This window comes from Schistocerca gregaria, chromosome 2, assembly GCF_023897955.1.
Source record: "Schistocerca gregaria isolate iqSchGreg1 chromosome 2, iqSchGreg1.2, whole genome shotgun sequence".
NCBI lineage: Eukaryota > Metazoa > Arthropoda > Insecta > Orthoptera > Acrididae > Schistocerca > Schistocerca gregaria.
The window spans coordinates 438,423,057-439,472,032 of NC_064921.1; the positions used below are offsets into that span (position 1 = coordinate 438,423,057).

The window sequence follows — 1,048,976 nt, forward strand, 5'->3', positions numbered from 1 at the left end:
ACAACAAGTACCTTTCAGCTGCTTCCATTGTATTTAATACCACACATGTTCGCAGATATGCTTGTGGTGCAACACGTTTTTGAGCAGTATTGATGACAGCTTGCGTCTTGAGACCGACACAGTTCTTTGAGAATTTGTTGTCTAGACTAGTGGCAGTGGCAGCTGATAATGTTAACAAAACGAAACGTTTTGTGACGCAATAAGTGTACCTTAATACAGCTGTGGTGATTTTTATTAACATTAACGGTAGTTGGCAGTTTATGTTCATGAAACAATAACTGGTGAGCGGACACAGCTGCTCGACTGCGTGAAAACTAGGATGAACAATGTATAAGATATACGTTAGCGATTGTCCCCGTTAAATGTTCAACTTATTTAAGGGCTGGTACTGCTGCAATTGCGCTGCTAGAATACTTCTATGCGCGAACGAGCTTTACACAGTCCATTCTGTAAGTTCAGAACACCGTTTTCAAATGTTTGTCTCAGAATGAATATTCAGAATTAAATGAAAGTCCATACACGGTAGCCCATGCTGCTGCAAAGGCTAATATTTAACTGTATATCGTAACCAATTCCATACTAGAAACGGCGCCAAACAAAGAGTTGTGTACAGTGACTGTCCATAGTGGGCAATATACGGACGACCGTAATTTTGACGTGTGTTAGCACACTCACAGCCAACGACTGTTGTGCTTTTTGTAGATTTGATCAAATGGCACATCACCATTTTGACATTCGACCCAGTGAGTATATCGTGGCCCGTCCGACCTTACGCCCAAAATGTCAATTTTCTTTTTGTTTATATAATGTATGCTCAGACTGCCTATTGAAAGAGATACACCCTGTTTCAATATTCTTTTAACATATTATTTCTTTTGTATTGTGTTAGTGGCTTATTTATTTGCTTATGTACATCTTAATGTTGATTAATGTGTGAAAGGCAAACCTATGCTCGTAAATTTTTCACTGAGAGGTGACTGAGCTGTTGATGTTTTCCCGCATCGATCGACACATGCGCTTAATTAAGATAGTTGCCTGATTAGTTTGTAACCGTGAATACTACCTGGAAATACACCTGTTATAGAAATAATACAGTTTGAATTTTGTTTTAAAATATTGAAATACATAACAAGATTACGCAATGTGAAACTAATTGGGGGAGGGGCTTTTATCTGCACTCAGACTCCCAAAAGTTCCTGTAACAAACACTAGTTACACTGCTCTGTCCTATCTGCTTCGTAGAAACTTTTATGAAGGGCCTCTGTTCTTTTAATTGCACCAGTGAGCAATTTCTTTTACATAACTTAAACTATAGAAGTAATAGAATATAAAAATACACGAAAATTAGCACCCCGATGTGTTAATAAGCCAACGACCTTCCACCAATGGTAACACCGGTTTCCATTGATCACCGAAGTTAAGCGCTGTCGGATCTGACCAGCACCAGGATGGGTGACCGTTCGGTCTGCCGAGCGCTGTTGGCGAGCAGGGTGCACTCAGCCTTTGTGAGGCAAATTGAGGAGCTACTTGAATGAGAAGTAGCTCCTCCGGTCTCGTAAACTGACAAAACGGCCGGGAGAGCTGTGTGATGATCACATGCCCCTCCGTGACCGCATCCAGTGACGCCTGTAAGCTGAGGATGACATGGCGGTCGTACGCCAGTACCGTTGGCACTTCCGTGACCTGTCCGGACGCCGTTTAGTTTAGTCTACGTGTGCTTCTAAAAACGGTGCCAACAACATAATTTTTAGCACATCGAGTGATGTAAATTCATAGCTACGTGTTCTCATTTAACGTATTTTTTTTTTTTGTACTGTAAAAGAATCTTGTGTAAAACTAATAGCAGATATTCTGAAAAGTTTCTTCGTTACCTTTCCTGTGGTGCCTGTAAGTAAATATTCGTCATTACGTCTCATAAATGACTAATTATCTCAGAGGAAGGTGAATCGTTAAGTATAAAGCTGTATTCTTACTAGTATGTGCTAATCCTATCAATTGCTGTTGCGTGTATTTGTGTCTTAATTGGTTGTAAATTAACTACTCAATCTCATTACCCTTGTGCCACTTCCGACGGCTAATTTAGTTGCTGTATCGTAGACATTTCAAGATGATTCGATAGCGCTCAAAAAGTGTCACTTATTGTCACAGCGGTGATCGCTGTAATTTTTGTTCGACAGCAATTAATTTTGTAGTAAATTCCATATATCAGCAAAATTCTGGTAGGATCAATTAGCGCTATTCACAAGAAATTCCTGCTTGAAATTTTATTTTCAAGTGTATACTTCGTTTTATTGTAGCTCAACTCAACTAGTACGGTAGTGATTGCTGTTATTCTTCAGTCCAAAGACTGTCTTAATGCAGATTGGCGTGTGTTCACCCCAGCTAATTGACTAACAGATCAACAGAGAGTGCAAAACTGCCGCAATATCGGATAACGCAAAGGAAGTAAAAAGGCCCTGTGACTCCTGATTGAACTGCAGTGGCAGTGTTGACAATAACTGATTCAGAATTGATCACTTTTAATTAAAATGGGTGCACATTGATGTTATATTCAGCTATTGAACACCAGATGCAAATGTTGAACATAAAATTAATTAAGAAAATTAATTGGGGTTTCAACTACTTGATTGAAAAGAGATTCAGTCAATTAGCACAAATTTATTTTAACTTACGACCTTCAATCATCACATTACATGACTCTCCTACGAGGCAGTGGTAATAAATTGCGTTTGCGTGGAGTAAAGCGCGATAACTCAAAAGTGATTCCTATCGACTGATCCAGGCGTAATGCAAAGTACGAGAAGAAATCTACAATACACTGCCCATGAATCCCTCGTGGAAACTTTGCCGACGTGATCCAACAAATTAATCAGTGGCCGTATTGGGCACAATATCACAGAATACAGCGTGGTGGAGCGGCGTCATTGTGCAGACGCCGGCCGATCTCGTGGTGCTGCAAGGCTGCGCTCGTCTAATCACTCCTAGCTATCTTGCTCAGTACATAGCTGAACCAAAACTTCCTATCTCCAAGCTCAATCGTTCCATTTGCTAAATCCTAAACTGCAGAGATGCTCACTCTTTCTCAGGCAAGCTGAGTAAAGAACGCGACGTCCACACTCTAGGCAAGCTGGGAATGGAAGACCTCTATGGGTACTTCTCCCAGTCTGCTCTTCACCTCGGTTTCCCCTCCAGCAAAATCACTTACGCCAATTGCAGCACAAGTCGCGTTAATTGTGTGTCGCTTCCCAGTGCCGACCAATGCCTGCTCTGGGAAGTGAACAAATTCCCACAAAATTTCCCTTCCTCTCAACTTCTGCTATTTAGCTCCTGCCAGGCCACCCATCAAGGTTAGCGCCTGCACAAAATACCAATTTTTCCGGAATGCTGACTCCCAGGAGAGTACTTCAAATTCCTTCATCCTATGTTCGCATCGGAGGCTGGTGTATTCCATTCTGTCGCTCTTCACCTGATTTACTTCAGACTCTGCGGACCGTGAATTCAGCATGAAGTTGCTATAGTCATGAACACACATATTTTTGCCTCTGTTGACCACTCCACCGTAGCTTTGCACGGCTTACTCGCATGTTTCACTGAAAACTGGACGACAGACTTTTATCAACAGGCGTACAAGTTCTCCGTCTGCTTCCCGGTACACCAGCATGGGGTCAACCACCCTCTCGCTGTTACTCATCTTAAGGCAGCTGGAGGCCGCACCCCGTTACCACTTTCTCAGAGCTTAAGCCGCACTAAGCTGCCTATTGTCGCTTCCCTTTGCTGCTCTCCCGCCGGCTATGGTCAGTTCTGAATACTTCCCTAGGATAACCTGCCTCCAGTAAATCGACGTGTTTCCACAAAGTTTTCATGTCGTGTGAATTACTTTAAAACCATCACCCAACATTAATTATTCCAATACGTCCATACTATACCCTCTACAAGATGTATTGTGCCGTGTCAGTCATTTTTGTTCAGCCCTAGTATTTGCTCAATGTGAGTTAGGTGATCTTTAATGACTTCATGTAAAGGGCATAGGTCTTGCCATCTTATAGTCTATCCTATGCAATGTCTTCGTTTTTGCCTAACTACTGCAACCTATCTAATCTCACCTGACCTTCCTACTGTATTCGTGCCTTGGCCTCGCTCTACAATTCCCACCTATCTACCCTACTCCAACCCCCCCCCCCCCAATCCTCCAAAATACTCCCGTAACAAGCGCACACCCTTACTCACTCACTCTTCCCTCCAATACCAAATTAACAGTTCCTTGATGCCACTGGATATATCTTGACACATTGTACCTAACTTTAGTCAAGTGCCACCATAAACCTCTTTAACTCTGTGCATCACATATCTGTTCTACCAATTTTCCGTAAGTGCATGTTCCCAGAAGTAACATTATGTACGTGTATTTTAGAAAATCCAACAACATGGGTGATCATTCTGACACTGTAGCTTCGATCTGATGCCTTATAATACTAAGTAAATAACTTTATGGAAATTAAAAAAAAAACAAGAAGCACACTAAAACCATCACAGAAGTGTTGTCTGTAGCGGTGGACAATGCTCTGGATTGGAGGATTGTATCCCGATACAGCACTGTCCTCGAGAGTGATGACAGGCGTCCGAAAGTTGGTACACGATGGCGGACCAAAATATATAACAATTCCCAACCCTACTAAAATCGTGGGACTGCTTGCCTGAGGTGTGACTATGCACCTGGCCATCTCTACACTTTTTTTACAACGATCGTCAGGGGTCTGACAAATCATGCTCTTGTCACTGAAGCGAAGCTGGCACCACTGATTCGGTTTTCATTACAGTTATTCTGTTACGCATGTTCTTCGTGCAAGGTAGTAGGGCTTTTGGGTTGTTCTATGTTACGGGTGCCTGGAGTACAAAGAATCGTGTGGAGACGTCAAAACAATCCCCACAGTTGACAGCAGAAAGAAAGTGCGCGCTACCGTCGCAATTTCGTCAGAGTGCATATGAACCGTAATTTGTAACTAACACTCATGAACTTGTGTTGTGGAGTGTCGACGATTACTACGAGGCAGAATTTCGAACTTTCGCAGCTGAAGATGGCAAATAAATGTTCGAATGTCGTCATTATGGCGTCTGCCAATTCGGTGACCGAATTTTCTTACTTCGAAAACAAAGCGCTGAGGATCTCAGACTGAAATGAGCATCAGAGGAGTGTCGACAGACAGCATGGTGTAACAAGTCACATCGTCCCGTTCACGGCTGGAGACGCAGCTCGTTCCACCGAACCACACGGTAAATTCAGGTTTACTTTTATCTCCGTGACAAAGCTGACTGAACTTAGTGGTCTCCAATGGTCAAAAGTGCAACAAGAAAGAGGGTTTCGATAAGAAGAAGAAGTATACAGACATGAGGATACTCCAAAACGTTTCGAGCATTTTTCCAGATTAATTTGTGGTATACTGGATAAAGTCAGTTTAGTCGAGAGCCTAGATTTCTATGATTTAATTTGAACTTAAGTAACTTCAGATAACAAATTTCAGGAACATGTTGTGGTGGTACATGGTCACCTATAGAGAATCAGAGAGGCATAGCTAACCACAGTGATCGTAGCTTATTCCACATACCTCTTGAGCAGTTGTCACACAGTCGTTTCAGGACATGGGTTGAAATATTTGCACCACAGGATGACAGTCGCAAAAGCACTTTCAGTGGATTGGGCAAACAGTAGACATAAATAGTAGACATTGTTCTGAAAAAGTCTCCATTGAAGATTTTCAGCGCTGTTGTGGATGGTGAGAGTAAGTTGAATGCAGTATATGTACTCAGAACTCTTGTATTTTTTAAACTGATAGCTGTATTTGACAGTAATTTGTTTTGGTCGATCATGGAAGAGTAAACAGTGTGCATAATGACACGATTACCTCCAGACGAATGCAGAAGCTGGTTGCCTAGAGGCACATCTGCAGTAAACATAGCGCATGTGCAGTACCTGAACTGGCCGTTTTTCATCTGCAAACGTACAAGGCTATGAAAATAAAGAAACTGCAGTCCTTTCGTCTGAATTACATGCCTGGAACCGAGCCACCAGGCGCAGTGGTTAAAACCTACGAGTCGCATCTGGAGTTTCATTACTCTTCCAGCGTATTCCACGATTGCCTTAAAAAACTTAAGGCACAATCTGGCATATTTCCTTTAAAAATAGCACGGCCGATTTCCGTACCCAGTCCAAGCCTGTGCAACATCTGTAATGACTCTTCGGTGACGGACAGTTAAACTCTTAAATTCTAAGCGTGAGATCATGCCAGAAATAAGTGTACAGATAAAACAGGATGAGAGGGGAGAAAATGCGTGAACTGGGGTTCAGAGGCGCGAGCGCTAAAAGCGACACGAATGTAAAAGAATAAATAAGGGTTCCCATTTTTTTTCCTCTGTTGTTCTCCCGTCCTCGTCACGCTACACAGGCTGAGTTGGCTGGTAGAGGTACAAAATACATGTAATTCTCCCATGATATTTTATGCATAAGAACCCAATAATAGTATATAATACACATATTTTGAAAACGGTAAATACAAATGCGATTGCAAGTTTTATGATTTAATTTTAATGTCATGATTCATGGTGGTTTACAATAAAGTTTGACATACTTTTGTCGGTTACGGAAGATGAAGACAATAGCGATTAGTGGCATCAAAAGGAATATTTCGAGTATGTCTCAGCAGCCAGGTTGGGAGATTTACGTGTGGATCTTAGGTGGAAGGTTTTGAAGTCAGACGGAAAACAGGTCACAGAAGTCATTATGTGGAAGAGGAGAAACAGTCAAGAGTTGGTAGGATGGACGGACAAAGGTATGCATTTCGTGAGCTGCGAGGAGAAGGTGCTTGACACATTACAAAGAGAGGATGGCTGGTTTGTGTTGGTGAAAGGTTGCAAAGTTGAGTTGGGGAAGATGAGGGAATTGTACATTTATTAAGTTTATCGGAGGTGTGGAGTATTCAGAAGTGTTCAATGTGGGGAAAAAGTAAATTTGATAAGATGGTTAAGGACAGATGTTGGAGGAGGTAAAATAATCTGGAAGGGAAGGTGGAGCACTTGGTGGTCAGTGATATGACGGTATATGTAGAATTTCGAATCTGCAGAAAATTATGCTACACTGGCAAAAGAAATGATGGGATGGATTAGAGTTGTATGCGTGTAAAGTATAGTGGAAGAGTTCAATTCCAATGTTCATCCAGTAACTGGTTTTAATATTTTGTGGGTCTTCCTTACGAGATCAGTGGTTGGTTGTTCAGGCCACTTTACAGTTAACGGCTACTCTGAGGAGATTTAATATGTTACTGAGAGGGAAATTATGGTAATAGGCGATCGGTAGAGTGAATATCACTCTTTACAATGTAATAGTGTAATAGTGTGCGCACACTCCGCTGCAGAGTGAAAATCTCATTCTGGAAACATCCCCCAGGCTGTGGCTAAGCCATGTCTCCGCAATATCCTTTCTTTCAGGAGTGCTAGTTCTGCAAGGTTCGCAGGAGAGCTTCTGTAAAGTTTGGAAGGTAGGAGACGAGGTACTGGCAGAAGTAAAGCTGTGAGTACCGGGCGTGAGTCGTGCTTCGGTAGCTCAGATGGTAGAGCACTTGCCCGCGAAAGGCAAAGGTCCCGAGTTCGAGTCTCGGTCGGGCACACAGTTTTAATCTGCCAGGAAGTTTCAGTGTAATAGTGATTTATTCTGCTTGTTACTGCAGTGATCCCTGTTTCCGTGAAAATACCTTCACAGCGAAGCTTGTAATATGCTATAAACAGAACTACAATACACAACACAGAGTTATTCATCATTCCTCAGAGAGATGAAAAAGTACTGTGATGTCGTTTGAAGTCACTGCGGGAACAGTCCACCACTGCGTCGTTGTGTAGCTCTTCCATTCCATTCAGTGATCCTATACAAGAGGTGCACTTCGGCCAATGCTCCATCAGCAGACTTATCCACAGTACTGCTATTTATCACTGTTAACGCTGCTTGAAAACAAAACGTAAGACGGAACCGAGCAGTACTGAATGCAAGCTCGAGGACAACGAGTTAAAAAAGGCATCACGGTTGTCAGAATCAGGTACTGTGAACGAATACAAATAAGATACACACCGTATATCTTCGACATTGCACTGTTGTGCACTATTTGAGATACAAAGTTATTTTGGCAAGAAACTGAACGAAATGCAATAACTTTAACGAGCCGTCAGAGACCTTGGGTTCCTTCTACCAAAATACTCATAAGGTATCCACGAACAGTAACGGTGAAGTTCTGGTTCACCCTGTATATGCTTAGTGTACACGAGTTGTAGGAGTAGGAAGAGGATGGAGCCCATAGGCATGAAGTGAAGGGATAGAAGGAAGAATAGTTGTTGGTCATAACAGATGTAATGCAATAAGGCAAATATAGGAAACTGGAAGTGGAAAATATTTGGAGCTTGGTGAGACCAGAATACTATAAAAGGTCGTTGGCTTTCTTGACCTCATAGAATACAGAGGTAATGCATTTTCAGTAGTTACGTTGATGGGAGAGGAGGTGCGTGGAGCAACGGCTTTGTTCATCGGCAGATAAATTAAGTGGAAGGGATAGGTTCTGGCTGGAATGTGCTTGTGGAAATATCATTTGTTTTTTGACTTTCGTGCTGAATACTGTCTGTCTGCGGCTGTGATGTGACTGCAAGGTTGTGACCACAACCGCTGCAGTCCAGATGGCTCTGGCAGTGAGGTGCTGTCAGCAGCGGCTGACGTCAGAGCAGGTGAAGCAGCTGGCCCCCAGCGCCCTCTTGAGTCGGCGGAACGCCTGCTCCTCGTACTGAACGTCGCCCGTTTGGTGCCACTCCACGTAAGTGCGGGTATCCATGAGGAAGCGCAGGTGCCGCGGCAGCGCCGAACGTTCCAGCGGTTCCAGCTCCAGCAGGATGATGAACTCGCGCTGCGACGGGTCCAGCGTACGGTGGTTCGCCAAGTCCATCTCCCACAGGCACCACTGCAACAGCCGGCGTGCGCCTGGCTCACGTTGTTCAGATCACTCTCCTCGGGTCAGTAAGTCACAAAATCAGTCACGGCATCGGGAAACGTGCTGGCGACAGCTTCGAGCGACCTGCTGAGGTGGAAGATATGCTTTGGATAGTTTCCTGATTAGCTCCTTAGCATCACTGAACAGTGTGGCGATTTGTCTGGAAAACCAGGAAATTCTGGAAGTCTAAAGGGAACTTAACCAACTGGAAAATTTTGAGGAATTTTAGATAACTCTGAACGGCTCAGGAAATTCTAAGAGACCTAAGGTAAGTTAAGTTGTCATTTTGTTACAATTTACTCTTAGATTCTGCTTCCAAAACTATCGACTGTAGACTTGTATAATAAAAGATGAAAGAGAGCAATGAACTTATGTAACGTTGGTTAGCGATCGTGGCTACCTCCGGCATCTTCTTCGACATGAAGGATCTTCGTTATCATGTTCGCTCACCATTTCATGATTATGAATGCGAGTAAGAATTTCTGATGTAGCTGTAAATTTGTCCTTCACACAAAAACAAATGTAAATTTCTTGTTTGCACTAGACTGTTTTATAGATCAGTATTCAATATACATGCTTCAGTTCTTTTTTGCTAGTTTCCGTTGACAGTAGTACTTTCCGCGCTTTCTCACTTTTTCATGTTTCAAGTCAACAGTCAACGTAGTGAGAAGAGCGTTGCGTCCTTGCAATCAAAATCTATTGACAATTAATTTCAATGAGAACAGTTAGAATTGTGTTCCTGAGGAGATTTCTCGTATATTTGAAGTTATCGCAGGACGGCATGGCACGCCAAGGAACGGTGACAGACGACGCAACGAAAGAGTTTGCAGCGGCAGCAGTGCCTCGCAACTTACGAAAGTTCTGCTAAAACGGTAAATCCTAACTGAACTAGGAATGATCCGTAATAAATAACGTGTCTACTAGAAAAATTTCATTTGCGCCAATAAAATGTAGTAAAGTAGAACCTGCTCTTCCATAGAACGAAAACTGGTTCAGGTAAATTTGAAATTTCAAGCAGAAAAACCTGAAAATCACAGGGAAATCTTTTGATGAGACAAAATCACGAATTGGTACGAGGAAATGAAAAAAATGCTGTTATTACACTGATACGTTGGCTACACACATTAACTAGTCACATTACTAATATGTACGGCTTTGCTGACACAAGGAGACAAAAGCGTCTGGTACTAGTATTCATACGGATACGAGTAACTGTGGTTCAGTGTTCCATAAACGTAATGTAACGAATCTATGGAACGGCAACTCGTTCTAGTTTCGAAGCTGGACAGTAAACTGCTTTAGGTATCGTGGCTCGTTGGAAAACAGGAAACTCTAATTTATTATCTGCTGACTTGCAGACAGCTCGTGACGTTCTAGGAATATGGGGACAGTGTTGTTGACAAATAACCACCCTCCGTTCGTATTGGGGGCCAAATACAACTCACCTAGTCAGATGTGTAAATAGCAACTGGGTCTGCAGATTGCTTAATCGTCCCTCTGTAGGTGGCATTTATGGATAAAGGGGCACGAGAACACGTCTAAAAGCAGAAGCAACTCCGTTTGAACTACATCCTCCATACTCTTCATTTTTTTTTACTTTTTTATTTTTGCTTTGGACAGCAATTACCCTAGAACCAGCAGTAGTTACAACGGAGCCATGTTAACGTAACTAAAAATTTCGCCGCAGAACAATAATGAGACTCTGACGTACTGACATAAGTTCGTAAAGTTCGTAAAATCAAATAAAACCCACAGGGACGAACATCATACAGGCAGCAGTAGTTACTTTAGTGCGAAGTTAACGGAATTGTAAAATTCACAACAGAACAATGACGAAAGCTTGACGAGCAAAGGTAAGTTCTGTTCGTAAAATGAAAACACAAAGTTACGACCCAAGTTTCCGGACCGTCCTGGTTTCATGTGAGGATGAAATCTACTGCAACGTATAGTCTGAAACTGGACACCGGCATCTTTTAAACAGTCCGCGAGCAAAGTCTATTAAATATATGGCCGCGAGGTGACCGGCGTTATAGTACTGGGATATGTGCCACTCACAGTTCCATAAGCAGCTTTCTGAATCGTAGATTTGAGATCCATACAAGGGATGGGTGTTGGGCCTAATTGTCCTTCCGTAATGCTCCTCTTGATTAGACAGTCAACAATTTCATCATGGCGAATACCGTGGTGCACTTTTATCCAGCGGAAACGAACGTCTGTGCTCAATGTCCGCGCGTCTGTTATGGACGCCAAGATATCCGAAGTATATTCGTTAGTCTTTTATGAAATACTGATTACTACAGTTTCCGCAACGCGCTTTGGGAAGCCCGTGAGGAGCAAAATGGTTCAAATGGCTCTGAGCATTATGGGACTTAACATGGGTGGTCATCAGTCCCCTAGAACTTAGAAATACTTAAACCTAACTAACCTAAGGACATCACACACATCTATGCTTGAGGCAGGATTCGAACCTGCGACCGGAGCAGTCGCGCGGTTCCGGACTGAGCGCCTAGAACCGCTAGACCACCGCGGCCGGCCGTGAGGAGCAGTACGTGCCCGAACGTCTGTTGTGTACTGTGACAAATGGCTTCCCTGATGACCAGTGACGCCGCCGTGAAGACAAACGATTCAGAGAAAAGTGCAGACAATTGGCAGAAGCCGCTAGAGGGTCTGAAGAACGCATATGCCACAACCGCCTCAGTTCTAGAGCCACCCATGTGGATGCAAGCGTAATATAGCCAATGTGGGATAAGGAAATGCTCTAGGTCGAGGCTGACGTTCGTCTCCGTTCTGAAATCCGACGGCAAGTACGACGCGAGGGCTGGATTGAAGGAAATACCGAACGAAGAGGGAAAGGAAAGGACTTTTGTGCTTTGTAGAATTAGTGGTAAGAGATGTCGCCATTTCTTATAGCTGCGGACTAGTAAGAGAGTTCGGTTCGTTTTTCTTCTGTTAGGTTCCTTTGTGAGTCCACAGAATTGAACCACCGCCTTGAGGGTGGCACAACCAGACATCGAAGACCGACTAAAGAGAAAAGTCACTCTGCTGTTTAAACGCCTCTTTGGAGTTTCGGTGCTCGCGAAGCCTCGCATCACTTGAAAAGAAACAAAATCTCGACCCATCCAACCTCACTATATGCCTCCATTGGGATACTGTCCGGTTTCTGTGCTGTTTGTCCAACTACAGAGGTGTAACTTAATGTGAACTGTGAGAACACTTTGAGAGGTACCTGTTTCTAAATGTCCGTTACATGCAGTTCACTTCGCAATATTCGTCCGGAAAGCGGCTGAGATGGAACTGCTTTCTCCAACAGCAACGATCTCTGTCGGATTTGAAACTACTGTCGTTGGCAAGACGTTCACTCTTTTCTGGTTCCTCTGGTTGTGACCTTTTTGCGGCTACTGTTCAAATGCCGTGTTAGATGACTGCGAGTGGTACATCATTCTTTGTATACATGTTGTGCTCGCGACTGTGAGAAATAAAGAGTTCTGGCAACTTCATTCACGGTTTCGTCATGGGCACGTCAAAATATGATAACACATTTCTGCCATTCTGTCACGTCCCCGAGAAACAAATTAATGCGCTGATTCCTTACAGCCAATTGGCGTCTAACACCACTCCACTCACACGATTTACGCCAGCGGTGGGCCGTCATATAACATTCTGTGCCAGTTTTACGCCACCAACAGCCTTAGACAGAGACCAGTGTTCCCTACTGAGGGGTGACTGTTTCACCACTGGATGGGTTCCAGGCAAGAAATCCTTCCTGCTAACACCCATATTTCTAGCGACTAATACTCATAGCATTAGGTTGGTGCGTAAGTTCGTAGCGTTTTCTTTTGCATGTTGGTATCCTGGTTGCTGTGAGGCTATTTATCGAATGCCATCTTTTATTTGTAATCCACTGTCATTAGTTGAATTTACATTTGTCGTCTGGAGATAGTAAGTGAAGTCATGGACACTAGAAAATGGAGCGCATCGGAACATTTCCGACCCATTCGTCTGTTTGAGTTCAGTTGAGGGGTGACAGCAGCGGAGGCAGCCACAAACATTTGGGCCGTGTAAGGGGATAGTGCCATTGGAAACAGCACGGCAAGAAAATGGTTTCCTTGTTTTAAGAAGTATTGTTTTGACATTGGTGATTCTCCACGTTCAGAAAGACCTTCGAGGTTTGATGAAGATTGCTTAAACGCTTTAATCCACAATGATACATGTCAGTGTACTCGATAAATGGTAAATGTGATGAACTGCGATCATTTCACCATATTGCGACTTTTCATTCAATGAGAAAGGTTCAAAAATTGGGTATATGGGTACTGCATGCTCTAAGCCAAAAGTCAGCAGGTGGTCAGGTCTGCATCTTTGCTTTCTCATCATCAATTGGCTCGTGAACACCAACCATTCTTATCCTGTATCGTTACTGTTGACGAGAAATTGTGTCTTTATGCTAACATAATGAGAAGAAAGGAACGGTTGAGTCTAATGAAAGCAGCAATTCCCCGTACAAAGACCTGCGTGCATCCGTGAATGACAGTGTTATGGTTCTGGTGGAAAAGCGACGGTGTGGTGTACTACGAATTGCTTCCCCGCGGTGTAACCATCACTGCTGACATTTATTGTTTTATTGTCAAGAACTGAGACGTCTTGGAGACAAAATCCGAGAACAACGACAAGGAAGACTGTGTGAAGTGAAGCTACGCCACGATAGTACCTACATTCTACTGAACTGACAAAAACCACTACAGAGGAGTTGGGTTTGGAAGTCTCTGCGCTCACTTTATTCACCTGATCTTGGACCCTCAGATTTTCACCTTGTCTGCTCTTTATCGAACAGACTTCAAGGAACTCCCTTTCCGGATGAGAATGGGCTCCGAACACAGTTCGACGAGTGCTTCGCCTCGTGATTTCTACAGTTGTGAAATCGGAAAGTTACCCCAGCGTTGCCAGACCGTCATGTGATCTGTTGTGTTTATTAAACTTATGGTAAAACGCTACGAACCTGTCCAGTAAAACCAAAGAAGAACGTGGAGGTGACCAGATACCAATACACTCCTCCCACGGGTTCAGCAGGGATCTGGTCCATCCATGTTTGGGGCTGGCATTGCGTACAAATGTCGCTAGACTCCCATCACTCTCGAGGGCGATTTGAGGGCTGCACAGTACTGGAACAGAATGAACCATTCCTGTAGACAACATCTCGGCGATGAGATCGCACATCCAGCAGGCAGGAAGCATCCGAATGCTATGGCCAACGGCATCTGCTGACATGAACCCGACTGAGCACGTTTAGGGCCAGTTGACATTGGCGTGCTTCGTCGCAGGATCCCTCGTCGTACGATACGCCTTAGGAGAATCACCGCCGTCGTCTGGTACGGCTTGAGCAGCAACGTTCGACCACGTTGAGCACAGCATTCCCATGAGGACTCAAGCTTGTTGCAATGCACAGGGTGGAGGAATGCGGTGTTGAACTTAGCTACCCATAGAACATGATTTCGCAGATGTGTATTAAGATGGGCTTTCTGACCAGAGTGTCTTTAATCTGGTTACCGTTTTTGTTTTTACACTTCTGCCTATTAACACTGCAACATTAGGAAGGATAGTAAAGAATGAAGTTTTACTGGTTAGTACACAGTATAGTAGGAAGAACACACGATTTAATTTGTACGTGGTTTGGCGTACACAGGTCGTGAAATTTACTATACAGAGCAACAGAGGTTCTCAGCTGCATGGGCATGGGTTCGAACTGAGCTTAGATGACAGACACGTTATGTCATTCCACGCTGCTTCAGCTCTATGCCAGAAGGTTATTTGCTGTAGTGGCTAGCAAATGGTGTCGGTCTAGTCTCTCGGCAAACCGTGAACAGATATTTTAGTGGGTAAGGCGTCTGCAGAACATACGAGCCAATTCAGTATCAGAACACCTTCTCTTTCAACGTAGATCAGAAAACCGTAAACTAAATGCGGTCTTGTGTTACCACGTTGAATGACAACGTGATGGTGGCCTCGAAGATGGAGAAAGCCACTGGTCTTAACACTGAAGAAATATAAAGGCTGCTGCCCAAATAACCGTAACGTGAACCACAGGTGATCATGTTGTGTACTCAGTGACATCCTATGCCATAACTTCAGCTACTGAGCCCATACAATGATAACGAGTATATCTGGCAACGTTCGTTCTTCTCAGAGCTTCCATACACGGATGCGTCCATTGTGATGCCGTACATAGCAGTGCGATTCGTCTGAAAAGATGATGTGTTGCCACCCATGCATCCAGTATTGCCGTTGGCCGCACCACACACTGCTGTCATGTCAAGCGTACCGCAACAGCGGTCGCTGGGCTGAGAATCCATGTTTCCCCGAACACAGCCGCCCTGACCGTGTGGGAGTTGTCTTGCTGCGGGCAAGTTCATTTCCTGACTCAGTATACGTGGCGTTGCTCTACATTGTCCGAGTTAACAGTATGTCTGTCCTCTCGGGCGATAGCTGTGTCGGCCCCTTAGATTCTGCATCCTATTGAGTATCGCCTTCGCAGACTCATCCATTACAGTCGTGGAATCCCAGACCATCGTGATAACTGACAGCATGGAACGAGAAACTGCTCTCTCTATAGGTCACAATCCTGCTACTGCTGAGTATCAACGCACACTGGTGAGTGTTTCTGCTTATTACACGACGCATAACATAATCTTTCCATATTCTAATGTGTTTTCTGAATGAGAAGCACACTATTTTATTTCTTCCTTGGTGTACTACTTTTTTTGTAGACCTGTCACCTGGTCTATTCTCTTTTTCTGCTAGAAATTCTTCAAAATGCTTTCTCCTCTGTCCAATAAATATAGATTGTATTGTGTGTGTGGGACTGATAGTCGTTTTATTCTTGTTTTCATCTTCCGTGCCTCCATCAGTCTCCTATATCCGTTTCCTCACATACTTTTTCCCATGCCTCTTCCTTACACTTTCTTGTTAATTCGATAGCTCTCTTCTGATATATATGTATCTCTTTCAACCCTCTTCAATCCCATAGCTTAACCATATGTGATGTAGCTTCTTTTCTTCAGCCATCTTCAACAAAACCATGGTCATCCATTTAGTTCTACTTATCTATCCCTTTTCCTTCCCAATGTCTCCTCCGCCGCTTCCTTAATCGACTGTTTCAGAAAACCATATAGCTCATTGGCACTTCAGTTCTCCTCCACTGCTTCCAGGCATATATTTAATATTTACTGAGACTAAATTTTCATACTTCCTTCTTGTAAGAGAAGTATCTTATATTTTGGCTCCTCTATAATTGTACTTCCAGCATCCTCCTCCTTCTCCTCCTCCTCTGCTATCTTTGTCTTAATCGGAAAAGCAGTTTTTGAAGTAACTACGTAATGATCGGAGCCACACTGTATTCCCGTTGTATTGTACCTAAACATCCGCTGTCTTCGCACTTTTACATAGTCTATGATTGAGATTAGATCCCTTGACGGATTAGCCCACGTTTAATTACGAAGTTCTTTACGCTGGAATTCAGCATTCATAACAGTACACTCCTGACCATTACAGAAGTCAACCAAACCTTTACCATTCGCATCGTCGTCTCCTCAGGGTCTGGCAACGACACCGACACCATTTAATCTTTTTCCAGTTCGACCATTTAAACCCCAATTATTAACAACTCACGCCCACCTAGACATTCGTCAGACATTTCTTGTAGGTCATCGAAACATTCCCCTTGTCCTCCTCAGGGGCATCTCTGCTATGGCCATATACATCAATGAATTTCAGTTTTATTCCAAGAATTTTTATTGTTACACCGATTATTCTTTCATCCACTTCTTTCCAATTATTTATTCCCTGTTTCCGTTTCCTTCTTATAAGAACTTTTAACCCAGAATCTTCTCAAATCTTTTTTCCACTCCACTCCAAAACAGGACATAAGCTCCAATCACTTCTTATCCAGTAAAAGAGATCAGGAAAAGTGCAAGAAATGGGAAGGCAAGGTTGCCAGAAGCCAGGTGTTCCTTGAACACAAGAACTTGCTCATCAGGTGCTCCGTGGGTATGCATGGTAGACTGAAGCTAATTTTATCACCCCATACCAAGTAAAACGATAGATTAATCCCGGAAGTTAATAGGTTACCTGAAAAATCTAACTGCTGAACACACTGGGAACGTTATTTGATAATATCCTGAACTTGTCAGGGGCTACGTCTGCTGCTTATGGTTGGAGGACCTGGGCATTTGAATAGAATTATTTATCTTAGTGTTTGCTGAATGGTAGAATTTGATCTGCTAAACGTAAGCTCTATCGAAACAATATGAAATTTACTCAGAATACATTAACATTATGATTACAAACAACTTGAGAATGAATTTTACTTAAATAAAATAAACAGTGATCAGAAAAAGGAGTGCTTATTAGGGTTTCCGCCAGCATGATGCTGAACAGCCACGGATGACATGGTGCCCAGACACAGAAAGTACACGAAAAACTTTTTGAACCGTGATTTTCAAACTTTATAATTCTATAAAAAACAGACCTTGAATCCGACAGAGTGCACAAGCCGGCCGCTGTGGTCGAGTGGTTCTAGGCGCTTCAGTCTAGAACTGCGCGAGCACTACGGTCGCAGGTTCGAATCCTGCCTCGGGCATGGATGTGTGTGATGTCCTTAGGTTAGTTAGATTTAAGTAGTTCTAAGTTATAGGGGACTTATGACCTCAGATGCAAGTCCCATAGTGCTCAGGGCCATTTGAACCAATTTTTTTTGTGTATCTCATCATCTTCCTGTAAATCCAAAGTAGAACTTCGAAAACTTGATAGAGGGCCGTAGTCGAGGAAAATGCGTGCAAGTGCGGAGTCCGAAACAGAATGAGCATCCGAATGAGAATCGCAAAAAAGTATCACGCCTCTAAATTTTGATTGCTTCCTTTCATACCTCAGGAAGCACCCGTTCCACTGCCCATTGTTCGAAGTAATTCCAGAAAGGGGCTAAGAGCTCCTCCAATGAGACGTCTGGAACTCCGTTCACGATCTTCCAGCATCACGTAATAGATGGAGCCATCACTGAGGTTCGTGTTTATGGAAACGAGAACAAAATTTCGCCACGTTCATACGGGCAGCCAGGTTTGTCGGAAATTGTGGAAATTTTGTAGAGCTTCGCAAAGAGCTCCCACGGGAACGGCACAGTTTGGAAATTTCGTAGACCCATAGGCGAGCATACAAATAGCTTGTGTTTGGAGACCAACGCACAGGACGATAACGGCAAGTGGACAACTGAGGACACCGCCGAAAGTTTGCCGACAAGAAGAGTTCTCCCCCTCTCCACCTTTGGTTTCCGATCTGTTATAGAGGACGCCAGTCAACCGCTTCACCGTTCATTCTTAGAGATACCTCCAGGATAACTCCTGAAAGGCTTGCTTGGCTGTCCGTCTCCCGCTAACGTGAAACCTACACCTTGAATGACAGGCAGCTCCTCAAGAGCGTGCGAAACATTCCACCTGTTTCTGACTCCAAACGAAAGGAATTCCGTTGACCAAGTCCAGATACATTAGAGAGGGAAACTACTACAAGAATGAAATGTTAGCCGGCCGCGGTGGTCTCGCGGTTCTAGGCACGCAGTCCGGAACCGTGCGACTGCTACGGTCGCAGGTTCGAATCCTGCCTCGGGTATGGATGTGTGTGATGTCCTTAGGTTAGTTAGGTTTAAGTAGTTCTAAGTTTTAGAGGACTAATGACCACAGCAGTTGAGTCCCATAGTGCTCAGAGCCATTTTTGAATGAAATGATAGATTAGATAAAATGAGATGAGTTATGTACAATTGTACAACCTATGGCCTAAGCACTCTTGTGGTCAGCACACAATACAAGTGAGAAGTCGACAAACTGCAGCCTCACAACTGGACCGTGTGGAGTTGTGACAGAATTGTGCAATTATGGGCCCCTTCAGATGGTGAGACTTAAATTTGAATTTTCCAGCTAGATTGTGGGGTGAGAGGAAATACAAGGAGAATGGGGTCATACATATCTAATATGTATAAAAGCAAGGAAACAAGAAACACCCGAGCAATTATAGGGTGATTAATGTTATGGCATCTGTCAGCAGACTTTTTAGCACTATACTGAAAAATAGCCGCACGTCTCACATTGATTCCTGCAGCTGTTTCCGCTGTGTTGCTTGTCTCTTCGCACTGATAACTCTAAGCAAACTGCGCTGCTCTCGGTCGTTAATTGAAGACCATAGGCCACTGCGGAAAATGTCCGGAATTTTGGTATTCTTGGCACACTCTTGACGCTGTGGATCTCGAAATATTGAATTTCCTAGCGCATTCCGAAATGGAATGTCCTAGGCGTCTAGCTCCAACTGTAGTTTCTCGTTCAAAGTTTTGTTAATCCCGGTCGTACGTCCATGATGACATCGGAAACTTTTTCACATGAATAACCTGTGGACAAGTGATAAGTCCGCGAATGCACTGCCAAATTTAAACGGACGCAAAATCTCAAAGATTGGCGATCTTTTACAGAAGCTCAAAACTTAGCGCGGGCTTCAATGAGAGATGCTTACAATAGGTTCAGACCTTGCACCGAAAGATATAGGTGTTCGTTTTTTTCCGCTCGCTGTACAAGATTGGAACACCAGATAATTATTCTGAAGGTGGTTCGATTAACCCTCTGCCAGGCACTTAAATGTGATTTGCAGAGTACCCACGTAGAAGCAGTTGTAGATATACCTGACGTGCGCGATACTACCTCCATCTGAATATGTGCATGTCGCTTTCCCATGACTTTTCTCACCCAGTGTTCCCTCCACCGCTAACGCTGCTACTTGTGGGTGGTTACTGCATGTTGACGTCGAACACAGATGGTCGTCACATTAATTTCGCTGGACTGTGTAACATAGTTCATGACAGTTTAACGTTCCCTGCATGCCTTCTACGTCGTGTTGTAATTTTAATGTCAAGCAGCGTATTTTACAATCAACCTCCAGCGATGACATTAGCATGGGTATCCTGTGACGCGGTGGTGTGACTCAGAGCTTTCGCTTATGTAAGCTTAGCGGTGGTCGTTCTTTGCAGTATTTTTGTAGTTTTTTAATTATAAGTTGCTGGAACATCTTACTCATCTAACCCAGTGAGGAAGGACAGAAAATTTTAATTTTTGATTGGGACAGTGGTCAACACTGATAGAAAAATAATTTAGAATACTACCAATCCCCCGATTCCAGCCAAAGTTCCCGGGAGGTTTTTCTGGGTTATCAGGCGAATGCCGCAACTGCAAATCCCCCCTTTCTCATATATTCTCAACTCCTCCCTACCCCCAACCTACCGTGATGTGTGATTCAGAAGAACAACTTTCGGGAGTAGGGGAAGAAAGATGTTCAAAAAAAGAACATTATTGTTGGTGCAGATAACTTACTCTGCTGGAGAGGAAGCTCTTTGAGAGGACAACGATGGTGTGCCGGCTGTGATCCATGGACCTGGAGATATTCTGCACGATGACGGTGCCCAGCTGGAAGTCCCGCTCGTGAAGGCAGACGCGGTAGCGCTGCGGTCCGTTCTCCAGCAGTGGAACCAGTGTGCCCACCACCCAGGGGCGGTCGTTGCTGCTGTAACCAATCAGACAGAATGTGGGTGAAGAACACCATCTAAACTTGCCTATAACCGTTCATACAGGTCGTAGCATCTACGGGTGGAGAACGGCGTTACCTAAAGGATTCCAAGCCGAAAGGTATTGTTAAGCGCTTGATTTTTTTTTTTTAGAAAACTAAAGGAACTGGACGCAGAAATAGATCAAGTAAAGCTTTATTTAAACAATTTGTAATTGTACTGGTCTGGGAGCGAAGCTGCGACTTTCAGGAGCTTAGAATGGAGGGCTAGCGGCAAGAGGCAGGCAGTGTGGAAGGCGCAAATTTCCGCCTTCCACCCTTGGGAAAATATACACTGATGAGACGAGCGCTACGATCACTGCCCACCTCGAGGTTTTATGCTGCCTGGTGGTGCTGAGGGCACGTGGCACGGTAAGAGAATTATTTGAATGGAGCAGCGACGGATGGGGAATCATTCTTGCGGCGACAAATGGCGCAAATGCGTAAATCCACCGACTTCAGCGACTTTGACAAAAGCCAGATTGTTGTGGCTCAGTGCCTGGAAGCGAGAATCCCGTAAACGGTGGAGCTGTTCGGCTTTTCGCCTTCACTTTCGTGGGCATCTGCTGGAAGTGGTTGATAAATGCTGAAACCACGAGTAGGCAAGACGTTGGACGTCCATACCTCATCATAGAACACAGGGATTGAAGGCTTGCTCCCTCCCTAAAGTAGTATAGGCTCCCATCTGTGGCAGATATGACGACAGAATGCAGTAGTTACGCATGCACAAGTGTTTTAGAAAATACCGTTCAACGCACAGTGTTGAGCATGGAGTTCCACAGCAGAGGACCCCTACGTGTTCCCATGTTTACCCAACAGCGTTGTCAGTTGTGAAACTTCCTGGCAAATTAAAACTGTGTGCCGGACCGAGACTCGAAATCGGGACCTTTGCGTTTCGCCGACAAGTGCTCTACCAACTGAGCTACCCAAGCACGACTCACGATCCGTTCTCACAGCTTTGCTTCCGCCAGTATCTCGTCCCTTACGTTCCAAACTTAACAGAAGCTCTCCTGCGAACCTTGCAGATCTAACACTCTTGGAAGAAAGGACTGTCACTTATGATTACAGTGGGCATGAGATCTTAGTGATTGGACCGCGGATCAGTAGAATCGTGTCACCTGGTAGGATGAATCCCTTTTGTTGTTAAACCAGATCGATGGTCATGTCCAGATATGCCGTTACCCAGGCGAACGGCTTGTTCTAAACATGCAGCGTGCCATGGACGCAGGCCGGTGGGAGGAATATTATGTTCCGGAGCATTCACCTGGGCTTGCATGGGACCTGCGGTAGTAATCCGAGGCACCATGCCAGCTATGAACTACTGACCACCCGTAATCCCTTGTGCTTGATGTCTTCCTCAACCGTATCTTCCAGCAGCAATTGTCCGTGTCACAAGGGCAGAATTGTGTTGCAATGGTTTGAGGAGCATGATAGTGAACTCACGTTGATGTCCTGACCATCAAGTTCGGCTTGTCTTAACTGGATGAAACGCAACTGGGTCGCTGCCACGCGCCAGCTATGCGCGCACAAACCAACCGCTCGTAAATTACGGGAGGTGTGTGAACTATGCCACAAACCTCTGGATACCTATCACGTACTTGTAGAATCCTTGGCAAGCGGAGTGACTGTTGAACTGGGCTCCAGAAGTGGGCCAACACGATTTTAAGTAGGTGGTCATAATGTTTTGGCTCACCAATGTATAGAACGTTGAACTGTGAATTGTGAATTATGGAGACAACAAACGGCAAGATCTGAGTTCTGAGGTAGAGTGGACCTTTGAAGGGACTACTAGGCAAGCAACAATCCAGTGTTCAGTCCTGGAGGGGGTCACAGCTCGTTACTGCCTTCTCCTCTCCCCTTCACGAATAGAACTTGTAATCACTTCCACTTTTAATATGCCACAGGTACCTAGGATTTGCATAATAATAGCAATAAATAAATAAATAAATAGAAATTTTCTGACGTCAACGCTTAGTACATTGCTTGAGCATAAGTTTCAAAAAATTTGAATTCAGAGGAACTCATCATTTAAGAAATACTTGTCCGAAAATTACAAGTAGAGAAGTATTTTTTAAATACAGCTGGTTTAAGAACAATAATAGCGACGAACTCTCATTACCTTGACGTCATGATTTACCTGACGTACACTGATAATTCAGAACATTATGAACTCCTGACTATTAGCCGGTATGTCCACCTTTGGCACTGATAACAGCGGCGACGCATTATGGTATGGAAGTAGTGAGACCTTGGTAGATCGCTCGAGGGAGTTGGCACCACATCGGCAAGCACAGGTCACCTAATTCCCGGAGACGGGAGATGTTCAGTCACATCCCAGATGTGTTCCACTGGGCTCAGATCTGGCACGATGGGGGAGCCATCACGTGAACTGGAACTCGCCACTGTGTTCCTCGAACCATTCCATCACACTCCTGGACTTGTGAGGAGCCGTATTACCTTGTTGAAAAATCCCACTGCCGTAGGGCAAATTGATCGTCAGAAAGGGGTACCCGTGGTCTTCAACCAATATACAATACTCTTTGGCCGTTATGTTGCCTTGCACGAGCTCCCCTGGACCCATGGACGCCCATGTAAATGTTCCCCAGAGCATAATGGAGCAGCCGCCAGCTTTCTCCGTCCCGGAGTACAGGTGCCAAGGAGTTGTTCCCCTTTAAACTACGGATTCGCTCCCTCCCATCGGCATGATGAAGAAGGTATCGAAATTCATCAGATCATGCAACACTTCGCCACTGCGCCAATGTCCAGTGTCGATGGTCACGTGCCCATTTCAGTCGTAGTGCTGATGCAGTGGTATTAATATTGTCACATGCAAAGGTCATCGGCTGCGGAGGCGCATCGTCAGGAGTTTTCGGTATACCGTATGTTCACACACACTTTTACTCTGTCCAGCTTAAAAGTCTGATGTTAGTTCCGCCACAATTCGCCCCCTATCCTGTTTTACCAGTCTGCCCAGCCTACGACGTCCGACATGTGTAATGAGGGGTGGTCGCCCAAACCCAGGAAGTCTGGACGTGGTTTTACCTTGCCTTCACCACGCGTTGAAGGCACACACCACAGAATTTCTCGAACACCCGACAAATCAGGCTTTTCCGAAATGCTCGTGCCATCACAATCGGTCCTCGATCAAATTCAGATAGATCCCGCGCTTTCCCCATTCTACACACGGACAGCACGCTTACTGATTCTACATGCACCGCGCTTGTGTCTGAGTAGCAGTCATTCCTCGCCAGCTGACGCTGCTGTCGCCTGGACGGGTTTACATCGATAGTAGGTCAGTGGTCATAATATTCTGGATGATCAGCATAAAATCGACGTGTGTACTCACCAATGTGAATAGTTCAATTAGCACCGCTATTATAAACAGAGGCCTGTACATTATGTATATACGAGTTTGTATCTGGATGTGGAGAGGATGTTGCTTTGCGATTTTTTTTCAGTTTTTGCAGCACGGCCTCATTGCTTGGTGGCCATGTTATCAGAACATGTCACCACGGCTGATACAAGAAGCCTTAGAGATGTCGTGTAGACGGCAGTCAGTAAGAAATACTTTTGAAAGAAGCTACAAGCGAACTTTGCTGACAGAACGAGAATCGCTGCTGGGGCCTCACAGCGGGACAAGTTATCACGTATCTTCGACGAGCGCCGCCAGAGCTGTAGCAATGCTGCCACAGCAGATTTAAGTAAGGAGACTGTAGTCTCGGCGTCCTGGATTACCTTACATCCAGGTCAGATGGGCTCTAAAATACATACATAGAGAGTCGTGTTTAATAGAAAACATGTGTTTCAGAGTAGCAAAGATGATCAGGTAAGCACTTTAGAGCACATCTTTACTGGGCATTTTTTTCTCGTTTTGGCCTATACTACTGCCTCCCAAAATATGGACAGCAAAGAGATTTCAGTAAAAGACATATCGGACAATCGCTACAGCTTTGGACCCAGTCGTATCTGGAGCAGTGTGTCATACCTCACATTGATACTTTTGCTCTTCTCCATTATCCCCGACAGTTTGTAACATCATCACGGAATTGCCCAGTATTTCCGTCAGCACTACGAAAAGGAAAAATATATATATAAAACATAGTAATATACCCGATATATTGATGGAACTATCAGGATCGTTTTACTGGGATTTATTTATTGTTCTGAGACACTGAGGACATTGTCAGACAAACTGTGATGAGATTGCATAAGCCGATTTCGATGAGTGATTTACATGCGACATTTCGATGGCTCTCAGTGCCAAAACAGACGAATCGTATCGATAGATTCATTTATCCTTTACAAAATACGATTATGAAACCGGCTGGCTGTTTTCATCGGTAAGATGTAAACAAAAATCAATGACATGCCTGTTATACTGATAGAAATATCAGGGACGTTTTCCGGGCTTTTATTTATTGCTCTGAAACAGTCAGATTATAACTACATGGGCTTCCGCGACCGGTATCATGATGTTTAACGTTTTTCTAGGTTTTGTATTAAATATTTTAATTATAAACTGTAAAACCAACATCTCTATCGTATTAAAACAGCCTTCCTTAGTGGGTTTCGTGAGAAAAGGTGCCTCTATTTGTTGCAGACGATCGTCATCAATACGTCATATTTGTGAAACTTTATTGACCCTGCGAACGGCCTTGTCGCAGTGGTAACACCGGTTCCCGTCAGATCATCGAAGTTAAACGCTGTCGGGCTGAGCTAGCACTCGGATGGGCGACCATCTGGTCTGCCGAGAGCTGTTGGCAAGCGCAAGCCCTTGTGAAGCAAATTGAGGAGCTACTTGATTGAAAAGTAGCGGCTCCGGTCTCAGAAACTGACGTACGGCCGGGAGAGCGGTGTGCTGACCACATGCCCCTCCACATCCGCATCCAGTGACGCCTACGAGTTGCGGATGACACGGCGGCCGGTCAGTACCGTTGGGCCTTCATGGCCTATTTGGGAGGAGGAGTTATTGACCGGAATATATAAATGGCTACTAATGAAGAAAGGGAGAGAGTAGGAAACTAGCTATTCGTGGTGTAGCCGGCTTTCCAGTGATTGGAGCCGGTCTTCATATCAGCGCTTGGTTTCTGGAGGACACGTTTCCTTTCTGGTGTGCGCGGAAATGCACTGGCAGACCCTCTAAAGATGTTTGTCTAGGCTGTCGTATCCGTGCACAATGTGGCTTTTGTTCCGAGACCGCTCGCGGCTCGCTGGACAGGGATAGCTGGCAATCAAGAAGCCGGAAGTTTGTAGCCGTCCTCTCAGACTGCTTCATAATTTCTATCCCCTCTCGAATTTTGCGTCGGTGCATGCACAAGTCTTTCACCAGCACACGTGCTTCCTGGAACACGATAGGCTGTCCACAGTCAAGGCGGTGTTCCTCTATCGCCGATTGATTATGCTGTGCTAATCGCACATATCATTCATGTTCTGCTTCTAGTGTGCTATGATCTCCCTGTCGCCATTGTGTAGGCAGCTCCGCACTCATAACGTAGTTCACATAGCCCTGCAGTATTTACTTTCCTTTCGCATCCTTGGTTGAACTTTTCATGTTGTAGCTGCTGCGGAAAATTGGTTTGAAACCCCGTCGGTGAAGGATATTGCCTAGCCGTTCATGGACGCATTTAGTAAGTGCACTAGCGGAAACTTCTCTTCCTTGCCTTGTTCTCTTGTTTTATTTCGGTTGTCCCCGGTCGCGTTACTTGTAATACTGTTGTCATAAGCGTTGGCGCGAAATGTGTGGTGTAGCACCCTCAGTTCTTCTTTGATGTTGGTGGTATCACTCACACACTATGCACGGACAGTCAGAGAGTGCAGAATTGAATTCTTCTGAGCTGGGTCATGGTGGCTGTCCGAGTTTACGTACCGATTTGTGCGGGTTGGCTTCGGGTGCATTGTGTGTCCCAGTGTGCAGTCCGCAGTTCTATACAACTCCACGTCCAAAAATGGTAACACACCTTTGTTTTCTGGCAACGGAAATTCGAGAGGTGATAGAAATTATAAAGCAGCCTGATAGTATCAGTAGAGAGGATGACTACAAACTTCCGGCTCTCCCTGTCCAACAGGCTGCGAGCAGTCTCGGGGCAGAAGCCACACCAGACACGGGCGCGACAGCCTAAACAAACAGCTTTAAGGTGAGACCGTACTGAGCAGAACACCGCCGTCCTGTTTAGTATACAGCATCTGAAATACAACGGGCGTCACAATAAATTGCGAATTTCGTATGTGAATCGTTCGAAAAGTGACATGGATGTAATAAATAATTTCTTTTTTATGTGAGGCAGAAGGATATAATTTATATACGCGAACACTGGTGGTGTCCTCTGAAATAATAGTGATGCGTGGATCTTTTCACGGTGAGATTTAGCCAAAGAACTACAAGGCCCAAAAGAATTGCCAGGTACGAAACTTCGACTGCCTCACGTGTTTGTCGGAGAGGCTTTTCTATTAAAAATTTGTCTGATGAGACCTTATCTTGCTACACATTATATAATCCCCCAGACGTAGCAGAGCCCGAAGAGAATCAGAAAACGCTTTTGGAGTAGTATATCATAAAATTAATGATTTACTAACGCAAAATCTGTCTCAGTCCGGAACTACAGATAATATTATCCAGATGTGGGATGATTCACAGATTATTTCAGTTCCACGCAAGATGGTTTGGTCTGGCAAAACGACCTGATAAAGAAGGGATATCGTCGAAGACAATAAGCAGTAAAAAAAAATCGTAGTACTAGGTACGTGAGCGTAAATAATAGAGTACTAATCGTTCCTTTCACAAAATAAAATAAAATTCAATTTTCAGGTATTCGTATGTTATGTTTACTCCCATTTCCTTGGCAATGATTTACCAAATGTTGCTTTTTCTGGTACAATTCGTATAGTGCTCGTTTTGATGGCCATATGACTCTGGATATTCGCTTATACATACAATTAACTTTTCCTTGCCTAAAGCCATTTTTGTAAACAGACTTTCATTTGGCAAGCCAAAAGAGTTTCGATCTGAGTGACGGGCAGTGTCGCGACACTTGCTACTCCGCACTAGCAACAACGGAAGCACGCGACGCCACACAGCGTGTCGCAGTTGCCCAGTTGGTCAACTTTGCTTCCCAGTGTTGCGCGGGGCAGTTCCGCTTCTGCGTAGTGCATTCTGTCTCATACTATCGCTTAGAAACAATATCTGATGGCGCTGTGCCGCGCCACTCTGCTGAAGTGTAGTTCCGCTCAGTGCTGTCTCACCTTTAGAGGGACTGTCAAGTGTATTTCAGCGCACACCAGGGAGACATGCCAACCAGAAACCAAGCGCTGGTTTGCAGACTGTCGCGAATCACTGCAAAGCCGGCTGCCCCACTAATAGCTACTTTCCTGTCCCCTCCCTTTCGTCGTGTTTAGCTTATTATATTCTAGGGTCAGTTAAGTTTCACAAATATGACGTAATGACGCCGATCGTCTGCAATAAATAGAGGCACCTTTCCTCCACGAAAACCAGTCTTGCCCTAAGGAAGGCCGCTGTAATACGGTCGGAATGCTGGTTTTACAGTTGATAATTAAAGAATTTTACCACTGACGGAAAAAATCGCAACACCAAGGAGCTGCGTGACGTTAACGAAATGTGCATCTGAAAGATGCTGTCTATTCAAATTTCGCACGAGTCGCATAAGAGTGCCGCTAGTGGCGCCACCATGAGGTTCCGAATCAGTTTTGCTTTAAATATACGCTATAACGTTAGTTATCCTGCACCTGCACCAGCAATTTGAGCTGTCGTCAGCACCACGGTCAGACAATGCACTGTTACAAATCGGAGACTTCAGAGACAGCTCCGAATAACACGGCCTGTAACGTGCATTTCACTTACCCCAAACCACAACCATTTGCGACTTCAGTGGGGTCAAGCGATAGATCACTGGGGGGCAGGATGGACGTCTGTTGTGTTTTCTCATGAAAGCTGATTGTGCCTCGGTGGCAGTGATGGCCGTGTTTTGATTGGAAGGAGGCCAGTTGAGGGTCTGCAGCAACCTGTCTGCGTGCTAGACGCACCGAACCTACATCTGGAGTTATGGTCTGGGGTGCGATTTCGTATTACAGCAGGAGCACTCACGTGGTTATCCCACGCAACCTGATTCGACCTGTTGTGGCACCGTTCATGAACAGCATTGCGGGGGGTGTATTCCAACAGCATAACGCTCGGCCACATAATGCTGTTGTAACCAAACATGCTCTACAGCAGGGGTTCCCAACCTGGGGGTAATTACCCCCTAAGGGGTAAAATTACATATTTGAACGTGCAAAAATTATAACGGTACAACTGCGTTTTGATCGCGAAGCTAAATAATGTTTAAAGATCATTACTATTTTCACTATTTCGTAAGGCTGTAATTCTAATTAGATAAGTTACCAATAATTACAATTTATTTTAAAATACTAGCATTAACAAAGGACATAGTGTGCTAGAGGTTATACCTTGTCAAACGAATTTATGAACAACATTTTCCTCATGTAGTCCACCCACTAACCACATACTTTAGTCTTTGTACTTTGCATCACATATACAGAAGTTGTTGTTGTTCTGATCTTCAGTCCTGAGACTGGTTTGATGCAGCTCTCCATGCTACTCTATCCTGTGCAAGCTTCTTCATCTCCCAGTACCTACTGCAACCTACATCCTTCTGAATCTGCTTAGTGTATTCATCTCTTGATCTCCCTCTACGATTTTTACCCTCCACGCTGCCCTCCAATACTAAATTGGTGATCCCTTGATAACATGTTCTACCAACCGATCCCTTCTTCTGGTCAAATTGTGCCACAAATTTCTCTTATACAGAAGTACATTATTGAAATGTGTTTTCAGAGCTGTTGGTAGTTCCCAGAACAGACCAGAAATTGCCTTATTATGCACTTCGCAACAATAAAAGAACTAATTCAGAGCACAAGAGTAACTGTGTTGAGGTGTCAAAGTCAGGGGATGGCGATATTCTCATATACTGATGGCGGAAGTATCGCGTACACAAGGTATAGAATGGCAATGCATTGGCAGAGCTATCATTTGCACTCAGGTAATTCAAGTGAAAAGATGTCCGACGTGATTATGGCCGCACGACGGGAATTAATAGACTTTGAATGTGGAGTGGTAGTTAGTGCTAACTCATGGGTCATCCCATTTCGGAAATCATTAGGGAATTCAATCTTTCGAGATCTACAGTGTCAAGAGTGTGCCGAGAACCAAATTTCCGGCATTACCTCGCACCACGGACAACGCAGTGGGTGAGGGCTTTCACTTGACGATCGAGAGTAGACGCGTTAACGTAGTCACGGTTGACAGAAAAGCAATACTACGTCGTGGTCGTGCGGTAGCGTTTTCGCTTCCCACGCCCGGGTTCCCGGGTTCGATTCCCGGCGGGGTCAGGGATTTTTTCTGCCTCGTGATGGCTGGGTGTTGGGTGCTGTCCTTAGGTTAGTTCTAGGGGACTGATGACCATAGATGTTAAGTCCCATAGTGCTCTGAGCCTGTTTGAACCATGGACCCAAGTTGTCAACAAGTCATTGTGGAAGCTGGTGCTGACTCTGTAATCGTGTGGCCAGTGTTTACATGGAATGTGCTGGTTCCTCTGGTCCAACTGAACCGACCATTGACTGGAAATGGTTATGGCTGCTTAGAGACTGCAGCCATTCATGGACTTCATGTTCCCGACCAATGATGAAATATTTTTTGATGAAAATGCGCCATGTCATTGCGCCACAAATGTTCTCGACTGTTTTGAAGAACTCTCTGGATAATTCGAATGAATGGTTTGGCCACTCAGATCGCCCAACATGCATCCCGTCTAACATTTTATGGAAATTTGTGTTAAGGTCTTATGGGACCAAACTGCTGAGGCTATCGGTCCCTAAGCTTACGTACTACTTAATCTAACTTAAACTAACTTAAGCTAAGGACAACACAGACACCCACGCCCGAGGAAGGACTTGAACCTCCGACGGAGGGAGCCGCACGGAGCGAACATATATAAGACGTAGTCGAGAGGTCAGTTCGTGCACAAAATCCTGCAACGCAATTCTTTAGCAATTGGGGACGGCTATGTAAGTAGCATGCCTCAGTATTTCTGAAGCGGACTTCCAACAACTTGTTGAGTCCATAATACGTCGAGTTGCTGCACTGAGGCAAAAGAAGGACCGATATGATGTTAGGAAGTGTCCCATGACTTTGCCAACTCAGTGTATGTAAGAGTACTACACTGCAGTAGCACCTACACGTTGTTATTATTATTGGCGGCAGTGATGGTATTCGCAGCTTGAAGACTTCTAATTTCTGTCAGTCCAGAAGTAAGGAGTCCAGCAATCAAGGGATTTACAAATTACAAATCAAGTGCATAAATTGTAATTTGGTTGATTTTAAATGGGTATGTGGAGTGTGGGTGAAGCAAGAGTCTGTAAAGAGAGGAATGGTGGAGAGGAATCACGTTTTGTAACGAGTGTCTACCCTCAATGTGGATAGTTAGCTTCCTTTTACGAAAAGGAGTTGTTGGTAGCACTCACTATGCTCTGAGAATTGCTTCACTGTAGTGTAAAAAAGAGTTATTAGGAATAAGCGGTTCCAATTGTTTTATTGATCAATAGTTCATGGTTAAAATAAACAGCTACAAAATGAGAATATAATTTATATTTCACGTTTTAAAAACGGAAGTCTACTAGTTTATATCTGACTGAACTCAGGATAACGGTCTCGGAAAGGTTGGAGACTACTGATACGCAGAGGGACGACATGTTGCTTTGGCCTGCTCGATGACCAGATCTATCTCCAATCGAGAACATGTGGGACATCATCGGACGACAACTCCAGCATTAACCGTCCCCGTATTGACTGACCAAGTGCAACAGCCATAGAACTTCATCCCACAAACCGCACAACACAATGTATACACGTCTGCATGCTTTCATTCAACATTCTGGCGGTTACGTTGGTTATTCATGTACGAGCATTTCATATTTGCCTTGGCTTACCTCGCTCTTACATTATCCTACGTATGATGTCAAAATGTCAGTCGCCTAGACAAATTTATTCCCGAAATTTCGTTACTCTCCATTAACTATTTTTGTTGTTGCGATATTTTTCCCGTCAATGTATAATAAGGCGGTAGAACACCCAGAAGAATTTTAATCATCAAAGTGGCGACATTGTCACCAGACTGCGATGGGAGCGCTTAACTCTTGGAAGGGCGGGCATCATCGTAACCACCCACGTAGGTACACACTTTGAAAGGGCGGAGGTCACTGCTGCTAAGCACATATTTTTCTCAGTCTACCGCTCAAGGGCGGTAATTCTGTCAACTAACCAGCTAATTGTTGACTAAAGTTTCAATAGATGGCACGAGAATCACAGTGCAGTAGTTACGCCGCGTATTCACGACACGAGCTGATATTCAAGTATTGTTGGTGTTGTTAGTGGTAGTGTCCTGCATTTCTCTAGCTCTTCTTTATACGTCTATTTTTTGTAGTAACTGAACTTCTATAAATCTACATGTAATATTACTTTTTATTCGAACAGAATTTTCTGTACTTCACAGACGGGTTTCCGTGTGGTTAGTGGCGCGAACCACCGCCATTCTTCTTCGTCTCGTATGTCTCGCTGAAAAAAAAAAAAGGAACAAAGTAAGTAACGCAACTGAATATTACTTCATGAAGTTCGTTCTAGTGACAGCAGTGTTGATAGTGATGAAAACGAAGACAATGACTCGATATTCAGTTTCGTCGATAAGTGTAAAAAATTTTTTTGGCTCCAAAAATAGTTTCAGTGGCTGCTGCTTCATCCTCTCTATACCAAAATAATTTATCATCTCAAATCAGGGGACACAAGCCACACGTAGACGAACGTATTTGGCACAAAAGTAGTGAACAAAAGCTTGTTTACTCATTATCTATAAGATGTGCAGTTTGCATTTCAGGGAAAAACCCTGGTCCGAACTGTGTGGATACGTTGGGTGTGCAAATAACTTTTTTTGCCTCAGAGCAGGCAAGAAAGGTTTCAAGAGACATCACTAAAATTCAAAGGAAGTTATACCAATGTTGGACCACCGGCTATCTAACTTGTAGACTGATAAGGTGAAACGTAATGACCACTGCCCAGCGCGAAGTTGGATGCCACCTGCTAGAGTTGTAGGAACGTGACGCGGTAGGGAATGAATGTTAGCCAAGCACAGGGGGCTGGAGTACCATGCTAACGATGAAACGGAACACAAATGTGAAAATCCACAGATATCACTGATTTGGACATAGGACAGATTATTGTTACCCGGAGCCTGTGAACGAATATGTGGAAAATGGCGAAGCTGGTCAAATGTTCACGAGCTACAGTCGTGATGATGTACAGAAAGTGACAGGACAGTAAAACTGCCACTAGAAGCTAAATGATTGAATGTCGACGACTCTTCACAGAATGTGGGGCTCCGATGCTTGCCTACTCTGTAAAGTAGGACAGGTGGCTATGTGTGGCATCTGTGTCGAAAGAGCACAATATTGGTGCACGCACAAGAGTTGTGGTGTCCGCGGTACAGAGCACAATGTTGAACATTGAGCTCTGCGTGTTCACATGCTGACCCAACGACATCGCCAGTTACCGTTTCAGTGGGTACGGGATCATTGAGATTACACCGTGTATGAATGGAAACGTGTCGGCTCATCGGATAAATCACGTTTCTACACCAAGTCGAAGGACGTCTCCACAAACGTTTCATCCAGGCGAACAGTGGCTCCAAACGTGTATCGGGCCATGGCCGCAGGCCATTGGGAATAGTGTTAGGCTATGAGAGACATTCTCTTGCTCCGTGGTAGCCAGCGAAGAGAAGCTGACAGCTGCTGACCGCCTACATCGCTTCATGCCTGATGTCTTCCCGGACGGCTATATCATCTTTCAGCAGCATAACTGTCTACGTCTCTGAGTTAGAACCGTGCTGCTGGAGCCAGAACCGTGCTGCTGTGGTTTGAGGTGCACGATTATGAACTCACGTTGATGTCTCGGTGACCAAATTCGCTTGATGTGAACCCATTGGAAGCCATATGGACCATTATCGGGCGTCATAACCGCGTACAAAATCAGCGGCCATTTATTTACGGGAATTACATGACTGATGCTAATCACGTTCACAAATCTACCAACGACCTGTAGAATGGCTGATACGCAGAAACGGCGCTCTATTCTGTTACAAAGGTGGCACAACAAGCTATTAAGCAGGTGGTCGTAATGTTTTGGCTCGTCAGTGTATACTGTAAAAGGATGATGGTTAGCTGCGGTGACCACTTTTAATACTAACATTTTGTTATTGTTAAGGTGAAATTTTACAAATTGCTATAGAAAACATATCGCAATAGTAAAAGTAAACGGTTACAGTTGTTGTTGATGTGCTCCTCAGTCCAGAGACTGGTTTGATGCTAAACTTGTACTACTGTAGTAGGCGTGGGCTCCGTGTCTATCTTGGCCACAATAATGCGTTCACTATGCTGTTTGTAGTAGTTTATCCGCACTCCTATTCTTTTATTCATTATTAAACCTACTCCTGCATTACCCCTATTTGATTTTGTATTTATAACCCTGTATTCACCTGACCAAAAGTCTTGTTATAATTCACATATTTGAAATTTGATCCACTTGTAACAGTTTAAGGGAAGCAGTAGGTGGGAAGAGGTGAGACAGGGTTGTAGCCTGTCCCAAATCTTATTCAATTTGTATATTGGCCAAACAGTAAAGGAAACAAAAGAAAAATTCGGAGAAAGTCCATGGAGAAGAAATAAAAACTTTGAGGTTCGCCGATGGCATCGTAATTCTGTGAGAGACAGCAAAGGACTTGGAAGAGCAGTTGAACGGAATGCACAGTGTATTCAAAGGATGGTATAAGATGAACATCAACAAAAGCAAAACGAAGATAATTGAATGTAGTCGAATCAAATCGGGCGTTGCTGCGGGAATTAGATCAGGAAATGAGACACTTAAAGTAGTAAAGGAGTTTTGCTATTTAGGGAGCAAAATAACGGATGATGGTCGAAGTAAAGAGGATATAAAATGTAGACTGGCAATGGGAAAGAAAGCATTTCTGAAGAAGAGAAATTTGTTAACATCGAGTATAGATTTAAGTGTCAGGAAGTCGTTTCTGAAGGTATTTGTGTGGAGTGTAGCCATGTATGGAAGTGAAACGTAGACGATAAATAGTTTAGACAAGAATAGAATAGAAGCTTTCGAAATGTGGTGCTACAGAAGAATGCTGAAGATTAGATGGGTAGATCACGTAGCTAATGAGGAGGTATTGAATAGAATTGGGGAGAAGAGGAGTTTGTGGCTCAACTTGACTAGAAGAAGGGATCGGTTGGTAGGGATCACCAATTTAGTATTGGAGGGTAGCGTGGAGGGTAAAAATCGTAGAGGGAGACCAAGAAATGAATACACTAAGCAGATTTAGAAGGATGTAGGTTGCAGTAAGTACTGAGAGATGAAGAAACTTGCACAGGATAGAGTAGCATGGAGAGCTGCATCAAACCAGTCTTAGGACTGAAGACCACAACAGCAACAACAACAACAACAACAACAACAACATTCATGATTGTCTAGGGCAGACTTTTTTGGCGTTTACCTGCCCCTCAGAGGGTCCGCCACATTGGTAAAGCCTGTTGTCAAATCACAGGAATGATATCGCCCGGTTGATTGTGTTGTTAATTTGTTATCGACAAGCGACGGGATCTCGTACCTGTACAAGATAAAAGCGTCGAACACGAAGGGGGTGCCGGAGACGTCCTTGCCGGGGCGCCGACTACGGCTAGCGCGCATGCGCATCCTGAGCAGGTGGGCTCCGTAGGCGACCTCGAAGCGGTAGCGGTAGCAGGCGGCGGCGAGCAGGGCCGTGCTGAGCGCGGCGGCGCCGGCCAGGGAGAGGCCGAGCGCGAGCCCCGCGGCCGCGGCCGGGGGCGGCGGCCGGCACGCGCCGGCGTCCGCGGGCACCGCCGCCACCGACATGCCGGCCACGTTGCGCGGCGCGGCGCAGCGCAGCGCCTGGCCCGCCGACCCGCCGCCGGGGGCGCCGAGCACGCGCACCGCCGTGCCCACCAGCCACTGCTGCAGCCGCACCAGCGGGCAGCCCGCGCACCGCAGCGGGTTCTGCGCCAGCTCCACCTCGCTCACCGCGTCCAGACTGCGCAGCATGGCCGCGCTCAGCTCCGACACCGTGTTGTTCGACAAGTGCAGCCCCGAGACGCACCTGAAAATCGTACCGAGACTACTACTTTCTAGCCGAACCTTAGAATAGGGCCGTGCACACGTTGCATCTTTTCGCATTAAGGAGGGTGAACATTAATAAAACCGACGATCTGCAGTGACGAATTCCTGGCTGGAAATGGAACGAAAAGGGTCCTATGAACATATGTCCGGAAACGTATCGCTCTACATCTACATCTACATTTATACTCCGCAAGCCACCCAACGGTGTGTGGCGGAGGGCACTTTACGTGCCACTGTCGTTACCTCCATTTCCTGTTCCAGTCACGTATCGCTCGCGGGAAGAACGACTGCCGGAAAGCATCCGTGTGCGCTCGAATCTCTCTAATTTTACATTCGTGATCTCCTCGGGACGTAAAAGTAGGGGGAAGCAATATACACTCCTGGAAATTGAAATAAGAACACCGTGAATTCATTGTCGCAGGCAGGGGAAACTTTATTGACACATTCCTGGGGTCAGATACATCACATGATCACACTGACAGAACCACAGGCACATAGACACAGGCAACACAGCATGCACAATGTCGGCACTAGGACAGTGTATATCCACCTTTCGCAGCAATGCAGGCTGCTATTCTCCCATGGAGACGATCGTAGAGATGCTGGATGTAGTCCTGTGGAACGGCTTGCCATGCCATTTCCACCTGGCGCCTCAGTTGGACCAGCGTTCGTGCTGGACGTGCAGACCGCGTGAGACGACGCTTCATCCAGTCCCAAACATGCTCAATGGGGGACAGATCCGGAGATCTTGCTGGCCAGGGTAGTTGACTTACACCTTCTAGAGCACGTTGGGTGGCACGGGATACATGCGGAAATGCATTGTCCTGTTGGAACAGCAAGTTTCCTTGCCGGTCTAGGAATGGTAGAACGATGGGTTCGATGAAGGTTTGGATGTACCGTGCACTATTCAGTGTCCCCTCGACGATCACCAGAGGTGTACGGCCAGTGTAGGAGATCGCTCCCCACACCATGATGCCGGATGTTGGCCCTGTGTGCCTCGGTCGTATGCAGTCCTGATTGTGGCGCTCACCTGCACGGCGCCAAACACGCATACGACCATCATTGGCACCAAGGCAGAAGCGACTCTCATCGCTGAAGACAACACGTCTCCATTCGTCCCTCTATTCACGCCTGTCTCGACACCACTGGAGGCGGGCTGCACGATGTTGGGGCGTGAGCGGAAGACGGCCTAACGGTGTGCGGGACCGTAGCCCAGCTTAATGGAGAAGGTTGCGAATGGTCCTCGCCGATACCCCAGGAGCAACAGTGTCCCTAATTTGCTGGGAAGTTGCGGTGCGGTCCCCTACGGCACTGCGTAGGATCCTACGGTCTTGGCGTGCATCCGTGCGTCGCTGCGGTCCGGTCCCAGGTCGACGGGGACGTGCACCTTCCGCCGACCACTGGCGACAACATCGATGTACTGTGGAGACCTCACGCCCCACGTGTTGAGCAATTCGGCGGTACGTCCACCCGGCCTCCCGCATGCCCACTATACGCCCTCGCTCAAAGTCCGTCAACTGCACATACGGTTCACGTCCACGCTGTCGCGGCATGCTACCAGTGTTAAAGACTGCGATGGAGCTCCGTATGCCACGGCAAACTGGCTGACACTGACTGCGGCGGTGCACAAATGCTGCGCAGCTAGCGCCATTCGACGGCCAACACCGCGGTTCCTGGTGTGTCCGCTGTGCCGTGCGTGTGATCATTGCTTGTACAGCCCTCTCGCAGTGTCCGGAGCAAGTATGGTGCGTCTGACACACCGGTGTCAATGTGTTCTTTTTTCCATTTCCAGGAGTGTATTCGACACCTCATCCAGAAACGCACCCTCTCAAAACCTGGACAGCAAGCTACACCGCCATGTAGAGCGCCTCTCTTGCAGAGTCTGCCACTTGAGTTTGCTAAACATCTCCGTAACGCTATCACGCGTACTAAATAACCCTGTGACGAAAGGCGCCGCACTTCTTTGGATCTTCTCTATCTCCTTTGTCAACCCGACCTGGTACGGATCCCACACTGGTGAGCAATACTCAAGTATACGTCGAACGAGTGTTTTGTAAGCCACCTCCTTTGTTAATGGACTACATTTTCTAAGGACTCTCCCAATGAATCTCAACCTCGTACCCGCCTTACCAACAATTAATTGTATACGATCATTCCACTTCAAATCGTTCCGCACGCATACTCCCAGATATTTTACAGAAGTAACTGCTACCAGTGTTTGTTCCGCTATCACATAATCATACAATAAAGGATCCTTCTTTCTATGTATTCGCAATACATTACATTTGTCTATGTTAAGGGTAAGTTGCCACTCCCTGCACCAAGTGCCTATCCGCTGCAGATCTTCCTGCATTTCCCTGCAATTGTCTAATACTGCAACTTCTCTGTCTACTACAGCATCATCCGCGAAAAGCCGCATGCAACTTCCGACACTACCTACTACGTCATTTATATATATTGTGAAAAACAATGGTTCCGTAACACTCCCTTGTGGCACACCAGATCTTACTTTAACGTCTGTAGACGTCCCTACATTGAGAACAACATGCTGTGTTCTGTTTGCTAAAAACTCTTCAATCCAGCCACACAGCTGGTCTGATATTCCGTAGGCTCTTACTTTATTTATCAGGCGACAGTGCGGAACTGTATCTAACGCCTTCCGGAAGTCAAGGAAATGGCATCTACCTGGCAGCCTGTATCTAATATTTTCTGGGTCTCATGAACAAATAAAGTGAGTTGGGTCTCACACGACGCTGTCTCCGGAATCAGTGTTGATTCCTACAGAGTAGATTCTGGGTTTCCAGAAACGACATTAACAGATCGACGTCAGAGATATAGGCCTATAGTTTTGCGCGAATCTGCTCGACGACCCTTCTTGAAGACTGGGACTACCTGTGCTCTTTTCCAATCATTTGGAACCTTCCGTTTCTCTAGAGAATTGCGGTACAGGGCTGTTAGAAGGGGGCAAGTTCTTTCGCGTACTCTGTGTAGAATCGAATTCGAATACCGTCAGGTCCGGTGGACTTTCCTGTGTTGACTGATTTCATTTGCTTTTCTGTTCCTTGGACACTTATTTCAATGTCAGCCATTTTTTCGTTTGTCCAAAGATTTAGAGAAGGAACTGCAGTGCGGTCTTCCTCTGTGAAACAGCTTTGGCAAAAGGTATTTAGTATTTCAGCTTTACGCGTGTCATCCTCTGTTTCAATACCATCATCATCCCAGAGTGTGTGCATATGCTGTTTCGATCCACTTACTGATTTAACGTAAAACCAGAACTTCCTAGGATTTTCTGTCAAGTCGGTACATAGAATTTTACTTTCGAATTGGCTCAAATGGTTGAAATGGCTCTGAGCACTATGGGACTTAACTTCTATCGTCATCAGTCCCTTAGAACCTAGAACTACTTAAACCTAACTAACCTAAGGACAACACACAATACCCAACCATCACGAGGCAGAGAAAATCCCTGACCCCGCCAGGAATCGAACCCGGGAACCCGGGCATGGGAAGCGAGAACGCTACCGCACGACCACGAGAAGCCGGCACTTTCGAATTCACTAAACGCTTCACACATAGCCCTCCTTACGCTAACTTTGCTTGTCTGAGAGATTTTGGCTGCGTTCAAACTGCAGTGAAGCTCTATTTGCTTTCGCAGTAGTTTCCTAACTTAGTTGTTGAACCACGGTGGGTTTTTCCCGTCCCTCACAGTTTTACTCGGCACGTACGTGTCTAAAACGCATTTTACAATTGCCTTCAACTTTTTCCATAAAGACTCAACATTGTCAGTGTCGGAACAGAAATTTTCGTTTTGATCTGTTAGGTAGTCTGACATCTGACTCCTATTACTCTTGCTAAAGAGATAAACTTTCCTCCCTTTTTTTATATTCCTATTTACTTCCATAATCAGGGATGCTGCAACGGCCTTGTGATCACTGATTCCCTGTTCTGCGCTTACAGAGTCGAAAAGTTCGTGTCTTTTTGTTATTAGTAGGGCCAAGATGTTATCTCCACGAATCGGTTCTCAGTTTAATTGCTCGAAGTAATTTTCGGATAGTGCACTCAGTATAATGTCACTCGATACTCTGTCCCTACCACCCGTCCTAAACATCTGAGTGTCCCAGTCTATATCTAGTACATTGAAATCTCCACCTAAGACTATAACATCCTGAGAAAATTTATGTGAAATGTATTCCAGATTTTCTCTCAGTTGTTCTGCCACTAATGCTGCTGATTCGTGAAGTCGGTAAAAGGAGCCAATTATTAACCTAGCTCGGATGTTGAGTATAACCTCCACACATAATAATTCACAGGAACTATCCACTTCTACTTCACTACAGAATAAACTACTACTAACAGCGACAAACGCGCCACCACCGGTTGCATGCAATCTATCCTTTCTAAACACCGTCTGTGCCTTTGTAAAAATTTCGGCAGAATTTATCTCTGGCTTCAGCCAGGTTTCCGTACCTATAACGATTTCAGCTTCAGTGCTTTCTATTAGCGCTTGAAGTTCCGGTACTTTACCAACGCAGCTTCGACAGTTTACAATTACAATACCGATTGCCGCTTGGTCCCCGCACGTTCTGACTTTGCCCCGCACCCTTTGAGGCTGTTGCTGACGAATGGTAGGTCCTGTGACAACATTTCGTGGATTCCTCAAGTGTTGCGGGCCGTGCCGTGTTACTGACATAGTGTACTGTAAGCAACAGAATGGTCCGGTATTCGTGTCGGGAGCAAGACGAGATGCTCTCTGTGTACAGCCCAGCAGGTGGAAACGGACGAGAGGCAGCACGGCTATACCAAAACAAGTCCCTTCACAGGCACCAACTAACCATATCACGCAACATTTCAAGCGCTGTTTGGACGTTTGTGTGATCATGGGTCCTCTCAGACAGACGAACAGACAGGGATGTGGCAGACTGTGCGTACACCGTATTTGCAGGACTGGATTCTCCACGTTATTGACATTAACCCTAGTACAATTTCCATGGAAGTTACCCACCAACATGGTGTAAGCCAAAGTACGCTTATGTGTATCCTTCATGACAACTGCTTCTATCCCTATCACATACAGTGAGTGCATGGATTATCAGCAACAGATTTCCCTCTACAGGAAACATTTTCTCGATGGTTTTTAGCCGGCCGCGGTGGTCTCGCGGTTCTAGGCGCGCAGTCCGGAACCGTGCGACTGCTACGGTCGCAGGTTCGAATCCTGCCTCGGGCATGGATGTGTGTGATGTCCTTGGGTTAGGTAGGTTTAAGTAGTTCTAAGTTCTAAGGGACTGATGACCACAGCAGTTGAGTCCCATAGTGCTCAGAGCCATTTGAACCATTTTTGATGGTTTTTACACCAGACCATCACAATTATGGGACTTGTGTCATCAGTCTTCTTTATCGACAAAGCAAGCTTTACCAGAAGCGACATCATCAACTGCATAATCGTCATCTATGGGCTGCAGAATAACTTCAGGAACTGTTTGACACATCTCATCAGCATCAGTTCAGCATCAGTGTGTTTACAGAGATTTTTGGTGATCACACAACTGGACCATGGACCATTTACGATTCCACAGCACCATGATGGAGGAACTTATCTGAACTTTCTGGAGAGTACTCTGCCAGGACTGCTTCGGAATGTGCCTTTGGCAATATGAAAAGTTATTTGGTTTCTGCATGATGGGCCAGGACCCTACTTCCACATTACAGTTCACTAACACCTCAACAGCATCTTACCCAGCCAGATTAGATGTGAATGCCCTGTAGTATGGCCTGCTAGATCCACAGACTTAAATCCCCAGGATTTGTACCTCGGAGGCATCTAAAAAGCGTTGCGTATGCTGAACCAGTTCCTGATGTTCAGACCCTTCAACAGCGTGTTCACAACGCCTCTGACATTATTCAGAGAGAGGCCAGAATGTGCGAAATAGTGCGGAAATCCATGATGCGAAGTCTGAATGAGAGCAGTGAATCCCATGAGGGCCACTATGAAGATCTGTTTTGACATGGACGCGATGTAACTCTGTATTGTGTTCTGGGACGATCTGCTGTCATTGCATACACACCGTCTATTTCCGGATACTTGTTCAAAGACCTTTTTTCGTCCATTTTCAGACGTGAATCCCACCCTGCATTTTGTCGATTTTATTAATGTTCGCCCTGCTGAGCAGGTGTTCGCAATACGTCTACGTGTCAAGTTCTAAGCAGCCATTAAGCTTGAAACGAGTCTGCTTTTTGCCTTGTTTCATTAACACACTAAGGTGACGCTAATCTGTCAACTCCCAAGAAGCAAGCATCTTTTTGTGAACATGATCTGGGGTGACAAGAATACTTCACTTATCTTGTTGGACTAGCCAGGTATCCAGACGACTGACATGCCTTACGTGACACTCTTTGGATACATTAGGCCGATCAGACACTTTGCTGTAAGAATAGGATTTACAACAGTCAAAATTCAGCATGTTTACACTCGTACTTCTGTCTGGTTAGTCGCACTGTCATCATCTGCCTGTCGCTGTGCTGCCTAAACCCATGTTGCTGTCACTGCCAGTCAGATCTCTACATACTTCTGGGTTTAGGGAATGCAGTGCAATTTCAATCTGTTGCACTAAGCTGAGATGAGCTCAGTTACGTGCGAAAAATCATTTCAATAATTGCCCTCACCCAAGTGGCAGCAATTCAGTTCGACTCTTATAAAGTAGTATTTTGAATAATTTCTGTTAGTTAGCTACTTTTGTTCTTGTTTGAATATCGGTTTTGATTAACAACCCTCTCTGTACACCTGTTTGTCTTGCAGAAAACATACTTTTTCTAACAGAACACATTTATAACAATTGCTTTTTCAAGGCGTCCTTTGTTTTCCCTCCACCGTATGTTTAAATAATGTCATGTACTGTAGGTGGCGATGATATACTCCATATTCTCTGTTTAATCATACCAGTCTCTGCAAATATTTTGTGCATTCAGCAACATTGCTGGCATTGTCTTTATATTATGTGATTTTCAGCAGTGACAAGTAAGGCAAGTAGTGTCCAGTAGGCATTTCATATGATTCTGCATTGCTGCCACATTTCCTCCTCTCCCGTTCCTCCATTCTTCCTTCCCCCTCACTCCTTCCCCCCTCTAAGCCACCTACTTCTCTAGGCGAACTGGGTGGCTTAAAGATGGCAGGAAGATCAGAGTGCTATTGTCCTCTTGGATGGAGAAACGAGCTCAGCCGAAATGGTTCCCACTTCTCTTGAGGCCTCCTTTCGGTTCACTCTCTGCTTCCCCCTTCTTTAGGCCAATTAGGTGGGCCTCGTCACTGGTCGTCTGTATACCACTGTGAAAGGATCAAGCGCCAGCAGTATCAGAAAGCAGGCAGGGGAGGAAAACTAACATGGAAGTTAGTTAGCTACTTTCACGGCCATTTGTTGACTAACTGCCTGTTAGCTTCTCACTTGGGTTCTTCAGCCAATATTTGTCTGAGGATTTTTTTGACGTTTCGTCAGCACTAGTGGCTGGCGTTGTCGAAGCTGCAGGTGGGCTGTAGCCAAGCTCTTGGCCACTGATTATATGTATATTCCGCGCCAACTTCCAGGAACTTTTCCATGCTCATTACCTCTGTTGTTCTCCCCTTCTTACCTGCAAAGATCGGTCACTGCAGCACTGGAATCGAGGATCCATTCACCTTGAGGCTTTCTTCTTTCTTGTGGAAGCTATTATCATGTTTCTGTATTTGTATAGCTTCCCTGAACAAGTATGTGACAGATCTTGTCTACAGCAAGAACTTCGATACCGGCAAATTTTATTATGCCAGGTGCAGACTTTCTGTCATACATTCCAAGAGTGACAGACTGAATTGGCCGTATATTTTGCAGACATGGTGTAAAGACCAAGAAGATCAAATAGTATCTCAGATCGGCAAAGTGCCAAGGGGACCAACTTGGAATATCTGGAATATGCTGCATATCATGTACATTTGGATAAGTCTATGTTGGAATTACTGGACAGTCAGTCAACACCAGGATCATCGAACATAAATGGCACTGAAGGTTTAGGCAGGTGAAACAGTCAGCCATGGCAAACATGTATTGTGTGAGACTGACCACATAGTACTTGTAAAATTTGCCAACATGGAAGTTCTTGCTGTAGAGAAGGACTGTCACACTCACTTGTTCAGGGGAACTATGGAAATACAAAAACTTGTCAAGAGCTTCAACAGGAGGGAAGGAAGCCTCAAGTTGAATGTATCTTGGATTCCCGTGGTGCAGCAAATCACTGTTGTTTGTAGCAACGCGAGATCCATGGCAAAGCCCTTCAACACTGGTGCGCCAGGAACTTATAATCTTTGCTGTGAGCTCAAATCCACCACCAGCAATAGAGGGTGAAGCTTTGACAATGCCAGACTCACTCTGGCAAAACGCCCGAAAAATCATTAGAAGAACTTCAGCCGAAGAGCTGAGACAGAAGCCATTAGGCCATTTGTCATGTAAATACTAACCACTCCTCTCATTATTCATTGGTCATTGTGTATATGTAATTTCACAAATACTTGTGGTTTTCTTCCTTTCCACAGTGTAACAGCCCCCTGACGCAGCAGTAGCTGATTTGTTAGAGGAGGAACAAAACTTCTCAAGGTCTATTGTGTACACTGCCATCATTCATCAGTCCGAAACACACTATAGTGGCTGCACATCTTTTTTAAGAGAAACATTTGTAAAATTTATCCTGTTTTCAACCCTCACTATAGGAGGAGGTCCATCAATTTCACAGCCCACATTCAAATCATAAGGTTTATAATAAGATTCATATTTACAAATAAGTACATCATTCTGAAACACTTGAAGTAGCCAGTGTATTTTAAAAAATATATTATTTTAGCCCTGATACCAGCTACTGCAGGAGATATAGAATGGCATCAACAGTGTAACATACATCACATTCAGTGAAAGCAGGAATATCTAACCACCTGAGTAAAGCTTTATACTGTGTTTATATCTGATGATGTTTCTGTGGAAAACCAGGATCAAATATGGAAATATTTCTATTTTGGTATCATGTGAGGGTTGATGTCAGATATATTGTAGGACTCTGAAACGATTGGTACGGGATAATTCCAATCTTATTATAGCTTTCACACTGGCAATATGAATTTGAAATACTTTTATCAAGCGCATACAGAAACTGACATTATATTTACAACTCTGTGAAGAGATTCTTGGAATTGCAAGAAACAGGTTTCTGATAAAACAAGAGAATTAAATGACAGAGTGTATAGAAGAAACTTCCATGATTTTATTTTAAACTACTATATACACTAAACAATGAAGTAAGCACATCAGTGACCATTACACCACAAACAGATCATATCCATGTCAGGCATTCAGTCTGAGAGGTGAGGGATACATAGATAGAATATTGATACAAATGTGGATGCAAAAGTTGAAACAGTATGCGTAGTATTAACTATCATGATTGTAAAATTGGAAAAGGTATTTAAAATATCAAGGCAAACTTGACTAGACTGGTTGACATGGTGTTTGTGATAACTAATCAGCAAATTGATACACAGAAGACTGGGCAGCAACTTATCTCAAAATTCATGGACATGGGGAAGACAGTCAGTATGTTAGCTGCAAGGACTGTGTTAACTGGAAAACCGTTAGCAGATACAGAAAAACATATTAATGCTATTAGACCCATTTTGAAGTTAATCGAAATTGAAAAACTTCTGAATGTTAAGAATTAAAAAAGACTGAATGAAAGAATAAATTGACAGGAACATCAGTAGTTAAAATAATTTTAAATTACGATTGCTAAAGTTAGGGTATTTGGAATGTGATCAATCTCTCAGAGAAATGTTTAAACCAGCTGCTAAATCTCTTGATCCACTCTCGAAATGAAAGAAGAAGAAGAAGAAGAAGAAAATGCCATTGCCGAAATCATTAATCGTCACAGCAATGCTAAGACAGATCAAATACATAGAGTCAGCAGTCTGGTAACACAAACAATAAATTTAACTGAGCACATAAGGCAGGTTGTTGGTAGACAATTTGGAAGAACACCTGGCTTACTGAATCTAATATTCCTAAGAGCTTGAAGACTTGAGAATTATTTACTGAAATAGCTACAAATGTATGGTAAAATATTACTGTTGACATCTGTGCATAAGAACACCAGTAGAGGGCCAAAATGTCCAATAGTGTGAAATACAAAACCATTGCTAATCCGATACCAGATAATACACGTAACAGCACCGAAGGTATATACTTTAAACATAAAAAGATTATCAATCGATCCCTACGGTATATATACTATGAAAACCCCAGCGAAAAAACAGAACAGGTACGACTGCTCACAACATCAGCTGGGAATACAGTACACATGAATGAAATCAAATCAACCATTTCTGAGTTAAGAGAATGACACATCATTGAATAATTACAGAAATAGTAGTATGAGAACTCCAAAACCTGGCATGCAAAACATTCCCACAAACACATGTTACAATATTAGGATTGCACATCTTCTGGCAAGCACATATTGTAGATATGAAGCAATATTCAAACAGAAATAAAAGTTTCAAATATATATTAACAGTTATTGATACATATTCGGAATTTGCCTGGGTGTTACTGATAAACAAAGTGGGGAAGCAACTTGCACATATGTTCGAACAGTTGCTGCAAACGGGAACATATTGTTGCCCAGACAACCTTCATCCCAATCATGGAGGTGAGTTCTGTAATAGGTACTTGAAGACGGTAATGGAATGGAATGGATTACACAATTACTTGACATTCTCGCGCATGAAAGCGATATCGTGGAATGTTTAAACAGAATGATAAAACACCAAGTGTGGACGCATTGTACACTTTGAGGATCATACACGTGGCTAGATATTCTCCCACATATAATTTGACTGTATAAATGAAGTACACGCCATGCAATAAAAATGAACCAATTCAGTCATTATTATGAGCTTCTAAATACGCTATAAAATCGATAAAAATACTGGATACACATAAGCAGAAATTTAGTATAGATGATATAACATGTATTCCAAAGTAAAAGATAGAATTCTAGGAATCGTACCTACCGAACTAGTTGCTGATGTATTTACAGTGCAGCAAAAAACTCCTAGAACTTAAATCTTAAAGGACATTGAAGGTGAAGAAGTTGCTGGGAGCTATCACACAGAAGAAATTCAGAGAAGCTCTGAACCCGATGTGTCTCTCATAGATAATGTCATAAAACGTCGAGGGAACAAGACATTAATTAAAGTCCGTGGCTTCCTTGCTTTGAACAACAGTTGGGTGGATGCAAGTGATGTGACGTACAACACTGTGCACAAACTTCGTACCTTGCTGTAGCTCAGCATGAGTGGCAGGAGTCGCATCAGCAGAGGCAGTGGCAGTATTCTCAATAAGCTACCAGTGGAACTGCACATTCCTACATATAACTATTGTGGGTAGAGCAAGGCTTCAAAAACATCTGACACATCTTCATTTCTTTTCTTGTCAACAGTCTTCTCACGCGTTAGATGCACCCCACAACGAATTCTTCTTCTGTGTCAACCTCTTCATTTGAGAGCAGCACTTGCACCCTACGACCTCAATTATTTGCTGGATGTATTCCAATCTCTATCTTTCTCTACAGTTTGTACCCTCTACAGCTCCCTCTAGTACTGTCAGTATCAGGAATCCGGTAAAATCTCAAATCTTCGACATCGCTGGGGACGCAAGAAGATCCTGCAAGAACGGGACCAACGACGACTGAAGCGAATCGTTCAACGTGACAGAAGTGAAACCCTTCCGCAAATTGCTGCAGATTTTTATGCTGGACCAGTAAAAAGTGTCAGCATTCAACGAAACACCATCGACATGTGCTTTCGGAGCCGAAGGCCCACTCGTGTAACTTTGAGACTGCACAACCCAAAGCTTTACGCCTCGCCTGGGCCGATCAACACTGACACTGGAGTGTTGATGGCTGGAAATATGTTGCCTGGTCTGACGAGTCTCGTTTCAAATTGTACCGAGCAAATGGACGTTTACGGTTATGGAGACAACCTCAGGAATCCAAGGACCCGCATGTCAGCAGGGGACTGATCAAGTTCGTGGAGGCTCTGTAATGGTGTGGAGTGTGTGTTGGTGGAGTGGCATGGGACCTCTGATACGTCTAGATACGATTCTGACAGGTGACATGTACGTAAGCATTCTGTCTGATTACCTGCATACATTCGTGCCCATTGTGCATTCCGACGGACTTTGGCAATTCCACCAGGACAATGCGACATCCCACGTGTCCAGACTTGCTACAGAGGGGCTCCAGCAACGCTCTTTGAGTTTAAACGCTTCCGCTGGCCACCAAACTGCCCCGAAATGAACACTATTGAGCACATCTGGGAAGCCTTGGAAACGCGCTCGTACTCTTACGGATTTGTGGACAGCCCTGCAGGATTCATGGTGTCAGTTCCCTCCAGCACTACTTCAGACATTAGTCGAGACCATGTCACGTCGTGTTGTGGCACTTCTGGGTGCTCGCGGGAGCACTACACGGTATTAGGCAGGTGAACCAGTTTCTTTGGCTCTTCAGTTTATATGTGTGTCTGGTGGTTGCTCTGTCGGGTATGTTCAACACAACAGACACTGCACTGTCGTTTAATACAGCGGCCATAAATATAAAATTCTAAAGGAGAGATCAGCCCCAGATAAAATTGGGCATCAACGGACTAGGACTCGTACCCGGACCTACCGCTTAACGCGAACAATTGCTTTAACCGCCTCTGACATCCGCACATGTTTTCGGTCCGACACAAATGGTCATCTCGGCATATGGTAGTAGCATCCATCGTCCATTCACCTACTTGCTCGCACCGAGTCCTGTGTTCCCGCAAGAGGATAACTTCAGTGCGGATCACAACTGGGTTCGTGCCACTTGCGAGAATATAGGACATGTTGCTAGCAAGTAGGTAAACGGATTGTGGACAGTACTAGCGTATCGCAAATCGAGAACTGGCGTCAGACGGGAAGCGTGCCCAGATGGTTGACGCGGTATAGGCCTGATCACGGCTGGAGTCGGTCTCTTCTTCTAAATGTGATATCCAAGGCCACTGTATAAAACAATGTGGTGTCTGTTATCTCGGACACTTCTAACAGGATACCACAGAAATTATATATATGTATATATGATGTGCGTGAAATGAATTTTGAAAATGATAGAGCCGGTAGAGTGGGTCATCAGCATATTTCATATAGAGCAACCCATGTTCACATGTTGTCCGAGCTGCCATGGTAGCAGGTCTGCAAGGCAATGTTTTCGATGTATTTGTGGCATCAAGGTAAATGAGAAATCAGGGTGAAGTTTTATAATCTTTATTTGGAAATATTACGGAAGTGCTCAAAATTACGTCCTCCTGCTTGAATGCACGCCGTGCAACGCCGCTGGGGTGACTGTTGCACTCTTTCAAACACTTCTGGCAAAGTGGAATTTGAATCTTAAGCCGCCATAACGCGCGTTATCGGCTTTTCATCATCCTCAGTGGGTGTTCCATTGACAACAGATTTCAGAACAAAAAATCAATGGGCGTCAAGTCGGGAGAATGTACAGGCCATGCCACCGCGCCCTATGCAGTTCTCAACAAAATTGTCACACAAACGCATTTGCACTGCATGCGCGAAGTGCGCAGGTGCACATTCGCTGTCGCATGTTGAGAAGAACATGTTCCAACAACTCTGGCAGAGTTTCTCGTAAAAAGATAATTAGTTTGCGTTCAGTCGCCAAGGGAACACGTATGGACCGACCAGACTATCGCTTACCCAGCCGGCAGAAATGTTGACAGCAAGGCGATCTTGGTGCGGATTTTCCCGTGCCCACATGTGTTGATTGCGGCTGTTAAACAAACCCTCTCGTGTAAAGGATGTCTCATCCGTAAAAGTACACGGTTCGTGAAGTCCGGCTGAATCGCACTCCTTTGCAAAACCCACTGGCAGAATTCAGTTCGACGTGGAAAAACGTCTGGGTTAAGATCGTGAACCTTCTGAAGACTCCTCCTCTTGAAGTCCTGATGTACGCACTGTGCATTGACGAGCTCGTTCGTCGGACCTTCACGCCTGTAACGCCAAAAGAATACACCCGTTCCGAAGTACGCCTTAAAAGCTCATGCGCCATTACGAGAGTATGACAGTGAAGAAAATGTACCTCAAGTGAATCTGTCTGTCGTAGGGACCTGAGAAGGACAGTACATGTGCGTGGATCTGGCACTCGATGATTCGGTAACCTCCGAAAGTACAAACGTCGCTCAGCGTGAGCATTTCCATCCGCCGCCCCGTAAGCACAGGTCTGTCCTCTCACGACTCCTTCGTTTCCTGGCCGTTCACCACAGTAACGAACGAAAGACTGACCTCATTTGATAGCAAACTGATGCAGGGCGAACCAGACCCCGCAGAGTGCACAGGTACTACCCTCAGTGCAACAACTAGAAAACAGGCATTTGTACAGCCAAAAGCAACACGATCACGTTGCAGTAAGAAAACCTGTAGTGTTGTCCCGCCTGGGATACCCACAGCTATGTCGACTTCAGCGCTTGCAAATAAAGATCATAAACCTTGAACCCAACCTCTCTATTACCTTGATGTCACAAACGCGTTGGCCTGCAGACCTGCTACTATGACGGATCGGATGGATGTGGTGCGTGTCCTCTTGATGGCGCTCGACGATGGTCAACGACGCCTAGCGCCGTACGTAAAGGGATACGGACATGCTTTGTGAAATGTGCTTATTATGACCCACTATACCAGCCCTCTCATTTTCTAGAGAGAGAAAGAGAGAGATACAGAGAGAGAGAGGGGGGGAGGGTCCAAAAAAATGTATCCACTGAGTCCATAACTTGCAAACTAACTGACGGAGTTGTCTCATTTTTGGCGAACGTGGAGCTTAAAGTCCAACTTAAAGATATCACTGTAGGTGTTCGAAATGGTCACCATTAACATCCACACACAAACGATACCGCCGAATTGCAGCACGAACTACTGACTGCAACGTGTTCAGTTCGATATTTGCACACGAATGTACGATGGATTCTCGAAGTTCATCGAATGTGCGTGGCTTTTGTCGATAAACGAAGTCCTTTAGTGTTCCCCACAGGCAAAAATCCAGAGGAGTTAGGTCTGGGGAACGTGGTGGATACTCCACAGCACCTCTACGGCCTATCCATCTTCCTGGTAGATTTTCGTCGAGATACGCCCTAACGCGATTCTGGTAGTGGGCTGGGGCACCATCTTGTTGAAAGTAAACTCTTCCGTCTCCATACAAGTCTCGGATGGCAGGTAAAATGGATGTCTAAAGCTTCTGAAGGTACACCTCACCGGGAACTGTGCCGTCAAAGAAGAATGGCCCAATCAAGCCCCGGTGAGACAACCCACACCACACATTTACTCCTGGCAAATTCACGACTTTGTCTACATGGACGTTCGGATTTTCGGCGGCCCAGTGGATGCAATTGTGGCGATTTACAGTACCATTGCTTTTGAACTGTGCCTCATCAGACTTCACAATCATCTCTGCAAACTCTTCATCGTTGCGCACCGTGTTAGTAAATTACTCGCAGTACTCCATTCTACGATCTGGGTCGTCCTCGTTAATTGCGTGTAGCAGTCGTGGGATGCAGCACTTCCACTTTGCTGTCTTCAAAATTCGCCGAACAATTGAGCGACTCACTCCAGTTTCACGGGCACACTGTCTCACAGACTTCTGTGGTGAGCGAGTGAATTGTTGTAATACACGACTTGTTACTGTTACAAGTTGTCTAGATCGTTGTTTGTGTGCATCTTTAACACAGTCTTCGGCTTCAAATTTGTATCGAATGCGACGAATCGTTAAACGTGTCCGTGGCTCTGTTTGATACTCATTTCACCGTTGCCGTTGAACCTCATAAATGTTTTCGTACTTAAAATACCACTTCAAAACTGACTTCCTTAAGCCTTTCACCAGCCATGTTTACTCGAGTAACTAGGTACAACGAAGAACAAAACACTGACTACCTGGCGACTGTCGTGTGACAAAACAAAACAACGCAATACAACGCTTGTGTGGCGATTGTCGGAACTACAAACTATTGCACTACAAAAGATGAGACAACTCCGTCAATTTGTTTGCCATTTATGGGCAGTGGATACATTATTTGTACCCCTCTTATCAGAAATAAATGTAGAAAAAAAGAGAGGGCTGGTATAGTGGGTCATAATACGCATGTTTCACATTATATATATGAAGACTGGCTGCGAGCGAGTAGGTGAGTGGTCAGTGGGTCAGTGGAAGCTACTAGTGCATGAAACGTTAAGAAGTGAGGTCAGGTGAGAAGAGTGTCCAGATGGCTAAGGCGGTTAAGGCAACCGCTCACCTTAAGTGGAAGACCTAGATTGGAGTCCCGGTCCATCACAAATTTTGAGCTTTCGCCATCGATTATATCGATGCCCGACTGCGGCTGAAGTACTTCAATCCTTCCAAATTTGGTATTTAGGCTGCTGTGTCAAACACCTCTGTGGTGTCCGTTCTGTCAGACGGGACATTTCCAACAGAAGAGATACCCTTCGTCAAGGTCACTTCTGTCAGTGGATTTCCCTATTTGTGATCCGTATCGTCGCTGAAAGGACTCCCCATTCATTTCTGCTTCACTTATTTACCTTACCGCATCATCTACCCGCAACGACATAGGGCGGCACTCTGTCCCGTGGTGGGCAGTGGTCATAATGTTTTGGCTCATCTGCATACGTACACTCCTGGAAATTGAAATAAGAACACCGTGAATTCATTGTCCCAGGAAGGGGAAACTTTATTGATACATTCCTGGGGTCAGATACATCACATGATCACACTGACAGAACCACAGGCACATAGACACAGGCAACAGAGCATGCACAATGTCGGCACTAGTACAGTGTATATCCACCTTTCGCAGCAATGCAGGCTGCTATTCTCCCATGGAGACGATCGTAGAGATGCTGGATGTAGTCCTGTGGAACGGCTTGCCATGCCATTTCCACCTGGCGCTTCAGTTGGACCAGCGTTCGTGCTGGACGTGCAGACCGAGTGAGTCGACGCTTCATCCAGTCCCAAACATGCTCAATGGGGGACAGATCCGGAGATCTTGCTGGCCAGGGTAGTTGACTTACACCTTCTAGAGCACGTTGGGTGGCACGGGATACATGCGGACGTGCATTGTCCTGTTGGAACAGCAAGTTCCCTTGCCGGTCTAGGAATGGTAGAACGATGGGTTCGATGACGGTTTGGATGTACCGTGCACTATTCAGTGTCCCATCGACGATCACCAGAGGTGTACGGCCAGTGTAGGAGATCGCTCCCCACACCATGATGCCGGGTGTTGGCCCTGTGTGCCTCGGTCCTATGCAGTCCTGATTGTGGCGCTCACCTGCACGGCGCCAATCACGCATACGACCATCATTGGCACCAAGGCAGAAGCGACTCTCATCGCTGAAGACGACACGTCTCCATTCTCCCTCCATTCACGCCTGTCGCCACACAACTGGAGGCGGGCTGCACGATGTTGGGGCGTGAGCGAAAGACGCCGATACCCCAGAGGCAACAGTGTCCCTAATTTGCTGGGAAGTGGCGGTGCAGTCCCCTACGGCAGTGCGTAGGATCCTACGGTCTTGGCGTGCATCCGTGCGTCGCTGCGGTCCGGTCCCAGGTCGACGGGCACGTGCACCTTCCGCCGACCACTGGCGACAACATCGATGTACTGTGGAGACCTCACGCCCCACGTGTTGAGCAATTCGGCGGTACGTTCACCCGGCCTCCCGCATGCCCACTATACGCCCTCGCTCAAAGTCCGTCAACAGCACATACGGTTCACGTCCACGCTGTCGCGGCATGCTACCAGTGTTAAAGACTGCGATGGAGCTCCGTATGCCACGGCAAACTGGCTGACACTGGCGGCGGCGGTGCACAAATGCTGCGCAGCTAGCGCCATTCGACGGCCAACACTGCGGTTCCTGGTGTGTCCGCTGTGCCGTGCGTGTGATCATTGCTTGTACAGCCCTCTCGCAGTGTCCGGAGCAAGTATGGTGGGTCTGACACACCGGTGTCAATGTGTTCTTTTTTCCATTTCCAGGAGTGTACATAGTTACGAATAGATATATTCAAAAAATTAATTTGAATGTTGGTGTCTAAGACTTAGGCAATTTTTATGATCTGACATAGTCCTACATAGGGGAGACAAAATAACACTGGCCAGAAAGGCAGTATTGACCCTCGTTGATGATCATCACAGCAGATGCCAGAAGTGGCAACCATTGACGTCGATGCGGTGCTGTGTTGGATTCATCACTCTTATAGCGGCAACGGCGTTTGCAGTGTTTTGCTACGCCTCTGCCAGTGGATATTTGAGTGCACCTGACCATTCTATTTGTCCCATCGGTAAAAATCACAGAGAGAGGTTTCAGGCGAACGATATGGGCAGGAAACTTAATTGCACCTGTTGATTGTGCTCTCCTCACCAAATACCCCATATATTCATGACAAGGTTGTGAAGTCGGTGTTTGCTGTAGCTCTGTCTCGACGAAAATGTCGATACCGTCGTTCATCTTGATCCGCGAATGGATTAAATACTTTCTTGGGGATACTGGTTATCCCGTTAATAGTTTGATGAAAGAATTTTGTTGTGATGCTGACAGGAGACATTGCTCAGCAATCACTAATCTTGAGATTATGCAGTGGCTCTTGAAATTACTGATAGGGGTTTTCTGATTGCTACTTTCAGGGTTCCGTGACTAAATCTGAAAAAAACTCATAGGATCGCTTGTTGTCTGTCTCTGTCCTATTGTTAAGAACCCTTTTTCTCAGAAACGATAAGTTGTATCAGTTGAAATTCATGTCACATATTAAGGTCTATTTTCGCTTTCTGGTGAAAAAATCTTAAATTTCTGTCAATTCCGTCAAAACATAAGGCGATTCATGTCAGATATTTTGATACTTCAAAATTCTCTCTTAAACACCTATAGGGTACTCCCCCTTGACATCTAATCATGTAATTTCGCAAAAAGCAAGGATTAACAAAAGAATTTCACAGTAAGAGTTAAGGAGAAAAAATCCGAAAATTCTGAATTTCTAATTATATAACACGAATCTTTTTTTTTTTTTAATCCGTCTGTTTGTCTGTCTCTCCGTCTGATAGTTTAGCGTATCAGGCTCACAATTATTTCGCATACTAAGGTCTACGATCCCTTGGCGGTGCAAAAATGTTAATCTTGTTAGTAAGTTCACTCAAAAGATATAACCTTTTATGTCACAATTTGATACTCGAAAGCTTAAACTGACATAAACTCATGAGGTTGGCAAGGTGTTTTCACAGCATAAGTAAATGTGAAAATCCGAAATTGTTAATTTATAATTATATCATGAGAAGAATTTTTCCTTTGTCACTTTTTAGCGGTCTTCAAACTTCATATTAAAACATTCCCGAAAGTCTTGGAACCCCTGGGACCAGTACCTTGCCAGTATTACGGTCAACAAAGGGCAAAAAACGTCAATATGCTCGATTCCGCGAATAAACAAACTTTCTGTATACATACATGGAATCATCAGTGCGCGAGTATTAATGACACCTGACCAATTTTTTAATAACTATTAAAAATTTTAATAGCATGAGTTGCTGATGTTGTTTACCTTCATCTGTGTGCAGTTGTGTGAGTGAATAGGAATTCCTTTCACTTTAAATCCTGATATTTTTTCTTAAAAGATCCTTATAGCCCTTTTTATAGAGATGTTAAACAAGTAAAAAGATAATGAGTATCCTTGTCTTATCCTTTTTCTGATTTTGGCTTTGAAATGTTCTCGCCATGGCTGTTTGTTTTTTATATGTTTGGTATTGTTCATCTACCGTATGTTTCCAGTGTGAATGTATATCTTCCAAGATCTTTAAGAGTTTTTACAGGGAAATTATCAGGTGATCTAGATGGGCAGGGAAATTAACAGTATCTGTTCTCTCTTCACCAAATACCCCATGCATTCCTGAAGAGGCTATCAAGTCAGTGTGTGCTGTTGCTCTGTCTTGGTGAAAATGTCGATACAGTCGTTCATCTTATGTGAGTTGATCCATGTTGTTGTTGTGGTCTTGAGTCCTGAGACTACTTTGATGCAGCTCTCCATGCTACTCTATCATGTGCAAGCTTCTTCATCTCCCAGTACCTACTGCAGCCTACAACCTTCTGAATCTGCTTAGTGTATTCATCTCTTGGTCTTCCTCTACGATTTTTACCCTCCACGCTGCCCTCCAGTACTAAATTGGTGATCCCTCGATGCCTCAGAACATGTCCTACTAACCGATCCCTTCTTCTAGTCAAGTTGTGCCACAAACTTCTCTTCTCTCCAATTCTATTCAATACCTCCTCATTAGTTATGTGATCTACCCATCTAATCTTCAGCATTCTTCTGTAGCACCACATTTCAAGAGCTTCTATTCTCTTCTTGTCCAAACTATTTATCGGCCACGTTTCACTTCCATACATGGCTACACTCCACACAAATACTTTCAGAAACGACTTCCTGACACTTAAATCAATACACGATGTTAACAAATTTATCTTCTTCAGAAACGCTTCCCTTGCCATTGCCAGTCTACATTTTATATCCTCTCTACTTCGACAATCATCAGTTATTTTGCTCCCCAAATAGCAAAACTCCTTTACTACTTTAAGTGTCTCATTTCCTAATCTAATTCCCTCAGCATCACCCGACTTAATTCGACTACGTTCCATTATCCTCGTTTTGCTTTTGTCGATGTTCATCCTATACCCTCCTTTCAAGACACTGTCCATTCCGTTCAACTGCGCTTTCAAGTCGTTTGCTGTCTCTGGCAGAATTACAATGTCATCGGCGAACCTCAAAGTTTTTGTTTCTTCTCCCTGGATTTTAATACCTACTCCAAACTTTTCTTTCGTTTCCTTTACTGCTTGTTCAATATACAGATTGAATAGCATCGGGGAGAGGCTGCAACCCTGTCTCACTCCCTTCCCAACCACTGCTTCCCTTTCATGCCCCTCGACTCTTATAACTGCCATCTGTTTTCTGTACAAATTGTAAGTAGCCTTTCCCTCGCTGTAGTTTACCCCTCCCACCGAATTGACCCATATATGGATTAAATAGTTTCCAGATAATACTGTCAAATACCTTTTCTATAGCAATAAAAGTTGTTTAAGTATCCCTATTTGATTCCAACCTTATCTCTAGTAAGCTTCTGGGCAGTAGATCCAGAAGTGTTTTAATGAAGTCCTTGGGTACGCAAGAGCTTCCTATGCGTAAATGACAGTAACATTATCATGTGTTTGGGTTAATACATTAGACATAAATGTCGTTACCTCAGCATGTCAGGACTGCCATCCCAGGAAGAAATTTGATTGTGTTCGACGTCGAGGAGCAGCACGTTACTGCTCTGGCAGAAGCTGTTGCAATCTGGTAGCGTTCGCAGGCGATTGAACGCAAAGCTGAGAAGTCCCTCCCTGCAGTCCTGTATCCACAGCTGCGGATATTCGGTCAGCTGGTTTCTAGAGACATCGAGGTACTGCAGCTGGTTGAGTCCACGCAGTGCCTGTCCCAGTGAGGTGAGCTGGTTCTGCGAGATGTCGAGCAGCACGAGGTTGGGGACCCCCCGGAAGGCGTCCTGCTCCTGGTGCAGGCAGCACAGGCCAGTGTTGCAGAGGCTCAGCTCCCTCAAGCGCGGCAGCGGCGGCAGCTGCCCCGTCAGTCGGCGCAGCCTCGCTCCGCACATGTTCAACTCCTGCAGCTTCAGCATGCTCGCAATGGCCGACGGTATCGACGTCAGACGGTTGTCTCTCAGGTCCAGTTTTTCCAGGGCCGGCATCAGGACGTGCGCATCTATCACAAACAATAATCAGAGACTGAAACGAGACTGACTTTTTTGTTTTCCTCAACCTAATTCAAGCTCCTTAATTTATAATTTTTAGGTCAGTAATATTGAAATACACTGCTGTTTGAAGAGAGAGAAACATCAAGTAGTAGTATGGAATAGCCCCACCACGTGCTACAGAGAGCCGCTACACGTCGTAGCATGGAATCTAGGAGCGCTTGAATATGCTGCTGGGGAATATTCTGCCATGCGGTTTGAATTTTGTTGTTGTGGTCTTCAGTCCTGAGACTAAACATGCACCTCTCCATGCTACTCTATCCGGTGGAAGTTTATTCATCTCCCAGTACCTACTGCAACCTACAACCTTCTGAATCTGCTTCGTGTATTCATCTCTCGAACTTCCTCTACGATTTTTACCCTCCACGCTGCCCTCCAGTACTAAATTGGTGATGCCTCAGAACATGTCCTACTAACCGATCCCTTCTTCTAGTCAAGTTGTACCACAAACTCCTCTTCTCCCCAATTCTATTCAATAACTCCTCATTAGTTATGTGATCTACCCATCTAATCTTCAGCATTCTTGTGTAGCACCATATTTCAAGAGCTTCTATTCTCTTCTTGTCCAAACTATTTATCGTCTACGTTTCACTTCCATACATGGCTACACTCCATACAAATACTTTCAGAAACGACTTCCTGAGACTTAAATCTATACTCGATGTTAACAAATTTCTCTTCTTCAGAAACGCTTTCCTTGCCATTGCCAGTCTACATTTTATATCCTCTCTATTTCTACCATCATCAGTTATTTTGCTCCCCAAATAGCAAAACTCCTTTACTACTTTGAGTGTCTCATTTCCTAATCTAATTCACTCAGCATGACCCGACTTAATTCAACTACATTCCATTATCCTCGTTTAGGCTTTTGTTGATGTTCATCTTATATCTCCTTTCAAGACACTGGCCATTCCGTTGAACTGCTCTTCTAAGTCCTTTGCTCTCTCTGACAAAATTACATCATCGGCGAACCTCAAAGTTTTTATTTCTTCTCCATGGATTTTAATACCTACTCCGAACTTTTCTTTTGTTTCCTTTACTGCTTGCTCAATATACAGATTGAATAGCATCGGGGAGAGGCTACAACCCTGTCTCATTCCCTTCTCAACCACTGCTTCCCTTTCATGTCCCTCGTCTCTTATAACTGCCATCTGGCCTCTGTACAAACTATAAATAGCCTTTCGCTCCCTGTATTTTACCCCTGCCACCTTTAGAATTTTGAAAGAGAGTATTCCAGTCAACATTGTCAAAAGCTTTTTCTAAGTCTACAAATGCTAGAAACGTAGGTTTCCCTTCCCTTAATCTATTTTCTAAGATAAGTCGTAGGGTCAGTATTGCCTCATGTGTTTCAACATTTCTACGGAATCCGAAGTGTTCTTCCACGAGGTCAGCTTCTACCAGTTTTTCCATTCGTCTGTAAAGAATCCGTTTTAGTATTTTGCAGCTGTGACTTATTAAATTGATAGTTCGGTAATTTTCACATCTGTCAACACCTACTTTCTTTGGGATTGGAATTATTATATATACATCTTGCTCACCAGATGGTGGCTCTCCCACGGCTGTCAGTAGTTCCAGTGGAATGTTGTCTACTCCCGGGGCCTTGTTTCGACTCAGGTCTTTCAGTGCTCTATCGAACTCTTCACGCAGTATCGTATCTCCCATTTCATCTTCATCGACATCCTCTTCCATTTCCATAATATTGTCCTGAAGAACATCACCCCTGTATAGACCCTCTATATACTCCTTCCACCTTTCTGCTTTCCCTTCTTTGCTTAGAACTGGGTTTCTATCTGAGCTCTTGGTATTCATGCAAGTGGTTTTCTTTTCTCCCAAGGTCTTTTTAATTTTCCTGTAGGCAGTGTCTATCTTCAAATAACAGTTGTTCATAAATAAGAAAAGTGAACTAAAAATAAAAAGGGATAATCGATAGATGAAGCTATAGGGAATAATCAACACGCAAAGCAACAATACTACGAACTTATACACCAACATAACACATAATGGAGGTCTTAAATATGGATGAGTACTTTCGTCTGTAGCGGCGGCTAATGGAGCGTCCATCGCTGCGAATTCTTTGGAACGTTTCAGATGTTTGAACTACTAAGTACAAACGGTTTAGACATTTGAAGAAAGTGTGCTGGAATGACTGATTTATTAACGAAACTACTACAGCTGAAATGACTATTTTTTGAATACTTTTGCGTGATATACACTATTCAGTGATATTCTGAGCGATGAGATTGAAAGAAAAGAAGTACGTGGGCAGTATTTCAACACGTACTTGCAGCGCGGTAGCCATGAACTGCATTGCGCTCGCTTCGTCAAAACTTAGCTATTGTTATGATTATAGAAGTTACGCAAAACTCTTCAGCAGCGAAGACATTACATTAAAATCCGCTAGCCAGGTACTCAAGACAGGAGTCTCTACAATATACCGAGGATTTATCGAAATCCGTGATTAACATGTCTGATAGTCCCCTTTCAAGTGTCAGAGCTAAAGATGTGATTTCTGGCGTTCCCGAAGGTAGTGTTATAGGCCCTTTGCTGTTCCTTATCTATATAAACGATTTGGGAGACTATCTGAGCAGCCGTCTTAGGTTGTTTGCAGATGACGCTGTCGTTTGTCGACTAATAAAGTCATCAGAAGATCAAAACAAACTCCAAAACCATTTAGAAGAAATATCGGAATGGTGCGAAAAGTGGCAGTTGAACCTAAATAACGAAAAGTGTGAATTCATCCACATGACTGCTAAAAGGAACTCGTTAAACTTCGGTTACACGATAAATCAGTCTAATCTAAAAGCTGTAAATTCAACTAAATACCTGGGTATTAAAATTACGAACAACTTAAATTGGAAAGAACACACAGAAAATGTTGTGGGGAAGGCTAACCAAAGACTGCGTTTTATTGGCAGGACACTTAGAAAATGTAACAGACCTACTAAGGAGACTGCCTAGACTAAGCTTGTCCGTCCTCTTTTAGAATACTGCTGATAGGACTGACGGAGTATATCGAACAAGTTCAAAGAAAGGCAGCACGTTTTGTATTATTGCGAAATATGGGAGAGAGTGTCACAGAAATGATACAGGATTTGGGCTGGAAATCATTAAAAGAAAGACGTTTTTCGTTGCGACGGAATCTGTTCACGAAATTCCAATCACCGACTTTCTCCTCCACCGGCCGCGGTGGTCTAGCGGTTCTAGGCGCTCAGTCTGGAACCGCGCGACCGCTACGGTCGTAGGTTCGAATCCTGCCTCGGACGTGGATGTGTGTGATGTCCTTATGTTAGTTACGTTTAAGTAGTTCTAAGTTCTAGGGGACTGATGACCACAAACGTTAAGTCCCATAGTGCTCAGAACCATTTGAACCATCTTTCTCCTCCGAATGCGAAAATATTTTGTTGACACCGACCTACATAGGGAGAAACGACCGCAAAGATAAAATAAGGGAAATGAGAGCTCGTACGGAAACATAGAGGTGTTCATTCTTTCCGTGCGCTATACGAGATTGGAATAATAGAGAATTGTGAAGGTGGTTCGATGAACCCTCTGCCAGGCACTTAAATGTGTTTTGCAGAGTATCCATGTAGATGTAGATGTCAGTACTGCGATTGGCCAGATGGATGCTGATCTGTCTTGCAGTGGTACGATGGGCGCAAAACCGAGGGCTTAACCTAAATATGAAAATGTCTCTAGCAATTGTAGCATCCCATTACAAATTAAGTGTTTTGAACAATTCGCTCCTTTCTTGTCGACCGTATTCCTATACCCATCACCAAACAGGGAAGAACTTAGATGTAACTTCAAATGAGCATCTCAGCATGTATCGAACGACAAATCTGTCGCAACATGGGATCGTTACTATCACTGCCCAAAACAACCATAAATTTCTGCATGTTTATGTCATCGGAATTTGAGAAATTGGTCGCCGGCCGAAGTGGCCGAGCGGTTCTAGGCGCATCAGTCTGGAACCGCTACGGTCGCAGGTTCGAATCCTGCCTCGAGCATGGATGTGTGTGATGTCCTTAGATTAGTAATTTTTAAGTAGTTTTAAGTTCTAAGGGATTGATGACCTAAGATGTTAAGTCCCGTAGTGCTTAGAGCCATTTTTTTTTAGAAATTGATCAACCATGCACAAATATCAGTGGACTGAAACGAGAAGTAGTCCGAGATGTACAGAGGATATTACACGAATACAATCAACTGGTTAACGTCTTCAAATCAGCTCTAGGCCGAATGATATCTGGTGACTATAAAGTTATGATTCGAGCTGACAAAAAACCACTCGAGAACACGAAGTCGGTTTAATGCACCTCAGACGAAGTCGCCATCTTAATTGTGGACAATGAAAACACAAGCTGTGACAATTGTACAACGAAGAAGAGAAGGACTACAATGCATTGTAGAGACACACCGTTCATATGATGCTCCGCTGTATATATCAATATTTCTGGACGGAGAGGACGGATAACATTTTAATGTAAAACAAATTTAACCTGAAACAGGCGTAGAAACAAATGAAGAAGTCACTTCCAAGGAGTTCTATGCTTACCGCTTATTGATAAGAGACAATGAAATACACAACCACTGGTGGGTATGTAGGCAAAAATAGAAGCGGAACGGATGTTTTACATAAGACAGAATCAGAAGAAACTATGCACGGAGTAATACATCCACCTTCGAGCCGCAATCGTAAATCACGGAAACATTGACGACATTGGAACAATAGTAATCTCACCCTCATCATACAAACGCACTGAAGATACCATGACTTACATAAGAAATTATGGATGACCTGACCTTTTCATAACATGCACATGCAACTCGTCGTGGCTAGAATCAAAGAACAACAAAGATACAGACAATCCCTCATGGATCAACACGACATAATAGCCGAGTTTTCCGACAGAAATAAACGAGATTTATTGAAGTCATCACAAAAAAACCCGCGTTTGGAACCGTTAGAAGCTGGATATAGACAATCGAATGGCAATAACAAGGACTGCCTCTCACACACAGTCTCATATGGCTACACAACAAAAAATGTGTGTGAATTCCTAAGGGACCAAACTGCTGAGGTCATCTGTCTCTAGACTTACACACTACTTGAACTACGTTATGCTAAGAACAACACACACACTAACCGTGCGGCCGCTCCGCGCGGCGGCTACACAACAGAATTCATCCAACAGATATGGACAAAATCATCCAAGCTGAATTTCCCATTCCGCAAGAACATCTGGAATGGTACGACATACTAGTGAAAAACATGATTCACCGACCATGAGGGCCACTAAACCCCAATTCGCCATGTATCAGTGACGAAAAATGTACAAAAAAAAACCAAAACCATTATTGGACGATACACAAACCGGAGTTGGCTATCCTAAATACAGAAGACGATCACCAACAAACGGAGGGTTAACAGCAAAAATACGAAAATGAAGCAGCAACGAACTGGAAACAGATAATCAATAGGTAGCACCATAAACACACTACTTTTAAAATTGTTCCAAGCACACATTAACGTAGAATACTGCAATTACCGAGCGAGGTAGTGCAGTGTTTAACACACTGGAGTAGCATTGGGGGGGAACGACGGACCATCCCCGCGTCCGGCCATCCCGATTTACGTTTTCCGTGATCTCCCTACTTCGCTTCAGGCAAATGCCGGGATGGTTCCTTTGAAAGGGCACGGCCGCCTTACTTCCCCATCCTTCCCAATCCGATGGGCCGATGACCTCGCTGTTTGGTCGCCTCCCGCAAATTAACCAACCAACCAATGCTGCAATTCAGTGAAATCCATTAAATATGTCTGCAAGCGTGTGAACAAAAGCAGTGACAACGCAGTATTTCAAAGAGCCAAAACAGAAACGACGAGGTCCTCATGTACCAAACTGGAAAATATATCAACAGTATCGTCACGGATTTTCGGTTTTCCCCTACACGAGCGCGAACCAACTGTGCAACATCCAGCAGTACATTTGGGGAATGGACAGGAAGTTTAATTCACAGAAGACACCGCCACAAAAACTGCAAGCGAATCACCTCAGAACACAACATTAACAGCTTTTAGAAACTGTTCCAAACGTATCCATGCGTGAAAACAGTATTATATGTCGACGTTAGCTACTTGGAACACAACAAGAAAAAGCTTTCGACGACGAAAACAAGGAATTCCAGTAGGATATCATTCAGGTATCATGAAAACTGGCGCAATAGGCCGAGTATACACATCCAAAGCTTCGGTTGTTGCTACACGAAAGACGGGGATCAACAAGTTCCACGGTCTCAGCGCTGTTGACGGTTACCTACGGCAGACGTACAGAGAAGCATGCCAACGCTGAGGACTACTGGAAAACGGCAACCACTGGGGATTTACACTACAACAAGTCTCACTCACAGCCTCAGCTGCACAAATGAGAGACCTATTCGCCATAATTCTAACAACATGTAACCCATCGGATTCAAAAACGGCGATGGGACTCCTTCAAAGAGAGAATGAGTGATGACACCGACCAAATCAGACAAGCTGAACTGACCATCGAAGTAAACGACAACATCTTCAATGCAACACTCACTAACCTAGAAGATAAATACTTAGCAATAAACAACAAGAGCTTAGTACAACATGGACTGCAAGCACCACGAAAAGATGCTACCGGTGTGCTAAACTTCGAAATTATAAAAAAAGCCACAACGTCAACGAATTTCTTCAATATATTGCTCACAACACACCGCTCCTCGATGACAAAACGAAATTGACAGCGTTATCATGGACCGGATCGACATCAACACTGGCGGCATCGGGAAAACATTTCTAATAAATCTACTGTTGGGGGAAATAGATGCTAAACAACAAATCACATTTGCACTAGCATCATCCGGCATTGCAGCCACACTTATGGAAGTAGGATAAACTCCCCATTCGACCCCATAACTATCACTAAATATAGCAGAAGAATAATTCCCGGTATGTAAAATCTCGAGAGCACCTGGACTAGGTGAACTTCAGAAGCAATTTATATTATCTTCTGGGACGAATGCGCAATGGCACATAAAAATTCACATGAAGCAGTGGACAGTACATTACGAGACTTGCGTGGGAACTCTGAAGTGATAGGAGGAGCTCTACTGATATTATCAGGAGATTTTTTACAAACACCTGCAGTTATGCCCAAGTCAACACTAGCAGACCAGCTAAAAAATATCTCATCTTTGGCAACACATATAAATACTACGACTAGCCAAAAATACAAGAGGTGAAGTATCGAAAGATGAAACAGCAGCACATTTTCCTCAGCAGCTTTACAAATAGGTGAGGGCACATGTCCTACTGGCCACACGACCGGCCTCATTAAACTCAATAGTGATTTCTGGAACATAGCCACTGCCGAAAATGAACTCGTCCACCAATTTTATCCAAACATTGTTCACGACTATTCCAATCCGGTCTGGCTATTTGAAAGGGCAATTTTGGCAACTGAAAATAATATTGGTGACGATGTCAACTTTAATATTTTAAAGAAGATTCTCGGTGAAGACACAATATACAAATCGATCGTCACGATGGTAACCCTCGAAGGAAGTGTGAAGTTCCCTACAAAATTTCAAATTCTTTGCAAGTACCAGGAACGCCATTACACTGCCTTCGACTTAAAATTGCATCTCCGATCACAGTACTAAGTAATCTCAACTCACCAAAACTATGTAACGGAACAAGGATGATAGTCAAACAGCCATCGAATAGCATAATCGAAGTCGAACTTATGACTCGGAAGTGCAAAGGACACACATCATTTATCCCCGGAATACGAGTGATCTCTGCCATTCCAATATAAAAGAGTGCAATTTCCAATCAAATTAGCCTACAGGTTTCTAATTAACAAAGTGCAAGTACAAACTTTAAAATATTGCTTCAGCAACCGCAAAGACTCCTGCTTTACTCACTGTCAACTATAGGTAGCTTGCTCGCGAGTAGGAAATTCGAATAGTATTGAAAATAGAATATGTTTTCAACAAAAAATTTCTCTTATACTTTGACAAGTATTGTAAATAGTTAGTATATGTTTTCAATAAAATTCTTTTACCTCTTATACTTTACAGTTTATCCCTTATTCCAACTACCACACAATCTCATATCAACTCCCCGAGAGAAGCCGGATACGCCAGCTAGTATTTTCATAAAAGGCATGAAAAGAAAAGACAAAGGAAAATTTGGGATTGGAAACAGATTTCCAGCAAGGGATTATAAGGGGTACATTTGAACTTCGTATACAAAGTAAGATACTTGTATTATTTCATAGTTTATGATTTACACAGCTGGCCGGAGTGGCCGAGCGGTTCTAGGCGCTGCAGTCCGGAACCGCGCGACCGCTACGGTCGCAGGTTCGAATCCTGCCTCGGGCAAGGATGTGTGTTATGTCTTTGTGTTAGTTAAGTTTAACTAGTTCTAAGTTCCAGGGGACTATTGACCTCAGAAGTTAAGTCCCATAGTCCTCAGAGCCATTTGAACCATGATTTCCACATGCTGGGGTGATGTTCATAGTAAAGGGAACAGTAACTTTTTCGACGTCTTGCACAGGTTACAAACGATGCATTTTCACTATTACAAAGTTCTTTTAAAGTTTATATGGAGAAACAAACTTGGTTTACGCTCATGAATGGCTACCGTTTTTCGCACGAATTGGCAGCAAGCCACGCGTAACGCATCATTTCGGCAAATATTGGCGACGATAGCTGGTGATATACAACTGAATGCATTCTGATTCAGCCTTCTCTGGATCCGATTTCTTTTTCTCTCTCTAGATGACATGAGAGCACTTTTGCAGCTCTTTGATTAAATTCTTTTCCTGACAATAAAAATGGACATCGCAGTGTTGCACTAGCAGAGTGTATTTGGGGAGAATCAGTGTAGTACTGCACGATAACAGTTCGCCCACATCTCGAAAGACCACGACGTATAATTGTCTTCCCACCGGATGAATTAAGAGAAGTAGTCTGTTTTCTTTCACATAGGGCTTCATCGCACCAGCCAAAAAAGTTCTGTATAGTGCACAAAGTCGGGGCCCATCACGACATTATGTAGGTGTATAACTTTATTTGGCTCTTCAGTGTTTATGAGGACGCAGGATGTCCGTGGCGTATCACTTTGCCGAGTTTCGTCAGTCACTACAGTCGTGAGCCGAAGTTACACCCGATGGCTCCCCATGTCAAAATTAACAACGCTGCGCCTCTACAAAATACCCCATTAGAATATTTGGCTCTCTCAAGGCCACCGTCTTACTCGCCGCGTATGGTAATCCGGTTTAGTGCAGAACCGCGATTTATCGCTTAGCGCGACGCCATTCATTTTCCCCGGTGACGGCAACACTTCAAAGGCAGTCGTTTGTGTTGTGGTATTAACGGCAACCTACGCATGGGTGTTTAGTCCCCCTTAAACATCCCCCCCCCCCCTTACGCATGGGCTGACAATTCCCTAGTCCGACAGCAGCTAGTCTCTGAACAAAGACTCAGAATACTTCAGGGTGTCCATTACTTCTTCTTGGGTGGCAGGTGCAGATGAGAAGGGGTTACAATGTGCTTGGTTGTTTCATGTGACAGAATGAGACCTTGATGACGAGTATACCTGCTGTCACGTCACATTCAGTCGAACTCCAGGACTCTGTCGTATCCCAGCGGCCCACAAATCTGGATATTGGACGTTTAAACCAGTTGGCGAAATGGAAACATGCAATGAGGTCCTTTTCAAACTCTGGCAAGTGCTGATAACGACGTGTCACATAGTACGCGGCGTCTCTATGTCCTTCACAGGAATGACTCAACATCTGACGCTGTTCGAGCCGCTTGTATACATTACGAGTCCAGGTACTAAAACCAAAAGCGAGCAACACTAACTCCGCTGGCCATCCTACCGGTCATAGAGAATTTCCACTCTAAACATTTACATACCCGCCGGTAGTGTGTACGTGTACGAAGTTACATTGGCATCCAACCATGTCTTCTGGGTACTTCGCTTTTTTAATTAGACAATGTAAATATTGTGGAATGCGAAGTTTTAGAACATGCGGTCTATTTATAATATTTCGGGTTTCCGGCGTGACATTTTTCCTCAAAACCCCTCCTCAGAACCCCTCCACTGTGTCCTTAGCATTATTTCCCTGCTCACTACACAGTGACTCTCCGCTCCTCGTTCATCTTGGCAAATTACTGTAAATGTGACAGTTCCCCATACGGCCTGATTTGCTCATTGGGCGTTATTGGGTTACTGGACGGCCACTAACCTGATCCCTCATCTCCATCACTGAGACAGTCTGAAGACTTTTAAAGCACCCTTGAGCGGCTGCCTTCGACTGGAGGCAGTCGACAGTGGTCCTGCTGGGGAAAGTAATTGTCGTCACCAGTGTTGATTTACAGTGTGCAGTTCATTAACCCCAGACTGTGCGCTGTGTTAAATCCCAAACTTCTCTGCACTGTCGCCTTTATTGCGGCCTTATCATGTTAATAATAACGAACCGTCCGTCAGAGGAGGACGTTAAGCTGGACGTTCCTTTTTTTCAAGAGAGGTTGCCTACTTGCCGGCAGCTGGTTTAACTGTCTTTGTGTTTCATTCCAACATCACTCATATTGTCAGAAACATGGTATTACGAGGGGCGTTCGATAAGTAATGCATCACATTTTTTTCCCGGCCAGTTACGGTCGGAAAGACGCGGAATTTGATGGGGGACATCGGGGAATATTCTCGCTTCATCTCCTATAGTTTCATGAAGCTCCAATCGGTGCCGGCCTATATATAGTCTTCAAAATGGCATCTTTGCCGGAGATGCGTTCCAAGCAGAAAGCTGTGATTGAGTTTCTTTTGATGGAAAGCCAGAGCATCGCAGGTATTCGTAGGCGCTTGTGGAATGTGTACATTGATCTGACACTGAATAAAAGCAAGGTGAGTCGTCGTCTGTCATCGCAACGAGGTTGCGCAAACTTGTCCGATGTCCCGCGTGACGGCCGGCTGCACACAGCTGTGACTCCTGCATTACTGAAACTGGCGAACACTAATTTGAGGAGATCGACGTATCTCAGACATGTCGGCAGTGCTGTCTACCAGTTGGGGTACTCAAATGTGTGTTCCTCACCGCGTAAAAGCAGATATGAACAGCAACGAAGGACCATCTGTGCGGAATAGCTTGCTCGTTGTGAGGCTGATCGTGACAATTTTTAGCCGAACATCGTCACAGACGATGAGACATGGGTTCATCACTTCAAACCGAAAACAAAACAGCAATCCATGGAGTGGCGCCACATCACCTCTCCTCCGAAGAAAAAGTTCAAAGCTCCACCCTCAGCTGGTAAAAACTCGTGGCGACGATCTTCTGAGCCTCTGAAGTGAGTAATTTGTTCTAGGTCCTACTTTCTGGTGCAACAATCAACTCTGGTGTGCATTGTACCACCCTCATAAAACTGAAGTAGCAGCATGTTCGTCGCCACTAAAATGGTAACGAACTGCTCCTTCCCCATGACAACCCAAGGCCTCACCCAAGTATGCGCACCCGACAGGAGCCCACAAAACTTCGTTGCACTGTTTCTCCCGCATCTTCCGACTTCCATCTTTTTGGCTCAATGAAGGATGCATTGCGCCGGCTGCGGTGGCCGAGCGGTTCTAGTCGTTTCAGTCCGGAACCACGCGACTGCTACGGTTGCAGGTTGGAATCGTGCCTTGGGCCTGTATGTGTGTGATGTCCTTAGGTAAGTTAGGTTCAAGTAGTTCTAAGTTCTAGGGGACTGATGACCTCAGATTTTAACTCTCATAGTGCTCAGAGCCATTTGAATCATTTGAATTTTGAAGGATGCATTTCGCGGGTAGTAGTACGTGGATGATGGGGAGGTTATTTATGCTGCGAGACGTTGGCTCCGTGTCGAGCAGTAGAGTTGGCGTAAGGCCGTCCCATTGAAGGGAGATCATGTTGAAAAACAGAGTTTTATATCCAAAAGAATGGAGAATGATATGATGTGATGGAATCCTGAAATACATCAATGGGTTTTCGGAAAAAAATGTGTTGCATTAATTATTTAACTCACCTCGTATAAACCCATTCATCATAGGTCCTCCGCAAAACGGTGGTCCTAAAAGACATTTGAACTGTAATCCGCGGAAGTGGCTTCAACTGTACAGGGATAACCAGGCAGAGGGCCACATGATGTAATGACACTGCTGATTTACAGTAATGTCCTGTAGACTCTACACTCATACAGATTTTTTCCTTTCCCCTTTCTTTTTTCATGTGTCACGTGATGCAGCAGCTAATCTTCCATACAGGAAAATACAAGCACTAAAATACTCTGCACCACTGTAGACTACAGAGGGACTGCTAAGTTTCAAGAGCTTTTAGTTGAGTGTAGGTATTTTGATGGATGCGTATGAGAGATTGATACTGCGTGTCAACACACAGGCTACCCATCTCGAATAGCACCAAGGGGGCCACAGAACTCGCCGTGCCAATCTGACCATCGGGATCACCCATCAATAACATGTGCCTTCGCTCCATCAGACGGTGAGAAGACGATTTGAATTTAATCCAGAACATTGGCACTAAGTCTAATGTTCAGGAATTTTAATCTATTATTTCTCCTTACCTTGCTGGTCAAATAATGAGCGTGAAATTTTTTTCCAGCACCAGCATTTGAACTATCGACCTGAGAGTTGAGCATCACCACTCCGGTGTACGTTGGTGACCATGGCTACGGAGGCAGTTGTCGACTGGAATAGTTTTGTCTGTTGTTTGGAACCCGTAACGTATCATAATGGCTGACTGTTTGGAAAATGCTAAACACTGATGGACTACCAACTTTCGAGTTTACTTTGCGAAGAAAGTTGCTTGATATTCCTTGTGACTGATCTATTGAAATATTGAGATTTGTTCCTTCCATTGAGAGTAATATCGCCACCTTCCTGTGACCTGGATGTACGCAGGACAGGAGCAAGGCAGGGAAGTGCGTAAATATTAGTTATGAAAGTGTGCATGCATGTATTAGTGTTTCTCAGCGCAAAGCAGAACTGCTCTGAGAAGAAGGTAATACGTACCCTCTGGGAAGTCTAGAATGGAGCTATTTGCGATTGTGAGCTCCTTCAACTTTGGCATCATTCCCAGTTTCAGATCTGTGCTGATATTGTCATTGTTGTAGAGCACCAATTTTTCGATGCTCGCCTTTCCCAAATTGTAGATGTTCGTTAAAGATATGGAACAGCGTGAATACCACATGGTAATGCCATTGAAAGCAACAGTGATAAAAAAATCTTCATCTTCTCTGAACACTGGGCTTGTGAAATTCCAAAACTCCGTCGAAGTACTGTTGTACTTTAGAGGACTCAGGGCTGCAACACTCTCCAGGATGTACACTTCAATCAGGCAGTCCCTGCAAATGATGTGGTAATACGTAAACATTGTCATAATCCTACCGGAACAAGCATGAGCTAATAAATGTAATAACTATGAACTAACGAATCTCATATCTCACGTTTGTAAATTGCTAAGTAAAAATATACAGGGTGGTCCATTGATCGTGACCGGGCCAAATATCTCACGAAATAAGCGACAAACGAAAAAATTACAAAGAACGAAACTTGTCTAGCTCGAAGGGGAAAACCAGATGGCACTATGGTTGGCCCGCTAAATGGCGCTGCCATAGGTCAAACGGATATCGCTGTGTTTTTTTTTAAAATAGGAACCCCTATTTTTATTACATATTCGTGTAGTACATAAAGAAATATGAATGTTTTAGTTGGACCACTTTTTTCGCTTTGTAATGGATGGAGATATAATAGTCACAAACATATGGCTCACAATTTTAGACAAACAGTTGGTAACAGGTGGTGTTTTTTAATTAAAATACAGAACGTAAGTACGTTTGAACATTTTATTTCGGTTGTTCCAATGTGACACATGTACCTTTGTGAACTTATCATTTCTGAGAATGCATGCTGTTACAGCGTTAGTACCTGTAAATACCACATTAATGCAATACATGCTCAAAATGACATCCGTCAACCTCAATGCATTTGGCAATACGTGTAACGACATTCCTCTCAACAGCGAGTAGTTCACCTTCCATAATGTCCGCACATGCATTGACAATGCGCTGACGCATGATGTCAGGCGTTGTCGGTGGATCACGATAGCAAATATCCTTCAACTACACCCACAGAAAGAAACCCGGGGACGTCAGATCCGGTGAACGTGCGGGCCATGGTATGGTGCTTCGACGACCAATCCACCTCTCATGAAATATGCTATTCAATACCGCTTCAACCGCACGCGAGCCATGTGCCGGACATCCATCAAATTGGAAGTACATCGCCATTCTGTCATGCAGTTAAACATCTTGTAGTAATATCGGTAGAATATTACGTAGGAAATCAGCATACATTGCACCATTTAGATTGCCATCGATAAAATAGGGGTCAATTATCCTTCCTCCCATAATGCCGCACCATACATTAACCCGCCAAAGTCGCTGATATTCCACTTGTCGCAGCCATCGTGGATTTTCCGTTGCCCAATAGTGCATATTATGCCGGTTTACGTTACCACTGTGGGTGAATGACGCTTCGTCGCTAAATACAACGCGTGCAAGAAATCTTTCATCGTGCCGTAATTTCTCTTATGCCCAGTGGCAGAACTGTACACGATGTTCAAAGTCGTCGCCATGCAATTCCTGGTGCATACAAATATGGTACGGGTGCAATCGATGTTGATGTAGCATCCTCAACACCGACGTTTTTGAGATTCCCGATTCTCGCGCAATTTGTCAGCTACTGATGCGCGGGTTAGCCGCGACAGCAGCTAAAACACCTACTTGGGCATGATCATTTGTTGTAGGTCGTGGTTGACGTTTCACATGTGGCTAACACTTCCTGTTTTCTTAAATATCGTAATTATCCGGCGAACGGTCCGGACACTTGGATGATGTCGTCCAGGATACCGAGCAGCATACATAGCACACGCCCGTTGGGCATTTTGATCACAACAGCCATACATCAACACGATATCGAGCTTTCCCGCAATTGGTAAACGGTCCATTGTATTAATGTATCACGAAGCAAATACCGTCCGCGCAGGGGGAATGTTACGTGATACCACGTACTTATACGTTTGTGATTATTACAGCGCCATCCATCAAAAAACGAAAAAAGTGGTCCAATTTAAACATTCATGGCCCGGGCACTATCAATGGACCACCCTGTATATACGAGGTTGGTCTGATAATTCTGGTAAAAGATTCGATAAAGAACGCTCACTTTGCAAAAACGGTTTTTTCTCTCTCCACATAATCCCCCCAAGCTAAATATTTTGGCCAAGAGAGATTTCAAAATTTTCGTGTAGTACTTTCTTTCCAGCTCGACCAGCTAATTTATTACAAGTCACATAATTTCTTCATTTGATGAAAACCTCCAAACAGTTGGAACCTATAAGATCCAAAATGGAGTTACCTTCCTTCCCCCCCAAACAAACCGTTTTACGTTCTCTACGGTGCAACTTCACCCACTATTTTAGCTGCAACGTAATAGCATATGAAAAATTTCATATACTTTTAAGTAACAATAGCAAAAAAATTTCTAACTACGTTACAAATAGCCGATTTCCGTTGAAACCCTTATCCATTTTTCGTTTTTGCTCCGTCTCTAATGGCCCCGTCGTCAACAGCACGTTAATTATTAGTTATCCTTTGCTTCTGTCAGTTTTTCTCTGGACTGCTTTGAATAATAACGTATTATCACTGTAAGATACTATAACTGTCTTCTACCAAATGTTTGGTGCCTGTAAGACTTGGGACTGCTGTTCAGTAACTAGAACGTCGTGTTTCTTAGTGTATACGAGTAGAAAGCATTTCGTTAGCTCAGCGATGCTACGTTAGTACCACTAAGGCAAGAAGAAAGATCGGGGTTTAACTTCCCGTCCACGTCATTAGAGAAGGAGACAAGCGCGGACTTTTTCAGAGATGAGGAAGGAGAATTGTGGGTGCACTTTCAAAGCCGAATACGATTCCAGTGCGTTATCCACTGCATTGCGCCGCTTGGTCTGTTAAGTTAGGAAGTGCTGCAGCTATTCCATTGTTGCATACCATATGAGTAACTAACAATTCGTCTGGACGTTGTTTTAGTTCCGTATTTATTTACTTTTTATGTATAGATTTATTTAACCTGGCAACATTATGGTTCTCAGAACCTCTCTTACATCAAACCAGGCATTCTACATACAAAGTCTATCCAGAAGGCAGATTATGTTTTCGTATTGAAAAACAACATAATGCTGGGAAAAGTGCTGTTGTATTCATTTGAAGTACTACTTTTCAAGAGACTCTGCACAAATTTAGGCGCTTATCATGGCGGCGAATAAGTTTTAAAATACCACTGTCCTGTTTTTCTGCCGTCTGAGACTTCAGCCAATTAGTCCCAGATCGTCTTCAAAGCGCTGCGTTGCGAGCCGTGTCTTCATCGTTGGAAACAGATCGTAGTTACTGGCTGCAAGATCCTAAGTGTACGGCGGATGACGCAACTCCTCCCACATTAAACCATTGAGTACTTCTTAAATCCTTTTTGCCGTCGTTGGTAGAGCGTTGTCGTGCAAGAACAAAATTTTTGAGCACGACTTTCCTCTGCGCTTATTCTGAACTGCTATTTTAAGTAATCCAGAGTCTGCGAATACTTCGCAGAGTTTATTGTTATGGCACGCTCAAGAAAATCGACAAGGAGCACAACTTTCCTGGCTCAAACAACAGTCGCCGTGAGCATTCTTGCAAACAACGTTTGCGAGCACTATCTTCTTCTTTTTGGGAGGGGGGGGGGGATGAACTGCATAGCCCCACTCCATAGACTGCAATTTAGTCTCGCAGTTCACATGGTTCACACAGGTCTCGTCTCCAGTTACGATTCGATCAAATAATTATTGACGACCTTTTTCGTAACAGTCCAGAAATACTAAAGACCAATCATTCGCTGGTTCTTGTGGTTTTCTGTTAAGATTTTTGGTACCCATGTTACACAAAATTTGTGGTAGCCTCGCCTCTGAGCAACGACGTGTTCCTACAAATTCTGTGAAATTTGTAGAAGACTAGGCGAGAGCTCTGGGGTTGTGAACAGGCTAATTTCTTGACTTTCGCGACCAGTTCATCAACCACAATGCTTAGCCGCTCACCCCAGTCTACATTGTGAACCTACGTTCGTCCACTTTTAAACCTAATGCACCACTGGCGCACTACACCTTCAGTGAGTACGTCGTTTCCGTTCACTTCACACAGTCGCCGATAAATTTCAATCGCTTTGTGGTTTCTTGCCAACAGAAACTTGATTACTGACATCGATTTAGAACTCCCGGGATTTTCAATTGCGGCATTTAAAACTTTTATTGTGAATTAACGTGAAACGATACGAGCCTCACACTCGCGCGGCTTGATACCGACTGAACGGACAAGCACTCACTCAACAATGTGGCCACGCTAGCTCCGCCCATTCTTTTTGCAGCGGGTGAAAACCTTATCTACTTTGTGGATAGCCCTCGCATTTTATTTGGCATATGTTACGTTAAACATGTTATGTTATATTTACAAATTAATATTACGATAGTACATATAAAATACACACACACACACACACACAGTTTATATTGGTACATAATAGGTACGACAAAAATTTGAAATTACTGTAAGATATGTTTCTAGTTACGAGTGCTAGCAGCAATCAGCTTTAGAGAAAGAGATGAGGGAGGGAGGGAAAGATGAAAGTGGTTATACCCAGTTCAAGAACATAAGGGGGAAGAAAGTGGCGTGATTCACAGAGAAAGGAAAAGAGAAAGAAGTCTAACTGAGAGAAGATAAGAGCACTGCTTTTACTACATTACACTTTTACCTTACTCAAAAGAGGTTTACTGTTCGACAGAGGGCTTACTCAAACACGTATTTGCACATCTATTATTGTCTGCCCAAGTTTTAAAGTATCGTGAATAATACATCTATCTGCTATAAACTGTATTAATGTAAAAGCCTTTCGATTTGGGTACACTGATTTACAACAAAAATGAATATCTCGCTTTAGGAAAGCTCTTATTTTGATTTGTTTTAGGTCAATTGTATATGAACTCCAGAACTTAGAGAAATCTGTGATATGAACAGTGGAAATTAAAAGGGGAAAACATTGACAATCAATCTCGAAAACAACCTGTATCAGGAGCAAAAGCATGAGAATCGTTGTAAGAAATTGTAAGGGAAGGTGGAGTAGCTGATGGAAAACCATCTCTAAAAACCAATGATTTGAAAGAAATGGTAAGGCTCCATCAAGGCCCTCTGATCTGTAACACGGCAGCAACGAAACGAAGAGATGTTCACAAAACAGGTGCGTCCACGTTGAGCTCCGCATAACAAAAGAAAGAAGTGGGCGGTGAACTCTAATTTGATAAAAGCGCCTTAGTCTCTTGAGAATCTTACTTTTTCCTTGATTAAGACTACCCACCCCAGTTGCACCGTGGTTCAGAGGCCACGTGAAGTTTTTGGTCGCTCTATAGCTACCTCGGCAACTCAATCCAGAGGCGGTAGGTAAGCTAGGTCATAACTCCAATGCGAGCCAAGTACAGCACTGTGACGTTCAAACCACCTTCGGCTTTTACTTATCAATGATTATCATCTCTATCTGCTAATATACTTCAAAAATTACAAGCAGACGTGCACGTTGATGAAAGTTTTTTCCACATTATTATTAAGCACACTGGACTCGGATTTGGGAGGACGGCGGTTCAATCCCGTCTCCGGCCATCCTGATTTAGGTTTTCCGTGATTTCCCTAAATCGCTTCAGGCAAATGCCGGGATGGTTCCTTTGAAAGGGCACGGCCGATTTCCTTCCCCATCCTTCCCTCACCCGAGCTTGCGCTCCGTCTCTAATGACCTCGTTGTCGACGGGACGTTAAACACTAATCTCCTCCTCCAGCATTATTGAAGATGCAGTGGAAAAGTAGAGACGACTCTCTGAGCAAAACCTGTTTCTAATACTTTGGCCGAAAAGAGGTTTACTCAAATTTACGACAAACATTGGTGTTTCAGATAATGATAACATGAATTCAAATAACGCACAAAACATGTGTGGTCTTTGGGGCAATCAGAAAATTATAAGTGAAGGAACTTTTAGTACAGGAATGTAAAATTTTCGGTGCTTGATACTATATAATGGAAGGCATGGAGCAATAGACGTGTGAATAATAAACTAGTTGATTTGCTGTAAGGCTGGAGGTATTTGTTGGCACCTTAGCTGTTTAGTGCAGCCTGCTCCATATCTAGTGTCGTAAGACTTGATGTTTTCATACATCGAATCAGCTCTGAAGCGCCAAAAGAAACTGGTATAGGCATGCGCATTCAAATACAGAGATATATAAACAGGCAGAAACGGCGCAGCGGTCGGCAATGTCTGTATAAGACAGGTGTCTAGCGCAGTTGTTAGATCGGCTATTGCTGCTAAAATGGTGGGTTATCAAGATTTAAGTTAGTTCAAGATTTAAGTTAGTTTGAACGTGATGTAGTCGGCGCACGAGCGATGGAACACTGCATCTCCAGGAAGGTAGCGATGAAGTGGGGATTTTCCCGTAAGACTATATCACGAGCGTGAATATCGGGAATCCAGTAAAACATCAAATCTCCGACATCCCTGCGGCCGGAAAAAGGCCCTGCAAGGGCGGGACCAACGACGACTGAAGAGAATCGTTCCGCGTGGCAGAAGTGCAGCCCTTTCGCGAACTGCTGCAGATCATTTACTAATTGCGAAAGCGTTACGGAGATGATAGATAAACTCCAGGGGAAGACTCTGCAGGAGAGACGCTCAGTAGCTCGGTACGGGCTTTTGTTAAAGTTTCGAGAACATACCTTCAACGAGGAGTCAAGCAGTATATTGCTCCCTCCTACGTATATCTCGCGAAGAGACCATGAGGATAAAATCAGAGAGATTAGAGCCCACACAGAAGCATACCGACAATCCTTCTTTCCACGTACAATACGAGACTGGAATAGAAGGGAGAACCGATAGAGGTACTCAGGGTACCCTCCGCCACACACCGTCAGGTGGCTTGCGGAGTATGGATGTAGATGTAGATGTAGATGTAGATTTCAATTCTGGGCCATCGCCAAGTGTCAGCGTGTGAACCATTCAACGAAGCATCATCGATACTGGCTTACGGAGCCGAAGGCCCACTCGTGTATCCTTGATGACCTCGTTTGGGTCCGTCGACACCGACATCGGACTGTTGATGTCTGGTCACATGTTGCCTGGTCGGACGATTCTCGTTTCAAATAGTATCGAGCGGATGGACGTGTACGGGTATGGAGACAATCTCATGAATCCGTGGACTCTGTGTTGTGGTAGGCAGGAGAGCCAACACTGTGTTACTAGAGGAGGCCGAAAGGCACGCGATTTAGCTCACGCAGGCTGGCGTGAGCTCTGGAACAGGACAAGGAAATTAGAATGTGGAAAAACTGACGTAGCTGGTGGAATACTTAACTTTAATCCATTAAATGATGAACGTCGCTCTTGATAGTACATGATTCATAATATCAATAGTAACTGAATATGGCGCCTTACTAGGTCTTAGCAAATGACGTAGCTGAAGGCTCTTCTAACTATCGTCTCGGCAAATGAGAGCGTACTTTGTCAGTGAACCATCGCTAGCAAAGTCGGCTGTACAACTGGGGCGAGTGCTAGGAAGTCTCTCTAGACCTGCCGTGTGGCGGCGCTCGGTCTGCAATCACTGATAGTGGCTACACGCGGATCCGACGTATACTACCGAACCGCGGCAGATTTAAAGGCTGGCGGTGACACCACACTCTGCATGTCAGTAGGGGAGTGTTCAAACTGCCGGAGTCTCTGTAATGGTGTGCGGTGTGTGCAGTTGGAGTGATAAGGGACCCCTCATACTTCTAGATACGACTCTGACAGGTGACACGTACATAAGCATCCTGTCTGATCACTTGCATCCATTCGCGTCCATCGTGCATTCTGACGAACTTGGGCAATTGCAGCACGGCAATGTGACACCCCACACGTCCAGGATTGGTACATAATTGCTCCATCAACACTCTTCTGAGTTTAAACACTTCCGATGGCCACCAAACTCCCCAGACATAAACATTATAGAGCACGTCTGGGACGCCTTGTAACGTACTGTTCTGAACAGTGCTCTTAGGTTTCATGGACATCCGTGGAGGATTCATGGTGTCACTTCCCTCCAGCACTACTTCAGACATTAGTCGAGTCCATACCACGTCGTGTTGCGGCGCTTCTGCGTGCTTGCGGGGTGTGCCAGTTTTTTTGGCTTTTATAGTGCAAATGCGTTGGTACTGAATGCCTGACAACCGTTGAGATGGGATATAAAGAGCAAGGAAGAAACTTTAGGTGATCTTGCATTCACCCTGCGGATAAGTATGACACAGTTATCCCCAAAGTGATGCAAGGGTTGTTTTCCCAAATGGAGCCAACTCTAGGCGGCCTGCTGTGACCGGGCGGTTGTAGGCACTTCTCTCCGGAACCGCGCAGCTGCTACGGTCGCAGGTTGCATCTTGCCTCGGGCATGGATGTGTGTGATGTCCTTAGATTAGTTAGGTTTAATTAGTTCTAAGTTAAGGGGACTAATGACCTCAGATGTTAAGTCCCATAGTGCTTAGAGCCATTTAAACCATTTTTTGGGGCCAACTGCAGGAAATGCTATCCGAAAAAATAAGGAGGAAAAGCGCTTATACGGCCGGAAATCCGTTCAAAAGCAGGTGCAACAACTTGCAGGTGGAGATAAACAATCTTGGACAGTGTAGGTTTGAAAGCACACCTGTGAAGACACCATGCAGGTGGGAGTGATCTGCCCGTACCAGTGTAAAAATCTCCACATTTAAGAAGGCAATGAGCGCTGGAGCAGGATCATGTTGTAGCCACGCAACTCTCCGTACAACCAAAGGTACGGCTTCCAGCAGGAGAGCAGGGTCACTGACAGGGTGTGCGTATATGCTTTGCGTGTGAGTTACTGCGGCGATAATGACTTGTCTCCTGAGGCAGTCGCCAAAACTCGCCGCTCAAACATTGCAGCTGAACAGGTGCTGATGGTCCGCTGTTGCCATATCGTGAGTTTCTCCGTAGTCCCCAGGCGGATAGTGTGAAGGATTTTTTTTAAATACATTTATTATAACAGCTTCAGCTGCAATTCAAAAATGGTTCAAATGGGTCTGAGCACTATGGGACTTAATATCTGAGGTCATCAGTCCCCTAGAACGTAGAACTACTTACCGCGGTTGCGCGGTTCGAGACTGTAGCGCCTAGAACCGCTCGGCCACTCCGACCGGCAGCTGCAATTAGCCTCACATTGTAAGAAGTTTCGATCGCTTAATAATCAACTCCAGATCTAAATATAAAATAAAAAGACACTGAAAATTAACTATTTAAGAAGATAAAGCAGATTTAAAATATTTTGAATTTTAAATTCTTAAAACTGTAACTAAATAAGTAGACTGCGTAGAGTGGTAGTATTTATCTTTTTTAAAGTTTCCTCCAGTTAATCAGAGCTATGAAAAGCCACATTTCTTTGAAAAGAACACAGCCATCAGCTATAAAATAAAAGGAAAGTCACTATAGTACACTTGTGACAACATTCAATAGTATCCCGCATTTTATTAATCTCACTCTGCGTCATATAGATAATGTTAAACGTGCAACATCTAGTGCAAAAATCTATATGTCTACAGAATAGAGAGTGAGGGTATCAGATAAAATAGCTCAAGAGTTTTGAACAGTCGGGTTAAGAATAGGCTTTTCCTCAAGTGAAATATTTATTTTAAGTTAAGTTCTCAATTTAGTGCATCAGATGTGTATAATATTAAATGCAACAACTCTCACAAGCAGCTACAGGGTGATTCAGCTGTCCCTACCGATGCTGTTTTATGCTACCTGCAATACTAAACTGGTTTTCAAATTTAAAGAACACACGGAAATTCTGCTAGGTAGCATTTATTTTGTCACAAAACAGTGTAAACGTGTACTAGTAAAGTAGAAACAATGTAAAGAATGCAGAACGTAAACAACTGTAACATGCATAACGGAAGACAAAAACGTTCTTCGTTTTTTTTTTCTCAACTTAATGGATTTTCACACATTCCGACAGTTGGTTAATGTGCTCAGTGTGGGCTTTGACAATCTCTGGCAGCAATAGAGGCCTGACAATCGTAGGCCACGCTGTGAGTGATGTCACCAATCTCATGTTCAGGCAATAACGCTCATTCTTCCCGCACAGCTGCTCGCAACTCTTGGAGAGTAGTTGATGGGCAGTGACGTAGTGCAACCCCTCTCGCAAGTGCACCTCAGCTGTCCTCTATGGGATTCAAATGTGGAGAGCGAGAAGGTCACATCATGCGAGCAATATCTTCCATATCCAAGAAACCGTCAACCACCCGTACTCTATTACGTCGAATATTTTCGTCCAGTAATACCAAGTCTGGGCCGTAACCGCACATGAGGTCCCAAGTTCTCGTCACGATACTTGACAGCAACTAAACCTTGCCGATTCGCCAGTACAGTTTCATGTCGACTTGCTAGAGTCACCAACATAATCTCTACCCACACCATTAGCGATCTTCCTGGACGTCGGTCTCTTTACATAATGTTTGGGTTCCGAAATCATGTTCTACGTTCCCTCCAGATGCGAATCCGTAGAGAACCACTCCCCAGACCGAGTCGGGACTCATCTGTAAGGAGAACATTGGCCGATTGTTCGACCGTCCAGGTGGAATGTGAACGACTCAACTGCAGACGATCCCTCCTGTGAAGACCCCTCAGAGATACACATACAGAAGGTTACCGACAACAAAGGCCACTCTGCCGAAGCCTTCTCTACACCCTTTACCTCAATACAATACATGTAGTGGATGGTGTGAGCAAAGAGGCCAGTAGCCGTGCAGTGCTAAGAGAGTACTGCCCTGCCTTTACAGCCTCTTTTTCTGTGTAACTCGTGGTCGGCTCTGCCCAGGTCTTCGGAATACAGTTTCGGTCTCTATAAACTGTCACCGCATCTGCGAAACAACAGAACGATTCACATTAAGCCATCGGGCCACATCAATTTGCGACTGTCGTGCTTCCATTCTTCCTGTGGCCATTCATCGCAGAGAGTCTGGTAGGCGTCTTCTCTGTGCCGTACTGCATCGTCTGTGACTGACTAGCCGGCCGCGGTGGTCTAGCGGTTCTAGGCGCGCAGTCCGGAACCGCGCGACTGCTAGGTCGCAGGTTCGAATCCTGCCTCGGGCATGGATGTGTGTGATGTCCTTAGGATAGTTAGGTTTAAGTAGTTCTGAGTTCTAGGGGACTGATGACCACAGTAGTTAAGTCCCATAGTGCTCAGAGCCATTTGAACCATTTTTTTGTGACTGGGTACACAGGCAACTGTGGATGTGGGACTACATGGCAAACACCACCCTGTTTGACAGGTTCCCTGAAGTCATCGTTGGTGCAGTTATCCCATGACCGGAATGCCCTCTTCCGTGCAGAACGCGATCGTATGGACATCTATTGACAGTTGCATGATTATATCGTGAATTAGACACAGGAAGGGGAAATAGTTGTTTGTTGCCTTAATTTTGGACACCAATGTGTACCTGGCGACGCCTGAAAATTCATATTCTCTCACTCGCTATGTGCTACTATTAGCCCTACAGAAAAGAAAATCAATAGCACCTTTTTGTAGGAAATTTAATGTAGTTAAATTTTGTACTTGGATACTTTTTCGACGGAGGCCACGTTTTTCCAGTACAAAACTGACCTGCAAACGCACCTCGACCACCAAACTCGTCCATCAGCAGTCACGATTTCTAGTATGTTCTTCGTGGCACTCCCTCCTACCACTGTTCAAGGATTTCCGGCTACACGAACTATTTAAGTTATTCGACTATTTCGATCTCCGTCGATGGGGCTCTTGCGCCATCAGCATAATCGGCTATTTCGTTAAACATTATTAATTTGAATGTGGCCGTCAGGGTAATGAAAGGCAGATGACTTTTGTAAACGTCACAGTAAAACTAATCACGTTTATTAATCGATTCAAACAATCAGAAGGCTTGACGAACAGAATTATGTAACTGTTTATTTTATGCTGTTAAAATTCACAAAATTGTTAGGTCAAATTTACGCAAACGTCAGGTTTACAATTCTTAAGTGCTCGACTAAGCAGGTGGCGCAATAATGGCAGTCAGTGAAGATCAAAACAGGTCGAATATGAGAAATAATTCGTACAGTCGAAAATTTTTGTTCAATGGTAGGAGGATGTGCCACGAACAGCATATTAGAAATCCTGAGCGGTGGGGGATCAGCGTGTGAGTAGGGGTGCGTCTGAACGTCAATTTTGTACGTTTTTCTAGAATAACTCGAAGACTACGGCCTCTAGCGGAAACGTATCTCAATACAGAATTCAACTACATTACATTTCCTACAATAAGTTCCTGTTCCTTTTTTTTTCTCTGGGACTAACAGTGTGACCGCAGCGAGCGAGAACGTACGTGGGTTTTAAAGAAAAGATACTGAATTGCGGTTTGCATAAAACGATATCGGGAGGAGCAACTGAAATACCCTGTTCAGGTCGGACTGTCAGAACATTTCAGATTCGATTTAAAGTACACGCTTCTCTTCGGGGACAGCATTTGGAGATCATGTAAATGATACTAAACAGTCGGCAGGACCATCAGAGACATATCTTGAAATTTTAAGTATGGCGCCTAAAGGACATTTTTTTGAACATTCGGAAAAACTTGAGGTCCATGGACATTATCACCTGAAAGGACTTGAAGATCTTTGACGACGTACTCTGGCGGCCTGCACACCTGCTGCCTCCTCTCTCGACGGAAAACAGCCTTATCAGCCCCCAGCACCAGCAGGCAGCGAGGTTGACAGCGCGACCGGGGGAGACTGATCCCAATGTAAACATGCAGCAAACGCACACCTCAGACACTCTCTGGTGAGAACAGAGCGCACTCAACGTTTCTGATCGTTATTTGAATTTCACCGTGAATTTTTAAAAAGTCTCATTTATGAATATTAAGTGAGTTATCTAAATAGCGTCTTAGTTTAAAATTAATTGCTTTACATCTTTTATTTGTAATATTTCACTACCGCACAGCATTAGTTGCCTATCCTCGCTCCGCCCCCTGCCAGACGCCTAGCTTTCGCCTATTACGCAGGCATCTGTATGACACAGAGTAAGATTAATAAAACGCTAGATTCCCCTAGGTGTTGTCGCAAGTCTACTACCTATAGTCCTGTTTTTATTTTGTAGCGTACAACTGTGTTCTTTTTAAAGAAATTTAACTTTTACAACTCGAACATATATTACAATTTTAAGAATTTGAAATTTCAAATGTTTTTAATCTTCGTTATCTAAGTAGATAAGGACGGATGGTATAAGGACGGATGCTATACATTTAGATTCGGAAAATCAATTTTTCGGAAATATTTTTTCTTGATCTACGGAGTTTAATATACATTGGGTACAAATTTTATCAAGGTGCCGGCCGCGGTGGTCTCGCGGTTCTAGGCGCTCAGTCCGGAACCCCGCGACTGCTACAGTCGCAGGTTCGAATCCTGCCTCGGGCATGGATGTGTGTGATGTCCTTAGGTTAGTTAGGTTTAAGTAGTTCTAAGTTCTAGGGGACTAATGACCACAGCAGTTGAGTCCCATAGTGCTCAGAGCCATTTCAACCATTTTTTCATCAAGATAACAGTATTAGCAACACATTTAGAAAATTACATTGTTTAACCCTGCATTCCCAGCCACGCTCTCCTTTTCAGACATTTGTGAAATGGTGATAGTGGTGGGGATTCTTCGTCTTTCAAAGCTGTAAAAGATAAACCCTATAATACTGCAATAGGAAATTTAGAATGAGTTTTGCATTTCCAAAAAGGAGTTGGTAGTAGGTTTCGTCGGTTGTTAAAGGAGAAGGAAGGTGAATCGCTTGAGGATGGAGAAACCCCCAGGAGGGAAAGATAGGATTACTCTGAAAAAAAAAATGGATATCCTTGGTGTATTTTGTGGGAGAACTATTACGAAAAATTCAAACGATTTAAAGGCAGTTAAGCGTATTGAGTGGGCTATTTATTTTCATAAACTATCCATCGACCAAACAACACATAATCTGTTCCCGAATGACGATTAATGTAAATATAACATAATAAAGAAAACATAAGCACTCACTACGAGAAACTCTTGTTGTTGTTGTGGTCTTCAGTCCTAAGACTGGTTTGATGCAGCTCTCCATGCTACTCTATCCTGTGCAAGCTTCTTCATCTCCCAGTACCTACTGCAACCTACATCCTTCTGAATCTGCTTAGCGTATTCATCTCTTGGTCTCCCTCTACGATTTTTACCCTCCACGCTGCCCTCCAATACTAAATTCGTGATTCCTTGATGCCTCAGAACATGTCCTACCAACCGATCCCTTCTTCTGGTCAAGTTGTGCCACAAACTTCTCTTCTCCCCAATCCGATTCAATACTTCCTCATTAGTTATGTGATCTACCCATCTAATCTTCAGCATTCTTCTGTAGCACCACATTTCGGAAGCTTCTATTCTCTTCTTGTCCAAACTATTTATCGTCCACGTTTCACTTCCATACATGGCTACACTCCATACAAATACTTTCAGAAACGACTTCCTGACACTTAAATCAATACACGATGTTAACAAATTTTTCTTCTTCAGAAACGCTTCCCTTGCCATTGCCAGTCTACATTTTATCTCCTCTCTACTTCGACCATCATCAGTTATTTTGCTCCCCAAATAGCAAAACTCCTTTACTACTTTGAGTGTCTCATTTCCTAATCTACTTCCCTCAGCATCACCCGTCTTAATTCGACTACGTTCCATTATCCTCGTTTTGCTTTTGTTGATGTTCATTTTATATCCTCCTTTCAAGACACTATCCATTCCGGTCAACTGACTTCCAAGTCCTTTGCTGTCTCTGACAGAATTACTACGTCATCGGCGAACCTCAAAGTTTTTATTTCTTCTCCATAGATTTTAATACCCACTCAGAATTTTTCTTTCGTTTCCTTCATTGCTTGCTCAATATACAGATTGAATAACATCGGGGAGAGACTACAACCCTGTCTCACTCCCTTCCCAACCACTGCCTCCCTTTCATACTCCTCGAGTCTTACAACTGCCATCTGCTTTCTGTACAAATTGTAAATGGCCTTTCGCTCACTGTATTTTACCCCTGCCACCTTCAGAATTTGAAAAAGAGTATTCCAGTCAACATTGTCAAAAGCTTTCTCTAAGTCTACAAATGCTAGAAACGTATGTTTGCCTTTTCTTAATCTTTCTTCTAAGATAAGCCGTAAGGTCAATATTGCCTCACGTGTTCCAACATTTCTACGGTATCCAAACTGATCTTCCCCTCGGTCGGCTTCTACCAGTTTTTCCATTCGTCTGTAAAGAATTCGCGTTAGTATTTTGCAGCTGTGAATTAATAAACTGATAGTTCGGTAATTTTCACACCTGTCAACACCTGCTTTCTTTGGGATTGGAATTATTATATTCTTCTTGAAGTCTGAGGGTATTTCGCCTGTCTCATACATCTTGCTCACCAGATGGTAGAGTTTCGTCAGGACTGGCTCTCCCAAGGCCGTCAGTAGTTCCAACGGAATGTTGTCTACGCCGGGGGCCTTGTTTCGGCTCAGGTCTTTCAGTGCTCTGTCAAACTCTTCACGCAGTATCGTATCTCTCATTTCATTTTCATCAATGTCCTCTTCCATTTCCATAATATTATCCTCAAGTACATCGCCCTTGTATAGACCCTCTATATACTCCTTCCACCTTTCTGCCTTCCCTTCTTTGCTTAGTACTGGGTTTCCACCTGAGCTCTTGATGTTCATAGAAGTGGTTCTCTTTTCTCCAAAGGTCTCTTTAATTTTCGTGTAGGCAGTATCTATATTACCCATAGTGAGATAAGCCTCTACATCCTTACATTTGTCCTCTAGCCAGCCCTGCTTAGCCATTTTACACTTCCTGTCGATCTCATTTTTGAGACGTCTGTATTCCTTTCTGACTGCTTCATTTATTGCATTTTTATATTTTTTCCTCTCATCAATTAAATTCAATATTTCTTCTGTTACCCAAGGATTTCTACTAGCCATCGTCTTTTTATCTACTTTATCCTCTGCTGCCTTCACTATTTCATCGCTCAAAGCTACCCATTCTTCTCCTACTGAATTTCTTTCCCCCATTCCTGACAATTGCTCCCTTATGCTCTCCCTGAAACTCTGTACAACCTTTGGTTCTTTTAGTTTATCCAGATCCCATCTCCTTAAATTCCCACCTTTTTGCAGTTACTTCAGTTTTAATGTGCAGGTCATAACCAATAGCTTGCGGTCAGAATCCACATCTGCACCTGGAAATGTCTTACAATTTAAAACCTGGTTCCTAAATCTCTGTCTTACTATTATATAATCTATCTGAAACCTGTCAGTATCTCCAGGCTTCTTCCATGTATACAGCCTTCTTTTATGATTCTTGAACCAAGTGTTAGCTATAATTAAGTTGTGCTCTGTGCAAAATTCTACCAGGCGGCTTCCTCTTTCATTTCTTAGCCCCAATCCATATTCACCTACTACGTTTCCTTCTCTCCCTTTTCCTACTACCGAATTCCAGTCACCCATGACTATTAAATTTTCGTCACCCTTCACTATCTGAATAATTTCTTTTATTTGATCATACATTTCTTCAATTTCTTCGTCATATGCAGAGCTAGTTGGCATATAAACTTGTACTACTGTAGTAGGTGTGGGCTTCGTGTCTATCTTGACCACAATAATGAGTTCACTATGCTGTTTGTAGTAGCTTACCCGCATTCCTATTTTCCTATTCATTATTAAACCTACTCCTGCATTACCTCTATTTGATTTTGTGTTTTTAACCCTGTAGTCATCTGACCAGAAGTCTTGTTCCTCCTGCCACCGAACTTCACAAACACGCATACGACCATCATTGGCACCAAGGCAGAAGCGACTCTCATCGCTGAAGACGACACGTCTCCGTTCGTCCCTCCATTCACGCCTGTCGCGACACCACTGGAGGCGAGCTGTACGATATTGGGGCGTGAGCGGAAGACGGCCTAACGGTGTGCGGGACCTTAGCCCAGCTTCATGGAGACGGTTGCGAATGGTCCTCGCCGATACCTCAGGAGCAACAGTGTCCCTAATTTGCTGGGAAGTGGCGGTGCGGTCCCCTACGGCACTGCGTAGGATCCTACGGTCTTGGCGTGCATCCGTGCGTCGCTGCGGTCCGGTCCCAGGTCGACGGGCACGTGCACCTTCCGCCGACCACTGGCGACAACATCGATTTACTGTGGAGACCTCACGCCCCGCGTGTTGAGCAATTCTGCGGTACGTCCACCCGGCCTCCCACATGCCCACTATACGCCCTCGCTCAAAGTCCGTCAACTGCACATACGGTTCACGTCCACGCTGTCGCGGCATGCTACCAGTGTTAAAGACTGCGATGGAGCTCCGTATGCCACGGCAAACTGGCTGACACTGACGGCGGCGGTGCACAAATGCTGCGCAGCTAGCGCCATTCGACGGCCAACACCGCGGTTCCTGGTGTGTCCGCTGTGCCGTGCGTGTGATCATTGCTTGTACAGCCCTCTCGCAGTGTCCGGAGCAAGTATGGTGGGTCTGACACACCGGTGTCAATGTGTTTTTTTTTTTTCCATTTCCAGGAGTGTATGACAATTTCAACCACAGTACGGTGCTCACGTTAAACTTGAAGTCCCTCTCCAACGGACTGGGTAACTCAATTAGAAGGTCGGATAAGGTAACGGCCTACCAAATTGAGTAGTGCTATGCCCAGTAAAGCATTAAGGTGGCAGAAGACGTGCGCAGAATGGACGATAGGTGCAAGAACTGGCAGTTGACCTTCAACGTAAGTCTCGTATTGCACATTAACAGGCGTAGAGATACACTACTGTTAGATTTTACTAAGGACGACAAAGGACTGCAAAATACCCACTAGTAACCATCTGGAGCGACGTAAAATAAAATGCCTACATAAAATAAATAGTAGCAAAATCAGGTGCCGGACTGAGATTCATTGGGATAAACATAAGGAAATGTAGTTCGTGCATGAAAGAAATGCTTAAAAAACACTCACTCGACCGATTCGTGAGTACTTTCACCAGTCTGGTGCCTTTACCAGGTAGGATTAGCAGAAGAGAGAAGATCCAATGAAGAGCGGAGCGTTTCGGCAGTGGATTGTTTACTCATCGTGAGAGCGTTACATATATTCCCAAAAAAACTGAAGTGACGGAAGTCACAAGGCATCACAATGAATCACGGAGACCTTTGCTACTGAAATTATGAGAAAATACATTCCAGAAAGCGTCGGACAACATACATTATATGATCAAAAGTATCCGGACACCCCCAAAAACATATGTTTTTCATATTAGGTGCATTGTGCTGCCACCTACTGCCAGGTACTCCATATCAGTGACCTTAGTAGTCATTAGACATCGTAAAAAAGCGGAATGGACTTGAAACGTGGTCAGATGATTGGGTCTCACTTGTGTCATACGTCTGTACGCGAATTTTCACACTCCTAAGCATCCCTAGATCCACTGTTTCCGATGCGATAGTAAAGTGGAAACGTGAAAGGACAAGAACTGCACAAAAGCGTACAGGCCGACCTCGTCTGTTGGCTGACAGAGGCCGCTGGCAGTTGAAGAGGGTCGTAATGTGCAACAAGCAGACATCCATTGAGACCATCACGCAGAAATTCCAAACTGCATCAGGACCCACAGCAAGTACTACGACCGTGAGGGGGAGGTGAGAAAACTTGGCTTTCATGGTCGAGCGGCTGCTCATAAGCTACACATCACGCCGGTAAATGCCATACGACGCCTCGATTGGGAGCGTAAACATTGCACTATTGAACAGTGGAAAAACGTTGTGTGAAGTGACGAATCACGATACATAATGTGGGGATCCGATGGCAGGATGTGGATATGGCGAATTCCCGGTGAATGTCATCTGCCAGCGTGTGTAGCGCCGACAGTAAACTTCGGAGGCGGTGGTGTTATAGTGTGGTCGTGTTGCACCCCTTGTTGTTTTGCGTGGCACTATCGCAGCACAGGCCTACATTGATGTTTTAAGCACCTTCTTGCATCCCACTCTGAAAAGCAATTCGGGGATGGCGACTGCATCTTGCAGCACGATCGAGCACCTGTTCATAATGCACGGCCTGTGGCGGTGTTGTTACATGACAATAACATCCCTGAAATGGACTCGCTTGCACAGAGTCCTGAAGTAAATCCTATAGAACACCTTTGGAATGTTTTGGAAAGTCGACTTCGTACCAGGCCTCATCTACCGACACCGATACCTCTCCTCAGTGCAGCACTCCGTGAAGAATGGGCTGCGATTCCCCAAGAAACCTTCCAGCACCTGACTGAACATATTCCTGCGAGAGTGGAAGCTGTCATCAAGGGTAAGGGTGGGCCAACACCATACTGAATTCCAGCATTACCGATGGAGGGCGCCACGAATTTTTAAGTCATTTTCAGCCAGGTGTTCGGATACTTTTGATCACACAGTGTATTAGTTCCTCCCACATACGTCTCACGAAATGACCATCACGAAAAAATGAAAGAAATAAGACATCATACAGAGATTTGCCGACAATCATCCCACGTGCCATTCGTGAATGGAATTTGGAACGGTGAAAAGAGAATGGTAGCAGAAATGTCCTGGGTCACACACCGTAAGGCTTACGGATTATACACAGTGTGTCATTATTAATGGCGTAAATGCATACCGTTGAAAGTACATGTAAAAGAAGCAAAAAAGGGCCGGTAATGATACATCTGAAAACGACCCGTTTGCGTGATAACTGCAAGTTTTGAGGTTACCACACACTACTGACATGATTCTGTGCAAACTCTACATGCCTGTCCGTGGTGTGCATTCGTTTATATTTTAGAGACGTGGAGTTGTAAACAGAATGGATACGACAGTATTATCCCACCAGGATGTTACTGCACTTGGCCTCCCGTGGCCATGATTGCAATCACGTGGTGGCGTTTACAGTAAACAATTACAGTGGTGACTAACGAAAACGCATGTGAATGATTTCGAGGCACTTGTGCACATGTTACTCTAAAAGTAAGGTAATTGCTAAATTCTAGAATTAACCGGTGAAATCTAAGATTTACCATCGCGGTGTGGTAAAAGTGAGAAATTTCTCGTTATATGCATAGATTTCGAACTTTTACCGAGATCGTAGGATTTACCAATGCAAACTGGTAAAAGCTGGATCGAAGACTTCCACCTCCATCGTGCAGGTTCAGACAGGTTTTATTGTTGCCAATTTTGGGTTCAGATAAGTTTCTTTGTTGGCACTTGTGAGTTCTCAGTCCGCTCACCCCTGCGTAGTTTCAGTCAATGTCTTACCGCCATCTTTGCGACTCGTTTTAGTGGTGTTTCTTCTACAGCTTTGCATCACAATGAGTTATGTTATGAGTAACAGATTCTACTAACTTTTAAGTGGATCAGTCAGTAAGAAAGTCAACAGTTTTTATGTAACTACTGAGCGATATAATATTCTGTTAAGTAAAATAAAATAGTAAACATCGTTTCCAATCAAAAATCTGTTCACCCAAGAAGCTGCCAAAGAAGGTTTTCAATTGCAAGTAAAGAAAATGAAAGCAGCCTCATGTAACAAAATTCCGAAACCTTCATTTGGACAGAATGTGAGAATTCAAGTACCACGGCAAAAATTGATGCAAAATCTATACTAGCAGTAGTGATAAACAGCCAGGATGACGAATTTTATCAACTTGGTACCAAAGCTGGAAAACGGAAGTCATGGTACACTAGGAACCAATTTACATTGTGCAAGGAAAATTTTGTCAACATCGAAGAAGTAGCAAGAGAAGAAATTAGTCTATGGGACGTGGTTGACAAACAATCTTCTGTTGGAGGACAGTGGTTCAAAAAATGCAATTGCTTAAAAAAGTTTTCAGTTAAAAATGCTTGTGTAAATCATCTTCCATACTATATAATTCGAAATGCCATAATAGTCAGCCTTGTTGCAGCAAAAATTAACGGTCACAAGGTAACATTTTTTACAGCATTTTTCACTAATATGGACTATTGCTCATTATAACCACATTAGAATGCAAGAATGTTTAGAATACATAAATGTATAATAAATACAAACTATTTCAATAAATTGCTAAAAAAAATGGTTCAAATGGCTCTGAGCACTATGGGGCTCAACATCGGAGGTTGGTTGGTTTGTGGAAGGAGACCAGACAGCGAGGTCATCGGTCTCATCGGATTAGGGAAGGAAGGGGAAGGAAGACGGCCGTGCCCTTTGAAAGGAACCATCCCGGCATTTGCCTGGAGCGATTTAGGGAAATCACTGAAAGCCTAAATCAGGATGGCCGGACGCGGGATTAAACCGTCGTCCTCCGGAATGCGAGTCCAGTGTCTAACCACTGCGCCACCTCGCTCGGTTAACATCGGAGGTCATCAGTCCCCTAGAAATTAGAACTACTTAAACCTAACTAAACTAAGCACATCACACACATCCATGCCCGAGGAAGGATTCGAACCTGCGACCGTAGCAGTCGCGCGGTTCCGGACTGCAGCGCCTAGAATCGCGTGGCCACCGCGTTCGGCAATAAATTGCTAAGCTGATTTTTTTTTAATGAATACGGTTTTACCAGTTTACAGCGTAAGATTTACCAACGTCTTTTGGTAAAAGTTCTAAATCTTTGCATATAACAAGAAATTTTTTGCTTTTAGCACACAGTTAGAGTAAGTCCCTGATTTCACCAGTTAATTAAAGGATTTACCAATCATCTTCCTTCTACAGTAACACATATACCATCAAGTATTTCAACGAGTCTTGCGAAGCACAATGCGAAGCCACCTCACTTCCCAGGTGCAATAATACAGTAGTCGACTAACACAGCACACCGTCGGTGCGCGCCACTCATGTCAACTGTTTGCGTAGCGTCACTTGTGTTGTATGAGCGTTGCTGGTAACGTGGAACATTACATTATCGAGGAGTATGCGAAAAATGATGTCAAGTACGATAGGGTTAACGGCAATGCAAGGGTGACTACGCGCTTATACCAAGAAACATACTGTGCCCGAAGGCACCCTCAGAGTTCGAGAGTTGAACGTTTACACTGGTGCATCAAAGCTTCCGGGAAACTGGGAGATTTGCACAAGCTGCGAGAGCGGGTCGGCTTACGGGAATTACACCTGTGCTTGAAGATAATGTGCTGAAAACAGTCGAATGCTCCCCAGGAATTTCGGCAAGAAGACTTCACACACAAATTCCTGGAAGGAACCACAGTAGTGTTTGGAGAATAACGCATCACAGTGCAATGTACCCGTACCACGCCCAAAGAGCTCAATGTCTTAGTGAGGTGGACTTGTGTCTTAGACTAGTGTTTTGTCAGCGGATAAAAAAGCAAGCTGCAGACAAACCGACGCTTGGCTGTAACAGATGATCGCCTTATTGGGCTGTACATGCTAGCAAACTCAATGGACGTAATTACCTGCGGTTTCTGCGGCGTCAACTTGCAGGATTGCTTGAGGATGTTCCCTTAGAATGGCGGTAGTCACAACCTGGTCCTTACCGCCCACTAGTGGGAGTTCCAGCTCTCTTGGAGGGAGGCAGGCGGTAGGAGCTTTAGAAACATTTTCGTTAGGCTTTCATAAATATTTGTATAAAATGTTTGGTAAGTAATTATTATGATATGCTTTAACTTGCTATAATTCTGGTTTATAATTTTTATAAGGTAAGGTTACTTCTATACTTTATGAATCACCGTTATTGTGGAGCCGTTACTAACAGATACGTGGTACATACATGATGGAGCACCGATATCTGTTGCTGCTTGTGAGACGACATATAATGCGCCGATATGGTCTAAGATGGACTGTGCGAGCAGGTCCTGTACCATGGCGTCTGAACCCCATGGATTTCTAGGACTAAGTGTAGTGTGCGTCACTCCAGGAAGCACGGTAGCAGAACTGGAGCAAATTTCCAAATCATCCATGTAAGATTGAGAGGATTCGAAATTCATTGCTGTGTCATAGTAGAAGAACACTTTCAACACTTCCTTTAACTGCAAGTATAGTCATGTAACTGTTGTGTTCATTCAAAACACGGGCATTTCTACCAAAGAATCTCCAATGACTTTTCTTAATGTTTTACAGCTAAAAATTTCGTGTAAGGAGAAACCCACCTACAAAGTACTTTGCACCACAGGGAAAATTTTATAGCTCAATTTGACTCGTATTATAGAAGAATCTTAGAGAAACACATTGCCTGCCACTTACACCATAAAGAAACTTTATTTACAAAAAAATTTGTCGACTACATTTGTAATATATCGATTTACTGTAATCTATCGATTTACTGACACACCATTTTCCATAGCATGGGTTTATCGGTCATTTGTGTAGCAGATCGATTGCAAAGACTGTAACTTCATTAGATATATTTGTAAAGCTACGACACATGGAAGTGTACATTGTCTTTGAGTATAAAGAAAAGCATTGCTGAGTAAAATAGCGCGGTAGGAGCAGCAGGGAGACCGAGTTGTAATAGAGTCAAGGCGAGATGAGACGGTGATTGGCCGGCTTAGCTGAGGAACCCTGGGTCATAGCAAGTGGTTCCGTGTTAAAGATGAGAAATTTTGAGAAGTGGAGAAGATTGCTAGAATCTTATTTTCACACAGGAACGACTTGGCATCCGAAAGGTATTTGACGCATTGCTTTGCGTGCATTTAGCTATTATTGTAGTTTGTTAATTGACATTCCTCAGTGGTTTCGAGTGTTAGGTAAAGGAGACAATTTATCAGTCATACGTCCAAGGTATTAGCAAGTTCCATCCACTTTTGTTAGTTAAAGGGAGACTTTTATTGAACAATTTAAAAGTAAAACTGATTGTAGTTTTACACTTCAATAATGCTTGATGTCTCTGATAGGGTTAAAAAGAATAAAGAATTTTATTAAAAGGAGTTAAAATATTAAACCTGTAGTTTTGAGAAAGTTATTAAGTATTTATTTTTAATTTATAATAATCTTCTCCCTTTTCTTAAATGACGTTCATTTTGAATACAGCGAGCACTAAGAGCATTCCAGAATGAGATTTTCACTCTGCAGCGGAGTGTGCGCTGATATGAAACTTCCTGGCAGATTAAAACTGTGTGCCCGACCGAGACTCGAACTCGGGACCTTTGCCTTTCGCGGGCAAGTGCTCTACCAACTGAGCTACCGAAGCACGACTCACGTCCGGTACTCACAGCTTTACTTCGTAGGAGACGGATACTGGCAGAAGTAAAGCTGTGAGTACCGGCCGTGAGTCGTGCTTCGGTAGCTCAGTTGGTAGAGCACTTGCCCGCGAAAGACAAAGGTCCCGAGTTCGAGTCTCGGTCGGGCACACAGTTTTAATCTGCCAGGAAGTTTCATATCAGCGCACACTCCGCTGCAGAGTGAAAATCTCATTCTGGAAACATCCCCCAGGCTGTGGCTAAGCCATGTCTCCGCAGTATCCTTTCTTTCAGGAGTGCTAGTTCTGCAAGGTTCGCAGAAGAGCTTCTGTAAAGTTTGGAAGGTAGGAGACGGATACTGGCAGAAGTAAAGCTGTGAGTACCGGACGTGAATCGTGCTTCGGTAGCTCAGTTGGTAGAGCACTTGTCCGCGAAAAGCAAAGGTCCCGAGTTCGAGTCTCGGTCGGGCACACAGTTTTAATCTGCGAGGAAGTTTCACTAAGAGCATTGTTAGCAAATGAACAGAACGACGAGTGGACGGTGTGTTGTCTTACCTGAGATGAGCGAAATTTTAGCTCGCAGCACAGCACTTTTCTCTTTCAGCACATTATGTCGCAACATCGTTGTCATTGGCAGATAAGCCGATACAGAACAGAACCGAGCGTCTGTTGCAGGTAAGACATTATCAGGACCCAATTACATATCTCATTTGGAAAGTTCCTTGTTGTGTACAGTGAAATAAATTAGACGTGAAACATTCTCGACACGGGACATATAGCCACTGTGAGCGAGCATTTCCGCGACAAGCTTAGCGTCATTTAATACTGTCAATGTTCGAAGATCCCTTCGTTAGAAATTTCCAAATTAAGTAATTTTCATTCTATTATATACTTTCTGCAGTTTCCCATCATTAAATATTTTTCATTAGATACCTTTACAGTATTGTTATCTCTTCCTAACAGGGTTGACGGTAACACAGAATGAAGTCTGTGGACCTATGTTTACTGATACTTTTTTCCTTCCAGTTTCGTGTACTTTCTACTGCATGCGTAAACGCCGTTAGTTATGATACACCCTGCAGATGTAAATGCACGCCATCCGGTTGATAACGGTTTTATTTTGCTTTTTAGCAGCCAAAAAATTTGTTTAAATCTGTTTAAAAGTTAGAATAAATGGACAAACTGCCTATTGGCTTCTGTCTCGGGTTCTTCGGCGGACGTTCGTCCCATGATTTTACTGACGTCTCGCCAGCACGAGAGGCTGGCATTGTCAAAGCTTCACCCTCCATTGCTGGAGGTGAACTGCAGCCGAACACGCAGACGCAGACTATATGTACCTGGCGCGCCAATGTCCGAAGGACCTCGGGCGTTGACGCGCAATCCGATCTGCTACGGATCCCACACTGATGAGCAATACTCAAGTATAGGTCGATAGACTACATTGTCTAAGGACTCTCCCAATGAATCTCAACCTGGCACCAGCCTTACCAACAATTAATTGTATATGATCATTCCACTTCAAATCGTTCCGCACGCATACTCCCAGATATTTTACAGAAGTAACTGCGACCAGTGTTTCTTCTGTTATCATATAATCATACAATATAGGATCCTTCTTTCTATGTATCCGCAAATACATTATACTTGTATATGTTAAGAGTCAGTTGCCACTCCCTGCACCAAGTGCCTATCCGCTGCAGATCTTCCTGCATTTCGCTGCAATTTTCTAATGCTGCAACTTCTCTGTATGCTACAGCATCATCTGCGAAAAGCCGCATGGAACTTCCGACACTATCTACTAGGTCATTTATATATATTGTGAAAGGCAACGGTCCCATAACACTCCGCTGTGGTACGCCAGAGGGTAATTTAACGTCTGTAGACGTCTCTTCATCGAGAACAACATGCTGTGTTCTGTTAGCTAAAAACTCTTCAATCTAGCCACACAGCTGGTCTGATATTCCGTAGGTTCTTACTTTATTTATCAGGCGACAGTGTGGAACTGTATCTAACGCCTTCCGGAAGTCAAGGAAATGGCACCTACCTGGCAGCCTGTATGTAATATTTTCTGGGTCTCATGAACAAATAAAGCGAGTTGGGTCTCACGTGATCGTTGTTTCCGGAATCCATGTTGATTCCTACAGAGTAGATTCTGTGCTTCCAGAAATGACATGATACGCGAGCAAAAAACATGTCCTAAAATTCTACAACAGATCGATGTCAGAGATATAGGCCTATAACTTTGCGCATCTTATCGACGACCTTTCTTGAAAACTGGAACTACCTGTGCTCTTTTCCAATCATTTGGAACCTTCCGTTTCGCTAGAGACTTGCGGTACACGGCTGTTAGAAGGGGGGCAAGTTCTTTCGCGTACTCTGTGTAGAATCGAATTGGTATCCCGTCAGGTACAGTGGACTTTCGTCTGTTGAGTGATTTCGGTTGCTTTTCTATTCCTTGGACTCTTTTCTCCATCTCAGCCATTTTTCATTCGTGCGAGGGTTTAGAGAAGGAACTGCAGTGCGGTCTTCCTCTGTGAAACAGCTTTGGAAAAAGGTGTTTAGTATTTCAGCTTTACTCGTGTCACCCTCTGTTTCAATGCCATTATCATCCCGGAGTGTCTGGACATGCGGTTTGGATCCACTTACTGATTTAACGTTAGACCATAACTTCCTAGGATTTTCTGTCAAGTCGGTACATAGAACTTTAATTTCGAATTTACTGAACGCTTCACGCATAGCCCTCCTTACGCTAACTTTGACATCGTTTAGCTTCTGTTTGTCTGAGAGGTTTAAATTTGCAGTGATGCGCTCTTTGCTTTCGCAGTAGTTTCCTAACTTTATTGTTGAACCACGGTGGGTTTTTCCCGTCCCTCACAGTTTTACTTGGAATGTACCTGTCTAAAACGCATTTTACGATTGCCTTGAACTTTTTCCATAAACACTCAACATTGCCATTATCGGAACAGAAATTTTTGTTTTGATCTGTTAGGTAGCCTGAAATCTGACTCCTATTACTCTTCTTAAACAGATAAACTTCATCCCTTTTTTTATATTCCTATTTACTTCCATGTTCAGGGATGCTGCAACGGCCTTATGATCACTGATTCCCTGTTCTGCGCTTACATAGTCGAAAAATTCGTGTCTGTTTGTCATCAGCAGGTCCAAGGTGTTTTCTCCACGAGTCGGTTCTCTGTTTAACTGCTCTAGGTAATTTTCGGATAGTGCACTCAGTATAATATCACTCGATGCTCTGTCCCTACCACCCGTCCTAAACATCTGAGTGTCCCCGTCTATATCTGGTAAATTGAAATCTCCACCTAAGACTATAACATGCTGAGGAAATTTATGTGAACTGTGTACCAGATTTTCTATCAGTTATTCTGCCACTAATGCTGCTGAGTCGGGAGGTCGGTAAAAGGGGCCAATTACTAACCTAGCTCGGTTGTTGAGTATAAACTCCACCCATAATAATTCACAGGAACTATCCACTTCTATTTTACTACAGGATAAACTACTACTAACAGCGACAAACAGGCCACGAACGATTGCATGCAATCTATCCTTTCTAAACACCGTCTGTGCCTCTAAAAATTTCGGCAGATTTTATCTCTGGCTTCAGCATGTTTTCCGTACCTATAACGATTTCAGCTTCGGTGCTTTCCATCAGTGCCTGAAGTTCCGATACTTTACCAATGCAGCTTCGACAGTTTACAATTACAATACCAATTGCTGCTTGGTCCCCGTATGTCCTGACTTTGCTTCGCACCCTTTGAGGCTGTTGCCCCTTTCTGTACTTGCCCGAGGCCATGTAACCTAAAAAAACCGACCACTCCACGCCACACAACCCCTGGTACACGTGTAGCCGCCTGCTGCGTGTAGTGGACTCCTGACCTATCCAGCAGAAACCGAAACCCCACCACTCTATGGCGCAAGTCGAGGAATCTGCAGCCCACACGGTCGCAGAACCGTCTCAGCCTCTGATTCAGACCCTCCACTTGGCTCTGTATCAAAAGTCCGCAGTCAGTCCTGTCAACGATGCTGCAGATGGTGAGCTCTGCTTTCATTCCACTAGCGAGACTGGCAGTCTTCACCAAATCAGATAGCCGTCGGAAGCCAGAGAGGATTCCTCCGATCCACAGCGACATGAGCGACCACCTGCAGATGGGTGCACCTTGTATCCTTCTTGGCATCCGGAAGGAGCCTTTCCACATCTGGAATTACTCCCCCCGGTATGCACATGGAGTGCACATTGGTTTTCTTCCCGTCCCTTGCAGCCATATCCCTAAGGAGCCCCATTATGCGCCTGACGTTGGAGCTCCCAACTAACAGTAAGCCCACCCTCTGCGACCGCCCAGATCTTGCAGACTGAGGGGCAACCTCTGGAACAGGACAAGCAGCCATGTCCGGCCGAAGATCAGTATCAGCCGGAGACAGAGCCTGAAACCGGTTCGTCAGACAAACTGGAGAAGACTTCCGTTCAGCCCTCCGGAATGTCTTTCGTCCCTGCCACACCAACAAGTGGCGACGAAAGCCTTAACAATTTTGGAACAAATCCTTACAAGATACACACTTACCAACACACGCACACATCGCTTTAAAAAATCTGCCACATTTTCATAGAAATTTACTTGCAGAAGGCCGAGCCGCCACACTCACCTTTCCTTGCACCGGGGGCCAATTACAGCCCAGCCCACGGTGAAGTTCCGGAATTCCAGGCTCTCGAAGCAGGTGTCGCAGCTGTTTCTCTGGAAGCGTGTCAGTGTGACGCAGAAGGCTGACCTCGAGTCGATAGAGTTGCCGCCTCCAACATCCAGGCTCAGTTTGGCGCGACCGGGAGCGGGCGAGTCAGGCGGGAACTTCGAGCACTCCACGTGGGGCATGTGTTGTCGCCAGGAGCATTCGGGGACGGTCACCGTTGCTGCCCCTGGAGGGACGCACCGGAGTTCGTCAGGCTGAGCAGCAGGTGCTTTTGCTGTTGTGGTCAGCGGTGGCAGCAGTAGTATGATCGCCATCAACAACGCCACAAGCTGGTGCAGCGTCGGCGGCCGAGCTGCCATGGCCGCCGCGACTGGAGCACTGTGCGCGGACGGCCGCAGGAAGCGCTCGTTATCGCCTGGCGGCGGTTTGCGTCGCCATTCGCCCCGACGCCGCTTCTTATCGCCACAGAAGCGCTGACTGTTAGCTCTGCGTTATCATCTGTAAAATTTGTCTGCGTGACTCTTAGAAAGCACACTTAAAATTCGATACAGGGTGGTCTGGTAGTCTGGGAAGCTTGAAAGGATGTTTCAGGGTAGGTTTTGCTGAGAAATAATTTTTAAGGAAAAATCGATACTTTGCACCGTTTCCGAGTTAGTTAGAATTGAACATAGTCAGTGAGGCAGTTGCGTGCGCAAATTCAAGCGACCCGCCAGAGACGGCGTCACCAAACGCGTTCTTCGTTTTGCTTCCTAAAACCGAACAAAAAAGCGACAAAAAGAGGGAGATGGGACGGTAATAAGGATCGAAGCCGAACCAAATGCTGGATAATCTCTCATTTCTGCTATGAGAACAACTGACATTAATTGTATTTGGCGCGCCACTCGGATTTGCACGCCCACCGACCTAATTGGCTAACTCTCTAAACCACCACTCTAATGAAAATAATTCGCAGCAAATAGTGTATCATACTATTTTTCTCTGAAGTGATGAACTTCTTCACCATACATAATTATGTTATAGTGTGTTACAGATATATTACATATATCCACAATCTATTTTAACCTTAGTGAGTAGTCTCAAGCGGTTCATAAAGTAATGACTATTCCATTTACTTAACTTTTTTATCCACAGATAAGCAGGAAACAAATTTGTTTTTTCTAATATAACAATGCTACATTTTTTCTGCAGGGTAGAACTGACCCAATAAAACTCTTTGGTAAATCTGAAGCAGTGAACACATTGACCACTTGCAGAACCTTGCCAACTATTCGTCTACGTCAGTATCACTGATGGATTAAAAGATATTTCTAGTACGAATCACTCAGTCACTCTTTAAAGAGATAGGGAGATAGGAATAGAAAGAAGGTAAACTGTCTGCTGTACTTTGTCACATGTCAAAGATAATTGAAATTTGTAAATAAAATACATCGGTAAGCATCAGTCACAGCTATTCATTCTTAATGATACACTGGTTTACAGGATTCCCCTGGAATTATAATACAACTGGTGACTTATTTTCATCTGACTTATCAAATGTTTCTTCTTCAAAAGTCTCATCACTAACGAGTTGAGTAACAGATACAGTATATTCATGTAGATGCCATGTTAAATTTTGCTTCTTTTGCTAAACAAAAACAGAAATTGAAGAAACTTGAAGATTAATGGTGTAAACGGAACGATTGTGTATTATCAAGCGACACAGTGAGGGCACACATATTTTTCCCATATTGTGTCTTTAAAATTTCAAGAACATGGTTGCGCTTTGTTGTTCTTCTACATGCAGACGAACAATACTGTCAGATGCACTGCTATCCGATTTGATTCTAGGAGGGCATACATTTCCGAAAGTCTATTTATTCATTGTAAGGAAAGGTCCAAGTATTCTATTGAAACAGAATTGTTTGGAGAGTTTAATACAATGTGTGAGAGTTTACGATTACATTCTGATAAATTCCATGAATGCACGGAAATGTCTGTGTCTACATTTGATTACGTTTTGAAAAAGATCGATTCACTGTTGAGAGTACCCGGCACCAATTTCCATTCAACTATATCACCAGAGGAAAAACTGTATATTTACTTTGATGTAAGTAAAAGTCAATGCAACAACTTTTTGCTTGTTAAAATGTTATGTTAAACAAAAACAGCATTATATAATTTGAGCAATTGCATCTGCCGTCACTGGTAACAAGAAACTTGCGAGAAATGTTTTCGAATTAATTTTGTCAGAACAGAATGACACAATAATAATATTTTATTTGTCATCAACGTTAAGCTTCATTGCTATTTCGGTCCATATCCTTCTACCAAACTGCCTATGCTTATACTGAGAATGACTACTCTGCTAAATTTCTGGTGTCTCTGGTACCCCTGTGATAAGTTCTTCGACACACATGTCTGGCTGCTCGCTGAACGCTCGAGAAACACAAACTGGTTTTCGTTGCACGTGTATGCCCCGCTGCACGCTGTTACTGCCAATAGCACGCCCATCGGATACGACAGGACACTTCTGTATCGTCAAATAGATTTGCGTTGCACACTGGGGGCGACAGTTTTCAAAGCTGCCCGGCTCGCTCACTCAGGCCACGCCATTCATTCTGTTTCGAGACGCATTGGCTTTGCCACGTTTGGATTACCATCAGTAGAGGAGAAGAACGATGACTCAGGTGCATGTATTCGCAAGCAGTAAGTGAAAGAACATTCAGTTAGGATTTGGGATGAACACGGTTGTTCGCTTGTATCGTACAGGTTTGTTAAGGATAGCTAAAGGGGAATCCGTAGAACCTCAAGAGGGTTTTGGTAGCAGCCACAAACGTTCAATACTTTATTTATTCTTATATTACGCACGAACTTCCCATAGTAATTTGCAATTGTCGTCCCTCGTTAAGTGTTTTGCACAACAAGAGTGGTGCACTGCCAGACGAGAGTACATTTTCTGGATTTTCTGCACAGACAGTTCTGTTGCCACATGGATAACGGGTGCACCACAGTTTGGGACTGAAATGTCATGGCAGATTAAGTTTTTATGGAATATAAAGTGCAGCAAATGCCTGATTTAGTTCTCAATTACGAAACAGAATGCAGAAGGTGAATTTAGGATGTTCTAGTAATACAAAAAGGGACGCCACACCATCTGCAAGGCAAGAAATTACAATTGGAGTCCCACAGGGTTCGATCATTGACCCACTATTGTTCTTGGTTTCTGCCCCAAAACTGAAGTACGTGGGACAACACGATTCTTGTTGACATTACGTCTGTATTGCACTATCATTAACCATGAAGTTCTGGCGGTGTATGGAGCAAATGCAATGTCGCATCCAGCAGCAGGTAAAAGGTGGAGTCAATTTAACCAAAGCCACACAGATGCGGGTGATACGACTGCTGGGAAGGAAGGCTATCGACACCGACAACAGGTAACGATCTGCAGTCAGTTGACAAACCAAATTCGCAGCTGTAATAGAGTGATAAGGACGTTCACAGCACTTCTCGAATGAATCCGTGACCGAGTGCGTTTCTGTGAACCTCTACCCAATACACAGCACAGACCCACCATGTGCCAAATTGTATCAGCAGTACGCCTACAGTCTGTCCCATTTACGAAAAGATATAAATTCAAAATATAGGACTGGATTAAATTCACAAAATGCTTAGATGAAATGATAGCAGACATCCAACCAGGCCGAGAGAAATATGATGTTTTTACTACTGCTGTGCAAGCATGCTCTCGTAAGTCAATTCCAAGAGGCTGTAGGTCTCAGTATATACAGGGAACAGACCAGAGCACAGCAGATAAGTTAAAAGAATATATCTCCCTCTCTGAAGACAACCCATTTAGCTAGGACATTATTAAAACTGGCTGACAATTAATTCAATATATGGGCGAAATAAAGAGAGAACGCTGGGTTAAGCTGATGGAAGAACTGGACTTGGAAAAAAACAGCAGAGAGGCCTGGAAGTTAATAAGATCTCTGAACAATGACCCCACAAAGGCCCCTTGCACTCCAACATTACACTTAACCAGATTGCTCATCAACTCTTGATAAATGGCAAAACAAATAAAACAAGACTATCTAAGTTTCATAGAAATGTCGAACGAGAACCATCTAACTTGCCCAACCCATTCACTATCAGAGACAGCAGAACTAGATGATATGCGTATGAAGCAGATTCATCACTTTGGAAACCTCACCAAGCAATGGAGTCTACAGCTTTTCAATAACTGCCTGGAACGATGCCGAAACCCTAAAATCTAGAGGAAGACTAAAGTTGTTGCTCTTCTGAAACCTGGAAAGCAGGCAACAGACCCAAAGAACTTCAGGCCACTATCACTTCTGTGCCATCTTTGCAAGGTTTTCGAAAGACAGTTGTCGAACCACATGACACTATTGGTTGAACCTTTTCCCATCCCAGAGCAAGCTGGATTCAGGCCAGGAAAGAACTGCTGTACACAGACCCTTAAACTGACACAGCACATAGAAGATGGTTTTCAGCTCTGAAATATCACTGGAGTTGCTTTTTTCGATCTCTCTTCAGTCTATGACACTGTACAACATCAAATCATCCTAAGGGAGATTTACAACCTTACTATGGACTTCAGGCTTACACAAATCGTTGCCCCCCTGTTGCAGAACCGATGTTTCTTTGAAGAATTTCAAGGCAGGCGGAGCAGATGGTGAATACAAAAGAATGAGCTTCCGCAAGGCAGTGTCCTAGCACCAATGTTGTTTAATATCTACATCAATGACCAACCACTTTCTCTCCACACAAGAAGTTTTCTGTATGCAGACGACCTGGCATTGGCAACTCAGGGTAAGAATTTTGAGACAGTAGATGAAAAACTCACTGGTGTTCTGAAGACTCTCTCAGAATCTTATGAGGAAAATCATCTCAAGCCAAATCCATCAAAAACTAAAATATGTGCTTTTCATCTGAAGAACAGAGAAGCTTCTCGACAGCTGCATGCGAACTGGAATGGAAAGAAGTTGGAACACTGCAATGCTCCAGTTTACCTCGGTGTTACCCTCGACCGCTCCCTCACCTTCAAGGCATACTGCATCAACCTTAAAGGAAAGGTTTCACCGCGAAATTGCCTACTGCGCAAAGTGACTGGTTCTGGATGGGGCGCCCACCCCCAGACAGTAATAACAACTCTTCTGTCACTCTGCTACTCCACTGTCGAATACGCCGCTCCAGCGTGGTACAATTCTGCACATGCAAAAAAAGTGGACACTACCCTGAACTAAACCTGCAGGCTGATCACAGGCTGTCTGAAGCCAACGCCAATACAGAAGCCGTATACACTTGCAGGTATAGGCCCACCCGATATTAGACGCGAGATGGCTGCTAGCAAAGAGAGGCTAAAGGTCTGCAATAACCCGGTCCTCCCCGTGCACGAACATCAGTCACCAAGACCTCGACTGAAGTGCAGGAAGAACTTTCTACAGTCTTCTGTTCCAATTGACAGAGGTCAAAGTATAGCCAGTGTTGAACTGTGTAAAAAAAACACACCCTGTCCACCCAGAGCGAGGCGTAATTGAAGAAACTGTGCCACCTGGTCACCAGGAAGGATAGTGCACATGGAAGTCCTTGAACAGACTGTGCTCCGGCGTTGCAAGAACGAAGGACAGCTTGATGAAATGGGGCATCACACAAGCGGAAGACACATTGTGTGAGTGTGGAGATGAACAAACTACAAGCCATATCCTGAAGTGTCGTCTCTGCCCATACTCTTGTACAGGACTGGAACTGCCCTTGGCTTGTAGCAACGCACTCAACGTTGCCAAATACTGGACACAACTAGTGTAAAGGTGTTTATTATGTAAAATTTATTTCTGACTCCTATCGTAAATATTGATTTTTACTATTGTGTGTATTATGTAAATATTGATTTCTTACTATTTTCCCTATGTGTTCATTTTATTACGTTTATATGTCTTTGAATAACTCATGTATACAAATATGTAAATTGTTAAATCAGCATAGTCTGTGTCCTGGTACTTCTGACACGAATAAATAATAATCCAAAAATTGAACGATTGGTAGAACGTTCCGATCGTTGTTTACAGAGACTTGGTTGACTATGTTGCAAGATAGCATCAGCGTCATGTAACCGTGTCACTTCGAAGTATAATGCAACAATTAATGAAAGCTACTTAGGCTGCAATTATAATGTGTAATTTACTTTTTCAAGTCCACTCGTATACTGTACCTAACAGAATACAATTATGAGCCCACCTCTTTGTGAAGCAAATGGATCACGTGAATCGCACAACAATATAAATGATTTTTCACAAAAATACAATAATGACATTTTACGGTTCGAAAGACAAAACTGAGCTCCAGAAAGAGCTAGTTTGGAACGCATCATTCAAGTTTTGAGCTCTGTAGAGACTGTCAAGTTGACAGTCCACTCACAGATATTCACTGTATGCAGATAAGAACACTGGCCCAGAAAGTAAATTACTGAATGGTTTTACACAACATACTTTCACAAAAATATCATTGTTGATGGTGTTGAGACAGCAACCAGCCACAAGTTTATTTTAAGTTCTTTTATTCAAAAGCTACAATTACCGGTTTCGAATCATTACAATTCAACGTCAGACGGCTTTCATGCTTTCATTGGCAAACTAAAACTATGAAAAAAAATACTCTAGACTGACATTTCACGACAACTAATCAATAAAAAACGCACCGCATGTTCTAATGAAACCATGAAAGCTGTCTGACGATGAATTGTAATGACTGGGAACAGGTAGTGGTACCTTTTGAATAAAGGAACTAAAATAAATTTGTGGCTTGTTTCTGTCTCAACACCATCAAAATTTGTTTTCAGATAACAGCGACGGCCTCCAACCGTGTTATCATATGACAAAATTGCATAACACGTCATTTATTACTTGCTCTCTTGATGCTTCTTTGCTCGGCTTCACAATAACGCTCGTCAAATCTGCAGGAAGGATTCCTGATTCAAACAAAACGGCAATTCCTTAACATAAAGCAAGAACAGTAGAAGGCCAATGATACAACCCTATGGGACTTCCATTATAATTTCTCGCCATGCAGATGATGTGGCGTCCCTCACTGTATTACTGAAACAGCCTAAGTCAATTTGCTGCATTCCGTAATGAGAACTATGTAAGGCACATTCCATAAAAACTTAATTGCTCTAATAGACTGTTATGACTCACACAATCAAATACCTTCGATATCCCAGTTGGTGATTTATCATTCAAAGATCTTATTATGTATTCAATAAATGTAAATAGACCTCTTGAAATCCAAACTGATTGACTAAGTATCCTATTACTACACAGACAGGTGGCAACCCTGGAGTACATCACCTGCTCAAAAAGTTACAAAATTATGTAGTAGTGTTGACTTGACATCTGTGGAGTCACCCTTTCTATAGAGATGCCTAACGATGGCAAATTTCAATATTTCAGGGAAAGCACCCTGAGTTAATGATAAGTAACTAAGAACATTAAATAATATGGGGCCACAACTTTTTAGTGTGTTGTCGGAGATATTATATACTGCATCGGTCTTCCTACCACTTTGCCGCAACATACTATTCTAAAAGCATGTTATGGAGAGATCTTTAATGCAACGTTTCATTGAAACTGCATATTTTCGTAATACGCAAGTACAAATACCAAATCAACCAAATACGGCACCTTAACTACGAAACTCTGAAATCGAGATCCGATGCACGATATGCTTTTGTCAGATCTTTCAGAACAGGACATGTGATCTCGCCAGCCAATCGCAGCACAGAGTCTAATCAGCCAACTGCAACATTACTTTTTGTCACACGAACACACAGATAGGGATGGTTAATGTTTTAAATTACTATGCATACTTTATAGTAACTGACAAAATGACACCAACACTTATAATCTATAATGAAGCCCCAAAGAAACTGTTACAGGCATCCGTATTCAAATACAGAGCTATGTAAACAGGCAAAATACTGCGCTGCGGTCGGCAACGCCTATATAAAACAACAAGTGTCTGGCGCAGTTGTTAGATTGGTTACTCTTGCTACAATGGCAGGTTATCAAAAATTAAGTGATTCTGAACGTGGTGTTATAGTCGGCGCACGAGCGATAGGATACATCTCTGAGGCAGCGAAGAAGTGGGGATTTTCCCCTACGATCATTTCACGAGTGTACCGGAGTAGACAACATTCCATTGGAACTACTGACGGCCTTGGGAGAGCCAGTCCTGACAAAACTCTACCATCTGGTGAGCAAGATGTATGAGACAGGCGAAATACCCTCAGACTTCAAGAAGAATATAATAATTCCAATCCCAAAGAAAGCAGGTGCTGACAGATGTGAAAATTACCGAACTATCAGTTTAATAAGTCACAGCTGCAAAATACTAACGCACATTCTATACAGACGAATGGAAAAACTAGTAGAAGCCGACCTCGGGGAAGATCAGTTTGGATTTCGTAGAAATGTTGGAACACGTGCGGCAATACTGACCCTACGACTTATCTTAGAAGCTAGATTAAGGAAGGACAAACCTACGTTTCTAGCATTTGTAGACTTAGAGAAAGCTTTTGACAATGTTGACTGGAATACTCTCTTTCAAATTCTGATGGTGGCAGGGGTAAAATATAGGGAGCGACAGGCTATTTGCAATTTGTACAAAAACTAGATGGCAGTTATAAGAGTCGAGGGACATGAGAGGGAAGCAGTGGTTGGGAAGGGAGTGAGACAGTGTTGTAGTCTCTCCCCGATGTTATTCAATCTGTATATTGAGCAAGCAGTAAAGGAAACAAAAGAAAAATTTGGAGTAGGTATTAAAATCCATGGAGAAGAAATAAAAACTTTGAGGTTCGCCGATGACATTGTAATTCTGTCAGAGACAGCAAAGGACGTGGAAGAGCAGTTGAATGGAATGGACAGTGTCTTGAAAGGAGGATGTAAGATGAACATCAACAAAAGCAAAACGAGATAATGGAATGTAGTCAAATTAAATCGGGTGATGCTGAGGGAATTAGATTAGGAAATGAGACACTTAAAGTAGTAAAGGAGTTTTGTTATTTAGGGAGTAAAATAACGGATGATATTCGAAGTAGAGAGGATATAAAATGTAGACTGGCAATGGCAAGGAAAGCGTTTCTGAAGAAGAGAAATTTGTTAACATCGAGTATAGATTTAAATGTCAGGAAGTCGTTTCTGAAAGTATTTGTGTGGAGTGTAGCCATGTATGGAAGTGAAACATGGACGATAAATAGTTTGGACAAGAAGAGAATAGAAGCTTTCGAAATGTGGTGCTACAGAAGAATGCTGGAGATTAGATGGGTAGATCATATAACTAATGAGGAGGTACTGAATAGGATTGGGGAGAAGAGGAGTTTGTGGCGCAACTTGACTAGAAGAAGGGATCGGTTGGTAGGACATGTTCTAAGGCATCAAGGGATCACCAATTTAGTATTGGAGGGCAGCGTAGAGGGTAAAAATCGTAGAGGGAGACCAAGAGATGAGTACACTAAGCAGATTCAGAAGGATGTAGGTTGCAGTGGGTTCTGGGAGATGAAGAAGCTTGCACAGGATAGAGTAGCATGGAGAGCTGCATCAAACCAGTCTCAGGACTGAAGACCACAACAACAACAACCGTGAAAGTCAGGAATCCGGTAAAACATAAAATCTTCGACATCGCTGCGGCCGAAGAAGATCCCTCAAGAACGGATCAACGACAGCTGAAGAGAATCGATCAATATGACAGAAGTGCAACCCTCAAATTGCTGCAGATTTTAATGTTGGGCCATCAACAAGTGTCAGTGTGGAAACATAATCGATATGAGCTTTCGGAATCGAAGGCACACTCGTGTACCCTTGATGACTGCACGACACAAAGCTTTACGCCTCACCTGGGTCCGTCAGTACCGACATTGGACTGTTGATGATTGGAAACATGTTGCCCGGTCTGACGAGCCTCGGTTGAAATTTTATCGAGTGGATGGACGTGTTCGGGTATGGAGACAACCTCGTGAATCCATGGATCCAGCATAGGGAACTGTTCAAGCTGGTGGAGGCTCCGTAATTGTGTGGGTCGTGTGCAGTTGGAGTGATATGGGACCCCTGATACGTGTAGATACGACACCTGCATCCATTCATGTCCATTGTGCATTCGGACAGAGTTGGGCAATTCCAACAGGACAATGCGACACCTCACACGTCCAGAGCACTCTTAGGAGATTAATAACTTCCTCTGGCCACCAAAGTCTCCAGACATGAACATTATTGAGCATATACGGGATACCTTGCAAAGTGCTGTTCAGAAAAGATCCCCACCTCCTCGCACTCATACGGATTTACGGACAGTCCTGCAGGATGCATGGTGTCAGTTCCCTCTACTACTGTTTCAGACATTAGTCGAGTCCATGTCACGTCATGTTGCGGCACTTCTACGTGCTCGCGGGGGTCTTACACGATATTTGGCATGTGTACCACTTTCTTTGGCTCTTTAGTATAGGCTCATTTTCTTCCGAGGGGTGTGGCCAGGTAGGGACCAAAGAGCACAGCCAAAATTGGTGCGATTGGAACGAGAGCAGTGACATCCATTTTCTGCCTTGAAAAGTATTTACTCTTATTTCCGAATATGTCGTGATTTCCATGGGGATGGTTAGGCAGGCCCCAGCAGCATAGGTTAAATTTTCGGAACATGTCATTGTTTCGGTGCGTTCTTTTTCTCAGCCGACTCATCTGTAAGTTTGTTAGCACTGTTCGGCTCTACCATATTTTTCTCTTCATCTATATGTGGCTCTTCCTACTCTAATTCTGATATCAAGCGAAATATATTGCCAAACAGAATTTCGAATTTGCTAACTTGCTACCTCTTCGCAATACCCCTTTTCTTTTTCCTCCTTTAGCTGTTGTAATTCAAATGTCGTGTTTTCTAACTCGCCCTGAAGGGCACATATCTTTGCCTCCTGTTCCTACAATTATTCCATGGAAGAGCCCCACTGGTCACCCCATTCTCTTTTTCTTGCATCCGTCCCATTGAATCCATAACCTGCAATTTTCGCAAATCATTCCTTCTTTAAGTAATCTTCGACAACATCCACACATATCACACAAGGCTGGTTGGTTTTAACGCTATATACAATGAAAGAAATGAAAAAAAAAATTGTGTTACTCTTTTCGTACGATTCTCGCGTATAAACGTTAGGCCTGAAAATACAATTATAAGCGCAATAGGAAAATACACTTTTTATACCATTTTACCTTATTTCAGATAACACTGATACACTTGTAACCCGATACAGATCGGAATATACATTGAATCTCAGTCTTATTGTGGATGACGCAGGATTTGAGGTAATCCGTCTTAGGTACGTGAGAAGCTAAGTACAAGAAGAGAGACAAACGTGGATCAAGCTGAGATTTTCCAAGTTCTATGGAATAGAACAGAATAACTCTGATATCAGATTAATAAGGAAATGAGACTGGGTTGGCGTTTTGGTTTGCTTTTAATGCTTCTTCACATGTTTACATGAACGTGTTGAAGAGCATAGACACTTGAGTCCTAGGACCCACTTAATGTACTTGTGAAACAGAGGACGCCTGTATCCTCCAGTTACGCTTCAACCTATTACGAAAAAAAATGGTATTCCAGGGCACGAATCATGGAAGCAGCCAGTTACTCTGCTGTAAGTGAACCCTTATATTCAGTTACACATCACAAATGGAAGAACAAGAATTCAGCTACATGTAGACAAATGTACAAAAGGAAACCAATAACATGCAGAAAAGTTGTTAAAAGACCTTTTTTAGTATACAAGGTTAATCTGAGTATAGCTCTCGATCACATGATTCCTGCTGTCGGCTGGTGATAATTCGAGGCGGTAGTTTCGAGGAACGTAGCGGTTGAACTTTCCTTCTGGCTGGAACTTTGCTCTGGTTGTTATTTGGTGGCGGCTGTTATACGGCATCATTACGACACTGTTCGCTTACAGATAGTGTGTGACCGCGTCGCCTTTTCCGTCGAATTCGTAATCAGTGACAGCGAAATCAGCGGTTTCTTAATGTGTATGGCCTCATACTGAACTGGTGACAGCGATTGGTACTGTATGTCTCCATCTAAATTACCAAGCACTATAGTTAATATTCATACAGTGAAGTACTTCTATTGGTGACTGAGGACAGTGTACTGAACAACATTACTTCAGTATTTATTTCATTTACAGACTAATAACTATAGTTGGTTAGTACCTCCAAGTAAATGTGCCAAGAGCAAGACATTAATGCTTATTTTCCCTGGGTAGCAGGTCAGGTATTGAAGTGTGGATGCGTAGAGGAAAAACAAATAGTCTACATTGACTGGTAATGCCCATTGAGTGGTACAGTTACGATCGTACAGAAAACATATGGTAGTCAATTATGTGACATGTTTGGGGGAGGACTTTGAGAGGCACAGAAGAAACAACACACTTAAGTGGGAACATATTAAAGTACCAATTATCACAATATCTGCACTTATACTCCGAAGACTCTGCATATAAATTTCAATATTTCTCAGTTAACTTTCATAGAATAAATTAACATGGAAACTAAAGAACTGTATGGCAAGCTCTGTTTAGCTGATTGCTCGAGGACCAGCCCACATGGATGAGCTGGTGGGCTGACTGTCCAAACATTCCAGCAAGGAAAATGTGCCCTTTCATAACCTGTCAACAACATAGTCGACACTGCCGCTGAGCCCACAAGTAGTGAGTAAGACGAAGCAGAAAGGTAAATGCCTTCAACTGAGAAGGAAAATTACAGGAGGACTGACTCTTCTGAAATTAGGGGAAAATGAACTTAAAGAAACAGCAATACTCACATTTATACGCAAGCATAACGACAGTGAAATGGCGCAGCAAGCGAAAATCTGGAAGTGGATAGTTGCTAGAAGATAACGTTAATGTTTGTACCAAAAAATACAATTTTTAATGCCGAAATACCTAATTTTATTATTAGCGTTGGCTTAAACAATTCTGAGAATGTCAGCGATACTAATTTGAAGCAAACTCAAAAGACCTTACACTCTGAACTGTCTGAATTATAAAACCACCTGAAAACTATAAAAGAATATGTAAACCTGAAAGGTATTTTTGACTCGGAGCCCTTTGAATTATACGGACACTGTGAACTAAAACAGAAGAGAAAGGGTCATTAACAAGTTGCCAAGAACCCAACTAATGTAAATGGAACCCTAATAATTTTTCAGGTCAGGTAATTATAGGTCATGAGAACAATGGGCAAACACCAAGCCACATAAATTACAATCAAGCAATGACGCCTTGTTAATTGTACAATACATATACCGGGCAGTAATGATTGAACACCAAATAATCTGCTACTAGTAATTAATACGCTCAAAATTTTACATGTGCACGCTTCAACAATCAGTCCGGTGTCGTTTCTTAAGAGTCCATAAACTCTGCGTACATGATTCGAACTAAACAAAACGCCCCAGTGGGCTCACTTAAGAGGAATCAGTTCTCGCCCCGAGAAGACGTCACACTCACTGATTTTTAATCCTGATTTGTCAGATATGATACTGCGTGAAGAGTTTGACAGAGCACTGAAAGACCTAAGTCGAAACAAGGCCCCCGGAGTAGCCAACATTCCATTAGAACTACTGACAGCCTTGGGATAGCCAGCCCTGACAAAACTGTACCATCTGGTGAGCAAGACGTATGAGACAGGCGAAATACTGTCAGACTTCAAGAAGAATATAATAATTCCAATCCCAAAGAAAGCAGGTGTTGACAGATGTGAAAATTACCGAACTATCAGTTTAATAAGCCACAGCTGCAAAATACTAACGCGAATTCTTTACAGACGAATGAAAAAACTGGTAGAAGCCGACCTCGGGGAAGATCAGTTTGGATCCCGTAGAAGTGGTGGAACACGTGAGGCAATACTGACCCTACGACTTATCCTAGAAAATAGATTAAGGAAAGGTAAACCTACGTTTCCAGCATTTGTAGACTTAGAGAAAGCTTTTGACAGTGTTGACTGGAATACTCTCTTTAAAATTCTGAAGGTGGCAGGGGTAAAATACAGGGAGCGAAAGGTTATTTACAACTTGTAAAGAAAAAAATGGCTCTGAACACTATGGGACTTAACATCTGAGGTCATCAGTCCCCTAGAAATTAGAACTATTTAAACCTAACTAACCTAGGGACATCACACACATCCATGCCGGAGGCAGGATTCGAACCTGCGACCGTAGCAGTCGCGCGGTTCCGGACTGAATCGCCTAGAACCGCTTGGCCACCGCGGCCGGCACTTGTACAGAAACCAGAAGGCAGTTATAAGAGTCGAGGGGCATGAAAGGGAAGCAGAGGTTGGGAAAGGAGTGAGAGACGGTTGTAGCCTATCCCCGAAGTTATTCAGTCTGTATACTGAGCAAGCTGTAAAGGAAACAGAAATAAAAATTCGGAGTAGGTATTAAAATCCACGGTGAAGGAATAAAAACTTTGAGGTTCGCCGATGACATTGTAATTCTGTCAGAGACAGCAAAGGACCTGGAAGAGCAGCTGAATAGATTTAAGTGTCAGGAAGTCGTTTCTGAAAGTATTTGTATGAAGTGTAGCCATGTATGGAAGTGAAACATGGACGATAAATAGTTTAGACAAGAAGAGAATAGAAGCGTTCGATATGTGGTGCTACAGAAGAATGCTGATGATTAGATGGGTAGATAACATAACTAATGAGGAGGTATGGAATAGAATTGGGGGGAAGAGGAATTTGTGGCACAACTTGATAAGAAGAAGGGATCGCTTGGTAGGAGATATTCTGAGGCATCAAGGGATCACCAATTTAATGTTGGAGGGCAGCGTGGAGGGTAAAAATCGTAGAGGGAGACCAAGAGATGAATGCACTAAACAGATTCAGAAGGGTATGGGTTGCACTAGGTACTGGGAGATGAAGAACCTTGCACAGGATAGAGTAGCATTGAGAGCTGCATCACACCATTCTCTGGACTGAAGACACAACAACAACAACATGCATAACTCACGGAGGTCACATCCACCGTCGCCCTATAACCACTGGCTGAATTCAGATTCACGAATGTATCCACGGGCAAAGTGTCTCTTATTCTAGGGGATTTGCACCACGGGTTAAAATTAGTTCCGCAGCACTGAATGCGATGCTCACCGGATTCGTCCTCATGTTTGTACCGCTCTGCCGTGCTGGCGCTGCTGCAGGCAACCAATCCCTCGGGCTACTGCCGACGACTACATAGGCCGAGCTCCGCGACCCGACTTGCATAATGGACGCGGTCCCGTCGCGGAAGGGCGCTGCTCCTCCCCACCCAGCCGCTGCTCTTCGAGGAACTGCCTCCTCCGACGTAAGCGCGGACTCCCCCTCAGCCAACGTAGAGAGACCCAGGCCAGCGCGGCAGGCACGCCCGCGCCATCTTGCGCCGTATGTCGCGAGGCCGGCGCCAAATAAGTTACTTAGTACTTTTGACTTCGCGAAGGTGCGTACGGTTCATATAGCCTGCAGATCTGTGTTCACAATCACACATCTGAGTGAAATACAGGTTGCAGTCGGTGCACACTTCGGTGTTGCATCACGTATATGAAGACGCCGTTTAAATTTTGAAAGTCTGATGCTACTGTAAATCTCAAATCAACTGCGTAACGTATACTCTTCTCAAATTACCGGATGAAATTATATATGAAGATGGTATCTGTTCTTTCGGACATGCCCGAAAGAACAGATGCCATCTTCATATACACTCCTGGACATGGAAAAAAGAACACATTGACTCCGGTGTGTCAGACCCACCATACTTGCTCCGGACACTGCGAGAGGGCTGTACAAGCAATGATCACACGCACGGCACAGCGGACACACCAGGAACCGCGGTGTTGCCCGTCGAATGGCGCTAACTGCGCAGCATTTGTGCACCGCCGCCGTCAGTGTCAGCCAGTTTGCCGTGGCATACGGAGCTCCATCGCAGTCTTTAACACTGGTAGCATGCCGCGACAGCGTGGACGTGAACCGTATGTGCTATTGACGGACTTTGAGCGAGGGCGTATAGTGGGCATGCGGGAGGCCGGGTGGACGTATCGCCGAATTGCTCAACACGTGGGGCGTGAGGTCTCAACAGTACATCGATGTTGTCGCCAGTGGTCGGCGGAAGGTGCACGTGCCCGTCGACCTGGGACCGGACCGCAGCGACGCACGTATGCACGCCAAGACCGTAGGATCCTACGCAATGCTGTAGGGGACCGCACCGGCACTTCCCAGCAAATTAGGGACACTGTTGCTCCTGGGGTATCGGCGAGGACCATTCGCAACCGTCCCCATGAAGCTGGGCTACAGTCCCGCACACCGTTAGGCCGTCTTCCGCTCACGCCCCAACATCGTGCAGCCCGCCTCCAGTGGTGTCGCGACAGGCGTGAATGGAGGGACGAATGGAGACGTGTCGTCTTCAGCGATGAGAGTCGCTTCTGCCTTGGTGCCAATGATGGTCGTATGCGTGTTTGGCGCCGTGCAGGTGAGCGCCACAATCAGGACTGCATACGACCGAGGCACACAGGGCCAACACCCGGCATCATGGTGTGGGGAGCGATCTCCTACACTGGCCGTACACCTCTGGTGATCGTCGAGGGGACACTGAATAGTGCACGGTACATCCAAACCGTCATCGAACACATCGTTCTACCATTCCTAGACCGGCAAGGAAACTTGCTGTTCCAACAGGACAATGCACGTCCGCATGTATCCAGTGCCACCCAACGTGCTCTAGAAGGTGTAAGTCAACTACCCTGGCCAGCAAGATCTCCGGATCTGTCCCCCATTGAGCATGTTTGGGACTGGATGAAGCGTCGTCTGAGGCGGTCTGCACGTCCAGCACGAACGCTGGTCCAACTGAGGCGCCAGGTGGAAATGGCATGGCAAGCCGTTCCACAGGACTACATCCAGCATCTCTACGATCGTCTCCATGGGAGAATAGTAGCCTGCATTGCTGCGAAAGGTGGATATACACTGTACTAGTGCCGACATTGTGCATGCTCTGTTGCCTGTGTCTATGTGCCTGTGGTTCTGTCAGTGTGATCATGTGATGTATCTGACCCCAGGAATGTGTCAATAAAGTTTCCCCTTCCTGGGACAATGAATTCACGGTGTTCTTATTTCAATGTCCAGGAGTGTAGTTAAGGCTCATCAGCCATTTGATCATCTTTTTCTGTGCGGATGCACAACAGTGCTCAGACGCTTACGGAAAGTGACAAAAAGCCGCGATTAATGAGTATAATGGGCAGGGGCACTATGAATATAGTGCGGGACAATAAGTTGGGAATGTGGGTCTCACGGGAGCTTGCCAGAGATAACTCCCTGCAGTCGCACTATCGTCTGTGTCCTCGGCGGCTTATATGGATGGAGCGTCTGCCATATAAGCAGGAGATCCTGGGTTCGAGTGACGATCGGGGCGCATATTTTCAACTGTCCCCGTTGACTTATATCAACGCCTGTATGCAGCTAGGGGTATTCATTTCATTGTAATACCGGATGAAAGCTTTGCAAGAGACGTATTTCAGTGAACTGCAATTATTGGAAGTTAAGCTTAATGAATGTAGTATCTGTTCCCGATAGAACAGATACCATTGATGACCGTCCAGCTTCTCTAGAATGAAATGATAATTAAATCGACACCGTAGCTGCAAACAGGCGTTGGTTACATCATTGGGGGCATTTTGAAAATGTGTGCCCCGACCGGGACTCGAACCCAGGATCTCTTACTTACTATCCTCTGTGCCCTCGGTGGCTTAGGTGTATAGAGCGTCTGCCATGTAAGCAGGATATCTCGGGTTCGAGTCCCGGTCAGTGCACACATTTTCAACATGTCCTCAAGGATGTATATCAACGCCTGTTTGCAGCTAGGGTGTCTATTTAACTATAATTATGCTTAAGGGGCGTACCATGCAGCGATGTAAACAAATTAATATTCTTATTATATTAACACAGTTTATATTGTTATTATTATTAATATTCTAAGCAAGTTGTGTTGCGAAAGGGGAAGGAAACAGCACCGGATATCTCCCCTCCCCGTTCTCCCCCACTCTCCGGAATCGCACCCCGGATCCACGTCTGCAATCTGGTTCATTGAAGTAGGTAATTCCACGAATGCCAGAACTCCGGAACTGGAGTTTTTGCTGAGATCAAGCCACAGGGGAGGAAGTTCCGTAATATTCTTGAGAAAGTAGGAAGGGAAAGCGCAACTGCCTTTTGGAATCGACAACAGCCTCGATATCACACGTCTTTCCAGGCCTCAATGTCTACATGTATGTTTTCGAGGAGTTCTTGTGGTCAAGTAAACATAACACTTAGGCAGGTCTAAGGCGCTGCAGTCATGTACTGTGCGGCTTGTCCCGGCGAAGGTTCGAGTCCTCCCTCGGGCATGGGTGTGTGTGTTTGTCCTTAGGATAATTTAGGTTAAGTAGTAGGGACTGATGACCTTAGCATTTAAGTCCCATAAGATTTCACACACATTTGAACATTTTTGAACTTAGGCAGGTGCTTCAGAGGAGTTAATGCACTGCGTAAACAAGACGTCGACCACACGAGTCGAAGAGTGCGGCTGAGCGTTTATAGTCACCCACAGCACCGAGTGATATAGCGCAATGGTTAACACACTGGAATGGCGTTCAGGAGGACGACGGTTCTAACCCTTCGTCCGGCCGTCCTGATTTAGGTTTCCCGTGATTATCCTAGATTGGTTGGTTGGTGTGTGGGATTGAAGGGACCAGACTGCTATCATCATCGGTCCCTTATCCTAGATTGCTTCAAGGAAATACAGGGATGGTAAACGGCACGGCCGACTTCCTTCCCCACCCTTCCCTAATCCGAACTTGTGCTCCGTCTCTAATGATCTCGTTGTCGGCGGGACGTTACACACTAATCTCCTCCTCCTCCTCCACCCAATGTACTTCCGGCTGCTTAGTAGTTAAATGGACCGTGTACCTAAAGTTCCCTGTTGCGTGGGAGAGGTATGTACTCTGAAGAATAAATGAAATACGCGGAATGTAGGAGCAGTTATAACCGAATTACCAGCGCTCTGTACTTACAACAATGACGACAAGAAGTAAAAACTCGGTTAAGGTTAAATGAATATAAAATTTGGCTGGATGGGAGTACAGTAGTTGGTTAAATTTGGAAAATGTTACAAGTGTAGTTAATGAATTAAAGGAAATCAACGGTCGCCAGCTCACTACGTTAGCAAAATTTCTGTCATTATAATCACTGTCTGGTAATGGTGAGAAACTTGCGACAGGATGCTTGGTTTTGTTCCAAGGCGAAACGGCAGAAAATAACTTGAACGTTTATTATTATTCCTTATCGATTACTGCCAATCACTTTGTGCAATTACTACTATTATTAGGCAAAGACGTGAGCAAAATTTCTGTCATTATAATCGCTGCCTGATAATGGTGAGAAACTTGCGTCAGGATGCTTGGTTTTGTTGCAAGGCGAAAACGGCAGAAAATAACTTGAACGTTTATTATTATTCCTTAACAATTACTGCCAATCACTTTGCGCAATTACTACTATTATTAGGCAAAGAGGTTAACACATCTTCTAATAATTTCCGGGTATGCAGCCGGATCCCGTCGACATTCTGCCACGATATTTCGGCCCAGAGACGTCCGGCCATCATCAGGTGAGTACCCAACTACTGAAGAGCCCAGGTGCAGTCGCGACTGCACCTGGGCTCTTCAGTAGTTGTGTACTCACCTGATGATGGCCGGACGTCTCTGGGCCGAAATATCGTGGCAGAATGTCGACGGGATCCGGCTGCATACCCGGAAATTATTAGAAGAACAAATACGCCGGGAAAATTTCAGAAGTTACACGTTAACACATATTTCTGACTGATTGCGGCTGCGTTAAATTGAAAACTTATTTGTCTATGAAAAAGTACAACAAAAAATCTATTACTGAATTTTACATTGTTAAGCACTGTCTTTCAGTTTGCTGTTTACTATGCAGAAGCACCTGCGTTTATTATTGTTTCGCAAATTATTGGAATTTCACTATTGTTTCTTTAATAAAAACACCATAATAGTTTCTCAATCATTACAACTCTCGCAGATCATCAGTAATGGATAGGATGGGTACTACTTAGGTATTTTGTCTTTGGTAAAAGTGTAGGTCAACACCTTGGTATAAGTCGCTATTATTCCAACACAAAATGAACTACGACGCTTGCTAACCGTATACAAGTTTGACCATCAGTAGGATCTTACTTCAGACTGAGATGTTGTCGGTGCAATGTAAGGCATTGTTCGTTGACAAGATGTGGCACAGGCTTTCCTTCTTGCTGCTCCGTAACAAATGAACTTGGTCCGACAGTACTCTTCATGTTTATTCTCATCCTCTTGCGGTGATCATACTGTGCCCATTTAATGCCACATACTCCGCCCGTCCCCCAAATGGACTCCGAAGCATTACATACTTCAGCACCACTGCTTTGCGACCATTTCTAAACAAAAAAATGTTTCATCATGCAAATGTTAGTACACATATTCACAAACTCTGAACCACAGAAAAAAACATCAAAAAGTATGACTGCAAGGAAAAAATTTGGTAGCCCACAGTGTTGTTGTGTTACTCGTTGTCGTGCAGCTGCCTCAAGTTCTGCACAAAACTACCGAAACACTCCAAATGAAACGGTGCAGTTATGTATTCCACACAGGTACAGGATGTAGGGTGATTTTTTTCCCACCGTGTACAAACTCTAGGGATTGGTCGATGAGAGGATACGGAACAAAAAAGGTATAATGAACGTATGTTCTGAAATGTATGATTTCCATGCTAGAGACCATATATTCAATCATACATAGTTAGAGGCACTGCGGCCTTATACGCGCTGTACCATGCAGTCACAGTTACAGAATGCGTTGAACACGGTTTCCATGTGCCTCAGAATATGCGTCTACACGCCGTAGCATGTACTGCCTCACACGTTCAAATCTTGCTGGTTGCATTCGAACAGTGTCAAAGGCAGCACGAATATGCTGCTTCAGTGTCTTCACATCTGCAAGGGCTCTGCATAGACGACACTTCTGAGATGGCCGCATAACAAGAGATCCGGTGAATGAGCAGGTCATGCAACTGGACCCCCTCGTCCGATCCGTCGACCAGGAAGGCATGATTGAGATGCGTTAGCGGCTAAGTGGGCTGGAAGAAGTGTAGCAGCCATAGAACCCTTCGAATCATCAATGTTCCTGCCTGTTAGGCGACGTGGAAAGAAGACTGGTCCCAAAATACGGTAGCCAATTGTTCCGGCCCACAAATTCCAGATGCACCGACGCTGAGGATTCGCTGCCACCATACCATGGGGGTTCTGCATATTGTCCCACAGATGATTGTTATGATACTTAAAGACATCACTCCACGTCAAGGTGACCTCATCTGTGATTAGGATGGATGGCACAAATTCCGGAATCGCGGTTGCCTGGTTAAGAAACCAAAGACAAAACTGCTCCCGATGTGGAAAGTCTGTCGTTAGTAAGCCCAGCACAGGCTGTAAGTTATAAGGATAGTAACTATTCTCACGGAGAAAGTTCCATACGATCGTCTGGCTTATCCTGTACTGGCGGGCCAAGTTTTTGGTACTGACACAGCGGTCGCCCTCAACAGTGTTGATCACATTTTCCTCGCAAGTCTGGTGACCGAACGTTTCGGGTACATCCTTCATCATTTCCTGCTTCCTCAAACGACCCTGTCTCAGACAAACGACGAAGGACTGTTGCAAATATTGACCGTTGTGGTTGTCGGCGAGGATAGGTCTCCTGATACAACCTTGCTGCCCGCCGCACGTTGCCATTTGCCTTTCCGTAAGTAAACACCATGTCTGCAAGCTGTCGATTCGAATACGGAACCATTGTGTACAACGCTGTATCACATCCACAACAAATGTGAGTCAGAGAAGTGAACTGGGCACAACATTACCAATTTATATAGCAGGATAGGGCGCTAGGGCATGACATATGAGGAATAGTACCACACTTTAGAAAGAAACCATGCATACTGTAACTGTAGCTGCATGGTACAGTGCGTGTTAGACCGCAGTCTCTGTAATAAAGTGTGACTGAATAAAAGGTTTCTAGCATGAAAACCATGCATACTAGACATATGTTCATTAGACCTTTTTTGTTCTGCATCATCTCATCGAATAATCTGTAGAGTTTGTACACAGACGAAAAAAAATCATCTGTATATGAAAAGTAATGAAAGCAAGACAACAGACAGAAAGTCGAAAAACTGAATTCCATGTTCGAAATTAGACTCACGTCAAAGGATATTTCTACCATACCACCATTTCATCGTAGCTCTAAGCGAATGGTATTGAAACGGGGCCTCCATGTATCGAACACTTATTATATAAGGTTGAGGAGAACAAGGCACCTATGCTTGTGGCATTGCTTGTGGATATTATAAGTACGGTACATTGAATACGACGTGAAATCAACCTCTTTCAACTCACAGATATCGAGGATCACTTGATCAACGAATGATCCCACGTGATTTGAAGGGAGGCTGGTTCATTACAGTTTGTAACAAGCATACAAGACCATATTCACAATCTGTGGAGCAATATTTCTGTCATCCTTATTGTGCAGAACATCCCAGGTTCGAATGTATCTAAAGTTTCAAGAAACACCGTCAGTTTAAGAAAAATCTTTTTTTTGTTTTCACGCGATGTCTTTCTAATAGCTGACACAGGTCAACAGATGCTTCCGTCTTCCAACAGTACTGAAAAGCATTCAGCCGTGTGCTGTACTATCGATAGAAAACGAAGATGCGAGCATATGGAGTACTTTCCCAGATATGATATAGAATCAAAGACATTTTGAATTTCAGAAACCCGTACATTACACTGGACTTCCAATGCTCATCAGACACGAGAGTCATGATAGGTGAATCCCAAGAAAGTCTAACGCCAGCGTTATGATATGAAGATCCATAAACGATTTATCACATAAGACCAACAGCGCCAGAAGATTTTTCGATGGCGACGGCGCTGTCGGCAGGGAAGTATGGCCATTGGATGGCTGTATGGAAATGTAGAACACTTTAGACACAACTTTGACTTATAACCGGACAACATGGTCTGCCAATGAAAATCGATTTAATTTCAGAACACAAATTTATTAAGACATATGTCTAGTTTGTTGACCAGAAGAAGGGATCGGTTGGTAGGACATGTTCTGAGGCATCAAGGGATCACCAATTTAGTATTGAAGGGCAGCGTGGAGGGTAAAAATCGTAGAGGGAGACCAAGAGATGACTACACTAAGCAGATTCAGAAGGATGTAGGTTGTAGTAGGTACTGGGAGATGAAGAAGCTTGCACAAGATAGAGTAGCATGGAGAGCTGCATCAAACCAGTCTCAGGACTGAAGACCACAACAACAATATGTCTAGTTTAACTAAATAATAAACCTTGAGCCGGCAGCTGTGGCCGAGCGGTTCTAGGCGCTTCCGTCCGGAACCGCGCTGCTGCTACGGTCGCAGGTTCGAATCCTGTCTCGGGCATGGATGTGTGTGATATCCTTAGGTTTGTTAGGTTTAAGTAGTTCTAAGTGTAGGGGACTGATGACCTGAGATGTTAAGTCCCGTAATGTTTCGAGCCATTTGAACCATAAAACTTGTATTAAATTGCATAGTATTAGCCTTGCATCATCTTATTAAAATTAGCCTGAGTACGTTTTGTAACAAAATGGTCTGTGAATTACGCTGATAATAAGCCAGTACATTGTGACCACTGCCCACCGCCTTCTGTCGTTGCGGGCACGTGACAAAGTAAGGAAAGTCTGTAAGCGGAGAAGAGACGGATGGGGAGCAATTCCAGCGCCGGTATGGACTACAAATAGGGAAATACACTGATTCAAGCGACTGTGACAAAGGGCAGATTGTTACGGCCCGGGGCTGGAAACGAGCGATATTCGCGAGCTGCAGTCGTGAGCAGCTATGGTAAGTGTTTGAAGGATGGTGTTGGGCGTCCACGCCTCATCACAAACCACGATGGTCGGAGACTTGCCCGCTCTATAAAAGCAGGATCGGTGGCGATTTGTGGCAGACCTCACGGCACAGTACAATGCTGGTGATGGAAAAGTGTTTCGGAGCACATTGTTCAGCGGACATTATTGAAGGAGGCGCTTCACACCTGACGATCAACAACCATTGCGTTACCATATTGACTCAACTATATCGTCATTGCAAAGGGCTCTGAATCATGGAGACTGGGTCGTGTATCAATGGAAATATATCGCCGGATCGGGTGAATCATGTTTCTCGCTACACGTGCTACACCATGTTGATGGTTGTGTCCGTGTATGCCCTCATCCAGGCGAAGGGCTGCCAAAACATGCAACACACGATGGGCACACGCCGGTTGGTGGCAGTGTTAAGCTGCACGAAACATTCACCTAGACATCCACAGGACCTGTAGTAGTAATACAAGGCGCTATAGCTGTGGAATGCGTGAATATTAAGATGGACTACATCTGCCCTTTCGTGCTTGATGTCATCCTCGACAGCAATGGCATCTTCTTTCAGGACAACTGACAATGTCGCTTGACAAGAATCGTGCTACATTGCTTTGAGGTGTACGATAGTGAACTCACGTTGATTTCTCGACCACCAAATTCAGCTAATCTGAAACCGACGGAATGTATCTAGAACGCTATCGGACGGCAGCTCTCAGCCCGTAATTTACAGTTGTGTTATCGCGTGGTTATCTGATGCCACATACCTCCGACAACCAATGTAGGACTTGCCGAATCATTGTTGTGCTGCGATCCAAACGTTGACCAACAAGCAATCAGTCATGTGGCCATAACTTTTTGCCTCATCAATGTATTTGGTTGTATTTTGTAAGGTAAAGAGGTATAAATATGATTTGAATACGCGTGCCAGGATTATTACCATCAAAGGCGCTTAGTATGGTAGAGCACTAGGCTGCTACTCAACAGGACCGCCGTGGATGTTGCCGAAGTGAGTGGCCTAACTATTTGGCTGTCTACCGATTCAACGCAACGAGGATGCACTAATTAAATTCGAGACAGGGACCGAGTGTGAGCGTAATTCGACTCCCTTTAGATTTGTAATATTCTGTGCGTACTCACATAGAAATATCTATTCAAGAAAATAAATCTTGCTAAATTTTGCTTTCGATGGTTTCCTCTTTTCATTCTAACTTCATGATGAATAGTTGTTCGTTATAAAAATTACGTAACTAGTAATAGTCTGTAATTTTCAATGTTTTGATGACAGATCTACAGCATTGCAATAATAATAACAGCGTAATAATCTCCCTAATTGAGGTAGTCAGTTATGTGTTGCAGGACGGTTGTAAATGATGAAGTAGAAGTGATGGAGGCTGAAGGAGTCGAAAGGCACTGGTCGTCTGCTCGGCGGCCATATTTATAAATCGGCAGCGAGGAACACTAATGGCCGACGTGTTCACCAGGCGAGACGCGTGGGGGGGGCTCACGCAGCGAGTGCAGTACTGCGACGAGACAGCCTTAAAACGCCTACGTAGGTCCATTTCATACAGCGGGCGTACAACTTTCGCGGGGCTGCATACCAGATATATAGATTACGTCAGTCTGTTGTAGACTTATCGTGTTCTAGGAGAACTAAAATATCTTCTATAAAAATCTACATGTATTTCGCAAACAGAGATCTTGCGTAACTCAGATCACTTTGTTTCTCCACGAGATCCATAGCAGCGCAGACACTAGCGCCCAAGTGGGCGCCGTGTCCTTTGACTTCCTGAAGGCATTCGACACAGAATACGAGCTTACCTAGTATCGGCCCAGACTTACGACTGTATGCAGGATTTCCGCGTAGACACAACACGCTGTACTTAACAGAACAGAATCGACAAACGTGCAGGTAATTTCGGCAGTACTCCAAGGGAATGTTGTAGAGTTGTTGCTAATCATAATTTATATTAATGATCTGGTGGAGATTGCTGGATGGCCCGTGGGGCTATTCGCGGACGATGCTGTTGTCTATAGCAGCGGTTTCCAGCTGTACGCAGTGACTCCCAGGGGCATTAATAACTTTTGTGTTATTTAAAAAGCTCTACGAGTTCTCACATGAAAAACGGACGTATTACTTTTCAGTACACTCTTGTATGATGTCCTAAACACATTGCTAGACGAAGATGCAGGGGCTATGACGATAGTTACCTCTACTTTGGTTTTACGTGTACTGCTGTTGGGAATGGATTCTTTCCAGTTGTTCGCAGATTATTTAAATGAACTCAGTGATTGCTTTTTGAGGTGTTATCAAGAAGACGCTTATCAACACGACAATATCAAAGATCCTTGCACCAAAACTCACCACTGAAGACAAAAGCAGTTTATTGGTATTTCTTCAGGCAATGAAGTGAAACTGAAGTTCGTTTCTCGACGACTGCTTGCGTTTTGGAACGAGGCGACATAGGAGTATCCGCAAGCTGGTAATTCTGCAACATCCTATTTATGTGAGGAAGGTTTTCCAGCATCGGCAGTCATCGACACGAAAAATGCATCCTAATGAATACTGAGAAAAAAATGTGAGTCGCAGTTTTCAAACCTGTACCAAGATTTGAATAACTGATGATGAAGAAGGAAGTTGTGCACGCTTCCCATAGATTCTGAGAGAGAACTGTCAAATTCCTCTCACATCCTTTAGCCTTTCTAAACTGATCATTGGCTTTCGCCACTTCTTTTTGAATATAACTAACTAATGGTAAGGAAGTGTGCCATTCTTTTCTTTAGGTTTGCATGTATGATAAACGATAACACTCCTTCCTAATCCAGCTAAGTGGAAGATTCAGTCTGTTAACAATGCAGCAACTATAGCAGTCACCCTCCTAATTAACTCTTTTTAACAACATCGAAACAAACAATTTGGTACTTCTTTTAATACACTCCTGGAAATTGAAATAAGAACACCGTGAATTCATTGTCCCAGGAAGGGGAAACTTTATTGACACATTCCTGGGGTCAGATACATCACATGATCACACTGACAGAACCACAGGCACATAGACACAGGCAACAGAGCATGCACAATGTCGGCACTAGTACAGTGTATATCCACCTTTCGCAGCAATGCAGGCTGCTATTGTCCCACGGAGACGATCGTAGAGATGCTGGATGTAGTCCTGTGGAACGGCTTGCCATGCCATTTCCACCTGGCGCCTCAGTTGGACCAGCGTTCGTGCTGGACGTGCAGACCGCCTCAGACGACGCTTCATCCAGTCCCAAACATGCTCAATGGGGGACAGATCCGGAGATCTTGCTGGCCAGGGTAGTTTACTTACAGCTTCTAGAGCACGTTGGGTGGCACGGGATACATGCGGACGTGCATTGTCCTGTTGGAACAGCAAGTTCCCTTGCCGGTCTAGGAATGGTAGAACGATGTGTTCGATGACGGTTTGGATGTACCGTGCACTATTCAGTGTCCCCTCGACGATCACCAGAGGTGTACGGCCAGTGTAGGAGATCGCTCCCCACACCATGATGCCGGGTGTTGGCCCTGTGTGCCTCGGTCGTATGCAGTCCCGATTGTGGCGCTCACCTGCACGGCGCCAATCACGCATACGACCATCATTGGCACCAAGTCCGACAGCTGCACATACGGTTCACGTCCACGCTGTCGCGGCGTGCTACCAGTGTTAAAGACTGCTATGGAGCTCCGTATGCCACGGCAAACTGGCTGACACTGACGGCGGCGGTGCACAAATGCTGCGCAGCTAGCGCCATTCGACGGCCAACACCGCGGCTCCTGGTGTGTCCGCTGTGCCGTGCGTGTGATCATTGCTTGTACAGCCCTCTCGCAGTGTCCGGAGCAAGTATGGTGGGTCTGACACACCGGTGTCAATGTGTTCTTTTTTCCATTTCCAGGAGTGTAGTTCAAGGAGCAAGCAAGTCAGATAGTATTGAAATAATAGTTTTCATTTGCATGGCTGAATACCACATGGGATTCGTGCACCTTTTCCCGGAAAGGCGGGCTGTTATGCCTTGTGGACAATAGAGGGCTCAATTAAAGGTTACAGCAGAGCTGGTTCCCAGCACAGTGATGATTATTAACGCCTCCAAGCGACATGCTGACGCCAGTCGAAATTTGACAGCCATCTGATTAAGAGGAAAGTTACGCCCCTGGCAGAAGTACAAACACAAAACGTGTTTCCCAAATCCTTCTGAAGAGTCAAGACGTTTTCGAATAATATCCAGAAACGAGCATTTGCCCATGTTTCATCGGCTAATTACTAGACTAGTGTTCTCTTTGGCTGCAAATATCTTCTTTTTTTTCTCCTACACCTCTCTCTAGTACCGTGGAAGCCATTCCCTGATGTCTTATCAGCTGTCCTTTGATCCTGTCCCTTCTCCTTGTCGGTATTTTCCACATATTCCTTTCCTCTACGATTCTGCAGAGAACCTTCGCTTTCCTCATCTTATTAGTCCACCCAATTTTCAACATTCTTCTGTAGCACCATAGCTCAAATGCTTCGGTTCTCTTCTGCTCCCGTTTTCCACAGTCCATGTTTCTCTAACATACAATGCTGTGCACCAAACGTACGTTTCCAGAAGTTTCTCCCTCAAAATAAGGCCAATGTTTAATATTAGTAGACTGGCCAGGTATGCCCTTTTTTCTAGTGCTAGTCTGCTTTTGATGTCCTTCTTGCTCGATCTATCATGGGTTACTTTGCTGCCTAGGTAGCAGAATTCCTTAACTTAATCTACTTCGTGACCACCAGTCCTGATGTTAAGTTTCTCGCTGTTCTCATTTTTGCTTTTTCTCATTACTTTCTTCGATTTACTCTCAATCAATATTCTGTACTCATTAGACTGTTCATTCCATTCAGCACATAATGTAATTCTTCTTCGCTTTCGCTCGGGATACTAAAGTCATGAACGAATCGTATCGTTGATGTCCTTCCACCTTGAATTTTAATTCCACTCCTGAACCTTTCTTTTATTTCCATCATTACTTCTTCGATGTACTGATTGATCAGTCGGAGTGAAAAATTACATCCCTCTCATACACTCATTTTAATCCGAACCCTTCGTTCTTGGTCGTCCACTCTTATTATTGTATATTACAAGTCTCTCCCTAGAGCTTACCCCTATTTTTCTCAAAATTTCGAACATCTTGCACCATTTTACATTGCAGAACATTTTTTCCAGGTCGACAGATACTATGAACATGTCTTGGTTTTTCTTTAGTCTTGCTTCCATTGTCAACAGCAATGTCAGAATTGCCTCTCTGGTGCCTTTACCTTTCCTAAAAGCCAAACTGATCGCCATCTAACACATCCTCAATTTTCTCTCTATTCTTCTGTATATTATTCTCATCAGCAACTTGACTGCATGAGCTGTGCAGCTAATTGTGTAATAATTCTCGCACTTATCAGCTGTTGCAGTCTTCGGAATTGTGTGAATGTTGTTTTTCCGGACTCATGCATTCTACACACCAACGTGAATAGTCGTTTTGTTGCTATTTACCCCATTGATTTTAGAAATTCTGATGGGATGTCATCTATCCCTTCTGCCTTATTTGATCTTAAGTCCTCCAAAACTCTCTTAAATTCTGATTCTAGTACTGGATCCTCTACTCCTCTATATCGACTCCTGTTTCTTCTTCTACCACATCAGACAAATCTGCTCCCTCATAGAGGCCTTCGAAGTACCCTTTCCACCTGTCCGCTCTCTCCACTGCATTTAACACTGAAATTCCCATGACACTCTTAATGCTACCACCCTTGCTTTTAACTTCACCGAAGGTCATGTTATGTTAACCGGGGACCTAGAAACTATTGAGAGGCTCCGTCCCCGCCGCAGCCGCAGTGGTCCACAACCTAACGACGACTATAGCAGTCCACCCCACCGCCACCCCACACCGAACCCAGGGTTATTGTGCGGTTCGGCTCTCGTGGACACACCTCCCCCCCCCCCCCCCCCCCCTCCCCAGGGAACGTCTCACACCAGACGAGTGTAACCCCTATGTTTGCGTGGTAGAGTAACGGTGGTTTACTCGTACGTGGAGAACTTTTTGCTCAGCAATCGCCGACAGAGTGTAGCTGAGGCGGAATAAGAGGAACCAGCCCGCATTCGCCGAGGCAGATGGAAAACCGCCTAAAAACCATCCACAGACGGGCCAGTTCACCGGACCTCGACAAATCCGCTGGGTGGATTCGTGCCGGGGACCGGCGCTCCTTCCCGCCATGAAAACCGTGCGTTAGACCGCAGGCCAACCGGGCGGGCTGCACCGAAGGTTACTTCGACTTTCCTATCTGCTGAGTCAGTTCTTGCGACAATCATTTCTTTTTCGATTTTTTTCACATTTTCATGCATCCATTTCGTCTTAGCTTACCTGCACTTTTTATTTATTTCATTTTTCAGTGACTTGTATTTTTCAGATCCGGAATTCCCCTCAACATTTTTGTACTTTCTTCTTTCATCGATCAACTGAGTATTTCTTCTGTTAACCATAGTTTCCTCGCAGTTACATGCTTAGTATCTACTTTTTCTTTCCCACTGCTGTGATTGCCCTTTTTGGAGATGTCCATTCCTCTTCAACTATGCTGACTACTGAGCTATTCCTTACTGCTGCTGTGTCTACAACCTTAGAGAAGTCCAATCGTATCTCGTCATTCCTTAGTACTTGCGTATCCCTCTTCTTTGCATGTTGATTCTCTGACCAATCTCTTAAACTTCAGCCTAATCTTCATCACTACTACATTGTTATCTGAGTCTATATCTGCTCCCGGGCACACCTTAGAATCCAGTACCTGATTTCAGAATCTCTCGTCTTTTGCAAGTGTACCTCCTTTTCTTGTTATTCTTGAACAGAGTATTCGCTGTTGCTAGCTGAAATTTATTACAGAACTCAATTAATCTTTCTTCCCTCTCATTTATTGTCCCAAGTCCATACTTTTCTGTAACCTTTTCTTCTATTCCTTCCCCTACTACCACATTCAAGTCCCCTGTGACTATTAGATTTTCCTGTCCATTTACGTACTGTATTTGGAACATTCGCATACAGCGTCCCTAGCTCCTCATCTTCAGCTTGCGACGTCGGCATGTATACCGCAACTATCGTTGTCAGTGTTGGTTTGGTGTCTATTCTGATAATAACAACCCTATCAATGAACTGTTCACAGTAACACACTCTCTATACTACATTCCTATTCATAACGAATCCTGCTCCCGTTACTCCGTTTTCTGCTGCTGCTGATATTACCCTATACACATCTGACCAAAAATTCTCGTCTTCTTTCCATTTCAATCACTGATCCCTACTATATCTAGGTTGAGTCTTTGCATTTCCCTTTTCAGATTTTCTAGCTTCCCTACGATGACAAAATTAGAGGAATTATATTGCACAGAGCTTTACCGGTAATCGCTTTTCTCATAAGCCATTTGTGAACAAAGTAGGAAAGGAGGGGGAAAGATGATGGTATTAAAAGTACCCTGTGCCACACTTTGTAAGGTGGCTTGTGAAGTACAGATGTACATTTAGATATAGTTGATGAATGTTTCAGTCTTGGACGACATCCCTTACTTATGGATTCAATTCAATAATTTTGCGGCAAGTGACTATAAAATTCAGTACAACACTTGGCTACCATTCGACAACACCCTTCGGTTGAGTGTCACCGATCGACCTCACTGTAGACTCCACTTTGAGTGCTGACTTATTTTGATCCCAGAGACGCTTAACAGCCCCCTTGTAACAATCTAACAGATTGCATTTGTTCTAGTATCGATCAAGATGCAGCAACGATGACTTCACAATTGTAAGACAAAGTAAGTGACGTAAGATGCACACAATCATTTAATATCGACCACTTCCATGTAGTACATCCTGCAAATTCAATGTAACATTGGGAATAGTAGTGAACTGTCAATTAAAAGAGTATTTGACTTGGGAGATCCAAAGTACACTGCACACAGCACAAAAATACAGGCACTGCCCAAGCATTCCACCCTTAAAATTCTGCAGGTACCAGAAAACAAAACCACCCAGAAGACTCCAGTCGATACTCTTCTGTCCAGCTGACGCCACTTCCTCTGGGTTGGCCTTCCAGCTCGGCTTCAATGGATCTACCCCTTTATTCGCCCACCCACACAAGATGTCACCAACTGTGAGGTGTGTACCTTGTGCTATTGCCCAGGTGTCCAGCTTGTGCAGCTGACCCAGCTCGTTCCACTGTCCGGTTGTTCAAATCATTTCACTGCTCAGGTATCAAAATGGTTCCACAGCCCAGTCGTCCAATTCATTCCACTAACCACGCATCCATTCCATCCACTGCTAAAGCATAAAAATCGTACTGCTGAACTAGTGTAAAGATCATTCCACTATCCATGTGTCCATTTCGTTCCACTGCCGATGCATCCAGCCCATACCACTGCCCAAGCATCCAACTGGTTTCACTGACCAGGTGCCCAGTTTGTTCCACTGCACAGATGTTCAGCTTGTGCCACTGCTCAGGTGTTTAGCTTGTTCCACTGCTCAGGTGTCCAGATTACTCCACTACCCACACATCCTGCTCATTTCGTTGCCCAGGTGTCTGGTTAGTTCCACTGCCCACTTTTCAAACCAGTTCCACTGCCCAGGCATCTGGCTTGTTCCATCATTAAGGTCTCCAGCTCATTCCACTGGCCAGACATCCAGCTTGTTCCACGGTACAGACATCCAGCTAATCCCACTGCCTAGGCATCCAGCCCTTGCCACTGTACAAATGTGTATTTTGTTGCACTAACTGGTATGCAGTTTGTTCCACTGCCTAGGCGTCAAGTTCATTCCATTGCTTGGATGTCCAGTTTGTTCCACTGCCTAGGTTTCCAATATCTTCCACTGCTGAGGCATCAAACTCATTCCACAGCCCACGTGTCCAACTTCCAGCTCGTTCCATTTCCCAGATGTCCTGCTCGTTCCACTTCTCAGGTGTCCAACTCATTCCACTGCCCAGCCATCAAACACATTCCTCTGCACAGTTGTCGGTCTCATTCAGACACTCATCCTGCTTGTTCCTACTCCAGCTCGTACCACTTTCTAGGTGTCCAACGTGTGTCACTGTCCAGGTGTTTCATTCATACCACTGCCCTCGAATCCAGCTCGTTACAGATAATTAGATCGCGTATTGCCCACACCGGCAGTGGCAGATAAAACCAGCCAATCCAGACGGCCAGCAGTGGCAGATAAAACCAGCCAATCCAGACGGATAAAGAAGTCATTTGAATCGGCCTGACTGAGCTGCAACATTTCCACAGAAGCTGAAAATGGAGCGCCAGTTTAGTTGGCTTCTTTAGCAGCGTGCTAAGTTATAATGGTGCAACGATTTTCAGTGTGCAGCGTAACTGTAGCCTTATATTCGTAAACAACCAAACAGTTGATTATGTTTCCTCGAGGTGATAACAAAAACTTTATTACTACACCTGGTATAGACATAGAGAAAAATCAGTGCTAACCAACTATTTGTACGTGATGAGTGTATCCAGAAGTGAATAAAGCTCAGTGCAGATACGAATGATATGAATGCTTTAATAGTCACGGTAGCCTAACATTTATTCAAAAAGAAATTTTTCTGGTGGACATTTGTACTGTCCAGTAATAATTTCGTGCAAAATAAGTTTGTATGTACAAATGAGCTATAAGACACAACGCCCTTTCTACGACACCTGAAGTGATCTGAAACAATTATTTTATCTGCCTTTCAAGACCTACAGGGAGATTTTTAATGTCAAAACCACTGTATGCTTATATTTTACTTCAACCATATATTGAAGATTTTCATGCGTAAACAACTTTAATCGTGTACTAAATAATGCTAGGTGTAACTTATTTTTGCTTTAAGAACACTGAAAATACTCTATAGAAATGATCCTGTCGCTAGCACTCTTTTCTGCCCCAGTAGGTAAACCAAGGCCTGGACGATCTGTCTGATACACATTTATTATAATTAGTAATAATAATAATAATAATAATAATAATAATAATAATAATAATATTTATTCAGCATCGAATAATCAAATACAATCCATAGAAATAATACAGTTTCAGGACGCCATACAGATTATTCTTCTGAATATGTCAGTTTGTAAATTACAAACTAAAGATTTGTTTGTATTAATAAATTTTGCGTTTTGAATCATTTTACATTTGGTAGTATACAATCACAATATTACAAATATTGTTGTTATCAACGTTATATTAGTTGTAGGTTACTTAAAACTATGAACTTGACATACTTATGAAGCACTTTTCATACAGATATAATACTCGTCTAGGGAATAAAAAGGGTTTTCAATTAGAATTTTTATAGGTGAGCTTTTAATTTGTTAGTAGGAAGGGTTGTGAGACTTTTTGGTAGGGCATTGGCTAGCTTCAGCCCAGCATGAAGTGCATTTTTATCATATAAAGCTGTTCTGTGGCTATTTACATGGTATCTGAACTTTTGCCTTGTATCATACTGGCGCAGGTCACAGTAGAAATTTGGATTTACTATTTTCATAAGCGATATAACTTTCAATATGTGTACATCTATAATGGTAAGCACACCTAATTTTAGGAACAGATTCTGACATGATTCTCAAGGTTTAGCACCACAAATAATTCTGATAACTTTTTCGGTACTATTAATAATATGCTTACGTTGGCTTGAGTTGTTGCACCCCATGTTTCTACAGCATAGTTTAAATTTGATGAGAATAGGGCATGATAAGCAGTTTTTAGTACACACATGTCCTTACAATATTTGCTAATCATATTTATAGCAAACACATTCTTCGACAGCTTACATGCTAAGGAATCGATGTGCATGTCCCATTTGAGGCTGTCCCGAATTGTAATTCCCAAGAACTTTGTCCATTTTTCCTTTTTTACAATGTCATTTCCTATTGATAATTTCATGTCAAATTCTATTTGTTTCCTTGTGTTAAATTCCATCATTGCAGTCTTTGAAGCACTTATATTTAGATGGCTTTCATTAAAATACTTGACTATTTCATTAGTTACACTGTTGCACAGCACCTCCAGAGTCTCATAGTCTTTGTGTTTACACACTCTTGATGAGTCATCTGCATACAATATTTTTGTACAGTAAGGAGAACAATACTGTATATCATTAACATAAATCAAGAAAAGAAGGGGTCCCAAGACAGAACCTTGACGCACTCCATATTTGATATCAGTAAATTTAGATTCGTAAGACCCACTGTTTGTTTTAAGCAAGACAAATTGTTTCCTATTGCTCACATACGATTTTATTAGCTCATAGCCAGTTCCTCTGATACCCAGGTTCCACAGACTGTCAAGTAATATGGTGATGTTGACACAATCAAAAGCTTTTTCTAGATCAAGGAACACTCCAGTTACATACTCCTTGTTCTCTATGGCCGTTATTATTTTGTCTATTAATTGTGCTGCTGCTACTGAAATTGACTTGTTTTTTGTAAAGTCATTCTGATTTTCAAATATTAAATTATGTTGACTCAGGAATGTCATTAGTCTAGTATAAATAACTTTCTCAACTACCTTAGAAAATGCAGGTAAGATTGAGATGGGGCGGTAGTTTTCAATTTTAGGTTTATCACCTTTCTTGTAAATCAGGGTTACTTGTGCTGTCTTTAGACTATCAGGGAAACAACCTGATGCAATTACATCATTTACTGCTGTGGCCATGGCATCAGATATGTTGTCTATGAATCTTTTCAGTGTATTGATAGACAAACCATCATAGCTTGCTGATTTTGTTTTTTTTTTAATGACATTACTATGTTTTTGACTTCCTTGCTGTTGGTTTGGGTTAATTATATTTTTTTTTGGGGATTGGAATGCCCTTATGTCTATGCTGAAGATTCTTAAAATGGCCATTGACAGATTTTCCAACAGAAGAAAAGTACTCATTAAAAACATTTGTAATCTGACATTAACATTTCATGATATGCCCTTTATGGTTTATAGTAAAATCACTTGTTGATCTGTCCTTACAATCCCTAAAGCTATTTATTACTTTCCAAGTAGCTAAAACAGTTTTAGTAGAGTTTCTTAACATTGTGGCTACATATTTACTTTTAGCTTCTAGCAGTTACAGTAATGCTGATAGTTCTTAAATTCTACCTTTAGTCTATTATTATTGTTATTATTTATCATAGCATGCTGTTTTTACTTCATGATTTATCCAGTTATTTTTTGTATCTTTTTGCAGTCATGTACTGTAAAGGTCATTTAGGGGCATGAGACATTGAAGCAATAATAAAAATCTGATGAAAACTCACTGAAAGTAATGCTGTTTTTTTCACCCCATTGTAAGGTTTTCAGCAAACTGTTGAAATCTGTAACATTGTCGTCATTGATGATTCTTTTTGTCACATATTGTTTCTCTTTTCTATTGTCATGAAGATTTTCAGCTTCCATCAATACCTGTATTGCATGGTGGTAGGAATGACAAGCTTCAGAACTGATGCACTGCATGTAAAGTGGGACATGTTAGTTATAATGTTGTCAGTGCATGATTTTACACTATTGACCTCTCTAGTGGGCATGTTTATCAGAAACGTTAAGTTAAATTGAGCTAGTATTAGCATTAGTTTTTTAGATACAGAGTCATCAGACAGCAAGTCAGTGTTTATATCTACAGTTAGTATTATGTTAACCCAGCCATTTTTATTGCAGTGTTTACTGTCAATGTCAACAAGCAGGTCATTAAGAACATCAAAGAAACTATCTAGGCTACCAGATGGAGGTCTGTTTAAGCCTATAATAATTAAGTTCTCTTTCCCCCACTTATAATTAATTGCTGCTAGTTCTATTACACCCTAAATGCTGAAAGCACTTACATCTATTACACTGTAATTACTGCACTGTCTGCAAAGATACCCACCACCACGTTTCTCTTTTCTACTGAAGGCAGAGCAAAGGATCATGGAGAGTGGCTTACATACACTAATTAACTCATCTGTGTACCAGTGTTCACTTATAACTATAACATCGGGGTTATCAATTGCTGCAATGGTATCCAACTCTTTGTGCTTATTGCCAAGACTTTGAAAGTTCTGAATTAATTTGAAAGTGAGTTTGGATTGTTGAACACTTAATGGACGTGTCACCCTACCAGTCTGGTTGTTTTTAAGAGTACAAGGGTTCCGCTGTATGATATTAGGGCTAAGTTTCTCCTGCTGGACCATACAGGGAGATTTAGAGCTACCAGGCTGTCCAGCAGGGTTTACAAGTTTCCCTGGCTTGTCAGATGTAGCTCTTTGTGTGGCAAGTCCTGTTTGGGTGGGTTGTTCCATTCCATAGTAATGCACTTATTTACACTGCTTTGTGTGATGTTTCGTCTGATTTCATCTATAATTAACTTACTCACAATCTTTTTACCTCTCTTGTTCACGTGCATACCATGAGTTGTGTGCAGGTTTCTATCTAGGTTACTGACGTTTACCAAAGGCACATTGCGAAATTTGTTACTTATTGTTTTAATCCTAACATTTGTTTTATGCACTTCCAAGTCCACAATAGATTGATCCATTAGATCATGTCTCTGTGGAAAGTTAACGACAATTACTTTAGTGCTAGTCAACTTACCGAGTGTTGCTTTCTTTTGGCTGATAGCGTCATTTGCTTCATTTTTGCCACATCGTTTGTACCACCAATGATAACGACATAATCATTTACTGAGAACGATTCACTATATTGTACACACGGCTTCACTATAGCAGAAAGAGGTGCACGAGGCTGAATGTGAGCCACAGTTGTGAAGTCGTCTCGGATATTCGCGATGTTTTGAGCCATTTCGGACCATGACTGTCTCCATATATAAGAATACGGCCCTTCTTGTACTCCTCGCTTCTTCTACTGCCGGTCTGGAACAGTTTCTTGCATACACTTTCGTGGATTACACTGTCATTTTTTTCACGGGTTTCACTGTCGTTACATTGAACATTTTGTTTGTGTTGACTCACCAGGTTAGCATTAATACATGCGTTTGGGACTTGGCGTTTTTTGACACTGGCAATTTTTTACGGTTTTTTATTGTTTTTCTGGGACAATCTAAGACCACGTTAAGTATTGTTACATTTGCCAGTGAACATGTCTTTCTTTGGACCCCATATGTCCTTTATGGGACAGACTGCTTACGCTCCTCGGTCCAAGGGGCCCCGCATGTTCTTATTGGTTGTTCGTCTCAGACTAACCCGTTCGTCACCATCTTCTTACGGAAGAGATCACGGTCACAGAGAACTTCGGGTTTTATTTGTAGGAATGGGAGGTGTTCTTTGATATTTATAAACCAGGGAATTGTGTTTTGGGATTTGAATAAAAAAGTGGAAGATATATTTGGTCAGGCCGCTCCCGCCCATTCGGCTGAGGTGACATTAAAATTGTACGCATTTTCCCGGATTGAATCTGTAATTTCTTCCTTGTTGGATCTTTTTTAGTGGATGCCATTCTTTTAACTGGATACCATGGTTGCCCTAATGATTTGGCGCCTTTTTCTCCAGTTCTTCGAGAGGCCTTTATTTGCATTTATCGATAGGGTTTCGGCTCTGTACATATCCACTGGTACTTCTTGTTGTAGAACATGCGCAACATTTGGCAGCCTATTTCAAGTTCACGTAATCGTTCATTAAGTGTTTCCTTGTCCAGTCCGTTTTTCATAATGAACTCACCAAAGTCTTAAATTTTTCTATGCTGTTAAAGTCCCCTTGGAACTGAGCGTACGTCATTGTGGGCCGCGAGTCCCCCATTCGGTGAAGTTCGGACGCCGAAGGCATGTAGTTACTGCATTCGACGCTACAGTGGGCGACTTGCACGTCGGAGATTGGGATGAAATGATGATAAGGACAGCACAGCACTCAGTCCCAGAGCGGAGAAAATCTCCTGCCCCAGCCGGGAACCGAACCTGCCCCCCTTGGCGTGGCATTCCGCCGTGCTGACCACTCAGCTAACGGGGGCGGACTCAAGTCCCCGTATTTAGTCTGGACTATTGCGAGGACATCTTTGACGTTACTCTTTACTTCTGTTCTTTCAAATGATATCTGCGGGTCAACTCAAGAATCATACACGTTAATTGTTATTATTGCTATTATTATTCTCATGAACAGCTACTATCCAAAACATTCATACGGCGTCCACATCACATGGGATCATCCAGAATTACTACATGTACCACTTTACGGACTATAAAGCCACAACACTGAGAGTTAAGAATTTCCATTTCGCAGTAGCAAGTACACTTGACGGCAAAACCGCGGTGGCTGAAGCTTCAATTGCGTGTCACGTTATACAGGAGTCAGTCACGTAACAGAGTGTATATTACCGCTCACCTGAATTATGGGTGTAATTGAGGTACTTACGCCTTATTAACTGTCAGCACGAAGCAAACATCTAAGATCACAGAAGAAAATCTGCTATGTGTCACTCCCAGGATTTCAAATGTGGAAAAGGCACTTGAAGCCGTCGCGTGGAGTCAAGGGCGGATCAACATTAACGTATATCTGAGTAACACTATAGTTAGCAAAGTGCCTTTACAGTTTGATGGCTTAGTCGTCAGACTGATAAGGAATTCCACAATGGCACGATTGGCGTCGAATTTTACTATCCACAATTATTTTTGTTTATGTTCTACTGGATTCATTTATTTAAGCTATAGAAAACATTAACAGCACGTACAGCTCTCGGTTATTAATAAGATTATTTCAGCATTCAAAATGTAGTTTCCTTAGCATTTAATACCCCTTCAGAGGCCTTCCACTTCTGTGGTCTTCTACCACTGAAGTTTGTGAAGTGACTAACAAATCATTCACTTTCTCCATTTCATCCTAGGCAGCTAGAGCGACGTTCCAAAGGACACAGCTGGTTCTTTGAATGGGAACACCACATCAGTTTCCTCACACAGTCCGTTTTGTCTCCGGCCATACGCTTGCAGTGGGCGGGAAGTCTTGAGCAGGAGGAGGTCAGTCGAGAAGAGAAATCACAGTCTGTTCTCCAAACACTTCCTGCGCCAAAACGGATTTTCGTATTATATCCCCCGCTGGAAACAGGTTTATCCGCCAGGATGTAGTTGACGCACTGATGAGATCATAACATTAGCCATAACATGAGCGTACTGTGCATCATGAAGTCGGCCGTATACCCTGTGAAGCATCTCAAGTCCACGGTAACACAAATCAGCCCCGAGCTCCTACAGATAAACGGCCACTGCGATGCGATTCACGGCTAAAGTTTGGGCTGAACAAGAATCTGGACTATACACTCGTGCTGGACCACCATTCGCAGTGGAAATTACTGATTCCTCAGAAAATGTTACAGTCCGTCATTTACGATGGATACTTTGCTCAGAGGCGGTGATAACGACGGAGCTTCCCCCTCAAGGCCGCAATTCGGCTTGTAGCCCAGTCTACCGAAGCCAGTGGCGAACCATGTCAACCGACCCGTGAAACGGAATAGGATATTTCAAATGCATCACCTTTAAAGGGATACACCAGAGTAGAAATCTTTTTGTAGCCCAATTTTTATTAGCTTATAATATTTCTTTATAGATGCTTTTTTTAAGATTCTTTCATCTAAGTGTGCCATAAGTGTTAAAATATGTTCGATTTACTGCGTGGGCGTCTGCACATGCGAGCCATCAAAGACAACCGATTTAATGAATACTATAGTAGTTACCGAAGGAATGTGGATCCTGTCAGTTTCTTATAGAATCACAGACGGCTTCAGTACGGACTAAAAGACTATTATCAACAAGATTTCGCTTCTTAACATGATACATTTACCGTAAACAGTCTGAAAGCACGTGCCTGTTTCGCGTGTGCTTATCTTGCCACTATGCTTGTTATTTATACAAAGTAAAAGGCGAGCGCTTGAAATTGACAAACAAAGGTATTTATACGGATTTAAAATATTCGGAAAGTAGTCCCAGTCATGCAAAAGACGCTTCCTTTGGTAAGCGGCAGCCAGTTAATTGATATAATTTAGTCAAAATGAGAGTGATTCGACATTGACGAAAACAAGGCCACCTGTACGATGGTGCCTAATAAAGCTTTTTTCAGTTTCGAAATTAAAAAACAAAAGTTGGAACTTTAAAAGCTTTCAAAATAATAGTTTGAGAAATAGAAGGTGCAATAAATCATGAAATATACATAAAGATACATTATACCTCTTTGCGAGTCGGCGATTTTTTACTGTAGTACCTAGGATTTTTGCGATACATTTTAATTTCTCTTTTTGGTGCACGCTTTTATAACGACGATTTTGTCGAAAAAATCGACTTTATTTCAGAGAAACACCATTTTGTTAAAAACCATTTTTTAATGTTCCTACGTACTATTTATTTATTTATTTACATTTTATGGCCTTCATTGGACCACTCTAGCCAACTTTGTACAAAGAATTTTTCAGTTTCCTGTCAGCCCAGTACTTCTTCATTCTCTTGGATCTCATCCTTCTTTCTTCATCGGAAATCACCCTTCCTATTGTTTGTTTGTTGATTCTCGTTTGCAGTCTGGTTTGTTTGTCTGTGAGTTTCTTGATTTTGTCACTTTTGTTTCTTAGGTCTTCCAATGTAATGTGTAGCTCATCCATATCGTCCTTGATTTCTGTAATCCACTTAATGTTGCACTTACTATTCCACAATTTTTCTGTTATTCTCCTGATGATCCTGTTGTCTGGTGTTCTGATTAGATGTCCGAAAAATGAAATGCCTTTCTCCCTAATTGTTTTCATCACCGGTTCTATTTCCTTGTAGACTTTCATTTGTAGCTGCTCTCCAGTGTCCAGTGTACTATATTAAACAAATCATTTTTCGAACTTTTGTTCTAGGTTGGAAATTGTGGCTTTCAGAGCTCCCACCAACCGCCCTCGCACTCAGCGAAGGCCTTTCGTCATGTCGTGTAGTGTCCACATCGTGCAAGTTTTTTAATTAAAAAATACATAATACAATCTTAGTGGTGCAGAATAGAGATCTGAGGTCGGGTTTGTAATTTTCATGAAAAAATCACGAATACCGCTTAAAAAATCGAGCGTCACCCTGGTCTTGTCCCTTAAGAAAGGGTTTGCAGTGCTGTGTTAAGAAGTTCATTATTCTGGACTGGTGGGACATGCCATCGTCCAATTCCCACTCACCAGTTGGATTCTCCACTATCACGATTTTGTTTCCTCGATTTTTGTGCATTGAGGAACACTATGCCTTACCCCAGTCTGCGACGTTGTTAAATTCCCTTTCTCCGTAAGAGCTATGACGCGGTCACGAGCAGCCTATTGACGATTAGGCACGCCTGATGAATGAAACAGCCGGACTCACAGCGAGGTAGTTCAAGTATCGGACCTCGAATCGTCACTGTCACTGCCACAGCCACTGCCACTGGCTATTACAGAACGAACGGAGCGACGACAGACATATCACGCAACGTGGGACTGTCAGTCAACCCAACAGAATAGTGCCAGGAAGTTAGCGTGTAGAGCCTGTACATTTGCTGTAAATGCTTGATTTGTTCCAGGCTTGTGATGCCTTGGGGGCAATTACATCGTAAAGGCTCCACTCTTCGTGTCCAGTTTATTTAAGAGAATAGATGGGATACAGTTGATCAAAATGTACTTTTAACTCGGATACTGCTTCCTATGATTTCACAGATAACTGTAAAACTGCACGTCACCATGATCGGTAGCGTCAAATCTTGCAAACGAAACCAGGCGTTTCATGCACATCGTGATTAAGATTATTTAGCGACAGATGAAGGGCCAGAAAAGTACCTGAGATGCTGCAAATTGAATTAAAATCGGTGTATTGCCCCAAGGCAAGACAAGAAAAATGAAATGACGTTCACTGTACAGGAATATTCGATTATCCAGAACTTCGGACTACAGATGGCTCCAGCACGGTAACCATGGGGAAATAAGTGCAGGAATTAGGGAAGTAATTGACAGGGTCATTTCGTCCAGCCTTTCGAGAAAAAACGTACGTAGTATTTAGAAGGAACCAATCTAGAAAAGATACACACAGTCAGTGAGCCACGAGCTTTAAAAGACAAAGTGAGAACATGAGCACGTCAGCGCTTTACTTACCACCAGTGCAGTGTAGTACTTATTGTGTTATCGTACAATGCCGGTGCTGAAAATTCAATTTTACGCCTTCGGCTGTCAGGACACGCCTCCAGTACCAACCCAAACTTGTCCACATCTTCTAATGCTCACACACACATTACGCGATTCCCGCAAGAGAGAACGTTTGATGTGATCGTCGTGTTAACCCGTCGAGGAATATAATACTTGTTATGTAAATGTACAGTGTTGTATGTTGAGAATTCACGCTACATGATGCTCCTTCAGACATGCAAAACAGACACTGCTTGACGATTCACAGCTGCTCGTCAAATACGTGTGGTTAAGGCGACTGTTCATGTTAAGTGGGATATCCGGGGTCGAGTTCCGGTCCGGTACAAATTCTCATGTGTTACCGATAAATAGTTAAGCTCAAGTCGATTTAGTTTCGCAATTTGCGAATCACATTTCGTAATTATCAGTGCACCGTAGTGTCGCCGACAGACCGCCCACAGGCCCAGAAATGAACTCATGTTTCCGCCGCGACCGCCTCCCTAGTACGTATTATGGAGAAATGTAATCGGATTTTACTCGCATCTCTACCGAGCACGTCTGGGTCAGTGTAATGATAACCAGAAAATGTTTTGACTTAGATGGCTGCTGACTTGGATGCCAGTATTTCGATAAACTGTAACCAATCGATAGCGACCGGAAACTGCCTTAGAGTGGGGCACCGGAGCGTGCGTCCCCCGGTTTTATCACCTCTGGTACGACGCGCTAGTGTTGCTACACTCGTAAAAAATAGTCCTGTACTGCCAACCTCACTTGGGACATAGCGCTTCCGTCCTGTGGTGCGTCAGACGAATAGCGTGGGCAACCCCTGAAGCTTTCACGTTGTACATTCTGAAAAGGCTCCAGACGGGGCCCACGCCAAAAACAGTGTCACTATCCGCCGAATCATTACTGAGAATCGAGTTTGAATGCAACAGCTAAATTCTGTCTTTTCAACACACCCGCCATCTTGGGACTATATTACTAATTTGGCATCCAGAAAGCTGAAAAGTAAGCGGACCTTCTGCTCCCGTAGTTCGCTGTCTTCGTCGCTACGGAATTGCAGAAAAAATCATTTATCAGGGTCAAAATTATCACTCGAACTTATTAGCTCATTAATTATGCATTCTACCCCGCGTAATTAACGGCATTTGATTCCTGCTCTCTCTCTCTCTCTCTCTCTCTCTCTCTTATATCCAGAATATACATTTCTTTGTCACTATGGATAAATGGTCCTTGGGCCTCCCACAAGAGCGCTTGTGTGTGCTAGGGAAGAAAATACGGAAATCGCATGGGGAGGGATCGGAACTGATGGAGGACGTGTAAGGGCTTCCCAGACAAACTTCTGCATCGTACTCGAAACAACCTCAGCAACATGAGGACTTCTAAGTCCCGATCTCTTCCGATGCGATTTCTATATTTTTGGATCCATGGAGAAAGACAGTCGCGGCCGTCAATGTGCTTCGAACGAAGACGCTCGCTCTGCGTACAATCATGCTTCCGTATGCAACCGCCAATTTTTTTCCATGAAGGTATTGACGTCTTGTCTCACAGTGGGGTAAATGTGTTAATGGTTATTGCGATTACTTTTGACGTAATAGACAGTTCACCTACTTTTCTCCATGTCTCGTTTTCACTTGATTGACGCTTATACTGTACTTTCAACTGGATAACTGGTGCAGCGACTAGATCCACTGCTGGCCGAGCAGGACGTCTTGGGTTCAGATGCTCGCCTGAAACTTTTTAATTTGTTATGTGGCCAGTTTATAACATTTAAAACTTAAGAGTAAGTTTACGTTGTGCAGTAATTACAAAATAATATAACATACGTAATAACAGTACAGCTCACGGCTGTAGTTAACATAATACTGCCTGAACGATAATACGATATTATAAGCGTTAAGATTCTCTACTCTTTTCGAAAACTGGGGTTTGCTAACCTGTAGCTGTTTCGAGGAATTACTTTTGAATCGCTCCCAATCCGAGTATTACAGCGCAGACATTGATGAGTCATACAGTGTGGCATCCTATTACTGGAATCGTTAAGACAATCATCAGAAAAACCTCAATGTACGCTTCTTCTGTAGCATAGACTGAATAACCAGCAGTCAGAATAATCCAATATGGGTGGACTTGCAACATACGGGATATAATATACATTAAACATCCTTAATTATTTGGTGCTATCTGACTTTGGCTCTGTTTAACTGCGCGAATACCCCAATTCCATCAATTTTGAATGATAATTTCTGTTAAAAAAATGTTATTCTCGGTAAGTGGTTTACAACCTACGGAAACGATAATAAATTATGGTATGGAATCAAATAACAAATTTAGTAACTAAACACAGGATAAGCAATGTTACTAATTTAAGACATTACAACACCAATCAAATTCACTGCCTAAACTATGTACCCTACCATTGGCACAATGGAAACTCTATTCCTCATCGCGCCCCTTTCCCTAACTTATGTAGGTTCATACTGCTCACGCAAGTCGCTGTTCTACTGAAGCTCCACCTAGACGGACACAGAATAAGCGAGCTCAAGCAAAGAGCTAGTGGAACACATACTCATTTACAATTACAGTGCCTTACTTTGCCAGCTGTTTGCGCTAATATCACCATAATTCAGTGCGAATATTACGACGATCGTCCTAGGAACCGGCGTGATGTCGTCTTTCCCCTGTGAAAGTTCGACTTTATCTGAAAACATGGACGTTTTTTCCGTCCGAAAACTCCTGGCCGTAAGTTGGTCAGTGGCGGAGTCCGTCACGAGTCGATAGACAATCTACTTGCACAAATGCCAGGAGTAGTTAGTAGATTCAAGTGCGCGGTAGCAAAGGAACACTTAATGTTGGCCGGCCAGGGTGGCCGAGCGGTTCTAGGCGCTACGGTCTGGAGCCGCGCGACCGTTACAGCCGCGGGTTCGAATCTTGCCTCGGGCATGGATGTGTGTGATGTCCTTATGTTAGTTAGGTTTAAGTAGTTCTAAGTTCTAGGGGACTGGTGACCTCAGAAGTTAAGTCCCATAGTGCTCAGAGCCATTTGAACACTTAATGTTGCATTCGAATGCCACAAGTGAGCATAAATCTGTTTTCTCTTCTCGGAGCTTTTGTGGAGGCGTATGCACCAACTCTGAACAACTGGAGACGAATCACTGGTCGCAGTGCCAGCAATATCTCCAAACCTATGTCTAGGCCTCCACTCGCTGACCAGACTTCCAGCTCCTCTCACTTGTGTTCTTACGCGTTTTCGGTCAATGAGGACTCTGAAATTTCGCGCGGTTCTCCCACCATTCATGGGCACGCCGTATTTGTTTCCCGTTGCAACCGTTGTGTAGCCGCAGCGGCGAGAAACAGTGACCCTCTGTCTCGCATGCACGCTCTCTCTCTTCCTCCACCTGTGTGGTCTCAGGCTCGCTAGATGTCCCCTGCGGCCACTGATGCCACTATGCCGCCAAAGCAGCCGCCGTGTGAAGCTCCGGCCAGCCACCGGCCACCTCGCTGGTTCTGCAGCTCAAAACAGCTCTTTCCTTAGTCCGTTCAAGCCACCTTCCCAATGATAGTATGCACAGTTCTCAAAATCTTACGTACCAGTATGAACGCTCGTTTGTTGGTATTAGTATTGTTCTGTTTAACGGCTATACCTGTCCGCATAGCCGTCATTTATTTTCTGAATAAATCTCATGTAAGGTGCTACAATCTGCCACTTTACAGGCTAACAGCAGATTTTGCGCCGAGCTTGGTCACATTTGCCACCTCAAATGATCCTCGTGGACTTGTCACATCTGCTGTGGAAAATTAACTGTACATCATAGGAAGAGAACGCAATTTTTAGGATTCCGTACCTAATTAGGTACAGACGAAACCCCTATAGGATCAGTTTATTGTCTGTCTGTATTTTCAATGCTCTTTTTCTGCGGAACGCGGAAGACATATCAAGTTGCAATTTGTGTGGGATATTAAACTCTTCGTTGCCTTGGCGGTGTAAAAAAGTGAAGCTTCTAAGTCAACGCAAAGTTACAGCCATTCATGTCATATACTTTTATAGTGGCAAACTCACTCATCTTAATCTATGGGGTACTTCCCGTCGACCTACAGTCATGAAATGTGCCAAGAAACGAAGTTCCACACTGACACCAAAGGAAAAAGTCCGAAAACTGCTAATTTGTATTTATATAACACGAAAAAAAAACATTTTTTTCGCATTTATTAGAAAACTTTGTCTGTCCGTCGGTCTCTTAAGACCGTTTTCCCTCAGGAATGCGTAGACGTATCAAGTTTTAAATTTTAGTCGCATTCTGAGGTCTGTGATGGCTTGGCTGTATAATAAGCGTAAGCTTCGAAATCATCGCAGTCAAAAGATATGGCCATTTATGTCACATGTTTTCATACTCGCAAACTCAATCATGAAAACTTATAGGATACTTACACTTAGTCTAGAAGCATGAAATTTGGAAAGAAGCAACGTTTTAGTGTACAAGTAAAGAAAAAACCTGAAGTTGAGAATTTGTAATTATTTCACAAGAAAAAAAAGTCTGCCCGTCCGTCTGTTGAGCCCTCTTTTTTCTCAGCACAGGAATGACGCATCAAGTTGGAATTAAAGTCAAATGCTGAGGTACATAGGCACTCGGCGGTGTAATAAAAGCAAGCTTCGAAGTCAATGCATCCAAAAGATACGGCCGTTAGCACATATTTTGACACTCGCAACCTTCGTCATCAAAACCTACTGGGTAGTTCTTGTTGACGTAGAATCACGAAATTTTCGAAGGAGCGAGGTTTCACAATAGGACCAAAGGAAAAAAAAATCAGAAAATTGTTAATTTGTAATATTATCAGACGAAAAAAAATTGTAATTTGATGAGACTGGGCAGACATATCGAGTTAAAATTTATGTCCCGTACTGAAGTCTATAGTCCTATCGTGGTTTAACAAGTCATTACAACTAAAAGATACGGCCATTTATCTCACACACTTTGGTAGTTGCAAAGTCACTCTTAAAACCTACAGCGTTCTTCCCCTAACGTACAATCATGAAATTTGACAAGAAGAAAGATTTCACAGTACAAGTAAAGGAAAAAAGTAATTTGTAATTGTATAGTACGAAAAAATGTATCTTTTGTCATTTGTTATCGAAACATTCTCGAAAGTCTTAGAATCCCTGGGATCGATCTTTTTCCGGTATCAGCGTCGATAACAGGCGAAAATCGTCGAAGCTCTCGATTGCCAGTGTGGATGAACTGTGTTTACACATAAACTTGTTTGTACAGAACCCTCAGTTCGCGAGTCCTAACCGCAACTGGTCCTTTATATATATATATATATATATATATATATATATATATATATATATATATATATATATATCACGTGTCTGTTACTGAGGGAGATAAAAGAAAAAGAACTGGCGAAACTTAACATGGAATCGAATCTCTGCTCCTTTTCATGGAAAGCATGCAGGTTGACCTTTCAGTTACAGTGACGTCTTGCAAAAATAACCCTGTTTAGGATCCAAGGCTGACAACAGCGTATTTTATTTTCAGAAAAGCTTGTGTGTCTTCTTGAGATGGGTCTAGCAAACAAAGTGGGCAATTTTTAAGTAAAGTTTCGAATAATAATTGCTCTTCGGCGTGTGCTCAGCTCCATGCAAAGAAACAGCATGTTGCATTTCATTAGCGTCAGTGCTGTGCCGGAAAATTCCTCTGGAAAGATTTTTCGCAGCCACTTTCTGTTCTCTCAAGGATACAAGAGCAGCTCACAGCTGTATGCCATGCCGTCACTCCGCTGAGAACGTTGCGTCAAAACAGGCTACGTCAGACTGTGCGCCCAGGCGTGTGAAAGGAAAGGCGTGAGGTGTTAACGGCATGCGTGCGTCTTCTGTTGTCAGGATGAGTCAGCGAAGAGGACTGAGTGAATCTGAATGCAGAACAAGTGTAGAGAACACCACGAAGGGAAATTACGTCTGACAAAGAGAGATTTCACAAATTATGAATTGCACAGGATAGCTGCGTTAGTCTTCTCCTTTTCCTTCAGTGTCTTTTTCCGATCTGTGGCACGGTATCGTAGTAACGGGAACAGGCGATGTGTGTGTGTGTGTGTGTGTGTGTGCGCTCCATGGATTCCCTCGTTAGAGGTACAAAGCGTCACGTATCCCAAGAGAGGAATGTTGTGAGTACCGTCTCCCAACGACGCGTGCTAAGTTTCGTTGCATACCTATCTGTATTCCATTTCAACAGATACAGAAGAGAGAATGGAGAATCATCTGAACATTTGTCTAGAGCCTAATCGAAAACACTTAAAAACCATATAAAGGCTTATGGGCCAACGACAGTGTAACCACAAAGCTGATTTGAGTCACAGTGGTCTGCACGGAAGGTGAACTTCCCGGATGGCTAAACGTTAAACTTGGCCGAGACACAGTAGGGAGAAAATCCAGACGAGAGCGAGTAGGACTCGCGTACTAACTTAGTTGTGTAGACTGATGATAATAATACCACTAATAATAATTTTTGTTATTTCGTCTGGCTCAGTGGCCTGGTGCAAGTCTGGAATTATTTTGTATCGTGGAATCCGAACCAAGTTTTGTTTCTGGCGACACCTCACATCGTTAAGATGTGAAGGTTAGGTTGAAAAAGCCATGCTCCTACCGGGACCTCAGTTTCCACGCTCACTGTTTACTGCTGGACCACCAGGACCGAGACGTACAAGTATGTAGACAGTTCATCTACAGATCTGGATGAATGCGTTTGCGAGTATAAAATTGGATGTCACATTGGCCGTATCTTTTGATTGCTTTGACTTAGAACTTTCAATTATTTACAGCGCCACGGGACTGTCGACATTAGTATTTAACATAAATTTCAACTTCGTACCTCTACCCGTTCCTGAGAAGAAGCGGTCTTAACATACGGACAGATGTATAGACAACGAAGTGGTCTTACAGGGGTTCCTTTTTTACCGAATGAGCTACGGAATCCCAAAAAGGATGGGTTTTTCTGACACATAGAATAGGTAAAGTAGGAAGAATCAAGAAAGACATAGTAGCAATGATTACACAAGGTGTCAGGATTTTCATATAAAGAAACAGCACTAATATCCAAAAATTGTCTTTGAGAAAACAATGCCTCATAATTGACTGTCCCAATTTTCTGCATTTAGATCATATGGCAACCGATGAAATGATGAATTTTCACCTTTTGCAATGAAAACGTGGCTGAAAGAATATCATGTAAGCCAAACACAGTACAAAAAGATGTAAATTCCGTTTAATTGTTAACATGCAGAACCGCCTAAGTGGAATTTCCGAAGCTCCGCAAGGCTGTTCGCGGAGGATGTTGTTGCCTTCAGTGACCCTGCCATGCCAGAAGGCCGTAGGGCGATGAAGGTAGGCCTTCAGAGGATCATCAACTTTCATGCGCCTTTTTCAACGACTTAGTTCTCGGTTAAAAAAATCGTTTTCTGATAAGCCTTTCATTTTCATCAATTGAAGTGTTGACTCGAGAACTGCTTTCCAACACGAAGAGATACCTAAGAAACAACAACAACGTGCTGTTGCTGCGCATTCTTCTGCTTTTAAGCGACAAATCGATATAGAATCAGTTACGTGGTGTTGTCTCTTAGTCTATTAGTACCATGCGCTGAAGTAACATCTGATGTGCCGATAGGTAATACAAGAGAGCCGTAGTCATCCGAATTGTAAAATGATGACTCAGCGAATAGTAACAGCTGCAATCACCAACTTTTCGCAGACAGTATTGTTATCAAGGACCAAATTCTGTCCCATAATAATTACGGTAATATCGTGTAAAAAATCGACAAAAAATCAGGTTAGTGCAAACACTGATAAACAGCTCTTAATGGAGAGAAATACAAAGTAGTAAACTTCGTGGAACGTAGAAACGCGATGTCCTCTGACTATTGTTTTTATGTGTCGCAACCGGAGTCCGTCTTCAGGATAAACCGTCCGATTGTCCCATTTTCTTCGCCAGTCAGTTTTCCAATGGCACTTTACAAGAAACAGTTACTTGTATCAGCGAGAGGGCTCTGATGACGATGCAGTACTAGTACTCTGACTGCGGAAGAATCTGTACTGTATAAAACGATCCTCAAAATACAGGTATGAATGACTTGTTAAATTTCTCAGTAAATGTAATCTACGGGAGAGTTGTTCAGATCCATGTATATTTAAAACCTCATACTGTTTTTTGTGTTGATGACTACTTGACTATGGTTTCCATTGATGCAACAACTAAATTTATTGAACAGTTGGGTAAATGTTTTCAGATAACTGTAGAAAATGTTGATTACTTACTGAGTTTACAAATCAAGAAACACGACGACGGTGTCACAATAAAATCAGTTTATTTTAGAGAAATAAAATGAGCCACGATGGATACCGGGCGAGTCACCTCCTTTTAATGCCACTCAGCCCTATGGAGAAATTTTGGTGTATTTAACGAAGGGTACAAGAGCAGATATCATACGCTATTTACGTTGCATCGGAAATTCAAGACTCACCAGCACAGACACATTCTGCATTATATGAATACGTGGTGTCTCTTCTTTCGGACATTCTGCATTGCTCATACGAATAGTCAGAGATCTTCAATCAACTATTTGAGAGGGCATTAAAATTGAGAAGAATGGAGAGTGTAGCATGGAAACTTACAGTGGTGCTGATTGTGGTGGGGGCAAATGCGCAAGACGATCAACTAGTGTTGCATGGTGGTCAAGTTACATGGGAAAGTAAATTACAGCATTGTGTCGCTTTTTCAATGGAGGCAGAATATGTGGCTGTGGGTGAAGCTTCCAAATCACTGACCAGATAAACTTCTGAAAGAAACTGCAACTGTGGTCCTCAGCCCCTGTTTTACAAATACAGGGTGTCCTATAAAGAGGTTTACACTGTTTGCACTGTAATATCTGAGGAGCTTCTAATGCTAACCTGATCCAGTTGTCAAGACTTAAGGTAAATGCACATCACAGCGGCATTTGGTAACTGAATTAAATCCAACGGCGTCAAGTTAAAATTTGTGCCGGACCGTGCGAAGAAAATGACTCGTAGAGTAACGAAATTAAGTCATAACATGATGTGTTATCTAGTCGTTTCATGAACTGAGCCATATATGAACAAAATTATTTTTATAGATCTACTGTGTAATTTTCAGCGTGAATTTCGCTTACTTAAAACTAAAAAAAAATAAAAAATAAAACAGTTTCACTTTAAAGCTTAACGAAAATAACCATGTCAGAGTTTGGAAGCAAACACCAAAAGAACATTACACACCAAAGCTCTGTAGATTAATTCATAAATAATTAAGAAAATGGCTATAATTTTGTTCAGTTATAACTGTAACAGCCAAATGAACTCGTATTTTGTTATGAGTATGTTGTAATATGACGTTTTATCGATTGTAAGCCCAGTTTATATAGTTGACAGCTGTCCGATTCAAAATTCCCATCTATAGCGTGCCTTACACCAGTAGCCGCCCAAGTGTGATTGGTCAGCGCTCAGAATTAAATGGCAGACTCCGCAACTTGCGGGTAAAGAAGAAAAAAAAGGGTAACACTTGTTTCACAACACTTCCCGCATGCGTGCCGTCATTTTGACGTCACACGTAATATCAACGATAGTTCGACTGTTTAACGACTTTGTGATAAGGAAGAATATGAATGTCATTTCTCTTCGATTCACTCGCAGCCATTTAAGCTGCTCTCTTAGGTTCTTGCCTAACAATACAATCTGAAATCGCTACGTAATGTGAAATAAATTGCGAAATATTTGTGACGAGGAGAAATGTTATTGTTCCTCGTTTCACTCACGGCAGTTAACGTTGTCCTGTTCGGTTCGTGCCTACCCATATATTTGGAAAGCCCTAAATATTTATTTCATCCTTTCTTCTCCAAACCGTCAAAAATGCAAATAACACAAAATATTGCAGAACATATTTTTATTACATTCATAAGAAAGTCCCGGATGTGTCAACAACGCTGACATGAGATAAAAATGATTCCAGAAACCGCGACGTTGTCCATTACGCTAGCACTCACTCATTCGGTGCATGTTTCATGTCTTGATTATCATGGTATCTCTTGAAGGCTTGTATAATTAATGCATTTTTAACTGAAATTTAATGGTTATGATAACGCGTCTGTCATAAACTTTCAGTGCTCCATTACCTTGAGACGATATACTGCAGATTAAAATACAAGCGTGTTTCGTGCTTAATTTGTAAAATATTGACGATAACAATTCACTCCTGAGACAGCACTGTTATATGGACACATTAACCGTTGACAAATCATGTTACGCTTAATTATAGCAATAATTATAATGAATCATACCAAGAAAGACGTGTTTTTATAAAATCGATAAGCGTGCATTTAATGTTGTTATCGGTCTGTATCGAACGCTAACAAAAGTCGATAGTAGGTCCTGCGATCGTCGATATTAGGCATGACGTCAACATGACGTCACATATGCGGATAGTCTTGTCCCATGTGTTACCCCAACAAAAACAAGTAAATGTGCTGGATAAAATAACCACACACATTAATAAAAACACATCCCTCCAAAAGAACACGTAATCACATGCAATAATAACTACAATAAAATAAATAAATAAGACAGAGAAAGCAAATTGCAATAACAACCAATAAGAGTGGACTTAACAATGTCAACGCTGGTAGTAAACACGCTTTACAGAAATTCCATTTATTTCTCGGGAAAACATATGTTTAGAAAACTCTGTCGTAAAATAGAAAGAAATCACATCTGATACTACACGAAACTCCTCGAGTCTTCACGGTGAGAGGACGCTTAGCGTTGCAGCTTATCGGTTTGTCGAGATGCATTGCGACGTCAGCAGCGACTTGGTGATGCTGGCAGCGTAATTATTGTGACTCAATCAGCCATGAAATTACAACTGATGCTTCCTCTTCCTCAATGCATTATTTTCCAGACGATAATATTATCTACCGTTGCATTCTTTTAATCACAAGCTGGTCGAACGTAATCGTTGTTGTGTAGATCCAGATTACAATGTTCCATACACATGCGTTTCGTTCCTAACGACCTGTACACAGTTTTAAAACAGTGTACAGTACACTTTTACTCGTGGATCGCGAAGTTACAGTCGGTCTGTTTTAAGCAATGAAGATCGCGAATTCACAGTTCTGGCGAAAATGGTATCACACGTCATAAACATTTCAAACGTCTTGTTGGCAACTGTCATGTTCTAACGTGCGCGGCGGTTCATTAATTTACACACAAGAAGTTCAAAGGAGTATAGTTCGTGCAACTCAGTTACGTGCAAACAAATTCGGCTCTAACCTCGATAATCATAGTCAACTCGGGTAAACATTGTCACTGTTTCTTATAGTACTCAATGAAGCTCACAGTATTCACATTCTTCCATTCAGTATCACGACGTGCAAGTCGAAATTTAGTTTATACGGTGAACAAAAAATAAGAACGCAATCACTAAATTTTTTATGTTTCTGTCTAGCATGGTTACACAACACAACGGCGCACGTCACGAAGCTGCACACCCGCTGACCCGCCAAATCTTTCTGTTCGACTGCTGATATCGATATCGCTCTGGCGTCACAGTTCATACAGTAGTGTTGAATATTACAATTTATTTCACAAAAGAATTACAAAGAAGATCATACGTACACTGGCACTTCCGCATACTCAATTAAAACAATCCATGTATTAATATTAATACAGCTAAAAAAGTTGAATTCCACAGCACAGAACAAAACAACCAATATTCTAAACCATCAAAGACATGTGTGCAGAGTAAATGAAGCAGAAGAAACAAAGAAGAAGAAAAATTATCTTTCATAATTATCTACATCTTCACAAACTGAACTAGCAACCGGATTTCTCGCTTTACGCGAGTAGCCGCTTTAACAGCTTCGGCTATCCTGACACGCTTTCGTTCTAACGCAAATTCTAAACTAGTCGCACACTACAGCCGTAGCGTCCACCGTCCATTATCCTCACTGCTCGTAGTTTTACCTGATTTCTGCGAGAATTTGGGCAGAATGTGCATTCGCACTGAAATTACCATACCGCTATTGCACATATATATTATTATATGTGTTGTGTCTATTCTGAGGAACAAGGTCGACAGAACAGACGTCACATATATCACAATGTGATCCAACTTCGCCTATGCAGAATGGTAGTCTGATCACTAGCGTGGGTAGCCGTTCATATGTTGCTCTTTTGTTAATTTTCTGGTTCCACTAACTACACGTAAATAACAAGAGGGCTAGAAACTAGTTATTGGAGCAAAGAAATTGCTTTTTTAAGTGTTGTTGGAAATGTAAAAACATTAAGGAAGAAGAGACGACAGCAGGCAGAGTTCGACACTGCGTCGCCGTTACGTGTAACAATAAAGATATTACGCAACAGCTCTGAGAGGGTAGCAGGGTTGCCAAACGTACGAGTTTCCTCGTACAAATACCAGATTTGTGGCCTGCTTACGAGGTATGAGGGCACGGTCAGGCTCGTACGGTTATGTGCGAGATTACGATTTAGGAAATTTTATAACATGATCTTTTATAGTGGGTAACAATTTATAGCGTATATGGGTCTTTACACTTTGCTATATTGGCTGTAGACGCATTGGGTTTGTTCGCGGATTTTTTTTCATTTTAATGTACGTTTTAAAGTTTTACTAAGTTCCCTTAGCTCCCTCAGATTTCCTCGGAGCTCGTGGTTTTACGCATTGATGCCAACGAATGCGATTTGCAACGTGTGGCGCTACAATGAACAGAAGTTCAGTGTCCAGTGGACACGATAGTGTTAATGATTATGATAATGATGATGACGATGACACTGAAATATAGAGTCCAGATGAATGGAACGCCCGCGACTAACTTATTAATGATTATATCCGTTCTGGGTACTAAAGTAAGTTTTCACATCGCTTTCAATGTAATTCATGTCTCACTCATTGAATAACTATGACTTATCATAATCAAAATATCCACGCGTGTACTGCCGGTCTATACAACATTTAATAAATGTTGTAAAAATTTCTAAACAGTTGCTGCCACAGAAATAAAAAAAACGATGCTACATGCAGGACCCTGTCTTGTCAAAGTTACAAGTTTTCAAACCAGAATCAGCGCTCTCTCACAATTTCAGGAGCCGTTTTCCAACAACACTGCCTCTTATTGAAGTGGTTCCGCTTATAATTGCACCAGATGATCACGCGAAAAAAAAGTAATAGACGATCAGTGGAGACGGCTGCCAAACTCACTAGCTCGGTATCCTGTAGGATTGAATGAAATTAGTGTGCCAGATAAGTTTTGGGATCTTTTACTGAAAACTGAAGATTTTTCTGAGCTGGCTCTTTTTGCTCTAACTGCACTGTCCCTACCTCATACAAATGCTGACAGCGAGCGAGTTTTCAGTAAGGCTAACTCGATAAAAACAGACATAAGAAACCAGATAATTGTGGAAACGGTGAACGGTACACTTCTTGCTGCAGAGAGCGTAAAAGGACCAACACGTACTGGGAATAGCGTCAGTTTTGAACCGACAAAAGACGTATACAGCCGTATGACTATGGAAAAATTATACGGCAACATAAATAAGAACGGTGTCAGCGAGACTGAGGATGTACCTGATATTATATTTGGAGACAAACTAAGACTAGAAAATACTACCAAAAATTTCATAGTTGTATGCAAATGTTAAGTTAGATGGAGCCGCAGCTGAGTAATGTGTGGTGGTCTCGTGGCCTAAGTCGCACCTCTAATGGCAGACTAGGAACGAAAAACGCTTCAACGTCACCCAATATTTGCTAAAACAACAACAGATTTTTCCCGCCAACGAGAGGAGAAAAGATTCCAGTCAGCTAACAAAATATGTAACTAAAATGCATTAAAAATCGTCTAAATAATAATATCATGTACCTGTGTAATTTCATAAACTAATAAATTATCATCTAATTGATATATCCCATGGTGAAATTATTAATCATTTAACCTCAAGGTATAATGCGCTCTTGCGAATCCTTGTTACTTCCTAGAGTGAAATAAAATTATATCATAGTTGTTAATCAGTATTAAGCATTTAAGCATTCCAGTACGTCTCATCTCACCGCCTCAACTCTCCCCCCCCCCCCCCCTCCGCCACCACCCCTGGCGCAAACAGCCGAGACGAGTAATATGTCCAGATATTGGTCTACAAAATATGGCCACCGTAACATTTTATTTGTTTAATTCAAAATTTGTAAATTAACAAATTCCTGCTAAATTCACACGCATTTAATGTGTCTTATTTTTGTTTTTATAACATTTTAAATGCTTGATAAATGTACGAGGTTTGAAAGCGAAAGTACGAGATTTTTAGTTGTTTATGTACGAGAAAAAATTTGTATGGTTGGCAACCCTGGAAGGAAGCAAGTATGCGTGATTTGAAGAAGAAACCGTGTGTCAGGAAGAATGAGTAGCGGACGAAACAATGGTGGACGCAGTGGTAAAAGTTTTCACAAGATCCCCAAAGATGCCCATTCGGCAAGCTGCGCGTGAATGAGTTATAAGCAAATAAAATGTTCACTGCATTTTAAACAAGCGAAGTGGAAACACTGCATTCTCAGGTTGCTTCACCCATTGAATATGGACTATCTGTGTAGGAGCCTCAAATTTTATGAGTGGATTTGCAACAATGAACGACTGATTGTTGTCATTGTTTGGTCTGGTGAGGCGACGTTTAAATGAAATGGAACCATCTATCGCCATAACTGTGTATAATGGACAAGATGTAATTCCTATGCTACAGAAGGCTGAACATTTAACCTTCCCGTGTTATCAGAATGATATGGTATGACTGTAAGAGAAATTGTAGGGCCATTATTTTTTCTAGGGACAAAGACGGGTTTAAACTACCTTCACTTGTTGCAGAAATGAATTGTACCTTGATGAAGTTTTTTATTATTATTTTTTTCAAGAAGATGGTGCACAGTCACATTACCATCGTAACGTGCGAAAATTGCTGTATGAAACCTTTGTTGAGAGGTGGACAGGCCGACGGAAAGTGTTGAATTTCCAGGTAGGCGTCCCGTTCTAACGCCGTTAGACTTCTTTCTGTGGGAAACGCCACAAAGCTGCATACGCAGGATGGTATTAGAGAGGCGACTGTGACTGCCTGTGATTATCCATTCCAAAGGCAGGAAGTGGCACATGTGTGTCGATCTGTGCCCCCCTTTGCAGACACTGTATTCCTGACGACTGAGGACGTTTTGAACATCTTCAACAGTAAAACACTATCAATAATGTCGTGACCACCTATGTGACTTAAAAATTCATAGTTTTTGTTATTTTTGTTTGGGTTTTTTAAGTTAAAACAGTGTAAACCCCTTTGTAGGACAACCTGCAGGTAACCAAAGCGCTATCAAATTTATTAATGGATCAGGTTATTATTAACGAACAAAACACAATGAGACAACATATCATTACATTCGACAACTAGTTAATGATAAGAAGATTGGAGTGAATTACATACCAACCAGCAGACATTCTGATCACAGGGTTTCCATCTGCAAAATTCCATATGATGAAGAAAGTTGTTGGTATTTTGTCTTGCTGGAGTGTGTGAAAGTATTTGTGTTTTCAATGTCGTTATATATAACAACACTCTTCCACGATTGCGACTTAACGTTATAATTCCTTTTTTGTTGTTGTTCTTGACGTATAATGATGTCAGATATGCTTTTACTTATTGTCGTAGTTTTTATGCTTAAAACAAATATTTTTAACAGCCTGTGACATTGCAAAAGCAACGTGTGTAGAGGCATGATGTGGAATAACCCTAAAGACATAGTTACACGTAAGGATAATTTCAGTCTGTGATTCATTTGTACTATGCTAAAAATCTACAATTTTGCCTACAAAGAAGATTTTATACAAAACATTTGTACACTCGTTACATAAACACTGCGAAGTGTATGGAAACCATTTCAGATCGAACTAACTGGGGACTTTGAGCGTACTCAAAGAAGGTTGGAGCGAATGGTCACGGGCTTGTTTGAGTAGTGGAAGTGTGTAACAGGAACACCGAAACAACTTAACTGGTAGACATTCGAAGAAAGACGTCGTACATCTCGTGAGAAGCTGGTCCTGGACCATCTTTCAGGGTAGAAATTAAGAATGTTATTGTAGAAAATATGTATCGATCCAGCAGAAATCGTGCATGTAAAACCAGATAAATAACCGCTTGCATAGAGCCATCAAAGCACTCCTTCTTCCCACACAACATTTATGAATGGAGCAGGAAATAGCGTAATATATTCTAAAACGTCAAGTACTCTTTGCCACGCATTTCACAATGATTGACAGAGTATAGGTGTTGAAAAATGTTCATCGTTAGTTTGTTGAGCTGTGGAAGTATGTTTACTAGAGTGATGAAGTCATGTAGGCAGTTTGGCACGTATATGAACATGTTTGTACTCAGACACTCCCAAAGAGCATAGAAGTAATTACAGCGGCCTTTACCGTGACGAAGGACCGGAGGCTGTGTGCGCTTGGGTAGCGCAGCAGTGCTATTTTCCCTGTGTCTGCTTGTTTATTCATTGCTTTCTCTCGCTTTTCTATCCAGTTTGCTTTAGATTTGTTAGTTTTCAACTTATTGCAAACGGCAGAACGCGAAACTAAACTTTTTTTTACGTACAGGCAGGACCAAAAGCGTCCGACCGTATTCGACAGTACACGATTGAAACAAGTGCCTCGGCATTGTACAGTCACAGTCCGTTACTACTTCTGCGTATTATTAGCGTCAGCTGAAATGGACAGTCCTCATGAAAATTTACATTATCGTAGAGTATGCTCAAATGGAAAAGTGTTGATAAGCCATGTAGTTCATTCCTGTCCAGAAGGGAGAAAAATGTTTGCTTCGTTTTTAAAAAAATGTAAAAACAGGAAATTTGTGGTTGAGAGAGAGGACATTGTAGCACGTTGCGCATACTTTTTTTTAGAACGAGAGAAAACGAGAAAAATAGGAAGAAGCCTACAGCTTTTATATGAACTCCAACTCTAGTTATTAGATCGTAAAACAACAATTTCATCTTAATGTCATACATTTCTCTCTAGAATAATGCATTAATACACTATACGTTCACTTCAGTTATTAGACAGTAACACATATTTCATCTTTTTTTTCCCTATGCTTTCTTCTAGAATATTTTAAAACTGAAAGTACCCTTGTCTCCTACATACACAGCTGCATTTTGCGACAGTAAAATAAGTTTTATTTTCCAGTTGTTCATTTCGTCTGTTTTTCTCTAGACGTGAGTTAATATAACGTATGTTTGTTGCATTTTCTGTACTTATACGAAGTACAGTTCAGGAACCGCTACAACATTTTGACTGAGCACAGTTATATCGCTCGTTGTCAATCGAAACAACCAGTAACAGAATATGTCAACAGTCCTCAGCGCACTCAGCTACAACGGCAATTGTAAAATGAATAGGTTATAATAAAAGCGAATAAATTCAATAATACAGGTAACATTGTTTCCTGAAACCAGGTAGCATATATTTAAAAAATAAAATACAGTCAGATTCATGAACTAATGACTTCCGGTGTCGTTTCATGTCATTAAACTTTTTTTTTATTTCCCTTCCAGCTGCGTTCTATATCGGCGGCATACGAAGAAGAGAAACGCGAGGCAGCTTCGCATAGCAGGTGGCAATAGCCGCGCATGTAGAGTCTAACTGCCAACCTCTTCGCGAGGTATCTCCAATACGTCTCACGTATTTTCTTGAGAATGGAAAGAGAGATGGCCCTCCTTCCACCGTTAAAAGCAATTCCCGTATGTTAGGTACATTTCGTATGCGGCAACCATGTCCGAAAACCCACCAAACCTAAACTGGCCGGCGACTACATTTTTCACTACAAACTTTTCAAAATATGCGTGGTGTTGTACTTTACTTGCAAGTATCACAATAGCTATATGCCGTAACTAAAAGAAAACAAGTTTATTATCAAGTTGGAATGTGTGGTTATAAGCTGCGGAAAAATAATATTTTTTTACCGCCCAGTTTCCTCAAAATCGAATGAGAAAGAGTGCACAGCGGAGAACACGCAATTCCAAAACAATGGTTTTTATTTTGTTACGAGAAAACTAAAAGTTTTACTGAGAAACTAACTACAGAAATGGACGTAGGGGCAGATGTGGACTCTGACCACAATCTATTGGTTATGACCTGTAGATTAAAACTGAAAAAACTGCAAAAAGGTGGGAATTTAAGGAGATGGGACCTGGACAAACTGAAAGACCCAGTGGTTGTACAGAGTTTCAGGGAGAGCATAAGGGAACAATTGACAGGAATGGGGGAAAGAAATACAGTAGAAGAAGAATGGGTAGCTCTGAGGGACGAAGTAGTGAAGGCAGCAGATGATCAAGTAGGTAAAATGACGAGAGCTAGTAGAAATCCATGGGTAACAGAAGAAATATTGAATATAATTGATGAAAGGAGAAAATATAAAAATGCAGTAAATGAAGCAGGCAAAAAGGAATACAAACGTCTCAAAAATGAGATCGACAGGTAATACGAAATGGCTAAGCAGGGATGGCTAGAGGGCAAATGTAAGGATGTAGACGCTTATCTCACTAGGGGTAAGATAGATACTGCCACAGGAAAATTAAAGAGACCTTTGGAGATAAGAGAACCACTTGTATGAACATCAAGAGCTCAGATGGAAACCCAGTTCTAAGCAAAGAAGGGGAAGCAGAAAGGTGGAAGGAGTATATAGAGGGTCTATACAAGGGTAATGTACTTGAGGACAATATTATGGAAATGGAAGAGGATGTAGATGAAGATGAAATGGGAGATACGATATTGCGTGAAGAGTTTGACAGAGCACTGAAAGACCTAAGTCGAAACAAGGCGCCAGGAGTAGACAACATTCCATTAGAACTACTGACAGCCTTGGGAGAGCCAGTCCTGACAAAACTCTACCATCTGGTGAGCAAGATGTATGAGACAGGCGAAATACCCTCAGACTTCAAGAAGAATATAATAATTCCAATCACAAAGAAAGCAGGTGTTGACAGATGTGAAAATTACCGAAATATCAGTTTAATAAGTCACAGCTGCAAAATACTAACACGAATTCTTTACAGACGAATGGAAAAACTAGTAGAAGCCGACCTCGGGGAAGATCAGTTTGGATTCCGCAGAAATGTTGGAACACGTGAGGCAATACTGACCTTACGACTTATATTAGAGGAAAGATTAAGGAAAGGCAAACCTACGTTCCTAGCATTTGTAGACTTAGAGAAAGCTTTGGACAATGTTGACTGGAATACTCTCTTTCAAATTCTAAAGGTGGCAGGGGTAAAATACAGGGAGCGAAAGGCTATTTACAACTTGTACAGAAACCAGATGGCAGTTATAAGAGTCGAGGGGCATGAAAGGGAAGCAGTGGTTGGGAAGGGAGTCAGACAAGGTTGTAGCCTCTCCCCGATGTTATTCAATCTGTATATTGAGCAAGCAGTAAAGGAAACAAAAGAAACATTCGGAGTAGGTATTAAAATCCATGGAGAAGAAATAAAAACTTTGAGGTTCGCCGATGACATTGTAATTCTGTCAGAGACAGCAAAGGACTTGGAAGAACAGTTGAATGGAATGGACAGTGTCTTGAAAGGAGGATATAACATGAACATCAACAAAAGCAAAACGAGGATAATGGAATGTAGTCGAATTAAGTCGGGTGATGCTGAGGGAATTAGATTAGGAAATGAGACACTTAAAGTAATAAAGGAGTTTTGCTATTTTGGGGAGCAAAATAACTGATGATGGTCGAAGTAGAGAGGATATAAAATGTAGACTGGCAATGGCAAGGAAAGCGTTTCTGAAGAAGAGAAATTTGTTAACATCGAGTATAGATTTAAGTGTCAGGAAGTCATTTCTGAAAGTATTTGTATGGAGTGTAGCCATGTCTGGAAGTGAAACGTGGACGATAAATAGTTTGGACAAGAAGAGAATAGAAGCTTTCGAAATGTGGTGCTACAGAAGAATGCTGAAGATTAGATGGGTAGATCACATAACTAATGAGGAAGTGTTGAACAGGGTTGGGGAGAAGAGAAGTTTGTGGCACAACTTGACCAGAAGAAGGGAACGGTTGGTAGGACATGTTCTGAGGCATCAAGGGATAACCAGTTTAGTACTGGAGGGCAAAAATCGTAGAGGGAGACCAAGAGATGAATACACTAAGCAGATTCAGAAGGATGTAGGTTGCAGTAGGTACTGGGAGATGAAGAAGCTTGCACAGGATAGAGTAGAATGGAGAGCTGCATCAAACCAGTCTCAGGACTGAAGACCACAACAACAACAACAACAACGACGTGAAAATCGATTGACCACCTTTAAGACGATATAACGCTGCCACTGAACTAGGACCAACTGTTCGCCATACTGAACGATGAATAGAAACAAATACTCCTTTGAGTGCATCAAAACAAAGTTGAAAGCCTTCTCCAATATCGAACATTCCAGTAATAGCAACAGGAAGTGGTACACGGGAATAATTATGTTAATTACGTGGTCGATGCCTAAGGGACAAAAAGCAAGTGGGGACCTGTGGACATATACTGAAAATAAGGGTCTTGACGAGATGCAAATTCACCATCTAAGAGGATACGATAATATTTTCTGTAAGAAACTCACGTTTCTTTTCTGTGACTACCAGAGGGCTGCATAAAAATCTTGCACCAGGTCGCCTCTGGCGCCGCTTCCAACTTTCCGTTCCATGCGGAGACTTTTGTCTTTCGGGCTTTGAGACGGCCGTGGTGACTGCTGTGGTACGACAGTTACTGGTGCGGCCAATAGGTACATGTTGCGTTCTGGAAATGTGTACTTTGAATGAAAGAATGTTGAGCGAACCTGCGATTATATTAATAGAGGTTCAATAAAATTATTGTACTATTTTTAAAGGCTGAGTTACATAATTTATTTCGTTAACACTATGAGAAAGCTTTTTATTATGTGTATTCAGTCTACGATATATTTCTACATTTTTTATTACTATCAGTGATTTGCGTAATATATTAATAGCTCATTTCTCTTCTTTTCTAGGTAAGTCATGTTGACATCAATCATACAAAGCTGGGAAGCAGTTTGCGTCATGCGCTAAAATAAAGAACTTAAAAGGTAAGATTGGTGCTTGCATATTGCAACGTATATGGTACTGGACTGCGAAGGGTCAGCACAAAATGTTTGTGATCAAGTAGCGGTTCTCCGCAACCCTAGAATCGACTTCTTTCCCAATGCTGACAAGACCTCTCAAAATATTGTAGAAAATTATTCTCTTAATTTGCATCACGAACAGGTTTACTGTGTTGCTCGAAGCATGAAGTCTTAAGGCTGACACACTGATTGATACAGGAAATCCGCCTGCGTCACCATTGTCCCTTAGCAAGTGGAAGATGATAGGATCTTGACAGGTAATATCATTGTGTGCCAGCCTATAGCTACATAATCAACCAGGCAATCATCTCTCCGCAGTCTTCCATTCATTGTCACTCTTTCATAATATTAGAGTTCTGTACGTTAATATGAATGGCATTGTTCCTACCATCTTTGTGGATGATGTGCACGTATTGGGAAAACGTTGAAACTTCATAAACAAAGAAAGCGCAACTGGTCGATGAGTTCTCTCGGAAGCCTATAAGTCAGTAAACAAAGTGATGGATAGGCAAAAATTTATTCATAAGTACCTAGTCTGCCAGTGTAGCATTTCCAAAATCATCAATTACACGTACAGCTAATGTAGGTGGATACAAGCGCTGCAGAAGCTCCTTGATACGTAATTTCAAATTCAAGTTCTGAGCAATAAGCACATCCAGGATATTTGAACAATGAGTGTTAGATATAATTTTTCTCAAGTATTGCGTTCTTATTGGTGCTCATATATCTTGGCTTGTACAGAACCTAATGAATGGAGATTTTTTTTCTAATTTAAATAATAGACAATCTACCGAGAACCAACCAATAATACTTTGCAATAATTCGTTTATCGCTCTTTGTCTTGTACTGCTCTATTGGAATTAATTATGATACTTGCATTATCAAGAAACTGCTTTATCAATGTAAGATGAAATAATCATTTATATACACTGAGGTGATGAATGTCATGGGATAGCGATATGGACGAATACATATGGCGATAGGTCTCGTACACAACGTGTAAATGGGCAGTATATTGGCGGAGCTCTCATTTGTACTCAGCTGATTCCTGCGAAAAGGTTTCCGATGTGGTTGTGGCCACACGACGCGAATTAACAGACTGAACGCGAAAGGTAGTTGGAGCTAGACGCAAGGGACATTCCATTTCGGAAATCGTTAGGGAATTCACTATTCCTAGATCTACAGAGTCAAGTGCGTGCTGAGAATATCAAATTTTAGGCATTACATTTCATTACTGACGGCGCAGTGGCCGACGGCTTTCACCTAACGACCGAGAGCAGAGGCGTTTGCGTAGAAGGTAGAAGGTAGTTGGAGCTAGACGCAAGGGACATTCCATTTCGGAAATGGTTAGGGAATTCACTATTCCGAGATCTACAGAGTCAAGTGCGTGCTGAGAATATCAAATTTTAGGCATTACATTTCATTACTGACGGCGCAGTGGCCGACGGCTTTCACCTAACGACCGAGAGCAGAGGCGTTTGCGTAGAATTTTCATTGCTAACAGACAAGCAACACAGCGTGAAATAACCGTAGAAATCAATATGGGACATACGACGAACGTATTCGTTAAATCTGTGCGGCGAAATTTGGCGTTCATAGGTTGTGGCATCAGACGACTGACGCGGGTGTCTTTGCTAACAGCACGACATCGCCTGCAGCGCCTCTCCTGGGCTCGTGACCATATGGTTGGACCCTAGACGACTGGAAAACCGTAGCCTGGCCAGATGACGATTTCAGTAGGGATCGAGTGCGACGCAGACCCCAACAAGCCATGGACCCAAGTCGTCAACAAGGTATTGTGCAAGCTGATGGTGTCTCCATAACGGTGTTCAAATGTGTGTGAATTTCTAAGGGACCCTACTGATGCGGACTTCGGTCCCTAGACTTACACGCTACTTAAACTAATTTACGCTAAGAACAACACACACACCCATGCCCGAGGGAGGACTCGAACTTCCGGCAGGAGGCGCTGCGCAATCCGTGACATGGCGCCTCTAACGGTGTGTGGGCTGTATTTACATGGAATGGACTTAGCTCTCTGGTCCAGCTGAACCGATCACTAACTGAAAATTGTCATATTCACCTACCTGGAGACCATTTGCAGCCATTCATGGACGTCATGATTCCAGTCACCGATCTTACGTCACTGCAGCGCAGCTGTTCACGATTGGTATGAAGAACATTCTGGACTGTTCGTGCGAATGATTTGGTCACCCAGAGCGCCCAACATGAATCCCACCGGACATTAATGGGACATAATCTAGACATCAGTTCGCGCAGGAAGTCCAGTTTCGCAATAACTGACGGCTATGGAGACAACATAGTTCATTATTTCTGTAGGGGAATTCCAACGACTTGTTGAGTTCATGCTCCGTCTAGTTGCTGTACTACGCCGGGCAAAAGGAGATCCGGAACGATATAAGGTGGTATCCCACAACTTTTGTCATCTCAGTGAATATGAATAACAAGGGTGGTTCCAGAAGTGAATCTATGTACTGCCGGTAACTATTTGTCCCCACTCAGAAGGAGATTCATCATGAAAGTTGCATCAGTTATCTAAGATGAATCTTTGGTTCCTATCAGTTAAATATGAAGTTAATCGTCTTCTCATTATACATCGAAAGTCAGCCACTTTAAACTTCTTCAAAAGAATGTATCAAATAAATTTTCTGGTTCTTAAATATCTCATCAAATCCAGAGAAGTGACAGAATGAGCATTTTCATGCCGAACAAAATAGTATCTTGAACTTTGTTGGATCTTTTTACAGTTATGTGGCTTTCCCCGATTAGTAACTCAAAATAAACCTGTTAAACCTGTACATCTTGGCCTTGTGCGACTACTTCACCAGATGTGGTTACATAGTGATAATCTGCCACCTGAAGGTTGAGCTTTCGATCTTTAATGCGTACAAGGTAATAAAAATTCTCAAATACCGATAGTTGACAGACTTTCTGCTTCTCTAAGGTTAACAGACTAGTACTTCAGAGAGAATTGTGGTGGCGAGCGGAATCAAGCCAGCCAGAGGAGCAATTCATTCATTTTTGCGCTACTTATAGCTTTTTATGTCAGGTTCATAATGATGTGACCGTCATTTCGGTAATTGTCGTAGTTATTGTGATATTTAAATGGAAGAAAGACACTACGAGGAATTCGAAAAAGTTGCAATGAAAAATAGGGGTCGCTTTGATTTTGCGTTTGGTGCATATTACATGATATCTTGCTGCCTATGACATTTAGCAAACATATCGAATTTTTCTTTAGACTTTGTGTGGAAGACCCAATCTGTCACCAGCCTCATAAAATTGATCTGATGTAGCAAACTAATTTGCGATTCACCGCACCAGCGATTACACCAGAGTGAAACATCTACTACGTTCCTCGTGTTTCAAAAACGATTTGAGATATTGAAAAGAAATTTTGGCAAAGTAAAGAACGCAAAGAGGAGAATATTTTGCCATATGTTTATTATGCGAAACTTCATTATCTACCGTCTTATTCCACTAACTACAGACTTTTTTAATGAGAGAATTAAATTTTTAAGGGCCATCAATACCTGATGAAATGGTAAATACTATGGGTGTGGGAACAACGTAACTGAAGACGTTACATGTTTATTTTGTAGCGAGGATACCTTACTATTCCTCAGTTCCTCACTTAATAAACTTCTGTTTCAGAATTCTCTCGCAATTATGTCTGCACAACATTTTAGTAAGGTGATATTTTGTAAACTCCGCTGTGTTTTCGCAAAAAGAAGTAAATTTTAACATGACGACAAGCGAAATGTGTAGGTTTTACTCAAAATTCGCCACTCATGACGCTTCTCTGAAAGTTACAATGGTTAACAAGGCAAACGAAAATAAATCGCTGCATTTGCAGAGGAATTATTTTTAGACACTAGCCAAAGCAGAGATGACAGATCTTTTTGAATGGTAACCACGCAAGTGTGGGTCTGGAGGAGCTCCACGTAATATTTACAAAAAAGTGTGATTTAGTTTAGAACGGCACTTCCCCTCCAACGCCCGCCATTTCCCCTACAGCCACGGCCGCCTGCGTATCTGTCGACCACAATATTTTGCGTGAACAAAATTTGCGCGCTGCCCGCTAAACAGTCGATTATCTTCTAAAAACAGAATGAATAACGCAATAAAATATTACGACGCGCTTGCTTTAACGTTGTTGTTGTTGTGGTCTTCAGTCTTGAGACTGGTTTGATGCAGCTCTCCATGCTACTCTATCCTGTGCAAGCTTCTTCATCTCCCAGTACCTACTTGCAACCTACATCCTTCTGAATCTGCTTAGTGTATTCATCTCTTGGTCTCCCTCTACGATTTTTACCGTCCATGCTGCCCTTCAATGCTAAATTTGTGATCCCTTGATGCCTCAAAACATGTCCTACCAACCGGTCCCTTCTTTTTGTCAAGTTGTGCCACAAACTCCTCTTCTCCCCAATTCTATTCAATACCTCCTCATTAGTTTGTGATCTACCCATCTAATCTTCAGCATTCTTCTGTAGCACCACATTTCGAAAGCTTCTATTCTCTTCTTGTCCAAACTATTTATCATCCATGTTTCACTTCCATACATGGCTACACTCCATACAAATACCTTCAGAAACGACTTCCTGACATTTAAATCTATACTCGATGTTAACAAATTTCTCTTCTTCAGAAACGCTTTCCTTACCATTGCCAGTCTACATTTTATATCCTCTCTACTTCGAATATCATCAGTTATTTTACTCCCTAAATAACAAAACTCCTTTACTACTTTAAGTGTCTCATTTCCTAATCTAATTCCCTCAGCATCACCCGATTTAATTTGACTACATTCCATTATCTCGTTTTGCTTTTGTTGATGTTCATCTTACATCCTCCTTTCAAGACACTGTCCATTCCATTCAACTGCTCTTCCAAGTCCTTTGCTGTCTCTGACAGAATTACAATGTCATCGGCGAACCTCAAAGTTTTTATTTCTTCTCCATGAATTTTAATACCTACTCCAAATTTTTCTTTTGTTTCCTTTACTGCTTGCTCAATATACAGATTGAATAACATCGGGGAGAGGCTACAACCCTGTCTCACTCCCTTCCCAACCACTGCTTCCCTTTCATGTCCCTCGACTCTTGTAACTGCCATCTGGTTTCTGTACAAATTGTAAATAGGCTTTCGCTCCCTGTATTTTACCCCTGCCACCTTCAGAATTTGAAGGAGAGTATTCCAGTCAACATTGTCAAAAGCATTCTCTAAGTCTACAAATGCTAGAAACATAGGTTTGCCTTTTCTTAATCTTTCTTCTAAGATAAGTCGTAAGGTTAGTATTGCCTCACGTGTTCCAACATTTCTGCGGAATCCAAACTGATCTCCCCCAAGGTCCGCTTCTACCAGTTTTTCCATTCGTCTGTAAAGAATTCGCGTTAGTATTTTGCAGCTGTGACTTATTAAACTGATAGTTCGGTAATTTTCACATCTGTCAACACCTGCTTTCTTTGGGATTGGAATTATTATATTCTTCTTGAAGTCTGAGGGTATTTCGCCACCAGATGGTAGAGTTTTGTCAGGACTGGCTCTCCCAAGGCCGTCAGTAGTTCTAATGGAATGTTGTCTACTCCCGGGGCCTTTTTCCGACTCAGGTCTTTCAGTGCTCTGTCAAACTCTTCCCGCAGTATCGTATCTCCCATTTCATCTTCATTTGCATCCTCTTCCATTTCCAGAACATTGTCCTCAAGTACATCACCATTGTATAAACCCTCTATATACTCCATCCACCTTTCCGCCTTCCCCTTCTTTGCTTAGAACTGGGTTTCCATCTGAGCTCTTGATATTCATACAAGTGGCTCTCTTTTCTCCAAAGGTCTCTTTAATTTTCCTGTAGGCAGTATCTATCTTACCCCTAGTGAGATAAACCTCTACATCCTTACATTTGTCCTCTAGCCATACCTGCTTAGCCTTTTTCACTTCCTGTCGATCTCATTTTTTAGACGTTTGTATTCCTTTTCACCTGCTTCATTTACTGCATTTTCATATTTTCTCCTTTCATCAATTAAATTCAATATTTCTTCTGTTACCCACGGATTTCTATTAGCCCTCGTCTTTTTACCTACTTGATCCTCTGCTGCCTTCACTACTTCATCCCTCAGAGCTACCCATTCTTCTTCTACTGTACTTCTTTCCTCCATTCCTGTCAATTGTTCCCTTATGCTCTCCCTGAAACTCTCTACAACCTCTCGTTCTTTCAGTTTATCCAATCCCATCTCCTTAATTTCACACCTTTTGTAGTTTCTTCAGTTTTAATCTACAGTTCATAACCAATAGATTGTGGTCAGAGTCCACATCTTCCCCTGGAAATGTCTTACAATTTAAAACCTGATTCCTAAATCTCTGTCTTACCATTATATAATCTGTCTGATACCTTTTAGCATCTCCAGGATTCTTCCATGTATACAACCTTCTTTTATGATTCTTGAACCAAGTATTAGCTATGATTAAGTTACGCTCTGTGTAAAATTCTACCAGACGGCTTCCTCTTTCATTTCTTCCCCCCAATCCATATTCACCTACTATGTTTCCTTCTCTCCCTTTTCCTACTGACGAATTCCAGTCACCCATGACTATTAAATTTTCGTCGCCCTTCACTACCTGAATAATTTCTTTTATCTCATCATACATTTCTTCAATTTCTTCATCATCTGCAGAGCTAGTTGGCATATAAACTTGTACTACTGTAGTAGGCGTGGGCTTTGTGTCTATCTTGGCCACAATAATGCGTTTACTATGCTGTTTGTTGTAGCTTACCTGCACTCCTATTTTTTTTATTTACTATTAAACCTACTCCTGCATTACCCCTATTTGATTTTGTATTTATAACCCTGTATTCACCTGACCAAAAGTCTTGTTCAAACTGCCACCGAACTTCACTAATTCTCACTATATCTAACATTAACCTATCCTTTCCCTTTTTAAATTTTCTAACCTACCTGCCCGATTAAGGGATCTGACATTCCACGCTCCGATCCGTAGAACGCCAGTTTTCTTTCTCCTGATAACGACGTCCTCTTGAGTAGTCCTCGCCCGGAGATCCGAATGGGGGACTATTTTACCTCCGGAATATTTTACCCAAGAGGACGACATCATCTTTTAATCATACAGTAAAGCTGCATGCCCTCGGGAAAAATTACGGCTGTAGTTTCCCCTTGCTTTCAGCCGTTCGCGGTAGCAGCACAGCAAGGCCGTTTTGGTTAATGTTACACGAGGTTGCTATTGTTGTTATTCGACTAGAGAGTTCCATAAAAACAATAATAGTACGATTTGTGTTCTAGGAATTTTCATAGGACTTATCAGTTCAATTCTATTAAAGCGTTCTCCAGTAGTAGCTCGGTGGGAAAAATGAAACTGGTTGGTAAATGTTTATGAGACTGACTGGGGCTTGACCCTTGTTAAAGAACAGGTAAAATACCCACTGAAGAAAATGCTGCGAACCGTAACTTCGATGGGTGAATCACTTGCTATCGTATTTTTGCCCTTGTGCATCTCCCGCATGCTGCGTGTCGAATACATTACTGTGTCATTACGTCTGTGGAGTGAGAGGAGCTAAGTGACCAGTTGAACGCAACATAAAATGGTGTTCACAGTAAGAAAAACTGCGTATTCACTGTCATGTGTTGTGTGGAGCACAATTCGAGAAAGATATGTGCAGACCTTTTTGCACAAAAGCTTAAGACTGGAGGTGTTTTGGCAAATCCTCTAGCAAAGACTGTAACGCACAACTTAGTCTCAAAATGGCGCGAAACGGGATCTGTAGCGAATAAAAACCGTAACTATCCAGAACGGATTCTGAAACAGAAAACATTGCTCGAGTAAAGAGAAGTGTACAGAAATCTCAACGCCGTTGATGTGATCAAGAGGCAATCTTACAAATGTACTGTTGTGCATGAGTTAAAGCGTTCAGAGGGACTTTCATACTTCATGCTATATAGATGTGACGTTAGTGCAACCTATTGTAATATCCTGAATCCCAAACAATATTTTTTTTGTGCATTGCCGCCTCTGTGATTAGTTGCATTTGTCTACGTCGTTGCAGTTCTTGACGACATGATCTTATCCTAGATAGCACGCTGGACATTTTACTCAGAAGTGAGGCTTTTCCTCAAAAAAGGAACAAGTAGTCAGAGGATTACTCAATAAATTACCGACTTCTCTACCAGTTCTGCTTTTTGACGAATATGTGATGCTTAATCTTCTGCGAGCTCTTGCAGACTCTCTTGACGGTTGGGTTTAGCAAGCAGGACACAATTACACTGGAAAAACATTGCTTATTTGCTTTCTGTGATGATAGGAAAGACACAGTTCGTTTATTTTCGTTTTTGTTTTTGTCTTTTCTCCGGTGTATTCAGTTAGTTTTTTTTATAATTCTGTCCCTCAGAACTAACTAACACCGCCCACAAGCTCTGGCGAGCCCATCGGTACCGACTGACCGCCATGTCATACTCCGCCACCGGAGTTATCGGATGTGGCGCAGAGTGAACACACAGCTGTCCCAGCCGTTGTCAGTTTCTGTGACCTGAAGCCACTACTGGTCGGGCACGTAGCTGCTCAGCTGGCCTCCCGTGCCTAAGTGCATCCCGTTCTAGTCCTCTGACCAAGGAAAAACAAAATATCCCTGGCAGTACCAGAAATCGGACTGGGGCCATCAACCGCTCCGATCACTCAGCTCCGGAGGACGACAGTCTCCCGTGACGCTATCAGTTATTTTGTACCGGTAGTTTTACATACGAGGGGTGCCTGTATAATAACTCTACTCATGCTGTCACAGAATATGTACGAAAGTGTCAAAGATGAAGGACCAGTTGTTGTGAAGTGTGAAGCCTTCTCAGTGGAATGCGGCATCTCTGCTCTCTGTAGACAAATCAGTGTGGCCCTGACCTTCGTTTGGTAACAGCTATTATTGCTAAGAGCTGTTGTTATGCCACAAAAATGATAAGCGTATTTAGGAAATTTGGAAATGGGACCAAACTGCTGAGGTCAGCAGTCCCTAGCCTTAAGCACTACTTAATCTAACTTAAACTAACACGTTTGTTGTGTGGCCATCCTCCGCAGCAAGCATATAAATACTTGTTTTGAAAATCAAACTGCCTTTTGCTGCTGCTATTTATTTTATTTAAACCATACGCATTTCGCCTTCTTCTGTTTTAAGACATCATCAGTGGGACCTATAATGATACAGTTTTATTAGTTATAGATTATCAAACAGTTCACTACGCGATTTTCTGTAAAAAATGAAATTACTTACGATTTGCTGATTTGCGTTTCCTCACATCTGGTCTGGAGGTCGCACTACCACTTTTATCACTGTTCTATATTCACCTCTTCGTGTTTTCGCCATCTACACACTGTTCAGCATGTTTGTTACTCTTTTTTGTGGTGGACTATCGTTCTTCTGTCACTCGATATAACTATTTCGTCGTAAACTTCTTTTTACAGCGTAAATATTGCGACTCCATTACGTGTTTCATCGTCTTTGGTATGTTTACCTGTGTGTCGCCAACCTAACGAAGTGTATGTTCGTTACTAACTTCTGTTTATGCTGTTTATACCGTCTGTATGCGTATGAGTGGGAGAGAAATTATTGCTTCTCTAGTGGTTGGTTTGTGGTCATTTTCTCTCAGGTGTTCTGCAAATGTGGAGTGGTTTGACCCATATTTCCATGCCCTCATGTGTTCCTTGTATCTGATATCAAATGTTCTCCCTGTTTGCCCTATCTATGTGCCTTCATAAGTGTTACATTGTAACTGGTATATACCTGCTTTCTGGTATATGTCTCTGTTTTTGTCAATTTTGGGGTGTATTTTTGTATAGAATTGTCTGTTGTGTATGCTATGTTTATTCCCTGTCTTTTGAAAATGTTGGTGATTTTATGGGTGAGTTTGTGTTTGTATGTCATTGTGTACCATCTTGTGTTTTCTTTCATTTTTTCTGGTTATCCTGTGTAATTGTTGTGGGACTGCGTGTTTCTGTTTGGTTCTGTTGTGTTGTTATCTGTCGTTTGGAGCTTTCTGCTTTTACTTTACTTTTAATTTTGTTGTTTAGCTTTGTGACTGTATTATTATTGTAACCATTATTTTGCGCTATCTGCATTATTATGTCCAGTTCTTTTTGGTAGCTTTCTTTTGTGAGTGGTACTGTGTTGAGTCTATGGAGGATGTGCCGAAGTGCTGCTTGCCTTTGTGCGTGTGGGTGGTTCGACGATTCGGGAATATTACTATCCGTTACTATGGGTTTACGATAAATTTCAAACATATGCTTATTGTTTTCTTTTTTGATGGTTATATCCAGAAAGTTAGTTTGGTTGTTCTGTTCTCTTGCGATTGTGAATTTTATATTTTTGTGTATCATGTTGATGTCAGTATGTAGTTTTTCAATTTTTGTTTATGGTTCATCTATTAAGCAAAGGATGTCATCCATATACCTGAACTAATACAATATATTGTATTCTTTTGCTACTATTTTTGTGAAAATTATCTCTTCAATATGGTTTACAAAAATATTTGCTAAGGCTCCTGAAACTGGGGACCCCATTGGCAGTCCATCTTCTCGTAAATAAAATTCATTATTGAGCTGGAAGTAATTTTGTTCTGTTATGAGCTTTATTAGTGTGCATATTTCTTTAATCTGTTCATCAGGGAGTCGACTATAGGTTTCCAGGTTCTTATATATAATTTCTATTGTTTCTGATAGTGGTATGTTGGAATACATTTTTTCTACACTCCTGGAAATTGAAATAAGAACACCGTGAATTCATTGTCCCAGGAAGGGGAAACTTTATTGACACATTCCTGGGATCAGATACATCACATGATCACACTGACAGAACCACAGGCACATAGACACAGGCAACACAGCATGCACAATGTCGGCACTAGTACAGTGTATATCCACCTTTCGCAGCAATGCAGGCTGCAATTCTCCCATGGAGACGATCGTAGAGATGCTGGATGTAGTCCTGTGGAACGGCTTGCCATGCCATTTCCACCTGGCGCCTCAGTTGGACCAGCGTTCGTGCTGGACGTGCAGACCGCGTGAGACGACGCTTCATCCAGTCCCAAACATGCTCAATGGGGGACAGATCCGGAGAGCTTGCTGGCCAGGGTAGTTGACTTACACCTTCTAGAGCACGTTGGGTGGCACGGGATACATGCGGACGTGCATTGTCGTGTTGGAACAGCAAGTTCCCTTGCCGGTCTAGGAATGGTAGAACGATGGGTTCGATGACGGTTTGGATGTACCGTGCACTATTCAGTGTCCCCTCGACGATCACCAGAGGTGTACGGCCAGTGTAGGAGATCGCTCCCAACACCATGATGCCGGGTGTTGGCCCTGTGTGCCTCGGTCGTATGCAGTCCTGATTGTGGCGCTCACCTGCACGGCGCCAAACACGCATACGACCATCATTGGCACCAAGGCAGAAGCGACTCTCATCGCTGAAGACGACACGTCTCCATTCGTCCCTCCATTCATGCCTGTCGCGACACCACTGGAGGCGGGCTGCACGATGTTGGGGCGTGAGCGGAAGACGGCCTAGCGGTGTGCGGGACCGTAGCCCAGCTTCATGGAGACGGTTGCGAATGGTCCTCGCCGATACCCCAGGAGCAACAGTGTCCCTAATTTGCTGGGAAGTGGCGGTGCGGTCCCCTACGGCACTGCGTAGGATCCTACGGTCTTGGCGTGCATCCGTGCGTCGCTGCGGTCCGGTCCCAGGTCGACGGGCACGTGAACCTTCCGCCGACCACTGGCGACAACATCGATGTACTGTGGAGACCTCACGCCCCACGTGTTGAGCAATTCGGCGGTACGTCCACCCGGACTCCCGCATGCCCACTATACGCCCTCGCTCAAAGTCTGTCAACTGCACATACGGTTCACGTCCACGCTGTCGTGGCATGCTACTAGTGTTAAAGACTGCGATGGAGCTCCGTATGCCACGGCAAACTGGCTGACACTGACGGCGGCGGTGCACAAATGCTGCGCAGCTAGCGCCATTCGACGGCCAACACCGCGGTTCCTGGTGTGTCCGCTGTGCCGTGCGTGTGATCATTGCTTGTACAGCCCTCTCGCAGTGTCCGGAGCAAGTATGGTGGGTCTGACACACCGGTGTCAATGTGTTCTTTTTTCCATTTCCAGGAGTGTATATCAAATGAGAGGAGTGTTGCTGTGTCTGGGATTTTTATGTCCTTTATTTGTTGTATTAGCTGTGTAGTGTTTTTAATGGTTCTGTCTTCTTGTACTTTGAAACTTTCAGACAGTGCTTTTAACATGTATCCTGCCAGCTTGTAAGTGGGGGATTTTCTGAAATCCAGTATCGGCCTTACAGGAAGGTTCGGTTTGTGAATTTTTGGTTGGCTTCGGAGGGCTGGTGCAGTGGGACTGATCTGTGCCAGTTTCTTTTTCTCTGTGTTATCCAGTATGATGTCAATATTTTTCAGAGTGTTTTTTTTTTTTACTTTTGTCTGGAATCTGTTTGTTGGGTCTGATTTTAATTTTGTAATGTTATTCTGTGAGATGAATTCTTGTGTTTTTTTCAATGTATTGTTACTTGTCTATCAGTACTATTGTGTTCACCTTGTCTGCTTTTGAAATCATAACATTTTCCTTTTTAAGTTTTCTTCTAAGTTTTCTGAGTGTTGCACCTTCTGTCTTTTTGTTGTTGTTGTGTTGTTTTGTTTTCATACTGGTTATTATATTCTGGATTTCTTTTTTTTTACTAGTTCTCTAGCGTAGTTAATCCAATGTTGACACTGCTATTTTCATTCCTATCTTCCCTTGTCAAAACACTTTCTGCTTCTATAATTAGATTTTCTAAGTAATCTTCATCTATTTTTGAATTTACGTTGTATTTTAATCCTTTCTCCAACAACTGTCTTTCTTTATTGCTTAACTGTGTGTATGTAAGGTTCACTAATCTTGGATAGAATTTGTGTGTTTTTTTCATGGCTGTGTGCAAAGGTATTATGTTGTGACCGGAGTTTTTTGAGTTGGTTGATTTTTCTTCTATGAACTGTTTCCATTCTTTGTACAGCACCTCTTCCTGTTTTCGCCATCCACACACTGTTCAGCATGTTTGTCGGCTACCCCGCGCGGCCGATAAGCGTAATAACAGAGCAACAAGTTGTCGTGAAGTTTGGGGTCATGTGCATGATTTCTCTGTTTTGGGGTTACTTTGACCACTGGTCATTGTTATCTCAGGATTACAGCTACATAATTTGTTAAACGGTGTTCATGCCAATGACAGTGTGGAACTAAGGAATACGTGCATTAATCATCAGTATAGAGACGAAGACACACTAGTAATTGTTAGTGTGCCTACAACACTAATCTTGGATAGAATTTGTGTGTTTTTTTCATGGCTGTGTGCAAAGGTATTATGTTGTGACCGGAGTTTTTTGAGTTGGTTGATTTTTCTTCTATGAACTGTTTCCATTCTTTGTACAGCACCTCTTCCTGTTTTCGCCATCCACACACTGTTCAGCATGTTTGTCGGCTACCCCGCGCGGCCGATAAGCGTAATAACAGAGCAACAAGTTGTCGTGAAGTTTGGGGTCATGTGCATGATTTCTCTGTTTTGGGGTTACTTTGACCACTGGTCATTGTTATCTCAGGATTACAGCTGCATAATTTGTTAAACGGTGTTCATGCCAATGACAGTGTGGAACTAAGGAATACGTGCATTAATCATCAGTATAGAGACGAAGACACACTAGTAATTGTTAGTGTGCCTACAACGAAGAAAAACAAATGTTAATCATACACTGCTCGAACTGCAAGCAGTGATTCAGGTTCAACAGAGTGTGTCAAATATCTTAGGAGACAAGTAATGAAATTTGTTTGGCCACAAACGCCAGATATTATTTATATAAATGAAGAACCGATAATCTTAGTTCTAACTGCAATGAATGTTTTGAAACGACGATTCAAGTCTAAAATGGAGGAATTATACTCAGTTAAATTTGGAGCTATGCATGTGATGCTCCAGTTTAATACCTTTCGTTATACTCGTATTTATATTTTTAATGATGGATCACATCCATTTATGTACCGTTTAGGTTTTTTTCTTTTATGAGCCTTAATATATCACTTAAGGAAACTTTAGATCAACGTTTTTATTTATGGGTGGTCAAAGTTTCGTGGTGTTTTTGAAATATTGACCACAAATGGAATGGTAGCTGACGATTGTGGTGCAAGTATAGACCGGTCAGTATATCCCCAAATCCGTGATAACTTTGACCATCTACATTTTTTCCATTATTTCCTCTGCATTTTAGAAAATGCATTATACTGCCTTTCATACTAGCTCCTACGGTCACTGACATAAACATCGCATAAGTTAAAAAACAGTCATGATAATCACATTTGAATCCGAAAATCAATCAAAGTACACCCACTTTGCGGTACTTGAGTTTTCGATGGAAGAGAAGACGTTCAAAATTATTCACGCGCGCGATGCCCTTCAACATTAAAACCAAATAAAAATATCAAAAAAGCAGGCAATATTGTTCGATATGAGCGTCGGTTTGAGCATTCGATCGATTGCTGAAATAGTGGAAATTGACAAAAATGCGTAAGGCAAATTAGATAACCAATTTAACACGAGAAAAGTGTGCGCAAAGCGGTGTCAAAAATTCTCACGATCGAACAAAAAGAAGTTTATGAATATGTTTGTACAGACACTTTGAATATCACTGACAATGATCCTAATTTCTTGGAAAGATTGATACCATGTGACGAATTTTTTTCCGCTTGTGATTAGTAAACTAAGTGCCAGTTCACTTATTAGAAGGGCCCAACTTCACCGAAAGCCAGAAAAGCTCAAATGAGCCAATAAAGATTCAAAGTGATGATGATTTTTTTCGATATTAGTGGAATTCTGTATCTTCCCTGGGATCCTGAAGGTCGAATTGTTAATCAACATTACTACCTTAAGAGTCCTTCTGAACTCCGCAAGAAAATAAGAAAAAAACTACCTGAATTGTGGAAGAACAAATCAAGGGTTCTGCTTCAAGACAATGCACCGCCTCATACCGCATTGTCTGTTAATTCTAACGAAGTACAGCATCCCAGTATTAGATCACCCAACTTATTCGCCTGACATAGCTCATGGGACTTTTATCTGTTAATCGAGGTCTAACCTGTATTAAAAATAGTAAGATTTAAATCCGTTGAAGCTGTGAAAGAAAAACCGGCATACGTCATCAAGGAGCTCATACAGGACGACTTCCAGCACTGTTTCAATCAATGGAAAATTCGCATGGAGCGTAGTAGGGATAGAGGAGGGGAGTATATCAAGGATGAGAATAACTAAATATGTATGTTAAGAAGTAAAATGTTTTAGAGCAATTTTTCCGTTATTATATAGCCACACCTCTTACGTGGAGAGGTGTGGCTTACGGTAGATTAAAACTGAAGAAACTGCAAAAATGTGGGAAATTAAGGAGATGGGACCTGGATAAACTGAAAGAACCAGAGATTGTACAGAGTTTCAGGGAGAGCATAAGGGAACAATTGACAGGAATAGGGGAAAGAAATACAGTAGAAGAAGAATGGGTAGCTCTGAGGGATGTAGTAGTGAAGGCAGCAGAGGATATAGTAGGTACAAAGGCGAGGCATGCTAGAAATCCTTGGGTAACAGAAGAAATATTGAATTTAATTGATGAAAGGAGAAAATATAAAAATGCAGTAAATGAAGCAGGCAAAAAGGAATACAAACGTCTCAAAAATGAGATCGACAGGAAGTGCAAAATGGCTAAACAGGGATGGCTAGAGGACAAATGTAAGGATGTAGAAGCTTATCTCACTAGGGGTAAGATAGATACTGCCTACAGGAAAATTAAAGAGACCTTTGGAGAGAAGAGAACCAAGTGTATGAATATCAAGAGCTCAGATGGCAGCCCAGTTCTAAGCAAAGAAGGGAAGGCAGAAAGGTGGAAGGAGTATATAGAAGGTTTATACAAGGGCGATGTACTTGAGGACAATATTATGGAAATGGAAGAGGATGTAGATGAAGACGAAATGGGAGATACGATACTGCGTGAAGAGTTTGACAGAGCACTGAAAGACCTAAGTCGAAACAAGGCCCCCGGAGTAGACAACATTCCATTAGAACTACTGACGGCCTTGGGACAACCAGTCCTGAGAAAACTCTACCAGCTGGTGAGCAAGATGTATGAGACAGGCGAAATACCCTCAGACTTCAAGAAGAATATAATAATTCCAATCCCAAAGAAAGCAGGTGCTGACAGATGTGAAAATTACCGAACTATCAGTTTAATAAGCCACGGCTGCAAAATACTAACGCGAATTCTTTACAGACGAATGGAAAAACTGGTAGATGCAGACCTCGGGGAGGATCAGTTTGGATTCCGTCGAAATGTTGGAACACGTGAGGCAATACTAACCTTACGACTTATCTTAGAAGAAAGATTAAGAAAAGGCAAACCTACGTTTCTAGCATTTGTAGACTTAGAGAAAGCTTTTGACAATGTTGACTGGAATACTCTTTTTCAAATTCTAAAGGTGGCAGGGGTAAAATACAGGGAGCGAAAGGCTATTTATAATTTGTACAGAAACCAGATGGCAGTCATAAGAGTCGAGGGGCATGAAAGGGAAGCAGCGGTTGGGAAAGGAGTGAGACAGGGTTGTAGCCTCTCCCCGATGTTATTCAATCTGTATATTGAGCAAGCAGTAAAGGAAACAAAAGAAAAATTTGGTGTAGGTATTAAAATTCATGGAGACGAAGTAAAAACTTTGAGGATCGCCGATGACATTGTAATTCTGTCAGAGACGGCAAAGGACTTGGAAGAGCAGTTGAACGGAATGGACAGTGTCTTGAAAGGAGGATATAAGATGAACATTAACAAAAGCAAAACGAGGATAATGGAGTGTAGTCAAATTAAATCGGTTGATGCTGAGGGAATTAGATTAGGAAATGAGACACTTAAAGTAGTAAAGGAGTTTTGCTATTTAGGAAGTAAAATAACTGATGATGGTCGAAGTAGAGAGGATATAAAATGTAGACTGGCAATGACAAGGAAAGCGTTTCTGAAGAAGAGAAATTTGTTAACATCGAATATAGATTTATGTATCAGGAAGTCGTTTCTGTCCTTAGGTTAGTTAGGTTTAAGTAGTTCTACTTTCTAGGGGACTGATGACCTCAGCAGTTAAATCCCATAAGGCTCTGAGCCATTTAAACCATTTGAAGAAGTTTGGGGCACAACTTGACTAGAAGAAGGGATCGGTTGGTAGGACATGTTTTGAGGCATCAAGGGATCACAAATTTAGCATTGGAGGGCAGCGTGGAGGGTAAAAATCGTAGAGGTAGACCGAGAGATGAGTCCACTAAGCAGATTCAGAAGGATGTAGGTTGCAGTAAGTACTGGGAGATGAAGCAGCTTGCACAGGATAGAGTAGCATGGAGAGCTGCATCAAACCAGTCTCAGGACTGAAGACAACAACAACAACAACCTCTTACGTACGATACCTAAAGGTGATTATGTCTGTCCTGATAGTGATAACCTACACTCTGACTCTAAACTCGAAAAGCACTTTACAGCATGCATAAGAAGATCTAAAAGCAGGTCTGGTCATCTTGTGGCGCCTTGTCTACGTCTACACGTACGCGGTCGCAAACCTGTAAAACTAAACGACTAAGCCAGTGCGCGGTCACCTTATACCAGCTGCAGGTTGCCATCTAATGCCTTCCAAGGGCAACAATATTTTATATAAATATTCAACGAATTCAATTTTAAAAGGCTCTGTTCTTTAAGAGGCATAACACACTGACGGAAAAAAGCGCACCACAACGAAGGAGTTGTGCGACATAAAAGAAAGTTATTAGGTGGATTTCTATATCTGAAAGATCATGTCTGTTCAGATTTAGCACCGGTGACATAAGAATGGCACTAGGAACGTCAGTATGAGGATGTAAATCAGGTTTGCTTTAAATACACGGTGTATGATCGTGAACGTTAGTTACTTTAGAGAATGTAAGTGGTAAGTTGATGTTATTCAAGAATATCTTTGAGGCAATGAGACATCATTATCAACACCTCACTGAGTTTGAACGAGGTCGTGTAATACGGCTAGGGAAGCTGGGTGATCCCTCTGCAGTATTGATGAAAGACTTAGCACGAACGTGGCCACTGTCAATGATTGGTGGCAGTTGTGATCAAGAGACTGTACGGTCGCAAGAAGACAGAGCTCTGGACGGCCAGGTGGTATTGTGAAGTATGTATGTAGAACTGAAAATGGATCCTAGCCAAGGCTCGACATACGTTATGCACCAAGAATAATGGAGATGTAACCCTTTTGCGCAATTTCTCGTTAAGCCACCTCACAAAGACAATTATAAATTTAAAAATTACAGGGTCGCCACCAGCCTAAGCTCATCCTAACAGTTAAGAAAAGACCGAACTGGAAATTACCAGTTCAATTAAATTAAGAATTTAATTATAAGAATTCATTTTTAAAGACACTAACAAGATGAACAGTATTGTATGTGGTACATCAATGGGCTTGTTTAATTAAATTGATTTTTCCTCCCATTTTTGTTCATCACAAGCAAGCAGATTAACTTAAAAAATTCAGGGAATAGAAAATTAAATTGAGAACTGGCATCAATGAAAAAAATAAAGGAGGCAGAGTTTATGTTGTACGTTGCATATTTATTTCATTACTGAATTTGATGCACATACTATGATACACATGCTGCCTGAATGAAAAATTTAACTAAATAATTCGCCAAAAATGGTAGAATAGCGCAATTAAAAAAGGAAAAACACACAAAAGGGAATTGGAACATAATAATTCAATCATTCCATCTACATACCCACGACAGAAATAGTTCAGAGAGATACCTATCACCATTATGCTCATCACTAGCTTGGAAAGAGATTCATCCGATTTGCAAGGTTTGTCTAGTAGATATACGACATGAAATCCGCCCCTGCCGCTTACGAACGGCCGAACTTCAGCACGAGGTAAACTTGATTGCGAGTTAACTATTCAGAAATTAGACATTAAACCAGGCACAAATGTAAGAAATTTTAATGGTGCAATAGCAGGGTGATTTTGCCGTCACGAAATAAAATTAACTCTGCAAGGCAGAAACCCTCTCTAAGAGCCGCTAGCTGCAGAGTGTCCTTTCCCCACCGAGCTTCGCCTAACTACCGGTGCAACGGTAGCTACCAGAGGGGTAGGCTTCCGCCACGAACCTGACAGACAAACCAACCTCAGACTAAAAGGGGTAAACCCCTGTGTCCAGGTACTGGGATCCTAAGTTGGTCGTCCTGTGCTACCCTCCAAACGAGAAGCTAGCATCACCTTTTCCCAGCATACGACAGCAACCTCAGCGTCCTCCACAAAAGAAACTCGAAACCACACGTAAAAACACTCATTCAGTCATGTTCACGCACGCATAGCGTTGGGTGAAGGTTAAAACGTAATAAATACAGGTCATGATTTCCTATGGAACGCAAAAAATCAAACATAATAAATTTAATAAGCCTTAAAAAATGGTTCAAATGGGTCTCAGCAGTATGGGACTTAACTTCTGCGGTCATCAGTCCCCTACAACTTAGAACTACTTAAACCTAACTAAGCTAAGGATATCACGCACATCCATGCCCGAGGAAGGATTCGAACCTGCGACCGTAGCGGTCGCGCCGCTCCCAACCGTAGCCCCTAGAACCGCTCGGCCACTCAGGGCGGCAATAAGCCTTAGTTTGACTGCTCAGTCTTTATGGGAGCGTTAATAAATTGAACCGCAATCAGGCGATGGACAGAATAGGATACACAGAATCCTGTGAGACAAGCGTCTATGAAACGACTCCTCAGAGACGATTTAGTATTACCGAGAGTGAAGACCAATGTGTGCAGCGTATCGCTCTGGCGCATAGAGTGCACCTTCAGCAGCAATTTGAGCAGCAATTGGCACAACGAATTATTACAAATCTCTCACTTCAAGGACAGCTCAGCGCCAGACGCACTGTAGCGTGCGTTCCATTGGCCCAAACCCACCCGTCATTTGCGACGTCGAGCGAGAGTTCATTGGAGGACAGAACGGAGGTCTGTTATGTTTTCTGATGAGCGCTGGTTCTGCATCGGCGCCAGTGACGGGCGCGTGTTGGTTAGAAGGAGGGCAGTTGACGGCCAGCAACCGACCTGTCTGCGTGCTAGACACACTGGACGCACATTTGGAGTTTCGGTTCTCAGGTGCAATTTCATATCACTGCAGAAGTGCTCTCGTGGTTATCTCACGCACCCTGACTGTAAATTTGTTCGTCAGTCTGGTGATTCGACTTATTACGCTGCCATTCGTTAACCGCATTCCAGGGGATGTTTTCCAACAGAATAACGTTCGCCGACATACCGCAGTTGTAACCCAGTATGCCTTTTTTTTTGTCGTCAGTCTACTCACTGGTTTGATGCTGCCCGCCACGAATTCCCTTCCTGTGCTAACTTCTTGATCTCAGAGTAGCACTTGCAACCTACGTCCTCAATTATTTGCTTGACGTATTCCAATCTCTGTCTTCCTCTACAGTTTTTGCCCTCTACAGCTCCCTCTAGTACCATGGAAGTCATTCCCTCATGTCTTAGCAGATGTCCTATCATCCTGTCCCTTCTCCTTATCAGGGTTTTCCACATATTCCTTTCCTCTCCGATTCTGCGCAGAACCTCCTCATTCCTTGCCTTATCAGTCCATCTAATTTTCAACATTCGTCTATAGCAACACATCTCAAATGCTTCGATTCTCTTCTGTTCCGGTATTCCCACAGTCCATGTTTCACCACCATACAATGCTGTACTCCAGACGTACATCCTCAGAAATTTCTTCCTCAAATCAAGGCCGGTATTTGATATTAGTAGACTTCTCTTGGCCAGAAATGCCTTTTTTGCCATAGCGAGTCTGCTTTTGATGTCCTCCTTGCTCCGTCCGTCATTGGTTATTTCACTGCCTAGGTAGCAGAATTCCTTAACTTCATTGACTTCGTGACCATCAATCCTGATGTTAAGTTTCTCGCTGTTCTCATTTCTACTACTTCTCATTACCTTCGTCTTTCTCCGATTTACTCTCAAACCATACTGTGTACTCATTAGACTGTTCATTCCGATCAGCAGATCATTTAATTCTTCTTCACTTTCACTCAGGATAGCAATGTCATCAGCGAATCGTATCATTGATATCCTTTCACCTTGTATTTTAATTCCACTCCTGAACCTTTCTCTTATTTCCATCATTGCTTCCTCGATGTACAGATTGAAGAGTGGGGGCGAAAGGCTACAGCTTTGTCTTACTCCCTTCTTAATACGAGCACTTCGTTCTTGATCGTCCACTCTTATTATTCCGACTTGGTTGTTGTACATATTGTATATGACCCGTCTCTCCCTATAGCTTACTCCTACTTTTTTCAGAATCTTGAACAGCTTGCACCATTCTACACTCCTGGGAATGGAAAAAAGAACACATTGACACCGGTGTGTAAGACCCACCATACTTGCTCCGGACACTGCGAGAGGGCTGTACAAGCAATGATCACACGCACGGCACAGCGGACACACCAGGAACCGCGGTGTTGGCCGTCGAATGGCGCTAGCTGTGCAGCATTTGTGCACCGCCGCTGTCAGTGTCAGCCAGTTTGCCGTGGCATACGACCGAGGCACACAGGGCCAACACCCGGCATCATGGTGTGGGGAGCGATCTCCTACACTGGCCGTACACCTCTGGTGATCGTCGAGGGGACACTGAATAGTGCACGGTACATCCAAACCGTCATCGAACCCATCGTTCTACCATTCCTAGACCGGCAAGGGAACTTGCTGTTCCAACACGACAATGCACGTCCGCATGTATCCCGTGCCACCCAACGTGCTCTAGAAGGTGTAAGTCAACTACCCTGGCCAGCAAGCTCTCCGGATCTGTCCCCCATTGAGCATGTTTGGGACTGGATGAAGCGTCGTCTCACGCGGTCTGCACGTCCAGCACGAACGCTTGTCCAACTGAGGCGCCAGTTGGAAATGGCATGGCAAGCCGTTCCACAGGACTACATCCAGCATCTCTACGATCGTCTCCATGGGAGAATAGCAGCCTGCATTGCTGCGAAAGGTGGATATACACTGTACTAGTGCCGACATTGTGCATGCTGTGTTGCCTGTGTCTATGTGCCTGTGGTTCTGTCAGTGTGATCATGTGATGTATCTGACCCCAGGAATGTGTCAATAAAGTTTCCCCTTCCTGGGACAATGAATTCACGGTGTTCTTATTTCAATTTCCAGGAGTGTATATTGTCGAACGCTTTTTCCAGGTCGACAAAGCCTATGAACCTGTCTTGATTTTTCTTTAGCCTTGCTTCCATTATTAGCCGTAACGTCAGAATTGCCTCTATCGTGCCTTTACTTTTCCTAAAGCCAAACTGATCGTCACCTAGCGCATTCTCAATTTTCTTTTCCATTCTTCTGTATATTATTCTTGTAAGCAGCTTCGATGCATGAGCTGTTAAACTGATTGTGCGATAATTCTCGCACTTGTCAGCTCTTGCCGTCTTCGGAATTGTGTGGATGATGCTTTTCCGAAAGTCAGATGGTATGTCGCCAGACTCATATATTCTACACACCAGAGTGAATAGTCGTTTTGTTGCCACTTCCCCTAATGATTTTAGAAATTCTGATGGAATGTTATCTATCCCTTCTGCCTTATTTGACCGTAAGTCCTACAAAGCTCTTTTAAATTCCGATTCTAATACTGGATCCCGAATCTCTTCTAAATCGACTCCTGTTTCATCTTCTATCACATCAGACAAATCTTCTCCATCATAGAGGCTATCAATGTATTCTTTCCACCTATCTGCTCCCTCCTCTGCATTTAACAGTGGAATTCCCGTTGCACTCTTAATGTTACCACCATTGCTTTTAATGTCACCAAAGGTTGTTTTGACTTTCCTGTATGCTGAGTCTGTCCTTCCGACAATCATATCTTTTTCGATGTCTTCACATTTTTCCTGCAGCCATTTCGTCTTAGCTTCCCTGCACTTCCTATTTATTTCATTCCTCAGCGACTGTATTTCTGTATTCCTGATTGTCCCGGAACATGTTTGTACTTCCTCCTTTCATCAATCAACTGAAGTATTTCTTCTGTTACCTATGGTTTCTACGCAGCTACCTTCTTTGTGCCTATGTTTTCCTTCCCAGCTTCTGTGATGGCCCTTTTTAGAGACGTCCATTCCTCTTCAACTGTGTTGCCTACAGCGCTATTCCTTATTGCTGTATCTATAGCGTTAGAGAACTTCAAACGTATCTCGTCATTCCTTAGAACTTCCGTATCCCACTTCTTAGCGTATTGATTCTTCCTGACTAATGTCTTAAACTTCAGCCTACTCTTCATCACTACTATATTGTGATCTGAGTCTATATCTGCTCCTGGGTACGCCTTACAATCCAGTATATGATTTCGGAATCTCTGTCTGACCATGATGTAATCTAATTGAAATCTTCCCGTATCTCCCGGCCTTTTCCAAGTATACCTCCTCCTCTTGTGATTCGTGAACAGGGTATTCGCTATTACTAGCTGAAACTTGTTACAGAACTCAATTAGTCTTTCTCCTCTTTCATTCCTTGTCCCAAGCCCATATTCTCCTGTAACCCTTTCTTCTACTCCTTCCCTTACAACTGCATTCCAGTCGCCCATGACAATTAGATTTTCGTCCCCCTTTACATACTGCATTACCCTTTCAATATCCTCATACACTTTCTCCATCTGTTCATCTTCAGCTTGCGACGTCGGCATGTATACCTGAACCATCGTTGTCGGTGTTGGTCTGCTGTCGATTCTGATTAGAACAACCCGGTCACTGAACTGTTCACAGTAACACACCCTCTGCCCTACCTTCCTATTCATAACGAATCCTACACCTGTTATACCATTTTCTGCTGCTGTTGATATTACCCTCTGCCAAGCACTTAAATGTGAATTGCAGAGTAGTCATGTAGATGTAGATCTGACCAGAAATCCTTATCTTCCTTCCACTTCACTTCACTGACCCCTACTATATCTAGATCGAGCCTTTGCATTTCCCTTTTCAGATTTTCTAGTTTCCCTACCACGTTGAAGCTTCTGACATTCCACGTCCCGACTCGTAGAACATTATCCTTTCGTAGATTATTCAATCTTTTTTCAGGGTAACTTCCCCCTTGGCAGTCCCCTCTCGGAAATCCGAATGGGGGACTATTCCGGAATCTTTTGCCAATGGAGAGATCATCATGACACTTCTTCAACTACAGGCCACATGTCCTGTGGATACATCTTTAATGCAGTGGTTTCCATTGCCTTCTGCATCCTCATGTCGTTGATCATTGCTGATTCTTCCGCCTTTAGGGGCAATTTCCCACCCGTAGGACAAGAGAGTGCCCTCTTTGACAAGGCCGTTGGCAGAATGAGACTGACTTCTTATGCCGGAAGTCTTCGGCCGCCAATGCTGATTATTTATCAAAATTTAGGTAGTGGCGGGGATCGAACGCGGGACCGAAGACGTTTTTTGATTGTGAATCAAAGACGCTACCCCTAGACCACGACTCTACAGAGTGTCAAAATGCTTCCTTGGGCTGCTCGATCACCAGTTCTGTCTCCAGTCGAGAACACATGGGACATCATCGGACCACAAGTCCAGCGCCATCCACAAACCTTGTATAGACCGACCAAGTACAAAAGGCATGGAATTTCATCCCACAAACTGATATACGGCTTCTGTACAACACAATGCACGCACGCTTGCATGCTTGCATTCAGAATTCTGGCGTACACGTTTCACATTTGCAACGGCTTATCTCTTGCTTACATTAACCTGTGATCTTGCAATGTTAATCACTTAAATACTTTACCTAGACAAATGTATTCCCGAAAATTCATTCTCTCCATTAATTATTTTTTATGTCGCTATTTTTCCGTCAGTATACAATGTTAGGGAATTAACACAGTAAGAAAAGTATTACTGTCAGAAACTCTGTATACGTCTTGAGGCATTGTAACTAAAGTCGCGTAAATCACTCAGACTATATTTATCCAGTATTTGAGAATGAGAGTGCTCAATGACGTGCAACAAATTTTAGACATAATCTCACACCTTTTAGAAAGTTTTTTACACTGACACCACCCACAAAATAATAAAAAGGGAAAAGTTTATCGTTTACCACATTCCCGCTGTTCATGGACTATAACTTCAGCATCAGGTTCGGCGTTTTAATTTATTACTTCAATGCTAGTAACTCCTTCCGCAATAATTTTACAGGCAGTATCAACATGTATCATTGAATATATCTGCAAAATTATATGACTGCACGACTTTTGCTTAAAATTGGGCGTAAATTACCCAGACTATACTCATCCAGTATTTGATAATAATAGCACTTAGGGACTACCAACAAAGTTTAAACATAATTTCGAACTTTTTATAAACTTTTTTTTCACTTACATGCTTATCTTCAAATATTGAAGACATTAATTCATTTATAATGTAACCAGAAGCTAGAAGCTGTTTAATACAGGAGAGTTCGATTCTTTATAGAATCGGCGGTTTTCTGGTGTAAGCTAAACAGCCAGTATGAGAGAACTGATAAATTGTGCTACTATAAGAGGACATAGGTAAGAAATGATAAATTTTGCGTATCATGTGTGAAGGGGGGCGTCGGCGGTCCAGCTTACAGTGTGCGCCCGTGGTCTAGGGGTAGCGTCTTCGGTCCCGGGTTCGAATCCCGGCGCTGCTTAATTTTTGATTAATAATCAACGTTGGAGGCCGAAGACTTCCGGCATAAGGATGCAGAAGGCAATGGAAACCACTGCATTATAGACACGTAACGTGTATCCACAGGACACGTGGCCTGTAACTGAAGAAGTGTCATGATGATCTTTCCATTGGCAAAAGATTCCGGAATAGTCCCCATTCGGATCTCCGGGAGGGGACTGCCAAGGGGAAGGTTACATGAGAGAAGGGTTGAATAATCAATGGAAGGATAACGTTCTACGAGTCGGGGCGTGGAATGTCAGAAGCTTCAACGTGGTAGGGAAACTAGAAAATCTGAAAAGGGAAATGCAAAGGCTCAATCTAGATGTAGTAGTGATCAGTGAAGTGAAGTGGAAGGAAGACAAGATTTCTTGTTAGATGAGTATAGGGTAATATCAACAGCAGCAGAAAATGGTATAACGGGAGTAGGAATCGTTAGGAGTAGGAAGGTAGGGCAGGGAGAGTGTTACTGTGAACAGTTCAGTGACCGGGTTGTTCTTATTAGAATCGACAGCAAACGAACACCGACATCGATAGTTTAGGTAAACATGCCGGCGTCGCAAGCTGAAGATGAACAGGTAGAGAAAGTGTATGAGGACATGGAAAGGGTAATACAGTATGTAAAGGGATATGAAAATCTAGCAGTCATGGGAGACAGGAATGCAGTTGTAGGGGAAGGAGTAGAAGAAAAGGTTACAGGAGAATATGGGCTTGGGAAAAGGAATGAGAGAGAAGAAAGACTAACTGAGTTCTGTAATAAGTTTTAGCTAGTAATAGCGAATACTCTGTTCACGAATCACAAGAGGAGAAGTTATACTCGGAAAAGGCCGGGCGATACGTGAAGATGTCAGATTACAACAAGGTCAGACATAGATTCCGAAATCAGATACTGGATTGTAAGGCGTGCTCAGGAGGACACATAAACTCAGATCACAACATAGTAGTGATGAAGAGTAGGCTGAAGCTTAAGACATTATTCAGAATGAATCAATATGCAAAGAAGTGAGATACGGAATTACTAAGGTGACGAGATACTGCTGAAGCTCTCTAAGGTTATAAATACAGCAATAAGGAATAGCTCAATAGGCTGTACAGTTGGAGAGGAATGGACATCTCTAAAAAAGGTCATCACAGAAGTTGGGAAGGATAACATAGGTACAAAGAAGGAAACTGCGAAGAAACCATGGGCAACAGAAGAAATACTTCAATTGATCGACGAAAGGGGGAAGTACAAAAATATTCCGGGAAACTCAGGAATGGAGAAATACAAGTCGCTGAAGAATGATATAAATAGGAAGTGCAGGGAAGCTAAGACGAAATGGTTGCAGGAAAAATGTGTAGACATCGAAAAAGAAATAATTGTCGGAAGGAGAGACTCAGCATACAGGAATGTCAAAACAACGTTCGGTGACATTAAAAGCAAGGGCGCGATAACTTTAAGAGTGCAAATGGAATTCCACTGTTAAATGCAAAGGAGAGAGCGGATAGATGGAAACAATACATTGAAAGCCTGTATGAGCGGGAAGATTTGTCTGATGTTATATAAGAAGAAACAGGAGTCGATTTAGAAGAGATTCGGGATCCAGTACTAGAATCAGAATTTAACAGAGTTTTGGAGGACCAAATAAAGCAGTAGGGATAGATAACATTCCATCAGAATTTCTAAAATCGTTGGGGGGAAGCAGCAACAAAACGACTATTCACGTTGGTGTCTAGACTGTATGACTCTAGCGACATACCATCTGACTTTCGGAAAAGCATCATCCACACAATTCCGAAGATGGCAAGAGCTGACAAGTGCGATAATTACCGCACAATCAGCTTAACAGCTCATGCATCCAAGTTGCTGACAAGAATTATATACAGAAGAATGGAAAAGAAAACAGGATGCGCTAGTTGACGATCAGTTTTGCATTAGGAAGGGTAAAGGCACAAGAGAGGCAATTCTGTCGTTGTGGTTAATGATGGAAGCAAGACTAATGAAAAATCAAGACACGTTCATAGGATTTGTCGACCTGGGAAAAGCGTTCGACAATGTAAAATGGTGCAAGATGTTCGAAATTCTGAGAAAAGTAGGAGTAAGCTTTAGGGAGAGACGGGTCTTATATAATATGTACAAAAGCCAAGAGGGAATAATAAGAGTGGACGACCAAGAACGAAGGGCTCGTATTAAAAAGGGTATAAAACAAGGATGTAGCCTTTCGCCCCTACTGTTCAGTCTGTACATCGAGGAAGCAATGACTGAAATAAAAGAGAGGTTCAGGAGTGGAATTAAAATTCAAGGTGAAAGGATATCAATGACACGATTCGCTAATGACATTGCTATCCGGAGTGTAAGTGAAGAAGAATTACATGATCTGCTGAACGGGATGAACAGTCTAATGAGTCCAGTGTATGGGTTGAGAGTAAATCGGAGAAAAACGAAGGTAATGAGAAGTAGTAGAAATGAGAACAGCGAGAAACTTAACATCAGGGTTGATTGTCACGAAGAAGATGAAGTTAAGGAATTCTGCTACCTAGGCAGTAAAATAACCAATGACGGACAGAGCAAGGAGGAGATCAAAAGCAGACTAGCAATGGCAAAAAGAGCATTCCTGGCCAAGAGAAGTCTACTAATATCAAACATAGTCCTTAATTTGAGAAAGAAACTTCTGAGAATGTACGTTTGGAGTACAGCATTGTATGGTATTGAAACATGGACTGTGGGAAAATCGGAACAGAAGAGAATCGAAGAATTTGAGATGTGGTTCGACAGACTAATGTTGAAAATTAGGTGGAATGAGGAGGTTCTGCGCAGAATCGGAGAGAAAGGAATATGTGGAAAACACTGACAAGGAGAAGGGACAGGATGACAGGACATCTGTTAAGACATGACTTCCATGGTACTACAGGGAGCTGTAGAAGGCAAAAACTGTAGAGGAAGACACAGGTTGGAAGACATCCAGCAAATAATTGAGGTCGTAGGATGCAAGTGCTACTCTGAGATGAAGAGGTTAGCACAGGAAAGGAATTCGTCTCGGGCCGCATCAAACCAGTCAGAAGACTGATGACAAAAAAAGTGTGCGTCTAGCTTATCAGCACCAGTGATTAGGTAACGTTGTTACTAGTTATTACTTTGAGAAGGCTTTCCCTCCCAGTCAGCTATACAAAGTGTGAATATTCTTACTCTTACATTAGCTGTTTAAGAGTTACCAAATTTATATTAGTATGTAGACAACTACAGCTGTCAGTACCAATAACCAGAGAGCAGATGTTTTTATCTTCCGGGGACATCTGACGGATTCTGTAGTTAATTGGTAACTACGTTACGTATTGAAGTGCGTATGGTGCTAAAAAAAAAGCTAATTTGATTTGGAATTTTTGTTTCTTAGTAATTTAGTATTTGCCGTTGTTTATGTGTGAACAGATCATCTCATGATGACATGGTAATGCACCGAAACCTGTAATGATGCCATACTAACAGACTGTATGCCCGTAATGTGTTTAAATTCACTTTATTTGTCACATTCAGAATACGTGACGTTCAGACGAGCCTAAACTGCGGATGGTTGCACATCTGTATTGTAATTTATTTGGTTCTATAAAGTACACAGGTTAAGGACCAGATCCTCTCATAAAATGCATCACCCCTTCTGAAGTACAAGCATACGAGGGCTGTTCGGAAAGTAAGCTCCGATCGGTCGTGAAATGGAAACCACAGTGAAAGTAAAAAATGTTTTTATTTCCAAAAGTTTGCTACATCGTCTAGCTACTTCTCTACATAATTTCCGCTCAGATTTAAGACATTTGTCATAGCGTTGTACCAACCTTCAGGTACCTCTGTCTTATAAGGCAAACGGCTGTGCGTTCCGCCATTACTTTACTCTGGTCTGCAGTTCGTTGTCTGTGCCAAACTGTTGTCTTCATATCCAGCGATTCATGTGAGCAGACATGAACATCAGAGGGAGCCAAGGCCAGGCTGTAAGGCGGGTGATCAAATACTTCCCATCGAAACCGCTGCAGGGCGTCTTCACTGGCCCTGCAGTGTGCGGCCATGAATTGCCATGAAGAGGGAAACACATGGCAGGCACGTTATTAGGGGTCGCACGAAATCAAGCGAAATCTCACAGTGGGCACCCATAGTTGGCGGGAGTCGTTATTGGTCTAGGCATATCTACGGTTCACTGTGTGCTCAGGACTGAAAAGAGCAACATGACGCAATAGGATCGACAGGTGTACTAGACACACTGCCCAACATATCTGTGCAAAGCTTCATCGGATTTTCACCGTCATTTCCATTTCGTGACCTATGGGACCTTACTTTCCGAACAGCCTTCGTAATTTAGTTGCAGTCTTTCAGTGAATCACGCAGGTCTTGAAGCGCCATACAGCTGTAACATGCGGAACCTTTGCCTGTCAGCTCAGACGCAGCGGATTCAGTGACCTTCGCTGACGCCCGCTGTTAGCATTGTGCGTCATCCGAATAAATGCCGCGCTGGTGACCGTACGAAACGCTTCGGCACTCTCCGTGCTGCCAGGAAGATATATGCCGCGATGTCTGTGCCCTTATCTTGTTGTTGCGTCTGTAATATTTGGTAATTATTGTTATCTTCATTTGCACGAATAACTAGAGGACGCCACTTGTTGTCTTGCGGGCAAGAGGCAACACCGTCGTATTCAGGTTCAAAAATGGTTCAAATGGCTCTGAGCACTATGGGACTTAACATCTATGGTCATCAGTCCCCTAGAACTTAGAATTACTTAAACCTAACTAACGTAAGGACATCACACAACACCCAGCCATCACGAGGCAGAGAAAATCCCTGACCCCGCCGGGAATCGAACCCGGGAACCCGGGCGTGGGAAGCGAGAACGCTACCGCACGACCACGAGATGCGGGCTCGTATTCAGGTTTATGACACACTCTTTCCCTATTCTCGGTGCTGCTCACGCTATTACATTGACAGTATTTCTGTGTCTGATAAAAACGTCCGCATAGTACTACAGACGTAAAAATGTCTGAAACCAGAAGTCTTGAAATTTTAAATTCGGATTTTGATGTATATCGCAAAGATGTGTAGGACGCCGATTAGAAGAATGTTAATACAGCAATAAATATGTACAAAAACAGTTTTGGGAAAGTAATCCACTCTCTTCCAAGGTTGGATACTGGTTTAGGTATGTTAATGATCTGTTGTGCATATGGACAGGCCCTGCCCAGGCAACCTGCCACAGGCAACTAAATTTTAAACACAACAATATAAAATTCACAATGGAGTTTGGAGGTAATTGCATAAATTATTTAGATCTAACCGTAGACACCAGTGACTATATCCCTAATTTCAAAATTTATAGGAAACCTACCATCACAGATATCGTAATAACTGCCAATCCTCAACATGCAGTCACCATTAAACATACTGCCTTTCATTCAATGAGACATCGTCTAATACCCATCCCCTTGAGTGAACACAAATTCCAAGTAGAATTAAACACAATGAAACAAATAGCTGAAAACAACGGATACCCTCCTACCTTGGTAGACGCCATAATACACAAAAAGCAGAAACAACATGTGTACTGTTTTATTTGGCCTGTTCTCGATCCACCACCAATAAATCACCCAAGTCCTATAGTTGGATAAGTCTCACTGGGTGTAGCCGAAAAGCTTAATCCCAGCTTAAACCCAGACAGTTGTACACTTTTTGCTCGTTGGTAATGACAGAACTCGAGCTTTGGAAAAGAATGAAATGAATAAAATCATTTGTAATTGTGGCAAATTCTATATTGGCCAGCCGCAGCCATGTACGGCAATGTATATCCGCTTGATGGAGTACCATAGAAGCTGGAAACTTAGAATAGGAAGTTCTACTTTTGTAGTCAGCGTGCTTAAAGAAGGCCATAGTTACAAGGTGAAACATCTACATCTACATCCATATTCCGCAAGTCACCTGACGGTGTGTGGCGGAGGGTACCTTGAGTACCTCTATCGGTCACCCTTCTATTCCAGTCTCGTATTGTTCGTGGAAAGAAAGATTGTCGGTATGCATCTGTGTGGGCTCTAATCTATCTGATTTTATCCTCACGGTCTCTTCGCGAGATATACGTAGGAGGGAGCAATATACTGCTTGTCTCCTCGGTGAAGGTATGTTCTCGAAACTTCAACAAAAGCCCGTACCGAGCTACTGAGCGTCTCTCCTGCAGAGTCTTCCACTGGAGTTTATCATCTCCATAACGCTTTCGCGATTACTAAATGATCCTGTAAAGAAGCGCGCTGCTCTCCGTTGGATCTTTTCTAACCTATCTGGTACGGATCCCACGCTGGTGAGCAGTATTCAAGCAGTGGGCGAACAAGCGTACTGTAACCTACTTCCTTTGTTTTCGGATTGCACTTCCTTAGGATTCTTCCAATGAATCTCAGTCTGGCATCTGCTTTACCGACGATTAACTTTATATGATCATTCCATTTTAAATCACTCCTAATGCCTACTCCCAGATAATTTATGGAATTAACTGCTTCCAGTTGCTGACCTGCTATATTGTAGCTAAATGATATGGGATCTTTCTTTCTATGTATTCGAAGCACATTGCACTTGTCTACATTTAGATTCAATTGCCATTCCCTGCACCATGCGTCAATTCATTGCAGATCCTGCTGCATTTCAGTGCAATTTTCCATTGTTACAACCTCTCGATTTACCACAGCATCATCTGCAAAAAGCCTCAGTGAACTTCCGATGCTATCCACAAGGTCATTTATGATGTTGTGAATAGCAACGGTCCTACGACACCCCCTCTGCGGCACGCCTGAAATCACTTTTACTTCGGAAGACTTCTCTCCATTGAGAATGACATGCTGCGTTTTGTTATCTAGGAACTCTTCAACCAATCACACAATTGGTCTGATAGCCCATATGCTCTTACTTTGTTCATAAACCACTGTGGGGAACTGTATCGAACGCATTGCGGAAGTAAAAAAACACGGCATGTACCAGGGACCCCGTGTCTATGGCCCTCTGAGTCTCGTGGACGAATAGCGCGAGCTGGATATCACACGATCGTCTTTTTCGAAATCCATGCTGATTCTTACAGAGTAGATTTCTAGTCTCCAGAAAAGTCATTATACTCGAACAAAATACGTGTTCCAAAATTCTACAACTGTTCGACGTTAGAGATATAGGTCTATAGTTCTGCACATATGTTCGACGTCCATTCTTGAAAACGGGGAACATGAAGGGAAAATGAAGTATTACACCACATCTATAAAGGAAGGAAGATGAACTATCTTGAAATAATGGAAATTAATGAACATATATTCATCAGCCCAACCTTAGGACTGAATGATTAGAACAAGGTTATCTTACTCCCCACTTCCAGCTGCAGACACTGCTCATAATCACGTCCAGGATACGTTGTACATTACCCTTCATAATCACATTTTCCATTTTCCTTTGTTTCAGATAATTAATTTCTGTTTCTATGTTAAAAAGCCTTGCTTTGAACAAACACAGCTGCTTCACTTACATGCTTAATCTCACTAGTATATCTTACCTGTTTGTAATTTGCATTGTTTTATTCAGCAGTATCTTTTATACATGTCACCAAAGTTTACTGTTCAGTTTATTTTCTTCTATGAACAAGTACTGGAATTTGCATATAGTCCATTAGCTTAATGTGTCACATTTTTTATCGTTGTAAAATAATATTACATCGCTCTTACAATGAATAATGACTTTTATTTATCTCCTTAATCTAATGTTAACATTATCCATACCTGGAAATGAAGATACGTTGTAGATGCACTAGTTTAAAGTCATGATCCAACAACATTTCACTGCACTGACGATGTCGTAACAGTCGAAAACCAGTTTGTAAAATAATAAATGTTATACGTTATTATACCTCTGTTGTGCGTGTTGTCATTCATAGTAAATCATACGACAATGTACTGAAGCGCCAAAGACACTAGTATAGGCATGCGTATTCAAATATACAGATATCTAAACAGGCACAAGACGGCACTGTGGACGGCAACGCCTGTGTAACACAAGTGTCTGGCGCAGTTGTTAGATCGGTTACTGCTGCTACAATGGCAGGTTATAGAGACTTAAGTAAGTTTGAACGTGATGTAGTAATCGGCGCACGAGCAGTGGGACACAGCATCTGTGAGGTAGCGTTGAAGTGGGAATTTTTCAGTACGACCATTTCACGAGTGTACCGTGAGTATCAGGAATCCGGTAAAACATTAGATATCCGACAACGCTGCGGCTGGAAAAAGATCCTGCAAGAACGGGACCAACGATGACTGAGGAGAATCGTTCAGCGTGACAGAAGTGCAAACCTTCCGCAAATTGTTCCAGATTTCAGTGCTGGGCCATCAGCAAGTGCCAACGCGCGAACCATTCAAAGACACATAATCGATATGGGCTTTCGGAGTCGAATGCCCAATTATGTACCCTTGATGACTGCACGAAAGGTGCTTTACGCCTTGCCTGGCGCCTCAGCAACGACGTTGCACTGTTGATGGCTGGAAACATGTTGCCTGATCGGACCAGTCTCGTTTCAAATTGTATGGACAACAACCTCATGAATCCATGGACTCCGCATGTCAGCAGAGGGCTGTTCAAGCTGGTGGAGGCTCTGTAATGGTGTGAGGCGTGTGCAGTTGGAGCGATATGGGATTCGTGTCCATTGTGCATTCCGACGGACTTGGGTAATTCCAGCAGGGCTATGCGACATATACACGTCCAGAATTACTACAGAGTGGCTCCAGGAACACTCTTCCGAGTTTAAACCCTTACGCTGGCTACCAAACTCCTCAGACATGAACATTTTTGAGCATATCTGGGATGACTTGCAACGTGCTGCTCAGAAGAGATTCCCAACCCCCCGTATTCTGACGGATTTGTGGACAGCCCTGCAGGATTCATGGTGTCACTTCCATCCAGCGCTATTTAGACATTAGTCGAGTCCATGCCACGTCGTGTTGCAGTGCTTCTGCGTGCTCGCGGGGGACCTTACACGATAGTAAGTAGGTGTACCAGTGTTTTTGGCTCTTCAGTGTATGATGGTTCAAAGTCTGTAATTTTTCAATGTTGTCTAACATCACGATGTCAACCAACACAAATTTGTTAAATTTATGTGCTGCGCCAAACTAATTACCTTCTGTTCATACTTTCATCTTCCTTTTAACTATTTAGTTGCTTCACAAATATTCAAGTACAGGCAGAGGTGGAACTGTTAAACTAGGTTTCGTATTTGATTTGCAACGGGGTCTCTGTCTTACACGATGAAAGCTGTTTATAGAGAGCCGACAAATTTACTTCATATCTTAATCATTACTATATGACTGGTTGGCAGCAGTACCTTTGGCAGCAGCATCTACAGCAGGTCTCCAGTCTTCACGTCTACCTCACTTCTTTATTTCTGCATAGGAGTCGTTGCGGCGACTCTGCGTGCTCGCGGGGGCCTACACGATGCTGGGCGGGTGTATCTGTTTCTTTGGCTCTTCATTGTATACGGAGAGATACTTATATATTCCATATGCGGAATCATATGGGTGAAGATAAATGTCAAAGGTCGACCGGATACAGTAATTGGGAATATTAGTGGTGTAACATTTAGGGAAAAGCACGGGGTTGTGGCGCGGTCTTGGGGCGCCTTGTCACGGTCCGCGCGGCCCCCCGTCGGAGGTTCGAGTCCTCCCTCGGGCCCGGGTGGGTGTGTTGTCCTTAGCGTAAGTTAGTTTAAGTTAGATTAAGTAGTGCGTAAGCTTGGGGACCGATGACCTCAGCAGTTTGGTCCAATAACGCCTTGCCACAAATTACCAGTTATAGACTGAGACTCTCATGGAGTTAGGGTGGCTATTAGTGACAGGGAATCGCGCGAAATTATCCGGAAATTACGTTAAGCAATTAACCAGAGAATCGACACGTAAGGGTTACATCTTATATCTCTTGGATACAAAGAGTTACAAACTTCTTGACTCATTTAACGTAGGACTGGGAATCAGCCACAATAACACCATTATAACATCAAGAACTAGTGATATTATCAAGAATGTAAGGAAAGGCAGTAATATGTTGCTGCTTAGTAAGTCCTACAAGAAACAGAACTCAGATTACCTGAGCACACAACGTCAGACACGTATTTCTGCGGCTACAGATGTTCAATGTAAATGGACGAAGTTCAAGAGTATTGTACAATACGCCTTAGACAGATACGTGCAGAGCAAAATGTGGTTCAATAGACATGTTAGAAAGCTGGTCCTAGAACAGAGTTTTAATCAGAGTTAGACGTAGCTAAAATCCCCTTAGGCGTCTGGTTGTTAAACAAAAACCAAACGCCTACCAGGATTTTGGCTACATCTATCTCTGCTTTAAAACTCTGTTCTGTGCTGTTGGTGTTTGTTTAAAAACCACACCAAGTCAAACGTACGGCAAACTTAGAGCGTTCAACGAATTCGAAATAAATTCTGCCTGTCCACTTGACTGGAAATTCGAAGTAGTTTTGAGCTTACTTTAAGCCTGTTAACGTGTCAAAGCCATCTCTCCACACACTCAGTGACTGTACTCGCACCGAAACGGACGGTGACAGAAACAGGACCGTAATAATAAATTCCATTTTCCGGAATTATCTTAAGTATTGAATATCATACCACTGTTCATCCATTCAATCGTGGCAAGAATTCCAAGATGACACACACCAGTGACCGCGCGGGATAGCAAATAAAAGCCGCTCAATAGAATAGGGGCGACTGGCCCTGGCGGGATAGCTCTACAGTTCTGCATAATGCATCTTCTTCTGCTGGCAGAGTATCGTGCGTCGCAGGAGGAACGAAGCGATCCGAAAATATCCGCAGTTCCGATTTTCAAGAAGGGTCGTCGAGCTGATGTGCGCAATAGACCTACGGGTGTTTATATAAAGACAACGCGTCGTACGAAAAAATGTCGTTGATGAAAAGTTAGTATTAGTACACTGGACATCTGTCTGTGCTACAACTGTCCACCTCCTAACCACTCCTGTTGGATGGGCGGGATGAACTTCGTATTTTCAACTGGAAAACCTCTCCCCTATTTTATTAACATATTCGGATTCTACGCCAAAAAATATGTACGGTGTACTCAAGCAGTTGTTCTCATTCATGGTAGATGAAGATGTAATTGACAAATATCAGGAGTATATGCGACTGGAGCACCTCAACAGAATTCATCCGAATATCAAATTTACGATGCTAATTAAGAAGGGAGGCAGACCGTTCACTAGGCCATACAGTGCATAGGAAGAAGACACACACGGACCTATACCTTCGTGCAACAAGCTGCCACCATCCAGCACAAAGACAGACAGTTCTCATCACCATGGTACATAGGGCGTGCGCCGTCTGCGACAAAGGCGGTCTACCCACCCGAGCTGCAACACCTGAGGGAACTCTTCCACCAAAATGGCTACAGTGAAACACAGATCAACAGGGCGCTTAAAAGGAAGATAGAAGTAGTGACAACCCCAGAAGAAGAAGAAGACAAACGGCTCGCGTGCCTTCCGTACGTAGGTCCGCTCTCGGTCAAAATTGCACTACTTCTGGGCAAACACAATATCAAAACTGTTTTTCTCCCACCACCGAAGACGAGGGAGTTCCTAGGTTCTGCCAAAGACCCGCTGAAGCTTAACACTCCAGGAATATACAGCATCCCATGTGAATGCGGAAAACAGTACATTGAACAAACACAGCGCTGTATGTCTAAAAGCTGTGAACAACGTATCTGATATGTGCGATTAGGACACACAGAAAAATCAGCCATAGAAGAACACAGCATAAAGGAAGAACACACCTTCAACTTCGAAAACACGAAGGTGCTGTGCCGAGCATCTGGCTTCTGGGAAAGTATTACCAAAGCGTCCCTTGAAATAAGGATTCACAACAACCTTGTCAACAGGGATGAAGGATACCAACTAAGCGCAGCGGGAACCCTGCGATAGCGGCAATCCGTCGGGAGCGCACCCGCCAGCATCCTCCGCTGCAGACGCAGGGGACGGGGCCGGCCGCTACCCCCACCACCGCGCTCCCGCGGCCGGGCCACTTCAGCCTCCCGAGGACTAGTGGAGGGGGCATGGTTCAAATGGCTCTGAGCACTATGGGACTTAAAATCTTAGGTCATAAGTCCCCTAGAACTTAGAACTAACCTAAGGACATCACACACATCCATGCCCGAGGCAGGATTCGAACCTGCGACCGCAGCTGTCCCGCGGTTCCGGACTGCAGCACCTAGAACCGCTCGACCACCACGGCCTGCGTGGAGGGGGGAGACCGCGCGTATAAATACCCCGCACTCCGCGAATCTCAAGGCTTCGCCAGAAGATGGGTAGTATGACACTTCCCGAAACATGGAGGGATATCAACGCTAACACCGCTGGAGACCCGAGAAACCTTCATCAAACATCAGGAGTGTTTGCGTTTGCAATTAAGAACCGACGCATTCGATTCTACATTTCATTTACGATGTAAATGTAATGCTTTGTATTCTAATAGTTGATACTGATGTTCAAATGTTCCATGAGTGTTGCAAATGTGATTATACGCTACGTATAATATAGCTAGATATTGAAATTTCTGGTAAATAAGCTACTTGTATGGTGACGTAGTTTTCTGTTGCCTACGCGATTGATTGTGGTGAGTCCCCAAACCATCGGAATGCTTGATTTCGCTGTGTTTCCATCCAACTGCCGTAATTCTCGTGCTGGCCGCTGCGTCGCTACCAGCGGAATACGAACCACAACCGTTGTACTAAGGTCAAATGTCCATGAAGTGATAGTGACAAGCGCACCTGCAAAGGGTACTCACCCAGTAGCGAGAGGCATGGGAATCGCCGAAAGTAGGCGCCCCAATGGTGAGAGGCAAGGTGACACCATATCAAACATCCCGATAGCAACAGAAAACTATTACATTTACGCCGTTGTTCCTGGATCACGGTGAACGTATTTCCTAGGCAGACAATGAAACGTCTAACAATATTGCAGTGTGCAGTCAATTTTTCAACACTAATGAAAATTTCGAATATAAATAGCAATAGTTTTAACATAAAGGTTGACACCTATGTCGTAAATGAAATGTAGAGTCAAATGCATCGGTTGTTCGCTGAAAAAAACAGCCACTCTTGTTTTTGTCGATTACAGCACCTCTGTCACGAATGGAAAACAATGATCTTAGTAAACCATAGACCTTTTTTTGCCTAGAATCCGAATACACAATAGAAATTCGTGGTTCCCATTTGAAAATAGAAAGCTGACCCTGCCCACTCAGGAGGGATGGTTGTGAGTTGCACAGTTGTAGCACAGACAGATGTGCACTTTACTAATATTAACTTTCCACTTAGAACATTTTTTTTCGTACGATGCTTTGTTTTCGAGATATTTAGTTGTCTCAGCTTGAAACAAACACCCCGAATATTGCCAATGTCAATCTTTCATCTAATTTTGGAACACGTTTTGCTCTTATGCTCGCGTGTTATGACCCTTAAAACTAAACTCCGGCCGAACAGGCCTTGCAAGGCCCAACTGTACGTACAGGCCGCCGTGTCATCCTCAGCCCACAGGCGTCACTGGATGCGGATATGGAGGGGCATGTGGTCAGCACACCGCTCTCCCGGCCTTGTGTCAGTTTACGAGACCGGAGCCGCTGCTTCTCAATCAAGTAGCTCCTCAGTTAGCCTCACTAGGGCTGAGAGCACCCCGCTTGCCAACAGCGCTCGGCAGGCTGTATGGTCACGCATCCAAGTGCTCCCCTGCCCGACAGCGGATAACTTCGGTGATCTGACGAGAACCGCTGTTACCACTTCGGCAAGGCCGTGGCATTATGACCCTTAAGAATACCGAAAAACTTCTCTGTAACTGTCAACATGGATTCCGAAAAAAGCGCTTGTGTGCAACCTTGCTCTCCTGTTCGCCCCAGAGGTTCAGAGGGCAGGAGATTCACTCTGATTGCTGTTGTGTTCTTTGACTTCCGGAAGATGTTTGGCGCAGTCCTGCACTGTCACGTAATGAACAAAAAACGAGCATACGCAATATCGGTTGAAGAGAACCTAGCAAACAGAAAACGGCATGTCATTCTCAGACGAGACAAATCTACAGACTTAAAAGCACGTTCGGACTTACCCCAAAGAAGTGTCAAGGGATCATGGGTACTTAAAAACAATTTGGAAATTTGTGGTAAGCTCTTATCAGACCATACTGCTTTGGTCATCGATTCCTAAGGCTACACCCTACTTAATCTAACTTAAACTATCTTACACTATGGACAACACACACGCCCATGCCCGAGGTAGGACTCGAACCTCCGACGGGGGGAGCCGCGCGGATCGTGACAAGGCGCCCTAGACCTCGCGGCTACCCCGTGCGACATCGGAGTTTCAAAGAGTCTTTTGGCGGATACTGCTGTCACATATAAAGTTTTAACTTCAGAAAATTGTACCGAACTTCAAGAAGATTTGCGGAGAATGACACATCTTACATGTGCTGGCATTTTATCCTCCACATACGTAACGTATTACGCATATACACACTGACAAAAAATATTGAAGAACCCAGAAGATATTTTCCGAAATCAGTGTAACTTAGTACACGCGCGAGAGGCGTTCAATAATTAAGTAATGCGACTTTTTTTTCTGAAAGCAGTTTGCTTTTATTCAGGATTCCAATACACCATATTAGTCTTCATTCTGTTGGCTATATAATCATATTTTTCACCATGGTCTCCGTTTACTGCGACGGACTTACGCCACCAAATTGGGAGGGCCTGTATGCCTTCGTTGTGCCACTCTACTGGTCGACGTCGGAGCCAACGTCTTCCGGCATCAAAGACCTCTTCATGATCCACGTGCTGCTCCCGCGGAGGGCAGCCTTCATGGGGCCAAACAAGCGGATGTCGGAAGGTGTGAAATCTACACTGTAGGGTGGATGAGGAAGAGCAGACCAATGAAGGTTTGTGAGCTCCTCTCGAGTGGGTAGATTTGTGCGAGGCCTTGTCACGGAGTAGGAAAAGCTAGTTTCTATTTTTGTGGGGACGAAAGCGCTGAAGTAGTTCCTTCTATCTTGTGAGGGCGGCGAAATATACTTCAATGTTGATCGTTGCACTATGAGGAAGGACATCAAACAGAATAACCCCTTCAGACTCCAGAGCGTCGCCATGACTTTACCGGCCGAGAGTGTGTCTTTGAACTTTATTTTTTCTGGGGAGAGATTGTATGGCGCCACTCCATGGATTGCCTATTTGTTTCCGGTTCGAAGTGATGAAACAATGTCTCATCGCTTGCGACAGCGTTCGACAAACCATTGTCACGATTAGCCTTGTAACGCTCAAGCAACTCCTCCACAGTCCGCGGCCTGTGGTCTTGCGGTAGCGTTCTCGCTTCCCGCGCACGGGGTCCCCGGTTCGATTCCCGCCGGGGTCAGGGATTTTCTCTGCCTCGAAATGACTGGGTGTTGTGTGTCTTTCTTCATCATTTCATTCACTCGCAAAGGATCTCCTGGCTACCAATGCCATACGCTCGTTATTATTATTAACTCCTCCACAGATGGTCCTTCGTTGATCTTTATGGTTTTCTGTTAGGCGGCGATGAACCCAGCGAGCACACACCTTTGAGTACTCAAATTGATGTCGCCACTACCAACAGAAACGTCCAGTTGAGCAGCGAGGTGTCTGACTGTCATCTGACTATCACTTCGAATGACAGAGTACGCACGTTCCAACATTGTAGGAATCAAGGATGTGTACGGCCGGCCGGCAGGCAGGAGATCGGACAGGTTTGCGCGACCTTGTTACGATGACGACTCAACGTGATTTTGTTCACTGCCAGGTCTCCGTGGACATTCTTCAAGCGCCTATGAATACCTGCGATGCTCTGGTTTTCCACCAAAAGAAACTCAATGGCAGCTCTCTGCTTGGAACGCACATCCGTTGCAGATGCCATTTTGAAAACTACGTATAGCGACGCCACCTATCAGAACCTCTTGATACTATAGGGGCTGAAGCAGGAATATTCTGCGATGTCCCACAGTAAATTCCACATTTTTTCAGCCGAAATTGGCCGAGGAAAAAAAGTGTTGCATTAGTTATTGATCGCCCTTCGTACATCCCATCGACAGTTATGATTAGAGATGCAAGTATATGTGACAAGTAGAACAGCCATCAGAGTACGTTAGTATTGTTCGTGCTCAGTGTTGTTACGAAACGTGGTAGTCCACATACGGGTGGTGAACAGCGTCAGATGTTGATTGATCATTGTGGAGAGACAGCGTTATCGGCGGTGTCCAGACATTTCCCACGCCGGACATTTGCCACGGTTTTACCTGCTCCGAAGGGTTGGGTCCCTTGTCTCCCCTCCCCCTCCTCCTCCTCCTGCTCACCCGCCCGCCCAGTTTGCTTTCGAAGTTCCTAACGTGACCATCAGTACGGAAGTTATTACAACGAACAAGGGCAGGCCTCCTGCTCATTAGAAAGGTTACAGAGGGAATCTAAAGAAGGTGTTGTTACATGGATGTGCTTACGCCGAAAAGCGGATCATTGCAAGGGAAAGCTGCTTTCGAGGAACGGAGAAGTGTTGAGCGTATTAGAACATCTATGTGGACCACCTGACGATGCAGCTCTGAAAGTGAGAAAGCAAGTGGAAAGAGCGAAGAGAAGGTCTCGAGAAGAAATTACACAGTTATCGGAGATATACGCGGATGAAGTGGGAAATCTACATAATAAAGTTTATGACTTTGTTACAGTGATGCCTAATTCAGAATCTATGAAGAGAACCATGCGTCGTCGATGGAGTCAAGAGTGGGGGAACCAACAAGAGCCTAAAAATTCTTATGAAATTTATCTTCATGAAGATCTATTAAAAATGGGAGATGGCAGTAGTTTTCTTCTGGAAGACGATAGATTAGAGATGAGAATAACGATTTTTAGTGGAAGCAAAGGAAAAGAAAGTTTAAAAACATGTTCCCATTTTTTTATGGTTGGAACATTTAAGAGATGCAGCAAGCAGTTTGCACACATCTACACCATACACATAGACTTAGGAAGCCCGATTAAAGAAACGAACATTCTTCCTACTGTATTTGCACTGCTCCCTAATAAGAAGAAAGACACGTATGTACGTCCGTTTCGTCTGATAAAACAGGTAGTCTCTGAGTGGTGTCCTAAACAAGTAAAGATGGACTTTGAGGCAGCTGCGATATCGGCCATTCGTCAAGTTTTTCCCGCAACTGAAATAAACGGATTCTATTTCCATATGAATAAGAGTTTATGGAGAAGAACTCGAGTTCTCGGTCTAACTGAGGAGTACCGCTAGAACGAGGATTTAAGACTTCACGTCAGCATGTGTGCAGTGCAGGCATTTGTAAAACCGGACGACGTAAGCAATGGATGGATTGAGATTCATGCAGAAGCTCCTGATAACGGAAGGTTCTCTCAATTTTTAGACTACTTTGTGGATAACTGGCTAGAGAATGAGGATATCGCAATAGAAATGTGGGACTGTTACGGAGAAAGGCACCGAACGACGAATGCTGTTGAAGGGTGGCACAACAAAATAAATAGCATTATTGGAAACCCTCACCCTAAAATCAACTATTTGGTGGAGTGCTTGAAAAAGAAAGCAGAGCTCACAAACTGCATGTACATGAAATTGGAAATGAATCTTGAAGGTAAGAAGACGAAGAAGAAGTACTTGAAGCTGGACGACAGGATAGAGAGAATCGTAAAGAATTATGAAGAGACTGGCAACATTAGGCCTTGCTTGAAAGCCATTGCCCATATTCAGAAACTGAACTAAAATACGTTAAAAATAATGTATTAAAGACTATGAAGACCACCGAGTCCTCTCAGGTTACTGACATAAAATTATTAAAACATTGAAGCAGCATTATCGGAGCTAATATTAAGTTTTAATTGTAAATAGAGTGTAGTTCAGCGTGTTTTGGCTGATTTTCCACACGCCAGAATGGTAGATGGTCATTTATCATTTTCACGGTGTGATGCGAATCAGCCTTTAATGTAAAAATTAAAAAGTGTTTCAAACCTCACAAAAGTATCCCTATTGTTGTCACGTTAAGAGAAATTTTACTGTCTTCCAATATTATGGCCATACTATTAAATAATTGTAAGTTCTAAAATAATTTTCTGAAGTTTCAGAATCGCAACTATCACCTAAAATATCATGGTTTGTTAAACTGATAGTATACGCTTTCGTAAAAGAAAATGGGAACTGAACTTTTGAATTGCACCTCAAATTGACATCCTAAAACTGATCTGATGCTAAGGTAGGCAATTTTGGCACCTCAGATATTTTTTATTTAATCTTAGCAGCAAACGTTTATAGTAGATGTAAATCTACTTAAGTACATTTAGATATAGTCTTTTAAAAATTAAAATTTCTTACTAAATTGTTGATTATCTTTAAACAGGTCAGTAAAAGCAAGGAGCTTACTATTGAAAATTAATTGTTACCAAATAACATAAGAAGCAAATGTATTAGACCTACTTTTCTTATACATTAGAAACTTTCGAAAAGATATTTGATCATTTCCTCTGTCACTGACAGTGTAATTTCAGTTGCTTTGCAACACCAGGAATTTTTGGTGAATTTCTTTGTTACGGAAGTGAGCTTCTCTACGACTGCGTGATCACTAATCCCTGTATCCGTCGTGATGCTCAGGATTATTTGTGGCTAAGAGGTCAAGTGTGTTTTCGTAACCATTTACAATTTGAATGGCCTCGTCAACTAAATGTTTAAAAATAATTTTTAAAAAAGCATTTAGAACAATTACGGAAGTTGTTTTCTATTTACAATAGGGTATGAAAATGTATTTTTGTCAACATGCGGAAGGTAGATTGAAGTAACTGCCAACTATAATTGTATGAATAGGTTACCTATTTGTGATAAGATTTAAGTTTTCTTTTCTTTGAACTGTTCAGCAACTGTTTCATCTGAGACAGGGGGTCGGTAAAAAGAGCCAGTTATTAATTTATTCCGGTTGTCGAGTGTAACCTCTGTCCATACTAAGTCACAGGAACTATCTGCTTCAAAGTCGATTGTGAGCTTACATTATTTTTCCTTAAGTTGTCCTTCTTGTTTCTGTTGTAGCGCAGATAATTACAATTACGGCTTTTCCCTACAGAACCTAAGATGCCTTCTCTGTGACATACCAGAGCTAAACAATGTAGAACAACAACGTACGTTACAAGCGTAGCATTCTGTATTACTTCATTTCCTTATTTCTAACATTTTAAAACTGTAAGTCGACTTCAGATGACTTGTCAATCATAGATGTTCTTATCTCTATTTAGTGAACGTGTTTTCAGTTGTTTTGAACATTGTCCCGCTACATTTTATTAACTAATGTTTTTAGAGAGTAAATTAATATGGAGTATGTCGTTCTTCTTTTCAAACATTCACAAACCCATTTATTCTTTCCCTATTGTATTTTGGGTATGCAGTTGTAGTAATTAAAGTAGGCATAAATGCAGTGATAAAAAAGAAATGATTAGCGTACATTTACATTCTCGTTTCATCGTTCCATTCTTGTTTCTATCGCAATCAGTAAGCGTGAAAGGAGGCTACTGCACAGAAGAGGAATCTATATTTATGCTTGGCAGAACTAATTACATACTGGCATAATCGTCGGTATTGCTTTCGTTTCCCAAAAGTTATAAATATTTCGATTTTGGAAAAGAAGCTCTGTATTTGTCCAAGATGTTGAAGAAGAAGGTCCCTTACGTACTGGTTATATCGAGTAAGATGTGGAGACGGCGGTTTGAAAGCGGACAGAGGTAGTGCGGGGAAGGGCGTCCCTTACCTGAGGGATCGCTACTCAAGCTACCTGGCGAAGGGGCAAGTGTGGCATATGTCCGGCGTGGCAAATGTCCGGTGTGGCAAATGTCCGGCATTCGTTATCGGCACCTGACAAAGTTTGAAACAGGCTTCATTGTGGGTCACCATTTGGCCGGCTGGTCGAATCTTTTGTGGGGTATTCGGATTTGATGGTAGCCTAATGGTAGACGGTATCAGAAAATGAGGGCAGGAATACTCGTTGAGAAGGTTGCGGTCGACCATGTCTGACCATCACAAGGTATGATCGCCGCATTGCGCACCAGGTATGTTGTAGTCACTTCACATGATCGGCTGCCAGCTGGGAATTGCTAGTGGATCCTTGCAACATTCTGTGTTGTCCTACACCATTAGCCGGGGACTGGCAACGCCCGGACCAGGGAAATATCGTCCCATGCGTACGCTGCCGTTAACTGGGAAGCACGGACTGCTGATAAATGTCGTCGTGTTGCGCTCAGTTATGAATCGCGGCTCTACCCTATCCCAGAAGACCATCGTTGGCGAGTATGGCGGCGACGTGAGGATAGCTCTCAATCTGGAATTTGTTCGGGAGAGGCACAGCAGTGTTACTCCTGGACTGATGGTGTGAGATGTTACAGAGTATGACTTCAGGTCTTCGTTGGTAGTGTTTGAGAGAACTCAAACGGCACAGCGGTACGACGCAGACACCCTGAGACCACGTGTGTTAACTCTCAGGGGACGGTACCGTGCCACCATTTTTCAACAAGACTGTTCTCGTCCACACATGGCACGTATATCTATGAACTGTCAATGTGAAGTTGAGGTACTCCTATGGCCAGAAGATCCCCAGACCCGGTCCTGATGGAACATGTTTGGGGCCAGCCGGACATCTATTCTGTCCCAGTGGCAATATCCAGGATATCAACGACCAGTTACAATAGTCGTGGGCCAGCTTGCCTCAGAAGATATTCTGGTTTTCTAGCACCCTTTTGAAGCGAATCAGTGTATGCATCCAGGCTAGAGGGGACGCTACGTCATACTGATAAAAGACCTGATACTGACAAGTTGATTGTAAATTTGGCTCGTTTTTCTTGTCATTGAATTAACACATTTTACCCCCTCAACCTGTGAAGTTTCTTTTCATCTCCCCCTCCCTTTCTGGTGCTTCACTTTTTTTGTCGGTGAGTGCAGGCAAAAAGACCCGGTATTGTTTGATTATTCTACTGCCAATCAACCACGAAAACCGAGGGAGATGGACTCGCATTCGGGAGGACGGGCATCCTGATTTGGGTTTTGCGTGATTTCCCTAAATCGTTTGAGGCAAATGGTTCCTTTGAAAGGGTATGACCGACTTCTTCCCCATCCTTCCCCAATCCGATGGGACCGATGACCTCGCTGTTTGGTTCCCTCAAACAACCAACCACAAAATAGTTACATCCATTAAATATGGGGGAGTATGCACGCAGGGCGAATTAAAGAGGATAACAGTCTAACTAGTAGTAGGAAAGGTAGATGTCAGATTAATATTCATTGGAACAAGCTTCAGGAAGTATATTCCACTCATAAAGAATGTAGATTACGAAACGCTCGTTCGACCGATAAGGATTGCTCCTCATTGTGGAAGCGTTCCCATGGAGGCTTGAAAGAAGACAGAGAGAATACAGGCTACAAAGAAAAGCATTATGTTTCGTCGCGGATTTGTTGAGTTAGCGCGTAAATGTCACAAAGATGCTCAACCAACTCCAGCGGCAGACGCTTCAAGAGAGCATTTGGACACCAGGATATGGTTTACTGTTAAGGTTTCTAGAAGAGTCAACCAATATATTGATTCCATCTACCATATAAATCACGAAAAGAACATAGAGGTAAAATTGAGAGATTCAAGCTCACAGGTAGTTTTACCTGTCGATTCTTGCCGCGCAAAATTAGCGAAGTAACTGGAAAAGTGGGGAAGTGAGAGAGGTACAAGAAGAACATTCTGCCTCACAAAAGTAAATTGCCCTACGGAGTATAGATGTACGCGTAAGTTGATGTAGATGCGTGACGGTGTCGCGATTTTCACCAGCCATAACAGAGGAGTTGTTTTTTGCCGATTCAGTCATGAATGAAGATGAGGAACCTCCTCTTGTGCGTGCGGAGCTTGATATTACTGTTGTCAGCATTATCGTCCATAAAAAAACATGTCACCCAGTTTTGTGTTGTGATATATCGCATTTCTGCATCCCTCTAAACCCACTGCAGCTAAAGTTTAAGTCGATGCAAAAAAATCACAAGTATTACGATCACGAATTTAATTGTTTGCAAAAATAAAGCGGCAATTTATAAGAGTCTAAACATTTTCCCTATACAGTGTTTTGTAGCGAATACGGATCAGTGGACACAACAATTAAACAGTGAGTATCGCCGGGTACGACAAAATCATCCAACATTAACAATAACGGCTGCAATATGTGACTCCTGCTCTCCTCTAAACAAACTTCAGTTTCCACTGCGATGCATGATTTTTTCTCAAATATTTGGTTTTGCAAATACGTGCCACCATTCGCACTTCAATATTAGCCTGATAAGGCACCTTTTAAATGCTATATCTGATATAGAAAGTAATATTTTGGGTTGCTTCTTTGTTACAAAAATCGAACACTGTGCTAGGACTTCTTTTTTCTACTTCTACTGTTACTCCTCTGTCAGAGATACTGAAACTCACCACCTCGAGATGTCGCGTCCTCCCTTCAATAATTTATACGCGCTCACTCTTAGTCACTTAAATTCTTGGTAGTATGTTGACTCAGTGGTTGACAGTTTTGATCGCCGGTAAACACAATTATGTCAACAGCAAGGAATCGCATATGACTACGAAGACGTTTCTTGGGGTTGTCTTCCATGATTGTACTGCCAAATCCTGTGGTCTAATGACGCAATAGGATTTTTGTGAACATAATAGCTGTAGAACCACAAGTGTATAGAAGTTATGCCCTGTACCGATTTGATAAGAAGTTTATTGCTTACGTATATTCCCCTAAAGAAATGTTGTTTCCTAATACCAACTGACCTCAGCTGTACGATAAGGATTGTAATTAGCACTTTAACTTTCCCCCATAACCTCATGACAGTTCTCTGTATCCTTGCAGGTTAGACTTTTCCTGTTCCAGAGAAGTTTTATTTCGGCCGCCGTAGTTCTCAGCAACGATATGTTAAAAACGACAATCTCACAAAGCTTCAAAAGTTTGCAAAAACTTTATTCCCCATAATACTAGACCACCAACGATGTAATGCTGATAGTATCCGGATTTTCGAACGAAACCGTAAGTATGAGACAATGTTCGTAACAAGGAGAGAGAACGCGACAGGGTCCAATTACAGTATGAGTAGCGAACATACGCAGCAGGTTACACGGGTTTTAATAAGCCATACGTAATGAGACGGACATATAAAAGCATATTAGGGAAGGCGAACAGAAGAATTAGATTTGTTTGAAGGGTCCTGGGAAAGTGTAATGATCTGTAAAAGAAATCCTGTTCAAAAAGCTAGTACGAAATCGAACTTTTTTGCGGCGGCTTCATTGTACAAAATATCTGGGTTAATAGCACCTCGAATCGGAGTTAAAACTCGAGCTTCCTAAGGTTTTCACCATCTCTTTCGGCAGTCGTCTCCTGGCGAAGAAGATGGTCATAGTCATCGAAAGTTCGAGTTTTAACTCCGATTTGACGCGATCTGAACACCGAAACATTTTATACAAACGAGTAGTGCGACCAATTATAAAAGTGTTGCTCCATCTTTTCGGATCCTGGTGTAGCAGGAGACATCGACCGCGCTGCTAGGATCATGATAGTTTAGTAAAAGCTGTTCGATAGTGTACTAATGATGCTCGGAGAACGTGGATGTGTTCTTTTGCAGAAAGGCGACGTTGTTGCCGCTGAAACCTCTAGGGTAAATTCAGAGAACCAGTATTGTTGGAAGGTTGCACGAAAGTTTCGCATTCACCATCGTGTATCTCGCACAGGGATCCTGTGAGCGCGCACAGAGAGATACAGTCAATCATTTTTCCCTTGGTCACTGTAAGAAGACAGAAAGTCGCTAATATCGGTACCGTACATAAACCGTACAGTCCCCTGCGGAATCTAGATAAAAAGCCATTTAACTTGTTCATTATCAGAGGACTGAGGCAGTAATTTTTTTGCGTACTGGGTAACTATCGAAAATTTGAAAACCTAAATCAGTGCACGTAACATGCTGCATTGTTCAAGTGCTCATCGCAGATTTATGGATCGTTAAGGCAATGCTTTCTTCCAGTGCAAACAGCGGCATGGCCCCCCCACTGCAGCGAATTCAAGTGGCAGCTGAGTAAACAGGACCGCGCAAACAGATCGAAGAGCACTCCCAGGTCGCTGCTTCTTAGTCGCAGAAGGAAGTTGTTAATTTAACCTCGCCGACTCTAGCTGTAGATATCATATGTCGGACTGAAAAATGGAATTACAGTCACTTTTTTTACAGTACTGAGAATAGATCACTTCCTTGTTAAATAACAGACGAGCCGTGTCGTGTTTCTTCTTTTCATTTTTTCACTCCATGGAGTAGTGACGGTTGTTTCAGATCCGGCCAGTTACATGGGCCTTGGATCATTTCAGTCAACTGCCACTCGATCTGGTAGCAGGACAAAGCGATTCCCAGTTGGAAATAAGTGGAGGGCCTTAACTAGTTTCGGTATTTATTAAATTACAATGAAATCCAGACCATTAGCTGCTTACAGGAGTTGATAAAATGTGTGCTCCGACCGGAACTCGAACCCAGGATTTCCTGCTTACATGGCAGACGCTCTATCTGACTTTTTTTAAATCTCATTTTGTTCGATATTGGTCGTTGCGTTTGTTCGGGTCGGACGTCCCATGACACTCGTTCAAGTTCAGTGTTAAGCCGTTAACTCAGTTTTTTATTACAGAGGGCAGCTAACCCTCTGGCCGAACACGCTGAGTTACCGTACCGGCATCCGACTGAGACATCGAGGACACAGAGGATTGTGCGACTGCAGGGACTTATCTTTGGCACGCTCCCCGTGAGACCCACATTTCCAGCTTACTGTCCACACACTACATTTGTAGTGCCCCTGCCCAGTATACTCATTGCTCGCGGCAGTCAATCTACCGATTCCCGTAACAGTTTGAGCAATATGAGTGAATCCACACTGAAGAAGATTCAAAATAGTTCAAATGGCTCTGAACACCATGGGACTTAACATCTGAGGTCATCAGTCCCCTAGAACTTATAACTACTTAAACCTAACTAACCTAAGGACATCACACACATCCATCCTCGAGGTAGGATTCGAACCTGCGACCGTAGCGCTCGCGCGGTTCCAGACTGAAGCGCCTAGAACCGCTTGGCCACCCCTGCCGGCCACTGAAGAAGATCATTGGCCGGTAAGCCTTATCTATATGAAGATGGTATCGGTTCTTTCGTACATGTTCCAGGTCAAACAGTTGCAAAAAACACCCGAAGAAAAATTAAACCTTAATTTTTGACAAACACTCCAATAAAGGAAGCAGAAGCAGAACAACAGACTAAAGGAAAAAGCATCTAAACATGGTACGCAAAAGCACTTTGGCTGAAGAAGCATGCATCTTAGCTTTCTTGTCACAAACAACTTGCACATCGATATCCTTTACCTTCCATTGTTAGTATGGAAGATAAGAACTCTGTGTGCTTCTACTGTTTCAAATTTTGGTTGCAGTTAACAATGAGGGCAGCGGACGCCTTACAATAGATGAAGAGGTGGGTTCACTCTAAATGTGCCAAGAAGGACTCTCTTGTATTTGTCATGGCTTGAACTCAAGACTACGAAATTTAAGAATTCAGTGGTTGAGATATTTCAAATGGCTCTGAGCACTATGGGACTTAACATCTGAGGTCATTAGTCGCCTAGAACTTAGAACTAATTAAACCTAACTAACCTAAGGACATCACAAACATCCATGCCCGAGACAGGATTCGAACCTGCGACCGTAGCAGCAGAACGGCTCCCGACTGAAGCGCCTAAAACCGCTCGGTCACAGAGGCCGGTTGTTGAGATATTTCATTTGTTGTTGTTACGATTATTCCTGCCAGAGAATAGCTTCAAACTACTGTGTATATCATCATTTGTATTAATGATCCTCAAAATTAAATACAATGTCAAGGAAACAGTTGTCATATTATGTGATTATTCCATGTTTTATAACAGCTTACCCAACCATAGGGGTGCCTTTAATGCTGTTAATTCACAGAAACGCTTGGTCTTTCGAACAACCGTACTACAAGGGCGAGCTTAAAAGTAATGCCTCCGAATTTTTTGTGTGAAAACTTTTAAACCTCGGATGTCTTTATTTTTCATATCTATATTTTATTTCTCATCGTAGTCACCCTGACGACGAACACATTTCTTCCAACGAGAGACCAGTTTTTTGATACCGTCATTGTCGAATGTTCGACTTTATTGACGGAACCACAACCTCTCCTCTGCTTGCACCGCTTCATCAATATGAGAGTTAAATTCCCGTAGGTTTTCTTTATGTCCCAGAAATGGATGAAAATCGGCTGGGCCAAATCGCGGCTGTGTGGCGGATGATCGATGACAATCGAACCCAAGGCGTCGAGTTGCTGCAGATGTTGCAGCGCTCGTGTGTGGTCTGCCATTGTCATGCTAAAGCAGAGGGTGCTGCATGTGTGGACAAACTCTTCGAATTTGTGCGTTCAGGTTTTTAACGGACAGACATAGTTACGTTATGCACCGCCATGTTACACGCTAGAATTCGGAGCCCTCTAGCGACAAAGGGTTGCAACTTGCGTCGTACGAAGCGGGAAATTCGACCGAGTAATATGCGTGATGTGTAATACATGAACCGATATTGAGGCATTTCTTTTCAGCACGCCCTGGTATATGCATTCCCAGCTATTGCGATACTTGTAAAACGAATGTGCTCTCAAAAATGTGTACCAACTACCCCCACTCTTACGTACTTGGCGATAAAAGCAGCTCTGTGTCACGACGTGATTTGGAGGGGACATACGCAGCTGTTACTGTACTCAGGCTAAATAAAAATATATATGTAACTGTTTACAGCCTGTGTTACTCCATACACAAGACAAGGACTGCACCATATCGAGTATCTGCAAAAGGTAAGGTTGCCCTCGCAGACTCATAAGTCGCTTGAGAGCTTATGGTGGCTGCTCTTCGGCTATTAGGCAATTGAAGCTGTTGGACTGTGGAGCCTCGTCTGCTCTTCAGCAGCTGTGACTTCGGGCGAACTTCCTGTTTGCCTGTATCTGTGACCTCTGCCGCCCCATCGCTTCTTTCGAGGAAAACGGCGAAGTGGTTTTCTATCTCCGCGGCGTGCTCGTCGTCGATTTGGCAGTCTTTCGGAGGAAATCTCCCCTCAAACACTACAGTCGAGGCGTATTCTTTACCGTATCTGCTGTAGCGGAAATGACGCCAGTTTGTAGGTACGCCAGTAAAACCAGCTTGCAGTAACGGGAGACTCCACACCAAGGACTTCTGAGGCTTTCCAGAACTGCTCATCATTATGGCTGAGGAAATGCTTATAATAACGAGATCTGCTCACAGCTGATAGTAATTACTGCGTGATGAGTGGGTCTATCTAAAGAATTGGCGCCAGCTTTCGGTGCTGATACATATTTGCTCAGCTACATCCAAAGGAGAACTTTGTTACTAAATAAGTGGGAAAAAATTGGGAAAATTAAACATATTCAGATGAAACGGTCATTTATACCTTTGGAGTAGATCGGCATCATTGATATCTAAATGAACTGAGGAACTAAAAGTCTTGGTCACATTTTGCTTCATTGAAACGTATTATTAGTTCCGGCTTTATGTCCATCATTTGAAACTTCGAGAGCGGCACATGACGAAGCTGCACAATTACCATAAGGTGGGCTCAAGCTACGGAGCGAGCGCGGCACGAGCAAAGTCTTGTAGTCACCGCCGTGTACGCTGTTTTGTATCCCGCCTGGAAGGCGGCACGTCAGTTGGATCAGGAAAAGGTAAAACACGTCGGTACTGCTGTATGAATTTAAGTCCCCTTTAATCAAGCAATAAGAATACATAACTTGCAAGGTGGTGCGAAGTTTCCTAGCTGGCTGAACCTGATGAAATGGGATGACTCTGGACCGCTGCTCGTAGAGCTCTACAGCGCCGGCTAGATGGCGCTGTCGTCGGTGTCGTAGTGCCAACTTATCTGGCACCTAAGGCGTGGGTGGCATCGTTGCTATCGATACCACACGCTGTTCACAGTGAAAAGGAAACCGTAAGTCCCGTCAACCTGGTCCACCCTTGACGGGGAAAGTGCGGCAGCAGCTAGCATAAACAGGGTCATGAAGACAACGACCTACGTCGCTGCGGGCCTGTGCTAGTCACTGACCAGTATGAAGCACTTCGCCGAAGGACGACTGCTGATGGGCTTTCAAGCACTCCACACACCTGCTTTACCTGTCATTTCACCGGATCAAGCTCTGACAACAACGAATGCTGATTATTGTGGGTAAAAGTTTGTGGACCTTCCCGGATAATAACACGCCGCTACGGACACTCGGGGAAGCACGTCGGCTTCGGATCTAATCCTCCCAGCGAATTAACGACAAGGGCGGGTGTGACGGCCAGCACGGATATGGTTTTTAGGTGGCTTCCCACATCCAAATAAGTGAATACTGTCCTGATACTCAAGCCCTGCCTCTGTTACACGATTCGCAAACGTTTCTAAACCGTTCTCGCACATTAACAAGGGATAGCAGTGGACGCAAGCAGATGTGGAACACAATTCCCGTCCCGCGGGAAGAGGGAGAGGGAAGTCGGGAGGCGGGGCGGGAGGAATGGCGACAGAGTATCCGTCCAGCCTGTGCCACTAATAGTGCTAAATCCAGATTAAAATGTTGACCCCGTTCAAAAAAAAAAAAAAAAATGGTTCAAATGGACCTGAGCACTATGGGACTTAACTTCTGAGGCCATCAGTCTCCTAGAACGTAGAACTACTTAAACCTAACTAACCTAAGGACATCAGACACATCCATTCCCAAGGCAGGATTCAACCTGCGACCGTAGCGGTCGCGCGGTTCCAGACTGAAGCGCCTAGAACCGCTCGGCCGGCGACCCCGCGCAGATAGGGGATAAAAGCCACTACGTTATTTCGTAGTTCGATAGCATTTGTACTGGCGCTGCTTACGATAACGATAACAGATTCATTCACGACAAACTGGAGAAATAATAGGCAAATGTCGACGTCTTGACCCCTGTTCTTCTCTTCAACAGTTGCTGCGTATCAGGAGGCTAGCTGTGCCGTGCTCGTGACCTGCTGCTGTGGCGGCGGCTGGTCCGTAGTACTTGTTGCAGGGCATCGCTCTGCAGGATGAAAAGTACTCGCTGCTACTACGTTGCTCGGCCTCTTGTTTTGCCATACTGAGCTGTATGTCTGCACGGTGGGCAGCGCGACCTTTGCTGCCAGACCGGGGGAACCATTGATCTCTAAAGGAATATCAGTTTCCCGCCCAGAAACGTATTTCCTCCGAAGCTTCGTTGTGGAGTCAAGTATTTCTGATTTAAACTTACCGAGAAGGACTGGTTGTTATCGTTGACGCAGTCTTCAGTCCGAAGATGGACTGATGCAACTGTTCACTCCAGCCTATACTATGCAAGCCTCTTCGTCTCTGTATAACTACCGCAACCCACGTCCATTTGAATTTATTCAGTGTTGTCAATCCTTGGGCTCCCTCTACAATTTTTAACGCCCCATCCTCTTCCCTCATTTCCCTTATAATCATACTACAGGGTGACAATTATTGAACTATATGAAAAAAGCGTGACTTATTTACAAACTACGGCGTGCAGACACTTTATTCAACTTACATATTCGTCACTACAGATATTCGGATTTAGGTAATGACATGTTAGCTACGTCTGCCATCAGTGGTGATGATATGGCTGAGACGAATAGCGAAGTTCTGCATGACCCGCTGAGGTGTCGCAACATCAGTCTGTCGATGACCACCTAAATACCCATGCCAGTGGCCCCTGGGTACCCCAGAGCTAGAATGCGGTCCCCGAAGTGCTCCTCCAGGACATCAAACACTCTCCTCCTTCGATGAGGTCGAGCTCCGTCCTGCATGGCTCACATCTTCTCGAAATCAGGGCCACTTTGGATAGAGGGGATGAAATCATCTACCAGAACCTTCATCCACTGTTCGGTAGTAACCGTGTCATCAAGGAATATCACACTGATCATTCCGTGATTGGACATTGCACACCACACAGTCACCTGTTGAGGGCGAGGAGACTTCTCGATCGCGAAATGCAGCTTCTCTGTCCCCCAAATGCGCTAAATTTTCTTATTGTGGACCCCATCCAAATGAAAGTCGGCTTCGGGGCTAAACCAAACCATACTAATTCCTTCATGCCCCGCGGCCAATCGTGCAGTATGGAGGTCCTAACCCAAATCGTTCAGAAGTTATGACGATTTTATTTTGTATGGTTCAATAATTGTCACCCTGTACGATCCCTTGCAATCTCAGAATGCATCCCAGAAACTGCCTCCTTCCTTTAGAAAAGTCGTAGCATAACATATTTTCTCCCCATTTCCATTCAGCACTACCTCATTATTCAAATAACTTACGAGAAAGAAGCGGGGGAACCGTATTCGGATTCCAGAACTGGCCCTTATCTGACATTCTATCCAATGGACATGTCTGTGCTTAGCAATCATCTGAAGCCTCACAGCCCGTAACTGTGTCAGTATCAATTGCAGTTCTCGAATACACTGATATTTTCGTCTGGCACATACTCTCCCAGAAAAAAATTTAAAATACTTCCACTCACTCTATTCCAACAAACGTTTCCGAGATGATTTTCCTTGATTCTAAGGCAAATGCTAGAACTTGAAATCCTCTCCAGTGCTCCACTACCAGTTGCTAGGATTTAGCTGAAAGGACCTTAAACAACTCTCCCTGACTACACGGTTAGAAGAAAAGGTTTAGGTGTGTTGTTGTGACATATCTACATCTGCATACATACTCCGCAAGCCACCGTATGGTGCATGGTGGAGGGTACTCTGTACCACTAATAGTCATTTCCTTTTCTGTTCCACTCGTAAACTGAGTTATAGAAAAACGACTGAATGCATGCCTCCGTATGAGCCATTATCACTTTATTTTCATCATGGCAGCAACAACAGCAACAGTTACGCAATTGTCTCAAATGAAAAACAGCCCACAGTTGCACTAAATTGTTTCTTTAAATCTTGACCATGGTTTCTGCCTTCTTCATAAGTCATAGAAAATAAAATATGAAAAATGTCTTAGCCCAGCGGCTGCGTCAAGACCAATAAAATAATTTCAATAGACATTAGCCTGTTTCGAACATAAGTAAAATTACATATGGCCATATGCCGCCCAGCATGAGGTAGATCGGGGACGTGTTTGCACCACTGTCTCCGTCCACATTCTGCAAGGGCCTATGAATATCTGCAACGCTCTGGTTTTCCTACAACATAAACTCAACGAAAGTTTTCTGCTTGTAACGCACCTCCGTCACGGGCGCAATTTAGAAGAATACGCATGGCACCGCCACGTATTGGAACTTCAGGAAGCTGTAGGGGCTGAAGCGTAAATATTTCACGATGTCTCACAACAAATTACACGCATTTGCAACCGTAATTGACCGAAAAAATGTATTTCATTACGTATTGAACGCCACTCGTACTGTTGCACTCAAAAGTATTCTAACGACTTGATTTTTATGCATCCCAGAAACTCTGCTCTCTCTTCGGTACAGTAGCTTGACTAGGCGAAATGATTGCAAGAGAGGGTAGAGAAAACCGTTTTAATGGTTATTAGTCCAAATGTAAATTAATACCACACAAATGCAAATATAAGAAAAAATGTTATTAGGGATGGTACAGCCTTTAACGCTGATAAAATCAAATTTATTACAATAAATGTCATTATTCAAAAATCAAATTTCAACTTGAAATTTTATGCCGAATGACCTGGGACTCCAATCCAATAGCTATTGTTTCCGTTAGCTAACCACGAGAGTTTTAAACATGGTTTCAAACACAAATAACAAAGTATGAGCATGTAACTTGAAATGAAGTGGCATAAAGTTTTGTGTTGGACAGAGATTCGAGCCTATCATCGAAACGGATTCTTAACTAAGCACAGTTACGTGTTACATATATAATTTTTCACCGCTAGCGAAATGATTGAAAGTGAAATGACGAGGTGAATAGCCTTGCACATATCGTCGTTATTGGTTACACATGATGATCATAAAATTATTTTCCACCGGTAACTGGCAGTGATGTCTTTGAACCTGAAATGATATGATGAAAAATTCTGTGTCTGACTGGGTGTAGGAACCGACACCAATCGTTATTGTTGACAATGCACTGAAAGGCGTTAAAAATCATAAATACTTTTCATCTCTAATTTGGTATGCGCATGCTACAATTTCGAATGACAGGATGAGAATTTTTGTGCCTGGCCAGTATTTGAACAGACACGTGCGCCTTTCGTGGAGACCATGAAGAGTTTGGAATCTTGGGATAGCAACGAAACGATGGAATTGTATCGTCTCAAAGGGGTGAAACCTGACGAAAGCCGCTACGGTCGCAGGTTCAAATCCTGCCTCGGGCATTGATGTGTGTGATGTCCTTAGGTTAGTTAGGTTTAAGTAGTTCTAAGTTCTAGGCACCTGATGACCTCAGAAGTTAAGTCCCTTAGTGCTCAGAACCATTTATTCCGACGAAAGGGGACATCAGAGTTCGAATTCCAGTCCAGCACCAGTATTTTTAACATGTCGTTTTTAAATGCATTAACAAATAAGTCCCCTTTGACCTTACGTGCCGCTTACTGGTGAGTGAGCTTCATCTTGTTGCTACTTCTGTCATTTTCATGGCCCAGCGTCACCCAATCTCCTTCAGTAGGTAGCGAAGGGGAGCCGTGTTTAATATGGATTTGGAACCACTGGCTTTACCAGAGGAGAAGAGGGCTGTCGTTTTTGTTAAGAATGCCCGCCTCATGAGTCGATCGAACCAAGACGTTAAACATACAAAGCTAGAAACATTTCATTAGATCACCGAACTGCAAAGAGTATTGCGTCATGATTTTCCTGGATGAAAATTCTGATTCCCTAGAGACACTACAGCCTTTTCAAAACATTCATGTCCTATTTTGTCCAAATCGATATTCATTAGCTGCTTTGCGTACCCAAGATATACATTTCACCTGATTTTACAATCACTGAAATAAAACCACGTAACAGTCAGCTGCATGAACTGGCAAGATGATAGGATCCGGAAATTTCTGGTGCTGCTGTATGTACTTGCGATCCAGTGATAAATCTATCACAGTGTAAACGCAAAGGCCAGATATCAAGCACACTCTCGTCTTTATCTTTTTCAATTGCACTTAGTCTAATATAATTGCGCAGACAAGGGTCTAATGACCTTTCCTCATGCGATATATTATGTGAAGAGTTCGCCTCCGTAGCTAAATGCTCAGCGCGTTTGAGTGCCATGCAGCGGACCTGGATTCCATTCATGGTGCCGCCAAGGATTTTCCTTGTCTGGAGGACTGAATCGGGATGAACTAAGCGTGGTGTGGCCAACTGAGGAGATACTCGATCAATTAGTAGCGTATCCAAGGTCAAGAAAACCTACAACGACCGGGAGAGCACTGTGCTGACCACATCTCCCTCCGCACCGCATCCAGTGGGACGATTGGCTGAGGAATACACGGCGATTGGTTGGGCTTGAGTAGCCCGTATCGGGCTAGAACACGAAACGTCAATTTATATTATATGACGAATACTTACGCATTTAATTCAACTAGTTGGAGTTCGCCTGAAAAAAAAAGTTTGTGGAGAGGAGATTTAGTCTGGCATGTAGTCATCGATGTTGCTGTAAGTATATTTATCAATCGTAATTTTTTTGAGGTTCTAAATTGTTCTTGTGACGACTTACCGAATGCTGTACATTTGAGCGTTACCGGGAATATTGTTTAAACGTTAAAAACGAAGCATGAAACAGCAAAAATTGTATCATTTGTGACATTTTGTTCTGTTAGGGTTCAACATAAGATCGCAGGCAGCGAGGGCAGCTCCAAACTTTTGGGCCGTTTACCGGGTGAGTGCATAGCAGAAATCACTTCAGAAAATAGTTTTCTCATTTCAAGCAGAATTCTTTAGACACGAATTACTCGCCATGTTCGAGAAAACCAATGGGCTTTGATGAATGACCTTTGTATGGTTTACCAATCTGGTCCACTGTGTTACCGGCAAATGTGATGAACTGTGACTATTTCACCTACGTGAGACACTTGCAAACAGTGGGCAATGTTGGGGAGAATTAAAGAAAGGAAGCTTAAGGTTAAACATTCTGTCGACTATAAGATCTTTAGAGACGAAGCAGAAGCTACGAGAGAGAAGGATGGGGAAGGAAATCCAACGCGCCCTTTCGAAGGAAAGATCTCAGAATTTGCCTTAATCTGTTAAGGCAAAAAATCGGAAAACCTATATCAGGACGGTCAGATACAGATACGAATCATTATCTTCATAAAACGAAAATACCTGAAGCAAATACCAGTGTGGGTTTCCAAAATTTAACGGTAAGCGTCTGGTGCCACAAGGAAGATGTGTTAAGAACTGAATTCCAGGAATGTGTCCATCGCAATGGCTATTTGTTTCCAACAACTAAGATGTCTTGTGGTCGCAACAAACGAAAAGTGACCAAAGAAACTGCAGCAAGTGTTGCTGCTGTACGAGGACGCCCGTCTACATTCTGGTTATTGCGTCAAAACTGGTTCAATTGGCTCTAAGCACTATGGGACTTAACATCTGAGGTCATCAGTCGCTTAGACTTAGAATTACTTAAACCTAACTAACCGAAGGACAGCACACACATCCATACCCGAGGCAGGATTCGAACCTGCGACCGTAGCAGCAGGGCGATTCCGGACTTAAGCGCCTAGAACCGCTCGGCCACATCGACTGCCTATTGTGTCAATGAACCTCTCCAGGAGCTTGGCGGAAAGCAGTCCCTACCCCACGTGTTTTTCTGATCTAGGGTCCTCAAACGTTTATCTTTCTCGCTCATTGTCGAAAAGCCATCAAGTAAATTTATTTATGGACAAAAAAGCGCTGTGGACGTGGACATTTTTGTCTCCAAACCAGTAGCTTTCTACAGGCATGGACTACAGAACCTGCCTGAGCATCATCAGACTTTTTTAGTTAATATGAGGGTTAATTTCTCTCTTATGTTACGTTCAATAAACCAAAGAGAAACGCTAAAAAAATGTGCACTGTTCCAATACAAATGAATTATGAATTACCAGGATACCTTTACAACAAAAGTCTCATTTAATAAAGCAAAAAAGTATTTGTAATATAAGCCTGTCGAAAACGCCACACATTAGCAATAAATCAGCTTCTTTGACCTCAATGTGGTCTGTGGCTATGTGAAGTGCAGTGTCCTACCCAAGAAGCATTTCGAGAGTACCTTGAAAATATGTAAACTTGACAGTGGGAGTAGACGCATAAAAAAATCTAGTTAACATGTTATGCAACGCCACACATAATTAGTTGAATTGCGTTTTCAGAAGAAATTAAAATGAATGTCGGAATAAGCATAAAAATATAAGTTTCAGCGAGGTTGCAATGTCATTTCTTAAATATTTCAGCTTAGGATAGGGGGGAGGGGGTGTGATAAGTCGAGCTTGCGATAAGACGTAAGATGGTAAAGTTACAATTTCCTTAATGGTCTTCGTTCTGGAAACTTATAGCTCAGTAAGAGCGGAAGTACAAAGCAGGCGATATGTTTAAGTCTCTAGCGAGATTAGAAACTACAGCTAACACTTCTTCATCTTTGCAAAGCAGCCACCTTAGCTAGCGGGCCAGTACTGCCAGCAGTTTCCTAGTGGTTGTTCTTGTTGTTGTTATTGTTGTGGTCTTCAGTCCTGGGACTGGTTTGATGTAGCTCTACATGGTACTCTATCCTGTGCAAGCTCCTTCATCTCCCAGTACCTACTGCAACCTACTTTGAATCTGCTTAGTGTATTCATCTCTTGGTCTCCCTCTACTATTTTTACCCTCCACGCTGCCCTCCAATGCTAAATTTGTAATCCCTCGATGCCTCAGAACATGTCCTACCAACCGATCCCTTCTTCTAGTCACGTTGTGCCCCAAACTTCTTCAAATGGTTTAAATGGCTCAGAGCCTTATGGGATTTAACTGCTGAGGTCATCAGTCCCCTAGAAAGTAGAACTACTTAAACCTAACTAACCTAAGGACATCGCACACATCCATGCCCGAGGCAGCATTTGAACCCGCGACCGTAGCGATCGCGCAGTTCCAGATCGTAACGCCTAGAACCGCTCGGCCACTCCGGGCGGCTGCCCCAAACTTCTCTTCTCCCCAATAATATTCAATACCTCCTCATTAGTTACGTGATTTACCCACCCAATCGTCAACATTATTTTGTAGCACCACATTTCGAAAGCTTCTATTCTCTTCTTGTCCAAACTATTTATTGTCCATGTTTCACTTCCATACATGGCTTCACTCCATACTAATACTTTCAGAAACGACTTCCTGACACTTAAATCTATACTCGATGTTAACAAATTTCTCTTCTTCAGAAACGCTTTCCTTCCCATTGCTAGTCTACATTTTATATCCTCTCTACTTCGACCGTCATCAGTTATTTTGCTGCCCAAATAGCAAAACTCCTTTACTACTTTAAGTGTCTCATTTCCTAATCTACTTCCCTCAGCATCACCCGACTTAATTCGACTAAATTCCATTATTCTCGTTTTGCTTTTGTTTATGTTCATCTTATATCCTCCTTTCAAGACACTGTCTATTCCGTTCAACTGCTCTTCCAAGTCCTTTGCTGTCTCTGACAGAATTACAATGTCATCAGCGAACCTCAAAGTTTTTATTTATTCTCCATGGATTTTAATACCTACTCCAAATTTTTCTTTTGTTTCTCCTACTGCTTGCTCAATATACAGATTGAATAACATCGGGGAGAGGCTGCAACCCTGTCTTACTCCCTTCCCAACCACTGCTTCCCTTTCATGTCCCTCGACTCTTATAACTGCCATCTGGTTTCTATACAAATTGTAAATAGCCTTTCCCTCCCTGTATTTTATCCCTGCCATCTTTAGATTTTGAAAGAGAGTATTCCAGTCAACATTGTCAAAACCTTTCTCTAAGTCTACAAATGCTAGAAACGTAGGTTTGCCTTTCCTCAATCTCTCTTCTAAGATGAGAAGTAAGGTCAGCAGTGCCTCACGTGTTCCACATTTCTACGGAATCCTAACTTATCTTCCCCTCGGTCGGCTTCTACCAGTTTTTTCATTCGTCTGTAAGTAATTCGCGTTAGTATTTTGCAGCTGTGAATTATTAAACTGATAGTTCGGTAATTTTCACATCTGTCAACACCTGCTTTCTTTGGGGTTGGAATTATTATATTCTTCTTGAAATCTGAGGGTATTTCGTCTGTCTCATACATCTTGCTCACCAGATGGTAGAGTTTTGTCAGGACTGGCTCGCCCAAGGCCGTCAGTAGTTCTAATGGAATGTTGTCTACTCCCAGGGCCTTGTTTCGACTTAGGTCATCAGTGCTGTCGAACTCCTCACGTAGTATCGTATCTCCCATTTCATCTTCATCTACCTCCTCTTCCATTTCCATAATATTGTCCTCGAGAACATCGCCCTTGTATAGACCCTCTATATACTCCTTTCACCTTTCTGCTTTCCCTTCTTTGTTTAGAACTGGGTTTCCATCTGAGGTCTTGATATTCATGCAAGTGGTTCTCTTTTCTCCAAAGGTCTCTTTAATTTTCCTGTAGGTAGTATCTATCTTACCCCAAGTGAGATAAGCCTCTACATCCTTACATTTGCCCTCTAGCCATCCCTGCTTAGCCATTTTGTATTTCCTGTCGATCTCATTTTTGAGACGTTTGTGTTCCTTTTTGCCTGCTTCATTTACTGCATTTTTATATTTTCTCCTTTCATCAATTAAATTCAATATTTCTTCTGTTACCCAAGGATTTCTACTAGCCCTCGTCTTTTTACCTACTTGATCCTCTGCTGCCTTCACTACTTCATTCCTCAGAGCTACCCATTCTTCTTCTACTGTATTTCTTTCCCTCATTTCTGTCAATTGTTCCCTTATGCTCTCCCTGAAACTCTGTACAACCTCTGGTTTAGTCAGTTTATCCAGGTCCCATCTCCTTAAATTCCCACCTTTTTGCAATTTCTTCAGTTTTAATCTACAGTTCATAACCAATAGATTGTGGTCAGAGTCCACATCTGCCCCTGGAAATGTCTTACAATTTAAATCCTGGTTCCTAAATCTCTGTCTTACCATTATATAATCTATCTGATACCTCCTAGAATCTCCAGGATTCTTCCATGTCGCCAACCCGTACCCCCCCCCCCCCCCCCCTCGGGGAGGAGTTAGTGTACCCCAACTGTCTACGACGAGTGTAATCTGTGGAATAGTGTGAATGTGTTCAGAGGTCTGCGAGCCGTGTAACTGAGGCGGAACATGGGGACCAGCCCGGTATTCACCTATCTGGATGTGGAAAACTGCCTAAAAACCACATCCAGGCTGGATGACACACCGGCCCTCGTCGTTAATACGCTGGGCGGATTTTATCTTGGGCCGGCGCGCCTACCAGAGTCCAGGAAGCAGCGTTTTAGCACTCTCGGCTACCCTGGCGGGTTAAACTAGTAGCAACCACTCCAGTAAATCGACGGTCACATAGTGGCCAACCGTTTTCCACAGTGTCACCAGTTACCCAGTAGACGAGCGACAGGATGAATACCTTCGCTCAGCGGATGTGACGGAACTGGCTACCACTTGGGAGCCTCACGCTTCGAAGACGCAGTGACACCGGCTGTTAATTGCGTTGAATGGTAGTTAAATCCGTATAAATACAGCCCAATAATTTTTACTCACATTTCTGTAACTATGATTTGGGCTTATGGCGTAGTTACGAATAATATCCTGCTGCAACGATTGCAACTCGTACATCACAAATAAAGAGCAGGGGAAATTAACCGGATCGCTCTACTCTGCAGTAGTTTTCCCGTCAAACTGAGAAACTCATTCGCCAGAAGCGATTCAGTTATTATTTTCAAGCGTCACCCTTGGTTATAGAGCAAACGTTATGAGAACATTACTTTTCCTATGTTGTGTGTAGGGAAACAATTGCAGAATGTTAATTTTTTGTTTTTTTTTGGGGGGGGGGGGGGGGCTGTGCACAGGTTTGGCAGTTCTGCTAAAGGCGCAGGATCACCTCTCGCTGTAGCACGCGCGCACCAAACTGCAGGTGAAAAATATTTACGATTTTTAACGCTTCTCCTAGCGCCGCCGGATTTGACTCGCAGCCAGATACAGAATTTTTCGTCATATCATTTGGGGTTCTAAGTGTCAATCCTGGTTACCGGTGAAAACGAATTAAATAGTTGTCTCTTAGTGTGCAGCGAACAACAATGACATGTGCATGGTTCGTATTCCAGTCCGTTACGTTATTTCTACTAGTTTATTTATGTGCGCGTCTCGCCAGAGCTGAAGGAAACATGTATAATGTCTAATCGTGGCTAGAACACAACAGTAAGTGACACGTTCGAACTGTGGTAAGGCTTAACTTTTTCATCTTACCATTTCAGCTGCAATCATCTAGCTACTGGTGCAAAATTTCGATGTCTAACATCTGACTGTGCTTAGTTATCGATACGATTAGGTGTTGAGTTCAGCTCACCACCGAACACAAAAGTTTATGCCACTTCATTTCAAGTTTAAACATGCACATACTTCGTTACTTGTGATGGAAACCATATTTAAGATTTTTCATCGTTAGTTAACAGGAACGGTAGTTACTAGATTGGAGTCTCAGGTCCCAGTCAAGTACATAAATTTTGGTATTGCAGTTTCAGTCTGAACTTGCTTTTGAAATGTAATTCATTGTAATAAATTGTAGTTTGCTAACGTTAAATCGTGTGTCATCTCTAACAACGTGGTTCCAGGTATTTTCTTTATCGTAGTATTAATTTGCATCTGGATTGATAACTATACAGAACAGTTATCTGTAATGCATCTTGTAGTAACCATTTTGTTTAGTCAAACGACTGTACTGAAAAGAGAGCAGCGGGCCTGCAAAACAGCTATGTTCTTGTCGGTTGCATAGAAATGAGGCGGGATGCGATTCAGGTCGTTTGGATACTTTTGAGCGCTATTGGACAATCATACATAATGTGAGCTATCGATAATGAATGGAGAATTAATTTTACGTTTTTAAAGACTATAACTCAGTTCACAGCATGCACGGCTGCTTTGCGGAGAACTCAGATGCTATTCCTCATACTGCCAGAGACATTTTTGGTGCGACGATTGGAAGAGGGTGGACTAGGCCTTGTGATGCCAATTGACAAGCAACTCGAATGAGAATTAACCATTTCAAGAACTAGAAAGTTGTCAACTGCCGAGAGAGCAGTGTGCTGACCTCATGCCCCTCCATAGCGTATCCAAATAACGTCATCGGCAGAGCATGACACGGTGGTTGGTCGGTACCGATTGCCCATCTGGACCAGAGCGTGGAGCTTTGCTTACTGATTTGTGGGAGACACATGATCAAAAGACAAAAATCAAGCCAAGCGAAAGTTTATTTTGAACACTAAAGAGCACCCACAAATGAAAGACCATTTCAATGTCATCCCATTTTACTGACCTGGTCTGGCAAGAAGCCTAAAGAGTTACATTCGGTCCCAAAGACATTCTTCCTCTCTATTACTCAACGTCCGTTGACATTTGGGGTCAGACGCGGGAATCCACCATTGCCGTCCTGAGCAGTGCCTTCTTCGACCTGTTGTAAAGTACCAAGTCTGTATCTGTGTCATGTGGATGACGGCCTGTAAGATGTAGTGTCGTGTTTGTGTTATTATGGACGATGGAAAGGGAAAGCCTACTCCACTGGAAAAACACCAATGGGGCCATTGAGTATAACATCCTCTTCCAATGGGCGAATCAGTATCCAGAGGGCCATATGCCATTACTTCATGAGGCATTGTGGTGAAGTTTGGAACAATCCAGGATATTTGTGGAAGTTTCATTATGTGGAATTTCATTCTGTCAACTCTCATATAGTTGCCAAACGATATTAAGGTGACAATATCTTTCAGAACCAGGATTCGATCCAGTTATCTCCAAGAACAGCACCACTGTATAACTGTGCACTTACTGAACTCAGCTGCACAATGACTGTTATAGTGTACTCAACATGGAACTGATGCAGTCTATTTCCCATAATATTATTACTTTTTTGTGGATATTATGGTTCACACAACTAAAGCCCATTCAAGCACAAAACATTTCCAGTGGTAATATTCCTAGTTTACTACTCGTAATTCTGTTTACCTTCTAAGATAAATATAGGTTATTCAGTTGAAAGTGATTTTGGAAATAAACGTTTATAAATTAACTGTCTACCTCCGTAGCCGAGTGGATGTCTGACAAATCCTCATGCAGGATACACGGTTTGATTCCTGGTACGGCTAGGCATTCTTCATTACGGAGAGAACTGCACCAGAGTCAGTCTGATGATGCCAGTTGCGGATCTAGGTCAACTGTCACGGGGTCTTCTTGGTGTGGTAGTAGGTTTTCTTTTATTTTTTTAAGATAACCATCGGCTCGCCGTTGCTTCATATGAGTTGCACTTACGAGGAGAACACTGAAAATGCCGGCACGAATGACGCCTGCCTCTTGGATTCTGAGACCATCCTCGGTTCCTGTCGGCGGCTGGCTAATTTGGTGAAGGCAACTAGCAACGCACGCGGGGTGCAGGCTAAGCTGTATATTTGTAGCATCGTACCCAGGATTGATCGCGGTCCTCTGGTTTGGAGCAGAGTGGAAGATCTAAACCAAAGGCTCAGATGACTCTGCGACGGTATCGGATGAGAATTTCTCGATCTCCACTATCGTGTGCAGAATTATAGGGTTCCCCTTGATAGGTCAGGCGTGCACTACACGCAGGAAGCGGCTAATAGGGTAGCGGAGTACGTGTGACGTGCACATGGGGCTTTTTTAGGTTAGAGAATCCCTCCCTTGGGATCAAAGACGATTTTCCTGTTAAATCAGCCACAGCGACTTTAGAAAATCTTGGTCCTCGCAGATCAGAGAAAGAAAAAAAAATTAATACGATTTTGCCGGCCGCGGTGGTCTCGCGGTTCTAGGCGCGCAGTCCGGAACCGTGCGACTGCTACGGTCGCAGGTTCGAATCCTGCCTCGGGCATGGACGTGTGTGATGTCCTTAGGTTAGTTAGGTTTAAGTAGTGCTAAGTTCTAGGGGACTGATGACCACAGCAGTTGAGTCCCATAGAGCTCAGAGCCATTTGAACCATTTTTAATACGATTTTAGTAAACTACAGGAGCTTCCATGGACAGGTCTCAGATTTAGTATCGCTTACTGAAGATTATAATGCACAGCTAGTATTGGGAACAGAAAGATGGTTGAAACCAGACGTCAGTGCCAACGAAATCTTAAGTTCAGATTGGAATGTTTATCGTAAGGATAGGTTAGTCGCCAATGTTGGCGGTGTGTTTATTGCATTAAAAAATTCGATAAAATCTAGCGAGGATTCCGAATGTGTATAAATGTGGGTGAAATTAAATATCAAAGAACGGTCAGAAATGGTGATCGGATGCTTTTATAGACCACCTGGGTCAGGATCTGCAATTGTAGAGCGCTTCAGACAGAGCTCGCAGAATATCATTAGTAATTTTCCTGGTCATACCGTTGTAATAGTGGGTGACTTCAACATGCCAGGTATACATTGGGAGTGTTACGCCATCAAAACTGGTGCCAGAGAGAGGGAATCATGTGGCATTGTTCTGGATGTCTTGTCGGAAAATTACCTCGAGGAGATAGTTCGAGAACCAACACTTGAGGGTAACGTCTTAGACCTCCTGGCAACAAACAGACCTGAACTTACCGAATCAGCTAACGTAGGCGAAGGTATCAGTGATCATAAGGCTGTGACAGCATCTATGACGATGGGGCCTACAAGGAATGTTAAGAAAGTAGGAAGATATATGTGTTATGAAGGGTGCAGGATACAAATTTCAGAATATCTCAGCAGTCAGCATCAAATAATTGGTGATGAGGACGAAGATGTGGAGAACAAATGGAAAAAATTCAAAGGCATCGTTCGATATGCCCTAGACAAGTATGTTCCGAGTAGGGTTTTAAAGGATGGGGAAGATTCACCATAGTTTAATATCCGTGTTAGAAAAGCGCTACGTAAACAAAGAGGACTTCATCTCATATTTAAGAGAAGTAAAGACCCAGCTGACAAACAAAAGCTGAACGAAGCGAAAATGAGAAATGAGCGTAAGGAGATCAATAAGAGAGGCTTTCAATGATTTTGAAAGTAAGACGTTGTCAACCGATCTGAGTAAAAATCCTAAGAGATTTTGGTCGTATGTAAAATTAGTAAATGGGTCAAAACTATCTATTCATTCTCTCAGCGACCACACCGAAACGGAAGGTAACAAAGGGAAAGCCGAAATACTGAATTTGGTCTTCCGAAGTGGTTTCACCGCGGAAAATCGTAACACTGTCCCTCCTTACAATCGTCGTACGAACATCGAAATGGGAGATATTGAGATAATCTATCGCTGAATTGAAAAGCAGCTACAACCGCTTAGTAGCGAAAAGGCTTCAGGACCAGATGAGATACCTGTAAGATTCTATAAAGATTATGCGAAAAAACTTGCTCCCTTTCTGGCAGTAATTTATCGTGAACCGCTTGAGCAACGAAAGGTACCTAACGACTGGAAAAAAGCGCAGGTCATTCCCGTCGTTAAGAAAGACCGTTAGACAGATCCACCTATATCGTTGACGTCAATCTGTTGTAGAATTATGGAACATGTTTTATGCTCAAGAATTATGAGTTTTTGGTAAATGAACATCTGCTCTATAAAAATCAACATGGATTCCGCAAACAGATATCCTGCGAAACTCAGCTCGCTCTGTTCCTCCATGAGATCCACAGCGCATTGGACAACGGCGCTAAGGGTTGATGCCGTATTCTTTGATTTCAGTAAGGCATTTGACACCGTCCCGCATTGTCGTTTAATGAAAAAAATACGAGCTTACGTAGTATCGGAGCAGACCTGCGATTGGACTCAAGTACCACTGGGAAGTGTGATAGGACCGTTGCTATTTACAATACATATAAATGATCTAGTAGAAAGCGCCGGGTGCTCTTTAAGGCTATTCGCAGATGATACAGTTGTGTATACCAAAGTAGCATCGCCAGAAGATAGTAATAATTTGCAAGACGACCTGCACAGAATTGATGAATGGTGCAGACTCTGGCAGTTGACCCTGAACGTAAATAAATGTAACATATTGCGCATACATAGGAAAAGAAATACACTATTGATGACAAACAACTGGACACAGCGTCTGCCGTAAAATATCCAGGCGTAACTATCCAGAGCGACCTTAAGTTGAATGACTATATAAAACAGATTCATCGAAGAATCTTAAGGAAATGTGACTCATCCACGAAAGAAGTGGCTTATAAGGCGCTTGTTCGCCCGATTCGGGAGTATTGTTCATCATCTGGGATCCCTAGCAGATAGGACATATAGAGAAGATAGAGAAGATCCAATGAAGAGCGGAGCGTTTCGTCTCGGGATTTTTAACTGGCGAGAGAGCGTTATGGAGATGCTTAACGAATTCCTCTGGCAGCCGTTAGAAGGGAGGCGTTGTGCATCACAGAGAGATTTACTATTGAAAGTCGGGACAGCATTTTTCGGGAGGAGTCGGACAACATATTAATTTCCCCACATACGTCTCGCGTATTGACCACGAGCAGAAAATTCGAGAAATTAGAGCCAATACAGAGGCTTACCGACAATCATTCTTCCCACGCACTATTCGTGAACCGAACAAGGTAGGAGATGTCAGGTAGTGGCACCGAAAGTACCCTCCGCCACACACCATTAGGTGGCTTGCGGAGTGTGATGTAGATGTAGAAATGCCATAACCCTATTTCCCAGAAACTTCACTCAATGGAAGAGGGGTAAAATAAGCGTATACGTGTGTCGACTTGCCCGTAGATACTCGACCATTTCTACGAAAACGACGGTCAAAGTTTTCGAGGTGCTCTATATGCCTCTTGAGCGAGCAGATACACTGAAACGCAAAATAAACTGATATAGGCATGCGTATTCAAATACAAAGATGTGTAAACAGGCATAATATGGCGCTGCCGTCGGCAACGTCTACATAATAAAACAAGTGTATGGAGCAGTTGTTAGATCGGTTACCGCTGCTACAATGGCAGGTTATCAAGGTTTAAGTGAGGTTGAACTTGGTGTTATAGTCGGCGCATGAGCGATGGGACACAGCATCTCCGTGGTAGCGATGAAGTGGGGATTTTCTCGCACGACAATTTCACGAGCGTACGGTGAATATCAGAAATTCGGTAAAAAAAATCAAATCTCCGACATCGCAGCGGCCGGAAAAAGATCGTGCAAGAACGGGACCAACGACGACTGAAGAGAATCGCTCAACGTGACAGGTGAGCAACCCTTCCGCAAATAGCAGCAGATTTCAATGCTGGGCGTAAACAAGTGTCAGCGTGCGAACCATTCAACGAAACACCATCGATATGGGCTTTCCGAACCGAAGGTCCACTCGTATATCCTTCATGACTGCACTGCACAAAGCTTTACCCTTCGCCTGGCCCCGTCAATACCGACATTGGACTGTTGATGGCTGCAAAGATGTTGCCTAGTCGGACGAGTCTAGTTTCAAATTCTATCGATCGGATCGATATGTACGGATATAGAGACAAGCTCATGAATCCATGTACTGTGCATGTCGCTAGGGGACTGTTCAAGCTGGCGGATGCTTTGTAATGGAGTGGGGCGCGTGCATTTGGAGTGATATGGGACCACTGATACATCTAGATACGACTCTGACAGGAGACACATACGTAAGCATTCTGTCTGACCACCAGCATCCGTTCATGTCCATTGTGCATTCCGTCGGACTTTGGAAATTCCAGCAGGAAAATGTGACATCCCATACGTCCAGAATTGCTACAGAGAGGCTCCAGGAACACTCTTCTGAGTTTAAATACCTCCGCTGGGCACCAAACACCGCAGACATGAACATTATTGAGGATGTTTGGGATGCCTTGCAACGTGCTGTTCTGAAGAGATCTCCACTCCCTCATACTCTTACGGATTTATGGACAGCCCTGCAGGATTAATGGTTTCACTTCCCTCCAGCGCTATTTCATACATTAATCGAGTCCGTGCACGTCGTGTTGCGGTGATTCTGCGTGCTCGCGGGGGACCTTACACGATATTAGGTAGGTGTACCAGTGTTTTTGGCTCTTCAGTGTATGTTGGTTCAAAGTCTGTAATTTTTCAATGTTGTCTAACATCACGATGTCAACCAACACATATTTGTTAAATTTATGTGCTGCTCCAAACTGATTACCTTCTGTTCATACTTTCATCTGACTTTTAACTCTTTAGTTGCTTCACAAATATTCAAGTACAGGCTGAGGTGGAACTGTTAAGCTAGGTTTCGTATTTGCAACGGCGTCTCTGTCTTACACGATGAAAGCTGTTTATAGAGAGCCGACAAATTTACTTCATATCTTAATTATTACTATAGGACTGGTTGGCAGCAGTACCTTTGGCAGCAGCATCTACAGCAGGTCTCCAGTCTTCATGTCTACCTCACTTCTTTATTTCTGCATAGGAGTTGCAACCGACATTTCTTACTAATTTAAAACGAGCTTTTGCCGTTCCACTTCGAGGAGGCAACACTGGTTGGGTAGTCACTTGCTCTCCGTGTTCTCTTCAGATTTACTCTCCTTAATTTTGCGCTCTCTACCAGGTTGTCATTTTGGTTACTGCTGTGGCTATTAATCTCGTTTTGATTCTGGTTATAGCGGGCGCGCGGGCGCTGGTGTGTGTGTGTGAATTCCTAATGTACCAAACTGTTGAGCCCATCGGTCCCTAGTCTTACACACAACTTAAACTAACTTATGCTAAGAACAACACACACACCGGTGCCCAAGGGAGGACTCAAACCTGCGGCGGGAGGGGCCGCGCAGACTGTGACATGGCGCCTCAAACCGCGCTACTCCGCGCGGCGATTCTGGTTATTACTGTGGCTGTTATTCGATTGCGAAAGTATGCTGAAAATTGCTTTTTCAGTGGGGAAAAGAGATTAAGTTTTTTTCCACAGTTCTGATGAAAAATCTTTTTTCCGGCAGCAGCGATGTCGGAGGTTTGATCTGTTACCGGATTACCGATAATCACGATACACTCGTGAAATGGTCGTACGGGAAAATCCCCACTTCATCGCTACCTCGGAGATGCTGTGTCCCGTCACTTATGCGCCGACTATAACACCACGTCCAAACTCACTTAAATCTTGGTAACCTGCCATTGTAGCAGCAGTAACCGACCTAACAACTGCGCCAGACACTTGTCCGACATAGGCGTTGCAGACCGCAGCGCCATATTACGCCTGTTTACATATCTCTGTAACTCAATATGCATGCCTATACCAGTTTCTTTGGCTCTTCAGTGTATTTATGACTGTGGACTTCTTCGCAGTAATTCTCTACAGTCTGAAGTCAGGAGCACCTACTGCTTGATTACTGTCATCCAATGGCTGAGTAGAATTGTACTACAAAACACTACGAAGGTGCACCATTCAGTTCACCAGCTAGTTCTTGAGTGATTCCTGAGGGAACCCGAAAAAAGTGTTTTTCACCACTTTTTCTCCGTGAGCAACGGATATCTAAATTACTAACCATAGAAAATTTCTCGGATTTTAACAGAAGTGCCATCTTACCGTTTTCAAAATTCCTTATCCATTATCGAGAAACGTCCCAAAAGCAAGGTTTCTTAGTACGAAACAGAGCCACAATTTCCAGCACCGCTATGCTCTGCAGATGGCTTTAGTTTGTACGATATATTCCGAAGACCTCGACTTCGAACAATCTTGAAAATTTTCGTGCCATTTTTTATCCTTTTCCGAGATACAGAGACTCACGTACACGTAATATCCGGTTTGAGGCGTAAACGTAGTTTATAATGTCCGGAGCACGAATAAATGTGCTGTAGAGTGGCTCCGTTATCATCAGAAGGCTTCTAGAAACCCCATGTTGTAGTACTGTGGTACTTGCAGACTTTCTGTGCACGTAAAATCCTATGGTACTTGCAGACTTTCTGTGCACGTAAAATCCAGTCTAAGGTATAAAATTAGTTTTGCGTTATTTCCGTTTCACCTAATTAAACTATAAAAATTTTGTTGAGTCATAAACATCTTTTCATATAAGTGACACGCTCTGCTGTTGCACAGGAAATAAGGGAACCAGCGGAAAAATGCTCCTAACGAAGCACAAAAAAGGCAAACATGCCCCTGTTTAAAAGACTCTGGCTGAAAAGTGTGGTACCAGCTGCCTCATTGTATCTTCCTCAGTACCTTTAAAAATTTTCCCAAAATTGTAGCATGCGAACATATTCGCTTTTCTTTATGCTGAGGTAGAAGGAGACAGTGGTAGCGGGAAAGAGACGAAGAGGTATAAATACTGGAAGACAGCAGAGAGTGGTTATGGTATAGAAAGAGCGAAGGAGGCAATTGCAGTGGAGGGAAAGAGAGGGACACAGTGGCAGTGGAACATATTAGCGGTGATAGAACGGTGCTAGGAAAAGAGTGAAGGAGACTGTGCCAGTGGGAGAGAAATAAAGAGAAGAAGGAAGTGAAGGTGGTTGAGAGCTATTTGCAACGAGGAAGAGAAATACTGTGACAGTGACGTGAGAGAGCAACAGAGGGAAGGAGTGGATGAAGTAGTAGCAATAAGAGAGAGCAAGAGGGAGGCAGTGACACTGAGAGGAGACAGTAGAAGTAGGACAGAACGAAGGAGACTGTGGCTATGAGACAGTAAGAGTTAGACAAAAAGAGACAGTGGTAATGTGTTGGGCTAAATTGAGTGGGTGAGAATGAGAGAATGGGAGTGGATTAGTATGAGCGGCTTACAGTGATGGACGAATGGATGTGAACGAGTTACAGTTAGGGACCTTATGGGAGTGAGAGGTGAACTGCATGCTAAAAAGAGCGCTATTTGTTCGCATGCCAAAATTTTTGGCAAAATTTTTAAAGGCGATGAGGAAAGTAGAATAAGGCAGCTGGTACCGTACTTTCCAGGCAGAGTCTAAACAGGAGCATATTTGCCTTTTTTGTGCTCAGATAGGAGCATTTTTCCGGTGGTTGTAATAAAACTATTTCATACTTTGGTTGCTTATGTAGGCAGTCTTTAGTCACCCTGATGAACGCCGGCTGCTATTGGTAGTTTAGACGTGATTACACACTCAGAAGGATTTTAGTGAAACACATATTGGATGGAACATTTACAAAACTTGTTTTATTGTTATAGGCAGCGCTTGCAGGCCCCAACACTTGTACAGTTGCACCATGCACGCATTAGTGCAATGATCTCATCCTTCCCAACAAGTGTTCAGAACTGTGTATGGAAAGAAAGTTTATTGTCTCTTCATATGTGCAATGTAAATTTAATGTGTCTCAATTAAACTAGCGTAGTAACAGGTACTTATGTAATGCACAGCGAAAAATTATGTAGTCAGAGTATTTTTAATCGTTATTGTTATTACAGCACTACTGCACAAACAGTTTTGTTAGACATACCCAAACACATTCGTTTACCGGACAAACTTCCGCACACTCGGTGCAAATTGGCTGTCGTTTTATGGATGAAGCTCCACAACAGTGCATTTCACACCTACGGTTATCCATAAAATTCGGGTCGGTTCGACGGCCTACCCTAGTCTGGCCTTCTCATTTCTTTTTTTTGGCTTGTCCTGTACACAAACTAAACATTAATAAAACCGATGAACTGCACGAACGGATTCCTGACTGGAAATGAAGGAAAAAAGGTCCTATGAACATGTTGCATGTGCGTTGCGGGCTGTGGTGGACGCAGCGTACTGTAAGCAGCAAAATAGTCCGGCATTCATGTCGAGAATAAGCTGGGATGGTGTTCCTGTATAGCCAAGCAGATGGAAACGGTCGAGAGGCAGCACGGCTGTACCACATCATACAACATTTCAGGCCCTGTTAGGTGTTTGTGTGATCATAGATCCTTTCAGAAAGACGAACGTGCAGGAGGGTGGGAGAATGTGGTTACACCAGATCTGGAGGACCAGCTTCTACAGGACATTGGGACGAACCCTGGTATAAACTCCAGGCAAGTGGCCCGCCAACGTGGTGTACGCCAAAGTACAATTATGTGTATCCTGCATTACGACCGTTAGTATACCTATCACCTGCAATGAGTGCAAAGAATATTAGCAGCGGATTTCCCTCTACGGGAAGGATTTTGCTGGTGGTTTTTGCCACAGACTGTCATAATTATAGGATTATTGTCATCAGTCCTCTTTACCGATGGATCAACCTTTACCAGAACTTGCATCATCAGTTGGCAACAGACAATCCTCAGGCAATAGTTGAGGCGTCTCATCAGAATCAGTTCATCATCAGTGTGTGGGCAGGGATTCTTGATTACCACATACATGGACCAGTTATTATTTCTCAACGCCTTGACGGAGGAACGTACCTGGACTTTCTATGGAATACTCTGTCTGGGCTGCTTGAAAATGTGCCTGACAGTTATGTGGTTTCTGCATGACGAACCAACTCTCAGCTTCCGCGTTACTGTTCGCCGACACCTCAACAACATCATTCCCACACGCTGGATAGGATGCGTAGGCCCTATAGCGTGGGATGCTAGATCAACGGATTTAAACCCTTTGGATTTTAACCTCTGGGGGCATCTGAAAAGCGTTATGTATGCTGAACCAGTTCCTGATGTGCAGACCTTCCGTGTTCATGATATCTGAAACAGTATTCAATGAGAGGCCGCAACGTGCAAGAGAGTGTGGCAGTCTATGACGTCACGTGTGAATGCATGCATTGCATCCCTTGGAGGCCACTGTCGACATCTGTGACATAGACGCAGTGCAGCACTGCAGTATGTTCCGGGACGATTTGTTGTTGTTGCGCACATACGGTCCATTTCTGGACATATGTTCGTAGGACCTCCTCTCGTCCATTTCCAGTCAGGAATCCGCCTCTGCTGTTTGCCGGTTTTATCAATGCTCACCCCGTATAAGGACAATTTGGTGAAGCGCAGTAAGACGGTTGGGATTCGTTGGAGGTGGAGGCCCCTCGTGGTCAGCAGCCAGTGGTCTCAGTACGGGGGAAGAGGCCTGGCCCCAGGGCCCGCTTCAGAGAGCGCAGTGCCTGCTGGTGGTGGTCGCTGTCGGCTGCCTGGTGCCAGTGTACGCACGAGCGGGTGTCCATCAAGAAGCGTAGGTGCCGCGGCAGCGCGGACCGTTCCAGCGGCTCCAGTTCCAGCAGGATGATGAACTCGCGCTGCGACGGGTCCAGCGTGCGGTGGTGCGCCACGTCCATCTCCCACATGCACCACTGAAACATCCAGCGTACACTCATAGCTCATCCATTAACCTGCTAGTAAAAAGAAGCATTTCATACCAAGTTCTTAACAATACACTCCGTCAATCGCATCGCCTGCGATCATTAGTGCTTAACGTATACTGCACATGTCGAGTAAGTCATCGACTTTACTCTGTATACGCCTATGGAGGCTGCCATCAACATAAGGGTTGCTCCGAACATTACAGTACTTTACTAACGTGGTACCATTGGAGGTGGTATGCCATTGGCGCCGTGGCAGCCGCATTTATGAGACAAAACATAACTTCCACTTATCACCGCGAGACTAAATGCTGCCTGGTGGCATTGTAGGCATATGGAGCAATAAGGAAATTATATTATTGGAGCACAGACGAATAGGGCATCATTCTACACTCCTGGAAATTGAAATAAGAACACCGTGAATTCATTGTCCCAGGAAGGGGAAACTTTATTGACACATTCCTGGGGTCAGATACATCACATGATCTCACTGACAGAATCACAGGCACATAGACACAGGGAACAGAGCATGCACAATGTCGGCACTAGTACAGTGTATATCTACCTTTCGCAGAAATGCAGGCTGCTATTCTCCCATGGAGACGATCGTAGAGATGCTGCATGTAGTCCTGTGGAATGGCTTGCCATGCCATTTCCGCCTGGCGCCTCAGTTGGACCAGCGTTCGTGCTGGACGTGCAGACTGCGTGAGACGACGCTTCATCCAGTCCCAAACATGCTCAATGGGGGACAGATCCGGAGATCTTGCTGGCCAGGGTAGTTGACTTACACCCTCTAGAGCACGTTGGGTGGCACGGGATACATGCGGACGTGCATTGTCCTGTTGGAACAGCAAGTTCCCTTGCCGGTCTAGGAATGGTAGAACGATGGGTTCGATGACGGTTTGGATGTATCGTGCACTATTCAGTGTCCCCTCGACGATCACCAGAGGTGTACGGCCAGTGTAGGAGATCGCTCCCCACACCATGATGCCGGGTGTTGGCCCTGTGTGCCTCGGTCGTATGCAGTCCTTGTTGTGGCGCTCACCTGCACGGCGCCAAACACGCATACGACCATCATTGGCACCAAGGCAGAAGCGACTCTCATCGCTGAAGACGACACGTCTCCATTCGTCCCTCCATTCACGCCTGTCGCGACACCACTGGAGGCGGGCTGCACGATGTTGGGGCGTGAGCGGAAGACGGCCTAACGGCGTGCGGGACCGTAGCCCAGCTTCATGGAGACGGTTGCGAATGGTCCTCGCCGATACCCCAGGAGCAACAGTGTCCCTAATTTGCTGGGAAGTGGCGGTGTGGTCCCCTACGGCACTGCGTAGGATCCTACGGTCTTGGCGTGCATCCGTGAGTCGCTGCGGTCCGGTCCCAGGTCGACGAGCACGTGCACCTTCCGCCGACCACTGGCGACAACATCGATGTACTATGGAGACCTCACGCCCCACGTGTTGAGCAATTCGGCGGTACGTCCACCCGGCCTCCCGCATGCCCACTATACACCCTCGCTCAACGTCCGTCAACTGCACATACGGTTCACGTCCACGCTGTCGCGGCATGCTACCAGTGTTAAAGACTGCGATGGAGCTCCGTATGCCACGGCAAACTGGTTGACACTGACGGCGGCGGTGCACAAATGCTGCGCAGCTAGCGCCATTCGACGGCCAACACCGCGGTTCCTGGTGTGTCCGCTATGCCGTGCGTGTGATCATTGCTTGTACAGCCCTCTCGCAGTGTCCGGAGCAAGTATGGTGGGTGTGACACACCGGTGTCAATGTGTTCTTTTTTCCATTTCCAGGAGTGTACATACACATCTACACGACTACTCTCCAAATCACACTTAAGTGCCTGGGAGAGCTTCTTCGAACGACTTTCGCACTATTCCTGTACCATTGTGATCAATTATAACCTTTCAATAATTGACTGTGAATTTAAAGTGGTAAATTTTGGACGTCAGCAGTGCTAAGTCATGGCCCTGAAAGATTATACTGAATAAATTGAAAATTCTTACCTCAATGAAGTCGCCGGAGAACGCGTATATATCTGCTCCTATAAGAAATTTTTCTAGCACAGCCGAGTGAAATGCTGGCCACTAGATTTGTCGTGTACAGAAAGAAACAACTGATTTTTCTTTACGGTAATCGGGATGACAATGGATTGGAGAAATTAGTAGATGCTTTGAATTCAGATGATTGATTGTCAAAAAGGTAATTATATAAAAAGGATTACTATTAAAAGATTTTTTGAAACATTTACTTGGACTTGATATAACAATAGTACAAATTTAGTTTAACAAACTACATATGCGCGCGGCTTTTTTTACCTTATACTACATCGCTCAGACACCGCCATCGCTCCCCACGACCGGCCCAGCAACTCCATACACACGAAAACTAGCTACTAATTACTCGTACTGACACTGCTCTTACTGCAGCCAACACTGCTCTCTGGTCTGAGATTCTCTTATAGCTTACATATCGCAGGCAGCGCGTAAGCAGTTCATCTAAATTACATCTGCTCGAGTGCGCTAGCACGGACCTCTTACACTCTGTATACCTCTAGTGGTGACTAATAGCGCCCTTAACGTACTTGCACTATTGACCCACCTTGCTGCTGACGAAGTTGTCTGAGAGAACGACGATGGTGTGCCGGCTGCGGTCCATGGAGCTGGAGATGTTCTGCACGATGACGGTGCCCAGCTGGAAGTCTCGCTCGTGCAGGCAGAGGCGGTAGCGCTGCGGTCCTTTCTCCAACAGCGGCACCAGCGTCTCAACCACCCACTGCCGGTCACCTCCACTGTAATCGACATCAGCTCTTCAGCAGGCATCATAACAATCAGACTGTATCGACTCTTCGAGTTAGATAGTTTTGTTATTGCGATGTGGCTTGCACTTGTCTTTGAGCACATTATCCAAAGAAAATCTGGTCATATTCAATATTCTGTCTAAATAATTTGACTTACAACCCATCTGAGTAGAGGTAGTCGGTAATGGACATTACTACAGTGTTAGCGTTCTTAAATATGGCGGTTCAAATCCTATTGTCAGAAGAAATTTCGTCGCCAACACTTACCAGGAGGAATAAAAGAAATGGTGGCATTTGTTATTTGTTAACCAGCAATTGTGCCAATGTTCTTGATTAAATTTCAAAACCCAGTATTCCACGAAGGGAGAAAATATGGCACTTCTAATGATGATCTCGTCGTGAGATGAAATTTCTGGCGAGATCAAAACTGTACGCCGCACCGAGACTCAAAAGTCGGGACCTCTGCCTTTCGCAGGTAAGTACCCAAGCTTATAAAATGATATAAATATAGATCGAAAGACAACAACAGAGAACCGCCGATATAAATCATCTGTACAAATAAATGATTTTAGTGACCTTAGCATCTGAAAATTTATTCTTTGTCCATACTTGTTCTACATTTGGTTACTCTATTTGTTACATAAAAGTACGCGATTTCAGAATACACGGTACCGTTAATGAATCACGGGACATAATACATCCAGTATGTATTTTGTCAGGAGGATGGGACACTTGAGCTAAATAAGGGACAACTCCAAAAGATATGAGACGTCTGGTGTTTAAGGTAGTTGTGTACCTGTACAAGACGAAAGCATCGTAGAGGAAGGCGGCGCCAGCACTGCGTCCACCAGTTCTGGCTGTGGCCCGAGCGCGCAGGCGCAGCCGGAGCAGGTGCGCGCTGTAGGCCAGCTCGAAGCGGTAGCGGTGGCAGAGCGCCGCGGCGGCCAGCGCCAGCGCGGCCAAGGCCGCCAGACCCAGAGCCAGGGCGAGCACCGGCCGCGCCTCGTCTACTGGGGCCCGGCAGTCCTCCGGGCTGGAGGGCGCCGCGCCCACCGACAAGCCGGCGACGACGGCTGGCGCGGCGCAGCGCAGCTCCGTGGCGGCCGCCGACAGCCCGCCGGCGCGCACCTGCACCGCCGTGCCCAGCAGCCACTGCTGCAGCTCCACCAGCGGGCAGCCCCTGCAGTGCACCGGGTTGCCGCCCAGGTCCGCCAACTGCACGCGGTCCAGCACGCGCAGCATGCTCGAGCTCAACACGCTCACCTTGTTGTACGACACGTTCAGCTTCTCCACGCACCTGCACGTCGAACAGCTGCTCATTCCTCCTCCCCAAAATCTACTTCTGCTGGACTAGTCTGTGGGGGAGGGGCGAAGATTCTCCTCCTAGCCCAAAGTTGAAATTGATACAACGAGAATTGTTTTAGCTCCAGAGGACTGAGAATAACAGCCAACCGGCTGCTAAAAACAGTTTTATTAACCCTACCCCATGCCTTTCACAGCTTTTAAACTCTATTCTTCAGGAGATATTGTATGTAGAATAATATTAAGTATGTTGCGGTGTGCGTACTGTAAGGCCTTCGGTACACACACCATCAGATTATTTGACTTGTCGCTCTAACGAATGAGGCGACTGTCAGCAATATGTCTCGTGGTCTTATCGTGGCGTGTTTATCTTCTGCCGTTGGGTCAGACGATATAAATGGCACTTTCACGCTTAGAGTAGCAGATTGACGGTGACCAACTTCAAACAGAACTTGATTAATTTTCACACACATTTATCAAAATAATAAAAAGCGTAGACATTCCATAACTTGATTCTGGACGGTATTTACAATTGACAATCTGAAGTTCCTTTGGTCTTGGTACGTTAATCTTATTCCCACATATCTCTGATACTTGACAAACTGTCTATACATTTATCTTCATGGCTATGTACAGTAATATGATAATCTTATTAGGCGCAGACTGCAACTTGACTACAGACTAATGCATACAGGTACAGACTAATGCAAACTGACTAATCGGAGGTCTGTACACTCGTTATAATACCTCGCACGTTCAGGTATCACTGCGCGAGTGTGATCCGTAAGGAGAAAGGGTTCTACGTTAGCAGCAATCTCATTGGTGACGTTACATATTAATACGCGGATCGGCGGAAGCAGAATTTGGTCCGTCTCTATGCAAGCAACATCTCGTAGTGCGCAGACGGACGAGCGCTGCGCCTGCGCTGTTGTGCTTAGCGGGGAGCGCTCTATTGGAAAGTTGTGTACGCGCTGACTACGTGGAACTACACTCCTGGAAATTGAAATAAGAACACCGTGAATTCATTGTCCCAGGAAGGGGAAACTTTATTGACACATTCCTGGGGTCAGGAACATCACATGATCACACTGACAGAACCACAGGCACATAGACACAGGCAACAGAGCATGCACAATGTCGGCACTAGTACAGTGTATATCCACCTTTCGCAGCAATGCAGGCTGCTATTCTCCCATGGAGACGATCGTAGAGATGCTGCATGTAGTCCTGTGGAACGGCTTGCCATGCCATTTCCACCTGGCGCCTCAGTTGGACCAGCGTTCGTGCTGGACGTGCAGACTGCGTGAGACGACGCTTCATCCAGTCCCAAACATGCTCAATGGGGGACAGATCCGGAGAGCTTGCTGGCCAGGGTAGTTGACTTAGACCTTCTAGAGCACGTTGGGTGGCACGGGATACATGCGGACGTGCATTGTCCTGTTGGAACAGCAAGTTCCGTTGTCGGACTAGGAATGGTAGAACGATGGGTTCGATGACGGTTTGGATGTACCGTCCACTATTCAGTGTCCCCTCGACGATCACCAGAGGTGTACGGCCAGTGTAGGAGATCGCTCCCCACACCATGATGCCGGGTGTTGGCCCTGTGTGCCTCGGTCGTATGCAGTCCTGATTGTGGCGCTCACCTGCACGGCGCCAAACACGCATACGACCATCATTGGCACCAAGGCAGAAGCGACTCTCATCGCTGAAGACGACACGTCTCCATTCGTCCCTCCATTCACGCCTGTCGCGACACCACTGGAGGCGGGCTGCACGATGTTGGGGCGTGAGCGGAAGACGGCCTAACGGTGTGCGGGACCGTAACCCAGCTTCATGGAGACGGTTGCGAATGGTCCTCGCCGATACCCCAGGAGCAACAGTGTCCCTAATTTGCTGGGAAGTGGCGGTGCGTAGGATCCTACGGTCTTGGCGTGCATCCGTGCGTCGCTGCGGTCCGGTCCCAGGTCGACGGGCACGTGCACCTTCCGCCGACCACTGGCGACAACATCGATGTACTGTGGAGACCTCACGCCCCACGTGTTGAGCAATTCGGCGGTACGTCCACCCGGCCTCCCGCATGCCCACTATACGCCCTCGCTCAAAGTCCGTCAACTGCACATACGGTTCACGTCCACGCTGTCGCGGCATGCTACCAGTGTTAAAGACTGCGATGGAGCTCCGTATGCCACGGCAAACTGGCTGACACTGACGGCGGCGGTGCACAAATGCTGCGCAGCTATCGCCATTCGACGGGCAACACCGCGGTTCCTGGTGTGTCCGCTGTGCCGTGCGTGTGATCATTGCTTGTACAGCCCTCTCGCAGTGTCCGGAGCAAGTATGGTGAGTCTGACACACCGGTGTCAATGTGTTCTTTTTTCCATTTCCAGGAGTGTATGTACACAACATACGTCCAGTGTGGGAGTCGCTGACTCTGATAGTACATGCAGATTTCATTCACTTAATCACTACTTTTAAACCATATATGGTTTAAAAGTAGTACCTCTGTACTGTAGAGATTTGCATTAAAATTTACAAAATACACTACTGGCCATTAAAATTGCTACACCACGAAGATGACGTGCTACAGACGCCAAATTTAACCGACAGGAAGAAGATGCTGTGATATGCAGATGAGTAGCTTTGCACAGCATTCACACAAGGTTGGCGCCGATGACGACACCTACAGCGTGCTTACACGAGGAAAGTTTCCAACCGATTTCTCATACAAAAACAGCAGTTGACGGGCGTTGCCTGGTGCAACGTTGTTGTGAGGCCTCGTGTAAGGAGGAGAAATGCGTACCATCACGTTTCCGACTTTGATAAAAGTCGGATTGTACCCTATCGCGATTGCGGTTTATCGTTTCGCGACATTGATGCTCGCGTTGGTCGAGATCCAATGACTGTTAGCAGAATATGGAATCGGTGGGTTCAGGAGCGGAATACGGAACGCCGTGCTGGATCCCAACGACCTCGTATCACTAGCAGTCGAGATGACAGGCATCTTATCCGCATGGCTGTAATGGATCATGCAGCCACGTCTCGATCCCTGAATCAACAGATGGGGACGTTTGCAAGGCAACAACCATATGCACGAACAGTTGGACGACGTTTGGAGCAGCATGAACTATCAGCTCGGAGACCATGGCTGCGGTTACCCTTGACGCTGCATCACAGACAGGAGCGCCTGCGATGGTGTACTCAACGACGAACATGGGTGCACGGATGGCAAAACGTCTTTTTTTTTTCGGATGAATCCAGGTTCTGTTTACAGCATCATGATGGTTGCATCCGTGTTTGGCGACATCGCGGTGAACGCACATTGGAAGGGTGTATTCGTCATCGCCATACTGCCGTATCACCCGGTGTGATGGTATGGCGTGTCATTGGTTCTCGTCTCGGTCACCTCTTGTTCGCATTGACGGCACTTTGAACAGTGGACGTAACATTTCAGATGTGTTACGACCCGTGGCTCTACCCTTCATTCGATCCCTGCGAAACCCTACATTTCAGCAGGATAATGCACGACCGCATGTTGCAGGTCCTGCACGGGCCTTTTTGGGTACTGAAAATGTTCGACTGCTGCCCTGGCGAGCACATTCTCCAGATCTCTCACCAACTGAAAACGTCGGGTCAATGGTGGCCGAGCAACTGGCTCGTCACAATACGCCAGTCACTACTCTTGATGAACAGTGTTATCGTATTGAAGCTGCATGGGCAGCTGTACCTGTACACGCCATCCAAGCTCTGTTTGACTCAATGCCCAGGCGAATCAAGGCCGTTATTACGGCCAGAGGTCGTTGTTCTGGGTACTGATTTCTCAGGATCTACACACGCATTTCTCCTCCTTACACGAGGCATCACAATAACGTTTCATCAGGCAACGCCGGTCAACTGCTGTTTGCGTATGAAAAATCGGTTGGAAACTATCCTCATATCAGCACGCTGTGGGTGTCGCCACCGGCGCCAACCTTGTGTGAATGCTCTGAAAATCTAACCATTGGCATATCGCAGCATCTTCTTCCTGTCGGTTAAATTTCGCGTCTGTAGCACGTCTTCTTCGTGGTGCAGCAATTTTAATGACCAGTATTGTACATCGGTTGCCAAGCTATGGCTGTCTAATGTCAAAATTGGGGTAGGGTAAAAGTTGGGAACCAGACTCAAAACTGCTTCTACCGTAGCACAAAGAAAGCGAATTTGATATGGGCAGAGTTAGAGATTTAGAAGAACGGAACTAGCTTTTAAACTAATCTGATAGTTTCAAATACACTCCTGGAAATTGAAATAAGAACACCGTGAATTCATTGTCCCAGGAAGGGGAAACTTTATTGACTCATTCCTGGGGTCAGATACATCACATGATCACACTGACAGACCCACAGGCACATAGACACAGGCAACAGAGCATGCACAATGTCGGCACTAGTACAGTGTATATCCACCTTTCGCAGCAATGCAGGCTGCTATTCTCCCATGGAGACGATCGTAGAGATGCTGGATGTAGTCCTGTGGAACGGCTTGCCATGCCATTTCCACCTGGCGCCTCACTTGGACCAGCGTTCGTGCTGGACGTGCAGACCGCGTGAGACGACGCTTCATCCAGTCCCAAACATGCTCAATGGGGGACAGATCCGGAGATCTTGCTGGCCAGGGTAGTTGACTTACACCTTCTGGAGCACGTTGGGTGGCACGGGATACATGCGGACGTGTATTGTCCTCTTGGAACAGCAAGTTCCCTTGCCGGTCTAGGAATGGTAGAACGATGGGTTCGATGACGATTTGGATGTACCATGCACTATTCAGTGTCCCGTCGACGATCACCAGAGGTGTACGGCCAGTGTAGAAGATCGCTCCCCACACCATGATGCCGGGTGTTGGCCCTGTGTGCCTCGGTCGTATGCAGTCCTGATTGTGGCGCTCACCTGCACGGCGCCAAACACGCATACGACCATCATTGGCACCAAGGCAGAAGCGACTCTCATCGCTGAAGACGACACGTCTCCATTCGTCCCTTCATTCACGCCTGTCGCGACACCACTGGAGGCGGGCTGCACGATGTTGGGGCGTGAGCGGAAGACGGCCTAACGGTGTGGGGGACCGTAGCCCAGCTTCATGGAGACGGTTGCGAATGGTCCTCGCCGATACCCCAGGAGCAACAGTGTCCCTAATTTGCTGGGAAGTGGCGGTGCGGTCCCCTACGGCACTGCGTAGGATCCTACGGTCTTGGCGTTCATCCGTGCGTCGCTGCTGTCCGCTCCCAGGTCGACGGGCACGTGCACCTTCCGCCGACCACTGGCGACAACATCGATGTACTGTGGAGACCTCACGCCCCACGTGTTGAGCAATTCGGCGATACGTCCACCCGGCCTCCCGCATGCCCACTACATGCCCTCGCTCAAAGTCCGTCAACTGCACATACGGTTCACGTCCACGCTGTCGCGGCATGCTACCAGTGTTAAAGACTGCGATGGAGCTCCGTATGCCACGGCAAACTGGCTGACACTGACGGTGGCGGTGCACAAATGCTGCGCAGCTAGCGCCATTCGACGGCCAACACCGCGGTTCCTGGTGTGTCCGCTGTGCCGTGCGTGTGGTCATTGCTTGTACAGCCCTCTCGCAGTGTCCGGAGCAAGTATGGTGGGTGTGACACACCGGTGTCAATGTGTTCTTTTTCCCTTTTCCAGGAGTGTACATTTAAATGAAAACATCTTGACACATTCGCGTTTTTTTACGACTTAACCCTACTTTCCCAGCGCAGTGAGCGCTCCTAGACCCACCCGCCATTACATGTGTGGTAAGGGGTGTAAGAAAAAATAGACTCAGATTTATGTGCTTCTGGAGAGCGGGATTGCATCTACAATAGGAAGTAACCGAGAGTGGGGATACATGCAGCCCATACTTTAATAACTGTTTCATCCACATGAATGGTTGTTCTGATTATTTGTGGGATGGGGAAGATATTTTTGTTTTTCATGATAGGCTAAAACAACAGTTAGTAAATATAACATAATATCACAGTTTTCCCAATGCTTAAACACATTTGACTGGAAACGCAATGCTATAATCAAAAACGATTTATTTTTCTTTTGCATTCCTGGACTCTTCTCGTAGTTCTTTCATCCAAATGTTCAATCAGACGTGTGCAATATTCGACAGATATTTTTTTTTTCATCCAGTGTAGAATTACCAGTAAGGAGAACACATTTTTCATTTCAGAACACACCTTTCCATCAAAGACACTGGCTTCACCATTTTCTTTCTGTAGCGAAAATGGCTTCCACCCAGTGCCTTGCTAGCTGCTTATTTTGTAGCACGCGGATGTAGAGTATATTCAATGACAAGCGGCGCGATCCGCCTCGGGATCGTGTACTCGGCGCGAAAGCGTTACGGGGATGCACATCATACTACAGTGGCAGGCGCTACAAGAGAGTCGTTATGCATCACGAAGAGGCTTACTGTTGAAATTCCGAAAAAGAACTTTCCCGGAAAAATCGGGTAATACGAGGGAAGGTCTCCTATTTTTTTTATACGTACATAGACCTGTTTATTTCTACAATGGTTTACATCAGTTTACAGCTTGAACATTTAGCTATTTTTCGACATAACTACCTTTTCTGTCGATGTATTTTTGTAGACGCTGTGGCAGTATTTATACGCCCATAACATATCAGCTCGCCGGCCGCGGTGGTCTAGCGGTTCTAGACGCTCAGTCAGGAGCCGCGGGACTGCTGCGGCCGCAGGTTCGAATCCTGCCTCGGGTATGGATGTGTGTGATGTCCTTAGGTTAGTTAGGTTTAAGTAGTTTTAAGTTGTAGGGGACTTATGACCACAGATGTTGAGTCCCATAGTGCTCAGAGTCATTTGAGCCATACCAGCTCGCCGCCATGCCCTTCAGAAAGTTATGTACCTCTTCTTTCACCTCGTCGTTGGAGCTGAATCGCTGGGACCACTATTAACGCTGACAGTTACTGTGAGACTCTAAAAAAAACTCAAACGGGCAATTCAGAACCGGAGAGGAGGCATGTTGAGCAGGGACGTACACATTCCCCATGACAACTCTCGCCCACACATCGCTCGGCAAACCGTTGCTCTCCTGCAACAGTTTCAGTGGAACATAATCACCCACCCACCCTATAGTCCTGACTTGGAGCCCAGTGACTATCAGCTGGTCCCTAGGTTAAAAGAACATTTGGCCGGAAAGCGATTCAGCTCCGACGACGAGGTGAAAGAAGAGATTCATAACTTTCTGAACAGCATGGCGGAGAGCTGGTATGTTATGGGGATACAAAAACTGCAACTGCGTCTACAAAAATTCATCGACAGAAATGGTGGCTCAAATGGCTCAGAGCACCATGGAACTTAACTTCTGAGGTCATCAGTCCCCTAGAACTTAGAATTACTAAACCTAACCAACCTAAGGACATCACACACATCCATGCCCGAGGCAGGATTCGAACCTGCGACGTAGCGGATGCGCGGTTCTAGACTGTAGCGCCTAGAACAACTCTGCCACTCCGGCCGGCCAGAAATGGTGATTATGTCGAAAAATAGTTAAATCTTCAAACTGTAAACTGATGTAAACCATTGCAGAAATAAACAGGTCTATGTACTTATAAAAATACGAGATCTCACTTTTGGGATTACCCTCGTATATTACTTTCTCCCACATACGTCTCGTGAAATGGCCAGAACGAGAAAATAAAGAGAAACTAAACTTCATGCGGAGATTTACCGTCAGTCATTCTCCCCAAGCGCCGTCGTCCATGGGAAAGCCAAGGGGGAAAAAGTGGTACCAGAAGTACTCTCCGTAATACAACGTAAATCTTGGTAAGTGTAGATGCAAATGTAGGTGTAGTAGCTACGGTAATAAATCAGCACACAAATTTGGTCCGATTCTATTTAAACGTACAACGTAGGCTTTCACGCTCAGTACTGACTTCATATGAAACTTCCCGGCTGATAGGCCGTGGTCGATGTCAAAAACTTTCTCCTAACGTTTCATCTCCAACTGTGGGAGAAATCACCAGGGGAGCGGTGAACTGCAACCTGAACTCAAGGGAGGGCCGAATATGTTTTACGAAGTCTCAGATGGTGTTCAGGAAAGATAGATTAGGCAGAATTGGTGGTGGAGTGTTTGTGTCTGTCAGTAGTGGTTTATCTTGTAGTGAAGTCGAAGTAGATACTCCGTGCGAATTGGTATGGGTGGAGGTTATACTTAACAGCCGAATTAAGTTAATAATTGGCTCCTTCTACCGACCCCCAGACTCCGATGATACAGTTGCGGAACAGTTCAGAGAAAGTTTGAGTCTCGTAACAAATAAATACCCCACTCATACGGTTATAGTTGGTGGGGACTTCAACCTACCCTCGGTATGTTGGCAAAAATACTTGTTCAAAACCGGTGGTAGGCAGAAAACGTCTTCCGAGATTGTCCTAAATGCTTTCTCCAAAAATTATTTCGAGCAGTTAGTCCACGAACCCACGCGAATTGTAAATGGTTGCGAAAACACACTTGACCTCTTAGCCACAAACAATCCAGAGCTGATAGAGAGCATCATGACTGATACAGGGATTAGTGATCACAAGGTCGTTGTAGCTAGGCTCAATACCATTTCTTCCAAATCCATCAGAAACAAACGCAAAATAATTTTATTTAAAAAAGCAGATAAAGTGTCACTAGAAGCCTTCCTAAAAGACAATTTCCATTCCTTCCGAACAGACCATGCGAATGTAGACGAGATGTGGCTCAGATTCAAAGATATAGTAGCAACAGCAATTGAGAGATTCATACCTCATAAATTGGTAAGAGATGGAACGGATCCCCCGTGGTACACAAAAAAGGTCCGAACGCTGTTGCAGAGGCAACGGAAAAACCATGCGAAGTTCAGAAGAACGCGAAATCCCGAAGATGGGCTAAAATTTACAGACGCGCGAAATTTGGCACGTAATTCGATGCGAGATGCCTTTAATAGGTTCCACAACGAAACATTGTCTCGAAATTTGGTAGAAAATCCGAAGAAATTCTGGTCGTATGTAAAGTACACAAGCGGCAAGACGCAGTCAATACCTTCGCTGCGCAGTGCCGATGGTACTGTTATCGACGACTGTGCCGCTAAAGCGGAGTTATTGAACGCAGTTTTCCGAAGTTCCTTCACCAGGGAAGACGAATGGAATATTCCAGAATTTGAAACACGAACATCTGCTAGCATGAGTTTCTTAGAAGTAGATACCTTAGGGGTTGCGAATCAACTCAAATCGCTTGATACGGGCAAGTCTTCAGGTCCAGATTGTATACCGATTAGGTTCCTTTCAGGTTACACTGATGCTATAGCTCCCTACTTAGCACTCATATGCAACCGCTCGCTCACCGACAGATCTGTACCTACAGATTGGAAAATTGCGCAGGTCGCACCAGTGTTTAAGAAGGGTAGTAGGAGTAATCCATCTAACTACAGACCTATATCATTGACTCGGTTTGCAGTAGGGTTTTGGAGCATATACTGTATTCAAACATTATGAATCACCTCGAAGGGAACGATCAATTGACACGTAATCAGCATGGCTTCAGAAAACATCGCTCATGTGCAACACAGCTAGCTCTTTATTCGCACGAAGTAATGGCCGCTATCGACAGGGGATCTCAAGTTGATTCCGTATTTCTAAATTTCCGGAAAGCTTTTGACACCATTCCTCACAAGCGACTTCTAATCAAGCTGTGGAGCTATGGGGTATCGTCTCAGTTGTGCGACTGGATTCGTGATTTCCTGTCAGGAAGGTCGCAGTTCGTAGTAATAGACGCCAAATCATCGAGTAAAACTGAAGTAATATCAGGTGTTCCCCAGGGAAGCGTCCTGGGATCTCTGCTGTTCCTGATCTATATAAATGACCTGGGTGACAATCTGAGCAGTTCTCTTAGATTGTTCGCAGATGATGCTGTAATTTACCGTCTAGTAAGGTCATCCGAAGACCAGTATCAGTTGCAAAGCGATTTAGAAAAGATTGCTGTATGGTGTGTCAGGTGGCAGTTGACGCTAAATAACGAAAAGTGTGAGATGATCCACATGAGTTCCAAAAGAAATCCGTTGGAATTCGATTACTCGATAAATAGTACAATTCTCAAGGCTGTCAATTCAACTAAGTACCTGGGTGTTAAAATTACGAACAACTTCAGTTGGAAGGACCACATAGATAATATTGTCGGGAAGGCGAGCCAAAGGTTGCGTTTCATTGGCAGGACACTTAGAAGATGCAACAAGTCCACTAAAGAGACAGCTTACACTACACTCGTTCGTCCTCTGTTAGAATATTGCTGCGCGGTGTGGGATCCTGACCAGGTGGGATTGACGGAGGACATCGAAAGGGTGCAAAAAAGGGCAGCTCGTTTTGTATTATCACGTTATAGGGGAGAGAGTGTGGCACATATGATACACGAGTTGGGATGGAAGTCATTACAGCATAGACGTTTTTCGTCGCGGCGGGACCTTTTTACGAAATTTCAGTCACCAACTTTCTCTTCCGAATGCGAAAATATTTTGTTGAGCCCAACCTACATAGGTAGGAATGATCATCAAAATAAAATAAGAGAAATCAGAGCTCGAACAGAAAGGTTTAGGTGTTCGTTTTTGCCGCTCGCTGTTTGGGAGTGGAATAGTAGAGAGATAGTATGATTGTGGTTCGATGAACCCTCTGCCAAGCACTTAAATGTGAATTGCAGAGTAGTCATGTAGATGTAGTCATGTAGATGTAGATGTAGAGGGCACTACAGTTCATCACATGACGTCGGCTACGAGGTTATGTCTGGTAATGCCAACATTCTTAATTTGAAAGTAATCAATCGCCATTCTTATGGTGCGACGTTGACACCCAAATTTTATCTAATTCTAACCAACACCCCAGAAAAAAAGGTGTGATTAAAACTTTGGTAGATAGAGCATACAAAATTTGTGAACCGACTTACGAGGTAAAACAATCTACGGCCGACATTCGAAAACAATGGTTATTCTAACAAGGAGATAAATCAAGCATTTCGCTCAAGGGAGAGAACCTATATCAACGAGAAGCAACGGCCGCCCGCGGGAAAGTTTCCCTTCCGATCATTGGTAAGGTTACAGATCGCACTGAGAAAGTGTTGAGAAAATACGGGGTGGAAACCATACTCAGTCCCACCAAGATGATAAAACAAAGTTTAAGAACGCCAAAAGATACACTAAATCCTTTGGCTACACCGGGTATATATAGAATTCCTTGTAGTTGTGGGCTGGTTTACATTGATACATACCACGAAAAGAAATGTTAACACAGGTCCAGTAAAATACAATGGGAACTGCCGCCTGGGATATACGGATAAATCGGCCGTAGCGGTACTTATTTAGCAAGAGGGTGATCATGAAATAAAATTCAGTGAGACGAGCGCCATATAGAAAACATCGCATTATCAAGCGCGCATTTATGGAGATGCTATTGAGATTTATAAAAACCGTAATAATTTCAACAGAAAAGAGGAAAGTGTTAAATTAGATAAAATTTGGGTGTAAACGTAGCACTGTAAGAGTCGATCGATTGCTTTCAATCGAGAATGTTGGCATTACTAGAGATCATCTCGTAGCCGACGTCATATTGTGGACTGTGGTGCCCTCTACACTGTCCGTACATTCGGCGCTCCCTGCAGTTCTGGTTGCAATTCGCCACTTTAACTCTGAAGACGCTTCCCGCAGTCGGACATGAAACGTTAGGAGAAAGTTTTACACATCGACCACGGCCTATCGACCCGGAAGTTTCAAGTGAAGTCTATTTAAACAGTCTGATCATTGCTGAGAAACGCTTATGCGCGTCTACTATTTAGTGGGTTTCACCAAATGCGACAACTACTTTGCGAAAAGCTTTGACAGGGCTAATTAGTCATATTATATGAAGCGGACTCTTTCATCGGAAGTGCCTACGATGTCTGTTTTTTCACACACCTTTTACTGACGTCGTCGTTTGGTAACATTGCCCAATTCACAACCTTCTCTAGCTTTTTCCATGAGTTTCTGTTGGTGATAGACAGTTTGTACAACTGTAATTCAGTTATCCGTTTAAGTAACGTACACGAAACACAATTAGTTTAAAAAGTAATATGAACAAAATCTTCTTCAGATAAAAATTGTATTTGATTTCTGTGTTTTGCTGTCATGAGCAGTCGGTGTAGGAGGCGATATATAAATTTGTACTCTATTTTTTTTATGAAAACCTATTATTTTTGCCGAAGTTTTAGCACATTACTCGGTTATCAGTTTCGGCCATATAAATTGCCATCTTCAGATCCATTAAACCGGGCAGTGATGGTTACATTACATAATGATTTACTCCATTCTGTCACAATAGCAACGTACAATGTGCACAAGACATTAAAATAATACGCCAGACACGTAACCATACTGTAATGTGTCGAATTTCTTGTGCACATTCTACGTTCCTATTGTGACAGAGTGTGTCCGCCAGTGTGGCCGAGCGGCTCTAGGCGCTTTAGTTTGGAACCGTAGGACTGATACGGTCGCAGGTTCGAATCCTGCCTCGGGCATGGATGTGTGTGATGTCCTTTGGTTAGTTAGGTTTAAGTATTTCTAAGTTCTAGGGGACTGATGACCTCAGACGTTAAGTTCCATAGTGCTCAGAGCCATTTGAGCCATTTTTTTTGTGACAGAGTGGTGTAAATCATTGTATGATGGTACTACCACTGACCATTTTTATGAACCAGAAGATGGCAATTTACAGGGTGAGTCAAGAAGCAATTTACAAATTTGGAATGATACAGAAATTTATTGAGATAACTTACTGAAACAGTAATGTGTAAGTTTGTGTCAAACAACCTCAATTTTGATTCACGTAGTACATCAGCACCTCACTGCGCCACCATGAGCGCCAGTGTAGCGCACAGTTAAAAATACTACTTTCACTGGTGCGGAGCTGAGTGTTTTGGTGTCGTGAAATTAACCCTCCAACAACTGTTCGACGTAAATTTCGGACAAAACACGCTAAGGAACCTCCATTTGGCCTGCAATATAAACTTGCCACAACAACTTTGTTAAGACGTGTTCACCACGACGTGATAAATCACCTGCCCTCATGTTGGTGATGATGTCAAACAGGATAGGGAGAGTTTAGCATGCAGTCCACAAAAATCAACGCGACGTGCGTCTCGCGAGACTGGCATTCTACATAAGACTGTTTGGCGAGTACTGCGTAGACGTTTATACTTAAAACCACACAGATTCACAATGGCACAGCACATTACTGATGCACGTATGATTGATCGTGGAGAGTTGTGTGCGGAATCCTCAGCGATGAGTCAAACATTTCATATAAGCCACATCTGCGGAATATGGGGCAGCGAAATTCCACACGCAACCCTGGAACACGTTCGTGACAACCCCAGAGTTAAGGTGTTTTGTGCACGTTGCAAAATGAATGTGAACGGCCCTTTCTTCTTCATGGAGGAAACTGTCACCAGTATTGTGTATCTGGATATGCTTTAAAACTTTTTAATTCTACAGATCGATGAAGATGACTGAGATGGGTGGTTTACTACCAGCAAGACGGTGCACCACCTCGTTTCCTCAGGGAAGTTCGAGGGTTCCTCAATAAACGCTTCCCATGTCGGTGGATTCGCCGTGAAGGGCCAGTGGCATGGCCATCTCGCTTCCCAGACTTGGCAGCACTGGATTTCCTTCTCTGGGTTTTCATTAAAGATCGTATGAATGTTTCTCCCCTGCCAAACAATTTCGCCGGCCTGAAAAATCGGCTCTACTTTGCGATTGCGTAAGTTACGCCCGATTTGTTGCAACGAGTGTTGGAAGAAATTGACTATTGGTGGGATGTTTGCCGCATCACAAATGGTAGTCACATCGTTTCAAAATGACGCTTTTACGTGAAACTTGAGGTTGTTTGTTACAAAATGACACATCTACCGATTCTGCAAGTTATCTCCATAAATTTCTATATCATTTCAAAGTTGTAATGTCCTTTTTGACTCACCCTGTAGAACGCCGAAACTAGTAATCCACTAATGTGTTAACATAGCGGTCTTTCCAAGTAAAGAAAAGGTTTCCGTAAGAAGACTGCAGTATACACGGTGAAAAGTAATTAAACCGATAAACTCTGGGAAGTTGTAATGTCATTTTTTCCTATGAGGATTATTTAAACCGGTGGAGGCCCTATTACGGTCTTCAGTTGTTAGAAGCCGTATTACGATCTTCAGTTGTTAGAGGGCGTATTACGCTCTTCAGTTATAGGCAACTGCTGTCCACCAGTGTAGCAGTGCATTGTCTCTGTTTACTAATGGAGCGATACACCTGGAGTGAGTACACTGATATGGTTGGTGCGTACTACGTAGCGCACCACAACGGACGAGCTGCACAGTGGGTTTATCAACAACAATATCCTAATCGCCGTATCCCGCATCACACGACCTTTGCTGTTGTGTACCAACGTGTGCGTGAGACCGGGTCATTTAGCAGATTACCTGGACAAGGAAGCCGTCGCACGGTAAGAACGTTGCAATTTGAGGAAGATGTCTTGCAGCATGTGGAGCGGGGTCCTTCAATCAGCACTCGTGCAATTGCACGTAACATGGGGACGAATCAGACGAATGTAAGAACAGTCCCTCGAGAGCAATTGTTACGTCCACTTCACTTACAGCGTGTCCACAACCTGTAACCAGTTGATTATCCACCCATAGCGCAGTTTTCGCAGTGGTACCTGGAACAGTGTGAAATGCATCCTACATTTCCATCCTCTGTGTTGTTTACCGATGAAACAACGTTCGGGCGTGATGGAGTCTTCAACATGCACAATTCGCATGTTTGGAGTGAGGAAAACCCACAAGCCACAGTTACTAGCTCTCATCAAGTGCGGTTCTTCGGTAATGTGTGGGTCGGTGTTGTTGGGGACTGTTTAATTGGGCCGTAACTGCTACCTAGGCCATTAAATGACAGGCACTATTACAATTTTGTCGCCAGAGCATTGCCAGAATTGCTGGAAGACGTCCCGCTCCCTACAAGACAACGCATGTGGTTTCAACATGATGGGGCGCCGGCCCATTTCAGTCGTCGATTCCTGGACCGACGGTTCCCAGAAACGTGGGTTGGCAGAGATGGTCTTGTACCATGGCCTGCTCGATCCCCAGGTATTTCCCCTCTGGACTTTTTTGTGTGGGGACAGATGCACGACCTTGTTTACGACACTCCTGTTGCATCAGAAGAGGATCTGGTTGCCCGGATAGTAGCAGCAGTAGCAGGAACAATTCAGGATACTCCTGGGGTGTCAGACAGGGCATGATCCGTCGGTGTAACCTTTGTTTACGTGTCAATGGAGGCATTTTTGAAAATCTACTGTAAATGAAATTGGGTTGTGTTAATGTGTTGTCTCTTGGTAATAAAAAAAATGGAAAAGTGTTTGTTGGTTTAATTAATTTGCCGCCAGAAAAACCTTCCTCTACCGGTTTAAATACACCTCATAGGAAAAAATGACATTAGGGAAAAATATTTGTTTTGATCTCCCCTACAACCTCCCATAGTTTGTCGGTTTAAATATGTTTCACCCTGCATATTTGATTCCTGTTATTATGCATCAGATATGAGCATAGTAAAAACAAATTTTTGTGGTCAAAATATAATATAACACTTTTTAATAATCTTGACTGTTTCGTATCTGATTACCTAAGCATGTCGTCACGACCATCCCAAGAGCTGATTTGATTGTTACTGATGTCCAGATCCAATATACTGTCGTTACGACTGAGACGGGCACAGTCCGGTAAGGTTTGCAACCGATTGTGCTCGAATACGAGGACTGCAGGCTTGCGAATATCCAGCTGCGGGTACTCAGTGAGCGAGTTATTTGAAGCGACGAGGAATTCGAGATTGTGAAGTTGGCTCAGCGCCGAACCCAGAGTGGGGAGCGCGTTGTTCTCGACGGTGAGGAACTCGAGCTGCGGAAGGCCTGAGAAAGCCTCGTGGTCCTCGTCTAGACAGCAGAGGCCCGCGTCGTCCAGAGCCAGGTCGATGAGTTTCGGCATCGGTGGCAGCTGCCCCGCCAGCCGGCCCAGCCGCGCACCAGACAGCTCCAGCGTCTCCAGGAGCTTCATACCCGCCACGGCCGGGGGCACCGCCTCCAGCCCAACGTAGCGCAGCGACAGCGTTTCCAGAACGGGCATCTGAACGTCAGCATCTGTAACGCACCACCGTACACCGTCTCAGTAAGAGCGCCGTAAACTGCACGCTGCAGAGGCAGAGAAAGCACAGCGTATACAGGGTGTCACAAAAAGGTACGCCCAAACTTTCAGGAAACATTCCTCACATACAAAGAAAGAAAATATGTTATGTGGACATGTGTCCGGAAACGCTTACTTTCCATGTTAGAACTCATTTTATTACTTCTCTTCAAATCACGTTAATCATGGAATGGAAAGACACAGCAACAGAACGTACCAGCGTTACAGGAAATTTTCAAAAAGTCCTCCGTTAGCGAGGATACATGCATCCACGCTCCGTCGCATGGAATCCCTGATGCGCTGATGCAGCCCTGGAGAATGGCGTATTGTATCACAGCCGTCCACAATACAGGCACGAAGAGTCTCTACATTTGGTACCGGGGTTGTGTAGACAAGAGCTTTCAAATGCCCCCATAAATGAAAGTCAAGAGGGTTGAGGTCAGGAGAGCGTGGAGGCCATGGAATTGGTCCGCCTCTACCAATCCATCGGTCAGCGAATCTGTTGTTGAGAAACGTACGAACACTTCGACTGAAATGTGCAGGAGCTCCATCGTGTATGAACCACATGTTGTGTCGCACTTGTAAAGGCACATGTTCTAGCAGCACGGGTAGAGTATCCCGTATGAAATCATGATAATGTGATCCATTGAGCGTAGGTGGAAGAACATGGGGCCCAATCAAGACATCACCAACAGTGCTTGTCCAAACGTTCACAGAAATCTGTGTTGATGACGTGATTGCAGAATTGCGTGCGGATTCTCGTCAGCCCACACAAGTTGATTGTGAAATGTTACAATTTGATCACGTTGGAATGAAGCCTCATCCGTAAAGAGAACATTTGCACTGAAATGAGGATTGACACATTGTTGGATGAACCATTCGCAGACGTGTACCCGTGGAGGCCAATCAGCTGCTGATAGTGCCTGCACACGCTGTACATGGTACGGAAACAACTGGTTCTCCCGTAACACTCTCCATATAGTGACGTGGTCAACGTTACCTTGTACAGCAGCAACTTCTCTGACGCTGACATTAGGGTTATCGTCAACTGCACGTCTTCGTGCATTGCAGGTGTCCTCGTCGTTCTAGGTCTTCCCCAGTCGCGAGTCATAGGCTAGAATGTTCCGTGCTCCCTAAGACGCTGATCAATTGCTTCGAACGTCTTCATGTCGGGACACCTTCGTTCTGGAAATTAGTCTCGATACAAACGTACCGCGCCACGGCTATTGCCCCGTGCTAATCCATACATCAAATGGGCATCTGCCAACTCCGCATTTGTAAACATTGCACTGACTGCAAAACCACGTTCGTGATAAACACTAACCTGTTGATGCTACGTACTGATGTGCTTGATGCTAGTACTGTAGAGCAATGAGTCGCATGTCAACACAAGCACTGAAGTCAACATTACCTTCCTTCAATTGGGCCAACTGGCGGTGAATCGAGGAAGTACAGTACATACTGACGAAACTAAAAGGAGCTCTAACATGGAAATTAAGCGTTTCTAACATGGAAATTAAGCGTTTCCGGACACATGTCCACATAACATCTTTACTTTATTTGTGTGTGAGGAATGTTTCCTGAAAGTTTGGCCGTACCTTTTTGTAACACCCTGTATAAAGCAAGTGCGTAAAGATGCGGCGGTTGTCCACGGTGTGACAGCAGCTTGCGGCAGCGACAGGAACCCTCGCGAAGAATGGGGCTGCCTGCTTGCGCATCCGCATTTTGAGTTTGGGCTGCGAAGCGCGGCTGGTGCGAACGCCGTTGCAGCACTGGTGCATCGCAGCGACGGACCTAGTGTCGTCGCATGATGCCTAGGCAAAGAGAACTGCAATGAGACACTCAGCAGGCAAGGTGATACTCGCCGTCTTTTTCGACATCCGAGGTCTGATACTCATCAAATTCCTCGAGCACGGAAGAACCATTAACTGTGGCGGGAACCGTGAGACACTGCGTAACCCACCCAATTCCATCAAGAGCAAGCGGCCTGACCCGCTCACGGAGGGAGGGAGTCTGGTCCACGATAACGCGCGTCCACACGTGTTTGTAGTGTCTTGGACGAATGCACTCACCAGGTTTACAACGTACCGCGTACGGAGAAACGCCCATCGCATGCGTGCAGGCAGATTCTCCTGTCGTTGCTGAAGACCATGGCGTGGCATTCCATATTCCAAGTGATCCTCTGACGCAACTAATCGAGCCCTGCGCGTCGATGCTTGTGGAAGATGGGCTAGAGGTTTGCCTACCCGTAGTCCCACTACTAACAAAATGGTTCACAACAATTCGCGTTGACACGTCTCGGCTCACAAGCCCTCTTACCTGTGCTGTGGTAGCTGTACGATCTGCCACTGCTGCCTTACAATACGATGATCCTGGGTGTCTCACGTGGATGTCCAGAACCTCGTAAATGGGTGTGAGAGTTTCTCATGACCACCGATACCAGCATCGTTGCAGAACTGAGGCAGCACGTCCAACTTGTGTGGCAGTTCTCTGGAAGAACCATCCCGCCACCCGGAAGGCCACAGTTTAAGCTCCTTCAAAATGGTTCCGTTGGCTATAGGAATCAAAAGTGAGTCTCCTTGGCATGGTTGCGCGCTTGTTTCACACATTTGCACCACACTCAGCCTTCTGGCTGTGAGCATTCCCTATCAAAGGGTAGACGCAGCTGGTCCTCTGGTAGCCAAGCCACTACGATCTCAGACGGACGACTATGAAACCATTATCAGTGCATCTATTATACCCCAGGTGGCGTATGCTGCCATCAGATGAAAATCGACGTCGTCTTCGCAGGTGTACCAACTTTTTTTCCGACAGTGTATGTAGTGTCTAGTATTACCAAAACTAGTATTTCAGTGTGATTTAGAATATAACATTTGTGTACTTGCAGATGTTAAGGTTGGCCAATTGGTACACAGTTGCACAATTTTGCATCTTATTGCTTGGCGGAATCGCGCGACCACTACGGTCCCAGGTTGGAATCCTGCTTCGGGCGTGGATGAGTGTGTTGTCCTTAGGTTAGTTAGGTTTAAGTAGTTCTAAGTTCTATGGGACTGTTGACCTCAGATGTTAAGTCCCATAGTGCTGAGAGCCATTTGAACCATTTTTTATTGCTTGGCACTATGACAAAACAAGACACAGAGGCAGTCAGCCAGTGGCAGACACACTGAACAGGATGGAGGGGATTTTGAAGTTCTCTGCGGAACTGATATTGAAACGATTAGGAGACTTACATCGGTGGCTCAGGAGAATCCAGTCGTATCTGATTGTAAGAAGCTGTGTTTCATAAACTGTGTTAGTTCTGAACTTCTTTTTTTTTCGTGAGTATGCCAGGGACTCGAAGATTTCCGTGTGGTGAACTGTTAGACATCTGAGCATTCACTGCGTTCATCTCGGCTGGATATACTTACGCCAGTGGCGTTGCACTCGATCAGTAAGGTTGTGTTGGGAAGTGTAGACAGACTCAGGAACAGGACACTTTTTCACAAATTTTGGCGAGACTTTCAGTTTGTCAGGGAAACTGGCTGCTGCTGAAGTGACAGAGATAAATAGAGTCACTGATAAACTATCGCTATTACATCAACAACAGCAGTATTTTTGTCACCTTGTTTCATTGGTGAAATCCAACTCCAGCTACTTGAATTTAATTAGAACAAGCCTACCTGTTCTGCTAGGACTTTATGATCTTCAGATCAACGTAAACAGAGCTGTTTTGCAGCGACGTGTGTTTGGCCTCTAGACCTAATTTGATGAGCCAAATTTCAGGTGAAATCTTATCGCACTTTTAAGTTCCCCTTAAAAGAACAATTGTAGTTCCAATCTGGCATCCTGTGTTCAAATCTGAACTTCCACTTTCAATTGCATCTATAGCTTGATCACTGCTAATTAGCTCGCATTCATTAATAGCATCCATCCAGAATGAACTTTTCACCCTGTAGCAGAGTTTTGCGATGAAATGAACCTTCCTGGTAGATTAAACCTATGTGCCGGACCGAGACTCCAGATTGGGATCTTTACCTTTCGGCGGCAACTGCTCTACAGGTTGAGCTATCCAAGCGTGACTCCCCGACCCATGCTCACAGCTTTACTTCTGCCAGTACCTCATCTCCTACCTTCCAGGCTTCACGAAAGTTCTCTTGCGAAACTTGGAAGACTAGCACTCATGGAACAAAGGATATTACGGACACACGGTTAACCACGGAATGGGGGATGTTCCCAGAATGAATTTTTCACTCTGCAGCAGAGTGTGCGCTGATATGAAGCTTTCTGGTAGATCAAGCCGTGTCTCCGCTTTATCCTTTCTTCCAGGAGTGCTAGTCGTACTAGGAGATCTTCTATGAAGTTTGGTAGGTAGGAAATGAGGTACTGTTAGAAGTAAAACGGTGAGACTGGTCGTGAGTCGTGCTTTGGTAGCTCAGGCGACAGAGCATTTTCCTGCGAACGGCAAAGGTGCCCCCTTCGTGTCTCGGTCCGACATACATTTCTAATCTGCCGGGAAGTACCAGTAACGTCACCGTTAGTACTATCCTGATGAACAGTCCTCAAGAATTACATCACAGTTCTCACTCTGGCAGGCCATTGTCGATTAAATTTTTACTATGCACTTCCAGCTTATAATCTAAAGAACCTTTCACTGTCCAAAATTTCCCGAGAAATCTAGACACCACTGAGTATTTCACATTCACTAACCGTGTGTTGATGCTGGCGATCGGGCTTTGCCTTCGAAGGATGCGACATCCATGTAACTGGTCTCAAACCTTTTGGGTCAAACTGAAACAGGCGATAGTGGATCCACAGCCGATTACGTTGAGCTAGGGAACCAATGGCCGGAAATCCGTTTGTATTGTGTTACTGACACAGAAAGTGCACACCACCTAACAACAACGAAGCCCATAGTAACTGATCAAAGCGATGACCACCTGTCTCAATGGACGTCAGCCCTGTCTCGAGTGAGGACAATCCCCACGCCACTCACATCGTTGACCATCAGCAACGATTGTCTGTCAATGTATGGGCTGGCGTCCTTCAAGATCACGTATTAGGATCTTACTTGCTGCCTGCCTGTTTGACTGTTCCACGTTACTCGGTGTTCCTGCGAGATGTGCTGCCAAAGTTTTTGGAGATTGTACCCCTTGTTGTCCACGAAAGGAAGTGATTTCAACACGACAGTGTACCAGCCCACTCCGATGTCAATGTCTGTGAGCACCTGAACAACACTTACCCTCATCGTTGGATTAGAAGGAGAGATTGTGTGCCTTGGCCAGGGCCATCGCCGGGTCTCATACTTCTGGAGTTTTTCCTCCGGGGCTACCTCAAGGCGGTAGTGTATGAAACCTCTTACAAACGTATAAAGTCCTACTTGCTAGGGCCTAAGCTGCCTGTCTCCTGGTACCATACATGCATTGAGAATGGCATTCGTCACTTTAAACAGTTTCTATGAGCTACACTGTTGTTGTTATGTGGTGTATGCTTTCTATTTCCATAACAATAAATATGATTTTCCCGCCGTTGGTTCTCTGTCTAAATACAGTCGGTTGTGGCCCAAAAGGTTTGAGACACACAGTATAATATGACGACTGAAGAAGACGTGGACAAACAACAGTGCTGTATCAGTCCTCTTCACCTCAAAATATCCAATTATTTGCGTTTTTGCTGGTAATTTTAGGAATCTGACTATGGCGGGTTCAACCGATAACAGTTAATGTTGAATCACAGACTGTACGACTTGTTACAGAAGTTATTTTCGTTTCAAACCAGTCTAACAACACTCAGTTTTAGCAGCTTCCTGTATCCCACAATACAGCATTAACAGCTTCACATTAAAACCTTAAGACCGCAAGAATCTTGGGTCAGTGATTAGAACTAATATATTAGCGAGCGGGGCTGAGCACCGACAACGACCGACTTCTGCTGTCAACTCCCTAGTACTCTTCTTAAAAGAAGAATGTGCTGCGAATAGTTAGCCCGAATATATGACCAGCTAATTCACAGTTTTACAGATTTGTGTCTTATAGCATGCCACAGGACCAAAAGATGTATTTGGAGAGGCGCAGGGGCAGCAGCCAATGGCAGAAACACTTAAGAGTATGAAGAGAATTTTGAAAGCTTAGTTGAAAAATGACATTGGGAGAAGGAGCTGACTTCGGTCGAGGGACTGCAGGCAGTGCATTCACATCGGCGCATCGGGCGCGGCTGACGAGTGCCGACTCGCTACGACTGTGCTGTATGAAGATGGTATCTGTTCTGCCGGACATGTCCGAAAGATCAGATACCATCTTCATACAGTTAAAGCTCACCGGCCTTTGACCTTCTTCTGTGCGAATGCACACGCATTGCCCGAACTCGTAAGTGTCTCTGTAAGATTGTCTGCCGCGAGTAATGAGTGTAATGGGCAGGGGCACTACGAATGTTGTGTGCGGACGTTAAGCTGGGAAGGTGGGTCTCACGGGGATCGAGAAAGGGATAAATCCCTTCAGTCGCACTATACTCTGTTTCCTCGGTGTCTCAGATGGATAGAGCGTCTGCCATGTAAGCAGGAGATCCCGCGATCGAGACCCGGTCGGAGTACACATTTTCAACTGTCCCCGTTGATGCATATCAACGCCTGTCGGCAGCTTAGGGTCTTGATTTAATTATCATTTCATTCACAACTGTGCTATGCCAAGCCAACTAATGCATCCTCGGGGTTCTGACTGAACCAGCATCGGTTTAGCAGCAATGTGTGGAGAGGGATTCTTGGACCGGTTGTTTTTCCTCAATGCGTTGACCGAGGAACGTACCTGGACTCCCCGCAAAATACTCTGACAGGGCAGTTTCAGAATGTATCTTTGGCAGCACGACAGATTATGTGGTTTCTGCTGGATGGAGCACCAACCGACTTCCGCATTACAGTTCGCCAGCACCTCAACATCTTCCCCAGATGCGGAGGCTCCGGATTTAAACCCCCTGGATTTTTAACTCAGAGGGCGTTGTGTATTCTGAACCAGTTCCTGATGTGCAGACTCTTCAACAGCGTGTTCACTACGTATGCGCCATTCGGAGAGACTCCGGAACGTGCAAAAGAGTGCGGCCATCTATGATTCGACGTGTGAACGCATGCACTGCATCCCATAGAGGCAACTCTGAACATCTGTTGCGACGTGGACGTGAAGCAGCCCTGTATTGTGTTCCTGGACGATTTCTTTGTCGTTACATGCACACCATTCATTTTACAGATACACGTTCGGAGGACCTTTTTCCTCCAATCCCAGTCAGGGATCAGTCCCTGCAGTTCGTCAGTTTTATTTTAGTTCAGCCTTTATAATTCTCAGTCTGCCGTGTTCTAAGCAGTAAGCTTGCAAACAATGTCATAAATGTAACACATACACCGACGTGGGAGGATATAGGATCCTCACAAACGCCTGATTTAGTTTTGTTGTAGAAAAACCTATCTCTGAAACATTCTACGTCCTTTAGCTACAACAGCACTCTGATGCGGTGAGCTTTGCTCTGTGACACTTTTATTCTTTTTGGGCACATAACTTTACAATTGTCAAATTATCTTTGAAACGAAATTACAGGGATAAAACTTCTCTGGAGTTGGAAGCCTTCATTTCTGCTGAAGCTTCAGTTTCGTTTGGCCTAAAGTTCCTATTGTTGGAATATTTTTCTTCAGTAGTTCAAATAACGAAACTGATGTACCCATTGTGGTAGTTGTTGATATTCCTCTCAATGTCGCTGTTAGTGTCTTTAATGTGGTAGAATCTATGCCTTTTTGTCTGATCAGGGACTTTTCCAGTATAAACTGAATCACATAAAGTGAAGGAATAGCAAAGCTAAATATTTTGAGTCCGCATTTCCTTACTTTTCTGGGAATCTACTAAACAATCTCGCACAGGACTCCGAAGCGGCGGAATTGTTCATGTAGCTGTTAAAGTTTCATCGGGATGTATGCTTCGTCGGCAGTTTCCTATCTAAAGCTCTCGAATGCAGTGAAATGCTGCCATATTGTCACTCTTGCTTCTGGTCTTTCTGATTCGTTGATCAGTCAATATCAAGTCTCTTCGCTAGTCTGTTAACTAAAGGTGAGGCTAAGCAGGTAGGATTGCTGAAGCACATGCCAGTTTCTCTCAACATCAGCAGTAATCAGGGATCCAGTGACGGCATGCATTCCCTCAATGGAAACATGGTATTACACTCTATGACGAAAAAAAAAGAACGACGCATCACGAAGCAATTATCCAACTGGGACGGACATCGGTAGATGTGATGTACATCTACAGACAAACAAATGATTACAGTTTCAGAAAAATTGGATCATTTATTCAAGAGAAAGAACTTCACAGATTGACCAAGTCAATAATTCGTTGGACTACCTCTGTGCCTTATGCAACCAGTTATCCGGCTTGGCATTGACTGACAGACTTGTTGGATGGCCTCCTCAGTGATATCGTGCCAAATGCTGTCCAATACGTGTGTTAGATCGTAGAAATCCCGAGGTGGTTCAAACGGCTCAAGCACTATGGGACTTAACTTCTGAGGTCATCAGTCCCCTAGAACTTAAAACTAATTAAACCTAACTAACCTAAGGACATCACACACATCCATGCCCGAGGCAGGCTTCGAACCTGCGACCGTAGCGGTCGTGCGGTTCCAGACTGTAGCGCCTAGAACCGCTCGGCCATCCCGGCCGGCTCCCGAGGTGGTTGCAAGGCCCTGTCCATAATGCTTCAAACATCCACCGTTGGGGAGAGAACTGGCGTCGTTTCTGGCCAATCTAGGATTTGGGAAACACGAATAGAAGGTGTAGAAACTCTCGCCGTATGAGGTTGAGCGTTATCTTCCTGAAATTTAAGGCGAGGTTGGCTTGCCATGAAGGGCAACCAAACTGGGAGTGGAATATCGTGGACGTGCCGCTCTGCTGTAAGGGCAACCAAAGGGGTCCTGCTGTGAAATGAAATGGTACGTCAGACCATCACTTCTGGTTGCAGGAGCGAATGGCGGTCGTCAATCACGTTGCTATCCCACTGCTGTCTGGAGCGACTCAGGCATGTCTTTGCTGGTCGTCGGAGCTCATTTCAAAACGGAACTCATCACTTAAGACAATTCTACTCCAGTCACTGAGATTCCAGGCCGAATGTGAACGACACCTCTGAAGAGAGTGTTGGCGTGCAGAGGTCAGTTGTAGTCGGCGCAAGGGCCCAGTGAGCTGAGCACCCTGTTGACGGTCCTTGTGGTCACTGATGCACCAACTGCGCTTCGCATAACTGATAATGATGAATCTGGGGCTCTGAGTGCCTCTCTGATAGCTGCTCGGACCTCTCGTTCTGTCATCGCCTTCGGTCGACCGCTTCCTTCTTGACGCTGTCTTCGGCCACAGTTCATCCATTCCTGCCAACATCATCGAATAGTGGCATCGCTCCTATTTATATGTCGAGCGATTCGCCGATTACTCCAGCCCGCTACATTGAGCCCAATAACACTGCCTCTCTCAAATGCTGACGTCTGCTTATACTGTTCTCACGCCTGTCTCCGAGGCATAGTTACTGTCCAGCTGAGTACGTGGTATGAAATTCGCAAAAGCTTCATGCCCTGGTATCGACATCTCCCCTGTTTACTATCGTTGCCAACTGTGCGGTAAAGTTGCACTGCAGCATCACAGATTCATCCACCAGTCGTCAAAGTTTACAGTTTTGCGTTTTCCGTCGATATCTGGACAAATATCGATTTGAAAGCCATTTACGTCAGCAGTGACGGTTACACCTTGGGGAAGCAATTCGTAGTACACAACACCGCCAGAACTGCAATGGTCGTTTGTTCACGAGCCAGTTGATGACGTCCAAGCAGAAATGCCCACCTGCTGGCATTGTGATTTTGGCTTAGAGCATACAGTACTCATACACCTGATTTTTGAATCATCCCCATTGAATGCAGAAGTCGCACGACGGTGGAATAGTCACAGTTCATCATATTTGGCAGTTCTCGAATACACTGACGTGAAACATTGAGGATTAATGCGTTTAAACGGTTTTTATCAATCCCCGGAGGTCTTCCTGAACATATAGGATCACTACTATCACTCCTTAAAACGAGAAATCACGTTCTTGCCGTGCTCCGTGCGTCATACATGACGCAAAATATTTCCGGCTGCTGCTATTGAACTCAAACAGAAGAATATATCGGAAATGTTCCAATTTCTCCACTTGGTAGTCCATCTCCTAGAGTCCACAGCCCCGCTCACTATCTCCAAGTGAAAAAAAATGACAGTATGTAAGCTGAGATAGCAACAGTGGCCTATAAGCAAAAAGCGACAATCGATAGATAACCCCTTAGCAGCCGGAATACGTGCTACGATCTTATGCATCAACATAATGCAATGCACGATATCCTGTACCTGTCATTCTAATATAAAATACGGTAATCAGATGCATTTTTATGAGAGACTGTTACACTGCGATTTCGAACACCATTTGGAATTTTTTGATATTGTGTTCTCGAATTCTGCACTGTGGTGGTGGTGTTTCACTCCACTGAGCTCCATCACTACTAATAAAGCAACCAGCACTTCTGTAACCTGTTTCATCGATTCTTCACTCCTTTCTTCTGTAGGGATGCTAGGAGACGTGGGTTTATTTAGTCTGGGGACCATCGGTTTCTGAACAAAGAGAGCTTTATCTTCTGGCCATTCAGAAATTATTGATTCAAAATTTTCGAACACTAGCGCGACGAAATCTTGGGACCTCATGTGCGGTTGTGGCGAGGTGCTGTTGGCCCAGTCTTCGTGTTGATGGATGATAATGCTCGACCTCATAGAGCATGAGAGGTTGATGTTTTCTTGGAAACGGAAGATACTGCATGCATGATGTGGCCTGCTCGCTCCCCCGATTTGAATCACATATAGCATGTCTGGGGTGCGCTAGGGAGACGGGTTGCATCACATCAGCGTCCACCAACCACTCTCCAAACTTGCGAGCAGCTCTGCAGGAAGAATGGACGTTATACCTCAACATGATATTGATGACATCGTTCACAGCTTGCTCCGTCGTTGTGAGACTTGCACTGCTGCCAGAGGTGGTCACACCTCATACCGAACACATTAATAAGTTGTCGGAATGTGTCTGCAAATCCGTTAAGTTGGAAAAAACGGAGAACACTTTTGTCTTTCGTTACGTATGTCGCAGTTGTTTACGTTCTGTATTCTTTACATCCTTTCTACTGTACTGTCACCTGTTTATACTTTTTTGTAGCAAAATAAACGGTACTTTGGAAAACTTTCGTTTGTTCTTTAATTTCTGACACCAGCGTACATCCGAAGCGGATGCAAGACGATAATATCATTTGTCTCGACTACTCATAGTCGCGTCCTCACTTGTGTGAGAATACAGAGTAAGGCTGTGAGCATTAAGTGACAAATGTAGGCGACTGATATAAAGATGCAGACAGTGTGACAAATGGAAGTTTGAGTCGTTCTGGAAGGCGTGACAGATAGGCGAAGGGGTTCAGGCGACCGCTCGCTATGAGCAGGAAATCCGGGATCGGGTTACGGTCCACACAAATTTTCATGTTACTAATACGTAGTATATCTATATCTAACTTAGATAATGCCAAGATATTTGCAGTCAGCGAATTTATTTAGAAAAATAATTGGTTAGACTTGCACTGATTATGTTTCGCTCGACGAAAGTTCATTGTATTTCTAAGCTCTACACAAAACATAAAATGAAATAAACTAATTTTAAGGCATTTTATTGCGAAAATGGAAGTTTGGTGGGCGCAAAACCCAAAACGGGAGCACTAACTGGCATTACGACAAAAATAAAATCGTGTACTTAAGTTACATACATACCTTCTGGAAATTTTCCTATGTAAGCATATGCAATTCTGAAGTCCTTCATCTTCGGCATCATTCCCAGTTTCAAGTGCGTGCTGTTGTTCTCATTCCTCCTAAGCGTAAATTTCTCCACACTTGTGTTTCCCAAATACTGGATGTTAGCCAGCGATATCCTGCAGGGTATCTCCATCTTGTTGAATACATTGAAACTTATTTCTACTAATGACCCCGTTTCAGCGTTGAACACCGGATTACTGAAGTCCCAGAACTTATTCTCGTAGCTCCTGGAGCTAAACTGCTGCAGGCGCGTGACGTCTTCCATCATGCGAAGGTTCACTACGCAGTTACTGCACCTGGCGTGTAAGACAGAAACAAGAAAATCACCGCTCTGCGCAGGTTTCACGGAGTACATGTACACTCATTAAAAAACGTCACATGCTGATATTAAGAATCAGAAGAAAACAAACGTTTCGAGAAAACTGTAACACCGATATCTATATTATCTGTAGTTATCTAAATTTTTTGTCTGCTTATGTCTAATGTGACTCCCATATAACTATGCTGTTTGCTATAACATCCACGTAAATGTTTTATCCATTATTTATGTCCACTTATATCAGTATAATTTATCTGTGGATGTAATTTTAAAAGTAATGTTCTGAAAAGGAATGGAAATTTTAAAACTTTGCTTGTAATGCTAGTTCATGCATGGAGAACTTAGGTTTATAATAATGTAAAAGATGGAGGGCAGTCCGTCTGCAACGAAACTGATTTGGCAATAATAATAGAGGTGGATCTGGTGGGTTGGATTTTGCGAGGTGCACTCACCGAGCCCTGGTGACGGCAATTGGGGATCTCTTTGATTGAGTAGTAGCGGCTTCTCTTTCTTCAAGAGCGGTACTCACTTTGTGGGCTGGACTTTCAAGGCTGCATTGTTTCTTGTTTCACATATGTATTTCACTTTCGTTTAGGAGGACATTGGGCTCATATATTGGTTATTTCGACCACCTGTGATTATTTTGCTATGATCGATTGTGTGACACTCTTTATAAATGTTCCACTCTCTGGCTGTAACACTCATAAACGCTATAGCTGACGTGAGTTTTGACATAGGTGGATGAAAATGAAATGATCGTATGGCATTGTTGACCGGGTACTCACTTTGTGGGCTGGACTTTCAAGGCTGCATTGTTTCTTGTTTCACATATGTATTTCACTTTCGTTTAGGAGGACATTGGGCTCTTATATTGATTATTTCGACCACCTGTGATTATTTTGCTATGATCGATTTTGCGACACTCTTTATAAATGTTCCACTCTCTGGCTGTAACACTCATAAACGCTATAGCTGACGTGAGTTTTGACATAGGTGGATGAAAATGAAATGATCGTATGGCATTGTTGACCGGGACGTCTCATTAGGGTTCGGCCACCAAGTGCAAGTCTTACTTCATCCGGCGAAACACTGGGCGACTTGCGGCAGATGAAGAGGGTGGAATGATGATGAGGTCAACACAATACCCAGTCGGAGAAAATCTTCGATCCGGCCGAGTATCGAACTTGCCTCCCATGCCCCCGAAGGGGGCGGGCTGGCAGCAGCTTAGTATGCCGCTCTTCAGCCTACAGAATTTGTTTTAAAAAGATGAAGATAATAAATAATAAAAATAATGGTAACATGGCGGAAAAAATCGTGGAACTTAAAACATAGAAACAAAGGGATGATGATGCTAATAAAATACATATGAAGCAGACAGGTAAAATAATAGACAGACAATTAAAAAACGCGGCGACAGTCTGGTGTCTGTTCGCAAAGGACATAAAATTCACACCCAGCGACAGAATGATTTCTGTTCGCAACACTTTCGAAAGACGAACAACACTGAACATTCACTTGAACACTGTACTAAAAAGTTGGCAAATATGACATACCACAACCAAGGGCAGGTGTGGGGAACCCGGACAGATGATGGGAAAATAAAAAGGGGGGAAAGAGAGGAAAAACGAAGGCGGGGGGGGGGGGGGGGGTCGCTGAGTAAGAAGCAGCCGCCTAAATACACGACAGGGTATGTCGCTATTGGCCGCTGGCACCGCGTGATCCACAGTGGCGCCCTCACGTTAGACTCGTGGCCAGAAACGCGCGCAGCCATGGCTTACGGCACGACTGCTGCAGCGACCTCTAGTGGTCATCGAGTTCCATGCCGTGTGACGCAAATTCGAAACCCGCAACACTCAGTCCTAGAAACACTTCGTCAGCATAGACGGCGTTAGCTCGGAGGACAACAAGCTGAAGTAGGAATACGTCAAGCGTCAGTCGTCTATAAGGATTTCCTGTCATCATACTGTACTGGCCATTAAAATTGCAACACCACGAAGATGACGTGCTACAGACGCGAAATTTAACCGACAGGAAGAAGATGCTGTGATATGCAAATGATTAGCTTTTCAGAGCATTCACACAAGGTTGGCGCCGGTGGCGACACCTTCAACGTGCTGACATGAGGAAAGTTTCCAACCGATTTCTCATACACAAACAGCAATTGACCGGCGTTGCCTGAAGAAACGTTGTTGTGATGCCACGTATAAGTGGGAGAAACGCGTACCATCACGTGTCCGACTTTGATAAAGGTCGGATTGTAGCCTATCGCGATTGCGGTTTATCGTATCGTGACAGGGCTGCTCGCGTTGGTCGAGATCCAATGACTGTTAGCAGAATATGGAATCGGTGGGTTCAAGAGGGTAATACGGAACGCCGTGCTGGATCCCAACGGCCTCGTAACACTAGCAGTCGAGTGGCTGTAACGAATCGTGCAACCACGTCTCGATCCCTGAGTCAACACATGAGGACGTTTGCAAGACAACAACCATCTGCACGAACAGTTCGATCACGTTTGCAGCAGCATGGACTATCAGCTCGGAGACCATGGCTGCGGTTACCCTAGTCGCTGCACCACAGACAGGAGCGCCTGCGATGATGTACTCGACGACGAACCTGGGTGCACGAATGGCAAAACGTCATTTTTTCGGATGTATTCACGTTCTGTTTACAGCATCATGATGGCCGCATCCGTGTTTGGCGACATCGCGGTGAACGCACATTGGGAGGGTGTATTCGTCATCGCCATACTGGCGTATCACCCGGCGTCATGGTATGGGGTGCCATTTGTTACACGTCTCGGTCACCTCTTGTTCGCATTGACGGCACTTTGAACAGTGGACGTACATTTCAGATGTGTTACGACCCGTGGTGTGTGTGAAATCTTGTGAGACTTATCTGCTAAGGTCATCAGTTCCTAAGCTTACACACTACTTAACCTTAATTATTCTAAGGACAAACACACACCCATGCCCGAGGGAGGACTCGAACCTCCGGACCAGCCGCACAGTCCACGCTTGCAGCGCCTCAGACCGCTCGGCTAATGTCGCGCGGCTACGACCCGTGGCTCTACCCTTCATTCGATCCCTGCGAAACCCTACGTTTCAGCACGATAATGCACGACTGCACGTTGAAGGTCCTGTACAGGCTTTTCTGGATACACAAAATGTTTGACTACTACCCTGGCCAGCACATTCTCCACATGTCTCACGAATTGAAAACGTCTGGTCAATGGTGGCCGAGCAACTGGCTCGTCACAATACGCCTGTCACTACTCTTGATGAAATGCGGTATCGTGTTGAAGCTCCATGGGCAGCTGTACCTGTACACGCCATCCAAGCTCTGTTTGATTCAATGCCCAGGTGCATCAAGGCTGCTATTATGGCGAGAGCTGGTTGTTCTGGGTACTGGTTCTCAGAATCTATGCACCCAAATTGTGTGAAAAAGTCATCAGATGTCAGTTCTAGTATAATATATTTGTCCAATGAATACCCGTTTGTCATCTGCATTTCTTCTTGGTGTAGCAATTTTAATGGCCAGTAGTGTAACAGAGACGTCCAGTGGAGCAGCGGGTTTTTGATAGTGATCTGTCGGTCACCTCGAATGAGAGTGTCAGCACTTCCCATCGTTGCAGGAGTCACTGGTGTGTGCGGCCGGCAGGCACGCGAATTACCGGAAAAGTTTGCGAGACCCTGTTGCGATGATAACAGACGACTTGCTCAACGACTCACTGTTCTTTTTATCACTGCCCAGTCTCCGTAGACAAGCTGCAAGAATCTATGAGTATCTGCGATGCTCTAGTTTCCGCCGTAAGAAACTAAAGACAACTCTCTCCTTGAAACGGACCTCCTTTTCAGACTTCAGGTTGAAGGCTATATATAGTGCCTGCACCAATCGGAACTTAACAAAACTATAGGGGCTGAATCGGAAATATTCCGTGAAGCATTAACAGTGTCCTGCTTGAAACAGTCACATCGTTTAAAAATCTGGGCGTAACGTTGCTAAGCGATATGAAATGGAGCGAGCATGTGAGGTCTGTGGTAGGAAAGGCGAATAGTCGACTTTGGCTTATTGGGAAAATTCTACGAAAGAGTTGTTCATCTGTGTAGAGACCACATATAGGTCGCTAGTGCGACCCATTCTTGAGTGTTTCTGAAGTGTTTGGGATCCGTACCATGTCGGATTAAAGGAAGAGTGAAACGTCCCCTTAGAAAAATTTATGAATGATTGTTCTGGTAAGCCCCTTACGTTATTTGGTTTTCAAACAGCTGAGCAGAACTGAACGTTCTCAGACATTTCGCTCTTTACCTATTCTGATCAACACTAAACTGACACACAATATTTCTAGCGCAACGCAATCTGACTCTGAATAATCCCTACAAAAGAATGGCCCTGACTAACATTAACATATACCTTTCACAAATCACATACCTCACAAAAATCTTCATTACTCGAACTACTGCAATACAGCGAGCGCCAATACGGCCAGCTAAATAAAAGTTTCTAGCTACTGAAGGCACTAACTACTAATAGGCATAGTTAGCAAATGAAAGATTTTGATAGAGAACAAACAATGTATTTACCTTAATAGTGTTCAAAAGTCATTATATATATATATATATATATATATATATATATATATATATATATATATATATATATATATATATCAGTTCATGACATCCAGTCTTACAAATTTACTGTCTCTCATGGAGACACGTCCAGATCATCCGCTCTCAAAATTCCGCCATCTCTCTCCCCACATCCACCACTGCTGGCGGCTCACCTCCAACTGCGCAACGGTACGCGCTGTTAACAGCCAATTGCCCAACACTACAATAGCATATACCCCAACAATGCAAACCAACCGCAGCCTTCACACAGCACAGTCAGTGATTTTCATATAGAGCGCTACGTGGCGTTACCAACATAAAAGCCTAAACAAACTACTTACAAGACACCGAAGCAGTTCAGGTCCGGGCTGCTAGATTTATTAGCGGTACGTTCGAACAACACGCAAGTGTTACGGAGGTTCTTCGGTAACTCAAATCGAAATCCATGGCGGGAAGGTGGGGCGATGTTTTTTTCGAGGAACGATACTGAAAAATTAGAGAACTGGCATCTGAAGCTGACTGCAGGACGATTCTGTTGCATCCAACATATATTGCGGGCAAGGACATCGAAGAGAAATGGAGGCTCATACCGAGTCATACAAACAGTCGTTTTTCCCTCGTTCTGTCTGTGAGTGGAACAGAAAAGGAAATTACTAATAGTGGTTCGAGGCATCCTCCCCTCATACTGCAAGGTGGATTGCCGAGTATCGATGTAGATGTAGATACAGAAGTCCCTCAACAAATTCCGCATGTTTTCAATCGAAATAGGCCCAGATAGAAACGTGTTGCGTTACTTACTGAATGACTCTTTTTCACTGTGGACCGTCATTTTTACTTCCAGGGTTGCCCAGAAAGTAATGCACCGCAGTTTTTTTCCTCAACCAACAACAATGATACAAATGCGAAGCTTTAGATATGCACTGGCTTAGTGCCCGCTGCTTCGCTGCCGAAAACTGTGTGGTTGAACAGATATTTCTTTTTAATCGAATTTGTATGTTGATACGATCATTGCTGATATGTAAATCTACATGCTACAAAAGAGTTACATGGCTGCCGGTCTTTGCATAGTTAAAATGTTTCAACTGGTTTAACTTAATTTTATACAACAAGTTAAAGAGACAAATCGGATCATCTCAAACGACTATTCCTGTACATGCAATTGCACTTAAACGTGGTGTCTATTTTGTCAGCAGTAATGATTGGTTTGCGTAGTAATTACAATAAAAATAATTTTATAATCATATGTTAGTTCTATTGAAATATTAGTGTATTAAAGGCCCGTTTCTTTTTCTACGCAATTCTGCAAAGCCGATTTGTCACGGTCGTTGTTAAATAGCTGTCTTGGTTTAGTTTAGTGAATTGCAATACTTTTTAAACTTTTCATGGTAATTAAGGCCATAGAGCATGGTATTTTCCGAATGCACTTCGGACCAAAAAGCTATTCTGCGTTCGTAATAAAATATTTCCATAAAACTTTGCCTGCCCTATTTCATTCCCTTAAGAATTGAATTTCCAAAAACACTGAAACGCGTATTTCTTTTATTTCTAACAGAGAAGTCAACTACCAGTTTTCATAGATGTAGCTTCAAAAATGCTTTAGTGTTTCTTATTAATGATTTATTTTTTAAAAAAAAGCTTTCACTCACTATTTAATTCCCATTAGGATTGGTTTCCAAAAATGCTGAAGCCTAATTTTTTATTTCTGACCGAGAAATCAAATACTAATTTTCATATTTCTTGCTTCAAAAATGCCTAAATAGTCACTTTTTTTTCAAAAAACCTTTCATTCCCTATATTGGTGGCGTGGGGATTGTCCTCACTCCAGACATGATTGTTGCGTTGCAATACATGCACCGAGACTGGCAGTCGTCTCTTTGAACAATTACTATGAGCTACATTGTTGTTATGCGGTATACACTGCGTATGCCTATAACACAATAAATATGCGTCTGCAGTCAGTGGTTTCCTACCTCAATATAATCGGTTGTGGACGCACTGTTTCAGTTTGGCCCAGAAGGAGTGTGACTCCCTGTATATAGAGATTATTTGAAGTTTCAAGAGTGAACGCGTAAATTTTGCGTTTCTTTCGACAGATTGCTTAGCTATGTTTCAAAATTACATCTGTCAGTAATATACGTCGCAAGCAGTATGTCGTCTTCCTATTTCTTACTGCGGAGAAAGAAACTGCTGGAAACATCCACTAACGTTTGTGTGCAGTTCGTGGAGCGTCTGCAATCGACAGAAGCATGGTTACTCGCTGTGCAAGAGGTTAAGGTCATTACGAGAAGGTGATCTGACAGAGCTTCAAGATTTGCAGCGTTCGGGGACGCCATCCATAGTCGTCACATCCGACAGGATGCAGCTTGCTGCTGTACTCGTACGTGATGGCATGAGGCAGCACCATTAATTCTGAAGAATACGTGAACACATTAACGAAATTCAAGAAGCGCTTCCAGTGACTTATGCGCCATAACAGCCCAGGTGATTGTTTGAGCCGGCCGCGGTGGTCTAGCGGTTCTAGGCGCACAGTCCGGAACCGCGCGACTGCTACGGTCGCAGGGTCGAATCCTGCCTCTGGCATGTATGTGTGTGATATCCTTAGGTTAGTTAGGTTTAAGTAGTTCTAAGTTCTAGGGGACTGATGACCACAGATGTTAAGTCCCATAGTGCTCAGAGCCATTTGAACCATTTGATTGTTTGATTCAACATGATAATTCTCGGCCTCACACAAGCGTGAGGACACATCACTAAACAGGGTTGAACATTGTTACTCCATCCATCCTACAGCCCTAATCTAGCTTCGTCAGAGACATTTTGTGAATGACTAAGAGGTAATCCGCACAGTGAAGAAGTGGCTTCATGCCCAGAACAACGAGTGGTACGGACAGGGGATACACATCCTTGTGTCTGTCTGGAGAAAGGCCATAAAACGGGAAGAAGATTACGTGGAGGAACAGAGAATGTGGCAGAAACACCATTCTTTCTTGTGCGTACCTTTCTGTGATCAATAAATAATTGTCGAAGAAAACAAAATGTGGTGCATTGCTTTCTGGGCGAATCTGGTACATAAACCGGCTCCCAATTCTTCAAAGACTGCCACATATAAAACGGTTTCAAAAGTTTGGTCACTTTACAGATAAGTTAATACGTTAAATATTTAACTTTGAGCATATAAGCGAGAAAAAGTTTGGAAAAGGTTTGAAATTATATTTGAAGTTTGTTGGACGTCACTAAGTGCTCTCATTATCACAGTAATTTGGGCAACTGGGTTACCGTTTTAAGGATAAGCTAGTTTTCCACGCACTTAAATATTTATGAAGTGCGTCGTACAACGATATGATTTTGCAGGTACATTCAGTGGTACCTGCTGATTCTGCCTACAAAATGTGTTGCGTAAGGCAGATGGTCTTACTAAAGATAAACGATTTATCGGACATAATTTTTAGCACTGTAAGATTGTTCCCTGACGATATGGTGTCTACAGGGTGTCCCAGTAAGAATGGTCAGTGTACAGGAATATGACAGGAAATATCATTCGAAGCAAAAAGTTCAGCAAGCACGGGCTACCTTAAGAGCTATGAGCACTTGTTCAGTAGAACAGACGTGTTTCAGAGTACCGGAGACGAACAATTTGTCATAGCTCTTAAGATATGCGCTTTAGAGCCGACATTTACTGGCTTTTTCTCTTGTTTTGGGCTTCACCTCTCAAAATATGGAAATCGAAGAGTTTGCAGTACAAGAGACGTGTTTCGTAGTATCGAAGGTGGAGACGTGATCATATATCTTAAGATATGTATTTTTACGAACATGTTTAATGGATTTTTTTACTAAGAATGATCATTTCTCTCCCTGAATATTGACCATTCGTCCTTGCACGTCGCATGTAGGGACGTATACCGTTGGTCTATCGTAACAAAATGCAGGAAGACTTGTGCAAAATTTCCACTTGGTGTAATGAACGCCAGGTGACTGTAAATGTGGGGCCGGCCGGAGTGGCCGAGTCGCCGGATGGTAACTCAGCGTGTTCGGTCCGAGAGCCGCTTTGCCTCTGTAATGAAATACTGTGTGGAAGGATCAACCACCGAACTTGAAGAGGATGTCTTGCGACGTCCGCAACGACCAAACACAACGATCATTAACGAACAAAGAAAGAGAAAAGCCGTTCTAGACGCTTCAGTCTGGAACCGCGCAACCGCTACGGTCGCAGGTTCGAATCCTGCCTCGGGCATGGATGTGTGTGATGTCCTTAGGTTAGTTAGGTTTAAGTAGTTCTAAGTTCTAGGGCATTGATGACCTCCGCAGTTAAGTCCCATAGTGCTCAGAGCCACAAGATTTTTTTTATTTTTTTTTATTTTTTTTTTTTTTGTAAATGTGAATAAAGGCGAGATAACTCCCGTAACAAAAGAAAGAACCCAGTAGTATATGGTTACAAAATCCATGGTTAACATACTGAGTACGTCACGTCGTGTACTGTTTATGGATAATACAGGGTAGTTAAATAATATGCAGCAAATAATTAAAGTGCGTCAGGTGCAAATGTGCCGCTTTACAACATCTCGTCGACGTCTCTAGTGCTCACATTGAACAAAGTGTGTAATAGACATTAGGCCTTTCTAATTTGTTTGGCCTTTTCTGCCCATGCCCACTTCCCTATCCAATACATATGGAAACGTTTCTAATGTCTTTCTTGGAGTCACAGTGCCAGATTTGCACCAGGCGGTCAAAATTTGCACTCGTATTTCCAGCCTAAATCGGTTTCGCATTAACACATTAGAATACCTGCCAAGTTTCGCTGGCGTACGATAATTACAACCCACACTGGACTTCTCTAAGTGCCGGCCGCGGTGGTCTCGCGGTTCTAGGCGCGCAGTCCGGAACCGTGCGACTGCTACGGTCGCAGGTTCGAATCCTGCCTTGGGCATGGATGTGTGTGATGTCCCCAGGTTAGTTAGGTTTAAGTAGTTCTAAGTTCTAGGGGACTAATGACCACACCAGTTGAGTCCCATAGTGCTCAGAGCCATTTGAACCATTTGAACTTCTCTAAGTAGCTGCAAATTAACTGTAGCCATCCAGTATTAAGAAGTGATAAGGAATGGAGCTATCACGTAAAATCAGTATGAGAGAAGGCAAACGGAAGGCGAATGGAGGGCGTTAGTATGTTGGAAGAATTCTGGGAAAAATGCATTGAATCTGTAAAGGAAACTGAATGCAGGACGCTGTTGCGACCAGCTCTAGAGTATTGCTCCCGTGTTTGGAGTCCTTATCAAGCATGTTTGTCAACAGAAATCGAAGGAATTTAGAGACTCGATGTTAGTATCATAATGGGCGCCGAAGACCGCACGAGAGGTAAATAGAATGGCGAACTTAGATGTGTATCATTGGAGGAACGACGACATAGCTCTCGCGGAAACGAGCTGGGTAAATTAAGAGGACGTGTATCTGGAGAAGACTGTGTTACAGTTAAGCTGTAGGGGTTGTGAGCAGGAGCTAAGATAAACTGGGGTGCGCGCAGATGCAGTTAGACAATAATTTTCCCTCTCTCAATACGTGAATGAAGCAGGAAAGAAAATCGATAATATTTATACGTTCCCTCTGCCACGCACTTAACAGCAGTTTGTCTAGTGTATATGTAAACGCAAATAAAGACGTAGCCCTTTTAATGGATAAGAATTTTATAACCGTTCTGACTGCAGTTATGAATACACTATTGGCCATTAAAATTGCTACACCAAGAAGAAATGTAGATGATAAACGGGTATTCACTGGACAAATATATTATACTAGAACTGACATGTGATTACATTTTCAAGAAATTGGGTGCATAGATCCTGAGAAATCAGTACCCAGGACAACCACCTCTGGCCGTAATGACGGCCTTAATACGCCTGTGAATTGAGTCAAAAAGAGCTTGGATGGCGTGTATATGTACAGCTGCCCATGAAGCTCCAACACGATACCACAGTTCATCAAGAGTAGTGACTGGCGTATTGTGACGAGCCAGTCGCTCGGCCACCATTCACCAGACGTTTTCAGCTGGGGAGAGATCTAGCGAATTTGTTGACCAGGGCAGCAGTCAAACATTTTCTGTATCTAGAAAGGCCGGTACAGGACCTTCAACCTAAAATCGTGCATTATCCTGCTGAAATGTAGGGTTTCGGGTTTCGCAGGGATCGAATGAAGGGTAGAGCCACGGGTCGTAACACATCTGAGATGTGACGTCCACTGTTCAAAGTGCCGTCAATGCGAACAAGAGGTGACCGAGACGTGTATCAAATGGCACGCCATACCATCACATCGGGTGATACACCCAGTATGGCGATGACGAATACACCCTTCCAATGTGCGTTCACCGCGATGTTGCCAAACACGGATGCGACCATCATGATGCTGTAAACAGTACCTGGATTCATCTGAAAAAATGGCGTTTTGCCGTTCGTGCACCCAGGTTCGTCGTTGAGTACACCATCGCAGGCGCTCCTGTCTGTGATGCAGCGTCAAGGGTAACCGCAGCCATGATCTCCGAGCTGATAGTCCATGCTGCTCCAAACGTCGTCCAATTGTTCGTACATGTGGTTGTTGCCTTGCAAACGTCCCCATCTGTTGACTCAGGGATCGAGACGTGGCTGCACGATCCGTTGCAGCCATGCGATAAGATGCCTGTCATCTCGACTGCTAGTGATACGAGGCCGTTGGGATCCAGCACGGCGTTCCGTATTACCCTCCTGAACCCACCGATTCCATATTCTGCTAACAATGATTGGATCTCGACCAACGCGAGCAGTAATGTCGCGATACGATAAACCGCAATCGCGATAGGCTACAATCCGACCTTTATCAAAATCAGAAACGTGATGGTACGCATTTCTCTTCCTTGCACGAGGCATCACAACAACGTTTCACCAGGCAACACCGGTCAACTGCTGTTTGTGTACGAGAAATCGGTTGGAAACTTTCCTCATGTCAGCACGTTGAAGGTGTCGCCACCGGCGCCAATCTTGTGTGAATGCTCTGAAAAGTTAATCATTTGCATATTACAGCATCTTCTTCCTGTCAGTTAAATTTCGCGTCTGTAGCACGTCATCTTCGTGGTGTAGCAATTTTAATGGCCAGTAGTGTAGTCACATAATACATATATTTTCATATTTCAGAATGTTTCGGTTTATGCACCGTCTCAGTGCTCTGTAGATGTGACCAAGAAGTGAACTGTTTCTCAGAGTTTATACCATTACGATGCTAATATAATGAGTTTCGAGCCTTTGCTCGTAATATGGCAGAGGAGGCGACGGCCACGCCACCAAACTGAACCGGTGACCTCTGCAGTCTCCTCTTTCCTCGTTGACTCAAGGCCAGTGACGTTCCCTATGGCCTTTCCCAAGCGCTGAATGTACAACTCTTTGCATAATGCTTCTAGTAAGGTCAGAACACATACATCAGTGTCCTGGCGCATAGATTTTGTCGAGGCACAACGTGTTACAATTTCTGGCAGGTAACGAACTCCCTAGCAGGAACTATTTGAACACTAGCTTCTTGTCACATCTGAATAGTTACAAATTAAACTGAACAATCAGTCTGTTCGTTGTTTGTGAGGATCTATATCGAATCGCATGAGATGACCATAAGGAAGAAGGGTTAAGTTGTCATGAATAAATTTATAGGAAAGCGACACAAAAAAATTACGAACACTGGCTGCCATTTGGAAATGATTAAAATCATTGGGAAAAGTTGAAAATTTGTGCCAGACCAGGATTTGAACCCGAGAGTCCTGCTTACTAGGTAGATACTGTGACCGCTAACCTATCCGGACACAGCAATCATTGCAAATGCTCGGACTACCCTAGCACGTCTACCATCAGACTCAAAGTCTCAACTAACTTATCCATATGTCCGAAAAAACAGACACCACATATTACAGTAGTGGTAGGTGGGCTCATACTGCCCAACTTACCAAGAACTTGGCCACTATGAGCCCACTTATAAGTATAACGTTGCACATTAGCCGACCTATCAGCATGACGTTGCTTCCCCTCTGTTGTGGAAGCATGCTCTGATTCGGTTGTGAAGGTTCCATCAAGCCTTTGAAGTCCCTCCTGCGGCAGTCAGAACCACAACTGTTGTAACTGATTCTTGGTATCCAGGATCCTGCCAATGGGATGGAGTTGAGATGCCCAAGCGAGTGCCATTCATGTTATACGGCGACAGACCTGGGGAAATTGCTGACAACTGGAGTACTACAACATTTTGTCTACAGTTCTCACAGACGTGCTCTTTGTGGACGGGTATTGTCCTGTTGAAAACCTGCACCACGATAGCGTTTAGTGGCAGGCAACAAAGGATGTCAATGAAGTTCCTGAGTCACTGCCATGCGAGATCTGCAATCGTAGTCGATAGTTTCCCAAATCATGACGCCAGCAGTAAAACCGCTGTGCCTCTCCAAAGCATGGGAAGGATGGGACCTTTCTCCAGGTCGCCACCATATTCGCCGACGATGGTCATCCAAGTTAGTGCAGAATCTCAACTTTTTGCTGAGCACAATGTGACGCCATTCACCAGCAGTCCTTGCTTCCCGATCACGGTACCACTCCAGACGGCAGCCTATGCATGGGAGGAGAATTCACTAGTGGGGCCAGTGCAGGATGACACAGAACGTTGCAGGGAGTCGATTACCTCTTCTTGATGGCAGGCACAGACGTGAATGGGTTACGATGTGCTTGGCGGCAGTTCTCCATCTGCCAATCGACTAAAAAGTCGTAATCGCCAAACCCAAGAGCTGCCACATTTATCGATAGCGCAAGGAAATCTGACATTAAACAATGGCCCCTGTCTGGATCACCCCTAAGTTGGCTAACTAGACATAAAATTAAATTAATTACTTCAAACCAACAACAAAATAAATGACATTGTAGTGAATGAGAATGGGCGTCATTGAAAAATTAATAACAAGGACCAATGGTATCATAATGAGATCTATTAAATAATATCAAGGTCAGGAGATAAAAAACATATAAACAACAACTGTGTAACATTTCATTGACATAAATTCAGGTCGGTTGGCAATAGACTTGGGGAACATAACTGGAAGTTATGTGTAAACGAGACTGGCTACTGTGAGTGGAAGGAAGGATGCCAACTTAGGCAAGCATATTCTGCTTTATCGTTCCACTGATTGGTCTCTCGTGTCGAGATACAGTTAAGCATGCAATGTACACTAGGAGTTATTGCTGCTATGAAAAGTATGGCCATGAAAACGATTGACAGGCTTCTGAATTTGCTGGAGCTGTGCAACGTTACCAATATAGCCGATGAAAGACGAGACACTGTCGTCTGCGTCCAGGCGTTGCTGAAGCGTTGTACTGTGGGAGATCACCCCATGTCCACCAGTGATTGTCCAGACGTCTTTACAACTAACTGCTCCCTCCGTATAAACGGAAGTGCCCTAGCTACTGTACTCTTCAATGGTCAAAAAGCAAATCCCAGTTTCTCCCGTTGCTCAAAACCTTCTGTAATACGGCCGTTTCCCACGATGTTTTATAATAAACCTATCGTGGCCTATCAGCGGTTACCGTGCCAATCATCTTTTCTAGCAAGGAGACCTGATCTTCCTCAACCAATCACTACAGTGCAGTATACATTCAAAACAGCACACAATACCTAGAGGTTCTGCAGTCAAACCCCTGGTTTACCTTCTAGTGTTGTAGTTAGGGAAATTACTTTTATGCAAATTGTGATAGATGATTTATGACTTAATTCATTAGCAAATACTTATGTATTTTGTATGTGCAGTTACAATGCCAAGTTAATTAAAACACGCCTACACGAAGGCAATGGGTGAAATCACTTCTCAGTCTCACTACTCGCTTTTGTGCAACCAGTGCTTTCTCCTTAAATGATAGGTTTACCCACAAGTCATTAACGACTCTCCATATACAAAATTTGTTACGATGTTGATTCTTTTTCTGCAAAACTAGCAGTTAAGCGAAGATCAAAACTAGCTCAACGTGGCCGTTTGCGAAACTGACCAATTTATTTCTTCCAGTTCAAATTTCCATCAGTATGTACATGCAGAAATTCGAAGTACTCTTTGACTCCTTTTTATGTGTTACAATAATTGTTGACTTTGTTCTGTTTGATATACAGAACTTAGTACACTGCACTTTTCCAAAATTAAGGGGCAGTCCACTTCCACAGACCCGCACGTTAATTCTTTCAAAAACATTATGAATAACTTGTTCTGTTGCTGTCTCTTTAACTGGATTATTAATAACACTATTGTGCCATATGCAAAAAGTACCATCTTAGTCTGACGTATGGTAAACTGGATGTCTCCTTGTGGAGCTTAAGAGTGGACCCAAAACTAACGCTATTCGTTGCTTGTCTCCCTTTACAGCATAAAATTTTAGTTTTCTAAAACTGTGTCATGATCTACACCATTTTTTTTAAAAAAAGCAAGAATGATTCCTTGAAGTTTCAGAACGACACAAATCATTTAACTGATTTATATTTACGACATTAATCTACAGCTGCAATAAATTTATCTATAACTGCAAAAAGATGGTTTGAATTTGATCAGAGCAAAAGCAACTGTTTCTGTGTCCATGTCCTTATCCAAACGAAATTTAGCTCAGAGGTAGTTCTACAATTTTCGAACTTTTCCTATGTGGAAACAAATGATTATGACAATCTGTCATATTTCCAGCATTTTGAAGCACTTTGAAAACAGATTTCAGGATGTCCTTAACAAGTCATTTCAGCTAGGGTACCGATAAACACCATAATTATCACTATGGGAGGAGTTGATAGAATTGTCAACAAGCAAACATGTAAAACTGAAATTAAGAAATGGGTATTTAAAAATTCTGGCGTCAAAGCCAAACTACAGTGTTATATCCAGATTTTCGGACTACGGAAAATAAGTTTTTCATTGCATTCTCATCATCACATTCACACGAAACAGGATTCAGCATATCCAGGAAATTACTGAGAAAGAAAAGGAACAGAATGTCAATAATGAGATGTGGTGCTGTAAGATTGGTGATGACAAAAATGACACCAAATATCGAAAAATTAGTGTCGCTGTACCAAGGTCAAGTCTCTTACAAATAACATTACATTGAGCAATATATCAACATGGGTAGTATCTTCGAATAAAGTGATTTTAAAAATCTGGCTTTTTCCATTCCACAGTGTCCGCCCAAGAGATTCCGAAACTGATTTTATTCCTGCGTCGGAGCAATAACTACGTTGGCAGCTTGAACTAACAACTGTAAAGAATAGTTGTGCATTCGGCCAGACAATTGTGAGCAGGCTGTGGACGTGCAACCGTAATGTGCCAACGTTGTTGTGTCACAAATCGCAATGGAGCAACACCTCTACATCAAGTGTGAAAGCATACAGCGGAATATTTTGAAAGAGACAAAAATGTGCGCAGAATACACTCTAAGACCAAATAGAAGACCACGGATCAAGAAGAAACTATCAAAAATGGACGGAAATCAGTCGATGTGGTGTACATGTACATGCAAACAAATTATTACAATTTATTGGATGATTTATTCAAGAGAAGAGCTTCACAAATGGAGCAAGTCAATAACACGTTGGTCAACGTCTGATTCTTATGGAAGCAGTTATTCTGCTTAGCATTGATTGATAGGGCTGCTTGATGTTCACTTGAGGGATATCGTGTCAGATTTTGTGCAGTTGTCACGTTATATCGTCAAAAGCCCAAGCTGGTTCGAGGGCCCGGTCCATAATGCTCCAACGTTCACAGCTGGGGCAGATCTGGCGACCTTGCGGCCAAGGTAGGGTTTGGCAAGTAGGTAGGCAAACAGCAGAAACTCTCACCGTCTGAGATCCGGCATTATCTTGCTAAAAATGTAACCCCAGGATGGCATGCCCTGAAGGGTTACAAACCGACGTGTACAATACTGGCGACGTACTGCTGCGACTTAAGTGCCATGGAAGACAACCAAAGAAGTTCTACTATGAAATGAAAAGGTTCGCAGACCATCAGGGCTCAGTTCGAAGTAGGACTCATAACTGAAGACAGTTCTACTCCAGTCAGTGATATTGCAGGCCAAAATCGTTTTAGGGAATGCCCCGAACAGCAATCAGATTCCAACCTAAATGTCACCTGTCATATGGCCCGACAACCAAAAGTGGTCGTCTGGCGTGACACTTCTCTTCACAGCAGAACCCCTTCAATTGTCATCCGGACCACCCTTACAGCACAGCGATTCACAGATGATAATATATGCCCCGTTTTGTTGGCCTTCATGGCGAGCCATCCTGGGCTTACATTTCAGCAAGATAATGCCCGCCTGCACTCGGCCAGAGACTCCACCGCTTGTCTTCGTGCTTACCAAAGTCTACGTTGGCCAGAAACGTCGCCGGATCTCTCCCCTGCTGAGAACGTTTGGAACATTGTCGAATGGCCCTCCAAACAGCTCGATATTTTGACGATCCAACGCGCCAATTGGACAGGATTTTGCACGACATCCCTCAGGAAGACATCCAACAACTCTGTCAATCAATGCCAAGCCGAAGCCGGCCGCGGTGGTCTCGCGGTTCTAGGCGCGCAGTCAGGAACCGTGCGACTGCTACGGTCGCAGGTTCGAATCCTGCCTCGGGCATGGATGTGTGTGATGTCCTTAGGTTAGTTAGGTTTCAGTAGTTCTAAGTTCTAGGGGACTGATGACCACAGCAGTTGAGTCCCATAGTGCTCAGAGCTATTTGAACCAATGCCAAGCCGAATAACCGCTTGCATAAGGGCGAGAGATAGACCAACGCGTTACTGACTTGCTCAACTTGTAAAGCTCTTCCTCTTGGATAAATCATACAATTTTTCTGAAACTATAATCGTTCATTTGTCTGTACATGTAAATCCATGTAAATCACATTTACCAACTTCCGTACCTTTCGGATAATTCCTTCGTAGTGTGTCTTATAGAGTGTACGTTCCTAACACCTTGACTCCCAAATAAAAAGAGTGACGGGTGGATGCTTTCCGTGACTTTATCGACATGGAAAATGACAATACCTCAGAGCAAAAAGTCACCACGAGTGATGAAAGTTGGTGTAATCACTACGAACCTACCAAAAAACATAAAGTGCAGAAATTCACATGAAAGATCAACGCTCTGATAGCATAATCATCATTCAAGGCACTGTAACGCGAGAGCTTGACAACATTCCAAAGAAGGACTTGACTGGCCGTTCGGCACGGTTGTTTGAACTTTCTGTGCGTTACACTCAGACTGACGGAGGGGAAGGGGGAGGGGGGGGGATTGGTGGTGGACGAGAGACCATGTGTAGCACTGAAGCATCAAAACCACTACCTAAACTTTTCTCTATTTCTTTATTAATCTGTTCTCGAAACGTTTAGGACTCATTCGGCCGTTGTGGCAGAGCGGTTCTAGGCGCTTCAGTCTGGAACCGCGCAACCGCTACGGTCAGAGGTTTAAATCCTACCTCAGGCATGGATGTGTGTGATGTCCTTAGGTTAGTTAGGTTCAAGTAGTTATAAGTTCTATGGGACTGATGACCTCAGATGTTAAGTCCCATAGTGCTCAGAGCCATTTGAACCATTTTTTAGGACTCAATTGCACCACTGACTGGAAACGTGTGCCACGAACCCAAAAAGCTGGAAATGTTGATGATTCAAAAAACTAGAGCCTGCGTTCTTTTTCTGGGTACTCGAAAATGGAAGGTCGACAAATAAATGTCGGGAATATACAGTTTAAATGATTCCGTAGTGCCCGGTGGCCATTAGTCTCACGGAAGATTCACTCGTCCCCCTCTGCAGCAGGTGGGCTGGGATACAGTGCTCCACCTGTGGATGCCGCAGCCTATGGCATGCCTTCTGCTTGCTCAGCTCTGCTCAAGGACAAAGTGAGAACCGTTGGCCATGAAGGGCGGGACTAAGGACGACCATTTCGGTAGGAAGTCAGTTCAAATGGTTCAAATGGTTCTGAGCAATGTGGGACTTAACATCGGAGGTCATCAGTCCCCTGGAACCTAGAACTACTTAAACCTAAGTAACCTAACGACAACACACACATCCATGCCCGAGTCAGGATTCGAACCTGCGACCGTAGCAGTCGCGCGGTTCCGGACTGCAGCGCCTACAACCGCGTGGCCACCACGGTCGGCTAGGAAGTCGGTCAGGCTCCAGATAAAGATCACGCGGTTTCCCCATTTCCGCTGGACATCCGCTGCAGCGGGGGGACCACACCAGCGGTTGCAGGCCTAAAGCCCCGGGACAACCGAGGGAGCTGGCGCAATGGTAAGATGCTGTCCTCCCATTCCGGAAGAAGGCGGTTCAATCTCCGTCCAGAAATCTAGATTTTGGTTTTCCGTGGTTTCCCTAAATCACTTAAGTCAAATGCTTGGGCAGTTGCTTTGATACAGTACACAGCCTCTTTCTCTCCCTGTCCATCCGCAGTCCAATTACCAGCTCAGCTCCGTCTCTCATGACCGCGTCACAAGCGGAACGTTATATCCTAATTGATCTTCTTTTCTTCTGTGTTTACATACAGGCTTAGACGGTTGTGATGGGCAAAAGCAACGTAACAGAATTAGTACAGTAGCTATGCCTTTCTTAAACAGGAATCGTCGTTCCCGTTCATGCGGTTTTTCGATCTCCTTATTTCGACTGAGTAGTTTATTACTTTCTAATATAATTTTTTTCAATATAAAGACTTCTAATGCTTGGATCATAATTTCAATATACAATTACAGCACAACGGCTAGTTTCGATTGTGTTTCTACAGCCATCTTCAGATCATTCAAATCTTAAAAAAATGGTGAACACAAATAAAAGAAATTATTCAGGTAGTGAAGGGTGACGAAAATTTAATAGTCATGGGTGACTGGAATTCGGTAGTAGGAAAAGGGAGAGAAGGAAACGTAGTAGGTGAATATGGACTGGGGCAAAGAAATGAAAGAGGAAGCCTCCTGGTAGAATTTTGCACAGAGCACAAATTAATCATAGCTAACACTTGGTTCAAGAATCATAAAAGAAGGCTGTATATATGGAAGAAGCCTGGATATACTGACAGGTTTCACATAGATTATATAATGGTACGACAGAGATTTAGGAACCAGGTTTTAAATTGTAAGACATTTCCAGGGGCAGATGTGGACTCTGACCACAATCTATTGGTTATGACCTGTAGATTAAAACTGAAGAAACTACAAAAAGGTGGGAATTTAAGGAAATTTGTTAACATCGAGTATAGATTTAAGTGTCAGGAAGTCATTTCTGAAAGTATTAGTATGGAGTGTAGCCATTTATGGAAGTGAATCATGGACGATAAATAGTTTGGACAAGAAGAGAATAGAAGCTTTCGAAATGTGGTGCTACAGAAGAATGCTGAAGATTAGATGGGTAGATCACATAACTAATGAGGAAGTATTGAATCGGATTGGGCAGAAGAGAAGTTTGTGGCACAACTTGACTAGAAGAAGGGATCGGTTGGTAGGACATGTTCTCAGGCATCAAGGGATCACAAATTTAGCATTGGAGGGCAGCGTGGAGGGTAAAAATCGTAGAGGGAGACCAAGAGATGACTACACTAAGCAGATTCAGAAGGATGTAGGTTGCAGTAGGTACTGGGAGATGAAGAAGCATGCACAGGATAGAGTAGCATGAAGAGCTGCATCAAACCAGTCTCAGGACTGAAGACCACAACAACAACAACAAATGGAACTCACCAATAGAGCTCGTTTGGTTGCATATGGTAGTACAGGATGCTCGAAGTAGTGGGCTTCGTGATATTTGAAGTACAGAACTTCACGATATGGACGATACCTTTAATTAAAAAGTTAATTAATTTTTTTCATTTAAGTCTTATATTTAAATGTCAAATGGAATTATCATGTTGAATCAAACAATCAAATGGTTCAAATGGCTCTGAGCACTATGGGACTTAACATCTTAGGTCATCAGTCCCCTAGATTTAGAACTACTTAAACCCAAGTAACGTAAGAACATCACACACATCCATGCCCGAGTCAGGATTCGAACCTGCGACCGCAGCAAGAGTGTGGTTCAGGACTGGAGCGCCTAGAACCGCTCGGCCACTGAGGCCGGCATTTAAATGTCGATTATATCAATGATTACTGTAAATAATCTCATTTCATTTACGTTTAGAACTGAAGAAGTGACATAAAAAATAGAATATAAAACATACTTTAGAAAGTTTTGTAAATGTTGTTGTTGTTGTGGTCTTCAGTCCAGAGACTGGTTTGATGCAATTCTCCATGCTACTCTATCCTGTGCAAGCTTCTTCATCTCCCAGTACCTACTGCAACCTACATCCTTCTCAATCTGCTTGGTGTAGTCATCTCTTGGTCTTCCTCTACGATTTTTACTCTCCACGCTGCCCTCCAATACGAAATTGGTGATCCCTTGATGCCTCAGAATATGTCCTACCAACCGATCCCTTCTTCTGGTCAAGTTGTGCCACAAACTTCTCTTCTGCCCAATCCGATTCAATACTTCCTCATTATTTATGTGATCTACCCATCTAATCTTCAGCATTCTTCTGTAGCACCAAATTTCTATAGCTTCTATTCCCTTCTTGTCTAAAATATTTATCGTCCACGTTTCACTTCCATACATGGCTACACTCCATAACTTCGATAATTGATGTATCGCATTATCGTCTTCGGACTTGCGTGTATGGCAGCTGTTTGTGTATCTGGACGGAGAGGCACACGACCCATTCTGCTGTGTGTTAGGATGAAAGATGTACGTATCGAGTCTTTTGTTCATTTGTGTTGTTATTAACGAATGTGCTTATACCAAGTAGGTGAAAGTAACAGAAAAATAAAATGAAGCTTAAAAACGCAACACCCATACGAAACTATTTTTTGTGTGATTATCATGGTACGATAACGTAAACCCATCAGCTTTTTGCGGGTAAGCAAGAATTTAATATGAAGCCAACACACCATAGGGAGATTATGTACAAGATTCGACCAGAAACAAGCTAAGTGGACTTATTCTTTACCGTAAAAATACAATTTCCGTGGTCAACATTCGTGCACTGCTAGATTTTGCATGACTGTATTTAATCAACAATCTCGCTGTAATGGCGAATGTTGTGAATCTGACTGGATTCCATTAGTTAAGAACGAAATAACCATAAAAAGCGAAAGACCCGTTAAGAACATGTACTGAAAAAATCGTCATTAGCTGTAATCGTACAATTACATGCATTTGTCTTATGGGCCTACAAGGCTAAGACAGCTACAGATAAAAATTCATCGTGTACGCGCCAAGTTGTAAACCCGAATCCCACAAGATGAGGATAATATCGATGGAAAATGACCAGTTGCATCAGTAAAAATTACGACACATGCCCATGACTTGGAACAGCACAGCAGGTATTACAGTGAGAACAGTATATGCAACGGCAAAACGTGCTGTCAGCTGCTCCATAGCCTGACTTACAAAGGAGTGATCTAGCATGGCATATAAAATAATCATCTTCATAAAATGTACACAAGCTAGAGAAAAAAGTAAAATCCGCAAGTCCTACCTGCTTGGCAAGACACATCAAAAGTAACTCGTAACTGTTCATAATACGAATGAATGTCGTTGCATGACTACAGCTAAAGATGATGTTTTCAATGCATGTTCATCGCTTTTTTAGGATTTGAACGATCTGAATATGGTTTTAGAGAACAACCGAAACTAGCTATCGTACTTTAACTGTACACCAAAAATTGAGAGCTAGGCATTAAAAGCTTTTATGCTACACAATTTTCATTTAATGAATTACATTAAGACCATACACTTCTCCCTTGCAATGTCAGTCTTCATTGTTCATTACTTTGTTCTAGAAACTTTTATCCTACGCCTCTATATTGGTCATGACGTACCACATTTCATGGACATACTTCAGACAGCGAGCGAAGCACTGTATTACGATATTGCCAGTGTTGTTACAAAGTACGATGCAATGTTCCTTCGGAGAGGCATGCTTGACCGGGCGCTGTGGCGACTGCAGCCATTATGAAATACATGAAACTTAATAATCTGTACATATACGTAATGAGGACAATAACAATGGGCAAGCGACTTTCAGTTAAAATGTCTCCTCAGTAACGAAGTATGTATAACTGGTGTACGATCTATGTTGTAGACACATGGTTCACTAGATATGGGAGCTTGAGTCTCGCCGTTTGTCTTGCTCGGAGGTGGTTCAAATGTCTCTGAACACTATGGGACTTAACTTCTGAGGTCATCAGTCCCCTAGAACTTAGAACTACTTAAATCTAACTAACCAAGGACAACACACACACCCGTGCCCGAGGCAAGATTCGAACCTGCGACCGTAGCGGTCGCTCGGTTCCAGACTGTATCGCCTAGAACCACTCGGCCACTTCAGCTGGCTACCTCGGAGAGCCTAATAATGGCCCTTGTTTTGACGGCGCGAGAAAGTAGAGCATGGCGCAGCACGTCTCCCTAATTTCACTTCTCTTTTCCCTTCAACCTATTTGTTTTCTCCCCTAGAAAAATAAACAAATAAGAATAAAAAATAAAAACATAAGAAGTAATGATGTTGAGAAACTATAGTTATTTACGTTTACAAAAAAAAGAAGGATGTTGAGAAAGTATATTTATCTACGTTTTCAAGAAATATTGGTTTAATTTATGACGAACATCGTCTTTTATTTTCAAACAACAGAGATTTTTATTTGTTTTCTCATTCCCTGCAACATTTTGCTCATGTAGAAGGAAAAAAAAAGTGAGCAGGAGACCCCGGTAAAAGAAAAGAAATGCATGCATGTCCGAAGGAACATTGCATCGTACTTTGTAACAACAGAAGCACTGCTACATCGTATTTATCCGGCGAAACTGGGCAAGCGACTTTCATTTAAAAAGTCTCTCATGGACGGGAATATAAGTAGCTATACGAAGTTATTACGGCAATGGGATTGAAATCGATAGATGTGATTTACACGTAAAAACAAAGAAATAATTACAATTTCAGAAAAATTAAGCCTGTCAATCAGTGCCAAGACGAAAACTGCTTCCATGATGGCTGAAGGTGGAGCAATACAGTATTGAATCGCTCAATCTGTGTAGCTCTTTTTCTTGAATAAATCATCCAATTTTCCTCAAGTTGTAATCATTTGTCTCTCACTACATATAAACCACATCTACTGACTTCCGTCCCATTCGGATAATTACTTTTTGTTGCCCAATTTTTTTCGTCTCTTTATTCCTTTATCGTCTTAGAATGTATTTCCATAAAAACGAGAAGGACCATCAGAGTGTCAGATTATAAGATTAGTGATAACTTTTCGGGGCCTACACATAGTTTAAGTATCAGTGAGTGACGTTACGAAGCTAAACCGTGTAGGGTAATTTTATATAGGAGAGACGAGGCATATCTGTATTTGTCGTCCTTTTCCCTCGCTCCAAACGGCAGTGACAGATTGAAGGGCGCTGATGCTTACACGGCCGGAGAGTCGTGCGCGTTAGAACGCCGCGGCAGGCATTCGGTGCGGCGCGCCATTCCCGGATCGAATCCGGCCGGCGCATTAACGGCGAGGGTCGGTATGCCGGCCATTTGGGATGTGAGTTTTAGGCTGTTTCTCACATCCAAGTAGGTGAATACCGGGCTGATACCCATGTCCCGCCTCAGTTTCACAATCCGCAAACACTTCGAAATCTTCATTTTGAACTTTCAAATGGGAAACATTAGACACAGAGAGATGGGGAACACTCATTCCCTCCAGGAGAGAAAGTGTGGCTTCAGAAAGGGCACGTAGCCATCGTCTACCACTAACAGTTCCAAATCCAGAATAAAATGTCGACCCCATGATACACTACATAAGACCAGGAAAAACAAGAAGAAACTCGCTAATATTTTTGCGAAGTGCTGTCTGCCATGCCATGTACAGAGACTTGTTGAGCATTTAATACATTGTCACTATTGTCAACAAAAGGAGAGCTAAGCGATCACATTGTGTGAAATATATGTACGGAAAAGGCAAAAGATGCGAAGTCTCACTTTTGTTTCTTTACAACAGGTGAGTTGCATGAAAAGAACCCATTAACGAGGTTAATCACAGGTAAAAGGACACTATAAATGTAAATTTAGTGTCTGTACGTTCGTATCGCAAGACCAACGACGAACTGTTACAGACGTATTTTCAGCCCATAGTGCAGCTCTAAGGGACAGTGTGATGTTTGTATTTCGTTGTGATGCAGGATTTCTCATTTATTACGGCACGATGACTAAAGGCAGTTGCTTGATATTGTTGAAAGAATGGTTATACAATTATGCCGGAAAACTAATCAAGTAGGCTCCCAGACCCAGCAAGATAGAAGCCTGAAAGATAACATGGACATAATTGTTTACGAAACTTTGTAACTATCTTAGTCTACTGATATACCGCCAAAATCTTAGAATGTCTTATACCTACATGGAATCAACTGAAAAAAACATGCAGGGGAATGTCAGAAAGAACTACAGATGAAGCTGTAAAAAGACTGACTCAATATTCAACTGGATTATACCAGATTACTTGCTGAAAACACCAGGGGTGCGTTTGAAAGATGTGATAAGACGAAAAGTAAAAGTGTAACAAAATGGAACCCTACAGCCGTCATTTCGATGTTATTTAGTATGATGGGTTCGGTAATTTTAGAATTATTCCATTCATATCATTAATTTAGATAGCTTATATGTCGAGACCCGAACAGTTACTCAAGCTTTGGAGCAATTACAAATTCAAGCTTCTACGTCCACAAACTCGTTTTCCTGCAAATCTTTTTTAAACGGAGGAGAAACGCCGAACATAAAAGAAGTTATCAGAAGGATAATGACAGTTACATGCACCAAAGCGTATGTGGAAGCAGTCTCAGCCACATAAATCATTTATAGTCTGACGCTAGAAACAAATTGAATGTCGGTATGGTAAAAGCAGAATGCAACATGCAACGACTTTCACCAAAAAATTAAAGGTAACAAAAATATGCTGAAAGCAACGAGCTCTAATAAATATAATTTGTAATATTTACTGAGTGTGTTATTGTGTTCACTTACAGCCCCTAGCTCAGCAAATCCTTCGGCCAGGAAATGTTCGGTAATTTTGTCTGTTTACTCTGGCAACTCTGGCTCCATCCCATATTGCTACACATGTGTAGAAGATCTCTTACGCAGAGTGTTTGATGAGGATCGCGTGCTGAGCCACCAGGTCCCCAGACCTCAGTCCGTGCGATTGTTGGCTGTGGATCTGCGATCGTCCAACATCATTAGGGATGCTGAAAGACAACATCCGACAGTTTCTTCACCAGACTCACTGATATGCTGTGCAGTGCTGTTTACAACATTGTCCCTCGATTTGTTGTTCACAGCATTGTCCCTCGACTACATGTAGGCTCTTGTTGATGAATAACGGCCGTCATGGTGAGCACTTGTTACAAAGAACACTGTGTTCACTAAAAATCAATTGTTGTGCTAATTGTTGCCTTTGAAGCATGTGAAGCGCCATCTGTTGGTCATTTTGTACATTTTTTGTTTCAATAAAACCTCATGTCATTTCAAACAGGTGCATCAAATTTTACCTCTCTACTCACAGCATTCCGTGAAGTACTGAATTTTCAAATATTACCGGACTTTTGGGTCACCCTGTATTTAGAAGTTATTTTTAAGGTGGCATTTTTATTTGATCAAGACGAAATGCCCAAATATCAAAGTGGTACCAGTTCCTCTTCTCTTTTTTTACGAGAGTAATCCCAAAAGTAAGGTCTCCTATTTTTTTTTATAAGTACATAGACCTGTTTATTTCTCACTTGTTTACATCAGTTTACAACTTGAATGTTTAGCTATTTTTCGATACAATCATCATTTCTGTCGATGCATTTTTGTAGACGCTGTGGCAGTTTTTCTATGCCCATGTCATATCAGCTCACCGCAATGCTGTTCAGAAAGTTATGAACCTCTTCTTTCACCTCGTCGTCGGAGCTGAATCGCTTTCCGGCCAAATGTTCTTTCAAGCTAGGGAACAGGTGATAAGACAATGGGCGCCAAGTCAGGACTATAGGATGGGTCGGTGATTATGTTCCGCTGAAACTGTTGCAGGAGAGCAACGGTTTGCCGAGTGATGTGTGGGCGACCGTTGTCATGGAGAATGTGTACGCCCTTGCTCAACATTCCTCTTCTCCGGTTCTGAATTGCCCGTTTGAGTTTTTTCAGAGTCTCACAGTACCAGTCAGCGTTAATTGTGGTCCCAGCAATTCAGCAATACAGCAATAACTTTCGTACAGTTGTTACAGTCTTGTCAAGATTTACGAGATGATACGGGGATTGTTTGAAAGAATTCGTAACTGACTGCATAGACGAGTGCAGTATTGACTCCAAGTGCGAGGATGACAGAAGTAATAGCCCCTTAAACAGGCACGAGTGTATAGTAAATGTAATATTTATAGTGGTGGAGTAGAGTTGTGTTTCTTGTTAAGTTACGGCTTGTTTAATCTAAATGTTTGCATTTCAAGTAGGTTTCTACTAACTAGAACAATATTTACCACCGCAAACGGCTTTTTGCGGGCTCATGTTTACTGGAAGGTTCTTGCTTCTTTTATTGTACAGGCTGTATGAAAAAGATTCGTCCGAAAGTAATAAACATATGCAATGAATTTTGGTTTTTGATGAACGGCAAACTCAAAGCTTTTTCTTTTCTTTTCATATCATTCCAAAGGTGTTCAGTATGCCCCTCCTTGAGATGATCGGCATTTGTCAATGTGGTATTCAAACTGTTCCCACACTGTAGCGAGCATGTCTTGAGTTACAGCTTCCACAGCTGCTGTTATGTGATGCCTCAGTTCATTTATTGTTGTTGGTAACGGAGACACATAAACAAAGTCTTTTATAAACCCCCACGAGAAATAATCACATACAGTCAGTTCCGGTGACCTTGGAAGTCAGTAATGTAAGGCAGAATCATTTGGTCGAGTGTGACCGATCCATCGTTCAGTAATTCTTCTATTTAAAAGCTCCCGCACTTTCAGATGCCAGTGTGGCGGTGCCCATCCTGTTGGTAAATCAAGTAGTTCGGATCAGTCTCCAACTGTGGGAAAAGAAAGTTCTCAAGCATATCGAGATATGAGCTTCCAGTAATAGTGTTCTCGGCAAAGAAAAATGGACCATACACCTTTTCCCGGGAAACTACACAAAACACGTTAAATTTCGGAGAATCGATCTCATGTTGTACAGCTTCATGTGGTTGTTCGGTATCCCATATTCTCACATTATAACGGTCCACCTTACCATTTAAACGAAACGATGCCTCGTCATCAAACACTAAGCGTGGAAGAAAACTCTCATCCTCCATCTTATCAAGAACGAAATTACAGAACTCCACATGTTGTTGTTTGTCAGCTCCACGAAGAGCATGCAGTAGCTGAATTTTGTATGGTTTCGTGTGTAAAAGTCGATGCGACACACACCAGATGGACATCGCGGGCATGTTGAGCCATCGAGCAGCACGGCGAACAGAATTCAGCGAACTCCTTGTGGCGGATGCTTTCGACATCTGTATCAGACACTCGGGGACGGCCCGGATACTTGCCTTTACACGAAATACTAGTTTCTCGGAATTGTTCATGCTATCGTCTAATGCTCTGTGCTGTAAGAGGATTCATACCTAAAACGAAAATCACGCTAAACAGTTACTACTGACCCGCACTGCGCAAAACGTAGAACACAAAACGCTTTCTGTTGTCCTGACACCAGTTTTACCAGAACTGAAGTGGGCGCACACTGCTGCTACATAGAGGGAATTAGTCCTTTTTTTTCTCGTGTACTAAAGTAGTAGAAGACATCCTCTTTGAAAAGACGTACGTATTTTGTAATAAGCTTAATTCCAGTATTTTTAATTTAGATTTGTCGCGACACACTTTTCAGTAATTCCACATGTAATACGGCTCAATTCGAAATGAATATAGCGATTACGAACAGTTAAAACTACTTTATGCATAGCGTCACATCGACAGTAATTACAGAGAATGCAAAAGTAAGTTGAAAACTTGACAGCGACTGTGCGAGGCCAATACAAAAATTGCACGCTTCAGTTTCCTTCACTGAGCTCGAAAACAACTGTAGGACTGAAAATGCTCATTTATAATGCGTTCTTGTCTGTGATTCCTGATTCAAATGTATGGTGTGAAACGTGTTATCTCTTAATTCTTCACCCATGATCAAAAGGAGTCATACAGAACATCTGTACAGTTTGTAAAAAATTTAAACTTTATTCTACATTCCTTGAAATTTTTTATCTATGTCTAGGGTACGGAACGGGAACTTCCTAATCTGAAACGTGCGCCACATAGCGACCGTTATCAATATTGTTGCGTGGGGTTGTGCGGCATTCGAAACAGTGGGACCTGACGTTTTTTAAGGTCAGTTTAGTAGCGACCATGCAGTGGACGGCAGAGGAGCGCGCGAACGTGGCGACGACTTACTTTTCCAGTGGCCATTCGGTCATTGCAAACCAGCGTGCTTTCAGGGAAAAGTTTAATATCGCCCCTTCTGGTTCTGTTCCCAATCTAAAATCGAAAATTATGCTTTTGGACACTTTTAGGGATACTGGTAGTGTGCAGAAATAGAAACCATGACCTTCGAGAGCTACCAGGACACGGGCAAAACGAGAAAGTATGGCTGACGATTTTGAATTCCCCCAAGCGATCTGCATGCAAACGTGCAACTGCTCTTGCAGTTTCTGATCGCATAGTGAGACGAATTCTTCATGAAAACTTAACATTTCATCCATACAAACTGGCTATGGTACATAGTCTTAACCCACACAATTCTGTTCCTCGAAAAAATGCATATGAAGCCTTGATCGAAAATCTGCCTCATGACGCCCTTGTTGTCTGGATGCGTGACTAAACTTGCGATATTAGAATGGCACGAACCGCAGAGAACTTCACGAGCAGCCTCTGCACACAGTACATGATACTGGTTGGTGTGCATTATCCAAAACTGGCGTTACTCCCCCACGGTTTTCTCGAAGAGAACGATAGGGCAGTTAGGTCGCTTCTTATCTTTACGTCCTGATGATTGAGCAATTTTTTTCTTCCCGAACTTCAAGAAATAGATGTGGAGGATGTCTGATTCCAACAAGACGGCGCCACGGCTCACACGGCACAGACGTCAATGACTGTCTTGCGCAAACACTTACCCGACCATCTCATGTTTTTGAGGGGCGATATTCAATGGCTATCACCCTCACCATATTTACCCCAGTGCGACTTTTTCTTACGGGGTCATCTTAAATCATTGGTGCATAGTTACTGTCCACGGACCCTGGATGAGCTGCGGAACAGTTCAAAATGAATATAGCGATTACGGACAGTTAAAAAAAATTAATGCGTAACATTACACCGATAGGAAATACAGAGAATGTAAAACAAAGTAGAAAGCTTTGATCGTGACTATGCGAGTTCAGCACAAAATTAGCACGCTCCAGTTTCATTCACTGAACTGAGTGTTTCAACAAACATACCTGGACGTGCTAAAGCAGCTGCTGATACCACAAGTTGATGTCCGCAGCTCGTGGTCTAGTGGCGAGTAGGCAGGATAGCTCAGCGCGTTCAGTCAGAGGGCTGGCTGCCCTCTCCAATAAAAAAAAAACTGAGTAAAGGAATCAAAATCAAATTGAATGGATGTCATGTGACGTCCGCCAAGACGCTGTTTCTGGATCACGGGGTCCCGGGTTTGATTCCCAACCGGGTTGGGGATCTTTTTTCTGCCCTGGGACTGGGTGTTTGTGTTGTCTTCATCATTTCACCATCATCATTCGTGACAGTGAATGGGATTGTGTAAAAATTAGGCTGTGTAAAAATTGGGTCTCTGTACAGGCGCTGATGACCATGTAGTTGAACGCCCAACAAATCAAACGTCATTGTCATCACCACACATTGATGCGGATTCTTCCATTGCCGAAAACAATTCCAGAATTCAAAATGCGCATTTGTAATGTGAGCAGTGCGTAAAAAAAACCTTCCTTTCGCACTATTTGTAATTCTTATCAATGTATCTCTATGCATTAAATAGTTATACCCGTTTGTAGTAACTATATTCATTTTGAATTGTCCTGTTTGGGGAACAGGTTTCCAAAGCTGGCTACATGATAAAACGGGCATCTGTTTTCATTTCAGATGACCAGTCTCCAGGATAACGCAATCTCTTTGTTTCTGCTTTGTGACTTGCAATGTTAGTTCAGTGCAAGAGTGGCGAGATTCGATCAATGAATTTTTCAAAAGAAGAAATTTGCAGGCAGATAAATAGGCAGTTTTTTGTATATGCCGATAGTGCTACCAGAAGTAGAGAGTTTGTGTGTGTGTGTGTGTGTGTGTGTGTTGGGGGAGGGGGGGAGGGGGGAGAACATGTTGGAAAGTTATATTCCAGATGACGTTGTTTGTACTCTCATTCTGATTCTGTGTACAACCATCAAGACATTTCTTCAATAATTCAAAATCAGACACAGCTCTAAAAATTGAGTTTATGATACATAAGACAGTTTTCAGTAGAATGTGGTTATTTGTATAAACATGCTCTGATTCTTCGTATATTGCGTTTGTACTGTCTGATCGTTTTGGACATACCCTGTGCAAAGGTTCAAGATCTGTAGACACAATGTAACTTCACTTTGTGGTATATCACGGTACTGCCTCACACAAAAAAGAAAATAGTGATGTGCTCTGGAGAATACGTTATCAGTGCCATGTTGTTCGTAGACAGAGAGAGGTAGAAGAACCCTGAGAGGAAACAAAGATTTGAAGAGGCACATCTGAAAAGGGATCGAAGTTGTTAAAGGAAACAGTGCTGATGAGTTGCTCAGAGATTCAAAAATCCTTCCTGCGAACCAGGACTTCATTCCGACATCGTTTCACGCAAATGAGGCTTTCGTCTTATAAGAATTTTCAAGAGCGCTATTAAAGATAGAGAGAAAAAGTTTCCCATGTTTGTACAGCACATCACCTTACACATTTAGTCATACCATTTTCTTGATATGTAAAAAATAAAAGACCAGTACCAAGAAAAGTTGGTGAAAAAGTTGTATTAATTTTTCAAGTTACAAAAGCATTATTATCAGAATAATAAACACCAATGTATTGATATCCCTGTGACAAAAGGTGTCAAACATACGAGGGGCGTTCATTAACTAATGCAACACATTTTTTTTTATGAAAGCATGTTCGTTTTATTCAGTACGCCATATTATTCCCAACTGTTTTGGCTAGAAAGCCGTATTTCTCAAAATAATCTTCGTTCAGTGTGACGGCCTCGCACCATCTTAATGGGAGGGCCGGTGTGCCGAATAGTGCCACTCTATCGGTCGACGCTGGAGCCACATCTTGTTACATTTATAATCTCTCCATCATCCACGTACTGCTTCTCGCGACTGTGTCTTTAATCGTACTAAACAAATGGAAGTCGATCATCTCGAGTCAGTGTGTCCGCACATTCCGACATTCCAGGAGTCACAGCTGTGTGCAACCGGCAGCCGTACCGGTGATCGGACAGATTTGCGCGATCGTTACGATGACGACAGACGCTTCGCCCAACGACTTACGTGCTTTTGTTCACAGCCAGGTCTCAGGAGACAATCTTCAAGCGCCAATGAATATCTGCGATGCTCTGGTTTTCCGCCAAAAGAAACTCAATGACAGCTCTCTGCCTGGAACGCACCTCTGTTACAGGCGCCAATTTGAAGCCAACATAATTATAGCGCCGCCAAGTAACAACCTTAAGGGCTGAAGCGAGAATATTTCACGATGTCCCACGACAAATTCCGCATTTTTTCAACAGAAACTGGCCACAAAAAATGTGTTCCATTACTTATTGGACACCCCTCGTATCTTCCATGCTACTCCAGAAAATGAAATTTCCTGGCAGATTAAAACTGTCAGCCGGACCGAGACTCGAACTCGGGACCTTTGCCTTTCGCGGGCAGGTGCTCTACCAACTGATCTACCCAAGCACGACTGACGCCCCGTCCTCACAGCTTTACTTCTGCCAGTATTTCGTCTCCTATCTTCCAAACTTTACAGCTCTTCTGCGAACCTTGCAGAACTAGCACTCCTGAAAGAAAGGAGTCTCGGTCGGGCACACAGTTTTAATCTGCCGGGAACTTTCATATCAGCGCACACTCCGCCGCAGAGTGAAAATCTCAATCTGGAAACATCCCCCAGGCTGTGGCCAAGCCATGTCTCCGCAATATCCTTTCTTTCAGGAGTGCTAGTTCTGTAAGGTTTTGCAGGAGAGCTTCTGTAAGGTTTGGAAGGTAGGAGACGGGGTACTGGCAGAAGTGAAGCTGTGAGAATAGGGCGTGAGTCGTGCTTGGGTAGCTCAGTTGGTAGAGCACTTGCCCGCAAAAGGCAGAGGTCCCGAGTTCGAGTCTCGGTCCGGCACATAGTTTTAATCTACCAGGAAGTTTCATATCAGCGCACACTCCGCTGCAGAGTGAAAATCTCATTCTGGAAATACTCCAAGAAATACATCTTTATGGAGCATATGATGTAACAAAAAATGTTCCTCAGTTTAAAATGACAGGTACAGGAGGGCAAGGAAGGAGAGTAATTGGCCATCGTAACTCCTTGCTACTGAGTGATAGAATTACAAAGAAAACAAAGGTCTTGTTGTACATGTCGATCATAGAATCACCACATATGGCGCCAAGTAGGGAAGATAACTAAAAAGTTGTCGCAACTCTAGATTGGAATACGTCAGAAATAAAAGAATACGCAAAATTATAAGAGAAAAATACACTATTCTCGATGCCATAGATAGTAAAATATGAACATGGTATGACCACCTCCAGTGAGTGACTGATAGCCGATGCCCAAAAAGTATCTATGAATGGTCACCAGCTGAGCGAAGAAAAAGCGGAAGACTACTTGGATGCACGGTGTTAGTCGACAAATTCAAGGGGCCTTCAGGGATAAGAGTGGGTAGACAGGAAAACGATGGAAGTTAAAAAAACTGCAGAGGACGACCGTCGTAAAAAATGTCACACATAAATGTAGATGGATGAAGGTCCTGATCCTCCTACCATAGTACACTCTGTACGAAGTGTGATCAAAAAAGTAACTGGAGTTTTTGTTTTTCTTGAAGAATCCTTACTCATTCGTCAGCATCAACTTTGTCCCCTTCAAAGTAACCACCGCCCCCTGTTCCAGATATAATATATTTGTACAAGCGCGTTTCCCAATTTTGGGAGCACTTCTGGAACTCACTATTTTTATTTCGTCAGTCGCCTCAAAACGACGTCCTTTCGGGGTTCTCTTCAGCCTCAGACGTAGAAGGAAATCGCAGGGGGCCATGTCCAGCCAGTACGGTCGTTGAGACAATAGAACTGCTTTGTTTTTTGCCAAAAAATCGCGAACAGGCACTGAGGTGCGAGCGGGAGCGATGTCGTGATCCAATTCTCACCAGTGATTTTGCCACAATTTGGTCGTTTTATTCGGTTTGCTTCACGCAGAAGATGCATAACTTCCAACTGGTATTCTTTACTGACCGTACGACCATAAGGCAACAACTCATGATGCATTATTCCATTGTACCCGAAGACAACAGTGAGCAGAACCTTCACATATGATCGAATTCGTCCATTTTTTTCGGTTTTGGCTCTTGAGGAAGTTTCCATTGGGACAATTGGGCCTCGGTTTCGGCGCCCTTGCCTTATGCCCATGCTTCGTCATGCTTAGCATGCGCCAAAGGATACGCCGAGAATCATCACCAACCTCTCTCATGATGATTTGGCGATTTTTCCAGAACCATTGTCTTTACTTCTTCCACATTGCCATCAGTAACTGATGAGCTAGGGCGTCCAGGGCTGCCATCGGCTTCAACATCGTCATGACCGTGTTTGAAACGCTTATACCACTAGTAAAATCTTGTCTTACTCCTAACAGATTCGCTGTAAGTCACAGTCAACATTTCGAGTGCGGTGCTGCACTTTACCCCAAGAAAAATTTAATGCAAAATTTTTGCACCATCTTTTTCGAAAGTAAAAATTCGCCGAGCACCCAAAAATACCCAAAAACAATTTCCGACTGTCAGCAACAAACTAAGTATCCAAAACAGCTGAAAATGCTAACATACATCAGGAACGTGTGTAGCACCAAGATAAAAAATATTGAAAATCGGTTGTATAAAGCCCGCGAAATTGAACATTCCCGTTACTTTCTGGTAACATCTCGTATGAACATGTACGTTATGGTGGCGCCATAATATACAGAGGTGAAACAAGTCATGGGATACCTCTGAATATGGTGTCTGACCTCCTTTTGCCCGGCGTAGTGCAGCAACTCGAAGTGGCATGGACTCTTCAAAAAGACTGAGTTATGCTGTCTCTGTAGCCGTCCGTAATTACGAAAGTGCTGCCGGTGCAGAATTTTGTGCACAAGCTGCCCCTCTCGATTATGACCCAAAAATGTTCCAAGTGATTCATGTAGGGGGATCTGAGTGGCCAAATTATTCGCCCGAATTGTTCAGAATATTCTTCAAACGAATCGCGAAAAACTGTGGCCCGGTGGCATAGCGCATTGCCCTCCATAAAAATTCCGTTGTTGTTCGGTAACATGAAGCTGCAGATGGTCTCCAAGTAGTCGGACATAACCAGGACCACCATGCCAACGCGGCCCACATAATTATGGGATCACCAGCAGCTTCCACAGTGCCTTGTTGACAACCTGGGTCCATGGCTTCGTAGGGTCTGCGCTACACCCGAATCCTACCATTAGCTCTTACCAACTAAAATTGTGACTCATCTGACCAAGCCACAGTTTACCAGTTGTCTAGGGTCCAACTGATATGGTCACGAGCCCAGGAGAGGGGCTGTAGGCGATGTCGTGCCGTAAGCTAAGGCACTCGGGTCGATCGAATTCTGCCGTAGTCCATTAACGCCAAATTTGGCTCCGACGTAACGGACACGTTCTTCATACGTCCCACGTTGATTTCTGACGTTATTTCAAGCGGTGTTGCTTGTCTGTTAGCTCTGTCAACTCCACGCATACCCCGCTGCTCTCGGTCGTTTAGTGAGAGCAGTCGGCCACTGTCCGTTGTGAGAGGGAATGGCTGAAATTTAGTATCCGCATCAAACTCTTCACACTGTGGATCTCAGAGTACTGCCCTACTGCCGGCCTTGTGACCGAACGGTTCTAGGAGCTACAGTCTGGAACAGCGCTGCTACTGCGGTCGCAGGTTCGAATCCTGCCCCGGGCTTGAGTGTGTGTGATGTCCCTAGATTGGTTAGGTTTAAGTAGTTCTAAGTCTGGGGGACTGATGACCTCAGATGTTCAGTCCCATAGTGCTTAGAGCCATTTGAACCATTTGAACTGCCCTACTACCGCCATCTGTGTATGTTCGTATCGCTATCCTATGGCTTTTGTCACCTCAGTATATTACAGTGATACACTGTATATATCTAATCCTCTCGTTATCAGTCATTACGAGCGTCGACGCCCGAAATATAGACAGAACGGCGTCAGAGTGCAATAACGTACTGTGACTCACCGTTTCTTCGCGGTGCCCGGTGCGAATTGGACCCAGCCCACTTTGAAGTTGCGGAACATCAGCGACTCCCTGCAGCCACGGTTGTCCTCTCTGATGAACAACTTCAACAGGACGCAGTGCGTTCCGCCCTTGGCCAGCTCCCGGCCGCTCACCGGCTCGGCCAGCTCCAGGACGGCGACGCCTCTGTTTAACGTAGACCGCGGTGGGAAGTGTTCGCATCGTATGTGTGTGCCCGACCACGAGCAGCCGTACAGGGATACAGCGGCCGCTGGGCGCGGCGGCGTGCAGTCGTCGATAGCGGAGGCGGCACCTCCCGCGGTGACCGCCGCCGCGAGCAAAAGCACAGGCAGCGCCAGCGCCCGCTGCATCAGCGCTCTGCCCCGCGGCCGCGCGCGCACTGGCCGAAGTGCTGCGCTGCACCAGATAGCGACAGTTTCCTCGCGGCGCCTCGGCCGCTCTATCGCATCTCGTGGTGGGGAGACCGTGTCCGCTGTGTCTGTCGCGACCCTAGCGTTACGACGTCCTCGCACTGACCGGCTTTCTGATGTGGCGATCTGGGTCCCAATCACAGCGCACGGAAGTAAGTAGAGGGGACTTTCCCGTAGCGAAGGGACGGAGGGCAGGGCGTGTACTCCGACCCCGCACCCGTTGGGCATCTACAGCGCGTACTGCAGCACCAGTCTCATGGCTGTTTCCTCTGTGGCTACTTATTTACTCACTGCCTCCTCTCGCCTTTCTATCCGGTTTGTTTTTAAATGAGCGAATAAATTCAATGATATAGCTAACTAAGATATTATATGAAGATAGTAACTGTTCTCGAAAGAACATACACCACTGATGACCGTGCAGCTTCGCTAGAATAAATGATAATTAATTGAAACCCTCAGCTGCCGACAGGTGTTGTTGACATACCTTGATAGGGACAGCTGAAAAGCCGGACGCGGTGGACGAGCGGTTCTAGGCGCTTCAGCCCGGAACCGCGTGACTGCTACGGTCGCAGGTTCGAACCCTGCCTCGGGCATGAATGTGTGTGATTCCTTAGGTTAGTTAGATTTAAGTAGTTGTAAGTTCTAGGGGACTGATGACTTCCGATGTTAAGTCCCACAGCGCTCAGAGCCATTTGAACCAACAGCTGAAAATGTGTGCCCCGACGGGGACTCGAACCCGCGATCTCCTGCTTACGTGGCAGACGCTCTATCCATATTTTTATCTATTAGGAACATTACGGATGTAGAGTGTGGACAGTTGAGATAGAGTCTGTTAGGAACATTACGTATGTAGATAGTGGCCATCTACATCTACATCTGCATCTACGTCCATACTCCGCAAGCCACCTGACGGTGTGTGGCGCAGGGTACTTTGAGTACCTCTATCGGTTCTCCCTTCTATTCCAGTCTCGTATTGTTCGTGGAAAGAAGGATTGCTCTCGGTATGCCTCTGTGTGGGCTCTAATCTCTCTGATTTTATCCTCATCGTCACTTCGCGAGACATACGTAGAAGGGAGCAATATACTGCTTGATCCCTCGGTGAAGGTATATTCTCGAAACCAACAAAATCCCGTACCGAGCTACTGAGCGTCTCTCTTGCAGAGTCTTCCACTGGAGTTTATCATCTTTGTAACGCTTTCGCGATTACTAAACGATCCTGTAACGAAGCGTGCTGTTCTCCACTGGATCTTCTTTATCTCTTCTATCAACCCGATCTGGTACGGATCCCACACCGGTGAGCAGTATCCAAGCAGTGGGCGAACAAGTGTACTGTAACGTACTTCCTTTGTTTTAGATTTGTATTTCCTTAGGATTCTTCCAATGAATCTCAGTCTGGCATCTGATTTACCGACGATCAACTTTATATGATCATTCCATTTTAAATCGCTCCTAATGCCTACTCCCAGACAATTTATGGAATTAACTGCTTGCAGTTGCTCACCTGCTATATTGTAGCTAAATGATAAAAGATCTGTCTTTCTATGTATTCGCAGCACATTACACTTGTCCACACTGACACTCAATTGCCATTCCCTGCACCATGCGTCAATTCACTGCAGATCTTCCTGCATTTCAGTACAATTTTCCATTGTTACAACCTCTCGATACACAACAGCATCATCTGCAAAAAGCCTCAGTGAACTTCCGATGTCATCCACAAGGTCATTTATATATAATGCGAATAGCAACGGTCCTAAGACACTCCCCTGCGGCACACCTGAAATCACTCTTACTTCGGAAGACTTCTCTCCATTGAGAATGACATGCTGTGTTCTGTTATCTAGGAACTCTTGAATCCAATCACACAACTGTCCTGATAGTCCATATGCTCTTACTTTGTTCATTAAATGACTGTGGGGAACTGTATCGAACGCCTTGCGGAAGTCAAGAAACACGGCATCTACCTGGGAACCCGTGTCTATGGCCCTTTGAGTCTCGTGGACGAATAGCGCCAGCTGGGTTTCACACGATCGTCTTTTTCGAAACCCATGCTGATTCCTACAGAGTAGATTTCTAGTCTCCAGAAAAGTCACTATACTCGAACATAATACGTGTTCCAAAATTCTACAACTGATCGACGTTAGAGATTAGGTTTATAGTTCTGCACATCTGTTCGACGTCTCTTCTTGAAAACGGGGATGACCTGTGCCCTTTTCCAATCCTTTGGGACGCTACGCTCCTCTAGAGACCTACGGTACACCGCCGCAAGAAGGGGGGTAAGTTCCTTCGTGTACTCTGTGTAAAATCGAACTGGTATCCCATAGGTCCAGCGGCCTTTCCTCTTTTCAGTGATTTTAATTGTTTTTCTATCCCTCTGCCTTCTATTTCGATATCTACCATTTTGTCATCTGTGCGACAGTCTAGAGAGGGAACTACAGTTGAGAATGTGGCTCTCACGGGAAGCGTGCAAGGGATAATAAGTCCATCCAGTCGCGTTATTCATCTGTGTCCTCGGTGGCTGAGATAGACGCCGGCACGGTAGCTCAGCGTGTTCTGTCAGAGGGTTAGCTACCCTCTGTAATAAAAAAACTGAGTGAACGTATCAACGAACAACCTGAACGGTTGTCAGGAGACGTCCGCCCCGAACATATACAACGAACAAAATAGAACAAAATGAGATCAAACATAGAATTTAAAAAAAAAAAGTTGGTTAGAGCGTCTGCCAAGTAAGCAGGAGATCCCGGGTTCGAGTCCCGGTCGGGACACGCATTTTCAGCTGTCCCCAACAAAGTATGTCAACACCATCTGTCGGCAGCTGAGGGTTTCAATTATCATTTAACTAAGATAATTCTCGTTTATTGTTCCGTCTTAGCTGCACCTTTTTTATTGAATTACATGTTTCGATTACTCTGGATCAACTTCAGATCGAAGAAGTTGCGTCAGTGACCCGTCTTGTCTATTCAGAACAACGTATCAGAGTACTGGCAGAGTGTCGGCAGAATGGGAAGAAGAGAAATGCGAGACACCTCCACACTTCGCATGGCAGGGGGCAATAGCCCTGCGTGTGATGTGTACGTGCCAACCTCTTAGCGGACAATCTCTAATACTTCAAGGACGTAGCCAAAGAGGGTTCTGAGACCTCCCCCCTCCCGTCGCGTAAGCGAAATTACACACGGCCTAGCTGTCATGTAGTGAAAGTGAAATATACAACTAGCGATCAGAAAACTTTTTTTTATTTGAGTGCGATGCAGCAGCATATATGCAACATAGTGCGACTCCGGAGCTCGTATTCATGGTAGTCCATTGATAGTGACCGAGACAATATCTCACGAAATAAGCATCAAACGAAAAAACTACAAAGAACGAAACTCGTCTAGCTTGAAGGGGGAAACCAGATGGCGCTATGGTTGGCCCGCTAGATGGCGCTGCCATAGGTCAAACGGATATCAACTGCGTGTTTTATTTATTTATTTATTTTTTAATAGGTACCCCCATTTTTATTAGATATTCGTGTAGTACGTAAAGAAATATGAATGTTTTAATTGGACCACTTTTTTCGCTTTGTGATAGATGGCGCTGTAATAGTCACAAAAGTGTAAGTACGTGGTATCACGTAACATTCCGCCAGTGCTTCGTGATACATTACTCGTGTTAAAACGGGCCGTTTTCCAATTGCGGAAAAGGCCGATATCGTGTTGATGTATGGCTGTTGTGTTCAAAATTCCCAATGGGCGTGTGCTATGTATGCTCATCGGTATCCTGGGCGACATCATCCAAGTGTCCGGACCGTTTGCCGGATAGTTACGTTATTTAAGGAAACAGGATGGGTTCAGCCACATGTGAAACGTCAATCATGACCTGCAACAAATGATGATGCCCAGGTAGGCGTTTTAGCTGCTGTCGATGCTAATCTGCATATCAGTAGCAGAAAAAGTGCGCGAGAATCGGGAATCTCAAAAACGTCGGTGTTGAGAATGCTACATCAACATCGATTGCACCCATACCATATTTCTTTGCACCAGGAATTGCATGGCGACAACTTTGAACGTCGTGTTTTTTGCACGCGTTCTATTTAGCGACGAAGGGTCATTCACCAACAGCGGTAACGTAAACCGGCATAATATGCACTATTGGACAACGGAAAATTCACGATGGCTGCGACAAATGGAACATCAGCGACCGTGGCGGGTTAATGTATGTTGCGGCATTATGGGAGGAAGGATAATTGGCCCCTATTTAATCGATGGCAATCTAAATGGTGCAATGTATGCTGATTTCCTACGTACTGTTCTACCGTTATTACTACAAGATGTTTCACTGCATGAGAGAATAGCGATGTACTTCCAACATGATGGATGTCCGGCTCATAGCTCGTGTGCGGTTGAAGCGGTATTGAATAGCATATTTCATGACGGGTGGTTTGGTCGTCGAAGCACCAATACCATGGCCCGCACGTTCACCGGATCTAACGTCCCAGGATTTCTTTCTGTGGGGAAAGTTGAAGGATATTTGCTATCGTGATCCACCGACGACGCCTGGCAACATGCGTCAGCGCATTGTTAATGCATGTGAGAACAGTACGGAAGGCGAACTACTCGCTGTTGAGAGGCATGTCGTTACACGTATTACCAAATGCATTGAGGTTGACGTACATCACTTTGAGCATTTATTGCATTAATGTGATATTTACAGGTAATCACGCTGTAACAGCATGCGTTCTCAGAAATGATAAGTTAACAAAGGTACATATATCACATTGGAAAACCGAAATAAAATGTTCAAAAAGACCTACGTTCTGTATTTTAATTTAAAAAACCTACCTGTTACCAACTGTTCGTCAAAAATTGTGAGCCATATGTTTGTGACTATTACAGCGCCATCTATCAAAAAGCGAAAAAAGTGGTCCAACTAAAACATTCATATTTCTTTAAGTACTACACGAACATCTAATAAATATGTGGGTTCCTATTTTTAAAAAAAACGCAGTTGATATCCATTTGACATATGGCAACGCGATCTAGCGGCCAACCATAGCGCCATCTGGTTTTCCCCTAAAACGCTAGACAAGTTTCGTTTTTTGTAGTTTTTTCGTTTGATGCTTACTTCGTGAGATATTTGGCCCGGTTACTATCAATGGACGACCCTGTATAATCACCGACGTGGGGGCAATTCCTTCCTTTACGACTTGCGTCCGGTGAATGCGGAATCGTGAACTAAGCGACGTTATTAACAATTCCGCCCAAACAGGACCAATAAGCTGTTATTGTTTTCTTGGAATCCATCGGAGCATGAAGAATGTGTATGAGGCAGCATGTCTGTTCAAAACTGTCGTTGTGGAATGGTGTGACAAGGGGTGCTGTTCTTCATGATGACGCACGTTCCCATATCGAAAATGTCGCAACGCAGCGGTTACACCACAACAAGTGTGAGACACTCCAGCACATGCCGTATAGCCCTGATCTCTCACCATGCGATTATCACACCTTTGGTCCGCTACAAAAGTCCTTAAGGGTCGACGCTGCCTGTCCGACGAGGATGAGCAGGAGGCAGTTACTCACGTCTACTCGCAGCAGGACACGGTGTTTTATCAAACGAGTATCTCCAACATGCCCATCGATGGGTTCGTGCCTCAATGTCCAGGCGATTTTGCTGGAGTGGCATACCAATTCTGGAGTATACGGCCTTCGAACGGAAACTTTTTGGCAGCCCAATGTAATTTGTCAGCGACAGATTTAAACTATCGGTACATCGATAGCACTATCTTCTACCCCTATCCCTACTTTAGCCAAGACCAACTATTGTACACTGTTGGCGTTACTTGCGTTCAAGTGATATTTCGTTAATCAGTTCAATTCTTGGTTGTACTTGAGTTTCATGTGTCGTTTATTGTTTTCGCGCTATGTACTGTTCTGATAGTTTCTAACTTTGGATAAGTTTGTAACAAGGAAGAAGAAAAAAACCTATTTTGATTCGTCCACTTGCGTTATGGTAAACTAAAATATGTGTGCACTACCCTAATAGCCCACATATGTATCAATAGTACTTTGTTGTTAGTACTCGAGTCTTTGTTTGGAGACGCTAGAAGCTTCGGGTTGCAATGTTTCAGTATTTTACGCGGCAGCGGAGCGGTAAACAGCATTACAAATAACATTAAAATCAGTGCAGAAAATACGCTTGGATTTGCCTGTCTCGCCCGGAAATCTTACAGATCAACAAAAATATCACCCAAATGGACTGTTACATTTCTTTCAAAATGTCCTCAAAGTTCTATTATTATTAGCACATGGTAAAATATCGACCAGTCTGATCACCCTGGCGGTACTCAAATTACGAAAACCGGTTCCGATTCGGAACGGTGTGGAAGGGTTTGTGGAGAGTGGAAGGGGTACGTGAAGACAGCTTATTCTATAGTTCGTTCGTTTTTTTTTTTTTTTTTTCAGTGGACTCTTAAATTTGTCCGTGACGACTGCGACCCGCATCCCGGCCCCTTTTCGTCCGAAATCTATTTACGCTTTTGTAATACTGTTATAAGTGAAGTCATGAATTCCCTGCACTACCAAATCTTAAAATATGCGTGGATTCATGCACTTTCAAATGACGATAGATGCAGTGGCAGAATTAGATCTTTTGTTGTGATCCATTTTATTTAACTTGAAAATAATGTGCGACAACTAGTGTTTCCAAATACTCCACTGATCAGGGTAGCTCTGCGCCCTGACGCGCAGGTCTCGCAATTCATGAATTCAGGAGACGACATGATTCTAATGCATCCACCAGAAACCTTGAAAATGGTTTTCTGTTGTTTCCCATTTACAATTTAGACAAATGCCGAGATTGATCCCTTACTACAGGCTACTCTCAGTTTCTTCCGAATTCCTTTCTTTCCCGACAGATTCCATTTCCCTTAAATATGCAGCCTCTCTGCTTAAATGAAAAGGGCTTCATCGAAGACGAGCCGAAAATATCTTCGGATATTCTTGGCGCTAAAAGCCATAGTTACTTTGGAAGGCGACTACCAATGGTCATTTTGTACTATGCATATGTGCATAAAGATGCCTCACTTGTGAAACGGCGATATATCATGTCTTTAAGTTTTACTACAAGAATGATGTTCTACTGTGAAATGTTTTATTCGTAGTATCCTTAGAACAATGAGTCCAATCGTCACAACTCTAAGATATTTGTAAATGAACGTCATACAAACGACAACGTATTTTGCTCGTTGTAGAGGAGTTTATTAGCATCAAAGACTGTATAATCACATTACCATGGATAAATACAAACTAATTTATGATATCTCATACATTAGAATATAGATAAAATTAACACGCGAATCAACAATAAGATCCCTAAACTGTAGCGCATTGCACCTGTGTACTCCGTTTTATTTTGTAAACATATTTAGTTGCTACCGTTTCAAGTTGACTACTGAAATAATAATTTAAAAGAAGTTCTTGATAGCTCAAACACATTGAAGCATTTTAATGAAATGAAAGACATGTAATAAAATTTTAGTTTGAATTTAGGAACGTGGGATGCTTTGATATGCGAAACAAATTCTGACGTGATTTCAGATAAGTTGTAAATTTAAATAGAAGACTGTAGTAGGAGAAAAATACCTATTGTCAAAAGAAATTTAATTCCACTTAACTTCATACGTCATTCAACGCAACATTATGGTTTTTCTGCTGTGCGATAGAGAAACTTATATTAGAAGACTGAGCTGTGTTTTGTTAGCAAAGAAGCAATATATCATATTTGTATTTTGATATGTCCGGTAATAGAGTGAAGTTCAGATTGCGAAAGAAAGAAATATTTAATTGCGCATTTTGGTATTTTATGTACCATTGAGAGTATTTCTTATAGTGTAACACTTTTTTTAAGAAAAGCAGCTTTCCTTCTTAATTTAATAGACCAAATACTATTTGCATGAATGCCTCCCAAAGGCAATTAAGTGTATAAAATTAAGAAATAACTAAATGAGTTTTCAGAATAAAATGAAAAACATTAGCCTTTTAAAGATTATCTTTAACAAATCGGACCCCCCCCCCCCCCCCCTTTTGGTAAAATCCTGGCCTCGCCCTTGAATGTCTCATGAATTTTCTTGATAATGGAAAGGGGTATGACTCTCCTTCCACCGTTAAAAACAAATTCGATATTTTAGGTATATTTCGTACGCCGTTTAGTATCGCATTAAAAACACCAAACGTAAACTGGCCAGCGATTACGTTGTTCACTGCAAACTTTTCAAAATAAGAGTGGTGTTGTACTTTACTGTGAAGTATCACAGTAACTATAGGCAATAACGAAAAGAAAACAAGTACATTACGAGCAGTGACGTTTGGCTACAACATTCGGATCCATACAAATAGTTTCCTCAAAATCGAATGACAAAGATTGCATAGCGAAGAATACACACAAATCCTAAAAAATATTAATTTTTGCGCGAAAAGCAAAAGCTTTACTGTGTTGCTACTTAAAGAGTCGGCTTTACCTTTGCTTCATCTATAAAAAAAAAATTTTTTTTTTAGGCTAACCGGATGGCTTGAAATTTCGCTTCCCGTGTATCGTACGATTTGAGTTGCGTAAAGCGACCAGCACCTTTGTGGTTATGGATACCCAGAGGTAGAGGGAAGCCTAAGGCAGCTCTGTTTATTTCTGTAATCTATGGTCTCAATCGGCCCATAGTCATTTGGAAGGAGCGTACCGTACACGTGCGGGCACGCTTAAACAAATCTATATTTGCAAGAATGATACCGTCGCACACAGGTGATATAAAAGTAAAAACGTTTGGCACACTTCACATACTTTCATTTCACAACGACAACATGCCAATTTATTAAATAATTCATTCAATCAGACTAAAGTTTTCTCAGTCCAAAAGCGTGTAATACCAGTTTTGAGCCCAAGAACAATCTGCAGAGGCCTGTTCAAGGAACTGGGGCCTCTAACTACTGTTTTCCAGTACGGAGTATAAAAAAAGTTTCTTATACAAATATACACAATGATTAAAAAAGAAAGAACCATTTCATTTGTTTATAACAGACAAACTATGAAAGATAGAAAAACATTGTGCATTTCGCTGGATTGAGGAAGGTTCAAAGTTTTATTCAGCACATACGCAACACTAGACACACAACACGAGCGTCATGCGTTGCTCGAGAAACATCGAAACGATGGTCCATTTCATTCCACACGCGAGTTAGCAGGTCTCTGTTTATTAAGCCGACAGCATCAACAATTCGATTTCGCAGCTGTTGAAGAGTAGCTGCTACAGGTGAGACAAAGATACTTTCTTCATTTTTGTGGCCATAGTGTTCGTAGTTGCTTTATAATTCGTGAGGGTATTTTTTGACCCGTCGTTGCACAACTACAAAAATGTGTAATTTTCTCACCAGAAGCGTTTCGCTTTCTTGAAGTAAAGCTGTAATTAAGTTTATTTAAATTCTGATTTTCTTTTTAGGTCGAAAAATGGTTCATTAAGAATAGGTTAGTTTGTACTTACGGTGATTTTTCGGATTACATGGGGAAATGCCGTCTGCTAGCACATCGTTGTTTTTCTGTGTTAGACACTAATAATTTTCGCCTACTTTTTCCATGTTCTGCAGCACTATGCATTTTTAACACCACACTTTTATTCACACCACTGTATTCTGTTTGTTTTCGTACTTTAAGTATGTGTTAATGTTTGTGTTTTGTAGTGTTGCCAACATGACCTTTCCACTACTTTGTCTCTGACCTAAAAATATTCTTTTTTAAATTAGATTGCTGTATGCGTGTAATTCTATTTAAGTATGTTCCTGTGAATTTATATACTGTGTCAGAGTAGAGAAGGAATAGCGATGGAGGTTCTTTTTTTTTGGGGGGGGGGGAGGAGGAGAAACCATGATGAGTGGATGAATATGTGGATGGTGTGATGGAGCGTGCGTTAGAGGAGAAGATGAGGAGTGAGAGGTGAAATGAAACTGTGAGTGCTGTGAGAGGGTGAAGGAATTGAGGGAGAGGGTGAAGGATGGAAAAGGCTCTTTTCTTTTTCATGTGATTTCATCAATTATTCTGTATAGAGTCTCGTTTCCAATATTTATCTGTTCATTGAGCAACTGTCTATTTTGTGTTAATGCTTTATGTATGTGGAATATTCTTGGAAAGGAAGGAGGTGTTTCTCTTTACTTATTTTTATGATATACATATTGTTTTCAATATTGCTTGGTCTATTGTGTTCTTCTTTTAGATGATCCGCAAATGTTGAATGACTTGTACGGTACTGGTTAAAAACGGTCTTGGTTGCAATTTTAGTTTTTTATTCTTCAACGACGCGTTTCGCCTTATTTAGGCATCTTCAGGTTATCCTGTGAACACGAACGCGTTATGCAGATCTTGGTATCTCTCGAGTCCATCTTGAAAAAGTAATGGTTTTACTATTTTATATTTCTAATTTTTAGTGAGTTTAACGAAGGCGATTTTGGCCTGATATATTCGACGACGCCCTTTGGCTACACTGACTAAAGGATTCTTCTAAGAAATTCCAAACTAAGGTATTTGCTCTTCCGGTATTTGATCTGTTTATACATGCCTTTAGGTTATCCAAGTCTGCACAACGCGATCGCGATACTTAAATAGATGTATTTGTTCTTTGTTTTCTATGTAGATTAGGTGAAGATGCCTAAATAAGGCGAAACGCGTCGTTGAAAAATAAAAAAACAAGTTGCAACCAAGAATGTTTTTAACCAATACTGTTTAAGTACACGTTTGCTGTATGCCACATATGGAGTGGAGGAATTTCGACTTGTACGGTATTAGAATGCTCTGATGCGTTCTTGATATCTTGTGTCAAATATCCTGCCAGTCATCCCAATGTATATCTTCTCAGAATCTCTGCAACTGAGCTGATAAATACCACATTGTTGGTATCACTCTAATTTTAAATTTAGTTCTGGGATGTGCTTTTGTATGGAATTGTTTGTTTTGTAAACAATGTTTACACCTTGTTTTTTTTTAAATATGTTTCCTGTTTTGTGAGTGAATTTGTTGTGGTAGGTCATGAACCATGAACCATGGACCTTGCCGTTGGTGGGGAGGCTTGCGTGCCTCAGCGATACAGATAGCCGTACCGTAGGTGAACCACAACGGAGGGGTACCTGTTGAGAGGCCAGACAAACGTGTGGTTCCTGAAGAGGGGCAGCAGCCTTTTCAGTAGTTGCAAGGGCAACCGTCTGGGTGATTGACTGACCTGGCCTTGTAACAATAACCAAAACGGCCTTGCTGTGCTGGTACCGCGAACGGCTGAAAGCAAGGGGAAACTACGGCCGTAATTTTTCCCGAGGGCATGCAGCTTTACTGTATGACTAAATAATGATGGCGCCCTCTTGGGTAAAATATTCCTCGGAGCGTGGAATGTCAGATCACTCAATCGGGCAGGTAGGTTAGAAAATTTAAAAAGGGAAATGGATAGTTTAAAGTTAGATATAGTGGGAATTAGTAAAGTTCGGTGGCAGGAGGAACAAGAATTTTGGTCAGGTGAATACAGGGTTATAAATACAAAATCAAACAGGGGTAATGGAGGAGTAGGTTTAATAATGAATAGGAAAATAGGAATGCGGGTAAGCTACTACAAACAGCATAGTGAACGCATTATTGTGGCCAAGATAGATACGAAGCCCACGCCTACTACAGTAGTACAAGTTTATATGCCAACTAGCTCTGCAGATGACGAAGAAATTGAAGAAATGTATGATGAAATAAAAGAAATTATTCAGATAGTGAAAGGTGACGAAAATTTAATAGTCATGGGTGACTGGAATTCGGTAGTAGGAAAAGGGAGAGAAGGAAATGTAGTAGGTGAATATGGATTGGGGGAGAGAAATGAAAGAGGAAGCCGCCTGGTAGAATTTTGCACAGAGCACAACTTAATCATAGCTAATACTTGGTTTCAGAATCATGAAAGAAGATTGTATACATGGAAGAACCCTGGAGATACTAAAAGGTATCAGATAGATTATATAATGGTAAGACAGAGATTTAGGAACCAGGTTTTAAATTGTAAGACATTTCCAGGGGCAGATGTGGACTCTGACCACAATCTATTGGTTATGACCTGTAGATTAAAACTGAAGAAATTGCAAAAAGGTGTGAATTTACGGAGATGGGACCTGGATAAACTGAAAGAACAAGAGGTTGTACAGAGTTTCAGGGAGAGCATAAGGGAACAATTGACAGTAATGGGGGAAAGAAATACAGTAGAAGAAGAATGGGTAGCTTTGAGGGATGAAGTAGTGAAGGCAGCGGAGGATCAAGTAGGTAAAAAGACGAGGGCTAGTAGAAATCCTTTGTAACAGAAGAAATATTAAATTTAATTGATAAAAGGAGAAAATATAAAAGTGCAGTAAATGAAGCAGGCAAAAAGGAATACAAACATCTCAAAAATGAGATCGACAGGAAGTGCAAAATGGCCTAGCAGGGACGGCTAGAGGACAAATGTAAGGATGTAGAGGCTTATCTCACTAGGGGTAAGATAGATACTGCCTACAGGAAAATTAAAGAGACCTTTGGAGATAAGAGAACCACTTGCATGAACATCAAGAGCTCAGATGGAAACTCAGTTCTAAGCAAAGAAGGGAAAGCAGAAAGGTGGAAGAAGTATATAGAGGGTCTATACAAGGGCGATGTACTTGAGGACAATATTATGGAAATAGAAGAGGATGTGGATGAAGATGAAATGGGAGATGCGATACTGCGTGAAGAGTTTGACAGAGCACTGAAAGACCTGAGCCGAAACAAGGCCCCCGGAGTAGACAACATTCCATTGGAACTACTGACGGCCTTGGGAGAGCCAGTCCTGACAAAACTCTACCATCTGCTGAGCAAGGTGTATGAAACAGGCGAAATACCCGCAGACTTCAAGAAGAATATAATAATTCCAATCCCAAAGAAAGCAGGTGTTGACAGATGTGAAAATTACCGAACAATCAGCTTAATAAGCCACAGCTGCAAAATACTATCACGAATTCTTTACAGACGAATGGAGAAACTAGTAGAAGCCGACCTCGGGGAAGATCAGTTTGGATTCCGTAGAAATGTTGGAACAAGTGAGGCAATACTGACCTTACGACTTATCTTAGAAGAAAGATTAAGAAAAGGCAAACCTATGTTTCTAGCATTCGTAGACTTAGAGAAAGCTTTTGACAATGTTGACTGGAATACTCTTTTTCAAATTCTAAAGGTGGCAGGGGTAAAATACAGGGAGCGAAAGGCTATTTACAATTTGTACAGAAACCAGATGGCAGTTATAAGAGTCGAGGGACATGAAAGGGAAGCAGTTGTTGGGAAGGGAGTAACACAGGGTTGTAGCCTCTCCCCGATGTTATTCAATCTGTATATTGAGCAAGCAGTAAGGGAAACAAAAGAAAAATTCGGGGTAGGTATTAAAATCCATGGAGAAGAAATAAAAACTTTGAGGTTCGCCGATGACATTGTAATTCTGTCAGAGACGGCAAAGGACTTGGAAGAGCAGTTGAACGGAATGGACAGTGTCTTGAAAGGAGGATATAAGATGAACATTAACAAAAGCAAAACGAGGATAATGGAATGTAGTCAAATTAAATCGGGTGATGCTGAGGGAATTAGATTAGGGAATGAGACACTTAAAGTAGTAAAGGAGTTTTGCTATTTGGGGAGCAAAATAACTGATGATGGTCGAAGTAGAGAGGATATAAAATGTAGACTGGCAATGGCAAGGAAAGCGTTTCTGAAGAAGAGAAATTTGTTAACATCGAGTATAGATTTAAGTGTCAGGAAGTCATTTCTGAAAGTATTTGTATGGAGTGTAGCCATGTACGGAAGTGAAACATGGACGATAAATAGTTTGGACAAGAAGAGAATAGAAGCTTTCGAAATTTGGTGCTACAGAAGAATGCTGAAGATTAGATGGGTAGATCACATAACTAATGAGGAAGTATTGAATAGGATTGGGGAGAAGAGAAGTCTGTGGCACAACTTGACCAGAAGAAGGGATCACCAATTTAGTATTGGAGGGCAGCGTGGAGGGTAAAAATCGTAGAGGGAGACCAAGAGATGAATACACTAAGCAGATTCAGAAGGATGTAGGTTGCAGTAGGTACTGGGAGATGAAGAAGCTTGCACAGGATAGAGTAGCATGGAGAGCTGCATCAAACCAGTCTCAGGACTGAAGAACACAACAACAACAACAACTGGTGTTGAGTCTAACTCTGGTTCTTTCTTAATGGTTTCCTCGTATCCACCTTCAATGGATTTGGTTTTTATTTTTATTCGGACTGTTCCTGTATTTCAGCGCTACGCGTCTATGATGCCGGTTCCTCAAGAATGGTTCCACTGTCAGCGTTCGCCTTTGTTCTACCGATTGTTCCCCTTTACACACAATCACATTATCAGTTTCATTTGTGTCCATTATGTTGCCTGTTTTACTGATTACTGCAAATTTAGAATGATTGTGGCTTATTTCCACCATTTACTACTGTCGTGCAAGAGCGACTTCATTCGTAGCGAAAGGATCTGCGCAATGCAAAATACCAAATTGATACTGTCCTGTCACTAGCATCGCCATGTGTAACCTCCCCCTCCGTAATCGGCCTACTGGATTGCGATATAATTGTGGTCGCATATGCCTAATGAAATTTTACATTGAGTAAGGCTATTGCTACTGAAGGAAAACAATACCGGTCAGTAGGAGGAAAGTGTACAACAGACCCCACTGAAGGAAAAATCTAATCTAAATACTGATAATAATTTTTAAATGGGTGGGATAGAGTGTAATCGCTCACGAACCACACAGGGGGGAAAACGTATAAGGTAATATTTAATGCAAGAAAATACTGATAATAGAGAAAAATATTGATTGGCTAAAAATGGGATAATTGAATGATCGTCAGCACACTAAGGCAATGAACCAATATCCATAATCTAAATATAGGTAATGGCAAAGAAATTTAAGCAAATATTCACCAGCGTGGCAAGAGAAGGTTGTCATCGCTTTTCCACAACACAACAGTTCACGAGAAAAAAAAATTAATCAGAAAGCACTGAGTTTGGGGTTATTTATTCTGAAATACTAAATTCTGAAAGTAAAGTTAAATGACGTTACTGGTTAAATAAATGTAACTAAAACTTTGTTATGTAAAAAACCACTTTCAGTAATGTCGGTGTAACGGAATGCAAGGAATTAACCCTTGGTTATTGCAACAGTAACTGATTATACGTTTAATATAACAACAATAAAATACAAACCAAGCCAGCAGAAATCACAAAATCACAAGCTAAGCTAAATACAGAACAAATGACATTGCTCACTCTTAACTTGAACTGCATCTTTAGTTATTAGTTTTGCCACTGAAATTTTATGTTGCTTTAAGTGAATGAAACTGCGAATTAGTCAAGTCTCTGTTATGTAATGTATACTGAAACTGGTCACTGCCAAACAAACAAAACCGGCAGTAATGTTCATATTCTGACGACACTTGGTGACTCCATGGAAAGGAAAGGGACCCTGCTTGGTAATAATGTCTGAGGACAATGACAACGCAGTGCCCTACAAGTTTTAACTATTGCAAGTTGTTATTCAAGTTAGTCACACTTTGTGAAAGAAATGTCACTGGGTAATGCCTTTACAATACTATATCCGTCGCTTGACAGTCTTACGATGATATATGTGTGCGGACGACGAAAAATGTAGCCGAGTGTAATGCTGAACTGTCTCGGCTGCTGCTGCTGCTGGTTGATAACCCCGAGTCGTCCTCAGAGCCACGGATAATTATGGGACAGGCAATAAGAATTGCAGATTCCTCTGCCTGTGCACTCCTATCGTGCTTTCTATGCTCGCGGCTTAACGAATTAGGCGTGCCTGCACTGCCGCGAGCTCAGCTAGCTGTACACCGCGTCTGCGGGAGTGCCCAACAAATATTTCCTCACTCTATCCATCACTCAAGCTGCTCTGCCTCTTCTCTGGTCGCAGCGCGACAGATTCTCCATACACAAGGATAAACATCGGCACAGCTACTGTCATTTCGTCGTTGCTACCGACACATTGAAATGAAGTTCCCTTGGCTATTGCCTAGCAATTTACAATATTTACACCATATTTACAATCAATAATATACATTCACTAATAAATTCACTATTACGCCCCCGGAGTAGACAACATTTTATAGGAACTACTGACGGCCTTGGGAGAGCCAGTCCTGACAAAACTCTACCATCTGCTGAGCAAGGTGTATGAAACAGGCGAAATACCCGCAGACTTCAAGAAGAATATAATAATTCCAATCCCAAAGAAAGCAGGTGTTGACAGATGTGAAAATTACCGAACAATCAGCTTAATAAGCCACAGCTGCAAAATACTATCACGAATTCTTTACAGACGAATGGAGAAACTAGTAGAAGCCGACCTCGGGGAAGATCAGTTTGGATTCCGTAGAAATGTTGGAACAAGTGAGGCAATACTGACCTTACGACTTATCTTAGAAGAAAGATTAAGAAAAGGCAAACCTATGTTTCTAGCATTCGTAGACTTAGAGAAAGCTTTTGACAATGTTGACTGGAATACTCTTTTTCAAATTCTAAAGGTGGCAGGGGTAAAATACAGGGAGCGAAAGGCTATTTACAATTTGTACAGAAACCAGATGGCAGTTATAAGAGTCGAGGGACATGAAAGGGAAGCAGTTGTTGGGAAGGGAGTAACACAGGGTTGTAGCCTCTCCCCGATGTTATTCAATCTGTATATTGAGCAAGCAGTAAGGGAAACAAAAGAAAAATTCGGGGTAGGTATTAAAATCCATGGAGAAGAAATAAAAACTTTGAGGTTCGCCGATGACATTGTAATTCTGTCAGAGACAGCAAAGGACTTGGAAGAACAGTTGAATGGAATGGATAGTTTCTTGAAAGGAGTGTATAAGATGAACATCAGCAAAAGCAAAACGAGGATAATGGAATGTAGTCGAATTATATCGGGTGCTGCTGAGGGAATTAGATTAGGAAATGAGAGACTTAAAGTAGTAAAGGAGTTTTGCTATTTGGGGAGCAAAATAACTGATGATGGTCGAAGTAGAGAGGATATAAAATGTAGACTGGCAATGGCAAGGAAAGCGTTTCTGAAGAAGAGAAATTTGTTAACATCGAGTATAGATTTAAGTGTCAGGAAGTCATTTCTGAAAGTATTTGTATGGAGTGTAGCCATGTACGGAAGTGAAACATGGACGATAAATAGTTTGGACAAGAAGAGAATAGAAGCTTTCGAAATTTGGTGCTACAGAAGAATGCTGAAGATTAGATGGGTAGATCACATAACTAATGAGGAAGTATTGAATAGGATTGGGGAGAAGAGAAGTTTGTGGCACAACTTGACCAGAAGAAGGGATCGGTTGGTAGGACATGTTCTGAGGCATCAAGGGATCTCCAATGTAGTATTGGAGGGCAGTGTGGAGGGTAAAAATCGTAGAGGGAGACCAAGAGATGAATATACTAAGCAGATTCAGAAGGATGTAGGTTGCAGTAGGTACTTGGAGATGAAGAAGCTTGCACAGGAGAGAGTAGCATGGAGAGCTGCATCAAACCAGCCTCAGGACTGAAGACCAGAACAACAAACATCCATTACGTATTAAGCATAGTTTCGTATAACCGTTACAGATTCAGAATCAGAAGTACAGTACAAGTTATCAATAGATATTAAACGTTGAAAAATTTTGGATGGTGAAGAAGGTATTTCATTTAAATTTTTGTTGTTACATTATAACCTTCTTTAGAAGTCTGGATCGTTATCGACTTCATTCAGCAATTCGTGAGCGATGTCTACACGACGTCGATTTTGGTCGAAATTCAATGATTTCGGAACAAACTTCGCTGCTACACGTTTCATGCCCAAAACATTCGAAAAAATTGCTTAGCGGGAGCCAGAGGATATGGTGACATCATCAGCAACCTCTCTTATAATGATTCGGTCCTTTTCCAAAACCATTTTCTTTTCATCCACATTGTCGTCAGTAATAGATGTACTAGTGCGTCTAGGCGGTCGTCGACTTTAACGTCTTTTCGACCCTCTTTGGAACGTTTATACCACTCGTAAACTACAAACTTCCTCACAGTAGATTCGCCAAAAGCCATAGTCAACATTCCGAATGTAGCCCTTCCTTTTTTTTAGCAAAATTTTTAGCAAAATTTATTGCAAATTTTTTGATACATCTCTTTCGAAAGTGAAAATTCGCCTAGCACTCGGAAACACTTATAACCTTTTCGACTGTCAATAATAAACTCAATATTCAAACATGTGTAACAACAAGATAAAAAAATTGAAATTCAGAGGTATGAAGCCATCCAAAATTTAAAAAAATTCTCTTAACTTTTTACCACAGCTCGTACAGGTATCGCTAACTATAGGCAATGTGTTAAAACAGTAATCTCAGTAAGCTGAATGAAATAATATAATTGTGCTTACCATATTATGCTTCTTTCTCCACCTGTATTTTATAAAATTTATAAAATAATCACTCTTATGAAGTTAATTAACTAGCTAAAAGAGATTTAAACACTGACACTGAAAAACGAGTTTCATTGCAATTGTCTGAATGGCTCGTATCGATAAACAATCAACAGTCAATAAGGGTCTAGCGTAGCGTATGGATAACTCCTAACAAGTGCGTGGAGAACAAAATTTCATCAAACGCCCAGCGCGAGATGCCACGGGGATTCCCCGGTACGGGGAACTGACAGCTGGTTTTCGGCTCACCTTGTTTCTACATTGCAACATGGAGAAATCCCTTCGCAAGTGGACAAAGTGGTTCGAACTTGCAGACATCTTGTATTTTAATTCCACCAATTAGAAAAATATTCCGTTGTTATGAGATAACTGAAAGAACGGTGGGCAAGCACGGATGCACACATTACAAAGAGTCTGATCACAACGAGACGGCTAAATTTGCCGCCCTCTATGGGCGCCGCCCGTGTGCGGTGCACGTCTTACGCCTTGTACGTCTGATACGGCCCTGGAATACTAATCTCCATATCTTTGAACACGGCATACTCACCGGTAAAGCTATTGTGACACTGAACTCCTTCTCCAAGTGGGTGTTTTCAGACATGCTGTCAGCCCGGTCTTTATTTTTATGGAGCGCAGCGAACTTCGCAGGAGCTCTTGGAACGAAAGTCTATTCGTCGAAGGGACCGGCCTGCCCGTTCCACCTCACTTAAATCCCGTCGAGCATTTACGGAATGTGTCTGCAACTTGTCCACAGGCACCAACGGCTACCCAGCTATTGTCAACCGCACTAACTCCTTACCAACCTTGTCGGCAACATGGGAGCAAGTTGCAGAATATGCATTGCTGTCCGTGCTGATCTCGCACACTAGTAAGAACCATGCTTCGCCTTTTGTAATGTCTAGGAGACCATGAAGCGCAGTGACTTCAGAGGAAATACAGTTACTGAATTGTTTCTGTTCGTCTAATTGCGCATTTCTTTCAGTTACCTATACTTTGGGAGACGAACATTTCGCGAAAACGATAAGGCGAAATTAGTGGCTTCTAGTGAAATAATTCGAAATCTGCGACTTTTACGAGATTTTACGAAACTGTGTAATTTTTATGTAAAACGTTTTATAAATATATTTCAATTTCGTACTATTCGTAAATGTTTAAACTGCATTCTGACACCTAATCTCTGCTTGCCTGAATTTCTATTACCACATAATGAACTTCGATGTGATGACGAAAACAGCCTTGAACGTACCAAAAAAAAAAGCACCAGATTTGGTAAAAAAAGAAATCAACACCAAAGTCGTCAAATATCAATACAATTTGGCAAAAATCAACTGTGAGGGGAAAAAAACACCGAATTTGGCCTCACGTACGTGTAAAAGCCATGTGGTAGCGGACAGTGCCCAGTTCGGAAGCAGGTCAGGCTTACTCCACCCTGTGTGAGTGACGGGGATAAAATACAGCTCCCAGTGGAAAGTGGCCTCCACGAAGGCAAGGCCACTTGTCTAAATATCGGGAGGGATTGTTCAGATAAAAACAAAATGGAAAGGAAATATCTCAGCAAGAATTCATTCCGTGTTTCGTATATGAACAACTGAGGAAAAGGCACTGACGGCACGAAGATGGTTCAAATGGCTCTAAGCAATATGGGACTTAACATCTGTGGTCATCAGTCCGCTGTCCGGAATGTAGACGTAGAAAACATTCTTTTGTAAATATCAATATGAGTTTTGGCACGATGTTTTATTATGAACAGGACGTACCCCTTTTGACTCCAGCCGCCTCCGAGACCTCTGGCGGCGGCGATACCGGCGGCAACGCCTCTGACGCCGGTGGCGCTCCGTTCTTCTCCTGTGTGCGCGTGCGCATCAGTTTCCCGCCACTCTGGACGCCGGGTGCGGCTGCCTGAAACGTCATGCGCAGTGATGCTGCTAGCGCGCTCATGCGGCGGATGTTAGTACTACTAGCGAATCTAAGTTCGCGAGATGCGGAAAACTTGAGTGGGTGATGACCGTTTTTCATGTGCACTGAGAACACTTCCAACATAATAAGTTACTTTCTCAGTAGAACACCACAGATCATAAGACCTCCTCCTATGAATAATTCTACTATGAGAGGTCAGTGTTTCCAAATATTTTTACTTATGTATTGCAAGATTTGCAGACAGAGCGCCATATGTTTTTGAACAGATGAGGTCACGTCTTACTGCTAAAAGATAGAGACGACGCATTAGGCCTAAAAGTAAGGAAGATAAGAGTAAATTTTCTAGAGAATGTGCTACGTAACAGAAATAGGATAAATTGGAGATGGTGCCGAAAGGGAATCGATCAACTCATGTCAAAAACTAATTTTCTTCTCGATCGTTGTCTTCTTAAGCTGGTGCTCAGAATACCATAATATTACTAACAACACGCTTGTTTGACTTTTATTCAATCTGTCAAAGTGGATCACTCGATAATTAAATCAAATTACTGCAGAAGAGCATTTAGTTCAAGAAAACTTTCATATAATGCAAAGAAAAAGTGAAAAAGTAAGAAAAGAATATGGCGTAATACTTCAGTCGCATTATCGTCATACCATGCCCTCTGTTCGATTGTGGTGAAGAGGAAGACTTAAGTCACATTTTCTTTAGTTTCATATACAGGCAGAATTAGCAAAGCTTTACAAAGAAACATCATGTGCCTGAAACATCGGTTACCAAGATCAGTCCCTCTGCTGTTAGCATAAAAAGATATTTTAATATACAGGGCAGTGTCATCTGCGACAATGTGTGGCTGCAATCACATACCTCGGCCGCCCCGGTTGGATCCTGTTCGGGTTAGCTAGCATTAGGTAATCGTGAAGTGGACCACGGTCGAGAGCGCGGCATGCCAAGAATGATGAAAATATATCATTGTTGAGGAAACTACGTATTGCAAGAGAGAAATTTTTTTTATTTATTTAATGAAGACATCATAATAAAGTAATAATTAATTTTTTGCTATAATTGTGCGCGAGCTGTTGGCAATCCCTTACTTTAGTCAGGTTGTACCACAAAATTTGTCTTCTCCCCAACTCCATTCAGTACCTCCTATTAGGCACGTGATCTACCCATCTAATCTTCAGCATTCTCCTGTAGCACCAAATTTCAAAATCTTCTACTGTCTTCTTGATTCACTTCCAGACATGATGACCCTTCATATGAATACTTTCAGAAGTGACTTCCTGAAACTGAAATTTATACTCGATGTTAACAAATTTCTCTTCCTCAGAAACGCTTTTCTTGCCATTGTCAGTCTACGTTTTATATCCTATCTACTTGGACCATCATCAGCTATTTTGCTTCCTAAATAGCAAAACTCATCTGTTACTTTAAGTGTCTCATTTCCTAATCTAATTCCCTCAGCATCACCTGATTTGATTCGACTACATTCCCTTACCCTCGTTTTGCTTTTGTTGATTTTAGTCTTATGTACGTCTTTCAAGATACTGTCCTTTCCGTTCAACTGCTCTTCCAAGTCCTTTCCTGTCTCTTACAGAATTACAATGTCATCGGCAAACATCAGAATTTTTATTTCTTCTCCCAAGACTTTAATTCCTACTCAAAAGTTTTCTTTTTTTTCTTTACTGCTTGCTCAGTACACAGCCTGAATAACACAGAAGACAGGCTACAACCCTGTCTCATTCCCTCCTTACCCATTGCTTCCCTTTCGTGCCCCTCGGCTCTTATAATTGCCATCTAGTTCCTATAAAAACTGTAAATAGCTTTTCGCGCCCTGCATTTTACCACTGCCACATTCAGAATTTGAAAGAGAGTCTTCTAGTCAACAGTGTCATAAGCTTTCTATAAATGGTATAAACGTAGGATTGATTTTCCTTAACCTACCTTCTATGAGAAGTGGTAGAGTCAGTATTGCCTCTTGTGTTCCTACATTTCTCCAGAATCCAAAATTACCTTCCCCGAGGTGGGCTTTTACCAGTTTTTCCATTTTTCTATAAAGGATTCGTGTTAGAGTTTTGCAGCCGTGACTTATTAAACTGATAGTTCGGTAATTTTCACATTTGTCAGCATCTGTTTTCTTTGGAATTGTTGTTATTATACTTCTCTTGAAGTCAGAGGCTATTTCTCCTGTCTCATACATCTAGCTTACCACATGGTAGAGTTTTGTCATGGCTGGCTCTTCCAAAGCTATCAGTAGCTCTGACGGAATGTTGTCTACTCCTGGGGCCTTGCTTCAATTTAAGTCTTTCAGTGCTTTGACAAATTCTTCAATCAGTATCATATTTCCCTCGTCATCTTCCTGTACGTCCTCACCCACCTTTCTGCTTTCCCTTCTTTGCTTAGGACTGGTTTGCCATCTGAGCTCTTGATATTCATGAAGGCGTATTTCTTATCTCAAAAGGACTCTTGAATTTTCCTGTACGTTGTATCTCTTTTATCCTTTAGTGATATATGCTTCTACATCCTTGCATTTGTCCTCCAGCCACTTCTGCTTAACCATTTCGCATTTCCTGTCGATCTCGTCTTCGTGAGTATTGTACTCCCTTACGCCTGCTTCGTTTACTGCATTTTTATATTTTATCCATCCATAGATTAAATTCATTATCTGTTGTGTTACCGAAGGATTTCTACTAGCTTTCCTCTTTTTATCTATTTGATCCTCTGCTGCCTTAACTGTTTCGTCTCTCAAAGCTACCCATTCTTCTTCTACTGTATTGCTTCCCCATGTTATTGTCCGTCGTTCCCTAATGCTCCCTCTGGAACTCTCTAAAACCTCCGATTTTTTCAGTTCGTCCAGGTCCAATCTTCTTAAATTTCTGCCTTTTTGCAGTTTCTTCAGTTTTAATCTGTAGTTCATAGCCTCCCTGTGGAAATGTCTTAAAATTTAAAATCTAATACCTAACTCTCTGTCTTACCATTATATAATCTATCTGAGACCTGCTGGTGTCTCCACGTCTCTTCCACAGGTACAGCCTTCTCTTGTGATTCTTAAACCAAGTGTTAGCTATGATCAGATTATGCTCTGTGCTAAAGTCTATCAAGGACAACGGCCTTGTCGCAGTGGTACACCGGTTCCCGTCAGATCACCGAAGTTATGTGCTATCGGGCGTGGCCGGCACTTGGATGGGTGACCATCCGGGCCACCATGCGTTGTTGCCATTTTTCGGGTGCAAGCAGCCTCGTGATGCCAATTGAGGAGCTACTCGACCGAATAGTAGCGGCTCCGGTCAAAGAAAACCATCATAACGACTGGGAGAGCAGTGTGTTAACCACACGCCCCTACCATCCGCATCCTCAGCTGAGGATGACACGGCGGTCGGATGGTCCCGATGGGCCGCTTGTGGCCTCAAGACAGAGTGGTCTTTTTTTTTTTAATCCATCAGATGACTTCCTCTTTCATTCCTTTCCCCCAGTCCATATCTACCTACTACTTTTCTTCTCTTCCTTTTCCTACAATCGAATTCCAGGCCCCCTTGACTATTAAATTTTCGTTTCCCTTAACTGTCTGAATAATTTCTTTTAACTCATCATACATTTCCTGTGACATACAAACTTGTAGTATTGTGGTGAGTGTGGGCTTCATGTCTATCTTGACTACAATAGTGCTTTCACTATGCTGTTCATAGTAGCTTATCAGCATTCCTATTGCTTTATTCATTATTAAATCTACTCCTATTTGATTTTGTGTTTCTAACCCTGTATTCACCTGATCAAAAGACCTGTTCCTCCTGCCATCGAACCTCACTAATTCCCACTGTATCTAACTTTAACCTTTCCATTTCCCTTTTTAAATTTTCCAACCTGCCTACCAAGTTAAGGGATATGACGTTCCACACTCCGATCCGTAGAACGCCAGTTCTGTTTCTCCTGATAACGATGTCCTCCTGAGTGGTTCCCGCCCGGAGATCCGAATGGTGGACTTTAAACAAACAGTTTTTCAGACAATCCAAGCAAACTATTTGCCAATGCAAAATCAATAAATAGAAGCTTATCAATAATAGTAATTAATTTTTTTTTAATTTTCAGTACCATTTAAAGAGTGTACCATAATGGTCTAAATTTAAAAATGGTTCAAATGGCTCTGAGCACTGTGAGACTCAACTTCTGAGGTCATTAGTCCCCGAGAACTTAGAACCAGTTAAACCTAACTAACCTAAGGACATCACACACATCCATGCCCGAGGCAGGATTCGAACCTGCGACCGTAGCGGTCTCGCGGTGGTCTAAATTTAGTTTTGTACTTGATTGCTATTTTAAAAAAGAAAAAAAACAAAAAAAAAACAGGAATATCGGTTACAAACCTGAGCATCATCCTGGCCTATCCCTTTAATGGCTCCAGCCTGACTGGGCACCGAGTCGACCTGAGCCTGGATGATCGATATGGGAATGTCATTTCATGCTGCTTCAACTTTATTGGCTGGGGAGGGGTGGCGTGCGAGTGCGTCGGAAATCTCTGGCCAATTGTTTTCGTTGGTTGAGGTGTCAGGAGAACGTTCTAGCTATGCAATAGTTGAACACCCTCTGTACCACGGTACGTCAGGAGAGCACGAGAAAGATACCGTCTTGCTTTATCTTGTCTTAATATAAGTGCACAGAGATCTCAAAAGATACGGCACAGCCACCAGCCTTAACAACTCACAAAATTGTGAAAATCACCAGCTGTGCGAATTAGAAATGATAGTGTTCTGTATGCAATGAAATCAACTACTATCACGCCAGGTACTGAACACGTGTGTCGACGACAATGGAATCCGAGGCCTACGACAAAGAAAAGCCGCTGCAAGTACGTCACAGCGCGTAACACCGCAGGTCCTATGACTGCCAGCAGCGGATAGCTATTTCAGTTAACAAATTTTAACTGCGCGTTAAAATGCGTGCAAGTTCTCGATGGCACACAACAAATTTAAGACCTTAAGTTGGTACCATTTCATTGTCTTATTGCTTTCATGTGGGCCTTGCACCAAGCTGAGTGTTCGCGGAGTACGAAGGACAAGGCGCTAGTGTGACGTCACAAATTCGTTGTATTCCTCGTGGGCCGTGATGGAATCTGGTAACGCTAGCACTCATTGGATACGTTCATCGCGATGCAGTACACGGAACCGGGACGCGTCCGAAAAGATGACACGGTGCCACTCGGGCAACATAGTCCAGTCTGCAGGTCCTCGAAACAGGAGAGCTACCTTACAAAAGGCCCGAATTTTCTGAACTTTTAGTATGTGGTATGGAGGTGGTCTGCAAATTAGAATCTAAGTTTCTGACCTAGATGACGCTCTGCGAACTTGGGAGAAACCGAAAGATAATGAAATTGTAGCAGCTATTTAAGTTTTTCACTACACGTTTTCCCGTCAGTCCCATAACAAAATGAACTTACACTCTCCTTGTAAAGCGTTAAATTTCCTACAATTTGCAATGGCCAAGCATTGTTTTACGTCGAATATTTACCAAGATACAGAGCTCCAAAGGAAATGCAAATTTTTCGTATCATCATAAAACAGCAAAAAGTGCGTTTTTAGCATTATAACTTTAATTTTACAGTTTTTTGAAAGCATTGTAATAAGTCAACGTTTATCACTGGAAGAAGCCCCCCCCTCCTCCACCCTTCCTGTCAGCCGGATGTTCATTTCCACTAGGATTGGAAAATTGGGTGGCTGCTTGGGGCAATGTCCTCAGGAATGCAAAGCAGGCCTCCACCCTTGGATTCAGTACTTCCACAGGCACACCCTAACGAAAAATTTCGTTAAAGCTGAACAGATGTGGACTGGATCCCGCATGTCGAATATGTCAATGAAATGATTCCGTACGTCCATGCAACATTTTATTTGAAGTATGCTAAGTGTGTACATTGATATTACAAGGATATGATGAGCCTAAAAGACAATTTCATAAATTCGCAACTCAAGGGCCCTTCAATAATCGTTGCGCTAAAAATTATGGTGTTGCATTTGATCAGACATGGCCGGAAGTCAGGTCCTAATGATGGCGATGAGGCGTTATTGAGGGCTGTCCTATGGTCACGGCTTAACAGATTGTGAAAACAAATAGAGATGATCATTGAAGTACGTCCAGGTACGCCTGAACGACACATACAGGGTGGTTATAATTAAACTTACGCTACCTGAGAGGGACCCCATGAAGAACGAGTGCTGTCAGAACAATAAACTTCCTCGGAATGTTTGTAAGGACATCCGAAAGAGACTCTATTGAAAGAAATACGTTTTAATTTCCACGTGGGAGGGTAACATTTGTTAGTTGCGTGCCAAGTCTACATTCCAGGTTAAAAAAATTGCTCAGTGTGACGGAAGTCTGAATCCACGATAGCATGGACCGCATTGAGGACACAATTTCACAATCGTTCGCAGCATTTTTCGAACGGTGGACCGTGGAATGTTAAGCTGTCGAGAAGATCGCACATTTTATCCAGCTTTTTCGGCCATGGCAACAATAATATCTTCAATAATTTGTGGCTCAGTTGACAGTCGACCTCTCCCGGGAACAATTTCCAAATCGTCAGTTAATTCGAACTTGCGAATCATTTTCTTCAATCCCGGTGTGGATAGAGGACTTCCTTTAATGTGCTAGGACCTCTCCATATTCCTTTAATAAGCCGATACTCGCGAAGACAAGGAACAGATTTTCTGTTGTTTTGATAAAACAGCTTTACACATAAAGCTCATCTTGTCCAGACCGATGTTGACTGCAACAGTAATACACACTGATGATGCTCGTGTTTCAGCCCTACGGCGTTGTACCAGTACCAGTAGCGGCGCCTAATGGCAAGTCACAACAATAACACTACTAACTACGCAAATTCTGCAACGCACGGTCTGAACATCATTCCCATAAAGTTGGGTTTCCATATGGTAAACAGTTTTCAGTCCGCACTGGCTCAAGTAGCGAAAGTTTAATTATAACCAAGCTAGAGATATGAGGGCAACGGCTTTGCCGCAATGGATACACCGGTTCCCATCAGATCTCCGAAGTTAAGTGCTGTCGGGCGATCCCGGAACTTGGATGGGTGACCGTCCGGGCCGCCGTGCACTGTTGCCGTTTTTCGGGTTGCCCTCAGCCTCGTGACGCCAATTAAGAAGCTACTCGACCGAATAGTAGCAGTTCCGGGTAAAGAAAACCATCATAACGACCGGAAGAATAGTGTGCTGACCACACACCCCTCCTACCCACATTCTCATCTGAGGATGACACGGCGGTCGGATGGTCCCGATGTGCCACTTGTGGCCTGAAGATGGAGGGTAAATATAGAAATCAGGCCTTCTCGTGGAACCAGATTTTTCTGAACATGAGAAGATGGTGCCACTTAGTACCAGAAGAGCTGCTCATGAAGAGATGAACTGTTATTTAGATTAGGGATTGGCATCAATTACACGAAGAAAATGGCACGAGAAAATTTTGAAAATGTGAAGTTTAAACGAAAGCATAAGGTTGTTACTCTAGCCTCAGTTTCATGTGCCGTGAAACTGCCGGATAATAAAGTACAGTGGATCTTCTTACTCTCTTCCAACGATTTTGCAAAGCAATTTGATGATAACCTTGTAACATTTCGATAAAGTTTTATCTACGAATCAAAATACTAATTTTTTTTTTTTCAAAAACTTTCTTCTCGTGTAACGCGTGCTTTAGTTATAGCACTCAACTGCTGAGTAATCGTGACTACTGGTTGGCCCTGTGCCACTCATGTGATCAGTGTCATGAAATAAAACTTTGATCTGACTAAAATGCTGAATTTGAAATAATGAATGTAAATCTAATTATATCCTTAAAGGAATTAATAGTACCGGCCGGAGTGGCCGAGTCAGTATCTCTGCTTAGCAACGTTAACAGAGATCGCAGTTTGGTTCGCATTGTGAAATAATTTAAAAATATAGTTGTCTTACAGACAGTTATACTTTGAGCGGTGTCCATTATCGTTAATAGCCTTCCGACAAGCAATTACACAAAGGTTTCGTTTATCTGGGACCTGAATATCGGCTTTTTCGGCCGTCCTGAGCGGAGTGTTGTGTAAAATTGTGATTGTGGTGATGCAGCATTTTAGTTTCCTTGCTTTCGCGAGCTGTTAACTGCTCACATGGCAACCATGTTTCCCAGAAAGCTTACCCTAAGATTTGGATTTGACAAAGCAACCCGTAATGTTCAGCCAAGTTCACTAGAAATTCATGACTGGATCATTGACGTTATTGGCATTACTTCGGATCAGACGCACACTGCTTATTATGACGTGGAGCAGTACTGCTTTTTGTGAAGCTGCTTTCCCCGTTGGCGCTGGAACGGATTTTGCAGAAATTTGAAGGAAAAGCTGAATTCCGCCATCGCGATAATTCGGTGAGTACAGTTATCATTTAAAATGCTGATGTTGATTATAAACAAGTCAGAGTATTTAATTTGCCCCCAGAGATAGAAAACTGCTACTTAAAAGACGCATTATCTAAATACGGTGACATCAGGCAAATTCGTAATGAACTATGGTCAAGCCAGCATAGATTGCAATGCTTTAGTGGTGTTCGTTCTGTCGATATGCATGTCAAACAAAGCATTGCATCTCATATTTTGGTTTGTTGTTACAAAGCGCACGTTATATACAATGGACAGACTTTGACCTGCCATATATGTAATGAAAGTGGGCATCTCTGGCAAAACTGTCCAAAGAAGGTGTTTGTATTGCAGAATAATTTACAACAGCGTAAAAGGTTAACACTGGCTGATCTTGTGACTGAAAATCAGATGACGGGTGGTGAAGTTTCCAGCATTTCGGGGAATGTCGACGACAGGCCACAAAATACTCTTGAAGCATTTCCACCTTTACTCAGGAAAGACACTGTAGAGAATCCGGCTGGAAAAAGTAGTATAGCCACTAACAAGAGACGAACTTGTGACGGCAGTAGCACAGATGAAGAAGATATCAACCTGTCGCTGAAAGCTGTAGGTGACATTCAGAAAACAGTACTGGAAACTGTTTCAAACAATATTTTCAGCATAGATCCGAACTCTGAGTCAAGTACATCAGCAGACAAATCGAATACGCCACCATCACCCGAACAGGTCGAAGTGACATCAGAGTCCCATTCTGAAGCGCTGGACGCGCCAGTAGATGGCAATGCGCTCTTGGTGACGCCACAACCCCGCGCTGCAGTACCCGTACGTCAATCAATGCAGACAGATTCACTCGCGGATGCAACTAAAAGCAAACATGACGAGGTAGCGAGTGATTGTGAACAACAGCCGACGTCACAGTCCAAATCCCAAGACGAAGAAGCGGAGTTTTACATCAATAACACACAAACAGTAAACGAAAGTGTTCATAGAAGTGACGGGGCATTGGAAGAATGTTTGCAAACTGCTTCTGCGCCGCCTTTGGCAGACGAGATGGTGGCACACGACTGCCCCTCAGATCCACCGACACCGCTCTCGGTGGAAAACTGCTCAGGGGGTGGGCGGAGCAGACATTCGGTGAAGGCCAGTATCAATACAAACCGCAAGAAAAGTAAAAAGAAAGGTTCTAATGCAAACCGTGACGGTGGTCTCCAGTCAGATTCTCAGGAAGTATCCGGCATGGAGTGGCGTGAAATGATAGACTAGCGGGAAAAAGGTCACTCCCATTTGTTACAGTCATATACGATTACCACGTTAAACATTAATAGGATACAGTCGGATGTTAAAATAGCTGCTCTGAAACAGTTTCTGTATGAGTCAGCGACGGATATTGCTCTCCTACAGGAAGTGGTATTCCCACAATTAAATTTTTCCAATTACGTTGATTTTTACAATATTTTCACTGAAACGAATGTTGGCACGGCCATTTTAGTTAGAGAAGGCATCCCCGTACATGACGTTGATAAATTAGAATCGGGGCGGGTATTGGAATAAATGTAGCAGAAGTTACTATAGTCAATTTATATGTTTTTTTCTGGCAGCAGTAATAGAGCTGCATGAGCCACATTCTTTAATGAAGCGTAATTTATTTACTGAGGAAAAAACCCCTCCAACTTATAATAGGGGGAGATTTTAATTGTGTATTGAGTCGAAAGGACCAAATCCCCAACTTCAATTACTCAACTGACTTGAGACGTCTTGTTGTTGATTTAAAATTAAAAGATGCGTGGGAAATAAAATACCCAACAATGGTGAACTTCACTCATATTGTTGCGAATTCCTGTAGTAGAATTGACAGAATTTACGTATCGCAAAATTTAGCAGATAAAGTACTGAAAACAGAAACTGTTCCCGTTAGTTTTTCCGATCACAGTGCGTTGTTGAGCTGCGTAAATTTAACACCACAACCTACCCGAAGAGTAAGAAGCCAGTGGAATCTAAATATATCGTTATTATCAGAAGACTTAGAAGATGCCCTAACCAGAGCTTGGGAAATGTGTCTCCGTTCACTGGACAACTTTCCAAGTGTGATAGAATGGTGGACCCAACGAGCGAAACCGAAGCCAAGGAAAGTTTTAATGTCTTTTAGTATAGATACCGCCAGAGAAAGGAAACAGACTGTAGGATTCTACTACAGCGTGCTCAAGGACCTCTACGATCAGACAAATGCAATTCCTACAAGATTAAAAGACATCAAGAAAATAAAAGCAAAATTAATAAGTCTGAAACGTAAGGAGCTGGAGAGACTTAAAATAAAATCCAAAGCAAAGTCAGTTACTTAGGATGAGACTGCTGCATTGTACCACCTTGTCAGACACGCCAAGAATAGAAGAAGTAGTTTCATGGATGAACTTCAAATAGTTGATGGTACCATAATCACCACCCAGAAGGAAATAATTAAAGAGATCTCAGCGTACTATGAACGTATGTATGCGTCAGGGGAAACAAACGAAGAAGAATACGATGAGCTCTTTGGTACATATCTTCCACGAATATCGCGAGATGATGATGAGAACATTTCTTCGGAGATCACCAAGGAAGATGTATTAGAAATCGTGTGCAGGTCCCCTGCTAGAAAATCCCCAGGACCTGACGGACTGCCCATTGAATTCTATAAACGATTTTGGACCCTAATAGGAAAAAAGTTCACCGAAATTGTCAATGAAGTCTTACAAGGAAACACAGTGCCTGCAGAGTTCAAACAATGCAAAATCGTGTTGACCCCGAAGAACAGAGGCTGCAAAAAAATAAACAACCTACTCCCGATTTCGCTGTTAAATTCAGATTATAAAATATAGCTCGAGTAATTAACAAGCGCTTTACACCATGCACTGCTAACATCATAGGCCAACAGCAGACTTGTGCTTTTAGAAGAACGATTTTACAAACTGCGGCTTTGTATCGCGATGTCATTGCGCTACCGCAGGCAAGTAATATAAAATGTGGACTGCTTTTCATAGACTTCCATAAGGCATTTGATCAAATTAATCACAAATACCTGATACAGATAATGCGCCGAATGGACTTCCTGCCAAAAACCATCGACATCATCAAGAACATGGCAATGGGTGTAACTGCACAAATCTCCGTTAACTGTCAACTGACAAAAAAAATTGAAATAAAAAGGGGTGTTACCCAAGGGAGCCCCTTATCCATGCTCCTGTTCGTTATATCGCTGGAACCTTTCTTGAGACAGCTACAGCACAGGCTGACAGGCATTACCATTCAAGGAACAAAGACCGTGGTAGGTGCTTACGCGGACGATGTAGGAGCAAAATACTGTTCCGCATCAGGTGCGAGGGTAAATGAAAATGAAAGTAAATTTCTAAATATAAAGCGGCTTGCTAACTTACGCATTGAGTGGGCGAACCATGTTAATGAACATAAAGCTCTTGGAATGGCATTGGCAACGTCCCTTTTAAAAATGATAACAATAAATTGGCGGGAGGTGGCAAGAAAAATCAAGGGAACTTTGATTGAAAACTGTCAACGTAGCATAGACCAGTTCCAGAGAATACTGTTTATCAACACGTATCTTTTATCCAAGGCCTACTACATAGCACAGGTTCTCCCCATTCCATCAATGGTGGCGAAGACGATCATGTCCACCTTAGCAAAGTTCTTGTGGAAAGGGGAATTGTTTCGAGTGCCGGTGAAGACAGCAGTTTTGGATCCAAGAAATGGAGGAATGGGTCTAACCGACATCAAGTCTAAAGCGATGGCATTGTATGTCAAACGAACATGGAGCATAATGTGTAATGATCCAGGGTGCATTACAGCAAAACTATACGATATTGTCAGGCCAGAAAGTGTAGAGCCGCCGATAAATATACAAAAAATAAGTTTTAAGCTGAAACATATTAGGGAGTATTTTCTTGAATTAAGTTATCTCAGCAAAAAGATTTTAAACTCCAAAAACGTTACAGCAAAGGCGATTTTAGCTGAAAGACGGAAACATGAAAGGAAAAATAACATAGAAACCAAATATGCTGGATTAGCATGGAATGTGGTCTGGAAAAACACCAGTAGTGTTGTTCTTTCGTCTGACGTGAGAACAGCGTGGTACAAGGTAGTCAATAACATCATCAGCACTAATGAGCGTCTCTTTGCCATCGATTTAGTGACACAAACCTCTGCAGCAAATGCAACCTCGTTGATAGTGTGCCTCATCGTTACACTTGTGGATATCGGATTATCAACTGGAGGTGGACCAGGGAGAAAATTGCTCAAATAACAAGAACGTCAGCAAACAATGTACCGACTAACATTTTCTTCAGACCAGAGGAAAGTTACTACCCTCAGGCAAAAAATAACGCAGTGATTTGGTTAATGGGGGCAAATATACAAGTTATGTTTTTAACAATATTGGGAGCGATGAACATATTGAATACAAGATGTATATGGAAACTGAATTCTAGAAAATACTCAAATATCAGAATCACAATAAGAAATATGGTAACATGCTCCGAATTGTCTTAAACCGTTTGGGTATAGGTTAGGAACTGGCTTCCTAGTAGAGAGGGAATGGATTGGGCCACGTTTCCGACCCTAACCTCACCTGCAAGTCACACATGAAAAATAAATCAGTAGTACAGCAGATACAAGAATATGGCGAGAAACATCTGGTGTCTGATATAAAGGAAGATCTTGAACTCCCTATGGATGCGTTTAGAAGGCTGGAACTGACAAAAATAACAAGGCAGTGAAATATTTTGCGATGTCGCTGTTCGGGACTTCTCTTCTGTCCATGTAATTTACCCTGGAAGGAACACACATCAAGGATTTACTGAATGATTAATTTGGGTCTGGGAAATGATGATCAGGAACCGGCTGCAGAAGAAGAAAATGTGAGCTGCCACCAGTTGAAGGTGCTAAATGGTGCTACTGCTAAAGACTCATTTTTTGAATGCTGTAATTTATGACTGCAATTATCTGTCACCTTATTTATGTCATTTCATTGTAGCCATTTTTGTTACTGCTTTTGGTGAATAAAAAAAAAAGCTGTTCTAGGCGCTGGAATCCTGCCTCGGGCACGGATGTGTGTGATGTCCTTAGGTTAGTTACGTTTAAGTAGTTCTAAGTTCTAGGGGACTGATGACCTCAAAAGTTAAGTCTCATAGTGTTCAGAGGCATTTCAACCATTTTTGAATTACTAGTGTAGCTAGTGAAAACTATTTAACTGAAAGTATATTTTGGAAATTGAGGAGCATAAAGTTCAAAGTCTGACTAAAAAAATCCACGAAATAAAATACTCCTCAACTCGGTAGAAAATAACTGTTTAATATTACTTACACTGTTCACTGTAAATTAATCTGCTTATTGTGCACAACACCTGAAAATTCTGACTGTGCACTGTTTTCTCATAAGAATGCAAAGTGAGATCTGAGCTGAAATAAAAATAGCTTACCTCACGCTGAGCATGTTGTTTCGTGTGGGATGTACTCACGTTCTCGAAAGCAAATTGTAATCAGCTAAAGTAAATTCATCCACTCACTATACAGTTCGTTTTTTGCTTGTCGTAAACAATCTGCATCTTCGTGTGGCGTAAGATTCTATGCACACACGAAAACTTTGCTAAGAATGATGGAGTAGGGTTTTACTTTAAAGGAAGTCGTCCTTCAAAATTTTAACTCTGATTATTGTCAAAAAGGACTGAACAACATAAGAAGACTCTAACAATTACAAAATTTCATCATTACTAAAAAATTACAGACAGTTAAAATTATTGCGCTCCTTGTGACATAATGGAAACAAAGAGATCATTTTAATCCTTATTATGAATATTATTAGTTATCTAAGGGGCAAAGATTTCCTTTAATTAATAGTTCTGACAAACGAAATTTCATTCTTGCGCATATGTGGTTACCTTGAAATAGACCTTCATAAATCTCTCCATCCAAGAATCAATAACGCATTTTTACAAACAAGTTTCCATTTTTTTAAAGAAAGCATTTCAGATGATTTCTCCCAAATTCACACCTATCAAATATCTTTCTCTGAAAACTCAATTGCACGCTACTATATCTCACATAAGAATGCCTTGGTGCGTCACAACTGGCATGAGGACAAACGAACCACGGATAAACACAGAGCCAAGGATATTATTCACTAATCGTGCTGCGCGCTCATTCATGTTTGGTCCTGTATAGCAAATGTGAATTATTTACAGTGGTAGAAGACATATGAAAACTTTACAACCTGAGAGAATTATTAAAATTTGAAATTGCACTGCTTCCAATGCGTCTCTTCATTGAGATCTGCATTTATAAGTGTACGAAGTCAGCGCTGTATGCAACATTCACTCCGATAGACAAATAAGAAGAGGACTTTGGGATGCGCAAATATCCATTAATTAACGGTGGGTACCTCCTATATAAAGGCATATGGAGTACGACAATAACAACAAAGTTCGAGTCAGTGCATAATATCTATATGGACTATGTGCAAATCATTTCCATGTAATCCCATAGTAGCTTTCGACAGGTGTCGTAGTGACGGCCGTCGCCAAAGCAGCAGTCTTGTCCTCTACAACAGTCGTTTTAGTGTCACAAGAACTTTTATCTTTCAAACAACACCAACAAAAGAACTTTCATTCAACGCTGATGAATGAAATGGCAGCAAAGGGATCGTCGTTAACCTGCGGCTCTGATGGTAATGAACATGGCCGTATCAGAAACTGTTGACTGTTATATTGTTACCAGTACCAGTGCCAGGTGAAGACATAAATGTCTTGGTACTGCAGACAAATTAGCTTCTTCTCTATATAATACCTTTTCAAGAAGGATGGGAAGTGTTCTGTTCTCGTCAACATTAAACAGATTTTATCCACAAGATGCTCTTTCTCTTCCTGCTGCTAACGACTGTTATATTACGTCAGTTCGTTCTGGGTAGAGGAAAAGGAAAGTCAGCACGTTTTAGGAGAAAAACCATTGGTTTTTTTTTTAACAGAGAGAGTCAACAGCACGTCGGGGGAAAGATTTCTTGCGACATTGTGCGGTGGAAGCATGAACAGAGATACACTGGACGATCTGTGCCACTCACAACTCTCCAAATCTCCGACAACACAAATTCAAACTTACGAAACTGCCGCCTAGACACAGCCTACTACTATTGTTTTTTACCAAATTACAAATACAGACATCTATGAAATTTGGGCTGGACGCTATCAAGAGGAGGAGTGATGCCCGAAACAGAAAAATAATTTTCAGTTTTAAAATGTACTTTTAGCTGGTAGGATATGATGTTGTGTGAGGTGTCCCACATAAAACCGCTACACCTCACATTGCCAGTCGAATCGCTTCTAAAGTAGCATGGGCGCCGAAGACCACCACTTCCAGCATCTCGTATAAACAGATAAGTACAAGTTTCGAGACTTTTCGACAGTGCTTGGCAGACCGCGTACACGACCTCAAACCCTGCCCGGATGCGTATAAAAGCCGTTCGTCCGGCCAGACAGGCCTGCCGATACAGTTTAATTCGAATCGGCTGATGCGTTTTGGCTTCTGCCGTGGGGCCGCCATCGTTGTTCCTGCTGCAGACTGCCGCCGGCGAGGGTCGAACCGACGCCCTCCAAGTCACCGAGCTGTAGGTGCTCCCCAGTAGCCTCATTCTGTATCGTTCAGTCGCCCTGCCCATCGTCTTTTTCTTTTTTTTTTTAATTCTTTGTTGATCTCATTTTGTTGTATTTTGCTCGTTGCATATGTTCGAGGCGGACGTCTCATGACACCCGTTCAGGCTGTTCGTTGATCCGTTCCGTGCCGGCTCGGTTCGGTAGGCAAGTGCACTGAGCACTAGCGTTACTGCAACCGAGCTTCCGTGCGGCTGGACGGTGCCCCACACCCTAAGTAGTTAGCCGACTCAACTTCCAGACACGCTGTTCCCATTATTGTTTTCGTCTGCAGGAACGTTGAGAGCCCTCATAACTTCGTCAATGCACTCGAGATGTTTGAATGACTCATGGCAGCTGAAATGTCGTCCCCTACCCCCATTTGTTCCAATAAGTTAAAGTGTTGTCAAATCCTAGTTGGTTGGTTGATTTGGGGGAGGAGACCAAACAGCGAAGTCGTCAGTCGCATCGGATTATGGAAGGATGGGAAGGAACTCGGCCGTGCATTTTCAAAGGAACCACCCCAGCATTTGCCTGAATCCATTTAGGGAAATCACGGAAAACCTAAATGAGCATGGACGGATGGTGGTATGAATTGCCGTCCTCCCTGATGTGAGTCCAATGTGCTAACCACTGCGCCAGCTCTCGGTGTCAAATCCTAGAAGAAGAAAAAAAAGAAAATAGTTTAACAGTTGCATTTGAAGACTGATAACTGTTCAACTGATTTAGTCATTCCAGGAATTGCTAACAAGTTTACCTTCAGGTGCAAAGGGACGGCTGTAGGTCTTTAATGGGCTCTCATGTACGGCCGCAGTTCCTCAACCAAATTGCGGGACGCCTCCCTGCTCAATGTATATCTCGACACAAAGCTGCCCTCGGGCGTTTCAAAGGGGTTCGTCTCGTCCCACAGTTTACACTGCCAAGTCGCATGGCGCCGCATTTTCTCGAGCCGCCTTGCCCGTCCTCGTCGCTCTTGCCTTCTTCTTGTCAGTTCTATATACCATGTCCACTTCCATTATTTTCAGCTAAAATATATCAATAATAGCGTTTATGAACCCTCTTCTGCTTCGGATGAATCCCAGTGAGTCTTCAGTAAAACCTAATCACTAAATCCAAAACTAAAAATGTACGTTGGTGGCACTAGAATCAGTGTACAATCAGCTTCAGTTGCCAGTTCTCTAAATTTTCTCAAAGTTGTTGTTAGTTTTTTCGTCTTAAGCTTACTGAAATTTAATTTTACAGCAGACGCGTTTCGCCTTTATTTATAAAGCATCTTCCGTGATTATTCTGTAGATTGGATACATATGTTTGTACGTATTTTAGACTAAAAACAGTGTTTTGTTTATAAAGTTGGAGTTCAGAGAACTTACAGTGTTTCTGCCTCTTGTTTACATATTCTCCAAACCACTGCTTCTTCCCTCCTTGTAAGTGGCAGTTGATGTCGAAATACTTCGTTTCACATATACGCTTGGCAGTCTTTACCTTTCTGCAGTGTTTCTTACACTGCATTTGCGTTATTTACACTTCACCTAGCTTTTTTAAATCGAACTGAAGTTATGTGTGTTCTCCCTCAGCAGAGTAGTATAGTGTTTATTTTGTTAGTTTGTTTTCGTGTAAGTTGTGAGCGTTTCCAACCTGTGAAAATACTTGAATTTAATAGTCGCTTCGGAAGATGGCCATGCAAAGAAACGTATTTCTCAACACTGTTTCGCGAAAAAAACGTCGTCATACCATTACCAGGTTGTTTTGCGTACTCCTCTACATAAACAAGCACTTTTCTACATAACTTACATTTTTCTGCATTTACGGCAAGCCGCTATTTATCACATTAACTAGAAATGTGGTCTAAGTTGTCTTGCATCCTCCTACAGTCGATCAACAATGACACCTTACCGAACACTCCAGCATCATCAGCAAACAGCCGCAGATTCCTGCTCACCCTATCCGTCAGATCATTTATATATCTAGAGAACAACAGTGTCCTATCACACTTCCCTGGGGCACCCCTGGCGGTACTTTTTTCTCAGATGAACATCGCCGTTGAGGACAACGTATTGGATTATATTACTTAAGAAGTATTCGAGCCACTCACACATCCACTTACGCATCTGAGAACCTAGACCCTATACATTTACCACCGTTAACAGTGTGCTATAGGCACCGTGTCAAACACTTCCCGAAATCTAGGGATGTTCTTAATTTTGTTTTAACTAACTTGGAAGTGTAAGGTAACTCATGTAGCATTGCTCGAATCACCTGTAAGCGAAACTGTTAGCGCGATGACTCTGTTGAAATTGTGAGTTATTACAGCTCACGCTAAAATTTAATACTGTAAATTGATGTTTCGAACTATAGATAGAATAAAATTTCACGGCACAATACATAGGACTATCCTGCACAGTGAAATGTAGCAAACCACATGTTGTAAGTGTGTGATACCGGCAATGCTTAGCAGCAGGCCTGCCAGTTAGTTATGAGCACTCCGCTTAAGACCAGCGGCCGGAACGTGGGTAGGGTTCGGCTAGAGCGTCTGGTCTGGCGACCGCAGAAGAAGTGAAAACTCGTTCGTCCATCTGCCCGATTCGAGAAGCGCAGGAGCTTGTGTGGGGTGAGGCGACGCACCGTCCAGTAGGTTGCCGACTCTTACAAGGGGACCTTCGGGTCTCGGAAATTCAGTTCTGAATGAGACTTCGTAGGTTAGTAGTATATCTCAAGCGTGCCCACTCATAGACGTCTTAAAGTGCACTCTCCAGAGGATTCCGAGAAAATGGGCGCTAAAGTTTTAAACGTAGCTCATACACACCTCATAACTGAAGAACCAAAGAAACTGGTACACGTGCCTAATATCGTGTAGGGATCCCGCGAGCACGCAGAAGGGCCGCAACACGACGTGGACTCGACTAATGCTGAAGAAATGCTGGAGGGAACTGACACCAAAAATCTTGCATGGTGGTCAATAACTCCGTAAGAGTACGAGGGGGTGGAGATCTCTTCTGAACAGCACGTTGCAAGGCATCCCAGATATGCTCAATGATGTTCATGCCTGGGGAGTTTGGTGGCCAGCGGATATGTTTAAACTCAAAAGAGCGTTCCTGGGGTCACTATGTAGCAATTCTGGGCGTGTGGTGTGTCGCATTGTCCTGCTGGAATTCCCCAAGTCCGTCGGAATGGACAATGGACATGCATTGATGCAGGTGATATGACAGGATGCTTGCGTACGTGTCAACTGTCAGAGCCGTATCTAGACGTATCAGGAGTCCCATCTCACTCCAACTGCACACGTCCCACACCATTACATGGCCTCCACCAGCTTCAACAGACCCCTGCTGACATACAGGGTCCATGGATTCATCAGGTTGTCTCTGGACTCGTACACGTACATTCGCTTGATCAATTTGAAACGAGACTCGCCCGATCAGGCGACATGCTTCCAGTTATCAACAAATGTTAGCATGCGAACAATTCAACGAAACATCATCGATATGGGCTTTAGGAGCCGGAGGCCCACTCGTGTAACCTTGATGACTGCACGACACAACGCTTTACGCCTATCCTGGACCCGTCGACACCAACATTGGACTCTTGGTGACTGGAAACATGTTGCCTGGTCGGACGAGTCTCGTTTCAAATTGTACCAAGCAGATGTACGTGTACGGGTATGGAGATAACCTCATAAATCCATGGACCCTGTATGTCAGCAGGAGCCTGTTCAAGCTGGTGGAGGCTCTGTAATGGTGTGGGGCATGTGCAGTTGGAGTGATGTGGCACCCCTGATACGTCTAGATACGACTATGACAGGTGACACGTACATAAGGATTCTGTCTGATCACCTGCATCCGTTCGTGTCCATTGTTCATTCCGACGGACTTGGCCAATTTCAACAGGACAATGCGACACCTCACACGTCCAGAATTGCTACAGAGTGGCTACAGGAACACTATTCTGAGTTTAAACATTTCCGTTGGCTACCAAACTCCCCAGACATGAACATCACTGAGCATATCTGGAATGCCTTGCAACGTGCTGTTCAGAAGAGATCTCCATCCCCTAGTACTCTTACGGATTTATGGACAGCCCTGCAGGATTTATGGTGTCAGTTCCCTCCAGCACTACTTCAGACATTAGTCGAGTCCATGCCAGGTCGTGTCGCGGCACTTCTGCGTGCTCGTGGGGTCCCTACACGGTATTAGGCAAGTGTACCAGTTTCTTTGGATCTCCAGTGTAGTTAACTGCCAGGTGCTCAGTAGATAGATTGCGATACAGCCTGAGCAACACTCATATTTTTCAAGTGTAGCGAGTGGATGCCAAGCTGAACGAGACAAGAGCCAGGATGCGAACTAAATACCAAATCCTAGTTCTCTCTCCTGAACTGTCCACAATTCCCAAATTGAACTTGGAGGGGTGAGTGAATGCTGCTGCCAATGTGACGAATGAGAATTTCCATTACCCAAGTCAAAACACGTAAACGCAGCATCTTCCCACTCAAGCTGTACAAAAATATTCATTAGGTTGGTACTGGCGCTGATCAATCTCTCTCCACCGGTTAGCATCATTCGAAACCACGTCTGGTGGCAGGGACGGTACTTCCGATTGGACAGTCTGTAAATTTGAGGGAAAGCAAAGAAATCCTCTGGAGTCCAGGGTTGAGCTAGTCTTTTTCATGTGCAGACCACGATAAATTTCACGCTCAATCTACCCACAGAGGAACGATGTGGAAGCCCACGGCACTGCACTTGTTGCAATGGATTTACTCCAGACATGACCAAAATATCTTTTCGGGAATCAAGACCTGTGTCCTAAAACCGGGCGCCTCCCAGGAGGCTGCCATTCCCTGCTTTTGAGATATAGCGAAAACCTTTTGTTGACCGAACAGTACAGTGCCGAGCATTTCAGATTCACTCCCTTCCTGTGAGAAATCGAATAACTTTTCCCTCACACCATACTCTCACAATAAATTATTATGTGATCGTAACGAAGCTGAAACGAAAATCGTGAAGCAATATGTGACAATGACGCTACATATTCTTTGTTATGTGTTAATGTAACTCAAATGTTACATAAAAATCATTTGGAAACACAGCTAAATTTTAGGACCATAATTACACTGCTTCCAACCTCTCTCAAGAAAGACAAGGATCCAAGTTCGAGGCCCGGGCCCGCAAGGCAAGCCGCTTTAATCTGTGAGAAAGTTTCACAGCAGAGTGAAAGATAGAAACCCTAGTCTCTGCCTAACAAAGAGAGGCTAGATCGTGTGATCCACCGACTTCATCGAGCTCTGTCGACAAATGGGGGACCACTCGAAAGTAGCTCCCAGGAAAGGGAGAAGAGAAGTTTGTGGCACAATTTGACTAGAAGAAGTTATCAATTGGTAGGACATGTTCTGAGGCATCAAGGGGTCACCAATTTAGTATTGAAGAGCAGCGTGGAGGGTAAAAATCGTAGAGGGAGACCAAGAGATGAATACACTAAGCAGATTCAGAAGGATGTAGGTTGCAGTAGGTACTGGGAGATGAAGAAGCTTGCACAGGATACAGTAGCATGGAGAGCTGCATCAAACCAGTCTCATGACTGAAGACCACAACAACAACAACAACAACATTATGCATTCATCTTTTCTATCTTATAGCTTTAAATAAATATTAACAACTGTAAAAAATCAAGAGTCTGTGAATAAATCACAGTCAACTTCCATGCACGTAGGTTTGAATGGGACATCTAGAACATTTTTAATTATTATTTTTAATTCTCTACGATATCATCTCTGTCAGGGGTGCAAATCCGGCAAGGTACACGTTTGGAAGGTAGAAGAGAGGTATTTTTAAAATTTGTGCCGCGAAGCCGTGTCGGCTACTTTAATACGGAGTGAAACAAATGTTTATCTGCAACGTCGATAAATGATTTTGTTCCGTTATCACTTAAACTGAACAAAGTTAGGCCTTCCAAACTAAATCTTATGAACGTTATTTTTCTCCCTGAAAGTTTTTTCTCAGTTCCGTGACTGATTGCTTCATTTCATTTTAATGATATTGTTGCGTCCAGATACAAGACAGATTAGAGAGTACGAAGTTTAATCACCGCTTTGAGCATCTCAGACACAATGTAATTTCCACATAATTTCTCGCTATTTCTGTGTTTAATTTATGAATTTTTATTTTGAAGTTGAATAACTGATGCATATGTTTTGTGATTACAGACGCAAAAAGTGGGTACCATTGCAGGCTGCTGAGGCTAACAGAGTGTGTACCGAATTTATACGTTTCGTAATTTGGATATGGAGCGTGGACTCTTAAATAATGGTGAGACACTACTTAATCTACTTCCATTTTATGCAAATAATAAAAACAGGCTTTTGTAACTGAGCTCACATATGCTTATAAATGTTGTACGTTTGTTTCGCCACAAAAATTCAATTGTTTATCGTTTGTTTGATTCGAATGTTCAGTAATAAGCAAAATAATCAAGTGAAATGTAGGTTGTCACCTTCTGTTGCCAATGCCGGCTACCCCATGTAAAAATTTATTTCCCACTACAGTGAGTGCAAAGCGTGTGATATTTGCAAGACAGTGCGAACTGAAATTCCATTTGATACTTGAAAGTACTGAGAAGTTATAAGATTATGTCGAATAATTTTATACTGCTGATTATAACTTTTCAATTTAAATTTATCCATATTATATGGATGTTGTTTGAGGTCTACGACTGCATTATAAGATTATGTGGAATAATTTTATACTGCTCCAGTCACTTTTTACTAATATTTTATTAGCACAATGCATTTCGGCAGCATGCTGCGTGTATAATGCACCTGATGATCGCAGCGTGCTGCCGAAATTCATTGTGCTAATAAAATACTGTAAAAAGTGACTGCAGCAGTATAAAATTATTCCACATAATCTTATAATACAGTCGCAGACCTCAAACAACTTCCATATAACAGGAATAAATGTAAATTAAAAAGTTATTATCAGAATATTACTAAGTTATGTCGTTAGGCAACTATTACGTACTCATATGTTCTACTGCAAGCTCAAGATCAGTTGAATTAGAGGCATATACATAGTATGTTATGACGGTCATTTTTCGCAAGTAACTGTCGCCAAAGTTGCTTCTGTTAATTTTCTTTTATTTATACTTTTTTTTATTTTAATTTTTTGTGGAGCAGTTTCGGTAATTACCGATCATCATCTGCGGCTAGAACATATGCGTAATGGATATTAAAATTCATCATTTGTGTTGCCTCTTTATGTGTGAGTGTGAGGTTATGGTCGGTAATGCCCACACCTGATTCGGCAAACAAGTTTGAACAAATGAAAGAAAATTAATACGAGCAACCACTGTCGCCACTTACGTGTTAAAAATGTAATGTCTACGGGTACTGAGAACACCCTACATCATTAAATAACAGCAGGTAGGTTGACAAACACTTTCAGAAAGGACTTCCTAGCATTCCAATTTATCTCTGATGTTAGTTTGTCTTTTGAGATCATATAGTTGTGTATTACACAAGACTGGGCGTATATGCAGTCCGTTTGAGGTCAGCAGTACGTATTATGCTACTGTTTCTTGATCGTTTTGTACACATTTTTGGTTTTGTTAAAATAGGCTTCCGCCACAAGCTGAACAGGGTGAGCGTGCAACTCATTTGTATTTTTCAGTGACGTAATCTATTGTCGGCTTAAAGCCTTCCCTTGGATCGAGGTCTGGTGGTGCAGCTCCACTGAAGGTGCAGCAGGCTGTGAATAGCAGTGTGAGCTCTCCATATTGCTCCTCATATTGCTAGTGCACTTGAGACTTGCAATATTTCTGACGATATTTGGCTCCTCGTTATCATTCACCCACTTTCGGGATTGATGTCGAGTGATCTTGCTAAATTATCGCAATATTCTCCGATTACACTAAAGAAATAATCTGAATAGTCATCATGTTTATAAGACATCGAGATGGTAACATTAATGTTTCGACCCCCAGGAAGGTCATTTCACGGCTAAATTTCAGTTTGCTTTGTATTTTATGGTGTGAAATGTCTGCGTTAGCTAGCACCAGAGCAATGGCAGAGATTTAAATAAGCAATGCCATATTTGCTGCTTGGCACCATGTTCATCTCTTGATGTAAGACAAGAGTAGTTGCTGGTTCAGATCTCGTTGAACTATCTAGGTGTATCGCTTCAGTTCTCTCTCTCTCTCTCTCTCTCTCTCTCTCTCTCTCTCTCCTTCTCTCTCTCTCTCTTTTTCACTTTCTCGCTGTTTCTCTGCAAGCACCTAGAAAGGAATTCAGTAACAAAATGCTAAGAAAATGGTTGCATTGCATCAACTCAACTATCAGCAGATTTTTATTTATTTTCATTTTTAGTCGTCAACTTCCTGCTGCAATTCAATAAACAACAATTATTATTAGTTTTTATTGTTGCTATTATTATGTTATTCGCTCACTTTCAAGAGCTTTCCCAGCCCTGTTTGGTACCGATGCACATCACCAGTGAATCTGGAAGAATGGAACGTTGGATGTTACGCCACGCAGACTACCCATATTTACGTCAGCGTTTCGTTTTCAGGGCAATAGCAAAAGCCCAATAACAAAATACGACAACGGGAAGCCGGCGACGTACGCACAAGTCTGCAACAATTTCTGTTGATTTAACACCGTGACGACAGATAAATTCATGTCACAATATGTAGTATAGAATCTGCCGCTGCTACAGGCAGCTAGGAATTTGTGACCGTTGGTTTATCATTGCACAGCTGCCACTATATTGTTACTTATATTGTAATGGAAGACTATGTTTCATAACTTTGAGCTGCTGCTGTTCGAATGAGTTATGCCAGTGTATAAACTAGTTTTTTTTTAATTTCCATACCTACATATACTAACATGGGAAATCCGAGTAATCATGTGCGTGTTTCACTTAAGACTTTTCATTTCGAATACAATATGTAAGAGTTCTGGAATTCTGGATCTAAGACCTCGTGGCAAAGGGAAGTGGTTTGCTTTACGACTACCAAGCAACAAAACACAAAACTTCGCTGGAAAGATTCAAATGAACCATCAGTGATATGGATTTAGATTCTTTTTGTCTTTTAGGGACCGAACAAGAGGAAAACATTACCAAAACAATGAATAGGCTGTTACTTTAAAGCCGCTTGCCCAGTGTAGACGGATAAAATAAATATATACGCACTTGAGAATATGGACAACCATCAGGCGTATGATGGAATGACGATATGCAGGAGCAGGACGACGGCTAGGGTAGGGATCGACACCCGATGCCTGGCCATTCCGTCGCCATACCCACGCAACGTGTTCTAGGATCGAAGGATCTGCGAGAGGATTTCGCGGGTTTGTCTGTGTTGTTTTATTTATTTATTTATTTTTATTTGTATTTTATTTTAATTTTGTATTTTTGATTTGTTTTTTATGTAGGAATTAGTTTTGTTTTATTAAAAAAGATCCTACAACTGCCGTAGCCGAGCGTCTGAGCCCTCTTCTCGTCTGTTGGTACGGGTTCTCCCCCTATTCCGTCCTCAGTGGATCAATATGGTCCAGGATTCTTCTTCAGTTTCAGCGTCTCGTACCCGGAACGCCCCAGTGAGCAGGGGGATTCGCAAATAATGAACCTAAATAATTAGCGAAGTGGGTCCTATACTTAGGGTGGCGGCTGAAGCCTGCAGGTGTCGACATCAGTAGGAACCAAAAGTCGAGTAGTGTGTCTTTGTGAGCATCACGAAATATGTGGTAAAGGGCCATGCCTTTTAGCCACTTAACGGTGTTCGTCCTGGTCGGTGGAATGTAGACGCCGTCGGGGCGCAATATATCATCAGGGGAGATAGACTCCGACAATCGCCGCAGGAGCAATGCCAGCGTGCGCTGCGTGAGTAGCCAGCAGTTGTTGGTCGCAGCACAAGTCAGGCGGTGTGCATCCGAGTCAACGGCTGAGCATGTCGGACACAAGGGGTCGTCCGTCAGATAAATGGATTGTAGCCTCTGACGAGTAGCGAGCTTCCCGTTCACAACCACGTATCACAATGAATGCACCGTCGTAGGCAGAAAAGGCGTGTGTACTGCTCGCCACACCGTGTTCCAGCCAACTTGGGGATATCTGTTTGCTACCGTATTGACAGGCTGCTGCTGTTGATAAAGGCGATAATAGTCTTTCGTGCTGGGCATCCGTGTCATCGGAACGTTTGATCTTAAGTACGAGGGTCGGTGAAAAAGCAATGCCTCCCATTTTTTTTTCTACTTAAAAAAATTAAGTTAAGTGAAAAATTTGAATTTGGCGCCATTCCTCAAACCTTCTTCTGCAATCCACTGCAGTAGTAACTTTCTGTGTCAACAGGTGGCAGCACAGCAGAAGTTTGTAAGATGGCCGACATCGATGTTCGTTTGAGACAGCATTGTGTGATTGAATTCTTGAATGCAGAAGGTGAAACGCCCATACGCATTCATGAAAGACTGAAGAAGGTGTATGGTGTTGTGACAGTGGATGTCAGCACTGTTAGATGATGGGTTCGTCGTTGTAAGGAAGCTGAAGGGCAAACACCGTTGACTGACGAAAAGCGGAGCGGCAGGCCGGTGAGTGCAGTGACTCCACACAACATTCAGCAAGTTGATGACATCATTCGTGGTGACCGTCGGGTGACTGCAGATGAAGTGTGTCGCATTATTTCTCTTAGTAAAGGCAGTGTGATCACGATTATTAAACAATTGGGGTACTCAAAAGTTTGTGCACGGTCGGTTCCAAGAATGTTAACCGATCAGAATAAAGAGGCAAGGAAAACAATAGCCTCCCAACACTTGCAGCGCTTCCGTTTGGAGGGAGATGAGTTTCGGAAAAAAATTGTGACCGAGGACGAAACATGGGTGCATTTTTTTGAACCCGAATCAAAGAGGCAGTCAATGGAGTGGCGTCACACAAGCTCGCCGAGGAAGAAAAAATTCAAAACTGTGCGATCGGCAGGGAAAGTTATGGCAACAGTTTTCTGGGATACAGAGGGTGTGATTCTGGTTGATTTTTTGGAGCAGGGATGCACAATAAATTCTGTTCAATATGTCACAACCCTCAAAAAACTTAAAGCACGTCTTCAGCGAGTTCGCCCAACAAAATCAATGGCAGATGTTCTTCTTTTGCATGACAATGCAAGACCACACACCAGTCGTCACACCTCTGACGAGATTGTCAAAATTGGATGGGAAGTTTTGCCTCATCCCCCATACAGCCCTGACCTGGCACCATCAGACTTCCATCTGTTCGGGCCACTAAAAGAAGCTCATCGTGGGATTCATTTTGAAGATGAGGAGGCCGTCAAAACATCTGTGCGTCAATGCCTTAGGAAGCAGAGCTGTGATTTTTACCGTGCTGGGATACATGCCCTTGTTCAAAGATGGACCAAAACTGTAGAGATGGGCGGAGATTACATTGAAAAATGACAAAATGATCCTCAATGTTGTGGTTTTCAACCTATGTAATTGCATTTAAATTTCCTGACAATTAAACGTAGAAAAAAAAATAGGAGGCATTACTTTTTGACTGACCCTCGTAGCTGAGGCAATAAAGAACACTATGATGTGGGCGAGTGCCGGTGAAATGTGTCCTACAGAAACCGGGGGATGCAGAGAGTATGATGCTACTTCAGCTATTAGGGTGCCCGTCACAGTGGCGTGGGCAGAGGTCCACGTGCGAAGCATAGTGTTGAGATAAAGCAATCGTGCATGGTTATAGACACGAATTTAAACCGATACCGCCCGTCCGCTGCGGCAGTGTCAGGATGCCGTCTCGGACTTTAAAAACAAGACCGGCGCTCAAGAAATGTCGGTATGCTTCTTGAAATCTGTCGGCCACCATAGCCAACAAGGGAAGGATATGCGCAAAATAGTTCAGTTTGGAGACAAGATAGGCGTTGACATAACTTGTTCGTAGCAGGATGTCCATTCGACGCAGTTTGTTGTCCTGTATTAGAGAACGTGTCTGGTGTAATACCCGTCAGTACGTAGCCGCCGTTGTGCGGCGAACATTGCTATAGAACTGTACTCCTAAAAGCCGGCCGGAGTGGCCGAGCGGTTCTGGCGCTACAGTCTGGAACCGTGCGACCGCTATGGTCGCAGGTTCGAATCCTGCCTCGGGCATGGATGTGTGTGATGTCCTTAGGTTAGTTAGGTTTAAGTAATTCTAAGTTCTAGGGGACTGATGACCTCAGAAGTTAAGTCCCATAGTGCTCAGAGCCATTTTTTTGTACTCCTAAACATTTGAGTACGGGCAACTTGTCAAAGGGCACCGCTGTTACGTGGGAAAGCCCCCCTCCGACATCCATGTATTTTGTCTTCTTCACGTTGATGACGCTCCTAGCGACCGCCCCGAACCGTCGTAGCCACTGAAGCGCCATGTGCATTTCATCCTCTGATCTGGCCAGGAACACCACATCATCGGCGAATGCACCGCAACGAAAGGTCACGTCCCGCATGCAAATGCCTGCTAATCAATCGCCTCCGTAGACCATGCAAAACTGTTTCAAGCGCTGCCGCAAACAATATGCCCGACAAAGGGCATCATCCTTGTCGCACTGAACGTCCAACAACAATGTGCCCAGATTGGTAACCATCATCATGTGGGAATGCACTCTGTGGATCAGACGAAGGACCACCTGCGCAGACTCTGGGGAGAGGCCAATGCATTCCAAAATTGCGCTTAGAAGCCGTGGTCGACGTGTGAGCATCTAACAAACGATAGGGAAAAAAATTCATAGAATTTCATTTATGTAAGGTAATGATGAAATGGATATGTTCAGTTTGAAATACTCGCACACGATACTATTCTCTCACTGATCCATGCCGTCCCTTCTTTTTTTTCTCATCGGTTGCTGTTAGTGTTAGCATATTAAGTGCGGCTTAAAAATACTCGTCTTCTTCCAATATGGCGCAGGGTGGACATTCCTGCTCTAAAAAATGAAGGAATTGCAGACTTAAATATGAGAAATGATATTCGTCAATAGAATAATGTTGGGCAAAAACAACCGGAAAAGAGCAAGACTGTCCACAACCACTTCCGCTCTGCGGGGCACAGAGATACCACTTCCCCATACGCATTCCTCTGCTCAATAAAGTATACAGGGTACAATCGGCACGGACGCAAGAGCACTGCTGTTGAACTCTCGAAACGTGGAAGAAAGGCGTCTGGATTGCTGAGTCACTGATCTCGTGGATGCGTGGTTGTGGTAGGTTATGAATAAATCGAGTTGTATCACTTACTTCCAGGACACCAGTCGGGCAGTTGGTTAAAACAAACTGCTGGGCATTAAAACTGACTCTATCTTCGTCCGAAATGGTCTCAGAAGGCCCAACGTTACCCACCAACCGCTGTTTCATCCCCAGCCGACTACATGATTGAAAATGCAAATAATTAACGCTACAGTACAACCAAAGTAGGTACGGGTTTGACAGCTGGACACTCCTGCTGTAGAGTCAAATCACGTTTGTTAATTATATATATTCTTTTAATCGGTGGAATTGGATTTATTCTTATTGAGTTTAGTTGTCTCCAACTCAGAGTCGAGATTTGTTTCGCAAACTACTACTCACTACAAACCCTGAATTGATTTAAGAACGACCTATCTTGCATGATTTGTTTGTTGTTTGACGGCAAAAGTCATTTCATTGGTCATAAGTGTACATTCTTTTTTTTCTTTGTCCTTTACAGGGCAAGAAAGATACACGTTTTAAGTACTACATCAGTGTATCTGTTTCCATTACTCTGGAGAACCTTCTCACTTATTTATTTTGTCTATCAATTTTGTTCTGCTCACAGTTCTTTCGTCCATGTATAACAGTTTTCTCTTTCCGTAAGACTTGACAGATTTTCCTATTAGTCTTCTAAATGTTCCGCAGTTTTTTATCAACTTTCTTGAACTCATTGTTTTGTTATGATCATAAACGTAATAATTCTTTCTCTGATTTTACTTGTAATTTTTCTATGTACTTGTGTACTTTACTGCAGTCTTCAATGTAAAAGTGAAATTTTCCTGCCAAATTACTCACTAGAGATACTTTTTTGAAAGGCTTTCAATTGCAAATATAAAGCGCAATAGCTAGACATGACAGTTCATTGTTGTCATTGTTATTCTTTGTATATGTATTTTAAGTGTGCTTACTACACGACTACCCTGCAACTAACGTCTGTGGAAAAATGGAAGTTATAATTCTGAAACGTGGGTAAACGGTATATTTTTATACATGTAAACTAGATACAGTAGCATTGTCTCTATACTGTTGTAATTAACAACAGAGAAATAAAATATAGCTTTTCCTTTAAAAATATTGTGCACTATCAAACTATCTAATGCTTTTAAAGCCATCACATATTACTAATTTACTGACTCATGGGCCCATAGGAACAGTGAAATGATGTATTAGAACGAAAACATATTTCCACATATGTGGTTCTTTACAACCATTCTTCCTTTTCTTAGCTTTTTTCTCGATTTGGTAATTATTTTATTTTCAGAAAATCGTGGCTTGCCCACAGTATTGCCACTTGATTAAACTGCTAGTTTCAGTCATAAACGGACCATCCCCAGGTGACGTCATAAACAGCTGTATGACAGACCATAACTATTCACAAGCATCATGTCATAAATCATCGTGTTACTTTATGTGTAAACCTGGGGCACATATGTATAGCATACAGTAGATTTGTATCGAAACGCCGGCCGGGGTGGCCGAGCGGTTCTAAGCGTTACAGTCTGGTACTGCGCGACCGCTATGGTCGTAGGTTCGAATCCTGCCTCGGGCATGGATGTGTGTGATGTCCTTAGGTTAGTTAGGTTTAAGTAGTTTTAAGTTCTAGGGGACTTATGACCTCAGATCTAAGTCCCATGGTGCTTAGAGCCATTTGAACCATTTCTTTTTGTATCGAAGCACTTGGTGAGACTCAGTTTTGACATGCTTTTCACTACATATCTACTGTATGATGTATATGCCCCATGTTTACAGATGAAGTACCATAATAGGTTGGTTTGTGAGATGATGCTTGTTAATGGTTATAGCTTGTCATATAACTGATTATGATGCACATTATACCTGGCAACGGTCCGTTTAAGACCTAAACTGGTTGTTTACTAAATTGACCATACAGCTGTGTACAAACCACGATTCTCCAAAAATTTCTAGAAGCTGTAAATCACTGCCTCCTAACAATAATTTTATTTTAAGTTTGCGGCCGGATGCCTTGCCTGCCACCACAGTATCATATTTTAATTGCTTGAGTAACGCATTCTCTGTGGCGGGATGCTGGGACCAGGCTAGCATTTGCCTAAACGAGCGTGGGAAACAGCCTAGAAACACACTCGTATTGGGCGGTGTGCCAGATAAACGGCTGTTAATCCAGCGCGCAGATCGATCCGCGTCTGGCTTAACTCCATGTTTCGCAAGCTAGAGCGCTGTGCATTGAGCTATACTAGCAAGTCTGGCTATTTTCACTTATTGTACTCGCGTTATTCAACGTCATGAAATAATAACATCCGTTAGTTCCCAACAGAGTTGTTACAGAGTAGTCAACATCCAGTAAACCGTCGAGTCTTTTGAGATATTCTGGTGTATAAAACAGCTTCAGACGTCTGATTACTTTACAAATGAGTTAATGCGTTAAATATTTTACTTAAGCGAGAAAAAGTTTAGGAAAGATTTGAAATAATGCTTAAGGTTTATTAGAAGTCGCTAAATGCTCTCATTATGAAACATTGGATGAATACAGTCTGGATAATTTGCGCTCCATTTTAAGGAAAAGCTAGTTTTTTGTGTACCTCCAATGTTATGACGTCATATCTCTTGAACTATTTGTGGTACAATGATATAATTTGCAGGTACATTCACATTCAGTGATATATGTAGATACTGTCTGCAAAGTTTGTTGCGAATAAATTTAGTAGTAATGAAGTAATAAACTTAATCGACATACCTGATGAAGAAGTTTTACTGCGCGCCAATTTACCCAAAAGCTAGCTTTTCATCCATCTGAACTATGTGTCGTACAATGATATAATTTGCAGCTACATTCACATTCAGTTATATATGTAGATAGTGTTTGCAAAGTGTGTGCGAGTGGAGTTAATAGTAAAAAAGCAACAACTGAAAAAAAATGGTTCAAATGGCTCTGAGCACTATGGGACTTAACATCTATGGTCATCAGTCAACTTAGAACTACTTAAACCTAACTAACCAAAGGACGTCACACAACACCCAGTCATCACGAAGCAGAGATAATCCCTGACTCCGCCGGGAATCGAACCCGGGCGTGGGAAGCGAGAACGCTACCGCACGACCACCAGCTGCGGACTGAGTTCTCTCATTCTTAATTATTGGATGAGTGAAGTGAGGGTACTTGCTCGCCGTCATTTACGCTAGTAGGGGATCTTTGCCGATTCACCCGCTCCTCAAGGCCACTTTCACTTTTACAGACCTACTTTCACATCTGGGCAATTGGCCTTACGCAGTCAAATAGCATAAGTGCCCAAGGGCATTTTGAATGAACTGGCAATATGACCTCCACAGCAGTATCAGGCCATAGACTGGGAATTATCGAGGTATTACCTCAGTGTTCAACGTTGCTGTGAAGTTAAGCTATTTACACACACAAACCTCAAGGTCTAACGTACCCGATGGGGATCTGGACTGAAGCAGGATTGATTTACATGTTCACATGTAACATTTAAGCTATTTACACAGGGTAATTACGATGTTTTGTATTAGTTAATTAATTAGCTCACATATGCAGATACCGGCAAAATTTCGATTAAATTACATGAAAATTAATATAACTGCACATATGGGGGCGCGAAACCAGGGTCTGGAGGCAGGGGGTCAGGGACCTGTAAACTCAAACGTAAGGCCCGGGCAGTGAAGACCAATTTCTCGGATATGAAAGAACGTTGGTGTAATTGAAAGTGGCATTGAGGAGTGGGTGAATTGGCAAAGACACCCTACTTAAACTCTCTCAAGACAAACACGCAGTTGTCTTGATGTGTTAAACTTGTAAGTTAAGATTATACCTCTTTAGTAGATTATGACAGCATTTTAATTTTTTTAATTCGACCAGTAATTACAGGAAATATTGAAAATCAATTTTTGCTACCCCTGAAGCCGTTACATAGGCAACCTGCAACTTAGTGGCGTTCCGGGCTAGCGGTTCAGAAATACTGATTACATTTGTAAAAGGAAATAAACTAGTCTTTATCAGAAATAATTTTTATTAACGTCTCATCATTGCGTGTTTCGTGATAACTCAATCGACAGATCTGTAGTTTAAACATACAGTGGAAGCCTAGAACAAAGAGTATGAAGTTACATATTTTCAACACCACACTGAAGCTGACAAACGTACCCGTCAAAAACTATACTCAGTCCGATTTCGCCTCCTCTTACATTCCGGTAGACCATCAGCTCCCATACTAACTCAGCAACATGGCACTAAATAAACAGTACTGCAATAGGTGTCGTTTGTGACAGTGAACTATAATCAAAGAAGCACATTGTTAGCCGCAGCTGTAACACTGCGATATTTTAAAAATAAGAAATGACGTTAAAAACAGTATTACGCAGTACAACGAAATTACAAATAGTTCCGTATATCAAAGCTTTTAACATTGTACCACTTTCTACAATCAAAATCCGGCAGCTTGGAATGCAAGAGTAGCAACTTTAATACAATGTGCTTCTTTTTTTGTAAAAAAGATTATATTCTTTTATTAACAAAAATTTTGTATAAATATGTGATTCAAACGATTCAAATTCCGATAATGCTCATATAACAGTTCAAGCTGTCGTCAGAAGCATACTATCATAAACGCCACATACTGCCAAAATAGTTTATTTTGTGCCATGTTGTACTGCTTGGGTCGTTAATGGACACAGACTGTCTATCTAAATGTAGCAGGACGCGACTTAGGACTGAATACAGTTTCTGACAGGTACGTTTGTCGGCTTTGGTGCTGAAATACGTAACTTTAATTTCCACTTCTTGTTTTATATCGTACGTTTGTACCAAAGATCCGACTGTGGATATCGTGTAGTGATGATATGTTAAGGAAATTATTGATTACCACGACTAGTGTATTTTGACAGCGCTGAAGGTGGTTACAAACCTCCTAAGAGACTTCTTGTCAAAAATTATACGCCTTCCTTTGCAAAAGGGGCATCAATGTAGTTGTGATATTCAATGGCCGGACACTGAGGCCAAAACATCATTCTGAATAATTCCAGTAGTTGCCTGGAGCGATTTAGATAAATCACGAAAGACCTAATGTGGGTGGTCGGACGTGAATTTGAACCGTCGTCCTCTCGAATGCGAATCCAGTGAGCTAACCACTGCAACACATCGCTCGGCTAATAGTTTTTGAAATTTGATTATTCTACGACTTTTGTTCACTCTCGCCTCAGAAAATTTTAGTACGGGCGCCGTAGGTCTTGCTGTCATGCATCCAAGGACACACACTATCATTACCACTATCATCGAGACGAAGAAAGCAAATGAACTTTCGAGAAACAGAAAAAGACAGAGATTGCTGCAATAATTGCCTATTATTTTAGGCACTTATTCAACTTTTCATTCCGTAAAAAAGGATAATGTTTTATGTAAAAATACAGTACACATAGAGGTTCAAATACGTGTCGTTTAAATTTGTATCCACTTACTCTGTTCTCTTGCAACAGCAAGAAATGACAGAGTACTGATGCGCGTGGACGTTACCTGTGATCTCATCGCACGCTTTACACCATTTAGTCACCCCTGCCGTCGTCCTGAAGTGTATCTACAGCGGATAGTAACCACTAATTCCTCGATTTCTCGGGAACTTGATAGGTTGCAGTCCCGTAACTTTCAAATGATATTTCCATATTTTTTAGGGTTCCAAGAGATTTCACCAGCTCCGAAACGGACCCTGTATCATAAACACTGACGTCGATTTTTTGGAAAACGGAAGCGCATTGACTCAAACTATTCCACAGAAGCTACACCTTCAGATGGTCGTCGGATAACATGCCTAAACTCGTCCATATCTCTGTGTGGCCTCTGCGTGTGCGTCATTAACTGCTGGACTGTGAGATCCACGTACATATTCCACATAGAGAGTATTTCTTTTCTATCTAGAAGGCAGAATTTCGCGGTTTGTGGGGATCTTCACGATGACCGACAGCACTTGCTCTCTTTTTTCTCTTTTTAATTTCCTATTTTCCCAATTTTGTTTAGTTTTTGGACATTTTAGGTTTGTACTGAAATAGGTAACATTGCCTTATACGTGATCTGAAACGAAGTCATGTAAACTACCATATGGGGACGCTTAGTATACTAGTCAAGAAAGAAAACTACAGAAACGTTCCTCTCTGGCGTTATTACCCGTCTTCGTAGCCGAGATAGCTAACGTACTCAAGTGTGTGGCACTCCATTTGGAGGTAGCCAGTTCGCACCTGGTTACGGCTAAAATTTTCCTTGTCCGTATTTGGTCACCAGTGGGAGGAGAGGTGGTTTTTAATGTTCCTGATTATCAGACTTTGCATCAAACCTCTCTGCTGTGCCTCGAGGAGCGCACAGAGCACTGTTGATGCTGATCCGACCATCGAATGGGGCTTAATTAGAGTCATTAACTCGATTTTCCTCGTACTATTTCGAAAGTTACATACTGGTTCATCGCCAGACACTAAAGGTAACGCCTGGTTCATATAGCTATTGAGGCTGGAAGATGACCCCAACAGCGGTGGAGGAATCGACTGTCCGAATGTCAGGTTGAAATATTGCTTCCTTTGCCTGGATGTGGGTTGAGAGTGCTACTGGCTGGAATTGAGTGACATCCGTGAATTTAGTACTTCACACATGTCAGGTACTGCGGTGAGATCGTCGCTGGAGTGGATGCTGCTGGCCCAGGGATGACGTAGTAGGCGGCGGAGGTCTGGCGTGCTGATGTAGCAGGGCCGCCGGGGAGGTAGGAGAGCAGAAAAGCGTCGCCCGCTGATGTCAGCAAGGCTTCAGAAGCTAACGGAGACCAATCGCCGCAAGTGTCAATCACGCACAGACTGACTGACTGCCCCAGGACTGCGGAATGCAACACCACGAACGACAGTACTCAAACCATGATGTGTGTTTCTGTATTTTGATTTTTGAACAGATTGCTGAAGTGAAGTCTGTGCCATAAGCTCGTGGTCGGGCCGTTGGCCTGATTGCAGGCAGAGTGCAGCCGTTCTTCGCCACGGCGCTAGAAAGGAGAGGGTGGGTTGGCCCATCGCCCTGACCGTCTTTTAACTTCGGGATAGATCGCCGGTTCCGTTTGACATCAGGCAAGGTGGACCTGAGGCCATCCTGGAGAGACTGTAACAAGGAAACGTGCCCTCACCTATGTGGTATTGAAACCGGGACCTCCACCTCGATTTGGCTAATAATTGGAAAAGTTGCCCGGAATATTGGAAAACGCGGTAAAGCCTGAAAGTGTTTTTTTCTGTGGGATTTTGGTATGAACCCAAGACCAAACCTCACTATTCGAACGATGGATATGCGTAATACATTTTTTTTTATTATTATTCGCTGTGGACATTGGAAAAGTTATCACGAAAAAACTCGTGAAAATTACAAAGTAAAGTTTGAAAATTTGGACAAACTGCAAAAATCATAATTTTTTATGTACTCTCGATCATAATTGACGATAGCAACAACATATTTTTTTTTAATTTCGTTATGCTCCCGGCACGGAAATAACTAAACTGAGTGTGTTCAATTGAAAAAAAAAATCTGAAAGATCTGGAGAAAAATATGCAAAAGCGCATTCCACCCGAAATTAAAATAAAATTACCTTCATTTTTACTTCTGTGTTGTTTCACAATCTGAGCAACAAATGTAGTTATTTTGTTTCTATTCCAACTCCACTTTGCTACCCTACTACGTACGTAAATATCGTTTGACAATTGATTGTCAAACGGTGCATCAAGTCAATCGGTTACATAGTGACGAAAAATTGGTTCAGTTGTCTATTTTCAAATGAACTGTGACTGTGTGGTAAGTTCATCGCAATCGCTTCAAGAAATGAATTAGGCTCCGTCGTATTATCTCAAACAGATTTACAGATTTACCTACGAAGTACTGTTTGTCTTGAAATGATACACGGTTATACAGTAACAACAAATTGAATCAGTTGTCGATTTTCAGTTTAATTGTAATCATTCGCATCGCATGTCGTGTCGCAATTGACAGATTTGAATTGAATTGCCACAGTTTAATAATACTGCAATGGCACTAACAGGAAAAAGCAGTTTTGGTGGCAGAAATCGCAGTGCTACAAACGAAACGAATTTTCCATCTAACTGAAGTGCCGAGCAACGCAAAGACCGAATGAAATTAAACGAAATCGACTATCACAAACACGTTCAGCACGTACACAGGAAGAAAAAGAAAATGCGAACTAAGATGATGTGCAACGAATAAGACATCATCGGTCAGTAGGAAACCATCGCGCGACAATGAATTTGAATAATCGTTCAAAAAAAAAAAATGTCCGTTACAACGTGACAACTGATTACAGTGCAAACTAGTCCGTTACTATTGATGTTGTAAGGCATTGACATACAGAAATGAAACTCCGGATTGTGTTGCGCAAGTGGCGGAGTCAAATTGGCACCACTGGTGTCGCCACCAGAGCCATTGCACTCATTGGTTTCTGGAATAGGGTCAAATCCCACTCATTTCCTAATACAAATCCAGAAATACAACAGTGGCTGCCGCTATGGCGCAACAAATGTGCAAGAATTCTTCGCGCAATTAAAATTCCCCATGGACGTACTTCTGGAAGTACTCCTCTTCAAACCGAATACCCATGACCACAATCATTAATCGATACAATCATGTCTCAAAAATACATTTTTTCTCATTTCCTAATACAAATCCAGAAATACAACAGTGGCTGCCGCTATGGCGCAACAAATGTGCAAGAATTCTACGCGCAATTAAAATTCCCCATGGGCGTACTTCTGGAAGTACTCCTCTTCAAACCGAATACCCATGACCACAATCATTAATCGATACAATCATGTCTCAAAAATACATTTTTTCTCATTTCCTAATACAAATCCAGAAATACAACAGTGGCTGCCGCTATGGCGCAACAAATGTGCAAGAATTCTTCGCGCAATTAAAATTCCCCATGGGCGTACTTCTGGAAGTACTCCTCTTCAAACCGAATACCCATGACCACAATCATTAATCGATACAATCACCTCTCAAAAATACATTTTTTCTCATTTCCTAATACAAATCCAGAAATACAACAGTGGCTGCCGCTATGGCGCAACAAATGTGCAAGAATTCTTCGCGCAATTAAAATTCCCCATGGGCGTACTTCTGGAAGTACTCCTCTTCAAACCGAATACCCATGACCACAATCATTAATCGATACAATCACCTCTCAAAAATACATTTTTTCTCATTTCCTAATACAAATCCAGAAATACAACAGTGGCTGGCGCTATGGCGCAACAAATGTGCAAGAATTCTTCGCGCAATTAAAATTCCCCATGGGCGTACTTCTGGAAGTACTCCTCTTCAAACCGAATACCCATGACCACAATCATTAATCGATACAATCACCTCTCAAAAATACATTTTTTCTCATTTCCTAATACAAATCCAGAAATACAACAGTGGCTGCCGCTATGGCGCAACAAATGTGCAAGAATTCTTCGCGCAATTAAAATTCCCCATGGGCGTACTTCTGGAAGTACTCCTCTTCAAACCGAATACCCATGACCACAATCATTAATCGATACAATCACCTCTCAAAAATACATTTTTTCTCATTTCCTAATACAAATCCAGAAATACAACAGTGGCTGCCGCTATGGCGCAACAAATGTGCAAGAATTCTTCGCGCAATTAAAATTCCCCATGGGCGTACTTCTGGAAGTACTCCTCTTCAAACCGAATACCCATGACCACAATCATTAATCGATACAATCACCTCTCAAAAATACATTTTTTCTCATTTCCTAATACAAATCCAGAAATACAACAGTGGCTGCCGCTATGGCGCAACAAATGTGCAAGAATTCTTCGCGCAATTAAAATTCCCCATGGGCGTACTTCTGGAAGTACTCCTCTTCAAACCGAATACCCATGACCACAATCATTAATCGATACAATCACCTCTCAAAAATACATTTTTTCTCATTTCCTAATACAAATCCAGAAATACAACAGTGGCTGCCGCTATGGCGCAACAAATGTGCAAGAATTCTTCGCGCAATTAAAATTCCCCATGGGCGTACTTCTGGAAGTACTCCTCTTCAAACCGAATACCCATGACCACAATCATTAATCGATACAATCACCTCTCAAAAATACATTTTTTCTCATTTCCTAATACAAATCCAGAAATACAACAGTGGCTGCCGCTATGGCGCAACAAATGTGCAAGAATTCTTCGCGCAATTAAAATTCCCCATGGGCGTACTTCTGGAAGTACTCCTCTTCAAACCGAATACCCATGACCACAATCATTAATCGATACAATCACCTCTCAAAAATACATTTTTTCTCATTTCCTAATACAAATCCAGAAATACAACAGTGGCTGCCGCTATGGCGCAACAAATGTGCAAGAATTCTTCGCGCAATTAAAATTCCCCATGGGCGTACTTCTGGAAGTACTCCTCTTCAAACCGAATACCCATGACCACAATCATTAATCGATACAATCACCTCTCAAAAATACATTTTTTCTCATTTCCTAATACAAATCCAGAAATACAACAGTGGCTGCCGCTATGGCGCAACAAATGTGCAAGAATTCTTCGCGCAATTAAAATTCCCCATGTGCGTACTTCTGGAAGTACTCCTCTTCAAACCGAATACCCATGACCACAATCATTAATCGATACAATCACCTCTCAAAAATACATTTTTTCTCATTTCCTAATACAAATCCAGAAATACAACAGTGGCTGCCGCTATGGCGCAACAAATGTGCAAGAATTCTTCGCGCAATTAAAATTCCCCATGTGCGTACTTCTGGAAGTACTCCTCTTCAAACCGAATACCCATGACCACAATCATTAATCGATACAATCACCTCTCAAAAATACATTTTTTCTCATTTCCTAATACAAATCCAGAAATACAACAGTGGCTGCCGCTATGGCGCAACAAATGTGCAAGAATTCTTCGCGCAATTAAAATTCCCCATGTGCGTACTTCTGGAAGTACTCCTCTTCAAACCGAATACCCATGACCACAATCATTAATCGATACAATCACCTCTCAAAAATACATTTTTTCTCATTTCCTAATACAAATCCAGAAATACAACAGTGGCTGCCGCTATGGCGCAACAAATGTGCAAGAATTCTTCGCGCAATTAAAATTCCCCATGTGCGTACTTCTGGAAGTACTCCTCTTCAAACCGAATACCCATGACCACAATCATTAATCGATACAATCACCTCTCAAAAATACATTTTTTCTCATTTCCTAATACAAATCCAGAAATACAACAGTGGCTGCCGCTATGGCGCAACAAATGTGCAAGAATTCTTCGCGCAATTAAAATTCCCCATGTGCGTACTTCTGGAAGTACTCCTCTTCAAACCGAATACCCATGACCACAATCATTAATCGATACAATCACCTCTCAAAAATACATTTTTTTCTCATTTCCTAATACAAATCCAGAAATACAACAGTGGCTGCCGCTATGGCGCAACAAATGTGCAAGAATTCTTCGCGCAATTAAAATTCCCCATGTGCGTACTTCTGGAAGTACTCCTCTTCAAACCGAATACCCATGACCACAATCATTAATCGATACAATCACCTCTCAAAAATACATTTTTTTCTCATTTCCTAATACAAATCCAGAAATACAACAGTGGCTGCCGCTATGGCGCAACAAATGTGCAAGAATTCTTCGCGCAATTAAAATTCCCCATGGGCGTACTTCTGGAAGTACTCCTCTTCAAACCGAATACCCATGACCACAATCATTAATCGATACAATCACCTCTCAAAAATACATTTTTTCTCATTTCCTAATACAAATCCAGAAATACAACAGTGGCTGCCGCTATGGCGCAACAAATGTGCAAGAATTCTTCGCGCAATTAAAATTCCCCATGGGCGTACTTCTGGAAGTACTCCTCTTCAAACCGAATACCCATGACCACAATCATTAATCGATACAATCACCTCTCAAAAATACATTTTTTTCTCATTTCCTAATACAAATCCAGAAATACAACAGTGGCTGCCGCTATGGCGCAACAAATGTGCAAGAATTCTTCGCGCAATTAAAATTCCCCATGGGCGTACTTCTGGAAGTACTCCTCTTCAAACCGAATACCCATGACCACAATCATTAATCGATACAATCACCTCTCAAAAATACATTTTTTCTCATTTCCTAATACAAATCCAGAAATACAACAGTGGCTGCCGCTATGGCGCAACAAATGTGCAAGAATTCTTCGCGCAATTAAAATTCCCCATGGGCGTACTTCTGGAAGTACTCCTCTTCAAACCGAATACCCATGACCACAATCATTAATCGATACAATCACCTCTCAAAAATACATTTTTTCTCATTTCCTAATACAAATCCAGAAATACAACAGTGGCTGCCGCTATGGCGCAACAAATGTGCAAGAATTCTTCGCGCAATTAAAATTCCCCATGTGCGTACTTCTGGAAGTACTCCTCTTCAAACCGAATACCCATGACCACAATCATTAATCGATACAATCATGTCTCAAAAATACATTTTTTCTCATTTCCTAATACAAATCCAGAAATACAACAGTGGCTGCCGCTATGGCGCAACAAATGTGCAAGAATTCTTCGCGCAATTAAAATTCCCCATGGGCGTACTTCTGGAAGTACTCCTCTTCAAACCGAATACCCATGACCACAATCATTAATCGATACAATCACCTCTCAAAAATACATTTTTTCTCATTTCCTAATACAAATCCAGAAATACAACAGTGGCTGCCGCTATGGCGCAACAAATGTGCAAGAATTCTTCGCGCAATTAAAATTCCCCATGTGCGTACTTCTGGAAGTACTCCTCTTCAAACCGAATACCCATGACCACAATCATTAATCGATACAATCACCTCTCAAAAATACATTTTTTCTCATTTCCTAATACAAATCCAGAAATACAACAGTGGCTGCCGCTATGGCGCAACAAATGTGCAAGAATTCTTCGCGCAATTAAAATTCCCCATGGGCGTACTTCTGGAAGTACTCCTCTTCAAACCGAATACCCATGACCACAATCATTAATCGATACAATCACCTCTCAAAAATACATTTTTTCTCATTTCCTAATACAAATCCAGAAATACAACAGTGGCTGCCGCTATGGCGCAACAAATGTGCAAGAATTCTTCGCGCAATTAAAATTCCCCATGTGCGTACTTCTGGAAGTACTCCTCTTCAAACCGAATACCCATGACCACAATCATTAATCGATACAATCATCTCTCAAAAATACATTTTTTCTCATTTTAGTTTGTTTTAACATTTCCAGTAGCTTTTCGCAAATTCGCAAATGAATCACAAAAAATTTATTGAAGTTAGGACAGAACAACGGCTGTCTAGTCAGCTAATGGAGAATAATATTTTTTTTTTAGCCCTTCCAGTCTATTCCAGTCTTATTCAATTCTTCAGACACTATCAGCAACGTGCTGGCCATGGGACTACATTTCATTGAATTAGCTTCTAATATCACCGATGCACGTGACGCTTTTACGTCCCTGGGGCCACAGTCCTATTTCCGCATTCGGTGGAGAGTAATCCTTACGCCTAATGCGCTGAACCTTGCATAAATGTTTGAATAGCGCCCAAAGCGCCACCAGTCCATATCATGCTGATTAATGGTCTGTTTTCTTTTGTCCAAAGGGTCTGATCCACTTCTGACTGGAAATTATTAAAGTACATCGAACAGCAACATAGTCGCAAATAAAAGTAGTGATCCAGGAAGTACAAAATTTGTTTCTTTAATTCCAGTCTGTGACCACAAAAACTTGTCGTCAGACTGTCGACTTCGGTCCATAAAGAACATCTTCAAATCTGATAAAAACAGAAGAAAGTATATGTTATCCAAATATGACTGAACCAAAATCTATCGACGATGCCACTATGGATTAACCACACCAAGGTAATTAAAGGCTTTCTCTGTTTTGACCAGATCTGAAGATGCACATTATGGACCAAAATCGACAGTCTGATGACATTTTTTGTCATTATAGACTGGAATTATGGGAACAAATTATAACTTACGTGATATAGCACATACTGATGACCAGATCAGTAGAGAGAGGGCAAAAGTTCGGATAGGATGAAAATGAGGCAAAATTAGATGACATTCAATTTTTGTTTAACATATCCACAGCGAGGAAGTCCTGGAGGCTGTAGGGCATATTATAAAACAAGAATACACAGTACGTATTTATAAAATGAGAGATACGCTATTGTTCCTTCCATATGTCCTAAATGAAACTGTCCTTATGTATGTGGAATAAGTCAAAAATATCTGAAACATATTTTCATTTAAGAGGTAATAACAAATTAGTCACAAACATGTAAATGTGTATTCACGAAGGTATATAAGATGACCTTTAGGCTAATTAAGCGAAACGTAACAAACAGAAAGCAATTTGCAAAACTTAAATCTTTATACAGATTATTTCTAGTATTAATACCTTGAACTGAGCTGTTGCTCCGAAATAGAGATATAGTATTTATGACAAATTACTTTACGTATTAAATATATTGAGACTCAGTAGTTAGTAACCTCAGCTCTTTGAAAAGGTCTTTGCACGTTTTTTAGTTCATACCATATATAACTTGTGTTACACGCTTCTGAGCTCGGCGAACTGCAGCTTGGTTTGATGAGTGACCCTAAAAAGGATCCCATCTGAACCTTTCGTCCTAGATACAAACATTTTTTTTTACTTTCATTAATTTTGATACTTGGCACGTGCTATTTCCTTTTAGTCTAGTCCTTATATTTCTGTTTCTTCCCCGTGGTGCATTGTACAAATCCGTACTTCTTGCTTTGAAATATGTACCCAAAATAAGCTGATGTACTGCTTTTTATGGTGGTTATGACTTCAAATTTTTACCAATGCTGTGCAATGAAAGTAAGGGAAATTTGCTAGCGTTTTTATGTTTATATCACCTACATCTGACAAAATTCACATTCCAAATACAGATCAGTCGTGACCCTATCATAGCAGTCATTCCAGCACACGCCTGATATAATTTATGCAAAGCTAGAGGAAATCAAATCTGGATAGCCGGACGGAAAATTGAACCCAATCTGTTTCGAATGTGACTGCAACGCCTTAATTCCTGGAACGCCTTCCACGGTGTTAATACCTGTAGCTATTTGGGGAGAGTCAACAAAATCGAATACCTAGGATATTAGTTTACAGAAAATGAATCAGGATGAAGACATAAACACTAGAATGGGCTCTAAAAAGGCAGTATTTCAAAACCTGAAACATTTTTACACATACTTAAATTTAGATGTACCACTGAATGCTATGCTTAAGATCTCATGGGTAGATGACATGACCCATGAAGAGGGTAAATATTTGAAATCTTAACCACCTTAAAGCCCAGAACCTCAGCGTATTTTATGTATATATTCCGAAGCAAGAAGTGCGGATTCGTACAACACATCACTGAGGAAAAAGTAGAAGGAAAACATGGAATTGCTCTAAGTAGAGTTCCATTGATGCAGAATACCCTACAGTGGTTCAACATCCGAGATATTGCCGCATTGATTAGCACAGTTGAGAACAGAAAAGAACACTGCTTGATGTTCACCTGCCTTATGTAAAGAGACGGCGCTCAAACAAGAGGAAGCTTTTTTCGCATACGCCAATCTAATTTTGATATTTCCCTTTCTTCTGTTATTTTGCACAATCTTGCTTCCTAGCAATCATTATTTTATGAATTTTTTTTTGTTATGACTTTCATGAGCTTTTGTGTTTAGCAGGTACAATTTTGTTTCATACTGTTCCTTGTCCTTTTCTTCTTCATTTCATTTATCTATACAAGAAACATTTTAGTGACTGGCTTTCCTGTTCTGCTTAATAATAATTCTGCACAATTTCCATATGTTCCCGAAATGTGTAATGCTAACGGCAAAAGACAACATCTTGACGCTGACGGCCTCCAAATTGAGGTAAGATTCCTAAATCGTTCATGTGTGGCACGATTACTGTGAAGCTTTAATGTGATCCTACCAAAGCCTTCTGAATCTTTCAAACTGTGAGCCGTTAATTTAACATGCACCTTTTGTATCAAATGACCTTTCGTTTCCTTTAGCTTAACTGTTGTGCGTGTCAGTTGGTTTTAATATTCCGGATGTGGGTCGAGTACCCAACCGTTGTGCCATCTCACTTGACGATTAACAACAAGATTTCGCGCTAGATGAAAAATGGCGCAACAAGCGATGAAGTATGGAGACATTCTGCTAGTCAAGTTTTGCTAAATGCGTAACCTGTGGTAATGATAGAAATAGTAAGATTATAGTAGGGCATGATGTGAAGGAGATGCGGTAACGGGACTGCACGAAGTGTCTAATGGAAAACGCCTAGCGAGCGGCATTACGGACAACGTCTCTGTCCTGTGGGTTACGTAAGTCCAGGCAGCCACAAGAGATGAAGTATGTAGACATTCTGCTTGTCAAGTTTTGCTAAGTGCGTAATCTATGGTAATGACAGAAATAGTAAGATTACATTAGAGAATGTTACTATCGCTCAGTTCGTTAACTGTAAGCTCTTGTCCTTCTTCATCTGTTTACTTAATGCGGACTATCAAACTCCCATAACATGTGCTCACTTGGTAATGGAATATTGCAGTTTCACCAAATATTTCTTGTTACGTTGAGTATCAGTTGGTTTAAATATTCCGAATGTGGGTCGAGTACCCAAACCGATGTACCACCTCACTCGATGTTTATTCAAATGGTTCAAATGGCTCTGAGCACTATGGGACTTAACATCTGCGGTCATCAGTCCCCTAGAACTTAGAACTACTTAAACCTAACTAACCTAAGGACATCACACACATCCATGCCCGAGGCAGGATTCGAACCTGCGACCGTAGCAGTCGCACGGTTTCGGACTGCGCGCCTAGAACCGCGAGACCACCGCGGCCGGCTCGATGTTTATTAACTAGATTTCGCGCTTGATGAAAATAGCGCAAAAGAGATGAAGTATGGAGGCGTTCTGCTTGTCAAGTTTTGCTAAATGTGTAATGTGTGATAATGATAGAAATAGTAAGATTATAGTAGGGCAAGATGTGAAGGAGATGCGGTAACGGGACTGCACAAAGTGTCTACTGGCAAACGCCTAGCGACCGGCAGTACGCAAAACGTCTCTGCGCTGTGGGTTACGTAAATCCAGGCATCCACTAACGTTCCACGTTTCCGCAGTGTACCGCTACATCTATCGATTAAGAGAGTAAGAGAAGATAATTCATCCATTTGAGGCAACTTTTAAGGCTGGATAAGTTTTAGCAACATTTAGTTCCTTTTATTATATTTACCCTCCTGAAAAGTTTCTTACTAAGTTAAGCGACACTGAACACTTGCTGGGTAAGTTCCCGTGCAAGAAGCGGTCTGTCCCATTAGTTAGCATGATTTATTATGTCTTTCTCTTCTCAGGTCTTCGACTATATTATTCACAACTGAGCATCGTGACACCGTGTTTAAGTGCTTCTATTACGTCCTGAACATCTTCATTTCTTCTAGAAGCAAGCTCAAGAAGGAGATCTGTGATATTTGGGGCATTACGGACTTACTTCCTTTTGCTATCAAGCATAAATTTATATGCAACAATTCTCCATGTTCTCTGTTTTGTTACTCAATGTAAAACCAAAGAAAAGGAGTGTATATCGTGTATAAGGGAAGAGAGTAATTTTACGACATTCCGTTCCGTATCTGATAAGAATGTAATTTCCATTTTATAAAACACAGCGCAATACACAGTGTGTTTTTTTTTCACGTAGTGCTACATTAAACATCAACATGACGTGGTGATTGCTCCGAAAAGCCAGCTACCGACCTTCTTTTCTATCCTTTCACAATCGTGTTTGTGCTCTGTGTCTCATAACCTCGTCGTCGACAGGGCGTGATGTCCTAATATTCTTTCCTTATTTTTGTAGCTTGTTCGAAAACACACTTTTCTCTTGCAGCAATTGTTAGAACGACGATAATAACACACTCAAAAGCCTCGCAATGTTTTAATATGTTACTATCGCTCAGTTCGTTAACTGTAATACCCAGTCCTTCTTCATCTGTTTATTAATGTGGACTAAGAAACTGCCAAAACCTGTAGTCACTTGCTAACGGAATAACTGCAGTTTAAACAAAAAATTCTTATTACGTTGATTGTCCTCATGATTTACTTTTATTTCATTCCATTTTTTTTCGTTTACATGTCGTGTTTGTGTCATTCCCTTCACGAAGGAAGAGTCTTCAGAGAGGTGGAACGAGTCACGTGATACATTTACAGGCAGCAGCAACCGCTGCTGGTTACTTACGTGAAAATTACAAGCCACAAATTATGACTAGAAGCAATCTATCTCAGAAATGTATGTTTAAATTGTATCAGCAAACTTCAGTCCATAACTAGGGAAGGAGAAGAAGACAAGCGAATCACAGGCCCATACACAGCACGCAAAGGCACTAGCAAGAATGCGGAACAACTTGTCCATTATTGTCAAAATTTTAACTTAAAAATTGTGTCAACGCAATTTAAAAAGCCAGGACGAAAACTCGCAACATGGAAAACGCTCAAAAATATTTGGAGAGCTTTCCAAATACACTGCGCAACAGAATTAAAGGATTACTTTCTGGAAACCCCGTAATTTTCTTCCATTATGACGCGGAAGCTTGAAATTTGGCTCGAAGGTGCCTACACTCTTCCTCTGTAACGGCGCAAAAGCGTGGCGTCCTGCGATGTCACCCTCGGGATCGACAACGCCTCTATCAGCGAGGTGTCGACACATACGAAAAAAAGGCCCCTGCTCAGAAGTTCATGTGACGTGTAAGGTGGGTTAATGATGGCGCACTGGCACCAAATTTCACCATATTTCTGCCAAAGGCCACCGAGCACCTGTCAAAGCCCTTTTTACCCACATTGCATCCCTTGTTTTGACGCCCCGGCGTTGGAGGTCAAAACAGCGACGCCCAGCGTTGAAATTGCGCGGTGTTCTTTTGAGTGACCGAGGAACACTTCAGACACGCCGCCGCTCAAAAATGAAATGATCTTGTGGCGTTGTCGGCCGGAAGGCCCCATCCGGTTAAGTTCGGCAGCCGGGTGCAAGTCTATTTCAGTCGACGCCACACTGGGCGACTTGCGTGCCGGTGATGAGGATGAAATGATGAAGAGGACCACACAACACCCAGTCCACGAGCGGAGAAAACCGCCAGCACGGCTGGGAATCGAACCCGGGTCCAGTGCATTGGTGGCAAGGACGTTACCATCCAGCTAAGCGGACACCGTCGCTAAGTGTCAACACAAAAAAGCCCCAGGGGGTGGCAAAAAGGGCGTCGATGGAATCATCCATTTCGTTGGGGTGTTGATTGCCACACATTTCGCAGTCGAAAACGACAGTTCGCAGTGCAGTGAGGAACAGGTCGTTCTTCACAGCTTTGACGCTACTGACACCCTCAGACGTTTGAAACCTTCTGTAAGGACATTGTAGGGCTGTATCCCCATTGGACGTGATCGCATCCCTCTAAGAATGCAGCAGTACCACAATTTTTGCTCTCGTGTACACTCTTGAGCCACTACGATCCTTTCAAACCCATTCGACGAAGTTTTAACGTGATCCGAAGCAGTCAGTTAAGTGTGCTTATGCTTTTTGCGACTTCCTGTTTCGCGTCCTGATGTGACATGTATTGCATGTGTGTGGGGGGGACGGGGTGGGGGAACGGGGGAGGGGGGACGACACACGCGACAGTGACACATGCGTTAATAAATCGGCGAAGAGTCGTTCTAAGGCCGGTATTTATTTTGACAAAGAGATATGATCAAATATTCGCCAAATTTCTTTGACACAGATCTTTGACGTGGCGCTAAAAGGGGGTATTACACTGTAGTCATATTTATCATCAAGTTTCAAGATGGCGGACAACAACTTGTCATGTGCTGCAGTTGCTAGTACCGCAGTTGCACTGTGTGTGTATTTGGAAGAAAAGTGGCGGAAAAGAAAGAAACATGCTTGGATGAACCCATAGGTATTACGTCGAGATAGTAAAAGCATTCAGCAAAATTTGTTACGAGAGCTGCTAGTGGAGAACGCCCAGTTTTATGTATAAATTACTTACGAATGGACGAGAGTGTATTTCAGTATTTGCTCAGTAAAGTAGATTCTCATATTGCAAAACAGAATACTCCCTTGAGAAAAGCCATACGTGCAGAAGATAGGCAAACTGTGACACTGGGATTTCTTGATACAGGAGAGAGCTACTCTAGTTTACAACAGAGCAATGGAATATCACATTGCACATTAACCAACATAATTCCAGAAACGTGTGAAGCGCTTCATAAAGCACTGAAGGGAGAATATGTGAAGGTAAATAAATGTTTAGTACACTATATGGGCAATAAGAACTATTTTTCTTTTTGAATAATTTAATTAATGGAATTAGTGTTCCAAAAACTACAAAATTAATAAAAAGTACCAACAGATGAACCGCTTTTTAACTTGTTGCACTCAGAATTCAAAAATAAACAAAGTAGAATAGAAACCTAAGAAAGAATTTTTATGTTAGAGTGCGACCGCATCCTCTATTCTAGCTTGCGGCAAAGCCACCTGGATGTAGAGATGGATGGCTGTATCTGTGATTGTGGACATGAAGTCGCCTGTATCATATTCCACTTGCCCATCAACACGCTATTAGTAGAATGACTGTGCCCGTTGCTCACCCCCCCACCCCCACCCTAGTCGAGGCAAGTTTTCTTTTTTTTAAAAAAAAAAGAATAGAAGGAACACACCAACTTTGAAGCCACGTTCACAAATACACTACAGAAACGTTAATTAGCTGTAGCGATGCCAGCGTTCCAAGCGGTTACATTTCACATTCCAGTGAACAGAAGACGACCGACTTTTATTATCAAATCTACGACGAGACCCTAGATTTGATCGTATTTATTTGACGACAGGCGAGATTTGACGAAGTTCCCTATTACAACATCAAATTTCCTTGACACAGATATTTGACATACCAACTTTGACAAAGAATGACAAACAAGTATGATAGTGTAATAGCGGCCTAAGACTACCCATTTCGGCAGACTCGATGACAACAGCCCACCTTTACTGAAAATTTTAACATTTAACCTGTGCAGCCTGACGTAGACTACAGGCAGGCTACTCCTCAACACTACGAGGTGCATTCAAGTTCTAGGGCCTCCGATTTTTTTTTTTTTTTTTTTCTAATTAACTACTCACCCGAAATCGATGAAACTGGCGTTACTTCTCGACGTAATCGCCCTGCAGACGTACACATTTTTCACAACGCTGACGCCACGATTCCATGGCAGCGGCGAAGGCTTCTTTAGGAGTCTGTTTTGACCACTGGAAATTCGCTGAGGCAATAGCAGCACGGCTGGTGAATGTGCGGCCACGGAGAGTGTCTTTCATTGTTGGAAAAAGCCAAAAGTCACTAGGAGCCAGGTCAGGTGAGTAGGGAGCATGAGGAATCACTCCAAAGTTGTTATCACGAAGAAACTGTTGCGTAACATTAGCTCGATGTGCGGGTGCGTTGTCTTGGTGAAACAGCACACGCGCAGCCCTTCCCGGACGTTTTTGTTGCAGTGCAGGAAGGAATTTGTCCTTCAAAACATTTTCGTCGGATGCATCTGTTACCGTAGTGCCCTTTGGAACGCAATGGGTAAGGATTACGACCTCGCTGCCCCAGCACATGAACACCATCATTTTTTCAGCACTGGCGGTTACCCGAAATTTTTTTGGTGGCGGTGAGTCTGTGTGCTTCCATTGAGCTGACTGGCGCTTTGTTTCTGGATTGAAAAATGGCATCCACGTCTCATCCATTGTCACAACCGACGAAAAGAAAGTCCCATTCATGCTGTCGTTGCACGTCAACATTGCTTGGCAACATGCCACACGGGCAGCCATGTGGTCGTCCGTCAGCATTCGTGGCACCCACCTGGATGACACTTTTCGCATTTTCCGGTCGTCATGCAGGATTGTGTGCATAGGACCCACAGAAATGCCAACTCTGGAGGCGATCTGTTCAACAGTCATTCGGCGATCCCCCAAAACAATTCTCTCCACTTTCTCGATCATGTCGTCAGACCGACTTGTGCGAGCCCGAGGTTGTTTCGGTTTGTTGCCACACGATGTTCTGCCTTCATTAAATTGTCGCACCAACGAACACACTTTCGACACATCCATAACTCCATTACCACATGTCTCCTTCAACTGTCGATGAATTTCAATTGGTTTCACACCACGCAAATTCAGAAAACGAATAATTGCACGCTGCTCAAGTAAGGAAAACGTCGCCGTTTTAAGTATTTAAAACAGTTCTCATTCTCGCCCCTGGCGGTAAAAATTCCATCTGCCATCTCTGGGGCGTATTGACAATGAACGCGGCCTCATTTTAAAACAATGCGCATGTTTCTATCTCTTTCCAGTCCGGAGAAAAAAAATCGGAGGCCTTAGAACTTGAATGCACCTCGTACTCCGATTCCAGTTGCCACAAAGTCCTCAGCGAAGAGGTGAAACATCCGAAGGTATCATCAGCATTACAGATTGTCAGGAACGCTCATCGCGTTGCAAACTGTCGTTCTATACCACGAAATGTGTGGCAACCAACGCCCCAACGAAAGGGGTGGTTTCACTGACGTTCTGTATACCATCCTCTGCGGCCTTTTCGTGTCGATTCCGAGCGGCGATGCATCTATAGTGTTTTCCGCGGCCACTCATAAGAACAAACCGGGATTTCAATTCTGACGTCGCGGTTCTGACCTCCATCGCTGAGGCGTCAAAAGAAGGGATTAAATGTGGGTTGCAGGGCGTGTGGCGACCTTCTCATTGTGTAGGATATCCACAGTAGCCTTGGGAAGAATTGTGGTGAAATTTCGTGACAATGGGACGTAATGAACTCGCCTTACACGACATTCGAACTGCTGACCTCTGGTCTTTTTGCGTGTGTCGACACATTGCTGTTTGAAGCGTTGTCGACCCCGAGGTCGATACCGCAGAGCGTCACACTTTTACACCATTACAGAGGAAGCTTGCAGGCACCTTTGACCCAAATTTCAAACTTCTTCGTCGCAATGGAAAACAATCACAGGGTTTCGAAAATGTGATCCTTTAATTCTGTAACACAGTGTACGAGGTTTGTCCGGAAAATACGTATAAAAGTTGAATAATAACTTTATTTTACAATTATTCAGGTATTACAATATGGTCTCCTTCAGAGTGCTCGCCCTGAGACGCGATACACTTCTGCCAACACCGTTTCCACTGTTGATAACATTGCTGGAAGTCTTCAGTTGTGATGTTGTTCAGTTGCCGTGTCGTTTCCGCCTTGATGGCTTCCACATCTCCCAAGTGCCGCCCCCGAAGCACCATTTTGCATTTCGGGAACATGAAGAAGTCACACGGGGCTAAATCGAGTGAATAAGGCGGGTGGTCTGTCACGGTGACTGAGCTTCGGGCCAAAAACTCGCGCACAACGAGCGACGTGTGAGCGGGCGCATTGTCATGATGAAGGATCCACCTGCCCCCTTTTGCCAGCTCCGGTCGAACTCCGGCCACACCAGCTCTCAGACGTGTCAGAACTTCAACGTAAAAATTTCCGTTCACTCTCTGGCCGAGAGGGACTAATTCCTTGTGAACAATGCCCCTAGAATCAAAGAAAACAATCAACATTGCTTTCACATCGGACCTTGATTTTCGCGAATTTTTTGTTCTCGTTTCTCCTGCTAGTTTCCATTCTTTGCTTTGAGATTTGAGCTCCACATCGAATTCGTAAAACCAGGACTTGTCTCCAGTGATGACGCGGCTGAGGAAGTCCCCTCGTTCATCTGCTTCCAACGAATCCTCACAGCACTCAACCCTCTTTGCTTTCTGTTCTGGCGTCAAGTGCTTCGGTACGATTTTCGCACACAATTTCTTTATTTCAAGTGTCAGGATTTCGTGAACGATTGTTTTGGGGGTTGACAACTCGTCAGCAATCTGTCAATCTACGGTCTTTAAGAACACAAGTCCGAATTCGTTCAACATTTGCATCGGAACTCGATGTCGACGGGCGTCCTGGGCGAGGGTCATCGTTCACTTCTTCTCGGCCATCCCGGAACCTTTTTAACCACTCGTTCACGGTTGGTTGCTTCAGCGAGTTGTCTCCGTAAACCTGTTTCAACCACTCAAAAATCTCACGGCCATTCTTGCCTAGCTTTGCAATAAACTTGATGTTGACGCGCTGTTCCTCAATCAGAGAGAGCTCCATGCCGACGGTAGGTGAAAAAGGGTAACTGTCAACAAGCTGCCGCACACTCCCACCTTCACGCAGAGTGCTCTGACTCGAGCTGAGCGTTGATGGGATTGATTACAGCAGCAGTCCCACCTGGCGGTGACTGCAACTTGTAACATAAAGACATTATTCAACTTTTATACGTATTTTCCGGACAAACCTCGTAGATCACGTAGCCATAACAAACAAAAATGTAAAATAAATTCTGAACATGAGAACACGTGAAGAGTTCTTCGAGTCCGACCATCACTTGCTATAAGTATAGAGTTGACCAGTCCCCAGAAACAGAAAGATAACGCAGAACAAAATTATAAGACCGGGCCCAGAATACTTGAAGATAAAGAAAGAAGATTATTGAGAAAGTTGACCGAAATAAACGGAAAATTGGACCGACCTCGCCAGAACAATTCAGAATGCAATGCGTTAGGATCAGTCTCATGTGAAAAGCAAACGCAGATTGTGCAACGCAACTCGTAAACAGGCCATTGAACGTAGAATCCAAGCGTGGAAGAATTCAAGCAGTAACGGTACAACAGAAGCATGGAAGGATTTCCACAAACAGTAGGAACAATCCTCGAAAGGTTTTAGAAGAATGAAAAGGGCATACGACAAAAGTAGGCTAAATGAAATCAAGGAAGACTTCGAGAGAAATAATGTGAGAAATATCTGCAGAATTTTCAGGGAAAATATAAAGTGCTATTAGCCTCCAAATATCTGCTTCAAAAGAACAGATAGAGCTCTAACAACAAATACTAAAGAAAAATTAAAGTCCTTAAAAGATACTTTGGTAACCTCGTCAACTGCGAGAAACCTGAAGAAAAATCACTTTCAACAAAAACAGTGCCAAATCCAGATGCTGTGGTCTCCTAGCCGCGTCTCGTGAACTATGTACGTTTTTTCTTCGGTATAGTAAAAAATGTGCTCGCAGGAAACAGTCATTTTTAACGATCAAAAGTTTGATGAAATTATTTGTCTGTGGATGGAGGAAGATGTCAGTGATAAAGACCAAGAAAGAGACGGATTCCACAAGAGCCAGTGATCGCAGTTCTGCTAGCAGAGGGTGATTCAGCGGAAGAACTCAGAGCAATAGTGATGTGGCCCTCTCCTATAAATCCTTAATGTGTTAGTTAAAATCAAATATGTTCTCTGTGGTGATAAAAAAAACTGTGAATCCCAGAACTGAATGTCACTTTTTCAGACTTTCGTTTTGTACCTATAGAGGGCAATTTTTATGTGCAAGTTGAAATCCTGACATTTAGTGTATGTGAAAATTTACTTGTTACAGGGGTACTGTAATTTTTGAGAATCTAAAATTCAGATCGTTTATGTGTACGATTTGAAAATCCGCATCAGATGTGTGATAAAAAGTTAACTACTGCAGGCTTAATTTATCACAGTAAGATCAAAAAGTATTATTTAAAAAACAATTAAGTAATTCTAAAACGAAATGTCATTTAACTAAAATTAAAAATTTCAGATTACTTGTACCTTAAATCTCAGATTAAACACAGGGGTCTCAGAGACCCCACCTCGTAGTATACGTTACAGAAGTCACCTCGTGAGTTAAGGGTTATAGGGTATAGAGTCAAGTAATTATTACCGAAAACTCTGCAGTCTCTAAAATTGTGTACACATTTAAAAGAAGTCGTTATCATCATCAGAGACAGCGTATATTAACTTACCTCTTAACTTTCTCTGATATGTCTTCCCTGGATTCCGAAAACATCTGTCATACGAAACCCCATAGTTCAAGGTAGTCAGCAGATGCAATATTTCTTGACTTAAAAAAAAAGTACGGTCGTATGAGGCATCAAATGAAATCTGCAATTGGATTGAGTATTTCTTGGAAGAGAGGACATAGGACGTTATCTTGGATGGACAGTCATCGATACATGTATGAAGACTTCAGATGTGCCCCATGTTAGTGTATTTGTACACATGGTATTCATATTGTATATTAATGACTAGGTAGGTAATATCAATAGCAATCTAAGATGTTTTGCAAATAAAGCAGTTATCAGTACGGCAGAGAAATGTCAAAAAAGTGCACAAATATCTAGTCAGACCTCGATAAGATTTCAACCATTTTGCTGGCTGTTGAGCTTCGAAGCTGTGAATTATATTATTTTATGAAATAACAGCAGACAGCCGCTTTTAAAGTGGCCGTTTGGCGTATTTCTTAAAGTAAGATTTCAATGAGATCAGAAGATTTAACTTAAACTGTTCAGTAATCTGAAGCTGTGCGCTTCAAAAAGGTAAAAACGCAACCAGTCAACAGATGCAAGTGCCTGCAGTGCAACAGTTTGCAGTACTATGAAATGTAATGGTTACATACACTCTGTCGTGGGTAAAGCACGTCTAAGACTTCGGTTCGTTGGCAGAATACTGTAGAGATGCAGGCAATCTACAGAAGAGGTTGCCCACAAAATACTCCAGCGATCCATCCTAGAATATTGCTCAGTATTTGGGACACGCTGCAAATAGGGGATATTGAACGTATAAGCGCCGCGCAGAGTGGCCGCGTTGTTAGAGGCGCCATGTCACGGACTGCGCGGCTAGCCCCGTCGGAGGTTCGAGTCCTCCCTTGGGCATGGGTGTGTGTGTTGTCCTTAGCATAGGTTAGTTTAAGTAGTGTGTAAGTCTAGGGACCGATTACCTCTGCAGTTTGGTGCCTTAAGAACTCACACACATTTGAACGTATAAGAGGAAGGGCAATACGAATGGCCACTGGTTTGTTTGACTCGTGAAGATCATCACGAAAATTCTACATAACCTTGAGGATAGATGGTAACTATCCCACGATAACCTGCTTTCAAAGTTTCAAGATTCATTATTACGCTAGGGAACTAGGAATCAGCCCCAAACGTATCGCTTCCATAGTGGCCGCAAAGAGAAGATCAAACTAATTACAGCATTTGAGCAGTGATTCTTCCCTCGCTCCATACGCGAACGGAACAGGAAGAAACCATAATGCATGTTGTAAAGGTAAGTATTGTCCAATTCGCAGGGGTTGAAAGTAGAAGTAGATGGCGGCACCATTAGCTACCTCTTTACAAAACCTGTAAATTGTATTCAGATGGAAATTATATCATACTTTGATCAATGAGAGACGAATTCTCATTAGGTTCTTGGTATTCAGTTTGGATACATTATTTCTTCTTTGTAAATCTCGCCAGAAATTGTTCCCGGCATTATCAGCGTGAATAGGTGTTTGAAGGAAGTTAAGTCGATTCCGTAATCTGGCATACAGAGACAGGATGCAGACGGACCCGCACAGTCGTCCACATTTATCACTCGATTTGGTCCGAGAAAGCCTCGACGATTTCACCAGACGTCCAAGGACTACTTCTGCGAATCCTTATAACGGCTGTTCGGAGTAAGGCAATCAAGCATTCTGCCAAGTTGATCAAGTTTGAAAACTAATTTCTGTCACCATTCTATCTTGAGAAGAAGCATTTATTGAAGGAATTCTCTTTTATGAACCATTAATAACATCGACCAGCCCACTGCTTTTCATGAGACCGGTGTGTTGATCTTCCACAATCTCATGTTAAGTGTGCAGCTACTCTAGCCTTGTTTGAATCTCATTTTCCATTACATTTTATCTTTTCCATCCGGATAACGTATAGAGAGTGGGAGGGGGGAAACAGCATCTCTTTCAGTGTGTTAGAGAATGTGTCTGTGTTACTGATAATGTGCTGGAAATTTTGTCCCATCACATTTAGTTTTTGCTGCAGGAGTGAGCTCAACTGAATACTTACGTAGTGTCTGAAAAAATCAAATCTGTTGCAGCAAGTATTTCCTTTTCCTATCGACAGTGACGATTTGTTGTTCGGGGCCTCAGGGTAACACATCCAACCACGGTTCTCGAGGCAAGGTGCTTTCTCATTTTACAGATGCAGTACACCGTGCTTCTCGGCGTATTCGTCACTTTTATTTTTCTACTCACAGAGAAGTGAAAACACTCTAATGATTTTTTTAAGTAACAGATGGCAAGTATGCTTGTATTTAATCGTAGTAAGTCTGTATCAAATTTCTATGTCTGGTTGTGTATATTATTGTAGTAAGTCTGTATCAAATTTCTATGTCTGGTTACGCACGATACATTGCAGTTACCTAAGCCTGAGACTTATTTAAAATATGATACAGTTAAAAGTTTGGTGTTAAAAAAAAGTAAAACCCAGTCACAGTATCAATATATCAGTAGGACGAGTTCTGTGGATAATCTCTGACCTTTTAAAAGTTTGTTGCATTGTTTATGCGTTTCCGTTCTGACATAGAATGTTACTTTAATTTTCTGGCTTTGTATTGTTGATTATAAACAACTGCTGCCCACTATCTGCTGTGATGCATCTTGAATTGCATGCCTTTTTCAGAAAACTGATGATACAAGTTTCTCGATGAATATGGAATATGTCTCAATTTTTATCGCCGGATGGCGACGTTATTGTTTACATGAAAAGTTAGTGTTTCCTTTATCTTAGCCTCATTTGTATCTCATTTTCAATTACGCTTTATCAGTCTGTATGGATAATACAAAAAGAGCGGGACGGTGGAAAACCATTTTCTTTGACTGTATAAGAGAATGTGCACGTGTGTAGCCACAAAAATCAAATCGCCATACTTGATTTGTATATGTTTCATACCATTTTTTTTTTAAAAAAAGTCGTGCTGTACATGTACATGACTTGCACTCACTTGTTGGAAATCCAGTGCAAAATGTGATATATTTTGTAGTGTTTTAAATTTTGGCGCTTAACAAAACATTACGAACAGTGTATTTCCGAGCCGAATCACAGGCACCTTGCGAATGGGTAGGCTACAATTTCATGCAAAGAAACGTAATTTTCGAAGGTTTCGGTAATTTCATTTTTATTCCTTGAGCTCGGTTTTTTCTACATAGGCGTAAGTTGCCTATTTCTATCGTCTCTCATTTTTATTGTATTAAATCACGCCTTAAGAACTGCATACTAGTCAAAAAGGAACAATTAATAATATAAATTTTTCTCTGTGCGTATTCGTAAGCTTTACATAAGCTTTACTTACTATATTTGTACTAAAAATTTTAAATCTGGCTACCGCCTTGGTACGTGGTTAATTCTTAAAGAGGACCACGTGAATTGTAATTATTTGCTTCATGCAACAAATTAATTTTATCGTGTCGGTACTGACAATATTCTCCCTGAATTCTGTCAATATGTCGTTTATAATACGGTCGGCATTTATGACGTATCTGTAACTTATTTGCATTTTGTGTTAATAAATGCCAGCAGATGGCAGTATGTGTCGTGCGTTTTCAGTGAGTACGGTGTATCAACAATAGATGGCGACGAAAATTTTGTCGGCCATCTTTGTTACAGACAGTTTATGATTTCGGGACTTTTGGGAAAGGAAATCCTTGAACTAAAAGTTTCCTGTTTTAACTGGAGATTTTTTTCTGTTAGGTATGTAACCTCTATGTTTTTTTATTAGTCCGTACTGCTCACAACCTGTAGACATAGCGTATATTTACTAGTAATGATTCTCCATGAAGGAACTATAATAGTCACATCGATCTCGATGCAAAGAAAGAACGGAAGGATTCCATTTCACTAGTCTCACAACTGAGCAACTATGTAGAAGAACACGCCGGTTTTATGACAGATGTTTTGAGATACGTGAAAGAAAAAATAATATGGTTGTCAGAAGACGTAGTATGTATTTTTTAGTGCGGTTAGGGGAAACGTTCCGCGTCTTAATTTGTGCATCACATTGTAAGATATTTCATATTTACGTGACCTTAATTCTTATTGAAGACAATGAATAAGTGAGTATTTGAGATCAGTATACGGAAATAACTTTATTGATTCTGTTTTTATTTGCTTTTTTGGCGTTCTTGTTTCACATGTAACGTGTTAAAACTTTCAGGAGCCGTCGGCGACCGAGTGGAGAGCAGTTTTCAACCATCAGATTCACCTTTTTATCCTAGAGCACCGCAACAGCCTGTCTCAGCAGCATACCCAACTCATCCCCAGTTCGATGCTAATTATGGATATTATTCTGTGAACCAGGGTAAGTTTAATTTCAATTGCAAGAAGCAACGCGGTTTCTGTAGCACAGAATATTTTATTACCCTTGTGAATTCGTAAACTTTTTTCGGTTTAACGAAGTAAGACTCCGATTTAGTTTTGTGGTAGACGATGTTCTGTTATTTTTCTGTTGTACAAAATTGATTACGTATTATTTGAAAGCCCATGGAAGCCGTCCATTGTGACATGTGCAAGCACTGCGAAGCAGTTCTGTACTAAGAACTGCAGATAGCTTTTAACGTACTCGTTGAGAACGTAGTCTATAGCTGTAATCCATGTCTGACTTGGCATTCGTCTGTAAAGGCTTTCGCACTTCACACTAAAATAGGTTACATTATTATGGAACTATTACGCCATATGAAAGTGTTCAGGCAGAGCGTCTGTTAAGTTAAATGGAAATAGTGTTAACAACGTATTGCGTAAGTAGAGATTCTTCTCTTTTGTCAGTGTCGTTCGGTCACAAGAAATGTAGTTGTTTTTGTGCAGTGTAGGCTTTGCCAATGTGTCTTAAAGTACTGCAGTTTGATAGATGCATAAGAATCGTGGATACTTAGGAATATTTTCAAAACTTCCAGATCTTGAACTTTTCCTTATTATCTATAACTTCCATTAGCAGTATTAGTTCATTGTGGTTCAGTTTTGGTCTCTGCAGAATAAGTTTGAGGGAATGATGTGTTGGTAAACATACCATATGTCTGGAAAAGCACAAAATAGTTTTGTGTTAAAAATTGTAGGAGTGCTGAGAAAGACTTAAGTCGAATATAAAAGGCAAACTTTTTATGGATACTCAACAGTTAGTTAAACTATATTTGTTTACTTCAAATACTGAGAGTAGGGTCACATTATTTGACAGTTATGGCATAGGTAACTTTTCATACTTCAACATGATCGAAAAATTACAGATGGTAATTCTCTGTAAATCAAATAATTAAGAAATATTGGCTATTTCTAACATTCCATAATAAATATGACTTGATATATGTAAAGCTCACTTTTATTGACAAACAGTTGGCTGTATTTATTTTGAGATTGTGTAATTTCAACAGTTGTGGTAAAGGTACACAGAATTTTTAAAAGTGTTAATACTGTGTTTAGATAAGGGGCTAATGTAGTGTATTGTCTTTTTTTTGGGGGGGGGGGGGGTTGTTATACGTATCTATTTATGCACCACTGTAACTGTAATAATGTATTTTTGTTATTTTTGGTTTGCATTAATTACCCACTAAGTGAGAACTGCTGTTTAAGAAGGCTGTAGAGATGTGGTTTGATATTTCTGTGTCATTTAAAGATATCTTTTCTTTAGTTCCGTATTTTTGCTACAGCAACATTGACAGTTTTTCCCAGTGTTGTCAAAGTTTGTTATTTCCTGCTCTGTTCCTGACAAGAATTAAAACATTAACAGTATACTATTGTGTTGTAGGTGTGTTTACTGCAGGAATAAGTGAAATAAGCAGTTTTAGTACTTTCAACTCCTAGAATAGTGGGGACAGCAGTAATGTTGTGGAGCATAGTGAAGTTGATGTTACATTTCTACTTTGACCATTGGTGTTCATGGTGACTGATCTGTAACATTACCCATGGTATATGTTAGGTTGGAAAGTGATAGTTTGATTGCAAGTTAGCAAAGCCACCAAAAATGTCACAAAAACAAAATTCAGTGAAAGTGCAGTTATTTTGTACCCAGTTCTCTTATGGTGTATGGCAGTTGGTAACTATGCTGTGTGAGTAATGGAAAGTGAATGATTGTATTTGTTTTCAATATGGAGAATGGTATGAAGAATGTTGTCAGACTGACCTGACCTGCAGCAAAGCATGAGGTTAATCTTGACTGTGACAGTTTAGGTGTGAGTTGGCAAAGCCAACAAATGTGAATTGAAGAAAGATAAATGTTCTGACAGACTAGCCTGAAGTGAAGCCAGATGCTTCTGTTAGGTTGTAAAGTGACAATTTTATTGTGAGTTGGCAAAGTCAGAAAATCCCAACACAAAAATATGATTACCATAATTGATGTGTAGCATAGCCCAAGATGTACATTCACCACTGCAGTAACCTACTTCTGTCTTTATTCCTGATTTTGCCAAAAATTCCAACAATATGGGAAATTCTAACCTAATGGAATAAAATAACAGCCAACTTCATTTATGAACCATAGGCAATTTGAATGAGCTTTCTAATCGACTACTGACAACCCGCTCATCTTTCACCATGTTCATTTCCCATCATTCATTGCAGACCAACCAACTTCACAATGCAACAGAAGAGACACATACAACATGTTGTGGTAATACACTGATCTGGAGCATAGCCTGTCTACTTTAGAATGAATGGTGACAGTTTCATTGTGTGTTGGTGAAACCAATGAATGAATTGTGACAGTAATCCTCCTTTGTTCCCACATCCCATGCCCCAGATCTGCTTGCCCACAAAAAATAAAGCATCTCCTTACAGTTTTTGTGAAAAAATTGCAGCTTTTGTGAAAAAATTGGTTGTAGGTTTTATGCTGCCATCTCAGGGATTTCGTACACTGTACTGACACAACAGCAGTAATGCTACATACTAACAACCACTACAGTAACTTTTCTCATAGTAGGGTGTGTGATGGCATTCGGAATATTGTATTGAAATTCCCCACTCTGCCTCCTATGAAACTTAACTGAGATTTAACACACAGATGCAGTGTTTATCACAGAGTCAGTACTTATCACTGGTGTGTTCTATTAAGTTGCTTATAATATTCATATCAGAAATCACTGGTAATTGTATAAAACACAGGTTGAAATTTGATGTTGCCCAATGACTTGCAACTTACAAATTGCTTCAACCGAAATGTTATTAATCAGTTGATTTAACATGCTAGTTTTAATTTTTCATGCAAGAATTGTCGCATTGACTTCTCATAGGGTTACTGAATCAAGGAATATTATATTAAATTTATTTGTATATTTGATCCGTGTGATCTGCAATTACACAGTGTGCTGCAGATGTTGGGGAAAAAAAAACATGTCAGTATTTACATTGGGTATGTTATGGTTTACATTATGTTGCAACACATGCTGTCGTTGATCTTTATATCCTATATGGATAATTCTTCTTAGCTTCTGAGGCCTTTTCCTGTGCCAGTCTCACCTGTTGCCTCCAAATGCTTCCATCATTTGCTACTTCGTGCCAGTTAGTTACTCCCATCCTGTTGAGTGTGGTTTTTTAAGTTCATTTAGCCATTATTCCTGGATCTCCTAGTTTGTATTTTACCAAAAGATTTCTCCTTGAATATTCTTGAAACCACCTGATCCCCTTTCATTCTCATCAGATGGCTTGCCCATAATCATGTGGAAATATTAGGATAAGAATGAATTAATAACTTGCATTATGTGTAATGCAAACATTTTCACAGTTACTGGCAGAAAAGGCTAACTAATTTGTTATAAATTATTAAATTTATATTGTGCTGAACTTCGATATCTAGAAATAGAAATAGCATGTAAAACTGTAACAGTATTCATACTGTGTAGGATAATTTGGAAATTTGTTTCTGTATGAAGATGAAGCACAAGTGTAATAGACAAATATATTATGGTTTGATCAGTGTTTTTATGACAGTATCACCATTACAGAAAGCCCATCTCAGTTTGGAGACAGCTATGCAGCAGCAGTAAATCCATACCAAGCAGCAGCTCCCCACCATGGAATGAGTTACAACAATCCACAGCAGTCCCTTTATGGCTCGGCGCTGTCGCCTGCCGCCAGCGCTCATTATGGCTCCTCCAACCATGGTCAGTCAATTTGTTCTTTCTACACATGTTAATAATTTTATGTGTTATGTGTACAGTTAAATGTTAATTTTTTTCCTCACATTGTGTTCCACCTTAAGAGCACTATTCATCATATTTATTACTGGCATTTATATGTGGAGTCAAATCTTTATGGACTAAAGAAATAAGTCAGTGTAAAATGTAGATGAGGAATTAACAGTGTTCGTAAACATTTTCAGAATGCCTGAGGTTAGATGAGAATATTGGAAAAGACAATAATTACGCCTAAAAACAAGGATTGGAATATAAAGGACAATTTTATGGTATTGATGAATGAAACTTAAGTTGACACTAGGAGGTCTTAATTTCTGAGTGGCTCTCGTTTTTTATGTTGTATTATCCATAAAGTGGGTCCTGAATTTCTCCCATGGGCATTCTCTTGTGTTGGAACTTACTTCAAGAAATGTGTGGCTTGTAATTAGAAGAATATAAATGCAGCTACTGTAGTTGGTATACTAATTGAAATGAGTGGTTGAGACTCACTTTTTTTAACTAGATTCAGACATGACCGTTAAAGAACAGAGGGTCTTGTATAGTCTTGGTTAACAGAAGTTGCCAAATCTTCCACATCATAAAATCTGTCTTAACAGTCTTGTTACACATGTATAATGCATCTTCTGTGTGGTAATCACTCACACAGTACACTGAAAACTTTGCTTGGACGGATAATACTGCCCTCCATAGTCTGCATATACACCCTGATGAAAAGTATCCAATCATATCTGTGTAATGCAGAATTGATCACTGGATGTCACAAGAGGCAGGCCTGTCAATATACCAGGAATGGGGAGTATTGTATTGTCAGTAGAGAAGCAGTAACAGCAGACCGGATCGGATAGGAGGGTTCGAGACTTTGAACATGGAATAGTCATTGGATGACACCAGAGTAACAAATTCTTCTACAGCTGCCCAATTTGACTGTTGGTGATGGGAGTGTGCAGAGGAAACACGAAAGAACGATGACAAGTAAACAAAGACCGGACAGACCTCAGGTACTGATGAACCGGGTCCATTGAGCATTGTGGAGGGTGGTTGTAAAAGATCACTTGAAATTGGCAGAAGGAATTTTTATGAGCCGCCAGTAGTGCAGCTAGCACAGTGATAGTGTGTAGGGAGTTAAAAAGAATGGGGTACAATGGTCAAGCAGCTCCTCATAAACCATATTTTACGTCATCAGTGCTAAGTGACACGTCAGATTGTATAAAAAGTGACATCACTGAACAGTAGATAACTGGAAACAAGTGGTTTGTAGTGATAAGTCATGCTATACACTTTGGCACTCCAATGGCCTTACATTTGGTGAATGCCTGGAGAACATGATCTGTCATTGTTGGTAGTGCCAACTGTGGAGTATTGAGAAAATGGGGTTTCAGAATGGGCTTTTCCATTGTTATGGTAAGGTCCTCTTATTGTACTTACTGCATTCCAGTCAGGCCACAGTGACTCCTGCAGTCTCCAAGACATAGTAAACTTTTCAACTTCTTTGTGTGGCTCATGCTTAAAGACAAAGGGGAAAGCAAGTAATTGTTTCAAGCTAGTACCACCATTGGACTGTTGTTTATTTCCAGTGTTACATTTACACGTATACAATCATGATTTTGGCTTCAAAGTGTCATTATCAAGTGTTTTAAGTGTTATAAATTGACTAAGGTGGCATATTGTTGTACTATAACACTTAAAATACTTGATACGTTGAAGCCAAAATCATGATTGTTTAAGTGTAAATGTAAGATTAGAAATAAACAGCAATCTAATGGCGGTACTGACTTTAAAGAAATATATTATTACTGTGACCCTGCATTATGAAAAAAATATTAAAGGTAAGAGTTTGTTTCAAAACTAGTGGCATCGATTTTTAAACTATCACTGTCAATTTTTGAATCAGATTTTTCAAACAGCCCCAGAATTTCTCCATCAGTTAAACTTTCCCCATTTTACAACAAGCTTTTATGATCAAGACAATTGTGGAAGCACACTGCAACAATGACTATGGGAACTCATTACGCCTGTAATATGTTTTTCGACTCACACAGCACTTTATGGAACCAGGCTCCCTGATGTACTTCAAGACTGAACAAGTGATTTCAAGCCATCACTGCTCAGAAATAATGCATTATGAAGTAACAGTTGGGAAAGCTGCTCTCAGAAATTCATGAGAGTGCTTACTGTAAGTGAAATCACAATGTGCTCGCAATTCTTAGGGGCAGCCAGTGGAATGTGTTAAGAAAATGCTAAATGCAGAGGGGTATTAACGCATTTTACAGCATTGTGACTGCATGCAGTAGAGGAAGAGGTTGGATATTATGGTTTGTTGACAGTAACATTCGTGAAAAGGACTGTCCTGCCCCGACTCCCAATATGAAAACAAAGGGATGTCTTTGGGATGAGTTAGAATGTTGACTTCGTTCCAGACCCCAACTTGTGATATCACTACCTTTTCTGGTTTCACAGCATGATGAAAAATGCAGTGCCATTCCTCCAGACACATTTGGACACCTCATCAAAAGTGTCCCCAGAAGAGTTGAAGCTGTCATAAAGGTGAAGGTTGGTCACACCCCACATTAATATCTGCCTGTAGGTGTCCTCCCCCCCTCTCCCCTAATGAATCGTGGATCTTGCTGACAGTGGGATTGCTTGCATGCCTTAGCGATACAGGTAGCCAACCAAAGGTACAGTCATAACTTGGGGGGGGGGGGGGGGGCTGTTGAGCATCAACCAAAATGGCTTTGCTGTGCTGCAAAGTAGGAAGAAACTGCAGCCCTAATTATTCACAGGGGCATCCACTTCTACTGTATGTTGAAAGGATGGTGGCGTCCTCTTGGGTCCCTCTTTCGGATCTCCAGGTGAGACTACTCTGGAAGGTGTCATCATCATTAGAAACAAAACTGGCAGTCTACAGATCAAAGTATGGGATGTTAGACCCCACTTCGGAGGATGTCATCATCAGGAGAAACAAAATCTGCCATTCTACAGTTCGGAGTGTGGAATGTTAGATCCCTAAATCGGGTAGGTAGGTTAGAAAAATTAAAAAGCAAAATGGATCGGATGAAGTTAGGTATAGTGTCTTATCGTAGAAGATAGGTTAAGGAAAGGCAAACCTGCATTTATAGCATTTTTAGACTTAGAGAAAGCTTTTGACAATGTTGACTGGAATACTTTCTTTCAAATTCTGAAGGTAGCGACTGTAAAATACAGGGAGCAGAAGGCTGTTTACAGTTTGTGCACAGAAACGAGACGGCAGTAATGGAAATGGAAGTGCCGTGTGGCTAGCCCCAGCCCGGTGTAAGTCTTTCTATTTTGAGTTGATGCCACTTCGCCAACTTGTGTGTCGATGGGGATGAAAGGATGATGATAAGGACAACATAATACCCTGTCCCTGAGCGGAGAAATTCTCCGACCCAGCCGGGAATCGAACCCAGACTGTTAGGTATGACATTCCGTCGTGCTGACCACTCAGCTCTCAGGGGCAGACACGGCAGTAATAAGAGTTGAGGGGTATGAAAGGGAAGCAATGTTTGAGAATGGAGTGAGCCAGGGCTGTGATTTGTCCCTGATGTTAGTCAACCTGTACATTGAACAGGCAGTAAAGGAAACTGAAGAAGAATTTTGATTAGAAATTGAAGTTCAAGGAAAAGAAATATAAAGTTTGAGATTTGCCAATGATGAGGGACTGGACAGTGTCTTGAAAAGTGGTATGAAATGAACATCAACAAAGGAAACCAAGGATAATTAAATCGGGTGATGCTGAGAGAGTTAGATTGGGAAATGAGACACTTAAAATAGTATACAAGTTCTGCTATTTGGGCAGCAAAATAACTGATGATGGTCGAAGAAGAGAGAATATAAAATGTAGATTGGCAATGGCAAGGAAAGCATTTCTGAAGAAGAGAAATGTGTTAACATCAAATATAGGTTTAAGTCTTGGAAAGTCTTTTTTAAAACTATTTGTGTGGAGTGTCGCCATGTATGGAAGTGAAGCATTTACGATAAACAGTATAGACATAAAGAGAATAGAAATTTTCAATATGTGGTGCTACAAAAGAACATTGAAAATTTAATAGGTAGATCCTGTAATGAATGAGAAGGTATTAAATAGAAATTGGGAGATAAGAAATTTGTGACACAACTTGAAGGGATCACCAACATTCTGAGACATCGAGGGATCACCAACTTAGTACGTTAGGGAACTGTAGGAGGCAAAATTCATAGAGAGAGAACAAGAGACGAATGCAGTAAGCAGATTCAGAATGATATGCCCTTGTTACAACATACTGCCCCAGTCGAAGTCAATACACACATCTTAATTTTAGACTGTCTTTCATTGTGCCTATGATAGCAGTCTTATTTTAGCCAAGTCTTACTGAAACTACTACGCACTTTTGGGTACACTAACCAGCTGTTTGCTGGTATGAATGGCCACCTCCGAACAGTGGCAGAGCACAAATTCAACCAGTCAGCAGCAGATCTTCTGCTCAGCAAACTGTGGTTGACTTTGGTACTAAATTGAAAGGAATGCCATCTGGATCTTCCCTCTTTTACAGGGTAAAAATACTCCTGCAATACATTCTTCAATCGTTCAATCTTCTTAGCCTCTTATTTCAACAGTTATTGTTTGGTAGCTTTCTGTACCCTTATTCCCACCTGTTTACTAATCTGTCATCCACACTATAGTCATGTCGGTAGTTGTGGTCTATTGTTCAAAATGTTTCCAGTGTACAGCATGGAGCAACTCCTGGATGAAGTTAAATGTATAGATAACTTGTTTGTAGCAAACACTCCATGATTTCACACTATTCAACGTGTTTGCATTTTTTAAACCACAAGCTTAATCAGTAGGTTCCAAAAATAAGGAGAAATCGTTCAGCCAACATTTTACAAGACATATAATCAAAGAGTTCTGTACAAAGTTAATTATGTGCATAGATGGCGGTGGCAATGCCTATTATTATTATTATTATTATTATTATTATTATTATTATTATTATTATTATTGGCAGAAAATCCTGAGAAATTTTGGTCTTTTATAAAAGTGGTAAGTGGATCAAAACAAAATGTCCAGACACTCTGTGACCAAAATCGTACTGAAACAGAGGATGACACACTAAAGTCCGAAATACTAAATGTCTTTTTCCAAAGCTGTTTCACAGAGGAAGACTGCATTGTAGTTCCCCCTCTAGATTGTCGCACAGATAACAAAATGGTAGATATCGAAATACATGACAGAGGGATAGAGAAACAATTAAAATTGCTCAAAAGAGGAAAGGCCGCTGGACCTGTGGGATACCAGTTCGATTTTACACAGAGTACGCGAAGGAACTTGCCCCCCTTCTTGCAGCGGTGTACCGTAGGTCTCCAGAAGAACGTAGTGTTCCAAAGGATTGGAAAAGGGCACAGGTCATCCCCATTTTCAAGAAGGGACGTTGGACAGATGTGCAGAACTATAGACCTATATCTTTAACGTAGTTGTAGAATTTTGGAAGACGTATTATGTTCAAGTATAATGACTTTTTGGAATCCGCATGGGTTTCGAAAAGGACGATCGTGTGAAAACCAGCTCACGCTATTCGTCCACGAGACTCGGAGGGCCATAGACACGGTTTCCCAGGTAGATGCTGTGTTTCTTGACATCCGCTAGGCGTTCTATACAATTCCCCACAGTCGTTCAATGAACAAAGTAAGAGCATATGGACTATCAGAACGTAGCATGTCATTCTCAATGGAGAGAAGCCTTCCAAAGTGAGAGTGATTTCAGGTGTGCCGCAGGAGAGTGTCGTAGGACCGTTGCTATTCACAATATACGTAAGTGACCTTGTGGATAACATCAAAAGTTCACTGAGGCTTTTTGCAGATGATACTGTAGTATATCGAGAGGTTCTAACAATGGAAAATTGTACTTAAATTCAGGAGGATCTGCAGCGAATTGACGCATGGTGCAGGGAATGTCAATTGAATCTCAATGAAGACAAGAGTAATGTGCTGTGAATACATAGAAAGAAAGATTCTTTATCATTTAGCTACAATATAGCAGGTCAGCAACTGGAAGCAGTTAATTCCATAAATTATCTGGGAGTAGGCATTAGGAGTGATTTAAAATGGAATGATCATTTAAATTCGATTGTCGGTAAAGCAGATGCCAGAATGAGATTCATTGGAAGAATCCTAAGGAAATGTAATCCGAAACAAAGGAAGTAGGTTACAGTACACTTGTTCACCCACTGCTTGAATATTGCTCAGCAGTGTGGGATCCGTACCAGATAGGGTTGGTAGAAGAGATAGAGAAGATCCAACGGAGAGCAGCGCGCCTCGTTACAGGATCATTTAGTAATCGCAAAAGCGTTTTGGAGATGATAGATGAACTCCAGTGGAAGACTTTGCAGGAGAGACGCTCAGTAGCTCGGTACGGGCTTTTGTTGAAGTTTCGAGAATACACCTTCACCAAGGAGTCAAGCAGTATATTACTCCTTCCTACGTATATCTCGCAAAGAGACCATGAGGATAAAATCAGAGAGATTAGAGCCCACATAGAGGCCTACGGACAGTCTTTCTTTCCGTGAACAGTATGAGACTGGAATAGGAGGGAAAACCAATAGGGGTACTCAAAGTACCCTCCGCCTCACACCGTCAGGTGGCTTGTGGAGTATGGATGTAGATGCAGATGTAGATTATGTGTGACGATAATGATGATAGTAGTGATAATTTCTTGGGGTTCAGCGGAATACTGCACCATTTCCCCTGATATCAACAGGGCAAAGGGGAATCACAGTTTAACATGGAGTTCGAGCACTGTTGTTTCTTGTGACTCTTCACATCATTGACAGGTGAAGGCTAGGTTAAAACAAAGAGTGAAAATTCTGTGGTCTGACCTCTTGGTTCCCAGACATGCACTTTACCACAAAGACCGAAATGTTTATATGAAGTTCATTTATAGGTTCTAACGAGTGAGTAAAGTTAGCAGCATAACAGGTTAACACATGAAGAACGAAAAGCACGATGCCTGGAGCGTGAACCAATCCCAGCACATCAGTCGCTGTCATTCATGATGTCAAATCTGCCGTGTTACCGGTTTTGATTGGAGTGAACATAAACAACATACATCGTGTGTCGTTTCTGCCATGTGCTTGCGTTGAACTGTGCTTTGTGTTGCTGTGGTTTAGTGTGGCGTGCGTACTGTAAGACCTTCAGTACTCTTCTGCCGTTAGGTCAGACGATAGAAATGCCACTTGCGAACTTAGAGTAGCAGATTGACGGTGACCAACTTTAAACAGAACTTGATTAATTTTCACACACATTTATTAAAATAACAAGCATAAAAATTACTTAACTCGGTTCTGGATGCTATTTACAATTGAAAATCTGAAGTTCCTGTGGTATTGGTACGTTAATCTTATTCTCACATATCTCTCTGAAACTTGACAAAAGTGTCTATACATTTATCTTCTTGGCTATGTACAGGAATATGGTAATCTTATTAGGCGCAGACTGAAACTTGACTATAGACTGGTACAGACAAATGTAGTACTGGTACAGACTAATGCAGACTGGCCAATCGGAGGTCTGTACACTCATTATAATACCTCACGCGTTCATGTATCACTGTGCGAGTGTGGTCCGCGAGGAGAAAAGGTTCTACGTTAGCAGCAATCTCATTGGCAGTGTTACATATTAATATACAGATCGGCAGAATCAGAATTTGGTTCGTCTCTATGGCAGCACCATCTCCTAGTGCGGAGACAGACGAGCGCTGTGCCTGCGCTGTTGTGCTTAGTGGGGCGCACTCTAGTGGGAAAGTTTTGTACACGCTGACTACGCGGAACTATGTACACAACATTTAGAAAATTCTGATACTCGGAAAAAAAAGAAAAAAAAAGAAACTTGGTTCACCTAATGACAATCCTTTGCCTCAAGGTGTGCTGCTAAACAGTGAGACACGGAAGTTACTACAGAGAACTCTTTGAGTTTTACAAGCAAGAGAGAGACTGTGCAACTATTCGTGAACAGCCATCTGTTTTTGCCCATAGAGTTGTGGAACAAACATCAAAAGCTCTTGGAATTAGTGCAGTTTTAAGAAAGGGAATGTTATTGCAAAAAGTAGAAGATGTAGACGTGAGCCATAATGATTCCGAGCCATCTGGATCATATACTTTTAGCACCTCCTGGAAAGAAGGAAAAGCGTCGTCACCATCTCACCAACTTAAATTCTTTGAAGACGGTGCAATTTGCAGGTGTATTTTTGCTTACTATAGCAAGAATGATTATTCTAGGTACCAATGTTTGTAGTGTTGTTAAAAGAAAGTGAACTTGTCGGGAGTGTTGAAATGTCACTAAAAATTGTGCTGAAAAGTACGGATTTCTGTTACAGTGTACTAGAAAAACACTAAGTCCTGTTAGAAAAGTTGCATATTGTTACGGCTTGAAGCATATTCTTGCACAAGCTTGTGGATAAAAGCATTCATTCAGTTTGTATTTGTGACATGACCATGAAGGCGGTTTTGGTGCTGATTCCGATTACAGTGACAGTGATGGGCTAGATGGAATTGTGCCATTGTCGCCATCAAATGATGATTCAAGAGCTAGGAATATTGGTTGTTTATTGCATTATTGTCATTGTAGGACGTAGAGTGAGAAGTTATAATCTTGATTGTTACTTACTTTATAAACTATGTGCCATACTGTTCTCAAGTTATCAGTCCTCATCAAATGTCTATTTTCTGTATGTCTTCGCTCTCTTATCAAAAGTGTCTGCTTCATTATGATATATATAATTATTATGTAGTTGTTTATTTGCTGCCATTGTGGTAGCAAGTCAAAAGCGATTTCTTATGTATACTGTCATTGCCCAATAGCTTACATTTACGAGATGTAACAGAAAACAGTATCATTTGATATATGTATAGAGGCTGCTGTTGCAACATCGCTATTGCAGTGTACCTTGCAGTGTAACTTGACATATTGTGAATTGTCAAGAGCAATGTTTTGCTTGTGCAGGTATATACTTGTACCTATTCCTAAGAAAAAGGAAGTCTTAAAAGAGAGACAGCCTGGTGGGCAACAAATGGCAGAAAAATATTTTTTGTTTGTTATATAATTAAAAATTGATAATTTTTAGATCTTTTTTTTTCCTTCACTGGTACTTTTAATTCTTACTTGTTAAGTTTCATGATTCCTTCCTATAGGTTTTGATGACTGCTACTAAATGACCAAATGAATATACCTATCCACACCCTGCACTAATGAAGCATGTAGCATACAGTAGAACTGAGAAGTTAGCAGCACATTGTAAAATGAATAACACTGTAAGACGCACACAAAAAGGCAGCTACAGAGCGCTCTTTTTTTTCCCCCCCCAAAAAAGAAGCGTGATCAAAAGAAAAACTTCCAAGTTTCCAATCAGGTTTCCACTTGAGAGAAAGTTGTTTGGCTTACAGATACTGAAGTAGATGCTGATCTGTATGTGCCTTTTCATTTTATTGTAAAAACTTCCACTATATAAGCCCACACCCACTACAGTAGTAAAAGTTTATATGCCAACTAGCTCTGCAGATGACGAAGAAATTGAAGAAATGTACAATGAAATAAAAGAAATTATTCAGATAGTGAAGGGAGACGAAAAATTAATAGTAATGGGTGACTGGAATTCGAGTGTAGGAAAAGGGAGAGAAGGAAACACAGTAAACGTAGTAGGTGAATATGGATTGGGGCTAAGAGATGAAAGAGGAAGCCGCCTAGTAGAATTTTGCACAGAGTACAACTTAATCATAGCTAACACTTCGTTTAAGAATCATGAAAGAAGGTTGTATACATAGAAGGACCCTGGAGATACTAAAAGGTATCAGATAGATTATATAATGGTAAGACAGAGATTTATGAACCAGGTTTTTAAGTTGTAAGACATTTCCGGGGGAAGATGTGGACTCTGACCACAATCTATTGGTTATGACCTGTAGATTAAAACTGAAGAAACTGCAAAAATGTGTGAATTTACGGAGATGGGACCTGGATAAACTGAAAGAACCAGAGGTTGTACAGAGTTTCAGGGAGAGCATAAGGGAACAATTGACAGGAATAGGGGAAAGAAATACAATAGAAGAAGAATGGGTAGCTCTGAGGGATGAAGTAGTGAAGGCAGCAGAGGATAAAGTAGGTAGAAAGACGAGAGCTGCTGGAAATCCTTGGGTAACAGAAGAAATGTTGAATTTAATTGATGAAAGGAGAAATTATAAAAATGCAGTAAATGAAGCAGGCAAAAAGGAATACAAACGTCTCAAAAATGAGATCGACAGGAAGTGCAAAATGGCTAAGCAGGGATGGCTAGAGGACAAATGTAAGAATGTAGAAGCTTATCTCACTAGGGGTAAGATAGATACTGCCTACAGGAAAATTAAAGATACCTTTGGAGAGAAGAGAACCACGTGTATGAATATCAAGAGCTCAGATGGCAGCCCAGTTCTAAGCAAAGAAGGGAAAGCGGAAAGGTGGAAGGAGTATATAGAAGGTTTATACAAGAGCGATGTACTTGAGGACAATATTATGGAAATGGAAGAGGATGTAGATGAAGACGAAATGGGAGATACGATACTGCATGAAGAGTTTGACAGAGCACTGAAAGACCTGAGTCGAAACAAGGCCCCCGGATTAGACAACATTCCATTAGAACTACTGACGGCCTTGGGAGAGCCAGTCATGACAAAACTCTACCAGCTGGTGAGCAAGAGGTATGAGACAGGCGAAATACCCTCAGACTTCAAGAAGAATATAATAATTCCAATCCCAAAGAAAGCAGGTGCTGACAGATGTGAAAATTACCGAACTATCAGTTTAATAAGCCACGGCTGCAAAATACTAACGCGAATTCTTTACAGACGAATGGAAAAACTGGTAGATGCAGACCTCGGGGAGGATCAGTTTGGATTCCGTCGAAATGTTGGAACACGTGAGGCAATACTGACCTTACGACTTATCTTAGAAGAAAGATTAAGAAAAGGCAAACATACGTTTCTAGCATTTGTAGACTTAGAGAAAGCTTTTGACAATGTTGACTGGAATACTCTTTTTCAAATTCTAAAGGTGGCAGGGGTAAAATACAGGGAGCGAAAGGCTATTTACAATTTGTACAGAAACCAGATGGCAGTCATAAGAGTCGAGGGGCGTGAAAGGGAAGCAGTGGTTGGGAAAGGAGTGAGACAGGGTTGTAGCCTCTCCCCGATGTTATTCAATCTGTATATTGAGCAAGCTGTAAAGGAAACAAAAGAAAAATTTGGAGTAGGTATTAAAATTCATGGAGAAGAAGTAAAAACTTTGAGGTTCGCCGATGACATTGTAATTCTGTCAGAGACGGCAAAGGACTTGGAAGAGCAGTTGAATGGAATGGACAGTGTCTTGAAAGGAGGATATAAGATGAACATCAACAAAAGCAAAACGAGGATAATGGAATGTAGTTAAATTAAATCGGGTGATGCTGAGGGAATTAGATTAGGAAATGCGACACTCAAAGTAGTAAAGGAGTTTTGCTATTTAGGAAGTAAAATAACTGATGATGGTCGAAGTAGAGAGGATATAAAATGTAGACTGGCAATGGCAAGGAAAGCGTTTCTGAAGAAGAGATATTTGTTAACATCAAATATAGATTTATGTATCAGGAAGTCGTTTCTGAAAGTATTTGTATGGAAGTGAAACATGGACGATAACTAGTTTGGACAAGAAGAGAATAGAAGCTTTCGAAATGTGGTGCTACAGAAGAATACTGATGATAAGGTGGATAGATCACGTAACTAATGAGGAGGTATTGAATAGGATTGGGGAGAAGAGAAGTTTGTGGCACAACTTGACTAGAAGAAGGGATCGGTTGGTAGGACATGTTTTGAGGCATCAAGGGATCACAAATTTAGCATTGGAGGGCAGTGTGGAGGGTAAAAATCGTAGAGGGAGACCGAGAGATGAGTACACTAAGCAGATTCTACATGGCGGCTGCAGTGTAACACGTGTTAAGTTCGGCTCGCGAAATTTAGTCGAATTCGAAGGTGTTCTCGCAGGTGGTGTTGTCTAGTACAAGTGGAAATCGTGTAAACAACAGTGTTCTGTGCAGTAGTGCTATTTTTTTCTGTGCTCCGCCAATATCTGCGAGAAAATGGTAAACAGAAGAATCAACAGCAGCGCGTCCAGCAGCGGGGAAGCAGCAGGTGCGGCGGGCCTGCTCCTGGCGGAAGGTGCGGCCGCGGCTCCCGGTATAGCGGAGTTGGTTCGCTCTGAGGTAAACGCTGCGCTTCGCGATAAAAACAATCTCGATCTGATAGCAGGCACCATATCAGATACTGTAACGGCAGCAGTATTGGCCAAAATGCGTGAAACTGTTGAGGCCAATACTGCCGAAATTACAGCACTAAAAAAGTCTGTGTCTGAATACGAGAAAAAGGCACGAGAGTTGGAAGTGAAACTATCTGCCGCCACAGACGAGCTAGAACAGTACCAAAGGCGAAATAGTCTACGACTGTTTGGAGTAGCAGAAAATAAAGAAGAAGACACGGACAACCTGCTTATACAGGTTGCGCGTGAAAAATTAGGCGTCGAAGTGACAAAGGCAGACATTGACAGGAGCCACCGGGTGGGACGAAAACTACCAGGTGCTACCAAACCTCGTCCAATAATTATTAAATTTGTGTCGTACCGAAAAAGGGCTGAGATCTTTACCCAGAAGAAGAAGTTAGCAAGGACAGGGATTACAATAAGGGAAGATCTGACACACGAGCGGCTAAAGATTTTAAACAGTGCCATATCCCATTTCGGTCTTCAGAATGTGTGGACTCAGGATGGCAGAGTAATCATTAAGACTGCAGCTGGAAAGAAGACAGTCACAAACATGACAGAACTAAATAGTATTAAGTGAACCTACTCGAGCCAAAAGTCAAACTTAACACCATTTTCAAATTTTAACAGTCCTATACTCAGATATAGTCTTGTAATTGTATTAACTTTTTAATTATTTGTACCTTCAACTAATTGTTTTTGTAACTTATTAACTTTTCAATTATTTGTACCTTCAACTAATCGCCATTAGTTTTTGTAACTGTATTAACTTTTTACTATTTTTGTGTCTTTAGCTGTAGCCATTGCTTAGTTCTAGTTACTGCTAATACTTTTTTCATTTTCTCAGTTTATTCTCTTCCATTCTGTAATAGTTCTATTGCAATTATTTGTCTCTCCTTTAGTTCATTAGTCAACCATCTCTTCGGTTTAAATTGTGCATAACAAAAATTACTATCAGTATCACTTTAGCAAATTTCAATTTAATTCTAGCTTCCTACGATACTCTATTAAATATTAAGCTTTCTTCTCTCTGCTGGCAGCATCGGCCTCTTAAATCACTCCTCTTTCCCTTATTTCCACCCTAAGCTGTTTCAAATACTCTAATTACACTTTTCCTCTTACGACATAGGATACTCAGTGACACACAGCTGTCACCATTTTGGTCATATTCTCCCTGCACCGAATACCACTAATCCATTTTCTATACTCCCGCAACCTCAGGAAATCTCTTGCAGTCGCTTTTCTTTCGGCTCTCGCGGAGTCACAAACAGGGCGCGCAAAATCTCGGACACCCCTGGAATATGTCACTTGGCGGAAACACCGGTCAGTGCCCCTCGCGGCAGGTAGTGCCTAACAAAGGGACAAACCAGTCTGCCACCCTACTCCAGGCTGCTCAGCGGAACGCGTCCGAGCTTTTAGCAGCTCACTGCAACATTCAGTCTTTACCTGCGCATTACGAAGAACTTAGCTTCCTCTTCCACCAACTAAACTACCACGTAATCCTCTTATCCGAAACGTGGTTGAAACCACACATATCCTCTGCATCTATTCATCTCCCAGGGTACACATTTCTTAGGGCAGACAGATCAAAAAAGCGAGGTGGCGGGGTCGGCGCATATATACGAACAGATCTCAAAGCGAAAGTCTTATGTACGTCAAATCCTGCTGAAGAAAAAGAGGCTGAATTCATGTTCATTGAAATAAATATACAAAGTCGGAAATTCTTGACTGGCGTCGTGTACAAGCCGCCAAAAATAAGCTCAATGAGTTCTTTCCAGTCGGAATTATATTCACTTCAGTGTCAATACGAACATGTCATCGTAATGGGTGACTTGAACATAGACCTGCTAAGAGACACTCCCTCCGCAATAAACCTAAGAAGATTGTTTAGTTGCAATAGCATGAACATTCTTCCATTACAACCTACACACCATACGGCGCACAGTCATACTCTTATAGACGTGATCGCAACGAAACAGACTGACAAAGTAAGAGATGTTGGTCAATCATCGGCCCCTGGCCTCTCAGCACATGATGTAATATTCCTGGCCTACTCTGTGCAGCCCCCAAGGATCAAATCGCGTTACATAACTTGTAGGAACATGAAACGTATTGACCTTGACGCTCTAACAGCCGATTGCTCAGAAATCTCATGGCATCAAATAATCAGAGAACCTACAATCGACGGCAAAATTAATGAACTTGGTGATAAACTCACTGCCCTCTATGACAAACATGCACCTGTGCACACAGTCCGTGTAAGAAAATCTCCTGCTCCATGGCTGACAGCTGAATTACGTCAAATGATGACTAATAGGGATGCTGCCCACAGGCGTTTCAAGGCAGATCCGAAACCCGAACGTTTTGAAGAATATAGAAAGCTACGGAACAGAGTGAAACAATGCATTCGCAATGCCAAAATCAGGCACGCTCGCTCCCTCGTATGCAGCGATCTGACACCCACGACTCTATGGAAGAATCTCCGTAGCTTGGGGGTCGGAAAGGCAAAATCGGAAACTACTTTTCATGTGTCAGCTAACGAATTAAATGAATTCTTCTCTGCACCTCTGAATACCAGCACGGCTGATGATCTCCGTCCACAAGAATCCCCAAACAGGATAACTAACAACGATACCTTTCATCTAAAACATGTAACAACAAATACGGCAAGAAAAGCAATAATGAGAATCTCTTCTGATGCAATAGGCAACGACAGTATCGGTATAACCATGATTAAGAATGTTGCCGATATCTTAGTACCTGTCTTAACTGACATATTTAATTTTTCCCTCGTGAACGGAATATACCCCACTGCATGGAAAAGAAGCATAATTCGACCCATCCCTAAGGTCGAAAACCCGCAACTGCCTAGTGATTACCGACCAATTAGCATACTGCCTGCTGTTTCCAAAGCACTGGAATATATTGTTCGTGACCAAATCACTGAACACTTGCATGAATTCAGTCTATATGACAAATTTCAATCCGGTTTCCGTAAACATCACAGCACAAACACTGCTCTAATTAAAGTAACTGATGACCTGAAATATGCCATCGACAATCGAAAGGCAACAATATTGACGCTACTGGACTTCAGCAAAGCTTTTGACACTGTCAACTTTGACATATTACTCAGAAAAATGCAACAGCTTAATTTCTCGGATAGTGCAATGAGATGGTTTGAAAGCTACTTAAAAGACAGACAGCAATGTGTTGTCTGCGCAAATGAAAAATCTTCCTGGAAACATGTTTCTTCGGGAGTGCCACAAGGATCAGTCTTAGGACCACTTTTGTTTTCTTTATATGTCAACGATATTTCGTCGGTTTTGTCCTCCTGTAAACATCATTTCTATGCCGACGACCTCCAGCTCTATCTCAGCGTCAGACCTGAAGACGTAAACACTGCAATCGCTCTGATGAATGATGATCTGTCTTCAGTAGTGACATGTGCGAAAAACCTGGGGCTTAAATTAAATGCAAAAAAGACGCAAGTAATCTTAATAGCCCATCAGAAATTAATAAGTTCAGATTTCCGCGAACGGCTACCTCCTATTCTGCTCGAAGGTACTCCAATACCATATCAGAAAACAGTGAAGAACTTGGGTGTAACTTTGGACGAGCATCTCAACTGGGCGGAGAATACAGTCGCAGTGTGCCGAAAAACGTCTGCTTGTCTCTATGCTCTCAAAAAGTTTCGGAACATATTCCCACAGGACTTGAAACGCCAGCTCGTGCAAGCACTCGTTCTACCGAACCTCCACTATTGTGATGTGATTCAACAAGGCATGAGTAGTGAAAACAAAAGACGGCTAGAGCTAACCATGAATGCCTGTGTGCGTTACACCTGCAACATTCGCCGATATGATCATGTTAGTGCTTCATACTCCGAGCTAGGGTGGCTGCGGCCGGACAAACTGCGTGACTACCACACTCTATGTCTACTTCACCGACTCCTCATCGCGCAAGCACCCCAGTACCTAGCTTCAGAGATTAAAATCCTGTCATACCATCATAATCGAAACACGAGGTCACTCTTATCTGGTATCCTAACTGTGCCCACTCACAAAACAAAAACTTTTGCAAACTCCTTCTCAGTTGCCGCTGTCCGCCTCTGGAACAAACTGCCCCTTACCTTGAGGAAAATTCAATCTCCTGTTGCTTTTAAGAAGAAGTTGAAGCATTTCCTACTATCATCCGCATAAAATTCTCCACAAAATTAATGTGCAAGGCAAATCCTCTCATCTGTCAAATAGCAAAGCTAGTGTCTCCTATCTTGCTCCTGAGATGTCTTCCTCTTCATCTATCTCTATTAGACACGCAGTCTCCTTTTCCTTTATATTTTCCTTAATTATGTTTCATCATGTCTCTCTATTCTTCTCCTCGCTTCACCATGAGTCTCCCTCATACTCCCTGCTGCCAGCACTCCTATCTTAAATCTTTCTCTTCAATAATGTATTTTTCGAGGTGTACCTTTCTAATTGTTTATCTCACTTTTTGTATTAGATGTAGTTTAACATGCCTACTGAAACATATGACTGTAAAATAAGTAGAATGCCTGGTTAGATGTAAGAGAGGGCCTGATGGCCCTAATCTTGCCAGGTTAAATAAATAAATAAATAAAAAAAATAAAATAGATTCAGAAGGATGTAGGTTGCAGTAGGTACTGGGAGATGAAGAAGCTTGCACAGGATAGAGTAGCATGGAGAGCTGCATCAAACCAGTCTCAGGACTGAGGACAACAACAACATATGTGTAAACGAGAAAATAGTGCAATATTTCAGGACACTCACTGAAGATGTCTTGTAACTAAGGCAAAACGCGTCAGGGTGCACAAGTAAAATAAAAAATGAATCTGTAGCATGCAAATGACATTTTTCTTCTAAGTTACACCATTTATATACAACTGTTTCATAAATGGCCATCAAAAGAAACTTGTTTGACTAGTGTGTTTGTGAGTGTTGAAATGTGATACAAATGACCATATCTTTTGATGACATCAACTTAAAAGCTTAAGTTTTTCATACCACCAAAATACCATAGACCTTAATATGTTTAAAAAAATTTCAACTTGATACCTCTACCCGTTGCTTAGAAAAAGGAGTCTTGACATATAGACAGATGGACAACGAATCCTATAAGGGTCCCATTTTTACAGATTGTGGTACAGAACCCTAAAAATTTGTGGTGTTCTACTAATGCACAGGATGAACATAACCCATGAGAAAAGTTAATAAAAATCCTCTGATACTAAGTACTGAGCATACTGGCACTGGGCTTTCTTCCAAATAGTTTGTGTGCAGGCAGTTGTTTACTTTGTTTTTGCAAAGTAAAATAATTGAAAGAAGTACCATCGTGCTGTTTGTTGCTGGCAAGAACTCAACTGACATGGAACGAGGAAAAATAAGAGGGTCATTCTGAAACTAATCCTCAAGAATTTTTTGTGCTGACTTTGCGTGGCTCACCGTTGAGTCCATGCTTTTGCACAAATTGTTCTAATAGAGACCCATCAAATCTTGCTAAAGATGAAAATGAGATTTAACAGTAGACCTGAGTAATTTGAGGTAGTAAACAGTGTGTTTCAGTAGTAGTGCCCAGTCACAGCTTGTGTAGGTTTTTATGAGCAAGACAGGAAGCTATTGTTCATCACTGGCAAAAGTGCATTGGCAATGATGTGACTATGTGGGAAATGGCAATATGTAGCTGATATCTTACTCTGTTTAACCATGTTACTGTGCCATCTGTTTCTGTTATCTCCATGGAAATTAAGGGAAAGCACTAGTTTCAGAACAGTGACTGTGGGCAGTGTTCCCATCATTGGGCCAATCAGCTGACAAGGCTCCATTTGTGACGGGATGGAGGAGTTGCTGATAGGCAGGATGCAACAAGTCTTCTTGAATGGAGAGTTAGATGTAGAAGTAACCGTGGATGTACCCCATGGAAATGGGTTGGGACCCTTGCTGTTAGTGTTGTATATTAATGACATTACTAATAGTAACCTCAGACTTTTTGCCTATGATGCAGTTATCTATAATGAAAGAAGGTGCATAAATATTTAGTCAGATCTTGATCAGATTTCAAAGTTGTGCAGAGAGAAGCAACTTGCTTTATATGTTAAAATGTAAACTTGTGCATGTCCCAAAACAATAATATCACTGAGTCATAATTGGAATCGATTAATTAATACTTCGGTGTAACACCTGTAGATTTTAAATGGAGTGAGCACATAGTCTCAGTCAAAAGTAAAGTAGGTGGTAGACTTCAGTTTATTGGTAGCATCCTGGGGAAATGCAGTCAGTCTACAAAGGAGACTGCTTACGAAACACACGTCTAACCCAGCCTAGAATATTGTTCAAGTTTGTGGGACTTGTACCAGGTAGGACTAGTGGGTTTGCTTGATCTGTGGGAGAGTGTTACATGGATGCTGAAGGAATTGAGCTGTCAGACTTTTGAAGATAGACAGAAGCCATTCCAAGAAAGTGTACTTACGAAGTTTGGAGAACTGCCTTTAATTGGTGAACTAGGGATATTCTTCAACCCTTCACATATTGCTCCCATAGGGATCGTGAGGACAAGATTAATTACAGGACATACAGAGGCATCTGAAACTGTTTCAACAGCAAATATGTAGTGTATGAGAAAGAACTACAATTGGGTAGCAGCTGACCACTTGAGTGCTGAAATGCCGACCATAACATTATTTTTAGTATCACACAAACGTGTACTCCCACAGAATGTCGACCATAACATTATTTTTAGTATCACACAAACGTGTACTTCCACAGTTGCAGCTGCAAGCGAACCATTCTCCTCTTCGTCGTCTTCGCCGCCGCTGCCACCACCACCACAGTGTCATTTTATTTTGTCACTACAGCCTTATGTCACTTGCATCCATTTTAGGAGCAGATGTCACCAAAAACAAAGTTCTGAAACATGATGATCAATGAAACATCTATGGTGGTATTGCATGTTCTTTGGGAATATTAAAGTAACCGGTGGTGCATCTTAGCTGTCGGAAAAGTGCTTTGATAGTTTGCAGGGCATTAAAACAGTCATTTTAATTACTTTACTTTTCTCGACAAATGAAATGTACATTTCCAAAACAGCCATACCCTATTTTGCTTACATAGAATGAATCATGACTGCATCCACAGGCTGCGGCTAATTTGTTATATAGTTGGTTCTGAGAAATAGAATGTTCTTTCTGCGTTGACAGTATAAGTGATAAAATAATCTTTCTTCTCTTCCATCCATCTTGGCATCATAACTTGTAAGATACCTTGTGAAAATGTTTGCAGTAATTTGGGTTTAGCTTTTGAAGACATAAGGACAACTTAAAGTTTTTTTATATTTTTTAAACACCGCATGTTTTAAACTGTCTATTAACAACTGACATCTTTTCCATTACTAGTAAGTGGTGTCAGTGGTGTCATTCTTTCCTTGGTTTTTTCCGTACGTGTTTTACCTAGGCATAGTACATTTTGAGGAAAGTATATTATAGAAAGCCTTTCTTCCGTTGAAATTGAGAACGTTTGTCCTTGCACCAGCTATGTCAAAGCATCGTTCATTGAATTTTCCAGACTTTTCATGTTCTCAGTGTTTTACACTTAGCATTTGATATTATTATTATTATTATTATTATTATTATTATTATTATTATTATTCTGAGCCAACCAGCTGTTCATGCACTGAATCTCCACCCTCAATATCTTAGAAAGACCTCTTAGGTCCTTTTTTCCCAGTACATTGGGCATGTAGAAATATATTTTTTTCTCTCCTTAGAGCCATCTTAAAAGGATGTGTTGAAAGTTTATGAATGATAGTGCACATATTATTTTCCTAGCTATTACAGAACAACAATTTAATTCCAAATTAACCCGACTCATACAATTATAGCTGGTGTTGACTTTAATTTACCATCGGTATGTTGGCGAAAATACGTATTTAAATGTGGAGGTACACATAAAACATCATCCAAAATTGTTCCAAATGCATTCTCTGAAAATTATTTCAGCAGTTAATTCCTGATCCCAAGTGAATAGTAAAGAGTTGTGAAAACACACTTGACCTCTTAGCAACAAATAATCCTCAGCTAATAACAAGCATCAAAATGGATTCAGGGATTAGTGGACACAGGGTTGTCGTAGCAAGATTGAATATTGTAACCCCAAAATCCTCCAAAAATAAATGGAAAAATATACCTAGTCAGAAAAGTAGATAAAAATTCACTTGGCAACCTCCCGAGACACAATCTCCACTCTTTTCAAATTAACAATGTAAGTGTAGAGCAGATGTGGCTTGAATTCAAATAAATATTATCGGCAGCTGTTGAGAGATTTAGATCAAGTAAATTAACAATCAACAGAGCTGATTCTCCTTGGTATACAAAACAGGTTAGAAACAATGAAAAGAACGTGCCAAATTTAAACAGATGCAAAATCTCAAAAATTTGGCGATCTTTTGCAGATGCTCAAAATTTAGTACTATACATTTATATGGTCAGAATTTTAAAATTTGCAAATAAAAAATAACAATATATCGGTGATGTGGCTCAGCATCTCAAATGTTAGTTTTACAGTGCCTTGTTGAGAATCTAATTGTTGAGTTTCATTTGCTAACCATTATTATTAGCAGTTTGTCACAGTAGAGCAAATGCCTTTCTTGTAAAGTAGATTTTCTAGAATGAATTACATAGGCTTGAACAACACCGAAATTAGTGCTGAACTTTTTAGTAGGCGACAAATTATCAAATTTCAGTGATTTTGAGTCAGATCACACAGAAGTAGAAGGGAATTCAAATGAAGAAGCAGAGGGTAATGAAGAGACAAACCATGTAGTTAATGCTCCAAACAAATATATTAGAAGTGCTGGTAGAGTGTACGTTGCAGAAGCTTCTATGCATTGTAAAAGGGATTTTCCCAACATAGTCCTTGAACATCAGGAAATATGTACTGCTGGTAAAGAAACAAGTATATGTGAATCGTTCAAGAAATTTTTCACTCATTAAATAGTTCAGAAAATTGTTGACCATACAAATGAAGAAGCTTGTATCTCCTGTTAGTATTTATGATATACGTGCTTTGATGGGAATTTTAATTGTAATGGGAATTTGCCTGTACACCAATATTTCTTTATCTGATTTATGTTCAGATTAAGTAGGAAGCGCCATATGTAGAGGAACTATGAGTAAGTCAGGAACAAATCAGTTATTGAAAGTTCTTCGCTTGATGATAAAGGCACCAGGGCAGAAGACGTGTAAGTAACAAATTTGCACTGCTGCGTGAAGAATTTGAAGAATTGGATGCAATATTCTCAAGATACTTGAGAAGCAGTCCTCACAATACAATTGATGAAATGCTATGTCTTTTCAGATGTTGTTGTCATTTCAAAGTTTTCTTCAAAGACAAACATGGAAAATATGGTATACTTGTTAGAATTCTTAGTAGTGTAACTGAAAGATATGTAATAATAAAGTAAGTGTATGCTGGAAAGGACAGTAGACCTGCCTGTGAATGAGGTTCTCTTGTGATTGTAAAGAGAATGGTGGAGCCACTAAAGAATATGTGCTACATCATCATAACTGACAGTTTGTACACTTCTGTGGAACTGGTGATAATTCTGTATGATGATTACAATCTTACATTGGTTGTGACACTCAAATCCAGCAGAAAACAGATACTGCAAGAACTTAAAATGACAACAGGCAGAGAGATGTATTCGTCCAAATTTGCTGTCAAGATGCATCTATAAGAAGCCTCCAGTAACAGTTGTCTCTTACATCACAAAGGAAAAAGAAAGTAAAATCTGTTGATGTTGAGATTACAACATCATAATGCAGGAGTAGAAGTTGATACCCCAGAAAAGAAAAACCATATAAACCTATATTATAATTCCACAAACGGAGTAGAGGATGCCATAGATCAAATTGCTGGGACATGCATCCACAGACTTGAAAGGACTCTAGTTGCATGCTGTTTGATGGGGAAGATCCTTGGAAAGAAACTAGAGGCAACCAAAATTGCTGCAAATGAGGAACCAACTAGGAAAGCAAGATGCTACATATGTTTGAAGAATGCAAGTAACCAGAGAGCCAGAGACAGCATCATAACAACCAAGTTAATATGTGGAAGCTGTGGTCTTCATCTGTGTAAGTCATTCAGAATAAACCATTTTGTGTGCAGGAGGTAAATATCATCTGTAAATGACAGTATTCTCTACAAGTGAAGAGTGAAGAAACTGTAGTATTCAGTTATTAGATCCAAGAGTGCATAGAAACTTAGAACATTCTGTGTGAAGTATAGACTTTTGTATTGGTTATACAAACTTTCGCTGTCCAAAAATTGGTAAATGTTATTGTTATATTCACCCTACATTTTTAAAAATTACATTTTTAGTTATGTTGTCCCTATTTCATGTTAAACTAATTTTGCATTGGAAACAGTTATTTAAAATAAATACATGTTACAGATTTATAGCTTACTGTAACATGGGTAAAATTTGCCCTTGGTTCATGCTCCTAGGGTTAAATACAGAAAATTACAAATGATTTAGTAAGAGAGAACAGTTGTTGTTTTATACTTCATGATTTTGAAAGCCCACAGGTTGTGTATTAAAAATACCAGTGCTATTAGGATCAAGACATTACAAAGGACAAGTGAGCAAGTAATTACAAATTACATTAGCATGTTGTCAAACTCTGTTAAGGGTGATATGTGAATATTTGGTAGCCTCTGAGGATCCATCTTCCATGTGATATCATTGTTTAAATGGTCGTCATAGAACTTCTTTCAACCATCTTTTTCTTTTACCTGTTGCAGAGAGGGTGAGGATTTTAAGTTATAGCAATAATAAGTTAATGTTGTGAGCATACCTGCAGAAAGTTGTTTCTCTTTCAGGTGGGGCCCAGTATCCAGGTGGTGGGGGCGGGGGTCAACAGTGGCCTGGTGGGCCACAGCAACAATTGGGAAGTTCACCTACTCCATCTCCTGCCCACACTCCCCCAGCTGCTACCGCACAGTACCACCATCACCACCGACAGTGGCCAGCCCAAGGTAATTTAGGTTTTATGCTCTTACAGTTAGTTGTAATGCACTCTTCAGTCTGTTATTTTGTTTGATAATTCGTTCAGGAACTGTCAAAATAGTAACAAATTGTAGTAACAATAATAAATTTACCATTTATAACAATAAATGATGATGATGAACAATAATGAAAATTTCTGGATGGAGCAATATGTAAAAAGAAGGTAAAGGCAATCACTCACTCACCTTCAGTAGATTGATGAATGGAGCATAGTAACAATTAACAGAAAACAGCATTCACAATAGATATCAAGCACAAACTTTTTTTTTTTCCAGCAATAGTACACACATTCTCACACACACACAACCACCCAAACACACATTATCTTCATGACAGCAATGGCTCAACTGCTGTTTTCTGTTGTGTGTGATTTTGCTCCATGCATCAATCTGCTGTTGTGAGTGGTTGCTTTCCCCTTATGTTACGTATTATTTTTGTCAATTATTTATTCCAAATCAGTCTTAATAAGTGCATTTACACCAAATCACTAGTTTCACAATACTCAGTTATTCTTAAAGATTTCTATCTTTGTGCCAGTTTTCCATCTTATTATTTTGTGATTGTTTTTGCATGTTTGAAAACTTATTCTTCCATGTAAATTGTTTTTGCATGTTTGAAAACTTATTCTTCCATGTAAATGAGAACTGGAACAAGTTCAGTAAAAGTGCATGTAGTAAGCAACAATTCCTAGGTATCTCTTCTACATTTACTTCTATACTCTCCTTATGAGTTATTGTTGCAGACGCTAAGTGAAAAGTGATTTTTCTCCCACTCTCCATATTCTCTTGACTTGGCTCTTTTAACCTCTGTCGCCCCCTCAAACCACTTTCCTGTATTCTGTTGCACCCACCACTGGTCAGTTGCTCACAGTTCCTGGAAATCTGCAAAATGATATTTGCACAGAGGTTCCTTCATAGCCCCATATAGGTGGCAGTCAGAAGGGGCAAAGTTAGAGGTGTGGCAGTACCTGGAGCCCCATTTCAGCAATGACAAGCCTCTTTTTCTGACTCACATGGAGACGAGTGTTGTCATGATGGTGCACTCTCTCCAAAGAATGACACAAATCGCCTGTGAATTTCAAGTGTTCACACCCTCCTTAACACAGGAACAACATTGTGCTATCCTCGATGATCACACTCCACTTCGTCCACTCACGTAATAAAAAAATATAGAAAATAGTTTGTACTGTGGCATGATTACACTTCCAGTGATTATCCTGACACAAAGAGTTAGACCAAAGTACTACATACTTGTAATCATAATTATGAGTCAAATGGTGCACCATCAATGATTGGAAGAAATAAAGTTTAAATCAATATGGAGTGCCTCTCATAAGATAGCAAGTGATTTTTGGGGTTAAGTCACGAATGTGTGAAATTTCCTGTAGTCTGTTGCACCCACCACCGGTCAGTTGCTCACAGTTCCTGGAAGTTTATGAAATATTGTTTGTGCTGAAATTAGAATGCTTTCCAAATGTATTTATTTGTTGAAGCAAACACAGACAAAAAGTGAGCATTGACATCAAGATGAAGGTCCCAATGAAACAGTTGTAAAAACAGTATTCCTAGAACTTGTTTTCAACTAACCGTGCTCTAAGAAAAAGTTTGCATTCAAGGAGTAAGAAATACAAAATGCAAATTAAGTCCCACTTTTGATTGTTTGTAATATGCCTTGGCAGTTTCTTTTTGCTTTGATCAGGTAATGCTAAAAACTAACAGAATAACAAAAGTATTTAGCAGTCAGTCCTTTTGGTTGATAAGTGCTATCCCTGCGCAAGGAGAAGCTTGTAGGCATGTCAACTGGTGCAGACATTATTGTCTCAACTGCCAATATCTGCCCGTGTATGTGCCAGCAATCAAATGAACTCAGCAGAGTTTGCAAAATGTTACAAGAAATGTGTTGAGATAAGAATGATCTAATTAGGTTTGATGTTATGTTTCTCTACACACAGGTGCTGCTGGAAGACATAGTCAAACTATTTCAACATGCACTCACCACCACATAAATTCAGTTCTATGAACAAATAGACTAATGTACTGTGAGACGTACTCTAGCTTCAGGATTTACTAAACTCCATATGGAGTGCTTTGAGAAAACGATTCTCGAATTTGTGTGTCTGAAAGCAGACTTGTTCTACACACATGTAGATGATAATTCCATAGTTTTGTTACATGTGGTAGAAGCCTATAAGAATTGATGCATCACCCCAACAGTGTACACAGCAACTTCAAGTTCACTGTGGAGGACAAAAGTGGATGTTTATTGTTCCTGGACAATCTGATATGGTATACAAATTCATATATTCATGTAATAATTTGTGTGAGAAATTACATGCATTGTGTAACAAGGGTCACGTGAGGTGGAGTTGTATAATTAAAACAGAGAGCGTACTCTATTCTCGGAATTTTGGAGAACATTTTAAGTTTCACATGAATAAAGGGAGTCGGAGAGTATACCTCACCTGAGAATGTTCGGAGCTTGGATAAAAGGGCAGGCAAAGTTCCTCAATGCGAATAACGTTCTCCAATTTCATATGAATAAAACTATAGAAGTTTCTCACAAGCAGAACATGTTTTATGTGTTTTTTTAAGTATTATTTTTTTTAATTTTTAAGTGAGCTCTGTAGCATGCTTGAAACTGAATAAGTGCTACTGAGGTTAAGTTTTACAGAGATTTTTTTTAGTAAAAATCACAATTTATATTGGTCAGAAGACAAAAAAGATATACATAGCCCAGAGAAAGACTAGAGTGGGAAACTGAAAAAGTTTATGCAGGTTTAACAAGAATAACATTATTTGGCCACTGAACTTATTTCCCGAAAATCTCTGGAGAAGATTTTCAAGCAATTCCAAAATGAAAACTTTTTATGCAATTTAAGAGACAAAGTTTTCAGACTGGTGTAGGAGAGAGCTTAGTAGGTCTACACCAGACAACTGTGTCACTGACAGTTGCAGATGTTCGTGTTTTCTCATAGCATAAATCTTATCTTTTGTTACTGTATGTTAGAAATATGCTACGGTCACAGGTTCGAACCCTGCCTCGGGCATGGATGTGTGTGATGTCCTTAGGTTAGTTAGGTTTAAGTAGTTCTAAGTTCTAGGGGACTGATAACCTAAGATGTTAAGTCCCATAGTGCTCAGAGCCATTTTGTTAGAAATAAGTAGACATATAAAAAAAAAACGATAATGAAACTGCACTGACGACTGCCGAAGTACACTTCATGTGTTAGCAGACCATTTTGCATCTATTTAACCAAAACTATTTAGTGTTGGAATTCTCTGATAGGATTCCTGTTTGGAGTAGATGAAAATTCGATATATTCATAAGATTTTATTTCCATAATGTACACACTTAATTCAGCAACAAAAAAAGTTTGCCGCAAGTCGAAACTTCGATAATGTAGTCAGAAAATGTATTTTCATAAACTGTCCATAATTGTCTTAATAATTCGTTGATGCACATAAAACTAAAATTGAGGTGTAGTGCAACTCTTCCAATACCATTTCCATGTTTATACATTGTATAGTTTGGCTCTTGGATGAATTGAATAAATTGTAAAATCACACTTGTTTTTTATGCTTGATGTGGCACATGGCACACACCAAAAAGTGCTTCGAATTTTTCATACAAATGAAATTGAGAATTTTCTCATATAATAATGGTTTACTCTGATAATCTTATCTGCAGACTGTTCTCTATTTTTATTTGTGTGACCCATGATGTCACAGAAATTGCCTTTAAAACAAAACGCATGACCACAACATATTTTGTGACTAAAAACAATGTTTCATTTTTTAATGTCAAACTCTTCCTGCTACCATTCACAATTTTTAGCTACCATACCTTGCACCCAAAGATTTTCAGGATATAATCCTCATTTTCAGTTGCATTTCTTATAAAATTGTAACAGCAAGTGAAATTTAATGTGTACTGTATGTTAACTGCTGCACTTCTCAGTAATGCAAACAAGTGACTATTTATCATTAACTTATGCCCCCGGTTCCATAGGGGTTGTGAAGTAAAATTTCTGGCTTTAAAGGCTGGGGTTTATGTCATTGCTGATAATTGTGTTATGTGCATTAGGCTGTGGTTCAAGGCATAAGTTTCTGCCTACTGTTTTGTCTTCCGTTGCTAGAGACATCATCTGAGGCTTTAATGACTCAATAAGCAATTGCAATCTCAAACAAGCTCAGCAGACTGAACTGTTTATATGTATCCACATAGTAATTGGTTTTTGATGCCATCAGCTAGCTGCCATGATCATGGAGTAGTGCCGATTATATTATGGAGCTCCTATTGGGGAAGTGTTGGTGCTGTGTTTTGTTTAGCAGTAAAGTCCATTCTAATTTCACTCTTCTTCCTTTCTGTTAATGTTGTTTTTTGTGTTTTTTAATTTCTGTTTCTTGTTTTTTTTAATTTTTGAGTTTCTGTTTCTCTGTACATCTTAGCACAGTAACGATTAGTATGTGCTGGACCACAATGTCAGAGAAACAAATTTGGTGGTTCCCTGGTCCCATTACACGATGTTAAACTGCTGATTTATCGCCGTGCTCTGATGGCAGTTGTCTTGTATTCCCTAGGGCAGGTGATAATGCTTCTTCTTCTTCTTCCCCCCTTCTTCTTCTCCCCCCCCCCCCTTTCCACAAATCTGTAGGATAAGAGGTGTCTGTAACAATAAATTTTCCAATTTTTACATTACAGTGAAGCTTCCAGAATAATGCAGAATCTCAGACAATAAGCATGTCATTTGGCAATGTCCTCTTTGCAGGCTCTGTTGATAAGTATTCAGAAAAATACTGAACCTAAAGGTTCTTCTGTGCTGTGGGGAGGGGGGGGGGGGCTATAGATTGAGAGCCATACTCATAAAATGATTCTGTTTTGCAAGAGAGAGGACAAGAAATCATGCTGTAGGTTGGGAATGAAGATTGAATGAGTTGAATGTCTGACTAGCGTGGGGGAGGGGGGGGGGGCAGAAGTAAGACTACAGAATGTTGGAAGAACTGTTCTTTGTTGTAGATACAATGACATGTGTCTTTTAGAAACATTTTCAATTTTGGCGAGCTTATGACCTTTTGCAATTTAGATTCTCAGAAAAATTTTCCTATTGGGGATTTTTTTTGGTGAACTGTTTTCAGTAAACAGGCACATACATAAGGTCTTCCACATAACACTGCAAGATGAAATCCATTCTTTCTCTTTGTTATGGGCATTTTATTGCATTTATCCACATTCATTTCAGGAGAGCTGCCATTCATTACGCAAAGTCTCTAAAATTCTTTTAATTGTCCTGCGATGAAACTTTCCTATAAACAACAACATAGTTACAGTGTTGATGATCGTATCTGACAGATTGTTGATACAGATTGAAAGTATAGAAGTTCATAAATTGAATCACCAGGCTTTGTGGTGCTGTGGTCAAAATAATGATTTCATATTTGGGAAAAGCATTATAGTAGTTCAGATTGAGTGAAGTGATGCAGTAGGAAGATACTGGAATCTTATTCCGGAAGACAGCAGTTCAGATTCCCAAGAGGCCATTCAGCTTTAGCTAGCTTCCCCATGTTCTCCCTAAAAATCTTCCGGCAAACACTCATGATCTCCCCCCCCCCTAGTGGCCTCACAACTCTTTTGTAGCACATGCGTGGCCAACACAGGCCCCCACCCTTGCAGCTCACGCCCTTGCAGCATTCCTCTTTCTGTGATGCATTTCCACCCTTCTACTACTCTTTCCCCCTCTGCTTTTCCATTGTACAGTGTTTTTTGTGCAAACCACACTTGGATTTGTTTTATGACTTTGGACACTCATTTTCTTCCCTTCTGGCATTCCATAACTTCCATTCTTAATTACATGATCCCCATTGTTCAGTTATACCTGCTATTCCCTTTCCAAATTGTACAGTGGTACAGATCGTGCAGGAGGGTCACCCAATGTGGTGTAAATTCCACCTTTTGTGCCTTTCTGTGTTTGCACCTTTCCTTTATGGCGAAAATGGTATGCCTAAAACCCAGCACATGGTAGCTCTCCCGGGGGGGAGGGATTGAGTGTGTGAGAGAGAGAGAGAGAGAGAGAGAGAGAGAGAGAGAGAGAGAGAGAGAGAGAGAGAGAGAGGGGGGGGGGGGGTACCTTCATATGATGACAGCTTCCAGACAATGCAGAGATGGCACATTGGATGCCTGAAATGAGAACTCCCCACACATGCCAAGGAGTATGGGCATGGTGCATGGGTTCTCCAGACAATAGTGTAGTGTTTGGGTAGCCATTGGTGTGGCTGGGTGGTGCCCTTGGGGAGAGTCCTCATTTGGGGTGGATGGTACCATGGCAGACGAGCTGCAACTTTTCTTCTCCTGGCCCCAGCATTTTATGCTGAAGGAAAGACTTATTACAATGTGGAGATATATAACCCCAAACTGTTGCCCTCCCATGCTATGCCATGGAAGAAACATAACAGCTAAGAGACGAGGGGAGAAATACCCCACTACCTAGTTTGTTGTAGTACTGATGGAGATTCCTTTTTGACTGCAGATCCACTATTCTTCATTGAACACCTAGGGGATAGCTTGGTGGAAATAGCAGCTATTACAAAAATGAAAAGTGATTCAGTTCTGATTTAAACTGCATTCCCTGCTCAATCATGGGTGCTGCTAGACTGTGACAAGCAGTGTGACATACTTGTAACTATAACCCCCATATAACAGTTGCAATATGGTACAGGGTATCGTCTTCCATTGGATTGCACTGTCTTTCAAAGAGAAAAGAAAATCCAAGACTCTTGACTGAATTATTTATCAAGAGACCAAGAAAAAATTGCCATTTTTTCATTCTATACGCTGACTATTACATATAATACAGCTACATTACATCATCCTCTCATAGCAACTGTACCCTTTTTTGTTTCATACGTCTGGTTGTTGGGGCTGCTCGAGTAACTTCGCTCCAGTGGTGGTTGGGGTCCTCCTCCTACTGCTTCCCCCACACCCTCCTTTCGGACCATTGACTCCCCACATGTCGGAGCATCCACTCCCAACCACTGGCTGGAGAAACAATGTCCTCTTCCAGCATTTCTTACCAGAAGGGTGTGCCTTGGGAACATTCCCTTCCTAGGAATCTGCTGATATGCAACTGGATACCACCCAGTGGCTGAAACAGCCACAGGTTGCAGATCATAGGACTTTGTGTTCCTCCTCCTTTCCCGGAATCTGGGGGAGACGAGCCTTTGCAGGCGTCAAAATCACCTGAGGAGGAGGACAAGAACAAATCCTCCAAGGAGGAGGACATTTTGGTTGTCACCCCACCCTCTCCATGCCACTGGACCACATATGTTCTGTCTCGCTATTTGAGGCATTGTTATTGGTGGCCCCTGTGACCCAGAAACACCCCCCCCCCCCCCCCCCACACACACACACCTCAATTTCATACCAGTGTGTATTAATGTATCCTCGCAGCTGGTGGCCTGCTTGGTCTCTTCATGTCCACACAGGATGACCTCTCAACAAACCTGACTGGGATGACTTCAGTTTTGCTGTTGCCCTTAACATGTAAGTTGTTACCATTGGACCACATACCCTTCCTTTGCAGAATAATCAAAGATTCTAAACCTCTGTAGACACAATTCCCCAGCCTGCACTTCATGTACTTGACCAGTGGGCAAAGTGAATTCACTTACATCTACTACACACCAGCTGGGGTCATATAAAGCTCTGTTCAGTATTTGGGAATTCGTCAGTTGCCTAGCCCTTTGCCCTGGCATGGCTCCTGAGCAAGACCATATCCACAGCAAAATACTCAAACACTTATCAGTAGATTGCCAACGCCATATCTTTGCTATTTTCGGCTGTATCTGGAATGAGGGCGATTTCGCATCTCAGTGGCGAGGAAGCTTGATCATCATGGTACTGAAACCAGATGAATGCCCCCTTGCAATGGACAGCTGTCCTCCAGTTAAGTATCACTAATATTCCCTGCAAGTTGTTCAAACGTGTGGTGAGCTGGTGGTTGTGTTGATACCTTGAGGAGTCATAGGGGCTTTTCAATTCATCCCAGGGCATAGTCGTGACAATTTGGTATGCTTGGAATCGGCTATTAGGGAGCTTTTTCCCAGTGTCAGTGCCTTATCACTATTGTCTTTGACTTTCAGAAAGCTTATCACACCACATGGCATCACCACATCCTCATATTCTACATGAGCCGGTTCTCTAGGGCCTGTTTCCAACTTTTGTGTGGACTTCTTGCCACACCATACTTCTGTGTTCAAGTTCATGCTTCCCACAGAACAAACCCCCCTCCCCATGGCTTATTATTGTCAGCTGAAGATGTCATGTATTGTGCACCTGTCACCATCATACTATCCATCCACTACCAGAACTGTAGCTTAACAACCAATTGCTCAGTGTTGTGGAATCTTATCGCTTTTTTGGACTGGTCTTCAATGCATGGTTGACATGGTTTATCCATCTTCACCAGCTTAAGCAAACTTGCTGGTCACTACTCATTGCATCAGTAATGTCAGCTGGGGCACAAACCGATCTGCACTTTCACAGCACTACAAAGGTCTGATCCTCCCCTGTCTTGATTATGGGAATCCGATATATGGCTCGCCATCGCCTTCAGCATATGTAGGTGCTGGATCCGATACACGATTGTCTGGTCCAGTTTGCAACGGGTGCATTTTGGACTAGCCCTGTGAACAGCCTACTGGCAAAGGCTCGTGTTCCTCCCCAATAGATCAGGTGCCAACAACTGCTGCTCATCTATGTAGTACACATTCTCTGCTCTCCTGAGCACGTGAACTACCACATTTTTTTTCCTGTTAGGCAGATTCACCTCCCACAACAGAGGCCCAAGACTGGAATCGCACGCAGTTTGCATACAGAGTCTCTGCTCTGAGCGCCGCTCCTGCCTCTTATTGGGGAGCAATCAAATACACTCCCATGGTGTGCATCCCATCCATGATCTGTCTTGACCTATCCATTAGACTGAAAGACTCTGTAGACCCCATATTTCCTTGCTCCCATTTCCTGACCATTTTCAATGCATTTTGCAGAATTGGTAGCTGCTGCTCAAACCCTCACTCGTGTTCATTCTTGTACCAGTGAAACATTCCTAAAACGACAATGATTCCTTGAGTAGTCTTCAGGTTATTGACCACACTACCCTTGACACCCAGGTTGTTACTATTCAGGACCTCCTTTCTGGATCCCATCAAGCTAGATGGCTGGTCTTCATCTGGACCCCAGCTCTTATTGGCATCCCAGGGAACGGACATGCAGACCAGTTGTTCAAGTTGGCTACCAGGATTTCGACTATGGAAATAGAGTACTGTAACCAGACCTTTAGTCAACTGTACATCATCAGTTGTTGGATGCTTGGAACATGGATTACTGTCTCATGGTTTCTCCGAACAAACCCCAAACAGTAAAGGGGTGCATGGCCATGTAGTGGTCTTCCCTTAATGCTTCTCTGTTGGCTTCACATTAACCACAGTTACCTGAACCATGGCCACATCTGACAACACGAGGATCGATCCCCCTGCCTGGACTGCTGTAATTTGGCCATCTTACCATGAAACCTTTACCTTGCTGACACACTACCTCTGGTAATAGCAGACAATGCCAAACCAGCATGTGTGGTTTTACATTTTCCTGCTTGTGAGGTAGGGCTAATTGGTCTCATCAGCCACTTGAGGGACTGGAGGGGTGCCTCATCACCTGCTTTGACCCATGGGGCCAGTGGCTGCATTTGCTCAGTGTTCTGGGATGGCTCCTGCCCTTCCATCTTTTAAATCTGATTTGCTAGTTTGAGTGGGTTAATGGCAGGTGAGAAAACGCCGTTTGAATGCAAAGGGTGCATGTCCAATCACGTAATATATGCCGGCAGCTTCCAACTATTGTCTGAGCAGAGCAACTTGTGCATAATTCAGCCTTTCATCCCTATCCCACTTTTACTTGCTTCTCTCTCTTGGTTTTTCTGGTTCTCGGATAGAAGCAGTTCCATTGTCCTTCCTCTCTGGTGGTTATTCCTGGCTTGACATGTGTAGGATGGGCAAATAGATTACCTCATAATTTGTTCCCTTTAACCCCATCAGTCCTCCTACCCATGATTCCGGCATGACTAGTTTCCTTCATCATCTATCCCAAATTCAAACTTACTTAAGCTTTTAACTAAATTTGGTCTGAGGAGAAAATAGTTCTCCAGGCACAATCATCTTCTCTGACATTCGAGCCCATGATCAACTGTCACTTAGCATGGAGCCATATATCAGGGGTGTGTGTTAGTAATTACACTTCTTGCTGTAGCCATTAACCAGCAAATATCAGTAATAAGGAGTGCTGTTCATTGTTGTTGATTTGTTGAAAGTTTTATAGTTCTCTTTTCTGCTTCCAAACCATCAACTATTGCTTGCCAAACACTTGTGACATTGAGGATCTGTGAGAGTCTTTTAATTCTCACCTGAGAAATGTGTATGTTAATTGGAACTGTGCTCATAATGATTTTTATCTTTGAAGTTATAACTGGCAGACCAAGGTACTTGGTTTCAGAGAGTCAGGAAGATTCCTTGGCTATGTATTCGATGAGAAATTTATCCTCACTTAAGAAACCTGAAATTATGAGCATTAACAGTTCTGAAGAAATCAATAGGGCTTGATATACAAGCAGGTTTGTGGACTTTGTTTGATCACAGTTGGGCTGGTGTTGTACAATCGTTGTATCAATATGGCCTTCATATCTAAGAATTTAAGGCAGTGACAACTGTCACATCAGACTACCAGCAGGCATCTTTAGAGCAAGCACCAAATCCATTGCTGAAACTGGTGATTCACTACTTAGACCCTGCAAATTTTGCTGGTAATGTGACACACTTACTTAAAGGGTGCATCCAACAGCTCCCAGGCTTTGTGTTGCTCATACACCAACTGAACATATTTTATTTTACCATAGAATAGTAACAAGACCTTTCCTAATTTCATGTCTGAGCAGAGTATCAGCTCTTAAAGTCTGTGAGTGGCATAATTTTTTTAATCCAGAGCTGGAATAAATATTTATACTACATTTTAATCATCTCAGAATGAGAAGAAACAGGTGCAAAACGACTCGACTGTCGTCAGACCTAAATGCATAAAATTTATCATTTTGAAATGCATCCAGCACTTGGCGCAGAAATAAAGTAGCAATCATTGTACTCAGTGGAATTCAGTGGCCTGAGAAATTTGTTTCTATGATGGGAAAGCACATGGTTAATGTTTACTAGGATGCAGGAGAGATTCTTCTCATTGATTACTGAGTAAAGGCTAAAATGAAACTGTTGACTTAATTTCATTAATCATATTAGATGAGTCAGGAAAGCCTGCAACTTAAGTTTGCTAGTGCCTAGACAGGCAATGAAATTAATGTACAATTTCAAACAAACAAATTCAAAAATGCACTTGAAAATGAGAATAAATCCTTGAAACGCGTTGTGCAAAGCATTAAAAAAATAAATAACTGGTGCAATTTTCATTATTTAAATTATGGAACTCTACTATAAAAGTCTTCTGGATTAACTGGATGAAAAAATTTGCAAGTAGAGGCCTTGATTGCAAAACAACAACAATCAGTTCGCATTTGCCCAAAAAGAAAGGGTCATTCGAAGTAGGAATTGTGGTACCATTTACCCAGCTTACTTGATTTGGTACCGTAAAGAGTTGAACCTGTATTCCTTACATCTAAAGAATTTGTTTTGCTGGAAATGTTTATTAATGCACAGTGAAGAGTTATTGCTGTAGAAACCTTAACAGATGCTCAAGTATGGTCTTCAAAAGATGCAATCTATTCCCTCAAAAACATTGGGCAAAGTAAATTGACTAAAAGAGAAATGTGACTAAGATGAATTAAAGTTTGTCGTTGCAAAATACTGAGGTCCGTTCTATCCAATATTTTGCCCGCCACACCTAGAACAGCTTTTTGTTGCCCTCCCAGTCTCTGTAATATCATTGTCAGACCCTATGCTCCCTCTGCACCCATTTCCCTACCACATGGCTCCTACGCTTGTGACCGTCTCCCCCCCCCCCCCCCCCCCCCCAATAAGACTTGTCCTATGCATCCTTCTATCACCATGTACACTAGTCCTGTAACTAGCCTAGTTTGGGGAGCCCTCTGTGAAACAATGTATGAGGGGTATTGGCTGTTATGTAAACTCTAATTGGCCTTTTACACTGGGGTGTCTACCACCATGTTATCAGTTAGAATGAATGTGCAGAGACAGTGAGTGTATACTGGCAACAGAAAATATCCTTTTGCAGAACATGCTCTACCACATGACAGTCATGACCTCGGTGCCTGTTTCACCACACGTGCCATCTGGATTCTTCCCCCAGACACCAGTTTCTCAAATCTCTGCAGGTGGGAACTGGTGTTGCAACATGCCCTTGGTTCTTTGCCACCCATCTGCCTTAATATATTTTAATTTCTGCAGTCTTCTCAGTAACTACTCCTTTCTTCACTCTCTTTTAGTTTTCTATATATTTTTATATTCTGACTGTCCATCTTCTCTTGAGCTGCCTCCTGCCCCCCTCTACTCTCTTCCCAACTCTACCATATACAGTGCACTTAGTTTTCTGCTCTTATTAACTTGTGCATGATGTATTGTCAGTAATCTCTGTCTTGCAAATTAGCCTGCCTTCCAACTGTAAGCTCTCAGGGTTTTAAATCTTGCCCAGAGCAGTCCCCAACCATCAGTCTTTATCTCCTCACGCCATCCTTCCCCTTCAATCTTTCTGCTAGAAGTAGCAGCCATTGGCTCAAAACAAGCTTGCAAATTTAAGTACCGTCATATGTGGGTTGCTGTTTGATCAGTAGATTTTGTTATCTATCCAGTTACCTACTTTGTTGTATATCAACCAGACCGAGAGCACAGCAAAACAGGACAGTAGAGAAGACAATAAAAGAAGTAATGGAAAACATTCCTGTGATTCTGGATGCAGTGAAATCCACTTTTACAATTTTCGAGGGACTTCAAAAAATGGTATAAAATGTAGGAAATAACATTTTAAGCTGTAAAAGCTACGTATTGGATACCCCATGCATTTTCGCACTTTCTGTATGAAATATTTAAATAATATTCATCAAAATACTTGTCAGGGACTTATTTATTATCTAATAAAGATTCATCATCCAATACAAACTACTGATGTAACTGGAGCTGATATCTGTCTGGGAAGTAGAATTGTTTGACTCAATCTCATACATCATAATCAATGTTTTTGGAAAGTCTGCAGCTGTCATTCATTATTTAAATAATGAAACCCTGCACCAGTAATGTATTTTTTCACGTCTTGCACAACGCATTTCGAGAATTTTCGTTAGGTTCTTTGCCTCCTCAGTTACACACACACACACACACACACACAAAATCACAAAAAATGCATACATAAATAAAGCACTGTCTTGACAGTGAAAATAAATTCTCGAAACAATTTTCGTTCAGCATGAAAAAATACATCATGATTGGTGCTGCGTTTAAACCAAAAACATGTGAGCTACGCAAAGTGAATGATAGCGTCAACTAGTGGAAGTGTTAACGAAAGACCCCCCCCCACAACTAGTGCTACAAGTGACCAAATGCCAAAACACACTAAATATGGTTCGATAGAGGTGTCACAACAATCACGGAACTGTGATGCACACCAGAGTGAGTTTGGAAATGGTTCTGATTGGTCACGATATCTTGAATTTGAATGAACCTAGTTGCTCTCATCAGCCACCACACTGAGTTGAGCATGGCAGCGGCAGGAGATATATGGCATGAATTATTCCAAATTTTCCATGTTTACCTGCCACTGAGGATAGTGCCCTGGTGTCAAAAAGTTAACTACGTACGTAATGTTTGTAAACACTGCTTGATGGCCAACTTATGGACAGCATAATTTTCTGTCATTTTTTCTCAATGTGTAAATTGTGGGAAAATTATAAATCTGTTAATGCAAAATTGGGTGTGAATTCACATTGTGGACATAAGAAATTTCAAAAGAGCAACAAAAAATGTTGTAAACAGCGGCATAACATTAATTCCGGGAACGTAAAGGCGGGATTGTACTGTATCACCTTTTAAGAGTAGTTCAGCTACCTTACATATGCCATTTAATTTTAGATGCTTACTGGTGTATAGTGTTCAAACTGAAATTTCTTACAGTACTTTATTGTGTTGTATCTTCCCAATGTAGGTTCAATGATTATATCATAAACTCACTTCTACGTCTTGATTTGAAAACGAGATTTTTTCTAATTTTGTGTGTGCATGTAACTCTTTTACATTGACAAGTAGAAAATTTTCTTTGTGTTCACTTAATTGTGGATTTATTTTGAAAATCATTTTCTTTGTGCATAGTAGTTGTGATACCACAGTTCTTTACTTTTGCAGGACCAGCGACTGGAGCCCAAGGCCCTCCTGGGTACTATCCTCGAGGGGCTGGTCCAGGCCCTATGCCACAACATGCACATGTTGGTGGTGCTTGGGCTAAATCAGGTCATGGTCATGGCCAGCCTGGTGTGGGTGTTGGTGTAGGTGCTGCAGGTGCTACTGGACCCCTCTTCAGTTTACAGCTATTGGTGAACCAAGAAATGAACCGTGCTGCATTAGCTTCAGCAGCTGCAGCTGGGGTTGGTGTTCCGGTTGCAGGGTCTCCAGGAGCTGGCGTTCCCCCATCGCACCAGCACCAACAGCCAGTGCCCAGTGTTGTAGCAGAGGGAAGTGTTGATTTAAGTGCTGACAGTTACCGCCGCCCTCTTCCTCTTACTCACAGACCACAGCAGTCACAATTACAGCAGCAGCCCTTGCCACTTAACGGGGAGGTTAGCAAAGATACGGTTAGTAATTTTTGTTTTAACAATTGAGACATACATTAATTTTTGTGTTAATGCTTGAGACATACATAAATGCTACTTGAATCGGGTGTGTAATTTTATAACCGAAGATATGTTGTAATGTGCCATTGGCAGAATCCCATAGAAACAGTTTTATTGCATTTTCATTATTACTGTGGTTATTTTTATCAGGATGAAAATTCTAAAACTACAAGTAGACAAATGGCTCTTCAGCACTTAACTCCAGGAGGCAAAATTGAAGAACTGCTGAAAGGTGCACTTGAAAACACCAACCGGTATCCTTAGAGGTTAGAAATGAGGGGCAGGTCAGCACACCCCAGGATGAGAGGGATTTGGTTGTTAAGGACAAAGGGAGGTGAAGTGAAGAGGCTTCAGTGTTGGAGGTTCATTGATAAGGACTGTAGCGGCTTAATTCCAGAAATAATAGGACAGAATGAGAAGTAAGTACGAAGATAGAGGAGGTGGAATGGGTAGTGGAGTTAGAACTAAGAGGATAGTGAGGAAAAAACAGGAGGAGACAAAAAAATCTCTGGATTCTGTCCCCAGTAAGTCCTATGACTTTTATTTGTCACTTACCACTTCTTTCACCCTGGTGATGGGTGTTGATGTGACAAATGTGGAGCATCACCGTGGTTCAGAATCCACGTTAAACTGTTGGCTGCCCCCTCCATACCCCACCCCACCCCCACCCATCTCCACAATAACTACCTGGGTAAATTAGCTCAAAGGTCAGACGAATGCAACAGCTTACCACATACAACAGGAGCACTATTAGTAAAGCATTGTGATGTTCAAAACAATCTTGTGATTGATGACTGGTTTAATTTAACCCTCCGCTGGGCGCGCCTTTCATACTTCCATGAGTGGGTGTGTTGCGGCTTTTACACCGCAGTTAGTATTACATTTTTAACCTAAAAAAAATAATCTGTGTATAATTGCCAGTTACATGTTGTTGGAGACAACATAACATAACATTACATGCCTCTACAAAAGTAATCTTCTATTTATTTGTTGTTGTCACAATTGTCTTTTCTTGTCATTGTAATTTATTGCCTTCATGGTTCTTTTAATTATATCACTTAATTGCACTGATTCACTTGAAAAGAAAGTAACAAGGGGACACATTATGAAATGGGGCATTCATAAATTTCCACTTCTGTTTATGATTGTGAATAAACTGGTCACCTTCCATCTGCAGCTCACTTTCACATTGCCCACATTTTTTTATCTATGACACTGTTTCTTGCATTTTATACACACTGTTTTGGTTCTGTTGTTTTTATGCCTGCCACATATGTATTAAAGTCCAGTTTTTGTTGGCTTCTTGGTCTTCTCTTCTTCATGCCTATACTTGGTCAAGAGGGCCTGAATATCCTTGGGAAGTGTCTCCAGTAACGCTCGTTGATTCAAATGTGCTTCCATTAGGTCCAGAGCAAGATCTTTTTTTAAAAAAATTGCCTTCTTTCGTTGTTATGAGAATTGTTGAATTTGAAAATAATGTTTGCATTTATCCCAGCAATATCTAGATATCTGTAGAAAAGTGCAAGTGGCCACCATGGCGTTATTCTGGAAGTACTGTAGGATGAGCACATGTTATCTACAGTGTCTAGTCCTCCTCTGGTAGGATTGTAGTAAAATTCACTCTCGATTTCTTAGTCTCTTGATCTATTTCATTTGTGCTATGCATTATTGATAAAAAAAAATTACAGCTTTGCTCTTTTTAGGAACAATTGAGACCATACAAAAATTGTCTTGAAAACTGAAGGGACATGCCTGGACCTCTCGGCTTTTATTTGCTTGGAATTTTCTTCTTATATTTATTCATTGTTCTCAAGAGAGTCAAACCTTTGAGATTTTCAGCGAGCGGGAAGTTACTGTAGTAATTGTCAGTCATAAGATTTCTGTTTGTTTTTTCAGTTGGTGGTTCTAATCTTTGCACAATGTCATCAGGCTTGTTAGACTTCAGCTAGGGTCCTGGCATCTACTTGCCATGGTAAATTTCAAAGGTCAGGGTGTAAAATGTAAATGTTTTGGCATCGCACGAGGCATAAATCTTAATCCCATATTTTGCAGGCTTATTAGGGATGTACTGTACAAATCCGCAGCGTCCTCTGAAAGGATGCAACATCTTGTCAGTAGTGAAAAGCTCACTGACATTTTAGTGAACAAGGCAGTTGTTGACAAACTCTTGATGGAAGTCCTGAATAGGTGCTAGTTTGTCACTTGCTTTCTTTCATTCCGGGTACTCAGCTCGTCGAACCTAAGAGTCGAAGCAGAAAGCGAAAGCGCTTACAGCTGAATAGAGCTTGTAAAATAATCATTCCTGTACCATCTCCATCCCACAGTTAACAGCAATTCATGCGACCTCTTTTCTTTATACCTGTTAGATATAATGCACCTAAAAGTGCCTTTATCTATCGTTTTGTGGCGTTTCTGCAGTCTCATTCTCTTGAATATTGAATTTCAGCTCTTTTGCTATTTTGGATGTATCGGTTTGTATTTTCCACAATGTTGTCAATCATCCCATCAATAATAAATAGGTAAAATTCATCAATTTCTTTTTCCGTAATTTCAGCACTTGCTTTTGAACCTGGCTAAACTATTAAGATGATCTTGGCATTGGTTTTAGGAGAAGAAGGAAGCAGTTCACTCATCCGAATAGTTTCTTTATATTTACCTACATAAAATCAGTAATCATCTGTTTGTTGTCTCCCCTCTTCAATCAGATGGTCATCTGTTTCCTCTGATTATTGTTCGGAGTCACTACTGTGGTTTTCTTCTTCAATAACTTCTTCTTCTGAACTCAGATTCACATGAATCTGACAATCCTTGTAATTCTTCTTCTGACAATTCTTGCAGTACTTTCTCTTCAGGACATACAGCTGGATGCTGCTTATCAAATGCCAACTTTTTCTCGATTTTCATGCTTTTATGAGACATTACAAAACACATGTTTTTATATAAGTAATATATTACAGCAAATCAATATCCAAGATTGTAAAAAGTAATGAAAATTGCATATGAGAACTTTGATTCGATTCGAATATGGAATGGACAGTGTCTTGAAAGGAGGGTATAAGATGAACATCAACAAAAGCAAAACGAGGATAATGAAATGTAGTCGAATTAAGTCGGGTGATGCTGAGGGAATTAGATTAGGAAATGAGACACTTAAAGTAGTAAAGGAGTTTTGCTATTTGGGGAGCAAAATAACTAACGGTGGTTGAAGTAGAGAGGATATAAAATGTAGACTGGCAATGGCAAGGAAAGCGTTTCTGAAGAAGAGAAATTTGTTAACATTGAGTATAGATTTAAGTGTCGGGAAGTCATTTCTGAAAGTATTTGTATGGAGTGTAGCCATGTATGGAAGTGAAACATGGATGATAAATAGTTTGGACAAGAAGAAAATAAAAGCTTTCAAAATGTGGTGCTACAGAAGAATGCTGAAGATTAGATGGTTAGATCACGTAACTAATGAGGAAGTATTGAATAGGATTGGGGAGAAGGAAATTTGTGGCACAGCTTGACCAAAAGAAGGGATCAGTTGGTAGGACATGTTCTGAGGCATCAAGGGATCACCAATTTGGTATTGGAGGGCAGCGTGGAGGGTAAAAACCGTAGAGGGAGACCAAGAGATGAATACACTAAGCAGATTCAGAAGGATGTAGGTTGCAGTAGGTACTGGGAGATGATGAAGCTTGCACAGGATAGAGTAGCATGGAGAGCTGCATCAAACCAGTCTCAGGACTGAAGACCGCAACAACAACAACAACAACAACAACAAACATTATATACTAATATAAAAGAAAGGTTGCCTTGAGGCGAAAGAAAAACACAAATATAGAAAATACTTACATCACAAGGCGCATAGCGGCAAACACGTTGCAAATGCAACACTTATGCTTCAAACAACAGTAGCGGCCAAACTGCTGAAAGCATGAATTGCGCAGATGTACTAAGTGGTGACATCTGTTGAGAATAACAAATACGTATCTGGACGTTGACGCAATTGTAGCACTAATTGTAATACTAACAGAAAACTAAATCTTGCAGCTAACTGGCACAGGCGCGCCCACCGATGGGTTAATATTGGATGGGAGAATCCAAGTAGCCTAAGTTGTGAAGCAGGCAGTCAGGTCCCTCACAAAAAAAAACCTGAAAATTGTTTGGGCATGTTCAGCAATTAGGGTATTTGACTGTATTCTGGAAATTGTCTTAAATCATTAATTATGTCATTTTATGCTGCTAACATGCTTTTCTTCCTCTCGAGTTTCAGTATTCTTTTCTAATAACAGAAATGAAATTCAAGTATTTTGAAAGCCCGTAAAAACGCTTTTTCCAAGTAAGTGAGTGACATCCTGGCTATCTCGTTGCTCCTATGCTTATAATGCTAATTCACAGTGATGTGTTTTCTAATTTACATTTCAGAAAATTGGTTACGAGTGGTGTGTAATACCATAATGTATAAATACATCTATAAAAACTCCTGAAAAGTTGTTTTTGAGTGTTCCAGAGAATGAGAATATGTTTAAAATGTGGTTGTCCTGTACTGGCAAATGGCCACACCATTCAATCACAAGTGCACTATCTTAATTACAGATGTGTTGCACTGTGAGGTTAACTTTAACTTACCTCTGAGATATGCACTCCCACTGTTAAAATAAAGGATAGCATCATTCAACAAAAATAAACTCCTAGTGAAAATTGTTGTTTTGCCAAATTATATCTCAATTATTTGGTAACTGTGTCGTCGGATATTATAAGATGATGTCCATAGATCGATAGTTCAAAACTAATCTGAAATAAAATTTTAACTTATTTGAAAAATGACTCGACAGTCCTGCCATATGAAAACCAGATCGCAATTACAAAACTTCAGCATACTGATCAGAAAGAGATTGTTATTGTGTTTTCCTTGCTGTTTATATGTGCATACATTTGCAATCTCTATTCACACAAGCCACGTTCAGAAAGATATTTTCTAGTTAATATGACCACAGACCTTTTACTTCACTAGAAACAATGTTTTTATCTTTGTACTGCCCACCAAGGATCCTTATTGTTTAAACTTTTGCAATCGGCTCTAGTTGTTAATGTTAGTTTACTATCTCAAACATCTCAGTTCTTATGTTTGTGTCACCTGCATGTTGTACATGCTTTATATCTTTCCATATAACTTCATCATCCTACACATCGTTGTACTGGGACATACGGTGATATCGTCAGTACTAGCAGTGTTTTCCAAAAGTGAATTGTGTTGTGGTTGGCAGGAAGCCAACACCGTGTTACTAGAGGAGGCCGAAAGGCCCGCGATTTAGCTCACGCAGACTGGCGTGAGGTCTGGAACAGGGCAAGGAAATTAGAATTTAGAAACAACGGACATAGCTGGTGGAATACTTAACTTTAATCCATTAATGACGAACGTCACTCTTGACGGTACATGATTTACAATGTAAATAGAAACTGATAATGGCGCCAAGCTAGGTCGTAGCAAATAACGTAGCTGAAGGCTATGCTAACTTCCGTCTTGGCAAATGAGATCGTATTTAGTCAGTGAACCATCGCTAGCAAAGTCGGCTGTACAACTGGGGCGAGTGCTAGGAAGTCTCTCTAGACCTGCCGTGTGGTGGCGCTCGGTCTGCAACCACTGATAGTGGCGACGCGCGGGTCAGACTTATACTAACGGACCGCGGCCGATTTAAAGACTACCACCTAGCAAGTGTGGTGTCTGGCGGTGACACCACATTCCTCCCCCGCAAATCAGCGTACGGTTGTGGCATAAGGCTTCCGCCCGCCGTGGGGAGGACCCCATGTTGACGTATGCAACAAGGTGGGGAGCCTAACAACAGGCTAGGCTGTGCCACCCACACCCTGCCATTCGGACCACGGGGAGCTAGGAAACTCCTGAAAACTTGCTCCAGGGTGCACACCAACATGCGGTGTATGCGCCCTTAGAGAGATAGGAGGGGCCGAAGGGTTGACCTCCATCGGGCCCGGGCAGCCGATGGGCGAAGACGACATATGGTCCGGAGAGGGCAAGAGTTCCATGTCGGAGGACAACTGGTCACGAAAAGCGATCGGCGGCACATGACCCAGGGAGGCGCCCGGCAGTTGCAGCCACGCGTCCACTTCGGGCGTCTCCGGCGGGAGAACAGGCGGCGGCGGCGCATCGCCATGGGGCAAAATGGAAGGCAGCGTCAGTAACACATGGGGCTGAGGCGAGCCAGTAGATGGGTCCCCACGGCGCTGACTGGACGGCACCGTCGCTGAAAGCAGACGGCGAGTGGCAGATCCCGTGCGACGACAGAGGCTCAGCTGATTGAGATGCTGACGCACCTCACCAGAGGCCCCCAAAATCAGATACATAGCGCGGCCGAGGCAGCGAAGTATGCGCCCTTTGAGCCAATGCCGTGAACCTCGATAGTGGTGATAGTAGACAACGTCGCCTGGAGCAAAAACATGTGTCTGGCGCTGCACGGGAACCTGATGCGGCGGATGTAGCAAAGACATCAAGGTTCGATGATGACAACCGTGGAGCAACTCTGCCGGCGAGCGACCATCTCGGGGCTGAGAGCGATATGAGGACAAAAAGAGCAATAATGCATCCCCCCGAGAATGCAACTCTTTCAACTTCAGCATCTGTGACTTGAAAGTCCTGACCAATCGTTCAGCGGCACCGTTTGACTGTGGCGAAAACGGCGCGGACGTCAGATGTTGAATACCATTGGCCTTACAGAATGACTGAAATTGTGGGCCATTGTCGGAAACAATAGTCTGTGGAAAACCTTCAATGCAAAAGATAGCAGATAACGCTTGGATGGTGGCAGATGACGTCGTGGAAGACATCCGGACAACAAAAGGAAAATTACTGAATGTATCTACCACAACCAACCATTGAGCATTCCAGAATGGACCAGCAAAATCGATGTGTAAGCATTGCCAAGGGGAAGTGGCTTTTGGCCATGCAAAGAATTTCGCGGTGGTGCTGATTGTTGTTCGGCACACACCATGCAAGAAGAGCACATATTCGTAATTGCGGCATCGATTCTGAACCAAGTACAGTGCTGACGAGCAAGTTGTTTCGTTCTCACTATATCCCAATGCCCCTGGTGGAGAAGCTGTAAGACAAAGGACTGTAACGAACATGGTACCACGACCCTGGACTGATCATTATCAGAATGCAACAGCAAAACACCACGTCGTACAAAAAGCCTCTCCTCGTGAGCAAAAAATCGGCAAAGCAACGGGTCCCCGATCTGTGACTTTGACAAGGGCCATTGCGTAGCAACAAAACGCAGAACGGGAGCAAGGACAAAGTCGGCAGCTGTGGCTGTAGCTACACGATGAAAATCAATCGGAAACGATTCGACCACGTCATTGGTTTCCGCATCAATGAACATGCAAGTTCAGAGCAATCGAATGCCCTATCCTCAGCAACAGGCAAGCGGAACAACGCATCGGCATTTCCGTGCATAGCAGTGAACCGATACAAGATATCTTAGCGGTACTGCGAGAGGAAAATAGGCCAGCGAATGAATTTCTCCGCTGTACGTGGAGGTACAGGCTTGGTTGGATGAAAAAGCGGTGTCAAAGGTTTGTGGTCTGTGATTATGGTAAAATGACGATCATACAAGAAATCATGAAACTTTGTAACACCAAAGACGAGAGCCAGTGCTTCTTTCTCTATCTGTGAATAATTTGTTTGTGCAGACGAGAGCAATTTGGACGCAAAGGCAATAGGGTGATCGTGCGATCCGTCTTTGTGCACAAGCACAGCACCGATCCCGAAATCGGATGCAACCACCATCAAAAAAAGGGCTTCTGGGTATCAAATGGCGTAAGGCAAGTATTGGAAAGCAACACCGATTTCAACTGGCAAAAGGCGCGTTGGCATTCCGTCGTCCAGACGAACGGAACACCCTTACAGCGTAAGCGATGAAGCGGAGCTGAAATGCTTCGAAGGGGCACATATTTATGATAATAGTTGATTTTTCCCAGCACACTCTGTAGCTGCTTTAAATTCTGTCTTGTATGGCACTAAGGTGCGTTGGACTGGGATGTATGCATTGGGCATTGAGTACATGTCCCAAGTAGGGCAAGTCACAAGCAAAAATACACATTTTTCTTTCTGCAAGCGAAGACCATTTTGTCGCAAGACCCGAAAAATGTTCGGAGATTGGCCAAATGTTCTTAATCCGTCTTTCCGAAGATCACAATATTGTCCAGATAATTTCCTGCAGTAGGGACCGACGCACAAACAGTTTGTACATATTACTGAAACAATGCAGGGGTGGATGAACACCCAAAGGGCAGTCGTCTGAATTGATACAACCCAAGATGCGTGTTAACAACCGAAACGCGCTGGGATTCTTTGTCCACCGGTATTTGCAAGTACGCATCTGCGAGGTCCAACTTCGAAAAATATTTACCCGGGCATAGTTTGTCAAAAAGATCTTCCAGGCGGGGTAAAGGAAAAGTTGCAATCACTAGTTGTTGATTCACTGTTGCCTTGAAGTCCACAGAAAGTCTCAATTTTCCGGAAGGTTTTGGCAAAATTACAAAGGGTGATGCCCAGAGAGAAGCCTGCACACATTTAATTACACCTTGTGATTCAAAATCGTGTAATGTTTTTGCGACGCAACCGAGGCCCGGTGCAAACATGTCTGCAAATTCTTGACATAGACGAGAAACATTGTCTGAAGGCACAGTCTGGTTCACTGATAGGACCTGATTTACTATAGACAAGTTAAACAACTGAAATAAATGTAAACCAAACAAGTTCACTGCAGAAGAAGAACGAAGGACGTAAAATGAGACAAGTTTTGTTTGTCCTTTGTATGTTGCAAGAAGGCTGCACTGTCCTAACACAGGGATATCTTGACTGGAATAGCTAGATAACTTAACATTTGTGGCACGCAACGGAGGTGTGCCCAGCAGTTTGTAAGTGTCGTGATTGATCAGTGAAACTGCAGCTCCTGTATCGAGCTGGAATGGTATCACTTTGCCGTTAATGTCCAAGTCCACAAAAAGTTTATTGTCCTGCTGACGACAAGAGTGGCTGTCTCGTGCAACGTGAACTGACACTGTACATAATCACTTGCGACTAGACGGGAGTTCCGGCGATGTCGACGCACGCTATTTTTGGGACGAACACAGTCACTATTAGAGAGAGTGGCACTGGGCGGAGTGGAATGAACTACATGAATTTCCGTTGGCAAAGTTTCGCGAGCCTGAGTGTCCTTGGTTCGATTCCGAGCTGAGCTTTTTCTGGCAAACACTCTAAACATGTCCTTTTTTATTACAATAAAAGCAAATAGCTTGGCGTGACGGGCAGTTCTCACGCGAATGTTTAGTAGCACACCGTGGGCATGATTTGAGAACTGCATTTGCTTGCCAGCACGGCACACGTTGCTGAGAGCCTGGTGGCAGCGGCGCGGCCGGGTGCAAGGGCTGTTTACTGCTCCGTGCAACTAGCCAGGCGAGCCGGTTAACCTGACACACTGCTGGCGAAGTTTCAAATGATTCCTGAGCAAAGTCAAGTGTGTCCTGCCGATCCAATATGTCCATCACTTGTTGAAGGGAGGGATTGACTAGTTTCAAAATCTGTTCCCTTATAAGAACATCAGAAACGTTCTGTGAAATTGCATCACGTACCATAGTATCTGAATAAGGGAGTCCACATTGACACTCAAAAGCACATTCCCTAGTAAGGCCTTGCAAGGTTGCTACCCACTCCCGATTAGTCTGACCTGCCGCACGTTTTGTGCGAAAGAAGGTATACCGTTTGGCAACTACATTGGCTGATTCTTTGAAATGCACATCTAATGCAGACAAAATTTCTTCATAGGACAGAGTTGCTACGTCGCGCCGGGGAAATAATTTGACTATCACACAGTATGTATTCACGCCGACCGAAGACAACAAAAGTGGCTGCCGATCGTTACCTTGAATTCTGTAGGCAGCGAGATGGAATCCAAATTGGCGTGACCACTCTGTCCAGCTTTCCAGTGCAGCATCACAAGGTCGAAAAGTGGGTGCAACAGCGTGTTGTGGCTGCGTTAGCGGTGGCGCGGCTGCTGCCGCATCGTTTTGCACTGCACGTTTACCCTGGGCGAGCTGTCCAAGGGCATCCAGTAATGCCTGCGTCTGCGGAATCTGTAAGCGATAAAATTCGGACAGTACATCTGGAGATTGTGGAGAAGCCATTACACAAGTAAATCAGGGCAATATCGATAAGAACGCAGTTTTGCTTCGTCACCAATGTTGTGGTTGGTAGGAGAGCCAACACCGTGTTACTAGAGGAGGCTGAAAGGCACCTGATTTAGCTCATGCAGGCTGGCGTGAGGTCTGGAACAGGGCAAGGAAATTAGAATTTAGAAACAATGGATGTAGATGGTGGAATACGTAACTTTAATCCTTTGATGACAAACGTCGCTCTTGACATTATATAATTTACAATATCAATAGAAACTGATAATGGCACCTTGCTAGGTCGTGGTAAGTAACGTAGCTGAAGGCTATGCTAACTATCATCTCGGCATATGAGAGCGTATTTTGTCAGTGAACCACCGCAAGCAAAGTCGGCTGTACAACACTAACAGACCGCGGCCGATTTAAAGGCTACCACCTAGCAAGTGTGGTGTCTGACGGTGACACCACAAATTGTTTGTTTGCGAAGTAAATGCATTTATCCTCTGTTGTCCATTTCTCAGACTAAGACTATGTGAAGCTGTACAAGCTGGTCCATTAATAGTGACCGGGCCAAATATCTCATGAAATAAGCATCAAACAAAAAAAATTACAAAAAACAAAACTCGTCTAACTTGAGAGGGGAAACCAGATGGCGCTATGGTTGGCCCGCTAGATGTTGCTGCCATAGGTCAAATGGATACCAGTTGCATTTTTTAAAAAAGGAACCCCCATTTTTTATTACATATTCATGTAATACGTAAAGAAATTTGAATGGTTTAGTTGGACCACTTTTTTCACTTTGTGATAGATGGCACTGTAATAGTCACAAACGTGTAAGTATGTGGTATCGTGTAAAATTTCCCAGTGCGGATGGTATTTGCTTCGTGATACATTACCCGTGTTAAAATGGACTGTTTACCAATTGCGGAAAAGGTCGATATTGTGTTGATGTATAGCTATTGTGATCAAAATGCCCAACGAGCGTGTGCTATGTATGCTGCTTGGTGTCCTGGACGACATCATCTAAGTCTCCGGACCGTTCTCCATATAGTTACGTTATTTAAGGAAACAGGAAGTGTTCAGCCACATGTGAAACGTCAACCGCGACCTGCAACAAATGATGCCCAAGTAGGTGTTTTAGCTGCTGTCGCGGCTAATCCGCACATCAGTAGCAGACAAATTGCGTGAGAATTGGGAATCTCAAAAACGTTGGTGTAGAGAATTCTACGTTAACATCGATTGCACCCGTCCTATATTTCTATGCACCAGGAATTGCACGGCGACGACTTTGACCCTCGTGTACAGTTCTGCCACTGAGCACAAGAGAAATTACGGTATGATGACAGATTTTTTGCACACATTCTATTTAGCGCGAAGTGTCATTCACCAACAGTGGTAATGTAAACTGGCATAATATGCACTATTGGGCAGTGGAAAATCCACGATGGATGCAACAAGTGGAACATCAGCGACCTTGGCGGGTTAATGTATGCTGCGGCGTTATGGGAGGAAGGATAATTGGCCCCCATTTTATGGATGGCAATCTAAATGGTGCAATATATGCTGATTTCCTACATAATGTTCTACCGATGTTACTACAAGATGTTTCACTGCGTGACAGAATGGTGATGTACATCCAACATGATGGATGTCCGGTGTGCGGTTGAAGCAGTATTGATAGCATATTTCAAGACAGGTGGATTGTCGTCGAAGCACCATACCATGGCCTGCACGTTCACCGGATCTGACGTCTCCGGATTTTCTTTCTGTGGGGAAAGTTGAAGCATATTTGCTATCGTGATCCACCGACTACGCTTGACAACATGTTTCGGTGCATTGTCAATACATGTGTGAACATTACGGAAGGGGAACTACTCGCTGTTGAGAGGAATGTCATTACACGTATCACCAAATGCATTGAGGGTGACGGACATCATTTTGAGCACTTATTGCATTAATGTAGTATTTACAGGTAATCACACTGTAACAGCATGTGTTCTCAGAAGTAATAAGTTAACAAAGGTACATGTATCACATTGGAAAACCGAAATAAAATAATCAAACGTACCTACATTCTGTATTTTAATTTAAAAATCCTACCTGTTACCAACTATTCATCTAAAATTGTGAGCCATATGTTTGCAACGATTACAGCGCCATCCATCACAAAGCGATAAAAGTGGTCCAACTAAAAAATTCATATTTTTTTATGTACTAGACTAATATGTAGTTAAAAAAATGGGGGTTCCTATTTGAAAAAGCGAAGTTTGATATCCATTTGACTTATGGCAGTGCCATCTAGCAGGCCAACCATAGCACCATCTGGTTTCCCCCTTCAAGTTAGACAAGTTTCGTTCCTTGTAGTATTTTTGTTTGACGCTTATTTCGTGAGATATTTGGCCCGGTCACGATCAATGGACCACCCTGTCTATAAAGCATTCCACAATCGAAGTGACGACAGCAGTCAGTTCTTGCTAATGCTGTTTTCGTATTTCATGTAAAACTTTCAAAAATGTAGTTGATCCTTCCAGGATTCAAACATGGGACCACCTTATCATCATTCAGGTGTGCTACCGAACTACTCCTGCGTGCAGTATCTCTGCTGAGTGTCTTGTACAGAAGAAATCGGCACAAAGTTTTCGCAAGAATATTTTTCTTGTGTCTTGGGTTGTAGCTCTTGACTGATAGTTGGCAATCTAGTTATAATATACAGACCCATTTGTGAAAGTTGTACAATTCCTTAGTTTTGAACACGTTTAATAATGTTGCAGGGAGCAGGCAAAAGAAAGTCCGTCATTGCCTCTCTAAATTGGTGTAGCATAAACACATCAACTGTTGCAATGTTTCCACTACATGTGTTTACAAAACTTCTTTCTGTTGTTATTTAAAAGTTGTAACCTATGTGTTCCATCACTAAACAGCTAAACTGTTTGTAGAAAAAGTACATAAAAGTGTCGTAACTCTGATTAACACTCTTATAACACATGTATTTCTTTTTCTTACTTCTAGTCTCTGACATCACAGAGCATCAGCCAGCAACAGAGCATTTTCAATTAGTGATCAGATCTTGATGTTTAATGATTTTTAAGCTTCGGTTGCATTTAAAAACAGATATTTTGTGAGAATATTGATTTTAAGTGCTATTTAAATGTTATAATCAACCAGAATAACAACCACCCTAATCATATTTTTAACGTAGGGAAATAGTGTGTTGTACTACTGACATTGAATGAGACTGAACAGTAAACTATTTTGTGTCATCCCAGTAACTCCACCCAACATGTTTGTAGTACCACTTGGAAACAGCACCATAAGCACAGTTCCGCTACATAATGAGTTTTGACATTACTTCAGCAACATTTGGCAGAGTATCTCTCTAATCAAATAAATTTACAATCACTTCCATGAAAATATTCAATAAGATAAAGTAGTTGAAAAATATTGATTTTTAGATTTTATATCCATCTGTCGAAGGGAACATAGAATTGTATAATGGAAGCAATTACAGAATTTATGACCTGCAAAAGTCTTCAAAATGTATTTGTAAGTTGCTTTACCATATTTAATTTGATGCAAAGCTTGACTGTTCTGGTTGGAATAAAAATAATTAGAGTAAAAGTAACCATTCATTAAATGGGTGAAGTGGTGTGTCCTCCACAAGTACGTAAACATTTTGATTGATATTAAACTTTTGGACATTGTTTATATTCGTTTGTAACAGGTTAACAAAAACAAACATGTGTGGCTAAATTGTCATTTTGTGGTTACTAGGACAATTTAGCTATACCATGACTAGTTACCTTTATTTCTTCTGTTAATTATTGAATTTGATTTTACCATAATTGATAGAAACAGACAAAATTTCAAAAATGTACATAAAGCAGATATGTACATCAAAGTTAGTTTTAAAGCCAGATGCTTCTAGTTTTCACACAATTGCTTCTCGTATCAAGTACTATGAACATAAACAACAAAGAGAAAACGTGGATTTTCAACTTAGATGGTTTGTTGGAGATAAAAAATAAATTGCAATTTTGATTATATGTGATGAAGTTGTAAAATAACTTTGACTTCTTTTTCGTGGTGGCAAACAAAGGTAATCTAAAACAAGAATAATTATCTACTGTTATAGGTAAGTGTCATTGCCCAGACTCCACGAAAGCTGACAATGCCCTCTCAGCTTACCCCAATGTCACCCGCAACACTGGAACCAAGTCGGCCATCACCAGAAATTACTTCTGATAGAGGAGGTGGTGCAGCTATCAGTGGAGACAAACACGAACCTGCAGTAGCACCTGCGACGTCAAGTCCGTCAGTTCCCAGCGTTGTTAGTGGTTCCGCTGTAATGGCGCCTGTTGCAGCACCAGCACCAGCACCAGCACCTGCTCCAGCACACACACCAACGCCACCACCTCCTCCAGAATCCCCTGCCAGTCGCCACTCAGATGATGGCCACCAATTGCCACCACCAGGGTTGCAGCAGCAACCACAACCAAGACCATCACCTTCACCGTCACCAGCCCCTACATCTTCCAAAGATCTTGGGTCAGTCTCACCTGTGCGATCTCCGAAGAGTGGCACAATAAAACGCACGAAGAAAGTTGATTCAATCCTGGAAAACCTTGTTGAGAGTGGTACCAAGAAGGGGAGTGCTCAGAGCACTAGCTCAGGTTCCGAACATTCTCCACAAACTCCTGTCAGCACGGTGAGTGTACATAACAGATTTTAAGTCATACATCTAGGTTAGGTTAGTAATGCCTTTTCGACTATGAGGAGGCAATGTTGGATTGCACACATTCTTCAAAAGTACAGTGGAATTTTGTTAGCACATTTTTGAAAGGGCCACTGATTTTGAACGTCATAAGCAGGGAAACATACTACAGAAAAATGCCAACTTTGGTCATGATGTGATTTTTATTCTTTATGAAAATGCACAATTACAGGTACCATATTTGGGGTAATGTGGGCTCTCATAATGCTACATTTCCTAACATGTTATGGCAATGTGTAAATTATCATTCAAAATGTGCATTTTCGAGGTCATGTTCAGAATATCAGACCTAGAAACTCTCAAAATTGTGTGTTAGCATGCAATAAGCAAAAGTGTGTTAAATATGGCAACATTTGGTAAATCAAATGTGTACACTTATGCCATCAGCCAAAAGGAATGCAGGAAAGCCAAGTGACATGAAGGCACACTCTCTAGTGTCCAAAGTATGTCCCTAGTATGTGATGATGAAAAATAAAAATAAACTAAAATCGAAATTTTTATTACTCTTCTGAAAACTAAATGCCCATCATCCGTTTAATGTTTCTGCGTAGTGAATCGCTACTGCTAACTGAATAGCAGTTTTCATTTCAACAAACTGTCTGTAAATTTTACCATATTTATCTAATTATAAAAGGAGGTTTTTTCCCAAATTCATCATCAGAAAAATATGGGGTTGTCTCATATTCACAGATTAAACTATTGCCGCTCAGACCAACTTCGTTACATAGTTTAATAGAGTAAATATGGGTTGTCTTACATTTATAGAGTTTTTGTACCAATCTGTTCTGATGAACTCTGAAGGGTAGGGTTTAGTAAACAATGCTTCTGTTTGAATGGTCAAGGTTTGCCGATAAACTGAAGTGCTTGATACAGTATTGACCTTGCTTGCACAATCATGACATTTGAATTGTGGTGCAAGTGCATTGTGCAAGGGATATGTGAGTAACTATGAACTAGCTGCCATAATAATCTAATGCTCAACTTAAAAATTGACAATTTTGTGAAGCACAGGAGGAAATACCAGTGAATTCTATCTAGTTATAAACTGAACAGGTTTGCAATAAAAGTTATTGTACATATATGGACACCACATACATACAGTACATTTATGCTGCTTTTTGAGTAAAAGTAACATTCAAAGTTGAAAATCTTGTCCTCCAAATACCTTACCTTTACTTGATTCTGAACCCAAGTCAGTATTCTATTTGGTTGTGAGAAGCTGTAATGATGTACCAAGTGAGTTGAAAATGAGAAATTTGGTCGCTGTTCATGTATTAGAATACCAGGGAAAAACATCACCAGCTTTTAAATCAGTTTCAGAGCAAGAGGGTGAAATTAAGATGAAACAAGAAAGAAAATAACCCAGAATTAAACATCTTAACAGGCAAAATAAATCACATTGACATGGCTTCAATTGTTATCACAAGAATAAATTACATTGGGATGACCCATTGTGGAGATTGCGGTACGAGTGAAAGTTCAAGAAATGCACTGAATTGTGGTTGCGGTCCTTTATTTATCTATTACTTGGTGTTGTTGCATATGACCTGTAATGTTAAGGATATTACTGTCCGTGTTTTACTATTGTTCGAGCACAGCACTATGGAAGGGTTGGAGGGGGAACAGTGACGCCAGTGTGGCTTAGAACTATTGTGAGTGCAGGATGGGGAATGGTGAGCGGGCAGCATAGTTCATTGTGTCGCTAACCATGGGAGTCTATTCTGTGTTCTTTGGATTTTTATGAGTGTCTACCATGTTGAAGCTGCAGTTTGCCTCAATCTATTTGTACTCTGAATTGAATTGACTTTAAAATCGAACAAATACTCAACATAGCATAAAATTCTGCAGAAGGTGCTGAAAGTCTAGTTTGGGGCCAGTGGCATATTTACATATTTCATGCAGCACTATTGTCGATACTAACCATGAGGTGTGATGGGAACGATAGAGGGATATGTCAGCTGCTGGTTCTGGAAAGCCAATGAGAGAACAGCAGGCAGACGATATGTTTGGAAGCAACAGACATTGTGAGATTCTCATGTCAGTATAGAAACAAAATCTGCTTTGTGTTATATCAGGCCCCGCCCAACCACAACCTCAAAAATCACAACATATTCGGAAGAAATAGCCAAATATTTGTGACAACCAGGATAGAAGCTTCGCAGCTGTTCTGTTAGGATGATGATGATTATGATTAAAAATAATGATACCACAGATGACAGGCTAAATAAACAGAAAAGTTATTAGGATAAAAATAACGTAAAAAATTTCTTTCATTTTGTTACTCCTTGTATTATCAAAATGTAGACAATGAATAAATGGCCTAAGTATGTGAATGTCTAATGTTACTTTTTAAGCAGATATATTATGTCATTGTAAGTTTATAATTTTGAATAGACATAATAAGTTTAAAAAATTTATTTTCTCAAGGAACATCTTAAAAAAAGGACGGGTCGTCTTATATTCAGGGTTGTCTTATACTCAGGTAAATGTGGTAATCTTGTTAGCCCAATTTTATTGTATCACAATAACATACTGTGCGTTGTCCTGTCTTCATAAAAGTTTAAAAAAAAAAAACATGTTAATAGTTGATTGTTTCTTTTGTCCTAATTTTAATATTGTATGACAATCTTGCTCAATGTGATCATCACTTCTCCGTCAACTTCAAAACTCTAAACATAGTGCTTAACTGTGTCCATTGCTCCAGTAGCTTTTGACATTGTAGCAACTGATAAAAGGTCTGGTTCATTCTCGTCTTCACTTTCCTCTTAATTCTCTGCAAGCTGTTCCTGCAGCGCTTCATGAATTGTCATGGACTGACAGACAACAACATATTTGTCACAATCAACACATTCATCAAAGTGAAGACAGTCAGTATTTTCTTCTTTCCCATTATTTGCTGCTGCTGTTCAGCTACAATTATTTTTTCTGGCATGATGTTTTCTGTAAGTACTGGCATCTGGTGAAAGCCAGCCTTATTGAAGCAGTTTGAGATAGTGCTTTCCTGCACAGAATACCAGGCACTTCTTAAAAAGCAGACTTTGTAATCAGGGTAGTCAGTCAGGGTAGCCACAGTCTGGATATATCATTTTGAAACGATAAGACAATTTCAGCTATAGGTACTTTATTTACAGGCATGACAGGTTTTGCAATGTTTTAGCTCCATCATGAGGTGCAATAAAATTGAGACATATTGTGCTACTTAGCAAAAAATTGCTGACTATGAATGCTGGGTCATGCTATTCTCTTTTCTCAACTGGATCATGATTTTAATGCACCGTAACAAAACTAAAAGACTGTGAAACTGGTCACACCTATCGGTAAAGGACTTACAGCTGAAGCGGCCTTACTTTCTCAAAACTTCTTAACAAAATGTGTGGCTTCCTAAATCGCAACTTTTCTCGTCGTATATGAAGACCAGCTAGTAGCTTCTGTACATTAATCTTCCTGTAATTTTTGTTCCCGGTATTTGGTAATGTCGTGGTCAAGTGACTGAAGGTGGTTTGTACAATTGGGAGGGAAAAACACTACATTTATATTGCATAGATACATTGTATCTGGGGGATTTGCTGCACAGTGGTCAGTAAAGAGGATGATCTTCCTGTTTCTGAATCCCAATTTTGTATCCCAGACATGCAAGAATTGTTTGAAAATAGTTGTTGTTACTGATTTTTAAACACACACATGGAAATGTCTGCACATTTTTGAAGTATTGTGGTGCCCTCTTCTTTCCTACTACTGGAAACAACTTTTCAGGTCCACTTTTGTTATAACATGATACAGCAGCCTCTCTTTACTAAATTTTCCACTGTGGCATATTTCTCGTCTGATCTCCAGAGTTTTGTCAGGCAGAAGCTGCAAAAATAAGCACGTTTCATCTGTATTAAGAACATAATTGGGACTGCAGTTTTCCATGATTAGTGGAAGAGTATTTTTCTGTGACTAAACAGTGTCAATGTTCACATGCTTCCAGCCTACCTTGAGCAAATCTATGTACTAAATTATGTATGTTCTTGAACCTTTCGATCCAACTATTGGATGCTTTGAAATCTGCAAGACTCGTGTGTCAAATACTTTGCTTTAGCATGAACCACTGTACCAATTGGAATGTTCGAAACACGAGATTGTGTTATCCAGTTTAGTAGCGCATTTTTCAGTGCTGGAAACTGACTGTCGTGCACTCATTTTTGTGTTCCATTTCCTCCTTCCAAATGTGATGCTTCAGTTGTATTTTGTTTGCTCACTATTGTATTTAGTGATGATGGAAGAATGTTCAGTTTTTGTGCAATGTCAACAAGCTTTGTTTGTGAATTGTTATACGCGTCCTGAATAATGCTACACTTACTTTTATTTGTAAACTGTCTCACTGACTTTTTACCCATTATGAAGTGGTATACCATTTAACACACACAAATAAATAAATGTGGACTAAAGAAAATCACAGACTGAGTTAGTCAAACACTAAATGCGAACAAAGGAGACCAGCAACACTTTGTGTGGTTGCTACAAAAGTCTTAAGTAGTTGAAGCTACTGCCAACCTATATGAACTACTTTCAAGTGCCATTCCTACCATAGCAAATGGTCTGTATGATTTGCAAAGTGGCTGGCACTGTATAGCATTGTCTCCCTGCATATTTCCACACCACATATCTGCAAACATCCTTCTCTCTCTCTTTCTCTCTCTCTCTCTCTCTCTCTCTCTCTCTCTCTCTCTCTCTCTCTCCAACCTGTTTTCTAAGATAAGACTTGGGGTCAGTATTGCCTCGTATGTTCTTACATTTTAGTTGAACCCAAACTGATTTTACCCAAGGTCGGCTTGTGCCACTTTTTATTATTGTTTTGCAGCCATGACTGATTTAAGTAATGGTTCTGTAATATTCACATCTGTCAGCACCTGTTTTATTTGGCATAGGGATGAATCTGTTCCTATTAAAGTGTGGGGGTATTGTGCCTGTCTAATATACTAAGCCTAAGAGATGGAACAGTTTTGTCATGGCTGTCACTCACAGGGATCCTAATAACTGAAGGAATTCATCTACCTCAGGGCCCTCGTTTCGACTTAGATATTAAAATTTACTGTATTGTAGTGCCCATCTCATTGTCGTGTACTTCCTCTTTCCTTTCTACAATATTATCTTCAAGTTTTGTTCCTTATATAGACTGATATTCCTTCCGTCTTGCAGCTTTACCTTTGTCACACCAGGCTTGCCGTCTGAGGTTTTAATACTCAAAAAATGTTCTTCTCTTTTCTCCAGATATTACTTTGTTCCTGTAGGTGGCATGTATCTTCCCAGAATGAAATTTGTACTCTGCAGCAGAGTGTGCACTGATCCGAAACTTCCTGGCAGATTAAAACTGTGTGCCAGATTCAGACTGGAACACTCTACCTCGGCCTTTCACGGGCAAGTGCCCTACCGACAGCTACACAACCACAACCCATGACCCATCCTCATAGCTTTATTTTCAGCAGTATTTCATTTCTTACTTTGCAAACTTCAGACACTCTCCTGTGACATAAAGTTTTAACCTTCCAGGAAGTTTCATATCAGCACACACTCCACTGCAGAGGGAAAGTAACGTTCTGGAAACATTCCTCAGGCTGTGGCTTAGCCATGTCTGTGCAACATCGTTTCTTCTAGGAGTGCCAGTCTTGCAAGTTTTGCAGAAGAGCTTACGTGAACTTGGAAGGTTGGAGATAGGATACTGGTGGAAGTAAAGCTGTGAGGATGGGTCGTGAGCCATGCTTGGGTTTGGGTAGCTCAGGTGGCAGAGCAATTGCCCACAAAAAGCAAAGGTCCAGAGTTCGAGTCGTGGTCCAGCACACAGTTTTAATCTGACAGGAAGTTTTGACATCCGTCTGTCCCCTAATCACATTTCTACAGCCTTTCATTTCCAAGCGTGTGCAGTTAAGGTATATAACATTGCATGCTATGAACTGTAGAGAGCCATGTTTGTTTCTTCTGAGAACATCATCGTGAGTAGTCTCTGTCTGAAGATCTCAATGGAACTATTTTCCTTCTAGAATATTTTACTTAAGAGGTTGCCATCATCATTAAGCCATGCTATAGATCTGCATGTCTTCTGAAAATATAACAGCTGTAATTTCTCCTTGTTTTCAGCTATATACCAACAGAGCAATGCCATGTTGACTAAGATTACAAGCCCAGAAAAATCATCAGACCATTGCTGCTGCAGCTACTGAGAAGGCTGCTGCCCTCCTCAGGAACCATGTGTGTGTTGTACCTCTCCACAGATACCCCTCTAATGTGGTTGACTTTTTTCGTAACACCTATCGATATTGTAGAGGCAGGCAAGCCACCCCTCCTGGGCAGGCACCTTGGTTCTTGAGGAACCTTTGTAGCATATGTGAATGGAATGATAGTGGACTTGGTGATGTGTTACTGCAACCTACATCCTTCTGAATCAGCTTGGTGTATTCACCTCTTGGTCTCCCTCTACAATTTTTACCCTCCACGCTGCCCTTCAATGCTAAATTTGTGATCCCTTGATGCCTCAGAACATGTCCTACCAACCGGTCCCTTCTTCCTGTCAAGTTGTGCCACAAACTCCTCTTCTCCCCAATTCTATTCAATACCTCCTCATTAGTTATGTGATCTACCCATCTAATCTTCAGCATTCTTCTGTAGCACCACATTTCGGAAGCTTCTATTCTCTTTATGTACAAACTATTTATCGTCCATGTTTCACTTCCATACATGGCTACACTCCATACAAATACTTTCAGAAATGACTTCCTGAAACTTAAATCTCTACTCGATGTTAGCAAATTTCTCTTCTTCAGAAACGCTTTCCTTGCCATTGCCAGTCTACATTTTATATCCTCTCTACTTTGACCATCATCAGTTATTTTGCTGCCCAAATAGCAAAACTCCTTTACTACTTTAAGTGTCTCATTTCCTAATCTAATTCCCTCAGCATCACTAGACTTAATTGGACTACATTCCATTATCCTTGTTTTGCTTTTGTTGATGTTCATGTTATATCCTCCTTTCAAGACACAGTCCATTCCGTTCAACTGCTCTTCCAAGTCCTTTGCTGTCTCTGACAGAATTACAATGTCATCGGCGAACCTCAAAGTTTTTATTTCTTCTCCATGGATTTTAATACCTACTCCGAATTTTTCTTTTGTTTCCTTTACCGCTTGCTCAATATACAGATTGAATAACATCGGGGAGAGGCTACAACCTTGTCTCGCTCCCTTCCCAACCACTGCTTCCCTTTCATGTCCCTCGACTCTTATAACTGCCATCTGGTTTCTGTACAAATTGTAAATAGCCTTTCGCTCCCTGTATTTTACCCCTGCCACCTTCAGAATTTGAAAGAGAGTATTCCAGTCAACATTGTCAAAAGCTTTCTCTAAGTCTACAAGTGCTAGAAATGTAGGTTTGCCTTTCCTTAATCTATTTTCTAAGATAAGTCGTAGGGTCAGTATTGCCTCACGTGTTCCAACATTTCTGCAGAATACAAACTGATCTTCACCGAGGTCGGCTTCTACCAGTTTTTCCATTCGTCTGTAAAGAATGCACGTTAGTATTTTGTAGCTGTGACTTATTAAACTGATAGTTCAGTAATTTTCACATCTGTCAACACCTGCTTTCTTTGGGATTGGAATTATTTTATTCTTCTTGAAATCTGAGGGTATATTGCCTGTCTCATACATCTTGCTCACCAGATGGTAAGAGTTTTGTCAGGACTGGCTCTCCCAAGGCCGTCAGTAGTTCCAATGGGATGTTGTCTACTCCCGGGGCCTTGTTTCGACTCAGGTCTTTCAGTGCTCTGTCAAACTCTTCACGCAGTATTGTATCTCCCATTTCATCTTCATCTACAGCCTCTTCCATTTCCATAATATTGTCCTCAAGTACATCGCCCTTGTCATAGACCCTCTATATACTCCTTCCCCCTTTCTGCTTTCCCTTCTTTGCTTAGAACTGGGTTTCCATCTGAGCTCTTGATATTCATACAAGTGGCTCTCATTTCTCCAAAGGTCTCTTTAATTTTGCTGTAGGCAGTATCTATCTTACCTCTCGTGAGATAAGCCTCTGATGGAAAGAGAAAATGAAATGGATTAAAAGTCACCTCCATAACACTTTCATAGTACTTGTCTAATTTATATAGATAGAGCTTGTTTATACTGATTTACAAATAGCTGTTTTCCTGTTGTTGGAAATGAAGGTGTCAGTCTATTCTCAGAAGTTGTTTCTGCAGCAATCATATACATATTCCATCCTTAGTTTCCATCTATGCAAAAATAAGTGGAGACATAGAATTTTTCTACTACTTGCTATTGTCTTAATAGTCGTGTGTGTGTGTGTGTGTGTGTGTGTGTGGTGTGTGTGTGTGTGTGTGTGTGTGTGTGAGAGAGAGAGAGAGAGAGAGAGAGAGAGAGAGAGAGAGAGAGAGAGGAATGATGATGATGATGATGTCACATTGTTGCTGAAAATGATTTTGGCCAGAATCGCATACTTGCTATTAAAATTGTTAATTCAGTCATTGAGTTCAGTTTTTATTCATATGGATGGTATTATTGTATTTGACATGTGAATTATTATATGTTGGCTGCCAATGGTTACCACTCATTTAGTTTTATATTTTGTATGGCCTGTTTTAATGAAACAATGGCTGCTGATTTCAGGATTTTGAGTAATTGTGACCTTTTTTATCTCGATAGGTTGTTGTGGCTCCTGCATCCGTAATTGTCTCTCCAGCAGTCACAAGTGAAGATAGCGGTGGTGGTCGTGATGCACAGTCCCCGTCACCCGGTGATTCTGCTGTTCCACAGAGGCCTGCTAGTAGAGCACATGAAGATGGCACTACATCACCTACATTCAATGGGAGCACAGATGAAGACAATGGCAAGCCAAGACGGAAACGGAAACTTGACAAACCTGTCAGAGTTGCAAAGACATCCAGTGATACGGAGAGTAATAGTAACAGCTCAAAAGCACCAGGATCGGAAGATACTGTGACAGCTCCAGTTGACATGCCTGATAGTTCAGAGAAACTGAAAGAAGCTGTGAAAGTGGAGCCAGTGGTCTCTGAAAGTGAAACTGTAACCAAATTGACTGGGCTACTGTCTGATCATTCTGAAAGTGATATAAAGAGGGAAGAGGACAGTAAACCTGCAGAAAAAGAAGTGACAAAAGAAGCTGTTAACAATATCGTAGCTGCACCCTCGGAGAATACTGACTCTGTAGAATCATCTGTGAAAAGTGAAAGTGTTCCGCAAAAGAATGATAATGCAGATGACCTCCTTTCCGTTCTCAACTCCGATAGTGTGAAATCTGAGCCAAAATTAGAGCCAAAAAGTACTATAATTGATGTTGAAACTGAACTTGAGAAAATGTTTGCAGGAATTGTAGAGGAAGATAATATTTCTTCAGATACTGTCAAAGCGGAAGTTCCATCATCATCTGTTACAGATTCTTCCACAATGGCAGCAAAGGCATTAGAATGTTTAAGTGGTTCTGAAAATACTTCGCCGCCTGTGACTGCAACTCCAGCTCCACCACCACCGCCACAAGATACAAAACCACGAGTTTCAAAACGAGGCCGGCCCAAGGGTTCACGAAATAGTTCACATCGTTCTTCCGATAATGTCCTAGGCCTCTCTTCATCAGAGAATACACCCAAGAAAAAGAAAAGGAAACAGGCAGGACGGGTTAGTGGGATAAGTGACGAAGGGCTGTCATCACACAAGAAAAAGGTGAAGCGACCAAAACTTGAAGCGGGTGCAACTTGTGACAGCCCCATACCTTTGGCAGCCGGAAGAAGACGGGGCCGTGATGCAAGTGGTGTTGCAACTGACAGTGGTAGTAATGCCAGCAGTGGGAGGTCACGAGGCCCTGTGGTTCATCTAGAAGGACCCCGTGACAGTCCCTACAGTGTTACTGTAGTTAATGGCCCAGCTCGTTTGGATGATGATGAAGGCAATGACAGGAAAACATCAATAGGTTCCAGTCGTCGCAAGAATTCATCCTACCATAATGATCTTGAGTACAGGGGTGAGTGAAATACCATTTATTTATTGCTTATTTAGCCTGTCCAGATGGAATTGTTTAACCATTTAATGACTGAATGAATTAAAATTTCACGTATTACAGTAAAAAATGGTTTCTTGTTTTTGTAAAGGATAGCGAGTCAGGCCATATTTCCAGAATTCAGCTGTTTGTAGTTTTATAATCGTTTTAAATAAAGTGGAATTAAGCATCACGGATGATAGAGATGATGCAACCTCAGTTATGGCCTGCCCTCCATCCATTGTGGAGTACACACCTGTTGTGAGGGTTGTAGACGAGTTTGAGCAGTGGAGAGGAAGGTATTCTATTGGCAGTAGGTCACTTAAATGATGAATTTTACTGGGGAGGGGTTTTTGCAGTAGTAAACAGTTTCATCATGTGGAATAGTAATAATAGATGAAAACGTGACCAACTTTCTTTTCACATTATGTTTGTAAGGCAGCTTTCAACTGGAAGAAATATAAAGAGAATGGGGAGGCAAGTATTCATTAGAAAAAACTAACCAGGAGTATGTGTAGTTTTCCATTCTTACTAAATCAACAGAAATAAAATACAATCAGCGCCAGATCAAATATGTAAATGTAAAAAGTTAGACACGAATATGAACAAAAGGCACAAATAGAAATCTCTACTAACACTGGTCATAAGGCAAAACAATTAAGTTGATTTAAAAATGTTTTATCTATAAATATGTGCATAGATCTGTTTAGTTCTAGCAAACAATGGAAAACTGAGGCTAAATACTTTCACTTAGGCTATCAATTGCAGACAGGAAAAAAATTTCATAAAATCACTGAAACACAAGCCACACAATGCACAACTGAAACAGTAAAGTGATATCTTACACATTAGGTGCCAAACAATGAGCCTTCTGGCTCCAAACAGTTATTACATTCAATGCTAGATGGTAGCACCACACAGATGTGGGACTTCCATATATATATATCCCTGTGAACTCTGGGAAACTTGTACATGGGACACATATATGCCGTTTGTCATGAAAGGGTTAAAAACTATACAGTTTCTCGGGCATTATTTACTGTACCTTCATATTTTTAGCATTTTTTTATGTTTTATATTCTTTTGCTGAAATTTTTTTATTACTTATGGTATTTGTTGTTTGGTTTTTTTGTTATATATTTCTGTTTAGGCTCTTTTGATTCTGATACTCTGTACCTAATTTCAAAGCACTACTTCAAAACGACATGTATAAGTTGGCAGTACATTATCTCCAGTATTTTTATTATCATTACCTGCACTATAAAAATTTATTCATTATTATCTTTTTTCATTTTTATTTTCAGAAGTAGCTGTCTGTGCATAATTTGTGTGTTTTTGATAGAATTATCCAATTTGTTTCATTGCCACCAATGAGAATTGTGGATGGTACAAAACATAGTAAATTTGTCAGCATTGTATCCTCAAAACTGATTCTTATGCCAGTTATAGTTTTCATTTCATTGCATTAAATTAGATGAATTTCTGCACTTAAGTCTTTGGTATCCAGATTATAAGAAAATTTGTGTGAAAGTCTAGAATGAGACATACACCAACTAAATACGTTGGCATGCAGAACTAAATCATTTAAATCGGTCTGCTTTATAGCTCTCACTGCCATAATTACAAACTATTTTTCTCAAAGCTCACTAATATAACGAAAAACAGCAAACAAGACAGTGGTTTCAATTTTGGTTCTAGAAATACATTGCTTCTGTTCTTGCCTCTCATTTGTTATGTACAAGAATCGTCCTATTGACTCCATGAAACTGACAGTTGTCAACCTATGAGCAGTAGATGAGTACCGCCATGATTGCTGCTGGCCTTGATCTAGACTTGAGCCAAAATTTGTAATCAATTTCCAGTTGGAGAACACCTTTCTACACACTGCTTGTGTCCAAGGTTCATATATTGTTTGTTTATTTTGTTTTCATATTAGTTCCTGCAGAAAGTATCATTTTGGGAAGCCCAGAAATGCATCTTAATTTCAGTTATCTTTCCTTTTCCATAAGCACCATTTCAGTTGGCAGTAAATGTGCTCATTATTTTTTGAACAACATACATGGCATAATTAACAAAATGTTCTTTTGTAAATGATCAAAATTAATTTGTACATACGAAACTCTGTGTTTCACTATAACCATAAGTTAGCGCAGTATTCAAATTTTGTGGGGAAGAGAATTCACATTGTCTGTCTTACTTGGGAAGAATGCTTATAACATACTAAAGCCTCATTTTTATAGGGATTGCTAAAAGAAATGCTGAGGTGAAAGTTTAGGGCCCTAACACAGCAGTTTTTTAATCTGTGAAGACCATCTTAGCACACACTGTACTGGGGTATGAGGGATTTCGGGGGGGGGGGGGGGGGGGGGTGGCAGATATAGCTATGGAATGAGACATGTAATTCAGCTTAAAAATGTTCGACATGTTCCAGTAGATTTAGGAGTTGAGCACAAGCTTCATGTAGTCATTTACCTGACCATAATAGCAGATATGAAAGTATTGCTTCTCTTTTACTACAGGTAAAGGTGGCGGTGGGCTATTCAGCAGCACATTGTCGGCACGATATGATGCACACACTTCAGACCCAACGTGGATTTGTGTTTTTTGTAAGAGCGGCCCACATTCGGCACTTGGTAGCGGTGATCTCTTTGGTCCTTATCTCGTATCTCGACCAGAACGAGAGTTGCCTGCATCAGCAGATGAGAAAGATATAGTTGAGGAGCAGTCACGCGGTGGCAGTGGTACACGTGGCAAACGAAGTCTTCGCACTGCACACATGGTTGAACATTTCCATCAAAAAATGTCAAAGAAGGTAAATTTAATTTCATTAATGTATTTTGAAAACTATGTAAGTTAACGTTATTCTACATTTATCAAGAGACCATACATCATATTTCTCTTACAAGGTATGCTTGTACCTCTTATTTATTTGTATTTTCATAATTTCATTGACTTAATTTATTTTTTATGTTGTAATTTGTGCCTTGGAAAGTAGTTACAAATACTTTAATGTTAAAGTTCAATATCTGCAATATTTTTTGTATAAGTAGCACACTTACATTGCAGAGGTAGTATCATCTCAAACAGAGTGAGTCCAATTTTCCTCTGTAGGCACTGTCAGTTTCAGTTCATCATGAAATAAAATTTACAGAGTGACAAAATTTGAATGGCTAGTGGTTAAGTGGTTAAGCAATATGTTTAGAGAAACTAAACTAATTTCTGCGTAGATTTGATAGGGGACCACCTGAAGCATCAAGGAACTGTTAGTTTGTAAATGGAAGAAAGTGTGGGGGTTGGACATAGTAGAGGAAGTAAGCAAGTTCAAACCAGTGTAGATTGTGGTAGTTACAGAGAGATGAAGAGGCTTGCACAGGATAGGCTGGCGTAGAGAGTGACATCAAAGTAGTCTGTAGACAGAAGACAGTAACAACAGAGTTGAACAAATGTTCCCATTGATAACTGTTAACACTGAACACTTAATTCCATTTTGACTGACTTGTCAGCAAATTATTTGTGTGAACTAAGTGAGAAATTATATGTTCTTATAGTGGCCAGCACGAAAGTAGAGTCCTCTAGGTCACGGCTGCTGCCTGCCGCCAGCAGGGGTTGTGGCTGTGATTGGCCCGCCTCTCAGCTTTGTTGCCATGTAGGTACCATTAGCGGTGCAGTAGGTCAGAGCAGCCGAAAGTTCAGTGTTACCATGCGATATCAAGTGTTCACATCTGATCTCAGTGTCTTATTGTCTTTATGAAGGTGTTTGCTGTCTGTTCAGTGGTGAATAACAATGCAGGAGCAATGGGCTGCATGTAATACTCCTCTGGTCGGTGTGCGTAAAGGGTGGAAAGACATTCGTAAGCAATTGATAATTATCATATCTAATGTACTCAGTGTTTTACTGATCTGGTCGACAATGAAGAAGCGAGAAATAACAATTTTTGTGCAAATTCATAAACTTACTGCTGAAGTGTGTGGTGTCTCAAAGTCAACTGTAGGCTGTATTACCAAATCTGTGTCATTGGCAGAATCTCCAGACATGAATGAGTGTTTCGATTCTCCAAGATAGGGATACAAATGTGAACGGAAATCAACTGATTTTGATGATTTTAACAAAGAGCTCATGCTTAGAACTGTCCTTGGATATCATGACAGAGGAGAGTATCCAATGGCTAAAAAAATATAGGCTGCCCTCCGTGAAAAAAATTAATTACTTGGGCTCAGAGATCTTCATTCTTCGTCTTCTCTACTCCCTTGCAGCAGCAAGAGCGAAGTTTTTACATACAATGCACTTCTTTGCTTGCTGAAGACAACCAGGCCTTTAGTGTACTTGGGTTTCACAGAACCACTCCAATAAGTATATACAGCACGACTCCAAAGGAAACAGCGGTTTGAAAGGGCCTACTGGTAGAGGTGGTCGATTAATCATCGCCCACACTGGTTCATTAACCACAGGCTTCATACCAGTGGCCAAACTTGTTTTTCATGGTGGGGAAAAGTTCTTGCCAATCTGAATAACATTGAGAAATGAATGGAGAAGTTTTTAAGGATTGGTTTATTTTACTGTTGTCTGCGCTGGAAGAAGGGTCAGTTATTGCCAGCTACCACTCCATTCAGATAGAAAAGCTGCCACATTCAAATTAGCACAAGGTAGATATTTTCAAGTGGTTAAAGAGAAAGAATATTTCATTTACAGTCAATGAAACAAAGGCTGAACTCCTGTCAAAGGAAGAAATCGTAGATGCCAAAAAGACTTAAGAATGAATTAGATCAACTGGCAAACGAAATGGGACACCAAGTGGTACATCTACCACCGTATCACTGCCAGTATAATCCCATTGAATTGATATGGGCCCAAGTAAAGTGAGAAGTAGTGGAAAATAAATACTACTTTCAAACTTGCTGATGTCAAGAAGCTAACGCTCGAAGCTCTTGACAATGTTACTCAGCAGGACTGGGAGAGGTGCGTAAAACACGCAGAAGCATTACAAGAAACTGATTTCTTGAAACTCGGTTTAAGAAACACCATAGTGGAATCTGTGATGAAAAATCTGACTGAAACAAGTGACAGTGAATCTGAAGACACGGAAGATCCTTCAGTTTAGGTAAATGCCATCTAAGCAAAAAGCTGACTTGATTTAAATGTTTGTCAATTCAGTTTAGTTATAAAGGACATACTGTGAATGTTTTTCCCTTACAGAAGATGTCTGATAAATTTATCACAAGTGTGGCGATTAGTTTACTTGACAGTAACTGCCAATTAAAATAAGATTGTCAACTCTGCATTAATTAACAAAAGTTTTTCTTAAAAACCTGTATCAAATGTCTTTACTTTCGGATATAATCTTACTGCATTTGGTTTACTTGTATATTCGAAATTTAACACTCTTTCTTTCATAGAAGGATGTACTGGCTGTTTCGTTGTAAGGGTAATGCAGTCATAAAATGACAAAATGTTGTGGTGCTTCTGTATATATAAATAGTGCAGTAACATAACAGTCCCAGCACCTATTCTGATTCTTCAGAGGAGCATAGAAATCAATGATATTTGACGACATTTACAAGAAGCTAGAACGTAGAATTGTATTGCTTTAATATGACAGGATAGTATCCAACGTCTAGAGGAATACAGGGAATTGTCTGTGACAAAATTGATTATACTGGCCAGACACTTCAAAGCACTGTCTTCTCTGCCCACTTGGTTTTTAATTCAGAAACTTTAATGGTGGGCGAAGTTTGTAACATAAGACAGGGACATTGCAGTCATAAGAACGAGGTTTTTGTGCACCAAACACATATTGTGTGCTGATAATAATAGGCTTACAGCAAATGTAGACAAAACTTGGGTTTCACAAAATCTTTCGAACAAATGTTTTGCTCAACTTCAGTGAAAATCTTGGCTTCAAAATAACCAGAATTACTTTTGCATAGCATGTATTGGCGTTTTGAGTGATGGATGCAATGACGAAGGATATGTATTAGCAGCCAGTAAAATATTTTCATGAAGTGTGGAATATTCTCTGTCACATTAAAGCGAGCCGTCCGAACAAAACTCTTGGCGACTGCCTGTGACGACTCGCGTACTGCTGCACACAGAATATCGCAGAAGTAATTTGCCTCTGTACGTGATACGATACAATAATGATGTCTGAAACGTTACCAAAATGATTTTGTAGTTTTCTTAACAACTTTCTCGCGGGAAGTTTCATTGCAGTCCTACAGAACAAAAATTCATCAGTGACTACATTTTTCACTATGCAGTCGGCACAGTTTCACACCTCTTATATTATTTTATTTTTACCTCAGAATACTTCCATGTTTCCAAAACAAAGATGCAGCATATGCATCTGTAAAATTTGAGGATGTTCATATATTTTTTTTTTTTTCATTCCGATTACATGAGTGATTCAGTTACTACCACAGGTTGAAGTAAAAAATTATTTTCCTCCAAAATTTCTTGTAATGTTAGTTTTTTTCCCCCTAGTAGCTAGTGAGAATTTTTTTTGGAAAGTACTCATATTCTAGATTAAAAATAGAGTTGCCTGCTATTTTATTTTATTTTATTTTAAATTTTTATGAACATTTGAAATTATCGCTATTAAATGCTGTAAGACGGAGAGATGACCTTGAAGCTCTGTTTTCGTGCCATCCACTATAGTTATCCTGTTGTTTAATTTGATTTTGGAGACTGGTTGAGTTTGTTGATAGCTGATATTTAGCAGTACCCTTGTTTTGCATAATACAAATACCATATAGTTGGTAACACACTACATAGTGACATGTATTCAAGCTACTTTTTGACACAGCAACATTGTATCAGTTACTTGTGACATTGTAAATGTGTGCCATATTGTGACTCACACCATGACATCTGCCTTTCACTGCCGGTGTGCCAGCTTAACATACATTTATGAGGTAAGCTTACAGTTGATTTCTCAACTGAACACATCTGTGCGAGGTGCGTAGAGGCATGCTGAGATAGTGCCTATTATAGACAGATATCACAGTCAGAGTCCCAATCTGGTGACCAGTTCTAACTTGTCACATTTAAGCACTTTGCATAGTGCTGCTATGCACGTGCAAGGGTGGGGGAGGGGGGGGGGGGCAGCACTTACTACAAAGCAAGAGCTCTGACAAGCATTAACCCCTTAATGATTTTGTGGAGGAAAGAAATTGAAAATTATGTCATTCTAGAAGTACCCGAAACTCTCAAGAGGAGAAAATAGCCCATGTCAGAAGTGTTGCCTTGTGTAGAGTCGGTACCTATCGGCACTGGCACTCGAAAACAGTTACCCTTTCACTTATTAGAGACACAATGGTATGCGAATCCACAGTGCCTGACATTAAGGGATTAACAAAGGAATCTTGCCTCATGAAGAGCAACAGACAATCTGACCTCATGAAGAGTAACAGACAATCTTTTAATAGTTGGATGTTTAGTCTCTTGTAATATCCAGGTATGTGGCTGAGAACAGCAACTTGTTGATGAGAGTCTAGGTTTGTTACTTGTTCTGTTGTGCTATTTTTACTAGGTGTCCATAACCAGCCTCTTCCTTTTCTGCTGAGAACTTTTTCTTACAAATTTTGATGTCAGGGTTTTTATGTATCTTCAAAGCATCTGCAGTCCTTTTGACGACATTTGTTAGAGACAATACTCCCTCCTTCTCAAAATATTCTGTACCAAGCACACAAACTCCCATATCTGACCATGCAAAACATGAGCAGATCTCTGAATTTTCCATTCAACAATCTCACTTTTTTGCACATTTCTGCTGCAAGCTTCAGACGTTTTGCAGTGCAAAATGAATTTTCTGCACAGAGAAACAGAGCACACAACAAAACGGATCATAACTTTTTAGGCCATCAGCCACAAGTGTCATCTGCAGCTGGATATTAACGATAGCAGAGATATTTAACAATGATAAAAGGAACAAAAGGTGCAACCAAGCACATTCTCTTATTAGCTGTTGCTATGGTTGTGGCAAATGGCTAACCGTCAATCACTTTGTTATTCTGATCCATATATAACAGTTTTTTTTTTAATTGAAATTGCTATTTAAATCTGCTGTTTGTATCATGAACTTTGTATCTGTACAGGCAAAGCGATCACATTCAGTTGATGGAAGTGTTGCTGTAGCTGGAATGACACCAGTTGGTAAGGATGATAGTTGCTACGAGGTGTGGACACATGAAGAATGTGCGGTATGGGCAGCTGGTGTACATTTAGTGGGTACACGTATTGTTGGACTGCAGGAAGCTGTTTGGGGTGCTGTACGCACTGTAAGTATTGACATGGCCAGTGAAATCTTGTGTGTTTCGTTTTGCTAGTAACAAGATTGTTAAATGTTCCGAGAAGTACTTATAATTTTTCAGTTTAACCAAATCCTTTTAATTTCAGTGCAAAAAGAGTTTTTATTCACACAATCATATTCTATAAATTAATAAAATTGTTTCAAAAGTAGACGTGAAGGACAGGGCAAGTTGTTTAGACATGTCTTAGTGAATTAACACCACGAGCAATATGGGAGGGAGGTGTGGTGCATTTAGTGTGACTTTCAATGTATTTTAACCCTTTTAATGGAAAATACAGAGCTAGTTAAACAGGGCTTTACAACTTCGGAATAATTTGGAAACTTATTGCAATAACGTACCAAATCGGTAGATGCGTCATTTGGTTCAGTATGACTGCCATTTCTGACATGGCACACACCCCACTGGTAATCAGTTTCTTCATGCACTCATTGCAGCAAATTGGGTATAAAGAGACCTGAAAGAAAAAAATACAGTTGCATCAAGTCTGGGGAGAGAGGTGGCCATGCGATTGGCCCTTCACGGCCAGTCAACCAACCTGGGAAGAAATTATCCAGGAAACCTCTAACTTCCATGAGGAAATGAGGTGGTGTACTATCTCACTAATGGTAAATCATTCCATCTCGGTCATATTCATTGATCTATGGAATTAAAAAGGTTTCGTGCATATTGTCAACTCGAGGGAAACATGGCGATTTATCATGTTTGCTGTGAACAACACTTCGGAACAAATTTCTTGTGCTAGGAGTAAATTGTAGGCCTGCTTTGGAGGTTCTTCAGCATATTCAGTGTGAAATTTACACTGAACAGTTGTTGCAGAGTTCGTTTCATGAAACCAAGACACACAGCAAGCATGCTCCTTACCAGTGTAAGTAGCCATTTTTAACTGTGCAATGCTGGTGGACCTGTTGATGGAATGGGATACGATGCGCTACGTGAATCAAACCTGTATGATACATCTACTTATTCTGTAAGTTATCTCAAAACATTCCTATATTATTCCAAATTTGTAAAGTCCGTTTTGACTCACTCTGTATCAGCTAATCATGACATTTGTAAAAGGTCAATTGCAGTCTAATTCTGACATTATAGTCACACCATTACCCTGCACCATCTCTCTGCATTGTGTGCTGAACATAATTGTAGGTTAAAGTAATGTGTATTTTCTCGTTGTCATTGTCAATGCAAAATATTAATTTTTACAATTTTAATACATCTCTTGGTATGTTTGTGATGACTGAACAGTATTATGGCTATGTCAAGCAGGTTTGTGTTTTCAGAACTGATAATAATGTGAAAAATGATTTGACTGAAAGTGATAACAGATGTTAAATGTTGGGAGTAAAATTAACAAAATTAAAGTAGGCAGTGTGAGGGCAGAAGCTGAGTGACAGAGCCCATATGGGAAATATGTGAACTGTACTAAGCTAAAGTCAGTGCTGAGGAACAACAGCTAGACATTGATAATTACTAGTACCAGATGGTATGCGGTTTGAGTGAGGAGCACAGTGACCCATTGGCTCAAAGAGGTAGATAAAAAAATGAAGGCTAATTGGCTAGAATTTTTATAGAGATAAAAATATTGTGGCTATGAAACTTTAATAGAACGATGAAGATAACTTTTCAGCTCTGCTGTACTAATAACACAATGTCAAAAAATGTCCAAAGTCAGAAAGGTGTCTGACCAGCTATGCCAAGAAGCTCTACTAGATGACTATAAATGCATCACATTCTAAGTCCTGCAGGAAAGGGGCCAATATGCAAGAGCAACACACTCAGCATCCAAGGCAGAGTCTCCCTGTATTTGCAGTCAGTATGTTCTAACTGATGCTACATATGACATGTGTCCAACATGTTGCCATGAATCCACTTGTTTGTGACACATACTGTAACCAGTCTTACTATGACACCTGTCACCTACACTACTGGGCAAGGGACGACTGCCTCCCCTCCTCGTCTTCTAATTTGGTTATCTTTCTCTTAGTGCAAGTAGACTTGACATGCTCCTCACTCACTTGATCTTATGTGCCCTTAGGCAGCTCCAAATTTATCATTATAATGAGTGTCTAGCAAACTTTGTTGACTATCATTGACTTCAACTAAGCACTGTTCACATATTACCCAAAAGGGCTCTGCCTATCTGCTCTGCATCTTCCGTATCCAACACCAGACCAGGTCCCTTTGTGACATCAACAATTATTTCACTAGCACTTAAAAATCATTATTACATTCAAAAGCTCTATTTTTCATATTCTCAATTTTGAATGTGCCAAAAAAATACGGCAGTACCATCACATAAGAGTACAGCCGAGAAATATGAAAATTATAATGATTTACATTTTTGGTGGTGGTGTTGGTGACAGTGACGGCGACATTGGTCTCTAGTTTCTAGTGCAGAAAATCTTGGCTGATCACTGAATGCTATTGCACAGCCCACAAACAGCACACATATTATGAAAACTCGTTAGAACAGCTTGTCCAGCAGTTGAGTGGGATAGAATTCAAAACTAATTTCACTGCATAATGGAGCATTGAAATGCCGTAAATGTGTCCTATCTTAAAGTATTATATACCAGTTGTCGGGACGCATGCTTGCAGCTTGTGTCTACTTGGAAGTTTCCTTTCAGTGGAATTTAATTTCCGTATCCTCTTTAACTTCCACAAGGAGCTGTGATATAGCAAGTGAATTAGATTGTGAACGAGTGCCACCAATCAGTTAAGCTCCAAAGTCTTAGGTGCCAGAATGCACCTCTTCAGCCATACAAACACCCCAGCCACCACCCATCTGCCCTCCCTCCCCAGCCATAAAAATCACAAGTAACAATTTTTGAAAACTTGGTTTACAACTTACAATGAGAAATCAGTTTTTATGAAATACTGTTCTGAAATTCAGGTTTGTAAAACATCATTTCTAATAATCAGATCAATAAAACTTCGAGATTTAATGTAAACAACAGGTGCTACCCTCTGTCCCCATATCAATGTAGCTTTGCTTCCTAGTTCTACTCTATACATATCGGCACACGTGGGTAGTCTTCATGACTATGACGTCATGTTTTCAACTGCCTCCAGCTGCAGTTGATTCATGACTGTTTGGTGAATGTGTGTCCAGGATTAAGTAATAAGTGAATAATGAAGATATTTCTGTCCTATAGGGATCACATACAATTTAGACATCCCAAAGAGATAGGAAAAACAAAACACGATTTGACATTAGACATGGAGTTAGATCATTAGTAAATGCTTTAAATGGCAGTTGTCTTCTTCTCATTGATATGTATTACAACAGGACTGATGTAAATTTATATTCATTATTACAAATAACCAATCCCTTGGAGTGCTGAAATTAAGCCCTGGTGCTGACGTTAACTAGTGTGGTTGAATTTCTGGTATCGTCTAAGAAACATGTAAAGTGTAAGCCAGAATCATAGTGGAGCTCTGTTACGGATTAATGTAATATATGCATCCATACTTAATAAGTTCATGGTCAGTTGCAAAGAATGGAAACAACTGCATTGACAAACAACGATTTGCCCATTTTGTCCATATGATGCACATTTTTCTTGATGGTTGGGGCAACTGAATCTGTGATTCAGTTCAAAACATTATGGAAACAAATAGGGAGGATGGCATTGTGGGGAGGCAGTATAACTGCCATTGTTACAATTTGACGTGAGCTACTTATGTGGAATCTAACTTATGGAGGCATACAGCTTGCGAGATTTCAAATAATTGTACAATATGTAACACCTCCAGTGTGAGTTACTGAACTTTTAATGCCCCACTACACGCCTGATGAAGTGTCCAGCAATAAATCATTACATATCACATGAATGATTTAGCAGTTATTTTTGACATGTTGTGTTATTAAAATTTAATTTAAATATGACAATGGAAAGTCCTGATGGAATGTAAATAATTGAGGGTAAAGGTAACAATTCATTGAGCTGTTATGTTATCGAAAGGGCACATAAACAAGACAGAACGTTGTTAGGTTTCTAATGAATCCTTGTTCTTCCTCCAGGAGACAGTGTTCAACTGAATGATGTGCCATGTGGTATCTACTGACAAGAACTCTGTTGCAGTTGAACACCGTAAAGACCAGTTAAAACTTTTATTGTGTCATTGTGGAGCTGTCGTCGCACAGTGGATGACCTCAGGAGGGCTGCCGTCAAAGACTGAGGCAGGCTTGAGCAGCAGTGTGTCTACCACCTTGTAGGCAGCATGCCAAGGAGGTTCCAAGAATACTAAAATTCAATGAATGGATGTTTGTTAGAAGCAGATTTTGCTTTCAAAGATTTGCACTTTTGAACAGAATGTGTTTATTTTGGTTATTGTTTTGTTTTTCTTTGACTGTGAAGTCATCTCTTCAGTTTCATAAGCTCTATTCTTTAATTCCTGCCCACATTGAATCTAAGACCACACTCAGTTGAAGATATCAAGGTGGTTCAAATTTTGTGGTTTGATTTATTTTTCTTGTTTCGATTTCAGAAACATGTTAATGTTTATATGATACAGTTCTAATTAATACACTTTAATATGTATTTTGCATGTATTACATATTTGTTGGTAGGTCCATGTACATGTGCAAGCTGCCCTACAGTGTATAGGTAGTAGTACATAACCCTAATCAGTGGATCTTTTGTATCCTGGTTTCTTAGCACATGCCACTGACATTTGCTGATAACTTTTAGAAAGTTGGATAGTTATACGAGTGTGATGATCAGCATATACATTTGGATAACTTGTGAAACATATCACTATTGGCAAATACACAATTCTCAAATTTATATGCTAATTACCACAACCATGTATTACACCATTATATAAATGTTATCAACAAATGTCATTGGCATATGCGTTGATAGCCAAAACATTATGACCATTGCCCACTGTTATGTTTGATGTCACCTGGTGGCATTGTGGGCACGTGACACGGTAAGAAGTGTATGTAAGTGGAGCAGACATAGACAGGGGATCACCCTAGTGAAGATATGGACTGAAAATAGGAAAATCCATTGAGACAAGCAACTTCGACAAAGGGCAGATTATTCTTTCCCAAGCATGTGAATGAGTATCTCGAAAACAGTGAAGCTGTTCTAATGTTCACGTGCTACTGTCATGAGCATCTACAGACTGGTAGAAGGGTAGTGGAACTACTATTAGGTATTAAATGGTTGGATGTCCACGTCTCTTTACAGAATGTGCAATTCAGAGGCTTGTCTACCTAGTACGGTAGGGTAGATGGCAATATCTGCTGAAGGAGCACAATGCTGGTGCATGCACAAGTATTTCAGAGCACACCGTCCATTGTACATTGTTTGGACATGGAGTTCTGCATTAGACCACCCCTCCCTACATGTCCACATGTTTACCCAATTAAATCATCAGTACCCAACGACGTCATCAGTTACAATTGTAGCGGCCATAGGACCATCGGGATTCAATTGTCGGATCAATGGAAATGTGTCGACTCTTTGGGTGAATCACATTTTTGCTACACTAGGTTGATAGTCTTCTCCACAAACGTCGTCATCAAGGTGAACAGCGGTTTGAAACGTGCATCTTGCCATGGATGCAGGCTGGTGGGACCAGCTTTATGCTATGGGAGACATTCTCTTGCACTTGCACGGGACCTGTGGTATTAATTGAAGACACGCTGACAGCTGCAAACCAACTGCATCCCTTCCCCAATGGCAATGTATTCTTTCAGCAGCATAATTGTCCATGTCTTATTGCCAGAACTGTGTGACATTGTTTTTGAGGAGCATTATAATGAACTCACTTTGATGTCTCAGTGGCCAAATTTGCCTGATTAAAATCCTGTGGACTCCATCTGGGTCGCTATTGGGTGCCATCACTGCATAATCAAATCAGTGGCTCATTATTCACACAAATTACACAGCCTGTGCACAGACATCTTAATGCTACATACCTCCACAAACCCACCAACCAACTGTCGAATCCCTGATGTATTTCGATCCAAAGACAGAGAAACAAGCTATTAAAAAAGTGATCATAATATTTTGGCTCATCAGGGTATATTATGCTGCTGCTGCTGATGGGTGTGTGTGCCATCATCTTTGGGATGTAGAAGTCATAGTACTTCAAACATAAACTGATGAATAAAAAAATTATGACTACCAGTCAAAGAATGTGTTGGTCCATGTTCGGAACATACCATAGCTGTGCTTCTGCATGGCATGGATTCGACAAGTCCTTGGTAGGTTTCCAGAGGTGTTTGGCATCAGATGTTGTTGCATAGGTTACACAATTTCCATATATTACCTGCCAGTGGTTTGTAGGCTCGGAACTGGCACCTGTTAACTCCCAGATGTGTTCCAGCGGGTTCATATCAAGAGAATTAGGTGTTTCCAAGATGCTTGTTCCCAGATGTTTGCAGATTAAAATATTGTTCCTGAGGTCAACATTTTTACGTTGTGTAATAGGTTAATATAGTTATTGTCTCCAAAGTGCAAATGAATCTTTGGCAAGTGAGATAATGCTAAGATTTAATTTAAAGAATTCGAAAGCTGGATTAGGTGGACCAGCTTGAGCAACCCCTAGGATGAATGTGGGGAGGGGACTGCAGCACAAGGGCAAAAAATTTCGTCATGCTTGCAACCATGGGAATGTATACTTTGCACCTTGACTTTATATGAACATGTACCATGTTCACCTGAATCCAGTTGTAGTTCAAACTGAACTGACTTCAAGACTGAACAAACACTCAAAAGTAGTATATGTTCCTACAGGAAAAAATTAATTCCAACAAAAATATTTTTGTGCAGGACACTTGGAAGTGCAGCACAACAGAAGAAACATGAGCTTCCACAATGGCACTTACATAGCTAATGCTTTACAGCACTGTTGATTTTTAGGTTGGCAACGGTGTTAACCCAAAGGGTATAATTTCTAACAATTTAACTGTAAGGAGCCAGAGAACAATGTATTGTTGTCATTGAATTTGGTGATGGTGCTGTACAAACTTTAAATTTTAACACTCAATAATGGATGTAAATCACAGCCCTTACTCTTTAAAGGAATGTTGATCTAAAAATTCACAATTGGTTCACACAGACAGCACGATGTTGATCAAAGATTAAGTCATTCATGAAGTGGAGACCATAAACATTTGTGCAGCAGGAAACAAATTTGATGTTGCAGAAGTGAATGTTCATAGGTGGTACAGATGAAGTATAAATTAAAAAACACCTTTTCTATATGCAAAGTGTTCAGGGAACTGGACAAGAAACGCAATGAAAGCTTCCTGATTGGTTGAGAAATTATTCTAATGAAGCCTCTAGAGCTACACAAGGATTTTCCAACTGCATATGTCATGGAATCCAAGGCAAATACTGGTTAGCATCTGAGGATGAAGAAGATGGTGGAGATTATGTTACATTGAAGAATACTACAGCAATATTAGATAAGGAAAGTTGCTACTCACCATATAGCTGATATGCTGGGTCACAGATAGGCACAACAAAAAGATTCTCATAATTATAACTTTTGGCTGTTGAGGTCTTTGTCAATAACACACACACACACACACACACACACACACACACACACACACACACACACACTGCAGTCGTGAATGCGAATTGTGTGTGTGTGTGTGTGTGTGTGTGTGTGTGTGTGTGTTATTGACAGAGACATTAATGGCCGAAAGCTATAATACTGACAATCTTTTTTTTGTATCTCTCTGCGACTCAGCCTCTCAGCTATATGACGAGTAGCAACTTTCCTTCTCTAGAATTGTTACAGTCCTCCTCGGTTTTTCCATTGCAGAATACTACTGCCTCACTGTCTTCCCACGGTATTTGATGAAAAGTACTTGCATATTAGCATTGTATAATCAGTCTAAGAAAACAACACGACTATCTGCTAGGCTATATTGGCAATACCGATCAGACACCTGTTTACTTCGATTACCATCAGTTGTTATTATCGACACAAAGACTAGGATAACACCGGGGGTGCTAGCAAGTGGAAGTAAGTTCATTCCTTCTGCACACATTTGTCTCTATTTATATGAAAGTCACACCAAAAGCAAAACTGCCTGTAGAGCTTATTTCAAGATGCCAACAAAGGAAATGAATGATAAATGACCCAATGCTAGATTGGTTGAAGGTTGTTTGGAACAGAATACCAGGCTCTTTGCTCAACAAAAGGAAAATGTTGGTGCTATTTTCGTTCAAGGGACACTACAACAATAAAGTTACATTTGTGGTATCAAATAACATATACCTTGTAATTCCTGGTGGCATCAATGGTCTCGCAACTTCAGATAGTGGATATTGTTGTGAATAGACCTTTTGAAACTCACATGGCAACTTAACAGTAAGTGGATTCGTTGAAGAGACTATACCCTACTTCCGGGAGGGGGGAGGTTTAAGAAACTCTCAATATCTATGGAGTGCCAGTCGATTCTTACTGCCTGCAGCAAAATCGCAACTGAATCTATAATAAAAGGATTCAAAAAGTGTCGCATATACAGTGCTATGCATGGCTCAGAGGAGAACTTAACACGGGAGGAGATCCAGGAACGAGGAAATTGCAGCAGGCTTATGAATCAAGGTGGTGGTGTAAATAGTAGTACCACAGTCTACATTCTTAGATAGTTAGTGAAAAAGGAAGTAAAGATAAAAATTAATGTAAACCAATTTGCATTTTATTTGTCCATGTATTACCAAATTGTAGATAGCCAATAAATAATGGAAATTCCTGAATGGAGCAATATGTGAAGTGAGAGAGAGGCAAATACTCACCTGTAGTGGACTGATCAATGGAACATAGAAACACATATGGGAAACAGTAGTAACACCTGAGTCTAGACTAGCTCTAATGTTAACTTTTTAGGCAGATACTTTGTCAGTAAAACAGTTTGTTTAGTCAGAATGTGTTAAAGACAATAATTTCTCATGGAGCATCTTCAAAAAAAAGGGATCGTCGTATATTAAGGGTCATCTTACATTCATCTTATAGTCACGTTAATATGGTTTGTATAACCCACCTTGTAGAGATGGGTTGTTCGTGAACTAACGGCTCCAAAGGAACTGTTCACCAAACTGAACAGAACGAGTGAGGAACAAATTCTAAGAAACGGTCTTTCATAATTCATTTCGATCGCAGCTTTCTACTTTCAGTTCCCAGGAACGGGAAATGTTTGGTCTTGTTCCCGAACAGCACGTCGGCCGATCTCCTTCCAGCCTTGGTCCCGTTTCTTTCTGTCTCAGTCTTGGTCTCGCTCGGCTGGACTCGTCCCTCTTCGCGTGGCCACTCGCCACAGTTCCACTGCCGACTGCTCCTAGTTAGTTCAGTATCGAGTTGTTGTTTGTTTTGTTAGCTTCGCACACCCATTCTAGATCTTTTTTAAACCTTTTTTGAACTCTGAACTTCTGGTTCTTTTCGTATCCTATTCAGAGTCCACTACCAGTAATTAAAATGTATTTTATAATTACGTAAACTACATAAAAATTATGTAGTATGTAATACATACATATTTTCAGGTAACAAAATGGCGTATAAGCTTACTTCACTATTTCGATAAACAGCTGAAGAAATACTTGAAAAAGGCAAGATTTTTTGTTATTACACATGCAAAATATATTGGCACGGCACACGCGAGTGGCCATTTTCCGTCTTTTTTTGATCCATGGTGAAAGAGCATATTCATTGTTACGGAAGGCAGATCGACTTACAAGCGAATGAAACCAGCACTTCGTAATCAAGTGTATGGTGTCAAATTTTGTAAAGAGAATATGATAACTCCTACAATATTATTTCAGTGGTACAGATGGTGCACGAAAAATCGGCCCCGCGTACTAGACTGCTCATTGTCGCTTACCAGCCGTCATATCTTGTTTCGAAGTTGATTGCATTAGCTTGTTATTTCTTCACAGCCTAATTATTACATGTTTGTCTCTTCTGCTCATAGCAGTCAACAAATTGTGCATAATTGGCGAGCAGTCTGTACTAGGGGTCGGTTTTTCATGCGCCACCTTATATTATTTCAGTGCGATCAGCCACATAACACTACAGTTGGCTAAGTGAGATGTTTTGCAGAATCATGAAAATTACAAGTGTGTGAGAATTCTGTTGTGAATAAAAATTTTGTACTCCAGATGGGAGGCAAGTGCCCCCTCCTAGCGCCTTCCATCCTTCAGTCACCTATGCTACTAATTTTCAATTTTTCATAAGAACCGTATACCAAGCACGATGAACGGTGAACAAGTAAAAATGAATGGTTCACAAAAAGAACGATCTCCAGTGAACTAGTTTTCAAGGGTGGATGACTTTGCCCATCTTTAGCCCCTTGTGGTACATAACCTGCAGAGACTTGTCACCAGTTGCCTACATCTCATAGTCTTCTAGCTACTTTCATTCTTTGCAGCTTTCTTTTCCCCCTCTCCATTGCAGGACCTTCAGATATGGTTACATTGTATATGCTTAACAGCTCTTTGTCGTGAATACTCTTTTTCCCTGGTGTTGAATTCTTGGAGCTACTTTCAAAATAAGTGTTTCTGAAGAGAGATATTGCATAGCTTGGTGAAGTTGTCATATTCATTCAGTTTCTGTTGCAATCCACTTTTGTCACTGCATATTGCGTCTTTGACATTTTTACAGACATGTACGAAGTGTGGTGAGGGAGGTGCAAGCTTGGGTTGTGTACGTAGAGGCTGTGACCTGAGGGCTCATTATGGCTGTGCTCAGGACATGAGTTGGTTATTGGAAGAGGAAAATTACATTGCCAAGTGCACACAGCACAAGGTGAGTCATAAAATCTTCATTATCTTTTTTAAATGTGGTACAGTACTTCATAAAAGTGTTAAATGTTTTTTTTTTATGTGAGGGGAAACATCTATTAGTGATAAGTTGGTGCCAAAAACTATAGTACTAGTGCATTTGGTGAATGGTTGTAAGTCTTCTATCTTTGGGAAGTGGTGTTATTGAACTTCAACTATATCCCTGTACTGTCATTTTTAGTTGTCTTAGAGTCAAAATTTTGTTCTGGAATGCATGAGGAATTCTGTAGTTAATACAAATTAAAGGCATACTCAGATGAAGCCTGTTTGTTGGTTTGTTTCTCATCACATGTATTAAACAGTGCTTACCACTGCACACAATAAAATATGCATTTCATCTGTGAAATTACACTGTTTGATATCACAGTTACCAGACAGTTTACTTTGACTGACTTCTCATTTATATTTAATACAGGATTGAGTGTCAAAGGTAAAAACTAATGCAGTTCAATTCTGGATTTTCTTTATGAATTACTGAAACAGTAAGAGGTCTGGCAGCCCTGCACTATTTTTTTCTGTTTCAGGAATTAGTAAGCAACTGGTGCTCTTGTATCGTGTCCTGGTTCTTTTACTGACCTGTTTAAATACATTTAATATTCCCATGCTGTCTAGAGTCTTATTGCTGCAATAATGCAGTCCATGAGCATTGCGTAGGATTGAATTTGAGTGAATTGAAGGTATTCGGGGAGGGGGACGGCGTTTTTCAGATCAATTTTTAAGTGTCGAGGAATGAGAGTTATCAACGTATTTTCCATTTTTTGGAAAATAAATTGTGACAGTGTGATCTCTCTCTGAACATTATATTGTACCGTGTGCCGTACGGTTACAGACAAAGCATAAAAAGGTGCAGGCAGAAGCAGAAAGTAAATTAGACTGTTTGATGGTAAAGATAGCTTTTACATGCCATACAAGTGGTAACGAGGAGGAGGTGACATTTAAGCATAACTCAGGAACACTTAGTACAATTTCAGCTACAGCTGTTACATACATGTCTTACTATTTGTATAAAAATATGCTGTGAGAGGAAGATTCTCCAATAGCGTTAGGCATGGTTGTGTAGATTCAGAGGAGTGATATAAAAATGTTCAAAAACAATTTGTTGGTATTTATTTCCTATGTTTAGTTGATTTGAAATACTTTTAAATGTATTATGTGCAATTTCTCTTACTGGTGCTGTTCAGTGTGTCAACAAGGTGGCGAGAATGAACACTGTAGCAAGCTGCTAATTCTGTCACTGTTTTTTTGGAATCTAAGATCAAGCCACATGGGTGATCAGCACAGATAAATATACCCAAGTTTTGTTTTCTGTCTGATATACACAGGATTTTTTTTAAGCATTTCCATACTTTGACTGACAAATTGTGCAGAATCCACTTGGAACACATGTATAAGATGTTCATGCAAAACTGAATGTACTGCACCCTCACCTGTGGATGCCTCTACTTCACACTAAGCCACATGTTACTCTTCAACCATGCTGTACACAGCATCAATGTTTTTTAAGTTCAACCAGTTTTGGTCAAATACCACAAAATCACCAAAGGAAACACGACTATGACAAAATACTATAAACCAATTGCAAACTGTCTTTTCTGATGACTGATTACCGAAAGGTGTTAAAAGCAATCTGAGGCAAAAATAATAAAAAGGGATCCAATTAATATCTTCATTGAAATTTCTCTTTCTGCACAACACTGTTTCTTTAGGTGTTCACTGTAACAAACTACTAGAAAAATTTATATGCTCACACTGTTTTAATGACAAACTTCAAACCAGTAGTAGTCTCACATCGCAACAGCACCTTCTAGAGACCATTTATCAAAATTTAAAAGGTGCTCCTTGTATTCATTATGCAACTGGAGAGACTTTATATCAACCAATGACCCTTTTTCACACCAGCCCCAAAGACTGTACACCCAGAAATCGCCTCTAGATGCTCAATAATAGAAAACAAATTACATTCTAGGGGTAAAATATTGCAGAGCCTAAGCAAGGTACATACTCATTGCAGAATTTAACCCGGAACAATGTAGAACAAACAATTACCGAAACGCTGAACAGTACAAGGTAAAGAACCATGTAGAAAAAACATTGCATCCCTTTTGTGTGTGTGTGTGTGTGTGTGTGTGTGTGTGTGTGTGTGTGTGTGTTTTGCACAAGTGATTTAACCATGCTTAAGAGTACTGGCATGTCTGTCCCACAATGCTGTAGACATGTTTTCTCGTGCCACCTAGTGTTCCTCTGAGTGCTATGTACTTGTTAAGGAGAGGAGTTCCATTACTGTTTGATTTCACTACTGGCAGAAACAGATAACTTCTCGTAACAAATGAGTTAATGTGTTAAATATTTAACATTAAACATGTAAGTAAATATTTGACACTAAACGTGTAAGCAAGTAAAATAAAACATTCACACTCCATGGCCATGTCAAGCCTCTTCTGTCTTGTCGTGGCAACAGGAGTGTGGGTAGTGTGTGAATTGCTTAAAAAAGAGGGGGGGGGGGGGGGCTAGTGTAAATGCTATTTCTTGTTATGTGTTTCTGTGCGCCACACATCAGTCTGCTATAGGTGAGTGGTTGCCTTTCTCTTATTTTACATGACAAAAGTTCAGAAATGGTTTGAAATTACATTCAAAGCTCGTGTGAAGTCACTAAGTGCTGTCAATAACACTAAATGAATATAGTCTGGGTATTTTCACATGGTGCATTATGCTTCTTTCTTCTCCCCACTGCTTTGAGAAGTAGGTGGGTCTTACCCTAACCTTACAGTGCTTCTTTCCAGAAAGCAACTGATATGTGTACAAAGTTTTTTTTGAAATGGATTCAGTAGTTAGGAGGAGATGTTGTGCATGCATACATATACCCAATTTATGATACAGGGTGTAACAAAAATACATGTCCAAACTTTCAGGCAACATCCTTCACACATATAAGAGTAAAATGTGGTACATGGACATGCGTCCATAAACTTTTTCATATGTGAAACGTTGGTTAGAATATAAAGTAAGCTGTAATTCTTAGGTTCACAGTCAGTGTTTATTATTGCAGTTGAACATAGGAAATGTTGACATGTGACTAACTTCTTTGCTCTACTAGGTTGACATGTGACTAACTTCTTTGCTCTACTAGCATCAAACACGTTGCATCAGTTGTTTCAGATTTCATCATGTGCTTGGCTTCCAGTATGATGCAGTTTGGAGTTACACCCTGCTTATAGAGATGTAAAGATGAATCTGGCCTTAGTGGGGAAGACCTGTTGATCAACTGTTATGTTTTGTCCTTGTCTATAAAACAAGGAACAATTTTCTGTGTAACTGTTCCAAATTTATGACATCAAAATTGACTTGACTATTCTGTGATTGTTGAGCAGTGTTAAAGATATCACAGTGCAGAAATTTCACAATGTCTATAAATCTGTCTTTTGTTATTTTATTGCAAAATAACTAAAGTCACAAGTTTTTTGGCCACAAAGTATTTATTTCATTTCCCTTGACACAAAAATGGCAATGGGTGTACAAAACTACAATGAATGCATCTAGCTCACAAAGGGAAAGATGCCAGCTATTATTTCCAAGTTACTTGTAGGCTTCGGTTCCCGTGCACAGTATTACAGATGGAACTCGCATTATACTTACAAAAATTCATATGTTCTTCGGGCACGAGTACCTTGGTATAATTACGATTTTGTTCAGTTTGTTACCCCAATCACCATTCCTTCTCCAAACAAGACGAAGATGCATACAGTTTTAGCACAGTGTGTTCAGTCTGTTCTACCAGTGTGGGGTACAGTACATAAATGTGCAACTGTTCTCATAGAGATGACGTTCAAAATGTCAACATCCATTATCAATACAACATGTACAATGACAAACCATCAACTGTGTTCACACTGATATACTATGTTGTGTCTGCTGTCACTGCAGGAACAGCTTGGCATAGTGTTGCCACAGCTTCTCCGTTGTATTCAGTGGACCCATTCAAGGTGCCCATGTCAGCCAATTTTTTATCAGTTAACCTATCCATTCTACTGTGTACCAGTGTCAACGTACAACTGACATTGCTGGGAAAACAAACTCAAGTCAGAACTGAGCAGCACTAAATGCAAGGTTGAGGACATAACGTAAGAGGTCGTTACTGTTGTCAACAGCAGTATTGTGAGTGAATGACAATCAAGACACACACAGTGAAATGACGGATGTCGTGTTGGGCAGAGTGCTCTGCGACAGGGTGGTCCACTTGTTTCTTGGCCACAGTTTGTAGGCGGCTATTAATGCGGACAGACAGCTTGTTGGTTGTCATGCCCACGTAGAATGCAGCACAGTGGTTGCAGCTTACCTTGTAGATCACTTGACTGGTTTCACAAGTTGCCCTCTCTTCGATGAGATAGGTGATGTTTGTCACCGGACTGGTGTAGGTGGTGGTGGTGGTGGTGGTGGTGGTGGTGGTGGTGAGAGGAGGATGTATTGGACAGGTCTTGCATCTAGGTCTATTACTGGTATATGGGTCATTAGGAAGGGGGTTGGGAACAGGGGTTGTGTAGGGATGGACAAGTATATTGTGTAGGTTGGGCGAGGGGTGGGTGTAAATAACCTAGATTTACGTCTGAAAAATTCGAAACAATACACCCAAATACGTGGGAGAAATCACTAGAAGGATGAAACGGAAGCAAAATGTGGGACACAAGATGAAATATGAGGGAGTTGATGGTAGGGAAAGACGCCAGCTTTTGCGAGTTTTCGCGTTTCACTATCGTCAACTCCCTCAGATTTCATCTTGTTTCCCCCTTTTGCATCTGTTTCATTCTTCTTGTGACTGCTCCCATGTATTTGGGTGTATTTTTCAAAAATTTTTGGACCTAAATTACATTATTTACATAATTTTTCGCATTTCCATCTGCATCAATACACACAAGTTTCCTTATCCCTAGCCAGAACCCAGTCCCACATACTGTTTGTGTATTGTTGCTTGGCTCATGGAATCCACCCAAATGGCCTTACCATCAAAATACCCATCTCCGGCTGCCACCCTTCCATTCCACAATGGCCTCCATCTGTTCAGATTCTGTCAGACACTAGCCCTCATTAACATAATCCTGCAAAATCATATCAACAGAACCCAAACCTCCCTGCAGTACCTTCTATCCATCTGCAAAATTTTCCTGCTATGCAATACTAAATTCTTGGTACCCATAACACACATTGAAACTCTTGCCCTCCAACAACTAGAGCACCATGCACACCACCATTTCAATAAAACTCTCCACCCTGCTCACTTCCCAATTCCCACCTAGGAGTGCCACTCCCCATAACCTCTACAACAAACTCCAAACCTCCCCCATGTCCCCTCATAGCTGTCAAACCCTGTCTTGCAGGCCAACTACATTTACCCCACCTTCCAAAACTCTCACCAACAGACAGAATGTAGAACCTAAACAGATCTGAAACAGTCATGAACCTTTCCTCCAGAAGCCCCACAGTAATATCAGTCCTTTCCAAAGGCCTCTCCTTTTGCCCCACTCCCAAATTCAATCATTCAGTATTTGTTAAAATCCTCCTCTCATTCTCCTGGTCCCTAAAGTGTAAACACTTTCTTGCCACTGACCCTACTAATTGGACTCAAGCAGTAACCAATGTTGAATCCTGCCTGACTCAATTCATTCCTCCATCCAACTATAATCCACCCCACTGCCCCCAAGTCAACCCCTGTTAACTTTCCAGAATTTCTAAACCTTGAACCTTGTCTCACCAACATTCCCCAAATCCCTCAAAGTGCGAACTAACGTTTCATCCGCAGAAAGAAACGCAGTCTCCCATCTAAATACTGATCCCGGCCTTATAATCCTACCTGCATACCAAGACTCCACCACTGTTGTTTCAAACTGCAAGGATTTCCTGGCAGAAGGACTCCGTCAGCTGTCAGACACATCCATCTACAAACGTTGACACAGTGACCCCATTTCAGAAATCCAGCGTCTCCAATCACCCCTAAAATCCTTAGGCCCATCCCAGAACCTCTCCGTGGAGTCTCTCTCTTGCTGTTCATCCCTATCACTCCTCGCACTCTCACCTTCTACACGCTTCCTAAAGTCCAAAAAACCCAACCACCCTGGACGCCCCATTGTGGCAAGTTACTATACCCCCACTGGGAGAATCTCTGCTCTCGTAGACCAACACTTCAGCCTATTACCCAGAACCTACCCTCGTATATAATAGGTACCAACCATTTCCTCCACTGACTCTCCACAGTTCCTGTCCCTTGACCACACGGTGCCATCCATGTCAATATTGATGCCACCACCCATTACACTAACATCTATAATGTTCATGGACTTACCACTATTGAACAATACCTTTCCCAATGCCTGACAGATTTCAAACCAACCACCTCCTTCCTAGCCACCATGACCAACTATATCCTTACCCACAATTACTTCTCCTTGGAAGGCCCTACCAACAAGCAAATTAGGAGGATGAGTATGGGCACCCGCATGGCACCATCCTATGCCAATATATTCATGGACAGACTAGAGGAATCCTTCCTAAACACCCAGAATCATAAAGCCCTCTCTTGCTTCAGATTCATTGATGATGCGATCTGGATCGAAGGTGAGGACACCCTATCCACATTCCTCCAGAACCTAACAGCTTCTCCCCCATTTGCTTCACCTGGTCCTACTCAACCCATCAAGCCACCTTTCTAGATGTTGACCTCAACCAAGACGGCTACATCAGTACTTCTGTCCATATCAAGCCTACTAATCGCCAGCAATACGTCCACTTCGACAGCTGCCACTCAGACCACACCAAGAAGTACCTTCCACAATGCCTAGCCACCTGTGGTTGTCGCATCTGCAGTGATGAACGGTCCCTCTTGAAATATACCTAGGATCTCACTGAAGCCTTAACAGACTGTAATTATCCTCCCAACCTTGTACAAAAACTCCCTTTTGTCTTCATCTTTCCTGTCTCCCACCACCTCCCAAAGTCCCACAGTCCGACCACAGAGGAGCATTCCCCTCGTAACTCAATACCATCCAAGAATGGAGCAACTGAATTACATTCTCCACCCAGGTTTCGACTACTTCTTGTTGTGCCCTGAAATAAGAAATGTCCTGCCCACTATCCTCCTCCTCCTCCTCCTCCTCCTCCTCCTCCTCCTCCTCCTCCTCCTCCTCCCCCCGATCCCCCCTACAACAGTGGAATTTTGCCACCCATCGAAACACACAATATCATCATCCATCCCCACACAACTCCTGCTCCCAACCTCTTTGCCTCGTGGCTCGTATCCCTGTAATAGACCTAGATGCAAGGCATGTCTAATACATGCTCCCACCACAACCTACAGTCCAGTGACAAACATCACTATCTCATCAAAGGGCAGGGCTACCTGTGAAACCAATCATGTGATTTACAAGCTAAGCTGCAACCACTGTGCTGTATTCTATGTGGGCATGACAACCAACAAGCTGCCTGTCCGCATGAATGGCCACTGAAAAACTGTGGCTAAGAAACAAGTTACAGAGCATGCCGCCCAACATGACATCCTTCATGTCAATGACTGCTTCACAGCCTGTGCTATATGGATCCTTCCCACCAACACCAGTTTTTCTGAATTGCACAGGTGTGAACTTTCCCTGCAAAATATCCTACATTCCCAAAATCCTTTTGGCTTCAACCTTCGTTAGTCATGTCCTCGCCCATTCAACTCCTTCCGTATTCCCATTCCACCATTACACAGCCCTCATTCTACCACTGCACCCAGTCTTTTTACTTCTCTCCTTTTCCACTAGTCCTTCCCCACCTCTCCCCTGCCCTTCGTCCAATCTCCCGACTGCACATAGCTGCCCAACCTTCTCTCCACCTTGTCCCTGCACGCTCCCCGGCCTACCCCCTATCCCTCCCCCTTCCTGCCCCAGCCTCCTCCTTACTCTCACCCAGTCACCAGTCCCATAATGCACCAGTGCTGTTGCTCGCTGTGTGTCTTCAGTTTGCCAGAGACTGCAGTCTCGTGTGTGTGTGTGTGTGTGTGTGTGTGTGTGTGTGTGTGTGTGTGTGTGTGTGTGTTTTGTAACAGTATTTTGTTTTGCCTATCCTATCTCTTACTCAGCATCTTCGCTATATGGTAAGAAATCAAATGAAATAGATATTCTGTAAAAATTCACCGAAGATCATGAATCCTTTGAAATATTCCTGACCAGTGGCTGAATTTTAATTTCTGGTTCACACTGTATATGTTATAGAATTTTTCAGCTATAAACACCAACCAAGATGTCACAGTGCTTCGGGAATGGCATTCATCCTTCCTTTTGGTGTATAACATTTTGTTCTTTCAGTCTTAACAGTGTCTTCAAGGTGTGACCTAAAGTCACCCATTTTTTCTCTCTTTTTCTGAATTCCAAATGCCTCTTATTCCCTGTTTTCCTCTGGTATAGCAGATATCACTGACCTTCCTGAATGATACACTGGTTTTGATGGATGAGGTCATATTGCTGCTGTATCAGTCATGCTGTAACTTCTGTGAGTGCATCACAAAGTTGCATTTGATTCAGCACCTTCTGGAGTTCAGTTTCTCTTGTCTCTTGGTTTGACTGTCTTTGGACTCTTGCTCTGTAACTCTCTATTCAGTTATTCAATTTCTCCATTGCCTGACAGTAGAGCAAACTGTTTCCAATATCTGTATCATGACTTGCACACAGCCAAGTATTCAGAATTAGTGATGTGCAATAATCAACTCAGAATCTTTAGCACACATTGCAGTATCATTCACAGTCACTAGAAATACAATTGAGCATTTGTAGTCCACATGGGCAGTGTAGATATGTAAAGAAAAGTTGAGCAGTCAAAATTATCACAGTGGCAGTTTAAGATGTTTAGTAATGAGAAATTAATGTACACTGCTAGGAAAAAATTAGTACCTCCTTGTAGAGGTTTCCAATTCACTCAAGATTTATTGTTGCGATTGTGCATATGGAGTACATGAAATGATTACAGTCACAGATTAATAGCCAAAGCAGTTCTGAGGTACCAGGTATCAACCCATTCTGAAACACCCATATTAGCATGTGATGTAGCTTCAATGAGCTGCATCCGCAACTTGCGGTCTAGGGCTAGCGTTGCTACCTCTGGATCACAAGGTTTCGGGTTAGATTCCCAGACAGGTTGGGGATTTCCTCTACCTGGGGACTGGATGATTGTGTTGTCATCATATTATCAGGGTGTATACAACCCGAGAGAAAAACCAGGGACAACCCGGGGATTTTTTAGAATTCCGGGAATTTTTCATTGTTTTAGTTTTAAGTTAAATTTTTATGCTTTTGAATGATAAGAACCAATACTCTGAAAATAAAACTTAAGTTGCAAAGGAAATGTGCCATATATAACAACAAAGCACAGTGCTCATACAAGCATCTGCCAACAGCAAAGTGTGTAAACAGCTTTAGGAAGACTGCGAAATGCTTCCTAACTACAAATAGCTTCCGATTAGCATGAAGTGACAACTGTGATTCATTTGAGCAGTTGCAGTCGGGCTCTAGTGCATGCGCAGTTGAGTCGCATATTAGTAGTACCTTCTCCCACTTCTGGCTACAGATATGTGGCTGGGCGCCACTATCTAGTATTGCCCCGGTTCGGAAATATCGTAGATCCGGTGCTGATGTACAGAGCAATCTGAGTTGTTGTAGGGAGGTGAGACTTCTCCACATGACCCGTGTTTACGTTTAGTGATTTTGCTGTTTCCTCTTTATTTATTGTTGTCTTATTAAATGAAAACAAAACGGATTTCTGTGGCCGGGAGCTAACAAATGAATTAAAATACGTTTTCATAATAATGGAAGGCTAAAATTTCTCATTAATTCCACATTTTATTTCCACCTTTTTGACAGTAAAGCATTAATTGCCTTGCAGAACAATGAAGTTATTCTTGTTGCTAAAGAGATTTGGCTTTTGTCAATCTTCTCCGCTGAGGTAGTCAATTTATTTGAAATGAAGTGTTTAATTTCAGACTGTTAGCTAGTTTCAACTGTTCGCTGCAGTTCAAGTGCATGTTTTCTATCTTATAGCTTGGATGGCATTATGCCATAATAAATAACCAAATATGAGATAATACAGTACTGGTGCTCCAAGAAAATTTACATCCGAATTTGGACATACAAATGTGGAGTTAAAGCTGAATTATGCATATCAATATGGTTCACGAAATTCCAATGCTCTTGAAGTGAAATGTCCTCTAAAGTCTTGTTTCTTATATGACATAATGCAAGATCTTTTAATGTCTTACACGAATGAACATTGGGCTTCCTGCATCATCGTAACTGTGCAAGCATGGTGACACCTGTTACCTGGCTTTCTCTGACAATTGCTGAAACGAACCTATTTCTAACAGGTTGCGGGAAAATATTGTGAATGGTGTTTTGAAAAGTGTTACTTTCAAAGTAAATTTCCTTTTACGCAATATAAACTATGTGCAAGAATGTACAATGAATTTCTTAGATTACAATGTGTTTGCTTCTCATTTAAACATCAACTCTTTGAGGACGACCATCTAGAAGAATTTCGAGCCCAGAAGATCAGATATTTACGTTGTTATTAAAAATTTTACTGGCACATTTGTGTGATGTATCTTAAAGTGTAACACGTGCAAAAAAGATCAACATTGTATGTATAAGCTTAGCTTCTCTTGCAGCTTGTTAATCTTAGGGACCAATATTATATGTGAAAGCTTTGCTTTTCTTGTAATTTGAACCGTTAACTTTTCTTATTTGTGTGTTAGCACTACGTAAGAGTTAACTTGCCATTGGCAGGCTACATCACATGTCTTACACTGTCATCAGCTGGCGAGATCACGTGACATGAACTGTGACTCACTTACAAAAGCCCGTCGCAATCTCAGTTTCAGTGCTTTGGAAAGTAGCTTCTGGTGTTTGGTGGAATTCGAGTTTATGCCTTTGTAACACGAAAATATGCAGCGTACATGTTGCTGCACATCAAAGACCTTTCCAAAACGTGTTTTTTCCCTCTGAGTTTCGTCTTCTAAACTGCCGGGAAATTCTACGTCAGTGTATAAAACCGTAAACATTCAAAGGATTGATAAGTTTTACAGTGCTGAGGAAAAATATATTGTCACTTAACACGTAAAAAGTGTATTTTCACCTGAGAGAAAGTGTATTTTCAACTGGGAAAAATCCGGGATTTTATTATTATTATTATCTTTTTTTTTTTTTTTTGGGTCCGCGTATGCACCCTGTTCACGAAAGTAGCTAGACTGGACTGTGTACAGTTTGGGAATTTGTATAGATACTGATGATGACCATGCAGTTGAGAGCCCCACAAACAAAAACATCATCAGTGAGCTGCATGGCGGGCGCTGACTCTGGTATCCAGTTGATCGTACAGGTGTTGACCATATGGCATGTGATGGGGCCAGTGTGTCTTGTGTGAATGCACTCTACAAGACAGTGCTCACCAAGTCAGTATCATATGTGCAAGTGACCATCATTTGCATGCAGGTAGAATCTGCTTTAATCACTGGAGACTATGGCGTGCCATTCAATTTTCTAAGTGATCCTCTGATGGCACCAGCCAACCCATGTACATTGATGCTGTAGTGCGAGTGGAAGATGGATTAGAGGTGTGTCTGTAGCCTCACTGCTAATAACTGGTTCCCAACAGTTCGTGTTGACCCATTTGCGCTCACAAACCCTTTTATCTGTGCTGTCGTAGCTGAACAATCTGCCAGTGCTGCCCTTACAATTTATGATCCTGGTGGGCATCCAGAACCTCATCTACAGGTGTGAGAATCTTAAAATGGTCACTGATACTGGTGCAATACTTCCAACATCTTGGCAATTCTGTGAAAGGATCATCCTACTATTCGGGAGGCCACAGTTTGACCCCATTCGCACTCTACCCATTTGGGTGTAGGAAGCACGAGTTTATCTCCATACCGTGGTTGCCTACATTCTTCACACGTTTGCACCACACTGAGCCTTTTCGATGTGACCATTCTCCATTAAAGGGTAGGGTTAGTGGTGCTCTGGTGGTAGGTAGCTATGGTGCTATGCTATCTATTTTCAGGTGATGTTGAAACCGTTATCAGACCATCTACTATCTCCCAGGTGGCATATGTTGTCATCGGATCAAACACAGCATCATTTCCTTAGGTGTATTAATTTTTTTGGTATTGTATTTACGGATCTGTAATTTCTACAGTGCAGTTGCTGTTGAAAAGAAGTAAAGATCATAAAATTTCAGAATGGTCAGTTTGACCAGTTCTGTGACTCAGTTGCTAAGCAACCATCATATGAAAAAAGTCTAACTTTCCGCTGTTTAAATATGGAGTAATGCTGTGAATTTCATTTTTTCCACACACTCTAGCTCTGCAGCTTCTTTTTGCTTCACAGCTGAAACATAAGGCTCACTTGGGCATATTAGTATTTGACTGCACAACAATTGAGAAGATTTGAGTACTTGTGGGAAATTTGGTACCGCATTCATTTCAAAATGAGATTACACCTTATGTAAAATATTTAATTTTCGCTATTAGAGGACAGACATTTGTATTTCACATACTGACAGAAACCACATTAAATTGGCTATATGAAGTCATTCATGGCCTGAATGAAGGCATGACCCTACCTCATTCAGTAGGATCATACCTTAGAATTTAATGTTGTGCTGTTGTCACACTTCCTGCCCATCCTGCAATCCTCTGACCAGTACATAGAATGGCACTATCTCAGTCATGTGAAATGTCAAACTGCTCCATTCTTTGAAGTGATACTTTGGTTAAGAATATTCTTTTTACCTGAGAGGAACAACAGTAGAAACATTTCCTATAGATTTGTTTGACAGAAGGCAAAACCCAGTCCAGTAACTGAAAAGCCATGGCAAACGTGTTATGCGAGTAGTTGCAGTGCATGTATGTAGCCAGTACCTTGAAAACTGGAGGAAAGGTTCCAGGCCCATTTTGTTTGTGTGTGTGTCTGTGTGTGTGAGATTCTTAGGTGGCAACTGTAGCCATATAAACCTACCTGAATGTTGTCTGCAGTAACTTTTTGTATGGCTCAGCTATGTGGAAGGGTTTCTGCTTTCTTCCCCCACTTTTTTAGCTCTCTGCTGTCATGTGAAACCCCCCTTCTCTCTCTCTCTCTCTCTCTCTCTCTCTCTCTCTCTCTCTCTCTCTCTCTCTCTGTTTCCCTCCCCCCCACCACACACACACACACACACACACACACACACACACACACACACACACACCTTTCTCTACTGATATATGTTACAGAAAGCTGAGTAAAGTAGTACTGGACAGAAGGAAGATACTTCAAGTGTAGTTGTACTTCAGTAAGACTGTTTTGAGAGTCTTGTCATTTAAATTCAGTAGCTTTTCTCCTACTTTGAATATTGCATTGATAATTATGTATTGATTCTTTACTTTGCATACAATTGTAGCCATTTAATTTTAAAGTATCTTCATTTGTAATAAATTCAAGTAAATATTTTAGCATGGGGGATGTACAATATGCTACAGATGTTGTACTCGTACAATAAAATTTAAAAACATTTATCCGTTAGATCACTGAAAGAGAATGTGTGTATGTAGCTTCCTGTGCAGTTCAAGCATCATGTAGTAATACCTTAGCAGTTTTGTTAGTATACATTCTTTATTAGTGCTGATTATTTATATTGCAAGTAGAAGTAATTTGTCTTTATTTTCATCTTTTAGATTACAAGCAAGGGGAGATGATTGCACTGGGATGGAGGCATGAGGATGCATGGTATAAAATAGAAACTCATATTTTAGTGATGATGGAATTACGCAGAATGAAAGACTGTTACTCAAGATTTCTGATTTTTTTAAAGATATATACCTGTTGCACTGTAAATACTGAAAGTTTGTAAAAGCAGACTGAAATCTGAAGTGTGTTGGTAAAAAGAGTAATAAGGACTGTAATTATGGGTCTGAAGACTTAGTGAACATAACATGCAATGGACACTATGTGCTGATCATGATGAACTGGTCATTCTCACAAAGTTCCCTGTGAAATTGTAATTTTTATGAGTGAATGTTGTATGACACCCAACTTTATTTTCATTTCATTAATATTTTCCTCATATCCTGCAGAAGATGAAGAGAAACGGCTACAAGAACAACTTGTAAATATGTGAGTGTTATTTCAATAAAATGAGTACATAATCTGCAGCAGATCAAAGTGTTATCAGTGAATACCAGCTGGAACTTATTTATGATCACTATGTTATTATTTTAAATGGTGCTGTTGTTTGTTAATGGAATTTCCAGTCATCTTTTTCTTTGTGTTTTTTTTTTTTTTTTTTTTGTGCAAGTGTGATAGTTGTACATATCCTTCATACCTCCCATATTATGTTGCAAGATAAGGAACAGAATATTAACAGACCAAATTGTATCATATGCATTTGACAGGAACAGAATAGTCAGTATTGTTTATATTCCAGTGTCTCTCTGTACCGGTGATAATTTTTAAGTAATAGAAAGATGCTATTTATTAGTTTCTATTTACAGCAATAGTCAGAAATTAAGGTATTTGGAAATTAATAAAAATAGCTTTCATTTACTTTACCAATGCATATTGAAATTACACTTATTTTTTAAACTTACATGTAATTTAAGTTAACACTAGAGTCCCAATGTGATGGTCATTGTAGTACATCTCAGCCATGTAAGTTAGGATGGAGCTTATGCTTTCAGCTGATTTACTGTATCACTTTCCACTTGGCCTAGCAGAAATTGTTTTTGTGAAAGACTGTTAGTTGCATGCACAAATGAAAATTCTGCAATGAAACCTACGAGTTAGTCAGTCTTATCTTCTCAGCCTGCATTTCATTGTCTTTGCTGATTAATCAGTGATATTTTCCTTTTCTTAAAAATGCTGCAGCATAGGGATGCAGTTTGTAAGAAACTGTGCCTTTTTTCAGGCACTTAAAATTTTTCGCGTACTTAAAGTTTTACCAAATGCAGAAATATTATTATGTTGTATGATGATTAAAACTGCCTCGTGGAGACTTTATGTAAGTCAAAGAAAGGCCAAGGAATACCAGTGTTAACAGAACCACACATAATAAAACATTTTGGTGTAGAATCAGTCTCTTAATTTAATAAGATGAAGAAGTAGCTCATATTCGTACAGGACAACATCCAAAACGCAAACTACACTGTTAAATGATTTGTAACATTATCTTCTTCTTGTTGTTCAAAGAAAAACACTCTTGGTTTTCCTTAAGTGACACTTTTAGATTTTAGGTTGTCCTGTAAAGTGATTAAGCGCACTTGCATCTTTCAGCTGTTTAAACTGTGTTTCTTAGCCTCCTCTCCATCAAGGTAATACAAAGAGTGCATCATCCTAGAACAAAGTACAGTTGAACTTTAGTATAGCGAGCATAATTAATTCCAGAATTTTATTCATAGTGTGAAACACTTGTTAAGTGAAACAATGTATCCCATATAAATTAATGTAAAATACGATAATGCGTTCAGTGCAGAAAAAAGTTTTATACATGCCATTTATTCAAAGAAAATCAGACATACAGTATTATGTACTTTATTATTGATGATACGTAATTAATTCTTTTATATTGGGAAGCTTTCTGTGGCCATTTGTCTCTACCAACACTGCAACAGTTGGAGAAAATGGCATGCAGCATTACCATCAAATAAATTTGTAGTGCGCATAACCATTGCTTTATTGGGGGTGATGATTTTCATTGTAAGATGCAACCAATTCCCATGCTTTCAGCATTTCTCTTATTGTGCCAGAAGGTTGCTGTTGTTACGTCCTCCTCCTCCTCCTCTGAAGTACTCCTATCCACAGCTTCCTCCCGTGAAAACGTTTGCAACTCCATAAGCTCTTCGGTGGTCGTGGCTGTAAGCTTCCACAAGCTCATCAATATCATCGTTATACACTTCTAGTCCCGTGCTACTGGCCAAAGAGACAATCTCATTGACTATAGGCTCCACAGGTACTAACTCAAATGCCTCATAACCACATTCGACAACACACTCCGTCCAAAGCTTCTTCGAAGCAGAAGTGAGAGTTTTGCTGGTAAACCCTTCCCACTCCTTTTCGACAATCTTCGAAGGCAGCGATGTTGAAGTTCTATTTCGAAAACTCTCTGAGAGTTAGATTGGTAGCTTCAGTCAACTCAAAGCAATCTCAAAGAGTGGGTAAATGTAGAACTTCTTAAAGTTAGAAATAATCTGGTGGTCAATAGACTGGATTAATGGATTGGCGTTGGGAGGCAGAAATTGGATCTTGATGAGGAGTTACAGATTCATTTCAAGCAAATATTTTTTTCACTGAAGGACCAAACACTTCATTGATCCAATACATAAAAGATCACGTCTCACCCAAGCCTTGTTGTTGGACCTCCACTCACATTTGACCTGCTGTTCTGGACTTCTTGAAGGCTTGTTGTGTTTCTGAATGATAAACAGGCAGAAGTTTAATTTTCAAGTCACCAATTGCTTTGGCACAGAATGGGAGTGTGAGATGTGTTTCATTGGCTTATGACCAGACAGTGCATTCTCCTCTGTTATGAAGGTATGCTTCGGGACCTTTTTCCAGAATACACCCGTCTCTTCACAATTAAAAACCTGTTGTGGCAGATAACCCTGAGAATATAAGAGCATCTTGAAGTTGCTGATGAAGTTCTCTGCTGCCTTTGTGTTGGAGCTGGCTGCTTCGCCGTGCCTCACAAACTGTGGATGCTGGTTCTTCTCTTAAACTTCTCGAACCTCCCATGACTTCCCTTAAATACTTCTTTGACGCTGATGATCCTGGCAACGTCTTAATGAGATTGACAAAAATCTTTCTCGCCTCGTCACAAATGTTCTCATTAATAGTGTCACCCTGTAGTTGCTTTTCCTTTATCCATATAGGGAGCAACCTTTCGACATTGTCTTTAATATAAAATCGTTGTATAGGTAATCTTGTCATTCCCTTTGAAGCATCTATTGCCTTAGTCTTGTCCTTGTTCTTGAGGATAGTGCAAGCAGTTGATGTAGACCGATTGGGTGTGAGTGCTAATTCAGCAAAGCTTGCATCATGTTCGCATTTTTAAATGATTTTACGTCTCATCTCTAAGGTCATTTTCATTCTCTTATGGTAATCTTCTTGTGGATCTATCTTTGGAGACATTTCTATGAAATCTATTAAATTTTGCACACGAAAGAACACTGTGTGAAAAGAAGTTTGGAAAAATGCGTGACCACAAGCTGCACTAAGATTGTAGCAGAAAGAGCGCTAAACCCAGACTGCAGTACGTACTAAAGTCGTTGTTCATATGCTGCTGCCAACAAATGAAAGGTGTTTATATTGTTGAACGTTTCCCCTGCTGCACATGAATGTCTGATGACAGCTCACTGAATTGTTGTCACTTACCAGGCAAAGCATCACTCGTTAAGTCTTTTTTTTTTTTAGCTAGTTATATGAACTGCGCATTATTGGGAGGTGCTTGTTAAACGAGGTTCCACTGCATATTTCTTTTCACATTGGACACACATTCATTAGGTAATTTCTTACATGATGCTTGTAAATAATCTGTGTTAGAGCCTGAATCCAAAATTGTGAGAAACAAAATTTTCTTTAGAAATTATATATAGTATTGTAAATTGTTGAAAGTAAATCCATATGTTAGTTGGGGCTTGGTGGAAGGAGGGGGGGGGGGGGGGCTCTGAGACCAAAATGATATGACGCTGAGCATAAGAAAAATTGATAATATTGTGGCTAGTTGTGAAATTATTAAACAAAATTAGAAATTAATGATCATGGGTGAATATAGAAACCATGAAAAAATGGCAGTAGACAAGCAGTTGTGAATCTGCTATCTGTTTTGTATTGATAATGTAAACATGCTGATTAACTGTGCAATTTCCAGTTTCAGAGTTTAGATTACCCTGATAGTTCTCAGAAATGTAACTGCTTTAGTTGTCATGGTATGCTGAATACTGGTTAATTTGTCTCACAACAGAAAATAAGAATATAAAAGATCTTGAACCTGCTATCTGTATATTTGCTTGAGGTTAACAAGCACCAATAGTGTAGGTAAAGGTGTAACTATGATTTTACAAAAAAGAAGAGCCTGAAATGAATGTAACACAAAATATTTCTTAAGTGACTCCATCTTGCCACTAGCTGTTAATTTTTAGTTTATTTTTGCACTGTTCACAATTTTGCCTTAAGACATTTTCTCAAGTACATGCATACATTCATTGGCTGCTAGTTCATCATATATCTGTGATGGCAAAAATATTGCCACACTTGTTTGTTGTGCGCATTGTATATCAAGTAAGCCACTTAGTCTAATGTTTCTGAGTCCAGATCTCATATATGTAAAATTAAAAAATTAAACATTACAGTTAAAGCTTTTTTGTGCTGTTTTAATTACATGTATGATGATGTCTGCCCTCAGAAGTACCATGTTAAGTGGTGTGTAGCAGACCAGTATGGCAGCTTTTGCCTTAGCAGATTTTTGATTACCAAACAGCTAACCGATGTACAGTATACACTGTAGTACTTGAAAATGACCTAAGATTGAAATTCTGCAATAGTGTGACAAACTAAAAACTAACAGTTGGTACTAACATGAGTCATTTAAGAAGTTTATGACAACTGTGGACCCGAGTTCAAGGTAAAGTACATACAAAAGTTGAAAGACTGATAAGTATTTCTAACCTTGGGTTCCTGTGTTGTCTTGTACCACGTTGGCAGTTACGGTACAACTGTAACTCTTCGCTAGAAACTACAACAGGGCCTGTAAATCGTAAAAGTTTTCATAGGGATTGCACTGAGGAAGCAGTATGAAAGAAACAAATCGGAAGAGGCTATTAGCAAATAAATTGTAGAAGAAGAAAAATAATAAATAACTTCTTTGAAGATGAAAGTAATTACTAATCCAACAAGTTTATGATCCGATCTGTTAATGCTATTATGTTATTTCCTGCCCCTTTTTCCTCATTCATGTATTTAATGTTAGTCACCTCTGATATTATTTTGTGTCATCCAGGGTAACTTTAAATATACTAGAACTGACCTAGGGGTCTGAATTTGACCACTGTGTACACTTTCTAAATTCACATGTTTATGCCAACACAATTACCTACTAGTTGTCACTGCTGACTGATGAGATCTACTGAAAAGTGTTGTAAGTTGAAATAATATTCCGGTACAGAGTCGAGTAGAAGTGACAAGGCAGAACAGATGCACTGGTTGTGGTGCAAGTTTGGTCTGTCGCAAAAACCATTGTTTTCTTGCTGCGATTGTATTCTTGTGTTGTGATTCTTCCGTGTTGTGCAGTAGATAAGTCATGTCTTCTAAATATCCAGATTTTGCTAAAGCGGTTGAAGATATAAAGTCAAATGCGTTATCGATTACAAATGCTGCAAAGAAGTATAGAATTCCACGAACTACTGTAGGAGACCATGAAAGGGGAAGGCATAGAGTAAATATGCTGTGTTTAATGTGGAGAAAGGAAAAATCATTTTAGATTCTGTTTCAAGGTACAGATTTCCATTTTTGAAATTCGACCTTCAGGAATTACCAAAATATTATTTTATGTCTGGGAATTAGTTAAATACTTTCTGTTACATTCATGAGCATGAACATACACTACATATGTCATTAACAAGTGTGTTAAGTCCAAATTTTCCAATCCTACAATTCCTTGCAAAGAAACTAAAAAATAAATTAATCAATCCATTAAGGATGCCAATATCAGCCAGAAAGTGTGTGAATGTTCATTTACATGTACTTCTAACACGGAATTCGACTTAACACCAAGTACTGGTTTGAATCAGCTGGTGCTTAAAATGTGTTTTTCTCAGTGACCATGGATGTTAATACAGAGAAAATACAGGAGTCAATCCCTTAGTTGTGAACTATAAGATACTGTTTTCCATGAAAATGCAAATCACTTTGTCTGTGAAGTAGTGTAAAAAAATAAGAGGAAAAAGTGTCGAATCTAGATGAGTTTATTGTACTGTAGAAGGAATAAATTAGAATGATAAAAAAAAAGGAAATGGGTGAAAAATATAAGAATGGAGAGGAATCATATGAACTGAACTCTCTCTCTCTCTCTCTCTCTCTCTCTCTCTTTCAGTTCTTTATAATCTGTATGTGTTCCGAAAGCGGAGAGTAGTGACAAACATGATGTCAAAAAGGTTTGTTCTCAATGTGTGTATCTGTACCAGAGTAATTAAAGATTTTATTATTATTATTATTGTTTTTGTTATCATCACCACATAGGTTTAACAATTTCATTCACTATCATAAGTATATAATCAGGTTTTAAAAGAGGTAAATATAACACTTAAGAGTACTTTTGTACAGATGGAAGCAATTTTCGCATGCTTGCCTTTATAGTGTGTTAGTTGTACACATGATTTTGTCAGAAGATTCTTGATTAACCTTTTTTTTTCAGTATACTATGTCAATAATTTCCAGTGGTTTAATTATTGATAGAACATCTTTAAGAAAATTTAGATCTCTCTGTACACTTAATAAGTTAGAAAACTGTTAACTTCACCCAGTATGCAGTGGTTTAAATGGTTGTATCTGTTTCAGTAGAAGGAATATCTGGGTAATTTACAATATTTACACAGGACTAGTGTAATCCATAGGAAGTACGTAAGAATTGTACTCCATGTGGTGTAGTGTGTGTTTGCAAGGATAAGACTTCGGAATACAAAATAGTGTAGTAAAAATTCTAATTGTACATTTGTTGTTAAGTTTTTTTAGTTTCTGTGTTGCTTCTTCTTCTTTTTCTTCTTCATTTTCCCTCCACATAATCATCTGCCTTTCTGTTTGCTATTTATAACCTCCTGTTCGTTGTTTCTTTTTTTCTCATTTATAAATAACTCTTAAAAGATATATATATATTTAGTAAATTAAATGTTATTTCATGAGAACTAATATTATTACGAAGAATAATCCTAGTAACCTACATGTATTAAAAATAAGTTGCTGGGGAGCTGCTGCTGTAACTATGCACTGGATTTAACAGAGTACTCACTAGAAAAATTTGCTTTTCAGGGTGGAGTTTCCTCTTCAGAAAACGTTCTTCCAACTTAATTGCAGGTACCAAAGTGTAAATTCAACTTGATGTACCTGGGTTCAAGATGAATGTTGTAGAATGAAAAACACCAAGTGTAAATGGAGCACTCCAGATTAGTGAAACTGTTGTTCCTCATACTGTTTATGTAATATTTTGAGTCATTACATAACTACAGGCATCAGTGTTTCAAAGGATTACTCTCCACATGTGTCCTTTTACAATTAACTGAACAGTGGAACTGCACAGAAAGTGTGTGTGTGTGTTGAGTGTTCGTTATTACACGTCTGTCTGTCTACTGTCTTACGAGATTTATTGTGCGCCTTCTGAGTTAAAATGATTCTGAAAAATGTGGAGAAAAGTAAATGTAATCTTCTGCAATATTGGTCTATAAGAACGATTCTTACATTATTTTTGTAGGTGGAGTGAAGTAAAGATAAAATGTAATTCATGTACATATATACTAAGTTCATTTGGTATACATCCTTTTAGTTTTAAATGTGTTTCCTTAAATTCAGTACTTCTGTTGGGCATTTGTTCAGAACATTAATTTCTAATAAAGTATGCTTGACAACTATTGCCAGTTGTAGACCAGTTTTAAAAAATATGTGGTGAAGCTTATGTTAGTGGATGTTTGTGTCATAGTTTACATACAAAATTATTTTATTTCTGAATGTATTTGCATAAATGTAATGCATATACTTTTATATTTCCTACTTAAAGATGTAGTATATGATCTAGTCTCATAATTGTGTTAATTATCAGAGAATATTAATTAAACTGTGTTCTACTTTTGTGTGTCGTTACAGATTATGGAACTATTTGTATTTTCCACAGATATTTTCTAGTTAGTGCAGTTATTTTTCCTTTTATGTAATTAAGTCAATTTTATTCGTACATTAAAATATACAAAATATCCTAGACATGATAAAACAGAACTACATAATGACCAAAGTTGTGGAAGAACGTTGCAGAAGACTTTTTAAAAAAACTTGCATTTTATCTTTAAGTTTAGTTTATATGTTGAGGATGAGGCTATCTACTCTTTTTACTCTTTAAAACTGTTTTATTTGGAAAGTATATATATCCTGCTATGTTGGATAAAGTGAGTTTATACATTGTTTTAATTTTCAAAGGCTGAGTTTAATCTTAAAACTATATTATACAGGGAAATAAGTATACTTTGTCATTTTGTACTTAACAGTTTTTTTCCTCTTCAACAGGAAAAAGAGTACTGTCTTACAGAAACATCACTAATTCTCAGGCTTGCGTGCTTCAGCAATAAAATGTTGAAACATAATATTGCTATTCAGTAATGCCTTGGGCAGTAAAACTATGAATAAGAAAATCTACCTTAAGGCTTGGCTGGTGAGAAATTCTGACAGTGACTTGAAAAAGTTAGTAGACCAACAAACTGTAAGATAAAGGTGGTCCAGGAAAATAATTATCAACTGAACAAGTTAATTATAATTACTTAGCATTGTCAGCTCTCAGTTATTAATTTGTGTCATGTGGACAGTATTGCTGGGTAATCAGCAAAGAACTTAAAAATTTCATGAGGAGATCCCAGTTTTGACTGAGATTGTAATGAAACTTGGGGGATTCGTGTAATTTTAGTCATGATGTCTAAGGAAACTTTTACTACAGTATTTGGAAAAGATAAGTTATATTCTGTCACTTATTTTTATTATATTCAGTGGCATACTTTCTAAATGAAGTTTCAGTCAAAATTAGTTGAATGCATTTGTGTTAGAAGTAAAATAAAAAAAAATGGAAATAATTCTTGTTCATCTTTGTTGTATAGATACTTTTACATTAAATGTAAATTATGTAACTTTCTGGTTTATGGTATGTATTTGTAAAGTATGCAAAATCCCTCATATCTGTGAAAATGGAAGGGAGAGAGTGCTTGTAAAATATAAGCTGCAGATGCAAATAGTGTGATAAAATCATTTGATTTGGGTATGTGAGAGAGGACTGATTTAAAGCTGGAAGATAATGGGGAAGAAGTAACTGGCATTGTGTATGTGACCAAACTTTAGGCAAACAAAAGGAGTGTGCTTACATATGTTGGAGAAAAGAACTAGAAAATCTGATGGAAGATTCAGAGCTGCAGAAGAGGAAGGTTATAGGCAATGGCAGAACAAAAGGCAGAAAGAGATTAACTGTTATATGCATTCTTGTAACATGAGGCTGCACAGTAGTGTCTGCTGGAATAAACTCAACTGGAAGGGGCAAGAATATTTCACTGAGCTACTGAAATTGTGTTCCTGTTGACTAACATTTGGTTGTAAATCACACTTCAACATTTCCTGTTGATGTAATATAATATTCTACAAAAATAAGATACTAGATAGAGATAGCAGCAGCTAGGGACGTGACTGGGCTGCATGAAATATTTTATCTTTTTTCCTTGTGCATCATATTTAATTACGTCATATATCAGTATGTGTTGTTAGGTGTAGAAAATGTCGATTACTCACCTAACCTCAAATAAGCAATGAGAGGTGGTGTAGCTTTCAATGGTCTTGTATTTTGAAAGAATGGAATTCAAATCCCTGTATGGCCAGCTTGATGGAAGCTTCCATCCATTCCTTAAATTATTTGAGATTACTGCTTAAATGAAGTCACAGCTGATTTCTTCCCCACTCTTGTTCATTGTGAGGCTAATCATAGTTTTTAATGGTGTGTACACTGTTAACTTACATTTCTTCAAATAGATTACCACACATAGCCTTACGCTACAGGAAACCTGTTCCTCATTACTGACCTCCATGTGCATCATTACTGAATTGAGAAGGGGGGTGTGCCTTCAAGACCAGGACCAAGCAAGGTTGCACAGTGGTTAGCACACTAGACTTGCATTCTGCAAGAGAATGGTTCAAATCCATGCCTGGCTGTTTAGATTTAGGTTTTCTGTGAGTTCTGTAAATTGTTCCAGGCAGATGTTAGATGGTTCCTTTCAAAGGACACAGCCAGTTACCTTCCCCTCCTTGAAATATTCCCAACTTGCGCTCTGCCGCCAATGACAAAAACATCAACAAGCCGTTATATCTTAATCTTTTATTTTTTCTTTCCTCCACACCGTAAAGACCAAAAGAAAAAGTTCAAATGTAAATCAACCATATATTTTTTGAAATCGGAAGAAACTGATTACCGTATTTACTCGAATCTAAGCTGCACCTGAAAAAGGAGACTCGAAATCAAGGGAAAAAAAGTTTCCCGAATCTAAGCCGCACCTGAAATTTGAGACTTGAAATTCAATGGGAGAATTTTTTAGGCCGCATCTCAATATCAAAACAAAGTTGGTCCATTGTTATATGAGACCCAATTTAGGTCGAATGAATGACGATACAGCTACAGTAGTTTGGTTCGAGTCGTAAGCTTAGCAGTTAAGCTTTACCAAGTAGCCATCGCTATGCGTCAGGCGCTCCGTCCGTATTTATACGGCTACCCTTCCTTTTTCACGTGCTTTGTCTAGTTTGAATTGATTTCTTATTTTTCTTTGATCTGATAAGTGCAGTTTTCTTTGTTATAGGTGTTTACGTCACTCTAAGCTGAAAATGCATTACTGTACTGTGTCATGCATTGTTTGTTGCATTCTGATAGTGCTTGTTCACGGCCTGTCACCACTCGCGGCATGGCTTGCTTTTGTGCGCGCTACCACCACTCAAAGAGAGAGAGAGAGAGAGAGAGAGACAGAGAGTGAAACAATGGCAAGAGACTGCTATTTGTTGTTACTTACACTGCTGCTTTCTTTTATAATGATCAACAAGAACCAAATAATAGACTGTGTATGATAGAAGATGTTGTGAACGAGAGTTTAGCGAAAATTTTTGCAGGCATCTCTTTAGTACATTACTTTCTGCACAGAAATTAGTCATCTTAGATTTAAAAATCTAGTCGCCATGCTCCATTTCTGACTTTATCACTATTAGGCAGAAGAATAATACGAATATAAACATGACATGATATGTATATTCTTCTGCGTTTGCTGTTGTCTCACTCTAGTTTCGTAGTTTATTAGGCAGACAGGATTTAAATGAGATAGCAGCAAACACGAAAGAATACATGGCAAAATGTTTATATTCGTATTATTCTTATGGTGACGAGAATACTGCATGTGATTCATAGATTATAAAAGTTCCTATTAGCAACCATCTCTTCTCACAGATAGGAAAAAATCCAGAACGTAGAGTTGGCCATATTGACAAACATCCCAAACAGTCTTGCCAGTCGGGTTTTCGTAGTACACTGAAATGCTGCTACATTTGAAGATGAACAATACGGAATTTGTATTTACTTCATTGGATAATGTATGAAAATGCAGTGGTCGAAACTCGGGGCGGAAAAAAAAAGCTCGTCTTCCACCATTTTTTAAAATTTATTTACTGACGCAGAGGTTTTGGCGCCAGTATTTATCTTTGTGCTTACAAAGCGTGCCTGTGTAGCGCTACATATATTCGATGGCAGAAGTAAGTTGTGGCGGCACCCACCAACATTTTTAAGATCTTACACTTGCTTTGCACTCGATTCTAAGCCGCAGGCGGTTTTTTGGATTACAAAAACCAGAAAAAAAGTGTGATTTAGATTCGAGTAAATACGATATTCCCACAGAAAACGAAGAAGGAGGCCACCCACAACATCCAAGTCCTTTTAAAGTTTTATATCTGTACTCTTAAATAATTGGTGAAATAAATAGTTTTATAGGGTTGACATACACAATGAATTCTCGCCTCATTGGCTGGAGAAACACTGGCTGTTGGCAGCAGTCAGTTTCCATTTGGGGATGCGCAATAAAGAGCAAAGAATGGTGGCAGATGTGTGGACTTCAGTGAGGGATGTGGATGTATTGGGAGATTGGAGAGCTAGGTGCCTTTCAACCACTAGTTTGAGTTGGGGAAAGAATAAAAAGGGAGTGTGGCATTTGCACATTTGTGGTCTTTTTCATATATAATGGAAAGAATGTATTTTAATCCCAATTTTAGAACCAGGGAAGGACAGGACAGACTCTTACAGTCATAGTAGTTTTAGCCGGACGAGCTGCATAGGAATGACACTTTACCATGTGGTCAATTGGCGCCTAGTGTGGTTTATTGAAACGAGGTCCCTACTCAGTCGCTCCCAGTGTGCGTTCAGGAGGTATCACTCTGTGTTTTCTTTGATTTGGAAAAGACCTATGACACTATGTGGAGCCATAATATTTTCTCACAGCTCTATCAGTGGGGATTCCATGGACGGCTACCCACCTTCATACGATCTTTTCTCTCGGACAAATATTTTGCATACAAGGTTGGGGTATGTGCTGTCTGAGGTTTTAAGCTGGAGTATTTTAAGTGTCAATAAACAGTATTATGTCCACAGTACAACGTCCCATACTATGTTTCATGTTTGTGGATAACTTCTCCAGCTTTTGTGCAGTCTCTGGCCTTGCAGTGGCTACTCAGCAATTGCAACTGATGATCAGGTTGTTGGATGAATGGTATTACACCACAGGTTTTAAGTTATTTTTGGAGAAAACAGTTTGTGTTGCCTTTAATCGTTCCCATTGTCTGACTCATTGCAAAACTGGCGCACACCACTGTCACATTTAAGCAGAAGGTGAAGTATCTGGGCCTTACCTTCAATCAAGGGAGAGCCTTGAGTTATTACAGTTAGGAGGTGGGTCATTAAGATCCAAAGCCTTAGGTGTAGTAGAGCATAAGCATTGTACCCCAAACTATTTTTTTAAAATTAAATTTAACGAGACTTTGTTGTCACCCAGATTTTATTACTATCTATCCAGATGGTTGTAAGCAGGGAGATTTTCTCGGTTGTTCTGTCGTGTTCCCGACATCGACCTCAGGATAGGGCTCCTAGAGCAGTTTTCTGTTTATTACACAGAGTTGTTGGCTGTTCTTAGGGCAATGGAGCAGATGCGATGGTATCATGACAAGAAATTTCTCATCTGTTCAAATTCTCAACGTGCCCTTCTCACTATGGGACAGATGTGCCCAGCAGATCAGATGATGTAACGAGTGCAGGACACACTCCTTCTCTTGCAAAGGCAAGACGAGGAAATCATTTTCTGCTGGGATCCAGAGCACATGGAGATTCTGGGGAATGAACTCACTGATGTGGCTCTTGGGGGGGTGAAATTTGGTTTTCTGTTTTATTGACCTTTTTCCATAGGTTTTCACCAAGTTCTTTGGTATATCTTTAATGGAAGGGCACTGACAATGTTGCTGTGTAGCACCCTCCACCGTAAATAATCATCATCATCCTTTTCATAAGCATAAGTGTTTCACTTCTTCTGTAGTCTTCTTTCGTTTTGGACAAATTTGATGTAACTAACAAATAATATATTAATGTCTCCAAATTTGTCAATAATATGTGGCATGCAGTACTCCACATTTCCCTCTGCTTTTCATATGGCATAGGAAAGATCAGTTTAGAAAAGAGGAAAAACAGCTGAAAATAATTTTTAAAAGGTTTTGTCAGTAATTTGAATTTTCAGCTATAATTAAAGACTGCACTGGTGGATTTTGCAAAATAAGTGTAAATCAGAAATAAGTGTTTGAAGTAAGATTGGTTTGGTTTTACACTGAAGAGCCAAAGAAACTGGTACATGTGCTTATCATATAGGGCCCCCATGAGCACGCACAAGTGCCACAACATGATGTGGCATGGACTCGACTAAAATCTGAAGTAGTGCTGGAGGGAATTGATGCGACGAATCCTGCAGGGCTGTCCATAAATCCATGAGAGTATGAGGGGCTGGAGATCTCTTCTGAACAGCATGTTGCAAGGCATCCCAGATATGTTCAATAATGTTTATGTCTGGGGAGTTTGGTGGCCAGCTCATGTTACATGTCATCTGTCAGAGTCGAATCTAGACTATCAGGGGTCTCATATCACTCCAACTGCACAAGCCCCACACCATTATTGAGCCTCCACCAGCTTGAACAGCCCCCTGCTGACATGCAGGGTCCGTGGATTCATGAGGTTGTCTCCATACCCGTACACGTCCATACACTCGATACAGTTTGAAACGAGACTTTTCAGACCGGGCAACAAGTTTCCAGTCATCAACAGTCCAATGTCGGTGTTGAAGGGCCCAGGTGAGATGTAAAGCTTTGATCATGCAGTCATTGAGGATACATGAATGGGCCTTCGGCTGTGAAAGCCCATACTCATGATGTTTCGTTGAATGGTTCGCTCGCTGACACTTGTTAATGGCCCAGTATTGAAATCTGCAGCATTTTGAGGAAGGATTGCACTTTCTTCACGTTTAACGATTCTCTTCAGTAGTTGTTGGTTCCATTCTTGCAGGATCTTTCTCTGGCTGCAGCAATGTCTGAGATTTGATGTTTTATCGGATTTCTGATATTCACGGTACACTCGTGGTCATACAGGAAAGTTCCCACTTTGTCGCTACCTCAGGGATGCTGTGTCCCATCACCTGTGCGCTGACTATAATACCACTTTCAGACACTCTTAAATCTTGGTAACCTGCCAGTGTAGCAGCAGTAACCATCTAACAACTGCGCCAGATATTTGTTGTCTTATATAGGCATTGCCACTGCATTCTGCCTGTTTACATGTATTTGAATATGCATGTCTATACTAGTTTCTTTGGCACTTTGGTATCTTTAACTGGGGACAATATTTAAACTTTTCTTTATTTCCTAATGCTACACAGGATATTTTTTCACATATAATGTGTGTTCACAGTATAAAAAAGGAAATCACATCCTCTCATACAGACCATTTATTGAATTTGGCAGTCCAAGGATATTAATATCTATATTACTAAATGGTTGAAACAGTCAGTGGGTCCCAGTTGCAGATTGCATATCAAATGGCCTCCAGAGGCAACAATATAATTTGTGACAGTATTTAAAAATTTAAAATTCTGTCATAATGTGCTCATTGAAATGCACAACCTTAAATTAAAGGTTTAACACAATAAGTTGGAAAAAATATGTATGATTTGAGGCAGAGTAATTCACAACATGCAAATTATGCAGATTATTTTCATCCTATATTTAAGAATGAGAGCTCTTGGCAATGTCCAATAAACTGTATAAGTAATTTCAAAACTTTTTCTCAGTGACCCCTCCACTAAACAAGGACTAGAATAAAGTTTTATCACTTCATACATTTTCGTTCATTATGCAGTAAAACTTTTGCAATAGCATGACATTTTAACAGCATCCTCATATACCAAAGAACACCCACAAATTTATATCACTGGATGACATAGTTTAGGAGATGTGACATAAACATTTAGATGCATGAAAAACTACCTTTTCTTAAGACAGAGATCAGATTACCCAGAATATACTCGTGTTTGATAATTGATAGTGTTAGCTGTTTTAAACGTAACAACGGGATTCTTTAAAGAATTGGTTGAAGGCATTGCTGATTTGGTAACAATAGGTTTCGCTCTTTTGCATGAAGCACTACCATTAAATTCTGTGCTGTAATACACGTGTATATCCAGCAAAACTGCCACTCCTGAAGAAATTGCAAAATATATTACATACAGGATTCAATATTTAAGAACAGTAAAATGATCTTCAACACCGGAGATCACAATTTTTTTATGCTAACTGGTATTATTACAGTTTCTGTTGTCAAAGATTAATCTTGAGATATACTGATTTGAAACTGCGTTTAAGAGGAAAGTGATGAAATGAGCAGATCTGCAGTAACAATTTAGGCATTATTAGTTTCCCGGTGTTTGGAGCCGGTTGCTGCCTGCAACTGTGTAAACTTAGGGTGGATTTAAATGTGATTTACTCAATTATATTGTAGAAAAATGGGTGTGTCATGATTTTACAAAGTATACAGTTGGCATTATATTTTGAAATGTTGAAATTTTAAATTACTGCGCTTTACCACTGAAGAGAAACAAATGGGTTGTTTAGATTTTATTACATTGTAGATCACCTATTAAGTCACATAATATAGCAGTTGTTCTCGACAAGTGTGCCGTGGCGTGATACCGTGCTGTAAGATTAGCTAGGTGTGTTTTGATACTTGTGAAGGTTTATAATATTGCTAATAAAAGGAATTGATGTAATTTCACCATTTATTTATTTTTTTTAAAAGTAACAACGGAATATATAGTAATGTTCCAGAACTTAAACTTATTTACATGTTATTTATTATTTTATATCAGGAACCACAAAAATGTGCTTCCCAAGCAGTCAGCAAGTGTAGACCTGCGAGCACTGTACCCATTCTGTTGTTAAAAGGAGTAGGTCGGAGAACCGTGAAAGAGAAAGTCGATCTTGAGGGAAATGCTTGGAGAAGTCTAAGACTGTTTGTTTTCGATGTTGCATTACAGATCAGTTACCTCAAACTGCAGATAAGTGCAAATAGGGTTCTGGAAGCTTTTTATTTTACCATTCCATTGCACAATGAATCCTAAATTTTCCCAACATGACTAGTGATGTGTTTTTACAAATGTAAACATGACAAATTTACATTTTCTTTACCTTCTTCAGTGTTGCAAAAATGTCACCTGTACAAGAGATATTTACACTAAAGAATATGCAACAAACTCTTCACACAGATTTTGCAAGCTGGCTCTGAACATCAGCTGCAATAACATGCGTGAGATCCGATTGCCATGTTTGATAACAGCACCATGTGAAATTGACATATCTGAAACGGACAAATTTTCAGATGCAGCTACTAAGAATTCTTTTATTAAATCTCTGTGAAAGGATTCAAGAAATTCGTTAAGTAGTGTGATTTTATACCTCGTATTCGCTTGATTTGTCTTCATCCTCTTCAGAGAGCTTCCTTTTACAATTTAAAACATCTTGTATATGTTCAAGTCCATTTTTGGTTACTGTATTCATTGATGTGATAAGCCATGTAATGCCTTCTTAAGTTGAAAATCTTGAAAGCATTCAGTATCTGGTGATGCACCAAACTTATTCTGAAGCAGTCTTTTTGCGTAAAACAAGATACCTCTGAGGGCAGATTGAAGGACAAAGACATTGTCAGTGTTATGCAATGCTTACTCGCCACTGCTGCTATTAGACTACACCGCTGTCAAAACTGACCTTCCCCTACTTTAGGGCTGGTGTTTCACCATGTTGTTGTGACCACATCTGGCACTGTTCCTCTGACTCCCCATTCTGCCACAGATGCTCTGCTGACAAGCAAGAGTGTGAGCAGACACAAGTGCTCACACTCAAAATCAATGAGCTGTTTAAGCCCTGGTTTATGGCTTGCAACTTAGAATTTTCAGTGAGAAACTTGAGCCTGTTGCTTCTTACTCAGAAGTTCACTTCATGGTGGAATTTAAGACAAGCACACATGCATTCCTGTTCAGCTGAGAGAAGTCTCTCACATCTCTTGTTTTTCATGTCAGCTGGTACCAACTCAAGTAGGTGGTCGAAAAATGCAAAGTGTAATAACTGCTTCCACAGTTATTACTGGGTACTCTTCTTTTCTAACATCAAAAACTTGGTAAGTTCCACCATATTTCAGTTGAAATGTTCAGTGTGTGTGAACTTTTCATTCAACTTCCTCCAGAGAAAGGATGGTGGTGGATTCTGGAGATATGGCAACTGGATGGTGCATTAGTTTTCTTTCATAACTGCTTGACCACAGGACATTTTCTTCTTTTCCACACACTCTCATTCAGGTAATTTAGATGGTGAAAAATGTCGGCCAAATAGGCTATTTTTGCACACCACACCTCATCATTTAACGGTGCTTCAAAGTCAGGCTTTTCAATGCTAAACATATTTAATAGCTCTCTTCTCAATTCAAAAAATATTTCCAGGACACTAGCTTTTGACACCCAGCAAATCAGTATGCACAATTAAAGTGTCACATTGAGGTCCTGCTTCGTGGTACAATTGAGGAGTCTTGTAAAGAGCTCTACACTTAACAAAATCTATCATGTTACTGACTGAATCTAAAACAAATTTAAGAAACTTTTTAGTTCTTTTGGAATAATATTCAACACCAGAGCCTCACAGTGTATGAAGCGATCGTTGAACCTACAATCAGGAAATCTTATTTCAGTCTTGGAACAAATCCTTTGAATTTTCAAGTTGTTGCTGACACACCATCTGAGCAGACAGAAAGACAACTTTTCCAGGACTTGTACCAAGGTGCTGGAAACAGTATTATACACATCTGAATCATTTGACATTGAGGGCAGTTTAGTACATGAAAAGAGCTGTCCAATAACCTAATCCTCATCAACAAATCTTATGTAACTCAGTAAATGACATTCCTTACTTATATTTGTTGACTCATCAATCTGCAGTGAAAATACTTGACCATCGCTTAGCTTTTTTGGACATTGCGCAGGATATCTGAAGACGTATTCAATTCATTGGGTGGTAGTATTGTCTGACAATGGAACCAAAGATATTCCCTTCACGACACCTTCATCTCATATCGATTTCACAACTTCCTTACATGCATTAAAAATTATGGCCTCTTTTTGTAAAGATTGGAGCTTCTCCACCCACACTAGCATGGTGACTTCCATATAAAGTTGTACTCTCACCTCTGCAAGCGTTAGTTATTCGAATCTAGTAGTCACAGGATGTGGGACTGTGATATGTCCGTACGTCCGGGTACGATTACTTACAAATATGGGCCTATCGGGAGACAGAAGCAGACAGACACATACGAAAAAATACTGGGTTATGGATAGGAGGAAAAGAGTGCCATGGCAAGCACCATGGGAAAAAAATCCTGTGATTATCTGGACTGCCATAGGTCATGCGAGGATAGGTTAACGTTAGTAATGGGTATTATGCAGCTCAATACCATTGTCATAGCTTTCTGTTCATCATAAAGAGGTCCATTCAAACCTATGTGGCAGTGCTATGAGCTGCTGTAAAGCCACTCTGCTGTGCTTTGTCAGTGGTGACTTGTCATAGCAGCAGGACCAGGTTAGCTGCAGTTTTCTCCCATTTTCGTCAAGGGCCACGGCCATCCCCTCACCATCCAGGGCATTGCTGGTCGGGGAGTTCTGGCACAGTCTCGTCGTCAGCTGAGACATCCGGCTCTCTGTCCGTTACATCTGACTGCAGTGCATCTTGTGGGAGGTGCCGTCGAGCACCATTGGCAATTGCATGATATCTTGGCATTTTCCTGCAGATGCATTCCATCTCAGTGTCCTGCCTCCACTGGATATTGGCCACAGTGTCAGCTACCCATCTTGGAGCATCTGTGGCAGCTGGCATCCACTTCATCAGCTTGAGTGGGCAGGCAGTGGAGACGAAGATCAGTGTTTCCTGCTTGTTGGTGCCCTCCCCTTCCTTCTGTTCAACAGTTGTGGCAGGGACAGGCTCCTCTTCATCTGTGGCAGCTCTGAGGTTGTGCGGAAGAGTCGCACATATCCTTTGCAGTTGTTGGCAGGTCTCCAACTTCTCGGCAGCTTGGAATGTAGCTGTCTCTGCCACCATGGTGGCTGTGAAGGCAACAGTCATTCCTCAACCAATGTGTCTTCTCGGGCACAGGCAGCATTTCCACTTTTCTGCCAGCAGCTGGTCTCCCCAACCATTGGTGGGAAATTCCGGCTGTCTGCAGGCAGTGGGAATTGCCATCGGATCCTCCATCTGCTGCTACACCCTGTTTGTGCTTTGCAACATGTCATTATTACTGGCACCTGACACTTTGAGGCTTATTGTCCAGTCCTAGTGACAGAGCTCCCATCTTCAAATTCAAGCCCAGTAGCTTTTGCAGTTCCAAGATGTCACTGTTGTTGGTAGCTGTTCGCATGGTGCCGATGAACAATAGCAGCCCCTTTTTTTTTTTTGTTCATGTGGCTCATGCAGCTTGATTGCTACATCCCAGAAGCTGCTACATAACAGTTCTTCCCTGACTGCCTTTTTGTCACAAATCCAAGGCAAACTCTCGAGGAGAGCCTTGGTTGCCTTATCTTACTGCTTTGATGTCATCATTATTATCTTCATGAGCACCTCTGTGATGTGAGCATCAATACTGCTCTTGAATGTCCTGTAGTCAGCCAGACTTGCTGCCTGCAGCTCAAGTGTGGCATTATAGACTACAGACTTGATGCTGACTTCGTGCTTGTAGCAGCTGGCTATCTCATCATAGAACACAGTCCAATTCTGTATTTCTGCATTGGATACCTGCAGAAGGAACAGGCGCACAGTCATGTTCAGTTTTCTGCTGATTGACAAACTCACTGAGCTGCATGACTGAAAGCCCCTTCACAGCTTTGGCTTCTTTCCAACTGTCTCGTCTGCCTATGTTGTGATGCGAAAACACAACAAATGTTGCTCACATCAAAAGAACGACTTATCACAATTTGCTTTTTCAGTCCAACCACCAAAGAGTGCAACAGTACAAGGTCACATTCTTCCAACCCCCTTCTATTTCGGCTACTTTATAACTGGCACCTGTATTTTTTTTAAATAGTTGCTCTCTGTATGATAGCTTCGGCTTGCTTTTCTGCCAATGAAATCAAACACCTAAAATAGTTCTTACCTTTCCCAGACAAGTGACCATGTTTGCTAATACTAGGGACCATGGATTCATTGGTTAATTTTTCTCTGCACTTTGATAATGGACAGCTTTCATGTCCACTGAACATAAATCCAAAGCATAAATAATTCTCTTGGTACTTACAAAATCTTAGAGTAGCTTGCACTGCTTTAATGGGACTCACATGTTGAATCATTTCATTCTCTTTTGTCATCTGTTACTGTCAGTGAGTCATCTACAACTTTTTTCTTTGTAATCAAAAACCCATCCATTCTGAAAAATTAACCAATAACCAGATAATGCATACAAGTGTGCAACTAAAAATCAACCTTAAAATATCACCCAACAATGACTGCATTAGGACTTCTCGTCTACAACAGACTGACCGATGGAAGGATGGAAGACAATCCACTCATGTGCTTGACAGAAGCTCTTGTATCTAGACAGAAGCTCTTCTATTGGTGCTGACTCATACATTAGCACCCTCTCAATGTTGACAACTCATGTGTCAGTGTACCACGACAACTTGCTACACTGTATAGTGTGCTGTGAACGGAAAAAGTTGAGAACCATGGTTCTGACATGAGCAAGTACAAGTGAGAACACAGTTTGAATATCTACTAGAACACAGTATAGTAACATCTGAATGCAACTATAAATTTCAGAGTGCCTTTACATGAACCTAGTAGTAATGGGATGACGTATGTCCAAAAAGAAGCACCAAATTCCCTGACATATGCCACCCCACCTTGTTATTTACAAGACTCCTTTAATGGCATGCCAAAATTTTGTAGCTCCTCACAGATGTTAATAAGCATGTCCTTCTAAGCAGTTCACATTGTGTCGAAGACAGATTAGGAACCTCTTTAGTACCCTGTATTGTGACTGTTGCCCATTTATGTTTGAGGGTGTAACTTTATGTTTGAAGATGCACTGTCCACTTCTGCTGTTTTAGATTATTATTATATCTAGGATTAAACAATTACTTTTAGCCCTTCATAGGTAAAGCATTCAATTTAAAACATTTCAGAATATAACTCCTTTTAAAGCGAAAGCATTCCAGTACTTTTAATGTATCAAAATGTACAGTTTTAATAATCATGATATGCCCATGTTTCCCATGAAGTTAGTGGGCACATCACTTTTAAAATCACACGTCTCACTCATACTCATTTGATGTTGCTTTACGACAGCACAATTTAAGGTATACTCTCCCATTTTTTTCTTTTTTTGTACATATGTAAACTTAAAAGTTTCATTTCTAGTTATGTAAATTTTTTAAAAATCTATTGTATTGATCATTTACAATGTCAATTTCAGAACTACTAGAAAATGGCTTGAATATAAAAGTCAAAACTGATTGTAGAGTAAAATAGAGCACATATTAGCAACTGGAGTGGCTACTCACTAATTTAGACACTGGAGTGGGAAAGCATATCAGCCTCGAAGGAAACATTTTACAGAAGCAGCAAAATATGTTGTGAGGATGTTAAAATAGATATTGCATAATTCACATTGAAACTCAAATAATATGTACTTTCTAATTTTCAGTGCACAGTCCTCTGTGGAAAGTGATATTTTTCTTCCAAAAACTCAGGCATAACCCCAATAAATCATTCGGTTTTGGATCACTAATCAATGTTCTGGTGCAAAGAGGTGGAAGACGTTCTGTTCCATGTCAATGGTTATGTCCTTTCTTTGTAATCTTGATCTCAAGTGTTTCTTGCCTGCTAAAGGTAAAGTACACTTTGTGAAGGGGGAAAAAAATCAAGAGTCACATGTGTTCAAGATGCTGGAAATTTCAAATCAACAGTTTTAAAACAGTTATCTGCTACAACCTGTTGTGTAACCATATTTAGCTATGCAAATATGACCTCAGTAGCTGCACCTCCATTGAATCTGGCTGAAAAATTGGTGGTGGGAACAATTTACTACAAATAATATGGTCCGCACCTGATTTGCAGTTCCCACCCTTTAATTGCACTTAGATGTTGACTGAACTACTGTTTATGACCAGATCTTTCTTTACTTATTTCCATAAATTGTGTACTGATAACTGGTTAGCCACATACTATACTCGGTTGTTGTTCTGTAATATGGTTGTTCAAGTGCAGTAACCTAACACTCATCATCATGAGCAGTGTTCTGCCAAAAGACAGGCTTTCACATGGTAGTTCTCCAGGCTGTCCGGTCTTTTGCCATCCTCTTCAGGTCTGCATAATTTCCTCTTCCCTTTATGTCGCCTATCATCTTGTATCTCCTTCTGCCTCTCAGTCTTCTCCCACAAACCAGTCCTTCCAAAGCATCTGCTGCTAGCAAGCACTCCCTTCTCAATTTATGTCCCAACCAGTTCTTTTTCCTTTCTCTTATAACCTTCAGCAGACATCTTCTCTCACCAATCCTTTCCATTAGATTAGATTAATACTTGTTCCATAGATCATAAATATGACACTTCGTAATGATGTGGAATGTGTCAGATTAATAAAAGATGTCTGTACAAGATATTACATTACACAAAATATTGCATGACACTAATGTTTAAGTTGTTTTTTTTTCCCTTAATTTATATCTAAAAATTCAGCCAATGAGTAGAAGGAGTTGTCATCTAGAAATTCTTTTAATTTGTTTTTAAATGTTGGTTGGCTATCTGTCAGGCTTTTGATGCTGTTTGGTAGGTGATCAAAGACTTTTGTGGCAGCATAATTTACCCCTTTCTGTGCCAAAGTCAGATTTAACCCTGCATAGTGAAGATCATCCTTTCTCCTGGTGTTATAGCTATGCACACTGCTATTACTTTTGATCTGGGTTGGATTAGTAACAACAAATTTCATAAGTGAATATATATACTGTGATGATCCCTAGATCCTTAAATAGATGTCTGCAGGATGACCGTGGGTGGGCTCCAGCAATTATTCTGATTATACGTTTTTGAGCAATGAATACTTTTCTACTCAACGATGAATTACCCCAGAATATGATGCCATATGAAAGCAGTGAATGAAAGTAGGCATAGTAAGCTAATTTACTGAGATTCGTATCACCAAAATTTGCAATAACCCTAATAGCATATGAAGCTGAAATCAGACGTTTCAGCAGACCATCAATGTGTTGCTTCCAGTTTAACCTCTCATCAATGGACACACCAAAAATTTTTGAAAATTCTACCTAGACTTCTGTTCAATGTCTATATTCATTACTGGAGTTGTGCCATTTACTGTACGGAACTGTATATACTGTGTTTATCAAAATTTAAAGAGTCCGTTTGCTGAGAACCATTTAATAATTTTGTGAAAAACATCATTTACAATGACATCACTTAGTTCTTGGTTTTTGGATGTTGTTACTATACTTGTATCATCAGCAAAAAGAACTAACTTTGCATCTTCATCAATGTGGAATGGTAAGTCATTAATGCATACCAAGAACAGTAAAGGACCTAAGACCGAACCCTGTGGGACCCCGTACTTGATAGCCCCCCAGTTTGAGGAATCAGCTGTTGTTTTAACATTACATGAACCACTTATTTCAACTTTTTGCATTCTTCCAGTTAAGTATGAATTAAACCATTTGTGCACTGCCCCCCTCAAACCATAATGATGTAGCTTATCTAAAAGAATTCCATGATTTACACAATCAAAGGCCTTTGAGAGATCACAAAAAATACCAATGGGTGATGTCCAGTTATTCAGAGCATTTAATATTTGATCATTTCCCACTCTTTCCTCCAACTTATTCTCTCCATTCTCCTCCACACCCACATCTCAAATGCTTCTAACCTGTTTTCATCCTCTTGTCTCAGTGTGCATGTTTCTGCCCCATATAGTGCCACACTCAAGACAAAACCTTTGCCAAGCCTTTTCCTTAGACATTTATCTAATCTGCCACATAACAGTCTCCTCTTTCTGTTGAATGCCTCCTTCGCTATGGCAATTCGAGTCTTCACCTCCTGGTGACATCTCTAGTATTCAGTTATTGTGCTACTAAGATATTTAAATGCACTTACTTGGCTAATGGTAGATTGTCCTATTTTAATATTGGACAGTCTGTGGCTTGTACTGATGATCATACTCTTTGTTTTTTGCTGTGTTTATTTGCATCCCATATTCCACGCAAGCTTCATTCAGATCTTTCAGCATGTTATTCACTCTCCGCTCACTTTCTGCCACTAATAGCATGTCATCAGCTAACCTTATACAGTCTATTCTCTTTCCACCAATACGTATTCCTCTTTTCCCATCTAAGCTTTTCACAGTAATCCATTCAAGGTATGTGTTAAACAACAGTGGGGAAAGGCAACAACCTTGTCTAACACCTCGTCCATTGTTGCTTCCTTCTGACATTTCATTTCATTTCCAATCCTTACCCTTACTTTCTGGAGTAAATATAGATGCTGTATCAGTCATCTCTCTTTCCAATCTACTCCTTTCCTCATCAAAATATCCATCAATTTGTTCCACTGAACTCTGTCAAAGGCCTTTTCTAAATCTATAAAAACAGCAAGGATTTCTCTACCTTTTTCCACATATCTTTCCCCTATAGTTCTTAACAGGCCAATATATCCTTTGTTCCCGTTTCTCTTCTAACTCCGAACTGCTCCTCTGCAATCCCTTTATCCAGCTTGCCATCTTGCCTTCTATTCAACACTCTCAGCAACACTATAGCTGCATTAGAAATTAGAGTGATGGTCCTATGCTCTTCACATTATTTAGTGTTTCTCTTTTTCTCTATTGGTATCATAACTGTTGCAAGGAAGTCCTCAAGCCATTCCCTTTGTCATATATCTCATTACAATGGTATACTATTTCTTTTCTTGCCTTACTTTCCAGACTTTTCAACAGTTCTGCTGGCACATCATCAATTCCACATGCCTTCCTATTCTTCATCTCCTTCAGCACCTTTCCTACTTCTGCTTCCAAGATTGTGAATCCTTTTCCATCTTCTGGCACATACTGCTCCTCTTCAACCTTAATTTTGCTTTGTATTTCATCCCTCTTATACAGACATTCTGTATATTCTTGCCGCCTGTTCAATACCTCCTGCGGTTCTTCTGCTAGAGTACCATCCGCTCTTTCTATTCCCATGTTATTCCTCTTTCTTTCTCACTACTCAGCCTATACATCATTTCACACTTTCGCTCTTCCTCCATTTTATCTACTTTGTCACATTTCTGTTTCATCCATTTTTCGCTTGCTTCTTCAGTTTCTCTCCTTAATTCATTATTCAGTTTCCTGTACCTCTTTTTGCCTTCTTCAGTTTCTACATTTTTCCATTTTCTTTGGTCTTCCATCTTTTCTGTTATCCATTCTTTCCTGGTACTTTGGGATACTCTAACTCCTAGTACTTCTTTGGCAGAGTCCATGAGTCCTTCCCTCATTTTTATCCATTTATCATTAACACTTTTATCAACACTACCTCTTTCCCATAAATCTGTTTTCCAAATCTGAATTTATATCCGATCTTGGAAAAAGCTTTGGCATTCTTCAAACAGTTCCCAAACCTTTTTTGTATCAGGATATAGTCCAACTGATATCTTACCCTATTCAAATTTGGTATCCATGTGTAGCGTCTCCTTTTGTGGTGTTCAAATAGCGTATTACCCACGGCTAATGAATTTTGTTTACACAAACTAATTAGTCGTTGACGTCTCTCATTTCTTATTCCTAATCTAAATTTTCCAACTGTATCTTCATCTCCTCCTTCACACACCACTGCATTCCAGTCGCCCACGAAGATAATGCAAGCATATCTATTTTCTTTCTCGATGAGTTCTTGTATTTTCTCATAATATTCTTCCACTCCTCATCTTTACATTATACATTGGCATGTATACCTGTATTAACACCAAATCTTTTGAACTACCCTTCAGATGTATTATCATCAGTCTTCTATCAATATATTGTACCTTCATTACATTTTTTTTCAGCTTTTCCCCTATCAATATTCCTACTCTGTTATCACCACTCATGATTTCCCTTGAGTAAAAGAGTTTATAATCTCCACTTTCTATCTCCCCATCTCATTTCACATAAACCAAGGGCATCTAATCTGTTCCTTTTCATCTCCTGTTTTGCATTCTCTAGCTTTCCTGTTTGCAGTAGTGTCCTTACATTCCATGTTCCAATCATTGTTCCTTTATTGTCCCTTTCTTCCTGTCAAATATGTCTACTCTCAATGTGTTCCCCTCCCAGAGATCCAAATGAGAGGAAGTTTTAACTCCAGGATCTTTCACATGGAGAGACATACCATGTGGCAAGCAGACAATCATATTAAAACGACCATGATGTGCACAGTAATTCACACTTTCATCGCCTAATGCTACTGTCATGTTTAGCAGTTGACATTATTGAAAAATTAATGCAGTTCATGAAATTAATTACACGTTCACAATCATTCATTATAGAACAGTCACTGAATAAACTTTCAGCCACAAAAGTTAATTAAAAGGGATACATTATCCGACTTGTAAACAGTACTAAATCATCTGCAATACATTATCCCATATTTTCGGACATAGGTGTTGCTTCGTTAAAACTCACTGCAAACTCACTTTCAACAGTTTCTAACCCTGTTAGCTTTATAACTTAGCAATAATTAGAATTACACTTGGCTTCTAACCGGCGTTCTACAGATTGGAGCATGGAATGTCAGATCCCTTGATCGGGCAGGTAGGTTAGAAAATTTAAAAACAGAAGTGTGATGGGTTAAAGTTAGATATAGTGGGAATTAGTGAAGTTCGATGGCAGGAGGAACAAGAATTTTGGTCAGGTGAATACAGGGTTATAAACACAAAATCAAATAGGGGTAATGCAGGAGTAGGTTTAATAATGAATAAAAAAATAGGAGTGCGGGTAAGCTACAACAAATAGCATAGTGAACGCATTATTGTGGCCAAGATAGACACGAAGCCCACGCCTACAACAGTAGTACAAATTTGTATGCCAACTAGCTCTGCAGATGATGAAGAAATTGATGAAATAAAAGAAATTATTCAGATAGTGAAGGGAGACGAAAATTTTATAGTAATGGGTGACTGGAATTCGATAGTAGGAAAAGGGAGAGAAGCAAACGTAGTAGGTGAATATGGATTGGGGGTAAGAAATGAAATAGGAAGCCACCTGGTAGAATTTTGCACAGAGCATAACTTAATCATAGCTAACACTTGGTTCAAGAATCATGAAAGAAGGTGTTATACATGGAAGAAGTCTGGAGATACTAGAAGGTATCAGATAAATTATATAATGGTGAGACAGAGATTTAGGAACCAGGTTTTTAAATTGTAAGAGATTTCCAGGGGCAGATGTGGACTCTGACCACAATCTATTGGTTGTGAACTGTAGATTAAAACTGAAGAAACTGTAAACAGGTGGGAATTTAAGGCGATGGGACCTGGATAAACTGACTAAACCGGAGGTTGTACAGAGTTTCAGGGAGAGCATAAGGGAACAATTTGCACGAATGGGGGAAAGAAATACAGTAGAAGAAGAATGGGTAGCTTTGAGGGTTGAAGAAGTGAAGGCAGCAGAGGATCAAGGAGGTAAAAAGATGAGGGCTAGTAGTAATCCTTGGGTAACAAAGGAAATACTGAATTTAACTGATGAAAGGAGAAAATATAAAAATGCAGTAAATGAAGCAGGCAAAAAGGAATACAAATGTCTCTAAAACAAGTTCGACAAAAAGTGCAAAATGGCTAAGCAGGGATGGCTAGAGGACAAATGTAAGGATGTAGAGGCTTGTCTCACTGGGGGTAAGATAGATACTGCCTACAGGAAAATTAAAGAGACCTTTGGAGAACAGAGAACCACTTGTATGAATATTAAGAGCGCAGATGGAAACCCAGTTCTAAGCAAAGAAGGGAAAGCAGAAAGGTGGAAGAAGTATGTAGAGGGTCTATACAAGGGAGATGTACTGGAGGACAATATTATGGAAATGGAAGAGGATGTAGATGACCGTGAAATGGGAGATACGATACTGCGTGAAGAGTTTGACAGAGCATTGAAACACCTGAGTCGAAACAAGGCCCCGGCAGTAGACAACATTCCATTAGAATTACTGATAGCCTTGGCAGAGCCAGTCATCACAAATCTCTTCCATCTGGTAAGCAAGATGTATGAGACAGGCGAAATCCCCTCAGACTTCAAGAAGAATATAATAATTCCAATCCCAAAGAAAGCACAAACAGGAACTCTTTACAGATGAATGGAAAAGCTGGTAGAAGCCGACCTCGAGGAAGACCAGGTTGGATTCCATAGAAATATTGAAATGTGAGGCAATACTGACCCTACAACTTATCTTAGAAGCTAGATTAAGGAAAGACAAACCTACATTTCTAGCATTTGTAGACTTAGAGAAAGCTTTTGACAATGTTGCCTGGAATACTCTCTTTCAAATTCCGAAGGTGGCAGGGATAAAATACAGGGAGCGAGAAAACAGATGGCAGTTATAAGAGTCAAGGTACATGTAAGGGAAACAGTGGTTGGGAAGGGTGTGAGACAGGGTTGTAGCCTCTCCCCGATGTTATTCAATCTGTACATTGAGCAAGCAGTAAAGGAAACAAAACAAAAATTAAGAGGAGGAATTTAAATCCATGGAGAAGAAATAAAAACTTTGAGGTTCGCCGATGACATTGTAATTCTGTCAGAGACAGCAAAGGACTTGGAAGAGCAGTTGAACAGAATGGACAGTGTCTTGAAAGGAGGATTTAACATGATCATCAACAAAAGCAAAACAAGAATAATGGAATGTAGTCGAATTAAATCGCGTGATGCTGCCAGAATTAGATTAGGAAATGAGACACTTAAAGTAACGAAGGAATTTTGATATTTGGGGAGCAAAATAACTGATGATGGTCGAAGTAGAGAGGATATAAAATGTAGACTGGCAATGGCAAGGAAAGTGTTTCCGAAGAAGAGCAATTTGTTAATATCGCATATAGATTTAAGTGTCAGGAAGTCATTTCTGAAAGTGTTTGTATGGAGTGTAGCCATGTATGGAAATGAAACATGGACGATAAATAGTTTGGACAAGAAGAGAATAGACGCTTTCGAAATGTGGTGCTACAGAAGAATGCTGAAGATTAGATGGGTAGATCACATAACTAATGAGGAGGTATTGAATAGAATTGGGGAGAAGAGGATTTTGTGGCGCAACTTCAGTAGAAGAAGGGATCGGTTGGTAGGACATGTTCTGAGGCATAAAGGGATCAACAATTTAGTATTGGAGGGCAGTGTGGAGGGTAAAAATTGCAGAGGGAGACCAAGAAATGAATACACTAAGCAGATTCAGAAGGATGTAGGTTGCAGTAGGTACTCGGAGATGAAGAAGCTTGCACAGGATAGAGTAGCATGGAGAGCTGAATCAAATCAGTCTCTGGACTGAAGACCACAACAACAACAACAACAACAACATCGTTTACTGGCTTTTTACTAATTGCAATTAGAGATTTATGTTTCTGAGCAAATAAATACGAGGAAGATTCTTCGGGATAAGGACTTTTGGATACAACGATAGTCTGTACTGAATTATGCCGGCTGGTTTACCTAAACATGACATTATTTTATAGTGACAATGTTTTACTGAAGCATGCTAATGACTCTGAAACTAAATAAGCACAAATCTTGCTAACATGTTTCCATCATTACCTGTAAAATTGCTATATTTATTTACATGACTTTGTTCCACTCTATCAAGAAGTTAGTAATCTGTGTATGTTTACAAATACCTAATTACATTGAAGTTTTATATAACTGGTATTTTGTAAGTAGTGCAGTTTTTACATAAATTAGCCAAGTTAACAAATTATAAGTTAACAAGAGGCTCTAACAGATAATAAAGGTAATCTACATAAGGCCTGATTCAATATTAGAAATCTTTAGGTACTGTGACGTGCCTTATAGATGAGAAAATTTGGAGAAAATTATTTTTTTCTGGGAGGGGGGGAGAAAAACGTGATAGACGGAAGGAATCCACCTACTTTGTTACAAGCCCTCCCCCCCCCCCCCCCCTCAGACACACACACACACACACACACACACACACACACACACACACACACACACACACACACACACACACACACACACCTTGAATTTTGCCCAATGTGAACAATGTGATACAAGGATTGTAGCTGTACATTTGTCTATTATAAAATATATTAGAACGGGTCAATGTACTAGTGAATATAGGTTGCTACATGGGCATATAGTACTTGTAGACATCCGAGATTCAGCGTTGTCAAATGTGTGGCTTTTGCTGCTTGTTATAAAAGTACTTCTCTTTTAGCTATATATCCCCACTCCTCTATTCATACAGTTACTTTCTACTTGGTTACCACTAGGTCACACGAATCTGAACAGGGGAGGTGATTTGAAAGGGTCTCAAATTACTGTACTTTTAGAAAATTGATGATCAAAATACATGATATAATTTTTTACGTTGAAATCTGGCCTTCAGAAGTTGACTTGTGGCATGAATAAGGAGTTTTGGTGAAATCAACAACCTGCTCTTTGTGTTCTAAATCTTAGTCATGAGACTTGTTCCTCAGAGTGTTTCGTAAAGGATAGGGCACCATATGTCTTTTGCCATACACCATGACCATCTCATTTTCACTGGCACAAGATAAATCATTAGCTCAAAAGAAAATGTTATTAATTTTCCAACCTTCGTTTCCAAAACTCACTGTGCAGCTTATACCTGTTGCATGTTGTCCTTTTTTATCTTGACACTTGCAAATGATCAAACAAAAGCTAACGCAAACAATAAATCTTTCTTCAGGAGTGTAGCCACTAAAGAGGTGGCTCCCCTACATGAAAAGTGTGCTTGCTGGTTTGAAAGGAATCATTTTTATTTAAGTGGTTTTCACTTACTCAGATGACTAAATCACTCTGACCAGAAGAAATTGGCCAAAGAGAACTTGCAGACATCTCTGAGCTAATATCCTCAGAATTCTCACTAATACCATATTTAGATAGCTGCAGAACCTAAATCTCACTTCAACGTGCCAATGACGTTGGTCTTTACTGTACTTCGGCTAAAATAACTTAATGATTCACATTTCAGTAACCAAGTGGTAGGGACCAACCAATTTTAGCTCTTTCTTGACCACTGCTTGCTCACTGTGTTGCCTGTTTTATAGGGACAGGCAGAGTCTTTTCAGCAATGTTTGCATGTCAGCAACGCTGTACCCTGTGACTGGAATCTAACAGTCACAGGGTTATTATATTTTAGCTGTGTGTTATTTGCCAAAAAACAGATTTTTGTATGACATACTTGCTCCCATACCAAGAGTTGTTTACTATTTGAAGTGCCAATAATTTTTAGCCATCCAGATTGGCAATGTATCCCAGTTAACTGTACCCTCCATTCTCTCTGCGCATTCCTTTCGAATGGTTTTGAATGTGACACTCACTACATTGTTATCTGGTACATACTATTGCCTTACTTTTTTGGGGTTGTCGACTTTGATTTTATTTTTAGGTATTTAAAGTGGTTGGCATCTGATCTGTTTGTTATTATTATTGTTGTTGTTGTTGTTGCTGTTAGTCAGCCATCCCATTATTTACAGTTTTAACACTATTATTCATGTAATTCCATTTTATATAGATTTTTACATTTGAAAGTGCCTTTAGAGATGCACACAGTTACGCTTGCATTTACCCTATACTTAAATCTCTTGAAAAGCAATTTTTCATGCACACTGGATTCACTTGTCAGATACAAATTCTTATTGTTGCTAGAAATCTAGCTTTTAGACGCAGTAATGGGGAAATATACAAACCTTTAATTTTGATAACAATGAGAGGAGCACCAAAAGTCTGGGAGATTCTAATACATTTCAAGGCCACTGGTCAACCAGATTTTGTAAGGAACCATCCACAAAGGTGTTTCATTTTAGCTTTATAACAATAGTTTTGTTCCTCTAAAAAAGAGCAACTGAGATGATTTATTAATTAGTCCTCCCAACCACATAGTTTGGTTGTTATTCTCTCAAACTGTTCATTACCATTTGTCAGTAGTGAGAGAGTGTACTAGTATTTGGACAAACATTTGACCATCCAGATTTAGGTTTTCTAAGATTTCCCTGGATCTTTTATGGCAAGTGTCAGGATGGCTCTTTTGAAAGAACACAGCCAATTTCCATTCCCAGTTTGAGCTTGTGTTCATTTTCTAACGATTTCATCATGACATCATCAATGAGACATTAATTCCTAATATTCCTTCCTTCCTTTACCATCATACATAACATTAGCTTCACAACAATGAAAGAGAACACTGGAACTGCCTCAACTTCTCGAAGTAGTAGGGCAGATATTGTCAGTCTTTGGAGGGTTTGCTCTCTCCCACAAGTAAGGCCCAGACAGATGACATACCTTGCTCTCCTAAACATTTACAAAGTCAGGTGTTCTTAATAAACTGTTGATATGTGAAAAGTGTTTCACATTGTACTAAACTGAATAGCTCTTCACATTCCTGATTGTCAACAGTCGTCCTCTGTGAATTTGTTTGCCTGTGATATGAGGGAATGTTGGGAGAGCTCCCTATCTGCGACAGCATTAAGACATGCTATAGCTGATCAATGGACTCATTTCACTGTGAAAAGTTGAAGTTCCTCAGTAGCCAATTAGCAGTAGGAGCAAAAGGAACAGGCAGTCATCTGAAGTCTAGAGCTAGTTACCTTGTGATTACATTGAAGCTTTCATCTGGTGCATACCCTTAGTTTATGTACAATGGTATTATAGGAGGCAGTGAGAAAACAAACAAGTCAGTCATTTGGTGAAAGACAGAAATCAGATATTGGCACTGTGTATTCTGATACACCTGACACGTCACACAGAGAAACAAGTACATTGAAGTTTATACAGTCTCACAGATTCTTGTTGCAAACATGCTTTATCTGAGAATATTATGACATTTGTAAACTTTTTTTTTTTTTTTTTTTTTTTTTTTTGTTAAAACTGAGATAGGATGATGTTTTTAAAAGAACAGAGCACACAAGGCAAGCATCGATATGCAGCTTGTGTGAGCAATATTATGCCACAGGAGAAGGCATGTCTAATCTGCACAGGCATTTAGTGTGATACCACAAATATTATTATAATGGCGAGGGGCCAAAAACTATAGAAATCTCAAAGTAGAAAAAGGAACATTTTATAGGACGTACCTAATTAATTGTGTATTGCCCTGACAAAGATGTGAAAGGAGCACATCAGAACAAAGTCTGCATACATCAGGCATAATGAGACATGCTAAAATTAATTTAATCTATGCTACTTGTAAAATATTTAGTGCCACAGCACTATTGATGTGTAAATGTTTCCAGATCTACAGTTCTATAATGAAGATTTAGCTAATAATATACTAACTTGTGGAGAATACATAAAGAGCATCATAACCTTTCTAGAACTACTGCTCTGGAATGAAAAAATACAGAGCTGTATTTGAAAAAGTTAATTTGATGCCTACATCTCAGCTGCTTATAAGGTTACAATAATACACTGTTCATTATTTTATGGGACCACAGTGACTGTGGGATTCGAGGAAGTGACACTACGGAAGCCAGCTATTTGAAACTTCCTTGCACACTATTCAGCCAGAGCAATTCACAAGCATGGATTGAAACTGTGCAAAAATGTGCTGTCTCCAGAAAGAATATTCTGTCACCATCAACAAGACAGGCAGTTTGACAAGTCTGACATTGAGGTGGGAGAGGAAGAGGAGGAATCATGTATGCCCTAGAGGGGCAGGTCTCCTAGTCTTTCCAAACACTGCCAAGGCCATTCATTGTCTAAGCAATTGTTAATTTGTGGTCTAGGCACATAATCATAGTAATACTGCTTGTGAGGAAAGATTTTGTTCAGTTTGGGGCTTGCATGCATTCATATTCTGCAAGGGTGCTAATCATCTTGTTGTTTAGTAGCCTAAAATCAATATAATCACCACCTAACAAAACAGGTAAGATCTGTCTAAAAAAATCAAGTCTGTACACTATTCTTTGTTTGTGCTTGAGTTAATGGTAGTTCTTGTACTAAAGCTGAATCAGTGTAAGAAGATCCTGGATGGCTGGCAGCACTGTTGCCAGCTTTCAAGTGTGAAGCCCAAACTGCTGCAGGGGACAACAATAGTTGTCTATAGACATGTCACAACACTGAAGTGTTGCCAGAGAGACATTTACTAAATAGCGTTACATGACTAGTTGCATGCCCCGTCTACTGCAATTGTCTGGGATAAGTTTACACCGATCAGAATATAGTTGCTTCTTTATTCGAAAGTATTACATAATTACTGCACTGAATAGTTACATTATGAAATAATTATTTTGTTCATTTAAGTTAATCATACTCAAAAATATTGTTTGTCAATTTAGATGTACAGAAGAGTTGAAACTGCATATTTCATCAGAGGTTTGTTTAGTAGCATGAAAGGATCTCCAAAATATCAACAATGTCAAATGTGGATACTACAGGAAAGACAAACAGTTACATACAAAAACTTATTCTCAAAATTCTAAGTGTGTCTGTTCCAAGATGAATCAACAAACACATATTATCTCACATACTGAGCAATACTGTAATATGGGAGACACTGCGTCATAATTTTACTTGACAATATACAGCATGTAGGGGTGCACAAAATTACAATATGTGAAATGAAATTACAGAAGATATATTTGCTCATATACGACACTATATGCTAAAGCTAAATGTACAAGACTATGTAGTTTGGCTCTATGAAGTAGATGACACTGAATATGTTCAGTGCCCAATACTAGCCCAGAAAAGGCTGCATTCAACTGAATTGCTTAAAGCAATGCCCAAGTAGCAGAGCATGAGTAAGATATCAGGAAAATTATGCTTGTTCGCTGCATACCTACTGCCAAACGATGATATTTCCTAGAAGCAAATGTAGCAGGAGCTCTTTGCGTATTGTTTTGTTCCTCTGTCTGGTCATTTTTTACTTATTTTTTCATGTGAAAACATATAAGTTTGCTTAATTGCATTAACTTTTCACATACAACTTCATTCTTCAGTTAAAACAATATATGAGTAATTGACATTCCTGGATTTTGCCCACAGAAGAAAAAAACTTTATTGTCCAGGTACAAGAATACGCAAACTGCAACATGAAACAGCCACTGATTGCTCCACTTCATTTAGGCTATAGAGAGAAACCTTTGTTTATATTTGTGTTTCATATGCTGCTGCTTGTTCATGTTAAAAATATAGTCAATGAACAAAGTAAGGTATTTTTACAGCAGCTTGAAACATTATGTTGAATTTAGAAAGCACTCATCACACGAATGCTATCAGTTCTATTGGAATCAGCACACACAAAGGATAAATTGAGCTATTCTGAACTGAAAGATCTTGCCTTGCGTAAAGCCTACTGTAGCTGCTTTGGCCTGATAGTGAGACTTGTACACTTGTAGAAGAATGTAGACCATGTCTACAAATCAAAATATGAGAAAATGATCATCTAATAACCATTAATTAATAGGCCTACAAATGACATGTCAACTAGCTAGCAAGGTATACAGGTTCCTTTATGATGCAACAACGTTAACGACCAGCTTACAAACAAAAAATTTCAGTTTAGTTGATTGTTGATGTGTTGTTCCATTGTGTGACAAAGAATCTGTTTCACATTGCAATTTGCTATATTTATGTACACAAAATACTTACATAAATTGCAGGAACTATTAAAGTAGTAGACAGAATCCCACAAGTAAATAGGAATTGATGACTACTAATATATTTGTGGAACCTCTCTACGTATGTAGAAGAGATTTACAGATAGTGAACTGTGTCGTTTTTTCATTAATATTGCCTTTATTTTTTATGTTATACGGATTTTCAAGCTAAGGCACTTGTATTGACAAAACTTACTAAATTGGTACAAAGGGCTGAAATGCTGTGTGGCCTGGCGCCACTCTATTGAGTTACTTGTGCACCTAAAATAAGAAACCGTCTAAACCAGGTTTTTCCTGACTGATGTAATCACTGTCGTTGATAAATTCATAAACATCATTTAAGTCACACAAGTTTTGTCTAGTTAACTGCCTATGCCGATGCAGTTTGTAAATTGGGGCAGTTGCAAGTTACAGCCAATACATTTTCAGCTATCAATTCCGATACAGAGGTTCTCGCAATGAATTTTCGTAGTTCTTGAATATAAAAGAATGATGATAAACAAAAAGGCAAAGTATAAACATTGCTTATTACTGAATATCGGCTATTTCGCTGTTGTCAGATATGCTGACTAACCGGATTCACCTCTGTCACTGCACGATTTAACAGCAGATTGAATAAACAATCGTAAAATGCAAACGAGGCAGCACTGTCGTAACGACTGGGGCTTTGGCAGCTTTTAATGTAATGGATGGTGAAGTTTTAGGGGAGTTTACGAAGCAGTAGAGAAAATGTGAACAATATATAATAATTCGGAAAAACACGAGAAACATATGAATATTGTCATACAGGCATTTTTCCCAAAAAAGTACATGCAAACCTCCGCCTCCCCCCAAACCATCACTGTTTATATTTCCTTTTTTAACAGCATACAACTAACTTGCGCGCCTAAACTACATAAACATAGTCATATACCCATTAGTTACTATATAAACTAATCTCTTTGCTCGCCCTTGCCAGATGGTCGATACTTCGATAGATTGTCGAGATGATAAATGCAGATCTGCCAACGTTCACGTGAAGGTTGAATGTTGGTACGCCTGTACGAGTGTCAATTACCATAGCAACGGTCCTTCAGTTGTTAAAGGTACACGATGCGGTGCGTGGAGTGCGTACCTCTCATCAGTGCGGAGCGTGTGTTTTGTGTATTTGGGTGTGAATAAGGAAAGACTTAACACTTACGATGATAATAAGAAATGGGCTTTGTCCGAAATAGTGTTTCATTAAGCCTACTGATATTGGTTGCATGCTTCGTGACACTGACGCTGGAAAATAGGACAGGTGAGTTAAGTTCGCTTTATGCAGTAGTATATGTCGAAGAACTCCCTTATATTTTATTTGAAACTATTGAATGAATTACTGGATTTCACTATTAATGTAAGCCTTTCCTAAATAAAAGACAAGGCGAAGGGCTTTTTCCCTGAAAAACAGGAATCAAATTAAAAGTCACGTTTATCCGCGTAAACAACTTGAACAATTGAAAACAAAAATTTTCTCTGGAGTTCATGCGTTTTATGAGATACCTCCATTCAGCTCAAAGTTTTTCCCGTCTCTGTTGCTGCTTCTCTGTTGAATTTGAAATACAATGGTGCTTCGGTAATTTCATAATATATATGCAAAGTACAATAAAAAGTTGAAGGTATCTAAGTTCGCCGCCAAATGTGTTTAAGGCCTAAAATTATTTCAGTTGAGTGGCGAAATATTTTCTTGCTAATCAGTGTGTAATCACCAGTTGTCTTTGAGGTACGTTGTCGGTCATACTCGTTGCTGGATGAACAAGGAAAGATCTTAGTACGTCGAAACCTGCATTAAATAAACTGGAAAACACCGAGCGAAGTTTCATCGTACGATACATAGCATAATAATATTATTCCTTCCATTACTTTTTGGGATGTTAACAGACAGCTAACTGTTGTCTTTTGTGTACTTCGCGACGTATATTGTGCACTTGGCGATGAACGTACTTATGATACTGCGAACAGCGTATATAATGTACGCTGTTTGGTAACAGTCAAAAAAGAACCAGCAAATGAAACAAGAGAAAGCACTGATAAAGAAAAGAAGCCAAATAGGTCAGCCTCAGAAAATGTGAGAACTACAGTTGTCTTATTTTGCATATTGTTTATACAGGTGACGAGTTCACTACGGTCGCATGGTGTTATCATACTGATACTTCCTTTAGGAGTAAAGGCACCGGATTCGAATTCGGAAACTTCTAAATAAATGGAGAATACGGCATAATAGGTGTAAAACAAAGTGTAGGGCTACAGATGAGGAGATGCTGAATGAAACGGTACGGCTGCCACCCATTTGATGACTACCGTAGTAGAACATTGTGTCAAGCGATCCTTCGCAGAACACGCAGAAATTCTGGTCTTATGTAAAGGCTGTTAGTGGCACCAAAATTAGTTTCCAGTTCCTATCGAATGAGACAACTAGCGTGGAGTCTGAAAACATCATCATGAGAAATCCAACTCGCGCTTTTCTTACATTGCGTACTGAAAGCCTTGGATCAAGGCAATCAGGAGATTCAGTGTGTCTTGATTTCCGAAAAGCATTTGACTCAGTACCACACCTAGGCTTATTGTCAAAAGTTCGATCATATGGGGTATCAAATGAAATTTGTGACAGGATTGAGGACTTTCTCTGGTTTGTGTGGGGGAGGGGGGGGGGCATATTTTCTTGCGAACTCTCCGACTGATTAAACAAACCTGTGACCATTCGTGCTGCCCTTCTCTGTATACGTCCAATATTCGTGTTACCGGTTCTAGTACGTTCATCGCCAAGTGCATAATACACGTCGCGAAGTACACGAAAGACAACAGTTAGCTGTCTGTTAACATCCCAAAAAGTAATGGATGGAATAATGTTATTATTATGCTATGTATCGTACGATGAAACTTTGAGTGTTTTCCACTAAAGTGTATTGGGACCCTTGATGTTCATGTTGTGTATTAATGACCTTGCAGGCAATATTAATAGTAAAATCAGGCTTTTTACAGATGATGCAGTTATCTGTAACGAAATACTATCTGAGAGAAACTGCATAAATGTTCAGTCAGATCTTGATAAGATTTCAGCGTGTTGCAGAGATTGATAATTTGCTCTAAATGTTCAGAAATGTAAAATTTCGCACTTTACAAAACGAAAAAAACATAGTATCTTATGACAGTATGAATGAGCCACTTGTGGAATTGGCCAACTCGTACAAATACGTGGGTGTAACTGTAGGGATATGAAATGGAATGATCACATAGGTTCAGTCGTGGGTAAAGCAGGTGGTATAGATCTGTTTATTGGTTAAATACTGTGAAAGTGCTATCAGTCTATAAAAGAGATTGCTTACAAATCACTCGTGCTACCGGTTCTAGAATATTGCTCAAGTGAGTGGGATCCGTATCAGATAGGACCAATGCGGAATATTGGACGTATACAGAGAAGGGCAGCACGAATGTTCACAGGTTTGTTTAATAAGTGGGAGAGTATCATAGAGATATTGAAGGAACTGAACTGGCAGACTCTTGGATACAGACGTAAACTATCTCGAGAAAGCCTATTAACAAAGTTGCAAGAACCATCTTTAAATGATTATTCTAGGGCAAGGGTTCCAAACAAAATTTTCTCGGTGACCCCGTCGCCGAGCATGATTGGTACTTTGTCATATCACAGTATCAAGTACCTAAAAAAACCAAATGAAGAATCTTTTTATACCTTTTCTATTTTTGGTACTTAGAAAAAACGTTGACATATTCATTTGAAAAAAAATATTGGTCTTAAAAGTTTTTCAATTTAGCCATCATTGTTATTAACTATTTGCCTCTATCTAATTCTAGTTTTGCGCTAGTATGTGATAGTGTCAGTTGACCCTAGGTAGACGCTAGACGCAGAAGTGCCGGGGTGGCCGAGCGGTTCTAGGTGCTACAGTCGAACCGCCGACCGCTACGGTCGAAGGTTCGAATCCTGTCTAGGGCGTGGATGTGTGTGATGTCTTTAGGTTAGTTAGGTTTAAGTACTTCTAAGTTCTAGGGGGCTGATGACCTCAGATGTTAAGTTCCATAGTGCTAAGAGCCATTTTTTGATGCAGAAGTTAGCTTTCGCTAAAGCTCTGCTCATACAGGAAGGGGCCAAAACAAAAAAATCTGTTGTCATATGAAATATATTTAATATATTTTTCATTCTTATAGCATCTTGCGGGCCCCTCTGGCATAGTTCGCGGACCCCTGGGGGTCCGCGGATCACCTGTTGGGAACCACTGCTCTAGGTATATACAACAACTCGCGAAGTATCACTCACATAGGGATAGTGAGGATAAGCTAACAATAATTAGTGCACGCACAGAGGCTCATTCTTTCCACGCTCCATAGGCGAGAGGAACAGGAAGAAATCCTAATAAGTGGTACAGTGGGAGATACCCTCTGCCATGCACCCCACGGTGGTATGCAGAGTATAGATGTAGATGGAGAACGATTTAGATTTCCCACGGTTTCCCACCATCGCTGAAGTTAAATCCTGGGACGATTCTTTGAAAGACACGGACGATTTCTTTAACTATCCTTCCCCGGTAGGGGTTCGTACTCCATCGCTAGTAACATCTTACTTCATTGCTAAAATCGGATCCTGACTACCTGACCAGTCCATTCATTTTCTGCAAAAATGAAATCATATCTGCTTCACTCTGACTCTTCATTATAGTGTGTACGATTGTACTAAACGTGGGGCACTTGTAGGCAAATGCAGCAAGGATGTGCGAGTGTGGGATCATGTCACGGGTTGTTAATGCGGGATTAAATCCCTGTAGTCTCATAAATACTGGGTATTGACAAGGCACGCAGAAAGTAAATGGATCGATCATTGAAGGTCACTCGTGAATGAAACTGGTGATAACATTTCATTTGGATGAGACTACGGAGATAAATGTGTCCACAAAATGAGTGTTTATGCAAAACAGACTTCTTAAATAGCACACGATTTATTATAGAGGATTGCGCGAAGCGGGATGTAAAATTGCTATTCAGAAACTCAGAGAAATGCCCCGAATGAATAAAAACTTCGAGAATATGTTGAACGATATGCCAGCAGTAAATGATTGAGATCGTCGAGAGATGGCCTACCATTAACCATGACCATGACTGAAGGGAAGGCCAGAAAATTCAGTTTTACGGCAATGAAGAGCTGTCAGACGAAGTTGATAAGGCAAGGCAGTGCTGTATTCGTTATCGAAATATCAGCTGTTGAGTGAGTATTAATGGGCAGTACTATCGGTCTTCTAGAAATAGGTTTGCCCTAGTGTGACATTTCACCTCGTACAGGGTACACTGCATAAACCACGAGACGTGTGTGGAACTAGTTGGATGATGATGATGATGATGATGAGTCCCATACTCCGTTTACCGAGCGTAGGGGAGCGACGCGGGAGACCCGCGCCGCCATACTAGGCAAGGTCCTAGTGGAGGTGGTTTGCCATTGCCTTCCTCCGACCGTAATGGGGATGATTGATGATGATGATGAAGACGACACAAACACCCAGTCATCACGAGGCAGGTGAAAAATCCCTGACCCCGCCGGGAATCGAACCCGGGACCCCGTGCTCGGGAAGCGAGAACGCTTCCGCGAGACCACGAGCTGCGGACACTAGTTGGATATGAGGGATATATACAGTGATGAACGGTCGCGATGGGAGGGTATGTTTTGGTACCGTATTATCTACATATACATGTCTACTCAGCAATTCATTTAAGTGTCCCTCAGAGAGTTTATCTAAACACTTTCAGGCTTCATACTATTTCTATACCGTTCCACTCTCGAATAGCAAGCGGGAAAAACGAACTCTTCAGTTTACCCGTGCGAGCTTTTTTTTTTTTTTTTTTTTTCTCTTATTGTATTTCGATGATCATTTCAAGTTGTGTAGGTAGGAGTCAACAAAATATTTTCGCATTCGAAGGAGAAAGTTGGTGACTGACATTTCGCGAAACGATCTCGCCACAACGAAAATGGCTTTGTCTTAAAGATTGCCACCCTAACTCGAGTATATATCTGCGACTCTCTCTTCACTATTTCGCGATAGTAAAAAACGAGCTGCCCTTCTTTGAATTTTTTCGATCTCTTCCGTCAATCCTATCTGGTATGGATCCCTTACCGTGCAGCAGTACTCTCGAAGCGGGCGGACTACAGAAGACTAGAAGACTACAGTCCCTTTAGATTGTTTGATCTTCTTTGTGTTCCACCAATAAAACACAGTCCACAGCTCACCTTCCCCTCGACATTTATGTATGTAGAGTCTATGATTCCTCGTCTTTGAAACTGCTTTTGTCATGATTTTCAATTCTTCATTGAAGTTGGCAGTTTAGTATGAAGTAAGCATAGGAAGTTTTTTCAAAATGTTAAGTGTCGTTAAAATAAAACTTGTGCTATCCGTGGGCTGGACCTCTTGTCACCTCGATGTAAACGATATTATGAACGTGAGACGCATATTAATAAGATTTATTACTGCTAATTAAAAATGCTGCTACATTTCTTCGGCTCCTTGTTAGGGGCACGATGTGTCGTTTCGAAAATGCTAATGAATCTTCTGTCTCAACTTTCGTGAAAAAACTACATTTCTCTTCATTCATATTTAATTAATATTCACACTGGTATCTAAAACTCCGCAGTAGGCCATATTCTCTTTGTAATATGCAAATACAGGGTGACAATTATTGAACTATATGAAATAAAATCGTCATAACTTCTGAACGGCTTGCGTTAGGACGTTCAAACTAAATGGTTGGCCGCGGGGCATGATGGGAATTAGTATACGCATGTACATTAGCGACGAAGCTCTCTTTCATTTGAATGTGTGCGTCAATAAGCAAAATTGGCCGATTTAGGGGACTGAGAATCTGCAATTCCTTGATGGCACGGTGACTACCGAATGATAGGTAAAGATTTTAGAAGATGATGTCATCCCCATTCTCCAAAGTGACGCTGATTTCAAGATGCGGTTCATGCAAGACGAAGTTCGATCTCACTGAAGCAGAAGAGAGTTTGATGTGCTGTAGGAACACGTAAGGGTCCGCATCCTGGCTCTGGGGTACCCAGAGACCACTGGCAGGGGCCTCGATTGGCTGCCATATCTGCGGATCTGAACACATGCGACTTCTTTTTGGCGGCTGTATTAAAGACAAGGCGTACAGCAATAACCCCAAAACCATTGCTGAGCCGAAAACAGCTTTTCAGGAGGTCACCGACAGCACCGATGTTCCGACACTTCAGCGGGTGATGCAGAATTTCGTTACTCGTCTGCGACACACAATCGCCAGTGCTGGCAGGCACCTCGAACATGTCATACCCAAAATCCGAATATCTGTAGTGACGTTTACTTGTTTAATAAAGTGTGTGCACGCCGTAGTTTGTTACTGATTTACGTTTTCTCCCGTGTAGTTCAATAATTATCACTCTCTACATCTAATGGACATAACCATCCTCAGATACGAAATGCTAACGGAACAATATCAGAAATGAAAAACAGCGTTACCGTACTGAGTGTCTTTCCTTTTTCTGTCTGTAATTATCCTTACATAGCAGCAAAGAAATGTGCCAATCGATGTCGAACAACCACATTAGGTTCTTCACGACCTGAGCTTGGTATGTTTGCAATTCTGGTACGAACGGAAATCAAACCACCACGATACACACACATATGCCAAATATTGTAATACTGATTTTTTAATTCTTTTGTTTAGTTCATCGCTGTAGTTCTCCCAGCATTCACCTTCATCGTTTTTTAAGGAATCCATGGAAAACTAAATCCTAATGAGCGAATCGGAAGTTCAGTTCCGCCTGTCCAGCTGAGAGTCCAGTACCTTAAACACTGCACCATCTCGCAAGATGAAACCTGTAAAAAGCCCCAAATGTTTTATGGCTCTGCTTAATGAGGCCATCTCGCGGAACGAGGCATAACGGTAAAACTGGCACTGCATACCGAAACATTAAAAAGGGTGTCAAAAGCAGATCAGAACTAATGTTTGTGTCATGTTGAGTTCTGGTGTGGTTTTACTGCTGATACTCGTGAAGAAGTGGACAAATTTTGATATTTCGGGAGTTGAAGAACTGAAGAAGGAAGATGCAGGAAAGAGACGACAGAAAGTACACTGAAGCGCCAAAGAAACTGATATAGGTATGTGTATTCAAGTGCAGAGATATGTAAACAGGCAGAATACGGCGCTGCAGTCGGAAACGCCTATATAAGACAAGTGTCTGCCGCTGTTGTTAGATCGGTTACTGCTGCTGCAATGGCAGATTATCAAGATTTAAGTGAGTATGAACGTAGTGTTATAGTCGCCGCACGAGCGATGGGGCACAGAATCTCCGAGATAGAGATGAGGTGGATATTTTCCCTGACGACCATTTCGCCGGCCGAAGTGGCCGTGCGGTTCTAGGCGCTACAGTCTGGAACCGCGAGACCGCTACGGTCGCAGGTTCGAATCCTGCCTCGGGCGTGGATGTGTGTGATGTCGTTAGGTTAGTTAGGTTTAAGTAGTTCTAAGTTCTAGGGGACTGATGACCTCAGAAGTTGAGTCCCATCGTGCTCAGAGCCATTTGGACCATTTGGACGAGTGTACCGTGAATATCAGGAATCCGGTAACACACAAAATCTCCGACATCACAGCGGCCGAAAAATATCCTGCAAGAACGGGACCAACAACTGAAGACAATCGTTCAACGTGACAGAAGTGCAACCCTCAAATTGCTGCAGATATTTATTGTTATGCCATCAACAAGTGTCAGCGTGGAAACCATTCAACGAAACATCATTGATATGGGCTTTCGCAGACGAAGGCCCACTCGTGTACCCTTGATGACTGCACGACAGAAAGCTTTATGCCTCGACTCGACTGGGCCCGTCGACACCATGACTAGAAACATGTTGCCTGGTCGGACGAGTCTCGTTTCAAATCGTATCGAGCGGATGGACGTGTACGGGTATGGAGACAACCTCATGAATCCATGGACCCTGCGTGTCAGCAGGGGATTGTTCAAACTGGTGGAGACTCTGTAATGGTGTGGGGCGTGTGCAGTTGGAGTGATATGCGATTCCTGATGGTCTAGATATGACTTGGGCAATTCCAGCAGGGCGACAGTGCGACACCGACACGTCCAGAATTGCTAGAGTGGCTCCAGGAACACTCTTCTGAATTCAATCACTTTCGCTGGCCACCAAACTCCCCAGACATGAACATTATTGAGAATATCTGGGATGCCTTGCAACATGCTGCTCAGAAGAGATCTTCACGCCCCATACTCTTACGGATTTATTGACAGCTGTGCAGGATTCATGGTATCATTTCCCTCCAGCACTACTTCAGACATTAGTCGAGTCCATGCCACGTTGTGCTGCGGCACTTCTGCGTGCTCGCGGGGGTGGTGGGGGTTAGTGTTTAACGTCCCCTCGACAACGAGGTCATTAGAGACGGGGCGCAAGCTCGGGTTAGGGAAGGATTGGGAAGGAAATCGGCCATGCCCTTTTCAAAGGAACCATCCCGGCATTTGCCTGAAACGATTTAGGGAAATCACGGAAAACCTAAATCAGGATGGCCGGAGACGGGATTGAACCGTCGTCCTCCCGAATGCGAGTCCAGTGTGCTCGCGGGGGCCATACACGATATTTGCCGGTTTACCAGTTTCTTCGGCTCTTCAGTGTGTTTCACAAGGTGAAACGGCTTCCAATGAAAGAAACAGCCACTAAAATTCAAAAATATAAGCCTGCAGACATGAAAAACATTAATGAAGAGCTGTATGTGGAGCACAGATCTACACCACCTGGTCAAAAATATCAGGATACAATGACGCAAGAGACGACATGCCAATATAAAAGGAGGCAGGGAGTAATGTGCTGTCAGCATAGGAGCAGTAACGGCGAATAGGACTGACAGGAGAGTTCAGTGGCTTCGAACATGGACTAGTCATCGGATGTCATCCGAGTAACAAATTCATTAGGATCATCTCATCCCTTCTGAAGCTGTCCCAAGTTGACTGTTGGTAATGTGAACATGCAGTGGAAATCCGAAGGAACAACCACAACTAAACCAAGACCGTGCAGACTTACTGTACTGACGGACAGAGACCTTTGATCTTTATGGCGAGTGTTTGTAGAAAATCGCATGAAATCTGCGGAAGGAATCACTCATGAATTCCAGAGTGCTACCAGCAGCTCAGCTGGCACGCTGACTGCATGCAGGGAGTTATAAAGAATGGGGTACGGTGTTCGAGACATTACTAAGGCCGGGATTACACTGTCAAATATCTTTGTCCAATATCTTTGTCAAAGATATTTGATGGTGTAATAGGTAACTTTGTCAAATGTCGTCCAATATTTGATCAAATCTAGGGCCTCGCTGCAGATTTGATCAAAGAAGTCGCTTGTCTTCTGTTCACTGCAATGTGACATATTACCACATAGAGCGCTAGCATCGCTGTATTCTGTCGTCTGTAGTGTTTTTATAAACATTGCCGGTAAATACAATTGGTGTGTGCCGACAACTACAAAATTAATAGAGATGTATGAAGCTGATGAGGTGCTTTACAACGTGAAGCACGCCGAATACAAAAATAGATTACGAAGATTGGAGACCTGACCTAACCTAATCTAACCCTCTCCTGTAGCAAGGAATCGGAGTGTTATAGTGAGCCTGTCTTCTGTAGATGTAGCAGTTCTTAAGTGAATATTGTGCTTTGTGATATGAGGATACACTTCATTGAGCACATACAGAACTGTATGCTCATCAATTATTAAGTAATTGGTGTACGACCTGACGTCCTCCACTATAAGCTCACTTAAAAAGTTTTGTTGAATGCTTTTATCGTGTCGTCGTAAAACCCACGGCTACACCCAGGTATGTTTCCTATTTTTTTCCCCCACCTCTCTTCCGCATGTGCACACAGTGCAATTGTGGTACATGCAACTGCTGCGGTTAATAACAAGTTGTTGTTGTCAGCCATCTTGAACTTTGACGAAAAATATGATGACACTGTAATACCCCTTCTAGTGCTACGTCAAAGGTCATTGTCAAATATATTTGACGTAATATTTGATCAAATCTTTGACAAAGAAATTTGACAGTGTAATACCGGCCTAAGCGACGCCGAGTTCGTGTAAAGAGGGACGCCACTGGACCGTGAATGGCTGGAAACGAGTGACTTGGAGTGGCGAATCACGCCATTACCGAGTGGAAAGCCGATGGAAGAGTTTCAGTTTGGCGAATGCCTGGAGAACGTTATCTGCCATCAAGTGTAGTGCCAAACAGTAAACTATGGAGGTGCTGTTAGGATATGGGGATGTATTTTTTTTTTCCTGTTCCCCTTATTGCGCTTAAGAAAACTCTTAATGCGGGAGAATTCGGAAACATTTTACATCATTGTGTTTTGCGCACACTAGAGTAACAGTCCGAACGATTATTGGCAGTATCATCATGATAGTGTACCCTGTCATAAAGCAGCAATATGAGGCAATCGTTTGTGGACAATACCATACACGAAATTAACTGGCCTGCCCAGATCCCCGACCTGAACCCAGTGGGACACATTTTGGAACAGTAAGACGTAGACTTCGTTCCAGACCCTAGCGTCCACCAACACTACCTTTTCTTCTTTTGGCTCTTGAGGAAAAAAGAGCTGCCATTCCTCCACAGACATTCGCACACCTCTTTGAAAGCGTCGCCAGCAGCGTTGAAGCCATCAAAAAGGCGAAGGGCGGACACATCCCTTATTAATGCCCACGCATACGAGTCCGGATACTTTTGATCAGGTAGCGTATATGCGATGTAATAGAAGACCGTTAAAAGATCGTAAGGTCTGATCAAGTAAGAAGACATCCTTGATCTGAAAGCGAGGAAAAAAAAAAAAAAAAAAAACCGAATTAAGGGTACAGCGAAGCGAAGAGAGAGAATGGTCGGGCACACAATACTACGTGAGTCGTTGCAGCAAGTCGTAGCTGAAGATATTGTGAAGGGAAAGAGTTGCAGCGACAGGTCTAGAAAAGAGTATATGAGGTAGATCGTGAATGATTTAAGACGCATTAGTTATGCTGGTGTGAACACATTAGCTGACAAGCGACATGAAAGGAAAACTTATTAGACAAGCCGTAGACTTACGACTGTAACATTACTATTCGCCCATACTCTTGTGCGAAAATTGAGAACTCTTGTATTTCAAACATGAATTGTTGAGGTGCCACTTTTAAGCGTTTGTGTGGGTCCCAGTGATTCCCGACTCTTCTCCAATGTGGAAAAATTGTTATCGTTAGCGTTTCGCAAATGGCGAACAGTAGTTGTTACTCAGGCACAATCGTGTGACGCATAACTGTGTACTGGTTTGTAGTTTCATATAACAGCTGTGCTGCAGGGTCGAGAAATTAAAGTCTGCAATATATTTAGCCGTTTCAGAGATGTTTTCACTTTTGTTATTGACAAATCTGACCTTCATTTGCGGATATACTTTTTCCACAAGGACTTACATTTCATACCAGTCTGATGTCTTTTGACATAAAAATAAGTTTTTGTACTCTAAAATGGTCTAAGATTGAAATTTGGATCGTATAACAATAAAATAAAAAGTATCGCAGTCAAATGGCGGCAGCATCATTCAAAAAATTTATCATGATTGTGACTCCAGCCAAAATAAAAATTATGAACGTTAAAACATTCCACGGTGCATTTCAAACGGCAGCATTCACACAGGCTGTAAACGGGGAGCTGTGAGGGGGGAGAAGAGATGAGACGGAATGAACATCAACGTCTTTGTTTCTCAGGACGAAAGTTTTGAACCCGATGGCGAGAACGTGGTCCGTCTAGTTACATCTGTTCTGGCCGCGCTCACTCGTGTTACGGTAGTGGATTTCATGCTTTGGCGCCATCTCAGTCTGTATTTTCTTGTTTGCTTTGTTTTCGTGTCGCGTTACAAATGTTCCATGACGACTGAGATACTCTTTCCCATGGGTGTTCTTCCAGAAAAGAGACCAGGTACATGAAAGGGAAAAATGCTGTTGGATTTAAAATACCTGGACTGGTAACAAGTAATGGAAATTAACGAAACAGTATTTATCAAATAATATTTTCAACGGTGAAAAAGTCAGCTCTGTTAACGAGGAAAATACAGTTGTTTTGACTTAATTGGTACTAAAGAAAAAAATAAAAACACAAAGAAATACGCTTCCTGTGGGTCTGTTGCATTGTAAATATTGTTTGCAGCAAGACAACTATCCGTAAGGGCGGTGTGGTGATGTCTGGAAGAGCGCGGACTGTGATCACGGCGGCCGTTGTTGTGGCTGTTCTTGATGCGGCAAAAGTGAAAAGCCCGCCGACAATAGTGCGAACACACAGCTGTGGCACCATTTCGTTGTTTCAGACGAGCCCCATTCCTGAGTACATCTTCGCGATCGGCTTGTGCATGTGTAGGGACTCGGGGAACAAACACTGCCACGCTGCTTTCGTCAGTTTCTCATGGGATCAGCAATTGGCGTGATGGCGTCACGTGGCATTGGGTACGTGGTTCGCGTGGCCGGCACTTTTCAAAGCAGGCATTGCATTCTTGACACTTTAAGGCCGGTGGCTGTGTCTTATATTTGACTTGTCCGTGATGTTACGTTTCAACAACTCAACACAAGACCCCCAAAAGTTAAAAAAAAAAAAAAAAAAAAAAAAAGGGCAGATCAGTTTGTGTTGTCGTGAAATAAGAGAGGGAGTTCCACACACGAATTGGTATGTCGGTCATTAAAACAAAGACGTTTTAAGTTGTAGCAGGACCTTCTCATCAAATTTCAATCACCAACTTCCTCCTCAGAATGGGAAAATTTTTGCTGTCTCCCACCTACATAGGGAGAAATGATAATCATAATAAAATAAGAGAAATCAGAGCTCTTTTCACCACGCGCTTTTCGAGAGTGGAACAGTAGAGAAGTAGCTTAAAGGTCTTTCGATGATCCCTCTGCCAGGCACTTTATTGTCAATAGTATAGCAATTATGTAGATCGCATTTCTATGTACAGATTTCTTTTAAATAAATGTCATTGTTTTCCAACACACTTCAAGCTATGTCACATCAAAAGTTAATTGAGAAAATCTTCTTAGAAGGCTTGATTTGCTCATTAATAAAATTTATCATTGCTAGTTCCGTAAATCTGGTGGTACTTTTCGATTCGACTTTTTGCGCGATGGATGATATGTGATGACTTCACTTTCATCATTTGGTATTGGGCAAAGCGAAGTGTTGTCGTGTGGTTTTCTGCCTCGTGTCAACACACCACTGTTTGGCAATGATGGCGTCTTTCATTCCGTTACGTTCACAGGAGATCGGTGTCCCACAGAGTTTTGTGTTAACTGTCACTCTGTTCCTCATACCTAACCTCTGTTGGCCTCTGGTTACCCCAGCATTGTATATCGACGATTTTTGCATCTGTTTCAGTTCCCACTCGGTAGCATCTGCTGAACGCCAGCTCCAAGGCGGCATCCGACGGGCCTCTATATGGGCCCTCTCCCATGGCTTCCAGTTTTCTTCTTCCAAAACACCGGTTGTGCGTTTTTGCCGTCGACCCAAAGTACACATTAATCCAGAACTTTATTTAGGCGACCATTTCGTAGATGTTTGTAGCACAGTCCCGTTTCTTGGACCTTACTTTTGATAAAAAGTTAACGTGGCTGCCCCGTATTTGCTACCTGATGACTACCTGCGCGTGAAAGCTTAATGCTCCCGTCTCCTGGCCCACACATCTTACGGTGCAGACCCTGCTATTCTTCTCCATCTTCAAGGTGCTCTGGTTTTGTCCAGGCTAGATTTTGGTTGTCAGCTTTATGGCTCAGCGGCTCGTTCCACTGTGGAAGTACTTGACCCTGTTAATCATTGTGGACTGCGTCTGGCTACCGGTGCCGTTCGCACTAGCGCTGTCGACAGTCTACTCGCAGAAGCGGGATTTCCCCTCAAAAAATACGATGGAGCAAACTCCTGGTTTCTTACACAATCGCCATGCGACGATTCCCTGGTAATTCCACGTATTCCATCCTCTTTGCAAACGTGGAATGTCTCCCTTCTGACCGAGCGAAATGGCGCAGTGGTTAGCACACTGGACTCGCATTCGGGACGACGACGGTTCAATCCCGTCTCCGGCCATCCTGATTTAGGTTTTCCGTGATTTCCCTAAATCGTTTCAGGCAAATGCCGGGATGGTTCCTTTAAAAAGGGCACGGCCGATTTCCTTCCCAATCCTTCCCTAACCCGAACTTGTGCTCCGTCTCTAATGACCTCGTTGTCGACGGGACGTTAAACACTAACCACCACCACCTTCCTCCTAACACCCGTCATCGGGTGGGACTGCCGGTTGGAATATGTCTCATTTCCCTGTGTCGGGATCTCCATCTCCATTCACTGGAGAGCGCCCGTGTGGTGCCTCGACCACGGATTAGGACCGACCTATTCCAGGCTCCTAATGTCTCTGTTTCCCATATGATTTTCCGGCAACTTGTACTTTCCATCCTCGAAGAGTTGCAGGGTACTACCGTCTTATATACTGATGGTTCTAAAACAATAGGTAAGGTGGGGTACGCTTTTACGTCTGCTACTGACATGAAACACCATTTACTGCCGGGATCATGTAGTGTGTTCATAGCAGAGCTGCTAGACATTAACAGGGCCCTCCTTCCACAGTGTTTTAACATTTACCGACTCGATGAGTAGCTTGCAGGTTAGAGACCGATGCTACTCCCGTCACCCTTTGTTCTCTGGTATCCAAGACCTCCTCTTTGTCCTTGGCCGTGCCGCCTGTTCCGTTGCCGTCCTGTGGGTCTCAGGTCACATGGGCATTTCAGGGAATAAATTGGCTGGCCGTTCGGCTAGAGAGGCAGATAGTTACCCACAGTTCCCTTTCACGATTCCAGGTGCAAATATGCGTTTACACATCAAATATCTCTTTGCCAAAAAGTGGAATGACGTCTGGTGCGCTACTGGTCTCAGTAATAAACTCTGCACAATCAAGGAGATTAATGCATTTCGGTGCTCTTCCTTCTGCTCCTCCCAGAAGGTGTCCACTGTCTTATGCCGTCCACGCATCAGTCATACTAGGCTCACCCATTGTTTTCTCTTGCATAACGAGCCATCCCCACAGTTGTGGATGTGGAGCCAGATTGACGGTATCTCATATCTTGGTGGAATGTCCACTACTTTTGGCCCTTGGTACTAAGTATAGTCTTCCAGACTCTTTGCCTTTAATACTAGCAGACGATTCATGGATGATTAAACTGTGTCCCGTTACCCCTGAAGCAGGAGCAGGGTGTTTGTGGTTGGGGCCTCTCTTCGTATTTTCTGTGTCCGGGACCCATGACCACTCCCCTGTGCAAAGAGTATTCTTTTATCCCTCAGTTTTTCCAGTGTTTAGATTTGACCTACCCTTTTATGCCACCTACGGTGTGTCTTAACTTCCTCACTTTACAGTTTAACCTCTCTGAATAGATCCGCCCATTTTTAGCGGACTCTCCGACTTACGCTAGTAACTTTTGAATCGCGGGACTGATGACCTCGCCGTTTAGTCCCATAACCCCCTCAATCAATCAATTCGTGGCGTCCAGTGTGAAGTTCACTTATTCGATAAGGACTATTGAAATTCGTCCATCGCTGCGCTAAGTGCTTGAATGCCGCACTGAAATAATACTAAGAAATAGATGCAGGTTAAATCTTTAAGTGGATAGTGTAGTAAAAAATAAAACTTTTTGCTTAATTAAGCAGTTGGTCTCAAATTTTTACATACAATTTCAGTATATTGCTAATTATAACTACAAGGTTACAATTCGATTCATCCAACCGTTTTTGAGAAATTATTGTTTTATTCTACACTCCTGGAAATGGAAAAAAGAACACATTGACACCGGTGTGTCATACCCACCATACTTGCTCCGGACACTGCGAGAGGGCTGTACAAGCAATGATCACATGCAAGGCACAGCGGACACACCAGGAACCGCGGTGTTGGCCGTCGAATGGCGCTAGCTGCGCAGCATTTGTGCACCGCCGCCGTCAGTGTCAGCCAGTTTGCCGTGGCATACGGAGCTCCATCGCAGTCTTTAACACTGGTAGCATGCCGCGACAGCGTGGACGTGAACCGTATGTGCAGTTGACGGACTTTGAGCGAGGGCGTATAGTGGGCATGCGGGAGGCCGGGTGGACGTACCGCCGAATTGCTCAACACGTGGGGCGTGAGGTCTCCACAGTATATCGATGTTGTCGCCAGTGGTCGGCGGAAGGTGCACGTGCCCGTAGACCTGGGACCGGACCGCAGCGACGCACGGATGCACGACAAGACCGTAGGATCCTACGCAGTGCCGTAGGGGACCGCACCGCCACTTCCCAGCAAATTAGGGACACTGTTGCTCCTGGGGTATCGGCGAGGACCATTCGCAACCGTCTCCATGAAGCTGGGCTACGGTCCCGCACACCGTTAGGCCGTCTTCTGCTCACGCCCCAACATCGTGCAGCCCGCCTCCAGTGGTGTCGCGACAGGCGTGAATGGAGGGGCGAATGGAGACGTGTCGTCTTCAGCGATGAGAGTCGCTTCTGCCTTGGTGCCAATGATGGTCGTATGCGTGTTTGGCGCCGGGCATCATGGTGTGGGGAGCGATCTCCTACACTGGCCGTACACCTCTTGTGATCGTCGAGGGGACATTGAATAGTGCACGGTACATCCAAACCGTCATCAAACCCATCGTTCTACCATTCCTAGACCGGCAAGGGAACTTGCTGTTCCAACAGGACCATGCACGTCCGCATGTATCCAGTGCCACCCAACGTGCTCTAGAAGGTGTAAGTCAACTACCCTGGCCAGCAAGATCTCCGGATCTGTCCCCCATTGAGCATGTTTGGGACTGGATGAAGCGTCGTCTCACGCGGTCTGCACGTCCAGCACGAACGCTGGTCCAACTGAGGCGCCAGGTGGAAATGGCATGGCAAGCCGTTCCACAGGACTACATCCAGCATCTCTACGATCCTCTCCATGGGAGAAGAGCAGGCTGCATTGCTGCGAAAGGTGGATATACACTGTACTAGTGCCAACATTGTGCATGCTCTGTTGCCTGTGTCTATGTGCCTGTGGTTCTGTCAGTGTGATCATGTGATGTATCTGACCCCAGGAATGTGTCAATAAAGTTTCCCCTTCCTGGGACAATGAATTCACGGTGTTCTTATTTCAATTTCCAGGAGTGTATTTTGAAGAGTTTTTTGAAAATTTTCTTTTATATAAGAAATTTACTTTAATGTGCTTGAAAAATTGAAGACTGTATTTAATAATATAGACTAGCAGTTTTATGTATGCTATTTTGGATATGTTTTACGATGACCTTAACATTAATTTTCAAAGTTCTGAATCATTTTATTGAAATAATCGAAACGTTCACATATCAGTATTTTCTTTTCTAAATATTTTTATTTCAGAATTATACTCAAGACTGTTAGCAGTGACAGTATGTGTTCTCTCAAAAAATTTCGTCCGAGTTAGGGAATATTTACTATGAATAAGTGGTTTTTGAATGTTCTGTTTTACAAATTAGAGATAAATGCACAACACAATCATCCACCGGTCCTTACTGTAAAATCCACCTGATCTGTAAGTTGTGCTTTCTGCTCGTTTCTGAGCTTCCTCAGGATCGATGGTTGTCAATCTCGATGCATGTCGTCGTCTTTTTTCAAATCCTAGGCGCCGTTTAGCCTTTTGCTTCCAAAATTTGCCTCCATCCCTGTAGTCTAGTTCTTTGCATGTTTCAGTCCATTTTTGTGTCTGTGTTCGGAGATTATTCGTTTTATCCTCGCTTTCGGCCTGTTTCAAATTGGTTTTAGTGTGGGGTCGTTTGTTCTTTTAATTTCCTTGTACACCATTTTCTCATATGAGCGCTAGCGCTGCCTGTGGAATGGTGGGTTTCCAGTTTTGTACTACTTTTTTGGGGATATTTTCTTCAATTGCGGTTTGAGTTGTCGATTCTATTTTGTTGGTGACCTTAACTAGGTCCTGGTTGTCTGTGATCATTACTGGGTCAGCTAGTTCGTCGCGTATTTTTTGCTGGTATCCCTCCCAGTCTGTTGTTCTTTTGTGTCTAATCGTCTGTGTTACTGGTCTGGGTGGTGGTGGGGGGCTTCTGTGGTTGTGAACAGTATTGGTAGATTATCGCTTGTTATCATTGGGCCTTCTTTGTGTTGTGTTATGGCTTCTTGTAAGCATGGGCTGTAGATACTGGTGTGGGATGGCCTGCATATCCTATATATGTCGGTTGATTGATTGGGAGTCTGTCCCGCGGTTCTGTCGTCAGCAGATCGAAAAGGAGTTGTCCATTGTTATTTTCCGTGGTGTCTCCTAAATTCCTTTGCCTATCATGCCCATCATTGTGATTACCTTTCAGAATGTGTGGAGGTATTGAAAGAAGTCCAGTGGTAAGGGTTATCTTGGGGAGGGGGGGCGGGGGGTGTAGAGACACGCCACTGTTAGTTTTTCTCTTCCCCCGATTGGTGTTTGTATTGCTATTGCTTCTAGATCTTGGTGTTGTTGTGGCTAACCTAGTTGTATAGTTGATATTTTCCTGTCGGCGTGTATGGCCACTTCTTCTCTACCGCTATTGTCTGACCTGTGTTTTATGTGCCAATTATATCCTTGAAATTCTATTTTGTCTTTTTTTTTTTCTTCGACCAGGTCTCTGTTACCTCCGTTACGTGTATTTTCTGATGGTGAAATGTGTAGTTGACAATGGTCTTTTTGTTTTTTAATCCGGTCGCGTTTGCGTATAGGAAGTTCAGTTGTGCGTCTCTTCTGTCTGTATCTGCCGTGTTCGTTCTGCTTGGGTTTGTGGTGTTTTATTTCTTTTTACTGATCTGGGTTTGGGTCTTCTTGTCCGTTCCTATCGTGATCTAATGGGCTGGTTGTGATGTGTATCCTGTTGCCCACTTGTGCTACTTTTACTATTCTTCCGTAGATCGTTTTGGAAATTTCTCCTATTGTCTCTGCATCTTCCTTTACCCATCTGTCCTGCTCCTCTTATATACTTCTCCTTCCTCGTCACGTGACCGCAAGCCACCAGGCAACATTCAATCTGGCGGTGGACAGTGGTCGCTTTTAGCTCACCAACGATTTCTTTTTTTCCACCGATGTTTGTTGGCATTATAAGTGGAAGGTAGTTTCCGAACTGCCCTCTTTTTACCACAAGATGCAGAACGATCGCCCATAATGAAGAAGGCAGTTCAATCATCTGATTCTCTACTGAGATAGGACAAAACTGGCGATCGCGTACGGAGATATTTCCGTTGACAAAGGAGAAACTAATGCTAGTATAGTCCCTTGTCATTCTCAAATTCTGAAGATTTACAAGAAGGCAAGTGGAGAATTCGGAGCCAAACTCGCTCACGATAAGGTAGCTGGAGTTTGTATTACATTGTTCACGAATGCCCCATTTAAACGTCACTTTCCAGTCTCCGGTCCAACCAGGGTGGCAGCTTCGTGAATTGATACAGTCTCCAGTCACGAACTGCTGTTATTTATTACTTCTGCAGTCATTCTGAAGGACAAACTGCACCGTTGTGGTACCCATGCTCACAGACTGTTGCCGTTAACAGTGCTCTCCATTCACTGACTCCGTAGGGAGTCATAGGATGTGGTCAAATTGTAATCATTGCAATTTAATGACATCATTGCAGGAAACCTTCCAGTTTTAAAGTAGTCGAAGCAACAGGCATTAAGAGGAGGCAGTTTAAATCTGGAAAAATTGTTAGATACCTCGATGATGGCTACTTACATCTTAAAAGAACCAAACCAAATGAAAATGAAAAACGAAAACATTTGTAGACATCATGTGGAAGCCACATGTCCACGAGGGATTGATACACGGGCAGATACGAACTCTGTAGCACAGCAGAAGTCGAGGAAGGATCCACTAATGCACTTACTCGAATTCGCAACTTGTCATTCAAGTAGAAGAGTACATTTTTCGCCAGACAGGTGTATTTGACGAGTTTGTGACACTTGTGCAGAATGAATGACGCTTGTAAGGGGATAGAATGAGTTGGCATTTCTAGGGAGTCCAGGACAGTTCACGTAGTAGACTTCGGAACATGGTGTTCCAGAAGCAGGATATTCCAGCCTGACTATCACTGCCTGCGACGTACTACTGGGACGCACTAATAGTAAATGTCAATTTCTGTAATAAGAGCTCTGTCCGCACACTTGTTCATTGATGGACGACTGTGATGCGTGGATTTCTCCCAGAGTTCAGTACCGCACTTGATCTCCGACTGGCGAGTAGCGTTCCAATTCGAGCTCTCTGTTTTGCTACCAGCGAAAAGCGTATGATTTCTTTATTTAAACTATTGAAAGCAACGTTTTTGGGTGGAACTTTGCTTCGCTCATGTTGTACTTGGAAATTGCTAATGTCCAGTCAGATAGAATCTTGTTTTTCTGAAACAGAGATTACGGGTTGCAATTTTTATTTTAATCAATTTTTGTGGAAACGAGTTCAGTGTTGCAGCCTTTTTACGACTACTTCAGGATCAGTGGCCCGATAACGAACACACAACGAGAGATCTGTGGAAATGCAGTGGAAGGCGCCATCGCCCTAACAGTGTCTTTGAAGGATGGAACCGAAGGATAAATAAATTAATATCATCCAAATGCTTATTCAGTAGTAAAACTCCGAGAAGACGCATAGTACCACTCCCGTTAGTTTGACTGATTAATTTCAAATTTCGATCGGAAAAGAATAAAAGGCCAGCTAATAAGACTGACGAACTGCAAAGGCTTTAAAAAGATTTCAAATTGACGATGACTTACATTCATTTCCGATTTGTGTGACCTACACGCAGAAATTTAAGTGAAGAAGGGAACGTCAAAACCAGTGGAAATTATGTAGATATTGTAAAGTAGTCCAGTGCATGTCATTCGTTGGACATCTTGTACGCATGTTTAATGATAGACGAAATTAGAATACCTCCTTGTGGTTTTCCTTGGAAACGACACCAAGTCGACAAAATGTCTCCTGCAGTTTGTGAAATATTCGCTGATGAAGACCGACGAGACTATCTCAAAGGCTATGAGTCTTCAAGGGATTCTATGTATAGAAATCTGTATGAGTGGACACCAAACACAAAATCGTTGCAGCGGAAACACAGGCAAATTACGTGCAACTACAGCCTTTCATTCTCCCACCGTGTGAAGACGTGTCGTGAACTACACCTCACTGTGCTACACTGCTAGACTTTTTAGTGTTCCTGTAGCTGTAAAAAGCTGCCGATCCCAGCAAGAGCCCGAGGCGCCACAGAACTGTCACTTCGTACAAGTATTCCAACCCCGCAGCCGGCGACGCAGCCACTAGCTGGCGGGAGAGTCGAGCATAGCAGTGCTGACTCTAGCACCGAGGCAGTAAGCTACTAAAAACTTGATACAGAAGATGGAGAACAGTATACGAGGTGTGATAAAAAAGGCAATTTTTGTTTTTATTACAGTATCTTTGTTTGTTTATTAACATTAACTTTGCTCCTTCGAAGTAATCCTCAGATATTATACACTTGTGGCAGCACTTTTCCCAATCTTGGAAGCACTTCTGGACCTCACTTTTCGTTATGACGTTGAGCTCTTTCAGCGATTCTGTTTTTATAGCATCAATGGTAGCAAAACGACGTCCTTTCATGATTCTCTTCAGCCTCGGGAATAGAAGTAAGTCGCAGGGATGAGGCAACATAATGGTCTTGTTTTTTGCCAGAAGCATTGATGACTGAGCGGGAATATTATCATGATGCCATTTGCACGAGTGATTTTGGCGCAATTCTGGTTTTCTTCGGATCTTTAAGCAAACGGCGCATACATTCCAGATAATATTCATTATTGACCGTACGCCCATAAGGTAGGAATTCGTGATGGCATATCCCATTTTAATCGAAAACAGAGAGAATAACCTTCAAATGTGATCGAACTGGTTGAATTTTTTTCGGTCTTGATTCTTCAGGTAGTTGGGACGACTGGGTCTTGGTTTCGACGTCATTCACGTTCAACAAATTCGCGAAGATTTGCCAGAACCATTCTTTTTTTAATCTTTCATATTCTTAATCATAGTAGATTGGCCATAAGCCTCAGTCAACATTTCAATTGTGGTGTTGCATTTCATTCCGTTTTTAAAGATAAATTTAATGCCAATCCTTTCATCTCTCTTCTTCGCAAGACCTTTTCGACTGTCAACAAAAAACCAAATATTTGAAACAGCTGAAAATGCAAACGTGCATCAGGAAGATGTGTACCACGAAGATAAAGTTTTGAAAATCGGATTTTAAAGCCCGGGAAATAACAAAATTGCCATTACTTTTGATCGCACCTCGTAAAAGTAATATAAAGTGGAAGGGGTCAGATATTCCTACTTTTCAAAATTTTACATTCAGATATCATAGGAAAGTGGAACTACTTTGAGCACGGTTGGAGATTCTCGTAAAAGGAGAAAATTATTGCCATAGGACGTGATCAAGTTTTGCTTAACAGTGTAAGAAGTCACACTCATGACCCACCTTCAGGTCAAGAATTGACAGGAAACCAGTAAAAACGTAATAAAAAAGAAAAGAAAGTGAGTGAAAAACGGAAGTGGGTGCATTACTGTTTGTTTGTAACTTACTTGAAACACGAAGAAGAAATACACTATGTGGTCAAACGTATTCGGACACCAGGCTGAAAATGACTTAAAAGTTCGTGGCGCTCTCCATCGGTAATGCTGGAATTCCATATGGTGTTGGCCCACCCTTAGCCTTGACGACAGCTTTCCACTCTCGCAGGCATACCCTCAGCCAGGTGCTGGAAGCTTTCTTGGGGAATGGCAGCGCATTCTTCACTGAGTGCTGCACTGAGGGGAGAGGCATCGATGACGGTCGGTGAGGCCTGGCACGAATTCAGCGTTCCAAAACATCCCAGAGGTGTTCTATAGGATTCAGGTCAGGACTCAGTGTAGGCCAGTCCATTGCAGGGATGTTATTGTCGTGTAACCAGTCCACCAGAGGCCGTGCATTATGAATAGGTGCTCGATCGTGTTAAAAGATGCAATCGCCATCCCCGAATTGATCTTCATCAGTGGGAAGCAAGAAGGTGCAGTGTAGGCCCGTGCTGTGTTAGTTCCACGCAAAACAACAATGGGTGCAAGCCCCCCTCCATGAAAAACACGACCACACCATAACACCACAGCCTCCGAATTTTATTGTTGGCGCTACACACACTGGCAGACGACGTTCACCGGGCATTCGCCATACCCACACCCTGCCATCGGATCGCCACATTGTGTACCGTGTTTCCTCACCCCACACAACGTTTTTCCACTGTTCAGTCGTCCATTGTTTACACTCCTTACACCAAGCGAGGCGTCGTTTGGCATTTACCGGTATGATGTGTGGCTTATGAGCAGCCGCTCGACCATGAAATCCACGTTTTCTCACCTCCCGCCTAACTGTCTTAGTACTTGCAGTGCATCATGATGCAGTTTGAAATTCCTGTGTGATGGTTTGGATAGATGTCCATCTATTAGACATTACTACTCTCTTCAACTGTCAGCGGTCTGTCAGTCAACAGACGAGGTCATCCTGTACGCTTTTGTGCTGTATATCTCCCTTCACGTTTCCACTTCACTATCACATCGGAAACAGTGGACCTAGGGATGTTTAGCAGTGTGGAAATCTCGCTTACAGACGTATGACATAAGTGACACCCAATCACCTGACCATGTTCCAAGTCCGTGAGTTCCGCGGTGCGCCCCATTCTGCTCTCTCACGATGTCTAATGACCACTGAGGTCGTTGATATGGAGTACCTGGCAGTAGGTGGCAGCACAATTCACCTAATATAAAAAACGTATGTTTCTGGGGGGTCCGAATACTTTTGATCACATGGAGTAGGTGATGCGTTTTATGATGTAATGTACACCATGCGAGAAGATCCATTACTCGCACATTTCGCCATTGCCCTCGTAGAAAATTACATTGATGGGGAAAATGAATTGTTCTCTAATTGTATTTGGGTATATGAGTACTGTGCTCTTTGGAGAATGCTGTTATGTAGCTGTGGCAGGTAATTTCTTAGCTACGTTCTGATACCTGTGGTGTGCCGTAACTTTACAAACCGCTTTCTTTACGGGAGCTATAGTACATGAACTGCTTATACAGTAACGATTTACAATTGGTAGTAGGCTATAACAGCTCCAGAGTTAGTTTAGTATTCTACCAGCGAATGACCACTTGTGCAATAGCTGATCGACGGCGTCAAATTGAGTACCACCAGTTGTGCAGTAGGTTCAGAATGTTGCACATTTTGAAAATAAGCGGACGTGCAACATTAACGAGTAACCAAATTCTGACAAGCGTCGCCCTCATGGTCATCGCATGTTTACGCATTGCGGGCAAAAAGTCACGCCGTGGTGTTCGAGCGTTCCCGCTCTCGTTGTGCACTGGAGGTTCAAGGCAGGTTGACGCTGAAGGCGCACACCGAATGATTTCTCAAACGACCAGAAGTAGCATGCCAGAACGAATCGCGCAAGATATACTTATGAAGCGTGACAGCACATTTGTTTGATGTCTCTTCAGAGTCTACACTAGCGTTACCCCTAGTAAGCATCGTGCTGAGGCAGCGACAGCGTACTGCGCATCAGACACTATCAGTGTTAGCGTTACGACTCCCAGCAAGGCGGCAGATGGTATAGTTTCTCTTCCGATGAGGTTGATCACGTACCAAGCATCTTCCCCGAGCCTTAATCAGTGCGTACCCAGATACTTGGTTAATGAAACTTCCCAGCAGATTAAAACTGTGTGCAGGACTGGCACTCGAGACTGGGATCTGTGACTTCCGCAGGCAAGTGCTCTACTACCGGCTGAGCAATCCAAGCACAAGTCACGACCCGCCCTCACAGCTTTACTTCCACCAGTACCTCATCTCATACCTTCCAAACTTCACAGAAGCTCTCCTGCCAGCTTTGCCAGACTAGCACTCCTGGAACAAAGGATATTGCGGCAGCATGACCTAGCAACGGCCTGGGGGATGGCCCCCAGAATGAATTTTCACTCTGCACTCGAGTGTGGGCTGATTTGAAACTTTGACAGATTAAAACTATTTGCAGGCCCGGACAATGATTCCAGGTTCGAGTCCAGGTCCGGCACACAGTTTTAATCTGCCATAAAGTTTGAAATCAGCGCACACTCAGGTGCACAGTGAAAATTCATGCTGGAAATAAATAGCTAATGATTCGCACTTAGACTTCGTGTATCCTGTTCGGCTTTCATTGAGATCAAATCTCTGTTACATGTACTATTTCACTAGCATGACGTTCGTCTACAAAAACGGCAGTTGCAGCGTCATACGGCTGCTTCATCGATGAAGTATACCTATCGCCATTAGAGTTTGCGAATGAAGAAGCTGCAAATCGCTTATATAGGTCACCATCTGCACCAGCTGGCTAGCCTTCGGACTTCTTCGGCGCAGGTTTCATGTCAGTGCCTCAGTATATTGCTGCTCCGGAGATCTAAACCGTGTCATCCCTTAATGACAGACTACTCTACAGACTGCCTTGGGCAAGCCAGAGCTGCCCATTTGTTACGATAGACTGCTAACTTGTCGAGGCAGTGGAGCAGAAAAATCGGCACAGTACCTTGCGCCGTTCCGATGTTTGCGGAGGTCCGAAGAAATGCGGCCACCAAAAGTTATGATAGGCTTTGGCAATATCTGTTTACAATCTCACTAACTCAGTTACTGTGTTTACGACCAAGTCATCACCATGTGTATAGCGTTTTCCGCAAACAGTTCAGCAGTAAGTGCACATACCGGGGAGTGTTGCTCTCCCAGCCAATTTCAAAAGTCTTTCTCATTAACTGTGTCATTGGATGTAGTAATCAGAGGGCTCCTTAAGTTTTAACTACCCGCTTCAATCCTTTTCATAGAATTACATTCGATATTCTCCAAAATCTGTCCCTCTCCTTTTTATAGAATAACGTTTAATCTTTTCCAAAAGACGTACCTTGTCAGTGAGAGGCTTATGTATTGCAGTTATAGGAGACCATATAGTTTCATGCTATTATATTAAGAATAAGCCTTTAAAATTGCTTATTCTATTTACTATGACATGTAACAATACATGTATCAACATATATCTTAACTCTGACTCTTGACTGAGAAGTCAACATTTGTGAATTATTTCGATGGATAGTAAACACGTGCGCCTTGAGACTAGTGATGATGTGCTGTTGTGAAGTGCAGTTGTCCGCACTAAATCCCAACAACAAGACAAGTTCCTTCCCTATTTTGTGGTAAATTAGGCATTCTTTCTCAGTTTAGCGTATTTCTTCGTCGTCTTTGATTCGCGATTTTCAAAGGGTAACGCATATAATAGGAACGCGAATTTCTATGGCCTCACCTCTCTCAAGGGTAAAAGAACTGGTCCAAAAATCTGATTACAACCGACGATAGACCCGTAATGCATCGTGTAATATATTGAAACAAGCACATTTATGACTGAAAAAGTTGGTTATATATTTACTTGGATCGAATGCAGTCGCGTCCGCAACTGGGAGGCATGGATGATCACATTTCTGTAGGTGTGCGTTGCTGCTGATGTTTCGTCTCGAGTCCGAGGATTGGTTTGAAAATAGTATAACAGTTTTTTAAGTTTAATTTAAAGGAGAGGCTGTGGCCCATATACAAACAGTGTCAGTATAAGTTCACAAGATATTTGTTAATGGACGGATTGAGACGTAGTAGTACGAGCACTCCAGATTTGCAATTTTTCGGACGACCAAATGAGGTTTCTCCCTAAAAATAGCCAAACGTTGTACACATACGTCTTACTATCCTGAAAAGAATACAGTGGGATATAGAATGGAGTCTAGAAGGCTTGCGATAATTTAAATAAAACTTGATTCATGTTGTTCTTATGGTCTTCAGTTTAAAACTTTTTACTGCAGCTGTCTCTTCATCTCTGCATAAGTACTGCAAGCTACATCCACTTGAACGATCTTACTGGATTCATACCTACGCCTCCCTCTACAGTTTCCATCCCCCTACCCCACGAATTTCCTCCATTATCAAACTGACAAACTGATGATCGCTTGATCCCTGTCAACCGATACCTTGTTTTAGTCTGGTTATGCCACGAATATATATATATATATATATATATATATATATATATATATATATATATATATAATTCTCCTTTAGAAGAGCGATTGAACTTGAATTCACGATTTTGTTTTTGGATGTTTTCCCTCTTCCTCTTCCGGAAACTCTTCATCCTCTCAGAATTTTCTCTCTTCCGTTCGTCTGTCCACTTTGTACCAGTTCATAGCGTTGTTCTTTGCTCTAAAGCCACAATCATGATTTTACTCCAACACTCGTTGCGGTCGTCGAGATTTACTGTTTTGATATCTGTTGCATGTCCCTCTGGACCTCTTTTAGCCACTCCGCGCTGCATTTGCTCTTTGTTATACTGAGTAGTGTCCTCCATCCTGTAGATATGGTGTGTAGAACTTTGCTCGGCGTTTCCTGATTCCTTCGGTTAATGTATTGGTCTTTTGATAGAGTTCGTTCTGAGGCCTTTTCATCCAAATGCCGTTCATTTGATTGCTCCGTAAATCTTCCTAAGAATTTTACGTTCCTGTTTTTCTATTTCCCTAATTTGGGACCATTGTTTCAGCTGCGTGTGTTGCTTCTAGAAGAATCACAGTTTTGTAATGTCTCAATTTTGCCTCTGTCGAAATGCATTTCTTATTGTAGTAGGCCCTTGTTAATTTATATGTCTTTTGCAGCTTGCTGATCCTTTGTTCATTGGCTATTCTGTTTAGTCCTGATGACTGTGTAGTTTCGCCAAAATATTTAAAGTGGCAGACTTATGTGATGTTACCGTGTTTCGTGATTAGTAGGGACTTGTTTTCTGGCCCTCTTTCCATATACTGTGTTTTTGATACGAAATTTGCAATCCAGTTTTTTGTGCAATTTCATGTAGTTTTTCAGCTGCCTGAATCGCTTCTGTCCTGTTGTTTGTGATAATCACAACATCGTCCGCGAAGGCAAGGCATTTTACTTTAGTGCGGTTTTCTTTTCTGACACCAACTCGGACACTTTTTACAAGAGGTTCCCATTCTCTGATGATCTTTTCTAGAACAATATTGAAAATAATCGGGGATCGTCCGTCCCCCTGCCGTACTCCAGTTCTAATTTCAAAGGGTTCCGGTATCTCACTCATGAGTTTCACTTTGGAAGTTGTTCTTGTAAGTGTCTGTTGTATGATTTTCGCCGGCCGCTGAGCGGTTCTAGGCGCTTCAGTCCGGAACTGCGCTGCTGCTATGGCCGCAGGTTCGAATCCTGCCTCGGGCATGGATGTGTGTGATTTCCTTAGGTTTAAGTAGTTCTAAGTCTAGGGGACTTATGGCCACAGATGTTAAGTCCTATAGTGCTTAGAGCCATTTGTATGATTTTCCGGGTCTTTCGGTCGATTCCGAATTCTTCCATGGCTTTAAAGAGGGTTTCGCGGTCTTTTGAGTCATAAGCTTTCCTGTAATCGTGGAGTGTAATTACTGTATTCCTGTACTTTCTCATTTGTAGTATTGTTTTTAGGCTCCAGATCTGTTCCGCACATGACCGCCCTTCTCTGAGTCCGGCCTCGTATTCACCAAGTAGTAGATTCGCCTTGGGTTCTGTTCTGTTTAGAAGTGCTTTGGAGAGGATTTTGTATGCCACTGGGAGCAGGGAGATTCCTCTGTAGTTGTTGATGTCGGTCTTGTCACCCTTTTTATGTAGCGAGTGGATCAGAGAGCATTTCCAGTCTTCTGGTATTTCCTGCGTCTCCCATATGCCTGAGATTAGGCGATGAAGTTTCTGTGTCAGTATGGGATCGTTTAGTTTCCAGAGTTCTGCAATAATTCCATCTTCTCCTGATGCTTCTTTGTTCTTGAGCTGCTTGATTATCGCCGTAAGTTCTGGGAGATCTGGGGCTGTTTTGAGTCCGGACATGTGAGTACGGGTATGTTAAGTTTTTCCTGTGGTGGTTCACTGTTAAGAACGAAGCAGAAATTACTGGGCTAATATTTTGCAGTTTGTTTTTGAGTTCGTGTTTAATTCGATTCATTACTTACTCATTGGTCATCCGATCTACCGGCCCGTCTTAAGCATTCTTATATTGCACCACATTTCAAAAGCTTGTATTTTGTCCTTGTCTATTCTTCTTATCGTCAGCATTTCCCTTCCACATTATGCTCCAATACAGACAAATACTTTCAGTAAGTACTTCTCGGTGCTTTATATTCAACGTTAGCAAAATTCTCTTTTACAAAAACGCTTTTCTTGCAATTGCCAGCGGACATTTTATGTCCTCTCAACCATAGCCACCATCAGTTCAAATGGTTCAAATGGCTCTGGGCACTATGGGACTTAACATCTGTGGTCATCAGTCCCCTAGAAGTTAGAACTACTTAAACCTAACTAACCTAAGGACATCACACACATCCATGCCCGAGGCAGGATTCGAACCTGCGACCGTAGCAGTCGCGCGGTTCCGGACTGAGCGCCTAGAACCGCTCGGCCACTTCGACCGGCCCCACCATCAGTTATTTTGCTGTTAAAAAACATAACTAATCAGCCATTTTTGGTGCCTCATTTCCTACTCTAATCCATCAGTCTCGCCTTTGTGTATCTTTCAGTATCCCTTCGACGTGCGGAGACAAAAGAAACCTACACGAGCCAGATCCGGGTAGTGCGATGAATGTTGTATTACAGTTAGGCGGCGCTGGACCAAGTTATGCACCCGGATCACAACCTGCTGGTATAATCTTGCAACAGGCCTAATTCCTTGTCCTGTACAGCGGACGCGTATCAGTAGCCATTTCAAAAGTGTCCGTTAGAACATGGCATTTACAGTTTTACCTTAAGGTGCGAATTCTGGGTGCGTCGCGGCATTGCTGTCAACTAAAGTTATTCGCGTTGTGTCAACTAATTCCTCTACATAGGATAACTTCGTAAATATAATATAGTTCATCCGCAATATAGGGTTTTTCATTGACTCGCATTATCTTTATTTTGCACTGTTGGGCGAAGTTTTAGAATGTGGAAGATGCGGAACACCAATCCATTGATCGTCACTTGGATCCTGAGTAGATCTGAAGCATCAGGTCCTATTCACCGCGGTAGTACTTTGATTATAATCTGTATCTTGATTACACTTTTCAATGAAATCTCCATCAGTCTGTCCAGTGCCCACTTGTCAGTCAAATAGGGAACATGTCTGCCGCCTACCCAGATCGTTCTATCGCCCCTGCTACGACGTATCTGCCCTAGAGACTTCTCTTATTCTCTTGACTATTGTTTAAAATTTTGTAAGATACTTGGCAATTATGTGGTAAGAAATGGCTCTCAGCGCTATGGGACTTAATGTCTGAGGTCATCAATCCCCTAGAACTTAGACTTAAACGTAACTAACCTATAGACATCACACACATCCATGCCCGAGGCAGGATTCGAACCTGCGACCGTAGCGGTGTCGTGGTTCCAACTGTAGCGCCTAGAACCGCTTGGCCACTCTGGCCGGCTATGTGGTAAGAGAAGATACATAAATTTAATGAATAAGGACTGTGATTTTACGGTTACTTATTCAAACGTTCTGCAGAGGCTCTACAACCAATCTGTGAGATTAGCGCCTCCGAGAGAAACTCTGTAGCGTGAATGTTGCTTGTCCGCGGCCTTCGGATCAAAAATTACTCACCCCAGGAGACGTCACGGTAATGTGCAACAAACATCTTGGGGTGATAGATCACATCTTGGAGACCAACTTTTGTTAGGGACAGAATGTTCACTGGCGCTTCCCAGCGATGCAAGGCGTTATTTACTATTGGCTTTCCTTGGGACAACGAGATTTCGCGAACTAGCTGGGTCTGCTAACCATGTGTGCAGCATACTACCTACGCCGGTAAATTTATAGTGTTGATTTCGACAAAAAGATCATAAGAATGAGCGTCTCTAAGCGGAGAAAGGTTATTTCAGGAACGGATCAGGAACTATAATTTTGCCTGATCTACCGCCTTTCGCAGTAGTCAGATGAGTGGATCATAGGCAACACACGCTGCATGAGAACGTCGCCGAGTGCCTAAGCATAATCAGTCTTAGACGACGTCTGCGGTGTACTGGACTGCTGATATTTGAGATTTCATTTCAGTTCAAGATCAGAACTACGTGGTGTGGGCGCCAACTGTTTACTGCGTACCACAGTAACGTAGAGGAAGTCGAGACGTGGACACGTTGTGGTCTACCAAGTCGAGAAACTACCTCAAACTGACGTGAAAAAGAAACCTAATATACAGCTCATGCGCGTCACGCGTAGTTTTCACTCTAATTATTAGTCCTAGGGAAAAATGAGTTAGACCTTTTTTTTGTAGAAATTTTAATGTAGTTTAATTTTGTACTGGTATCTGTTCTCGATAGAGGCCGCGTTTTGTCGAGTTACTCAAGAAAAACGTACAAAAATAACCTACAAACACTTCTACGCCCTCACACTCGTCATCCTTCATACAGGATTTTATGGCACTGTCTTGTACCATATAAAAATGTACGACTCCACGAATTATTTCTCATGTTCAGTATCTCTTGATTTTAATTGATTAGACTGCAAAACCGCGGGATTATTCGGCTCTTTTGTTAACATTATTAATTTAATCTTTTTCCAAGCGTAATGAAAGAAAAACGTTATGCAGAAAGTAATTACCGTAACTGTTCGACCTAAATTGAACCCTTGCGAGCACAGTAGTTTCGTTGCAAGATTGGCGTACAAATAATACTATTTAATTGTTTATTTTACGCTGTTCTAATTCAGAAAACTGTGGGGTTAAATTTATGGAAACGTCAATTTGACAGTGTGAAAGTGCATGACTAAGCCGTGGCGTTGTAGCCCAGTCAGTGAAAACCAAAGTCGAACGTGGGAAATAATTCGTGGAGTCGCGCCTTTTTTTTCACAAGTGTGGGAGGGAGTGCCATGAGCAACATACTAGAAAGCCTGACTGGCGTGCGATGAGTCCGGGGGGCGGAGGGGGGGGGGGGGGGTGTGCGTTTGAAGGTAACTTTTGTATGTTTTTCTTGAATAACTCGAAAAGCGCGGTATCCAGCGTTAAATGTGTCGCGGTACAAAATGAAAATACATTTTCTACGAAAAAGGTCCTATTTCTCTTTTCTCTAGGAGTCATAGTTTGGCGAAGAGAGCAAGAGAGTACCGAAAATTCCGCGCGACGTGCTTGCACTGTGGCTTAGGTAGTTTGTGTAGGCCAGTCTGAGGTAGTTTCTCGACTTGGTAGACTACATGCGTCCCATGTCAAATTGTTCGTTTCGAATTCCTCTACACTGCTGTGATATTTTGTAAACAATTATCGTATACCCTGTCTAAGATGGTAAACTATTTTCAAACTCCATACATGCATATGGTTCGTAGCGCATAGTTTTGCTGCTTGGGAAACGTTTCCTTCAGCATGTGACATGGGACGCTGTTGCAGCAGCTTTTCCAGAGTCTTCATTCTGCTCACCAGTGTCACGAGAGACATTTCGTGTCAGACGAACTACGTTCCTTTTTTCCAAGTCACCGATCCCACTTCTTAGAAGGATCTGGCTCTTTGAATCAGTTCACAAGACTGACTTCAATCACTGGCAGTACCAAATCCCGTTCCTTCGGACGTGTGGGAAAGTACAGACGCCAATTTGATCCAGGAGCCATTTTGAGTTAAGACACAAAGGAATTACAGACATTTGCTGCGAGCAGGCATTGATTGAAATCAATGGGCAAGGGGCACTATGTTAGTGGTATATGGATATGCTAAGAATTCGGGTGCGACGGGAGGCGTGCTAGGGCAGTCCGTGCAGTTGCGATGACCACTGTGTCCGAATGCCTAAGTGATCAGAGTTTCTGCCTAGTAAACAATGGCTCTGAGCACTATGGGACTTAACTTCTGAGGTCATCAGTTCCCTAGAACTTAGAACTACTTAAACCTAACTAACCTAAGGACATCACACACATCCATGCCCGAGGGAGGATTCGAGCCTGCGACCGTAGCGGTCGCGCGGTACCAGACTGAAGCGCCTAGAACCGCTCGGCCACACCGGCGTGCGCTATGCTTGCAACTGTACGTAGCGGGCTGCTTGAACCCGAGTACGCAGCTGCCGGCTAGATAACTTCAGTGCTAATTAACTATGGAACGGCGCATCGCAAAGAATTTATTTTTTCTGAACAATTGCACTGAAGCGCTAAAGATACTGGTATAGGCATGCGTACTCAAATATAGATATATGTAAACTGGCAGAGTACTGCGCTGCGGTCGGCAACGCCTATGTAAGACAAGTGTCTGGCCCAGTTGATAGATTGGTTACTGCTGTTACAATGGCAGGTTCTTAAGACTTAAGGGAGTTTGAACGCGGTGTTACGTCGGCGCACGACCGATGGGACACAGCTTCTCCGAGGTAGCGACGAAGTGGCCATTTTTCCGTACGACCATTTCACGATTGTACTTTGAATATCAGGAAACCGGTAAAACATAAAATCTCCGACATTTCTGCGGCCGGAAAAAGATCCTGCAAGAATGGAACCAAAGACAACTGAAGAGAATCGTTCAGCGTGACAGAACTGCAACCCTACCGCAAATTGCTGCAGATTTCAATGCTGGGCCATCAAAAAGTGTCGGTGTGCGACCCATTCAACGAAACATCATCGATATGGGCTTTCGGAGCCGACGGCCCGTTTATGTACCCTTGATGACGGCACGACACAAAGCTTTACGCCTCGCTGGGCCCGTCAACACCGACATTGGTCTGTTGATGACTGGAAACCTGTTGCCCGGTTGGACGAGTCTCGTTTCAAATTGTACCGACGAGTGTGGGTACGGAGACAACCTCATGAATCTATGGACCCTGCATGTCAGCGAGGGACTGTTGAAGCTGGTGGAGGCTCTTTAATAGTGTGGGGCATGTGGAGTTGGCCTGATATGGGACTCCTGATACGTTTAGGTACGACTCTCATAGGTCACACGTACGTAAACATCCAGTCTGATCGGCTGCATCCATTCATGTCCATGGTGCAATCAGACTGACTTGAGCATTTCCTGCAGAACAGTGCAACACCCCAGACGTCCAGAATCGCTACAGAGTCTCTCCAGGAAAACTCTTCTGTGGTTAAACACTTCTGCTGGCCACCAAGCTCCACAGAAATGAACATTTTTGAGCATATCTGGTTGAATGTAATAAACAGTCTAATGAGAAGAATGTGGATCGAGAGTAAATCTAAGAAAGGCATAAATAATGAGAAGTAGCGGAAATGAGAACAGCGCGAAACTTAACATCAGTTTTGGGGATCACGAAGTATAGCGACATTAAGGAATTCCACTGCCTAGGCAGCAAATAACCCATGGGACGAAGCAATGAGGGCATAGAAAGCAGACTAGTACTGGCAATAAGGACATCCCTGGCCAATGGAAGTCTACTAGTATTAAACATTGGTCTCAATTTGACGAAGAAATTTCTGAGAATGTATGTTTGGAGCGTAGCATTGTATGGTGGTGAAACATGGACTGTGGCAAACCCGAAAACAAAGAAAGAATCTAAGCGTTTGAGATGTGGTGCTACGGAAGAATGTTGAACACTAGGTGGACTGACAAGATAAGGAATGTGGAGTTTCTCCACAGAATCAGAGAGGAATGTATGGAAAATACTGACAAGTAGAAGGGACAGAATGGTAGGACATAAGTTAAGGCATCAGGAAATAACTTCCAGCCGGAGTGGCCTAGCGGTTCTAGGCGCTACAGTCTGGATCCGTGCGACCGCTACAGTCGCAGGTTCGAATCCTGCCTCGGGCATGGATGTATGTGATGTCCTTAAGTTAGTTAGGTTTAAGTAGTTCTAAGTTCTAGGGGACTGATGACCTCAACAGTTAAGTCCCATAGTGCTCAGAGCCATTTGAATAACTTCCATGGTATTAGAAGGAGCTTCAGAGGGTAAAAATTGCAGAGGAAGAGACTGGAATAATCCTACAAATAATTGAGGACTTATATGAAGAGGTTGGCACAGGTGAGGAATTCAGCCAGTCAGAAAAATGCTGGCGGAAAAAAATAAATAAATAAAAAATAAACCTGGTCGTCAAGCAGTTTTGACGTGAGTACAGAAGAATTCAAAAAAAATATATGGGTGGATCAAGTAACTTTTAAGCAGGTATTGAATCGAACTGGTAAAAATTAAAAAAAATTAAAAATTGTGGCACAACTTGACTAAAACTAAGGCTCGGTTTATAGGACACACTCTCAAGGTTCAAACAATCGTCGATTTGTTAATGGAGGGAAATGTCGGGGATAAACATTGTGGAAGGAGATCAAGGGATGAATACAGTAAGCACATTCAGATCAATGTAAATTGCAACAGCCTTTTTAGAGACGAAGATTCCTGTACACGACAGTCTAGCGTGGAAAGGACCCTCGAATTAATCTTCTGAGTGAAGACCACAACAACAAACGCCCTATAAAGACATAATTTTCGAACTATCTACTTTGAAGTGCTGCACCCTGAAGGGAAAAGTGTAATGATTCGATTTTTGTAATTTTTTTAGCTCCCTCAAGTTTTTCCGACAGCTTCAAAAGTTCGCGGTTTAAGAGCCAGGATCACTACGCCACGGCTAAAGATAGAGATGGCGCGAACGCAACGGAGAGGCAGAGCCTTCTGAGCCGTACATTCATCCGCTGAGTCTGAGTAAGTGGGAGACGGCTCCGCAGTTACATTGGCGGAGAAGCGCTGCCGCCGTGGCCACTTCCGCAGCGCCGTCCACCTTCATTGCGACAAGTGGAGCACGGCGTGTCTCCGCCTGGTCGCCGCCCACGCCGCTCGCCGACGGTCCACTTCAGCTACTTTACGGCCATTCCTTCCTCCCGTCTACTATTCAGCTGGCTCCTTCCGTTACCGGGAACACGACTCCGCTACCAAGTGGCGGGTCACTTGTAGCTCAGTCAAGTATCGTCCAGTAGTTGCCTCAGATGTTGCATACAGTCTCACAACCGGCGTATTTCCTTCTTTGACTACAACAAGGCTCACATACAGTCAAGATGAGCATTGGTCTCGTCGGATTCTCTAAGTCGACTACAAAAACTGGTTTTAGGGTTCCGTGCCTCAATCGGTAAAACAGAGTCATTATAGCGGCGGTTCCCAAACCTTTTGTCCCTGCGTACCACTGTAGCTTGTTCAATTTTTAACGAACCCTGAAGTAGGGGAGGTGTGTGTGTGTGTGTGTGTGAAGTTGAGCGACGACTGCTATAGGGTGAGGAATGGTACAGGGGAAAGACTTCACCATGATGCTTAGTGCTGACAATGCACAGATTGTTTTCGCCTTGTGCCGATCAACTACTATGAAATGAGAGTAATAAGCTGAACAAGGAGTATAGTAGTCCAAATGTCCAAAAAACAAAAACAAAAAAATCATCATCAAATCAAACTTGGACGGTAAATCACGTTTCAGAAACAGTAATTAATTCAAATTTAGATTCTGACGAAAGAACATCTACAGTTCTACACGTTTCAGTTGAATGCGTGTTGCTCTTTATCTGTAATCAGAGCTTCAAAGTCTGGCTCGATAGGTTCAAAATAATTCGCAAGTCTTCTTCAATATTAACGCTCTTCATGTTTTTATATTTAATGTACAACTCGGAAAATCCACTTTCACACATACAAATGGCACCGAAATTCGGATTTCTTGTTTGAAAAGAGAAGGGTGGTTCTGATATTGTTCCCCCCCCCCTCCCCTCCCAAAAAAGGAGAGTTTTCTTTTTGAAAACGTCTTCCGTTGAATTGCCTCTAGTCATGTCAGTGAAAGTTTCTTTTGTGATTGCTTCTTCCAGTGCTTTTCCTAAAAATTCATTTCTTATTCATCACATTTTGTGTAAACTTTGAAAAAAATTGCTTTTCAAAGCCTTTCTGGAGGACGTCTAAATCTGTAATAACGTCTCGCACCAAATCTACCATGGCAGCTAGTCATCGTCTTTCAAAAAAAGATGTATGTGACAGTAGGAAATGAGACAAGACCCGACCAAAATATCGCCAACGTCACAACAAGATGCGCCCGGGGTAGACGCGCGGTGTAAGGGCGCCTTGCCACGGTTCGCGCGGTTCCCCCCGTCGGAGGTTCGACTCCTCCCACGGGCATGGGTGTGCGTGTTGTCCTTAGCGTAAGTTAGTTTAAGCTAGATTAAGTAGTGTGTAAGCCTAGGAGCCGATGGCCTTAGCAGTTTGGTCCCATAGAAACTCCAACTCAACAATTTTTTTCAAAACAATTGTAAGGTAGGGGTGGGGAGGGTACAATTCCACCTTGCTCAGTCCTGCGTTCAGTCCGAGACAAACATCCTGGGGAAATCCACTTTCTTCAATATTATACACACGCTACTTTCGTCAATCAGTCTTCTCACTATCGTTTTAGCCGGCCGCGGTGGTCTTGCGGTTCTAGGCGCGCAGTCCGGAACCGCGCGACTGCTACGGTCGCAGGTTCGAATCCTGCCTCGGGCATGGATGTGTGTGATGTCCTTAGGTTAGTTAGGTTTAAGTAGTTCTAAGTTCTAGGGGACTAATGACCACAGCAGTTAAGTTCCATAGTGCTCAGAGCCTGGTCCCCGGCACGAATCCGCCAGGCGGACTTGCGTCGAGAACCGGTGAGCCGGCCAGTCTGTGGATGGTTTTCAGGCGGTTTTCCATCTACCACGGCGAATGCGGGCTGGTTCCCCTTATTCCGCCTCAGCTACACTACGTCGGCGACTGCTGCGCAAACAAGTTCTCCACGTACGTCTACACCACCATTACTCCACCACGCAAACATAGGTGTTACACTCGTCTGGTGTGAGAAGTTCCCTGGGGGCGTCCACCGGGGGCCGAACCGCACAATAATCCTGGGTTCGGTGTAGGGCGGTGGAGGGATGAGGTGGACTGCGGTAGGCGTCGTGGAGTTGTGGACCACTGCGGCTACGGAGCCTCTCCGTCGTTTCTAGGTCCCCGGTTCACATACAATACAGTACAACTAATGTAACTTTTTTTGTTGGTTTTATTCAGGATTCCAATACACTACAAACCACGCTGGTGATAAGATACGTTTGCGCGACCTTGTAGCGATGATGACAGACGCCTCGGTCAACGACTCATCGTGCTTTTGTTCACAGCCAGGTCTCCGCAGAGTTTCTGCAAGCGCTTATGAATACCTGCGATGCTCTGGTTTTCCGCCAGGAAACTCAGCGACAACTCTATGGTTGGAATGCATCTCTGGTACAGATGCCATTTTGAAGGTTACGCACAATGCTGCCACCTATCGAACTTCACGAAACTATAGCGTCTGAAGTATTCCACGATGTTGGACGACAAATTCTGCATTTTTTCAACCGAAATTGGCTCAGACAATGAGCGGTTCTAGGCGCTTCAGTCTGGTACCGCGCGACCGCTACGGTCGCAGGCTCGAATCCTGCCTCGGGCATGGATGTGTGTGATGTCCTTAGGTTAGTTAGGTTTAAGTAGTTCTAAGTTCTACAGGACTTGATGACCTCAGATGTTAAGTCCCATAGTGCTCAGAGCCATTTAAACCATTTTGTAAGCATGATAGCGCACGAGACTGCTCAGCTTGTGGATTGGGTTCGATCCTTACTACCGTCCCATGTACAGTTTTGTATTGCTCTCTAGTTCGGTTTTAGGAAACCAAACGAAGAACACGTTAGGCCACACTGTCTCTGGCGGGCCACTTGAATTTGCGCGCGCAACGGCCTGATTGGCTACCTTCGATGCTAATCAACTCGGAAACGGCAAAAATTTCGAATTTTTTTCTTAACAATTATTTCTTAGCACGACCTACCCTGCAGCACCCTTACAAACTTTTCAGACTATTTCTGATCATCATAATTTGAAATAACATACTGACTGGCTTATGTTAAGTCAGTTAAATTAGTTCGCACGGTTTTCGTTCGCCTTTGTCCCGCATCGACGCAGGGTCGACTTGGTTAATTTCGAATTTAGGATAGTTAGTTTTAGGGGTGGCCATAAGCATTTCCTGTTGCCAGTCTGTTATCCCCTGGGAGACACAATATGTGTACCCCAACTGTCTTGCATACCACTCCAGTGTTTACCTAGACCGATGGGAATCCGCTTTAAAACCACGTCATGGCTGGCTGCCTCTCTTGCCGATGTCGCTAATCCGCCAGGTCGATCATCATCCAACACAAAAGTCACGTATCTAGAGCTGCGTGCTACCTAAACTACTGTTAGGTAGTTTTATAGACTACATAAATGACGTAGTAAATGGCAGAATTACCGGTAGCATTTGTAGGGAAAGAATGAAAAGTGAACGTGTAAGAGAGAAACTTGAGCCGACGATTTCTCTTGTTTGTTTCGCGCATAATTAGAACCGCACATCATTCTGTGTTAGTCCATTTTGTATTTTATGTCATTACAGAATATAAACTGTATTTTACAAGTAGTAAATATTACTTGATCGCGTAATTTCTATGCTTTTATGTAACCACAGCAATTACTTTTGATGCAAGTACTCTATTGAGTACAAATAAGAAGATTATTTCTTCTAAACAGAACACTCTTCATCATGATCAAAGTCAAGAGCTTCCTGTTATTATTGATAAATGCAACAGTTGTTTATGAATAACAGAGATATGTTTTATATGACTTCAGCGAAGTATTGAAATGTTTAATTTTTTGTTTTGCAGTTTTTTGTGTTAACTTTTCGTTGAGGATATTGCGTATTATAGCGCTATGTAATAAATCTATATTGTTTTTACTACGATATACCTCTGTTTCACGTTACAAATCAGCAATTTTAGGAAAAACCTGAGTTAAACATTCACAGTTTAAATTTTGTTGTAAATACAGTTTACTTTTAAGTAACAGACAGGAGGATAGAACGAAAATGTTACGAAGGTTACGCGGCCTTTGATGTTTCCTCATTCAGTTTCGAGATGGCTTACCTCCTCCGGTTTATAGGGGAATCCGGTAAGACGTTGATGGCATATGTAAAGAGAGCGATCGTCATGAGGTGATGCGCGACTACCGTTTTACAACTCTTGATACATCCATTTCATTCAGCTACACTCAGGAGATACATATAAGGCAGAACCCTCGCATATCTGGAAGGAAAGGAACCTTTGTGCCCAGCGGAATAAAACCCTTTCCGAGTCTGTGGCTAAACCTACTTCTTGGGAAGTCCCAGTGAACAGTGCCATACGCTTTTACCATATTCACTCGTTAACAGTAGGCAGTTTTAATTAACAAATATTTAAACGTAATTTTCATTAAAAACATCTGTCTAGTTTAGGTACTAATCACGTAAAAGTACTAGGAAAAGCAAATAGGAAACTTAATTTTGTTGGAAGGGTTCTGGGAAAACGTAATAGATCCGCAAATGAAATCGCGTAATAGACGGTAGTGCGACAAATTCTAGAGTATTGTGCCAATGTTTTGAATTTTTGTTCTGGAGGCATGACAAGACACATCTAATGAATAAATTTAGAGACTCGCTGTGTGGATCGTATCAGTTCGGTGTAGCCCATATTGAAGTGTAATACAAATTCTCGGGGAACCGAAATGGGTATCGTAGGAAGGAATATGACATAGTTCTCGCGAAACTCGATTTAGAGCTCTTTATTCGAAGATGAGTGTGCGATTATTATGCTGCCGCCAGTTTCTAGTTCGCATAGGTATCGCGAGAGGAAGTTAATGGAGATTATGGTGCGTGCGTAGGGATACAGTCATTTTTTCCCCTCGCTATTACGTGAATGGAATAGGAAAGGAAATCGATAGTACTAGTAGCATGTGTCCTCCGTCAGGTACATAAAAATTACTAGCAGAATATATTTGTAGCTGTAGTTGATAGTAAAAAAATAAATAACAAATAAACCCTCGAACCACTAGTTTTCCTCCCTTTAGCAACCATAAATTGCCTGCCACTGCTGCGTGGTATGTAGAGCATCCGTTCGGCCGGCCGTAAGCAGCAAGCAGCGGAAACGGCAGTTGGCGCAAACGACGGGAATGTACGCCCCGGGACCGCGGGCAGCAGAAGTGTCCTCGGCGGCTTCGTTAACGCAGCTCGCGTGGCCACACTTAAGCCGTCCTCACACCTGCCCTGTTTCTCCCCGTGAAGTATGCCTAACGCGGCTGGTGCACCCACTGAAATGAACTGGAACGCCACATGGCACGTGTTCCTCAACATCATTTGCGAACTTAGCGTTTTCCAGATGTAAAGGAACTGAAAATATTGTGATTTAATCGCAGAGGTGCTGAAAAATTGTTCCAGTGATACACCAGAGAAATATCTGGTAAACTTTTTATCTTTGAGAGACATAGGAACAATTTCGCCCTTCGTTTTTTACTTCTTGTATGAACGACTACTTTTTGTTCTGATGGGCTGGTGGGATGTCGTACTGTCTAATTACTAGTGTGTGTGTGTGTGTGTGTGTGTGTGTGTGGTAAATGAATGAGTTAAAAGACGCAAGATGTGTTTTATATTATTTTCATCGCACAACAAGCCTTATTCCCATGCCTATGGAGTATTTATGTTAAGCAGAGAAGGCGAGTTTTAGATGGAACCGAAGATCTTCAAAACGGCGCTGCTCAACAATAGAGGTACGTGATTGTGCTCTCTACTTTCCTTTCGTGGCCGCTAAAATTACTTCCGATTCGTTTTGCCGAGACATTCAGAACCTGCAATCCTCTTTTTCTTATAAAAATACTAGTCCGATGCAAAAGAAATACTCTTAGATTTAAATAATTGCCATTCTTTTACCCAGGCTACGGGGAATGATAGAACGTACGTGCCTCTACTCTGAATGTACGTTCGCAATCTCCGAGTGTGTTACGACGAAATTATTTCACAATGAAAATTTCTCATCAGACCGCAACCACTCGCACGCGAATGTACGTACCCTCTGAATGTATCTAGTCAGTCACGCGCGTTGTTCAAAAGCTTTACTTTTAATATTCAGTGGATTACATTTCCGAAATTAATTTTTGTTTATACTGCAAATCGTACTTCACGCGAAGTATTTATTACTTAAGTTTCAGGCTCAATTTAATAAAAAAAAGATTCCTAATAATAGAAATAAAGAATAACAATCAAACAAATCAAACCTAAATAAACAGAAAGAGGGAACGTTACACAGTGTCAACTCTCGGCTATATCTGTCGCGCAAATCTCAGTTTATTTACAAAAATGGATGCGTGTAAAATACCTTCTTTAGCTATGTTTGCAATCTTCGAAGGACAGCGGAGAAAACTGCGTAGATTATGGGCACGTAGATGAATTGATCATCAAACTTTTACGTGAATTAAAAAAAAGGCTTTAACATTCCTTTGCAGTCATTACCTCCATTTTACAGCATTTAACTGTTTCAGATACGCAGCAAACCGCCTCGATTCTCCAATATTTATTCCGATGAGTGTTACTTTGAACGGCCGCGCGGTCTAAGGCGCTGCAGTCATGGACTGTGCGGCTGGTCCCGGCGGAGGCTCGAGTCCTCCATCGGGCATGGGTGTGTGTGTTTGTCCTTAGGATAATTTAGGTTAAGTAGTGTGTAAGCTTAGGGACTGATAACCTTAGCAGTTAAGTCCCATAAGATTTTACACACATTTGAACATCTTTTGTTATTTCGATCGTTATAAAAACACTGGTCCTTTCTCACTCCGTGCATTAATACGCACATTTGCGCCCTTGTCCACATGCTAGCTCTGTCTGTAGTATACAGAGTACCGAATTGCGAAAGATCAGACAGTGTTATAGCCAAGTCTTGAAATTCATTGGTCCATGTTCTCTGGCATGTTCACCTGAACGGAGAGCTCTCTTATTTATGCATAATACTGAAAATTCCACAACTTACTTCTATTAATTTAATAAGGAAGTACCGAATATTTTCAAAAACGTGGAGATCAATAAAAAAAAGCATTTGCAGAAAGCAGGATGCAAACTGGTATCCGTTTGTATCCCAATCCACGCCTCTCTTCACTACAGTGTGACAAGTGTTACGTGAGTCAACTGTTTTGTGGAGGCTTTAGCAGCCGATATGTTATTACCTGGTGTTAAATTATAAGCGCATAGTATAAAAAACGTTTTTTTCTTGATTTTCAAAGCGTTGGTGCTCTGAAACCGCATCCTTTTATAGGACGCAGGTCATATTATGAAGATCAATACAAAAAGCTTTTATCCGTAAATATATCCTTCCTGTCAATTTATTATAAGAAATAGCACCAAAGATCTTCACTCGGCCGGTGCTCTGAAGCAGCATATATTGATAACACGTAAATTATAATGTAAAGATCGCCAAATATGGGCTTCGACTCCGTAGACGTAATCCAATAGGGTGTCTTATAAGTTCTGTTTGTGACGTAGAATACTACCTTTCATCTCACCTACTCTGCATTTAAAGCTTCATCTATACTCCGCGAACCAGCCTTTCTCCGTTCCATTCACGTATGGAGCGCTGGAAAAGTTATTGTTTAAATGCCTCTGCGCATGCTGTAATTGATCTAATCTTTCCCTCACGATCCCTATGGTAGCGATATGTCGTGGGTTGTAGTGTATTCCTAGAGTCATCGTTTAAAGGCGATTCTTGAAATTTGTTATTAGACTTTCTCGGGTTAGTTTCCGTCAATCCTGAAGAGTCTTCCAGTTCGGTTCTTTCAACATCCCAGTGTTACTCTCCTGCAAGCCAAACAAACGTGTGACAATTCGTGCTGCCCTTCTCAGTATATGTTCAATATCCCGTACTAGTTCTCTGTGGTATGGGTCCCCCACACTTGAGCAGTATTCTACGTTGGGTTGCACGAGTGATTTGTAAGCAATATCCTTCGTAGACTGATTGCAATTCCCTACTACGAGTATTCTACCTACACTACTGGACATTAAAATTGCTACACCACGAAGATGACGTGCTACAGACGCGAAATTTAACCGGCAAGAAGAAGATGCTGTGATATGCAAATGATAAGCTTTTCAGAGCATTCACACAAGGTTGGCGCCGGTGGCAACACCTACAACGTGCTGCCATGCGGAAAGTTTCCAACCGTTTTCTCATACACAAACAGCAGTTGACCGGCGTTGCCTGGTGAAACGTTGTTGTGATGCCTCGTGTAAGGAGGAGAAATGAGTACCATCAAGTTTCCGACTTTGATAAAGGACGGACTGTAGCCTATCGCCATTGCGGTTTTTCGTATCGCGACATTCCTGCTCGCGTTGGTCGAGATCCAATGACTGTTAGCAGAATATGGAATCGCTAGGTTCAGGAGGGTAATACGGAACGCCGTGCTGGATCCCAATGGCCTCGTATCACTAGCAGTCGAGATGACAGGCATCTTATCCGCATGGCTGTAACGGATCGTACAGCCACGTCTCGATCCCTGAGTCAACAAATGGGGACGTTTGCTAGACAACAACCATTTGCACGAACAGTTAGACAACGTTTGCAGCAGCATGGACTATTGGCTCGGAGACCATAGCTGCTGTTACCCTTGACGCTGCATCACAGACAGGAGCGCCTGCGATGGTGTAATCAACGACGAACCTGGGTGCACGAATGGCAAAACGTCATTTTTTCGGATGAATCCACATTCTGCTTACACCTTCGTGATGGTCGCATCCGTGTTTGACGACATCGCGGTGAACGCACATTGGAAGCGTGTATTCGTCATCGCCATACTGGCGTATCACCCGGCGTGATGGTATGGGGTGCCACTGGTTACACGTCTCGGTCACCTCTTGTTCGCATTGGACGCTACATTTCAGATGTGATGCGACCCTTGGCTCTACCCTTCATTCGATCCCTGCGAAGCCCTACATTGCAGCAGGATAACGCCCGACCGCATGTTGCAGGTCCTGCACTGGCCTTTCTGGATACAGAAAATGTTCGACTGCTGCCCTGGCCAGCACATTCTCCAGACCTCTCACCAACTGAAAACGTCTGGTCAATGGTGGCCGATCAACTGGCTCGTCACAATACGCCCGTCACTACTCTTGATAAATTGTGGTATCGTGTTGAAGCTGGATGTGCAGCTGTACCTTTACACGCCATGCATGCTCTGTTAGACTCAATGCCCTAGCGTATCAAGGCCGTTATTACGGCCAGAGGTGGTTGTTCTGGGTACTGATTTCTCAGGTCTATGCAAGCAAATTGCGTGAAAATGTTATCATATGCCAGTTCTTGTATAATATATTTGTCCAGTGGCTACCAGTTTATCATGTGCATTTCTTCTTGGTGTAGCAGTTTTAATGGCCAGTAGTGTATAAACCGAAGTCTACTATCCGCTTGCCCACGACTGAGCCTATGTGGGTGTTCCACTTCATGTCACTACGAAACGTTAAACCTATGTATTCGTATGAGATTGCAAAAATGTGTGTGTGAATTCCTAAGGGACCAAACGGCTGAGGTTATTGGTTCCTAGACTTACCCACTACTTAAACTAACTTTACGCTAAGAACAACACACACCCATGCCCGAGGGAGGATTCGAACCTCCGGCGGTACGGACCGCGCTATCTGTGATATGGCGCCTCAAACAGCGCGGCCTCTCGGTCGGCAATGAGATTGCAGATTCCAGCTGTGACTCACTAATAAAATGTTTATAAGATACTATGCTATCTTCCTTTTGTGAAGTGCACAATTTTACATTTTTGAACATTTCAAGTAAAGTGCCAATCATGCACCACTTTGAAATCTTATCAAGATTTGATTGAATATTTGTACAGCTTTACTTCGTTGTAGATAACTACATCATTCGCGAAAAGTCTGAGGTCACTATTAATATTATCCGCAAGGTCATTGATATACAAGATGAACAGCAAAGGACCCAACATACTTACTGGGGATGCACCAGAAGTTATTTCTATATCTGTCGCTGATTCTCCATCCCTGATTACATGCTTCTCAGAAATCAAGAAATACTGCATCTCCATGACGTCCTTGATCCGTGGCTTTCAGGATGTCACATGAGAAAAGTGCGAGTTGGATTTCAAATGATCTGTGTTTTCGAAATCCAAGCTGGTTGGTATGGAGGAGGTTGTTCCCTTCGAGATACTTCATTATGTTTGAGCGTAGAATATGTTATAAGATTGTACAGCAAATGGATGTCAAGAATATTGGACTATGGTTTTGTGGATCATTTATGTTAACCTTCTTGTAGACTGGTGTGACTTAAGATTTCTTCAACCAATGGGCACGTTTTTCACTCGAGGGATCTACGAAAGATTATAGTTAGAAGAGGGACTAACTCAGCCGCGGATTGAGTATAGAATCTGATATGGGTTCCTTCGGATCCCTCATTGGGCACGCTCGTCTCCATTCGTCGTGAGATAGAGCATCGGGTCAGCTTTGTTTACTATGTTAATTGTTACGTTTAACATTATATATATATCAGTGATCCTCTTTCACAGTGTCTATTAGAACGCAAATTTATTCTCTTACCAACACCAGCATTGTTGCCCTGACTGTAATACTTACTACCCTGAATTCCGAGAGAATCAGCCAGTCACATAAGGTACCAATATTGCAGTTCGTTTGTCTATATTCTCTGAAACATTCATAAAATCGATAAACTCACTTCTGAACGGATAGCGCTTTTTGTTATACATGACATGGAACCCGGAACATATTTCTACTAATCTTTATAAAAACGTGAAGGTGAATAAAAATATTGCAGAAATCGTGACACCAACCGGAAATTTTCACTTCGCAGTCCGCTCCTGTATCCACTACACGGTATAGCACGGCTGGCCAACCGGCAGCCTGCGGGCAGATTGGGCACGCGATTTGGGTTCAGTCCTCCTCGCGACTGAAATTAGTGTGACACAAAGCGAGGCGCTCGCGTTGCACTCCGTCCGGACAAATCGCAACTGTTGAAATTGAAAGTAATTTACAATGAATTAGCTGCAGTTGGTTGCTTTCATTGGCGCTTAATTTTCCATTATGACATTTCAAGATGTCTTGCATCTCATTTTCAGATGTTACATTTATTTAGGTGTCATGAAAATTGTTGCTTTACTAGCGGCGTTTAGGATAAAAAGCGGAAGCTTTTAAGACGGCTATTGTAAAAGGTTGTAAGTAAAGAAACAATGTTGATGACGAGTAAATAAAAATAAACATCTGAAAATGACGTGAACATAAAATTTATGTACTGTCAAAAACGAATATTTTAGGACATAACTTGTTGGCGTGGCTTGTCGGGAAAGGCGTGCCTTTCATACCTGTGTGTTACCCCGTAAACATTGTCATGGACGGTACAGTTTTGACTTTATACCCTAGGAGAGCCGATGTGTTATGTGACGAGGCCGCCCGGAAGCTTAAGTTAGTAACTGAAACTGGTCCGCAGGTCACCAAGTGTTGCCCATGCCTGCTATATAGGGTAGACCAAAAGACACGATCGGAACTGTTTAATTTTCTGTACTGAAACAAGAAGCAACAATAAGGGCAATCAGGAATATGAAACGGTTCCGTAGCTCAAGGAGAAATTGTATTTAACAGAAAAAGATGCATGCAACAATGGAATAACACAGAAACGAATGCTCTTACATTCATCTTACATATTTCAAACTCACTCTGTATGCTGACCATCATTCTCGACACAAGGTTGGATTCGGTGCCATAAGGACTGCTTGCCCGGTGCAGCAGTTCGGGAGTGATCGTTCTCAGGACAGAGGTAGTCACTTCTTTCAGCTCTTCAACGTAAGATATACGAATTGCGGAAATGTTGCCCTTTAAGAAGGGTCATGGCCAATTGCCGCACGTTGTTAAGTTTGAGCTTCTGTCCAACCATATAAGAGTCCCTCCACGTCCAGTCCATAACGGAAGCTTGTTGTTCAACCAGTGTCGAACAAGAATCCAGTTGTGTCCGGGGACACGATCCTGTTGCGTGACTACGTCATTCAGTAGCCAGCTTTGTCGAGTTCAGTTAAGAGCCAGTGAGGTAACATCTGGAGGTACGATGCCCCTATACAGATCCATCGAGGAAATGCGGCCCGATGAGATCACTGGTAACACCGACCCTTAGTATAACATAAGGAGGGTGTTGAGATAAATTCTTGACAATAGTGATGATTGTCTTTCACCCAAATAGAAACATTTCGAGACAGATAAGCTACACAGCACATTAATTTGTCGTTATAACCTTAACGACGAGCTGCTGATGTTGGAAAAGCTGTGAGTATCTGTTTGCACGAATCACGTCGCGTATTCATATTGTGATCACTTAACTCATTGATGTTGCCGTGTCAAAATGAATAACTTTCTTTCTTCATCCAACGAGGCATGGACGTTCTTACAATGCTCATCTCCGCCGACCGCTTCCTTCTCGATTTTGCTGGCGAACGAAGCAATGACGTTAGCCTTCAGTGACTGCCTTGTCGTTGTCATACTTCTCAAGTCTTCCACTGCTCGGTGCATCTGACATAGACACAGTTGTAAAGGCCTTTCTTTCCAGTTTCCAAACATAAGCCTCCGTTGGGCTTCTTTCTTAAAACGATTAAAAACGTTTTTCCTAATTTCATCATATGTGACACCCGTCCGTTCTTTTTCATGTACCCGTATGCTAAGACGAAGACGTTGTTCAGTTGTGAATCTGCTTGTATCTGTCGTTATAACACAAATGTTTATAACAGTACCACCTTGGTAGCAAAACAAAATGTAATCACATTCCGTAGCATTCGCTTACATTGTTGTAATTTGAGTTAGCTCTACCAGACGACAGGTTATTGCGGGCAGGGAACTTTATTTTCAATCTAGAATACATTTCAAGATCCATGTAACAGCGAAACTATATGTTAAATTACTTGAATACTTTCCGATCATGACTTTTGGTGTACCCTATAAATATTTTTGATGTTCCTACGTTCTGAAGGCTTTAATTGCCGTTGTATCATTACCATTTACTTACAGCAAAGCATATAAAAAACGACGCGTTTTCGAGAGATTCTCAATATGGTTGCGCTTTGACACAGCAGGTGTTCATAGTAAGTAAACATAGTGTAAAAACCATCAAGTTATGGGCTTCAAAGGCAACGATGTACGAGAGGTGTTCGTAAAGTAAGGTCCTATCGGTCGCGAAATGAAAACCACAGTGAAAATCAAAACTTTTTATTCGCAGCAGTTAGCCACACCTTCCAGCTACCTCTCTAAATGTCGCCGCTCTGAGTTAAGACATTTGTCGTGGCGTTGTACAAACTTTCCAGTACCCTCGTCACAGAAAGCAGCCGCCTGTGCTTTCCACAAATTCTCTACGCTGGTCTGCCTTTCGTTGTTTCTGCCGAAATGTTGTCTTCATAGCCAGCGGTTCATGTGAGCAGAAATGGACAACGGAGGGAGCCAGTTAACGTCCCTACTGTGGATGATCAAACACTTCCCATCGAAAACGCTGCAGGAGCGTCATCATTGCCCATGCAAAATGCGGTTGAAAATCGTATTGAAGAAAGGTATACACTACTGGAAATTGAAATAAGAACACCGTGAATTCATTGTCCCAGGAAGGGGAAACTTTATTGACACATTCCTGTGGTCAGATACATCGCATGATCACACTGACAGAACCACAGGCACATAGACACAGGCAACAGAGCATGCACAATGTCGGCACTAGTACAGTGTATATCCACCTTTCGCAGCAATGCAGGCTGCTATTCTCCCATGGAGACGATCGTAGAGATGCTGGATGTAGTCCTGTGGAACGGCTTGCCACGCCATTTCCACCTGGCCCCTCAGTTGGACCAGCGTTCGTGCTGGACGTGCAGACCGCGTGAGACGACGCTTCATCCAGTCCCAAACATGCTCAATGGGGGACAGGTCCGGAGATCTTGCTGGCCAGGGTAGTTGACTTACACCTTCTAGAGCACGTTGGGTGGCACGGGATACATGCGGACGTGCATTGTCCTGTTGAAACTGCAAGTTCCCTTGCCGGTCTAGGAATGGTAGAACGATGGGTTCGATGACGGTTTGGATGTACCGTGCACTATTCAGTGTCCCCTCGACGATCAACAGAGGTGTACGGCCAGTGTAGGAGATCGCTCCCCACACCATGATGCCGGGTGTTGGCCCTGTGTGCCTCGGTCGTATGCAGTCCTGATTGTGGCGCTCACCTGCACGGCGCCAAACACGCATACGACCATCATTGGCACCAAGGCAGAAGCGACTCTCATCGCTGAAGACGACACGTCTCCATTCTTCCCTCCATTCACGCCTGTCGCGACACCACTGGAGGCGGGCTGCACGATGATGGGGCATGAGCGGAAGACGGCCTAACGGTGTGCGGGACCGTAGCCCAGCTTCATGGAGACGGTTGCGAATGGTCCTCGCCGATACTCCAGGAGCAACAGTGTCCTTAATTTGCCGGGAAGTGGCGGTACGGTCCCCTACGGCACTGCGTAGGATCCTACGGTCTTGGCGTGCATCCGTGCGTCGCTGCGGTCCGGTCCCAGGTCGACGGGCACGTGCACCTTCCGCCGACCACTGGCGTCAACATCGATGTACTGTGGAGACCTCACGCCCCACGTGTTAGGCAATTCGGCGGTACGTCCACCCGGCCTCCCGCATGCCCACTATACGCCCTCGCTCAAAGTCCGTCAACTGCACATACGGTTCACGTCCACGCTGTCGCGGCATGCTACCAGTGTTAAAGACTGCGATGGAGCTCCTTATGCCACGGCAAACTGGCTGACAGTGACGGCGGCGGTGCACGAATGCTGCGCAGCTAGCGTCATTCGACGGTCAACACCGCGGTTCCTGGAGTGTCCGCTGTGCCGTGCGTGTGATCATTGCTTGTACAGCCCTCTCGCAGTGTCCGGAGCAAGTATGGTGGGTCTGACACACCGGTGTCAATGTGTTCTTTTTTCCATTTCCAGGAGTGTACATGACATTTGTGTTATGTGAGCTGCATAGCTTCAGGCGAAATCTCTCACCATGTTCACAGACCTGACGGGAGACGCTGTTGTTTTAGTAATTTCTACGTGATCACTTTGCGCTGTGAACTGAAACGAGGGACGCGAAGCGATCGACAGGCACACCAAAGACACTGCCCAACAAATGTGAGCAAAGTTCCATCGGATTTTCACAGTGGTTTCCATTCCGCGCCTAATCGGAATACGCCTCATAATTCTATATGGCGTCTCCTAAATTTTGCTTGTGACGAAAACGTCGTCTTGAATCTCATTGGCCACGTTCCTCTCCACGAATCAGAAATTTTACGCGTCTGATCTGCCTTGCAGGCATGGGAACGTTTCGCAACGTGAATTTCCACGTTCTGACGCCACAAAACTCGATACACTCCATGTTCACGTTCGATTATACGTCCCGTGAGAGGGCGCCTTTAGCAATTCCTCATGTCTGTCGTATTCCGCTGCAACCATTCTGTCTTTAACCGTACAGGATTCAATTCATAAAAGACTGCCATATTGCTGATAAACAACAACGTATAAAATTGTACGAATTCATTCCGTACTTGTAACAGATAGACCCTTGCAAAATCGGGTGGTCCTTTTGAAACTAAATACTTTCCAGTTCTCCGCGTAAGTTAAAATTCACACGCACACTTCTGCCGTTATTTATTTAGAATTTATAGTATTGTGAAACAGGTTGGATATTGTATATAATTTACTGATTGTTGTAACAAAGTGTGTGTGCTTCCTGAAGTTAATTTAGTGTATCAGAATATTAGGAACCCATGGGCCGTCGATCACGTAAAATTACTATAAAATCTAAAATTTTACAGCGTCTGTATTATATTTTGATTTATTCCTAGTTTGTGATAAAATTTGCCACATTGAATGGAATGTGTAGTGACCAACTAGAAGTCCAGATGAGCAGCATGAAGTGTGACAGAACGACGGGTGCCTCATTCGTAGGGCATTCTACTCGGAGTATTAGCATGAGACTGGAACTCGGCTACATGTACGTCATTGTCTGCTTTCACGATTCCATAGCGCCTGCTACGCGGAAGAATGCGTGCAAACATGCCTTTGTGTCAGATTCGCTTGACCTCGAGCGGTGAACGCCCCAGGCCACAATGGATGCTCGCCCGGGCACGGCACGCGGGTTGCCGCACGACGTTTTCCTGTTAAGTACCGCTTTGCATTGACGTGACACTCACACGAGGCGATATTGTGGCGAGTCCACGTTCCTCTCTAATTTATGGGACTCCGTGCGTAGCATTGCGATTTGCGCACCTACGTTATTATACTTCAAAAATACGGAGCAATTCGAAATGAATACAGCGGATACAAACGGTTATAACTATTTAATACACTGCGATGTATCTATAAGAATTACAGAAAGTTAAAAAAGTACATACTTTGAGTATTCTGCCGTTAGTCACACGTGTATCATCTAAGCGATATGCCTTTTCAGGCCATACATTCTGAAGCATACCAGTAACCTTCGATTTTTTAAGGAATCGAACTCCCATCCACAAAACTGCTTGAGCCTTCTGATTATCAATGAGTGTATGTCTTCTTTCGTTGTCAAATGATGGGTGAGTATAGTCTGGGGGGCCGGTGCTAGTGCGGCAGCGTAGGATTGAAGCATAAGCATCGCTATGAATTACAGTTGCAGACAGTCGTCATGGGTGTCGGCACGATGAGCAAAGCTTTACTGATAAACCTGTCTTATCAAAATAACAGCAATATTGGTGCTGCTCTTCTCGAGTATTGGCGCATTAAAGCAATCCCGCACTAGGGTTGAAGATGCGATTCGGAAGTTCGAATTAACAGGCGATTTGGGAAATTGCACCTGCGGGACGCCGACGGCCAATTGCGCCAAAATTGTTGAAGAAGTCACTGTTGTCATGGCTGAGAATGAATAGAACACTAACATACGTTGAAGGTCGTAAATGAGCATTGCGAGGGAGGTAAACAGTATCCCGCCTGAGACGTTCTGGGAAGCAGTAGAGCAATCTTTAGTGTGATTCCAGGCTATCATGGGGATAGATGGTCGTCATGTTGAGCAATGACTGTAACCTGGTCAGTAAACATGGTATGCGGTTAACAAATGTTACCCAATCACGTAGAAATTAAAATGTGTTTCTTCCAGTGGTTTATTTACTATTTCTCTTTCGCATGTTCTAACTGATGTTTCCACCAAGTTTACTGCGATCACTAGCTTTTCATGGAAGGCTCTCTAAAGCAGCGAACGTTTAATTGTAACTGTCCCCAACTAATGTGAAGCTATCGACAAGGACACATTATAAATGCGCATTTTCAGATCTGGGATTGTTTTCGATGAAGAAGGCACACACACAAGATCTGTCACATAACCCCGTAAAATTGAGTCGGTGTATTTTAGGTCTGGTGGCTATCAGCAGAATACGGTGTCGCCACACCCTGTACGACCGGTCCTACGGTCTCAAAGACGTCATTTAAAAAATGTGCGAAACTCTGTACCACAAGTGGCAGGTTCCTCCATCTTGCAGGAGGTGTTATCCGTGGAATCGCTATCAAGCTGTGGCGTTGGTCACTGCTCAAGCATGATCAGGTAAATGTTTATTGAAACACGTAGCTCAGTGAAGAAAAATGGACCGTCCTATTTTTGTGCCTTCATCGCACACTTTCGATGAATGAGTCACGCTGATGTTGACTTACACACGAAGCTTTTCTGTGTCCCATGTTTGAATGTCGTGCCGGTTAAGCTTGCAGTTGTGAGTAAGAGTTCCTCGTAGCTGAAAATGAGATGTTCCTTCCTCCGTGGCTTCCAGTATTGGGGTATGCACGGACTTATTCATTGTGCTCACACTGTGATAAATATTTTCAGCTTTCTTTCAGATTCTCTGTAACACTTCAAGATGTATTGTTACGCGCATTTAATAGTTATAGCCGTTTGGAATTGCTCTTATTGTCTAGGGTTTTTGCTGTGGATAGCGAAAATTCAGTCTGTTACTGAGTCGGATACGGTTTTGGTCGGAACAGATATTTGCATGCAGAGTGAGGATGGTGTAACGAACAGTATATATCTTAAGTGGCGCACTTGGTCACACAACTGTTGCCCGCAGTTAAATATGTCTTGCGTGCTAAACCTCTCTTGCTTGCCATACTGTCTGCACTCTTCAACAGCGCTCTGTGCTGCTTGCTGTCCCCCAAGTGCCTGTATGCCGCTATCTTCCTGCTCAATCCATCCACATTACCGTGTTTTTTTCCCAGGTTTGTGTATTATTTCATACTCATATTCGCTGAGTTTCAATGCGCACCTCATCAATCTACTGGATGGGTCCTTCAAACCTAGTAACCCCTTCAAATCAGCATGGTCTATCACTACCTTGAATTTCCTACCGTATAGGTAATAGCGAAAGTATTTTACTCTGTACACCAAGCTAAGTGTGTGTGTGTGTGTGTGTGTGTGTGTGTGTGTGTGTGTGTGTGTGTGTGTGTGTGTGTGTCTGTCTGTCTGTCTGTCTGTCTGATGTCGAGGAATTTCCGTAATTGCTTTCCGCTCTGTTCAACTATCCTGATGAAAACCAATAATACGTTCGTGCCCACCCACTTCGTGACTTAAAACATACCCAAAAGCGTGATGCGATGCATCACACAATGATACGAACTCCTTTTGAAAGTCTGGAAACACCAACACCAGACTCAGTGTTATCCTGTTTTTTTAATTCAACTAATTCTCCATGACATTCTTCTGACCATATAAACGTAACACCCTTTTTCAGCAGTTTTGCAAGTGGTCTTGCAGTATCTGCAAACCCCTTCACAAACTTCCTACAATAATCTGTGAGGCCCAGAAAGGATTTGCAACTCCTTGGTTGTTCCTGATACCAGAAAATCTTACACTGCTTGCACTAATCTGGGATCAGTTCTTACACCATCCTTACTAATGGTTTGGCCCAAATAGCTAACTTCCTCCAGTGCAAAATGACATTTTCCCATGGTGAGTATAAAATGGATTGCTTGTAATCTCTTGAATACTTTCCTCAGATCCAGTGAACACCTGAATGTTACCTGTGCATTTTTCAACTCAAAAGGCTCCTTTTATATTGGTAGTGTCTTTAAGGTGCATAAAACGCCATTTTTGGTCTGTCCTCTGAAGCCACTTCTGATAGTACCCACTCCGTATGTCCATTGTCGAGAAGCAGTGGCTTGGTCCTAGGTTATCTATCATCTCTGTGACGTCCAGAATTGGGTAGACATCTGTCGTAGTCTTACTATTCAACTGACGGTGATCGCGACAAAAGCAATACCTCTTGGAGCCATCCATATACTTCTTGGGTACGACCATAATTCCTGCCGCCCCCCCCCCCCCCCTTGGGACCACTACTCTCTTCTATTTTCCCATCAGCCAAATGTTAGTCACAACATCCTCCAAAAGTGGCTGTGGTATCCTGTACTGCCCAAAAAAGCGAAGCAGCACAGTGGTTAGCATACTGGACTCGCTTTCAGGAGGTCGATGGTTCGAATCCGCATCTAGCCATCCAGATTTAAGTTTTCTAATATTTCCCTAAATCGCTCCAGGCAAAATCGATGGTCCCTGTTGAAGAGCACGGCTTATTTCCTTTCTCATCATTCCAACATGTCAAGCTTGTGCTCCATTTATGAGTTCAGTGATGACAGGACATTAAATTATAATCTTCTTTCTACGCCAGTGCTTTGCTCCGTGTCAGAATTCTGTGTTGTATTACTGGTGTAGCAGGCCCCTTATGAAAAAAAAAAAAAACAGATTCTGAAATTTTAGCAACAGGTCCTCCATTTGTGTCCTTTCTCTATTCTTTAAATGGTTCAATATGTCAAAAAATGCAGTTGTAGCAGCATCCTGTGCCTTCTCATAGCCTACACCCTTCCTCTTCCATAATTTGCGGCGCATCCAATAACATTCCCTTCAACAACTAAATCTCCTAAGCTCCAAAACTATCCATTTTGACAGATAATACTTTGGTCAGCCGGAGTGGCCGAGCGGTTCTAGGCGCTACAGTCTGTAAGCGCGCGACCGCTACGGTCGCTGGTTCGAATTCTGCCTCGGGCATGGATGTGTGTGATGTCCTTAGGTTAGTTAGGTTTAAGTAGTTCTAAGTTCTAGGGGACTAATGACCTCAGAAGTTAAGTCCCATAGTGCTCAGAGCCATTTGAACCATTTTAGGTAGTACTTTGGCACAGTCCCTCTCTTGCATGCGTAACATCCCACATTTCACCAAACAACATGTTGTGTGCAATATTTCATTACCTTGCAGTCGTTCTGCTACACATATTAACTGGTAAGTCAGGCTCCACATTCATGTGTAGTGACTTTCCAGTGCCTCCTGAAACACTATCATGTAAATCAAGGCTAAATCTCATTGCGTGCAGTTTAACTGTGTTGTCTCGTTTACTAAACACTCCTGGTGACAGCGTAACAGTGACAATAGTTTATCACAGACAGAATGTCCTCCCACTAAGTACCACCATATGTTGTCAAAGGTTAAGTATGGCATGATGTTGATGTCACAAGTCTGACCTTAGGATCACCCTGTAGCCCTCGCGTATGTGAGACACCACCTCCACATATTGTTTAAAATTGTTTGCCTTAAAAGAAAAATTTATCACTACTGATACCAGTGGTCGTATATCACTGTCCCTACTCCATACAGTTTGTAATGTGGTCGGTTCCAACGCATCCTATGTGCTAACTCTCATGAGGCTACCGACACAAGTGTCCTTGTGTCTAACAAAACTTTATACCATCTATCACATGAACTATATTCCAGTTCTGCATTAATTCTGAATGATTTCCTCTTTACTGGTAACTCCTTCCAGTGGGTCTGGAGTTTCCTCTTGACATCCGTCTGGTGTCCCTGGCCAGCTGTGATGTATGGGCAGTGGCTTCCACCCGGTCTGCTGATATATTGTATTGCTGATGGCAGGCCCGTGGTAGTCTTGCAACCTTTAGAGAGCCACAGGCATTGACATTGACACACTGATTTCCCTGGCATCGTGGAGCCCCCACAGCCCCTTGCTTAGCTCACGTCACCACGGTGGCATGCGAAGATTGCTATGCATGGGGTACAACGCGTTGCGCCTTGGCAGCATTGTGTGGCTCCTCTACACATTTCACGAACTATTTTGCTCCCCTTATTAACAGTTTTTCATCAGACCAACTCTCTGTGCTAGTTTATTATCTGAGATCCGCCACAGATGCCAAGACGTCCTCAGACACACAACCAGAGACGGAAGAAACAAGGTGAGCAATTGCTGGATCCAATGCTAGGGTCCGTGACCCATTTCATGATTTTTCTACGCTAGTTTATTGTCTGCAAACACTTTCAAAAAAGTTCAAATGTGTGTGAAATCGTATGGGACTTAACTGCTAAGGTCATCAATCCCTAAGCTTACACACTACTTAACCTGTTATCCTAAGGACAAAACACACACACACACACACACACACATGCCCGAGGGAGGATTCGAAGTGGTGGCTAGCAGTGGGCTCAATGATCCAATGTAAACACTGTAGGCTGTTAACGATGACTTTTATTGACTTCCATACCACACATCCCTCTGGTATCCCTGGCCAGCAGTGATGTTTGGGCAGTGGCTTCCACCTAGTCTGCTGAGTCGATACATTGCATTACTGATGGCAGGCCCGTGGTAGCCTTGCAACCTTTAAAGAACCACAGCCATTGACATTGACACACTGATTTCCCTGGCATCGTGGAGCCCCCACAGCCCCTTGCTCAGCTCACCTCACCACAGTGGCATGCGAAGTTGGCTGTGTATGGGGTACAACTCGCTGCACCCTGGCAGCAGTTAGATGGCGGCACGATGGCACCAAGTTCAAATGGCTCTGAGCACTATGGGACTAAACTTCGGAGGTCATCAGTCCCCTAGAACTTAGAACTACTTAAACCTAACTAACCTAAGGACATCACACGCATCCATGCCCGAGGCAGACTGTAGCTGTCGCGCGGTGCCAGAGTGTAGCGCCTAGAACCGCTCGGCCACCCGGCACCAAGTCCCACAAGGAACTTAGTGTCAGTGGCAGCAGACACAGGTGACAGGTTGGCAAGATTGTGGCACCAAATTCCAAGCAGGAGTTAGTGCTGGCAGCAGGCACAGCTCTGTCCCAATCCTGTGGCTGCTGCTAGCAGTGCCCAGTCGTCTTGCAGTCCAGGTAGTCCTGGCTTCGCTGGCTTCGTAGTTCAAGCAATGACAAGTGATCCACTGCCTTGAAATTCAGACTTGTTTATAAGCCTCTGGTACATTTTTATTTCACTGAAACCCATCACATAGTCGTGTCGCTCATAACAAGAGACTTGACCTGGTGTTGTAACATTGCTTCACTGGCTGCCTGATTACTGCTGTGTGGTACAGTTTTTCTGCTGCACTCGACTCTCCTGGCTTTTTCGCTGTCCTTGAGTGTGTGTTGTTATAACTCACGTCACCATACAGTTACCTACCGACTCATAGTTGTTAAGGCAACGCTCTGTGGCGACTTCATCATTACTTCTCACTACTTTTGCTAAAGATATATTTTTTTCAAAGCCTGGTTAACGGCGCTAAAGAAGAGAGACACAAGATGAAATGACAAGCTGTGTGTTTCATCACAGGATCCTTTAGTTGGCGGGGCTTTATGGAGATGCTCAACGAACTCCAATGACAGACGCTACAGGAGTGATTTCTAGTAAGAGTCGGACAACATATTACTTTCTACCATATATGTCTCACAAAATTGCCACAACAAGCAAATTCGTGAAATTAGAGATAATACAGAGATTTACGCACAGTCATTCGTCCAGTGCACCATTCGCGAATGGAACAAGGGAGTGGGATCAGATAGTGGTGCTCTGCCACACACACACACACACACACACACACACACACACCACACACACACACACACACACACACACACACACAATCAGATGGCTCACGGAGTGTAGTTGTGGATACACAAAAAGGTAGGCGATAACAGCACATGTTCAAGGAATAACTTCCATGGCACTATAGTGAGCCACAGAGAGTAAAAAAATTGTAGGGGAAGCCAGGGGACTGTAATATGTGCGGCCAATGATTGGAAGGCGTTGGGTGTGTGTACTATTCTGACCCAGAGAGATGGTACAGTGGAGGAAATCATGACGAATGGCATAAAACCAATCAGAAAAGTTTTAACAAAACAGAAATTCATCGTCCATAACACCATCTGGCACATTCTCTTGCCATTCCTATAGCGACCCCCTCATACTAACGGAGCTAGTGAACACACACTTTTCTAATAGACCTGTACACCCTCCAACATGCTCGCCCACTTCTCAGGCCGTCACCAACTGAGCTTGCATGGAACAAGTCCTTCTGTGACAAACGTCCGCAGCTCGTGGTCTAGGGGCTAGCGTTGCTGCCTCTGGATCACTGGGTTCCGGGTTAGATTTCCGGCCAGGTTCGGGATTTTCTCTGCCAGGGGACTGGGTGTTTGTGTTGTCTTCATCATTTGTGAGAATGACTAGATTGGACTGTGAAAAGAAAATTGACTGTGTAAAAATTGGGACTTTGTACAGGCGCTGATGACCGCGCACTTGAGCGCCCCACAAACCTATCATCATCATCATCTGTGACAAAACATGGACTTATTGTAGAACACACAAGATGGCATCTGGCACCTCTGTGATCGTCTCATACACGAATGCAGAACAGAATTTTGGCTAAGAGTGGGTATAAAACACAATAGATTAATTGTTCAGTTCAGTGTCTACATGGGTATGTAACCCTGTTATGGTCACATACAACCTGTATACGCTGTCTCTAACCCGATGGTTGTCTTTAACACCACCATGTTTTACTAGCCACTGCCCTGCTGGAAGAGTTATGCCCTTTTCCCCCCTCGGACCTTTTAACTGACTTAACTGGCCAGCTACAGAGGGATATACAATTTAAAGCAGAGCCTGAAAAATGGTACAACTTGTCATTTTGCGCCACAGTAATCATGATGGAAAAATCCCTGTCTGGCTGGGGATCGGCTCCTTAACTGTGGATTATTATCCTGACAATTTCCCATCGAGGCACTCTACAATCTCTGTAGCACGCTAGTTCAATCAAGCTGAAACTATGCTGTAACCTTTCACCACAAGTGGATGCGGTATAGCTCTACTAAACGTTTGTTGCATGGTGTGTGGCTGACAGCTATTGTGATATCATAAACAAGTAAGAGGTTTTTGTCTCAACAGTTCATCATGTTATAACGTTTCCAGAAAGTTATCAATAGATGAAACCATTGCAAAACGCCGCAGCTAAACTATAAACCTCTGTGGAACGTGAAATTATGATCTGATAGTGAGCAGGTTAAATTTTACATATGAATGATTAACAACTGATATACCAACGCCTCTAAATGATGAAACCGATGTTCCGATCTGCAATGTGCGAGGTCAGTCCCCAGTTCGTTCGTGGTTGGGTACATATCTGCCCAATACATTTTAAGGGTTATGGTTTTTACTTATTTTCTATTATGATTCCAAATGTTTAAATGTGTGTGGATTCCTAATGGACCAAACTGCTGAGGTCATCGGTCCATAGACTTACACTCTACTTAAACTAACTTATGCTAAGAACAACACACACACACACAACTATGCCCGAGGGAGGAATTGAACCTCCGGCGGGAGGGGCAGCGCAGTCCGTCACATGGCGCCTCAAACCGCGTGGCCACTCCGCGCGGCTATTATGATTTCTCTTACTTCCATGGTGAATAGGGGCTACACGCTACCAGTAGTCAACCCATTATCCCGCTCACGGGCTTGCTCTGCAGACTTTACCTTTATATTACAACACACACTCAGGAGATATCTCCCTATGTCGGATCTCCTTATGCCAGGTGTAATGCAGCAGCTCGACATGGTATGGACTCGACAAGTAGTGGGAAATCCACTGCAGAAATATTGAGCCGTGCTATCTCTATAGCCATAGTGTTGCTGTTGCAGGATGTTGTGCACGAAGTGAATTCTCGATTACACCCCACAAATGTTCGATGGGATTCATTTCGGGCTATCTGGATCGCCAAATCATTCGCTAAAATTGTCCAGTGTGTTCGCCAAACCTGTTGCGAACAGTTGTAGCCCAGTGATGTCACATCGTTGTCTGCGAACATGGAGTCCATGAATGGCTGCAAATGGTCTCCAAGTAGCCGAACATAACCATTTCCTGTCAATGATCGGTTCAGTTGGACCAGGGGGACCCAGTCCATTCCATGTAATCACAGCCCACACCATTATGGAGCCACCACCAGCTTGCACATTGCCTTTTGACAAATTGGGTGGTTCCGTGGGGTCTGTGCCACCCTACCATCAGCTCTTAGCAACTGAAATGGTCACGAGCCCAGGAGAGGCGTTGCAGCGGTGTCGTGCAGTGTCCGCCGTTCGTCCCACTGTGATTTCTGCGGTTATTTCACGCAGTGTCGCTTGTCTGTTATAACTGACAACACTAAGAAAACAGCATAGTGAGACGTAAAGCCTAAAATTTGGTATCCTCACCACACTATTTACACTCTGTATCGCGGATCACTGAAATCCCTAACGATTTCCGAAATGGAATGTCCCATGCGTCTAGCTCCAACTTCAATTCCTCGTTCAAAGTCTGTTAATTCCCGTCGTGCGACCACAATCACGTCGGACACCTTTTCACATGAATCACCTGAAGACAACTGACAGCTCCACCAATGCACTACCTTTTGTCAACTCAGAGTATGCCGATGAGACAGCGAAAATATATTGAAACAGAGCGGGGTTAATGGCAAAAAAAGTTGGTACACGTATAAAAGGAGATGGGAAAACGAGTATCCACGCTAATGGAGGTCTCCTTGGTGACGCAGGCGAAGACTGTTCTCTGCGTCGTTACTGCCGCTGTACTTGCGGCAGTATTCTAGGTAATGTTCACACCCGCCTTCGGGCGAGAAGTCTGCTAATTGCAGGTTAGAAATGTCGTTGCAGGCGTAGGCTACAGCAGAAATTTAAAGAGTAGGCCAACAGCTTGCTGCGCGGAGACAGGGGACAGCCGTCTCGGGGCTAATGAAGCTTTCGTTTACTTCGGTAATGATTGCGTGCGAAGGCTGCACTAAGTCTGTAATTGCCAGCCGCTGGCACATCTCTTACCCACTTTCTACACGGTCACCAATATTGTCAACACATTTCTCCCATCGTTTTACACGTTTCAATACATCCTTTCCGTAGAAGTCCGTTTGCTTGGAGTATAGCCATATGTGGCTGCTGATTTCATTCCCACATCTGTCGCATGTCCGTCCCCGGTAGCTGAGTGGTCAGTGCAACAGAATGTCAATCCTAAGGGCCCAGGTTCGATTCCTGGCTGGGTCGGAGATTTTCTCCGCTCACGGACTGGGTGTTGTGTTGTCCTAATCATCCGTTCATTCCCATCGACGCGCAATTCGCCGAAGTGGCGTCAAATCGAAAGACTTGCACCCGGCGAACGGTCTACCCGACGGGAGGCCCTAGTCACAGGACATTTATCTGTCGCATCTCGTGTGCTTGGTTTCTGGTGTGTAGTGATACGCTCACGACTCATCACCAGTGACGATTCCTTTCAGAAAGTCATGTTCTGCTGCGGCATAACGCGTTAACTGATCGAAGTGTGTCATTGTTCGCTGTTCCTTGTTATTGTCTATCAGGTTCTTAGGTACTTTCTGTGTGTTCGTTTTTACACTAACTTTACGGAGTTTGAACATGTCATGAACAGTATCGTACATTGCATTATAGTAAATGTCGAACTGAAGCGATAAGGTTCGCAGTTGCATATGCCGGTCGTTCAAATTTGCTGCCTCAATGGCTCCAACATTCTGCGGGGTTGTAGCTGTTAACAGCCACCCGCTGCACAGCGAATCCCTAAAGTTCATATGGCCCTTTTGGAAGAATGCACACTACCCAGAAAGATTTCTACGGTCCGTACAATCGTCCCCACACACGCCACGCATGTCCCTGTGAATTTCACTCGTCTTATGCCCTTTAAGTTGATGACAGTAACATGCACGCCATGTTTGTTATGTAGGCCATGCTTCTCTCTCTGGAGATGCAGTGGAAAACAAAATACCCTCTATAGCGCAAACTTCGAACTATATCGACGTGAAATTTTAACATTCCACCTACAAAACCAGGGGAGAAAAATTATGGTACGTTTCTTTCCGATCCTCCTTCGTGTTTCAATTACTGCCAAAGTGAAAAGCTAGGCTTGCATGTAACTAAAGCCTATCAACTAACATGAGGCACGACAGACTTCGTTATAACCTAGTGCCCACGAAGACTGTATCACAATAGAGCCATAAATTCCATTTGTAATGACACAGACGTTTTAAGTTCACATTTTCATATTTGTTAATGACAGCCATTCATACCTTTGCAGATGACACACTGTATGCCGAAGTACAGTAACAAACAAAAAACGTATGCAATGACTTTATAGTGAAAGAGGTAACACCGAAACTAGCTTGGGGAATCACATAAATTAAAAGTGTTTAACATCAACCCTACTGACGTGATAGTTTTCAACTACCTTGTCAAGGATGATTTTATTGGTTTCCTCCATTCATGTAGGGTATATGATTTCTTGTCTGCTGCACTTCATATAGGGATAAATTTGTGTTTGACGTTTACCAAACTACTTTCCATATCCTCGAATGAAGCATTAGCAAATTCAGCAGGATCCAGATGCTAAGTCATCTGTATTCAATTACGACTCTACCTTCTGATTTGCCAACGATCTGCCCTGCATTTTCTAAGCGATTCTGATGGAATTTCCATGCAGAAACATGTTTGAAGTGTTTGTAGGCTTGTGACATCACTGGTACGATCGGTCTCGATATCATTCAGTTCATATCTAATTTCTTGAAATAAAAATGAGTATGTTACATGATAGCTTAGGTGTTTTCATTTCAGATTCATCACTTTGTACAAAATTCATTTCCAACTATATGAAATTTTTGCTTGGAAGAGTTACAGTGTTCTGATGTTGAACGACTATTCGTACCTCCTTGTTGTTATTAAACATTGTCGAAGCAAAGAAATTTTGCAAGATATACCAAGTAATTTACTCGTCGTATTCTAAAATAAATTTACTTCAAGTGACATCATTGTTGCTGTGTGGCTTCAAACCGAAAGCGTCAAGGAAGCCATAGTTAGCATGTCTTAACATGTTGACCTTCTGTTGACAATTGCCGCTCTGATAGCTGTGTAAATGCTCTTTTGATGTTGGAGGGTGACCGAAAGGAGGTGAAATGAGAATTAGAGGTGCGGAAACTAAAAGACAACGTGAAAAATTAGCTTAGTAGGTACTAACACCTTACATGTTTTAAGAATGATCATTTTCTATTAAACTTGTAAAGTCGGTGCACTGATGTTTCTCGTGGGGGGAAAGATTGCATAAATGCACGTAGTTATACTTTGATTCGGCTTTACTACCTGTAGTTTTGACTTGAAGAGACGTATTTCGTTTTAGGTACTTCAATCAACGTCCACATGTAAGTAATTTTGAGTCAGAATGAGATTTTCACTCTGCAGCGGAGTGTGCGCTGATATGACACTTTCTGGCAGATTAAAACTGTGTGCCCGACCGAGACTCGAACTCGGGACCTTTGCCCGCGAAAGGCAAAGGTCCCGAGTTCGAGTCTCGGTCGGGCACACAGTTTTAATCTTCCAGGAAGTTTCAATTTTGAGTCACCTCGTAACCGCAAAGAAGGCAGATTTAATTGTAGAAGTATCACAGTATTCTGTCTGGTGAAAGCGTAAAATAAAGTATAGAGCATACCAAATAAAGTGAAACGCCATCACAGGCTCATTTATATAAAAATAAATAAAAAACTGAATTAAGCGTTTTCAAGTCATAGTACGTGAAAATATGGTTGGATCAAGACATACTTTGTGCAGTGAATTGGTGCATAGCATATTACATGCAATGTAAAAATTAAAATGGGTCCGTTACCTGTTGGGAAATGATTTCAGTCATGACTAATTCTGGAACATAGGCCGTCGAGACTTATGACATTGAGTTAGGAAGTGAAACGTCTTTTTCGCTTCCTGTAAAATTATAACCTGTGCACGTAACACGATATAAACAAATGCTCCTCAGATAAAGGTACACCATTCTATGCTGCTTCAGCTCTATGCTGTCAGAGTTTATCAGCTATAGTGAATGGTTAGTGGCGGCGTGCCAGTATGTCTGCAGTCGATGACCAGATGTTTTCATTGGGGGAGACACCTGATGAACGTGTTACGTGATGGTCAGGGTAACAGCCGATTACTCTCTTTATCGAGTTAGGTCAGGGCAACACGGGCATCATGTAGTCTTGCGTTATCTTCTTGAAAGATAATGTCACCGAGGTCTGAAAGATAGGGGACAGCCTCCGAGCTTAACCCATCAGAACTGTAATGGTTGTCGTCCAAATTACCAGCCGTGCGAAGTAACGGTGTCGTGTTGCGTAGACAGTGTTATCGCATACCGTTACGCCAGATGACCATAACAAATGCAGTCTGGCAACGTTCGTTCCCCTATAGTCTGTCCAAATATACTTTAGAATTGACAGCGTGGGCGGAGGTGGTAGTTTGGGAACTCAGGTGTCAGGCCCGGGCCACTTCCCGCGAATAACACGCTGCCTGCAGCTACAGAAAATCCCCGAAGTTGCCAAACCACCCCACACAAGACGTCCTGCTTGCAGTGGGCTTCAGTTGCAGCCAACTTGCTGTCTTGCGTGTTCGTTGAGCTCAATGACTTTCTGTGTGTTTGTTTTTACAGTTGTGGGAGTTACTCTTTTATTCGGTGTTACTGTTATTCGTTGTTTCCATTATTTGTTGTTTCTGTTATTCGTTGTTTTGGTGATACTTAGTGTGGTACTGAACGATGTCAGCGGGAAGTTCGTCGAAAGTTATAAGTGGAAAAGTTCGATGTCGTTCGCTTGGCTAGGGGACTGTCATTCGAGGGCGGTCAAGAGAAATGGTTTGTGCCTTACCTGCCTACTTTGGGAATGAGAAAGTTAATGGTGGCCCGCTGCTCTCAGTTACGAAAGTGATCGACAGAACTGCTGCCGGCCGGGGTGGCCGAGCGGTTCTAGACGCTACAGTCTGGAACCGCGCGACCGCTACGGTCGCAGGTTCGAATCCTGCCTCGGGTATGGATGTGTGTGATGTCCTTAGGTTAGTTAGGTTTAATTAGTTCTAAGTTCTAGGGGACTGATGACCTTAGAAGTTGAGTCCCATAATGCTCAGAGCCATTTTTGACGGAACTGCTGCAACTTTGAATATAAACAAAAATACTGTTGTGATGATTGGAAAGGAAATGTTCGACAAAAAAAAGGAAAGCTTAAAACCCATCGGAACTTAATACTCCTGGAAAGAACGTTGTGCGGTTAAGCGGATTAACGATATCGATTTGTCTGCAGAGGATACGATTCGTTGTCGTACAGGTATTTATGATTATTGTCGCAGGAAGGAACATCCGACGCTCAGGAAGTTACTTGTCACACTTAAAGAATCAGAACTTTTTCAAGGCAGTAGCACATCCTTGTCCATAATGTTACTCAACGTAGGATTTCACTGTGGGCATTTCTGTGGCCGACTCTGGAGATGGAATATATAGCTCCCTGGCGATGCCAATTTTTCAGGGATATTTGCAGCATAAATATCGACAAAGTGGGTCAGGTGTGGTCACGTTGTCAAGCAGGGCTGTTCAGATGACACAGCTAAAGGAACAAAGGAATGCCTTCTAGCAGAGGGGGTTTAGGGGGGGCAGATGTATTCTTCTTCATGCAGGCATCTCGTTAGGTTTTCTGACAAATAGTCTTCTGTTTGAAAAACAGAAGATTATTCCGAAAAAATGAACCACGTTACATTTACAAAGTGCTTCGAAGATTCGATAATAGCAGATCTTGAAAAACAATCAACAATTGTTCTAGGTAATGTTCCTTACCATTCAGTTGTTGTTGACAAGGCAAAACGAAAGGAGAAAATGATTGATTGCTTTCAGAATTATAACGTCGATGCAAGTGATGACCTTAAAAATGTGGAGCTTCTGTAAAAAATAAGTCTCCCTGAACCACAGTTCCCGCAAAAGAACATGGGCGTACAGTCGTTATATTACCACTGCCATTTCAATCCAATAGCCGTAATATGGGCCCACATTAAAGGTTACGTTGCCACGAATAATAATAAATTTGCCCTCTCTGTAGTCGAAGCACTCACAAGAAAAGCTGTCAGGAACGTCACCGTTAAACAGTGGAAGAAACTCGCCAAACACGCAAACATGCTGAGAGTATCATGGAAAGGGAATGGCAGAATGAAACTCTCTTGGAAAATTCATTGGAGGAGATGACAATTTTATTAAATGATAACTGTGATAGCGACACTGCAAGAATCCGTCACAGCGACGACAATGATATCAATGGAGTTTTTCGATTATTCCCGTAGTAATGGAGTACGGGTGGATTCAGCTATACGTTTGACGTGCGGAGTTTACCTCTGCAGTTGTAAGTACCTACATAACAAAATTATATTGTCGTAAGTTATAAATTTTTAATTAGTAGGCCTTAACAGAACTAATTTCAAAGGAAGTTCATCTCAGGAATTCAGTATGTATCACACAAAATAAATATTACTTTTCATAACACAGCTGCTGGTCTATTATTTGTGTCGCTTTTGTTGTTTCTAATTAATAGAGTTTGGGCTATTTTAAATACGTTTTCCCACTGTGAAAAACACGCAAATCTTATTTTTTGTTGTGTTGGAATTAAATGGGTAGAACAAAAAAATTAAAAGCAGTTTCGTTATAGGCCTATAGAGATCTGTTTCTCGTGTCTAAACCGTAGAGGTGCCCGATTAGTAGTTGACGCGCGAGCAGACAATTGTGCGTCATATTTAATTCAAATTATCCCGCATTGGAGATCTCCGATAGAGTTATGGTTAAGATTTCATTCACATAATGTATTCACTTGACTTCAATAACAGAAAAGTTTCCGCATGTCGAAAATTCGGTAACATCGTTAGAAAATGTACTTTCGTAAACTATGCTTATATCGTCTTAATAATTTGTTGCTGCAGATAAAACTGAAATGAAAGCATAGTGTAGCTCTTTCAGAACACATCGATGCACTTTCCATATTGAACTGAATGAAATGGAAGATAACGCGTGTGTTCCGTGCGGGACGTGGCAACTCTGTTCCGCGCCTCCACGTGCTCCTGCCGAAGTGTCAACCTAAAGAAATTTTGGACAGACTGTGTGAATGGATACGTCCATCGTGATACTGTACGCAGAACCGGGACTCGACTAACAAGAGGACGTGGTGCCACTCAAGTGTCCAGTGACGTCGTCGGACATACCACTGTCGGCGCGTCTCTCTTTGTTGCGTGTCAAGCGAAGTCGTGCTGGCAATCCGTAGTGAACGAGACGTCGTCGCATTGTCCGTGTCGATATTCGTCTTGCGTAGAAGCCCTTTTTCTGACTCAAGGTACGTCACGCAGCTGTACCACGCTGTGCCGGAGAACAGACAATATTTTCGTCCTCTCGGGCGCTGGACGCATGGGGATGTTGAGATCCTGCATGGTGTTGTTAATCCTGTCGTCTGCATAGTCTCAAGGCACCAACAATACCGCGGAATGATAAACCGCGGTCTCAATAGACCACGATCCAAAGCCTGTCGAATTACGACATGTGCAGATAGACTTCACTTGTTGCCACACAAGTCATAACACGATTTTCTCACAACCATTCAACATTCTTATGTTCCCTTGCGTACACCTAGTATATTGATGGTAGATGACGTTACCCGTATATACTTTATGCGGTTGCACCAAAATACTGATCATTTGTACATCCAAGTATGTCGTTGACATCATACCAGTTTCACGTTTGTTGCATTTCGCTGACTTTATATTGCAATTAAGAGAGTAACAAGGGTTTCTACCTGGAAGAGCAACTATATATGTCATTTTTACAGCTAGACAGGTAACAGAAAAGAAATGGGAATTTGGGGAACAGTATCGTAGTTGCACTCACAGACACAAATATGGCTTTTAACACTGCGAGAAAGGAAGAGATATGGCAAAGTGTGAATAGACTGGAACTTTCAAAAGGAATCTAACTCATAATCGGAAACATTTATAATAAATGCCTGAACTGCGTAGATGGCAAGAAATCGGAATGGTGTCGGCCAGATAGAGGGGCTCGACAATAAAGTGTGCTCTCTCCAGTGTTCTTCAATATGCAGGGTGACAATTATTGAACTGTATGAAAAAAAAAAAAAACGTAAATCAGCTACAAACTACTGTGAACATACACTATTCAATATGTAAACGTCACTACAGATATTAACATTTAGGTTATGGCATGTTCGATATGCCTGCCATCATTAGCGATGATGTGGCGCAGACGAATAGCGAAATTCTGCATAACCGCTGAAGTGTCGGAACACCGATGATGTCAATGACCTCCTGGATGGTTGTCTTCAGCGTAACAATGGTTTTGGGGTTACTACTGTACACCGTGCCCTAATATAGCCCCACAAAAAGAAGTCGCGTGTGGTCAGATGCAGAGAATGTGACGGCCAATCGAGGCCCATGCTCGTGGTGTCTGGGTTCCCCAGAGCCAGAGTATGGTTCCCCAAAGTACTTCTCCAGGACATCAAACACTCTCCTGCTTCGATGGGGTCGAGCTTCGTCTCGCATGAACCACATCTGGTCGATATCAGGGTCACTTTGTATGATGGGAATGAAATCATCTGTCAAAACCTTCACGTCCCGTTCAGTAGTCACCGTACCATCAAGGAATATCGCACCTATTGTTCCGTGACTGGACATTGCACACAACACAGTCACCGTTGAGGTTGAAGAGACCTCTCGATCGCGAAATGCGGATTCTCAGTCCCCCAAATGTGCCAATTTCGCTTACTGACGAACCCATCCGAATGAAAGTGGGCTTCGTCGTTAAACCAAACCATAATCACATCAAACTTCCAATCATGCTCCGCTGCCAACCATGCAGTTTGAACATCCTAACGCAAACCGTTCAGAAGTTATGACGATATTATTTCTTATAGTTCAATAACTGTCACCTTGTTCTCAAGTACATCATCATAACGAAATTTCGCCAGGAGTCAACAGCACGTGATGACAATGAAAGCATATGCGGTTGAGATGATTGGGAAGAAAATGAGTGGAAATTGGAAGGACAACTGGATATCTGACAGAGAGTAATTGAAAAAGCAGGCACAGAAATAAACTTAATTAAATGTCAGCTAATGAAAAATCAGCAAAAAAATGAAGAACGTCAGTTGTAATGGAAAAATTGTTAAAGAACTAGATGCTATCAAGTATCTAGGAAGTAAAGTACCCGATAAAGGAAATGTCAACGATGAAATTACAGAGATAATAAAACACGTTCAGAATTTTGTTATTGTTTATCAGACATGCTTAGAAATTGGAAAAATACCTGCCAAAGCAAGTATCATGATATAGAAGTCATATTATTTTCCAGGTTTGACCTATGATTTAGAATGTTGGGGCCGCGCGGGTTAGTCGCGCGGTCTTGTGCGCCTTGTCAAAGTCTACGTGGCTCGCTCGTCAGAGGTTCAACTCCTCCCTCAGGCATGGGTGTATGTGTTGTATTTAGCGTAAGTTAGTTTAAGTTAGATTAAGTAGTGCGTAAGCTTAGGAACCGATGACCTCAGCAGTTTGGTCCCATAAGACCTTACCACAAATTTCCAAATTTCAGATTGTTGGCCTCGAACAAAGATATACCAGAGGAAAATACAAGCGACAAGAGATGCGCATCGTTTCCAGTGAGCGCTTCTGGATAAGACGAGAAAGGTCAGGATAAGGAATGAAACAGCAGGAAACATCAGGTCAGCCCCCTAAAGTAAACCTTGGAGAGCGATAGGCTTAAATTGTTTGGTCACATTGAAAGAATGGGCCAAGGAAAGTTCCAAGAAGAGCTCTAGAATGGACGGAATCTGGAAGGAGAATAATTGAAGGACCATGAACAAGATCGAGAAACCAAGTGAAGAATGATGTGAACTGAAGAAGACTGCAATGGGAGGAAATTCTGAACGATAGACTGTGGGAGAAACGAGAGGCCCTGTCAACAACCTACATATACAGAAATGTTTTAGGAAGAAGGAGTACTAATATTCGCTGTGATGTTATGTCAGGCAGGACAGTTATCCAAGGACGATTCGAGCTTTCCGTAGATAAAAGGCGGGCGGAAATGGCATTGGAATACAAGTTTTAGGAGAGAAAGTAATGAGGCGTTGACTGGAAAAAGCACCGGAGGAAGTTTCACGGAGCGGATGCCGCAGAAGCGAAATCGCTGCAAGGCGAGCGGCAGAGAGCAGTTCATCGCGGAGCGAGGCGGCCATGCCACGCTCGGCTACCGGCGAAAGCCAGCCCTGGCTGCGAAAGTGGCTGCGCCGTCTACCGGCTCCCGCAGCCGTGTCCTTTGCAGTGTGCACCACTTCGACCCCCTGTTCGAATCGCCGCGCAAGAATCCGTTTCGGAAAGGAGGAACATCAGCTACAATTTTGTTCCTCAATTCTCGTGTCGTTTCTTTATACAACTACCTCTATATCCAGCATTCTCCAGTATGTTTTTACTCCAGTGTTCTATTAGTCTACCTCCTCCTCCCCCATCTCTCTGTCAATCTGCTCCTTCCCCCCCTCTGTCAATCTGCTCCTTCCCCCCCTCTGTCAATCTGCTCCTTCCCCCCTCTGTCCATTTGCTCCTTCCCCTTGCTCATCTCCTCCTCCTCCTCTAATTCAGTCTCCTCCTCCACCTCCTTTGTCAGTCTCCTCCTCCCCCTCTCTCTGTCCATCTCCTCCTCTTTCCTATCTCTGTCTATCTTCTCATCCTCCTATCTCCTCCTTCCTCCTTGCAGTCTTTCCATCTCCTCGTCGTCCCTTCTCTCTCCATCTTATCACACTCACCCCAATAGCAGGCTGGCGGTTCTTACATCTACAGTATTTGTTTACAGATAGTAATTAATGTGTGTGCCAAATTTGATTGAAATCGGTCCAGGGCTTTAGGACGAGCTTTTTAACCATGACTTTGCCCACACATGCATATGTAAAATATATTTCACATACGTTCAACAAATCTCACAAGTATTTGTACACACATTCCACCTGTAGGTCTAGCGAATTTTGCCCATCAGTTTCATTTTCACACAGCACAGCTCGGTGTTCTAGACGTCGTTTCTCGTGAGCTGTGTGCTGTGTGGTGGCATAATTTTGCAGGTACATCCAGCGGTATGTGTGCCTGCTGTCTGTGAAAAGTGTTTTGACTAGAGTTAATAGTAAAGAACTGTTGGTGGTGTGGTCTTCAGTCCAGAGACTGGTTAGATACAGCTCTTCATGCTGCTGTATCCTGTGCAAGCCTGTTCATCTCTTAATAACTAATGCACTCTACATCTTTCTGAATCTGCTTTGTGTATTTATCTATTGGTGTCCCTCTACGATTTTACCCTCCGCACTTGCTTCCAACACTAAATTGGTGACCCCTTGATGCCTCAGAAGGTGTCCTACCAACCGATCCCTTCTTCTCGTCAAGTTCCTCTTCTCCCCAACTGTATTCAGTACTTCCCCATTTGCCCATCTAATCTTCTGCATTTTTCTGTAGCACCTCATTTCGAAAGCTTCTATTCTCTTCTTGTCTAAACTATTTATTGTCCACGCTTCACTTCCATACATGGCTACACTCCATACAAATACTTTCAAAAAGACTTCCTAACACTTAAATCTATACTAGATGTTAACAAATTTATCTTCTTCAGAAACACTTTCCTTGCCATTCAGAGTCTACATTTTATATCCTTTCTATTTCGACCATCATCAGTTATTTTGCTCCCCAAATAGCAAAACTCCTTTACTACTTTAAGTGTCTCATTTCCTAATCTAATTCCCTCAGCATCACGTGATTTAATTCGACTACACTCCATTCTCATCTTTTTGCTTTTGTTGATGTTCATCTTATACCCTCCTTTCAAGATGCTTCCTTTTCCGTTGAGCTGCTCTTCCAGGTCCTTTGCTGTCTCTGACAGAGTTACAATGTTGCCGGAAAACCTCAAGGTTTTTACTTCGCCTCCATGGATTTTAATTCCTACTCCAAATATTTCTTTTGTTTACTTTACTGCTTGTTTAATATAAGACTGAATAACATCGGAGATAGGGCTACAACCCTGTCTCACTCCCTTCTCAACCACTGCTTCCCTTTCATGCCCCTCGACTCTTATAACTGCCATCAGATTTCTGTAGAAATTGTAAATAGCCTTTTGCTCCCTTTGTTTTACCCCTGCCATCTTCAGAATTTGCAGAGAGTATTCCAGCCAACATTGTCAAAAACTTTCTCTAAGACTATAAATGCTAGAAACTTAGATTTGCCCTTCCTTAACCTATGTTCTAAGACAAGTCGTAGCGTCAGTATTGCCTCGCCCGATCCAACATTTCTACGGAATCACAACTGATCTTTTCCAGTTGTCTGTAAAAAATTCGTTTTAGTATTTTGCAGTCGTGTCTTGTTAATCCGATTGTTCAGTAATTTTCACACCTGTCAGCACCTGCTTTCTTTGCGATTGAAATTATTATATTCTTATTGAAGTCTGAAGGTATTTCGCCTGTCTCATACTTCTTGCTCACCAGATGGAAGAGATTTGTGATGACTGCCTCTGCCAAGGCTATCAGTAGTTCTAATAGAATGTTGTCTACTCCGAGGCCTTCCTTCCACTTAGGTCTTTCAGTCATCTGTCAAATTCTTCACGCAGTATCATATCTCCCGTTTCATCTTCATCTACATCCTCTTCCATTTCCATAATATTGTCCTCAAGTACATCGCCCTTGTATAGACCCTCTATTAACTCCTTCCACCTTTCTGCTTTCCTTTCTTTGCGTAGGACTGGTGTTCCACTTGAGCTCTTGATATTCTCACAGGTGGTTCTCTTTTCACCAAGGGTCTCCTTAATTTTCCAGTAGGCAGTATCTATCTTAACTCTAGTGATAAATGCTTTTACATCCTTACATTAGTCCTCTAGCCGTCTCTGCTTAGCCTTTTGTACTTCCTGTCGATCTCATTTTTGAGACGTTTGTATTCCTCTTCGCCTGCTTCGTTGACTATTAAATTAAAACGTCATGCATGTTGCTGCAGTTTGTCACACATCCCACCCAGTGTTTGACGGTATATTTCTCAAATTGTGTGTCGTACAATGATATATTTTCGTATCCTCCATGCAAGATGCGATAGTATTTTACGCATCTTAATTTTTATGAGGTCGTATCTCCTGAACTAAGTGTCATACAATGACGTAATTTTCCTGGTACATTCAGTGGCATATGTGAACACTGTCTGAAAAATGAATACAGTCAGTAGCAAAGAAGTATTAAATTAAAACGTCATGCTTCATGTGGTAATTTTACAGCATAAACAGCGAAAAGGATGTAGGTTGCAGTAGGTACTGTGAGACGAAGAAGCTTGCACAGCATAGAGTAGCATGGAGAGCTGCATCAAACTAGTCTCAGGACTGTAGACCACAACAACAACAACAAACAGCGAAAATGTAGTAAGTCGTGAACTTTTTTCCTTTCATCATTTTGTGGTGGTCGTGAGCGATAAAAGGTTTCGTAAAAGTTGGAAGTTATGTATGAAGTTTGTTGCAAGCCTCCAAGTGCTTTCACTCTAAAATAATGGATGACTTTATTATGGCTATTCTCGCGTCGTGGGCTACACTGCTTTTTCATCCCCACTCCGTTGTTTGGTGGGTGGTTCTTACCCCCACAGCGCTTGTTTCCAAACAGTAAGTGAAACGTGTACCAAGTTTGGTTGAATTCGCCACAGTGTTTGAGGAGAAGATGTGGAATATAAATACAAACATATATTTGTACGATCGCACATGTTTTTATAACTTGTATGGATTTCAAGTTTAAATACGTAAAGCATGAAAATAGTATTTTGCTTCGCTAATACTTCTTTGTAACTATTCAGTTTTAGGCTTATCAGACCTGTATCAGGTAACGACTGACTAGAGTTCGTAAAGGACACTAGTGTACAAGACACCAAACCTTGACAACTAAAGATATTATCAGCTGCAAAGATCCGATCGTAAATTTATATTCCTTCTTTTGTTATGCCACAGATACATCTTTCTATCGCCCGTTGGGCAATTATTTATTTCTGAACTGTTTGCACATGTTTCAGTTTTGTAAGGTAATACTAACATTACGCACTAACTGTACACTTTTCTCTTAATGGGTATTGGGGATTTACTTCTTAATACTTACTGAGTGAGGTGACAGAGCGGTTAGCACACTGGACCTGCATTCGGCAAGAAGACGGTTCAAATCCCCATACGCCATCCAGATTTAGGTTTTCCGTGATTTCCCTAAATCCTTTACGGCAAATGCCGGGCTGGTTCCTTTGAAAGGGCGCAGCCGATTTCCTTCCCCAGCCTTGAAACAATTCGAGCTTGTGCTCCGTCTCTAATGATCTCGATGTCGACGGGAAGTTAAACACCAATCTTCCTTCCTACCTTTCACTTCTTAGTAGAGCATTTATTTTTCAAAATGAACTGCAAACCATTTTTAGCTTCCGTTTTATATCTTCGACCGCCCATCTACTTGTTTTCGGTTCTCTTAATGTACAAAGTCGTCAACTATGTCAGTAAATTTTCATTAATCTTCAGTATTCTCTTATCAGCATATTGGTTCTACTGCGATTAATCTTCAAGCCTCCTGTGGGAGTGTTTACTCAGGCCAGTTATTTCATCCTTTGCTGAATTCCTTCTGGATCCGAAGCAAGCAAAACAATATCATCTGCAACTCGAAAATGGTTAAAATAAGATTCGGCATAAAACGTCATCCGAAATCGTACTGAATGCTTTCGCAGAAAATTATTTTGAACAATTAGTTCATGAGCTCACTCGAAGTGTAAATGGTTGCTAGAGCATACTTAACCTTTTAGCAACAAATAGTCCTGGACAAATAATGATTATTGTGACGAATACAGGGATTAGCGACCACAAGGCAGTTGCTGCTAGGCAACACCTACAACCATCAAAAGAAAGGCAAAGTGTATCTATTTAAAAAAAAGCTGATAAAAATGCCCTTAACGCCTTTTTAAGAGGCAGTCTTCACACCTTACGATCTGATCATGTAAGTGCAGAAAATTTGTGGAGTGGTTTCAAAAAGATAGTATCGACAGCAGTTGAGAGATATATACCACATAAATTAATAAGTGGTGGTACTGATCCCCCATGCTACACAAAACGGGTCAGATCGTCCTTGCAGAAGCAACGAAAAAAGGATGCCAAATTTAAAAGAACGCAAAATCCCGAAGATTGGCAATGTTTTACAGAAGTTCGAAATATAGGGCGTACTACAATGCGAGATGCTTTTAATAATTTCCACAACGAAATACTGCCTCGAAATCTAGCAGAGAACCCGAAGAGATTGTGGTCATACATAAACCACATCAGTGGCAAGACGCAATCAATACCTTCACTGCGCGATAACAACAGTGAAGTCACTGATGACAGTGCCACTAAGGCAGAGTTGTTAAACACGTTTTACCGAAACTCCTTCACCAAAGAAGACGAAGTAAATATTCCTGAATTCCGATCAAGAACAACTGCCTAGATGAGAAACATGGAAGTAGATATCCTCGGTGTAACAAAGCACCTTAAATCACTTAATAAAGGCAAAGGCTTCCGGTCCAGATTGTATGTCAGTCAGGTTCCTCTCAGAGTATGCTGATGAAATAGCTCCATTTTAGCAATTATATACAACCACTCGCTCACAGAAACATCCGTACCTAAAGACTGGAAAATTGCTCAAGTCACATCTATGCCGAAAAAGGGAAGTAGGAGTAATCCGGTGAGATACAGGCCTATATCACTAACGTGCAGTAGGGTTTTGGAACATGTACTGTATTCGAACATTATGAAGTACCTCGAAGAAAACGATTTATTGACACATAGTCAGCACGGATTCAGAAAATATCGTTCTTGTGAAACACAACTAGCTCTTTATACTCATGAAGTAATAAGTGCTATCGACAGGGGATGTCAAATTGATTCCATATTTTGAGATTTCCAGAAGGCTTTCGACACCGTTCGTCACAAGCGTCTTTTAACCAAACTGCGTGCCTGCGGAGTATCGTCTCAGTTGTGCGAGTGGATTCCTGGTTTCCTGTCAGAAAGGTCACAGTTCGTAGTAATATACGGAAAGTCATCGAGTAAAACAGAAGTAATATCTAGCGTTTCCCAGAGAAGTGTTATAGGTTCTCTATTGTTCCTGATCTATATTAACGACATAGGAGACAGTCTGAGTAGCCGTCTTAGATTGTTTGCAGATGATGCTGTCATTTACAGTCTTGTAAAGTCACCAGATGATCAAAACGACTTGCAAAATGATTTAGATAAGATATCTGCATGGTGTGAAAAGTGGAAATTGACCTTGAAGAAGGAAAAGTGTGAAGCTAAATTTCAATTACGCGCTAAGTCACACAAATCTGAAGGCTGTAAATTCAGCTAAATACTTAGGGATTACTAGCGGCCCCGACTGACGTTGTCCTGCATATTTCAAGCGATTAGCACATTAAACAAAGTATGAAATGAAAGACAAATAATATAATAATTTCATTATTCTTTATTTTGAAATAACATCAATTTTTATAAAAACAGTTCGTCATATTCATTAGCATTTGTTTAATTTTACCTTAATGCGAGTTGATGAACAATATTTTTAGTCAATTCCTGAGGAGTATAAATGAATAAACTTGACGGTTTTCCAACGCGAGAACACGCCACATATAACTGGTAGTGTGAAAAGACCGGATTTTCGAGATCCAACCTTCAAATCGACATTGTTTGACCTTGTGACTTATTAATAGTCATGGCAAATGCCAAGCGAATTGGAAATTGCAGACGTCTGAATGGAATGAGTGAGTCTGAAGGTATCATTGGGATTCGTGGTAGGAGAACAACTTCACCTTCAAATTTGCCGTTCAAAATTGTAGCTTCAAGAATATTGTCCATAATTTTTTTATGACTAACCTTGTACCCTTGCATACCTTAGGTGCATTTAAATTGCGAAGCAAAATGATAGGTGAGCCAATTTTAATCGAAAGTTATGTGGTGGCATTCCTGGTAAATCCAGCGAATTCAGAAATTCAACAGGATAGTTGACTGCTTCGTCAGGATCGGTAACAGTGTCGATCGATTTGAACAATATCTCATTGCCGGGCAATGACTGTTATATTTTGAAGTTAATAGCGTCAACTTCGATATTTTTTGCGGCTGAAATACCTCGTTCACGAAGCCACGCATGATTAATATTAGCTTGTAAATCTGGAAATATGCTTTCAATCAAAACATCTTTCGTATTTACCATGTTGCAAAAACTGTCTGACAATTTGGTTCATTGTGTGTCTCCATGCAATGGTATTGTTCCATTTCCAATGTTGAGCAAGTGCTCGTACAATGATAGTGCCAATGGATCGTTTTGCAGTTGAACACGTATATTTGTACTAAGACGTAATGTACTGACATTTCGCCATAGATAAGATTGTTTTATAAATGCGGTAATTTCATCCGCATATGTAGCGCGTGGAATGACCGGCAGTGTCTATCTAAAATCACCAGACAGCAGCAGTAAGGCACCACCGAAAAGCCTGGTGTTATTATTGAGATCTTTCATCATTCTATCGCGAGCTTCAAGTGAATGCTTGTGCATTCAACCCAGATAATAATTTTGCATTTTTGCAAAACCTTAGCCATACCGGAATGCTTTTTTATGTTGCACTCTGCATCTGGATTTGTATTAATGTTAAACGGCAACGTGAATGCTGAATGTTCAGTCCGTTCGCCATCAAGCAAAGTGGCTGCAATACCTGATGAAGCAATATGATTTTGTGATCGAATGCGCGCAAGTATTAGTGAGATGAGTAACGTTTTTCCAGTGCCACCTGGTGCGTCAATAAATAAATAAATAAATAAATAAATAAGTAAATAAATAAATCTAAATAAAAATCCACCTTGTTCTGCTACAATTGACAAATTAATTCGATCGGATACATTCTTTTGTTCTTCAGTGAGTAGTTGCTCGTTATTTTCAACGAAAGTAGTTAGAGACCGTATTGAACTGTTGTTCGCGCTGAATCTCGCTGTTAATGATGTCTGTTGCTGGGCGGTTAGGTGAGGGCATACCAAAATAAATGAGTGGCACTTTCGAAATCAGAATGCAAGTATCTTCAATCTTTATTAGCGCCTCGTTATATATTTCCGGCAAAAATCGATATGGAGATCTTGATCAGCGATCCGAATACGATGCACAATGTCGTCGCTCATGGAATCTTTATATTTGTCCCAGAGGACAGAAGCTTGAGATGGAAAACATGTCGTCAATAATATGGCGAATAAATGGCAAATTTGATGAGGAGAAGAACTCAATGCTGCATCTGCAAGTGTAATATCGATGGTTGTCATCTTCCAGCAAATGTAATTCGCGACAGCATCATGATATGTGTCGTACAAAATGCCATTGACTGTTCGCAAGTATTAGAAGGACGTCGGTCCATTAACGTTAACCATCAATAAACGCAAGAAGAAACATTCGCGTTGCTTTGGATGGACTGTGTATGATCGGCCTAATGTATTTCCCATATATATGCCGTTGTATCCTTCCACCGGAAAACCTCGCTTTCGTGATTCCCACTTTTTTGACTGTCTGTTCAATGTGAAATATCGTGGCACATCAGTATACATTAATGTCTTTGCGAATTGACCGGGAATACCTGGCCGGTTGCATAGTTCGAAAAACTCAATGTGGTTTTTGGGCAACTGATGCACGTTGTAGAGCAGTCTCTTCCGTGAAATAAACATGCTGTCCATTTTCAAGGTGCATGGCCAAATGTATAACAGCAGGATCTCTTCCGTGTATCGGAAAACCCACAATGCGCCAAACTGCTTCATTGCTGCTGATGTATCGGTCCATTCGATACCGTGTTATTTCATCGTTTTCGTTAACATTGTGAACAGCAAATACAGACATATCACTGCCCTCATGGACAGCCGCGCGGGATTAGCCAAGCGGTCTCAGGCGCAGCAGTCATGGACTGTGCAGCTGATCCCGGCGGAGGTTCGAGTCCTCCCTCGGGCATGTGTGTGGGCATGTGTGTGTGTGTGTGTGTGTGTGTGTGTGTGTGTGTGTGTGTGTGTGTGTGTGTGTGTCCTTAGGATAATTTAGGTAATGGTGAAAACGGAACCACCCCAGTGATTGTCAACTGTTGTACCGTTTGACATGAATAATTGATGTGATTGACCACCATGGTCAGTCTCTCTACGACGATATAATGGATAACCATAGATATTAGTGATTGTAACATTTATACAATTTTTTGGAAAACTTTTCGTACATTTTCATTGTCCATGCACGGCGCCGTCATGTTTATAGTACTACATGAACCATGGATCATGTTAGTGGTAACAATCTCATACAATTCTTGATCGATATTCCGATCCGGAATTTCTGCTGAGATAATTTTATCGATTTCTGCAGACTGTATTTTGTCGACCAACCAAATCAAAATATCCGCGCGTGGCAAACCTCGTTTTTGCCATTCAACAGAATACAGCCAGCAACGTGTTTTGCAAATACAGAGGAATGAATAATCAAATTCATCGACGCTTTTAACCTTTGAAGACGCGTGCAGTGATATCGTGCCGATCTATTGCTGTTTGACCTGGCAATAACGCAATTTTAATTTCATCCCATTTTGGATTATACGTAAATATAATGAACAAATCTGGTCGTCTGTACGCGCGCAAAAGTCATGGGGTCTTGAATATATTCTTGCATATGAGGTGGGCTACCAATATATGATGATGGAAGAATATATGAAGCACCGATGTCGTTGATATTAGTTATTCCATCTACGTTACCAACAGTAGCATCAAGCAAATGAATGTATTTCTCAGCTCGAAGTTTCGCTTGATTATAAAATGGTTCAAATGGCTCTGAGCACTATGGGACTTAACATGTATGGACATCAGTCCCCTAGAACTTAGAACTACTTAAACCTAACTAACCTAAGGACATCACACAACACCCAGTCATCGCGAGGGCTTGATTATACCTGATGTATCGTAATCGCTCGCTTTCAATTTTCGCATACATATTAACGATATATTGATGAAACAGCTGGCAGCATCGGAGAATATTGTTGTCTTCATTGGCACGAATCATCAACCGATATGCGTAGAAGTTCATCGCGCTCACTTTCTTGCTGGTTTCTGCACCTGCAAAGTAAAAATATAATTAAGACAAAAAGAAATTAATCGTGCATAAAAATAAAATATTAGGTAACGACATGTAGATTGTACCTGTAGCTGGATTTATTTGTTTGATAGTTAAATGATATCCATCTTCTCCTTCCCAAAATATCGTTGGATGTTGCAAAGCGTCGTAAGAGCGATGACTGTCTTCAATCGTATACATTGTGTTATCTCTGCGCTGGATTCGTATACCTCGACGTTCAAATGCGTCGCCAAACATAACAGCAACTTCATTAATGGTCGGTGCATTATATCGGCCCGCGTGTTGCCCAGATGGTACTTTGTCTGCTTTGATGACGATCGTATAGCTGTCGTTTTGCAGTCTGTTTGAAACGGTATTGAACAACTGGACCGACTGGTTGTGAGTCTGTAAAAACGGTTCTAAAATACCCACAGTTCCTCGCTCCTCCGTTTGCTCGATATGGTTGTACTGGCAGCGTGCGTTTATTTGCTGCTCCTCGTCACCCATGGAGTAGATCTGCAGAAATTTTGAATCGCTACTAGGCATCGGCATTGAAGAACCAATTTGATTATACCCTTGGCCCTGAATCATAACGTTGAGTGAAAATTGGGACCATCCTCATTCTGAACCATTGTTGTTACTCCAAATGATGTCATTTGAAAACACGAATTGAATTTGCGAATTTTACGCAAAAACAATTTAGATTGAGATGTAGCTCCGGTTCTGGCGGCGAATTCAATGGTGGAAATGCAACTTTTCCAGACGCGCAGCGGAAACCGGCCGATTCACCTCTGTAGTTGAATCCATTACAGTATTGGCATTGTTTGTTCATAACACCGTTTACAATTTGTGAATCTGACGAATAGTCGATATCCGACTCATATTCATACACAAGACGAAGAAGTGATGCACGTGTCAATGCGCGATTCACTTGCAAACGCTGTTGTTTACGTGTTCTGAATGTGTCGGTGACTCGTTGACGGGCCAATCTTTGTCTCGATGCATTAGCTCGAAGGCGTTCGTTGCGTTGCTCTTGACTTTCATTAGCACGTCTGATTGCAGCCTGGTTTCTTAAATTTTCGTTGTCCGTCAATTGATCTTCTGCCGATCTATTTAACCGACGGTTCTGGACTAATTGTGAATTACGAGTCCGTCGACCAATATTTCGTCCTTGTCCACGAAGACGTGGCATTGTTTTATGTACGTAACTTACACGTGAATGTAATACACTTAATATTCACTAAAATGCGACGCCTGAAATATCTTAAGACAGCATACAAAAAAAAATTAAAATATCAAAATAACGAAACACACTTAATATAATACACTCAAATTAAAATGTCGAAAAATAAACCAAATCCTATGCACGTAACTTACATCTGAATATAATACGCTCAATATTGAACACAAAAATGCAACGCTACCTACGGTGCTGATGTCAGAATGTAAATCTTCCAGGCCCTCACTTGAATGCATTCACAAAAATTCATTCAAATCGATCCAGCCGTTTGGTTGCAGTATGGATAAACAACCTAGATACCGGCAGCGCCATCCAGGGTGCAACCCAAACGCATACAAAAAAATTCATTGAAATCGGTCCAGTCGTTTAGTAGTAGTTCAGTGGCATACACACGTACAGTAGAATTATATATAAAAAGATAATTACAAATAACCTAAATTGGAACGATCACATAGTGTTGTGGGTAGAGCAAACCAAAGATTGCGATTCATTGGTAGAACACTTAGAAGGTGCAACAGGTTTACTAAAGAGACTGCTTACACCACGCTTGTCCGCCCTATTCTGGAGTATTGTTGTGCTGTCTGGGATCCGCATCAGGTGGGACTGACGGATGACATCGAAAAAGTTCAAAGAAAGGTAGCTCGTTTTGTATTATCGCGAAATAGGGGAGATAGTGTCACAGACATGATACGTGAATTGGAGTGGCAATCATTAAAACAAAGGCGTTTTTCATTGCGACGGGATCTTCTCATGAAATTTCAATCACCAATTTTCTCCTCCGATTGCGAAAACATTCTGTTAGCAACCACCTACATAGGGAGAAATGATCATCACGATAAAATAAGACAAATCAAGACACGCACAGAAAATTTTAAGTGCTAGTTTTTCTCGCGTGCCATTCGAGAGGGAACGGTAGAGAGACAGCTTGAAGGTGGTTCATTGAACCCTCTGCCAGACACTTTATTGTGAATAGCAGAGTAATCACGTAGCTGTAGATGTAGATTCATGTTGATTGATTGGAAGATCTCTTCCAGGGCTACAGAAAATATAATGGACGATCACAGAATTTCCGTTCGACGGCCGTCCGGTCCAGAATTGGTATGCCGGTCAGGCAATCATCCCACCGATGCAGCAGGTTGAAGCTACCCGTTTGGTAGAACACAGTGTCCTGTTGCGTGAAGTTCGTAACTGGCGGCTGCACAGCCTCGTCAGGCAGGAATCGTCGACACTTCAAGGCCCCTTTAAAGGGACCGAAGACGTGATAATTGAGTGGGGAGAGATCGGGACTGTAGGGCGGGTACCTCGATTGTCTCCCACTAGAGTTTGCGCAATTTGTGCGTTTCGACATTTGAGATATGGGGATTTACGCAATCACAAAGCAGCAGCCCCCGTTGTCACACCATTCCATAACGGTGGTTTCCGACAGACAGTGTGCTCGGTACACAATCATCTTTCTGCCATGCATGTCTACCAGTGGTTGTACTTCGCCGGCCAAGAAAAGAAAACCAGCACTTTAGTCCAGCTTGGGCGTATTTGGTAGTAACGCCAACATATTCCACGTTTCCGCTTTCACATCATGCACGTCGAAAAGATACTGATCCCTTGTCTACATGTCGGTGCTTGTATATACGCATCGGAGTCGCAATAAGCTGCAGCAACATGCTCAAACGGAAACATTTTGATAACCCCTTACAGTTTTGCTGAAATAGTTTTATTGTCTAACTCTGTTCTCAGTTCTGAACTTTTCAGACTCTTGATGTAATAAGTGCAGACTGTAGCCTTGTTGTAGCTATACATTCTTCAACAAATTGAAGTGGGTAGAACCTATTACTTGGTTTTCAAGGATTGTCTGCACAGACTTAACTGTGACAGAGACAAACGTTTTCTCCACGCTAAATGGTAACTGATTTTCGTTGCTTCTTTCTATAAATGTTTTGACAATCTATAAATAATTCATTGTGCTATACCGAATTATAAAGCCAGCTTGTTCCTTATCATGGTTAAAGTCTAAAGCTTCTCATAGACGATTAGTGAGTATTTTTGTAAAAAAAAATTGTACACCATTGAGAAAAGAGTCATCGGCCTATATTTATTTACATCTTCAGTGCTCCTTTTTGTGAATTAAAACAACTATCGCTTCTATTCTGACTGTGTGGTATCGTCGTACGCAAACATTCTGTGAATATGAAACTTCCTGGCAGATTAAAACTGTGTGCCGGACCGAGACTGGAACTCGGGACGTTTGCCTTTCACGGGCAAGTGCTCTACCAACTGAGCTACCCAAGCACGACTCACGTCCCGTCCTCACAGCTTTACTTCTACCAGTACCTCGTCTCCTACCTTCCAAACGTTACAGAAGCTCTCCTACGAACCTTGCAGAACTAGCACTCCTGAAAGAAACGATATTGCGGAGACATGGCTTAACCACAGCCTGGGAGATGTTTCCAGAATGAGATTACCTCTCTACAGCGGAGTGTGCGCTGATATGAAACTTCCTGGCAGATTAAAACTGTGTGCCGGACCGAGACTCGATCTCGGGTCCCAAGTTCGAGTCTCTGTCCGGCACACAGTTTTAATCTGCCAGGAAGTTTATATCAGCGCACACTCTGCTGCAAAGTGAAAATCTCATTCTGGAATTCTGTGAATGATTATGCAAGTTCTGCTCTCATCACCTCTTGCATAGTGTTTCCTGTGTTTATTGCTGTGTGCTGCAAGAAGTGAACTGTAATAAAGTAGTAGAAGAAGCGGGAAGGAACTCCATGGGGTGGGTGCACGTGTTGAGGAAGGCGCCCTCTTGTGGCCCTTGCGCGCGGAACGTTCGAGTGTCGCTATTTCCGCCCAGCAGGCCTGCTCAGGGCCGCAGATAGGGAGACCCTCCTGGCACGTTACTCACGGCCTGGGTTTGCTGCTATCAGCCGTACATCACCTCTCTGGCTACAGGCCGCGGTGATAGATGCAGCCGCAGCAGCAACGGCAGTAAATCAGCCGTGTCTCGCCGTTACAAGCCCCATGAGCTTTCTCTTACTTACCCAGAGCCTTTTCTTTCCTGATAATGTTAAGGAGGCGTCCATTAATTATGAGCTCAAAACAGGGGGGTGGGGTCCAACAATCCTGCCTCGGAGTGGATGTGTGTGATGTCCTTTGGTTATTTAGGTTTAAGTAGTTCTAAGTTCTAGGGGACTGATGACCTCAGATGTTAAGTCCCATATTGCTCAGAGCCATTTGAACCATTTTTTTGGGGGTCCAACAAAATCTCAGCAAATCTTATTTAAGTGGGAGGGACAATGAAAATATCACGTCAGCTTTTTAATTCGGAGATTATACATTATTATGAAAGATAACATTTTGTTTCATGTAATTAATCCAGATTGTAGACGATGTTAAACAGCCGACCAGTGTCTATGGCCTCTCTCAACTGAACACTTTACGCGTGTGCCGCACATCTTTCGGGAAGTTCTCTGCTGCTCCGGTCCAAATCACTGCGCGTCAGTTGTGGTATTCTGCAACGCGTATAAAGCTAATGGCATTGTGTTCAACATATCAAACTTTTACAATGCGTATGGTAAGCGGCATGCTGACAAGTCGAAGCACACATGCGAGCAAGAAATTAAACGGCTACAAATAATGTTGTCTTTTATCTGCAAAGTAAGTAAAGATTCAGTGACATTTAATGTATAGAATACATCAAGAAAAGGTTACTTTTTAGGTATTCGTCAAAGCGGTTAATACTATTACTGTGGAGCCCTTTTGCCTATTTGTCTCTGTTCTATCCTACTGAATGCTACTCAGCTTTGGCGTGTTTTAACCACTTGTTACAACACTGTTTAATACACTTCATCAATAAATCATGGTTTTATTCAAGTGTTTTAACCAATGCTTAAAACATATTTTAAAATTTTCACTTTTACGTATTTTTGCCCGACTAATGGGTTAATCTCAAGAGGGGGGCGGGCATCTCACTAATGGGAGCGGGGGGGGGGGGATCCAGATTTCGTAGAAAACCCCTCAAGTAATTAATGAACATCTGCTGAGCCCTCTGGTTGCAAACTAAGAAGCGCAGTAACAGTTCAATATTTTCTTGTCCTATGGGGCACGACCCCCATAAACGCAGTGATTATAAAATTGCGCAATTTTTATTAAATGACAGCCACTGGTGGCAGGTCACAACATTTAAAAAGATAAGCGTCTTTCGAGGTCGACGATGTAGTTTGGTGACGCAGTGGTTTAGACACTGGAGTAGTTTCCGAGAGAAATGAAGGCTCAGATTCCCCATCAGCCATCTCTATTTAAGGTTTCTGAGCTGTCCTTAATCCGTTTACGGTGGCTGGCTCAGTGTTTCCTGTAACAACGCGATGGCTAATTCCTTTTGCAGATGGAGCCTGTGCTTCCTTCCCCTCTAAGGACCTCAGTCTCGACTGGGTTGGTTGACGGTTGCCTTCATATCTTTCACATCGAGGTTATTTCAGGCGGAACCCTGTCTCTGACTGGGTAAGAAATCATCGTCGCATTCCATTGAAGTGATTTCGATAAACTACAGAATAGCCGTACAAGAACTGACTTTCAAGAATATCTGTTATGAACAGTAGTGATACGCAGGAGGTACGGAACTGAAAAACGATTACACGTCTTCCACAGTTTGTGCTCGACCAATTGCAGTATATGATGACGCTTCACGGAGTGAGTCATAGTTCCTCTCGCGTTGTCCAAAGTAGCCATTTCTGTTACAACACGTGTCAAAACTGAAGTGAAACCACGTCCAGACGTCATGGGTTTGGGTGGCAACTCCTCACGTCAGATATTGGTTGCCGTAGGCTGGACAGGCTGGTAAAACAGGACTGGCGGCGTACTGTGCCGGAACTAACATCAGACTTTAATGATGCGCACAGTACAAGTGTGTCGTAGCACACAGTACACCCAACATTCCTAACGATGCGCCTCCGCAGCCGACGACCCGTTCATGTGTCAATGTTACCACCACCATAACATCGGACACTAATACTGAAATAATTAAAATTAATTTAATACCTTCAGCTGCTGACGGGCGTTGATATATATCAACGAGGACAGGTGAAAATGTGTGCCCCGACCGGGACTCGAACCCGGGATCTTCTGCTTACATGGCAGACGCTCTATCCATCTGGGCCACTGAGGGCACAGAGGATAGTGCGACTGCAGGGACTATCTCGCGCACGCCTCCCGCGAGACCCACTTTCTCACCTTGTATGTCCGCAGTGTGTTGGGGTGGGACACTGCGAATGTTGTGTGTTGGGGTGGGACAGTACGAATGTAGTGTGTGGACATACAAGGTGAGAATGTGGGTCTCGCGGGAGGCGTGCGCGAGATAGTCCTTGCAGTCGCACTATCCTCTGTGCCCTCGGTGGCTCAGATGAATAGAGCGTCTGCCATGTAAGCAGGAGATCCCGGGTTCGAGTCCCGGTCGGGGCAAACATTTTCAACTGTCCTCGGTGATATACATCAACGCCCGTCAGCATCTGAACGTATTAATATATAATTGTAATTTCGTTCTAGACAGCTGTAGGTCATCAATGCTGTCTTTTCCTTCGGACATGTCCGAAAGAACAGACACCATGCCCATATAAGTATATACTACTGAAATAGGCACGTGACCATCGGCATTGGACATTGGTGCAGAGACAGAGCTTTGCATGATCTTATGAATCCCGATACCTTCTTCATCATGCCGATGGGAGGGAGCGAATCCGTCGTCTTCCAGGCGAACAGCTTCCGGGACGGGAGCAAGCTGGCGGCGGCTCCATTATGCTTTGGGAAACATTCACATGGACATCCAGGGGTCCAGTGAAGATCGTGCAAAGCGCCATGATGGCCAAGGAGTATCGTAAACTAGTTTCACACCATGTACACCCCATCGGGACGACCGTGTTTCCCGATGGCAGTGGAATTTTTCAGCAAGATAATTCGCCAAGTCACAAGGCCAGGGGTGTGATGGAGTGGTTCGGGGAACACAGTGAGATTTTCAGTTGATGTGCTGTAACAGTGAAATTCGAAGAATAAACAGCAGTCAAGCCAGCAGCGACTCGGTAACGCTGCATGCTCGGCGGTAGCAATCATCGCGGGCGACGGCCTTCCTGTCGCTGCTGAATTTCATGCGTATTCGGTAACCACTGTAAAAGACCTTTTTTTGTGTTATATGTTACAATACAGCATCACCGGTCTATTGCGGTCTAATTGTGTTGGTGAGGCAGTAAATTTATCCACAGGGCAGTGACTGCGTCTCTGCAATTGCCATCTGTCGCAAATTCCAACGTTTACGACATACTGGGAATTACTGCTCCCTGCCGTTGCGGTGTGTTAAGTGTGCTGACCCACATTTAGTGGAGAACTGCACACTCCCTGCTTTGGAGAAACCTACCTGTGCCAGATGTTTGGGAACGACACACGATCCCCACCACATGGCATCTTGGAGGGGGTGCCCTGTTTACCAGAAGGCACTGAAGTCGTCTCGTCCGCCCAAAAAGAAACCAAGAACAAATCGACCTCCCCCACCGCTACGGGACATGACCAACTATCCTGTTTTGCGGGGTCAGCCTGGTGCACGGTCATCAGCAGCCACTCTGGTTGCAGCCACTCAGACACCAGATGGTTCGGTGGCTCCTGTGCCACTTCCTGCCCAGACTCCCACGACATCCTTTGCTGCTGCAGCCCGGTCTCCTCCTCATTGTCTGTCTTCCGTGACAGCTCCCACTGCTCACCAACTACAGGAGCCAGCTGCAGCCCACTCCAGTCCATCTGTGGCTCTATCTCAGCTCTCTGCCCCTACCCCCGCTCTGCCTACTACTACACCTGCACCTGCGCGCCGTAGGGGCAAGCAGACCACCCGGGACCCTCCCCCAGTGGTGGAGACTGATGCGTCCTTTAGGGCGGACATGCGCGAAATCCTCCAGGTCATCTCCTTTTTCACGAAACCCTACATCCGGGCTGTTATTCGTGACACTGCACAAAAAATCCGTCTGTCGGAGGACGGGCTCTCCAAGGTCATCGCCCCAGTGGAAGGGCTTAGTCAAATATTGTTGTAATGGCGAATGGACCTCCATACCACAACCAGCCCACTCGGGATCTTGTCACTTGCATTTTTAATGTCAATGGCATAAAACGTATGAAGACGGAATTGAACACCTTCCTCCATGACTATCGTGTGGATGTTTTACTGGTCACAGAAACACACCTCAAACCGACAGACGATTTCCGCCTTCGCAACATGGTGTGTTACCGCTCTGACCGCCTCGACCGCCATGGTGGAGGCACAGCTGTATTCCTCAGCAAAGCTCTTGTCCATACCCAAGAGACTCTCCAGCCAATTGAACACATAGAGGCCATAGCGGTTACCATCTTCACACGCCTTTGTGCCATTACCTTTGCAGCAGCGAATTTGAGCTCAAACAAGCCACTGCTGGAAGCAGACCTCCGCACATTGTCATCCTTCGACAGGCTCATCATTGGGGCAGATCTCAATGCCAAGCACCGAGCTTGGCATTCTCGCGTGTCTAACACCAAAGGCCGCCCCCCCCCCCCCTTGACTTGGAGGATACTTTAGCACTATCAGTCTATGGCCCCCACGAACCTACCCATATCCCAGTCCGTACTAACTGCCAGCCAGACGTTCTGGATGTGGCCATCTTCAAAAACATCACCGCTCAGTTTTCACTGGAAGTTCTCCACGAACTGGCCTCTGACTATGAGCCAGTACTCTTGCACCTCACCAGTAGTGCCCTTTCATTTGATGTTCGTTCCACTGCTACCGCCGGAGGTGGCAGCAGTTTCGTGACCCTCAGGACAAACGCCAAATGAGACACCTCCAACGCGAATTCAGCCACCGGCTCGCCGAATGGAGGTCTGAACAGTGGGAGGACAGGATGTCCACTTTCCTACTCCACCAAAAATCTGACTGGGCTGTCATTCGCACCCTGCGGCGTTCTAAGCCAGCGACTGCCCATCCTATTCGCACAACAGCGGGCTTGTCATACGATACCCTGCAAATTGTGGAAACGCTGGCAGATGCGTTAGAGGCCCAAAACCGCCCTCTGGTCCAGGATCTTTCTCCGAAGGAACTACAGGAAGAGCATGAAGTCCTGACAGCTGTTGCTGCTTTCCACAACCGCCCACCCCAGTCTGCTCCCCTTCGTACGTCCATGGCAGAAATTCAGCGCATCCTTCGACGGAAACGTGGCCGGTCGGCCCCTGGATTGGACGGAATTTTATATGAACATCTTTGCCACCTTCCCCGCACACCACTCATCTTGTTCACCAAGATTTTAAACTGTTGTCTCACATCTGGCCTTTTCCCTCCTCAGTGGAAACAAGCCAAGCTGATTGCGATCCCCAAGAGGTTCAAGGACCCTACAGTCCCCACCAACAACAGGCCCATCAGCCTCCTAAACACTATGGCGAAGTTCCTTGAATCTGTGATCCTTCACCGACTTTCCCAACCTCTAGCAGCAGCTGGGACGATCCGTCCTGAACAGTTCGGATTCACTTCGCACCTCTCTGCTGAACTTCAGATCCTACGGATCACTGAACACATCAGCAAAGGCTTCAATACTGCCATGTCGACAGCTGCCGTTATTCTGGACTTGGAAAACGCCTACGACAACATCTGGCAAGAGAACCTCGTACACAAGATGCTGACACAGACCCCTATACCGGATATTTATGTCAAGATCGTGGATGACTTCCTCTGTGGTAGGACTTTCCTAGAGGCTCAACGGGGAATGCGTTCTGGCATTCGCCAAGTGTCGGCAGGCACTCCGCAAGGATCGGTGCTATCTCCCATCCTTTTTAATATCTATGTCAATGATATGCCGGTCGTTCCCGAGTGCCACCTTGCACAATACGCTGACGACACAGCACTGGTGACGGACAAACAAAATAGCTCTCAATGCCGCCAAAACTGCGGCAGTTTACCTCACAAAACGGCGCCCAGACCTCTTCCACAACATCAAGTGAAAGACTAGTGGAGAACTGTGTAAAGAAACCTGTTCTCAAACATCTGACTGCGAGTTTTAAAATATACTCTAACGTCTCCTAACAACTGTTCTGCAATACTCCTGTACGCAACAGACAACTCACGTCCTGTCGCTGCAACTGCTCAATCAGGAACTTGCTAAAATATTTCAAAAAGCAGTACTGCGACCCATGCAGAGTGCAATGCATGGACTAATTGCAACAATTACTACCGTACTTTTATTCATAGAAATTGAATGATCAGGAGTGGTTTGGTCAACTAAGCTTAAACTATGTAAAGAAAATGAAAGAAACCAATAAAAACTTTTAATTTACAATAATCAGAAAATTGATAATTTAAATACTGACCAACTTTACAAAGACTTTCAATTATTCCACATTTCTATTCTCAATAAACATGTTTCTGGTCACAACAAGGATAACAATATTATTCTGAGTGTATGCTTACATAAATCTGACAAAATCTCTCCAGCGCGCAAGCAACCAACAATGACGAGCAGCGAAAAGGCAAATTACCAAACCATCCTCAGTTAATACAAAGTCTCCTCCGGCGCTACTAGCACGATCACGACAGTTTGCGACCTCTCAAGTCGCACGGCTTCTGTCAACCGCACCCTGCGTCTGACCACTACCAACTCCCCTCGGCAACTGCTCGCTCGTTACTACTCGTGATAATATCTCACACTCGGAGTTTGTGTATGCACACAGCAGAATCATAGACGTTCAACTTTCAAAGTACTAGTTATTCTTAGTTTTACTGTCCCTGTTAATACATATTGGTAAAACAGATGTGTCACTAGACTGATCTGGGACCGCTGTAAAGAACGGGCCCGAAAAAATTACGATTCAAAAATCATTTTCTTTGTGACTGGAAACAAGTCAATGCTTCCCGTCGACTCTGGGCGTCGCATCAAAGACTCCAGGTGCAAATGCAAAACGAAATTGCAAGTATCTGCTGAAACGCCGTGGAAGTGCACCTGACGACTCGTAGGGGAGACATTCTATATATATGTACTAAGATGCTACGTTAAAGTTCCAGGTAAGTAAAATCAGCCGGCCGCGGTGGTCTCGCGGTTCTAGGCGCGCAGTCCGGAACCGCGCGACTGCTACGGTCGCAGGTTCGAATCCTGCCTCGGGCATGGATGTGTGTGATGTCCTTAGGTTAGTTAGGTTTAAGTAGTTCTAAGTTCTAGGGGACTGATGACCACAGCAGTTGAGTCCCATAGTGCTCAGAGCCAAGTAAAATCAACAGAAGAGTTACCAGATCGTTTCGGCGCAACGAGTTCAAGTACTGGTGACAGTTTAAATTTGCCAGAAGTGTTCGTCGCAGTGTCATATACTCTGCCATCTCCATGAGTAGAATTGTGTACCTTATTATTTCTTCCGTCTTTCTTCTAGACCTGAAGCTTGGTGGAGGAGTGTCTGCGGAATTCGCTATGTGTGGTAACTAGTTGCAAGTCGAGCTGTTCAGTCGCTGTGTAAGGAAGGCGTGACTGGACGACACAATTGGGTACGCAGTGTCGACGAGAAGCAGCTATTTGGATTAGAAGCCCATTTCCAAACAAAGTCTTTGAATTGTTGCAGATGTTTATTACAGTTTGTAAAAAGGAATGGTCAAGAAAATAATTAGAATTTCCGTTCATATGATGCAATTGTGGGCAAAAGTTTCACATTATCATAATAATACAGCTATAGTTCGGAGAAAATGCATTTTAAACTCTCACTGTTCGTCCTCATTTGTAAGGTAAGCCTCTGACTGGGACCTCGTCATCAGAGTTCTGCAAAAATCACTCACAGGGAACCTTGAACCTTGTACCTTGTAAGCCTTTCTCACCTGAGATTTATTTACAAATCGCGTTTAAGTGTTTAAAGTTAAAATGGTAGTAGCGTTTCTTTTGCTTGTAGATCTAATCGAGAGGAACAAAAGACTACAATAACCTTTTAGACTAGAGCTGATATTGTGTTTAAAAAAATTAAGTTACATGTTTAACTAATGTGCTGTGTCGTTGGTGACAAGACTCGATGACCAAGATATGTCCTTATTGTTTTAACATAAAAAGTGTTTCGTAATGATATTCGTCGTGTATATGTGTGAAATTTGTCCCTTGTTGTGTAATAAAATACTGGGAATCGTACGTCGTCTTCATCGTTTTACACCTCGTACTGCGTTTCTGTTGGGAGGCTGAGTCACTAGCTGTATGGGTGCAGCGGCTGCTGGCCGCTACATTAACGCCAATGACACAGCGCAGTGCTCGAGAACATAATGTATTTAATAAACTGTCAGCCGTAAAATAGAATCTTTTAAAGGATTTCATCTTGCTTTCAGCTGTTTTTCGATTGCAAATTCGGCGTTAAGTCATTTTCAAGCATCTACAAAACATAATACAACGCAATGAGAACCATTTACAGTGGGGTTAACTGTAGGTACAACCAGTTTTATAGTTTGTTGGCCTTCAGATACCGTACTTCAAGATTTTGACGTACATGTTTACGTTAGGTAGATATAACCACGTAATACTGTGTGTACATCAAAGAACGACTAATCAACGATGCTAGTCAATATTCCATTTGATATTCAGCAATTTTGAGTGGACTGTATATATCACACATCTAAAGGTGTGCACTAAGATACATTAGAGTAAGTGTATAAAACAGTTGAGATAATTTTTATTCTGAGATCTGTTTGTTCATTAAGTATGTGTTGTGATGGTTTTTTGAAGGCGCTATAAATTACAATGTCTTCTAGAGCGTCCACTCATCTGCCTTTCTCTACCACGTGTAGTACCTTTAAAGATTCCTCGATGCTGCTTTCATATGCATATTACGTTGTTATCTCTGCTTAACATAAATCCATATGTTAGTGCGGTATCTGAATGTCAACAAATTACAAAATTGGTTGTATTTACTTTTAATCGCACTGTAAATTGTTCTCACTAAGTTGTGTTATGTTTTGTAAATGCTTAATAATGGCTTAATCCCAAAATCGCAACCGTAATATAAAATTCTAATAGCTGAAAGCAAGATAAAACCTTTTAAAAATTTTATGACAGCTGTGGACCTATATTACAAGAAAATAATTGGGGAATAAAATGGTGTTATATATTTTTGATCATCTCCTAGAAATTCCCTTGCACAAAAACTCATGAGACTCTGACAGGTTTTTAATTGAAACATTTGAAGCATTTTGTAAACGAACCACATGTAGGAAACACACAATTTTACAGACACGCTGTGTTCATCATTACCTACATTTTATTTTGTTTTGCATACTTCGATTCAGAGATCCCAGTCGGAAGCTTCCCTCGTTAGCCTTATCAACCATTTCAGCCTTGTCTTGTGTCGGCTAGAGGCACCCATTAACAGGTTTGGTGATCCGCTCGCTGACTTGTCCGACTGTGTGTGGACGCCGGTGGACCCTACCTGCTTGCACTAACGAATTGTGAACTGGCAGGTAGCGATCGCGGCAAGCAGGCAAAAATCTGCCGCGGACCTATCGTCCACACACAGGCGAAGTGTCGGGGCAGACTCTCTCCGGGGACTCATCCAGCTGTATATGGGGGCGTTAAGGTGGTTTGGGAGTTGTCCCGTAGTAGAACCACCGTAGCCTCGTCTCTTTCGTCTGCACATCGGCGCAGTTACTCCGCCCGTAAGGAAGTAGTGAGCACGCCTGGAGATAGGAGTCTGGATAAGCGGCCGGGATGCGGGCTGTTCGGCTGGGCCACGCAAGATTTCCGCGACCTCCGCAGCTTTCGGACTGCGCCGCTTCCTGCAGGGTTTATTCACCCAAGGGGCATCGGCCAGGCTGGAACACACTGCGCACTGCGCTGACCGCCGCGGTCCGACCTATTCGTGTTTCAGTCCATCACAGCCGTACTGCGTCGCTCAAATCCGAAGTTTTTGCAGTTTCGCCCTATATGAGGTCCTGGATGTGCTTTTTAGGCGGCTCCCCACATCCGAGTTTATATCCACGCTCTGCCTCCGATACACGGAAGGGCATCCATCCACCAACTACCACTAACGTTACACCAATCCAAATAACAATGCCGGCCCCGTAGTAACGGTATAAGGCAAAAGAGGAAGAAGGCGTATACCAACTACCTTACGTATATATATATATATATCACCATTGAGAACTGGATCCACTTTTACGCATTCACTCGGATAGCCGATTGTTGCTAAGCATTCAAATCTTTGCCGCGTTTGTTTTTTTTTTTTTTTTTTTGCTGCATTGCGCGGGGCGTTCAGTAGGAAATGCAACACGTTTCTTTTCGGCCAATTTTGGTTGAAAAAGTTCGGATTTTCTTGTGGAATACTCCCGCCTTAGCACTATAGTTTCATTAATTTCCGGTAAGTGGCGACGCTGTAAGTAACCTTCCAAATGACGTCTGTAACGGAGATGCATTCCAAGCAGAGAGCTATCACTGAGTTTCTGTCAGCGGAAAAGCAGAGCACCGCAGTTGTTCATAACCACTTGCAGGATGCCTACGGAGACATGGCAGTGAACAAAAGCACGATGAGTCATTGGGCGAGGCATATCTCATCATCGGAACCTGCCCGACCTCCCACGTGCCGGCCGGCAGCATGCACATAGCCGTGGTACCCTCAGGAAAATGAAGAAACAACTTCAGCATGTTCATCATTATAAAAGTGCAAACGAACTTCTCCTCCTCCATGACCACGCAAGTCCTCACACAAGTCTGCGTACCCGAGAGGAGCTCACAAAACTTCACTGGACTGTTCTTCCTCGTCCACATTACAGCACGAATTCCCCACCTTCAGTCTTCCATCTGCTTAGCCAAATGAAGGATGCACTCCGCTGGAAGCAATATGTGGATGAAGAGGAGATTATTGATGCTGCACGTTGGCTGAGACGTCGACCAGTAGAGTAACACCATGCGGGCATACATACATTCCCAGTAACGTGGCGTAAGACCGTCGCGTTGGACGAAGCTTATGGTGAAAAACATGGTTTCGTAGCCTAAAGAGTAGAGTAATGATATGATCTATTGGAATCCTGAATAAAACCAACCTGCTTTTAGAGAAAAGTGTTGCATTACTTGTTGAACATTCCTCGTCTTTATTTCCAGGTGCGAATTTCTAATGATAGACCTGTATGGAGGCCTGAAATTTTCCCATTAGTTCATCATACTATGCATCGTTCGGGCTGTGCTTAATTCAATAACTGCTTCTCAGAGTTCAGGAACGACAAAGTGTCGTTCATATCAATAGCTGGCGTAATGAAATGCACCGGTAATAGCGTCATCTTATTCACTCAACAACTTTGCGGAAATTTACATTAATCCTCTTCATTTTGATGGTACAATTATCGTCACAAGAAGACAGGTGTAAATTGGTGCGGCAAAAATACAAAAGATTTATGTAATCTGGGCTTTATAGCACTTTGCACACGCATGTTTCCATTCATACACTTTAATTTATGACTACGACGTGCCATTTATAGCAACGAAAAACAAATTATTCCTAACATCATCCAGCGAGTGGTTTGCACACTGGACTCGCATTCGGGAGGGCGACGGTTCAGAACCGTGTCCGGCCATCCTGATTTAGGTTTTCCGTGATTTCCCTAAATCACTTCAGGCAAATGCCGGGATGGTTCCTTTGAAAGGAATCTCTCTAATCTGGTGGAGCCGATGACCTCGCTGTTGATCCCCCCACCCCCTAATCAACCAACCAACTTCTAATGCCACGCTAAAACACCCAGCACATGCTATCACGCCACGTCAACGAGCTAGACTGAAGATTAGAACTAGAAGTGCAGTGTACATAAATATTTGTGTAGCTTACATTCTTAACAATCCACCACTGACGAAGTTTTAAATGAATAAAACGAAACTTTTTGGTAAATTAAATGCGCATTTTAATAGTAGCAAAGACGGATTTTAGATACCTTACAAACTCTAACCCGAGACAACTAGCAGCCAAAAGTAAATTGCGTGATTGCAGTTTTTATTAATGACCTACGATCGGAACATGGCAATGGAACTTAACGCCATTCACCCTGTATGAAGAGTGTATGATGCGAAATGCCCAACTTATGAAAGGAAAAGGACAGGTAGTGTTGACGTTGGTGTGGGTTGGAGGGGTCCCGAGTGGTAACCTTCCATACTTTCCCAGATGTTGTCATTGCCAAGCAGTGTTTTCAGTTTCTAATCTATGTCCGTAGGTCAAATTTTCAAAGTGGAGTGGAAATATGCTTTGCCTTATCCAAAGGAACAATTCCAGCGTACGAGGCAAGACCTTGTTCGTCTAAATGGGTATATTCATATTCAGTTACGGTGCTGATAACCATGCCTTCGAGCGCCGTAAAAGCGTCGTAGTCGTCATCTTGGAATATTGCTCGTTCTGAGAGTTAACCTCGTAACCCGGCAACGTTGCTGCCATCTGTTGAAAGCTTTTCCGAATACACTCTAGACTCTGATTTGGAGAAAATCCTCCCTATCTCCATCAAACTGCCAACACGAGGTGCATCCCAGCTATCACGCGGTTCGGAACGTCTTGTGAAAAGCCTAGCACATGCTTTAACTCGTCTCAATGACCAACGCGCTCTTTCGCACCACATTTATGCACTTAAAGTTACTCTTTGGATAGAAACCCAGACCAAATAGTATATCATCCAACTCTTCGCCCCCGCCGGTTTGAAAAAGGTGTATTGCAAATCTTCTCCCACGAACATCAGTAAACAAACAAGATCTGACAGTACACTCAGGCTGCCGGCCGATTTGGCCGAGCGGTTCTAGGCGCTTCAGTCTGGAACCGCGCCACCGCTACGGTCGCAGGTTCGAAATCTGCCTCGGTCATGGATGTGTGTGATGTCCTTAGGTTAGTTAGGTTTAAGTAGTTCTAAGTTCTAGGGGACTGATGACCTCAGATGTTAAGTCCCATAGTGCTCAGAGCCATTTGAACCATTTTGAACCAACACAGGGTGTATCAAAAACAATCATCCGGTTTGGCACTGAGGTCATCAGTCGCCTAGAACTTAGAACTAATTAAACCTGACTAACCTAAGGACATCACACACATCCATGCCCGAGGCAGGATTCGAGCCTGCGACCGTAGCGGTTGCTCGGCTCCAGACGGTGACGCCTAGAACCGCACGGCCAACCCGGGCGGCTCCCGTGATGCACAACTTCTCTCTTGTAGCTTCTGCCAATGGTATTTGTTGAGCATCTTCGTAACGCTCTCACGCCGGCTCAACGATCCCGTGACGAAACGCGCCGCTCTTCCTTGGATCTTCTCTATCTCTTCTATCATCTATCAGTCTTACCTGATATTTATCACAGATAGATGAACAATACTCAACAATCGATCGAACAAGCGCCTTATAAGCCACTTCTTTCATGGATGAGTCACAGTTTCTTCAGATTCTTCCTACGAATCTGAGTCTGGCATCTGCTTTTCCCACTAGTTGTTTTATGTGGTCTTTTCATTTAAGGTCACTTTGAATAGTTATTCCTAGGTACTTTAAGGTAGATACTGTTTCCAGCGGTTTGTCATCAATAGTGTATGTGTGAAGTTTTGGATTTCTTTGCCAATGTATGCGTAATATGTTACATTTATTTACGTTAAGGGTCAACTGCCAGAGCCTGTACCAGTCATCAATTCTCTGGAGGTCATTCTACAAATCGTTACTATCTTCTGGCGTTGCTAATTTGTTATAGGCAATTGCGTCGCCTGCGAATTACATTAAAGAGTATGCGATGCTTCCTAACAGATCATTTGCATATATTGTAAACAGTTACGGTCTTATCACACTTCCCTGTGGTACTCCGGAAATTCCCTTTACATCTTTCGATATTGTTCCGTTAAGAGCAACGTGTTGAGCTTTATCTACAAGGAAGTCTTGAATCCAGTCGCAAATCTGCTTCGACACTCCATACGCTCGTTCTTTTTTCTTTTTTTCATTAAACGGCAGTGCGGGACGGTGTCAAGTGCCTTTCTGAAGTGAAAAAAGGCATCAATCTGAGCGCCGTTGTCGCTGAGGATCTCAAGGAGGAACAGAGTGAGCTGAGTCTCGCAGCATCTCTGTTTACGGAATCCGTGTTGATTTTTATAGAGGATATTTTCATTCTCCAAAAAAAGGCGTAATTCTTGAGCATAGAACATGTTCCATAATTCTACAACAGATTGACGTCAACGATATCGATATATAATTGTGTGCACCTGTCCTAAGGCCATTCTTAAAAACGGGAATGACTTGTGCTTTCTTCAAGTCGCTAGGTACCCTTCGTTGCTCAAGCGATCTACGATAAGTTACTGCTAGAAGGAGAACAAGTTCTTTCGCACAATCTTTGTAGAATCTTATAGGTATCTCATCTGGTCTTGACGCCTTTCCACTACTAAGTGATTGTGGTTTTTTTCTGTTCCGCTATCGGTTATCTCAATATCTGCCATTTCGACGTTCGTAGGACTGTTGAAAGGAGGGAACGTGTTAAGATCTTCCGCCGTGAAACAATTTCGGAAGACCGAATTCAGCATTTCGGCCTTCTCTCTGTTATCTTCCGTTTCGATGCCAATATGGTCACCGAGAATGAATAGATGATTTTCACCCATTTACTGTTTTACATGCGACCAAAACCTGTTAGGGTTTTTACTCAGATCGGTTGACGAAGTTTTGCTTTCAAAGTCATTGGATGTTTCTCTTATTGGCCTCTGTAAGCTCATTTTCGCTTTGTTCAGCTTTTGTTTGCCAGCTGGGTTTTTACTTCTCTTGAATCTGAGAACAAACTCTCTTTATGTACGTAGCAGTTTTATAACACGGCTATTAAACCATTATGGGTCTATCCCATCGCTTAAGACCTTACTCGGAACTTATCGGTCTGGGGCATATTGTACGATACCATTTGTTCTCCACATCGTCGTCCTCATCACCGAATATTTGATACTGACTGGTCAGATACTATGGAATTTGTATCCTGTCACTTTTGTTAAGCAAAAATATCCTTCTACTTTTCTTAACATTCTTTTTAAGACATGTTGTCATAGATGCTATCACAGCCTAATGATAATTGATACCTTCCTTCGTTTACGTTAACTGATTCGATAAGTTCAGGTTTATTTGTTGCCAGGTCTATGTCGTTGCCCTCACGAGTTGGTTCTGTAATTATCTACTCAAAGTAATTTTTGGATAAGACATCCAGAACAATGTCACACGAATTCCTGCCTCTGGCATCAGTTTTGATAGCGTGACACTCCCAATCTGTACCTGGAAAGTTGAAGTCAGGCTCTATTACAGCGGCATGATCAGGAAAATTACTAACGATATTCTGCAAGTTCTGTCTGAAGTGCTCTACCACTAGGGCTCCTGACCCAGGCGATGTAAAAAAGCATCCGATTACCACTTTTTACCGATCTTTTACACTTAACTTCACCCAGATTAAATTACCTCGCTAGATTTTATCGGATTCGTTACTGCAGTCAACACACCGCCAGCATTGGCAACTAAACTATCCTTACAATAAATACTCCAATCTAAATTTATGATTTCGTTTTCATTAGTATCTGGTTTCAACCAACTTTCAGTCCCTAATGCTATCCGTGCGTTATAGCCTTCAGCAAGCGATGCTGATTTTGGGACCTGCAGTTTATTAAAATCACGTTAACCTTTTGTATCTCCGATCTGCGACGACGAAAATTCTCTGAGGACGCTATGGCTAATGTATCAGGCAAATCGTCTGTAATCTCAAGGGAGGGTTTCTGTAACCCAATAAAGCCCCCATGTGCACGCCACAGTTACTCCGCTATCCTCGTAACCGCTTCCTTCGTGTAGTGCACGCCTGACCTTTTAAGGGGAACCCTACAATTCTATCCCCGATAGCGGCGGTCGAGAAATTCGCATCAGATGCCGTCGCAGAGTCGACTGAGACTCTGGTTTAGACCTTCCGCTCTGCTCCAAACCAGAGAACCTCAGTCAACCCTCGGTACGATACTAGAAATAGACAGCTTAGCCTGTACCTCGCTTGCACTGCTGGTTACCTTCACCAAATCAGCCATATACCAAAAGGAGCCGAGGATGCCCTCACAACCCAAGCGGCAGGCGTCATTTGTGCCGGCATGTGCCACTGTTTGCAGCCGGTTGCACCCAGTACGCTCCATAGCCGCCGGCAGGCCCTCATTCAAATCACAGGCGAGATCCCTCGGCAAACATACCTCATGCATACTGGCAGTCTTTCCCGCCTTCTGTGCTATTTCCCTGAGGGCCTCCATCACACACCTAACACTGGAGCTCCCAATGACAAGCATACCCACCCTCTGCACCTGTCCGGACTGGGCAGGAAAATCGGCCGCTGGCCCAGCAGGACAGTTCAGCCCAAATGAAACACACATATTACAGTAAAGGGTACCGTAACAGTCGCATCAGTGCATTGTGTAACGTCTTCTGGCGGAAACGCAGGCGTGTATTTTCTCACGCAAACGATTTTCAAGGTGCCAGATGGCATTCTATGTGGTCAATTGTTTCAGTTATGTTGCAACTGATGTTGCAATTCGGCTGTGGTTCTTGCAGATTTTGGAGAATGAGCAAGTTTCAGCTTCACCATGTCCCATACGTGTTCAGATGGCGGGAGTTCTAGATATGCTTCCTTGGAGGATAGATGCTGTACATCACGAAGAACACGTTTCGTCACGGGAATGGTACACAATCGTGCGCTGTCCTGCTGAAAAAGCACTTCACTTCCCTGACAAAGAAATAGCACTGTCATAAGGATAACAACCTGTGCGGTATAGGAGCACTGGTTACTTTCACGTGCAGAAACACCAGATATGACTGCGAGTTGTAACTGATAATACCCCACACCATGAAACCTGGGATGGGGTGTGTGTCTTGGGCGAATGCACTGTGGAGTAGGCCCCCCACCAAATCTACGCTGTACACGAGTACATCCATCACTCGCGCACTGTCACAACCTATTCTCACCACTGAAGGTAGCAGGGTGCGATTTCATTCTTCAACCAATTCTTGCACGACACGAAGGTAGCTGTGCTCGGCAGTGTCATGGTGTTAGTGGTAGCCTGTGCAGAGGCACGTAAGATCCTAGTCCTGCTGCAAACAGACATTTTCCAATAGCTCTAGGTGACACATCAGGTGCAACATACGTCCATATTTCTTCCCTGGATGATGTTCGGTCGACCACTGCTGATCTCCCAACGCACCGCTCTTGGTGTTATGTCTGTACTATGTGGACGTCCATAACGTGGTCTACGAGCGTAGGAATGTTCCAAAACCACTGCATGAAGCATCGACACACCACCAGTATATTATGTCCAACGTGTGCATCCATGTGTCGATACGTCCAGCCATCTTCCCGTATGGCCATAATGACAATGAGTATGGGCATGGGCATGGGCATGTTTGTACCCTAGAATGAATGTTGTACTGTTCACTTCTAAATCCAGCACAGTTACTGCCAACAGATTCAAAGCAAAAGGCGCATAGACAGGCCTCCAGAGCGCCATCTGATTGCTGATGACCGTGACAAATGAATCACCAGCACTGGAACCCTTCAGTATGCACATATTATACCCGGCTGCTCCTGAATACAGCTCTCGAGGGTGTTGCATTTTTCTTCTGTCTGTGTATAGTTCAGAGCGCTTTGTAATGCATTTTCAAGAAGTCTACGCAGCTTACCAACGAACGACCGTAAAAATTTGTGCGAGTACGGAACGTGTTACAACGACGGAGTCGGTTTTCACAGAACGGAAGCACATGGGTTAGAGCGACGCGTAGAGAAAGCGCGATGCAAGCGCCTTGGTGGCGCTTCCCGTTTTTTTTTTTTTTCGCCGTGGGAGGCGTGTGGCCTGCGACGCGCAGACGCGGCGGCAGCGCGCCACAAAAAGGAGACGCGCCACAGGAAGCGACCCCGAGTTCACCACCCGCTCACACTAATCTACCAGTTTTAAACACTTAAACGGTGGACCGCACCGCCAACGACGCTTTCCTTCCGTCGGGTGTACACCACAGTCGGGTTTAGACGACGAGCGTGCGTCTTGACTGCAACTGTTTCAGCGCTCTAGCAGTATTGTAGTAGAGTCGCAGTGGAATGTGTCCTAGCTTCCGCACTAAAAGAGTGTTGCTGCATGCGCACATCGGCTGCTGGAATATCCACCCACTCTTGCTGCGCTCAGTCTCGTTATCATTTGTGCCGTTATGCCAGAGATCCGCCCTCCTTAGCTGGGTGGCCAGCGCGTATGACTCCTATGCAGCCGGCCGCGGTGGTCTCGCGGTTCTAGGCGCGCAGTCCGGAACCGTGCGACTGCTACGGTCGCAGGTTCGAATCCTGCCTCGGGCATGGATGTGTGTGATGTCCTTAGGTTAGTTACGTTTAAGTAGTTCTAAGTTCTAGGGGACTGATGACAACAGCAGTTGAGTCCCATAGTGCTCAGAGCCATTTGAACCATTTGACTGCTATGCAGTGGGCCCCGTTTCGATTCCCGGCCGGGTCGGTGATTTTTCTCACGGACTGCGTATTGTGTTGTCGTCACCATTTCATCATCATCGACACGCAAATCGCCCAATGTGGCGTCAGCTGAAAAGATTTTCAACTCGGTGACCGAACTTCCTCAGGTGGGGAGTCAATGCATACGATCATTTCATTTCTCTTCTGTCAGAAGAAATGTCATATTTTTTGTTGTCTGCCCACATGGTGTTATGTTTTCTGAGCGCCTCAGTGGTCTGGCGTCACCTTATGCGATCTACATTTTAGACTCCGCAAGGCACCTCTTGGAGAGTGTGGGAGGGAAGTTTAGTTCACCATAGTCACTTTCTCTTCCAGCCGCGAATTGTGCGCAGGAACAGAGACTGTTTGCTAAACCTCCGTGTGAGCTCGAATCTCTCTGATTTAACCTTCCTAATCTTATACAGGGTGTTACAAAAAGGTGCGGCCAAACTTTCAGGAAACATTCCTCACACACAAAGAAAGAAAATATGTTATGTGAACATGTGTCCGGAAACACTTACTTTCCATGTTAGAGCTCATTTTAGTACTTCTCTTCAAATTACATTAATCATGGAATGGAAACACACAGCAACAGAACGTACCAGCGTGACTTCAAACACTTTGTTGCAGGAAATGTTCAAAATGTCCTCGGTTAGCGAGGATACATGCATCCACCCTCCGTCGCATGGAATCCCTGATGCGCTGATGCAGCCCTGGAGAATGGCGTATTGTATCACAGCCGTCCACAATACGAGCACGAAGAGTCTCTACATTTGGTATCGGGATTGCGTAGACAAAAGCTTTCAAATGCCCCCATAAATGAAAGTCAAGAGGGTTGAGGTCAGGAGAGCGTGGAGGCCATGGAATTGGTCCGCCTCTACCAATCCATCGGTCACCGAATCTGTTGTTGCGAAGCGTACGAACACTTCGACTAAAATGTGCAGGAGCTCCATCGTGCATGAACCACATGTTGTGTCGTACTTGTAAAGGCACATGTTCTAGCAGGACAGGTAGAGTATCCCGTATTAAATCATGATAACGTGCTTCATTGAGCGTAGGTAGCAGTACATACTGACGAAACTAAAATGAGCTCTAACATGGAAATTAAGCGTTTCCGGACACATGTCCACATAATATCTTGTCTTTATTTGTATGTGAGGAATGTTTCCTGAAAGTTTGGCCGCACCTTTTTGTAACACCCTGTATACAGTGTGGTCAGAAACAGTGTAAATTCTTGGAAGGGTGTTGCAAGTAGGTTGTGCTGAGAAATAATTATTATGAAGAAAATTCGATACGTTGCGCCGTTTGCGAGTTATTTAGCACTGAAATTAGTAAGGCCGTTGCGCACTCAGATTCAAGCGGCCTGCGAGATACAATTAGTGTCAGTTTGGTCTCGTAGCATACAGACGAGACTGCTCAACCTGTGGCTCGGGTTCGATCCTTACTACCGTCCCATATCCAATTTTTGTATCGCTCCCTTGTTCGGTTTTAGGAAACCAAACGAAGAACACGTTTGGCGACACCGTCCCTGGCGCGCCGCACGAATTTGCGCGCGTAACGACCTGATTGGCTATCTTCAGTGCTAATTAACTTGGAATCAGCACAACATATTAATTTTCTCCGTTAAGAATTACTTCTCACACAACTTTTCCTGCAACACCCTTACAAGCTTTCCACACTCTTTAACAGCGCGCTGTATATCTGCTTCAAGTGTTGACGATGTCCGCTGGCAGTAAGAGAGGATGACTATGGTTTCTATATGACGTCCATGCGCGCTTTGACGTCTTGTTACCGGCCATCGAAACAAATCTTTCGCAATCACTGTATTGGCAAGCAGCTTTGCCTTTAGCCTCGACAGCCTCCTGATCTAATGCTTATGAGTATCTTGTCGTGGGGACAGAGAAAATGAATAGCGTAAAAGTCGCCAATAGGTACTTCAGTAAAGGTGGTTTACGTGTTGTTGACGCTGCAGACGTTATTCGGGAACCTTGGCCATTTTCGCCATGTCACACATATGTCATTTGTGCATTTCTGTGCACTGGAGAGAGATTCAACACCCTTGAAGCAAATTACTAGTACATTCTAAGGGGTGTTACAATAGTATTTCATATTTTCACAGGTGGTAGAATCAAGAAAACATGTTTAATAAACATGGGGTATAAATGCACGTCTTAAGAGCTATGAGCACTTCATAGTACCAAAGATGAACAGCCGCTCATAGCTTTTAAGGTATTAACTTCAGAGTCCATGTCCACTTCATATTTTTTTCTTGTTTTTGTTCATACTACCACCTCTCAAAACATGGAAAACAGACAGCTTTTAGAAGAAGAGCTGTGTCTCACAGTAGCGAAGTGATCATAGCTCTTACGGTATGCATTTTTGAGCCAATGTTCACTCGATGTTTTTGTCTTGTTTTGGCCCACAATACCACCTCTCAAAATATGGACTACTTTTTTTGTGACACAGTGTACATTACAGAATTCCGAACATAAATCTCAATTTAAGTGCGATATTTCCCCAGCTTTGTCTGAAACGTTGTTTCACGCCGACGTTTGATGCGCAATTGTTGGTCCACTTCCAACGTTTGCCTTCAAGGAGGTTGTTTTACATTCTGGGTCTGTGTCTCGTTAAACATTGTTCCAACATTGGTGGCCAGCCTATCTTTTCAGTATTTACGTCAGTCGGACTTTAAGGTTATTTATATCTTATTGGTGCCAGCTCTCTGTTCCAAGCATTGAACTAATAAAGTGCTACTAGAATTAAACATAAAATGGAACATGCAGTCTACGTTTAGGTTCTTAAAGACGGACCAGTAGCTCTGCTGCACAACAATTACAAAAGAAATTCGCGGTGTTTGTGGTAAAAGATACATTCCAGGATTCATGTGAAGTGATTTAGCAAAACCACCGAAAACATTAATGATAATGGACGGACAGACATTTTATTCCAGGTTGTAACGAAAACTGTATCTTATCACTGTGTTATGTCGCTCCAGTAGTTTCGCTGTTTCCTTCGGGATAATTTATGGTTGTTATGGATGTTAATCACAGATACATCAGAAGAGTTTCTCATTTCAGAGATACACCTGCAGCTGCAGTTGCAGTTGGTGCACTTGTGCTGAAAAGAAATACGCGGGAATGGTATGCTACGTGGTGCCTTGACACTTCTATTACGCGAGTTAACCTCTTCAATGAGGGAAAATAATCCAATTCTAAGGCATTTGCATTGATGCGTATTTTTTTTGAACCCGGTTCGAATATATATGTATTTGTTTGTTAGGCATGTGAAAATCCTGCCGCAAATTAATTGAACGTTGATATAAAATTGGTATGATTGAGAGTTGTGAAAGCATTCTCTGTTGTTCAATGTAGTCGTATATCAGCTGAGTTTTTCTCTCTTAGGGCCCTACCACGTTCACTCGAATTTCTTGGATTCAGATTATAGCGTCTGGGGGCAAATAATTCGACGGATCTTCCCCAATTTTTGAGATCGGGGTCACTTGTCGTTCTGAAAGATTAGTCATCACTTAATAAGCACTTACTAGTAATTGGGATATTGTCTCAGCTGGTGTTGCTGCTGTTAAGTGATGATACTTCGGGTCTCTCACACTGTGCCATCACTCGGATTTGAAACTTGGTTGATGTAGAAGTTGTGTAATGGCGATATTGACGGAGTTTCTTCCTTTTCTATTAAAATTTTCAACAGTTCTCCGCTTATTGATGGCTGTGTATTTTGAAATATCCGGAAATAATAATTTTTGTACTATTTTAGTAACTTTACAACGATTACTTTCGTTTGTGGTAACTTACATTTTGTTCATAACTGGTAGGCATTATTTTAGAAAGTCAGTGAATCGTTTCATTCTGATGTTATTTATTGATTTATTTAACCTGATCAAATTAAAGGCCTTCAGGTTCTCTCGTGTTTTGTATTGGATCTTATATATATTATTTAAGCTAGTTGGGTATTGCGGAAAAATAGAAAAGGTTCTTTGCAATAACAAATAAAATTACTAGTTTTAACTGTTTATTGTCTGTTGGATATGTTGTATTGCTTGTATTACATTTACACATCTTCCTAATTGTTCTTACCTATTACACCGTTGCGAAGTACGATGAGGACGTTATAAATTTGGTGCTTGCGTGCGAATAGTTACAGCATAGGATCGTTAACACAAGTCTCAACATTATCGAGAATTTTCCAGTCGTTTCAAATATAATTTGTGGCATCCAGATCGTAATATTTGTCGTGTTGGGTACGCTATGCAGGAACTTCTTTTTCTACTTCGTGGTATGTCATATGCAGCTGTGTGATAATACGGAAGCCTCTTTCCTCTGTCTACTCGCTTATAACCTATTTCGAAACATCTCTGAAGCGTATGGTAGCCGCAGTTTTCAAAATATCACAATGCGAATAAAGATAAATTATGAATAAAGTTGCAACTACGTAAGATGAAGTGAATAACGACATTGTACTATGCCGGTAATGAAAATATTTTTTTTTTTAATGGCAATAATAGTTGTGCATCCATGAACTCGGAGGTGAACTTCGTTAGAAAAACTTTTACAATAAAAGTGATGCAGTTAAGTAAGAAGGTCAACAAGCACTTGGGAGACTAACAGTTCCAAAAACATCAGATTTCAGTGATTAAGATTTTCTGTAACTTCTTTCAGTAATTCCAATCACTTGTCAAACTACTTACTTTACAACGGATATCTATAAGCTGCATTTCATTGTCATAGCTCTGGTAATGCTACAAGGCGAGATGCCGTGGTGATTAAGACCCTGGAATCGTATTCGATAAGAGTGAGCTTCAAATCCCTGTCCGGTCACGATGATCACTCCAGGCGAGTCTCTGAAGAGTAGTTCGTTTAAAAATGCTGTTGCTGATTTTCTGCCGCGGTCTCGTGAACCGAGAAATCCTTCTCTAGTGACTTCATAGTTAACGGGGTGTTGAGCTTGTAACACTCCTTTCTTTATTTAATGTTGCTTTTATGATGGATTACTAAAGAGTATTTTTCTCCAGACCAAGCGTTAAAAAGAAATCAGTTGAAAGTGGTTGTGTATATTTTCATCGCCCCTAACAATAAAGAGTATAATACCGTGCTTGCACTACCTAAGATTAAACCTCCTGTAATGTATGGGACAACCGGGATTCTTAAGGGTATTTTCGTTCCTGAGCATCTCACCGTTAATAGCCGGCACGCCCAGTGGATGCCAGTCTATACGGTTTGGAGCAAGGATATAAAATCTTGGGAAACGCTTCAGCGGTTCCGAAAGTCAAAGCCTTGTCCACGTCTACAAAAGCAAAATTACCCTAACTGCTGGGGAACGCCGCCGCTGGAAGTGTGGCAGATGAGAACATTCGGGATAAGGTAAGCAGAAACGGAAAAACTGATTGCTCTTCAGGCTTGAGGAATACTCGGCTGACAAATTGTTACTTTCACGCAGAATATCTTAATAACTTACTGCAACAAGAACAGCGTCGTGTTAAGACTGATACCACTTAAGGGGTGATGCGATCACCTAAGTGCCAGTCAAACTGAAACTGAATACTGATTTTCGTGATAATGCCCAGTGGACGTTTCGCCGGCCGATGTGGCCGAGCGGTTCTAGACGCTTCAGTGTGGAACCGCGCGACCGCTACGGTCGCAGGTTCGAATCCTGCCTCGGGCATGGATGTGTGTGATGTCCTTAGGTTAGTTAGGTTTAAGTAGTTCTATGTTCTAGGGGACTGATAACCTCAGATTTTAAGTCCCATAGTGCTCAGAGCCATTTGAACCCATTGAACGGCGAGATGCCCACCGGCCACCGTGTCATCCTCTGCCGTACGGTATCATGCCAGTGTTTTCAGTTGGGAGTTTGGTTTTATTCTAGTTTCTTTCGGAATTAGGCCTAAAATATTCTTAAAGATTTCTAGATTTAGAGCATATAATTATAATAAAAAACAACATAGCATTTGACGTATTTAACAAGATGAAATACCTACAGTACAGCAAACAAAAACAAAAAAATCGTAGATTTACAGGACCAGAAGCTGAAGAATTACTTTTACACATTTTCGCTACTCTTAGCATGATAGTGTTCAGTTTTAAAATTGAGCACTTGTTTGCTAGTGTTGTGAAATTTGTATGAGGCAGCCGGTTGAGTTCTGCGTTTTTAAATCTCTTTCTTTTGTCTGTTTTTACACTTTTTGGAAAACAATAATCCTTCTGCTTAAGTATTTGAAGATGGAACTGCTAGTAAAAGTGAAATGACCACTTCGAGGTTTTCTTCAATAAAATTGCCATGATGATCTTTCAAGCTAAATACCTTATTCCAATAACGTTCAGCTGGATTTTTTTTTTATTTCTTTCTTGCCTTCAATTCAAAAATGCTTACACTGGTGAGAGCTCGATGTTTCTATTTATTGTCTGCTGTTTGCATGTTTCTTTTTGTCATCAAAGAATTAAAATGGCTAAACACGTCTCTCACAGGCAGTTTCTCCAGATTTCTTGCTGCTTGGGGAGATGCATACTTCAGTAAATAGAAAACTTTGTCTTGCAAGTCGAGCCGTTGTTGTATCTGCAGTATTATTTCCGCATAAATTTCTTGACAACATGCCTAAAAGTCGTTCATTACTTTTGTTGGGTATTGAGTATGGCATTACAACAGCCTTATTTTAATTTCGTATTCCTTCATTCAAGTAGGTGCCACGTTTGAAGATGAGAGTCCGTATAATCCACAGTCACAAATTCATTTTACTTAGGTGTGTTATTTTGCCATACCAGCTGATGAGTACGAGGCACTCACAGCCGAAAGTTGTCAGTCTGGAATACAAACACGGAAACATTTCCCTTCTTGTGTCCCGACAACAAACAGTGACATAATATTTGAGTTTTCATTTATACATCACACAGCCCGGTGTAATCAATCAACTTTTCGTGCGATTACTGTTGGTATAATGTGACTAAGTTCCGATGTCGCCCTAAGCAACGGGAATAGCACAGTTTATGTAGTAAGCTAAAATTAGATCATTCATATTCAGTAAGAGCTTTTGAGGGCTTCAATAAATCGGTGGGGCCGTACAGTAAAGTAATACATTCAGTGGTGCCTAGTACAAATAAATGGTTTACCACCTTAAGTTCAATTTTACACTGAATTTTCCTAAATCGTTGTCATAATAAAACACACCTAAACCATGTATTATATGCGACGTTTCGTCCTAAAAAGGGGTAAAATCCCTAAAAGTGAAAACGCTGCCTCATGCTGAGAGTACGGAGAGACAGAGGTAAGCGCATCAGTCTTCCGCTTGTTGTCAGCTTTCTAGACCTTTGAGCAGCTACTTCTCGCTCAAGTAATTGTTCAACTGGCCTCACGAGGGTGAATGGACCCTTTCCAGTTCTCTTCGCAAAGAAAACTCTCTGGCAGTGCCCGGAGCACAGGCCACTTAGCGACGGAGACGGACGATTTTCGTAGCATGTACCTAACAAATAGGTTATTTACAAATTTCAGAATTCTCACTGTCATCAGCAGAGAAACGGTATTATTTTAAGAACTGTGTAGTGATTTATGTGTAGCGATTATATTTTGTCGCATTTCAAAACCCTTTCTTTTCCATTTTCTGATGCACTTCTCATGACTGAACCATTTTCTAACACTGTGCCTTCTTTCTGAGCAGCCCATTTAGATAACAATGTGCTAAGTAACAACAGACAAATGATGTCCGACGCACTGGTTACTCCGACCGATGGATAACGCGGCATCCTCTTCGTTTTGCAGTCGAAATGCAGTTACATAGAAATGAAATAGCCCATTATAAATACTAGAATTGATAAAAATAAGCTGAAACAAAATTATAATATTCGCTTGCGCGACGGCGCTCGACTCGTGGGTAGCAATTCGAATTCTGGTGTCGGTAGAAATTTTCATCGGGGTTAATGGGATGTCAAGGGGAGAGGACTCAGTGAGTATAATCACCAGACTTTGCGCCAGTGCTCTGGGTTGAATTCCAAACCTCTCCGCAATGTTTCGTGGAGTGATCGCTTGTGTGTCCTTTTAATAGAGACCGGACCGTCGGACGGCGACGTTAAGCTATTCGGCCTCGTGGAGCACTGTTAAATGTTGGGTTAAGAGGTGCGGGCGGGCTAGGAGGCCCTCGCCAACGATTTATCCCCAGGGTGCCATCCTATCTGTTTTTCACACCTGACCGCGACATGAGCAATAAAATATATTTCTGTACGTGAACAGTGGATGCATCCAACGTTTCTTCACGTCCTTGAGGATGACGCAAACACCTACGACAAATGATGTGAATTCAAACTAGGAAATACTTAGCACAGTTTCTAGCGGATGACGTAACAGCACGAAGATATACACTTCACTTCGTACAAAGTAGTGAGTTTAACATTATTTAAAGTCAGCACTATTTCGTTTTTTTGGGGGGGGGGGGGAGGGGGACGTTAGGTTGGCCCCCTTGCCATCGGCTTAGCTACGAGACAACCCCCCTCTCCCGCGCCACCAAAAAGAATACTTTCGTTGCTCCTGAATTCGACTTAAAAAACAGCATAACTTTCTTTACCTGTTCTTGAAAATACTGGATGCAAAATACATATACTAGAATCAATTTTTACTGTTTCACGCAATGAACATCATTTTTTCGTCCACGACAGTTAAAATTTATCAGTTCGAGTTTACCATTCGTGTACCAAGTACAATAAATAGATTAGCATTATTACTATTCTAAAAAAAGGTAGTACCTACGTCTCCAAACTCCATGAGACGATCGCTGGCTTAATATCATCTGTTTAAGTCTCTTTAAAATCACAATCAATAGCATGAGCTGTTCGAAATGTGCTGGCATTGAATTTAACTCGGATGCTTACACTCCTTTACAGACACGCTCACAACTGTCGTCAACTCCAGACAACATGCGACGTTTCAACTTTGAATACGAAGCGTCAATGAATGGGTGAGTGTGTTCACGTCCGATGAGTCACTCGTCACATACGCAGCCTGGCAAAAAAAGTATTGTTAGCAGATAAGGTAGGGTACGTTCAAATGGCTCTGAGCACTATGCGACTTAACTTCTGAGGTCATCAGTCGCCTAGAACTTAGAACTACTTAAACCTAACTAACCTAAGGACATCATACACATCCATGCCCGAGGCAGGATTCTAACCTGCGACCGCAGCGGTCGCTCGGATCCAGACTGTAGCGCCCAGAACCGCACGGCCACTTCGGCCGGCTAAGGTAGGGTACGGACGGGGCGCCAACAGTGTCACATGCTGAGTGATCACTGTGAAGGATACAGAGGTGGCGCGTACTCCTGTGAGACAGCGTTTTTTCAACACCTGACGGATTTATCAGGGTGTCATTGTGGGTCTCCATTTGGTCGGCTGGTCGAATCGTCCCGTATAGTGGGTGGCGGGGCATTTGGATGTCACAGCGGCCTGATGGTGAAATACATGGGAACGTGAAGGCGGGTATACTCGTAGTCAAGGTTCCAGTCGACCACATCTGATTACCGCAACGACACGCACGTTGTAACCGATTCATATCAGCTCCTGCCATTCGAGAACAAGTAAATGATTCCCCTGCAGCATTCTGTGCCACCCCGCAGCACGGAGACTAGGAGCAACCGGACTAGCACTACCGTCCCATACACTGGCTACCGTCAACACAACAGCATAAGAGGCTGCGTTTGGAGTGGTAAGGGTTCCATTCTTTCAGTATTTGGGAGAGGCTCAGTGGTGTTACTCGCGGCGTCGTGCGCGTTGCCGTCGGGTATGACGTCATGTCACGCCTGGTAGTGACTCAGGGGACTTTGACGTCACAACGGCACGTCACAGACATTTTGCGTCATTTTTTACCTCTCATGTGCCAGTAACGTGTTTCCATTTTCAACATAACAGTGCTGCTGTGAACTGTCTGCGTGATGTGGCACTCTCGAGGCCAGCAAGATCCCGATAGAACAAGTCTGGGACCAACTAGGACAATAGTTCGGTTTCAGTGCCATTATCCAGAATATCAAAGACCGGGTATAACCTCAGTGCACCAGTTTGCCTGAGAAGAGGATCTGGCGGCTTTATGACGCCTTTCCCGAGCGAAATAGTGTATACTTCCAGGCGAGAAGAGGTGCAACGTCATACTAATATGTGGCCCCATAGTCCGAAGTTCTTTATAAATTTGACTCGTTTTTGTAATCAGTGAAATAACATCACGTATCTTTTCAAATTGCGAAGTGTCACCTCGTTTCCTGTTCCCCATCTTGGTGCTTCACCCTTTTGTCGGACACTATATCTTCCCACAGCACTTTTATTTTGCAGACAGCCACCTCGAACTGCAAGCTTCCGTCCGTTAAACATGGGTGGTTCCATTGCTACAGTGTAAAGATTAATATGAGCCGCCAGTTATGTGTGACATTCTAGCTGACTAAAAATGACTCCGTGTTTGAAGAACAAATAACGTATGTATTTCTTGACGAAGGAAACTGCAGCCTTTCTCTTAGAGAGGATTATCCTCCCAGGTACAGCTTGTTTCTAATTCAAAGTGGTAGGCGTTTCTGTCTTGCAGAACAAACAGGAAAGTGAATGAGGAGAAGTTGTGCGAGGAATGGCACGACGGCTAGCTGTTTGAGTCAGTACATTCGTGAACGATGAGGAGGAGGAAAGGGGTTTTGTAGGAATGTTGTAGCCGACGGAAAGTGGTTGCGAAATGGCAAGATTGAGGAAGGGGTGGCGTGACGCCGCAGACAAGAATGGAATTTGAGGGTCTGCGTCTAAGGAGAAGAAAAGTGATCACAATGTATATAGCCAGCAGTTTTACGGCACTCTCAGGAGGAAAAGGATCTTCGCGAAGATTTCGCAGCTTTTGTCGCATGGAACTAAAGTGTTGGACTAGCAACGAATTCCTCACAAAAAAGGTGTCGGTCAAGAGGATTCGAAGTTCAGAGGAGTTGTCATGTTGAAAGAGCCATGAGATTTTCTGGGATTGCAAAGAGGGGCACCAGATGGAAAAATCTGGGAGCCATTGAGCTAGACTGTAGTACACCATCTCCACCTAAATGTCTGTTCACGCGAAGTGGAGCGTATAATGTGGAGACGGTTCGGAAAAGCAGCCTATAACCACTTAAGGTATTTCTATGATTATTTATTTGTGCACTACAACTGCAAATGTTCGGGTACAAATAATAAAAGTTATTATGTTTCCGCTTTCTGCTCCCTGTCAGCTTCCAGAGAATCGTACACATCAATATTGCCATTTACCTGTATTTTAACTGTTTTATGTTGTTTTATTTCGTTTTGTTTTAAATAAAAAGCCACCTGATTATGGAAGTGCACTTCTCCAAATCGCTTAATGGATTGTGGCTGGTTACTGAAGCTTATGTCTTTCGATTAACGTTAATAGCAATCGCCACTGTTCCTAACTTGAAATGGTCGTTTTCAAATCGCCCGCTCTTCAGTGTGAGTCTTTTATTGTAATATCAGTCCCTGTCAGAATAAAAAAAAAGACACATTTATAAGGAACTTGTCTTGTTGTGTGTTACAGGTGAGCGCACGCAGAACGCCGCCCCAGGTTGGTTAGCACTCCGCCTCGCGATGGTTCACGCGTCGCACCTCGCAGCGACAGCGCGGATTTCCGCCGCCTGGTACTCGCAGCCGCTACGCGCCTTGCGCCGCTCGCCAATCCCGTTACGCTTGGGCTCTGTCAGTCCGCAGCCGCTGCGCACATCGGTGGGAGGCCTCGCTCGCCACACATGTGGCAGAGGGCGTCGCGGAGACGTGGCGATGAGCAACCTGCCTCGCGGAGACCTAGATCCAGTGTCCGTGTAAGTGCAAGGGTTACGCAAAACTGTTTCCACCTTCACCAAATGCGGAGTACGACTTAGACCGATACCCACATCAATTGATCTTCCTCTTCTCAGGGACAAATACAGCGTCTTCCGTCATCATATTTTCGCCGCGTATTGATCGACCCATTAAATTTATCGGCTCCTCAAAAGATAGCCGAAAGGTATACGGCTGAAATACCAGTTGCAGAAATGGAGTTGCTCCGACTGCGCATACGAAATCTAATGGATCGTAAATTCTGAATACTGCTTTCAGTTACACAGTTCTTACAAAGCAAACTGCTCCAGTTCATTAAGAGATGCTGAAACGAATGACGGGCGTCACTTTCATATGTAACCAGGTGAACCCTTACCAACTTCCAATGAGACCACTGCAATAAAAGACGTACTTTGCAGTATTCACAGTCACCCCTTCCTTTCCTCATGAACTCATAATCACTAACTGCTTTTTCTCCTTTATAGTCACAGCCACTCTCCTCTTTTTCTCTTTATTTTTACCCTTACTCTAGCCGATTGCCGCGCATCTGTCATATTTACACTTGTCTCTTTCTCTGCGGTAGTCATACCAACATATTGAAGCTAGCATACCACTCGTCCGTTTTGATACACGTCTTCATCAAAAAGGCGCACGTAAACCTTTCATGAAACTCCAGTGTGCGTAAAGTATGCAAAGTATTGTAACTATTCTTGTGACACCACACTCGTTGACTTCCAACGCACAGCGGAACTGTCTTTTACTCAAACCTAGACCGCAGATTACTTTAGGGATTAGTCTCTCAGCACATTCTACATTACATTGGCAAAAAAGATAGAAACAAAATAAATATAGTGAGTGTTCTATTGTATCCCAGTTTGCGGACGTATGGTGTTAGACGCCACTACATAACAGATCAAAGCGGATGTCCGGTATACGCATGTTGAACTGGTCGAACCTTAGTTACATTCGCGCCTAGTTGCCATAGTTAATACCACATTTTGTTCCGCAGCCGTCATAGCTAATTTTTTTTGTAGACTTCATAGTTACTTGCGCGTTTTGCTCCGTGATGACCATAACCTCTTGCCTTACACTTTTCTTAATCATGACTCATCAGTGTTCTGTTACCATAAACATTCAACCTTTAACTGCCTCGTTTGCCAAAAAGAAATCATAACGAAAGTTCACAACTGTAAGTTCACGATGCTGAAAAACAAAAACCGTATAGTAGACCTGCTAATAACGTTTAGGATCAGCTGTTCTTGCCATAAGAGTAATAGGCAACTTTGAGGTAATGTAAATCACTATATTGACGTATTTTGCATTTTTTATGCGCGTATGCTCTACGGAATTATATTCTTCTATTCACAGTACAGAAGAAAGTATGAGAATTGTGTGTGAAGTTTACATCTCACACTCAGGAGTATATTATTAACTACAGACTGACAGAACATTTATTCACTGATAAAATTTACCTTATGGTAAAAAGGTATGAATTCGTAATTTATGTGTTTTTTCAAATATCTGTAATTAAGATTAAAAACTAATAGCTACATGTATGCAAACAGCAAAGAACGCTCTTTATCTTTAACAGATGGAAAAAAACCTATTGAAGATGCTACAACTGCAGTGAAACATGTTTGGGTTAAGTGTTTTGCTAAAGGCGGACCCGATCCAAAAACATTCGTTACGTGTACTCTAGGGAATCCTACATTGGCACAGAAGCGTAATACACACCTGTAAAAGTCATCTGTGAAGAAACACGAAATGTCTTTAATTTTAAATGTAGTTGGTTCTCTTCGGACTTCATCTAAACCGAAGAGAAACTGATGAATAAAAGTAGGTAATCAGTTACTAACCGTAAGTGATCAGCATGCAGACGTTGCACAGCAAAACGTTCATTTTTGAATGTGATAGACGGAACACCAATTAACTGAAATCCGGTAGTCAATAAAAAATAAATCCAAAATAAAATTTTTATCTTATCTCTCGGAAAGAACCTGGTAACGGTTACTGGAAATATGCTTTGTGTATAAAATGGCACGATCTTCCTGTCGTGCTGTATTAGTGTTAAAGCTCAAGTTGTCGACGCTAAGCTCCATCGTCCTTGGTACAAACAACTGACGGTTATAAATATCGCTTTGATGACATAATCAGCCGGTGATTAATTGACCTACGTCGTCATGACGCCATGCTGACAGAGATCGAAATGATGTGTGCGATGTTAGTGGCACCTAACGTAAGAAAGCTCAAAGAAGTTCTCTGTAGCTTCTCAACATCTCTGTTAACTTTCGAAAACCTTTTGACTGAGTTATTCAGCGGGGCTAAGTAACACTTATTAACGGAAATATCAAACCATATATGATATGAAATTAAATGTGCGAGTTCATCGAAGATATCTTGGTTCGAAGGACGAAGGTTCTGCAGAGTCATCGACGTATGAAGACAAACTTTCTTCTGGCATGTTTCGTGGAAGAGTGTTGTTACGCTAGCTTTTCATGTTTCGTGTTAATGAAACAAATAGAATTAATAGTTATCTCAAACTTTCCGCAGATAATGCAGGTTAGCTACAATGAAGTACTGTCTGCAAAAAGTTGCACAATTATTCTGCAACATCATGAAAAGGTTTCAAAGTGATGCGTGATTAACAACTTGCATTAAATGTTCAGAAATATAAAATTGTGTACTTCATACAAAGAATAGACGCATTGTTTGAGTACAATATCAACGAATCATAGTTGAAATCGATTATTTCGTACAAGTGTATAGGCTTGAAATGGAATGACCACATAGGGTCAGTCGTAGGTAGAACTCATGACAGACTTTGTAATTTTTCTAGTACCCAATCAATGAACCAATCTGTCTACAACAAAGTTGTTTATAAAAGACTCATGCGATCAATCCTACAATATTGCTACAATGTGTGGGACTCGTACCAAATAGGACTAGCAGATAATACTGAACGCCTACGACGAAGGACAGGACGAATGAAGACAAGTTTTTTAAAATTTTTCTTTTTCTTTTTTCTTTTGTGGGAAAGCGTTACGGAGATGCTGACAAACATGAACTGGAGATAGCCGTCCACAATCGCGCGTAAACCTACTTAACAGTTTCAAGTACCGGTGTTGAATGAGGAATCTAGAAATACTCTACACCCCCCCCCCCCTCCCACATATCGCTGGCAACCACTCTTCTTGGAACTAGAAAAAAACCCCGTGGTACAATGGTAAGTACTCTCTGCCTAGCAGTTTAGCATGATTTGTAGAGTATTGATGTATAGATGTATAACTTCCAGAAAGCACTTACATGTACCAGTAAGAATAGATGCTACCCTCCGTAAACCTATTGTTGCACCTTCTGGTCACTGCGGCCTCTTTTATGACATAATCCCAGAAATGCGATGCTCAGGTCAATGTGTTTCGTCACACACAATTTTCTATTTTATCATGATGATACTTTCAACACAGCTAGTTTTTTCAGTCACGGTTTTTTATACACCATCAGTGTTGTCCACGACGTTTATGTTTTGTTCGTTTTGACGGGGCAATATAGATCCTTACACAGACAATGAATGTTACAAATTCCAGGGCCCCTGAGGCAAAGACTCTGACCCGATTTAATAAGTTTTACCGGACGTTACTCGGATTGCAGACGACGACGCGTTCTATGGGAGGACGATGTCACGATGACGAAAGACGACATATCAGAGGAAGAGTGAGTTGTTCCTGATGAAGGTGAAGGAGGTTATCTTCGAACACTCGGATTTTCGCTCTACTGTAATTTCACACGGTAAGAAGACCGACAGTATTTTATGCAAGGATGTCGTTGCGAGAAATGTCGCACCCATAAGACTTGATTAACTTGCCGGGAGTGGAGTGCCGGGTAGATTGTTCTAAAGCCCAGCTGCCGCTTAATGGAGGGCACGCGCTGTCGCAATAATTTATGTAGGCCAGGTAGCATGGCGGTGCCAGTGGCATGGCATTTGTGCAAGGCGTTTACGTGTCGGCAGACAGCTGCCCGCCGCGCATTGCGAGTCCACGGCGTGACCGGCCTGCGGCCGTGGGCTGCCGCCGCGTAAATGTCCGTGAACACTCGCAATTGGACACGCCGTTCTCTGCGAGCGTATTGCGGCTGAATAATGCATTTGCCGGCTCCACGCTGCCTCACCGCCACCCTAAATAAAGCGAACGCCTCTGTCAAAATTCTGAAGGTATTACATCGTCCGCCGAAAAAGGCCCGAGACTGATTGTGTTCCCGGTATATAGGCGACGTCAGCGCAGTAACAACTGTAGCAGTGTTAAGTAACAACTGCAAACAGCAGATTGTAAGGTGCCGCTTACGTGAGGAAGACATTTTTACCAGTTTTAATAAATTATTGTCTCTTATTGATGTATTCACGATAGTTAGGAACTGCTGTAGTCCGTAGCCGGCCATGAATAGGAGAGCATTTCCCACGCCGGCTGACTAGGTGACGAAGCGACCATATGTCGCGCGTAGTGGGGTGGGGCTCGGCGCTGGACCGTAGCAACAAGCGTTAGCCTGGGAAATATACATGACGGGAAGTACCGCCATCTTGGCGCCAAAGTCACCGATTTTGTTTATTTATATTTAATAACTAAAGTCATTTATGACAACATGAATACTAGGAGGAGCCTCTGGATGTTGAAAACGATTTATCATAATTTTGCCTCGTTAAAATTCACACCCGTTCATTAACAAATGCATATCTTAGGAAGTAAGAACTTGATCGGAAATTCACGAACTGTGACGAAATTAGTAAGAGATACGGGCTACGCGCCAAAGTCGGCAGTCGGCGTTAAGAGCTCTTCCTGTCTTGTTCGATGGTAGCCATTGTAACACCTCCGTTTTTATCCCGACCTGATCTGATCGAATAGCAGTCCAATATTTATTATTAACATGACCGTGAACCTAATGGGGTTGGTAATCGGAATTGACTGCTACGGAAGTTGTTACTTTCCAGTTCGTTCTGTTCAATACTACAGTGCCGGCCGCGGTGGTCTCGCGGTTCTAGGCGCGCAGTCCGGAACCGCGCGACTGCTACGGTCGCAGGTTCGAATCCTGCCTCGGGCATGGGTGTGTGTGATGTCCTTAGGTTAGTTAGGTTTAACTAGTTCTAAGTTCTAGGGGACTGATGACCTAAGATGTTAAGTCCCATAGTGCTCAGAGCCATTTGAACCGTTTTGAATACTGAAAGTCTGGTAATGAGGAACACCGACACAGTTTTACTAATTACGAACTTACATTCTTCTCAAAACACAAAAAAGGAGACAGCCACTGTCTTCGTCATACATATCTAATTACGGCTAATCTCAGCACAGGCTTTCTTCATTTTCCATTATCGTCACACGCTAATCCATCACTGCATCCAACACTGCAACCCAAGGTTAGGCCGGCGCGGTAGACGCGAAACCAAATATCGGCACTAGTAACGTCACTGATCACTTTCATAATGATACTTCTTCACTTTCCCGGTATTAATCTATTACTTAGAGGTCTAACCACGGCGATGGTGACACCCTTCTCGGTAAAAGACCCTGCATTTCAACAATGGCCTTCACACACACACACACACACACACACACACCATTCCCGCCAACCACACTGGCGCATCTCCACTCACTCTCTCAACACGTCACAATCGATTGTTTGCCCTATCGACCTGTGCCGAGTGCAAAGCTATTGTAAGGGCCTACGGACCCCTTACACTACGCTCTCGGTTACGAGTAGTTTGTGACATGAGTGTTTCATTATTGATCTAATAGGAATAAAAGTGATATTACGGCATTCTGAATGCTTATTTCGAGTAAATAGATACCCCAAAGTTGATCGACAGCAATTTCAGATAATTAGCTTCCACCGACAGAGACATCCAATGCGCCAATGAAGAATCTGCACGGGACGACATTTACGAGAGCTGCACCGCGCGCAGGTAGGAGGAAATCTGACAACACGACCCACCTAGGCGGATCAAGGAAGGTCCGACTTACACTCAATTCCGGGTGGAAATGCTGACCAGTTATACTGTACGTCACATATACCTCCCTCTACTGACTCGCGGATAAGCTGAGTAATAACAGTATCAGTTTAGAAGCGAGGGGATCTTGCAAGATGTGCATTCGACCAGTCGGTTGCGAGCATGCAGTGTCAAGTACTGAACGTACTACTATAGTGTATCAACGTAGATATGTTACAAATCGCAATCGAGCAACAACACTAAATCAGTTGTTCAACATATTCTCTCCTCGTTCGGGAGCGAAAGTCTGCAGGACAAAGCTCGCACTTTTCTCTTCTTCGAAATATTCTAGAGAATATGTTGAACAACTGATTTAGTGTTGTTGCTTCATTGCGATAGCTGCAAATGAGGTGGATGAAGTTATCTCCTGCTGATGGCCATATAGCACCAGCAGTCTGAAAGAACACTCCTCTTTTAATGCAGAGAGATATGAGTCTAAATGTTCCCTTCCCTGTCTGTGCTGTGGGAAGAGCATAGGGCTAAGCGGCAAGCAGAAAAACAGCCCCCCCCCCCCCCAAGACTTAGTTTGTACAAGGACTGATTGGGATTCCTTCCTGGTCGCAAAGTCCTTATTCTATGTGGAGAACTTAGAAGACAAGTTTGGGGAAGTTGCAGTCATCTTCAGAATGAAATGTGGGTCAGTTTTGATCAAAACAGCATCCCCTGCCCAGATGCCATCACCAAACATTTTTCTCTGCGTTATGCTTGAGCCTCAGTGTCAGAGAATTATTTACCTATCTTTCGTGTTCTAAAACAGTGGCTGGAGTGAAACCAGTCATCTTTCACCAAACACCATCTGCTATGTAATGCTCCATTCAGCTAGTGGGAATTCGTTAGTGTCATAGCCCTCTGCCCTGATACAGCCCCAGGTCTGGACCACATCCACAACCAAATGATCAAGCACCTACTGGTGTACTGTCAGAATCAATCATTGTCATCTTTAACTGTATCCGTAGAGAGGGCGAGTTCCCATCACAATGGCGACAAAGCATCATTGTCCCAGTGCTGAAACAGGGTAAGAACCATCTAGAGATGGACAGTTATCGCCCAATAAGTCTCACAGATGTTTTATACGCTTGGTTTGAAAACATGGTGAACTGGCGGCTGAGCTGGCTCTTTTAGCCTCAGGGTCTTCTGGCTCCGTCCCAGAGTGGTTTTCGCCAAGGCCGTTCCGTTACCTACCTGGTTTACCTGAAGTCAGCCATCAGAACAGATCTTTTGCGATTTCAACATCTTTTGCGGTGTCAACATCTTATAGCTGTCTTCTTCGACCTTGAAAAGGCTTGTGACACCACATGGCGACGCCTCATCCTTGCTACCTTACACGATTCGGGTCTCCGAGGTCCACTCCCAGTTTTTATTGAGGACTCCCTGTTTCACCATAAGTTCTGGGTTCCAGTTAGTGCTTCCCAAAGTACCCTCCATATCCAAGGGAATGGGGTCCTGCAGGGCTCTGTACTGAGTGTCCCTCTCTTTCTAATAGCTATCAATGGTCTAACAGCAGCTGTGGGGTCGTCAGTATCACACTCCTTATATGTTGACGACTTTTGCCTCTACTGTTGGCTGGCCGGAGTGGCCGAGCGGTTCTGGCGCTACAGTCTGGTACCGCGAGACCGCTACGGTCGCAGGTTCGAATCTTGCCTCGGGCATGGATGTGTCTGATGTCCTTAGGTTACTTAGGTTTAAGTAGTTCTAAGTTCTAGGGGACTGATGACCTCAGCAGTTAAGTCCCACAGTGCTCAGAGCCATTTGAACCATTTTGAACCTCAACTGTTGCTCCTCTAGCGTGGGTGTCACTGAACATCAATAGGAAGAAACTATACGAATGGCACAGCCATGGGCCTTCACTCTAGCTTCGGTTTTCACCCACCAAGACTTGCGTTATGCAATTCTGTCAATGTTGTACCATTCATCCACTATCGAAACTGTACCTCGACGATCAGCTACTCATTGCAGTGGAGACATCGCTTTTTAGGACAGATCTTTGATTCTCAGTTGATGTGGATTTTCCATCTTCGCCAACTTAAACGAAAGTGCTGGCTGCACCTTAATACAGTTCGCTGCGTGAGTAATACCAGATGAGGTGCAGATTACACAGCCCTGCTGCAGCTTTACAAAACCCTGATACAGTCCCATCGTGATTATGGGAGTCTAGCATACAGTTTGGCATCTCCCTCAGGATTACAGATATTCTATGTGATACACAAATGTGGGGTTCGAGTTGGCGACAGGAGCCTTTGAAGTTAATTCTGTGAACAGCTTACTCGTGGAGACGGGGGTCTCTCCATTGAGGAGCAGGCGCCAACAACAGCTTGTCAATCATGCTACCCACATTTGCAGCTTCCCTAAGCATCCGAACTACCGTCTCCTAGTCCTAGATCAGGGATTACGATCTCAATCCGTGTCCGGTATGCCCTCTCTGATTTGTTGTTTCCTTTTCCTCCTCTCATCCTGGCCCATTCTCGTCTACCCCTGTGGGCATCCCTTTGCCACTGCTTCGTCTGGACCAATCACAAGGTCCGAAAGACTCAGTCCCCCTGAAGCCCTCCGCCACCAATTTTCTTCATTTCTGGCACATTCCGGGGTTCAGAAGTAGTCTATACTCGATCACTGCTGGTGATGTGGATTTTGCATATACTCAAGTGGGACATATGAATTGTGTTTTCACTGTGGAGTTGGTAGCCACCTTTTGTGGTCTTGAGTATATCCATTCCCGCACTGGAGGGTCCCTTGGCCAAACTGGCTACCAGTAAACTGACTGTTGAGATCAGTACTCCAGAATTAGACTTCTGATCAGTATTATGCAGTCAAATTTTAGGAATCTGGAATATGGAATGGTTCACTCTGACTTCACTAACTAAACCATGGGTGATAAAGTAGACTACGAATCTGCGGAGGCCCTCCATGCAGGCCTCTCACAAGAACTCTATCCTCCTTTGCCGTCTCTGCATCAGCCATACCTGGCTGACTCATGGTCGTCTCCTCTGTCACAAGGACCCACACCACTGTCTTTGTGGTTGACTCCTTATCCTTCGTGTTAGGAGACGATGCCTCAGTGGCTGACTCAGTTTTACGTTTTATTCGTGAAGAGGGCTTTTACCACTCTCTTTAAGGGAGGGCCACTTAACCTTATCCGCCCGTTGAGGGGCCTTCTCATTGCACTCTACTCTTGGGGACTTCCGGCTGCTCCATAGATGGGGCACCTTCTTCCTCTGTCTCACTTTCTTCTTTTTGTTCCTTATCTTACCTTCGCTCACTTTTCGTAGATCTTGGGGTTTTCTTCCTCTAGGTTTTGCGTGGTAGGCTCTCTCTGATCTACAGTCACGTAGACCTGTCTGTTCGAAAAAAAAGAAACTGATGACGTATTAGTTTGGTCCGTTTAATCATGTCAAACCAAACAAACCACCTCAGTCATTACAACGATCATCTTAACTTTTATGATGTCTATATGTAGACTGAAGCAACGAATGATAATCTGTACCAAGGCTGAGATTCTAATCCAGGTCTCCTGTTCACTAGGCAGATGCGCCAACTACTACACCGCTCTAACACAGTAGCTTCGCACAATTGCACGAACTACCCTAGCACACCTCCCTCCTCCATCCAAATTCCTATTCATTCCAGGTCTCTGGAACCATATGGTTTTATTTGATTGTCTGGGTTCAGGCAGGCTTCCTCATTTCGTTTGACGCTGAGGTGATATTCCAGTATAGTTGGAGAGCCTCTTGAATGCTGTTAAAGTATAGGAGAATACCAACGGGGCTGCGCTGTGAATGGGAATTGACATTGAGGGGCGAGACATGCTAGGATAACCCGAACGGTTGAAAATAGCCACCGTGCCCTGAGTGGCGTAGTGTTTAGTGCATCTGCCGAGTGAGCAGGAGACCTGGGTTCGAATTCCAGCCTTGATATAGTTTTTCATTCATCAGTTCAGTCTGCATATATAGAGCATATATGTTTCAGACATGAAAAGATCTCTGGAACCATATAGTTTCTTTTTTAATTAGTCGAGTCTCGAAGCTTGTGGACTGACTGGGTACGTGATGTCTACACGGCAGAATGATGCTCACTTAACAGGAGCTTACACCGTCAGGGTTTAATTCCGACACTGGTTTTAGTTACAGTAAACTTGACTCTACATATGTATACGAATCTGAAAACCGCTGCGAAGTGTATGGCACAAGTGGCTTCTCACTGTATGATGTATTTAGGGCTTCTTTTCTCTCCATTAAAACAGAGTGACGTTAGTATAAATGCCGTATGGCATTGTTGGCCGGAAATCCTGCAGAGTAGGTTCATCCACCCCTCAGAAAGGGTGCTCTTCCTCCTCTGGGCATGTTGGTTCAAATGGCTCTAAGCACTACGGGACTTAACATCTGAGGTCATCAAGGACATCACACACAGCCATTCCCGAGGCAGGATTCGAACCTGCGACCGTAGCAGCAGCGCGGTTCCGGACTGAACCGCCTAGATCCGCTCGGCCACAGCGGCCGGCTCCGGGCGTGTTGGTTCCTGTCCATCCACATATGCGAGAGTTTTGTCGTATGTGTGTTTGTAGAATGTAGGTGAATTTCATGGATGCGTGTATAATGATGTAATATTATGTTTGTGCCAGATAATGATGATAATCGTCATCGTCATTATCAGGAAATGGAGAGGGTGAAACCCGGTGCTGGTACATAGTCTTCTACTCTCGACTAGCACCTAGAGAGCCGCTGAGCTTAACGTCCCTGCCCAACAGACGGATCACCATCAACAATGTCATATGCCCTCACTTCATAAGACACTGCGGAAAGATTTGGAATTTAATACAGGTCATTGGCACAAAGACTGGAAACCAGGAACTTCACACCACCACCCCTCCGAGTCGAGCGCCATCGCACAGGCGAACCGCGCCATGTGGCTCATTGGTAATACATTGGGCTCGCGTTGGTAGGACGGCAGTTCAAATGGCCACCCTGCCATCCAGGTCAGTTTTACCGTAGTTTCCTTAAATCGCTTAGGTCTTACGCGAATGCCGGGGTGATCTCTCCGAAAGGTCACGCAGATTTGCTTTCCCATCCTTCGCCAGTGAGATCTTTTGGTCCATCTCATAACGATGTCCCCGTCGACAGAACGTTAAACGTTAATCTTCCTTCCCTTTTCTCATTTCATTCAAGTAAGGAGCGCAGCAAGGCTGTCTGCTTACGCGCCTCTATAGGCTCAGTAATTAGTCTACTATGTACTCAGGAATAAGTCTAATTCTGTTTTAACAGTGCCTACGGATGTGATACTGCAGGGGTGACGGGGTGTAGTGCAGTCCTAGGTTCGTCACTTGATATTGTTTCTCGAAACTTTTGCAAGATATGTGGAAGTTATCTTCAAGCCATTGCCAGCTCAGTTTTTTCAGCATTTCCATGACACTCTGTCTTGGTTCAGAAAAGCTTGTAACCACTCGTGCTGCCTATCTCTTTATCCTTTCAATATTTTCTGTCAGTCCTTCTTGGTATAGGTTCCGTAGACTTGGTCAATATTATGGGATGGAACACACCAGTCTGTCACCTAGTTTATCTCAGCCTATTTGATTACTCCTTTCATCTCCCATCAAACTGTTGCAGCCTGGTATATATGTACGTACTGACACTATTTTCATAGGATACTACGTTTTTGTATATTTTGAAGGTGCAGTTAACATTTCTGAAAATTTAAAACCAGTTTAATCTTTCCGACACAATGAAATCTGGTCAGGAACTAACTGGTTATTTGTGCAGCAGTTTTCAGAGAATATTTATTATTGACTGCGGTATCATCTGCATCATGAGATATTACGGATACAACCCCATTATTACAAGGAGTCCTTCCGTGGATAATGTGCCGCATGGTCCCACCGATCGTATAATCACTTTTTTTTATTACTAAGGAGAGTTAACGAAACAGACACATTTTGCGCGTTCAAGAGCTGGAGTCATAGCCCGCCATAGATTGTGTACTATGATATTTTTTCACACTGCTAACAGCAAAATGAAATATGCTTTGCCAGTGCTAGAGCCTTTTCCACTTGTTTAGTGCATGATCCAAAATTCTACTTCTGGTCAAGATAGATCTCCAGATACCAAGATGTTGCCTACCTTCGTAAGACGATGTCATTGACTTTTATGAGAGACTTCAGACCATAGATATGTACAGAGCAGGCCTACCCCTATATCTGCTGTGTTAAAGTTTGAAACCATTATTTAAGCTACGCGACGAAGAACATAAAGCCCGGTTTCTGTCATTGCGCACTGTACGGAGTGGAGCTGACGTTTTCAGTTTTTCTCATTTAAAGCTGAAATTAGGCATTCGTTTTTGACAGGTAGTATTACACATGTAGTGCTACAGTCAACCTAATTTTTCTGAAATTCCCAATATTAAAGTGATGACTATGGGTCTTACATTTAGCCAGGTGAGTGGGTAACAAACAGTTTGGAACATCATGTTAACAGCCCCTTTCTTTTTACTAGTGACAGAATTATAGTTATACTAAGATGCTATCTGTTCTTTCGGACATGTCCGAAAGAACAGATACCATCGGTGATCATGCAGCTCGTTAGATTGAAATTACAATGAAATGAACACCCTTAGCTGCTTACAGGCGTTGACATACGTCAACTGGGACAGATGAAAATGTGTGGCCCGGGTTCGAGTCCCGGTCGGGGCACACATTTTCATCTGTCTCAGTTGACGTATGTCAACGCCTGTAAGCAGCTAATAAGGGTGTTCATTTCGTTGTAATTAGAATTACTGAGTTTGAAGAACATTCTGGACAGTTCGATCGAACGATTTCGCCACTCATAACGCCCGACATGAATCCCATCGAACACTTGTCGAACATAATTGAGAGGTCAATTCGTGCACAAATTCTTGCACCGGCGACACGTTCGCAATTACGGACGGCTATAGAGGAAGCTTGGCTCATAATTTCTGCAGGGGACTTCCAATGACGTGTTCAGTCCATGCCACGTTGAGTTGGTGCGCTACATCTGGCAAAAGGAGGTCCGGCACGATACTGGGAGGTATCCTATGATTTTTGTTACGTCATTGTAGTCCTGTTGGAACAAGTACACTACTGGCTATTAAAATTGCTACATCAAGAAGTTAAAGTGCTACAGACGCGAAATTTAGCCGACAGGAAGAAGATCCTGTGATATGCAGATGATTAGCTTTTCAGAGCTTTCACACAAGGTTGGCGTCGGTGGCTACACCTACAACGTGCCAGCATGAGGAAAGTTTCCAACCGATTTCTCATAGAAAAACAGCAGTTGACCGGCGTTGCCTGGTGAAAAGCCGTTGTGATGCCTCGTGTAAGGAGGGGAAATGCGTACCATCACGTATCCGACTTTGATAAAGGTCGGATTGTAGCGTATTGCGATTGCTGTTTATGGTATCGCAACATTGCTGCTCGCGTTGGCCCCGGGTTCGAGTCCCGGTCGGGGCACACATTTTCATCTGTCTCAGTTGACGTATGTCAACGCCTGTAAGCAGCTAATAAGGGTGTTCATTTCGTTGTAATTAGAATTATAGTTCTTCATTGAATTCTTGTATAGGGCGGTTATAATCAAATTTCTGCTGCTTCAGCCTGCGTAGACGGAAAACTATTCACCGTATACGTACCGAACTTTATAGGAATATCGTCCAGATTGTGCGCTGCAAGATTTGCGTTGTCAGTAGTGTTAGCGTCGTGACTTGCGGCAGGTGCCGGTGCTGGAACAGCGCCGTTGAGTTGAAAGACAAGCATCACTGTGCATTGAAGTTGTAGACAGTCAACATGGATTTGGACAAGGTGAGCATCGCTTTACTCGTAAAACTGTATTATCGAAACAAGAGCAGCAGCGTTGACCTTCTAGAGATCTACGCATTAAAGGAATACGGAGAGGTTCTTTTTCCGCACCGCAATTAAAAAATGTGATTGAGAAGTTCGTGTTAACTGGCGATTTGGGAATTTCTTCTGGAAGAGGCCGACGGCCAATAGCGCCACAAATTTTTGAAGAACTTACTTTTGCCATTGATGAGAGTGATGGATGCAGCGTCGGTCTTCAAGCAGTGCACGAGTTATGTCACGACAGCTAAACATTCCGTGAGCCACCGTTGTTTCGGGCAGTAATAGAGCAATCATTAGCGCGGTTCCAGACTGTCGGGGATGCATAAGGTCGTCACATTGAGCAACGTTTATAGCCTGAACGTGAACATGTTATGCAATTGACAAATATTACCCTATCATGTGGAAATTAAAATGTGTTTCTTCTCGTACGCATGTGCGTAACCACAAAGCTGCGTTGTCCTGCGTTCACTCGTTTTTCATAAGGGCCCTCTCAAGTGTGAAAGTTTAATTACAACGACCCTGTAATGCGTTGCACTGCGAGTCATTTAGTCACAGCTTGCACGGGATAAGGAGGCGAAATATCAGTGTGGCGAGTAGCGTATATTTTTCTGATGATTCCTCAACAATATGTATGAAATGTTTTATTGCACTTGTATAAAAATTGACTTGTATTCCTATCCATAATATCCAACTTTACCTCTAACAAGCGTCTTACGCCAGTAGCAAAATGTGCAGATATTTTTTTCAATATTGAAACAATATCTGCACATTTTGCTTCTGGCGTAAGACGACATATGACTGGCGAATGTGGTGGATGCATTATACACGAAATCAGCACTTTTGCTGCCGATGTAAGACGTCAATACGGTGCAATGTGGATAGGTCGAGGAGGGCCAGTTACTTGGCCTCGAAGATGTGAGTTTAATCCTCTGGATTCTTGTCTATGCAAGCATCTCAGAAGTGAAATGTACATTACTCTCGTCGATATGATTGAAACACATTAGCAACGAATTGAAAGTCGTGTCAAGATTTACGACGAATCCTGTATTGCACAAAATAGCGAGGGCGACATGTGGAACAGCTATTCTAGCTGGTACATGTGTACGGTAATTGTAAAAATTAATGTGCTCAAGTAATATTGTATTTCTTGTGAAGACTGACCTAATGTGGAATTTGAGCCAAAGTAGATGGTGATCTTTTGGAAAAGTTTACGTGTTAGATACATTCGTACTAAGTGGGACAGTATTTCAAACTGAAGACAACGGCGGCTCGTAACCATACATTTCTAATTATATCGCCAACGCTGGTTTACGAAGCAGCACTTAATGGAACGCTTTTCCTTCTGTTATCTTATGCTTGCGCTGCTACTTCTGATACATCGTGTGTATCGAAGGTGATGACGAAAACTGTCGGACTGCTGGAGAAGCGCAAGTGTAACAGTTTCCAGTTTGGTATATGGAAGCCTGGTACCGTAATGGCTGTGTCGAAAGCTATGAAGCTGAACGTGTTGTGCAGTTCCAGAACCAAGAAATCGTTATTTGTAATTGCCAAAGTTATCAGAGACGAGAGCTCCATCGAGAAGAATGCGTGCATCATACAGGGAAAGAGCAAGAAAGTCTTAAAGTGGAGCGACGTGTGCGAAAATGTAAGAGCCCAGTTTGTTTTTACAAATCCAAACACTTCTTAAATGGCGGTGTACCTGATTACAGAATTAGTGGATGTGATTTTCGTGCACAGACAAGTGGGAAGTGTAGGGAAGCAGACAGGTTGGATCGGGCTACTAGATATAAAACACGAACATTAGTAAACTGCAGGGACAGATACCTGACTGGAAATGGAAATATGTCCGGAAATGGATGGTGTGCGTGCAACGACACCAAATTGTCCCGGAACGCAGCACAGAGCTGCACCGCATCCACGTCATAACAAATGTGCAAAGTAGCCTCCACGGGATTGCAGCTGATAGGGACAATAGCGGTTGTTATGAAGGATACACATAACCGCACTTTGGCTTACACCACGTTGGCAGGCCACTTGCCTGGAGCTTGTACTAGGGTTCGTCTCAATCTCCTGTAGAACCTGGTCCTCCAAATCTGATGTAGGCGCAGTCCGCCGCCTCTCTGCACGTCCGTCTATCTGAAAGGGCCCATGATCGCACAATTGCCCAAAAATCGCTTGAAATGTTGTGTGCTATGGTTGGTGTCTGTGAGCGTAATTACGAGAATTGGAAACTTTAATAGTGGCAATTATTTATTTACAGCTCGTAGAAAATAGATAAATGTTTCAAAAATTTTGCTGGCCGGAGTGGCCGAGCGGTTCTAGGCGTTACAGTCTGGAACCTCGCGACCACTACGGTCGCAGGTTCGAATCCTGCCTCGGGCATGGATGTGTGTAATGTCCTTAGGTTAGTTAGGTTTAAGTAGTTCTAAGTTCTAGGGGACTGATGGCCTCAGCAGTTAAGTCCCATAGTGCTCAGAGCCATTTGAACCATTTCAAAGTTTTACTGACCTTCAAAGTAGTCACCAGCATTGTGTACAACCCGTTGCCAGCGATGTGGAAGTCGTAGGATACACTTAGCAGTGGCAGTTGTGTTGACAGTGCGAGCGGCGCGGTCTATTGCCCGACGAATTTGTAGTACTTTTGAAGCGAGTACCGAGAAGTGTTTGCTTCTGTTTAGAGATAGAGTTGAACTCACGAGGACTTAAGTCAGGGGAGTGCAGTAGGTGGTGTAGCACTTAGCAGTCCCATCAGTCAAACAAATCTGTAACAGCTTGCACTGTACGTACTTGATTACTGTCCTGCAAAATGATGGTCAGGTCCTGCAGAAAGTGTCATCACTTCTGTCTCTATGCTGTTCATTTTTGGAACACAACCTACGACCAGCTTAGAGACAGAAGTGATGACACTTTCTGCAGGACCTGACTATCATTTTGCAGGACAATGCTCAAGCAACGACAGTGCAAGCTGTTACTGATTTCTTTGACGGATGGGGCTACTAAGTGCTATACCACCTACAGCACTCCCTTGACTTAAGCCCTCGCGAGTTCAACTCGATTTCTAAACTGAAGGAAACACTTCACGGCATTCGCTTCAGAACTGCTACAAATTCGTCGGGTAATAGACCGCTCCACTCGAACTGCCAACACAACTGGCACTGCTAAGAGTATCCTACCACTTTCACATCGCTGGCAACGGTTTATACACAATCCTGGTGACTACTTTGAACGTCAGTAAAATTTTGATACACTTATCTATTTTTTACGAGTTGTAAGTAAATAGTTGCCACTATTGAAGTTCCGGCCCTCGTATTTTGGTATAGCCGTGCTGCTTCTCGACAGTTTCCATCTTCTTAGCCGTACACAAACACTACCTCGACTTGTCCCCAACATGGATGCCAGACCATTCTGCTGCTTACAGTACACTTCCTCAATGACACAGCCTGCAATACACATGGCACGTTGTCAGAGGAACTGTCATTCGTCAGCGCCATCTACCATGGCAACTATGGATTTCCGGGCACATGTTCATAGGACCTTTTTTCCTCCATTTTCAGTCAGGAATCCGTCCCCCCGATTTGTTGGTTTTATTAATGTTCAGCGTGTATATGCGATATGTGACGTACAACATGCTTTCAAGTCTTTTCGAACGGTTAGGGAGAACAGGGCAGGTGGGAAAATATAGGAAGATTATAAACGGTACAAACTTTTGATCTGAAAGAAACAGTACATGCAGGCGTGGAGGAGAAAGCCTCAGTGAGCACTCGAAAAGTTGCGCATTAAATGGGTTTCACACACAGTACTGAAGTAATGTTCTTTTTTTTAATTTATTGCCTTTCGGGCCGTGCCCATTCAGCCATGTCACAGTGTAACCTCGTTTATGAGAAAACGAACGTAAAGAAAACACAGCACCCAGTCCCCGGAAGGAGAAAATCTCCGACCCGCCCGGGAATCAAACCCGGGTCCATTTGTTTAGAAGTCCATCGCGCTGACCACGCAGCAACCGAGGCGGGCGAGTGGTGAAGCAGCAGTAGTAGTTTTATTCCTCTGTCGTTCACTTTTACAAGGATATTGGACATGTCGTGTTGTTACAGTTTAACAAAAATAATACTAAATCATACATAGTCATTTATATACTTACAGGTCTAGTGTTCCATCGGACATGTAGCCCACTACATTCCACAGGGTCTTGCATTATGGATGAAATTTGAGCCCAATTACGTAGGCGCTTAATGGGAGAGTCTTATTTCACATACTTGTGTAGTAATTAGGTTAATATTTCGCACTGATAATATTTCGTATTGAAGTCAGGGTATGGCTAGAGGACGAATACCTCAAGGTATAAGAATTGTGGCAAATAAATTTCTAAATACGATGCTTTTTCCGCCAATCAGGTAATCGTATAGCAGAGTGAAGACAAAGTACAAACAGTAACACGTATATTAAACAACATAATCCTAAAATAATTGTAGCATGGTGGCACCAACAACAAAAACAATGGCCTTTTTTAGGGAAGAAGCCCATAAGAACTAACGTAAGATCATCATTAGTATCATCGTAACAGAAAAGGTGGCAGATTCCAGTATCTTGGATGTGACTTAACTATTAAAGAAGGGAAAGACATCAGTAAGAGAATGAAACCTGTCAATATATATGTGGAACACAAGAGAACATTAAAGGGCAAAACGAGAAGACAAACGAAATGTAGATTTATCAAGTCATGGCACAACCCACAGTGCTACGTGGAACAGAGAGTTGAACATTACGATAAATAAGTGTGACAACCTGAAGCATCAAAAAATAAGTTTCTTCACTCTGTGGAAGGTTGCGCAAGAGATGACAAAATAAGAAGTGAAGAAATAAGGGAAGAAGTAGGGATATACTCAGTAATCGAAAAAAAACAGGACTGACAGAATCCCTTGATAAGCGATGGAACACACGCTGTGGCGACAAAAGCCATGGGATAGCGATATGCACATATACAGATGGCGGTAGTATCGCGTACACAAGGTATAAAAGGGCAGTGCATTGGCGGAGTTGGCATTTGTACTCGGGTGACTTATGTAGAAAGGCGTCCAATGTGATTATGCCCGCACGACGGAAATTAACAGACGCTGAACGCATGGGACGTTTCATTTTGGAAATCGTTAGGGAATTAAATGTTCCGCGAGCCTCAGTTGTCAACACTGTGCCGAGAATACAAATTTCAGATATTACTTGTAACCACAGACAACGCAGTAGCCGATGGCCTTCATTTAAAGACCGTGAGCAGCGGTGTAGGCTTATAGTTGTCTGTGGTAAGAGACGGGCATCACTGGATGAAATAACAGCAAAAATCAATGTGGGACATGAGACGAACGCATCCGTTAGGGCAGCGCGGCGAAATTTAGCGTTTACGGGCTGTGGCGGCAGACGACTGACCTTGAAGGCCTTTGCTAACAGCCTACAGCGCCTCCCCTGGGTGCGTGACTATTTCGATTGGACCCTAGACAACTGAAAAACCATGGCCTGGTCAGATGAGTCCCGATTTCTGTTGGTGAGAGTTGATGGTAGAATTCGAGTGTGGCACAGACCCCACGAAGTCACGGACTCAAGTTGTCAACAAGGCTTGCGCAAGCTGGTGGTGACTCCATAATGGTGTGGGCTGTGTTTATATGGGATGGACTGGATCCTCAGAAGACCATTTGGAGCCATTCATGGGCGTCATGTTCCCCAACAAAGATGAGTATGCGCTGTGTCACCGGGCCTGAGTTTTTCGCAATTGGTTTGAAGAACATTCTGGACAGTTCGATCGAACGATTTCGCCACTCAGAACGCCCGACATGAATCCCATCGAACACTTGTCGAACATAATTGAGAGGTCAATTCGTGCACAAATTCTTGCACCGGCGACACGTTCGCAATTACGGACGGCTATAGAGGAAGCTTGGCTCAATATTTCTGCAGGGGACTTCCAATGACGTGTTCAGTCCATGCCACGTTGAGTTGGTGCGCTACATCTGGCAAAAGCAGGTCCGTCACGATACTGGGAAGTATCCTATGATTTTTGTTACGTCATTGTAGTCCTGTTGGAACAAGTACACTACTGGCTATTAAAATTGCTACATCACGAAGTTAACGTGCTACAGACGCGAAATTTAGCCGACAGGAAGAAGAGCCTGTGATATGCAGATGATTAGCTTTTCAGAGCTTTCACACAAGGTTGGCGTCGGTGGCTACACCTACAACGTGCCAGCATGAGGAAAGTTTCCAACCGATTTCTCATAGAAAAACAGCAGTTGACCGGCGTTGCCTGGTGAAAAGCCGTTGTGATGCCTCGTGTAAGGAGGGGAAATGCGTACCATCACGTATCCGACTTTGATAAAGGTCGGATTGTAGCGTATTGCGATTGCTGTTTATCGTATCGCAACATTGCTGCTCGCGTTGGTCGAGATCCAATGACTGTTAGCAGAATATGGAATCGGTGGGTTCAGGAGAGTAATAAGGAACGCCGTGCTGGATCCCAACGGCCTCTTATCACTGGCAGTCGAGATGGCAGGCATCTTATCCGCATGGATGTAACAGATCGTGCAGCCACGTCTCGAGCCCTGAGTCAACAGATGGGGACGTTTGCAAAACAACAACCATCTCCACGAACAGTTCGACGAAGTTTGCAGCAGCATGGACTATCAGCTCGGAGACCATAGCTGCGGTTACCCTTGACTCTGCATCACAGACAGGAGTGCCTGCGATGGCGTACTCAACTACGAACCTGGGTGCACGAATGGCAAAACGTCATATTTTCGGATGAATCCAGGTTCTGTTTACAGGATCATGATGGACGCATCCGTGTTTGGCGACATAGCGGTGAACGCACATTGGTAGCGTGTATTCGTCATCGCCATACTGGCGTATCACCCGGTGTGATGGTATGGGGTGCCATTGGTTACACGTCTCGGACACCTCTTGTTCGCATTGACGGCACTTTTAACAGTGGACGTTACATTTCAGATGTGTTACGACCCGTGGCTCTACCCTTCATTCGATCCCTGCGAAACCCTATATTTCAGCAGGATAATGCACGACCGCATGTTACAGGTCCTGTACGAGCCTTTCTGGATACAGAAAATGTTCGACTGCTACCCTGGCCAGCACATTCTCCAGATCTCTCACCAATGGAAAACGTCTGGTCAATGGTGACCGAGCGATTGGCTCGTCACAATACGCCACTCACTACTATTGATGAACTGTGGTATCGTGTTGAAGCTGCACGGCCAGCTGTACTTGTACACGCCATCCAAGCTCTGTTTGACTCAATGCCCGGGCGTATTAAGGCCGTTATTGCGGGCAGAGGTGGTTTTTCTGGGTACTGATTTCTCAGTTTCTATACACCCTTGTAATCACATGTCAGTTCTAGTATAATATATTTGTCCAATGAATACCCGTTTATCATTTGCATTTCTTCTTGGTGTAGCAGTTTTAATGGCCAGTAGTGTGTAAGTAGTATGGGAAGGACGTGGAAGAAGTTAACGTCGTAAGGCCTAGTTCTGGATTGGCAGCCGAAGAAGATTGAAATCATTGCCCTACTTTTTCGGAAGCTCTGTGCAAAGTAGATTCGCGGCTGGAGGGATCGAGGAGGGAAGTTGGCGACGCCGCGCAGAGTAGAGCGTGGCTGCAGCGCAGTGAGCGCTCGCGGCGGACTGGCGCAGCCTGCGCTCCGCTTAGCCCGGCGGTGCGGCCCGTTACGTGGCGCGCGCCGGGCCTTGACCCAGTGGCCGTGGCGTCAGCTGCCGCCGGCCGGTCCAGCGACCTCCGCCGCACAGCCCGGACCAGGGGCGTACCGCTACGGCGCCTGCCAGCCGCCTTCTGCAAATTAACCGGCGAGCGCCGTGCCAGCTTCCGTCCACGGAGAGGACTTGGCAGTCTGGCTATCTGTAATTAACCCGGCGAGGATGTGGTGGGTTCAGTTTGACCCTGCTGATTTGTTTTGTTTCCAGTTCTTTGTTGCACAGTTGCACATCGTCGAAGTTCTCAGTAGCTGTAATTATTGAACTCCCCTCCCTAATGCGTGCACGCGCTCAGTCCGCTGCTGTCCGTGAAAGGAGATAGACGAGTGCAAACGGTAAGAGACTATTTTTGACCCACAACCGCGAAGTAGTATTTCTGTGCCATTTTTCAATTTATCTTTTTTCATGAATGCTTCGTGTTTTTTGGCGTGTTAGTTGAAATGTACAACGAAGAAAGGTAGGCTGAGCGTATACGTCGTTGGCTAACTACTTTACAACAGATGGAAGTGAAAATTAAGATTGTGTAAGTGGGCGCAGTGGCAGTAGTGGTACTGAGCAAGATGCAAGTGGAGGCAGCGACAAAGAAGATAAAATACCACTAAATGAGCTGCAAAATACTGCCCACAATGCTGTGTTGCCAGAATTAGTAGAGCGATCGAAAAATGAAGTACGCAGTCCATTTTATTTTGGTAAAGATGGATCCAAGTGGTGCAAAAATCCATCTCAACAACAAGTTCGGACCCGTTCTGAAAATATCATCAGGGAGGTACCTGGGGTGTGATTAGTGTCAAGTTTAGCAAAGACAGAGCTTGAATGCTGGAGTTTGTTTTGCCATGAGAATATGCTTACTATTATCTTGAAATACAAAAACTTGCAAATTGCAGAAAGGAAAGCAGCTTATGAAGTAGTTGCAAATCACTGTTTTATGATGGAAATGACCATGAGCGAGCTGAAGGCTTATGTAGGCTTGTACATTGCTGGATGTTACCGATCTGGGACGCAGAACGCCGTTGACCTTTGGGCTTCACATGGAACACACGTTGAAATATTTTGGCTGACAATGACACGACAACGTTTTCATTTTATTCAAAGTTGTCTTCGTTTTGACGATAAATCCACATGTGAAGAAAAAAAAGAGCTGGACAACTTAGCACTAGTACGTCAGATATTTGAAATATTCGTTGAAAACTGCAACAACGCCTGTGTACTAGGATAATATACAACCATAGATGAAATGCTGCTTGCATTGAGAGGCAATGCAAATTTAGACAATACATACCATCAAAACCGACCAAATATGGCATAAAAATATTTGCCTTGGTCGACGCAAAGTATTTCTATGTCTTGAACCTCGAAATATATGCTGGAAGCAGCCAAAGGGACCGTTTTCACTGAGTAATAAACCATTTGATGTAGTGAATTGGGTGTTGCAACCCCTTTCAAAAACAAGCCGTAATGTATCTTTTGATCGTTGGTTTACGAGCTATGAAATAGTGTCACATCTGCTGAAAGAACGTAAGCTAACTTCTGTGGCAACATTGCTTAAGAACAAGAGGCAAATCCCTCCTGAATTTTGTAAAACTCGTGGTAGAGAAATCTACTCATTTAAGTTCGGTTTCCAAAAAGATTTTAGACTTGTTACTCATATACAAAAGCAAAAACAAAGTTGTTTTGCTCATGTCTAGTCTTCACAATGGTGAAACTGATGAATTGACAGGAAGTACAAAGGAACCAGAGATAAACATGTTTTATAATTCTACGAAAGGTAGAGTTGACGTTGCATATGAGCTGTCAGTGACGTATGTAAGCCGCAACTCAAAAAAATGGCCTCAGGCTGTCTTCTGCGGAATACTAAATATGGCCAGCATAAATGCCGCTATTTTTCAGCGATCAAATAAGAGTAAAAACCTAAAGCGTCGTAATTTCATAAAAACACTAGGCCGCATGCTCGTCAGTGAACACCTGAGTGCCCGACAAGAAATACCTTAACTGCCAAGCACTTTGCGTAAGAGAATCAGAGAATTTAGTGGAGACTCTTCACAAGAATCGACTGCCGGGGTCCAAGGTGTACGAAAAATATGTCGAGAATATCTCTATGCTAGACACTGTTGGTTGGTTGGTTGTTTGGGGAAGGAGACCAGACAGCGTGGTCATCGGCCTCATCGGATTAGGGAAGGATGGGGAAGGAAGTCGGCCGTGCCCTTTTAGAGGAACCAAACTTAATGTTTGTGAAGGTTGTCGTAAGTATATTTGTCAAGAACACATTGTTCCAGTCTGCCAACAATGTGCTATGGGAGGAGATGATTAGCAGCTTATGTCAAAAGCTTACTGTTTATTTTGTGTTCGAAGAAGATTTATCTTGTAAATGGCTAGCAAAAAATCCGAGTTACTGATCAGAATGTCTGGTTTTGTAGATTTAAAAAAAATATGTAACCTTAAGAGCTCTTAAAATGATTATTTTGTAGACATTATGTAAAAATTAAATAATAAAACATTTGTACACTTGATGGTGTTTTTCTATGAAAATTATTTAATTAATAAATAATTTATAATTTTGATTCCCACTTTTGTTAAAAAGTGCCAATAAACACTTAAAAAGTATAAATGAAAAACAAGGTCAGTATGAGCCTCTACATCTCTGATGTATCCTTTTTGCACCGCATCCGCGCCACGTTAAATGTGACATCCATTTTTCGCCTAGCCACCGCTCGCTACTCTAGATTCTTAACAAAAACGCCATTTACATAGTTCTGAGCACAAGATATCGGCGATTTCCAGCTGCGATCAAGAATAGTTGTACTGCTGCTACCTTACAGCTACGACTTATATAAGGAAGAACAACATTTTATTTACCTCCATACACTTGTGAGGAGTTTTAATTATCGTCTCGAATAAATCAAGCTGCGGCTATTAAAGTTGCTGATGGTGTTAGTCATCCTCTACATATTCGCACCTCAATGCGACACATTTTTTCGAACGGTAGACGAGTTGACGGAGATCTTGGTTGTAAAAATCTGTCTTTGGAGTGTTCGGGAAACGTTTCACCTCTAAAATTACCTCGTCGTCATCTTAGAAATGAGTGCCAAGCCACGGCTACTTCATCCAGAGACAGAGGAAAATGTTACTGGGTGTCATTTGAGGAGAAAACGAGGTGGTTTGCCAAATTTTGGTAGTAGAATGTGTGGCTGTGTCCTGTGCAGAATAACCTGCGGTGTCGTCGTAGAGCAAAATACCGCCTCGGACAGCATCCAGCGACGCATCGCGTACAGTCTCGATCGTAATCTGTTGGCACCACCATGGCAATCCTAAAAAGCCTCACCTTCACCGACGATGGATGGGTTTTCGACTTTTTCGGTGGTGGTGAATCTACGTATTTCAACTACGTGCATTACTCCTTTGTTTCGGGATCACAGTGATACACCCAGTGCCGTCGATGCCGAGGCGGCTGAATGAGTCACCTGGATTGTTCTGATGCAGCTGTAACATTTCCGCTGCTGCTCAGCGCAGTGGGTTGTTTGGACACTTCCGTGAACTCTCGTCAGCGTCGTTCTGTATTAACGGTAACCTTTGGACGGACCGTTCTTCACGGAATGAAATACTGGCACTTAGTTCCTAACACGGTGTTATCATGTTCTTAGAGCACATAACTGGACTGCTGTCGTAGACCTGTAAGATCTCCCTAATTGAGTCAGATGTGCAGTGCACGCCATAGGCTGCGTAGACAAGTACCTGAGTGTGTGTAGGGAGGAAATAATGGTTTTCCGATAGGGAGATTCTTCATCCAGACCACATAACCATAGCTGCCGGGCAACGGAAATATCAGAATAAGACCGAAAGAAATGGCCCTGACAGGGTACTGCTGGTGATTAACTGCCGAAGCATTCGCGTTCGTAAAAAAGCAGTGGAGCTCACCTAATACTAAGTGCAGAAAAATGCTTAAAACCGGAAACTAATAGCAGTGACATTTTTGGGAAAAAGGTATATCGATTGGATAAGCGTAACAGTGTATAGAGGTGGTGGATTTCTCGCAGTAGACAAACACACGTTCACCGAAACAGAAATTGAAGATGCATGCCACATTGTTTGGGCAAGACTCGGTATCAAGGGTGGTCATAAACTACAACTAGATCCTTCTATCACCCATCAGACTCATCTCCAAATGCAACCGAAAATTGTAGAGAAACCTAAGTTCACTAATCATACTGCCATCATCAGAAGAGGCCTTAATCATCCGACATTCAATTGGGATGATCACAGTTTTGTAAGTAGTGTTCGTAACAAGAGGTAGCGTGAAGCATTACTAAATGCCTTCTGTGAGAACTTCCTACAACATTTTTCGGAAGATCACTCATGACAGTGATGTAATGCATCTAATAGCAACAAATAGACTTCACTACTTCTAGGATGTCCACATTCAAACCGGTATCGCTGACAGTGAGACACTTTGTTGTAGCAGCAATGATTACCAGAGTTTAAAAGGAAACACAGACAAGTAAAACGATTTACTTGTCAAGAAACTTAATAACGAGGCAGTAGTATTGTATCTCAACTTGAAATGTTTAGCTCCGGAGAGGAGAATATAGAAGTATGTGGCTCGCGTTTCGGAGAATAGTTGACCATGCATTTGACGGGTACCTAGTACAACAATTCATGGTGGGTTAGATCCTCCAAGGTATACAATCACAGTAAAGAAAATTCCTAAGAAACAGAGACTTCTACATAATAGGTATAAAACAAAGGACAATGCTATAGCTAGAGAGATGATGAATGAGACGCGTTTCGCTGTGAAGAGAGCCGTACGTGAAGACATCAACGATCACCGTAGCACAATACTAACAAAGGATCGCTCCCAAAAAAATTCTGGTCATTAAGGCTACTAACTATCTGCTTGTATGACGTATGGCGCAGCGCGATAGCTTGCGAGAGACGAAGATGAGCCAGACCGAGATCGAATCTCCGTGAACAATTAACGACCCTGGGCTGGTACAACGGCCAGCCCAAGTGTAGTTTTTAGGCAGTTTCTCACAATCGTTTAGTGAAATTCTGGACTGTTTACCAAATTCCGCCTCAGAGAATACGGTACGCAGACAGTTAAATACAATAACACACAGTACAGAGTTTAAACTATTCACAGGGAGATAGCGCACACGACTACCTACCCTTAGGTTATCTTCACGGCTATGGCGTCTGAAGATCATCCGCCCACAAAATTAATTAATAAAATAAAGTTTGCCCAATCCCGAATATAGCGGAACCCGACGAGACAGGATATAAGTCACGGGAAAGAAGGATAATGTAAAAGCTGTTACCGGTACCAAAATTACTGTCCAGACACTCATGAATGGGACAGGAACTGAAATTGAAGGTAGCAAAGTAAAAGCAGAAATTATAACATTTCAGCTCCTCAACACCAAATTAAAACGTTGCATTAGGAGGTGTCTGCTTCGTGCAAAAGGTCTTGAGTTCATATTGACGACAACAAGTAATTCTTCATTACAGACGTTTATTTACAAACAGCACTGACAGACTTCACAGACTCAACAACTGACTCTCCGAGCTAACCGCACTGCATATCCGAACTGGCAACTGACAACTCCTAGGTGTATTAATATCTTTCCAAACAATGAGAGTCTTTGACAATGTTTTGTTTACAATACGATAGCAATTCACGACTTAAAACTAAATTAGACATTACAGAATTTTAGTACAGATTAAAGTAAGTAAAAGGATCAGTACATATAAATTCTTACAAGCATAATTTCCAAATAGATTTTATAACATTTTTCTAGCAGCTTCTGGATAACCTTCACCAGATTTGTACCGATGTTTCCAGAAATATCTTGACATTTGATTCTCGATATTTCTTGAGTGATTTAGAACAACTATTTATATGTAAAATGATTTAAATCGTGTTTCAAAATGTAAATAAATCTTTTTAGCAATATTTCTTGATACAAATCGTCTTTCGAAATTAGGTTATGAAACAGTTTTCGTAAGTTTTCGTATTTTTGCGATCATAATATAGAATTTCTCCATAGAAAGTTCCAGAAGTGTGCATTAAACGTTCATTTACAGACTTTCTCTTTAGCTGGTGAGTTTTTAAAAGTATCTTGTCCATATTATACGAAATAATTTAGCTCAAAACTGATAATTTATACAATTAATCAGAGCTACAGCAAACAGTGAGTCTTTCTTTTACAAAATGAAATATAATTACAAAATTGAATGAAAATAGGTTACTAACACTAATATATATTTACATTAATTCTATTTTTGTTCTTTCTGTGCAAAATGTCCTAATATTGACACAGTACAATATTTAAACATCACCAAAGTTTCCCTTTACATTTTGCATATCTGTATCGACATCCCCAAAAAGTCTACAGTATCGAATACTTCAATATGTCCCAATATGTCCTGTAATGTTACAAAATGCTGAACTCCTTTTTACAAAAGAAAATCCAGGGACATTGCCCTAATTTCATTCTTGCACCATTGGGAAGATGAATGTTATACGAGGGGCGTTCAATGAGTAATGCAAAACATTTTTTTCTCGGCTAATTTCGGTTGAAAAAATGAGGAATTTGTTGCGGAACAACGTGGAATATTCTTGGCTCAATCTCTGACGTTTCATGGAGTTCCGGTAGGTGGAGGCGCTGTACGTTCCCTTGGAAATGACGTCTGTAACGGAAGTTCATTCCCAGCAGAGAGCTTTCATAGAGTTTCTTTTGGCGGTAAACTAGAGCATCACGAATATTCATAGGTGCTTGCAGAATATCTGCAGTCGGCCGCACACAACGAAGAAATGATTTCAGCGTGCTCGTCGTCACAAAAATGAAAACGAACTTTTCTTTTTCCACGGCAACGCAAGGTCTCGCACAAGTCTGCGCACCCGACAGGAGTTCACAGAACTGAATTGGACTGTTCTCCCTCATACGCCTTCAGACTTCCATCTGTTTGGTTCAATGAAAGGTCCACTCTGCGAGAGGCAGTACGTGGATGATGGGGAGATCATTGATGCAGCTCCGACGCCGACCAGTCGAATGTTACCATGGGGGCATACAGGCCCTCACAGTAAGGTGGCGGCAGACCGCGCGTTGAACGGGGATCATGTTAAAAAAAAAAGGGTTTTGGAGCTAAAAGAGTGGGGAATAATATAGTGTATTGGAACCCTGAATAAAACCAACCTGCTTTCAGAAAACAAAGTATTTCATTACTTACTGAACGCCCGTGGGCGATATTAGTCTATGTGTTGTTGAGAAACAGTTGACATTTTTAAAAGTGTAGGCTACAAAGCTCCAGGGCCTGGTGGAATCCCTGTGAGATTTTATACCGTATTTGCGGCTGAATTTTGCCCACCTGTTAACAATAATGTACGACAGATCTCTCGAACAAAAAATCATGAAAAATAGTTGAAAGGAAGCATAAGTCACATCCGTCTGAAAAGAAGTATAGCAGAAGTTATTCAGAAAACTGCCGTCCAATATCCTTTAGATCCAGTTGTTGTAAAATCGTAGAAGGTATTCTGAGCTCAACCGTAATAGGGTATCTCAAACAGAATGACCTCTTCGATGCCAATCAGCATGGATTCGGAAAAAATGGTCATATGAAACCCAACTCGTATTTTACTCAAATGACGTCTGGAAAACCGTGGATCAAGGCAGTCAAGTAGAGCAGTATTTCATGATTTCCGAAAAGCATTTGACTCACTACCATATCTACGCTTACCTTCAGAAGTACGATCGTAGAGGTCAGTGGTACTCAACCAAGTCCCTACCTCCCACTAGTGGGCGTTCCAGCTTTCATGCCTGGCGGTAGGCGGATGGGGGTTAAAGATATTTTCATTAGGTTTTCATAAAACCTCCACAAAGTATTTGATAATTAACTGTTTATTATGTGCTGTAACTTACGTAACTCTGCTTTATAAACTTATAAAGCACGGTTAGTTCCTTACTTTATTTGTCATCATTACTATGGAAATTCTGGCGGGTAAAAAATTGTTCTGCTAACAGATACAAAAGTGAGCGGTAAATAAAAAAAGGTTGACTACTCCTGTTATAGGGTATCAAGCGAATTCCGTGAATGGATAGAGGATTTCGTGGTAGGGAGGACACAGCGTGGATCGAGAGTCATTGACAGATGTAGAAGTAACTTCAGATGTTGCTCAGGGGATTGTGTTGTTCATGTTGTATATTAATGACCATGCAGACAATATTAATAGTAATCTCAGACTTTTCGCAGATGATGTAGTTACGTATAATGAAATACTGTTTAAAAATTATACACAAAAACTTACGCCGATCGTGATAAGATTTAGAAGTGGGGCAAAGATTGGCAACTTGCTTTAAATGTTCAGGAATACATAATTTATTACTTCATACAACGAAAAATGTAGTAACCTATGACTAAAATATCAACGAGTCACAGCTGGAGTCAGTCAGCTCGTACACATACCTAAGGGTAACAATTTATAGAATACTGCTTAGGTGTGTCGTATCCGTAACTAATAGGAATAAAAGGAGATGTTGAACGTATACAGAGAATGGCAGCACGAATGGTCAAAGATTTGTTTTATCCGTGGGGGTGTGTCACGGAAATGCTGAAAAACTAATTGGCTAACACTAGAAGAAAGATGCAAACTATCACGGTAACGCCAGCTTCCAAAGTTTGAAGAACCAGTTGTAAATAATAAATCTAGGAATATGCTATAAACAACTACGCATCGCTCCGGTAGGGATCTCGAGGACAAATTTAAATTATTTACAGCACGCATAGAGGCGTTTAAACAGTCATTCAACCTGCGCTCCATACGTGAATGGAACTGGAAGAAGTCCTAATAATTGATAGATTGGGACGTACCGTCTCCCATGCCCTTCAAAGGGGTTGCAGAGTATTGTTTTAAGTGTAACCTGTCAGGAAGAGCAGTACTACCAACACTGAAAATTATTCCTTACAAGTTAGTCTCCTTCCGTTGAAATATACCATATTTCCAACGCAATCCAAGGCTCGGCATTTCTGTAAGCAATGTCTAGGAAAGGAGCGTACTAAATCTGTTAACGATGCAGCTCGCTACAATCAGCTTTCGGCTTGCGACTCGCGCTCTCCTGTGCTGTTGGTAGATGTGGCCTATAGAATCTGTGTTGCCGGCCGGTGTGGCCCAGCGGTTCAGTTTGGAACCGCGCGACTGCTACGGTTGCAGGTTCGAATCCTGCCTCGGGCATGGATGTGTGTTATGTCCTTAGGTTAGTTAGGTTTAAGTACTTCTAAGTTCTAGGGGACTGATGACCTCAGATGTTAAGTCCCGTAGTGCTCAGAGCCATCTGAACCTGTGTTTGTAATACGGGTATTAACGATAGATAAAGACAAGAAGCTTAGTTTCTTTTTGAAAAATACCGTCTCTTTTGAAACTGAAGACTCACTTTGGCCATAGTCATTTCAAGTACTGCGATCAGTAATGCTGTAGAATGAAATTTTTTTCTGGCATGAGTCTACTTGAGTTTTTAATCCCTTTGCAATTGATGACGGATGTAACAACTAATTTGTGCTTCCGTACATAGTTTCAACCCTATCTTTGCGGTCCTCCTATGACCGGTATCATATCTGACACAGTATTAGTTAGCAAATGTAGGAAATATCGTAGGTGTCATCACTCTGTAAAACATACGTTACATGTGCTTCTCGTATTTTATATGAATGGATTACAAGCATTTCTAGCGGAGATGGGAAGTCATCCCAGCATTCATCGAATAAGAAACGAAAAATCATAGAGTATCAAGTTAAATTATCATGTTATTTACGGATACAAGAGGAGCGCCTGCGACGTGGGAGGCATTTCTTAATCCTTCGGTGGAATCTGAGAGGATACCGGCAGAGGACGTACTACGACCCATGTGGTTCAGCAGCAGCGGTGTATCGTGTTTCACCAAGAGCCGTCTCATGTGACCACAGTCGGGAGTCGCCCCAGGGCACTGATTACCTACACCTCTAGCAGAGCTTGCACTCACGGGTGGACGCTCTCATCGCAGAACCAATATGGAGCTACCGATTAAATGTATTAACCCAATGGAGGTTACCTTTCTCTGCTTCTTGACTTTAAGGCTGTCTTGTTGCTGGTTCTGCAACAACTAACTCTATGTTGTAAAAAAAAAAAAAAAAAATTGTACCCATCAGGTATGAAAGAAAATAAAAATGAAATTGAATTTTAGAAGAAAAGAACTCGATAAATACATCTCCAGAAATAAGAAGTGCGCCGCGAGTGAATGCAGTAGCAGAAAAGTCTTCACGAAATAAATGGAAATTATCAAAGATCACGCCAATGAACTCCCAAATGTTTATTTCAAGTCTAGGAATGTGAACGAAATCTGTGCAAGGATGTAGCCATATAGGAATGTCAAAATATTTCCTGTGTACCATATGATGCAAAAAAAAGCACCATTAATATATTTTGATCTCGTCGATAAATGAAGATAGTGCCTATACCATTTAAGATGATGCCATCATTCAGTAACTTAGAGTGGTTGAGTAGTTTACATATATACATGATTAGTCTCCATAATATCAAAGAGAATAGGTATAATAGTTTTCTGCTACAAGCTTTGACACTAAACAGAAAAAAAGTAACATGTGACCTATCATGGGCCAAACAAAACTTTTAATAGCAGTGTAGACATTAAGATCAAGATAAACACCACTCCATGACGATAACTTTGTTGATTGCACATCACATGAAGTATGCAATAAATAGTATTTCAGCTTAGTAGTGTGTTGGTAAAGCAGGTCTATATACAGAAATTTTGTTACCGAAATAAAAAGTAATAGTTGTGAACGCCCAGCCGTCCTCATAGCATTACCCGATTTTAATGACTAACAGGAAATACCACGAACCGCAGCGTTGGTATCTGTTCCCCTCGCACATTCATTCTTCTTTTTCTTCTTATATTCTCTTTCACTTTCTTCATAACTTTTTCTACGTGGAAGTTAGACAACAGAAGCGTTTGCTTGCAGCCCTGTCTTATACCCTCCGTAACATGAACTTGATTTTCTTGCTCTCGGACTTGATTTTTGTTGATATGTGTACTTTATCCTCTTTAGTCTCAAGATGAAGATATTATGATTTTATTTTTTGATTAAGAATTGCTTCTCTTCTCCTGTGAGGGCTGTTACAACCAATGTAGCTTAAAGGAAGGATAGTATCAAGGTGAGCAAGTTTCTCACACACTCCCAGGAGACGATGCAACATCTTGAAGGAAAATACCTGGGTGTTATTATAAAATAGTTTATAATCAACAAATGTAATCTGTCAAGATACGCTATAGCAGTTATAAAGTGGGCCGGTCGCGGTGGCCGAGCAGTTCTAGCAGCTTCAGTCCGGAACCGCGCGACTGCTACGGTCGCAGGTTTGAATCCTGCCTCGGGCATGGATGTGTGTGATTTCCTGAGGTTAGTTAGGTTTAAGTAATTTTAAGTTCTAGGGGACTGATGACCTCAGATATTAAGTCCCATAGTGCTCAGAGCCATTTGAACTATTTTGTTATAAGTGGTGGAAGAATAAAACAGTCCAGGAATTTTGTCAGACGTGAGCGCGCATCAGACGTTCACCTTTGGGCGGCCTCTGATACGAGGGAGCTCTTAACTGCAAAAACGCGCATTATGTCGGCTCACTTCACAACTGAGATAAAAGGTCGCCATGACCGCTAAAGTAACACTTTTCAGTGAGTCACTGACGTCATCAAGGCGTGATGATATTTCAAGTTGTGCTACAAAGGCCATGTGTCGATGTGGGACGAAGCCGTTAACATTTTACTATCTGTAATAAGGTTTTTATGATATAATTTTCGAACTTGCGATGCCCCTAAATTTCTTCTATCTGACAAGAATGTTTTGTTAAGACTGTGGAAATGCCTACACACCTGTTGTTGGAACCAAATGTTTGCCAGTTGTCAGTAATTCTACGAGTATAACACACGATGAACTGTTCATACTACTCTTTAATGCTCTTGACACTGGGCAATACTTTCCAAACGTTCCAACATTTTTACATTAGATCTTTAAATCTATATTAATTTGGCTAATAAAAAAGATTTAAAAGAATGAACAACTCTTACTGATTTACGGTATGTTAGTTAACAGCGTACTAAAAGTAGTTACCTAGCTGTGTTTGTCTGGCCCTCAGACATTTCCTAGTTTTGATTAAGATTTTCGGGTCCTAGATGGTTCAAATGGCTCTGAGCACTATGGGACTTAACATCTGAGGTTATCAGTTCCCTAGACTTAGAACTAATTAAACCTAACGAACTTAATGACATCACACACATCCATGCCCGAGGCAGGATTCGAACCTGCGATTGTAGCGGTCGCGCGGTTCCAGACTGAAGCGCCTAGAACCGCTCGGCCACATCGGCCGGCGGTCCTAGATGACATGCTATCTTACTTACTATTTGTCTCTGGCGTGTAGTGTATACTGAGTAAAACATTTATCGTGCCTCTTACTTTAAGGCGGGTCATTGCATAACGGCCCTATTCTCCCCTGCGACAGCTACGCGCAATCACAAAATCACGTTCCGCAATCGTTATCCCGCAGCACAACCTAACAACACTACAGTCGGGAAGGAAACCCTGATTGCCAGACCTGGATAAACTCTCCGTTCTGGTATAAAGGAGAAAAAATTATTGTCAAGCGTCGCTGGATTTCATGCGAGATAAGGATAAAAGTCACACCTGATAACCGTCCTGTAGCAAATATACTGCACTCCAGTATTATGTGAAATCAGATAGCCAGACTGGAAATATATATTAACAATATCCGTTTACCCTCCAACTTGCTTTTCGCAACGTTCTTGCAATCGTAGCAAATAAAAAACCGTTGACATGTGAATGTCAGAAAATCATTCTAGTATCAGACACTCAGTTTCTACTAAAACAGTAGCGTTTATTTGCACCTTAATAAACATCGGAAAGTCCGCTTTTCCGGCCTGCCCTTCCTCCAGCTAACCATTAGCTCTCTGTTATTACACGATACTGCCGGCCTATATAAACAGCCGCTAGGATTAAAACACTGTACATTCGTATCTGAAGGCCGTAGCTGTCGATCAGCTATTACTAAAACATTTCAGCCGTCGAAAACCGCCCACACAACCACCAAAATTATAAAAGTCCGTCGAAACTACCGATAACACTCCACATCCAGCTCTCGCTGGAACCATCATCTTCCCTCGATAAGGTTCCGCGAGCGAATTTTAGATTTCGCCAGTTCATAGCATCTCCCGAAACATGTTAAACGTTTGGGCTTCTTCGCCATTCTTTGCTTTTGCTACAGATAGCTTAATTTACCTGACGCCCACGGCCGCTCTATATATTCTTACAAGACTACAGTCAATGCAGTCCCGAGTACTCAGTTACAGGAAAAATACCCAACCACTGCCCCCCCCCCCCTCCCCCTCGGTTTACCCAAGACTACCGACAAAGCGAATATGCCTGTTCGGAAGACCTTCCGAAAATCCCCCTGAGGCTTACTTATCTCTCAACAGCGACGGCGGTGAAACAAATTTGCAAATAAAATACACAAAAATGCTCTCCGGATAACGGAACCGAGTGCTTACTCGTCTCACAGCTTATCCCTGTCGACGCGGAAAAATAGGTACATGTGGTGTAAAAACAGAAAAGGATAGGAAGAACTGTTTACATGGAGACCTCGAGATGTTATTCTGCTGCCTAATCGGAGACGGTCTACACCTAGGCCCACAGTGACCACCTTCCACGCAGGGTCCGGGAGTCGTCTCGCACGTGTGCCTGACTGTAATTGCTGTGTGTGGTGTGGCGTCATGTTTGTGTCCTGTTCAGAGATGAGAAAATGGAGAGGGGGAACTCGGTTCCGCCTCAAAGCCTGCTGGCGAATATCACTAAAGGGACCACAGGGCTTATGCGGTGAACGGATCATCATAAAGAGTGACACATCCCCCTACTTTCCGAAACATGACTGATATGGTTGAAATTTAATCCGGGACTTTGACGCAAAGTTTATCAGGAACATTACACCACGACCGTTCCTCCTATTACCGACTAAATACTGGTGGTAAGCATGTCTTCCACTAGGAGGATTCGAACCGCCAAATTCCCAGTCGAGCGCCACCACATAGGCGTGCTTTAGCGACCTCGGATACGGATGCAGTAATAAAATAAAGAAAGGCGTCACCGCACAGGTGTAGCCTGATAGCAGAGGAAAGAAGCATTGGCGCGAAAGAGCTCAGCGACGCTGGGACTGTCACAACTCGCGAAGGCCGGCGGACCGCGAGGACACATTGTGGTCGCCCGATGCTCTCTGCGGCACATCGAAATCTGTCAACCAGAGAACGGAGGACTAGTGTAGTGTTCGTCAGGTGCCACAGTTCCCTCCCCTGGTACTTGACGATTTCAATCTAGCTACATAAAACATTCCTGGATTGTTCACTTTAAAACGCTGGACACATCTGTCTTGATTGTTCGGTACAACTTGCGTCTGAAGACCATTGCAGAGAAGCCTATGATGTAACTGGAAAAGCTACAGGAACCAGAGAGGCACTTCTGACGATGCGCTTGGTAATGGACTCAGTGCTTGAGAAAAATCCCGACCCTTCATTGGTGTCACCGACCTGGAAAAGCGTTCGACAACATTAGATAGTGCAAACGTTTGTAATTCTGCAAAAAATAGACGCATCACGAAGGAATTATCCGAATGTGACGGAAATTGGTAGATTTGCTGTACCTTTAAAAACATATGGTTACAATTTCAAAAACACTGGATGATTTACTGAAGAGAAAAAGCCTCACAAACTGAGCAAGTCAGTAACATATTGGTCCGCCTCTGACCCTTATGCAAGAAGTTATTCGGCTTGGCATTGATTGATAGAGTTGTTGCATGTCCTACTGGGGGATATCGTGCCAAATTCTGTCCAGTTGGCGCGTTAGATCGTCAATATCCCGAGCTGGTTGGAAGTCCGTGCCCATAATGCTCCCCGAACGTTCTCAGTCTGGGAGAGATCCAGCGACCTTGTCGGTCAAGATTGTTAGACAAACGCGAAGAGAAGCAATAGAAACTGTCGCCGTGTGTGGCTGGCCATTGTATTGTTGAAACGGAAGCCTTGCATAGCTTGCCATCAAGGGCAACAACAACAGGGTGTACAGTATCGTCGACGTACGACTGTGATGCAAGGGTGCCGCAGATGACAACGAAAGGGGTCCTCTATGAAATGAAATGTAGCCCAGACCATCACTCATGGTGCTCAAATAAAGTTCTACACCCCCCTGAAAATTTGCGAATGTGGACGTAGGTTCAATGGGAACAAGCAATGATAGTCTAAGTCTTATGAACCTAATAATCATCTTTTACGGTGGAACAGAAACAAAACAATAATCAAAATAAAGACTGTTCGATTGTTGAAATTTCTACACTTCTGTGAAATCAAAATCTGCTGCCGTGATTTATTCAGTCCGTGCATTGTAATAGGTCCAGAAGGTGATCGAGGTGTTGTCGCTCAAACCAGTTGAGTGCAGGGCTGTGTAATAGATCTGAGGATCCTGACCGTATATTGCACGGCCTTCAAGTTACCCTCGACATCGACGAAAGGCATCTGACATCTGTACATGACACCGGCTAAAATCATCACTGACGTACTGAGCTCGTGGGACTACATGCATGTACGAGTACTGGTTCTTGACCGCCTCTGCACTCTTCAACAACGATCATTAGGAATTATACAAATCCTGTACTCGTTAATGCAGGGAACCGGACGCAATTTTATCCAGGTTTTATTACAAGTGTTCCCTTGCCCATGTTCTTTGCCCATTCCCGTAGCGAGAGGTTTGCACTGTCGTTCGTATTGTACGGTGAGAGGCCGAATTATTGATTGTTTGGAATGGCTGAGTATTGTTCGGGTAAATGAAGCCCTCCTAATTGTCCCAAAACAAGCTCTCGCTCTTCTGCCACATTTTCCTCACAGTGTGTACGAGCAATAAGATAGCGGTCACAGTGTACACGACCAGACAGGCCAACCTTCAGTGTTTTGTGTATCACGACAGCTGTCCAGTGTTGCAATGGCATCACCGTGGAGTACGTCAGCGGGCGCCTTCCCGTGGTGATGGCGCTTTTCGCCGTAAGTGACGATGCGTACGTGTTCTAAGCCTGAAGTGTCACTTTGAGTCATTCTGACAGGCTGAACACTGCACGCGAGTCACATTGTCCCACTCACGATTGGAGATACGGCGCCATCTACTGAGCTGCGCTGGGAATTAAGTTTTACTTGTACCTCAGATTTGCTGTCGTACGAAGGGTATTGAGAAAGAGTTACCTGATTTTTTTTAAAAAAAGTCTAATTATGCAACTCATGAGGATGGAGGATGATGTAATCCTTTTTCGAGGGGACCATGTTCGACGCTATGACTCTTTGCTTCCATTACATTACTTCAAACATACAGCGATGGACAAAATTGTGGAAACGCCACACAACACGTCACATTGCCTAAAATGGTGTCGGAAAACACTTGACAATAAAAAGAGCTTCCAGTCGTCGTTTCGGAATGGACAAATACAGGTCCTGTATGGTTTTCAAGTAGAATTTTGTGCCATTCTTGCTGCGAAATAGTGGCAAGTTCAGGTAACGATGATGCAGGTGGTGAGCGATCACGCACCGTTCTCTCCGAAGTATACCTCTAAGGCTCAATCTGGTGACTGTGGTGGCCATGGGAAATACGACACTTCATCCTCGTGCTCACAGAACCTGCCCCGGACGACGCGAGTTGAGTGATGAACAGTAGTGCTATCGTCTTGGAACACAGTATCACTATTTGGGAACAATCGTTGTACTATGGGATGGATGTGATCAACGAAAACGGTCACTTGATCCTTGGCAGAAATGCTACCTTGAAGAGTAACTGTGGGGCCTATGGAATACCACGATATAGCTGCCTAGATCGTCGCTGAACCCCCGCCTTCTTTCACTTGTGGGACGTAAACGCGTCCAGAGGTTGGAGACACGGTGAAACAAGAATAATCTGACCGAATTACTTTCTTCCATTGCTCTACAGTCCAGAATTTATAGCTTCGGCACCTTGTTTTCCTGTTACGGGCAGTTGTATAGCAGACGAGTAGTTTTGGAATCCCAGCTCGCACTGCAAAGCTTATGGAACAGCTTTCCTATTGTATTGGTGCTGACAGGGTTCAAGAGTGCGACATTCAGTTTTGCAGTGACTTTTGCACCTGTCGTCCTCTTATTTTTCTTCACAATACTCTTCAATTACCTTCCAGCACTATCACTCGCACACAATTCCGTCCGCTTTGTGACTTAGCGGATGTTGTTACCCCGCTTTTCCTCTATGCGGTACAAATCTTGGATATGGTGCCTCGTAAAACACCAAACGCTTCGGCTCCCTTGATTACACAAGCACGGACCATACGAGCACCAATAGTTTGCCCACGCTCGAACTCTCTTGGCTCCCATTTTATGCCCTCACAACCGTACAGGACACTGTTCTTACCACGACTGACACAACGAATTGAGGGCATTGCACAGGTGCCTTCATTCGTCATACACAACAGTGCAATCTGTAGACCTGGCCAGCATCTGAATTAATGTTGAAGCCTGCACTGCTCGCGGTTTTACCACATTTTTGTTCAACCCTTGCATATCGTATTAGATTATGAGATGTGGGTAATATGAAATAAAAGACTATTATAATGCAGCACTGTTATTTTTCAGTCTTAGAAAAGATACTCGTAGCATTGCCGGCCGGTGTGACCTTGCAGGTCCTAGACGCTACAGTCTGGAACCGCGTGACTGCTACGGTCGCAGGTTCGAATCCTGCCTCAGACATGGATGTGTGCGATGTCCTTAGGTTAGTTAGGTTTAAGTAGTTCTAATTTCTAGGGGACTGATGACCACAGATGTTAAGTCTCATAGTGCTTAGAGTCATTTGAACCATTTGAACACGTAGCATGAAAACGTCATTTACTCTTACCAAAAACGACTTTCATGTGAAAATAATGAAAACTTCGTAACCAAAAAAGTTAGTTCACCCACGCTGGCAGATCATCGCCTCTGATGTGTGTAGTTGGTTACAGACCTGTTACTCAGGGGACATGCTGTCGTGATAGGGGTACGAGAAACTACTGCTAACTGTGGACCTTGTAGAGGAGACGTGTTTGGAGTCACACTGGCCAGGCCAGCAACTAACAGCCTCTTTGTCTGCTATAATACACACACACTGCCAATAGCTACGTGAAGAACGGTTGTCTGTCACGCAGACGTTGTGCCGAGGAGGTGTGAGAAGTGAAAGTGCGCTCGAAAGCTGCAGGCGGTTTCCCGTAGTCTCCCCGTTGTGGAAAGGTTCGGAGAAGAGCCGCTTCACGCTTACAGCCGCGCTGCGTGACGCGTACTGTCTACAGAGCGCCACACCCTCGCCTGTTCCTCTCTTCAAATATGTGTCCGTAACCACGGATGCCGGATTTCGATGGATAAAACTGTTTGTAAAATGCGCACAGTCGACTGAGATTCATGCTGTCGTGAATACTATGTCTGTGACGTCAAACGTTCGGGCATCTCTCTTAGCAGTGCCTACCACCTACTCGTCCAACTACTGGCAACATCTTCTCCCTGTGCAGTTTTGCTATGCTGATTATTTCATTGGCTATCCATTCAGCGGCCGTTTTCTAACTCTCCTAAATGCAATAAATCTTCAGCTTATTCTGTTATTGTATTGTTCAACTGTACAATTTTATTTTCGATTTGTTGGTTATACATTGTTTCAATCTTATTATAGATTTAAGATTTTCAGATTTATTTTCAAAATAGCTCAATTACGAACTCCCATTCGCTATTGAAGTTGAACTGCACTAGAGACTCTTCGGCAAAACATAAGTGTTTCAGACCTGTGTCATTAACACGGATCCCTTCTTCCTTTTCACAAACTGGAGAAATGAGAGCTAGACTTCTGAGAATAGTTTCGATGACAGATAATATCATTGCCTCATCTCCTGTCCCGATGAAGTCTAATGGAAGCTATAACATTGATCTATAGGTTCTTTCGTACACTAACTTAAAAATAAATCAATGCCCTTTTTTTTTTTTGTTACCGGGAGAGGTGACGCAGTGGTTAGACACTGGACTCGTATTCGGGAGGACGACGGTTCAATCCCCCGTCCAGCCATCCTGATTTAGGTTTTCCGTAATTTCCCTAAATCGCTCCAGGCAAATGCCGGGATGGTTCCTTTCAAAGGGCACGGCCGACTTCTTTCCACGTCCTTCCCTAATCCAATGAGACAGATGACCTCGTTGTCTGGTCTCCTTCCCCACAAAACAACAACAGTGCCCTGTTTCTCAAAGATAGTTGTAACGTTTTAGCCTGACTGGATTTCCATTCTTTGCGTAGACTGTATCCAAATATTTTTCTAGTTCACTAGGGTTTATCGTATCCGTTTACTTGGATCCGCTCTGTATTTGGTCGTCAGTGTGTGTGTCTTCCAGGCAGTCAGTCTTCACCTACATTGATTACGCCAGTGGTACAATACAACTTAGTAAACTATGAACAATCTTTTATTTAAATACTAGTGGAGAAACCCAGCATACCACGCAGCGTCTGGCCTCGTCCTTAATGTTTATGACGTCATATCTCTTGAACTATGTCCTGCAATGATATAATTCTGTAGGTACATTCAGCGGCATATGTCGATACTGCCTACAACATGTGCTGCGAACAGAGTTAGTAGCAAAGAAGTAATAAATTGAAACATCATGCACGATGCGCCAGTTTTTCAGGCATATCATTGTTTATGGCATCATATTTCCTGAACTATGAATCGTACAATGACATAATTTTGCACTTATATTCAGTGATGTATGTACGTACTGGCTGTAAAATGTGACACTAAGGTAATTAGCAGTAAAGAAGTAATAAATTATAATGTCATGCCTCATCCGAAACTTTTACTGCATGAATAGCGGAAAAGTAGGTAGCGACAAACATTTTTCCTTTCGTAATTTTCTGGGAGTTGTCAGCGAGAAAAAATTTCGTGAAGGTTTGAAATTATATGTAAGTTTTTTGCAAGTTGGTAAGCGCTCTGATTCTCAAATAGTGGATGAATGAAATCTGGGAATTTACTTGTCGCGGGCTAGGCTTCTTTTTCGTTCCCAGCCTCAACCCTTTGATAGATGACTCTTCTCCTGAAAGCGATTGTCGCCTGACGGTAAGATATGTACGTACCAGGTTTGGTTGAATTGGTCCAGTGGAGAGGTGTAAAACGCATACACACACACATTTTTGTAATATGTGTGGATATCTGTAATATGTTCTTATCCTTACTCACTACAGTAACAGTATAGTAGCATCTGAACCCTCAGACAACTCCAGTTCGACTGTCGTAAATTTTACCAAAATTTCATTACATTATTATGATAATATTTCTTCCGGTGAGGTTGGCGCTTTTCTAGGGCAGCGGCTTCATTCATAGAACTTCTATAACCGCGTCCAACCAGGCGCAGTCTCACTGCAACCGTCGTTACCTCTTGAACAGGCGCATTGTACCCCTTTTACATGAAACACAACAAATACAACATCTTTTTGCAGTTGCACACACACACTCATGTACACACGTAAGAGCCAAAGAGACTGGTACACCTGCCTAATATCGTGTAGGTCCCCGCGAGTATGCAGAAGTGCCGCAAGACGACGCGGCATGGGCCGCAACACGACGTGGCATGGACTCGACTAATGACTGAAGTAGTACTGGAGGGAACTGACACCACGAAGCCTGCAGGGCTGTCCATAAATCCGTCTGAACAGCACGTTGCGAGGCATCACATAAATGTTCAATAATGTTCATGTCTGGGGAGTCTGGTGGCCACCGGAAGTGTTTAAACTCAGAAGAGTCTTCCTGGAGTCTCTCTGTAGCAATTCTGGACGTATGGAGTTTCGCATTTTCCTGCTGGAATTGCCCCAAGTCCGTCAGAATGCACAATGGACATGTATGGATGCAGGTGATCAGACAGGATGCTCACGTACGTGTCACCTGTCGAAGTCGTATCTAGACGTATCAGGAGTTCCATATAAGTCCAACTGCACACGCCCCACACCATTACAGAGCCTCCACTAGCTTGAACTGCCCCCTGCTGACATGCAGGACGGATTCATGAGGTTGTCGATCCGCTCGATACAATTTGAAACGAGACTCGTCCGACAAGGCAACACGTTTCCAATCATCAACAGTCCAATGTCGGTGTTGACGGGCTCCAGACGAGGCGTAAAGCTTTCCGTCGTGCAGTCATCAAGGGTACACGAGTGGGCCTTCGGCTCCCAAAGCCCATATCCATGATGTTTCTTTGAATGGTTCGCACGCTATCACATTCTGATGGCCCAGCATTTGCTGTTTGTCTGAATACTTTTTTTTAGGTAATTCTCCCTTTCATTGATGGCTGTAAAGGTTTCATTTCCTAAGACACTGCACCTGTCGCTTAATTTATTCAGGTATGCTTTCAAATTCATGTGTAAGTTCACGAAGCCAACATTTCCGTTTTTTGCCTTGTAGAGCCCCTTTATTTTTAGCTTTGTATTCAGTATTACCCCCATTTTATGGATCTATGATCACTTGCAGTTAGAAAGTGTTTTAGAACAATTTCTTTATAATCTGATAAAAAATGTATAAATTTAATTTTAGTTCCATATGTTTCTTGCCAAGTCCATCGTCTGTTGATTTTCTTCTGGAAGACTTCGTTAAGGACATACACGTTCTCCTCCTCGGCAGGTTATTCCTCTGTTGCTCCTGACATTATATCCGAAGTTTCGTAGTGTAGAATGGTTCTTTAATAATTTTTTTCGTGCCGTACTGTCACATTAAAAACTCCCGTTGTTATTTTCTAGTGGGATCTGCTTGGATTTATCACTTTCTGCCTTTCTTCGTAGAGGTATTTCAGTTCTTCGCCAAAATGTTGAAGCGTTGGTCGATAGACTTGGAAGTTCAGATGCGTCTCATATATGAGACTCTGCAAGTCAAGCATCAAGGAAATCGGGCGAGTGCAGTATTTCTCGGCGTCTGAAGAACGCTTCACTCACTTGTTAACGAAACTGCGTGCATGGACCGAAATCTGTGACTAGACTGAGGCTGCCACATGTTATTCTAGACGGAAACACTATTTATGAGATCCATACCAAATAGGACTAACAGAGGGTATTGAATGTGTTCAAAGGACGGCAGCACGAATGATCGCAGGTCTGTCTGTCTCACGGGAGAACTCGACGGGAATAAACTACTTACGAAGTTCAAGGAACCACTCTTAAGTGAAAAATTTAGTAACATACTACAGCTTACTATGTATTGCATCTGGATGGTTCGCGAAGACAAGAGTAGGCTGATTACAGAAAAGACATAGAGGCATTTAAACCACATTTTCTTCCCGCGCACCATAAGCGAACGCAACGGCAAGAAAATTTTATATATGGTACAATGGGAAATACACCTCAAGCCCTTCAGAGCGGTTTGCCGAGTATGAATGTAGATGTAGACTCACATCGAAATTCTATCGTTTATTTTCAAAATTAGCCTTCCTTCGATGTACATAATATTATTTTGAATTTTGTTTTCTATAAGAAGTTCTACACCTGAAATTCCTCCCGGCTGCGCTCCTCTGGAGTAAAACATACGTCCAAATATTTCGCCGCACTCTGTGACCATATTGTATCTCATTTTTTTAACTTAGGGGTACTTAGGGGTATTGAGGTTGTGCTCAAATAAAGAGTAAAAAGAGGTGGTTTCTGATGCCCAGGTTATTGCTTACGTATCCAGACTTCATGTAACAAATTGTGGGCACCCAGGTAGCCGCGATGGTGACCCATGCTTAAAACCATTGCCTTTGTCCCTTCAGTCCACTGCTCTTAATTTTCTTGTACCCACCTAACTAAACCAACGTGCTAGGAACTTAATGCATAAGGGGACCCCGCCTTCCCTCCCCCATGCCCCTCAACGCAACCGTTCCGAAGCAAGTCTTTCAATTTGAAATTTGACGCCACTTCGGCGACTTGCGTATCCCTGACGTACCACAGTTATCCATCCGGGGAAATGGGACCTCCATTTTGACGTATAATCTGAGCCTCACGATATTTCTAGGGATTCTTCACGTGGTTTAGAGGTGAATGCTGGATTTAACGTAGACTGAAGATTTCCGCGGTCCAGCTGGAATGCGATCCCGCCGCGACCCATCGGCTTCCAGGCACGCGCTTCGCCGCTAGCCCACAGGAAGAAAGCATGAAGAAACCAAAGCAATGAAATTCAAATTTGAGCCGGCCGCGGTGGTCTCGCGGTTCTAGGCGCTGCAGTCCGGAACCGCGGGACCGCTACGGTCGCAGGTTCGAATCCTGCCTCGGGCATGGATGTGTATGATGTCCTTAGGTTAGTTAGGTTTAAGTAGGTCTAAGTCTAGGAGACTGATGACCTAAGATGTTAAGTCCCATAGTGCTCAGAGCCATTTGAACCATTTTGAACCAACACAGGGTGTATCAAAAACAATCATCCGGTTTGGCACATATATATTTCTGTAACTAATAAATCTACACAATGAATTTTATTTTTTGATGAGCGGTAAACTCAGTTTATTTCATACCTTTTCATATTTGTTCAGGATGCCCCCCTTAAGATGTACGGCGTATGTCAATGCGGTATTCAAATTGTTCCAACACTGCAGCGAGGATGTCTTGAGCTACAGCTTCCACAGCTGCTGCTACGCGATGTCTCAGTTCATCCGCTGCTGTTGGTAACGGAGCCAAATAAACAGTCTTTTATATACCCCCACAAGAAATAATCACATACAGTCAGGTCGGATGACCTTGCAAGCCAGTAATGAGAGATTGAATCATTTGGTTCGGTGCAACCGATCCATCGTTCAGTAATTCTTTGATCTAAAAATTCCCGGATTTCCAGATGCCAGTGTGGCGGTGCCCCATCCCATTCGTAATTGAAGTCTTTCGAATCAGTAACCAACTGTGGGAAAAGAAAGTACTCAAGCATATCGAGATATGTGCTTCCTATAACAATGCCCTCGTCAAAGAGAAATAGACCATACACCATTTTCCGTGAACCTGCACAAAACACGTTAAATTATGGAGAGTCCCTCCCATGGTGTACAACTTCATGTGGTTGTTCTGTACCCCATATTCTCACGTCATGGCGGTTCACCTTTCCATTTAAATGAATGTTGACTCGTCACTAAACACCAAGCGTGCAAGAAAACTGGCATCCTCCATATTGTCAAGAACGAAATTACCGAACTCCGCACATTGTCGTTCGTCACCTACACGAAGAGCTTGCAGTAGCCGAATTATGTGTGGTTTCATGAGTAAATGTTGACGCAACACACGCCTGAAGGATAGGGTGGGCATGTTGAGCTGTCGAGCTGGACGGCGAACGGATTTCTGCGGACTCCTTGTGAAACTAAAGCGGATGCGTTCGACGTCTGTGTCAGGCACTCGGGGACGATCCGGCGATTTGCCTTTACACAAGCAACCTGTTTCTCGGAATTGTTCGTGCTATCGTCTGATGCTCTATGCTGTAGGAGCATCCGCACCATACCTAATACGAAAATCACGCTAGGCAATTATTACTGACCCGCACTGCAGAAAACGTAGGGCACAAGACGCTTTCTGTTGCCCCGTCACCATATTTACTAGAACTGAAGTGAGCACACGCTGCTGTTACCTAGCGGGAACCATGTAGCACTCGAGAGTCTGCTCTTTCCAACAGTTCGTTGTTCACGCACACGTCTCAAATGACAGAATAGTTATTATTTTTTTAAAACGGATGATTCCTTTTGATACACCTGTATATTAAGTTTTAGGTTTTATCATACAGTAATTCATCTGAGGCGCTGAAAACCAGTGCATTATCATCGATTGTGGGACGGTAGCATTTATTCATGTTTCTGCATCTGTTGATCTTATGGTGGATCAGATTTATCTGTGCTGTAAGCGCACTTTGTACATATTGTCACGTAGAAGAAGGTGTAATTAGATGAATGACGAACACTAACTTCACTTAACGAAAATTTATTCAGCACTTGCACATACAAGAGCGCGGAGCGAACTGCAGTCGGCCAGAACACATACAGTTACAGAACATTCCAGTACAGTGATTCTCGATATTTGCGGATACTTCTAGAATATCCTCGAACCGAATACAGAAAGTAAAATTTTAAAATTTAGGTGACCTTAGAACTGACGACTCTCCATGAAACAGTCTACTATCACAACCACTACACCACAGTGACGGTGCTACTCACTTCTTCTGCGACATTATCAGCATTCACTGAAAGCTGTCTTACTGGTTTCTTTGATATGCAGTTAAATATGGGATCGACGACGGTGTGCTTTTGGCCCTTATGGTTCTCAGCCCCTCATTTCTATTCTAATTAGGTGATCGTGTTGGTAGACAGTACTACAGGAATTTAATCATTTCCGCAAACGGCAGCTTGTGTTTGGAGTTGGTTGTTTACTGTGCTGGAATCTGCTTTCATGTGTAGTGTCAAAATGAACTCTGCTGAATGTGTCTTAAGTGCAAACAGAAAAGAAAATTACCAGGAAAAGTTAACCGCAAACGAATTATGGCCTCCCAGACGATATCCGAAAATGAGGAAATCAAATAAGCATGACTACAGGCGAACAAAGAAGTTGTTGTGTGGTTGCAATGTCTGATTTTCAGCCCACAAGTTAACTCGTTAACTAATACATGCTAGGGCTATTGTATATTTGCCCGAAAAAATAAAAAAGCACGCGAACTCACATTCACACAATAAAGCGAAACGAAGAGTAACGTAAGCTTAAACGTCATTTCGTTCTTGCCCTAAACTGTAATTAATTATGTACAAAATAACACAATTGCCCAAAAACCATTCATTTTTCAGATAAGTTTTGCATATTATATTATTTGCATTGCTTGTATTTGTGTAAATATGTTCTTAAGTATAACTGTTATACAGGAGATGCTATTAATTTCACACTCTCATATTTATCTCAATCTAAAAATTTGTGAACACCCAGAGTGTATGCTCAAGAGCCGCTACTGACCCACGGGATCTCCCACAGAGTGTGCGGAAATCGCAACACTGAACTGATTTCGTGGTGAGGCTGAGCTGTATCATACACTATTGGCCATTAAAATTGCTACACCAAGAAGAAATGCAGATGATAAACGGGTATTCATTGGAAAATATATTATACTAGAACTCACATGTGATTACATTTTCACGCAATTTGGGCGCATAGATTCTGAGAAATCAGTACCCAGAACAACCACCACTGGCCGTAATAACGGCCTTGATACGCCTGGGCATTGAGTCAAACAGAGCTTGGGTGGCGTGTAAAGGTAAAGCTGCCCATGTAGCTTCAACACTATATCACAGTTCATCAAGAGTAGTGACTGGCATATGTGTGACCAGCCAGTTGCTCGGCCACCATTGACCAGACGTTTTCAAATTGGTGAGAGATCTGGAAAATGTGCTGGCCAGGGCAGCAGTCGAACATTTTCTGTATCCAGAAAGGCCCGTATAGGACCTGCAACATGCGGTCGTGCATTATCCTGCTGAAATGTAGGCTTTCGCAGGGATCGAATGAAGGATAAAGCCACGTTACATCTGAAATGTGTTGGCCACTGTTCAAAGTGCTGTCAATGCGAACAAGATGTGACAACCAATGGCACCCCATACCAACACGCCGCGTGATGCGCCAGTATGGCGATGACGAATACACCGCTTCCAATGTGCGTTCACAGCGATGTCGCCAAACACGGATGCGACCATTATGATGCTGTAAACAGAACCTGGATTCATCCGAAAAAATGACGTTTTGCCATTCGTGCACCCAGGTTCGTCGTTGAGTAAACCATTACAGGCGCTCCACTCTGTGATGCAGCCTCAAGCGCAACCGCGGCCATGGTCTCTGAGCTGATAGTCCATGCTGCTGCAAACGTCGTCGAACTGTTCGTGGAGATGGTGGTTGTTTTGCAAACGTCCCCATCTGTTGACTCAGGAATCGAGAAGTGGCTGTACGATCCGTTATAGCCATGCGGATAAGATGCCTGTCATCTCGACTGCTAGTGATACGAGGCCTTTGGGATCCAGCACGGCGTTCCGGAGCCACCGATTCCATATTCTGCTACCAGCCATTGGATCTCGACCAACGCGCGCAGCAATATCGCAATACGATAAACCGCAATCGCGATAGGCTACAATCCGACCTTTATCAAAGTCGGAAACGTGATGGTACGCATTTCTCCCCCTTACACGAGGCATCACAACAACGATTCACCAGGCAACGCCGTCAACTGTTGTTTGTGTATGAGAAATCGGTTGGAAACTTTCCCCATGTCAGCACGTTGTAGGGGTCGCCACCGGCGCCAACCTTATGTGAATGCTCTGAAAAGCTAATCGTTTGCATATCACAGCCTCTTCTTCCTGTCGGTTAAATTTTGTGTCTGTAGCACGTCATCTTCGTGTTGTGGCAGTTTTAATGGCCAGTAGTGTAGATCTAGTTATTGCATTACAAATAATATCGCAGCAACTGCGTAGTGGACAGTTTGAGTGATTTGTTCGGTTTCAATATTTCTGTTGTTATTAACCTAATTTTGGGGGTTACCGAAGAGTGGGATACAACCCACCGGCTTTGACCAATGACGTCAGAAGTTGCCACAAGTGATGTATTGCACAGATTTAACAACAAAGGTGTATGTTGAAAAGCAAAGGAATGCAAGACAGTGAAAACAGATGGTAGACGTATACCACGTACTTTCATATTTCGAACAAATGCTAAGTATATCGCTTCTTTGAGTCCTAGCATCCTATCCTTCAGTTGACCTATACAGCTCAACTGAGGAATGGAATATTAGTGGAAGGGACTGAAGTAATGCTGGCTGGAATACCTGAGTTGAAACAAGTGAGCTTTACCCGAATTTCAGATGACCTGGATACGTTAACTGCAATATAGGAAACAAATTTAACGTGTGTCGACTTTCTCGCCTACGCTAGGACTCCCTATTCTTCAGTTGGCCTACATAGGTCAATGTAAGTACGGGATACAAATTTTACAGGTGTTGGTCTTTTCGCCTCCCCTACTACTAGCATCCTATTCTTCAGTTGATACTACCAGTATAATAGAAGTACAGGATGCCGATGTTACGGATGTCCATTTTTCGTCTTTGCTAGCACTAGTATCCCATTCTTCAGTTGACCTATATATAGGTCGACTAAAGTACGGGATACAAATTTTTCGTATGTCGATCTTTACGGCTTCGATAGTACTAGTATCGACTGAAAAATGTCGTAGTAAAGCTAGTGCTAACAACTGTAAAATCTGTATTCCGTATTGCAGTTGACGAACCCTGCTTCAGGTCTTCGAAATTAGTAGAAATAGATAAATCCACACCTACAAACGAAAATCAAAAAGTAAAAATTGTCCTGAATGAAAAACAATTCTTCCAAAATACCTCAAACTGACTAAGAATGAAAATGAGTACCAAATGAATTGGTACGAACAAATGATTTAAATTAATACAAACGACCAAATTTTCCTACACAGTGTTTAGCACTGTCTTTTTAAAACACATTTATTTATTTTAATTTACAATGATAACGCCTCGCTACAGAAGATAACCGATTTATTATCTTTGGCCCAAAAGTAGTCATTAATATCTATGAGTGAAGGACGACGTCATTGGTCAAATCCGACGTGTTGTATCCCATTCATCAGTTGATCCTAATTTTGTTCCGAAGTACTAAGAAAAGTATGCAAAATGACAAATCTCGTTTATGGATCGTAAACGGTCCTTGCCAGTTTATCGTAAGAGTTCTGTGGCTCTCGGTTTTTTCCACGCGCGACGCTCCATTGTTAACTTGAACCGTCGTATAGCAACGAAACGTTATTTATTTTCCATGGTCATCGGGTACGGGACACCCTCATCTTTACAGCAAAGTGGATGTCTACCGAGGAGACAGTTGTTCATCTCAGCGCAGAAAGTGTGGATAGATAACGGCTTTAAAACAAAAGACAAAATGTCAGTGGTGAGCATCGAAGCAGGCGAGCATCGTCCGTCACTACACTGCTTCTCCAGCATTATAGGTAAGTCACGGTTGATCAAATTGTTTCTCATTTATAACTGATTCCCGGCACTGCGGTCAGTTTCGCACGAGAAGGTACCAGTTGCAGAAATGTACTGCGGTCGTGTAGGATACCGATTATTTCGTGAACAGTTAAAGACATCGAATCGAAGTTTTCACCAAATTTTAGTACTCAGAAGGGCACGTACTGTTGTTTGCGTGGTAAATATTCTTACCTCTCGTACAGCCCTAGATATTGATGACGCAGTATATTTTTGAAATTGAGCACTATACTGTTTAAGGCATTCGAAAGCTCTTGAGGAGACGTGCAGTGATATAAAGATTGTTGATGTTGCTTTTGAAATATTTCGCAACAATATCAGAGATATGTGCTACAACTGAAAAGCATGGTGGCCAGAGTCCTCTACCGCTATGTAATGAAGTCAAGTGGCGCTGTCATACCAGGCTCGGTACTTCTTTCAAGCCTTTCGACTGTTCACTTGTTCCCTTCATCAGTTCGCACATACAGGGTGGCGCAGGGAAACGGGAAATTTCGAAATAACGTGATTTCCATGAATAAATTCATAAAACTAGTAATTTATTAACGAAAGTGAATGTACTCAGTATGTCTTTACAATCAAAATGTCCAAAAGTGTCTCTTTACTTTTTAAAGATGACATCAGCGTTCACACTACAGCCTGTCATGAAAACTCTGGAATGCGCGGTGTAGCAAATCTTGGGGAATGGCAGTGATTTCGCTTTCAGTGTTCTCCTTCAGTTCGTGGATTGTTGCAGAACGTGTACGGTACACCTTGCCTTTGATATCCCCACAGGAAGAAGTCGCACACACTAAGATCAGGGGATCTCGCAGGCCATGTAATGTCACCGTTACGTGAAATAATGCGCCTTCAAAACAATTGACGAACTGCTGCCATCGATTGCCGAGCAGTGTGTGACGTGGCTCCGTCCTGCTGAAACCACATGTTTTCGACGTTAAGATTAAGCTCGTACAGTCTCGGTGTAAAGAATGTTTGAAGCATTTCAACATATCGAGCGGATGTTACTTTCACTGCACTACCATCCTCACGTTCAAAAAAATAAGGGCCGATAACACCATGACATGATACAGCACACCATTTGTGACCTTGGCGCTGTGTAGTGGTCGCTGGTGAAACTCACAAGGATTGTCCTGTGCCCAATAACGAAAATTCTGTTTGTTCACGAATCCGTTCAGGTGGAAATGGGCTTCGTCTGATATCCATAAGTTACCAAGGAAATTCGCGTCCTCGTTGATTTTAGCCAATATCTGGCTACTAAACTCTATACGTGACGCTGGGTCTCGTTCATGTAAGTGTTGCACAATCTGCAACTTATTGGGATGGAAGTCTAATTCGTGCAGTATTCTTTGTAAGCTTCGTCGCTTAATCCCTAGCGAAGATGCACGCTGTCGAACGGAGCGGCGATGACTTCTCTCGATTGCAGCTCTAGCAGCTGCAATGTTCTCTGGGGTACGTACCGTTGGAATGCCACCTGTAGGTTTCTTTTTCAATGCAGATTCTGTTTCTTCAAAATTATGCACCCACGTTGTAATCGCATGCGCAGATGGGACACTTCCATGACGTCCAAGCTGGTAATTCTGTCGAAATGTTCTCTGCGCGGCAGTCGCACTATCACCATTTTTGTAAAACGCTCTCACAGCTACTGCACGTTCCGCACCTGTCCAATTCTCCATGATTACTAAATGGCAATGCGTTCACATCAATTGTGCAAAGTTTCGAACATCTGCCGGCGTTATAGTGCTGCCAACTGTAACGTTCAAAATTTCCTGTTCCCTTGCGCCACCCTGTACATTGCAGATAGCTTTTCGAAGGCCTTTCTGACATTTAGGAAGTTAGTGAAGGCTTGTAACTCAGTTTATGAAAACAGTAGCTGTCTGTATTTATGCCGTACAAAGTAGGGCCAATTCTCTGAAATAACCTTTCTTGCAGGAGACATACAGCTGAAAAAGTATCCAGGGGAACGTGTGAGTAGTTCGGGAAGTAGGGGGGAGGTACTGGCGGAAACTAGGGTATGAGGCAGAGCGGGAAGTCGGCAGAGAACCTGCCCGTAATACGCAAAGGTAACAGGTTCGAATCGCCGTCCGATATGCGGTTTTAATCTAACAGGAGTTTCAGTATTTAATTTAAAGACTGTAAAGACAGTCTGAAGTGGAGTCTTCCCCCTTCTGTCTTGCCTTTCTCATCTTCGTGTGGTTTGTCGGTTGTATCTGTGGATTCGCGAACCTTGTCTGTTTTGTTGTTGACAGCAGGTAACTATCAGCTTGAAAGTGTGCACCGAAACTTGATTGGACTCAATTAACCAAAAAGGAGAAAATTAATGGATGTCCATTGAGAAGGAATTTTGGCGAAAAAGTTGCCGCATCTCTTGACTAGGATACAATAAGAACTGGCTGAATATGGGAAATTACAGGACAAAAAGACACTATTCTCGATGCCATAGACAGCAAAATATTAGCTTGTATGCTATCGCGAAGAGAAACTATTTAGTGTTTTGAATTAATTTTAAATCTCTTGGCAACGTATTGGTTTAAGTGCAAATTAACTATTGCCTCTGCTTAATGAAAGCCTAATCAATTCTTTGCACATGTGTAAGGGCGCTGATACCTTGAAACTATTACTTCAGAGAATTAAGAATGTCTTGTTAAGATTTATTTCAATAGAAGTGATAGTACGAATAACGGCGTGACTTCAGCTCCAGTAGGGCAGAAACATTTGTAGAGTCAACATTGTGTGTGCTGGAGAAACGGTTGGAAGTCTCTCCGTTGAAGCGACAGATCTTGACGACACTGGAACAAAGTCTTTATTCCTCTCGCATTAGATTCACTGGAATATGTCCTCGTGCAATGACAGTATCTTCATGACAAATGATTGGTAGCCGTATAATTTTCCGTAGTTCGAGGCAAGGGAATAACTGAAATCTTGCAATAGTCGTGACCGGGAGAAGGCTTGTCCACAAAATCAGTTCACATTAATTCCGAAGGACCAACGCGAGGCCGTAATGCTGCTCATGCGAAATCAAGGAATCGTTCAAAATCGATAAATAAACATACCTACTACAGATGTTTACAAGTAATTAATTCTCTAGTCAATATTGTGACTTAAACTATCTCATGGTAAGAATTTATGTAATAGCGGCCTTTAACAATAAACCGCTATATAAAGACTCTTGCTATCAGAAAGCTTGACTGTCTCGTGCAGTGGTTCGATTTCAAGTGAATGCTGATTACCAGCTCAAGATTATCGTATGTAAAAAAGAATAATTATGAACGTCTGAGAGTGGTGAAGGCGCTCGCAGGCGAGTATTGCAGCTTGTTGCTTATAACCAATAAATGGCTTTGCACAGGTCACATTTCAGGACCATCCTTGTGGACAAGGCTTCTCACAGTTCATTGAACAGCGGCTTGATGTACGCGTAGGTTATTAAATTCCTACTTTTTGAAAGACGATTATGTCTTTTCATACTGCTTTATTCCCTGAAAGTCCCATGTGAAATTTGGAAATTGGCATACGTACAAATATATAAACGCTTCTGCTGAAATGCGCTAATTGTTGGGCGCTGGGTTCTGACGAAATCCCCCAGCCGCTGGATCCGCGCGCGAATGTTCGAGACGCTGCAACTACTAATTTCGCAGCTTTGATAACGGCTTATTCTTCCGCACTTTTGTGACGCATAAGGAGAAAATGAGAACGAAAGCTGCGATGCGCTCTGCCGAAGAAGAGCGTGTGAGGAAAGCTTTCACTTTACGTGGGAAGTGAGGTGTGCTCTAATTTCTTGTTCTCGGTCCAGCTCTGACGCCCGTTCTTGAACTGCTTCTTTATGAAATATGTAATAAGCGATTCTTATGCTAAGAATATTTTCGAGGCATATTAACAAACAAGATCTTTGCTGCCGTCAGTAGTGAATAGCTTTCGGTAACTGATACTGCCCAGTCTTCGAGTCAGAGAACGCTGGATAAACGGCGTTCGTTTTATTGCTGTTGTGTCTGCGTTTGTACTATGCAAATTACTGCTACGTGGCTGATGCTAGATACATGTTCTGTTTGGAAATGTAGCGCGAATGAATTGCTCCATCGCATCCATCTATTGCCGTATTCTTGTTTCGATAAATCAAGTAGGTATCGAACGAAATACGTAGGTGACTACTAAATTATTGTAATATTTCGAAATAATAAGTAAAAGTCTTAGGCACAGATAAGCCTGAGAGCAGCGTCATCCAACTCTCCATGTACCCCCTGTGATCATATGCAGAACACATTACTCAGGTTCGAATCCTGCCTCGGGCATGGATGTGTGTGATGTCCTTAAGGTTGGTTAGGTTTAAGTAGTTCTAAGTTCTAGGGGACTGATGACCACAGCAGTTGAGTCCCATAGTGCTCAGAGCCATTTGATTTGAACCACATTACTCAGCACAGTTAATTACCATCTCATTTTGCAGTAGTTTGGTCTCTTCCTTCCGTAGCCATACTCAGAGGTCGTAGCTATTTCCAAGTTCTGATTCAGCGTTAATCTCATGATAAATCAGCTGTTAACTCTCGCGTTGTATACATGCTTGTTTGATTAATATCTTTTGATTATTTAACAGATATTTGCGTTACATACTGAAATTCCGATTTCCGAACACTTGAAGGCTGCAGTAGGAACCGTACACCTCAGTCTAATGTGTGGCAGGGAAAGACGTAAACGTTGGTCGTTGTTAGCTGCTACACTGAGTAGGACTACCTCCTCTGACAATAGACCCACTTCTCTCAGCAGCTCGTGGTCCCGTGGTCGTGTTCTCGCTTCTCGACCACGGGGTCTGGGTTCGATTCCAGGCGCGGTCAGGGATTTTCACCTGCCTCGAGATGACCAGGTGTCTGTGTTGTCCTCATCATTTCATCATCATTCATGAAAGTGGCGAGATTGGACTGAGCAAAGGTTGGGAATTTGTACGGGCGCTGATAACCGCGCAGTTGAGCGCCCCACAAACCAAACATCATCATCATCATCATCATCTCAAAAAATGGTTCAAATGACTCTGAGCACTATGGGACTTAACTGCTGAGGTCATCAGTCCCCTAGAACTCAGAACTACTTAAACCTAACTAACCTAAGGATATCACACACATCCATGCCCGAGGCAGGATTCGAACCTGCGACCGTAGCGGTCGCGCGGTCCCAGACTGTAGCGCCTAGGACCGCTCGGCCACTCCAGCCGGCATCATCATCTCAGTCATCACCTAAATCTCAGAATTGACGTCCTGCAAGTATCGCATTGTACGAGGTTCTATACATGTGCTGCGCCTCTAAATCTACATCCATGTCCATACTCTGCAAACCACTGTGAAATGCTTGGCAGTGGGTATGTTCCATTAGAATTACTGATTAAATGCCTCTGTGCGTGCTGTAATTAAGTTACTTTTGGCCTCACAACCCCTACAGGAGCGATACGCATGGGAGTGTGGTACAGTCTTAGATTCATCATTTAGAGGTAGTACTTGAAACTTCGTAATCAGGCTTTCTGGGGATAGTTTGCGTCCATCTTCAAGCGTCTGCCAGTTCTTTCAGCATCTTCGTGACACCCTCCCAGGGAGCAAACAAACCTGTCGCCATTTGTGCTCCCCTTCTTGTATACGTTCAATAACCTTTGTTAGCACTATTTGGTAAGAGTCACAAATACTTCAGCGATATTCTAGGGTGGGTCGCACGAGTGTACTGTAAGCACTATCAATTGCCGACAGTAAGAGTTCACTGATTCCGGTAGTGACTCGTTGACCCTGTAGTTGTTACGGTAATGAATGGTTTTCGTTTTATGAAGTGTCAGTTTTACAATTCTCAACATTTAAAGCAAGTTACCATTCTTTGAAATCTTGTCAAGATCAGATTTAACATTTGCCCAACTTTTTTCAGACAGTAGATTTATAGATAACTGTGTCATCCGCAAAACGTCTGAGGTTACTATTAATACTGTCTCCATGCTCATAAATATAAAATGTGAACATCAGGGAGCCTAACACCTCCCTGTGGCACACCTGAAATTGCGTCCTGTCTACGAAGAAATCCTCAATCCAGTCAGAAATTTCGCCTGATATCACATGCGATCGTACTTTTAGAAATCAAGAAATACTAAATCTACCTGACTCCCTTGATACGTGTTCTTCAGGATGTCATGTGAGAAAAGTGATAGTTGGCTTTCACACGATCGATATTTTCGGAATCGATGTTGGTTGGAATGGAAGACGTCATTCTGTTATATCTTGTTACATTTGAACCCAGAATATGTCCTAAGATTCTACAACAAATGGATTAAGGCTACTGGACGCTAGTTCTGTGGATCACTTACGCCACCCTTGTTGTAGACGGGTGAGACTTACGCTTTCTTCAAACTGTTGATGACTGTTTTAGTTCAAGGAATCAAAGGTACATTGTGGTTGAAAAAGGGCTAACACAGCGGCAAATTCTAAATAGAATCGCATAGATATTCGATCGGACCTTGTTGACTGGTGTAGTTTTAGTGAGTTCGCTTGTTTCTCAACGCCACTGATACAAATAAATGTATCACTCTCGATTGCGTGGTGCTAGAATTAAGTTGGGACAGTACTCTTGGATTTTCCTTTGTAAAGCAGACTTTCCTGCTTTTGCTTCCCTACACTCAGTTTCTGTTGGTTTCTCGTCCTTGACTGCCCGGATAGTAACTTTGGTGCCAGTAACAATCGTTACTTACAGCCAGAATTTCTTTTGATTGTGAGAAAGGTCTTTCGATAATATTATCATATGGTAGTCGTACATAGTTTTACGCATTGCCCTCTTGACAAACATATTTAATTCAGCTGCTCCCTATCTATAGCTCGACTCTCTGTTTTACACCTATTATGCTGAAGTCTCTGTCTTTTTGCAATGATCATGTACCATGGTGGGTCATTCCCATTATACACTCTTCTACTAGGGACGTATCTTTAAAGTGCGTGGTATTCTTTTACACTTGAGGCATAATTCTTCTACATGCTTCCCTCCAGAGCTAAATGTTTATTGCGCTGCTTATTGATGTAAGACACAATTGCCTCGTTATCTCTCGAGCTGTGTTGTTTGCAATTGGCTGGTTGCCTAGATGTTAGGAATGCATTTCATCAAACTGTTCACTCTCTACTAAGTAATTTATAGTACTTTCTAAGCCATCACAACACATATTGAGAACTTGTGACGGAGACAGACTGGCTATCAGTTTAAATATAGGAATCTGTTGGGATCCGCTCTGTAAACTATTTCGTGCTACAAGCTAGTGAAAAGTGGGGTTTAACATCCAGAGGTAACTAGTGACGGAGCATTAGCTCAGATTGTAATGGCTGGTGAATGAAATATACAGCTCTTTCTTCAGAGGTATCATCCCAGCATTCGTTTAAGGTAAATTTGGCTAACCGGAGCGGATTAAGCCGTTCCCGGTACAGGAACAGTCACTGTTCCTTCAGTGTTCCTTTCGAACATGATTTTTGATGCGCGCTTGGTACCTGATGATGAGGCTATTTAGTCTTTAGACTGACTGTGGATCAAAATAAATTATGTGAGACAGCTTTGGGGCTACTGACATTATTGCCGTAATATATCCCGGTTGTGGCAGCGTGTCAAATGGTATCCTCAGTCGAAGCAATTGAACGGCAGCACATCATTTGGAGTAGACAAAGTGACTGCACAGGACAATGTGAATTTTGCGTATTTGCAGAATAAATCTTTGAATCTACAGTGTGTGCTATTTTCAGACTTACTGATGAGTCAGAACTGTGTACCGGATTAGGAAACCCGGAACCTTCCTTTCGGCGAGCAGTGTTTTTACCCGTAGTAAGAACGCTGCGCGTGAAAAGACAGGTTGATGGATTCGACTCTCGGTCTGGCACTCAGTTTTTACCTGCCAGTAAATTTACCGCCGGTAAGAGCATTGCCCTCGAGAAGACAAGGTTCTGGGTTCGAGTCCCAGTCCTTCGCACACTTTTAATTTTCGAAAAATGTCATTTGGGGTTTCGTTTGTTCTTAGAAAGTGTACAGGTAGATTTAAGGTTAATGAAAATATGGTGTAATTTCATAATTCGGAAGTCAGTCAGTTACGAACAGGTATAATGGAACAAACTGTTGCGCCACATTGCTATGCATTTCGTGCTCACTGCTGTGAACGACCCTATGTAGGGTAGTGTCTTGGTATGAGGTCTTCCTTTTTTGCTATGCTGTATGTACGTCAACACAATTAGGTCCAACTTACAGAGCGGCTTTCTACAAATTGATAGGTAAGGAAACCACATATTTCAGAACCTTAACTACATAACTGATAATTGCAGTGAACACACACATACACACTGCTAATGCTAACTTTGAACAATAATTCCATGAGACGTATATAAATGTTTATATTCACTTTCGTAGTCTGTCTTCGTAGTGCTCAGTGTGTCTCATTGCTATGTAGAGAACCCTAGTTCAACTACTGGTACTGCCAGGGTTTTTCCTTGGTGGGAGGACTGCGACAGGGTAGACTCACCCTCTTGATGCCGGGTATGGTAAACCTTGAGTGATAAGCAACTGCTCCTGGGGAGGTGAGAACAGCTGGAGAACGATATTCAGACTCCGTCTACACTCATACTCAACCGAATGACGCAACTGACCGGTCCGTTCTAATGGCCCGTCGGAACCGGTACCCGGAGCTGATGTATTCAGTTTTTTCGACAGTGTGAACACATTGGAAGGAAGCTTTTGTTTCATTTCAACGAGCTCCGTAAATAGCCAGTTTGATTCCTTCACTTGTCTTCGACAACCGTTGTATACGTGGTTGGCCTTCTGGGTCTCCACACAGTTGCAGGTTGATGATGATATGACGTAACTGCATGGAAGTGTTGCCGGAAGCAACCGTGGTTGAATTTCAGTCTAACAATCCTGATTAAGGACCGCTTCTTGTTGCCTTTGCCAGTCGAGGTACGTTTCATATCCCACTTTCCAGCGTACCATTGTGTGTTTGCTACATATGGATGGATCTGTCTGTACAGAGTGCTCCTGTGTAAATCTTAGGTCTCCCACACCTTGTCCCATTGGCTTCTGGCCATGTCTCTGACTAAAGCAATTACATGCCCACGTCTAACCCGCATTCCATTCTTAGCTAGTGTGTGTTTGCGCTACTTTACCTAAACTGATTGCCACAGTATTCGTATCCTAGGCGACCTGAATTGAAAAGAGCTTGCCCTGGTTAGCGGGACAGATAAAGACTCATAGGCCATCGGAATGTCTTGCTGTGATCCTACCCAGCATCAGACCATGGAGAGGCATAGGCTACGACCATATTTGCAGGGAGCCACTGATTTGATTGGATAATGGGGGGGGGGGGGGGGGGGAAGTGGTAGGAATGGCAACACAATTAAAAGATTTAGAAACCAACACAAAGAGATATAATCTGAAACTAGCACAGAACAACGTACTCTTAACCGGAGGAAACCTCCACTGACATGCACACATTCACAGAACGAGATATAGAAATAGCATTTACCTACAATTACACAAGTTTAACTGAGAATACTGACCCTTGAGAACAAGATCTCGGCAAAAAAGGGGATCTCAGACTTCCGTAGTCCGGGTGCAGCCACGAATCCTCCCACGGTCAGAAAAATGGTACCGAATCCTCCCAGGCTCGTAGGGGTCTGAAAAACGATGGAACCGAATCCTCCCGTTTGAAGCAGGTAGCAGTTCTAAACCTTACGAATACTCCAAGCAGGCAAAGAAAAGCGTATGAAGTTACAGTAGAAGATGTAAAAAAATTTCTCATGTATTGTATATTTAAAAGTTGTATATTTTATCTTATTGAGATAAAGTCCAGCCGGCACAGCGCTAGCGACAAGTCCCGCTGAAGGTCACGCGCAAAGCGTGCATAAGTGAATCTATATTTTTTGTTTAAAAGATGGGAGGGGTAGGGGAAGGAGGTAAAAAACGTGGCAGAGATAATTATATTATTGTCTATAATACAACATACAATGTGTCAGTTTGGGAGGATTCGATCATGTTACCTGCTTACCTACCTGGTTTCGGGAGGATTCGGGGCTGCGCCCGGTAGACCTTACCGCTTGGCTGGCGCTGCTGTTCTCTCGTAGTTTCGCGAAATACTCGCGATCGCCAAATGACCGAAACGGCGATCGAAACAGAGCACCATTATTAGACTGTGCCCGAAGTAACGAGCCGTTAAACTTTACGTAGCATGGCGGAGCGCACCTATCGACAAGAGCCGATCGCGGGCGAGGCGGCAAGTAGTGCACCTGTTTGGAAGAAGTTGTAGAAATGGGCCGGATCGGAGGTGTTGAGGGATTTTGTTAGTTGGTCAGCACCTCAAACTACATGTGTCTCTGGCTAAATATGTGGTTCTGATGTCAATTTGCTGGGTTGTCAAGCGGCAAGCTGTCGTCTGGCGGACCATAGAACTTGCCGCTTTGTTTTTTGACCAGAGGTCTCCTAACGTGGGGCATCCTCGGCCTTCGGGAAAGCGGGGTGTCCCGTGTTCGTGCGCGCCTCAAGCGAAGAAGGCGCTCCGTTTAAACTGGAATCTTTTTAACGGCAACCGCCGTATTGAACATATTAATTCCTCTCAAAATGACGGCAGCCGAAATCTGTTAACAGATTTCAATTCCTGTCTACGTAGGGGATTATTACTGCAGTGTTCATTTCGTTTCTGTAATTACGTAGGTGCTTTAATTCGCGGTTGAATCTTTAGATACTTCTAAATAAAATTGATATGCAAATTATCGATATAGAAGTTGTTTGTTCCTCATCCGCCCCGAATATGACACCCGACTTTATATTTGTTAATCACTATGGCCTCATCCTTTGTTTCCGACCTGACGCGGCTGCCCACGTGCTAATAACTGTACGTCTCGTTCTTGGAAGGGTTAGTCTCGGATGGAGGCAGAGTGACGCTGAGCAGTGTTTGCGAGCGCTTCCTGGCGTCCGCTGTGTGGCTGGCTGAGGTTGCAGCACGGGCTCCCAGCGCAGGATGCTCGCCGGTCGCGGCTGTTTATCCAATTCGCGACGCCACCCCACTCCCTCCCGTGGCCTATATGTGGGGACCCCGTGTGGCGTGCGCTGGTCACACACTTCGCTCCGCATACCTGGCTGCTGTCCAGGCACTCCCGATTCTCCAGTCTGGGATATCGCCTTGGCCGCAAGTTAAGGGAGCGTCGAAGTCGACGAAACAACAGGACGCTCTGCTTAATGTGCCCTACAGGGATTATGGAAAGGAATCCAGTAATATGGGTGCAAAGTATATCTGGTGAAGTACTGGTTGTGGTATGCCTGTGCTGATGTCATACCCCTTTGCACCCAAACCGACACGATTGCGGAGGTTCAGTTTCTGCTTTTACCGGGACTGAGTCTCTTGCCTTGCCGACCTGCACCGGTTGTGCTCATTCTGCGCTACGTATTTCTCTTGTTTATGCTGCCACTCACCCTGAGGTGACATAAGTCATGGGATACATTCTAATATCGTGTCGGACCTTGGACCTTCTTTTGACCGCCGCAGTGCAGCAACTTGACATGGCGTGGACTTCACAAGTCACTGGACGCCACCTGCAGAAATATCGAGCCATGCTGCAGAATTTTGCGTATGAACTAACGTCTCGATTATATCCCATAAATGTTCGATGAGATTCACGTCAGGCGATCTCGGTGGCCAGATCATTCGCTCGAATTGTCCAGAGTGTACTTCAGGCCAATTGCGAATAGTTGTGGTCGGTGACATGGCGCATTGTCATCTATAAAAATTCCACAGTTTATTGGGAACATGAAGTTCATGAAAAGCCCAACAAAACCATTTCCGTCAGTGATCGATTCAGCTGTACCAGAGGACACAGTCCATTCCAAGTCAACACAGCTCACACTACTATGGAGCCCCCACCATCTTGCACAGTTGCCTCGTTAACAACTTGGGTCCGCGGCTTCGTGGGGTCTGAGCCACGCCCGATCCGCACCATCAGCTTTTACCAACTCTAATCGGAATTCATTTGACCAGGACACGGTTTTCCAGTCACTTAGGGTCCAACCATTATGGTCAGGAACCCAGCAGAAGCAATGCAGGCAAAGTGCTGTTACTAAACGGACTCGAAAACTGGTTCAAATGGCTCTGAGCACTATGGGACTTAACATCTTAGGTCATCAGACCCCTAGAACTTAGAACTACTTAAACCTAACAAACCTAAGGACATGACACACATCGATGCCCGAGGCAGGATTCGAACCTGCGTCCGTAGCGGTTGCTCGGTTCCAGACTGAAGCGCCTAGAACCGCTCGGCCACAGCGGCCGGCCATGGGACTCCTGTCGGTCGTCTGCTGCCATAGCCCATAAACGTCAAATTTTGACGCACTGTCCTAATGGATATGTTCGTCGTACGTCCCACTTTGATTTGTTTCACGTAGTGTTGCTCGTCTGTTAGCACTGACATCTCTACGCAAACGCCGCTGCTCTCGCTCGTTAAGTAATGGCCGGCGGCCACTACGTTGTCCGTGGTGAGAGGTGATGCCAGAAATTTGGTATTCTTGGCACACTCTTGACACTGTAGCTCTCTGAATATTGAAGTCTTTAACGATTTCCAAAACTGAATATTGCATGCGGCTAGCTCGAACTGCCATTACGCGTTCATAATCTGTTCATTCCAGTCGTGCGGTCATAATCACATCGGACACATTTTCACGTGTATCATCTGAGTAAAAATGACGGCTTCGCCATTGCACTGCCCTTTTATACCTTGTGTACGCGGGACTACCGCTGTCAGTTCATGTGCATATCTCATGATTTAGCGAATATCGACAAATTTAACTGAATTTTGCCACCATGAAAGCACCATGCCGTCGCCAAGCCAGCAACTCTTAATAACGTTAAATTTATCTATTTTGGCGATCTGTGGGGTATAATTGTTTGAAAAGACGTATATAATATTGTACTATCGACAATTATAAGTAATCTCATTTCTAAACATCATAATTTTCCAGAATGAGATTTTCACTCTGCAGCGGAGTGTGCGCTGATATGAAACTTCCTGGTAGATTAAAACTGTACCGGACCGAGACTACAACTGCACACAGTTTTAATCTGCCAGGAAGTTTCATCATAATTTTGTTTTGAATTTGTACTAGCGTGCTTGTGCGTGTTCAGTATTTACTGGATGACTTCAGCCTTGAATGGACACAGTTGTGTGCTCACTTTCACTGCTTTTTGTACATTTTGTATGAGAAAGCACTAATCCCATTAGCTTTGATATATGCTGGTCTTAACGCATGTTCAGGTTCTTCTCTGTTGGATTATTCTGATTTGAGTGGTGTTTCGTCAGTGTTTACTATACTCCATAGATCTTTCAGCTGTTAATTGGTTGTTTCTGTACACATACCAATGCCGTGAAAACCACACTGCGCGAAAGAGCATTATGGATCTTCTGAAATTCAAGACGGGAGAAGCTCTTCTGGCTTGTCTTGACTAAAAGAGAAAAGATGAGTTACGCACCTCAAAAAAGAAAACTATGTACAAACCTTATCGAAAACCTGATATGGGTAAACGATCCGACGTGTGTGATCTCTGGCCCACAGTGGATGACACATTGTCACCACGAATATCTCAATACGAGCTCAGCATTAACAGGCCTAAAATTAAGCGCCTATATTGTAACCACTGCCTTCGTCTTGCAAAGACTCAAACATGTTAAGCAACAAAATATGAATTGTAAACTAACATTTTCTATTATTCTTAACGAACAAAAGTAACATAGGAACAATCTTTTATTCATTATTAGTCGTCATAATACGTTGCAGGGAAGTCTGAGGACAATTATAAACTGATCAAAAACCTGGTGCTTTTACAATTACATTTTGGGTGAGATAGTTTATTTCATCGTCGATATGCCAAAATATTGAAATAGCTCAGTTCAGTTCACCAAAATCTTAAAAGTTCAGGGTGGGAAGACGCATAAAACACCTGTGTGGTTTTGATACATTATTTTTATTTCAGATACGGTTTCTTGTCACCGTCACGTCCGTGATCTTCAGTCCGAACACTGTTTTGATACAGCTCTCGGCGCCATTCTGTCGTGTGCAAGCCTCTTTAGCTCTGCATAACTACTGCAACCTGTATCCATTTGAACCTGCTCACAGTAGTCAAGGCATGGGTCCGTCTACAATTTCTACGCCTCACACTTCTCTCCATTACTAAACCGACTAATCTGAACAATCAAGATGTGTCCCTCCAATAAACGATCCCTTCTTTGAGTCAACTTTTGCCTAGAATTTTACCCCAAGTCGATTCAGTACCACTGATACCGTATTCCAAATGTGATTGTATCCAAAATAAAAATTAGAACGTCGTGTTCCCCCAAAAGGATGAGATTTGATACTATCGCGTGACAATACAAGACGCTCAGCTGTTACCCGTGACATATGTAGTATTAATAGACTTCATCCTTTTGCGTCATCTCAGTCTCCATTTTTTACCACGTTTTTGTTAGGTCACTTTCGTGTATGGCTGTCTTGTTCTGGACACATTTTGCAGGTAATTTTAAAGTAATTTCCAGAAGAGCAGACTTGAGACTTTAATCATGTCTCAGAACGTGATGCCAGTACAGTAAAACTCATTTTATTGTCTGATGTGTGGGTGTGGGTACTTTGTGTACCAAAGCCATTTCCCTCTTTCCCGGTTCCGGTTGCGAATGGTTCGCGGGGAGAACAATTGCTGGCACGATCTTTACGCGACGGGTGCATAGGGGGAAGCAGTACATTGATTGAGTCAGGTGAAGAGAAAATGAAATAAACCTGAAACTTATGTCATGCCTGTTGTAATCTCATTAAAATGTTTTGAAATAGACTGCACAGTTTCACACACACACAAGACTAAAAAGCAGAAAATAATTATTCAAATAATTTTTTTTAGTATACCACTTTTTAAATCGGACTATAAAATATAAAATAGTTTCTCCAAGCCCTATATAGATTCCTAACCCTAGTCAGATAGACCTCAAAATTTGTAATTGATTTTTCATAAGTATTAAAAATTCAAGTAAAGGAGGCGAAAATTTAATTGTAATTGGGGACTGAAATTCTATTGTAGAAAAAGAAAAAGGAAAAATAGCAGGACAATGTCGACTGTAGGAAAGAAATGAAAGAGGAAGCCGCTTGGTAGTATTTTGTACAAAGCAAAATTTAACCATCGCTATAGAAATAACACTTCGTTTAAGAATTACGAAAGAAGGCTTATACGTAGAAGAGACGTGAGACACTGAAATGTTTGAGATTGATTATATTATAGTAAGTATGAGATTTACAAACTAGATTTTAAACTGAAAGACATTTCCAGGGGCAAATGTGGACTCTGGGCATTTCCTTTATGAACAGTAGATTAAAACTGAAGAATTTGCACGAAAGTAGTAAATTAAGGAGATGACACCTGGATAAGTTAAAAGAACCAGAGGCTGTTGAAAGTTTCAGGCCGGCCGGGGTGGCCGAGCGGTTCTAGGTGCTACAGTCTGGAACCGTGCGGCCGCTACGGTCGCAGGTTCAAATCCTGCGTCGGGCATGGATGTGTGTGATGTCCTTAAGTTAGTTAGGTTGAAGTAGTTCTGAGTTCTATGGGCCTGATGATCTTAGAAATTAAGTCCCATAGTGCTCAGAGCCATTTGAACTATTTGAAAGTTTCAGTAGGAGCATTAGGGAACGATTCATTGGAACAGGGGAAAGGAATACAGCAGAAGACGAATGGGTAGCTTTGAGAGATGGAATATTGAAGGCAGCAGAGGATCAAATAGGTAAAAAGGCAAGGCCTAGTAGAAATCCTTGTGTATCACAGGAAATATTGAATTAATTGATGAAATGGGAAAATATAAAAATGGAGCAAGCAAATAAGAACAGAAACGTTTAAGAACGAGATTGACAGAAATTGCAGGAATGGGTAGAGGACAAATGTAGGTCTATAGAAGCATATATAACAAGAGAAAATATAGATACCGCCTACATGGAAATTAAAGATTCCTTTGGAGAAAAGAAATGCAGCAGCATGAATAGCAAGAGTCCAGATGGAAAATCAATCCTAAGCAAAGAAGGGAAAAGTGAAGGGTGGAAGGAGGGTCTGTGCAAGCGAGATGAACTCGAAGGCGGTATTATTGAAATGGAAGAGAACTTAGGTGAAGATGAGATGGGAGATATGATACTGCGAGAAGAGTCTGACAGAACACTGAAAGACCTAATGGGAACAAGGGCTCTGGAGTAGACGACATTCCATCAGAACTACTGATATCCTTGCGAGAGATAGCCATGACGAATCTATTCCATCTGGTGTGCAAGATGTATGAAGAAGGCGAAATACCCTCAGACATAAAAAAAAATGTAATAATTCCAATTCCAAAGAAAGGAGGCGTTTGACAAGTGTTAATATTACGGAAGTATCAGTTTAGTAAGTCATGGTTGCAAAATACTAGAACGAGTTCTTTACAGGAGAGCGGAAAAGCTGGTAGAAGCCGACTTCGAGGAAGGTGAGTTTGGATTCCGAAAAAACACACGAGACATTACTGAACCTACGACTTCTCGTAGAAGATAGGTTAAGGAAAGGCAAACTTTCGTTTGTAGCAAATGTAGGCTTAGAGAAAGCTTTTGACAGTGTTGACTGGCATACTCTCTTTGAAATTCTGAAAGTAGTAGGGGTAAAATACAGGGAGTGAAAGGCTATTTACAACATCTAAAGAAACCAGACTGCAGTTCTAAAAGTCGAAAGGCATGAAAGGGAAACTGCTTGAGAAGAGAGTGAGACATGGTTGTAGCCTATCCTGGATGTTATTCAGTCTGTACCTTGAGCAAGCAGTAAAGGAACCCAAAGAAAAATTTGGAGAAGGAAGTACAGGTGGAAGAAATAAAATCTTTGAGGTTTGCCAACGACATTGCAACTCTGTAAGAGACAGCAAAAGACTTGGAAGAGCAGTTGAATGGAATGGACAGTGTCGTGAAAGAAGGATATAATATGAACGTCAACAAAAGCAAGGCAAGGATAATGCAATGAAGTAGAATTAAATCAGGTGACGCTGAGGGAATCTGATTGGGAAACGAGACACTTAAAGTAGTAGAATAACTAACCATGTTCGATGTAGAAAGGATATAATGTGTAGACTGGCAATGGCAAGAAAACCGGTTCTGAAGAACAGAAATTTGTTAACAGCGAATATAGATTTACGTGTTAGGAAGTCTTTTCTGAAGGTATTTGTCTGGAATGTAGCCATGCGTGGAAGCGAAACATCGACGATAAACAGAGCAGGCAAGAAGAGAATAGAAGCATTTGAAATGTGGGGCTATAGAAGAATGCAGAAAATTCGATGGGTAGATCGCGTAAACTAATGAGGAAATTTGGAAATTTGTGGTAAGTTCCTATGGGACCAAACTGCTGAGGTTATCGGTTCCACTAACGAGGAGGTACTGAATAAAATTGGAGAGAAAAGAAATTTGTGGCATAACTTGACTAAGAGATGAGATCGGTTTACAGAATACATTCAGAGACATTAAGGGAGCAATAATTTAATATTGGAGGTTAGTTTTTGGAGTAAAAATTGTAAAGGGAGTGCAAGTAATGAATAAAGCAAGCAGGTTCAGAAGGATGTAAGTTGCGGTAGTTATTCGGGGATGAAGAGGCTTGCACAGGACTGATTAGCGTGGAGAGTTGCATTAGACCAGTCGTCGGATTGAAGACAACATGAAAAACACAAAACATGAAAATACTTCTAAGATTTAAAACGAAAAAGGAGGGGTGCATGCAATATCTTAAGTGATGAAATAGTTCACGTCCTTACTATTTGCTGCGTGCGTCCAATTTTAGGTCTCACAGTTATGTTCATAATTATTAAAAATTCAGAATCACAAATTCTCTGCACTATGAGTATGTGGCTAGGAGATATTATTTTATACTTCTTTGTGTTATTTAAAAACGTGATGCATTAAAAACGCAATTTCAGTAAATAATTACTATTATTTTATTTTGTTTTCGTGGCGTATTGCAAATGTTCCATGAAGACTTGATATTTTTTCTGCTGGGTGTCCTGGAATAGAGGCCATACGTCTCAGAGTGAAAAGTGATTTAGTTTTTACAATAGCTAGACAGGTAAAAAGCTTACGCTGTGTATAAATAAGAACATAAACTCATAAAGCTATTTCAATTAAGTAACCTTCCTTTAACAGTGAAACAAAAGTCTACTGAAGGAGAAAAAGAAAGTTTTTTTATGTTATTTGGTGCTTAGGAAGAAAACAAAAGCATAAGATAAACAGGCTTTTTATATTATCTTATAAATATTGTTCGACGAGTGTGTATAATTTCGCTAGCAAATAAATATCGATGTTTTGAAATGTTTGAACCCTTAGTTTGTTGTTCCACTTTAGTAGTTCCCCAGACAAACTTATCCTAAAATTTGTCTTGAAGTTTGCATTGGCTATTATTAAATTTTATCATTGCAAACCCGTTAATTCTGGTACAGTATTCCGACTTCTTGTGTAGTATCTCAAAACATGACTTCCACCGTCTGGTAGGGCGCTAAGCGAAATGACGTCTTGTCAACGTTCCGTCTAGTGTGGAAAAACCACCATTCGACGCACTTCACCTCCCGTTCTGTTCCGTTAACCTCTAAAAGGAATCGGGCTTTATGGTATTTCCTCAAAAATAATTTATTTGGACGACTGAAATACATTTCTTCGTCGACACGATCGACAGATTGTAGGTGATAGATCGTATCGTGAACGCTGCTGCTCTCAGAAAGGATCAGAGAGATCTACTCACAAAGAACCCCTTGAGTGCGAAGTAGCAAGTTTAATCTTTAGTAAGGCTCATTTAAAAGTGTTCTGTTAACGATTACGACAGGAAAAATATGAGCTGCTAGTGACTCACCATATGCATCAGGAGGGCGACAGAAAATGAGTGTCCATGTGGTGCAGAGATCAGCGTCCTTTGAGATGTATGTATTACACCACAAAATGGACATCGTCAGCGTTAAAGAATGTTCAAAACAGTGTACATATAGTGCGATAATATGTTTTACAGGCAGGCTGAATTTTCCCAGTAGTTCCTGGTGGTCTGAATGTAATCTCTCACACTTTTCAGGGGAGATAGTTTGCTCTAAAGGAGTGCAATTTTTATACGCAGACGGGAATCAAGCAAAAGCAAGTTATTTTCACCAGCTATTAGGCAAAAGCATTGCTCATACCATAGTTGTAGTTCTCTAACGACCATTTTTTCTTCTCTTGCTTGCTGTGGTGGAAATATTCCCTAGTGCCATTGCGAGATAACGCATACGAGGGGCAGAGCACCTGCAACTTCAATAAATAACTTTCCAGCCAGTTTTCCATCCATATTAACAGTTGTATACAAATGCGTTAAGGCATTGACATTAGCTGATCATGTTAAGTGTCTTGGCGCCTTTAATTTCGGGGTTCCTTTCATATGAATTTTCTCTTCAAGTCCCGATTGGTCGCAGTTGAAATCAAATTCCGTGTTGCACTGAATAAGTTTGTTTACCTCATCTACAAATTTTCAGGCTGATTCCGCATTTTGCTGTGTACCGTCAAGTTGATGCTTTGTTTAAAATTTCCTATTCTGTAGCGCTGAGTTAAGTTATGCAACCATGCACTACTTCCCTTGAAGCACGGTAATCTATATCGCCCACAATTTTATGTACATAACGTAGTAGGTCACTATCATGCACGTCTTGTAAATTGTATCGAGCACCCTTGAAACGCTCGAACACCAGTTTTTGTAACTAGTGTGCGTTGTCCTCCTTTGAATATCCCTAGTTTTTCTTATGCTCTGCACGGTCATATTCCTGCGGACTTATTCGAAATCTGTTCATACATAATTGTTTTCTTACTATGCTACGGATGATCTTCCTTGTGTGTAATTATGTCGGACAACGATTGACTTTTACTACGTTTCACTGGAGACGGGATTTGTTTCCCTCTGTCCTTCAAGGGTACGTGGCTCGACACCATTTTCAGTATCACTTTCACTTGCTATCGTCATCATTGTACTCCTCATCCACATTAACCGGACAGTCGAGCGTGTACGACACCACACATTCCACTGACTCATCTTGCAGTAACGCTAATATTTCGTGTCACTTCTTTGTCGCTCTGTGAAATTCCTTCGGCTCACTTCTAACGAAATGTCAACTGCGACAATTGCTATTGTAAATACAGTGCACTGTTTGCATTGTTTATCTTTGCCATTGCAGCAGTAGCACCGCACCACTGTTTTGAGTTACTCGTCCATTTAGTAGTGCTCGCCATTGGATACTTCCAGTCCTGCCCTGTTGCTATTAGCAGCCAATATTGTGGTTGAATGGTAGACAATAGGGGGGCATCGAGTGCCGTAAACATCGTTGGTCTTTTACGATCTCGCACTCAAGGGGTTCCTTGTTAAACAAGCAATGCAGTGCCTTCTTCTGAGAGCAAGTTATGCACTAATGATGATGGTGGACATCTTGTAAAGAATGAACTGTGCAAAATGATTGTTTACTATTGAAAATGTATGTATCATCCATTTGGAACGCAAAAGCCGCTGGTTATAGCTGAATAGGTTCTACGAGCTGTTTATATGTGGATGGTGTCAGACGTCCTCACAGAAGTCTCGGAATTCCTGTAGATGAGCAACCATCTCATGCGCAAGGAAATGAAATGTCTGAAAGACATTATGATTTTTTTTTTCTTATTGGTTCGAGCGATCCGCCACGAATTCCTCTCCTGCGCCAACCAAGCTTTCCATCTCAGAATAACACTTGCAACCTACGTCCTCAATTACTTCCTTTAGTTCAAAATGGTTCAAATGGCTCTGAGCACTATGGGACTTAACATCTGTGGTCATCAGTCCCCTAGAACTTAGAACTACTTAAACCTAACTAACCTAAGGACGTCACACACATCCATGCCCGAGGCAGGATTCGAACCTGCGACCGTAGCAGTCATGCGGTTCCGAACTGAGCGCCTTAACCGCGAGACCACCGCGGCCGGCGCTTCCTTTAGTATTCCAGTCTCTGTCTTCCTCTACAATATTTAACCTCTACAACTCCCTCGAGTAACATGGAAGTTGTTCCCTATTGTCTTAAGATATCCTATCATCCTGTTCCTTGTTTCTCCAGTGTTTTCTGTATATTCGTTATTTTTCCGCCCATTTGGCGGAGAACCTCTTCATTCCTTACCTTCTCAGTCCACCTGTTCGTCAACATTCTTCTGCAACATCACATCTTAAGTGCTTCTGTTCTGGTTTTCCCACAGTCTATATGCATCATAGCTGAATAGTCCAGTGATAGTAGATGTGGCGTTTCACATATGAAGGCCGTACTTCAGTAGTGGCACACCTCCAGTTTTGTTCATTTAGAAATAATAAAGCTGAAACATAACTGAATGATAACAGTTCTCTTATATATATATACCCGAAAATAGCAGTCCATCATTTGTTCGAAGGGATTACTATTCCTTTCTTTTATCATCACTCGGTTAATTAAGCCTCAAGTATCTAGAAATGAACAAAACTGGATGTTTACCACTATTGAAATAAGGCCTTCGTATTACAGTCAATGGTTCGTGGATATTAGTTTAATTGCCAAAGGAGTAGACAGCGGCACTGCTTATTTCATTGCTAATAGGTTAACAGATGTTTGCCACTGTTGATCACACTTGAAATATACCTCATTTCAGATTGCTGTAATTGTTACTGATGGCGCCAATACGTTTTGGCACCAAGTTATCAGGCACAAATCATCTGTCAATAAGAGAAATGAAATAATTTTCTCTTCGTACTTCTGACTCGCGTATTTAGTTTGATCTCGTAACAGATGCGGATATATAGGACCAGGTGGTTTTATGGTAAAATAAGCATAGTTACGTTTAGGAAATATGTGATTGAAACTGTTAAGCCTTTCCCATCATTTTCTGGAGTTACTTTACAGTTTTGTGTTTCGAGGCCCGTGAGTGTTTTCATTTTGCGGAAATATCACATCAGCTGTGCATTGTGTTTAGGGAATTTTCGCGGCTGCAGTTTAATGTGCCACAGGCTATATTTTCCTTTGAGACATGAATCTCTCGCCTATTGCAGAGCAGGTGGCTCCCAGTCAGCCTGCATGTCCTCCTGTTTTGGAAACTTAACGGAGTTCTCTCCAGAGACTACCTGGTGTCGGCCCTTTCTCGTGAAACAGGTTGGCGACCGCCGACAAGGCGCCTCGAGTCTTAAACGCCCCCCGCTGCTCGGCGGCCAGAAGGGCCGTTCCGAATACCTTTCCGTGGCCTTAATCCCTCTCACTTCCAGAAATCCACCCAGGCTAGCGGAAGGAACCTGTAGGATCGAAACTGAACCGCCAGCGGGCTTTCGTTCCACCGTTTGGCGGCTCCTTAGTCTGGCTTACTGAAATTTGCGTCCCGAAGGTATCAAGGAAGCGTCCACTAATCCCCTTGCCCGGCAGGTAGAAGAGCTGTGAGACGCAGCCTAGAAGTTTCCGAGCTACCATTTTCAAGCCATACTATGCAGAACGCTGCGAACTGAGGTCAACGTTAAGACTGCATCGACAGCTTTTTACAACAAATCGATACATTTTGCAAAACCGTGGAATGTATAAGATATGCTGTTTTAGATGCCAGTCGTTTGCTTACAACTTCAAAATCGAAACTTCCCACGAGCATATAAAAATCGGTTGCCAATTATCGTGAGATTCCTGAAGACGGCATCCCTGCAAAAATTTCTCGACTAGAAAGCTGTCTTCCAAAACTGTTCTCAACTTTATTTTGTCGTTAAGATTTTTCTTAACTTTGTGTGTTTCGATAGAGTCATGTAAGGGAAATCATTTTTTAAAAAAAGTCAAATTAATTAAGAATTAATGTGGGTCCACTATTAGTCAGGCACTACTGTCTAGTTAAGCTGCTAGTCGATAAAAAATGGGCTAGTTAAAGGTATCGATATTGACGAGGCAATTTCAAAATTTGCAGCAGAGAAAGAAGGAAGAAATTCTAAGCTAAGTGCTAGTCACCTGTCACTAAGGAGGTCTTCGGTTACTTCTTCTGCTTTCTTAATAACTAGTTAAACTGCTTGCTTTTTTAAAATAAATCTGGACGACGTCGGCGATGATGAATAGGCGTGGTCCTCTTGTTAGATGAGGCAGATCAAGGTAATGTCCAAGAAACTGTATTAAAAGTGCGGCCACGCTGTGTCACACTGAGGATTTTGCCTTTGTCACTGGGATCCTAGTACGGAGTAAGGCGGACGTATTCGATTACTAACCTAACGTTTATAGGACCTGCAGATTTCTCAAGAAACCTTTCGACAATACTGGCTGCACTACACTCTTCGAAATTTTGAAGGTAATAGTGACTGAATACAGGGAGAGAAAGTTTGTTTGCGACTTGTTACAAGATGCTGTTTTGTAGAAAACTGACTTTGTGGGCGCGTGGGCTGTGTACAAAATATAGGTAAACTCTTACACAGAAGATAACAGCAATCAGCCACTTTTTACAATGTTATTTATTTAAGTAGCAGCGTCTGAAGATGAACCTGAAGGTTCGAAACTGGTAACGGAGCTCTGTAAATAAATAAACGGCAATGTAAAAAGTGGCCGGTTGCTGTTAGCTTGTATGCAATAGTCAACCTATACAGTTACAAGAATCGAAGAGCATGAAACGAAAGCTGTCATTGAGAACGGAATGAGATGGGGTTGTTAGTCTGTTCTCAATCCCATTCAGTCTGTACCCTGAGCAAGCACTTTAGGAAACTAATTTCAGTTTGAAGGAATATAAACTTTGAGATTTGCTGAAGGCTTTGTAATTCTATCACATATAGCTAGGGGCTTGAAAGAAGTTAATCGGAATAAATACTGTGTTGAAAAGCGGTTACAAGATGAAGAACAACAACAACAAAAGCGAAACAACGATAATAGAATGTAGTCTATTCAAATCTGACAAAGACAAGGGAGTTAGAATATATGGGTTATGATATTTGCATAGTAAAATAACTGATGATGGTTCAAAAGGCTCTGAGCACTATGCGACTTAACTTCTGAGGTCATCAGTCGCCTAGAGCTTAGAACTAATTAAACCTAACTAACCTAAGGACATCACACACATCCATGCCCGAGGCAGGATTCGCACCTGCTCCCGTAGCGGTCGCTCGGTTCCAGACTGCAACGCCTAGAACCGCACGGCCACTCCGGCCGGCAACTGATGATGACCGAAGGAGAGAGGATATACAGGGTGTCAGAGAAATATTGCGACAAGTATCGAGGGATTGTAGTGGACGTCTTGAGGAACAAATCGGCGATAGGAACCCGTGTCTGGAAATGTCATTTAAGATGCCACAGAGCGTCAATGTTTACAGATGCCAGCGCTCGCCACTAGGCCACCTCTTCGGCAGAAAACGCGACTTTGTATGCTGGCTGACTGTAGGCGGAACGTCTCGTGATGTTTGTTATCAGTGATCGCCACTGATTCCAGCGGTCGCCAGTGGAGAAGATGGAGCTAGCTGTTACATAGATCGGCTTTGTCTTCTATGATACCGTTGTTCCGTTGCCTCGACAGATGATGGCTTAGGACACAAGTTTCCATACGCACTTTATTTTTCTCCTGGAACTTTCTGAAATCACCACTGTATTGCGGTATATACAGGAGAAAAAATAAACTGCAGGTAGAAACGCAGGTCTGAAACCGTCATCCACCTAGCAACAGAGCATCGGATCACGAGAGATAATGCCTGTCCACGCAACAGCTAGCTGCATCTTCTCTATAGGCGATCGCGGCAATCAGTCGCGATCGCTGACTATCAAATAACATTGCGAGACGTTCCGTCTGTGATTAGTCAGCATACAGAGTCACGTTTGCCGCCGAAGGGCTGGTCTTCGGCAGGGGCTGAAGCCTGTAACTTCGACGCTCTGTAGCGTCGTGGTATCACGTTTCGGTACACGCGTTCCTATCCTCAATTTGCTCCTCAAGACACCCTCTGCATCTTCTCGAAGTTTGTCGCAACATTTGTGGACACCCTGTATAATGCAGACTGGCTACGGCGAGAAAGGCATTTCTGAAAAAGAGGAATTTGTTAATATAAATTTAATTACTAGAAAGTATCTACAGTAGCAGCTTCTGAAATATAGGGCTACGGAAGGATGTTGAGAATCACCTGGGTGGATAGGATTACGAATGGGAAAGTACTGAAGAGAGCTGGGGATATGAACAGTTTATACCACAGCTTGATGAAAAGAAGCGAAAGGAAGCGGCACACATTCTGAGGCGTCAAAGAATCGTCAGATTGGTAACAGAGGGAAGCGTTGGGGGTACAAATTGTAGAGCAAGAACTTTATGGGACTATAGTTTACAGGATTATAGTTAAGCAGTTTCAAATGTATGTAAGTTGCCGTAATTACTCATATCAGAGATGAAGAGGCTTTTACAGGATAGACTAGCATGGAGAGCTGCAACCAACCAGTCTTGGGATTGAACACAACAGCAGCATGTGATGGCTTGTGCCACTTTGCACGACCGTGTCGACAGGGATACCGATGGGAAACCGGCGAGCGTCGGCCAACATCAAAGAAGCCGCTTGGCTCAGCTCGCGAGAACGTGCCAACATGCTTCCTGCGGCTTTCGGCCTCGGTTAACGCTTAGCGCTAGTCACAATTTGTTGCCATTATTTCCTTAGTCTGCGTTCACAATGGCATCGACGATGGTCGTCAGACGCAGTCGCCAGAGGTTGCCCGATAGCATCGGCAGGCAGCTTGGCCTCACTGCTTTCGATCTTCTTCGTCAGGTTTTGGCGGGGTCAAGGTGGTTAGATTGGAATGTATTCTATGTTTGAAATAGGTTTGGTTTTAACCTCCAAGGATGGGCAGGATACCATAATGCCTCTGTGCTTGGAGACAAGTGCTACAATGCGACTTTTGCTTTTAAAAAGATGTCGAATGCGTGTGAAGAGCTGCATCTGTTTTAGAAAGAATGGGGCTAGTGCTATACACACTGTACAGACTGTCCTCAGTTATTGGTATTACCAGACAAGTTTTACGAATATCTGCGTTGAAGGGAGAAACGTTCTGTTACATATTCGAGATGATTCGTGTTGTTGTTGTTGTCTTCAGTCCTGAGACTGGTTTGATGCAGCTCTCCATGCTACTCTATCCTGTGCAAGATTCTTCACCTCCCAGTACCTACTGCAACCTACATCCTTCTGAATCTGCTTAGTGTATTCATCTCTTGGTCTCCCTCTACGATTTTTACCTACCACGCTGCCCTCCAATGCTAAATTTGCGATCCCTTGATGCCTCAAAACATGTCCTACCAACCGATCTCTTCTTCTAGTCAAGTTGTGCCCCAAACTTCTCTTCTCCCCAATCCTATTCAATACCTCCTCATTAGTTACGTGATCTATCCACCTTATCTTCAGTATTCTTCTGTAGCACCACATTTCAAAAGCTTCTATTCTCTCCTTGTCCAAACTAGTTATCGTCCATGTTTCACTTCCATACATGGCTACACTCCAAACAAATACTTTCAGAAACGACTTCCTGATACATAAATCTATATTCGATGTTAAGAAATTTCTCTTCTTCAGAAACGCTTTCCTTGCCATTGCCAGTCTACATTTTATATCCTCTCTACTTCGACCATCATCAGTTATTTTACTTCATAAATAGCAAAACTCCTTTACTACTTTAAGTGTCTCATTTCCTAATCTAATTCCCTCAGCATCACCCGATTTAATTTGACTACATTCTATTATCCTCGTTTTGCTTTTGTTGATGTTCATCTTATATCCTCCTTTCAAGACACTGTCCATTCCGTTCAACTGCTCTTCCAAGTCCTTTGCCGTCTCTGACACAATTACAATGTCATCGGCGAACCTCAAAGTTTTTACTTCTTCACCATAAATTTTAATACCTACGCCAAATTTTTCTTTTGTTTCCTTTACTGCTTGCTCAATATACAGATTGAATAACATCGGGGAGAGGCTACAACCCTGTCACACTCCTTTCCCAACCACTGCTTCCCTTTCATGCCCCTCGACTCTTATGACTGCCATCTGGTTTCTGTACAAATTGTAAATAGCCTTTCGCTCCCTGTATTTTACCCCTGCCACCTTCAGAATTTGAAAGAGAGTATTCCAGTCAACATTGTCAAAAGCTTTCTCTAAGTCTACAAATGCTAGAAACGTAGGTTTGCCTTTTTTTAATCTTTCTTCTAAGATAAGTCGTAAGGTCAGTATTGCCTCACGTGTTCAACATTTCTACGGAATCCAAACTGATCTTCCCCGAGGTCCGCATCTACCAGTTTTTCCATTCGCCTGTAAAGAATTCGCGTTAGTATTTTGCAGCTGTGACTTATTAAACAGATAGTTCGGTAATTTTCACATCTGTCAGCACCTGCTTTCTTTGGGATTGGCATTATTATATTCTTCTTGAAGTCTGAGGGTATTTCGCCTGTCTCATACATCTTGCTCACCAGATGGTAGAGTTTTGTCAGGACTGGCTCTCCCAAGGCCGTCAGTAGTTCTAATGGAATGTTGTCTACTCCGGGGGCCTTGTTTCGATTCAGGTCTTTCAGTGCTCTGTCAAACTCTTCACGCAGTATCGTATCTCCCATTTCGTCTTCATCTACATCCTCTTCCGTTTCCATAATATTGTCCTCAAGTACATCGCCCTTGTATAAACCTTCTATATACTCCTTCCACCTTTCTGCCTTCCCTTCTTTGCTTAGAACTGGGTTGCCATCTGAGCTCTTGATATTCATAGACGTGGTTCTCTTCTCTCCAAAGGTCTCTTTAATTTTCCTGTAGGCAGTATCTATCTTACACCTAGTGAGATAAGCCTCACCATCCTTACATTTGTCCTCTAGCCATCCCTGCTTAGCCATTTCGTATTTCCTGTCGATCTCATTTTTGAGACGTTTGTATTCCTTTTTGAATGCTTCATTTACTGCATTTTTATATTTTCTCCTCTCATAAATTAAATTTAATATTTCTTCTGTTACCCAAGGATTTCTAGCAGCCCTCGTCTTTTTACCTACTTTACCCTCTGCTGCCTTCACTACTTCATCCCTCAGAGCTACCCATTCTTCTTCTACTGTATTTCTTTCCCCCTATTCCTGTCAATTGTTCCCTTATGCTCTCCCTGAAACTCTGTACAATCTCTGGTTCTTTCAGTTTATCCAGGTCCCATCTCCTTAAATTCCCACCTTTTTGCAGTTTCTTCAGTTTTAATCTACAGGTCATAACCAATAGATTGTGGTCAGAGTCCACATCTGCCCCTGGAAATGTCTTACAACTTAAAACCTGGTTCCTAAATCTCTGTCTTACCATTATATAATCTATCTGATACCTTTTAGTATCTCCAGGATTCTTCCATGTATACAACCTTCTTTCATGATTCTTAAACCAAGTGTTAGCTATGATTAAGTTGTGCTCTGTGCAAAATTCTACTAGGCGGCTTCCTCTTTCATTTCTTAGCCGCAATCCATATTCACCTACTATGTTTCCTTCTCTCCCTTTTCCTACACTCGAATTCCAGTCACCCATGACTATTAAATTTTCGTCTCCCTTCACTATCTGAATAATTTCTTTTATTTCATCATACATTTCTTCAATTTCTTCGTCATCTGCAGAGCTAGTTGGCAAATAAACTTGTACTACTGTAGTAGGCGTGGGCTTCGCATCTATCTTGGCCACAATAATGCGTTCACTATGCTGTTTGTAGTAGCTTACCCGCATTCCTATTTTCCTATTCATTATTAAACCTACTCCTGCATTACACCTATTTGATTTTGTGTTTATAACCCTGTAGTCACCTGACGAGAAGTCATGTTCCTCCTGCCACCGAACTTCACTAATTCCTACTATATCTAACTTTAATCTATCCATTTCCCTTTTAAAATTTTCTAACCTACCTGCCCGATTAAGGGATCTGACATTCCACGCTCCGATCCGTAGAACGCCAGTTTTCTTCCTCCTGAGTAGTCCCCGCCCGGAGATCCGAATGGGGGACTATTTTACCTCTGGAATATTTTACCCAAGAGGACGCCATCATCATTTAATCATACAGTAAAGCTGCATGTCCTCGGGAAAAATTACGGCTGTAGTTTCCCCTTGCTTTCAGGGACTTTGAAAAGCAAGATTAAAATACTCTGTTTTGCTGAATTTATTTCAAGTGTGCAGACATACGTCAATCGACCTTCAGTGACTGTCATTCAGCATACGTTTGAAACACAAATATAGAATTTTGAATAATATACTCTGAACACTTAAATCACTGAAAAGTGGAGAAACGTACATCACATTTGGAAATCGCTTCGTGTAACAAAATTACCATCTTATGGGCCTAAAACCGCCAGTAAGCAGTGACAGTAACTTTTAGACGACTATTGTACATCTACCACAACCCAAAACAGTCTCACTGCCATACTTTTAAAGCATGGGATATGCCATCCTTCTCACTTGAACAAATTAATTTTCGGGTTTAATTTACGCCTAATATTTCCGATACAGATTTTGCCTGCATGTGGTTTGCGATAACCCTGCGATTTCAGTTCATAGATTCCTTACTATATCCTGATTATATTTTTCATCCTCAGGATACCACAAACTCCTTCTTTGACTAAAATTACCAGTTTCTGACAGTCCATGTTTCGTGTTCTGTCGGCCAATATGACCGAAGAAAAAAAATTGATTTGAATTTCACCTATTGTCGTCCGAAATTTGTACGTTCGGGTGACAAGATCGGCTACATTGTGATCGCGCACGTAGTGGCGTACTTATTCGATAACGTCGGGCGTCTTCGTCCGATGTCGGTAGTCGGCTGAATCCCGATATCGGTGCCACTGTGACCGCAAGCCTTACAGAAATAGCCGGAATGGTTGACCTGCCTGTTAATGTACAAGGGGGGATCAAATATAAACGGGATTTTTTCCCCTGAACATCAACAGTTGGTAGGATTGACCCCGCGCTTCTGCTATGCTGAGGCGGGACCGTTAGAAGTGAGGGCAGCGTGCTGTTAGATATTTCCCGCCGTTTCGTCAGTAACGCTTACGATGTCTGAGCAACAGGTGCACCCCTCAATCGAGCAACGCATAATTATCAAATTTCTTTTTCGTGAAGGAGGTCAGCGGCGGAAATTTGCCAAAGATTGACTGCACAGTTCGGTGATAAAACATTATCAATTACGAGTGTCATTGGCATAAAAAGTTCAAAGAAGGACAAGAATGTGTGTAAAATCGGCAACATGATCGCCGTCCTCGCACCAGCGTTACAGACAAAAATATTCGTACGGTTAAAGACGCTGACGAGGATCGACGGGCGAGAGTATCAGAAATTGCACAAAAAGTCGGAATCGGTTATCTGAGCCGTCAAACAATCATTTCAAACGACCTACAGTTCCGTAAAGTGTGTTTCAGATGGATCCCTAAACGTTTGACCTAAAATCTGAAATTGGGATGTTTGAAGGTCTGTCAGAGGCTTACAGCAAGGTTTCCGGAAGAAGGTGATGCATTTTTTAGTCGAATCGTTACCTGCGATGAAACATGGTTCACCACTACACTCCAGAATCCAAACAAGCCTGTAAGGAGTGGGGGAGGAAATGGGAGGCAGCACCAGTGAAACCCATGACACGACTGTCAGCTGCGAAGGTCCTTTCAACCGTTTTTTTCGACCAGCGACGCATTTTGGTGATTGATTTTTTGCACGACGCACAATCTGTGCTGCTTACTACTACGAACTGTTGAACAAGGCGAGAGTTGCATGTCGCCGCAAAAGACGAGACCAGTCGATTCGATAGGTCATCTTCCTCCACAACAATGCGCGACCCCATATTGCAGCCCTGTCTCCAAGCTACAGGAAATGCACTGGACTATACTTGATCATCCTCCTTACAGCCCGGGTTATCACCTTGTGAATTCCGTTTATTCGGACCGCTGAAGGAAGCTTGAGGAGGGCGACGATTTGAAGATGACGAGAGTGTGGAAGACTTCGTGCGCAACTGGCAGGTGACACGACCCAAGTTTTTTTATGATGAGGGCATCAAAAAGCAGCCCATATGCTGGAACAAATGCATTTCCAAAGCGAGAGACTATGTGGAAAAATAAATTATAATTGTCTTATGGTTTTCATAAATGAATTTACATATTAAATAAAATCCCCTTTGTATTCGATCCGCCCTCGTATAACTGGACTGTTTCCACGTACTAAAGGCTCACGTTAATGATGGGATCTACGGAACACGATGCATGAGTGAATGAATACTAATGGTAATAACCTTGCATATACTGAAATTCGTAATATATCTGAATTGAACAAATGATAAACTTTCAAATTTACTTTACTCATATCCCAATCGGTCACTCCTATAAAGACAGTGCCTATAACAAAGAGAATGACTGATTACAAAGTTAGTGGTAAAAATTTTGACCACGCCACATCGCATAAGTATTTACGGATGGCACTAAGAAACGGTGTCAAATGTGACTATCGCGTAAAATGAATGTTCTAGTAAAGTAAAGCTTATCTGTAAACGAACTCTTGTACAGTACGCTAGTGCGAGAATATTGTTCCAGCATTAGGGGTCATTATCAAGAAGGGATAACAGTACGCATCGAACGAATTCACATACACATTACTAGGATCGTAACGCGTAGGCATAGCGCACAGGAAGATGTAACAGAAGTGGTCGGGATATTTAAATGGGAATCACTGGAAGAAAGACGACGTAGTTCCTGTGGGATTTATTTAGAGAACCTGTATTTGAAAAAGACTGTGTGACAGTTCCGCTGCCACCATCATATAGTGAAAATAGGGCGAGGGACATCACAGTGCGTACAGACTGCTCAGAGCACGAATGAAATAGGACAGACAATCGGTAATACTAGTACAAAGTACCCTCCCTCCTTAATACATTTCCCAAATATATCTGTAGCTATAGAAAGACCGTAACAAGAGGCACGGCGTTTATCAGCAAATTATCGTAAGTTTCAGCTTATGACACACGTGTTCGCAGCTCCGCTCCTGATACTTCCCATAATTTCTACGTAAGAGGATTAAATTCTGTTAAACATGAACTAGTAACTATATTATTGTAACTTTCAAACAAACGCTACGTGTAGCAGGACGTTGACATTTACACCAGCTTGTATACCAGTCTGATTCCTTTCAGAGTATGCTGATACAATAGCTCCAATTTAGCAATTATATACAACCGCTCGCTCACAGAAAGATCCGCCCCTGAAGACTGGAAAGTTGCTCAAGTCACACCAATACCCAGAAAGGGAAATAGGAGTAATCAGCTGAATTACAGGTTCGTATCGCTAATGTCGATTTGCAGTAGGATTTTGGAACGTATACTGTGTTTGAACATTATGAATTACCTCGAAGAAAATGATTTATTGACGCATAGTCAGCAAGGATTCAGAAAATATCGTTCTTGTGAAACTAGCTCTTTTATACTCATGAAGAAATGAGTGCTATCGACCGGGGATGTCAAATTGATTCCATATTTTTAGATTTCCAGAAGACTTTCGGCACTGTTCCTCACAAGCGTCTTCTAACCAAACTGCGTGCCTATGGAAAATCGCCTCAGTTGTGTGACTGTATTCGTGATTTCTCGTCAGAAAGGTCACAATTCGTAGTAATACACGGAAAGCCATCGAGTAAAACAGAAGTAATATCCGGCGTTCCCCAAGTAAGGGGCCCTCTATTGTTCCTGATCTATATTAACGACATAGGAGACATTCGAGTAGCCTTCTTTGTTTGCAGATGATGCTGTCATTAACCTTCTTGTAAAGTCATCAGATGACCAAAACGAATTGCAAATGATTTAGATAAGATATCTGTATGGTGTGAAAAGTGGCAATTGACCCTGAATAAAGAAAAGTGTGAAGTTATTTATATGAGTACTAAAAGAAATCCGCTAAATTTCGATTACGCGATAAGTCACACAAACATGAAGGCTGTAAATTCAACTAAATACTTAGGGATTACAAATAACCTAAATTTGAACGATCACATAGATAGTGTTATGGGTAGAGCAAACCAAAGACTGGGATTCATTGGTAGAGCACTTAGTTGCAACAGGTCTACTAAAAAAACTATTCCGCCCTATTCTGAAGTACTGATGTGCGGTGTAGGATCCGCATCAGGTGGGACTGACCGATGACACCGAAAAAGCTCAGAGAAGGGCAGCTCGTTGTGTATTATCGCGAAATAGGAGAGTTAGTGTCACAGACATGACGCGTGAATTGCAGTGGCAATCATTACAACAAAGGCGTTTTTCGTTGCGACGGGATCTTCTCGTGAAATTTCAATCACCGGTTTTCTCGTACGATTGCGAAAACATTCTGTTGGCTCCCACCTGCGTAGGGAGAAATGATCATCACGATAAAATAACAGAAATCAGAAATTTAAGTGCTCTTTTTCGCGCTATAGATCTCATGGAGGAACAGAGCGAACTGACATTCTCAGGATCCCTTTTTGCGGAATTCATGCTGATTTTTATGGAGGAGATTTTCGTTTGCCAAAACGTCATACTTAATATTAAGTGACTTGGGGCACTGGTCTTGGAGAAACGGTTAAACACAAGTAAGGTGCAGTTAAATAATTTTTAATTTAAAAGCAGTATGCAACCTGGAGGCAAACTGAACCGAAGCAGATGATGGACCTCAGCACCAGCACTCATGACTTATTTTCATTACAGTATAAACGAATCCATATACAGCCGTAGAAACACTGCAGATAGGGTGCGTTCGGGAAGCCCGATTTATGTTTTGTGTTGCATAATTACTCGATAAAATCGCAGCATCTTAAATGAAGAACATCTTAAACGAAGAACGTCGAATTAAGATTTGTGAGCTTATAGCAATCTGATATTTTGAAATGCGTAATATTGGAAAAGAAGAAATAAAAACTTTGAGGTTTGCCAATGACACTGTCATTCTGTCAGAGACAGCAAAGGACTTGGAAGAACAGTTGAACGGAATGAACAGTGTCTTGTAAGGAATAAATAAGATGAATATCAGCAAAAGCAAAACGAGAATAATGGAATGTAGTCTAACTAAATCAGGTGATGCTGAGGGAATTAGATTAGGAAATGAGACACTTAAAGTAGTAGATGACTTGGCAAAATAACTGATGATGGTCGAAGTAGGGAGAACATACAATTCAGACTGGCAATGACGAGAAAAGCGTTTCTGAAGAAGAGAAATTTGTTAACGTCGATTATAGATTTAAGCATCAGGAAGTCTTTTCTGAAAGTATTTGTATGGAGTGTAGCCATGTATGGATGTGAAACATGGAAGATAAACAGTTTAGACTAGAAGAGAATAGAAGCTTTTGAAATGCTGTGCTACAGAAGAATGTTGAAGATTAGATGGGTAGATCACGTAAGTAAGGAGGAATCACTGAACAGAATTGGCGAGAAGGAATTTATGGCATCACTTGACTAGAAGAAGGGATCTCTTGGTAGGTCACGTCCTGAGGCGTCAAGGGATCACCAGTTTAGGACTGGAGGGAAGCGTGGGGGTAAAAATTGTAGAGGGAGACCAAGATATGAATACACTAAGCAGTTTCAGGAGGATGTAGGTTGCACTAGTTACTTGGAGATGAAGAGGCTTGCATAAGATATAGTAGCATGGGGAGCTGCATCAAACCAGTCTTTGGACTGAAGACCACAACGACAACAATATCGCAAGGACGTTCAGGATCAAGTGTACGATGATTTGTGTATTTGCTTACTCAGACCACAATCGGCCAGGAAAGAAACTTCAAACTCGTGTCTGGAAAAACTGATGAAGCATAACCTGATTGACTTCTGATATCGATCGTGATTGTAAATGAAATCTGAATAAACATTTACACCACGACGATGAATCTACTGTAGACTTGCGAAATTTAAAAAGCACCGAAAAAAAGAGCTGACGCTGTCCACTGTTACGATGGCAGAAGTGCACCAGTTGGGCTTGAAAATAGTTCCCCACTCACTGTATTATTCTAGATTCAGAAGCGTGTAATTTTTGTCGGTGTTTTCTAACCTAGAAAAACGATATTGCGCAGGGATGCAAAGTATGGTGGCTTATGAGGCAATGAAAGAAGTTGGTGCCTTGTTGGGTCGAGTATACGAGTATGATGCCGAAGGGATTTCGATTAAAATTAAATGTTCCTTTCTTAACAAACTCATCTTTCCACATTAGCATCGATACGATTGCAACAGCATGCTTACCATAAAAAAAAACAATTTTTCTATGGGTTGAACCCCGAATTCTATTTGGGGAAGGCTCGAGCGTTTTCGATAGCCCTTGGGGTTGGGACCAGCCACATACTCAACAGAAGGATCTTCTCAAAGCCACTGTCCAACCGTAGAGGATCAAAGTGTGACTGTGACAGACTTCCTATAGCTCAGGCAAATAAAGCATCGGTTCTTTTCGCATTTCATGTGGCCTGCGGTGTACCTTTGGGGGGTTTATGGAGCCACTGTTAGTTCATGGTCAGACCATAAGAAAACCTGAAGGAAAGTGTTTTTTACCATTTTTTCGTACCAAAACCGAGACGCGGATTCCAAGATGGCTATGAACAGCAAATGGCTGAAATTTTTACGATATGTTCCTAAGATCCGAATCTCAAACAACCTTGCAAATTTTATTGATATCTTTATCCTTTTCCGAGATACAGAGGTTCAAAGTAACTCTTCTTGTACACTGTAAATACGCACTTAAAATTCGGTGCGAGGTGAAAACGTAGTTTATGAAGTGCCATAATGGAGAAATATGCAGAAAAGTGTCTCCGTTATCATCACAAGGGTTCTGGGATCCCCGTGGATTAGTACTGAAACACATATAAAATTTTTGTGAATGTAAAATCCGGTCTGACGTGTAAAATTAGTTTGCGTTATTTCAGTTTCACGTAAGTAAACTATCAAAATCTTACTTACCCATAAAGCTCTTTGATACGAGTGACTTGCCTTGCTGTAGCGGGGAAGCATCGGAAAAATGCATCCATCGCAACACAAAAAATCGCTACTATGCTCCTGTTTTAAAATACTCTGTGTCTAAAGTAGGGTACCAGCTGCCTCACACTACCGTCCTCAGCACGCTTAAAAATCTTCCCAAAAAATGTTTGCATGCGAACATATTCGCGCTTTTTATGCTAAGAGAGGAGGCGATAGTGGTAGTTGTAGTAGGAAAGAGACAGAAAAGTAATAAACGCTGGCGATAGTAGATACTTTTTGTGGTGTAGAAAGAGTGAAGGACACAATGACAGTGTGAGAGTAAGGCAGGGCACAGTGGCAGTGGAACATAGTTGACAGTGACAGAGTAGTTCTGGGAAAAGAGTGAAGGATACTGTGCCAGTGGGATAGGAATAAAGAGAAGGACAAAGTGGAAGTCGGCGACAGCCAGAGATAATAAGAATCAGAGTCTGTGATAATGACAACGAGGAAGAGAGAGCAGCAGTGTGAAGGAATGAATGAGGTATTACTAGTAAGAGAGAGCAAGAGGGAGTCAGTGAGAGTGGGTAGAGACAGTAGTAGTAGGACAGAACGAGGGCGACTGTGGCCGAGAGGCAGGAGACTGTGACGGAGAGACACAAAGAAATTATGACAATGATTTGGTCTGAACAAGTGAGTGAGAATGGGCAAGTGGGAGTGGATGGGTATGAGCGGCTTACAGTGATGTGGGTTTGAAAGGTAATTTACGTGTTAAAAAGAGCTCGAATATGTCCCTGTGCAAAAATTTTGGGGAAAATTTTTAAAGGTGCTGCGGACGGTACATTGAGGCAGCTGGTAACGCACTTTTGAGTCAGCCTTTTAAATGAAAAGGAGCATATTCGCGTATTTTGTGTTCCGATAGGAGCATTTTTCCGCTGATGTAAATACAGCAGGCGCTTCCCTTGCGTAGTGATTGCGACATCACGTTGTCTGCCAGCTTCTGGCCGCGATGTAGGTAATTCCACTAAAGAGCGGGGATTCAGGGAAGCCGCCACCGCCTCAGCAGCGTGACCGTGCAGTGCCGTGCCGTGCCTTGGCGAGTCACGGGGTCGCGCGCTACTTGACCTGTGGCCGCGACTGCCGTTGCAGGCCCGAGACCGCCGCCCATGTGAGGCCGCCTGCGGGCTGCTAGTAATGATCTATTACTGGCAGTTTCGACAAGCGACCGTTCTAGCATTAAAGCCATTTCGGACGAATGGCTTAAACCGTCGTTTACTAACGGTACAATCTTCATTATAATCATTATTTTCTTAGCGTAGGCACAGTCAGATACCAAATTGCCAAAGTTACACCGAGCGAGGTGGCGCAGTGGATAGCGCACTGCACTCGCATTCGGGAGGACGACGGTTCAAACCCGCTTCCGGCCATCCAGATTTAGATTTTCCGTGATTTCCTTTAATCGCTTCAGGCGAATGCTGGGATGGTTCCTTCGAAATGGCACGGCCGGCTTTCTTCCCCATCCTTCCCTAATCCGATGGGACCAATTACCTCGAAATTTGGCCCCCTCCCCCGAATCAAACAACCACCCAACTACAGATGTTTTCAGAAAAGATGTTCGACAGTGATGAGCGGCAGTGGTGGCCGGGAGACCCCTCGCGGGACGGTTCGGCCGCCGCTCCACAAGTTCTTTAACGTCACTACGGCGACTTGCGAGTGAATGAGGACGAAATGATGATGAAAGACACACAACACCCAGTCAACTCGAGACAGAGAGAATCCCTGACCCCACCGGGAATCGAACCCGGAACCCCGTGCGCGGGAAGCGAGAACGCTACAGCAAGACCACGAGCCGCGGACTGTAATATTACTGTATGTGAATTTACCAATAGCATACATTTCATTTTTTGTTGTACTTTGCAAAACTCTTCTTACTACTATTGAGTCCAGCAACACATGCCTGGTACTTCAGTTTGGTACGACGGACGTTATCCTTTTACATCAGGGGTGTCCAGCCCTTTAGGTTACCTGGGCACATTGGAAAAAGACAAGTATTCTTGGGCCGCATATAATATACTTAACACTAACAATAACCCCGAAGAAAAGAAAGCAAGACAGTATATACACTGAAGATCCAAAGAAACTGATAAGCATGCCTAGTATCGTGTAGGACCCCGGAGAGCAGGCAGAAGTGCAGTAACACACCGTGGCATGGACTCAACTAATGTCTGAAGCAGTGCTAGAGGGAAGTGACACCATGAATCCTGCAGAGCTGTCCATAAATCCGTAAGAGTACGAGGGGCAAGATCTCTCTTCTGAACAGCACGTTGCAAGGCATCCCAGATGTGTTCAGGTTTGGGGAGTTTGGTGGTCAGCGGAAGTGTTTAAACTCAGAAGAGTGCTCCTGGAGCCACTCTGTAGCAATTCTGGGCGCGTGGGGTGTCGCATTGTCCTGCTGGAATTGCCCAAGTCTATCGGAATGCACAATGGACATGAATGGATGCCGGTGATCAGGCAGGATGCTTACGTAGTGTCACCTGTCAGAGTCATATCTAGACGTATCAGAGATCCCATGTCACTCCAACTGCACACGTCCCACACCATTACAGAGCCTCCACGAGCTTGAACAGCCCCCTGCCGACTTACAGGGTCCATGGATTCATGAGGTTGTCTCCCTACCCGTGCACGTCCATCCGCTCGATACAATTTGAAACGAGACTCCTCCGACCAGGCAACATGTTTCCAATCATCAATAGTCCAATGTCGGTGCTGACGGGGTCCAAGCGAGACGCAAAGCTTTGCGTCGCGCAGTCATCACGGGTACGCCGGCCGCGGTGGTCTCGCGGTTCTAGGCGCGCAGTCCGGAACCGTGCGACTGCTACGGTCGCAGGTTCGAATCCTGCCTCGGGCATGGATGTGTGTGATGTCCTTAGGTTAGTTAGGTTTAAGTAGTTCTAAGTTCTAGGGGACTAATGACCACAGCAGTTGAGTCCCATAGTGCTCAGAGCCATTTGAACCATCATCACGGGTACACGAGTGGGCCTTTGCCCCGAAAGCCCATATCGATGGTGTTTCGTTGAATGGTTCGCACTCTGACACTTGTTGATGTCCGGCATTGAAATCAGCAGCAATTTGGGGAAGGGTTGCACCTCTGTCCCGTTGAATGATTCTCTTCAGTTGTCGTTTGTCTCGTCTTGCAGGATCTTTTTGTGGTCGCAGCCGGATTCCTGTTATTCACTTCATCGCTATCTCGGAGATGCTGTGTGCCATCGCTTATGCTCGACTATAACACAACGTTCAAACTCACTTAAATCTTGATGACCTGCCATTGTAGCAGCAGTACCCGATCTAACAACTGCGCCAGACACTTGTTGTCTTATATAGGCGTTGCGGACCGCATCGCCGTATTCTGCCTGTTTACATATCTTTGTATTTGAATATGCATGCCTATTCCAGTTTCTTTGGCGCTTCAATGTACATAAAATGTCGTTAATCATTTTATATATAAGTAATTACAGATCAGAGAACAAATGTGAGATTTGATTTACAGAATATAATGTAGGCCTACTGTTAGAAACAAACACGGACTGAAGCGCCTATAACCACTCGGCCACCGCGGCCGGTTAAAATTGTATGTATCAGTAAATAAATGTTGAGGGCTTGTTTAAATAAAATGGTTCAAATGGCTCTGAGCAGTATAGGACTTAACTGCTGAGGTCTTCAGTCCGCTAGAACTTAGAACTACTTACACCTAACTAACCTAAGGACATCACACACATCCATGCCCGAGGCAGGATTCGAACCTGCGACCGTAGCGGTCACGCGGTTCCGGACTGTAGCGTCTAGAACGGCTCGGCCACTCCGGCCGGCTGTTTAAATAAAATAAAGATAATTTTGGCTACGGGCAAGAACCACTCGTAGCTCAACCCAATCCTACCATTCCCTCTAGCGGTGTAGAAATTACCATTTACATAATCAGTACTGTCTTCCCATAGCCTCGCATAAGAATTCCGATATCACAACGATCACGAATTCATATCTCGTGTCAGGCCTGAATAGTGATTCTAACTGCTTTATGATGAATCGTGTTGTCTTCTTATGGCGGGTATGCCTAACGCGTCTTCTTGTCGTAGAAGCTTGTGGCACGTGGGTATCTTTTGGAGTACTTCACGGAAAACGGCAACGGGCTATCAAGACCTGTTTATTGACAGCTAGGCCAAGAACAACAAATAATTGGACGGCATTATTTACGAACAAAAATTTTCCAATGTAATATATGCTCTCTGCAGGATTTGCGACTTGGGCGAGTCCATTAGACAGGTACTGCCATTGGCCACTTGAGATTTCTAGATACTTTCTCGGTTGTCGTACAGAAATTGTTGTGCACTGTTACTTCCAGTAGTTGTAACTTTTTGCATTTGGTGCACAATTCAACGTCCCGTAGACACCGATGTGGTCGAAACACATTACTGTAGTTAATAATAATTGAAGTTTGTTTCCTACCCACAAGTGTTGGTAAGAAACACACTATCTCCGTGCACGGAAGAATGGGAATAATCGTGGATTCTAAAAGCCTGCCGTCTCTGACAAAAATGTTGGTCCCACTCTTTGCACCAGTGTTCGGAACATTGCATAGAGGTCTTAGGATCTCTGATCGTACCGCGAAGTAAAGTTTCGAAGTTTCCAGACAGGATTGTCGTTGCGAGTTAATGGAAACAAAGCGGTGTGATTTATTTTCATACTGCTGTGCAAATGTTACAATCTTTAAAAAGACGAATTGCAGTAAAATTCTATTACCTATCCTAATAATGAACGATATTTAATTTCCTTATTTGCCTGTATATTGAATTCTTTGATGTCAGTAAAAGTCTTCGGGCCCAAGGAAGCCGCAAGCCAGTCGTGAGTAACAGGCATATGGTCTACATCTACACGCACGGCAAGCCACCTTGTGGTGTGTGGCGGAGGATTTTCCCCTTACCTGCTCCAGTCGCGAATGGTGCGTGGGAAGAACGGCTATTGATATATCCCTAAGAGCTCTAAATTCTGATTTTGTCGTCGTATTTATCTTGCGAGAAATGTGAGAAGATGTAATACGTTGTCCGAATCTGACTGCAGCATACACACTCGGTATTTCGCCAGCAAGTCTATCGTTAATACACAAAACTTCTCATGTTGCATCTGCTACTGGAATTTGTTGAACACCTCTGTAACGCCCTCACGCTTACTAGATGATTCCACGACGAAACTCAACACTCTTCATTGAATCATGTCTCTCTCTCTTCTATTAATCCGACGTAGGAAGGTTACCAAGGCTGACGAGCAATACGTACGAATGTTTACATCTTTTTTGTAATCACTTCTTTTGTGGATGAATTAATACATTTCCTTAATACTCTTCCAAAGAACCTCAGTTGGGCATCCGCTTTTGATACAATCCGTTGTATGTGATCATTCCACTTTAGCTTCTTCAGATGGCTACTCGTAGGTGTCTTACGGTTGTTACTTTCTCCAGTGGTTTTTCGCCAACAGCATAATCGAACATTATCACCATTTTTGCGCTTGAATTTATATTTATTTACGTTGAGTGTCACTGCTGTTGCCTGCAGCAACCATTGTCAACCAAAGTGTTCCCACGAGCGTACCCAGTCCATCCAAGATAAAGGCACGTCGTGTAACACACGTCTATATTAATTCCAGATGTCATTTAACGAGCGCCTAAAAATACAGATGCGTGTTTTCTTTGAAACCATCCACCAAACACAAGAGCGCTTCTATTTGTCTTACAATGGCCTGAATTCTACCACTGACTTTAGATTGGTTCCAGATATGTACAAAGTGATTTCTTACTAATTATTTTTATCTTCTTCCCCTTTTTGTTTTACCGAACGAACCCTCACTTCAAACCACGAGTCTTTCGAAACGAAGCATATTAACTAGAAATTAAAATTCCTGACTGGCAGTTGCTGAAACACTGTAACAAAAGAGGATATGCGATGCCGCTCAGCATTTCGCCCGGGGGAATTTCATGTAGTCTGCGCCTGAGAGGTATAATTTACGATTAACCGTCGATTCCGTCATTACTTTTTCTTTGATGTCTGTGACGTAGTTTCTATTTTTGGCGCTGTGATGTGATTTCTTACTTCGTCATACACGCTTCACCATTTTCGACTCCGGTGGGTGCAAAAACAGTTATTTCTCCTCGTCCTCTCTTGTGGGTTATCCCGGTAAGCTACGCAGGGGAGGCAGTGCCGAAAGTAATGCGTAAAAGACCAAACGTGTTAATAGCGGAGAGTTCAAACTGAACCTTTTGTACAGGCGTTCAGCGCTTCAGAATCGTTTTTTCTCTGGCGATACTAATCGACTGAAGGCGATGCAACGTGCTGTTATTGACACCTTGACGATGGATTGCGGGTTTTCTGCCATGTGCTCGGAGATGATACCGTTTGAAGTAGCAGTTTGCACAGTTCGATGAAGTAATTTACCGTAGGGTAAACCACCAGCCTTAAAGACAAACAGCACAGTGACCCATCAGCTGGAGCCACTGACACGAATAGTCAGTGAGTGCTCACAATCCGTGAACTCGCTGCGCAGTGGAGTCTGGTGAAGCTGGCGACCGACTTTCCATATATATACATTTTTCCAGAGTCGTTGATAGGTATGCCATAATTTTAGAGTCCCTGCACTAAATTTGAATAGTTCTTCAGAGTTTCACGGAAAAAAGAGTAACACTTGGAAAAATTGTAATCTTGTAAAAAAATTAATTGCTAAATTTGCGAGAAAATATTATTACCACAAAACTGAATAGCTTCCCAAGAGTTCTCTAGAACATCCTAATGGCATTTTTTATGCAGATAATAATATGAGATAACTGCAATAATGGGGAACACATTTTCACTACATAAAATATACGAAATCGCACTAGAGTTGCGATGTGACAGTTCCGATCACAGTTCCACAGCGTTTTATCGATAACCGTAATGTAATTTCTTTTGAAGCTAATCATTTATAATGGCAATAATACGGGATCCACCTCACTAACATATAGCTTTTCGATTGCAACGCATTCGAATTTCACGCAGCTGACCTTCGAATTTCACGCAGCTGACCTGACCTTCGCTGCCCTAGTTGTGATCGGTGCATGTAGGTACAAACCGGCACACATCGTGTTGACTGTCGTTATGTATCCGGCTGCGGACAAACTCAGCAACCAAATGGTAATCGCCATGTTTTCGTCTACTTATTGCGCAGTATTACAATACCTTAATTTGATATTCTTTGCTACAATTAAGTACCGGATTTGAAGAGAGCTGCCTTCCCGAACTCCAGTTACTTCAGTGTTCGATACATACAGGGATTATCCAACGTTTAGCAGGGCATTCGCTATTTTATTTTATTTTGTTTTTCACAGAGGAGTTCAGATGCGTCATGCAATTCAAGCACATTTTGTACTTTAATACGTTCATTGTTGGGGCTAGAAAACAGGGATGGGGTAGGATCTTGTTCGCTTGGAGGAACTAAAAGAATAAATGACACACGCAGTTAAATGAGTTAATTATCGTCAGTTAAAAAGACATACGCTTATTGGAGCACCAGTCATCAATAGTGCGAAATAATCCCTTGGATTAGTCGATGGGCGCTCTCGTGGACCCATATTACGGTGCTACAGCTACCGATGAGTGTCGTTTGGTGAAGATAATTGTGGGCCACATTTTTGGGTGCGTTTTCGCTGCCTCCAGCAAATAAATTACAGCATTTTCATAGTAATTTACATTCTAGAACCCTTACTTGAACTCGGAATTCTAGAACCCTTACTTGAACTCGGAAAACATTGTCCTCAGGTACCGGGATGGTCCGACCTTCAACTGGTGAGCCATCTGTGTAACGTTACATTGTGTCCCGTAATCTAATTTAAGTTAGTCATTGAAAGTAAAATTGTGGCAGAGGGAGATACTGCAGCGTTTTTAATAATCGTGATAACGTACATTTCATTTCCAATGCAAAGAGTTCTGGAATCTCAAGTACTACTCAAATAAGAATTCGCAGAGCTTAGAAGACGCTGAAAACCATATACCAGCGTCAGAATATTTTTTAAACAGAAGAATATCATGTACTTCTGTTAAAAGAGAAAGCAAAAATTTGGATGACTCGACTTCAAAGCTTATTATTTATGAGGTCATCAGACTAACAAGGAAGAGATGAAGCTTGTATTTGGGTCTGACATACGGGAAGACCATGTGGCCAAGAACAAGGAAGAATCCAGAAAAGACCAAATTATATTTTGATAAACCGATTTTTTTTAGCATTAGTGAACTAAGATAAACTTCCTGATGATGGGGAAGATATTGTTGTACTTGGTCTCCAAATGTTTGCACGCCATCTTTTTAATAACGGTATTGAAATAAAAGCGACATAATACTGATCTATACTGGCACACAGTTACGAAACGAAACGACGGACTCTAAGGACGTATCTCAGCAACCGGAAGACTTTGTTCTTTCTTGTACTTTCTTTTCTCCATCTTTGGCTGGGCTCCGCGGACATACGTAATGTCGCCCAGTTTTCTATTTTTATTACTGGAATTGATGTTAATTTTAATATCTTCGAAGATCTTGCTAGTGTGGAGAAACTACATGCTAAAACGAGAGGATTAGAAATACTTGAAAAAGTATAATTATGCCTACAAAGATGTAATTGCATATTACAGTAAGGTCATCAATGTGGGTACTGACGAAGAGCCGTCAATGATAGAATCAACGGCATTGCAACTTTGCTCGAAAACTTTTTAAGTCATTCTGTACCAAAATGTTACTGCATTTTATACGAAGTGACGCTATGTGTAATAACCTTAAATATGAGCGGCTTGGGTGGCCGAGCGGTTCTAGGCGCTACAGTCTGGAACCGCGCGACCGCTACGGTCGCAGGTTCGAATCCTGCCTCGGGCATGGATGTGTGTGATGTCCTTAGATTAGTTAGGTTTAAGTAGTTCTAAGTTCTAGGGGACTGATGACCTCAGATGTTAAGTCCCATAGTGCTCAGAGCCATTTGAACCTTAAATATGCACCATGTTGTGAAACTGGTTCTGAAACGTATAATGAACCTATAGCTATGGCATTAAATACATGAAAATTCTGAGCGTACTGTGAAGTGGATTTGGAGTATGGTGAACTTATCCGTCATTCTGAGGCGCAGTATTTCTAAAAGAAAGCTTCTGGATACATTTTGGAACTTTGATGTTTTTTCTTGTGTGAACAGAGAAATACACTAACCGAAAAAGGAACCTTATGAAATGAGAACTAGCAATTTGACTTGGCATTTTTAGCTGTAGGTAGTTGTCATCTCACACCCTAAATTGTAAACTGGAAGGTAAAAGCACCAATCCATTGAAAATAGTATTATAACTGATCATCTCTCAGTTACAAAATGAGGATTTGAGTCAAAATTGTATGATATGAGGTCCGCAAGGGAGCTGCAAATCCAAATGATTTGAGTCAATTTCCATACCTTACAGAAGAGTGAATGTGATGTGGATAACAGCAATGTGACCAAATGCAGTGACGGAAAGAAATCACACCGCCTAAAAATAATTAATGTAGATGAATGAAATTTGGGGTATACATTTGTTTAGGTGATAGATAAGTGATTAATTGCAAGATTAAAGGTGTGAGATTCTGGTGCATTAACAACCGGGGTAACCGCCAGAATGTTCAGTGCAAACATGCAAACGTGCATGCATTGTGTTGTACAGGTGCCGGATGTTAGTTTGTGGGTCGGAGTTCCATGCCCGTTGCACTTGGTCGGCCAATACAGGGACCGTTAATACGGTTTGTGGATGACGCTGGAGTTGTCGACCGATTTTGCCCCATATGTATTCGACTGGAGACGGAGCTAGCGATCGAGCAAGCCAAGCAACATGTCGAAACTCCGTAGATCATGTTGAGTTACAACAGCGGTATTTGGCGATCATTATCATATTGGAAAATACCCCTTACAATGCTGTTCATGAACGGCAGCACAACAGATCGAAAAATATGGTTCAAATGGCTCTGAGCACTATGGGACTTAACATCTGAGGTCATCAGTCCCCTAGAACTTAGAACTACTTAAACCTAACTAACCTAAGGACATCACACACATCCATGCCCGAGGCAGGATTCGAACCTGCGACCGTAGCGGTCGCGCTGTTCCAGACTGTAGCGCCTAGAACCGCTCAACCACACCTGCCGGCCGACAGATGGAATCACCAGACTGACGTACAAATTTGGAGTCACGGTGCGTGGGATAAACACGGGATTGCTCCTACTGTCATACGAAATCGCACCCCAGACCGTAACTCAGGTGTAGTTCCAGCTCACAGATAGGTTGCTTGCAGGTCCTCAACTGGCTTCTAACCAACACACAGCCGTCACCGGCACCTAGGCGAACCAGCTGTTAGCAGAAAAGACAGAGCGCCACGTGGGCGTCCGGACCCCAGTCTTCTTGCCACTGCACATTCGCATAATCACCGCTGCCAGGAATCGTGTACACTGGCTACATTCCTGCCAAGTCTTTCTGCAATTTCGCAGAAGGAAAATCCAGTTTCTCGGAGCCCTATTACACGACCTCGTTCAGAGTCAGTGAGGCTTTCATAATGGCGTCTTTGGCGCCTTGAAGGCATTCCTGAATAACGTCAGCTCACCACGTCCAGTCTCAAAGGTAACTAACGTTCACGACCGTTGCAGTGTTTATTTAAAGCAAACGTGATTTGCATCCTGTTAGTGGGGTTATTAGCGCAATTATTACGTGATTGGCGTGAAATTTAAACAGATATTATCTTTCAGATGTAGAAACACGCTTACCAACTTTCGTTTATGTCGCACAACTCCTTCTTGGCCTTGCATTTTTTTCTGTCAGTGTATACTGAAATAACTAAATATTGCAAGGAAAATTTAAGTCGTTTTAAACCCATTTTTACTTCGTGAACAAACTGTAAGTCAGGCTCCTGTTGACACAGAAATAGAGCTGATTGGTTTAAAAACCATTTCATTTTAAAAAGTCAAATCTGATAACCTTTTTTGATATCAAAAAGATTTTCCGGTAATTATTTTCTGTCATTCATACGCAGTGAACATTTCCTAAAGCTAAGAACGTATACACATACTTACATAGACCTGCATCTCTTTGAGACGACATACAAATGAATACAAGATATTTATTAAAGAAAAGAATGGCTCTGAGCACTATGCGAATTAACTTCTGAGGTCATCAGTTGCCTAGAACTTAGAACTAATTAAACCTAACTAACCTAAGGACATCACACACATTCATGCCCGAGGCAGGATTCGAATCTGCGACCGTAGCGGTCACGCGGTTCCAGACTGAAGCGCCTAGAACCGCACGGCCACAATGCGGCCGGCTTTATTAAAGACAAAACAACGTTACAGGTAAAAGAATCGAATTAGTGGTATGTAAGGTTCATGTGCTGTAACAGATGTTGTTTTAATGCATTAATTAAATCTTCTGTAAATATAAGTCTATAATCATTCTTATTTTTTGGGCTTTAAGCATATACTGGGACTCCTAGAGAGCAGAGAGAAAAAAAAACGCCCAAGTTCAAGGCTGTCAGTGCTCCATCTCTCTCTCTCTCTCTCTCTCTCTCTCTCTCTCTCCCTCTCTCTCTCCCTCCCTCCCTCCCTCTCTCCCCCCCCTCTCTCTCCCTCCCTCCCTCTCTCCTTCCATCCGTCTTTGTCTCTCCCTTATACACTCTTTGCATCCAGAACTGTGGCCCTCAGTTGTCTTCACCAAAAGACACTCGCCAGTTGCTGCAGCACCGTAAACTGGGTTCCCGACAGCACTCGCCCGCACATCGAAGAGATTATTTCCCACTACTGATGACTGGTGCTTCCATAATTGGTTGTCTTTTGAGCTGACGTAAATTAACTGATTTAACTGCGTGTGGCAGTTATCCTTTTAACCCATCTAAGTGAACAATATTCTGCCCCCATTACTGTTTTCCAACCCCAACAATGAACGTATGAAGGTACAAAAGGTGCTTGAATTGTATAAAATATCTGAAGTCCTCTGTGAAAAAAAATTGCGTATGCCCTGCTAAACGTTGGATAATCCCAGTATGTATCGAACACTGAACTAACAGGAGTTCGGGAAGGCAGCTATCTTCAAATCCGGTACTTAATTGTAGCAAAGAATATCAAACTGAAGTATTGTAAAACAATGCAATAAGTGTACGAAAACATGGCAATCACCGTTTGGTTGCTGAGGGTTTCAGCAGGCGGATACGTGACTACAGTCAACACGATGTGTGCCAACTTGTACCTACATGCACCGATCACAACTAGGGCAGCGTAGATCAGCTCCGTGAAATTCGAATGAGTTGCAACCGAAAAGCTATATGTTAGTGAAGTGCAATTATAAACTACTATCTTCACAAGAAATATATTAGGTTTTTCGACAAAACTATCCAGAACTTTGATCGGACTGCCATCAGAACTCTAGTCCGATTTCGTATATTTTCTGTAGTGAGAATGTGTCCTCAATATTGCAATTATCTCATAAACAATAATCAGCTCAAAAAATGTCATTATGGTTTTCTGTAGAACTCTCTCGGAGCTAATCAGAATTGTGATCACAACTTTTTCGCAAATTGGCAAATAATAATTTATAACATTGTAATTTTCCCAATTACTAGTGTTTTCTTTGCGAAATTCTGCAGAAATATTCAAATTTTGTACAGAGAACTCTGTACAGAGAACTCTAGGACTATAACGTATCTATAAAAAAAACTCTGAAAAAATGTATATTTATGGAATGCTGGGTGCCAACGTCACATGACTGGCAACTACATCCGGGTGATGGTGAAAATTTACGGATAATGGAAAGTATGTACGAAATGGGTAGTTAACTACGTGACATCTGATGTAAGAATTAAATTCTGGATTGATTTGCTTGCAACGGTCGAAGCCAATGGTTTTCCTTTTTTACGTGGAGGCTGAAGATGAGTAGGGGTCAGTATTACTGCTCTAAAACAGAAGAATCAGTCCGCAATATGACATTACAACTATATTTACAGAGTTTAAAAAGTTCACGAACTAGGTATCAGCACAGAAGAAGATGATGCTGATTCTCTTTTGAATGACAAAGACGCCGTTAACCTTCGTTTCTGGAAAGTGTCTATAATTAACAACCTGCGGTTGGTAGAGGTACCAGGAAAATTATAAAGCCCTTTAGATTGAAGAGGTTGCACAAGAATATGTAGGTTTCTGAACGGGAAGAGCTACTGCAACTACGCGTTCGGTTTATACGACCTACATGGGTTAATAAATTATTTTGCGTCACTATTACGCTACTTTCGGCATTGGTGTCGTCTGTATCCTCTGGTAATGCTCTTTAGATCACTTATCGATTTTCAGTCAGAAAAAAATTATGAAAATTTCTTTAGACAGTGGAGTGGTACCGACTGTGGCTTGCTCATATGCGTCTTCTAATTGCACATTGCAATTGCACCAGTGATAACAATATTCCAAAATACTTGTAACGCCGATGAAATGATGTGGCTGTAAATTAGAAAAGGAGCATCAAATTTTGTTACAAGATCCTAGAATATTAAAGCATTTAAAAATGGAGAGTTATTGCAAGTACTAGTGAAACTGATGGATCCTATTTTTATTTCTACAATAAAATGTTACCTGTGCCCCTGATATTGGAATCACTTGCGTCTCAACCACTAGCCTGTTACAAAATATGACGTAACAAATGCTAGTATAGTCACTTTAAATCTATATTTAGTTTCGCAAATCCCTGTAGACCGACTGGCGTAGTTTTTATAGTACCATATAGGAAGGCTCCTTCATGTTGCATTCACGGGTTGAACGTGGGAATAGTGACTGCTTGCGAGCTTTATTACTCTGATTTTATCTTCATATTCTGTACGAGAGGCATATTTAGGCATTTGAACAATAATCATCAACATCTACGTGTATAATACGCAACCCTTTGTACAGGGCCAAGGGTAGGTTATTTCGAACGTCATATAGATCCATGAATGAAAATAGTTCATATACACATGCCTATAGAGGCATGTAGCACCTCGTTTTCGCTATGAGGGCATGCCATGGTATGGGCATCTTGAGGCACCGGAAGCGTTATGACGCCGTCTTATGTATTTCATAATGGCTGTAGTCGCCACAGTGCATGTTCCTCCGGTCATGCATGCATATCCGAAGGAACATTGCATCGTTCTTAACAACACAGAACATCGTCTTTCATTCCGGTTGTTATGCAGTTGGGAGCACGTCATATTTCTCGTATCAGGACCTATGCTGCGGGCGAAGTGGCCCGTAAGGGCCATGGCGCTATTCTGGAAACGCGGTGACCTTTCGAAGCGTGGCACAGGTTGATGCACAAAGCGGGCGCTGAGGCGAAAGAGGTTCCCGCGACAGCTGCTGAGCACGCCTGGAGCTAGGGTGTCTTCAGGGAAAAGGCTCAGTTGGTTAAAGACCGACACACATGAAGCTTCGGTTTCATCACATCTGTCACGATGTGCAACAGGTGCTGTGTTATATGAAGTGTCGCAAGGTTGACAAAAAATTTCCGCGTGGAATCATCCTATCGCAAATGTAGACGTGCTTTATTTAATTAATTTAGCACGTATATAACACTGAGTCTAATTCGATCTGTACCCTGATGTCAGAATTCATAATAAAAATATATACATTTTTCCATGATTTTTCTGTACGACAATGTTATATTTATAGTAAAAAACTATGAAACTACATTTTTGTTGTACTAATATACGTTTATTTTCAACCGATTTTTGTCCTATGGGACCACCATCAAGAAATAACTGACTAGCGTTCATCATGGGAGACGTAATACTAATCTATGGCGTCACCAAGAGATGTAGAGCAGTTGTCGCGAAACTGCAGCCTGTGGGCCGCATGCCGCTCGAATCAGGAATTCGTGTGGCCCATGGTTCTCAGCCACGCTTTTTTATATTATGGTTCTAGCAACTAAAGTTCGAATCCAAAAACGTCAACTGATGGTAAGGTTTGATAGGAGTGTAAGGTTTTGTGCCCAGTAAGAAACAAACGTACTTACAGAGACAGTGACATTTTAAGATGTGGTTAATTTTAGTTGGCGTTAGTGGACTCGACCATGAACTAGGTGAAGTTTGCCATTTACGGCAGTGGCAGAGGAGTAATAGCGGGGTTGTAGGATGAGATAGGGGAAATGTTTTATTGTTTGTCTTACAGTACTGACAACTTACGGGCGTGCGTGCGACCAATCAGCTGTTATGCTATAAATTTCAAACGGCAGTAACACGGATAAGTGAACACACATTATAGAGACGGTCATCATCAAAAGTGGTACATATATGTACCAAGGAATGTCAAATTAAATAAGGCTGTCGTAACACAAGGGATAGAAAAAAGGTCATACAAAACAGTTAACATTTGCGATCGTATTTCACATTAGATAATGCATTTAAATATAAGTAGGATTACTGATATTAATCAATTAATCATCAAATCACACAGACAATACAATACTTTGTCGGGCAATTACAGTGTCACATCTATGAGGTGGTCGAGTGTGACAGCAGTCTGAAACAGAGAACAATCAACACGAAGTGTTCGGAATGGTCCCGACTTTTAACGATCAATATCTGTTTGAGCCTGGTACCAACTTACCACGCCCTTACTGTAGCTAGTATGATGTATGCACATTACCAGTTAATAATGAGATCTGTACATATGCGGCTTGAGGTGCCAAACACCAATGTCGGTTTCGGCTCTTGAACAAAAAAGGATGATGACCACCGGCTAGAGTGTAGGAAACCAAACCTTCTATCAGAGATATTACGAACACACACAGAATCTTGGTCGTGACATTAGGTGAGAAATGTCTAATCGAGTACTCATCGATCGTATCATCCAACAAACAAATTAAAATTTGCAACACGAATAATATCAAACACTGTAAATATCGAAAACGCACAATATTAAAATATACAATTTGTATAAATTTAGTGCTAAAGGTTGCGACGAAAAACAAAGGAAGATATAATAACAATTATGTCATGGTGCAAGTCTGTGGGCACAACTCCACTTTAGAGCTTCAGCACAGTCCATTCAGCCAGCCGCACATGCACTGATCCCAGTCCCAATAATCACATTCATCTCCATAAACCTGTACCACGAAAGAATTTTTGGTATGCCTTACTTTATTTTTCCGTGTAACTTTTGATGTTGTACAAATATAACATGTAATATTTAAGACTGTGCGTTATCGTTATGTATTGTATTTGATACGACCAGATTTCTAAATTGTAATGTAACACTTTTGGTGCATAAAATGAGTGATGACCGCTCGATTTGTCATTTCTCACCTAGTACCATGACCAAAGATTCTGCCTTTCTTGAGAGCAGCTTTTTTAAAAAAATTTGTTGTCTAGACACTAGTATCTCGTGTGGGCGCTTGTCAATTTCTCTCTGACGATGATCCAATAAGCCGAAAATCGGAGCGAAGTAAACAAATATTATCGGAATATAAACGCAATTTATCAACCTTAAGTATTCACGATCGTTTTTATCTTCTCCCTAGAGGCTTTCTTACATTTCTTGGTCCGTATTCTAATGTAGGGAATATCCTAGCATGTTTAACTGCTATGTAGATCATTAATCTACACATAGTCTGCGCTGTGGAACAGTGAATTGTGAACTGTTGTAAGGAAACTGCCAATCTGCACCCTAACAACCAGTGAAGCATTTTGTCACAATGGAAACGGTATTCATCTGAACACTGTGTGTTAAATAGTAGATCACGTCTAAGTGCGGGTAGGTATAGGCGGGGCGGGCTTGCCGTCCCCTGCCGCCACCTGGCTCTCGTACGGCCTCCATCCGCCCCCCGCTTCCTGGATACTGGATAGTCTTTCCTGTCTGCAGCTGCGAGACTCTGCCCTGTCCTAGCTGTCTGCTTCAAGTCCTTATTGTACTGCATAAATGTCGCAGTACTTCTTACCTTCCATGATAAAACATACCAGGGTCGCCCGGGAAGTATTGCCCTACATTTGTTTCTTCAACCATTATTTATTCCACATAATAAAAATCACACACGTGAAAGAAGCATGTTTTATCTACACCTCCAACTGTTCCACGAAATCTGTTTCCAGTTCTGTGACCTTCGGACAGATAGAGACATGGGCGTGTCTCCCCTGTCGGTACCAGCCCTCATTTTGGTCACAAGTCACCTCCTCCTCTTCCTCAAGATGTCCCACGACTGCTATCCTTTAATGGCCCAAACAAGTGGAAGTCCTGTACAGCTAGGTCAAGGCTGTGGGAGGGATGGGGTAACGCTGTCCAGTCCAGTCCTGTTCTATGATGTGTTCAGAAGTTTTCGAAAACATTTTGGGGAAGCAATTATCACTTTTATCTTCTTGACTGAGTAACAAATGGCGTTAAATAATAGCTAAATAGACTTTTACAACTTTTCTTATGTGCCAGTTAACTTACAAGAAAGACTTACAGCAACCAGTAGGCGCAATTCATTATATCATAACATCTTTGACAGCTGTCAGCACTGCATAGTGCTAAGTGATCAGTAGTATCAGGTACATACTGATGGCCCTGTAGAAGGCAGCGCAATAGCGATGTTATTGACTTCTTACTTCATGTTAATTTTCGTTTCGGTATATTATATTACAACTAGATACCTTAAGCAAACCGACAACAAAAATTTTATAGGCACAAGTTGATACAAGTTGATAAGTAACCAGTGACGCCTTATACATACATACTGTTCCTCGTAGGGCAGTTTAAACATATCTTTTTTTATTCTATGCCATTTTATGTTTTAATTCTTTGCAGTACAAATGTAATGGTGGTTAAGCTTGCAGCCAATACTGAAAATAAGTAAATTGTTTTTTATTAAATGTCATTTTATGTTTTAATTCTTTGCAGCACAAATATAGTGGTGGTTCAGCTTACAGCCAATATTGCAAATAAATACTTTTACGCCATGTTTTTAATAAGCATTCATTCTGTTGCTTACGAATGACGTCTGGGGACAACTATGGGGCAGAGCTTCCGCTATATAACCACACCATATCGTTGCTTCTCCACCAGTTGACAACATCTGAAGATTTCAGCAGTTTCTCCTCCGTGGATCCTTTCTCACACATCAACCTTGGGTACAACTTCGTTTTATATTTATTACATTGTTTATATACGACTGTCCATTAAAATTGCTACACCAAGACGAAATGCAGATGATAAACGGGTATTCATTGGACAAATATATTGTACTAGAACTGACATGTGATTACATTTTCACAGGGATCGAATGAAGGGTACAGTCACGGGTCGTAACACATCTGAAATGCAACGTCCACTGTTCAAAGTGCCGTCCGAACAAGAAGTGACCTAGACGTGTAACCATTGGCACCCCGTACCATCACGCCGGGTGATACGGCAGTAGGGCTATGACGAATACACGCTTCCAATTTGCGTTCACCCCGATGTCGCCAAACACGGATGCGAACATCATGATGCTACAAACAGAACCTGAATTCATCCGTGATTTTCCTAAATCGCTTCAGGCAAATGCCGGGATGGTTCCTTAGAAAGGGCACGGCCGATTTCATTCCCCATCCTTCCCTAATCCGAGCTTGTGCTCCGTCTCTAATGACCTCGTTGTCGACAGGACGTTAAACAGTAATCTCCTCTTCCTGAATTCATCCGAAAAAATGACGTTTTGCCATTCATGCACCCAGGTTCGTCCTTGAGTACACCATCACAGGCGCTCCTGTCTGTGATGCAGCGTCAAGGGTAACCGCAGCCATGGTCTCCGAGCTGATAGTCCATACTGCTGCAAACGCCGTCGAACTGTTCGTGCAGATGGTTGTTGTCTTGCAGACGTCCCTATCTGTTGACTCAGGGATCGAGACATGGCTGCACGATCCGTTACAGCCATGCGGATAAGATGCCTGTCATCTCGACTGCTAGTAATACGAGGCCGTTGGGATCCAGCACGGCGTTCCGTATTACCCTCCTGAACCCACCGATTCCATATTCTGCTAACAGTCATTGGATCTCGACCAACGCGAGCAGCAATGTCGCGATACGATAAACCGCAATCACGATAGGCTACAATCCGACCTCTATCAAAGTCGGAAACGTGATGGTACGCATTTCTCCTCCTAAGAAGAGGCATCGCAAAAACGTTTCACCACGCAACGTTGGTCGACTGCTGTTTGTGTATAAGAAATCGGTTGGAAACTTTCCTCATGTTAGCAAGTTGTAGGTGTCGCCACCGGCGCCAACCTTCTGTGAATGCTCTGAAAAGCTAATCAAAATGGTTCAAATGGCTCTGAGCACTATGGGACTTAACAGCTGTGGTCATCAGTCCCCTAGAACTTAGAACTACTTAAACCTAACTAACCTAAGGACATCACAAACATCCATGCCCGAGGTAGGATTCGAACCTGCGACCGTAGCGGTCACACGGTTCCAGACTGAAGCGCATAGGACCGCAAAAGCTAATCATTTACATATCACAGCATCATATTCCTGTCGGTTAAATTTCGCGTCTGTAGCACGTCATCTTCGTGGTGAAGCAATTTTAATGGCCAGTAGTGTATTTTATCTGTATGTCCCTTTATACTTGCAGTACTCTATAGTGCGGAATACGGTCTGAAGATGGTCCGCCTTTGTGCTGAAACTAGTACCCAGTAGATACCATTTGTGCGATATGTCTTTCTGACTACAGTAATGTGTACTGAAGTAAGGTATTCAAAATAGTAGGAAACCGAGCGTTATCGTGTCGATTCTAAACATCCCCTGAGTTATGGCACCGAAGTTGCGGGAAACGCTTCTTGAGTGGGGTTAATGTGATAACGTACGCCTCCGAATTAATTTTACTGACTCTTAGCATCACGTCGATGAGAATCACATCCTCACAGTCATCATTATGTTACTGGCGGAAACAGTTGCATTGAAATTAAAGATGACGCCATTCCATCTGTTGTGTTTTAGTGTCGGCCTCAAAATGGTCACCCCAGGTTTCAACACATGTAACAACCCTGGTCAAGAAGGCGGCCACCTCAGCTCCAAACATTGCAACACAGAACAAATGTTTTTCCAGCGACATTTGTGTTCCACTGTGAGACCAGAACCCATCTTTGCACACACTTTTGAATATCTAAGAGCGCGGATAACTTCATCCACACTCGATCCTCGCCAATGGGAACATCAGCACTCTGCAGCATGTCGGGTGCGACAGCAGTGGATGGGCCACCCGCTCACTGCAAACTGTGGAGGTCCACCGAACCGGCTTCTGATGATGACCACGCCCTGTGAGCCCAGCGACCAGCTGTACTCATCTCGATTGCAGATGCTCCATAGACTGCAGATGTTCTACACATTTCACATAATAGTTAGTGAATACCCCCTCCCCTCTCCCCTCACACACACACACACACACACACACACACACACACACACACACACACACACCGAGCGAGGTGGCGCAGTGGTTAGACACTGGACTCGCATTCGGGAGGACGACGGTTCAATCCCGTGTCCAGCCATCCTGATTTAGGTTTTCCGTGATTTCCCTAAATCGCTCCAGGCAAATGCCGGGATGGTTCCTTTCAAAGGAACTCCCTTCCCCTTCCCTCCCTATTCCGATGAGACCGATGACCTCGTTGTCTAGTCTCCTTCCCCAAAACACACACACACACACACACACACACACACACACACACACACAGTTCCTTTCTCCGCAGTGAGAAATTCAGTGACAACTCGCTGCTTGAAATACACATCACTTACAGACACCATTTTGAAAGGGTGCCGCAGCTGCGCTATCTGTCAAAGGAAAATCTATGCGCGCACTCAGGGAACTTCAGAGAATTCTTAACTAAAGTTTCGCATTCGCAACATTGTCGTCTTCTGGAAAAAAAGATCTGTGGCGTTATCTCCTGGGCGACTCTAGTAACTGCTACTCTTGTCAAACCGAGATACCGAAATAAATGGAAAATTTTCCTAGCCAGCTTCCACACGTAGACGTATATTTTACGTTTTACTGTGTCAGTCTTTCCTTGGTCTCTCTCTCTCTCTCTCTCTCTCTCTCTCTCTCTCTCGTCCCGAAATATGTATCTGGTGTACAGAGTATGATGATTTTATGGAGATATGTGTGTCTATTTGAGTGTAACTCAAATCGTGCCAACTTTTTCTGTAGCTTCACTACAATCTCCAACTTCCTGAAATCATTTCATGTTGTGTAGTTGGAAACTTTTGACACAATGTAAGCCCCAGTGTAAAAACTGTATAAATTACATTTACGCTCTGAAATCCGTAAGCGCTGTGATAAACAAGACATGTTAATTTTTCATAACGGTCTTTCTAGTCCTTCTGTTTGCCGGCTGAAAGCATTATGAATCATTTGAAATCCAAATACTGACTTCTGTGGTTGTCAGTGCATTATTACGAAGCCGTTTCCATTGACGAACTTTCACCATTCTACAAATTTAAAATAAGCAAGTAAATAAATAGCGAACTTATTGCCTCTTATGCGTGAACGAGTAATTACGCTAGCATATCCGATCACCTGGGCTATCCTTTTACTTGGGACTTTTGTACTCCGCTTCTTATTCCCTGTAAAAGAAAGCAGTTTAACACGTTGAAAGAATATGACGACATGATATTGAACAATGAAGCTACGTGTTACAGAAATCTGCTCGTCATGTTCATCAACGACTTCTCTCACACTGCTGTAGTCAAGGGCTTCCCAAACTGCGTTCTGCGGAACAGTGGTGTTGCGTGGGAGGTGAATAACAGCCCCGCGATAAACTATTAACAACATGGCTGTTTTTTCCACCATTTTGACGATACTGTTTTAAGAAAAATAATTACGATTTCTGTGTTATTAGATTTGATATAAAATTAATCACTAGCTAAAACACGTTTTCAGCATTTTTAAAAATTTCGTTAACCTTCAAAATAAAAAATGTGTTCCAACCAAGTAACAGGATTCTTAAAGTGTTCGCCAAAGTGTAAGTTTGGGGACACATGCTAGTCCACAACGCGCCATTACGGACTGATACAGTCTCTGGCTTAGAAAATGGCACTCACTCAAGGTGGCCGGTAGTGTTGCTCCAGGGAGGCCCTTACTCAGAAGTTGAGGGTTATTAGCTGACGAACGACACGGTAGAGGTGGTGTGATGGTGCAGAACATGAAGTTCAACAGACACAGAACGTGGAAGTTGCTGAAGAACCACAACAACGATTTTGCCTCATTTACATTTGAGTCAAATGATAATATGTAATTAAAAATACAAAAACAAAATTATTCAATTAGCCTGCTGTGTCATTTCTGCTGGATTCAGTTGCCTTGGCCATTGTTATCAGTTACAAAAGCTAACATTTTCGATCTTCTGTTTCAGCTTCATGGAGGGACACGGTCATGATGATCAAATATTGCTCGAGCAGTCACAACAAATTCTGGTTATGAAACCAAAAATACTTGACTGCTCATCCAACTGGATTACAGCAACCATCAAATTGTTACGAATATCACCGGAAAGAAGTTCGTAAGTTTAATCCGTAAGCAGTCGCAGCAACTGTCGTCCTAGCAGAAGTTCCCAAATGCATCGAACCATGTCTTTGTCGCATCGACAAACAGAAAACTAGTTCATTGTTTTTGCTACGATTACTGGAGTTTCTCACGATATCATACTGCGAGTAATGTCTCATTTCTGAAAAAAAAAAGTAGTTTGTCTCGTGTTTCTGCTGCCGACTGAACTGTTGTTTCTTTCTTATTGTATACAATTTAATTTCATTAAATTAAGCACAGAAGTAAAGTTGCAGACGTGTTTCCAGAACTACGAGTTACAAATTAAGAAAAATAGGTGCCACTGCCATTCCCACTCCAAGGTGCTAATATGCACCTATTTAAGCAATTTAATATCGTACATCAGAAGTGACACATTTCTTACGGGATATAATGTAATAGGAGTGCCAACGTTGTTGTAAAGAGGTCAATGTTGAACACTTACAAAACACAGATAAAAAGAATATAAAGTACGTAGATGAGATTTCTGAGATCAGTAGCTGGCTTCACACTAATCGATAAGCAGCGAACTGAATGAATCGGGAAAGAATTAAATACGTCTAATCCGACAGAAAAAAATAAAGAAAGGGAACAAATAGAAAGACACTTAACAAGAATGCAAGAAATCAAAGAACACAAGTCATTGCTGAAGCCGTCACTAAAGACCTCGTTGTCGACGGGACGTTAAACTCGTATCATCCTCCTCCACTGCTGGAATAGAAAATGAAACAAGGAAGATAGACGATCGGTTGTACAGAGAAATATGGCCAGAGCGAGATACCTAAGGGCGGAATAAAGGAAAAGTTCATAACAAAGTCCTTATGCTGCTTTTTCAGTGGCGTTTTACTTCGCTAATGTAAATTTTGAAATACAGCTTCATTAACAGAGCTTCAGTTTTTATCAGAGGACCTTCGTTGCGATAACACGACAGAAACGCTTATGTGCCAGAGGATATAATGTATTTATTGCTGTGGGAAACAACATGAATTTTGAATAATTAACACATGTTTTGCAATTTGTAGTTCTTGTTTTCATGTTCAGTTTCACCCATTGAGGAGAAGAGACGATATTATTTATTTATTTATGCATTTATTTTACCTGGCAAGATTAGGGCCTTCAGGCCCTCTCTTTACACCTAACCAGGCATACTCAGACTGAAGGAATTACAGTTTCTACAGAACATTAAGGACATGTAACGTGTTATACAGTATTAATGTTAAAGAAAAAAATAGATATTATAACAGTAGTACAATGATAATTGTAACAATCAAAAAAATAATTATAACAATCAAGAATAATAATAATAATAATAATAATAATAATAATAATAATAATAATAGTAATGACTATGTATATGAAAGTAAACATATTTTTCTTTTATGAATGTCAGTCCTATTTCTAGTTGGGAATTTTCTCGCTATGTTCTTGCAGCTTGTGAGTTATTCTCTTCGGCAGATACATAAGACGATAGAGTGGGGGTAAAGGGGATATAGAAGAGGCAGATAGGTTAGAAGAAGAGAAATAGAATGGTAAAATTCGAAGCTGTGATGGAGAGGAGAAAGAAAGAGAGAGATGAGAGGGGCACAACAATGGTGACTATACCGTCCCTAATATGTAAGTTCTTCCGTAGAATTTTTGATGAAAAAAATTGTTTAAGTTGTGTAATGTGACGTTAAACTGTATAATTTTTTTTGTACGACTGTAATTTCATGCAATTTGTGTTCTTTGACACGGGTAGTGCCCACTTTGAAAACTGTACGTGTTAGCAATAAAAATAATTCCCACGTGTTGTATACACTATTATACGACGTCAATTACAACAAAAATCAGCAAGATTACCAGGTATACTGTAAGTTTTAACAGAAGCGTGCATATATTTTTTGTAATTCGATATGTGTTCCACAAGAAATTGGCAAAATTTGATGGACTGTCCATAACCCACAGATAACCAACTGAAGCCCTAGTGATGAAGCTGTGCTTCGAAATTTACATTCCGAACTAAAAACACTATAAATAATTGCTTTCCATTCACTTGGCCTCTATTTTGTTGTTGACGATTAAAAAATTCTGGTCCCTTTGTCGCACGATGATGAACCGCAAGGCTTTTATATTGTAGAGAAATAAAGTTAGTCACGTATTCTATCATTGTATACACTTGTGTATAAAAGAAGGAATCCTATATTCACGTCCGTCTCCCCTACCCTTTGGTAGCAGAACCGTATGATTTACCCGTAAATTCAAGAATAACTACGCTACAGTTATGTCCGTAGATTGGGGGGGGGGGGGGGGGGGCATTTATGTGAAACAAACAAGTAGCCATCTGACGTAAGACAAAACTGCTCATCTTGTCAGGAAATTTAGTCCTCCTTCACAGTTCTGAGCCAGTGTTTGGATACAGTCCGGATGCACCCATCCATTTGTAAACAGAACAATTCCGTGCCGCTTATGTAGCCTACAAAAAACATTCAGCGGAAGCACCACTGCTTCTCTGGAAAAGCCTCCCTTGCGCAGAGACGATGGAAGATGGTGTTCCCACATAGACTGATGACTTCCATTTCTCGCAATTCAAATTTTGTGTGACAAATGTAAAAACAAAAAGAACGATCAATTAAAATGGTGAAAACAGTGACAGAAAAAAAGGACGAGCATACTAAATTGTTCATAGATAAACTGTTAAGTCAATAGCGGGTTGCTTGCCACGAAATATTATACTGGTCAGTCCAAATGTCACTTAATGATATGGTGGGGTTAGACGTAAGAAACAGGCGCCCACACACACAATTCTCAAAGAAATAGTCTGTCAAGGGGCATTTTGACAGGTATTATGTACGTCTCGCAGAGAAACTAAAGTAACATATTGTGTAGTCTGTTAAGCTATAGCGTTACAATACTACACATAGGTAGGTCCAGGTACAGACTACCTAGCAAGATCCTGCAAGGTGTTAACCGCCGGTCCTCAGTAGCTATTAATACCGTACTGGGTATTTTGAGTTTATGTCAGTGTGCAGATGGATAAATGCTGTTTATGTTACGCTATAAGTTTAATTTGTCACAAGTGGTCAGTTGCCTGAAAGACATACACATTTATACACCGTACATTTTGATTTATTGATTCCGACAATGTGTGTTGGTCTTACACATACTTATGGTTGCTCCTTGCTGATGGGTCTGGTATTATCTTTCACCACTACAAGCACTTGGTATTATTGTATTAAAAAAATGAGTATGCAGTTTTCAGTCAAGTTACTGTATTCTGACAAGTGTGTGTGTGTGTGTGTGTGTGTGTGTGTGTGTGTGTGTGAGAGAGAGAGAGAGAGAGAGAGAGAGAGAGAGAGAGAGAGAGAGAGAGAGCGAGAGAGAGAGAGAGAGAGAGAGAGAGAGAGAGAGAAAACTAACTAACAAACTAAAGAAACAGACAAAACGATCATGACGAAGTGCAAATAGAATTTATTGTCAGATCGACATAAATGTATCCTCCAAATTTTTGGTGCAATATTAGTAGATTAATAGCAAGTTTGGAATGGACAAGAATAGAAGGGAAATCGACAGCGTCTTTTGCAAAGGTGTCATCGAATCATTGTAGTATTCACCTTGAACCACGGAAAACTATGGCCTGGATGCACGGGCGGCGATTTTAACCCCGTCCGCCCCTTCACGTCCGTCATCCCCTCGGCAACAGTAGTTTGAGGCATGGAGCCGACACCTCTCGGGTTTCTAGTGAAAGAGAACACCGGAGCTTTCCTGTCCGTGACTGACAGCCGAATTATCGACTGTGTCGCGTGATGGAGCCATTAATAGAATGAAATCGAAGGACACGGCCATCGGTGTTACCTGTCGTGACGGACTGGAATGAAACTTTAACCTCTTTACTGCCGGTCATTACCCTTATGGCTGCAGTCAGTCGCTGGTTCAATAATGACCTTCACCAAGGGGTCAAAGCAGTAGACAACGACGACTCATTGTTGTGTGAGGCCACCACGAAATTCTGCAAGAGCTTCATCCATTATGGGGTCGAGTGGAAGATGATGGGCATACTTCTAGAAGGTGGTTTTGCCATCCTGGAAAAGGATATGAAGCAAAGGAGATTAAATTTAATCTTTCACCGATGACGTGATCATTAGAGACGGGATACAAGCTTTTAGAGAGGAGAAAGAAGCCATCTGTGTCCTTTACAGACGAACCATCTCGGAATTAGTCTTAAGCAATTCAAGGAACAACGGAACAGATAAATCTGCGTAGTCTGGCGGGGACTCTAGCCTCGTTTCTCCCGAATACGAATCATGGGTGTATAGCCCGAGTAATAGAACGTAATGACCGATAGATGCAGAGGCAGGGATCGGGGTGGCCGAAATGCTGCCAGTAACGCTTGACAAAGCACTGCGTGTGCATGCGTCCCCGTGCATTACACGTTATGGAGACTACGTGGAAAAATGAAATATCTGTAGTTTTTCGGTATTGCCTGGTTTCATTTGGATCACCCTTGTTTAACTACTAAGTCTGAGTCCGACATACAGGGTCCTTCAGGAGGAACAGTACATATTTTAGGAGGTGGTAGTATAGATGGTAGTAGGCCTATAGACGAATTGCAATAAAAAGTGCCTTATAACATGGGTCCAGTTTTTATTGGGTACAGAGATTCGGCTGTTAGTATGTAACCCAAAAATCCTAAAGCAAAGGCAAATGAGGACGTTCACAAATGATTTTCAAAAATCCACCGCTAACTTCAGAGCACTTTTAACTTCTATTGATAACTCCACGTGTAGCGCTTCTGCGGTCTTCTTTGCGTTCTTTTACGAGGGCTGCAGTACTCGTAATCCGAACGATCAAATCGGCTCTTGTGGTTCCTTCCTTTGTAGACTTCGCCTTTCAACCTTTCCACAGGCAAAAATCCAAAGGGGGTAGATCCTCGGACCTCGGTGACCAAGAAACGTGCCTATGTTATATGGCATATTTTATTGCAATTCGTCTATACTACCACCTCCTAAAATATTTACCATTTCTCCTGAAACACCCTGTATAATAGTAATGCAGGTCGACGGTTTGTAAACTAGTGGTATCCATCCTTTTAGCGTACTGAGCGACAGTGGAAGAGACTAGTATTTTTGGGCCGCAATAATATACGTGGCACTAACAACAATCGCTGAGAAAGATAGTGCGACGGTCGGATAGATACATATATATTAATTCGTGATTCTAAAAAAATGATGTAATTTAGCTGACTTTTTTTGTGGTCTTCAGTCCTGGTTTGATGCAGCTCTCCATGCTACTCTATCCTGTGCAAGCTTCTTCATCTCCCAGTACTTACTGCAACCTACATCCTTCTGAATCTGCTTAGTGTATTCATCTCTTGGTCTCCCTCTACGATTTTCACCCTCCACGCTGCCCTCCAATGCTAAATTTGTGATCCCTTGATGCCTCAAAACATGTCCTACCAACCGGTCCCTTCTTTTTGTCACGTTGTGCCACAAACTCCTCTTCTCCCCCAATTCTATTCAATACCTCCTCATTAGTTATGTGATCTACCCATCTAATCTTCAGCATTCTTCTGTAGCACCACATTTCGAAAGCTTCTATTCTCTTCTTGTCCAAACTAGTTATCGTCCATGTTTCACTTCCATACATGCCTACACTCCATACAAATACTTTCAGAAACGACTTCCTGACACTTAAATCTATACTCGATGTTAACAAATTTCTCTTCTTCAGAAACGATTTCCTTGCCATTGCCAGTCTACATTTTATATCCTCTCTACTTCGACCATCATCAGTTATTTTACTCCCTAAATAGCAAAACTCCTTTACTACTTTAAGTGTCTCATTTCCTAATCTAATTCTCACAGCATCACCCGATTTAACTTGACTGCATTCCATTATCCTCGTTTTGCTTTTGTTGATGTTCATCTTATATCCTCCTTTCAAAACACTGTCCATTCCGTTCAACTGCTCTTCCAAGTCCTTTGCCGTCTCTGACAGAATTACAATGTCATCGGCGAACCTCAAAGTTTTTATTTCTTCTCCATGAATTTTAATACCTACTCCGAATTTTTCTTTTGTTTCCTTTACTGCTTGTGCAATATACAGATTGAATAACATTGGGGACAGGCTACAACCCTGTCTCACTCCCTTCCCGACCACTGCTTCCCTTTCATGCCCCTTGACTCTTATAACTGCCGTCTGGTTTCTGTACAAATTGTAAATAGCCTTTCGCTCCCTGTATTTTACCCCTGCCACCTTTAGAATTTGAAAGAGAGTATTCCAGTTAACATTGTCAAAAGCTTTTTCTAAGACTACAAATGCTAGAAACGTAGGTTTGCCTTTTCTTAATCTTTCATCTAAGATAAGTCGTAAGGTCACTATTGCTTCACGTGTTCCAGCATTTCTACGGAATCCAAACTGATCTTCCCCGAGGTCCGCTTCTACCAGTTTTTCCATTCGTCTGTAAAGAATTCGCGTTAGTATTTTGCAGCTGTGACTTATTAAACTGATAGTTCGGTAATTTTCACATCTGTCAACACCTGCTTTCTTTGGGATTGGAATTATTTTATTCTTATTGAAATCTGAGGGTATTTCGCCTGTCTCACACACCTTACTCACCAGATGGTAGAGTTTTGTCATGACTGGCTCTCCTAATGGAATGTTGTCTACTCCGGGGGCCTTGTTTCGACTCAGGTCTTTCAGTGCCCGGTCAAACTCTTCACGCAGTATCTTATCTCCCATTTCGTCTTCATCTACATCCTCTTCCATTTCCATAATATTATCCTCAAGTACATCGCCCATGTATAAACCCTCTATATACTCCTTCCACCTCTCTGCCTTCCCTTCTTTGCTTAGAACTGGGTTTACATCTGAGCTCTTGATGTTCATACAAGTGGTTCTCTTCTCTCCGAAGGTCTCTTTAAATTTCCTGTAGGCAGTATCTATCTTACCCCTAGTGAGATAAGCCTCTACATCCTTACATTTGCACTCTAGCCATCCCTGCTTAGCTATTTTGCACTTCCTGTCGATCTCATTTTTGAGACGTTTGTATTCCTTTTTGCCTGCTTCATTTACTGCGTTTTTATATTTTCTCCTTTCATCAATTAAATTCAGTATTTCTTCTGTTACCCAAGGATTTCTATTAGCCCTCGTCTTTTTACCTACTTCATCGTCTGCTGCCTTCACTACTTCATCCCTCAAAGCTACCCATTCTTCTTCTACTGTATTTCTTTCTCCTATTCCTCTCAATTGTTCCCTTATGCTCTCCCTGAAACACTCTACAACCTCTGGTTCTTTCAGTCTATCCAGGTCCCATCTCCTTAATTTGGCACCTTTTTGTTGTTTCTTCAGTTTTAATCTCCAGTTCATAACCAATAGATTGTGGTCAGAGTCCACATCTGCCCCTGGAAATGTCTTACAATTTAAAACTTGATTCCTAAATCGCCGTCTTACCATTATGTAATCTATCCGATACCTTTTAGTATCACCAGGATTCTTCCATGTATAAAACCTTCTTTCATGATTCTTGAACCAAGTGTTAGTTATGATTAAGTTATGCTCTGTGAAAAATTATAACAGGCGGCTTCCTCTTTCATTTCTTATCCCCAATCCACATTCGTCTACTACGTTTCCGTCTCTCCCTTTTCCTACTACCGAATTCCAGTCACCCATGACTATTAAATTTTCGTCTCCCTTCACTATCTGAATAATTTCTTTTATTTGATCATACATTTCTTCAATTGCTTCGTCATCTGCAGAGCTAGTTGGCATATAAACTTGTACTACTGTAGTGGGCGTGGGCTTCGTGTCTATCTTGGCCACAGCAATGAGTACACTATGCTGTTTGTAGTAGCTTACCCGCAGTCCTATTTTCCTATTCATTATTAAACCTACTCCTGCATTGCCCCTATTTGATTTTGTATAACCCTGTAGTCACCTGACCAGAAGTCTTGTTCCTACTGCCACCGAACTTCACTACTTCCCACTATATCAAACTTTAACCTATCCATTTCCCTTTTTAAATTTTCTAATCTACCTGCCCGATTAAGGGATCTGACATTCCACGCTCCGATCCGTAGAACGCCAGTTATCTTTCTCCTGATAACGACACCTTCTTGAGTAGTCCCCTCTCGGAGATCCGAATGGGGGACTATTTTACCTCCGGAATATTTTACCCAAGAGGACGCCATCATCATTTAATCATACAGTAAAGCTGCATGCCCTCGGGAAAAATTACGGCCGTAGTTTCCCCTTGCTTTCAGCCGTTCGCAGTACCAACACAGCAATGCCGTTTTGGTTGTTGTTACAAGGCCAGGTCAGCCAATCATCCAGACTGTTGCCCCTGCAACTACTGAAAAGGCTGCTGCCCCTTTTCAGGAACCACACGTTTGTCTGGCCTCTCAACAGATACCCCTCCGTTGTGGTTGCACCTACGGTACGGACATCTGTATCGCTGAGGCACGCAAGCCTCCCCACCAACGGCAAGGTCCATGGTTCATGGGGAAGTGGTGCATCGGCCGTATAAGAGTTCATTAATAATTTTATATATAAATAATTAAAAAGTGTAGAACAAATGTGACATTTGACGCTGAATTTTGGAAGCTAGTGTGTCAATATTAGGTTCAATCGAAGCGGTTGCGAGTGTCAGGGTATTCTCAAGGCGTTCATCTCAGATTTTGGTTCTGTTTTTAGTCTTTGTTTGTTTTGCTCTTGAAAATAACTGTTCATAAACGTACTTGCTTCAAGGCAAACATAATATATATAAATCATGACTGTCTAGTAAAGAATGTTTCTCTCTGAGCAGGTATAATATGTAAAATCCATCAACGATAAATGATTTTTTTTTTATGGCTCTCAGACTGCAACTCTACTCATTCAATCTCCTGTCAACGTATCTAAATTGTTTGTAAAAGGTGTCGCATAAGTAAAAAATTTTGATTGATTTGCAGATTCTTATATCAAATCCAAAAGTATGACTGCGTATGTACCTCGTCTTCACTATTGTATTTAGCTAATGTGTTGAAATGAAAAAGCAAATTATTGGCATTTACTTGCATTTCCCGTTATTCAGTTTCATTTGGAACGCGTTTATTGTTTGAAACATTGCGCTGTCCGTCCCCGTTAGCTGAGTGGTCAGCGAGACAGAATGTCAATCTTAAGGGCCGCGGTTCTGTTCCCGGCTGGGTCGTAGATTTTCTCCGCTCAGGGACTGGGTATTGTGTTGTCCTAATCATCATCATCATTTCATCCCCATAGTCGTGCAAGTCGCTGAAGTGGCGTCAAATCGAAAGACTTCTATGTGGCGAACTGTCTACCCGACGGAAGGCCCTAGTCACACGACACTTAACTTACTTAACATTGCGCTGATGAGTAGTTTTCTACCTTAAAGACGCCTCGTTAAATCACCTACAAGAGAAGTGAAGTATACCAAAAATGCTAAATTAATCCCAAGTTGTGGCACAGATTTTGCTTTTAATATCATGAACGATTTGATTTAAATAATTATGCTATAAAATCTGCTGTGGTAGGAATTGTTCACAAAAGTAAAGAGATTTCGTGAAAGTACATTACAGACACTTTCATGTTCAAATGTAGTTCTTATTTTTAAAACAGTGGATATGACACCAGATTAACGTGTTATAACAGAATTACGGTACTGTTAGGTAGCCAACATTCGCAGTAATTGCAATCCACATGGAGATTTCTAACTTCTGTCACCTTCTAGTGATCAGAACTATGGCGAAAAACGTTATTTATCAAAATTTACAAACATAATACAGATTTTCCTTGTATATCCATAGATTAATTTCAGTATACGTCTCTAAATCTCTAGGTTTACAGTTGCAACAAAAGCAGCTGTAAGACAATACACCAGCGCGTGTGATGGTTTGGCCGGTCGTAAGAACGAGATTATGAGGGATCAGGTATAGCACGGGCGGCAGTGTTAGGTATGGGATAGATCAATGAGAGAATAGCATCGTGTGTCGGGAATCACAAAGCGAAAAGATTAAATTTATCACGTTGTGTTGTGGTTTTCAATCCAGAGACTGGTTTGATGCAGCTCTCCATGCTATTCTATCATGTGCAAGCCCCATCATCTCCCAGTACCTACTGCAACCTTCATCCGTCTGAATCTGCTTAGTGTATTCATCTCTTGGTCTCCCTCTACGATTTTTACTCTCCACCCATCCCTCCAATACTAAATTGTTGATCCCTTGATGCCTCAGAAAGTGTCTTAACAACCGATCCCTTCATTATGTGCCATAAATTCCTCTTTTCCCCAATTATATTCAGTACCTCCGCATTACTTGCGTGATCTACCCATCTAATCTTCAGCATTCTTCTGTAGCACCACATTTCGAAAGCTTCTATTCTCTTATTGTCCAAATTATTTATCGTCCATGTTTCACTTCCATACATGGCTACACTCCATACAAATACTTTCAGAAACGACTTCCTGACCTTAAATCAATACTTGATGTTATCAAATTTCTCTTCTCCAGAAACTCTTTCCTTGCTGTTGAGGCCAGTCTACATTGTATATCCTCTCACCTACGACCATCATCAGTTATTTTACTCCCCAAATAGCAAAACTCCTTTACTACTTCAAGTGTCCCATTTCCTAATCTGACTCCGTCAGCATCGCACGATTTAATTCGACTACATTCTATTATCTCCTCGTTTTGCTTTTGTTGATGTTCATCTTATATCTTCCTCCCAAGACACTGTCCATTCCGTTCAACTGCTCTTCCAGGTGCTTTGCTGTCTCTGGCAGAAGTAAAATGTCATCGGCTAACCTCAAAGTTGTTATTCCTTCTCCATGAATTTTAATTCCTACTCAAAATTTTTCTTTTGTTTTCTTTACTGCTTGCTCAATATAGAGAATTAATGACGTCGGGGATCGGCTACAACCCTGTCTCACTCCCTGCCCAACCGCTGCTTCCCTTTCATGCCCCTCGACTCTTATAACTGCCATCTGGTTTCTGTACAAATTGTAAATAGCCTATCGCTCCCTGTATTTTACCCCTGTCACCTTTAGAATTTGAAAGGGAGTATTCCAGTCAACATTGTCAAAAGCTTTCTCTAAAAGCATAAATGCTAGAAACGTAAGTTGCCTTTCCTTAATCTGTCTTCTAAGATAAGTCGTAAGGTCAATATTGCCTCACGTGTTCCAACATTTCTACGGAATCCAAACTGATCTTCCCCGAGGTCGGCTTCTACCAGTTTTTCCATTCATCTCTAAAGAATGCGCATTAGTATTTGGCAGCCGTGACTTCTTAAATTGATAGTTCGGTAATTTTCACATCTGTCAACATCTACTTTCTTGGGGATAAGAATATTATATTCTTCTTGAATTCTGAGGGTATTTCGCCTGTCTCATACATCTTGCTCACCACATGGTAGAGTTTTGTCAGGACTGGCCTTCCCAAGAGTGTCAGTAGTTCTAATGGAATGTTGTCTACTCCCGGGGTCTTGTTTCGACTGTCTTTCACTGCTCTGTCAAAGTCTTCACGCAGTCTCACATCCCCCCATTTCATTTTCATTTAAGTCCTCATCCATTCCCATAATATTTCCCTCAAGTACATCGCACTTGTATAGACCCTCTACATACTCCTTCCACCTTTCTGCTCCCCCTTCCTTGTTTAGGACTGGTTTTCCATCTGTGCTCTTGATATTCATACAAGTGTATTATAATCTTCAGTAAGCGATACTAAATCTGGGACCTGTCCATGGAAGCTCCTGTAGTTTACTAAAATCGTATTAAAAATGGTTCAAATGGCTCTGACCACTATGGGACTCAACTGCTGTGGTCATCAGTCCCCTAGAACTTAGAACTACTTACACCTAACTAACCTAAGGACATAACACACATCCATGCCGGAGGCAGGATTCGAACCTGCGACCGTAGCAGTCACGCAGTTGCGGAATGATGCGCCTAGAACCGCTGGGCCACCGCGGCCGGCAGGATAAGGTTGACTTCCACAGTTTGTGAGAAGTGGCTTCTGTTACTATTAACAACAGTCTGACGCAGCTTAGACTGTTTACATGAAATGTATTTGCAGTAGCGAATGTGAAGAACCGGCAGCAGTATAATGGAATGACGACAATGAAAATTTGTGCAGGAGCGGGACTCAAACCCGGATTTCCCGGTTATTGCGAGGGAAATCCGGGTTTGAGTCCCGATCCGGGGCATATTTGCATTGTTGTCATTCCATTATACAGCTGACATGTATTTCATGACGGCTGTAGTGCACGTCCGAAGTAACTTTGCTTCGTATTTATGTACAGCGCAGGCACTGCAATATCGTATTACACTTTTTAGTTTGTAGTACGGGACGCATGCTTTTCAAACCATAATTGTGCCCGTCACGGTATCATCAGCATTATAGTACACTGAAGTGTGACTTGTAAGAGAACACTTCTTCGTTTCTGTGTTAATTATAAGCTGAAACATGGCTCAGTTCCCAAGGTACATTTTGGTGCCACATTGGAAACGAATTATCGCGCTGCTGCGAATTCTGCTGATACTTTGAACAGAAGTTACTACATGATCGAATATATTCCAGAGACGCACACTCCTTTCACTCCTTGCGTTAGCTCAACACAGCGTCCGATTTAATGTTTCTGCCTGTGAAGACACACCTTTCTATCTTCCTTTGTAGACATCAATGCAGAATCGACAAAAAGTACATCTAAACTGATATATCTTGCGCAAACTAAACTTAAGGTATACACACAATTCCAATGATATCCTGGCGTGTAGGATCAGTTATTTCATAACTTATTTATAGCAATGCGTTGAATGTACAAAGGTTGGTGAAAACGGAACGCAAAATTAAATTTACTCGTATCTTGGTACTAGGAAGCACTGTGGTAGTAAAGTTTTATGTGCAAAAGCTTGGTTGTTTATCATGCAACCAGTAATTTATTTATTTATTCTTGTTGTTTCAGGTGAGTCATGATCGATGCCAATATGCGATGATGGAATTCCTGAGAAATTCGATGAAATATGAGCAACGTGGATTCACAGTAAGTTATTACGATCTATGGAGAAAATACAATAATCTTATTTATATAGCTCGTAGTGTTTAACGGTTTCAGAGTGATTATTGTAACGTCCAGGAGCAGCTGGTTGTAGTAGTCCGTCAACCGTTACAATCGATGATGATGATGATAATACACTCCTGGAAATGGAAGAAAGAACACATTGTCACCGGTGTGTCAGACCCACCATACTTGCTCCGGACACTGCGAGAGGGCTGTACAAGCAATGATCACACGCACGGCACAGCGGACACACCAGACACACCAGGAACCGCTGTGTTGGCCGTCGAATGGCGCTAGCTGCGCAGCATTTGTGCACCGCCGCCTTCAGTGTCAGCCAGTTTGCCGTGGCATACGGAGCTCCATCGCAGTCTTTAACACTGGTAGCATGCCGCGACAGCGTGGACATGAACCGTATGTGCAGTTGACGGACTTTGAGCGAGGGCGTATAGTGGGCATGCGGGAGGCCGGGTGGACGTACAGCCGAATTGCTCAACACGTGGGGCGTGAGGTCTCCACAGTACATCGATGTTGTCGCCAGTGGTCGGCGGAAGGTGCACGTGCCCGTCGACCTGGGACCGGACCGCAGCGACGCACGGATTCACGCCAAGACCGTAGGATCCTACGCAGTGCCGTAGGGGACCGCACCGCCACTTCCCAGCAAATTAGGGACACTGTTGCTCCTGGGGTATCGGCGAGGACCATTCGCAACCGTCTCCATGAAGCTGGGCTACGGTCCCGCACACCGTTAGGCCGTCTTCCGCTCACGCCCCAACATCGTGCAGCCCGCCTCCAGTGGTGTCGCGACATGCGTGAATGGAGGGACGAATGGAGACGTGTCGTCTTCAGCGATAATAGTCGCTTCTGCCTTGGTGCCAATGATGGTCGTATGCGTGTTTGGCGCCGTGCAGGTGAGCGCCACAATCAGGACTGCATACGACCGAGGCACACAGTGCCAACACCCGGCATCATGGTGTGGGGAGCGATCTCCTACACTGGCCGTACCTCTGGTGATCGTCGAGGGGACACTGAATAGTACACGGTATATCCAAACCGTCATCGAACCCATCGTTCTACATTCCTAGACCGGCAAGGGAACTTGCTGTTCCAACAGGACAATGCACGTCCGCATGTATCCCGTGCCACCCAACGTGCTCTAGAAGGTGTAAGTCAACTACCCTGGCCAGCAAGATCTCCGGATCTGTCCCCCATTGAGCATGTTTGGGACTGGATGAAGCGTCGTCTAACGCGGTCTGCACGTCTAGCACGAACGCTGGTCCAACTGAGGCGCCAGGTGGAAATGGCATGGCAAGCCGTTCCACAGGACTACATCCAGAATCTCTACGATCGTCTCCATGGGAGAATAGCAGCCTGCATTGCTGCGAAAGGTGGATATACACTGTACTAGTGCCGACATTGTGCATGCTCTGTTGCCTGTGTCTATGTGCCTGTGGTTCTGTCAGTGTGATCATGTGATGTATCTGACCCCAGGAATGTGTCAATAAAGTTTCCCCTTCCTGGGACAATGAATTCACGGTGTTCTTATTTCAATTTCCAGGAGTGTATATTAGGGAGGTCGCGAGGTGGGACCCCTGCCGGACTGCAAATTCTTTAATCTAACCTTCACCTCTCAACAACGTGAAGAGTCTCCAGAAAGGACACGTGTTTCGGTTTCCACGTTAAACAGTAGGTCCCCTTTCCTCGGTTGATAACTGGGGTGGGTTAATGACATGTAAGTTGCGGAAGTGACGTCCAATCGAAAGACTTACATTCATCCATTGAGTCACACGTAATTATTATATCATAGAGCAAGTCATCCAATATGACAAATGCATCACCACGAGACAATTTATTAAAAAGTGAGGTGTGCCCATTGTGCTGCGTCAACCCCAATGAAACGACTGCCATTTTAGGAAATGATTTCGTTATTAGAGTGCAGGCTTTTTGAGAAGGGATGTGAAGCCGATCGATAAAAGAAACCGCTATGATAATCTTCAAAACTAAACTGGTGATTGCCCACAGTGCCTTAATGGAATCGTCACATGTGATAAAACTCCCTCCCCCCCTCCCTCCCCCTCTCGTAGCATTTATCGGTAGTACAGAGTCCTCCATTTCCATCATTTGGTAAATTTATTTTGACTATGTAGCCAGACGCCATTATTGTTGCAACAGTACTCAGTCAACATTAGGGTGGGAAATCATGGACACCGTATGTATGTGAACTGTGTAAACTTTGTGCTGTGTATTATCGTATTTTCTGAGACAGAGATAATGTTACGTGCTATTTGGTAGGTGCCTCTAGCTCAATTACTCATGAGTGTATGAACCTTTTGAGTCATTGAAAGCTTATTTCCGTCCAAACACAAATAAATGTTCGTTAAAGATAGTGTTGGGAAGCCATTCTGATCTAAGACTTCTGAACCATCGATCACTATTCAGTAAGATATGTCTGAGCTGCGGCCAAGATATACACGTCTCACTGGACGCATCGATCACTATTCAGTAAGATATGTCTGAGCTGCGGCCAAGATGTACACGTCTCACTGGACGATCACATATCCAGATGTAATCAACAGTATTTCTTGATGAAGTGATGGGCGAATGGAGGAGGGAGAAACTTCATTTCAGTGGAGTAATCCTCAAACCATTCTGATAATATTGGGAAACAACGGGGTGCCGAATTGTACTTCTGAAGGGTGAGCTTTGCGTATCTAGGTAAATAGACAGTCGTATGGTTGGACATTAGCACTGCTGGTGAGAGTTGCTCCATTGTATCCTCTGTAAATATCTCTCACGCGATAATACCTCCACCATCTACCCTTTGAGAAGTGGAATGCATTGACCCATGTTCTTTTTGACATATGTGTACGCTGTTAATGTTGTGTTGACGCATACAGCGGCTTACCTGTCCGAACGACCTTTTTCCATGCTTGCTCTCAGCAATAGCAATGTCTGTGTGGCGATTTTGATGTCTGTGGCCTGTACTGTTACAATCCATAATAGTTGACGGTGACTTGGTCAACAAAAGTTGTTGGAGTATTTGTGTGAGAAGCCCAGTACTTGAGCGATTGTGGGGATGGGCTGTTCAGCGCATTGGTCATCCACTACGTGGCCACAATCAAATACACTGATGTCACGCGTCGTGCTCGTTCAGGCGCTCTGCTGTCATGCTGATGGCCTCTGCAGCTTGTGCAAAATAACATGGCACTGTTGCAAAAACGCAATCACGTTGTGAGTGCTGGGCGAGCCAAATTCATTGTTCCAAAGGGACGGCTGGCCCAGTTGACTGTCGCCTGGGGCCCTATTCTGTATCTTTCGACCGCTCCGCGATGGGATCGGTAGGCGGGCGTACCGAGCTCCCTTGTTTTCAAAGGAGAGCGCGGACGTTATTCTGTAAGCATTTCGGAAGCGATGCCGCACCGTTCTAGTGAACCGAGGCACCGTTATCAATTCTCCAAGCGCCAACGAATAAAAAACCAGCAGCTGTAGATCCGTACATGTGCACTGCAGTACGCACAGCGCCACAGACATGAAGCAACTAGCAGCAACACAGACACACTATTCTTCGTAGTACTGGAAAGTGTGTTTAGGGTACGTTGTACTGCTCAGATTTCGCTGACCACATGTTTCCATGCATCCATAATAACGACAGGGTATTTGACTGTGTTCTGGAAATTCATAAATGCCATATTATGTCATTTTATTCTCTTTCACATCGACATCTTGTTTGGGATTTTACGTTTCGGAATATGCGTTAGGAATGGTGTGTAGTACCACATTGTGCAAATACATCTGTAAAAACACCCGAAAAGTTGTAGACGCATTGTCAAAGAATAAGAAAATGCATAAAATGTGGTTGTAGCCCACTCTTAGAGATCCAAATGATGAAGTAGCCTACTTCCCTCTATGATACATCAATGATTTGGGCCTTAAAAACTAAATTTATAAAACACCTTTTTGAGAGCGTATGGCGAGTGCAACTATTGAAGTTCGGTGTAGTTAATAACATGCGTCTGATAAATGAAAATGTTTCATATATGGTGGTATAGTCTAAAAATATTATGGCGGGGATCTTTCATCTCTGTGTACTGTTGTTAAGGATTAGATCGCAGATAAATACTTATGACAAACAAGACTTTAAAGATAATTGCTGCTAGTTTCATTCGTAGTAATTTTTGTTCTCTGTCTAACCACACACTCGACCATCACTGCGTATTCGGAAAAGAGGTGAATTATTTATGACAAGAAAAAAATATAAATGTCACAGTCAGTTGCTCCACGCACAGCAATGTCATCTATCATTACTTAAGTATATGGATATTACGAAATCGAAGATATTCATTACTGAGAAAGCGCGCTCTTCCGTGTAAATGACAACGAATACTTCAGAAAAATACCAAACTTTCACCAGTAACGAAGCCTCAGAATGCTTTACAAAAGCGAAGAGGAAAAAAAAAACGATGATTTCATACCAAGCAGGGCCGGCCGCGGTGGTCTCGCGGTTCTAAGCGCGCAGTCCGGAACCGTGGGACTGCTACGGTCGCAGGTTCGAATCCTGCCTCGGGCATGGATGTGTGTGATGTCCTTAGGTTAGTTAGGTTTAAGTAGTTCTAAGTTCTAGGGGACTGATGACCACAGCAGTTGAGTCCCATAGTGCTCAGAGCCAGCCATACCAAGCAGGATGCGATCCTAAGACGTTTTGCGGAGCAGTTCGACCTGTCGCCACAAAGATTCCAAAACTTCCTAGTTGTAGCTTACAAGGTATGGGAGGTCAGTGATGGATCGTGCTAAATTTTACCAAAGCGCTACAGTATAACAAAAATAAGCAGCTTGTGTTTCACCTTGTCATCATGATTCACGCGATTTAATGTTGTTGCAATATCAGCTTTACCTAATGGACTAAGGTCAAGTAGGACGTTTATACGTTTATGATTTCCGCTATATTTTTTTTTTCTTCTTAATGTATTGATATGTCCTAGATCTTTCAATTCCCCTGTAACCTATGCGTCACTTTTCCCGAATGACAAACATCGAAATCAAAAAGGCCATTACGAAAATTACACTCACAGCTGCAACTCTTTTCCGTATTGAATGTTTTTATATCACTTCCTGTAGGATTTTTACTAACAAAGGTTGTAATTGCAACTAAACAGAATATATTATTTTTATGTAAATAAACGGAACTGATTAAATATGCCGTATTTAAATTTTATAATCAGTAGTTTAACAGAGTGGCGAATAAAATTAAAACAAAAAAATTGATGATAGCGTTGAGAATCGAATCCGAGCCGAGAAATCGCCAGTTGTAGCTTTCGACTACTGGGCCACTGCACAGTTATGTAAACTGATTCTAGGCTTGCGTAATTCTTACACGCACCTGCAGAGAAAAATATTGACCTGCTGCTGTGAGCAACGTAGAACAAATCAGCGCCGGAAGGGGTTAAGTCGAAAACAGACAGCTGCTTTCCTTCTTTGAGTTGATCGTAGCGCGACTGACTATCATTTCAGCACTCGACACTGATTCCTAGTTACTGCGGAGAGAGAGAACTACATAACGTGCTGTCATTCCTTTTTTTTTTTTTTTTTGCCTAAATGACACTATTTTAGTGCAATCTTTGAAGTGTGCTGTAGCACATGATCACTTTGGAAAATATGTATTTGGGCATTGACTTCAGCTTTCGAACTGCACCTCCCTTACCACGTAATCTTCGTTCAAAATGGAGGTCAGCCCTTCATATTATTATTATTATATGTGTGATTCTGTTCATTCAGACATGTCCAAAAGAACAGACACCACACGTTAATGTATACGCCTTGAGGGCATTTCACGAAATCATCAGTGTGGATACGACCTCTTGCGGGAATCATGCTAAATGATGCGACCAATGAGGATGAAGGACGTGTGCGACAAGTCGGTAATTTGGGATAGATGGGAAGCGTGCTCGGGTAGCCGAAGCAGTTAAGGTGACCGTTCGCATAGAATGCGGTCTAGGTACGAGTCGTGGTACGGCACAAATTTTCACTTGTCGCCACTAAATTATTTCAGTGCCCTCATGCGGCTGACGTCGGCATTACTCTTTCATCTTCTTCTTACAACAGTTCTTCTCTCCCCTCCCGTACCAACTGCCAATTAGTATTTTTATGGTAGAGTAGTTCTGGAGAGACGGTCTAGTAGGTACTAGATTCAGCAGCTTGTACTTGTGACTTTTCATTTTCCCAAGCGCACTAGGTGGCGCAGTAGTCAGCACACTGGACTCGCATTGGGGAAGAGCGGAGTTCAAATCTCCTCCAGCAGGACATCCTTATTTGGTGTTGACTTTGTTTAAAGTGAATGGCGCGATTTTTATTTCGACATCGCTAATTTGCGCTCCCTTCCGTCTCCTATCCAAGCTTTTGCTCTGTTGCTGATGACCTCTTTGTCGATGGGACGTTAAACCATAATCTTCCTCGCTTTGTTTCTCGATTGAGGAATATCTTCACAATACGTTCTGGCCTCATTGAAACTTGCTTGCAGCTAAAATGTACTATTTCGTTGTTTGTTTTGTTTCATTTCGCCTCCAGAGTTTGTACTGTATTTAGCTATCTAGAACGCATGTTTACGCAGAACACACAATTGTAAAAAGAAAATAAAAAAAACACATATTTACAAAACTGAAAGCGCAAGTCGTCAACTTTTAACAAATAGAATGATACGTAAACTAGACATATCTATGTAATCAATGCACACTACTTCTTAAATTTAATAATAAGTTATACAGATAAATAAAACATGAGTCCAAAGAATTTTTCCCTATACTCTTAAAAAAACTGACCAGTACTTTACACAGGCAAATGTCTTTAGAAACCAAAAGAGAAGACACTGATTGAGGGAGGAGGTAAACCATACTCTTCAATGTCCTCAGAAATTTCGAGCGTTCATTGTCAAATTTGGAACACGGACACAAGATGTGGTTTACATCGATTTCTGACTCAGATTCACACTCCCAGGCAGGGGAATCGTAAATGTAGATTCTACTCAGATGCAGGGAAAACGAGGCATGGTTATAGCGGTGTCGAACGCTGGTGGAAATCGTAGATAGGTACAAATGCGTTCTCTTAAACCACGGCCTTATAGTGATTTAAGGTTGTAAAGCCTAATAATATCCACCTTTTGTTTGTTGGGATAGTACACATCGCTTGCCATTGATGTTTTCACGTAGAGAACGTTCCTGTAGATGTAACTTGCTTCGCTAAGACATCAACTTCTTCATTATGCGAGCGTGGGACTCTACCTAGAGCAGAATGATTTTTCTGTGCTCTCTGTTTACGGCAAATCTATACCACCCGTGAACCATGAACGTTGCCGTTGGTGAGGAGGCTTGCGTGCCTCAGCGATACAGATAGCCGTACCATAGGTGCAACCACAACGGAGGGCTATCTGTTGAGAGGCCAGAGAAACGTGTGGTTCCTGAAGAGATGCAGCACCCTTTTCAGTAGCTGCAGGGGCAACAGTCTGGATGATTGATTGATCTCGCCTTGTAATAGTAACCAAAACGGCCTTGCTGTGAAGGTACTGCGAACGGTTGAAAGCAAGGGGAAACTACAGCCGTAATTTTTCCCGAGGGCATGCAGCTTTACTGTGTTGTTAAATGATGATGGCGTCCTCTTGGGTAAAATATTCCGGAGGTAAAATAGTCAAAAATGGTTCAAATGGCTCTGAGCACTATGGGACTTAACTGCTGTGGTCATCAGTCCCCTAGAACTTAGAACTACTTAAACCTAACTAACCTAAGGACATCACACACATCCATGCCCGAGGCAGGATTCGAACCTGCGACCGTAGCAGTCACGCGGTTCCGGACTGAGCGCCTTAACCGCTAGACCACCGCGGCCGGCCAGTATTTGTCGTCTAATGCTTAAGGGCCTTTCTCCTGCCTTCACTAAAAACAAAAAACATTTACATGCGTCGAGCGCATAGCTCCAAGGCAAGTACAATTGAACTGAAGAGTAATTTGGAGAGATAAATCTTAGGCGCATTGTGATATAGCATACAACCATAGTCCAGTCTAGATCGAATAATCCCTCGTTACATCATGGGTAGAGTACTTTGTTGCGCTACCCACCATACACGAGTGGAGAGCAAATTACATTTAATCCTTTCTCGCATTTATCAGCAACAGATTATTTGTGAGGCGCCGAACTGAGCCGAGAATCAAATATCATACCGAAGAATCGAGCATGAGATTTTATCTGGAAAGGACACTTTTCGCATGTGGCGTGATCAAAAATGCGAGCAGTGTTCGGTTTATATCACGGTTTTCTCAGACGAGATCTCCATCCTATTGTTAGACAGCTATTCATCGATGTGTTCTGTAGCAGTGAGTAGTTCCGTTTTAGCATGAATAGATGAGTCTGCAGTTGAATAAACACATACATCATCTTTATATCGTAAAATATTTTCCGGGAAAGTGATTATTCCCTCTAAATCATAAGTATACAGAGTATAGAAAAGGGACCAAAAATTGCACCCAAGGGCAGGCCCTGAGAGACAAGAAAAGGACCGAGTATGTTTCCCTTTAATCTGATATAGACCCTTCTTTGAGCGACCAGGCAACTGTTGCCACATATCATTTTCGAATGAATACCAAGATTAGTCCGCTTGTTCAAGAGAATCGGTATCTGCACGTGATCATTAGTGAGTGAAGAACGAAATTTAATGTACTGGAATTAGTGAATTGTTCAGAATATTGCGAAAACAGGGAGAGGTCGATTTCACTTACGTTAAATTTCCCAAATTGTTACCTATTTCAAATTATTTAATATAATATTGGGCTGTAGTATTTGCCGAATATTGTTGTGCGGTTGCTAATAGGTAACGCAGTGTGTGAACTGTAAATAAAAAGTACATAAAAGTTGTGCGTTTAATATTGCTTCTCTTTTTTTCTCTTCGATGGTGTCGAGAAGAATATCAGCGCACAGCGAGACGTCAGATAATACAGTTGATCAACGTGTTACTTCAAAACTCGATAAACATCCTCTGGTGCTATTTGCTACGCTTTATTGAAACCAGGCCTTATTACCTATATTTGCAATCAGAATGTTTTTAGTAGATCTGGAGGGGGGGGGGGGGGGTTGCTGAAAACTTTGGTGCGATAAAGAAGTGAGGAGCAGCACTGTTTGCAGCCATTGCGTCAGTGAACAGTCCGTCGCTTACATTGTCCAGGACTTCGACAGGGCTGGCCTGCACTCGCCGAGCAGCGCCTGTCCAATCCCACGGGGCAAGCACCGCCTGCTGGCTCAGGAGCTCTTATCCTACTGCCAATGACGAAAGCAGCCTTCTCCTAGTCTCTAGGCAGTATTGCGTCCAGTTCTGCACGTTAATGTTGTGCGGTGTTCGTCGTAAGAAACGGCAGTTTCTTAGCCATGTAATCATAACGTGCGAAACAGCTCAGCAGTTCGTACCGAATTGAATTTTCTAGAATGTGTCCAACCTGAGACCGACAAATAGAGGTCTGTGAAGACTGATTAAATGTTATCTCAGACAGACAGAAAGGAACAAACACGTGTTGTGCGAACGATCAGAAGAGTGAATTCAGCCGCTTTTATATGTATTTAGCCGGCCGGAGTGTCCGAGCGGTTCTGGGCGCTACAGTCTGGAACCGCGCGACCACTACGGTCGCAGGTTCGAATCTTGCCTCGGGCATGGATGTCTGGGATGTCCTTAGGTTAGTTAGGTTTAAGTAGTTCTAAGTTCTAGGGGACGGATGATCTCAGCATTTAAGTCCCATAGTGCTCAGAGCCATTGGAAACATTTTTATATGTATTTACATATTTATCTACTTGTAAATGCCCTTTTGTATTAACTTGTAACATTTGGCTTTACGAACAAACACGGTAAGATGTTGGATCACTAGAAGGCAACGTGTTGCGCTATGTTCAGGATTCCTCGAATACCTCTTTTTTCCCCTTTCTTTTGTCATCAATAATCTGACTTATTTGATGTTGCCAGTCACAATTTTCTCTCCAGTGCCAACCTCTTCATTTGGGTGCAGCATACACAAACGTCCTCACTTGCTGGTTGGATATATTCCAATCAATTGTCTTGTCCTACAATTTTTCAACTCGACAGCTTCCTACCGAACCATGGAAGTTATTTTCTGTCGTGTTAACATAAGTCTGTTTATCTTGTCCCTTCATTTGATGAGTGTTTTTCACACATTATTTTCTGCGTGATTCTGCGGAGAACCTTCTCATTTCTTGCTAGTCCACGTAATTTTTAGCATTCGTTTGTACCATCACATTCCAAACGCTTAAATTCTCTTCTTTTCCACTTTTGTCCCGGCCCATGGTGCACCTTCAAATCTCCAGTATTTTACTAATCGCACTCTGCATCGTACAAATGCATAGATCCAAATGCCATGGATAATGCCTACCATCAGTCTATCTGCTATGGTGGTATTCCTTTCATTTTACAGCTGATGCCTGTTCTTTCATAAATTTTTTTTGTATTTTTACAATTCGTGATTAATCAGGTACAATTTTAAGAATTTTAGGTTTTAAGTATTTTCAATCTGTTATCTACCTAAATTGATATTCATCAATATTTCTAAATCTGAAAGTGCTCACTAATTGATAGAAACTACTTATCATTTGTGACCAGTACCAACTGGGACATTTGCAATACATATATTAAAAGCTGTGCAGTTGTGGCCCTCTAATGACAACATACTGGATCATCCATTATCTCTGTTCCTGCTAGTGCGCAAGATACACTTGTGTGAGAACTTAATGCGTGATGTGTCACTGTCAAGTGACGTATTTCGATGAGACTTGGACGATACATAGAAAGAACTGCTTCAGTATGCCTGTACGTATTAAACCGGGGATCTAGAAATGACAGAGAGGCTTCGTACCGCGCGTAGCGCTCAGTGGTTCGCAATCCCACAACAGCCCAGAGCAGTCCAACCACCCCACCGCCGTCCCACGCCGAACCCAGGGTTATTGTGCGGTTCGGCCCCCAGTGGACCCCCCCCCCCCCCCCTCGATTCAAAATGGTTCAAATGGCTTTGAGCACTATGGGACTTAACTTCTGAAGTCATCAGTCCCCTAGAACTTAGAACTAGGTAAACCTAACTAACCTAAGGACATCACATACATCCATGACCGAGACAGGATTCGAACCTGCGACTGTAGCGGTCGCCGCGCGGTTCCAGCAGACTGCAGCGCCTAGAACCGCTCGGCCACTCCGTAGTGAAGTAATCCAGACTGAGCGTTGTACAACAAATCATCAGTTTTCTTTTTCATTCTTCTGTACAGTACTCGCATGCTAAATCTTGTCAACAACTAAGATACGTGGGCTGATAATGTGATTGTGCAATAGTTTTCTCATTTATCTGCGCCCGCGTGGTCTTAGGAGCCTTGCTACGGTTCGCGCGGCTCCCCCCGTCGGAGGTTCGAGTCCTCCCTCGGGCATGGGTGTGTGTGTGTTTGTCTTTAGGATAATTTAGGTTAAGTGCCACGAGGTGAGTTGCCAAATGTTATGACATTTTAGTGCCATACAGAAAGAAGTCATCTAGGTTCGATAGATAAGTCCTCTGGGTTGTATAGACAAATTTCGAGCATTAACATTACAGCGAAATTTTCATCGCATTGAAGATTATCACTTGCTAGAAACTACGTTTAGATTTTTTGAACTGTTTGCGATATATTATAGTTGTCTGCGGTACATGGGGACGCCGTATACTCCTAACTTCGCCGACATGTTACTATATGTAACAATAAACGGCTTTATGCAGCTATATATTTCTTACATACTTTCTTAAAATTTTTCGATGTCAGTCCAGTGAACTATTTAGCAATATAATGGCGCTTCACTTTCTTTCGTGGATTCCTAACCTTCGCTGCCGGCCGCGGTGGTCTCGCGGTTCTAGGCGCTCAGTCCGGAACCGCGCGACTGCTACGGTCGCAGGTTCGAATCCTGCCTCGGGCATGGATGTGTATGATGTCTTTAGGTTAGTTAGGTTTAATTAGTTCTAAGTTCTAGGCGACTGATGACCAGAGATCTTAAGTCGCATAGTGCTCAGAGCCATTTGAACCTAACCTTCGCTAATCTTCGTTAAGTTGAACTTTCACAGAATAAAGAATTAAGTTTTTGTGAGGGTTAAAGACGGTGATACCTTATATTCCTTTTAGAAGGATTGCTACAGCTAATGCTGTGCTTCCATGTCACTTCTGTTTCAGTCTAATAAAAAATTACATTGTTCGAATCGGATCGAAATGTTGTGGAAGACAAGCATCAACGGTTGTTAGTCACTGCTGTACAACTACGTGATGTGCTGATGAAAACACTTATAAAGATGTCCTCAGGCGCTGTGTGTCACGCCACAATGAGCGATAGTTTCTCTCTCTCTCTCTCTCTCTCTCTCTCTCTCTCTCTCTCTCTCTCTCTCTCTCTGTCACACACACACACACACACACACACACACACACACACACACACACACACACACACACACACACGCGCGCGCGCGCGCGCACACGCACACACAGTATAAATATTAGCAACATGTAATGTAGAGGCGTTCTTAAAATGTTCGTTACCCGTCTCGTAAGATACGCAAGGCAAAGTGGCCACAGTGCCAGAGTACGGTAACGAGGCAAAACACAGATTTTGAGCTCGGCTAGTCACTCACATGGTTTGACATCTGAACATGTACAACCGTCAGCACCCTTTTCAGACTGTCAACAGCTCGGCTTCAATCGAAGCTTCGAAAACAATTTTTGGTTTACTCTGTAGGGTCTAGGCTATTCTTACTGTCGAATAATACTCAGTTGCACATGTTATTTTTACAGCGTTAAGTAGTAATGCTATTAACAAAGGAATATGATAGACGTTTGCGTTATAACAGTGAGCTGTCCAGTTTTACACAGTTTGTCACTTAAAAGGTTCTCCGTACGTAATCATAATGTTCGGGCTCTCCTTCGAAAACAAAAACCGATAGGTGCGCTCGCCTACCGATCCGATCGGCAGAGCGGCCAAAAGATACAGAATAGGGCCCCTGGCCACTGACGAAAGTAATTGTTGCTTGGAGACCGCCTCCGATGACGCATTTGTCGACAGGGATATTAGTTGCTAAGTAATCACATGTTCAAGACACTCACGTTAGAAAAACATAACTGCAATATACATTTGTATTAATTGCGTCTAGTGAGAACTTAAATTAGATCAGAAGTTCTTAAAATGGTACAAACCGTGATTGCAGTATTCTGGCTCCTGCAAAAGACTATGGACAACAAATGACACTCATATCCAGCTGCCGTACGATGGCAGCCTTGTACTTACACAGAAACTCAAATGGTCTCTATGCCTGCACTGACTGATACATCCGCCGTTCCTCTACTACTCCAGAAGGGCCTGGCAATGTTTACGGACACGTCAGTTCTGCTTGCACAGAGCACGGATGGAGGCTTGCAGCCATGCGGTAGAGAGGCAGGTCTTATACACCTCCACCGTTTCTTTCGCCTCGTGCGATCAAGTTCAAATGGTTCTGAGCACTATGGGACTTAACATCTGTGGCCATCAGTCGCCTAGAACTTAGAACTACTTAAACCTAACTAACCTAAGGACATGACAAACATCCATGCCCGAGGCAGGATTCGAACCTGCGACCGTATCGGTCGCGCGGTTCCAGACTGCAGCGCCTAGAACCGCTCGGTCACTCCGGCCGGCTGCGATCTAAGTTCTCCTTTGTTTAGGCTCGCTCCTGATTGCCATATTATCGTGTACGCAGTGTATCAGTAGCGAGCTCATCCTATACTGCTGCTGAGAATGCAGATATGCGGAACCTGTAAGGAACGAGCTTCTATGTGGTGGAATGATAAACTTGGCGCGTAAATTTCCGTTATCTAGAGCGCAGGCGACAAGAAACAAGTTTACTTTAGCTAGAAGAAAGGATTTCAGGTGTGGTGTTAGACAGTAAGCGCGTGTAAGACCCTTATCAAGGACTTTTCCTTGCGGGATAACGGTGTTGGTGAACGCCGGAGGCACGCAGTTTATCAACAAGCGCCGCACGCAAAGTGGCACGATTGTACCGGCTCTGGCTGTCTACGTGGCTGTGAGCCTCTACAGCTGAGCACTGAGGTGCGCGGAATAGCAACTGGCTCGCCAGGTGCAGTTAACCTGGCTAATTACGGGATACAGTAGCTTGTCTAGCAGCTTAGCTCACGCTCATACTGCTATACCTGCTATTTATCCTGTTACCGAGCGAGATGGCGCAATAGTTGCGGCTCTGGTCTCGCACTGACGGGAACGGGTTTCAAAATCCCACCTGCTTAACTTGTTTTTTTCTGCGGTTTCCGCAAATAACTTCAATCTGATGCCGGGATGCTTTCTTCGAAACGAAAATACCTGTTTTTCTGCCACCTCAAGTCTAATACGAGCTTGCGCTTGCCGTCTACCTTATACAACGACGGAAAAAAAGTCGCAACACCAAGAAAGAGTTGTGCGACATAAACGAAAGTTCGTTGGCGTGTCTTCTACACATCAAAGGTGATCTCTCTTCAAATATCGCACCAGTCGCATACGAGTGGCACCCCAAACCACCGGCACCAGCGACTTCATTGGTACCAAACGAGAATTCATTCAAGGGCAGGATGGAGGTCATTTGTGTTTTACCATGAAAGCTGGTTCTATCTCGGTCCCAGTGATGATGCCGCATGTTGGCTAGTTGTGGGCCTGAAAACAACCTGTCTGCGGCTAGACACATTGGGGTGCGATTTAATATGACAGGAGCACTCTCGTGGCCATCACACGCACCCTGACTACAAACTTGTACGTCTGTTTGGGGAAACGACTTGTCGTGCTGCCATTTATGAACAGTATTCCAACAGGATAACGCTCGCTCACATGCCTTAGAAGTTATTTCGAAATTTTTCGATTTATGGCAACTGTAAATAAGCAGACTGTTAAATCCACCACCTTTGTGGATATAATACGAGAGGTAGTCATAAAGCTGTAATTATCACCGCGAAAACATAAGGGTACTTAATTGTTTGTTCGCCGGTACATATTTGCAGTTCTGGTAGACACCAAAATCCCTATCACGGTGCTGAAGGTGCCAGAACAAAGTAGCTCATCATATCTCCACTATATCAGTGCGTTCCGCTATTTCGTTTTGCTTGTTCAGCCGAATTCTACTGTGCTTTGGCTTGGTGATTTCGTGTATACTACAAACATGTCCCCGTAAACAAAGCAAAAAATGAACTACGTAACTTCATCTTTTGAGGCGATAATTAAAACTTTATGGTCATCCCTAGCACTTTATTTTCCTGTTTAGGCTTTTTGTCTCGTCTACATATGCAGCCCCTCGAGTTGTCCTCAGGTTTTGGAGTTTGTTTCCATGTATGAGCAAAGAGTAAAATACATTGTATTGTCAATTTAAGTTCACACACACACACACACACACACACACACACACACACACACACAAAATACATACAGTTATCTACTCGAGATACTACTTCAGATGCTTTTGTAGCTGAGGCTCGTGACATCATTATTGGTGCGTTGAATGAGCTGTACGTCATAATGACTTTATTCCTTGGTCATTTAACACTTGTTATATTTTTAACGAAGGTTGAACGTCAATTAATTTGGACATATATACAGTTAACAACATAAAATGGACTCTCCCACAAATATCCGGTTCCTTATCCATGCAAATGATGTTTATAAGCTATTGACTGAACTGGGTTAAATTGAAGATGGTAGTGCTATAAACAAAAAAATCGATATTTGCCATAAAAGTAACATATTAAAAATCATCATAACTTCATAAAGGTAAGGCCTCCTGCCCGGATTGTATACCAGTCAAGTTCCTTTCAGAGTACGATCATACAATACCTACATACCTATCAATCATATACAGCCGCTTGCTCGTCGAACCGTACCTAAAGACTGAAAAGCTGCAGAAGTCACACCAATCTCCAAGAAAGGAAATAGGAGTAATTCGCTGGATTACAGACCAATGTCACTAACATGGAGTAGCAGTAGGATTCTGAAATATATACTATGTGATCAAAAGTATCCGGACACACCGAAAAACGTTCAGGATTCGAACCTGCGACCGTAGCGGCCACGCCCTGGTCAGGTGATGGAGTGTTACTTGTGTCGTGCGTCTGTACCCGAGATTTCCACACTCCTGAACATCCCTAGGTCCACTGTTTCCGATGTGATAGTGAAATGGAAACGTGAAGGGGCACGTACAGCACAAAAGCGTACAGGCCGGCCTCATATGTTAACTGACAGAGACAGTCGACAGTTGAAGAGCGTCGCAATGTGTAATAGGCAGACATCTATCCAGACCATCCTACAGGAATTCCAGCTGCATCAGGATCCACTGCAAGTACTGTGACATTTACGCGGGAGGTGAGAAAACATGAATTTCATGGTCGAGCTACTGCTCATAAGCCACACATCACGCCGGTAAATGCCAAACGTTGCTTCACTTCGTGTAACGAGCGTAAACATTGGACGATTGAACAGTGGAAACCGATTGAACAGTGGAAAAACGTTGTGTGGAGTGACGAATCACGGTAACAATGTGGCGATCCGATGGCAGGGTGTGAGTATGCTGAATGCCCGGCGAACGTCATCTGCCAGCGTGTGTAGTGCCAACAGTAAAATTCAGAGGCGGTGGTGTTATGGTGTGGTCGTGTTTTTCATGGAGGGAGCTTGCACCCGTTGTTGTTTTGCATTGCACTATGACAGCACAGGCCTAAATTAATGTTTTAAGCACCTTCTTGCTTCCCACTGTCGAAGAGCAATTCGGGGATGGCGATTGCATCTTTCAACACGATTGAGCACCTGTTCATAATGCACAGCCTGTGGCGGAGTTCTTACACGACAATAACATTCCTGTAATGAACTGGCCTGCACGAGTCCTGACCTGAATCCTATAGAACACCTTTGGCATGTTTTGGAAAGCCGACTTCGTGCCAGTCCTCACCGACCGACATCGATACCTCTCCTTTGTGCAACACTCCGTGAAGAAAGGGCTACTATTCCCTAAGAAACCTTCTAGCATCTGATTGACGTATGCTTGCGACAGTGGAAGCTGTTATCAAGGCTAAGGGTGGGCCAACACCATACTGAATTATAGCATTAACGATGGAGGGCGCCACGAACTTGTAAGTCTTTTTCAGCCAGGTGTCCGGATACTTTCGATCACATAGTGTATACTTTATTATGAATTACATCGAAGAAAACAATTTATTGAGAAATAGAACGGTTTCAGAAAATATCGTTCTTGTGTAAAACAACTGGGTCTTTATTCTCACAAAGTAATTAGTACTATCGGCAGGGGATATCAAATTGGTTCCATATTTTTAGATTTCGAGAAGACTTTTGACACCTTTCGTCGCAAGCGACTTCTGATTAGTTGCATATGGACTCTCGCCTCAGTGTTCGACTGGATTCTTGAGTTCCTGTCAGAAAGGCTACAGGTAGCAGTAATTGACGGAAAATCTGGCGCTCCCCATGGAGGTGTTATAGGTCCTCTGTTGTTCCTGGTCCACCTAAACGACGTAGGAGGCAATCTAAGCAGCTCTCTTAGACTGAAGATGCTGCGGCAAAACTATTTAAGCAAGATACCTATATGGTGCGAAAAGTGGCAGTCGACTCTAAATTACTAAAAGTGGGAAGTCATCCGCCTGACCAATACAAGAAATCCGGTAAACTTCGATTAAAAGACAAATTACACAAATCTAAGGCTGTAAATTCAGCTACATACTTAGGATTACAATTACGAGTAACTTAAACTGGAACGATGAAATAGATAATGTTGTGGGTAAAGCATACCGGAGACTGCGATTTATTGACAGAACACTTAGAACGCGCAACAGATCTAGTAAAGAGGCTAGTTGCATCACGCTACTCTATTCTCTTATGGAGTAATGGAGTATTGCTGTGTGCTGTGTGGGATCCGTATAAGATGGGAGGACATCGACAAAATTCAGAGAAGGGCAGCTCATTTTCTTTTATCGTGAACTAAGGCACAGAACGCCACGGACATGATGCGTGAATTGGGGTGGCTGTCATTAAACAAAGGTGCGTTTCGTTGCGGCAGGATCTTCTCGTGAAATTTTAGTCACCAACTTTCTCCTCAGGATACAAAATCTGGGAGAAATGATTATGCTCATAATATAAGAGAAATGAGAGTTCGCACAGAAATATTTAAATGTTCGTTTTGCTCGTGCGCCATTCTTGAATGGAAATGAAATGCTCGTGTGGCATTGGTGGCTGGGAGGTCCTAACCGGCAAAGTTCGGCCGACGGGTATATATACCAAGTCTTATTTCAAGTGACGCTACAGTGGGCGTGTCGGTGATAATGAAATGATGATGAGTACAACACAACACCCATTTCACGAGCGGAGTAAATCTCCAACCCGGCCGGAAATCGAACCCGGGTCGGCCGCATGAACCCTCTGCTAGGCATTTAATTGTGTATTGTAGAGTAATTATGTATATTTAGATGTTCAGTGATATATTTTGAACTGAGAAACTGTATTTTGTCTCGAGCGTGTATTTGAAAAGTAATCCGTTTGTTGCTGTTCATATCTTCATTGATACACACCTTTTAAAATATAGTCTTACGTTGGTAGCTAGATGTCAAAACCGTTATATTACGACGTCCAGCTTCCAATTATATAGCTAAACTGTTTTAAAAGATAATTGTAAATTGTAACTCAAACGAAATGGTGCTGTCCTTTCATATGAAGTTCGGATTGGGTCATAGAAGTTGATCCCCACAAAAATTATTTTTGCACTATGAATAAATTGTGGCTCTGACGGTCAATATAATTAAGCAACGTTAGTCTTAAAAAACAGAATAAATAGTGAAACTCTGTCCCACATGTAGATATCTGCTTAAGGAAATATGAGTAAAATGCTTCGTACTAATAGAAAAAAGAAATGTCAAGCAACCGTATCGTGTAAGCAAAAGTGCATGTTACGCTCTATCTCGAATAACTTTTGATGCGTGTAAAGCTAGGTTGAAAAAACCAAAGAGCTTTTACTCTGAATCAGTCGAATAGTTATCGATCGTGTGATTGTTGTTATCTTCTAATATAGAAAGTTGTAGACTCATGAGAATTAAATCACATACTCCATATCTAGCATCCACGTCGCTGACAGTACGTTTAACCGTAACCATTATCCTTTTTCGAATTTAACAGAACCAGAATATGACCAGACTGGCGTCTTTCGCAACAGCTCCACGAATTGTGCTGTTTAAATGACTAGGAAGTACTCGTTGTTATGTGGCGATTGGCCACGATAAAAAGGATCGTAACCACGCCGCTAATCCAACAGAACACCAAGCATCCTCCTCCAGAATACAGATCTCTTCTTGAATCGACGGAAAATACTTGAGTTTTCTCGCACAGAATCTAAACGGGACTGCTATTGAATGGCCACGTTTAGACTCCTATGATGAACTCCTTATTTGCTGGTTCATAAATGGCTCAAATGACTCTGAGCACTATGGGACTTAACATCGATGGTCATCAGTCCCCTAGAACTTAGAACTACTTAAACCTAACTAACCTAAGGACATCACACAACATCCAGCCATCACGAGGCAGAGAAAATCCCTGACCCCGCCGGGAATCGAACCTGGGAACTCGGGCGTGGGAAGCGAGAACGCTACCGCACGACCACGAGATGCGGGCGCTGGTTCATAGGATGGTTGGACGTCGGCGCACCGGTGAGAAATATCAGAACACAGAGGCAGCATTTACTTGGGATTCTTGGAGGTGGTCGGTATAAGTGATATCGCTCGACAGTGTAGATGCTGTATGACGTGCACTGGACGTGAGCAGGCAGCAGCAAATCGTTTCCATTACGCCGTTGTCCTAAGAGCATTGCATCGGATCCTGAATAATCAGCGCTCTCTTCTAATGAGTTCATGAACTCATCTGTCTGCAGGTGTCCAGAGTTACATGGAATCTCTTGGTGCAGCAGGCACCACCTCCACATATTTTCTTAGAACCTTGCAACTTCAGAACACAGTCCGTTCAGAGCTTACCAGGTCGTCCGTCGTCCACTATTAGGTTGACCCGGAGAGAGTTAACATTAAATGGATATTTAATCACCTGAAATTACAAGGCAGGGATTTGGTTACAGGGTTTCAATTTGGTATCGCTCTATGTACTTATAGTGTGTGTCCACTGTTGATTGTAAATTCCACTGGGCCGTTTGGTCAGGATAGAAGCGATGACCTCAGTGGTGCGGTGCTTCAGGTCGCTTAAGTTCACCATACCCCACAGCCAAAAATCCCATAGTGTCAGTTCGGGTGAACGTGTTGCCCAAGAGAGGGCACCACTTCTTCTTATCCAAAGTTTACCGAACGTGTTCAGTATCGTGAAATATATGACTGTATTGGGCAGGGGCATCTTGTTGAAAGTACCGTCGCTGGAGAATGGCAAGTGGCGCGTTCTCCTCCATGAACGTGCTGAGCATGGTAAGGTAATTCTCTGACCTGACGATCTGTTCTTCAAACAAGGATCCAGTCATTCCAAATTTGCTCACTGCACAACAAGCATTCATCTTGGGGGATTTCCGCATGCCCTTTTGATTTTCAAGGGGGTGCTCGGTCGCCCAGATGACACAGTCGTGCTTGTTCACTCAACCGCAGATGTGGAGTGTTGCTTCGTCATTTATAAGATATTTGTGCAGCACTCCCACAAGCCTGTCTGTCCGCGTTTGTGAGCTGCTGCACAGTCTGCAAGTGGCATCGTTTCATTCCTAAATCACGGTGCAAAATTCTAACCACTGACATTTGAGAAATGTTAGTCTGCAGAGAAAGCCTTTGCGTTGGGATGGGTACCATCGCTCCCAGGGCGAAGATGATATTCTCTTCAGTTAGGACAGCTATCTTTCTATCACTGTTTCCCTTGCAATTGTCTCGAATGAGCCTCGTCCTTACAAATTTCTTGTAGATCCTACCAACTGTCTGGCGCGTTGGTGCATCCTGTCTGGTCCAAGCCTTGAATTCTTCTCGTACGATGAATGGGGACTGGAAGACATCCACCTAGGCGGCTATCTTTCTTCGTTCTTCAGTGGAATGTCGGGACGCCATTGTTTAATCTGCGAAAAAACGAAAGAGAGCAGATCCATTTAATGTTAAGATGTTTACCTGGCGCTGTGTATTGTCGGTGTGTTGTTTCCCTGTTTGTGTACAGCTGTTGCCACTAACTTTATTTATATTGAGCCGGTGCTTGTTCCGAGGACTATGATTAGTTTTTCCGGCCGTTTGCGATCCAGCCAGAATACATACTGTAGGCTGTGCTGTGTTGTCAGCAGCCAGACTGCAACTTTAGTCCGCCACACTCGCACGAAGTGAGTGCGCCAAGAGCAGGCTGTTTTTTTCGTGACGGCTGTGCGCCTCGCCTCGCCGCACCGCACCGCGACGCTGCGCAACCCGATAGGTCTCGCTGGCAGCGTCACCCAGTGCTCTCAGCCGCTGTGAGCGAGCCGTGGCTCAGCCTTTCTGCGCCAGATACTGCGTGGCGTGAGCTCACTTCCAGACCCGGTCTGTCGTCCCCCTCTCTCTCTAGGCACTACCGCTCAAAGGTTCATAGGTATTCTTCGATGGACTGGAGCTATTTACTAACGCAGAGATCGCCTAATATTGGGCTTCAAACGGCTGAGTGTGCATCATCGACGGGGATGTAGGTGAACGCAAGCCGCGAACGAACACCCACGTCGCGCAGATATTCCACTGATGCTAGTGTTAAGTCATCGCTGCCGTCGTGGGACTTGTTACTCGCTCCACTTATCTTGTCATAACTGTACTAGAGACCGTAACTCAACAATAATCGGGAAAGAATGAAGCGTGGAATGAGGAAAGGTCAGCAGAAACTCCAAACTAATTCAGATGCAGTATGCACATCTTCTCCGTGCTTCATACAAGATGCTCAGATATTCCCGTTAGAAACTTCTAGAAATTGTTGAGGATATTGAGTGCATAATATTTTGAATAGGACTCCATTTCCGAAAAGGTACCGTTTCCGTTCTACTAGGATTTCCATTCATATATTCAACTTATACTCCTCTGCTTGAGGAACTGAATTAGGCATGACGCAGTACAATTATTAGGTAACAATTCGGGTGAAAACATAACGATACATCCAGCTACCACTTAAGCACATTTGTTTGTATTAACACTTAAACATATTGTCATTCTTTCAAAACAAAAAAGAACCCAGCATACTATATGTACAGAACAGTACTGATGCGTTGCAACAGCGGCTCAATGTGGCCACCACCAAAGTTGTTACCAGACATTCTACCTGCGAAACGTATTCTGGTACTCACTCTCCAATCTACCTGGTTTCTCTTCAGTTTCTAGTGCAGCGGCCAAAACTCGTGCCAGCAGATCCTCTTCTGTCTCCACACAAGTGTCTACAGGAGTTAAATCCGGCGATCGCGGGAGCCACGCGGTTGGACTCCCTCGGCCTATCCATCTTTCACCATATCGTCTGTTGCGATGCCTCCGAACCGCTCGTCGCAAGTGAGGTGGTGCAGTATGACGCTGAAACCATATTTCCTCACGGACATTCAGTGGCGCTGTTGCGTCTGTGCCCTCTTGTAATGTTTTGTGGTTCCTGGCTGGACGAGGAGAGGGTGGTATGATAGCTGGGTGACCGGTTTCCTCTCACTACAACACGAAGCGCACATGGTGTTAAATTACACTGTATTACAGGAACCAAATGAGTACATAACTTCACTGAGGTTCAGTATGAAGTTTTGTGATTTAACAGTAATCGAATAACAAAAATGGTTCAAATGGCTCTGAGCACTATGGGATTTAACATCTGAGGTCATCAGTCCCCTAGAACTTAGAACTATTTAAACCTAACTAACCTAAGGACATCACACACATCCATACCCGAGGCAGGATTCGAACCTGCGACCGTAGCGGTCGCGCGGTTCCAGACTGAAGTACCTAGAACCGCTCGGCCACAACAGCCGGCAGTCGAATAACATGTCCTTATTCTTGAATCTTGTCCGTGTCCATATTACAACCACATACCATAACTAACATTCGCTCACAGCTAGCTCAGATGGGAGGCTACGACTATCACTGTGGAAGACTAGAGCAGAATGCGACATGTTGAGGTACAATGCGATCTGAGGCCCGATGCGACGTACTGAGATGCGGACTGTGCGATTGAGGCAGCTCTGTCTGTGACGGCGGCCTATTTGCACGCTGCCCAGGGATCGTTATCGGCGCGTAGTCTGGGAGCGTGTCTTGGTCTTCTCTTTTCATATGCGCGCTTAGTTCAGCACCTGTTTACAACTTTTCCTAATGCCGGCCGATGTGCTGGCGAAGGTGTACACCAGCACAGGCACAGCTCCCAAGAACGGGTTCAATGCGTTTTGTAGGAAGTTCAGGTGTGGATGAGCAGTTAGCTTGAGTTGAAGGACCCAATCACAAGACCGTCCAGAATACCTGCCCACATGCTTATACCAAAACCAGGGCTGAAATCCATGAACATTTGGGAAACGAAGGTTTTCGTTTGCCCAGACGTGGCTGTTTCGCAAATTCAGAATACAGTCTCTAGTGAACTGATACTCATGAACAGAATCGACGTAGAAACGGAGTTGTCTCCATGCAGCGGTGCAGGAAGCACGTGTAGTAGGCAAGGAATTGTAGAAAATCGACTGGACCCATAGGGTGTATCCTGTGTGAGACGTTACGGATGTAATTGTTCCTCAGTTGATACTGTGACTAATAACCACTGCACGCGCAGTTGTCATTGTACTAGTTGACGGGTTTTCTTCAACGCGATGCACTACACCTTCAAACTGGCGTGTGGCGTTGCCCTGGGCACCACAGTCCTGCCTCCTCACGGTGAAGGTACCAGTTCTTCGGAGCCGCTTCATAACTTGGACAAAAATTTTGTGCGATGACATGCCATGTTGCAGAAAACGTTCGTGACACATCCGACTAGCAGCCTTCCGCTACCTCGAGCTTCGCCATACACAATGGGCATGTCTGTGTATTCCGAAAACGTGTACCAAACATGTTTACTATCGGAGACGCACAGGCACTGAATAGGTTCCGCAGCAAGACAGACGTTAAGTTTCATTGGGTGACTGCCTGGCGTAGTACACGTCATTGTGTCTACCCTATTGCATACCAGGGCAAGCAATGAAGATTTTTCTCTTTTCCTCAGCAGATATGGACGCGTTGCACTGAACTAAAACCGTCATAGAACAGAAATTCTACGTTTCCGGATCTAGACACCTATTCAAAAAATTATGTAGTCAACCCTCTGTACAATTCCTAGAAGTTCGTAACGGAAATTTACGAACACGCTATATACTAAATAACTACTTAAGCAACGAAGAACACAACGATAATTACGCTCACACACACACACACACACACACACACACACACACACACACACACACACACACACAAACTTTGCTCGGTGCCTAGCGGTATGTACAACACGACAGCGGCAACTGCGACACTTGGTTACGTAATCATTTTTTGTTTACCTGAGTCAAGGAGTAATTGGTTGCCATTTCAGAGTCCTAACCCGTTCGTGTAGACCGCGTCTATCCATGACCTGCCCGCAGAGGTCTCTTTGTGTTGGTAGCCGCTCTGTGGTGAGGACTCTTCTGCTCGCATCAGCCTGCCAAAGCACGTTTATGCTGTGTCTTCAGGTTCTTTAAATGTTACCGTATTATAAAAATGCGGTCAGGCAACATTTACGTATCTTTCCTGGTGAGGCGCTCAGCGTCTCGCCTCTTACTAAACAGCTGCCCTTTTCACACCAGTGAACTCAACGGATAACACTCTTTTATTCTTATAAACAACTTACAACGTCGGCCAAACCTGTTCCACTGACTGAAGGGGACGTACGATAGATAAGGGAATTTTCAATAACATAAGCGGGGAGCAAAACTGCTGAGCCAAGGGGAAATACGGCGGAAACAGCGCGCTAATCTGCAGAACACTTCACAAGAGGCAGAGACATGTTAAGGAAGAGTGAGTATCGCAAGGCGTAAAACCAGAAACGAAAATGCACGTACTACGTGTACAGGGTGGTTATAATTAAACTTTCCTTACTTTTGGAGGGGCCTCATCAAAAACGAGTGATTGTAGGACAATGCAACTTCGTGGAAACATTTGTATGGATATGAGAACGAGAAGTAATGAATATACCATTGAAAAAATAACACACATTTTAATTTCCATATAACAAACTAAGATTTGTTAGTTGCGTACCATGTTTACATTCCAATTTACAAGAGTTGCTCAGTGTGATGACCATCAACATCCAGGACAGCCTGGAACCGCACTGGAGATACTACTTCATAACTGTTCCATAAAATTTCACGCGTGCAGGCGCATACATTTCACATCTTCATCTTCTAATATTTCGGCTGTATCTCGTCCATCTTGAGAGTGAGCCGAGGTGACCGATGCTCCAGCACTTGCATCGTCCTTTTAAACCCGTAGACAGTGCTACTGCGCATGCAGCCACGGATACACAAGCTGCAAGAGACGTTGATCGGCGGCGGGAGAGTATAACATATATATGAAATTAGATCTATGGCTGCACGGTCGATCCACACAGTGATATCGATGTATCACTGCGAGCTGCACCGTCGCGACGTCTTTGTGAGTTTATCACAGAAAGAGCCGGATTCCACGATTTGTCCCAGCTGAAGCCGCTATCTCTATTAATTAAATTCATCGCCAACCGAATTTCAGTTGCTTCTTTCACTACTGAGTCCCAGAAAGATGAAGTCGAGGCTGAAATGTCGACGTTATCGTACACCGTAGAGTGCCCAGTGTCGATAAGTGCTCCGCCACGGCAAATTTATAAGGCTGTAAGAGCCGGGTGTACCTGCGGTGCTCTGTGCATCTCTCATGGACTGTACGTGTCGTCCATCCGATGTATGAATGTCCACGCTCTCAGGGGATCTTGTAAATCCCAGGCTTCCGAGGCACCAAATCATCTTTAACGGGAACCAGGAGTGCTGCTATCTTTGGTGGGAGGGCGAAAAGTCATTTTCACTTTGTTTTTTGAGGATAGGTCGTCCTCTTTTTGACAATAGGCTTCCAATGTATGGCAGAAAAGTTATGGTTTAAAAACTTTCTGTGTCTTCTTCTGCATTCCTTATGCCCACTGTTGGTTTCATTTGTAATGCCTTCCGTCTCTGCTGTGGAAAATACCCGTTGGCTTCAAAAACTCTTCTCAAGTGTAGAAGCTCGTTCTCCAGACTGCTCTCGTCAACAATGACGTGTGCTCTGTGTACCAGAGTTCTGAGTACACTCGTCGTCTGCAAAGGATGGTGGCCGCTGTTTGCACGTAAATATAAATCCGTATGGGCCAGTTTCCGATATACTGCATGTCCAGAAGTGCCATCATCTTTGCGTCGTATCAAAACATCCAAAAATAGAAGGCACCCATCTTTTTCTATTTCCATTGTGAACTGAATTTGTCTATGGATGGAATTCAGATGATTTAAAAATTCTTTTAATTTATCTTCACCATGGGGCCTCGTTACAAACGTAACATTAACATACCTCCAAATTCTGCAGACTTCGAGCCAGCAGATTTCAGCGCCTGCTCCTCGAAATCCTCCATAAAAAAGTTGGCCACCTAGGGCGACAAAGAACTATCCGTGGTGGCTCAGTCAGTCTTCAAAAATATGTCAAGGTCAAAACATGTTCAAACTTGATCTTCGTGGTTCTTACGTGCAATGTATATTGGTGGCAGTAGAATCATTAGGCAGTCAACCTCGAATGCCGGTTCTCTAAATTTTCTAAATAGCGTTCCTAGGAGAGAAGTCGCCGTTCCTCCAGGGATTCCCATTTGGGTTCCTGAAGCATTTCCGTAATACGTGTTGTTCAAAACTACCGGTAACAAATTTAGCAGCCCGCTCTGAATTCCTTCGATGTATTCCTTCAATCTGACCTGGTCCGGATCCCAAACACTCGAGCAGTACTCACGGACAGGTCGCACCAGCATCCTACAGGTGGTCTCCCTTTCAGGTGAACCATTCTTTCCTAAAATTCTCCCAATAAACCGAAGTCGACCATGTGTCTTCTCTACCACAATTCTCATATGCTCGTTCCACCTAACATCACTTTCCAACATTATGCCCAGATATTTATACGATGTGACTGTGTCGAGCAGGACCCTACTAATGTTGTATGTGAACATTACAGGTTTGTTTTCCTACTCATACGCATTAACTTTTTTTCTATATTTAGAACTAGTTTCCCCCTGCGGGTTCGGGGGTTAGAATAGGCCCGCGGGGTTAGAATAGGCCCGCGGTATTCCTGCCTGTCGTAAGAGGCGACTAAAAGGAGTCTCAAACTTTTCGGCCTTGTATGATGGTCCCCTGTTCGGTTTGGCCTCCATCTCTCAAAATTTTCCGAAGAGCGAGCCGATTGGGGAGGCGCGCCTTACTTGGTGCATTGTGTCCATCTTGCGATCAGACCTTTCGCCAGCTTATACACCGTTGAACTGCAGTCCTGTCCGCTCTCCATCTCTTGGGCATCTTGGGCATAACTCTGTTTCTGCGTGCAAATTACACCTTGCACTGTGCAGTGCCTCTTTCTGCACCGACGGCGACCATGGACCACATGTTACCTAACATCCAGCACGGTAGCCAGTCCGTTGTGGTGGGGCCGCCATGTACCCTGTTGGTTGTAGCCCCCTGACAACACAGGGATCGCTCTACTGATGCCTGCGCCGTTAACTCCCCACGTATGCCAAGGAGTAGATGCCTATCCTCCTGGGGTATCGGGACTGCCGGCAACGGCCATCCTGCCAGGTGGCTCTTGCCGTGGCTGGGTGGCGCCCGTGGGGAGGGCCCTTGGTCGGAGGAGGTGACATCAGGGCGGATGACCCGCAATGAAGCGTGGTACATCGTCTCTCGCTGGTGGCCAGCCGCCAGCAGTCTGTAAGCATTCTCGGGCTCAGTTTAACGCTCAGAAGTACGATCCGAAAACGTTCCCCTCCCTGGCAACACCGTGGGAGGAACGTAAGTCTCAGGATGGCAGTAGCAGTTATTCGCCCCGCTTCTTAGATTGTACGAGGGCTGATGGGGAGTCTTTTCTCTCCACAAAGCCTCAGTTCTTCGTCAAGCATTTAGAGGACAAGTTTGGGGAGGTGGAGGGCTTGTCAAAACTGCGATCTGGGTCAGTCCTGATACAAACGGCATCCTCTGCCCAGTCACGACCGTTACTCGCTTGTGACAAGTTGGGGGATGTTGCCGTTACGATCACACCCCATAAGAGTTTGAATATGGTCCAGGGAGTTATTTACCATAGGGATCTTCTTTTGCAGTCTGATGAAGAGCTGCGCGCCAATTTAGAGCGCCGAGGTGTACATTTCGTCCGGCGCGTTCATCGGGGTCCGAAGGAAAATCGGATTGCTACCGGTGCCTTCATCTTGGCCTTCTAAGGGGATACATTACCGGAAAAGGTCAAGGTGATGGTCTACCGATGTGACGTTAAGCCCTATATCCCTCCCCCGATGCGGTGCTTTAAGTGCTGGAAGTTCGGCCATATGTCTTCTCGCTGCACTTCCAGCCTCACATGTCGAGATTGCGGACGCCCATCACATCCCAATACTCCATGTGCCCCGCCTCCCATCTGTGTCAACTGCGGGGAGCACCATTCACCTTGCTCGCCAGACTGCCGAATTTTCCAGAAAGAGCGTAAAATCATGGAATAAAAGACCCTGGACCGACTAACCTATACTGAGGCCAAAAGGAAATACGACCGACTCCATCCTGTAAGAATGACATCTTCCTACACTGCTGCTACAACACCTGTGCTAGCCCCGTCTGTTTCTCCAATTGTGGCCGGATCGACGAGTAGTACAACTCCTCCTGCCCCCTCGCCAGTGGGGGGCTCTACCCACCGGGTTGCTCCTGCGCCACCTACCTCAGGAGCAACACCATCCCACCCATCGGGGACGTCCGTCCCCACTTCTAAGCCGGAGAAGTGTCCAACTTCTTCGGCTTCTCACACTCGCAAGGGGTCCCTTGGGTCCCTCCCTTCCCAGGTTTCCGCGAGCGAGAAGGCTGACGACCGACAGTGGCGCAAGTGCCCGCAATCAGCTGGTCGTAGGGCTTCACGATCCTCCTCCGTCCCGGAGACTGAATCGGTGAAGCCCTCCCAGCCGGTGCGACCCAAGGAACGGCGTGAGAAACCCAAGAAGAGCTCTCAGCCCAAGGAACTCGCGGTGGCAGCCATCCCACCGCAACCTTCCAGTTCTGCATCTGAGGATGCGGTGGAGATTCTGGCGTCCGCTGAGGACCTCGATCTCGCCGGTCCGTCAGACGCCATGGAAAGCACTATCACAGGTGCTAAATTGGAAGCAGCAGGTGACCCAGCGGCGTAATCTCCCTTCCCAGTCCCGTCACGCCTTTCTCAGCCATGGACAACACCATCCTCCAGTGGAACTGCAGCGGTTTCTTCCACCATCTAGCTGAGCTCCGCCAACTTATCAGCCTTCACCCTTTCCTCTCCATTGCTCTGCAGGAAATTTGGTTTCCGGCAATGCGAACCCCCGCCCTCCGTGGCTACCGGGGTTATTATAAGAACCGGGCAGCTTATGAAAGGGTGTTTGGTGGCGTCTGCATATATGTCCTGAACTCTCTTCGCAGCGAGTCTGTCCCTCTACAAACACCTTTAGAGGCTGTCGCTGTTCAGGTGTGGACGCCACAGGCTGTTACCGTCTGCAGTCTTTACCTTCCACCGGATGGTGATGTCGCGCAGCATGTCCTAGCTGCTCTGATAACCCAATTGCCGCCACCTTTCTTGTTACTGGGCGACTTTAACGCCCATAACCATCTGTGGGGTGGGTCGGTGGCAACAGGTCGAGGCGCCATCGTTGAGCATTTATTGGCGCAGCTCGATCTCTCGATTTTAAATGACGGTGCCTTCACACACTTCAGTGTGGCGCATGGCACATACTCCGCCATTGACCTTTCGATCTGTAGCCCTAGCCTCTTGCCGTCTGTCCAATGGAGAGTGCATGACGACCTTTGTGGTAGTGACCACTTTACGATCTTTCTGTCACTACCACAGCGACAGTCTTCTGGGCGCCCTAGCAGATGGCCTCTGAATAAGGCTGACTGGGACTTGTTCTCCTCCACTGCTGCTATTGAGCCTCTCTCTAACGCTGACATTGATGCAGTGGTTCAATCGGTCACCACCGGCATCGTTCCTGCCGCCGAATCTGCCATTCCCCGTTCTTCTGGGTCCCCTCGGCGGCGGACTGTGCCTTGGTGGTCGCCTGAGATCGCTGAAGCGATTAAAGCTCGCCGGCGGGCGCTCCAGCGTTACAAGCGACATCCCTCAATCGAACACCTTATCGCCTTCAAACGGCTGCGTGCGCGAGCCCGCCACATTATCCGCCAACGCAAGCAGGAGTGCTGGGAGCGGTATGTGTCCACCATTGGCCTCCATGTCACTCCATCGCAGGTCTGGGCCAAGATTCGCCGCCACTCTGGCTATCGGACCCCTGTCAGCGTCCCTGCGCTCTCACTGAATGGAGCAGTTTGTACTGACTCCGACGTCATTGCAAACCGCTTGGCAGAGCACTTTGCTCTGAATTCCGCTTCTGCCAACTACCCCTTGGGCTTCCGCTCCATTAAAGAGCGGATAGAACGTCGGAGTCTTTATTTTCGCACCCACCATCCTGAATTGTACAATGTTCCATTCAGTGAGTGGGAATTCCGCAGTGCCCTCGCCGCTTGTCCTGATACCGCTCCTGGCCCAGATAGCATCCACTCTCAGATGCTGAAACACCTTTCAGTGGACTGCCAGCGACGCCTCCTCGACCTTTGCAACCGCATTTGGGTCGAGGGTGAGTTTCCGTCGCAATGGCGGGAAAGTCTTGTTGTCTCCATTCTGAAACCGGGGAAGAACCCTTTGGAGGTGGACAGCTAGCGTCCCATTAGCCTCACCAACGTTCTTTGCAAGTTGCTTGAACGGCGCTTGAATTGGGTACTGGAGTCTCGGGGCCTTCTGGCTCCGTCTCAGGGTGGGTTCCGTAAAGGCCACTCCGCCGCCGACAATCTGGTGAGCCTGGAGTCGGCCATCCGTACTGCCTTTGCCCGCCGTCAGCATCTGGTCGCTGTCTTTTTCGACATGCAGAAGGCGTATGATACGACATGGCGTCATCACATCCTTTCTACGCTTCATGGATGGGGCCTTCGGGGCCCTCTGCCGATCTATATCCGCAATTTCCTGTCGTATCGTACCTTCCGCGTGCACGTCGCGGCCTCATATAGTTCCTCCCAAGTCCAGGAGAACGGTGTGCCACAGGGTTCTGTTCTAAGTGTCTGTTTTTAATAGCCATTAACGGGCTCGCTGCGGCCGTGGGAAATTCTGTCTCCGCTTCCCTGTATGCTGACGACTTCTGCCTTTACTACAGCTCTATTGGCATTGCAGCTGCTGAACGTCAGCTACAGGGCGCAATCCGCAAGGCGCAGTCTTGGGCTGTAGCGCATGGTTTTCAGTTTTCGGCAGCCAAGACCTGCGTTATGCATTTCTGCCGGCGACGCACTGTTCACCCGGAGCCGCGGCTTTGTCTTGACGGCGAGCTTCTTACAGTGGTGGAGTTACATAGGTTTTTGGGGGTGGTTTTTGATGCCCGGTTGACTTGGCTGCCTCATATTCGGCAGCTTAAACAGGCGTGTTGGCGGCATCTAAATGCTCTGCGATGCCTGAGTCGCACCAGGTGGGGCGCCGACCGATCTACTCTCCTACGGCTTTACCAGGCGTTAATCCAGTCCCGTCTGGGCTATGGGAGACTGGCTTATGACTCAACATCCCCATCTGCGTTGCGGCTGCTGGACCCAATCCTCCACAGCGGGATACGCCTTGCCACTGGTGCCTTCCGGACCAGCCCTGTGGACAGCATACTTGTGGAGGCAGGTGTCCCTCCACTGCGGTTACGAAGCCAACAATTACTGGCTGCTTATGCTGCCCATGTGTTTAGCTTGCCCTGGCATCCAAATTATCGTGTCCTGTTCCCGCAGTCAGTCGTCCGTCTGTCAGAACGTCGGCCCCGGTCGGGTTGTCCGATCACCGTACGCGTCAAACAGCTTCTCTACGGGCTTGGGTGTTTCCCTGTACCACCTCCTTTCCGGGCCCCTCTGCGTACACCCCCATGGTGTGTGCCTCGCCCTTGCCTTCGGCTCGACTTGGCACAGGGCCCGAAGGACTCAGTCCCTCCGGTGGCATTCCGACGCCGCTTTTATTCCATCCTGGCCACGTATCAGGGCTCTGGCGTTGTCTATACCGACGGTTCGATGGTTGTTGATCGTGTCGGTTATGCACTAACTCTAGGGGACCATTCTGAACAACTTTAGTTGCCGGCTGGCTGCAGTGTTTACACTGCTGAGCTGGTCGCCATCTTTCGTGCCCTAGAGTATATCCGCTCCTGCTCAGGTGAGTCCTTCGTTATCTGTAGCGGTTCCCTGAGCGGTTTACGAGCTCTCGACCAGTGTTTCCCTTGTTCTCGTCTGGTGATGGCTATCCAGGAGTCCCTGCATACTCTTGCCCGTTGCGGCAGATCTGTGGTCTTTGTTTGGACCCCGGGCCATGTTGGAATACCCGGAAATGAAACTGTTGACTGCCTGGCGAAAGCGGCCACTAGTGCACCATCTCTGGAGATTGGCCTCCCAGCGACTGATTTGCGGGCACTATTACGCCGCAAAGTTTTCGATTTATGGGACACTGATTGGCGCAACCTGCCCGTGCCAAACAAACTCCGCCGTATCAAGGAGACGACTACTGTGTGGCGGTCATCCATGCGAGCCAACAGCAGGGAATCAGTCGTCCTTTGTCGGCTCCGCATTGCCCACACCCGACTCACGCACAGTTATTTACTGTGTCGTGAGGATTCCCCTCTTTGTCGTTGTGGGGCGTCCTTGACGGTGGTCCATATTCTGTTGGAGTGCGCACTTTTAACGTGCTCAGACAGACTTTAGCGCTGCCTGATACGCTCTCTGCTCTTTTATCTTACGACTCTTCCATAGCGGACATAGTTCTGCGTTTTATTCGGGCAGGGGGATTTTATCGCTTAATGTAAGTGTGAGTTTTTGTGTTGATTCTGGCCTATGGCCTACGATTTGTCTGATTTTTTTTTCATGTGTTTCTCGGTGGTTGGCTTTTCCCTTTTTGTCTGTATGGTCGGCCAACCACTCACATTCTGTGTGATTTTAGTTCGTCTTGTCTGGTCTTTGTCTACGTTTCTCTTGTTCTGTGTCGTCTGTCTTATCGTCTGTTGATCGTTTTTATTCTCTGTGGGTGTTTTTAGTATTTGGAAAAAGGGACCGATGACCGTAGCAGTCTGGTCCCTTTAACCCCCACAAACCAACCAACCAACCAGAACTAGTTGCGGTCCGCAGCTCGTGGTCGTGTGGTAGCGTTCTCGCTTCCCACGCCCGGGTTCGATTCCCGTCGGGGTCAAGGATTTTCTCTGCCTCGTGATGACTGGGTGTTGTGTGATGTCCTTAGGTTAGTTAGGTTTAAGTAGTTCTAAGTTCTAGGGGACTGATGACCTTAGATGTTAAGTCCCATACTGCTCAGAGCCATTTGAACCATTTGAACGAGTTGCCATTCGTCACACCAACTAGAAATTTTGTCTTCTTAACAGCCTACACTGTGGCAGCGTGTCAAATGCTTTCCAGAAATCTATAAATATGGAGTATGCCTGTTGCCCTTCAACCATAGCTCGAAGTTTATCATCTCAGAAAAGGGCAAACTGAGCCTCGCAGAAGAGATCCTTTCCATAACCGTGCTGATTCGTAATCATAGGCTCCTCTAGAAAATTTATTATATTCGAACTGATAAATGTTCAAGAATACTGCAGCAGTCCGATCTTAAGGATATTGTTCTATAATTCTACGGATCCATTCTTTTCTTTTTTATGTACAGGAGTTACCTGCAATTTTTTCCAGTCACTTGGGACTTTGCAGTGGTCGAGAGATTCGCAATAAATGCTAGGTAAGGGGCCAGTGCCATAGATTATTCTTTGGAAAACCGAACTGGGATTCCATCAGGGACTGGTGACTTGCCTATTTTTGACTCTTCCAGTTGTTTCTGTATGCCAGGGATGCATATTACTACGTATGTTGTTCATACGGAAGTCTGTCCGATGGTCAAATGACGGTATGATTGTACGATCCTCCTGCGTGAACGGTTTCTTGAATTGGAAATCTAAAGCTTCGGCTTCTGTTTTGCTGTCTTCAACTGCCACACCAGACCGATCAATAAGTGACTGGATGAGAGCCATAGACCTGCATAGCGATTTTGCATGGGGCCAGAATTTTCTACACTTCTCTGCCAGATCTTTTGCTAAGCTATGATGGTGATAGTTGTAGTATAATTCGCGCTTACATCTTTTCACAGACGCACAGATCTCTGCTGACCTTGCTTGTCATCATTTGCGCTCTCTCTTTTGAACCGAGAGTGCAACAGCCCCTGCTTTCTCAGCAATCTCAGAATTTCATTATTAAATGTTGGTGGGTCCTTTCCGTCCTTAACCCACTTGCTAGGCACATAATTCTCCAGACCACGATTTACAGTCTGCTTAAAATTCCTCTACGTCGACCTTACTGAAACTAAGTGATGTCAGTTCACTGTCTAAGTCAGATGCTAACAACTGCTAACGGCTCTTTCTAACAGAAACATTCTCGTAGCCTTCTTGACTGATTTATTATATTTCGTTACCATAGTTGCTATAATGTCATCGTGATCGCTAATCCCCGTTTCTATAGTGACGTTATTAGTAAGATCTGGCCTGCTTGTGGCTGCGAGGTCTACGATACTTCGTTTGCGTCTCTGAGCTGCTGAACTACCTGCTCAAGACAGTTTTCAGATAACGTGTTAAAAAAAAACTACTTGCGACTGTGTCTGTACCCGCTGCAGTGAATCCATAGGCATTCCGTTCTGTACTTTCTTTTGCTACGGCTTCTATCCCGCATTGCGCGCAGTGTTGGCAGGCTTAAGTACGGATTTGGCGTGGTTAATTTTAAGGGGTGACCGGATGCCCTGCCTGCAGCCACCCCATACCCCGCAGGACAGAATTAGTGTACCTCAGCTGTCTGCGTCTTGTGTAAATCGTGAAATAGTGTGAATGAGTTTCAAATGTCTGCGAGGCGTGACCTGGGGACGAGCCCGGTATTCACCTAGTAGAATGTGGAAAACCGCCTAAAAACACATCCAGGCTGGCCGGCACACCGGCCGATGTCGTTAATCCGCCGGGCGGATTCGATCCGGGGCCGGCGCACCTACCCGAGTCCAGGAAGCAGCGCGTTAGCGTGCTCGGCCACCCTGGCGGATCACATTCCGTTCTGTACGCAGTAGGTTAAAGTCGCCGCCAAGTATTGCATAATCTGGGTATCTACGCGTTACTGACTATAGGCTTTGTTCGTTTCTCCTTCTGTAATTACGTTATGCATAATTTAACATCGATGGACACACTTGCTGTTAGTCAAGTCTGTGACGATAGTTCGTGAATTCGATTCCCACAACAGTTAATGTCGGCCGAAATTTGATCGAAGATGACTGAATGATTATGAGTGCTATTAATTATGTAATTTTGGACGATAATGTAAATCCATTCCAAGTTCTTTCACTATTGGCTGTGAACGTAAAAATGAATATGATTTATGATGATACTATTGTTTCCAGTAAATAAAAACGTGAACAGTGGACATTGGTAGCTAGTTGGGAAAACTTCCTGGTGAAGCCAGCCCTTGGAAACTTGCAAATAATTTCCTTAGGTAAGAAATAAATATGTTGTCCTGTCAAATGGCATTGTTAATATCCGAGCAGTAACATTTCGTACTGTTCATTGTTAAAGAATTTAATGGTGTTGCAGTTTATAATTTTTATGTTGCTAACAAAAGAACAATTGTTGCATATTTCTAATCGTTAACAGTCGACATGCTGTGACCTCAGTCGTACACATGTCAAAAAAGTCATTTTGCATTTACTGCATAATGCATTGCAATTCATAGAATAATCAGAAAACAGAACTGTATCAATATTTTACAGTTTCAGTGAACTCAAATTTAATTGCAGATAAACGTTTCTTGCAGCACCGGAGTACAGCAAGAAGCTGATACCCCGAACATACGGAGAATGGAGAAGATTTGCAAAACTTAGTAGCTACTAAATTCGGCGACGAATATTCCGATAGGAAAACTGAACTGGGTTTGGTGTTTCTGAAATGAAACTTTTTTGTGGACGGTTCTGGTTATTACGATAACATCGAATTATGTGGGCAATCAGTCATTCATTCTGCCTTTCGGCAGACATGTACACCGCTTCGCGCAGATTGTTTCGTTTACTCGCCCATTTAAATACGAGGTGCTCCAAAAAGATTTGTTCGATTTCACAAGATTACGAATGAAGACGGAAATACACATAAGATTACAGAGTTATACATTTTACATGTTTGCATGTTTTTCTTGACATACTTTTTACAGTTACGTTTAGGTTCAAGACTTTCTTTTACGTTTCACACATTTTCAGTGTGCCTTCCACTGGACGGAACGGAACCTTCAGGCTAAAGTCAGATACGCCGCATACTTTCGCGACATGTCTGGAATTTGTGAATTCGTTGCTGTTGCTGCGCGCCTTCGCAGTTCACGCACAATTTTTGGAAGGAGAGGCGAATAGGCGGAGTTTTTCACAAACTTCCAGAACATGAGGTGTTGCCATCTTCGAAGCCGATGCTGCGACACAAGATCCGTAAGACTCTTACGGTTGATCCAGCGGTGAGACAGTTCAGTGTTAAGAAACGCTCTTACATGCAGGTGTACCTGAGCTGGAGGTGAGCGCAAAACGCCTTTCACTGCTGAGTTATCGCCATCTCGACACGTTCACATTTGGTAGTGAACGAACGAGCGAGCGAGTTAGTTGCAACAGGGAGACCCTTACCAGCAGCTACCTGACCTGTTGACTTACACCCGACTCCAAAATGAACTTTCAGTTGAGACGCCTAAGTTTAAGTGTGCTCAGGTTCCCACAGTCATTAATGTAGGAGATATACTTCTTTGAAAAGAACTGTATCTTTTTGAAACACTCTGTAAATATCTGTAGAGAAAAAGTGTTTCCTTTAATCTGTCATCAAATGATAGATCAAAAGTGTTACTTTGATGCCAGTTATCAAACTCATCTCTTGTCACAGCCGGCAAGTGACTGCATTTCACCGTGCAATACTAATGGTACATCCTGCGGTCCATCTGGAAGAAAATATGGCCACTCTATTCACAGGCTCTCTTCAGCTACGTCAGTGTCTGGCGTGATCTGTCATGGCGTAAGGTGGTAAATATATAACTTATGTATTTGATTGTTACTGCATTTTCAATTAAGAGGCTGCTTGCTGCAGCCTTATAATGTCTATCGTTCCCGAGTTATTCCCGAAATATCTGATTTCAGATTCTTTTCTGAAACATTCTTTACCACCATACTAGTAATCACTTTCCTTTACATCACACCCCACTAAACCCGATCTGTATTGGTGTGCCGTGGACTCTTAACGAAGTCTGTTACCAGAGGCGCAGATCAACGTTCTCTCAGAACCTAGCGGACGCCGCTCCCGGAAAAGCGCATCCGGGTCTCTGGTGGAAATGGAGCTGGTGCGGTGTCTGGAATGCGACACCCACCACATGTGACGCGATGTGGCTGGCGATAGCGGGGTAGGGTTTGGGCGGAGCGGTTGGTGGGGTGACTGGGGAAGGGGAGGGAGGGAGGGATGCTCTGACTGTCTGGCGCGTTCCGCTACCTCGCTCGCTAGACTGGCCCCACCTGTTGCTTCAGCTGACTTCACCTCGCGTTGCAGAATGGCAGCATAACCCTTTCTGACGTTTCGCTCTGATTACTTCCTCGAGTTCGTGCGTCCATGAGTTTCCATCTAGCAAGAACAATAAGTGTCTGCAGTACACAACCACTTACCTACCAGGGACCTCGGCCCATAATACATTTCCAGTTGTAAACTAAAGGCAGTTGTTTTCCCCCTACCAAGGATAGTACTGTCCTGTATTTGTATCACAGCTTGCATCGATGCTACTACCCATCGCAAAATCTTTGACTCTTATATATCTAGTACAGCAAATTCTAAAAGCCAATACTACACCTATGTTGCAATGTGTACGTCCGTATAGATCAACCAACACAAAATATTACACTAACCCCGCTAATTACAATAAGTTGGTGATTGCTTCTCCAAGATGACATCGCTAAAGTGGACTCAAAAAATGGTTCAAATGGCTCTGAGCACTATGGGACTTAACATCTGGGGTCATCAATCCCCTAGAACTTAGAACTGCTTAAACCTAACTAACCTAAGGACATCACACACATCCATGCCCCAGGCAGGATTCGAACCTGCGACCGTAGCGGTCGCGCGGTTCCAGACTGAAGCGCCTAGAACCGCTCGGCCACCACGGCGGGCAAAGTGGACTCAGAAATGCCCCTTTGACACTTCCTTCTCTTCTAACGCGCTGACGCGTTCCTGTCTGAAAACGCAAAAAGGCTCAACTTCCTCTAAATTTGACAGTAGCCACCCTTTTTCCTAAAAAGTACAATACCCTCATGCTGTCTGTGATGTTACTCAGCAGATGCTGCCCATTCAGTTGTCCCTTGTGCCAGTCTTAGGCTTTAGCCCTTGCTCCAGTTTGTTGTCCGTACATCATAAAATTTTAAAACCTTTGTTGTTAAACAATCTTACCAATTTCTGTTAGGTAGTTCACCAATGTGGCGTGACTTTATATTTCTGCGGATTTTTCTCGTTTTGTTGGTTTCTGTACCCTATCGCTGCATCAATCCTGTTTATTAAACTTGCATCAAAACCATTTTCTATCGCTATCTGCCTAAGTGTTTTCATTTGCTCATCCTTGTTCATAGGAATTGGTGGGATGCAATTAGTCCTATGTACAACATTTTTGAAGAATAGTAATTGGTGTTTATGCGGATGGCATGAGGTCTTACCAATTGCTACATCTGTATTCCTAAGTATACAAGGCCTGAATCGTATTGTTTCCGACAAGGAAATACGTGAGGACATAGGCAGGTACCGTGGTCTTGGCAATAAAATTATAAAGTAAAGGAGCTCACCAGTTTCAAAACACGGATGTATAGAGATTGATGTAGCTCGCAACCATGTGACGAAAGGTTTTTTAATTAATGATTGATGTAGCTCGCAACCATGTGACGAAGGGTTTTTAAATTAATGTAAAGAACAAATTAATGTTTAGTGGAGGTACCAGATTTCAAAAATATGGGTAAATAGTGAAATCAGAGAATTGTACAAGAAGAAATCTATGTTAGACGATTAGTTGTATAAAGTACATTCACGTCTATCGAAGGCACTGTCTGGCCTACATTTTGACAGATTGTGTAAGTGTTTTACTGTTTTAGTTCTTAAAAGGAAAGACTCTTAGTTAAGGCACATGTAAAAAATTTACTAGATATACTGAAAAACGGGGTGTTTAATCGTAACATAAACGATAAAAACTTTTATCCAAGGCTTAAAAACTGTACTAACAGTATTTTCTAATGAGGAAGCAGTTGTTCTACATAAATGCTTGAAATAGAATGCTGCACTCACAGAATCGACGGAAAATATCGGTTAACTAATGGCGACAGCCAAAACTATTGCAGATTGTTTAAAAATGTCGAGAGAGCAATAGCGTAATTTAGCGTATAAGGCAACTAAAATAATTAAAAATGGATTAGGAATCGGAAGGGTGAGCAGAGCAGCGAAAGCGCTAAAAGAAGTAAATTAGAATCTGAAAGAAAATAAAAGCATTGTTGCTGAAAGAGGACAAGTGGGACACAGCCATACGTATGAAAGATGATCACATGGATAAATTCAGTAAAGCTTCTGTAAAGTTTGGAAGGTAGGAGACGGATACTGGCAGAAGTAAAGCTGTGAGTACCGGGCGTGAGTCGTGCTTGGGTAGCTCAGTTGGTAGAGCACTTGCCCGCGAAAGGCAAAGGTCCCGAGTTCGAGTCTCGGTCGGGCACACAGTTTTAATCTGCCAAGAAGTTTCATTTCTCTAGCTGTTCTGCCATTAATACCGAGATTTTTCTTTTTTTAGACAACATAGTTGTAAGGAGATAAACAGCGATTAATTTACTTATAATCAATTATTCAAAATGACAGTCACAATCGCGTTATTTGTTTTGCCGCCAACCGGTTTCACCCCGCGATAGGGTCATCTTCAGGGCAATTTACACTATTTGGCCGCTCGCTGGAGTAGTCAGCCTGCTGTGCACGGTTAGTAACTGGTCTCCCACTTACGAGGTATGCGCATAGTTACCAACCGTGCACAGGCAGGGTGACGACTCCAACGAGCGACCAAATGGTGTAAACTGCCCTGAACATGACCCCATCGCGGGGTGAACCCGGTTGGCGGCAAAATAAATAACGCGATTGTGACTGTCATTTTAAATAATTGATTAAAACTGAGTCCGTCATTCCCCTTCCCCACAACATTTTGTATGTGACGTTTCCAGCTTATGTTGTCGATTATTGTAATCCCTTGGTTTTTAGTTGATTTTATGTATAAAGCTGCAGTGGCGACCGAAAATTTTTACGAAGGCCAGGAATCGAACCCTGGTCTCCCACTTACTAGGCAGGCACATTAGCTCATTAGCTACTACGCCGCCTTGGCACAGCAGTTCACACAACTGCACGAATTACCCTGGCACGCCTCCCTTCTCGATCCAAATTCTCACTACCGCCCCAAACTACTTTAAAAAACCGTCACCCATGAACAGAATTGTCGAGGTTTTCCGTGTTCTGGAATAGCACCTCTGTGCACCCAGGTGATACAAATGAAAGGGAGGCGTGCCAGGGTAATCCGGACAGTTGTGTCAGCCGCTCTGCCAAGGTGGATTAGTAGCTAGCGCGCACGCTTTGTAAGCAGGAGACCCGTGTTCGGTTCGCAGGTACAAATTTTCACTCGGCGCTTCAGTCTATATAGAAAACATCATATGTCTCTGCTACCAATAAAGTCTCAGAAATTGTGTCATTTCATATGTTTTTAGATGAGTCGAAAACCTCTTAAGGTGTGTGATGTACTGTGTACCCGAAATTAAACGCAATGCGTTTGGTATTCATGTGAAGGACTTCACTATTGGCATCATAGGGAAGCCACTAGTCCTTAACCCAGGACAGTAGGTCCTTGACCACAGTACACCCGGAAGAGTATCGGAAAGGCAGAACATTACCTCTAGGATGTATACAGCCCTTATACCCTGTATCCTGAAACCAGCTATAGGCCCACAGCAGACAAGAAGACAAGCACACGGATTTGGCAAGGACGGAAGGACGTATTACAGTAGGACACCTCATTATCGCTGCATTTTCAGTAGTCTTCGATAATAACTGAAGAAAACTGAATGAAACCTTCATATTTTTACGTTGTTGTTGTTGTTTTCTTCAGTCCTGAGACTGGTTTGATGCAGCTCTCCATGCTACTCTATCCTGTGCAAGTTTCTCCATCTCCCAGTACCTACTGCAACCTACATCCTTCTGAATCTGTTTAGTGTATTCATCTCTTGGTCTCCCTCTACGATTTTTACCCTCCACGCTGCCCTCCAATACTAAATTGGTGACCCCTTGATGCCTCAGAACATGTCCTACCAACCGATCCCTTCTTATAGTCAAGTTGCGCCACAAACTCCTCTTCTCCCCAATCCTATTCAGTACCTCCTCATTAGTTATATGGTCTACCCATCTAATCTTCAGCATTCTTCTGTAGCACCACATTTCGAAAGCTTCTATTCTCTTCTTGTCTAAACTATTTATCGTCCACGTTTCACTTCCATTCATGGCTACACTCCATACAAATACTTTCAGAAACGACTTCCTCACACTTAAATCAATACTCGATGTTAACAAATTTCTCTTCTTAAGAAACGCTTTCCTTGCCATTGCCAGTCTACATTTTATATACTCTCTACTTCGACCATCATCAGTTATTTTGCTCCCCAAATAGCAAAACTCCTTTACTACTTTAAGTGTCTCATTTCCTAATCTAATTCCCTCAGCATCACCCGACTAAATTCGACTACATTCCATTATCCTTGTTTTGCTTTTGTTGATGTTCATCTTATATCCTCCTTTCAAGACACTGTCCATTCCATTCAACTGCTCTTCCAAGTCCTTTGCTGTCTCTGACAGAATTACAATGTCATCGGCAAACCTCAAAGTTTTTATTTCTTCTCCATGGATTTTAATACCTACTCCGAATTTTTCTTTTGTTTTATTTACTGCTTGCTCAATATACAGATTGAATAACATCGGGGAGAGACTACAACCCTGTCTCACTCCCTTCCCAACCACTGCTTCCCTTTCATGCCCCTCGACTCTCATAACTGCCATCTGGCTTCTGTACAAGTTGTAAATAGCCTTTCACTCCCTGTATTTTACCCCTGCCACCATCAGAATTTGAAAGAGAGTATTCCAGTCAACATTGTCAAAAGCTTTCTCTAAGTCTATAAAAGCTAGAAACGTAGGTTTGCCTTTCCTTAATCTAGCTTCTAAGATAAGTCGTAAGGTTAGTATTGCCTAACGTGTTCCAATATTTCTACGGAATCCAAACTGATCTTCTCCGAGGTCAACTTCTACCAGTGTTTCCATTAGTCTGCAAAGAATACGAGTTAGTATTTTGCATCCGTGATTTATTAAACTGATTGTTTGGTAATTTTCACATCTATCAGCACCTGCTTTCTTTGGGATTGGAATTATTATATTCTTCTTTAAGTCTGAGGTTATTTCGCCTGTGTCATACGTCTTGCTCACCAGATGTTAGAGTTTTGTCAGGACTGGCTCTCCCAAGGCCGTCAGTAGTTCTAATGGAATGTTGTCTACACCCGGGGCCTTGTTTCGACTCAGGTCTTTCAGTGCTCTGTCAAACTCTTCACCCAGTCTCGTATCTCCCATTTCATCTTCATCTACATCCTCTTCCATTTCCATACTATTGTCCTCAAGTACATCGCCCTTGTATAGTCCCTCTATGTACTCCTTCCACCTGTCTGCTTTCCCTTCTTTGCTTAGAACTGGGTTTCCATCTGAGCTCTTGATATTCATACAAGTGGGTCTCTTTTCTTCGAAGGTCTCTTTAATTTTCCTGTAGGCAGTATCTATCTTACCCCTAGTGAGATAACCCTCTACATCCTTACATTTGTCCCCTAGCCATCCCTGCTTAGCCATTTTGCACTTTCTGTCGATCTTGTTTTAGAGACGTTTGTATTCCTTTTTGCCTGCTTCATTTACTGCATTTTTATATTTTCTCCTTTCATCAATTAAATTCAGTATTTCTTCTGTTACCCAGTGATTTCTACTATCCCTCGTCCTTTTACCTACTAGGTCCTCTGCTGCCTTCACTACTTCATCTTTCAAAGCTACCCATTCTTCTTCTACTGTATTTCTTTCCCCCATTCCTGTCAATTGTTCTCTTATGCTCTCCCTGAAACTCTGTACAACCTCTGGTTCTTTCATTTTATCCAGGTTCCATCTTCTTAAATTCTCACCTTTTCGCAATTTCTTCAGTTTTAATCTACAGTTCATAACCAATAGATTGTGATCAGGGTCTACATCTGTCCCTGGCAATGTCTTACAATTTAAAACCTGGTTCCTAAATCTGTCTTACCATTATGTAATCTATCTGAAACGTGTCAGTATCTCCAGGCTTCTTCCATGTATGCAACCTTCTTTTATGATTCTTGAACCAAGTGTTAGCTATGATTAAGTTGTGCTCTGTGCAAAATTCTGTCAGGCGGCTTCCTCTTTCATTTCTTAGCCCCAATCCATATTCACCTACTACGTTTCCGTAGTCTCCCTTCACTATCTGAATAATTTCTTTTATTTGATCATACATTTCTTCAATTACTTCGTCATCTGCAGAGCTAGTTGGCATATAAACTTTTACTACTGTAGTGGGCGTGGGCTTCGTGTCTATCTTGGCCACAATAATGCGTACACTATGCTGTTTGTAGTAGCTTACCCGCATTCCTATTTTCCTATTCATTATTAAACCTACTCCTGCATTGCCCCTATTTGATTTTGTATAACCCTCTATTCACCTGACCAAAAGTCTTGTTCCTCCTGCCACCGAACTTCACTAATTCCCACTATATCTAACTTTAACCTATCCATTTCCCTTTTTAAATTTTCTAGCCTACCTGCGCGATTAAGGGATCTGATATACCACGCTCCGATCCGTAGAACGCCAGTTTTCTTTCTCCTGATATCGACGTCCTCTTGAGTAGTCCCCCCGCCCGGAGATCCGAATGGGGGACTATTTTACCTCCGGAATATTTTACCCAAGAGGACGCCATCATCATTTAACCATACAGTAAAGCTGCATGCCCTCGGGAAAAATTACGGCTGTAATTTCCCCTTGCTTTCAGCCGTTCGCAGTACCAGCACAGCAAGGCCGTTTTGGTTAATGTTACAAGGCCAGGTCAGTCAATCATCCAGACTGTTGCCCCTGCAACTACTGAAAAGGCTGCTGCACCTCTTCAGGAACCACACGTTTGTCTGGCCTCTCAACAGATAGCCCTCCGTTGTGGTTGCACCTACGGTACGGCTATCTGTATCGCTGAGGCACGCAAGCCTCCCCACCAACGGCAAGGTCCATGGTTCTTGGGGGGGGGGGGGGGGGGGGTGCAGATTTTTACATCTAAGTTGAAATGCATCCACGTGACGTGCTACTTATACTTTGTACAAGTGTCCCTCGCACGTCAGTTTTGTACAAGTTGTATATATAGTAATTCGATTGACTTTCGAGTAACGGACATAAAGATCCAACGGAAACTGAGAAAAACCGAAATATAACTCCACATTCAGGTATCAAGGGCCTCGCGTTGCAGTCGTTATTCTGCGTGATCCCGAACCAACGACTTCGGTGGAAATCATCGTGTAAAGCTATGTGGTTAACACATGGGTTTCTCGGTTGTTATTGTCGACTTTCCCAAACCGGAGCTGCTGCTTCTCCGTCCAGCAATTTCTCATTAACCTTCAAGATGCTGAGCGTATGTCTTCCCAGTCTTTTTGCCGTGGGAAAATACTTAGCAATTTTAGGAATCGATGCCATGTTTTTTTCGTGTTGAACATACTCTTGTTGACCACGCTGCTACTAAACCTGCTTACGGTGACAGGCGTTTGCTACAACTGCCGGACCTCTACCAGTAATCAGCCGTAAAGAGTGTCCCAAGAATGGCCAACCGCAGCTCGGATCGTCTCGGGAGCAGCAGTCGCGACAGTGAGGTGCCACCTGTGATGCCGCCACCATCACTGTATTTTTAATGTCGCCCTGACTTTTATCTCCCGAGCAAGGAGACAGGCGTAGTGCTAATCGAAAGCGTGAGTTTTAACTTTAATTTTTACGGAGTACCTGCTGAGAAAAAGGGCGACAGTTGAAAACTGTGTCCTAGTCGGGGACCCGAATCCGGACAAAAAATGCCTCTGAGCACTATGGGACTTAACTTCTGAGGTCATCAGACCCCTAGAATTTAGAACTACTTAAACCTAACTACACTAAGGACATCACACACATCCATGCCCGAGGCAGGATTCGAACCTGCGACCGTAACGGTCGCGCGGTTCCAGACTGTAGCGCCCAGAACCGCTTGGCCACCACGGCTGGTGAATCCGGACATTTAACCCTGGCTAGCATTACTCTTCCGGTTGAGGCGGCAGAACGCATGTCATGGCCCCAATGAAAGCATTAACTTGGTACTAGAAGTTGCAGTCAGTCAGTAGAGCGTGAACTTGTCCTAAAATATCAATGCAGCATACTTTCTGACAAGGATAACTAGTGACACAAGTTTATTCGCAGCGTGGAGACTGCGTGCGTTCCTATAGAGCGAGGTGATGTGGGCACCTAAGGCGTCGAGCTCCAATTCAGGAGGAACAGGGTTCTAACCTCGTCAAGTCGGACTCGTGCAGGTTTCCCACGTCCTGACCCCACACCTCCCCCCCACCCCTTCCCCCATCCCCATCACCATCCACACACCCCAGATCTCTTCAGCCGACTCCAGAAATAGTTGCTTCAAGAAGGTCGCGGCCAATTTTTCAACCCTTGTCAATCCGATCTTGTGTCGGTCCCTTACGACTTCGAAGGAAGATGTGTACTTAACGTACTTTCGATGATCCAGTCATTAAAGACCAAGCACAAGCTCGGATTGGGAAGAAAACCGGCTGTGTTCTGTTCAAAGGAAATATTTCGGAATTCGCCTCACTTTATTTAGGGAAATCTCCGAAAACCTCAACCTATATGTCTAGACCATGGTTTAAATACCACACAATGCGAGTGGACGAAATGATAGTGAGGTCGAAAGAGCAGGATGCGACAATAGTAAAATCGTGGTATTTGTTTCGTGACGAGATCCTTCGACATTTGTTCTCATTCGTACAAAACGTACACCGTCTAGACTGGATAAGTGAGAAAACTTTGTGTGAAAATAATAGCCAGATCCCGTCATTTCCACTCCCTAAAACCTCCATACGAAAGAAGGCAGAGAACTTCGTGAGATTACTTTCTCATCTCTAAAGTTACTTTCTATTCTTATAAGCAAGAATGACTTCGAGGCAATGCGGGAAAGCACTCAAAATTACTAAAAAAAAGGTCACTTTATTCAGAATTTTAAACATTCAGATACCAAAGTACGTTTGGCTAGTTTAATTACATACCTCATAAGATCATAAAAAAGATTCCGTAATGTCTGTAGTTCACATAAAAATATTATAACTTCATGAGGTCGAGGAGTGTTCTGTTGAGTGGATCAAATTAACCCACGTTAAAGATATTATTGTGGATGAAACATTTTTGAAAGGAAAACCTCATAACTCGCATCACGAAAAGGGAAATACACATCTTTTAAGCTAACAGTGGTTGGTTAGCAAGTTTAAAATTTTTGTAAAGTATCAACATGGAAAAACAAAGGAAGCTGACAGGTTAAATGAATATATCTTATATTTTATGTATAATTAGTTGTACGTTATTAGAGTAATTGTTGTTCTAGGGAACATACTTTAGCCGAGCATACTTTAGCCTGCTTCCCCTCTTTCCTTAATCCTCCCTAAGAGAGAGAATTAGCAACGAAACTTGGATTAAGGATGCCTTCTGTAAGTAAGAGAAGCCACTTCTGATCTCGAGGAGGTAGAAGGCTATCTATGAGCGAAATACAGCAGTGCTCCCGAGCACTCTCGCTTTGCAGGTTTGACTGTGTACGGCAACAGGTGAACCTGTTAGGATTACAGTGAAGCTAGAAAAACAAGGAGGGGGAAACGGATATGAGGGCGCTGCGCAATCAGCGCACGTGTGCTGGTCACCATTTCCGCATAACGGAGCGCATGACTAACCTAAGGGCCGGTAACTGTGGGAGCTCAGACGTTTCCTTACCTGACAGCAAACACCGGACGTGAACCACGCTCCTTTGTCCTGCAATCTGAATTTCAGCGAAGCGCCGTTTCTTGTGGCAGCATGCAAGTCGACCTTCTCTTCACTTATTCTGTCGTTATTGTTACTGACAACAGCGGTTTGCTTTTTTTTCTGTAATATTTTACTGTTTCATGTGCTTCAACTTCGTCAGAAAATATTGAACCTCCCTGCGTAACAGTATCTTCTCTTATTACAGGCATTAAAAATCCATTGTGCAACTGCAAGAAAGTACACACAGTACTTACATGTCTATAAGCGTTTCGTTTTACTGGTGTAAAATATCGTCAATCACGTCGAATGAAACACATTTAGAATTGGGTTTGGTTTCTAGACCTAAAAACAATTAGTTATCAAAGATATTGAGATGTGACTTTATTTACGGCATTTTATGTTTAATTTTCACGTGGCCCAGGAAGTTTCTGCCTAATCTCTCGGTGGCTTGCAGCAGTATATTTTCTGACGTAAAGTGTGACACAGTGTAGCACCACTACTGTTCTGTTTGCATATTCCTGATCAGGCAAGAAAACATCAATGCCAAACGAATGAATACCTGAAATAATGTGCAAGCAGAAGACATTTCAACATGTTTTCAAACGAACTGTTGAGATCTAGAAAGCTGGTTCAAATGGTTCAAATGGCTCTGAGCACTATGGGACTCAACTGCTGTGGTCATTAGTCCCCTAGAACTTAGAACTACTTAAACCTAACTAACCTAGGGGCATCACACACATCCATGCCCGAGGCAGGATTCGAACCTGCGACCGTAGCAGTCGCACGGTTCCGGACTGCGCGCCTAGAACCGCGAGACCACCGCGGCTGGCATCTAGAAAGCAAATCAACCTTTAAATACGTTTCGCTCCAGAGTGTTGAGGATTTTTTCTGTAAGTAAAGCGAGATTGATATCTTAATATAAATACGTACATCCTTGTATTTTTGCAGAGGCAAATTTTAAACGCCTTTAAGAATTCTGAAGCATCTGTGGACGCCATGACCTCTCAAATGAAGAATTCATGGCCGTCCTGCTTATTATACAAGATGGTTCACGAAGAAATGCAAATATTTTAATATGTTATTCTACAAGTAAAACTAAAGAAAAAAGTTCATATAAACATAGGTCCGTAAATGTTTAGTTACAGAGTTACGGCTAATAAAAGATTTTGCCTGAAATTTAGCAACTTCGCTAATATGAAGCCATCGCACAACTGTACGAGGTTTAAGTAAAGCACGATTTCCTTTTATTTTGTTGTTATTGGTGTGGCGAGTCTAATAAATCATGTCCCAGGCGTGTATCTGCAGTTTTTCAGAAAATCCAGAGAAGCAAAGGAGTAATTTCGTAAAATTGTTAATTTAGTATCTGATTGGCCCAATTTGTTTTTCAAATATCAGACAATTGCACAAAGTTTTCAACAGAAGCTGTAGAGAATTTAATTTTGGAAAAATGATGGTAATTACACCATAGCGGTGTATTCCTCTGTCGTAAATTTGAAAGGCATCCCTATTTCATAAATAAACTACAAACTACAACAGTTACTATTTGGTTTCACTTAAATGTACTGTTGTTATTATGTTCTTTCAGTGAACAATACAGAAAACTAACTCGTTTCAAGGTCAGGAAACGACTGAAACAACTCGCTAACGGTTGCCAACAATGACGTAAACGTTTCTACATTCTTAATGGAAAGTAAACAAATTTACTTGTATGATAAGCTTTGCTTCTCTGAATTTTCTGGAAAACTACTGCAGATACGCGCCTGGGATATGCTTTATTAGGTTCACTACACCAATAACAACAAAATAAAAGGAAATCGTGCTTTACTTTAACCTCGTACAGTTTTGCGACGGCTTCATGTTACCGAAGTTGCTAAATTTCAGGAAAAATCTTTTATTTGCCGTAACTCCATAACTAAACGTTTGCAGACCTATGTTTATATGAACATTTTTCTTTAGTTTTACTTGTAGAATAACATATTAAAATATTTGCATATCTTCGTGAATCATCCTGTAGACTGGCTGTATTGTATTGTATGGAACTGGGGATCTAGAAATGACGGAGAGGCGTTGTCTCCGACGTAGCCCTCAGTGGTTCACAACCTCACAACAGGCTACAGCAGTCCACTCACCCCACCGCCGCCCCACACCGAACCGCTCCTTCAGAATTACTGTGCAGTTCGGCCCCCAGTGGACCCCCGGGAATGTCTCACACCAGACGAGTGTAGCCCCAATGTTTGTGTGATAGAGTAATTATGGTGTTCGCATACGAGTAGACAGTGTTTGCTCAGTAATCGCCGACATAGTGTAACTGAGCCAGAAGAAGGGGAACCAACCGGCATTGGCCGAGGCAGATGGGAACCGCCTTAAAAACCATCCTTAGACTGGCCCGCACACCGGACTTCGACACTAATCCGCCCGGCGGATTCGTGCCGGGGCAGATTAGCTGTACCGGCCACGTGTTGCTGTGTCTGTCTGCTTAAATGGAAAAGTGCTGAATATGTATGGAAAGTGGATAAACGTTCTAACCTCGTTTTTCTCTTGTCCCTGCCCATCTCCTCCTCCTTCCTCCCTCTCTCTGTGCATTACTCCCCCCCTCTCATTATCTACTTCCCTTTCTCTCCCCTCCTCTCTGTCCATCACCTCCTCCCACCTTTCTCGATCTGTCTTCTCCTCCCCCTCTCTCTCCGTCTCTTCCTGCTTGCTCTCTCTGGCCATCTGGCCATCTGGTCATCTCCCCCTTCCTACTCTCCATGTCCATTTCGTCGAACCCGTCTATCCATATTCTCTCCCCCCTCCCACCCCTCTCTGACCTTGAACTTTGTTTATTGTTGTTGATCATTCAGAAAAGTAGGCTGAAATGTGTGTGTGTGTGTGTGTGTGTGTGTGTGTGTGTGTGTGTGTGTGTGTAAAATCAGGCGCGCCTGTAAATGCAGCGTTGTGTCAGAATTTCAGTTTAATCGACTGATATATTTTCGTGTATTGAGAACACCAACATATAAAGACTGAATTTCCTTATATAAAGATGAGACCGCAACCAGTTACCTCCTTCCCCGATTCCTTAAAAAATCATACTCCCTTGCGTAAAAAGTTTGGAAAAGGTATCATATTACGTGTCAAGTTTGTTGGAAGCTGCTAAGTGCCCTCGTTCTCGATTACTGGATGAATATAATCCGAATAATTTGCGCGCCATGCGCTATAATGTCTCAAGACGTATACACACTTTCAAATGTCTCAAGACGTATACACACTTTCACTTGTGATTAACCTATAACGTGAGATTGTACCTTTAAATGAATAGATTGTGACAGCATATTAAATTTTTAATTCAGTCAGTAATTGTGTGAAATACTGAATTTTTTTTGTTCTCCCTGGAAGCTTTAACGACCTCCTTTATTACGCACATTGGATGACTGTTAATTGTAATAATTGTTCATGGAGTAATTAAATATTGATGGCCAGGTCTAGTGGTAGCTTTAAAGAAAAAAAATATTGATCTTGTTTTTTAGAGATCTCCTTTAATTGAATTTCTTCTGTCTGGAACCCAGATTCTCTTGCGGATCTGGAAACCCTTTAACTTGACGTGTTTCTTGAAATAGCATAGACGACAAACTGATTCGTATGTAATTTCCATTTTTAATAGTCCTAGATGCCTTGCTGCCATGAATTACAATGTTCAATCAGTGTACGCAACTCCAGAAAAACTTTACATCTGTCTTTCATTCCTTCCCGCCAGATCACATACAAGCAAACCACACCCAGTTAACATCGTTCCAAAGTACATCAGTAAAGATATAGTCATACTAAGATCGAAACATAGCACATTAAATCGAAAATAATTTACAGAAATTGAAATTTACTCAACAGCACAATAGAACAATTATGATATTTCACTGTAAAAATACGGCCACGGAGCTCAACAGTCCAAATAAAATGGACAAATTGTTATAGAACAATTATGGTAACATATATTCACATAAACAAAAATATATCTTTGTCTAGTGCAGTAATTTTATGAAACTTGTTGTTTTTTTTATCACGGTTAATTGTGTTAGCACGACAGTTAAAATCGGAGTTTAAAACATTTCAAGTAAGGTCGAAAAAAGGATGACATCGTAAATTTGAGAATATACGTGGTCCAGACGGCTTATTGCACGTTTCAAAGCCATTGGATAGGCAACTTTCAACTGGGACGGTCTTAGCCGTTTAGTAATACTGATTAGACGGTAATCTTTGTTTCACCAATTGCGAACACATCTATAGCTGTACACTCAAAGTCAGTACTGGTGCTTCCCCCCCCCCCCCCCCCCCCCCCCCCTTCTGTCGGAACACGTCCTCCAGAGCCCGTATTTCTCTTATTGAGACGTCGTGGTCATGACGAAAATGGGTATTGGAGGAAACAGCATGTTTTTTGGTTCATTTCGGAACGTAGCACATCGGAATTCTGTTAGTAATGCGCTGCGTGGTACACAACGTCTTTCTTCCGTCGTCTGCCACTGCTGTTTGTTCAACAATTCTGTGCCACTGTCACGCAGACTAAACAAATGCGTGAAGAATCGCGCAGCCTTTCTCTGAAGCTTTTGTCTCTCTTGGTAGTGCTCATAGACTAGAGAACAATTCTCGAAAGCTGGTCGAATGGGCATCTTATAAGCGGCCTCTTTCGTGTTTGAATTACACTTTCTTAGGACTCTTCCAATAAATTTGGGTCTGGCATCTGCCTTCTCCACTACTACCCCCCCGGCAGATACTCCTAGGAGCTGTGCAAGACACACTTCAGTGTTTAACCGATAGTTCATAGGACCGCCTGCAAACTAATTCCAGGCCATTGTACTCTTCAGCTGCACGTGGGAAGGGAAAATTGAACATCTAAATATTTGTGCGCCTAAATATTTGTGCGCGAGCTCCAATTTGTCTTTATTATGGCAGTGATTTGGCCCTAGGTAGGTGGAAGGTAACAGAGTGCTGTGGCATTCTAAGGAGAAAGTTGGTGACTTAAAATTTCATGAAAAGATCTCGCCGCAGCGAAAAAATCGTTTCCTTTATTGTTTGCCACCCCAACTCGCGTGTCATACCCTAGACACTCTCCAATATTTCGCGAGTACACAAAACGAGCTGCTCTTCTTTTCGATATCGTCCGTCAATTCTGTCTGGTAAGGATACCATCCTGCGCAACACTACTCCAGAAGAAGACGGACAAGCGTAGTGTTGGCAGTCTCTTTTAGTATGTTTGTTGCATCTTTTGTGCGTTCCTCCAATAAAACATCGTCTTCGGTTCGCCTCCCCCACGACATTTTCTTCTTGATGGTTCCAATTTAAGTTGTTTCTACTTGTAACACACAAGTTTTCAGTTGGATCACCAGACTTTGAATTAGTGTTCTTTATTGTGTAACTGAAATTAAATGGTATGTTTTAATACTCACACGGAAGACCTCTATTTTTTATTGTTTAGGGTCGATTACCACTTTTCGCTCCATGCTGATATCTTGTAGAAATCATTTGCAACTCCTTTTCTTCTTGTGACGACTTTACTAGACGGTACACGACAGCTTCACCTGCAAACAGTATAAGAGTGCCGGCCACATTGTCTCCTAAATCTTTCAGGTGGATTAGTAGCAGCAGAGAACCTATAACACTTCCTAGTGGAACGCCAGATATTACTTCTTTTTTACTCAATGATTTCCCATCAGTTAATATGAACTGGGACATAATCCAGATGCATGTCATTTCATTGGAAGCCACTTGTAACGAATCAATTTCAGATCCCACTCATTACTTCGTTGAATAAAGTGCCACTTGTGTGTCACATGAAAGATATTTTCTGAATTCGATAATGATATGGGTCAATATATGGGTTTTCCTCGAGGTAGAAAAAAGACACATCACGAAGGAATTATCCAAATGAGACTGTAATCGGTAGATGTAAGGTACAAGTACATACAAACAAATGATTGCAATTTCAGAAGGATTGGATGATTTATTCAAGAAAAAGAGCTTCACAAATTGAGCAAGTCAGTAATGCATTGCTCCATCTCTGGCCCTTACGAAAGCTTTAATTCGCTTGAGGTTGACTGATAGAGATGTTGGATGTCCACCTGAACGATATCGTGCCAAATTGTGTACAGTTGGCGTGTTACATCGTCAAAATCCCGAGCTGATTGGAAAGTCCTGCTTATAATGCTTCAAACATTCTCAACTGGGGAGAGGGCCGGCGACCTTTTTGGCCAAGATAGCGTTTGGCAAGCACTACGAAAAACAGTAGAAACCCTTACCGTGACCGGGCAGGCATTACCTTACTGAAATGTAAGCCCAGGATTTCTTGCCATGAAAGGAAACAAAACGGGGCGTAGAATATAGTCGACGTATCGCTGCGCTGTGAGGGTGCCGTGAATAACAACAAAGGGTTTCAGCTGTCGGGCCGCTGGCGGGCGACAGGTTGGTATCCCACCACTCTCCAGGTCTTTAAAGACACACATTCGCTGGTCATCGGAGCTCAGTTCGACTCATCACTGAAGACAGTTCTACCCCAGACAGTGAGAGTCAGTGCCAGGGCAAGACGACAATACTGATAAAAGCTGAATACATTTTTGTTCTTTGAAAGGGTAAGACAGTTAATTATTAGGTTGGTGCATAAGTTCGTAGAGTTTTTGTTTTGCATGTTGGTATTCCGGTTGCTATGGGTCTCTTAATCGACTGTCGTTTTTTATTTATAGTTCACTGTTGTTATTTAAGTTTTTGTCATTTGGAGATAGTGAGTGGAGCTGTGGACGCTAGAAAATTGAGTGTCAAGTGGAGAAATCGTAACATTTCCGATATGTTCTTCTGTTTACATTCGATAGAGAATTGCTAGCTGCGTAGGCAACCAGGAACGTTTGCGCCGTGTACAGGGATAATGTTACTGGATAGAGGACGGCAAAGAAATGCTTTTCCCTTTTTAAGGGGACATTGTACTTTCTCCTCCGAATGCGGAAATATTTTGTTGACACCGACCTAGATAGGGAGGAACGATCACTACGATAAAATAAGGGAAATCAGAGCTCGTACGGAAAGGTATAGGTGTTCCATTCTTTCCGCGCGCAGTACGAGACTGGAATAATAGAGAATTGTGAAGGTGGTTCGATGAACGCTCTGCCAGGCACTTAAATGTGATTTGCAGAGTATTCGTGTAGATGTAGATGTGTCGCCAATGTTAAATTATCGGATTTTGTGACCCATTTTCTTGGAAACTTTTACACCAACTTACAATTTTCCAAAATTTGGAATGCACCTCTCTAGATACACTGAACTAGAATTGTATTGTGGGGCATTTTTCTTTTTTCGAACACTCAATTTAGTTCCATATGCGTTGAATCTCACACTTGACATGCTGTGAAAATTTCGTGTGCAAATGGCTCTGAGCTCTATGGGACTTAACATCTATGATCATCAGTCCCCTAGAACTTAGAACTACTTAAACCTAACTAACCTAAGGACATCACACAACACCCAGTCGTCACGAGGCAGAGAAAATCCCTGACCCCGCCGGGAATCGAACCCGGGAATCCGGGCGCGGGAAGCGAGAACTCTACCGCACGACCACGAGCTGTGGACTAAAATGTCGTGTCTCTGCCGTCAATACTTTTCTTGAAAACGGGTCATATATCGCAAAAAATGTAGCTAAGAGACATTGAGGTTTAATACTCTTCTCATTACAAATTCTTATACACTTTTACACTTCTGCGTCTTTTATGCACTACAGTTGCTCTGGCCCGTAGACTGTGTCTTCTTCAGTGTCACAACAGCCCAGTGCTGGCCTCCTCCTTTTCTTTCTTGCTTCTTCTGTCATTTGCTGAGCGGCTAACTCTGCTTCACGTATACGAAGCTCATTCAGTTCCCGCAGTTCTTCAGCTGTGTTCTGTCCAAATGTTACCCCTAACTTCTCCAGAACCTTAAGTCGTTCATAGTTCCCACCATTAAAAGTTATTACAGCATCAGACTCTGCCAACATTATTGAAGGACTCATTCACATTCTGAGTCTTCCCATGTAAACACTTCTTTAGTAGATCAGGATTTGCCAAATCTCAGTAAATAGGTTTAGGTTTGACTGCCTCCATTACTGCCAAAGGAAGAGAATGTTTGTGTGTGAATTCATGCAGGGTGCTAGAAAATTCAGAAGTGACCATGCTCCCTAGTGCATCACTTCAGAATCATTATCGTGGTTTCCTTCACTGCCAGCACACGTGTTTTCACGTACTTAAGAAGAAAATGCAGGTCTCATATATCTGTTACCCATCAAATTTGCGTTTCTTGAAGTTACTTTTACGCTTAGTCATTTTATTAACGTATAAAAAGCAAAAGAAGTTAGCTTACTACAAAAATAGCCGATAATCACACTACTTTCAACGAAAACTAGGATCAGAAACAAAGGACTGATTTGTTTATTCGTAATGCCAACTTCTGAGACTTAGCAATAAGCACAAAACAAAGCAATTCACTGCCTTCTAGACTGTATAGTTCCCAAGGTATGACTGCTCAACTGTGGTAGTATATGCGTAGCTGCGAAATTTGACAGTCACACATCAACATTCAAAGTATTATTTGAAGGTCTCATAACTGTCTGATTTTAATGTATTACATACCAAAATGTTCAGGAAAATCCGAAGTACATTATGGAGTAGAAAAGAGAAAATGTCAAATTTCAACGAATTTCACCTACAACGTCCGCTTAAGGAGGATCGTTTTGACATTAATTACACTCCACGTTTAGGAAGACCTTCGGGGTTTGATGATCATTTAAACGCATTAATCTAGATTGATCATCATCATTGTATTCGGGGACTGGCAAATGTGATGAAATATGAGCATTCCACCACCGTGCGACATTTGCGTACAATGGGGAAAGTTCAGAAATAGGGTGTATGGGTAGATGCTTTAAACCGCAATCACAAAAATCAGCGGGTGAGCAACACCGACCATTCCTATAATGCATCATTATTGTTGACGAGAAATTGTGTCTTCATGCTGACGTAACGAAAAGAAAGGAATGATTTGAGTCAAAACAAAAAGCAGAAACTCGCCGTACAAAGACCTGCGCGCATACACAAAAGATAACGTTAAGCAACTGGTGGAACAGTGACGGTGTGGTCTGCTATGAATTTTGTCCCCGACAAGTAACCATCACTGCTGATATTTATTGTGAACAACTGAGACGTCTTGCAGAGGAAATGAACAAGGATCAGGAAGGTTGCGTGAAGTGATGCTACTCCACGATAAGGCCCTCCCCCATTCTGCTAGACCGACAAAAAACACTGTACAAGAATTGGATTGGGAAGTCATTCCGCACCCACCTTACTCACTTGTACTTTCGCCCACAGATTTTCACCTTTTCCGCTCACTGTCGAACAACCTTAATGGAACTTCCTTTCCGGATGAAAATGCGCTCCGAACATGTCTCGAAGAGCTTTTCGCCTCAAAATCACGTGATTTCTGTAGTAGTTGAATAGAAAAGTTACCCTAGCGTTGGCAGGCTGTTTTAAATAGTGAAGGAGAACATATTATTGATGATTAAAGTCTCTGTTATGTTTTTCCTTGTGTTTATTTAACTTACTGAAAAGCGCTACGAACTTATGCATTAACCGATTAATTAAACAGTGCCATGTACTTCTTATCGAACACTGTGTAATGAAAGGATTATTATACTGAAAACTGTTATGAAGTGTATATCAGTATTTTTCATGAACAACTGTAAAATATAAATGTTCTTTCGAATCATTCGCGCCATGTGTAGCGTTTGCAACACTCCATACAGCCTTCTTATCGAGCATCAAGGTGAACCTCATCATATCAATAACACTAGGCCTACACCGTAATTTCTGTGGATGTTTTTCTTTGTTGTTTTCTTTGTTCTTGTTCTACCTTTTGTGCTTCTTTGGCAACCAACATCGGGTTTAAGGGTGAGCTTACTAAAACACTAGCACTTTGCTTCCTGTGATTTTCTCGTATTTTCACGTATGGCCTTGCTGATGACAACAGTTTAAAATCGAAAATACTTCACCGCGATTTTAGATTTATGGGAGCACCTTTTTGCATGCCCTGGTTCTTTATTTTACGCTACCTGATGTTGATCAGAAGATTAAATCAGCAGTTTCTATGCGTCGGCGTTTAGGCGCTGCAGCCTGACCAGGAGTTTTTCAGAATCAGTATCCCGTAACAAGAACGCAGTCAGTTATTTCCGACGCAGCAAAATGATGCTCTTATTAAATGGAGGACGATCGTAAGGTTCGATCTCACATTCTTTAAAGCCGTTAATTACACGAGCGCCTGTAGCCCTTTTCATCGACACTTCAGAATATTTTGCCTAAAATGACGATATATTTGAGTAACTCGTAGATCAGAAACATTTCCCTGGCTACGATAATGCGTTCACTATGCTGTTCGCAATAGCTTACCCGCATTTGTGTTTTCTTATTCTCTATTAAAAAAAACTCCTGCGTTACCCCTGTTTGACTTTGTATTTATAACCTTCTATTCACCTGACCTGTTCCTTTTGTCACCGAACTTCACTAATTCCGACTATATCTAATTTCAGCCTATCCATTTCCCTTTTTAAATTTTCTAACCTACCTGCCCCGTTAAGGGATCTGACACCATGCTCCGATCCGTAGAACGCGATTTGTTTCTCCTGATAACGACATCCTCCTGAGTATATACGATATTGCAGTGCCTGTGTTATTCTGATTACGATGCAAACTTGCTTTGGACATGCTTGGCGTCTCAACAGATGCCCCTCCGTTGTGGTTGCACGTACGGAACGGCTACCTATATCGCTGAGGCACGCAAGCCTCTCCACCAACGGCAAGATCCATGGCTCATGGATAGATCACATAACTAATGAGGAGGTATTGAATAGAATTGGGGAGAAGAGGAATTTGTGGCACAGCCTCACTAGAAGAAGGGATCAGTTGGTAGCATATATCCTGAGACATCAAGAGATCACCGATTTAGTATTGGAGAGAAGCGTGGGGGATACAAATCGTAGAGCAAGACCAAGAGATGAATACAGTAAGCAGATTCAGAAGGATGTAGGTTGCAGTAGTTACTCGGAGATGAAGAGGCTTGCACAGGATAGAGTAGCATGGAGAACTACATCAAACCAGTCTTCGGAATGAAGACCACAAGAATAACAACAACATCATTTCCTTATTTATTCAGCCCGTCAACGACAGCAATTTCATAACAGACATACTAGCAGTTGGTTCCAACATTACAATTCACGCTAGCACTGGCAACTGCAAAAGTAATGGTGTTTCAAGCTGCAAATTGACATTTCCCTTTTATGTGTGTAGTTGCTGTGGGTAATGGGGAATGTATAATGAAATGTGGTTTAGAGTTCTGTTCGCAACATTAAATTGTTACGGCCATTTCATGTGCGTATTTTCTCAGACTGCCCGAAATATCTTTCAAGTGATTCAAGTTACGGCTGCCAGAGCCAGTTCTGCCAACGTGGGAAGCCGTGAAAGGGGTTAAAGGTAACTCGAATTCCAGGTGCAAATAGAAAACAACCTTTAAGTGTCCTAAACTGGGTGCAGCAGCAGTTAACCTTTTGCCAGTGTTCTCACTGTCATGTACGGTCGTAAGCCTGACAGGCGACGGGAATTCACCCGCACTTGCTAATAATCCAGGCGAAACATGTCCACCGCTACCTGCGGCAGTCAATGGCGACCAGTGTTCGGCACCTTGAGTGAAAGCACTAAAAGTATTCCAACTGTGATGTAGCAGAGCTCATGGCAAGGAGAGCCAGAACCGCCGGCGTGAGCCTAAGCTGGTGTCGATGGAGATTTCCTTAAAGTGCTTTTCTGTTTCTCAGTGCTGTTATAGGATGTACTGTTCTGAAAGAGGGAACAAATTTATACGTGGGAAGAGATCTAAATTTCTTAGTTCGGCACACTAACCGCGACACGTGATGTGCGTTCAGGTAGGCATGTAAGTTCATATCCGCAGGATGTCAACATAGTCCAGCGTTCCAACGTCTGGAGTCCATGTCAAGCAAGAGGGGCGTCGAATAAGTACGTTTCCCTACTTTATAAATGGTATTACGCACAGTTTATGATGTTGAAATGATTTCATTGACGTTGTACAATGGTTCTAAATAGTCACCATGTTTATCCAAGCATTTTTGTTAATGTGACACCAGTTTTTACAAACAGTGTTGTACCAGGTCGGGTCCTGTGCTCGTCTATAGGAAACTGCGAGCTACCGTCAAAAGAAGAAGGCCCGAACTTCTGCCACGCAAAGTTCTCTTCCCTCATGATAATACTCGGTCTCACACAGCTCGTATGACCTAGGTAGAGCTTGGAAGATTCAACAGGGAAATGCTCCCGCATCCTCCATTTCATTAGATCTTGCCCCCAAGTGATTTTCATATGTTTCCCCAACTGAAAGATCAACGTTAAGGACTTCAACACCAATGATGAAGTCACATCATCAATCAACAGCTGGTTGCGAACACAGGATCCGACCTGGTACAATACTGGTTCGGAAAACTTGTCACGTTACCAAAAAAGCTTGGGGAAACATGGCGACTATGTGGAAAAGTGACAGAGGCATTGTACAGTGTCATTAAAATTATTTCATTGTGATAAATTGTGTGTAATGTTTCTCATAAAATAGGGAAACTTACTGGACGCACCTCGTATATATAACAATAGATATCGAATGAATTCAGAGGTACACTCCTAGGATAGTAACATACCGGCATAGCTCTAATGAAATTGTAACAGAAGCCAGAAATGATCGGGGAACGTAAATGACAATAAGACTCCTTCCGTTACACAGCGTAAGGTATAAGGGAAAGATGGTAAAATAAGGAAACTGTTTATTTTTTCAAAAGTAATCGTCGTAGCCGTTTATATTTATCACACTGTGAGACAAAACGATAAGTGCCTTCATGGAAAAAAATGTATGCGTTTGCCAGTGGAACTATGATTGTACCCAGGCGTACACCACTTCGTCCCGCATGGGGAGGCATACGGATTGTAATGAGTATGTGTAACGGCTTACCAGCGAAACTTCTGCAGCGTCAGCTTAGTCGAAACAAGAGGCACGCCAGCTCCGGGAAGATCTTCTTTGAGTGCAAGGGCCCGCTGCTGATTGACTTTCTGGAACGTGTCACCACAATTAACGCGCAGCGATAAGCGGACACATTGCAAAATTTAAGCTTGCCATGAAGTCCAGACGCCCAGGAATATTGATGGACAGCATCGTTCAGTTGCAGGTAACGCCCGCCCACTTGTTGCCAAATTTGTTTCAGCTATACTGCAGAAGTTTCGCTGGGAATCCCATGAATATCCTCCGTGCAGTCCCGAACTTTCCCCGTCCTATTTTCATATTTTTGGAGCCCTGAAGACCGTCGATTTGCATCGGACGAATAGGTGCACTCCTGGGTGCAACCATGGTTCCGTAGACAACCGCAAACATTTTTCCGTGAAGGCATTGACCGTCTTCTCTTGTAGTGGGGCAGTTGTGACGATTACTTTTGAAATAATAAACACTTTACTTACTTTTTCCCGTCTGTCTGCCGGCCGTTGTGTCCAAGTGGTTCTAGGCGCTTCAGTCCGGAACCGCGCGACTGCTACGGCCGCAGGTTCGAATCCTGCCTCGGGCATGGATGTGTGTGATGTCCTTAGGTTAGTTAGGTTTAAGTAATTCTAAGTTCTAGGGGACTGATGCCCTCAGATGTTAAGTCCCATAGTGCTCAGAGCCATTTGAACCCGTCTGTCTCGTTTTCATTTGACTCTCCTTGTAGCTTGCAGAGTTTAGGTGCAGAAACGAGAATCCTTGGAAGAAAGTCGACGTAGTGCATGCGAAACCCTGTTGGATAAATTCAGAATTCCTGTGTGCGAAAGCTGCTGAGCGATTATTCTGCTGACAGTTTTATCTCTCATGTCGGACCTGGTAGTCTACTGGTAAAGCACGTGCTTGGAAAGCTAAAGATCATGGGGTCGAATCTCAGTAGGACCGCCGAATATTTCTGTCTGCCGTTAGATTAGCCATCTCCTGTCACTTATCCGAAGATTCTTCAGGAACGACACATGGCTCGGATTCCGCCTTAAACTGTAGGTCGCTTTTCCCCAGTGGTGTAGGTTAGGAACTCTCAAGTCGAGGTGCTGTCCAATTGGCAGATTTGCGCCAAATCTTACTGGTAAGTTGTACCGTCCGCCACGCACTGTACAGTGGCTGGTAAAGCAGTTTTGTGGATTTAGTGCACAGATCGCCTCCTCGCTTATCACCTGTGCTGCATCTTCTGATACCCTTTACTCGTGATACCCATCCGCAAGCGTTTCTTCAAATGGAGACAGTGGTTAGTGACTCGCTAAAAGATGAAAACCAGGAACGCCTTTACTTACTACTTGCTACTTCTAGTTGTAGCTGTTGTCATTCAAACCGATCACTAATGAACAACCTCCTAAACCAGTCAGTCGTAGGCCCATCGTTTCCCACAGACGTGCAAATTGTAACGAAATCTCTACACCATCCTTCACCGGTTACACTGAAGCTTTGATAGGTGGTACATACAATCAGCTCATCGCACTCAAAAGACGCCTTGCTTTGTGCGTTACGAAACATTCTCAGCTTCCTAAATTATTTGCGGTGCCGTCAGTTCTTTCCATTGATGCTTAGCTATTGCAGTTAATCAGAATAATAATAATAATGTTATAATGACTTACCAGTATAAGAAATCTGAAACCTGGGGAGACGTAAAATTGCTTTGGTGTAGAGAAAAATGAGTTATTACCTGGGGTAAGAAAATCGCTAGAAAGTTCTCCACATAAAGCAGAAGGTACTGATGTTACCTGACTTCTGTAATGTAACATTAAAATTCAGACTCAGATTACGCCAAAACAATACTGTAGGCAGAAATTCCTGTATCGCCAGTAGCCAAGTCGTATGGGGAACTTAAACATCGACCGAATTTAGACGCATATGTCCCTTAAAAGAGGAAGGATTACAGCTGGGTCAGAAGCTCTAAATGTTGCTGTCAAGGCGATAGATTTCGACTTCGTGCTGTACACTTTCAGACCACGGACCGCATAATATGTCTTGACGAAGAATGAAATCCTCAAGGGACCTAATAAGCTGTGCCAATATTCATTAGCAAATATGCAGAGTTCTAGGAGCACCGATTGTGATTCGTGAACAATTGTAAAAGGTCAAAATTTATGGACTACAGTTAATTTAATGAAACATCGCATTTCAAAAAAACAACTCAACTTTGAGTCCTTAAGATCAAGTGGACACTGTGTGTACCAGTCTAACGTCAGTTGATCCGAAGAGCAAAGTACAAGAATAACAAGTTTTAATTCCATGGTAGAAAATGGAAGGTACAAGTAAAATATTATTAAAAGACACTACAATGTTCACCAAAATCGATATATGTAGACTCGAAAATTGCAGAAGCACGCGCCTGCTAGTGGTGGCATAGTAGAATACTGTTTACATTTTTTTTATTTACATATATTTTGAACATCAACAATAGTTCCCGTTAACACACCTTATCATTATATACGTAATATAAAGCATTGAATGTTATGATTATTGAATGTGTACGACGTGTTTTAGCTTTAACAGATAATAGGTCGAAAACTGTATGGCAATAAACCGAATAGAAGTGAAGTGAATATTACCATATCTCTCCAACAAATGCCACAACCACAAATGGAAAGCGGTCACAATGGCTTGACGTAACGCTAATGTCTACGATAAACAAATATATACCGACCGAATGGTAGCAGCTAACCATTGTGACATAGTTGAACGGAAGCCAGGTAAAACATCATACTTCGAAATCATTGTCTCAGTCACATTTGTTGGAAGACCATTTAGGGCACATTTATATGTAAAGACAGAAAATTCGGTATCAGGCGAATGGGGGACGCAAAAACTGATGTCGTCCTCGTCATTATGGGTGTTCTGTGATCAAAGCCACATAGCTTGAAGAACGGTCTGTCTGCATTCCCTGAATACAGCAAAGAGAATGAAATACAAGATACAGAGCGTATGAAAACATGTGTCAGGAACTTGAAGTATCTTTTTTAGAATTTTGATGACTACCGGGTCCACAGCCTTCGTGGAATTTTTAAATTAAGTCATTCCTCTTTAGACTGTTAAAATATTTACTGCGATAAATAATAACAGCCTAAAGCTGAATGACTTCGTTTAAAAAATTATTTTTGAGATCAAAACACACCAAAATTCATATGAACACGGGCCCGAAAATCCTTCGTTAGAGAGTTACGAAAGGATTTGTTGTCCAAGACACAAAAATTACATTTTTACCAAACATTTACAGAAACTGCTCGAAGTTAAAACACTTCCTGCTTCAATGCATCCCCTGAGTCCTCATTCCATACTTTAAAAGTATATTGCGGTAAACTCCCGATGTGTGAAATCCAGTTTGTACACCCTCCCTCAGAACATCGACAATGCGTACGGAAGTTTATTGAATATACCAAGGATTTTAATGGTCCCAAAGGGAAAAAAATCTTCGAATTCAAATCGGGCGGTCGGGCAAGTCATGCAGTTGATCCACTCGACCAATCCACCTTTTCCGAAACTAGTTACCGACATACTGGCCAACTATCCGTGCAAATGAACACCATCGTACATAAACCACATTCGTCGGATGACGTCGAGAGGTACATCCAGGAAATGAAGCAACGTTCGTCTGAGAAACTGTAGATACGTTTGTCCAGTAACACATTTTAATAGAAATTATTCTAAAGCAGAACAAACTACAATCAGACACAACAAACAAATATCATGACCAACTGTAAACAATAAAGTGAATAAAAACGCAGATTTGAGGTAAATTAGGAGTAGATACAGAGAATTCCTTTCATGATTAACGAAGGATTTTTGAACTCATGTTCGTATGAACGTTTTGTATTGCTTTGATCTCAAAATTAAACCTCTAAAGTTTCTGACATATATTTTTGTACTGTCTTATTCGTACTCTTCATAATCGCACGAATCTTGCCTGTAGTATTGTAAAATCGCGTAAGTCACTTGTCCACCTCTTGAATAAGCTCACGTGACTGTCCATCACAGTGAAGTTACACTGCTCAAAAGAAATAGCGGAACGCGTGTATCAACTTTCGGCATGTTAAATCTATTTTGATACAGGCGTTACCTATGGTCTTATTGCATGGCCTGGGATCTTCACTTTCAATTTTTGCAACAATTAAAATCTTTCGCCCTCTAACTGCTCTGTTATGCATTACAGTCTCAGGTGACCCCTCCGGAGGAAGTGAGTACCAGTTTCCGAGCGTTCTGTAGTGAGGTACACAGACGGCAGTCGTCATTTTTTGGACGTAATATTCAACCAAGCACATGTAATGTGACATATTAATGCAATGGAAGTTTGATTCAAGGAGGATGGACTTTCCATCCTTTTGCTGCAGATGCCAGTCTCTCTCCAAGTGTCATCCACAGGTTGTAGACACGCTACAGGAAGGCAGCTCAGTATACAAGCGAGCTGGACGATGTTGCTGATGCATTACAACTCCACGTGAAGGTCGATATGTGGCCATATCTGCGTTGCGGCGTCGTACAACTACCGCCAAAGCACTGCAAGGCGCTCTCAGAAAGACCGCTGGAGCCGCTGTTTCAGATCAGACTGTAAGGAATGGGTGTCGAGGAAGAACCTGACGGCCCAGACGTCTTGTTAGAGTACTCTCCTTGAGTCGATATCATCTTGCAGTTCTCCTCCAGTTCTGCCGTTCCCATGTCAACTGGCAGTTTCGCTGGTGAAACGTTTTAATCGGAAACGAGTCTAGATTTCTTCTGACGCAAAGTCAATGGCCATATTCATGCCCGGGAACGGCCAAACGTCGTCCAAGAAATCTATAGATTCGATCAAGGTTCTGTAGTAATGTGGGAAGTCATCAGTGTTGACATCCGTACGTATCTTGTCGCCGTCCGTGGTCGCCTTACAGCTAGGCAGTACATCGAACAGATCCTGTTGGACCATGTGGTGACAGCTGCATACGGTGGTGGCCCCTGATTTCTTCTCATGCTACGGCCCAAGTGGCGGCTGTCACCGGGGATGTCTTGTGAAACTTGGACACTGAAGTAATGGAATGGTCAGTTGTCAGTCCTGACATAAACCGCATCGAACATGCGTGGGACTTGAGTGACAGACGAGTTGGTGGTCGTCCCGTTGTACCACAGAGTCTCCAAGTACTCCCAAGGACTCCCATTGAAGAATTGGAAAGGATATCACAGGGTGCCCTCCATAGACTTGTATGGAGCATGCAACGCAGGTGCCTCATAAAGGGCACATTCGTTATTGATGCTCTCAAAAGTCCAATGAAAAGCACCCAGGATACTCGATGAATGATTGTTTTCAATTTGTTTGCGACACCTGTCGGACACTTCAGATCTTGTTATGTAAATGAAAGAGGATGTAACGATGTTTTGTTGTGTACTTACTTTGTAAAAGACAAAAGTATAATTTGGTAACATTCCCAGTCCTCAGTTACTGCTCAGTGGAGTATGGCACACGCCCAAAGTCACGTTCCCCTAATTCTTCTGAGCAGTATATTTCATAAATGAAATTTTTTGTTGTAGAAAAATAAAGAAAATAACAGCAATAATTTGAAACTGGTATTGTGAAACCAAGATAGGCGTAGCATCTCAGCAAACTCTGCAGTCTATGTCGCCAGTTTACCGCGGTGAAGCGCGAAGCATGTAAATTGCTCGGCAGCCGTCACGTTGCCACTGGGCACAGCTAACTGTACGTCTCGCTTACTGGTCGGCCGCCGCACGCCACACAAAAACTGTAAACTCCACTGGACCCTGACGGCGGCAGCCTGTCTTGAAATTTCCCACGTCTTGGTGTGTGAGCGCAGGAAACTGTCAGTGGGTGACATGTATACAGCCCGAGCCAAGGGAAACCGAAGAGTCTTTTCTCTAGTTTGCCGCAAAACATCACAATATACCGAAATGGTTGGGGGCGGGGGGGGGGGGGGGAGGCAGAAACGCTAGAATTACTTTCCTGTCGGCCTGGGAGCAAGGAAGGAAGATTACTTTTAACGCCCCGTCTACGAGGATACCATTACAACGGAGCACAAGCTCGGACTGGGGAAGAGGGAAGAACGGATAAGGAAATCTGCCGTATCCATGTCAAGGGAATTATACCTTCATTTTCCTTAGGTGGTTTAGAGAAGCCACCCAGAACCTAAATCTGGGCGGCCATACAGTGTCTGAAGTCTGCTGCGATCTCTCTCACGATATGGGCGAAGCTGGTGGTCAGGAGGGAGGGCGAGGGGGAGCGGCTGTGTTACCGGGTTCTTCTTCTAACAGGTAAATGCATATACTATAGCCTTTTGATTTAGTTAACCAAATGCTATCACCGAGGAACCACAATTTAGATTGCAATGCTTGTTTTCGTAAATATTTATTTAAGTACAGTTTAGTTCTCACAAGAACGCAAAGTAAAACAGCAACCAGTCACTGTTAATAATGCTACTTATTGAAACAAATAACGGCGTCACCGGTTTCGAAGCTGTCCGCTGTGACCGAGCGGTTCTACGCGATTCAGTCCGGAACCGCGCTACTGCTGCGGTCGCAGGTTCGGATCCTGCCTCGGGCATGGATGTGTGAGATATCCTTAGCTTAGTTAGGTTTAAGTAGTTCTAAGTTCTAGGGGACTGATGACCTCAGATGTTAAGTCCCGTAGTGCTCAGAGCCATTTCTGAACCGGTTTGAGACCGGCAGGTTCATCCTCAGGCGGCCGTTCGCGGCTAGTGCTGTGTTTTTGATGTTGGCTGTTTTTCGTTATGATGAAAGTTCCTGAAAGTGATAATGCCATCGAGAATTATATGTCGTTCTGTAACACTGTTTACTGCCTTTCAAGAACTTCGTATTACTCGAATTAATATCTAACATTGAACACATTTTCTCAGCTTTGAAGATACAAATTCTGAACATCATCATACACACAGACATACCGTCAGACTTTCGAGCAAATATTATCCACACAATCCGAAGACAGCAAGGGCAGGTAATCGGGAGAACTATCTTTCAGTCAGCCTACCAGGTCATGAATCCAAGTTGCTGAAAAGCATAACGCACAGAAGACTCGAAAAGAAAACTGAGTATGCGTTAGAGACGACCAGTTTGGTTGTAGGAAAAGTAAAGGAACCAGAGAGGGCGGTTATGACGTTGCACTCGGTAGTGGAAGCAAGACTTATGACATATCGAATCACGTTTATAGGAAAGAGGACTCGACAATGTATAATAGTGCAAGATGTTCGAAGTTCTCACGAATATAAGTAAGAGTGTAGGAAAACAGGGGTGATAAACAGTATGTTCAAAAACCGAAAAGAAAAGGGTGGAATACTCCGACTAGAAAGGGGATGTAGTCGTCGCCTCTACCGTTGAAGAGTGATGGAAATTAAAAGAAGGGTTCAGCAATGGGATTAAAATTCAAGGTGGAAGAAAATCGGTAAGAAGATTCACTGATGACATTCCTATGGTCACTGAAAGTGTGGAAGAGTTGCCGGACATGTTAATCAAGAAAGTCGGAAGAGCACACGCTATGGATTGAGAGTAATCCGAAGGAAGGAGAAAGTAATGAGAAGTGATTGAATTGAGATTAGCGATAAACTTAATGTCAAAATTGGTGGCCTCGAAGCAGACGAAATGAAGCAATTCAACTACCTTGGAAGGAAAAAGAAAAATCGTGACGGACAAAGCAAGGAAGACATAAAAAGCAGACTAGCTCAAGCATTGAAGGAATTCCTGTGGTGCTTTAGAAGGATACTGCAAATTAGGCGGATTACCAAGATACGAAATGAGGATGTTCTCCGCAGAATGGGCGAGAGAGGAACATGTGAAACGCTTTGACAAAGTGATAGCAAGTGTGTTCAGACATCAAATGATAACAATAGATAGTAAGAGCTTAGATGAAGACAGAGATTCGAACATTTTCAACGTATACTTAAGGACATTGGATAGAAGTGCTAATATGAGATGAACAGGTTTCCATAGGAGAGGAATTACTGGCGGTCTGCATCGAACAGTTCAGAAGACATTGAGAGCCATTTTAATTGACAGGTGGAGGTTGGGTGGTGGAGGGGGAGGGGGGAGCATTCAGGTGCTGAAACGATTATTTTTGATCCTGGGGAAATGTCTCGATAAAAAAATTGGACCTACCATCACGGCCATGTTCCCAATCGTAAAGCGTTAAGTGTAGGACAGTTTGTTTATGAAAAGCAAGAAGACAAAGGCTTTGCACTTCCTCTGCACACCGAGTTTGACCTCCTGTGACATTTTCGTGGTATAAAACGGGACTATTTTTGGCGTATAGAAGAGATGTAACAATAATCACTGTGGACACCAGGCGTCATAATGTTTAATGATTTAATGAAGTGGTTCCACCAATCTGCGAAACGTTGGACGAATGTGTTTGGTCCTATTGACACTATTTTGAAGGTGCAGTTTTGTAAAAGAGTCCAGAAATACAAAGTTTATATTTTGTTACGCCTCCTCTAGTTTTTGTGCCTACCTCATTTCGTCTAGATTTTTTGAACTTTCTGAGCTTTCACATGGAGCTTGCTCCTGCTCTGAGTGGTCCCTATCCGAATGCACCCCTTGTCAACCAATTACAATCCACGCGAATGAAGCAATGAATAAGACAGTACAGAAAGTTTAGTGAAGTTCATGTTTAATGCTAGGTGGCCTCTTGCACAGCAGGTCTTGTGTTAGTTTAAGAATATTTGGTCACGTTAATGCTGCCTGTCTGATTGTGATCGGTTATGGGTCTCAGTTTTAGGGATTCTGTAGGTTACTAAAGGCTAAAGTTTTATTTATTTAACAACTTTATTATTCTTTTTAAAATAAATATATGGTTTTGATGACTGGAAGTCACCAATTAGTGCATAACCAGCAACCCCCATTCCTGATGCTTTAAAGAAAAGTACTCCAACGTATAAAACGGCTTGAGTCGTCTGATTACAAATAAATTAAGGTGTTAAATATGTTTAACATTCCTGGTAAGCATTAAAAACCTGTATTGTTGAAAACGGAAAACCGTAATTGTGTCGGTTTCATTAGTTTCGGATTTTTTAACCCAAACTAATCAAAAAATAAAGTTCTTCGCACATTTCATTATTTATGAGTAATATCTCTTTACTGTATGTCTACAACGATGTAATTTTGCAGGTAGATCAAATGGTACATGTGGATACTGTCAGCAATATGTCTTGCGGATAAAGTTAGTAGCGAAAAAGTAATAAACTAAAACGTCATGCTTGATGCTGAAATTTCATCTCATGAACAGCGAAACTGTAGTAAGCGTTAAACTTTCTTCTTTTCATTATTTCGTTGAGAGGGGGTGCCAGATAGAAAAAAAATTGAAAGGTTTGAAGTTGTGTGTAAAAGTTTATTTGAAGCCACAAAGTGTTCTCATTCTGAAACAGTGGATGGATATAATTCGCGTGGCGTGAGTTATGCTGGATGAAAACATGCTATAATGTTACCTAATATTCGCACCTGTGTGCATTTTATAAATTTTTTGAAGTGAAAGTAAGATGTTTGAGAAATAAGGGCGCATCATATTGAAGACAGCAAGAGAACAATATAATCATGTGAAAGATCGTAGTCTTTGAAAGTAATTGATGGTACTGAACTCCTGTTTCGTCTAGTAATCTGCAAATTAATTCACACCTATATAATTATATGTGGCCACTATCAGGCGCAGAAGTCGTGGTTGGCGAATGGAAAAGCATGGTGAGACAGGACAGTGATAATGTTAAGTTTCAGTGCGAAAAATGATTTACATGATAATAAGAGCGATAATCAGACTTTGTAAAGAGCATTAGATTGCAGGCTCGACTTTTTAAAATGAAGATGCATAAATGATATCTTTGTGTCACCAAGACAACCACTTCCAACTTATTTAGCTGGCTGAAACACAGAAAGATAATTTAAATATTATTAGTAGGAGATAACCATGTTACTAGTAAATGGAAAAAATAATTAAACGTAATTATTTATTATCGAAACCAAATTACAGATAATAGGACACAAGACCTTGCAGCTTTGCAATCCGGATACAAATGTAGCAAGAAGACGACTTACCGTATTTAGGTTTTTACAAAAACATAAGATGAACGAAAATCGAAAAGAGATATTATTTGATTTTAAAGGTATAAGTTCTGCTTTAAGCATAATGATCAGATAGCTAACATTAAGAAACACAGAGATTTGTTACAATACTTTGAGCAAGGTGACAATTATTGAAGTATAAGGAAAAAAACGTATATTAGTTGCAAACTACGGCGTACACACACTTCATTTAACATGTGAACGCGACTACAGCTATTCGGATTTATGTTATGACTTGTTCAATATGCCTGCCATTATGGCGTGATGTGGCGCAGACGAATAGCGAAATTCTGCATGACCCGCTGAAGTGTCGGAACACCGATGCTGTCGATGACCTTCTGAATGGCTGTTTTCAACTCAGCGATGGTTTTGGGGTTATTGTCATACACCGTGTCTTTAATAAAGTCCGACAAAAAGGATTCACGTAGTTTCTGGGAGAATATGGTGGCCAATAGAGGGCTATGCCATTGGCCTCCGGGTATCCCAGAGCCCGAATGGGGTCCCCAAAGTGCTCCTCCACGACATCAAACACTCTCCTGCTTCGATGGGGTCGATGTCCTTCTTGCATGAACCACATCTTGTCGAAATCAGGATCACTGGATAATGGGGATGAAACCATCTTCAAAGACTCACGTACAGCTCGGTAGTCACCGTGCCCTTAGGGAGAATCACACCGATTATTCCGTGACTGGATATTGCACGCAACACAGTCACCCATTGGGGGTGAAGAGACTTCTCAATCGCAAAAAATCGGTTTCTCAGTCCCAGTGCGGCAATTTTCCTTATTGATGAACCGATCCAAATGAAAGTGAGCTTCGTCACTAAACTAAATCATGCGTGCGGGTACTAATTACCATGCTGCCCCGCGCGCCCAACCGTGCAGTTTGAACGTCCTAACGCAAACTGTTCAGAAGTTATGACGATTTTACTTCATATAGTTCAATAATTGTCATACTCTACTTGGCTTGCGTTAATAATTTAACATAAAATTAATCATGTACCTCGTAATGAATAGATTATGACAGCACTTTAATCTTTTTAAATTCGGTCAATAATAACGTGAAATACAGAAAATCGAATATTTGTTGCCCCAGGAAGCCGTTTGATAGGCAACCAAGAATGGTTGATCTTAGCCGATTAGTTGTATACAAGGCGATTTCTTTCTTTCTTTCTTTCTCGGGCCTTTGTCCCGCTCCAACGCGGGGTCGGCTTTGTTATGACGGATTTGGCAGTGTTAGTGGCAGAGAGTGGCCGGATGCCCTTCCTGCCGCCACCCCGAACCCGCCGGGATGGAAGTAGTGTACCCCAGCTGTCTGTATCTAGTGTAAGTCATGAAATAGTGCGAACGTTTTGAAATGTCTGTGAGTCGTGTAACTGAGGCGGAACTTGGGGACCAGCCCGGTATTAACTTAGCGGGATGTGGAAAACCACCTAAAAACCACATCCAGGCTGGCTGGCATACCGACCCACGTCGGTAATCCGCTGGGCTGATCGATACGGGGCCGCGCGCCTACCCGAGTCCAGGAAGCAGCGCATTAGCGCTCTCGGCTACCCGGGCGGGTAGTTGTATACAAGGTGATTATGTTTTAGTAACTGTTGGCGTGTAATTTCGTATGTACTGATAACTGGCTATCGCAGAAAGTAGCAGCGCGCTCGAGTTCAGTGAGAGAGTACTAGTGGTGAGGCGTCTGTGTGTTGTTGGCAGGGTGCGGGCAGCAGGGCGCGTGCCTGTGGTGCGACGCGGACCGCCGCTGTTCGCGCTGCCGCCGCCTCATGGTGGAGTCGACGCGCCGCTGCGTGGACGCCTGTACGTGGGGACAGCGTGAGGTGTGGGCCGCGGGCGCCGCCGTCTGGGGCCGCGTCTGCCGCGGTGAGTGCAGCACCGCCCTACTTGCTACTCCGTCCTGCGCAAGCCTCTTCATCTCCCAGTGACTACTGCAACCTACGCCTGTTCGAGCCTGCTTACTGTTGTCTCATTGTAACATTTCCATCCCCCACATTTCGCTCCATACCTAAATAGATTCAATGATGCCTCCGAATGTTTTCCTATCAACATCCCTCCTTTCCCTTTTTCCCGTGTCTTCAAGGGATCGGCATGTTATTGGTTGCTTGATTCGGAGGAGGGGACCAAACAGCGAGGTCATCGGTCGCACCGGATTAGGAAAGGAAATCGGCTATGCCCTTTCAGAGGAACCATCCCGGCAATTGTCTGAAGCTATTTAGGGAAATCACGGAAAACCTAAATCAGGATGGCCGGACGCGGGTTTGAACCGTCGCCCTCCCGAATGCGAGTTCAGTGTGTTATCCACTCGCAGGATGATCAGCATGTTATTCTGGATTTCACAGGGTTAGTGGTACAGGGTGAGGATGCTCTTCCTCACGCCACTCCACCCCGCGCATCCACTCCCCCTCCCGTCGCGGGCCGGAATTCGTGTACCACATCTGTACGTATTCTCTTTATCCTGCGCAAGCCTCTTCATCCTCTACAAACTACTGCAACCTACGCCCGTTTGAATCGCTTACTGTAGGTCTCATTCTAAAACTTTCATCTCCTACGCTTCTCTCCATTCCTAAATAGATTCAATGATGCCTCTCGATGTTTCCTATCAACATTCCTCCTTTCCCTTGCCTTTATCCCGTGTCTTCAAGGGATCAGCATGTTATTGGTTAGTTGATTCGGGAGAGGGACAATAGACAATACATACATACCACATACCACTATTCGAATCCCTAATGCGCTTTGCATCGAGCGCCTGAACGCATCGACTGAGGCTTGCAACACACAAAATCATTGTGAGACGTTGCCAAAGAAGTGTGTCGCTCAGAATGTCTCCCTAATGGTACGGTGACTGCCGAACTGTACGGGAACGTCTTCGAAGATGGTTTCATCCCCATTAGCCAAAGTGATCCTGATTTCGACAAGATGCAGTTCATGCAAGACGGACCTCGACCCCATCAAAGCAGGAGTGTGTTTGATGTCCTGGACGAGTATTTGGGGACCCCATTCTGGCTCTGCGATACCCAGAAGCCATTGGCATAGGCCTCGATTGGCCACCATATTCTCCCAGAAACTATGCGAGTCCTGAGCGACACGGCATCGGCGGAGGCACTGTGCGTGGTGTTGGGAGTCTGCCCCATTGACATCACCAACCGTCAAAGAACAGCAGCGTACTACTTGAAGAAATGGTGACTTGGTGACAAGATGTTTGAAATTATAGAAGAGAACATCACAGAAAGGCGCCAGTTAAACCGCTGGCGAAAAACACAGCTGCAAAGACAATGGGATTCAACAGAAAAGGGGCGTCGCAGCTTTTTTCCCAAACTTCAAGGAACGAATGGCGCAGAACATATAGCTCACACACACGGCATGGTCCACTCCCTCACGGGCCGTATTTCATACCCTGAACACCTCCATCTGTTTGGTCTCAGCCAAACACCCATGTTCACTTGCGAAGAACTAGGAGCTCCTGAACACGTCACTGTACACTGTGACAGACACACATACAACCCCTAACTCAGTATGACAACTAAAGTTAAATTCTACAACTGGACGATTGGTATATACTGACTGATATAACCGATAATGTGTCACGTACCTTACATGAATTATATAAACAAGGACAATCATATATACAAATAAGAGCAAACACACAAACACACACACACACACACACACACACACACACACACACACACACACACACACACACGGGAACAAAAGACTTGCAATGACGCAGACACAGGAGCAAACACAGAAACCGACTCAGATCATAAAACAAACATTGAGATTACTACAAAGACCATGTAAGATAACACAGAAAGGGATCGACTGCCATAAAATATTGTAAAATACGTCGAAATCTCTTGGGTAATAAGTGTAATTAAAATGACCTAATTGTTTATTATTCTTAGGTAAACTAATACTATAATGAAAATGATGCAATTGATTACTAAGCTTAGAGAAGATTTTATCTTACAAACTACACAAACACCATGCACTTTACACTTAGAAATAAGAAATTCAGCCGGCCGGTGCGGCCGAGCAGTTCTGGGCACTACAGTCTGCAACCGCGCGACTGCTACGGTCGCAGGTTCGAATCCTGCCTCGGGCATAGACGTGTGTGATGTCCTTAGGTTTCTAGAGGACTGATGACCTCAGAACATGTCATAAACTGATAAATGTCATAACTCTTTTCTGTCTTCCTAAATTCCTGTCTCCTTTTCATAAATCGTTACTTTTAAGATTTCATTTGTTAATTACTTTGGAGTCTACAAGTGTTTAAAGGTGCAATAATATTAATGCGTACTACAAATAAGAAATAAGTTTCACAGTCTATACATGAACAATTTCATCTTGTGAAAATTCCACCTGTCTTCGTAACAAGGTGGCAGGTCATTTGTAAATGGCAGGAAATAAAATAAAAACAAAGGAAACCAGATCTGTATGCGTCTAGTTTTGTTCCACGTGAAAGTTTGCGAATGTAATTTAAACGTTTGCAAATCATGTAACTGAGGCGGGATGTGGGTACCTGTCCGGTACTCACCTAGCGGGGTGTGGAAAACCGCCTAAAAGCCACAACCAGGCTCTCCAGCGCACCACACCCTGTCATTAATCCGCTGGGCGGATTCGATCGGAGCCGGCGCACCTCCGCAAATCCTGGAAATGGCGTGTTAACGCGCATGGCTATTCAAGTGGGTTCTTTGCTGTACACCAATCCCTTCTTTTAGTCAGTTTGCACCATAAAATTATTTTTCTCCCATTTCGGTTCAGTAATTCCTTATCAGTTTCTCGAGCTACCCATCTAATCTTCTTCGTTTTACTATGTGCGCAGCTAGTAGTCTATAGACTAGCGTTGTTGCCTCTGGATCACGGGTTCGATACCCTGCCGGTCCTCATCATTTCATCATCGTGATCATCATACGTGACAGTGGCTAGATTGGACTGTGTAAAAATTGGACTGTGAAAAAACTGGGACTTTGTACGGGCGCTGATGACCGCGCAATTCAGCGCTCCAAAAGCCAAACATCATCGTCTTTCTGTATCACAACATTCTAAAAGCTTCTATTCTCTTGTTTCTCAACTGTGTGCCGTCCACGTTACACTTCCATAGAACGATACGCTCCAGGCAAATGGTTTCAGAAAGGCTTCCTAAGACACAAATTTATATCAGATGTAAACAAACGCGTCTCCTTCATACATTCTTTGAATTTTCAGTCTACATTTTACATCCTCTGTACCTCTGCCGAAGTAGCAAAATTCACCAACTACTTTTAGTGTCTCGTTTCCTAATCTAATTCCCTCAGGACCGCCTGATTAATTAGACTACGTTCCATTGCCTTTGTTTTGCTTTTCTTAATGTTTGTCTTACATCCTTTCAAGACACTGTCAATTCCGTTGAACATCTCTTCCAGGTCCTTTGCTGTCTCTGGCAGAATTACAATGTCATCGGCAGATTTCAAATTTTTTGTTTCTTGTCAATGAACTTTAATCCCCTTTTCAGATTTCTTCTTGGTATTCTCTACTACTTGGTCCATATACAAATTTAGTAACCTTAGCCGTAGCCGACAAGCTGCCTCACTCCCTTCCCAACCACCACTTGTCTTGCATGCCCTTCCACTCTTATAACTGCGGTCTGCTTTCTGTACAAGTTGTAAGTAACTTATCGCTTCCTGCATGTTATAAGTGCCACCTTGAGGATGTAGAAGGCTGTATTTGAGGGAACACCGTCAAAACCTTTGTCTGCAGCCCCTATAAATGTAGCTTTGCCTTTCTCCAGTGTATCTGACGTAATGATTTCTAGTTTCTCATCCGTGGCGCACCATGCACGTCATCTGACTACGTGTTGGTTCAAATGGCTCTGAGCACTATGGGACTCAACTGCTGTGGTCATTAGTCCCCTAGAACTTAGAACTACTTAAACCTAACTAACCTAAGGACATCACACACATCCATGCCCGTGGCAGGATTCGAACCTGCGACCGTAGCAGCCGCACGGTTCCGGACTGCGCGCCTAGAACCGCGAGACCACCGCGGCCGGCGACTCCGTGTTGTCCCGCCACAGAACATTCCGCACATAGTGTCGTAATGACTCGTGGTCTTTTCGTTCCCCTCGGAAACTATTTAACTGAATATTTTCAAATAGAATCGTCAGAGAGGAGAAGAAAATTAATCTCCTATATCGTTGACATCAATCTGTTGTAGAGTTGTAGAACATGTTTTATGTTCATGGTTAAGATTTTTTTTGGAGAAATAAAAGTCTCGTGTATGGGATACAACATGGCTTTCATAAAAAGAGATTTCATGAAATTAAAGTCATTCTTAGGGTCCAGGTCTAGGGCGTCCTGGACAATGGTCCCCATGTTGATACTGGATTTCTTCACTTTCGAAAAGATTTCGACACAGTGGATTGTCACCTACTGAACAAGATATGAGCTTACCGAGTTTCTAAATTGATTTGTAACTAGATTCAATACTTTTGCACTGATAGAAATCAGCACGGTGCTCTTGCCGGAATGAAATCGACATATGTGAAAATAACGCCAGAAGCAAACCAGAGGAGTGATATAGCTACCATTATTGGCAACAAATCATTGGAAACACTAAAAAGGTAAAATAACTATTTATAATCGTCTGAAGCTACCTCAAGTGCAATGAGTATGAAAAATCATCATCATCGTCATCATTTTCTTTGGGCCTTTGTCCTGCTTCACCGCGGAGTCGGCCTTGTTTCGCGGTGTTGTTGCAGAGGGTTGCCGGATGCCCTTCCTGTCGCCACCGCGTATCCTCCAGGATGGAGTTAGTGTACCCCGGCTGTCTGCATCTAGTGTAAGCCATGAAATAGTGCGCAAACGTTTTCAAAGGTCAGTGATTTGTGTAACTGAGGCAGAGCGTGGGGACCAGTCCGGGATTCACCTAGTGGGATGTGGAAAACCGCCTAAAAACAACATCCAGGCTGGCCGGCACACCGGCCCTCGTCGTTAATCCTACGGGCGGATTCGATCGGGCGCCGGCGCGCCTACTCGAGTCCAGGAAGCAGCGCATTAGCGCTCTCGGCTACCCTGACGGGTCAATGAGTATAAAAAACTATTTCTATGTATATCTTATACCTGATTCAGTCACAGGCGGAATCCCATTTACACAACATTCATTCACGAAAGAAGTGTCTTCGATTCGTGAGTAAGCACATCAGTGTAGGACCCTTGTCTGATTGAATTAGCAGAAGAAACGTAAAAGATCGAAAGAGGAGCGGCTGGTGATGGCCGTGCTCTCCGTCTGTCAGCCACCGCTGTAGCCTTTCTGCACCAGCCATTGTGTGGCTCGCTGCGAGGCCCTGTCTGTTCTCCCCCAAACCCCTTCCTCTCTCTCACCAGGCGTGACTGCTCGAGAACTCAGCAGGATTCCAGGAAAAGTTCCCGTGTTCAAATGCCCGTATCCTCATCGAACTGGAACAGCCGACTGCCGCGTAAACGGAGTAACCACGTGCTTCATACCATCAGTCGTGTATTCTGGACGTGGATGCAGTGCGCACGCAAGCAGCCACCGAAAAGTCACGTCGTACAGCCGTTGAGAATCAGAAGTATCCCTCACTGCCACCGTTCATAATAATCGCTACCGCCGTGGGACTTGCTATTAGCTCTACTTTTAGTGCCGAACCACGCTGCTGACTATAAGTTACACATAACTGGGAAACGAAGAAACGTGGAACGAGGAAAGGACAGTTGTCATTCTAAACGACAGTCAAGACTTCACCAGAAGTCGAAAGGGGTGCTTGAACCAAAGCATTTCTCTGGACCAATAAATTCTCAGTATCATCAATGTCATTAGCCGAGCTCACTAACGGACGTCTGCCGGTGGCGTTCGACTCGGAAGGAACGAGAAAAAAATGGGGTTTAATGTCCCGGCGACGATGAGGTCATTTATAATTGGAGCAGTCTCGCATTAGGGAATGATGGGGAATGAAATGGGTCGTGACCTGTCAGACGAATGGTAGCGATTTAAGGAAATCATGGAAAAACGAAATCTACTTGGCCGCACGCAGATTTGAATCGTCCTCCTTCTGAATACGAGTCCAGTGTCTTACAGGTGCCCCAAATCGCTCGGTGCGACTCTGATACAGCCAGTTTTTATCCTAACGGGGGAATACACTTCAAGCCACGAGGGGAAGAGTCACTAGACCTTGAGCCAATGTCCTAGAGTTAATCTTGAACTTTACCACGATTTTTGATGAAGCGATCTGGTACTGTTAAATCTGAATTGTCTGATCGATGGGAGAGTAAATCCAGGCGGTGCCCATGCTATTGTTCTAGAGGCTTACGCTATGTACCAATACTAGAAAAAAAAACTTTTTCGACCGATTCTTGGTTATTACTCGTCAGTGTTGGGCTGTTACCCAGTTGAGTAATAGAAGAGATAGAGAATATCCAACGAGAGCAGAGCATTTCATCACGTGACTTTTTAATTGTTTCGAGAGCGTTATAGAGATGCTATACAGACTCCAGAGGCAGACGCTGCAAGAGAGTCGTTTCGTATACCTTTGAAGAGTACAGTAAAAATATAGAGGGCTCATGTTCAAGAAGAGCCGGGCGGCATGGCTTGTTGTGCCACAGTGTAGAAAACGAATTACCGTACGAGGCCCTGCTTTATCAGTGTGCTATCCCATTTTGTAGCGGCGTGCTGCGGTACCGTGGCGCGGAGATTTCTATTTGTACCTGCACTGCAGAAATGGACATGGAAACAAACAAAAAAATAATTACGTAAGTATATTTAAATTAAAACTTCATGACTCCTCTCGTAGTAAAACTATGCTTATAAGTATAGCTGTACTTGCGCCAAGAATGTTTTTGGACACTTAAACTAGCTGTAGAAGAGATAAACAATACTTTTCATCTGTAACATCCCTTCTCTATGTAGTACACACGCCCTGAGCCTTCCACGTGGAGTGTCTGTGTCCTCTAGGAATTTTGTTTGGTTGAAGGAACGGAACTTAGTGCACTTTGCCTCGTGAAGGCAGTCTGGAAGCTACATGAAATAGCAGTAGCGGCTCCAGTTTGAGAAAGACGTTGTTACTGGCCAACAGACAGATGTGCTAACGACATGCCCCGCGCACCTGACGTCCAGTGATGCATTACTAGAAAATTCTGGAGGACAGGGTATCAAATATGCGTTGCTTGCGTCACTCATACTTACGCAGGTTTCTGTGGTTTCCCTGAATTATCCCAGATGAATGCTGGGATGGTTTCTTTGACAAGGACATGGCCAATTACTCCCTCATCTTTGTGCAGCCAGTCCTTGTTAGTGCTCCGTCTATAATAATATCGTGACTGATGACATACGAAACGCTGTTTTACGGAATTAACTCTCATTTCTAATTACTAATAAAAGCCTTACATAAAACTGACGATATTTGCCACGTTCTACATCAGCTCTTGATCTTCTCCGCTTTAATTTTTGCAAAACTGTAAAGCCATATAGGACTTCTGAGGCAATTGACAAACGGAAAATGCAGCGGAAGAGTGCACATGTTGCCATTTTGATGTAAGGGCGTCAAGTTTTTAGCACCTTCCGAAACAGGTCGTGCTTAGCAGAGTAAACCTAAATGAGAACGAGACTGGTAGAGATAAACGTTACTTACGGTGAAGGACGTGTCTTATGAAAAAGTGATGTTCTCTCAAACAACGGATAAAAAAAAATATTCTATGACAAGAACTTACTGTCGATGCCAGACGTCACTTAATCTCTGGTGTGAGGGCCAGTCATCGTGGCCGACACTTTTTAGTGTGATGGAAATGATTCTTTTGGCAGATTACAAATGTTCAGTTTACGAACATATCAAATCCATTTGATGAACTCTGAACAGTTTTTGTTAACGGCGTCAAAGCAGCACGTATTAGCGTCTTAAGGTTTCGTACCATGGACGGAAATCAAAACGCAGCCGTGCTGTCGAAATCTATTGTGAATTTTCTGCGATGTGGAAGGCGCCATATATGTGTGTTCGTTTATAGTTTATACCATAAATGTACTGAGGAAAGAAGTGTTGTGCATGAGAATCAGGGCCGTATTTTCGCGGAGGCTATCTAGGAGCCCTTACCACAAAAATTAAAAATGTCTGTTTTTCATATTGTCGTGCGGGTCCTCATATAATAGTAAAAGTCGTATGCCTAATTATTTTGTGTATTTTTCAGTGGGCAACTGATATTAATGAAGTCGCTATTCATCTCTCTCAGCCCACACTACTTTGCACCACATTCCCAGAGGCGCCCTGTCAAATGTGTGCCACATTGGTCGGCAGCATCGCAAAGACTTTTGAGATAATGGTTAACGGAATTTTAGCGGTTTGATGGGAGAAATGGAGAGAGAATTTATTCCGTATCACTTTTTATGCGAACTAGGACCCATAACAGTTTTTAATTCGTGCTTCCAGATGCCAATTCTTGAATTATCGAAGCTGGGAAAACTATTTTAAGATGATTTTATTCAATGACGAAATATTGCGAGAAACGCACACGGTATCTTGAGATGCATGGCGTCTGACAGATAGCTTACTGACTCAATGTCATAGAAATGTTCACGTCACGAAGGTCACGCGACCGCCATGATCATTTTTACGGGAAATTACAAAGTAAGTTAAACAAATGTGCTCCTATAAAAATACGAATGCATTTTTGTAAAAATATTTTTTACTCGTAGTAATTAGAGAGTTAACCAATTGTCGATGGGTTACAGCTCATCATTTTTTTAAACTGAAATACTGTTTTTAACACGGCTGTTACTCTCAACTGTTTGTTTCTTTTTTTAAAAAAAAAAAAAAGTATAGCAGTTCACAGCGATGTTAAACAAGTGTTGAATACCGTAATAATTTAAATTCCTTTGATTTTTATGAGTTAGATATCACAAAATATCCTGATAAGACCCGAATCACAGTTTAGCATAGAGGGCTGCAGATTCTAAATACGGCCGTGGTGAGAATACTGAATAGACGTCAAGACACACCTGATGGCGACTCGGGCTCCACCTATTTGTTCAAAGTCAATGGACTCTGTGTGTACAGAATAGGAGGGAAAGAAAACTAAGCCGGAGTTTCAAACGGTGTCCAAAGACTTGAAGTTTTCCGGCGTCGACACAAAGCGTAATGCACGATCCGCAAATGCAACAAGAGTATGTCATGTAAAGACGGGTCATTTGTATTTACTGAACAAGAGGCGACTGCTAATTGCAATTATTATTCCACTTTATTGTAGAGTCTGATACGAAATGCTATTTGTTAGGAAAGTCCTGGAATCTTTTTGTAGAAATAGTAAACAGCCGATCAGTTGCAAAATGGAAGGTTTTCAATGTTTATAAAAACGTCTTCTGGAGAAGAAAATAATGACAACTGGATTACATGTTTTTACAGAGATGCGTTGAAATATATCCGAAAGGCTTCAGCCAAATACAAAATTTCACCTCCATAGTAAATTAAAACATGCACAACATGGTTTTGTCTATAGGTTTTTTTTAATAAATAACTCATCTGCTACCAGTCTATTTTCTTTATTTTTCGCACAACGCGTTTCGGGAAATGATCCCATTTTTAAGTGCGCTTTTTGTGTTTGTTACGTCATTACTATGTGATGTTGTCGATGTGTGAGATTCTGCTTCATTTCGTTGACTTTACTGACATAAGAAAACATGCGATTTTTAGTTGGTTGTCGATCTTTGAGTGAAGTTAGTGGCGAAATTTAGAATAATTTGTACCTACTGTTTCCTTATGCTCCATTTGTGCAGTCTCACACGCACTAAACATCACACACAACTTGTACACATTTAAACATCGAAAACATTTTACATAAACAAAACAGTGACACAGATGTTCTTACAAGTAGTCAACAGAGATGACATTAAAGGTCTTCCACAGAGTATTGTATGCTTTAGTACAGAGGTTATTTACCTGAACAATTTGGATCATTACTTACTTATGTTTATTTTACAATTTTGCTTCTTTCTATGTGTTACTGTTTATATTTAAGTATACTATCGAAACATCTGAAGAAATTCACTGATTCACTGTCAAGTTTTTCGTTTAAAGTTTTATCTTCATATTTCCTGTAATGTGAATCTCCAGTTCTTCTAGCAAATCCATTTTATGTCCTTTATTTAGTCGGTGGAGTACTTTGACATTTTTCTCTATTTTTTTCATATGTGTGTCCTGTATTATGTACATGTGTTGCTATGGATGATGTAGTGTGTCTATCGTGTGTGTAGCCTTTTATGTGCTCTGTGTACCTGGTGTTGAAATTTCGGCCTTTTTGTCCTATGTAGAACATGGAGCATTCCTGGCATGTGAACTTGTATATTCCAGAGTCTGAATATGGATCATGCTTACACTTTATATTGTGTATTAGTTTTTGTTGTAGTTTATTAGATGTAGAAAACCCCCAATTTTTACTTTGTGATTTTTGAAAATATTTGCAATCTTCTGTCATAACATTGCCAATGTATGGGATACTAGATATACTTTTGAAACTTCCTGGCAGAGTAAAACTGTGTGCCCGACCGAGACTCGAACTCTGAGAGCTTCTGTAAAGTTTGGAAGGTAGGAGACGAGATACTGGCAGAAGTAAAGCTGTGAGGACCGGGCGTGAGTCGTGCTTCGGTAGCTCAGTTGATAGAGCACTTGCCCCCGAAAGGCAAAGGTTCCGAGTTCGAGTCTCGGCCGTGCACACAGTTTTAATCTGCCAGGAAGTTTCATATCAGCGCACACTCCGCTGCAGAGTGATAATCTCATTCTAGATATATTTGTGTTTATCTCATTTTCTTCTGTGGTGCAATTTGTACCTGGCTCTTTCTTCACTTTGTCTAGGATTGAGTCAACCATGGAATCATAGTACCCATTGGCAACTGCAATATTTTTCACTGTGTTTATTTCTTGTTGCATGTTTTCTTGGTTCAATGGTATTTGAGTTCCCTATGTAGCATTGACCTGTAAGCTGCCTGTTTATGGATATTTGGGGAACACGAGGTTGCAGGGATTGTGGTGTCAGTCATTGTGTTTTTCCTATGAATTTTGAATGTGCATGTGTTGGCTTGCAATATTTAGATCGATAAAGTTGATGCTTTTATTTTGCACACGAACCACTGTAAATTTAATTTTCTCATGCAGGTTATTGAAGTAATTTTGAATGTCTGTGATGTCTTTGGCATCCACTTTCACTAACAGTAGTGTGCCACCTACATATCTCCTATAAAATTCAATTTTCTTTAGGCAAGGTTCTTGGCTGTTAAATAATGTTTGTTCTAAATGATTTATGTGTATGTCAGCTATGGTACCAGATATACATGATCCCATTGCTAGGCCACGTGGTTGTTTATATGTATTAAGAGTTTGTCCGCAGACGTGCGCGATGCGACATTGGTGCTATAAGCAGTGTGTGTTGTGCTTGGTGACAGACGCGGGCCTGGGCGGGCGGTCTCTGGCTGTGATCGTGGGGTCGTGCGGCGGCGCCGCCGTCTGCGCCGGCATGCTGCTGGCCGGCCTGCTGTACCTGCACTGCCGCCGCCGCAGGCTCGTCAAGAGGCTGGGGGCGGCGGAGGACGCCGCTCGCCGAGCAGGTGGGTGCTGTGCCGTGTGCGTGGCGCATCCTGCCAAACATACCTGTCCCTAGTACACACGCTAAGGACTAGCGTTGCTAGCCAAAATTTTTAAATTGTACGACAAACCTTTGCAACAGTATTTATCATCATCATCATCATCATCATCATCATCATCATCATCTATGGCATTTAGGATCTATGATTGGATACAGCACTTCCTCGCAGATAGAACTGAACACGTCTCTCTAGCACAACAAAATTGAAAAGTCTAAAGCTAATTTCAGGAATATGAAAAGGCACTGCTGTCCACTGAAGAGCCAAAGAAACTGGTACATCTGCCTAATATCGTGTAGGGTCACCGCGAACAGCGCAAGTGCGGCAACACGACGTGGCGTGGACTCGACTAATGTCTGAAGTAGTGTTAGAGGGAATTTACACCATGAATCATGCAGGGCTGTCAGTAACTTCGTAAGAGTACGAGGAGGTGAATATCTCTTCCGAACAGCACGTTGTAAGGCATCCCAGATATGCTCAATAATGTTCACGTCTAGCGAGTTTGGTGGCCAGCGGAAGTGTTTATTCTCAGAAGAGTATTCCTGGAGCCACTCTGTAGCAGTTCTGGACGTTTAGGGTGTCGGAGTGTCCTAGTGAAATTGCCCAAGTCCGTCGGGATGCACAATGGACACGAATGGATGCAGGTGATAGACAGGGTGCTTACGTATGTGTCACCTGTCAGAGTCGTATCTAGGCGTGTCAGGAGTGCCACATCAAGCCGACTGCACATGCCCCAAACCACTACAGTGCCTCCACCAGATTGAACAGTCCCATGCTGACATGCAGGGTCCATGGATTCATGAGCTTGTCTCCATACCCGTACACGTTCATCCAATCGATACAATTTGAAACGATATTCTTCCGACCTGGCAAAATTATTTGCAGTCATCCACAGCCCAATGTCGGTGTTGATGGGCCCAGGAGAGGCATAAAGCTTTGTGTTGTGCAGTCATCAAGGGTACACGAGTGGGCCTTCGGCTCCGTAAGCCCATATCGATAATGTTTCGTTCAGTGGTTCGCACGTTGACCTTTGTTGATGGCCCAGCATTGAAATGTGGAACAATTTGGACGGCCGTTGTGACCGAGCGGTTCCAGGCGCTTCAGTCCGGAACCGCGCTGCTTCTGCGGCCGCAGGTTCGAATCCTGCCTCGGGCATGGATGTGTGTGATGTCCTTAGGTTAGTTAGGTTTAAGTAGTTCTAAGTCTAGAGGACTGATTGACCTCAGATGTAAAGTCCTATAGTGCTTGCAGCTATTTGAACCTTTTTTTTTTCATTAATTTGCGGAAGCGTCGCACTTCTGTCACGTTGAACAATTCTCTTCAGTCGTCGTTGGTTCCGTTCTTGCATAATCTTTTTCCCGGCGCAAAGATGTTGGAGATTTGATGTTTTACAGGGTTCCCAATATTAACGGTACACTTTTGAAATGATCGTACGGGAAAATCCCCACTTCATCGCTACTTTGAAGATACTGTGACCCATCGCTCGTGCGGAGACTGTAACACCACGTTCTAACTTACTTAAATCTTGATAACGTGCCATTGTGGGAGCTGTAACCGATCTAGCAACTGCACCAGACACTTAATGTTTTATATAGGCGTTGCCGACCGCAGCGCCGCATTCTACCTGTTTACATATCTCTGTATCTGGATACGCATGCCTATACCAGTTTCTTTGGCGCTTCAGCTACTACAGGGGTTCGAGAAAAATATGGAAACACCGCGAGAAATGCATGTACGAACGTAAGCGTAGATTAAGACACAAAGGAATTACAGACATTACCTGCCAGTGGTCGTTGATTTACATCAATGGGGAAGTCGAAAACTTGTGCTGGACCGGTAACCAAAATCAAGTTCAAATGGTTCAAATGACTCTGAGCACTATGGGACTTAACATCTGTGGTCATCAGTCCCCTAGAACTTAGAACTACTTAAACCTAACTAACCCAAGGACATCACACACATCCATGCCCGAGGCAGGATTCGAACCTGCGACCGTAGTAGTCACGTGGTTCCGGACTGAGCGCCTGAACCGCTAGACCACCACAGCCGGCTCCAAAATCAAGTCTCCTATTTACTATGCAGATGCTCTGACCACTACGCCATCCGGATGCAGTGGTCATCACACCAGCACAGACTATCTTGCATGCCTCCTTTCAGACACTAACTCTCAACTTCTCGACACACTACTGAAGTAGCACTCCTTGCCCATTATCCTCGTTACTCGCGGTATTTCGCCGATTTCTGTATGAGTTCCAGCTTGGTGTCCGTCGTAGGGTAGTACGTGCAGTTGCGATGACCACTGTGTCCAGATGGCCTAGTGGTCAGAGCATCTGCGTAGTAAGCAGCACACCCAGGTTTGAATCATGGTCTGGCACAGATTTTCTACTTTTCCCATCGATCAATGCCCACTCGAAGGCAACATCTGTAATTCCTTTGCATCTTGTGGCTTCTGGATCAAAATGGTTCCTGTTCTTTTGAACATGTCCAAAAGAACACACACACACACACACACACACACACACACACACACACACACACACACATTATATATACATACAAGTAGATGCTAAGGCTGCAGATTCTGCCGTTCTATTTGAGCACAAAAGGCATCTTTGCGAGGTCGCCAATGTGGTGCGTCAGTCGTGGTCAGAACACTGTTCTATGTGGCTGTGAGTGCATTATGTCAGAGGCAAGTGTCTCCGAAAGTGGGCAAATTGTTAGTGCTGGTGTGCTTCCATAGCCGAGGTGGCCGAACTAGTTTGTTAAGTACTAAAATCCAAAATACTGCTCTAGTAGTTTGATGTTTTATTGTGATGGATCTATTTCGGCTGGATTGCCATCTTCAGAGCATCTGGGAAAGTTACATAATCTTTTCGTTTTATCTTATTATAATGTTGGTTATCGTATTTTCATTTTTCAGATGTACAAATTTTGTGGTTACGCTCATACATCACAGTGGTCACTGTTACTCTGTATTACGACGTGGTGTAGATTTGGAACTCTTATGCTTTAAGGTGTTTTTCCTGTTGTTAGTCGTCAACACTCGCAATTTTTCTAATTGACTTTTTATCGACAGTTGTGACAGTTGGTCAAGGATGCTACGTTGTTACAGTTACTGTGGTGCGTTGTTATCATTTTAGACTGCATGTAACCATATAGCATACTTAGGAACTATCACAACTGACAGTCTGACAAACCCAAAGATAAAACATCAAGTTATAAAAGTTAAGAGAAAAGATGATTAACAGCAGCAAAAACAGCTTAAAGCAGCAGTCCTAAACCTACACAACGTTGTAATACAGAGTGACAGCGACCATTATGATATACGGACATATGTACAAAATTTATATGTCTGAAAAAATGATATACAACCTTATAATAATAATAATAATAATAATAATAATAATAATAATAATAATAATATGAAATAAAAATATGATTTAACGTTCAAAGATGGTCTGAAGATGGCAGTCTATCAGAAATGGGTCCATCACAATAAAAACACGTAACTACTATACCGGCAATTTGGATTTTATTACATAATGTGTCTAAGAAATATCTTAAATGCTGCAGGTCCACTGGATCATAAATGATGTGTTTGATGTTTCGAAAGACATCATGGCGAAGATTTATTTCGCATATGGGGAAAGCAAAAAAACTCCATCCACTAAGTCACAATGAACTTATGTGTTGAGTGATCATTGCAGATGGTCATTGAAGAGGATTGTGACAAAGAATAAGAGAACGACAAATGTATAAGTCATTGCAGAACTTATTGCCTCAGACGCAAACCCTGTCAGCTCCAAAACAACACGAAGGGAGCTCCATAAAGAGGCCATTATGGAGTGAGCTGGAATTCCAGAGCCTCTCATCAGTAATTCAAATGTTCGTAATAGGATAAAGTGGTACCAAAGCCATAAAACTTGGACTGTGGAACAATGGAAGAACGTCATGTGACAGAATGACTCTTGTTTCACACTGTCTCCAATTTCTCACTGGGATTACATCTAAAGAGTGAACATCGTGGGGGTTTGGTGGTGATTACCTGAAAGGTGATTACTTGGATGCACAAAGTACTGATGTAAACAAATTATTATTATTATTTATATTGTTATTATTTTACATTTTAAATGAATTTTGTTATAAATATTAAAATCTTAGACAACTGTTTTACATTAAAGGTGGAGGCGAGGGGGTGGGGGGTAGTGTGTAGAAAGTTATATGGGAGGGGCCGAAAGGGTAATATACTGGCCCTCAATGCTGAAGCCACATGTGGTCAGGATGTGTCACTTTGCTCAAACTTTCCTGATTCCAGTTTTACTTCTGGTGATGTGTACCCCTAAAACTGGTGTAGTGTTTGCATGTAGTCTTCATACCTGGTCAAATAATTTGACTAATTTGACAGTACTTATTTTATTCAATAAGTGCCATAGAAGAGGTGTGATTGAGGCTTTCCAGAAATCAAGGAATATGACACATATCAAGTCAACACCATCGCCAGCCACTTGGATTTTGTGAAACAAAAGAGCAAAAGGGTTTCACAGCAGCAGTTACAGCAAACATGTTTATTCTCTTGCAGAGTAATTGTTTAATCTCTGAAAATGTAATATGCAATCACAGCAGCACAGTTACCTGCAGTTTCCCATCCTACATTGTTTAGGGCAAATACCGTGACGGTTCCTTTCTAAATGGCCTCAGCAAATTTCCTTCCCCCATCCTGGTACCAATATTTTAGTCTGCCTCTCATTCTTCATCTATCAGATGTAAACGCAATCTTCCCTCCATCAGGATTACGTGTTGATTTTATATGTGAAGTTACATTGTGTGTGCTGTGTAAATAATGAAATACAAATGAGAAAGCAGAAAAATAATCACGATAAATAAAATGCATTCTGTGATAAATATGTGTTAAAGCTGATCAAGATTGCAACATTGATGTGCTGGCTGTAATTAAATAACTAAAAGCTAAATAAGTAAATAAATGAAAAAAAAAACTTCCATACTGGCATTCTCTACCAGTTTTCCCTCCTGCAGCTCTATGTGTACTGTATGTAAACAGCACTTCACACTAGTAATTTAGTCCATTGGTGAATGGTTTAGTAACTAAATATACCCAGACAAAATTGTTTAACTGAGTGGTGGGTAAATTGATTTAGTAAATTCGATGACATTAAGTGGTCAGTAGACAGACTAGTACATTTTCCCACACCATCTCACCAGTAGAGAACTACTGGACATATCTGATCATCATCAGTTTAGTAGAGTTCATTAAAAAAGCATTCTAATTCTACTCTCTTTTGGCTGTTGGTGAACAAATTGTCTCTTTGGAATTGTGATAAGACGTATGTATTACTCTTTGAAATTCATCTGGAACGAAAAATGTCTCTAGAACAGTTGGCTTCCAAAGTCGTTGTAGAGAATCATGGTAACATATTGTGTGCAGTAGCAAAGAGGTACAACATTCCATTAAATTTATTTAGTTATTTTGCAGACACAACTTCATTTGGATGAGTGTGAGTACACTCGATTAAAGTTCATACTTTTTTTAATAGAATTAAGTAAAAGCATTATTTTATTTCTTCAACTACAAATTCTTTCAGAACTCCAAGCAAATCAACTTTGGCTCATACTTTTTGATGCCCTTTTTCTGTTCTTTTCATTTTAATATCTCCTGAAAGATGTGCATTGCTTCAACATTTATTGCTTCATCCAGTCCCTCAGAGAGAATCATCATTCAGTGTAAATGCCACAGCAGTCTGCACTTGACTAACAACTAATCAATGTCAGAATGTACACTTGCCATTTATCATTTCAAGGAGGCACTGAACCACTTGACACTGGGCTTAATTACTGGCTTGGTATGAAAGAGACACAAATGTAGTGTGATGATGTGTGTCATTTTGCAGCGGAGGGGCCGGAACGTGCGGCACTGCTGCGACAGCTATCTTCGCTGCGGGTTGATGCACCGGTCTTCCTGGCCATGCTCAACGACACACGTCGCCAGGTGCGCCTGCTGCAAGGTTCTACCACCGAGTCCGTCCTTCAGGCATACAGGTGCTTACAGCTGAATATCCCATTCCACCATCTGCTCACTGCAGGTGCAGGCCAGAGGACATTCATTCATTCATTCATTCATTCATTCCATACAAACATACATACATAAATAGTGTTCTGTAAATCCCATCATGAAGGGGAGTCTTCAGGAATGTGGAATGAGTCAAATTATACACTAACAGGAAGGTGCAACCACTGCCGGCTACTTCTGTAAAGTATACTAACAACAAATTATTACTAGCATTACTCAAACTTCTAACTATGGTAATGACATGCAGATTACGTTATGTATGTATGTACGTACATTAGGAGAAAATGGGAAATTAAAATTAAAAAGCACAACAAAAATCCTTCCTCTATATTTCTCAGCTGCTGCTATTATGTAATACATCAAATAAAGACAATACTCTATTGTCAAAGGGATAGATTCAACAATGGAAAATCCAAGATGGAATGTAACAGTATTATGAAAAGGACAGTTGGGACTCACCAAATAACAAAGATGCTGAATCGTGAATAGGCACAACAAGAAGACTGTCAGAAAATGAGCTGTTGGCCAACAAGGCCTTCGTTAACAAGAAGACTGTCAGGTCTCTGACTGGTGAGGCCACACTGCAAGAAGTTGTGCATGATGCTAGATGCAACTGGGTGGAGGGGGCAAGGAGAAGGCTGGAGTGGGAAGGGGGAGGTATAGCAGGATAGGGGTGGAGGACAGTAAAGTACTGCTGGTGGGAGTATACAGGGATGAGGTGGAGAGAGAGTAGGCAGCTAGATGCAGTCAGGAGGTTAGACGGAGGATGGGCGGGGGAGGGGGGTGGGGTGTTAGCAGAAAAGGAGACAGGTAAAAAGAATGTGGATACTTTGGTGGAGTAGAGGACTGTGTAGTGCTGGAATGGGAACAGGGAAGGGACTAGGGGCTAGAGGGTAAGGACAAAGATTAATGAAGGATGAGGCCAGGAGGGCTATGGGGACAAGGAATATTATTCCAGGGAGAGTTCCCAGCTACACGATTCAGAAAAGCTGGCGTTGTTGGGAAGGATCCAATTGGCATAGTCCGTGAAGCAATCATTGAAATGAAGAACACTGTGTCGGTCAGCATGCTCAGCAATGGGTTGGTCCAGCTGTTTCTTGGCCATAATTTGTCAGTGGCCATTTATGCGAATAGACAGCTTGCCAGTTGCCATACCCACATACAATGCAGCACAGTTGTTGCAGCTTAGCTTGTTGATAACATGACTGGTTTCACAGGTAGTCCTGCATTTGATGCTATAGGTGATGCTTGTGACCAGACCAGAGTAGGTAGTGGTGGGAGGATATGGGACAGGTCTTGCATCTAGGCCTGTTACAGGGACATGAGCCATTGGGTAAGGCATTGGGAGCAGGAATTGTGTAGGGATGGATGAGGATATTGTGTAGGTTTGGTGGGTTGCAGAACACCACTGTGGGAGGTGTGGGAAGGATAGTGAGGGGGACATTACTCATTTAAGGGCACAATGAGAGGTAGTCAAAATGCTGGCAGAGAATGTGATTTAGTTTGCTGCAATCACGGGTGGTACTGAGTTATAAGGAGAATACTCCTCTGTGGCCAGACAGCGGGACTTTGGGAGGTGGTGTGTGACTGGAGAGGTAGGGCACGGATCTGTTTTTGTGCAAGGTCAGGAGGGTAATTACAGTCTATCAAGGCCTCAGAAAGACCCTCGGTTTATTTTGAGAGGGACTACAGACGTGACAGCCATGGGTTGCTAGGCTGTATGGAAGGGACTTCCATGTGTTTGGTAGGTTTCATATGGATGGAAGTAGTGGCATGTTTGAGGTGGAGGTCAACATCGAGGAAGGTGGCTTGTTGGGTTGAGTAGGACCAATCATGCAAATGTCATCAGTGAATCTGAACCAGGTGAGGGGTTTGAGATTCTGGATGTTTGGGAAGGATTCCTCTATTCTTTTCATTAAATTGTAAAAGGATACATTGCTACTTACCTTATAGTGGAGATGTTGCATCACAGACAGGCATAACTAAAAGACTGTTAAACAAGTAAGCTTTCAGCCAGAATTGCATCCTTCTGAATTAACCAGCATGAACACACATTGATGCAAACACAACTCACACACACGACTAATGTCTCTGGCTGCTGAGGCCAGACTGCAAGCAATTATGCTTGATGGGAGAAACAGCCTTGATGGTGGGGGTAAGGTGGAGGCTGGGGCGGGGCAGGATAGCAGGGTAGGGTAGGGTAGGGGAGGGGAGGGGTGGTAAAATATTGCTTTTGGGGGCATACAGGGATGAGGTGGAGAGAGGGTAGGGCAGCTATGTGCAGTCAGGAGGGTTAGACAGAGGGTGAGTGTGGGGTGGTAGGTGTGGATAAGGAGAGAAGTAAAAAAGACTGCTGGTGCCTTGGTGGAACAGAAGGCTGTGTAGTGCTGGAGTAGGAACAGGGAAGGGGATAGGTGGATGAAGAGCAATGAATAACGAAGGATGAGGCAAGGAGGGTTACAGGAACATATGACATATTGCAAGGAGAGTTCCCTGCATCAAATAAAACATTTATATAACTTTACACAGACCTCTACCAACTGTCTAGAGACTGGAAAGTCAGGATCTATCTAATACAGATATTATATTTCTGTGGAATTTATACTGATAAATTTTAGGATTGGCTAACTAGGTGTTCTTTGACTTTGTTTTTAAATATTTGGTGATGCTCAATTTCCTCTAACACCCACTGTAAACCTATTAAAGACTTTTGCAGCTGTATATAAAATCCTAGAGAAGTGTGGAAATTATTTCTTGTTCTAATATTGTGGTTGCGAACTGCTGAGTTCATCTTCAGTTCACTCATCTCCTTTACCAAAAATAGCATTAGGGAGTATATGTATTGGCACGTAAGTGTAGGAATCCCTAAGGTACCTCAAAGGTCCTCTGCAAGATGATTAGTTATCAATAGAATAAATGATTCTCTCATAATAGGTAAAATACTCCAGAAAATCCTCATACTGATCCCATCTCCATTTTATTATCTGTCTAGACACCAAGAAACTTCACACATGGAGCATCACCCATTGTATGCCCATTGATATCTATTTCTGGGACTTGTAATGGAAAATACAGAATGTAATGACAGTATTATGAAAAGGAAAGATTGCTTCTCACTGTATAGAGGAGATGTTGAGTCACAGACACAATAAAAAGATGGGCATTGATTGTGAGATTTTGGTCAAATGGCTTGTTTCTTAAGTAGACTCCCTCACACAAATTACCACTGTCTGTGGCCAGAGACAATGGTGTGTGTGTGTGTGTGTGTGTGTGTGTGTGTGTGTGTGTGTGTGTGTGTGTGTGTGTTTGTCCACTGTAGAAAAAGGCCATTTGGCGAAAAGCTCACTATGTATGGCAATCTTTTTGTTGTGTCTGTCTGCAACTCAACATCTCCTCTATATGGTGTGTAGCGATCTTTATTGTTCATAATATTGTCTGTTATCTGCAAATCACTTTTATTTGTGTGGAATTGCATAATACACACATTAGTTTTGTGAATACACGACTGGTCACACATTGTTGTTTGCTCTAAAGATGTCAGTCATGTAACTAGCAGTATGTAGAATCTTCTTTGTCTACAGTTACAGCATTTTTATCTTCATGGGTGGCTGTGCAATAGGTTTTCATATATTGCAGGAAGAATTTGTTTTCAGTTTACCTGAAGAATGCGTAATAGTTACTGTAATACAAATATAAGTAAAAAATAAAAGTAAAAATGGCAATCAGGTTCACTAGAAAGATTTTTTAACAGCACCATGTCAGCAAATCAAAAATAGTTTTGATAATTACTGCACAAACACCTCTCACCCCAACTATGAAATAATGTGCAGATTGAACTAAAATTTGCCAAGAAAGAATAAACATGAAACTCAAAACAGTATTTTCCACCAAGGAATAAAACTGTACAGTAAACTAAAGATAATACTAAAAATAAACTTATTTTAAAAGTCTGATAGAAGTATGTGTTAAACAATATATAGTGTTGAACAATATGTAGGGTGGCACATGGGATAGTGTACATGCTAAGACGTAGATGTGCTTGTGCCATCTACCACATCTAATCAGTCTTATAGAGTATGTCATTCAGTGCAATATGGAAGACTGGCTGGTGCTGGTGCATATTGAGACAGTGGAGTAGTTTTGTCATGTGCAGAGCTTTGCAGCTATTCAACATGCAATCGGCCATGAAAGAGACTGCTGTTTCCATGTTCCAGACAGGACAATATTCAAGTGGATAAAACAGTGGCATGAGACAAATTCTGTAACCAATGCAAAGCATAAAGGACCTAAATGTCAGTTTGAAAATACCTGATAAGTTCATGCAGCTCTTCAACAAAGCTCATGGTGATCTATCCATGACAATTCCAAAAGATTACCAGTTGCTTGCATCTCTTTGGAGAGAGTTGTGAAATAGGCTTTAAAGTTTCATAATTATAAGCTGCAAGTGACTAGGCAGTTAAAGCCAGGAGATAAAATGACTAAATGCAGTTTCTGCTCAACACGACTGGACAGAATCAACCAGGATGATACATTTTGTACCATGTGATGTCTGGTTATCAATAAACAAAACTTCCAATATGACTTGGGCACAACTCTGCACAGTTTGTGCATGAAAAGATCTAGAGTACCCCAAAGGTGTACTACTCAAAAGTCCATTGGAATCATTAAGCCATATTTTTTGAAGACAACAACAGCCAGCTAGTTTTTGTCAATTTTGAATGATATGCAACCATGATCAACAATTTCTTTCTTGCACAGCTACAGTGATAATGCCATCCAAATGGATATGATTTCAGCATGAAGGGGCTACACCCCATATGGTCAGTAATTTAATGCCTACACTGAGGCACCATTTTCTGCACAGATTACTCTCCCATGGCTGATGAGATAATCTTAACTTTCAGCCCCTGCATCATTTCAATGGAGACATTTAGTAGACAAAATTTTTCACAATGACTCCTCAATACAGATGAACAGAGAGCTGCTATCCGGGAAGAGATACAGGCCATTCCTCAATAAATGATGGAGAATGTAATGAGGAGCTTCCACGAATATCTTTAGCAAGGCGTCGTCAATTGTGAAAGCTATTTACAGTATGTTATGTACTTCTTAAGAAATAAATTTGATAGGCTTCTTAGTAAAGGCAGAGTGTGTAGAACAGTTATCTATAAGATATGTTGATATAAATATATGCTAAAGCTCACTATATCCAATTAAAAATTTTCTACTTCTTGTGGACCACCCTCTTTTTCATACAACACACTTCTACATTATAAATAACTAAGGGGTAAAGGTAACAACTCACCAAATCGTAGATCAGTGTAGATGTTTAATGTCATCGACAGGCAAGTAAACAAGACACAAAAACAAATGAATAGCTACATTGTTCCAGTTGAATGCATACTATCATGACTGCAGTTCTGCATATAGATATGTTTGTGTTATTGATGGTGATGACGACAGAAGAGAGAGTGTCAAACCTTGTACTGGCACTTAGCTTAAGCCTCTCCAATAGCACCAAAAGGGCTCCCAGGCTTAAAATGTGGCAGATATGTCACTAGAGTAGTAGAAGCACTTAGTTTCTGAGAGACTATTGTAATGAGAGACTATTGTGATATGCAGAATTTAGCCAATGTATCACATGATAAGAAATTTTTCGCCACCATCTGTCCATCCATTTGCAGCCATATGCAGCTGGTGAAAGCTTCTTCAGCTACCAATGTTTGAATGAACTACTTCAAGTCCAGAGCCATTTCATAAACATATGTCAGTAGCCTTGACAATGAGGCATGCGTTTTTGTGATTACTGGTTTCTGGACAAGAATGCCCCTACTGTGTAATGGTTGACATCTAATGTTTCACCAAGTTACCTTGTAATAAGAGCACAGACTTTAGTCAAAGAATTACATCCTCTTATGGGTTGGAATAGTTCAGGTATTGTGCCGTAAGTTTGTGATTGTTATAGTGGTGTCCTCAAAATGGCATCACTTCTAAATCAACAGAATTTTAACTAATTTGTCCAAAGTATGTCTCTTGTTTGTTCTAGACGATATTGTAAATTCACAGAATCTCTGTATTGGGAGTTTTGTTGATGAATTTTATAATGTTTCATGAATGTGTACATTTGATGAAATATTGTGTTATAGAAGCAAAAAAAGTTCTTTAACAATATGTCACAAATACATTTTGGTAAGTGAGTAGTCTGTGTCCACACAACTTGCGCCATGTCAGAGTGATAAAGCGGTGTTAATTTTTTGTGGTCAGAGGGACTGAAACTGTGTTGAAATGTACAGCAGAACTTAGGTTCAGCATGGAGATAATTGTTTAAGTAGAGAGACAGTGAATGAAATCAGACATTGACCATAGTCATAGTAAAGCTTCTTAAACAACATACATTTGGTTTTCATTAGTTTCGCAGTCACTGTAAATGATTAAAATGAGTTGACTTCATTGGTTCTTGAAGTTTTCAATATAATGAAAATTATGCTTGTTACATATTCACTAACTACCAACCATGAGCATTAAAAGAGCATAACATCATTATTAATATAAGCTGATGCTTAACATAAAAATTCATTGAGCAGATACTGTGGACTTAACATTTAGACCAATAAGAGTATATTTTCCATGCCCCATAAACATATTCATTCTTCATCTTGTGTCACTGGCCTGTCGTTTTAATAATATGATAATGACAAAATATTCTGCTTTATGAAATCATAAGGAATTTTGTGATGTCTGTGAAAAATATAATGTTTGTATTAGTAACACGTGAAAAACATGAAATCTCTACTCACTGAATGTTTTCTCTTTTGTTTACTTTTGATTTTCCCCCCTCCAGGCCAGTGCTGAGGGATTTGGCACGCATTTTAATACTTCTGAATCGCCAAGAGAGTCAGATCCGGTACCCACCCAAAGACTGGGAGACACTGCTGTCATGGGGGGAGAGAGTTCTACGGAGATACAAGAAACAAAACCCTCACCAGGTAACAGAATTTTTGTTGCTGTTGGAATTCTATGTGGAAGGTGTAAACAAAGTACTCTCATTGTGTCCCTGTTTTGTAATAATCATTAGTTATTAATGAAGATCAACTTACATTTTTAATAATGAGAAAAATGTATAATATACATGATGTAGTTAAGAAACATTTCAATTAGGGGAAAGGTCATTTCTTTGATTGAAGATAATGCTCTTATTCCAGTTAAAAGATTTTCCAGGCTGTGTAAAACAATAATTAAGCAAAACAAAATTCAAAATGAGTGTCAACTAAGTAATTACCAGTTAGGTCCATAATTAAATTACTTAATCTTTATACAAGATGAGACTTCAGCAGTAGGTATTTCCTATCCACATCTGGATTAACTCTCATTCTTCAGGATGTTGTGTGGATCATTGTGGCTCTCCTGAACAATTACCTGATCTGACACAGTGCATATCCTTTCAAAGAGAGGTTGTCAAAAGAGGTGGCAAGTCCGCCATACCAAAACCTGTTAATGAGATGGAGGGGCAGACTCTACCTCTAGATACATATTCTGCAAGCCACTGTACGGTACATGGTAAAGGGTATGTCACACCTCTACTAGTCATTTCCACTCACAAATAGTGATGGGAAAACAATTGTCTACAAGTTTCTGAACAGGCCCTAATTCCCTTTGTGGTCCTTATGCAAAATATGCATTGACAGCAGAACAACAATCTACAGTCAGTTTCAAATGCCGATTCTCTAAATTTTCTCCATAGTGTTCCTCAGAAAGAAACTCTTCTTCCCCCCAGGGATTCTCATTTGAGTTCCCAAAGCATCTCCATTATCCTTTCTTATTGATCAGACTTACTGGTAACAAATCTAGCAGACTGCCTCTGAATTGCTTTGATGTCTTTCTTGAATATGACCTGGTGGTGATCCCAGACACTCGAGCAATACTCAAGAATGGGCTGTACTAGTGCTCTATACATGGTCTCCTTTACATAAGAACAACATTTTCGTAAAATACTCCCAATAAAGCAAAGTTGATCATTTGCCTTCACAACTACAATCCTTACATGCTAATTCCATTGCATATTGCTCTGCAATGTTGCGCCACGATATTTGATCAATGAGACTTTGTTAAGCATCACATTACTAGTGCTGTATTTGAAAATTATGGAATAGTTTGTCACAGTCATTTGCATTAATTTACATTTTTTTTTACTTTTACAGCTAGCTGTCATTTATCACACCAACTAAAAATTCTAAGTCATCTTGTATCCTTATACAGTCAGTCAACAATGATACCCTTTTGTACACCAAAGCATCAACAGCAAGCTGCCTTAGATTGTTGCTCACTGTGTCCATCAGAGCATATATGCATGTAGAGAATAACAGCAGTCCTATCACACTTCTCCAGAGCACTCCTGATGATACCCTTGTCCCTAATGAACACTCACCATCAAGGACAATGTACAGATTCATCAAGTCTTTGCAAATTCACAATCGGAGCACTTGCTAAGCTCCATAATAAACTTCCCCAAGCACTTAGAAAATACTGATGAATTTAACATTGCATACACTTACTGTTACTATGAAAAATACAATGCCTTCTGCTTTTAAAAAAGTTACTACAATTAAGGGTGTTTTGTAAAGTTTCACTATGGAATTATGTCTATTTTACTATGTAGTTAAGTATATTCTATAAGAATGGGAGCTTCCAAAGTACATCATATCTTAGTGTACCAAATGTAGTTATAATTTGTAGTTTAAGAATCCAGATATCCAGATAAATTACTAAATTATGCAGGTAATGAGATGACCCATTGACAGTTATGATATTGTTACATTTGTATTCTGCAGCATTCATTAGGAGGGCATTTACTGTGACTGTGAGTAAACGTACACTGGAGCAGAGCAATGTTCACAGGAATGAGAATTTATGAATGAAGGCACCAAGATTTTTCTCCAGTGTAGATGTTGTAACATTGTCTAGAAGGGATGAATAATTGCACGGAGTCTGCTCTTTCAGTTGTGTAGTATGAGGATACATACATCTGTTTTTTAACTTCTAATATTTATAATTGAATGAGCTTTGCATCTTTCCCTCTAATTGTAGGTCTTCTACATTTATTATGTATTTGTGGTTATCATTTAAGCAATGTTCAAGAAGGAAGAAGCTGGCTTCTTCAATCTCCAGCTTCTACAGTGTTCTCTGAACCTAGTACAGATTGAACACCCAGTCTGCCCAATATGGCAGGCCTGAGACTTTTGGCAGATTATCTTATGAACCCCACTTTTCATGATGGCCTTTTGTTATCTTTTGAATTGAAGAAACATCTATCTAATATCTGCAGGACACAGAGAAACTCAGGGAAACCCTGTGCCTTTAAAATGTTGTTTCACCATATTAGAAATTTTACATATAAAAGGTTAACTACACCAATTTGTTTTTGGTCTATCTACATTGTTAGCTGGGTACAGTAATACCTAGTCTTCTCTTCAGATTTTTAATGAGAATTTATGAATAATGTTGGATACCAATTCATTATTTGTAGCTACTGTATTAGGTTCCTTGTTATGGTCTTTTTGGGATGTGGAAACAGAAACGAGATGGTGGATCATGTGGTGGAATGCTAACTGTTTATTGGCTGTTAAATTTTGTGCGGAAGCTGGGATAAATGTGACAGTAAAGGAGACTTTCTGGTAAATTTTAAATTTATGGTTGCTATTTTTTGTCTGTTTTGCCAGTGGTTCACTTCTCAGAAAATTAATCTTCCACTTGTCCATGAAGATTTTTGCCAGAAAGGGTGATGAAACAGAAGCAATTTTGATTTAAACACCATTCAGCTTTATTAACTATGCTCAGCTGTTCTTTTGGATTAATGTTGTGTAAATACAATGATTGTAACACAATATATTTTACAGTATTTCACAGGAGAGCATGAGAACAAGAGGTGTACATCAAAAGAGACTAATTTTGCATTTGTTAGAATCTTAACATCTGTTAACTTGTTTACCAATTTATCGAATAGACTCCTTTACTGTCATGTTCATCCCAGCATCCTCTAAACATCCAGCAGCCTACAAACATGGAGCATGCCACCACATGATCCACTCTCCCCCTTCTATCCCCATGTCTCAAGAAGACAGGAAGTTAATATAATAAAAACAATAGTTTCAATTAAATTAATTTGCATCTAACATTATTGATAAAAGTCTCAATAAAAAAACTGAAGCAGCAAGGTCTGATCTGTACCCAGTGAACAGCGTAGACAGACTGAAAAGGAATTGCTATAGTTTATCTTTTATAGGTAAAATTTTAAAAACAAAGAGTTTCTCTGTGTTTTTTCCATGTTACATAGATATTACACAGATGATTTTTTATTCAAAAGATAAACAACTGGTCATCATGGAAAAGTTGCTTCACAAGATTATCTGCCAAGAGTATCATGCCTGCCATTCTGGACAGACCGGGAGGTCAATCTGTATTAGGTGCAGAGATTACCATAGAAGCTGCAGATTAAATAAGCCAGATTCATCCTTTGTCACACATTGCTTGGACTAAAACCACTAAAACATAATAAATATAGATGTCCTACACATAGAGCTAAAGAGTGCAAAGATAACTTAGAAATATTAGAAATTAAAAAAACAGATGTATGTTTTCCCACATACATGTCATCCTCAGCTGTATGCAGATATGGAATGGTTCATGGAATGTGGAGCGGTATGTGGTTTGCACATCGTTCTCCTAGAGGTCGTCAGTTTTCATGACCAGAACTGCTACTTCCCATAATAGCACTTGAGCTCAACTTCCATGATCTGACAGAAACCAGTGTTACCACTGTGACAAGGCTGTTGACACCGAATGAGCAATTCACGCCTCTAGACAAAGTTGCAACATATATGCTGGGGAAGAACCTTGGTGCCTTCATTCATAAACAGATAATGACACACATTCTGACTCCTTTGCACATTGCTATATTCCAGTGTATGTTTATTCATAGTTGTTGTAAATGCTGCCCTAATGAATGCTGCAGAATACAAATATAACTGTGTCAAAATTGTCAATTGAGATAAATTTTGTACTTAAATTCAAGAATCTATAGAATAAGAAATAGTAGCAGAAGTAGAAATAGAAGTAGTATTATTCATATGTAGATCTCTTTTACAAGGATATTAGATATGCCTAGATATTACAACTTAAGAACTAAAAGAAGACAGTAATTCTCATATTCAGACAGTTATATACTTACAGGTCTAGTATGACAATGCTGAGACATGATCTTACAGTAGGAAACGTCCCAGCATTGGCCTGAAGTAATTTAGGAAACCACAAAAAACAGGAATCAGGATGGCTGGATGAAGGTTTGAGCTTCCACTCTGCCAAATCTGATCCCAATCTGTTGTAAACAATGCTGCCTCACTTTGTTCTTCCCTAGTGTACAAGCTGTTTTGAAATAAGTTATTTAACAATGTAAAAGGCTAACGCTACAGTGTTCATTCATTTGTCACCATCTCATGCACATGCTACACAAACTGTAGACACATTGTTTTACACTATCAACTGACATCAAAACTATTTTTGTGTACTGTAACTTCCTCTTTTACTAGACTTAAAAACTGAGTCAGCATCCATCTATAACTAGTGAGATGTTAAACTCAGAAAGAGGATAATATTAGTATTATATGTTGTATAGCTTTGGGAGTAAGTCTACTAGAAAAATAAAAAAGGAGAAAAAATACTGTGAAAGTGTTATGTGAAATTGTGGATGTTTTATTATCATTATTATTATTTATTTGTGCTACATTTATTTTACCATATCCCTAATCTGTGTTATCTAAGGAAGCCTTCACTGTATGGAATGTATTGATTAATGGGTATCTATATACTGTCTTCTGAAATAAGTTTACAGTGTTAACAATTTCTTTAATCTCCTTTGGCAGTTTATTGTATAGTCTTGGTAGAAAATGCTGGTTTGAGTTCAGTGCTTATTCTTTCTTGGTAAATGTAAGTTCAGTCTAGATCTTGTTCCATGGTCATGGACAGAGCTGTTTGTGCAGTAATTACCAATGTTATTTTTGATGTGAACAACTGACTGGTAAATATACTTGCATGGTGCAGTTAAAATTCCCATTGTTTCTAACACTTCTTTACAATGAGCTCCATTACTGTTTTTGGTTATTATTCTTACGGCCGTTTTCACAGTTTGAAAATTGTGGTCATATTTTAAGAATTTGTTCCCCAGAAAGGAGTGCCATAGCTAAGAACAGAGTGTGAATATGAATAGTATATAACTAAACAACAGTGGGTGTTGTGCACAGAAGACAGGACTCTAAGGGCATAACATGCTACATTCTGTTTGCAAGTATGAGACAGGATCAGAAAGTAACACACAATCATTTTTTTCTCCCATGGTATTGCAGATGGACTGCTGAAGATTCTCAACAATATTGTTTGATTTTTGCACTACTGAGGGTAATTTGTTTTCATGTGCAGTACTAGCGAGAGAAGCTTGAACTACAAAACAAAAATGGCACTTACTGTCATCAGCTTGTGAAGATTAGCGAGGTGTATTTACATACACTCCTGGAAATGGAAAAAAGAACACATTGACACCGGTGTGTCGGACCCACCATACTTGCTCCGGACACTGCGAGAGGGCTGTACAAGCAATGATCACACGCACGGCACAGCCGACACACCAGGAACCGCGGTGTTGGCCGTCGAATGGCGCTAGCTGCGCAGCATTTGTGCACCGCCGCCGTCAGTGTCAGCCAGTTTGCCGTGGCATACGGAGCTCCATCGCAGTCTTTAACACTGGTAGCATGCCGCGACAGCGTGGACGTGAGCCGTATGTGCAGTTGACGGACTTTGAGCGAGGGCGTATAGTGGGCATGCGGGAGGCCGTGTGGACGTACCGCCGAATTGCTCAACACGTGGGGCGTGAGGTCTCCACAGTACATCGATGTTGTCGCCAGTGGTAGGCGGAAGGTGCACGTGCCCGTCGACCTGGGACCAGACCAGAGCGACGCACGGATGCACGCCAAGACCGTAGGATCCTACGCAGTGCCTTAGGGGACCGCACCGCCATTTCCCAGCAAATTAGGGACACTGTTGCTCCTGGGGTATCGGCGAGGACCATTCGCAACCGTCTCCATGAAGCTGGGCTACGGTCCCGCACACCGTTAGGCCGTCTTCCGCTCGCGCCCCAACATCGTGCAGCCCGCCTCCAGTGGTGTCGTGACAGGCGTGAATGGAGGGACGAATGGAGACGTGTCATCTTCAGCGATGAGAGTCGCTTCCGCCTTGGTGCCAATGATGGTCGTATGCGTGTTTGGCGCCGTGCAGGTGAGCGCCACAATCAGGACTGCATACGACCGAGGCACACAGGGCCAACATCCGGCATCATGGTGTGCGGAGCGATCTCCTACACTGGCTGTACACCTCTGGTGATCGTCGAGGGGACACTGAATAGTGCACGGTACATCCAAACTGTCATCGAACCCATCGTTCTACCATTCCTAGACCGGCAAGGGAACTTGCTGTTCCAACAGGACAATGCACATCCGCATGTATCCCGTGCCACCCAACGTGCTCTAGAAGGTGTAAGTCAACTACCCTGGCCAGCAAGATCTCCGGATCTGTCCCCCATTGAGCATGTTTGGGACTGGACGAAGCGTCGTCTCACGTGGTCTGCACGTCCAGCACGAATGCTGGTCCAACTGAGGCGCCAGGTGGAAATGGCATGGCAAGCTGTTCCACAGGACTACATCCAGCATCTCTACGATCATCTCCATGGGAGAATAGCAGCCTGCATTGGTGCAAAAGGTGGATATACACTGTACTAGTGCCGACATTGTGCATGCTCTGTTGCCTGTGTCTATGTGCCTGTGGTTCTGTCAGTGTGATCATGTGATGTATCTGACCCCAGGAATGTGTCAATAAAGTTTCCCCTTCCTGGGACAATGAATTCACGGTGTTCTTATTTCAATTTCCAGGAGTGTATTTGTGGGTCAAAGTGCATAAACTGAGTGAAATTCACCTTAACATGTGTGACATGTTTGGGGATGACTGTATGGACCATAGCAATGTCTCCAGGTGGTGTACATTCTCCCAGGAGGACTGTGAGAACCTTAGTGATTTGCAATGCTCTGGGCAGCCAGTAACAGCTGCAACCCTGCAGAATGTCGGAGGCATTGAAGCAGCAATTTTGAATGACTGGCATGTGCAAACCTTATCGCAGCAGTTAAACATCTCCTGTGGTGCGGTGTACAATATTATTCATGACATGTTGAAATTTCATAACTTTGTGCTCGCAGGATGCCTAACAACCTGACAGACAACGACCGGAAGCAGCAAATGATGACAAGCTTGGATCATGTTATGCTTTACATTGCAGAAGAGCATGTCTTTCTGAAAGGAATCATCATTAGTGATGGGTCGTAGGCATACCACTACATGCCCGAAACCAAGTAGGCCTCTATGGAGTGGAAACGTGCTGGTTCCCCAGTACAAAAAGAATTCAGAGTGACTCAATCTGCTACGAAAGTGCTTGTGACAGTGTTCTGAGATATGCATGGTGTGTGTTATTGGTGGATTTTGCTGAATACAGGGCCACTGTAAACGCTGCAGCCTATATGAAAACTTTGGTCAAGTTGTGTCATGCCCTTCATGACAAATATCACAGTGCTCACCCCCATGTTGCTGCTCCTGTTCGTAAGAAATTGCCAAATTTGTGTGGGAGGTGCCTGACTTTTATCTATTTAGCTCCATGAAGATATTGGCCAATGTTTGTCAACAGATGCGGAAGTGAAATCAACAGTCTGCAAATGGTTATACTCCAACCAAAAGGGCATATTGAAACTGGTACCACAATCAGAGAAATATGTTGAGACTGTTGGTTACTATGTAGAAAAGTGGTTAAAAGATGTAAGCTCATTTGTGATTTTTTAAATTTTATTTTTTATTTTTTAATACTGTGCATTACTTTATGATCTTTGTGTGTCCAGGCCACTTCAACTGAATATCAATATTCATTTCTAGAAATTTGACATTTATCACACTGTCTGTTGAGGTATTGTCTATATTTAATTTGTGTGATTTCCTCTCATCAAACTGAAATTCATGAGAATAGTTTTCTTCACATTCCCTGCCACTTTATTGCTTGTTAACCTATTGTAAACATCTTTGACGGCTTTATTTGCTTTTTCTGCAGGAGGTTCTCGTGTTTTCTCAGTGATTATAATGTTGCTGTTGTCAGAAAAGAGACATCATTGATGTGCAGTGTATCAGGAATTGTGTTGGTCCTAATACTGTTCCCTGAGGAACTCCTTTATTGATGTATTTTGGTTCTGATAAATTTTATTCTAAAATTTTGGTCTTATTTGAGGTACAAGATGGAACCCAAAAAACGAAATTATTTTTTAAAAGCTATGTATTTTCAAATTGTTTACAAAAGGACCTTATCCCCTTCAAAATACTCTCCATTGAAACTAACATATTTGTCCCTCCTGTGCTTCCACTGTTTGAATCATTTTTTGTAGTCATCTTTAGAAATGACTGACAGCTCCTTCCTCATTTTTTTCAGGACTTCTTCAACATTGTCAAATCGGTGTCCTTTCATTCCCCTTTTCATGCGTGGAAATAAAAAATAAAAAAACATTGCATGGAACCAGGTCAGGCCAGTAAGGTGCATGAAGTATTCCAAATAAAAGGTTTGATTGATTGACTGATCTGGAGAAAAAACTCTGGATGAACTACATCTGTGGCATCAAAAAAGCATATCAGCACTGTTTTGATGTTTAATTTGACTTCATGACATTTTTTGGATGGGTTGTTGTTGATGTTTTCCATTGGCTTTACTGTTGCTTTGTTTCTTGGTCATAACCATAGCACCATGACTCGTCACCAGTAATGGCGTTTGATAGAAAATCTGGATTAGTTTCAAGCTGTTGTTTCAAACTGCAATATGCGTCAACCCAATGTTCCTTTTGATTGTCAGCCAGAGCCTAAGGAACAAACTTGGCAGTAATCCTTTTCATTCCCAAAACTTCAGTTAAAATTCGCTGAACCAAGCTCCAAGATAACACACTAACTTTTGGCAGTTGATCAGTTGTCTGTCAATGGTCTGTGAGCACAAGCTCTCAAATTTTTTCAATATTTTCATCGATTCGGGCAGTTGATGGACACCCAGAATGAGGTTTGTCATCAGTTAACATGATGTCATTTTTAAATTGAGCAAACCACTCATACACTTGAGTTTTTCCCATCATGTCATCTTGGTAATCTGTTTTTAACATTGAAACAGTTTTAGCAGCATTTTCACCAAGTAGAAAACAAAATTTCGCAGCTGCACATTGTTCACTTAAACTTGCCATCATAAAAACGAAACGAGAATAAAGTAGCACAATTACTGTGGTGAGCAGAACAAGTCAGGTTGACAACACGGAGCTCACTGAACTGGTAATGAGTTGTGCTATACGCACCTATTAGCAGAAATGTGTGCTACACAAGCTCCGTCCTTGGCAATGTTATTAAGGTTTTTTTTGGGTACCCCCTTGTGTATGTTATCTTTGATCTTTGTACCCTATCTGGTAGGTATGATCGAGACCAGTCATTAGCTTCCCCTCCTGATCATAATGCTTCTAACTTTTACAGTAGAATATTATGGTCATCAGTATCAAAAGCTGTAGAAAGATTAAAAATATGTCTGTGACACACTTGTCTTTGTCAAGAGCATCAAGTACCACTTGTGTGAATTCTACTGTGGCTGACTCCATACTTCTCACACTTTGGAAACCAAACTTGATTCACTTAAAAGGTGGTATTTATTCAAGTAATTCATTCATGCAACTTTCATAATTGATTCAATTATTTTTTAGAACAGTTACAGCAGGGAAGTGGGCTGGCAATTTTGTTTGTCTCCTGCATTACCTTTCTTTAGTAGAGGTACAACTCTTACCTTTTTTAAATACACTGAAAACTTCACTGATGCAAAGAATTCATTTATTATGTTTGAAAGGGAGCTTACATGCTCTTTAAGCATTATTTCGGTGCACACATTGGTACTTCACCAAAGCCCACAGACATTTTGTTTTGTTGCTTATGTATAGATTCACTGTCTTCATTCTCTGTGGTTGGAAGTAACATCATCATGCAAATGCGTAATTATTTGTAGGTGTTGTATTTGTTTTTGGGAATTTTTGTTGAAACTTCTCTGCAATACTTCAGAAACAGGTGTTCACATAGTATGATAGGTGGTGTGGATAATTTATTACTTTATCTCCCACCATTATCAGTATATTATTATGCCTCTGTTTGCCTCTCCCTGTTTTCTCTTTTATAACATCCCACTGTGCTTTGCTTTTAATGTTTGAATTGTATATTATTTTGCCACATTTTTTTCCAGCAATCTGCACCTTCCTATAGATCTTTCTGTATCTCTGATATACTCTAAACTCTGGCACCTTATGACACTTTTTTTATGGATCTGAGGTACTTAAAAGTTTGGAGAACCTTTAACCGATCTCTCTCTCTCTCTCTCTCTCTCTCTCTCTCTCTCTCTCTCTCTCTCTCTCTCTCTCTCTCTCTCTCTCTCTCTCTCGTGTGTGTGTGTGTGTGTGTGTGTGTGTGTGTGTGTGTGTGTGTGTGTGATTTTGCTGTTATTATTTGGCAGAGATGGTTTGATAGTTCCCAAGATCTTTCACTGATAGATCACACATTTCTCTGTCCATATTTGTGGCCACATGGTCAGTTACCGATGCAGTCATTGCAGTAACCCTTATTGCTCTATTGACCAACAGGGACATGCCAAAACTCTGAGGGATATTTATGAGGATACCACTAGTTTATGATATTTGTGTTCATATTTACATATAAAATTATGTTGACTTTTGTACTTGAGACTATATCTAGAACTTCCATTAACTCATTGATAAAATTTCCACACTACCACTGGGAGATTGATACAGGCACAAAATGATTGATTTCTTGGTGACATCAAGCCCTGTTAATTCAGTAGCTGATATTTCAAAGTGTTTGTCTTCACTTACTTTACTAAGGCCATGTCCTGATTTGAACTGTTTTCATTTTCTGATAGACACTGATCAACCAGAACATTATGACCACCGACCTACTGCCAATATAAACCCATTTCAGGCAATAGCAGTATCATCCAGCAAGAAATGACTGCTAGTCAGACAAATGCACAGTGCATGTACTGTCAGTGAGCTTGCCATCGATGTGTAGAATGGGAAAGGCGCATGATCTATCTGATTTTGACAAAGAGCAGATTCTGATGGCCCAGAGGCTCAGAAGGAGCATTTAGGAAAATGCACAACTTATTATGCGTTCCGAACACTCAGTGCACCAAACACTCCTAATGTGGATGTTGGCATAGTGCATGGTCTGATGAATGCCGATACCTTCTTTATCGTGCTGTTGAGAGGGCGCAAACCTGTCGTCTTCCAGGGGAACAGCTGCTTGACACCTGTACTGTGGAACATAGACAGGCTGACAGGGGCTCCATTATGCTCTGGGGAACATTCATACTGACATTTGTGGGTCCATTGGAGCTCATACAAGGCACCAGTATGGCCAGGGTATATCATACACTGGTTGCAGGCCATGTACACCCCTTCACGATGATAATTTGTCCTAGCAACAGAGTCATTTTTCAACGAGATAATACACCATATCACAAGGCCAGGAGTGTGATGGAGTGATTTGGGGAACACAGTGGCAAGTTCCAATGGATGGAATTCCCCCCCCCCCCCCCCCCCCCCAATACCCCAGGTCATCAGACCTGAATCCAATCAAACACATCTGGTATGTGACTGAGTGTGGCGTCACAGCTCATTGCCTCCCTCCCCGGAATTTACTGGAATTAGGTGACTTGTATACGCAGATGTCATGCCAGCTCCCTCCAGTGACACACCAAGGCTTCATTGCTTCCACGCCGTGATGCACCGCTGCTGTTATCTGTGCGAAAGGTGGATATACTGGCTATTAGTTAGGTGGTCATAATGTTCTGGCTGATCAGTGTAATCCTTTAAAGTAGTCCTACAGTGTGAGTCTGTCCTTTCATACAATGATAATTTCAGAATTTTCTGAAATGCCTTAGGTACTCTTTAGGCAGGGGAACCTATTGTCTGGATTTATCCTAAAAAAGCCTTCTCCATCCATGACAACAGGTATTTCACCATGTGTGGCATGAGATCCACCCCCCACTGTACCAACCTTCCCTTCCCGGCCCTGTTTGAGTGTAGACTGTGCCTAGTGAAACCCATTCCACTGATAATCCAAACAGGCACCAGAACAACATGTGCAAAGTCGGCTGCCATCAGTACCATCTCTAATCCCACGTTAATCTGCCTTTGATTGGTTGCTAGCTTTGGAAACAGTCGTGTGCTATAAAATGGACTTACAACCTAAGACCTAAGCCATACAATAATAATAAAGTTTGGGAAACAAGGCAAAAAAGTATTTTATTGAGATACCGTACTACAGTACTTTTATCTTCTGCTTGATTTTCTGGGGATTTACAGTCCCTGTTGGCTGTCTCTGTAGAGCAGAGTCACACTTTAAAAGTAAATCAGTTGGCGTTTTCTGTGATTTGAACTGTGTAGAGTATAAAATTTTGCTGAGGAAATAACAAAACAGAACACTCCAGTTATATGAGTGTACTCATTTTAATGCTGTTGCATAGATTTGATAATAGAATGAAGATATCTTCAGGGAGCATGCAGCTGTTGCACTCAAATGACTGTGCGTTCACTTTTAATAGCATTTGTGGGTGATGATAAAAACGACTTTCAACTGGACTTTGGTGAGTACATAAGACTCAAAAGAGGTTGAACAAAGTTCTGTGTATAGTTTACACAGCATTCAAAGGAGTGAAAATCTCTGTCACTAACTAATCTGCATGTTTCTAAATTGATATTAATACGGTAGATTTCAGTCCTTTAAGAAGAACACCTTCCTTCAGTGGCTGACTGTAAAAATAATCTTGGAGCAGTTGTGCAAAGCTTGCATCAGATATCGATTCTACGCTAGTTGCACCATACAACTCTAATAATTCGTGGCTATTGTAATATACTTAAACTGTTGTGACACTGAAGCTGTTCCTCCTTGGTGCTGCTTGGTACTAGGCTAAGTAACAATGAAAAATATGCAGAATTTTATGGTTTATGTTATGAATTCAAGATGTTGGGGGACGGGAGGAGGAGGAGGAGGAGCAGGAGGAGGGGAATACATGATAGTGTTACATATGTCTCCTATTTTATCATCCATCTTGTTTAGAAGTTACACGGAAAAATTTTGTCCACCTTAATGCATGAAGTCTGTTTCTATATTCAGTTTGCACTTTGTGCAAAACAACAAATTTTTAAGAGAAATGTCAATTTTTTAAAAGTCCTTGTAGATGTATTCACTAGTCCTGGTTTAATTAAAGGTAACATTTATATAAAATTACCAAACATGGATGAAATTTGGTTTAAACAAAAATGTCGCCTAGCACATATGTCAGTGCTTTGAAATTGCTAACTGTTGCCATAAAAAAGAAGGAGTCATCAATTTAAGAATCTGTGATCAGAAAAATGCAGACTTTATGTTTATAGAAGCAGTTCTTATTAACTTCATCCATTAATTCCTCTCGCATTTTTGAGTTCCGAATCCTTAATGAAGAACTCAGTCATTCAATTATTTATATCACATCTCATGACAGAAATAGGAAACAAAAAAAATTTCTTTTATCATATATTTTGTAAAGATAAGCTGATTAAAAAACATAAAATAATTTGATGTGTTCTTTGAAAGTCAAAGCAGGTTATCTACTCATTTGTGAGTGTCTGCTGACTTTCCATGCCAACCCCTGTATCGGACACGTGTGGCCCATGCTATATGACAATGTGTTTGAAACACAATATCTCTAATGCTGTTCGTTTATACCCTGGCCTCCTCCACCCCTTATGCAAGTTTCTTTCTTCAAAACAACTGCTGCTCTTAAGTACATAATACAGTGGTTGAAACACTCTTTGTCCCTAATACTGAGCAGTTTTACCATTACACAAAGATACAGCTAGTAATATACTTACATCTTTCTCCTGACAAGATTATGGCTATCAGGCCCTCTCTTTCTTGTTGCAAGACATTCTGCGTATTTTACATTACATTACAACACAAATATTATGACAAGTCTTATGCATAATATGTAACCCAGCAAGCAGAAATAATTATAACAGAAGTAGTGGAAGCAATAGTGGTTGCAGCAGGAAAGAAACACATTTGATATTCATTTATACAAGTGGAACTTCAAAGACAAATTATTGACAGATTGATTTACACTATGGGTAGTGGCAGCAATGAACATAAGTGAATGGGTGGGCGTTCTCAAAAGGCACGCAGAAGAACGTCTGTGAAGTTTGGAAGGTGGGAGATGATGGACTGGTGGAAGTAAAACTGTGAGATGGGTCATGAGCCATGCCTGGATAGCTTAGTTTGTAGATCCATTTGCCCAAGGAAGGCAAAAGTGCCAAGTTCAAGTCTTGGTTCAGTACACAGTTTTACTCTACCAGGAAGTTTCAAATACATCGATTTATGTTTGTTTGTTGATAATGAAATATGCATTATCTATTTTATAGAGTAATTTTACATGAAAACAATATTATAATTATGTTTTACCCTCTTTGTGATTGTCAACAGGTTGCCCAGGCACAGCTCGTAAGCTTCCTGCAGGTGCCAATACAGACGCATGCTGTATCACCGCCACCTCCTATAGTACCTCCTTCGGCTGATGACAGCTTGAGGAGGCCCCTCACCACATTCCAGCCTTTGAGGAAAGTCAGCTCCAGTAGCAGCCGCAGCCCAGTAGAAAGCTCTGTGGATGTGCGACACAGTTTTGGGAATGGCCATTGCTGGGATGAGGATGAAGGTTGGGACTGGGAGGGTGAGGAGGGAGCGGGTCCTCCCAGCTACACTGCTCTCACTGACTGGTCTGCTAGTCATGATTATCTAGTAGATGACAGCTTCCTTACATTTGGCTTTCGGCCACAGGATGAAATTACCACTGAACTGTGATTATCTACCAAAGTGGTGATATGTGACATGAACCTTCTTTTCCATTGAATAACACCAGAAGTGGTGTACAGATACATGTAGATTGTGTGCTGATTGCAGATTTATGTGTGTAGCTGAAACCTACACACTGCAAAATCTGGCAGCTGTATCAGGCTCACTATACTATTATCAGTTTTCAATTTCCTTATAATCTGAACTTGAATGTGTAGTTAAGCGTGTTGTATGTCCGTTGAAGTAACACTTCAAAAGAATTGTCAAGGCAGTTCACATGACAGTGGGACAGAAAGCAGAAGACCAAGGCTTCCAAGTAACCTTCGGAAAGTCTCCAGTGCATTAGACTGTTGCAGATATTCAGGAACCGGTATTGAAATGATTCCCAAGATTTTTATCTCCATTTCAGGAAAGCATTTTACACTTGAACTGATGTTCTTGAGAAGTAATTGTTAATGTATGGTACAGAGATATTAGGGAAACCAGGAAGTAACTTGTCTCTTTAGCATAATTTTATATGGCAGAAAGCCGATTGCTTAAGATCTTTTGCTTATATGTTATTTGTTGTTGTAAAAAATTTACTTTTTCTTTTCTAAACTATCACCAGTAAGCAAAATTGTTTATCAAGGGTCATCATTCATTGCGCCATGCTTAATTGTTATATGTTGTTCTTCAGCCTTTAGGATTTGCTAATATCTTCAGTGAAATTTCACATAAAGAGTCTAATATGTTGCACTGTGTCCATTGCAGCAATGTGCTTGAAGTTTACTGCTGAACGATTTTTTTTACTATCAACATGAAAAATCCCTTAAAAAAGCAGGCCATGTAGGATTTAATGTATTGTGTGTAACATAGCACTCATAAATCTTAGATTTAGTTGAAACCTCCATACTAGAGTTGTTCTGAAGAGCACAAATATTTACAACTTTCATTAAAATATTATGCAAAATATCTTTCATTTACAAAACTTTATCTCCTTTAGAAGCAGTATTATACTGGAAAATGTTGTTGCCAACTTAGATAGATTGGAACATCCAAGTTTAAAAAAATTACATTCTCACTTCTTTAGAAATGTGTGAAATTGACTCATCACACTGGCTTGGAAAACAAGGAACACAAGTATGTGTGATGGTAGGTGTGGCAGATATTTTCTGATAAAAGGTGACTCTACTTGTAACTGGAAGTACTGTAATCTGAATTTATTTTGTGGCATATTTTTGACATTTTTAGAATTATTGTGTTGTAGTAAAGTAGAAGTCTCTGTATGAAATCATGTGAGCACTGTGAACCAAAAGTTGCACCAAGTTCAATGTATATGAATACAAAGTATTGATCATTTTTTCCACATTGTGAGTAAATGCTGTTTTAGTAAATACCCTTTGCTGTTTGTTCCACAGTGATGCAAGAGGTATGATTTGGGTCTATGATGAACACTGAATTATGTATATCAATTATCATTTACTTATCACAAAATTTTTTTCTGTGTGTCATGACTACGTCTTCATTCACTCTCCTGCCATTTCCTATCAGTTCCTTTTATTACTTCCATCTCACTGATACTGAATGTATGAAGTTCACATTACTAGTATTATTTTTAAAAAATTGTACTCTGAAAACATCACAATAGCAGCCACTGTGAGAAACATCTTAAGACATCATGTGTGAGACACAAATGAATGCACAGAGCATATAGAGCGCATAATGAAAAAAGTGACAAAGAATTTTAAAAATGTTTGTTGTGTTGTTCACAATTCTCCTTAATGAGGTCACTCTGGTAATGGACTTGTACATAAAAATAATATAGATGTTGTTTAACTTACAGATTTACATTCTTCTCCAGAGTTGACAGAAACAACCACATGTTTGCAAGACTGATATGATGTTGCTTTACATGCTAATGTAGGCTGGAGAGAATATTTTCTTGAGAATAGGAGTAGGGAGAATTTGTGTGAAATGAGGTTTAGGCAAGAGGAGAGGAGGATCAAGTTTTAAAAAGGAGCAAAGATGAGCTAGAGATAACTTTGCTCACAGGGAGAGAAGAGCAGGAAGGAAGTAATGATCATTAAATAAATAAAAATAAAACAAAAATTAATGAGGAGGAAGAAACCTAGAGCAAAGAAGAACAAAACCAAATAATATTAAAGCAATGAGAAGGGAGACAAGAAGAAAGGAATAAATATATTAAAAAATCAAGGAATGGGATAGTAACAAATGAAGGATTTAGAAGGAAGAAAAAGAGAAAGGGAATAGATGTGTGAAAGTGAAAAGATTGCAGAGGCAGGCAAGGACTTAAGTTGAGAGCATAGGGTATTCTGGGTGCCCCTGTTGTTCTTACCAAATACAGACGTTAGAGAATAGAGTCCGGATGGCATAGGTTGTAAAGTAATTGATAAGGTCTCCTGATCAGGGCAAAAACAGTAGCGCGTTTTTAATCTTATGGTTGTACACAGCTTTTGGCTTCTGATATGGAATGGACAGCTGGTTGGTAGTCATGCCCTCAGAGAATATTGTTAATTGTAACTATCAATCTGTAACATGGTTGCTTTCATATGAATGATTATTCAGACTCTTTTACTAATGAGATGTTTGTAATATGTCCATGACAGGCCTGAAGAGGAGCTGATGGATGTGTGTGTGGGACTAGTATTACATCTCATTTTCTCACAAGTCTGTGACTGCATGGGGAATGAAGTTGATAATATGAGCAGTATATGAATGAATCAGAATATTAAGGTGTTTTGTTGACCGCTGCATGTTACTTTGTGGGATGTAAAATGATTTCGGGAATGATTTTAATAGGGCATGATGAGATGTAATCAAAATATTGAGTGAAAGAGATAAGTATCTTCTAAACCAGGTTACACTAGGTGATAATGTGATTGTGTCTGTAGCTGTGGAATGGGAGTGCAGGAAGTGTTTGGAGAGTGAAAAAAACATAAAATGGATGAGTTGTCATTATCATTTAATGTTCACAACTCTTTGTTTGTCAGAATTGTAATATATATGACTACCATTGAAACTATTTGCACAAATTTCAATAAAAATCCAAAAAAATGAAGTAATCAGTGGACACACAGAGAAACAATTGTTGTTTAAAGGCCTTCAGCAGAGTCTTATTTTGAGGGATTGTTTTCTTAAAATCAGTACAGTATCATATTCAGCTTTGGTCAGTGGAACAGTTGACAAAATCAAATTGACAGAGACATGTTTATATGTGCCACAAATAAGGGCCTGGAAGAGCTTGGCCCCATTATTGGTAGACTACAGAATTATCACAGGTTAAGTTCCAGAAACTGAAAAATAAACTTTGTAAAATTCTAACTGCCACATGATGCTCGAGTAACTCATTGGTAAAGCCAATAAAAGAAACGGAAAATAGTTGAAAATAGTCACTGTTGAGTCATGTACCATTGTATCATTGTTTCATGCAGTACGGTACTCCTTATTGTAACTGAAGAAAAAAATACAGAAATAGAAATGTGTCGTGTGTGTGTGTGTGTGTGTGTGTGTGTGTGTGTGTGTGTGTGTGTGTGTGTGTGCGCGCGCGCGCGCTTGTGAAACAACCGTAAAGTATTTTGTAAGGTATTTTGTAGATAATTATAGGCTTGTGACAGCCTCAACTTGTGAGCATGTATAACATAATCTTGCTCAACTTGTAAAGTTACCTTTTTGATCACTCTCATGAACAAGATGCATACATTGTGACAAGAAAATTTAACAGTGTATACAACCTTCAACACTGTGAAATTTTGCAGATTGAAATGCAGGACTCACATGATTTTTTAATTGGTTTTGAGAAGTAATGTTGGTGTGTTAAAGTACCATCGCAGAGATTATGTGACACATGCATTTAGTGATCATTGTAATAAACATGCTTATTGATATTACATATAAAATGTGTATTTTTCTAAGTGACAATTACTGTGTGATATAAATTAGTATAAAACAATGTTAAGTTATTTATCTCTCGTTATTGAATGTGAGAATTTTATTTTGTAAATGTAACAAAAAATACAAAATGAAGATTATTATAAGCCTTTTTATGTCCTATGTCCAGTTGTGGCTAGTTTATCCCTCTCTCTTTCGCAATTTCACCCTATGTTTTTGACTAGGCACCAAATATTTGTTATTTATATTTGCCTTTGTGAAGGATTTCTTCATTGATATTTCTAGGAGATGAATATTTTACTGCGCTGGTAATAGTTCTTTGCGAAATAGGTGTGGATCTCATCACAATTTTATTTCTTCGTTAACTGGTATGGTATTGATAAGAATCTAGTGTGTGCAACAAACTTTTGTGCCTTGAATGTGGGCTGTGTGTTCTCCTTACTTGATACATATTTTTGGTATATACATTGTGTGTGTGTGTGTGTGTGTGTGTGTGTGTGTGTGTGTGTGTGTGTGTGTGTGTGTGTGTGTTTAAAATTCTTGAGATAATGAACTACCAAAGAAAAATGAGGATTTTGTTTAGAGAAGTAGGATGTTGTTATATGAGTAGTAACTTATTCCTTTACTCACTTATTTCAGGGAATAAAATTGCCATGTTCCTGGCTGGTTATCCAAAAATGTTATTTGTTGATGAATGTTGCTTAAAGACCAGCAAGTAATAATAAATACTGTATATTATTGATATCTCAATAAAACATCCTACCTGATCACTGTACAAAATAATGTGTTTGCATTCATTATTTAGCAATTACACAATCACTGGTCAGTTAGCAAATAACTTGTAACTGATCTTTTTTATTTCCAGAACACCTTTTATTATTATTATTGTTGTTGGTGTTGTTGTTTCTCATGGATACAACACAGTATTGTATTACTGTGCAGAGACACTGCAAAGAATAAGTGTTATGCCTTATTTCTGTTTGATATATGTACATACAACAACTTTAGAAGAAAAATACACAAGAATATTGAAAGTTTGAATCATCCAAACTGCCTTAAAAAGTAACAGACAGTAATTTGCATTTTATATAATACAGCCTGCTGGATATAAATTGAAGTAATAATTTTTGTAGAAGAAGTAACATGTTTCATGATCATGCTTCACACAGAATATCCATCATATCTTGTGCCTACTAACAGTAGAAAGTAAGTAACCATTAAACAAACACCACCACCACCTTACTGAGGTAACAGATCCAAAATGTTTTCATAATCCTTCCCCATAGAAGGTCCTCTACTGGCAAAATCTTTAATTAATACCAGACAAAATAGTTTCAGTTAACTTAGGTTCCACTCATTACCTTGGGCAACATAAATTTTGTCGTGTCTTTTATATCTTTAAGTATAATACTTATTATGTCATAGATAACAGTATTGTCAGTTGTACCAAAACAGTGATGAAGAGTAGCACACATCAGTGCCATAGACAGGCCATTCTCCACTGCCAATGTTATTTTTATTTCTGAATTTCATTTGAACAGTGATTTACATAACCACAGTTGGAGACAAAATAATTTGTTCACTCCCTGTCAAAGGTTCAGGGTGCTGTTTTGTACTATAGTGCTGAGGTCTTTCCCAGTCTACTTCCAGACAAAAACTACAATTTGAGAAGCTCTTTAGGAAACTGTTTAAAAAAAACTTTGTAAACATTTTGTAATATAAATCCTATTTTATTAGTTACTTAACAGACCAATTCAGCATGGAGGTATTGATTATTCCTTGAGTATTATCACAGAAGTCATGTAAATACTGAGAAATTGGTGCTAGATAAAGAGCAGCTATTTAGTATAATTGAGCAATAGGCAAGTTTAACATAGTCATAATTTTTATTATGTTTAAGCAAAAACAGGAATACAACAGTTTAATGGTAGCTAATCATTTCCACATAATTATTATTTAGCAATAACATTTCTGTGATAGTGTACACCATGGTGGGCTCCATTCTCCCAGAATTTCTCATCTACAGAACACAGTGTATGAATCAGTAAATAAAACAGAGAAATGTTCATGTACTTAAGAACAGAAAATCTCTTAGGATTGTGTAACTGTCTGTAGAGTTGATAAAAAAATAAGATAAGGAGTGAAAGATGTGTTGTATAAAGTGGTTTTGAATTAATTTTTTGGGTTATTCCACTTAGCACTAGCTAAGGTAAGAAGTATGTCACATATTAAGAATCCAGTTGAGGAATGTTGGAACAGGTGACACCTCGTAACAAAATTTTATACCATAATTTCTAAAACAATCTACCTTTAATGACATGTATAAAACATAGCTATTTCAATATCATCATTTTATTATTCAACATTGAAAGAAAATCAGTGTGGTAGTAAGCCAAATGGTGAAAATATGGACAAGTCCCCTCTGACATTTGATATGCTGAGTAACAGAACTGTTGCAGTGAAAGGTGCTAAAACTGTAACTATAAAAACAAGTGGACTTGAGAAGAAATGCACTACACTGTTGTCCTTTCATGTTGTGCTGACAGTACTAAACTTAATCTACATGAGAACAGCTGATCACCTGTTGTCCTGCAAGTAATGTATTCCCGCTACCCAGTTGACTTCCACTAATGACAAAGGTACAGTTAGGTGTAATGCTAGTTTGGAAGCATGATTATGCACCCATTGAGTAACTCTGCTAAAATGATGCATGTATTGCCTGTCTCTGTTCCCGATCAGATAGATTTTTATTTATTTATTTATTTATTTATTTTTTTTTTTTTATTTTTCGCCCTCCTCTCCCAGTGTCAGAGAGGTCAGACGGCTCGAATTTGTGGCGAGGCATAGTGACTTGAGGCATTGGGAAGTTTGTGTGTGTACAACGGTCTTCTGGGATCATGCTCTTTCTTAGTGCAGAGCTCTCTCAAGTCTTCTTGAATTGATTAATTTGGCGTGTGGTAATCTAGTTTCACATGGTAGCTGATCTGTGGCCGAAGAATTAAGCCCCCTCGTTGCTTGTTGGCCTAGTCTGACTTTTGGCTCCAAGAAACCCACTTCTTGTCTGAAAGCGTAAATCGAACTTCTGCAAGTGGACGTGATTGTTCCGCTTGTATAAGATTCTCACTGCCCCGCCTGTCTCGTTCCCCTTACCTTTGTAAATCGGAGGGGAGCAGAGTTAGGTTGCAAATATCTGGCTGTTTAGGTTTCTTAGTCCATGCTTGGCAATACTTCTGGAACTATTTTTGGATTCTACCACATTCTGTGATAGCCGAAGTGATGAGCGCTGTATCTGCGGAATGCTAAGCGTGCTGTTGTGTCCTGGATCTAGACACTACTTAGCCTATTCCAGAGTCATGGACAGTGTTTTATGCCACCTTTGGGAACCTTGGATCATAGTGCCTTTGCAGCTCAGCTTCTGGACGCCACGCCGGCCTGCACCACCTTTACCGAGGAGGTCTCCGCTAGCTAATTCACGTAATTGTAAAGTATTATCTGTTTCCTGCAACTGGTGTTTCCTCATTCTAAAGCCCTAAGCGGTAAGTGGAGGTAGCGCTTGCTAACTTACGTTATTTTAATCTAGTTACTCTTCCATACAACTGCTGTTTTTTCTCATTCTAAGGGCCTAAGCAGCCAGTCATTCTACGCCAGTTTGGAACCCCCTTGTTTTAACAGTGTAACATATTTTTAAACTCGGGCAAGTTTATTTTAATTAGTATGGGAGGCTACTCCTGTTGTAAATTGCTCATTCTTTTGATTTAGTAGTTTGTTTTATGTGGAAACCCCTCCCCTTTTCATTTAACGTCGGGGCTGTAACGGCACTGGCTTTCGGCACCTCAAGCTAGTGAGCTAGTAGTTACTTAATGTGGCAGTTCCCATCCCCCTTTTCTTTTAATGTTGGAACTGTAGCAGCACTGGGTTTGGGAACCACGCATTTGGTTTGGCCACAGTTGACTGTATTTCGTAGGTGCGGTTCCTGATGCAAACAGATTGTTTGTAGCTATTCCTTATTTCGTCAGATCATCGCCCTGTTAGGTTCTGTTCATTGAGTCTGGTGTTACAAGTCAAATCCTGTACGAGGAAAAGAATATAATCTGCATTACGTGGCTTAATCCTCGTGCTCTGCCGAGCACTATCCCTGCACGTTGTTAACCGTGACGGTCTTGTGCTGGGTAGCGTGACTTGATACTGTACTTTTTCTTTTTTTTTTAAAAAAAAAGAAGAAAAAGAAAAAAGAAAGAGAGTGAGAGGAAAACAAAAGGTCACAGCGCTAAATATTAAATTTGCTTTTCTCCTCATTTTTGACAAATTCTAATGAATGACAAGAGCCTCTGTAGGAGATGGAGTTGTCGACATTAAAGCAAAAACAGGTTAAATTCGTTTTAAGAATGTAAGCCTAAGCTTTTCTCGGAGACTGTTGCATACGGCCGTCCTCCGCATGTTTTCCTAATTGCTCAATGAGAAAAACTTAAGTTCTTACACACTGGTGCAAGAATGTAGGAATTTATAATTACATGTTTGTGTTGTACAATGGAGGAATTAATAATTTTGTACTGAAAAATTTTTCTTCTGTATTTATTATACATTAACTTATTTTTACAAGCTCTGTAAAAAGAGATTACTCCAATATATATTCGAAGTGTTGACGTCCAAAATCGATACATCTATTATTACTTTTTGTAGAAGATTTCTGACAATGAAATAGCACTTCCTCGTCAGTAGCGCTGCAAAATTTTGCAATAGTTCCAATCCAACGACCATTTGCTACAGTGATCTAATTCCTCCAGTGCTTATCATGAATGATGTACTGGGTAAGCATCATGCTGGACTTAATAATTCGCCGTTATTGAAGGCAAAGTTGGTAATTCATCCTCTAGCAATTTTGTAAAAGTTTGTCAAACCAAATTGCCGTAAAACATTGAGGATGAGCAGCATTTTAATCAGTTATTTCGCACGAGATATTAACTGACCAAGCAAAAATACTGATGTTCAGTATCACGCGGCCAACACAAATTTACCAAGTTCAAGTACCGCATGTTGCACTTGGTCTGTTAATACAGGGACCGTTGATGCTGCTAATGGCTGAGTCTGGAATTGTCGTCCGATGATGTCCCATACCTGCTCGACTATAGACACGTGGTGATCGAGCAAGCCAAGGTCATCAGTCCCTTAGAACTACTTACACCTAACTATCCTAAGGACATCACACAACACCCAGTCATCACGAGGCAGAGATAATCCCTGTCCCCGCCAGGAATCGAACCCGGGAACCCGGGCGTGGGAAGCGAGAACGCTACCCCACGACCACAAGCTGCGGACATGTTAGGTTACAACAGCGGTATGTGGGCGAGCTTTATCTTGTTGGAAAATCCTCTGCATTCTCTCCAATGCTGTTCATGAATGGCAGAACAACAAGTCGAATCACCAAATTGGCGTCCAATTTTGCAATCAGGGTGTGTTCTACAACTACGAGAGTGCTCCTGCTGTCATATGAAATCGCACCCCAGATCATAACACCAGGTGTAGGTCCAGTGTGATTATCACGCAGACAAATTTACTGCAGGCCCTCAACTGCTCTCCTTCTAACCAACACACGGCCACCACTGGCACCGACGCAGAGCCAATTTTCGTCAGAAAACACAGCAGATCTCCACCCTGCCCTCCAATAAACTCTCGATTGGCACGACAAAAATCGGAAATGATGATGGTTTGGGTCAGTGGCGTGCACGCTACAAGGCGTCCGGCTCGGAGCTGTCCTAGAAGCAACCGATTTGTAGCAGTTCGTTGTGTCAGAATGGTGCCAACTGCTGCTCAAATTGCTGCTGCACATGTAGTACGATGCGCCCGAGCCATACGCCGAAAACGATGGTCTTCCCTCTCGGCAGTGCCACGTGGTAATCCGTAGCGCAGTCTTCTTACGACTGTACATTCTCGTGACCATCGCTGCTGGAAATAGTGTACATCGGCTACCTTCCTACCAAGTCTTTCTGCAGTACTGCAGGAGAAACATCCAGCTTCTCGTAGCCCTATTACACGATCTTGTTCAAACTCAGTGAGGTCTTTGTCGCCTTGAAGGCATTCTTGACTAACATAAGCTCACCACGTCCAGTCTCAGACGTAAACAACGCTCACGAAAGTTACGGCGCGTATTTAGAGCAGACCTGATTTTCATATTTATAATGGCGCTACTAGCGCCGCTCTTATGCGACTGATGCGAAATTTGAATAGAAATCATCTTTTAGATGCAGAAACACTCCAACTGCTTTCATTTGTATCGCACAACTCCTTCTTCATGTTGCGATTTTCTTTCCGCCAATGCATTTTGATAAAATCTAGACTTTCATTTTTATTTGAAAAATTAATCTAGAAACAATCTAGCTCGCTTTTTACTTACATTTGGTGATCGGTTTCGGTAAAACTTCTCGACATCGAAAAAATGTCTATGGTGAGGTGCAAGGGTTGGCAGCAATGTTGCAGCATGACCATGGACATTTTGACCTGAACATAGCTTAACGTAACCGCTCAAAGTATGAACAAAAGCTACTTGGAATGCTTCAAGGTTAGGTTTTGATAACCATTCGCTGCAGGTTTATAGATATCTATACATATTGTAAATAGAAGTTCCCCAATGCGTTTTTCTTTCTGCACGCGAAGTCTGATCTCAGGATCTTCTGTTGGTATTTTGGTAAGTTTTCTCTAATAGGCAGACTGATTCATGAATTATAATGAAATCATCCGGCTGTAGATACTTAACGGTGCCCGTGCGAAGCTGGGAAGGGTCGCTTGTTATGTGTAAAATTATCTCTCTGGTCACAAGCCCATTAACAAAACATGAGATTACGAAAAACGTCGTCATGAAGTTCCTGATTGAAATAACTTACGGCTGAAATTTGCAACGTCAAAGTACTCTGAGAACAGTAATCGTGATATTACAGATCCACGAGTAAACGTTTCGAGGAGTAAAGTGAGGTTTTGCAGCAACAACAGCTAAACACTGCAGTCTTGTTACTTTCCTCCGTTACGCTTTCATTGGCAGTAGACGCACCAGTGTGGTTCAATGCTGCAAATTCTCGCCGTATATGTTCAACACAATTTATGAATTTCCTTTTGGATTCCCGATGACTGAAATTTATTTCAAATTCTTTTTTCTTTTCTGCCTCTGGCCTCGCAATTGGTGTGTTAACTGGTTTCGACTTCTTAGCAACTCTTCACTGGGGACTACTATGTCTTCTTCTTCTGCCCTTCAGAGATTAGGTCTATCCACCTGTTCTGGCCTCAGTTCCATCTTTTAACTGATCTTCCTATGCCCCTCATTCCTTTAGGTTTGTATTGGAAGGCCATCTTTGAAATCTTTGTTCCTTGCATTCGTCCTGGTTATTCCTTCCAGTTTTGTTTGTGTTCTTCTATTTTGTCATTTGCTCCAAAAACATTCAGTTCTTGTATAATATTTTAATTACGACTACTGTCCAATTTAGTGCAATCTCTGCTCGTAAGAATTTCATTTCAAGCACCTACAGATTCTAACGGTTTCTGACGACACGAGGCAGTGTGGTACTGGGGTGCAAGACTCACACGTCTCTCGCAGTTGACCTAACGTATTGTGTGCAGCCGATCTTCTTCTTGGGTTAGAGGGCTGCGTCGATCCTCACAAACTCTTCTTCCCTGAAGACTACAGCTGGTTGAAGGAATTTCAAAACAGACTTCTTTTCTACCCTTGAAATGATTCTGTACTCTCAGGATATTTTTTGTTCAATTCTGTTATGTTTTCATCTCCACAATAAAACAACTTCACAAGTTTCACATAATCGTTCAACTCTCGCAAGTCAACCCCGTCTTGGACCATTAGATACTAACAGATAGAATTACAATATTTTTGGTTTAATAACTACAAAAAAACCAGTTCTTGCTTTTATCAAGTCCAACACCTGAAAATCAAATGAAAGTGTCTTTAGTTCAATACATAATTCACGTGTTCAGAACAAATATAGTCGTTACACCATCAAGGAATAAAGCGTGCTTGCTCCTTGTACTGGACATACAGCTTAAATGGCGCGAGCGGCAAACACTTGTCCGCACCGATCGACCGTCACTATTGCAGTATTCTCCCGATACACGTCCATCCTGCACACACAGAAACCGGAGGCGAGGTAGACACATCTCCACTGTCTCACCCTTGTACTTAAAATATCGGGTGTTCGAGACGGTGGAAAGCCGAGTGTCTCTAGAACTTACACCGAAATTCTCCAGGCACTACAAGATGGCTAGAATACTTTCTCTTCATAACACAGAATTCACTGTCATACAGTAGAACAGGCAAAACCATCATATTACAGATATTCATTTTTGCGTCTCTTCGCGTACCTACTTCTTAAAATTCTACGTATAGTGCCACATTTACTCTAATATCTCCGTACTTAATATCGACATCCTTACCTTCGTTAAAAGTTATATAGCTCCCTAGGTAATTGAAGGGCTAAACATCTTCCGAAATCTGATCTTCAGTTATAATTCTGTTCCGTACTGAGTATTTTCTACGGAATGCCACTGTATTACTTTTGCTTAGCGCTATCTTAAAATTATAAGCCTTTCCCACTACGTTTAAAACATGGATTGACTTTTTTCGTCTTCAGAATGTACTATTAATGTCATGTCATCAGCACACAATACTATGCTAATATATTTATTACTGTTTATATGGATTGCTTGTTGCGCTCTCTCTCTCCGTTTTCGGACTGCATCGCCTATATACATATTAAGAAGAGTAGGCAGGCGCTGTTGGGGAAATGCCGAAGGCTGGAGGGGAAGTGCCTTTCTAAACAGAAGCCTTCGTTCATATTCTTTGTAATGAAGTGAACCGCCTCCACGCCCACACTTAAATAGTGACCGTTCAAAAAGATGTGCTGTCACCTGTGCTTTGATTAGTATCTAAAAGAAATCCGCTGAAAATGCAACAAGTGCAGTAATTTATTTTCACCTACTTTTCAACCATTTGTAAACTTTCAGAGAAGCGTCCTGAGAGGTGATTTTAAGTAAAACCTACATTTATCTTGTTGCCAAGTTAAAATTTGCTTCTTTTTTCAAAACACAGAGGAGATTACGCAAAGTGACCTCACTAACATATTGTGCAGATTCAATTGCGAGATAATTCTGGAATGGTCTATTAAACTTATTAACAAACAAACCTGTTGGAAGAACATTCGCAAGTGAGCATTGTAGCAGAGGCTGAAAATACCGCTTCAGTTGTAAATGACTTTATTTTCACACGACCGGTTTCGGACTGCTATAAGCTTATCCTCAGGTGTCGTAGCTGTGCTGTGTCCCCGAGCGCCGCCTGTACCAGGCGTGGTAAGCATGAGCAAATAGGCAGAACACCTTGCCTGGTACACGCGGCGCTCGGGGACACAACACAGCTACGACTCCTGAGGATAAGCTTATAGCAGTCCGAAACCGGTCGTGTGAAAATAGTCATTTACAACTGAAGCGGTATTTTCAAACTCCGTTAAGCTTAATAAGTCAGGAACTGAGGAAAACGAAGGTCAACAGCATATGAAAAAGAATACCCTCGATACAAAAATAAACGTGTAAAGTGTTTACTTATGTTTTTTGCAAAACCAACATTATTTCTTCTTTCACCAGCTGTCGATGGCCCTTAAAAATTACATTATTCCATCGAAAAAATGTGTAATTACTGGAATAATACGGTAGATTATAAGGTTTTGAATAATAACCATATTGCAAAGTACTTACCTCTTTGTGAGCTATCATTTGCCACAATCTCATTTCGATATTTCATTCTGGCTTTATCACTGGTGGGCGCGATTCCAAATGAGCATGCAACATCAGATCAATTTCCTCGAGACTGGTTACAGATAGATACCTCCATCCAAGTCTAAAGAAAAATTCAGTGTCTTAGCTAAATTTCATACGTGCCAAATGCAAAGTCAGAGCACCCCTCTTTTTCATTGAAAACCTTTTCGAATTTTGCGGAGTATCTTACATGCAAATAGCACAAGAACAATGACCATTAATTAGATGATGGGCACGTCATCGTGAAGCTGACTTATAAATCTATAAGTAACGCAAAAATGATTTTTTTACCGATTAGTTTCTGTAAAATCGTTTGAGAAAGACCGCAGGGCGAGCGCCTCCATTCTGTCAGCGCAGAGCGTCGCTGACCCGCCGAAAGCCGCCCCTCCTGAACAAACGAATGATCACGTCCAGCGCCTCAGACGAAAATTAAGTCCTGAGCATCGGCAACGGAACCATGCGCGGACTCCACTGAACGTGCAAAGCATGAATGCTCCAGTGCCTTTGTGCCCGCTGTAATCAGTCGAATTTTGTTTTGGTGCCACTACGAGAGCAGTAAGTAATGGCCAGCAGTATATTCCCAGATTATTCACTTAGTACTGGTTCTTGAAACCTTGTAAGTGGGCCTTTGCGGAATGATTGGCACCAATCAGTTCAGATTGTTCAGCATCTGTGTGAGGCCCTCTCAGGATTCCCTTGTTTTTAATTGTTCAGAATCCCTTCTTAGTCCAATTAGATCACACATGCGAACAATGTTATATGAGGGGTTGCACGAGTCGTTTGTGCCGGTATCCTTTGTAGATTGATTGTATGAGGGATCTTTCATATTGACTTACGCTCTGTTTTTCTCCATCATTCATGGTGATCCATTTGACTTCTCCACTACAGTGGAAGTATGTAGCTCTTTGGTCTAACTGTGCGAGCTAACATCCAATAGATGTTCGGGCTCACATGCGGTTCCTCTTCGTCGAAATGTCTTGGCTCAAACTCGTCTAGGGGTTGAACCGCACGTGTCGCATTACACGCCCCAAATTAGGCACTTGTGACCCTTTGGTTAAATTGTCTGCCTGATAGCAAGTTTGCGAAATACAAAGTTAACATTACATATAATAACAGCAATAATAATATCGGGAACTAAATTAACGGCCCATAAGTGATGTAGGCCACACAGTTGAGATTTGCTTAGAATAATGTTTATTCGGAAAGCAAACTAATAACGAAAGTGGTCGTATTTAGAGTTACTGTTACTCTCGAGCGCATATCCATTTCACACAGTTCGACCATTCACAATCTCATCGCGAAATATAAGTTGTTGTTGTTGTTGTTGTGGTCTTCAGTCCGAAGACTGGTTTGATGCAGCTCTCCATGCTACTCTATCCTGTGCAAGCTTCTTCATCTCCCAGTACCTACTGCAACCTACATCCTTCTGAATCTGCTTAGTGTAGTCATCTCTTGGTCTCCCTCTCCGATTTTTACCCTCCACGCTACCCTCCAATACTAAATTGGTGATCCCTTGATGCGTCAGAACATGTCTTACCAACCGATCCCTTCTTCTAGTCAAGTTGTGCCACAAACTTCTCCCCAATCCTATTCAATACCTCCTCATTAGTTATGCGATCTACCCATCTAATCTTCAGCATTCTTCTGTAGCACCACATTTAGAAAGCTTCTAGTCTCTTCTCGTCCAAACTATTTATCGTCAATGTTTCACTTCCATACATGGCTACACTCCATACAAATACTTTCAGAAATGACTTCTTGACACTCAAATCTATACTCGATGTTAACAAACTTCTCTTCTTCAGAAACGCTTTTCTTGCCATTACCAGTCTACATTTTGTATCCTCTCTACTTCGACCATCATCAGTTATTTTGCTCCCCAAATAGCAAAACTCCTTTACTACTTTAAGTGTCTCATTTCCTAATCTAATTCCCTCAGCATCACTCGACTTAATTCGACTACATTCCATTATCCTCGTTTTGCTTTTGTTGATGTTCATCTTATATCCTCCTTTCAAGACACTATCAATTCCGTTCAACAGCTCGTCCAAGTCCTTTGCTGTCTCTGACAGAATTACGATGTCACCGGCGAACCTAAAAGTTTTTATTTCTTCTCCATGGATTTTAATACCTACTCCGAATTCTTCTTTTGTTTCCTTCACTGCTTGCTCAATATACAGATTGAATAACATCGGGGAGAGACTGCAACCCTGTCTCACTCCCTTCCCAACCACTGCTTCCCTTTCATGTCCCTCAACTCTTATAAGTGCTATCTGGTTTCTGTACAAAATGTAAATAGCCTTTCGCTCCCTGTATTTTACCCCTGCCACCTTCAGAATTTGAAAGATTATCCACGCGAAAAGTTTGAGTTCGCACCGCCGGCCGTTGTGGCCGTGAGGTTCTAGGCGCTTGTCTGGAACCGTGCGACGGCTACGGTCGAAGGGTCGAATCCTGCCTCGGGCATGGATGTGTGTGATGTCCTTAGGTTAGTTAGGTTTAAGCAGTTCTAAGTTCTGGGGGACTGATGACCTCAGATGTTAAGTCCCATAGTGCTCAGAGCCATTTGAACCATTTTGAACGATATTATTGCCCTAAGGATGTAGTTACTTAAGGAACCACAGAAACCACAGAACGCGAAATTTTGTAAGTCGTTTCACTTCCTAGCTGCCGAAAGACCGACTGCCCACTTTCGCGTCTCAACCCGAACTGTCCCCAGCCGTGTTCACCGCGCGCCGAGTAACGTCGCTCAACTGACTAGTGCAGTTTGTAACATTATGTGATTGCCTTATCATTTTAAATCATTCACTAATCGAGCAGCCGCTCGGCAACAGCTACAGTTAGCAACTAATGTTGCAAGAATGTAAAAGGTGAACGACCTATGACGTAACTTGTTTATTGTCGAAGCGCCGTCAGAGATGCAGTGAGTTATTGACTTTGAAAACCGCGGCGCGAAAAACGGACATAAGAAGAATACTTTTACACATTTTCTTTTTTTTTATTTACGAGATAATCTCGATGAACAGTTACTCATTCTTCTCTTGTCTCTTGTAACTTGTGTCGGACGCGAATGTCTTGCCGCCGTATTATTATCGTTAAAAATAATATTATTTTAGTGTAAAGTGCAATACTGCATAGCAGTAAATTTATTGTGCGACGTGTATGTGAAAACGTCAAAGGAATTATTGTCATTACCAGAAGAGAAGTGTCAGTCAAAACGGCATCCATGTTAAATCTTTCATCGAAGTAGAGTTCACAGTCACGAATTCTTTCGTCGAAATCGGACGGGAGTTGTATGCGGCGAAATATTTTCTCCGCGCCACATTCTACTGGTAAATGCATGATAAACTACGGTCCCTTAGGAAATTCATGTTGAGCTATCCAAAAGTAACTATATTTTAAATAGGCATTTACTCTCCTCTGCAATGCAACTTCAGACTGATCAGACGATGGAACAAGAGGCAGCCGCACACGGTCGGCGTTAGCAAATATATTTCCACCGCCGATTATAGCTGTATGTTGCAGCACAAAAGAAACATATTGTTATAATTAGCGACTACGAACGGGGACGTTTATAACGTATGTTTATGTATACACATTACGTAAACATATCGTTATAATTGGCGCCCGAACAGGGACACGAATAAAAAACTCAAAGGAATAAAAATTTATTTAAGATACGCATTGTGGGAATATTCATAAAGAATTGTAGATAATCTTGTGCTTTTTATTTGTTGCATGGCATCAAACACCATCCAATAAAATTTCCATTGAGCGGAAGAAACGAGATATTCAGAGTAAATTACGGAAGAGAGGGTTTTTTTGGAACCGAATTTGTGCGAAAATCTAGTTGCAACGCGCAAGGCACTCATCAGTAACGTAAGTTAAAATTTCGTTAGCCGTAGCCAAGCTTCCTTAATTTCATCCGACATTAATCAATTTGTGACGATCTTTAGTAGTTGCAGTAAAAATTTGCTTTGAATTCAGTAGATTGCATTTAGTAGATTGGTAATTTCTTTAAGTATTATTTAAATTCCATTGTTGTGTATTGCATATCATTTGTTTTTAAATGTCCGCTGCCTGTTCACGGAGCTGACCAGCCTTAGTTTTCATTTATTTTGACCATTGTGCAGCCATACTTTCTTTTCGGTCCAGAATAGTCTCTTGTTCTCGTGACGTGCAACTCCCGACATTCCGATCTTGTGACGTAGCAGTGACAACCGACCCGCAACCTATAAATTACATCTCTGTCGACAGCTGACGGCCGTAACTCAAACGAACTTCATTGACTTACTGTTTGTAAATAAGTGAGCTATGGCAGACGATAAAATATTATCACTAGATTCAAATGAACAGAACGAAACGAGTGAATTGTCGCGTCGCTTACGGTCCCGCAGGGTAATTAGTAGGGCTGAGACACCAATCGAAACAATTGTAGAAAGTGGAGTGGGAAATTTTATGGACTTTGATGCCTCACGCCATAATCTTACCTGTACTGAACTAGGCAATGCCAGCACAGTTTCTGCCACTAGTACTCGTAGCCATATACCGGTTACAAGGGAGGCAGGTGAAAAATTCAAGGGTAGTGACAGACGATGTATTCAAACAGCTACTGAGTCAAATAAGTCAAATGATGCAGGAAAGAAATCGCCAAATGAAAGACGAAAATAGACAAACGTTAGCCTCGCTTGAAGATAAACTTTCTACAGTAATAGAAGATAAACTTTCTACAGTAAGCGAAGAAATAAAAACTGTTAGAGAAAACGTAGCCAAAGAAGTAGCGAAGCAAGTTAAGGATACTGTTTCTCAAATGCGAAGTGGAATAATTTTCGAACTAAATGACACTTTAGCTACCATGCAAAAGCGAGACAGCTGACATCCGAAACGCAACCAAGAACCTTGACTCCACTGTAAACACGGTTAATCACAGATTAGACAGAGTAATTACGCAGGTAGAAAAACTAACCGAGGGAATGTCAAACTTGACTCTGGAAACTGAAACGAAAGTAAAGGAGAGGCTAGATAGTCATGAGAGAGAATTTAGAGAAAAGTATGAGAACTGGATTGCTGGAAAGGACAAATTAGTCGAAGATAAAATTAACAAAGACCTAGTAGAGATTGTGAAAGCAACCACTCTTGGTATCTTGTCAGCTCCTGGAAGCTCCGGAGATACCGTAATGTCTGAACTCGGTAGCATTAGGCGTACCCTTCAGCAAGAATTACCAAATTGGAAGCAAGAGGTAACGGAACAGCTAAATAACCTGAAGGCACAAGTGAGTAGTAGTTCCCGAATACAGAAACCGAATTATCCTAACTCGTTAGCCTCAGAGGAAGAAGATGAATTATTTCGGCAATTTCGAGTACCTGTTGTATCTAATGAACACACTTCACCACCACATATTCCAGTTAGTCACCGAAACCAAGAATCTGATTCAGTAGTAGAAATGATGAAGGAAGAAAGCATGATAAAGCATCGAGTTTTTCAAACCTTTAACCCGGAAAAACGAAATATCCACCCAATTGTTTTTCTTCGTGGATTCTCTGGCATTTTTCCAAATTCGTGGACTGATAGACAGCGTATCCAATTTGTTACAGAATATATAGGTGGCGAATCGGCAATATGGGGAACCGAAATGGTTGATGAGTGTCAAACGTATGAGGAATTTGAGAACTGTTTCCTCAGCAAATTTTGGAGCGAAGGTGTTCAGAAGCGCCTTCGTAAAGAAGTATATAATGCAGAACAATTTGACCCCAGGAATAATAGCCTCAGAAAGTACTTCGAAAAATATCTTGGCAAAATCAGGTATTGGGATAACCCTATCAATAGTAAAGATGTAATTATGATTCTCAAGTCTAAATTACCCATTTCGATTCGTGAAAAGCTGATAGCCATACCAGATGATGATCCAGATACCTTTCTGTCGATATTAGATTCCCTAGACCTGATCGATGAGGACATGAGAGCTAACAAACCGCGGATTCCTCCGCACAGTTCTTGGCCACAACATTACGAGAGTAGCGGCTATGAAAAGCCAGGGAACGGTTACAAAAATAATAACGAATGGCAAAACGGAAATAAAGGCAATGGGTATCCGCACAAAAGGAATAGACATAATCAACACAACCGATTCAATCCCGTGTATAACACGACTGGTAACCAGTACGGCAATCAACTGTACAAGCAGAAGTTTGGAAATGGTTTCAGTCAAAAAGGTTGGCAACTGCAGAGCGGATCGCAATGGAATGCACCGTACTCGCGCAGCAAACACTCAAATTACGAGCAGCAACAAACAGCTGATAACGCCCACTCATACCAATACAACTCCGCGCTTGGTAAAAATCAAGCGCAGGGAATGTACAGAAACACACAGTTTAACGGCAAACCACAGTGTGAAGGTGGATTTCACAATAACAATTCCGGGAATAATAATAGTAATAAAATCATCAGACCCCGCGAAGGCATTACAATCTTCCTTGTATTTTTCGCAAACGCGGAAGACAGTAAAACGTATTGGACACCAGAACAAACGCAGCAACATTTTGACACAAGGTTTGTGCATAACAGTAATTTTGTTCCTCAGTGTTCTCACAATGTCAGATTGGTCGAACTTTCTAATGATGAAGGCCAATCAAAACCACACAAGCAGGAAAACTAAGTTCAGCATCTGAAAGCTCCCTAAGTGATGCTGTGAGACAGAATGGGGGCGACCACTTCGACGGAGAGACTAACCATAACGTACTTATGCTGAGATACAATGACGGGATTGACATGAGACAAGAATTATTACAAGAGGAAGAGACGACTGACGGTGATGAACCGATAGATGACCAAGTGCAAGCTATGACAAAACTTCCTATAGCCGGAATTTTGACGACTGTAATCCTAGATACAGGAGCAAATATTAATTTTATGTCCTTATGTTTCTATAAGCAAATTAGTACATTACTTAAAATTCCAACATTACCCGTCCAAGGACGTTCAAGGTCAATTCAATTCCTAAATGTAACAACACAAGCGCTAGTTTAGGCGCCAGAATAAGACAAGCTCTAACAACGTTGACCATCCAAGCCAATTTACGCAAGACGGCATATGACAAAGATTAGATTAGATTAGATTAGATTAATACTTGTTCTATAGATCATGAATACGACACTTCGTAATGATGTGGAACCTGTCAGGTTAATAAAAGATGTCTGTACAAGAATTTACACTACACAAAATATTGCATGACACTAATGATTAAGTTTTTTTTTACTTAGTTTATATCTAAAAATTCAGCCAATGAGTAGAAGGAGTTGTCATCTAGAAATTCTTTTAATTTATTTTTAAATGTTAGTTGGCTATCTGTCAGGCTTTTGATGCTGTTTGGTAGGTGCCCAAAGACTTTTGTGGCAGCATAATTTACCCCTTTCTGTGCCAAAGTCAGATTTAACCCTGCATAGTGAAGATCATCCTTTCTCCTGGTGTTATAGGTATGCACACTGCTATTACTTTTGAATTGGGTTGGATTATTATCAACAAATTTCATAAGGGAATATATATACTGTGAGGTTACTGTGAGGATCCCTAGATCCTTAAATAGATGTCTGCAGGATGACCGTGGGTGGGCTCCAGCAATTATTCTGATAACACGTTTTTGTGCAATGAATACTTTTCTACTCAACGATGAATTACCCCAGAATATGATGCCATACGAAAGCAGTGAATGAAAGTAGGCATAGTAAGCTAATTTACTGAGATTTTTATCACCAACATTTGCAATAACCCTAATAGCATACGTAGCTGAACTCAGACGTTTCAGCAGACCATCAATGTGTTGCTTCAAGTTTAACCTCTCATCAATGGACACACCTAAAAAATTTGAAAATTCTACCTTAGCTACAGACTTCTGTTCAAATTCTATATTTACTACTGGAGTTGTGCCATTTACTGTACGGAACTGTATATACTGTGTTTTATCAAAATTTAAAGAGAGTCCGTTTGCTGAGAACCACTTAATAATTTTGTGAAAAACATCATTTACAATTACATCACTTAGTTCTTGGTTTTTGGATGTTATTACTATACTTGTATCATCAGCAAAAAGAACTAACTTTGCATCTTCATCAATGTGGAATGGTAAGTCATTAATGTATATCAAGAACAGTAAAGGACCTAAGACCGAACCCTGTGGGACCCCGTGCTTGATAGCACCCCAGTTTGAGGAATCAGCTGTTGTTTTAACATTACACGAACCACTTATTTCAACTTTCTGCATTCTTCCAGTTAAGTATGAATTAAACCATTTGTGCACTGCCCCACTCAAACCATAATGATTTACCTTATCTAAAAGAATTCCATGATTTACACAATCAAAGGCCTTTGAGAGATCACAAAAAATACCAATGGGTGATGTCCGGTTATTCAGAGCATTTAATATTTGATCAGTGAAAGCATATATAGCATTTTCTGTTGAAAAGCCTTTCTGAAAACCAAACTGACATTTTGTTAGTACTTTATTTTTACAAATGTGGGAGGCTACTCTTGAATACATTACTTTCCCAAAAATTTTTGATAGAGCTGTCAGAAGAGAGATTGGGCGGTAGTTGTTGACATCCGACGTATCCCCCTTTTTATGCAATGGTTTTACAATGGCATATTTCAGTCTATCAGAGAAAACACCCTGCTCCAAAGAGCTATTACATACGTGGCTGAGAATCCTACTTATCTGTGGGGAACAAGCTTTAAGTACTTTGCTGGAAATGCCATCAATTCCGTAAGAGCTTTTACTTTTCAGTGAGTTTATTATTTTACTGATTTCAGAGGGAGAGGTTGGTGGAATTACAGTTGTTTCAAACTGCGCAGGTATGGCCTCTTCTATTAATAGCCTTGCCTCTTCTAGTGAAGATCTAGATCCTATTTTCTCCACAACATTTAAAAAATGATTATTCAAAATATTTTCAATTTCTGATTGTTTGTTAGAGCACTTGTCATTCAGTTTTATTGCACTAAAGTCTTCCTGTGCTCTTAGTTGCCCTGTTTCCCTTTCAATAATATTCCAAATTGCTTTAATTTTATTATCAGAGTTACTGATCTCAGACATGATACACATGCTTCTGGACTTTTTAATAACTTTTCTTAGTACCGCACAATAGTTTGTATAATATTGAACAATTTCGGGGTCAGTACTACCTCTTGCTGTTAGATACAGTTCTCTTTTACGGTTGCAAGATATTCTTATTCCTTTAGTTAGCCAAGGTTTTTTATATGTTTTCTTGGAATTATGTTTAACTATTTTCTTGGGAAAATAATTTTCAAATACCCTTAAAAATGTATTGTGAAATAAGTTATATTTCAAGTTTGCATCGGGTTCCTTATACACTTCATCCCAGTCTAGCTGCTGTAGGCTTTCCCTAAAGTTTGCAATATTTATATTGTTAATTGAATGCACTGCTTTGAAAGTCTGATTTATTATACTGCATGGAGCTATGTCATGTACTGTAACAAGCTGTGCACTATGATCTGAAAGACCATTCTCAACAGGATAAGCATTTATGTCCTTAAACTTATCTTGGTCTATAAAAAAGTTATCTATCAATGTACTGCTGTTCTTTGTTATCCGAGTAGGAAAATCAATGACGGAGCTCAAATTGAAAGAACTGAGTAATACTAAAAGGTCATTCTTCCTATTACACTCTTTCAGGGAATCAACATTGAAATCCCCACAAATGATAATTTGCTTCCCCCTGTCTGACAGATAGCACAACAAAGCATCCAAGTTTTCTAGAAATAGCTGGAAATTCCCTGAGGGGGACCTATACACTGTTACAATTATGAAAGTGCCATCATTTAGTTTAAGTTCAGTGGCACATGCTTCCATATGTTGCTCTACACAAAATTTTTTAGTTTCTAAATTTTTTGCACTGTGGAAGCTTTTGACATATATGGCAACTCCTCCTCTCATCATATTATCTCTACTTACATGTGCAGCTAATTTGTACCCATTGATGCTAACCTTTTGCATATCAGGGACAATGTGATGCTCAGACAGGCATAGTATATCTATTACATTCTTGGTTCCTATATCTTATAAACAAAGCAGAAGCTCATCAATTTTATTCTTCAATCCCCCAATATTTTGATGAAATATACTAACAGTATTTTTCACTTTACTTTTGTGATTATCTTGAACTTTTTTAACATCTTTAGTACTTTTATTCTTCAATCCCCCAATATTTTGATGAAATATACTAACATTATTTTTCACTTTACTTTTGTGAGTATCTTGAACTTTTTTAACATCTTTAGTACTTGCCTGGCTGAGTTTCCCACTGGACACTGATCTTACACTAAAAAAGAGTTTCCACCATGAGATGTAGTTCCTCCCCCCTTTAAATTTCCTGCTATCAGCCCAGCCAGTTTACCCTTCCCTTTCCTGTTGAGGTGTAGGCCATGTCTAGTATAGTCCCACCTACAGAGTGAATCAACAGGAACCACACCAATGTGTGACCCTGCACCAGATCCAAGTAGCCGTTCCAACTCCAAATTAACTCTCCTGACAGAAGAGGTCAAATGAGGTCGGTCGTGGCGCTCCAGAACCGACACAAACCCAACACTGGTATGATTCGATGCCGATGCAATCTTTGCCAGGTCACACTTTATGCTGTACCCCGGATCTCTGTCAATACTGTTGCCCGGCCCACCCACAATAACCACGGTGTCTTCCTTAGTAAAACCTTTACATAGTGAACCTAAATCCTCTGTAACCTGCCCAAGTTCAGCACTAGGTTTGAAAAAACTTGTGACCTGGTAATCCAACCCTAATTCATCCTGCAGAAGTTGGCCCACACCCCCAGCATGCGAACTACCTAGCAACAAGACTTTCTTTCTCTTTGCAGACTTCCCTACATTCTTAATCAATTTGCTGCTGAAAGCTTGTTGAGCCCTGTCTACATCTACTTATGTGAGAGGCTCATCAGTTTCTGACTGAGGCAACAGGTCAAACCTATTTTGTACATTAATAACAAAGCTGTCAGAAGAATTTCTTGGCCTGTTCCTCATGCCTGTTGCCACTTCCCACCTCTGTTTACCCTTCTCCCCCCTTAACCTGCCCAGTTCTCGCCTAGCCTCATCTAACTCAGCCTGAAGGGCAGCAATTTTCCCCTCCTGTTCCACAATCTTCCTATCTCTACTGCATAGCCTACAGAACCACTGATGAGTCTCGCTCATTTTCCCAATTCCCACGCCACTACAGTCGCCCCAATGAAAAAAGTTACTACATCCATCACACCAGACCCCGGAGCTAACGATCCTACGGCACGTCAGGCACTTTACACTCATGGTACAAATCGATTTTAGTGACAGAAAGACAATTAAGTTACCGGAAAACAATGAAAATACGTGTACGAAAAATTAGGCCTACTCGCGACTATGTAAACAGTGGTTCAGAAGTTTTTTACTGGAAATTACTTAAGAGATGACGATACTCTACAGATATAAAGGGGCAGCAAACGTATTTAGCACATATTAAAGTAGGCGAAAAGGTCTTGCTAAAAACACACTTTAAACCATCGTTGCTCTTACGCAAAAATCGAAAATGGCAAAGTCTTTTTGAGGGACCTTACGAGATCCTTCGTATACCGCACGCAGGTTGTTATCTGATTTCTGATCCCACAAATGGAAAAATAAAAGGGTTATATCATCACTGTGATCTTAAAAAATATCATGCTAAGGAATAAGTCAAAAGGAAAGCTTTATAATGGCAAGAGAAGGTTAGCCGCTAGTGACTAAGTGACAACAGATCTGACTTCGTAAAAAAATGCTTAGAATAAATTACACGACAGTGAGTATGTCTTGCTAAACAGCAGAGAATTTAAAATATGTTATCTTGAACCATAATTTAAGTACAGGCAAGCTGATAAATAATAAAAAAAATCTTGTTTAACAAAGAAAGTGATCAACTCCAAGAACTCTAGTTTTAAGATTTAGTTTTAAGGAGATAATATTTGAGAGAGAGAAATAAAATAAAAGCGAAGGATGTGCCTAACAAGCCGGCTTCTGCGATATGAAATGCTAAAGAAGTGAAAATAAAACATAGTATGTAAGAAATTTTTTTAAGTTCAAAGAGTAATGATCGAGAAATGAAATTTATTTTCGTCAAGGACAAGGGTCGCTTGACAATTATTGGTTCCTGATCCCACTAAAAAGGAAAACAAATAACTAGTTTCTAAGTCAGCTATGTCTAGATTAAGTTCTAATGTACATAGAAATCTGGAACAGGTTCATCTCTGCATTAAAATAACGTAATATTTACGAAGCATGTGAGTTACTTGTAAGTACCAACATGACCACGAAAGCGCTATCCTGCAGCTAGATAAACAAAGTAGCATTAATTGTAATTGCAATACGCAGGTCAAATACATTCAAAGGCATAAGTGAAATAAATACCAAGTATAAGAGCGTAAGTGACAAGGCCAAAGCAATGATGACTTAAGGTCATATATAGAGGTCAATGCACTGTAGCGCAAGCAGGCGTCAACGCGAGAATAAGACCGGCGGCAAAACAACGCAACTAGTTCTTAAGTGCAGCGCGTACGCAGACGTACGGCGCAAAGGAAAATTAATTTCTAAGTCATAAGGAACAAGGAGTTGTTTGCTAGATTTCTTCTTCTATGTACTATTATACCTATGCCTTTCTTCTGAATTTGTGTAAATTTCCTAACCCTCCTAAACCCGTCCCGTAGACTTGACGTCACAGATTGAGAAATGCGGTTGACGTGGAAGGCTGGTTTGGCATACGATTTTCAAAAGGAATCCCGTGAACGAAATAGGGAAAAGCTAGTTTTGAAATGTCTTTATTTTTCCTTTTAAAGTCAATCCCAGACGCAAACCGAGATCGCGATAAGGAATTTGAATATTATCTTGAATGGTGTTCTGTTCTCATGTGAGAGGGCGATCAAATGTGACTGATTGATCCTCACATCTAGTAAAAAGAGAATTTTTGTTGAAATGACAGTGATAACTGTAATAAATCTAATGAATAGAAAGAACGATTCAAATGAATTAAAATAACAATAATAATAATTGCTAACAGATCGGAGAAACTAATGTAGTGTGACTGTGAACTAAAAGCATAATTAGTCTTAGAGAAAGATGATGAACACTGTAAAGCGAAATGTTATAGATAGTTACCAACAAAGTAACAGAAATTAAAATGGACATGATAATCAATGCTTTCAACTAGCAAGCTTCAAAGTGAGTCAAACTATTTGATTATAAACTGCAAAAAAATTGTGTAGATAGTAGTGTATAAGTGAAGACTTAAATGCTGTGGAAGTCTGCCACAGAGACGAAGCAATGCATCGTTGTTATAAGTAAGTGATAATTTCATTCACGATGAAGATAAAAAGTGTTAAACGTGCAGATAGGCCGACGGACAATGACAGGCCGGTTGTGTAACCGAAGGCGGTGATGTGATTACGTGCAGTGCATCGGAAACCAAGTGTGTTAGCTGCTTTGCAAAGTGCGAGGGCTAGCCTTCCTTAAAAGCTTCAAAATCGGCTGGAAAATGTGGAGGCAGGGATGGTTTCAATGGAGTCTCTGTCCCTGGTATCCTCGTCCCTCCGCACCAGCTCAGCAAACCACAAAATACCACAACACCATCGACGCAACGTGTTAACTGAACCGTGCACGAAAAAGCTGAAATACCCCGTGGAGGCTAGTGAGCGCCTCCAGTTGCGATTCAGCTCTAACAATCAGCCTGTGCCAACGTCCTTCGACGCAACAAACGCGTTAAATTTAAAGTGATGTTCTAGCACAACACTCCCGCTGCAGTTCGACGAAACGGACTTTCGATGAAAGCCGCTCCCAAAATAAAAGACTCTTGATGATGATTTAACAACATCGAAACTAGTTGCCAATAAAACCAACACCTTAATACAGCTGGAGGAATTTCGTCATTTGTAACATAATTAAATATTGCTAGATGCGTGTCGGGTGGCGGTGGTAATTCTTAAACACAGAACCAGGGACTGTACATGTAGCAAAAGTTCACAACATATCACATACTATGCTAATGTTATATCCCGTGAATGAAATGCGATCAGCCAAACCACACGCGAGTAGTGACAAAGTCAAATTCCTATGAATCCCAAGTCCTAAAATTAGATTTAAGCTTAGTTCTTAGACTAATGCGTATTTATATTTTTTGTTTCATGTAACGTGTGTACGCAACGTCCGAGTGAGTCTCGCCCGCCAGAGCTGATGAAAAGTTTTCTACTCGGAGAACGCAAAGTAGCGATCCAATTTCTCAAGGGATAAGCTTCACCTGGAGAAGAATCAAATTTTAACTTACCTGTCAAGTACACAAACAATGAAAGCGTAAAAATCATGATCAATGGAAAATGGACACTTGTGAGAAATTCCATGTGTGAGAATTATATACACTCCTGGAAATTGAAATAAGAACACCGTGAATTCATTGTCCTAGGAAGGGGAAACTTTATTGACACATTCCTGGGGTCAGATACATCACATGATCACACTGACAGAACCACAGGCACATACACACAGGCAACAGAGCATGCACAATGTCGGCACTAGTACAGTGTATATCCACCTTTCGATGCAATGCAACCTTTCTCCCATGGAGACGATCGTAGAGATACTGGATGTAGTCTTGTGACCGGCTTGCCATGCCATTTCCACCTGGCGCCTCAGTTGGACCAGCGCTCGTGCTGGACGTGCAGACCGCGTGAGACGACGCTTCATCCAGTCCCAAACATGCTCAATGGGGGACAGATCCGGAGATCTTGCTGGCCAGGGTAGTTGACTTACACCTTCTAGAGCACGTTGGGTGGCACGGGATACATGCGGACGTGCATTGTCCTGTTGGAACAGCAAGTTCCCTTGCCGGTCTAGGAATGGTAGAACGATGGGTTCGATGACGGTTTGGATGTACCGTGCACTATTCAGTGTCCCCTCGACGATCACCAGAGGTGTACGGCCAGTGTAGGAGATCGCTCCCCACACCATGATGCCGGGTGTTGGCCCTGTGTGCCTCGGTCGTATGCAGTCCTGATTGTGGCGCTCACCTGCACGGCGCCAAACACGCATACGGCCATCATTGGCACCAAGGCAGAAGCGACTCTCATCGCTGAAGACGACACGTCTCCATTCGTCCCTCCATTCACGCCTGTCGGGACACCACTGGAGGCGGGCTGCACGATGTTGGGGCGTGAGCGGAAGACGGCCTAACGGTGTGCGGGACCGTAGCCCAGCTTCATGGAGACGGTTGCGAATGGTCCTCGCCGATACCCCAGGAGCAACAGTGTCCCTAATTTGCTGGGAAGTGGCGGTGCGGTCCCCTACGGCACTGCGTAGGATCCTACGGTCTTGGCGTGCATCCGTGCGTCGCTGCGGTCCGGTCCCAGGTCGACGGGCACGTGCACCTTCCGCCGACCACTGGCGACAACATCGATGTACTGTGGAGACCTCACGCCCCACGTGTTGAGCAATTCGGCGGTACGTCCACCCGGCCTCCCGCATGCCCACTATACGCCCTCGCTCAAAGTCCGTCAACTGCACATACGGTTCACGTCCACGCTGTCGCGGCATGCTACCAGTGTTATAGACTGCGATGGAGCTCCATATGCCACGGCAAACTGGCTGACACTGACGGCGGCGGTGCACAAATGCTGCGCATCTATCGCCATTCGACGGCCAACACCGCGGTTCCTGGTGCGTCCGCTGTGCCGTGCGTGTGATCATTGCTTGTACAGCCCTCTCGCAGTGTCCGGAGCAAGTACGGTGGGTCTGACACACCGGTGTCAATGTGTTCTTTTCTTTATTTCCAGGAGTGTATGTATAAAAATGGACACGTGTGAGAAATTCCATGTGTGAGAATTATATGTGTATAAAAATGGACACGTGTGAGAAATTCCATGTGTGAGAATTGTGTGTGTATAAAAAGATGAATCCTATGTTTTCGTTCAGGAACAAAGAGCCTATGAGCTCTGGACAATGACTTGAGGCCACAAAGATGGTCGTTATGAACTCTGTAAAAAAAAGACTGTAATGAATGTAACGTATAATCTCCATTGTAAACTTTGTAGATTTACTGCCATAGTTTTTAAAATTTTTTGTGTATCTTTACCTTAAGAATTGTCTTAGTCTATGAATGAAGGATCATCATATTTGTGTAATCCTAATAATCAAATGACAGCAATACTGTCTTTGATCAATGTAAATCTGTAAAGTACTCAATCCCATAATGTTAACGGCGACATGTGAATCTTGGTAATCTCCTTGATTTCCAAGATTCCCATGGAAGGCAATGTAACATTATGTGATTGCCTTATCATTTTAAATCATTCACTAATCGAGCAGTCGCTCGGCAACAGCTACAGTTAGCAAATAATGTTGCGAGAATGTAAAAGGTGAACGACCTGTGACGTAACTTGTTTATTGTCGAAGCGCCGTCAGAGATGCAGTGAGTTATTGACTTTGAAAACCGCGCCACGAAAAACGGACAGAAGAAGAACACTTTTACACATTTTCTTTTTTTTTTATTTACGAGATATTCTCGATGAACAGTTACTCATTCTTCTCTTGTGTCTTGTAACTTGTGTCGGACGCGCATGTCTTGCCGCCGTATCATTATCGTTAAAAATAATATTATTTTAGTGTTAAGTAAAGTGCAATACTAAAACTGCAATACTGCATAGCAGTAAATTTATTGTGCGACGTGTATGTGAAAACGTCAAAGGAATTATTGTCATTACCAGAAGAGAAGTGTCAGTCAAAACGGCATCCATGTTAAATCTTTCATCGAAGTAGAGTTCACAGTCACGAATTCTTTCGTCGAAATCGGACGGGAGTTGTATGCGGCGAAATATTTTCTCCGCGCCACATTCTACTGGTAAATGCATGATAAACTACGGTCCCTTAGGAAATTCATGTTGAGCTATCCAAAAGTAATTATATTTTAAATAGGCATTTACTCTCCTCTGCAATGCATCTTCCGACTGATCAGACGATCCAACAAGAGGCAGCCGCACACGGTCGGCGTTAGCAAATATGCAGGGTGATTCAAAAAGAATACCACAACTTTAGGAATTTAAAACTCTGCAACGACAAAAGGCAGAGCTAAGCACTATCTGTCGGCGAATTAAGGGAGTTATAAAGTTTCATTCAGCTGTACATTTGTTCGCTTGAGGCGCTGTTGACTAGGCGTCAGCGTCAGTTGATGCTAAGATGGCGACCGCTCAACAGAAAGCTTTTTGTGTTATTGAGTACGGCAGAAGTGAATCGAAGACGGTTGTTCCGCGTGCATTTCGAACGAAGTATGGTGTTAAACCTCCTGATAGGTGGTTGGCACTTATCTGTCCGTAACTACCTGAACGTCAACTACCCGAGGCGATGGATCGGCCGCCAGGCAGCCCGTGACAGAGCACTTCATCACTGGCCTCCAAGAAGCCCTGATCTTACCCCTGCGATTTTTTCTTATGGGGGTATGTTAAGGATACGGTGTTTCGGCCACCTCTCCCAGCCACCATTGATGATAGGAAACGAGAAATAACAGCAGCTATCCAAACTGTTACGCCTGATATGCTACAGAGAGTGTGGAACGAGTTGGAGTATCGGGTTGATATTGCTCGAGTGTCTGGAGGGGGCCATATTGAACATCTCTGAACTTGTTTTTGAGTGAAAAAAACCTTTTTAAATACTCTTTTTTGTAATGATGTATAACAGAAGGTTATATTATGTTTCTTTCATTAAATACACATTTTTAAAGTTGTGGTATTCTTTTTGAATCACCCTGTATTTCCACCGCTGATTATAGCTACAAGTTGCAACACAAAAGAAACATATTGTTATAATTAGCGACTACGAACGGGGACGTTTATAACGTATGTTTATGTATACACATTACGTAAACATATCGTTACAAGTTCCGTTTCCTGAAGTCGTCCATCTCATTGGCTACAGCTTATTGTACATTATTTTACATTTTAATATATTTAAATAATCAAAGCTTGAGCACTTTCACGTTCTAAATAAAGTAACAATAATATCCATTACATAATAAGTGTTAAATTCTTTTACATAAAACCAATACAATGTCCTTCTTAACTTTGAATGTCGCGGCCAGTAGCCTTGCACAAAGTGCTTTCCGATAAATAAATACAGAAGAAAGTAACTATTATGCACTAAACTTTACAATAAATATTCTATTACCTAATGATTCAACAAGGTGTTATGCTGTCGTCGTTCAGTGTGGAGGAAATGATGATCTGATGCTTAACGGAAAATACTGATAATTTAAATTTACTGTATCTTTTAAACAAATAAAGTAACAAAGTTGATATTTACAACATGTGTCATTTTAATAATGCGCTTCTATATGAAATGACGATCGTTAAGATCGACGAAAGTGTTCATATTTTATCATTAGGTCTTTGTTACAAAACTTATTAATTTCACTTTAACAGTAAATCCTAAAGTATTATAGATATAAATATTTACCTCGAAAACACCAGAATAAATAATTTGTGGTCAAGACTGTTATTGATAGTAAATATTTGTAACAACATTGATCACTATTCACTCCCACAATGTATTCAAAAGTAATTATTATAAATATGATCAATGTTCAAGTTTTGTTGAGTTCACCATGAAATTTTATGGAGGATGGCAGATTAAAATTACTGTGGTTTAATTCCCTGCACTACTACGCAATTAAATAGTTTTCATAAATGTTTCCCTTTATGACGGATCTTAGATCTTCCATATTTAACACTGCTCCGTCTCCTTGGCCACAAAATCCTTCTACTGGGTTTCCCTGTGGCGTAGGTTCTCGTCTGTCTCACTCGCACACTACAGCGCTTAGGCCTCAATCAAAAATGGACACCTGTGAGTTTCCCCATCTCGTGGTGAATCTGCGCCCTTTGTGGCATCCGATCCTGAGCCTCAGGGTTCGTTTCACAACTCCTGTAGCCTGACTCTTTCGGCCATATATTTAAATGAGAGCGCAGTGCTCATTAACTCACAAACCTCCACTTCATAACATTTTGGCATGCCATATATTTATGAAGTAGCACCCAAATTTACAAGACACAAATTCATAAGACAGTAACATAAATATCCTAAGCAGTAGATCAGTGTCATAATTATCAGTAGTGGTGTTGATACTGCATGCTGTAAATTTAAAGAAACTTATATCTAACATAAATTATAAATTGCGGCATATTAATTAAATGCCAAATAAAACTATACATTTATCAGAATCGACTGTCTATTGAAATGCTGCAGAAATATCAGTGCCACTGCGCTCACTTTTACAGAACGTTTTCGTCACAACGAAGTCTCCAGCGGCGCTCCACAGATTCGGAGCCGAGTACCGCGCCGAAATTCTGTATGGCTCTGCATTCCACTGCCAACATTTTGCGGGAACAAATCTGTTGAAACACGAATCGGGTGTAGAAACCAGAAAACAAACACTTTCCAAAACTACCCAGGATCTGCACTGAACGCTTTCCCCAGAGGAATCGATACCAACAGATCTAAACCACACAGTAAACAATTGATGTACAGCGTTTGCATAGTGCTCGTAAATTCTTCAATGATTCTGGCGCGGTATTCAAGTCCCACTAGAGACATCCATCTTGTGGCAGATTCCCAATCGACTTCGTCGGCATATTAATAACTTCTCTTAATTTGAATAACTTCCTTAGACTCAAAACTAACAACAAATATGAACAAATCTCCTCTTCGTTTCATTCCGCGCAGTGAAGCTGCGTACACATATCGTTACTCCATACAACAATAAATTATTCCCCCAAAATATTCTCAGATAAGTAGATAAACATACATCTGTCTTCCTAGATAAGCATGATTATTTTTCATTTTCCAAATTTCTCCGACCTCCATGCACCTAATTTGGCGTGACCATAACTTATAATTTGGAAATTACAACTAACATAAAACCATCCAAAAACTTAAAGCCTAACACATACACACATATAAATAAATCCCTTATATACCCCCAAAATCCTAATTTATATGCATACTGTGCACTGATTTTTGACTTGATACCGTCCACCAAATAACTGAGTTGTCCGACCTCCTCGCACCCAAATGTGCGTGTAAGCTATCCATTTATAATTGCACAGACCTTGTGAAAAAAAAATCGTTATGCGACTAAACAACAAATAAGCTACAACAAATCCTGAACTAAAACATTGCAAATTACCCCTCAAAATAATCTTATAATATAAACACAGATACACTTATTTCTTGCTGCACGGGGTAGCCGCGCAGTCTAATGGGCATTGTCAGGTTCCGTGTGGCTCACCCCGTCGGAGGTTTGAGTCCTCCCTCGGGCATGGGTGTGTGTATTGTCCATAGCGTAAATTAGTTTAAGTTAGATTAAGTAGTGTGTAGGCTTAGGGACCGATGACCTCAGCAGTTTGGTCCCATAAGACCTTACCAGAAATTTCCATTTTTTTTTCTATTTTGTCTGTTTCTGCAATGACAGCAGTTGGGTACATGGAATGTACTGTGCAGGCATTACGCATGTAGTGATTCTCTTGCCACCCATGGCTAGACCAAAGTACTACGTACTTGCAGCTGAAATGATGATTCAAATGGCGCACTGTGAATGATGGGTAAAAATAAAGTGCAAGTCAATAAGGAAAGCTCTTCACATTTTCCCAGTGTCCTTGTACTGAATTGAAGTCTGTCATTTTGTTTACCTACGTCTGATTCCATTTCATATCCATACAAAACGTTATTCGTATGAATTGGCCTACTCGAAATGTGACTAATTGATAATTGATAATGTAGTAGAACCGACTTCTACCGAAACTACGGTTCGTTACTTTTGGTACCGTACATAAATGACGTGGTAAACTGTACGATTATCAGTAGTGTTGGTAGCCTTGGTAGAGAAAGAAACATAAATGAATCTATGAGAGAGAAACTGGAAGCCGACAAGTTCTCCTTGTTGTTTATTTTTTTGTTTGCTCGTTTTGAACATAATTTGAACCACATTTGGTTCAGTCTTGCTCCAGTGTGTATTTTATATCCTTCCAAAAATATAAATTGCTTTTTATAAATAAGAAAAATTATTTGATCGCATAACTTCTGCCCTTTTATGGAACCAGAGCTATAACTTTGATGTAAGTACAGTTTACACAAACAAACAAAAATCTATATATTATTGCTGTTATTTTGTACTCCATGAAACGTTCATCATGATCAGAGGAAAGCGTTTCCTGTTATTATTGATACATGCGTAAGTTGTTTACGAATAAAATAAATATGTTTTACATAAACTCAACGAAGAATTGAAGCGATGTTTAACATGTTTTTGTTTTGCATTTTTTTTATTTTACTTTTTTTGAGGAAGTTGCGTTTTCTAGGGCCACGCGATAAATCTGGATATCTTTTTTATTTTTGGTAAGACCCCCCCCCCCCCATTTCACGTTAGAAATCAACAGTTTTCGAATAAAACCTGAATTAAACGTTGACAGTTTCAGTTTTGCTATAAATATTGATTATTTTTATTTCACAGATAGGAGGACAATCATGTAGAGCAAATCAGGTCCATATGTTACGTGGCGCTTTATACACTGATCAGCCAGAACTTTATGACCACCGACCTACTATCGATATAAGCCCGTCCAGGCGATAGCAGCACCACCTGGCGAGGAATGACTTCTAGTCAGACATAAGCACGGTGCATGTAGTATCAGTGAGCGTGCTGTCCGTGTGTAAAATGGGGAAGGTGCACGATCTGTCAGTTTGGCCGAGGGCTGATTGTGATGGCATAGAGGCTCGGCACGAGGTTTCTGAAACTGCTCGACTTGTCGGCTGCTCACTGTCGTGAATGTCTTCAATACGTGGTGAAACCAAGATGAAACCACGTCCAGTTGGGCGACCACCTCTCGTTTCGGATGTCGGATGTCGTAGGCTGGGCAGACTGGTGAAACAGGACAGGTGGTGAAATGTGGCGGAAGTAACATCATAGTTAAATGCTGGGCAGAGTACTGGTGTGTGTAAACACACAGTACACCAAACACTCCTAAGGATAGATCTTCGCATCCGGCGACACATGCATGTTCCAATGTTAATACCACGACATCGGCAACTATGACTGAAATGGGCACGTGACTATCGACACTGGACGTTGGCACAGTGGCAGAGCGTTGCACGGTCTGATGAATCCCGATACCTTCTTCATCATGCCGATAGGAGGGTGCGAATCTGTTGCCTTCCAGGGGAACCGCTCCTTGACATCTGTATTGCCGGAAGGAGACAAGCTGCCGGCGGCTCCAGTTTGCTGTGGGGAACACTCTCGCGGGCATCCACGGGTCCGGTGGAGCTCAAGGCACCATGACGAGCAAGGGGTATCGTAAACTGATTTGCAGACCATGTACACCCCTTCATGCTGATCATGTTTCCTGACAGCAGTGGTGCCGGCCGAGGTGGTTCAAATGGCTCGGAACTCCATGGGACTTAACATCTGAGGTCATCAGTCCCCTATAACTTAGGACTACTTAAACCTAACTAACCTAAGGACATCACACACATCCATGCATGAGGCAGGATTCGAACCTGCGACGGTAGGGGTCGCAGGTTCGAATCCTGCCTCAGGCATGGATGTGTGTGACGTCCTTAGATTAGCTAGGTTTAAGTAGTTCTAAGTTATAGCGGACTGATGACCTTAGCAGTTAAGTCCCATAGCGCTCAGAGCCATTTGAACCTCACAGCACTGGTATTTTTCAGAAAAATAATGCGCCATATGACAAAGCCAGGAGTGTGCTTAGGTGGTTAGCGGAATACAGTGGCAAGTCCTGTGTTGCCCACTTCCTCCAGCGACCTACCAAGGACACATGCCACGACGCATCACCGATGTTGTCTGTGCCAAAGTTCAAATGTGTGTGAAATCTTATGGGACTTAACTGCTAAGGTCATCAGTCCCTAAGCTTACGCACTACTTAACCTAAATTATCCTAAGGACAAACAGACACACACACACCCATGCCCGAGGGAGGACTCGAACCTCTGTACCAAAGGTTGATGTACTGGATATTTGGTAGGTGATCATAATGTTATGAATGATCAGTGTATATCCTCTCTCAGTTCCTAGACGGTTCACTGCTTCCGATTTTTGGGGGGATTTACAGTAGTAAGACACTGATCATATACGCAAACAAAGCGATCGAAATGTGGTAACTTCTGTTAGACATGCAACACACCTACCACACAGGTAACGCAGTTGTCATAAAATATTAAACTTTTTTCGTTTTGTGAATTGTACAGTTTTACTTTTCTGAACATTGAGTATGGAATGTAATCGCCTGACGCGTTGTTGAGCCTTAGTGACTTCGGCTGTTAGCAGTCAATGTTGGGATTCGTCAGGCTGCTGTTTGTCCGACGACCGGTACTGTGCCGCTAGATCGGGATAAGAGAGGCTGTGAAGGACAAAGACTGTAATCAGAGGTTTGGCAGATAAGCCTGTCTTCATTGAGTAAGCCGCACAGCAGATCCGGGGCAAACAGCAACTGGGCTGCTATGCTGTTATGCTGTTGGCAGCTCCCGTCTTGTTTACCGGCGTCACCTGTTGCTGTGCTACTAGCGGCGTCGCCAAGTGGAATTTGCCCCCAGACTGCAACACTATTTCTCATGGCGGCGCCACTACGGACTGAGCGGTTTCTTGCTGCTATCATCCTCCAAGGTCTGGTTTACAGACGGTGGTGGCTTGCGCTAGAGAACTTCCGCCCCCCCCCCCCCCACCTCCATACCTCCTCCCCTTCCCTCCACACAACCCCTCACCCGTCATCTACCGCTCTTTTACTAGAGAACGCTGCTTTTACGTGTGATACCTCCTAGGTCAGAATGGATAATTCTCACTTTGCCAACGTTTTGCTCGTCCTATGAGCCCAATTTGGCAAATAATTTTTATTTAAAATTTGTGGCGCGATGTCCTTTTGTCCCTACAGTTGTCAGCTTAAGGAAGGGAAGCCGTATGCTCCGTCTGCCTGTAAATCGTGTACACTTGGTTCTGTGCCTCATAGTATTGTAACTCTTTGTGTATGGTATTTGGTGAGATGAAGATTAGGGATCAGCGCAGCGTTTGCCTAAGCGAACATGAAAAACCGTTTGAGGGGATTTTCCTGTCTCGGAGCCTTATTTTAAGCTCATGTTCAACATTTCTTCTGCAGAAAATGATTTTTTTTCACACAAATCTTTGTTAACAAACGAAAATATGTATCTTAAATACTATGTAAATAACTTTTGGCCAGTAAATTGGTGAGGCTATGCAGCACAGAATGGCGGCGAAAATAACTCTGCGTGGACTGCGCACGTAAACGCTTCGTACGATTGAGGGTGAAGTATAGATCTGTAGTGAAAAGTAAACATTATCAAATAAATTCCTTATGACGTGAGCTTCGAAAATCAAATTTCCTGAAGCACACTCCAAAATGGCGGCCGCTTGAAAACGTAGGTACTGAAACTCGATTTATTTTGTTGCTTTCAAATGCAAATAAATAACAAACATTACGGAAAATGCATTGTTTTTTAGGCTCACGCCAAAGTTGCGAGTGACTGTTTTATTAAATCCGAAACGATATGCAATTTTACCGGCTAGTTTTTTTTAGTCATGCGAGCCTGTTAAACAGAAAAGGTTGTCTCGAGAAATGCGTATTTAAAGTTTTGAGTTCGTGGTGGTGACAAGGACTCCCATGACTTCCGTGTTATTCAGAACATCCTTAGATCCGCCCTGAAAAATGACGCAAGCCCGATTATTAGCAACTGGGTTGACTTTTACTCTCGACAACAGGTGTTTCAGAGCAAAAAGTCAAAATTAACGAACTCAGTGATTCATTATGGTTCTACCTGTAGGCTCGAAGGCATCTCTCTATCAAAAATTCCGCTTCATGCAATCTCGTGCAAAGCTTACCTATTATAAGCCGACCCTGTGATTATAATAATTGTATATGTGACGCTGAATCGCGTCATGTGAGGAAGGTTCCAATAGTGTTTGGTTTGAGATGTATATGAAACGTGTATACTTAGTTAGTATCGTTGTGTGTGTGTGTGTGTGTGTGTGTGTGTGTGTGTGTGTGTGTGTGTGTGTGCGTGTGCGTGTGCGTGTGTGTGTGTGTGTGTGTGTGTGTGTGAGCGTGTGTGTGCGCGTGTGTGCGCGTGCAGTTATCATGTGTGATAACTATGGGCCAGACTCGAGAATCAGGATCCAAAGACATTAATAAAGAAAGCCGAACAAGAAATTAAAAGTGAACTGACCAATTGTTGTGGCAGTTCGGCAATGGCGAGCGGTTCGAGCTTGACGTTGAGCGCTTCGATTGGAGGAAACCAACTATAACGCGTGAAGTGTCAACTGTCAAGTAATTATTTTAATCGGACTGTAGCCGCCACTGAACATTCGACTGTTACATCACTCGGCGACAATATCAATCTCTGCAGCGTAGAGTAAATCCTTAGGAGAGCGAGAACTGTTAGTTAAACACGTTTTTAAATTCTCAAAACTTCATTTCTGGAGCTGAAACGGCTAGTTACGTGTTTATTCGCGACCGAGTGTTGGTGTTAAGATACATGTCTCTCTTTTGGGAGTGGCCTTAAATCAGAGTTCGGCCATTACGAGCACCTTGCGCTCTAGTTGTAATGACCTCAATGTCCTGGACACGTTCAACTCTAATAATCTTTTTTCCTCTTGTGATTACGCGCTCGTTGCTAGATAACAATGCTTTTGTTCTTTTCCTAAAGTCTAAAACGTTGTTGACAGCAAGGTCAGCAGAGACGAAACAACAGCTCACTTAGTGTTTGCATGAACTGATTTATGGGAACTACGAAAAAAATGAAAATAGCTTGGCGCAAAGGAGTTTTTGCCCTATCTCTTTTCTAATACCATCTGTACGTCAGTGAAGTGCATTCACTCGGCTGCAAGTAATTAATGTCAGACAAAATTTGCGAACAAACATTGAAATCCATATCAAACATTGAATTCAAAGTGAGCATTGTTCTTTGTTTGGGGCACATTTGAGAAATTAATTTACTATCTACTATGTTCGCAGGTGTCTTGCATTGTAATATACTTGTCTATTAATGTAGCAATGTTTTACAATTTCAGTTTGGCTTGAACAAAACTGAGAAGTATTTCTGCTTGTCATTTATATGTGAATTGTATAACGTGAGCAGCTTAACTCTCTCCCCCCCCCCCCCCCCCAATCCCTTCCCCCGTCCCTTATCTCTCACCATCTGAGATCATACACAGCATTACTCAGAACTAAGTGTTTCATCCATGAGAAATGTCCCCCAAAACAGGAGCGCATCGGATAACATACGGTTTCTATTCCTTTCAGTTGCATTAAACAAAGAAGATCATGCTCTGCTCTAAAACCAGTGACGCCCTGAAGGACAACTAAGACAAGATCAGACTAATTGCAGCACGCTTGAGGATATTAGGGTTCACACGCGAATGGTACGGCAAGAAACCCTAATACTTGGTATAACGGTAAACAATCTTTGCTAAGCACTTCGCAGTGGTTTATAAATGTAAATTTAGATCAGACGGGATGAGGGAATTGTAAAATAAGCACTTTTGCTGAATGCCGGCCGCGGTGGTCTCGCGGTTCTAGGCGCGCAGTCCGGAACCGCGCGACTGCTACGGTCGCAGGTTCGAATCCTGCCTCGGGCATGGATGTGTGTGATGTCCTTAGGTTAGTTAGGTTTAACTAGTTCTAAGTTCTAGGGGACTGATGACCCAAGATGTTAAGTCCCATAGTACTCAGAGCCATTTGAACCATTTGAACTTTTGCTGAATCTGGTCTGCAATGTAGAAAGATTTCACAGTAGTTACCTGTGCACATGACCACTGTTAGCGAAGTTGTTTCCAAAAAGAGAGGAATGAAAGCTGACCCCATGTATCGTACTTGTAGGATTAAGAAAGCCAAAGAAGAATACAGTAAACTGGAATGAAATTTTTGGGGAAAGTTAAAGCATGTACCCTCGCAGTTCAAATTCAAAACAGCGTTTCAAAAGAAGAACTTAACATAAGAGTATACTGTATAAATGAAAAACAGAGCAAGGATGCATAAAATGGGATCAACACATCAGTACAACAGGCGAATGGGCGGGCTTTCGACTACACTGCAGAAGTTTCTCTGGGAAGCCCTTACACATCCTTCACACAGCCTTCATCTCTTCCCATGCGATTACCATGTTTCTCGAGCCCTAAAGGAAGGCATTCACTGGCGTCGATTTGCTTTGGACGAAGAGGTGAACGCGTGGGTACAAACATGGCTCCGTAGGCAGCATTTTTCCATTAAGACATTGACCGTTTTTATCTCAAAATGGGATAAAAGTACGGTTTAACAGACATTGCGATTACTTTTGAAACGATAAAGAGTTTACTTGCATTTTTTCGCCTCTCGTTTTCGTTTGATTGCCATTTAAATTTATTTTAAAGATATTTTATATGTTACACAATCATAATAAGTTTTCAACTAACTAAAACGTAGTTACGAAGTATAAAAAGTCATCGAAATAGTTTTTCACATTACAGCTTTTTAAAACAGTGTTAATATGGAAAAGAAACCAAGATTATTTTATTACCTTTTCTATGAGAGACTATTTTTCGCTTGGTTCAAAGAAGAAACGTTTTAAGTTTATCAACGAAAACGACATGCTATTACTTTATTTAAAGCTCAGAAATTTTATTTATGTTAACTAAAAAGTTTAAGTTACAGTTGGAGTACAGAAAGCCTCAAACCACAGTGCGTTAGCTTGTCATTTATATGTGAATGGCGTAACGTGAGCAGCTCCCCCCCCCCCCCCCCCACCCCCCCACCCCAGTGCGGTTTTTGCAGATTTTTTTGCGCTCTTTTTAAGCAAATGTTGGGCTAGTTCCCACCAACACCTCAGACAATTCTATACACTACAGTTACAGTACGATGACACACAGAATAAAGTTTACACTGTTTATAGAGAGACTAGCTTAGCGCCCATTGGCTCGTTCGCACATCTGTACGGTTTGCCCAGCATTATTTGTCTTTATTTAATTAAAATTTTATGCTGTTCACAAATTTCAACACCTTATAAACTTTTCACAGTTATTAAGGCCATAGAAGCATGATTATTTCCGAACGCTTTTCTGACTAAAAAGAGATTCTAGTAGCTAGAGTCCAAGGTTTTGGTTAATCATGCCTTTTGCGTTCTTGTGAAGATATTGTCACAGAAACCTTCATCCCCTAATGCATGTGTCTTTGTATCTAACCGAGACGTGAAATACCAATTTTCGTAGATTTAGCTTTAAAAATGCTATCACAATGGGATATTTACATAAAACATTTCACCATGTAAGGTGGCAGATTAAATAAATGAAGGTCAATTTCGCACCTTACGTAAGAGTGTTATACATCGCAGTGGGAAGGAGAATATGACACCCAACTTACATTGGCGGTAATGAACTAGGGCTCCTTGTGGTTGCCACACACGTGGTACCCAAAGTAAGCGTGTATCCCCCTGAGGATTAATGTAATTATACCCTCAGGTGTTACAGATTACAGCAATGGAATAAAATGTATCACGGAAAACCTTTGTATCATTCTAATTTAAAAAATCTTTAAAAATAAATGTTTTAAGTACAAAATTAATCACTCAAATACGTGTACTGTAGCGCTAAACTGTGCGCCTTGTTGTAAGATAATCTCTGTCTTTACTTAAGGGTAAACATGTGTGCCAAGTATCGTAATTATCGTCGACCGTAAGCAAAGTTATGTAGAAGTCGATGTACTTATCTGGTAATAAACAAAAGTGAAATGCTTTGTGTATAGATATCATAGTTGTTACGCTTATTGCGGTGATGAAGTAAGTACTGTACTGTAACGTATTGTTGTGCTACAGAAAAGGCTGTCTCATTGTAGCTATACCACAAAGTTACTACTAAAACATGTTTTACTTTACAGAATAATACAGAAAAACTATGCAGATATGAAACAGATACAGCGCAGAAGCAATAATATAAATTGTGTCTCTCATTAGTAGCGTCGTGATATAATCGTGTAGCTAACAAAGAAACCAAATGCTAAGTCATCTTTAATCTCACAGAATGTACTTCAAATAAAGAGTGTCTTTTCAAGTAAACCAAAATGTTGCATTAAAATCTCGTTAGCAGCACCGGTTATATGTTCTATGTATGTGAGCCTTATAGTCGTTATGTAATCGTGCAACTAACAAGCAAGAATGTACACACATAATAACACTGTGTCGTCGGTTCACTATAACAATGGATTCGTAATTACTGTCTAAATATGTTCCCTTGGTTCTAGACTGGATAGGTAACTTCAAAACATTGTTGCATGTTAACAGTTTCTAAGTGTGACAAAGCGTATTAGTAACGTGAAGTGAAAGATTTTATGGCAAAGACTAAGTTAAAAACAGATTATCTCTCAATAAACGGTTTTACATGTGAAATGTGGTGCAATCCTTTATTCTCCCTAGTACGTAGAGTTTCAACTTCAAAGCAATTATCATGTTGTATACGTCGGTAAGGAATGCTAAAATTTTTCTCTAAGTTAGCGTCTACGTTAGGGTGACCAAATTATTTTCGGTGAAAACCGGGACACATTCACCCAGGTGCCAATGGACACCTCATTCCACATGTACCCAGGTTTCTTAATTTTAAATATTAATGTTTTGTTGATACATTTTGTTAACCCGATTATTATAACTAATAAGAGGATACAAAAGATTGATATAATCTATATTATCTGTATAATTAATGACATTTAATAAATGTATACAGTAATAAAGAAATGTAATACGATTTTACAGCCATTTAACTTTTAATCAATTAATATTAACATGAGCTTTAATATTACTGAGCACTTGTAGATGGAATTGACTGTCCTTGGAGAAAAGAGTATTTTTCACTGCCTCCAGCCTTCTTGATCATGTCTTTGTTCTTTGAGACACAGTGATAAAACGCGTCACAATCCATTTTGTAGTTGTACAGGATCTGAAGGATTGCTTCAAGACTGTCCACCTCCATTCTGTTTCTTTCATCAGCCTACTGGATATTCATGAACGAAAATATTCCTTCCACATTGGCATTATGGGCTGGGATTGCAAATAAATACCTTGGAATTATTACCAACTCAGAGTAATGCTGAAGACAGTCACAGCTTTTAAAAAACTCACCCACTTCTCATGACGTTCCAATGGTGTCTCTTTTTTTTTCGTCATTCCACTTGTGAAGACTTTCTTTAACAAAATTAGTCAATATGCCGAACTGATCAAAGAGAATGGAATCATAGATTTCAATCTATTTACTCTTCAAATAAGAAACTGTCTCTTCAACACTTTCCCATTTTGGCACTCTCTTCAGTAACATCAAATCAAACACCGGCGATGAGGGCAAATATGAGACGCTCTACTTGCTGAGATATTCTACACAAGTGTCATAAAACTTGTTAACTTCTTCTCTAAAACTCCTTTCCGCTGCTTCTGATACTTCTGCTCTTTTAAGGACAGATTTAACATTAAAAGAAATGAACTGCTGTTCTCTCCTCTTAGTAAACAGTTTCCAGAGTATTTTTCAAAACATCATTTACCTCTATTACACTTTTCGTGCTTCCCTCAATTTCCTTTACCCCATGTTGCAAAGTGCTAAGCTGACTGTGAATGAACCATAAGCAGGCTTCACTTAAAGGGTTACTGAAAAACTGAACCAATATTTTGGGGGCTTTGTCTTCATTTAGGAAAAAATCTTTTAACGGTTCAAACAGGCGGATTACTCTTCCAACTGCTGGAAACAGTGATAACCAGCGAGTTTTCGAATGACACATTACATTCATATATTCAGATCCCACATAATCACAGACTCCTTAAGCTTCTCTGTTCTAACAGTATATAAGTGTGAGGATACCTTGACGACGATAGTTTCAACATCACAGCTTAAACTGTCAGCAGATGTCTGCACACTATTGTGTAAAACATGTGCAGGGCACCCTAGGCCTTCTATGTTTTCATGCAATGTTGCCTTTAATTTGATAAATACGTTGCATTTGCCTTGTCTTTTTAAACCACCAGAGTTTGTGTTGGTGTTTTCTCCACAAAATGCCACACATTTATTTGGATTTCGATAGTATTCATAGAAAATCTTGAAATTTCGTCAGATGTCTCATTAGGTGGGGAACTCACCTTCAAAAGTTTGGTCTGAATTCCCTGATTAATATCGAAAAACTGAACAACAAACGGAAATATTTTAGTGGCCTTATGATTGCTGGCATCAGTGGATATCCCGTAGAAAGAAGACTTTTTGATGTATTCAAGGCTTTCCTTTACACTCTGGGGAGCAATAACTCCTTTCACTAAGGCTGACACTTTAGTTCTTGCTGAACTTAAACTTTTTTGCAATGGAAGAATCATCAAACATAATACTGTTAAGCTTATCAGTACAATCACTAGATCTATAAGTTTGGTGATGTTTTACCGTGTGGTAGGCTAGTGTAAGCTCGGCTTCTCTAACTTTCGTCTCTTCACTTCACTGATGTTTCACAAAATAATTTTGTAGAGTTTTACTGCAGCTCTGTGCACTGTATCTGTTAATGTGTTTCTTTGACCCGATGTGATCAACTATGTCGGAACGTCCACCATGACTTATACTAATAAAACAGTTACATACGGAACACTCTGCTTCGTAATCAAAACGACCTTTCTTAATGAAATTCCATTCCTTGGGGTAACAGTCACTGAACTTGCAGGCACGTTTCGGCATTGCGTTTCACAGTACTGCAGCAATAATACATACCACTAATATGAGAAAAAACTATTGCAGTTTGTCTGACAAAACTTGCCCGCGAAAGGCAAAGGTCCCGAGTTCGAGTCTCGGTCGGGCACACAGTTTTAATCTGCCAGGAAGTTTCATATCAGCGCACACTCCGCTGCAGAGTGAAAATCTCATTCTGGAAACTACTAAACTGTTCTGACAATGAGTGTGTAAGTGGCGCGACAATCGGACAGTTTCATAGCTCTGTTACAATAATACAACTTACTACTTGTTGGCCAAAGTACCGCTCAAATATAGGGAAATACCAAAAATTTGAGAAAGTTTCACAAAATGTATTTAAAAACTGAGTTCCGGGACTTTTGAGCGTCCCGAAATAAATTTTCGGGACACCGGAACACAGGGATGTGCACGTGGCTGCCTGCGGTGCGAGTCATTGTCTGTCTCTTTGTGGCACGCGTCGTTATTGGGATTAGGAGACCTAACTTCTACAAATTCACCTTGCCTAGAGGGCCCTGCCCTGTTTAAATCCCGCCAGTTCTGATGAAATTCAGGTCGGTCGTTATGTCGGTAGTTTCCATAGTTTCTTGTTTGTCGGTTATGTTGTAAGAATAGCCTTGTCGTGTCCAGTTATTATTTCTGTCAACGCGGAATTGTGATGGATGTGACCTTTAATGACTGTTTTCCTGTTTTCGCGTCCCGCGATTGTCAGTGTCAATTTACAATTCTTGTAACAGTCCCTGAAAAGCTTCAATGTCGTCTTTGCAACGTCCTGCCAAAATAATATGTCGTAAATGTTCAGGCAATTTGATTAAGCAAATGCGGAGGAGTTCTGAGGGGCTGTATGGGTTTGACAGATACTGATTCTTATGCAACATGTCTTCAAAATATTTGACGAGACTCGAAACTTCAGATTGTTCGAAATGTTTCATCGTTATGATGCTATGTTTTACGTGATCCTGAGTAGCTTGAGACCAATATGCTGAGAGGAATGCATGATAAAATTTTTCTTCACTGTGACAATCGTGAATGACCGATCCCATTCTTACACCTGGTTCGTTCTCTAAGTATCCACACATAAATTCTAACCCGTGCTCCAATGACCAGTTGGGAGGAAAACAATGAGAGAATTGATGAAGCCACGCTTGTGGATGAATGTCGTTGCCAGAATTCTTAAATGTTTTGAATTTACGTGTATTAATGAACAGCTTATAGTCAAAGTCATCGTGTCGGCGAGTCGTATATCGGTCATTGTTACGTCGCGTCGGCGGTTCCATCTCAAAATTCGGTGCACCTTGCCAATTTCTTTCATAACTTCCGAAATGCCCAGTATTATTATTTTGTGGCTTTTCCGTATTTCTAAGTCCCTCTTCCCGTGTTGGAGCGGGAGTCTCCTCTAAAATATGTAATTCTTGTATTACTTGTGTCAACTAATCTTGTACTTCCCGAATTTCTCTTTTGTGTTGCGTATTAATTTGATTCTGATTTAATTTGAATTTCCTAACTTGTTCGTACTCTTCTGTGTCATTAAAGACTACCGGTCTTGTGTCATTCAGATTATCATCTACCTTCGCACATAAATTATTTAGCTGATCCGAAAGTTCGACTACTTTCTCGGATAATGAACTAATTTCCTCCATGTGCCTTTCTGAACCAATTTTCAGAGTATTTGCTGTGTCCTTTAAGTTTTCCTGAGTTTTTGCAAGTTGCGTAACCGAATTGGTAGATGCAACTGAGTCAATTTTAGCCCGCAAGGTCTTGTGATTTTCATGCAGTTCTTTTTATGGCTGCTTCGTGATTCTGTAATGCATTTTCATGCCGCGAAAAAATAGGTTGAAAATGCTCACAAATTTGTGTTTTTACGTCAAAACAAACGTTGTGACATTTCGATTCGATTTTAAGTAACTCAACAGTTAAACCTTCGCGTGTTTGTTGAAGTGTTTCTTTAATTTGTTTCTGATTTTGTTCCATTTGTTGCTGTGATTGTTTTTGATTTTGTTCCATTTGTTGTAATAATTGCAATAATAATGTGTTAGTGTCTGGAACATGTTCCTTTGCACCGATCGGCAGTGCATTTGCACCGGCAACATTCGTATTTTGAAAAGCAGAAAATGTGTCTTGACTTAATTGAGAAAAAGGTTAGGACGCAAAACCTGAATCTGCGGTATTTGCAAAATTTTGTCATGTCATTTCGGATTCCTGAGATGAGCTGTTGCCGACCGATCGATCGACAATGCTTCCATGTTCACTAATTGTTCCACTGTCTGCACCATAATTTATTGCCTTGTCCATTTCCCTATGCACAGTTACCAAATTACTATTCTGAATACTTGTTAATTCGTTACAAGGTGGCGCTAACACACTGCTCCTTTCTTCACTGTCATTTCTCAACTTACTTTGCAGCCTAGTGCTACGTTTTTCATACGCCATAATTGTCACAGTATTTCACATGATAACACAGAAAAGCACAATTTGAAGAGCAAAAAGAGAAAACACATTAAAATAGCACTGAAAATAATATCCAATTAATTGGAAGCGCGGCTGCGAAATTCTTGGTGCAAATCTACATGCATGCCACAACTGTTTTACACTACAACAATGAAAAACTAAAACTACAAAGAAAATTCTCTCTACAACTACGCGCTAGCAATAAACAATTACTACACTAATTACACAAACTACAAGAAAAAATCAGAAGATTCCAGTGATGTATCCTCGTCTAAGGGTCGCCATATGAAATGTCCCCTTAAAAAATTAATGAATTACAGTGCTGATAAACCTCTTACGTTAATTGATTTTCAAACAGATGAGCAAAACTGAACGTACTCAAGACATGTCTCTCTTTACTTATTCTGATCAACAGTAAAATGACACACACGTGATTTTTTATTTTTTATTTATTTTTTTTATTTTTTTTTTTTTTTTTTGCGCAGCGCAATCTGACTTTCGATAATCCCTACCAAAGAATGGCTATGACTAACAATAACCTATACCTTTCATGAATCACTTACCTCACAAAAATCTTCGTTACTCGAACTACTGCAATACAGCGAGCGCCAATACTGTCAGCTAAATAAAGGATTCTAACTACTGAAGCACTAACTACTGATAGGCGTAGTTAGCAAACGAAAGGTTTTGATAGCCAGTGATTTTCATACAGAGTGATACGTGACGTTACCAACATAAAAACCTAAACAGCCTACTTACAGCTGGAGTCAGCGACTGGACGGGTGGTACATACTGGAGAGTAAGTAACGGGCCACCAGAAGTAGGACAGAAAGAAGCTTTAGAAAACTGCATTTCGGAATTAAACATGGATTCGAACAAAACCAATGATGCATTTGATCACCTGAACAGTGAGTGGTACACATGTAACTTTTAGGTGTCTGGAGTAGACACAAAAACGTCCGATTGGTGGAAATGAACTAGGAAGGAGTAAAGTGCTCAGATTTCGATGCAGTTTAATGGTAAGGCCCTTGCGATTGGCAGAGAGAGTTTCCACAAAAATAAGAGGAATGCTCCTATTGGTCGAAAAAAGCCGTGGTGTGGAGAATGAAAGAAACCAGGTGGGGAGACAGTACGACTACGAGAAAGAGAAGAGCAAAATTTTTGGGGACTCTTCTTTGAACTGGCATCAAGTGCAGAACGGGGCGCATAACGCTCTGTGCGATGCAGAGGAGAAATTTGTTTGAACACTGCATTCACTGCGGCTGACATTCAGCTAGATATTAGCTGTAGCGTCATTGAGCTCTAACTGTGGAGAAACGAACCAGGCAATTAGTGAATTGTTCTTGTGAGGACCGAGAGGGAGTTTTAATATGCACGCTGCTCCAGCCAAGCACGTGCATATCGCCAAAACCCAAGACTAGGGATGAGTAAATGTTTTCTCGCACAACGAGAAACATAGGGAGAGTTTCTGCTGGAAAAATCAGCAAAGCCTTAATTAGGTTTATAGGAACTTCAGAGGATGAGAGCAGCCATGCAGACGACAGCTCATCACAGCTAAGGTAAATACCTCGAGCAGAGGCATAAAGTTGTTGGTTAACCAGCTTGCTTACACTGTAAACTCGATCGACCTTCGGTAATTTTTTGCTCAACTTGTCACAAAACTGACCATCCTAAGTAGACTTGATTGTCATCCTAAATAGTACTGAACTTTGAACCGGAATTGGGTGATTTATTGCAGTACTGGCTAACATCATGACGTAGTCATAAGAATAATTTTGTAAAGAAACTTCTAGTTAAAATTTACTATTGTCGTTTTTAGGATTATTTCACTTTCTGAGGACGAGATGCGTTCGTTTGACAACTGTTGTAACATTGTCACATTGTAAACTGTGTAAATGCGGGTATTTCTGTGATAAGATTGCAACATTAAACCAAAATATTGACAGCTTACACAGTTGTTGTTCTGTCCTCAAAACCTTACAACCTTATTTCACCCCATTTTATTTAGTGTAACAAAGAAATAAAATACAAATTTTCATGGGTTTTGAGTAAAAAAACTTGTATAATGAAATATTTACACAAAGACTTTCATCCCCTATTTCGCCCCAATAGGGACTGAATTCCCGAAAACAGTAACAAATCCTTTTTTTATTTCTAACCAAGAAGCCAAATGAAAATTTTCATACATCTAACTTTAAAAAATGCATTCATAATGAAATATTTCGCAAAAAATTTCGTCTTCTTAGGGCCTGAATGTCCAAAAGCACTGAAATAGTTATTTTGTTGTTTATAATTGTAAAGTCAAATACTAGTCTTTGTAGATGTAGATTTAAAAACAATTTAGTAGTTATATTTTTACATAAACTTTCATCCACTGTTGCCTTAATAGCGATATATTTCACCGCCTCAGGCGTCGAGTTTCGAAAACATCTATGAAATATAAGTCCTCAGTACTCCAAACCATCTTAAACCATATGCATGAAGTGCCCCTTACTAGAGAAGCTTAAGTGGCTGAATATTAGGTTAATCAGTGTACAACATATCAAAACAGTTACGACTCAGAATTTGTTAACGTAATTAATAGAAGTATACAAGAAAAGAGAAATCTTCCTTCCTATAGCGCATTAGAAGAAGATTTTACAATGCTTAGACCATCCGATCAGACAAAGGAACGCTCTATTTTTTTTTTTTTTGTAGAAAACCATATCTGGGTGCAATATTCGAAAAAACTGGCAGACGTATGAGATCCAAAACCATTATTCCAGCGTATTTTACATTTTCAGATCTAGGCGGAAAACTCAGGCACAAGGAAAATGCTGTGGTGAATAAATTTAATGAAGCAGGTGTATACTGCATTACGTACAATGATTGCATATTGTTACAACCTACGGTGGGGGGGGGGGGGGGGTGGGAGGCAGGCGGTTCGCAGGGGGGGGGGGGGGGGGCGAACTATACCCACCGCACAGGGCGTCAGGTATTTGGAGGTGGGAAACTTTTAAATTGTAATGTGCTTGCAAATGATGACTTCAATAAGACAATGAAAATTTGCGTAAATGAAGAAGCGTGAGAATAAGTTGAAAACGCGAATCATTCATAAAATCTAGTGTCTTATGGGAAATTATCTATGATGCTGTGAAACAGATGGCAAATAAAGCAGTGGAGTTGGTCACCTTGGGTCGCCTTTCAAAAAAATCAAAGGTTGCTTGTGGCGTGTTGACACATAAATGTCTACCATTCTCCTACAGAAGCGAGGAACTGTATAATAAATAAATGAATATAAATGTCAGCATACTATGATCTAACAGATCCCATACAGTACCTTAAACATCTCTGGCAGTATCACTGAGAAAAATACTACGTAATAAATAAATAAAGAATTAGTAAAACATGCAATGTACATCACATGTCACAGTCTTTTGAATCCACTTATTGTGATTAAGCGGCTTTTACATGTGAAAAGATTCATGGCATCCTAGGTCCACCACTGCTCCTCATTTGGATCTGTCATTAATACCATTTGCACCGCCCCTCATCTTGCCAGGCTCTTGTAAATTAATTTTTTTTGCTTTATCTGGTTACTTCTTTTAAGTTTTTCCTCATTCCTTTTTCTTTCTCAGTGATGAAGTTATAATCAATAGAATGATGCTGCAAAAATCTCATAATACACAGTTTCATTCTTTTGTTTGGTGAGTAAAATTTATGATTTTTCTTCCGCTTCTACTCAGTGCTGAGCAGTCTTGAATGGTAATATACCTATCCTAACGATAAGACCGTTGAGTACAACAAGACGGGAACATGGGAGTGATGCAGTCGCCTCTCTTAATTAGAACATACGAGGGTCTGTGATGCATTGGTTGAAATCAGTCATGACGATAATACCGACATAATTGTTGCACGTTAGGCTGACAGCTTGACTAACATCTGTGAATTTACGTCCCTTTTTTCAGTGGTAATATGGTATGATATATTACTCTGCAATAATGTACGCAAAACACACAAAGTATTTTCACAGATATATCGAAAACTATTGGCTTACTCGGAAAGACAACAGAGTATTTCACAAACTACGAACAGGATCTCAATTCCAAGATTACCCACTACACGCTAACGAGCTGGCAACCCAACTCGATATGGAGAACCCGACCAGAGGTGGTACAATGCAGATACGAAAGAGACGGAAAAAGAAACATCTCCAGTGTAAGAAGAAGATAACAAAACTGAAGAACCAGAAATGCAGTACAATATACACTGATGTGTTAAGAGCCATGGAATAGCGATATGCACACACACAGATGGCGGTAGAGTCGCGTGCACAAGGCATAAAAGGGCAGCGCATTGGCAGGGCTGTCATTTCTACTCAGGTGACTCGTATGAAAAGGTTTCCGACCCGATTATGGCTGCACGACGGGAATTAACAGACTCTGAATGCAGAATGGCAGTTAGAACTTGACGTATGGAAAATTCCATTTCCAAAATTGTCAGGGAATTCAATATTCCACGATCCACAGAGTCAAGAGTGTGACGAGAATACCAAAAGTCTGCCATTTCTTCTCACCACGGACAACGCAGTGACCGACAGCCTTCGCTTAACGACCGAGAGCAGCGGCGTTAGCATAAAGTTGACAGTGCTAAGAAACAAGTTCAAATGGTTCAAATGGCTCTGAGCACTAAGGGACTTAACTTCTAAGGTCATCAGTCCCCTAGAACTTAGAACTACTTACACCGAACTAACCTAAGGACATCACACACATCCATGCCCGAAGCAGACTGTAGCGCCTAGAACCGCTCGGCCACTCCGGCCGGCAACAGACAAGTAACTCTGCGTGAGACAAGTGCAGAAATCGATGTGGAACATACGACGAACGTATCCGTTAGGACGGTGCGGCGATATGTGACGTTAATAGGCTTTGGCAGCAGACAACCGACACGTTGCCTCTGCTAACAGCACGACTTCGCGTGCAGCGCCTCTCCTAGGCTCGCTACCACATGGGCTAGACCCTACACGACTGGAAAACCGTGATCTGGTCAAATGGGTCCCGGGTTCAGTTAATAAGAGTTGGTTCGAGTCTGGCGTTGACCCCACGAAGGCATGGACCCCACTCATCAGGCACATGGTGGCTCCATAATGGAGTGGGCTGTGTTTGCATGGAATGGACTGGGTGATCTAGTCCAGCTAATCCGATTAACGACTGGAAATGGTTATGTTAGGGTTCTTGCAGACCATTTCCAGCCATTCACGGATTTCATCTTCCCAAACAACGATGGAATTCTTATGGATGACAATGTGTCACTTCACTGTGTAACAGTTGTTCGCGATTCGCTGTAAGAACATTGCGGACGATTCTATCGAATGATTTGGCCACCCAGAACGCCCAACTTGAATCTCATCGAACCTTTATTGGACATAATCGAGAGATCAGTTCGTGTACAAAATGCCGCACCGGTATAATTTTCGCAATTATGGACGGCAATATTTGTGCAGGGGACTTCCAACGACTTTTTTAGTCCATGTCACTTGAGATGCTGCACTATGCCAGGCAAAAGGAGGTCCGACACAACTTTAGGAGGCAGCCCATGTCTTTCGTCACCTCACTGTAGAATTATAGAGGCTTATTCTAAATTATGGGCCAGTTTCAAAACTTCGTATTTATTCAACTACAAATACAAAATGAACAAGCTTTATACCAATGAAAAGAGGAAGTTTCAAAGTTTTTTTCATAACGTTTGATATCAATTTAATAAATTCAATAATTTGTAATTAATTAGTTTTTAATTATTATTTAATAATTAGAAATGTGATAAATGTTCAGTGTGGCCACCGTTAGCTGGTTGAATACCGAATTTGGTACGAAATGCCTGCTGCACTATAATTGCGACTCACTTTTTGCGAACTCAAGAACGCAGAAAACCTCGTGCTCCACAGTCGCCATCTCACTCACAACTGACAGTGAAACGGAATGACGGCCCTATTGCCACGCGAACTCTACAGGTCGCTTCTGAAACTTTCACCGTGCCCCTAAAAACTTTGAAACTTCCTCTTTTCATTGGTATAAGGCTTGTTCATTCTGGATTTGTACTTGAATACATACGAATTTTTGCAAACGGGTCCATCATTTAGAATAAGCCTCTACTTTGAAGTACTGAATGGTGCAATATGTGCTCTAGTGTGCGTTTTCCATAGCTTAAACGACACAGTCACCTTTCTTTTTCTTGTACGACAGTAGTAAAAATAAAGACTTATCACCCGACTTTTTTAAGTGACAAATGTTCCATCCAAACTGTGCAAGTCTTGTCCGTTTTGAAGATGAACTTAAACTTGTCTCAACGTAAGTACAGCTTTACGAATTTTGATAACAACTGATGACAGTGGCAATTGGAGAAAGAAGTTTTTCGAAGATCAAACTAATTAAAACGTATCAGAGGTCAACAATGGGGCAGGTACAACTGTGTGGGCTGGCAACGATATCGACTGAACAAGAGCTAGCCGAATCTTTGGGTTTGAATGAACTCGTACAGGATTTCGCTGATGTCAAAGCAAGAAAAATATACGTAGTATGAAAGGAGCGTCTAATCATACGTTTATCGTTAGTTTTACCTTTGTTTTATTTCTTGATGTCCTGCATTGTAAGTCATTTACTTAACAGACATTTGATAAAGGGTCGCCCTACGTTTGTTTTGTCTAATGGCGAAATAGATTGCCAAGTGTCACCCACCTGTGCAAACCTAGTGTTTCAGGTGTTATTTCACATACTATAGTCTTATGCTTATCCATTACGGATATTTCAGAACCCGTGTCTGTTAATTGAATGTAAATCATAAAACTGCAACCATTCACTTTTTTGAATCATTATTTATTATTCCATGAACCGGTTTTCGAAACTTTTCAGGTTCATCTTCAGATGGTTTTCTGGAAGTTATATTACTACTTCTAGCAAAATGCTGGGTGGCTTTTTTGTATTAGTGACCGTCTGTCTGCTTCCTTTTTGGTGGCCAGTTGGTACATCACTCCACACACTATTACACAATCTGTATACTTTTGTATTTCAGAACCCGTGTCTGTTATTTGAATGTAAATCATAAAACTGCAACCATTCACTTTTTTGAATCGTTATTTATTATTCCACGAACCGGTTTTCGAAACTTTTCAGGTTCATCTTCAGATGGTTTTCTGGAAGTTATATTACTACTTCTAGCAAAATGCTGGGTGGCTTTTTTTGTGTTAGTGACCGTCTGTCTGCTTCCTTTTTGGTGGCCAGTTGGTACATCACTCCACACACTATTACACAATCTGTATACTTTTGTATTTCAGAACCCGTGTCTGTTAATTGAATGTAAGTCATAAAACTGCAACCATTCACTTTTTTGAATCGTTATTTATTATTCCACGAACCGGTTTTCGAAACTTTTCAGGTTCATCTTCAGATGGTTTTCTGGAAGTTATATTACTACTTCTAGCAAAATGCTGGGTGGCTTTTTTTGTGTTAGTGACCGTCTGTCTGCTTCCTTTTTGGTGGCCAGTTGGTACATCACTCCACACACTATTACACAATCTGTATCCAGTGGTATTTCAGAACCCGTATCTGTTATTTGAATGTAAATCATAAAACTGCAACCATTCACTTTTTTGAATCGTTATTTATTATTCCACGAACCGGTTTTCGAAACTTTTCAGGTTCATCTTCAGATGGTTTTCTGGAAGTTATATTACTACTTCTAGCAAAATGCTGGGTGGCTTTTTTGTATTAGTGACCGTCTGTCTGCTTCCTTTTTGGTGGCCAATTGGTACATCACTCCACACACTATTACACAATCTGTATACTTTTGTATTTCAGAACCCGTGTCTGTTAATTGAATGTAAATCATAAAACTGCAACCATTCACTTTTTTGAATCGTTATTTATTATTCCATGAACCGGTTTTCGAAACTTTTCAGGTTCATCTTCAGATGGTTTTCTGGAAGTTATATTACTACTTCTAGCAAAATGCTGGGTGGCTTTTTTTGTGTTAGTGACCGTCTGTCTGCTTCCTTTTTGGTGGCCAGTTGGTACATCACTCCACACACTATTACACAATCTGTATACTTTTGTATTTCAGAACCCGTGTCTGTTATTTGAATGTAAATCATAAAACTGCAACCATTCACTTTTTTGAATCGTTATTTATTATTCCACGAACCGGTTTTCGAAACTTTTCAGGTTCATCTTCAGATGGTTTTCTGGAAGTTATATTACTACTTCTAGCAAAATGCTGGGTGGCTTTTTTGTATTAGTGACCGTCTGTCTGCTTCCTTTTTGGTGGTCAGTTGGTACATCACTCCACACACTATTACACAATCTGTATACTTTTGTATTTCAGAACCCGTGTCTGTTAATTGAATGTAAATCATAAAACTGCAACCATTCACTTTTTTGAATCGTTATTTATTATTCCATGAACCGGTTTTCGAAACTTTTCAGGTTCATCTTCAGATGGTTTTCTGGAAGTTATATTACTACTTCTAGCAAAATGCTGGGTGGCTTTTTTGTATTAGTGACCGTCTGTCTGCTTCCTTTTTGGTGGCCAGTTGGTACATCACTCCACACACTATTACACAATCTGTATACTTTTGTATTTCAGAACCCGTGTCTTTTAATTGAATGTAAATCATAAAACTGCAACCATTCACTTTTTTGAATCGTTATTTATTATTCCACGAACCGGTTTTCGAAACTTTTCAGGTTCATCTTCAGATGGTTTTCTGGAAGTTATATTACTACTTCTAGCAAAATGCTGGGTGGCTTTTTTGTATTAGTGACCGTCTGTCTGCTTCCTTTTCGGTGGCCAGTTGGTACATCACTCCACACACTATTACACAATCTGTATACTTTTGTATTTCAGAACCCGTGTCTGTTATTTGAATGTAAATCATAAAACTGCAACCATTCACTTTTTTGAATCGTTATTTATTATTCCACGAACCGGTTTTCGAAACTTTTCAGGTTCATCTTCAGATGGTTTTCTGGAAGTTATATTACTACTTCTAGCAAAATGCTGGGTGGCTTTTTTTGTGTTAGTGACCGTCTGTCTGCTTCCTTTTTGGTGGCCAGTTGGTACATCACTCCACACACTATTACACAATCTATATACAGTGGTATTTCAGAACCCGTATCTGTTATTTGAATGTAAATCATAAAACTGCAACCATTCACTTTTTTGAATCGTTATTTATTATTCCACGAACCGGTTTTCGAAACTTTTCAGGTTCATCTTCAGATGGTTTTCTGGAAGTTATATTGCTACTTCTAGCAATATGCTGGGTGGCTTTTTTTGTGTTAGTGACCGTCTGTCTGCTTCCTTTTTGGTGGCCAGTTGGTACATCACTCCACACACTATTACACAATCTGTATACTTTTGTATTTCAGAACCCGTGTCTGTTAATTGAATGTAAATCATAAAACTGCAACCATTCACTGTTTTGAATCGTTATTTATTATTCCACGAACCGGTTTTCGAAACTTTTCAGGTTCATCTTCAGATGGTTTTCTGGAAGTTATATTACTACTTCTAGCAAAATGCTGGGTGGCTTTTTTGTATTAGTGACCGTCTGTCTGCTTCCTTTTTGGTGGTCAGTTGGTACATCACTCCACACACCATTACACAATCTGTATACTTTTGTATTTCAGAACCCGTGTCTGTTAATTGAATGTAAATCATAAAACTGCAACCATTCACTTTTTTGAATCGTTATTTATTATTCCATGAACCGGTTTTCGAAACTTTTCAGGTTCATCTTCAGATGGTTTTCTGGAAGTTATATTACTACTTCTAGCAAAATGCTGGGTGGCTTTTTTGTATTAGTGACCGTCTGTCTGCTTCCTTTTTGGTGGCCAGTTGGTACATCACTCCACACACTATTACACAATCTGTATACTTTTGTATTTGAGAACCCGTGTCTGTTATTTGAATGTAAATCATAAAACTGCAACCATTCACTTTTTTGAATCGTTATTTATTATTCCACGAACCGGTTTTCGGAACTTTTCAGGTTCATCTTCAGATGGTTTTCTGGAAGTTATATTACTACTTCTAGCAAAATGCTGGGTGGCTTTTTTGTATTAGTGACCGTCTGTCTGCTTCCTTTTTGGTGGTCAGTTGGTACATCACTCCACACACTATTACACAATCTGTATACAGTGGTATTTCAGAACCGGTATCTGTTATTTGAATGTAAATCATAAAACTGCAACCATTCACTTTTTTGAATCGTTATTTATTATTCCACGAACAGGTTTTCGAAACTTTTCAGGTTCATCTTCAGATGGTTTTCTGGAAGTTATATTACTACTTCTAGCAAAATGCTGGGTGGCTTTTTTGTATTAGTGACCATCTGTCTGCTTCCTTTTTGGTGGTCAGTTGGTACATCACTCCACACACTATTACACAATCTGTATACTTTTGTATTTCAGAACCCGTGTCTGTTAATTGAATGTAAATCATAAAACTGCAACCATTCACTTTTTTGAATCGTTATTTATTATTCCACGAACCGGTTTTCGAAACTTTTCAGGTTCATCTTCAGATGGTTTTCTGGAAGTTATATTACTACTTCTAGCAAAATGCTGGGTGGCTTTTTTGTGTTAGTGACCGTCTGTCTGCTTCCTTTTTGGTGGCCAGTTGGTACATCACTCCACACACTATTACACAATCTGTATACAGTGGTATTTCAGAACCCGTATCTGTTATTTGAATGTAAATCATAAAACTGCAACCATTCACTTTTTTGAATCGTTATTTATTATTCCACGAACCGGTTTTCGAAACTTTTCAGGTTCATCTTCAGATGGTTTTCTGGAAGTTATATTACTACTTCTAGCAAAATGCTGGGTGGCTTTTTTTGTGTTAGTGACCGTCTGTCTGCTTCCTTTTTGGTGGCCAGTTGGTACATCACTCCACACACTATTACACAATCTGTATACAGTGCTATTTCAGAACCCGTATCTGTTATTTGAATGTAAATCATAAAACTGCAACCATTCACTTTTTTGAATCGTTATTTATTATTCCACGAACCGGTTTTCGAAACTTTTCAGGTTCATCTTCAGATGGTTTTCTGGAAGTTATATTACTACTTCTAGCAAAATGCTGGGTGGCTTTTTTGTATTAGTGACCGTCTGTCTGCTTCCTTTTTGGTGGTCAGTTGGTACATCACTCCACACACTATTACACAATCTGTATACTTTTGTATTTCAGAACCCGTGTCTGTTAATTGAATGTAAATCATAAAACTGCAACCATTCACTTTTTTGAATCGTTATTTATTATTCCATGAACCGGTTTTCGAAACTTTTCAGGTTCATCTTCAGATGGTTTTCTGGAAGTTATATTACTATTTCTAGCAAAATGCTGGGTGGCTTTTTTGTATTAGTGACCGTTTGTCTGCATCCTTTTTGGTGGCCAGTTGGTACATCACTCCACACACTATTACACAATCTGTATACTTTTGTATTTGAGAACCCGTGTCTGTTATTTGAATGTAAATCATAAAACTGCAACCATTCACTTTTTTGAATCGTTATTTATTATTCCACGAACCGGTTTTCGAAACTTTTCAGGTTCATCTTCAGATGGTTTTCTGGAAGTTATATTACTACTTCTAGCAAAATGCTGGGTGGCTTTTTTGTATTAGTGACCGTCTGTCTGCTTCCTTTTTGGTGGCCAGTTGGTACATCACTCCACACACTATTACACAATCTGTATACTTTTGTACTTCAGAACCCGTGTCTGTTAATTGAATGTAAATCATAAAACTGCAACCATTCACTTTTTTGAATCGTTATTTATTATTCCATGAACCGGTTTTCGAAACTTTTCAGGTTCATCTTCAGATGGTTTTCTGGAAGTTATATTACTACTTCTAGCAAAATGCTGGGTGGCTTTTTTTGTGTTAGTGACCGTCTGTCTGCTTCCTTTTTGGTGGCCAGTTGGTACATCACTCCACACACTATTACACAATCTGTATACTTTTGTATTTCAGAACCCGTGTCTGTTAATTGAATGTAAATCATAAAACTGCAACCATTCACTTTTTTGAATCGTTATTTATTATTCCACGAACCGGTTTTCGAAACTTTTCAGGTTCATCTTCAGATGGTTTTCTGGAAGTTATATTACTACTTCTAGCAAAATGCTGGGTGGCTTTTTTGTATTAGTGACCGTCTGTCTGCTTCCTTTTTGGTGGTCAGTTGGTACATCACTCCACACACTATTACACAATCTGTATACAGTGGTATTTCAGAACCCGTATCTGTTATTTGAATGTAAATCATAAAACTGCAACCATTCACTTTTTTGAATCGTTATTTATTATTCCACGAACAGGTTTTCGAAACTTTTCAGGTTCATCTTCAGATGGTTTTCTGGAAGTTATATTACTACTTCTAGCAAAATGCTGGGTGGCTTTTTTGTATTAGTGACCGTCTGTCTGCTTCCTTTTTGGTGGTCATTTGGTACATCACTCCACACACTATTACACAATCTGTATACAGTGGTATTTCAGAACCCGTATCTGTTATTTGAATGTAAATCATAAAACTGCAACCATTCACTTTTTTGAATCGTTATTTATTATTCCACGAACCGGTTTTCGAAACTTTTCAGGTTCATCTTCAGATGGTTTTCTGGAAGTTATATTACTACTTCTAGCAAAATGCTGGGTGGCTTTTTTGTATTAGTGACCGTCTGTCTGCTTCCTTTTTGGTGGTCAGTTGGTACATCACTCCACACACTATTACACAATCTGTATACAGTGGCATTTCAGAACCCGTATCTGTTATTTGGATGTAAATCATAAAACTGCAACCATTCACTTGTTTGAATCGTTATTTATTATTCCACGAACCGGTTTTCGAAACTTTTCAGGTTCATCTTCAGATGGTTTTCTGGAAGTTATGTTACTACTTCTAGCAAAATGCTGGGTGGCTTTTTTGTATTAGTGACCGTCTGTCTGCTTCCTTTTTGGTGGTCAGTTGGTACATCACTCCACACACTATTACACAATCTGTATACAGTGGTATTTCAGAACCCGTATCTGTTATTTGAATGTAAATCATAAAACTGCAACCATTCACTTTTTTGAATCGTTATTTATTATTCCACGAACCGGTTTTCGAAACTTTTCAGGTTCATCTTCAGATGGTTTTCTGGAAGTTATATTACTACTTCTAGCAAAATGCTGGGTGGCTTTTTTTGTGTTAGTGACCGTCTGTCTGCTTCCTTTTTGGTGGCCAGTTGGTACATCACTCCACACACTATTACACAATCTGTATACAGTGGTATTTCAGAACCCGTATCTGTTATTTGAATGTAAATCATAAAACTGCAACCATTCACTTTTTTGAATCGTTATTTATTATTCCACGAACCGGTTTTCGAAACTTTTCAGGTTCATCTTCAGATGGTTTTCTGGAAGTTATATTACTACTTCTAGCAAAATGCTGGGTGGCTTTTTTTGTGTTAGTGACCGTCTGTCTGCTTCCTTTTTGGTGGCCAGTTGGTACATCACTCCACACACTATTACACAATCTGTATACTTTTGTATTTCAGAACCCGTGTCTGTTAATTGAATGTAAATCATAAAACTGCAACCATTCACTTTTTTGAATCGTTATTTATTATTCCACGAACCGGTTTTCGAAACTTTTCAGGTTCATCTTCAGATGGTTTTCTGGAAGTTATATTACTACTTCTAGCAAAATGCTGGGTGGCTTTTTTGTATTAGTGACCGTCTGTCTGCTTCCTTTTTGGTGGTCAGTTGGTACATCACTCCACACACTATTACACAATCTGTATACAGTGGTATTTCAGAACCCGTATCTGTTATTTGAATGTAAATCATAAAACTGCAACCATTCACTTTTTTGAATCGTTATTTATTATTCCACGAACAGGTTTTCGAAACTTTTCAGGTTCATCTTCAGATGGTTTTCTGGAAGTTATATTACTACTTCTAGCAAAATGCTGGGTGGCTTTTTTGTATTAGTGACCGTCTGTCTGCTTCCTTTTTGGTGGTCATTTGGTACATCACTCCACACACTATTACACAATCTGTATACAGTGGTATTTCAGAACCCGTATCTGTTATTTGAATGTAAATCATAAAACTGCAACCATTCACTTTTTTGAATCGTTATTTATTATTCCACGAACCGGTTTTCGAAACTTTTCAGGTTCATCTTCAGATGGTTTTCTGGAAGTTATATTACTACTTCTAGCAAAATGCTGGGTGGCTTTTTTGTATTAGTGACCGTCTGTCTGCTTCCTTTTTGGTGGTCAGTTGGTACATCACTCCACACACTATTACACAATCTGTATACAGTGGCATTTCAGAACCCGTATCTGTTATTTGGATGTAAATCATAAAACTGCAACCATTCACTTGTTTGAATCGTTATTTATTATTCCACGAACCGGTTTTCGAAACTTTTCAGGTTCATCTTCAGATGGTTTTCTGGAAGTTATGTTACTACTTCTAGCAAAATGCTGGGTGGCTTTTTTGTATTAGTGACCGTCTGTCTGCTTCCTTTTTGGTGGTCAGTTGGTACATCACTCCACACACTATTACACAATCTGTATACAGTGGTATTTCAGAACCCGTATCTGTTATTTGAATGTAAATCATAAAACTGCAACCATTCACTTTTTTGAATCGTTATTTATTATTCCACGAACCGGTTTTCGAAACTTTTCAGGTTCATCTTCAGATGGTTTTCTGGAAGTTATATTACTACTTCTAGCAAAATGCTGGGTGGCTTTTTTTGTGTTAGTGACCGTCTGTCTGCTTCCTTTTTGGTGGCCAGTTGGTACATCACTCCACACACTATTACACAATCTGTATACAGTGGTATTTCAGAACCCGTATCTGTTATTTGAATGTAAATCATAAAACTGCAACCATTCACTTTTTTGAATCGTTATTTATTATTCCACGAACCGGTTTTCGAAACTTTTCAGGTTCATCTTCAGATGGTTTTCTGGAAGTTATATTACTACTTCTAGCAAAATGCTGGGTGGCTTTTTTTGTGTTAGTGACCGTCTGTCTGCTTCCTTTTTGGTGGCCAGTTGGTACATCACTCCACACACTATTACACAATCTGTATACTTTTGTATTTCAGAACCCGTGTCTGTTAATTGAATGTAAATCATAAAACTGCAACCATTCACTTTTTTGAATCGTTATTTATTATTCCATGAACCGGTTTTCGAAACTTTTCAGGTTCATCTTCAGATGGTTTTCTGGAAGTTATATTACTACTTCTAGCAAAATGCTGGGTGGCTTTTTTGTATTAGTGACCGTCTGTCTGCATCCTTTTTGGTGGCCAGTTGGTACATCACTCCACACACTATTACACAATCTGTATACTTTTGTATTTGAGAACCCGTGTCTGTTATTTGAATGTAAATCATAAAACTGCAACCATTCACTTTTTTGAATCGTTATTTATTATTCCACGAACCGGTTTTCGAAACTTTTCAGGTTCATCTTCAGATGGTTTTCTGGAAGTTATATTACTACTTCTAGCAAAATGCTGGGTGGCTTTTTTGTATTAGTGACCGTCTGTCTGCTTCCTTTTTGGTGGTCAGTTGGTACATCACTCCACACACTATTACACAATCTGTATACTTTTGTATTTCAGAACCCGTGTCTGTTAATTGAATGTAAATCATAAAACTGCAACCATTCACTTTTTTGAATCGTTATTTATTATTCCACGAACAGGTTTTCGAAACTTTTCAGGTTCATCTTCAGATGGTTTTCTGGAAGTTATATTACTACTTCTAGCAAAATGCTGGGTGGCTTTTTTGTATTAGTGGCCGTCTGTCTGCTTCCTTTTTGGTGGTCAGTTGGTACATCACTCCACACACTATTACACAATCTGTATACAGTGGTATTTCAGAACCCGTATCTGTTATTTGAATGTAAATCATAAAACTGCAACCATTCACTTTTTTGAATCGTTATTTATTATCCACGAACCGGTTTTCGAAACTTTTCAGGTTCATCTTCAGATGGTTTTCTGGAAGTTATATTACTACTTCTAGCAAAATGCTGGGTGGCTTTTTTTGTGTTAGTGACCGTCTGTCTGCTTCCTTTTTGGTGGCCAGTTGGTACATCACTCCACACACTATTACACAATCTGTATACTTTTGTATTTCAGAACCCGTGTCTGTTATTTGAATGTAAATCATAAAACTGCAACCATTCACTTTTTTGAATCGTTATTTATTATTCCACGAACCGGTTTTCGAAACTTTTCAGGTTCATCTTCAGATGGTTTTCTGGAAGTTATATTACTACTTCTAGCAAAATGCTGGGTGGCTTTTTTTGTGTTAGTGACCGTCTGTCTGCTTCCTTTTTGGTGGCCAGTTGGTACATCACTCCACACACTATTACACAATCTGTATACTTTTGTATTTCAGAACCCGTGTCTGTTATTTGAATGTAAATCATAAAACTGCAACCATTCACTTTTTTGAATCGTTATTTATTATTCCACGAACCGGTTTTCGAAACTTTTCAGGTTCATCTTCAGATGGTTTTCTGGAAGTTATATTACTACTTCTAGCAAAATGCTGGGTGGCTTTTTTGTATTAGTGACCGTCTGTCTGCTTCCTTTTTGGTGGTCAGTTGGTACATCACTCCACACACTATTACACAATCTGTATACAGTGGTATTTCAGAACCCGTATCTGTTATTTGAATGTAAATCATAAAACTGCAACCATTCACTTTTTTGAATCGTTATTTATTATTCCACGAACCGGTTTTCGAAACTTTTCAGGTTCATCTTCAGATGGTTTTCTGGAAGTTATATTACTACTTCTAGCAAAATGCTGGGTGGCTTTTTTGTATTAGTGACCGTCTGTCTGCTTCCTTTTTGGTGGTCAGTTGGTACATCACTCCACACACTATTACACAATCTGTATACAGTGGTATTTCAGAACCCGTATCTGTTATTTGAATGTAAATCATAAAACTGCAACCATTCACTTTTTTGAATCGTTATTTATTATTCCACGAACCGGTTTTCGAAACTTTTGAGGTTCATCTTCAGATGGTTTTCTGGAAGTTATATTACTACTTCTAGCAAAATGCTGGGTGGCTTTTTTTGTGTTAGTGACCGTCTGTCTGCTTCCTTTTTGGTGGCCAGTTGGTACATCACTCCACACACTATTACACAATCTGTATACTTTTGTATTTCAGAACCCGTGTCTGTTATTTGAATGTAAATCATAAAACTGCAACCATTCACTTTTTTGAATCGTTATTTATTATTCCACGAACCGGTTTTCGAAACTTTTCAGGTTCATCTTCAGATGGTTTTCTGGAAGTTATATTACTACTTCTAGCAAAATGCTGGGTGGCTTTTTTTGTGTTAGTGACCGTCTGTCTGCTTCCTTTTTGGTGGCCAGTTGGTACATCACTCCACACACTATTACACAATCTGTATACTTTTGTATTTCAGAACCCGTGTCTGTTATTTGAATGTAAATCATAAAACTGCAACCATTCACTTTTTTGAATCGTTATTTATTATTCCACGAACCGGTTTTCGAAACTTTTCAGGTTCATCTTCAGATGGTTTTCTGGAAGTTATATTACTACTTCTAGCAAAATGCTGGGTGGCTTTTTTGTATTAGTGACCGTCTGTCTGCTTCCTTTTTGGTGGTCAGTTGGTACATCACTCCACACACTATTACACAATCTGTATACTTTTGTATTTCAGAACCCGTGTCTGTTAATTGAATGTAAATCATAAAACTGCAACCATTCACTTTTTTGAATCGTTATTTATTATTCCACGAACCGGTTTTCGAAACTTTTCAGGTTCATCTTCAGATGGTTTTCTGGAAGTTATATTACTACTTCTAGCAAAATGCTGGGTGGCTTTTTTTGTGTTAGTGACCGTCTGTCTGCTTCCTTTTTGGTGGTCAGTTGGTACATCACTCCACACACTATTACACAATCTGTATACTTTTGTATTTCAGAACCCGTGTCTGTTATTTGAATGTAAATCATAAAACTGCAACCATTCACTTTTTTGAATCGTTATTTATTATTCCACGAACCGGTTTTCGAAACTTTTCAGGTTCATCTTCAGATGGTTTTCTGGAAGTTATATTACTACTTCTAGCAAAATGCTGGGTGGCTTTTTTGTATTAGTGACCGTCTGTCTGCTTCCTTTTTGGTGGTCAGTTGGTACATCACTCCACACACTATTACACAATCTGTATACAGTGGTATTTCAGAACCCGTATCTGTTATTTGAATGTAAATCATAAAACTGCAACCATTCACTTTTTTGAATCGTTATTTATTATTCCACGAACCGGTTTTCGAAACTTTTCAGGTTCATCTTCAGATGGTTTTCTGGAAGTTATATTACTACTTCTAGCAAAATGCTGGGTGGCTTTTTTTGTGTTAGTGACCGTCTGTCTGCTTCCTTTTTGGTGGTCAGTTGGTACATCACTCCACACACTATTACACAATCTGTATACTTTTGTATTTCAGAACCCGTGTCTGTTATTTGAATGTAAATCATAAAACTGCAACCATTCACTTTTTTGAATCGTTATTTATTATTCCACGAACCGGTTTTCGAAACTTTTCAGGTTCATCTTCAGATGGTTTTCTGGAAGTTATATTACTACTTCTAGCTAAATGCTGGGTGGCTTTTTTTGTGTTAGTGACCGTCTGTCTGCTTCCTTTTTGGTGGCCAGTTGGTACATCACTCCACACACTATTACACAATCTGTATACTTTTGTATTTCAGAACCCGTGTCTGTTATTTGAATGTAAATCATAAAACTGCAACCATTCACTTTTTTGAATCGTTATTTATTATTCCACGAAGCGGTTTTCGAAACTTTTCAGGTTCATCTTCAGATGGTTTTCTGGAAGTTATATTACTACTTCTAGCAAAATGCTGGGTGGCTTTTTTGTATTAGTGACCGTCTGTCTGCTTCCTTTTTGGTGGTCAGTTGGTACATCACTCCACACACTATTACACAATCTGTATACAGTGGTATTTCAGAACCCGTGTCTGTTATTTGAATGTAAATCATAAAACTGCAACCATTCACTTTTTTGAATCGTTATTTATTATTCCACGAACCGGTTTTCGAAACTTTTCAGGTTCATCTTCAGATGGTTTTCTGGAAGTTATATTACTACTTCTAGCAAAATGCGGGGTGGCTTTTTTTGTGTTAGTGACCGTCTGTCTGCTTCCTTTTTGGTGGCCAGTTGGTACATCACTCCACACACTATTACACAATCTGTATACTTTTGTATTTCAGAACACGTGTCTGTTATTTGAATGTAAATCATAAAACTGCAACCATTCACTTTTTTGAATCGTTATTTATTATTCCACGAACCGGTTTTCTAAACTTTTCAGGTTCATCTTCAGATGGTTTTCTGGAAGTTATATTACTACTTCTAGCAAAATGCTGGGTGGCTTTTTTTGTGTTAGTGACCGTCTGTCTGCTTCCTTTTTGGTGGCCAGTTGGTACATCACTCCACACACTATGACACAATCTGTATACTTTTGTATTTCAGAACCCGTGTCTGTTATTTGAATGTAAATCATAAAACTGCAACCATTCACTTTTTTGAATCGTTATTTATTATTCCATGAACCGGTTTTCGAAACTTTTCAGGTTCATCTTCAGATGGTTTTCTGGAAGTTATATTACTACTTCTAGCAAAATGCTGGGTGGCTTTTTTGTATTAGTGACCGTCTGTCTGCTTCCTTTTTGGTGGTCAGTTGGTACATCACTCCACACACTATTACACAATCTGTATACAATGGTATTTCAGAACCCGTATCTGTTATTTGAATGTAAATCATAAAACTGCAACCATTCACTTTTTTGAATCGTTATTTATTATTCCACGAACCGGTTTTCGAAACTTTTCAGGTTCATCTTCAGATGGTTTTCTGGAAGTTATATTACTACTTCTAGCAAAATGCTGGGTGGCTTTTTTTGTGTTAGTGACCGTCTGTCTGCTTCCTTTTTGGTGGCCAGTTGGTACATCACTCCACACACTATTACACAATCTGTATACTTTTGTATTTCAGAACCCGTGTCTGTTATTTGAATGTAAATCATAAAACTGCAACCATTCACTTTTTTGAATCGTTATTTATTATTCCACGAAGCGGTTTTCGAAACTTTTCAGGTTCATCTTCAGATGGTTTTCTGGAAGTTATATTACTACTTCTAGCAAAATGCTGGGTGGCTTTTTTTGTGTTAGTGACCGTCTGTCTGCTTCCTTTTTGGTGGCCAGTTGGTACATCACTCCACACACTATTACACAATCTGTATACAGTGGTATTTCAGAACCCGTATCTGTTATTTGAATGTAAATCATAAAACTGCAACCATTCACTTTTTTGAATCGTTATTTATTATTCCACGAACCGGTTTTCGAAACTTTTCAGGTTCATCTTCAGATGGTTTTCTGGAAGTTATATTACTACTTCTAGCAAAATGCTGGGTGGCTTTTTTTGTGTTAGTGACCGTCTGTCTGCTTCCTTTTTGGTGGTCAGTTGGTACATCACTCCACACACTATTACACAATCTGTATACAGTGGTATTTCAGAACCCGTATCTGTTATTTGAATGTAAATCATAAAACTGCAACCATTCACTTTTTTGAATCGTTATTTATTATTCCACGAACCGGTTTTCGAAACTTTTCAGGTTCATCTTCAGATGGTTTTCTGGAAGTTATATTACTACTTCTAGCAAAATGCTGGGTGGCTTTTTTTGTGTTAGTGACCGTCTGTCTGCTTCCTTTTTGGTGGTCAGTTGGTACATCACTCCACACACTATTACACAATCTGTATACTTTTGTATTTCAGAACCCGTGTCTGTTATTTGAATGTAAATCATAAAACTGCAACCATTCACTTTTTTGAATCGTTATTTATTATTCCACGAACCGGTTTTCGAAACTTTTCAGGTTCATCTTCAGATGGTTTTCTGGAAGTTATATTACTACTTCTAGCTAAATGCTGGGTGGCTTTTTTTGTGTTAGTGACCGTCTGTCTGCTTCCTTTTTGGTGGCCAGTTGGTACATCACTCCACACACTATTACACAATCTGTATACTTTTGTATTTCAGAACCCGTGTCTGTTATTTGAATGTAAATCATAAAACTGCAACCATTCACTTTTTTGAATCGTTATTTATTATTCCACGAAGCGGTTTTCGAAACTTTTCAGGTTCATCTTCAGATGGTTTTCTGGAAGTTATATTACTACTTCTAGCAAAATGCTGGGTGGCTTTTTTGTATTAGTGACCGTCTGTCTGCTTCCTTTTTGGTGGTCAGTTGGTACATCACTCCACACACTATTACACAATCTGTATACAGTGGTATTTCAGAACCCGTGTCTGTTATTTGAATGTAAATCATAAAACTGCAACCATTCACTTTTTTGAATCGTTATTTATTATTCCACGAACCGGTTTTCGAAACTTTTCAGGTTCATCTTCAGATGGTTTTCTGGAAGTTATATTACTACTTCTAGCAAAATGCGGGGTGGCTTTTTTTGTGTTAGTGACCGTCTGTCTGCTTCCTTTTTGGTGGCCAGTTGGTACATCACTCCACACACTATTACACAATCTGTATACTTTTGTATTTCAGAACACGTGTCTGTTATTTGAATGTAAATCATAAAACTGCAACCATTCACTTTTTTGAATCGTTATTTATTATTCCACGAACCGGTTTTCTAAACTTTTCAGGTTCATCTTCAGATGGTTTTCTGGAAGTTATATTACTACTTCTAGCAAAATGCTGGGTGGCTTTTTTTGTGTTAGTGACCGTCTGTCTGCTTCCTTTTTGGTGGCCAGTTGGTACATCACTCCACACACTATGACACAATCTGTATACTTTTGTATTTCAGAACCCGTGTCTGTTATTTGAATGTAAATCATAAAACTGCAACCATTCACTTTTTTGAATCGTTATTTATTATTCCATGAACCGGTTTTCGAAACTTTTCAGGTTCATCTTCAGATGGTTTTCTGGAAGTTATATTACTACTTCTAGCAAAATGCTGGGTGGCTTTTTTGTATTAGTGACCGTCTGTCTGCTTCCTTTTTGGTGGTCAGTTGGTACATCACTCCACACACTATTACACAATCTGTATACAATGGTATTTCAGAACCCGTATCTGTTATTTGAATGTAAATCATAAAACTGCAACCATTCACTTTTTTGAATCGTTATTTATTATTCCACGAACCGGTTTTCGAAACTTTTCAGGTTCATCTTCAGATGGTTTTCTGGAAGTTATATTACTACTTCTAGCAAAATGCTGGGTGGCTTTTTTTGTGTTAGTGACCGTCTGTCTGCTTCCTTTTTGGTGGCCAGTTGGTACATCACTCCACACACTATTACACAATCTGTATACTTTTGTATTTCAGAACCCGTGTCTGTTATTTGAATGTAAATCATAAAACTGCAACCATTCACTTTTTTGAATCGTTATTTATTATTCCACGAAGCGGTTTTCGAAACTTTTCAGGTTCATCTTCAGATGGTTTTCTGGAAGTTATATTACTACTTCTAGCAAAATGCTGGGTGGCTTTTTTTGTGTTAGTGACCGTCTGTCTGCTTCCTTTTTGGTGGCCAGTTGGTACATCACTCCACACACTATTACACAATCTGTATACTTTTGTATTTCAGAACCCGTGTCTGTTATTTGAATGTAAATCATAAAACTGCAACCATTCACTTTTTTGAATCGTTATTTATTATTCCACGAACCGGTTTTCGAAACTTTTCAGGTTCATGTTCAGATGGTTTTCTGGAAGTTATATTACTACTTCTAGCAAAATGCTGGGTGGCTTTTTTGTATTAGTGACCGTCTGTCTGCTTCCTTTTTGGTGGTCAGTTGGTACATCACTCCACACACTATTACACAATCTGTATATAGTGGTATTTCAGAACCCGTATCTGTTATTTGAATGTAAATCATAAAACTGCAACCATTCACTTTTTTGAATCGTTATTTATTATTCCACGAACCGGTTTTCGAAACTTTTCAGGTTTATCTTCAGATGGTTTTCTGGAAGTTATATTACTACTTCTAGCAAAATGCTGGGTGGCTTTTTTTGTGTTAGTGACCGTCTGCCTGCTTCCTTTTTGGTGGCCAGTTGGTACATCACTCCACACACTATTACACAATCTGTATACTTTTGTATTTCAGAACCCGTGTCTGTTATTTGAATGTAAATCATAAAACTGCAACCATTCACTTTTTTGAATCGTTATTTATTATTCCACAAACTGGTTTTCGAAACTTTTCAGGTTCATCTTCAGATGGTTTTCTGGAAGTTATATTACTACCTCTAGCAAAATGCTGGGTGGCTTTTTTTGTGTTAGTGACCGTCTGTCTGCTACCTTTTTGGTGGCCAGTTGGTACATCACTCCACACACTATTACACAATCTGTATACTTTTGTATTTCAGAACCCGTGTCTGTTATTTGAATGTAAATCATAAAACTGCAACCATTCACTTTTTTGAATCGTTATTTATTATTCCACGAACCGGTTTTCGAAACTTTTCAGGTTCATCTTCAGATGGTTTTCTGGAAGTTATATTACTACTTCTAGCAAAATGCTGGGTGGCTTTTTTGTGTTAGTGACCGTCTGTCTGCTTCCTTTTTGGTGGCCAGTTGGTACATCACTCCACACACTATTACACAATCTGTATACTTTTGTATTTCAGAACCCGTGTCTGTTATTTGAATGTAAATCATAAAACTGCAACCATTCACTTTTTTGAATCGTTGTTTATTATTCCACGAACCGGTTTTCGAAACTTTTCAGGTTCATCTTCAGATGGTTTTCTGGAAGTTATATTACTACTTCTAGCAAAATGCTGGGTGGCTTTTTTTGTGTTAGTGACCGTCTGTCTGCTTCCTTTTTGGTGGCCAGTTGGTACATCACTCCACACACTATTACACAATCTGTATACTTTTGTATTTCAGAACCCGTGTCTGTTAATTGAATGTAAATCATAAAACTGCAACCATTCACTTTTTTGAATCGTTGTTTATTATTCCATGAACCGGTTTTCGAAACTTTTCAGGTTCATCTTCAGATGGTTTTCTGGAAGTTATATTACTACTTCTAGCAAAATGCTGGGTGGCTTTTTTGTATTAGTGACCGTCTGTCTGCTTCCTTTTTGGTGGCCAGTTGGTACATCACTCCACACACTATTACACAATCTGTATACTTTTGTATTTCAGAACCCGTGTCTGTTATTTGAATGTAAATCATAAAACTGCAACCATTCACTTTTTTGAATCGTTATTTATTATTCCACGACCCGGTTTTCGAAACTTTTCAGGTTCATCTTCAGACGGTTTTCTGGAAGTTATATTACTACTTCTAGCAAAATGCTGGGTGGCTTTTTTGTATTAGTGACCGTCTGTCTGCTTCCTTTTTGGTGGCCAGTTGGTACATCACTCCACACACTATTACACAATCTGTATACTTTTGTATTTCAGAACCCGTGTCTGTTAATTGAATGTAAATCATAAAACTGCAACCATTCACTTTTTTGAATCGTTGTTTATTATTCCATGAACCGGTTTTCGAAACTTTTCAGATTCATCTTCAGATGGGTTTCTGGAAGTTATATTACTACTTCTAGCAAAATGCTGGGTGGCTTTTTTTGTGTTAGTGACCGTCTGTCTGCTTCCTTTTTGGTGGCCAGTTGGTACATCACTCCACACACTATTACACAATCTGTATACTTTTGTATTTCAGAACCCGTGTCTGTTAATTGAATGTAAATCATAAAACTGCAACCATTCACTTTTTTGAATCGTTATTTATTATTCCACGAACCGGTTTTCGAAACTTTTCAGGTTCATCTTCAGATGGTTTTCTGGAAGTTATATTACTACTTCTAGCAAAATGCTGGGTGGCTTTTTTGTATTAGTGACCGTCTGTCTGCTTCCTTTTTGGAGGCCAGTTGGTACATCACTCCACACACTATTACACAATCTGTATTCTTTTGTATTTCAGAACCCGTGTCTGTTATTTGAATGTAAATCATAAAACTGCAACCATTCACTTTTTTGAATCATTGTTTATTATTCCATGAACCGGTTTTCGAAACTTTCCAGGTTCATCTTCAGATGGTTTTCTGGAAGTTATATTACTACTTCTAGCAAAATGCTGGGTGGCTTTTTTTGTGTTAGTGACCGTCTGTCTGCTTCCTTTTTGGTGGTCAGTTGGTACATCACTCCACACACTATTACACAATCTGTATACTTTTGTATTTCAGAACCCGTGTCTGTTAATTGAATGTAAATCATAAAACTGCAACCATTCACTTTTTTGAATCGTTATTTATTATTCCACGAACCGGTTTTCGAAACTTTTCAGGTTCATCTTCAGATGGTTTTCTGGAAGATATATTACTACTTCTAGCAAAATGCTGGGTGGCTTTTTTGTATTAGTGACCGTCTGTCTGCTTCCTTTTTGGTGGCCAGTTGGTACATCACTCCACACACTATTACACAATCTGTATACTTTTGTATTTCAGAACCCGTGTCTGTTAATTGAATGTAAATCATAAAACTGCAACCATTCACTTTTTTGAATCGTTGTTTATTATTCCATGAACCGGTTTTCGAAACTTTTCAGATTCATCTTCAGATGGTTTTCTGGAAGTTATATTACTACTTCTAGCAAAATGCTGGGTGGCTTTTTTTGTGTTAGTGACCGTCTGTCTGCTTCCTTTTTGGTGGCCAGTTGGTACATCACTCCACACACTATTACACAATCTGTATACTTTTGTATTTCAGAACCCGTGTCTGTTAATTGAATGTAAATCATAAAACTGCAACCATTCACTTTTTTGAATCGTTGTTTATTATTCCATGAACCGGTTTTCGAAACTTTTCAGATTCATCTTCAGATGGTTTTCTGGAAGTTATATTACTACTTCTAGCAAAATGCTGGGTGGCTTTTTTTGTGTTAGTGACCGTCTGTCTGCTTCCTTTTTGGTGGCCAGTTGGTACATCACTCCACACACTATTACACAATCTGTATACTTTTGTATTTCAGAACCCGTGTCTGTTATTTGAATGTAAATCATAAAACTGCAACCATTCACTTTTTTGAATCGTTATTTATTATTCCACGAACCGGTTTTCGAAACTTTTCAGGTTCATCTTCAGATGGTTTTCTGGAAGTTATATTACTAGTTCTAGCAAAATGCTGGGTGGCTTTTTTTGTGTTAGTGACCGTCTGTCTGCTTCCTTTTTGGTGGCCAGTTGGTACATCACTCCACACACTATTACACAATCTGTATACTTTTGTATTTCAGAACCCGTGTCTGTTAATTGAATGTAAATCATAAAACTGCAACCATTCACTTTTTTGAATCATTGTTTATTATTCCATGAACCGGTTTTCGAAACTTTTCAGGTTCATCTTCAGATGGTTTTCTGGAAGTTATATTACTACTTCTAGCAAAATGCTGGGTGGCTTTTTTGTATTAGTGACCGTCTGTCTGCTTCCTTTTTGGTGGCCAGTTGGTACATCACTCCACACACTATTACACAATCTGTATACTTTTGTATTTCAGAACCCGTGTCTGTTAATTGAATGTAAATCATAAAACTGCAACCATTCACTTTTTTGAATCGTTGTTTATTATTCCATGAACCGGTTTTCGAAACTTTTCAGGTTCATCTTCAGATGGTTTTCTGGAAGTTATATTACTACTTCTAGCAAAATGCTGGGTGGCTTTTTTGTATTAGTGACCGTCTGTCTGCTTCCTTTTTGGTGGCCAGTTGGTACATCACTCCACACACTATTACACAATCTGTATACTTTTGTATTTCAGAACCCGTGTCTGTTATTTGAATGTAAATCATAAAACTGCAACCATTCACTTTTTTGAATCGTTATTTATTATTCCACGAACCGGTTTTCGAAACTTTTCAGGTTCATCTTCAGATGGTTTTCTGGAAGTTATATTACTACTTCTAGCAAAATGCTGGGTGGCTTTTTTGTATTAGTGACCGTCTGTCTGCTTCCTTTTTGGTGGCCAGTTGGTACATCACTCCACACACTATTACACAATCTGTATACTTTTGTATTTCAGAACCCGTGTCTGTTAATTGAATGTAAATCATAAAACTGCAACCATTCACTTTTTTGAATCGTTGTTTATTATTCCATGAACCGGTTTTCGAAACTTTTCAGATTCATCTTCAGATGGGTTTCTGGAAGTTATATTACTACTTCTAGCAAAATGCTGGGTGGCTTTTTTTGTGTTAGTGACCGTCTGTCTGCTTCCTTTTTGGTGGCCAGTTGGTACATCACTCCACACACTATTACACAATCTGTATACTTTTGTATTTCAGAACCCGTGTCTGTTAATTGAATGTAAATCATAAAACTGCAACCATTCACTTTTTTGAATCGTTATTTATTATTCCACGAACCGGTTTTCGAAACTTTTCAGGTTCATCTTCAGATGGTTTTCTGGAAGTTATATTACTACTTCTAGCAAAATGCTGGGTGGCTTTTTTGTATTAGTGACCGTCTGTCTGCTTCCTTTTTGGTGGCCAGTTGGTACATCACTCCACACACTATTACACAATCTGTATTCTTTTGTATTTCAGAACCCGTGTCTGTTATTTGAATGTAAATCACAAAACTGCAACCATTCACTTTTTTGAATCGTTGTTTATTATTCCATGAACCGGTTTTCGAAACTTTTCAGGTTCATCTTCAGATGGTTTTCTGGAAGTTATATTACTACTTCTAGCAAAATGCTGGGTGGCTTTTTTTGTGTTAGTGACCGTCTGTCTGCTTCCTTTTTGGTGGCCAGTTGGTACATCACTCCACACACTATTACACAATCTGTATACTTTTGTATTTCAGAACCCGTGTCTGTTATTTGAATGTAAATCATAAAACTGCAACCATTCACTTTTTTGAATCGTTATTTATTATTCCACGAACCGGTTTTCGAAACTTTTCAGGTTCATCTTCAGATGGTTTTCTGGAAGTTATATTACTACTTCTAGCAAAATGCTGGGTGGCTTTTTTGTATTAGTGACCGTCTGTCTGCTTCCTTTTTGGTGGCCAGTTGGTACATCACTCCACACACTATTACACAATCTGTATACTTTTGTATTTCAGAACCCGTGTCTGTTAATTGAATGTAAATCATAAAACTGCAACCATTCACTTTTTTGAATCGTTGTTTATTATTCCATGAACCGGTTTTCGAAACTTTCCAGGTTCATCTTCAGATGGTTTTCTGGAAGTTATATTACTACTTCTAGCAAAATGCTGGGTGGCTTTTTTTGTGTTAGTGACCGTCTGTCTGCTTCCTTTTTGGTGGTCAGTTGGTACATCACTCCACACACTATTACACAATCTGTATACTTTTGTATTTCAGAACCCGTGTCTGTTAATTGAATGTAAATCATAAAACTGCAACCATTCACTTTTTTGAATCGTTATTTATTATTCCACGAACCGGTTTTCGAAACTTTTCAGGTTCATCTTCAGATGGTTTTCTGGAAGATATATTACTACTTCTAGCAAAATGCTGGGTGGCTTTTTTGTATTAGTGACCGTCTGTCTGCTTCCTTTTTGGTGGCCAGTTGGTACATCACTCCACACACTATTACACAATCTGTATACTTTTGTATTTCAGAACCCGTGTCTGTTAATTGAATGTAAATCATAAAACTGCAACCATTCACTTTTTTGAATCGTTGTTTATTATTCCATGAACCGGTTTTCGAAACTTTTCAGATTCATCTTCAGATGGTTTTCTGGAAGTTATATTACTACTTCTAGCAAAATGCTGGGTGGCTTTTTTTGTGTTAGTGACCGTCTGTCTGCTTCCTTTTTGGTGGCCAGTTGGTACATCACTCCACACACTATTACACAATCTGTATACTTTTGTATTTCAGAACCCGTGTCTGTTAATTGAATGTAAATCATAAAACTGCAACCATTCACTTTTTTGAATCGTTATTTATTATTCCACGAACCGGTTTTCGAAACTTTTCAGGTTCATCTTCAGATGGTTTTCTGGAAGTTATATTACTACTTCTAGCAAAATGCTGGGTGGCTTTTTTGTATTAGTGACCGTCTGTCTGCTTCCTTTTTGGTGGCCAGTTGGTACATCACTCCACACACTATTACACAATCTGTATTCTTTTGTATTTCAGAACCCGTGTCTGTTATTTGAATGTAAATCACAAAACTGCAACCATTCACTTTTTTGAATCGTTGTTTATTATTCCACGAACCGGTTTTCGAAACTTTTCAGGTTCATCTTCAGATGGTTTTCTGGAAGTTATATTACTACTTCTAGCAAAATGCTGGGTGGCTTTTTTTGTGTTAGTGACCGTCTGTCTGCTTCCTTTTTGGTGGCCAGTTGGTACATCACTCCACACACTATTACACAATCTGTATACTTTTGTATTTCAGAACCCGTGTCTGTTAATTGAATGTAAATCATAAAACTGCAACCATTCACTTTTTTGAATCGTTGTTTATTATTCCATGAACCGGTTTTCGAAACTTTTCAGATTCATCTTCAGATGGTTTTCTGGAAGTTATATTACTACTTCTAGCAAAATGCTGGGTGGCTTTTTTTGTGTTAGTGACCGTCTGTCTGCTTCCTTTTTGGTGGCCAGTTGGTACATCACTCCACACACTATTACACAATCTGTATACTTTTGTATTTCAGAACCCGTGTCTGTTATTTGAATGTAAATCATAAAACTGCAACCATTCACTTTTTTGAATCGTTATTTATTATTCCACGAACCGGTTTTCGAAACTTTTCAGGTTCATCTTCAGATGGTTTTCTGGAAGTTATATTACTACTTCTAGCAAAATGCTGGGTGGCTTTTTTGTATTAGTGACCGTCTGTCTGCTTCCTTTTTGGTGGCCAGTTGGTACATCACTCCACACACTATTACACAATCTGTATACTTTTGTATTTCAGAACCCGTGTCTGTTAATTGAATGTAAATCATAAAACTGCAACCATTCACTTTTTTGAATCGTTTTTTATTATTCCATGAACCGGTTTTCGAAACTTTTCAGGTTCATCTTCAGATGGTTTTCTGGAAGTTATATTACTACTTCTAGCAAAATGCTGGGTGGCTTTTTTGTATTAGTGACCGTCTGTCTGCTTCCTTTTTGGTGGCCAGTTGGTACATCACTCCACACACTATTACACAATCTGTATACTTTTGTATATCAGAACCCGTGTCTGTTAATTGAATGTAAATCATAAAACTGCAACCATTCACTTTTTTGAATCGTTGTTTATTATTCCATGAACCGGTTTTCGAAACTTTTCAGGTTCATCTTCAGATGGTTTTCTGGAAGTTATATTACTACTTCTAGCAAAATGCTGGGTGGCTTTTTTGTATTAGTGACCGTCTGTCTGCTTCCTTTTTGGTGGCCAGTTGGTACATCACTCCACACACTATTACACAATCTGTATACTTTTGTATTTCAGAACCCGTGTCTGTTATTTGAATGTAAATCATAAAACTGCAACCATTCACTTTTTTGAATCGTTATTTATTATTCCACGAACCGGTTTTCGAAACTTTTCAGGTTCATCTTCAGATGGTTTTCTGGAAGTTATATTACTACTTCTAGCAAAATGCTGGGTGGCTTTTTTGTATTAGTGACCGTCTGTCTGCTTCCTTTTTGGTGGCCAGTTGGTACATCACTCCACACACTATTACACAATCTGTATACTTTTGTATTTCAGAACCCGTGTCTGTTATTTGAATGTAAATCATAAAACTGCAACCATTCACTTTTTTGAATCGTTATTTATTATTCCACGAACCGGTTTTCGAAACTTTTCAGGTTCATCTTCAGATGGTTTTCTGGAAGTTATATTACTACTTCTAGCAAAATGCTGGGTGGCTTTTTTTGTGTTAGTGACCGTCTGTCTGCTTCCTTTTTGGTGGCCAGTTGGTACATCACTCCACACACTATTACACAATCTGTATACTTTTGTATTTCAGAACCCGTGTCTGTTAATTGAATGTAAATCATAAAACTGCAACCATTCACTTTTTTGAATCGTTATTTATTATTCCACGAACCGGTTTTCGAAACTTTTCAGGTTCATCTTCAGATGGTTTTCTGGAAGTTATATTACTACTTCTAGCAAAATGCTGGGTGGCTTTTTTTGTGTTAGTGACCGTCTGTCTGCTTACTTTTTGGTGGCCAGTTGGTACATCACTCCACACACTATTACACAATCTGTATACTTTTGTATTTCAGAACCCGTGTCTGTTATTTGAATGTAAATCATAAAACTGCAACCATTCACTTTTTTGAATCGTTATTTATTATTCCACGAACCGGTTTTCGAAACTTTTCAGGTTCATCTTCAGATGGTTTTCTGGAAGATATATTACTACTTCTAGCAAAATGCTGGGTGGCTTTTTTGTATTAGTGACCGTCTGTCTGCTTCCTTTTTGGTGGCCAGTTGGTACATCACTCCACACACTATTACACAATCTGTATACTTTTGTATTTCAGAACCCGTGTCTGTTAATTGAATGTAAATCATAAAACTGCAACCATTCACTTTTTTGAATCGTTGTTTATTATTCCATGAACCGGTTTTCGAAACTTTTCAGATTCATCTTCAGATGGTTTTCTGGAAGTTATATTACTACTTCTAGCAAAATGCTGGGTGGCTTTTTTTGTGTTAGTGACCGTCTGTCTGCTTCCTTTTTGGTGGCCAGTTGGTACATCACTCCACACACTATTACACAATCTGTATACTTTTGTATTTCAGAACCCGTGTCTGTTAATTGAATGTAAATCATAAAACTGCAACCATTCACTTTTTTGAATCGTTGTTTATTATTCCATGAACCGGTTTTCGAAACTTTTCAGATTCATCTTCAGATGGTTTTCTGGAAGTTATATTACTACTTCTAGCAAAATGCTGGGTGGCTTTTTTTGTGTTAGTGACCGTCTGTCTGCTTCCTTTTTGGTGGCCAGTTGGTACATCACTCCACACACTATTACACAATCTGTATACTTTTGTATTTCAGAACCCGTGTCTGTTATTTGAATGTAAATCATAAAACTGCAACCATTCACTTTTTTGAATCGTTATTTATTATTCCACGAACCGGTTTTCGAAACTTTTCAGGTTCATCTTCAGATGGTTTTCTGGAAGTTATATTACTAGTTCTAGCAAAATGCTGGGTGGCTTTTTTTGTGTTAGTGACCGTCTGTCTGCTTCCTTTTTGGTGGCCAGTTGGTACATCACTCCACACACTATTACACAATCTGTATACTTTTGTATTTCAGAACCCGTGTCTGTTAATTGAATGTAAATCATAAAACTGCAACCATTCACTTTTTTGAATCATTGTTTATTATTCCATGAACCGGTTTTCGAAACTTTTCAGGTTCATCTTCAGATGGTTTTCTGGAAGTTATATTACTACTTCTAGCAAAATGCTGGGTGGCTTTTTTGTATTAGTGACCGTCTGTCTGCTTCCTTTTTGGTGGCCAGTTGGTACATCACTCCACACACTATTACACAATCTGTATACTTTTGTATTTCAGAACCCGTGTCTGTTAATTGAATGTAAATCATAAAACTGCAACCATTCACTTTTTTGAATCGTTGTTTATTATTCCATGAACCGGTTTTCGAAACTTTTCAGGTTCATCTTCAGATGGTTTTCTGGAAGTTATATTACTACTTCTAGCAAAATGCTGGGTGGCTTTTTTGTATTAGTGACCGTCTGTCTGCTTCCTTTTTGGTGGCCAGTTGGTACATCACTCCACACACTATTACACAATCTGTATACTTTTGTATTTCAGAACCCGTGTCTGTTATTTGAATGTAAATCATAAAACTGCAACCATTCACTTTTTTGAATCGTTATTTATTATTCCACGAACCGGTTTTCGAAACTTTTCAGGTTCATCTTCAGATGGTTTTCTGGAAGTTATATTACTACTTCTAGCAAAATGCTGGGTGGCTTTTTTGTATTAGTGACCGTCTGTCTGCTTCCTTTTTGGTGGCCAGTTGGTACATCACTCCACACACTATTACACAATCTGTATACTTTTGTATTTCAGAACCCGTGTCTGTTAATTGAATGTAAATCATAAAACTGCAACCATTCACTTTTTTGAATCGTTGTTTATTATTCCATGAACCGGTTTTCGAAACTTTTCAGATTCATCTTCAGATGGGTTTCTGGAAGTTATATTACTACTTCTAGCAAAATGCTGGGTGGCTTTTTTTGTGTTAGTGACCGTCTGTCTGCTTCCTTTTTGGTGGCCAGTTGGTACATCACTCCACACACTATTACACAATCTGTATACTTTTGTATTTCAGAACCCGTGTCTGTTAATTGAATGTAAATCATAAAACTGCAACCATTCACTTTTTTGAATCGTTATTTATTATTCCACGAACCGGTTTTCGAAACTTTTCAGGTTCATCTTCAGATGGTTTTCTGGAAGTTATATTACTACTTCTAGCAAAATGCTGGGTGGCTTTTTTGTATTAGTGACCGTCTGTCTGCTTCCTTTTTGGTGGCCAGTTGGTACATCACTCCACACACTATTACACAATCTGTATTCTTTTGTATTTCAGAACCCGTGTCTGTTATTTGAATGTAAATCACAAAACTGCAACCATTCACTTTTTTGAATCGTTGTTTATTATTCCATGAACCGGTTTTCGAAACTTTTCAGGTTCATCTTCAGATGGTTTTCTGGAAGTTATATTACTACTTCTAGCAAAATGCTGGGTGGCTTTTTTTGTGTTAGTGACCGTCTGTCTGCTTCCTTTTTGGTGGCCAGTTGGTACATCACTCCACACACTATTACACAATCTGTATACTTTTGTATTTCAGAACCCGTGTCTGTTATTTGAATGTAAATCATAAAACTGCAACCATTCACTTTTTTGAATCGTTATTTATTATTCCACGAACCGGTTTTCGAAACTTTTCAGGTTCATCTTCAGATGGTTTTCTGGAAGTTATATTACTACTTCTAGCAAAATGCTGGGTGGCTTTTTTGTATTAGTGACCGTCTGTCTGCTTCCTTTTTGGTGGCCAGTTGGTACATCACTCCACACACTATTACACAATCTGTATACTTTTGTATTTCAGAACCCGTGTCTGTTAATTGAATGTAAATCATAAAACTGCAACCATTCACTTTTTTGAATCGTTGTTTATTATTCCATGAACCGGTTTTCGAAACTTTCCAGGTTCATCTTCAGATGGTTTTCTGGAAGTTATATTACTACTTCTAGCAAATTGCTGGGTGGCTTTTTTTGTGTTAGTGACCGTCTGTCTGCTTCCTTTTTGGTGGTCAGTTGGTACATCACTCCACACACTATTACACAATCTGTATACTTTTGTATTTCAGAACCCGTGTCTGTTAATTGAATGTAAATCATAAAACTGCAACCATTCACTTTTTTGAATCGTTATTTATTATTCCACGAACCGGTTTTCGAAACTTTTCAGGTTCATCTTCAGATGGTTTTCTGGAAGATATATTACTACTTCTAGCAAAATGCTGGGTGGCTTTTTTGTATTAGTGACCGTCTGTCTGCTTCCTTTTTGGTGGCCAGTTGGTACATCACTCCACACACTATTACACAATCTGTATACTTTTGTATTTCAGAACCCGTGTCTGTTAATTGAATGTAAATCATAAAACTGCAACCATTCACTTTTTTGAATCGTTGTTTATTATTCCATGAACCGGTTTTCGAAACTTTTCAGATTCATCTTCAGATGGTTTTCTGGAAGTTATATTACTACTTCTAGCAAAATGCTGGGTGGCTTTTTTTGTGTTAGTGACCGTCTGTCTGCTTCCTTTTTGGTGGCCAGTTGGTACATCACTCCACACACTATTACACAATCTGTATACTTTTGTATTTCAGAACCCGTGTCTGTTAATTGAATGTAAATCATAAAACTGCAACCATTCACTTTTTTGAATCGTTATTTATTATTCCACGAACCGGTTTTCGAAACTTTTCAGGTTCATCTTCAGATGGTTTTCTGGAAGTTATATTACTACTTCTAGCAAAATGCTGGGTGGCTTTTTTGTATTAGTGACCGTCTGTCTGCTTCCTTTTTGGTGGCCAGTTGGTACATCACTCCACACACTATTACACAATCTGTATTCTTTTGTATTTCAGAACCCGTGTCTGTTATTTGAATGTAAATCACAAAACTGCAACCATTCACTTTTTTGAATCGTTGTTTATTATTCCACGAACCGGTTTTCGAAACTTTTCAGGTTCATCTTCAGATGGTTTTCTGGAAGTTATATTACTACTTCTAGCAAAATGCTGGGTGGCTTTTTTTGTGTTAGTGACCGTCTGTCTGCTTCCTTTTTGGTGGCCAGTTGGTACATCACTCCACACACTATTACACAATCTGTATACTTTTGTATTTCAGAACCCGTGTCTGTTAATTGAATGTAAATCATAAAACTGCAACCATTCACTTTTTTGAATCGTTGTTTATTATTCCATGAACCGGTTTTCGAAACTTTTCAGATTCATCTTCAGATGGTTTTCTGGAAGTTATATTACTACTTCTAGCAAAATGCTGGGTGGCTTTTTTTGTGTTAGTGACCGTCTGTCTGCTTCCTTTTTGGTGGCCAGTTGGTACATCACTCCACACACTATTACACAATCTGTATACTTTTGTATTTCAGAACCCGTGTCTGTTATTTGAATGTAAATCATAAAACTGCAACCATTCACTTTTTTGAATCGTTATTTATGATTCCACGAACCGGTTTTCGAAACTTTTCAGGTTCATCTTCAGATGGTTTTCTGGAAGTTATATTACTACTTCTAGCAAAATGCTGGGTGGCTTTTTTGTATTAGTGACCGTCTGTCTGCTTCCTTTTTGGTGGCCAGTTGGTACATCACTCCACACACTATTACACAATCTGTATACTTTTGTATTTCAGAACCCGTGTCTGTTAATTGAATGTAAATCATAAAACTGCAACCATTCACTTTTTTGAATCGTTTTTTATTATTCCATGAACCGGTTTTCGAAACTTTTCAGGTTCATCTTCAGATGGTTTTCTGGAAGTTATATTACTACTTCTAGCAAAATGCTGGGTGGCTTTTTTGTATTAGTGACCGTCTGTCTGCTTCCTTTTTGGTGGCCAGTTGGTACATCACTCCACACACTATTACACAATCTGTATACTTTTGTATATCAGAACCCGTGTCTGTTAATTGAATGTAAATCATAAAACTGCAACCATTCACTTTTTTGAATCGTTGTTTATTATTCCATGAACCGGTTTTCGAAACTTTTCAGGTTCATCTTCAGATGGTTTTCTGGAAGTTATATTACTACTTCTAGCAAAATGCTGGGTGGCTTTTTTGTATTAGTGACCGTCTGTCTGCTTCCTTTTTGGTGGCCAGTTGGTACATCACTCCACACACTATTACACAATCTGTATACTTTTGTATTTCAGAACCCGTGTCTGTTATTTGAATGTAAATCATAAAACTGCAACCATTCACTTTTTTGAATCGTTATTTATTATTCCACGAACCGGTTTTCGAAACTTTTCAGGTTCATCTTCAGATGGTTTTCTGGAAGTTATATTACTACTTCTAGCAAAATGCTGGGTGGCTTTTTTGTATTAGTGACCGTCTGTCTGCTTCCTTTTTGGTGGCCAGTTGGTACATCACTCCACACACTATTACACAATCTGTATACTTTTGTATTTCAGAACCCGTGTCTGTTATTTGAATGTAAATCATAAAACTGCAACCATTCACTTTTTTGAATCGTTATTTATTATTCCACGAACCGGTTTTCGAAACTTTTCAGGTTCATCTTCAGATGGTTTTCTGGAAGTTATATTACTACTTCTAGCAAAATGCTGGGTGGCTTTTTTTGTGTTAGTGACCGTCTGTCTGCTTCCTTTTTGGTGGCCAGTTGGTACATCACTCCACACACTATTACACAATCTGTATACTTTTGTATTTCAGAACCCGTGTCTGTTAATTGAATGTAAATCATAAAACTGCAACCATTCACTTTTTTGAATCGTTATTTATTATTCCACGAACCGGTTTTCGAAACTTTTCAGGTTCATCTTCAGATGGTTTTCTGGAAGTTATATTACTACTTCTAGCAAAATGCTGGGTGGCTTTTTTTGTGTTAGTGACCGTCTGTCTGCTTACTTTTTGGTGGCCAGTTGGTACATCACTCCACACACTATTACACAATCTGTATACTTTTGTATTTCAGAACCCGTGTCTGTTATTTGAATGTAAATCATAAAACTGCAACCATTCACTTTTTTGAATCGTTATTTATTATTCCACGAACCGGTTTTCGAAACTTTTCAGGTTCATCTTCAGATGGTTTTCTGGAAGTTATATTACTACTTCTAGCAAAATGCTGGGTGGCTTTTTTGTATTAGTGACCGTCTGTCTGCTTCCTTTTTGGTGGCCAGTTGGTACATCACTCCACACACTATTACACAATCTGTATACTTTTGTATTTCAGAACCCGTGTCTGTTAATTGAATGTAAATCATAAAACTGCAACCATTCACTTTTTTGAATCGTTGTTTATTATTCCATGAACCGGTTTTCGAAACTTTCCAGGTTCATCTTCAGATGGTTTTCTGAAAGTTATATTACTACTTCTAGCAAAATGCTGGGTGGCTTTTTTTGTGTTAGTGACCGTCTGTCTGCTTCCTTTTTGGTGGTCAGTTGGTACATCACTCCACACACTATTACACAATCTGTATACTTTTGTATTTCAGAACCCGTGTCTGTTAATTGAATGTAAATCATAAAACTGCAACCATTCACTTTTTTGAATCGTTATTTATTATTCCACGAACCGGCTTTCGAAACTTTTCAGGTTCATCTTCAGATGGTTTTCTGGAAGATATATTACTACTTCTAGCAAAATGCTGGGTGGCTTTTTTGTATTAGTGACCGTCTGTCTGCTTCCTTTTTGGTGGCCAGTTGGTACATCACTCCACACACTATTACACAATCTGTATACTTTTGTATTTCAGAACCCGTGTCTGTTAATTGAATGTAAATCATAAAACTGCAACCATTCACTTTTTTGAATCGTTGTTTATTATTCCATGAACCGGTTTTCGAAACTTTTCAGGTTCATCTTCAGATGGTTTTCTGGAAGTTATATTACTACTTCTAGCAAAATGCTGGGTGGCTTTTTTTGTGTTAGTGACCGTCTGTCTGCTTCCTTTTTGGTGGCCAGTTGGTACATCACTCCACACACTATTACACAATCTGTATACTTTTGTATTTCAGAACCCGTGTCTGTTAATTGAATGTAAATCATAAAACTGCAACCATTCACTTTTTTGAATCGTTGTTTATTATTCCATGAACCGGTTTTCGAAACTTTTCAGATTCATCTTCAGATGGTTTTCTGGAAGTTATATTACTACTTCTAGCAAAATGCTGGGTGGCTTTTTTTGTGTTAGTGACCGTCTGTCTGCTTCCTTTTTGGTGGCCAGTTGGTACATCACTCCACACACTATTACACAATCTGTATACTTTTGTATTTCAGAACCCGTGTCTGTTAATTGAATGTAAATCATAAAACTGCAACCATTCACTTTTTTGAATCGTTGTTTATTATTCCATGAACCGGTTTTCGAATCTTTTCAGGTTCATCTTCAGATGGTTTTCTGGAAGTTATATTACTACTTCTAGCAAAATGCTGGGTGGCTTTTTTTGTGTTAGTGACCGTCTGTCTGATTCCTTTTTGGTGGCCAGTTGGTACATCACTCCACACACTATTACACAATCTGTATACTTTTGTATTTCAGAACCCGTGTCTGTTATTTGAATGTAAATCATAAAACTGCAACCATTCACTTTTTTGAATCGTTATTTATTATTCCACGAACCGGTTTTCGAAACTTTTCAGGCTCATCTTCAGATGGTTTTCTGGAAGTTATATTACTACTTCTAGCAAAATGCTGGGTGGCTTTTTTTATTAGTGACCGTCTGTCTGCTTCCTTTTTGGTGGCCAGTTGGTACATCACTCCACACACTATTACACAATCTGTATACTTTTGTATTTCAGAACCCGTGTCTGTTATTTGAATGTAAATCATAAAACTGCAACCATTCACTTTTTTGAATCGTTATTTATTATTCCACGAACCGGTTTTCGAAACTTTTCAGGTTCATCTTCAGATGGTTTTCTGGAAGTTATATTACTACTTCTAGCAAAATGCTGGGTGGCTTTTTTGTATTAGTGACCGTCTGTCTGCTTCCTTTTTGGTGGCCAGTTGGTACATCACTCCACACACTATTACACAATCTGTATACTTTTGTATTTCAGAACCCGTGTCTGTTATTTGAATGTAAATCATAAAACAGCAACCATTCACTTTTTTGAATCGTTATTTATTATTCCATGAACCGGTTTTCGAAACTTTTCAGGTTCATCTTCAGATGGTTTTCTGGAAGTTATATTACTACTTCTAGCAAAATGCTGGGTGGCTTTTTTTGTGTTAGTAACCGTCTGTCTGCTTCCTTTTTGGTGGCCAGTTGGTACATCACTCCACACACTATTACACAATCTGTATACTTTTGTATTTCAGAACCCGTGTCTGTTAATTGAATGTAAATCATAAAACTGCAACCATTCACTTTTTTGAATCGTTTTTTATTATTCCATGAACCGGTTTTCGAAACTTTTCAGATTCATCTTCAGATGGTTTTCTGGAAGTTATATTACTACTTCTAGCAAAATGCTGGGTGGCTTTTTTTGTGTTAGTGACCGTCTGTCTGCTTCCTTTTTGGTGGCCAGTTGGTACATCACTCCACACACTATTACACAATCTGTATACTTTTGTATTTCAGAACCCGTGTCTGTTAATTGAATGTAAATCATAAAACTGCAACCATTCACTTTTTTGAATCGTTGTTTATTATTCCATGAACCGGTTTTCGAAACTTTTCAGATTCATCTTCAGATGGTTTTCTGGAAGTTATATTACTACTTCTAGCAAAATGCTGGGTGGCTTTTTTTGTGTTAGTGACCGTCTGTCTGCTTCCTTTTTGGTGGCCAGTTGGTACATCACTCCACACACTATTACACAATCTGTATACTTCTGTATTTCAGAACCCGTGTCTGTTAATTGAATGTAAATCATAAAACTGCAACCATTCACTTTCTTGAATCGTTGTTTATTATTCCATGAACCGGTTTTCGAAACTTTTCAGGTTCATCTTCAGATGGTTTTCTGGAAGTTATATTACTACTTCTAGCAAAATGCTGGGTGGCTTTTTTTGTGTTAGTGACCGTCTGTCTGCTTCCTTTTTGATGGCCAGTTGGTACATCACTCCACACACTATTACACAATCTGTATACTTTTGTATTTCAGAACCCGTGTCTGTTATTTGAATGTAAATCATAAAACTGCAACCATTCACTTTTTTGAATCGTTATTTATTATTCCACGAACCGGTTTTCGAAACTTTTCAGGCTCATCTTCAGATGGTTTTCTGGAAGTTATATTACTACTTCTAGCAAAATGCTGGGTGGCTTTTTTTATTAGTGACCGTCTGTCTGCTTCCTTTTTGGTGGCCAGTTGGTACATCACTCCACACACTTTTACACAATCTGTATACTTTTGTATTTCAGAACCCGTGTCTGTTATTTGAATGTAAATCATAAAACTGCAACCATTCACTTTTTTGAATCGTTATTTATTATTCCACGAACCGGTTTTCGAAACTTTTCAGGTTCATCTTCAGATGGTTTTCTGGAAGTTATATTACTACTTCTAGCAAAATGCTGGGTGGCTTTTTTGTATTAGTGACCGTCTGTCTGCTTCCTTTTTGGTGGCCAGTTGGTACATCACTCCACACACTATTACACAATCTGTATACTTTTGTATTTCAGAACCCGTGTCTGTTATTTGAATGTAAATCATAAAACTGCAACCATTCACTTTTTTGAATCGTTGTTTATTATTCCACAAACCGGTTCTCGAAACTTTTCAGGTTCATCTTCAGATGGTTTTCTGGAAGTTATATTACTACTTCTAGCAAAATGCTGGGTGGCTTTTTTGTATTAGTGACCGTCTGTCTCCTTCCTTTTTGGTGGCCAGTTGGTACATCACTCCACACACTATTACACAATCTGTATACTTCTGTATTTCAGAACCCGTGTCTGTTAATTGAATGTAAATCATAAAACTGCAACCATTCACTTTTTTGAATCGTTGTTTATTATTCCATGAACCGGTTTTCGAAACTTTTCAGGTTCATCTTCAGATGGTTTTCTGGAAGTTATATTACTACTTCTAGCAAAATGCTGGGTGGCTTTTTTTGTGTTAGTGACCGTCTGTCTGCTTCCTTTTTGGTGGCCAGTTGGTACATCACTCCACACACTATTACACAATCTGTATACTTTTGTATTTCAGAACCCGTGTCTGTTATTTGAATGTAAATCATAAAACTGCAACCATTCACTTTTTTGAATCGTTATTTATTATTCCACGAACCGGTTTTCGAAACTTTTCAGGCTCATCTTCAGATGGTTTTCTGGAAGTTATATTACTACTTCTAGCAAAATGCTGGGTGGCTTTTTTTATTAGTGACCGTCTGTCTGCTTCCTTTTTGGTGGCCAGTTGGTACATCACTCCGCACACTATTACACAATCTGTATACTTTTGTATTTCAGAACCCGTGTCTGTTATTTGAATGTAAATCATAAAACTGCAACCATTCACTTTTTTGAATCGTTATTTATTATTCCACGAACCGGTTTTCGAAACTTTTCAGGTTCATCTTCAGATGGTTTTCTGGAAGTTATATTACTACTTCTAGCAAAATGCTGGGTGGCTTTTTTGTATTAGTGACCGTCTGTCTGCTTCCTTTTTGGTGGCCAGTTGGTACATCACTCCACACACTATTACACAATCTGTATACTTTTGTATTTCAGAACCCGTGTCTGTTATTTGAATGTAAATCATAAAACTGCAACCATTCACTTTTTTGAATCGTTGTTTATTATTCCACAAACCGGTTCTCGAAACTTTTCAGGTTCATCTTCAGATGGTTTTCTGGAAGTTATATTACTACTTCTAGCAAAATGCTGGGTGGCTTTTTTGTATTAGTGACCGTCTGTCTCCTTCCTTTTTGGTGGCCAGTTGGTACATCACTCCACACACTATTACACAATCTGTATACTTTTGTATTTCAGAACCCGTGTCTGTTATTTGAATGTAAATCACAAAACTGCAACCATTCACTTTTTTGAATCGTTATTTATTATTCCACGAACCGGTTTTCGAAACTTTTCAGGTTCATCTTCAGATGGTTTTCTGGAAGTTATATTACTACTTCTAGCAAAATGCTGGGTGGCTTTTTTGTATTAGTGACCGTCTGTCTGCTTCCTTTTTGGTGGCCAGTTGGTACATCACTCCACACACTATTACACAATCTGTATACTTTTGTATTTCAGAACCCGTGTCTGTTAATTGAATGTAAATCATAAAACTGCAACCATTCACTTTTTTGAATCGTTATTTATTATTCCATGAACCGGTTTTCGAAACTTTTCAGGTTCATCTTCAGATGGTTTTCTGGAAGTTATATTACTACTTCTAGCAAAATGCTGGGTGGCTTTTTTGTATTAGTGACCGTCTGTCTGCTTCCTTTTTGGTGGCCAGTTGGTACATCACTCCACACACTATTACACAATCTGTATTCTTTTGTATTTCAGAACCCGTGTCTGTTATTTGAATGTAAATCACAAAACTGCAACCATTCACTTTTTTGAATCGTTGTTTATTATTCCACGAACCGGTTTTCGAAACTTTTCAGGTTCATCTTCAGATGGTTTTCTGGAAGTTATATTACTACTTCTAGCAAAATGCTGGGTGGCTTTTTTTGTGTTAGTGACCGTCTGTCTGCTTCCTTTTTGGTGGCCAGTTGGTACATCACTCCACACACTATTACACAATCTGTATACTTTTGTATTTCAGAACCCGTGTCTGTTATTTGAATGTAAATCATAAAACTGCAACCATTCACTTTTTTGAATCGTTATTTATTATTCCACGAACCGGTTTTCGAAACTTTACAGGTTCATCTTCAGATGGTTTTCTGGAAGTTATATTACTACTTCTAGCAAAATGCTGGGTGGCTTTTTTGTATTAGTGACCGTCTGTCTGCTTCCTTTTTGGTGGCCAGTTGGTACATCACTCCACACACTATTACACAATCTGTATACTTTTGTATTTCAGAACCCGTGTCTGTTAATTGAATGTAAATCATAAAACTGCAACCATTCACTTTTTTGAATCGTTATTTATTATTCCACGAACCGGTTTTCGAAACTTTTCAGGTTCATCTTCAGATGGTTTTCTGGAAGATATATTACTACTTCTAGCAAAATGCTGGGTGGCTTTTTTGTATTAGTGACCGTCTGTCTGCTTCCTTTTTGGTGGCCAGTTGGTACATCACTCCACACACTATTACACAATCTGTATACTTTTGTATTTCAGAACCCGTGTCTGTTAATTGAATGTAAATCATAAAACTGCAACCATTCATTTTTTTGAATCGTTGTTTATTATTCCATGAACCGGTTTTCGAAACTTTTCAGATTCATCTTCAGATGGTTTTCTGGAAGTTATATTACTACTTCTAGCAAAATGCTGGGTGGCTTTTTTTGTGTTAGTGACCGTCTGTCTGCTTCCTTTTTGGTGGCCAGTTGGTACATCACTCCACACACTATTACACAATCTGTATACTTTTGTATTTCAGAACCCGTGTCTGTTAATTGAATGTAAATCATAAAACTGCAACCATTCACTTTTTTGAATCGTTGTTTATTATTCCATGAACCGGTTTTCGAAACTTTTCAGATTCATCTTCAGATGGTTTTCTGGAAGTTATATTACTACTTCTAGCAAAATGCTGGGTGGCTTTTTTTGTGTTAGTGACCGTCTGTCTGCTTCCTTTTTGGTGGCCAGTTGGTACATCACTCCACACACTATTACACAATCTGTATACTTTTGTATTTCAGAACCCGTGTCTGTTAATTGAATGTAAATCATAAAACTGCAACCATTCACTTTTTTGAATCGTTTTTTATTATTCCACGAACCGGTTTTCGAAACTTTTCAGGCTCATCTTCAGATGGTTTTCTGGAAGTTATATTACTACTTCTAGCAAAATGCTGGGTGGCTTTTTTTATTAGTGACCGTCTGTCTGCTTCCTTTTTGGTGGCCAGTTGGTACATCACTCCACACACTATTACACAATCTGTATACTTTTGTATTTCAGAACCCGTGTCTGTTATTTGAATGTAAATCATAAAACAGCAACCATTCACTTTTTTGAATCGTTATTTATTATTCCATGAACCGGTTTTCGAAACTTTTCAGGTTCATCTTCAGATGGTTTTCTGGAAGTTATATTACTACTTCTAGCAAAATGCTGGGTGGCTTTTTTTGTGTTAGTAACCGTCTGTCTGCTTCCTTTTTGGTGGCCAGTTGGTACATCACTCCACACACTATTACACAATCTGTATACTTTTGTATTTCAGAACCCGTGTCTGTTATTTGAATGTAAATCATAAAACTGCAACCATTCACTTTTTTGAATCGTTGTTTATTATTCCACAAACCGGTTCTCGAAACTTTTCAGGTTCATCTTCAGATGGTTTTCTGGAAGTTATATTACTACTTCTAGCATAATGCTGGGTGGCTTTTTTGTATTAGTGACCGTCTGTCTGCTTCCTTTTTGGTGGCCAGTTGGTACATCACTCCACACACTATTACACAATCTGTATACTTTTGTATTTCAGAACCCGTGTCTGTTATTTGAATGTAAATCATAAAACTGCAACGATTCACTTTTTTGAATCGTTATTTATTATTCCACGAACCGGTTTTCGAAACTTTTCAGGTTCATCTTCAGATGGTTTTCTGGAAGTTATATTACTACTTCTAGCAAAATGCTGGGTGGCTTTTTTGTATTAGTGACCGTCTGTCTGCTTCCTTTTTGGTGGCCAGTTGGTACATCACTCCACACACTATTACACAATCTGTATACTTTTGTATTTCAGAACCCGTGTCTGTTAATTGAATGTAAATCATAAAACTGCAACCATTCACTTTTTTGAATCATTGTTTATTATTCCATGAACCGGTTTTCGAAACTTTTCAGGTTCATCTTCAGATGGTTTTCTGGAAGTTATATTACTACTTCTAGCAAAATGCTGGGTGGCTTTTTTGTATTAGTGACCGTCTGTCTGCTTCCTTTTTGGTGGCCAGTTGGTACATCACTCCACACACTATTACACAATCTGTATACTTTTGTATTTCAGAACCCGTGTCTGTTAATTGAATGTAAATCATAAAACTGCAACCATTCACTTTTTTGAATCGTTGTTTATTATTCCATGAACCGGTTTTCGAAACTTTTCAGGTTCATCTTCAGATGGTTTTCTGGAAGTTATATTACTACTTCTAGCAAAATGCTGGGTGGCTTTTTTGTATTAGTGACCGTCTGTCTGCTTCCTTTTTGGTGGCCAGTTGGTGCATCACTCCACACACTATTACACAATCTGTATACTTTTGTATTTCAGAACCCGTGTCTGTTATTTGAATGTAAATCATAAAACTGCAACCATTCACTTTTTTGAATCGTTATTTATTATTCCACGAACCGGTTTTCGAAACTTTTCAGGTTCATCTTCAGATGGTTTTCTGGAAGTTATATTACTACTTCTAGCAAAATGCTGGGTGGCTTTTTTGTATTAGTGACCGTCTGTCTGCTTCCTTTTTGGTGGCCAGTTGGTACATCACTCCACACATTATTACACAATCTGTATACTTTTGTATTTCAGAACCCGTGTCTGTTAATTGAATGTAAATCATAAAACTGCAACCATTCACTTTTTTGAATCGTTGTTTATTATTCCATGAACCGGTTTTCGAAACTTTTCAGATTCATCTTCAGATGGGTTTCTAGAAGTTATATTACTACTTCTAGCAAAATGCTGGGTGGCTTTTTTTGTGTTAGTGACCGTCTGTCTGCTTCCTTTTTGGTGGCCAGTTGGTACATCACTCCACACACTATTACACAATCTGTATACTTTTGTATTTCAGAACCCGTGTCTGTTAATTGAATGTAAATCATAAAACTGCAACCATTCACTTTTTTGAATCGTTATTTATTATTCCACGAACCGGTTTTCGAAACTTTTCAGGTTCATCTTCAGATGGTTTTCTGGAAGTTATATTACTACTTCTAGCAAAATGCTGGGTGGCTTTTTTGTATTAGTGACCGTCTGTCTGCTTCCTTTTTAGTGGCCAGTTGGTACATCACTCCACACACTATTACACAATCTGTATTCTTTTTTATTTCAGAACCCGTGTCTGTTATTTGAATGTAAATCACAAAACTGCAACCATTCACTTTTTTGAATCGTTGTTTATTATTCCACGAACCGGTTTTCGAAACTTTTCAGGTTCATCTTCAGATGGTTTTCTGGAAGTTATATTACTACTTCTAGCAAAATGCTGGGTGGCTTTTTTTGTGTTAGTGACTGTCTGTCTGCTTCCTTTTTGGTGGCCAGTTGGTACATCACTCCACACACTATTACACAATCTGTATACTTTTGTATTTCAGAACCCGTGTCTGTTATTTGAATGTAAATCATAAAACTGCAACCATTCACTTTTTTGAATCGTTATTTATTATTCCACGAACCGGTTTTCGAAACTTTTCAGGTTCATCTTCAGATGGTTTTCTGGAAGTTATATTACTACTTCTAGCAAAATGCTGGGTGGCTTTTTTGTATTAGTGACCGTCTGTCTGCTTCCTTTTTGGTGGCCAGTTGGTACATCACTCCACACACTATTACACAATCTGTATACTTTTGTATTTCAGAACCCGTGTCTGTTAATTGAATGTAAATCATAAAACTGCAACCATTCACTTTTTTGAATCGTTGTTTATTATTCCATGAACCGGTTTTCGAAACTTTCCAGGTTCATCTTCAGATGGTTTTCTGGAAGTTATATTACTACTTCTAGCAAAATGCTGGGTGGCTTTTTTTGTGTTAGTGACCGTCTGTCTGCTTCCTTTTTGGTGGTCAGTTGGTACATCACTCCACACACTATTACACAATCTGTATACTTTTGTATTTCAGAACCCGTGTCTGTTAATTGAATGTAAATCATAAAACTGCAACCATTCACTTTTTTGAATCGTTATTTATTATTCCACGAACCGGTTTTCGAAACTTTTCAGGTTCATCTTCAGATGGTTTTCTGGAAGATATATTACTACTTCTAGCAAAATGCTGGGTGGCTTTTTTGTATTAGTGACCGTCTGTCTGCTTCCTTTTTGGTGGCCAGTTGGTACATCACTCCACACACTATTACACAATCTGTATACTTTTGTATTTCAGAACCCGTGTCTGTTAATTGAATGTAAATCATAAAACTGCAACCATTCACTTTTTTGAATCGTTGTTTATTATTCCATGAACCGGTTTTCGAAACTTTTCAGATTCATCTTCAGATGGTTTTCTGGAAGTTATATTACTACTTCTAGCAAAATGCTGGGTGGCTTTTTTTGTGTTAGTGACCGTCTGTCTGCTTCCTTTTTGGTGGCCAGTTGGTACATCACTCCACACACTATTACACAATCTGTATACTTTAGTATTTCAGAACCCGTGTCTGTTAATTGAATGTAAATCATAAAACTGCAACCATTCACTTTTTTGAATCGTTGTTTATTATTCCATGAACCGGTTTTCGAAACTTTTCAGATTCATCTTCAGATGGTTTTCTGGAAGTTATATTACTACTTCTAGCAAAATGCTGGGTGGCTTTTTTTGTGTTAGTGACCGTCTGTCTGCTTCCTTTTTGGTGGCCAGTTGGTACATCACTCCACACACTATTACACAATCTGTATACTTTTGTATTTCAGAACCCGTGTCTGTTATTTGAATGTAAATCATAAAACTGCAACCATTCACTTTTTTGAATCGTTATTTATTATTCCACGAACCGGTTTTCGAAACTTTTCAGGTTCATCTTCAGATGGTTTTCTGGAAGTTATATTACTACTTCTAGCAAAATGCTGGGTGGCTTTTTTGTATTAGTGACCGTCTGTCTGCTTCCTTTTTGGTGGCCAGTTGGTACATCACTCCACACACTATTACACAATCTGTATACTTTTGTATTTCAGAACCCGTGTCTGTTAATTGAATGTAAATCATAAAACTGCAACCATTCACTTTTTTGAATCATTGTTTATTATTCCATGAACCGGTTTTCGAAACTTTTCAGGTTCATCTTCAGATGGTTTTCTGGAAGTTATATTACTACTTCTAGCAAAATGCTGGGTGGCTTTTTTGTATTAGTGACCGTCTGTCTGCTTCCTTTTTGGTGGCCAGTTGGTACATCACTCCACACACTATTACACAATCTGTATACTTTTGTATTTCAGAACCCGTGTCTGTTAATTGAATGTAAATCATAAAACTGCAACCATTCACTTTTTTGAATCGTTGTTTATTATTCCATGAACCGGTTTTCGAAACTTTTCAGGTTCATCTTCAGATGGTTTTCTGGAAGTTATATTACTACTTCTAGCAAAATGCTGGGTGGCTTTTTTGTATTAGTGACCGTCTGTCTGCTTCCTTTTTGGTGGCCAGTTGGTACATCACTCCACACACTATTACACGATCTGTATTCTTTTGTATTTCAGAACCCGTGTCTGTTATTTGAATGTAAATCACAAAACTGCAACCATTCACTTTTTTGAATCGTTGTTTATTATTCCACGAACCGGTTTTCGAAACTTTTCAGGTTCATCTTCAGATGGTTTTCTGGAAGTTATATTACTACTTCTAGCAAAATGCTGGGTGGCTTTTTTTGTGTTAGTGACCGTCTGTCTGCTTCCTTTTTGGTGGCCAGTTGGTACATCACTCCACACACTATTACACAGTCTGTATACTTTTGTATTTCAGAACCCGTGTCTGTTATTTGAATGTAAATCATAAAACTGCAACCATTCACTTTTTTGAATCGTTATTTATTATTCCACGAACCGGTTTTCGAAACTTTTCAGGTTCATCTTCAGATGGTTTTCTGGAAGTTATATTACTACTTCTAGCAAAATGCTGGGTGGCTTTTTTGTATTAGTGACCGTCTGTCTGCTTCCTTTTTGGTGGCCAGTTGGTACATCACTCCACACACTATTACACAATCTGTATACTTTTGTATTTCAGAACCCGTGTCTGTTAATTGAATGTAAATCATAAAACTGCAACCATTCACTTTTTTGAATCGTTGTTTATTATTCCATGAACCAGTTTTCGAAACTTTCCAGGTTCATCTTCAGATGGTTTTCTGGAAGTTATATTACTACTTCTAGCAAAATGCTGGGTGGCTTTTTTTGTGTTAGTGACCGTCTGTCTGCTTCCTTTTTGGTGGTCAGTTGGTACATCACTCCACACACTATTACACAATCTGTATACTTTTGTATTTCAGAACCCGTGTCTGTTAATTGAATGTAAATCATAAAACTGCAACCATTCACTTTTTTGAATCGTTATTTATTATTCCACGAACCGGTTTTCGAAACTTTTCAGGTTCATCTTCAGATGGTTTTCTGGAAGATATATTACTACTTCTAGCAAAATGCTGGGTGGCTTTTTTGTATTAGTGACCGTCTGTCTGCTTCCTTTTTGGTGGCCAGTTGGTACATCACTCCACACACTATTACACAATCTGTATACTTTTGTATTTCAGAACCCGTGTCTGTTAATTGAATGTAAATCATAAAACTGCAACCATTCACTTTTTTGAATCGTTGTTTATTATTCCATGAACCGGTTTTCGAAACTTTTCAGATTCATCTTCAGATGGTTTTCTGGAAGTTATATTACTACTTCTAGCAAAATGCTGGGTGGCTTTTTTTGTGTTAGTGACCGTCTGTCTGCTTCCTTTTTGGTGGCCAGTTGGTACATCACTCCACACACTATTACACAATCTGTATACTTTTGTATTTCAGAACCCGTGTCTGTTATTTGAATGTAAATCATAAAACTGCAACCATTCACTTTTTTGAATCGTTATTTATTATTCCACGAACCGGTTTTCGAAACTTTTCAGGTTCATCTTCAGATGGTTTTCTGGAAGTTATATTACTACTTCTAGCAAAATGCTGGGTGGCTTTTTTTGTGTTAGTGACCGTCTGTCTGCTTCCTTTTTGGTGGCCAGTTGGTACATCACTCCACACACTATTACACAATCTGTATACTTTTGTATTTCAGAACCCGTGTCTGTTAATTGAATGTAAATCATAAAACTGCAACCATTCACTTTTTTGAATCGTTGTTTATTATTCCATGAACCGGTTTTCGAAACTTTCCAGGTTCATCTTCAGATGGTTTTCTGGAAGTTATATTACTACTTCTAGCAAAATGCTGGGTGGCTTTTTTTGTGTTAGTGACCGTCTGTCTGCTTCCTTTTTGGTGGTCAGTTGGTACATCACTCCACACACTATTACACAATCTGTATACTTTTGTATTTCAGAACCCGTGTCTGTTAATTGAATGTAAATCATAAAACTGCAACCATTCACTTTTTTGAATCGTTATTTATTATTCCACGAACCAGTTTTCGAAACTTTTCAGGTTCATCTTCAGATGGTTTTCTGGAAGATATATTACTACTTCTAGCAAAATGCTGGGTGGCTTTTTTGTATTAGTGACCGTCTGTCTGCTTCCTTTTTGGTGGCCAGTTGGTACATCACTCCACACACTATTACACAATCTGTATACTTTTGTATTTCAGAACCCGTGACTGTTAATTGAATGTAAATCATAAAACTGCAACCATTCACTTTTTTGAATCGTTGTTTATTATTCCATGAACCGGTTTTCGAAACTTTCCAGGTTCATCTTCAGATGGTTTTCTGGAAGTTATATTACTACTTCTAGCAAAATGCTGGGTGGCTTTTTTTGTGTTAGTGACCGTCTGTCTGCTTCCTTTTTGGTGGTCAGTTGGTACATCACTCCACACACTATTACACAATCTGTATACTTTTGTATTTCAGAACCCGTGTCTGTTAATTGAATGTAAATCATAAAACTGCAACCATTCACTTTTTTGAATCGTTTTTTATTATTCCACGAACCGGTTTTCGAAACTTTTCAGGTTCATCTTCAGATGGTTTTCTGGAAGATATATTACTACTTCTAGCAAAATGCTGGGTGGCTTTTTTGTATTAGTGACCGTCTGTCTGCTTCCTTTTTGGTGGCCAGTTGGTACATCACTCCACACACTATTACACAATCTGTATACTTTTGTATTTCAGAACCCGTGACTGTTAATTGAATGTAAATCATAAAACTGCAACCATTCACTTTTTTGAATCGTTGTTTATTATTCCATGAACCGGTTTTCGAAACTTTTCAGATTCATCTTCAGATGGTTTTCTGGAAGTTATATTACTACTTCTAGCAAAATGCTGGGTGGCTTTTTTTGTGTTAGTGACCGTCTGTCTGCTTCCTTTTTGGTGGCCAGTTGGTACATCACTCCACACACTATTACACAATCTGTATACTTTTGTATTTCAGAACCCGTGTCTGTTAATTGAATGTAAATCATAAAACTGCAACCATTCACTTTTTTGAATCGTTGTTTATTATTCCATGAACCGGTTTTCGAAACTTTTCAGATTCATCTTCAGATGGTTTTCTGGAAGTTATATTACTACTTCTAGCAAAATGCTGGGTGGCTTTTTTTTGTGTTAGTGACCGTCTGTCTGCTTCCTTTTTGGTGGCCAGTTGGTACATCACTCCACACACTATTACACAATCTGTATACTTTTGTATTTCAGAACCCGTGTCTGTTATTTGAATGTAAATCATAAAACTGCAACCATTCACTTTTTTGAATCGTTATTTATTATTCCACGAACCGGTTTTCGAAACTTTTCAGGTTCATCTTCAGATGGTTTTCTGGAAGTTATATTACTACTTCTAGCAAAATGCTGGGTGGCTTTTTTGTATTAGTGACCGTCTGTCTGCTTCCTTTTTGGTGGCCAGTTGGTACATCACTCCACACACTATTACACAATCTGTATACTTTTGTATTTCAGAACCCGTGTCTGTTAATTGAATGTAAATCATAAAACTGCAACCATTCACTTTTTTGAATCATTGTTTATTATTCCATGAACCGGTTTTCGAAACTTTTCAGGTTCATCTTCAGATGGTTTTCTGGAAGTTATATTACTACTTCTAGCAAAATGCTGGGTGGCTTTTTTGTATTAGTGACCGTCTGTCTGCTTCCTTTTTGGTGGCCAGTTGGTACATCACTCCACACACTATTACACAATCTGTATACTTTTGTATTTCAGAACCCGTGTCTGTTATTTGAATGTAAATCATAAAACTGCAACCATTCACTTTTTTGAATCGTTATTTATTATTCCACGAACCGGTTTTCGAAACTTTTCAGGTTCATCTTCAGATGGTTATCTGGAAGTTATATTACTACTTCTAGCAAAATGCTGGGTGGCTTTTTTTGTGTTAGTGACCGTCTGTCTGCTTCCTTTTTGGTGGCCAGTTGGTACATCACTCCACACACTATTACACAATATGTATACTTTTGTATTTCAGAACTCGTGTCTGTTAATTGAATGTAAATCATAAAACTGCAACCATTCACTTTTTTGAATCGTTGTTTACTATTCCATGAACCGGTTTTCGAAACTTTTCAGATTCATCTTCAGATGGTTTTCTGGAAGTTATATTACTACTTCTAGCAAAATGCTGGGTGGCTTTTTTTGTGTTAGTGACCGTCTGTCTGCTTCCTTTTTGGTGGCCAGTTGGTACATCACTCCACACACTATTACACAATCTGTATACTTTTGTATTTCAGAACCTGTGTCTGTTATTTGAATGTAAATCATAAAACTGCAACCATTCACTTTTTTGAATCGTTATTTATTATTCCACGAACCGGTTTTCGAAACTTTTCAGGTTCATCTTCAGATGGTTTTCTGGAAGTTATATTACTACTTCTAGTAAAATGCTGGGTGGCTTTTTTTGTGTTAGTGACCGTCTGTCTGCTTCCTTTTTGGTGGCCAGTTGGTACATCACTCCACACACTATTACACAATCTGTATACTTTTGTATTTCAGAACCCGTGTCTGTTATTTGAATGTAAATCATAAAACTGCAACCATTCACTTTTTAGAATCGTTATTTATTATTCCACGAACCGGTTTTCGAAACTTTTCAGGTTCATCTTCAGATGGTTTTCTGGAAGTTATATTACTACTTGTAGCAAAATGCTGGGTGGCTTTTTTGTATTAGTGACCGTCTGTCTGCTTCCTTTTTGGTGGCCAGTTGGTACATCACTCCACACACTATTACACAATCTGTATACTTTTGTATTTCAGAACCCGTGTCTGTTAATTGAATGTAAATCATAAAACTGCAACCATTCACTTTTTTGAATCGTTGTTTATTATTCCATGAACCGGTTTTCGAAACTTTTCAGGTTCATCTTCAGATGGGTTTCTGGAAGTTATATTACTACTTCTAGCAAAATGCTGGGTGGCTTTTTTGTATTAGTGACCGTCTGTCTGCTTCCTTTTTGGTGGCCAGTTGGTACATCACTCCACACACTATTACACAATCTGTATACTTTTGTATTTCAGAACCCGTGTCTGTTAATTGAATGTAAATCATAAAACTGCAACCATTCACTTTTTTGAATCGTTGTTTATTATTCCATGAACCGGTTTTCGAAACTTTTCAGGTTCATCTTCAGATGGTTTTCTGGAAGTTATATTACTACTTCTAGCAAAATGCTGGGTGGCTTTTTTGTATTAGTGACCGTCTGTCTGCTTCCTTTTTGGTGGCCAGTTGGTACATCACTCCACACACTATTACACAATCTGTATACTTTTGTATTTCAGAACCCGTGTCTGTTATTTGAATGTAAATCATAAAACTGCAACCATTCACTTTTTTGAATCGTTATTTATTATTCCACGAACCGGTTTTCGAAACTTTTCAGGTTCATCTTCATATGGTTTTCTGGAAGTTATATTACTGCTTCTAGCAAAATGCTGGGTGGCTTTTTTGTATTAGTGACCGTCTGTCTGCTTCCTTTTTGGTGGCCAGTTGGTACATCACTCCACACACTATTACACAATCTGTATACTTTTGTATTTCAGAACCCGTGTCTGTTAATTGAATGTAAATCATAAAACTGCAACCATTCACTTTTTTGAATCGTTGTTTATTATTCCATGAACCGGTTTTCGAAACTTTTCAGGTTCATCTTCAGATGGGTTTCTGGAAGTTATATTCCTACTTCTAGCAAAATGCTGGGTGGCTTTTTTGTATTAGTGACCGTCTGTCTGCTTGCTTTTTGGTGGCCAGTTGGTACATCACTCCACACACTATTACACAATCTGTATACTTTTGTATTTCAGAACCCGTGTCTGTTAATTGAATGTAAATCATAAAACTGCAACCATTCACTTTTTTGAATCGTTGTTTATTATTCCACGAACCGGTTTTCGAAACTTTTCAGGTTCATCTTCAGATGGTTTTCTGGAAGTTATATTACTACTTCTAGCAAAATGCTGGGTGGCTTTTTTGTATTAGTGACCGTCTGTCTGCTTCCTTTTTGGTGGCCAGTTGGTACATCACTCCACACACTATTACACAATCTGTATACTTTTGTATTTCAGAACCCGTGTCTGTTATTTGAATGTAAATCATAAAACTGCAACCATTCACTTTTTTGAATCGTTATTTATTATTCCACGAACCGGTTATCGAAACTTTTCAGGTTCATCTTCAGATGGTTTTCTGGAAGTTATATTACTACTTCTAGCAAAATGCTGGGTGGCTTTTTTGTATTAGTGACCGTCTGTCTGCTTCCTTTTTGGTGGCCAGTTGGTACATCACTCCACACACTATTACACAATCTGTATACTTTTGTATTTCAGAACCCGTGTCTGTTAATTGAATGTAAATCATAAAACTGCAACCATTCACTTTTTTGAATCGTTGTTTATTATTCCATGAACCGGTTTTCGAAACTTTTCAGATTCATCTTCAGATGGGTTTCTGGAAGTTATATTACTACTTCTAGCAAAATGCTGGGTGGCTTTTTTTGTGTTAGTGACCGTCTGTCTGCTTCCTTTTTGGTGGCCAGTTGGTACATCACTCCACACACTATTACACAATCTGTATACTTTTGTATTTCAGAACCCGTGTCTGTTAATTGAATGTAAATCATAAAACTGCAACCATTCACTTTTTTGAATCGTTATTTATTATTCCACGAACCGGTTTTCGAAACTTTTCAGGTTCATCTTCAGATGGTTTTCTGGAAGTTATATTACTACTTCTAGCAAAATGCTGGGTGGCTTTTTTGTATTAGTGACCGTCTGTCTGCTTCCTTTTTGATGGCCAGTTGGTACATCACTCCACACACTATTACACAATCTGTATACTTTTGTATTTCAGAACCCGTGTCTGTTATTTGAATGTAAATCACAAAACTGCAACCATTCACTTTCTTGAATCGTTATTTATAATTCCACGAACCGGTTTTCGAAACTTTTCAGGTTCATCTTCAGATGGTTATCTGGAAGTTATATTACTACTTCTAGCAAAATGCTGGGTGGCTTTTTTTGTGTTAGTGACCGTCTGTTTGCTTCCTTTTTGGTGGCCAGTTGGTACATCACTCCACACACTATTACACAATCTGTATACTTTTGTATTTCAGAACCCGTGTCTGTTATTTGAATGTAAATCATAAAACTGCAACCATTAACTTTTTTGAATCGTTATTTATTATTCCACGAACCGGTTTTCGAAACTTTTCAGGTTCATCTTCAGATGGTTTTCTGGAAGTTATATTACTACTTCTAGCAAAATGCTGGGTGGCTTTTTTGTATTAGTGACCGTCTGTCTGCTTCCTTTCTGGTGGCCAGTTGGTACATCACTCCACACACTATTACACAATCTGTATACTTTTGTATTTCAGAACCCGTGTCTGTTAATTGAATGTAAATCATAAAACTGCAACCATTCACTTTTTTGAATCGTTATTTATTATTCCACGAACCGGTTTTCGAAACTTTTCAGGTTCATCTTCAGATGGTTTTCTGGAAGTTATATTACTACTTCTAGCAAAATGCTGGGTGGCTTTTTTGTATTAGTGACCGTCTGTCTGCTTCCTTTTTGGTGGCCAGTTGGTACATCACTCCACACACTATTACACAATCTGTATACTTTTGTATTTCAGAACCCGTGTCTGTTAATTGAATGTAAATCATAAAACTGCAACCATTCACTTTTTTGAATCATTGTTTATTATTCCATGAACCGGTTTTCGAAACTTTTCAGATTCATCTTCAGATGGTTTTCTGGAAGTTATATTACTACTTCTAGCAAAATGCTGGGTGGCTTTTTTTGTGTTAGTGACCGTCTGTCTGCTTCCTTTTTGGTGGCCAGTTGGTACATCACTCCACACACTATTACACAATCTGTATACTTTTGTATTTCAGAACCCGTGTCTGTTAATTGAATGTAAATCATAAAACTGCAACCATTCACTTTTTTGAATCGTTATTTATTATTCCACGAACCGGTTTTCGAAACTTTTCAGGTTCATCTTCAGATGGTTTTCTGGAAGTTATATTACTACTTCTAGCAAAATGCTGGGTGGCTTTTTTTGTGTTAGTGACCGTCTGTCTGCTTCCTTTTTGGTGGCCAGTTGGTACATCACTCCACACACTATTACACAATCTGTATACTTTTGTATTTCAGAACCCGTGTCTGTTAATTGAATGTAAATCATAAAACTGCAACCATTCACTTTTTTGAATCGTTGTTTATTATTCCATGAACCGGTTTTCGAAACTTTTCAGATTCATCTTCAGACGGTTTTCTGGAAGTTATATTACTACTTCTAGCAAAATGCTGGGTGGCTTTTTTTGTGTTAGTGACCGTCTGTCTGCTTCCTTTTTGGTGGCCAGTTGGTACATCACTCCACACACTATTACACAATCTGTATACTTTTGTATTTCAGAACCCGTGTCTGTTATTTGAATGTAAATCATAAAACTGCAACCATTCACTTTTTTGAATCGTTATTTATTATTCCACGAACCGGTTTTCGAAACTTTTCAGATTCATCTTCAGATGGTTTTCTGGAAGTTATATTACTACTTCTAGCAAAATGCTGGGTGGCTTTTTTTGTGTTAGTGACCGTCTGTCTGATTCCTTTTTGGTGGCCAGTTGGTACATCACTCCACACACTATTACACAATCTGTATACTTTTGTATTTCAGAACCCGTGTCTGTTAATTGAATGTAAATCATAAAACTGCAACCATTCACTTTTTTGAATCGTTATTTATTATTCCACGAACCGGTTTTCGAAACTTTTCAGGTTCATCTTCAGATGGTTTTCTGGAAGTTATATTACTACTTCTAGCAAAATGCTGGGTGGCTTTTTTTGTGTTTCTGACCGTCTGTCTGCTTCCTTTTTGGTGGCCAGTTGGTACATCACTCCACACACTATTACAGAATCTGTATACTTTTGTATTTCAGAACCCGTGTCTGTTAATTGAATGTAAATCATAAAACTGCAACCATTCACTTTTTTGAATCGTTGTTTATTATTCCATGAACCGGTTTTCGAAACTTTTCAGATTCATCTTCAGATGGTTTTCTGGAAGTTATATTACTACTTCTAGCAAAATGCTGGGTGGCTTTTTTTGTGTTAGTGACCGTCTGTCTGCTTCCTTTTTGGTGGCCAGTTGGTACATCACTCCACACACTATTACACAATCTGTATACTTTTGTATTTCAGAACCCGTGTCTGTTATTTGAATGTAAATCATAAAACTGCAACCATTCACTTTTTTGAATCGTTATTTATTATTCCACGAACCGGTTTTCGAAACTTTTCAGGTTCATCTTCAGATGGTTTTCTGGAAGTTATATTACTACTTCTAGCAAAATGCTGGGTGGCTTTTTTGTATTAGTGACCGTCTGTCTGCTTCCTTTTTGGTGGCCAGTTGGTACATCACTCCACACACTATTACACAATCTGTATACTTTTGTATTTCAGAACCCGTGTCTGTTAATTGAATGTAAATCATAAAACTGCAACCATTCACTTTTTTGAATCGTTGTTTATTATTCCATGAACCGGTTTTCGAAACTTTTCAGATTCATCTTCAGATGGTTTTCTGGAAGTTATATTACTACTTCTAGCAAAATGCTGGGTGGCTTTTTTTGTGTTAGTGACCGTCTGTCTGCTTCCTTTTTGGTGGCCAGTTGGTACATCACTCCACACACTATTACACAATCTGTATACTTTTGTATTTCAGAACCCGTGTCTGTTATTTGAATGTAAATCATAAAACTGCAACCATTCACTTTTTTGAATCGTTATTTATTATTCCACGAACCGGTTTTCGAAACTTTTCAGGTTCATCTTCAGATGGTTTTCTGGAAGTTATATTACTACTTCTAGCAAAATGCTGGGTGGCTTTTTTTGTGTTAGTGACCGTCTGTCTGCTTCCTTTTTGGTGGCCAGTTGGTACATCACTCCACACACTATTACACAATCTGTATACTTTTGTATTTCAGAACCCGTGTCTGTTAATTGAATGTAAATCATAAAACTGCAACCATTCACTTTTTTGAATCGTTGTTTATTATTCCATGAACCGGTTTTCGAAACTTTTCAGATTCATCTTCAGATGGTTTTCTGGAAGTTATATTACTACTTCTAGCAAAATGCTGGGTGGCTTTTTTTGTGTTAGTGACCGTCTGTCTGCTTCCTTTTTGGTGGCCAGTTGGTACATCACTCCACACACTATTACACAATCTGTATACTTTTGTATTTCAGAACCCGTGTCTGTTAATTGAATGTAAATCATAAAACTGCAACCATTCACTTTTTTGAATCGTTATTTATTATTCGATGAACCGGTTTTCGAAACTTATCAGGTTCATCTTCAGATGGTTTTCTGGAAGTTATATTACTACTTCTAGCAAAATGCTGGGTGGCTTTTTTTGTGTTAGTGACCGTCTGTTTGCTTCCTTTTTGGTGGCCAGTTGGTACATCACTCCACACACTATTACACAATCTGTATACTTTTGTATTTCAGAACCCGTGTCTGTTAATTGAATGTAAATCATAAAACTGCAACCATTCACTTTTTTGAATCGTTATTTATTATTCCACGAACCGGTTTTCGAAACTTTTCAGGTTCATCTTCAGATGGTTTTCTGGAAGTTATATTACTACTTCTAGCAAAATGCTGGGTGGCTTTTTTTGTGTTAGTGACCGTCTGTCTGCTTCCTTTTTGGTGGCCAGTTGGTACATCACTCCACACACTATTACACAATCTGTATACTTTTGTATTTCAGAACCCGTGTCTGTTAATTGAATGTAAATCATAAAACTGCAACCATTCACATTTTTGAATCGTTGTTTATTATTCCATGAACCGGTTTCCGAAACTTTTCAGATTCATCTTCAGATGGTTTTCTGGAAGTTATATTACTACTTCTAGCAAAATGCTGGGTGGCTTTTTTTGTGTTAGTGACCGTCTGTCTGCTTCCTTTTTGGTGGCCAGTTGGTACATCACTCCACACACTATTACACAATCTGTATACTTTTGTATTTCAGAACCCGTGTCTGTTAATTGAATGTAAATCATAAAACTGCAACCATTCACTTTTTTAAATCGTTATTTATTATTCCATGAACCGGTTTTCGAAACTTTTCAGGTTCATCTTCAGATGGTTTTCTGGAAGTTATATTACTACTTCTAGCAAAATGCTGGGTGGCTTTTTTTGTGTTAGTGACCGTCTGTCTGCTTCCTTTTTGGTGGCCAGTTGGTACATCACTCCACACACTATTACACAATCTGTATACTTTTGTATTTCAGAACCCGTGTCTGTTAATTGAATGTAAATCATAAAACTGCAACCATTCACTTTTTTGAATCGTTATTTATTATTCCACGAACCGGTTTTCGAAACTTTTCAGGTTCATCTTCAGATGGTTTTCTGGAAGTTATATTACTACTTCTAGCAAAATGCTGGGTGGCTTTTTTTGTGTTAGTGACCGTCTGTCTGTTTCCTTTTTGGTGGCCAGTTGGTACATCACTCCACACACTATTACACAATCTGTATACTTTTGTATTTCAGAACCCGTGTCTGTTAATTGAATGTAAATCATAAAACTGCAACCATTCACTTTTTTGAATCGTTATTTATTATTCCACGAACCGGTTTTCGAAACTTTTCAGGTTCATCTTCAGATGGTTTTCTGGAAGTTATATTACTACTTCTAGCAAAATGCTGGGTGGCTTTTTTTGTGTTAGTGACCGTCTGTCTGCTTCCTTTTTGGTGGCCAGTTGGTACATCACTCCACACACTATTACACAATCTGTATACTTTTGTATTTCAGAACCCGTGTCTGTTAATTGAATGTAAATCATAAAACTGCAACCATTCACTTTTTTGAATCGTTATTTATTATTCCATGAACCGGTTTTCCAAACTTTTCAGGTTCATCTTCAGATGGTTTTCTGGAAGTTATATTACTACTTCTAGCAAAATGCTGGGTGGCTTTTTTTGTGTTAGTGACCGTCTGTCTGCTTCCTTTTTGGTGGTCAGTTGGTACATCACTCCACACACTATTACACAATCTGTATACTTTTGTATTTCAGAACCCGTGTCTGTTAATTGAATGTAAATCATAAAACTGCAACCATTCACTTTTTTGAATCGTTGTTTATTATTCCATGAACCGGTTTTCGAAACTTTTCATATTCATCTTCAGATGGTTTTCTGGAAGTTATATTACTACTTCTAGCAAAATGCTGGGTGGCTTTTTTTGTGTTAGTGACCGTCTGTCTGCTTCCTTTTTGGTGGTCAGTTGGTACATCACTCCACACACTATTACACAATCTGTATACTTTTGTATTTCAGAACCCGTGTCTGTTAATTGAATGTAAATCATAAAACTGCAACCATTCACTTTTTTGAATCGTTATTTATTATTCCACGAACCGGTTTTCGAAACTTTTCAGGTTCATCTTCAGATGGTTTTCTGGAAGTTATATTACTACTTCTAGCAAAATGCTGGGTGGCTTTTTTGTATTAGTGACCGTCTGTCTGCTTCCTTTTTGGTGGCCAGTTGGTACATCACTCCACACACTATTACACAATCTGTATACTTTTGTATTTCAGAACCCGTGTCTGTTAATTGAATGTAAATCATAAAACTGCAACCATTCACTTTTTTGAATCATTGTTTATTATTCCATGAACCGGTTTTCGAAACTTTTCAGATTCATCTTCAGATGGTTTTCTGGAATTTATATTACTACTTCTAGCAAAATGCTGGGTGGCTTTTTTTGTGTTAGTGACCGTCTGTCTGCTTCCTTTTTGGTGGCCAGTTGGCACATCACTCCACACACTATTACACAATCTGTATACTTTTGTATTTCAGAACCCGTGTCTGTTAATTGAATGTAAATCATAAAACTGCAACCATTCACTTTTTTGAATCGTTATTTATTATTCCACGAACCGGTTTTCGAAACTTTTCAGGTTCATCTTCAGATGGTTTTCTGGAAGTTATATTACTACTTCTAGCAAAATGCTGGGTGGCTTTTTTTGTGTTAGTGACCGTCTGTCTGCTTCCTTTTTGGTGGCCAGTTGGTACATCACTCCACACACTATTACACAATCTGTATACTTTTGTATTTCAGAACCCGTGTCTGTTAATTGAATGTAAATCATAAAACTGCAACCATTCACTTTTTTGAATCGTTGTTTATTATTCCATGAACCGGTTTTCGAAACTTTTCAGATTCATCTTCAGACGGTTTTCTGGAAGTTATATTACTACTTCTAGCAAAATGCTGGGTGGCTTTTTTTGTGTTAGTGACCGTCTGTCTGCTTCCTTTTTGGTGGCCAGTTGGTACATCACTCCACACACTATTACACAATCTGTATACTTTTGTATTTCAGAACCCGTGTCTGTTATTTGAATGTAAATCATAAAACTGCAACCATTCACTTTTTTGAATCGTTATTTATTATTCCACGAACCGGTTTTCGAAACTTTTCAGATTCATCTTCAGATGGTTTTCTGGAAGTTATATTACTACTTCTAGCAAAATGCTGGGTGGCTTTTTTTGTGTTAGTGACCGTCTGTCTGATTCCTTTTTGGTGGCCAGTTGGTACATCACTCCACACACTATTACACAATCTGTATACTTTTGTATTTCAGAACCCGTGTCTGTTAATTGAATGTAAATCATAAAACTGCAACCATTCACTTTTTTGAATCGTTATTTATTATTCCACGAACCGGTTTTCGAAACTATTCAGGTTCATCTTCAGATGGTTTTCTGGAAGTTATATTACTACTTCTAGCAAAATGCTGGGTGGCTTTTTTTGTGTTAGTGACCGTCTGTCTGCTTCCTTTTTGGTGGCCAGTTGGTACATCACTCCACACACTATTACAGAATCTGTATACTTTTGTATTTCAGAACCCGTGTCTGTTAATTGAATGTAAATCATAAAACTGCAACCATTCACTTTTTTGAATCGTTGTTTATTATTCCATGAACCGGTTTTCGAAACTTTTCAGATTCATCTTCAGATGGTTTTCTGGAAGTTATATTACTACTTCTAGCAAAATGCTGGGTGGCTTTTTTTGTGTTAGTGACCGTCTGTCTGCTTCCTTTTTGGTGGCCAGTTGGTACATCACTCCACACACTATTACACAATCTGTATACTTTTGTATTTCAGAACCCGTGTCTGTTATTTGAATGTAAATCATAAAACTGCAACCATTCACTTTTTTGAATCGTTATTTATTATTCCACGAACCGGTTTTCGAAACTTTTCAGGTTCATCTTCAGATGGTTTTCTGGAAGTTATATTACTACTTCTAGCAAAATGCTGGGTGGCTTTTTTGTATTAGTGACCGTCTGTCTGCTTCCTTTTTGGTGGCCAGTTGGTACATCACTCCACACACTATTACACAATCTGTATACTTTTGTATTTCAGAACCCGTGTCTGTTAATTGAATGTAAATCATAAAACTGCAACCATTCACTTTTTTGAATCGTTGTTTATTATTCCATGAACCGGTTTTCGAAACTTTTCAGATTCATCTTCAGATGGTTTTCTGGAAGTTATATTACTACTTCTAGCAAAATGCTGGGTGGCTTTTTTTGTGTTAGTGACCGTCTGTCTGCTTCCTTTTTGGTGGCCAGTTGGTACATCACTCCACACACTATTACACAATCTGTATACTTTTGTATTTCAGAACCCGTGTCTGTTATTTGAATGTAAATCATAAAACTGCAACCATTCACTTTTTTGAATCGTTATTTATTATGCCACGAACCGGTTTTCGAAACTTTTCAGGTTGATCTTCAGATGGTTTTCTGGAAGTTATATTACTACTTCTAGCAAAATGCTGGGTGGCTTTTTTTGTGTTAGTGACCGTCTGTCTGCTTCCTTTTTGGTGGCCAGTTGGTACATCACTCCACACACTATTACACAATCTGTATACTTTTGTATTTCAGAACCCGTGTCTGTTAATTGAATGTAAATCATAAAACTGCAACCATTCACTTTTTTGAATCGTTGTTTATTATTCCATGAACCGGTTTTCGAAACTTTTCAGATTCATCTTCAGATGGTTTTCTGGAAGTTATATTACTACTTCTAGCAAAATGCTGGGTGGCTTTTTTTGTGTTAGTGACCGTCTGTCTGCTTCCTTTTTGGTGGCCAGTTGGTACATCACTCCACACACTATTACACAATCTGTATACTTTTGTATTTCAGAACCCGTGTCTGTTAATTGAATGTAAATCATAAAACTGCAACCATTCACTTTTTTGAATCGTTATTTATTATTCGATGAACCGGTTTTCGAAACTTATCAGGTTCATCTTCAGATGGTTTTCTGGAAGTTATATTACTACTTCTAGCAAAATGCTGGGTGGCTTTTTTTGTGTTAGTGACCGTCTGTCTGCTTCCTTTTTGGTGGCCAGTTGGTACATCACTCCACACACTATTACACAATCTGTATACTTTTGTATTTCAGAACCCGTGTCTGTTAATTGAATGTAAATCATAAAACTGCAACCATTCACTTTTTTGAATCGTTATTTATTATTCCACGAACCGGTTTTCGAAACTTTTCAGGTTCATCTTCAGATGGTTTTCTGGAAGTTATATTACTACTTCTAGCAAAATGCTGGGTGGCTTTTTTTGTGTTAGTGACCGTCTGTCTGCTTCCTTTTTGGTGGCCAGTTGGTACATCACTCCACACACTATTACACAATCTGTATACTTTTGTATTTCAGAACCCGTGTCTGTTAATTGAATGTAAATCATAAAACTGCAACCATTCACATTTTTGAATCGTTGTTTATTATTCCATGAACCGGTTTTCGAAACTTTTCAGATTCATCTTCAGATGGTTTTCTGGAAGTTATATTACTACTTCTAGCAAAATGCTGGGTGGCTTTTTTTGTGTTAGTGACCGTCTGTCTGCTTCCTTTTTGGTGGCCAGTTGGTACATCACTCCACACACTATTACACAATCTGTATACTTTTGTATTTCAGAACCCGTGTCTGTTAATTGAATGTAAATCATAAAACTGCAACCATTCACTTTTTTAAATCGTTATTTATTATTCCATGAACCGGTTTTCGAAACTTTTCAGGTTCATCTTCAGATGGTTTTCTGGAAGTTATATTACTACTTCTAGCAAAATGCTGGGTGGCTTTTTTTGTGTTAGTGACCGTCTGTCTGCTTCCTTTTTGGTGGCCAGTTGGTACATCACTCCACACACTATTACACAATCTGTATACTTTTGTATTTCAGAACCCGTGTCTGTTAATTGAATGTAAATCATAAAACTGCAACCATTCACTTTTTTGAATCGTTATTTATTATTCCACGAACCGGTTTTCGAAACTTTTCAGGTTCATCTTCAGATGGTTTTCTGGAAGTTATATTACTACTTCTAGCAAAATGCTGGGTGGCTTTTTTTGTGTTAGTGACCATCTGTCTGCTTCCTTTTTGGTGGCCAGTTGGTACATCACTCCACACACTATTACACAATCTGTATACTTTTGCATTTCAGAACCCGTGTCTGTTAATTGAATGTAAATCATAAAACTGCAACCATTCACTTTTTTGAATCGTTATTTATTATTCCACGAACCGGTTTTCGAAACTTTTCAGGTTCATCTTCAGATGGTTTTCTGGAAGTTATATTACTACTTCTAGCAAAATGCTGGGTGGCTTTTTTTGTGTTAGTGACCGTCTGTCTGCTTCCTTTTTGGTGGCCAGTTGGTACATCACTCCACACACTATTACACAATCTGTATACTTTTGTATTTCAGAACCCGTGTCTGTTAATTGAATGTAAATCATAAAACTGCAACCATTCACTTTTTTGAATCGTTATTTATTATTCCATGAACCGGTTTTCCAAACTTTTCAGGTTCATCTTCAGATGGTTTTCTGGAAGTTATATTACTACTTCTAGCAAAATGCTGGGTGGCTTTTTTTGTGTTAGTGACCGTCTGTCTGCTTCCTTTTTGGTGGTCAGTTGGTACATCACTCCACACACTATTACACAATCTGTATACTTTTGTATTTCAGAACCCGTGTCTGTTAATTGAATGTAAATCATAAAACTGCAACCATTCACTTTTTTGAATCGTTGTTTATTATTCCATGAAGCGGTTTTCGAAACTTTTCAGATTCATCTTCAGATGGTTTTCTGGAAGTTATATTACTACTTCTAGCAAAATGCTGGGTGGCTTTTTTTGTGTTAGTGACCGTCTGTCTGCTTCCTTTTTGGTGGCCAGTTGGTACATCACTCCACACACTATTACACAATCTGTATACTTTTGTATTTCAGAACCCGTGTCTGTTAATTGAATGTAAATCATAAAACTGCAACCATGCACTTTTTTGAATAGTTATTTATTATTCCACGAACCGGTTTTCGAAACTTTTCAGGTTCATCTTCAGATGGTTTTCCGGAAGTTATATTACTACTTCTAGCAAAATGCTGGGTGGCTTTTTTTGTGTTAGTGACCGTCTGTCTGCTTCCTTTTTGGTGGCCAGTTGGTGCATCACTCCACACACTATTACACAATCTGTATACTTTTGTATTTCAGAACCCGTGTCTGTTAATTGAATGTAAATCATAAAACTGCAACCATTCACTTTTTTGAATCGTTATTTATTATTCCACGAACCGGTTTTCGAAACTTTTCAGGTTCATCTTCAGATGGTTTTCTGGAAGTTATATTACTACTTCTAGCAAAATGCTGGGTGGCTTTTTTTGTGTTAGTGACCGTCTGTCTGCTTCCTTTTTGGTGGTCAGTTGGTACATCACTCCACACACTATTACACAATCTGTATACTTTTGTATTTCAGAACCCGTGTCTGTTAATTGAATGTAAATCATAAAACTGCAACCATTCACTTTTTTGAATCGTTGTTTATTATTCCATGAACCGGTTTTCGAAACTTTTCAGATTCATCTTCAGATGGTTTTCTGGAAGTTATATTACTACTTCTAGCAAAATGCTGGGTGGCTTTTTTTGTGTTAGTGACCGTCTGTCTGCTTCCTTTTTGGTGGTCAGTTGGTACATCACTCCACACACTATTACACAATCTGTATACTTTTGTATTTCAGAACCCATGTCTGTTAATTGAATGTAAATCATAAAACTGCAACGATTCACTTTTTTGAATCGTTATTTATTATTCCACGAACCGGTTTTCGAAACTTTTCAGGTTCATCTTCAGATGGTTTTCTGGAAGTTATATTACTACTTCTAGCAAAATGCTGGGTGGCTTTTTTGTATTAGTGACCGTATGTCTGCTTCCTTTTTGGTGGCCAGTTGGTACATCACTCCACACACTATTACACAATCTGTATACTTTTGTATTTCAGAACCCGTGTCTGTTATTTGAATGTAAATCATAAAACTGCAACCATTCACTTTTTTGAATCGTTATTTATTATTCCACGAACCGGTTTTCGAAACTTTTCAGGTTCATCTTCAGATGGTTTTCTGGAAGTTATATTACTACTTCTAGCAAAATGCTGGGTGGCTTTTTTTGTGTTAGTGACCGTCTGTCTGCTTCCTTTTTGGTGGTCAGTTGGTACATCACTCCACACACTATTACACAATCTGTATACTTTTGTATTTCAGAACCCGTGTCTGTTAATTGAATGTAAATCATAAAACTGCAACCATTCACTTTTTTGAATCGTTATTTATTATTCCACGAACCGGTTTTCGAAACTTTTCAGGTTCATCTTCAGATGGTTTTCTGGAAGTTATATTACTACTTCTAGCAAAATGCTGGGTGGCTTTTTTGTATTAGTGACCGTCTGTCTGCTTCCTTTTTGGTGGCCAGTTGGTACATCACTCCACACACTATTACACAATCTGTATACTTTTGTATTTCAGAACCCGTGTCTGTTAATTGAATGTAAATCATAAAACTGCAACCATTCACTTTTTTGAATCGTTATTTATTATTCCACGAACCGGTTTTCGAAACTTTTCAGGTTCATCTTCAGATGGTTTTCTGGAAGTTATATTACTACTTCTAGCAAAATGCTGGGTGGCTTTTTTTGTGTTAGTGACCATCTGTCTGCTTCCTTTTTGGTGGCCAGTTGGTACATCACTCCACACACTATTACACAATCTGTATACTTTTGCATTTCAGAACCCGTGTCTGTTAATTGAATGTAAATCATAAAACTGCAACCATTCACTTTTTTGAATCGTTATTTATTATTCCACGAACCGGTTTTCGAAACTTTTCAGGTTCATCTTCAGATGGTTTTCTGGAAGTTATATTACTACTTCTAGCAAAATGCTGGGTGGCTTTTTTTGTGTTAGTGACCGTCTGTCTGCTTCCTTTTTGGTGGCCAGTTGGTACATCACTCCACACACTATTACACAATCTGTATACTTTTGTATTTCAGAACCCGTGTCTGTTAATTGAATGTAAATCATAAAACTGCAACCATTCACTTTTTTGAATCGTTATTTATTATTCCATGAACCGGTTTTCCAAACTTTTCAGGTTCATCTTCAGATGGTTTTCTGGAAGTTATATTACTACTTCTAGCAAAATGCTGGGTGGCTTTTTTTGTGTTAGTGACCGTCTGTCTGCTTCCTTTTTGGTGGTCAGTTGGTACATCACTCCACACACTATTACACAATCTGTATACTTTTGTATTTCAGAACCCGTGTCTGTTAATTGAATGTAAATCATAAAACTGCAACCATTCACTTTTTTGAATCGTTGTTTATTATTCCATGAAGCGGTTTTCGAAACTTTTCAGATTCATCTTCAGATGGTTTTCTGGAAGTTATATTACTACTTCTAGCAAAATGCTGGGTGGCTTTTTTTGTGTTAGTGACCGTCTGTCTGCTTCCTTTTTGGTGGCCAGTTGGTACATCACTCCACACACTATTACACAATCTGTATACTTTTGTATTTCAGAACCCGTGTCTGTTAATTGAATGTAAATCATAAAACTGCAACCATTCACTTTTTTGAATCGTTATTTATTATTCCACGAACCGGTTTTCGAAACTTTTCAGGTTCATCTTCAGATGGTTTTCCGGAAGTTATATTACTACTTCTAGCAAAATGCTGGGTGGCTTTTTTTGTGTTAGTGACCGTCTGTCTGCTTCCTTTTTGGTGGCCAGTTGGTGCATCACTCCACACACTATTACACAATCTGTATACTTTTGTATTTCAGAACCCGTGTCTGTTAATTGAATGTAAATCATAAAACTGCAACCATTCACTTTTTTGAATCGTTATTTATTATTCCACGAACCGGTTTTCGAAACTTTTCAGGTTCATCTTCAGATGGTTTTCTGGAAGTTATATTACTACTTCTAGCAAAATGCTGGGTGGCTTTTTTTGTGTTAGTGACCGTCTGTCTGCTTCCTTTTTGGTGGCCAGTTGGTACATCACTCCACACACTATTACACAATCTGTATACTTTTGTATTTCAGAACCCGTGTCTGTTAATTGAATGTAAATCATAAAACTGCAACCATTCACTTTTTTAAATCGTTATTTATTATTCCATGAACCGGTTTTCGAAACTTTTCAGGTTCATCTTCAGATGGTTTTCTGGAAGTTATATTACTACTTCTAGCAAAATGCTGGGTGGCTTTTTTTGTGTTAGTGACCGTCTGTCTGCTTCCTTTTTGGTGGCCAGTTGGTACATCACTCCACACACTATTACACAATCTGTATACTTTTGTATTTCAGAACCCGTGTCTGTTAATTGAATGTAAATCATAAAACTGCAACCATTCACTTTTTTGAATCGTTATTTATTATTCCACGAACCGGTTTTCGAAACTTTTCAGGTTCATCTTCAGATGGTTTTCTGGAAGTTATATTACTACTTCTAGCAAAATGCTGGGTGGCTTTTTTTGTGTTAGTGACCATCTGTCTGCTTCCTTTTTGGTGGCCAGTTGGTACATCACTCCACACACTATTACACAATCTGTATACTTTTGCATTTCAGAACCCGTGTCTGTTAATTGAATGTAAATCATAAAACTGCAACCATTCACTTTTTTGAATCGTTATTTATTATTCCACGAACCGGTTTTCGAAACTTTTCAGGTTCATCTTCAGATGGTTTTCTGGAAGTTATATTACTACTTCTAGCAAAATGCTGGGTGGCTTTTTTTGTGTTAGTGACCGTCTGTCTGCTTCCTTTTTGGTGGCCAGTTGGTACATCACTCCACACACTATTACACAATCTGTATACTTTTGTATTTCAGAACCCGTGTCTGTTAATTGAATGTAAATCATAAAACTGCAACCATTCACTTTTTTGAATCGTTATTTATTATTCCATGAACCGGTTTTCCAAACTTTTCAGGTTCATCTTCAGATGGTTTTCTGGAAGTTATATTACTACTTCTAGCAAAATGCTGGGTGGCTTTTTTTGTGTTAGTGACCGTCTGTCTGCTTCCTTTTTGGTGGTCAGTTGGTACATCACTCCACACACTATTACACAATCTGTATACTTTTGTATTTCAGAACCCGTGTCTGTTAATTGAATGTAAATCATAAAACTGCAACCATTCACTTTTTTGAATCGTTGTTTATTATTCCATGAAGCGGTTTTCGAAACTTTTCAGATTCATCTTCAGATGGTTTTCTGGAAGTTATATTACTACTTCTAGCAAAATGCTGGGTGGCTTTTTTTGTGTTAGTGACCGTCTGTCTGCTTCCTTTTTGGTGGCCAGTTGGTACATCACTCCACACACTATTACACAATCTGTATACTTTTGTATTTCAGAACCCGTGTCTGTTAATTGAATGTAAATCATAAAACTGCAACCATTCACTTTTTTGAATCGTTATTTATTATTCCACGAACCGGTTTTCGAAACTTTTCAGGTTCATCTTCAGATGGTTTTCCGGAAGTTATATTACTACTTCTAGCAAAATGCTGGGTGGCTTTTTTTGTGTTAGTGACCGTCTGTCTGCTTCCTTTTTGGTGGCCAGTTGGTGCATCACTCCACACACTATTACACAATCTGTATACTTTTGTATTTCAGAACCCGTGTCTGTTAATTGAATGTAAATCATAAAACTGCAACCATTCACTTTTTTGAATCGTTATTTATTATTCCACGAACCGGTTTTCGAAACTTTTCAGGTTCATCTTCAGATGGTTTTCTGGAAGTTATATTACTACTTCTAGCAAAATGCTGGGTGGCTTTTTTTGTGTTAGTGACCGTCTGTCTGCTTCCTTTTTGGTGGTCAGTTGGTACATCACTCCACACACTATTACACAATCTGTATACTTTTGTATTTCAGAACCCGTGTCTGTTAATTGAATGTAAATCATAAAACTGCAACCATTCACTTTTTTGAATCGTTGTTTATTATTCCATGAACCGGTTTTCGAAACTTTTCAGATTCATCTTCAGATGGTTTTCTGGAAGTTATATTACTACTTCTAGCAAAATGCTGGGTGGCTTTTTTTGTGTTAGTGACCGTCTGTCTGCTTCCTTTTTGGTGGTCAGTTGGTACATCACTCCACACACTATTACACAATCTGTATACTTTTGTATTTCAGAACCCATGTCTGTTAATTGAATGTAAATCATAAAACTGCAACGATTCACTTTTTTGAATCGTTATTTATTATTCCACGAACCGGTTTTCGAAACTTTTCAGGTTCATCTTCAGATGGTTTTCTGGAAGTTATATTACTACTTCTAGCAAAATGCTGGGTGGCTTTTTTGTATTAGTGACCGTATGTCTGCTTCCTTTTTGGTGGCCAGTTGGTACATCACTCCACACACTATTACACAATCTGTATACTTTTGTATTTCAGAACCCGTGTCTGTTATTTGAATGTAAATCATAAAACTGCAACCATTCACTTTTTTGAATCGTTATTTATTATTCCACGAACCGGTTTTCGAAACTTTTCAGGTTCATCTTCAGATGGTTTTCTGGAAGTTATATTACTACTTCTAGCAAAATGCTGGGTGGCTTTTTTTGTGTTAGTGACCGTCTGTCTGCTTCCTTTTTGGTGGTCAGTTGGTACATCACTCCACACACTATTACACAATCTGTATACTTTTGTATTTCAGAACCCGTGTCTGTTAATTGAATGTAAATCATAAAACTGCAACCATTCACTTTTTTGAATCGTTATTTATTATTCCACGAACCGGTTTTCGAAACTTTTCAGGTTCATCTTCAGATGGTTTTCTGGAAGTTATATTACTACTTCTAGCAAAATGCTGGGTGGCTTTTTTGTATTAGTGACCGTCTGTCTGCTTCCTTTTTGGTGGCCAGTTGGTACATCACTCCACACACTATTACACAATCTGTATACTTTTGTATTTCAGAACCCGTGTCTGTTAATTGAATGTAAATCATAAAACTGCAACCATTCACTTTTTTGAATCGTTATTTATTATTCCACGAACCGGTTTTCGAAACTTTTCAGGTTCATCTTCAGATGGTTTTCTGGAAGTTATATTACTACTTCTAGCAAAATGCTGGGTGGCTTTTTTTGTGTTAGTGACCGTCTGTCTGCTTCCTTTTTGGTGGTCAGTTGGTACATCACTCCACACACTATTACACAATCTGTATACTTTTGTATTTCAGAACCCGTGTCTGTTAATTGAATGTAAATCATAAAACTGCAACCATTCACTTTTTTGAATCGTTGTTTATTATTCCATGAACCGGTTTTCGAAACTTTTCAGATTCATCTTCAGATGGTTTTCTGGAAGTTATATTACTACTTCTAGCAAAATGCTGGGTGGCTTTTTTTGTGTTAGTGACCGTCTGTCTGCTTCCTTTTTGGTGGTCAGTTGGTACATCACTCCACACACTATTACACAATCTGTATACTTTTGTATTTCAGAACCCGTGTCTGTTATTTGAATGTAAATCATAAAACTGCAACCATTCACTTTTTTGAATCGTTATTTATTATTCCACGAACCGGTTTTCGAAACTTTTCAGGTTCATCTTCAGATGGTTTTCTGGAAGTTATATTACTACTTCTAGCAAAATGCTGGGTGGCTTTTTTTGTGTTAGTGACCGTCTGTCTGCTTCCTTATTGGTGGTCAGTTGGTACATCACTCCACACACTATTACACAATCTGTATACTTTTGTATTTCAGAACCCGTGTCTGTTAATTGAATGTAAATCATAAAACTGCAACCATTCACTTTTTTGAATCGTTGTTTATTATTCCATGAACCGGTTTTCGAAACTTTTCAGGTTCATCTTCAGATGGTTTTCTGGAAGTTATATTACTACTTCTAGCAAAATGCTGGGTGGCTTTTTTTGTGTTAGTGACCGTCTGTCTGCTTCCTTTTTGGTGGTCAGTTGGTACATCACTCCACACACTATTACACAATCTGTATACTTTTGTATTTCAGAACCCGTGTCTGCTAATTGAATGTAAATCATAAAACTGCAACCATTCACTTTTTTGAATCGTTATTTATTATTCCACGAACAGGTTTTCGAAACTTTTCAGATTCATCTTCAGATGGTTTTCTGGAAGTTATATTACTAGTTCTAGCAAAATGCTGGGTGGCTTTTTTTGTGTTAGTGACCGTCTGTCTGCTTCCTTTTTAGTGGTCAGTTGGTACATCACTCCACACACTATTACACAATCTGTATACTTTTGTATTTCAGAACCCATGTCTGTTAATTGAATGTAAATCATAAAACTGCAACGATTCACTTTTTTGAATCGTTATTTATTATTCCACGACCCGGTTTTCGAAACTTTTCAGGTTCATCTTCAGATGGTTTTCTGGAAGTTATATTACTACTTCTAGCAAAATGCTGGGTGGCTTTTTTGTATTAGTGACCGTATGTCTGCTTCCTTTTTGGTGGCCAGTTGGTACATCACTCCACACACTATTACACAATCTGTATACTTTTGTATTTCAGAACCCGTGTCTGTTATTTGAATGTAAATCATAAAACTGCAACCATTCACTTTTTTGAATCGTTATTTATTATTCCACGAACCGGTTTTCGAAACTTTTCAGGTTCATCTTCAGATGGTTTTCTGGAAGTTATATTACTACTTCTAGCAAAATGCTGGGTGGCTTTTTTTGTGTTAGTGACCGTCTGTCTGCTTCCTTTTTGGTGGTCAGTTGGTACATCACTCCACACACTATTACACAATCTGTATACTTTTGTATTTCAGAACCCGTGTCTGTTAATTGAATGTAAATCATAAAACTGCAACCATTCACTTTTTTGAATCGTTGTTTATTATTCCATGAACCGGTTTTCGAAACTTTTCAGATTCATCTTCAGATGGTTTTCTGGAAGTTATATTACTACTTCTAGCAAAATGCTGGGTGGCTTTTTTTGTGTTAGTGACCGTCTGTCTGCTTCCTTTTTGGTGGTCAGTTGGTACATCACTCCACACACTATTACACAATCTGTATACTTTTGTATTTCAGAACCCATGTCTGTTAATTGAATGTAAATCATAAAACTGCAACGATTCACTTTTTTGAATCGTTATTTATTATTCCACGAACCGGTTTTCGAAACTTTTCAGGTTCATCTTCAGATGGTTTTCTGGAAGTTATATTACTACTTCTAGCAAAATGCTGGGTGGCTTTTTTGTATTAGTGACCGTATGTCTGCTTCCTTTTTGGTGGCCAGTTGGTACATCACTCCACACACTATTACACAATCTGTATACTTTTGTATTTCAGAACCCGTGTCTGTTATTTGAATGTAAATCATAAAACTGCAACCATTCACTTTTTTGAATCGTTATTTATTATTCCACGAACCGGTTTTCGAAACTTTTCAGGTTCATCTTCAGATGGTTTTCTGGAAGTTATATTACTACTTCTAGCAAAATGCTGGGTGGCTTTTTTTGTGTTAGTGACCGTCTGTCTGCTTCCTTATTGGTGGTCAGTTGGTACATCACTCCACACACTATTACACAATCTGTATACTTTTGTATTTCAGAACCCGTGTCTGTTAATTGAATGTAAATCATAAAACTGCAACCATTCACTTTTTTGAATCGTTGTTTATTATTCCATGAACCGGTTTTCGAAACTTTTCAGGTTCATCTTCAGATGGTTTTCTGGAAGTTATATTACTACTTCTAGCAAAATGCTGGGTGGCTTTTTTTGTGTTAGTGACCGTCTGTCTGCTTCCTTTTTGGTGGTCAGTTGGTACATCACTCCACACACTATTACACAATCTGTATACTTTTGTATTTCAGAACCCGTGTCTGCTAATTGAATGTAAATCATAAAACTGCAACCATTCACTTTTTTGAATCGTTATTTATTATTCCACGAACCGGTTTTCGAAACTTTTCAGATTCATCTTCAGATGGTTTTCTGGAAGTTATATTACTAGTTCTAGCAAAATGCTGGGTGGCTTTTTTTGTGTTAGTGACCGTCTGTCTGCTTCCTTTTTGGTGGTCAGTTGGTACATCACTCCACACACTATTACACAATCTGTATACTTTTGTATTTCAGAACCCGTGTCTGTTAATTGAATGTAAATCATAAAACTGCAACCATTCACTTTTTTGAATCGTTATTTATTATTCCACGAACCGGTTTTCGAAACTTTTCAGGTTCATCTTCAGATGGTTTTCTGGAAGTTATATTACTACTTCTAGCAAAATGCTGGGTGGCTTTTTTGTATTAGTGACCGTCTGTCTGCTTCCTTTTTGGTGGCCAGTTGGTACATCACTCCACACACTATTACACAATCTGTATACTTTTGTATTTCAGAACCCGTGTCTGTTAATTGAATGTAAATCATAAAACTGCAACCATTCACTTTTTTGAATCGTTATTTATTATTCCACGAACCGGTTTTCGAAACTTTTCAGGTTCATCTTCAGATGGTTTTCTGGAAGTTATATTACTACTTCTAGCAAAATGCTGGGTGGCTTTTTTTGTGTTAGTGACCGTCTGTCTGCTTCCTTTTTGGTGGTCAGTTGGTACATCACTCCACACACTATTACACAATCTGTATACTTTTGTATTTCAGAACCCGTGTCTGTTAATTGAATGTAAATCATAAAACTGCAACCATTCACTTTTTTGAATCGTTGTTTATTATTCCACGAACCGGTTTTCGAAACTTTTCAGGCTCATCTTCAGATGGTTTTCTGGAAGTTATATTACTACTTCTAGCAAAATGCTGGGTGGCTTTTTTTGTGTTAGTGACCGTCTGTCTGCTTCCTTTTTGGTGGTCAGTTGGTACATCACTCCACACACTATTACACAATCTGTATACTTTTGTATTTCAGAACCCGTGTCTGTTATTTGAATGTAAATCATAAAACTGCAACCATTCACTTTTTTGAATCGTTATTTATTATTCCACGAACCGGTTTTCGAAACTTTTCAGGTTCATCTTCAGATGGTTTTCTGGAAGTTATATTACTACTTCTAGCAAAATGCTGGGTGGCTTTTTTTGTGTTAGTGACCGTCTGTCTGCTTCCTTATTGGTGGTCAGTTGGTACATCACTCCACACACTATTACACAATCTGTATACTTTTGTATTTCAGAACCCGTGTCTGTTAATTGAATGTAAATCATAAAACTGCAACCATTCACTTTTTTGAATCGTTGTTTATTATTCCATGAACCGGTTTTCGAAACTTTTCAGGTTCATCTTCAGATGGTTTTCTGGAAGTTATATTACTACTTCTAGCAAAATGCTGGGTGGCTTTTTTTGTGTTAGTGACCGTCTGTCTGCTTCCTTTTTGGTGGTCAGTTGGTACATCACTCCACACACTATTACACAATCTGTATACTTTTGTATTTCAGAACCCGTGTCTGCTAATTGAATGTAAATCATAAAACTGCAACCATTCACTTTTTTGAATCGTTATTTATTATTCCACGAACCGGTTTTCGAAACTATTCAGATTCATCTTCAGATGGTTTTCTGGAAGTTATATTACTAGTTCTAGCAAAATGCTGGGTGGCTTTTTTTGTGTTAGTGACCGTCTGTCTGCTTCCTTTTTGGTGGTCAGTTGGTACATCACTTTACACACTATTACACAATCTGTATACTTTTGTATTTCAGAACCCGTGTCTGTTAATTGAATGTAAATCATAAAACTGCAACCATTCACTTTTTTGAATCGTTATTTATTATTCCACGAACCGGTTTTCGAAACTTTTCAGGTTCATCTTCAGATGGTTTTCTGGAAGTTATATTACTACTTCTAGCAAAATGCTGGGTGGCTTTTTTGTATTAGTGACCGTCTGTCTGCTTCCTTTTTGGTGGCCAGTTGGTACATCACTCCACACACTATTACACAATCTGTATACTTTTGTATTTCAGAACCCGTGTCTGTTAATTGAATGTAAATCATAAAACTGCAACCATTCACTTTTTTGAATCGTTATTTATTATTCCACGAACTGGTTTTCGAAACTTTTCAGGTTCATCTTCAGATGGTTTTCTGGAAGTTATATTACTACTTCTAGCAAAATGCTGGGTGGCTTTTTTTGTGTTAGTGACCGTCTGTCTGCTTCCTTTTTGGTGGTCAGTTGGTACATCACTCCACACACTATTACACAATCTGTATACTTTTGTATTTCAGAACCCGTGTCTGTTAATTGAATGTAAATCATAAAACTGCAACCATTCACTTTTTTGAATCGTTGTTTATTATTCCATGAACCGGTTTTCGAAACTTTTCAGGTTCATCTTCAGATGGTTTTCTGGAAGTTATATTACTACTTCTAGCAAAATGCTGGGTGGCTTTTTTGTATTAGTGACCGTCTGTCTGCTTCCTTTTTGGTGGTCAGTTGGTACATCACTCCACACACTATAATTTTGTATTTCAGAACCCGTGTCTGTTAATTGAATGTTAATCATAAAACTGCAACCATTCACTTTTTTGAATCGTTATTTATTATTCCACGAACCGGTTTTCGAAACTTTTCAGGTTCATCTTCAGATGGTTTTCTGGAAGTTATATTACTACTTCTAGCAAAATGCTGGGTGGCTTTTTTGTATTAGTGACCGTCTGTCTGCTTCCTTTTTGGTGGCCAGTTGGTACATCACTCCACACACTATACTTTTGTATTTCAGAACCCGTGTCTGTTAATTGAATGTAAATCATAAAACTGCAACCATTCACTTTTTTGAATCGTTATTTATTATTCCACGAACCGGTTTTCGAAACTTTTCAGGTTCATCTTCAGATGGTTTTCTGGAAGTTATATTACTACTTCTAGCTAAATGCTGGGTGGCTTTTTTGTATTAGTGACCGTCTGTCTGCTTCCTTTTTGGTGGCCAGTTGGTAGATCACTCCACACACTATACTTTTGTATTTCAGAACCCGTGTCTGTTAATTGAATGTAAATCATAAAACTGCAACCATTCACTTTTTTGAATCGTTATTTATTATTCCACGAACCGGTTTTCGAAACTTTTCAGGTTCATCTTCAGATGGTTTTCTGGAAGTTATATTACTACTTTTAGCAAAATGCTGGGTGGCTTTTTTTGTGTTAGTGACCGTCTGTCTGCTTCCTTTTTGGTGGTCAGTTGGTACATCACTCCACACACTATTACACAATCTGTATACTTTTGTATTTCAGAACCCGTGTCTGTTAATTGAATGTAAATCATAAAACTGCAACCATTCACTTTTTTGAATCGTTGTTTATTATTCCATGAACCGGTTTTCAAAACTTTTCAGATTCTTCTTCAGATGGTTTTCTGGAAGTTATATTACTACTTCTAGCAAAATGCTGGGTGGCTTTTTTGTATTAGTGACCGTCTGTCTGCTTCCTTTTTGGTGGCCAGTTGGTACATCACTCCACACACTATTACACAATCTGTATACTTTTGTATTTCAGAACCCGTGTCTGTTAATTGAATGTAAATCATAAAACTGCAACCATTCACTTTTTTGAATCGTTATTTAATATTCCACGAACCGGTTTTCGAAACTCTTCAGGTTCATCTTCAGATGGTTTTCTGGAAGTTATATTACTACTTCTAGCAAAATGCTGGGTGGCTTTTTTTGTGTTAGTGACCGTCTGTCTGCTTCCTTTTTGGTGGTCAGTTGGTACATCACTCCACACACTATTACACAATCTGTATACTTTTGTATTTCAGAACCCGTGTCTGTTAATTGAATGTAAATCATAAAACTGCAACCATTCACTTTTTTGAATCGTTGTTTATTATTCCATGAACCGGTTTTCGAAACTTTTCAGGTTCATCTTCAGATGGTTTTCTGGAAGTTATATTACTACTTCTAGCAAAATGCTGGGTGGCTTTTTTGTATTAGTGACCGTCTGTCTGCTTCCTTTTTGGTGGTCAGTTGGTACATCACTCCACACACTATTACACAATCTGTATACTTTTGTATTTCAGAACCCATGTCTGTTAATTGAATGTAAATCATAAAACTGCAACGATTCACTTTTTTGAATCGTTATTTATTATTCCACGAACCGGTTTTCGAAACTTTTCAGGTTCATCTTCAGATGGTTTTCTGGAAGTTATATTACTACTTCTAGCAAAATGCTGGGTGGCTTTTTTGTATTAGTGACCGTATGTCTGCTTCCTTTTTGGTGGCCAGTTGGCATATCACTCCACACACTATTACACAATCTGTATACTTTTGTATTTCAGAACCCGTGTCTGTTATTTGAATGTAAATCATAAAACTGCAACCATTCACTTTTTTGAATCGTTATTTATTATTCCACGAACCGGTTTTCGAAACTTTTCAGGTTCATCTTCAGATGGTTTTCTGGAAGTTATATTACTACTTCTAGCAAAATGCTGGGTGGCTTTTTTTGTGTTAGTGACCGTCTGTCTGCTTCCTTATTGGTGGTCAGTTGGTACATCACTCCACACACTATTACACAATCTGTATACATTTGTATTTCAGAACCCGTGTCTGTTAATTGAATGTAAATCATAAAACTGCAACCATTCACTTTTTTGAATCGTTGTTTATTATTCCATGAACCGGTTTTCGAAATTTTTCAGGTTCATCTTCAGATGGTTTTCTGGAAGTTATATTACTACTTCTAGCAAAATGATGGGTGGCTTTTTTTGTGTTAGTGACCTTCTGTCTGCTTCCTTTTTGGTGGTCAGTTGTTACATCACTCCACACACTATTACACAATCTGTATACTTTTGTATTTCAGAACCCGTGTCTGTAAATTGAATGTAAAGCATAAAACTGCAACCATTCACTTTTTTGAATCGTTATTTATTATTCCACGAACCGGTTTTCGAAACTTTTCAGATTCATCTTCAGATGGTTTTCTGGAAGTTATATTACTAGTTCTAGCAAAATGCTGGGTGGCTTTTTTTGTGTTAGTGACCGTCTGTCTGCTTCCTTTTTGGTGGTCAGTTGGTACATCACTCCACACACTATTACACAATCTGTATACTTTTGTATTTCAGAACCCGTGTCTGTAAATTGAATGTAAAGCATAAAACTGCAACCATTCACTTTTTTGAATCGTTATTTATTATTCCACTAACCGGTTATCGAAACTTTTCAGGTTCATCTTCAGATGGTTTTCTGGAAGTTATATTACTACTTCTAGCAAAATGCTGGGTGGCTTTTTTGTATTAGTGACCGTCTGTCTGCTTCCTTTTTGGTGGCCAGTTGGTACATCACTCCACACACTATTACACAATCTGTATACTTTTGTATTTCAGAACCCGTGTCTGTTAATTGAATGTAAATCATAAAACTGCAACCATTCACTTTTTTGAATCGTTATTTATTATTCCACGAACCGGTTTTCGAAACTTTTCAGGTTCATCTTCAGATGGTTTTCTGGAAGTTATATTACTACTTCTAGCAAAATGCTGGGTGGCTTTTTTTGTGTTAGTGACCGTCTGTCTGCTTCCTTTTTGGTGGTCAGTTGGTACATCACTCCACACACTATTACACAATCTGTATACTTTTGTATTTCAGAACCCGTGTCTGTTAATTGAATGTAAATCATAAAACTGCAACCATTCACTTTTTTGAATCGTTGTTTATTATTCCATGAACCGGTTTTCGAAACTTTTCAGATTCATCTTCAGATGGTTTTCTGGAAGTTATATTACTACTTCTAGCAAAATGCTGGGTGGCTTTTTTTGTGTTAGTGACCGTCTGTCTGCTTCCTTTTTGGTGGTCAGTTGGTACATCACTCCACACACTATTACACAATCTGTATACTTTTGTATTTCAGAACCCGTGTCTGTTAATTGAATGTAAATCATAAAACTGCAACCATTCACTTTTTTGAATCGTTGTTTATTATTCCATGAACCGGTTTTCCAAACTTTTCAGATTCATCTTCAGATGGTTTTCTGGAAGTTATATTACTACTTCTAGCAAAATGCTGGGTGGCTTTTTTTGTGTTAGTGACCGTCTGTCTGCTTCCTTTTTGGTGGTCTGTTGGTACATCACTCCACACACTATTACACAATCTGTATACTTTTGTATTTCAGAACCCGTGTCTGTTAATTGAATGTAAATCATAAAACTGCAACCATTCACTTTTTTGAATCGTTGTTTATTATTCCATGAACCGGTTTTCGAAACTTTTCAGGTTCATCTTCAGATGGTTTTCTGGAAGTTATATTACTACTTCTAGCAAAATGCTGGGTGGCTTTTTTGTATTAGTGACCGTCTGTCTGCTTCCTTTTTGGTGGTCAGTTGGTACATCACTCCACACACTATACTTTTGTATTTCAGAACCCGTGTCTGTTAATTGAATGTAAATCATAAAACTGCAACCATTCACTTTTTTGAATCGTTATTTATTATTCCACGAACCGGTTTTCGAAACTTTTCAGGTTCATCTTCAGATGGTTTTCTGGAAGTTATATTAGTACTTCTAGCAAAATGCTGGGTGGCTTTTTTGTATTAGTGACCGTCTGTCTGCTTCCTTTTTGGTGGCCAGTTGGTACATCACTCCACACACTATACTTTTGTATTTCAGAACCCGTGTCTGTTAATTGAATGTAAATCATAAAACTGCAACCATTCACTTTTTGAATCGTTATTTATTATTCCACGAACCGGTGTTCGAAACTTTTCAGGTTCATCTTCAGATGGTTTTCTGGAAGTTATATTACTACTTCTAGCAAAATGCTGGGTGGCTTTTTTTGTGTTAGATACCGTCTGTCTGCTTCCTTTTTGGTGGTCAGTTGGTACATCACTCCACACACTATTACACAATCTGTATACTTTTGTATTTCAGAACCCGTGTCTGTTAATTGAATGTAAATCATAAAACTGCAACCATTCACTTTTTTGAATCGTTGTTTATTATTCCATGAACCGGTTTTCGAAACTTTTCAGATTCATCTTCAGATGGTTTTCTGGAAGTTATATTACTACTTCTAGCAAAATGCTGGGTGGCTTTTTTGTATTAGTGACCGTCTGTCTGCTTCCTTTTTGGTGGCCAGTTGGTACATCACTCCACACACTATTACACAATCTGTATACTTTTGTATTTCAGAACCCGTGTCTGTTAATTGAATGTAAATCAATAAACTGCAACCATTCACTTTTTTGAATCGTTGTTTATTATTCCATGAACCGGTTTTCGAAACTTTTCAGGTTCATCTTCAGATGGTTTTCTGGAAGTTATATTACTACTTCTAGCAAAATGCTGGGTGGCTTTTTTGTATTAGTGACCGTCTGTCTGCTTCCTTTTTGGTGGTCAGTTGGTACATCACTCCACACACTATTACACAATCTGTATACTTTTGTATTTCAGAACCCGTGTCTGTTAATTGAATGTAAATCATAAAACTGCAACCATTCACTTTTTTGAATCGTTGTTTATTATTCCATGAACCGGTTTTCGAAACTTTTCAGGTTCATCTTCAGATGGTTTTCTGGAAGTTATATTACTACTTCTAGCAAAATGCTGGGTGGCTTTTTTGTATTAGTGACCGTCTGTCTGCTTCCTTTTTGGTGGTCAGTTGGTACATCACTCCACACACTATTACACAATCTGTATACTTTTGTATTTCAGAACCCGTGTCTGTTAATTGAATGTAAATCATAAAACTGCAACCATTCACTTTTTTGAATCGTTGTTTATTATTCCATGAACCGGTTTTCGAAACTTTTCAGATTCATCTTCAGATGGTTTTCTGGAAGTTATATTACTACTTCTAGCAAAATGCTGGGTGGCTTTTTTGTATTAGTGACCGTCTGTCTGCTTCCTTTTTGGTGGCCAGTTGGTACATCACTCCACACACTATTACACAATCTGTATACTTTTGTATTTCAGAACCCGTGTCTGTTAATTGAATGTAAATCATAAAACTGCAACCATTCACTTTTTTGAATCGTTATTTATTATTCCACGAACCGGTTTTCGAAACTCTTCAGGTTCATCTTCAGATGGTTTTCTGGAAGTTATATTACTACTTCTAGCAAAATGCTGGGTGGCTTTTTTTGTGTTAGTGACCGTCTGTCTGCTTCCTTTTTGGTGGTCAGTTGGTACATCACTCCACACACTATTACACAATCTGTATACTTTTGTATTTCAGAACCCGTGTCTGTTAATTGAATGTAAATCATAAAACTGCAACCATTCACTTTTTTGAATCGTTGTTTATTATTCCATGAACCGGTTTTCGAAACTTTTCAGGTTCATCTTCAGATGGTTTTCTGGAAGTTATATTACTACTTCTAGCAAAATGCTGGGTGGCTTTTTTTGTGTTAGTGACCGTCTGTCTGCTTCCTTTTTGGTGGTCAGTTGGTACATCACTCCACACACTATTACACAATCTGTATACTTTTGTATTTCAGAACCCGTGTCTGTTAATTGAATGTAAATCATAAAACTGCAACGATTCACTTTTTTGAATCGTTATTTATTATTCCACGAACCGGTTTTCGAAACTTTTCAGGTTCATCTTCAGATGGTTTTCTGGAAGTTATATTACTACTTCTAGCAAAATGCTGGGTGGCTTTTTTGTATTAGTGACCGTATGTCTGCTTCCTTTTTGGTGGCCAGTTGGCATATCACTCCACACACTATTACACAATCTGTATACTTTTGTATTTCAGAACCCGTGTCTGTTATTTGAATGTAAATCATAAAACTGCAACCATTCACTTTTTTGAATCGTTATTTATTATTCCACGAACCGGTTTTCGAAACTTTTCAGGTTCATCTTCAGATGGTTTTCTGGAAGTTATATTACTACTTCTAGCAAAATGCTGGGTGGCTTTTTTTGTGTTAGTGACCGTCTGTCTGCTTCCTTTTTGGTGGTCAGTTGGTACATCACTCCACACACTATTACACAATCTGTATACTTTTGTATTTCAGAACCCGTGTCTGTTAATTGAATGTAAATCATAAAACTGCAACCATTCACTTTTTTGAATCGTTGTTTATTATTCCATGAACCGGTTTTCGAAACTTTTCAGGTTCATCTTCAGATGGTTTTCTGGAAGTTATATTACTACTTCTAGCAAAACGCTGGGTGGCTTTTTTTGTGTTAGTGACCGTCTGTCTGCTTCCTTTTTGGTGGTCAGTTGTTACATCACTCCACACACTATTACACAATCTGTATACTATTGTATTTCAGAACCCGTGTCTGCTAATTGAATGTAAATCATAAAACTGCAACCATTCACTTTTTTGAATCGTTATTTATTATTCCACGAACCGGTTTTCGAAACTTTTCAGATTCATCTTCAGATGGTTTTCTGGAAGTTATATTACTAGTTCTAGCAAAATGCTGGGTGGCTTTTTTTGTGTTAGTGACCGTCTGTCTGCTTCCTTTTTGGTGGTCAGTTGGTACATCACTCCACACACTATTACACAATCTGTATACTTTTGTATTTCAGAACCCGTGTCTGTAAATTGAATGTAAATCATAAAACTGCAACCATTCACTTTTTTGAATCGTTATTTATTATTCCACTAACCGGTTATCGAAACTTTTCAGGTTCATCTTCAGATGGTTTTCTGGAAGTTATATTACTACTTCTAGCAAAATGCTGGGTGGCTTTTTTGTATTAGTGACCGTCTGTCTGCTTCCTTTTTGGTGGCCAGTTGGTACATCACTCCACACACTATTACACAATCTGTATACTTTTGTATTTCAGAACCCGTGTCTGTTAATTGAATGTAAATCATAAAACTGCAACCATTCACTTTTTTGAATCGTTATTTATTATTCCACGAACCGGTTTTCGAAACTTTTCAGGTTCATCTTCAGATGGTTTTCTGGAAGTTATATTACTACTTCTAGCAAAATGCTGGGTGGCTTTTTTTGTGTTAGTGACCGTCTGTCTGCTTCCTTTTTGGTGGTCAGTTGGTACATCACTCCACACACTATTACACAATCTGTATACTTTTGTATTTCAGAACCCGTGTCTGTTAATTGAATGTAAATCATAAAACTGCAACCATTCACTTTTTTGAATCGTTGTTTATTATTCTATGAACCGGTTTTCGAAACTTTTCAGATTCATCTTCAGATGGTTTTCTGGAAGTTATATTACTACTTCTAGCAAAATGCTGGGTGGCTTTTTTTGTGTTAGTGACCGTCTGTCTGCTTCCTTTTTGGTGGTCAGTTGGTACATCACTCCACACACTATTACACAATCTGTATACTTTTGTATTTCAGAACCCGTGTCTGTTAATTGAATGTAAATCATAAAACTGCAACCATTCACTTTTTTGAATCGTTGTTTATTATTCCATGAACCGGTTTTCCAAACTTTTCAGATTCGTCTTCAGATGGTTTTCTGGAAGTTATATTACTACTTCTAGCAAAATGCTGGGTGGCTTTTTTTGTGTTAGTGACCGTCTGTCTGCTTCCTTTTTGGTGGTCTGTTGGTACATCACTCCACACACTATTACACAATCTGTATACTTTTGTATTTCAGAACCCGTGTCTGTTAATTGAATGTAAATCATAAAACTGCAACCATTCACTTTTTTGAATCGTTGTTTATTATTCCATGAACCGGTTTTCGAAACTTTTCAGGTTCATCTTCAGATGGTTTTCTGGAAGTTATATTACTACTTCTAGCAAAATGCTGGGTGGCTTTTTTGTATTAGTGACCGTCTGTCTGCTTCCTTTTTGGTGGTCAGTTGGTACATCACTCCACACACTATACTTTTGTATTTCAGAACCCGTGTCTGTTAATTGAATGTAAATCATAAAACTGCAACCATTCACTTTTTTGAATCGTTATTTATTATTCCACGAACCGGTTTTCGAAACTTTTCAGGTTCATCTTCAGATGGTTTTCTGGAAGTTATATTACTACTTCTAGCAAAATGCTGGGTGGCTTTTTTGTATTAGTGACCGTCTGTCTGCTTCCTTTTTGGTGGCCAGTTGGTACATCACTCCACACACTATACTTTTGTATTTCAGAACCCGTGTCTGTTAATTGAATGTAAATCATAAAACTGCAACCATTCACTTTTTGAATCGTTATTTATTATTCCACGAACCGGTTTTCGAAACTTTTCAGGTTCATCTTCAGATGGTTTTCTGGAAGTTATATTACTACTTCTAGCAAAATGCTGGGTGGCTTTTTTTGTGTTAGTGACCGTCTGTCTGCTTCCTTTTTGGTGGTCAGTTGGTACATCACTCCACACACTATTACACAATCTGTATACTTTTGTATTTCAGAACCCGTGTCTGTTAATTGAATGTAAATCATAAAACTGCAACCATTCACTTTTTTGAATCGTTGTTTATTATTCCATGAACCGGTTTTCGAAACTTTTCAGATTCATCTTCAGATGGTTTTCTGGAAGTTATATTACTACTTCTAGCAAAATGCTGGGTGGCTTTTTTGTATTAGTGACCGTCTGTCTGCTTCCTTTTTGGTGGCCAGTTGGTACATCACTCCACACACTATTACACAATCTGTATACTTTTGTATTTCAGAACCCGTGTCTGTTAATTGAATGTAAATCATAAAACTGCAACCATTCACTTTTTTGAATCGTTATTTATTATTCCACGAACCGGTTTTCGAAACTCTTCAGGTTCATCTTCAGATGGTTTTCTGGAAGTTATATTACTACTTCTAGCAAAATGCTGGGTGGCTTTTTTTGTGTTAGTGACCGTCTGTCTGCTTCCTTTTTGGTGGTCAGTTGGTACATCACTCCACACACTATTACACAATCTGTATACTTTTGTATTTCAGAACCCGTGTCTGTTAATTGAATGTAAATCAATAAACTGCAACCATTCACTTTTTTGAATCGTTGTTTATTATTCCATGAACCGGTTTTCGAAACTTTTCAGGTTCATCTTCAGATGGTTTTCTGGAAGTTATATTACTACTTCTAGCAAAATGCTGGGTGGCTTTTTTGTATTAGTGACCGTCTGTCTGCTTCCTTTTTGGTGGTCAGTTGGTACATCACTCCACACACTATTACACAATCTGTATACTTTTGTATTTCAGAACCCGTGTCTGTTAATTGAATGTAAATCATAAAACTGCAACCATTCACTTTTTTGAATCGTTGTTTATTATTCCATGAACCGGTTTTCGAAACTTTTCAGATTCATCTTCAGATGGTTTTCTGGAAGTTATATTACTACTTCTAGCAAAATGCTGGGTGGCTTTTTTGTATTAGTGACCGTCTGTCTGCTTCCTTTTTGGTGGCCAGTTGGTACATCACTCCACACACTATTACACAATCTGTATACTTTTGTATTTCAGAACCCGTGTCTGTTAATTGAATGTAAATCATAAAACTGCAACCATTCACTTTTTTGAATCGTTATTTATTATTCCACGAACCGGTTTTCGAAACTCTTCAGGTTCATCTTCAGATGGTTTTCTGGAAGTTATATTACTACTTCTAGCAAAATGCTGGGTGACTTTTTTTGTGTTAGTGACCGTCTGTCTGCTTCCTTTTTGGTGGTCAGTTGGTACATCACTCCACACACTATTACACAATCTGTATACTTTTGTATTTCAGAACCCGTGTCTGTTAATTGAATGTAAATCATAAAACTGCAACCATTCACTTTTTTGAATCGTTGTTTATTATTCCATGAACCGGTTTTCGAAACTTTTCAGGTTCATCTTCAGATGGTTTTCTGGAAGTTATATTACTACTTCTAGCAAAATGCTGGGTGGCTTTTTTGTATTAGTGACCGTCTGTCTGCTTCCTTTTTGGTGGTCAGTTGGTACATCACTCCACACACTATTACACAATCTGTATACTTTTGTATTTCAGAACCCATGTCTGTTAATTGAATGTAAATCATAAAACTGCAACGATTCACTTTTTTGAATCGTTATTTATTATTCCACGAACCGGTTTTCGAAACTTTTCAGGTTCATCTTCAGATGGTTTTCTGGAAGTTATATTACTACTTCTAGCAAAATGCTGGGTGGCTTTTTTGTATTAGTGACCGTATGTCTGCTTCCTTTTTGGTGGCCAGTTGGCATATCACTCCACACACTATTACACAATCTGTATACTTTTGTATTTCAGAACCCGTGTCTGTTATTTGAATGTAAATCATAAAACTGCAACCATTCACTTTTTTGAATCGTTATTTATTATTCCACGAACCGGTTTTCGAAACTTTTCAGGTTCATCTTCAGATGGTTTTCTGGAAGTTATATTACTACTTCTAGCAAAATGCTGGGTGGCTTTTTTTGTGTTAGTGACCGTCTGTCTGCTTCCTTTTTGGTGGCCAGTTGGTACATCACTCCACACACTATTACACAATCTGTATACTTTTGTATTTCAGAACCCGTGTCTGTTAATTGAATGTAAATCATAAAACTGCAACCATTCACTTTTTTGAATCGTTGTTTATTATTCCATGAACCGGTTTTCGAAACTTTTCAGGTTCATCTTCAGATGGTTTTCTGGAAGTTATATTACTACTTCTAGCAAAACGCTGGGTGGCTTTTTTTGTGTTAGTGACTGTCTGTCTGCTTCCTTTTTGGTGGTCAGTTGTTACATCACTCCACACACTATTACACAATCTGTATACTATTGTATTTCAGAACCCGTGTCTGCTAATTGAATGTAAATCATAAAACTGCAACCATTCACTTTTTTGAATCGTTATTTATTATTCCACGAACCGGTTTTCGAAACTTTTCAGATTCATCTTCAGATGGTTTTCTGGAAGTTATATTACTAGTTCTAGCAAAATGCTGGGTGGCTTTTTTTGTGTTAGTGACCGTCTGTCTGCTTCCTTTTTGGTGGTCAGTTGGTACATCACTCCACACACTATTACACAATCTGTATACTTTTGTATTTCAGAACCCGTGTCTGTAAATTGAATGTAAATCATAAAACTGCAACCATTCACTTTTTTGAATCGTTATTTATTATTCCACTAACCGGTTATCGAAACTTTTCAGGTTCATCTTCAGATGGTTTTCTGGAAGTTATATTACTACTTCTAGCAAAATGCTGGGTGGCTTTTTTGTATTAGTGACCGTCTGTCTGCTTCCTTTTTGGTGGCCAGTTGGTACATCACTCCACACACTATTACACAATCTGTATACTTTTGTATTTCAGAACCCGTGTCTGTTAATTGAATGTAAATCATAAAACTGCAACCATTCACTTTTTTGAATCGTTATTTATTATTCCACGAACCGGTTTTCGAAACTTTTCAGGTTCATCTTCAGATGGTTTTCTGGAAGTTATATTACTACTTCTAGCAAAATGCTGGGTGGCTTTTTTTGTGTTAGTGACCGTCTGTCTGCTTCCTTTTTGGTGGTCAGTTGGTACATCACTCCACACACTATTACACAATCTGTATACTTTTGTATTTCAGAACCCGTGTCTGTTAATTGAATGTAAATCATAAAACTGCAACCATTCACTTTTTTGAATCGTTGTTTATTATTCCATGAACCGGTTTTCGAAACTTTTCAGATTCATCTTCAGATGGTTTTCTGGAAGTTATATTACTACTTCTAGCAAAATGCTGGGTGGCTTTTTTTGTGTTAGTGACCGTCTGTCTGCTTCCTTTTTGGTGGTCAGTTGGTACATCACTCCACACACTATTACACAATCTGTATACTTTTGTATTTCAGAACCCGTGTCTGTTAATTGAATGTAAATCATAAAACTGCAACCATTCACTTTTTTGAATCGTTGTTTATTATTCCATGAACCGGTTTTCCAAACTTTTCAGATTCATCTTCAGATGGTTTTCTGGAAGTTATATTACTACTTCTAGCAAAATGCTGGGTGGCTTTTTTTGTGTTAGTGACCGTCTGTCTGCTTCCTTTTTGGTGGTCTGTTGGTACATCACTCCACACACTATTACACAATCTGTATACTTTTGTATTTCAGAACCCGTGTCTGTTAATTGAATGTAAATCATAAAACTGCAACCATTCACTTTTTTGAATCGTTGTTTATTATTCCATGAACCGGTTTTCGAAACTTTTCAGGTTCATCTTCAGATGGTTTTCTGGAAGTTATATTACTACTTCTAGCAAAATGCTGGGTGGCTTTTTTGTATTAGTGACCGTCTGTCTGCTTCCTTTTTGGTGGTCAGTTGGTACATCACTCCACACACTATACTTTTGTATTTCAGAACCCGTGTCTGTTAATTGAATGTAAATCATAAAACTGCAACCATTCACTTTTTTGAATCGTTATTTATTATTCCACGAACCGGTTTTCGAAACTTTTCAGGTTCATCTTCAGATGGTTTTCTGGAAGTTATATTACTACTTCTAGCAAAATGCTGGGTGGCTTTTTTGTATTAGTGACCTTCTGTCTGCTTCCTTTTTGGTGGCCAGTTGGTACATCACTCCACACACTATACTTTTGTATTTCAGAACCCGTGTCTGTTAATTGAATGTAAATCATAAAACTGCAACCATTCACTTTTTTGAATCGTTATTTATTATTCCACGAACCGGTTTTCGAAACTTTTCAGGTTCATCTTCAGATGGTTTTCTGGAAGTTATATTACTACTTCTAGCAAAATGCTGGGTGGCTTTTTTGTATTAGTGACCGTCTGTCTGCTTCCTTTTTGGTGGCCAGTTGGTACATCACTCCACACACTATACTTTTGTATTTCAGAACCCGTGTCTGTTAATTGAATGTAAATCATAAAACTGCAACCATTCACTTTTTGAATCGTTATTTATTATTCCACGAACCGGTTTTCGAAACTTTTCAGGTTCATCTTCAGATGGTTTTCTGGAAGTTATATTACTACTTCTAGCAAAATGCTGGGTGGCTTTTTTTGTGTTAGTGACCGTCTGTCTGCTTCCTTTTTGGTGGTCAGTTGGTACATCACTCCACACACTATTACACAATCTGTATACTTTTGTATTTCAGAACCCGTGTCTGTTAATTGAATGTAAATCATAAAACTGCAACCATTCACTTTTTTGAATCGTTGTTTATTATTCCATGAACCGGTTTTCGAAACTTTTCAGATTCATCTTCAGATGGTTTTCTGGAAGTTATATTACTACTTCTAGCAAAATGCTGGGTGGCTTTTTTTGTGTTAGTGACCGTCTGTCTGCTTCCTTTTTGGTGGTCAGTTGGTACATCACTCCACACACTATTACACAATCTGTATACTTTTGTATTTCAGAACCCGTGTCTGTTAATTGAATGTAAATCATAAAACTGCAACCATTCACTTTTTTGAATCGTTGTTTATTATTCCATGAACCGGTTTTCCAAACTTTTCAGATTCGTCTTCAGATGGTTTTCTGGAAGTTATATTACTACTTCTAGCAAAATGCTGGGTGGCTTTTTTTGTGTTAGTGACCGTCTGTCTGCTTCCTTTTTGGTGGTCTGTTGGTACATCACTCCACACACTATTACACAATCTGTATACTTTTGTATTTCAGAACCCGTGTCTGTTAATTGAATGTAAATCATAAAACTGCAACCATTCACTTTTTTGAATCGTTGTTTATTATTCCATGAACCGGTTTTCGAAACTTTTCAGGTTCATCTTCAGATGGTTTTCTGGAAGTTATATTACTACTTCTAGCAAAATGCTGGGTGGCTTTTTTGTATTAGTGACCGTCTGTCTGCTTCCTTTTTGGTGGTCAGTTGGTACATCACTCCACACACTATACTTTTGTATTTCAGAACCCGTGTCTGTTAATTGAATGTAAATCATAAAACTGCAACCATTCACTTTTTTGAATCGTTATTTATTATTCCACGAACCGGTTTTCGAAACTTTTCAGGTTCATCTTCAGATGGTTTTCTGGAAGTTATATTACTACTTCTAGCAAAATGCTGGGTGGCTTTTTTGTATTAGTGACCGTCTGTCTGCTTCCTTTTTGGTGGCCAGTTGGTACATCACTCCACACACTATACTTTTGTATTTCAGAACCCGTGTCTGTTAATTGAATGTAAATCATAAAACTGCAACCATTCACTTTTTGAATCGTTATTTATTATTCCACGAACCGGTTTTCGAAACTTTTCAGGTTCATCTTCAGATGGTTTTCTGGAAGTTATATTACTACTTCTAGCAAAATGCTGGGTGGCTTTTTTTGTGTTAGTGACCGTCTGTCTGCTTCCTTTTTGGTGGTCAGTTGGTACATCACTCCACACACTATTACACAATCTGTATACTTTTGTATTTCAGAACCCGTGTCTGTTAATTGAATGTAAATCATAAAACTGCAACCATTCACTTTTTTGAATCGTTGTTTATTATTCCATGAACCGGTTTTCGAAACTTTTCAGATTCATCTTCAGATGGTTTTCTGGAAGTTATATTACTACTTCTAGCAAAATGCTGGGTGGCTTTTTTGTATTAGTGACCGTCTGTCTGCTTCCTTTTTGGTGGCCAGTTGGTACATCACTCCACACACTATTACACAATCTGTATACTTTTGTATTTCAGAACCCGTGTCTGTTAATTGAATGTAAATCATAAAACTGCAACCATTCACTTTTTTGAATCGTTATTTATTATTCCACGAACCGGTTTTCGAAACTCTTCAGGTTCATCTTCAGATGGTTTTCTGGAAGTTATATTACTACTTCTAGCAAAATGCTGGGTGGCTTTTTTTGTGTTAGTGACCGTCTGTCTGCTTCCTTTTTGGTGGTCAGTTGGTACATCACTCCACACACTATTACACAATCTGTATACTTTTGTATTTCAGAACCCGTGTCTGTTAATTGAATGTAAATCAATAAACTGCAACCATTCACTTTTTTGAATCGTTGTTTATTATTCCATGAACCGGTTTTCGAAACTTTTCAGGTTCATCTTCAGATGGTTTTCTGGAAGTTATATTACTACTTCTAGCAAAATGCTGGGTGGCTTTTTTGTATTAGTGACCGTCTGTCTGCTTCCTTTTTGGTGGTCAGTTGGTACATCACTCCACACACTATTACACAATCTGTATACTTTTGTATTTCAGAACCCGTGTCTGTTAATTGAATGTAAATCATAAAACTGCAACCATTCACTTTTTTGAATCGTTGTTTATTATTCCATGAACCGGTTTTCGAAACTTTTCAGATTCATCTTCAGATGGTTTTCTGGAAGTTATATTACTACTTCTAGCAAAATGCTGGGTGGCTTTTTTGTATTAGTGACCGTCTGTCTGCTTCCTTTTTGGTGGCCAGTTGGTACATCACTCCACACACTATTACACAATCTGTATACTTTTGTATTTCAGAACCCGTGTCTGTTAATTGAATGTAAATCATAAAACTGCAACCATTCACTTTTTTGAATCGTTATTTATTATTCCACGAACCGGTTTTCGAAACTCTTCAGGTTCATCTTCAGATGGTTTTCTGGAAGTTATATTACTACTTCTAGCAAAATGCTGGGTGACTTTTTTTGTGTTAGTGACCGTCTGTCTGCTTCCTTTTTGGTGGTCAGTTGGTACATCACTCCACACACTATTACACAATCTGTATACTTTTGTATTTCAGAACCCGTGTCTGTTAATTGAATGTAAATCATAAAACTGCAACCATTCACTTTTTTGAATCGTTGTTTATTATTCCATGAACCGGTTTTCGAAACTTTTCAGGTTCATCTTCAGATGGTTTTCTGGAAGTTATATTACTACTTCTAGCAAAATGCTGGGTGGCTTTTTTGTATTAGTGACCGTCTGTCTGCTTCCTTTTTGGTGGTCAGTTGGTACATCACTCCACACACTATTACACAATCTGTATACTTTTGTATTTCAGAACCCATGTCTGTTAATTGAATGTAAATCATAAAACTGCAACGATTCACTTTTTTGAATCGTTATTTATTATTCCACGAACCGGTTTTCGAAACTTTTCAGGTTCATCTTCAGATGGTTTTCTGGAAGTTATATTACTACTTCTAGCAAAATGCTGGGTGGCTTTTTTGTATTAGTGACCGTATGTCTGCTTCCTTTTTGGTGGTCAGTTGGTACATCACTCCACACACTATTACACAATCTGTATACTTTTGTATTTCAGAACCCGTGTCTGTTAATTGAATGTAAATCATAAAACTGCAACCATTCACTTTTTTGAATCGTTGTTTATTATTCCATGAACCGGTTTTCGAAACTTTTCAGGTTCATCTTCAGATGGTTTTCTGGAAGTTATATTACTACTTCTAGCAAAATGCTGGGTGGCTTTTTTTGTGTTAGTGACCGTCTGTCTGCTTCCTTTTTGGTGGTCAGTTGGTACATCACTCCACACACTATTACACAATCTGTATACTTTTGTATTTCAGAACCCGTGTCTGTTAATTGAATGTAAATCATAAAACTGCAACCATTCACTTTTTTGAATCGTTGTTTATTATTCCATGAACCGGTTTTCCAAACTTTTCAGATTCATCTTCAGATGGTTTTCTGGAAGTTATATTACTACTTCTAGCAAAATGCTGGGTGGCTTTTTTTGTGTTAGTGACCGTCTGTCTGCTTCCTTTTTGGTGGTCTGTTGGTACATCACTCCACACACTATTACACAATCTGTATACTTTTGTATTTCAGAACCCGTGTCTGTTAATTGAATGTAAATCATAAAACTGCAACCATTCACTTTTTTGAATCGTTGTTTATTATTCCATGAACCGGTTTTCGAAACTTTTCAGGTTCATCTTCAGATGGTTTTCTGGAAGTTATATTACTACTTCTAGCAAAATGCTGGGTGGCTTTTTTGTATTAGTGACCGTCTGTCTGCTTCCTTTTTGGTGGTCAGTTGGTACATCACTCCACACACTATACTTTTGTATTTCAGAACCCGTGTCTGTTAATTGAATGTAAATCATAAAACTGCAACCATTCACTTTTTTGAATCGTTATTTATTATTCCACGAACCGGTTTTCGAAACTTTTCAGGTTCATCTTCAGATGGTTTTCTGGAAGTTATATTACTACTTCTAGCAAAATGCTGGGTGGCTTTTTTGTATTAGTGACCTTCTGTCTGCTTCCTTTTTGGTGGCCAGTTGGTACATCACTCCACACACTATACTTTTGTATTTCAGAACCCGTGTCTGTTAATTGAATGTAAATCATAAAACTGCAACCATTCACTTTTTTGAATCGTTATTTATTATTCCACGAACCGGTTTTCGAAACTTTTCAGGTTCATCTTCAGATGGTTTTCTGGAAGTTATATTACTACTTCTAGCAAAATGCTGGGTGGCTTTTTTGTATTAGTGACCGTCTGTCTGCTTCCTTTTTGGTGGCCAGTTGGTACATCACTCCACACACTATACTTTTGTATTTCAGAACCCGTGTCTGTTAATTGAATGTAAATCATAAAACTGCAACCATTCACTTTTTGAATCGTTATTTATTATTCCACGAACCGGTTTTCGAAACTTTTCAGGTTCATCTTCAGATGGTTTTCTGGAAGTTATATTACTACTTCTAGCAAAATGCTGGGTGGCTTTTTTTGTGTTAGTGACCGTCTGTCTGCTTCCTTTTTGGTGGTCAGTTGGTACATCACTCCACACACTATTACACAATCTGTATACTTTTGTATTTCAGAACCCGTGTCTGTTAATTGAATGTAAATCATAAAACTGCAACCATTCACTTTTTTGAATCGTTGTTTATTATTCCATGAACCGGTTTTCGAAACTTTTCAGATTCATCTTCAGATGGTTTTCTGGAAGTTATATTACTACTTCTAGCAAAATGCTGGGTGGCTTTTTTTGTGTTAGTGACCGTCTGTCTGCTTCCTTTTTGGTGGTCAGTTGGTACATCACTCCACACACTATTACACAATCTGTATACTTTTGTATTTCAGAACCCGTGTCTGTTAATTGAATGTAAATCATAAAACTGCAACCATTCACTTTTTTGAATCGTTGTTTATTATTCCATGAACCGGTTTTCCAAACTTTTCAGATTCGTCTTCAGATGGTTTTCTGGAAGTTATATTACTACTTCTAGCAAAATGCTGGGTGGCTTTTTTTGTGTTAGTGACCGTCTGTCTGCTTCCTTTTTGGTGGTCTGTTGGTACATCACTCCACACACTATTACACAATCTGTATACTTTTGTATTTCAGAACCCGTGTCTGTTAATTGAATGTAAATCATAAAACTGCAACCATTCACTTTTTTGAATCGTTGTTTATTATTCCATGAACCGGTTTTCGAAACTTTTCAGGTTCATCTTCAGATGGTTTTCTGGAAGTTATATTACTACTTCTAGCAAAATGCTGGGTGGCTTTTTTGTATTAGTGACCGTCTGTCTGCTTCCTTTTTGGTGGTCAGTTGGTACATCACTCCACACACTATACTTTTGTATTTCAGAACCCGTGTCTGTTAATTGAATGTAAATCATAAAACTGCAACCATTCACTTTTTTGAATCGTTATTTATTATTCCACGAACCGGTTTTCGAAACTTTTCAGGTTCATCTTCAGATGGTTTTCTGGAAGTTATATTACTACTTCTAGCAAAATGCTGGGTGGCTTTTTTGTATTAGTGACCGTCTGTCTGCTTCCTTTTTGGTGGCCAGTTGGTACATCACTCCACACACTATACTTTTGTATTTCAGAACCCGTGTCTGTTAATTGAATGTAAATCATAAAACTGCAACCATTCACTTTTTGAATCGTTATTTATTATTCCACGAACCGGTTTTCGAAACTTTTCAGGTTCATCTTCAGATGGTTTTCTGGAAGTTATATTACTACTTCTAGCAAAATGCTGGGTGGCTTTTTTTGTGTTAGTGACCGTCTGTCTGCTTCCTTTTTGGTGGTCAGTTGGTACATCACTCCACACACTATTACACAATCTGTATACTTTTGTATTTCAGAACCCGTGTCTGTTAATTGAATGTAAATCATAAAACTGCAACCATTCACTTTTTTGAATCGTTGTTTATTATTCCATGAACCGGTTTTCGAAACTTTTCAGATTCATCTTCAGATGGTTTTCTGGAAGTTATATTACTACTTCTAGCAAAATGCTGGGTGGCTTTTTTGTATTAGTGACCGTCTGTCTGCTTCCTTTTTGGTGGCCAGTTGGTACATCACTCCACACACTATTACACAATCTGTATACTTTTGTATTTCAGAACCCGTGTCTGTTAATTGAATGTAAATCATAAAACTGCAACCATTCACTTTTTTGAATCGTTATTTATTATTCCACGAACCGGTTTTCGAAACTCTTCAGGTTCATCTTCAGATGGTTTTCTGGAAGTTATATTACTACTTCTAGCAAAATGCTGGGTGGCTTTTTTTGTGTTAGTGACCGTCTGTCTGCTTCCTTTTTGGTGGTCAGTTGGTACATCACTCCACACACTATTACACAATCTGTATACTTTTGTATTTCAGAACCCGTGTCTGTTAATTGAATGTAAATCAATAAACTGCAACCATTCACTTTTTTGAATCGTTGTTTATTATTCCATGAACCGGTTTTCGAAACTTTTCAGGTTCATCTTCAGATGGTTTTCTGGAAGTTATATTACTACTTCTAGCAAAATGCTGGGTGGCTTTTTTGTATTAGTGACCGTCTGTCTGCTTCCTTTTTGGTGGTCAGTTGGTACATCACTCCACACACTATTACACAATCTGTATACTTTTGTATTTCAGAACCCGTGTCTGTTAATTGAATGTAAATCATAAAACTGCAACCATTCACTTTTTTGAATCGTTGTTTATTATTCCATGAACCGGTTTTCGAAACTTTTCAGATTCATCTTCAGATGGTTTTCTGGAAGTTATATTACTACTTCTAGCAAAATGCTGGGTGGCTTTTTTGTATTAGTGACCGTCTGTCTGCTTCCTTTTTGGTGGCCAGTTGGTACATCACTCCACACACTATTACACAATCTGTATACTTTTGTATTTCAGAACCCGTGTCTGTTAATTGAATGTAAATCATAAAACTGCAACCATTCACTTTTTTGAATCGTTATTTATTATTCCACGAACCGGTTTTCGAAACTCTTCAGGTTCATCTTCAGATGGTTTTCTGGAAGTTATATTACTACTTCTAGCAAAATGCTGGGTGACTTTTTTTGTGTTAGTGACCGTCTGTCTGCTTCCTTTTTGGTGGTCAGTTGGTACATCACTCCACACACTATTACACAATCTGTATACTTTTGTATTTCAGAACCCGTGTCTGTTAATTGAATGTAAATCATAAAACTGCAACCATTCACTTTTTTGAATCGTTGTTTATTATTCCATGAACCGGTTTTCGAAACTTTTCAGGTTCATCTTCAGATGGTTTTCTGGAAGTTATATTACTACTTCTAGCAAAATGCTGGGTGGCTTTTTTGTATTAGTGACCGTCTGTCTGCTTCCTTTTTGGTGGTCAGTTGGTACATCACTCCACACACTATTACACAATCTGTATACTTTTGTATTTCAGAACCCATGTCTGTTAATTGAATGTAAATCATAAAACTGCAACGATACACTTTTTTGAATCGTTATTTATTATTCCACGAACCGGTTTTCGAAACTTTTCAGGTTCATCTTCAGATGGTTTTCTGGAAGTTATATTACTACTTCTAGCAAAATGCTGGGTGGCTTTTTTGTATTAGTGACCGTATGTCTGCTTCCTTTTTGGTGGCCAGTTGGCATATCACTCCACACACTATTACACAATCTGTATACTTTTGTATTTCAGAACCCGTGTCTGTTATTTGAATGTAAATCATAAAACTGCAACCATTCACTTTTTTGAATCGTTATTTATTATTCCACGAACCGGTTTTCGAAACTTTTCAGGTTCATCTTCAGATGGTTTTCTGGAAGTTATATTACTACTTCTAGCAAAATGCTGGGTGGCTTTTTTTGTGTTAGTGACCGTCTGTCTGCTTCCTTTTTGGTGGTCAGTTGGTACATCACTCCACACACTATTACACAATCTGTATACTTTTGTATTTCAGAACCCGTGTCTGTTAATTGAATGTAAATCATAAAACTGCAACCATTCACTTTTTTGAATCGTTGTTTATTATTCCATGAACCGGTTTTCGAAACTTTTCAGGTTCATCTTCAGATGGTTTTCTGGAAGTTATATTACTACTTCTAGCAAAACGCTGGGTGGCTTTTTTTGTGTTAGTGACCGTCTGTCTGCTTCCTTTTTGGTGGTCAGTTGTTACATCACTCCACACACTATTACACAATCTGTATACTATTGTATTTCAGAACCCGTGTCTGCTAATTGAATGTAAATCATAAAACTGCAACCATTCACTTTTTTGAATCGTTATTTATTATTCCACGAACCGGTTTTCGAAACTTTTCAGGTTCATCTTCAGATGGTTTTCTGGAAGTTATATTACTACTTCTAGCAAAATGCTGGGTGGCTTTTTTTGTGTTAGTGACCGTCTGTCTGCTTCCTTTTTGGTGGTCAGTTGGTACATCACTCCACACACTATTACACAATCTGTATACTTTTTTATTTCAGAACCCGTGTCTGTAAATTGAATGTAAATCATAAAACTGCAACCATTCACTTTTTTGAATCGTTGTTTATTATTCCATGAACCGGTTTTCGAAACTTTTCAGGTTCATCTTCAGATGGTTTTCTGGAAGTTATATTACTACTTCTAGCAAAATGCTGGGTGGCTTTTTTGTATTAGTGACCGTCTGTCTGCTTCCTTTTTGGTGGCCAGTTGGTACATCACTCCACACACTATTACACAATCTGTATACTTTTGTATTTCAGAACCCGTGTCTGTTAATTGAATGTAAATCATAAAACTGCAACCATTCACTTTTTTGAATCGTTATTTATTATTCCACGAACCGGTTTTCGAAACTTTTCAGGTTCATCTTCAGATGGTTTTCTGGAAGTTATATTACTACTTCTAGCAAAATGCTGGGTGGCTTTTTTTGTGTTAGTGACCGTCTGTCTGCTTCCTTTTTGGTGGTCAGTTGGTACATCACTCCACACACTATTACACAATCTGTATACTTTTGTATTTCAGAACCCGTGTCTGTTAATTGAATGTAAATCATAAAACTGCAACCATTCACTTTTTTGAATCGTTGTTTATTATTCCATGAACCGGTTTTCGAAACTTTTCAGATTCATCTTCAGATGGTTTTCTGGAAGTTATATTACTACTTCTAGCAAAATGCTGGGTGGCTTTTTTTGTGTTAGTGACCGTCTGTCTGCTTCCTTTTTGGTGGTCAGTTGGTACATCACTCCACACACTATTACACAATCTGTATACTTTTGTATTTCAGAACCCGTGTCTGTTAATTGAATGTAAATCATAAAACTGCAACCATTCACTTTTTTGAATCGTTGTTTATTATTCCATGAACCGGTTTTCCAAACTTTTCAGATTCATCTTCAGATGGTTTTCTGGAAGTTATATTACTACTTCTAGCAAAATGCTGGGTGGCTTTTTTTGTGTTAGTGACCGTCTGTCTGCTTCCTTTTTGGTGGTCTGTTGGTACATCACTCCACACACTATTACACAATCTGTATACTTTTGTATTTCAGAACCCGTGTCTGTTAATTGAATGTAAATCATAAAACTGCAACCATTCACTTTTTTGAATCGTTGTTTATTATTCCATGAACCGGTTTTCGAAACTTTTCAGGTTCATCTTCAGATGGTTTTCTGGAAGTTATATTACTACTTCTAGCAAAATGCTGGGTGGCTTTTTTGTATTAGTGACCGTCTGTCTGCTTCCTTTTTGGTGGTCAGTTGGTACATCACTCCACACACTATACTTTTGTATTTCAGAACCCGTGTCTGTTAATTGAATGTAAATCATAAAACTGCAACCATTCACTTTTTTGAATCGTTATTTATTATTCCACGAACCGGTTTTCGAAACTTTTCAGGTTCATCTTCAGATGGTTTTCTGGAAGTTATATTACTACTTCTAGCAAAATGCTGGGTGGCTTTTTTGTATTAGTGACCTTCTGTCTGCTTCCTTTTTGGTGGCCAGTTGGTACATCACTCCACACACTATACTTTTGTATTTCAGAACCCGTGTCTGTTAATTGAATGTAAATCATAAAACTGCAACCATTCACTTTTTGAATCGTTATTTATTATTCCACGAACCGGTTTTCGAAACTTTTCAGGTTCATCTTCAGATGGTTTTCTGGAAGTTATATTACTACTTCTAGCAAAATGCTGGGTGGCTTTTTTTGTGTTAGTGACCGTCTGTCTGCTTCCTTTTTGGTGGTCAGTTGGTACATCACTCCACACACTATTACACAATCTGTATACTTTTGTATTTCAGAACCCGTGTCTGTTAATTGAATGTAAATCATAAAACTGCAACCATTCACTTTTTTGAATCGTTGTTTATTATTCCATGAACCGGTTTTCGAAACTTTTCAGATTCATCTTCAGATGGTTTTCTGGAAGTTATATTACTACTTCTAGCAAAATGCTGGGTGGCTTTTTTGTATTAGTGACCGTCTGTCTGCTTCCTTTTTGGTGGCCAGTTGGTACATCACTCCACACACTATTACACAATCTGTATACTTTTGTATTTCAGAACCCGTGTCTGTTAATTGAATGTAAATCATAAAACTGCAACCATTCACTTTTTTGAATCGTTATTTATTATTCCACGAACCGGTTTTCGAAACTCTTCAGGTTCATCTTCAGATGGTTTTCTGGAAGTTATATTACTACTTCTAGCAAAATGCTGGGTGGCTTTTTTTGTGTTAGTGACCGTCTGTCTGCTTCCTTTTTGGTGGTCAGTTGGTACATCACTCCACACACTATTACACAATCTGTATACTTTTGTATTTCAGAACCCGTGTCTGTTAATTGAATGTAAATCATAAAACTGCAACCATTCACTTTTTTGAATCGTTGTTTATTATTCCATGAACCGGTTTTCGAAACTTTTCAGGTTCATCTTCAGATGGTTTTCTGGAAGTTATATTACTACTTCTAGCAAAATGCTGGGTGGCTTTTTTGTATTAGTGACCGTCTGTCTGCTTCCTTTTTGGTGGTCAGTTGGTACATCACTCCACACACTATTACACAATCTGTATACTTTTGTATTTCAGAACCCGTGTCTGTTAATTGAATGTAAATCATAAAACTGCAACCATTCACTTTTTTGAATCGTTGTTTATTATTCCATGAACCGGTTTTCGAAACTTTTCAGATTCATCTTCAGATGGTTTTCTGGAAGTTATATTACTACTTCTAGCAAAATGCTGGGTGGCTTTTTTGTATTAGTGACCGTCTGTCTGCTTCCTTTTTGGTGGCCAGTTGGTACATCACTCCACACACTATTACCCAATCTGTATACTTTTGTATTTCAGAACCCGTGTCTGTTAATTGAATGTAAATCATAAAACTGCAACCATTCACTTTTTTGAATCGTTATTTATTATTCCACGAACCGGTTTTCGAAACTTTTCAGGTTCATCTTCAGATGGTTTTCTGGAAGTTATATTACTACTTCTAGCAAAATGCTGGGTGGCTTTTTTTGTGTTAGTGACCGTCTGTCTGCTTCCTTTTTGGTGGTCAGTTGGTACATCACTCCACACACTATTACACAATCTGTATACTTTTGTATTTCAGAACCCGTGTCTGTTAATTGAATGTAAATCATAAAACTGCAACCATTCACTTTTTTGAATCGTTGTTTATTATTCCATGAACCGGTTTTCGAAACTTTTCAGGTTCATCTTCAGATGGTTTTCTGGAAGTTATATTACTACTTCTAGCAAAATGCTGGGTGGCTTTTTTGTATTAGTGACCGTCTGTCTGCTTCCTTTTTGGTGGCCAGTTGGTACATCACTCCACACACTATTACACAATCTGTATACTTTTGTATTTCAGAACCCGTGTCTGTTAATTGAATGTAAATCATAAAACTGCAACCATTCACTTTTTTGAATCGTTATTTATTATTCCACGAACCGGTTTTCGAAACTTTTCAGATTCATCTTCAGATGGTTTTCTGGAAGTTATATTACTAGTTCTAGCAAAATGCTGGGTGGCTTTTTTTGTGTTAGTGACCGTCTGTCTGCTTCCTTTTTGGTGGTCAGTTGGTACATCACTCCACACACTATTACACAATCTGTATACTTTTGTATTTCAGAACCCGTGTCTGTTAATTGAATGTAAATCATAAAACTACAACCATTCACTTTTTTGAATCGTTATTTATTATTCCACGAACCGGTTTTCGAAACTTTTCAGATTCATCTTCAGATGGTTTTCTGGAAGTTATATTACTACTTCTAGCAAAATGCTGCGTGGCTTTTTTGTATTAGTGACCGTCTGTCTGCTTCCTTTTTGGTGGCCAGTTGGTACATCACTCCACACACTATTACACAATCTGTATACTTTTGTATTTCAGAACCCGTGTCTGTTAATTGAATGTAAATCATAAAACTGCAACCATTCACTTTTTTGAATCGTTATTTATTATTCCACGAACCGGTTTTCGAAACTTTTCAGGTTCATCTTCAGATGGTTTTCTGGAAGTTATATTACTACTTCTAGCAAAATGCTGGGTGGTTTTTTTTGTATTAGTGACCGTCTGTCTGCTTCCTTTTTGGTGGTCAGTTGGTACATCACTCCACACACTATTACACAATCTGTATACTTTTGTATTTCAGAACCCGTGTCTGTTAATTGAATGTAAATCATAAAACTGCAACCATTCACTTTTTTGAATCGTTGTTTATTATTCCATGAACCGGTTTTCGAAACTTTTCAGATTCATCTTCAGATGGTTTTCTGGAAGTTATATTACTACTTCTAGCAAAATGCTGGGTGGCTTTTTTTGTGTTAGTGACCGTCTGTCTGCTTCCTTTTTGGTGGTCAGTTGGTACATCACTCCACAAACTATTACACAATCTGTATACTTTTGTATTTCAGAACCCGTGTCTGTTATTTGAATGTAAATCATAAAACTGCAACCATTCACTTTTTTGAATCGTTGTTTATTATTCCATGAACCGGTTTTCGAAACTTTTCAGGTTCATCTTCAGATGGTTTTCTGGAAGTTATATTACTACTTCTAGCAAAATGCTGGGTGGCTTTTTTTGTGTTAGTGACCGTCTGTCTGCTTCCTTTTTACTGGCCAGTTGGTACATCACTCCACACACTATTACACAATCTGTATACTTTTGTATTTCAGAACCTGTGTCTGTTATTTGAATGTAAATCATAAAACTGCAACCATTCACTTTTTTGAATCGTTATTTATTATTCCACGAACCGGTTTTCGAAACTTTTCAGGTTCATCCTCAGATGGTTTTCTGGAAGTTATATTACTACTTCTAGCAAAATGCTGGGTGGCTTTTTTTGTGTTAGTGACCGTCTGTCTGCTTCCTTTTTGGTGGCCAGTTGGTACATCACTCCACACACTATTACACAATCTGTATACTTTTGTATTTCAGAACCCGTGTCTGTTAATTGAATGTAAATCATAAAAATGCAACCATTCACTTTTTTGAATCGTTGTTTATTTTTCCATGAACCGGTTTTCGAAACTTTTCAGGTTCATCTTCAGATGGTTTTCTGGAAGTTATATTACTACTTCTAGCAAAATGCTGGGTGGCTTTTTTGTATTAGTGACCGTCTGTCTGCTTCCTTTTTGGTGGCCAGTTGGTACATCACTCCACACACTATACTTTTGTATTTCAGAACCCGTGTCTGTTAATTGAATGTAAATCATAAAACTGCAACCATTCACTTTTTTGAATCGTTATTTATTATTCCACGAACCGGTTTTCGAAACTTTTCAGGTTCATCTTCAGATGGTTTTCTGGAAGTTATATTACTACTTCTAGCAAAATGATGGGTGGCTTTTTTTGTGTTAGTGACCGTCTGTCTGCTTCCTTTTTGGTGGTCAGTTGGTACATCACTCCACACACTATTACACAATCTGTATACTTTTGTATTTCAGAACCCGTGTCTGTTAATTGAATGTAAATCATAAAACTGCAACCATTCACTGTTTTGAATCGTTGTTTATTATTCCATGAACCGGTTTTCGAAACTTTTCAGGTTCATCTTCAGATGGTTTTCTGGAAGTTATATTACTACTTCTAGCAAAATGCTGGGTGGCTTTTTTTGTGTTAGTGACCGTCTGTCTGCTTCCTTTTTGGTGGTCAGTTGGTACATCACTCCACACACTATTACACAATCTGTATACTTTTGTATTTCAGAACCCGTGTCTGTTAATTGAATGTAAATCATAAAACTGCAACCATTCACTTTTTTGAATCGTTGTTTATTATTCCATGAACCGGTTATCGAAACTTTTCAGATTCATCTTCAGATGGTTTTCTGGAAGTTATATTACTACTTCTAGCAAAATGCTGGGTGGCTTTTTTGTATTAGTGACCGTCTGTCTGCTTCCTTTTTGGTGGCCAGTTGGTACATCACTCCACACACTATTACACAATCTGTATACTTTTGTATTTCAGAACCCGTGTCTGTTAATTGAATGTAAATCATAAAACTGCAACCATTCACTTTTTTGAATCGTTGTTTATTATTCCATGAACCAGTTTTCGAAACTTTTCAGGTTCATCTTCAGATGGTTTTCTGGAAGTTATATTACTACTTCTAGCAAAATGCTGGGTGGCTTTTTTTGTGTTAGTGACCGTCTGTCTGCTTCCTTTTTGGTGGCCAGTTGGTACATCACTCCACACACTATTACACAATCTGTATACTTTTGTATATCAGAACCCGTGTCTGTTAATTGAATGTAAATCATAAAACTGCAACCATTCACTTTTTTGAATCGTTGTTTATTATTCCATGAACCGGTTTTCGAAACTTTTCAGGTTCATCTTCAGATGGTTTTCTGGAAGTTATATTACTACTTCTAGCAAAATGCTGGGTGGCTTTTTTTGTGTTAGTGACCGTCTGTCTGCTTCCTTTTTGGTGGCCAGTTGGTACATCACTCCACACACTATTACACAATCTGTATACTTTTGTATTTCAAAACCCGTGTCTGTTATTTGAATGTAAAACATAAAACTGCAACCATTCACTTTTTTGAATCGTTATTTATTATTCCACGAACCGGTTTTCGAAACTTTTCAGGTTCATCTTCAGATGGTTTTCTGGAAGTTATATTACTACTTCTAGCAAAATGCTGGGTGGCTTTTTTTGTGTTAGTGACCGTCTGTCTGCTTCCTTTTTGGTGGCCAGTTGGTACATCACTCCACACACTATTACACAATCTGTATACTTTTGTATTTCAGAACCCGTGTCTGTTAATTGAATGTAAATCATAAAACTGCAACCATTCACTTTTTTGAATCGTTGTTTATTATTCCATGAACCGGTTTTCGAAACTTTTCAGATTCATCTTCAGATGGTTTTCTGGAAGTTATATTACTACTTCTAGCAAAATGCTGGGTGGCTTTTTTGTATTAGTGATTGTCTGTCTGCTTCCTTTTTGGTGGCCAGTTGGTACATCACTCCACACACTATTACACAATCTGTATACTTTTGTATTTCAGAACCCGTGTCTGTTAATTGAATGTAAATCATAAAACTGCAACCATTCACTTTTTTGAATCGTTGTTTATTATTCCATGAACCGGTTTTCGAAACTTTTCAGGTTCATCTTCAGATGGTTTTCTGGAAGTAATATTACTACTTCTAGCAAAATGCTGGGTGGCTTTTTTTGTGTTAGTGACCGTCTGTCTGCTTCCTTTTTGGTGGCCAGTTGGTACATCACTCCACACACTATTACACAATCTGTATACTTTTGTATTTCAGAACCCGTGTCTGTTATTTGAATGTAAATCATAAAACTGCAACCATTCACTTTTTTGAATCGTTGTTTATTATTCCATGAACCGGTTTTCGAAACTTTTCAGATTCATCTTCAGATGGTTTTCTGGAAGTAATATTACTACTTCTAGCAAAATGCTGGGTGGCTTTTTTTGTGTTAGTGACCGTCTGTCTGCTTCCTTTTTGGTGGCCAGTTGGTACATCACTCCACACACTATTACACAATCTGTATACTTTTGTATTTCAGAACCTGTGTCTGTTATTTGAATGTAAATCATAAAACTGCAACCATTCACTTTTTTGAATCGTTATTTATTATTCCACGAACCGGTTTTCGAAACTTTTCAGGTTCATCCTCAGATGGTTTTCTGGAAGTTATATTACTACTTCTAGCAAAATGCTGGGTGGCTTTTTTTGTGTTAGTGACCGTCTGTCTGCTTCCTTTTTGGTGGCCAGTTGGTACATCACTCCACACACTATTACACAATCTGTATACTTTTGTATTTCAGAACCCGTGTCTGTTAATTGAATGTAAATCATAAAACTGCAACCATTCACTTTTTTGAATCGTTGTTTATTTTTCCATGAACCGGTTTTCGAAACTTTTCAGGTTCATCTTCAGATGGTTTTCTGGAAGTTATATTACTACTTCTAGCAAAATGCTGGGTGGCTTTTTTGTATTAGTGACCGTCTGTCTGCTTCCTTTTTGGTGGCCAGTTGGTACATCACTCCACACACTATACTTTTGTATTTCAGAACCCGTGTCTGTTAATTGAATGTAAATCATAAAACTGCAACCATTCACTTTTTTGAATCGTTATTTATTATTCCACGAACCGGTTTTCGAAACTTTTCAGGTTCATCTTCAGATGGTTTTCTGGAAGTTATATTACTACTTCTAGCAAAATGATGGGTGGCTTTTTTTGTGTTAGTGACCGTCTGTCTGCTTCCTTTTTGGTGGTCAGTTGGTACATCACTCCACACACTATTACACAATCTGTATACTTTTGTATTTCAGAACCCGTGTCTGTTAATTGAATGTAAATCATAAAACTGCAACCATTCACTGTTTTGAATCGTTGTTTATTATTCCATGAACCGGTTTTCGAAACTTTTCAGGTTCATCTTCAGATGGTTTTCTGGAAGTTATATTACTACTTCTAGCAAAATGCTGGGTGGCTTTTTTTGTGTTAGTGACCGTCTGTCTGCTTCCTTTTTGGTGGTCAGTTGGTACATCACTCCACACACTATTACACAATCTGTATACTTTTGTATTTCAGAACCCGTGTCTGTTAATTGAATGTAAATCATAAAACTGCAACCATTCACTTTTTTGAATCGTTGTTTATTATTCCATGAACCGGTTATCGAAACTTTTCAGATTCATCTTCAGATGGTTTTCTGGAAGTTATATTACTACTTCTAGCAAAATGCTGGGTGGCTTTTTTGTATTAGTGACCGTCTGTCTGCTTCCTTTTTGGTGGCCAGTTGGTACATCACTCCACACACTATTACACAATCTGTATACTTTTGTATTTCAGAACCCGTGTCTGTTAATTGAATGTAAATCATAAAACTGCAACCATTCACTTTTTTGAATCGTTGTTTATTATTCCATGAACCGGTTTTCGAAACTTTTCAGGTTCATCTTCAGATGGTTTTCTGGAAGTTATATTACTACTTCTAGCAAAATGCTGGGTGGCTTTTTTTGTGTTAGTGACCGTCTGTCTGCTTCCTTTTTGGTGGCCAGTTGGTACATCACTCCACACACTATTACACAATCTGTATACTTTTGTATATCAGAACCCGTGTCTGTTAATTGAATGTAAATCATAAAACTGCAACCATTCACTTTTTTGAATCGTTGTTTATTATTCCATGAACCGGTTTTCGAAACTTTTCAGGTTCATCTTCAGATGGTTTTCTGGAAGTTATATTACTACTTCTAGCAAAATGCTGGGTGGCTTTTTTTGTGTTAGTGACCGTCTGTCTGCTTCCTTTTTGGTGGCCAGTTGGTACATCACTCCACACACTATTACACAATCTGTATACTTTTGTATTTCAAAACCCGTGTCTGTTATTTGAATGTAAAACATAAAACTGCAACCATTCACTTTTTTGAATCGTTATTTATTATTCCACGAACCGGTTTTCGAAACTTTTCAGGTTCATCTTCAGATGGTTTTCTGGAAGTTATATTACTACTTCTAGCAAAATGCTGGGTGGCTTTTTTTGTGTTAGTGACCGTCTGTCTGCTTCCTTTTTGGTGGCCAGTTGGTACATCACTCCACACACTATTACACAATCTGTATACTTTTGTATTTCAGAACCCGTGTCTGTTAATTGAATGTAAATCATAAAACTGCAACCATTCACTTTTTTGAATCGTTGTTTATTATTCCATGAACCGGTTTTCGAAACTTTTCAGATTCATCTTCAGATGGTTTTCTGGAAGTTATATTACTACTTCTAGCAAAATGCTGGGTGGCTTTTTTTGTGTTAGTGACCGTCTGTCTGCTTCCTTTTTGGTGGCCAGTTGGTACATCACTCCACACACTATTACACAATCTGTATACTTTTGTATTTCAGAACCCGTGTCTGTTAATTGAATGTAAATCATAAAACTGCAACCATTCACTTTTTTGAATCGTTGTTTATTATTCCATGAACCGGTTTTCGAAACTTTTCAGGTTCATCTTCAGATGGTTTTCTGGAAGTAATATTACTACTTCTAGCAAAATGCTGGGTGGCTTTTTTTGTGTTAGTGACCGTCTGTCTGCTTCCTTTTTGGTGGCCAGTTGGTACATCACTCCACACACTATTACACAATCTGTATACTTTTGTATTTCAGAACCCGTGTCTGTTATTTGAATGTAAATCATAAAACTGCAACCATTCACTTTTTTGAATCGTTGTTTATTATTCCATGAACCGGTTTTCGAAACTTTTCAAATTCATCTTCAGATGGTTTTCTGGAAGTTATATTACTACTTCTAGCAAAATGCTGGGTGGCTTTTTTTGTGTTAGTGACCGTCTGTCTGCTTCCTTTTTGGTGGCCAGTTGGTACATCACTCCACACACTATTACACAATCTGTATACTTTTGTATATCAGAACCCGTGTCTGTTAATTGACTGTAAATCATAAAACTGCAACCATTCACTTTTTTGAATCGTTGTTTATTATTCCATGAACCGGTTTTCGAAACTTTTCAGGTTCATCTTCAGATGGTTTTCTGGAAGTTATATTACTACTTCTAGCAAAATGCTGGGTGGCTTTTTTTGTGTTAGTGACCGTCTGTCTGCTTCCTTTTTGGTGGCCAGTTGGTACATCACTCCACACACTATTACACAATCTGTATACTTTTGTATTTCAAAACCCGTGTCTGTTATTTGAATGTAAAACATAAAACTGCAACCATTCACTTTTTTGAATCGTTATTTATTATTCCACGAACCGGTTTTCGAAACTTTTCAGGTTCATCTTCAGATGGTTTTCTGGAAGTTATATTACTACTTCTAGCAAAATGCTGGGTGGCTTTTTTTGTGTTAGTGACCGTCTGTCTGCTTCCTTTTTGGTGGCCAGTTGGTACATCACTCCACACACTATTACACAATCTGTATACTTTTGTATTTCAGAACCCGTGTCTGTTAATTGAATGTAAATCATAAAACTGCAACCATTCACTTTTTTGAATCGTTGTTTATTATTCCATGAACCGGTTTTCGAAACTTTTCAGATTCATCTTCAGATGGTTTTCTGGAAGTTATATTACTACTTCTAGCAAAATGCTGGGTGGCTTTTTTGTATTAGTGATTGTCTGTCTGCTTCCTTTTTGGTGGCCAGTTGGTACATCACTCCACACACTATTACACAATCTGTATACTTTTGTATTTCAGAACCCGTGTCTGTTAATTGAATGTAAATCATAAAACTGCAACCATTCACTTTTTTGAATCGTTGTTTATTATTCCATGAACCGGTTTTCGAAACTTTTCAGGTTCATCTTCAGATGGTTTTCTGGAAGTTATATTACTACTTCTAGCAAAATGCTGGGTGGCTTTTTTTGTGTTAGTGACCGTCTGTCTGCTTCCTTTTTGGTGGCCAGTTGGTACATCACTCCACACACTATTACACAATCTGTATACTTTTGTATTTCAGAACCCGTGTCTGTTATTTGAATGTAAATCATAAAACTGCAACCATTCACTTTTTTGAATCGTTGTTTATTATTCCATGAACCGGTTTTCGAAACTTTTCAGATTCATCTTCAGATGGTTTTCTGGAAGTTATATTACTACTTCTAGCAAAATGCTGGGTGGCTTTTTTTGTGTTAGTGACCGTCTGTCTGCTTCCTTTTTGGTGGCCAGTTGGTACATCACTCCACACACTATTACCCAATCTGTATACTTTTGTATTTCAGAACCCGTGTCTGTTAATTGAATGTAAATCATAAAACGGCAACCATTCACTTTTTTGAATCGTTGTTTATTATTCCATGAACCGGTTTTCGAAACTTTTCAGATTCATCTTCAGATGGTTTTCTGGAAGTTATATTACTACTTCTAGCAAAATGCTGGGTGGCTTTTTTTGTGTTAGTGACCGTCTGTCTGCTTCCTTTTTGGTGGCCAGTTGGTACATCACTCCACACACTATTACACAATCTGTATACTTTTGTATTTCAGAACCCGTGTCTGTTAATTGAATGTAAATCATAAAACTGCAACCATTCACTTTTTTGAATCGTTGTTTATTATTCCATGAACCGGTTTTCGAAACTTTTCAGATTCATCTTCAGATGGTTTTCTGGAAGTTATATTACTACTTCTAGCAAAATGCTGGGTGGCTTTTTTTGTGTTAGTGACCGTCTGTCTGCTTCCTTTTTGGTGGCCAGTTGGTACATCACTCCACACACTATTACACAATCTGTATACTTTTACACTGTGGTAGCGAAACTTTGCCAGCATCTAGCGTGTGCCATACAACTGTCGATATCACAATGGAAATGTATACAGATTGTGTAACAGTGTGTGGAGTGATGTACCAAATGGCCACCAAAATGGAAGCAGACAGACGGACACTAACACAAAAAAGCCGCCCATACTGTCGGAACCCAGCACCGAGCATTATGCTAGAAGTAGTAATATAACTTCCAGAAAACCATCTAAAGATGAACCTGAAAAGGTTCGAAAACCGGTTCATGGAATAATAAACAACGATTCAAAAAAGTGACTGGTTGCAGTTTTATGTATTTACGTTAAATAGTATAGTCTTCTTACTTTTCCTTATTCACAGACAATCTTAGTTCTGCTCGGCACTCGTTGGCTTAATTCAGTACGTTTCGCGTCTATTGCAGCTTCTGCCAACGTATGGTATCCATCAATGTTCAGTGGTGCAGTGAGCAGTCGTTCCTTGCGCAATGAACAGGTATGCGCTTATTTTTTTTTCGCTTTGGATCCGGCCGTTGTGGCCGAGCGGTTCTAGGCGCTTCAGTCCGGAACCGCGCTGCTGTTACTGTCGCAGGTTCTAATCCTGCCTCGGGCATGGATGTGTGTGGTGTCCTTAGGTTAGTGAGGTCTAAGTAGTTCTAAGACTAGGGGACTGATGATCTCAGATGTGAAGTCCCTTAGTGCTCAGAGCCATTTGAAGCATTTCTCTTTGCAGTACGCTATGAGTATGAACCGCATGTGAAGATAAACATGTATGTAAACACGCGCTTTCACGGAGCCTGTCTTTCCAGTGCGTCATTACACCGCAACAAGCAATCGGCACAAAGCGCAAACCTTGAGCGTCGAATGTACGGTGAGGACTCTGCTTGCCTCTGCTCCCCGCATGCCACTCCCCCCCGCGACGGTCATGGTGCTTCTCCCACCACTCAGCAGGCTCCCATCCGCTCAGGGAACCAGAAAAAGTGAACAGATTTTTGTTATATGCTCTGCGGGTAACATACCTTTATTTTGTTTGACATAATTAATTTTGGAGTTGAAACTCAAACTGTATTACATTGTAAACGTTTAATTGCTGCTTCACTGACTGGTACCTCATACCTGGCACGGATATTGAATGCGTATTCGGGTCAGAAAGACATATGAATAAGTGTGATGTGGGAAAATAAGACGTTGTGGATGAATAACATTGTGAAAGAGGTTGGCTACGTCTGAAAATGCGAGGAGAATGAGGAGGAGAGCGGCGCTTGAAATCCTATAGCCGAACTAGCTGGTAACAGATCTAGCAGTCCGCCTCTGAATTACTTCCATGTCTTCCTTCAATCCAACCAGTTGGGGATCCCAAATACTCGAACAGCACTCAAGATTGGGTCGCGCTAGTGTCCTGTACGCGGTCTCCTTTACAGAGGAACCACACTTCCCTAAAATTTTCCCAATTAACCAAAGTCGACCATTCGCCTTCCCTACCACACACCTTACATGATCGTTGCATGTCATATCGCTTTGCAACGTTACGTCCAGATATCCAAGCGATGTGATTGTGTCAAGCAGCACCATAGTAATGCTGTATTCGAACATTACAGTTGTTTTCCTACTCATCTGCATTAATTTACATTTTTCTAAATTTACAGTTAGCTGCCATTCATTAGACCAGCTAGAAACTTTGTCTACGTCATTTTGTAGTCTGTTACGGTCATCCAACGACGGCACCTTCCCACAGAGCACGGCATCATCAGCGAACGGTAGCAGATTGCTGCCCCACGTGCCCGTCGGATCAGTAGTGCATGTAGAGAGTAACATCGGTCCTATCAGGTTTCCAAGGGTATCCTTGACAATAACCTTGTCTCTGATGCAAATTCGCCGTCGAAGAGGATACACCGCCAAAGTTTTTAATTCCGAAGATGCTTTTCTGTTGCAAGGAAATTTATTACACTGGAACTTAGAATATGTTCAAGACTTTTGCAGCAAACCAACGTTAAGAACGTTGGTCCGAAACTTTATAGGTCTGACCTCTTACTCTTCTTGTATACGGAAGTCACCTGCGCTTTTTCCAGTCCCAGGGGACTTCGCGCTGGGCGAGAGATTCGCGGCAAATGGAAGCTAAATCAAGAGCCAATGCCGGAGGGTATAGTAGGTAGCTGTAGAGCCCCGCAATTTTCAGTCTTTCAATATTTGATCAATGAAGGGTAGATTTGCCCGCGATTTCAAATTTAAGTGATAAGTTGGGTTGTAACCTATAACCCATACACATTCCAGCTCTGGCTGCTTAATGCTTACAGAGAAATTTACATTTTAACTAAGACAGAGATTGCACGGTTTTACCCCACAACATGGGATAAAGCCTCACAGTGCGTTTTTTTGCCCCATTTGAGCTAAACATGTTTTTTTGCCCCATTTGAGCTAAACATGGGCACAAAAGAATGACTGCTTAGTAAAAACACTTGAAATAACCCTTTTTGACATTGTTGTACATAATAGTTTTGTAGCCAAGTTACTCGACACAATACTGAACTCGCAAGTTTTAACATTACGCCTAAAAATTCGTAAACAATACTTTCTTGCCCACGTAAGGAGGATTAGCGGTGTAACCTAAAAGAGTTCATTTACTGAGGCTAAGCTGTCTAGGTACCCAGTAAATAGTGTATTTTGATAGGTCCTCTGATTCTACCTTGAACTCCCAGGCTCTTCTTCTTTACTTCTGGTTATTCAGGTGATTCTTCGCCAAATAGTGAGTCCATATCTATATATGAGGTACCACTGTAATGTCAAAAGTCTGATTTTGACTCTGAAGAATGCAATCAACTGGCTGTTTGATCTGTTTTCTTCCTTTTTTTGGCATTGGTGTAGTGAAATCTAGATTTTGTCTTTTTATTTCTATAGCACACTCCTTTCTTTCTTTGGCACGTCTTTCCTTCTCAGTAGCAAGCTTTTCTTTTCCCATTCCTCTTCTTCATTCGTTCTTTATTGGGCATCGGCGTTAGAAGCACAGATTTAATGCTTTGACAGAAGGTCCCCCTAAATCTTTATTCTCAACAGCGGTATTATATCTTCAGGTGAGATAATCTAAAACTTTGACTATAAACACTTCTTAACTGTTCGGAAATTTAAGATCTTTCGCAATTCTAAGAATGACATACATCCATGTTCATGGTTAAACCAATTTATGTACGCACTTCCACCAAATTGGCCACTAAGTCAAAATCTGGAATTTATGTGCGGCTATTTAAGTCCTCAGGGGATTCGCTACACTAAGTGAATATGTGCCGTAGCGTGCACAGGGCCCCGAGCTGTAGTGGTGCTATTTCCCTTTTAGTTTTCTGCACCGCTGCCTACTCTTTTACTATTCTTTGTATCTATCAAAACAACTCTTCAGCTATCAGTATATCTAGAGAGTCGGTAAAGAATAACCGGATATGACTATTTTACCCAAAAGTGATTTCGGAAATTACCGTTTGGACTTACTATATTTCTGCAGCATTCATTCGCAGTTTAAACGAAATTTTACCTGTTTATTTTCATGGCAATATTACTTCATATGTTGACGATATTCTTATTGCTAAACGCACTTGGAATGAGCACAACAAAATTTTGGATTCATTATTATGTATTTTTGCAAGAGTTGGCATTACAGTGAACTTGGAAAAATCTGAATTTGGTCGTTCTCATGTGAAATTTCTTGGTCATATTATTTCTACAGAAGGTATTCTTCCTGATCCAGAAAAACTAGACGCTATTCGTAATTATGCTGTTCCTACTACAAAACGTGATGTTCGTAGTTTCCATGGTGTCTGTAATTTTCTTAGACGCTTAGTTCGCATGACATTCCTTTTAAACGACAAATCGGTCGACAACTCTGTTTGGTTAGCTTGCATTCCTGATGAGTGGGTTAATAAATTGATTTGGTATACACATTTCAGTTATGTACACTTTGGTCCCAGAAAATGCTTTCATTAATTATGAGAAAGTTGCTACTTCAGTAATATGGAAAAACGTATTCGATCTGTTCTTGCCAAATGCAAATTATGTCAAAAGGCTAAGCCGCCAACTATTTCTCACAGAGCACCGTTGTTTCCTATCATTCCAGCGAAACTAAAGGAAATGGCTGCAGTCGATTTGTTCGGTCCAGTGGTTCGTTCTGCTAATGGTTTTGCATATATTTTGGTAGCAGTGGAACTGACATCAAAATATGTGTGTTTTACACCTTAACGCAAAGCAACAGCTCGTTCAGTATCTAATGCTTTTATCAAACATTTTCTTAAAGAAGTGGGTCATGTTGATAAGGTTATATCAGATAACGGATCACAGTTTCGCTCTAAAATTTGGCTTCGTACTCTACGGCGCCGTAAGATTAAACCAATTTTCATTTCACTTTTTCACCCTCAATCTAACGCTTCAGAGAGATGGATGAAGGAAATCAATAAATTGTGTCGACTTTATTGTCATCAGAATCACAGAACGTGGGATCAGTATCTTCATATTTTTCCAAATATTCTGAATGAACTTCCTAATGATTCAACTTCTTTACCGCCCATATTGATATTAAAAAATAAAGCACCGACAAATCGCATTTCTAAAATCGTTACTTTTCCGCCTTCACGGAAACTGCGGCATTCTGAAGTTGTCAACCTGGCTCTACAAAATATTGCATCTGCGGCTGCTAGAAGAGAGAAATCAGCTAAACGTCCTGGTCGTTTAAAAACCTTGTCAGTTGGTCAAAAGGTGTTAATTAAGTCTCATCGTTTGTCTCACAAAGGAAAAGGCTTGTGTCGCAAGTTTTTTCTTCTTTATAACGGCCCATATAGAGTTCGCAAAATTATTCATGATAACACTGTCGAAGTAGAAACTCTTAAATCTCGGCGCTCTAAGGGAATACATCATATATCGAACGTTAAAATTTTTGTGGAATGACATACTTTCGAGAAACTAACAGTTATACGTAAACACACGGAGAGTACAAAGATACCGCGGCCGTGTTCTGGCGGCGGCACATACTCAAAGCAACAGTATTTGTCTGTATTTTTTTTTTTTTTGGACGAATATGGTGGTAGTTTCACCACCAATGCTGGCAAAAATACCATCAAATTCTAGCCCGTGGAGGAGGGGCATATGAAAGGTGGCTACACTAAGTCACAGCGCCAGAGATTGCGCCTAAGAGTATTATTCAGCCGCCTCCATTGGCAGTGCTTGTTGAGAAGGTGCGGAGAGTAGTCGTAGTTCTGAGGTAAGCGTGATCTGTGCTTGTTGAGACGTCGATAGAGTACTAGTTGTTCTGTTGGGTTATTCGATTGGGGACGTTGTAATGATCAGAGTGTATTTTTCGTCAATATATCTGAAGGTAACGATTTTTTTATTTTTATTTATTTCAAACTTCCTAACTAACAATGCCTCTTGCTCACAGGTTCAGTCAACAAAGCATCTGGCTTGTGTTCATGTATTAGAGTGTAATTCTGGTTTCCATGTGCAGTCATAGTATTTCTGTTTTTTTTAATTACTTCAATGTAAATCGTGTTTAAAATATCTTGTCTTATTGAGGAAGAACCGTGCCAGATGTGTATGTTGAATCACACTTCCACACACAGAACAGTTACACTTATGCTTTGTTGTTTCGTAGCTTTTATAGTTGCTGGGGACTTAATTAATTGATTGTATTAACGGAAATTTCCTTTCATTCTTTGTTGTTATTCTATGCAGTCAGATTGCATACTAATATTATTCAGGGCCAACCGGTTACGAGACTGCGTAACCGCACAAACAGCGACTAAAACTAAAAATATTTGCATTATATTTAATTAAGCCCCCATGCAATCTATATCTGAGGTACTATTGTAATGTCAAAAGTCTGATTTTGACTCCGAAGAATGCAATCAACTGGCTGTTTGATCTGTTTTCTTCCTTTTTTTGGCATTGGTGTAGTGAAATCTAGATTTCATCTTTTTATTTCTATAGCACACTCCTTTCTTTCTTTGGCACGTCTTTCCTTCTCAGTAGCAAGCTTTTCTTTTCCCATTCCTCTTCTTCATTCGTTCTTTATTGGGTATTGGCGTTAGAAGCACAGATTTAGTGCTTTGACAGAAAGATCCCCCTAAATCATTATTTTCAACAGCGGTATTATATCTCCAGGTGAGATAATCTAACTCAGTGTGTGTTGAATGCCATCTTTTCAGGGGGTTATCACTGAAAAATTGTTCTCGAATTGGTGGAGCTGCGGGCATTTACCCCAAAACACGTACGGGAAATTATCCCATTTCGCTATTTTCTGACAAATGCGCTATTGCTAATTTCGGGGACCGTGTGGGACAGTTACACTATGTGATCAAAAGTATCCGGACACCTGGTGTTCTGTAGGATTCAGGTTCGGACTCTGTGCAGGCCAGTCCATTACAGGGATGTTACTGTGTGTGTGTATGTTGTTTGAGGTTTTCTGGCGCTAAGAAGCGTGGTCATCAGCGCCCAAACGCATAGAAACAGGAACACATGCGGTGAAGGGACGAAGACGGACAGCGAACAAGGAGAACGGCTAAAAGACACAGACCTGACGCAGTTCCAAATCCTCACATACAGAGGCAAAACAATAGGAGAAGAAACGCACTAAAAAAGGAAAGGAAACACAAGGAAAGGAGAACAGAAATCGAAGTGAAACAAGTAGGTAATCGTGACTGGCGCAACTCTTACCTAAAACCTGGGTGAGCCAGTCACCCAGCAGCACATTAAAATTCTCTCCCTAAAATGCGAGGCAAAAAATTGGACAGGACACAAAACCGTAAGACCTTAACCACAGTCGTTGCGTCGTCTTGCAAAATAGAGGGCAAATCCGGTGGCAAGGAAACCACCACCCTCTGGTCAGAGAATAAAAGACAGTCAAGTAAAATGTGGCGGACAGCAATCCGGACGCCACAAGCACTGCAGATTGGGGGGTCCTCCTGCCGGAGTAAAAAAACCATGCGTTAAGGGACTGTGCCCGATGCGGAGGCGAGTGAGGAGATCCTCATCCCGCCTGCATGACTGGTAGGACGTACGCCATGGCCGCGTGGTGGCCTTGACCAGACGCATCTTATTTTCACCGACTGCCAGCCACTCCTCTTCCCATTGACGCATAACACGAAAACGCAAAAGGGAGGTAACAGCATGGAGGGGGACGGCACATTCAACAACGTGAGGGAGGGAACATGCATCTTTGGCAGCTACATCCGCCAGTTCGTTTCCCCTAATACCCACGTGCCCCGGCACCCAGCAGAAAGAAACCTCCTTCCCCTGCCGTTGCAGGTGGAGAAGGCCATAATGGATGTTCTGGACGACCGTATCCACTGGGTACAAGTGTTGCATGGTCTGAAGGGCACTCAGGGAGTCAGAACAGACTAGAAACTTAAGACTGGGAACACATCTCATCTTCTCCAATGCCCGCAAGATCGCAAACAATTCGGCATCAAAGATGGTAAACGCCGTAGGAAGCCGTAACTTGACGACTCGATGAGGGAAAACAACAGCAGAACCAACAGAGTCCCCCTGTTTAGAGCCATCCGTAAATATTAGTACATGGTCGGGAGGCTGGTTTAAAATATCGTAAAATAAGGAGGTAAAAACAAACGCAGGAGTGCAGCTCCTCCGGTACTCTGACAAGTCTAAAAGGACGCTGGGCCTCTGGACCATCCAGGGAGGCAGGCGGGTAAAACTCTGGAGTTGGGGTGCCACACGCTTCACACCAAGGGGCTCAAGCAAATGCTTGGCACGAATCCCAAATGGTCTCGTTGCCCTGGGACGACTGGAAAAGAGACGTTCCATAGGCGGTCGAGCAACCGTACTGCACGCAGGGGAGGTAGGGCAGGCAAGGAATTGACACGCCCATCGCACCATGAGGATTTTCCGCCGGATGGCGAGCGGCGGTTCCCCTGCCTCAGCACACAGGCTGGGGATGGGACTGGTACGGAAGGCACCAGTGGCCAGCCTGATACCCTCATGGTGTACTGCGTCAAGAATCTTCAGATACGAAGACCGCGCTGACCCATACACGGTGCATCCATAGTCAAGACGCAATCGGACGAAAGCCCTATAAAACTGCAGCAGACGCTCCCGATCTGCTCCCCAGGACCGATGGCTGAGACACTTCAAAATATTCAGTGCCTTCAGGGCTCTCACCTTGAGGTCTTTAAGGTGCGTTAACTACGACAACTTGGGATCAAAAGTGAGGCCCAGGAACTCACAGTGTCGCTAAAGGGAAGAATGATGTCCCTCAGATGAAATTCAGGGCAGGTAAAAAGACGTCGAGAACGATTAAAATGAAAGCACAGACATGTGTCTGCAGAAAAGGTAAAACCCGTCTTCGCAGTCCATGCCTCTAATCGCTTTATCGTAAGCTGCAACTGCCGACTAGCAGTGACAAGACCGTAGGAAGAACAGAAAACAGCAAAATCGTCCACAAACAAAGAGCACTGGGCAGGACTCCGGATAGTGGACGTGATACAGTTAATGGCGACGGCAAAGAGGGTGACACTTAAAACGCTTCCCTGAGGAATACCATTCTCCTGCACATACAAATCCGATAGCACATTACAAACCCGATACCGAAAGAGGCGGTGAGAAAGAAAGGAAGATGGGGAGACGGCCACGAAAGCCCCACTCATGGAGTTGATTGAGGATAAGGCGGCGCCAAGTAGTGTCATACGCCTTATTAATGTCAAAGAAGACCCCTAGACAGTGCTGGTTACGTAGAAAGGCCTGCTGGATGGCGGCCTCAAGCAGGGTCAAGTTGTCTATAATGGAACGACATCTCCGAAAGCCACACTGAGAGGGGCTAAGGAGCTGCCTGGTCTCGAGCAGCCAAACAAGGCGCCGGTTGACCATGCGTTCCAACGTCTTCCCAACACAGCTCGTCAAAGCAAAACTTCGATAAGTACTGGGATGCGTTCGGTCGTTCCCCGGTTTGAGGAGGGGAATCAAAAGCGCCTCCCTCCACGAATCAGGGTACGTGCCGGATAACCATATGATATTAAAATAATTCAGGAGAACTTCCTTGGATGGCAGCAACAAGTGCTGCAGCATGCTGTACGGGATTTGATCATGACCAGGCGCAGTATCATGAGCCACAGACAGCGCCGAATCCAGTTCCCACATTGTGAAGGGGCAGTTATAGGGTTCAGAATTTAGAGACCGGAAGTCCAAGTGACTCTCTCGATGGCAGTGCGGTAGCAGCAAAAATCTGGATCACAGTTAATAGTGGCGGTAGATTCCGCAAAGTGCATGGCCAGTGCCTGGGCAATGTCTCTCGGCGTCGTGAGGAGACATCCCCGATGCAGCAATGCCGTGACAGGTAGTTGGCTGCGTTTCCCGGAAATCCTCCTGATGGCTTCCCATACTTTCGTAGAACTAGTGGAGCGGGAGATGGAGTTCAAGAACGATTGCCATGACTGTCGTTTGCTCTCTTTAATCACTCGCCGCGCCTTGGCCCTTGCCACTCGAAAGGCCGCAAGACTGTCAGCTGAGGGACGGCACTTGAAGCGGCGCAGAGCTGCACGGCGGGCACGGATGGCTGAGCGGCATTCAGTGGTCCACCAAGGGACAGGACGCCTCTTGGGATGACCTGAGGACCGTGGGATCGACAATTCAGCAGCATGGGAGATCACGGCTGTGACATGGTCGACCCATTCGTGGACGCTGGCACGGTGTTCCAAAACAGCCAGATGGCTGAAAAGTGTCCAGTCAGCTCTGCAGAGGTGCCACGCGGGCGACACTGTGTAATCACTCCGCCACAGGTCGTGCATTATGAACAGGCGCTCGATCGTGTTGAAAGATGCAATCGCCATCCCCGAATTGCTCTTCAACAGTGGTAGGCAAGAAGATGCTTAAAACAGCAGTGTAGGCCTGTGCTGCGACAGTGCCACGCAAAACAACCAGGGGTGGAAGACCCCTCCACGAAAAACACGACGCAACATAAAACTATCGCCTCCGAATTTTACTGTTGGCACTACACACGCTGGCAGATGACATTCACCGGGCATCCGCCATACCCACACACTGCCATCGGATCGCGACATTGTGTACCGTGATTCGTCACTCCACACAACGTTTTTCTACTGTTCAATCGTCCAATGTTTACGCTCCTTACGTCAAGCAAAGCGTCGTTTGGCATTTGCCGGCGTGATGTGTGGCTTATGAGCAGCCGCTCGATCATGAAATCCACTTTTTCTCGCCTTCGGCCTAACTGTCATAGTGTTTGCAGTGGATCGTGGTGCAGTTTGGAATTCCTGTGTGATGGTCTGGATAGATGTCTGCCTGTTACACTTTACGACCCTCTTCAACTGTAGGCGGTTTCTGTCAGTCAACAGACCAGGTCGGTCTGTGCGCTTTTGTGCTTTATGTGTCCCTTCACGTTTCCACTTCACTATCACGTGAGGAACAGTGGACCTAGAGATGTTTAAAACTGTGGAAATCTCGCGTACAGACGTATGACACAAGTGACAGCCAGTCACCTGACCACGTTCGAAGCCCATGAGTTGCGCGGAGCGCCCCATTCTGCTCTCTCAAGATGTCTAATGACTACTGAGGTCGCTAATATGGAGTACCTGGCAGTAGGTGGCAGCACAATGCACCTAATATGAAAAATGTATGTTTTGGTGGGGTATCTGGATACTTTTGATCACATAGTGTATTTCCACGCGAAAATGAATCGTAAATGCAGCAGTATCAAAAAGTAATTCGTTGTTTCTGCATCTACATTTATACTCC

The 1,048,976-nt window shown here is 41.8% G+C and overlaps 4 protein-coding genes and 2 non-coding genes across 11 annotated transcripts; 4 read left to right on the forward strand and 2 right to left on the reverse strand.

Annotated features, from left to right (window-relative positions):
* Window positions 1–6,557: 6,557 nt before the first annotated feature.
* On the reverse strand, window positions 6,558–115,122 carry LOC126335828 (toll-like receptor 2). Its single transcript, XM_049999294.1, has 7 exons — window positions 115,013–115,122; window positions 99,804–100,343; window positions 70,890–71,221; window positions 57,249–57,765; window positions 35,369–35,875; window positions 20,411–20,600; window positions 6,558–8,987 (listed from the first exon to the last, which is right to left on the reverse strand). The coding sequence occupies exons 2-7, from the start codon at window positions 100,202–100,204 to the stop codon at window positions 8,733–8,735; spliced, it is 2,202 nt and encodes a 733-aa protein (XP_049855251.1). The 5' UTR covers window positions 100,205–100,343; window positions 115,013–115,122; the 3' UTR covers window positions 6,558–8,732.
* Window positions 115,123–239,279: 124,157 nt separating this feature from the next.
* On the reverse strand, window positions 239,280–310,591 carry LOC126325232 (toll-like receptor 2). Its single transcript, XM_049995155.1, has 6 exons — window positions 310,089–310,591; window positions 273,580–273,917; window positions 261,205–261,715; window positions 245,007–245,507; window positions 244,012–244,201; window positions 239,280–241,387 (listed from the first exon to the last, which is right to left on the reverse strand). The coding sequence occupies exons 1-6, from the start codon at window positions 310,454–310,456 to the stop codon at window positions 241,133–241,135; spliced, it is 2,163 nt and encodes a 720-aa protein (XP_049851112.1). The 5' UTR covers window positions 310,457–310,591; the 3' UTR covers window positions 239,280–241,132.
* Trnal-caa (transfer RNA leucine (anticodon CAA)) lies at window positions 306,909–306,983 on the forward strand. Its single transcript has one exon. It is a non-coding gene; the product is annotated as a tRNA-Leu (tRNA).
* A 78,597-nt stretch (window positions 310,592–389,188) lies between the features above and the next one.
* Window positions 389,189–499,123, forward strand: LOC126325248 (nascent polypeptide-associated complex subunit alpha, muscle-specific form). Of its 4 annotated transcripts, none has more exons than XM_049995157.1 (11): window positions 389,189–390,329; window positions 390,431–390,574; window positions 394,203–394,361; window positions 417,593–417,748; window positions 432,173–432,618; window positions 446,960–447,532; window positions 456,286–457,618; window positions 460,153–460,445; window positions 465,725–465,907; window positions 476,570–476,713; window positions 497,805–499,123. In XM_049995157.1, the coding sequence occupies exons 3-11, from the start codon at window positions 394,277–394,279 to the stop codon at window positions 497,841–497,843; spliced, it is 3,252 nt and encodes a 1,083-aa protein (XP_049851114.1). In that variant the 5' UTR covers window positions 389,189–390,329; window positions 390,431–390,574; window positions 394,203–394,276; the 3' UTR covers window positions 497,844–499,123. The 4 variants fall into 4 exon arrangements, with proteins under 4 accessions (XP_049851114.1, XP_049851117.1, XP_049851113.1 ...); XM_049995160.1 differs by lacking the exon at window positions 497,805–499,123 and adding an exon at window positions 490,466–491,338 and having other exon boundaries at window positions 389,536–389,967; XM_049995156.1 differs by having other exon boundaries at window positions 389,777–389,967.
* Window positions 499,124–528,032: 28,909 nt separating this feature from the next.
* On the forward strand, window positions 528,033–882,847 carry LOC126325294 (uncharacterized). 3 transcript variants are annotated; one of them, XM_049995161.1, is made up of 6 exons: window positions 528,033–528,263; window positions 838,391–838,555; window positions 850,112–850,273; window positions 856,216–856,363; window positions 863,236–863,380; window positions 878,067–882,847. In XM_049995161.1, the coding sequence occupies exons 1-6, from the start codon at window positions 528,179–528,181 to the stop codon at window positions 878,439–878,441; spliced, it is 1,080 nt and encodes a 359-aa protein (XP_049851118.1). In that variant the 5' UTR covers window positions 528,033–528,178; the 3' UTR covers window positions 878,442–882,847. The 3 variants fall into 3 exon arrangements, with proteins under 3 accessions (XP_049851118.1, XP_049851121.1, XP_049851120.1); XM_049995163.1 differs by lacking the exon at window positions 528,033–528,263 and adding an exon at window positions 694,342–694,486; XM_049995164.1 differs by lacking the exon at window positions 838,391–838,555 and having other exon boundaries at window positions 528,043–528,263.
* Trnat-ugu (transfer RNA threonine (anticodon UGU)) lies at window positions 615,850–615,924 on the forward strand. The gene has a single exon. It is a non-coding gene; the product is annotated as a tRNA-Thr (tRNA).
* Window positions 882,848–1,048,976: the final 166,129 nt, after the last annotated feature.

What these genes read in the sequence shown, in the direction of transcription:
- LOC126325232 (XM_049995155.1), bottom strand. Translation starts at nt 310,456, where the DNA reads ATGCAGCGGGCGCTGGCGCTGCCTGTGCTTTTGCTCGCGGCGGCGGTC. An exon ending in GGTCGTGACGACATGCTTAG is followed by an intron (nt 245,508 to 261,204) that starts GTAATCAGATAC and finishes TTCGACGTGCAG; the next exon opens with GTGCGTGGAGAAGCTGAACG. An exon ending in GATGCTTTCGTCTTGTACAG is followed by an intron (nt 244,202 to 245,006) that starts GTACACAACTAC and finishes TGTCGATTACAG; the next exon opens with TGGAGGTGACCGGCAGTGGG.
- LOC126325248 (XM_049995157.1), top strand. Translation starts at nt 394,277, where the DNA reads ATGAGTTACAACAATCCACAGCAGTCCCTTTATGGCTCGGCGCTGTCG. An exon ending in TTATGGCTCCTCCAACCATG is followed by an intron (nt 394,362 to 417,592) that starts GTCAGTCAATTT and finishes TTTCTCTTTCAG; the next exon opens with GTGGGGCCCAGTATCCAGGT. An exon ending in CCAAGTGCACACAGCACAAG is followed by an intron (nt 476,714 to 497,804) that starts GTGAGTCATAAA and finishes TTTGCTTTTCAG; the next exon opens with GGTGGAGTTTCCTCTTCAGA.
- LOC126325294 (XM_049995161.1), top strand. Translation starts at nt 528,179, where the DNA reads ATGGGCTTTGTCCGAAATAGTGTTTCATTAAGCCTACTGATATTGGTT. An exon ending in GACGCTGGAAAATAGGACAG is followed by an intron (nt 528,264 to 838,390) that starts GTGAGTTAAGTT and finishes TGTTGTTGGCAG; the next exon opens with GGTGCGGGCAGCAGGGCGCG. An exon ending in AGAAACAAAACCCTCACCAG is followed by an intron (nt 863,381 to 878,066) that starts GTAACAGAATTT and finishes GATTGTCAACAG; the next exon opens with GTTGCCCAGGCACAGCTCGT.
- LOC126335828 (XM_049999294.1), bottom strand. Translation starts at nt 100,204, where the DNA reads ATGGCAGCTCGGCCGCCGACGCTGCACCAGCTTGTGGCGTTGTTGATG. An exon ending in GGCCCCCGGTGCAAGGAAAG is followed by an intron (nt 71,222 to 99,803) that starts GTGAGTGTGGCG and finishes CATCATTTGCAG; the next exon opens with GGACTGCCTGATTGAAGTGT. An exon ending in AGAGCTTCCTCTCCAGCAGA is followed by an intron (nt 8,988 to 20,410) that starts GTAAGTTATCTG and finishes CGGCTGTTGCAG; the next exon opens with TGGTGCCTGTGGGAGATGGA.